This window comes from Syngnathoides biaculeatus, chromosome 9 (assembly GCF_019802595.1).
Source record: "Syngnathoides biaculeatus isolate LvHL_M chromosome 9, ASM1980259v1, whole genome shotgun sequence".
Taxonomy (NCBI): domain Eukaryota; kingdom Metazoa; phylum Chordata; class Actinopteri; order Syngnathiformes; family Syngnathidae; genus Syngnathoides; species Syngnathoides biaculeatus.
Genome location: NC_084648.1, coordinates 8,999,015 through 10,054,918, shown reverse-complemented (window position 1 = coordinate 10,054,918; position 1,055,904 = coordinate 8,999,015). Strand labels below are relative to the sequence as shown.

The 1,055,904-nt window shown below is 43.0% G+C and overlaps 69 protein-coding genes, 3 long non-coding RNA genes and 2 pseudogenes across 151 annotated transcripts; 42 read left to right on the top strand and 32 right to left on the bottom strand.

Moving 5' to 3' along the window:
• Positions 1-5,137: 5,137 nt before the first annotated feature.
• Positions 5,138-12,527, top strand: LOC133505720 (aspartate aminotransferase, cytoplasmic-like). 4 transcript variants are annotated; one of them, XM_061829109.1, is made up of 7 exons: positions 6,647-7,316; positions 8,224-8,338; positions 8,421-8,533; positions 8,733-8,837; positions 8,932-9,070; positions 9,711-9,822; positions 10,375-12,527. In XM_061829109.1, exons 2-6 carry the CDS (start codon positions 8,308-8,310, stop codon positions 9,776-9,778), a joined length of 456 nt encoding a protein of 151 aa, XP_061685093.1. In that variant the 5' UTR covers positions 6,647-7,316; positions 8,224-8,307; the 3' UTR covers positions 9,779-9,822; positions 10,375-12,527. The 4 variants fall into 4 exon arrangements, with proteins under 4 accessions (XP_061685089.1, XP_061685093.1, XP_061685092.1 ...); XM_061829105.1 differs by adding an exon at positions 5,138-6,176 and having other exon boundaries at positions 7,207-7,316; positions 8,932-12,527; XM_061829108.1 differs by having other exon boundaries at positions 9,711-12,527.
• A 131-nt stretch (positions 12,528-12,658) lies between these two features.
• Positions 12,659-33,657, top strand: naa15b (N-alpha-acetyltransferase 15, NatA auxiliary subunit b). Of its 3 annotated transcripts, none has more exons than XM_061829100.1 (20): positions 12,659-12,784; positions 16,519-16,603; positions 16,696-16,800; positions 18,661-18,818; positions 20,699-20,833; positions 21,438-21,591; positions 21,830-21,949; positions 22,059-22,154; positions 22,305-22,411; positions 22,654-22,726; positions 23,910-24,079; positions 24,177-24,329; positions 25,922-26,050; positions 26,155-26,368; positions 26,505-26,698; positions 26,790-26,898; positions 27,004-27,102; positions 28,111-28,254; positions 31,685-31,782; positions 31,861-33,657. In XM_061829100.1, the coding sequence occupies exons 1-20, from the start codon at positions 12,782-12,784 to the stop codon at positions 32,056-32,058; spliced, it is 2,544 nt and encodes an 847-aa protein (XP_061685084.1). In that variant the 5' UTR covers positions 12,659-12,781; the 3' UTR covers positions 32,059-33,657. The 3 variants fall into 3 exon arrangements, with proteins under 3 accessions (XP_061685084.1, XP_061685083.1, XP_061685085.1); XM_061829099.1 differs by lacking the exon at positions 12,659-12,784 and adding an exon at positions 12,897-13,314 and having other exon boundaries at positions 31,861-33,656; XM_061829101.1 differs by lacking the exon at positions 12,659-12,784 and adding an exon at positions 13,372-13,442 and having other exon boundaries at positions 31,861-33,656.
• Positions 33,658-35,122: 1,465 nt separating this feature from the next.
• On the top strand, positions 35,123-40,255 carry LOC133505719 (ras-related protein Rab-33B-like). The gene is made up of 4 exons (XM_061829103.1): positions 35,123-35,252; positions 35,903-36,342; positions 38,419-38,597; positions 39,821-40,255. Exons 2-4 carry the CDS (start codon positions 36,124-36,126, stop codon positions 40,110-40,112), a joined length of 690 nt encoding a protein of 229 aa, XP_061685087.1. The 5' UTR covers positions 35,123-35,252; positions 35,903-36,123; the 3' UTR covers positions 40,113-40,255.
• A 2,784-nt stretch (positions 40,256-43,039) lies between these two features.
• On the top strand, positions 43,040-53,985 carry LOC133505718 (equilibrative nucleoside transporter 2-like). The gene is made up of 13 exons (XM_061829102.1): positions 43,040-43,200; positions 44,502-44,540; positions 45,734-45,815; positions 47,526-47,686; positions 47,778-47,917; positions 48,298-48,432; positions 48,512-48,612; positions 49,194-49,275; positions 49,350-49,453; positions 49,825-49,933; positions 50,952-51,037; positions 51,441-51,640; positions 53,596-53,985. Coding segments are annotated over exons 1-13 (1,353 nt in total). The 5' UTR covers positions 43,040-43,198; the 3' UTR covers positions 53,708-53,985.
• Positions 53,986-54,553: 568 nt separating this feature from the next.
• LOC133506105 (galectin-related protein-like) lies at positions 54,554-59,416 on the top strand. Its single transcript, XM_061829881.1, has 5 exons — positions 54,554-54,625; positions 55,670-55,744; positions 55,898-55,986; positions 57,410-57,602; positions 57,799-59,416. Exons 1-5 carry the CDS (start codon positions 54,587-54,589, stop codon positions 57,940-57,942), a joined length of 540 nt encoding a protein of 179 aa, XP_061685865.1. The 5' UTR covers positions 54,554-54,586; the 3' UTR covers positions 57,943-59,416.
• A 328-nt stretch (positions 59,417-59,744) lies between these two features.
• aftpha (aftiphilin a) lies at positions 59,745-67,427 on the top strand. Of its 2 annotated transcripts, XM_061830734.1 has the most exons (10): positions 59,745-59,979; positions 62,364-63,899; positions 64,805-64,935; positions 65,022-65,136; positions 65,380-65,436; positions 65,832-65,957; positions 66,039-66,099; positions 66,443-66,526; positions 66,667-66,790; positions 66,879-67,427. In XM_061830734.1, exons 2-10 carry the CDS (start codon positions 62,388-62,390, stop codon positions 67,021-67,023), a joined length of 2,355 nt encoding a protein of 784 aa, XP_061686718.1. In that variant the 5' UTR covers positions 59,745-59,979; positions 62,364-62,387; the 3' UTR covers positions 67,024-67,427. The 2 variants fall into 2 exon arrangements, with proteins under 2 accessions (XP_061686718.1, XP_061686719.1); XM_061830735.1 differs by lacking the exon at positions 66,443-66,526.
• A 1,301-nt stretch (positions 67,428-68,728) lies between these two features.
• On the bottom strand, positions 68,729-71,947 carry LOC133506100 (elongation of very long chain fatty acids protein 6-like). The gene is made up of 4 exons (XM_061829869.1): positions 71,658-71,947; positions 70,345-70,476; positions 70,099-70,250; positions 68,729-69,650 (listed from the first exon to the last, which is right to left on the bottom strand). Exons 1-4 carry the CDS (start codon positions 71,750-71,752, stop codon positions 69,235-69,237), a joined length of 795 nt encoding a protein of 264 aa, XP_061685853.1. The 5' UTR covers positions 71,753-71,947; the 3' UTR covers positions 68,729-69,234.
• A 1,161-nt stretch (positions 71,948-73,108) lies between these two features.
• On the bottom strand, positions 73,109-77,802 carry LOC133505890 (ras-related protein Rab-1A-like). Its single transcript, XM_061829424.1, has 6 exons — positions 77,624-77,802; positions 75,448-75,520; positions 75,264-75,359; positions 75,069-75,164; positions 74,805-74,936; positions 73,109-73,857 (listed from the first exon to the last, which is right to left on the bottom strand). Exons 1-6 carry the CDS (start codon positions 77,635-77,637, stop codon positions 73,654-73,656), a joined length of 615 nt encoding a protein of 204 aa, XP_061685408.1. The 5' UTR covers positions 77,638-77,802; the 3' UTR covers positions 73,109-73,653.
• A 250-nt stretch (positions 77,803-78,052) lies between these two features.
• Positions 78,053-88,949, bottom strand: spred2a (sprouty related EVH1 domain containing 2a). Of its 4 annotated transcripts, none has more exons than XM_061829413.1 (8): positions 88,723-88,949; positions 87,055-87,196; positions 83,577-84,002; positions 82,340-82,514; positions 82,057-82,225; positions 81,383-81,447; positions 80,356-80,529; positions 78,053-80,162 (listed from the first exon to the last, which is right to left on the bottom strand). In XM_061829413.1, the coding sequence occupies exons 3-8, from the start codon at positions 83,609-83,611 to the stop codon at positions 79,527-79,529; spliced, it is 1,254 nt and encodes a 417-aa protein (XP_061685397.1). In that variant the 5' UTR covers positions 83,612-84,002; positions 87,055-87,196; positions 88,723-88,949; the 3' UTR covers positions 78,053-79,526. The 4 variants fall into 4 exon arrangements, with proteins under 4 accessions (XP_061685397.1, XP_061685395.1, XP_061685396.1 ...); XM_061829411.1 differs by lacking the exon at positions 88,723-88,949 and adding an exon at positions 87,924-88,042; XM_061829412.1 differs by lacking the exon at positions 88,723-88,949 and adding an exon at positions 87,934-88,040.
• Positions 88,097-91,911, top strand: meis1a (Meis homeobox 1 a). 8 transcript variants are annotated; one of them, XM_061829417.1, is made up of 10 exons: positions 88,097-88,222; positions 88,317-88,367; positions 88,977-89,027; positions 89,187-89,285; positions 89,441-89,537; positions 90,701-90,861; positions 90,969-91,167; positions 91,314-91,372; positions 91,513-91,600; positions 91,687-91,911. In XM_061829417.1, exons 3-10 carry the CDS (start codon positions 88,977-88,979, stop codon positions 91,833-91,835), a joined length of 903 nt encoding a protein of 300 aa, XP_061685401.1. In that variant the 5' UTR covers positions 88,097-88,222; positions 88,317-88,367; the 3' UTR covers positions 91,836-91,911. The 8 variants fall into 8 exon arrangements, with proteins under 8 accessions (XP_061685401.1, XP_061685402.1, XP_061685404.1 ...); XM_061829421.1 differs by having other exon boundaries at positions 88,211-88,222; positions 88,977-89,091; XM_061829418.1 differs by lacking the exon at positions 88,317-88,367 and having other exon boundaries at positions 88,176-88,316.
• A 1,567-nt stretch (positions 91,912-93,478) lies between these two features.
• Positions 93,479-97,541, top strand: etaa1a (ETAA1 activator of ATR kinase a). Its single transcript, XM_061829782.1, has 5 exons — positions 93,479-93,798; positions 94,608-94,807; positions 94,897-95,009; positions 95,762-96,885; positions 97,304-97,541. Exons 1-5 carry the CDS (start codon positions 93,672-93,674, stop codon positions 97,414-97,416), a joined length of 1,677 nt encoding a protein of 558 aa, XP_061685766.1. The 5' UTR covers positions 93,479-93,671; the 3' UTR covers positions 97,417-97,541.
• A 1,679-nt stretch (positions 97,542-99,220) lies between these two features.
• Positions 99,221-107,726, bottom strand: ppp3r1b (protein phosphatase 3 (formerly 2B), regulatory s1ubunit B, alpha isoform, b). The gene is made up of 6 exons (XM_061830839.1): positions 107,364-107,726; positions 106,232-106,271; positions 103,310-103,486; positions 103,177-103,236; positions 101,279-101,463; positions 99,221-100,510 (listed from the first exon to the last, which is right to left on the bottom strand). The coding sequence occupies exons 1-6, from the start codon at positions 107,364-107,366 to the stop codon at positions 100,463-100,465; spliced, it is 513 nt and encodes a 170-aa protein (XP_061686823.1). The 5' UTR covers positions 107,367-107,726; the 3' UTR covers positions 99,221-100,462.
• Positions 107,727-109,543: 1,817 nt separating this feature from the next.
• cnrip1a (cannabinoid receptor interacting protein 1a) lies at positions 109,544-113,526 on the bottom strand. The gene is made up of 3 exons (XM_061830461.1): positions 113,330-113,526; positions 111,439-111,583; positions 109,544-109,814 (listed from the first exon to the last, which is right to left on the bottom strand). Exons 1-3 carry the CDS (start codon positions 113,506-113,508, stop codon positions 109,650-109,652), a joined length of 489 nt encoding a protein of 162 aa, XP_061686445.1. The 5' UTR covers positions 113,509-113,526; the 3' UTR covers positions 109,544-109,649.
• A 253-nt stretch (positions 113,527-113,779) lies between these two features.
• LOC133506377 (F-box only protein 48) lies at positions 113,780-116,705 on the bottom strand. Of its 3 annotated transcripts, none has more exons than XM_061830459.1 (3): positions 116,641-116,705; positions 114,822-115,118; positions 113,780-114,647 (listed from the first exon to the last, which is right to left on the bottom strand). In XM_061830459.1, the coding sequence occupies exons 2-3, from the start codon at positions 115,056-115,058 to the stop codon at positions 114,486-114,488; spliced, it is 399 nt and encodes a 132-aa protein (XP_061686443.1). In that variant the 5' UTR covers positions 115,059-115,118; positions 116,641-116,705; the 3' UTR covers positions 113,780-114,485. The 3 variants fall into 3 exon arrangements, with proteins under 3 accessions (XP_061686443.1, XP_061686444.1, XP_061686442.1); XM_061830460.1 differs by lacking the exon at positions 116,641-116,705 and adding an exon at positions 116,500-116,637; XM_061830458.1 differs by lacking the exon at positions 116,641-116,705 and adding an exon at positions 116,120-116,191.
• Positions 116,554-122,900, top strand: aplf (aprataxin and PNKP like factor). Of its 6 annotated transcripts, none has more exons than XM_061830455.1 (11): positions 116,554-116,589; positions 117,213-117,312; positions 117,488-117,559; positions 118,123-118,292; positions 118,421-118,556; positions 119,332-119,446; positions 120,342-120,418; positions 120,575-120,795; positions 120,888-120,995; positions 121,077-121,123; positions 122,317-122,899. In XM_061830455.1, exons 2-11 carry the CDS (start codon positions 117,220-117,222, stop codon positions 122,457-122,459), a joined length of 1,182 nt encoding a protein of 393 aa, XP_061686439.1. In that variant the 5' UTR covers positions 116,554-116,589; positions 117,213-117,219; the 3' UTR covers positions 122,460-122,899. The 6 variants fall into 6 exon arrangements, with proteins under 6 accessions (XP_061686439.1, XP_061686437.1, XP_061686440.1 ...); XM_061830453.1 differs by lacking the exon at positions 116,554-116,589 and adding an exon at positions 116,870-116,915; XM_061830456.1 differs by lacking the exon at positions 116,554-116,589 and adding an exon at positions 116,885-117,031 and having other exon boundaries at positions 118,150-118,292; positions 122,317-122,898.
• Positions 122,901-123,981: 1,081 nt separating this feature from the next.
• On the bottom strand, positions 123,982-125,340 carry LOC133505871 (prokineticin receptor 2-like). Its single transcript, XM_061829386.1, has 2 exons — positions 124,922-125,340; positions 123,982-124,681 (listed from the first exon to the last, which is right to left on the bottom strand). Exons 1-2 carry the CDS (start codon positions 125,338-125,340, stop codon positions 123,982-123,984), a joined length of 1,119 nt encoding a protein of 372 aa, XP_061685370.1.
• A 2,979-nt stretch (positions 125,341-128,319) lies between these two features.
• tomm20b (translocase of outer mitochondrial membrane 20b) lies at positions 128,320-131,674 on the bottom strand. The gene is made up of 5 exons (XM_061830462.1): positions 131,435-131,674; positions 129,804-129,850; positions 129,407-129,488; positions 129,150-129,292; positions 128,320-128,567 (listed from the first exon to the last, which is right to left on the bottom strand). Exons 1-5 carry the CDS (start codon positions 131,556-131,558, stop codon positions 128,523-128,525), a joined length of 441 nt encoding a protein of 146 aa, XP_061686446.1. The 5' UTR covers positions 131,559-131,674; the 3' UTR covers positions 128,320-128,522.
• Positions 131,675-135,267: 3,593 nt separating this feature from the next.
• LOC133506637 (interferon regulatory factor 2-binding protein 2-B-like) lies at positions 135,268-139,537 on the bottom strand. The gene is made up of 2 exons (XM_061830974.1): positions 138,110-139,537; positions 135,268-136,020 (listed from the first exon to the last, which is right to left on the bottom strand). Exons 1-2 carry the CDS (start codon positions 138,738-138,740, stop codon positions 135,440-135,442), a joined length of 1,212 nt encoding a protein of 403 aa, XP_061686958.1. The 5' UTR covers positions 138,741-139,537; the 3' UTR covers positions 135,268-135,439.
• A 2,328-nt stretch (positions 139,538-141,865) lies between these two features.
• On the bottom strand, positions 141,866-146,037 carry map1lc3c (microtubule-associated protein 1 light chain 3 gamma). Its single transcript, XM_061829857.1, has 4 exons — positions 145,886-146,037; positions 145,713-145,768; positions 144,852-144,958; positions 141,866-142,109 (listed from the first exon to the last, which is right to left on the bottom strand). The coding sequence occupies exons 1-4, from the start codon at positions 145,947-145,949 to the stop codon at positions 141,944-141,946; spliced, it is 393 nt and encodes a 130-aa protein (XP_061685841.1). The 5' UTR covers positions 145,950-146,037; the 3' UTR covers positions 141,866-141,943.
• A 111-nt stretch (positions 146,038-146,148) lies between these two features.
• On the top strand, positions 146,149-164,710 carry LOC133506519 (striatin-like). Of its 2 annotated transcripts, none has more exons than XM_061830742.1 (18): positions 146,149-146,932; positions 150,560-150,663; positions 151,498-151,571; positions 152,723-152,807; positions 155,542-155,712; positions 155,859-155,991; positions 156,056-156,197; positions 156,868-156,966; positions 157,056-157,190; positions 157,699-157,835; positions 158,842-159,017; positions 159,730-159,777; positions 159,862-159,983; positions 160,411-160,578; positions 161,522-161,662; positions 161,750-161,851; positions 161,937-162,023; positions 163,127-164,710. In XM_061830742.1, exons 1-18 carry the CDS (start codon positions 146,759-146,761, stop codon positions 163,294-163,296), a joined length of 2,268 nt encoding a protein of 755 aa, XP_061686726.1. In that variant the 5' UTR covers positions 146,149-146,758; the 3' UTR covers positions 163,297-164,710. The 2 variants fall into 2 exon arrangements, with proteins under 2 accessions (XP_061686726.1, XP_061686727.1); XM_061830743.1 differs by having other exon boundaries at positions 146,151-146,932; positions 155,862-155,991; positions 163,127-164,709.
• A 1,324-nt stretch (positions 164,711-166,034) lies between these two features.
• Positions 166,035-174,738, top strand: LOC133506496 (BTB/POZ domain-containing protein 3-like). Its single transcript, XM_061830706.1, has 6 exons — positions 166,035-166,220; positions 167,441-167,685; positions 168,971-169,061; positions 169,548-169,666; positions 171,687-172,095; positions 172,253-174,738. The coding sequence occupies exons 2-6, from the start codon at positions 167,501-167,503 to the stop codon at positions 172,874-172,876; spliced, it is 1,428 nt and encodes a 475-aa protein (XP_061686690.1). The 5' UTR covers positions 166,035-166,220; positions 167,441-167,500; the 3' UTR covers positions 172,877-174,738.
• A 506-nt stretch (positions 174,739-175,244) lies between these two features.
• acaa1 (acetyl-CoA acyltransferase 1) lies at positions 175,245-180,366 on the top strand. The gene is made up of 12 exons (XM_061830030.1): positions 175,245-175,471; positions 176,120-176,213; positions 176,281-176,338; positions 176,414-176,493; positions 176,838-176,880; positions 176,976-177,074; positions 177,157-177,237; positions 177,709-177,899; positions 177,981-178,160; positions 178,366-178,421; positions 178,482-178,627; positions 178,711-180,366. Exons 1-12 carry the CDS (start codon positions 175,304-175,306, stop codon positions 178,784-178,786), a joined length of 1,272 nt encoding a protein of 423 aa, XP_061686014.1. The 5' UTR covers positions 175,245-175,303; the 3' UTR covers positions 178,787-180,366.
• Positions 180,367-180,805: 439 nt separating this feature from the next.
• esf1 (ESF1, nucleolar pre-rRNA processing protein, homolog (S. cerevisiae)) lies at positions 180,806-191,901 on the bottom strand. 2 transcript variants are annotated; one of them, XM_061830028.1, is made up of 13 exons: positions 191,789-191,901; positions 190,722-191,046; positions 189,182-189,423; positions 189,009-189,122; positions 187,824-187,933; positions 186,191-186,343; positions 185,531-185,645; positions 184,366-184,666; positions 183,978-184,120; positions 183,830-183,911; positions 182,514-182,605; positions 182,085-182,231; positions 180,806-181,995 (listed from the first exon to the last, which is right to left on the bottom strand). In XM_061830028.1, exons 2-13 carry the CDS (start codon positions 191,044-191,046, stop codon positions 181,672-181,674), a joined length of 2,148 nt encoding a protein of 715 aa, XP_061686012.1. In that variant the 5' UTR covers positions 191,789-191,901; the 3' UTR covers positions 180,806-181,671. The 2 variants fall into 2 exon arrangements, with proteins under 2 accessions (XP_061686012.1, XP_061686013.1); XM_061830029.1 differs by lacking the exon at positions 191,789-191,901 and adding an exon at positions 191,562-191,688.
• Positions 191,902-194,463: 2,562 nt separating this feature from the next.
• Positions 194,464-214,212, top strand: akt3b (v-akt murine thymoma viral oncogene homolog 3b). 3 transcript variants are annotated; one of them, XM_061830132.1, is made up of 14 exons: positions 194,471-195,105; positions 200,404-200,603; positions 201,705-201,830; positions 202,164-202,275; positions 203,674-203,818; positions 204,960-205,091; positions 206,467-206,532; positions 206,617-206,685; positions 206,975-207,097; positions 208,067-208,195; positions 208,860-209,074; positions 209,571-209,658; positions 211,352-211,454; positions 212,125-214,212. In XM_061830132.1, exons 2-14 carry the CDS (start codon positions 200,558-200,560, stop codon positions 212,208-212,210), a joined length of 1,440 nt encoding a protein of 479 aa, XP_061686116.1. In that variant the 5' UTR covers positions 194,471-195,105; positions 200,404-200,557; the 3' UTR covers positions 212,211-214,212. The 3 variants fall into 3 exon arrangements, with proteins under 3 accessions (XP_061686118.1, XP_061686116.1, XP_061686117.1); XM_061830133.1 differs by having other exon boundaries at positions 200,152-200,603; XM_061830134.1 differs by lacking the exons at positions 209,571-209,658; positions 211,352-211,454; positions 212,125-214,212 and having other exon boundaries at positions 194,464-195,105; positions 208,860-209,078.
• A 998-nt stretch (positions 214,213-215,210) lies between these two features.
• Positions 215,211-223,207, bottom strand: pus10 (pseudouridine synthase 10). 3 transcript variants are annotated; one of them, XM_061830482.1, is made up of 18 exons: positions 222,945-223,207; positions 222,470-222,610; positions 221,355-221,579; positions 221,154-221,240; positions 220,949-220,983; positions 220,759-220,873; positions 219,935-219,996; positions 219,802-219,847; positions 219,330-219,394; positions 219,177-219,262; positions 218,964-219,089; positions 218,427-218,483; positions 217,813-217,889; positions 217,692-217,747; positions 217,449-217,566; positions 216,780-216,922; positions 216,551-216,650; positions 215,211-215,588 (listed from the first exon to the last, which is right to left on the bottom strand). In XM_061830482.1, the coding sequence occupies exons 2-18, from the start codon at positions 222,593-222,595 to the stop codon at positions 215,550-215,552; spliced, it is 1,563 nt and encodes a 520-aa protein (XP_061686466.1). In that variant the 5' UTR covers positions 222,596-222,610; positions 222,945-223,207; the 3' UTR covers positions 215,211-215,549. The 3 variants fall into 3 exon arrangements, with proteins under 3 accessions (XP_061686466.1, XP_061686467.1, XP_061686465.1); XM_061830483.1 differs by having other exon boundaries at positions 222,840-222,952; XM_061830481.1 differs by having other exon boundaries at positions 215,212-215,588; positions 223,024-223,203.
• Positions 223,208-223,523: 316 nt separating this feature from the next.
• On the top strand, positions 223,524-230,353 carry cct4 (chaperonin containing TCP1, subunit 4 (delta)). Its single transcript, XM_061830480.1, has 13 exons — positions 223,524-223,812; positions 224,126-224,178; positions 224,254-224,343; positions 224,437-224,545; positions 224,663-224,927; positions 225,672-225,804; positions 225,881-226,020; positions 226,083-226,179; positions 227,140-227,250; positions 227,317-227,447; positions 228,126-228,360; positions 230,038-230,151; positions 230,233-230,353. Exons 1-13 carry the CDS (start codon positions 223,707-223,709, stop codon positions 230,245-230,247), a joined length of 1,599 nt encoding a protein of 532 aa, XP_061686464.1. The 5' UTR covers positions 223,524-223,706; the 3' UTR covers positions 230,248-230,353.
• A 762-nt stretch (positions 230,354-231,115) lies between these two features.
• fam161a (FAM161 centrosomal protein A) lies at positions 231,116-242,232 on the top strand. Its single transcript, XM_061830975.1, has 8 exons — positions 231,116-231,464; positions 234,373-234,614; positions 234,810-235,323; positions 237,645-238,258; positions 239,824-239,991; positions 240,219-240,318; positions 240,728-240,852; positions 241,024-242,232. The coding sequence occupies exons 1-8, from the start codon at positions 231,297-231,299 to the stop codon at positions 241,262-241,264; spliced, it is 2,172 nt and encodes a 723-aa protein (XP_061686959.1). The 5' UTR covers positions 231,116-231,296; the 3' UTR covers positions 241,265-242,232.
• Positions 242,233-243,433: 1,201 nt separating this feature from the next.
• Positions 243,434-310,674, top strand: usp34 (ubiquitin specific peptidase 34). Of its 5 annotated transcripts, none has more exons than XM_061829138.1 (79): positions 243,434-244,025; positions 248,176-248,266; positions 249,051-249,540; positions 250,367-250,417; positions 250,662-250,811; positions 250,886-250,953; positions 251,847-252,039; positions 252,121-252,182; positions 252,627-252,708; positions 252,943-253,035; positions 254,137-254,262; positions 255,352-255,481; positions 256,426-256,541; positions 257,869-258,174; positions 259,497-259,873; positions 263,803-264,017; positions 265,077-265,195; positions 267,200-267,327; positions 267,424-267,513; positions 268,804-268,899; positions 269,712-269,794; positions 269,956-270,110; positions 270,275-270,388; positions 270,485-270,584; positions 271,866-272,028; positions 272,104-272,230; positions 273,146-273,296; positions 273,898-273,998; positions 274,987-275,202; positions 275,350-275,478; positions 275,567-275,686; positions 277,052-277,135; positions 277,851-277,937; positions 278,029-278,229; positions 278,840-278,922; positions 279,487-279,527; positions 281,124-281,248; positions 282,034-282,186; positions 282,829-282,933; positions 284,062-284,117; positions 284,634-284,938; positions 285,361-285,524; positions 285,608-285,673; positions 286,329-286,475; positions 286,846-286,902; positions 287,020-287,097; positions 287,185-287,279; positions 287,592-287,764; positions 288,122-288,257; positions 290,048-290,126; positions 291,253-291,306; positions 291,386-291,481; positions 291,846-291,910; positions 292,013-292,088; positions 292,213-292,260; positions 293,233-293,298; positions 293,373-293,453; positions 293,523-293,608; positions 294,170-294,338; positions 294,699-294,773; positions 294,875-295,026; positions 296,379-296,532; positions 296,621-296,665; positions 298,143-298,247; positions 298,623-298,770; positions 298,875-299,179; positions 301,573-301,902; positions 301,986-302,143; positions 302,443-302,521; positions 302,596-302,722; positions 302,844-302,951; positions 303,036-303,140; positions 303,222-303,346; positions 303,498-303,621; positions 303,704-303,783; positions 305,098-305,238; positions 305,424-305,564; positions 306,038-306,191; positions 307,972-310,672. In XM_061829138.1, the coding sequence occupies exons 1-79, from the start codon at positions 243,983-243,985 to the stop codon at positions 308,472-308,474; spliced, it is 10,620 nt and encodes a 3,539-aa protein (XP_061685122.1). In that variant the 5' UTR covers positions 243,434-243,982; the 3' UTR covers positions 308,475-310,672. The 5 variants fall into 5 exon arrangements, with proteins under 5 accessions (XP_061685122.1, XP_061685121.1, XP_061685123.1 ...); XM_061829137.1 differs by lacking the exon at positions 243,434-244,025 and adding an exon at positions 244,087-244,338 and having other exon boundaries at positions 259,500-259,873; positions 307,972-310,674; XM_061829139.1 differs by lacking the exon at positions 243,434-244,025 and adding an exon at positions 244,087-244,338 and having other exon boundaries at positions 263,803-263,897; positions 307,972-310,673.
• A 621-nt stretch (positions 310,675-311,295) lies between these two features.
• On the top strand, positions 311,296-314,188 carry LOC133506319 (uncharacterized). Of its 2 annotated transcripts, none has more exons than XM_061830345.1 (4): positions 311,296-311,368; positions 311,658-311,784; positions 311,866-311,880; positions 312,907-314,188. In XM_061830345.1, exons 2-4 carry the CDS (start codon positions 311,669-311,671, stop codon positions 314,066-314,068), a joined length of 1,293 nt encoding a protein of 430 aa, XP_061686329.1. In that variant the 5' UTR covers positions 311,296-311,368; positions 311,658-311,668; the 3' UTR covers positions 314,069-314,188. The 2 variants fall into 2 exon arrangements, with proteins under 2 accessions (XP_061686329.1, XP_061686330.1); XM_061830346.1 differs by having other exon boundaries at positions 311,866-311,942.
• Positions 314,189-317,414: 3,226 nt separating this feature from the next.
• On the top strand, positions 317,415-319,737 carry commd1 (copper metabolism (Murr1) domain containing 1). Its single transcript, XM_061830988.1, has 3 exons — positions 317,415-317,642; positions 318,157-318,447; positions 318,534-319,737. Exons 1-3 carry the CDS (start codon positions 317,463-317,465, stop codon positions 318,639-318,641), a joined length of 579 nt encoding a protein of 192 aa, XP_061686972.1. The 5' UTR covers positions 317,415-317,462; the 3' UTR covers positions 318,642-319,737.
• Positions 319,738-320,371: 634 nt separating this feature from the next.
• On the top strand, positions 320,372-322,282 carry b3gnt2a (UDP-GlcNAc:betaGal beta-1,3-N-acetylglucosaminyltransferase 2a). Its single transcript, XM_061830986.1, has 2 exons — positions 320,372-320,803; positions 320,895-322,282. Exons 1-2 carry the CDS (start codon positions 320,408-320,410, stop codon positions 321,813-321,815), a joined length of 1,317 nt encoding a protein of 438 aa, XP_061686970.1. The 5' UTR covers positions 320,372-320,407; the 3' UTR covers positions 321,816-322,282.
• A 268-nt stretch (positions 322,283-322,550) lies between these two features.
• On the top strand, positions 322,551-330,717 carry zgc:66455 (uncharacterized protein LOC393502 homolog). Of its 4 annotated transcripts, XM_061831225.1 has the most exons (12): positions 322,551-322,748; positions 323,039-323,069; positions 323,833-324,371; positions 324,919-325,255; positions 325,530-325,571; positions 325,660-325,754; positions 325,832-325,893; positions 326,531-326,685; positions 327,461-327,616; positions 328,190-328,449; positions 329,829-329,910; positions 330,686-330,717. In XM_061831225.1, the coding sequence occupies exons 1-12, from the start codon at positions 322,671-322,673 to the stop codon at positions 330,700-330,702; spliced, it is 1,854 nt and encodes a 617-aa protein (XP_061687209.1). In that variant the 5' UTR covers positions 322,551-322,670; the 3' UTR covers positions 330,703-330,717. The 4 variants fall into 4 exon arrangements, with proteins under 4 accessions (XP_061687209.1, XP_061687210.1, XP_061687211.1 ...); XM_061831226.1 differs by lacking the exon at positions 330,686-330,717 and having other exon boundaries at positions 329,829-330,208; XM_061831227.1 differs by lacking the exon at positions 330,686-330,717 and having other exon boundaries at positions 329,696-329,832.
• A 10-nt stretch (positions 330,718-330,727) lies between these two features.
• LOC133506773 (homeobox protein OTX1-like) lies at positions 330,728-350,400 on the top strand. 3 transcript variants are annotated; one of them, XM_061831239.1, is made up of 6 exons: positions 330,728-330,833; positions 332,830-332,949; positions 335,660-336,553; positions 344,136-344,273; positions 347,007-347,158; positions 347,713-350,400. In XM_061831239.1, exons 4-6 carry the CDS (start codon positions 344,168-344,170, stop codon positions 348,436-348,438), a joined length of 984 nt encoding a protein of 327 aa, XP_061687223.1. In that variant the 5' UTR covers positions 330,728-330,833; positions 332,830-332,949; positions 335,660-336,553; positions 344,136-344,167; the 3' UTR covers positions 348,439-350,400. The 3 variants fall into 3 exon arrangements, with proteins under 3 accessions (XP_061687223.1, XP_061687222.1, XP_061687221.1); XM_061831238.1 differs by lacking the exons at positions 330,728-330,833; positions 332,830-332,949; positions 335,660-336,553 and adding an exon at positions 343,163-343,392; XM_061831237.1 differs by lacking the exons at positions 330,728-330,833; positions 332,830-332,949; positions 335,660-336,553 and adding an exon at positions 343,711-343,802.
• Positions 350,401-358,010: 7,610 nt separating this feature from the next.
• Positions 358,011-365,993, top strand: LOC133506774 (malate dehydrogenase, cytoplasmic-like). Its single transcript, XM_061831240.1, has 9 exons — positions 358,011-358,152; positions 359,329-359,427; positions 360,415-360,511; positions 362,299-362,474; positions 363,740-363,862; positions 363,936-364,112; positions 365,076-365,189; positions 365,267-365,356; positions 365,648-365,993. The coding sequence occupies exons 1-9, from the start codon at positions 358,150-358,152 to the stop codon at positions 365,768-365,770; spliced, it is 1,002 nt and encodes a 333-aa protein (XP_061687224.1). The 5' UTR covers positions 358,011-358,149; the 3' UTR covers positions 365,771-365,993.
• A 490-nt stretch (positions 365,994-366,483) lies between these two features.
• On the top strand, positions 366,484-378,968 carry LOC133506771 (UTP--glucose-1-phosphate uridylyltransferase-like). 2 transcript variants are annotated; one of them, XM_061831230.1, is made up of 10 exons: positions 366,484-366,692; positions 373,074-373,189; positions 373,344-373,451; positions 374,660-374,845; positions 375,263-375,396; positions 375,542-375,842; positions 375,949-376,146; positions 376,227-376,469; positions 378,030-378,134; positions 378,790-378,968. In XM_061831230.1, exons 2-10 carry the CDS (start codon positions 373,091-373,093, stop codon positions 378,895-378,897), a joined length of 1,482 nt encoding a protein of 493 aa, XP_061687214.1. In that variant the 5' UTR covers positions 366,484-366,692; positions 373,074-373,090; the 3' UTR covers positions 378,898-378,968. The 2 variants fall into 2 exon arrangements, with proteins under 2 accessions (XP_061687214.1, XP_061687213.1); XM_061831229.1 differs by lacking the exon at positions 366,484-366,692 and adding an exon at positions 370,570-370,693.
• A 1,678-nt stretch (positions 378,969-380,646) lies between these two features.
• vps54 (VPS54 subunit of GARP complex) lies at positions 380,647-399,737 on the bottom strand. 3 transcript variants are annotated; one of them, XM_061831222.1, is made up of 24 exons: positions 399,373-399,737; positions 397,474-397,566; positions 396,348-396,519; positions 394,200-394,441; positions 392,817-392,904; positions 392,698-392,732; positions 391,699-391,830; positions 390,156-390,541; positions 389,016-389,142; positions 386,599-386,706; positions 386,477-386,532; positions 386,300-386,396; positions 385,719-385,990; positions 385,420-385,546; positions 384,864-385,045; positions 384,688-384,800; positions 384,031-384,094; positions 383,823-383,928; positions 383,405-383,492; positions 383,209-383,330; positions 383,065-383,145; positions 381,984-382,091; positions 381,816-381,910; positions 380,647-381,728 (listed from the first exon to the last, which is right to left on the bottom strand). In XM_061831222.1, the coding sequence occupies exons 2-24, from the start codon at positions 397,477-397,479 to the stop codon at positions 381,623-381,625; spliced, it is 2,913 nt and encodes a 970-aa protein (XP_061687206.1). In that variant the 5' UTR covers positions 397,480-397,566; positions 399,373-399,737; the 3' UTR covers positions 380,647-381,622. The 3 variants fall into 3 exon arrangements, with proteins under 3 accessions (XP_061687206.1, XP_061687207.1, XP_061687208.1); XM_061831223.1 differs by lacking the exons at positions 396,348-396,519; positions 397,474-397,566; XM_061831224.1 differs by lacking the exons at positions 396,348-396,519; positions 397,474-397,566; positions 399,373-399,737 and adding an exon at positions 395,303-395,506.
• On the top strand, positions 395,599-411,801 carry LOC133506772 (uncharacterized protein DDB_G0290587-like). Of its 4 annotated transcripts, XM_061831233.1 has the most exons (6): positions 398,795-399,258; positions 400,545-400,672; positions 401,517-401,690; positions 403,853-404,638; positions 405,932-405,992; positions 411,385-411,801. In XM_061831233.1, exons 1-6 carry the CDS (start codon positions 399,170-399,172, stop codon positions 411,449-411,451), a joined length of 1,305 nt encoding a protein of 434 aa, XP_061687217.1. In that variant the 5' UTR covers positions 398,795-399,169; the 3' UTR covers positions 411,452-411,801. The 4 variants fall into 4 exon arrangements, with proteins under 4 accessions (XP_061687218.1, XP_061687217.1, XP_061687219.1 ...); XM_061831234.1 differs by lacking the exons at positions 398,795-399,258; positions 400,545-400,672 and adding an exon at positions 395,599-395,741; XM_061831235.1 differs by lacking the exon at positions 398,795-399,258 and having other exon boundaries at positions 400,020-400,672.
• A 1,103-nt stretch (positions 411,802-412,904) lies between these two features.
• On the top strand, positions 412,905-421,373 carry LOC133506201 (mucin-2-like). Of its 2 annotated transcripts, XM_061830104.1 has the most exons (6): positions 412,905-413,028; positions 415,376-415,451; positions 415,541-415,749; positions 415,874-417,406; positions 418,652-418,712; positions 420,580-421,373. In XM_061830104.1, the coding sequence occupies exons 3-6, from the start codon at positions 415,587-415,589 to the stop codon at positions 420,644-420,646; spliced, it is 1,824 nt and encodes a 607-aa protein (XP_061686088.1). In that variant the 5' UTR covers positions 412,905-413,028; positions 415,376-415,451; positions 415,541-415,586; the 3' UTR covers positions 420,647-421,373. The 2 variants fall into 2 exon arrangements, with proteins under 2 accessions (XP_061686088.1, XP_061686089.1); XM_061830105.1 differs by lacking the exon at positions 415,376-415,451 and having other exon boundaries at positions 412,953-413,028.
• Positions 421,374-430,950: 9,577 nt separating this feature from the next.
• ifngr1 (interferon gamma receptor 1) lies at positions 430,951-440,914 on the top strand. The gene is made up of 5 exons (XM_061829939.1): positions 430,951-431,252; positions 435,329-435,631; positions 435,718-435,866; positions 437,521-437,766; positions 439,449-440,914. The coding sequence occupies exons 1-5, from the start codon at positions 431,183-431,185 to the stop codon at positions 439,836-439,838; spliced, it is 1,158 nt and encodes a 385-aa protein (XP_061685923.1). The 5' UTR covers positions 430,951-431,182; the 3' UTR covers positions 439,839-440,914.
• A 1,696-nt stretch (positions 440,915-442,610) lies between these two features.
• Positions 442,611-451,999, bottom strand: ltv1 (LTV1 ribosome biogenesis factor). Its single transcript, XM_061829597.1, has 11 exons — positions 451,810-451,999; positions 450,255-450,386; positions 449,925-450,131; positions 449,332-449,419; positions 448,129-448,258; positions 447,383-447,593; positions 445,614-445,741; positions 445,410-445,549; positions 445,194-445,246; positions 443,424-443,624; positions 442,611-443,083 (listed from the first exon to the last, which is right to left on the bottom strand). The coding sequence occupies exons 1-11, from the start codon at positions 451,810-451,812 to the stop codon at positions 442,970-442,972; spliced, it is 1,407 nt and encodes a 468-aa protein (XP_061685581.1). The 5' UTR covers positions 451,813-451,999; the 3' UTR covers positions 442,611-442,969.
• Positions 452,000-452,913: 914 nt separating this feature from the next.
• Positions 452,914-468,410, bottom strand: capn9 (calpain 9). The gene is made up of 20 exons (XM_061829594.1): positions 468,106-468,410; positions 466,785-466,854; positions 465,834-465,952; positions 463,614-463,747; positions 462,304-462,472; positions 461,036-461,119; positions 460,879-460,964; positions 460,651-460,728; positions 459,337-459,497; positions 458,102-458,259; positions 457,240-457,448; positions 456,193-456,229; positions 456,025-456,105; positions 455,089-455,146; positions 454,653-454,717; positions 454,478-454,546; positions 454,327-454,405; positions 454,048-454,164; positions 453,904-453,962; positions 452,914-453,191 (listed from the first exon to the last, which is right to left on the bottom strand). Exons 1-20 carry the CDS (start codon positions 468,307-468,309, stop codon positions 453,165-453,167), a joined length of 2,064 nt encoding a protein of 687 aa, XP_061685578.1. The 5' UTR covers positions 468,310-468,410; the 3' UTR covers positions 452,914-453,164.
• Positions 468,411-469,867: 1,457 nt separating this feature from the next.
• On the bottom strand, positions 469,868-479,986 carry taf5l (TAF5-like RNA polymerase II, p300/CBP-associated factor (PCAF)-associated factor). 2 transcript variants are annotated; one of them, XM_061829595.1, is made up of 6 exons: positions 479,798-479,986; positions 478,419-478,563; positions 475,819-475,923; positions 474,390-474,736; positions 472,351-472,755; positions 469,868-471,916 (listed from the first exon to the last, which is right to left on the bottom strand). In XM_061829595.1, the coding sequence occupies exons 2-6, from the start codon at positions 478,558-478,560 to the stop codon at positions 471,119-471,121; spliced, it is 1,797 nt and encodes a 598-aa protein (XP_061685579.1). In that variant the 5' UTR covers positions 478,561-478,563; positions 479,798-479,986; the 3' UTR covers positions 469,868-471,118. The 2 variants fall into 2 exon arrangements, with proteins under 2 accessions (XP_061685579.1, XP_061685580.1); XM_061829596.1 differs by having other exon boundaries at positions 471,891-471,960.
• Positions 479,987-481,118: 1,132 nt separating this feature from the next.
• Positions 481,119-501,026, top strand: nup133 (nucleoporin 133). Of its 2 annotated transcripts, XR_009796591.1 has the most exons (27): positions 481,119-481,381; positions 481,916-482,031; positions 482,368-482,471; positions 482,725-482,958; positions 484,148-484,318; positions 484,587-484,742; positions 485,121-485,191; positions 485,275-485,422; positions 487,436-487,586; positions 487,660-487,814; positions 488,981-489,072; positions 490,081-490,244; positions 490,533-490,627; positions 491,474-491,698; positions 492,169-492,291; positions 492,624-492,723; positions 492,955-493,206; positions 494,382-494,515; positions 494,819-494,977; positions 495,055-495,190; positions 496,214-496,332; positions 497,410-497,490; positions 497,585-497,649; positions 498,608-498,696; positions 499,499-499,631; positions 499,732-500,762; positions 500,887-501,026. XR_009796591.1 is itself a non-coding variant. In XM_061831154.1 (25 exons), exons 1-25 carry the CDS (start codon positions 481,263-481,265, stop codon positions 499,633-499,635), a joined length of 3,396 nt encoding a protein of 1,131 aa, XP_061687138.1. In that variant the 5' UTR covers positions 481,119-481,262; the 3' UTR covers positions 499,636-499,703. The 2 variants fall into 2 exon arrangements, 1 of the variants encoding a protein (XP_061687138.1); XM_061831154.1 differs by lacking the exons at positions 499,732-500,762; positions 500,887-501,026 and having other exon boundaries at positions 499,499-499,703.
• A 24-nt stretch (positions 501,027-501,050) lies between these two features.
• Positions 501,051-504,580, top strand: ccsapa (centriole, cilia and spindle-associated protein a). 2 transcript variants are annotated; one of them, XM_061831158.1, is made up of 5 exons: positions 501,051-501,359; positions 501,439-501,600; positions 501,676-502,050; positions 502,936-503,231; positions 503,314-504,580. In XM_061831158.1, the coding sequence occupies exons 1-5, from the start codon at positions 501,275-501,277 to the stop codon at positions 503,503-503,505; spliced, it is 1,110 nt and encodes a 369-aa protein (XP_061687142.1). In that variant the 5' UTR covers positions 501,051-501,274; the 3' UTR covers positions 503,506-504,580. The 2 variants fall into 2 exon arrangements, with proteins under 2 accessions (XP_061687142.1, XP_061687143.1); XM_061831159.1 differs by having other exon boundaries at positions 501,051-501,600.
• A 60-nt stretch (positions 504,581-504,640) lies between these two features.
• On the bottom strand, positions 504,641-515,062 carry cdc6 (cell division cycle 6 homolog (S. cerevisiae)). The gene is made up of 12 exons (XM_061831155.1): positions 514,924-515,062; positions 513,549-513,768; positions 511,996-512,253; positions 511,581-511,780; positions 511,334-511,482; positions 511,018-511,124; positions 510,690-510,829; positions 509,550-509,650; positions 509,412-509,473; positions 509,000-509,181; positions 508,730-508,870; positions 504,641-504,918 (listed from the first exon to the last, which is right to left on the bottom strand). The coding sequence occupies exons 2-12, from the start codon at positions 513,757-513,759 to the stop codon at positions 504,829-504,831; spliced, it is 1,641 nt and encodes a 546-aa protein (XP_061687139.1). The 5' UTR covers positions 513,760-513,768; positions 514,924-515,062; the 3' UTR covers positions 504,641-504,828.
• Positions 515,063-516,413: 1,351 nt separating this feature from the next.
• On the bottom strand, positions 516,414-531,698 carry wipf2a (WAS/WASL interacting protein family, member 2a). 2 transcript variants are annotated; one of them, XM_061831157.1, is made up of 8 exons: positions 531,559-531,698; positions 525,411-525,559; positions 525,202-525,334; positions 523,260-523,361; positions 522,442-523,074; positions 520,040-520,300; positions 519,842-519,943; positions 516,414-517,798 (listed from the first exon to the last, which is right to left on the bottom strand). In XM_061831157.1, exons 2-8 carry the CDS (start codon positions 525,471-525,473, stop codon positions 517,755-517,757), a joined length of 1,338 nt encoding a protein of 445 aa, XP_061687141.1. In that variant the 5' UTR covers positions 525,474-525,559; positions 531,559-531,698; the 3' UTR covers positions 516,414-517,754. The 2 variants fall into 2 exon arrangements, with proteins under 2 accessions (XP_061687141.1, XP_061687140.1); XM_061831156.1 differs by lacking the exon at positions 531,559-531,698 and adding an exon at positions 530,319-530,882.
• Positions 531,699-532,211: 513 nt separating this feature from the next.
• mrpl21 (mitochondrial ribosomal protein L21) lies at positions 532,212-537,679 on the top strand. Its single transcript, XM_061831160.1, has 2 exons — positions 532,212-532,683; positions 533,757-537,679. The coding sequence occupies exons 1-2, from the start codon at positions 532,408-532,410 to the stop codon at positions 534,051-534,053; spliced, it is 573 nt and encodes a 190-aa protein (XP_061687144.1). The 5' UTR covers positions 532,212-532,407; the 3' UTR covers positions 534,054-537,679.
• A 142-nt stretch (positions 537,680-537,821) lies between these two features.
• c9h6orf120 (chromosome 9 C6orf120 homolog) lies at positions 537,822-541,604 on the bottom strand. Its single transcript, XM_061831161.1, has 2 exons — positions 541,504-541,604; positions 537,822-538,878 (listed from the first exon to the last, which is right to left on the bottom strand). Exon 2 carries the CDS (start codon positions 538,782-538,784, stop codon positions 538,212-538,214), a length of 573 nt encoding a protein of 190 aa, XP_061687145.1. The 5' UTR covers positions 538,785-538,878; positions 541,504-541,604; the 3' UTR covers positions 537,822-538,211.
• A 1,496-nt stretch (positions 541,605-543,100) lies between these two features.
• Positions 543,101-573,448, bottom strand: npepps (aminopeptidase puromycin sensitive). The gene is made up of 23 exons (XM_061829364.1): positions 573,040-573,448; positions 568,909-568,993; positions 568,737-568,814; positions 565,397-565,518; positions 563,742-563,849; positions 560,967-561,167; positions 558,690-558,786; positions 558,560-558,593; positions 556,724-556,838; positions 556,482-556,646; positions 555,149-555,253; positions 554,993-555,053; positions 554,329-554,438; positions 554,193-554,256; positions 552,944-553,083; positions 552,744-552,878; positions 550,421-550,640; positions 548,198-548,340; positions 546,513-546,569; positions 546,319-546,426; positions 545,934-546,089; positions 544,456-544,503; positions 543,101-544,370 (listed from the first exon to the last, which is right to left on the bottom strand). The coding sequence occupies exons 1-23, from the start codon at positions 573,325-573,327 to the stop codon at positions 544,224-544,226; spliced, it is 2,787 nt and encodes a 928-aa protein (XP_061685348.1). The 5' UTR covers positions 573,328-573,448; the 3' UTR covers positions 543,101-544,223.
• On the top strand, positions 572,405-585,601 carry mrpl45 (mitochondrial ribosomal protein L45). 2 transcript variants are annotated; one of them, XM_061829366.1, is made up of 9 exons: positions 572,405-572,523; positions 576,255-576,339; positions 580,804-581,002; positions 582,185-582,302; positions 582,819-582,917; positions 583,225-583,273; positions 583,337-583,486; positions 585,024-585,197; positions 585,294-585,601. In XM_061829366.1, exons 1-9 carry the CDS (start codon positions 572,513-572,515, stop codon positions 585,390-585,392), a joined length of 984 nt encoding a protein of 327 aa, XP_061685350.1. In that variant the 5' UTR covers positions 572,405-572,512; the 3' UTR covers positions 585,393-585,601. The 2 variants fall into 2 exon arrangements, with proteins under 2 accessions (XP_061685350.1, XP_061685349.1); XM_061829365.1 differs by lacking the exon at positions 572,405-572,523 and adding an exon at positions 575,518-575,713.
• Positions 585,602-585,725: 124 nt separating this feature from the next.
• Positions 585,726-602,101, bottom strand: gpr179 (G protein-coupled receptor 179). The gene is made up of 11 exons (XM_061829385.1): positions 601,203-602,101; positions 598,448-598,556; positions 594,972-595,068; positions 594,277-594,476; positions 593,931-593,999; positions 591,631-591,740; positions 591,076-591,314; positions 590,579-590,717; positions 590,408-590,510; positions 589,873-590,013; positions 585,726-589,635 (listed from the first exon to the last, which is right to left on the bottom strand). Exons 1-11 carry the CDS (start codon positions 602,099-602,101, stop codon positions 586,282-586,284), a joined length of 5,460 nt encoding a protein of 1,819 aa, XP_061685369.1. The 3' UTR covers positions 585,726-586,281.
• Positions 602,102-604,503: 2,402 nt separating this feature from the next.
• On the top strand, positions 604,504-614,336 carry socs7 (suppressor of cytokine signaling 7). The gene is made up of 10 exons (XM_061830106.1): positions 604,504-605,980; positions 607,039-607,094; positions 607,236-607,343; positions 607,964-608,098; positions 609,027-609,172; positions 610,178-610,346; positions 611,152-611,280; positions 612,547-612,682; positions 613,477-613,606; positions 613,771-614,336. Exons 1-9 carry the CDS (start codon positions 604,710-604,712, stop codon positions 613,577-613,579), a joined length of 2,253 nt encoding a protein of 750 aa, XP_061686090.1. The 5' UTR covers positions 604,504-604,709; the 3' UTR covers positions 613,580-613,606; positions 613,771-614,336.
• Positions 614,337-617,158: 2,822 nt separating this feature from the next.
• sp2 (sp2 transcription factor) lies at positions 617,159-636,390 on the top strand. 2 transcript variants are annotated; one of them, XM_061830634.1, is made up of 8 exons: positions 617,159-617,232; positions 619,387-619,463; positions 620,574-621,344; positions 624,462-624,683; positions 626,255-626,549; positions 627,418-627,601; positions 629,081-629,274; positions 631,829-636,390. In XM_061830634.1, the coding sequence occupies exons 1-8, from the start codon at positions 617,226-617,228 to the stop codon at positions 631,927-631,929; spliced, it is 1,851 nt and encodes a 616-aa protein (XP_061686618.1). In that variant the 5' UTR covers positions 617,159-617,225; the 3' UTR covers positions 631,930-636,390. The 2 variants fall into 2 exon arrangements, with proteins under 2 accessions (XP_061686618.1, XP_061686619.1); XM_061830635.1 differs by lacking the exon at positions 617,159-617,232 and adding an exon at positions 617,244-618,512.
• Positions 636,391-636,762: 372 nt separating this feature from the next.
• Positions 636,763-658,708, top strand: abcc10 (ATP-binding cassette, sub-family C (CFTR/MRP), member 10). The gene is given in 26 exon segments (XM_061831199.1): positions 636,763-636,947; positions 638,066-638,271; positions 638,581-638,867; positions 639,660-640,342; positions 642,400-642,612; positions 642,830-642,955; positions 643,920-644,147; positions 645,128-645,284; positions 646,722-646,867; positions 646,953-647,032; positions 647,488-647,659; positions 648,398-648,496; positions 648,581-648,770; positions 649,565-649,642; positions 649,719-649,901; positions 651,004-651,142; positions 651,882-652,059; positions 652,300-652,566; positions 652,569-652,645; positions 653,583-653,752; positions 654,765-654,925; positions 654,998-655,251; positions 656,440-656,585; positions 656,769-656,866; positions 656,923-657,035; positions 658,488-658,708. Coding segments are annotated over 25 exon segments (4,575 nt in total). The 5' UTR covers positions 636,763-636,947; positions 638,066-638,095; the 3' UTR covers positions 658,642-658,708.
• Positions 658,709-659,703: 995 nt separating this feature from the next.
• LOC133506757 (neuroblast differentiation-associated protein AHNAK-like) lies at positions 659,704-673,787 on the top strand. Of its 4 annotated transcripts, XM_061831195.1 has the most exons (7): positions 659,704-659,916; positions 660,018-660,108; positions 663,159-663,232; positions 667,378-667,424; positions 667,503-667,623; positions 667,872-668,041; positions 668,903-673,787. In XM_061831195.1, the coding sequence occupies exons 4-7, from the start codon at positions 667,404-667,406 to the stop codon at positions 673,208-673,210; spliced, it is 4,620 nt and encodes a 1,539-aa protein (XP_061687179.1). In that variant the 5' UTR covers positions 659,704-659,916; positions 660,018-660,108; positions 663,159-663,232; positions 667,378-667,403; the 3' UTR covers positions 673,211-673,787. The 4 variants fall into 4 exon arrangements, with proteins under 4 accessions (XP_061687179.1, XP_061687180.1, XP_061687182.1 ...); XM_061831196.1 differs by having other exon boundaries at positions 659,704-660,108; XM_061831198.1 differs by lacking the exons at positions 659,704-659,916; positions 660,018-660,108 and adding an exon at positions 663,035-663,077.
• A 792-nt stretch (positions 673,788-674,579) lies between these two features.
• mrpl4 (mitochondrial ribosomal protein L4) lies at positions 674,580-679,743 on the top strand. Its single transcript, XM_061831207.1, has 9 exons — positions 674,580-674,839; positions 675,595-675,676; positions 675,759-675,930; positions 676,010-676,061; positions 676,509-676,626; positions 676,712-676,818; positions 677,994-678,103; positions 678,254-678,327; positions 679,449-679,743. The coding sequence occupies exons 1-9, from the start codon at positions 674,789-674,791 to the stop codon at positions 679,592-679,594; spliced, it is 912 nt and encodes a 303-aa protein (XP_061687191.1). The 5' UTR covers positions 674,580-674,788; the 3' UTR covers positions 679,595-679,743.
• An 847-nt stretch (positions 679,744-680,590) lies between these two features.
• Positions 680,591-705,454, bottom strand: hyls1 (HYLS1 centriolar and ciliogenesis associated). 5 transcript variants are annotated; one of them, XM_061831205.1, is made up of 12 exons: positions 705,370-705,454; positions 691,987-692,121; positions 690,884-690,985; positions 689,732-689,799; positions 687,937-688,076; positions 687,109-687,164; positions 683,553-683,686; positions 683,413-683,458; positions 682,328-682,382; positions 682,168-682,249; positions 682,054-682,080; positions 680,591-680,860 (listed from the first exon to the last, which is right to left on the bottom strand). In XM_061831205.1, the coding sequence occupies exons 2-12, from the start codon at positions 692,084-692,086 to the stop codon at positions 680,726-680,728; spliced, it is 945 nt and encodes a 314-aa protein (XP_061687189.1). In that variant the 5' UTR covers positions 692,087-692,121; positions 705,370-705,454; the 3' UTR covers positions 680,591-680,725. The 5 variants fall into 5 exon arrangements, with proteins under 5 accessions (XP_061687189.1, XP_061687187.1, XP_061687188.1 ...); XM_061831203.1 differs by lacking the exon at positions 705,370-705,454 and adding an exon at positions 693,314-693,392; XM_061831204.1 differs by lacking the exon at positions 705,370-705,454 and adding an exon at positions 693,347-693,379.
• col9a1a (collagen, type IX, alpha 1a) lies at positions 695,570-714,328 on the top strand. The gene is made up of 32 exons (XM_061831200.1): positions 695,570-695,822; positions 698,082-698,156; positions 698,850-698,888; positions 698,983-699,045; positions 701,901-701,954; positions 702,069-702,104; positions 702,201-702,224; positions 702,802-702,855; positions 702,935-702,988; positions 703,067-703,099; positions 704,085-704,141; positions 704,236-704,289; positions 704,410-704,463; positions 705,272-705,325; positions 705,395-705,448; positions 706,369-706,422; positions 706,503-706,556; positions 707,774-707,827; positions 707,911-707,964; positions 708,224-708,268; positions 708,355-708,408; positions 708,477-708,530; positions 708,612-708,665; positions 710,240-710,311; positions 711,140-711,175; positions 711,252-711,296; positions 711,383-711,415; positions 712,046-712,192; positions 712,391-712,445; positions 712,515-712,703; positions 712,780-712,857; positions 713,936-714,328. The coding sequence occupies exons 1-32, from the start codon at positions 695,757-695,759 to the stop codon at positions 714,142-714,144; spliced, it is 2,058 nt and encodes a 685-aa protein (XP_061687184.1). The 5' UTR covers positions 695,570-695,756; the 3' UTR covers positions 714,145-714,328.
• Positions 709,655-715,386, bottom strand: LOC133506762 (uncharacterized). The gene is made up of 4 exons (XR_009796596.1): positions 714,922-715,386; positions 714,672-714,841; positions 713,609-713,726; positions 709,655-710,286 (listed from the first exon to the last, which is right to left on the bottom strand). It is a non-coding gene; the product is annotated as an uncharacterized LOC133506762 (long non-coding RNA).
• Positions 715,387-716,236: 850 nt separating this feature from the next.
• Positions 716,237-721,989, bottom strand: ptp4a1 (protein tyrosine phosphatase 4A1). The gene is made up of 5 exons (XM_061830587.1): positions 721,787-721,989; positions 718,473-718,565; positions 718,268-718,398; positions 718,112-718,186; positions 716,237-717,418 (listed from the first exon to the last, which is right to left on the bottom strand). The coding sequence occupies exons 1-5, from the start codon at positions 721,889-721,891 to the stop codon at positions 717,301-717,303; spliced, it is 522 nt and encodes a 173-aa protein (XP_061686571.1). The 5' UTR covers positions 721,892-721,989; the 3' UTR covers positions 716,237-717,300.
• Positions 721,990-726,816: 4,827 nt separating this feature from the next.
• On the top strand, positions 726,817-730,631 carry lgsn (lengsin, lens protein with glutamine synthetase domain). Its single transcript, XM_061829972.1, has 4 exons — positions 726,817-727,438; positions 727,577-727,743; positions 728,164-728,703; positions 729,975-730,631. Exons 1-4 carry the CDS (start codon positions 726,817-726,819, stop codon positions 730,629-730,631), a joined length of 1,986 nt encoding a protein of 661 aa, XP_061685956.1.
• A 74-nt stretch (positions 730,632-730,705) lies between these two features.
• Positions 730,706-737,669, bottom strand: LOC133505869 (protein FAM83B-like). The gene is made up of 5 exons (XM_061829384.1): positions 737,199-737,669; positions 735,905-736,069; positions 733,853-733,977; positions 731,541-732,960; positions 730,706-731,381 (listed from the first exon to the last, which is right to left on the bottom strand). The coding sequence occupies exons 1-5, from the start codon at positions 737,667-737,669 to the stop codon at positions 731,118-731,120; spliced, it is 2,445 nt and encodes an 814-aa protein (XP_061685368.1). The 3' UTR covers positions 730,706-731,117.
• A 4,481-nt stretch (positions 737,670-742,150) lies between these two features.
• On the bottom strand, positions 742,151-780,994 carry myom2a (myomesin 2a). Of its 11 annotated transcripts, XM_061830802.1 has the most exons (40): positions 780,723-780,994; positions 780,360-780,455; positions 778,204-778,285; positions 773,718-773,857; positions 771,736-771,831; positions 770,847-770,991; positions 770,618-770,772; positions 769,678-769,770; positions 767,948-768,036; positions 767,838-767,876; positions 766,174-766,338; positions 764,808-764,969; positions 764,606-764,747; positions 763,104-763,303; positions 762,978-763,031; positions 762,192-762,319; positions 760,466-760,649; positions 760,342-760,359; positions 759,216-759,393; positions 757,911-758,032; positions 757,036-757,223; positions 756,246-756,372; positions 755,829-756,007; positions 754,528-754,642; positions 754,289-754,448; positions 753,291-753,397; positions 753,173-753,217; positions 752,397-752,533; positions 751,157-751,301; positions 751,002-751,061; positions 749,266-749,333; positions 749,072-749,185; positions 748,908-748,995; positions 748,790-748,828; positions 748,059-748,164; positions 746,652-746,815; positions 746,020-746,056; positions 745,918-745,940; positions 745,779-745,834; positions 742,151-743,995 (listed from the first exon to the last, which is right to left on the bottom strand). In XM_061830802.1, the coding sequence occupies exons 4-40, from the start codon at positions 773,828-773,830 to the stop codon at positions 743,273-743,275; spliced, it is 4,764 nt and encodes a 1,587-aa protein (XP_061686786.1). In that variant the 5' UTR covers positions 773,831-773,857; positions 778,204-778,285; positions 780,360-780,455; positions 780,723-780,994; the 3' UTR covers positions 742,151-743,272. The 11 variants fall into 11 exon arrangements, with proteins under 11 accessions (XP_061686786.1, XP_061686775.1, XP_061686784.1 ...); XM_061830791.1 differs by lacking the exons at positions 760,342-760,359; positions 760,466-760,649; positions 762,192-762,319; positions 762,978-763,031 and having other exon boundaries at positions 763,092-763,303; XM_061830800.1 differs by lacking the exons at positions 760,342-760,359; positions 760,466-760,649; positions 762,192-762,319; positions 762,978-763,031 and having other exon boundaries at positions 763,092-763,303; positions 780,360-780,451; positions 780,814-780,828.
• Positions 780,995-781,160: 166 nt separating this feature from the next.
• LOC133506548 (hexokinase-1-like) lies at positions 781,161-813,681 on the top strand. Of its 4 annotated transcripts, none has more exons than XM_061830804.1 (18): positions 781,161-781,330; positions 789,730-789,892; positions 795,976-796,124; positions 798,768-798,887; positions 799,127-799,222; positions 799,301-799,400; positions 800,769-800,952; positions 801,504-801,659; positions 802,225-802,458; positions 803,562-803,866; positions 804,710-804,858; positions 804,943-805,062; positions 805,176-805,271; positions 806,435-806,534; positions 807,427-807,610; positions 807,678-807,833; positions 810,555-810,788; positions 811,483-813,681. In XM_061830804.1, the coding sequence occupies exons 2-18, from the start codon at positions 789,751-789,753 to the stop codon at positions 811,631-811,633; spliced, it is 2,676 nt and encodes an 891-aa protein (XP_061686788.1). In that variant the 5' UTR covers positions 781,161-781,330; positions 789,730-789,750; the 3' UTR covers positions 811,634-813,681. The 4 variants fall into 4 exon arrangements, with proteins under 4 accessions (XP_061686788.1, XP_061686787.1, XP_061686789.1 ...); XM_061830803.1 differs by lacking the exon at positions 781,161-781,330 and adding an exon at positions 786,562-786,933; XM_061830805.1 differs by lacking the exons at positions 781,161-781,330; positions 811,483-813,681 and adding an exon at positions 786,562-786,933 and having other exon boundaries at positions 810,577-810,780.
• Positions 809,116-816,188, bottom strand: LOC133506550 (uncharacterized). 2 transcript variants are annotated; one of them, XR_009796525.1, is made up of 4 exons: positions 816,056-816,188; positions 815,882-815,945; positions 815,388-815,529; positions 809,116-810,614 (listed from the first exon to the last, which is right to left on the bottom strand). It is a non-coding gene; the product is annotated as an uncharacterized LOC133506550 (long non-coding RNA). The 2 variants fall into 2 exon arrangements; XR_009796524.1 differs by lacking the exon at positions 816,056-816,188 and having other exon boundaries at positions 815,882-816,019.
• Positions 816,093-833,390, top strand: zbtb45 (zinc finger and BTB domain containing 45). 2 transcript variants are annotated; one of them, XM_061830807.1, is made up of 8 exons: positions 816,093-816,173; positions 816,300-816,429; positions 818,115-818,978; positions 820,411-820,824; positions 822,033-822,173; positions 826,679-826,819; positions 828,001-828,271; positions 829,188-833,390. In XM_061830807.1, the coding sequence occupies exons 3-8, from the start codon at positions 818,352-818,354 to the stop codon at positions 829,586-829,588; spliced, it is 1,995 nt and encodes a 664-aa protein (XP_061686791.1). In that variant the 5' UTR covers positions 816,093-816,173; positions 816,300-816,429; positions 818,115-818,351; the 3' UTR covers positions 829,589-833,390. The 2 variants fall into 2 exon arrangements, 1 of the variants encoding a protein (XP_061686791.1); XR_009796523.1 differs by lacking the exon at positions 816,093-816,173 and having other exon boundaries at positions 816,180-816,429; positions 829,188-829,652; positions 833,139-833,390.
• Positions 833,391-836,831: 3,441 nt separating this feature from the next.
• On the bottom strand, positions 836,832-846,127 carry dla (deltaA). The gene is made up of 11 exons (XM_061829745.1): positions 846,027-846,127; positions 845,605-845,919; positions 844,791-844,851; positions 844,212-844,469; positions 841,922-841,982; positions 841,710-841,840; positions 840,328-840,497; positions 839,985-840,201; positions 838,929-839,706; positions 838,006-838,114; positions 836,832-837,675 (listed from the first exon to the last, which is right to left on the bottom strand). The coding sequence occupies exons 1-11, from the start codon at positions 846,084-846,086 to the stop codon at positions 837,670-837,672; spliced, it is 2,166 nt and encodes a 721-aa protein (XP_061685729.1). The 5' UTR covers positions 846,087-846,127; the 3' UTR covers positions 836,832-837,669.
• Positions 846,128-858,023: 11,896 nt separating this feature from the next.
• Positions 858,024-860,441, top strand: LOC133505867 (rho-related GTP-binding protein RhoU-like). The gene is made up of 4 exons (XM_061829383.1): positions 858,024-858,282; positions 859,495-859,553; positions 859,646-859,675; positions 859,908-860,441. Exons 1-4 carry the CDS (start codon positions 858,024-858,026, stop codon positions 860,439-860,441), a joined length of 882 nt encoding a protein of 293 aa, XP_061685367.1.
• A 2,772-nt stretch (positions 860,442-863,213) lies between these two features.
• LOC133505866 (B-cell receptor CD22-like) lies at positions 863,214-868,862 on the bottom strand. The gene is made up of 8 exons (XM_061829382.1): positions 868,655-868,862; positions 867,463-867,696; positions 866,686-866,952; positions 865,928-866,188; positions 865,196-865,432; positions 863,984-864,065; positions 863,831-863,888; positions 863,214-863,662 (listed from the first exon to the last, which is right to left on the bottom strand). The coding sequence occupies exons 1-8, from the start codon at positions 868,860-868,862 to the stop codon at positions 863,588-863,590; spliced, it is 1,422 nt and encodes a 473-aa protein (XP_061685366.1). The 3' UTR covers positions 863,214-863,587.
• Positions 868,863-879,260: 10,398 nt separating this feature from the next.
• On the top strand, positions 879,261-999,636 carry LOC133506220 (protein ELFN1-like). 5 transcript variants are annotated; one of them, XM_061830146.1, is made up of 10 exons: positions 879,261-879,524; positions 880,389-880,492; positions 886,023-886,143; positions 895,839-895,887; positions 916,202-916,661; positions 952,935-953,002; positions 992,598-993,046; positions 993,128-993,281; positions 993,862-994,028; positions 994,168-999,636. In XM_061830146.1, exons 7-10 carry the CDS (start codon positions 992,814-992,816, stop codon positions 996,197-996,199), a joined length of 2,586 nt encoding a protein of 861 aa, XP_061686130.1. In that variant the 5' UTR covers positions 879,261-879,524; positions 880,389-880,492; positions 886,023-886,143; positions 895,839-895,887; positions 916,202-916,661; positions 952,935-953,002; positions 992,598-992,813; the 3' UTR covers positions 996,200-999,636. The 5 variants fall into 5 exon arrangements, with proteins under 5 accessions (XP_061686130.1, XP_061686133.1, XP_061686131.1 ...); XM_061830149.1 differs by having other exon boundaries at positions 880,326-880,492; XM_061830147.1 differs by lacking the exon at positions 880,389-880,492.
• On the bottom strand, positions 910,467-925,067 carry LOC133506222 (uncharacterized). 2 transcript variants are annotated; one of them, XR_009796427.1, is made up of 5 exons: positions 924,665-925,067; positions 924,451-924,577; positions 911,396-911,424; positions 911,205-911,272; positions 910,467-911,120 (listed from the first exon to the last, which is right to left on the bottom strand). It is a non-coding gene; the product is annotated as an uncharacterized LOC133506222 (long non-coding RNA). The 2 variants fall into 2 exon arrangements; XR_009796426.1 differs by having other exon boundaries at positions 910,467-911,424.
• LOC133506826 (5S ribosomal RNA) lies at positions 970,254-970,373 on the bottom strand (annotated as a pseudogene).
• Positions 981,098-981,216, top strand: LOC133506820 (5S ribosomal RNA; annotated as a pseudogene).
• A 4,364-nt stretch (positions 999,637-1,004,000) lies between the features above and the next one.
• mad1l1 (mitotic arrest deficient 1 like 1) lies at positions 1,004,001-1,049,406 on the bottom strand. The gene is made up of 18 exons (XM_061830310.1): positions 1,049,249-1,049,406; positions 1,048,760-1,048,917; positions 1,048,217-1,048,357; positions 1,047,332-1,047,511; positions 1,045,969-1,046,093; positions 1,045,817-1,045,898; positions 1,045,571-1,045,701; positions 1,043,784-1,043,898; positions 1,043,612-1,043,673; positions 1,037,165-1,037,251; positions 1,035,431-1,035,575; positions 1,028,907-1,029,047; positions 1,028,169-1,028,225; positions 1,026,634-1,026,725; positions 1,026,429-1,026,519; positions 1,021,917-1,022,136; positions 1,020,818-1,021,011; positions 1,004,001-1,005,169 (listed from the first exon to the last, which is right to left on the bottom strand). Exons 2-18 carry the CDS (start codon positions 1,048,904-1,048,906, stop codon positions 1,005,017-1,005,019), a joined length of 2,163 nt encoding a protein of 720 aa, XP_061686294.1. The 5' UTR covers positions 1,048,907-1,048,917; positions 1,049,249-1,049,406; the 3' UTR covers positions 1,004,001-1,005,016.
• Between the last annotated feature and the right edge of the window lie 6,498 nt (positions 1,049,407-1,055,904).

The following is a 1,055,904-nucleotide window of genomic DNA, read 5'->3' as shown; positions in this document are numbered from 1 at the left end:
AAAGCTTTAATTGGAACCTCAAAATTGTCCCTAGGTGTGATTGTGAGTGCGGCTGTTTGTCTCTATGTGCCCTGCGATTGGCTGGCGACCAGTTTAGGGTGTACCCCGCCTCCTGCCCGACGACAGCTAGGATAGGCTCCAGCACTTCCCGCGACCCTCGTGACGATAACCGGCGAAGAAACTGGGTGGATGGATATTGTCTTTTAACATTTTTAATTGAATGCGGAACAAATTGAATACAATTGTCATTTGTATGTAAAATCTTCTCATGCATTAAATATTACTTCTTTTGAGATTAAAGTGTGTGTGTGTTTGTATGTGTGCTTTGTTCATGTTACAACTCGCCTGCTGCTGTGTGCGTGCGTGTGCGTGTGGATGGGCCGGCATGTTGTCCAAAAGTTCTCCCGTGACGAGGACCAGAAGGTCATGTGTCTGTCCCTAAGAAGTTTGTAAGTGATCTTGTAATTAGCTGTCTTGATTTCGTAGTGAGAAGGTTTGTGCTAACCAGGTGAGACTGCGATGCTAGCATAACACGATACGAAGGTACTTGAAAACGTTAGCGTTGAAACATGAGCGTGATTCCTTGGCCGCCATGTTGCAGGTATAATCTTCGCATTTTCAGGGATGATGACACAGATACAACACTGTTGATTTTAATTATTTAACTATCGTGTTTCCATGTGATGTTTGCCTTTGTTTATCTTAGTTTTGTTGAATTTAGCTTACTGAATTAAATGTCTACGACTAAATTAACAATGCTTGGTCGGTATACCGTCATTTATTGTAGCGTAGCTCAGCCTGGCTTGTTTTATTTGACTTTAGCATATCTCACTTTGCCTACTTTTTTTTTTTTTGCCTGATCTTAGTTGCTAAGTTTCTTAAGGAGCTTTAGCTCAGTTCATCTTTGTTAATCTTGGCGTCCTATCTTTGAAAAACATTTTAACGAGCGTAGTTTATCTTAGCTAGTTGGGCATAGTCTAATTCTGATATGTTTAGTGTAGCCTGGATTTGTTACATGTGCGCGCACACACACACATACACGTCAAAAGTGCATGTGTGTGTGTGTAAGAGCACATATGTTGTGTTTCCTGACATTTGCCTGGGACCTTGTTGACCTGTGCTGGATTAGCAGGTAATGATAACACACACACACACACACACACTTGAGCATGTGAACACACAAAGAAACACACTTCAGTAATGTAGAGGCCCCCATGTCATGCGTGGGCCTGTCCTAAGTGTGTGTGTGTTGCGTTGTGTTGCGTGTGTAGAGGTGTCCGGGTGGTCGTTTGTGTCATGAAGCCATGCAATGGCCGCACCAATACTTGTACCTTTACATACACAATTAGCATGGCAGACATTGTCCAGTATACACTATTAATATCATACATCAGCACGGTCTTAAACATAGTTTTACGTTTGCATCCATAGCTGCGTCATACTTTAGCATCGTACATTACAATCACATATTCTACATAAACACAATTAGCTTCTTATGTTAGCATCCATGTTAGAATTCCACATTAGTATGACAGACATTCTACAGTATAAAGTATGAAAATCATATATCAGCACGATTTTAAGCATAGTTTTACATTAGCATGCATACCTGCGTCGTACTTTAGCATTGTACATTAGAATCACATATTCTACATAAAAACAATTAGCTTATTGTTTTAGCCTTCCACATTAGCATAAAATGTTCTTGTCCTTATTTATAATTATTTCCCCACTAGTTTTACGGAGAGTTCTAAAATCTGCTTTATTTTTATTATTAGATTCACCCTTTTGTATTATTTTCTCAGTTCTATAATGTCTTCAGTTCAGTTGGGAAAGAATTGTATACAAAATATTTAACCTGCTGTTTAGAATCTCAGTCATCATTACGGTAATGCTAATAATAGCGTGTGTGTTTTAAATGGCATTTAAAAAAAAAACTCCTCGACTTTGTACATTGAGCGAGTGATTTGCGCAGCTGCCTCCGGCCTTGTGCCGCCACTCCGTGACCTTGAGTCATGGCGGTCTTCTTCCGCGTGTTTACCGGCAGACATTTTGGCTGGGTATCCCTCCAAACATTCCAGACAGAAGAAGATGGGGAAAAACAAAAAAGGGGTTTTCTGCATCCAAAAAATCTAGCCCTGGGACAATTTTATTTACTTGAACGCATAAAGTTAACACCACGCATTGACATCATTTCAAATTGTATGTAACCATCTAACGTTAGCGTTAAACACTGACGTTTTGCATTAGCATCGTATGTTAGCGTTACATGTTAGCCTCCTACATTAGCGGCGCACATGTCAGCATCATACATTGGCGTCGGTGTTTACTGCCTGACATTTTGAATTGATGAAAAAAGGTTCTTCTGTGTACACAAAAGCAGGCGTGGGACTTTTGTATTTTATTTCTGTGAGTGTATAATGATAACAAATGTTTTCCACAGGCAGCCTCCATCACGCTGTTTACTTCCTTGACGACAAGTTGCTGATTTAGGAATAGGAAAAGTCCGCCATCCATTCTGGAGTGGGCGTCGTCCATCATAAACAACACGGAGAGTATACAAACTGTAGTGTGCTATACTGCATAAGTATTTTTCCTGTCAGAAGAATGGCTGCTGGCAATAGTTTTCACAAATCAGATGTGGCCTCTGCGGATGGAAAAATATTTTAAATGTACGTAGTTCATTTTCGGTTGTTCCTTTTTCTGACACCAAACATTTGGTCGCACTGAAGTGTATTCATTTTTTTTATTTGATCTGTTATAAACAGTATTATTTTTGAAATTATTTTATTGTATTTTTATTTTTCTTCTCAGGCATAAGAGTCTGGGATTGTATTTGTATTTATTACTTTTTTCCTTTTCTTTAGGTGGTGCATTTTATTCATATTTTGATTTTTACATCAGTTTCAGAATCATTTTTTTTCTTGATTTGAGTTCTAAAAATCCACCAGATTATTTATTTTATTTTACAGTGTTATTTTATTTTCCTCATTCTTTTTTTTTATAAGTCCAGCCATGCAGTTCTTTTATTTTTCATTATTTTCTCTCTGCAGGTTAATTCTGGAACGATTTTAGGAATTTGTTTTTTATTTCTCGAATTCAATTTATTACTTTATTTATGATTTATTATTTATCATTTTTAAACTATGTATTATATAATTTGACCGACGTATGTTCTTTTAAATGATTTAATTCATCTACGATTTTCCTCACGAGTTTCTGTTGTGTGGTATATTTATTTAATTTCATATTATTTCAATCATTTCTCCTCTCTCTCTTTTTAGCTGTATGTGTTGTATTTCTTTTTTCAATATAATAATTTGTCAAGCGTATTTATTTCATTTGTGATGTATTTATTTTTCTCAATTTTTTAAATCATTTCACAATCTCATTCTTTTATTTCGCACGATTTTATTCGCGCTTTCTCTCTTTCTTACGAACTTTTGTCGTTATTTGATTTACAATTCATTTTAAATAATCTTTATCTTAGTTCTGAATTCTTCTTCCGGCTGCCAAAAAGATCCCGTTTGATCACTTGGATGCAGACAAACGCTGGAGGGTTGCAGCAACTTTGCACCCACCGACGAACTAAAATCTCCTGGCGCCGTTTTCACAGCCTCGGGTCCGTGTTGTGCTGACGCGTCCGCACGGCAACACGGACCGCTTTCTGCCGCAGATCGCACGCACGCACGCACGCACACGCTAGCGTAAATCAGCGTGTTGACATGTTGTTGCGCGCTGACTGCTGATGGGAGGAAGCTCAGCAGGATGACAAAGTGCAGACCTCCTCCCCAGCCGGCGCTGCCTCGCCTCCAGCAACACACTTCATTTCAGAAAACGTCCTCTTGGGTAGCTTCCTTTTACCGCGGGATGGCAAAAGTTGCACCCCCCCCCCCTCTCCGCATCTTTACAAAATTTATTCTGAGCGATACCATCAGAAATTGCCGTGATACTTTGACTTATGGATGCAAAAATTATTTATTTCTCACAAATGTAACAAATGTATTGTCCCCAAAAAGCACTTCCGCCCTGCAAGTGTTTGTGACCACATTTTTTGTGTATCTAAATGTGCCAGTTATTTAATTTAAGTTACAGGTGTCAAAGTAGTGGACCGTGGGCCACCTCCGGCCCACCACATCCTTTTATGTGGCCCACGGAGGCAAATCAAAATTGATAATTAGGTTCTGGTGTGGCGGCACGTTGGAGCAACTGGAAAAGCGTTGGCCTCACAGTTCTGAGGACCTGGGTTCAATCCCACCCCTCCCTATAGTTTGCATGTTCTCACCGTGCCTGCGTGGGTTTTCTCCAGATCTCAGAAACATGCACAATGGCTTAATTGAAGGATCTAAATTGCCCCTAGGTGTGATTGTGAGTGCGGCTGTTTGTCTCAATGTGCCCTCCGATTGGCTGGCAACCAGTTCAGGGTGTACCCAGCCTCCTACCCGTTGACAGATGGGATGGGCTCCAGCACTCCTGTGACCCTTGTGAGGATAAGGGGCTAAGAAAATGGATGGATGCATGGATGGATGGATGAATGTTCTGGTGTGACAACATTGAGATATTTGCAAGCACTTCTTTGTTACCGATCCCCCTTTGCCGTCGTGATGTGGCATCTATATGAACAATTGCAAACTTTTTTGGGTGTCAATTTGATTTTTTTTTATTAGACTGATACTTTTCATTGATTATTTAATTTCTTTTTTCCAAAGGGCAAAGGGACTGACCGAACCAGGTGATAGAACCATTTCTTTTTGGCTTTTGTTTTTGTTTTTTGGAGGAGCTCAGAATTAGGCTCTGCAGCCAAAATGTTAATGGAGCTTAAATGTTTTTTTTTAAGGATGTAAACACTCTTGAGCTGTCACTCGTCTTCTTTTTCTTTGTCGTTTCACTCTCCCAAAAAAAAAAAAAAAAGACGTTGTGCAGATCCAATTTCAAAGACCAAGATTATGGAGTCCTTTTGGGCCTTGAGAATCAGAAAAGCAAAAACAAAAAAAAGAAGATTCCAATCCTTTACTTAATTTCTGTTTATTACTTTATTACTGCTTTGTCATTAGTAGTGGTGAACCTTTCCATTATCTAAAGTTGTGGGAATGATGGCTTTTTGGTACCCTTTTTGTTAGACTATTGATTAGAGCAGGACATTTTCTTAAGGGGGTGGTACAGTGGTCTGCTGGGAAGCGTTGGCCTCACAGTTCTGAGGACTGGGGTTCAAATCCCGGCCCCCCCTGTTTGGAGTTAGCATGTTCTCCCCGTCCCTGCGTGGGTTTTCTCTGGGAACTCCAGTTTCCTTGCACATCCCAAAAACATGCAACATTAATTGGACACACTAAATTGCCCCTAGGTGTCAAACTCAAGGCCTGGGGGCCACATCCGGCCCACCACATCATTTTATGTGGCCCGCAAAGGCAAAATACGTGTCAACGTCAATGATTCTTGCGAAAATCTGTACTAAATTTCAGAGATCATAAATAACCTTGAGATATATGCATGCTTGATTTCTGATTTCAAAACTAGTTCATAAATTTCATGTGTGGGTTTCTTCCGGGCACTCCAGTGTCCTCGCACATCCCCAAAACATGCAACATTAATTGGACACTCTAAATTGCCCCGAGGTGTGATTGTGAGTGCGGTAGTTTTGTCTCTATGTGCCCTGCCATTCGCTGGTGACCAGTTCAGGGTGCACCCCACCTCTTGGCCATTGACAGCTGGTATAGGGTCCAGCACTCCAGTGTGACCCTTGTGAGGATAAGCGGCTAAGGAAATGGATGGATGAAATATAAAAGATGTGACTTGGGTCCCCTTCGATTGCATAAAACCAGTTCAGGGTGCACCCCACCTCTCTCGAGTTATGGCTAGTTTCTATCACTAATATTTGAATCGTACGACAGAAAGCACGTGACTTCTTCGAAGGATCTATGTTAGCTTTGGATCTACATACTGTATCATCTGACCTGTTAGTCTTGTTTGTTTTGATTTTGAATGTTTAGGTTGACTACCCTCAAACAGGCTTGAGGGGGACAAGGAGTCTTAATGGATGTCCTCATGCGGACAAGGTGTGTGTGTACTCCGAGGTACTTAAGATGGCCGCAGCAGGCTGGAAGTGGAGGCCATTCGTCAAACACTTCAGCGCCTCTGACAAGCCAGGAAACGCACCTGAATGTTTATTTTGACACGCGGTAATTTACGCCTTCCTTCATTTGTTTCACCGTTGCATCAGAATTATAAACAGCCCGATGACAATTTCAATAGAAAGACAATCTATAATGACATTCTTATTATCCTGTTGACATGTTTGCTGTAGTCAGTGTGATGTGGCGTTTTGAGGAGCCACTTTTCCGAGAGGAGGTTTAGTACTTATGTGTAGAGGTAAATACAGTACTATGTATTTCCATAATTTCTGTGGGAGTTGAAAAACTTCTCAAACATTTTTTCTTTTTTTTTTTGGGTATAGGGAGAAATAAAGTAAATCAATGAAGGCTTTGGCGGGGGAGACAACTGGAAAATCAATTTTGACGTCGTCTTTTCTATTTAAAAAGTAGGGAAAAGGTCGGTTAAAATTGTAAATCAAATTTTTATGAAAAAAAACCAACCTTTTTGTGAGTTCTTTTTTTTTTTAGCTACTTGAAATGAGCTAAATACTAGAAAAAGCTCTCGGTGTGATCCAGACATGTTTTACAAAAACATTGATAAACATTCAGGATTGTTCCATGAATACCTCTCTGACAGTGTCAATAAAACTACACTTAAACCCACAAACACACACACACACGAAAAACAGAATATATTTGATTGTATTTAATAAAGCGTAAACGCAACGTGAATGTGATAGCTTGCGGGCTGACACTGACATGTTGTGGGCAGACATTGTTACTGCGCTTCTTATGCAAAAGTAGAAATACTCTCACACACACACACACAAATTCTCAATCACTCGTATTAAAATGTGACAATGTAACATTTAACTATCGATCGATAGCTCACATTTTAATGCAAAACGCTCAATTTGAATTGAACTACTGTACACAACTTCCTGGTTGGGGTTCCATTGGTTGCAGGATAATACGTCACATTGTTAGGCGTCGTCTCATTGGCTGCCGCACAGACACCTTTTCCTCAAGGCTGCCCGAGTGAAGCAGCCGTGAAAGTGAATCTGGTGCCCGGCTAACTTTCTGCCTACATCCCAGTCTTCTTTCTCCCTCTCCGCAGCTATGTCCGTCTTCGGTGACGCCCCGCAGGCGCCCCCGGTGCCTGTCATCACGCTGTCCGCCGACTTCCGTTACGACAGCCACCCGCACAGGTGAACCTCGGCGTCGGAGGTGAGTGGAGCTAACGATGCTAAAAGCTAACTGGTCCAGTTCAAAGATCCTGGCCGTGCTGAGTTCAAGTGTCATCTGGCAAAGTCCATAAAGTCTGTCGAACAGTCTGATAAGATTGTGTTCAGTGACAATACAGGCACCAAACCTACCAAAAGTAGGAGAGTTGCTGCGGAAGCTTTTGTAACAATTCCTGTTGAATTAAGCTTTATCCAGCCATGTTTATTTTCGGACGGGAAAATGACGATCGTACTTGCGCTCTGTTTTGCTTCACACATTTATTAAACAGATTGGTCAAGGGTAACACTGCCCTCTGCAGGACATAAGGAGCAAGGGCATGACGTAGGCGAGCAAGCTAATGCGAGCGCTCGTGTTTGTGCGTAAACATGTTGCCGTTGTGTTGAACACATATTGACCAGAGTAGTGATTTGCAACCTAACCTTTTTTGAGAAATGAAGTACACGAGTATAAAAAGGCAATGTTGTGATCGAACCAGTTATCTTTGTTTATTTTTTTTTACGCGGTGATCAGCCCCAAAAATTCTCATCATGTAAAGCAAACTTTTAGCATGCTAGTATTTTAACCATTCTAAATGGAAATTATCCCTAACAACAGGACATGATGTTTAATTTTCGTCATTTTTCCTTATCACAGTTTGTATTGAGGTTGCTAACTTGTACTATGTCTGCAATTTAACTCTTAGCGTGATAGCGTTCAACACATCTTAGCAATTGGGAATTGGTTCCTAAAATAACATGTCCGCTTCATTACAATTTCATTTTTGGAGGGTGGCGGTCGGGGAGGGCTGTTGAAGTTAAAATAGTCGTAGTTATGTTATTACAATGTTATAGTGTTATCTATTACGTCATATATCTTATAGTTAGCGTGTGTGGTTCTGTTTCCATCTCAGGTGGGTGGAGTCGAAACTCTGGCTGGTACAGGCGGACCGAGGATTGGTGCCGAGTTCTGGTACAACGACGTCAACAACACGGCCATGCCCATTTATGTGCCTGCACCTACTTGGGGTATGTAGACGCTGACACACACACACATTGTAAACGTATCGCATGTTACTTTTATTGCATCTTTGTTTTTTTTTTATCTCAGGGAATCACAATGCTGTGTTTTCCGATGCTGGGTTCAACGACGTCCGTCCGTACCGCTACTGGGGCGCTATCGAGAGAGGCCTGGACCTTAGCGGCCTGCTGAATGATCTTGAGGTGACCTTGTTTTTAAAATTTTATGTCCTAACCTAGCAAATTCTTGGGTACGTTCCGCCGTTTCCTGGTGTTCCTTAATTCTCTCTGATACTCTTGAGTCAAAATACACAAAAACTGACAGCAAGTTAAAGATCTACTTGTTACCTTCCACCATCTTTTATCGTGTGTATAAATTGACTGTTATGTTGTGTTTGAACAGGAAACTCCGGAAGGTTCCATCTTCGCGCTTCTACACGTGCACCCACAACCCCACAGTTATTGGTCCAATCAGGACGAATGGAAGCAGATAACAGAGATCATGAAGGTGTCGTCACGTTTTATTCTGAATCATAGTTGAGTCACCTCTTTCCTGACCTCCTCCTCCTCTTCCTTCTTCTTCTTCTTCTCTTGGTCTCCAGACGAGGAATCTGTTTGTGTCCTTTGACCCGACCTACCAAGGCTTCGCCTCAGGCTCTTTGGAGAAAGACGCGTGGGCCAAGTCTCAGGGCTTTGAACTCTTTGTGGCTCAGTCCTACTCCAAGAACCTTGGACTCTACAGTGAGTACACTTCGTCGCTACTGAGGAAACAAGTCCAATCTTCTTCTTTCGGCTTGTCCCTTTCGGGGTCGCCACAGCGTGTCATCTCAGATGATATTTGGCACAATTTTTACGCCGGATGCATTTCCTGACGCAACCCTTCTCAGGGAATGGAGGCCCCAGTGGGATACGAACCCACAACCACTGGTTTACCAAACCAGTGCTCGAACCACTGAGCTACGGCGCCTCTCGCCCGCGGGCCCTGGCTCGCCCACACTACGTCAGTCGATTTTCGGGGAGGGCCCGGCAGGGGGTACGACGCTAGACCGCAGGTGTCAAACTATTTGGCCCATGAGGCAATTAAAAATAAATATTAGAGCTGGCCTGCCGGTCTTATAAGTATTAGACACGTGTTTGGTTCCATATTAAAAGGTTGATTTGTTCAGAATTGGCCCGCAGCTTTGTCCAATTTAAAATTTTGGCCCTCTGCGAATTTGAGTTTGACACCCCAGCGCTAGACCGTGAGTGGCACTTGATGGGGATTACGCGCTCACGTCGACCGGACGAAGTGATGCACACGTTTGGCACCGAGACCCGTAGTACGGCTGTCGGACCTGAGATATCAAAGTGTCGCATGCTGACGAGAGTCCGGAACCGACAGATATGCCCGTCACGTTCACCACAGCGATGGCCAGCGATACGGCATCCAGCTCCACCCGGCCCAAATGACCGCAGAACAAAGTGCTGACGACGCTCGCCGAAAGCACCGTCAGGTGAGTCAGGATCTGCGGAGTCGCACGTTCGGGTCAGGGCGCCGAACCTCAAGGCGGGATTTTTGGACTCTCGACGTCAGAGTTCCGTTTCAAGCTGTGGTTGCCGTTTTAATTTCACGTTTCAAATAAAAGTGGGGATTGCAAATGAAGGTTTGAAGCCTTTTTGAAGCTTCTGAGGAAAAACGGAGGCTGAACACGAGATCGTTACGACTTTGAAACCGTACCGAGCCGAGATTCGGTTCGAAAGCAAATGCGGCATCGGTTTCAATTCACGGGTCAGAGTTCAAAGTCTGGTTCGATATTAGCTGAAATCATAACCTTCCAATTTTGAGTAAGTCCAAAGTGACTGTTTCAAAAAAATCAAATGAGTGAAGTCACGTGTTGAGTTAAGCAAATTACTCGGCAGTTACCACAAGAGGTTCACAAATACAGGTCTCAGCCAAGCAAGTCCTAAAATTGGTGTCTTCAGTCCTATCTCAGGCAAGTCACATGACTCGAGTCCTCTCGCTCGCATCCTCGTCAAGAACAAAACAAATACATGTGTTCACTCAGACCCCTATGTGAGGGTGGGCAACCTGACGGTGGTGGCGCAAGACGGCGAAAACCTGGGCCCCATCCTCTCTAAGATGGAGAAGATCGTGAGGACCACCTGGTCCAGCCCGTCCTCGCAGGGGGCTCGCATCGTCAGTAAAACGCCCAACTGCCGCCAGCTCTTTGCAGAGTGATACGTTCACATTAGTTGTCCAAAAAAATAAAATGGGTACATGATCCTTAAAACAATCTGCAGGGCATTAATTTTTTTAGACAAACATGCCTGATTTGATAAATACAGTGATGCCTCGGTTCTCAACCACAATCCGTTCCAGAAAACGGTTCCAGGAGTGATTTCTTCGAAAACTGAATCGATGTTTCCCATTACAATGAATGGAAAAAGAAATAATGCGTTCCAAGCCTAAAAAAAATTGGCTTTTGAAAGTATTTTTTTTTAGCTTTTCCTGATAATAAATTGCCTAGTAGAAATACATGTATAGTTTAAATACTGTATATAATAAAATAATTGAAGAAATATATTTATTTTTTGCTTAAAATGTATGCTTTAGTAGTAGAGTACGCAAGGCTGGGAGTGCATTGCCGTGTCTGTAGTGACTCAGCCCCCAGCCTTGTCAACTTTTTTATTAACAAAAGTGCAGAATAACTTTAAACAAGAAACTTGCCTTCTTTGGAACCATGATTGGGGGTTAATACGGTTGTCCTCGATAAGAAGAAAAGCAACAGTCACTACAAGGACACGTCTGTGTACAGAGGCTGCGTTATACAGAATAACAAAAGTGCGCGGGTTGCGCCACGCACGTTATGTCATTTCCGTTTTTTTTTCCCGGGGGGCGTTCGAATTGACAACAAAACGCGTCGTGGGTGGGTCAGCTCCTTGCACCGCGCATTATGTTATTTCCCGGTTTTTTTTTTTTCGGCGGTGTGGGAATTCACGACAAAGCGCGTCGTGGGTCAGCTGGTCTGGCCGCGCGCAACATGTTATTTCTGGGTTTTGTCTGGCGTTCAAGTACCGATTTCCGTTCGAAAACAGAAGCAAAAAAAATCTTGAAATTTTCGTTCGAAAATGGGGACGTTCGAGAACCGAGGCTTTACTGTCCTAAACACCAACACCATACTGGCGTGCGTATTTAAGTCTAAAAATTAACAAAGAGAAAAATTGCCTCTTGTGTGATGTCACTTTAGTTTGTGCAAGCCTATTAACACTAGTGCACTCTTTATTACTGTTGATTAGCCTCACATCAATGTGGTTTGTTTGTGTTGAATAATTTCAACTATTGATTTCCGTCGTCTATGTCACACGGGTGCACGATTGTGTGCATGTTCGATGTAGGACTGTCGGTGCTTTATAATCTCCATTTTAAGTGCGTTGCTGCAATCTTTCGGCATTCATACCTAAAAAAAAAAAAAAAAAAAAAAACATCGTATAGTTTGGGATTAACAAGTGAGAAGTCTGTTGAAACTCCGGTGTTTGCATCCAAACGCTTGCAGAGAACGTGAATGAAAAATGGACAGACACTGTATCAGTAATTGTAAGGTTGACGCTTGTGAGGTGGTGAAACTCTCCTGCGTCATTCTTTTTTTTTTTTTTTTTTTTTTTTACTGGGACTCATACACAGAAGAAAATATATATAAAAGATAATGGCTATTTTTTTTTAAGTTTAAATACATTGGATAATACAGTATCTAAAGAATTTCCGTTTGTTGGGAAAAATAGAAAAGTACTTTTATTTAGAATGTTTTGGTTTCATGTTTAACTCATCTGAGCTATGCCATTGCACTTCAGACTATGTCTGACAACTAATTTCTATCGTAAACCTGCTTCCCTTTTTTTTTCTAGTTTGAGAGTTGACGGTTCTTAAGCAGTGATTATTTAACTTTATTCTGTACAGAACTCTGAAACTGTAACAAATTACAACAAACTTTTTGTTTTTTCAAACATAATAAAAAGAATATTCTCGCTGATCATAATCACTGGTTTGTTATTGTTTTTTTTTTTTTTTTATGTGATCCTTTCCAGCCTTGAGAAATTTTTACCAAAACACCTAACTCATTAGTCACCAGTTCTTAAGATTCAAATGAACTTACTTCTAGAAACATATCATAGTTATCACAAAAATATATCAGAGTTTTGAGGACCAGGCGATCAGTCCCGGTCGTTTTATATATTTATTTTAACTTCTGACAACATAATTCCTTTGGATAAAAGAAACGGAAAACGGTCAGAATAGCATAAAATAAAAAAGTGTCGGGTGTCCATTATTTATTACATCATCCACAAGATGATATTTGAACAGAAACGTGCTGTTTTGTTTGTTCCATCAAAGAGGTCAGACTTCTGTAGGAGTCCTCCAAAAGATATCCATCTTTTCAAAACGGTGGTATTATTAGACGTGAGAACTAAGATCACATGGTTAGTGGTTTCAGTGTCATTGTTACAAAATGAGCGGACATTATCGTCAGTATTAAAGCGTGGCGTTATTAGTTCTTTATAAATGGTTAATATATTATTCATAGTGTGTTTTTGGCTATTGTGAGTTTCACGTACTTAATTCTTCATTTGCTTAGGTTAGTCTCATCCGGTTTACTGTGAATGGCGTTTTTTCTTTGGTCTTTCAGGGAATATTTGTGCGTGTCCATTTCTCGTCGTCAGTCGTCCGTCCGGCCGCCGCCATTTTGAAAGTGTCAGTCTGGTTTTGGTGCGCCAGGGCAAAGAGACGAAGGAAGAAAGCCGAGCAATCGAACCGGGGCGCCTCGGCCAAGCAAGCCAGTGAGCCGGCCGGGCCCGTAACTCGGCTCGACTTGTCTCGCCTGTTAGCCTTTAGCATTAGCTAACAACGTTACATGTGCTGTGAGGTCGAGGGGGAACTGATCTCATCTGCTGCTACAATGCCGACAGTTACTTTGCCACCAAAAGAGAACGCTCTCTTTAAGAGGATTTTGGTGAGTTGCTCGCTTCAAAGTGGCATTCTGATAAGCGGGCTCCATTTGGAGTCTTGGCGAGCTTGCAGAACCACCGGCGGCGCTCGGGCTGTTAGCACATGAGCTAGCAAAATGGGATCATTGAATGGGTGAGCTCGCCCGGCCCTGAACGTCGCCCGAGTGTCACAAGAAGGCGAGCGGACCGCTTGGCCGTTGTTTTGTTGTGATGGCTGCCGCCGCTTTCTTGCTATTTCATAACACCCGACGAGTGAAGTTCAAGCAACGTGCAAATGTTATGTCCATCACCACCAGTTAGTAAAGAACGCCTGGTCCTCTTATGGCTAACTAGCTCGTGGAAGCTTAGTTTGTCTCGTGGTACAACTGCGCGGAGTGGGACTTTTTTTTCCCCACACGAGTTGTTTGGTTGTTTACTTTTGTTTGTTTGTCTAGTGACGGCCCGGCTAACGTAAACATTTACAGCTAACAATCGTGACGTTCGCTTACAGGCTAAATGTTAGCAGGGCGCTAGCTCGGTGCCTTAATTCACCAATTTGGGTATTTGTCGCTCTTAATCTCTTTGCGAGGCTTTGCCTTTGTGCTTCAAGGTCGCTACTAGGGTTTAACGTGGTTCAGCTTTCGGTTCAAGTGTGCCACGAGGGGAAAGTTAAGTGCGAGAGGAGTTATCTCCGGCGTGATTGTGTCAGCAATTCCGTAGCACCTTCGGGCCTGCCTGCCTGCCCGCCTGCCTGCCCGCTGTACTTTGGCAGGCTAGCGAGGCGATCTCCCACCCGTGCACTCGCCCCCAGTCCATGTTTACAGCTCTCTGTTGTTCTTTAGTCGTTTGCGGATTGTTCACAACTATTTTGTGTCTAGTTACAGCATACGCCTCCGTGTGTGTCTGTTGATAGTAATTTGTGTCACTCAGAGCAGTTGTTGTAACCAGACAGTGTGTCAAGCGTTGGGTAGCAACATGGTTTGAGAGCTGGACTACATGGTGCCTCCCCTGTGGGTTGAACAGTCGGCACGTTCCACTTTCATATCACCGCACACTTGAGTTCACACATCCAGCCTTTAGATTTTGCCCAAACTAACTTTTTACAGTTTGTCCAACATAGGGGGAAATACATTTAATATAAACATGTACTTTCTTGGCTCGTCATATCATTGAGGATTTTCTCCACAGTGTTAATATGTGCCCTGCTACTGACTGGCGACCAGTTCAGGGTGTAGTCTGCCCTTCGCCCGATGTTATCTGATGTAGGCTCCAGCACTCCAGCAACTCTTGTGAGATTAAGCTATTATTGGGGGGCGCAGATAGTCAAATGACATTCATATATTATTTTTATTGTACCCTTACTATGTATATATATATTCGGGTTATTTATTATTTTTTAATCACTTTGGAATTTTGATCTATCATGATAAGTCACAGGTGACAAATATACCACACTTAATGCCATATTTTACTCTAAGATGGTATTTTAAACTTGTTGTGCTTCAATGAGAAGAGTTCAGTGCTGGACTAGATGCAAATGAGCTTTGTTTTCACATCGGTGGTGATCTCCTCACTTATTTTTGCACTGGGTAAGCATTCACCCGATGAATGACCTTACGGCAACCCGCAATGCATTTCAGATAGCCATCCATGTTTATGATACGGAAGCATCTGTGGTCAAAATAAATTATGATTGAGTCACTAATGCGATGTGTGTGTGTGTGTGTGATTAAAACGGAGTTAACGTTTCAACGTCCACAGCACGAGTAGGCTTTACACAATCAGGATTTTTGAGGCCGATCACTGATTAGGCAAGTTGCGATCACAAGATGGAGCAATGTCTATTTAAATGACTTGTTAATTAACAATATTTATTTGTGTAGTGTGTACTGACTAAGTATTACTTTTTTTGTGATTCCCAACCAGTGTGCCGCAGCACATTAGTTTGCCATGGGCGATCTCCATCGGTGCCGTGGGAAATGATCAAATTTGATGTAATCGCTCCCACAAAAATTCATTTCCAATAAATAATGTCTTTGTTCCTTTATTTTTGCCAGTAAGGCACAGTGACAGACAGAACAAATGAATACGCTTCTATTCGATGGAAAGAAGTACATACAATATTTACTGCGTATCCACTTTTTGTAACATTTTGTTTGTGTGGCGAGAGATTTTCCAATTGTAAAATATGTGCCTTCACTTCATAAAAGTTACAAGTCACTCTTCTAGGCAGGTTAAACAAAAATAACACGACAAAAATAACAGGTGCTGATGTACTGTAATTTAATTTATTTTGCTGTAATTCAATTACTTCACCCACACCAAAAACCTGAGCGCATGCTTTGAGATAATGACAGCATGTTTACGTACAACCATCAGTGCTAGCACTAGCTTGCTAGGCTACATAACGTTTTGTTGACTGCTTGTGAGCCGTATCCCATTAATAGTACATGAAGATATCTCAGGTAGTCCTTGAACGAACATAATCTCCAGAGCACCAGTGATCGCCAACTCATGTTCTCCATCAATCCATTTTCTTCACCGCTTATCGTCACGAGGGTCGCGGGGAGTGCTGGAGCCTATCACAGCTGTCAACGGGCAGGCGGCGGGGTACACCCTGAACTGGTTCCCAGCCAATCGCAGGGCACATTGAGACAAACAGCCGCACTCACAATCACACCTAGGGGCAATTTAGAGTGGGAATGTTTAATCTCTTGTTGAAAAGAAGGTCACATGCGATTAATTTGGTCGCAGTCTCAAGCGCTGAACTACCTTTCTAGGTGAAAATGAATGGGAATAATAAATATTGTACATGAAGAACATGAACGGCCATTTTAATCTTTAACTGACTGTTGAATAATATGTACAAGATTGCTGGTTAAAGATGGAATATTTCGCTAATCTATGTAGATGAGTTAAGAAAACCCCCAAAGCAGTACAGTCTGGTATGATATGTTTTTTTTTTGTTCTTTAAGTGAACAGGTCATTTTCAATAGACACATTCCTCTGTCTTGTGATCAGTTATAATTTTTTTTTAAAGTCACTGATCTGTGGTCAGCCCCAAAAAAATCCTGATCGTGTAAAGCCCGATTAATCAATTTTACCAATACGGTTCTCGGAAGTTTTTTTAATTTTTTTAATAAGTCAGTCTGTGCCTATTGAGCTTTTACTGAGTTTTATGCGGTCATGTGACCTCAATGTTTGTATTTTACTTCTCGCCTTTTTAACAGCGATGTTATGAGCACAAGCAGTACAGAAATGGACTCAAGTTCTGCAAACAAATCCTGTCCAACCCCAAGTTTGCAGAGCACGGAGGTCGGTAGCCAAAGTGTGGATGTGTTTGTGCAAGGACGCATGGACCACAAATGATTGTCGGCTTTTGTTCTTCATCTCGGTGTACTTTCCAGAAACCCTGGCCATGAAAGGCTTGACCCTGAACTGCCTGGGGAAGAAGGAAGATGCTTACGACCTGGTGAGAAGAGGCCTGCTCAATGACCTCAAGAGTCACGTCTGTATCCTTAAATACTTTTCAAGCCGAGTTAATTTGTTGAAAGGTTGGTGGTTTCATGTTCACGGACTCAATTTGTGTGTCAAAGTGATGGTTCAGGCTCCTTTGGCAATGATTTCTGCTTCATAGTGGCACTTAATTAATACATTTGTTACCATCGGACACCAACTATTGTTCTGCAGTGTTTGCTCTTCGCAGCTTTTGGGTCCTGATGATCCTTATTGTAACCAGGGTGTGTCCAAACGACTGACGCAGAATTCCTTTTGTGTACAAGCTGCTCGCGTTGTACTGTCGGATCAGTGTTTTTTTTTTTTTTTTTTCCTCAATGATGCTTCTGTGTGGCAGAATGGATTTGGACGATCTCACGTGGCTCCTTCTCTCGGTTTTCTGGCAGCCGCTTGCATGCTTTGTGACAGCCGGCTTCCTGCCCTGAGGGGAGGGGTCAAAATAACCTACATTGAAGTTTCAAGTTCTGGAACTGTTAGAATCTTTAAAAGTCAGTTGATTAATTTTCAGTGAATCACCCAGCACTATTTTGTGTTTGATTTTTGTGATGAGCTGTTTTTGTACAGTCGGATAATGTGTGAGGCCACAGAACGCCGTGATACTGGACACTACAGGAAAGCACTTGTCTCAGTGGAGTTTAGTCAGCACATTTGCTTTCTGCTCTCTTGCCTGCTGTAACCTCCGGAAAATATCATCACAATTGGTATTATTTCCTTATCTCAAATGCCTAAATTGAACTTATTGACTTAACGTTACAGTTTCTTACCATATATAGAGAACCATTGGATTAGTCAAGGCTTAGGCTACGTACCCACCAGATGTGAAAGATTGCTTCGCCTCGCGTCCCTCGCTTGATGTGACGTGACACGTTTGGATGCATTGAACTTGCATGTGCCAAGGGGCGGGGGTTCCCCTCCAGGAGATGCCGACATTTCTTCCCGATCGAGTTCACCTCGTCCCAGCTTCGGAACTCAGCTTTAGGCGGCGTGCTGTGGCATTTTGGAGAATTATAGAAAGGTTTTGAGTTTTTCAGCATGTAGGGGATGACAACTTCTCCGAAAGAGTGGAAATATGTCGTTATAAAGGAGGGGGCTGGTTGTCATCCAGCACTGAAAAAGGATCAGGTGGCATCTGGTGGTCATATGTCATATTTTTGTTGCTGTCTCGCGAGACTATATCCATACAGCTGGACAAATTTGGACCTGATAAACCTTTTAAAACAATAGCACATGAATTTACAGAAAATAAATACAAATTCAATTGTTGCTTAATTTGTTTAGATTGATTTTAAAATACATATAATAAGTGGGGGGTAAGTTTCACTATTATCAAGTTTCATATTTTAATGTATTATTTCCTATTCTCTAAAACAGGGGTGTCAAACTCATTTTCCTCGTTGGCCACATTGTAGTTCCGGTTTCCCTCAGAGGGCCGTTGTGACTGTGAAACAATAAAAATATTTAATCGTCTCATCAAATTTACATCATCAATTTATGAACTAGTTTTGGAATCAGAACTCAAGGCAGTGTGTTTTTCAACTGGTAACACAAAAATGCCTGAAATATCTGAACTTCATAATTTATGATCATGGCATTTTGACATTTTGGTACAGATTTGGCAAGAATCATGAAAATTGGCACTCTAGATTTGGGGCCGCGGGCCACATAAAATCATGTGGTGGGCCAAATCTGGCCCATGGGTCTTGAGTTTGACATCTGTGCTCTAAAGCACCCTGGCTGTCACTTGAAAGTGGCGCATCTTCATCCAGCCTATCTTCCAAGTCATGGGCAGAGAAACTTGTTTGTGTGTTCTGGTGTTCGGTGCATTTCTATGCTCCTTTACTCCACGCGTCTCCCAGGCTGGCATGTGTACGGTTTATTACAGCGCTCTGATAAAAAATACGACGAGGCCATCAAGTGTTACCGAAATGCGCTGAAGTGGGACAAGGACAACCTCCAGATCCTCAGAGATCTGTCCTTGCTGCAGATCCAAATGAGAGATCTGGAAGGCTACCGGGTAAATATCAATTCAGGAACCATGGCTCGATGGCTATAACCAGAGGGGCGGGTAGTTTAGCCGAAATATTGTCCTCAAGCAAAAGTACTGTTGCTTTAGAAAAATACGATTCACATAGAAGTAAAAAGTAGTCATTCAAACATTTACTTAAAAGTAAGGAAGTATGAAAAAAATAATTAATCTGTGAGTAACTTCAGATTTTATTTTATTTTTTTAATCAGAAATAATCAGAAAAAGAATACTAGCGGGCGAAAAGATGCCTGAAGAATGGAGGAAAAGTGTTCTAGTTCCCATTTTTAAGAACAAAGGGGATGTTCAGAGCTGTGGGAACTATAGAGGAATAAAGTTGATGAGCCACACAATGAAGTTATGGGAAAGAGTAGTGGAGGCTAGACTCAGGACAGAAGTAAGTATCTGCGAGCAACAGTATGGTTTCATGCCTAGAAAGAGTACCACGGATGCATTATTTGCCTTGAGGATGCTCGTGGAAAAGTACAGAGAAGGTCAGAAGGAGCTACATTGTGTCTTTGTAGAGCTAGAGAAAGCCTATGACAGAGTACCAAGAGAGGAACTGTGGTACTGCATGCGTAAGTCTGGTGTGGCAGAGAAGTATGTTAAAATAGTACAGGACATGTATGATGGCAGCAGAACAATGGTGAGGTGTGCCTTAGGTGTGACAGAGGAATTTAAGGTGGAGGTGGGACTGCATCAGGGGTCAGCTCTGAGCCCCTTCCTGTTTGCAGTGGTAATGGATAGGCTGACAGATGAGGTTAGACTGGAATCCCCTTGGACCATGATGTTCGGAAGAGATAGCGAGGGTGGACGACTTCAAATACTTGGGGTCAACAATACAGAGCAATGGAGAGTGTGGTCAGGAAGTGAAGAAACTGGTCCAAGCAGGTTGGAACAGCTGGCGAAAGGTGTCTGGTGTGTTATGTGACAGAAGAGTGTCTGCTAGGATGAAGGGCAAAGTTTACAAAACAGTGGTGAGGCCGGCCATGATGTACGGATTAGAGACGGTGGCACTGAAGAAACAACAGGAAGCTGAACTGGAGGTGGCAGAAATGAAGATGTTGAGGTTCTCGCTCGGAGTGAGCAGGTTGGATAGGATTAGAAATGAGCTCATTCGAGGGACAGCCAAAGCTGGATGTTTTGGAGACAAGATTCGAGAGAGCAGACTTCGATGGTTTGGACATGTTCAGAGGCGTGAGAGTGAGTATATTGGTAGAAGGATGCTGAGGATGGAGCTCCCAGGCAAAAGAGCGAGAGGAAGACCAAAGAGAAGGTTTATGGATGTGGTGAGGGAAGACATGAGGGCAGTTGGCGTTAGAGAGGAAGATGCAGGAGATAGGCTAAGATGGCAAAAGATGACACGCTGTGGCGACCCCTAACGGGACAAGCCGAAAGGAAAAGAAGAATCAGAAATAAAAAAAATATACAGAGGAGTTGACAACTGGCTAAAAAAACAATAATGGATGCTCTGGGCCCTAGAAAAGCATTGCTTTGTTCATTTCAATCACAAGATGGAGTTTAAAAATAGACGTGCATGCATGAATGAATAAGTAAAAGTATCAAACAGCATGGTGATCATTGTGAAAGTGCCTATCTTTTTTCACACACACTCAAGTAAAAGTAAAAAGTACAGTGCATTTAAAGTACTGTGACTACAGTTTATCGAAAACCTTATTAGAGTAAATGTAATCGATAAATGTTGCGTCTTACCACTCCCCTCTGGCTATAACAATTTAAATAGAAATTCCTAACGTATGAAGGCCCCAGTTTATGGGTTAAATTACGTGAGTCTCTTCAAAGTAAAAGAATGTCATTCAGCTAGTTCTTCTCTGAGACCGCTAAACCTGTTTACCATATTGATCGTGTAGGAGACAAGGTACCAGCTGCTGCAGCTGCGTCCTGCTCAACGCGCTTCCTGGATCGGCTACGCCATTGCCTATCACCTCCTGGAAGACTATGAGATGGCAGCAAAGATCATTGAGGAGTTCAGGAAAACGCAACAGGTTTGGAATACTTTTTTAAATATATTCACCATATAGCGCTTAGTATCTGTACGCATGTTGTTTGCATCCATAACTTAATAGTGACATGAATTAAAGTACGTGAAGGTGTGTGACTTATAGGGCATGAAATCGCCATCAAAATCCCGATTCATACTTGTGTTGACAAAAATGAATGACCTAACGAATCAGAATAGGATCATTCCTCCTATGGTGAAATAAAATTTTCAAAAATGGAAAAATCCAATTTGATTATTTGCAAACTATCCATTGAACTGAAAAGAGGGTACACTGGCACATTTTGGCTGCTGCTACTCACTCTGAAAAAGTTCATGACATGGTTAATAATGGCTTACTTAACCCAGGATTCCTCATTGTATGGTGGCCAAAAGTAGATTCCAGACTATATATCCTGGTTGGGGAGTGGGTGCGGGGGGCAGGTGTCTTTTTTTTTTTTTTTTCTTTTTATCCTAACTAGCAGGCTTACTCTCATCGTCTGCCATTCTACTGCGGGCTCCACAGCGTTGGTTGCCTTTTCCATGAATATTTGTGCCACTCCTCTGATTTGTCTTTTCTTTGTGTATCAAATAATGTGCGTTGCATGTAGACATCTCCGGACAAGGTGGACTACGAGTACAGCGAGCTGCTGCTTTACCAGAACCAGGTGCTGAGAGAAGCAGGTCTTTACAAGGAGGCTTTAGAGCATCTGTCAAACTACGAAAAGCAGATTTGTGACAAATTGGCAGTGGAAGAGACGAGAGGTGAGTCAAGTCTCTCATTGTCAGGCTGACTGCACATTAAACAGCCCCTCCATCTATCTGAAGTTTTAATATTGAAATGAAGATATTTTTGCTATATATTACATGCGGCAAAATGTTTATACTTTTGGTTGCTGGCTGCGTTAGTTGCTCCGGTGTGTGCGTTTGTGGTTTTAATTCAAAATTGCTTCATTTGGAATTGCTTACATTCTGGGCTCGATTGCATGTGTTTTGCCTTTAGGGGAGTTGCTGTTAAAGTTGGAGCGTCTGGATGAGGCTACGGATGTCTACCATCGGATGCAGGAGAGGAACCCAGAAAACTGGTCATATTATCACGGCCTGGAGAACGCACTAAAACCAAGTAAGATGTAGTTTTTTTCCCCCTCGGTAGAATCACCAGCAATAAAAGCTGTTTGAAAGCGGGAATGTCAACGTGTTCAATTTCCATTTATGCTTTGTTACTTTTCTAGGCAGTCTGGAGGAGAGGCTCAAAGTCTACGAAGATGCATGGGAGAAGTTTCCAAAAGGCCTCGTTCCTCGAAGACTCCCCCTCAACTTTCTAACTGGTGTGAACAATAATCACGCTTCTACTACCAAATGAATAGTAGTAACTCCGCTACTAACACATTGTGCATAAGAACAAGCTAATAATAGATTTAAATACTTATGTATGTTATCCACCCTTAAATCTATCACACCTCATTTTTATCTTGTAGGTGAGAAGTTCAGAGAGTGTCTTGACCGCTACCTAAGGATGAACTTCAGTAAAGGATGTCCACCTGTCTTCACCACCCTGAAATCTCTTTACAACGACAAAGAAAAGGTGACATCAGTTATTCAGCGATGACCGTTAACTATTTTCGAAGAACACATTTCTTACCTTTCTCACAATATACACTACCAGTGAAAGGTTTTGACATATTTTCTCAACGCTATAAAATGAGAAATCTTGTCCTTACTTTCAACTGATAATGGAAATGTTGCACTATAAGGAGTTAAGCTAATTATTAGATAATTCAGTTGAAGAACAATTACCTTTTTTACGTCTTTACTTTTTAATCGCAGGTGTCAATTATAGAAGAATTGGTGGTCGGCTTTGAGACCTCATTAAAAAGCTCCAGACTGTTCAGCCAAAATGGTAAGAACAAACACCTGAGCATATTGCAGTCGAAGTGACAGCAATCGGCCAGCTTTCAGTTTGATTATCCCCAGTAACTCAACATTAAAGGGAGAGTTTGACATTTAAAAATTTCTTGCAAGATTTGAACGTAGTCTCACATCACTTGGCAACTTGGGTTCAAACCCAGAGGAAGGCTGGATCGAGTAAGATGACGCCGTTTCATACGTTTAACCTCGTTTTTTCTCGGTACCTATCCAATTTCTTCTTTTTAACTTAATTTGCAAACCAGTTCCTGAAGCACCAGGAAACAAGTCAGTACAAGGCTCTGGGGGTGTGCCTTTGACTGCACAGCAAATGATTGACACCTGGTCAGTCACACTCCCCTGTCTCTGATGGTTCTCCTCTAGCACATACATTCATCCATTTTCTTAGCCGCTTATCCTCACATGGGTTGCGGGGAGTGCTGGAGCCTATCCCAGCTGTCAACGGGCAGGATGCGGGGTGCACCCTGAACTGGATGCCAGCCAATCACATGGCTCATGGAGACAGACAACAGGACTCACAATCACACCTAGGGGCAATTTAGAATGTCCAATTAATGTTGCATGTCTTTGGGATGTGGGAGGAAACCGGAGTGCACAGAGAACCCACACAGGCACGGGGAGAACATACAAACTCCACACAGGCAGGTCCGGGATTGAACCGGGACCTCAGAACTGTGAAGCCAACGCTTTCCAGTTGCGCCACCGTGCCACCCCTTTAGGACATTGACTTCTTAAAAATCCAATTAGAGTACAAAATACGATCAGAAAGCGTTGTTTTTTCATTTGTTTTAACAGATCATTTTACCAACAGTCTGCCGTCAAGTTTATATTGAAAGTAGAACATTGACAAAAAGTGTTGGGAATTTTATTTCTTTTTAAATTGAAAACTCCTCCCGATAATAGGCACCAACAACTTTGGGGTGATTGTGGTTGAAAGGGCACCGGTATGATACATTTTGACACTTAAAAAAATAAATAAATCTTTTGAGACTTGAATTATTAAGGCCCAACTACCCAACAGCATTTGTATTAAAGGTGCTACTATTTATTGTAGACGGCGCAGCTCTGCTAATAATAAAATTGACAATTGCCGACAGGCAATTCTCAAAATAAGGCAGGTCTAAAGATAAACCTGCATCTTCTTGGCCTTGTCATAGATGATGGTAAAGAAGAGCCACCGACAACACTCCTTTGGGTGCAGTACTTCCTGGCTCAGCACTACGACATGGTTGGCCAACAGACACTGGCCCTTGAATACATCAACACAGCCATCGAGAGTACGCCAACCCTCATTGAACTCTTCCTTATCAAAGCCAAGATTTACAAGGTAACATTTGCTATATCCCATCACCTATTTGTTGTCCGCATTTGGAAGCATGTCACTGTTTATAGTTGCGCTGTTTATTGTGTTTATCCTCCGCCAGCATGCGGGGAACATCCGAGAGGCAGCCCAGTGGATGGATGAGGCACAGGCTCTGGACACCGCTGACAGATTCATCAACTCCAAGTGTGCCAAGTATATGCTGAAGGCTGGCATGATCAAAGAGGCGGAGGAGATGTGTTCCAAGTTCACACGGGTGAGAAAGCATACGCAATTACGTGTGCCGGAGGCAGCATGGAAGATATAAACTCAATTGGCGGGGAGGGAATCCTGGTTCCATTGAATGTTGAGTGGGCAAGATTTATCACATAGTCTGGTAGAAAAACTCTGTACAATATTCATTTTAAGAGAAAAGGCACCACAGGCTAGAATCCTTTACTGGTTCTTTCTCGGGACCTGGAGCAGAAGCCTCCATGGCAACGACTCCGGGGGGAAATGGTCCGCTTCAAATCCCAGTTGGATGGCGCAAACCCCAAGAGCAACAACCTCATATTCGGCCAACGGGACTCAACCCACTCTCTGTGGGGGAAATAAGCGTACATGCAAATTAGTCGCCTTTTGCCAATATTTGCAATTTTGAACTCAAAATAGGTCATTTATATGAATCATACACATCCAATGAGTTCTTCCTTTTTTGGGTGCTGACCAATTAATATTTTTGGAGTAAATAAGGCTTTAACATTGCATCTCAAGTCAACTTGCACCCAATGTAAGATGGGCAGAATGGGGTATTATTACTGAACTTTTTCTTTCTCATGAAGTCGTGCTCAAAGTTGTTGTACTAACTGCAAGCTTTTAATAGAAGTCATTGGAACACCCGAATCACGTTGATCTCCCACTCAATTCTTCCCTTACTCATGAAAAAGACTGCGAGATACGTGAACACCACTTGGGTGACGATCTCATCCCCAACCCAGCAAGGGCACTCCACTTTTTCGACTGAGGACCCTGGCCTCCAATTTGGAGATGCTGTTTTTCATCCCACCCGCTTGACAAGCAGCGCTGAATTGTTCAAGCCAGAATTGGATATCACGGCCCGATGGAAGTCACCAGAACCACATCTTCAAAAATCAATGATGTGATAATGATGACACCAAACCGGACCCCCTAAAAACCCTGATTGCGCCTAGAAATTCTGTCCATAGAAGTAATTTACAGAATCGGTGACAAAGAGCAGTCTTGGCGGAGTCCAAGTCTCACTGAAAACGAATCCGATCTACTCCCGCCAGTATGGAGCAGACTCTGACCCGGGTCGTTTTTGTTTTATTACCAAAAAAAAAAAAAAAAAAAGTTCCTCAAACTTCAAAAGTCGCTCTCAAATGATTACCAAAACTGCTCCGCAGAGAAAAACAAAATATTTCAAGTTGTGCATGTGTGTATATAGTAAACCGCCCTCAAATTGAATAAGTGGAGATTTTTGTGCTTGTCCCCCCCCCCCCCCCCAAAAAAAAAAAAAACTCGATGAAAAAATAAACTTTTTTTTTTTTACTTCATGAAAAGCAAATCTGTGCATAGGTGAATGAGCAAGTATATGATAGCTATAAGGTTGTGTAAAAATCAATTGTAATATATATAAAATAATAATATTCAAATGCCCTGAAAGTGCTTTTAAATATTTGCTTTTATGCTACGAGTAGACTAAGATCTATTTCAAGCAGGCATCAAAATATAGATTGTCGTTGTGAACAGGCCACAAGGCACTATCTTCAATGTTCGCGTATCTTGTTTGTTGTGGCTGACGAAAATGTTATTTGAAGGGGGCATTCACGGGTGTGTATCTTTGTCCAGGAGGGGGCATCAGCAGTGGAGAACCTGAATGAAATGCAGTGTATGTGGTTCCAGACAGAGTGTGCACTTGCCTACAAGGGTATGAACAAGTACGGGGAGGCTCTCAAGAAGTGCCACGAAATTGAAAGGGTAGGGTTCCCCAAGCAGGGATGATTCCTTAGAGTTGTGTATAATCTGCACGTTTTAATTCATTCCCACGTCACATTTGTTCCTCTCACGTGTGCTTGATTCAGCATTTTGTGGAGATTACGGATGACCAGTTTGATTTCCACACCTACTGCATGAGGAAGATGACGCTGCGTTCATACGTGGACCTGCTAAAACTGGAGGATGTGCTTCGGATGCACCCCTTTTATTACAAGGCCGCCGTCACCGCCATTCAGATATACCTGAGCCTCCACGACAATCCCCTGACTGACGACAGCAAGGAATTGCAGGCGGACACTGGTAAAGGAAAAACGTTTTGGTTTTGTGGGCATTATGGTCGCTATCATGAGCCAAATTTGTATAAACCTGCTGGTGGTAGTGGCAACGTCGAACTTTGCGGTGATACTTTATCGCCCATCCCGTTACTCTCCTGCAGCTAACCTGTCGGACAAAGAGCTGAAGAAGCTTCGAAACAAGCAGCGGAGAGCTCAGAAGAAGGCCCAGCTAGAGGAAGAAAAGAAGAATGCAGAGAAGGAAAAGCAGTTAAAGAACCAGAAGAAGAAGAAAGAGGATGACGACGAAGAGATTGGGGGCCCAAAAGAGGAGCTCATTCCTGACAAATTGGTCAAGGTTTGTTTCTGATGATTATATCGTAAATTATTTCAGATTGCGATATAGGTCACAGTATGGTTAACTCTTTATCCTGACATGGTGCTTGCAGGTAGAAAATCCACTGGAAGAAGCAGTCAAGTTCCTGATACCTCTCAAACACCTTGTCAAAGATAAAATTGACACACACCTACTAGCGTTTGAAATCTACTTCAGAAAAGGTCTGTTACTTCACCTCAGTTGAATGGGAAGGGCTGTGTAATTGTTGTGTATTCTAGGCTTATTTAGTAATACTTTATAATTGGGTTTGGATATTATCTTTTCAGAAAAGTACCTGTTGATGCTCCAATCAGTAAAAAGGGCGTTAGCCATCGACCCGGACCACCCGTGGCTACACCAGTGTCTAGTACGCTTCTTTAAAGGAGGTAAAATAAATGTATTTTAAAAATCTGCACGTGTGTCCAAATGTACCTTCTCTATGTATACACTATACTGTATATACCGTAATTTCTCGAGTATAATGTGCACCCCCAAAGTTGACCCCAAAAGTCAGGAAAACCCTTCTACCAATGTACAATGCGCACCACCAATTTGCTGCTAGCCATATGCTCAAAATATTGGGAATTATCTGTATTTATATTTTGTCAGGTTTGTACTTGTTTTTCCCAAAAACTCTCTTTACAACAATTATTAATAATAATCATTGTGCACGTGCTGTAATCTCTGGACACGCTTGTCCCTGTAATTATCAGAACAGAATCCCTCAACCAACTCAAATAAGTTCTCAATGATGGCATAACATTTTATTAATACTGTTGATAACACATATTAAAATCTTAGATAAATTTTCAACACTGTTTAACGTAAACATTTTGTGCATTAAATATCTGTGCATAAAACGTTTGTGCATAGTGCACTTTAAGCAGATCCTTGGCCAAGACTTCAAAAGCAACATCTGGCTCATCTCCAATTTGAAAATGATCCATCGGAGCTATTTTTGGTGACTTGGTCCATCCAGTTTTGGTGCCTCCTGAATTCATGAACGGTGATCCAATTTTGCTCCCACGGCACATCATCTGCTGTGCCATCGCTAACGATCATAATAAGCAAGCCCCCAGAGGAGGTCATAGAGCTCAGGTTGGGGGCGCACATGAGCGGAATAAATAGTAATGTGTAACATAAGACACTGAATATCATATCGAAATGTATATGTATACCTTTTTTTTTTAACCACTCTATGTACATGTATACAACTTTACAATGTGATTGTATTTTTTATTTTTCATCCATACCTAAATATGATGCGTTCCATTGACCTTTTGAAAATATTTTTGGAAGAATCTGCGCATTATTTTTAAGAAATTACTGTACTTTGTTTTTCTTACCTCCATCCAGTAACACACAATTTACTCAGCTGTCTTCTTTGTGCACAGTCTCGGAGAGCAAAGAGCTGCCTGAGGTGGTCCGGACAGTCTTGAAGCAGGAAGTCACCCGACTCTTCGGCGACAGCAACGCTAAGAGCTTCAACCAGGCCTTCCTCTCCAAACACTCCAACTCAATACCGCATCGACTGGCTGGTATGTCTTTTTTTTGGGGGGGGGTCTGGAGGAGCAAGCGTGCACGCGTGTAGTGCCGTGAGCGATGGACAAAATTTCATATCTCAAAGCAATTATTTATCACAACGTGGTATTTATTTTTCTTGACCTTTCTATTCATTAATGGCATATTTTGCGAAGTTTTCCAATTGCTTACCAGCATTTTATTTCTAATGCACAATATAATGAATGAAAGATACTGGAAATGCAATACAACACAGATATCTAGTGTTATTGTTGTGCTCATAAGTGTACATACCCTAGCAAATCTTATAAGGTGTGTACCGTTCTTCAGGGAAAACGAAAATTATCAGACAAAACATTTGATTTAAATTCAACTATGTGGTGTTTCATAATTGGACGATCTTGAAAGAAAAAAGTAATAAAGGAAATGAGATTGTCCTTGTTTAAAAGTTTGCATACCATTCGGTCTTAATACTTTGTACCTCCCCATTAGGATCAGTGTTGGGTTCCAGTCTTTTGTGATAGTCGTGTATTATGGCCTTTATTTTTTTCATGTGGTGAAGCTGCCCCCTGTTTTTTGGCGAAAAGCTGTGGGCTGTCTTACGGCCCCTTTATACTCGCGTATGGGGCGACCGCGCTGATGTCGCTGCAGCTATCCCGCGCGTAGTTTCCTTAATACTCGCAGCTCGGCAGACTGTTGGCATCGAAACTGGAAACTAAAATTTATAAATTTGAACAATTCCGGGAGAGCCTGAATTATAGACCCAATTTTGACCTATTCTCGATTCTCAATGCCCAACCCTAATCATAACAGTCGGCTTTTTAGCATGTCGTCAGTGCACCCAACCAGCTCCCCGGGCATCACCAATCAACCCCCGTTGAATCCATAGTTGGATTAGTCATTCCTGGAGAGTGGGGCACTAGGGCGACTGAATAGAACGGCAACTTCTGTTGTCGCAGGCACTCGGTTAATGTAGCAACACAATACCCCGCGTGTGAAAATAGTGTAAATGATAAAGGCTTATCATTCTCCAGATGTTATTATAATCACACTTCGGCTGACCAAAATCCCATCTCAGTCACTGCGATTTGACGGGCACATATGCGCCCGCCCGCCCGCCATCGCACTTCCACATCGGCGCAGTCGAGCACGAAAAATCACGCGTGTAAAATTTGTTGTGAGTAGAATTACATATACAGGGAATCCTCGGTCTACGACTGAGAGCCGTTCCTACTGTAGCGACTTAACTCGAATTTCGACTCAAGTTGGATTCCACCATTAAAGTCAAAATTTACATCAAAATAGTTTGCTTAAAAAAACAAATGCATTGAAATAAACAAGATGACGTACTGAGAGGTGGATGGAGAAGAAGGGGAGGCTGTGCTTCGCTATTGCGAAGGAACCTGGTCCTCAAGCCTCTCCATCTCCACAAGTATCAAAGAACCTTGTTTTGTGATCATTGGATCCGACATAGGAACGGAACCCTTCACATGCGCTAAAATACGAGCTGTGTCTTTAATTGACCACTCCGTACAGGGCACTTAACCACGCCTCCTGAAGTGACGTCACGCCACGTGTGCCTATGTCAGACAGACAATTAGCAAAAATCGCGGCGCAGCAAGAAAAGAATAGAGCGAAACTGTCCGATTTACCGGCTGATTTCTCACTCGCATTCTTAGCTAACAGTGAAATATTGTTGAAAAGGAGACAGCAGGGCTTCAAGTATTTCAGCGAGGGGTATTTCAATGGTATTTACATGCATATCGACGGAGAAACCATTGATATTAGCGGGAGATCTTTCCAGAGTCATAGGAAGATCGAGAAGCCACATAATATATTCTAACCCAAAGACAAATTCGTCATTGACAGTTTCCTATTTTCGTGTTACCTATTACACTTGTGTGCAGAATCTGTATGTGTATCTGTATAGCCGTTTGTGAACCGCCGTACGAAGGAAAAGAAGGCGAGGCTTGATTTACGAGTTGTTTCTCTCGTTTTCTTTGTGTAACGTCACGCGCTCCCCTCAATAATTATTCTTGAATTAGTGCCGAACCTACTTAAGTCCCGACCGAGTACGACAATCACTACTTTAGTGTCCTCAAACATCCTTCCTTCAATCTTGGTGTCTCGGTGCACGTCGAAGGCTTTTAGGACTGCTAGTCCGGTTTAGCCTAGTTCACCGCCGAACAGAGACACGTTTGTGCAGTCAGATCATCGCAAAATATCGCTCAACACAGATCAAGTGTGTCAGTCATTCACACTTTGCTATGTTATGCAAGCGAAGAACTGCTAATTCATTTATATGAGACCTGTATTGAAAATCAAATATAGGGCTTACCTTTGTGCAAACATATCTGTTCCGGTTGATGGATTCAGTTGATCATGCGGTCTTCCACAAAGTTTGATCCATCGAAGACATTTTTCGTACTGGGTCTTCTGTTCCGGTTGATTTTAGATGGATTCAGTTGATGATGCGGTCTTCCACAAAGTTTGATCCATCTAAGACATTTTTCGTACTGGGTCTTCGGTTTTGGAAAGGGTACGAATTGAACTCCACCAACTAGCCTTTCAGGATACCCGTCAACACTATTATAAAGTCCGTGACTACACCACTTAACCATATCTATTGTTAAAGAACCCAAATACGCGATAAAACGCTAACAAAAGCTATACGTTGTCTGAAGGAAGGGGCGTGGTTTATGCAGATCTCTGGCCTCTGATTGGTCAGCGACGCTGATGACGCAATTTCTGCGGAGGGGTCACTTGTCACCACGGTCGACCGACTGAATCCTTGGTGGTGTTGGTGTTTCTCCTTTCTCCAATCTTTTTATGATCTTGAGCTTTGTTTCCATGCTCATGGATTTTTTTTTTGGCTGCAAAAGCATTGCTAAAAGACACAGCTTACTTCTTTGTGGCAATAATGTCTAAAAAGGAGGGCGAAAAATGCAAAGATACTCCCGGTGCACGAACACAGACAAGCATTAGCCAGACAAAATGGCGGACAGGGGACAGATGTTGTAAAGTCGAGACCGTCTTAACCCGAGGACTCCCTGTACATTGAAAGACGCCGCTTATTTTGTGTAGTCTTGACCAATGTTCCCTCTAAGCTGCACCACTTCGCAATTGCACACTTCTCACACGCCCTCAGCGCACACCGATCTAGCGCAGTGAACCACAGCCTGATGTCTTTTTTTTTTTTTTTTTTAAACAGAAGCGCACGGTCTCTAACAACGAACTGCTACTCAGGTTACTTCTACTTCCTAGTTTACGTGACACCCCCCCCTCCCCCCCGCTCTTAAAGGGGTGCACTCATAATTACAAACGGAACACAGACCCGCAACTTTATATTTGCGGGCATGACTGGTGGGCCACACCTGTAACTTTATATCGACGGGCGTGACTGACCACACCCGTACATTTTTCAAACGTGACTATATTTTTTTGCAGCCGCTAAGATGATGGTGTACATGGACTCGTCGACACTGTCAAAGGCAGTTGAATTGGCTACTGCGCTCGATGAGTCACTCAACAACAGATCTATCCAGGTATGTTTTGTGCAAAATTCTAATAATATATGTAAAGCTCTCAATTAACTGACTTTTTTTTTTTTTTTTTTTTTTAAGATCTGCACAGAGGTCCTGGAGAATCTTCGGAACGGCTACCTGGGTGACTCCAAGGAGTGTGCCGAGTCGTATCGCACAGAGTGTCACAAGCTTTACCCCTACACGTTAGCTTTCATGCCCCCCGGATACGAGGAGAACACCAAGATCGCTAATGGAGACGTTTCCACAGAAACAGAAGAGCTAGCCAACGAGATGTGAGCACGACCAGACAAAGGCGGATGAGAAAAGGAATAGGGCCTTGCACAGAGCCTTGTGGTACGCCTGGCAGTCATTTTATAGAGCCAGACACACATGGGAAGCGAAATAGATGTTTCGTTCTTTGGCTCAGCTTAAATTGGGTCTGACCCGGCATGGCTTGGCTCTTTCCCATATGCTGAAAATCAGGACTGTATGCGTGTGTGTTTGCGTGTGTCTGTGTGCGCGTGTGTGTGTGTATGTCATGGGTGCGACCGAGTCTTGAGCATGTGTGCGGTTTTGTTTATTTGTGATAAATGGGAGGAAGATAACAAAATGGCCATTTTACTTTTTTAATAGCGCAACCGACCACACTGAATATTAAAAGAATACCACAGTTATTGGCAAAACGTTAGGGTAAAAACTGACCTGACTGGTTTCTCTGAGATGACAACCACTGGAGTTTGACTCTGCTGCTTCTACAAGCCCATCGGTTGTTTATTTTACAAGCAAAGCTAATTTAAAAAAAAAAAAAAAAAGAAGAAGAAGAAAGGAATAAAAACTGGGACACAGCTGTCACCTGGGAGCAAATAGTCTGCTCAATGAATTTGATCCCCCACACGTCAGCAGGAAGCTGAGCAGAGAGAGTTCATGAGGACTTCAAGTAGATGCTAAAGACGTTCATCAAGCACTGGCCAATTTGGATCTGCCGTGACGACCCTTTTCCGAACCGCTGGACAGTCATTCTACTCACCACTGCGCAGCAGCGACAACACGGCCTGACTTCTTCGGGGACGCAGCCTGGAAGGAGGCTCCCCCCTCCCCCCCCCCTCCCCCGTTGTAATATTATGGTCTGTCACCACAGCAGAGCGGCTCGTAGCGTAGAATGAAAACTACAAGGTTGTTATACACTGCTACTACTACTACTACTACTACTACTACTCCGACTCGACATGTTCAAACTTAGGGGAAAGTGGTGGATCTAAGCAATATCATACACGCCTTCTGTCCATCATGCGAAGGTCATCAGTCATGTGGTACCATCTTGGGTTTTTTGGGGGGGCGGTTTTTGCATCTACATTATTATTACATTACAACTCATGCAGAAGGGTCTTCCTTTGAAATCCAAGACTCTTCGGAAGGTAAGAATTTTGTCATCCAAACCTGCTCTCTGGGGTCAAATATTAAAATGCAAAGATTTCAGCACCCAAAATTTGCTCCCGTTTTCTTTTGTTGACCCGTTTGCCCTGATTTCTTGCCCCCCTTTCCCCTCGAATTTGGGTTCTAATGTGAAAGATGACATCTGAGATGGCAATGTAAGATATCTGGATTTTTGTATTAAAACGAAACAAAAGAAAAGTTGTTTTTAATTTTTGTTTAAAATTGCATCTGTTGATACTGGTGGTATCTTATTTTGAAAGTCACACTGATTAGGAGCTAATCAATGTGAAGCTTCGGCGCAATTGAAAATTTTCTGGACAAACTTCTGAGTCGGACATAATAGTCGATTTCTGTCTTGTTTGTGTGTGCATTTTATCATCTGTTGTTACACAACAGTGTGCAAAACTTCTACCTCTGTGCAAATAGATCTTTGAACAGTGACAGTTAATGCACCATCACATTTAAACCTACATTTTGGGGGGGGGGGGGGTTAACAATGGTCATGTCAATAAAAGAACAAGTCAGAAAGGTTACTTCATTCTTTTAGTTGTTTAAGGAGACTTAACTTCATTTGGAATTATAGCTATATGAAATCTAATAGAGTGGGGGTGTCAAACTCAGTTTTCTCATTGTTACATTGTTGTTCCGGTTTCCCTCGGAGGGACGTTTAAACTGTGGAACAAAAATATTTAATCATCATATTTGCATCATCAATTTATGAACTAGTTTTGGAATCAGAAATCAAGGGTAATGTGTTTTTCAACTATTCACGTTTGGTAGCACAAAAATACTTGGAATATCTCAACTTTTATCATTTATGATATTTGACCATTTTAAATTTTCGAACAGATCTTTACAAGAATCGTGGTAATTCAGTCTAGATTTGGCTTCGCGGGCCGCATAAAATCACGTGGTGGGCCAGATCTGGCCCCTGGGCCTTGAGTTTGGCACCCGTGAAAATGCCCATATCTCAAACTTGAGTTATGGATAGTTGTAATGTGATTCCAGATATCCAGAATTGCATTATGTTATGCCGAGTCACATAAATAAATGAATGGAAAAAGTGACGATATCTGAAAAATGCTAATTTGTGAATAGGCGGCGTCGGTTTTACGGATACCGCCAATGCGAGCAAAGCTGTGGACTCGTGTCACATGACTTTGGCGGTCAGCTGTGGCCACCTGCCCCTGTGGGGGACCCAGGTTCAAGACCTCGGCCGGACCTTCCGCCACCATCCCCCGGAATCACGGCTGTGGCGTCCTCGAGCAAGACAATTTATGCCCCCGAAGTGCTCTCCGGGCACGTGTGTGTGAGTGTGTTCACGCTGAGGTTCCGGGTTCGATCCCGGACCAGCCTATTTGGAGTTTGCATGTTCTCCCCGTGCATGCGTGGGTTTTCTCCGGGCACTCCGGTTTAACTCCCGCATCCCAAAAACATGCAACATTAATCGGACACTCTAAATTGCCCCAAGGTGTGATTGTGAGTGTGGCGATTTTGTCTAGATGTGCCTTGCAATTGGCTGCGTTGACAGCTGGGATAGGCTCCAGCACTCCCCGTGACCCTCGTGAGGATAAGCAGCAAAGAAAATGGATGGATGCATGTTTTTAATGCAGGTTGACCTCATAATCTGTGGGCCCCTATTGTGTCATGAGATGATACATTTTGGTAACTCGGTCTTTATTAAACATGTGAGACATGACAGGCAAGCTTTGCCAACGCTTCCTTTAAAAATCCTTACACGGGTTAGCGCATCCGCATCACAGCTCCGAGGATCACTGTTTGAATCCCGACCCCGTCTGTGTGGAGTTTGCTTGTTCTCCTCGTGCCTGCTTGGGTTTCCTCCCATATCCCAAAAACATGCATTAATTAGAGACTCTTAATTGCCCGTAGGTGTGATTTTGAGTGCAAATGGTTGTTTGTCTCTATGTGCCCTGCGATTGGCTGGCCACCAGTTCGGAGTCAGCTGGGATAGGCTCCAGCACTTCCGGGATCCTTATGGGGATAAGCGGCTTAGGTCATGGATGGATAGTTAATTACTCAACAGAATTGTCAATAGGGTACGTGATTACTATTTGCGGCATTACTGGATGCAAGTTCTCTTTTGTGACAGTTCTGTTTGATGTCACTTGTATTGAAAAATTGTATTTTCATAGAACCTTCTATGGATGGATTTGGATTGATTTTTCTCTATTGTTTTCTTATAAAGGTCCAATGCACTTGTTTATCAAATTTGTTTTGCTAAATGAACATGGATTTTAAACTGCAACTATAGAAAGACAATATTATTATTATACAGCAATATTCACCCATTCATGGACAGAGTGGCAATTTTTTTTTTTTTTTTTTTTGCCTTATTGAGATAAAAGTCTCCTCACAGGCCACGTTCGAGGAAATAACACTACTTTTTCGTTTATGGATAAGTTATATGATAACTTTAGTAATTTAGAATCTCGTCCCCAAAACGCGACGCTGCCCGCGAGATGGCACTTGGGTTTTCTTAGTAAATGGTCCCAAAAACCAGAATCAGAATCAGATTAAAACGCTTAAATATTTTGATATACTGAAGGATATAATGCGTGAAAATCATGATGTCCCAAAAACGGGTCGCTGTCCACGAATGGGTTAAGAATGATATATCAATAAAACGATATTTAGATAAAATGACTGGAAACTCAAAGTAAGTGAATTGCGACTCGCTTGTCTCCAGGTGCGCCTTGCAGGCAAAAGATTTGAACTAATGCAATGAGTCTGACCCACCCTGGTCAACCAGTCCCCGCCTCCACTTGCTGCGGCGAGTTGCAGGAGGTGCGCCAAGTGCACAAATTTGCTGGCCTTTCCCCCACCCCCCACCCCTCAGTTCCTCCGATTTGCGCCCCTGCAATGCAAGGAAGGCGTCGGACGAATCCACTCCGGTGAGACCAAAGCGCCATGGAGTCCTCTCTGGAGTTGTCCAACTCTTTGGGCAGCGTGTCGTCGCTGCTGAGCGGCTGCCGGACCTTCAAGGTGCTGGTGATCGGGGACTCCGCGGTGGGCAAGACCTGCCTCACGCACCGACTCAGCGCCGGCCACTTCCCCAGCGCCGCGGAGGCCACCATCGGCGTGGACTTCCGAGAGCGAGTCCTTGACGTCGACGGGGAGATGATCAAGGTAAGACCTGCTCCCGATAGAAAACATTCGTTCCGCATCGGATGAGCCATTTTTTTTTTTTTTTTTTGATTTGCAAACACTTAAGACTTAAACACTAAGTTCTTATATTGTCTGTGAAACAACACGAAGGAGGGAAGGAAGTCGATTTCGTGACGAGGAAGTTTCCATCTGTGTGTTTTGCTAATTGTATCTCAAATCCAACCGCAGGGAGGAAGTGCGATCTGTATTTTGTTGTTCCTCCACACTCGCGCACATAAAATATCAATTCATTGCTTCGGTTATTATTTAGGGCGTTCACAACGACTTTCGTTGCTCTTCTCTTTGCCCAATTTTGTCTGGAAAGTCGACCCGAAAGATGGTTTGAACGCGAACTTCGACTGAATTTAGTCAATCTAAAATGCCCGACAGCTGTTACAGGTTGAAACTTTTTTTTTGCCTTCTCGTGTTATGTTTCAAGCTTTTTATGAAAGAATGTGTTGATTATGTTTCAAGGTGTGATTAATGTAGACCACAGGTGTCAAACTCAAGGCCCGGGGGCCAGATCTGGCCCGCAGCATGATTGCATGTGGCCCGTGGAGGAAAATCACATGTCAACTTCTATGATTTTTTTTTTTCCAAATCTGTACCAAAATTTCAAATTGTCATATCTTAAACGATAACATCGAGCAATTACAAGCAGTTTTGTGTTATCAAACAGTTGGGAAAAAAACTTGATTTCTGATTCCAAAACTAGTTCACAAATTTCACGTGTAATTATGATGTGACTGTTAAAGATTTTTAACGGCCCTTTGAGGGAAACCGCACATACAATGTGGCCTACGACAAAAATGAGTTTGACACCCGTGATGTAGACAGTGAAGCTATCAATGGATGAATTTCAGTTGTGGATCCACGTGCAAACAATGCAAAGTCAACACGAAACTGATGCGATGCCACCTGAGCATAAAAACTACACTGATCACATTCTCCAAGATTAAAAAATTTGGTCATCAAAGCATGCGTCTTTGGAATTTAATACAAGAGCGAGAAAGAGCAGTTTTTCCTGCAGATTGAACTGCCATGCAGAATGTTTGTAAAGAACAGGAGCGACCTCTGACCCTTTGAAGTAAAACAGAACATACCTGGATGTGCATGAAAGCAGCAGAACAGCGGTGAGATGTGTTGTGGGTGTGTCAGAAGAATTTAAGGTGGAGGTGGGAGTGCATCAGGGTTCCGCGCTAAGCCCCTTCCTGTTTGCGGTAGTAATGATAGGCTGACAGACGAGGTTAGACTGGATTCCCCTTGGATGATGATGTTTGCAGGGAACAGGCGGAGGAACAACTGGAAAGATGGAGGTACGCACTGGAAAGGAGAGGAATGAAGATTAGCCGAAGTAAAACTGAATATATGTGCGTGAAAGAGAGGGGTGGAGGAGGGGGAGTGAAGCTCCAGGGAGAAGAGATAGCGAGGGTGGACGACTTCAAATACTTGGGGTCAACAGTCCAGAGAAATGGAGGGTGTGGTAGGCAAGTGAAGAAACGGGTCCAAGTGGAATGGAACAGTTGGCAGAAGGTGTCTGGTGTTCTATGTGACAGAAGAGTCTCCGCCAGGATGAAGGGCAAAGTTTATAAAACAGTGGTGAGGTCGGCCATGATGTACGGATTTGAGACGGTGGCCCTGAAGAAACAACAGGAAGCAGAACTGGAGGTGGCAGAAATGAAGATGTTGAGGTTCTCGCTCGGTGTGAAATGAGCTCATCAGAGGGACTGCCAAAGTTGGATGTTTTGGAGAGAGCAGACTTCGATGGTTTGGACACGTCCAGAGGCGAGAGAGTGAGTATGTCGGTAAAAGGGTGCTGAGGGTGGAACCCAAGAATCGCATCTGCTACATTTCTTTGTTCCGTCTTCGTGGTGACTCATTGAATGTCCTCGTTTGTCGCCAGCGGTCATTTCAACACGTGTTTTCCTGCACTTATTTTTTTTCCACCATCTCATGAATCCCCCCCCCCCCATGGTTTGTTCTTCATATCGCAGCGGTTGAGAACGAGCGAAGTGAATGTCTGGCCTGTCTTTCATTTTCTGTGTCCCCCCCCCCCAGCTGCAACTGTGGGACACGGCGGGACAAGAGCGCTTCCGCAAGTCTATGGTGCAGCACTTCTACCGCAACGTGCACGCGGTTCTCTTCGTGTACGACGTCACGTGCCGGGCCAGCTTCGACAGCCTCTCGGGGTGGGTGGAAGAGTGCAGGCGGAACTCTCTCGGCCAGCAAGTCCTCAGGTAATCGTGATTTCCAGGTTTCCGCTAGTTTGGATAAGCCCCAGTTTGCTTTTCACCCTGATAAGCAGTAGGGAGTCTCACAATGTGTGCGGGACGGGGATCGTGCCCTGCTGCTCCCCCTCGGCTAAAAGGAGTTTGTGCTGTCCCGCGGCTGTGACGGCAAAGCGCTCGAAAAGGAAGCAAACGCCAGATGCATTTAGCATCAACACAAACACGAGCTGAAGTTACATAAACAACTGTTAAATTATTGAACGCACCCCAATTTCACATGAACTACATCAAGAGTAATAATACTCTTGCAAACTTGCGTACTCTTGCTAGCATACCAGACAGTGCAGGTCATTAATTGTGGATTCACTACATACCAGAGTTTTATTTTTTCATATTTTTCATAATTCTTCATATAGCGGAATTTATATTAAATAATTATTTAATTAATTAATTTGGGGGGGGGGTTAAAAGAAACGATTACTAGCCCAAAACTTTCAAAATGTAAAAAATAAAGAGAAATTTACTGAAAGACATTACAAGGAAGGGCGGCACGGTGGATCAGCTGTAAAGTGTTGGCCTCACAGCTTTGAGGTCCAGGGTTCGATCCCGGCCCCGCCTGTGTGGAGTTTGCATGTTCTCCTCGTCCCTGCATTGGTTTTCTCCGGGAACTCCAGTTACCTCCCACAACCCAAAAACATGCGACATTAATTGTATACTCTAAATTGTCCATAGGTGTGATTGTGAGTGCGGCTGTTTGTCTCGACGTGCCCTGCGATTGGCTAGCGACCAGTTCAGGGTGTACCCCGCCTCCTGCCCGTTGGCAGCTAGGATAGGCGCCAGCACTCCTGTAACCCTTGTGAGGATAATCGGCTAAGAAAAGGGTTGGATAGATTACAAGGAATAAAGTGTAATACATCATGTACAGTACTACCGTGCGTTACTGTAGTTTTAAGTGTTTAAACGGTGTTGAGAAAGTTCATAGGACTGTGGGGAAAAATGAAGAAGGGTCTGGGGGAGGTTAAAAAAAAATATATGCAATCGCTACTTTGTGGATTTCACCTCTTGCAGGGTTGGTCTGGGACCTCACCCCCACGATAAACGAAGGATTACTGTACACGGTATTAGTAGCTTCACAGGGGAGAGGAAAAAAACCCCCAAAATTTTGAACTGTTACTTGTAGGCGGCACATTTCTAGTTGACGTTCGAGACGACTTCCTTGGTCCGTCTTTCAGTTTCCTGGTGGGGAACAAGAGCGACCTCCGCGACGTCGTAAGAGCCGACGTCCTGGTGAGCCAGGAACTGGCGATCAGGTTCGCCAAGGCCCACAACATGACGTTCTTCGAGACGTCGGCCAAATCCACGAGCGGGCGGCAGCGGGACGCGGTGGAGGACGTCGTCAATGCCGTCGGCGCCCGGCTGAGGAGGCACAAGGGTCCCGGTGCCGCGTACAACCCGTCGTACAGCGGCTCTTTTAAAGTTTTCAACAAAAAAAAACAGGAGAAGGAAATGTGGAGTTGCTGCTGAACGACGAGAGGAACAATCGGGAAGGATTGAGAGACACTTCAATATTTATACTTTTTAACGTGGGCCGGGTTACACTTTCATATGTTGTATATTTTCTAATCTTATTCTTTATTAATTACCAAATAAACTAATGTGAATAGAGAGATCGATGGGTTTTATTTTGTAAAAATGATCGCCCCGCCGATTATCGAATGAAGATTGTCAGATTTGTTTTGCGTACCCGAAACACGAAGCTCGCCTCAACAGTGGATGTAAAGTCTACACACCCCACTTCAAGGGCTGTTTTTTTATCGGGGCGAAATCTAGAACGAGCCCAAGGTAAATCCAGAACTTTTCGGGGGAGGAGGGGGGTTAAAAATCAAACATACTTGAATTGGAGGCAGGTGTGTGCTGACAATCACATTCCCGGTTACAGTATCAGAAGGTGTGCACACTTTTGTAAACACATCGCAGTAGTATATACATTTAATTTTCCACCCAAAGATGTCATTTGGTACTAAATGAGTGGTAAGGGGGGGGACGTAAAAATCAACCATACTTGAATTGGAGGCAGGTGTGTGTGCTGACAATCACATTCCCGATTACAGTATAAGGGGATGTGCACACTTTTGCAAAAACATAGCATGATTGTACACACTTAATTTTCCGCTCAAAGATGTGAATTGATACTAAATAAGTGGTAAGGGGGATGTAAAAATCAACCACACTTAATTGGGAGGCAAATATGTACTGACAATCACATTCCTGATTACAGTATAAGAGGGTGTGCACACTTTTGCAAACATATCGCAGTATTGTATAGATTTATTTTTTCTTTCAAATATGTAATTTGGAACTAAATGACTGGTAAGGGGGGGGTGTAAAAATCAACCATACTTGAATTGGAGACAGTTGTGTGCTGGCAATCACATTCCCGATTACAGTATTAAGAGGGTGTGCACACTTTTGCAAACACATGGTAGTATTGTATACATTTAATTTTCCACTCAAAGATGTCATTTGGTACTAAATGAGTGGTAAAGGTTATTGGTCACATTGTTTGTGGAATAATTTATTGTCGTGTTTATTTTTTTTTGGGGGGGGGGTGAAGGGTGAGTATTGCAAAACCAGGCATATCTGTCAACGACTATTACAAACAGGACGGGTCGGGTAAACATTTTGGGTTTTTTTTGTTCTCAGATGCACACTTTAGAGGACGAAATGGGGGCGATGGGCAACCTATCACGTGTTGTGCGTCCGGGAGATGACTCAGGTTATCACGTGACGTGATGGCAAACAGCTTTTCGGCTCCACATCTGCAAAACATCTGGAGACGTTTAGGAAGGAGCTCCGCCTGCATGTGTAGTTGCACGTGAAAGTTGCAGATTCTGTCACGGCGGTGTGACGACAATTAGCAACCAAATGGGAGGTGGCTCTTGTTCAGTGGACGTGGGTTGGAGGGTGGGGGGCAGGTAAACGTTCGTGAAGGACAAAGTGTAAATATTTTGAGGGAACGTATTTCATAAATTCCATTTTGACTGCACACGTTTTAGCCTTGACAAAAAAAATAAAATAAAATAAACCCTTAAGTATGCTGACAGGTAGGTGGCACAGTGACTCAGCTGGAAAGCGTTGGCCTCACAGCTCCGAGGTGGCGGGTTCAATCCCCGCCCCGCCTGTATGGAGTTTGCGTGTTTCCCCGGGGCACTCCGGTGTCCTCCCACATCCCCAAAAACACGCAATATTAATTGGACACTAAATTGCCCCGAGGTGTGATTGTGAGTGCAACTGTTTGTCTCAATGTGCCCTGCGATTGGCTGGCGACTAGTTCAGGGTGTACCCCGCCTCCTGCCCCTTGAAACCTAGGATAGGCCCCAGCACTCTCCCTTGTGAGGATAAGTGGCTACGAAAATGGATGGATGTTGAGAAGTGAGAAAATTTCGACTCAATTTAATGTCCACAAAATGCCTTTAATGCGAACGTCGCCCCTTCCAACATGGCCGGCATGCTGCACGTTTAACTCCCCAAGCAGGTTCTTGCTCACCAGCTGGCGAGTTTTCTTTTGCTAAGACGATCAGGGGAAAACCGCGCCCCCAAGCCATTTGATTGGTCTCTGCAACGCCCTCCCCTCTTCTTCTCTTGGCTGCTTCTGCCTATTCGGCAGCGAGTGCACCACACGCGACACCATCGGTCACCGAGGGAAATGCATCCCGACGGATGCTTAACACCTGCTGACACTGTGAAACAAGGGGAAGGGGTACAAGTTGGAGGTGGTATTTCGCGTCAATAGTCACAGCAACATCATGCAGCGGTGTTTACACTGCAAGCGGCCAGAAAGTGGGAACACCAATGGGCTGATACATTCATGATGGGAAAGACAACAAAGAGTGCATGATTGGGTTTTGGGCTGAGTGAGTGATTCTAGCCCATTGTCCAGCGATTTTTGTTCTTAAAAGTAATGCAGTAGCAGCTGTGTACCTTTCATGACAGAAACACATCAAAGTGCATTTTGGGATTTACACTGATTATAATTATTCGAAACGCAATGATGCACTTTGTCATGAAAGGTGCTATTCTACTGCTGCTACTACTATTACTACTAATGATAATCATAATAAATTTTGCCAGAAAAAATACACATTTCTCTACTGTTACTATTACTATAAAATAAGCCACATATATGTATATATTCTGGCAAATTTTATTATTATTATTAGAATTAGTAGTAGCACATCTCAAAGTGCAGCAGCATTAATGCTTTTAGGGCTGTGATAATCATATGATCCATTGTTTTGGAATCGCGCGGATAATCAACATGATTTTCTTTCAGCCACCGAAGGAGGCGCACTCGAGGTAAAAGCAAGGGACTTTGCAGGGACCAATCAAATGGCTTGGGGGCGCGGTTTTTCCCCTGATCATCAAAGGGAAAGAACCGCGAACCTTCCATTCGGTTTTTTTTTTTTCCACGCCTTCATGTTTTGGCGGGCGGAAGAAACCAAAAGCGCGATTCAATTCAACTGTCGCACATATGCGTCGATTCATTGAGACTCGAACCTGTGTCATACTATCACTCATCCGAGTGGGGACGAATAGCTGACCGGCGACGCATGTGAGTTTTGCCCGTGTTAACTTCTTTTTTCGTTTCTAACCTAAATTGCTGTCACTTTTCTTCACTTCATTCATGAACGAGCCATTTTCTGGAACTTCGCTTCCAAAAAAGTCCAGAACGCTAACTTATCGCCAAGCTACTTGAGATGTGGAGGAAAAAAAAAAAAGAGCTATTTTCTCATTTTATTCGATTTCTACCCGAGCACGTGTGCGGTGAGGTGAGGTGAGGTGAGGTGAGGTCCCCCGCCTCTTTGGTACCGGGCAACACTCGTTCCATTCTGGTTGTAACATGATATATAAGCACAATATGTGGGTCAAGTTGCCAAATAGAGTCGTTGACATTTTTTAAAATGTATTTTTATTATTATTATAAAGATGTACATCTTGTATGACAAGACGGAAGTGAATTTTGGCGCATGTGGAATACGTCATTTACGAAAAACTAGTGATTCATACCCAATGACGTAAACAACCTTTTGTACTTCAAAAAAATCATCTTACCGTTTTTATTTTTTTCGAGAATATCGCTTCCGTTAATAGTGACTGATAGCTAAATGATCTCATTGTCCAAAGTCTTACGTTCAGAAATATGGATTGACGAAGTGAAAACTTTTGGTCTGTCTTTCTGAAAAAAGTGGAACTGAATTCGGTCCATCAAGCCATCAGATTCAGCTCCCATTTGTATTTCATCTTCTTTGATATCGATAAACAGTACATAATTGAAATTCTTATTTGCCACCCCTGGGATAATTATCATTTCTTTCGGTTTGTCATTTTCATTTAATGTTCATCCATTTTGCACACACTACTGAATTGATTGAATAAAGGAAGTGGGGGGGGGCTAGGGTTGTAATCATAGCTTTGTTGCACCTCAAGGCCATATATATATATATCCATCCATTTTATTAGCTGCTTATCCTCACGAGGGCCGTGGGGAGCGCTGCAGCCTATCCCAGTTGTCAACGGGCAGGAGGCGGGGTACACCCTGAACTGGTTGCCAGCCAATCACAGGGGACAAAATCTCCGGACACACCGGTTTCCTCCCGCATTCCAAAAACATGCAACATTAATTGGAGACTCTAAATTGCCCCAAGGTGTGATTGTGTGTGGGCGCGACTGTTTGTCTCCACGTGCCCTGCGATTGGCTGGCAACCAGTTCAGGGTGTACTCTGCCTGATGACAGCTGGGATAGGCTCCAGCACTCCTGTGACCCTTGTGAGGATAAGCAGGCTAAGAAAATGGATGGATAATCAGCTGTGATTATGAATGTCGTTATTCTTACTCTGACATGTTGTGTGACAGGATGCCAGAAGAAAAGAAAGCGAGCGCTCCCACTGACCGGTAGAGTGAGTGAGTGAGTGTGTGTGTGTGTGTGTGTGTGTGTGTGTGTGTGTGTGTGTGTGGTGTGTGTGTGTGTGTGTGTGTGTGTGTGTGTACTGTAAAACTAACAATCAGACATGTGACATGCTAACCCTATTTCCGTTCATAGGCGGAATTACGTCTTTTTAAATTGCATTGATTAAAAAAAAATAATGGGGGAAAAAAAAAATCTGTTTTTCTGCAATATTCCGACCGTAACGCATGCCAGAATCCGCACTCGTTCATATTCCGGTCCGACTTTGGCAAGCGAGGTGGAAGATTAGTTACACGTCTGTTGATTGGTCGAATGTGTTCCTCCTGACCAATGAAAACGCTTGTTGTATGAGGCGGGCCATGGGCCCATTTTGAAGTCAACACGATGGCGGCGCTCGAGAAGAAAGACGCCTCTCGAGTGAAAGAAATTGGTAGATATGTCAAAAAAATAAATTCCGATTGGATTGGATGGAATGAGAAACCGTCGATACGGTTGGAAAGAAGGAAATTAACACTGTTAAACGACTTCGTTCGCAAAATCGATCGATCTGGTAAAGCATTGCGCACACGGGGTCAGGATAATCCGATTGACGATGGATCAAGCGGTTTCAAGGCGTTGGAAGTTCACGCGAAACGACAAAAATAAGTCAAACAACTGGAAGCGACGAAAACGAACTTTTCCGTAGCTGCTACATTAAGATGTCAACCCAAAACCAAGAACCAACCGAAGCAATTACTTGTAAAAATGTCAGTATAACGACACATGACGTTAATAATTATTGTCAAATTCATGCGTTTCAATCATTTACTAAAGCAAGAAATTTAAAACGTTTTTGAATGGATATGAAAGCACGCCTGCATGCCATGATGCAAATCTGAATTCTATTTAGTTTCACTTCTGGTTGTTGAATTTAGGATTTTGTGGGGTAAAGGTATGCACCTAAATCATGAATGGTCATATTGTGTACATTTTGAAAACAGAATAGCATTTATTTAAAGATTTACTAGATATATTTCATTCATAGAATTTATAAAACTTACAGGTTAAAATTGGTGAACACCCTTGCTGACCCCCAGGCTTTTTTTCAGTCTTTTTTCATTCAGTTATATCACATGTCTGATAATATCCATTTTGTACAAATAAGCACTGTGTTTTGGGGACCATCCCGTTTCTTTTGCAGGGGTAACATGGTCGCCGCCATCATCTTCATGCTGGGCCTGGGGACGCTGCTCCCCTGGAACTTCTTCATCACGGCCTCGCAGGTGACCGGCATCAAACAAACTTTTGTGTCAAGGCCCACGTATGTGGGCACGCTGTTAAAACTCTTTGCGATACCGGTATAGAGCTCGTGCACCTACGTCATAAAATCACGTGACGTCGCCATATTGCCCGTCTAACAAAGAATTGTTGACAGTTGATCCCGTTGAGACGAGACGAAACGAAAATATGTCGCATAGCGCGACGCCCAGAGTTTTGTCCGTTAAACATCTAGAAGGCGATAGATAATAAACGAAGGTACGTGGAAAAATGAGAGACACTTTGCATTAGAGGACTCATATTTAATGCAGAAGTCGATGTGTTCGCCGATAAGAAATTGGACCGTTAACCCGCTTCCGCTTGTCTTGGACAACTGGATCTACACATGGATCTGGTGAGTAAGTCGGCGAGATTTACACGGAAGAGTTTGAAAGCGAAGAAAACGCTGGACGCGTACAAATACTTCGTTGCTGGATCTCTTCTCAATCGAGAATAAATCCCACATAGCAATGGAGAGACTCTGATTTTTTTTCAATGCAAATACCAACATTTAAATAAATGACTCCTGATTTTACACAAACTCCCATTCATTACATTGTTGTTCCGGTTTCCCTCAGAGGGCCTTCACGACTGTGGCGCAAAAACATTTAATCATCTATTTACATCATCAATTTATGAACTCGGTTTGGAATCAGAAGTCAAGGGTAATGCATTTTTCAACAATTAACGTCTGGTAACATAAAAAGCTTGTAATATCTCAACTTTATCATTTATAATATAAGAGAATTTGAAATTTTGGTACAGATTTTTACAAGAATCATGGAAATTGACACTCTAGATTTGGTTTTGCGGGCCACTTAAAATCATGTGGCGGGCCAGATCTGGCCCCCAGACCTTGAGTTTGATACCCGTGATTTATTTTTTTTTTAAATACGCGTTGTTCTCAAATCAGCCAACTTTGCATTATAAATACTTGTTGATAATTTGAGAGTCAGAAGATTAATTGCTACCTGAAGTGAAGTGATCGCTACACAGTCGTGTGTATTTGGTCGGGAACCATCCATCACACTTAATTGCCGAAATTCCATCGATCTCTTCTGGTCTTTTCAGCTGGTATTCCATAGAATGATTTCTTTGAATATCCGGCTCGTCTGTTGTGACAACCAACATCACAACAAGTCTCGGGCATTGTGACTATTCTGCTCCGGTTCAGTGTCTCCCACAGTGTCGAGCGGCTCCGTTTGACCGGCAATATGGCGCCGTGAAAATGGTGACGTGATGTGGACGAGCTCTATTGCAGCCTGGAGTGTGGGCCAGTACTGAAATTGATTGACATAAAATGACGTGTGCCTTGTATGAAAAATCTAAGATGTGTGTAGTTTTGTCTTTCTGTGTGTGTATAGTTGTACGATAAACTCCAACTGGGGTGTCATTGAACATTTTCAAGCACGCTCAGGGAGTCCAGAACAAGACATGTCACACCCCACGCAAGCCACATAAGATGCGTTTTTTTCATTGAGGAAATTACGCGCACACAACCCACACCTCAGCACCTTGTTTCTCTTCATGTGTAACCTGTTTGTGATGGCGAGAATCACAATTATGTTTTGCTGCCATGACCTCATATTTTTTTGACTCAGATTGTTTCCTAAACAATGTAAGCCTTTGCAGCTCACTGTGCTGTCATGTCAACACGTGTTAATTGCCGTTGCCAGTATTTCAACCAGCGCCTCAGCACGTCGGGTGAGGCGGGCAACCATCAGCTTAACACGTCGGGCGAGCCGGTCAAAGAGTACAACTACGACAGCTGGATGGCGTTGCTTTCCCAGCTGCCCTTGCTGCTCTTCACGCTGCTCAACTCCTTCTTCTACCAATGGTGAGCGAGTGTCAGCACAGCCCCAAAATGGACGCCCCTTCAAATTCTCCCGACTACTCCGAGTCCACTCACCCTTTGTGTTTGCGGTCAGGGTTCGGGAAGGGGTGCGCGTGGCCACGAGCCTGGTTGCCATCTTGCTGCTCTTCTCTCTGACGGCCGCCTTGGTGGAAGTTGACATGACGCCTGACACCTTCTTCTCTGTCACCATGGCGACCATTTGGTTCATTAACAGTCAGTCAAGCATGCATACAGCAAAGATGGAGCAACATCGCTTTTAGCACTGTTGCTAACACGTGTGTGTGTGTTTCCATGTTTTTTTTTCTGACTGTCTATATTTTGTGTGTGTGTTTCTGTTTTCTGTCTATGGGTGTATGCGTTCTCTTTTTTTTTCCCTGTTTGTCCATTTGTGTGTTTTCTGTCTGTATTTTGCATGCGTGTGTGTGTATGTGTTATTTTTTGCATACTTTTTCTCTTTTTTTTCTGTGCATTTATGTTTTCTGTTTTTTTTGCGTGTGTGTTTTTCTGTCTGCCTGGATGTGTTCTGTATGTGTGGTTTGTTTTTCTTTTATTGTGTGCATGTGTGTGTCTTCCCCCCACCCCCCGTACGTCAGTGTTCGGCGCGGTGTTGCAGGGCAGCCTGTTCGGGGCAGTGGGCCTGCTGCCGGCTCGCTACAGCACGTTGTTCATGACCGGCCAGGGCCTGGCAGGGATCTTCGCCGCTGTCGCCATGCTCTGCTCAGTCTTGGGTGAGGAGCGCAAATGTCGTCAACTTTGCAAAGCGAGGCCCGAAAAAGTGTCTCACGCTTGTGTGTGCGTGTGCATCAGGTAACACTGACTCCTACAAATCAGCAGCGTTGGGCTACTTCATCACGCCGTGCGTAGCCACACTGGGAACGCTGGCCTGCTACATGATATTGCCTCGCCTGGTATGCAGCTTTTTTTTTTTTTTAACTCTTTCATCCATCTAGCCATTTACTTAGTCGCTCATCCTCACGATGGTCAGAGGAATGCTGGAGCCTATCCCAGTTGTCAACGGGCAGGAGGCAGGGTACACCCTGAACTGGTTGCCAGCCAATCGCAGGGCACTTCGAGACAATCACACCTCGGGGCAATTTAGAGTGTCCAATTAATGTTGCATATTTTTGGAATGTGGGCGGAAACAGGAGTGGCCCCGGAAAACCCACACAGGCACGGAGAGAACATGCAAACCGGGATTTGCATCCTGGTCCTCAGAACTGTGAGGCCGACGCTTTCCTACTGATCCACCGTGCCCCCCTCTAAATTGTCCATAGGTGTGATTGTGAGTGCGGCTGTTTGTCTCGACGTGCCCTGCGATTGGCTAGCGACCAGTTCAGGGTGTACCCCGCCTCCTGCCTGTGGACAGCTGGGATAGGCTTCAGCACTCCCGCGACCCTTGTGAGGATAAGTGGCTTAGAAAATGGTTGGATGGAGGAAAATAGTGTGATTAAAAATGACTGATCTGTTTCGCCGGTGACTGTGAGCGCAGGAATTTGCTCGCTTCTACCTGAGGCGGCGTTCGCGCGACAATGACGAGGAGGCGAAGATGAAAGAACTCCTTCCCTGTGCCGGTTGGTGCCTGAAAACCGTAAAATATGCTGTCATTTATCCATCCTGTGGCTCATCCCTCGACGTTGTTTACCAGACGCACACGTCGAGAGCATTAAAGGCGTAAAACATTTGGACGCCGACGGGAAGTTGATGGGCGAGCCTGGGGAGAGGTCGTCCGTTTTGTTCGTCTTCAAGAAGGTCGGCGCTCTTCTGCATCAAAAAAATCATGCAAGAAAAAACAATTATTGTCCATAACATAACACAAGCACAGGGAGAACATACAAAGTCCACATAGGCGAGGTCGGGTTTAAACCCGGGCTGTGAGGCACATGCGCTAACCAGTCGTCCACCGTGCTGCCAAATATTCATATCAGTAAAATCAACTGATTTTCAAAATGAAATTGACCTTACCGTTATTGATCAAATGATAGGAAACTCATATGTACTGTAGAAAAAAAGTCACTTGTCCACAATTTCCAAAAACCAGCATCACTGTCCGTATGGCAAAAAAAATGAAATGATGACCTGCAAAATTGTGTGTGTTTGTGTGTGTGCGCACTCGCGTGCAGATCTGGCTCATGGCTTTGTGCATCACGTGCGTGTTTGCCGTCACGCTGTCGGTGTTTCCTGTGGTGACGGTGCGCGTGGAGACGGTCTACAAGGAGCACGCCAAATGGGGTGAGCCACTACCATCTTTATTAGCGCGCCGCTCCTCCGCTGCCTAATAATTTGGATCAGTGATTATTCGCTATCATCTCATGTGCGCTTAGCTACATATAGCAAAGCAAATTCGTTTGTGGAGCGCATTTCATACACAAAACAATCAATGCACTTTTTTGGGCTTGTTCCCATGACATTTGAAAACCAGTCCTCTCGGTGGTGGTGGTATGTTGGAATGAAAGTGTAAAGCTTTTCCACAACCACTTGATGGAAGCATATATATATATAAAATGGGCCGGTCTGTTTCATTTTCTCCTGTTACCCATGTATAATGCGCATTATTGACTTTTTTTTTTTTTTTTCCAGTGTGTGGGACATGCCAAAATCACTTCAAATTAAAACTCATAAATGAAAGAACATTTTAAGAGAATTCTTATTGTCCTGGTATTTGGTCATGTCCCGTAAAACCTCGTAGTTTTCTGAGTTGAGTATTCTCCAAATATTTTCATGATGACTGAATGATTCTGATGAGCAGTCCAGAGTCATACTGACGCAGCACAAAAATGTCGCTTCCCCAAAGAGTCAGTTTATCCAGTCGTCCATCCATTTCCTGAGTCCCGTGTCTAGTCGCGGCAAGGGTCGCAGGAGTTGGAGCCGATTCCAGCTATCTTCGGGGAGGAGGCGGGGCACAACTCAACTGGTTGCCAGCCAATCGCAGGGCACAGAGAAACAAACAACCGTGCGCACTCACAATCACACCTACAGGCAATTTTGAGTCTTCATTGAACCTGCTACGGATGTGGGAGGAAACCAGAGTACCCACACAGGGACGGGGAGAACATCCAAAGTCCACGCAGGCGGGGCCGGGATTTGAATCCCGGTCCTCAACTTTTAGGCGGATGCTCTAATCAGTCGTCCGTCATTCCACCTAGTCAGGCAAACGGATGAAAGGGAGCCAAAGATGGACAAAAACTGGTTTAAACAGAAGCAGTGCCGAAAGTTTGGGATGTTTTAAAATTTTTTATTTTTTTTACAGACCAAGTGTTCACATGCGTTTGCTGCTTTGTGGTTTTTAACGTCATGGACCTGTTGGGTCGTGGCGCCCCCTCCCTAGCACAGTCGGTAAGTCTGAAAGGCACACACTGGCCACTTCATTAGGTACAGGAATTGTATCAATGTTTGATGTTTGTTAGGTGTTTCTAATATTTTGATTAGCTATTGTACCCATGATGGAGTCCTTCAAATATATTTTTAATATAGCAACTTGTGACGTCACACTAGTGGTGCAGTCCAGTTTCCTCAAATTTCCTCAAATAATTAATTTTTCTGTGTAACTCAAACTAGCGCCCAACCGATTGATCGGGTGGCCAATTGATTAGCTGATATCAGACTTTTTCAAAACTATAAATCTATATTAGCCCTTTTCAAATAGGCTAACACTAAAATTCAGTTGTGCTTACTTCACTGCGTTTGAAAATATTAAGTACAGCCGTGAGTAGTTTGATATCTGATCGTGTGTCCGCAGCCATCCCAGGGCAGCTATTTGTTCCCGTGCGCCGTGGCGTCACGTGTGCTCTTTATTCCGCTGCTGATGATGTGCAACATTCCTGCATCCAAGCTGAGCGTCTCCTTGTTTCGCCACGACGTCATCTTCGTCGCCATCATGGCGCTCTTCGCCTTCTCCAACGGGTACCTGGCCAGCCTTTGCATGGCCTACGCACCGCGGTGAGTCCCACCCCACACTTGCAATTTTCTCTTGTCTTCATCTTGCGGCCAAAAAACAATGCGCCACTATATGAATAATATAGAACCAATAAAAAAATCTAAAAGCAAATATAATAGGCAGCATTGCAGACAAATACTCAAGGTGGGCACTGGCTCCCTCACGCGAACATTTCGACCAATCAAAATGGCTCGTTTGACTTATCGAACCTCAACCTCATTGGTTCATTAGGATGCCAGTCGATGTCAAAGTGCAGGCATGTGTGGCACACAGAGGGTTAACCACTGATCTAAAAAAAAAGAGTGGATAGCGGCACTTATCTATCGTGTGTCGATTGGTTGAAGCCAGTTGGCCGCCATCTTGGTACTCCCAAAACGTGTGGCGGACACGGTTTACAGGTTGGATTATGGCAGGGGTTTTTCTCAAAGTTTGGCATGTAGAATTATAACTGGTCGCGTGAGCTTGACATTTTTTTAGTTCTGGTAACATGAAGGATTTTTAATTCGACTTGGTAAGCCAAGAAAGGCGAAGTGAAAAGGAGACATATAACACCGGGACTTCCAAGAAACCTTGCATATTACCTAGGGCCCGATTTCCGTGACATGTTAACTTTTCCCAAAAAACGCTGTGAAGCACGATCATCATAATATAGTAAAAAAACTAAGCATTTTTTTTCTCATAAAAACATGAAATTTCAAGTCAATCAGTTCAATATATTTTTAGAAATAAGGCCTCACAATGGGAAAATACATGCTAAACGCATTGTTCATTTGTCGTCTCTGCGGCGTCGTATTTCAGACAAATTTCAACTTGTTTCCTCTCGTTTGAAACTCAAATTCAATTTGCAGTGTTCTGTATAATGAAAATCCTCCAAAATTTCACTGAAAATGTGTTTTCTTGCTTTTCCACTGATGAAGTTTGGGAGAATATTGACATCGCTTTTTCGCAAAAAAACGTCGGCCTTTAAAGGTGAAGCAGAGAGTGAACAGTGAACAACAACAACCGTAAACAAAAATTTGTTCAAGTGAATTAAGCTCATCAGAAAATATAAAACCCTTTACAAACTTTAACAGTGTCAAAATAAATCTTTCTAACTTACCTCTGGAATATTTTCTCACAGCCACAAAACCGGCGATTAACACTGTTAATCACTGTCACTGCACAGGTCAGTATGGTTGTTTTGGGAGTACAAAGATGGCGGATGTCTGCTTTCGGCGACTTCAGTTTTGGTGGCCGATGAGCTGTTCAGTCTTTTTAAATATCAGTGGTGTTAACAAACCATAAGGTGCGGATCCTGGTGAGCGCTGTCCAAAGGAACCAATGATACTATGGTCATGTCAAATGGGCTCTTCTGATTGGTCCCAATGGTCATGTGCTGCACCCAGCGCCCACCCACAAGAAGAAGTCATTTCTCCTCCTGACTCAGCAAAACATATGGGACTAATGTTGCTTGTTTTTTGCTCAAAATGTATTTTCTACAAATGGAATTTACTTTTACACAAAATAGAATTGTCAAATTGCAATCTAACTGAGGCAAGAAAATATAACATCCTACTTTATTTGCTTTTTACAGTAAGTGTTCAGTCTGAAGCCGTTTAAGATAATAGTCTCGGTTTGGTACCCTGTTGTGGCAACTTGCCTCCAAGGAACTCTTTGAACTGATTTGAGGAGCTTCCTGTGGTGTGCTCCCTACTGTGAAAGTCAGCATATGCATATACGCATGCAAAATATGCGCATCTGGATAATAATTTGACGTCATATAGACTCAATTTAACAACGAGTCCAAATAGAGAAGTCAAAATATGACTAATATCGACAATGTTTTGTAGGTTTGTCAATCTGCGCAAATCTTGATTTTTACAGTATGTATTATTTACAAGATGAGCACTCTCAGCCGCAGTGGAGAGATATTCCAGTGCAATATGTAAATGTTGACGTAACTTTTGTCATCCGTCAGGCTCGTGGGCCACCGAGACTGCGAGACGGCCGGCTCGCTCATGACCTTCTTCCTGGTTCTAGGTTTGGCTCTGGGTGCCGCGTTCTCTTTCATTCTGGGAAAGCTGATGTAGTCTTGAACGAAACGCACGCAGGCCAACCAAGCACAACTGCGCAAATAGTTAAACTTTTAAATGCACACCTGTGCTGAGCTCTTATTGGCTCAAAATGCATCTGCTGATTTTTTTATTTTTATTTTTTTTGCCATTATGTGCCCATTAAAAGGGTACACTTACTGTAACTTGTATATTGAAACTATCTAATTCGGAATGTTTTCATTATTGTATATGTGATCTATTTTTTTAACGACAATTTTATATTTATGACTTTTGTATTTGAGCAACTTTTGTGATTTTTTTTTTTTTTCTATCAAAGGTTCAATGCACTTGTTTATCAAATTTTGTTTTCATAAATAAAAAAAAATATTTCTAAATGTCGTATATAATGTGTGCATATAAATTAAATGTAAATGTCCATTTTCCAATCCAATTAGCTTCACAAGGGTCGGGATATGAAGATATAGTTTTGTTTTATTTGTAAAAGGACTTGAAATTCACAGTGGATGACTTGACTCGGGACTTGAGGGCAAAGATTTGAGTTGTCTTGTAAAGTAATGAGTTGGTTCCCCCTCTGCCCTAAACTGGTAGCCAACCAATGGCAAAACGCATATAAATATATATTTTTTTAAGCTATCTGTGAAGCTTGATACCACAAGACCCACAGGCTGGGGGGGTTAGGGATCATTGGTCTCAATTGTGCGCATGAGAAACGAACTTTATTAGTTAAACTACTATTTCATTTTAAACAGCGTAAAATGGAATTTTGACCGACTCCATTTCCAGTCATTTTGCCGACACCGCCACGCGAGAATGATGACGTCAACCTACCGCTGAGAAAGGTGCGCGCGCACATACCGGATGTACACCCCGTGCGTGTGCTTCTGGAGTTCCAACATGGCCGCCGAGCAACCCGCGACGACGCGCGAGAGGAAGGTAAAAGTTGGAAACTTAGCGCAACTCTGAACAACTACATTATAATTCTGTACGTCGCTCGCGTTTGTTGTTTTGGACAGCATCAACAACTTTGGACAAGTTTCAATTAACGCCGTCGAGCAACGAAGCCAGTGGCACTTCCGCTATGGACTCAAAATAAAAGCACATCTACGTTGCACATTGAACATATATGCATATGGATTAGTCCTGATAATACCAGCGAGTTTTCATTTATTATATAAGCAAAACATATATAATTGTAATAGTGAATTCTCTATTTCAATTCCTTTCACAAAGTAATATAGCAATTATATTTGATGACTTCTTAGTTATGAATTAATACAGCAAGAGGACCGCAAGATCTTTCATCAAAAATGTGGATTCTAAACCTTGATTATTTTGAATTATCCACTTAGATTATTTTTTCTTTAAACAAAATAAGAAACCAATGACAAAAAAATATGTACCTGTGTGTATGTTCACGTCTCTTTGGTGCTTCAAGGTCATTTGGAAAAATATGTCATGTTTTACACAACTGCTGGATACCACATGACTGAAGAGAGCCAATCACAATCACGAGCTTTTGAAACAGAAATAATATTTTTAAAAACATGATTTTTTTTCAAATGTAACTAAAATGATGATTGCAGAAATGTCAAAAAGTAATTGAATGACATTTCCTCACATTAATGTATGATGGATTACAATTACACAAATTCTGTTATTATATTGTGTAATCTTGTTACACAATTAGTTAGTCCCCAACACAGGTTTTATGAAGAGCTTTACTGTATTTGCAAAGATGCAAATCAGTTTATTAATAAAATTCTAAAGAAATTGGCATTTGTAACGCCCCGATGAATAAAGATAATTTTGTCTCAGAAGCAAAAAAAATGGTTTTTCTTTCTGCTCTGTTCCAAGCTCAAATTTATGAGCATAACACACTGATAAACTTGCAGTAACTGCTTTCAAAATTTTCCGGCTACTAAAGTTTACTCTTGTCTGTGTAATTGAAAAATAATAAAGCATTTTGTATCTTTGCAGAAATGGAAAATTGATGATGACGAGGCCAAAGCGAGCATCAGCCAGAAAAGTGAGCAGGATACATGGACCAACCTGGTACTGACAGGACAACAGACACAAAAAACACAACAAAACACTAAAAATCATGAATACAAGAACCAAACCAAACAATTTGGCCTATGTACATGTGTGTGTGTGTGTGTGTGTGTGTGTTTGTGTGTGAACGCGCCCACGCTCGCCCGAGTCCAGGCAGTTCCTTTCCGGGGTCACATCACGGATGGGTTGCACCCAGGACGGAAGGTGATCATCGTGGGCGTCGTGGACTCCAATCCTGACAAGTAAAAACCATGAAATTAATACACAACCTAGAAACAACTAAACGTGGATTCACACCATCCATCCATCCATTTTCTTTGCCGCTTATCCTCACAAGAACCACGGGGAGCGCTGGAGCCTATCTCAGCTGTCAACGGGCAGGAGGCAGGCTACACCCTGAACTGTTTGCCAGCCAATCGCAGGGCACATAAGAGACTGACAACAGCCGCACTCACAATCACACCTAGGGGCAATTTAGAGTATACAATTCATGTTGCAGGTTTTTTGGGATGTGGAAGGAAACCGGAGTGCCCGGAGAAAACCCACGCAGGCACGGGAAGTACATGCAAACTCCACACAGGAGATTCCGGGATCGAACCCGGGTCCTCGGAACTGTGAGACCAATGCTTTACCAGCTGATCACAGGAAGTGATCTTTCTGAAAATCAGTCAAATTTGAATTACTGGCAGTTACTATACATCAAAAGGTCATAATTAGTCATTCATTAAATTTCTGTAGCGCTTATCCTCACTAGGGTTGTGGGCGTGGTTGATTCTGTCCCAGTTATCTTCAGGCGAGAGGTGGGCCACAACCTCAACTCGTCGCCAGCCAATCCCAGGGCACATATAAACAAACATGTCACAATGAATATTAGTAGTATGCGACATGTTTTTGTGCTGTAGGGTACGCACTGCAACTCAGTATTTTGGCCCGTAAAATTTGGAAAAATTAAAAATTTGGAAAACAAAAGTAAAACTCGAGGCAGGACGGTGCAGCAGCTGGAAAACGTTGGCCTCACAGTTCTGAGGTCCGGGGTTCAATCCCGGACCCGCCTGTGTGGAGTTTGCGTGTTCTCCCCGTGCCAGCGTGGGTTTCTTCCGGGCACTCCGGTTCCCTCCCACATCCCAAAAACATGCAACGTCAATTGGACACTCTAAATTGACCCTTGTTGTCAAACCCAAGGCCCGGGGGCCAGATCCCACCCACCACATCATTTTATGTGGCCCGCAAAGGCAAAATAAGTGTCAACGTCAATGATTCTTGAAAAAATCTCTCCTAAATTTCAGAGATCATAAATAACCTTGAGATATTGCAAGTATGCATGCTTGATTTCTGATTTCAAAACTAGTTCATAAATTTCATGTGTAAATATGATGAGGTGATGAAACAGTTTTATGGTTTTACAGTCATAACGGCCCTCCGAGGGAAACCATAACTACAATCTGGCCCACGGCAAAAAATGAGTTTGACGCCTCTGCTCGAAATTGCCCCCCAGGTGTGATTGTGAGTGCGGCTGTTTGTCTCTATGTGCCCTGCAAATGCCTGGCCATTGACAGCTGTGATAGGCTCCAGCACTCCTGCGACCCTTGTGAGGATAAGCGGCAAAGAAAACGGACGGATGGATGATAAAACAGTTCCATTTTTTCCTCATTGAATTTGCACCAGGTTCTACGTGGCCTTGACGTGCGGGCGGTGTACGCGGGACGGGGAGCCCCCGCAAGACGTCGCCCTGGAGATCTGTGCGCGCTTCGGAGGGGGGCAGCGCCAAGTGCTGCGTCGGGCCTGCGTGGCCGGCGCGTGGACCCGCCCCGACAGCGCCATCCCCTTCTTTCCTTTCATCCGGGGGCAACCTTTCAAGGTGGGCTCGCTGACACCCGAGGGCTGGTCAAAGCCGCTAGATGGGGCCACGGCCTTTGCTAATCGTAAAGTAGTCATGGGTGTCAAGGAAGTACAGTATGTCCATTCAAGTCTGGGATAGGTTTTCAAGACTATGCTTCACCCGCCAAATATATCATATATTGCTTCTGCATGCGTGTGTGCGTGTCTGTCTCCAGATGGAAGTGCAGTGTGAGTCGGGACGCTTTCGGGTTTTCGTGGACGGGCAGAAGCTTTTTGACTTCCAGCACCGGGTGGCAACGCTCCACCTGGTGGACACGTTGTGGATCAAAGGCAGCGTCGCCATCACCAAGCTGGGTTGAAGGCGGCGGCGCCACTGAGGGAGGACATTGAAACTGCGACTTTGGCCATCTGATTGGGTACACCGCCGTTCACGCTGTCGTTCTGTGACCGTGTTCATTTCTTGAATCGTCTTTCCCCATTAAAATGGATGTAAATTCCATTAATCTGTTTTGGCCTCCCCAAGAAAAGACTAATGCCATGTTAAAAATAGCTCTCTTCAATATACTTTTTCAAACCATGCAGTAATGATGATATCATTAGATAAAATGTCAATATTTATACTGTCACACCTTTTGCTTTAAGTCAGAGGACATTGTGCTGCTACTTCCGGTGGGAGCACCTTGGCTACCGGGTAATGCAGACGTTCGACAGACGTAGACTCCCCTCATTCCTCTGTAGACCCGAGTAATATTTTGCATTCTTTGCAGAGGACAAATATACGCTTTTGAGTAGTCTATATCTCACTACATTTGCTGCTTGAAGAATTATTATGTATTTTATTTTTATTATGCATTATATCAGCTTCTGTGCGTCCACTATTTGTTAGCCTGTCTGTGGCATTTCCATTTATTTGCCAGGCCATCTGATAGTTTTTTTTCGTTGTCTTTGTTTACACAGTGCTCTTATCTCAAGGTTTTGCTAACAAGTCAAAGTGAAAACTTGTGAGTCAGGTCAGTCGTACTTCTAAGCACTACCGTACAACACTTGGGTTTAAATAGTATGAAAGCGAGGATCACACCCCCCCGTATGGTGTCGACATGTGCCCTGGTACTGACCGCCGACCAGTTCGGAGTGTGGTTCTCTCACACAACGTTAGCTGGGTTAGGCCCCGGCGCTCCCGTGATAAATGTGAGGATAGGCGGCTTGGGAGATGCCATCCATCCATCCATTTTCTTTGCCGCTCATCCTCACAAGTGTCGCGGGGAGTTCTGGAGCCTATCCCAGGTGTCAACGGGCAGGAGGCGGGGTACATCCTGCACTGGTTGCCAGCCAATCATAGGGCGCATCGAGACAAACAGACGCCCTCACAATCACACCTCGGGGCAATTTAGAGTGTCCAATTATTGTTGCATATTTTTGGGATGTGGGAGGAAACCGGAGTGCCTGGAGGAAACCCACACAGGCATGGGGAGCACATACAAATTCCACACAGGTGGTTCTGGGATTGAACCCGGGACCTCAGAACTGTGAGGCCAACGCTTCCCAGCTGCTCCACCGTGCCGCCGGCATGGGAATGGACATGGACTATTTTAAATATTTTCTTGACTTGAAAACAATCACATGCTTTTTTGTGAATATTTTCAATCATGCAATTTACAACATTACCACCTTTTGTTTTTTTTTTTCATTGATGAAAGATATGACTATAGTTGTCATGTACAGTATTGTTTTTTTTTTCTTCATGCTATTGTTTCTGACCAATCAATATTCATGCTGCTACATTGTAATTTTATATAAGATTTATGTAAAACATGTTCATGGAATAAATGCTTAATTACATGACATCAAAACCTATTTGAATTTATCTGCTACTTTCCTTCTTAGCACTTGTACTGCTACTGAATTTTTTTCATCCCTCCCTTTTGTCTACTTTTTCTCATCCCCGCGAATGTTTCTAACTCTTATCCACGCTTTTATTCATCTCTTATCGCTACCACAGTACTTTTTATGATGACAACTTTTCTTCAATTTTTGTCTTCTGTCTACTTCCCTTTTTCCTTTAACTCTGCTTTTCCTCTTCCCGTTCCTTATGCTTTCTTCGATCTTTTTCGCAATTTAACCTTTCTTCTACTTTTAGTGATCGTAGTTCGTTTGTGTGGGTGCGCGGTGCATGCCGGGAGAACGAGAGACAGATCCGGTCCATCCGTCGTCGTCATAGGCGACCTCCTCCCCCCCGCAGCCAAGCTTCCATAGTCGGCTCGCACAAGCCTCACTTCGGGCTGCACTTTTCCGCTTCTGTGGTGTTCTTGCTTGCTCGCCGACCCCCTTTTTTGGAACACCGGGCGCTCTGTCTGTCTGTCCCCCGCGTCATGGAAGCTCTCGTCGGACGCGCCAAGGTGCGTAAAAAAAAAAAAAAGAGTTTATGATTTGTTGTTTTCCGCAAAAAGAAGGAGCTGACACCTGCTGTCAAAAGCTCCCCCGCTTGTGGCTTCGCCCCGGTTAGCTTCTTAGTTAGCCGCGGCTGATGCTAACTAACCCACTAGCTGCTATTTGACGCCCTCGACGACATTTGTGTTCCATGTCATTCCCTCCGTAGGACACTTAAAGTCACATATAAGAAGATTTGTTGTCGCTGAGGAATAAACGCGGAAATGAAAAAGCTCATTTCCAACAGCTACGGGCTACGTGCTAACCGTTTGTTCGGTCCAATTGGAGCGTACTTTTGCGCTTATCTCGTTCAATGAGCGCACTTTGAAACATTTACATTTTTTGCCACTGGTTGTTTATCTACCTGTAATGTTGCCCGTGTGGAGCTTAACTCGTGACAAAAGTTGTCAGTTTTGGAGCTACCCGACAGCCACTGCTAGCATGTTGGTTCGTTAGCCTCCCAGCACAAACAAACGTGACAAACGAGCAAATAAACACGGAAAAAGTCCGCAAACCTCACTCGAATCTGAGCTTAAATTACTTTTAAAGGGGGTCGACAAGGTGTCACTTGTATTGACGCGAGACAAATGACTTATTCAAAGCGATTAAACAGTTTTTTTTTTTAGTTAGCATGAAGACAGCAAAACCAGATAAACTGAACTAACGTCACTCCCATCCATGGAGGGAGGGGTAGGGGGGTCAGAAAAGTATTACATTTGCTTAGAGTGACTTCAAAAAAAGATTTTGTCACGTAAAAAAGAATTAATCCAGTCCTTAAGTATATATAGAATAGTAAAATAATATATGGAAACATCCTCAGTGGAATTTAATTTGTCATGTTCAGATGAATTAAGTCCAAGATATTTTGCGAAACATATTTCACAATGCTTACAAAGCAACATTAAGCAGCATTTTCGTTTTGTTTTTTTTTTTGGGGGGGAAGCTTATTATTAATTAGACATTGGATTAGGTAATTGGCAAAGCAAAGGTTCAATCCTCCAAGCGTGAACAATATACATCACAGTGAAACAGACACTTTGCGCAAATGACTAACATCATCACGCAAAATCATTTCAGATTTACTTTAACAGTTCTGCAGTCCGTACCTTGCGGATGGTTTTTGTTTAGTAGAGTCATGATTCACTTATATTGGCATCAGTGCATCACAGTTTTTTTTTAATAGGTCAGTGATCTCTGAAACGCTTTGCTTTATTAGCTATAGGATTTTAATATGGTGGCAGTTACTTACTTAAACTCAGTTGGGCTCAGAAAAAAAGGAACCCTACTGAATAATCTCAACTCATACAGTGAAGAAAATAAGTACTTGAACACCCTGCTATAGTGCAAGTTCTCCCATTAAGAAATTATGGAGAGGTCTGAAATTTTCTTTGTAGGTGGATGTCCACTGTGAGAGAGATAATCTAAAAGGAAAAATGGGACAACTTGCAATATAGCAGGGTGTTCAAATACTTATTTTCTTCACTGTATATTGCCAGTCAATAAGGAAATATATCAACAACAAAAAATGACAGTCAAAGTAGATAACAGCATAGAGACAAAGCAGCATTCACATTGATGGACAATTTCAGATATGTGTATTAAATCTGCTGCTTTATGATTTGTCGTTGAAAATATTATTTTTTTTTTTAATGGATTGTTGTTCAGTCACTTTTATCGGAGTTCATTGTGTCCAGATGTACTTGTCTTGTAAATAGAGTCCAAAGTCCAGTGATTAGATGTTGGATAATTACAGCCATAATCATCTTTAAAAATGACACTTAATCCTTGAAAGGTCTTTAAATTTGACAGACACTAAAAAAAAAATCTTAACAATAAATGCTTGCATTTTACTAGAATTGGTGGAACCATCAATAATCATTGGATTGTGATTTTTTTTTTTTTTTTTTTGACAAACTTGGCAAAATAAAGATGATTCGGATTTGAGACGCAACACTATTTCCGGTAGACTACATAACCTCACCCCCTATATCGCAGTTCACTTTTTTTTTTTTTTTTTTGGGGGGGGGGTTTCAAACAGTTTAAGTGCTGCTGAGCCGTTCATGGTATAACAACATGCTTAGCGTGTCTTTAGATTTTTACATTGTGGATATCGCTTAAGGTCTGGAACTTAAAGGGTTAAAAAATTACTGATATACCTAATTGATTATTTTATGACACAAATTTAGGTTGTTTGTTAACAACCTTATTCAGTTAAAAGTAGCTAGGTGTACAAAAATGGCCATGGGCAAGTTGAAAGAAGAATAAAAGAATGCCTGAGGGTCAGTGGATGAAAGGGAAAATGCTTGACTGTTTCCTCGGCAACGCCGACGTGTTTCTTGTATGTTCGTGGCAGGTGTAGCGGGACGGAGGAGTCGCCATGGAGCCCGATGTCATCCGCCTGTACTCGTCATCCCCGCCGCCTATGGAGGACGCCGAGGAGGACGACGAGGACGAGTTTGGTGACTTCGGTGCCTTCTCAACCGTGTCGTCCAGCTTCAGCGAGCTAGACGCGTCCGGAAACGGCTCCTTTAACCAGACGCACGCCCCGGATGCCACCTCGCCGCCCGAGCTCCCCAACGGCCTCGGCACCGCGGCGGTAACGTGCCACGAGGCCAAGGCAAACGGCGTGTTGCCCGGAAGCAACTCGGCGTTCGTCCGAAGCCGCGACCGGTCTGACGTAAAGAGACCGTCGGATTCTGATGTCACAGGCGGTGAGATCATCACCAACGGCTTCGCGGCCTCAGACGTCAAGCCGGGCGCACAAATATTTGTCCGCTGTAATGTCAGTGACAGTCGAGAGTCGGAGTTTGCGGATTTCGCTGCTTTCTCGGACACCGGATCCCAGCTCGGTGCTATACGCGGTCCGGGCCACGGAGACGCCGTCCACCAGGGATGCGGCTCGGAGTGCGTGGACGGGACCGTACCCGACTCTAAAGCCGCAACTCTCCCTGAGTCATGTGACATGCAGCCGGACGCCAAACGAAGGGATGCTGACTTAGCACAAGACACAATCACACCTTGCACAAACCAGTCTTCTGACGCTTCTGGCGAGCAGGCAGAAGATGGCGCCTGTGTCGACGGCATCCACAATGATTGCGCCCGGGTCGATGGTTTCGATGGCACCTGCGTTGAAGGCAACTGTCTAGATGGTGTCGATAATCTCAGCGGCGATGCCCTCAGCGTAGAAGTTGTCTCTGTCAACAGCGAGAGTGTCGACAGTGTCTGCGATGACGGCAGCGGTTTTGATGGTGTCTGTGAAGATGGCCCCCGTTTTGAGGCCGCCTGTGCGGACGATGCCCGCGTATCGGTCGATGGCGTCGCTTTTCCCATGACCGGCAACGGCGATAGCCTGTTGTCAGACGGGAGAACCTCGGAGACGGAAACAGAGACGTCGTTAGGCCGCCCGTTGTCCACGGACGCCCTGGAGGAGTTTGGTGACGTGAGTACGACAGGCTCCGCGCCATCGCCGCCGCCGCTCCAGGAAGAGACCGCCACCCCCGCCGACCACAGCCAGCTGGATGAGGACGAGGAGTTTGGGGACTTCGGAGACGTGGGCTCATTCGGCGAGCAGCCCTTTGCAGACTTTAACCACCAAGAAACCTCCCAGGCGCAAAGCCACGATGACTTTGGTGACTTCAGCACGCCCAAAATGGATGCTAACGAGGAGGGAGAGTCCACTTTCACCTGTTTCTCAGCTGCCGGCGAAGCAGAATGGAATGCCTTTGGAGAGGCAGAGCAGGCGGCGCAAGTGACGGAAGGGGAGTCGGCGACGGGCGAATCGTGGGCGGCCTTCAGCTCAATGGACGACACCCGTCCTGCTGTGGCTGCCGAGGAGGCCTGGTATCAGGCGGAAACTTGCACTGTGGACCAGGACAACAGCAGACAGACGGTGAGATTTTATTTTTTTTTTTCCCCCCACATCAAGTGAAACACTTTAAAATGTTTCCATTACAAATTGTGTGGATACGTACACAGACACAGTAATCCATCGTTTTGTTTCTGGTTAATGGGGACCAGAACCCCCCGCCAAATGTGAAAAACCGAGACGTAAGAACACCTAGCCGGCCCCACCCGTTCCCCAAAAACTAAAAAAAAAAAAAAAAAAAACACGGCCCACACCCTGGGAATTTTCATGTATGTATGTGGGTGTCAGAATAATGTATATACACAAATATAGCACCAATATTAATCTGAGTTTTATTATATTGTAAAAAAAAAAACATTTGGAAACGAATTGTATATGACTGAATTATTCAGGTAAACATGCAAAAGAAAACTACTCATGGATAAAGTTCTGTAACATTAACTACTTATCCATCCATTTTCTTAGGCGTTTATCCTCACAAGGGTCGCGGGGAGTGCTTGAGGCTATCCCGGCTTTTAACAGACAGGAGGCAGGGTACGCCCTGAACTGGTTCCCAGCCAATCGCAGAGCACATGGAGACAGTCACACTCACAATCACACCTGGGGGGCAGTTTAGAGCGTCCAATTATTGTTGCATGTTTTTGGGATGTGGGAGGAAAACGGAGTGCCCGGAAGAAACGCACGCATGCACAGGGAGAACATGCAAACTCGAACTTTTACACCTGGTGGGTGAGCAGGAGCAGGAAAAGTCATCTTCAATCATATTCCCCTTTAAAAATTAGTCTCAATGCAGTAAGTGGGTCACATGATTCCATCCAGTGGAATGCGAGCGGTCGACTGACATTCCAAAGTCAGCGACCGTCCTGTCCTGTCTGCTTCCTGCGCGTCGTCCTCACGCGAGTGCTTGCGCTTCTGTGGCACGTCTCCAGGAGGCGCTGTGCAGCCGGGTGGAGAAGTTGTTGGAGATGAGCTTTCCGCAGGCCACGGGCCCCTCCCCCGCCGTGGAGGAGCAGGTGGTCTCGCTCAAGACGCTCGTGGAGGCGCGGGCGGACGTCAGCAGGTGGGGTCCAAATGAGCAAGTGCGAGCTGATGGCTGACTTTTTCGACTGGTGTGTCACGTTGTTGTTTGTGTTTTTTGTGTGGCAGCGTGTGGTCCCAACTTCAAGACATCCACGAGGCAGTGGGCCTCAGACACCAGTGGGGGGGCTCCTACTGCAACAAAACTCTCCTCGGCTGCCTCGGCATCGACACGCGGAACATTGTGAGACTCCGCTCAACGGCCCTCGTCCACTATTGTCATTTTAATCTTCTCTTCTCTAGTTTATACTACGCTAGTCCAGTCTTCATTCGATTCCACTCAAGGCTTCGGAATCCTCCTCTATTCTGCTATAGTCTATTAATTGTTTAATTAATTTATTATTTTGGTGTAAACGGTCCTTTTAAGGCTTTTATGTTTGAACTCTTCATTTGATCCCGATTCTATTTGAATCTTTGCTACTTTCAGCTGTTCACGGGACAGAAGAAGCAGCCGCTCATCGTGCCCGTCTACGCCGCCAGCCTGGTGAGTGACCGTCAGGCATCCTGAGCAATTTTCTTTCTCCTATTGTTCTTTTTCCCACAGCAAGGTTATTATAGTAAGTGAAAATCAACTACCATAATTCCCGGCCTAAAGAGCACACCTGGTTATAAGTCTCGGTACACAGAGAGTTTAACGCTAGCGCGGGGCTAACGGTAGCGGCGCATCACTGCATAAACCGCAGGGTTGAAAGCGTGTGAAAAAAGTTGCGGCTTATAGGCCGGAAATTACGGTAACGATAATCAAAATATGTATTGATGAAATGGCTAAAAAAAAGATCGTTTAAAAAGATAGATTAATTTGGAGGAAAAAAAGTTAAGAGAAACTTAAAATCTTAACTATACCGGAAAATCTCAAACTATTATAACCCTGGTCCACAGGGCATGTTGGAGCCCACCAAAGAGCCCGTGAAGCCCGTCTCGGCCGCCGAGATCATCGCCTCCATCGCACAAGCACCAGCGGCGGCGGCTCTGGACAGCAAATCCTGCCCTTCAGATGCTGTCCAGGTGGGTAGGAAGGGTTCAGGTCAGCGTTTGGGTTTGAGGTTTCAGGATCACTCTGATGTTTGTTGTCAATAATCTACACAGGAAGTTCTCCCCCCCGTCCAGTTTGACTGGAGCAGCAGTGGCCTTACCAACCCTTTGGACGGTAGGTAGACAAAGACCCGAATCCCACCACACGTCCCAAAAACACATCCTCAGTCCACCACCGCACATAACAAAATGTGTCAAACACCACCAAAACAACCTCACAGACGCTAAAACTATCACCAACCAAAACATTCCACAACCCTCAGCAAAAACTCCTCCCCGATCAAAACACAACCATCTCCAAACACAAGCCAAAAAAAAAACAACCCTGCGCTTTTCTTTTTCTTTTCCTTTCCTGTCTGTTGTTACGACAAATCTGCTCTCATGATGAGGCGAATATCTTCTTCTCCTCTTTGTCACCTTCCTGTCCTCCTCCTCCTCCTCGTCATTGTCGTACGCAGCCAGCGGCGGCTCCTTCCTGCTAAACCTGGACTTCTTCGGTCCCGTGGACGACTCGGGCTCGTCCTGCTCACCCGCCATTCCAGGTCAGCCGCTGTCACGGGCGCACTTCTTTTCTCTTTCTCTTTCCACTCTTTCGTTTTTCCCCCCTCACTGGACGGCGATCGCCTCAGAGACCCGAACGCGTCACCGTCTTGGCTCGCAACTCTTTTTGTGCGTCCCGCAGGCGTGGACCCAGAGTTGGTGGAGCTGACCACGGCCAAGATGGAATCCGGCGGCGCCGGCAGCCGCGTGGTCGACGCGTTTGCCCGCCTCATGTCCACCGTGGACAAGACCAGCACCTCCACCAAGTAGGGCTCAAGACAGACATTCAGCCATTTTAGCCATCCATCATCGTTTATCGAAAAAGAGCGAAACGTACCGCCGCTTTTCCCCCAGGAAGCCGCGCAAGGACGAGAAGCTGAGCTCGGAGGCGGCCCAGGTGATCTGCGGCCTTCCCGACTTGTCCTTCATGCAGGCCAAGGTTCTGATGTTCCCCGCCACGCTCAGGCCGCTCGCCTGCCAGGCCACGCCCCCCGACTGAAGACTGAACGCCACGCCCGCCTGCCTGCAGGTTCCAGTTGACAGCAGCCCCTTTTTTTTTTCTTCTTTTCTTTCATTCAATCATACTTTTTTTGTTGTTTTTTTTTTTTTGGGGGGGGTGTGGGGGAGTCGAAAGCATTTATCAACGGGGCTGGTGGCTTTTACATGGCTTCTTGGCTTGCGTGCTGGTGTGGAAATAATCAGGGAAGGAAAGCAAATGTTAGATCAATATTCACTCACTCAATCAATGCGTGGGTCTATTTACGGACTTAGGCCGCTCTTCCTGCTGCTGACACCACTGAATGTCTCCACGTGGGCGTGCGTGCGTGCGTTTGTCGTCAATGAAGGGACCAATTGGTGTGTGTGTGTGTGTGTGTGTGTGTGTGTGTGTGTGTGTGGTGTGTGTGTGTGTGTGTGTGTGTGTGTGTGTGTGTGTGTGGTGTGTGTGTGTGTGTGTGTGTTGTGTGTGTGTGTGTGCGTGCGTGCGTGTGTATTTAGTGTGTGTGAAAGTGGGTCAGGAGAGGACTTTGCACACACTGAAGATGAAATGGATGTAAAAAGTGGTCGCCGCGTAATCAAAACAATTCCTATGGAAGAAAAACGAAATGGAAACACTGGAAATGGCACCCAACCAGGATCCTTTTGCGTGCGTGCGTGTGTGCGTCTGTCAACTTGACTTTTAGTCTACACAAATTAAACTAATTTAAGAGAAAAAGGCAATGTTGTCACCTTGCATGCTTTTCTAATTACGAGGGATGGGCGGTTACTGATATACCAGGTATTAGGTATCCATATCGGCATTATTTAGGGATTGGATATGCATCAGGGCCGCATATAGAGCTCGTGAACGTGACGTCACCATTTTCACGGCGCCATATTGCCGGTCAAAAAGAGCTGCTCGACGCTGTGGGGGACGTTGAAACGGAGCAGAATATTCACACTGCCCGAGACAGCTATTCAAAGAGGTCATTCTACAGAATACCAGCTGAAAAGATCGATGGATTTCGGCAATTAAACGTGATGCATGGTGCCCAACCAAAATACACACACGCCTGTGTAGCGATCGCTTCACTTCAGGTAGGAATTATTCTTCTCAATCTCAAATTTCCAAGAAGTGTTTTTAATGCCAAGTTGGCTCATTTGAGAACAATGTGTTAAAAAAAAAACAACAAAAACAATAGGGAGTCATCTTCAACGTACACTTAAACACGTTAAACTTCTGTAAACCTCTCCCTGACAGACTTTTTTTTTTTTTTTTTTTTTGGGATATGCATTGTTCTCAAATGAGTCCAGTGCGTATTTTAAAAAAAGAAAATGGGCCGTCGGTCACACAGGTTTACGTAGGTTAACGTGTGGCTGCAACATGCTTCCGTGTACAGGGGATGAAGCCTATCCTAGCGGTTTTTTGTTTTTTTTTTAAATATGCATTGTTCTCAAATGAGTCCAATGAGGTTTAACGTGTGGCCGCAACATGCTTACACACTATATATATATATATATATATATATATATATATATATATAAGAGAGAGAGAGAGAGAGACTGCGGATCAGCTGGTAAAGCGTTGGCCTCACAGTTTTGAGAACCCGGATTCGATCCCGTCCATGCCTGTGTGGAGTGTTTGCATGTTCTCCCCGTGCCTGCGTGGGTTTCCTCCGGGCACTCTGGTTTCCTCCCCCATCCCAACAACATGCAACATTAATTGGGGACTCTAAATTGTCCCTAGGTGTGATTGTGAGTGCGGCTGTTGTCTGTCTCCATGTGCCCTACGACTGGCTGGCAACCAGTTCAGGGTGTACCCCACATCCTGCCCATTGACAGCTGAGACTTGTAAATGAGCAATCGCTTTTCCAAAATTGTCTCTCCCAACACGATTAAAAAGAGATTCGGTGCTTGTGGCGTGTTTTGGTGTTTCAGAGCACAAAACTGCAAATACCGTTCGTTGTTAATGACCAAGGATAGGTTAGAAAACAACTTTTGCAAATAGGCGAGTGAACACATCCGGTTGACAACGATGTAAACCTGCAGGGAAAAAATATTTTTTATTTAAAGTTCAAGGGTGACTGCTGTAGGCGGATGGAATATTTGGCTGCATCCGATTGGCTGCTGGTGGCGGCGATGGCGTCAAACCGGAAGAAACAGGTCAGTGGATTGAAAGTCCTCAGCATTTTCTGTCCGCTTTCAGTCTCTCATCGTCGGAAAAGGCCGGCGACTACTCGGCCTTGGGGCGGGGCCGCAGGTACGCGCGGTAGAAGAAGTCGGCGAAGAGCAGCAAGTAGCTGAGGTACATGAGCGACCCCCAGGCGACGTGCGGGGGGCGCGCGGGGCAGTCGGCCGACGGCATCCATCGGTACACCAGGCCGTTCACCGCCAGGCCCGCCGCCATCTGCGCCAGCTGAGCGGCCGTGATGACCGCGGCCAGCGCCCGGGGAACGCGCGCTCCGGCGGCCCGCCCCGCGTAGTACGTGTACATGAGCGCGTGCACGCCGTAGTTCATGGTCATGAACCAGCCGCCGCCCGCCACCATCTCCTTGTACGAGTACCACGAGTACAGCAGCACTGTGATGTGGTGGTACCAGTGCAGGAACAGCAGGCGTTTCTTCCGGAGCACGATGAACATCGTGTCGCCTGACCGAGTACAAACACCAGCAGACGTTGTGTCGCAATCTTACCGAGAATACTTCTTCTTTCAAAACTAACTGTCTGGAGACTGGCTCAGTCAGGCACTGGACCCTAACCCAATCGAGCATGCTTTTTTTTTTTTTTTTTTAAGCTCCCGAATGAAAATAACAAAAAACAAATTAAGAACTGAAAATGGCTCCTGTAAAGGCCTGGAAAAGCATTTCAGTCGAGGAACGACCAGTCTGGAGTCCGCAGGCGTGATGCAGTTATGCCACCATATTTGAAACGTTATTCACTTTAAGTTGATGTAATAACGTTTCGCATCTTCCGGTAGTTTTGCTCACTTGAAAAGCGAATGGCTACAAACAAAACCTGCTCTGTCCTACGTTTTTTTTTTTTCAGACCTCTAGATGTGAACTTAACTTAAAATTTGACCTTTGAACGTAGCACTTACCCAGCTCAGGTACCTTGCTCATGGCGAAGGCGAAAGCCCAGAACTTACTGACGGGTCCGTTGTAGATGCTCTGGTCGCACACGGAACGTCTCAGGCCGCCGTTGGCCAGGATCTGAAACATGTACTGGCCCGTTCGCGCCACTCCCATCGCACTGTGCAGGGGGGAAAAAAATAAAAATAAAAAATAAATAGCACTGAGGCCACTCGCCGCGCAGACGACGGGCGTGTACGCGCAGAAATTCTGACCTAAAGAGGGCGAGCGTCAGTGACCACACAAACAAAACTTTGCGCAGGTTCATTTTCGGGTGAGGCCTCATGTAGCGCTGCCCTCCGAACACCAGGGCGGCGTACACGGCACTGACTGCAAACGATGCGCCCCTGCAGGAAAACGTGAACCTTGATTGGCGGCACGGTGGAGCAGCTGGTAAAGCGTTGGCCTCACACTTCTGAGGACCGGGGTCCAAATCCCGGACCCGCCTGTGTGGAGTTTGCATGTTCTCCCTGTGCCTGTGTGGGTTTTCTCCAGGCTCTCCGGGTTCCTCCCACATCCCAAAAACATGCAACGTTAATTGGACACTCTAAATTGCCCCTAGGTGTGATTGTGAGTGTGACTGTGCCCAGTTCAGGGTGTACCCCGCCTCCTGCCCGTTGACAGTTGCGACAGGCAACATCACTCCCTGCAACCCTTGTGAGGATAAGCAGCAAAGAAAACGGATGGCTGAACCTTGACTTGTGCGCTGATGTCAGGAGAGGAAGGGGGGCACCTCCAAACTGGTCCCTCAATGTCGGATCTGTCCAAAATATTCGCCTCGTAGCTCCAGCGAAAGGTTTTTGGGTGACTGATTTCTTTGACTTCCACCCAAGGATCAGTTGGACACCCGAGCTGGTCCTCGTGGAGGCCTTGTCCTGACTATGTACTTTTGAGGATGAGTTGTTCGAGGACCAGTTCTCTTACAATCTCACAACACATCAGACAAATGCTTCGAGTCAGGTGGACACATTCCGAGACTGATCGTATCATCGCGCCTTGAACTTTTGTCCCTTTGGCCTTGCTGTCCTCGACACACACGACTGACTGATCGGCTGATAACTCACATGTACTTGCAGTCACACACAAAACGTGAATGTGACCAGCCATCCATTTTCTGAGCTGCTTATCCTCACGAGGGTCACGGTAGTGCTGGAGCCTACCCCAGCTATCAACGGGCAGGAGGCGGGCTACACCCTGAACTGGTCGCCAGACAATCGCAGGGCACATAGAAACAAACCATCATTCACACCTATGGGCAATTTAGAGCCTTCAGTTCAGCCCCTGTGCATGTTTTTGAGATCTGGAGAAAACCCACGCAGCCACAGGGAGAACATGCAAACCCCACGCAGGCCGGGTTGGGATTCGGACCCCGGTCCTCAGAACTGTGAGGCAGACGTGTTAACCACTCATCACTGCATTAAAATGAAATAAAACAGCAACTCTTCAGCTTGTCAGTCATGTCAAAGCTCCCGGTTGTGTGTGTGTGAAAGAGATCCCACGCAAAAAATGTAAGCGTGATTGTTCTCACCAGTAGTCTTCCATCCATCTTCGGGCTTCAGTCTGGTCAAAATGTTTTTCAAAGTCAAATTCCGAGATGGTCGACGTGTGGTTTGCTTGCGCCATTTTGGCCTTCCGCCCTTGCGCTTTGTGTGTGCTCGCTCAGATGCTTCCAGCCTACTTAAGACGAGCTGGGGTGCGGTCATCACGGCCCACCAGGAACCTGCTTCACTGGTTGCGTGTGTGTGTGCCAGCTCGCTGACTCCGTTGCAATAGCAATGACATCAGGGTTGGCAAAACAACTTTCAAAGTTTTTGGGTTTTTTTTTTTCCCCCCACTCTAAGGGCACTTTTTGCCCCTTTGAAACAAAAACAAAAAAAAGGGGGGGGGGGGGCGAGAGAGTCTGGCAGGGGGGGGCGTACGCTGATCAAAAATCTTCCGTCCGAAAACCGATGGGGAGGGTATCCGTAAATTTTTCTTTCCAAACACTGGTCGGTGGCAGTGGGGAGTTCGAGTGTGGTGGTGAGCAAATATTTCAGGGGCACTTTAAGTTGTTTTGTTTTTTCCATCCATCCAGTTTCTTTGCCGCTTAGCCTCACGAGGGTCGCGGGAGTGCTGGAGCCTATCCCAGTTGTCATCAGGCAGGGGGCGGGGTACACCCAGAACTGGTTGCCAGTCAATCGCAAGGCACATCGAGACAGACAACAGTCGCACTCACAATCACACCGTGGGGCAATTTAGAGTGTCCAATTAATCTTGCGTGTTTTTGGAATGGCAGAACGGTGAATCAGCTGGTTGGCCTCACATTTCTGAGGACCCGAGTTTGATCCCGGACCCCCCTGTGTGGAGTTTGCATGGTCTCCCCATGCCTGTGTGGGTTTCCTCCCACATCCCCAAAACATGCAACATTAATTGGACACTCTAAATTGCCCCTAGGTGTGATTGTGACTGTTTGTGTCTCTGTGCCCTGCGACGGGCTGGCAACCAGTTCAGGGTGTACCCTGCCTCCAGCCCCTTGACAGCTGGGATAGGTTCCAGCACTCCTGCGACTCTTGTGAGGATACGCAGCAAAGAAAATGGATGGATGGACGTACTTTTTACTTCAACCCAAGTATTTATGTTATGACGGTATTTTTAGACCGTTACAAGAATGGTTGTGTGTGGTCGCCGGCCAATCCCAGGGGACACGTCGTTGACCATTCACACCTACGGGCAATTAGAAGTCTTCAATCAACCTATCATCATCTGGGGAAACCAGAGTACCTGAAAAAGAACTCATACAGGTACAAGTAAGGCCTAATTTGAACCCGGGTCACCAGAACTGAGAGCATAGCTCCAAATAGGGTTATTGCACGTGAGGAATGACATCTGAAAAGTCTTTCGCCGTAACGGTAACACGGTTGTAAATTTTTGTATTTTTCATCGTTAATTGGTCAGGTCAAGGTGAGGAAGAAAGGAAGAAAAAAAAGGGGCCATGGGAAGCATGGTATCAAACGTCTCCTTCATGGTTTAATGGACTTGGTGTCATGTATAAATATATACACTTTACAGATGGCTGGACCACAATGGAGCACACGCTAGCTGTTTAGCATCATGCTAGCACTTATTTACACTTGGGGGGGGTGCGAGTCAGCCTCCGCTAAGAGCAGCCAGAAGGCACGAGATCAGTGATCACGCGTGTGCGTGCTAAGCGTGTGCTGCATTGTGAAACCAGGACAATGTTAATGGGCAAAGGAGGGATGGGGGTGGGGGTTGGGGGGATGGGCAGTGTTGATGATTAAAAAGTAGACACGACAAGGTGAGAAGAAAAAGAAAACGAAGGCCTGCTGGCTTCCGCACTATTGCTGACTCGGGGGGGGGGGGGGAGTTGTGAATCTTGTGGTGGTTGTAGCTGCACACAACATCTCAGCGCTCATCCTCCTCCTCCTCCTCCTCCCACCGTCGTTGCGCCATCACCGCTGCACGCTTGCGTGCGTGTCCCCGACCCGCCGGCTACCGGGCCGCTCGCTCGCTCGCCGTCCGTGGCATCAGCAGCAGCCTCCGGACGAGGTGTTGACGGGCTTGCTCTGGATCTTCACGTTGGACTTCTCGGCGTTCCCGGCGTTGGCGGCGGCGCCGGGCCCCATCCGCTTCTTGATCTCGGCCGCCATCGTCATGAAGGCCTGCTCCACGTTGGTGGCGCTCTTGGCGCTCGTCTCCAGGAACGGGATGGCCAAGCTGTCTGCGAACTCCTGAACAAACATTAATTTTTTTTTTTTTTTTTTAAATCACAAGACTAGAAATTAAGCGTGAATGAATGAGCCAATTTCTCTTGGGCATAAGTTACAAGTTCACATATTTAAGTTTGTATTTATTTCAATTCACTTATTTGAATTCATGCAAACATTAATTGGACACTCTAAATTGCCCCTAGGTCTCTACAAGCCCTGTGATTGGCTGGCAGCCAGTTCACGGTGTACTCCACCTCTTGCCCGTTGATAACTGGGATAGGCTCAAGCACTACCGCGACCCCTGTGAGGATAAGCGGGTAAGAAAATGGATGGATCGATTTGAATTCACTTAGCAAAGCAGACTTTAGAATTCAACTATTTTATGTTTTGTTTTGTTTTTAATAATGCAAACATGGTCCCTTGAAAATCTGCCCGCTCACCGGCGCTCTACAGTGATGCTAAGTTATGTTAAAATGCGACAAATTGAGAGCAGTTGGACTTTTCCAAGTACCGTAATTCCCGGCCTACAGAGCAAACCTGGTTACAAGCCTCACCAAATACATTTGCAAAGGAAATACCATTTGGTACGTACACAGGCCACAGCCGTGTAAAAGTCGCAAGTGCCCACATTGAAACACGAGATATTTACAAAGACGGTACACAGAGCGTTTAATGCTAGCACCGTTGCGCTAACAGGGCCGGTTAAATAAAAACATACTGGTAAAAACCACTGAGACACAGCAGTAACAAGCTAGCGCAGCACGAACAGGCCTGGACCAGTAAAAGTCACTTCTCTCGGCACATGTATTCCACCTTGCGGACGTTAGAAAAAAATGCACAGATTAGCCGCATCACCACATAAGTTACAGAGCTGAAAGCGTGTGAAAAAAAGTCACGGATATTACGGTACTTGCGTAAAACCTCTGAGCTGGAAAAGTGTGATGAGCACAGTGAAGTGTGAAAGTGACCTTGGCTGTAGTGTAGTCCACCACTTTCTTGGTGGTCAGGTCGCATTTGTTGCCGACCAGCAGCTTGTTGACATTTTCGCTGGCGTAGCGGTCGATCTCCTGAAGCCACTGCTTCACGTTGTTGAACGACTCCTAACAGATGCGCACGAGAGCGAGTTGAACGCTGGTTGAATGTTGGTCAGCGCGCGCTCACACTCACGAGGTTGTGAGCAAAAATAAAGTGCAGTTCAAATGATGAGAAAGAAGGAGAAGAACCACGCTGACCTGATCGGTGACGTCATAAACGACGATTATTCCGTGCGCTCCTCTGTAGTAGCTGGACGTGATGGTGCGGAAGCGCTCCTGGCCAGCCGTGTCCCACTACGACGACAAAAACACGCAACGTACACGCAACTTCATGTCAACAGACCAACGACGGCCCCGTCGGTCTCAAGTGTGCACGCCCGCTCATCTTCTCACAATCTGCAGTTTGATGGTCTTCCCGTCCAGCTCGATGGTCCTGATCTTGAAGTCCACGCCGATGGTGCTGATGTAGCTCTCCGTGTATGTGTCGTCCTAACACGCAAACAATTAGTGAACGGTTGTCAGCTTCCCAGAGTGCCAAATGACAGGGGGGGGAAAAAAAAAAAAAAAAAAAACTCACTGCAAAGCGAAGCAGCAGGCAAGACTTTCCAACGCCAGAATCTCCAATCAGTAGCAGTTTGAATAAATAATCACTGGGGACACACACATGCACAGATGTTCAGTAAGTATACGAACAGCGTGGAGTCATTATAGGAACTATTTCGGTTCACTGCAGTCACTCACATTTGACGAGCGCGAAAAATCACAGGCGTAAAATTTGTTACGAGTAGAAAAAAATAGATATTGAAAGACGTCATTTATCTTGTGTATTCTTGACTATAATTTACGTGTTTATTTCATAATTGTTAACTAAACAAGCCTGCTCCAAAACAACCAGTATTCACCCGGAAACAGGAAATGCAAGTTAACCGTACTGAGCATGTCCGGAAGTGACGCCAAATGCGCATGTTCAGAGCTTCTTCACGAGCACATTTACGTCGAAAGTCATCAACATCATGAGCCATGTCAAAGGAAGTTCAGTTACACCAGGGGTGCCCAATGCGTCGATCGCGAGGTAGTGTGACGGCGTGCCCCTCCCCCCCAAAAAAAGACATTTGACTATCATCCACCTTGTCGCTTGATTCAGGTGTGACCAATACATCGAGCGCACGCACATAAAGGCGCATTGTAGCAAGCCTAAAGGAAGTCCTAATATCAGTTGAAATTCAAAATGATCATTTCTGAGTTTGAAATGTTTTGTTTTCTATTTTATTCATGTATTTATTTTATTTTTAATTTACAGTAATGTTAATCCAGTAAATTATTTTGAGGTCCTGAGATTCCATCCCTAATCACACCCGCAACTTTATATCTGCGGGCATGATTGACCACACCCGTACATTCACTGTGTGAAAAAATAGTTTCATGCAACTGAACTCTAAAAAAGCCACACAAATGTCCACACACGGGTGCCTTGAAATATGATCTGAATTTGTTATCATGCCTGTAACTCAAAACGCACATTTCAAATCATCTTTCCTTTGAAATGATTGAACATGTTATTAATCTGTTCAAGCCCCGCCCTGCCCTTTTCCCCTTGTTTTAAATGTTTTATTTCTTTGTATATAAATGTTTTTACTCATGTAAGGCACATTGAGTTACCTTTTTTTTTTTTGGCATGCGCCCCTTTTGAAGATTACCCCCCCCCCCCCAAAAAGTTTTATTTTGCTAATCATTAGTCTATCAATAGATATTTCCATTGCATTGTTCGGTTGTTTTAATCACATCATGAAATGATTTTTTTGTTTCATGTTCAGTTTTAGAGTAAAACTCTGTGAGTGGCAATTGACATAATGAATCCTCTTTTCTTTCTCTCTCTTTTTTTTTTTAAAGGAAGAGTTCACTTTTTGCCAAACTGCTGATTGCGGAGTTGAGATCACGGCCACCACAAAGTGCTCCTATCTCAAGTTCACGATCACAAATCAAGGCCAAAGGGGGAAAAAAAAACCCCACTCCGAAATCAAGTCACTTAGATTTCAAGGCAACGTTGTGTTGGGATTAGAGATGAAAAATGCTGACGCGTAGTCTGAATTGTTGCGTCTGTCACTGTACGTCACTGGCAGAGAAAGAAGAACAAAAAGATTTGGACTAAGCAGAAACGTTTGGCTACTCATCTGCTTTCGTTATGGAAGGACACCCATCATATTTTTTTCCCCCAAACAAATGGGTTTAGGTGGCTGACGCAAATATTAAGAATAATATGATCATCACCGCCACCTGAGTAAACAGTCACTCTTGGAGTTACATAATCACTCCCGACACGACTGTTAGCACGGATGCTAACGACGTTGTCGGATGTGGCAACTTCCTGTGGGCAACTCGTGACTCATTACGTCACACTTAAACTCGATTGTCCCCCCCCCCAATCGGCATTTTGGAGCCCACGAAGCAACATTAAGCGTCATTTGGGATGGTTTTATCCGTGTCACTCTTCGCGATTGGGGCGCAGTCGCTTCGTTAGCCCGCTAAGACGGCTAAGCAAACAAGACGGCTAAATGACAGTGACAACGAAACCCAACCGAGGGAACCAGTTGAGTCAGTACGATAAAAGCGAGAGCGTGTTGACAGGAGACGTATTTAAAACAACAACAACCAAATGTGGCCGGACTAACAAAGCGGCTGACGTTAGCTTTAGCTCAACTGCTGACAGCGATCAATGCCTCCTGCCGACACACACAGCGACGACCAACACTTACTATTCAGGATTCATCTTTGATTTACGACTCGGAGACGCGCGTCACGCTGGACTGTAGTAGGAAATTAACCGTGAAAGTGACCACGAAGCTTTTCGGGGGTGTCACAAAGAGGGGGGAAAATGAGAAGTGGCAAAAGCGCTGTCGTCGCAGCCAGGACGGCGTAATCGAATCAAATATGGCTGTGGGCCCCGCCTACCCGGAAATAGAGGCTGCACAGCATTGTGGGTAGTGTAGTTATGCGACGCCGTCTGCTGCCAAGGTGAACTGAAACGGTGGCCCGAAACGACATTGACATGTACAAATTTTCAAACAATGTTTCATACTGTAATTGTTTTTTGTAATTATTGGAAAAAGACCACAAAGGCGTCTTTTCCCATTAGGTTCAATTAAGTGACACAATTTCTCAGAACCTTTTCCACTTTCTTTATTCTCTATTGATTTGTCACTGAAACATGTTATATGTGTGTGTTTCATCACACATACGCACAAATACATACGGAAACACGCACGTGTACACGCGTGCACACGTAAACATTCTTACACACTCATCTAGGACGATGTACACACACGCGCACACATATTCCAGTCACAATTACACACACATACACAGGATGCGTCGTTATTTATAAGTGTTTTTTTTTGTCTACATCACGATAAAAAAATAGAACTGAAATTCATACATATGTACAGTTAATATTGTCGCATGAATACTACATCAAATGGCATGTATAAAAAGTCCCTATGATGATCCAGCAGGTGTGTGTGTGTGTGTGGTCCATTATCTTCAGGCACTTTCTTCCACAGCCAAGTGGTCCTCCGCATCCTCTTTTCCATCCAGTGTTTGATTGACAGACCACCCGGCAGCTTTCTTAATATTTCCGCTGTTGATTTTTTTTTAATTCATTTTTTTTCTTGTGGTTCAATGCTGGAACGATGACGATGCATTAATGAGAAAAATCTTCTTGTTGTACTTGATGCTAAGCGAGATGGTCGTTTTGCCCCCCCCCTGTCAACTTGTTTCCATGGCAACCGTCGTTTGCTCTTTGATGTTAAACAGCCTTTGTTGTAGTAATTGAAAATAAGACCAGCTAATGTCCTGCTTGTTTCCCGCGATCTTGGCTTGATTTGAGGCAAGTTAAAATATGTGAATTTGGATACAAATATAAAGTTATGTTTCCTTACACAGATTGCCTGGCAACCAGTTCAGGGTGTACCCCGCCTCCCGCCCGATGTCAGCCGGGATAGGCTCCAGCACCCTCGCGACTGTTGTGAGGATAAGCGGCTCAGAAAACGGGTGGATGTTTCCTTACAGAGGCAAGCAGCAATCATTGAAAAAATATGCATTTCACTAATGACCAGCAGAGGGCAGCAAAAACAAGACACGCAAAGGGCACGTAGTTACCATGGCAACCGGAGTTTCCTCATGCAAGCAAAGCCAAAGGCCTTCTAGTTCCAGCCCTTCAGCTACACTTGAGGCATGTTACACTATGAACGCTGAATTATGATGAATTTGTATCAAAATAATATTTCATATTCCCTTTGAGAGCAAAGCAGCAAGAAAAACAGCAAAAATAAGGAATTAGATTTTTTTTTTTTTTAGTTTAAATCAGCAGTCCCCAACCTTTTTGCGCCACTGACCACTTTCACGGACCACAGTAATTTCTAAGATGGGGCACTCCTATGAAATATGTACCGCTCAACAAAATGGTTTTTGATCACCTTTTCTGTGTGACCCGGTATCAACTAGGCCATGGCCCGGTTGGTTGGGGACCGCAAGCTTAAATGTCAAGCGACAAAAACTAGATTGTTGTGTGGGTGTAACAACGCGACACAGACAACAGGACAAAACACCGAGCAGAACCAAAGCCAGGGCTCGGCGGTCGGGGGGCGTCGAGGGGGCACCTCACTCGGCTGCCCGGTGTCTACCGCCACAACATCGGCACGCGACGCCACATCGGTGCATGGCGGTGAGCGGCAAGTAGCAGCACATGCACGGCACCAGCAGCGACAGCGCGAGCAGGGCGCTCCAGCGCAAACAAAAGCGCTCGTCGCCCGCCTCGCACGAGCACGCGTCCGAGTAGTCGCCCTCCGGGTCGGACATGCAGTGGTACAGCAGGCTGTCGGCGCACCACAGGAAGCTGACTCGGCGGATGCAGGTTTGGATCGGGTCGGGGGCCTCCTGACAGCGTCCGCGCCTGTTGTCCTTGCGCTGGAACAAATCCTGACAGTAAACGCAGCGTAGACGCTCGCCGTCCTTGTGACCTCGCTTCAGCTGAGGCTGAGCCGTCACCGCCACCCTCACGGGCGCGGGGTCGCCGCGGGAGGCGGACTTGCCGAGAGGATACGGGTAGCCGTAGTCCAGCTTCGGGGCGTCGTGCACGTAGGCGTCGGGCGTGCTGAACGGCGACAGCGTCTCCCGCGTGGCGGTGGCATGGCGGTAGTCCCCGTTGCGGGTGAGCCAGGCGCGCTCCCGGGGGGTGATTTGAACAACTTCCTCTTCCAAATGGAAGCTCACGTGACGAGGGAACACTTGCACCGCCTGTACACGTGACAAATATTCATTCCTGGATCAGAATGGCACAAGAAGGCAGAAAATACTACCAAAAAACACTAACAACACAGTCAATGAAAACGAGGTGGGGAGCACTAGTAACTATGTAATAATGTGACTAGTGAGTTGCATTGGGTGGCGCGGTTTTCAGTACACGTGGCCGATGTGCGCCTTCCCTCACTTGCTCCAGGAAGCAACGGTCAGCGAAGTAGCGGTCGTAGAAGTATTGGTCGGAGGGCTGGTGCCGCTCATTCAGGTGTCCCAGGATGCAACGGGGGTGGCGGCGGTGCTCGCAAAAGGACAGCGAGACGGGCTCCTTCCGCTGGGACGAATTGGACGAGCTGTCCGTGGCCGTCTGCGGCGGGAAACGGAAACGCGTCATGATGTCACTGATCACCACCGTTCGGAAGGTTAAGGCGGAAATGTCGTCAATTAAAATTACGTTTACATTCTTTAGAGATGTAATAGCAGTATAACTATTCATATAACACTTTCTCAATATTTTGATTAATTTCCTGAATATTAAATGAATGCATCAACAGGAACCTTGGATGTTGCTTCCAAAAAAGTGGATTCAAACTATTAATCATCCATCCAATTTCTTCGCCACTTATCCTCACAAGGGTCGCGGGGAGTGCTGGAGCCTATCCAAGCTTTCAACGGGCAGGAGGCGGGGTACAACCTGAACTGGTCGCCAGCCAATTGCAGGGCACATTGAGACAAACAGTTGCACTACCAATCACACCTAGGGGCAATTTTTAGAGTGTCCAATTAATGTTGCACGTTTTTGAGTTGTGGGAGGAAACCGGAGTGCCCGGAGAAAACCCACACAGACACGGGGAGAACATGCAAGCTCCACCCAGGAGGGGCCAGGATCGAACGCGGGTCCTCTCAACTGTGAGGTCTCCGCTTTACCAGCTGATCCACCGTGCCGCACTATTAATCATTATTTTGGATTTAACCACACATTTGTTCTTTAAAAATGTTTGTTACATCATACATATGTGTGTGAATGTGGACAATTTAGACAATATTGCTCCATTTTTTGACGCGCACATTTTCTCACAGTTATGTAAAAGATGAAAGTGATGTACATTACGCAATGTACATCACGTTGTCACATGTAATCGGTTACTCCCCGACACTGTTGACCGCGCCGCGATGTCATCGCAGAGAAGACGATGTCATCTGGCGCTGTCCAAGCTCACCGTGAACACGTCGTCATCGCCGAGCTCCGCCTCGTTGTGCAGCGTGGACGACGACGTGGTCGAGCCTGAAAAAACACATCGCGGGGTTAAAACTTCTCGGGACGTACGAAGTCTTCCCGCCTCTCTGCGGTTGACGCTCTGCGATACTCGAAGCGCAGTGGCCGCTTGCTGTTTAGCTTTTCGGTCTGCTAGCTTAATGCTAAAAAGCATGAATGTTGCAGTGCCTTAACCCTTTGATCGGCAGGTTGAACACTAATGGTGCAGCAACACATGTAGGAAGACAATATAACAGTACTCAGCGGCATATATTATACAACAACTAATATTACTACTATTGTAGTAATATGACAGAGGATCTCAGATCTCAATAAATAATAATTCATCAGGCTCGACTCTCCTGACATTGCTCCCGTCGTTTCCAGTTGTACTTAAAGATTGTAAAAGTACACCTGTAATTTTGTGTTTCCATTTTGTACAGTCTACTCGGGTTTTCAGAAGTAATTGCATTGGTTTTGGGTTTAAGTACTTTGGTGAGTGGTGTTTTTTGTGTTTGTTTGAATCCACTTTCCTGCAAATATTTTTTTCAAAATCAATTGCCGGATTTCGTTGAGTGTGATCAGTGAGTGCCCGCGCGTGACCTCCTGCCTCTGCGCATCACCGCGTAGTCCCGGTACCTTCCGTCAGGTCTTCCAGGGCCTTTCGTACGCCGCGGTCGAAGGCGCGCGCGTCGGTCGGACTCTGGAAGGTCAGGCCGCACTTCCGGTTGTCCACCCTCCAGTGGTGGAAGGTGGGCGTGGCCTTGGTGTAGACCAGGTCCTTCTTCAGGGAACATTCAAGAATCACCTGACACCACGAAAACAAGTCACGGTCAGTTAAGTACGCGTCGCGTGGATTTGTGGCTAGCGAGCCACAAACAGGTCGACCCGAGCTGGAAACAAGATGGAGTCGTGGAGTCACCTGTCTGTCCCGCAGCCGTTCTGCGTGGATGAGGAAGCTGCTGCGACCCGCCGGCCCGCCGGGCGTCAACCTGCACACGCCCACTCGGCTCAGGCCGCCGTCTTGCGGCAGCCAGCCGCCGCTCGAGTCGTCGCGGGTCATCACCAGCGCTTTGACGCGCACCATGTAGCTGTCACTGCACACGCAAGCGCTCGAGTCAGCCCATGGAGTAAGCGTACCCTGCGTGGCTAACGTTAGCGCGTTGGTTGACAACATAGAGATAATAGTTTTGACGCTTTCACAAATGTGTACATATTCATTCATATTTTAGAAAAAACACTATTTTGTTGTCTGCTATCGTGTGAATCCAAGATGGCTGCCTCACTTTGCTTCACAGATGCCTCTGGTGTATCGCAACAACATAATGAGGCTCCCTCCAGTGGTATTAACAGTAAAGACCGATTTAGCGACAAATCGGGAATGTTTCGAAAGGAAGCATCCATCCATTTTCTTAGCCGCTTATCCAGATGAGGGACGCGGGGAGCGCTGGAGCCTATCCCAGCTGTCAACGAGCAGGAGGCGGGGTACACCCTGAACTGGTCGCCAGCCAATCGCAGGGCACATAGAAACAAACAGTCAGACTCACAGTCACACCTATGGGCAATTTAGAGCGTCCAATTCATGTTGCATGTTTTTGGGATGCGGGAGAAAACCCACACAGGCACGGACGGGGAGAACGTGCAAACTCCACACAGGTGGGACCGGGATCGAACGCGGGTCCTCAGAACTGTGAGGCCAACGCTTTACCAGCTGAGCCGCCGTGCCGCCCGAATAGAAGCAAATAAACAAAATAAAATACAGTAAAAATAACTAAAGACACTAAGACGCATTTGTAGTATTCGTGTAACCCGAGAAAAATCCCATGTATCCAAAAATGGAATTATCATCTTCAGTAAACATGTGGCAAATTGTGGAACTTCATTTCGGATGCATATTAAAATATATATATTTTTTAGAAACAATTATTATTTTCAAATTTTCGGTGCAAGTGGTCCAGTGGGCCACGTGTTACAGTACGTAACAAATAGGCGCTTTATGGAACATTTTTTTTTTTTAACTCTTTCCATCAATATTTCAATGAATCAGTTTTCGTCATGAGGGGAAGTCATGTGGTGCCCGCTGCTCGCGCACGGTGGGGCGGCGCCCGAGCGCCCCCTGGTGTCGCGTGTCTGCGCGCGTGCACGTGCGTGATACTGACTCGTGAGGCGTGGGGTGGTGCTCCTCGTCGCTCATGTTCTTTTGTTGCGTTCACGTTCCACCGCGCGGAGGCTTTCGCTCCGCGGCAACGCGCCGCGGTCTCTCCATTTGGGCGCGCGCGCGGCTCCTGCCATCTTCTGGTGGCTCGTGCGTTTGTCCTCCTCCTCCCTCCCTCCTCCTTCCTCCTCCTCCTCGTCCTCCTATTCTTTCACGGCTAAATCCGCCGACCTCTTCCCCCTCCTCTCCTTCGTCTTCTCCGACCTTTTTGTTGCTGCTAATCCTCCGCGGCGGTCTCGGCCAGGAACGCGTCGACCGAAAGAGGCTCGCTGTCGTCGGCTCGGCTCGCTCCGGACGAGCCCCATCTCCTCCTTACTCCATGTTTGATTGAGAGAGGACGAGGAGGGAGGTGGGGGGAGTGACGTCACACCTGAGGGACCGCAGAGTCACGTGCCAATAATAATAATAATAACATGACGATGATGGTGGTGTGGCTTTACTTTTGCAACAAAATGAAACATTTATTCATCCATCCATTTTGGGTGCCGCTTATCCTCACTAAGGTCACGGGTGTGCTGGCGTCTAGCTCAGCTACGTTATGAAAAGTGTTTGAGATAATAATTGCTGTATGCAGATCATATTTAGTTACACAGTAATAACAGCAACTTGTGACATTTATTAAGCTTTTGAGCCCTCAAAAATTCTACATTTTTTTTTCTGGCAATGATTAATTTATGGGAAAGGCGACACACTGGTTAGCAGATCTGCCTCAGTTTTCCTCTCGCATCCCCAAAAACTGCATTCATTGAAGACGCTAAATTGCCCACTGACTGGTTGTCTGTTTCTATGTGCCCTGCGATTGGCTGGCGACCAGTTGAGGGTGTACCCTGCCTCTGGCCCGATGACTGCTGGGATAGGCTGCAGCACTCCATCTGAGGATAAGCGGCACAGATCATGGATGAATGATCTCGAAAATAAACAACTTCAACATACAACTTTTTATCCTGAAAATATTCTTCTTCATTGTGTATTTCTTACATGTGGAATTTGGAAAATATGACTTTCTGTCCATAATATTGTATCTTGTCATTTCTATGCAGTTATTGATCCATTTTCTGAACTGCTTCGAGCTCATCACGAGTTTTTTTTTTTGTTTTGTTTCCCATAATCATATTCTCGTCATACGTGAGTCCAAGTCTTCCTCGAGTAGTAATCCGTAGACGTCTCCATGGCAACCAGCAGCTGCCCAACTCCGGGAAACCTAATTGTAATGACACCAATATTCCAGCAGGCGGCGCAAATGTGTTCCGGAAAGGGATTCTTTTCTCTTTTTGTGATGACTTTTTCACGATGCGCACGTCCTGTCGTCATGGTTACAAATATGATGAGTCATCATTCGGGATTTTTGAGGTCGAAAGGGAAGCGAACGACAAGTTTTAGTGTTAGCTTACTTTTGCATTTATGGTTCTTAACATCCACGTGACAGTACTAACGAAGTCCTTCTGAAAAAAGACAAATAATAATATGTATGATATGTGTTATGTCATTTGCTTTTCCGATATAATTCCTTCACGTCCCTTGTAAAAATAGGACTTCTTTCTCCTATTAATAACTCCCAACCCTTTTTTATCTAAGATTTCCACTTTATTGGTACAGAATTCGACTATAATCCTAAAGAATTACATTTTTTTACAATTTGTACTACATTGAGGCCCAAATTTTATGCTTGTAAGTGAATATTTATTTGAATGTGTAAATCTTAAAAATAAGATTTATTTTCTCAAAGGTATGTATTTTGATATTCAAGGTTTTAATCTTGAAAATATGCAACTTTTTTCATATTAAGACTTTAAGATTGAAATATTTTTTCCTCAAGATTGTAATGCCTGGCATTTTATTTGAAAAATATACAGCATTAATCCCATAATTTTAATCCTGTAATAGTGAAGAAATGCAACTATTCTCAGAATTGTACAATTTTCATCTATCTATCTATATCTATCTATCTATCTATCTATCTATCTATCTATCTATCTATCTATCTATCTATCTATCTATCTATCTATCTATCTATCTATCCTCCTTTTCCCTTGAAGATAAGCAACCTCATTTCTGTAATAGTGACTATTGAAATCAAAATATTTTAAACGTCAATCTCAAAAACAGTTGCAAATTCCCACATTTGCAGACGTTGGGCTTCTCCGTGGAGACGCCCCCCCCCCTTCCCTCCGCATTTTTAATTTGTGGGGCGTTGCAGAAGCAGAATTTTTTTCCCTCGTTCCCAGCAAAACTTTTCCTCACCTTCCCCCAATTTTGTTTTCACTCGATCATCCCGAGCATCTCCAATATGCGCAGAGAGCTTCCATCTTCATCCTCTTCCAACTCAACTTTCGATGGAGCAGAAGGTGCGTAATTTTTGATTTTTTTTTTTACTTTTGACAATTTGAACAGTCCGACAACATCATGTTTGACAAGCTTTCGAGTGCAAAATCTGACCCAAACGCTTCATCTTAAAGTGTTGTTTATCTGTGACAAATATAACATTTTGATTGTTAACAACCATCCATTATTAAAGCACATTTTTGAGTGTCCACCAGTTATATTTAATCTTACCATTATACCATTGTTCTTGTAACACTGCAATTTGAATCTTGAAAATGTACAGTATTTTTTAGCATGAAAAAAAAATGGTATGCAGGTTGTGCGCATTAGTAGGTGAAAGGAACTGGACAGCACGAGTTACCTTTTGGAGCGGTTTGTGTTTTTTGGCTCTATTACACATCCCCCAAAACAAACTTGGGGTGTGCCATCCATCCAGCCATTTTCTTAGCTGCGTATCCTCATAAGGGTCGCGGAGAGTGCTGGAGTCTATCCCCGCTGTCAACGGGGAAGAGACGGGGTACACCCTGAACTGGTTGCCAGCCAATCGCAGGGACCATAGAGACAACCAGTCGCACTCACAATCACACCTTGGGGCAATTTAGAGTGTCCAATTAATGTGGCATGTTTTTCGGATGTGGGAGAAAACCGGAGTGCACGGAAAAAAAACCCACGCAGGGACGGGTAGAACAGGCAAACTCCACACAGGCGGGTCCGGGATTGAACCGGGGACCTCGGAAATGTGAGGCCAACACTTTCCAGCTGAACCACCGTGCCACCCATGGGGTGTACCATATTTACAAATTGATATTATGTGGCAGCATGAAGACGTGGTCCTGTACTACCAACCCCTGCCACCTCCCCAAGACTACCACCATCATCATCATCATCATCATCATCACCACGCAGTCTCGTACCCGCCTCATCACCCCAGCCAAGGAAACATGGCTGCCGTGAAGAAGGAGCAAGACGCCATCTACGGGTAAGACCAAGTCCTTGCCACTTGTATGCTATTTTTATGCATGTCATACTTAATACTTATCACACCACTAATCAGCAGTTAGACAAATTTAGGGTTACTGATGGTGTAGTGGTTCACTCACCTGACTTTAGTGCAGGCGGCGTGAGTTCAGAGTTTGGAGTGCAAACGATTGACCGTGTCTATACGTGCCCTGCGACTGGCTGGCGACCAGTTCGGGGTGTAGTCGGGTGTTGGTTCAGAGTCAGCTGGTATAGACTCCAGTGCTGTAAATGGATAATTTTTTTTAAAACAGGGGTGTCAAACTAATTTTTCGCGCGAGCCACGTTGTTGTTCTGGTTTCTCTCAGAGGACCGTTATTACTGTGGTACAAAAATAATTAATCATCTCATCATATTTAAATCAATTTATGAACTAGTTTTGGAATCAGAAATCAAGGGTAATGTGTTTTTCAACTATTCACATTTGGCAAAACAAAAATGCTTGTAATATCTCACAACTTGAAATTTTCACAAGAATCATGCAAATTGACACTAGATTGGGCTTCGCGGGCCACACAAAATTATGTGGCGGGCCAGATCTGGCCCCGGGCCTTGAGTTTGACACCCGTGTTTAAGAACATAGAACATCCGTGCTGCAAAAGGAGAACTTTTCAAATCAGTCATTCATTGTCAACTCAATGACTGGCCCATTTAAACAGTACTCAACTACAAATATTGTTTGCGCTCTCAAATGAAAAGTTTTTGCTTTCTCATTGAAGATTTTATCAAAAAATTTGGTGCCCTTCGTCCAAAAATGTCACACGTAATTTTTACTTGATTACTTCGGTAATATAAACGCCTGGGAGAATAAATTAGCTCTGCTGGCAATTGTAATACAGAGGGTCCGAATAACTTTATACTTCAAACATAAATCTTAATACTAGTCGACAAAATTTTGTTCTCAAGGGGCTACTAAAAATATAGAAAATAAAGTGTCTCCAAAACTACGCACTCTCACTCACACCACGTAGTTTGTAGCCCTGTATGTAGCCTTTGTAAAAGTACACAAGTAAAAAATAAACAATAAATGTCAGGTGGCGCAATTATTGAGGCTGTTTCCGTGTTGTCGTTGTTGGCACTTGCTGATGACATCACTGCCTTAGCCACGCCCTGTTCCCGCTGTTGGCTTTGTTGTTGGGGAAGTGCAACCTGGCTACGTGGACGTCGCGGCTGGGGGGCGGCGGGGGGCCCGCGGAGGACGTCTGCTCGTCGCTCTCCTTCGTCGACGACATCAGCGCCTTCGCCGAGGAGGTGTGTTGCCACGGAAACGTCCTCCTCGTCCCTGTCGCATGGTGATGATGTCATCACCAATTGACTTCCTGACTACCTATGTTTGTTGTATCAGGTGAGAAGGTCCCACAAATTGTTTTTGTGTCATCCTGAGCTTGATCGTTTGGTGAGTTCCATACTTTCAAATGATTTTTGCGTTATCACGGTGATGCAAAATTTAAATTTTTTGTTGAGCACATTCCGTCCCTTTCCCTTTCAAAATATCAAAATAAAAGTACCGTCATGGTGAATTTTTCCTATCATTTAGAATTTTTTTGGGACTGATTCAAACCTTTACAACTTTAAAGTGTTTAGCTCATTCATCATTTTCTTGCGACGCGCCCGCCTTATGCGCCTTTGCTAATGTTTTTTCAAATTCGGAGCTTGGGCCATTTCTTTCCGCTTTGAGTCGCGAGCCGATGAGTGAGCCTCAGCTACGGCGCCGCTTAAGTGAAGTGAAAATACAAAAAAGGAGCAATTACCGTGCAGCACTTGCTTGCGAGCACACTCAATGACAACACTCCCGACGAGCTGCTGTGATCCACAACTCACGCGCCGACACTTACACGCATACAAACCGGCCAACCTAAATCCAGCTCCTGATGTCACTCAACAGGCCCCGCCCTTTAAAGCCACGAATACTAATTAGTCAGCATTGACAATTACTTTTTTCCCACTGGATTATTCTATAAATATAGTTTGTGTGTGTGGTTTTTCTGTGTGTGTGTGCATACAGATGATCCAAGCCATCCGAGTGCTCCACTTCCACCTCTTGGAGCTGGAGAAGGTCACGGAAACTTATTATTCCTTCCGCCTGTCTGCTCCCTAATCCTCCAATCCCGATCATGAGTGTAATCCCACCCGATTCCCACTTTTAACCCCCCGTGTGAAAGCCTCCATCGCGACACTTGAGCGTGTATTTTGAACGTGTATTTTTGTGCGTCAGGTCCACGAGTTGTGCGACAACTTCTGCGCTCGCTACGTCAGCTGCCTGAAAGGGAAAATGCCAATCGATTTGGTGATTGACGACGAGGACAACCACAATGTCAGTGGATTTCTTTTGATGTCAATCATATTAATTTGACGTAGAACAACGTGTCATGTGTGTGTTACCTGTTGACTGTTGAAACGACAAACATTTGTCATTTTTGAAGCTTGTAAAAGTTTGGCAGGCCTTCTTTGTCCCATTCAATCCCGCAGCCGCTATTGAGTCGACATGACAACAACGCGATGACGTCTGCTCGCAAGCCGCTGCTCACGCCGCAGGGTCACCACGGTGACCATCGCACACACAAAGGTCACGCAGCTGTGTGTGTGTTTGTGTATGTGTGTCTCACTGATCTAAAAAAAAAAACAAAGACTGGATGGCTCATTGGCCACCAAAACTGAAGTCGGCATCCGCCATCTCGAAACTCCCAAAACAACCATGCCGACCTGTGCAGCGACAGCGATTAACCGCAAAAATATTACACAGAAAGATTTACTTTGTCACTGTTAAAGTTTCTTTGTAAAGGTTTTTTTTAATTTTCTGATGAGTTTAATTCACTTGAACAAAGCTTTGTTTACATTTCTTGTTCACTGTTCACTCTCTGCTTCACCTTTATAGGCCGACGTTTTTTTCGCGAAAAAGCGATGTCAATATTTTCCCAAACTTCATCAGTGGATAAGCAAGAAAACACATTTTCTGTGAAATTTTTGATGAATTTCATAATACAGAATTCTCCAAATTTAATTTGATTTTTCAAATGTGAGGAAACAAGTTTAAATTTTCTGTCTGAAATAGAATGTCACAGAGACAAAAAATGAACAGTGCGCTTAGCATGTATTTTCCCATTGCGAGTCCTCATTTTCACAAATATATCGAACTGATTGACTTAAAATTTCATGTTTTTATGACAAATCCTTCTTTTTTTTTGCTATGTTATGACGATACTGCTTCACAACATATTTTGTGAAAGGTTAACCTCACATAAATCAGGCCTTCGGTAATATGCAAGGTTTCTTGGTCGTCCCGGTGTTATGTCTTTCCTTTGCACTTCGCCTTTTTTGGCTTACCAAGTCAAATTAAAAATCCTTCATGTTACCAGAACTGAAAACATGTCAAGCTCACATGACCAGTTTTAATTTTACATGCCAAACTTTGAGGAAAAACTTCTCCATAATCCAACCTGTCAACGAGGTCCTCCACACGTTTTGGGAGTACCAAGATGGCGGCCAACCGGCTCCAACCAATCGACATATCGCTGGATGTGTCTGCACTGTCCAGTCTTTTTTTTTGTTTTTTTTTTAAAGATCAGTGGTGTGTCCTCAACTTGTCAGTCTAGACTCAGGTCGCAAAGATAGGATGTGTAATGATGAGGGCTCACTCTGATAGTACGGTGGCACAAACCTCCCTCCGTGTTGGTCCAAAAGTCCAGATGGTGGTAACTCCTGGCCACTTCCTTACTTTGTGTTGCCCAGGCAACGAGGTAGGTGGGGGCCTGACGTGTCCCATCCCCGGTGACGACGAGGAAGACAGCGGCTGCGACGTCAACCATGAGCGTCCCCGCCACAAGAAACGAGGCGTCTTCCCCAAAGCGGCCACCAACATCTTGAGGGCGTGGCTCTTCCAGCACCTGGTGGTCAGTACATGAGATACATTTGTTTAAAAAACACCAACCACTATGCTTTTATGAAGCAGCACGGTGGTATATATTCTATATTTATGTATTTTTTTTTTTTTTTACAGTTTATACGGCTAAAGGTTCACACTTGGACAATAAAGATGATTCGGACGAGGATTCAGCGTCGTACAATTCTTGAAAGCGCTAATTTCCTGTGTTGCTTGTCGTTATTGTCGTCACGTGTTAGCATCCGTATCCATGCGAGGACGAGAAGAAGCAACTGTCACATGACACGGGCCTCACCATCCTGCAGGTCAACAACTGGTCGGTTCACAGCAACAACAACACAAGTAGATGTTGGCGTTAGCGGTTGTTGTTTGTGTCATCGCTTGATGGAAAATTTTACTTCACACACGGGAAAAACCAATATCTTACTAATAATATTTGTGTGTGTGTGTGTGAGTTTTTAGGTTCATCAATGCCAGGCGGCGAATTGTTCAGCCAATCCTTGACCAGAACAACCAAACTGGTGAGTCACCTTCCACACACACACGTCCACACACACATTTGGTCACATGTAATGCCATCTTATGTGATTTAATGTGTTATTCTGAATTCACAAATGGTGTGTGTGCGTGTGTGTGTGCATGCATACTCTTGTGTGTGCAGAAGGCCAGACCGCACTACATGACACCAACGGTCAACCAGTACGACAACTTGCTATGGACACACACACACGTAACGGTCACAGCACCTGGTACGCCCACACATGCACACGTATTGCATGTTAGATTTTTTTTTCCAACTTTTAATACTACGTGTGTGTCTGCACGTGTGTCTCAGGGTTAGTGGGTGGCGTTGCCACAGCGACGAGGACCAGTGGCACTGCATGTAACACAACCTATCAGTATGAGCTACTGCTTGAAATGAATAGAGATTCTATTAATTTATTCCAGTCTCCCCCCCCCCCGCTACAAAAAAATGTTTTTTAACAGGAAAAGTAGGACTCTCTAATATTGTACTTTATGAAAGCATATGTATTGACATTATTAAATAGAATGTAAAGAATTAAGCTGTTTGTGCATCATGATTTCATGCTTCTATGCCCATTGACATGGGGGGGGGGTTAAACTAATACTATTTAGAATATAACGCTCCATCTTTCAGACCTTGGCCATCCTGGGGGGCAGTATACTACTACATATTATTATTATTATTGTTATTATTATTATTATCGTATTCTTGTTGTGATTTTAATTCCTCTGGTGTTACAGGAAATAATGACTGCCATAATACAGTTCAGTTGTGTTGAGCTTTTTAGTACAATATGTTCGCATTCAATCATTTTTTTACGCAAGGAATGCAACACATTTTAAGTGACTCATGCTAAACAAGGGGTGGGGTATTTTGGTCCGAGGGTTACTTTTAATAGTTGATTTGGAAAAAATATGAACACACAAACAACGGCGCGTCCCTGAGCTGTGACTGACAGGCGACTCCCGAGGGCGCTGATGAGCTTTTCAAACATAAAAAAAAAAAAAAAAAAAAAAACATCAGTCGATGATGCAAAAACAGCATTTGACACTTGACGAGAAGCAAACATAACAACAAAGTGTGTAAAAGAGACTCTTTAATGACTTGTTTTGCCGCTGCTGCTCACGTCGAGTGACACTTTCGTTCTGTGATGAATGAAAGCGGCTTGTAAAGCTTTTTTATTTTATTTGGACTTCTGTTTTTGTGAGCTTGTATGTTTTATTTTCTCGCTTTGGTTTATATCTTTATAAGCATTTTTTTCTTTGTTTTGAAATGGTTTTAACCATATAAAGCACAATGAGTTACCCTGTGTATGAAATGCGCTACATAAATACATTTACTTTGCTTTGTCAAAAACTAAGTATGAAAAAGAATACTTCATGTTTTATAAATGTAATAATAAATGATAAATGTTTTTGGTAAAGCGTTGGCCTCACAGTCCTGAGGACCCGGGTTCGATCGCGGCCCCACCCGTGTGGAGTTTGCATGTACTTCACGTGCCTGCGTGGGTTTTCTCCGGGCACTCCGGTTTCCTCCCACATCCCAAAAACATGCAACATTAATTGCACACTCTAAATTGCCCCAAGGTGTGATTGGGAGTGTGGCTGTTTGTCTCTATGTGCCCTGCAATCGGTTTGGCAACCAGTTCAGGGGGTACCTGACAGCTGGGATAGGCTCCAGCACTCCCAGCGACCCTTGTGAGGATAATCAACAAAGAAAATGGAAGGATGGATAGATGGATGGATGTTTTATAAATGGGATTATCATGTCAATCTCCTCTGTTCTTTTCGACTATCGAAAATCTCTGTTTGTCTCCCACAGCAGGTGGCACAGTGTCTTGTCAATGGTGATAAAATACAAAACAATAAAACAAAAGTACAAAGACTGTTTAGTAGCGTGTAACACGAGCTAACTAGATGTATTGAACTTTGCGCATGAATGACAAACTCTCTCCTCATTTTTTTTTCATATAGACATTGAAATGAATAATATTATATGTAGTTTTCATGACAATATCTGTTTTAAAATATATATAGGAATGTCGGTAGGCCTTTAATCGACGAGGAGCAATGAAATTTGATCCCTTGCATAAAACGAGAAGACTGCGGCGCATGCGCAGTGACGTCCGGGCTCCAGTTGAACAAGATGGCGGGACATTCAAAGTGCGCTTCAGCAACGGCGTTCCGACGTGTTCGACGTGACTGTAAAACGTCAAACGTCCGCATGGACTGTCACGTTCGAGTGTAGTCGCCCATGTTGTCGAGCACGTTAGCGTTAGCAGCCCGTCTGGGGCCATGAAGGGACACGAACCGGCTCCGTCTCCGAATGCGAACCGACGCCGCCTGAGCCGAAGCTTCAAACTCACCCAGCAGACGCAAACCTCCTCGGAAAACTCGGAGACCTGCACCAGGCCAATTTCTGGTCAGCTGCACATTTTTTATTCTTCTTTTGATGCGGAGATGATGTTTACACTCGCCGGTCACAATCACGCGTCGAGCATCGGCCAGCGCTGAACTGCATTCAAATTGGTCCAGTTTTGAAGCTAAGCTATAAAAGTGTCCGGATACTTTTGACGTCAGATTGCGTGTTTAGTTTTTTTTTTTTTTTTTTCTTCTTACATCTTGACTGAAAGATGAGCTTTGGATGTTGGGGAGGAGCTCAGGGTAGCCTGGGTTATTAGGGAAAGTTAAGGAACGTTTTTGTTCAATGTGCATGTTTATGTGGCATTACAGTTTTTTTTAAAAAAAACTAAATCATGTGTATCCAGTTTTATTTTAAGCATAATGCAAGAGTGAAATTATATTAAACTTTTTTAGGATTGTAGTTTGCAGCATACTTACTTTGATTTATTAAGATAGGGCAGGGGTCACCAACGCGGTGCCCGCGGGGCGAATGCTCGCCCGCGAGGACCATATAAGGCGCCCGCGAGGTATGTTCTCAAAATACCATAGGCCACAAATTGTTACTGTTAGTTGTGCTTTAAATTCTGAATCTGACTGTCTTACGTGAATTAAAATTTTAAAATGCCTGCAATGTCATTCACAAAAAACTAAAACAAAAATATTTTATGTGCGTGTAATGAACTGAGTCTGAAATTTGCTTCAAACAGGTCACGTAGCCCTTCATACGATCGGTGCTCACTTACCCACGTTTTTTTTTTTTTTCCCGCATTACTTCGATCATCGTGTAAAACGGGAAGCTGTCGGTCTGAATTATTTGTCACGTCGCAGTCTTTAAGACCCCGACCAGGCCCACCTCGTCCAGAGTTTCCGGAGCTTTCAGCGGCGAGTCCCCCCACGAGTCGGACGCGCATCATGACATCATCTGGGACGCCACGTCGCCCTCGCCCCAGCGGCTCGGCAAACGGGCGAAGAAACGCGCGCCGGGCGTCGTGAACATCTCCGACATCGTCAGCAGGATTGCGCCCGAGGTGAGTAACGCGGACCTTGTCCAGGCGTTCGCTCGCGTGACATCACAACTGCCGTGTGTGTGTGTGTGTGTGTGTGTGTTTGCGTCCAGCACGGGAGGCCCAAAGTGTCCGAGCCTGCTTTGCAGCAGTGGATCGGCGACAGCGCCGCCATCCCGTGCACACCCGACGTTCAGGTGCCCAAAAGCAGGAGGAAGTCGCCCAGGTGCGTAGACGCTCGCCGCCGTTGGTGCTTTGGCTTCTGTGGTGGTTGACGTCACACTCGATGACAAAGTTAAGCCGATTATAGTCCAGGCTGATTATTGGCATCGACATTATCCATCCATCCATTTTCTTCGCCAGTTATCCTCAAGAGGGTCGCGTGGCATGCTGGAGCCCATACGAGCTTTCAAGGGGCAGGAGGCAGGGTACACCCACAATATATTGATAGGTGGCACGGTGGATCAGCTGGTAAAGCATTGACCTCACAGTTCTCAGGTCCCGGGTTCAATCCCGAACCCGCCTGTGTGGAGTTTGCATGATCTCCCCATGCCTGCGTGGGGTTTCTCCGGGCACTCCGGTTTCTTCCCACATCCCAAAAACATTCAACATTAATTGGACACTCTAAATTGCCGCGAGGTGTGATTCCGAGTGCTGCTGTTTGTCTCGATGTGCCCTGCGATTGGCTGACAACCAGTTCAGGGTGTACACCGCCTCCTGCCCGTTGAAAGCTAGGTTAAGCTCCAGCACTCCCCACGACCCTCATAAGGATAAGCGGCAAAGAAAATGGATGGATGGAAAGTATTGTGGCTTCTTGCTGCCAAGAATTTTTAAGTGAGCTGACGGATTTAATTTTGACAAAAATTGAGCTTTTCTGCCATCTTGTGACAAGCAAATTTGAAATTTGGACACTTGTGTTTTAGTTGTTGAACGTGGACGCCGCCATGAAAACTGACTCTCGTTGTTCTCATGTGGCAGATCCAACGGCGTCGACGACCTGCTGAAGTTGGCCAAGGAGTTTGACCTCAACTTGTTTCGTCATGACGACGAGGAAGCGGAACAGAACCCTGTACCCGTGCGTGTGCTGTCCAAGGAAGGTGTTCAGAGCCTGGTGTCGTCCCCTCAACCCACAGACGATGATCTGAACTTCCTGTTTGATGAATCCACTCAGCATGCGAGCACAGCCCTGAGTTCGTTCACGCCGGCTGAGAAATCTCCCGTGACGACTTGCCGTGACCCCCCGCCGGCGGCGACAAGCACGGACCTCTTGGACGACTGGGAGGGGGACGACCTGCTCTACGACTCGTTACTCTCTGAGATGACACAAAACCCCGAGAACTTCTGCGGGCCCAAACACAGTTCCACGCAGAAAACTTCCTGCCAGGCGGTGTTGCCGCCACCTCCTACGCCTTTGGGTGTCGGCCATTCGGGAGGGAGCAAAACCCGGGAGGAAGCCGGAACAACTTGTTCTGATGTTCGTCTTCCGGGAAGCTCCCCCGACGTCCGAGGCTCTTTGATCTCCAAAGCAGCGGGAAAAGATTTGCCGAACTCTCGTGGATTATTTTCTGCTATTTCCATAGCAACAAAGAAAGGCTCCACGGGAGGCGCCACCCACAAGCAGGTTCCCGCCGCGGCGGACTTCCCGGACGATGACCTGGACGCCATATTCGCGTCGGAACCGCTATGGGACGACTCAGATGACGACGAGATGCTACGTGATTTTTGCGAGGACATGGAAAGTCAGATTGGCCAGAACGCTAGCAGCCACACGGCCGGACGCTACGGCGCAACTGGGAAAGGTTCTTCCGGAAGCTCTGCGGGGCAGCGGACGGTCGCTGCGCCGACCGCGGCAGCATCCTCACTTCCGCAGCGAGAAAACGTGCAGCGGTTTACCTTTAAGAGGACCGGCAACCTTGTTTCCATGGTGACCAACAAGCCTGGTTCCATGGCAAGCAATCATCCTGTTTCCATGGTGACCCAAAAGACTGATTTCATGACAACCAATCAACCTGTTTCCATGGCAACGAATCTCGATTCTATGGTGACAGACTCTGCTGTTTCCATGGGGACCAGCAGGCCTGTTTCTGAGGTGAAAAGCAAAGGTAAGAGGCCCGTTTTTGCTTTGGGGGGGTTACTCTGAAGGGAAATAAAAATATAACGTTGCTTGTTATTACCAATGAAACTAAAGTTTAATCAACTTTCTGAGCTTTGATGACAAAATGTGACTTTTTATCTTTCATCCAGCAAACGAACCAAAAAGTGAATTTATGAATACTCTGGATCCCTACGTACATTTTCACAATTTTTTTTCCAACTATTACAAATATTTTTTTAAACACTTTTTGTCAATCTGTCCTTATTTATTCATTAACTTTTAAGGCTATTCAATAATTTATGGGCTTTTAAAGTAGGTATTACATAGTAACGCCATCTACCTCCTACTCACCTTATTTACATGGCTTTCTTATGAGAACATGGAATTAAAATGACATCTTTGGCTGATTTTCTGTGTTTGTCAAGCGGTCGTCAAATGTTCTGCGCTGGAGATCGAGCGGAAGAAGCAGCAGGCCATGGAGCGCCGCCGCCGTCGCTTGCGGGAAGTCCAGAACATCGAATGCGCCCCCCAGAAATGACTCCTTACTTTTATTTTTGGTTTCTTTTAACATTAAACAAGATTTTTGTCCTGGTCATTTTGTCACAGAACAAAATGGTGTGGAAAATCCTCACAAAATATTTGGAAAATAAACTTGTGACTTCAGCAGAAGTGAAGCTTTCATTTCCTATCATGCAACACGCACGCTGGAGCTCATCATGATGTACGCGTTTGCATCTAGTGCACTAGAGCAGGGTCATTGTGGATCATTTGAAGTATATTAAAAGGTGATGTAAATGAGTTGAAGGGAGAAAAAGGTTATTCAATTCATTATATATTTTGAAATTTGTATCTCACCGGGGCCTCCACTCCCCGAGAGGGGTTGCGTCAGGAAGGGCATCCGGCATAAAAACTGCCAAACAAATATGAGGGTTCATCTGAGATGTCACACTGTGGTGACCCATAACACGACAAGCCGAAAGAAATGTTAGAATTTTACTCTGTCAAAAAATGGATGGGCATCAGCTTAAAAAAAAAAAAGTCATCAGGCCCTCCAACAAACGTCATATTTTAATTTGACAAAGGTAATCGGTCTACTTTCATGGAGAATTACATAAATGGAAGAATATTTACGTTTAAGATGCTTGAATAAGATTTGAACATTTAAGATAAACATTGGCTCCAAACATCCATCCATCGATTTTTTGCCGCTTATCCTCATGAGGGTCACGGGGACTGCTGGAGCCTATCCTAGTTGTTAACGGGCAGGAGGTGGGCTACACCCTGAACTGGTTGCCAGCCAATTGCAGGGCAGCCACACTCACAATCCCACCTAGGGGCAATTTAGAGTGTCCAATTAATGTTGCATGATTTTGGAATGTGGGAGGAAACCAGAGTGCCTGGAGAAAACCCACACAGGCACAGGGAGAACATGCAAACTCCATACAGCCGAGTCCGGGATTGAACCCAGGACCTCAAAACTGTAAGGCTAACGCTTTGCCAGGCGAGCTGCCGTGCCGCCTGGCTCTAAGCAATATATTATAAAAAAATGTTTGCACTTTTACTTAAAATATGTTTCAATTGTTGTACATACCTACCACTGTGCGTCACTGGCATATTGGTGGGGGTTAAGGACTTGAGCCCTGTTGTGACTGAGCCCCGCCTCAAAAAGGTTGAATACATCTAGATGCCGTAACATCGTAGCAAAGAAAACAAAACTCAGCTCACTTCAACATAGTTCCTCTGTACTGAGCTACCGTTCAGTTAAAATTCCTCCTCAACTCACTTGAGCATAATTCCTTAGGAACAAGGTACTACAAAAGTAGTAATATTCCTTGGAATTTTTTTTTTTTTTTACATATATACTGTATAGATACAACTGTAGTACTCACTACATGTTTGCAGTCAACTTTGGAACAATTAAATGAAATTGCGCTCAACTCCAGCCCTACCAGTTAATTGGCCGTCCATGGGATTTGATTGGCCAGTGTTAGGGAGTCTTGAGTTTTCTCTAGAAAATAAGACAAAAATAGGTCAGTGGCATTCATGTCCTTTTAACAGGGTTTTTCGATTTTTGTTCATAAAATGTTGTCACGAGAAATTCAACAATCTGTCAACAAGGTAAGAGAATTTCTCGTGAAAAAAAATCTAAAGAAATTAAAAAAAAAAAGTTCTAGCGTTCATGTCCCTTTTAACAGGGTTTTTCATTTTTTGTTCAAAAAATGTTTTCATGAGAAATTCAATCTGTCAGCAAGGTAAGAGAATTTCTCATGAAAGAAAATCTAAAGAAATCTAAAGAAAAAAAGTTATTGTAATTCATACATTTATTGTTGTTAGCAGTAAGAGACCAAAAGTAATTTTAAATTCATTGGCTGATTAAACAGTTCTCAGAAACTTAATCTCCCAAATATGAAAAACAGCCTGTGAAAAATCTTGTCAGACTCTGGACTGAATCCATAAATATGAATATTAATAAGTCATTGCAGTAGTTTATTGTTGCATGCAGCAAATGTACAAAAAGACGTTGTTTCTACATCAACCTTTAATTGGCAACACGGTGTGTTTGAAATGTTCATATTCATCACTATTATTTATCTCAGTATTCACATGTAAACACCACAGTCACACAACATTGCGTGAAATGAGCCAACAGCCTCACCGTTAAGAGTGTATTTGTTTGTTTTACTTTTTAAAACGTGTCACTTTTTTTTTTGTTCTGGTGTTCGCCGTTCGCGTGGCTCATGTCATCCAATCACGTGGGAGCGAGGAGGGCCTGACACCGCATGAACCGCACTCGCGTGCAAAAAAAAAAAAAAAAAAACATGCAAAGATCACTCATGCAATAAGAGGTCACATGACCGCCAAAGTGCACACAATAAGACTTTTGTCGAAACCGCCTTTAAAAAAAAAAATAATAATAATTCATCTTGTGTGCTTCAATGCTTATAGCGAGGACAATTGGCGGGCGAATAAAAACAAAGATGACCAAAACTAAAAAATAAATCAGAAGTGATGTTTATGAAGCGGCCCGTGTTTGTAAACCTGAAAGACTTTTTGATTGACATGCGAGCAGCAGGCAGTACTGTTGAGCTGCACAGCATGCACACGCACACATGCACCTGCACCACAGAAGAAGAAAAAGAAAGAAACCGCACACAGCTAATTCCACTTAGTAGAAAATGTTTGGTGGCCACTCAGCAGCAGAAGAAGAAAAGAAAAACCCCATCAAAGCCAAAGTGGCCACTCACTTCCAGGTGCAAGCACGTGCTGGCCCGAGTATCATAAACATGCTAATTATCAACACTAATGTCCAATCACACGGTCAAACACGAGCACGCACACGCTTCCTGTTGGCACGCTCACTCTTCCTGTACACGTCAGAATAAATAAAAACACGCACACGCAAACAAACGCGCTTGCCCAGCCGGCGCTAAAAAACAAAACAAAAAAAAAAACAAAAACGCCTTCCGAGCGCTTGGGAAAGTGCCACTTCCTGTTCGAGCAATCGCTGCAAGAGTTTGGCTTTTGTGAGGGAGAGGAAGGGGAGGAGGGGGAAATCTGGTTCTGGACAACGAGGAGGAAGTCTGTCACACGTCCACCACCATCTTTTTGTGAATGTCTAAGCCGCCCACCACCTGCGGGATGAGACACGAAATGAGGTCACAGCGACGACTACAATGACTCAATATGTACCGTTAACCACAGTTGAATCGTAGTTCATCGTTAGTGAGCGGGCTGTTACAGCCAATCAGTGCACTCTCATGCTGTGAACACTTTTCTGTAGGTCTGTCTAAAAAAAAAAATCCTCCAAAAATAGATTCAGTCGTGAGTTTGAGTTTGTTTTCTGATGACATGATTTTAAGCTATATTTGTGCTCCCCCACATTTTAGTCAAACTTTGTGTGAACGTCATAGGACGAGCACATTTCTTTACACTGGTACGTGTTCAAAGTTTCCTCACAAGCAAGCCTGCAGCGGAAATTTTGCTTCAATTGAAAGTCAGTTTATCCATACATCCATTTTCTTCACCGCTTATCCTCACAAGGGTCGCGGGGAGAGCTAGAGCCTATCCCAGCTGTCAACGGGCACGAGGCGAGGTACACCCGGAACTGGTTGCCACCCAATCGCAGGGCACATTGAGACAAACAGCCGCAGTCACAATCACACCTAGGGGCAATTTAGTGTCCAAGAACTGTGAGGCCAACGTGCCACCAAATCAGTTTATTAATTTTTTTAGATGAGTGATGGTACCGAGTAAGGTTAGATCTATTTGAGGAGGCTTGTTTTGTTAAACTTGATCACCGTAATGGTTCCTTGTAGAAGGAAGGCACTTTAAAAATATCTTTATCGAGCCTCTCTTTGCAAATTTTGCCGTCGCGGCCGGTTACGGAACGACGGACTGACCGCGCAGAACTCCTCGAAAGATATCCTTCCATCTCCGTCCTTGTCGGCGTTGATGATGGTTTTGTCAACGATCTGCTGCAGCTGCGTGTCCTTCAGATTGTTGCCCACCATCATCTTGAGAACCTGGAACAGCTCGCCATTGGAAATGTAGCCATCTTTGTCCATGTCGTAGATGCGGAAAGCGACTGCGAGGGTGGACAAAAAAAAAAAAAAAAAAAAATCAATCAATTTGATGACCGAAAAGAAATCATGCAAGAATCCAAGGAACTATTAATATACTTCAATTTTATTTTGCATTAAATTAACATTTCTGAAAACTATTTACAGTAGAAAACCTATGGGAGCCTTTTCTCGCACTAGTTTAGAAGACACTGCTGAGCGCTCTCTGCACTTGTTAGATTTTTTAAAACAAAGATGTATATTGTCAAATACAATGCAAAAAAAAAAGGTTCAAATCTGAAAAGCCTTTTAAAGCAAATGACTATCAGCTTCAAATATGGTTTATCAGCCTTCTTGACTGCTGGCAAGCACTGCTGTAGGCCATCACACCTACATGCTCACACAGACCACACACACACGCGCATACAGTACATGTACATATTTCTACATAAACACGCATATCCAGAGATATCATCATCCATTTTCTATCCACTGCAGGATGGATAGAAGCTTCATCTTCACATTTCCAACTCCGACGGCAGCTTGTAATTCATTGCCAGTGTATTCCGCTGTGTTTAATAATTTCATTTATCCATCTATTTTTAGGTCTTCGCCGGGGCCGCTTTGTATCCAGTGGTATCCGGTTGATCGTTTCTGTGGTCCACTTTTTGTCAGCTCTTCTTGCTTTCATGAGAGGCTTTTTATTTTTTGAACAATGTCAGTAAATCGCATCTGCTGCCATATCCAACTGCATCTTTACTTTTTGCAAATGCTTATTTATAACATTTCTAACTTTGGCATTTGTAGTTCATGTTTCACGAAAATACATTGATCGAAAACTTCCTTTTTTCAAGCAAATGGGAAGATTGTTTTTGAATGTACCTCTAAGCCTTCCATAAGCTTGCCAGACAAGTTTTAAGCAGCGTTCAACATCACAGCATGTATTTGCAAATTGAGCTAAACAGAAGTAGCTATCAATGCCGTCTAGGATGCCAGTCGTCCATTTTGACATAGTTTTGTGGATAGTTATGACTGAACATGACCTTTGTTTTGTTTTCATCCCCTTTGAGAAGACCCGAGTGACGGCTTTCTAAGACTAATTCCCGAATACGATACTATAGTTCTTCAGCACTGTGGAGAAAGAAAATGTCCTCGTCTTCAAAACGAAGATGGCTCAAACAAGCGCCACTCAATTTTGGTCTCTTTTTAAATATGTCTTCAAGGCAAGCTGTAAATAGCATCAGAGACTGTGTGTCGCCTTGGCTGGGGCCATTTCCAAAACTTATTTGCGCTCTTTTCATCATCTATTGGTATTGAACCAGAAGAATCAATGTACATTGATTGAAAAATGGTTATATACAGTTGAAGTGCATTTTATCACCGAATTTATGTATGGAAATGATTTCTGCAACTTTCCTCGTCACTGGTACTTCCTCGCACATCCAACCAGCGTTGAAATTGTTTTACAAAGATCTCAAGTTTGTTGCCTCCAGCTTTAACCATTTCATCACAAATTTTAACAGACCATAATCATTTTCTGCCTGAACTCACTGGTGTAAAATAAAACTAACTCTAAACATTCTGATCATGCAAAAAAAAAATAAATAAATAAATAAATAAATAAAAAAAAAAAAAAAGAATAACATATCATTTGGACCCTTGCATTTTTGTTGTCTAATATTGGGGGGAAAAAAAAGTCAAGAAAAAGCATTCACTTATTATTTTAGGACTCAACTTACATCGTAACTTTTGCTCTTTGTCTCCTTTGACGCTGAACTGAGAGACGCCCTCAATAAATTCTGAAAAATAAAAGAAATAAAATGAATCATCAGGCAACAAAACATTGGTGCTTATTCTTCATAAACACCTTACCTTTGAAGTCCACCTCTCCATTGCCATCGGTGTCAAAGATGTCTATGACGCGCTGCACCAGAGGGTTCTGCTGCAGCTCTGGCAGCGACATGAACTCCTCCACGCTCAGCGAGCCCGAGTTGTCCAGGTCCAGCTTCTTGAAGCGCTTGCCCAGACGCTTAATCTCGTCTGCGTCGACTGATGAGTGATGACGAGACGACCCGGAAAAGACGAAAGAAGAGAGAGACCGAGAAACGGTGGACAAGATCAGTCAACAGAAGTTACTCAGGATCTGGCCGGTCCATCGGTGTGTCTTATATCCCGACCGCAGATGTGACCCCAAACTCACCCAACCTACGGGGGGCTGCGGCCATGGCGCCTCGCTAAGGCGAGCTCGGCGCCAGCGCTAATCTCTCTGAGAGAGGGCGAGGGCTAATCCAAGAAAGAACTTCCTGTTACACTCCGTTCCTTAATCCGGCCCACTCAGCATTTTGCAAATCGCTGTCACCAGGCCGAGGTCTGTGACAACGGAACCCCAATTTCAAACACCTCAATGTTCAAACTATTCCATTTGCGACCCACGGCGCAAACAAAAATATTGCCCAATGGCTGAACCTCATTGTTTCATTCATCCATTTTATGGTGAGTGAGTGGTACAGACATTTTGTGTCCATCATTCTCAGCAGCTCCGACGTTAGCAGTCAGTGGCTACTTCCTCTAGCCCCTCATTGTGTCTCTTTTTTTTTTTTAAGTCTTCATTTCATCATTTTTCTCATTCAATTAGTGTCCAAGAAAAGCAATGGAATAGTGTGGCAAAAACCTGCGAGGAGTATATAAATGGTGCAGCCATTGCCGAAATTACTCGCAAGTATTTAAGAAAAAAAGTCAAAAATTGTAACTATTTTACGGGAGAAAAAAAAATGTATTTTTGTTGCTGCTAAAATGGCCGAGAGTGAAGAACAGTATCTTCGAAAGGCCTGAAAGAAACTTCTGGACCAACTGGGAAAAGCTGTCCCTCATTTGAATAAACACGCAGGTTGCGAGTGGAAGCATTTCTGGGGCTAATGTGGTTGCTTTTGTTTTCTTGGGGAATAAAGCGATTTTTGATCACACAGCCCTTGTCATGGTAAATGGAGAGAACTCGTGTAGCGCATTATCGACACCTTCACAGCGCCTGAAGCACTTTACAGATGCTGCTCACACGTTTCACCCAATCCCACACATTCATTGGTGGGCAGCTGCTGCCATGCAAGGCGCTGCCCACGTGGAGCATATTAGGGTTCACTGTCTTGCCCAAGGGGACTTCAACGGCAGACGGGCGGAGCCAGGATTGGAATCGCCAACCCTTCGGTCACTGGATGACGAGCTCTGTCCGCTGAGGGACTGCAGGTTTGATACACTATATAGAGCCCGTGTACGTGACGCCACCATTTACATGGCGCCATATTGCCGGTCAAAAAGAGCTGCTCCACAGTGTGGGGGACATTGAACCGCAGCAGAATATTCAAACTGCCCGAGACCCGTTGTGCTGTTGGTGGTCGCAAAAGACGAGACAGATATTCAAAGAGATCATTCTATGGAATACCACCTGAAAAGACCAGAAAATATCGATGGATTTCGACAATGAAAGATGATGGATGGTGCCCAACCAGAATACACACACGCCTGTGTCGCAATGGCTTCATTTCAGGTAGCAATTAATCTTCTCAATCTCAAATTACCAAAAAGTATTTCTAATGCCAACTTGGCTCATTTGAGAACAATGCATACTTAAAAAAATAAACTGTCGCAGAGGTTTCCGGAGGTTAAATGTGACCACAATCGCTTCCGTGTACATTCCATGAAGACGACTCCGCCCTCTATTTTTTCCCCAATCATAGTTAATGAATGTGAGTGTGTAAAACCAGGAGTCATTTATTTACATATTGGTATTTGTATTAAATACTATCTGAAAAGATCGATGGATGCAGGCAAACGTTAACGTGTGGCCAAACGCTTCCGCATTCACGAGCCGTCCCAATGAGAACAGATCCAGCAACAAAGTATTTGTATGCGTCCAGAGTTTTATACGCTTTCAGACTTTTCTGTGTAAATCTTGACGACTTACTCACCAGATCCGTGTGTAGCTCCAGTTGTCCAAGACAAGCGGAAGCAAATTAACAGTCCAATTTCTTATCGGCGAAAACATCGACTTCGGCATTAAATATGGCTCCCCTATGCAGAGTTTATCTAATTTTTCCACGTACCATCGTCTATTTTCACCTTCCTATTGTCTAACAGTATTGGACAAGATTCTGGGCGTCGTGCTACAAGACATATTTCCATGTCGTCTCCAACTCACTGAGCATTGAGCAATATGGCGAGGTAAACAAAAGTCACGTGATTTATGACGTACATGCACGAGCTCTATAGCTTTATATTGTACTGGAAATGAACAAACTTAATAAAACAGAGACCTTTGTTGAAACTGGAACCAATTTTTCACGTTTCCGTTATTTCTTATGGGGAAAATGATGTTCAATTTACAAACTTTTCAATGCACAAACCCTGTTAAAATAATCTCATAAATCGAGATTCTCGTATATCCGTGTGTGTATATACATATAGTGTCATCAGGTAGTAGCCAAGGCTCACCCTGAACTGGTTGCCAGCCAATCGCAGGTCCCACAGAGACAGACAACAGTCGCTCTCACAATCACACCTACGTGTAATTTAGAGTGTCCAATTTAATGCATGTAATCCATTTGGGATGTGGGAGGAAACCGCAGTGCCGAAAGAAAACCCACGCAGGCACACGGAGACCATGCAAACTCCAGACAGGCAGGGCCTGCATTTGAACGCCGGTCCTCAGAACTGTGAGGCAGACGCTCTAACCAGTCGCCCGTCCCGCCGGAATATTTGTCAATGCGCGGCATTCAAGTTCGATAATGACTTCATACTTACAGTGCGAGCACATGTCCAGAGCGTAACTGGCTTCGTTCCCCTGGAAAATAAAACAACAAATTCACAGTGGTCAAGAAATTTATGTTACCCATCAATTACAGTTTACAGCAGAGGACTTTTTCTTTTTTTTGCAGCTTCCATAGTTAAACATGCATCCCCGAGTGGCGTGGACCACCTCCGCTAACAACATGAATGCACCTGAGAGGAACCACAAAAGTAGTTAGTGGAGAAAATTAACTCTTACTATATTTCCTAAGTGACTTTAGCATCAAATTAGAAACTGAATTTCGATCTACGGTATGTGCTTGCAAGCCACAATTATTTTGTAGTAGTGGTCCCTGTAGAAATAAGCCCAAGAGACTAGGAAAGGCTGCAACTTTATTCTTCAATCAATGCAGTTTGGTGTCTTATTTTGGGATGTCGCTATCACACCCAAAGTGGAAGCACTTATTTTCACGTCACGAGTAAGTAAATACAGAGGTGCCTTATGATACTAATGGTTAAAAATGAATGAAAATGCCATTCATACATTACAGTTTCTCCAAAACAAAACAGTAACATGTTTTTTAATAACGCAAATAGCACTATATCTACCTATAGAAACCGATATGTAACATAAATACGATGTAAATGTCCCTAATTCCAGGACCCGCCTGCCCTAAAATCCCTGTTGTTAAGTGACTTGGTGTAAAAAGCTTGAGAACCACCGGTTTATGTGACTGATCAGTCGCGTCCATTTCATATTCATCCCGTCTACACATTTCCATCGAGGTTTTATTCTGGTGGCACTTGTTAATCAATCAAGCCCATTTCCGCTTGCAGTAGCTAGCCGTGCTAACCCTCGTAGCATCAACAACAAAAAGCGAGCTGACGTGACTCTTATGCGCATCGAGCTCTTGCAGTTATCTCCAGATGCTTGTGGTGAAAAAAAATGTGTCAGAGCAATATCAAATAATGAAACGTGAAATCCGGGCCTTGGCGACGTCAGGAGCGCGGACGTCGCGAAGGCCTATCGGTCTTATTAGGACGGCGAGCTAGCGGCGGCTAACGTTTGTCTCAAAATGTTTTCCGCCGCGGCGCCATAAGCTCCCTCCGAACGTCCGCCCGCGGCGAGCCGAACTTCGACTCTTACCATGTTGCCTGGCGGTGGCTGTCGAGCGGATGTCTGAGAGGCGACGACTGAGTCGACTTAGCTATCGGGCTAACACCGCGTATAGGTGACTGAGTAGAATGGAGAGAGCAGTGTCAGAGCCACACACACAAAAAAAAAAACAGTGAGGAGCATCATCCTCGCTGTAGCAGCACTGCGGCAGGGGGAGGGCTTACAATCACAAAAGATTGTCTATTTGGTGGAAGGAGGCCTCACTCTTTCAACGTAACTCAACATTATGGTTTGATATTTTCTTTCGGCCAGGTCATTACATCATTAACTCGTACATCCATCCATTTTGTTAGTTGCTTATCCTCACAAGGGTCGTAGGAATGCTGGAGCCTATCTCAGCTGTCAATAGGCAGGGTTCACCCTGAACTGGTTGCCGGCCAATCGCAGGCCACATGGAGACAAATAGCTGCACTGACAATCACACCGAGGGGCAATTTAGAGTGTCCAATTAATGTTGCATGTTTTTGAGATGTGGGAGTGCTTGGAGAAAATCCACACAGGCACGAGGAGAACGTGAAAACCCCCACGCAGGCGGGCCTGGGATTTGAAACCCGGTCCTGAGAACTGTGAGGCCAACACTTCACTAGGTGCGCCACCGTGCCGCCTTCACTCAGTGGACAATAAAATCCAATTGACACGTGAGGATGTCAAAGTCATTAATTGTACATAGTGAAGAAGACGGAAGCATCCATGTTGCGGTTTAGAGAAAACCCACCCATACTGATCAAAACAGGACTTACTTTTTGATTCAATTATGTAACCCATCCAACACAGAACTGATAACGTTCCAACCAGTCCACAAGCCAAAGAGAAAGAGGACGAATTCCTCGGCAGTACAGTGCTGGTTAGCACATGTGCCTCACAGTTCTGAGGACCTGTGCTCAAATCCGACTTCCTATGTTGCGTTTGCATGTCTTTCCCCTGCCTGCGTGGGTTTTCTCCAGGTACTCCAGTTTAAAGTAAATCACAGGTGTCAAACTCAAGGCCCGAGGGCCAGATCCGGCCTGCCACATGATTTTATGCGGCCCGCAAAGCTAAATCATGTGTATGAACTCTCGTGATTTTTGGTCAAATCTGTACCAAAATTCAAATTATGATGAGGCAGTCAAAGATTTTTACGGTTTCACAGTCATAACGGGCTGATGAGGGAAACCGGAACTCCAATGAGGCCCGGGACAAAAACGAGGTTGACACCCCTGCTCTAAATTGTCCATTGGTTTGCATGTTGTTGTATAAATGTGCTCTGCAAAGGTCTGGCGACCAGTCTCGGGTTCACCCCGCCTCTCGCCCACAGTTAACTGGAATGTGGTCCTGCATACCGTGACCCTGGTGAGGATAAGCGGTGGAACAAATGTGTATATCTTATAAATCAAAGGCAATCTTAATAACTACTGGCATCAGGAGGTTAAAGGAAGCCTGTCTCAAGACGGTCAATTTCATTCGTCATACAGTAATATTCTGATGTCTTTCTAATGTTGTAATTTCCTTCCCTGTAAAATGAAAAAAAAATTATGAAAAAAAATCTTCCATGTTTTTTGCTACATTCTTGAAATTCTTTTTTTTTAATAATATTGCAGCTTTCATTTAAAAAATATGTACCTATTGCACCCTCACACTATTCATAAGTATTTCAGGTATCATTATTTCTTTTAAACTATAAAAAAAATCTGAATATTCCAATTTATCTGTATGACTTTTTTCCAAAATATTCTTGTAATATTCTTTTTTTCAGCTATTATTATTTCTTTTGAAATATAAAAAATCTGAATATTGCAATTTATCCATATGACTTTTTTCCACAATACATTTAGATTTTATTCTTATAATATTCTTATTGTTGTGATGTTATTTTCCCCCTCGAATTTGTTTTTTAGATGTTTTTTAAATTTCATGGAATATTATATTGCAAAATTACAGCTTTTTTTCCTCACAGGAATATCCGAAATTAATTTTCCTTTTCTGCTAAAATCCTTCCAATAACTGCTGAATAATTATGTGCTGTGCAAGATCAGGAAAGTACAAAATGCAAAAGAGAAGACGATTCTGCATTTGTTTTTGTTTTTATCAAGGAAAACATGAAAGAAAACTCGTTGGCAAGTGACTCGTGAGGTCTCTGCACCATCTGTCAATCAAATTTCAGATTTCCCAGCATCCCGCTCGCCGGCCAGCCCAGACACGACACGTACACAATCGTAGAACATATTGAAATAAATAATAGAAAAAGCGGAGGAAGAAATCGTGTTGCGTGTGCGGCGTTCAGTTGAAGGCCTCCTTGTTGATCCACATGAGGGTGCGCGTCTCGTTGGGCTTGCACTCGTACTCGATGCTGCTGAATTTGTTACCAAACTGGCAGTGCTCGCGCTTGTAGTAGTTGTAGTACTTGGCCTGCCAGACGGTCTCGAACGTGCCGGCGCGCTCAAACTGAAACCAGCGCAACAACAAACAGGATGTCAGCGCTTCAAAATAAAACAGTTGCCTCTTTTGATGGCCCCCTGCTTGGTTACCATGGAAATGACACACTTTCTACACGCGTGTCAGCGATGTGCTCTTTTGTTTCTGCTTTTTTAATTGGATATTATTTGAGTGACAGAACGACGTGCTGAGCGTGACTTAAACAAAGACGAAGATGTAGTAGAATGCTGAAAAGAAGGTAAATATTTTTACTTCACTGTTGTGAAATGGGCGGCACGGTGGATCAGCTGGAAAGCGTTGGCCTCGTAGTTCTGAGGACCCGCGTTCGATCCGGGACCTGCCTGTGTGGTGTTTGCATGTTCTCCCCGTGCTTGTGTGGGCTTTCTCCAGGCACTCTGCTTTCCTCCCACATCCCCAAAACATGTAATATTAATTGGACACTCTAAATTGCCCCTAGGTGTGATTGTGAGTGCGGCTGTTTGTCTCCATGTGCCCTGCGATTGGCTGGCAACCAGGTCAGGGTTTACCCCGCCTCCTGCCCGTGGACAGCTGGGATAGGCTCCAGCGCTCCCCGCCACCCTTGTGAGTATAAGCAGCTAAGGAAATGTATGGATGGATAGATGTTGTGAAATGTAGCCGGTTACAATTACTAGTTACCCTGTTGAAAATGTAATTGTAGTGTAACTATTCCTTTGACAAAGTAATATAAGTGTCACATTTGATTACATTTTGATGACTTATTTTTTTATTTTGAATGACCGTATCAAGACCTTTGGATGTTTCCTAAAACCATAGCAAATCCTATTTGGTCATATTTGGAAAAATATGTCACGTTTGAGATAACAGCAGAACATGACTACAGCTTTTGTGGGTATTTTCCAAATCCATCCATCCAGCCAGCCATCCATTTTCTTATTCGCTTATCCTCACAAGGGTCCCGGGAGCGCTGAATCCTATCCCAGCTGTCATCGGGCAGGAAGCAGGGTACACCCTGGACTGGTTGCCAGCCAATCACAGGGCACATTGAGACAAACAGCCACACTCACAATCACACCTAGGGGCAATTTAGAGTGTCCTTTTAATGTTGCATGTTTTTTGGGATGTGGGATGTTGGAGGAAAATGGAGAAAACCCACGCAGGCATGGGGAGAACATGCAAACTCCACACAGGCAGGGCCAGGGCCAGGATTCACACCCCCGTCCTCAAAACTGTGAGGTCAATGCTTTACAGCTACTCCACCGTGCCGCCTGTATTTCCCAAAGGTGTCATGAAATTCGTTATTTTTGCAAATTTTCACAAGTACGATTTTAAATCATTGAAATTTCTAAAAGCAACTATAATCTAACGACGCGTTTTTTTTCCCCAGTATTGCAACGGATGACAATTACATTTTCATTACATGTAATTACAGTCCCCACTACTACTACTACTACTACTACTACTACTACTACTACTACTACTACTTAGTCCCCAACACTGTCTATACACGTCCTGACAATTGCTGGAGTCCTGCAGATCGTTTTTTCTGTATGTGGTTTCACATAGCCTGGCGACCTGTCGGTTGTTTTTTCTATCTACGCGACCAGTCATGGGAGTGGCAGTGTCGGATAAAGATTGGTCGCATGGGACTGACCTGAATGCTGACTTCCACGGGCTGCCGGTCGCCGCTCTTGGTGTGCGGCACGCCCTCGGTGTCATAGCGCCCGTGATAGACAACGTGATCGGCGTCTCGAGACTGCTCCTCCAGAGGGAACACCACACCGCCGATGTTCATATTTCTAACACGCACATAAAACACATAGTATACTACGATCAATAAAGAATAACTCAGTCTGCATGTATTATTCCTCTCTGTCTTTGACTTCACTCCTGCTCAAGTCCCGCTTTGTTTTGTAAAAAAAACAAACGAAAATGTAAAGCAAAATGGGGCACTTTCAAATAATTTCATCAATAATGGTAAAGACATTTTATTAAATTTTAATTGATCATTTTAATGCGGTTTTTTTCATGTCGATTGAGTACCATTTGTGAAAGAATACAAAAAAAATTAAAAAATTAAGGTACTCTACTTCACATGCAAATGGGGAAGGAGAAAAATAAATATCCATCCAGCCATTAATTCTCTTTCCCGCTTATCCTCATGAGTGTCGCGGGAGTGCTGGAGCCTATCCAGGTATCAACGGGCAAGAGGAAGCGGGGTACACCCTGAACTGTTTGCCAGCCAATCGCAAGGCACACATAGAGACAGACAACACTCACAATCACACCTAGGGGCAATTTAGAGTATCCAATTAATGGTGCGTGTTTTTTTTGGGGGGGATGTGGGAGGAAACCGGAGTGCCCCGGAGAAAACCCACGCAGGCACGGGGAGAACATGCAAACTCCACACGTCCTCAGAACTGTGAGGCCAACGCTTTACGAGCTGAGTCGTAGAGCCGCCATCTTATATGTCCAAAATTGTAATTAGGGGCTTCATAAAACATGTTGCAAGTTATGCAACTTAATTTGGGACACCTAATTGTTTGGAAATTTTTGGCATTAAAAGTTTGGAAATTATGAGTTTAGAGAAAAACAATAATGACGTATTGATATTACAACCGCCACCAATTCAGATACTCAATTGAAGGTATTTATTTTTGGAAGGAAATTAAGTTATTGATCATAATATATGAAAAATGACACGTATACTTGTGTTTAAAGTGAAATAACTACATACTGTAGTATCCGTGTCTCACTTGTTAGCCTTGAAGGGCTGTGGCTGTATGAGTGATATTAGAAGTTGGAGGAAGTTAGACTAGATGTGAGAGTCTAGGCGTGAGTTGTGGTCCACATCAGGCACCTGCCCCTTGCGAGTTGGTCGCTTTGGATTTGTGTATTTCATTTTTTTGTCCCATTCAATAAACGGTGAGCGAGACTTTCCTTGCCCACGTGCCAGGGCATTGCCGGACTTTAATTGATATATTTTTTCCCCCCTCAATTCAAAATGTGCCTTATAAAACGAAGCAAAGACATCAACCAAGGTCAAAGGTTAAGGTCACCTGTAAGTTAAAGTACACATATAGTCATTTTATATGCTTATCCTCAGTAGGGTCACGGCTAAGCTGGAGTCTAACCCCAGCTATCTTTGGATAATAACATAATAGTTGTTAAAAAATAACATAATGAATTATTATTACTAATAATATTATTGTAACATTGTAAAAGACAAATTAATATTGTAATATAACTACTGTACTATGGTACGTTCATTCTGATGTAGCGCGTTCAGCCAATCGCACGCACACATCACATGCACGCGCACATTCATTTCTATATCTACATTATAGCGCAAAGCTCGTCGGTCCGTGCGCGCGTCCACGAGCACGCAGCAATAACGGGCGCGCGCCCGTATCATTTATTCGCGAGGTCACGTGACGCCGAGCATCGATGTCTGTTTTGAATACCTCGCGATTCTTCTGCATGCAAATGCAATAATACATATTCCAAAACACCTGAGTGCAAAAATGCGTCTTTCTTTTCCTTACGTGGCCTCGACATTTCCGGGCTTGACGAGAACTTGAATCTTATACTTGGAACCCGTCAGCAATTTGACGGTTCTGGTTTGTCCGAATCGGCTTCCGTCCACCTTGAAGAAAACGTCGCCGTCGTTGGGTTGGATCCACAACGAGATGGAGATGTGAACCAGCGCCGGGACGTCGTCCATTTTCACGCCTCTCGGGAGGAGGGGGTTGGGGGGGGGGGGGCCGGACCAGGAGGAGGAGGAGATGGCGGAGGACCAGAGTTAAGAGCGCAGAAGGAAACAACGCTACTGTCGCTCGGGGATTTCACAATAAGAGCACAATATGCGGGTCAAAGAAAATATTGTACAGTACAGCCGCGCCTTCTTCCATGACCACACCTGTAACTATAAAATACTCACACTTCAAATAAAATATCCATTGAAATAAATTGAAATGCACACCATTTTTTCGGTATTTAGTTTTCATTTTATCAAGGGCGATAGCACTCAATGTAATTGTGCAAAACATAAGAGTATAAGCACAAATGAATAGACACAAAATAATTTAAAGAGCCCATATTTTGGCTATTTTGACCATTATTGAGGGAATCTCTAACATGGACTTAGTAGAAAAGCATCAATTTCATAAAAAAGCAAAACAACAACTTAGTGTTTGTATTTGTCATACGAATGTTCAGTAAAGGCCGTTCTGACTTTTGTTTGACATCATTTTGCATCCGCTTTGTCCATATTTGGCTAAAGCCTTGCAGGGTACAAAGAAGTTAAAATGTACATGTAAAATACATCAAATAGTTTATTTTGATTTTAAAAAAAAGCTATTTTACAAACATAACTCAACAAATCAAATGAATGCAACAAATATTGTTGGACTTGATTATTTAAATACTGAGAGGCCCATATTACAGATTAACGATGGGATATTATGTTTTTTTTTAAGAATACAATAGCGCTTCATTGTTACTGTTGTAGTCACAATGAAAATTAAAAAAAAACATTGTCTTTCCTTGATGTATGCGAGCCGATCAAAGTCTCTCATACTTGTGATCTTATTTCCTTCAAAAGTCTTAAAAAAAAACAAATACATAAATGTATAAAAAAAAAAACATAATAAAAGATACACACATGCAATTTGCAAAATAGCAACAGCGACGGCAAAGAACTCATCGGTCCAGCTCGGCCTGCAGGATTTCCCCCCACGTTTCCACGTCCATCGGCACCATCTTCCTGCCGCGGAGCTCGACGGCCGATGCCACGTTGCTATAGCGACCGCGCAGCCAATCCAGCTTCACGCGGCTGCGGATGTAGTTCCTCGCCAGCGACTCCTGCACACACACGTGACCTTGCGTGACCTACATGTCATTTTAGCTATTTTTGTGTTGCATTGCTTTTGGAGAGGGTATGTCTTATTTTTTTTTGTATTAATGTGCTAATTGCAACAATGGCGACCAACGCGAACTTTTGCCGGCGTTTTCATCGCTACTCGGTCTGCGCTTCACCTTCCACGAGAATCCATTCCTTCGGTCGGCGTCCACCTCCCTTTGGCACAGCGTGACGATGCTGAGACATTGCGTCCGCCACAGGTGCGGGCTGTCCTGGATGATGGCGTGCCACCGGCGGCACGTGGCCGAGGCGCGGCACAGGCTCCTGGCGTCCAGCTCGCCGAAGATCTTCACGCTCATCTCGGTGGGCAGAGTCTCCGCAAAGTCCCTCGTGCAGCGGCAAGACAAGTTCATCGTGCATAGTACAAGGAGCACCGCTGGTAATAGTAGTAGAAAAGTAGTTGTTTCTGGTGCCTGTCAACACACAAAACGGGGGGTTCAACCTGAACTGGTTACCAGCCAATCGCAAGACTCGCAGAGAAAACAACCAATCACACTCACAATTACACCTAGTGGCAATTTAGAGTGTCCAATGAATGTTGCATGTTTTTGGGGATGTTGAAACTCCACACTGGCGGGGACAGTTTTGAACCCCGATCACTGACCTAAAAAAAAAAAAGGATAACGTATACACATCGAGCGGTGTCGATTGGTTGAAGCCAATGGCCGCCATCTTGGTACTCCCAAAAAGTGTGCGGTTTACAAGTAGGATTATGGTGGAGTTTTTCTCAAAGTTTGGCATGTAGAATTAAAACTGGTCGTGTGAGCTTGACATTTTTTCAGTTCTGGTAACATGAAGGATTTTTAATTCGACTTGGTAAGCCAAAAAAGGGTAAGTGGAAAGGAAAGACATGGTATGATACCGGGACTACCAAGAAACCTTGCATATTAACCTAGGGCCATATTTCCGTGACAGAGTAACTTTTCCCAAAACACGCTGTGAAGCACTATCATCATAACATTGCAAAAAAACTAAGCATTTTTTGTCATAAAAACATGAAATTTGAAGTCAATCAGTTCGATATATTTTTGGAAATAATGACTCGCAATGGGAAAATACATGCTAAACGCATTGTTCAGTTGTTGTCTCTGCGACATCCTACTTCAGACAGAAAAATTCAACTTGTTTACTCGCAGTTGAAAATCAAATTCAATTTTCAGAGTTCTGTATTATAAAATTCATCATAACTTTCACTGAAAATGTGCTTTCTTGCTTCTCCTGAAGTTTAGGAAAATATTTACATCGCTTTTTGGTGAAAAAACTGTCAGCCTATAAAAGTGAAGCAGAGAGTGAACAACAACAACAACTGTAAACAAAACTTTGTTGAAGGTAATTAAGCTCATCAGAAAATAAAAAAACCCTTTACAAACAAACTTTACCAGTGTCAAAATAAATGTGTGAAATGTTTTCTCACAGCCGCAAAACTGTTAATCGCTGTCGCTGCACGGGTCGTCATGGTTGTTTTGGGAGTGTCAAAATGGCGACTTCAGTTTTGGTGGGCAATGAGTCCTCCACTCTTTTTTTTTTTTTTTTTTTTTTTTTGGATCAGTGGCCCGATTTTAGTAAGAAGAATAACGAATTACTAGCCAGTTAGTCAAGGGCGTTGCCACAACATACACTTATGGTTAAAAATAGAAGATATATTTTATTGAAGCACAATGCTTCGCCGTCGCTACAAGACGTTTAAACAGTGATGCATGTTTGCCGACTAAAATAACCACCAAAAAAAAGCGAATCTTACAAAATGGCAGTGCAGCTTTAAAAGGCAGCTGCTAGCTGGAAGTTCAAACTCACGTTTAGCGACACGGCACTGTGGGCGAAGGAGAAATAATAAAGCAAAAACAGCGCTTGTAACAGAGAAACTAGTCAGGCGAATTGCAAGATGTGAGTTCTTATGCACTGCGAGAAAGGGTGGTGATGGCTTTGTTTTCTTACCAAAAACAGCTGACTTGTCCCTCGCCGTGTTTACATTTAAAAACACAAGCGTCCGCCTGTCAATCTACTGCGCATGCGTACACAAATGCCCTCGTAGAAGTTTCTATAAAATTCCACTTTTTTTCATTTTCTGGACCACTCGTTAACGTATAGTTTATTTATGATACCTAAAAATATTTATTGCGATTTATATATTTTTTAATAAAATAAAATGGAAAAAAATACATTGACAATTTGTGCGCATGCGTTCTCCTACCAGGAAGTACCGTGGTAGCGTGAGTTTGTTTGTTGTTTTATTTTTCTTCTTCTTCTTCTTGGAAATATTCGTCAGAGGAGAGGATATTTTATTTATTTATTTTACAATACTCGAGTTCTTCAACAGCTAATCTTTGTAAGCTTGGCTAACTCTTTGTTTTACTTGAAGCGAACATGTTTAGTCCACAAAAGTCATGGTTAATTCGTGACTACTCACTACAGGATTCAGCAGTAAAAATTTGACGTGTGTGAGTAAATGTGTTTCATGTTATATGGTGGATTGATTGTCTTTATGTTTTTCTATATCTTCTTCCCAGTGAACCAATGTCCGGCTTCGAGCTGATCCCGTTGCACGGCGGGGACGCCATCCGCCTTCCCACTGGAGAGAGCGTTGTGGGCCGTGGTCCTTTCCTCCGAGTGAGTCCCAATTTTTTCGTCATTTTCACGAATGTGCAATGACCCACGTATTGGTGGTTTGATGCATAATATTAATGAATATTAATTGGATGAGAAAAAGAGTCCTGTGGATAAAATAAAATTCCGATTCACGTGTGTTCATGCGGAGATTGTTATTATTATGATTATATGTGAGGTGAGTGACAAGAGAGTGTCCAGACATCACGGCCTGCTGGACAACCAAGATGGACGACTGCGCCTCAAACCGGTGAGTCTAGATGAAAGATTCTTACGAATAAAATCATGAATCTATTCACGCATCCATCCATCCATCCATATCTATCCATCCAATATCTACACTGCTTATCCTACGCAGTTCCCCACGCAGCACGTGTGCGTAACTTGCCGCAGACACGTCAAAAAAATTTGCTGCACACGGAAAGCCGTGGAGCTCATCTCTCGTGATTGGCCTGTTTTAGTCACCTGCTGTGATGACGTGCTCAACGTTCCTCCTTGCTCCAGATTCCACCTATGCTGCCTATACGCTAAAGAATAGCTTCAAATGTTGTGGTGTTATAACCCTTTAACCAACAAATACTTTCACACAAACGGTGCCGCAACACAGTTAGACAGTACTCACAGACATATTGTAAACCCAGTCCGTGGGTTCTGAATAAGTCAGTCATTCCCCACTCCCAAATCACTTCAAAGGGATTTTCAGTGAACGTTTTTGGAAACTATCGAGGTCCAGCATATAAAAAAATCGTTATATAGTGATTGGAGAGTTGGGAATCTGTCAATGTTCCATCTATTGTGTTATATTGTATTCAGACACACTTGAACCCATGCTTCCTGCAGTCGTCCCTCGCTGACGACCCTCGACCCCTGCAGAAAGACGCGTGGTGCCCCCTTGACCACGGAGACATCTTCTCACTGCTACCAGGACAGCTCATGTTTCGAGTGGCGGAGGTGGGCGGACGAGCGTTAATCAGCCCCCTCAGGTAGATGCGCTGATGGATGTTGCGTCACGGGGTTCCATGTTTGATGTTGAAGTGTGGTCTCATGTTTATTCTTGTGTCAAGACATCAAACTGAAAAACGCTTAAGTGCTCTTTGCATGTTTAACACAGAGCAAGTGCCATGCGTGAGGGCAATGCAAATCCTGTTTCACCCCGGAGAATCTCCCCCTCTTCTCCTGGTTGTCATGGCGACGAGTCAGCGGCGCCCAACCAGGAGGCGACGTTAGCAGGAGAGGCTCTAAAAGAGGTTTGTCTCAACAGAAACTTGGAAATGAGATTTATGTACAAATTGTGAAGGCTGAAAAGTTTTTGGCACACCTTCAATTCAATGTACATTGTGCTGCTCATTCTGGTGTGCGCATCTTTGCCACTTGAGGACAGTATAAACACCAAGTCATACTTGCTTCACACTTATTTCCTGCCTGGATTCAGCAGCCAATGATATTGCAGGGGGGTGTGGCCTGCCTTGAACTCAAATCGGCTTCATGTAGTCGTTCTTTGCAGAGGATAAAGAATACAGTATATGACTGGAAGTTAGGGCTTGGCGATCTGGCAAAAAGAAAATACTAATAATTCTTTATGTCCAGTCTTGAATCTCATCACAATTTTATTATATTGAGCATTTTGCTTGTGCACAATGAAAAGTGACTCAGCTGGTAATGCGTTGGTCTCACAGTTCCGAGGACCCGGGTTCGATCCCGGAATCTCCTGTGTGGAGTTTGCATGTTCTCCCCGTGCCTGCGTGGGTTTTCTCTCTCGGATTTCCTCCCACATCCCAAAAACATGCAACATTAATTGGGCACTCTAAATTGCCCCTAGGTGTGATTGTGAGTGCAGCTGTTTGTCTCTATGTGCCCTGCGTTTGGCTGGCTACCAGTTCAGGGTGTACCCAGCCTCCTCCCCATTGACAGCTGGGATAGGGTCCAGCACTCCCACGATCCTTGTGAGGATATGTGGCAAATAAAATGGATGGATGGATGATGTCAAATAGTAGAGAATGAAGTCTGTGTTATTTTCCACAGAAAGTGCTTGTGGGCAGACATGCAGCAGCGTCGCCTTCACCTCGCAAGAAACGAATTTTACCTCCGTGGATGATGGCGGCCGTTAACTCGTCCAGCGCTACCCCGAGCCGCCAAGGTATCACGCGCCGCCTTCGACCAGCTAAATCCGACTTTTAGCTGCTAGCATTGGACACTCAGAATACGAAGTGGACGGGCTTTGTATAACTAAGCACATTGAAGCAGGCACACACGCACACATTTTTGTGGGCAGGTGCTCACGCCAAAACATTAAACCAGTCAAAATACGCAATCCTATTGTTGGATGTCAACGCGCACTTTCGGAAAGTTGCGATTGATATGTCACACTACATGGAGGATATATAAAAAAAACAAATCAAACATGCTAGAATTTTCATTTCGGTGTCATAGGACAAAATCATTAGTCGGCTATTTTTGTCACAATATAAGACAATTTTGTCAAACTTAACGGTTCCACCTCCACTTTCTCGAACATCCAATCACCAATCCGATAGCGTTTGCGATTGATTAGGTGAAAGACGTCTGCAATTCATTTTATTTATGTCGAAAAACACTAATTACACTATGTATGTTGTTTATTGACAAGAAGCGTCTCGTTAATCAGAACACAAAAAAAGAGTGAATGTCAGTGTAATCATGTGAAAGTAGCTGTCCACATAGAACACTCCTAGCATAGCCTCGCTAATCGATGTGCCTACGTGGCAGCCATATTGGCGCAGGCGACCTTTCCATTGAAGACAATGCATGGGCATTGAAATGAACTCGTAATTGAATCACACATTTTCTCCCAGTAATCCAATTGATTACTTTTACATAAATATTTTCATTATAACGCATAATTTGGTTACATGTACTTGGTCAGTCGCTCACACTCGTACTGCTAATGAATTGAGCGAATGATTGCAAACGCATGAACAGTTAAATAGTCCACAAAGTCGATGTTCATTTCCTGCTGTGTGGGCCAATCACGTCTTTCCTATGTGACATCACAGGCGCCAAGAAAAGCCGACAGACCGGCGACGACAAGAAGACAAAAGACAAGAGGATGAGGAAAGGAGACGGACGTGCAGTTGAGTGGGCGGAAATACACAAATAGTGATACAATTATAATTCCGTGCCCCCTGGTCGATTATAATGTATAAACTTCATAGTTTGCATCTGACTCCAAGAAAGTGCATTATTGTACAATTATTTGTTTATAAAGTGAACGTTTGGTCACTTTCAGGACGTCGCGTCATCGCACGAGCATCTCGCCAACGTGGAAGAGGACAACGGGCAACTGCGGGAAGTTGACGGGGTCGCCATGGAGATGGAGGAGGAGGGCCAACCCGGGAAGTGTGATGTCATTCCGAGGACGCAACAAAACACAAGTGCAAAAGCCAAAGAAAAAGACAAGCCCCCTTCCAGATTGCGAACTCCCTGCCCCTACGGAAAAGACTGCTACAGGTGAGTTGAGCCGCTTGATAACTGAAACTTCCTGTTCAGCATACTTCCTGTTTAGCGCCCTTCGTGAGCGGCGTACTTCCTGTTTCCTCCAGGAAAAACCCTCTCCACTTCCAGGAGTGCAGCCATCCGGGAGACTCCGACTATGAGGAGGAAGAGGACGAAGAGCGACCCGAGTGTCCCTACGGGGTCGACTGCTACAGGTCAAAGTTCACATATTATGAATCAGTCGTTTTGCAAAGACAAAAAAATTCACTTCCTGGTTTTGTGCCACCCGCACGCAGGAAGAATCCTCTTCATCGCAAACAATATAAACACACGAAGAGCGCAGGTACGCAAACATAATGAATACTTACACGTATACACTACACACATCAGTGACGCCCCGGCACGAAAACTTGAGGAAGTTGCGCAGTTGTGTTTTAAGCCACACCCCATAAAGCGCAAAAATACGTGTGAAATTAATACAATGTTACCCATGTGTAATATGCAGCCTTAAACTTGTCCTCAAAATTGTATGCAATGCATTTTTATGTGGAATTTTTACCATATGATCAAAAAAATATTTTCTCTATTTTTTTTCAAGTAATTGTACTGACGCTAAGCACTTTATTTTAACACATATAACTTGCGTTTATGTGCTCGCTCTTATTTTGAAATTCACACTCCTCATATGATGTGCTAATTCTTCTTCTATTACTGAGGCAGACTTTGTTAATTGGGTACAGTTTTATTTGAATGGGATTCAAATGAAATTGGCAAGCATTTCAGAAAAGAAAAAAAAGTATTAAACATAACATAACAACAAAGAAATGAATGATGGTTATTCAGTCATCAATTGTATTTAAAAAAAAATCTATATTCTCTCAAGTTTAAAATACCAACTAAAAGCAAAATGTGGTATCATGTGTGGTATAGTTGGTGCTTGTGACTTATCACGACTACTCAAAATTTTAAAAAATTTATCGAATGACAGCAGTAATTTGAATGCCTTTTCAGAAAATGTATCGCGCTCAAAACACAGCCGTGCAACTATTGATCGGTTTCGTTGCTGGAGGGTTACATTTACACACACACATATATATCAAATGTATATGGGCGGCATGGTGGATCAGCTGGTAAAGCGTTGGCCTCACAGTTCTGAGGACCCGGGTTCGATCCCGGCCCCCCCTGTGTGGAGTTTGCATGTTCTCCTTGTGCCTGTGTGGGCATGTCCAGTTTCCTCCCACACCCCCAACACATGCAACATTAATTGGACACTCTAAATTGCCCCTAGGTGTGATTGTGACTGTGGCTGTTTGTCTCAATGTTCAGGGTGTACCCCACCTCCTGCCCGTTGACAGCTGGGATAGGCTCCAGCACGCCCTGCGACCCTCGTGAGGATAAGTGGCAAAGAAAATGGATTTATGGATATCAAGTTCAAAAACACACACACAACATTTTGATGTCATGTTGCGTGTACAGGAAAAAAAAAATGAAGGTTTTCATCCTGACACTCGTCAATCAAGTTGTACTTCCTGTCAGCTCGCAGCAGGCGGGCCGCCACCAAGGCGAGGGCAGCGTCCGGCGCGGACTCGGATTCGGACTCCGGCGACAGCTTCATCAACGACAACAGCGACGACGTCGATGCCGACTCCGACTACGCCCCTCCGGCTGACTCGGACTGATTCCCGTCGCCTGACTCTGACTAGGATGAGGGTGTGAAACAACCGCGGAGAGCAAACCTGGACCTTCATGAAAGTCAGCAAGTAAACCTGGTGCAAAATGGGACACCAGAGCTACCGTCAACACTTTTTTGCAGTGTTTAATGCGCCACCCACATGTGGGTCACTGGTCTTCAGACTGCTTCTCAACATAGTTTTGACACCTGAATGAGTCAATGGATGTGTTTACTCCAAAAGAGTCAACAGATACTTTTTTTTTTTTTTTTTTTTACTCCAAAAGAATCAACTGATACTCTGAAAAATTGTACACAAAAGAGTCAAAATGTATCTTTAATCAGCAAGGGTCCATAAATGCTTTTAGTCTGAAAAACAACTGATTCGTTTTTGCCCAAAAAGAATGAATTGATACTTTTAGTTTAAAAGACACAACAGATTTTACTCTGAAAGACTTCAATCATCTTATAATTAAAGATGAATGACAAATGTGAATATAAGTTTCTTTTTATTTATTGTTATTAGGATGGGAAATTCTTTAATGTCAACTGTTTGGGTTTGTGGGCAGGCGCCGCATTGCATTGGCTGTGAAATAACCGAAAAGTAAATACCCAGGTAAAGTACACATACCTGAAAAATGTAGAGTAATAGAGCACAAGTACTTTGGTTGTCACCACAACATTCAAAACTTTTTATAGCTGCTGACCTCGACTTGAGACGTTGTGAGTTGTTAGGAAGTATACTTCAAAGACCTCCTCAAGTCCGACCTTTCTTCGAGGAAGCACAGTCTGGAGACTCTGAGGTGGGGTCCCCAGTTCTACACGCTCAGCAGGATCCTCAAAGGTCCAGTCTACATGCGCTTTGTGGACTTGGTGTTTGACAGGGGCCCTTGAGGAGGCTCTGGGGTGTGGGGTGATCGGCCCCCTAAAATGGTTTGCCCGGTCCCCGTCTTAGTCGAATAGTCAAATTTGTTACCGGTGAGCGACTCTGCCAAGACTGCCCTTTGTCACCGATTCTGTTCAAGATTTCTTGGCACAGCTGAGGCAGTGAGCGTGTCCGGTTTGGAGCCTTCAGTTTTTCGTCTCTGCTTTTTGCAGGTGATGTGGTTTTGTTGGCTCCATCAAGCAGGGATCCTCAACTGTCGCTGGACCAGTTCATAGATGACTTTCAGACAGTTGGGATGAAAATCTGAGGCTATGGTCCTCAGTAAAAATAGTCTAAACCTTTCCAGGTGGGCAATGAGATCCTGCCCCAAGTGGATGTGTTCAAGTCTCTTTGGGTCGGATTGTCTTGGGGAAGGACCAGAACCCATAAACCCAAGATCTCAATTTATCACTAACAAGGTTCCCTACCCTCTGGTCGTGAGCTGTGGGTTGTGACCAAAAGAACCTGATCGCGGACACAAGAGTAGAACCAGATGAGGAGGTTTGGCCTTCAGGTTAGGATGATCTTGGTCCCTTGGTCCTTGGATGTTTCCCAAGACTCACAGGAGTTCAAGCCATATATAGAGGTCTCATCAGGACCTTCAGGGCTACCTATTGCTTGCTCCTCCCGGTTCCTCTGTGACCCTGAGTGAGGAAGTTCGGGCGTCATCACTTGTGGACTTGCGGGCCACAAAGTAGACCAGCGGGGCTGGGATGGAACGTTTGGACTTTGTTGTCCTTCTGGCTTTGTGTCTGACACTGATGAAGCAAAGTGTGTTGATAACGCCATTACTCATGGCCACACACTCCATGACGTAGAACACCACCAGGGAGTTCCTGTCCCTGGAGATGACGGTGGGGTAGAAATCCCTGAGCAAGGAGAATCCATAGTAAGGGGTCCAGCAGAGAACGTAGGCCAGCAGGACCAGGATGAGGACCAGTACCGTCCGCCTACGCTTACGCAGACGCTTGCGGATCTGCAAAGTCTGGAAACCCGGAACCTTCTTGAACCAAAGTTCCTTGGAGATGTGAGCATAGCAGGCCACCATCACGAACACCGGGACCAAGAATTCCAGAACCAAGACCAGCAGGAAATAGGACTGGTACAAGACTCGCTGGTCCACGGGCCAGATCTGAGCACAGAAGGTTTTAGGGGGGCCGCCCGCCCCCTGGAGGTACTCGGTCTCTGAAGACATCGAGGCTGATGGGATGGAGATCACAGCCGGAACCCCCCAGACCGCCACCAGCATAAAGTACCAAGTACGGGGGGGCAGGCCAGGACCCAGGGGGTGCACGATTGCCGCGTACCTCAACACACACAATGCAACACGTTAACAAAGGATTCCAGTGTACCTGCGCAAACATAACCACATGTTAACATAGTGGTTCCCAAACTGTTTTTGCAACGCCCCCCTTTTGGGAATTTTCAGCACCCTTCCCTTGTTGTTCTGACTTGTCTGTGGTGGATCTGGCTGTGGTTTTACTAGCTTGGCTACAGTTTTATTGACTTGTATACAGTTGTGCCGACATATTTACATTTGTACCAACCTGTCTACGGCGATAGCAAGTAACGCGTTGGTGGAGACGTGCAGCGACAGCGTTCTCAGGTAGTTGACGGCCGCACAAGCGACCAATCCGTGACGCCACGACAGCTGACTGATCACGTAGTAGTCCAGCAGGAGGGGGCAGCAGATGACCGCCACCAGGGTGTCGGACACAGCCAGGTTGGCCATCAGGAGGTCTGTCAGACCACGACGCCTCCTGCAGCGAACAAGACTGACGATGAAGGCGCAATTTCCCACGCCGCACACCGCCATGATGCTGACGAGCGACGCCGCGATCACCACGCTAGCCGCCAGGAAGGCCGGGCCGCGCGTGGCGTCTGGGATGTCCTCCGGGGACACCTCGTAGTCCACCGTGTCGTAATCCGCCAAGTCGGAAACCCGAGACCAACTGCTGTTGTTCATTTTTGACGAACTGTGGGAAAAACAGCGTCCAGAAGAGAAACTGAGATAAGACGCATTTTAGTCCAGAAAATCTGCAAATGGCAACTGACTGAAGTTGTTCGTCTCGGAACGTGAAAAATAAATGGCAATTAAAATGTCAGTCATTCACAGATTTTCACAATTCAAGATCGGGCAAATGAAATAAAAGTCGTAGCCGAATATGAACAAAGTGGATAGAAAACTGGGTCAAACAGAAGTAGCGGCAGTAGTAGACGGGGGGCCTTTCTGGAGATCCAGAGGACAAGACGTGGTTGATAATTGACACTTTTGTGCTAAATCCATGTTAGAGAGTCACTCATTGAGGTTGAAATGCCCAAAATATGGGACCTTTAACAACAGGCATGAAGAAATTTTGGTATGACGCAGCCATTCGTCCATTTTCTGACCTGCTTATCCTCATAAGGGTCCCAGGTAACTTCGGGAATTCCTCGTCTTCAACTAAACTACCGAGCATCATTTAATCACCGCTTTCAACTTGAAGTCTTCTGCTTTTCTTCCAATTTGAGAAGCGATTGTTTCGTGTCCACCAATCAGCGCACAGCGCCGTGTGCAGCTCCGCCCCTTCACCTGCCTTTGGGCTCCGCATCCCAAACAAAAGTCGCGCGTCGAACCGACGGGGAAGTTGAGAAGCTTTGAAAATGAAAACCAGAAAAGCGAATGAAGCCCAGACAGGAAGCGGCGAGGACTGTTTGGACGACGAGACTTCATTTTCACGTTTGTGCGGATGAAGTCAGTCGGCGGCGGCTTCGCTTGTCGTCACGTAGTCGACACTTTTTCCCCACGCGTGCGGAATGTCGCACGTGCAGGGTGACGTCACTGCTTTTCCCACTACTGTACACGCACAGGAGTGGGAAGTGACCAATTGCAAAGACTTTGTTACATTGTTTTCCAAAATAAAAGCAATGTTTGCAAATGTCTTTTGAGAAAACACAAACATTCAACGCGGAGTACAAGAATCGGAGAATATTTGCTGTTCAGAAACTGAAATTTTGAGGATTTGGATGATTGAATTTACAGGTGTCAAACTCAAGGCCCGGGGGCTAGATCCGGCCCGCCACATGATTTTATGTGGCCCGCTAAAGGCAAATCATGGATGTCAACTTGCGTGATTCTTGTTCGAGTCTGTACCAAAATTTCAAATCGTCATATCATAAATCTTAATGTTGAGGTATTGCAAGCGTTTTTACATTACCAAACATCAACAATAGTTGAAAAACCCATGACCCTTGGTTTCTGATTCCAAAAGTAATTCATAAATTTCACATGTCAATATGATGAGGCAATAAACTATTTTTATCGTTTCACAGTCATAACAGCCCTCTGAGGGAAACCGCAACTATAATGTGGCCCGCGATAAAAATGAGTTTGACACCCCAGCTCTAATTGATTAATAAATTGCAATAATAGTTGATTTGATCATGGATTTATTGTCAATATAATTAATTGGTGCACCTATGGTTTCAAAATACTTGATGATTTTTTTTTTTTCAACTTTGGCTGATGGCAACATAATTAAAAAACACAAATAGATAGCGGGAGAGGCAACGACGGTTGGGGAGGGAGTAAAAATTACGTTTTGGATCAAAAATGCATCTGAGGCAAAAACAACAATACAGATTTGCAGAAGAAAGATAAGACCCAACTGTTGTCTAATTGAAGAGAATTGATTGATAGGTTCATAGGTTCAAAAAATGATCGTTTCGTTTGTCTAATTTAATCTGGGAAAAAATGCAAATTTTTCTTTATTCAGATGACCTAATTTTGCAATTTTTTTGTCAGTCGAACATTGGCAAAGCTACGTGTGTTGCATATAATTGGCAGAAAACGAAATGTACATTTCTTACTCATGAGTACATTTTTAAATCTACAAACTGAGTCACATCTAAAATTCTACTTTTACCATTGTTTTATTGTATTTTTTGGACTTTGAGTACCGAGTATGTTTTTCCTCCTGGGTGCACACAATTCAGCATGTGTTGTACTTTTGTGTACAGTACTGTGTAAACCGTAGACCTACTTACACAGTGACAAAATATTTGTAACGAGTCTCAGTATGATGCAGTAATGTAGCTCAGTTTTTTTTTTTACACTTTTAAAGACACATTATCATTATTTAGTTTAGTATACCAAATTAAGTTCCCTGAGGTTCAATATGACCTGCAGATGTTAGACAAATACTTTTTTTTTTTTTTTCCCCCCACACAACCTTCAAATGACATCTCTTGAATGTTGTGTTACATGAATAATATATTCCATTCTTACCTGGAATTAGCATTGCAGCCAAACAGGTTGTTCTCATCATAGTTTTTGTCAGTAAAATGAAGTTTTAAAAAAAGACATACAATACATAATTAATAGAAATATTACTGAGTCTCAGTCCAGGGGAAAATCCGTCACTTCTTGTCTGAGTGTCTTAGAGCGAGCGACTTTTGTTTTTCCTCCAAGCTTCTGTTGGTCTTCAGAGGAGGAGGGGGCGTGCGCACGGGCAACATTCAAGTGCGCACAAGCACTTGAACATGTACTACATGTACATGTAGTACTTCCTAGTCAGCCCATCAGCTAAAAACAACTGTATAGCTTGGTAGAGCAACTCTCCAATCAAACGTCAACATTTTTTCTTTATTTTATGCATTTTGATGAGCTTGTCAAATGTAATACTTCACCTTTCCTATATTTATTTGAAGGTTCTAAGGACCAGAATTCAGATCAGGCCCAGCATGTCCTCCCCGTGTCTGTGTGGGTTTTCGCACATTCCCAAAAAAAATGTCAAGTTGATTTAAAACTCGAAACTGGCCATACCTGTGAATGCTCATTTGTTTACATGTACTCTGCAATTGGCCGGAGTTCAGCGTGTATTAACAGTCCACATGTACATACCCGTCATAAGACGTAATTATTAGTAAATCCTCAAGTCACAAAAGACAAAAGTCGCAGTTTGTTTGTTCCCACTTTTTATGTTTCCTCTGCGGGATGACAAAAACATTAAGCAAAAAGTCTACGAGAAGAACAGGAGAAAAACAATAAATAGTCACACGAGGTTCCTCACTGGCTGCTTGTCAATCAATCAATCAATCAATCAATCGACCAATCGGGTGCTGCGATGATGGAAGAAGAGAAAGACGTAGATGGCCGTGGTGTGCTCTTCACTCGATGTCGTCTTCGCTCAGGCTCTGTGCACTCACGATACGCTAACACACACACACACACACAAATCATCAGTGGAGAGTCTCAAAAGAATCAATTGTACTTCATAAAACAGATTAACAACATAATCAAATAGGATGCTAAAGAATTAGTGTTTGTGCTCAATGCGTTGCTTCTTCCGGTCGGTTTCCCTTCCTCGGCTACCTCTGGGCAGTCATATATGATAGCACCTGGCAGTAATTTTGCCTGTCTAAATGTGTTGCTCCATCGTTTGTGTTCAAATATCAGTCGCAAAAAGAATTGTAACAAGGTGACTCTCGATGCTAATTATTAGCTCCTCACTGTTGTTTTCCGTTATATTTTTGCCGTCAACTAGCAAGGCGGGCATTTTAAATGCACAATGTATTCTTTTTGTTTTATATTTATTTTGATTGGAACGCCAATCAACAGCTTGAAGCCTCTTTTTTTTTTTTTTACAGTTTTGTTCACTATTTGTCAAACTGCCGCATGTTTTGAAGTGATTTGAATTTAATCCCACCAAACAGTGGTCGTTTCTCTCTCTCTCTCTCTCTCTCTTTTTTTTTTTTTTGCTCTCTTAGCCACATGTGCCTGCACGGTAATGGCACCTGGCTGATGGTGGGCAGCTTGGTTAGCAGCATCTGGAAGACGGGCGGCGGCAGCGTTTGCTGGAGAACCTGCAGGAGCTGCTGAGGTTGGCCGCAGACAGCGATGGCGTTGGTCAGGTGGTCCACGCCCTTCTCGTAGTCGCCTAGGAAAAAAAAAAAAAAAAAAAAAAAAAAGAGGCAAGTGTCGCCACCGTGAGCTCAATCCTGGTAAGCACACTAGCAAACACCATTTCCACTGTTGTTGTTGTTGTTGTTACCTTGGGCAAGAAGCTCCTCCCCCAACTGGATTTCCTCTAAGAAAAACTTCTGGACCGCTTCGGAGTCTTTCAGGTCAGGAAGCTGCTCAGGGTTCAAACAAAGCGCACACGTTATCCATGTTTCACATTTCTATCCTGGGGAGTCAAAACGAAATGAGCCCAATATTCCGCTAGCCTTATTTATTGCAAAAAAAAAAAAAAGGCAAACATACAAAAAAAAAAAAAAAAGCCTAAACGGTAGCAACTGATGGCTACTTTTCAATACAACCTCTCTTTTTCTGTTCATCGATGAAAGGTACAGTGAAGAAAAGAAGTATTTGAACCTATTTCCAGTTGGTTAAATTCAACTGGGTTGATTCCATTTTGAAGACGTATAAAATAGAAAAAGGCACGTCACCTTGGGCATCCCAGCTCGCTCTTTTGCCACCTTCTGCTTCCTCCTGCCTGAAACAACAGCAGCAACCAGTCAGCATCTTTCAGCGTCACTTCAGAGCTTCGAGGTGACAAGTCACAATCCTGGCTGCCATCTCAGAAGATTAACTAACATCTCGTCAATGTGCAGTGCCAATCTGCTCAACACGCGACCAAAGTACAGTAAACATATTCTATTAGAAAAACATGACGCTTCAGGCTTATTTGTTTTGGAGCATTTTGGGGGAAAAAGTTGCAAGTAGCGTGTTCCAGGTAAGGTTTTTGAAACAGCAGGACTTGTGGAACAAGATTCAGACCACATGACTAGGAATAGGTACCAAGACTTGGGGGAGAACGTTATTTTGCACGTTCTACCGCTCCAATTTCATTTCTCACTCGCAATAAAATCAAGATATTTGTTTCAAAAGGATTTTAACAATCTGAGTCCAAGAGGCACAGCTGCCTCCTCCCCGTCTGTGCAATCATATTACAATATGATTTGTACTATTCTATACAACTGTCTATTGTGCCATTTATCCCTCTCGTGTTTATATTACTTTGTGTAGGATTTTTTTCAGATTAGCTCAAAACAGTAAACAATAACAAAACTAATTTAAAAAAATTGAGGGAGGCAGCACGGTAGCCAACTGGTTAGCACATCTGCCTCATCGTTCTGAGGAACCAGGTTCAAATCCAACCTTGCCTTTGTGAGTTTGCTTGTTCTCCCTGTGCTTGTGTGGGTTTTCTTCAGGTACTACGCTTTCCTCCCACATCCCCAAAACCTGCGTTACAGGTGAATTGAAAACTCTAAACTCCCAACAGGTGTAAATGTGACTGCAAATGGTTATGTGCCTTGCAATTGGATGGCGATCAGTTCCAGGTGTAGCTGGGATGGGCCTAGTGAGGATAAGCAGTATGGAAAATGGATGAACAAGAAGTATTCAGGACAGTTTTATATATTAAATTTCGCCTGTGTGGAGTTTGCATGCTCTCCCCGTGCCTGTGTGGGTTTTCTCCGGTTTCCTCCCACATCCCCAAAACATGCAAGATTAATTGGACACTCTAAATTGCCCCTAGGTGGGATTGTGAGTGCGGCTGTTTGTCTCCGTGTGCCCTGCTATTGCCTGGCAACCAGTTCAGGGTGTACCCCGGCTCTTGACCGTTGACAGCTGGGATAGGCTCCAGCACTCCCCGCGAACCTTGTGAGGATAAGCGGTGAAGAAAATGGATGGATAAATAGTATGTCAAAATCTTAGCGATACCAATTCCTAAACATGACTCGGGTAACATGTTACAGATAGTTCGGATGTTGCACGTAACTTAGCAACAACGTCACTCATGCGTCCATCTTTGGAAAAAAAAAAAGCAGAACGAGCCCGAACAGCCCCGTGTGGCCCAGAATGCCTTCTGAGACGACACAGAACCCCTCAAATGTCGGTCAAGTACAGGGAGTTTGCTTCGAGGGGTGCGTAAATTCAATCCCTCCAGGTCACATCGCAGAGCGTAAACATATTTTAGCATAAATCTTAGTCAATCGAATCAAACCGTGTCGAAATGGATCGGATGGAAGCCAAAGTTGATGAAGAGGAAGAACGAGGTCAGGCAGGCAGCACTCACGTTCTCGCAGCCTGTTCTTGAAGTTGGGGTCGCTGCGTCTCTTGCGGTCGAAATAAATGCAATATCCGACCAAGAGAGCCCCGCAAACGCCCGCCGCAATGGCACTCGTCTTCCCAACCATCATAGCGAGCTTTTTGTACGGTTTTTCACCTTTTCTCGCCCGTTTTGAGAGTGGTTGGACGACTCGGAAGTCAGAACGGCGTCACGGGGAGAGAAAGGACCCTAGAAGGACCCTTCACATAGATACTACCGCTTTAGAAACGCCAGTGCTGACTCGTTTCTCCTCTGACCGACGTGCTTACGCGGCGGCCATGTTGGAAAGGTTGATGGTCTCACCGAAGGCATTCCTCAACCGACTTTTTTGTCAGGTATGTACTACTGATATGTAACATTCGGAGAAAAAAAAAAAGTTGGACAAATGATATTTATTTTCGCTCATGTGTTAGCGTCACCGTAAGCACGCAATACAAAAGGGCGTGTTGTAGTTACCTAATCGTATCTATGTCCCTAACCTTCACAGCCTTTCAGTCTTCCGGCAATCGCCTGACAGAAAATATTTACAAAATACGTTATGATAAAAATCCATCGTCGATATGAATAACAAATGTAACCGATTGGTGATATTTTAGCTTATCTTCATACCTAGAACAGCAAAACTGCAAAAAGGTAATCTGGTTAATTTGAGGTACAATGGTCAAGTTAGGTGAAACATTTTATGCCTATGGGTATAATTCCAATACGGATTACAGTATACATAATGAAAAAAAATTAAATGAACCGAAGTTAGCTGGGATAGGCTCCAGCACTCTCGCGTTCTTTGTGGGGATAAGCGGCTTGGAAAATGGATGGATAGAGACGATCCACAGGGCGTAATGTCAATGTTTGCTCTGCAGAGGGCGTGCTCAGGCTAATGTGGCACGCTAACGCCTCAGTGGCCTGTGATTTCAAACCTTTAATTAATGGATTTTTTTAAACAAAGGTGTACTTTTTTTCTGGTCAGAACGTCAGCAAAATAGAATTACAGTATAGTATATAGGCACCAGCTCGCCCTTGACCCAAATGAGGAGACATGGTATGGAAAATAGACAAAAGGACATTTGTGTGTCTAAGTTATGAAGTGACAATCACGCTGTGTTGGTCTAATGTCGTTTGTGAGTTGTTGTTTTTTTTTACGTGGACAGGTGTTAGCACACTGAATGAGCGCTAATCACTTAAGAGACTTAACGTATTTACAGGCAGACAGGGAATCCCGTCTTAAAGTTGAACGTTCACAGAGAGCGATAGTAAACACTCTGTGGTCCCCTCAACTTGAGGCTTAAAACCAGCACGTTAGCACCAATGAGCGAGCTAACAAGTAAGTGGATCCAAAACGTTGACGTTGGGATTTTACTAACTAGCTGGGCAATAGTAGCCATAACGAGTAAAATGAACATTTAATTTTTAATTCTATAAATTAGTGACAAATGACTCCCGAATACCAAGTCCAAGCCATGTTGTCATTGAGGCAACTTATTTGCAAAATTTCTGCAAAATCTATCCATTTCAAAAAGAAGCTTCTTTCCCGCACGTGTATGCCGAAGAATGTGGACCAGGAAGTGAGATTCTTTCAATCACAGGGCCTCCCTGAGTGACCTTTGAGCCCACCAGCAGACATCTCAGAGCTGATTAAACTAAAGATGGCACTAAGACTAAGACTGTCTAACCTCTGACCTCCACACCTAATGACCTTTTTTTTTCCCCTCAAGGAATTCCTTTCACCTTTAAACCATGTTGATATATTTGAACTATTTTTGACATTTATAAATGTCCTACACAATAAATTGTGACATTTTCTCTTGGTGGTGGTTTGGGTTTAAGGCAGTAGGAAGGGATTATTGTTTACAGTAGTTACAATATACCGCGAGGGAATGGTTGCCTTTCATCCACATCAGGTGACCATGGGGGGTGGGGTGGGGGGGACTGACTAGGGAATTCCATGGTACACATGGCCACCTCCTCAGTGAGGCCCCTCTAATATCAAGACACTACCAGTCTTCATTGTTGCTACATTCAGCCATTTGTTGCCAGGTAGTATTTACCTGACGTTTTTTTTTTTCTAGCTAGGAAACGTTTCAGATGGTCAAATAGAGAACTGAGAGAAGCTAGCTGTTGTGTACAATATTAAAGCCCAAGTGTCATCCCTATAAACATTCTAAAATAGATATTGTACTGAAAAATACATATAACATTATACACTTCAATGTCTATACGAAAAAATAAATATGAGCGGAGAGCGCGTCATCCATGCTCAAAGTTGCGGACGTGTCATTCAACATCCAAGTGGTCGCCATATTGGCTGCATCTTCTGTCCGTGACATTCCCCATTGAGACACTGTGGCACCTACTTTGGGAGACGAACACGCCTTCTGACACGGAAGCTTTTTTCAAAGAAGAGAACATCTCACAACCGAGGGAAGTGACCGGGTCAATATTACCCTATCGTTTCGAGCCATATTTAGATGATATACGGATCACGGCCACGCCACCTCGATGAAAACGCTGCCCGCAGCGATGACGGCGCGGCCAAACTGCTTCCATGTCCGATCCACATCCGCGGCGGAGATGAGCCACTCCAGCGTCGCTGCGTCCACCGATCACAGCTTCGGCCAGGGTGGCACATTTAGCACCCCTACTTACGGATTATGACCCCCCCCCCCCAACTACTGTTTTTTTTTTTTTTTTTTTAGTAGCTGTATACACACCTACCTGTCATTTGGAACCCACAAATCTCTCGTCCTTTGCACCCATGTCATCCATTTTTCACGACAAACCGGATCTTTTTGAAAAGTGTGAAGAGCGAATCCATCCTCCCGAGTGTTCGAGCAACATAACGAGCTGGCATTTCGGCTAACACGAAGGAACAACGAGCTACCTTCCCGGAGGTAAAACTCGTATAAACAGATGAGACCGCTTGAATGCCAAATACGTCAAAATCATGTTTTGTGGTGAAAAAAAATCAGACGGGTCCATACTGGCTGCTGTTTTTTCATTAATAACATACTAAAAATCATGCATTTCCAAGGGGGCTGGGTTAGTCCAGAAAAAAATGAAGTCCGTAATTTTGATTCACTCCACCAGGTGTGGTTCAACGCTAAAACAAAGCGGTGACATTTCCCTGGCCGGAAGCTCAGAACCTGTAACCCACAGAACCTACTGTCGCCACACCTGTTGCTCAATTTATTTCAGCGCCCCAGCTACCTCATGAACTGCACAACCTGATCCTTCTGATTTGGTGCAGTTCTTTAGGACAGCGGTCTGCCTCCAGGGCTCTACACATTACGTAAAGACATATTTTGACTATACAAAAAATCTGAATGACATAAGTCTAGATATACTAGTTAGGTAACCAATATGGATTTTTTTTAAAGCAGATATTTATTACATTTGCAATCTTTAACTCATTCCTGACTCCCGAGCACCCAAAAACGATTTTCAGTGAACATTTCAGGGAACAATCTAGATCCAATATATCAACATCCCAAAGTTGTGAGTAGGAAGTGCGCCAACAATTGCGCCCACTGACGTTTGCCTCTTTCCGATGCAACGTTGGCACTGGAAACGGCGCAGACGTCACCGCCACCACCACCGCCGCAAACAGGAAGTGACTGCGCTATTTTTAAAGTCGCACTTATCTCGCGCAGCCTCAGCTCACCGAGAGAGATAACAGATGTGGTCATGTAACCCGAGCCCCCAAAACATTGGAGGGGATTGTATCTCTCTCACACACACACACACACACACACACACACCACACACACACACACACACACACACACACACACACACACACGATGTGAGTGGTTTGTTTTTATTGCCCAAGTGCTCACTGCAATTGGTTGTGTTGAAAAATGTACAAACACCAAGCGTTGTGAAAAAGCAAAAAAAAAAACACAAAAAAATACAAGACGTCACAGTTTTGAGTCCACTGGGCCCCGCGGTCGCCGCGGTTAACAAGAGGAACCCTTGTTAGGAGTCCCGCTCCTTCTTCACCTTGACGTCTCCAGCCAAGATGGTGGTGATCTCCCCCTGCATGAAGGCCCAGGGCAGGTCTGAGCCGGCCAAGGGGCAGCGCCCCCCGCTGGGGCAGTACACCTCCCCGCTGGCGCCCTGCGTCTTGATGCTGGCGCGAGAGCACGGGAAGCAGAACTTGTGCGACGCCACCGACGGGCACTGGACAAAGTGCGTGTCCTCGAGGCGCTCGTGGCACAACGTGCAGCAGAGCGGGATGCCGCCCGGCGCCCCCGGGTCCCCCCCGGGCCCAGGCGGGGAGCCGCTGTTCCGCCTCGCCCGGGCGGCGTCTTTGGGCGCGCCCGCATTGTCCGTGGTCAGGATTAACGCGGCGACGGGCAGCTGAGCGTTCTGTGGCGGGGGGGCTGCCGCCCCAGGGGGCGAGAAGCCGGGCGGTGGGGCAGGGGCCATCTTGACCGCCTCGGAGTGCGACGGGAACCAGGGCGAACCCTCGGCGTCGTTCAACTTGGGGGGGGCGCTTTTGCCGTCTGGCTCGGGTGACGCCTTCCTCTTCAAGCTGCGGGGGTTCTTCCCCCTCTCTTGAGGGCACAAAACAACACAATAGGACAAAGTAAGGACGCGTTCACTTCCGTGACAAAATTGTGAAAAATATCAACGATTGCGTTCCAAAGTAAAAGCAAAAGTTTGCAGATGTCTTATTTTGATTCCAAGACCATCAATTGTGACAAAGAGCAGAGTGTGATAATGCCCAACATGGCGGCCCTGTGCATTGATGAAAATTGATGAATGAATGTTTTAGCTCTCCCTTAATAAATGCAATAAATTGCAAATATAAATCACCTCAAACGTCAATGGTTTTAAGTCCAGGTTAAAAACTTTTTTTTCCTCCCTCATCTGTAAGAATTTTATAGGATTTCCATTTGATTTATTTTTTTTACGTTATTTTAGTCTTTTTTTTTAAATGCTTATTTCCTGTCTGGTATTTTTCTTTATTTTTAAAAATGTGTTTTTGCTTGTTTTATATGTTATTAATCATGTATAACATATTTGCTTTAACTTATACTTCCGGGCAAGGTGGCAAAGCACAATTTTGTCAAAATGAAGCTCCTTAATTCACTCAACACGATTACCACTTTTCAGACTGATACCAGGAAAAGTATTCACTCTTGAGTATTCACCGTTACTGATACCAAGTACAGAGAGTATTTTTGCTACAAAATTTATATCATCACAATACCATATGGTCTATATCACAGGTGTCAAACTCAAGGCCCGGGGACCAGATCCGACCCGCTACATGATTTTATGTGTCCCGTAAAGGCGAATGAGTAGATAGTGTGTCAACTCCCATGATTCTTTTGTTAAAAAATCTGTACAAAAATTTCAAATCATCATATCACAAATGATAGCTTTCTTTCGGCTTGTCCCGGTAGGGATCGCCACAGCGTGTCATCTCAGATGAACGCTCATATTTGTTAGGCACAGTTTTTAACGCCAGATGCCCTTCCTGACACAACCCCTCTTGGGGAGTGCAGGCCCCAGTGAGAAACGAACTCACGACCCTGAGTTTACCAAACCAATGCCCTAACCACTGAGCTATGGGGTCTCATCATATCATAAGTGATAACAGGGAGATATTGCAAGCATTTTTGGCTTACCAAAGTACTAGGTCTTAAATTTCATGTGTAGATATGATGAGGCGATTAAAGGTTTGTATAGTTTCGGTCATAACGGCCCTCTGAGGGAAACCGTAACTACAACGTGGCCCACGACAAAAATGAGTTTGATACCCATGGTCTATATAAGGGGGCGATGTGTCAAATTGTTCAGTGTAGGGCCACCGACTCGAAGGACTTCATCTCAGAGTCTTGTTTAAGTTTGGAGTATTTATGATCTGACAGAATGTCAAAATGATCCTCTGAAAAAAATCATCCATGTCTGTACTCCGCGAATGATTAATTTTATTTTAATGGAGACAACTAGGGCCATGTGGAGTGGAGTCACGGTGACCCACTGACAATTTCAAAGTTAAGGCAATTTGTTAAGCGGCTCTAGATTTGTAAAGGTATTTTATTTGTTTACAAGGTCACCACGACACACAACACAAGCAGATTAGGCATCATCCTGCTTGAAGAATGTCGACAACAGGCCATTTCCTGCTGCATTTGTAGAAAAATCAAGCTAAACATTGCACTTTTTCGTGATGATATTGTTATGATATGTGGGAATTTATTGACTAAAATATTTTGCATTTGTGTAGCCAAAAATAATCCTAAAATAACTACCGCGTACTTGAAAACGCTGAGCTAACCAAAAAGGTGCCTGACGTAAAATACACGTGGCATCCATCTTTGTTCACCTCCCCGGCGGTACTTCAAAACATAATAGTGTTTTAGAAAGATGTGACATCATCAAGACGCATTCTATTGTCGTATTACTGAATTTCGCATTAGGGGGTGACGTAAATTACATCTTGTAGCTTTAAATGTCGGTGACCTGCATCAGCAGCGTTCCAGATTCTTTGAAAGACAAAAAGTATGAGAGAAATTCCATAGAGCACGTTCGTCCTACGTTGATGCGCTTTCATAATCGTAGTGTCTAACTGACGTAATATGTTGCTTGACTTCATTTTCAAAAATGCGTAACAACGTACAGTTATGACCATACCTGTCTTGGAAGAGGCGTGGCCTTCGTACGTCATCATCCCGTGCGCGCCCACGTGCTCCTTTTTTAACCTGGTGTCGAGCGCGTGCACGGCCATGAGCTCGCGCACGCTCCTGCCCTCCGCCGCCATGTGGTTGTCAACCCGCAGCGCGGTCGCCTCGCTGGGCACCAGGACGGCGGTGGCGTGGGGGTGGCCGACGCTTAGCAGCGGCACCAGGCACCGCCGCGGGTCGGTGGGGCTCTGGCGGTTCAGTTCGGGCGGGTCGTCGGCTTTGGGGAAGCCGTTGACGAGCCTAGTCGTCGTCGCCGCCGCCGCGGTCTGGTACTCCGGGCCCAGGCGAGGCGGCGGCCTGTCGGGTAGCGGGTAGCGGGAGGATGCGATCTCTTCCGCGGCCTGCTGGTGGAGCTCCTTGGCTGCTGTCGGAGGCGGCGGCTTCCCTCCCGCCCGGCCCTCGCGGAGGCCCTGGGCCCGCTTCAGCTGGCGGGCGGTGTCTATGACCAGTTCGACCCGGTCGGCTCCCTCGTAGTTGACGCAACCTCGGCACACCGCCTCGCTGAAGTCCCAAATGAAGGCCCAGGGCATGCGGGGCAGGTCGCACAGAAAGCACGACTGGCGCCTGGCGGCCGCGGTCATCGTCGCTGGGCTCCGGGCGACGACAGGAACACAAAAACGTCGTCGTAGGGAGGAAGACGCGACAGACGAGCCGAGACGAGTGCGCGAATACCGACGCGAAATGTCGACGTCGGCGTTCTGTTGTTTGTGACGTCACAAAGCATCCGCCTTCATCGGGGCCGCGCGCGCGCGCGACCGACTCCACCGAGATAAAGAGGGTGACGTCACAGGCTCGTACGGGTTCCTGGGACGAGTTTCTTTTCTGTTTGCACACTTGCACAGCTTCTCACTCATATCATAGATAGTTTGTATAGCGAAAGATGGCGCATTATTCTCTTTTAATTCCCTACTGCTGATTTATTTAACCTTTACGTAAAAGGTACATGGAGTGCACTTTTATATACAGTATTGGAGTGTAACAAATATGTAATAAGGTTATGTAATTTAATTACACAATCTATGTAGTCCATGTAATTATTATTTTTTGTGTAATACAATCAGTTGAGAAATGCCCACGCAGGCACGGGGGACAATATGCAAACTCCACACAGGCGGGGCTGGGCTTGAACCCGGGTGCTCAGAACTGTGGCTCAAACTGCTCCATCACCATCAGACGTGAAACCCAAAACACTCACCTTTAACCGTGATGTAGCAGTTACTCAAAAGTATTTGCATCCTTTTTTTCCAAACGCATACTGTACAACAAACAGTACTATGTGATTTAGTTACATAATTGCACATTATATTACATCATTGCATGTGATGAAGAAACTGTCTGCAAGAGGGCAAAAATAAGTTCGGCGTTTATGTAAACAAAGCAACACATCGCTGATGTCAGGCAGAAACCATATACTGTATGTCCAAATATGATAAATTTCATTAAAAAAAATTAAAATTATATTAGTCTGTACCCAGTTCTTTTGTAGGTTTTAGGTAATATTAAGTTTAAAGTCTTGAAAATAGCTTGAGGAAAGATCTACCAACTGGATTGTTTTTCCCGACAAGGTTTAAAAAATTTGAGTAGGCTTGATTTGTTGCAGTTGATGGTTGAAATGCTTTTGTTTCACAAAGAAGCCACATGAGGCAAGTGCATACAATCGTTTGCTCGGTTAGTCAGATCATAGTTTGACTTATTGCATCACCGTTGCCTCTGAGACCTTTGAAAAGAGTTTGGGGAGAGGTGTTTTCTTTTATGATGACAATTAAAGGCTTTTTGGTACGGTCCGGGGCGGAGCTTGTACGCATACTTTGATGTGCACACCTGGTGTAGTGTTGGCGTGATTGCGACGTCCTGCCACTTTAATCTATGAAAGCATCCAAAATTTGTTTTTTTTTTTAAAAAGAATATCACCCATCCATCCATTTACTTAGCCACTTATCCTCACGAGGGTCGCGGGGAGTGCTGGAGCCTATCCCAGCTGTCAACGGGCAGGAGGCTGGGTACACCCTTAACTGGTTGCCGGCCAATTGCAGCGCACATATAAACAACCAACCTTTCGCGCTCACAATCACACATACATATTTTTAGTGTACTGTATACACGTTGAAAAGAATTTGCAAACCATTGTATTCTGTTTTTATTCACGTTTTACAAATTGCAATTTCATTGGGAATGGGGATTACGGCACGTTTAAGATGCTATGTTTTAAGTAGCACATTTCAAGTAGCATCTTTCAGAGAGCAATCAAGCGTGACGCATGAAGATTTTATTTTTTTTGTGGTGCTTGATTTGTCAAAAAGGAACCGACTCAACCCTCCTCACACAACGTTTGGTGGAGTCTTGTGTTGATGTCACCGCCGCCTACAAGACAAAAATCACAAGTTGTCTGCGTGTGCATGTGCGTGACAAAGTGACCTCAACACACTTCCTGTTTGGTAAACCGAGACGAGAAATGACCTCAACGTTGTCAACGAATGTTTACGTTTAGTTTACACAGGACTTCCTAACCCTAAAGCATCCTATTAAAGCATAACATTCAATTTTAAGTCAGTTAGATATATTTTTGGAAATAAGGACTCGCAATGGGAAAATATATGCAAAATGCATTGTTCATGTCTCTGTGACGTCCTATTTCAGACAGAAAATTCAAACTTGTTTCCTCGCATTTGAAAATCTAATTCAATTAGCAGCATTCTCTATTGTGAAATACATCAAAAATTTCCCAGAAAAAATTGTTTTCTTGCTTTTCCACTGATGAAGTTTGGGAAAATATTTAATCGTTTTTTTCGCGAAAAACCATGGGCCTATAACGGTGAAGCAGAGAGTGAACAACCGTAAACAAACTTTGTTCAAGTGAATTAAGGTCATCAGGAAAATTTAAAGAAAAACCTTTACAGTGTCAAAGTAAATCTAACTTACCTGTGGAATGTTTGCTCAGCCACGAAACCGGCGACTAACGCAGTTAATCAGTGTTGCTGCACAGGTCAGCATGGTTGTTTTGGGAGCATCAAGATAGCGGGTGGTGACTTCAGTTTTGGTGGCCAATGAGCCATCCAGTCTTTTTTTTTTTTTTTTTAAGATCAGTGGTACCCACCAGCAGTCGGACCTGTTCACTTTCCCAAACACTGAAGACACTTCAAGGGAGTAAATCATTTAACAGTGGCACCAAAATTCTGCATGTGGCTTACACCACACGCACACAATGAGAAAGCTGGGATGTATCAAACAACTATTTTCAGGCTTCATTTCACAGACTTCACATTTTAACAGAAATGTCACACAAACTACTTTTAAATACAAAATTCAAAACTGGCAGAGCAGCCCCCTCTCCACAAAAAAAATAAAAAGAAAACCTGACAGTGGGAGAAGCTGCAGCTTGACGCGCTCAACTCTAAAGCATCCAAAGTCATACTGTTAAAAAGGTACACATCTTCATAAAAGTGGTAACTTATGTCCAAGAGTCAATTTCCCAGTAAAAGATACTTAATACATTTAACAGCGGTTTCTTGGCAGAGTTAATTTGGATATTAGAGAGTTTAAGAGGTATTGTTCAAAGACACCAATAAGTTAAAAATTGATGTACCTTTAGTCAATTTTACACACATTGATCAAAATTAAAAATTGCTGTAACTGCCAAAACTACTGAAATTTGTTTAAAAAGACAACTTATTTCTCATGAGCCACTTTACAAAAGAGCACCCATGAGTGATGTATACATAAGATTTATTTATTTATTAAAATACACAAAAACATTTATTTACATACAAAATTTGATATGCCTGTGCTAAAGATGACCGTACATCTCCTGAGAGGCGTACGTCATGTAGAGGAAGCCGTCGTCATCCTGGTGGTCCCTGTAGACCTGAGCCATGCTGAGGGTCATGCTGGCAAGGCCGCTGTTGTTCACTAGCAAGTAGAAGGCCTGGGTGGGGAGCAGCGCCATGCGGTTCCTGGCGGGAGGGGGGGGAGAAAGACACGATGGTCAGTGGCAGCATGAGCAGACAAGAGGCACCACAGCAGAACACCGCATGTTTTTGGAATATTTCAGAAAAAGATCACCGCCCCTGGCAATGATGTCTTTTTAGGATGCAGCTACAAGGCACCAACCATTACAGTTGAACTTAATGTTTGTGTACCAAGTTTGACAAGCTACTAAACAGCAAAATTTGCAATGTTGTACACTTTATAAAAATCCCATGATTAGGCAGTAGTCAGGAAATTTGAACCCTAGCGTCAGCTATATTGTCTAATAAAAAATGGCTGTATTGTAACTAGGGAACGAGTGAATGCAACAACAGCCATCCAACTCTTGGGAGTTGTGTAGGACGCCATCTTCTAAGCTAGGCTTCCATTGTGCCAATGAAGCAGCGACATACTCTGCGGCATAACGGGCACATTCCATTCATTAGTCTGTCAATGGACCAATGTGTCATTTGCTGACTCACATTTAAAAAAAAAAAAAAAAAAAAAGACGGCGCACCTCGGACCGGTCGCCAGAAGCATCTTTTTGCTGCAAGGCACCATGAAGAAAAACATTGCTCATATTCGGGGCGCTTCTCAGATCTGAGGTTGCCCGGGTAGGGAAGAAATGTCAAAAATATATAAAATCAAACTGCTCTAAGAAATCAGGATACAATATTTTAATTTCAAGCCATTGTCATTTCTCAATGTAATAAGTTACTCATGAGTAAGTTACGCATCGTAACTCATTACAATGAGTGTGGAAAAACTGCTACCTATGGGTCGTAGCTTATTTATCTGCTAGCAGTAGCTTCCTGAATAAGGGTCTTTTATATATGCACACATGCAATTGACTAGTTAATCAATGAGAAACTAGTTTTTTTTTTCCCTGCACTGCCCCTTCAGGCGCTCCGTATTCTTGTTCTGTGGCCCAAGATATTTAATATAAAATTTTGGATTTGCCTTAATATGGGGATGAAACTGCTTTAAAACAAAAAAAATTTGTTGCCTGGCTTCGCAAACTTTGAAATGAGAAAAGTGGAGACTTGTTAAACCATTTTTTTTAGCCACTGTACATGGTCAGTTTAAAATTTCAACCAGTTTGAAACTTCTTACAAGAATATTTAGTAATAATTTGAGTCATTGCCATCATACAAAGTCTTTTTCTAGCAAGTCAAAAAGTTGTCTGAACGGCATCTCATATCTCCAAACTCAAGTCTGGTCATTTTTTAGCTCAAGCCACCACTATCAAAATTTAATTTCTAGCATTTATATCTTTTTCTTCCTGTATTTGATAAAATCTGTGACACTTTGGATGTCCCAACACAAAAAAAAAAACTGCTGAGGTCATGCTGACAAGAGGTTAAAATAAGCATGAGACTTCTCCACATGAACATTACTGGTGTGTAAATTAATATTTCAACAGAACAATCCTGATTTTTAAGTTGAATTTAATGCAAGCTCTCTTGTAACAAAGAGTGCAAAATGGTGTCAGGTAAACTGATGACATCACTAATTGGCAATGATGGAAGATTGTTTAAAATGGTACAACTATTTCAATTACTGTAAAATAACTTGTGAAATCATCAAAATGACCATTTGGCATTTCTGGAGTTAAAAAATGTATTCCAACAGTATTCTATTCACTCTAAAGTTTCTCTTTATGGCACTACTTCCAGTAAATTGATAGATTTTTTTTTTTGTCCAATCAGATTTCAGCCTCCATGTTGCCATGTCAAAGTAATCCGTCCTTTGCAATCAGTGCTGGCCCGTGGAACGCAAAGGGGATATACATCTATTATTTTATTTTTATTTTTTTAAATAGACCAAAAATCACATTTCAAACCCTCTGACAACATTGCCTAGTGTTCTAAACTGATTTGTTCCACAAGTTGAACTAGGAGACATTTAATAACATGTCATGTTACTAGATTGTAATCTCCTGCATATTTATATGCTGTTCTATTGCATCGTATCATCTTGTACCGTTGCATGGATGCGATAGTGGTGCTTTTAAAAGATTGATTACGCCACGCAAGTCCCTACATGTCAAAATAAGGTCATTGAAATACAAGTGACCCGATTTGGGAGATTTGAGATACAAGTAGTCAGGCTGAGTATTTTTGCCTTTACTTAAGTCACAGGTGTCAAACTCAAGGCCCGGGGGTCAGATCTGGCCCACCACATGATTTTATGCGGCCCGTGGAGGCAAATCATGTGTAACACCTTCCATGATTTTTTTTGTTCACATCTGTACCAAAATTTAAAAATTGCCATATAAATGATAACGAGCTATTAGCAGCATTTCCGTGTTAAACAACAATAGTTTGGAAAAACCAATTACCCTTGATTTCTGATTCCAAAACTAGTTCATAAATTCCATGTTTAAATATGATGAGGCGGTTAAACAGTTATCGTTTCACAGCCTTAACAGTCTTTTGAGGGAAACCGTGAGTACAGTGTGGCCCACGATAAAAATGAATTTGACACCCCTGACTTACAGTAAGTGCAAACGACATGCAAGCCCATTATGGTGCCTGAACAATAACAGTTTTGGGTCCAAGCCGTTTAATGCCACTCCCACATGGAGTTTACTCAAAAGAATACTTGGCGGGGGGGAAGAAAAAAAAAAATACAGCAATATTACTATGACTTTCCAAAAGTATTTTTACTCCTATTAGAAAAAGTTTTGGGGATGAGGCCAACACAGACGTCATTATTTTTAATATTACCTGATGATGGTGACGAACTGGCTCATGGTGAGTTCATGTGGAACAAGAAACTTGGTTTTGTCCAGAGGAGGAAGAAACTTCTCCCGCTCGTAACGCTCGATGATGACCTGACAGAAGGGAGTCACATCGACACAATCTGTATTAACCCTCTCTGGACCAAATAAAATTTTGCAGGGAGAAAAATCCAACACATTCAGAAAATGATACTCTGGACGTAAAAATATTCAATTATTTTAAACCTGTTGCAAATCCTGCCCGGAAAGGATTAAACCAGGAGCGTCTGAACATTTTCCTTCAGAGGTCCACATTTAAGGCTGCCTTGATGGAATTTAATTTAACAATTTTTTTTTTTAAAAAGGCATTTGAGATTTATTATGGATATGGTGACCAACTTGTTAGAGCTTGCATCTGCCTCACAGTTCCGAACCCAGATTAAAAACGGGTTTTGTTGGGTACTCTGGCTTCCTCCCACATCCCAAAACATGCATGGTAAGTTAATTGAAAATTGCACATATGCACTCCTCTACTGCCAGGCTACTAGTTCAGAGTGTACCCCGCATAACCACAACTCATAATAATATTAATCTGCATAAAAAAATGAAAAACATTCATAAATTGGACCTTGACAAAGTAGAAATTGGAGGACTTTTTGTGCGAGTTGTAGGCCATCTTAAATAGTTTTAATACATGCCACAAACCAAGCTAAAGCTTTGGCACTCATGGTATAGATAAAGCATCCAGGGCATTGTCATCCACTAAATTTGAATTTATTATTATTATTATTATTTTTAACAAGAGTAGAGTTGCCTTGATTGACCTTGACATAGATTCAGTCATTCATTCATTCATTCCCTCCCTCACCGGGATCTTGTTGGGGAACTTGGAGCGGACTCCGGCCACTTCTTGCTTCCTGGTGGCTGCACACAAAACAAAACAAGGAGTTTATTTAAAAAAAAAATATATATATATATAGCTTCTTCAACTCTTTCTTCACTTCTTTAAAGTTTTTCGTTAACTTTTCCCCTCCCTCTTACCGAAGCTTTTCCTCTGCTTGAACGGTTTGCTGTGCAGCTGCTGGCTCCTCTCGAGCGGAGGCATGATGAAGATGATGATGATGATGATGCGGGGGACGACGGTGACCCGGAGCGTAAATACTCGCGCGTGCACTCAGCTGCAGTGCATCAGCTGATTAGCACGTGGTATCTCTCTCTCTCTCTCTCTCTCTCTCTCCTCTCTCTCTCTCTCTCTCTCTCCTCTCTCTCTCTCTCTCTCTCTCTCTCTCTCTCTCTCTCTCTCTCTCTCCCTCTCCCCGGGGGCGGGGCCACGTAGTCACGCTCGTTCGCGTTGCATAAACAGGAAGTCGGTGTTCCCCCTTTTCCGTGGTTGGTAACTTAATTTGTTTATGTCACGGTTTAGTGAGACGTTAAAGCGTCGCTCTCCTCTTTGGCAGCGGCACATTTGTTCGAAACCAATCACGTTTCAAACTGGTCCATTCGGGGCCAGAGTGCGAACTCTCGGTGATGTCGGCATTTTCGGTCCTCTGATTGGTTGTTCTGAGGAACGCAAACACGCACACATAAATGCCTTCCATACTCGGCATCTCTGCTTTCAAGAGAGGTTTGACACTTACGAAGACCTGCTAATTAAATGACTTTTAATGTGTTTGTGGTTTAATGTCACAGTCTCCTCGTGTGTTACTTTGAAAGTCCTGACCGGTAGCGTAGCTGTCGCCTAGTTTCCGCTAGCTGTCGTCTTCAGTGGTTCGGAACCGGACCGAGCGTCACTGTCGGAAGACGGCGGCTTCCCCCATCCATCATGGACGCTGCTTTTCTCTGCCCGCTGGACCAAACCAGGAGCCCCGGTGGCCGCCGCCAGCTTTAGCCGAGCTGCGAGGCATCTCTCCGGCCATGGACGAGCAGGCGGGCCCCGCGGTGCTCCTCGGCTGCATGTCCGGCGGGGGCGACGGAGAGGCGGCCCGGGCTCAGTACAGCATCCCGGGCATCCTTCACTTCCTCCAGCATGAGTGGAGCCGCTACGAGGTGGACCGTGCCCAGTGGGACTTGGAGCGGTCCGAACTGCAGGTACTGTTTACGCTCCCACAGACGCTCACTTGCGCTGCACGGCACGGTTCACGACTCGGTGCTGATGCGTCGTCTTGGCGCCAAGCGTGACGCACATCATTTGCGAAACGTGACATTAAATGTGATCAAACAAGCTGTTACGTCGCCCACTGCCACCCCGAAGTAAAAAAAAAAAAAAAATAATAACACCCGCGACGGTCCACTCGTTTCGTTCGGGCTTACTCGCTGACACCGATGTGCTCATCTCATTCAAGTGCGTTCGTAAATGGCGAACATTCCGAGGCGAGTTTGGCGTTTGTCATCTGAGTTGATGCTCGCGCGCTAACCTGCTTGAAGCATCAATTTCGTGTCCCTGTGCACGTTACACGAAGCAACACGACCTCGGTGAACACAACTGTGGGTCAAGCAGATGCAATAAGACAAACGTGCTGTTGTGCCACGATTTACGAGTTTATTCCACTGCCCTGCCTGGTATGTGGGCAAGGAGAGCTGTTTTGCGTGGATGTCTGCTCATCACACAAGTAAACGTATTTACGCTTAAACGTGATGGCTTTCCAAAAAATGACCCTCAATTTCCAGTTTGCCCCAATAAATCCCATATTGGATTTCCAAGAAAAATAACATTCCCATGCAAATTTATGGAAAACTTTCTGGAAGTTTTTTTCATCCCTTTGACACCTTCTGCATGTTACATAAGAGACAGTCATCATCTGAACGGCTGACGCATGGCTGACTTTTGATTTCCCATGAGCCTCTGCAGCTTCTCCCTGTAGACTCAACCAATCAGATGATGTGTCACTATCTGTGCGGGGCTTTCGTCCTTCTGCACCTCTCCGATTCTCCTGGGCTGTGTTCAAAATCATGTTCAATGACATAGTTGGCCAGTTTGTACTGTTGCTGCATTTAGGGAATTGACCATTATTAATAACATTTTATGGTTCTAATGGAATACTGGACCTGCTTGGATTTTTTCCAGGTCGTCAGGTGTGACGGTGTGAGCGCTCCCCCTTGCTGAAAAGTCCCCTTGAGATGCATGCGCGTAGAATGATTTAGAATTTTTGGAATTTTGCTACTTTTTCTACATCTGTGCCAGTCTGAAACATGCTTCTTCTGTGTGTTCATTTGTTATTGTTTATTTATCAACTGGAAAGTACGTTCCAGCATTGAACAAGAATCAGAGGATTGTTCGGGTGATATCACACTTCCTTTCACTGTCCCAAATGTGGCTTAATGACTGACCCCGAGCAATCCGCTGTTGATTCTTGTTCAATGCTGGAACGTGCTTTCCACTTGATAAATAACAAACTATATGTTCGCTTTTATTTCTGTATTCTTTCATTTGCCGTGTTCGGTTTTGTGAGACGTCCATAACGAAATGCACGCGGAGCGAGAATTAACACGCGGAAGAAGCGTGGATGGGGAAGTTTCAGAATGGCACGGATGTAGAAAAATTCCAAAAATTCTACGCGCATGCACGGTAACCTGAAGAAGACCTTCCAGCGCTGGGAGCGCTCACCATGCTAGGCGTATTGAAGACTCCAAATTGCCCGTAGGTGTGAGTGTGAGTGCAAATGGTTGTTTGTTTATCGTATTATCCGGAGTATAAACCGTGACTTTTGTCACACGCTTTCAACCCTGCGGCTTATGCAATAAAGCAGCTAATTCATGCATATTTTTTTTTTCTAACGGCCGCCAGGGGCGCTGAAGCAAAAAAGATAAAAGTGAGACAGGTGGAATATATGTGTAGAGTAAGATGCAAGTTTGATTTAACTTTGCACTTTAATCATGAATAAAATTAGTATGTATAGACCCTCATGGAAAATGCAAGAAGAAATGCGTATGACGCAGCTTTCAAGTTAAAAGCAATTTAGCTGGCCGACGAAGAAGGAAATAGAGCTGCTGGACGTAAACCTGGCATAAATGAATCGATGGTGAGATGCTGGAAACGGCAGCGGGAAGAACTGGAGCAATGTAGACAGACGAAAAAAGCTTTCAGTGGTAATAAAAGCAGGTGGCCTGAACTGTATTCCTGCTGTGTTACTGCCGCGTCTCAGTTACTTTTACCGGTATTTTATTGATTTATGTATTTATTTTAACTGGCCCCGTTAGCGCTGTGCTAGCGTGTTGCTGCCGCGTCACAGGTACTGTTTGGAAAGAAAAGCTAAGGTATATTATTAAAACTTTGAAAACTCTGTTTACCGTCTTTCTTTGTAAATATCTCATGTTTCAATGTGTACACATACGGCTTATAGACTGGTGCGGCTTATGTATGTACAAAATGTTTTTTCCTTGAAAAATGTACTGGGCGAGGCTTATAATCAGGTGCGGCGTATAGTCCAGAAATTATGGTATACGTGCCCCGAGATTGGCTGGGGACCAGGTCAAGGTACACCCCGCCTCGCAATTAAAATATGTAAATGCCATCACAACAATCATCAGCAAAATCTCGTCAGTGCCTTCATCTCCCCTCTGATGATCATTTTGTCGTTTCCACTTGAATGTGAGCCGCACTCCTCGTAACGTGTCTTGTTGGTCCCAAGTTGTCCCACGAGGATATGCAGTTCGCCAGCCGCACAAGTGCGTCCATTCTTTTTACATAGCATTTTGTTTTATGTTATTGCTTCAGAAATGGTTCAAAGTGGAGCTGTCAATCAAACACGCAGCAGCTCCAAGAATAAACACGGTGCCAGAAATGAGGTCATCGTCTTTGTAGTTTCTGTCAACGCAAAGGTTTATAATTGACTGAAGATGCTATCAGATGGTGGGAAAGCAATTTTTTTTTTTTTTTTTTTTAGTTTTGCCTGATACTCTTTAACTCAATTCAATGTAGTTCATCGGCGCCAAGATTCCTCCGGATTAGTGGTCTCAAACTCAATTCACCTCAGGGGCCGCTGTGGGCACATTCTAGCTGAGGCTGGGCCGCAGCCTCGGCGCACACGCACGCAATTTAAATGAGAAATTAAAAAAAAACCCGTCCTTTTATTATTATTATTATTTTTGTGCACAAAATAAGACAAGGAAGGAAGCTGGCGTAAACAAGTTGTGTGCGAAACTACTCATAGCAACACCACTGTAACTTTAATGAAAAATTGCATCAAGCCTGGTCGCTGTCACACCCCCGAGAGCCACAACCCCACCGTGATTGGTAGTTTCGTCAGCTCAGCACACACCACTGTAAAACCGCCATTCATATAAAACTTCAGGGCCGCGCTATCATTTAATTTTCATAGTAAGGTGGTGGCCATAAAATATCATATTGGGGGCCGCAGTTGGCCCGCAGGCCGAGCATTTGAGACCCGTGCTCTAGATGGCGGTAATGCACTATTATTGTCAAAATTAAACTCCTCACCCCACTTTAACATAGATCCTGGGCACCAACATGTCATGAGACAGCACAAAGGACAATTTTTTGTCAGAATGAAACTCATCAACTCACTTTGACTTAGTTTATTGCGACCAAAATCCCACAAGACGGCAGCCGAGCACTATTTTTTTTGTTCCGTTTTTCTAAGTGAAAGGTCTCAACTGCTTTCAAGATATGTGGGTTATCCGTCCTGCTTTATAATTATGTAATTACTGTAAGTTTTCAAAAGTTACATGTTACCTGTGCTTCCTGTGTGTCGTCAGGCTCAAATCGCCTTCCTGCAGGGGGAACGCCGAGGTCACGACAACCTCAAGAAAGACCTGGTTCGACGCATCAAGATGCTGGAGTACGCACTCAAACAGGAGAGGTCGGCAACCCCCCCGCCCCACACACACACACACACACACACACACACTCACGCACATACACGGGGTCACTAGAAGCTGTGGCTTTGCGGGGTCCACAAATTATTGTGTGTTCTTATTGATTTATTTTTAGGGTGCACGGTGGTCAGGTGGAAACCATTGCCTCACAGTTCTGAGGACCCGGGTTAGATCCCGGCCCCGCCTGTGTGGAGTTTGCGTGTTCTCTCCGTGCTTGCGTGGATTTTCTCCGGGAATTCCGGTTTCCTAACACATTCCAAAAACATGCAGCATCGATTGGACACTCTAAATTGCCCCGAGGTGTGATTGTGATTCCGACTGTTTGTCTCAATGCGATTGGCTGGCAACCAGTTTGGGGGGTACCCCGCCTCCTGCCTGTTGACAGCTGGGATAGGCTCCAGCACTCCCCGCGACCCTCATGAGGATAAGCGGCGAAGAAAATGGATGGATGGCTAGAGGTCCGTGTCCAGAATTTTGAACAATGATGGTGTCACATTCAATGTGCAGGTACTTACTTTTATCAATGTCGACAATTCAATTTACAGAAAGCAAAGTTTGTAACATTTGATAAATATAACTTAGCATAAAAACATGACATGAACAGGAGAAACGGATGTCGTTTTAAGATTCAGCAATGCAAAATGATCCCAAATCAGTTGAAAAAACATAGACATTAAAAACAGTTGTAATCTAGTGTTATTATTTATTTGACTTTCTGAAAATCCTCATAATGGTCATCAACTTTGGCATTATGCTCCAAGCTGGATTTCATCTATACAAAATAGCTCAGAAATTTGTGTTTGTGTGTGTGTGTGTAGATCCAAGCACCACAAACTGAAGTACGGCACAGAGTTGATCCAAGGAGACGTCAGAGCGCCCAGTTACGATTCAGGTGATGCACACGTTGCACACGTTTTTAATTCCTGATGACAAGTTTAGGATTTGATATTGGTAATATAGTACAGTACAGAATTCAAATAAGTAAAGCAGTTTGTGATGGGGGACAGTATCGTGAAATATGGATTTCCTTCTAAAAGCATTAGAAGGGCTGTGCTAGCTTGGTCCTCCATTAGCCTCACCGGCACTCAGGATGACTTTGACAGGGCACAGTTTTTGTTTGAAATATTAGGCAAAATTACTAAATCATCCAGTGACGGCATGATCAAAAGTGTCCGTTCTCTTTGTTTCACTTTTACTCTGGCCGCATTTGTCAACCCACCACACTCATCGGGTGTCATTTTCCAGTTGCCCATCAAGGAACTACAGTATAGGCTAAATGCGTTCCATTCGTTAAGATGCGAAACTCCTGAAAAGGTTGCTCCGCCCACCGGTATGACAGCCAGAGTTTAATTTTCATCCTACTGAGTCACATGACTGAATCTTGTCTGCTGATTTTGCACGATATACATTTCCTCATTTCTCTCTTTCTCCTATGCCCTCCATGCACCTCTTTGGTTGTTTTCTTTTTGAGACAGTACGAATATTAGATGATGTGAAATTGCACAGGCGGCACAGTGGCTCAGCTGGAAAGTGATCGCCTCACAGTTCTGAGGTCCTGGGTTCAATCCCGGACCCACCTGTGTGGAGTTTGCATGTTCTCCCCGTGCTTGCGTGGGTTTTCTCCGGCCACTCCAGTTTCCTACAACATCCCAAGAACATGCAACATTAATTGGACACTCTAAATTGCCCCTAGGTGTGATTGGGAGTACGGCTATTGTCTGTCTCTATGTGCCCTGTGATTGGCTGGCAACCAGTTCAGGCTGTCCCCCTCCCCATGCCCGTTGACAATTAGGATAGGCTCCAGCACTCCCCGTGACCCCTGTGAGGATAAGCGGCAAAAGAAAATGGATGGATGGAAATTGCACATTGTTAAAGCAATGTTCATGATTATTTTGAAGGCGATATAGCTCGCCCACCCTTTCACTCGAGCATGGTCTGTTTGGACACATCTGGACCAACAAAGAGGAAGAGGAAAAAGGAGGTCATCTTCATCATCACCAAAATTAACATTTTGTGGTGTGTGTGTGTCTTTGTGCGTGTCAGATGAGGGCAACGACTTGGACGCACACACGCCGCTAAACAGCAGCCATCAGCTGAGCTGGAAGCAAGGTCGACAGCTTCTTACACAGTCAGTGTACACACACATATACACACACGGACACGCAGTAACATGTAATTATAACGAAACACAACAGAAATGCACAAATATGAACACAAGTACACTCACACACACACAAACAAACAAACAAATACAGTACAGCCTCGATTCTCGAACTTCCCAATTTTTGGACAAATCGGTTTTTGAACGAAAATTTCAAGATTTTTTTTTTTGCTTCTGTTTTCGAACAAAAATCGGTACTCGAACACCCCCAACAAAACCTAGCAGCACAGCCAGACCAGCTGACCCATGATGCGCTTTGTTGTGAATTCCCACCCCGCCAAAAAAACCCGGAAATAACAGAACGCGCGTGGCCCGACCAGCTGACTCACCCACGACGTGCTTTGTTATTGTCAATTTGAATGAACCCCTGGGAAAAAAAAAACGGAAATAACATAACTCGTCCGGCAGTTGATTCGGTTTTCGAACAAATCGGTTTTCGGACCACCTTCTAGAACGGATTGTGGTCGAGAACCGAGGCTAACACACACACAAATGCACACAACACGCAAACATGCTTGCAAATGTGGGCACAGACACAACTACACATTAACAGAGATAGATAGATAGATAGATAGATGGATAGATAGATGGATGGATGGATCCAATATACAAGTAAGCATGCAAATAAATGAACCGTACATTATGCAACACAAATATAAACAAAAACATGGAAATTCACAAAGAATAACATGCAATTGAACACCTTATAATCAAGTGCGCCTTATATATGGCTCACTATTGAGCCTTTAGCGCAGCCCATCTAATGGATGCATAACATAACCCCAGCCTCTTCTGTAGCGTCTATTTTATGTGCCTTATAATGCGTTGCGCCTTCTATATGAAAAAAGTTTTCGAATAGGCCAGTCATTGAAGGTGCGCCTTTACAACGCAGTGCGCCTTATAGTGCGGAAAATACGGTATTCTAAAGCAACGAGTGTGCAGGATTGTGGCATCCATCTTGTCTCCTTTGAGAGGCGGCACGCCTGCACGGATCCACTCCAAAAATTAATTGGGCAGCCTTAGAGATGAAGCGCTACCTCCGTCAGGGAAAATGCACACATACCAGGGAACGCTTTGAAATTTGGACGAGGCAGCTGTGGGGCGGTCGGTAGAGCGGAAAAGTGCTCTAATTTTATTCTAGTGGGACTTGCAGCGCCTGATGTGGCAGCAGCCGGCCATTTGTGTATGATTGTTTGCGTGCATACTATGTGTCCCTTTTAAGACACTGTCACAGACTTGTGTTGTGTGTACGTGTGTGTGAAAGGAGGATTGTGTGGTTGGCACAGAGAGATGGATGGCACAGCCTGGTACTGGGTGGCATGGGGAGTGGGGGGGGTTTCTTGATGCGTGAACAAATGACACTAGAAGTTGAAGTCGGTCACTTGCAAGCCGCTTCTCGCCACCCAGGTCAGTCTGAACTTTTTATTACACACAAAAAAAACAACAACACAAGAATGCTATTCGTCAACAACGTAATAAGAGAGAATTGACCACACACCTCATTCATCATACTATCATCTTTTCAAAAGTTAATGAAGGGGTACTGTAGGCCTGTATGATCGCTGTACCTGCTTTTAGCCTGTTATGAACTATTTATTCATCATATGCTGTAATGTATTGTGCAACGGTGTCACATTGTGCAGTTTGTTGTACAGTACATGTAATTGTATTTATTGTTTTTGTTGAAGTATTTTGCTTTGTTGACATTTAAAATGAAAATCTATTCTCAGTTTGTTGTTAAATAAGAGAATATATATATATATAATCTTTTATCTAGTTTGAATCCCTTTCTTGTTTAATCCACTCTTAACGTAAATTGAGATGTAGCTAAAGATGCTCACAGTGTAGCTTGAAGGGCTCTGCTACAGGAAAGTGAAATATGTTGAACGTTGGAAGTTAATTTCAGTATCTTGGAAGCTCACATTGGAGGGAACTCATATTGGAAGCTGGTGTTCCTTAGTGCTAATGTTAGAGGCAATATTGGAAGCTAACATAAAAAGATAACATTGACAGCTAATGCTAGAGGTAATGTGGGAAGCTAACATCAGAATCTAATGTTGAATCCTAACGTTAAAGTTAGCATTAATAGGTAATGTTAAAGCTAATGTTGTCACTAACATAAGATAAAAATTATTCTTCACTAGCTTTAAAATGAAAGGTAACATTGGAAGCTAGCTTCAGAAGCTAACGTTTGCACCTAACTTCAGGAGGTAATATTGGCAGCTATTGTTGGAAGTAATTTTCTAAACTAACGTCCAAATCTAGTGTCGCAAGATTTTGGCAAAGTTAACGTTGAAAGCTCATGTTAAAGCTAATGTTGGAGGTGATGTTCGAAGTTAGTTGTTCTTCATTAGCTTTAAAATTAAAGCTAACTTTGGAACCAACCTTCAGACGCTGATATTAAAAGTGAATGTTTGACGCTCATGTTCGCAGAAATGACCCTTTGGCATGTACTTTAATTTTAACAACTTTAATTTCATTTAATGATGAACTTTAAAATGAGAGACTGTATGATTCAGTTAAAAGCATCATAAAATGGCTACTAGAAAAGTAGCACTTGCGATAGTGACGGGTTGTGAAGCAAGACTAAATTAATTGCTACTAAATTATAGGCGTGGGTGGGTCTTCTACCATAGAACATACCTGATTATATGATGACGACGATGATGAAATCAAAGATGATGTCTGCTGTTTGTGTCAGGTACCTGGACGAAGTTGGCTATACAGACACCATCTTGGACGTGAAATCTCGATGTGTGCGTGTGTTGTTGGGGCTTAGCACAGACTCCGAGGAGACATCGCAGACGCGCTACCACGACATCGTGGTGGACCCAGACCACGTGGTCAACAGTACCCAAGGGGGCGTGGCCAGGTAGGCTCGACCACGGTGCTAGCGACAAGAGAACAACAACACTATTAAAAGTAGTGTGTCAACATGTGACCTCTTATTTCCTTAGATTTATTTTGGTGAAAAAGTATTTCAACGTTACAGCATAACAACGTCTGTTAACCTCCCAGCAGAGCTGACTCCTCCCACTCCGCTGCCATCTTGGAGGCCTTCAAGTTGATCGAGAACACCACCGCCGACTTCAGCAACGAGGACGAGGAAAACGACGGCAGCGGCAACGGGGAGAACGCGAGCGTCCTTGACGTAATACACGCACACGCAAATGCCTTTGTCACAATCAGCGCTCTTATTCTGGAAATCTCGGCAGATGGTGAGGAGGAAACAGTCGCCTACGCCGTCGTCAACGACCTCTGACCTCAGTGAAGACTCGGACACAGAGGAGGCCCTGAAGGGTTTCGACTTCCTCTCCAGCCACGACACGCATGGCCAAGAGGACTGCAGCCAATGGGGTGAGACCCACAGCTGTTACTCTTATTTCGTGTTTCATATTTTAACAGGTTCCTAAAATTTTATGGGTTGGGCCGATCGCAATTCCTCTCCGTAGACCTTCCCCTTCGTCTTAGCCCTCGGTTTTACGGGAACGGGTATCCCATTTTCTAGTGCAAGATGAAGAGGTGTATAGCCCTTGAAACCAAGGTGTGGTCGGGGAGCTCAGTTGAAAGCGAAGGGTATTGCCTATAGAGTATTTTGATCAGTTATTAGTATATGTGTTTGTTACTCATGTACTGACTGGTTCTAATATTTTGACTGGTTTCCAATATATTGATTGTTTCCTAATGTTCTGACCCGTTTCTAATTTTCGGAATGGTTCCCAATATTTTTGTTGGTTCCTAATATTCTTGTTACTAATCTTTTCACTGGTTCCAAATTTTCTGATTGTTTCTAATTATTCTGATCTAGTTTTAATATTTTGACATCCCTGATATTCTGACTTCTTCCTGTTATATCACCAGGTCCTAATATTTTGAAATGTTCCCGATATATTGACCAGGTTTGAATATTATGAGCAGATCATCATATTACCTGTTCCTACTACAATATTCTGTCCTACTTATTTTATTTATAATTGAGATTATGTTTTGGCAATGCTAATCGAACAGTGCTACCGTGTTTTTGCAGGCAAAGAGGCGGAGGTGGGGTGGGATGTGGACGCGGGAGTGATCGCACAGCTGAAGGAGGAGTACCGAAGGGAGCGTCGCGGCAAGAAGGGCGTCAAACGTAAGTTCTTCTTCTCCTCACCCTACACCTCCTCTTCCTGAGACTCGCGCTTCAAAATGGACCCCTTAAGCCGCCATCTTTATCACCAGGCCCAAACCGCTCCAAGCTCCAGGACATGCTCGCAAACTTGCGCGACGCCGAGGAGTTCCCCGCCATGCAGCCCTCAGCGACGCCTCCGACCCGGTCTGCCCCCGCCACCAGACTCAATGAGCAGGAAGTGGACGGTAGGCAGTTGGCCAATCTTTGACTTTTTCGGTCACTAGGAAGAAACTGTATGTATTTAATTTTTGGGGTTAAAATAAAATGAATTTGGGACTTTTTTTAGCACATCAATCACAAATTTAACATGGACGCTATTAGATGTGTTATTTGATGGTCGCGAATGGAGAGGTTGAACTTCTTCCTGCAGACGGTTCTAAAAATAAACTAGTTTTGGAGTCAGACATTCGCAACAGCAGTACAGACCATTCCCCAAGTCACTGAGATTGTGTCATCTGACCCTAACCCTAATCCGATGAATTGATCTGATTGATCAGATGGGCAAATTATGATATTCCAGATGATCACAAAACTTGCATAGTACGCAAAATATTGTTCGATCCGAAATAGGCAATCGGAATGGTGGGAAGCTGAAATTCAACGTGGAAAGATGATTTAAGGTACAAATGTTGTGACTAACAAGCTTTGAGTCTGGCTGGTGAAGGTTCTGTATTTTTTTTTTTCTACCCATAGAGGGTGCCGCCTTCCTGCCGTTGCCAGGAAAGTCGTTAATCGTGGGCCGCGTGGACGAGGCGGTCGCTAGCGAGCTGGGACTCGGAGAACTGGCCGGGCTGACGGTCGCCAACGATACTGACGGCCTCACCTACCAGGTAACGCCGCCTCCAGAGCCGTTGTGTGATGATGCCATCGCGAAATTACGTGTAACGTTATGTAAATTACACTGTGGCGTCACTCAAATTGACTGGTCAACTTGGCATAGTATTACTTGAAATGTAGCCGCGATTGGCTGGCGCAGCTGAAGTGTAGAGGTTGTCTGGTTTGTTGGCCTCAGTATTGCATCTCTGCTTTTTGCAAATGGTGTGGTTATGTTGGCATCATCAAGCTGTGAGCTTCAACTCTCACCAGAGAGGTTCACAGCCAAGCGTGAAGGGGCCTGGATGAAAATCAGCACCTCCAAAATCTGAGCCCATGGTCCTCAGTCGGAAAAGGGTAGCGTGCCCTCTCCAGGTCGGGGATGAGATCTTGATCCAAGTACATGAGTTCGATTATCTTGGGGTCTTGTTCACGAGTGAGGGAAGAATGGAATCTGTGCAGCGTCTGCAGTGATGCGGACGTTGGTCCCAAGTACCGGTAGTAAAGAAGGAACTAAGCTGAAAGCCAAAGCTCTCAATTTAGCGGTTGATCCAGGTTCCTTCCCTCAACTCTGGTCACGAGCTGTGGGTCGTGACCGAAAGAACAAGATCCCAGATACAAGCGGCCGAAATGAGTTTCCTTTTCAGGGTGTCTGGGCTCTCCCTTAGCGATAGAGTAAGAAGCTCGGTCATTCAGGAAGGTCTCAGTGTAGAACTGCTGCTCCTCCACATTAAGAGGAGCCAGATGAGGTGGCTGGGGCATCTGATCCGGATGTCGGGCAACTCTCACCGGAGGGAGACCCATAGATCGACCCAGGAGACACTAGAGATTTTACGTCTCTCCGCTGGCCTGGGGACACCTCGGGATCCCCCCAGAAGAGCTGGATGAAGTGGCTGGGGAAAGGGAAGTTTGGTTGTCCCCGCTATGGCTGCTCTCCCCGTGACCTGACCTCGGATAAGCGTTGGAAGATGGATGGATGGATGGATGGATGGATGGATGATGAAGATGTTGTCTGTTGTGCAGATGGGCAGCAGTCAGGATGCACTGAGGAAGACGTGGAACGCCAAGTTCACCCTGCGCAGCCATTTTGACGCCCTGCGTGGCTTGGTCTTCCACCCGGTAGAGCCGGTCCTGGTCACCGCCTCAGACGACGGCACCCTCAAACTGTGGAACCTCGACAAGACCATGCCCGCCAAGAAGTAAGATGCACTGAGACCATGCCACGCACACACCCAGCACTCAAATCAGTTATTTTGTTGTGTCTCAAAAAAATATACATTAGATATATTATATACTATAATATTATGCTTTGTAAAATCATACAGTAATGACATAATTAAAAAGAATTAAACTGTCATAATTTCCCCTTCAATTACGCTACTTATTCTGATGTGTGCATCTTGCCAACCTGTACTCAGTACAAGACAGACATACAGAAATACTCTACTGGTGGTTCAGCTCCTCTGTGGGCTTCAAAGTACGGCAGTAATATTCGTCATTATTCGAATATTGTTATATTTCAGTATTGGTTTGCTCCTCTAATGGCTTATCGGTACAGCAGTACTTTAAGTCGTTCTTCACAATATTGTACCCTGCCAACGTGTTGTTTCACTGTTTGTGTTCAGATATCTGTTGCTTAAAGCGTAACAACTCTGCCACGTAGATGCTAATTGTTAGCCCATGTGCCTATGGACTTTTCCATTGTATGTTAGCATCTAGGTAGCCGTAGGTAGTATGTGGTAGCTTTAAATGAATGAATGAATGTCTCCATTTCCAGTCCCAGCCCAACACTTCTACTACGGTAGTTTGTCTGAGATTTCTCGTTTAAACGTTGACACCCAATCAAAATGCCAGATAGTATCTTGTACAATAAAATGATTTGTGACTTGAGCTTGTGATGTGTGTTTATAGGTGTGCGTCGGTGGACGTGGAGCCCATCTACACGTTCCGAGCTCACAGGCGAGTCCATCAACCTGTAACTCAGTCAACGAATCATCCGCGGTGACAGTTCCGATAATGTTTTTGCCCGTTTGTCCAACGTAGTGGTGCGGTTCTGTGCGTCACCATGAGCGGCAGCGGCGAGCAGTGCTTCAGTGGCGGCGTGGATGGAACCATCCAGAGCTGGAATGTGCCCAGCCACAACAGCGACCCCTATGACACCTATGGTACGCTCCCTTCCCAGCAAAGCAACACAAATGTTAGTTGTGCTAAACACACAAGAGTTTTTTGACTGTCAAATAATCTCACAATAGCGCACAAAGTTTGTGTTTCAGCAGTGATCTCAAATGTAGTCCACCAAGACCGGATAACAAAGATCGCTTCGCCTCGCATCCTTCTATTTAGTTTGCGTGCGTGACACATTTGGACACACGGAAAGTGAATGCGCTTAATCGGTGCTTTATTTCCCGGACAAGTTCAGCCGTCTCAGCTTTGAGCATTCAGGCAAAGGAGGCAAATTTATGAATGGCCGCGCCATCTGCGTCACCCCACACGGATTCACGTTGACTTTCGATGTAATCACGCCACATGAAATGCCCAAAATGCGTCCGGTGGGTACGTAGCATAATGGGTCATTTTTGTGTCTGCGCACAGAGCTGTCGGTCCTGCGGGGGGCGCTCTGCGGTCACACAGACGCCGTGTGGAGCGTGGCCTACAGTGCCGCCCACCACCGCCTCCTCTCCTGTTCAGCCGACGGGACCGTACGTCTGTGGAATGCCGCTGCCGTCTCGCCGTCTCTCGCTGTTTTCAACCAGAGAGGAGGTAATGTCTCCGCTGGGTTCACTTTTGCACCAACCAGGTGGTCACTGTTTAGTTCACCACGCAAGTTGCAGATGTCATGGCAATGTTACTTATTTTTTGTCAAGATACTTTTACTCAGTTTGAGGTGTTTTATACAACACTGGGGGGGAAAAAAGTCCTTTGAATTTACTTAACATGACCGTCGGTCACACCTGATTAAAATAGGGTTAGCATCAGCCCGAGGTTCTACCCGTGTATGACTTTTTAGAGATCCCTTCTATTTATCTATCCATTAATTTTCTTTGCTGCTTATCCTCACGAGGTTCGCGGGGAGTGCTGGAGCCTATCCCAGCTGTCAACATGCAGGAGGCATGGTAGACCCTGAACTGGTTGCCAGCCAATCACAAGGCACATAGAGACAAACAGCCACACTCACTATCACACCTAGGGGCAATTTAGACTGTCCAATAATGTTGCATGTTTTTGGGATGTGGGAGGAAACCGAGTGCCCAGAGAAAACCCCCGCAGGCACGGGGAGAACATGCAAACTCCACACACGCGTGTCCGGGATTGAACCTGGGACCTCAGAACTGTGAGGCTAACGTTTAACCAGCTTCTCCACCGTGCCGCCTAGTTAGAGATCCCTTCCATTTATTTATTTATTTATTTATTCGTTTGTTTGTTTGTTTGTTTATTTATTTTTCTACTTGTGGTTCGAAGTGCACTTTTTCTAATAGTTTTCCTACAGTAATGGCCCCGTAGAAGTGGGCACTCCAACCAAACTCAGCATTTTGAGCGACTGTCATTTTGCGGAAATCTCACCTGGTTGCAATTAGAGTACTGTACTACGTTTCCATGTACTGTTACATATTTTTTGTTCACGACACATGTTGACAAGTCCTCTTACGTGTATCACGTTTGTACGCGTCCCTTTATATGTTGTTGACGTGTCGAGCTCTTTCAGAACTGGGCATTCCGACCTCTGTGGACGTGTCGAGCAGCGAGCCGGCTCACATGGTCGTGTCCTTCTCCGGCGGCCATGTTGGCGTGTTCAATATGGAGACGCAGCAGTTGGTCCTCAAAATGGAGTCGACAGGACTTCCAGGTAGGCCAGCATGCTACGTGTTACGTGTGTGTGTGTGTGTATGCATGCGTGCGTTGATTGATCATTTCGTGTGTTTTTGTTGTTGAGACGCTTCTTGCCAAATCAACAAAGTGCTGAGTCATCCCACGCTGCCCATCAGCATCACGGCGCATGAGGACCGACACATACGATTCTTTGACAACAACACCGGTAACCGCACGCCTTACCAACTACTTACTAAGTGGAACATCTACTTCCTGCCGCCGTCGTTACATTCTCATCTTGTGTCACGCAGGCAAATTGTCTCACTCAATGGTGGCGCACTTGGATGCTGTGACCAGTCTCGCTGTGGATCCAAACGGAATTTACCTCTTGTCGGGAAGTAAGTTGCTCTTCATTAGCTTATTACCTAATTATGACAAAAACAGCGCTTGTGCAAGAATACAATTTACAATTGTCCCCGAAGTATCCACAGCTTACAACATACATCCATGTCAGAAAGTTTACAAAAATGTCCACATTTAAAAAAAAAAAATGTATCAAGGTTTCTCTGCATACAACAAGCAATACTCAAAATGCATTCAAAAATAGTTAAAAAAAATGGAAATTTGCATACTGCTGGAATTTTTTACAGCAATTTATAAAAATGTAAAATACTATTTATTTTTTACACACCACTTTAATACACAACATATGTACAATTTGGAAAAGAAAATAAATGGCTAAAAAAAAACTAAATAAAAGTAGTTAATCCAAATGTTGGACATGTTATTTTTTAAACAATTGTATGCCCATTTCTTAAAAAAAGGCACATGAGACAAATTTTTACACACATTACAACAAAGACAAAAATGTACTAAATTAACCTTAATGTGTTTTTAAAAAATCAATAATATTCACGTTTGTGTAACTTTCTGAGGTGTTTTAACCAAATTTCCAAAAATGTAAAATTGCAAAAGCAAAATAAGAAGAATGTAGAACAAAACTATAACATTTTCTACACACATTTATAAAACTTACAAATTATGACTTTGTAACTATTTGTAAATCTCAACAACAGCATAAATCAAATTTTTACACATTTTTCAAATTTAAAAGGAAATGCTTTTTTGTACTAATATAGGCAAGAAAAATCTGCAACCATTAATATAATGAATTCATTTAATAAATAATTTGGCCATCCATCTATCCATCCATTTTCTTAGCCGCTTCTCCTCACAAGGAGTGCTGGAGCCTATCCCAGCCAAAGTGTCATAGACAATTGGAAATATCCCAAAAGTATGGCTATTTACAACAATTTACAGAAATGCTAAAACAGAAACAATGAGAAAAATTTACCAAAAATGTGTGCATCATTTTAAAAAAAATGTGTTGATTAGTTTATTCATTTGTAGCATAAACTGTGTAAAGGTTGCAAAAAATGAACATCATCTCTTTTTCCTGGAGCAAAAAATGTTGAGCACTGTTGTTGTTGCTACTTTTGAGGCCACGACTGCTCCATGCGTCTGTGGAACATGAACACCAAGACGTGCATCCAGGAGTTGACGGCCCACCGTAAGAAGTTCGACGAGTCCATCCAGGACGTAGCCTTCCACCCCACCAAGTGCTACATCGCCAGCGCGGGGGCCGACGCGTTGGCCAAGGTCTTCGTATGACCCCCTCCCCCGTGACCTTGTCCAGACTCGGGCTGGCCCCGGTCCGCAAACAAATGCGACGACGATGTGTGCCGTGTTTGACTTCTGGCGTTATGACTCCCGATATAGTGAGGCGGCCATATTGTAGTGCTGTTGGAACGTGTCGTGAGTGCAGCGTTGCTCCGCATATTCGCCATTCGCTGCTTGCACATTCACCGAGTAGAGAATTTTTTTTTTTTCTGGAACCTATCTTCCATGAGTATTCCGTCGGGACCAAATTGTGACAAGGAACTATGTAGACATGAGTTGAAAAGCTTAATTTAGACAAAGGTAGTACTTTTGTGCTGCCGTTTGGCATTTTGGTACCGAGGAAGTATGTTGAAATGAGTTGAGGAGCTTCACTTAGACAAAAGTAATGCTTTGGTACCATGTCGTGGCAGTATGGTGCCACGAAAAATGTTGAAGTGAATTGCGGAGCTTCGTTTAAATCATCTTTTGGCATCGTGGTGCCCTTCTCTTGCTAATAATAATTAGCTGTTGATGTGTGTTTTTGTATTTGTAAGATACAAGTAGATCTTTTTAAATCTGTTAATTTAATCTGTTTTTCCTGAGGTGAATATTAACAACTTGATTATATTTAATATTATTATTATTGGTTTAGTGTGTTGGGTTGTATAGAAACGGTGTACAGTCTAAAACATGAAGTTAAATTTATTTATTAACCTGCTGTGAAGCTTTTGGCAATAATTGACGTGCGGCAAAATAGTTTTGTGTTTGCCAATTGACATGAAAGTTACATATTTGCTGTCTTTAAGCACTGGCCTCAAATGTTTCATTCCTGTGAGCCATTTTCAGTATATAAATAAAAAATAATAATAATAATAATTATATATATATATATATATAATAATGTTGCTTCAACTTGGAAAAACACAGCATTCATTTGTAAATGATAAATATTGTCCATAATTGTGTACAGGGATATATGATAGCGAAGTGGCGATGTACAGTACATCCTCTTGTTTTTACAATAAAGGAACATTAGGCTAACCTGAACCACATAATTGTATACTTTTTATGTATCTTTAGAGTAAAGCCTGACTGATTAATCAGACAATATTAGTCCATTTCAATTTTTTTCATTTTTTTTTTTTTTTTTACACGAACTCAAACTAACAAAAAATACTGGCAGATTTTTCTTTAAAACTTAAACAAATGTTGAATGACAAAGTATTGTAGATCGGTCAGATGTTCTGCCTGCATTTCATTTGTGTAGTTTTGCAAGCGTTAAGGGACCAAAAATTAAGTTATTTTATTCATAACAGAGGACCCCTGCAGGTTTGGATTCATCTACAGGATTTGTGGACATTTTTTAAAAATCTTTTTTTTTTTTTGGGTGGGTGTGAGCTGTGTGTATCATTCTTGTGGCATTTAACAAAATTGAATAATTCTGGTGATCCTGACTGACTTTAAACAGGAGTGCTTTAGTCTCATTTGACTTATGACTTTGAGGCAAAAAATAAAACGTGTTTTTGCACATTGCATGTAAAATTGTGGCTTCAACATATATACACACGCAGTGCATATGGAAAATTTAAACTTTTTCACTTATATATTCACTTATTTAATTTATATTGCAGATATTTGCTATTTTTTTCCCTCGTTTCCCTCAATGTCCATATAGCACCCCATATTGACAAGTGGTAATGTTAAATTTTTTTTCCAGATTAAAGAAAAACTGAAATATCACACAGGTATAAGTATTCAGACCCTTCACTGTGACACATTTAACTTGGGCGGGGGTGTCCAAACTTTTTTGCCCGAATATCTACTTTTCAAGCAGTCAACTTGTATCGTACCTTTTTTTTTTTTCAAGTTCAGAGATATCCGTAACAAAAAACATTCTCCAGAGTGCTCACGACCTCAGACTTCCAACAAGACAAAGACCCTAAGCATATCCGCTAAAATAACGAAGAACTGGCTTCAGTACATGTCTGACTCTTCTTGAATGGTCCAGACGGAGCCCTGACTTAAACCCAATTAAGCATCTCTAGAAAGACTGAAAAATGCTGCCCACCAAAATTTACCATCCAACTTGACAGAACTGGAGAGGATAGCCAAGGAAGAATGGCACATGTTCCCAAAATCCAGATGTGGAAAAACGTGTTGCGTCATAACCCCAAAAGACTCATAGCTGTATTAGCTCAAAAGGGTGATTCTTCCAAACACTGAGTAAATGGTCTGAGTATTTATAGTGTGATGTTTGTTTTTCGTTTTTAGTACATGTACAGTATGTCATAGATAACGATTGACATCCATGCTAGCCAATGGGATGTCAGGAAAATGCTCCAGCGGTGGCCAATGGGAGAGCAGCGCTATCAGATACAGTAAAAGATGAATCCAGCGCCATCAATTTTCCTCTCGTATCCCGAATTTCTATCGGAACTAGAGACCAAAATTTTCTGGGGAGGCTTTTCGTAACCTGAATCGTTCATTAGTAAACTTTCGTGAGTAGACGTACCACTGTAATTCTCTTTTAGATTATAAAAGGCCTAAAACAAAAATGGATTTGTATTTTTGAAATTTTCAAATTGGCTTTATCCGTTTTTTTTTTGTTTTTCTTTCTTGAAAGCTGGAAGACTTGTGGAATATATGACATGTGAAAAGCCCCAGCCAATTTTATTTTTCTGTTATATATTTTGAACGTACCCCATCCTATTTGTACTCGACACTCGCGAAAGCTTGTAATACGTTTTGGTCTTCTCTCCACTATGAGGCGCTGGCGTGTCATTAAGCTTTGTTGAACAGCAGTAGAAGAAGACGGCAACTCAGCCCACTTCTTGCTTTTCTGCTGTAAACAATAAATGTGAATCTTTGACAACTTTTTAAAACATTCAATCGACTTGCCGCCATCACCGCGTTATGAACACGTGCAAAACTTGAAAGTAAGTCAAATCATTGTCACGACAAATCATTGACAATTTGATCCGTTGGAGCTCCGTCGCTAGTTAGCCTGAACTAAGCTAACAGTGCCGAAAAACAAAACACGGATGCCTTCAACATTGCTTCAGTTTTTCTTGTTAGATTCGAGCGTTCTTCCTTTGGGCTCGAACTCGCAACTGCGTTCTTTAAATGTCATGACGTCAAAATTGCTGGATGTGTATCTCTGTGTTTTGCTAACGTTAGCTTAGCATGCGCTGAGTTGGCTTTTGGCTTAGATATGTCTGGGTGACACGTTTCAAAGATGAATTAATTTTAATAAGAATAACATTGCCCGACTGTTACATTTTTAAAAGTGATACAATTGTCATTTCCCTTGACAAATGTAGAAAAAGTTGAGTCTTTGAAACCGGTGGAAATTCATCCATTTTCTGGCAAATATTTGTTAAAGCCGAGTTTCAATGTATTCAATTTAGACAATGTTTTTAAAAATGTATTTAATTAGCACTGATAGTTTCCCAGGCCAACAGCATCGCTTATAAAGTTATCTGGAATGTTTAAATAAATTAATATTTGAAGTTTAACAACTTTTAAATTCTCATCAGCCGTCGGATTAAAAAAATAATGCCAGTATGTGTTAAAATGTCGAATATCGGCCAAGTTAATCGACCAGCATTATTATATCTTTTGTTATACAAGTATCATTTAACGTTGGTAAATTGTAAGAATGATATGAATATTTAAAATGGGTGAAAATGTACAAATTTCTGCTCCCCTTATGGTCCCCATTTGGGCATCCCGATTTGTTCTCCTCTCCATTTGGCATGCGCCACTTGCCCACCCTCTGGCTGGGAAGGGACCAACCACTGCGATAGGGGCTATTGGGTCGGGGGTGCTCCTCGCTCTCCTGTAGGTCGGGGGCGTGTCGGGTGACTGGCTGGAGTGGTGGTTGGCCTGGGAGGCAGTCGTGGGTCCCTCCTAGCATCCTCTTGGTTGCCAGTTTTAGGGTGTTCCAGTAGGGCAAGTGACTCGCCCTGGAAACTTTGGTGTGGTTGGTGTCCTTTCGGGTTCCCGTGCTTGTGTGGGGAAACTCCCACATTCCCCAAATATGTGTTTCATCTTCAATTTCCTTTGACTATAATTTCCTAGGCTATAAACGTTCTGGGTATTTACTAGCTTTCCCCACTAGTTGGGTATTACCAGGATGTTTGTGACTCGTGTGTAGGTGCGTACAGGCTGGCGGCTGCCATGAGCAGTGAACGGTCGACGGTGTGACTGCCAGAGAATGGCCGCGGAGTTGTTTCCCACCAAGAAGCTTCTTCCGTCCGCCTTGGAGCAGGAGCAGCAACAGCAGGAGCAGAACCAACAGTACCAGCACGCGCACGACCAACAGAACCTGAGCAACAACAACAGCACCTCCAGGCAGGCCGGCTGCACTTGGCAAGGCCTGTACCCCACCATCCGGGAGAGGTGGGTCCCTCTTCCCTATCCATCCATCCATTATCTTTGCCGCTGATCCTCACGAGGGTCACGGGGAGTGCTGGAGCCTATCTCAGCTGTCAACGGGTAGTCGGCAGGGTACACCCTGAATTGGTTGCCAGCCAATCACAGGGCACATCGAGACAAACAGCCACACTCACAATCACACTTTGTGGCAATTTAGAGGGTCCAATTAATGTTGCATGTTTTCGGGATGTGAGAGGAAACCGGAGTGCCCGGAGGAAACCCGCGCAGGTACAGGGAGAACATGGAAACTCTACAGAGGCGGGGCCGGGATCGAACCTGGGACCTCACAACTGTGAGGCCAACGCTTTACCAGCCAGTAAAACATGAAAAAAAATACTAGAATAAAGCAGGGCTCTACACTAACTTTTCCACCAGTAGTGCTGGTGTGACCAACTTTCTCAGTGAGTCGTACCACACAAACACACACACTCATGACAATATTAGACATGTCACATTTTATTTTTATTGTTGATGTTCATGCTGTGGTAACAAAAAAAAACAACAACACATTACTCAGTTCACTCAGTACTTGAGTAATTATTTCACTGTTCTTTTTACTCAAGTTATTTTTGTGGAGGACTACTTTTAAGAAAGGGTACTCTTACTTGAGTAGAATTTACCGGGCTACTCTACCCACCTCTGGAGCGGACATTCTCTATTGCGATGCTTACGTAGAAGCGACATTTTTTTTTCTTAATCAGATTAGTCAATGTCTTATCTTTTTTTTTTTAATTTTTTTATTTTCGCGTTGATGTGCTGCGGGTCACGGACCTGGTGGCAATCCCAGCAGAATCGAGAAGCACACGTAACAATCTGCAACAACAGGTGATCCGCTACTACACCTTGTATTCATTAGGAAGAAAACCTGACAGTTATCTAATTAATAAACTGAAAAATACTGCAAAGAAATGAAGCCAATTTAATATTCATCTTAAATTTGTACATCAACATATACTTGAGCAGTCTAAATGTTTTTCTGCATGAAGAACATTTTATTTCTCTATCCTTCAGAGCCTTGCAGATGACCTAATTTATGTTCAAATAAGAATTTTAAAATACAATATATATAGCATATGTCTGTGCTATAAACATAGCAGTTAGCGGTGTAACATCTCCACTCCGGCTCATACATGGAGTCACTTTTTTTTGTTGTCGTATATTGATGATAATTGGGTTTTCTTTCTACCGTAACAATAACAGGAATAAAACTAATGGTCCAAATCATTGTATTTTTTTCCATTTTTTGCAGGAACTCAGTCATGTTTAACAACGAAATGATGGCAGATATCTACTTTGTGGTGGGACCACCAGGAGGGACACAGCGGATTCCGGGCCACAAGGTATCATCATCCATCCATTTTCTTTGCCACTGATCCTCACGAGGGTCGCGGGGAGTGCTGGAGCCTATCCCAGCTGTCAACGCATAATCACACCTAGGGGCAATTTAGAGTGTTCAATTAAAGTTGCATGTCTTTGGGATGTGGGAAGAAAACGGAGTGCCTGGGGAAAACCCATGCAGGCATGGGGAGAGCATGCAAACTCCACATACAGGCGGGGCCAGGATTGAACCCGGGTACTCAGAACTGTGCTTTACCAGCTGAGCCACCGTGCCCCCATATCACCATTCACACCCAAAAAAAAAAAAAAACCCAACAAAAAACAATTATCTTTGGTCTTCATTTTATGATTAATTGGCATTTGGACTGGGTTGGGGGTGGGCTTTGAATAATGGCCCCTCTGTAAGGAATTCCTGGCCCCAAAAAGTTTGACAAAGCTGAGTGTCGCGAACGTGATGCCAAACCAAGCCGGTCCGCTTGTCTCTCCAGTACGTCCTGGCCGTGGGAAGCTCTGTGTTCCACGCCATGTTCTACGGCGAGCTGGCCGAGGATCAGGACGAGATCCGCATCCCCGACGTGGAGCCGCCGTCCTTCCTCGCCATGCTCAAGTGAGTGCAGCTTGAGCTAACAAGTCCGCTCTGCTTTATGAAAAGCCATCTGAGTATTATGTACATATCCTGTTATCCATCTGAAGGTCCATACAAGTACCCTCTTTTATCCATAATTGGAGGAATAATTGGGAAGACTAGTAAACAAGAGCGAGAGGTCTCGACCTGCGCTCAGCAGGTGACATGCTTGCAACGTAACACAGCAGTGCCGAATACTAGCAAGGCTACTAGTTTAAGTACCGTAATTTCAGTCTACAAGCCGCAACTTTTTTTCACGTGCTTTCAATCCTGCGGTTTATGCGGTGATGCAGCTAATTTGTGGATTTTCTCTAACGGCCGCAAGGGGGCACTCAATCGGAAAAAGAAAGAGTGACCGGAATATATGCGCCGAGGAAGTGAGTTTTACCGGCCATGTTAGTGCTGCGCTAGTGTTAGCACTGTGCTTGCGTGTTGCTGCTGTTACTGGCATGTCTCAGTGATTTTTTTTTACCAGGAAGTTTTTTTTTTTTTTTAAACAAGCCCTGTCCAGCCGGCCATGTTAACGCTGCGTTAGTCTTAGCGTTAGTGCCGCGCTAGGGTTAGCCCTGCGGTTTATGCAGTGATGCGGGTAAATTGTGCATTTATTTTAACAGCCGCAAGGGGGCACTTGAGCGGAAAAGATAAGCGTGAGACCGGTGGAATATATGTGCCGAGGAAGTGACTTTTAACGGTCTGACCGCTTCCGTTGCGGAAAAGTCTCTTTGTGATTATTGCGCATGCGCGTGTATTTTCTAAACTTCCGGCCAGTCTGAAACATCCCCATCCATGCTGCAACATGTGCCATTCGACAACTTGTCGCCGAGTGTTCATGTTCGCTATTGACGTCTCAGAAAGACGAACACAGCGAACGTACATGTACATGTATATCGTTTCATCAACTTTTGTTTTAAGGTTAGGTTAGGGTTAGGATATAACTTAAGTTAGCTCCTTCTATGTAGAAGAAGGGGAACTATGAGATTGGGGGATTTCCCAGAAAGCATTCGCTATGTATCCAGAATTCCCCTGTTAGTAACGCATGCGCATTCATCACAAGGAGACTTTTCAGCACGGGAGAGGACTCAGACCATTACATTGGTCTGGCCCTTTTAGCGCTATGCTAGCGTGTTATTGCTATGTCTCAGTGAATTTGAGTGCTGTTTTTTTTTTAACCTGCCTTGTTTGTGCGGCGGCACTAGCGTTAAACCTTCTGTGTACCGTTTTTCTTTGAAAATATCTCGTGTTTCAATGTGGGCACTTCCGGTTTTTACACACCTGCGGCGTATGTATGTACCAAATGGTATTTCCTTTAAAATTGTACTGGGTGAGGCTTATAACCAGGTGTGCTCTCTTGGCCGGAAATTACGGTACATTTCTCCATAGCGTCACAATTTCAACATCAAATAGTTTCGCAATCGTAACGGTACTTTCGTGGTCATGGCGAAAGCAAAGTAGCTCCCCCCCACCATTAAATGTGAGGTCACTTTCCGCACCCTCTCAAGTTTGCAGTTGACACCGGGGCCAGTGGCAAAGTGGCATACCTCACTTGTGAGAGACAAAATGGGAAGGAAAAAAAATCCATTAAATTTCATTGTTGTACTTTTAAACTCACAGGCGCTAGCAAAAAAAAAAAAAACAATTTTAGTCACAATTGTTTAAATATGTCGCAGGGTTCACAGTGCCTGAAATTATGGTGAAAAATTATTATTTGGTCCAAAACAAAAGCCCATGTCAATACATAAATCCAGTGTATGTCCCGAAACTGACGCAAATTTGCCAGTTGGACTAGGTTGGTCATCACGACTTAAAAAGTGTTAAGTTTGTCAGCACTCAGCAAGCAGCAAAAAAAAAAAAAAGGTGTGCACAGTGGTGGTCCCAGCTTGATTGACACAGTGTGCGAGACCCCTCAATTTCCAACCCTACTACTATATGGACCTTAGTACTGAGTTGAACCCAAAGATACGGAATAAAGGCTTTCCACACTAAGTCGTGTTCTTCCCTCCAGGTACATCTACTGTGACGAGATTGAACTGTGTGCCGACACAGTTCTGGCCACACTATACGCCGCCAAGAAGTACATCGTGCCGCACCTGGCGCGCGCCTGCGTCAACTTCCTGGAGACGAGCCTGAGCGCCAAGAACGCCTGCGTGCTCCTGTCTCAGAGCTGCCTGTTCGAAGAGCCCGACCTGACGCAGCGCTGCTGGGAGGTGATCGACGCTCAGGCCGAGCTGGCCCTGCGCTCCGAGGGCTTCTGCGACATCGACGTGCACACGCTGGAGAGCATCCTGCGCCGCGAGACGCTCAACGCCAAGGAGATGGTGGTGTTCGAGGCGGCGCTCAGCTGGGCCGAGGCCGAGTGCCAGCGCCGGGACTTGAGGCCTACCATTGAGAACAAGAGGCTGGTGCTTGGCAAGGTCTGGTTCTGGTTAAAAAAAAACAACAATTACAAATGTCACTCCCAGTTGAAGTTAACTGTAAAATTGACACCAAAAAAAGAAATACATATATTACAGTAGGTAGTCTGAACTAGGACAATGTGTAACTAAGTGTTGCTGTGTGTGTGGAAACCAGGCCATCTACCTGATCCGCATCCCCGCCATGGCTCTGGAGGACTTCGCCAACGGGGCGGCGCAGTCCGGTGTGCTGACGCTGAATGAGACCAACGACATCTTCTTGTGGTACACGGCGGCCAACAAGCCCGAGCTGCTGTTCTGCAGCAAGCCCCGCCAAGGCCTCGCACCGCAGCGCTGCCATCGATTCCAGTCGTGCGCCTACCGCAGCAACCAGTGGCGCTACCGCGGCCGCTGCGACAGCATCCAGTTCGCCGTGGACAAGCGCGTCTTCGTGGCCGGCTTCGGCCTTTATGGGTCCAGCTGCGGCTCCGCTGAATACGGGGCCAAGATGGAGTTAAAGCGTCAGGGCGCGGCCGTGGCGCAGCGTGTCATCAAGTACTTCTCGGACGGCTCCAGCTCCACCTTCGCCGTGTGGTTCGAGCACCCGGTCCAGATAGAGCCCGACGCCTTCTACACGGCCAGCGTGGTTCTCGACGGAAACGAGCTCAGTTACTTCGGACAGGAAGGCATGACCGAGGTGCAGTGCGGTAAGGTCACCTTCCAGTTCCAGTGCTCCTCAGACAGCACCAACGGAACCGGCGTGCAAGGTGGTCAGATACCAGAACTCATTTTCTACGCCTGAGGTGCCAACGCAGTCATTGTGGATCATATGGAAAGCCCTTTGAGCATTTATTACATTTATTCGTACTAGTACAGTACAGCCTCAGTTCTCCAACATCCCTGTTCTCGAACAAATTTCGAGATTTTTCTGCTTCCGTTTTCGAACAAAAATCGGTACTCGAACACCCCACCCAAACCCGTAAATAACAGAACCCGCGCGAACACACCAGCTGACACACGACGCGCTTTGTTGTGGATTCCCAGCCCGCCGAAAAAAAACCCCAAAACGGAAATAACATAACGTGCGCGTCGTGGGTCGGCTGACCCACCCACGATGTGCTTTGTTATTGTCAATTTCAACGAATCCCTCAAAAAAAAAAAACGGAAATAACAACTCGCGCGGCGGTTGATTTGGTTTTCGAAGAAATCGGTTTTCAAGCCGCCTTCGAGAACGGATTGTGGTCGCGAACAGAGGCTCTACTGTTTGTGCTTTTATCCTCGCTAGCATGGACAACACTTGTAGAATATAATTTCACAATTTGTCCTTCATAGTGGCTAATGTCAAGTCAAGTCCCAAAAACATGGATGGTAGCTTAATTGAAGACGCATAGAAGGCGCAAATGCTTGGCCTGTGTATATTCCCAGTGACTAGCTAGCGACCAGTTCAGGGTGTAGCCCACCTCTCGTCCTAAGTCTTTTGAACTCAGCACCAGCACGCCCACGATACTAGTGAGGATAGGCGTTAGGAAAATAGATGGATGAAATTAACTGGGCTGGCCATGTCGCTACAGTTATTGATCTATTTACAGGAAAGTGAACCACATAAAGAAGTGGCAGCTAAACGAAAATCCAGATGTGAAGGACAAGACAGGACAAGAGACTAATTAGATACTTGTGTATGAATTTGCTTTAATGACTGCTCGCATCATTTTGCGTAATATTTTGTATGTTTTGAAGTGATTTTTTTTTTTTTTTTAAGAATGCAGTCATTTTGCTTGGAGATAGATGAAGCGGAAAATTTCGAACTGTACAACATAAGCCCCAGGCATATAAGTAATCAAGCATACTAATATATGATATTGAAAAAATGCTCTAAAGCTAAATCTGTTTGAGCATTTTTCCAATGTCCCCTTACGCTCTATGTACTAGTATGCGTTTTGTCCTCACTAGTAAGACAATTCACCATACTAGTTGGTTGTGTAATAAATGCTGTAATGGTTATAGCTGCAAACAAATTGTCTTACTAGTGGGCAAAAAGCGCATTCTTTTACCTAAATGGACCTGAAGGTATGCAATAAATGCTCAAGATGGCTTTCATAAGTTTGTGCTTTCTATCACCTTCAAAGCAAACAAGAAGCCTCTCCTGAATTCTTCATCATCTCCACCACAGAAGATGTGAATTTTTTTTTCACGTTTCTTCACAAACTTCTGAAGTGAGGGAATGACTCAAAAGAAGAAAAAAAAGTTTTGATCTTGTCATCTTTTGCTTTGTGTTGTTCTCTGTGAACAATCATCCAGAAACTGTTTTTTTTTTGCCTTAAAAATAATCAGACACAAAAACGCTGCCTCTGAAACCCCAACGAGGCGACATTTCTTGTTTTTGTCAAGTGCGTGGTCACGCGTTTGTGTCAGTAGTTTTCTGTGTCCGACCAAGTTTTTTCACATCTTTGCTGAATGTGTGCGATGGCGGAAGTGGCCTTAAATCTAAATAAAAGCATTCTATTGTATTGAGTATTTGTATATTTATATAGCTGTTTATTCTTACTTTTATTGACAAAGAAAAAGCTAACGAGATAGTTGGAAACTTTTTGTCCTCCACTTCCGATCCAAATTTCTGAATCCAGATGTGGTCTCAATCATAATAAATACATTATATCACGTTGACTGTCTGTATGGATGTTTATACAATTATCTTTTGGTGTATTTTTGTTTTTATACAGTGAATTCTGGCATATTTACAAATTCATCTATTTGCAGGGGGAATAATCCATTCACAGAAAAACTTTCACCAGCTTTGTTCTCAGGCCTTAAAAAAAAAAAAAAAGGTTTGCAAATGTCTTGTCACAGGTTGCCACCAAGGAACTATGTTGAAGTAAATGGAGAACCTTCATTTTGACAAAGGTTATTAGCGGTATAGTTGAGTTAAATTAGACAAAAGTATCCTTTTGCTGACATCTTGTGGTACTATGGAAAAATATAAACTTTTTCTTTTAGGGACGTTCCCTGTAACATAAATAAACCACGAGAGAGTGGCAAGCCATTATTTTGTCCAAATGAAATTTTCTCACTCACTAACTCCCTTCCAAAAACAATTTTAAAAAATTCCGTACCGCGAATATATGCGGGGGTTGCTCCTTTCGTCACTTCCGGGACAAACATATGAACCCGGAAGTAACGCCCCCCTAAACGAACAGCTGTTTTTTTTTCCCCCTCGCGCCTTTTCGCCGTCATGCACAGGCTTAAAATTATTTCGGGACATTTGCGTCCGCCGTTCCCGGAGGAAAAGGGGACCGTGTGGGCCAACGAGTGCGCGGCGTCGGCGGCTGGGCCGGACGACGTGGTGGTGGTACACGGCCTCAGGACCCCCATTGGGAAGGCCAAGCGAGGAGCTTTCAAGGTAAATAAATAAACAACAAAATAAGTATACCTTTAAATGTCCCAATGCGTCTTTTAACGTTGTTTATTTCCGACCTTTTAATTTACACAACGCAAATGACTGTGACGTTTGGCGGCAGACCACCTATGGTCCCTAAAAAAATAATGAATAAAACATTAAAAACAATAACTTTTTTAAAAAGTATTCACACTCCCGATTTAACTTAAATACGTCCATCTATTTAAATTCTAATCTGATTCTATTTGATACTGACAGCTATTTTCTCGTAAAAGTAGGAAGTGCTGTTCAACTCTTTTACTTTTACTCATCTTTTCCCCTTGGCTTCCTCCCGCCACAGTTTAGCTTCCGCATCCTCCCCTCAAACGCCAGCTGCCCTCATTTCTTCTTCGCACAAGTGTGCACATCACTCTTGTTCTTCAAAAATGGATACAAGCACATTTTATTAAACTCCTTTGCTCAAATAATGGTTCTAAAAGTCACACTACTGTAATTCCCAAGTGTGGCATTTTTCATTCTCATTTTTTTGATGACCACTTTGGCATCCTAAGCTACTGTATTTTGTTTTGGACATGTTAGTGGACCAAAGGGCCAACCTGACTCCACCCCCTGGCCACGCCCATAATTGTAAGTTGTTTTTGTGCGCTTCAGGACACGACGCCCGACGAGCTGCTGAGCGCCGTAATGAGCGCTGTACTGAAGGACGTGGGTTTGTCTCCTGACCTGCTGGGCGACGTGTGCGTGGGTGAGCCCCGCGTGACTCGTGCCCGTCAATCAATCACACCGCTCAATAAAGTCGATCGCTTCCGCAGGAAACGTGCTCCAGCCCGGGGCCGGAGCCTTGATGGCGCGGGTGGCTCAGTTCCTCAGGTCAGGAGGCCTCGGCTCGGCTCGCGTCGCCAACGCGGTTTGATGATGTCACTAACGGCTCCGGCTTCCTTCCAGCGGCTTCCCCGACTCGGTTCCCGTCTACACTGTCAACAGGCAGTGCTCGTCCGGACTGCAGGCCGTGCTCAACATCGCAGGTCCGCACTAACACACACACACACACACAGTTTTGCGGGTCGACCGATTACATGTAATAAGATCGCCTTTTATATCTATCTATCTATCTATCTATCTATCTATCTATCTATCTATCTATCTATCTATCTATCTATCTATCTATCTATCTATCTATCTATCTATCTATCTATCTATCTATCTATCTATCTATCTATCTATCTATCTATCTATAACCCTTTGGGGGGGTGGAACAGATTAATAGCACATTTATTTCAATAGGGAAAGATGATTTGAGATACAACTATGGGTCACGGAACCAATTCAATTTGTATCTCAAGGCAACACTTTATTTGTGCGTGTGCAGGGGAGATCCGGAGCGGCTCCGTGGACCTCGGCCTCGCCTGCGGGTACTGTGGTTTGGCCACCCTCGACGACGCCCCCCGGCTTCACCCAATCATGACGGCTAACACTGAGCGCGTGTGTGTGTGTGTGTGTGTGTCAGCGTGGAGAGCATGTCCCTGCGCTCCATCGGGAATCCCGGAGATTTGAGCTCCAGGCTGGTGGACAACGACAAGGCCAGAGATTGCATCATCCCCATGGGGTCAGAGGGCACACACCCTCCACGCGCACACATCCTCCCGTGACATCATACTGAGTGTGCGCGTGTGTGTGTGTGTTTGCAGCATGACGTCAGAAAACGTCGCAGAGAGATTCGGGATCTCCAGGGAGAAGCAGGATGCCTTCGCGTTGACGTCTCACCAAAAGTAATCGCTACTATTTTTTTATCAACTGGATTTGATGTGGGCGGCACGGTGGTAAAGTTCTGAGGTCCCAGGTTCAATCCCGGCCTCGCCTGTGTGGCGTTTGCATGTTTTTTCCGGGCACTCCGGTTTCCTCCCACATCCCAAAAACATGCAACATTAATTGGACACTCTAAATTGCCCATGGGTGTGATTTTGAGTGTGGCTGCCCTCCGATTGGCTGGCAACCAGTTTAGGGTGTGCCCCGCCTCCTGCCCCTTGACAGCTGGGATAGGCTCCATCACTCCCGTGACCCTCACAAGGATAAGCAGCAAAGAAAATGGCTGGATGGATGGATACACAAATGCTCCTGCAGTTGATTGCTACATTCATCATTATATGGGCAAAAAAGTGAATACAAACTCAAAAGGCATGAAAAATTGTGGAAGCAATGAAAAAATTAGTCATGAATGGTTTGTGTTTGTTGCATCTCAGGGCGTCGCGGGCACAGGCGTCGGGCGCGTTCGACGACGAGATGGTGCCCGTTGTGGCCAAGATTGTGGACAAGGACGGCGAGGAGCGGCAGGTGACGGTCGCCAAGGACGACGGCTTCCGGCCCGCAACCACGCTGGCAGGGCTGGCCAAACTCCCGCCAGCCTTCAAGCCCGACGGCGCCACCACGGCCGGTCGGTCGCCTCCAGAACGCCCGCCGCTCGTGGTCGCCGGTTGCTAATGCTAATGCTAAAAATAATTTACTTGGTGGGCAGGTAACTCGAGTCAAGTCAGCGACGGGGCGGCCGCCGTGCTGCTGGGCCGCCGCTCTGCCGTGGAGGCGCTGGGCTTGCCGGTCCTTGGAGTCCTGCGGGCCAGCGCCGTGGTGGGGGTGCCGCCGGACATCATGGGGATCGGGCCCGCCGTCGCCATCCCAGAGGCGCTACGCAAGGCCGGTACGACTAAAGACTTACCGTAATTCCCGGCTTACAAACCGTGACTTTTTTGTTAGCGTTAGCGTGACCGTGCTAGCGTTAAACTCTTTCTGTGTACCGAGTCTTATCGGCAGGTGCGCTCTGTAGGCCGGGAATCACGGTAACGGCGTACGGTGTGCAAAGTCCAAACATTTATTTTGTCACCTTGCGTGTTGTGCGCGTGCAGGACTGAGCGTGGACGACATCGACGTGTTCGAGATCAACGAGGCGTTCGCCAGTCAGGTGAGCGTCACGGCGCCTTCTTCTTCTCGCTTCCTCGCGTAACATTTCGGTTTCGAGCAGGCGGTGTACTGCGTGGAGAAGTTGGGGATCCCCCCGGAGAAGGTAAACCCCAACGGGGGAGCCATCGCTCTGGGTCACCCGCTGGGCTGCACGGGCGCCCGCCAGCTGGTCACCATGTTGCACCACCTCAGACGACAACACAGGAGGTGCGTCGTGTCTGCGCGTCGTGTGTGTTTCTGTTGTGTGACTGTGCGCGCGCGCGCGTGTGTGTGTGTGTGTGTGTACGCAGGGCCTACGGTGTGGTGTCCATGTGCATCGGCACCGGGATGGGAGCGGCCGCCGTCTTCGAATATCCCGGCCCGTGATGAAGCGTGGGACCGCGTGGTCGCACACACGAACCACGCAGTCCTGATCGCTCCATCGATCATGTTGAATGATTGATTGATTGATTGAAATCGATTCAAACAGCTTCTACCCTCCGGCATCAACAAGTTGAAAAGTTGACTTTGCTCCCGTGGATTTAAAAAAGAAAAATCTAAGATAATCACATTTAGAGCTTTTATTAAATTAATGAACAGCTATTTTGATAATCATTTAGCGCTATTGATCTTACAACCGCCCATATTCTCTTTCTGCCTCTCAACGGTGAATACCTTACTTCCTGGCCTACAGAGCGCACCTGCTTACAAACCTCACAGAGTACATTTGTAAAGGAAATACCATTTGGTACACGCATAGGCCGCAGCTGTGTAAAAGCTACAACTGCACACATTGAAACACGAAATATTTATAAAGAAAGACGGTACACAGAAAGAGTTTAATGCTAGTGCGGTGCTAACGCTAGTGCTAACACTGCACTAAAGCTAATGCTAACGCTGTCAGGGCCGGTTAAAATAAAACCTATCGATAAATATCACTGAGACACGCAGTAACACAGCAGCAACGTGCTAGCGCTAACGCTAGTGCCGCGGTAACAGGGCCGGTAAAAGTCACTTCCTTGGCACATATATTCCACCGGTCTCATTCTTACATTTTCCACTGGAGTGCCCTCCTTGCGGCCATGAAAAAAAAAAAAAACGCACAAATTAGCCGCATCACCGCATAAACCGCAGGGTTGAAAGCGTGTGCGGAAAAAAGTCGCGGCTTATAGGCCGGAAATTACGGTATTCTGTTTTCTGCAGTCCTCCAAGAAAGCTTTTCTTAATCAAAATAACACATTGACAAACATCTGCTTTTGTGTCAGTAAACAACATGAATCCGAATAGTAGTTTAGACGTGCCCTGCGATTGGTCAGCGACCAGTTCAGGGTGTACCCCGCTTCTTTCCCGGAGATTGTTGCAATGGACTCCAGCACACTCGTCACCCTAGTGAGGATAATTGGGCCGGAAGAGGAATAAATTACGTACACATGTACAAAAAAATGTGCAAGGATGGGAAGATGATTGAAAATGGAGTTGCATTGCAATTCCAAGTTACAGTAGTCATGAAGGGATGCATCGGCAGGACCCTTTGATCCATCCATCCATCCATTTTCTTTGCTGCTTATCCTCACAAGGGTCACAGGGAGTGCTGGAGCCTATCCCAGGTCTCAACGGGCAGGAGGCGAGGTACACCCTGAACTGGTGGCCAGCCAATCACAGGGCACACCGAGACGGACGACAGTCGCACCCACAATCACACCTAGGGGCAATTTAGAGTGTCCAATTAATGTTGCATGTTTTGGGGATGCGGGCCGAAACCGGAGTACCCGGAGAAAACCCACGTAGGCACGGGGAGAACATTCAACCTCCACACAAGTGGGGCCGGGATTGAACCCGTGTCTTCAGAACTGTGGGCCATTTGACGTTTCCGCTTAAAATGTCAAACCAGATGGAATTAAGAAAATGTTTACTGATAAAATGAAATGTAATTACTGTACATAATAAAAGATGTTTGTTGCATTATGCGTACAGCGTGTGGAAAACCATGTCATGTTGACATAACAAATGTGCACGTCCTTGGTTTTATTCTTTCATATGTAAAAAAAAAAATGAATGCCAACATGTCAGTCTAATTTTTCAACAAAGACAAGAATAAATTTTAATTCACTGCAGTTTTAACCATCTTTCCGAATATTCCAGAACAGAAAATTCTTAAGTTTAGTACTATCGTACTACTAGTAGTACACTAAAGAAAAAAGCTCACATTGCAGCTTAAAACTTTTTTTTTTTTAATTAAATCCACTATTTATTATACATTTAAGTATAGTTCAGGTGCGTTTTACTTAAAAGTTCAATTCATTTTCATTCAAGCTTTAAAAACATTTTTAGACACTGTGGTATTTTTTAAATTAAACTTATTTATAATACATTGAATCGCTTATTTTCCTGTATTCAACCGCAGTGTTGTGTACTTTGCATTAAAACTTTGATGACTATTTTAACAACCACTTGGATGGTGGTACTAGTGAAGCCAAGTTTTTTTTTTTTTTTTTTAGGTGTTTGTGTCAAGTTTCAGAACCATCCATTAATTTTCTTCGGCGCTTATCCTCACGAGGGTCACGTGGCGTGCTGGAGCCTATCCCAGCGGTTAATGGGCAGGAGGCAGGGGTGCACCCTAAACTGGTTGCCAGCCAATCGCAGGGCACATAAAGACAGTCAACAGCCGCACTCACAATCACACCTCGGGGCAATTTAGAGTGTCCAATTAATGTTGCATGTTTTGGGGATGTGGGAGGAAACCGGAGTGCCCGGAGAAAACCCACACAGGCACGGGGAGAACATGCAAAGTCCACACAGGTGGGGCCGGGATTGGACCCGGGTCCTCAGAACTGTAAGGCCAACACTTTAGCAGCTTCTCCACTGTTCTGCCTAGTTCCATAACAGCCATTCTCAAAGTGTGGTATGCGGGCTCTCCAGTGGCATGTGGAGTTTTACTTGATTGATATTTTTTAGTACACTTACATTTTTTAGTATGTTTTTTTTTTTTTAATGTTCAAATTGTTGTTGTTACAGTGGCAAGCTGTTATTTAATGTATTTTTTTTAGGAATAAAACTGCCTTGTTATTGTTGAAAACTTGAACCTACATTGTATGTTGGCGAAATTTGGGAGGGCTGATATTTTCAATTTTTTTTTTTTTTTTTAGGTGGTACTTGCCAAAAGTTAGAAATCCATTGTTCTTGAATTATGGAAAAGATGAAACGGAGACGTTTCATTCGAAAAGGTCAAAGTGTGCAACTTGTGTGTCCGTCCAGGAAGCGAAGTTCCATGTTCAAAGTAATTTTGCTTTCTTCCGTGCTTGAAAGTCGTGAGTCTTGCTCTTGATGGACTTGATCAGCAAAGACAAGCTAGCGTCCATCGACGTCTCGGGGGCGGCGTCCCGGTCGGCGGGTTTCTCGAGTGCCGGCTGAGCGCCGCCGCCGTCGTCGTCGTTACCCTCGGGATCCCGCTGTTCCTCTTCGTTTTGCCGCCGGCGCCGTTTCTCGTCCAGGATGCTCTGCGTGGCCCGCGTTCGTTTGAAGCTCGGGTGCGACGGGTCCAGGTTGAACAGGTGCGACGTGAACACGGCCTGGAAGCGGGGGTCGGACACGTCCACCTGAAAGCGGAAAGTACCACCACGTCGTCATCGCGGTTGTGCCGAGACACTGTGGAGAATCTTTTTAACACTGTGACGCGAACTCTGACCTGGAATTGATCCTCGTCGGGCCCCTCGCCATTCTTCATCATCTTCTTCTTCTTCTTCTTGCTCAGGTTCTGCTGCTCCACCAACTTGTCGTAGTTGAAGTGTTTGTGCTTGTCGTCGTCGTCGTCCATGAGCAGCGACATCTCAGCCTGAGCGTGCGCATAAACGTGAGCACATTCACAACTTCACACGTGCAAATATGTACAAGCATAAGCAGTACAACTGAGCACACACAAACATACATGGAAATGTACAAGAGCGTGCGTGCATGTACACACGTGTACAAACGTAGCAGTAAATACATTGGGCCAAGTACACAAAGTACACACACAAGAAGATGAATGCAAGCACATATAAAGACATAAAACATAAACAACTATGCATACCTTGCAGTGTGTGTGTGTGTGTGTGTGTGCGTGCGTGCGTGAGACCTTGTGTTTGTCCGTGTGTTGTTGTTCGTCTGCCGTGAGCTCTTCTTCATGCTTTTTATTCTTTTTCTTGTCCTTGCTTTTGGTCTTCATGTCTGAGGATTATTATTATTATTATTATTATGGTTAGTGAAAAACAAAAGGCAAAACAAAATCAAAACTATAATAGAAAAAAAAAAATCGATTGTAACCCTGGCAGGAACACACACACACATTTCTCGTGTATAACAATTAAAATGTTTCTAAATTCTAAGAATTTGGCAAGGAGGAATATCAGCCAATTGAATCATCTGTGATTAATTGGTCGGGCCCTATAAGTGATACATTACATATAAGTTATTACATTTCATTAGCTGGGGTAGGCTCTGGCACTCCTGTGATACTCTTGAGGATAAGCACCTTGCTAAATGGAAATACACCCTTTCCACTATACACCAATATGATGTGAAATCAAAAACCGTTTTCTTGTACATAATTATAATATGGGCGGCACGGCGGCTCAACTGGTAAAGCGTTGGCCTCACAGTTCTGAGGACCCGGGTTCAATCCCGGCCCCGCCTGTGTGGAGTTTGCATGTTCTCCCCGTGCCTGCGTGGGTTTTCTCTCCGGGCACTCCGGTTTCCTCCCACATCCCCAAAACATGCAACATTAATTGGACACTCTAAATTGCCCCTAGGTGTGATTGTGGGTGCGACTGTCGTCTGTCTCGGTGTGCCCTGCGATTGGCTGGCGACCAGTTCAGGGTGTAGCCCGCCTCCTGCCCGTTGGCAGCTGGGATAGGCTCCAGCACTCCCCGCGACCCTCGTGAGGATAAGCGGCGAAGAAAATGGATGGATTGATATTTAAAATACACACCCTCAATTTTTCGGGGTGTGTGCATATATACGTGAGACATTACGGCACCGGTGTCAAACTCAAGGCCCGGGGGCCAGATCCGGCCCGCCACATGATTTTATGTGGCCCGCGAAGGCAAATCATATATGTCGACTTCCGTGAATCTGTACCAAAATTTCAAATTGTCACATCATAATGTCGAGGTATAGCAAGCGTTTTTACGTTACCAACCATCAACACTTGAAAACCCCATTACCCTTGATTTCTGATTCCAAAAGTAATTCATAAATTTCACGTGTCCATACAATGAGGCGATAAACGATTTTTATGGTTTCACAGTCATAACGGCCCTCTGAGGCGAACCGCAACTACAACGTGGCGCGCGACAAAAGTGAGTTTGACACCCCCGCATGACGGTAACCCCAAGCCGCTAACATGCAAGTGAGGCGTTTACATGCTAAATTCGCACGCTAGCTAATCCTCACCCACGGTCGCAAGTTCCTCTTTGAAGAAGGGGTCATCGAGGTCGACGTCAGAAGGAAGTTGGTCGTCGCTCAGCTCGTCGCCCTGAAGCAGAAGAGCACACGTGAGCTTTTTCGTTTTTCTGTCGCTAACAACTCTACCGCCGCTAACCTTGTCGTCGCGTTTCTTTGAATTTTTCTTTTTGTTCTTCTTCCTGTCTTTCTTCTTCTGCAGGAAGTCCTCCCAAGGCGTCAGCTGCCGCTCCTTCTCCTCCAGCTTTTTCTTCACCAGCTGCTCCGTCACCTCCCTCAGGCCTACGTGGCACAAACGCGAAGATCATCACCGCCATCGCCGCTAGTCTCGCATCATTAGACCATCGCTACACCGACGACGCCCTGACATCGTCTGAAAATCGGCCACCGTTAAGCTGCCGGTCGGGCCAACGCATTCGCGACCACTTTGAAACTTTCCAGACGACAACAAGGTACCGAAGAGCGCAGTGGACCAGACTGAAGTGTAGCAAATGGAGACATTTTGCGTTGTGGACTCGTCCTCTTACCAGGAACCCATGTGACCTCCATCTCCATGTTTTTGTCCTCCTCCTGCTGCCGTTTCTTCTCTTTGTCTCGAAGTCCTTGCAGCAGCTCCTTGTACTTCCCGATCTGGTCCAGGCTCTTGCTCGTCATCTTCTCATCCTCCCGCTCACCTCCTTCCTCCTCGTCGTCTTCCACGACGTCGTCGTCTTCGCTGGAGGACGCCAGGTAGGCCTTGAAGTCCATGTCCAGAAGCTCGCTTTTGTTGAACTTCTTGCTGAGGGCACTCACGCGCTCCTGGTCCGTCTCATCCCAGGTCAGCTCCACCTGATCGGATCGCAGTGTGTGTTTCTTAGGAATGAAGTCTGTCTGAACACCGAGGCCTACTGTGCTACTGTACTGGTCATGATGCTGGTACTTTAAGAGCTGAGTATTTTCTTCTGGGTGGTACTTTGTGTAAAAAGTTTCAAAACCGCTACCGTATGGTGATCAGTCTTCAAAAAAACGACAGGCGACTAACAACAGCGAAAAAAAATCAATAGCAGTGATTTACCAAGATTGAAGAAACCTTTGACCTCAAAAGTATTCATTTATTAAGATTTGTTTTAAAATATGGTTAGAATCAAGGAGATTTTATCTGTCAAAAAGAAATATTTGTAACTAGTCATTCAGGTTTTCTGTAAGTATATTTTATTTGAAGGCAATATCACCCGGTGTGACGGTCTGAGCGCTCCCCCGTGCTGAAAAGTCTCCTTGAGATGAAAGAGACACGTTACTAACGGGGGAAATCTGGGTACGTAGCAGGCGCTCACTGGGAAATCCGCCCGGTCTCATAGTTCCCCTTCTTCTACATAGAGGGAGCTAACATACGTTATAACCTAACCTTAACACAAAAATTGATTAAAAAAAAAAAAAAGATATACACATATGTACGTCCGCTGTGTTCGTCTTTCTGAGACGTCCGTAGCGAACATGAACACTCGGCGACAAGTTGTCGAACGGCACATGTTAAAACATGGATGGGGGTGTTTCAGAATGGCCGGAGGTTTACAAAATACATGCGCAAGCGCGTTAATCACAAGGAGATTTCGCAGCACCGGCAGCGCTCAGACCGTCACACCAGCCTAAGGTACACTTCCCGCGATGCTGCGTCATAAACTTTGCTCGCTGGTCACATGACTAATTAACTACCTTTGAGGTGACGTTGGCTGCTGATGTAAAAACTTTTGGGGTGTACGTCGTCAGGTTGACATCAGTTGCGACGTCTTTGGGAGACTCCTCGAACGTCATGTCGTCCGGAATGAACCTGCGCAACACACAAATTTGAGGCCGTTTATCATTCTCATTTGTAGTTTAAACTGTAACGCTGACATGTAAAACAAATTCAAAATGAACTTACGCTATATTAATGTTCAAATACAGTAATGCAAAATGCCACAGACATGCTAACAGAAATTAGCGCCGCCGTTGTGGCAATGAATAACCTTGGGAAGCTGCGACTATTTCAAAAGGTACAATTTAAGCTGCGCACAACATGTGGCATTAACTATCCATCCATCCATTTTCTTAGCCGCTTATCCTCACAAGGGTCGCGGGAGTGTCGGAGCCTATCCCGGGGGTACACCCTGAACTGATTTGCCAGCCAATCGCAGCTATTAGAAACGATTAAAACAATCAGAGCAGGAAAAAATGTGTGCTCGTTTTCACGGGTTTCATTTTTTTATATAGCGATATGAATTGGCAGTTAAAAAAAATGTTCCCCATATTTGTGCAGCTCTGACACACATTCACGCAACAGGTGAGAGTGCAGTTTGTCGGTCGTCTGGCGCCGTCGTCGTCTTTCTCGAGTACCTGAGGTCGATAACGGAGCAGCTGCTCTCGTACTCATAGCCGTCGCACTCCTGGTAGATTTTGGCGGCGGTGGCGGCAGTGTCGCACTCGGCCACGGCGTAGTAGTACTTCAGACGCTTGAACTGGTAGTCGCGCCGCTTCTCTCGGTACAACCTGGCAACAAAACGCCACAGCTGTGTCACATTGCTACGGTGACATAACCACCGCCAAAGACAATTTCCCATTTTTTCCACTTTGGGGTATTCCAAGCGACTCTGTCACATGGATTTAGTAAAGAAGTGTAAATTTAAAATGTCATTTAAAAAAAAACAAAAAAAAAAAACATTGGTTGTCAAAAAAGTCCCCCTCCGAGAGCTACTTTTGTTTGACCCAGTCTTGGCTCCGCTTTGTCCATATTTGGGGAACATCCTCCCCTTTCATCCTTAGTGCTCGATAAAAGTGCTAAAGTGGCTTTTATGAGAGTGGTCAGATCAAAGATTTTAGATCCAGTCCCATCCAAACTGATATTTTTTTTTATATGATACTGGACCGATTTCCAATCTCAAAGATCAGATTTGTTTTGCTACATATTCTGAAAGCTATTATCTACAGTAGAAATGCTGTTTTGCTGTACAGTGATCCCTCGGTTCTCGACCGCAACCCGTTCCAGAAAACGGTTTGAGAAGTGATTTGTTCGAAAACCGAATCGATGTTTCCCATTACAATGAATGGAAAAAGAAATAATGCGTTCCAAGCCTAAAAAATTAGGCTTTTTCAAGCATTTTTTTTAGCTTTTCCTGATCATAAACTGCATAGTAGATATACATGTATAGTTTAAATACTTTATATAATAAAACAATTTAAGAAACACTTATGTTTTGCTTAAAATGTATGCTTTAGTAGTAGAGTACGGTAGCCTGGGAGTGCATTGCCGTATCTGCAGCGACTCGGCCCCCAGCCTTGTAAAGTTTTATTAATTGCAGAATAACTTTAAACAAGCAACTTGCCTTATTTGGCGCCATGATTGGGGGTTAATACGGTCGTCCTCGATAAGAAGAAAAACAACAGTCACTACCGGGAGACGTCTGTGTACAGAGGCTGCGTTAGAATAACAAAAATGCGCTGGATGCGCCGCGTGCGTTATGTCATTTCTAGGTTTTTTTTCGGGGGGTGTTCGAATTGGCAATGACAAAACGCACCGCGCGCAATATGTTTTTTTCCGGGTTTTATCGGGGGCGTTCGAGTAACAATTTTCGTCCGAAAACAAAAGCAAAAAAAAATAAATAAAATAAAAAAATCGCGAAATTTTCATTCCAAAATCGATTTGTTTGAAAACGTGGGCGTACGAGAATCGAGGCTTTACTCTATAATGTTTAGAAGATACTGCTTCAGAATTCTACTTTTTTTTTAAAGATCTTTCTGAAAGGTACTGCATAAAATTCTGTTTGTTACATATTTCTGGAAACACTGTAAAAATATGCTGTTATGTTACGCCAAGAAGCTACTGCGGGTTTGTTCCGAAAGTTGAATCTGAACTCTCACATTTGCCTTATTGAGTAATTAAAGGCCAAAATGCAATTTAATGCACTTTCTCGTTTCACCACCACCACCATCATCATCATCATCATCAACATCAACATCATCAGAGTGTTACCTGTCGTCTTCGGTGTCGTCCTCAGAGTCATCGGGCAGCGCCCTGAGCTCCAGCGGTCCCTGCGACTCCTCCATCCTGAGCCTCTCCTTGCCAAACTCCGACGGGTAAATCTGCGGGGAAAAAACAAACAAAAAAATTTGACCAATGTCATCTGTCAGTATAAAAGCCACGAATGCGGAAACGCTACGTCAGAGAAATGTGAAAAATAATGCCAGTTCTGGGGAATTTTTTTGAGAATATGGAATGAGCTTTTCAAAATTCCATCCAATTTACCAACTTCTGAATTTATGTTCCATGTTTAAGAAGCAATTGACCCCTCCGTGGATGTTGCGCAATCCGTGTCACTGACCAATCAGAGGCCAGAGATCTGCATAAACCACACCCCTTTTTGCTCCCGCCATTTTGCCATTTTCTCTGACAACATTGCATGGTCCAGTATACGTTTTGTTAGTGTTTTATCGCGTATTTGGGTTATTTAACAAAAAATATGGTTAAGAGGTGTAGTCACAGACTTTGTAATAGTGACGACAGGTATCTTGAAAGGCTAGTTGGTGGAGTTTGATTCGTACCCTTTCCAAAACCGAAGACCCAGTACGAAAAATGCCTTCGATGGATCAAACTTTGTGGAAGACCGCATCATCAACTAAATCCATCTAATATCAACCGGAACACATATGTTTGCACGAAGGTATGCCTTATATTTGATTTTCAATACGTGTCTCGTATAAATGAATTCGAAGTTCTTCGCTAGCATAACATTGATACGTGTGAACGATTGACACACTTATTCTTTGTTGAGAGATATTTAGCGATGATCCGACTGCACAAACGTGTCGCTTTCTTGTCGGCTCGCGGCCGAAGCTTAACCAGACTGTGTTTGCACGAAGATATGCCCTATATTTGATTTTTAATACACGTCTCGTATAAATGAATGAGACGTTCTGCGCTAGCATAACATTGCTACGTGTGAATGATTGAATGAAATCAGAAGCATCGAGTCTGTCTCAGTTCAGAATGTATTGTATTGTATTTGCCATTTTTATGAATTGTTTGTCTTACGTCAGCGATCGTGGCGTGACGTCACTTCAGGAGGCGTGGTTAAGTGCCCTGTGCGGAGGGGTCAATTCAGTCTGTAAATCAGACTTCCGCTGTCCGCTACATTTTCCCCAAGCTCCGCCCCCTTACCTTGACGGACAACACGGCGCCCCCTTCAGGCTTAAACGAGTTAAGGATGGCGAGCAGGTCTTTGGCCTTCAGACGGTCCCAGTCCACGTTGCACACGGCCAGTCTCCGCCAGACCTGGAAGAGGCGCCGGGTCAGACCTCCGGCAGAGCCGAGCTGGCTCGGGCTTCACCGACCTGCTCGCTGCGTGCGGCGTCCTTGCAGAGTTCACCCCAGTCATGCTGGATCTCGGCTTCTTCACGCCGCAGGGCGGTGTCCACGTCGTCCCCGTCCTCGTCCTCGTCCGAGCTGGTCTCCACGTTGCCTTTGCCGCGAGCCAAGTCGGGACCGCTGTCATCCTCGGAATCTGAACCGGACTCCTCGTCCTCCTCATTTTGTGACTCGTCATCCTCTTCTTCTACCTCCTCCGTGTCATCGCCTGATCAGACAAAATGTTTGTTTGACATCCACACAAAAAAAATGCAAAAAAGCCCCAAATGTATTCATCGTGATCAATAATATTAGTGGTACTCTGCATTTCTGTATATACTTAATATGCCGGCATTCTACTGTTCATTAATACACTTAGCGTTGTTATTATACCAATTTTTTTTACTTTGATACTATACGTGTTTAAAGACTTTGATAACAATATTAAAATTATAGCAAGGCTGAGTGAAAGCAGTTGAAACATCGCTGGCACAACATGAAACTTAAAATTGTTTTTGTCATTAATTCACAATGTTATAAGGCAACGAAAGCTATTACAAAAAAAAAACTAGATTGAAATAAAACCCTTTTCACAACAATTCCGCCAAACGTCCATTTTGCGAGCCGCTTATCCTCACAAGGGTCGCAGGAGTGCTGCGGCCTATCCCAGCTATTAAACATGAATCAAATCATCTTTGCAGCTGAGATCTGTAGCCTCATTAACAAAGAACATTTTGTCCCAAAACTGAGACATAAAAAATCAGCACACATTTTTTTTGTGATTTATTATTTGAACAGCCTATAATAGCCTCAGTGGACTAAATATGCTTAGTCGAGCACAGATGTATTTCAAGTCATTTGTGTCAAGTCTACCTGGATTTACATCCATGCTCATAAATTTACATAACCTGGCAGAATGTGTAACAAGTGTATCATTGTAAATAAGATTTTTTTTTTTAAATGTATACAGGCTAAATAAACTTGTTTTATATTTCACATGATTCAAATAGTGGGATATGATTTGGTTGAATATTTTGGTGTTTTAAATATTCACTTTTTGGTGTCTAGTGGGTGAGAAGAGGCCCAAAAGAATACTTGAAGAAATGTGTTTTAATAACTTCAAATATATTTAAAGTAGGCTTTGCATGAGTTGGATTTTTTTCGGCCAATCACCAAGCTTAAAAAAAAAAAACGATGACCAATCCGATCACAAGATGGAGCACTGTGTCTATTTAAATGACCCGTTCACTTTTTGTATATAGTATGTACATTTACCCATGGAAAATCAAGACATATATATTTAAAAAAAGGATTTTTTTTTTTAACGAATATCTTTGCTGTTATTGATGAAATTATTTGAAAATAAGCCAAAATCTGAAGGGGAACACTAAGTGTGTACTCACTAAATGGATTTAGTGCAGTGACTTCATTGCCATCATACTCTTGAGTCCGGACTCAAGAGTATGATGGCAATGAATGCATTCCCACTCTATATATGAAAAACAATAAACGTTGCGTCTTCCTCACCTGTCTTGTCTTGCTTCTCCTCCTCTTCCTCCTCCTCCTCCTCATCATCTTGATCATTTTCATCTTCATCTTCGGAGATCTGGTAGAAGCGTCTGAGGTCCTCGGCAGTGGAGTGCTCGACGGGACGCCCCCGCTTGTCCACCGTGTATTTGACTTTGAAGCGCTCGTCGTGGAACATGGACGTGAAGCGCTTGTCGATCTTGATCTTCCGCTGGCGCTCGGGCATCTCCCAGAAACGAGGGTCTCGCTTGACACGGGAGAAACGCTCGTCCGCAGGCGCATCTGCTTGGTCCTGTACCTTCTTTTTGGACGACATGGTAGCCATCTGACAATAAAGTCCTCATGTTACTTCAGTAATAGTAGAGAATATTCATTTTTATTTCATTTAGATTTTTTTCATAAATCATTTTTCCAAATCATTTATTTCTAAAAATATATATATATCTTTTCCTCATCTTAAAAGCTTCCTATCTGCAGCAGTTTTGATGCCACATACTATTCCCAAAGAGAATACCCTGTTTAAACATCACTTTAGTCTCAACTAATAAGAAATGTATTGTCCTTCAAAATTTCAGTCACACATTTTTTTTTTTTATAATTTACAATTTCTCGGCAGAAAATTTTTACAGAAAATTTGGCGTAAAATCTCCAGTCCTTTTCCGATTCTTGCAAACCAGGGAACGTTTTACTTGTGTTAAAATTTCTCTATCAAGGACCAATGATATTTTACTTTAATACAAAGGTATTTTGATTTTTTTAGGAACATTGCTGTGTAGTTCAGGGGTTTAATGGGGAATCGCACGAATAATGCTGCCAGTCACAAATACGAGTTTAACACACCTGTAATTGGGCAAATGATTGTCTTGTTTAGAACTTGATAGAAAATATTCAACATTGAAATAATGACAAACGTGAGTGTTGTTCTTCGCGCATGCACAGCAACCTAGAGGTAAACAAAACAAAAAGGCGGCGTGTATGCAGAAACGGCGACATTGGAAACAAACTCGTTCGATCGTCCGTAAAACGTTAATATGTAAAGAATATCAAATAAATAAATATAATCTTACTTCGTTGGGCCGACAACTCTACAACGACGCCACACGTGCTTTCCCAGCATGCAACGCGCCCGGCCTCTTCCGGAATCTGGATCGGTGACTACGGATAGTAAAAAGGACTAAAAGGAACCCCCGAGCTATAGAGAAAAACCCTGGGAAGTGTATAGTCTACATGTTAATGATAATAACTACATGGAATGCATTGTTAAAATTATCCGGCAAATGGAAATACAGTACATGGAGCATCTCGAGACAATGTTGGGAAGGTGACTCATGAAATGTAGTTGGTTACAAATACAAGTTACTCTGTTGAAAATGTAACTTCCCTCAAACGAATATCGCGAATTACATTTCATTGCATTTGTAAATCAACCAACGGGATGCTATGTTTCCTCGAAAAACATGAAAGAACCATAGATCCGTATTTTGTAATTTAACACATATTTGTTCCATACACAAATAAGAAACCGATTTATAAAATATGACAGAACATAAATCAATAACGAAATGTGTTCCTGTGAGGGCGGCACGGTGGCCTCAGTTCTGAGGTCCCGGGTTCAATCCCGGACCCGCCTGTGTGGAGTTTGCACGTTCTCGTCATGCCCGGGTGGGTTTTCTACGGGCACTCCGGTTTCCTCTCACATCCCACAAAACATGCAACAATAATTGGGCACTCTAAATTGCCCCGAGGTGTGATTGTGAGTGCGGCTGTTTGTCTCCATCTGCTCTGTGATTGGCTGGCAACCAGTTCAGGGTGTACCCCGCCTCCTGCCTGTTGATAGCTCGGATAGGCTCCGGCTCTCCCCGCAACCCTTGTGAGGATAAGCGGCAAAGAAAATGGATAGATGGATGTGTTCCTGTGTTTTAAAAATCTATTAGAATGTGTTTTTTTTTAATTTAATGTACATGTGCAAAACACATCATGGTAGCATGGTGCGGCCATGATAACCTAATGACAAATAAGCACAATTCAGACAATAGCGCTTCATAAGATAAGCTTAAATAGGTGATAGAATTATTGTTCCATAATGAATTCCAAAATTCCATCCATCCGTCAATCCATTTTCTTCCACTTATCCAAGGTTGGGTCACAGTGGCTTTAGCAGGGACGCCCAGACTTCCCTTTCCCCAACCACTTCATCCACCTCTTCCGAGGGGATCCCCAGTTTGTTTTTTTTGTTCAATTTTCAAATTTCTCTGCATTGTGATGACCTTTACTGTGTCATGGTGATCTTGGAAGTCTATTGTCTATAAAAAAAATAAATTGGAAGTCTTGTTGTTCCTTTACTTTTCCCACTACTCTTTCCACAGTTTAGTGCTCTCCTAAACCAAAGTGGACAAAGCATTTTAGCCATTGCTCGACTGTGCCTGCTTACCCTTTGGATTTGACAAGATAGTGTTTTACACAGTGTTGTCGGATAACAAAAGAGTTACCGGGTTGTTCCGTTGCACCATGTATCACTATCGGTACCGGATTGAGGAATTTTAATGTTAAAAAAAAAAAAATGCTATACTCCACTGCATTACGTCCAAATATATGAGTTTGTGGAATACTTGTACAAATGAAGTATGTGTGAGACTTGACCCTGGGGGATCCGCTGGGAAGCTTTAGCCTCTCAGTTCTGAGGTCCCGGGTTCAATCCCAGACCCGCCTGTGCGGAGTTTACATGTTCTTCTCGTTCCTGCGTGGGTTTTTGTCCAGGCACGCCGGTTTCCTCCCACATCCCAAAAACATGCAACATTAATTGGACACTCTAAATTGCCCCATAGGTGTGATTGTGGGTGTGGCTGTTTTCTATCTCAATGTGCCCTGCGATTGGCTGGCAACCAGTTCAGGGTGTACCCTGCCTCCTGCCCGCTGACAGCTGGGATAGGCTCCAGTACTCCCGCGACCCTCGTGAGGATAAGCAGTGAAGAAAATGGATGGATGGATTTATGAAGTAGTTTTGGAATCAGATATCAAGGATAATGGGATTTTCAACTCTTGCTGATGTTTGGTAACACAAAAATCCTTACAATAACGCAACGTCATCATTCATGATATGACTTATAAAATTTTGGTACACTTTTTACAAAGAATTACGGAAGTTAACATGTGATTTGCCTTTGCGGGCCACGTAAAATCATGCAACGATCTGGATCTGGCCCCCGGCCTTGTGTTTGTGTCTTTTATATATATATATATATATATATATATGTTCATTATGGGACTCAAAAAGTCGTAACAACTTCTTCCTATCCCTTTCGAACGGCTTGAGTTCATTGCTCTGCTGTGGTAAAGATTAAATGTACATTTTTTTGAATTGACGATGGAATCCTTCATATTGTGTTGCTTTTTCTTTCTTGCATCCATCAACGCAAATTTTGTGATGATTTGCTGTTCATCCAGTCAAGCCATTTAATTGTCACCTTTGCGTTAATCATTGTTTAATAACAACCAATCACACTGGGAGCAGGTTTGACAAACAAAGAGTCCCCAGTCACAAGCTGGGGGCTGGGTGTCGTGGTAGGGGGGCGAAGGGGGGGGGCATTGGGTGCTAGATTTGGGTAAACCCAAAAGTAGTATGAGTACGAGTAGGGTGGAATCATCACATTGTGGCAATTTCTATTTTTTTTTTTTTTTTACTGACTGTAGATTGCGATGATAAAAGTTCCCAGTTCTGCAGCTAAGTGAGGAACAATCAGTTGCACATGAAGTGAACACACACTTAAGGGAGACAACAAAAGCCAGGGACCAACAAAAGCCCTGAATGGCGTGAGGGGAGTGATGCTGCCTTCAAGCACACTCCGTAAAGCCCCCCTTTCACGAGGATCAATCCATTCGGCGCAACAGTAAATCAATATCTCTCCCTCGAGCACGTCACATCACGTGCTGCCATATTGACGCCATGTAACTCAGTCATCCGTGTGAACGTTGATATTTGAATTCCACAGCGGTGAATGGCAGTCATTTATTTTTTGAAAATGTTGAAACAGACGCGGAGCAAGTTGCGTGGTGCGCGGAGAGTGCGCACGCCTCCCACTGCCCTTGAAAGCAGCATCAGCAGCAGCCTTCCTGGTCGGTCAGATCTGGCTGGCTGCTCGTGACGTGCACAACCGAGCTGAGCCGAGCTCGAGCGACTTTTCCTGGCAGAGCCGCGGGAGGGACGCGAAGCGGTGTTTGTCTCTCCGTCCGTTCGTCCGTTTGGGGGACTCGTAACCGGCGGCCATGGATTCGTCCGCCTCCCGCTCTTCTCGCCGCTGAGGGACCGTCGGATGCTCCAGAAGCCGTCGAGGCGGCGGAGGAGGAGGACTGGGAGGGGGCATCCCGGTCGTTCTTCGACCACCAGGTGAGACGCTTGTGTCTGGCTTGACAAGGGCCCCCCCATCCTCCTTGGACGCGTTGGAAGGAAGGCGGCGACTCTTCGTCGTCCCGGGGCCGCGTGGGGCGCAGACGTCGGGGTAGATTGTTTTTTATTATTTTTTTAAGGGGGGGGGGGATAATAATGATGGTGGTGTATGTGTATGTGTGTGTGTGTGGGGGGGGTACTCGTTGTGGTGGCTGGGAACCGAGGTTAGCAAGCTAGGCTAGCTGTGGTTAGCGGGGTTCGGTCGTCGGCTCCTCGGGGAGGGATGCCGCCCACCCGGGGGAGATGGGGTCGAGTCACGGCCTAACCCCTTCTCCCCATTGTTAAAAACACCATTCCAAATAAGATTCAAAGCAGCATCCCCCGCCACTTTAGCTTAGCCTCTCGCACGCCCGCCTCCCCCCCCTTCCCCTCCCTCCCACTAGCATCCTCTGGTCGAGTCGCCGAACGGAAGGCGCCTCACGCCCGGCGAAACGCCAGACCGTCTCTCGCACCTCAAAGCAGACGCCAGGCCAGGGTGAAGCGGTAAAAGGCCACCGGGCGGTTTTCCCAGCGCTGTCCGTCCGGCAGACATTTGCTCGCCTTGAAATAAAATGGAAGCACGCCTAGCGGATGTTGTTATGTAACAAATAAATGACACCACACACGCCCTTGAAACAAAAGCTCCGGTTCCGTTTGTTTGTATGTTTGTCTGTTTTTGTGTTTGTTGGGCGCACACGACCGCGGCCGGGCGGGCGAGAACCGTCCTGCTTGGGTGGTGACCTTTTCAGGTACCACAACACCGGCTCTCCTCGGCCATTGTTGTTGGGTTTGTTGTCATCCGCCCCTGGAGAACTGTGAAAGTGCGGCCGGAGCATTTATGGGGCCCGAAGCACAATCACATTTGGGGGCGACCCGTCCCACTATTTTTTTTATTTTTATTTTTTTTTACCACTACATATTCACTGTTAATTAGGCAATTCCGAATTCACCTGTCCTCCATTATTCACTAAAATTATGGCACATTTGATCTTTTTTCACTCATGCAAAAGCAATGATACTACAGTGGGGCCTTGAAATCCAACACGTAGCAAATTATCTTCCCCCACTGAAATTAGACAAAATACAATTAATTCAAGAAAGCATACCCCCCACACCCAAAAGAAAAGAAAATTTTTATATTTTCGCAAAAACAGACCTAAAAAAATATTGTACTTCATAACAACACAGCAGAACACGTTTCATATAATTAAAAAAGATTGCAAAGTATTAAACATTGAGTGCATCATCATATTGTATCCAATTTAGTGTGTCCCTCCTTCTGGTATGCTCGCATTGGCCACTGGGAGGCAGTATTGCATACAGTGCCACCTTAAAAGATGAATAATGACCCAATTTACGATTTTTTTTTTTTCCCAGATCCAAAAGTCCATCCATCCATTTTCTTTGCTGCTTATCCGCACAAGGGTCATGCTAGAGTCTATCCCAACAGTCAACGAGCAGGAGTCGGCGTACACCCTGAACTGGTTGCCAGCCAATCACAATGCACATAGAGATAAACATTCGTACTCACAATCACACCCAGGCGCAATTTAACGTTTCCAATTAATGTTGCATGTTTTTGGGATGTGGGAGGAAACCGTAGTGCACGGGGAGAATATGCAAACGCCACACAGGCGAGGCCGGGATCGAAACCGGGTCCTCAGAACTGTGAGGCCAACGCTTTGCCAGCTGAGCCACCGTGCCCCCTGACATCATACAATAGAATTTTAAAAAGATGATTCAATATTATTCGATTCAACTTGCATTGTGATCAGAATCAGCTTTCTGATGCTGCCCGCCTTATCCTTCTCGGGACCATATAAGACGGACAGACAGCTATACAGTACTGTACGTGTCTGTAAAACATAGACATTGCATTCCCTCACCTTTCTCAGCTCCTCCAAAGTGTGAGGAGTCTGAGGACTATCATATTTAACGTCTAAATATGTTTCTGCACCATTTGGGCTCAAATGCCAGTTGCTTAACGGGTTATATGCATTTCTCATGAGCTGTACGCTTTAACATTAGCATTCAGATATAGTGCGACAGGCTCAGCTATGTGTTTATTTGATATACACAAACGTGTTCTAAGTTTTGTTCAATTTCAAAGTAAACTCCCAACTGGGAGTGAGGAACAGTTTTAGGCGTGTTTTTTGAAGAATTGTTCTCTTTTTTCAGAGCTGCTATTGTGATGTGAGTTCATTTGAGTTCACCGCCGCGATCAAGCGCTTGTATCTCAAGTTTGTGCTAAAAAAACAAAAAAGACATCAGAAAATGGCTAATAGAGGAAAGTCGTGAATGGTGTTTTGATGTGGCAACATGCACTGTTCCCGCATTCACAGAGATTTTTTTTTTTTTTTGCAGATGTATTTTTGAGAGGAATGTCGTAAGCAACAAAGTGACAACATGTCCCAAAAGAGCAGTCAGTAATTTTACAGTCAGGCATTTTAGCTGTACTGCCATCTTAAGGGCGTGTTGGCACAGTTTTGTCAGTATTTTAGTAGCAATGTGACAAATGGCTGCCATCTTGGTGGAATCGATGCAAGACCGCTTACCACATCTACTCCACAGTCCTGAGAACTCAGGTTGAAATCTGGCCTCGCCCGTGTGGAGATTGCATGTCCTCTGCGTGCCTGCGTGGGTTTTCTCCGGGTGCTTTGTTGCCCTCCTTCATCCCAAAAACACGCCTGGTAGCTTACTTAAGTGAAAAATCTAAATTCTGTGTGCAAATACTTGTTTCTGTGTGCCCTGTGATTGGCTGGTGACCAGTTCAGTTTGTACCCTGCATCTTGGCGGAAGATAGCTGGGATACCACAATCCTAGGTCCGGTTCAGAAAAATTGACGCAAGTACATGACCTATTCTGCTGCTCACGCCGCGCTTTTCACTTGTAATATTCTGTTTGCGCCAATTAAAACTATAGTATGCAACTTTTGGAGCCCCTTGGGCTTGCATGCTGCATTACAACGACAAAAAAGAGCTTCAATATAATATAGAGCTTGTGCACCTAAGTCACCAAAGTCACATGACTGGCCATATTGCTGGTCTAGCAAAGCATTGTTCAATGCTAAGTCGGTTGGAGACGACACGAAATTATGTCCTATAGCACGACGCCCGGAGTCTTGTCTGATACCGTTAGACATTTAGAAGGTGAAAATAAACAAAGGTACATGAAAAAATTAGGTAAACTCAGCACAGAGGACCCGTATTTAATCCCAAAGTTGATGTTTTCGCCGAAAAGAAGTTGGACTCATGATTGAGTTCCGCTTTTCTTGGACAACTGGATATACACATGGATCTGGTCAGTCATCGAGATTTACTCAACATAAGTTTGAAAGCATATAAAAGTCTGGACGAATACGAATACTTTCTTCCTGGATCTGTTCTCAATCAGGAATAAATCCCACATAGTGATGGGTTGACGGCTCGTGAACACGTTAACCTTTGCCGGAATGCATCGATCTTTTCAGGTCATATTCAATACAAATACCAATATGTAAATAAATGACTCATGGTGTTACACAAACTCGCATTCATTAACTTTGATTGGGGAAAAAAAAAGAAGAGGACGCAGTCGTCTCCACGGAACGTACACGGAAGCGATTGCGGCCACACTTAACCTCCGTAAACCTCTGCGACAGACTTTTTTTTTTTTTTTTAAATGCGCATTATTCTCAAATGAGCCAATGTGGCATTTTAAATACTACTTGGTAATTTGATATTGAGAAGAATAATTCCTACCTGAAATGAAGCGATCCCTACACAGGTGTGTGTGTGTGTATTTTGGTCGGGCACCATCCCTCAGGTTTAGTTGCCGAAATCCATCGATCTTTTCTGGTCTTTTCAGCTGGTATTCTATAGAATGACCTCTTTGAATATCTGTCTCGTCTGTTGTAACAACCAACAGCACAACAAGCCTCGGGCAGTGTGAATATTCTGTTCTGGTTCAATATCCCCCACACTGTCAAGCAGCTCTTTTTGACCGGCAATATGGCGCCGTGAAAGTGGTGATGTCACATGCACGAGCTCTATAGGCAATACGTTATGCCCCTTATTGTATGTGTGATTATACAACATTTTGCTATGTTTTGAAGGACGTGTCATTTCCGTATCATAATTTGCGGTGCGTCATCAACCAGGCCAGAGTAGCAAATCAATTGGATTGCGCATCAAGAATTGAGAACCGATTTGAACCGAGACTAACATCCCGATTGACCTGGAATCATTTAAATTGAAACATTTAGGTTCCGATGCGTGCAGTCTGCCGACCCCGAAGAAGAAATTTGTGAAAACTAACGTAGAAGAACGCTCATGAAGATGTGTTTGTGGCCCATGGTGGTGGTGAACAAAAATGTTTTTTTAACATCGTTAAAATAAAATGTTCCTCAACTTGAGCGAGGTCAATTGGTTTAGTGTGAAACAAAAAATACATTGATGCTAATGTTAGACGGTGGTTTGCTATCTTGCCCTGATGGTTTTCGGTGTTTATTTTAGTCTTCAAACCAACCTTTGAGCTGATAACAGACACAAATGTAAAATCTAAATTTGTATCGTTTTAGTCTATGCTGGGGGCTGCTAAGAAAATGGATGTCCATAATTAGTATACTCCTCAGTTCAACCATGCTAACTTTTTTTTTTTTTTATCTAATCCGTTTAGAACTGGAATCGAAATGAGCAACAGAAATCTGCACCATAATTGCTGAAAAACATTTTATAACCAAACCATTGTTGGAATAATTTTAGCTACATTTTAGCATGGGCTGAGCGGGAGCAGAATCTTTGACACATTTTGGAAGCATGTTGGCAAAATGTTAGCTGAATTTAAGATCCATGTTATCAGCGTACTGGCACGAATTAGACACACATTTTGTAACAATGTTATGCGCATCTTGTAGAAAATTAGTTACACATCGTTGCTTAATATTAGCATGTTTTTGATCACGTTGAATGAATACATACTAGTTTATTTTCTTTTGAATTAGCGGCAAAGATTTCTAATGTGTGAAAGGTGACAGGTGGGAGTGAAAGAGGAAGTGAGGCATGCAGGAGGAAGGTGATGGAGGGCCGGCCTAACAGCAAAAGCCCAAATCAGGAAGGATGCATCAGAGGCAGAGGAGGACTGGTTGGGAAAAAGAAAGAGAGGAGGAGAATGTGAAAGACACGAGGAAAGGAGAGACAAAGGCGGTCTTGGGAAGGAAAGGAGGGAAGAGACAGGAAGGAAACAAACCACTGACTCCTGCTTTGTTTTGTTTCCTACCAGACAGACACGACAGAGCTGCATCTGACCACAGAAGAAGAAGAAAAAGAAGAGGGCACCAGAAGAGAAAGGAAGGAAGCAAGGAGGAAGAAGAGCGAAGAAGAGGCCTTCATCCTGGGAGAATCGCTGACGATTAGAAGGAGGAGGAAACGCCACCATGAGCGACCAGAACGTGGTCAAGGAAGGATGGGTCCAAAAAAGAGGTGACGGCACTCCCCGTCAATCATTTTATACAAATGTCCAATTTTCAATGATGTGCTATCTTTCAAAAAAAGAACTATGTCGAAGTGAGGCGCGGCCTTTCCTGGATTCTTCCACTAGCCATAATAGAAAAGTAGTGCTTTGCCATTATCTTGTGGCATCAACTGGCAATTATAAACATTTTTTTTTTTTGGGGGGGGGCTCATTATATCTGAATTTTCTTTGTTTGGAGCAGGTTTCACTTTCTGTCCCCTGCAAATAGTGGAAACACAACACCAGTTTGTTTATTTTCAAAAGCCACATTGTTAAAGGAATTAATTTATCATTTTTTTCTAGGTCTTTTTTATGACAATATAGTTCTATTTTTTTTAGAAGATAAATGTGTGTGTGTTTTGAAAGAAAAGACATAACGTCTTTTTGAAATCCACTTGTTAAAATGCGTTTGTTCTTATAAAGACTGTTTTTTTCCCCTAAAAAACTAAATATTCTCATAACATTATTTTTTTTCCTATAAAAAAATAAAGAAGTTGTTAAAGTAACACTACCAATTTTTATCTTGAAATAGTTAACTTTCATATTCATATGTTTTTTTGGGCTGCACATGGTCATTATGTTTTATTTGGATTATGATGGGTCGTTGCAAAATTTCATCCTTAGCCCCAAATCGAATCAGTGGTCGGTCCTTGAGTCCCCCCTGAATCTTAATTGCAAAGATTTCGGGTAACTTCATGTATCAGTCTTTGTGGGAATGCTTTTGGGGAAGTCTCCTCAATGTTGTTAGTTCTAAAAGGGCATGCTTGGATGAGTTTGGCGTGGGAATAACAAGGCTGTTACACAAGTGGTGGAAGACAGATAAAATGTTGCCTGCGAGGGGTGCTTGATTGCAATCATTCCTAACAAATATGAAAAGGGCACCCTGACTGGAATGCAGGTTACATTTTAGGTTTCAGATGATAACAAATTTCATGTCAGAGCTTTTAGACCTGGACGAAGCCACTTTCTGAATTTATAATGAACAAAGACCCCGTGCTAAGGATAAAACTTGCCATATCATGAATGATTTTTGCCCCAAAATATCAATATGTGTGACTTCCTGTGGGCAGGCGAGTACATCAAGAACTGGCGTCCTCGCTACTTCCTGCTCAAGACGGACGGCTCCTTTATCGGCTACAAGGACAAACCGCAGGATTCGGATCTGGCTTACCCGCTCAACAACTTCTCTGTTGCAAGTAAGTTGTAACAATGCTGAGAACTGCGCTGCTCCGACAGAAGTACCGTGTACCACAGGTTTGATGTCATAGGACTAAAATTTAACCCCTTCCGCACACTTTAAATGCATCCAAACATATACAACACAGGTGTCAGACTCAAGGCCCGGGGGCCAGATCTGTCCCGCCGCAAGATTTTGTGGCCCGCAGATGCAAATCATGTGTATCAACTTCCATGATTTTTTTGGGGGGTTTAAATCTGGACCAAAATTTCAAATTGATGACCAATATTGCGAGGGTTCACTGTAATTCCTGTGTGACGTGTACGCATTTCTGTGTGCGTGTCATTTCCAGAATGTCAGCTAATGAAGACGGAGCGTCCCAAACCCAACACCTTCATCATCCGCTGCCTGCAGTGGACCACCGTCATCGAAAGGACTTTTCACGTTGACACGCCTGACGAGAGGTGAGCCTTCACCACTCCCGCCCCATATTCTTCTTCGCCATTGAAACGCCTCAAGGATGAAATGTGCGATTTTTCGCGCTGCCGACTGCTGTAATTGAGCATTACAACAAAGCGGTCCTGTGTTTTGATATGATGTAGCCCAGGGGTGGCCAGACTTTTTTACCCCAAGATCTACTTTTCAAGCAGCCAGCTGGGGGGCGCATCGCTGTAACTGCAGTAAATAGGAGGCCAGCTTGGTTGAACGGGCCTTTATGTGCGTGCGCTCCACATATTGGCCACACCTGAATCAAGCGACGAGGTGGATGATAGTCTAACGCAGGGGTGCTCAATGCGTCTGTCGCGAGGCAGTCTTGGTCAATTATTTATTTTTTTTGGGCATGCCGTCATACAATCAACCAAAACTGCCTCGCGATCGACGCATTGAGCACCCCTGATGTAGTCTATGCTGAGTCCAACTGTCTAGTTCTCAGTTCTCTGTAGTTTACACCAACATAGTGACCCTACTGAGGATAGGCACTGCAGAAAATGGATGATAGGGTAGTGCATAATAGCGATGTTGAAAGCTGCGAGGTGAATAAAACAGGCGAGAGAAACTCAATAGTTCTTTTTATGTTTTAATAAATGTGATAAAAGTACAACATACTGTTTGTGCAGCATCAAATGCGCATCCGGATATCTTATGGCTCAATGTGTGGTTGTGGGCGTGGAAGACATCTTTTGCTTGTCGTCCTGCTCTTCTTCCTCTTTTCTAATTTCAATCATCCTTTCTCTCCACGGCCTCTCCACACCATGAGAGGTGGTTAAGTCTCAGATGCATTACGAAGCTCAGAAGTTATATTGAATTAGATAAACAATGACATTATTCAAAACAAGATTTTATTTTTCTGGTTACTTTACTGGGCCCTGGGCCTTTGAAGAGGACAATATTGTGGTGTGTTATTGAACGTGTGTCATCATTTTGCTCACATTTAGTGAATGAGTGGTCTTAAATTTGATGGAAATGCCCTTAAAAAGTCTTGTCTTCCTAAACCCTGCAAACACCAGAAAAGCATGGCCGCATTTAATTGACTGACTAATAATAAACTCATCTAATGTGAAATACAGATCATCGTTGGGCTCCATTGTTCTGCCAAACAAGAATTTCGCATTTTTATCGCAGTTTTCTTTATTGGCCGTTTGATAGTTGGCACTCAACACTGGTGTTAGCTCAAATGCAACCGACTTGTTGTTTTCCTCTGCCGGGGCACGTAGAATGAGAAGTGAGAAGAAAAGCAGGAAACTAGGGTGTGGGGTGGGGGGTTCTGGACCCACACCAAGGCCAGTGTGCGACAACAACAGAGATGTGAACTTACTTCGCTAACCGCACTAACGCCACTGTGCTATTAAATGAACCGGCAGGGACGAGTGGGCGGAGGCCATCCAGATGGTGGCGGAGTCGCTGGCCAAGCAGGAGGAGGAGGGCATCCTGTGCAGCCCCACCTCGCAGATCGAGAACGTCAACGAGGAGGAGATGGACACCTCCATCAGCCACTACAAACGGAAGGTTTGTCTGCACATCTTCCATTAGGTGTGATTTGTATAGTTTCCGAATGACCTTGTTCACTCCCGTAGACATTAATATTCATCATCTGGAATCCTAGGGTTTAATGTCACCGACTCATATGTTCGTCAAGTAAGTTTTTCAACGGGTAGGCTTGGAAGCGGGTCTCTATAGCCCAGCTTGTCCATGAAAGTCTGGTTTGCAATCCACTGTAATGACTAACAGCTATCAGTTGTTGGCCGCGTTGGATCAGCAAAGTTTTTGAGTAGAAGATAAAAATTAGGTGGTGAATCACAGCCTGATCACGAGCCAGTACATGAAGTGAACGCCCAACACCATGAAAAAAACCCACTGACGTTCAATTCAAAGCATAGTGAGAGTCAGCAATGAGGATGGATTATTTCTTTGCTGTATATCTGTAACTGTGTCATTATTTTGCCATCAGAATTTGTGTCTGTCTTGTTTTATTGTGTTATAGTTTCAGGTATCACAAAAGGCCAAAATAGCGTTAAAGTCACTGTCCCGCTTCAGTCAAAATGCTCTAAAATGGTTAGTAATGCGGAGAGCTCGACTTATAACAAATGGCGGTGAACGAGTTCATCAAACCTTTATTTGACACCCTTTTAATCGTTCCCTCTTCATCCACAATTTTTGTCGGAGAAACAAAAGATCAGAAGCTGAGCCAGGATAGAGTAAGTGTGGAGATGTAATGAGAGGATAAAGAAAGGACAGGGGAAAGAAAGATGGAGAGAGAGAGAGAGAGAGAGAGAGAATATACTGGTTTGTGTGTGTGTGTGTGTGTGTGTGTGTGTGTGTGTGTCTGTATATATATATAGAGATAGATATAGATATATATAGATATATAGATAGATTACACAGAAGGGTAGCGAAAGAATGTTATGGTGATTTACAGTATTAGCTAAGAAGATACTTTATTAATTCTGAAGGTAATAGTGTAGCAGTTTTGGGCTGGAGACAGAGAAATTAAAAAAATGTGAACATGAAACAACTCAAAGTATGTCACAGTCCAAGTGGAAATGGTCAAGTGACAAACATCTGACACAGTGTGCGTATATGCACCCCGTTTTTAGATGGCTAACATTTTTGTCTTTTTTTGTTTTTTTTACATGAACCTCCTCTGCAGACAATGAATGACTTTGACTATCTGAAGCTTCTGGGCAAAGGTACCTTTGGTAAAGTCATCCTGGTGCGAGAGAAAGCGAGCGGAACTTACTACGCCATGAAGATCCTCAAGAAGGAGGTCATCATTGCCAAGGTACACGACCTAAGAAAATTGCTCTCTGTGCCTTAACAGACATAGTATAAATTTGTATATATATTTTTTTTAATATTGTGGGGGAAAAAAAAACAAAATTACAAGACAGCAACTTGTGTGATGGGAAATAATATTTTCATAGAACTGGGTCAGGGTAACATGAAAACATAAGAATGAAAGAAATGCTGTATGTAGAACATGAAATACAGCCTAAATAAGTTACTTTAGGCCCGTTGTACACTTAGTGATGCGTCCGAAACAGATTGAACTATTGTGCCGTTTGTCAGGTTTGGCTACTGGTTTTGCTACAATTTATAAAAAAAAAAATTAAAAAAAAAATAATCACCGGCAAATATTCATATGCTTTTAACCCCCCCCCTAAAAAAAATCTCAGTTTTAACCCATTCTTGGGCAGTGTGCCAATTTTTTGCCTTATTGAGATAAGTCTCCTAATGGGCCACAATCATGGAAATAACACTTCTTTTTTGTTTATGGTTAAGTTATATGATAACTTTAGTAATTTATAATCTCGTCCCAAAAACCTATTTGCTAACTTTGACTGCTGAGTTATCCGCTCCTGATACCAAATTACGGCTTCAGATTTAAACACTTAAATAAATATTTTGATATACTGAAGGATTTAATGTGTGAAAATCATGATTTCCCAAAAATGGGACGCTGCCCACGAATGGGTTATCCAGCAGCTGCCACCGAGCCATACTAATATTTATAGTGTATTCGGTTTTACAAACACGCTCCTCTATATTTAGAATTTTTACATGTCCCTGTGGTTAAAAAGAAAAGCAGCTTTGTTGCCGAAATGCATGAGTGCAGTCAGCAAATGGCCAATCAATCATTGCTAACAGCGTCTTAAAATACTCACACGGTCTCCGTTTCCTCTCTTTGTGGCCCTCTGCTGCTTCCTTGACAATCATGCCATGTTTTTGTGGTTCAATAATCAAATAATTGCATATACGCTGTTGTCCTTGAAGCCTCAAAACTTGATACAAAGGTGCACTTTTTTTCTTTGCAATCTATCAGTAGCTGTGCGGTGCATAATTTTTGTGATAGTCCAAAAGTCAAATAATGTGCGTGTCGGTTCCACGCTTTTAAATCAGTGGAGGGAAAAATGTCAGCCCAGGCTAACGAAACACTATGCAACATTTAATATTGTTTATTATTGTTTACTTCTGGGTTGTCTCTGCCTGGTGTTTATGCCTGTGTAGGTATTTACATACATGATAGGTTGAATATGAACATAGTCATATCATTTTGAGATTATACTCCCTTCTTTTCCTCTTTTTCTGTTTTTGCACCCATGTCTGAGATTTCATCCTTTCATCCTGTGACATGCTCGATTTCTCCATCCCGACAGGATGAAGTCGCTCACACGCTTACAGAAAGTCGGGTATTAAAAAACACTCGGCATCCATTCCTGACGGTGAGTGTCGTCATCGCCTGAATTCATAAAGGATACGTTCAAAGAATCTTATCACGTACGTTTTGTCACATGTGTCGCACGCAGTCTCTCAAGTACTCATTCCAGACCAAGGACCGCCTCTGCTTCGTCATGGAATACGTCAACGGAGGAGAGGTCAGAAGATTCAACAGGATATTATTTTTTACCATCTTTTCATTTACGAGGAAACTCTCATTTTCAGGGCGATACAGATTAAAAGTTGTATAGAAAGCCCGTAATCAATATTTGGAGCATGAATTCATTTGTAGTAAAAGGAAAAATATTGGGATCAAAATGTTAATAATCCCCAGATCAGACTTCAGGACTGTAGCCCTGATAATGCTCCCATTTGCAATAAATGGATGCCTTCTTTACCGGTGCATTGTTGTGATGTAGACATCACGTTGTTGACGTTTCTCCACAGCTCTTTTTCCACCTGTCACGGGAACGAGTGTTTTCCGAGGACCGCACGCGTTTCTACGGAGCCGAGATCGTCTCCGCTCTGGACTACCTGCATTCTGCCAAGATCGTGTACCGGGATCTGAAGGTGATGGGCGACCGCTCCGCTCGACAATGGTCAAATGAGTTCTTGTTGTAATGCATGTTTAATTACAACCTATTCCCCATCGTTCAAATAGCAGCGTACCTTTTTATAAACATTTCGCAATCGCAGATGCTTCGTGTTGGTGTTCACTGTTCATGAATTGTATTTTTCGATTAACTATTTATGACACGTTCAATTCTATTTTGTTTTTTAAGGACTAAAACTCGCCGTAAATTACATGTATTTGCAAATCGTAAACTCCTACCCTAAAATTTTTCATCATTCGTTGTATTAAGTGTTAAACCTAAAAAAAGACTACCATCCAAAAACACTTGTCATTTCAAACTTGTCTAACAACATTTCGCTTCAAGATAAAGTTGACTATATTTTCGATCTTTTCAAGAGGAAAAAAGTTGGATAAAGATAAGTGGTCTGGTAAATGGACAGATTTTGGTTGAAAAAGAAAAAAAGGTGTGTATTAGATTTGTTTATTTTCTTAAAAAATAATATATGTAAAGAAACGTCATGAATATTTCTGGGTGGAAAAAGTGGTATACTTTATTTCCATAAAGTAGATGTGCTTCTGGCAAAAGGTTATGTATTTCTGGGGGGAAAAAAAGGCAAAAATTCTCGTTTTTTTTTTCACAAATAGTTGTATATTTTTGGAAGAAACAACTTTTCTAAGCGCAAAAAAAAGTTATCATTTAAAAAAAAAAGAGATGCAAATGTATAATTAAGAAAATGTGCATAATTATGAATTAGTTATTTTGGTGGGAGTACATTTTAAAGAAATTTACAAGTTGTTTTTTTTCCCCTCTAGAAAAATATATGCAAGTATTAACATAGTTTGTGTTGTAAAGAAGGTTTCAAAAATGTGTCAGTTGGGATCTGTGCTGATGGTTGACTGTACTTGGTCGTAGGCGTAACAGTCACATTTAAAATGGCCGCTTGTCTCGGTGGTGTTGTGAGCAGCTGGAGAACTTGATGTTGGACAAAGACGGACACATCAAGATCACCGACTTCGGCCTGTGCAAAGAAGGTATCACGGACACGGCCACCATGAAGACCTTCTGCGGGACGCCCGAGTATCTGGCGCCGGAGGTCAGACCACAACAGCAACTCTGCAAAACACTCAACTTAAAACAGGATCATGTTTACTTAACTGACCACTGTCATTAGAATAAGGATTATTTTTCATATGGTGGGGTCTCAATTTTAAAAACACGGCTTTATCGCAGACCTGACAGAACAGAAGTCATTTTAATGATGACACTTCAATACCATTTTCAGTGCTAGGAAAATTATAGCTCCTCACCATTTGTACAGTACTTAGTAATGGTGGAACTCAATTTTGTCAATGACTTTTTTTTTTTTTTAATCACTATGGTCATGATTCAAAGTAATCGGATACAGCAGACGTACAGCGCACCTGGAATCTTCTTGGAATCATTATTCATTGATTTGGAAACTTAGTATTTATTTAATAACCCAATGGCCCGACCCGAGATTTATGTTTTGAAGGCTGATTCTGATATTTGGCGGTGTAAAATTCTGTTATTATTTGACTGATGATTCAGCTATATAGTGGACTATCTTTAAAAAGACCTTGATAATGATATGAGAATTGGGAATGATGAATGACTTCGAATGCAGTGTCCGTGTTGGCAATCTTTTATTCTTCCCACCTCCCAAATGACTACAAAAAGATAATGTAGTGAGTTCTCCCGCACGCATGCTTTCCCTGATGATCGGCGTTGGGCTTCAGGTGCTGGAGGACAACGACTACGGCCGCGCGGTGGACTGGTGGGGCTTGGGCGTGGTGACGTACGAGATGATGTGCGGCCGCCTGCCTTTCTACAATCAGGACCACGAGAAGCTCTTTGAGCTGATCCTCATGGAGGAGATCAAGTTCCCGCGCACGCTGTCCGCCGACGCCAAGTCTCTGCTCTCGGGCCTCCTCATCAAGGACCCCAACAAACGGTGAGATCGTGCGAGACCGCCAGTGGTGTCAGCCGCTTGAAATACGAAAAAACACAAAAGTCGTTTTGAGATCAGCCTGTATGATGGCTCTTATCCTTGTCCTCTTTCTCCTTTTTGCCTTCATTTTTTCTTCTCTTTTTCCCTTTCTAACCCACTTCTCTTCTCCTGATATCCCCTTGTTCTTTTTCAACATCTTTTCATCTTCATCTTGTCATTGTCTTGCATTCCTCCTCTTCTCCTTGTGCCCTCGTCCTGTTGCTTTCCTCTTCTTCCCATTCTCCTCCTTTCTTTCTCCTTCCTGTTACTCTCCTCTTCCTCTCATTCTTCTTGTATGCCTTCTGTCTTATCCTCTCCTCACATTACAACTCTTTTTATCCTCTTTTCCGTCCTCATTTTCTTCTTTCTCCCCTTCTTTTCCGCCTTCTCTTCTCGTGATCCTCCTTTCCCCTCCCTCCTTTTCTCCTCCTCCTCCATTCTTCATCCCGCCACTCCCCAGGCTGGGCGGCGGTCCGGACGACGCCAAGGAGATCATGCGACACAGTTTCTTTGTCACCGTGGACTGGCAGGATGTCTACGACAAGAAGGTGAGGACGATCCCTTCTCGCACAATACGCTGTACCGCAATCTAATAATACATCAGATCAGATCAGATGTGTCATATCTATTTCTCATCATGGCTGTTAGTCCCGCAAATGGGATGATTCTGCAGTTACAGCAGCAAAGTGAATAATAGAAGATGAAGTATGACATCAATTGGTTCACCTTTGTCGACCACCAAGTTCCATGTTCATGTTTGTCCACACTTTTTATCATCATTTTTTTGACAATAGTCAGTCTCGATGTCGTCAGCTATTCGGTACACTCTAAGTACAACTTACTTTAGCACTCAGCAAAACGGGTAAAAGCACTTCATCACTCAAGTAAAGGGCATCGTGACAAAGGACATGTAGGAACTTTATACGTCCATAAGATGTCAGTTTGGCTTAAACAAGAGCTGCCATATTGTGCTGTGTACAATCACAACAAGGCAACTTGGAATAACTTTTCATAGGCAAGAATATTTTTGGGCTCTTTTCTTTCCCAGATCTCCCGTATTAATAGCACATTTTTCGACATTGACCAAAAATGTAAACCTTGTGAAAATAATTTTCACTGTCCCTGCACTCCCCTTGATGCAAGGTTGCTTTGCGAGTATAGAATAGTATATAACTTTCCAGGTCTGGAAAAGTACAGGAAATGGGAATTATGTATGGAAAATGTATTCATGTTCTCAAGACTGTCGCAACGCCTCTATTTTCTAGAACAAAAAAAAATATATATGGATCTCTAAAAATATATCTAAGTTGATCTGTTTGAGGCAGTTGGAAGGTGACAATAGAAAAAATTGTGAATTTAAAAAAATAATGGGTAATTTAATAATTGACCTGGTGATTACAGCACATTTGATGACTTGGATGCTTCTAAGGAATTGAGGAGAAAAATGAAAAGAGTTGTGGCATAAAGAGTTACGTTCACATCAGAAGGATGAAATCAATACCACAAAAATGACAAAATTGGTTATTAAAACGACAAGACTCATTCTGACATAAAAACTGACAAATCACAAAAACACTTTACCATGTAAAAATGTACACGTAAAAATATACCCAACATATGTGTAATAATAAAAATACGATTTTGTGTTTCAAATTGTTTGTCTCCAGTAAGGGTAGATGATTTAGCATAAAGGCAATATAAAAAATCAGAATTTTCCACATTTACTCAACTGTCACAAATTATTGTATTTGCTTTCTATTTTTTTAACCAAGAAATCGGGGAAAAAGTAAGGGAAGTTACCATCCAATATGTAGGAACCCTGTTGATGGGGAACGTTGCCCTCACCAACATGGCCGCCATGTAGGACTGTCACTTAGCTAGGCTGCTACAAGGCATGGCGATAAGTCTTAACCCCTTACCTCTTTTTTTAACTGTTTATATTTTGCTTTGTTTGTACATACATTGGGGAGGCTCTCCGATTTCATTGTACAGTTAGTATGATGACAATAAATGGTATACATTTATTCTACACCCTTGCAATGGCAGCAAACACAGAAAACGGTCCGTTAACACCACACTGCTGTTTGCTAAATGCAGTATGACAAAGATTATATGGACACGACCCCCCCCCCCCCCCCCGTGATCAGTCAGGGAACTACGTCGGTGTCTCCTGTGTTTGTCACCAATCAACACCCTTGACGTGATGATCTTTTTGAAAGGCGTTTGACGTGCGTGTTTCAGATGGTCCCGCCCTTCCAGCCTCAGGTGAGCTCAGAGACGGACACGCGATACTTCGACGAAGAGTTCACGGCGCAGACCATCACCATCACGCCACCCGAGAAATGTGAGGGCCCTGCGGCCTTGTGTGTGTGTGTCTTCACGTTGTTGTGTGGTCATGTTTATTCACATTTGATCTCAGGCGCTCATGTTTTCTTGTGTGGTCGTGTGTGATTGTGTTTTGTCCCATTTGATCGCATGTGGTCATGTGTTTCCACGGGTGGCCAGTTTTTCCTAGCACGGTGGAGCAGCTGTAAAGCGTTGGCCTCACAGTTCTGAGGTCCAGTGTTCAATCCCGCCCCTCCCTGTGTGGAGTTTGCATGTTCTCCTCCGTGGCTGTGTGGGTTTTCTCCCACATCCCAAAAACATGCAACATTAATTGGACGCTCTAAATTGCCCCTAGGTGTGATTGTGAGTGCGGCTGTTGTCTGTCTCCATGTGCCCTGTGATTGGCTGGCAACCAGTTCAGGGTGTATCCACCCTCCTCCCCGATGACAGCTGGGACTCCTGCGACCATTGTGAGGATAAGCGGCTAAGAAAATGATGGGGTCACGTGTCTCCGTGTGTGTTGTGTGGCTGTGTGTCCATATGCAAGATCCCAAGATTTCCACGTGGTCATGTTTCCCTGCGTGTGGTCGAGTGTTTTCGTGTGTGTGTGTGGTCCTCGGACCCCAAAAAAGTTCAGAAGCCTCGGTTAAATGATAGGTCGCTAACGTATTTTCATCGCATCTGCGCAGATGACGAGGACGGAATGGACGCCGCGGACAACGAGCGGCGGCCTCACTTCCCGCAGTTCTCCTACTCTGCCAGCGGGCGAGAGTGAGAGCCCGCGCCCCGCTCGCCCCGGCCTGACCCGGACCCGTAAACCCTGCGCTAAACCCAACCCGCCTGCCTCGTCTCTACCGGTGGCCATTTTGAGGAAAACACGTAGCCATTTTTAGGAAAAAACCAGTACCAGTCTCTCCTCTTTGTTGTTCCGGCGGGCGCAGGAAGTGGGGCAAGTCTCTCGGTGGACTTTAAAAAGTTTTTTTGCACAGTGGCCGCGCAACCACGCTAAACACGAGTTGGCCACACTTCTGCGGAGGGCCGACTTTGTCCTTATTTATTTTCCTCTCCATCTCAGTATTACCTTCTTCACGTCCATCTCGTCCTCGTGCTGATCGCCCCTTTTTTTTTTTTTTTTTTTTTTTTTTTTTTTTTTGCACTGGCGACGGAAGAAGTAGACGACGAGGCACTTCTTTTTGTTTTCGGGAACAAAGCACCAAAAACGTTGCCTTACATGTGGCCACCTTGCCCACGTCCCGTCGCATCCGCACGCCCTCAGCTTTTGTTTTGCTCAAGACAAAATGTGCATGACTCCCGGTTCACCTCAACCGGACCGCACACAAAATCGTCTGTTTGTTGTGAAGCCGGTTGCCATGGAAATACACGTTCTCAAAGGGGGGGGGCCCATCTTTAGCATTCCTCTCGTCGTTGCGTGACCACTCTTTTGCACAAAGAGTGCGAATGGCTATTTGTACGTGCCCTCCGATTGGCTGGCAACCAGTTCAGGGTGTGCCCCGCCTCCTGCCCGTAGATAGCTGAGATAGGCACCAGCACTCCTGCAACCCTTATGAGGATAAGCGGCTGTGAAAATGGATGGATCGATAATATATATACACACACATACATACATGCATGCATGCATGCATACACACAGGCACTGTCATTTTCCCTGCGCCATATTTGAAGGAATTGTGCGTCCGTTGTGCCGCCGTGTTGAAAACTCTTTCAAGATGTTAAAAGCGGACATGTTGGCATAGCCCAGGGAGAGCTCGACTTGACTCATTACATTACATTCCTGACACGTCGAAATCTGCCGGAACGCTATAGATGCTAACGTGCGTAGAAGGCGCCGTCACGAGTCCCATTTTGTTTCAATGTTGTTCCATCCAGCAGCTTCTACCTGTAGCTCGCCAGAATGCGGTTGGCATCTTCACGGCTCGGCTCAAGTGCGTTTTGGGAAGCGCTTTCATCCAGCAGCTTATGACACAACCGCAACAAAGTCGACACATTTCCCAGCGGCAAAACTCAGGAGTCACGCGTCCGTTCAGTCAGCCGAAGTCTTGCTCCAATCCAGCTTCCAGTGTGCCCGATTGCTCTTCATTTGGAAAGGCTAACGTGCTAACGCTAGCGGCGAGGGCAACATCAGGTTGAGGCCGTCCGGTGGAAGTCACCCCCAAACGAAGAGAAATCCTGATGTTCGGGTGGGATAGGGATGGGGGGGTGGGGGGGGGGTCTTCTTTTGCACGCATTCCGAGGACGACCAATCACTTTGAGTGTAAACGACGCTTCCAGACGTAGAATTTTCCGTCTCGTTCCAGAAACATTCCCGTCAAATAATGACACTGCCCGGTGTCATGTACATAGTTATGCAATTCTCTCTGTCTCTCGATGGGTCTGTCGCCATGGAGACGGATCTCAGCCCCCCCTCCCCTTTCTCCGTTCAATCGGTTCCTGCCCAGCGACGTTTGTTCACCGTGATGACAAAGAAGGCAAAATATTGAAAAGAAAAAAAAAGTTTTGGCGGGTTTTCGTCATCCTGTTCCTTTGTTTTCTTGAACTTGGTGAGCTGGGGGGGGGGGTTAAAAAAAGCACCTCGGGAAAAGTCGCTGGATGATTAAGTCATTAACTGTTCTTTTGTTTTCACCTTTAGTTTTGTTTTTGGATGGTTTTGTTTTTTGTTTTCTTACCAAAACGTTAGAGCAAGAACCCAGTAGTGGACTTGCTTTGCTGTGCTAGTATTTATTTTCAATTAAATTAAAACAAATACATTTCACACTCAAGTCTTTTCTTTTATTTCATCGAGCGATTAGATTCCTTTGTCAATGGAGCTCACTGCTCCCCCCTGTTGGCAACACTGAAGTGTAATACGTTACCAATTGATTGACACGACCCGATTTTTCAAGGTTTGGATCCCGAACTCGCACATGTGGAGTTTGCATGTTCTCCCCGTGCCTACGTGGGTTTTCTGCGGGCACTCCGCTTTCCTCCCACATCCCAAAAACATGCAACATTAATTGGACATTTGCCTCTAGGTGTGATTGTGAGCATGATTGGTTGTTTGTCTCTGTGCCCTGCGATTGGCTGGCATCAGTTCAGGGTGTACCCCGCCTCCTGCCCAATTACAGCTGGTATTGGCTCCAGTACCCTTGTGAGGATAAGCAGATCAGAAAATGGTTACATGGACCCAATATTTTTTATCAGGAGAGGGAAAAAAACTTGTAAAATAATTTTATAGTATTGATTATTGATTGATGAAATTTTATATCTTGGTCAATTTTCTTCCATTTTCCAAGCCGCTTATCCTCACAAGGATCGCGAGAGTGCTGGAGCCTATCCCTGCTATCATCCGACAAGAGGCATAGGTCAACTTTTGATTTTTTACAATTTTCATTAAAAAAAAACAATATTTAAAATACAGTAGCAATTTTTTTTAGTTGAGAAATAGAAAAACATCTTGAATTTCAAAATTTACTTTTACATTTTTCACTGCAATATTTCAAATTATTTTACATTAAAAATGGACACTAAGTAGCTTTCATTTACAATACATGAAAATGTTCATGTATTTAACTATTAAATATGGGTAAATATATATTCATATGTCGGGTTTTATATTTTATCCACAAAATTTAATCCCCCAAAATATATATATTCTACATATTTCACTTAAATTTTATTTTGTCTGAGCAACACGATACTTGTACATTTTGGCAATTCACGTATTTTAACAGTTTTCCAATTAAGCACACAAAATTCCTACACAACAATTTTGATGACTCAAAAGATGGCGCAAAGCACAAACGTTTGCCTTATTTAATTTTATTTTGTAATCTTTAATGCCACAACAAAAAGTTTGATTTTGTCAGTGGACTCTTGCAAACTTTTTCCCACTGAGATCCTTTAGTCAAATTTAGTGGGAAACTGTTACCCCCACCCCCCGAAAAAATACAATAATTAAAATAAAAAAGTCAGAGCAACTGATTTGGACTGGAGCTGTTCTGACTAGATCTGTTTGTACTCTGTGGCAATGGACCTGTATCCATATGGACTAGATCCATTTGGATTCTGTTGGTACGGACGAGACCTGTCGGGTCCTGTCCCCCGGTGTGAGTGGAGTTCATTCTGACAGAGTGGGCGGCCAGTCCACGTCTACGGACTGAGGGAGAGGAAACAAGAAGGCAAAGTTGATTTCAACAAGTAGAATTAAAAAAAAAATGAAAAATTACATTTTAGAGCACAGGTGTCAAACTCAAGCCCCGGGGGCCGGATCTGGCCCAAATCTAGAGTGCCAATTTCCGTGATTCTTCTCAAAATCTGTACCAAAATTTAAAATTGTCATTTATTATAAATGATAAAGTTGCGATATTACAAGCATTTTTGTGTTACCAATAGTTGAAAAACACATTACCTGTTATTTTTGATTCAAAAAATAGTTTATAAATTGATGAGATGATTAAATATTTTTGTTCCATAGTCATAACAGCCCTCTGAGGGAAACCGGAACAAAAGAAAAATGAGTTTGACACCCCTGTTTTAGAGAAACACTTCATTCAAATAAGCAAATTGACAAAAAGACCCCCCCCCCCACACACACACACACACTGCTCCTGTTCTACTGCGGGAAAAAAAAGTATTTGAAAATATATTATTTTTATTTATGGGAGTGGCCTTGTAGTTTTAGCAGAGTTGATTTTAGCAGAAATAGCAGTACTTTTATATCTTTGACTATGAAACACTGCATTTTTGTTCACTTTTCTGGGAAAATCTCTTCATAACTCAAAATCTTAAAAAAAAAATAAAAGGATTTGTTTCCTGTGGTTTTGTAAAATAAAAATTCAGTGCCACCGTTGCCTTCACATGACACTTCCGCAAGCCCAAAGTTAGAAAAAAAATTAAGAGCTGGCACTTTGCTTCTTTTATCAAACCCCGCAATGAAACTGAACCAAAAAAAAAAAAGGGAAAAGTGTTAAAAAGTCTCAGAAGAGGAGTAAAATGTTTTTGTCACTTGACAAGTGCAAAAGACGTTTGTTAAAAATAGAAAGCTTAACAACAGATTTAAAAAAAAATGCAACATTGCACTAGCACAAGAAGCAGAGGAAGAATAAAAAGAGTATTTACCTGTACGTCTAGTTCTAGTATGTCTGTGTCCGTGTCGAGCAGCCGACACAAGTTTGGCGTAGTACGTCCGAAGTCTCCATGAACAAACTCTTTGACGTAGCTGAGGGGACCACTTCAGGAGAGCGACATGAAAAATTGGGATCGAGTGCACGGCCCAACTGATGGGAGGCAAAGTCAGGACGACAGAGTTGGAAAGCAAGAAGGGGGTGGGGGCTTTGTCAGAGGATACGTTCCCGCCTGCGTCTTGAGGATGAGCTGGAAGTGGTGTTGATCCAGCAGGTTTGAGCTCATGCTGTGGATGAGCCGCTGGCGCACCGCCAAAGTGCGGCGGTGTAGAACCCTCAGCGGAGTCTTCTGGTCCACAGTCAGGTCCTTGAGGACAACAAAAAAATAAAAGACCCCAATTTGTCAACAGCTCTCGTCCCACGTTCGATAACGGTGATGTCATCAGTTTCTCAACCATCGTCAAGCTAAATGCCGTCCGCGTTTGTTAGCAAAGTGCTAACTTTTATTTTGATGTTACGTTTGTCAACAATCAACGTCGTCTGTTTGTGAGAAATTTCAACATCATCCAAGTTTCATGTTAACAAGCGTCGACCTCAATGCTGCCACATTTAAGACTGTCAAACAGTTTTAAACCTTTTGTCCACAATCGTCAAACTTTGCGTCACCATCTTTGTTTGTAAACAACCGTCAACCATCTACGTCCACAACTGGCAATCTCGATGTGCATGCCTGTAAACAATCTTGAATTTATAGCCGATCCCGTTCATGTTTGGAAGCAATCGTCAGTCGTCGTGTTTCACGTTTGTCAATAAACCGCCAAGCGTGCCATTACGAACGTTTGTCACCGATCGTCGGCTTCGGTTTGGTGCACGTTTGTCAACAAAAGGTCCACCTTGATGTGGTTGAGGAAGGCGATGTCGTCTTTGTGGATGGACTTGCGTGTCCACACCAACGCTCGATATGATTTGGTCTTCTCCTCCTCGCCTTGCTTCATACGACTCATGGCGTCTCTACGCGCGCGTGCGCGCGCACACACACACACCACACACACACTTGTGTGAACACACACTTTGACAAAAGTATTGGGACAGCGGCAGGAAATCAAACCCGTTATAAAAGAGAAGTTTGCTTGTACCTGGTGACCATCTGCAGATCTCGGACTCGGATCTTGTCGGAAGATGCGTTGATGCTCTGCAACGTAATCGGGGTGAGTCATCGCCATGGCGATACACACACACGCACGCGTACTCACGCACCTGCTGGACATTCTTCATGTTCTCCTCGCTCAGTTTGCTCTTGTGAGGGTTCAGCAGCTCCAACGCAAACGGTCGACCTGCGACAGGAGGAAAAGGAAATTGAGGAAGGGGAGAATGGTGAGGATGGGGAGGAGGAAAAAGGAAGAAAAGCGAGAGGAAGTTGAATGGGAGTTAGAGGAGGAAGTACAACAGGTGTGCCCAATAAATAAATATATATATATATATTATATATATATATATATATATAGAGAGAGAGAGAGAGAGAGAGAGAGAGAGAATAATAAATCACATAACATTAATAACACAACATTGGGAACATCCCCCCCCCCCCCTCACCCCCCTCATTGGTAGCCCGCGAGAGGCTGGCTGCTTGAAAAGTAGATCTTGGGGTATAAAAAAAAATGTGTGGGCACCGCTGACGTAGAAGAAGGGGAAAAAGGAGTAGCAGGAGAAGAAGGTAGGAAGGTAAAAGAGGAACAAAGACAAATAAGAGGATGATGAAGAAAAAGAAGGGAGAAAAGGAAAAACAGGAGGAGGGGGGAGAAAGAGGAAGAAGAAGGAGGACATGAGGACCCCTTGTCGTCTGTTGCCATGTTGCGTTTTGTGTTGTTTACCATTTCCCAGCGTGCGAACGTCCACGTCTTCACGGCCGGACGATGAGAAATTAAATCCTGCGCAAAAAAAAAAAAAAAAAACTTTGATTATTCATCTTGTGCTTCTGTGATTGTGACATTGAGGACCAGGACGAAGAGTTGTTGTTTTGTAAACAATCGATAATGGTTCCTTTTTGGTAAACAATCACTCCAAAATCATCAGTCTTAGTGTCGTCCGTGTTTGTCAACAATCGTGAACCTCGATGGCACCCATGATTCATGTTTGTCAACAATCACACATTTTGACGCCATCTGTAAACAACCGTTCAATGTGCATCAATAATTGTAAACAATCACCAACCTCAACATTGTCCGTTTTTCACATTTGTCAACAAAACCAACCTCGATCTCGTCAGGGTTTCACGGTTGTAAACAATTGTTGCCTCCAATGTCGTCTTTGTTTGTTTACAGTCAAGTTTCACATCATCCACGCTTCATTTTTGTCACCAATTAGCAACTTGCGCATTTTGTCACCAATCTTCAATGAGCAACGCTCACCGTGCGCTCTGAAGGCGGCAAGAACGGGCGTGGCGATGAGCTCCTCCACCGACGACTCCATCCGCCGCTCGCCATCGATGAGCCAGGGCGTCTGTGGCAGGCTGCGGCAGAACTTGTTGTAGCGCCCTGACGCCCGCCGCCGGGTAAAAAGCACACACCGTGACACGTGCACATGGAAAAAGAAGCTCCATAGGGGCAAGTACAAACACGTACCCGCCACAAAGACCGACATGTGCACACACTGGACTTCCTGCGGCGTGCAGCCGGTGTCAGGGCGGGACGGCGGGCACGGCGACTTTCTGACACGCAAAACAACACATTTGCAACAATTTTTTTTTGCACGCGCTCGTTTTGAGGTGGACTTACTCGATGAATTTGCGATCGGGGATCTTCTCCAGAGCTTTCACCACCGCCATCCGGGTAAACACTGACTGCACACACAGTTGGGAATAAATGTCCATCCATCCAGCCATTGTCTTGGGCGCTTATCCTCACAAGGGTCGTGGGGAGTGCTGGAGCCTATCCCAGCTGTCAACAGGCAGGAGGCGGGGTACACCCTGAACTGGTTGCCAGCCAATCGCAGGACACATCGAGACAAACAGCCGCACTCACAATCACACCTAGGGGCAATTTAGAGTGTCCAATTCATGTTGCATGTTTTTGGGGTGTGGGAGGAAACCGGAGTGCCTGGAGAAATCCCACGCAGGCACAGGGGAGAACATGCAAATTCCACACAGGCGGGGCCGGGATCGAACCCGGGACCTCAGAACTGTGAGGCCAATGCTTTCCAGCTGAGCCACTGTGCCGCCCTGATCGCAAAATGTTGATCGTGGGTCACCTGTTTGTTCTTGGTGGGTTTGAAGCAGTCGGGACAAGTTGATGCTCTGAAAGAGAAAAATGGAGCCTTTCTTCATGAAAATCTCACAATATGGACGGAGAACACACAAACACGCGCTGTTGTTACGACTCACAGGAAGTGGCAGTCGGCGTCTGTTTCCGAGTGAGTGAAGCCTACGCTGACCTCTAGCGCGCTCTGAAAATACAGAAAAAGTCATTTGAACAAACAAATATTTGAAATGTGTTTTTAGTAGCTTCTGTACATCAAAGCACAAAGACATATGTTTATTTTCCAAAATAAGTTTTTTTTAAGGAATATTTATATTTTTCTTGTAAAGTCATTTTTATAAAGGAGTAGAATTTTTTGGAGAAGAAAAAATGCATTTTTCAAAAATAAGTCAGATGTTTTTTAAACGAAAAATTTGATAATTGTTTCTTAATTTAAATATTTTTTCACCTGTCCTATCCATTTTTCAAAAATAAGTCATTTTTTTTTTAAGGAAAAATTAGATAATTGTTTCTTAATTTAAATCCAACTTTTTTTTTTTTTCGCCTGTCCTGTTCAGCTGCTTGGTCTTGCAGAACGGTGGCTCGGGATGCCTTTTGTGGCCGTTTTGCCAGTTTTGCTATGCAACAGGAAAGCTTGAAATATTCCCTCTCTTTATTTTTGAAATTATTGTAATGTCTATTGAAAATGCAGCCACACAAAAAGGGTTTTAGGGGCAAGACGGGGACAGAGCGGACATGTGGTGAAAACCACAACGCGACAAATAGTGAGGCCGTTTAGAGACTTCATATTTGATTAAATTCCTACTTTTCAAAAAAAAACGTTTTTGTCCTTTTTTCCCCCTTTTTTAAGAACGGTAAAGACTTAAAAAGGTGATGAAGACATACATGCAACAATAAATCTGAGATTTTATTGCGAAGGTTCAACTTGAGCAGTCAGCCCGTTCCTCACCTTGGCTACCACGGCAACGCCGGCCAGCTGGTGGGCCAGCAGGCCCTGCATGATCCACCTGAAGGCCTCCTTCACCTGGATGACGTCGTCGCGGCCCAGCACGCCACACTTGGCCCTGGCGGGTCACGTGGACCGCCCGTCAAAAATCACGCCACGTCGAGTCCGACTTCGGAAAAACGTCCCGATTTACCTCACTTGCTCCTTGACGTGAAGCCAACACGAGTGCTGCGGGTTCCAACAGACGTCCAGTTAGCACGAACGCATGGGAACAGTTGCAAGAAAAAGGATGCGAGGGAGTATAAATTTCCAAACAATTTTTTTATGTTGCACTACAACACGCTAAACTTTCACAAGATTTCCTTCATTGTGCCCATTTTTTGACAGATGCCACCGACCTCCCGCACGCACATCTGAGCAGGGAGCGAGATGGACAGCACCAACGTGTCCACCTCGTACTGTTGCTTCTTCACGGCGTCGGCGATCTGCAAAAACACAAAAAGCCAACAACCTCATTCATTCCAAACATTTTCCCCTAATATACATATGTATTCTTTTTTTCCCACATAAATGAGAAGTGTGAACGGGCCACGTGTCACCTCGGCGGCTTGGTCGACATCGCTGAGGTGCTGCAGGACGCCCAAGCAAACCACACACACACTCGACTCTGGCGCCGGCTCCTCGGGTTCCAGTTTGCTTCTCTTGCTGGCTGGTTCTGACGCCGCGGCATTCTGGGAATTGTTGTTTCCCTCCTCCGCTGCGGATTCGGAAGATTTGCGGTCCTCTGGCGTGCCGGCGAAGGCTTGAAGCTGCCTGAGCGTTTCCTATTTCGGAGAAACACAAACCAGGAGGGATCCATTTGTATAAAAGCATCAGTGGTACTTTTATATGGTAGTGGTACATCGTGTAATCAATTTTTAAATGTTTGTGAATCATACGGTTGTCGTAATGATTGGGTGTCGGGATTTCCAAGGGGAAGAAAGTCAGGAGGCTTCACTGTAAGAGCTGGACATCCATCCACCAATCTATTTTTTTAGTCGCTGATCCTCACAAGGGTCGCGGGAGCCTATCCCAGGTGTCAACGGACAGGGGGCGGGGTACACCCTGAACGGGTTGCCCGCCAATCACACGGCAAAAGTCATATTACTGTGAATAGAAACTATGGTAGGCCATGGTCATGCTGTACCCCGTCAAAAAACGGTGCGAGCAAATCATGTGCCGGTGCAACGAATTGAAAAAGTTAGTCGCGCCAATTTTGCTCGTGCAAAAATTATTTAAAAAATTATAGTGTAGAGCCCTGAAAAGTTCTTTATCCTAGGAGAAGCTTCTTGTCCTAAAATTACTTTCTAGTCCAGAGGGTAGGTGCTAATCCGCAGAGCAGGTTTTATGTTCGGCAAATGATTGCGGTATCATCGTCAATCTACAATTTAGCGATGACGGTGGCACCTACGTATGACCAACGATTATAAAACAAGATAATACATGATTAACAATAAGATATAATTCATATGAGAAAATGTGTTATTTCAGATGTATCACACTGGTAACCCTTTGCATGAATTAGTGACCAAGACGTACATCTGACTTTCAACAAGGTTGGTGAAGCCCTACTCTACGTATGGATGTCTATGTATTTAAGCAATGTGCATGATCTAAGTATACAATTTAGAAACGGTATCCTGTCCCTGAATAAATCTTATGCGGCGGTGTCGACCTGGCGGCTCTGCCTGTAGGCGTCCGGGACTCCGATGCAGCAGAACCTGAGCACGCAGCGAGCGCAGCAGCCGGACGCCAACAGCTTCTGGATGATGATCTTGTCCTTCTCCTTCAACGGCAACATCTCTTCTTCAGACAGCTAAACAAAAACAAAAAACAAAAAAATCAATTGGTGTCATGTCAGGAAAAGATTTGCCTCAGCCGACTAACGTCCACATTAAAATTATTAGCTTATTATAGATGGAGTAGTAGCAAGCCATCACAAATAATAGATGCGGTAAAGTGTATTGTCATCCAACTACATTGTTCTGTCAGCGATTTGAAGTTTTTGATTTTGTATCACAATCGCAATTAAAAAGTGCACTAACATCACCGTTGTTGTGACTTTTAGGTGCCAACTAAGGAGCAGTAGCTCGAATGACTTAATTTTACAGATTTCCTTTCCAAAATTAAATGAGTATGATTTCACTTGCACTATTTCTGACGTGCTAACACGCAGCGCGTGCAGCATGAGAGCGTCACATTAGCCTTCCATCAGAAGCGCATACTGACCGACTCCGGAAGCCTGACCGAGTGCACGATCAACAGCGACCAGGAGGTAGAACAAATCGCACACTTCTCCGGGAAGATAATTCCAATAATCGTGTTTGAAAGTTGCCTGCTAACATGCTCGGATAATCGAAAGCTGCGTCCTTCTTTCTTTGCACGCTGAACAGGCTAAGCTAATCGAATCGGAGCAGCTTGTTTTAATTCCGTAACCAGTTCAGGGTGTACCCTGCCTCCTGCCCAATGATTGCTGGGACAGGGTCCAGCACTCCCGCTAACCTTGTGAGGATAAGCGGCTTAAAACAAAATATGAAAACATAATTCCACACAGAAAATGGATGGATATTTGATTTTTATTTATGTGTTAAACTAGAGCAATACATCCAAAAACACGATTTGTAATTTTTAAAAAAATGTTTATTTCACGATACAACAATGATGTGAAATATCTCCAAAGTACTTTACTGTGTAACGATCTGTTCTTTCGGCGCTCAACTAGTACTGTCTATCTACGTCATCTTTGTGCGCCCTCTTCACCGCTGGCTCTCGAAGCTTCCGAAGTGAGTTGGGTGGTGGACATCTCAAAATCCTAAACCATCACAAGTCAAAACTCGCCGTTTCATCTGCGGGACACGTCTGTCCTGCTCTGAAGGTTCCCTTCGACGTTTTCCATCGATTATAAAGTCGCGATGGCTGTACCGAAGGCTGGAAACGGAGGCAAAAACAAAGGAGGGGCGTACGTGGACCGCGACAAGCCGGCTCAAATCCGCTTCAGTAACATCTCTGCGGCGAAAGGTAATTCCAAATTACGAGCCTTTTAGGGTTGTTATTAGGAGGGATTGGCCAAAATAGAAATCCAGAACCGCATGCATGTCCCAATGGTCCATATACGTGAGTGCAAATGTGAAAATAGCTTATAATATCTTCCCGAATCCTCGGCCGTCAACGCTTCTCCTTCTCTGTCATGTTCCAAGGAATCAGTTCCGCCCCCAAAGAAAACATTGTTGTGTTTTAATATGAATAATTATTATCAGAGGCCTGCTAATATCTCTCATGAAGTGCAATAATTAACAATTTTGCTAATTCATTTGCCGGGCCTAATTCACAGCCGTGGCAGACGCCATCAGAACCAGCTTGGGGCCCAAAGGCATGGACAAAATGGTCAGTGAGGGTATCACACCAAAACACTTCAGTGGCTCCTCAGCTTTGCTAACTCAAATCTTTTTCTTATTTCAGATCCAGGATGAGAAAGGCGACGTGACCATCACCAACGACGGGGCCACCATCTTGAAGCAGATGCAGGTGTTGCACCCCGCCGCCAAAATGGTACGTTCCTTCCGCAGTCCAAAAGCATCAGTCAGTACTCGCCAGCGTGTGTCTGTCATGGGTGACGGTGTACGATGTGTGTGCGTGTTGCAGCTGGTGGAGCTGTCCAAAGCTCAGGACATCGAAGCAGGCGACGGCACCACCTCGGTAGTCGTGATCGCCGGCGCCCTCTTGGACGCCTGCTCCAAACTGCTCCAGAAAGGTAGCTTTCATGAATACCCAATACAGGGTTGTATCAAGTACTGATACCAGTTTCTCTCATAGATATTTTGGCACACACAGTATTAAATGTCGGTTGTCTCACCGTCCACCTCTTCAGGCATCCACCCCACCATCATATCGGAGTCATTCCAGAAGGCCGTGGACAAAGGCGTCGAGGTGCTAACGACCATGAGCCGGCCAGTGGAACTGAGCGACCGCGAGACCCTGCTCAACAGCGCCACCACGTCGCTGTGCTCCAAGGTGGTGTCGCAGTACTCCAGCCTGCTGGCGCCAATGAGCGTGGACGCCGTCATGCGTGTTATTGACCCCGCCACCGCCACTGGTGTGGACCTGCAGGACATCAAAGTAATCAAGAAGCTCGGGTGAGACGGACGGGCGTAACATTTTTGCTAATATTGATATTGTTAGTTTAATCATATACCGTAATTTCTGGCCTACAGAGCGCACCTAGTTAAAAGCCTCACCCAGTACATTCGTAAAGGAAATACCATTTGGTACATACATAGGGCGCAGCCGTGTAAAAGCCGCAAGTGCCCACTTTGAAACACGAGGTATTTACAAAGACAGCACACAGAGTTTAACGCTACCGCCGCCGCGCTAACAGAGCCTGTTTAAAAAAAGAACATACTGGTAAAAATCACTGAGACACGACAGTAACACGCTAGCGCAGCGCTAACAGGGTCAGACCGGTAAATGTCACTTCCTCGGCACATATATTCCCACGGTCTAACTCATACCTTTTCCGTTCGACTGCCCCCTTGCAACCATTAGAAAAAATGCACAAATTAGCCGCATCACCACATAAACCGCAGGGTTGAAAGTGTATGGAAAAAAGTTGCAGATTATTGGCCGGAAATTATGGTAATTGTCTCATAGTTTATAGAAGACAAGGACAGGCGCTGCAATTTCTCCAAACAGGAAGACTCTTGTTACCTCAATTCAACCTAAGGATTGATTTTTGACTTGCCTGACAAGCTAAACAGACTTGAAGAAAATGAAATAGTCCAATAATCAATTTTAGTGTTTTTGCAAAATATCATTGTTGATGCGCATGATTTGCCTTAACATACAAATGGAGGAAATTGATGTGTATTTGCGTGTTTCAGGGGCACCATTGACGACTGCGAGCTGGTGGACGGGCTGGTGCTGACCCAGAAGGTGGCAAGTGCCGGAGTCAGCAGAGTGGAGAAGGCCAAGATCGGCCTGATCCAGTTCTGCTTGTCTCCGCCCAAAACCGACGTGAGTGTCCTCAAACAGCGAGCCGCGCCATTTAGCGGAGCCATTAAAACAATGTCGTTTTTTTCGCATGTGACAGATGGACAACCAGATCGTGGTGTCAGATTATGCTCAGATGGACCGGGTGCTGCGTGAGGAGCGTGCATACATCCTCAACATGGTCAAGCAGATCAAGAAGGCAGGCTGCAATGTGCTGCTCATCCAGAAGTCCATCCTCAGGTCGGACGAAGCATGTAGCATTACATGTTGAAATGTGTGTTGTGACACTAATGCTGTCACAGGGACGCCCTGAGCGACCTGGCCCTTCACTTCCTCAACAAGATGAAGATTATGGTAGTGAAGGAGATCGAGAGGGAAGAAATTGAGTTTATCTGCAAGGTAAGCGCCTCACAAACACGCAGTGTACATCCAAACACCATTCTAAAACGATAGCTGTCGTAGGGCTTGGCCGTTAACGGAGTTTATTGAATTCAAATTGGTGAAAACGACAACACAACAAATATAAATAACAATCCATCCATTTTCCATACCGCTTATCCTCACTGGTGTCATGGGCATGGTGGAGCCCAATCCAAGCTATCTTTAGGCAATTTGATGTGCTTAGTCAAGAAAGTGGGAAATCGGCAGAAAAACGGGCTGATTGTCATTGTGTGTATCACGGCTAAGTCTTATAAGTTAATAAGACTAAAATTGGTGAATGAGACTTTTTTTTTTTTTTTTTTTTTTAAATCTGTGTATGTGGGTTCTGTCGCAGATTAGGGAAAAAAAACTTTTAAGATTTGAAAATTCTTTGAGTGTACCAAGCTGATGGACATGGAAAATAAATGTTTTTGCAAACATACAACGCAGCCTAAATGTAAACAAATTGTACCGTAATTTCCGGCCAACAGAGCGCACCTGGTTACAAGCCTCACCCAGTACATTTGTAAAGTAAATACCATTTGGTACATACATACGCCGCAGCGTTGTAAAAGCCGCAAGTACTCACATTGAAACATGAGATATTTACAAAGAAAGACTGTACGCAGAGAGTTTAACGCTAGCCCCGCCACGCTAACAGGGCCGGTTTGAAAAAAAAAACAAACATACCGGTAAAGATCACTGAGACATGGCAGTACCATGCTAGTGCAGCACTAACAGGGCCGGACTGCTAAAAGTCACTTCCTCGGCACATATATTCCCCTTGTTTCACTCTTACCTTTTCCGCTCGAGTGCCCCCCTTGTGGAAAAAATGCACAAATTCGCCGGATCACCGCATAGACTGCAGGGTTGAAAGCTAGTGAAAAAAGTCGCGGTTTATAGGCTGGAAGTTATGGTAATTAAAATGTGCTTTTCTAGACCATCGGCACCAAGCCCATCGCCCACATCGACCACTTCACTCCCGAGATGCTCGGCATGGCAGAGATGGCGGAGGAGGTCAACCTGGACGGCTCGGGCAAGCTCATCAAGGTGCGTTGGCGATCACATTGGTTAAGGAAATGAGCCGTCTTGCCTCATTGATCCCGCTGTCCTCAGATCACCGGCTGCGCCAATCCCGGAAAGACTGTGAGCATCGTCGTGAGGGGCTCCAACAAGCTGGTGATTGAGGAGGCCGAGCGATCCATCCACGACGCTCTTTGCGTCATCCGATGCCTGGTCAAAAAGAGGTCAGTTGCCGCGCTCTCATGCACACATTGACGCCCGTTTTAGTTAACTTCATCACAAAAGCGGGTAACTCCAGTAATACAATCAAAAATAGAACAAAGACTTACAAGAGACAAGTCCAAAACGTTCACATATCTATAAAATTACACTGCAATGGTGTTGGGATTTGTAACTGAAATGGTAGAACAGGTGTGCAGATGATTAATAATAACCGGACAAAGTAGGCAGGCAATTGGACATGGAGAAATACAGGATCTGGAGGGTCCATCCCAGTGGGTCCAGATCTAATCAGTACTCATACACAAGGTCATCAGAGAAGGAAAGATGGCAAGGGATGTCACTATCGACTCATTTTAGAGTACCATCATATTGATTAATTTTTGCCGGGAGAGCTACTTTTCAAATGACCAACTAAAAAAATGCTTGTTCTTTTAAAAAAAAAAAAAAAAAAAGCTAGTCTTGTTGTTCTTCCTGAACCTCCTTCAAAGGCGCCCCTTCACATTCCCATCGTGTTGGGGCGTAACAAGTGGAGGCAGATTAACGTTGACGTGTTCCTGTTTTCTTCTTACCCGGTTGATCGTCAGCCTGGTGAAGAAGGGGCATTCAAACATGGCGCGATGCCAACGGTCTTGTCGTTTTGGAACATGGCGAAGAGGTTGAACTTCCGTGTGTCCCTGCAGGGCATTGATCGCGGGCGGCGGCGCCCCCGAGATCGAGCTGGCGGTGCGGCTGGCCGAGTACTCGCGCACGCTGGCCGGCATGGAGGCGTACTGCGTGCGGGCGTACGCCGACGCCCTGGAAGTGATCCCGTCCACGCTGGCCGAGAACGCTGGCCTCAACCCCATCTGCACCGTCACTGAGCTGCGCAACAGGCACGCCCAGGGAGATAAGATGGCTGGTATCAATGTGCGCAAGGTACGATATTTAAAATTTATGTTCTGTGATATAGAGAGACCAGATTTAAGAAGCAGTTTTAGTTTTCCTAACCCCACACACATTGGCCATATTTAACCTTGAACCACAATATAATCAAAGACCGTAGCTTAATGCTAACATAATGCAAAACGTCATAGACGGACGGGTTAGTAGAAATGACAGACTTGGCAACAATTATAAACCTCCAACCGTCTGAACTATGTCCGCTAGTAAAATGCTAACGTACATCCATTTTCCATATCGCTAGTCCTCACTCGGGTCACAGGCGTGCTGGATCTTATCCATGCTCTGACTCTTGAAGGGAGGCGAGGTTATGTTCATACTTTTAATAAAATACCGCTCACGAGCTGGCAAAAAAAAAAAAAAAACGTTATATAACTTAGCAAGACAGTGCTAGCAGAAACCCTTCTAAGTGAACTTGCAGGCGTTCTGTTGAATTATGGTGTAAGATTTTGGTGTCTGCGAAGTAATTTAAAAACAGTAAGTTAGCACCCGTTATTTCTGTCATGTCATGTTGGTTTCTCCTGACTTTATAGAATACATGACCTGACTGTAGAAGTAATTTGCCACCATTGTTTAGCCAAAGCACATATTTTACAATTGAAAAATCTCAGAGCACACAACAAACAAAAATGTGGCTACATTAATTACTTTGTGTTTCATTTTCCTTTGTCAGTCACAATGCCTTACTGACCTAAATAGATGGACAAAGTTAATTTATTGTGAACTTTGTTGAGCAATCACAGTAAAGCCTCGGCTCTCGAACGTCCCAATTTTCGAACAAATCTGTTTTCAAACAAAAATTTTGAGATATTTTTACTTCTGTTTTTGAACGAAAATCGGTACTCGAACGACCCCGAGCAATCCCGGAAATAACATTTTGCACGCGGGCAGACAAGCTGACCCACGACGCGCTTTGTTGTGAATTCCCACGCCGCCAAAAACCCCGAAAATAACATAATGCGGGCGGCGCAAGCAGCTGACCCACCCACGACACGTTTTGTTATGTTTTTTTTTTTTTTCTTCTTCTTATCGAGGACTACCGTATTAACTCCCAATCGTGGCTCCAAAGAAAGGAAGTTGCTTGTTTAAAATTATTTTGCACTTTTGTTAGTTTAAAAAAAAAAAAGTTTGCAAGGCTGAGGGCCAAGTCGCTAAAGATGCGACAATCTACTCCCAGCCTAGTTTACTCTACTACTAAAGCATACATATTAAGCAAAAAATAAATATATTTCTTAAATTATTTTACTGTATAAAGTATTTAAACTAAACATGTATTTCTACTATGCAGTTTATTATCAGGAAAAGCTAAAAAAAAAATGCTTTAAAACATAGGTTTTTTTTTTTTTTTTTTTTTTTTTTAAGGCTTGGAACGCATTATTTCTTTTTTCATTCCTTTTAATGGGAAACATCAATTCGGTTTTCGAACAAATCACTTCTCAAACCGTTTATTGGAACGGATTGCGGTCGATGACCGAGGCATCACTAAGTCCACAAGTAGATGGAGTAAATGAACAAGTCATTTAAATAAACACATTGCTCCATCTTGTGACTGGATCTGTTTTTTTTTTTTTTTTTTTTTTTTTTCCCCTCCCCCTCCTCAATTACACTCTTTGATTGGTCCCCAAAATCTGGATTGTCTGTTTTTACTCTCAGGGCGGTATCTCCAACATTCTGGAGGAGCTGGTGGTGCAGCCGTTACTGGTGTCCATCAGCGCACTCACCTTGGCAACCGAGACGGTCCGCAGTATTCTCAAAATCGACGACGTGGTACGCCCGTGACCCGCATTTACGTCACATTTGCATGTGTTCACACTTCATTTTATTTATCGCTCTGCTTTTTGTTTGCAGGTGAACACTCGATAAGGCGCTTGCTCGGTTGGCGAGGGTCCGATGACTCCCCAGCCTGTGTTACTGATGCTCTTGAAAGGTTGCATAAATTAATAAAAGACTCTTTCTTTGCGATATTACAGTCAACTCTTATTTCTTTGTTGAACATCACGTTTAATCTGACATATGCAAATGAGGTCAGATGTTATTTTTTTCAAACTTTATTCTCTGTTTATGAGCATAATCACAAATTTCAGGATGTGGAAAATCATCTTTACAGAAACAAAGTTGGCAACTGGCACAGATGGAGAATGCATTTTTTAAAAGTATTAAAATAAAAGCAAGGTGCATTTATTGTGCGTTTCATACACAAGCTAACTCAATGTGCTTTAGATTATTTAAAAACGGCAAAAGACTTTTAAAAAATAAAAGCTTTAAGTGTAATACCACCATTGCCCAAGTCATCTTTAACTTAGCGTTACAAAAGTAATATTGCAAAAATAGCAATGTGCATGCCAATTATTATTTTTTTGTAATGGTTTCACTATTATTCAAAAGTTTGTAATAAAGTCGGTCAGTACTTGACATTCCCTAATTGTGTATCGTATAAATATCCAAAGAATATTGGATTGCTTGAATTAAAATATTTGATTTCGTATTGAATGAAATCAATTGAATGCCTCTCCTAGGCAAATTATGGACACATGCTAACTGCGATTTCCACTTCATTGCCCTGCCACGTTTTTATTTCATGTTTCAGTAAATATTTGAAAATTATATTTTTTTTTAAACGACACCACAGTTGCATTTTTAACGTTGAAAATATTAGAAGACGAATCAACTTTCTTATTCCTCTTAGTTTGTATTGACACGCCTTTCTCTTACGTCACTTCCTTGACAACGAGCCGCTTTCGTTGGTTGGCAACCGGTGCTTCATGTTTAAGCACCAGGTGGTTGCGAGCACGCGTAACAGGATCAAAGCTCTCCAACAATTTTTTGTGTGTGTGTGTTTTAAGGCAATTGAACACTTGTGCAAAAAAAGTACACTGACATAGGACAGTAAGAGACTTTCTTAGCGTGTCATCATGGCCAGCGCGCACCGCGACAACGCGCTGGTGACGTCGTGTCTGAAGCGGCCGGTGGACCCCCACACCAGGGCGCCGCTGGCTTCCTACGAGCGGGACAAAGAAGCGCCCTACACGGCCACGACGTACGCCGACAACCGGGACGGCTACCAGGATAAGAAGGACCAGGTAAACACCCCAACCTGGCCGGCCGCAAGTCAACAGGACTACACTTTTTTTTTTTTTTTTTTTTAGTTCATTGACAATTAAATACTGTAAATACAAATTTTAGTCGTTCCAGTTGACATAGTTTACACGTCGTCAGCGGTGTGAGGCCCTTTAACCTGCTAGCATAAACACTAACTATCAAAAGCTACTACAACTCAATTAAATGATGAATTAATTATGCTATTTATTTTAACAAATTCATTTCCAACATAATTTCACAACGTGCAGCCTTGGCTGCCCAGCTTCTACTTATTTAAATAGATTTTTTTTTTTTTTTTTTTTTTTGGAGCAGGAGGCTGGAAGGGTCCAATCAGATTTCATCTTTTACGTGTTGCCATCTCACTGTAATCTGCCCAAGGCCCTCAGAATCACGAGTGCGGGCGTCAACCAAGCAACAATGAAGTCGTAGTGGAGGAAATTATACTGATGAAAACAAAAATATGAATGATGGGAGAGGAACACGAATGAATTTGACGACATGATCAGACCCTACAATCGACCTAACAATCGTATCAGATGAGTTGGCTAAGAGAACAATGCTTGAGAAATGACCATTAAATATTGAAGTTTTTGTGAATGTTGAAAAAAAAAATCTTTGGGGGTTTTCGCGCAATGTTGCTGTCAGTTGATAAAGGCCTGTTGCTCGGTACGCCAGTAGTTTCTTTGCTTGTCAGGGCTTTGTAAATTGTTGTATAGGCTCAATCTAATGTTTGTGCAATTACGCCGATGGATTTTCCATCTCCTCTCAGCTTCAAAATTGTTTGCGCTTTGTTACAGATTATCACAAAAATCATGGAAGTTGATGTACATGATTTGCCTTTGCGGGCCACATAAAATCATGCGGTGGGCCGGATCAGGCCCCCTGGCCTTGAGTTTGACACCTGTGCCAAAGACAAACACTATCTAATGCATAAGTGTCAAACGTAAGGCCCGGGGCCCAGATGCGGCCCGCCGCATCACTTTATGAGGCCTGTAAGCAAGTCATGTTTGTCAACTTATGTGATTTTTGCTCAAATACGCACCCAAATTACAAATTGTTATCATAATAATCAATATTGTTGAGGCATTGTAATTTACTGTTACCAGACCCTTTTCTGCAGTCATTTAAACAAAACTTGAAGAAACTGTTATCCTTGATTTCTGATTTCAGAAGTAATTATCCCATAATTTGTGTCTAATAATATGATTTAATGATTAAAAATTTTTGCGGCACGGTGGTTCTGCTGGTAAAGCGTTGGCCTCATAGTTCTGAGGACCCGGATTGTACCCCGGTCCCGCCTGTGTGGAGTTTGCGTGTTCTCCCCGTGCCTGCGTGGGTTTCCTCCGGGCACTCCGGTTTCCTCCCACATCCCAAAAAAATGCAACATTAATTGGACTTTCTAAATTACCCCTAGGTGTGATTGTGAGTGCGGCTGTTTTGTCTCGATGTGCCCTGCGATTGGCTGGCAACCAGTTCAGGGTGTACCTCGCCTCCTCCCCGTTGACAGCTGGGATAGCCTCCAGCACTCCCCGCAACCCTCGTGAGGATAAGCAGTGAAGAAAATGGATGGATGAATGTATTTAACATTTCTATGGTTCGCCCCTCTGAGGGAAATCATAACGACAATGCGGCCCAAGACAAAAAAAAAAGAGAGAGACACCCCTGATCTAAGGCCGTGAGGAATTTAGAAACAGTTTATTGGATATTTTATATTAGTTGATTTCATACCTGCCGGATTTTTTAAATTGAGTGTTTAACATTAGTTTATTGAATAGATGACATTTTTAATGGTATATTTGACATTAGTTTTTCTTAAATATTTGCCCGTATAACATCAGTTTAGTGTTTATTCGACTGATTTTAAAATATGTGACAGATTTTTTTTTTAAACTAGTCTTCAGAATAAATAGCATTTCCATTATTTGTGTCAGGCAGAATTTGGTCTTTTTATGTTCAATGGGCGCTTGTGTGCCGAGCGGATGCGAACGTTGTCCCGCTGTCTATTTGTGGACTAGATTAGACAGCGTTCTGGTCATATGATGGTAATCCCTCATCCGCCCCGACTGGCACGCTCAGTGTTCGGAGGGAGGCCGCTTTTGGCCACGGTCGCCGCCCCCGCCGCCGCCTTGTTAAGCTGCCTTTGGTGGGCCTCCCTCCATATGGAGCCCTAATAGGCTTAAACTACAACGTTCCATTGTATGCTGACGCACAACGGTGATAAAAACGTGAACAGTTAACCAGCGTATTGTGATCTTTGAAGATGGCGGAACGCAAAATGACATTGTAACCTCTTAAGTCCAATTTTAACAATCTTAACAAGCGTAAAAAGAAATCAATGATCAAAGCAAATGTGCCTCAACTTAACTTTTTTTATTTTTCATTATGAGCCATCACTTGGACAGAAAATGTTTTAATTCATCCCTTTTCTTAGCTGCTTATCCACAAAAAGGTCGCGGGGAGTGCTGGACTCTATCCCAGCTGTCAACAGGCAGGAGGCAGGGTACACTCTGAACTGGTTGCCAGCCAATCGCAGGGCACATAGAGACAAACAGCCGGATTCACAATCACACCTTGGTTTTGGGATGTGGGAGGAAACCTGAGTGCCCAGACAAAACCCACGCAGGCACGGCGAGACCATGCAAACTCCACACTGGCAGGTCTGGGATTGAACCCGGGACATCAGAACTGTGAGGACAACACTTTTACCAGCTGAGCCACCGTGCCGTCCAGGACGAAATAGTATCAAATCAAATTTATGAAATTTACGATTTACACGATTTATGAATTCCTCCTCATTTTTGTGCGTCTTTGACGGGGGAAGCACATCAAACGAGATCTCCGGACTTTCCCAATGTGGAAATTGAGGACGCTTCCATTTTGCGCCTCCAGGCGGCGTACGAGGAAGGGTGCAACAACAGGGTCGCGGTCGGCGCCGCACCGGCAGCGAAGGACTGGAGAGCGGCAGGCGGCGAGCGCGTGAACCTGCGCGACATCTTCTTCTCCAACGAGGAGTACTACAGCAAGCTGGAGGAGCTGAAGAAGGCGCACCTGCGCACCATGGCGGAGCTGGAGAGCATGTACCACCACAAACTGCAGCTTCACACCAACAACACGCCACGCCACCAACACGGGTCAGCCGTGGCTTGTCATCCTCACAACTTTTTCTCTGCGCTTGGCAAACAGGAATAATATATATATTAACGAGAACCGTGTCAGCAGCACATAATGAGCGTATTCTTTTATCGGACACTGCATCAGGTCTTGTAACAAGATCCAGTAGTGTTGTATCTTTCCATGTATCTCTAATAGTGTCTATGTCTCAACAGCAGCGGCGGCGGCGGGTCACTACATCTAAGGAAGTCTCACTCGGCTGCGGAGCTCCGGAGAAGTTTCGGCTCGCCCGCGTCGTCGGACGAAGACGACGCTTCGGGTTCTGATGTGGAGAAAGGCCAGCTGTTCTCCCCCAAAGAATTCATCAAGAACATGTGGACCGACTTCAAGCTTTCGCCCCGAACACGCCACCTGTCCGCGTCGTTGCCGGGAGACCGCGGTGGCTTCCGGCCCCAGCGAAGGAGCGTTCCCAGGGCGACGGTCCCCAAGCCTTTCCGGATGACACTGCGCGAGGCCGAGCGGCGGCGGCGAGGCATCAAGACGCGCTCGGAGGTGGAGCTGGAGAACGCCGAGCTGAGACGACAGCTGGAGGAGATGTCCGAGTGCCAGAACAAGTTCCGCGCCAGCCCCGTGCCGGCGCACGTCCACCTGCCGCTTTACGACGACCTGCGGGAGCGACGCCAGGCACAACGTCGGAGCATGCGGGAAGAACGCCACCTCAAGACCAAGGTTTCAATAGTTCAGGTTTTTTTTTTTTTTCTTTCGTTTTAAAGTCAGAGCTCAGTTCAGGAAATTAACTCATTCTCAGACTAATCTGATCTTGAAACAATTGCTCTCACTACTCAACCAAAGTACCGTAATTCCCGGCCTACAGAGCGCACCTGATTATTAGCCTCACCCAGTACATTTGTACAATGACGTCACCACAGTCCTAAGACCAATCGGATGAATTAACAATAAAAAAAAACGTCACGTTTCACCTATCACCTGTGTTTTCTGACCTCTATGACACACAAGACGGCCTAATTGGAAACCTATCCATACCATTTGGTACATACATAAATCGCACCCGTGTAAAATCCGCACCTGCCCACATTGAAACCCACATTTAACACGAGATATTTACAAAGAAAGATGGTGCACAGAAAAAGTTTTCAAAGTTTTAATATCTTATCTTAGCTTAACATAGCAACAACACGTTAGCGCGAAAAGGGCTGTTTTTAAAAAAAATAAAACAATGCACCGGTGAAAAAAAAAATACAGCCACGGCAGCAACACGAACAGGGCTGGGGTTAAAAAAAAAAACATACCTAAATCACTGAGATGCGGCAGTAACACAGCAGCAACACGCTAGAGCTAGCGCGGCGCTAACAGGGACAGTTAAAAAAAACATACTGGTAAAAATCATTGCGACACAGCAGTAACGCAGCAGCAACATGCGAGCATAGTGCTAATCCTACCGCAGGGCTAACAGGGCCTATAAAAAAACCATACCGGTAAAAGTCACTTCCTTGGCACATACATTCCACCGGTCTCACTCTTACCTTTTCCCCCTTGCGGCCGTTAGAAAAAATACACAAATTAGCCGCGTCACCGCATAAGCCGCAGGGTTAAAAGGCTGTGGAAAAAAGTCACGGCTTATAGGTTGGAAAGTACGGTAATTGCTGCCATTTGCTTGCATAGAAATAAAATGAATCCATTCCAGGTCCTGACTTCTTTAAAACAGTGATTTCCAACCTTTATAAAACCAAGTCACATATTTTACAATTGAAAAATCCCACGGCACACCAACAAAAGTAAATGTCACCAAAAATGGATCAATTAATTACTGTATGTACTTCCTGCCATCTAATAGAAGATGATTTTTTTTTGTTCTGTCTGTCATTGTGCCTCACTGGCATAAATAGATGAATAAAGATACATTATTTATTGGAATAAATGTTTTTTTTTTTTTTTCACTTATTTGTGAATTTTTGGGGCAACCTATGCACTGTTATTTGGGGGGAAAAAATCTGTGTCCCCCGTCATGTTGCCGCGCGCCCCCGAGTTTGAAAACCACAGCTTTAAACGCTGGTTTGACAACATGGTCACTGGCCACATCCCTTTATATTATACAGTACGTACACCATATATGCTGTGACGTTAATATTTGCATTCCATAATTGCAAACGGACGGGAAATGGGAAATGTTCCACTGTGTGTGTTTTTTTTTTTGTTCCCAGCTGAAGAAATTGGGTCGGATGGTTGCGTTTCAAATGGATTTAGTCACTCTGAGGTTCTAAGTTGTTTGTCTTCATTGTGACTTCATAGAAATTTGACACAGCAATTTCCTGGTCGTAGCAGGATGGCTGCGTTCATCTGGCTTGAATCCAAAATGTTCTCGCTTCGTCGTGGTGGATTTAGGCTTTGGGACTCCGTCATTTCACATTCTGGAAGTGCAGCGAACGGGTCACCATCAGAAAACTTAGCTTTGAGTAAACGTGTGCCTGCGTTTGTAACACACGTGTCCATGTGCGCACACACACCGACACACACACACAAGCACATGGCCTATTAGACATCCTGCCCTTCTTTGATTGGTTTAGAGACCAGGATAAGTTTCGCGTGTGCTTTAAAGTTGTAGAAATGGTTTTTTTTTCTTTTTCAAATGACTGGTCAGATTTCCCCCCGCCCATTAATAAGAAATTACACCGCATATGTGACCAAACTAGTCGCACTCGATAAGAGTCCTGTCCCTTCCAAAAAATATCATACAAACATGCTGGATTTACAGCACCTCAATGGACTACTAATCCATAGTGCTGTGTCCTAAAACCCAAATTGATCCAACTTTATGCGTCCCTGCTAATGTTTGTGCATCTCAGATGCGGGACGCACATCAAATGAGATCCCCGATGCAATATCAGTAAGTTATTATGCTTTTCTTTCTCTCTCTCTTCTTCTACTTTTTTTTTTTTTTTTTTTTTAACTTTTTTACTTCTATTTCATTTGATATTCTTTGGGGGATTTTCTTCAATTCTATACTAACCTTGCTGGGCACTCTCTCCAAGCCCTTCAGCTTCCTGGAGAGGGAGCGTCTGAAGAAGGAGCAGCGCCAGCAGCAGCAGCCTCAGGAGCCGAGCCAGCAAGAGCGGGTGAAGCCATTCAAGGCCAAGCCGGTGCCCAGGTCGGTGTACGCGGCATCGGCGGGGGAGCTGAGGAAGGAAGAGCAGCTCTACCGATCCATCAAGAAGCAGATGAGAGCCCAGGAGATGCTCTTCAGCGCCGCCGCACCTCCGAGCACGCTCACCAAAAGACTGGCGGAGAGCAAGAAGACCAAAGACCAACCCCAGACCTTCACTCACCGGCCACACATCAACAAGGACGTGCCCGACTTTGACGCCAGCTTCAAACGCTTCCAGAAGCATGTGGAGCGGACCAAAGAGGTGAAGCCCACGACGGCGTGCGAGCCCTTTCAACTGAGGACGGCTCAGATCCCTTCGCACCGCGAGCGCATCCTGGCTGAGGTGGAGAAGGAGCGGGGCAGCCCGCAGGCGCTTCGCTGGCCGTACGTCAAGAGCTCGCACACAGCAAACTCCAGCCTCTGCTCGTCCCTCTCGGGGAGCATGGAGCTCCTGCCCGCCAAGGACACGGACGCCTCCAAGAAACGACACGAGGCCGTGAGGTACCCCGTCTCCTCCTCCCACTCCTCCTCCTTGTAGACCGCAGCCTCCTTACCGACCTCCAGAGTGACTGAGTCTCCTCCCGAGAACCCCCCGCCACCCCCGCCCCTCCAGAAGTCTCTGTAGATCCTTCAAAGATCCTCATTCTGTAAGTACATTTGACTGACAGCACATTGTAAAGCGGGAAAAAAGATTTTCCAATGAACTATACGGCGGCACGGTGGAGCAGCTGGAAAGCGTTCGCCTCGCAGTTCCGAGGACCCGGGTTCAATTCCAGCCCTCACTGTGTGGAGTTTGCATGTCCTCCTCGTGCCTGCGTGGGTTTTCTCCGGGCACTCCAGTTTCCTTCCACATCCCAAAAACATGCAACATTAGTTGGACACTCTAAATTGCCCCCAGGTGTGATTGTGAATGCGACTGTTATCTGTCTGCATGTGCTCTGCGATTGGCTGGCAACTTGTTCAGGGTGTACCCCGCCTCCTGCCCATTGAGGGCTGCCATTGGCTCCACTCTCGTGACGCTTGTGAGGATAAGCGGCTAAGAAAATGCATGTATGGATGGATGGATAATTGAAATCTTATTTATCAAAATTACTAGTGGTATCGGAGCTAATATCCCCTCCTCCATTCTAGGAGTTTGGTTCCAGCCGGCACTGCGATAAGTAAAAATCTGGAATATAGAAATAACCTTTTTACATAAAATCGTATGCATGTGTTTATAGCATTGGGGGCACCTAATTTTTTAAGGTTTAAAGACCTTAAACACCTTTGAAACAATACAAACATATAAACATATATTTAGAGATGGATAGACAAAATAGAGTCAGACATGTAATAACATGAAAAAAAAAAACCTTAAGTGTAATTGAAAATAAAAAAAAAAAAAAGAAATCACCAAGTATTCAACTTTGTTCACATTGTCATGATGGAGAATTGTGTGTACAATTTGGATGAAAATAAAATTGAGTCCATTTTGGAAGAAGGGTGTAACATAAAAAAATGTGGAAAAAGTGAAGCAGTGTCAATACTTTGCAGAAATACCGTAACTCCCAGTTTACAGAGCACACCTTGTTATAAGCCTCACCCAGTACATTTGTAAAGGAAATACCATTTGATACATACATAGGCCGCAGCTGTGTAAAAGCCGCAATTGGCCACATTGAAAACCACATTGGGACATGAGATATTTACAAAGAAAGATGGTACACAGAGAGTTTAACACTAGCGCCGCGGTAACGCTAGCACCGCGCTAATGCCATTTAAAAAAAACATACCGCTGGTACACGGCAGGAACACGCTAGCACAGCACTAACAGGGCCGAACTAGTAAAAGTCACTTCCTCGGTACATATATTCCACCGGTCTCACTCTTGCCTTTTCCGCTCCAGTGCCCCCTTGCGGCCGTTATAAAAAAATGCACAAATTAGCCGCATCACCGCATAAACCGCAGGGTTGAAAGCGTGTGAAAAAAGTCGCGGCTTTTTAGCTGGAAATTACAGTACTAAGTTAGAAATATTTTGGAGGTGAAAAAACGCAGCTTCCGATTTGACTTTGTGACTGCACGGGCAGGCAGGCTCTGGAGCGCAGGAGGAGGGCTGAGCAGGAGGAGGCGCGCTGGACCGAGAGGCAGAAGGAGCGCGAGAAGAAGCTCCAGAAACTGGTGCAAAAGCGGGCCAGCGCCAACGATCCGCACCTGGCGCTCATCCACACGTACGGCCACAAACTCCAAGAATTCAGGTGAGAGGCGCCAGACACAAAGACGATCTGCACGGTGACTTTAACTCCCACTTGTAGGAAATTGCAGTCGATCCGGCTTCCTTTTATCACATATTTCATTGACACCGGCACCACGTATGGTTGGCAACAATTTTCTCAACACCTCAGACGCAAGGAAATGTGCAGGTTGATTTTCTGAGAGTAAGCGTGAAAAGGGGATAGCGTGTGCTTCGTGTTCCCTTGTTCAGGAAACAAGACCGCCAGCGGAGGAAGGAATATCAGCAGGAAATCAAAGAGATTGAGGAGCGTGTAAAAGGAAGACCACTGCTGCTCGAACAGGTTGCGCAGGTACACGACACCACCCAACAGTTGTTGTTGTTGTTGTTGTTGTTATAGTTATAGACCACAAACTGCTTGTAAACATGAGACAGGTTGATACTGACTTCCATTGGCCTGAACCGAAAAAAAATGGATGGATGAATGTTTAATTATTTCCCATCTATTTGGCAGTTGTCTTGTCTTTATCATATATGATATTATAGAGTGCTAGTTGTCTCAATAAAAAAAATCACAAACATTTTTTTTGGTGGTGTGGGGGAGGCTAGAGCGGATTAACGGCACTTCCATATATGTATAAAAAAGATTATGTTAGATATAAGTGTTCATGAGTTACAAGCATGGTAGCAAATTAAACCAGTCTTCTTTTTTTGCAGTATATTTATTCCGATTCTGAATATGTGCTCTAATGACATAACAGAAGAACGCCAAACAGGCGGCACAGAAGCGTTTTGCTGACAAGCTGCACGGAGTTCACCTGAACGAGGACTTCCTCTGCAGGAAGGCGGCGGTGGCGGCGGCAAGCACACGCACTGATGGCACGCGGTAAATGCTCTGTTTTCATGCGGGAATTAAACTCGATTGCTTTGTTGACAAATAGACTGAAGAGAAAAGTCACTAAGTTGTCAAGAATGTGTTTTGCTAGCAGTGAACATCCGCGAGGACACACATTGACGATGAAGCCTTTTCTGGTTATTTTTCTCTCGTCCTGGCCAGCGAGCCTTCAGAGTCCGGGGACGGTGCCGCCTCGGAGCCCGTCTGCTACCGCAAGGTCTTCCTGGATGACCGAGACCAGGAGGATGAGGAGCAGAGCGGCAAAGGTTCTCGTGACGGCAGCGAGGACGGCAAGCGAAGTCATTCCGACGGTAGTTGCCACTACTCGGACGATCACGAGGACTGCGACGATGACGAGGAGGCTGACGACGAGAAGCGAGATGAGGAGGAGGAAGATCCTTAGCAGCAGTCGGGAAGAGGATGTTGCAAAGTGTACAGCGGACCCTCACTATTCTTGAGGGTTAGGGAACAGGACCAGTGACAAATTTTGCGGATAGTCGACATCCTCTACAAGTATTTATAAGTGTCTGTAGCTTAAACCCTAAATTTAGAGTGTGTCAGATTTTTTTGTATCTCTAATTTGTTGATCATGTCCATTGACTTCAGTGATTTCTAAATTCGCGACAATGATGAAAACAATGCTCTTGAATTTTTTGGGCTAATGAATGTCAATTACTAAATGAGGGGGCTTCATATAAGATCTAATCTAGGGCACCACTGTTGGTAAGGTCTGCCCGTGCCCTTTTCTGGGACCCTGTTGAGGGTGTAGAAATGGTCCTCTGTTCCATCCATAGCCACAAAAACAAACTACCATTGAGTCACTTTTTATGACTTAGTTGTGACTAGACAAAAAAAGGGAACACTTTAGACTTCGGGAGCACGGTGGCGCAGCTGGTAAAGCGTTGGCCTTACAGTTCTGTGCTCCCGGGTTCAATCCCGGACCCGCCTGTGTGGAGTTTGCATGTTCTCCCCGTTCCTGAGTGGGTTTTCTCTGGGCACTCCGGTTTCCTCCCGAAAACATGCAACATTAATTGGACACTCTAAATTGCCCCGAGGTGTGATTATGAGTGCAGCTGTTTGTCTCCATGTGCCCTGCGATTGGCTGGCAACCAGTTCGGGGTGTACCCCGCCTCCTGCCCGTTGACAGTTGGGATAGGCTCCAGCACTCCCTGCGACCCTCGTGAGGGTAAGCGGCAAAGAAGATTGATGGATGGACTTTAGACTTCACTTGAATTGGGAGTTAAAGACTCAGGACTTGAGTCAAGATGAGCCGTAACTTACAAACTATTAAACTAAAATATTATTTGACCTTAAGGACATATTTTATAAGGACCCGAAACTTACTTTTTACTGCAGGTAAGACTGGAGATTTGACTTGCAAGTGACTTGATCCCGTCGCTGCTTTGTACAGTAAAATCACGTGTATATTGTAAATCACTGTTAAACTACACGTTATATTATTACACGTTATATATTCATCAATAAACTGTTCTGAAGTCATCAATTGTCTTCATTGGTGGGAAGTAACAAAGTGCTTTGTCGTGGTACTATACTTTAGTAAATGATACAGGTATTTTTAATGGAGTATTTTTTTCCACCTCCACATTCCGGTTTAAAGGTTTGATATTGCCAGTCTCTAATCTGAAAAACGCTTTTTTCTCTCATTTATTTGCTAATTTACATTATTTTTAATTACTCTCTCCACAACATTAGCAAAGCGTCAAAGTGTTTTATTCAAAATAGTTATTGTTGAAAATTGACAGCGAAAATATTTTTTTTATTGAAATACATTTCAGAGCCATTTTGTAGTGTAATTACAGGAGTCAAATCAGATTTTACAAGCCACATTATTTTCTGTCATTTAGAAGGAAAATGAGTGTTTTAGAATTTGAGTCACTTTTCAAAAGGTTTTAAAAGTTCCCAAACAAATGTTAAAGTAGTGCTTAGTTGTGTCACAATCAATCGACAACTATTTAGTAATTGACTAATTTAGCGGCATTGTTTGATTTAATTTTTTTTTACAATGCACTAACTGCAGCCTGAACCCTAAATACTCCCAGATATCTTTTGTCCTCCATGATGCACTCCCCATCGTTTGGATTTAGTCAGGATAACACATTGCTTTTATTTTGGAAAACATTTCTTGTTTTCTGAAATATTAAGGACAAACAAAAAATCCAACTGATCAACTAAAAATATATTAAATTCAGCGTTACAAAATAATTATTTGCAGCTGGAGATTGAATAACATGAACCTGAAGCACCCTCAAAAGTGTACAGTATTTCAAACTGGTTGCCCGTTGCATGAATCATCACCCCAAAATTTTGGTTTCTGTTTCTAAAGGTTTGCCAAGTACTGAGAACAATATCACGATCAACGGTTGTTTGTTTGGTTCTGTTTAATCTTAAATCCATCAAATAACTAATTGCTTCCCAAAAAAATATAGAACGAACTTCAATGTAAAATACACGTTTAATCGGATTAAGCAATGGAATAATCGACAGAATAATTGATTCTAAAAATATGATCTAGTGCTTCTTTCGTCAGATGGACCAATGATGTGCCAATGATAAGTAACACTATGAATAAAACCGCAAAATACATGTGAATTTTAAAATAGATTTGGGGAAATAATGTGACGTCATAACACGATCTCGCGATATCTCAGAAGAAAGCTGAAAGGCTGCACACGATGTGGCCGGAAAAAGCCGGAACAGGCCGAAGAGCGTCGCACGCTGCGTCAACCATCAACCCCCGTCCTCCCTCCTTTTTTAAACATGGCGGCCGTCTCTACTCTCCAAACTAACGTCCAGCCGCCTGCAAAGTGACTCGGCCTCATTCAGCGTCGCTCGGCCGCCTGTCAGTTGCCCTCCTGCGCCTCTCGGATGCGAACGTCGACCGCCACCTCGCCGACGAGAAGCTCCAAGCCCTGGCCGGCCAACCGACGGCTGGAGCCTCCGCGGAGGGGCCCGTCTTCGTCTCCTTTTTGGAGCCCTGAGCAGCAACGGGCAGCCTGGAAGTCAATCCCTCCCCCCCCTTCCACCCCAGCCAGGCGGCCACCTTCCCCCGTCCGGAGCGATGGTTTGAGGCGGAGCACTCGGGCCGTCCTCTGCGCCAACAATGTGTGAAAACTGCGCCGAGCTGGTGGAGGTTCTGAACGAAAGTGAGGAGGGCAACCTGCTCGCCCAATAACACACACACACACACACACACACACACACACACACGATCAACGTCATCTACCGGCTAACGTTAGAGCCGTACAACTTTCTGTCTGTCTTCAGTTGTGATCGTGTTTGTTTCCATTTTAACGACCGTCGTCCAGGCCTTTCGTGTATACTTGTCGGTCCGTATGATTGGACAGATTGATGGGGAAGGGGGGGGGGCCTTGTCTGTCTGTCTGTCTGTCGGTCCCCCCTGTCAAAAAGACAAGTGCAAGACAGACGTCCTCGGGTCTCTTGCCTGTTGGGGAAGGGGTAACTACTCATTTGCTTCCCCGCAAGGACGTCAAAAACAAATGTTAAAATTGTATCAAAATGTTGAATTGCAGGCCAGCAAAGTTAGCTCGTCGGGCTAGTGTCGCTAGCCACTTTGTTGGATGTTTGTCAGCTCAAGCATCTGCCTTTTGTTTTGGGCTCAATTCCTTTTGCCTGACAGCCACACGTCGTTTATCCATCTTTAAACTTAACTCAAATGATCTCCTGTTTCTGCCCGATTGTTCATATCCGAGTAAACTAGTAAATATTGTAGCCGTTAGCTCGTCTGTACGTGGTATCTGCAAACAGGTTTGTTACCCGAGCACCCCCCCCCCTCTTGTTTTGTGTATTTCAATGCCTGACGCCAATCTATGTCCAGTCATCACTGCAAAAAAAAGTCAAATTTATTTATCATTTTAGTGTCAGACAGATTAGGGGCTGCTGTCTTTCTGTCTGTCAAAACAAAAGTTGTCGCTTGAAGTGGGAGACAGTTGTCGTCAGTCAGTTTATTGTTGAATGCTTGACAAAATGTGGGGATATTGAAATTAGGCAGGAAAGTTAGCCCCATAGGCTAATGAAGCTCGCCAAGTTTGTTTGATGTTAGTTTGTCAGCTCCTTTGTTTTGTGGGACGAATGGCATCCTAGCGATCGCTTAAGTGACAACCCTTCTACGTTTATGCGAACTTAACTTTTATCTCGTGTATGTCCTTCTTTCTATCTAATGTGGCAAACCTAGTAAAATCTCTATAGATGCTAGCGCCGGCTAAGGTAGCGTCAAATTGCGTTTATTTTTCTTGCCAAATGACTTTTATTCGTCTTTGACGTGGTTCACAAATGCTTCCTTTGTTGTTCACTTTTACTTGTGAGCAGTTAGTTTGGGGTTTCTTAGCTCGCGTTGTCAACGCCAAGTGAGGACAAGTCAACAGAAGCTAAATTTAGCATCGATATGCTAACCAGGCCGTGCTGTCTGCGTTTAAATATTCCCCAAAACGCTTTCCCCCCACTGTCGTTAGTCTCGCAGAGGTGCACTAAATTACATCCTTTGTGCTCAACATGCGCATTTATTCCATTAATAATCCTATGAATGTGATTTGTTGCAGTTACTAATGAAAAGAGGTGGTGGTCGTCGGACACAGAATTAGGGACACTGAAAGAGCAATAAGTGCATTGCATCATTCTCGCATTTGTTTGACAGTTGGATCTCCGAGTGTAACACCTAATGTATATCTATGTCATTAATTTAATGTCTCTGCACCTGTACACTTGAATATTACCTGTAATGTTTCATACTTACCGCTTATTTAATGTTAATATACCTTTATTGCGCCTATATGCCTTTAACTGAGCACATTTACATGGTAATATGCCTCTCATGTTGAACACTTGCACCATAGTCAATGTTTGTATCTCTATGGCATAATGCTCACTTTTTTAATATATTCTCAATCATGTCTATATGACCTTTATAGTTTATTCCATGTACGCACCTGCAAGGTACTGATTCGCACAATTGTAAACGCCACTAATTTACCAAATTCACATCTTATGTATTATTCACACACTATATGCTGCATATTTACATTAATATTTACATTATCCACGAGGGGTTGGTTGGTACAGGCAAGCCACGGTACCGGTATCTGTACCTCGGTTTTTGGGCCTCAGTTCGATACATTTTCGGTTTGTGTTTTGCACATGGAGACAAGTTTTTTTCTTATCTCTCTCTCGTTATCGTTTTATTTGTTACAAAAAGCTGTATTTTGTGCAGTATGGAACAATGTAACATATTTCTTGTTAGTTATTCAAACATTTTCAAATGGTAAACTGTCTTATTCTTTGATTAATTTTATACACATCAATGTAGTAGTAAAATATATATATATTTTTTTACAGAAACAACAACAAACAATATTTGTGTAACAGGTGGATTAAGCGTGGTTCTCGTGTTCATGCCTGATCAACCTGCGCTTTATCAAAGTGTTGCATTTACGTACGGAGGTCGGGAAGTCAATTCATATTGATGAAATATGTATGGCATTATAACGTGGGTCGAATGTTTTCGTAACGTGGTCAGCATCAATGCCGAGTAAATGGCAAAGCCAAAAAAATTGCAGCCTTTAAGTGGGTATTGTCCCATGCGGAGCGTATTGAACAAAGTAGCGTCCCAACCTTAGTATCTGCTAATGTAAAATATTGGATTATGTGACATATTAATGTTTGTTCATATAGCACTAAGAAAGGCATCGTGAAAGACACTGACTCACTGCATGGCGTTCATCATTCATTCCATGAGCTGAATATTTCTTCACAATCACAACTTCTGCAACATACTATTTGTACCATATGTATACATACGCTGTTCGACAGTGAGGTGCCTACCATATTCAACTTCCCACATGGTGGCACTTCTCTCCCTCAATTGATGTAACAAACAGAAATTCGCACCCTACTCTTAATCTTGTACTCCAAAATTGTGGTGCTTAGAAAGTGCTGTTGGTGTTGTCAGGTGTGTTTCTCTGTTCAACTGGCGGTTCCATATGTTGTGTGCCGCTGACCTTTGAACTTGCCTTGCTGCTGCAGCAGCACACGCTTGCATTTTGGCACCAGAAACGAAACTCGTGTTTACAACCTTTCACACCCTTTCCTTCAACTGCCCGCCCACCCATCCCTGGGTCTTTACCCCCACCTTTTCAAATGTTTTGTGTGCTTTACTTGGTGATCCCAGATGGTGCAAATACTAGAAGCAACTCTAATATGTTGGAAGTGACACTTGTTCATGGATGAATGAAGACGACAATATGGTTAAAGTTCTAATGCAATGTGGGGGGAAAAATAAGCCTGCCCGCATGAAACGTAGCGCACAATTTAGAGTAATAACAATGTTAGTAACTATCAAACTTTGCAAACAGCAACAAACCGAACCAATCAAAATCACGGAAGCTAATGGCAAATTGAATACCGTTGTCAGTCTTGGATACCAAACGTGTAGCTATAAAGTTAGACGCTAACATATCACAACAGATTGACAACAAATGCCCAATGACGTGGAAACGTAGCAAACTGTACTGACAAATTTGAAAGTAAATTTTAATAAAGAAACTTGACTACTTACTAATAACAAACTATGTAACTAATTTCCTAGGTAAACTCGGAAAATGCAAACCATGATATTGAATAGTAAACAGACAAATTAATATCATCTGATAGCGAAATATAAGCAGAAACTACAGGGAAATGTACTAGTAAACCTCTATAACCAAAAAGACTAACAGGAATTTGAGCATTAATGTCCAACAACAGGGTGGCATGGTGGAGCAGCTGATAAAGCGTTGGCCTCACAGTTCTGAGGACCTGGGTTCGATCCAACCCCCGCCTGCGTGGAGTTTGCATGCTCTCTCCATGCCTGTGTGTATTTTCTCCGGGCACTCCGGTTTCCTCCCACATCCCCAAAACATGCAACAATAATTGGACACTAAATTGCCCTTAGGTGTGATTGTGAGTGTGGATGTTTGTCTCTATGTGCCCTGCGTTTGGCTGGCAACCAGTTCAGGGTGTCCCCCATCTCCTGCCCGTTGACTGCTGGGATAGGCTCCAGCACTCCCTGCGACCCTTGTGAGGTTAAACGGCAAAGAAGATGGATGGATGGACTTTCAGCAAGAGTAGTTTCTGACATTCGGCCACTCATAAAAACTAATTGCACATTCCGCACACTGCGCTGCAGTTCAGTGGTGTTTGGCTGCATCAATCAGTGTGACTTGTGTGAAACGACAAACTTGACAGTGACGTGTAACTACTTTGGTGGTGTTCTGTAATAGCGGCGTTGTGCTTGCTCCTCAGTTTCCGACGCAGACGGCAGCGAGGGCGGCTTCCAGCTGAAGAAGGAACATGCGCTGCGAGTGTTGGCTCACATCAGCTCTTGGACGCAGAGGTAAGACTAAATGGTTCCCGTTCGGGCTGAGCTACGGATCGCCCAACTGTTGACAATTTAGAAACAATGGGTGGCCTATAAAAAGCTTGCACTTGGCTCAGCTTCACAGCCTTGCTCGGAGCATAATACATTTGGCAAAAGCATTTGAGCAAAAAGCAAACATTTGAGGTTGAAAAACTGCCAATTTGCTACAATAACCCTACTGAAAAGAATTCACTCATTTTTTTTTTTATGAAATACAATTAAATACTAAAAATGTAACAATATCTCACTGTTCAGTTTTATCTTGGTATTAATCTCACAGAATGCTAATTATTTCAACATTGTGGCAAAGCTCACAGTATTTCTGGAAAGTTCATGTTACAGGTGGGACATAAAGCTGCATGCAGGGGAGGAGTGAAAGACCCCATCCCACCCCACCGCTTCCTTCCCTTTCTGGCTGAGTCCTTGATAGGTTTTTGTTGTGTCTGCATTTTCCTGAGTGTCTGAGGTCATGAAGGTATCTTAATGTGGTTGGATAAACAAGTTGGGGGTGTGGCCTGTTCAAGCGAGGACTGCTTGGAGCCACACAGGAAATTGATGACTGAAAGTTATCATCAATGACGTCATTAATTAGTCGCCAATCATCCAAATCAGATTTTTTTTATGCCAAAAGAAGCAGTATCATAGGTTCTATTTAGCTTGTTGCGTAGTAAATAGTAAATCTTTTCGTGTGTGTGTGTGGTTGATTCATATTGTTAACGTTGCCGTGGCACCGACTGATGTTCTGCTATTTTCCTTGTAGACAATGTCTGTGCTGCTTCAAGGAGTACAAGCATCTGGAGGTCTTCAACCAGCTGGTTTACGCACTCATCAACCTGGTGGTTGGACAGATCAGCGGTCTCAGGGATCGCCTGTGCCACCTGTGCCGCCACGGCCCTCCCGAGGGGGAGGCGACGGGGGCGGCCGACGGCAAACATCACGACGATGATCGGGCCCCTTTTGAGCCTCCTCACCGGCCGGCCTCACCCGGGGAGGACGAACCAGTCAACGTGGAGAGGGACTCTGCAGAAGAGGAAGCTGAATCTCCTGACTTCGACCTAAACCGGAAGCGGGTTGAGAGCAAGATGCAAGCGGGGCCCAAGGAGGGCGGCGGGTCTGAAGGCGCCCATGACGGGTTCAGCTCGTGGAGCATGGAGGAGCGAGAGAAGCTGCTGTTATGCGCTGCAAAAATCTTTCAGATCCAGTTCCCTCTCTACACAGCCTACAAACACAACACGCATCCCACCATTGAGGTGATCTCACACACACACACACACCACACACACACACACACAAATCACATGAAACACACATGCAGACATAGAGGCAGATAGATGCACTCAAATCACAGATGCAGACAAAACAGACAATCTCACCGATGCTAACACATAATCTTTCACAGATCATTGACACAAATCACACAGACAAACATCATGCACACAAAACACACACCAGAGCACACAAAATATGCAACATTTGTCACGCATCACTCAAAATCAGAAGTAAAAATCACACACATCCAGATCACGTGCACATACATCACACTTGCACAAGTTCTCATGTAAACACAAAATCATAGACACACAAGTCACACTAACAAGATCACACAAAAAATGCATAGGAATTACAAAGATTACACGTATCAAAAAATCTTAAATACATAAGTGTGTGTGCATGAATGTTGACAACTGTCATGATCATGTAGGCGCATCTCAGTACATAAGAATATGGTGGAAATGTTTTTTTCTTTTCATTAGATGAATTAAAAAAGGGGATTGTTTCATTTTGTCATAATTTTGGTGACTAGCTTGCAGGTAAAGAAAAATCCTAGATTTGCTTCTTGAGCACTTAGAAAATGATGTAAAAAAAAAAAAATGTTTTTTGATATAAATAGAAACATTTTCCAGAAAGCCAATTATTGTGGTTTCTGAAAGTATTTTCACTACAAACTATATTACTCAAATTGAAATACTGTTCTGTGATGATATAATTTATTGAGGTGCACTTTTATACAGTATGTCAAATATATTCTGCATATTGTACAACAAATGTGATTAATAATGAGGCTTTGTTTTTCAGGATATATCTGCTCATGAGAGCAGCATCCTGGGCTCCTTCTGTGACATGAATGTAAGCCAAACAGATTTTCAAAACCTCACTGCAACACATTAAAGCATTATGTACAAATGCGCAAAAGTTTTAGTTAAAAATGGATAAAAATCCACTCCAAAAATCTGAATATTTAAGCTTCGATATTTTGTTGTTCTGTACTACTCTTACAAAAAATAAACTACTACTCCAGCCTTTCTTTACTGCCAAAAACAGATGCTTAGTCAGCTTATGCCTTGGATCACCTCTGGGTTGTTGTTTTCAGGACGTGGAGGTTCCTTTGCACCTTCTGCGCTACGTCTGTCTGTTCTGCGGCAAGCACGGTCTGTCTCTGATGAAGGAATGTTTCCAGGCTGCCACGCCTGACAGCCTCCCTTTCCCCATCGCACATGCCTTTATCACCATCGTATCCAACGTAAGGAGACGAAACGTGGGCCCACGCTGTTTGTGTCTCCAAGTTCTGATTTTGTTGTTTTTGTGTGGCCTCAGATCCGAATATGGCTTCACATTCCTGCCGTCATGCAGCACATCATCCCTTTCCGCTCGTACGTCATACGGTGAGTGCACAGTATGCTTTTCTTCACGTCTTCACACCTCATATAGGTTCTTGTATATAGTCTTGCATACTTATCCTAACGTGTCCACATTTTTTTTTTTTTTTTAAATGCACCACTCCTCCACATTCTGACACACTATGTGTTGGTTGCTATGTAGATCTCTTGTCGCCATAGCAACCAATTCCAGGCCACTGGCAACACTCTCCTCGTATGACCTGATAAGGGGCAACAAATGATGAACATTAATCCTAAAAACGTTCTGAGTCAAAATGTAGAGTGCTATGTGAGGTTTTCTGGCTCGTACCTCTTGACCATCGTCATGTGACCGTGTGTGTATGGTTCTTAACTTCGAGGGAGTGTGGTGTTTATGTGCTTGTGCCTGTCTTTTTGACTGACTGTGCGTACGTCTTGATTGGATATGTGTGGGTCTTGATAGTCTGTTTGTGCGTTTATTTAAGCGTTTCTCTTGTGTGTGCGTGTCTCAGTCACTGTGATTTGACGCCCCATCGCACTAGCAAATCTGCACAGTCGAACACGAAAAATCACGTAAAATTTGTTACGAGTAGAAATACGTAGATATTGAAAGACGTTGCTTATTTTGTGTAGTCTTGACCAATGTTCCCTCTAAGCTGCGCCACTGCGGAACTGCGCACATGAAAACCGATCCAGCGCAGTGAACCACAGCCTGCCGTCTTTATTTTTTTTTCCTAACACGGAATCACATGATCTCTCTCTCCGTGCTACTAGGAACAACAAAATGCTGAACATGAATGACAATGAAGCGCCGAGTGATGCTGTAGACAGCTATGTTCGCTTCCGTCACTCACTAAGAAGAAGTGTTGATGGGTGTCTAGGACGCGCGGGTTTTAACGCCAATGTGACGTGTCCTTCAGGTACCTCTGCAAGCTTTCCGACCAGGAGCTACGTCAGAGTGCAGCGCGCAACATGGCCGACCTGATGTGGAGCACGGTGAAGGAGCCTCTGGACAGTGCACTTTGTTTTGACAGGGAGAGCTTGGACCTGGCCTTCAAGTACTTCATGTCACCCACGCTCACCATGCGGTTGGCCGGACTCAGCCAGATCACTGTCAGTCACCTCATAAACGCGCGTTTTGCTCATTCTGCACAAAAATATTTCATGGTTAATAAAAATTTTCTCCCTTTTCAGAACCAGCTGCACACTTTTAACGATGTGTGCAACAACGAGTCTCTGGTGTCCGACACAGAAACGTAAGTTTGTGTGTATTTGTTTTAGTTCTGGTACACGCATCAACAGTTGGGCTATTTTTGTCCCAGCTTTGCCTCTTTCCAACCAAGGAACTCAAATGGCAGATTATTTTATCTCATAAGATCCTATAAAATGATCCTACTTTGGAGTTTGTTTTTTTGTTTAAAGAGTGAACATGTCTCAAGGATTGGTCCTGAAACGGATTGGTGGCAACAATCTTAAATTTGAAACGTGTTCAATATTTCAAAATTCGATTCCTGAGTCCTGACCCTGAATTGTGATGTAAAACTGAATGTAGCCAATCAAAAAGCAACCTGACTGACTACCCAGCAGCTGTCCATAAATAAATGGAAAAAAAAAAAGGAAACATGTCCGACCTGGTGTCATATTTTGTATAAGTAGGTTTAATTCCTGCTGATTTGTCCTTGTGTGTGTTGTGGTGGCAGGTCCATAGCCAAGGATTTGGCTGACTGGTTGATTCACAACAACGTGGTAGAGCACCTTTTTGGACCTAATTTGCACATTGAGGTGAGAACCTTTTGTTGCAAACTCTAGTTGGGCATCCGTCTTTGTCGCTCCTGTGCATACATGCAGAAAGCTTCTGTTGAGCAAGTGCATGGCGATAGCACCCACACACAGCAGAGCACATTACGCTAAACACGGAAGTAATGATAATTACAATTTCAAACGTTAATACAAAGTGACTGAAATTATTTCTTTGTTTATCCCTGCGCTCTTTGTGGTTTATGCTGCTTTCTTCAGATCATTAAACAGTGCCAAGTGATCCTCAACTTCTTGGCTGCGGAGGGCCGACTCAGCACACAGCACGTGGACTGCATCTGGGCTGCGGCTCAGGTAAATACTTCAGCAGTCTTAGGACCTGTAACTTGACTTCTACTCTAGTGATACTCAAACTGTGGGTAAGCGGGCTTCCTCTAGTGGTACCCCCCGAAAAACTGCCTTGTTCAGTTCAGTTGTTTTTTATTTAATTTTTAATGTAATATATTTTCATTAAATTAGTTTTTAATAACAATCATTGTGGCTCAGCTGGAAAGCATTGGCCTAACAGTTCTGAGGTTCCAGGTTCCATCCCGGACCCACCTGTGTGGAGTTTGCACGTTCTCCCCGTGCCCTCGTGGGTTTTTTCCGGGTACCCCGGTTTCCTCCCACATCCCCAAAACATGCAACATTAATTGGGCACTCTAAATTGCCCCTATATGTGATTGACAGCTGGGACAGGATAGGATAGTCCCGTGACCCTCGTGAGGATAAGTGGCTCGTAAAATGGATGGTTTTTAATAGTCCTATATTTAAGCCTGGTGTTCATGTTGAAACTGCTGACAATCATAATAAATGTACTTTTACTGTATTTCAATGTTGGTCATTGTGGTGGTACGGTGATGCCAGCCCCCCACCAAATTACATCCCCCCCCCCCCTTAGAAGTATTTCACTTAACAGTTATATATTGTGTAAAAACACACGGTAATGACATTTGTTCACATAAGTTGCAAACAGGGAAAATGCAAGCACAAAACACAACGTACTTAATGTGTTTTCCTTCCTTCCTTTTTGTTTTTGTTCTTTTGGACGTTTCAGTTGTGACCAAACCACCTTAATGGTGAATTACTGCCACCAACTGATTCTCCTTCCACTACAAGGAAACAAATGTGAATGTTTTCGAGCTATTGTAAATTGTGCTGCTGTCATCTAGCGGTAGTGGTATAAAGCACACTCCTATCTCTGGTATTACCCGAGACGTAACTAATTGGTCAAGTGACAACTCGTATTGTTCAAAACTCTTAAGTCAAGGTGCTCTTTTCTGAATGCACCACTGTATTTGGAGAGTGACATATATTTTCATACAAGTGATACTTATTGTAAATAGCTTGAAAAGCACACTTCTAGAGATATGTGCTGTTCTGTGTATCATCAACAACCTGTTTTTCCTGTCTCAGCTGAAACACTGCAGCCGCTACATCCACGACCTTTTCCCTTCTCTCATCAAAAACTTGGATCCGGTGCCCCTGCGCCATGTCCTCAACTTGGTCTCAAGTCTGCACCCCAGCGCGCACACCGAGCAGGTCCTCCACCAACTCTTTGAATACAGTCTGCACGTTTCTTTCAGAATGATATATTTATTTTATTTTTTGGGTGCCGCTTTTTCTGTAGTGCCTCTTCTTTCACTCGGTCTCTTCAGGTAGTACAGTCGCAGTCTATGCTTCTAAATACGAAAATCTATATTTTAATAAACAAAATAATAACTTAAAGGGAGGCCCTCTTTTACATGGGCGATATGTTCTGGAAACACCCATAAAGGTTAAAATCTGCAAAAAAAATCCCCCCTTCCCACGTTTTAAACACATCAAAACTAACAAAACACTTTTTGATAAATTGATCCATTGTAAGAGTCTCCTCCCAAATTCAATATTGATTCATCATACTTACAACAGGTAATATCATACAGTGTCAATTTGAGGAGAGACTTCTGCTCGTATAGTTATCTAAATAAGAGGCATTGTGTGTGTTTTTTGTTTTTCCCATGTTGTTGTCACTCTCACTTGGACGTTTACTGTTAAACTGACACAAAAACAAGTGAATAAAACATGATATATTTACACACCAAAATTTTTATCCAAACTTCTCCATTTCACCCAAGCCAAGTTCATTAGATTGTTGCTAACATAAAGGGAAATGCTAGAGGTAAGTTGCGGTAAAAAACTTTCAAAGAACTGCTGCTTCAGACACACACAACACACACCAGCAACATGTACAACAGTAATTAAAGGCACGTTCTCTTTGCTATGTGTGCGTGTGTTTGCGGTAGTAACTGGAAATTAGTTGGGAACATTGCATATCTCGTTATTGCTCTTAATTTTCCTACACATGTACTATTCTAGTAAAAACTCGGGGATGACCTCATAAGTTGTGGCACAACACGGTGCTCCATTGAAGGTGTGCTACTCTAAATTTGGAATTACCCCCGACCCCCCTCTCTCAACCCAAAAAACCTTAAACATTTGCGATACGAAGGTTTCCAACTTTGGAATGATAATATGCTTAAGGGGTGCAACTCAGAATTCTGATGAAGTTAACTCTGTAAGTAGATGAATGTCTGTAGTTGCTAATCTTGCTTGAGCGTGTGAGCTAACGGAGATTGAATGAATTTGCAGACTCTCTACTTGGCCTCCATGCTCATCAAGGCCCTGTGGAACAACGCCCTGGCGGCCAAGGCCCAGCTGTCCAAGCAGAGCTCCTTCGCTTCACTGCTCAACACAAACATGGCCATGGGCAACAAGAAGGGTCAGTACCACGCTCGTGGGAGTGCGTGTGATGGTAGCAGAAGCTAATGTCAGGCTACGGTTAACCCTCATGTGCAATGTACACTGTCAGGTTGTGACCAACTGTTGCTTTGGTAACAGGTTATGTGATGGGTCCTGTAATGTTTTTACTCAGCTGTTTTTCCCCTTAAATTTGTTCAAATCTACACTACAAAAATCTAGAAGAACTATGACGCTAATGCTCTAACCAGATATTAAATCTTAATTCAAAAATATAATCAAAGGAACTCATATGAGTTCCATGTTTTACCCTCAAACCAGTTTCTGTCCCTAAAAAAAAAATCTGCCAATACAACCATTTTGAATTGACTTAAGAAAATGTCAAAACTGTCTCATGCTAAGTAGTGTAACATTTTCACTAGAGATTATATTTTTGCGGTGTATACTTTTATTCATTAAATAATTTGTACATTGATTTACTGTAAATGATCAAATAATGTAAATTTGAAAGATTAGATGGACAGTGGAATCTTGGGTCACTCACCCCAGTGCAATTTTTTAGATGCCAATCTACAAACAGCTTTGCGGAGTTTTTGGCTTTGACATTGACATATTTCACGCAGGGTAATGTAGCAATGGCTTGAAAATGGCAGATAGTCACTTAGCTTTGCCCAAAAATCATGGGTGGAGAAACATGGTATGTGGCTGTGACTATGTCAGGAGTCTGACCTCAGTTGTCATAAAATCCCAAGTATCTTTGACATAAATTGTCTCAAAGTTGGACACATTTTCATACTTGAAAGTTTGAAATGGTTAATTTCACACTTGAGAGTCAGGCAGGCATTCCAGACACTCAACAATTTGGTTACAAGAAAATAAAAAGCCACTTCATCGCAGTCATTCGTCCTCTATGGTGGGTTACTTGACGTAATTGTGACATTTGTGTTGCTGTTGTGTCACGGTCAGGCTCTTCGGCCGCCAGTCCTGACAGCAGCGACACGCAGCACAGCCCTGGCAGCGACATTGACAAGCAGATGATGACGGGAAGCAAGCGCGGACAGCAAAGGCTTTCTGACACTGAGGTTGGTTTTATGATTCGTGCGTGTGTGTGTGTGTGTGTGTGTGCCTATATATAGAAGTACAGTGTTACCCCCGTTATTCAAGGGGCTGACGTTCTTTACACCCCTGAGAATAACGAAAATTCTAAAATAATGGATGCAGTATTACGATACGCATGTATGACATGGACCATATTTTTGGAACCACAAGAAAGGCTTAAAATTTCTCCAAAATGGACAGCCTATGTAATGTGCACAACTGTTGTGACTTATCCAATGAGGTACACTTGAACATACTGGTTACACTGTTAGCTTTCATGCCAGCACGTGTTTTAGTGTGTATGTAAGATACCATATGATGGCGCTCATGAGGCAGTGAGGAGCAATTGCATTTAACATCTGTAACCAGCAAGCGAACAGTTGGTGGAAGGTGTCTTGTGTTCTATGTGACAGAAGAGTCTCCTCTAGGATGAAGGGCAAAGTTTATAAAACAGTGGCAAGGGCGGCCACGATGAACGGATTTGAGACGGTGGCACTGAAAAAACAACAGGAAGCAGAGCTGGAAGTAGCAGAAATTAAGATGCCGAGGTTCTCGCTTAGAGTGAACAGGTTGGATAGGATTAGAAATGAGCTCATTAGAGGGACAGCCAAAGTCGGGTGTTTTGGAAGCAAGGTTCAAGAGAGCAGACTTGGATGGTTTGGACATGTTCATAGGCGAGAGAGTGAGTCTATTGGTAGAAGGGTGCTGAGGATGGCACTGCCAGGCAAATGAGCGAGAGGAAGACCAAAGAAAAGGTTGACGGATGTGGTGCGGGACGACATGAGGGCAGTGGGTATTAGAGAGGAAGATGCACGAGATAGGCTTAGATGGAAAAAGATGACACCCTGTGGCGACACCTAACAGGACAAGCCGAAAGGAGGAGAAGAAGAAGAAGACAACGAAGAAGAAGAAGCAAATGCTTCAAGCATGCTTTGCGGCACTAAGGACCTCCATAGTGCTGCAAAACATGCTGGGAGCATGTAAATAACGTTTAAAGGGCATGCCTTGTGTCAATTATTTCGTGACTCATTCTTTTCATTTGGTAGTTTTGCTATTCTGTTTGCGGTGCTGTGATAATTTTGGTTTCGATGTGACACTGTAAACAACATCGTCAGTAATAACCTGCCTACACAGGCAGTGTGTGGGGCAATGCTTCTTCTGCTTCCAGATGTGAAATGCAATTGTTCCTCACTCCCTTGTGAGCTCTATCATATGGTATCTTACATACATGGTAGAACACTTCCTGGGATGCATGCTAACAGTGTAACCATATTCTCATGTCAGCTTGGTGATGGTTGTCATTATTGTCAGGAGTCAATGCAGGGCAGCTCTGACGAGACAGCTAACAGCGCCGAGGAATGTAGTACCGGACCAGGCAGCACTAGCGGTCACAGTGACGCCTCCAGCAACGAGGCTGCCTCCAGCAGAGCCAGCCAATCGGCTGGCAGCCCTGCCAGCGAGGTCCACTCGGACGACATGGCTGACAGCGAAGCCCTGAAGGAGGAGGATGATGACGAGGAAGAGGAGGAGGAAGACGAGGAGGACGAAGATGATGAGGACGAAGAAGAGGACGAAGAAGAAGAGGTGCCTGCTGATGCTGGGTCGCAGAAAGATGAGGTGGGAGTCAGATGAAAAATATCTTCAAGTAAGGGTTAGGTTAGAAAAAAAATAATAAATAAAATTCAATTTCTAACTGTTGAATCTTTCAGTACTTTTCTGCACAATTTGCTGCTCTCTTACAACCAGCTGAAAGCCAAAATTCAGAACTGGTGTTTGATTCATGAATGACATCCGCTTGTCTGCCTTTCTGAGATTCTTCCAGTATCTGTTGTGACCCACATGTGACACTAATATAATTGTCCCGTTTGAAGCCTTATACTGTTGATTAATTAGTTAGGCGTCGTCTTGCTCTCGTGATGGATGTCAAAATGTCATCAGCAAGATGAAGAGAAACAATCTCAATTCACCCAGGAAAAATTTATCTGTGCATTCATGGATCAAATACCTGTTGTTAATTTTCTTGTTCAGCTTCTTATTAGTGAACAGCAAGTTGTGCTAAAAGTACAGAAAATTTGATCAGTTGGACATAGATGAGGAAAAATAAATCAACCTGTAAAGTGCATTTTTAGGTTCATCCTGAAATGATTCCCCAAAGCCCAATATCACAAAAGTCTGTGCTATCAAAGTCACAATCATACTTTTTAATGGTCCCAAACCAGTCTGAGTATTGTCTTATCACTTTGTCTTGTCAATTAAATGTTTGGAATGCACACACAAGGCTAACAATTTGTTACAGCATGATAACAAACATAATGAATCCCATTAAACAAAAAAAATAAATGAATCACTAAATCAATTCAATACAAATAATAGACAACTGCAAATGGAAACATTTATTTATTTATGCAGCTCACACAGCCAATATGTGTCTGTTCGTGTAAATAAGAATGGCAGCTGCACTTAATGGCAGGCTAGCATTTAATTAAATGACAAATAGGGGGCGGATGTAGAAACGGACAAAATACAACAAAAGAGATCCACAGAGATGTATAGCACGGTTGCTACGGCCCATCACACAGACAACTGCAAATTAGATCAATGTGGCAAAAGTGTGTTGCCTTCTGAAAAATGCCACAATCTGGGCTCATAATTCATGAAAGCTCTTATTTTGTGTAGAAAACGGATGAATGTTGTGATCACATTATATGGTATTATACAAAACACAGTGAATACAAACACGTACACCAAAAATAACTTTTCTTTGGATGACAAAACAAACAGCACACCATGATGAAATAGCAGATTTAAAAGGTATAAACAGGGAATAGTTAAGTCACCTTCATCAAGTCAAAGTCAAGTAGACTTTTTCGTAAGTTTTAGCCAAGCCAGTCCTAAAATTATTAGTCTTATTTGTGACTTGAATCCCCCATCTATGGCAGAAGGACCCCCGGGAACAATCGGAGTCACGGAAGAGGAAGGCGGGTGAGGTTCTGAATGAGGGCACCAAACCCAAGGTTCTCCTCTTCAGCCCAGAGACGTCAGCCATCATGGCCGCCGCTGCCACTGCCGCGTCCACCTCCCTGGAGAGCCGCATGAGGATGATGGACACGTGTGTAGCGTCCTCGTCTGCGCAGACGCCCCAGATTTCCGACATTGGCTCCTGCCAGGTTGAGCAGGGGCCCCAGGAGCCACCCCGTGTGGCCCGGCCCGCCGACTTCCTGGGCGAGGCAATGAGCGGCGAGATCTTCAACTGCCGCCGCTTCATTGGACCCCAGCACCACCACCATCGTCATCATCACCACCACCATCACGAAGGGTACGTCTTCATTACATCTCTTAACATCACTTGCTTGAGCTATTGTTTTACTTTTTGTCACAGGTGATTTTGAGATAAAATGCTGCTTGAGTGAAGTGTTAAAAAGAAGAGCAATTAAGAAACTTCAATGCCCTGGAGTTTGGACAAGGAAAACCGCAGTCACAGATACACTTCAGATAAACCTTGTTAAAGAACTTGGGCGTAGTGCCATAGATCCATTTTTATTAATTCATGTTGACATGGCAAGCAATCGTGGCAGATAGTTCTAGGGAGTAAGTAAGCTTCTTTGGGCTTGTCCCGTAAGGGGTCGCCACAGTGTGACATCTCAGATGAACGTACATATTTATTTGGTACAGTTTTTACGCCGGATGCCCTTCCCCTCTCGGGGAGATAGTTCTACGTGTGCTATAAAAATGGTTTGTACCGTAATTCCCGACCTACAGAGCGCACCTGGTTATAAGCCTCACCCGGTACATTCGTCAGGGAAATGCCATTTGGTACATACATGTGCTGCAGCTGTGTAAAAGCCGCAAGTGCCCTCATTGAAACACGAGATATTTACAAAGAAAGGCAGTAGACGGCGTTTAATGCTAGCGGCGCACTAATGCTAGCGCGACGCTAACACTAGAGCGGCACTAACAGGGTGGTTAAAAATAAATAAATAAATAAATTAGCAGTAAAAATCAATGAGACACAGCAGCGACATGCTAGCACAGTGCTAACGCTAGTGCAGCACTAACATGGCCGGTAAAAGTCACTTCCTCGGCACATGTATTCCGGTCTCACTCTTTCCGCTTGAGTGTCCCCTTGCGGCCGTTAGGAAAAATGCATAAATTAGCCGCATAATCGCATAAACCGCAGTGTTGAAAGTGTGTGAAAAGTTGCAGCTTGTAGCCCGGACATGATGGTAATTGTATTTGTATGCGATTCATATCCCGAGATCCCGAGCTCGTCATGGTCAGGAAAAAAAAAGAAAATGAGCAAGGTAATGAGAGAATTTTTCTGATTGTGAAGTTGCTCAATGAAGTGGAGGTGCACAAGAAAATTCTTTGGCACGCTGTCCTCCGGAATTCTTTGGCAGGCTGTCCTCTGGTGTTGACAATCGAAAGAGGAGTGAATATGTGTGTGTGTGTGTGTGTCAGTGCAGTGAGGTCACAATAGCGCACACACACTGAATTAAAAAAGTGGTCAGACCTAAAGGTGGAGGTGAAATGTAGGGCAGCTGCCTGCTGCCAAAGTGTGCCCATAACAGGTGGAAGAACCAGCACACAGGACCTGACGTCATATGGGGAGCGAGTTGCTGCAATCATGGGTGACACTGTTTTCTCAAGATATCAAAAACTTGTTTGATTACTCATTTTAATACACAGGAGAGGACACGCTGTTGCAGCCACATGCCTCATGTTCGGGGGATTTGTCCACTGTCCCCGGTGTCTCTCGTGTCACAGATGCGGGGAATTCCTGCAGGGTCCATCACTGGAAAAAAAAAAAAAATCGTTGAATGTACTAAATTGGAATATGTATATCAGTCGCGCATGATTAAAATGATACAATTAACCCCTATTCTCTTTTAAAGCCCAAGTGTCATGCCTATAAAGATTCTAAAATAGATATTGTAATGAAAAGCACTTATAACATTATTTACTTCAATGTCTATATGAAAAAATAAATATGAGCGGAGAGCGTAACATTCATACGCAAAGTTGCGGAAGTCCCATTCGACATCTGAAGTGGTAGCCATATTGGCTGCATCTTCTGTCCGTGAAATCACACTGGGACATTCGCCATTGAAAACATGCTGTGCCACCTACTATGGGAGACGAACACGCCCCTTCTGACACGGAAGCTCTTTTCGAAGAAGAGAACATCTCACAACCGAGTAAAGTGACCGGGGCAATATTACCCTATTCTTTCGAACCGTATCTAGATGATATGCGGATCATGGCCAAACTGCATGGAGCCAAATCACCTCCCCGCCCGATCCACCTCCGCGGCGGCCAAACCGACTCCCCATCCGATCCAACCCTAACCCACGGCCACAAGCGATAACGACGCCGCCCGCAACTGATGACGACGGCGCGGCCAAACCGCCTCCCCATCCGATCCACCTCTGCGGCGCTGATAACACCCCCCGCGAGTGATGATGACGCCGCACCCAAACCGCCTCCCCGTCCGATCCACCTCTGCGACGGTGATAAAAACAATGATGCCGCAGCCAGACCACCTCCCCGTCCAATCCACCTCCGCAGCGAAGATGAGCCTCCGCGGCCCGGGGCCGCGACCACCGATCATGGCTTCGGCCGGGGTGGCCAATCGACACATTTAACACCCCTGATTTACGAATTACGCCCCCCCCCTCCCAACTATTATTTTTTTAGTAGTTATATACACACCTACCTGTCATTTGGAACCCACAAAACTCTCGTCCTTTGCACCTGTGCAATCCATTTTTCACGACAAACTGGGTGTTTTGGAAAAGTATGAAGAGCGAATCCATCCTCCCAAGTGTTCGAGCAATATGCAGCAATACAATGAGCCGGCATTTTGACTAACACAAAAGGACAACGTGCTACCTTCCAGCAGGTAAAACTAGCATAATCAGCTTGAGTGCGCTATTGCTCTGTGCATCACTTCCTGCTTCTTTTCGAAAACAAATCCATCGAGAGGATTTTCATGGCATGAGTTACAAAAAGCTGTATACGTCAAAATCATGTTTTGTGGTGGAAAAAAAACGGATTGCTCCATACCGGCTGCCGTTTTTTCATTAACAACGTACTAAAAATCATGCATTTCATGACAGTGGACCTTTTAAAAATACAATTCGAACAGCTTTTTTGTCATGTGCAACTGATGGACATGTTGAACTCAATTTCAAAGGATTCTTTTTTCCAGTGCTGGCATCACTGGTGTCACAGACATGGAGGATTCATCCCTCGTTACTGGCAACTCCCCAGGCATCCCCAGGATCTCTGACACAATTATACTCCAACAACCGGGTGCTGCTACCCGCCCAACTTTCCATGTCCTCACCCGTGCTGTGCTCGATTCGCAAGAGATTGAAAGTGCAGAAATGATCGTGTTGATCAATTTATAGGTGTCCTCACAAATATCATTGATTCATTAAATATACTGGTCAACAAGTGATTTCAAAGTCCTTGCTTCTTTTACATTGTTTAGATCAAATGCTGTTGGGCCCGAATTGTTTTATCAGTTAATTGTTGGTGTCTCTGATGTCCAGATCTATTATAACCGTTTCCATACATCACCTCAAGTGTCACTAAAGCACCAAAAGCTACAGAAACATGTGTATGCCAGCCATGTTGCACGGCACAATTCACAAGTCATTTCACTCTTGATACATCAGAACTTTGCAGTGGAAAAATGTATGTCAAGTTTTTGTGTGTAAGCACCTTTTGTACACAGGGCCCCAGGTAATTTTTGATTTTTTTTTTTTTTTTTTTTTAAATCCATCTGGGTAGGTGGAGTTAAATTCCAGGCCACGTCTGCAAGAAGTGATACATTTGTATCCTATTAAATATACCCTGGAGATGTTTTATTTACTGCACTTAAATATTTTGAAAGGCCTATAAATAGACCAAAAATGATATACCTACATATTATTTTGAGAAAGGGCAAGAACAATAGATGACAAAAAATGTAGAAACTAAAAATAGAATAACTATATAAACAAGATAAGACAACTTTAGGTCTTGTCTTGTCTTCCATTCCTTTTTACACCTCCCTTCGTGTTCTATAGTTTTCCAATCATTTCACATTTTCACAAGCTACTCAATTTCTGACTTTATTTGTATGTATGGATTACTTGGGTTGCTCCCAAAATCTGGTGACATTTTCAGGCCAATAGCACATTTGAAAGTGACAAATTTATTATTTTTATATTGTGTGTGTGTGTGTGTGTGTGTGTGTAGGCCGATGGTGGAGGACATGCTGAGTGCCGACGACGTGAGCTGCAGCAGCTCGCAGGTCAGCGCCAAGTCGGAGAAGAACATGGCTGACTTTGACGGTGAGGAATCGGGCTGTGAGGAGGAGCTGGTCCACATCAACTCGCACGCTGAGCTCAGCTCGCACCTGCAGCAGCACCTCCCCAACCTGGCATCAATCTACCACGAGCACCTGGTGCAAGGTGGGCGGAGGCAGGCGGGCATCCATTTTTGTGTGCGCGCGTGTGTCCTTACTGTTCTTGAGCCAAGGCACATCGCCAAACACTGTAACTAAATCTATAAACTACTGCAGAGGTGCTCGATCGTAAGGCAGTCTTGGCCGATCGCAGGACTGTGTGCCAAAAAAAAAGACAAAAAAAGACGTCAGCCAATGTTCCCTCTAAACTGCGCGCGTGCACAATTATGCACCGCTGATGCAGTCTCATGCGCGCAAAAAAATAATCCAATGCAAATTGAAAGTATAACACAGCTATTCAATCTGTGGCATTTTGAAATGTGATTCAATGAGGGAGGGATGATTGATTGTTACATCCAATGGCACAATTCACGTACGAATTATAAAAAATGAAAAGCCACTGGTTTCTTTTAGGCAGCACACAGAACTTTCTATAACAACGACCGCTGCTCCGCCACACTCTTTTCCTAGTTCACCTTACACCCCCCCCCCCCCCGATCTTAAAGACGTACACTTATAATTGCAAATGTTACAGTACTTACGCAGCCCATCAATGTGTTTGTTAATAACAGCGTCCACCACCGCTGCTATAGTTTGCAACACAGTCTGGGCAAGGTAGAGCAAAGACGAGCTAGACATGCTGCTTATGTTTACTTTCAATATTAATGGAGAAAGTAAAAAAAAATGCTCTTGTTTTACGATGCAATGACTGTCGGAGAATGTAAATAATCGAATAAAAAGTGGTTAAACTGGACGAGATTCTCTTTTCCGAGTGGGAAAGGTCTGATCTGAAGCCAAGGTAGAAAGTGCTTAGTATTTTCCGTCTATTTTCAAGATGTCCTGTCAGTGAATGAAATTCAATGATAGCAACTGTGTGCACATGCTGTGAATTATTGGCCTGTTTAGTCAAACACAAAGCTAATGGAGAATTTAACGCACAGATGTTATAATAATATTTGCACAAAATAAGTGAATTGGATATCTTTCTGCTACACATCTGATATCTCATCAGTCCAGTGGTTTTGGCTGTTTTCAGAACTGTAAGAATTTTTGTGTTGATGTTCAGGTCCGGCCGTGCACAAGCATCAGTACTCGGGCAGCCATGCAGTGACGGATGTCAACCTGGATAATGTCTGCAAAAAGGGAAACACTCTGCTGTGGGACCTGGTGCAGGACGACGACGCGGTACACTCCTTTTGATCAAATACTACATCAAAATCATCTTTATTGTGCCAAGTATGTTAAAAAAAACCCAAGGATTTTGTCATGGGTTAACCTCAGTCAGACTTAAAGCCCAAGCGTCATCCCTATAAAAATTCTAAAATGGATATTGAAATGAAAAATACATATAACATTGTTCACTTCAATGTCTATACGAAAAAATAAATATGAGTGGAGAACGCGTCATCAATGCGCAAAGTTTGCGGAAGTGTCATTCGACACCCAAGTGGTTGCCATATTGGCTGCATCTTCTGTCCGTGACATCAAACTGGGACATTCGCCATTGAAAACACGCTTTGGCCCCTACTATTGGACACGCCCCTTCAGACACTGAAGCTCTTTTCGAAGAAGAGAACATCTCACAACCGAGTAAAGTGACCGGGGCAATATTACCCTATCATTTCGAGCTGTATTTAGATGATATGCGGATCACTTCTAACTCACAACAGACTCCCAAACAGTATGTATGAGCCAGCCCTGCCGAAGATGGCTTCGGTGGCGGCTCGTCCGGCCACCTACGATGGGACACGGAAGCATCTTCTGTCCGTGAAATCACACTGGGACATTCGCCATTGAAAACATGCTGTGCCACCTACTATGGGAGACGAACACACCCCTTCTGACACGGAAGCTCTTTTCGAAGAAGAGAACATCTGACAATCGAGTGAAGTGACCAGGGCAATATTACCCTCTTGTTTCGAGCCATATTTAGATGATATGCGGATCACAGACAAACCGCATTCGGCCAAACCACCTCCCTGTCCGATCCACTTCCGCGCGGCGTAGATGAGCCACCGCGGTCAAAACCGTGATCGGCGGAGACTGCGCCGACGGGCACATCGACACATTTGGAACCTCTGACATAGGGACACGGATCTTTTGTTACGTTCTGAAAGGATTACGTCCTCCCCTCAACTATTGTTTTTTTTTTTTTAAAGTACCTGTATACACACACCTACCTGTCAATTGGAACCCACAAAGCTCTCATCCTTAGCACCCGTGCAATCCAATTTTCACAACGAACCGGGTCTCTTGGAAACTTATGAAGGGTAAATCCATCCTCCCGAGTGTTCGAGCAATATCCAGCAATGCAACAAGCCGACATTTTGGCTAACACAAAGGATCAAAGAGCTACCTTTCCGCACGTAAAACTAACAGAAACAAACCACTCTGCTTGAGTGCGCTACTGCCCTGTACATCACTTCCTGCTTCTTCTCAAAAACAAATCCCTCATGCCAGGAGTTACAAATACCCATACACGTCAAAATCATGTTTTGTGGTTAAAAAAAGGGATGGGTCCATACAAGCTGACGTTTTTTTTTTTCCATTAATAACATACTAAAAATCATGCATTTCATGACAGTGGCCCCTTAATCATTCACACAGACTTCTCGGTTTATGACAGTCTGTGTGTCATCTGAATGTTCGTGAGTTTTGTGAATAAGTGCTGGTTAGTGCTGATTAATTAGTGTGTGCAAGTGAGTGTTGGTATGAGTAAGTGCGGAAGTGTTATTTAGTGTTGATTTGTGAGAGCATGCAAGTGGACATTTGTTAGTTTTTGTGACAGAGTTTCAGTGAGTGAGGGCTGAGTTGTGTGCGAGTGAGTGTTGGTTCAGGGAGTTCCTGGAGTCTCGCCCAAAGCCAGCTGGGATAGCCTGCAGCACACCCGTGACACTCATGAGGATAAGGGGAATGGAAGATGAATGAAAATAAAAGTGAAAGGCTGTGTGTGTGTGTGTGTGTGGTGTGTGTGTGTGTGTGTGTTTTCATTTGGAAGTGGATTTGGTGTTTGGCGGAAGTTGTAATATGTGAGTGACTGCGAATGTTAGAGCGTGACTACATGTGAGTTCCCATTTATACGTCATTGTTAGTGAGTGAGTGAGTTTGTACGATATTTTTCTCAATTTTTGTTAACGCAGTTAAATTTGGTGATGCTGCAGGGCTGACTTTACTTTGCATGCGTTTCAGATCCACCTGTCCGAGGGTCTGATCAACGAGGCCGAGAAGCTGCTGTGCTCTCTGGTTTGCTGGTTCACCGACCGGCAGATCCGCATGCGTTTCATCGAGGGCTGCCTGGACAACCTGGCGCATCACCGGTGAGAACCCAAATGCAGCTCAACCAAACCAAGTGTGGTGGCTTTCTTTTTTGTCCCCCCCCCCAAACAAACGGTAACGATGTGTTGTGTCTTCAGGTCTGTCGTGGTTTCCTTGAGACTCCTCCCCAAGCTCTTTGGTACTTTCCAGCAGTTTGGATCTAGTTACGATACTCACTGGATCACCATGTGAGTCACACCACATCAGCCACATCAGTACAGTACAATTTGTACTTTTAAGTGCATTACATTATTTAGTACACTTTAGTTTCATCTAACTTATGTATAATAAATTTGCATTTAGTTCAGAAGAATTTTAAAAATCTATTTAATTCTCAATCCTTTACAGTGTTTTTCTTAAGCACTGATCAGTTATATTTATCTTTAAAATAAAATTAATTGTACAAACTGTATTATGTATTTTTTTTCTTCTTTTACAAAAATATCATTTTCACTCAAGCCACTACTAGCAGAGATGACACAATGGTGATTAAGCCAACAACTCATCCAACAGCTGTAGATTTCAGTTTATTATTATTATTGTTGTTTTTATATTTAGTGAATGCCTGATTCATTTCATGCGCTGGCCCACTTAGTGGCACCTTGAAAATCAATGTAGCAGTGGGTGATGCTCGTCCTCACTAAACATGATTTTATTTCTGTAGCAATAAAAAAATAATCATCCATAACTAGGCAACAAAATAATCATAATGCTAGCAGCGAACAAACAAAACTTCATTCCGAGGACCACTTAACTGACCAACGAGGTGCCTGGCGGAAAATAAACAAAGTTCAGCAAAGTCCTAGCAAAGCATGTATGAAACACAAATAATAGGGAATTTGCATCCATGCATCCATTTTTTTTAAGCTGCTTATCCTCTCATGTGTCGTGGAAGTGCTTTTGTTTTTGGGATGTGGGAGGAATCCAGAGTGCCTGCAGATAACTCATGGATTTGACAGAACTGTGATTGAGACGCTAACCAAGAATTTCCTTTTCTGAAAGATCAATTTTTTTCCCCTCCCCAATGACTCGCTATATCATCTTGAAGTCACAGTTTCTGTTGTTGTAATACTAAATTCAGGCCAACGAGGCAACAAAACTTATTCCACGTTATTGCTTGCATTATTATTATTTTTTTTTTTTTTTACACATTTAGTATAATTTGTATTTAACTTACATGCAACACATTTTAATTTAATCAAATAAGTTTATTTATTTACTTATTTTACATACTGCATCACATAATAGTGGTTCAGTTTATTTTTTTTAGTCACTACAGTACGTTTTTTTACTATTAATGTTCATTAAATTTTATTTTGATGTACAGTAAGTTTTTTTTAAAAGTATATTTCAGTTGTTTTTTACTCAAGTAAAATGATTGTTCTTGGAAATCTACTTTTTTTTTTTTCTTTTTACACCATATTTGGTATAAAGTGTTTGAGAACCAATCTTTTCTAAGGTTTTTTTTTGTCTGTCAGGTGGGCTGAGAAGGAGTTGCACATGATGAAGCTCTTCTTCGACAACCTCCAGCACTACATCCAAGAGGTCCGACAGCACCGCCACACGTTTGCGCTGTGAGTCTTCTTTCAAGAGTTCTGACCCGCTCTTCCCCAACCTTGATACTGCCGTGGCATATTTTTGACGTTTTGAAAATCCCACGGAACACCACCAGATTCAAATGTCTGTGTATGCATCATTTTCAAACAATTTGACCAATAACGTTTAAAAACCCTGGTTAAATAAGAATATATATTTGAATTTACCATTTTATGCCACTTTGGTATTATAAGTATATGTCTCCCATACTGAATAGCCACACATGAAGTCCATCCATCCATCTATCCATCCATCCATTTTCTAAGCCGCTTATCTTCACGAGGGTCACAGGGGTGCTGGAGCTTATCCCAGCTGTCATCAGGCAGGAGGGAGGGTACACCCTGAACTGGTCGCCAGCCAATCGCAGGGCACATGGAGACAGACTACAGTCACAATCGCACCTCAGGGCAGTTTAGAGTCTCCAATGAATGCATATTTTGGGGATGTGGAAGGAAACCGGAGAACCCGAGAAAACCACACAAAGTCCTATTTTCAAAAGGTTGTTGATGGTTTAATACTTAAGACATTCATAGTAATAACAATTCTTTTTGGCATGCAAATGGATTTTTCACCCAGCCTACCAGGTGCTGGAGAAACTTGGTATCGGGGGTGGAATGATATAAATTATTCAAATTGTGAAGTCACAGATCAACAATAACACAAAATACATTTTCATAAATACTTAAGAGAAGGATTGGTGGTTACATTTCTGTAAATCTGGGTGTTCAACCCCGTTTTATTTGTTTTTGGATACAACCTAAGACTGAAGTGACTTTGTGTCCTGTTTTAGGTACAGTCATAGTGCAGAGGTCCAGGTGCGCCTGCAGTTCCTCACGTGTGTTTTCTCCACTCTTGGATCACCAGACCACTTCAGTAAGTTCTCTAAAACACACAACACAAGCACCCCTACTACTTTTACTACTACCTTTCTTTTTTTATTTTCATGTCACTTGGTACTACACTGAAAGTTGTGAGTCAAAATTCCGACTTGGAGAAGTTTTGATGACAAAATTGCTATTTATCGCGGCATTCAGGACTGAGTCTGGAGCAGGTGGACATACTTTGGCACTGCCTGGTCGAGGACGCCGAATGCTACGACGATGCCCTGCATTGGTTCCTCAATCAGGTGCGCAGCAAAGACCAGCACGCCATGGGCATGGAAACGTACAAGCACCTCTTCCTTGAGAAGGTACGTGCACCTGTGCTACTCCTGCACATTCGCCTTTGCTTTTCCTTTTGGCTTGTCCTGTTAAAGGTAGCCACAGTGTGTCATCCATTCTCACGTCTGCCTAGTGAGAGAGGAATTTGTAAGTTTCAAATTTTTTTAATTTCGTGTTGTTCTTGTGTCCCCAGATGCCTCAGCTGAAGCCCGAGACCATTAGCATGACCGGCCTGAACCTTTTCCAGCACCTTTGCAACCTGGCGCGCCTGGCCACCAGCACTCTGGACAATGCTGCCAGCTGCGAGGTCTGATCCCCACCTGCGCACAGACGGACACACACTCCCTCGCTACAAACCGCCGCTTACGAATGTTTCTTTGTTTACACATTGGCGAACGTCCAGCTGTGCGGGATGGACCAGCTGTGGGGCATCGCCCTCCGAGCTCAGTCGGCCGACATCAGCCGCGCCGCCATTCAGTACATCAACTCTTATTACATCAATGGTCAGTGGTCCGCGGGTCCTGTTTGTTGTGTATGTGTGTGTGTTTTTGTGACATTGAGCATGTTGAGGTTAAACAGCTGAACAGTAATAAAAACTCTAATCGTTTATGGGGATCTCGTAGGGTTAGGAATTTTGGCATGATGCCGATTCACTATATAGCTTGCTACATAGGACTGATTCGATTCAAAAACTGTCTTTAACAGGTGGAACGATTTGACTCAGTATGAGTATGATTCTTGATTCGATTTGGTGCAGAAAAACTGATAAACATTTGCACAGCTGGCATGGTGAACAACATTTTAGCACATCAGCCTCATAGTTCTGAGGACCTGGGTTCATATCTGGCCTTGTATGTGTGGTGTTTGCATGTTCTCCCTGTGCTTTCAGTTTCCTCCCACTTCAAAAACATGCATGGTAGGTTCATTGAAGACTCTTAAATTGCCTGTAGGTGTGAATGTGAAGGTGAATAGTTCTTTGTTTGTCTGTGACTTGTGATTGGCTGTTAACCGGTTCTGGGTGTAGCTTGTTGGTTGCACAAAGATAGCTGGGATAGTGACCCTCGTGAGAATAAGTGCTATGGAAAATGAATGAATGATAACATTTACACACATCCTCATCATAAAGAACCTTGATTTGATTTAAGTAAATTCTATAAAGTTAAATTTGTCTTAACAGGCAGTTTTAGCCATTAACCATTCTTTTGATAAAATACACAATACATAGCAAGTTTCTTTGGGCTTGTCCTTCTAGGGGTTCCCACAGCGTGACATCTCAGATGAATGCTTATATTTGTTTGACACAGTTTTTACGCTGCATGCCTTTCCTGACGCAACCCCTCTCGGGGAGTGGAGGCCCCGGTGGGAAACGAGCTCACGACCCCTGGTTTACCAAACAATGCTCTAACCACTGAGCTATGGGTCTTCCAAAAAAATAAAATAATTTCACTATTTTTTTTTCCTTTTGTTTGCAATAAATGAATTAACCATTTATTAATTGAGAAGTGAACGAAAAAACATACATTTTCATGAGCCAGTTTTTCAAAGAAAAACAGCCTGAATTAATGCAACAAATATTTAATTCTTTATAACTTAAATACTCTTGGGCGTTGGAGTGAAGAATGCATTTATCTATTAATGTATTTTATTCTATCTTTTATAGCTTTGTAACAATATAATTTGGCAAGAATATGTAATATAGTGATAATGGATAATAACGCATGATAATTTTGGTATTTTGACAGTGATTGGAAATGTCCATAGCTTTTAATCTAAAATGTGTCCAGCGGGTAAAACGGGCCTGGAGAAGGAGCAAGAGTTCATTCGCAAGTGTATGGAGAGTTTGCTGATGGCGTCGGCCAACCTGGAGAAGGACGCCCAGTCGGGCCTGACTAGTATCGAAAGAGGTCTACTCATGCTCAAGACACACCTGGAGGCCTTTAGACGCAGGTACACTTGACGTGAACTGACCGCTAAAGAAGACCACCTCAAAGCACCTTCTTTCCTTGATTTGCTGCTCCTCAGGTTTGCCTACCACCTGCGCCAGTGGCAGATTGAGGGCACGGGAATCAGCAGCCACCTGAAGGCACTCAGTGACAAACAGTCTCTACCGCTCAGGATCGTCTGTCAGCCCGCTGGACTGCCGGATAAGGTGTGCTCATGTCACAGTTGATTTCATTCCCCTCCGCCCACTGTTAGTGCTTTTCAAATTTCAAGGACTTGCTTTTATGGGACAGTTCTCTAAAAATGTTTTTTCTCACCCCAAAAATTACTTAGAATAAAATGCTTGAGGGCGGCACGGTGTGTCAGCTGGTAAAGCGTTGGCCTCGCAGTTCTGAGGACCCGGGTTCGATCCCGGCCCCGCCTGTGTGGAGTTTGCATGTTCTCCTCATGCCTACATGGGTTTTCTCCGGGCACTCCGCTTTCCTCCCACACCCCAAAGCATGCAACATCAATTAGACACTCTAAATTGCCCCTAGGTGTGATTGTGAGTCTGGCTGTTTGTCTCTGTGTGTCCTGCGATTGGCTCGCAACCAGTTCAGGGTGTACGCTGCCTCCTGCTCGTTGACCTCTGGGATAGGCACCAGCACTCACCGCGACCCTCGTGAGGATAAGCGGCAAAGAAGGTGGATGGATGGATGGATGGATGGATGGATCAAATGCTTTAAGATATTTTATCTAATTAAAAAGACGTTTCCCTCAGAATGTGTTTTTTCTTTCTTTATTTTTTTCTTTAAAAATTATTTTTTAATAGTTTTTCCTCAATCTCAACAAAAGTTACCATTTTCCCTAAAGAATACAGTTTTTATGATTTAAGCAAAATATTTCAATACAAAATGTTCATTCGACAGGGGCAGGAGCTTCTTTTTTTTAAGATTTCAAGCTTTTTCAGCAAGTTTTAGCTGGTTTCATTGATTCAAGAAATATCCATTTACTAATGTCTGCTGTTTTTGAGGCAACAAGTGTTGACAACAATAGGCAGCTGAAATGTTATCAATGCTTGGGGAAAGAACTGCAAAGGTTCAAAGTTGAACCTGGGTTGAAATCATGCGCTTTTGAAAAGCAGATGACCATCGAGATGTACCCTAGCGACCAGGTGGCGGATCTGCGCGCCGAGGTGACCCACTGGTACGAAAACCTGCAGAAGGAGCAAATGAACCAGCAGGCACAGCTGCAGGAGTTCGGGCAGAGTGGCCGACAGCCAGGGGACTTCTCAGGTGCGCTTGTTGTCCTTCTCGGGTTTTTTCCTCACTCAAATTGAGGGAGTATTACTCCAATGGCGATCATTTGCATTTTCGTATCTCTCGCTAGACGCTGGCTCAAAAAACACTTGTGTGAAGTATTTACATTTTATTGCTATATTTGAGGATGGCTGTCTCGTGAAAATTTAGAAACAGAAAAAAGGGATTTTAAAATCCCTGTAATTTACGATAATTTCGACTGTAGTTCACAGTGATTTTATCTTTTTTTTTTTTCTCAAGACAGTCGTTTCGCCTCCATGAAATGAATCAATATTTACCTGTTTCAAAATCAATGTAATGGACTGACATGTTTTACTTTAGGAAAGAAAATTTGTAGCTCTTCTTTTTCTTCATCATTTTTGTCATCTTTCAAAATACAGCGCCACTCCTATACTGTGATTTAATATTGTCAACGCTGTAAAAAATGGCACCCAGAAATTTTTATGACAATCAGCAATTTTGCAAGTGCAATGTGCCTAAAAGTAGGCAGAGGTAACTAACCCCAAGTCTGATACAGGACACACCCTCACTGTACTCTAGTGAAAGGTGTGGTAATGTCTGCATTGTGGTCTTCAAGGGGGTCTGATGGGACCTGTCCGGATGATCTCTTCGGGCCACGAACTCACAACAGACTACGACGAGAAGACTCTTCATGAACTGGGCTTCAAGGACATGCAGGTAAATAATGTCAGCAATAGGGAGGAAATCAGAAAAGTGGAATATTTCATATTGTAATTATCATTATTACTGTATTAAGTGTCATGTGTTGTGCTGTATTTTTTTATGCATAAAATTGGCATTCTGTTTCATCTACGAGTTAGCATCCATGTAATTCACTCATCATTGTGTCAGCAATAGTCAGAATATGGTAGACTGATTAATGTTGTGAATGGAATCGGAATTAACTGGAATAATTCATAATTATGGTGCCGCCATGACATCACCAGCCTTGAACCAGAAGTGACATTGAAACTACCGTAGTGCTTTACCAGGAATATTTTAGTCAGCTTGTATATGTTGAAGTGCACTTGTGTCAGACTGTCAGCATCAAAGGTACATGTGCACATTGATTTTTGCCGAGTCAAGTACCTTTTGAAAAGGATTCCCCCAGGTGTCGCAAGCCTATCAGGCATTTGTGCGATGGCGTTGTGGTGATGTTGGTGGCTACAATATCTGATGGCAATATAAGGTGAATACCAACTTGAACAATCTGAGAACAGCTTTTCCAAGTCAACCGAATCACACTTTATCTGGCTAGATAAATGGATCTATCTGATGTATAGCTTGTTGTTTCTGAATATTTACTAATTCTTTGATTGTGTTAAATAAAGTGAATGGTAAGGGATGATTTACGTAACGTTCTCGTGAATTCTGACACTCAAGGGAAACCATTTTTCCTGGCTTGTGCTTATTTGTACGGGAGTCTGCAGTAACATTCGTCAGCGTGGAAAAATGTTCACCCTAAAATCCAACCATATAGCGAAAATGTGTGAAATAAATCTGCTTTAAAATCCATGATAGAGTGAACACAGAAAGTTAACTGCAAATTTGGACAACTGTTTATGATTCTGTGTTTTATTTTTTTTCTTAACCACCTAAGTCACCGTTACTCCTCTGTGAGCAGTCAATTATAAATCAAATGCTCTTACATGTTTTATACTTGTAGATGGTGTTTGTGTCTCTGGGAGCTCCTCGTCGCGAGCGTAAAGGCGAGGGCGTGCAGCTGCCGGCGTCATGCCTTCCTCCCCCACAGAAGGAGCACATCCCCATGCTGCTGCTGTTACAGGAGCCTCACCTCACGACGCTCTTTGACCTGCTGGAGATGCTGGCCTGCTTCAAGGCACCCAGTCCTTCCACAGAGAAGCTCCACGATAGTCCGGAGGTTGGTCACAGAGGAGCACATTCAATAAAAATGTGCACCAGGATGCAAATGGCTCCCTAGGCAGGACTTTGAACATATTGCTTTTGAGAAAGTCTGATCGAGGTTGATTGTCTTCATTTGTATGTTTGTGTATGTTTTTCTGTGTAGATGGCACGATGCGAGGAACTGCACCTCCACGCTGAGAACCTTTCCCGCCGCGTTTGGGAACTCCTCATGCTGCTCCCCACCTGTCCCAAGATGCTCCAGGCCTTCCAGAACATCTCAGACGACAACACTGTCAGCAGCTTAGATTCATGATCAGTTTGACACGTGACAAGTTTGCTTACCACCTTACTGTGCGCAACACGTGTGTTTGTGTTTTCAGAACGAGGGGCAGTGCTGGAAGGAGCTGCTGAGGATCAAAAGTGCGCACAAGCTGCTCTACGCTCTCGAGATCATCGAAGCACTGGGAAAACCAAATCGACGCATCCACAGAGAGTCCACTGTGAGACACACGCACACACACACACACACACACACACACACACACAAGAATGACGAGTTCAAACACAAAAGCAGACAACTTAATTTTTTTTCAGAATTGAGTAAAATAGATATTTTTTTACATTTCTGGTTCTCGTTCCAAATTAATAATTTTTATTTTACGGTATTGCAAGATAATACATCAAGCAATTATGAGCCGATAGTCATTAGTTCAGGACATCCCAAATTATTGTATTCCCCATTGTTTGTCCAGTCGATCTGATTGATTTTTCGTCTTCTCTCAGCTTCAAAATTGTTTTTGGTCTTCATGTTTGGTTAAAAACAAATGCAGTTTTTACACGTGAAAGGCAAAAAACAAGCACTATCTAATATTTAACCAATCAATCTAAAAGGCAGCACCTTGGGCACATTTCTATATTTTAGCTCACTTTCACAGTAGGTTGAGCTTCAAACAAAAAGTTTTTTCTCATTCATCTTTTGATCTCAAACTCAAATCTCTTCAGTATAAAACAAATACATAAGAACTAACCTTACCATTCCAATACTTTTGGAGGGGACTGTAGCTTCCAAAAGTTTTCTACGGTCCATACAATCCCTACTTTAATGTAATTTAATCCTAAAAGCAGACAGCTCCAAGAAAATTATTTAGTCAGTCGAGTTTGTGATGAACCCTTGTGGAGAGAACCAGCTCAGAAAATGGATGGAAGGATGGAGTTTGATGATGTAAACATTTATGGCCTTGTGATTGGTAGCTGCAACAAAATTCATATGGCATTTGTTGGTTTCTGCGATTCAACATTTTTGTTGCGTTTCATATTGTTGTAGCAGGCTTAGGAAATGCAGTTTAACAATGCCCTGATAAGCAGTCTGCTAAACAGCATGATTCAATTTTTGTCGGAATGACGCTTGTCATCTTTTAAGTTTGAACTCTTCAAATCAAGTCAGTTATTTTTGTCGTCAGCAAAGTACAAAAGCAAAAACAAATGGCCTTTCTCCAACTAGCACTGCAACGCTGCTTATCTTTTGACCTTGACATGAGAGAGAGTGCATCACACATTAAATGTGGCTCTGGATGTTTGCCCAGCCTGGCTGCCAGGTGAAACTGGGCATGGGGACAAGATGATGTCAAATATGTAAATTAAGGATTTCTCACAATGTTTTCAGAAATACTACAATAATAGTTACATAAAGATGGGTTGTTGTGATTTCACAATGGGGACCAATTCCGAGTGTACCCCACCTCTTGCCCAGAGTCATATGAGATGGAAGTCAGCACCTGAAAGTGATGGTTTAAGGTTAAGCACTTCTACACAGTCAACACCCCTTTTCTTAACATGTGTATCCCTGTGTGCGTGTGTGTGTTTAGGGCAGCTACAGTGACATGTACCCGGACTCTGACGACTCTAGTGAGGACCAGATCGAGAACAGCAAAAACTCGTGGAGCTGCAAGGTAAAAAATCCACAATTGACGACAGGAAGTCCAGCAATGCGCACCTTGCATGGGCTTCACCATCTTCTCCTCCTCCCTGTTCTTCTTGTTCGCTTCTCTTTTCTGCGCCATCTTCTCTTCTTCCTCCTTTTCATTCTCTTCCTGTTTTCTTCATCATTGTCCTGTTTTCCTTCATCCTCCCTTCTTCCTCTTCCTTACCTAACATCTTCCTCATCCCCTTCTATTTCTTCTTCTTTCTACTTCTTCCTCTTCCTTTTGCATTTTGTTTATTCTCCTTCACGGCTTGTTTTTCTCCCCACCCTCTTCCCCTTATTCTTCTTCCTCCACCCTTCTTTCTTTCTTTAACTTTTTTTATTCCTCCATGATCTGCATCCATGATTTGTCTTCATCCTCCTCATTGTTCTCCTCCTCCTCTTCTTGTCCTCTACTACTACTTCTGTTCTTCTTCCTCCATTCACTTCTCCTGTACTTCCTCTCCCTCTTTTCCATCCTTCTCTTTTCTTACACCTCCTCGTCCCTATTTTACTTCTTCCTCCTCTTCCCTGTTTTTTCTTATTGCTTCTACTCTATCTTCTGTTTTTTCTCCTCCCTTCTTCAACCACATTGTCATTTCTTTCCCCTTCCATGTCTTTTCCCTCCTACTCATCTTATTTTTACCTATTGCTTATTTTACATCTTCTTCCTTTTGCCCTCCTTCTTCCTCATGTTCCTCTAGTTTGTTTCATCTGGAGGCCTGCAGCAGCTCTTGGAGATCTTCAACTCTGGCATCCTGGAGCCCAAAGACCAGGAATCTTGGACTGTGGTGAGCCACGACCAGGAAGTCTTTTCTCTTCTCTTGTGACACCCCCCCCATTTCCCTTTGCGTAATTGAACTTCTTGTGTGTTGTGTCCAGTGGCTGCTGGACTGCCTGGCCTGCTTACTGAAGCTCATCTGCCAGTTTGCCGTGGATCCTGCTGACCTTGACCTGGCTTACCACGACGTCTTCTCGTGGTCTGGCTTAGCTGATGGCCAACGCAAACGAGCTTGGCCTGGGAAGTCGCACAAGTCTGCCGTAGAGCATGGAAAAAGTCTTCACATCCCCAGACTCACGGAGGTGGCTAGATTGAACACCCATGCAGACATACACAGGAAGACATGCACAAAAAAAACATGTACATAATGTGCTAACCGCACAAGTACACGCAGAATTATGCTCACATACAAAACTACAAAGCTACAAAAATACAAATTGCACACATATACTGTACATTAAATCACACCCAAACACTAAAAACTACACATGAACCATATAGTACCCATGCACACAAACATTTTGAGAAAAACTCGACTACATAATAAAACCCAACCCAAAAACACACACAACACATGCATACACAGTCTCACACAAAGCACTCAAAAAGCACACCCAGTCTCAAATACATCCACGCAAGAAGCAGAGATAAACAAAAACACAGACGCAGTCAATACACTTGTACACATTCTACAAAAACATTCATACACAAAAACACACTCAAAAACCACAACAGGCACAGAAACGCACAAGACATTTGCATAGTTAAGAGGTCAAACAAACCCATTCGCTAACAAACTATCACAAAAACTCAAATACAGTGTGGTGAGTGGTGTTGTGTCATCAAGTGTCTGCTTGTCCCGCTTGCTTATGTTCTGTGTGTGCGCATCTGTTGTTGTTATTCTACCATCAGGTTTTCCTCAGTCTGGTCCAAGGAACCAACCTGATCGAACATCTCATCAACGTGGCCTACACATATGACAATTTAGCGCACAGGTGGGTAAATGCTGATCACTCCTTTAGGTACATATACTTCTACCATGTGATCCAGTCTAGTTGAACTACATATGTATTACATTGCAGTCCTGTAAGTGTCAGCAATGCATCTACAAAGTGGGGACCAAAGAAAGACAAAAGGGAATAAATCATGTCATCATCATCTAAGAACGAAAACACAGATTAGATTTACTTTTACCATTCTATATTCTAACAACTATTATCATGTTTAGTGAGGTTAAAATAATAAACTAAAGATGCACTGACAGTTCATCAGTAATGGTTCTCGCACTTTTAAAAACACTACGATACGACACCCGGTGCTACCCTGTCATAAACTGTACATAGTGTACAATTATGGCCCCCTCCTCCTGTAAAAAGGAGTGTTATATCTTACTGTAGCCTATGCTGTGTTCAATACATTTTTTTTCTCAAATGTCAGTACTTGTACTTGGTCTGGGAAAAGTGGTATCAGTGGATCCCTATAAAAACACAATGCTGAATAGATAAAATTGCCTTATATTTTGTTACCTCTTACCACAGACTAAACTTGTTGTTCCACAGAGTTCTGAAGGCCCAGTCGGATCACAGGTCTCGACATGAAGGTGAGCAGTTGCATACTTTGGCAGATGTTTGTAAATGTGGTGATACACGTTGGTAATTGTCTTGACACAATATGGTGGTAGTTATAGTGGTAGATATTGGTACACATATATTGGTAAAGTTTTGTATCAATGGTGGCAGACATTTGTAGATATCTTGGCAGATGTTTGGTGGATAAGATTGTAAATGTTGATAGGCGTTGGTGGATCTAGTGGTAGATATGGTGGTAGATGTTTGTTAGCAGAGGCACGAGCTGTTTTGTAGATGTACAGTTGAAGCCAGAAGTTTACATACACTGTACAAACACACACATCTTTTTTTTTTTTTTTTTTGCCTCACTGTCCGAAGTCAAATCAGATTAAACCTCTCCCGTTTCAAGTCAGTCAGGATCACCAAAATTATTTAATTTTGTTAAATAGCACAATAATGAGACAGAACATTTCTTAATGAATTTCTTTCCTTGAGTTTAAAAGTTTTACACACACAAATAGTACGATGACTTTAAAGAACATAGGGAAGTCCAGATGATGTCATGGCTTATGAAGCTTCTGATAGGTTACCTGACAACTTGTGAGTTCATTGACGCCACTCCTTGGGATGTATTTAAGGCCGCACTCTGCTTCCTTGTTTGAAATCATGGGAAAATCTAAAGAATTCAGCCAGGAAACCAGAGAGAGAATTGTTGAACTATGTACGTCCGGCTCATTATTTGGTGCGGTTTCCAGATGCTTGAAGGTGCCACATTCATCTGTTAAAATAATTATATGCTCGTATAAACATCATGGGAATGTCTAGCCATCACACTACTCAGAAAGGAGAATTTCTGTATCTCAGAGATTAATGTGTTTTGGTCTGAAATGTGCCAATCAACCCGAAAACATGAGTTAAAGGTGCTGGATGAAGCTAGTTAAAAAGTCTCATAATCCACAGTGAAATGAGTCTTGCACTGACAAGGGCCAGTTGATGAGAATCAACCTATTATTCCAGAAGACCATTTGAGCATTCTTCCAGAAGCATATTTGTGGTGTCACATAGTGATGTTGGATGAGAAGACCTGGCTCTCTGTCTCTACTCTTAATTCATCCCAAAGGTGTTCTATTTGGGTTGGTGTTACGACTGTTGAGGGCACTGAAGTTCATCCACACCAAACTCACTCTCATCCATATCTTTTTGAATCTTGTTTTGTGCATTGGTTCATAGTCATGTTGGAACAGGAAGGAGCCATCCTAAAACTGTTCCCCACAAAGTTGGGAGCAATGAATTGTCCAAAAGCTCTTGGTATGCTGAAGCGTTTAGAGTTCTTTTCACTGGAACTAAGGAACCAATATAGATGAACATGACTAGCCTGCACAGAGTCAGACCTCAGGCTGACGTCTGTGTGTGACCTAACAATGCTTATGGAAGAATGGTCAAAAGCTTCCATAAAAACACGCAATTCGGATTGTCTCTTAAGTTCATATGTGAGTTAATGCGGGTGAGAGAATACTTTGGGCAGTCTACTGTGTTTACGTAGGAATAGTGGTTAATGTTTTGTAGATGTTTGGAGATGTCAGTAAATGTGCTTGTAGCTGGCTCAGAGCATTTCCATGTCCACCCAGTGACACACTACTCCATGTGGCTGCTGGTGAGCTGGGCTCACTGCTCATCGTCCGTTAAGTCCAGCTTGGCTGACAGCGAGCGTCTGTACGACTGGCTCAGGAAACTTACCCTGCTGGTGCCCGAGGTGAGAGTGCGACTGTCACTGTTTGGGATGTTGTCTTCCTGGTCAAGGAGTTGCATGCCTACAAAATACACTATAATGCATCACAGCATTCACTTATGCTCTCCATTATGTAGAAAAAAATAAAATAAAAGCAACCGTACAAAAACAACCAAAATCTATCCTAGCGCGTCTGGATTCTTCTGCAAAAGTGTGCCTATCATTATGGCTGGATAAACAAATGCATGTGGTCTCGTGACGTTACATGCAAATCCTCCATAGCTTGAAACAGACAGACACCGGAAACTTGTATGCTGCCTAATCTTTCCCCCGGAAATGCAAATTGCATACTGTGTTGTCGTGCATGTGGTCCATTAAACACAAGAATGACACAACAGACAGTAAAAATTGATATGTTTATGTATATTTTCCTTTTTTATCTTTACTAATATATTTGCTATTGGAGAATTTCAAAAGAAATTGAAAATATGATCAGCATAAAATGCTCATGATCGGCCGATACCGACAGCACCGATCAAATCGGTCTTAAGTCTAATTCTAATGTCAGACTGTTGAGCTCTTTCAGGATATCTTGAGAAGTATTTTTCCACACTCCCCCAAATTCCCATAGTTTTAGCAGTCAACATTTTCCATAACAAAAATTCCCAAATTGATGTATTTGTGAAAATTATTATTTTTTTCCACATTGCTCAGCATTTCTGTCTGGCTCAAAGTCTTCGGCACTACTCAATTTCTACAGAAATGTTTTCTCTTTGCTATTATTGAGGTAATATTTGATTTTCTTTCAGCCGGCGGTGCGTCATGAGGCATGCAACGGCCTCTACAAGCTCTCCCTGTCAGGCCTGGAGGGTGGAGAGTCCATCAATAGATCTTTCCTGCTGCTTGCTGCATCCACACTGCTCAAGTTCCTGCCTGACGCGCAAGCTGTGAAACCTCTTCGGGTATGCACACTCGGGCTTTTCTCCCCCCTCCCAAAAAACAAAACCGAGACGATGAAAAGCAAAGATCTAATAAATAATCAATTTATAAAATTAACAACTGCCAAGACTGAAAAGTTCAAATGCATTATATAAAAAAGTTTTCAGCATTTAGATTTAATGGGGTCAGTTAAAATTCACATTTGGATAGTTTATATGTTAAGTACTGAAGTACAGTCATGGCTGCAATCTGTGCAATAGCCAAACACCAGATATTATATGGTTATTCCAACAAATATAAACAACTGTACATATTATGTAAATGTTTTTTTTAAATCGTCTTTTCCTATGTCTACTTCTTTGTTTACCTCTGTACTACAGATTGGAATGTGCCTAATTGATTTTCATAGTTACTGTGACAGTGAAACGAAAGCTCTATTTTATTGTCTTCTATTTATTCATTATTGTTTGATTCCTTGTTACTTGTGTAGTTATTTATGATTAAATTATTATTATAGATTATGTGAAAATGACCAATATAGGCATTAAATTGGAATTGACTATTTGGCTCTTCCCGGTGAAACCAGACAAAGTAGTCTGCTCTACTGTTAAAATCTAAATTTGATTGTGATTATGATGATGACAATAATAGTGTTTTGTGTTCAGATGGAGGACTATGAGGAGGAGCCCCTCCTAAGAAGTGGCTGCAAAGAATACTTTTGGCTGCTGTGTAAACTCATCGACAACATTCACGTCAAAGACGCCAGTCAGGTGTGACCTGATTTCAAACCATACACAATGTTCAAGGGCTGGCCACGAGAAATCACTGACATTTTTGGTCAAAAAAATCTGATTTACAATTTCAATTTTCAATGACTGTGAAGGTCTTTGCAGTATTCCTTTTTTGGTGTGTGTGTGTGTGTTTTGGGGAGGTGGGAGGAGGTATTATGCTTTTTGATAAGTGTGAGGTTTTTTATGGCGTATGACAGTGATTTACAGATTTTAATAATAATGGCTAGTTAGTAGATCGGCCTCACAGTTCCAAGGACCTGAGTTCAAATCCAGCCTCACCTGTGTGACGTTTGCATGTTCTCCAAGTACTCCGGTTTCCTCCCACATCTCAAAAACATACATGTTAGGTTCATCGACGACGCTGAAGTTGCCCATAGGTATGCAATGAGAGTGCAAATAGTTGTTTGTGTGCCCTGTGATTGGCTTGCGACCAATTCAGAATCTACCCGCCTCTTCCACAAAAACAGCTAGGATAGGATAGGCGCCAGCATGGCCTCAAACCAAGTGAGGATAACCGGTACAGAAAATGGATGGTTAATAACAATGCATATGGCTTATATAGCACTTTACAGTGTGAGTGCTTTTTTGGGGGATGAGTGCACACGTTCATTTGGTGTATGTGAAGGTCTTGATGTTTTTTGGGGGTGAGTATATAAGATTTTTTTGGTGTCTTTGTCACTTCATACCCTCTGCCTCTCAGGGTCTTTTCTGATTTGTAGAGGTGAGGCAACTTAATCTTAGCAAAATATTTGTGGCATAGACGCACATACCTTGGGTCAAAAGTTTCCAACGTGGCTGAATTACTGCTTTTGCTGCATATAAATGGCCATTAAGTCTTGGGCAATGTTCAGCTGTGATTGCCTCGTGGTGGGCTCGTTTTGGAAAAAAAAATCTTCATAGCTGCTTTGTTAATGGAAACAGTTCGCGTCAACAAGAAGGCGCTTTCAACAAGGGAAGGTGCCCCCAAAAATTCCGATTTATTTTTCTGCACAGCACTGAGCTGACACAGACACACACACACGCATACACATAGTGTTTCTGCTGCTAGGTTTGTTGTTGTGTTTGAACTCATGTGATGTCTCTCCCTCTTTGGCGGGCTCTGCGCAGACCACCCTGCTGGACTTAGACGCCTTGGCGAGACACCTGGCAGACTGCATACGAAGGTAGGCACACTTTCACACAAGCTCATTACGTACATACTGCTCAGAATCAGAATCTTTATTTATTGCCAAAAACACACAAGGAATTTGTCTCCGTTAGTTGAACCCGCTGTGGTACGACAACTGTCAATTGACAGAAAACACTTTTGAGACAAAATGCACATGTATATGTATTGTGTTTTGCAGTAGACACTGCACATTTTTTTCAGGTTGAAATAATCTCAACCTTCGGACATTGTCTTTATTTTATATGCTCTTTCTTCCTGGCTCGTGCTTATTGGTACTTGAGTCAGCAGTAACATCCGTCCTTGGGGCAAAATGATCACAGCAAAAATCTTATGAAATCGCCCAAACAAAAATAAAAACACCTGCGATACAGTGAGACCCCAAAAAGTGAACGGCAAGGTCGTTAAGGGCTACTGCACTGTTAAAAAGTACGATGACGTCTTTATGTATGTATGATGAAGAGAAAAAAGCGAGTGCCTAGTCACCCACCGGCAGGGTGCCTTTGTCTTACAGCCGCGAAATGTTGGACCAGCAGGACGGCAGCATTGAGGACGACGGCCTTACGGGTTTGCTGCGCCTGGCCACCAGTGTCCTCAAGCACAAGCCCCCGTTCAAATTCTCACGCGAGGGCCAGGACTTCCTGCGCGACGTGCACAACCTCCTCTTCTTGCTGCCAAGCCTGGCAGACCGTGCACAGCCTAAGTGCAAGTCGCACGCCGCCCGTGCCGCCGCCTATGACCTCCTGGTGGAGACGGTCAAGGGTTCAGCAGACAACTACCGCCTGCTTCACAACTGGGTCATGTCGCAGCACATGCAGGGTGAGACCGCGCATGATGCCCCCCCTCAGTAGAATGCAATTTAAAGCATTTTTTTTCTCCATATCCGATTTCTGGTTTTAAATATAATCCATCCATCTATTTTATGAGCCACTTGTCCTCACAAAGGGGTGCTGGAGCTTATCCCAGCTGTCTCTGGGCAAGATGCGGGGTACACCCTTTAAAAAAAAAAAAAATTATGCTGCAATGATATGATTTACACTTTTAATTGATTAATAAATTAAAATGACTTTTTAGTTTTCTACAGAAATCTGAATTTGGATGTTAGTCCATTTTTCTTCACAAAAATCCAATTTTAATCAGCTTTTCAAAAATCTGTGATAATTGATGATCTGATTAGTGATTTTAATTATTTTTTCCCAATTACTTTGGGCCGTAACGAGCATATTCGCTCTCACACTTAGCCTCGCACGCTCCATATAAGTGGGACTACTGGCCTCACGACGACGTGCGTGCGGAGTGTCGCTTTGTGGGCCTCACCAATCTGGGGGCCACCTGCTACCTGGCATCTACCATCCAGCAGCTCTACATGATCCCTGAGGCCCGCCAGGCCATCTTCACTGCCAAGGTCTGTCCGGGTCCCCTCATAATCATTAAAAAATTAATTATACATCAAGTTACCTATATTTCCTTTTGTGTTAATACGTGCAGTATGCTGAGGATATCAAACACAAGACGACGCTGCTGGAGCTGCAGAAAATGTTTACGTACCTGATGGTGAGGTTTACACGTTGATGGTTTTAAAATAGTAAAGTAAACAAAAACAGAATAATGTGAAAGAATCCTAAAAATGTACCCATTTACAGTATCAGCACCGTCACCATCCTTAATTCTGTACAATGATCCCACTAATGGCTGGCTGATTTAATTCGCCCTTTTCAAATCTGTTGGTCTATTTTTATTTTTTGTTTTTTAAATACAGAAACATTACAACATATGACAAACATATTGTTCAAACAAACATAAGGCCCTTCCATTATTATTTTTTTGTACTGTTTTATGCCATAACACAGGTCGAAAAGGTTGACATCTATGCGGTTTGTTGTTTGAATATAAAAGCCTTTGAACACTGAAACCACTTGCAAATGACATGATTTGAAATCACTGACAGTGTGACGTAGTTTTGGTAATTGTATTCATATATAACACCCACCCGCTCAATTCAGGGGATCGGAAACATGGCCAAAGTGAGCCTCATTAATCCATAAAAATTCACTTTAAACTATAAAGCATCTATGTTGTTTTACAAAAATACCTAACTACGTGTATATTATCATTTTTAATGTAACTGGTGGATGAAATAGCAAAGCGGGAACTGCCATTCCCACACAAAGGGTCATCTCGCTTTGTATGTGCATGTGTGTGAATGAAGGAGAGCGAGAGGAAGGCATACAACCCAAGACCGTTCTGTAAGACGTACACAATGGACAAACAGCCTCTCAATACGGGAGAGCAGAAGGACATGACTGAGTTCTTCACCGACCTCATTACCAAGATCGAGGAGATGTCGCATGAACTGGTAACACGCTCCTTCTTCATCCTTTCTCCTCTTCCTCCACCATTATATCCTCTTATTCTTTGTCCTCCTTTTTCTTCCTCTTCCACCCAATTTCCCTTTATTTCTTCCTCTTCTAACATGTTTCTCCACTTTCTCACTCCTACTATTCATTCCTTCTCCTCTTTCTAGTTTTCCTTTTCATCTTTGTTCCTTTTCTGCACTACCTCAGTCTTTCTCCTCTTCTTTCACCTCCTCATCCTCTCCTTTTTCTCACCCCTCACACACCCTTTCCTACGACTCCTCTTCCGTTCTCGTCATTCTTCTGTTCCTCCTCATCTTCCTCCTTTAAATGTCACTTGACTGTTGAACGTCTCTGAAAATGTTTCCACAGAAGAACACGGTGAAGACTTTGTTTGGAGGCGTCATCACCAACAATGTTGTTTCCCTGGTCAGTTCAACAAAATCATCAGTGCACAAATATTTCATTGTAAACAATAAATGTGTCATAGACGTTAACGATGTTGCAAGCGACTCATCATTTTTGCTGTTGTTTGCACTCTGGCAGGACTGCGACCACGTGAGTCAGACGGCCGAGGAGTTCTATACGGTCAGGTGTCAAGTGGCCGACATGAAGAACATCTATGTGAGCCAGCCGCTATCGACACGGACACAATGAGCGCACGCTCACTACTTGTTGACCTTGTTGTTGTTTGACTGTGTGCATCCTCAGGAGTCTCTGGACGAGGTGACCATCAAGGACACCCTGGAGGGTGACAACATGTACACATGCTCACACTGTGGGAAGAAGGTCCGCGCAGAGAAAAGGTCAAAAGCAAACCTAAAATGACACTTCAGAGAATATTTTCACTTTTTATTGACATGTCTGTGAAATGAATTTTGATCACTACACCCCAAGAATGAATGCGGCCCACCCCATTTATCAAGATTCCTGGAATATTTATTGCATTGCATTCATTTTTCAGATTTCCCCCCTTATATTGGTTCATTAAAATGTACATTTACAATTAATTTATACAGTTTATTGAGGGGGGGGTGGTGGTATGAATGAGCCAGCCAGTGACATGTCAGGTGTTCCAAATTACTAAAGTGTGTGTGTGTGTGTGGGGGCGTTCACAGGGCTTGTTTCAAGAAGCTCCCCGGCATCTTGAGTTTCAACACCATGCGCTATACCTTCAACATGGTCACCATGATGAAGGAGAAGGTCAACACACATTTCTCCTTCCCACTCCGCCTCGACATGACTCCCTACACCGAACACTTCCTCATGGCTAAAGGAGAGCGCAAAGAGGGTGCGTGTGCTCGCGCGTATGATAATGAAGCATACTTTTCGTGTTTTAGATTTTTAACATGACATTTTGTCTTTTTGTGTTTGTTTGTGTCTCTTTTTTTGTGATATTCATGTTTTATGTGTACATATGTTATTTTGTGTGATTTTTTTTTTTTTCATGTTTTTGTACATGTGTGTATGTGTTTGGGTTTTTTAATGCTTATTTTTGAATGTTTGTGTGTTTTTGTTTTGTTTTTTTCTTTATCTGTCTAAATCTTGTGTTTTTCTATGTTCATTTGTGTGAATGTTTTTGATTGCATGTGTGTGTTTGTATGCATGATTTTGCTTGTGTGTTTTGTGTGACTTGTTGCTGTTTAAGACGAGTCCAAGACATCTGAGAGTTCCGAGTATGACTTAATCGGCGTGACAGTGCACACTGGCACAGCAGACGGTGGGCATTACTACAGCTTCATACGAGACATCGTCAATCCACACGCGTACAAGAACAACAAGTGGTGAGGACCGCATCACACGCACACGCACAGGCTGTGTTTGGAATCATTAATAGACAATATGGGAGCCCCTTAGCTCAGTGGTTAGAGCATTGGTTTGGTAAACCAGGGGTCATGAGTTTGTTACTCACTGGCGCCCCCACTCCCCAAGAGGGGTTGCGTCAGGAAGTAAGGTGTAAAAACTGTGCCAAACAAATATGAGCGTTCATCTGAGATGAAACACTGTGGTGACCCCTAACGGGACAAGCCGAAAGAAAAAGGAATACAGTAGACAATGTAGTGATAAGAGCCTAGGGAATGGCCAAATGATTCCAAACACAAATGTTTATTTCCTACTTCCTAATCACTGTAGAGATTTTTGAACAGTTGACTAAATAGTTGAGTCTTGATGAAATAATTAAACAAATACTCCCCAATCACCACATAGGGATTAATGGGACAGGCCGAAAGGAAAAGATCACTCACATTTGACAAGCGCTGTCGCGTCCGCGCGCCATCGCACTGACAAATCTGCACAGTTGAGCACGAAAAATCACACAAATTTAAGAGTAGAAAAACAGATATTAAAAGATGTCGCTTATTTTGTGCAGTCGTGACATTAATTTATGTGTTTATTTCATAAATGTTAATAAAACAAGCCTGCTCCTAAACAATCAGTATTCACCCGGAAACAGGAAATGCAAGTTAACCGTACTGAACATGTACGGAAGTGACGCGGAAAGCGCATGTTCCGAGCTGCTTCACGTACTGCGAGCGCATTTACGTCGAAAGTCATCAACATCATGAGGCATGTCAAAGGAAATTCCGTTACACCAGGGGTTCTCATTGCGTCGATCGCGAGGGAGTGTGACTGCGTGCCCCCCTCCACAAAAAGACGTTAGACTCATCCACCTCGTCGCCTGATTCAGCTGTGGCCAATACGTCGAGCACATGCACAAAAATCATTAATTGAATATACTCCCTTCAGTTAACTATATGCAGGCAAACAACCATTCACACTTACATTGACATCTAAGGCAATTTAGAGTTTTCAATTAACCTACTATGCATGCTTTTGGGATGTGGGAAGAAACCAGAAAACCCATCCGGCCAAAGAAAGACTTTGTGTTTAAAGATGCAAATTTCATACAGGCAATGCTGGAATTTGAGCCCCGGTTCTCTGTGTGTTGATGTTTGTGTATGTGCGTGCAACACTCCCTCAACTTATTTTTACATTTTTTTATTATTCTGATGTTTATTGAAAATGCAGCTGGGGAGAAAAGGGTTTTAGGCTACAGACAGTAGGGCAAGATCTGTTTTGAATTATAGGCACTAGAGTGGACAAGGAAAATAAGGGTGCAAGCCACACCACAACGACAGTCCATAGATTTGAGCAAAAATAATGTTGCCACATTCAAATCATGTTCTTATTTGTGGTGGTGGGTAGTTGGGACCTGACTTTTTGCCTTTGCCTTTTCACGTTTTTATTTTTTTGTGACATAGTCTCCTTATTCTCCTAAAATCAGCTGGTTTTTTTTTTTCCTTCAGCCAAAGCATTAAAAGTATTAGTTTAGCACCACAGTGTGGTGTCTTGGAGTTAGTTCTAATTTAGATTAACAAAGTGCTTTACTACCGTTTTTGGCAACTATAGGCAGTTCCAAACTTTTTTTTACGGTGAAGTCCTCAGTAATTGTCAGATTTCCACTATTTGCAGTAGGTCCCTTTCCCCCACCAAATATGGGGGTTCACATAGTGTGTCAGGAGTGATTCCCCTCACGCTCATGCAGCATAGTTTCAAAATGGCATTTCTGCAGGTACTTGTTCAACGACGCGGAGGTGAAGCCCTTTGACTCGGCACAGCTGGCGTCCGAGTGCTTCGGCGGAGAGATGACGGTAAGGGCCGTAGACATGATGTGCGTAGACGCTGACTTGTATGTGGAATTGTATGTTGACATACACACCTTATTGGATGTGGCGAAAATGTCGCAGATAGATGCCTTATTGAAATGGCAACCATTTTTTAGCGAAAGCCACATCTCATTGAAATGATCATACTTTTGACTGTATTTGCCCTTTGACATGATTTTACTGACAGAATTTGCTGAATTTGTTGTTTACATAGATTTAAAGCTCCACTGTCATGCCTATAAACATTCTAAAATGGATATTGTAATAAAAAAAATACATATAGCAGTGAGCAATCCATTTTTCACGGCGAACCAGGTCTCTTGCAAACTTATAAAGGGTAAATCCATCCTCCCGAGTGTTCAAGCAATGTCCAGCAATGCACTGAGCCGGCATTTTAGCTAACACGAAGGAACAACGACATAATTTCCCGCTGGTAAAACTAGTATAAACAGACGAGCCAGCCTGAGTGTGCTGCTGCTGTTAACGTCACTTCCTGCTTCTTCTCGAAAACAAATTCCTCGAGAGGATTTTCATGGCGGGAGTTACAAAAAGCCACATACGTCAAAATCATGTTTTGTAGTGAAAAAAATGCATGGGTCCATGTCAGGTGCCGTTTTTTTCATTAACAACTTAGTAGAAATCATGCATTTCATGACAGTGGACCTTTAAAGAAACATTTTCTCTTCGAAATTTCCATTACTAGTAGTTCAAGTAATATAAATAATATCGCTTTTTTTCAGAACACATCTATAGTTCCGGACGTGGTTATTATAGTTTAAGATTAAATATTTACTATTTCAATCTGTATTATCACAGTAACAGTCTTTCATACTTTAATCACTTAAAATGCTCATTGAAATGGCAGAAAAAGTAGGTTTGTTTGGTCTTTGAATCTAGAGGCAAAATATTTAGTCATCACATTTAAAGTTGCTAAATCAGTGCATGAATCCGAGTCATTAACTTGTTTCTGACTTTCTGAAGTTCAATCCATCAACCTGCATTTGTTTACAGGCCACAGACATGCTGATGCGTTGATATCTCAATGCACCAGACCGCCTTATTCAGCACCCCTGGCCTTCGGCTAACACTTTGTGTTTTTTGTCTTTTTCAGACAAAAACATACGACTCCGTAACTGACAAGTTCATGGACTTCTCCTTCGAAAAGGTCAGGACAAATCCTTTGTATTCCAGGTTTGTAATTTGTGCGAGTGTGCAGGCGACATGATCATCGTTTTGTATTTCAGACGCACAGCGCCTACATGTTGTTCTATAAGCGTGTGGAGCTTCCGGAGGACAATGCCAAGAACTTCACATTTGATGTTTCGCCAGATCTGCTGGAGGTACGTCTCTCTTTGTGCTCCCTCTTGAATTGTGTCTGGACACGCTTGTGTAGGCGTTGTCACATTAATTAATATATCAACTTATCGTTTGATTGTTAAGAAGTACAGGATCCAAAAGTCTTAGTTTTGTTTTTTTTTTTTTGATTGTTTTGAGGTGTGCCAAATAATATGTTATCAGTGTCAAAAACTGTTAATCTCCATGTGTTTCTTTTTACAAAAAGCCCCTTTTCACTGCTTTTTGTTTTTGGTTAAACCAGCCCCAAGTTCTTCTGTTGTTTAATAAAGAAAAAAAATTCCAGCGACGGATTTTTCTTTGAGTAGCTGAAAGAGTGTGTCTTTTAACATGTTTGTGTATCTGTTGAAGTGGATCTGGCACGACAACATGCAGTTCCTCCAAGACAAGAACATATTTGAGCACACCTACTTCGGGTCAGTCTCCCCAGCCAGATAGTGCTGACGATGTTTATGGCATGTCATCAGTATTGTTTAGTTTTCCAATGACATGCGTGTTTTGATGTTGTTGCGCTGCAGCTTCATGTGGCACCTGTGTAGTAGCATCCCCAGCACGCTGCCTGACCCCAAAGCCATCTCCCTCATGACAGCCAAGGTAACACACAGCGCACAGCAACTATTTGTTCTTTCACGTCAGTGGACCACATGCTAAGAGTTTCCTTAGTTACAGGTCAAGTCTTTTTCACTGATTTCATTCTCTGTTTTATTTGATTTTGCAGCTCAGTACGTCATTCGTCCTGGAGACCTTCATTCATTCTAAGGAAAAGGTTATTCAACCCGAGATTTCAGAGCTCTTACTATTATCCAGACAGTCTCACACACATACACGCACACACATCGGATAATAAGCCACGCCCACTCTACATATTGGTGCGTTGTGAAATTAGATATTCACACTTTCCAAACAGTGACTGTAACACGGCAGTAAAAAGTCTCAAACATAACAGAAAAGTCAGGTTTTATTCCTCCTCCTCCTGTTCACTGAAACCACTAAAGTCGTCGTCATCAGTATCAGTTGAAGAAAGTCAGAAAGTCTCCGTCATACACCATTTCAGTCCCTCCGTCACTCTGAATGTCATTTTCATTTTGAGACACAGTTACTGCAGAAGTTGTGCTTTTCTCCACACGTAGCAGTTATGCCTTTTGAAATTCGTTGGTAATTGGTTGATTCTTTCACACTTTTAAGATCCACTGACAGACCTCCGAAAAGTAGGACCTTCGCATGCAGGCAGTTTTTGTGAAAGATTTAAATCAATTCAATTTTAAAAAATTATTTTGCATTTGTGCGTGGTATCCTGTGTTTAAGAATGAAAAGGACAATTTACTATTTCGTGGTTGGGAATGGATTAAACTCATTTCCATTATTTCCTGTGGGGAAAAAAAAATTTGGAGATTGAACAAATCGGACTTTGAACGCTTCACAAAAACAAATTATGTTCAAACACTGAGGCTTGGCTTTCAACGTAGCATGAGGCTCTGCACCAGTGATATTCTCAAAGCAAAAATAGACCCGGCAACAACTCATAACTTTTGCATTTTTGAGTTAAGATGCCACTTTACCTGGACAGCCTCACATCAGACAATTAATAAATAAGTCAGAGGTTAGGATAAAGTGCTGAGTGTTTTTTCATTGTCAGTCATTCGTCTGAATAAGAGATTTTGGAAAATTGGATGCTTGTAATATCAAAGCCACCCCTTATTTTGATGTTGCATGTGTTGTATGTTCCATGTGTCATCAGCCCACCATGCTGCAGTGGATTGAACTCCTCACCAAACAGTTCAACAACAGCCAGGCGGCCTGCGAGGTGAGTCTGGATACACACACAGACACTGTTATTGTTGTTGTCTATACCGCCAATCTGTGCTCTTCTCCCACCAGTGGTTTTTGGACAGGATGGCAGACGACAACTGGTGGCCAATGCAGATTCTCATCAAGTGTCCCAATCAGATTGTCAGACAGGTAGACGCTCATTTTTGTTTTTATTGGTGTTTTTGAGACTTGTTCTGAGCTCCGACATGTTGTTTTCAGATGTTCCAGAGGTTGTGCATACACGTCATCCAGAGGCTGCGTCCAGTCCATGCTCACCTCTACCTGCAGCCGGGCATGGAGGACGGGTGCGTCTGGTTCTCACCATTGTTACAGGGCTCATCCGCAAACCTCGCAGGTTGTTGGGTGACGGGGGAATTCCTGTCCTTTAAGGCAATGGGTTCTAAAAAGAGGGACCCATGAACTGTAGTTTGCCAGGGCCGCACAATTGGAATAAAAATAACATACTTGTACTGTATTAATTTCAATTAGATCCATTTGTACACATGCATCAGTGGCCTAGATGTACTTTGACTCTCAGACCTTTTGGCTCCATCATTTTTACTTAAGTTGTAAACTTGCAATAGACTAGATTTTGAATTGTAGACCTTAGGAATGGAGAAGTTTTGACCTGTAGACTTAGTTCTGTTTTGACTTGTAGACTAGATCAGTGTTCATTCATAGACTTTTATGGGACATCTCTTATGCCTGCTGACCAGATGTTGACTTGTAGATGACATTGTTTTTTAATTGGCCTTCCCAACAAGAACCCCTGTTGACCGTCGGACCTGTGTGGAATGGATTATGTGTAGAGCGCGGATCCGGTCTGACCGACTGTTGTGTTTCCTCCCTCGACATACCCACCGCAGGTCAGATGATATGGACGGGTCAGTGGAAGACATCGGGAGCCGCTCTTGCGTTACTCGCTTTGTGAAGACGCTGCTGTCCATCATGGAGCACGGTGTCAAGCCTCACAGCAAGCACCTTACTGAGTACTTTGCCTTCCTCTACGAGTTCGCCAAGATGGGAGAGGAGGAGGTGGGTCGGAAGGAAGGAAATCTGGGGGACCGTAGCTTGGGGGTTTGCTAACTAATTTACCATAAATGATGGGGTTTAATTTTAAAAAAAAACATAATGAACCTGTACATTTATGACTCCTGGAAATCCCGAGTGGCAGCATGAAGTGAAGTGGGATGCTGTATCGTAGTCTTAATATTTACATGTATAGATGCGTATACATCTTTTTTTTTTATTTGGAAACAATTTTCCTCTAATCCCCAGAAAGTTTGGGTTTCGATTTCATCCAATAAATAAAAAAAAAAAAGTTTTGAATGCAGCTGTTAAAAGCTGCTGTCTTGATGATGCAGTGTCTTTTTTTTTTTTTTTTCCCTTTTCCAGAGTCAGTTCCTGCTGTCGCTGCAAGCCATTTCCATTATGGTGCACTTCTACATGGGAACCAAAGGACCAGAGAACGTCAGTTTAATATTGTCATTTTAATGTTAACTGAGCACAAAAACCAAGGCTATAACCTCATTTTTTTTTTTTTTTTTTGGTCATGGGGGTTTCCTCCTCAGCCACAGGTAGAGGTTCTGTCTGAGGAGGAGGCTGAGGAGGAGGACGAGGAGGAGGACATCTTGTCCCTGGCCGAGGAGAAATATCGTCCGGCCGCTCTCGAGAAGATGGTTGCCCTCATCGCCCTCCTGGTGGAGCAGTCACGTACGGAGAGGTACTGTGTCAACATGAAACTAAATAAACCCTAACATTGTTACGTGTCCAAAAATATTCACAGATCGTAGATTTTGAATACAAACTATAAAGACGGGGCAACGCTATGTACATTTTGACATTGGAAATTCCAATAAAGTGAATTTTCGCGCATGCAAGACCACACCAATGTGGTTAAATTGAATTGACTTTGGGCGAGAGGGAGGTTAAACCCTGGACTGTTTGCCAGCCAGATACAAGGCAAAAATAGACAAACATTCACGTTTACACCTACCAGCAATCCATTTTCTTAGCCGCTTATCCTCACAAGGGTTGCGGGGAGTGCTGGAGCCTATCTCAGCTGTCAACGGGTATGAGGCGGGGTACACCCTGAAATGGTTGCCGGCCAATCAGAGGGCACATCGAGACAAACAGCCGCAATCACAATCACACCTAGGGGCAATTTAGAAGATCCAATTAATGTTGCATGTTTTTGGGATGTGGGATGTGGGAGGAAACCGGAGTGCCCGGTGGAAACCCACGCAGGCATGGGGAGAACATGCAAACTCCACACAGGCAGGTCCAGGATTGAACCAGGGACCTCAGAACTGTGAGGACAGCGTCACACTTAGCAGTCCCGCTACATTGCAGAAATTTTGTGTTAATACAGTTACTCCATTTCTTAATACTGTTTGTACAATTTTTTGGTTTTATCCATTGCTCTTGCTTTCTTGTGTGTTTAAATGTTGGTATTCTTTTGAAATGGTTTAAAGTCCTTCCAAATATTTCAGGTGTCATAAATACTGTACAAAGATGTCTAGTTTGCATTTAAGTATTTTATTTCTATGTTGTGGTTTTTAGTTATGTGGTTGTCTGGAATGTAACCCCACCAATGGAAGCAGTGTTGCTGTATGAGCTGTCTAGCTGCGTTTCTTCACAGTTTGTGTTCAAAAATCTTTGCTTGAAGGATTTATAACACCATGACACAGATGCTGTTGGTTACCCCATATATGGTATTTTGCGTTATTTGTTAGCATTATGCTAAACAGATTTTCGTCAAACAAAAATATGTGGTTGGTACATCCAATTCTCTTTTCTTTATATTCAATTTTTAAACTTCAAGACTTAGTTCACTGATAGTGTACACAGCACCGAGTATCTTGAATAGGTTGTTAAGTCGAGTCACTTGTACCTCAAGTTGTTTATGTATCATTGTGTGACAACATGTACTGGTGTAACTGGACAAAAAGTTACATGTTTCTTTTGTCCAAGAAAAGGAAATTAACTCAAATAAGAACATTAAATAAATGTTTTAGACATTGAGAAAAACAAATTGGGGGTAATTCTGCTTTTGACTGACCCTGGCACACGCAGACACCTGACGCTGTCACAGAGTGACATGGCGGCGCTCACGGGCGGCAAAGGATTCCCGTTCCTCTTCCAGCACATCCGAGATGGCATCAACATCCGGCAGACATGCAACCTCATCTTCAGCCTCTGTCGCTACAACAACCGCCTGGCTGAGCACGTATGTTTCTCCAATTTTGCATTTTTTTTTTTTTTTTTTACTTAACCTGTTAAACCACCTGCTTACTCTTTCTTGTTTCTCTTTGCAGATTGTGTCCATGCTTTTCACCTCCATCGCCAAGCTGACGCCTGAGGTGAGTCTTTTTCCTTTTCTGATCACTCTACATCATATTATCTCACGGTACACCTGAAGTATACGCCTTTGTATACAAGTTAACTTCCTTGGGTTGTAGCCTCAGCATGAGGCTAACGTAGTTTGATTCCAGTACTGTGATTTTCACATTCAACTGGAAGAACCTTGAAAGAACATAAGTCGGTCTTTGATTGGAGGCAAAATTTCTAATTAATTTCTTGAAGGTTTACAGCTGATTTCAATGAGAAGTTTAACCCAGAGAATTTTGAAAGTATTCCAAATTCAAAACTTTCTGTGGGAATCAACTGGAAATTTAAGGGAATTTAATAGAAATCTGTCGCATTCAAGCATAAATGATGTAGGTCATTAAAAATATTCATGGGTGCATTGATTCAATATTGATTCAGCAAATCTTCTGAATAAATTTGGCGTCAAAGCACATAACTCAATTTTTCTACTTAAAGAATTTAAATTTAGTCACTGATGGTGTAGTGGTACACACACACCTGCCTTTGGTGCGGGCAGCGTGGCATCGATTCCCGCTCAGTGATGGTGTCGATATCTCCCCTGCGACTGACTGGCGGACCAGTTCAGGGTGTAGTCCGCCTTTCGCCCGAAGCTAGCTGGGATAGGCTCCAGCTTTCCCGCAAGTGAGGATAGGAGGCTTGGATAATGACATGACATGACGTGAATTTAAATTTGATCGAACGGTGAGGTTCCCAAACCCAACCCTAATAAATATTATGGACATTTTTTCTCATAAGCAGACGCCCAAGCAAAGGATGCATTTTTTTAAATTTAATTTCAAGACAGATTTTTAAGTAGAACTTTGTTTTAAATATTTCTTTTAACAATAAATTATTTCATTTCACAGAAACAGCATTTTGAGTTTAATACTACCGTATTTTCCGCATTATAAGACGCACCGCATTATAAGACGCACCTTCAATGAATGGCCGATTTTAAAAAAAATTTTCATATATAAGGTGCACCGGATTATAAGGCGCATAGAATAGATCCTACAGTAGAGGCTGGGGTTACGTTATGCATCCATTAGATGGAGTTGCACTAAAGGCTCAATATTGATCCATATATCAGGCCTACCGGATTATAAGGCCCACCGTCGTCTTTTGAAAAATTAAAGGCTTTTAGGTGCGCCTTGTAGTGCGAAAAATGCAGTACTCATCCTCCCAACCCATTGAAAAATGAACAAAAATATCCCCCTCATTTAAAAATAGCAATAAAGTCTCATTCAAAATGTTAGAGAATGAAAAGAGCCTTCCCCCCAGGAGAATAAGTCCCATTCCACTGGCAAATAAAAAAGCATTTCTATCTTCCATCAACCTCAGCCTTGGTGACCAATTGTAATAAAGTAGCACCATTGTAGTGTAAATGAAGTCAATTAAAGACTTTCTGTTGATGAGTAAGATTGTTATTGTTGTGTTTTGTTTTTCAATGGCTTGGACTTGTCTCGTCAGGCTGCTAATCCTTTCTTCAAGCTGCTCACAATGCTGATGGAATTTGCGGGCGGCCCCCCGGGGATGCCCTCCTTCGCCTCATACATCCTGCAGAGGATCTGGGAGGTATTCTTACATTCTTGTATTTTTGCAGTTTCCACACTCCAAATCAAAGTAAATAGATAGCTGAACTTGTTAAAATTCACTTTTCTTCTGTGTTTTCTGACAAACGTTAAATGCAAACCCAGTTACAATGAATTTGGGATGTTGTGGTAAACATAAAATCAGAATCCAATGATTTGCAAATCATGTTCAGTATATATTTAAATGAATACATAATATAATACCAGGCAATAATAAGGCAGTGGAACAATGTTATGTACAAGAAATGCCATGTATTGTGTATATTAATGTGGATGATATGATGAGGATGAGTGAGCAGGCCATGAAAGTTGAGTTTCTTGAAGTGTTGCTTTTTTTTTTTCTTTCTCTCCTCCTCAGGTAATTGAGTACAACCCATCACAGTGTCTGGACTGGCTCGCTGTACAGACTCCTCGGAACAAGCTGGCTCACAGCTGGGTTCTGCAGAACATGGAGAACTGGGTGGAGCGCTTCCTGCTGGCCCACAACTACCCTCGCGTGCGCACCTGTACGTAGGCTAGCCCGCAACGGACAGCGTCCAAATAAAAGATCGCAGATTCAGTTTCACGGGGAAAGAATTCAAACTAATCCATTATTTCTCCTGTGGCTTAGCGGCGGCCTACCTCCTGGTGTCGCTGATCCCCAGCAACTCGTTCCGTCAAATGTTCCGCTCCACACGCTCGCTGCACCTGCCGACCCGCGAGCTGCCGCTGTCACCCGACACCACAGCTGTGCTACACCAGGTGTACAACCTCCTGCTGGGCCTGCTAGGTCGCGCCAAGCTGTACGTGGACGCCAGCGTGCATGGTACCACCAAGCTGGTGCAGTACTTCAGCTTCATGACCTACTGCCTCATCTCCAAGACTGAGAAGCTCATGTTTTCCCTGTACTTCATGGACCTTTGGAACCTCTTCCAGGTATGCGCTCCTGGAACACTTTGCCCTCCTTGGCACCCCCATTACAGTGAAGAAAATACGTTTTTGAACACCCAGCTATATATGTCTCCCACTTACAATTCATGGAGGGGTCTGAAATATTCATCGTAGGTGCATGTCCACTGTGAGAGAGAAAATGTAAAAAGAAAAATCCACAAATCACAATGTATGATTTTTTTTTTAACCATTTATTTGTGTGATACAGCTGCAAATAAGTATTTGAACACCTGTGGAAACCATTGTTAATATTTGGTACAGTTGCCTTTGTTTGCAATTACAGAGGTCAAATGTTTCCTGTAGTTTTTCACCAGGGATTTTGGCCCACTCCTCCTCACAGATCTTCTCTAAATCGGTTTAGATTCTGTCGCTGTCGCTGAGAAACACGGAGTTTCAGCTCCCTCCAAAGACTTTCTATTGGGTTTAGGTCTGGAGACAGGCTAGGCCACACCAGAACCTTGGTATGCTTCTTACGGAGCCACTCCTTGATTTTCCTGGCTGTGTGCTTCGGGTCATGGCAGGGTTCGCACGAGTCCCTAAAAGTCCCTAAAAATCCCTAAATTTTCGAAGGTGCATTTAGGGGCTCCTAAAAGTCTTTAAAATCCGCGGAAGCCAGTCAAGCCCCTAAAAAGGCCTTAAATTATAAAAAAATCAAAGGGAGGACCTCTACCGCCAAAATTCTCCCGAAAAAAAAAAATCTTTTATTTAAAAAAAAAATAGCAATCCGTCTGGCGTCTAAAACAGCCGGAAATTGTCAACGGAAGTCAACCGTGTTGACGAGTCGTCATCTTGTCGTTGATATTCCATTGTTCGTTTCCGTGATTCGGCATTTCGCTTCGTCTTCGTTACGTCTTTCATCGATCCAACTTGTATCATGGGGAAGTGCATTTTTCAAGATGCTTGGGTTGAAAGTAAGGAGTTTGGAAGCTGGGTTCGTCGAGATGCAAAAGATCGGCACATGTTTTACTGCCATCTGTGCAAGCAGAGCTACCGGCTAGGAAAGATGGGCGTCAAAGCGCTGGAGTCGCACCGGGAAAAAAAGGAGACACGCTGATTTGGCGAAGACTCTCTCATCTTCCGTTGGTATGAATCTGTTTCTAAAATATAAAGATAGTGACGCATCAACTTCAGGGAGTGGTACTAGCAGTGCATGCGCACATACAGTTGTCCAGCCATCGACTTCAACCAGCCAGAAGTCAGGCTCTATGAACGTAGTTCAATACACGAACGCGGACTCGTTAAAGGCAGAGATCGTATGGACTTTAAAAGTGATCTGCAACCATTACAGTTACAAATCTTGTGAAAATAATTCAAAAGTGTTTGCAGTCATGTTCCCAGACAGTGACATTGCTAAAAACTACCACTGTGGGGAAAGGAAGACTTCGTACCTGGCTACATTTGGCATCGCTGCCCACTTTTCATCTCTACTGCCTCAAAGCCAAAAAAGACAGAATAGAGACTGACATATCTACGTTTATTGAGAAGGCTGATAGGCTGTGTGAGCAGGCAGAAGAAAAGAGGAAGCTGAGGTTTATCACCAAGGCCAATCCACTCAGAGGCAGAGCAAAGGACAAGAGAGCCTCTTTGGCACCTCTGCAGCAGCAAATAGAGGAGGCACTGGGTAGGCTCAAGGAGCTAGACTCGTAGGGGTGCTGAGACAGACATCAGTAGAAGACATTTGTGTATATAGTTGCAATTGTAGTTAGAATCAGTTTTTCTGTATACTGTTATGTGAAGACGTTGACAATGGTCATATCAATGAGAACTACCACAAGGGGCGACAGGTGATCACTGTAACAGGTACTGAGGTACTGGAACCTTTGATGAACCGAGAACAGCCGATGGCACCATTGGGTGAGTCTTTTTTCCTTACTCTTGATTTCCCACGATGGCCCTAAATTTTTTCCACGTCAGCCCCTAAGAATGGCCCTAAAAAGCCCTTAAATTTTTTGGGTCTGACTGAGTATGAACCCCGCATGGTCATGTTGAAAGACACAGCCGCGACCCATCTTCAATGCTCTGACTGAGGGAAGAGGTTGTTCTCCAAAATCTCACAATACATGGCCGCGGTCATCCTCTCCCTAATACAGGGCAGTCGTCCTTTCCCATGTGCAGAAAAAACACCCCCGTGCTTCACAGTAGGGATGGTGTTCTTGAGATGGAACTCATCATTTGTCTTCCTCCAAACACGATTCTCTCTCTCACAGTGGACGATGAAAATTTCAGACCCCTCCATGCTTTCTAAGTGAGAGAACTTGCAATATAGCAGGGTGTTCAAATACTTATTTTTTTCACAGTATATTGGGGTCGGTTTTATTCAGCCCACTGTACTAAGGTTGTTTTTGTGGTTAACGTGAGTTGGAATCTGTGTACCACAGCCCAAACTGTCTGAGCCGGCCATCGCCACCAACCACAACAAGCAGGCGCTCTTGTCCTTCTGGTACAATGTGTGCGTGGACTGCAGCGAGAACGTGCGCCTTGTGGTGCAGAACCCGGCTGTCACCAAGAACATCGCCTTCAACTACATCCTGGCCGACCACGACGACCAGGAGGTGGTGCTGTTCAACCGCAGCATGTTGCCTGCCTACTACGGCATCCTGCGCATGTGCTGCGACCAGTCGCCTGCCTTCACACGCCAGCTGGCATCACACCAGAACATCCAGTGGGCCTTCAAGAACCTGACTCCGCACGCGAGCCAGTATCCCAGGGTACGCTCGCACAGAAATATTTTATATCAAGGTTGTCCGTCACGGCGAAGAAGGGTTGACCATGCCGTTGTTGCCTCCTGCAGGCAGTGGAGGAACTTTTCAACCTGATGCAGTTGTTCGTGGCCCAGCGAGCCGACATGCGTGAAGAAGAGTTGGAGGACGTCAAACAATTCAAGAAGACGACCATTAGCTGCTACCTGAGATGTCTGGATGGACGCTCATGCTGGACCACCCTCATCAGGTCACCTCCGTCAGCACTCACGTTATGTTTATGCACGTCTTTGTATTTAATGAATGCATTGCATCATATTTGTCTGCCTTCTATTTAGCATGTGTGTTTTATTTATCTGCATTTTATGTAGCCTTTGTGTCTGATGTGCAGTTTTTAGCATCTGCAATGTTTAGCGTCGGGGCCATATTTGGTATCTTTGTTCTGTTTGCCGAATTTAGCATCTGTGTGGTGTTGTGCTGTGTGTAAGTGTATCTGATTATTACGTGTGTGCTGTATTTTGTAATGTTTTGTATCGTCGTTGTTTGCAGTGCCTTCAGGGTCCTGCTGGAGAACGACGAGGACCGACTGCTGGTGGTCTTCAACCGAGGACTCATCCTCATGACAGAGGTAGACACCCTGTCACATATGCGTGTTTTGGTGTCTTTACCAAGGTGAACTTACTTGACGAGTTGTCCCTGCAGTCATTCAACACACTTCACATGATGTACCACGAGGCCACTGCCTGCCACGTCACTGGAGACCTGGTAGAGCTGCTTTCCATCTTCTTGTCTGTGCTCAAGTCCACCAGGCCTTACCTTCAGCGCAAAGGTAAACCGGCATCATCATGTCTTCATGTTGTTCATCAGTGCTTTTTTTGTCGGTTCAAATTAAGGCCAAAGCGTTTTCATTCTGACCATTTTCATTTGTTTTGCGTGTATTGTATCCGCAGACGTGAAGCAAGCTCTGATCCAGTGGCAAGAGAGGATCGACTTCGCCCACAAGCTCCTCACGCTGCTCAACTCGTACAGCCCGCCCGAGCTGCGCAGCGCATGCCTGGGTAAGCCTCTGACATCGTTGATCATTGGATGCCCATGCCGGCCAAGACCAACCAACGGGCTTTTGTCTCCTCGCTTCCCCGCAGACGTGCTGAAGGAACTCCTTCTGCTAAGCCCCCACGACTTCTTGCACACGCTGGTGCCCTTTCTGCAACACAATCACTTCACGTACCACCACAGCAACATACCCAGTGAGTCACAACAACACAGCATAACCGCCGCCCCCTCAAGACCTCCAGTGAGCGCCACGCTCGCTGTCCGTGTGCCCGCAGTGTCGCTGGGGCCGTACTTGCCCTGCCGAGAGAACATGAAGCTGATGGGAGCCAAGAGCAACATCCGCCCCCCGAGGCCCGAACTCAACATGTGCCTGCTGCCGTCCATGGTGGAGAGCGCCAAGGTCAGCGAGGAGGATGACCTTTAACCCTTGTGTCATGCCACCTCAAGGCTGGGTGTGCATGCGTTTACATGTCTAAACGTTTCGTTTTTTTGTTTGTTTTTTTTTTTTTTGGGGTGGGGGGGGTTCTGCTTGTGTGCTTTGGGTGCACCAGGGTAAAGACGAGGTGTACGACCGCATGCTGCTGGACTACTTCCTGTCATACCAGCAGTTCATCCATTTGCTGTGTCGCGTGGCCATCAACTGCGAGAAGTTTACAGACACCCTCGTCAAGCTAAGTGCGTGTCACCCAACGGCCATTTCTTATCGGTCTGCAGCTGGAGAAAGGGGCATGTTGCTCACCTTGCCTCGTCCTCTCAGGTGTGCTGATGGCTTACGAAGGACTTCCTCTGCACCTCGCCCTCTTCCCCAAACTGTGGACCGAGCTGTGCCAGTCACAGGTTGGAGCCGCCGCCCTTCCCCGTACCCACCACCTCCCATCGCCGCCATCATCCAAGCCGTCACAAAATCGGCCCCTCAACCCCTCACACAATCCATCGTGACCAGTCATAACGGACCTTTCCGATGGCGATCTTAAGCTACGCCCCCATAGCCATGTCCCACAAGCTTCCAAAATAGCGATTGAACAGAACATGTTTGAAGTCGATTGTCTATCGCGTATTCCAGATAATGTTGGGATATGTTTTTTGCCAAATGAGTCAGACCTGTCCAAGAGAGTTCTACAGAGAGGTCTGAACTATTCCACGTAAGGATATGTACACGGAATCAAGATTTTGGACAGAGCAGGACGCAATGTCAGAGTTAAAACAAAATACTGGCGATCGATGCAAAAAAGTTTTACGCCTCACAAACTTCATATTGAAATCCAACAAGATAAAATAGTGGAATCGTACTGCGCATCTAAAGCAGGGTGAGTACTTTTTACTTGGAAAGATTACGAGTAATATTGTAGTCTTTAGAAGTGAGTGGGTGCATTCATTTGACTTGGCTCGTAATGGAACCCGGTGCTCTGTCTTAAAAGTCTGATGTGATACGAAAAGGTAAATGGACATTTCTCTTGCACGACGTGGCGCATTTACATATCACTAACCCGACTCTTCGGCATAAAACATGACACACTTCGTTCGGCAGGTCAGTGACACACTAACAAAGTGAAAGTTGTTGTCCTGCAATGTATAAAGCACTGATAATAATGAAATCAAACTCAGAGAAGATACTTCTCCTCACTTACCTTTGAATGTACAGCCGTGTGTTTGTTGATATTGTCCACATTTAGTTGTACGTGCGCTCTTCTGCCAGCCGAAATCCATCGTAGAAACTTCGTCATCTGTGTTTTAGGCTTTATAAAATGAATCGACTGGGGCTCTTGCAACCTAGCAGGATATCTTTCATCAGAATAGCACCTTCCCCAAGCGCATCTGAGGACCATTTTCTTCGTACCATTAACTTTTCCAAGTGCACGCTACTGACAACCAGCATTGCTTGTGGGACAATACGGCGAGAGGGGCGTGTCAAGCCAGGGGTTAAGACAATGCGGCTATCTGATTGGCTATACCTGCCCTCCCATCACTTGCCCCTTCACCCGTCTCATCGACGGTGGTATAACAAACCAATTCACACTCGTCACCTTCCTCCATCACCCACGCTGCCATTCTCCCTTTCACTCGGCCAGTCATGCTCTTTATCCTTCAAACTCCGACGCCACCCCCTGACATCCTTTTGTGTGCGCGCGCACGTACAAATGCGTGTTTTAGTCGCTGCTGTCCAAGACGTGTGTGAAACTGCTGTGCGAAGATGCGGCCTTCAGCGAGTACATCAAGCGTGTCCTGATGGATGAGAGGAGCTTCCTCAACAATAACGCCGCCTATGCCTTCCTCACATGCTTCCTGCACAAGGTATCCACACCCACAGCGCTACTTGGTACGCTGCACCACAAAGAACCCGCATTGTTTCCTTTCTTGCGAAAAATTTTAACGTTTCCTTCTCATGCGGCAGGCTGGCTCTCATCCCGCCCCTCCTTCAGCCGAGCCAGTGTTGAGCCTGACTGTCGTTTACTTGACACCTAACCTTGTTTTTTCAGGTGCAGGTGTTGTCGGGCGTGAGCTGCTGTGGCCTTCTTGGTGTGTTGGTGGCGAGCGTGCTGAGCCAGCACGGCAGCCTGCAGCCCGAACTCGCGTCCGATTGGCCGGAACTCAACAAGACTGCCACCCAGCTCAACGCTGTACGTACACACGTACTCACGGTCCATTGGCGGTTTTTGATACGGTGCCCCCAGAGGGATCGAAGCTCACGGGCATTCACTGTTGGTTTTTGACCTTGCCTCTTCCAAGCAGTGATTTCTCCAGAGTCTATCAACCTTTTGATGATATCATGGACCGTAGATGCTGAAATCTCTAAATTTCTTGCAATTGTATGTTGAGGAACATGAGCAGTTCAGGGAAGTTCCTTTTATACCCAATCATGGCACCCACCTGTTGCCTCGTCTGTTCCCCTGCACCTTCCCCCCCTCGGTAGATCGCAAGCGGCTGGCTGCTTGAATTGTAGATCTTGGGGTAAAAAACAAAGTCTGGCCACCCTGGTCTTAAACCAATAGACTGAAAATATTTTGGAATTGTACGAAGTGAATGACTGCACATGCACGATCCGCCTCATGTTCGGGGCCTTACGTGTGTGTGTGTGTGGTTGTTTTTCCAGGACCTTCGGGCTTTGACGTTGTTGCTGTCGGTCCAACCACCTCAAGCCCTGGACCCCGCCCTGGGCCCTGCCCTCCAGGAGCTGACGGCTCAATGTCGCCTTTGCGTGCAGCAACGCAACACGCTGATGGACGCTTGCCATCAAAATGACAACGGTACACGATAACATGAACCTGGACACAAAAGTACACGATATTGCACATAAGCATGGGTGCTGGTACCAAATTGTGACGAGATATCCATGAGATGAGAAACCGTGAGTCCCAACAACTTATCGTCTCGGAATAAAGGAAAAGTAATCCTCTGCTGCTTCACAGATGTTGCGTCGCTGTACCGCTAAATATCAGATTTTTATTACAGTTGCGACTCAAATTTGTTTTTCATACTGTTTGTTACATATTTTTGTAATGCATTGGTCTTCTCAATATATAGTGAAGAAAATAAGTATTTGAGCACCCTGCTATATTGCATTTTTTCCCACTTAGAAATCATGGAGCGGTCTGAATTTTTTATTGTAGGTGCATGTCCACTGTGAGAGAGATAATCTAAAAAGAAAAATCCAGAAATCACAATGTATGATTTTTTTTTTAACAATTTATTTGTGTGATACAGCTGCAAATAAGTATTTGAACACCTGAGAAAACCAATGTTAATATTTGGTACAGTAGCCTTTGTTTGCAATTACAGAGGTCAAACGTTTCCTGTAGTTGTTCACCAGGTTTGCACACACTGCAGGAGTGATTTTGCCCCACTCCTCCACACAGATCTTCTCTGGATAAGACAGGTTTCTGGGCTGTCTCTGAGAAACATGGGAGTTTCAGCTACCTCCAAAGATTTTCTATTTGGTTTAGGTCTGGAGACTAGCTAGTCCACGTCAGAACCTTGATACGCTTCTTACGGAGCCACTCCTTGGTTTTCCTGGCTGTGTGCTTCGGGTCATTGTCATGTTGAAAGACCCAGCCATGACCCATCTTCAGTGCTCAGACCGACGGAAAGAGGTTGTTCCCCAAAATCTCACAATACATGGCCGCGGTCATCCTCTCCTTAATACAGTGCAGTCGTCCTGTCCCATGTGCAGAAAAACACCCCCAAAGCATGATGCTACCACCTCCACGGTTCACAGTAGGGATGGCGTTCTTGAGATGGAACTCATCATTTGTCTTCCCCCAAACACAATTAGTGGAATTATGACCAAAGACTTCCATTTTGGTCTCATCTGACCACAAGACTTTCTCCCATGACTCCTCTGTATCATCCAAATGGTAATTGGCAAACTTGAGACAGTCCTTGACATGTGCTGGTTTAAGCAAGGGAACCTTCTGTGCCATGGATGATTTCAAACCATGACGTCTTAGTGTGTTACCAACAGTCACCTTAGGACTTGGTCAATAACCTGAATAGAGCTGGGACCACCGCTTCCGTCGCGTAGTCCTGGTCTGATTCCTTACCTTTCTAAGGATCATTGAGACCCCACAAGGTGATATCTTGTCTTGGTCTTTGGTCTTGGCCATGTTCCAAGTTTGAGTCTTAGTGATTGTATGGGGTGGACAGGTGTCTTTATGCAGCTGACGACCTCAAACAGGTGCATCTGTATCAGGATAATACTTGGAGTGGACGTGGACTTTTAAAGGCGGACTAACAGGTCTATGAGGGTCAGAATTCTAGCTAATAGACAGGTGTTCAAATACTTATTTGCAGCTGTAGCACACAAATAAATAATTGAAAAAATTTTACATTGTGATTTCTGGATTTTTCTTTTTAGATTGTGTCTCTCACAGTGGAGATGCACCTATGTTGAAAATTTCAGACCCCTCCATGATTTCTAAGTGGGAGAAGTTGCAATATAGCAGGGTGTTCAAATACTTATATCCTTCACTGTATATATTAATATTTAAGCAGTAATAACTCATATAGTATGATTGTTTGTGGGAACAGAGGAGGAGGGCGGCACCTCCATGAAGCGTCGACGCGTGAGCAGCGACGACGAAGGCGACGAGGCATCCGCGGGCGTCTGCCTGCCATCTTGCTCCACGTCGGTCGCCGCCGCCCTGCCGCCATCCTGCGGCGCGTCCGCCGCCGCCCTGCTGCCGTGCCCCGACTCGTCAAAGCTGGAGCGGCAGGGGGCGCTCACGCCCACCAGCACCTCCGACACGGAAACGCGAGACTCTTCGTCGCTCATCGACCCGGGCACCGAGCAGGACCCGCCCTCTCCACCGGACCCTGCCCCCTCCCCCACGGACCCGGCGTCTTCCCCCCGGGGGAACAAGACGGCTGAGGAGGAGGACTCCAAGGCCCCGTCCCTCCCGGAGGATGCCGCCCTGTCGCCGGGCCTGGTGGGGGAGGGGCCGGAGGATATTCTCGATGCCTTGTGCAGGACGCTGGAAGCTGCTGTCGCCATGGTTACCAAACTGACTGGTAAAGTGGTGCCCTCCTCGTGACATCGTTGGTCGCTGTGAGATCCCCCCCCCCCCTCCCTGCTTCACTGACATGGAGTCGCACTTTTTTTTTTTTCAAAGGGCAAAAAAAAGATTTTTTGCTTTTATACAAAAAGTGAGGGTTTTGTTTGTTTTATTTGCCGTAATTTAATGTTTCATTTTTATCGCTCGTCCTCTCTGTGCCACTTTTTGTACTTTTGTCGAGGACAAGGCAAGGACGGCAAACTGAGAGTAAAAGTATAGAGAAAAAAAAAAAGTAATTAAAGAAAAAAAACCAAGGAAATTAAAAAAATGGACAAATTCTTTGCCTTTAGTTGGCGTTTGTGTTGGGGCGAGAACATAAATGTACGTTTACTTGTAAATGAGATGAACCACAAGAAAACTTGATTCTGTCAAGAATCTTTGAATACTTGTTGCCTGAAGGTGTATATGAAAATTTTAAATATACAATATGTGTGTGTGTGTATGTATATATGCATATATATATGTATACACATACAGTATATATATATATATCTAAATATCTGTGGTGCTTTATTGGACTATGGTGCAAATGAAGCCCCCCCCCGCCCCCCTGTTGGACCAGTCGGAGCTTTTTCTCTTCTTGGCTACCGACCATTCCTGGCCGTTCTGCTGTCGAGTTATAGCTGCTTGTGTTATTGTTTTATTTTTTCTTTGTTTTGTTCCCCCAAACACACACACACAATCCATCAATAAAAATCTTTGACAGTGCGCAGCGGCACAAATGTTTTCAAACAATCCGATGGCGCTCTTTCGTCTACCGTGGATTGAAAGTACCGTATTTTCCGCACTATAAGGCGCACCTTCAATGAATGACTTTTTTTTTTCATATATGAGGCGCACTCTCTGCTTTTGAGAAAATGAAAGGCTTTTAGGCGCGCTTTATAGATCGGAAAATACGGTAGTCGACACTGTAGATGGCGGTTGTCCTTTCGGCCTCACAACTCTGAGATTCTGCGTTTGAACCTGAGATGGGGGGGGGGGTATGGAGGCATGCCATGGGGTGCCTGCGGCCTCCTCCGGTTGGCCGGTTGTCTTTGCACCTCTTTGAGGCGGGAGGACCGCCCTGGGTCCCTTAGGGCAGTGATTTCCAACCTTCATAGAGCCAAGTCACATGTTTTACAATTGAAAAATCCCACGGCACACCAACAAAAGTAGATGTCACCAAAAATGGATCAATTAATTACTGTATGTACATCCTGCCATCTAACAGAAGAGGATTTTTTTGTTCTCTCTGGCATTGTGCCTCACTGGTATAAATAGATGAATAGAGATACATTATTTCTTGGAATATATGTTTTGTTGTTGTTGTTGTTGTTGTTTTAGCAATGACATAAAATTGGATAACTTCCCACGGCACACTGTTTGGGAATCACTGCCTTAGGGTGTTACGTGTCCAGTCCGCCGTGTTGCGCCGTCAGGTGGACTCGTGACCCCAATCTCGCCTCTCGATCGATCGATTGGGTGGGGGGGGGTCCTCGGCCGCCGCGGTGGGGGCACAGCAATGACAAGACACTTCTCTCGGTCATTGTGTCTGTTAAAAGAAAAAAAGCTTCTCTTGTTCCTCTTGTAGCTTCTTCTTTGTCAGTTATCTTCAGGCATCATCTGCATGTCACTGTGACAACCCAAATGCTAAACTGCACTGACACAAAGATAAAGTTTGACATTTGAGCCCAGAGGAAGGATCATGACTGTTCATGGTTTTTGTCAACATTATATAGTTATACTTTCTCTCTATACTTCACTTTATAATAGTTACAAAACAGCAGTGGTTCAAACTTGACGTGTTTCATCTGTTTTTTTTTTATAGTGTATACTTTCGCAAGTGTTTCGTTTTGCAAAAGGTCAGACGAGCATTGGCGGTGGATTCTGCCTCACAGTTCTGAGGACCAAGGTTCAAATCACGGCCCCGCCTGTATGGAGTTTGGATATTCTCCCCGTGCCCGTGTGGGTTTTCTCCGGGTACTCTGGTTTCCTCCCGGTGCCCCAAAACACATGCATTGTTAATTGGACACTCTAAATTGCCCGTAGGTGTGATTGTGAGTGCGGTTGTTTGTCTCGATGTGCCCTGCCGCTGGCTGGCCACTAGTCCAGGGCGTACCCTGCTTCCTGCCCGACGACAGCTGGGGTAGGCTCCCGCACTCCCGCGACCCTTGTGAGGATAAGCGGTACAAAAATATAATGGATGGAGGTTTCAGCAATCGTAAAAAAATAGAAACACACACTTGAGTCAAATTGACCCGTTTTGAAGACTTTGTTTTTCATACTCATATTTTACCATTTTATTTTTCAAAATATCTTTTATGGTTAAGCATTAAACAGGCTGTAAATCAAATTGGCCTGTTTTTTTTTAAAACTTATTAAATGTACTAATTTTAAGAGTTGCATTCAATATGTATAAGTATTTTTTTTAAATATATATGCACTGAAAGTACGGGTAGTATTGACTGATTGATTAAAATTGCCTAGATAAATATGCTTAATTTTTTTTCCTCCTGGTTAAAAAGTTAACTAGATTGCCTTAATATCTTCTCTTCAAAATCACATTTTTTCTAAATGTATTTAAACATTTTATTAAATGAAAAAGTTTAAAAGTACAAAATATTCAACTATATTTAATAATTTCAAATTAATTTTTTTTCAAATATAAACTACACATTAAAATATACATTTTTCAATATCGAATTCTCTATTTCTTTTTTTTTTATGATGAACTATAGATTGACCAATGGATATTTCTGGTGCACCTCCCAACCCTCACAACTAAAATTCATAAGCTGCATCACGTATGAATAACATGATAATAAGGCCAAGTTCCTCATTTTGATTTTTGTTGTACATCCTCTCGCACCCGCCGTTGTTGTCGTCTTCATCAGGTAAAAGCCCTTTGTTGCCTCTTCAAATAAGCAATTATGAGTATTCATATTTTTAATGAGAGTTGTTTCTTCATCTTTAAGACGCAAGTACTGTATTGTGCACGATTTGTAGCAGTTCAGAATTCCTATTCACCTCATGACAAAAACCATAGAATATCAATGTAGAAATGAATCATAATCACTGTGTTTGGTTTGTCTTCTGTTATCTGTTTTTTTGCATCTGTTTTGCTTTTGATTGTGTGTTTTGCCAGTGTTCTATTTCATGGATGTGTGTTGTGTTTTGTGTAAGTGTGTGTGTAGATGGCAACGGCGTGCTGGCATCCGGCGGTGGCGCTGTTGGTCATCGTGGTGACGGTCAGGACAGCAGCCATCGATCAGAATAGATTGGCCAATGTGGTGGACGCAATTCTTAAGATGTACGTCTGACGAGACTTTTGTCGGTTTTGCTGCGGGGGAGATTTTTTCCGTCATTTGACCACCATCTTGTGTCTGTGCAGGTTTGCGGGTGGAAGGTGGGTCGAAGAAGACACCTCGCCTGCCATTGGTTCATTTGTCTGCTTGCACGGTTACACTGGTGTGCCTCAGGCTTCTCTCCTGGAACCCTTCCTGTTTTTTGAAACTCGTAGTTATAAAATAACTAGTAAATATAAAAAATATATATCTTTATTTTATTTTTAATTGTAATTAATTCATTTGCACGGTTACACTGGTGTGCCTCAGGCTTCTATCCTGGAACCCTTCTTGTTTTTTGAAACTAGTAATTATAAAAAATACATATCTTTATTTTATTTTTAATTGTAATTAATTCATAATTACAAAAAACAGGATATTTGATTGATGTACTCCTTTTTAACTTAGATTTAATGGTTAAATTATTCCGAGACCATGCTCGTACCTGAAAAAAGAAAAAAGACATATCTCAAATCATGTTTCCCCATAGAAATGTGCAGAAACTCATTTTATCTGTTCCAGGGGGGGGCGTAACTTGTACTTTTTTTCATGAACATTCCAATTGACAATAGAATCTATTACTGTATAAAACTCCCAGTAATAGCATTTTTCTCATCACATAACTTGAAAACATAGACAACGCGAGCCCGAAAGACTCTGAGTACTTGATGTCACTTCCCTTTATTGTTGTTGTTCTGTGGGGTCCGTTGCCGATGAGCAAACCGGCTTAGGTTCGCGCCACAAAGTGTGTTTTTCCTTCCGGTGCAAGGAAGCCCATGTGAATTGATGGTGGCCAAATGTGATGAAGTTTGGTGTTAGCGGTGGGGATCTGAAGAGCGCTTGTATCAGAAATTCTTAGCTCATATCTTGATCAAAAATGGCCGAGAGAGTGGCTTTATCTCTTAAAACCTTGTAAATCTTGATCTGATTCAAGTTACTTCTTTTTAACAAAATGTACCGGGTAGTACTGGATTACCAAATCCAGAGCCGAATTATACTAGTATCCTTTTTGTTTTGTTTTTGTTGTATTTTGTTGCCTGTTTTTTGTTTTGTTTTTACACTTTCCGTGTGTGCCATTCCTCTCTCAGCGAGATGCCCATGTTCAGTCTGGCCGTGAGCATCCCCAAAACCGCCGGACCGGACGCGTACGACCTCACTCAAGTGCCCGACACGGGCGAGAACGTGAAGAACGCCATCCTGCAGTGCGAGGTCTATGCGGGCGACAACGTGGTGGCCGCCACCCTTCTGAGGTGGCCCGATGTGCTGCAAAGATGTCCTGAGGCGCGCGTACCCTGGCGGGCTGTTCTACGAGCATGTAAGCGGAAGTCTATGACGTGGAAGGAAGTGGCCAGTCGTTGCCCCGACGCCGTGAAAAAAGGCACAGCCGATCACGCAGAGTACCGGGTTCTTAAGAGGTTTGACAGCTGGGCCGAGAGCAAGGACAAGACCGGTCTGTTGGTGCTCTACGTGTACGCGTCGCCATGTACCAACAAATGCACCAATGAAGAAAATCCACGGAACATCCTCACGTTGGTGGAGCGCATCCGAGAGTGGTCGGAGCACGCTGTGGTCTTCTCCAAAGTTTTCAAGCCCAGTAATCCAAGCATCAGCTACTCTGTACCCGTCGGCGACATGAAGGTTGCTCTCGTCAATCTGGGAAAGCATCTGGGCGACGGCGGCCTCCAAAGCATCTTCCGGTGCGACCGGGTGAGCGAGCCCATGGAGTGTGTCAGCTGCTCCAGTGGGGGGGCAGTCACACCTCGGTGTTATTCGGACAAGCAGAACCTGCCGGCCAACCGGCGAGGTGGAGGTGACGTGTGCTCGCCGGGCGGAGGTGGACGACGAGATCAAAACCGAAGGCTGGCGTCCGGTGGGGGCCGCACAAAAAGAGGCCTCGAGAAGCGTCGAGGTCGGCGTGTTTTCTGTGACGTCGCCCCACCGCCACCACCCAGAACAGAAAACGTGCCCGGTGAAAATGGAGGCCGCCATGATGAAGTGTCCAGAAGTCAGAAGTCGAAAGCTTCCGAGGCCAAAGGCCAGCGCGGTTGGCGGACACGTGCGAAGGGCGAGAGCGGGCAGGGAGGTGGGCGAGGTCAGCGGGATGGGACACATCATGGGTGGGGTGCGGCGCCTCGCGGGCGGAGTGGTCCACCTCGTAGTCAGGGTGGGGAAACCCGTGGGCCGTCATCGGAGGATTTGATGCCCCCCCGTGGGCGGGGCCGCTCAAGTGGTTGGCGTGGTCAAAATTAATGTCGATGAATGTGAGGAAGCTGATTTGTGCTGAACCTCGTGAGCTTCCGCTTGCTAAGTGCTAAGCTAACGTGATTGTGCTAAAAAGTGCTATCGTACCAAACAACATTAAAGCTTTCATTAATCCTGGTGTGTTATTTTTATTGCTTCCCGCAGTATTTTTATTACAGTAGATTATCATATTTTTATATATATATTTTTATATATCCATCCATTTTCTTTGCCGCTTATCCTCACGAGGGTCGCGGGGAGTGCTGGAGCCTATCCCAGCTGTCAAAGGGCAGGAGGCAGGGTACACCCTGAACCGGTCTCCAGCCAATCGCAGGGCACATCGAGACAGTCTCACTCAATAATCACACCTTGGGGGAATTTAGAGTATCCAATTAATGTTGCATGTTTTTGGGATGTGGGAGAAAACCCAAGTAGGCACGGCGAAAACATGCAAACTCCACACAGGCGGGTCCGGGATTGAACCAGGGACCTCAGAACTGTGAGGCCAACCCTTTACCAGCTGATGCACTGTGCCGCCTTATAATATATCATAATATGCATATTATATATATTTTAGTATGACAAGATATGGACTATTTGTACACCACATACTGTTTATCTTTTTGGGTGGCGTGGAGAGAATGGTTCTTACATTTGCCTCACAGCTTTGAGGACCAGGGGTTCAAATCCCGACCCCGCCTGTGTGGCGTTTGCATGTTCTCTCCGTCCCTGCGGGGGTTTTCTGCGGGCACTCCGAGTCCTTCCCACGTCCCAAAAACATCCATGGCAAATTAATTGAAGACTCTAAATTGTCCGTAGGTGCGAATGTGAGTGGCTGGCGACCGAGTCCAGGGTGTACCCCGCCTCTCGCCTGAAGATAATCTGGGGTAGGGAAAAAAAGGAATGGGTGATGGGCTATGCAATTTTCATTAAATTATATGAGACTATCCTGCAACCCTTATGAGGATAAGCAGCAAAGAAAATGGACAGGTGGATATATTACACCATTGCCAAGTAACAGAAAATAAACATGCGTGACTGTTAATCCATCCATCCCATTTAATACAATTCATGCTATTGTTGTACATATTTGATATTTTTTTACATCACAATGTATTCTTTTATAATGAACTGTATTATATTATCATATGTCATAAATAATATCAAATATTAAAATACATGATGGGCCTCTTTGTTACAGTATGGTGACACTTCTTTCGTGTGGCGTACCTAATGATGCGCCCGTGAAAATAGCGTGACAAGGTTTTGTAAGAGAAGTTGAGAATTATCAGATATGAAACATGACGAGGTTGAGTACTTCCTTCTTTAATCTGGTTTTCCGCAACATCGTTTTCATCTTCATCCTCCAACAAGGCAGGTAAAGGCCTTCTTGTCCTCTTCAGAAACCACATATTCAAAGTACTAATTACTTTCATTATTCTCTTTTATTTCTATGGCCTTTTAAAAAAAATCTGATTATGTATTTATTTATTTCATCCACAATCACCACTCAGCGTGCCGCCCTCGGTACCCCAAAAATTGTCTTATACGATATTGTTTCTGTTTGTTCAACAGCATAAAAGTGTAGGCGCATCAGGCAGATTACAAAAACAGGAACAAGGCTGCGGTGGATATAAAAAGTGTACACACCCCTGTTGGAATAGCAGGCTTGTGTGTTGTAAAAGAATTCTGGCCAAGAAAAAGCATTTTAAAATGTTTTTTGTTTTTTTTTTACAATTAATGTGACCTATAATTTGTACAACTCACGTGATTTATTTCTGTATATCTTTTTGAGAGGCAAAAATAAACACCTGTGATTGACTTGGACTTGAGGTTTAACTTCCTGCGCAATTATTAACAAAAGAAAGTCATGTGGGGCACATTTTATTTATTGTAAAGGAGTAAATGTACCGTTTCTTCTTACCATAAATACTCAAATAAAAGTTAAAAGTATGCTTCATTAAAACTACTCTGACAGGTACAATTGTGCGCGGAGATGACGATGGCGAGTCGGCATCTGGTGGTGGCACTGTTGGTCGTCATGGCGACAGCAAGGACGGCAGCCATTGATCAGAACCGATTGGCCACGCTGGTAGATGGAATTCTCAACAAGTATGTCCGACAAAACCTCTGCTGTTTTTTTTTGTTGTTGTTGTCTATAAACTATACTTTCAGGCTCATATACAAACATGAACTTGCTTCTCCACACCCACAGGTTCAAAGGTCGAAGGTGAGTGGCAGAGCATGTCCCTGGTTAATGAGATCATCATCACGCGCAAGACCAAGTGAAGAAAAATCACTCATCTAAAAAAAAAAAAAAGAAAAAAAAAAGGATTGGATACAGCATACACATCGAGCGGTATGTCAATAAACCCCTCCGTACAGGGCACTTAACCACGCCTTCCGAAGTGACGTCACGCCAGGTGCGCTGACGTAAGACAAACAATTCGTAAAAAATGGCAAATACATTACAATACAATACATTGTTAACTGAGACAGACGCCATGCTTCTGATTTCATTCAACCATTCACACGTTGCAATGTTATGCGAGTGGAGAACGTCTCATTCATTTATACGAGACGTGGATTAAAAATCAAATTTAGGGCATATCTTCGTGCAAACACAGTCTGGTTAAGCTTATGGGCGCGAGCCAGCAAGAAAGCGACACGTTTGTGCAGTCCGATCATCGCTAAATATCGCTCAACAAAGAATAAGTGTGTCAATCGTTCACACGTAGCAATGTTATGCTAGCGCAGAACGTCTCATTCATTTATACGAGACTTGTATTGAAAATCAAATTTAGGGAGGACAAGGGCCAGTACAACGAGGTGGGGCAGGAATGCAAGGACCTGGAGTAGGTCGAGGAGCACCGGGGGCCCCAGTTGGGAGTGGGTCAGCTCGAGGGGGGCAAGAGTGGAGGCAAACGGGACAGAAGACAAGACGTCGGGGGCAAAGAGGAGGTGGGAGAGAACGAGCATGAGGAGGACGGGAGGGTTGAGGTGGATGAAGGATTTGTGTTTGGCCACCGTCATGCCGTTTTGCTCAGTGCCTAGCTAATAGACGCAGGCTAACGCACAGATAAAAAGCTTGAAAATGGTACAAAAAATAGTCTGCATTAAAGCTTTCAGCCATTAAGGATCATCTTTCTTCTTTATTTTTGTGTTTTGTTCCAAAATAATGTACTATATGAACATTTACGTCATATATATATTTTGAATTTGATTTTTAAAATCTAATTTTATACTTCTGTAATGTTATTAAGTGAATCACGTGTAAAATTTCAGCCGAAAACCTTCAAGAAAGAGGCACTCCTTTGGAAACTACAGCTCCCACAATGCAGTGCGAGCGTGAGGTCGGCGTCCCTATCACGTGACCCCAGTTGCGGAAAACGAAGTGGCCAAGATGGCAGAAGAGGAGGCAGGCGAAGGTTCTTCGTTGGGCGCGCTGCTCAACGGCGTCGCGCAGCAAATCTTTTACCGCAACGGCGACGTGACGGAGGACGTGTTGAAGGGTCAACTTTACCCCGAGACCACACAACAACAGTTTAGGGCTCTGTACGACAAAATGAAGGCGCTGCTTATGGTTAGAATCATATCGCAACAAAACGTTCTCACGTCTTAATCGACACGTTTGTTAAGTGATGTTTTCATGTTAGTTTAACAGGCTATAAATGTCACATTAGCAAATACGGCATCGTGAGTGTTGAGAATGTCGTTAAAATAAGGACATTGCGTACTGTGATGCAAATGGTCAGACATAAAATAGAAACAATGTCATAGGACCGGCTATGATGTGTACATTTATCGTGCGTATTGAGGTAACTGAAGACATGCCGTTTTCATTGGAATGCTGGCGTTATGTGTGTATTCAGTAGTCATGCAGAGTAAGTAGTAACATTGAAGATTGGTGTGACATCAAGGATGGATGATTAGTAAAGATTTCATTAAGACAAAGACGTTGAGTACTGTATTAGTGACGTCATTAAAGAGCCACTGGGACATTATTAGTAGTCGGTTATGTCATCTGATATCAAGTGAAAACATTCAGAAAAATTAAGATGACCTCCAGTGACATGATGGCCGTTTTGTGCCCGCAGTCCATGGCCACGGCTGACATGGACCACGCCCAACTGGAGGCCTTCCTCACAGCCCAGACCCGCAAGCACGGAGCCGGCGGCATCACCCCGGAGCAGGCCGCCGCCCTGGCCCGCTTCTGGAAGGCCCAACGCGGGCGCGTCCGCGAAAGCCTCCTGGCGCACAGCCGTTGGGAGCCGACCCTCAGGGGGCTGTCGTGGAGGGTGGACCTACAGACGGCGGTCAGTCGCGGGGGGCCGCCTCCCACCGTGCCCGTCGCTCTGCTCGAGCTGGAGCTGGGTGCCGGCGACCGGGTGAGTGTTTGGCGATGGCAGTGGTGCCATGACTTAGCGGTTTTGTTCAGTTGAGATTTCAGCTTGTTGCTGATCTTGTCTTCCAGGAGGCGGACTTGCTGTGTGTGGAGCTGGACGACCACAGCATACAGCACATGCTGAAAAAGATGGCTGACATCCAGGCCGCCATTGAAGCTGTCGTTCCGCACGCTTGACGCCGGGGAGACAGAAGGTCAGAGAAATGACCCCCAGCTCAACTATTCCCTTTGTCAATATTTTTTTCTTCACTTTGGGATGTTTGGCACCAACAAGTTTTCGACAAACATGACCGATTGTGGACAAAGACTTTTCTTTTCTGATGATTTGCCCCTGTGTCAAACTGCCGCATTGTAGCGCCAACTACTGGCAACGAGGATGTACTCAACGTCAGATTGTTTTGCCTTAAAGGTCAAGTGTCATGAAATGGATGATTTTTAGGATGTTATTGAAAATGAAAAAACAGAAGCCGGTATGGACCCATCCGTTTTTTCACCACAAAACATCATTTTGACGTGTATGGCTGTTTGTAACTCCCGTCATGAAAATCCTCGAGGGATTTGTTTTCGACAAGAAGCAAGAAGTGACGTACGGGGCAGGAGCACCCTCCAGCGGACTCGTTTGTTTCTATGAGTTTTACCTCCGGGAAGGTAGCTCGTTGTTCCTTCGTGTTTGCCAAATGCCGACTCGTTGCATTGCTGGACATTGCTCGAACACTTGCGAGGATGGATTTACCCTTCATAAGTTTGATGTCGAATGGGACTTCCGCAACTTTGCGTATGGATGATTCACTCTCCGCTCATATTTATTTTTTCATATAGACATGGAAGTGAATAATGTAATGTATTTTCCATTTCAATATTTTAGAATGCTTACAGGGATGACACTTGACCTTTAAGTATCAGTTGCTGGTATCTGCTGTCTGTATGAGTACCCGGTACGATACTTGGTATCGGTACTTTCCCATCCCTCGTTGACATCTATGTTTTCTGTCCATATCCAACATGGCTTCTGCATAGGAAAACATAGCTGCCACATCCCGTGGGACACTCTGGATCTTTGTTGGCGTTTATATGCTTTTTTTTTTTTTTTTTTTTTTTTTAAACTTATGGAGGACCTTGACGACAAAGTCCCGGACCAAGCGTGCGACTAGTTGTGCGCTCTTCCGTAAGGCCGATCAGATTCACAATTGTTGTCCCGTGTCTTTAATAAAAATGTCCGAGCTACCAGTCATTGTGTTGTCTTTGATGGGCACACCATATGTAGTGTCCTTCTGGAGTGGTCGCCCATGCTTCTAGAAGTGAGGCGGGGTCTAAAAAAAAGGGGCGTTAAACTAATTTTTGTTGTGGGCCAGATTGTAGTTAAGGTCTCCCTCAAAGGGCTGTTGTTACTGTGAAACCATAAAATTGTTTAATCACCCCATTGTATTTACGATGTGGTTTTGGAATCAGAAATCAAAGGTAATCTGTTTTTCAATTATTGTTCATGATTGGTAACAACCTTCCAATAACTCAATATTTTCATTTATGATCTCCATAACTTTAAATGTTAATACAGATTTTAGCAACATTCGTGAAAGTTGACACATGTCATTTGCCTTCGCGGGCCACATAAAGTCATGTAGCGAGCCGGATCTGGCCCCCCAGGCCTTGAGTTTGACACCTGTGATCTAAACTGATTTTTGGTGATGTTTTTCAAAGAACCCGCAGAAGCATAGAGAGACAAAATGCAAACCCCAGGACGCCGACCGAGAATTGAGCACCGAACCTCTTGCCTGTTCGAGACCGATGTGCTAATCGCTCGACCGCCGCTTTTGTCGTTTTGAGCTAACCGTTAGCATGTGTTTGGCGTCACATGTGCACGCATCTTAATTGGGAGCGTGTGACTCCTGTCGGCCCCAGCGCAGGAAATAGCGGGAGAAAGCCACCCATTGTCTGCGTTGACGATGCGGATGCGAGTCGACTTTGCCATGTTCCCAAACGTTGCCCTGTTTCCCGGAGTCGGTGAAGCAGCAGGAGGTCCTCCCGGAGTTCCTCTCCAGACTCGAGCGCGGACCTCGAGGCATCATGCGTTTCAGTTGCAGCTGGGTGTCAACGCGGCGGCTTTGGTGCGAAGGACGTGGTGTTTGCTCGGCGCCCTGCTGCTGCTCAACGTCTTGGTCTGTTGCGTCCTTGTGGCTCTTAGCTGGAAACTTCGCCAGGATCAAAGCGGGCTCCTCAACCTGGTTGCGGTCCGGTCCGGGAGCTGGTCGGGACCGTCCTTCTGGAACACGGAGCAGCGGCGGCTGAACTTGAGCGGGCCTCAGGAGTCGTGTGAAACGGACCGCAGAGTTGTCACGCAGGTGATTTTTGTGTCTGTGAGAGATGATAGCAAAGTGGAAGTGTTGCATATTGATTATGTTAAGATTTCTGTTTTTAAAACTATAACTGCAGGTTTGGGACTACAATGTATTGCCCCGCCGCCTCCAGGACTTCCTGCTTCACATCCACTGCAGGAAGTCCAGCGTGCTTCTGGCTCCGGGTCCAGAAAGACGACCGCGGGATCTTTTCCTGCTGCTTGCCGTCAAGTCTCTGGTGCCGCATTTCGGGCGGCGGCAGGCCATCCGCCAGACGTGGGGCCGCGCCGGCGCCCTGGCCGATCGCGCGGTGGCCACCGTCTTTCTGCTGGGACAGATGCCGCCCGAGGACCACTACCCGGACCTACGTGGTATGTTGGGCAAGGAGGCGGAGCTTCACGGGGACCTGCTCCAATGGGAGTTCCGGGACACGCCCCTCAACACAAGCCTGAAGGAGGCGCTCTTCCTGGAGTGGTTCCATCGGAATTGTCCGTGGACCCGCTTTGTCCTGGAGGCCCGTGACGACAGTTTCGTCAACACCTTCCAAGTGTTGGAGTTCCTGGAGACACTACCCCGTACCAGCAGGAACTTCCTGTTCATCGGTGATGTCATCAACAATGGACGGCCACGCACAGACCGGGCCCTTCTGGACTTCGTTCCACCGAGCATTTTCGTAGGCGCGTATCCCCCCTTCGCTGCGTCCGGGGATTTTCTGCTCTCTGGCGAGGTCGCGTTACGTCTCCACAACGTCTCGCGACGCGTCCTTCTGTTCCCGGTCCACGAGGTCTACGTGGGCCTGTGCCTCCGCGAGTTGGGTCTGGTGCCACAGAAGCACCCGGGTTTCTCCACGCTCCACGTCCGACACGACGACAACGAGCCCGACGAGGTTGCGTGCGTGCACAGGAGGCCGATGGTGGTGAGCGGTCGCACGCCGCAAGAGATGCTCGGCATGTGGAGCGCCGCCGCATGGCGGCACTGCCAAGAAAATGCGCAACAGCGAACACTTACTGATAATTAGCTACAATCGCTGAGCACTTCCAAAGCAAAATTATCGAAATTCATGTTGTCATGCTAACAAAGACATTCTATATTGATTGTCATATAAGGAAAAAAAAAAGCGCAATTGTTTTTGTGATGTCAGACTTCAATATTGATTTCATGTAATTGTCATAGTAATGACAAGTATTGATGTAGAGAGAGATATTGTATGTGTGTGTACAGCATGTGGAAAATATGGTACCATATTAATGGAAAATATGCACAGTTTAGACTAAATTACTGTGACCATCCATATAAATGATCTATAAAAAATGCAACTGTTCAATGTTCAAGATGAACTTAGCATTAGGAGTCTGAACTAATGTACAAGAACCTAGTGGAGTAGCACTCGTTATTGCAAAGGCTTTTTATTAATATTATTTTTATCTGATCTGAATAAACTAGAAGTACCGCACCACAAGGTGGGGCTTTGTAGTCATTTGGGGATAAAAAATAATTCAAAATTATCTTTGGTTTTAATCCTCTTTTTTGAGAAAATATCCAAGGGTCCTGATAATGAATTCATTCATGATTAAAGAGAAATATCAAAAGTGGTCATTTTGGGAAAATAAGTAAAGTAATAAAACTGCTGGTATTTGTAACCACATCCAGTAATAACGTAACGTAACGTCTTGTATCTTGATGGCTATTTTGTTCAGTCTGGCTCCACCTGGCGACACTCGCTAATATGACACCCAATTAGCTCGCCGATGAGCCTCAGGTGCGCGCCGGTGCGCGCGGCAAACAAGCGACCGCTGAACGCCTGACGTCACGTCCGTCTCGACCCTTCAGACAAGTTGAGAAAGACGCACAAAAGTATACTCGGAAAAAAAAAATGTTCGCTTTCAAAGCAGCGACGCTGAAAAGTCGCACGTTCGTGCTCGGACTTCTGTGGACTTGCTGCAGGGCGCAAGTAAGCCAGCACGTGCCTGCCACTCAAAGCGGGTGTGGGGGGGTGAGGATGTCGGGGTTTTATTTATTTTTTTTTTTTTGCTAGCTTGTGTTTGCTGCGACATAATAGCGGTGTGAGTGGGTCATTGTGTGTGTGGTCGGTTTTGTCATTTTTTTTTTCATGTTTTTGTCTTGGTTCATGTAACTTTTTTTCATCACTTGTGTGCACGTGCACCAGTTTTGTTTGTTTGTTGACGGGTGTGCTTTCCCCGTCTTTGTGTAAATGTGCGTCTTTTAATTTTTCGTTTGCAGCCGGAGGAAGACAAAGCCACACAATTCTCAGGTTAGTTAAACATAATAATAATTAATTACGGTCGTTGGTGTTATTATTCGGAAACCAGGCATTATTTTAATAGTCACTTATTTTGAGTCTGTGACTGCGATTTAAATTTCTCTTAACTTTTACATTTCCATCCCTATTTTGTTCTTCCTAAAACGGGATATAGTTTTAAATTGGCAATGGAGAATAAGTATACAAATTAGCGTTGACATCCATTAGAGCAGTGGTGTCAAATTCCTTTTTCTCATTTTTGTTGTTCCGGTTTCCCTCAGAGGACCGTTTTGACTGGAACAAAACAATATTTAATCATCTCATCATATTTACTTCAATTTATGAACAAATTTTGGAATCAGAAATCAAGGCAAATGTGTTTTTCAACTATTCATGTTTTGTAACCCCCAAAAATGCTCGTAATAGCTCAACTTTATCATTTATCATCTATGACAATTTGAAATTTTGGTACAGAGTTTTACAAGAATCATAGAAATTGACACACTAGATTTGGCTTCGCGGTCCACATAAAACCACGTGGTTGTCATTTCTGATCGTGACGGGACCAGGTCTGGTCCCCGGGACTTGAGTTTGACACCGGTGCATTAGTCGAATACATTTTTTTTTTTTTTTTTATAAAATATATATTTAAATGTGGTAGTTCCGTATCCTACACTGGACCAGCTGCATGAAACCATCCAAATGTATACAATATCTGGATATAAAGTTTGTCATTCTGTCAGACGAGTGTGTCGCGCTTCCTGCGGGATTGCAGGTGAAGGGGGCGGAGCTTTCTTCGCCCTGAGGAGCTGCCATCAGAGTCTGGGCGGCGACGCCGGCGAATTCTTCTCTCCTGACTACATTTGCGCCAACCCGCCGCTGTGGTGCAACTGGACCATCCGGGCCCGTGCCGGCACCCGGATCCACCTGCACCTGCAGGACCTGACCCCTGACGAGGACTGCCACCTGAAGCGGGACCAGATACACGTGGATGAACCCCCCGGACCCTCCGCCGGTCACCGGGTCTTGCGGGGTTGCTGGCACGAATCCACGTACACGTCCCGGTCCGACACAGTGCACGTGGTTCTGCTGATTGGTGGGTGGCCCGTTCAGCAGTATCGAGGGTTCTACGCACGCTACCGCATTTTCGGACCTCCCGCGGCCCATCTCCCGCCGGATGTCGTGTCGGAGCAGAAAGGGAACCGGAACAGTCAAATCTGGGACAATCTAGGAGTGATGATGGCGGCCGATTCCGATCGCCATCCCACGGCGTCCACTGCTGAGTGGTCCGCGGGGCCAGATATGCTGGCTCCGGTGAGATCCGAACAAACTCTCCTAAATCAACATTTGCTAGGTTCTTAACTCCGTTCTGTGTGGTTTTTGATTTTGCTCTTGAACATTTTTTTTTTTTTTTTTAAACTGAGGTCTATGATTCTGGACATAGTCTTCAAGTGATTTGATACATTTTTCTAGAAGTTGGTTCTGACTAGTCCTAGACAAGATTTTGGATGTAGTTTTTTACCGTTCTGTGTCTTGGTTCTTGACTTTGCTCTTGTGGTAGTTTTGATTGGTCACCTTTTTTTGTTTTTTTTCTCATTTTACTTGGATCTCCAGGTGATTTTTTTTTTTTTTTTTTTTTTTTTTTTTTTTTTTTTTAAACCTGGTCCAAGACATAGTTCTGGAGCTGAGTTTTACCTTGTCCTACCCATGGTTATGGATGTGGTTTCTTACTGATTTATGAAACTTTTTGATTCAGTTTAAGTCATGTCTTGATTCCTTCTTGACCCGTTTGACGTTTTCTTGACCTTTTTCTCGTCTCGATTTCAATGACCTGCTGTCCCACTTCAAATGACCTCTGAAGTCGTGGTTGGAGACCACGGCGCCGGCAGAGTCCCCGCACTGGACCTTCCGGGCAGAAAGAGGCGCCCCCCGAATGCTCACAGACCCGTCCGACCCGGCGCGACCGTCGCAGGATCTTCTGAGCAGACTCCCGGGCAGCTCCCTTCACACCTTGAACGCCAAGCGGAGGGACGCCGACCCAGATCCAAAATGGCCAGAAGATGAACGGCAAACATTTGAAACAGGAGAACAAAACGCGGAGGCCGTGGGGAGACCCTCGTTATCATCTGAAGAACCACCGGCGGGGCCTCTTCCACACCCAAACATTGTGAAACCGCTTTCGGACCACCGAGTGAAGCGTGAGTACAAACCTAAACATGAACATTGAGACGGCCACAAGTACAAATGTGTCTCAATCAATTTAAAAAAAAAAAAAACCAAAACAAATTGAGTGGTTCAAAGGCTATAGTATCTACACAGCTTTTTAATTCTGTAGAACCTTGACTTAACTTTGATTAATTCTGTGACCCAGCTTTGAACTCAATTTTACGGGGTACTTTGAAGTTTCCCAATTGAAACAGCCCATATTCTAATTTACTTTCATGCATAATGAAGCCTAAATGTCACCTGCAGTGAATGTCTGGAATGCTTCTCAAGTTCTACACGAGCCCGGCGGTGAGTGCGTGTCGGGTCGGGACCGCTGCCGAGTCCTCAGCTTCAGGCGTGTCCTCAGTCTTATCGTCCTGTCCTGATCTGTGAACAGATCAGCTGTTCGAAGTGTCCGTGGAAGTCCAGCTCAGCCAGGACCAGAACCGGGACCATTTGGATGAATTGCTAATGAAGTCTGTCAAGGCTCTGGTTTGTCCATATTTGTTATTATTTCTTTATTTGTTTGAAGTGTTAGAAAATGTCAAATATGGCACCCTCTTTTTCAGGTCCTCCAACATCTGAACGGGCTTCACATCCCACTCAGCTTGACCTTCAAAAGAGTTAAAAGGTATGCAACACTTTCGGGTCGTGCGGCCATATTCTGGTGACACAGTTGTACACGCGCTGCTACTTCGACTGGCATTTACATTTACAAGACGTTGCTTTACTGATTTTTTTTGGGGAAAAAAAGGTCAGGTGAACCCATATTTGCTGTGTGGCATTCAGGAAATCTCCCTTTTTTGCATAGAAACTTTCCTCTGCCGGACAGCAGTTTTTAGAAGTATCTGGTAGCATCTTGTCATCCCTCCATTTTCTATCCCGCTTATCCTCACTAGGGTGGGTGTATTGGTTGGAGGGGAAACAATTTTAATTCGGATGAACTACATTGAGACAAATATTCCAATGCTCCCATCTTGTGGCGTCTTATAGCAATTGCAAACCTTTGGCTGGCCATCAATCACTCAAATACTTGATTAATGTAGTAAAATGCCCTGTGTGTGGTCAAGGTGAACCAACACCCCCCCCACCCCCAAAAAAAAAAAAAAAAATTGCATTTCATGTGCTATTGATATACGCATCACAAATGAAACTGCGGTAATGTCCGATCTGGAAATTTCCTAAATAGAATAGTTTGTCGGGGTTCCAGCGTACATAGAAAATGTGTGGTTGCCATGGTGATGATGATGATGTGGCATGATTTCCAGGCTTCGTGGGGGCTTGCTGTACATAATGTGGCTCAACACGGGGCATGCTCACCTGTCCTCGGCCGTGCACCGGGACCTGCTAAAGCTGGTCGGTGGCGCCGTTGCCCGAGCCGGGGACCCGCACCACGGCGTCGTCGCTTCGGTCTCCGTTGGAGGTAACGCCAACCGACAAAGATGGCCGACTCGGGTCACGTGACTTGACTCGAGTAGCCAGTTTTAGGACTCTGGTTTTGTTTTGTTTACCCAAGAATCCCTTTGACTTGACAAGTGTTATTGTTTTCTCATTTTTAACATTGTACAATGATTTCTTGTGGAAAGATTTTAATTTTTCTGTTTGTGTAGTGTGCAAATTGGATGAAATGCCATTACAGGTCATCTTATGAAGTCTTATGAGGGGAGGACAGAAAATGATTATATTTGAATGTTTTTTTTTTTTTTTTTTTTTTTTTTTTTTTAAACCACAACTTTGCCCCGACTGACTCAATTCACTATCTGCATGAGCCCTTAATGTTGATATATTACCAATTAATTACATGACGTCCTCGGTAAAGGTTACGTCAGCTCGGTGGCTCCGCCCCCGACACCATTGTCATGTAGTTAGTGCCAGTGATGTGTTTAAGGGCAGGTCGGAGATGTGTAAAACATGTTAGAGGGATTTTAAAAAAGAAAAAAATCAGAAGTTGTTTTAGTGTTGAGAAGTGACAGATAGGTGTAATTTATTTGTCAAAAGGGTATAGTTTATGGAAAAATCCTCGTGTGTGTGTGTGTATGTATGTACGTACCGGTCCCACCTCTGCCTAGAAACAAGTATTGATGCCAAAATCTCAGTGTGAAATGGGAAAACTCTGTTCTTGTAGCTTTTGGACTTGGTTGTTAACTTTTTTTTTTTTCCTTCCCCTTCTTCTTCCTCTCCCCCTCCCTAAACCCCAGATGTCAATGAATGCGGAACCCAGTTGGCTCTGTGCGACGTCAATGCTGACTGTTTGGACCAGTTTGGGACGTACTGGTGCCGCTGCAAAGACGGCTTTCGGGACGAGTCGCCCTCGGGACCCAGAGGAACCGTCTGTGTGGACCACAAGCCCGCAGGTCACCATGACAACCGTGATCTCGTACATCCCATCTCCTTGCCCCCCCCCCGTCCTCCATTTTCAGCTTTCTGATAGTTATGCCACATCAGATTCTTTGGCCTCACATGGGTGGGGGAAAAAAAATTTGTGGCCAGAAAATATGAAGTTGTGTTCACAAAATTTTGTGGATCTAATCGCACGCACATGGAAACAGACGACATTCACAATAACACCTATGAGCAATTTAGAGTGTCCAATTAATGTATGTTTTTGGGGTGTGCTGGAAACCAGAGTGCCCGGATAAAACCCACACGGACATGGAGAGAACATGCAAACTCCACACAGGTGGGGCCAGGATTTGAACCCTGGTCATCAGAACTGTGAGGCCAACGCATTCCCGCTGCATCACGGTGACACTAATACTAGTCATGTCTTTTGACTATTCTTGTTCTGCACAAGAATTGTTCAACTAACCCCGACTGGCCTTGCCCCCTACAATTCTGTCCGATGTACTGCCCTCTCATCGCCGTCCTTCTCCTTTCACGTCAGCTGGTTACTCCAACCTCTCCATCGTCGTTTGGTTTTCTGGCAGGTTGCACCGCGGGCCCGTCTGCCGAGACCAAAGCCGTGTACGTGCTGTTCTTCCTGCTCAGCTCGCTCCTCCTGACGTCGCTGGCGGCGGCGTGTGCCCTCTATCGCCGCCACCGCCGGGGGGGCTTCTTTCTCCCCGGCCGGGACTCATCCCGAGCCGATCGGGGCTACGCCGACGCCTACGCCAGCCCCGCCGACTCGGACCTGCCGCCGCCTCCGCTGCCCGCCAGGGGGCCGCGGGATGCTTGGACCCTCCAGAAGGTATATACATAAACAAATGGAACCGTAAACTTCCATCCTATTTTTTTTTTTTTTTTTTTTTTTTGGTAAGAAATGTAATTAAGTACTCTAAAGCAGTATGGTAATAGTGTGAAACTGTAAAGGAAGCTGTCACACATTTTTGGAGTGGCACTTTTATTTTGAAACGATCAGAATAGTATTATTGACATGACAGAAATGAGATTGACTATTCAGTTATAAAAAAAAAAATCTGTGCCTATGAATTGAGATGAAGAGAAAATGTTATGTGGTGTTATTACACAGTATAAATGTATTCATGGAGTCATTAAAATCTGTTATAAATGACTTTTGAGGTAAAACTGGAATGATTAACAGGAAATTCAAAATGGATGTGTCACATGAGCTGTGTACATGAAACACGGGATTTATGTATAGTTTGTTTTTTCATGTCTGGATAGAGATTATTTATCAGTCTCCAAAAAAAAAAATTCATCTGTGGCCATTTTAACATACTCTTTATAGCCAATAAAACTAAATGTCATGAAGGACTCCGCTGATACTTTCTTTTTACACAACAATGACTGAAATAAGCAGAATAACCCCTAAAATTATTCCCAAGTTAAAAACTGAAATTGACAGACATAACTAGCAAAATGTTATCTTTCAAATTCAGTTCCCACTCTGGGAATGAGTGCGAACGGTCATCCGTGTTTTTGTGCCCCGCGACTGACTGGCGACCAGTTCAGGGTGTAGTGTGCCTTCCGCCCGAAGTCAGCTGGGTTAGGCTGTAGCGCCCTACGACCCTCACCAGGATAAGCGGTTTTGAAAATAGACGGATGGACCAAAACGTCACCAAAAAAAAAAAAAGAATTGTAAGGACACCTGGTAGTCAAGGTATTTGTGTACTCGTCATTAGACCGGTTGTGACGTTCTGAGGGTTCCCGTTGCTGAAACGTCTCCTTGTGATTAACGCGCTTGCGCATATATTTTGTAAACCTCCGGCCATTCTGAAACACCCCCATCCATGTTTTAACATGTGCCATTCGACAACTTTTCGCCGAGTGTTCATGTTCGCTATGGACATCTCTGAAAGGCGACCACAGTGAGCGTACATACAGTATGTGTGTATATCTTTTTAAAAAACTTTTGCTTTAAGGTTAGGATATAACGTATGTTAGCTCCCTCTATGAGACCGGGAGAGTTCCCAGTGAGCGCCTGCTACATACCCAGAGTTCCCCTGTTAGTAACGTGTCTCTTTCATCTCAAGGAGATTTTTCAGCACGGGGGAGCGCTCAGACCGTCACACCGGCGACTTTGCCTTGTTTTTCCATTGTGGATCCAACTGGAATGCTGAATTTCCCTCGTGGATGAAAGCTTTTTCCTCTCGCTACGCATGTAAGGAGCGACTCGCAGCTGTGGATCTTCCGCTGCTTCGCTTCAGCCCGCTGACGCCGTCCGACGTCTACACGGACGCAGAGGAAGGTGGAAAGAAGTGATTTTTTTTTTTACTTTTTTTTTTTTTGAGTGGTGGGGAGGAGGTATTTTTTTTCTTTTGAGAATTTTTCTGTGACATAATCACAATAAAAAAACTGCAACATTCGTGTTGTGGGTCAGCAGATAACTCAAATGCAACAATTATTTTCCTTTTAGTTATTTGGATTTAAAAACAAAATTGTATTTTGCAAGGAAATGGAAGTATGTACAGTATACTAGACTGGGACAGCGTAAAATTGCATTGGGGGAGGGGGACAAGGCTGTAGAATAAAGAGAGTCGAAACACGCTTTCCCTGCTTGTGTGACTAACGACGGGGGAAGCGTCTCATCGTCGAGTGAAGCGCAAAATCAACCCGGGAAGTCAAGTGGCCTCTTTTTGTCTCAAGTCTCCCGTTCTCGACGCCGTCTTTGTCGCCGTCTTGAGCTTAACGAGGCGTCCGGGCCATTTGCGTAACCTTCGTGACCTTTCATTGTTTGCGTGCTCATCAATCGCACGATCAAACACGAGCAGAATACTGCCACACTAAAGAAGTGTAACAAGCTGAGAAAATGAGTTGGAAGTGAATGTATTTAAAGTTAACAAGCTTGTTTGGAGTGGGAGGCTTGATTGATGGGTATTTTAGGCCTCTTTAAAAAAAATATATAATAATGCAGCTAATTAAGACACTCATTTGACCTCCTGCTAATCATGTGATATACCCAATGTAATATCTTATGGAATGCATTTCATATGAGCTTTCGTGCGTTTATTGTGGCTTTTCAGAATTGTCTTTTGAGTGACCGATCAGTATTTCAACACGAGCGACGTACATCATTGTCGTTGGCTGCGCTAGAAGATGCTTCGTCTCTCATTCGAGCCGGCGTCGTCATTTTATGCAACAATCTTCGTGAGGACAGACTATCCTGAGTTGGTATGGAAAAACTCAACTAATATCCCTCTAACCTCAAGTGGGATGATTCTTTAAAAAAGAAAAATGAAATGACGGGATTCATTCAGTTTGCAGTTTGAAAAGTTGTTGGAGGCAGAATTTTGTAGTTTATTTTAGTTTTTAAAAATTCTGATTTGACATGCTGTCAACATTGATGAGCTCCAGTTAGTCGTATCTGCAGTATATGCTACTGTACATGCACATCTATCTACAGTACATGTACAGTACTTTGTTTACACATTAGGAAATACCCTGATAGCGAGCCGCCATGTTTTGTCACCACGCAGCATTGACGTAGTTCCCAGCATGCCCTTCTTCTTTGTATATAGTTGTTGTAATGCTATTTTATCCGACATTGACATTCTACCAGTCTTGTTCTGGATCATCCAAATAATATCCAGAAAACTGAAGAGAATTTGCACAATTGGTGGCTGACAAAATACTTTTTATGTCCCCTACTGGCTGCGTGTTTATTTTTTTTTCCACATTCTAGTAAAGGTAACATCGTGACAGTTGACACGTCTAGTTTTCATTTCATCTTCCAACCCGGCTAATGGGAGGGGGAAGCCCCCCCCCACCTTAAAGCTGCAATTTCAAAAGTAAACTTGAGAGGGCATCAAAGGCACAATATCAAATATATTAATCATCAGCTAGGAGATCTCGACATAAATCTAGCAGAATAGAATTCATTATATACATATTAAATATGAAATGCCGCCATCATGTGAATAAATGAAGCGCGAGGAAGTTTTGGATGCGCATTATACTATGGAAAAGACTTCTCGATATCTGGAGTTAACATTGGTGTGCGCGTTCGACTGGAGCAAACGAATTAAAAATTACGGTACTTTTGTTCTCATCTGTTCTTACATTTCTTTGGATCGTGGCCAACTTCATTTTGTCAGGCCGGTTCAATTTCAGGGATGTCTTCGTTAAGCACGTCTGGAGGTAGTCGCGTGTGGGTGTGGTCATTGGAAATGAACCCCAAAAATGTGATGGACCACAGATAATTCAGGATTTACAAAAAGAGCAATTTTATCATACAGGGTCATCCAGCCATCCATCCATTTTCTTTGCCACTTATCCTCATAAGGGTCGCAGGGTGTGCTGGAGCCTAACCCAGCTGTCAACGGGCAGGAGGCTGGGTACACCTTAAACTGGTTGCCAGCCAATTGCAGGCCACACAGACACAGACAGCAATCACACACCTCAGGGCAATTTACAGTGTCCGATTAATGTTGCATGTTTTTGGGATGTGGGAGGAAACCGGAGTATACGGAGAAAACACACGCGGGCACGGGGAGAACCGGGATTGAATCCGGGTCCTCAGAACTTTACAGCTCCGCCACGTTTTCCTTAATAAATAAAATCACTGTTTAAAAATGGCCTTTTATGTTTTCTTGGGTTATCTGTTTAAAAAATGACAATTTCAGAAGGGGGTGGGTAATCATATTTATTTCCATCCATCCATTTTCTTTGCCGCTTATCCACACGAGGGTCATTGGGAGTGCTGGAGCCTATCCCAGCTGTCAACGGGCAGGAGGCGGGGTACACCCTGAGCTGGTTGCCAGTCAATCGCAGGGCACATCGAGACAAACAGCCGCACTCACAATCACACCTAGGGGCAATTTTGAGTGTCCAATTAATGTTGCATGTGATTTGGGGCAGCGGGAAGAAACCGGAGTGCCCACGCAGGCATGGGGAGAACATGCAAACTCCACACAGGCAGGTCCAGGATTGAACCAGGGTCCTCAGAACTGTGAGGCCAGCGCTTTCCAGCTGATCCACTGTGCCGCCCATATTAATTTCAATCAATCAAAATACAGTATTCACGTGTTTTTGTTTTTTTTTTTAAGCAAAATGTGCTCATTACATAATCTTATCGAGTCACAGTACTGGCAGAAGTCTTTTGTTCTTCATTTGGTTGCAAAGCTATTCTATCCAGCCATCCATTTACTAATCCGCTTACCCTCACAAGGGTCGCAGGAGGTTCTGGAGCCTGTCCCAGCTAACTTCAGGCGAAAGGCGGACTGCACCCTGAACTATTGACACCATCACTGAGCGGGAATCGATTCTACACTGCCCGGGCCAAAGTCAGGTGTGTGTACCACTTACGCCATCAGTGACGCTTAGTCTCATAGTATGTGAACCGAATTGCAGCGTTAAATCGTGATGCACAAAGGTTTTGTTTTGGGTTTTTTTTTTGTAGGGGGAGGGTGGAAGTGGTTCATGGTCCCGTATTTCTATTAATTTCATTCGGAAATGAGGATTTGAGGTACAAGCCTTTAAATTTACATCTCAAAGGGACTCATCAAATTGTGGAAACAAAACGAAATATGTTGTTTTCAAATGTCAGTGTGTGGTAAGTGAAAGTGTTCAATGCTAAAACAAAGTCAACAATTTCAAGTGAGTCTCAAAACAAATCAAGGTTTTGAAATAAGTTTCCACTGTGTGTAAATACGGAACGACGGCAAAAACAAAACTAAAATCTAAACTTGGTAAATGCCGTCGTGTGTGTCGGATGAAGGTGCTGATCAAGCGATCCCAGAAGTACGAATGAAGTCTGAATCGTATGAATGTCATTAAGTGGTACATCTGGCGTCACGCAGGTGCTATCCACCCCCTCCCCCCACCCGAAGGCCACATTCTTGTCAATAGGGGCAACGACCTTGCCAGCGGACCCCTCCCGGCGCCAACCGGCCACTGCCGGGCAACGGGCTTTGTTGCCGCATGGAAATGAAAGTTGGCCTTAAATCCCGGGAAGAATGGAGGCCGAGGCCGGGGCCGGGATAAACAGAGGGATTACCCCTCGCCTTTGGATCCGTCGCCTCCTCTGGGTGGCCCGCCGCCGTCAACTCGGGCAGGAATGCCGTTTGCGGACGGTCACACGGAAGATCACACTAATGCCATCAAAGATGGAGAAATTAGCAATGAATTTATTCTTTGTGCCTTTTAGCCCGAGCGTCGCTGCTTCTCGCACGCTCGCCGGATGACTTTGTGATGAGCGAGCACATCAAATCCTCCAAATAAAATGCTGCTCTTTTTCCCGGAAATGTAATCTGGCCCAGAAGTTAAACGGCTGAGCAAATGCGGAACAAGACGAGGCTTTGGAGGCACAAGGCCGCCCGACCGACCGGCTGGCCTCATAAAAGCCATAACCAACCCTTGTTACTTTGTTTCGGAGGACACACTAAGTGATCCGGAGTGAAACGGATTCGATTCAAAGTGGTGTCTTTGTCTCCATTTCCTCCGTTCAGGATTTACAGTGGGATCCAGAATAAACTCGAACATCAGATTGAAAAGTAGGAGTCACTCATTTCATCCTGCTGATATTCAGAGGTGGGCGGAGTAGCCTGATATTGGTATCCGTCCGTTTTCTGTGTTGCTTATCCTCACGAGGGTCGCGGGAGTGCTCCAGCCAATCCCAGCTGTCATCGGGCAGGAGGCGGAGCACACCCTCAACTAGTCGCCAGCCAATTGCAGAGTTGGTCATTTTGAATCAATGTAAATGTTGGCTGGCAACACGTTCAGGGTGTACCCCGCCTCTTGCCCGGTGATAGCGGGGACTCTCGCAACCCTTGTGAGGATAAGCAGGTCAGAAAATGGATGGATGGGAAATATCTATGTACATATGCATCGTGTGATTTAACCGAGATGAATCTGCATGTGTTTTGTGACGCCCAAGGGTTTCTTTGCCCCCCTCCCTGTTCATTTTGCTGCCCTGCAAAGCAGAAGATAAGCGACCCAACTACAGGGGGTGCAAACGAGTAAACACGGGGGGGACGCATTTGGCTGACCTCAAGTGAACAGCTGAAGCTTTGAGGTGGAAGCTTTGTTCGCGGGGAAATTGAAAAACGGCAGGGATTCGAGACATATGGACGACACTAATTACTCTCTAACTAATTGATTAACAATTCTTTGACAACTATTTTGATAATAGTTTAGAGGCCTTGACTGTCGAAAGCATCCAATTTTTTGCAGATTTTCTGCCAGATGTTACGCACTAAACCAGGAAGTGAATCATAATAAGTTCATGTTTGTGCATTTTCTGCACTTTCAAAAAATAATAATCCACAATAATACACGCTTATCACCATAATCAGCCCTAATTATAACATTACGCATGAAAAAGTCCCAAAGAACGCGAAATTGAACAGGAAGGCCGCCACTTTGGTTTGGAGCAGCCAATTCAGGTGAGCGCCCGAAAAAGCAGAAGATAAGAAAGCCACCGGCAGGGGGTGTGGACCAGTAAACGAGGGAGGCCGAAAAGGCACATTAGCCCACCTCAAGTGATCATCAATGTAAAGCCGAGCCTTTGATGCGGAAGCTTCGTTAGTGGGGAAATTGAGAAAAAGAAAAAAAAAAACGGCCAAGAGAAAAGGGAGCCGAGACGGGGGGGAGGCCGGAGGAGAGCCTCTTTTTCTTCGTTTTCTCACAAGCGACGTAAATGAGATCACTAACATCTTGAGGCGGCGCCACGACAGCCCAACAAGGACATGAAAGGCCGGCGGGCACGGGGGGGGTGTTCGCAAGCGCTTTAATAGCGTGGAACCTTACTTCCCCCGGGGCCGGCCCGGCGCTCACACTAGCCGGCGGCTTAATGGGATGATGCCTTTTTGCCTTTTGTCGCTGTGTGATGAAGGCTCGGCCTCACAAAGCCGCGTCAGGCCTTTTCAGCTAAAACTCCTCGAGAAGCCTTCAGATGACAGGGAAACACTCCAGTGCTTCAAACACATTTTAATAAGTACCGGGATATATATATATTTTTTTTTTTTCCATTCATTAATTACACTTTTCCTCCCCCATAGTCGATCAACAAACGTTCTAAATGGGGGTGAGAAAAGAAGACAGAAGACAAATCACTAACTGTAACCAAGATGAGAAAAGTTGACACTTTACCCCTGCGAGGGAAGGACAGGACAAGACAGAACCGGACAAGGACAGGCGAAGAAGAATGCCGAACGTGGTCGTGAACCTCCCTGTAGCGCTGAAGTGTGGAGGGAGTGACTATGCAAATTACAAAAGTCTTTAGGGCGAGCGTGTGGGGAAGGGGATACCCGAGCAATTTGCATATTCATGAGATATTTGTCGCCGAAAGTCAATGAGCCCACACCCAGCGGAAAAGTCCCAGGGCTGTGTGCCTGGGGACGCATGCAAATGAATTGACACCGTTTCCTGCTGAGGACTCCGCCCAATCAATCGAAAGGCGGGATCGGGTCCAGGAGTCTACCTGAGAGGAGAGGAAACGTCCCACACCAAGGAAGCGAGGGTGGTTTTGCCAGACCCACCCAGCCACCACAACGACTGGCCACCAGGAGGAGTTCCCGTTGGCCCAACTATGATGTTCCCCAATATAATAAAAGTTAATATTCAACTAGAGGACCTTCCTGTGAAGAAATTATACGGTTTGGTTAAATTTCTACAAGAGGTATTTATCTTCACGGGGTGAACATGGCACATCATTTTATATTCGTGTGCTCCTGGAACCTGCCATTGTTTAGCCTTCACCAGTGCATCAGTGTCATTTAAATGTTCTCAGTGCACTTTCAAGATTTCACAGATCGCAGGCGCTTGCATGAGAAATGGCATCAAAGTGGAACTGAAGTACGCTACATGCTCAAGGAGGACGATGGTTCTTTGGTGGCCCGAGGAAGAAGAAAAGATTCTCCTGATGTGACGCTAATGTGCTCATCTGGTCGGAGGTAAGCGAGCAGATTGGCCTTCAACACAGAATGTGCATTTTTTTTTTTTTTTTTTTTTGCAATCAATGCAGCTCCTTTCGGTGGGTGGGGTGGGCTGGGGTGGGTTGGAGTTTCTGCTGGGGGATTAGTTTTGGTGACTTGAGAAAGCCGACTACCTTGGTGTCGCTACCATCTGGGAGCGCGCCCGCCCCGCCCCATTGACGGCCTAGCCTTTCACTGGCTCCTAACAAGGCCTCCATATAGCACAGTCCCACTTCAAGTAATTAAATCAATCCTTTGTGCTGTTGCCCAATATTCCCCTCCAGCGGGGTGGGGGGGTGAAGGGGGGGGGCGTTCAGGTCGGCCGTGATGAGATTATGGCTCTTCATGCATATTCATGCCAAACTTTCTGCAGGATCTCACACTTTTTACACAACACCACTTTACGGTGCTGAAGATGTGATGTTTAGCGAGGATGGATGGATGGATGGATGGATGGATGGATGGATGGATGGATGGATTTGCACGGGTATGGTAAAGTGACGCTGGGGTCGCTGCTCCAAAGACAAATTGGATTAGCAAGTATTGGATAAAAGGTAAAACGGAGAGCTAACAAACAAGAAAAGCTGTCTGTGATCACAGGCTTTCATATATATCTCCTCCGCCGCCTTTTCTTTTGGGGGGGGGTTTAAGACAGATTTATTAAAAGTGGGATTAATTTGTAATGCTCCCCCCCGCCCTCGGGGTCAACTGCAGATTTGTTATCTTAAGCAAACAGGGGAAAAAATGTACTGAAGCAAGACAAGCGAGCTTTGAGGCGTTTTCCGGCTTATGGACAGGAGACATCGGAGGAAAGAAATCCAAACATAATCCATCTGTCCATTTTATGTACCGCTTATCCTCACTATGGTTGCAGTAAAATTGCATTTAACTCCAAGGGGAATGACAGACATGCCAATGATACAGTAGATAGTCATTACTGACACATCTGTGAATAATTGACAGTCATTATAAATGCAAGAAATTTTTCTTCCCCCTCCTGAAAAAAAAAATATGTGTAGATCCCCCACTCCTACCATCGATGCAAGACCAATTACGCGTGTGGCACGGAGCGCCATTCTAGCCATCACCGTTACTACCTACGATTGCTAAAATGCAAACATCCGTGTTTTCCTGGCAACCGGATTACAGAGATTGACAGGCCCTGTAATCAATGTCAATTAACGACTGATTAATGATGATGTCATTAAAATATTGAAAAGGCTTTTGCGGTTTCCTTGGGGGAGGCTTTGTCATCCTGCTCCAAAGACAGTAGACGGCACTCAATCAAGAAGTGTTGCAAAGTATATGAAAAGCCAATCATGCTGACTGATGGAGCGAGGCATGTTTTCTGCATTTTTTCATTTTTATTTTTTGCATTGATTTTAGGACTGAGTGAAAGTCTTTTGCCATCTTTGGCTCCCGACGACTGCACCCTCGCTCATCTGATAAGATGCCCCCCAATCAATAGCTGATCAATACTGTAATTAGTGGTGGGTTCGAGGGGATTGTCATGTGATATTAACTCAATCGTCTGCCGATGACGGACTACTGAGGATCTATCTATCTATCTATCTATCTATCTATCTATCTATCTATCTATCTATCTATCTATCTATCTATCTATCTATCTATCTATCTATCTATCTATCTATCTATCTATCTATCTATCTATCTATCTATCTATCTATCTATCTATCTATCTATCTATCTATCTATCTATCTATCTATCTAATACACACACACACACACAAAGTGGCTATGGAAAATGTTGAGACACCCTTAAATTTTTCACTTTGTTATATTGCAACCACGGCACCGAAGCTCAGCTGCTAAAGTGTTGGCCTCACAGTTCTGAGGACCTGGGTTCAATCCCGGCCCCGCCTGTGTGGAGTTTTGCATGTTCTCCCCGTGCGCGCGTGGGTTTTCTGTGGGTACTCCGGTTTCCTCCCACACCCCCAAAACATGCAACATTAATTAGACACTCTAAATTGCCACTAGGTGTGATTGTAAGTGCAGCTGTTTGTCTCAATGTGCCCTCCGATTGGCTGGCAACTAGTTCAGGGTGTACCCCGCCTCCTGCCTGTTGACAGCTGGGATAGGTTCCAGCACTCTCCGCAACCCTTGTGAGTAAAGAAAATGGATAGATGGATAGATATTGCAACCATTTGCTAAAATCAGTTGTTCTTTTTTCCTCATTAACGTACACAAAGCACTCAATTTTGACAGAAAAAAAAATCGTTGACATGTATGTAGATTCATTGATAAAAAAAAAAAAAAAGAAATATCCCACAGCCAATGTATTCAGACCCTTTGCTCAGTACTGTATTTAGTAGATGCTCTCGTTTGAGTTAATGCAGCCATAAATGTTTTTTTGGGAATGATGCAAAACGTTTTTTCACACCCGGATTTGGGGATCGGCTGCCCCTCCTCCTTGGAGATCCTCTGCGATTCTGTCAAGTTGAATGTCGATGGACAGCCATTTCCAGGGATGCTTGATTGGGTTTAAGTCAGGGCTTAGTCATGGAGTTGTTCTGAAACCACTCCTTAGCTATTTTAGCTGTGTGCGCTTGTCTCGTTGGACCTTTTGCCGAGTCTCAAAATGGTGGCAACCCACTCCAGGATGCTCCTCAACTCAAAACAACATAGTTCCTTGGCACTACAGTGCCACAAGATCCCGCCAATGCAAAACTGTGATACAGCACACAGCTTTTGGCTCAGTACAAACATCAAAGACATTTTTGCCTTCTCAAATCCGGCCTCCGAGATGGCAAAAACAGGATGCCAAACGAGGGGGCGGACGGGCGTTGCCAATATTTTCGAACGCGGCGCAGCGCGTGCGTGTGCATTCCTGGGCGTCGCGCCGGTGCTCATAAAGTTTCCACGGCGACGCTTTGTTGTGGGATATTTGTGAATGAAGCCGGTTTAAACACGATCGCCCGAGGGCTGACACCCTGAAAGAGACTAGAACAGAGCGGTGGAGCAGGGTTGAGGTGCGGGGGGTATAATCCTAAAAGGATTGCAAGTTACCACTACCCCCCGCCCCGCCCAACACACACACATACACCTCAGTAAATCCCTTCACAAACACACACACACACACACACAGTGCTGGGGGGTGATGGGCACTGGATGAGGTCAGTTTGTCCCATGGTTCTGGTGTTCGATTCCACTCTCCCTCCTCTCCCCCCTTAGGGTCCTCTTCATTGTTTGTGTTCTTAATGAGAGGGGCGGGTACACTGCGGCTTTGATTGACAGCGACATGCCCCCCCCATCCCCCCCCCCCCCAGGTGCTCTTCGCACACTGCTGTTGTTACTGCTACCGTCAGGGGTTTTCCCGCGTATTCAATTCGGAGGTGGTCAAAACTCTTGGTCGCCCCCACGCCGAGAAACTGTCACATCCTGAAAACTGACAAATGATCAGCGTAATTTTTAATTACAGGACAGTGGTACCTTGACTTAGAAGCGGCCCAGTTTCCAAGTTCTGAGTGTGTGTGTGTGTAGGGGGGGGGGGGAGACTGTGTGCAATTTACAGATAGAAAAAGTAAACGAGGTGGACTGAGGGTCCAAATCATTTGGAGTACAAGTACCAGAATGCCGGGTCGGGTAACTCTAAAGTTCAAACTGTCACGGTTTACATTTTAGAATTGATGGGGAGATTCTCTTCATGTTCATGCTTTATTTTGCTTATTAATTTCTTGTCATTCCAGTTAAAAAGTGTGACCACGTATGAAAGGGTGGTGCAAAATTTGGTCCTCAAGGGGTACATTTGAGGTCACTTTTTGATGAGGTAAAATAAAAAGTGAAATATTGAACTTGGTTCAACAAAAAAGTTTATTCTCAAGTTTTGTATTCATTTTCATTCATTTCCTAATTGGGAAATGAATGAAAATGAATTTCAATAAAATTAATTATTCTGTCATTAACAAAATGAATGAAAATGTTTTAAAATTTTTATTTTTCAGATTATTTGCAGAAAACAACAAATACACTAAATAAATACATAATTATAATATAAATAAATACACTATTAAAGGCACAAACAGTAAATGGTTAAATCTGTGGATAATTATATTTCACTTTAGAGTTGCATTTAAAAAGATTCTTACAAAAAAAAGTGGAAACCATCCCAAAATATTTTCTGGATTGCTTCCCTCCCCAAAAATAAAAAAAAGAAGGATAAAAAAAAGTGCAGGAAAAAAAACGGTCAATCTACAGGTGACAAACCACAAGTATGTGGGGATCCACTGTAATTAATTAAATGAATTGATTTTAACAACAAACATATATTTCAATCAACTAATTACAGCAAGAAAAAAATACCAATTTCATGAAATATTGTACAGAACTTGATATAACTCTTGTTGGGGTGGAATAAAGAATTCAGCCTTCCATATTTTTGCCCGCCCCTGATGGAGAGTTTTCTGTTTTTAACTACCCCACTGGATTTAAATCAAACATGGATGCAATTATTCTTGTCCTGACAGCGCCGCACTCTCTTTCACTTGCACGTCTTCTACTTTTTGCAGCCAGAGCATTAAAAAAGCTCACCGGCAGCCTCTCTCTCCCTCTCTCTCTCTCTCTCACTCTCTCTCTCAAATGCTGCCATTTTGGCTGTACGGAGAGAGACAAGGAGAGCAATGAGAAGTGAAGGAAGGTCCACCGCGCAACACTCCACCCGGGCCACCTGATCCCGGGATTTACTGGTTTAGCATTAAGAAAATACTCAAGCAATTTGGGATTAGAGCCGACAACAAGGACGCCTCAGTCCACTTGATATCTTGATACTTGTGCTCAGTGTGTGGATTAGTAGCACATGTACACACACACAAACTTTTTTTTTTTTTTTACTCCCCCTACTTTCATCACCTTCACCCTCACTATAAAAGTATTTTTTTCTGTCACACTTAGCCCTGCCCAAAATATTTCCATTTGCTAAAAGCCAGAAGAATGAATGGATTTTTCTGGACGTTTTTCATATTATATTTCATTTATTTTGTTAGTATTTTGTATGTTGGTAATGTTGTCAATAAAATAAATCAGAAGCTTCCAAAGACATGACATCAACAATCTAGGTTTTCCAAAATAGTTGAAAGGCATAGTAGTTTTCCTACATGAACAATGCATACAAATAATAATAATATTCTCACTATTCTTGCATTTAGCAAACAGAAATAACTTTTTTGGCCAGTACAGTCGACGATTGGCTAGCACATTGGGTTCAAATCCAAGCTCGCCTGTTTGGAATTTGCACATTCGACCCGTGCCTGCGTGGGTTTTCTCTGGGTACTCCAATTTCCTCGCCAATCCCAAAAACCTGCTTTAACTGGAGACTGTAAATTGGCCATAGGTGTGCATGTGAGTGTGACTGGTCGTTTGTTTCTATGCGCCCTGCAATTGGCTGGCAAACAGTTCAAGTGTACACCGTCTCTGGCCCAGAGCTGGCTGGGATAGGCTCCAGCACACCTGCCACCCTCGTGAGGCCAAGCCCGAAGGAAAATGTCAGTGTCCGTTTTCCAAGATCCTTATCCTCACAGGGGTCGTGGGAGTACCTAAGTCAATTAGGAAGTCCTAACTGACCTAAAAAGGGAAACACGTAGTCTACCACCTCACACTAAATGCCGACCCCGCCCTCAACTAGTCTGTAAAATACTTTTAGTTAGATGCTAGCTAGTGAAATGACGAAACAAAAGCACGTTCATGATGGTTAGGTTTCCCATTACGGCATCTTGTGTGTCATAGAGGTCAGACAACACAGGTAATAGGTGAAGCGGGAAGTTTTTTTCTATCGTTAATTTAGCCGATTGGTCTAAAGTGGAAGGTGACGTCATTAGAAACCTATCGTAGGGATTTGCGAGTAGAGTCACTACGCCACAGATTAATATGGTTGTACACATCTAAAAGCTGTTGTAGTTGTCAATAAAAACTATATTTTGGGTTTATTTGATTTTATTTTTATTATTTTCTTTTACAAAAATTAAAAAGAGTGTTGTGCTAAAATGGTGGTTGGCTCATTCGAGACCAATTTAAAAGTAACAACACTGAACCGTATTCTTTTCGACAAAAACAACACGTCAGTGCGTGAGAGGAAATAAATTTGCACACAAATCCGCCTAAATTGAAGAACTGTGACCAAAAAAAAAAAAAAAGATCCCAAGAAGGGAACTTGGTTTGGTGTTCTTGTCCAACTTTTAGCGTAGCTAATTTACCATTTGTCACGTGACGGTTCCTCGGTAAATCTGGCAATCTAATTGGACGGGAAAGCCACCTGAGGTACGCGAGGGCACGCTGTGATTGGCTGACTCATGTCAAGCTTGAGCGCTTTACTTCACTGCTAGGGCGACAAGGCACAACCCTTTTTCATTCTTTTTGTATATTTTATTTCTCTATGAAAAAACGACAAGGCAAATTTGCTTCGTCTTCGCGAGGTAAATTTTTCCCCTCGTCACGCAAACTGTCTTCTTTTCACCAGTGGGCGGAATTTCTCTTCCTATCTGGCAATGCGATTGGACAAAGGGGTCTCAAAGGGACGCTGTGATTGGCTAAAAGCTGGAAAGCCCGTCGTTTCCTTGACTCTTTAGTTGGCGAGCCGCGGAGACCCGCGTCAATCATCTGCTGACACAACAAAAACAACTCACTTTTTCATTAGTTTCATATTGCGACCTTAAATATTTTTTACGTGTTATGCTGAAGCAACTGGTGAACCTTTCCTCCATGTGGATATATGGTACTCTTCCAATGTGGATATTAACGCTTTTTTGACTTTTAAAAAAATAGTTAAAGTAGGCCAATCCAAAAAAAAAAAAAAAAAAGAAAGAAAGGTGAGATTTTGTCTTTTATTTTATTGTCTTTTTTGTTTTGCTCATCACTGACACCGCACCACTTGTCTTCATTTTAAGTCGAACTAAATGGGAATAGAAATACAAAGGGCGGCCGCTTATCACCATAAAAGTTTTTAATGCGTCAACAATGGTGCTAATTGTCGTAGCGCGGATCTCATTTCCATTGTAATGACTGAGCGTCATTTGCACATACAAAACATTAACATTTCGCATGCGGCTGTGGAAACAGAAGAATTAACAGCACATTTGACATTCATTAAGATTGTTTAGATGATAACTGTACCTTTAGTGACTTATTTATTGAATAGAGGAGAATGAAACTCCTGTTGTAAGTTACAAAAGCAATTTGCTTATGTAATCAAGTAAAAAAAATGCATAGATGCTAAAAGGTACTTAATTTGTGGCAGGTGGTTCAAGATATGGAATCAATTAAAATGTCATGAAGACGAGAGCCTTCATTTAACTTCTCTTCTGCTGTGTTAGCAAACTTTATAAAATTGGAACGAAATAATCCGTTCACAAATTAAAACTTTTAGATACTCGCTTTTATTTTACGCAACGTGCACAGCTAAATGATGATTAAAAGCTCCGGGATGACTGAGATAATTACATAGGCATCATATTATAAAAATGCTATTTTGTTTTATTTGATGTCGTGTTCTATATTGAAGTGATTTGCCAACTACTGTCATTCATAATAATAAATATGCGTGCGCTCGCAGGTGGTGCGCGTTTGTGCGCGTCTGCCTGTGGCATGATGTCTTCTTACCTCAAGCAGGGCCCGTACGCCTGCATGAACCGCCTGCAGGGCCTGAGCGAAGCCGCCATGGACCTGCTGCACCCCTCGGTCGGCTTCCCCGGTACGTACCGTAGACGCCTCACGCCTGCCGACCTCTCCCGATATATTATGTAAGAGTACAATATTTAGTTGAACACGTGTCGTGGTCCGATCATGCTGCGGTGTGTCAACTTTTGGGCCAATATATTGAGGAGTTAAGACAAACCAAGTTTTGTTAAGTACTAGTTTTGTGCAATACATCTGCAGCATTAAGTGTCATAGTCGTGCAAAGCAAATTGATATTGTAAGAGTGCAAACTCCAAATTAACTTTTGACATACTCAAGTTCACTCAACTTTTCATTATTACAATACATCATTTAAAACGTATGAAAAAAAAACCCAGTCGATTTGAATTCAATGTATTCAATTTATATGGACTTGAAGTAGGGTAGTGCAATAAAAAAAACATTTTTAATCTTTCTAAACTGTAGTCAATCTTACTGTAATTGGTTAACCAATTGGTTGATAAATTTTAAATGCATCATAAATAGTTTATTTTACTATTTTGATCATTTACAATAAATTAACAAGTTAATTATGAGATCAAGAAATAAAAACGTTAAAAACGATCTGTTTCAATGAAGTTCAGTTTGAATTTAAGTTGAAGTTTTTAATTAAAATGCCCAAAGTAATGCAACAAGTATAACAATTTATATTAACAACCAATGATAAATGCTTACTCTTAATTTTATTATTATAATTTAATTAACATAGTCATTATTAAAAATTTCTCACAGAGTAGAAAAACGTATTTAACTTTAAGAAAACCTATTTGACCCATTTGTCTTTATTTTAAATTTGATTTGTCCGTTTTGACACTTTCTTTTATAGAAAGCCCCCCCCCAAAAAAAAAAATATCTTAGGGTAACTCTGACATAAGAGCCAAAACTTTATGTTAAAAAAAGTATGCTGGTCCAATAACGACAACAAAGATAAGCACTTTGCACCTCCAAATATTAAGAATTATATTTTAGTATCAGTAGTAGACAACACTAAATGATATTTATTGTACTTTTTTGTGTACTTCTTAAAGTTATAAAAATTAAGATATCACATGAAGTGTGTTTAGTTTCAACCTGTTTAGTTACTGACTAGAAAATAACATGAAACTCATTGATACAGAATAGTAAATAGAACTAAAACTGCAGCCATACATTTTTTTTCCCTCCATTTAAATCATTTTAAATTTGGTCACGTGTGTTTTTCTGTGACACAAAAAAAATGCCTATGAATGAACATGCACTCGTAAAAAGGTAGTGAATATTACAATATTTAAAGAATTAGTAATTGGAAATTAGCAATTGGTGTCCTTTGTCATTCGACACCTTTGTCTTCATGTTACAATTATGACTGCAATTTCATTTGTAAATTCATCAGAAACATATCAGTTTGATGCTTGCTATAGCAACACACACACACACACACACACACACACACACGACAATCACTTTTAAAAAGTAACTCACAACATTTATACAATTTACACAGTTACATCTATTTTTTTTCTTTTATTTTTACTCCGACACTAATTTGACTTTATTGCACTTTTTCAAGATATTATTATTATTGGTGATGAAAACATACATGACCATGCCAAATAATGTCTATGTTTGGACATACGATATCGTGTAAATGGTGAATTTGGAAGAAGGGGTGGCACGGTTCAGTTGGGGGTCTTCTCCCCACCTGAAAGTTGCGGGTTTGACCCTCGAGGCACGTGAGCATGTCGGCGTGCCATTGAGCAATATGCTGAGGCCAAAGGGGCTCCCGATGCCGCAGTCACCAGTGGTTGAAGGAGGAGACATTCACTGTTAAAGCTCTTGAAATATCTTGGCGGGATAATAAAGTGAAAGTTCTTTTAGTATTTACAAAAGCACATTACATAAAGTAATATTTGCGTTATAAATACAAAACTCCCTGCACGGGGAGCTTTTGTTTGTTTGCTTTGGGGATTTCCTAAATCCTCCCAAAGCACCTCACATGCCAAGCCTCCCCGTTTCATGAGAACATTTTTCAAAAGTTTACATACAGTATTCCATTTGACAATACTGTCGCAGCGTTTTTGTTGCATTACAAGTCGGACATTATATGATTTGTAAATTTATCAGGAACAGTAGTAGTAGAATGATGAGTTGTACTCATTTTTCTTGCACTTTGACATTGTACATGTAGACCTTGAACTTGTTTTTTTTTTTCTCAAAAAAAAAAAAAAAAGCTCAGGGCTAAATAAGAACAATAATAAGAATAAATTGGAATAAATGAAAAATAATGAAAAATAATAATAAAATAATAAGAAGCTGAGTGAAGAAGTTTTCTTATGTAGTTTTACGACAAAATCTGACTTGTACTCGAGTATAATGTCATCAGTCACCCTCATGTTGTCAGCACTTTCACTTGCGTTGACAAATTAATTGTGTTCTGCTTGAATGTGGTAGTATTCTGCTTACTAACATATTATCTTCTCTTTTTTTTTAGTTATGGTATATGTTTTTTCATGTTGTATTAGATGCTGCTGTTTCGCATTGTTTTTACGTTGTGTTTTATGTTGCTGTTTTTGGTCACTGCTGTTGTTTTTTTATACTGTTGTGAAAGCTGTCGTCTTTCTAAAACTTTTTTTTGTTTTTATACATTTTCATGCAGTTGTTTTTATTTTGTTTTATTGTTGCTGGTCATCATGTTGGTGTTTTTTTTTTTTTTTAGGTTGTTGTCTTTTATTGTTGTTTTAGTTGTTGTTGTTGATGTTGCGATCGGCAGGCAACCCGCGCAAGCAGCGCCGTGAGCGAACGACCTTTACGCGCACGCAGCTGGACATCTTGGAGTGTTTGTTTGCCAAGACGCGCTACCCAGACATCTTCATGCGGGAGGAGGTGGCGCTCAAGATCAACCTGCCTGAGTCGCGTGTGCAGGTACAGTGTATGCAAAAGTGGGAGGAGTGAAGGGGGGGGGGGGCAACACGGCAATGACTTCACGACTCACTCACTCATCCTTGAGAAATAAAGTATCACAACATGGATTCTTCATCATGATCATTACTGATGAATTGTTGACAAACACATAAAAATATGCACAAAGCTGTTTGTGTGTTTATTGGTGGCTAATCCATCATCTGTGTTGTGCTCATCGACAGGCGACCAGTCCAGTGTTTGTTTTTGGCAGGCGACCAGTCCAGTCTGTTGTTAATCTGTATGCGCGATGACACTTACTGGCTTCCTTACAGTGTACAGTAACTAGTAAAATACCAGTAACAGTCAAAAAGTACACACTTACAATTAGCACAAATGGCATGTTACATACATAGTTGAAGTTTTTGTTATGACTTACAGCTTGTCCCAACCTGCAGTAATTCCACTTATAACAATGTCTTTTCATTCTCTTCTATCTTATTTACATTTTGTTGACAGATTTGTTTTGTGTGTAATGTTGACCTGTGTCCGTATCTGTCCTGTTCCGTCCTGTACAGGTATGGTTCAAGAACCGGAGGGCCAAATGCCGTCAGCAGCAGCAGAGCAGCAACAGTTCCAAAGCCAAACCACAGAAGAAGAAGTCATCTCCCACCCGAGAGAGCAGCAGTTCAGAAAGCAGTGGGCAGTTCACACCGCCCACCGCCTCCACCGCGTCAAGCTCCTTGTCTTCCTCCTCTCTCGCAGTGTCCGTGTCCTCCATTTGGAGCCCGACGCCCATCTCGCCCGCCCCGCTACCGGACCCTCTCACTCCCACGGTCGGCGCCACCGCCACATCCTGCTTGCAGCGGGCCGTCTCATCCGCCGCACCAGGGGGGACGCCATCCTACTCCGTTTCTTATGGCCAGACGGCCGCGGCGGCCTACGGTCAAGGATTCTCAACCTCGGCGTCGGGTTCCTACTTCAACAGCATGGACTGTAGCTCATACTTGGGGGCGCCCGTACACGCCCACCACCACTCCCACCAGCTCAGCCCAATGGCAGGACACAGCCACCACCACATGGGTACGACATCGGGCCACCACCACCACCATCATCACCATCACCACCCGCTGCCGCCGACGCACCCCCATCAGGCGTACGGAACCCCCGGGCTCCCCTTCAACTCAGCCGAGTGTTTGGACTACAAGGAGCAGGCGGCCACTTCGGCCTGGAAGCTCAACTTTAACGCCTCTGAATGTTTGGACTACAAGGAGCAGGCCGCATGGCGATTCCAGGTGCTTTGACTTCCTGGTTCTTGGACACCCGGTGGATGTACCCACGTCTCGGATAAGAAAGAAGTACAGACAGGTTCAGTCATCGATTTCTTATCCATAACTCCGGAATACTTGGGGAACTTCTTTCTTCAGGAACGAAAAAGTCCAGAGAAAATGCAGAGACACGCTTGTCAAACGAGGAACGGGAAGACAGTTCCAGGAGTCTTCTTCTAATCCACAACTCCAAAAGGACCTGAGAAGTCAGAGATGAGGTGGACACAAGTGAAGGAGAAGAAGAAGAAGAATCTCATTTCAAAGTAGTTGAGAGACAATGTGAATATGCCAAGAAGAGGACCTTTTGTAGTTTGCAACCCTGTGAGACTTGAGGAAAACACCTGAAGGAATTTCTGCTTTCAAAACAAAAAAAAAAACCACCAGGACAAGGTGGACACACCGATGTCTCGGGTGAGGGAGAAGAACTGAAACAGGTACAGGATACTACTTCTAGACCACAATGCAAACAAGAACCGGGAAGGTTTTCCTGAATTAACGAAGGTCCAGAGACAAGGTAGATATGTTTCAAGCAAAGTAAAAAGAGAGACAGATCCAAGAATCATGTTCTGATCTACTTATCCAAGAAGACTTCAGTAGGTTTCCATGAGGATTTTTTTTTTCCGAAAAGTCCAGAGACGAGGTGGACACACTAACATCTCGGGTGCTTGAGAGAAAGAGCGACACGTCCAGCAGTTTTCTAGTCTTCTTTTAATTTTAGTCCATAACTCCAACAGGACCTGAGGTCTTCCTAAAGGACAAGGTGGACAACATTCAAGACTCGGGTAAAGAAAATATTCTTGATTCTACTAGTTGACAAAGCCAACAAGGCCTAGGAAAGTCCTCCAGAAGCTCCAGAAACCAAGTTGACATGCCCACATCTCAGGTAAAGGAGGAGGAGGAGGACGAAGTCCACAACCTCAAAAAGATTTGAGGTATTCCTTCTTGTTGAGGATGATCGTTTTTCCTTCTCTGATGCTGCTAAGATATTCAGCCTACTGACGTGTGTATGGCAATACTTGATTGTTCACACCAATGATGTTCATACTTCTTTTATCAGACATCTCATGTCAGTATTCTGTGAATAAGTACCATTGTAATAAAAGTTGGATTCAAAGTACTGCATCTTTCCTTGAAATAATGTGTGAAGTGAACATGGATTTGAACATTGTAAGCAAGACTTTTCCAGATTTTATCAGCAGCGTTAAACTGAAATGAAGTCTCAGAGTTTTTTTTACCCACTGACTCTGGGGCACATCACTACCAGGAGAAAACGACCAGAGGTTCTCTGAGCCCGAGAAGGTTCATATGGCTCCAACATGTTAGAGATTAACTTTGCTGCTTGACCACGTTTTAAAATCTATTCTCTCGGTGCAGAGACTTAAGCACTGGGCTAACAAGGGTCGTATTCCCTGGTTCTTGTCAGGACTGGAGCGGCAGCATTCTGGTTGTACTGCAGCTGTCTCTTTCTTCCGGCTTGTTTCGAGAGCCCAGTGAGGAGACTGTGACCCTCGTCTAACTTGCTGGAGACAAATGCATAGATTAGTCTCTCGAAGGCACATTTGGACGCAATTCCTTAAATTATGGAAAGATTTTTTACCTGGTAAAAAGCAAGCCGGTGTTACTGATTCAACACACTTGTGGCTGTTAAAATTCACATCCAAAGCCGGTATTATACTTGGGTTTCTAAACAGCCTCTCAACTTGCTCTGACCCTCTCCTTTATTCTCGTCTACTTCTTTGCTTTGCGCCAACCCGTTTTTATCTCGACCACGACGTTACGGTTTTATGGTTAGATAAAAGTAAAACAATAATATGAGGAGCCGCAAATCCCGACACAGGGTTGCAATTTCCTGTCGCTGCGCACCCGTAGATCGAATCGCTCAATGTGTGGGTGTGAGTCGCCAAGTGTCACGTTTTTTGTGACGGTCCATGAAAAAGATAAATAACTGGGCGAAACTAAAAAGTCATAAATGACCCCCCTCCTTCCTAAAAAAAAAAATAAAAATAAAAAATCATCCTAAATCTCAATTTTTTTGTCACTGCATGCAAGCGACTCATGCCAGCAGGATAAGATTGCTTTCATGTAAACAAGTATTGATATGGAACCTGTTTGGGGAGTTTTTTTGGTGGTGTGGTGTTGGGGGGCAGAGTGGGGGGGGGGGCCCTCTTGATTGACTAAACTGACTTGGGGTCATACTTAGTGAGATGGAAGCTTCTAGAGGATTAACACAGCAAAGAGGAGAAAGAATTCCCGTCAAGTCTCATCTTGGAAAGTATGTGTGTGTCCACGCTGATGGGAAAAGTGACCTTCGACCTCAGGCTGCCTTTGATCTCCCGCAGCTGGGTGGCCACTTGATTAGGCACAAGTGACTGTGCCAAAGCCATAAATTGTGGTCAGCTGCAGTATTATCAAAAAGGTAATTGTTTTTCTGCTTTTATTTCATGTAGTTGTTTGCTGCATTGTTTAATTTTATATTAACTACGTCTTGACTGTCCTGTACGGTGACCTTCAGTCACTTGAAAGGCACCTTAAAATAAAATGTATTACTATTATTATTATGACAAATACATGATAGAATAAAGTCTGAATATTACAAGGAGAAAAGGACAAGCTCATTTTTTTAAAGCTTAAAATGTGAAATATTACGAGCAAAATGGGAAAAAGAAATGTAGTACCATGTCATAGCGCCATGTATGACGCATTTTCTATCCATTTTCTTTCTTTGTGTCGCCGTCACAGCGCTATGTGAGCAGGTTGGTCCAAAATGGCCGCAGGACTGCTGGCCCCTCCCCCTCGGAAAGGTTGTGTCACCCGGGAATGTGACGTGAAGACAGGATGCACCATGTGACACCAGGGGGCGCCTGGGAGCACCGACAAACAAAGAATGAACACAAGAAGAAGAAAAGTGAGCCCAATTTATAACTTTTTCCCTCAGAGTGCCATTATGACTGTGAAACCATAAAAATCTTTAACTCCCTCATCATATTTACACATGAAATTTATGAACTACTTTTGGAATCAGAAATCAAGGGTAATGGGTTTTCCAATTATTGTTCTTTGGTAACACAAAAATGCTTGTAATAGTTCAACGTTATCATTTATCACGTGACAATTTGAAATTTTGGTACAGATTTGAACAAAAATCATGGAAGGTGATACTCATGATTTGCCTCGGCGGGCCACATAAAATGATGCGGCGGGCCGGATCTGGCCCCCGGGCCTTGAGTTTGAACACCCGTGGCCTAAACGCTTCGGTAATGATAAAGTAGTTTATTTTCGGAGCAGTGAACTGAACTTCGAAGTAGCTTGCACACTTTCCCAACAGCGATAATACTGCTGAAAATAGTGATCTCAATATTGTAGTCTGTCACTGGGTCATATTAGGAAATTATGGAGGCTAATGTGTGCGCATGCAAATTAAGCGAGGGCAGGTGTGGACGCGCTGGGAGAACACCGCAAGCTGCCCAACCATGCGTGTACTGAGCGCAAGAATTTCGACACTTACCTCCATGTCTTTGTCTTTCCGGGCGGGGGGGGGGGGGGGGGGGGGGGGGGAGAAGTGTCCTGTTGGGTCCGGAGGGCACATGTCACATGACTTTAGGGTGTCACCCGCTGCCAAAAAAGCGTGCTTTGATGTCACTAAGCAATTAAAAACAGACAGAATTGAGTCAGATTATTGATATTCACTTCTACCTGGTATGCAGCATCTTTGTTATGATGACATCACTGCTGTTTTAATCTTGACGAACTTGCATTTCACTCTCTTACATGTACAAATAAGTATTAAATAATTTCAGATGCTCCGGACATGTGCTCAATAGCTAGCCGGTGAGTCACGCTGTTTTTTTTTTTTTTTTTTTGGGAGGGGGTGATTGACTTAGTTCAAAGTATCAGCTGGAAAGAGTTGGCCTGACAGTTCTGAGAAAAAAAAAACTGGATTCGATCCCGGCCCCACCTGTGTGGAGTTTGCATGTTCTCCCCGTGCCTGTTTGGGTTTTCGCTGGCCATTCCGGTTTCCTCCCCATCCCCAAAACACGAAACATTAATTGGACACTCTAAATTCCTGCTCGGTGTGTTTGTGAGTGCAACTGTTTTGTCTCGATGTGCCCTGCGATTGGCTGGCAAGCAGTTCAGTTCTTGTCTCCTGCCCGTTGACAGCTGGGATAGGCTCCAGCACTCCCGCGACTGTTGTGAGGATAAGCGGCCAAGAAAACGGATGGACAAACTGACATGACGGCATCATAAAACAGGTAAGTTTTTCTTGAGCCTTCTCTTGTTCACCAGCGACCTCTGCTGCAATGTTTGTAAAATAATAACTACTGTAGGATACATCCATTTTCCAGACTGCTTATCCCCACTAGTGTCGCGAGCTTGCTGTCATTTCATGAAAAGTGACGGATCATGTTCACTTTAATAATCACAAGAAGTCAAAACACAGACAGACAGTTTCTCACACACACGCGCGCGCGCGCGCACACACACACACACACACACACACACACACACACGCTACCTTCCATGTGGCACTCAGTAGAAAAAGTTGGACCATCCCTGCTGCGGTTATCACATAGATGCAAAATTATAGACGACTCACGCACAGTAATTGATTGACACAAGAACGGTTTAGTAGAATCTATTTTTGTTCTTGAAAGCTCATTAAGAGACTAGACACTAATTGTGCGTGCCCGCGTGTGCGCGCGCGTGCATGCGTGGAGCATCACTTTTCGGGATCCATCAGCGCATGCGCACCGCTCCCTGTCTCACTTTTTCCAGTCTCTCTTCGTGGCGGGAAGGACACGCGGCCATCATCGTCAACATCATTGGCGTTATCGCTTGAGCTAAGCGGACGTGATTGAAGAATCATGTTGACATTGCTGACCTCAATGTATCTGGTGGCGCGCCAATTTTCCTCGCAGGTGAGTCCAACGGTCCATGAACGTCACACCGTGTTCGTGCTGCGTTCGCGGACCTTGCACACCGGGGCTCCCTGTTTGGGTTTAAGGTTCGGGAGCAGACGCCCCCGCCGCTTGAAGGACGTCCGAGATCTCTCAGTGACGTCACAAGGTGAACTTGCCCAAACTCGATTTCCTGCTCCCGTGTCACGTGGTACCCGCGCGTACCTGCTAACACGTTGATCGATTTTTTTTTTTCAAGTAGACGTGATTACACATCCGGCTGATGCCTTCGAAATAAAATTCTCATGAGGAGAAAACTAAACTTCATCCATGTTTAACCATACAGTGCTGTACTGTAATAATAATGGCAATAATAATAATTAATAATAATGATCATCTTTTCTATAGTTATGGTAATAATAACAGGAATCGTAATAATAACATTACAATAATAATCATATAAATCAGATTCATAACAAATGAAAATATCCATCCATTTACAGCAGCGATGTCAAACTCATTTTTGCCGCGGGCCACATTGTACTTGCGGTTTCCGTCAAAGGGCCGTTATGGCTGTGAAACGATAAAAATCTTTAAACGCCTCATCATATTTACACATGAAATGTATAAACTAGTTTTGGAATCACAAATCAAGGGTAATAGGTTTTTCCAACTTTTGTTGTTTGGTAGCACAAAAATGCTTGTAATAGTTGAGTGTTATCATTCATGATATGACAATTTGAAATTTTGGAACAGATTTGAACAAAAAAAAATCGTGGAAGTTGATACACATGATTTGCCTCCGCGGGCCACATAAAATCATCATTCATTCACATCTGGCCCCCGGGCCTTGAGTTTGACACCTGTGATTTACAGAATATAGAGATAGATTTCTTCCATGATCAGAATCCTTTTTATTGCAAAGTATGGGTCAAAAACACAAGTACAGCAATTTGTCTCCAGTAGGTGGAGCTGGTGTAGTGTGATAACAGAGCACGATTTTGTCAGTACTTTGAGACGTAAAAACACTTCGGAGAGTCACTTATAGGCTCAAGCATTTTAATGGCAAGAGGGAAGAAGATTTTGGTATTTCTGCTGGTTTTAGTTTGCCTTGTTCAATAGTGCCTATTTTGGGGAAGGAGCTGGAAGAGTTGGTGACCGGGATGTGGAGCGTCCAAGACGGTTTTGCATGCTCTTGTTTTAGTTCCGGCAGGGTCCAAATCCTCAAGGGTCGGTAGGGGGCGTACTGACGATTTTTACGACACTCCCAATTGCCCGTTACAGTCGGAGTTTGTCCTTTTTTTTGTGGCGGCACCAACAGCAGACTGTGATTGATGAACACAGAACTGATTTGATGATTCCAGTGTAGAACTCCCTCGACGGCGATTGTGGCAGGCCGTGCTTCCTCAGAAGCCTCGGGAAGTACATCCTCTCGTGGGCCTTCTTGAGGATGCAGTTGACCTTGGTCTCCCACTTCAGGTCCTGTGAGACTAATTCCCAGGAAATTAAAGGTCTCGACGGTTGACACAGGGCAGTTGGACAGCCTGAGGGTCAGCTGTGGTGCTTCCTGTAGTCCACGATCATCACTCCAGTCTTGAGTGTGTTCATCTCCAAGTTTTGACGGCTGTGCCGGACACCCTGCGGCGTTCAAACTGAAGGGGGTCCGGCAGGGGTACTCTGACGCTGTTGACCTGTCTGTATGAATACTGTATCCGTACAGCTCCTCGGGCTCCTTGAGCCTAAGTCAAAATGGAGTCACCCATAAACAGGTTAAAAATAGGGAAATATTTTGGATATTTCCAAATAAATACAGTGGCATTTAGACTGCTTTAGTCAATTTTTACTCGATATTCATACTTTGCCACGCTCTGGCTTTTATTTGTGAGTGTAAATGAAGAAGTTGAGTGGTGAGAGTTAGAGGTGACGAGGTTCACGAAGGACTTCCTTTGACGGTGTTTGTAAGGTCTTTAAAGGATAGGAAGTACGCTAATGCCGCTTAGCACAGCCATGCGCACAAATCATATGACCCCCGCTGACTCGTAGCAAGCTCTTGACACACTTGCAACAAAATTTGTATAAACTTATTGGCAATTTTCAACACGTTTTGTTGAGATTTTCATTCATTCATCGCTTATCCTTGCTAGGGTCACGGGCATACTCAAGCCTATCCCAGCTCTTTTGCGTGTATGGCGGCGTACACCCTGAACCGGTCGCCTGCCAATCACAGGGCTCATTGAAACAAACAATGTTTTCGGAATGTTGGAGGAAACCGGATACCCAGAGAAAACCCATGCAGGCTCGGGGAGAAAACGCTAACTCCACACAGGCGAGGCGAGATTTGAACCTAAGTCCTTAGAACTGTGAAGTCGATGTTCTCACCAGTCGGGATCATGCTGCCTTGTTGAATTTTTTGTTATACCTGAAATCCATCCATCCATTATCTACTGCTTGTCCGGGTCGGGTCGCGGGGGAAGTAGCTTCAGCAGGGATACCCAGACTTCCCTTTCCCCAGCCACTTTTTCCAGCTCTTCCGGAGGGATCCTGAGGCATTCCCAAGCCATACCAGACATAGTCTCTCCAGCGTGTCCTGGGTCGTCCTCAGGGTCTCTTTCTGATGGGACCTGCCCGGAACACCTCACCAGGGAGGTGTCCAGGAGGCATCCGAATCAGATGCCCCAGCCACCTCATCTGGCTCCTCTCAATGCCGAGGAGTAGTGGCTCGACACTGAGCCCCTCCTGGATGACTAAGCTTCTCACCCTATCTCTAATGGAGATCCCGGACACCCTGCGGTGGAAACTCATTTTGGCCTCTTGTATCCGGGATCTTCTTCTTTCAGTCATGACCCACAGCTCATGCCCATGGGTGGGGGTAGGAACGTAGATTGGTAAATTGAAAGCTTTGCCTTTCCGACTTAGCTCCCCCTTTACCACAATGGACCGATACAAAGTCCGCATCACTGCGGACGCTGCACCGATCCGTCAGTCGATCTCCCACTCCATTCCTCCCTGACTCGTGAACAAGACCCCAAGATACTTGAACTCCCCTACTTGGGGAAGGATCTCATCCCTGTCCTGGAGAGGGCACGCCACCCTTTTCCGACTGAGGACCATAGTCTCAGATTTGGAGGTGCTGATTCTCATCCCAGCCGCTTCACACGAGGCTGAGAATTGAGAGCTGGAGATCATGGTTTGATGATGATAACACCCTTTTCCAACTGAGGACCATAGTCTTGGATACCTGAAAGGTCCGTTAAAATTGAATATAAATTTTAATATTGTATGTGTATCAGGACACTTTGTCGATCTCCAACCTATTGACCTAGCTACATAACTACTTATTGGTTTTCCTACCGATACCGACCTCACTACTTACCAAATACCTACTCATCCAACCTACCTACCATCTTTCATCCATCTTGCAGTCCTAATATTTGCCACAAGATGTTGCTCATGTATTGCGTATTGAAGTTTTAAAAAAAATTGAATTAGAAATAAGGTGTCTGGTGACCGTCCTGGCAGCATGGTTGACGCGCCTCTGCAACATCGAATTGACATCAGGGACAGTGCCTCTGGATCGGCAGACTGGGTTGGTGGTCCACAGGTTGGCCTTTGTCATGATTCTGTTCCAATCTTTTATGAACAGAATTTCCAGCTGCAAGAGTAACTGATTGTGTAGTGGTACACATGCCTGACTTTGGTATGGTGAGCGTGGGATCGATTCCCGCTCAGTGATAGTATTGATACTTGCCCTGTGACTGATTGGCAACCAGTTCAGGGTGTACCCTGCCTCCTGCCTGTTGACAGTTGGGTTCCCTCCAGCACTCCTGCGACCCTTGTGAGGATAAGTGGCTAACAAAATAGATGGATGGATTTCCAGGTGCAGCTGATGCACAGTGAGGGTCCGGTTTAGTGGCCTCAGTATTGGATCAATGCTTTTTGCAAATGACGTAGTTCTGTTGGCTTCATCAAGCCGACTCTCACTGGAGCAGGTCGTCATGACCAACAGAACAAGATCCTGGATACAAGCGGCTGAAATGAGTTTCCTCCGCAGGGTGTCCGGGCTCTCCCTTAGACATAGGGTGAAAAGCTCAGTCATTCGGGAAGGGGTCAACATGGAGCCACTGCTCCTCCGCATTGAGAGGAGCCGGATGAGGTGGCTGGGGCATCGGATTCCGATGCCTCCTGGACGCCTCCCTGGTGAGGTGTTCCGGGCATGTCCCACCGGAAAGAGACCCCGGGGACGACCCAGGACACGCCGGAGAGACGCCTCGCTATCCACCTGGAAGAGCTGGATGAAGTGGCTGGGGAAAGGGAAGTCTGGGTGTCCCTGCTAAAGCTTAAAGCCTTTGCGACTTGACCTCGGATAAGATGAATGGAATCATGCTACCAATAAATGACACAATCAATTATGAGGAATGAACACATGTGCACCAACTGTATTCAGTCTAAAATTTTGATATCATTCGTTGTATTGTTAACATTTTATAAATGTTCTTATGAATACAGTATATATGTACGTAATCTAGATTTAAGAGACCCAAAAAATCGAAATGTGTCACGAGCTACGTTTGGCGCAGTGGGTGTCGCGATGCATCATGGGACATTGAGTCGCATACGGACAGGGCCGGCAGGCGTCGACCCCCTTAAAGGACTACTAGTCCCAGATTTCGTGCGCGAGGAAGCAGACGTCGTCAGCCGGCAGAGGTGACCCTCAAACCAAACCTCCGAGCGGCCGAGTCCTCCTCCATCATCCCGTCGCTTCTCCTCGCGCGTCCTCTCGTCCTCTTCTACGATGGTAAGAAGAAAAACGACAACTTTCTTCTAACACACGAAAATTCCGACTGATGTCGTCTTTTAGCCTTTTTTTTTCCCCGGCGAGATTTAGAACTCTCCAAACAATGGCCGCCAGCTCCATATGAGTGGAATGTGATTGAATGACATTAATTTCATCCGCCGATCGTCCATCTTGATCCGTCTGTCTGACGCAATAGCGTGACGGGAGGATGCTGCACGGCAAAACAAGCGTTTATTGAACTTTAATTAAAAATGTTGAAATCCCCGTGACGTCACTAGCCTTCTGTCACGCGACCAGCGAGAAAGAAAAACTTCGTTCAAATGAGGCGATTACGAACAAATGTCACTTCATGCGAACATAAAATAAGGAAAGCACTGCATTTGAGAATATTATTCATCTTTAAATAAACATCTGACGAATTTTTGTCCTTAACCACCTGATTTGTCGTTCATTGAATGATGGACGCGGCAGTCTAATGTCTAAATTATAACCGTGCAACATTTAAGTTAAGCCAAATGAAAGATTGACTCGAGTTCAGTTTGTTTCGAGTTTAATTTTAACCGGATATGGTTAAAACTGCAGTGCACGATGCGTTCCGCCTTCAAATTTGTATTTTCCTAATTTGAATTTAAAGTTGCAAAACTGTTAACGGACGCCAAATTAACGATTGGTATGAATTATGTTTCTTTCAAGTCGAATTTTGATCAGAGATTCGTGCCTTTGCATGTAAACATGCAGCGTCATCTTAGTTTGGATTTTTCAAAATGGACTTCAGTGCACACACACGGAGTAGACATGGCATCCCATCACTAAATGGAGTCTTTGTTCATTTTCATATCAAGTTACACCAACTTTTAATCAAAGCCGATTGAAAGATGGCCAAGAAATAAGTTTGTCTCAAGGGAAATGGCAATCATAAATGCGTGCCTCGTGGTGCAAACCTGGAAAATTATCTAAATTTATGTGGTTCTTAATGGACTTCAGTGCACAGTGACGAGACATGGCATCTTATTTCTAAAAATTTTGGCAATGTCATTTGTGTATGAAGTTACAGCATCTGACATAATCTGTCAGACAAAGATGATGCCCTCATTGCCTCCCTGCTGCTTTTTTAATTGTGAGGCTGGCTGAGTTATGAATGATTGATGAGGAGTTTTCGTGTTTGCTTGCCTGCAGGCTGATCCCATTCGAGTTGTGGTGACCGGCGCGGCCGGCCAGATCGCCTACTCGCTGCTCTACAGCATCGCTAAGGGTGACGTCTTCGGGAAGGAGCAGGTGAGGTTGCGGCCCGGGGTTGCTATGGTAACGGGATGATCGACAGATGGAAGTTTCCTTGATGCTGCGAGGGAAATGAAATTAGCACAACAGCAATATTTGCACATAAACACTCAAATGTGCAATGTATTGATAATATAGAAACGAGTATGATACAAAGACCAGCTTTGCCAAAGAATGAAAATAAATTTCAATCTATTCTAAGTAGGTGCGATGATGAATCTACAACTAATCGATTATCAAATTAATTGATAACTATTTTATAATCAATTCATCATTTATTGATCATCTTTAGTATGAAGTCCTTGGAATTTCAGCCTCTTATCAGTAAATCTTCTCAGATTTCTGTCGTCCATCTTGAAAGGTTGTTTTTGTGTTGAATCAAAATAAGACATTTGCAAACATCTGCTTTTACCTTGAGAATCAATTATAAAAAAAAAATGCTAATTTTTTGATGCATTTGACGTACCAATATATGTCTGTGGATTTTTTGCAGTCAATATAAAAGAATAATTACTGTTTTTGAATTAAGGGATGGAAATACAAAAAAATGAATACAAATCAACTGTCAAGTCTAGTCAACAATTTAACTGATTATTAAAACAAATGTCAGATGTCAAATTCTAAAGAAAAATAACAGAAGATTAAAATGTTCCATGTTCGTATGTGGTGTAGGGCAGTGAGTTGAGGAGTTTCTTTTTGAAAAAGTTGCGCTTTACCTTTACTGCAGTTGTACCGTATTTTAACAGACTGCAAATTGAGAGGTACAAATTTGAATTAAATAACATTTTTGCTATGACTGATATGCATAATATTGATTATACCATACATGCATAAAGCATGTCATTTTTATAACATTATTTCAGAGTCGATAAATATTTATCACACAAGACTAAATGCTTTGAAAGTTGAAATATTCCTTTTAGAGAGAAGTTAATTTGGAAAGACCGAAAAATGTCCTGTTTGTGTTTGTTTTGTGTATGTCAGCCCATCATCCTGGTGCTGCTGGACATCCCGCCCATGCTGCCGGTGCTGGACGGCGTCGTCATGGAGCTTCAGGACTGCGCCCTCCCACTCCTGAGGGGTGAGCCCCCCGTCATCTTGTTGTCCCGTCCCAGTTTAACTTAAGTAACTTAAGTAACCTTTGGTGGACGTCAGGAAAACCGGGGCAAAGCTCACGGTCAGTGAAGAACATTTGAGTGTGTTGACCAGGTGTGGAGGGAGGCGCCGTCAGAAGCTGCCTGATTGGCTGTCGGAAGGCCGGCCAATCGGAGGGAGGATCTGGGTGGGGGGGGGGGCGAGACTGAAGTCCATCTTGATAATGATAACGCATTTTTGTTATCATTTGCTGTCAACCTTCTAGAAGCTTCTCGACGGTTGTTTGTCCTCCAATATTATATAGACTAAAGCCTCTGTTTTCGAACGTCCCCCTTTTCGAACATATCGGTTTTCAAACGAAAATTTCAAGATTTTTTTGCTTCTGTTTTCGAATGAAAATCGGTTCTCCAACGCCCCCAACAAAACCCGGAAATAACATATTGCGCGCGGCCAGACCAGCTGTCTATTCGAACGCCTCCCAAAAAAAAAACCTCGGAAATGATCAGCACACTTTTGTTATTCTGTATAACGCAGCCTCTGTACACAGACGTGTCCCGATAATGACTGTTGTTTTTCATCTCGTGTCATTCTCATCATCTCATATTAACCCCAATCATGGCTCCAAAGAAATGCTCCCACCCCCCCATTCTAGTTTCTTTAAAGTTATTCTGCACTTTTGCTAATAAAAAAGTTTACAAGGCTGGGGGCCGAGTCGCTGCAGATACGGCAATGCAATCCCAGCCTAGCGTACTCTACTACTAAAGCATACATATTAAGCAAAAAAAAATAAAAAATCTTAAATTATTTTATTATATAAAGTATTTAAAGTATGCATGTATTTCTACTATGTAGTTTAATATCAGTAAAAGCTAAAAAAATGTTTTTAAAAAGCCAAATTTTTTAGGCTTGGAACGCATTATTTCTTTTTCCGTTCATTGTAATGGTAAACATTGATTCGGTTTTTGAACAATTCGCTTTTCGAACCGTTTTCTGGAACGGATTGTGGTCGAGAACTGAGGCATCACTGTATATTATAATATACTGTACTGGGAATGACTTCCTATTCACTTTATAGTCAGTTGGCCATTACTGCAGCACTCTTGGAATGTGGAGTGAGTATTGATTAACTCCTACATTGAGCCATCAATCTATCCCACAATGCATCCTGAAAAGTAGTGAACAATGATGGTCGTCTGAAAATCAAATATATCCCATGATGCCTCGTGCTGAGACAGATAAGTGGTTTTAAGGTTCCAGGAGATTTTGTGACTAGCTCATGCATTGTGATGACTACTTTGCTAGGCTACGTAACGATTTCTTGCTGGAATGCGAACCGCATCGTGTTAAATGTATGTGAACATACCTCGAGCAAGCCTTAAATTTTCTTCTTTTAATACATCTTTAATAGTCTTTTGATCCACTTGTGTTGTCGTCCCCACGGTAACAAGTGTATGCAATCACATTTGCGTTGAGAAGATAAGCCCAATGATTGTAAAAAACGAGATGCAGTATTTCAGTAGCTTTATTGGCCCTCAGATATTTCGAGTATTATGTCAATAGAAATAAATACTACAAGATCAAAATAAACTAGCTTTTGGATTCAGAATGTAGCGAATGTAAGTGTCTTTTGTGCAGTCATTGATCGAGTCGACGAAGTATGACATTAAAACTGATCGGGTGATCAGCGGAAAATGCCGTTTATCGGCAATTTCCGATCACGCCGATAAATTTGCTTTGTACTAATCTACAATGTCTCCCCTTATTCTAACTCAGAGGTGATCCCCACCGACAAAGTGGAGGTGGGCTTCAAGGACATTGACGCCGCCATCCTGGTGGGCTCCATGCCCAGGAAGGAGGGCATGGAGAGGAAGGACCTTCTCAAGGCCAATGTGGCCATCTTCAAGACTCAGGGAACTGCCCTGGACAAGTTCGCCAAGAAGACGGTCAAGGTGAGAGGATACAGGAAAAGTGCCAAGTGGATGTCGGGTGACAGTTCGCCAGCATGTTAGTTAGCACAGCGGCTCGTGAGATAAAGTCCTCCGGTGAGCAAAGAGGGTTCAGAAGTCAAGGCTGCCCCTGCAGATAACAGCGTAACGTTGACCCAGAGTTAAAGTTCCTGTGTATTTAGAAGTAAAAATACAAAGGGAAGGCAAAAAAAAAAAAAAAAAAACATTTTGTGGGGTCCATCAGTCTAAAATACCTGCTTCTGATTTGGATTTCCTCAGAGACCTGGAATTGTCCCAACATGGTCGAGTTTGTGTTCGATTTGGGACATGGGTCCTTAAGACTTTCTTATGCATGCCAGTTTCGTCAATCGGTGACATTGTTGGTGGGCTGTGATTTTATGAAGTTGAAAATGAATGAAGTTGAATTCCATTTTGAATCAGCATCAATTCATAAAAAAAACACACACAGTGCCTAGACTGGAAGCAGTCCATGGTGTGTACCTCCTCTTACCTAAAGTCCGATCCAATAGGCTCTCGCGAGATTCATTTCTAAGACTGCGTAGTAGGCCATGTGTCGTCTTGGGTAACCGGGTTTACGTTGAGATCAGATCAGACCAGACAGCACCAACTTAAAGGGGTGGCAGACATTACCGAGGAACGTTTGATCCTCATTTTTAAAGTTTCTTGTATCTTTGGACTTGGACCATCTCCAATTGACTAACATGGGATTACACTTACGATCACAATAATCAATTACATAAAGGACTCTTCATTATGTTTACTGATTTACAATTTTGGTTTGAAATAGGGCAAAACTCAATGATGAACTGTTTGGAGCATCTTGATTCTGACATGACTTTTAAGAAAGGCTGCTATAGTACAATTTCCCAATTGTCACAAGAGGCCCTGTTCACAAATGTAGACATTAGCAGGGGCCCTGCACACCTGCTCTGTGGTACTCCATATCCGTCATACTTTGTCCTTCATTATTACTACTTGTGTGCTTGTTTGTAAATGAAACAATTGAGTGGTGAGGGGGATATGTGAGGCAGTTCAGTAAACACTTTGTTTTACGATGGCTGTAAAGTCCTTAAAGGATGCTAAGTACGCTAATGCCACTTAGCACAGGTATGCACACAAATCACATGCTCACTTGCACCAAGCTGTGGACACACTTATAACACAATTAATATAATTGTTCATTAATTTGTCGGAGGAATATTGACTGCCCAGTACTCGGACTCTAAACATGTTGTTTCTGTGTTAAGGTTCTGGTGGTGGGCAACCCGGCCAACACCAACTGCCTCATCGCCTCCAAGTCAGCTCCATCCATCCCCAAGGAGAACTTCTCCTGCCTGACGCGGCTTGACCACAACCGCGCCTCCTCTCAGGTGCGCCGGCGTTGACATCCAAAATGTCAGGGAAAAGGTGCGTTGACGGTGGCCGTGGCTCCTCCCCCTGCAGGTGGCGTTGCGCTGCGGTGTGTCCTCGGACAAGGTAAAGAACGTCATTATCTGGGGGAACCACTCCTCCACGCAGTACCCGGACGTTCACCACGCCAAGGTCAACGTGCACGGCACCGAGACGGCTGCGTACGACTGCGTCAAGGATGATGCCTGGCTCAGGGGAGACTTCATTTCGGTGAGCTACACCTTTGCAAAATAAAAGAAAGAAAGAAAGAAAACAGAACTTTTGCGGATCAGCTGCATCGTGACAGATTTTGCGTTTCCTTTAAAGATTAAAAAACTATTACACAAAATCCTGAAATATGACATTGAAATGTATTTAAAATTGTGTTTTACCCGAAAATGTGCAATTTCTCCGTTATTGAATAACACTATCTTTAAATGTTATTTAAATAAGAGTGGCAGGGCTGAAAATATAATTTTACGCTGAAATATGACATTTTCAACAACTGAAATATGATAAACATTTCCTCAAACACAATGTTTAAAAATCTTTAAAATGACAATTAGTAACTTACTATCTTGTAACATTAATAACGGCAACGAGACCCATATACATCTAGAGCTGAAATGTCATAAGCATAATGTGCAATCCCGATCAGATCAAAATTTAATTTATTACATTATTACAAACTAGTGACACTGCATACAAGTTATGTATTTCATAACATAAAAAAAACAAAGGTGGCACGGTGAAGCAGCAGTAGAGTATTGGCCTCACAGTTCCGAGGACCGGCGTTCAAATCCCATCCCCACCTGTGTGGAGTTTGCATGTTCTTCCCGTGCCTGTGTGAGTTTTCTCCGGGCGCTCCGGTTTCCTCCCACATCCCCAAAACATGCAACATTAATTGGACACTCTAAATTGCCCCTTGGTGTGATTGTGAGTGCGGCTGTTTGTCTCCATGTGCCCTGCGATTGGATTGCAACCAGTTCAGGGTGAACCTTGATTTTGAGTTTGTATCTATGCCAGTCGACGGTCGGACGCTTTAAACAACACACAAAATCTCTTTTTCTGGGGCACGCTTAAAGCAGACATCGTTTTTAAGTCCAGAACTAAGGAATAACTGCCAGTGTTCACTGCATTAGAGAGGTCAAAAGGTCAAAAAGAAATGTTCTCACCTTGTTGTTGTCATGTTAGACGGTGCAGCAGCGCGGCGCCGCTGTCATCAAGGCCAGGAAGCTGTCCAGCGCCATGTCTGCCGCCAAGGCCATCTGCGACCACATGAGGGACATCTGGTTCGGCACCAAGGAGGTCCGAGCCTACTGGCCTATTGCGAACCATATCACTTCTTGTGTTTATTAACAATGTTACTACATTTGTGCTTTCAGGGTGAGTTTGTGTCCATGGGGGTGCACGCCGGAGGGAACTCTTACGGCATCCCTGAAGACCTCATATACTCCTTCCCTGTCCAGATCAAAGTCAGTACAAAAAGTGTTGTTCCATATACAGTAGTACAACAAAGTTATTGCATATGTTCAAAACTCCTCTGCAAAGACCAGATGAAAACATTTTTACTACATAAATGGTTTGTAATACGCGAGTATGCAGCGGTCCATGAGCATCGATGTTGGAGTAATTCTAAACCTTCAGCCAACATTTATTTGAATCATCCACTGCCAGTCCTCCATGTTAAAATGGATATTTGAATGTTTTACTTGAAAGAGTTTCAATTTGACAAAAAGCCGATGAACTTGTTTTACGTGTTCCAGAACAAGACCTGGAAGGTGGTGGACGGCCTCAGCATCAACGACTTCTCCCGGGCCAAGATGGAGGCCACGGCGGCCGAGCTGGTGGAGGAGCGAGACACCGCCCTGGACTTCCTGTCCCAGTGACTGGGCTCCCCACCGCCACCCCCCCACGCCACTGCCGCTGGCTCTCGGCTGTGAAGACCAAGCCCGCGTGGTCCCCCCCCCCTCCCCCACGCTATCTGTGCGCTCGTGTCGGTTGTGTGTGTGTGTTTTGTCCTCAGGCCTTTCAAAACTGTCAATCATCACAACGTGGTGTTGGTAGAAGCACTCACAAGCAACAAAACGATATTAAAACCATCAAACTTAACCACAGAACACTTTTAATTGTGATGTGTTGTTTGACAGCTTAAAATAATCGTTTTCAAGATATTTAAAAAGGAAAATAATGGGCAGGATCTCAGAACTGCAAGTGAACTATGTGTACTCATTGGACACTTTTTTTGTGTCTTTATTTTAAAACAAAGGACTGGCAAGAGAGTTATGATTGACAGGTAATTCTAACCAATTGGCCCGGATGCTCACTTACAGATAGTATTTTTGAAAGGATATTTAAAACGTAAAAATTGACAGATTGTACAACACTAAAAGGTAACTGTTTACATTCCTCATGGGATACAAATGTTTTTATCAAACCAGTTTACGATTACAGTACTTTGAATGTCTTATTTTACCCCTTAAAGTAAACTAAATACAGTAATATACACGAAATATATTTTAAAAATGATTTCAAGACGTTTAAAAATAGATAGCCCTAGTAAAAGGAAATGAAACATCCGGGAAGGGATGATTGACGGGTAGGCGTGACCAATCACCCTCCGCTCCCATTGACTTCCTGAAGTCTCCGAGCGGCTATCTGAGCTAGCTCTCACCTGGAAAATGTCACCGAGGCCACATTTGAGGCGTTGAAGTCAACTTTTTGCTTCTCTCGAGCGAGCTTCGGGGAGCCCAAAGAACGGCGGCTTACTTTCCTGAGACTGACTCGCTCCTATTCGGACCGAGTCTTGAGGTGAGCAACTCCCTGAAGAGTTTGAAGCGGGTCACCACTCAACACTCAACATCTCTGACAAGCCCAGTTCAAAGAGTAAAAGAATAGTCAAGAACAACAACAACAACAAAACCAACGTGTACAAAAAAATGACAAAAAATATTAATAATAGGACACGTGTAAATTTCTAAACGTGTCAAAACTTTCGTATGGGGCAAATTGAGCGAAACAGTCCAAAAAGGCGTGGCTGTATGACGATTAGTCGATTAGTTATTAACAATGTAGAAAATGTTGCGACTGTACCGCAACTGTTCAGTGCTTGAACTAGTGACATTTAGAGGGCCTGTCTATGGGTCAACTATTTATAGTGCACATTACAACATGTTTAAAATGTTTTTTTTACCCCCAAAGTCAATAGAAATAAATTGCGTTACATAGTTACTTTCCATTCCGTGGGGGCAGCAAAATTCACATATTTAAACTTGCAACAATGATATAATACAACCAAGAAAGTACACAACTGTACCAAAAAAAAAAAAAAAAGAACCAGCAGTAAAGAGGAAAGACATTGAAATGTAATTTCAAACGAATATTAGTATTTTGCGTGTTGGTGTCTTTTAAGAAAAGATGAATTACAAATCATTGAAAGATTGAAATTTTTTTGACGATAACATTACTGTACATTGTGGGTAGAGCAGGAATTCCCAAACAGTGTACTGGGGTACATTAGTGTGCCGTGGGAAAATATCCACTTTTATGTCATTGCTAAAAAAAAAAAAAAAAACATTTATTCCAAGAAATAATGTATCTTTATTCATCTATTTGTACCAGTGAGGCACAATGACAGAGAGAACAAAAAAATCCTCTTCTATTAGATGGCAGGATGTACATACAGTAATTAATTGATCCATTTTTGGTGACATCTACTTTTGTCGGTATGCCGTGGGATTTTTCAATTGTAAAACATGTGCCTTGGCTCTATAAAGGTTGGAAATCACTGGGGTAGAGAACCCAAACATTAAGGGTTTTGTTACTTTCAATCAGGGGTGGCCAACCAGTCACACGCCAACATGGTAACAACAACAAAAACAAAAACGTTGGGGAAAACGTCCTATGTTTATCCACATATTTTTGTTTGGACGTGCATCCGTTCCCTGCAATTTTGAGAGTGAATTTGACAACTTATTTTTGCGAAAGATCGCAATCCGACTGGGAAACATTGGGCTATTTTCATTTAATGCACATGCCAGTTTTGGAAAAAAAAATGTGCACTGTAATAGCATAACAAACTCAAGAAAAATAATAAAATAAAAAAATAACTTCGATCTGGTTTCAGGCCTTGAATCGGCTGCAGGAAAACGGGGAAAGAGCCATGGGTTCGCCACCCTTGTTTAGGGCAACAGGACCTCATTAAGAATTGTAGTCCTCCAAAAACTAAATATTCTGTGAAAAATACAAGTACTGAGTAACTGTGGTAACTTATGATTTATTATTTTAAATAGCGCATGAATGGGAAATAGACACAGATATGAAGTTGGAATACAGTACGTAATTTCAAATTTTGCGTAAAATATGACAATGAAATGGACTTAAATTAACTTTTTCTTTGAAAACACGCTTAAAACAGCACAATAGGCTCAGCAGGCAGATATTCGTGACTATATAATTAGATATTATTTGATAATATCTTACTTTGATAAGTGTACTAACTCGACTTTACACCTATCTGATCAGCTTGATCGGTATCGGCCAATAATTAGCAATTTATACTGATCGGCTTTCATGACATAATGGGCTGATTCGATCAATGATGTCCGCCAAAGACATGTACTCTGGATCACCATCGTGTGCAGTATATTTGAATTTAAAAAAATTCAAAATTTTTAAAATTAAATAAAAATTACGGTCATTTTGGGCTTATTTGACGTATGTTCATGTACTTTTAGTACAATACCACTCACAAGCAGGTAAACAAAATGTCATGTAGCCTAGTTAGCAAGTGCTAGCACTAACGCATAGGTGTCAAACTCAAGGCCCCGGGGCCAGATCCGGCCCGCCGGATGATTTTATGTGGCCCGCGAAGGCAAATCATATGTATCAACTTTCATGATTTCTGTTCAAATCTGTACCAAAATTTCAAATTCTCACATCACATCATAAACGATAACGTTGAGATATTACCAGCATTTTTGTGTTACCAAGCAACAATAGTTGTAAAACCCATTACTGTCGATTTCTGATTCTAAAACGAGTTCATAAATTTCATATGTAAATTTGATGAGGCGGTTAAAGATTTTTATGGTTTCACAGTCATAAAGGCCCTCCGACAGGAACCATAAGTAAAATGTGGCCCGCGACAAAGATGAGTTTACACCTCTGCACTAATGGTTGCGCGTAAAGATGATGTTTATGTTAAGCATGCTCTAAAATTTTGGTGTGTAGGAATTTAATTACAATAAAGTAATGAGACCAAAGTAAGTTAGCTCCCATTATTTCTGTCATGTTTTAATGTTTCCTTGACCTGATTAATTCGAAAAGAAAAAAAAAAACCTTTATGGAGCAATGATTTCCAACCTTTATGGAGCGAAGGCACATATTTTGCGATTGGAAAATATTTCGGCACACCAACAAACTAAAATGTCATAAAAAGTAGATACACAGTAATTACTATATGTACTGTGCCATCTAATAATTTGTTGAGTCTGTCATTATGCCTCACTGGCATAGAGAGAAAAAAAAGATACATTATTTCTCGTAAATGAATAATCTTTTGACCAGTTAATCATTTCAGAAGTTAATGCTCACGGCAGACTAGTTGGGAATCGCTGGACTAGAGAATAAATAGTTTAAGATACTCAGTATACAGGACACTAGTATATACAGTAAATGAACAAGTCAATTAAATCGCCACATTGCTCCATTTTTGTGATCGGTTGTCAGTTTTCTAACATCCCTGATCTGCCCCACAAATCCCGATCGTCATCTTCAGTGCTGTACCTTTTCTGCCTGCTGCTTTTGAACTTCCAAGCGGATTTTTTTGGAGGCGAAATTGTTGACCTTTTAAAGGAGACCCACGATAGCCCCGTGACATTGCCGTTCTTTCTACTTATCCATCCACCCATTTCTATGCCACCCATCCTCAGTAGGTGAGCTGGCCCCTGTGAGGTCAATATAGATTTGTGCCATGTTTGCTTCTGTGTGGGGTTGTGTAGAGACTCTACGAAGTTGACTTGACTGCTTGGCTACGTTTGATTGGCCAAATGGAGTCAGATGTTACTCGGTGGTTTTGTTGGATTGGTGAAACTGAGTCATGTGACACGAGCCGCTCTGATGAACCAAAATAGGTTGAGCAAGCAATAACAAAAAAAATATATATATATATATCATTGTTAAATAAAACCGGCAATCAGAATGGAGCTCAGTATGACAGAATAAACCAGATGTGTGTGTCTTCTTCACACAAAAAAATGGAGTCAAAGTCAATTGTATGTTGCAATAAAACAAGTTAATCAAGGGCTAAAGTATCATACTTCTCATTTTGCACTAATTGTACAAATATGGCTGTCGGATAATTAGACTAATTAATTGCAGCGTACCAACACACAACTTCTGTTCTTTTTCTTTTTAGATTCATTTACATTTATTTAATCCCTTATCAACGCTCTGTTGTTGTTTTTATTTTTGTACTATATAGAATTAAAACAGGTATACACAGTATGTGTGAATAATGCCGGTTTAGCAGTTTAATTTCTCTCACTGGATGAATCAAATCCTTTATTATTGTATCTATTAATTATTTGGCATTCTCAGTAGGAATATGAAATCAAGTGTGTCCTCTTGCTGTACTCGATGGGCAGACAAGCAAGTGGGCGGGGCTGTCAATCAGTCTTCAAAAGAGCTTTGCGGCGACCGTTCACTGTCGCTCACTTTTTGCCGGTAGTGTGTGTGAGAGCCCTCGTCCGTTTACGCAGCGTCAGCCTTCAAAGAGCGGCGTCGCGCCATGTCGACTCTCACGCTGGCCGGTGAGTTTTTCATCACTCTGGCGTCGTTAGCGCGGGAGAGGAAAGACTCTGAACAACAAACAACAGAGTCGACCGTGGCTTGTTTGCCAAACCCCAGTGGAGGACATGCCCGCTGGTAAACGACGAAAACGACTGGCCGAAAGGGCACCTAATTATAACAAAGCAAAATAAAGCAAATGCAGATATAATAACAAAATTGTACAATCGATGTAATCAAGTTAATTTTTAATTAAATATTAAACTAAGGCCAGGACTTGAATTAAAAATCATCAAATTAATTTTGATGTCTTTTTTTCTGTACTAAATTTGTCCTAAAAAGGAACATTTTTTTTAATGTAAATGGATGGCAGGAGGAATGGATTTAATTGCATTTTAGTACAAAATACAAGGGAAACAAATCATATCATATAGCAATTAAATTAAACATATGCCTTGCCAAAATTACGCAGACATGATTAAAGACAGTATGGCTTTTAAATTTTCCATTGCACTTTGAAGAGACAGATCAAATGTTGCTGCCTATGAAGTAGAGTTAAAAAACATCATGTATTTCTGTAGTTCAGTTAAAAAACTCATAAATATTCAGTACAGAGTAAACTCTTTTTTTATGATGTTCTTTGTTATTATTTTTGATGGTTTGGGCTTACAGCTAACGAAAATCCACATTCTACCGTTGCAAAGAAAATACTGTTATATGAGAAACAATCATTTCAAAGATTTTAATATGGGAATGAGGTTGGAATTGGCCTTCTTAACCCATTTGTGGGCAGCGTCCCATTTTTGGGACATTGTGATTTTCACGCATGATATCCTTCAGTATATCAAAGTCTTGAAGAATTTTAATCTGATTCTGATTCTGGTTTTTGGGACGATCTACTAAGACAACCCAAGTACCCTCTCGCGTGCAGTGTCCCATTTTTGGGACAAGATTATAAATGATTAAGCTATCATATAACTTAACTATAACCGAAAAAGAAGTGTTATTTCCTTGATTGTGCCACCCTGCCCAGGAATGGGTTAAAAGTATTTTCTTTTGTTGAATGAATCAGTATAAGTGAGTTTCACTTTTTGAATTGCTGAAATACTTTGAACTCCCCTATAGTATTCTAATTTGTTGACGTACACTTGTATGTAAACAAAATTTTTTGGGTGTGTGCTTGCTGTAACAAACTTTGTAGACAGACTTGATAGATCACCATGCTGGAATAAGGACACCAAGCAACTTTCCAAAGTAGAGCCGGGTAGTCTGTGGGGCTTCAGAAACCTAAAATTTCATGCACTTACAGTACTTTGAAAATAAATAAATAGCAGAAAAAGAAAAGACGTACACATGAAGCTCCCTTATTGTGATTGTACAGGATTGTGAGACCAATGTGCAGGAATCCTTGTTTGCTTTTCCAGCTGTCCACAAACATGGACGAACTTTGTCCGCCTCCCCACACTCAGCTTTGCGGGCACAGCCGTAGGCGAGCAGCTCAATTTGTACAAAACATTTGTTAAGGTTTCCATTGGGAAGTTTTTTTAGATTATGAGTCCTATCGACGCCGTTTCATTCAATACCTCCATTTTAGCATCCGACTAAGCCGAGCTCTGACGTGTGCGTCATTAGAATGGGGAGTTGTTTGGAACGCAAAGTGCAATTAAAATATAATTCATCCATCCATTTTCCACCACTCATCTGAGGTCGGGTCGAGCGGGCAGTAACTTAAGAAGGGATCCCCAGACTTCCCTCTCCCCAACTACTTCAGTCCGATTTACTGCCGGCAATGCGGAACAAAATCTGACACCGGTCGTGAAGGGGGACCGACACCATGTATCAAGGGGTTCGATACCCAATACTCCCAAAGCGTCCCCTCCCCCCACAGGACTCCCTGAGGAACACAGTTGAAAGCCTTCTCCAACTCCACAAAACAGATGTAGACTGGCTGGCTGAACTCGCATGGACCCTCAAGGACCCTACCAATGGTGTAGAGTTCGTCCACTGTTCCACGGCAAGGACGAAACCCACACTGCTCTTCTTGAATTTGAGATTCAAGTTCCCGACAGACCATCCAATCCGGCAGCCCTTAATTGACTTGACCGGGGTGGCTGACGAGGAGGAGTGTGATCCCCCTGGAGATGGGGTCAGCAGCGCCCCATCCCCACTATCCACAGTGTTGATGGTGCACTGCTTCCCTCCACCCACCAGAATTTCTCCAAACCCGTCCGGAAGTCTTTTTCAGTGGCCTCACCAAACTCCTCCCATGCCCGAGTATTTGCTTCAGGTCCCACCAAAACTGCATTCCGCTTGGCCAGTCGGTACCCATCCAGAGCGCAAAAAGGCCCAATAGGAGTCCTTCTTGAGCTCCATGGCATGAGTCTCTCCACATCTTGTGTCCAGACCTCATCGCTGGAGCCATGACTGAGTTCCAGGAGAAGCTGCGGCAGCAGCACGAGGAGTCCATGCGCTGCGAGCTGGACGAGCTCCTCGCCACCGCAGGTGACGCCCATGCACAGGTCAGAATAAAGGACGCTTCAAAGTTCACAACAAAATCTGGAGCAGGAAGTCCAGAAGTTGCGTTCCTTATAAGAAGTGCGTTAGAAAAATAACAGTAAAAAGCCAGTGTATTGACTGTTAATGGCGTTGCCTTGATTTGTTTTTACTTTTTAGAGTTGCAAGAATGACTTTGAGGGCTTCAAGAGGCTCTTCCACAGGTTCCTACAGGTCAAACGTCCTGCAGTGGACTGGGCCAAAATCAGCCGCCCACCTGAGGAGAAAGTGAGTACCCGCAACACAACTGCTCCCAAAAATTACCAGCACCACCGCAAACACCACCGCTGCCCCAGCACCACTAATAGAAGTTGAACTTTGAACTCTTCCCGCCCCACAAAAATCCAATGCGGACAAAGTTTGTGTGTGTGTGTGTGTGCGCCCCCATCCATCCATCCATCCATCCATCCATCCATCCATCCATGTTATTAGCCACTTATCCTCACAAGGATCGTGGGAGTGCTGGACCCTATCCCAGCTGTCAATGGGGAGGAGGCTGGGTACACCCTGAACTGGTTGCCAGCCAATCGCCGGGCACATAGAGACAAAGAGCCGCACTCACAATCACACCTAGGGGCAATTTAGAGAGTCCAATTAATGTTGCATGTTTTTTGGGACGTGGGAGGAAACCCGAGTGCCCGGAGAAAACCCACGCAGGCACGGGGAGAACATGCAAAACTCCACACAGGCGGCGCCGGGATTGAACCCAGGTCCTCAGAACTGTGAGGCCAACACTTTAGCAGCTGATCCTAACCCATCAAAACCAAATCTTTATTTTGTCAAAAACACACGAGGAATTTGTCTTCGTTGTAGTACGACCGACATGTCGAGTGGAGGTTTTCCCTTGCAGCTAGTTGATTGTGCGCGAGTTTAAGTTACCGACGAGCGATGGGCCTTAGTGTCCTGTTGGTGGTCAAGAAAGAGCGCACAATTTGTTTCATCGAACACGTGCAGACACGGTCCTGGAATAGCAGCGTCGCTAATAAAGGTCAGCACCAGGAATAGTCGACACCGGAGCCTTCTGTTCAGGTGGCAAGTATGGGAACCTTTGGACATCTGCTGGATTTTGCTTGGCAGCCGCGTTGAAATGCGCTTCGGTGTCGGGACACAACACGGTGGCGGTCTACGTTGCGTTATCATTCATATTTTGTGACCCGCGACGAGTTCAGGGTGTAGTCCGCCTTTCGGACAAAGTCAGCTGGGTTAGGCGCCAGGGTCCTGTGATCATGAGCTGGATGAAAATGTTGTTATTGTGATGGGGGGGGGGGATATTCAAACCTATATATGGAAGTGGCAGGCCACAAAAACAGGACACAAATTGGCGTCCCGGGAGATGAATACACGAAAGAAAACAAAGACCTTACCGGCAAACCGCGGCAGTCTCCTTGACCTTGACCTGTGTGACCCCAAACCGTGTGCGACGTCGCGTTGCGCAGATCGTGGCGTACGAGGAGATCCGCGGCGAGCATCTGCCCCAGGATGTGGCGTTGTGCCTCAACAAGCTGGCGGTGGTCAAGCTGAACGGCGGCCTGGGCACCAGCATGGGGTGCAAAGGCCCCAAGAGTCTCATCAGCGTCCGCAACGAAAACACCTTCCTGGACCTCACCGTCAAACAGATTGAGGTAACCACGTCAACCCCGCCAACGCGCCGCCCTCCTCGACTTCCACGTCCTCCTCCTGTCTTCTCTACTTTGTCATTTCCTCATCCTCTTCACCTCTGATTCTTCCTCCTGTTTCATCCTTTTTCTCATTTTATTCCACTGCCTCCTTTTTGTTTATCCGTGACTTCTCTCTTCTTTTGCCTTCCTCTTGTTCCCTCCGGTCTTCCTTGTCTATGTCCTCTTCATTTCCCCTTCTTCTTTCCTCCTCCACTTTCCTTTTTTCTTTTCAACCTTTCTTTTGCTTCCTGTCTCTTCCCTTTCCTCTTTCACTTCCAAGTGTTTCCTTCTTGCCATCTTTTTCCATTTTCTCCTCCCTCGCTTTTCCTTTTCCCTGCCATCGCCTTCCCTTTTCAACTCGTCCCCGTGTTCTCGCCTCAGCACTTGAACAAGACGTACGACGCCGACGTCCCTCTGGTCCTGATGAATTCCTTCAACACGGACCAAGAAACCAAGAAGATTCTTCAGAAGTACAAACATCACCGACTGAAGATACACACCTTTAACCAGAGCAGGTACGCGTACTCACACTACACAAGATACACACTTTCAAGCAATCCAAGTACACGCATACACACATACCATTCAATAAGAACACACGCACACACACTTAAGCACATGACTTGACGCTGAGCGGGTGTCGTGCGCGCGGGCACGAAGGTACCCGCGTATCCACAAGGAGTCCCTGCTGCCCATCGCCAAGAGTTTGCGCGGGAGCGCAGACAGCACGGCGGAGGCGTGGTACCCGCCGGGCCACGGCGACATCTACGCCAGCTTGGCAAACTCGGGCCTGCTGGACCGTCTCCTGGACGAGGGCAAGGAGTACATGTTCGTGTCCAACATCGACAACCTGGGCGCCACCGTCGACCTCCACATCCTCCGCAGGCTCATCGGCCAGTCGTCGGACAGGCGCTGCGAGTTCATCATGGAGGTCACCGACAAGACATGCGCCGACTTCAAGGTGTGCGGTGTGTGTGTGTGTACCACATCTGGTTGAGGGTGCCTGCTTTAGTGCGTGTAAGCGGGTCAGTGCCAGCGTCGTCTGAGTGACCCGTGCGGGACTTCAGGGCGGCACGCTGATCCAATACGAGGACCACTTGAGGCTGCTGGAGATCGCTCAGGTTCCCAAAGCTCACGTGGACGAGTTCAAGTCGGTCACCAAGTTCAAGATTTTCAACACCAACAACTTGTGGATCTCGCTGAGCGCCATCAAGAGGCTGCTCGACAGCAACGCCGTTGATTTGGACGTCATCGTCAACCACAAGGTAAGTCGTGCATACGCCCCACGCTGACATGTCACTTCCTGGTGCTGTGCACGTTTACATGTGCGTGCCTACTTGCGCAGACCCTGGAGGGCGGTCTGAACGTGATCCAGCTTGAGACGGCGGTGGGCGCGGCCATCAAGAGTTTCCGCAACGCCATGGGCGTCAACGTGCCGCGTTCTCGCTTCCTGCCCGTCAAGACGTCCGCGGACCTGCTGCTGGTCATGTCCAACCTGTACAGCCTGGACGCAGGTTCGCTTACCATGAGCCAAAAGAGGGAGTTCCCCACCACGCCTCACGTCAAGCTGGGCAGCTGCTTCGCAAAGGTGGGTCCTTTTTAGAGTTATGACACGCTCGAGTGATTGGATTAAAAAAAAAAAAAAAAAAATCCATTTAAAGGTCAGGTGTCATCCCTATAAACATTCTAAAATGGATATTGAACTGAAAAATACTTATAACATTATTCACTTCAATGTCTATATGAAAAAAATAAATCTGAGCGGAGATCACGTCATCCATGCGCAAAGTTGCGGAAGTCTAATTCGACATCCGAAGTGGTCGCCATATTGGCTGCATCTCCTGTCCGTGACGTCAAACTGGGACATTCGCCATTGAAAACAGGCTTTGGCCCGTACTATTGGACACGCCCCTTTCAGACACGGAAGCTCTTTTCGAAGAAGAGAACATCTCACAACCGAGTGAAGTGACCGGGGGCAATATTACCCTATTGTTTCGAGCAATATTTAGATGATGTGCGGATCACGGCCAAACCAACAAACCGGCCGTACCACCTCCCTGTCCGATCCACCTCCGTGGCGGAGATGAGCCACCCCGGCGGTGCCCCGTCCGCCGATCACTGCTTTGGTGGCACGTTGACACAATTATCACCCCTGACTTACAGATTACGTACGTCCCCCCCAACACTTTTTTTTTTTTTTTTAGTAGCTGTATACACACATACCTGTCATTTGGAACCCACAAAGCTCTCGTCCTTTGCGGCTGTGCAATCAATTTTTCACGACGAATAAGGTCTTTTTTTAAAAGTACGAAGGGTAAATCCATCCTCCCGAGTGTTTGAGCAATTTACCAGCAATACAACGAGCCGGCATTCACACGGAAGAACAACGAGGTACCTTCCCGGAGGTAAAAGTATTAGAAACAGACGAGTCCACTGGAGGGCGATCCTGCCATGTACGTCACTTCCTGTTTCTTCTCGAAAACAAATCCCTCGAAAGGATTTTCATGGCGGGAGTGACAAAAAGCCACATACGTCAAAATCATGTTTTGTGGTGAAAAAACGGATGGGTCCATCCCCGGCTGCCGTTTTTTTCATTAATAACGTACTAAAAATCATCCATTTCATGACAGTGGACTTTTGAGTCCATTTCAAAATCATCTCTTTATTTTATTGTTGCTTATTAGCTATTTTTAATGAGCTACGAAAACCAGCTATCGCGCAAGAGGGCGTCACACTCGCAAACCTTTTAGAAAGCGACAATGACGTTAGCTATTGATTCATTTCCTGGTTTGAGCTGTAACATGTCAGCAACAGGCAAAAATGTTGAGCATTTTTCACAATGAAAGCAGTTTGCCAATGTTTTTTGATTAAAAACAAAGGTAATCGGAAAGAACTACAGAAATTGGAGACTATTTACTCTTAAGAGGCTGGAATTGGAAAATATGGACAAAGTTAAATCCCTAAACAATTAATCATCAAAATAGTAGACATTGACGATTCATCAAATCGTTCTGGTGTCGTCATTAGTACGCTTTTTATCGTGTAATACACACAATATTGCTTGGATACGCACCAAGTACCGCGATGACGACGCTTACTTGCGTCCATTCACATTAACGAGCTGTTAACGCTACGCCACCGCCGTCAGGTCCAGGAGTTCCTGTCCCGCTTCGACAGCATCCCAGACATGCTGGAGTTAGACCACCTCACTGTGGCGGGAGACGTCACCTTCGGGAAGAACGTCTCGCTCAAGGTGCGTGAACCCTTCCTGGTCGACACGCAAAATGTGGAATTGCCATGTATGAGATGACTCTATGTATATAGTTTATAGTTTATAGCAGGTATTCTCAGTGTGCTTCGAAGCCTCTCTTTGCTGCTAGATGAACAAACTGACTGAAATATTCAACCTCTGCATGTCACTTTTTCAAATCCAGCAGTATTTTTTTTATGTACAATATATATGCACAACAGTTTACAAGCATGTAGGTCCAATTTCCCTATTGTGTGCGACACTTAAAATAAATCATAAAGTTTGCAGTTTGTTAGGTGTTAAAACTTAACGTATAATGTTAGTTTCTTCCAATAATGTTAAAAATATTTTTTAGGAATAAAACTATGGTACTATGATTTTAATGTTGGTGATTAAAGTGGCACTTGGGGGAAAAAAAACAAGCATTTTTGGTAAAAAAAAAAAAATGCACTAAAACGTTTATGCAAACCGTATTATTTCATCTAATGACCGCAAGTTTGATGCCAGCACGTAATAAAATGCCATAGATAAGCTAACAAAGAACAGAGAAGTGGTAATTGTAAACTTTTGGACATGGTGCTTAACATGCACGGAGCGGCAACACATCCAAACGTAGATGGCAACATACGACAATCGGGGTATGTATTTGTGTCGGCAGGGAACGGTGATCATCATCGCCAACCACGGCGACCGGATCGACATCCCTGCCGGATCCGTGCTGGTGGACAAGATCGTCTCAGGAAACCTGCGCATCCTGGACCATTAAAAGCGGACGGCAACAAAAAAACTACACAAGGAAACCACAAGTAAACTCTTGACAATTGGAAAAAAAAAAAAGCACTTTACAATCTTTCAAGCCACTAAAGGTCAAAGGTCACCAAATGGGAAGTTACTGTCTTCAACTGCTTGTCTTTCAGGTCAACAAATAAAAGTCTTTAATAGTCTACATGAGGCTCTTATTGTAAAATACTGGGATGAAGTGAGTGGACTTTTTAAAAAAAATTCATTTATATTATTTTAACGATGACATTAGAAAATTTGAAATAACCTCAATTGACCATTTAAAAGTTCCCAGGCGTCTTAGAAAAGCTTTTGTAACTATACAATGGCCCGGGATGGGTCCCTGCCCCCCATGAATAGTAGAAATTTGCACGTAATCGACACCTATTATCATTGCATTAAAAACAAAAATTTAGCACCCAAATTATTGAATAAGCAGAAACAAAAGAAAACAAGAAAATGCCTTCGAACATGAAACACGGAAGCGCAGAACTGCCAAACAGGCTGTCGGGTCATTTTCTGTTGCGGTTAGGGCACCGGTGTCAAACTTAAGGCCCGGGGGCCAGATCCGGCTCGCCACATAAGTTTATGTGGCCCGCGAAGCCAAATCTAGTGTCAATTTCCACGATTCTTTTAAAAAACTGTACCAAAATTTCAAATTGTCATGTATCGTAAATGATAAAGTTGAGATGTTACAAGCACTTTTGTGTTACCAAATGTGAATAGTTGAAAAAAACATTACCCTTGATTTCTGATTCCAAAACTAGTTCATAAATTGCTGTTGTAAGTATGATGAGATTAAATATTTTTGTTCCACAGTCATAACGGCCCTCTGAGGGAAACCCGAACGGCATCGCGGCCCGCGAGAAAAATGAGTTTGACACCCCTGGTTTCGGGAGTAGGTTGTTCTGGGGAATTAGGGGACCTCCAGGTCACTGCTCGGTCGAAAACTAAGACAATTTAGCAAAACGAGATGCATAACGATAAAATGAGACGAGCCACAGCAAAGGTACTGCAATATACCGAGCTACTTCCATGCCCCCCCCCCCCCTCTCTTCACGTCATCAAATTCATGCAGTAACTTTTTCTTTGAATAGCTAGTAACTGTCCAGCGGCATCAAGGATATTTCTCTAATGACATCACACAAGAAGCACTTGGAAACCGTTTTTAATTATGCACATCAGCTTGGAAACCAACACACATGCATACACACACACACACACACATTCCCTCTTAGTCACACCCACATCGCCACGCGCAGACCAACACCGAGTCACCCACTCATTCACCGTCACACTTAATCTCTCTCACTCGCGCTCTCAATCTTACTGCGCCTACGTGCTGTACATACGAGTCATTTTCATATAATTGGATCAATAACAGTCGCCCCACTGAATGTGCTTTTCAATTCCATTCATTTTCACCCTTTTTCTGACTGAGGACCATCGTCTCAGATTTGGAGGTGCTGATTCTCAGCCCGGCAGCGGTGCGATGCTGAGACCGCCACACCGGACCCCCTCTATCCCTCGGCTGCACCGAGAAATTCTGTCCATAAAAGCTATGAACAGAATCGATGACATAGGGCAGTCGTCCCCCCGCATCCATTTTCTTAGCCGCTTATCCTCACGAGGGTCGCGGGAGTGCTGGAGCCTATCCCAGCTGTCAACGGGCAAGAGGCGGGGTACACCCTGAACCGGTTGCCAGCCAATCGCAGGGTACATCAAGACAAACGGCTATAAACCCCATATTTTTTTTAATTATTACTAGTTTCGTTCATGTTATTGCTCAAATTATATGAAACTGACTTATGCACGCATACACAGTCTTGTAGAGGCACAGTGATGACGGATGATTTTTTTGGGGGGGAGATTTGAAGAAAATGTATCCCAAAACAGTGGAAAATAATGTCACAGTTTTCCTGAGACACATTGATTTAGTGTTGCACACAAAAGTTGAAAGTCACAGTTTGGTCCAGTTTCTTGCTTACATTGGAAAAGAAGGGGAAAAAAAAAAAAAAAAGTCAGCTTCCCATGTTGTCATGACAACAGAGTAACCAGTAGGAAAAGGTTTGGAAAAATCCAAAAGTCTTCAAGGGGAACCTCAACCATTTTTGTTTGGGTCCGGTGGTCCCACACGGCAGCAGCAGGTCAAAAAGTCCCGACTAGCTGACAGCTTTGTGCTCGTGGCACTACAAGAGCCGTTATATAAAATTCTACTAGTTAACATTGAGCACCTCATGAGTAGTACTAGAGCAGTTTAGCCTCACTAGTGACACGGCGTTGTCCTGCTAGTATGCCAAACTTGTCCAAGTCGTGAGAACAAAGTGTACACAGCAAAAACTAAATCTTATCAAGGATCTTTCTTCTTTGCGTCACAATTAATCTGAAGACATTTCAAATAGGACTCATGACCCACGTGAAACTTGACCGGTTTTGAGACTTTTGTTGTCGTTTTAAATGAAAAGTACAACGTACTACACGAGGAATTAGGTCTGTACTTATTTCAAGTAAAAATGAGGTTGAAAACTGTCTCAAAACAAGTCGGCTTTACAGTAAGTGATGAGTTATTTGAGATTTAAGAGTAGAGGGGGGGGGGGGGGACATTCTCAGTAAGATTTGGAGTTCTTGCAATGCACTAGTCGATGGAACTTGAGATGGACATCGGATAAAGGCTCAAAACCACGTCGGGGGCGATCGTCGTCGGCGCTTGGTCACCTCTTGTGGTCCCAGATCTCGGCCATGTTGAGGTCCAGGGCCTCCAGGTTCTTCAGGGCCTGCACGTTCTCTGTGTAGAAGGCCACGTCCACCACCACCAGCCTGAAGAGAGACACAACAGGCCCGCTCAACGCTTGTTTTGAAAGAAGGCACAATTGTTTGGTTTTGTAGCAGCGAGCATCCAGTTACCCGTGTTGCGGCCCGCCATCGTTGACCACGCCGAGTCGAGCCAGCTGGCGCTTCAGGTTTGCCTTCAAGCAGCTGTTGATCCTGACAAAGAGCATCTACGCACACACATCCAGTGTTAGCCGATTGGTCGCGGGAGACCCAAACAGGAAGGGGCAGCGAGGGGGGCACCTGCGTCTGCTCGGCGGGCAGGAGGTCGTTGATGGCCTCGTGCATCTTGACCATTTGCTTGCACACGTTACGGAAACAGGACGACGGCATCGGGGCCTTCACCTCGTACTGGAAGCCAAACCCATCAACAAACGATGAAGAAAAAGAAAAAGAAGCAACCATTGATAGCAGGATGAGAAGAAAATTGAAGTACACGTTGTTCCCCCAACTGCTCAAAACAAAAATAACTCTAGCCTTAGACTTCAGAGAAAAATATTAGTAACATTGATAAAATAAGTCCAACGTAAACCAACTGTGGACACTCTAAATTCCCCCTCGGTGTGATTGTGAGTGCAACTTTTTGCCAGGGTGTAGCCCGCCTCCTGCCCGTTGACAGCTGGGATAGGCTCCGGCACTTCCCGTGACCCTCGTGAGGATAAGCAGCTGAGAAAATTAATGAATGGATAAACCAAGCGTTTGCCACATTCTCCGCTTCAACTCAAAACTCTTTCTGGTGTGTTTACCTTGGCCACGAGGGGGCGGTGTAAAATGGAGACAGCGTAAGGAAGATGACTGGAAGTCAGAGCCTTATAAAATCACAAGGTAATGTGTAATATGTAATGGTGTAACTATTTAAATTACTTTCTCAACATAATATGACTTATTCCTTATGGTTACATTTTGACTACTTTTTCCTCAACTAACCTTTTCTTAACTTTACCAGTCGTGCGATAATAATATTTTGGGGTTGTCCACCAAATGGTCCGAAAATGTTCGATGAAATTTCAGAAGGGGGCTTTCCAAAATTGCATCACAGGCTCAGCTCACCCACCCAAAACACTGGAAGTGGGCCCGGCCCATTGGCGAGCACGTCATCACTTCATCTGGTGTCGTATTACTTCGTTGTTTGTTTGGTTTGATTCGTCATTAGCATTTGCAATTAAACAACAACAACAACAACTATCAGCTTCAGAAAAAAAAACATTTTGCATTAATCGGAAATTTTTATCCAATGACTTGATTAATCGATGGAATTACTGATTCTAAAAATATTTGACGGTGACTGTGCAACAAGTGTTTTTTTTTTTATGTGTGCACGTACCTTCGTCAGAACCTTCTCAAACACGCTGTCCATGATGGCCACCAGCTTGGCCCAGATCTCAGACACGTGGTCATTGTAGTCCTGAAACGCGCACGCGTGTGAAGGAAAAGAAAGGCTCGCACGGGAAACGTACGGTGCGGTTACCTTGGTGATGTGGTCAAAATGTCGGAGGACGCTAAATTGTTTGGGCTGCAGTTTGCTCTCAAAATGTCGGCGGATGACGGGAACGTAGAACATCACCAGCTGCAGGCAACGCGACGCCAACGCTAACAGAAACACACATGTGGCAAATACAGATATTGAAAGTTGCGTGTGTGTCTGTGTAAGTGTGCGCGCTTACCGAGGTTTTTGGTGGTGATGGTCTTGAGGCCCACCACCTGCAGGGCTCCCGCACCGAGCACCAGCTGACAGCTGCGAGAGTTGAAGTGCTGCACCGAACCGACAACACAACACCCGCGTGTTACACATTACATGGACACACCCGAACAAACGCAATAAACACGGAAAATTAATAGAATGAATAAAAAATGCAAATGTTAAACGTGCTAACAACCACGTTACAAGCCTGTGATCAACATTTAATTAACAAAAAATCACTCTCGGTTAGGCAAAGAGGTTTGTTTTAAAATACCCCCCAAAATATAACCACAATTGAGTACTAATTATTTTCCCATTTTCAGCAATTATCTTTAGGCACGTCCAATGTCTGAATAGACTTTAGAACGATACGTCAGAACCGTTTGCGCTCGTGTCCTGACCTTGAGGAGGTCGGCCAGCCGCGTCAGCACGTCCGTGGCTATGGCCGGGATGTCGTTGACGCACTGGCAGTATTCCAGAAAGATCCGGATGAGTAGCAGCACCGTCCTGATGGTGGCGACCGCGGCGGCAAACAAGACAAAAACAAACTTGTGACGAGGCTCGTCGTCCTTTGCGCGTGACTCGCGGCCGTGACGTGAGCCCACCTACCCCACCACGGCGTATTTGTGCCCCTGCACCAGCAAGAACTCGCCCGGCTTCCTGTCGTCTGGACCTGCAACACAACAAGATCCTGCTTTGTAGCTACACGATTGTGTATATTACAAAGTTGTTACTATTGAATATTTTTAGAAATCTGTTAATCTTATCTATCATTCCATTGATTGAATAATTGGATTCAAAGAATTTTGCATGACAGTTTATTGCAAATTATTTTTGCAACAGTTTGGGGGGGGAGGGGGAGGTATAAGACCCGGAAGAACATTTTTAACAATAAATTTCTTTATTGTACTCTCTCTCTTGCACTTTGTTTAATCTTCAAAAGGATTAGATTGGACTAGATAGAGAGAGAGAGAGAGAGAGGAGAGAGAGAGAGAGAGGGATAATCTATGCCACGAAAGAAAACCAATAAGGATCAGATTAATTCCATAAACTGATGATTCAATTTGTGGTGACCATAGAAAATCTGCAAAAAGTCATTTTGAAGAAACAGAAGACAAGAATGGAGATCGACACATCAGAGAATATTTACCAATGAGCGGCAAAAATTTGACAATTTGGGCAGTTAAACAATGGGTCGAAACAGCATTGCTACTTAATTTAATGACCGGTCGATTAATTGAGTAACAAACTAGTGCTCGTTGCTACCTGCTGCCTTGCGTAGCGCGAGCGGGATGGTGCCGTCCGCCATGGAGTCCACCAGCTCCTGAAACTCGGCGGGAACTTCTGCCTGCTTCCAGCGCTCGTTATCCAGCAGGAGACTGCGGGCACAACGACCCGTTGTCACCGCGGTATTCATCGCGGTAGTCACAGGCGAGGCTCACCTGAGTTTGGTCTTGCGCTCCTCGTGGAAGCGGTGGACAAAGCGGTCAGCCTGACTCTGCAGCGCCCCGCGCAGAGAGACGCTGCGCCTGCCGCACAGCTCCTCCGTGTCCCTGGCGAAGGCCTCGACCGCCACCGACAGGCCCACGAACTCAGCCGAGCTGATGCGGTCCAGAGAGCCGTCCTGCCGGGGGCGAGAAGGACTCTCAAACTGGACGCCTTCATTGGAGTACATGTCAACTATGACAGTGCCAAGTATGCTCGGTAGTAAAAATCAGATTCATCTAAATGGGGGTAACTTAATGAAAAGTGCTCACGGTAGCCCCCCGCCCCCATCTCAGATGATCTAAGCCCAGGAGAGGCCAGCGGGGATTCTGGGTGTTGTTGATGTATGACTTTTGCTTGCAAGGTGGAGTTTTAACTTTTAACATTTGGAGATGAAGGGAGAAACCTTTTATTGGTAATGGTTCTATGAAGTGTTCCTAACCCCGCATGGCAATATTATTTGCATAATGATGCTGTTTTTAAAAGCCATATTGCCTTGTGTTTGCGGTCTACCTTGGCTCTGGCAGTGAGCACCTTGACGCAGCGGTCATGGCTAATGTCAGAAGCAGCATGCAGAAGCTCCTGGATGTTGTTCAGCACACGGTTCAGCTCCAAGTCAGACGGCATCATGTCGCCAGACCTGAAAACCACAAGAAACGGGTTGGTATGGCGATGCTTGCTCTGTTTTTTTTCCCCCAATTAGCACAGTAGCATGATCAAAGTGACAGAAACAGCACCCTCTGTTGGACAATAAGAGAACCATCCACGGGAGGTTCAAAGGAGGGAAAGGAAGTGATGTATGTCCGACCTACATGAAGTTCTGCTCCCTGCACGCCAACTCAGTGTCCGGCGTCCCGGCTGTGGCTTGGTGTCCGTCGCCATCTGGGTGGGCGTGGGCGCCGCAGAGGGCGTCGCTGATGAACGGGCCGTCGTGCGTGAGGTAGGCCAACACGGCGACGTCGCCGCACGAGCCGGGCGTCTCGTCAGGCTGACGGTCCTCCGGGTGGGACCTATTCACCAAGGAAGCATTTTGGCTGGTCTCCAGAACCTCCAGAACCACCAGCTGGATGACACTTAAAGTGGCCTGGGAGAATAAAAAAATGAATTGATCTTGCTCCTCCTTCAAGTCCGATTGCTTTGACCACCGCAGTTCAAGATGAGACCATCATAGAAACAAAGAACAGAGTAGCTCTTTGTCACGAGTGTCAGTGACGCGAGAGTTGAACAAATAGCAAAATATTGCAAAATACGATGTAAGTGTTAAAGGACACATGCTTTATATATCTTATGTCATGCTTCATCACTTTTCAGAATTATTTCGACCAAATATCGGAATCGGACATCAACTCAAATTGGCCTCCAAAAATTTGGTCGGGATCTACTGATGACTGACCTTCATCCTCTGGAGGAAAAGCAGGAAGCAGTCAAAGATGTCCTTGAGGAGCTCAAACCACTGAGGGAAGGTCATCAGACGCATCTGCTCGGCCAACCTAGCGGGAGGACACGCCCACAGCGTGATGTCGCCGCGGCGTCATCGCCGACGTCATCAGGGAGCTGCAGGGTCACTTACTTGGTGACGACTTCCGTGTCGATGTCCTCGATGGACAGGAGCCGCTCTGCGACACACTGTTGAAACAAACAGCGTTACTTCCTGTTGCCTTGACAACAATATTTGGGGTGCAAGGGTCGCACCTGCGACACGATGGCCTTGGCCGCCGCCATCATCTCGTCACCGTAAATGTCCAAAAATTCCAACTTCCTCTGGCGCAGCAGGCCGAACACCAGCGACTGTAGACGCTCCTACACGCACACGCACAGGATGTCTTTGACAAGATATGGAATCAAGAAAAGCATCTCTTCAGGGGACACAGACAGAAAGCAATCGATGACAAAAACGATCATCAAGATCAGCAGCGGGCAAACTATTCCATTTGTCCGGCTCACCCCAGCATTCACATAATCAAAAAAATCGTGCAATATTTCTTCTACATATTTCATGGGTTTTCCCCTCAAACTGGTGAATCAAATGTTTTTCTTCATTTCAATATTTCAGTTAAATAACTGGTTAATTAATTTACTGTGAACAATAAAATGGTTGCAAACCTCTTTAGTTAGAACTAAATTGAATACAACTCAAAATATACATTTCATTATGATTTTTAAATTGTAATGATTCATTCTTAGCTCATCAACGAATAAACTCTCATCCATGTCTGTTTTAAAAATTAAATGTGGCATTTGAGCACATGTTTGCCCACCTGCATCTACAGTCACCATCTTGTTGATTTAATTTTGTGATCAAGTGCCATCAGGAATCAAAATATTATGACCATATTTTCACGACAATAAGGCGCACATAGAACTGTTTTCCAAAATGTCCAAAATCTGTAACCGACTAAGCATTTCCTGCCAACACGCTGGATATATAGAGGAAAAACAGACGTGAGAAAGGACAGCATGCTGATGTGAGAGGGGGGGAGGAGGAGAGGGCGCTGAAGGCCCGGCCCCCCAGAAAAAATGTCGGTATGTGTTTTGTGCTAAACAACAATGTTTTGGCTCAGGGCCCCCAAAAATGGTACCAATGAAGAGACACGCTCACGAAGCACACAAGGAGAAACATGAGAATCAAGCAGCTGCGAGGGAATTCAAAATCAATGAATTTATGGTACTTAAGTGGAGGAAGCAGGAAAATGAGAGGAAACAAGGCGAGGTGGCCGAGGCCGGAAGAGCAACTCCAACAACCATTGGAAAAAAACAAGTGCAGCAAATTAATTTGAGGCTTGACAAAGCAACTTCAATCGCTGGAGATATGAGTCAACTTTTTATTTATTGTCACTATAAATAAATTATTTCTTTGCTCATCATTTTGGTTGTTTTGTTGTCTGCTGTTCCGTTTGCTGTGCTGTAATGATTTTTCTTTGGTGTGACACCGTCGGTGAGGATGGCGTGTTGACTGGTGACGTCTTGCACTTGTCACAGTGGCAAAAAAAAAAAAAAAAAGTAAGATTGTTCTTCTGCTTACAAAAATAAAGGTGCAATTGTGCCTGACTCCTTTGTGAGCACCACCATGCCTGTGCCCAACAATACGGTCTCCCTTTAATATTGAAATTGCACCCGCAACTGAGACTGCGCCTTTTAATAGCCGTCTTATGGTCGTGAAAATACAGTAATTAATTATTTGATTGAGTCATTGATTCTCATGCAGCAAGGATGATGAGAGTACACATGTCCCACCTTGGGAGAGGCGGAGTTTGTCATGTGTACCTGTGATGAGCACACAACACACACACTGTCACCATGCACACATACTAAGACGACAAAACGACAGGTCGAGCTAGGAGGGGCAACATGGAATATTACACAAAAACAAGATGATATTAAAGTTTTGCTTTAGAAAAACAAATTACATTAGCGTTATTTGCAACAATAATTTGCTTTTAATTTGCAGGATTTGTTTTAGAAACTATAATCCAGCAATTTCTTTCCCCAACATTTCATTCCTCTTCCTCAACAGAAAACAGTAGAAATTCTGGGGTGCCTTTTCCGATATCAGTGACCCAAATCAGGACTTTACAAATAGGACACCAGGATGTCATCTTCATATGTTCCACAATTTAAAATCACAAAATGGAACCGTCAAACTTCATTTCATCGAGATGAGTCAATGCGATCTCATCAAAATAGTTGCAGCTTGGAACCCTATACCTCAAGTCAAAATTTCCAACAAGTGGATAGATGACTGCTTTTGCCGAACGTATAAATTGTGCATCATGTCTATGGCAATGCTGCCTTGGCTTCCAGTGTGATCCTTTCTTGTCAAAGACGCATCAATGTGAAAAAGATTCCACTCATCTTGTCTGTTTCTTGGATGCAAGTAAACTCGTCAATTGCTTTTTGGAAAAGTCGTCACAAGCAGCTAAGCTAGCAAAACAGATTGTGCTTTTTAGACAAACTCCTCTAAATTTGCAGCATGTTAGCGAGGATGCCATTTGAACTATGTAAGCCACTTAAAAAATATAACCCTATAGAAAACAGTCCTGCCAAACAAACTGAAATGAATAAAGTGGATAAACGGGCTAAGCCCTATGAGACGTGATCTCCAAACAGACCTTCTCCAGGAGGTGAGTGTCATCCCTCAGGCTGTGGTTGAGCTCGCTGCGTGCATACATGCTGAAATCCTCCACCATCATCTTGTCAATCAGCTTCTCAAGCTCGCACAGCTGAGAGCCAAGATGTCTGCAATCGCAGGCACATGCACACAAATAAGCAGACAGACCATCACGGAAAACCCAGCAATCAATCACTGCTTTATGCTTAAAAAGCAACAACATTTGGAACCTAGGACAGGAAAAAAAAACCTACTGCAATTATTGTTGGCGGTGAGCAAGAAAATCAAATATGAGAAGATGGCTAAGTCCGATTCATTCTACCCTTGATGATTGGTTCAATTGGAATTATTCTAAAGATAGACACTACCCAGGATAAGGGGGAAAATGGCCAAAAAAAAAAAAAAAAAAAAAGACAACTGACTTTAAACGGGTATGTTTTTAAAAAGCAGGGCCTGGTCTGGGGGAGTGACCTGGGAGTCGGCGAATGAGAGTGTTGTTGTTGGCCGATGTCAGCTCAGGATGGCGGCTCGGTGTAAGAAGCTAACTGTTAGCTGGTCCACGTGTTGAATGGCTCTGAGCATCAGCTGTGGCTGTCCAGTTAGCATATGAACGTGTTCGCTAACCTAATTATTTTAAGGTCTTTTCAATAAAGTGATTGAAAGTGTACCAATGTCTATCTTTGACTACCTGTGAAGTGATTAAAATTCATTTTAAACAGTAATAGTGGGAAATATTAAATTAGCTTTTACCGTAGATGAGCAATTTCTGCTCAAGTTCTGCTTTGCAGTCAACATTGCACTGTTAAATTTAATTAAGTCAGAAATATTCCAAACTTCAGACATCTACTGTATTTTAGTCTTTTCTCCGAGCTTTCGCTTATTGTGCAATTACATTTGTCCATGAGGGGAAATAATCCCAGTGAAGTTAAGTGGCAGAGATTTAACTTTGAATTTTTTTTTTTTGTAATCAAATAATTCAAGTTATTTGAATAATTGTCATAGCATTATCAAAATGAGAGCAAACGCCAGTGCGCTTTTCAGGTGTTCATTTTGGGATCTTGGCGCATGCAACCTTGAAATGGACAGCAGGCCACAAATGGCCCGTGGGCCGTAGTTTACACAACTGATAAATATTTGGTACCTGAAGCTATGGATGCCTTGCAGCTCCTGCTGCAGGACCTCCTTGGTGGTGGAGATAAGCTCTAGGGCTCCCACAAACTCAGAGGTTGAGAGCAGCAGCTGCACGGTAGGCTGCGTCTGGTGCACGGCTGCCATCAGCTTCAGCTTGTTGTGCAGCTTGACGCAGTTGTTGCGCGTGAGGGCGGCGCGCAGGGCCGCCAGGGGGCCCTGGCACATGACTCGGTCGATGGCGGCAGTGCGCCGCCGCAGCACGGCCACGGCTTCTTGCGTCTCCTTCAGGCGGTCCTGCAGCTCATGCTGCGACGACATTGCGTTGAAGAAGGCCTCCGAGCGCAGAGAAATCTGCCGGGCGATGCTGACCTCCACCACGTCTAGGTAGTGACTTAGCTGAAACAAAGACAAACGTTTTCCTTACAAGATGCTTCTCAGGCTGGATACCTATACGTAACTTTTGATCTATCTCAATGTTAATTTCCAGTGACATCCTGGTCACCTGTTTACATTCATGCAACGTGAAATATACAATAAACTAAAAATATAATTACACATATATATTTATATAATTACACAATATACATAGGGCTGTACAATTATGGTCTAAACACTATTCACATCCTCCCAGCATGGGAGCGCCAGAAAGCACGCTGGGGAGAATGTAAATAGAATTTAATGTGCATGTTTTGTCAATTATTTCTTGAGTCATTCTTTTATTGGTTGGATTATTTGCAAGTTATGCCATTTTGTTTGCTATGGAGTGATTATGTTAGTTTCAATGTGACATCGTGAGTGTCTACAACATTGTCAGTAATGACCTGCCAAAACAGGCAGCGTGTGGGGCAATGTAAGTTTCTAGTTACGGATGTAAAAAGAAATTATTCCTTACTGCCTTGTGAGTGCCATGCTAGCATACATGCTAACAGTGTAACCAGTGTGTTCAAGTGTACTTCATTGGACAAGTCACGCAACAATCGTGCACATAAAGCTTGCTGTCAATTTTGGAGAAAATATAAGACTTCGAAGTAAGTATGAAGTACTGTAATTTCTGGCCTATAAGCCGTGACTTTTTTACACGCTTCCAACCCTACGGTCCATGTGGTGATGCGGCTAATTTGTCCATTTTTTTTTAATGGCCACAACTCGAGCAGAAAAGGTAAGAGTGAGCCCGACGGAATATATGTGCCGAGCAAGTGACTTTTACCGGTCCTGTTAGCGCTGCTCTAACTTGCTAGTGCCGTGTCTCAGTGATGTGGTTTTTTTTTTTTTTAACCGGCCCTGTTACTTTGTCGCTAGCGTTTGCGTGACACTAGCGTTAGCGTTAAACTCTGTGTACCGTCTTTCTTTGTAAATAGCTTGTGTTTCAATGTGGGCACCTGCGGGTTTTACACAGCTGCGGCCCATGTCTGCACCAAATGGTATTTCCTTTACAAATGTACTGGGTGAGGGTTATAAAGGGTTCGCTCTGTAAGACGGGAATTACGGTATTTAAATGGTTTCACTTCACAGTATGCAGCGTAATTGCACCGTAAGAGCGTGTAGAGACGGACCTTCTCTTGCAGCAGTTTGGAAGACGCCGCGTCACAGCTGCTGCGCCCACCACCGCTGATGAAGTGCGACCACGGCAGGACGGCATTGAAGGTCGATGGATCTTCTAGGGCGAAGTCGGGCTTCAGGAACATCTACAAATCCGTCACGGTCAGAAACACCACCAACCGTAGGGAACCACGCACATATTCTCAGAGTACATTTACGACACAGACCTGACCAAAACTTTTGCAGAACTAAATTTAGCATTTAGGTCATGTATGGAAGCCAAATAGATGTGAGGTTGTGCTTTCCAGAATGTCCAGGAGCATCTGCAGCACTGAATTGATCAGAGGCTCCGAATACAAGGTACAACTACTAATAACTACAAAAAAAATCTTGAAAATTCCTTAGAGAAGACTGCTTCATGTTTGCACCACACTTGATGTGAACAATTTATAGAGGAGCTAACATGCAATAGTCAAAAGACTGAGGGAGTGGTGCTTTTGGTAGCTGTAGGAACCTCTACAGCCGTGAACTAATTGTAGCCCTTGAGTTTTAGGAACTGAAAATACCAAGAATAAAAGTTAAAGGTGGAAACGAGGCTTAACGTCACACCACACTTAACTTGATCTTTTCCGTTACCGTGACTTGATTGTACTAAAAACTTGTTTTTGTTTTTTTTTTTAAACCTAAAGACAAAATGATTAAAGATCATGCAACGCTGAATACAAACACATCACAGACAAGCTAATGTACTAACAAGACAGACAGAGGGTAAGTCAAAATAAGATTCTGTTAAGGGGTAGTACTTTCCAAAGGTCGAAGAACAGTTTGGAGTGGTCTCTGCAGCTCTGAACCAACACGAGCCTTTAAATTCCAACAACAAAACAATTCCTGGAACTTTTGGCGCAAAGCAGCTCACACCTGAGTTGTTGCTAACATTTAAAGATGAGCTAATGTGTTATCGGGACAGGAAACAGGAAGCTGGAAAGAAAAAAAACAGAACTGAAAATTGTTACCTTGGGGACTTGGTCCAATTCTGCTCTGGACTTTTCTACAAGAACAAAAGGATAATCTCTTCAGTCACATCATCAAAGCCTGTGCAACTGATGTGAGGTTTCAGCTAGTGCGCTAGTACCTTGCAGGGTGCTGATGCTGGAGATGGCGTCCACAATGTCATCTTTGACGGGACAAAGAGTTTTACATCGCTCGTGAATTCTTTCCCTCTGAAAGCAACAAAGTTATTTGCTTTATTTACTTCCTTCTTGTTGTTCACCCATTTTTTTTTGATCCCACATAACTTTTAGCTTAGCTTTCTTATCATAACCTTTCCTAAGCCCCTTTGAATGAACGAATCCAGCTCTCGGTTGTAAACAAGGCTGTGACAACGTGAACAGGTGATGACGGGACAAAAACTATGATGTGACAACAAAAGGATGGCAACAAGGAAGTTGGGACTGCATAAGGATGGAAAGAGGTAGACGAGACAAAAGAAGGATGGAAATCATGCAGTGGTGATGACAAAGGCCAAAAATGAGGAAGCGGTGATGACGGAAACACAAAAGTTGAAAATGCGACTGACAGCTTGGAGGTGAACGCAGAAGAAGGTGGAAGGAGTTTATAGATTATAAACGTCAGTGTCAGTAGACAACGAAGCTCGCCGTGTCTTAAAATAACATCACACAACGACAAGAGAATTGTGCTTGAAAATAAGTTTGTTTTAAGATTAAAAAAAATAAATCACACCCAAAAAAAAAAAAAAAAAAGGTTTGGTGGGTGTGCTGCTGGGTGACTCACAGGAACCAGAAGATCCACTTTAGGCATTCAGCTGTTATTTTGAAAGAGAATATCTGAAATACTAACGTGCTGACAGTTGTTTTGAAAACGTATAGAAAGATAGCAACGGCAATTAGAAAAAGGACTAAGAATGTTATTATCTCGATTTTCCCTCTTCTTGATCAAGTAATAACACCAAATTATCACATTGTATAAAGACGATCCTCCAAGGTGGTCTTTTGGTCTGGGCTGTGTACAGAGTGAATTTGTAATATTATTGCCGATAAAAGGCTGTGTAACAGGTTGAGTCATGACAGTATGAATTGTCACGTGAACGGAATGTAGCCAATCAAGAAGTGAACTGAATGACAACCAGGAAATGCCCATCAATAAAGCTAAAGTATTTTCGATAAGCGAGTCACCAGACACCAAAAGGTGATTTTCCAAAGCAAGTCTTTACTTATGACATCACTACAACGCTCTCGCCTCCAGTCTGCTTTTACAAATAGCGTACAGTTTCATTTATGGTGCACTTTGAACTTTTTTTATCTGATCCATTTGATTATTTATTTATTTTGTTGTAGAATACCCATTGTGCATTAATTTATTACTATATTAATTAATTAAGCGAAGGACCTGCCGATGAAAACTAGCATTTGCGCTACCTCGCATGCATTTAAAAATGATAAAAAGTTAATGCAAACTGTCCTTTTTCAAAAATACAGAATTTGAGCCCAATGCTCACCTGCGCACTCTCCTGCAGGTATGCGCTGAAGTGCTCCTGCGTAACGTTGGCGAGGCAGAAGGACGGCATCACCTCCGACTCGCTGAAGTCCAGACCCCAGGTCTTGGTGAAAAAGTCCGACTCACGTTTGGCTAGCCTCGGGTCGTTGAGTGCCGCCGGCAGGTTGACCTTGGAACTGTACACCGTCCAGCGGTCGTGCTCCGAAACGACAGAGGGGCCCTCGCGCAGGCCCCGTCCCTCACCTGAATGGGGATATGACATGATCATCATCTAATACATCACCTAAATGCATTCAAGTGCTTTTTCCCCCCATTTACGTGCCACCATTTTGACTATTTCTTTACAACGCTGATGCTCTCAAGTCCTGGTTACTCAGTGATGATAAGTGTTAAGTGTGACAAAGTTGCTACCAGTGGAGAAAATAACTTAATGTAACACTGGTGTGAAGAAAGTATCATTTTCATCACAACTCGAGTGTTATTTGATGACACTGAGCGTCACCATCATTGGTTTTCACTGGTGAGACGTTCAAGTGTCATTTATTTATACTGGTGATACATTAGAGTCATTTGGTTACACCGGTGGTGCGTTTAACTGGAGCACAGGTGTCAAACTCAAGGCCCGAGGGCCAGATCCGGCCCGCCGCATGATTTTGTGTGGCCCAGCAAAGGCAAATTATGAGTATTAACTTCAATGATTTGTGTTCAAATCTGTCACAAAATTTAAAATTCTCACTTTATAAATGATAACAGGGAGCTATTACAACCATTATCGTGTGCCCAAACATCAGCAATAGTTGAAAAACCCATTGCCCTTTATTTCTGATTCTAAAACTAGCTCATACATTTCATGTGTAAATATGATGAGGCAAAAGATTTTCATGGTTTCACAGTCATAACGGCCCTGTTAGGGAAATCGGAACTACAATTTGGCCCGCGACAAAAATCAGTTCGACACCCCTGAACTGGAGGAATCATTGTTGACATTAAGGCTATGTAGGAAGTGATGATGGCTCCATCTGACACTCGAGCCTACCGGAAAAAAGACGACTGCTGATTCATATTTTTTTAAGTTGAATCACAACAAAGAATAATGTTACTCACCTTTTCTGACAAGAGCTGCAACGCACCCATGTCAGTTTTTTTGGGAAAAAAAAAAAATAAAAAAATATTTCAAATTATGATTATCCTTTGTTTACAGCCAAACTCATTTTGACTTACATTTCTGTTGCTCAACAGAGTTAGCTAAAATTTGTTAAAAAGGAAAAAAACAAAAACAAAAAAACCAAAATCTCCATGGAAAGAGTTCATGAGTCGAGCTCCGAAGAGTTACATAGACATTAATGGCAACACTAAAGCTAGAAAGGAGTCACTGCTTGAGGGGGAAGGCGATTGCAGCAGAATGAAAAGGGAAAGTTACTCTAGCACAGCGTGAAAAATGACAAGATGCGGCTCAGTAGCAGCAGTTTGGGCGAAGGCATCAAGGATTTTTGGCAAGAACAGGCTCGAAACAGAAGATCCAGACTTCTACCTGTGAGCCAAGGTATGTTGAGTCCTGGTTAAATTAAGGAATGTGAACTGAAAAGCAGAACCTTTCTGTAGAGAGCCGCAGCAGCTAAAACGGGTCATCACAAACATGTCAGTGTAGGGTCTTTCCGGACCATTGGATAAATTTCAAAGAATCAATCAGAATTTTTAATTCATTGGACCATTACTACGGAATAGCACCAGTCACAAAGATTCGATTCTGATTCAAAGTCATTCGTGAGTGTCAATGCGAATACCGAATCAAGATTTTGCTGTCATCTCTGAGCCCTAATTTACACTCAAAACATTTGAATGTTGTCATTTAGTAATCTGTTCATGTGTCATCATTTGTTTATACTAGTGATGTGTACAAGTGTTGTTGGCATTTGCCCACAGTTGTGATGTGTTCAAATGTCATTGGCATTGCAATATCGTCACGGTTTCACACTAATAATGCATTCAAATCTCATAATTTGTCTACACTAGTGATGCGTTTATGTATTGCATTTATGATCTAGCGTGGTCATCATTTGCTTACACTTGCTTTACACTCTAATGCCGTTGTTAGTTCAACACTGGTGACGCGTGGTTGTGTGGCCATTTGTGCGTGGGCGGTCCTCACCAGTGGGCTCTTTGGGGCACACATCAGGTAGCGAGCGGGCAGGCCGGTGGCGGGAGGACGAGGGGGAAGGGGAAGTGGGGTCCCGCTCCTTGCGGAAGATCCCGTCTCGGCCGCCGGGGCGAGACGCCGGGGACGAGATGGGGCGAGCTGCCATGACATCGGGACAAGCTAGCTGGATGGAGACAACACGGAATGCGCGTTAAAACAATGTCCTGTGTGATGTGCGTCCCTTGTCGGGAGAGGCATAAAAATTAGGAGGGAAGCATTAAGTGTGATCAATTTGGGTGTTCTTGCGCAAAGTTCTGGCTTAGTACTCTGATGTGGTGGTCAAAACCCTGTCTATTTTTTTTGGGGGGGGGGGGGGCTGGGTCAGTGCAGCAAACCCCAGAGGGCATGCAGAGATGCCCAGTCATTTGAGGAAGAAAATAAACATTCCCACGACTTGCAAGCAGATGGCTTTCACTGTTGTGGTCTCTAATCGTCGATAGTATGTGGGGTGGGGTGGGGATCTCTCTGTCTGATGGGCTCAGTGCGTGTTCCTGCGCTAGCGTACATGAAGCTACGGTGGCTGAAATAAGTAGCATGTTTCGTCAAAATTTCTCATATATATACTGCCAAATGTGCTATTGAACTGAAAATGTCCCCAGATATTTGGAACAACCCAAGTAGTCCATACATAAAAATAAAGTGCAACAATTAAGATAAAAACTGAAGTTGTGTAAAAATGTGAAATGACACAGAGAAAAGGGTACTAAACACGAAGGAAACGAAGTTCAAAAAAGGATGGAAAATCTATCAATCATCAAAAAGCAATCAGCTTCCTAAAGGATGCCCGACGAAAAAGTCTCATTGCCAAAGTGTGAGTCAACACTCACTCATCTCCTGATGAGCAGTCAAAGGAGCTCAAAGAGCTGTTTCAAGAAAGACCACCACAATAATTGTTGCAAAACATCACAGCAGCAGTTACATGCGCATATCTAAGCTTCTGAATGTTCTAATGAGCACGGTTGGGCCCAGAATACATAAGTAGAAGTGCCAAACAAATATGCGTTCATGTGAGATGACACGCTGTGGCGACCCCCTAACGGGACAAGCCGAAAGGAAAAGAAGAAGAAAGCAATCATACCACCATAAATTTGCCTCAGGTGCTCCCAGCAAAAGTTCTGACATAGGAGTGCAAAAGAATCATCGGAACAGCTGTCTGAGAGCCAAGGACCACCTGTGGAGAGGGTCAAAAAGACCTGGAATTAGCAGGTAATGTTGCCACAAGGAAAACAAGGAGTAATGCATTCCGCCCCCATGGCATATCCATGCATTACTTAAAAAAGAAAAAAAATTAAAAACAAAAAAAAAATATATACATATATTTATTTTTTACAGTGTCATAAATAAATGTCTTCAAGTTTGAAAATAGGGTTTCACAAATGTCATTTTTTTAGGTTACGTCAACTCAGGTCAAGGTTCTTTATGATTATTAGCACGTGCAAATATTAAATGTTGGCGGCATGGTGGAGTCACACACTCCACACGGGCCCCGCCTGGTTGGCTGGTGGTAGCGGTGCTTTAGGCACCTGCGGCCAACTGAAACTGGCCAGTTTTGGTGTGCCTCGGTGGGGCCTGCGGACTGCCCATAAGTCCCGTCTCCCGGGTCGCTGTTGGGTGAATTCATGAGCCCGACACCGCCTCTTGGGTGGTGCAGGTGCAGGAAGTATAAGTCACTTCTGAAAGTTATTGTCCATGCGAGCCGATGTCAATTAACTTGCATGTCTGTTGATTGTCACTTCTGGGACTTTGCAATAAATAACTCATAACTATGAGAACTTTCTCAGTATTCCTTCACTTGCACTCTGTTCCTATACATGGTTCGAATTTACATAGCCACTCGCCCACTTCAGCCGGGTCCACAGCCTCCGTCCTGCATGTTTTCCCTCTGGTCCTTGTCCTGTCCTTCCTTAATAAAATGTAGCACCATGCCCTCATACAACACTCATATTTAATGTCATTGCACTAGGCATAGAATGTTTTACATTCCTCATCTTTCTTACAGCTAATGTCCTCTCTTCCTATATTATTTACTTATCTTTTCACTGTCTCCCCCTTTTGTTTTTTTTTCCCCCCATCACTCACCTTTAAAATTGTTTTGTTTGGCTGAATTTTAAATGTAAATTCATCAGACCACAAAGACCTATAGCACCATTTTAAAAATCTAAAAAAGAATCAATTTATAGTGTTTTACTGTAATTTGAAGGCCTTTAATGACCGGATTTTCTACAGGAGATATCACAATGAAATGTTCCCTGAAAAGGTATTTATTTTTTTGACACAAAAACCTCAATACCCAACATCCATCTAATCTTCTAAATTATTGGTGCCTGGTACTCAGGTTTATATGGCTATTCTCACCAGACTTGACATTTTTTTAGGAATACAGTTTTGCTACGTTGCGTTACTTAGCTTAATTAATTTTGGTCTGTGGCTGAGAAACAACCCAAGAAGTTGTCCACCATTAGAAACTTGCATAAATATTGTAAATCACTCTTCTGTGGCACACAAGCTAATTATTTGGCTTCAATAACATTTATTATTATTAGACGAACGCTAGCATTAAAAATGCCCACTTTGGAGAGTTTGTGTGTTTAAGGCTGACTTGTCAATCAGGACGAACAGCTGTGACACTGGCTCCTAGCTTTAGCCTTAGCATTAGCAACGGAGCTCGAAACCCGCACCAGCCGACGCTTGTTCCCGAGGAGCGTACTTCCACGGGAACGTCACTCGGACTTTGTACTAAAAGAAACTCGAGCAGCACAGACGTTTTACTTGAAATGATACTGGGTTGTTTTCGGGCGGCGAAGCTAATGCTACAGCTAAATGTCCGCCGACCGGTCGGTTCCACGTCAACCGAAGCTCGCAGGTTAGCCGCTGTGCTAAACTGGCAACCAATGAGCCAGTCAGCAAGACGCACAATCCAACAAACATAAAGAAAAAAAAAAAGCAAACACACTGCCGTGAATGCTCGTTTGCGTACCTGCCGTCTGAGGCGGGACAGCGGCCGTCTTCGTTGTCTTTACCTCTACCGTTGCTCACCATTACATACACATGCGAGGAACCACCTGGGACACTATCGGCTACTAGCACAGACGCTACGCCGACCATCGCGCACTGCTGTACGGTCAGCTGCGCTTTCTCCTGCCCGGGGATCTGACAGGCGCTTTACTGCCGGCTGCTGGACAACCGTTGTAACTACATTGGTCACATTTTTTTGAAAGTGCAGTGAACCCCCGCTCATTGGCGAATTTACCGTATCGCGTTTTCTTTCTGTGGATCCTAACGTCATCTTTCCCAGCCTTTATTGAGTCAAGACATATTTTTCAGTACAAAATATCCCGAAGCCCACCACCAAATATAAATACAACAAAAAATATCCACATTAAAACAGATGGAGCCCATGCATTTGTACCGGGTCTTCACTTTGGATCCCCGAATTTAATCCACATTATAATACCACATACACCAAAAAAAAAAAAAAAAGATAACACATTAAAATGTAAATACATGACAAAATGTGTTTGTTGCATTATGTGTGTTCAGTATGTGCAATAAAACCATTTCATACGATGTTTATCTAATTACAAATGTGCACAATTTTGAAAATATTGCATGACATGATAAACCACATAAATTAATGCTCCATTTTTGAGATTAGAATTGAAAAAAACCTTGTCATGTTTGAGACTACAGCATAATGGCGCGTAATGAGAGAGGGGGGGATGAAGTGAAATTGAAAGCAGCGAAGTGAAATTGAAATGTAATTCAAATTGTAATAGCGGAAACTTGTAAAAGCAATTGCAATTTAACTCCACATTTTCTCCCAGTATTGTAATGGATTACATTGGCAAACTTGTAATCAAAATGGCATAATCTTGTTACATGTAGTATTCCCCAACACTCTACTGCACTGTGTATGCGTGAAGGTGAGATTCGAGGTAAATCAACAATACCAACACGGACTGTTGAAACCATTGTTTTGTTCGTCACGCTACGGCTACTTAGAATGATGACACCCCGAAGACAATCTTGAAAAACGGGTCTATGTTATTTTTGGCAGCTCCCACTAGCAGACTCACGTTCCCTCACAGTAATGGACACTGCCGGTAAGACGTTAACCGCCTTTTTTAGCCTAGCTTTTGTTTCCTGAAGCTGTACAGGAAACGCCAGGAATGTTGACGATAGGAGTCTAGAACTGGTTGATCCACAGTGCACGGACCCAATACATCATTATAAAGTTTTGTTTCCAAGCGCACGCATACACAACTCCCGATTGCCAGGTAAGCTTCTTTTTACTTTCCACCGCTACATTAACTATATACTATCGTATATTGTTCAGATAGCATGATGTAAATCAGGGGTGCGGAAAGTTTGTCCTTTGACCGCCACAAATAAAAAAAATAAAAAGATGCAAGGGCCGCTTTGAGATTCTTCAGCTTTAATTTAGGTAGGGTAAAACGAAGACAGAGAAAATATATCCGGTGAGGAAACAAAGCACAATATTTCCAGTTATATGATTACAATGTGGTAAACCGATGTAATTTCCTCTTATTTTCCTTGAAAATATTCCAATATTATATGTTCGTTTAATACAGGGCGGCTCATGTGCCATAGAGTTCTGAGAAGAAGGGTTGAAATTCAGCTTCGCTTGTGTGGAATTTCCATGTCCTCTCTGTGCCTGCGTGAGTTTTAGCCGGGCACTCCGGTTGCCTCCCAAATCCCCAAAACACGCATCGTAGGTTGATTGACGACTCTAAATTCCCATAGGTGTCATATAAGTGCAAATAGCTGTTCGTCTATATGTGCCCTGTCATTGGCCGGTGACCAGTTCACGGTGTACTTCGCCCCTTGTCTGAATATTACTAGGTTAGGTCGTGAGGATAAGTGGGATGGAAAAAGAATTTATGCACTTTTCATGCTGTGGGCAGTGTGAAATGTAATTTTTAGTACTTGTTCCGCTGAAAAATATGCGCCAGGGTTTGGACCCACCTGATGTAAACGATTCATACATATCTCATTTGTTTGATATCAGCTGTCCTCATCAATTCTGAAGACTGTCATTGGTGTTGTGACGTCATAATGTGCAAAAAAGTTGACATGTACTAATTATGTGTCTGCTGACAGAGGGCGACGACATGAAGCTGACATCTTTGCTGCTGTTCCCGTTGTTGCTGCTGCTGCCGGCGTTCCAGTGCAATGGCCGTACCGTGTCCAGATGTGAGCTGCGAGACAAGCTTAGGGAGAGAATCATGCTGTCGGAACGCACAGAAAACCTCACGGACGTCGCGTTGACTTTGAGTGAGTAACTGCAAGATCACCTACAACGACATAAGTCTTGTAGTCTGTCTTTTGAAGGCAGTCTGGGTATAGGTTGGGTGAAGGCAAGTAATCAACACAAACACTGCGTTACCTCGGTCGAACTTGATGGAAATGTCGCGCTGTGTGGCCCGTAGATGTGAATGTGAGTGTGAAGGCTGTCTTGCACTTCCCGCTTTCATCGGAACGTAGCAGCGAGTAAACCTCGCTTCACCAGCTGTCCTAAATTTTATTTTAGATTTGGCCTGCTGCCCACCGCGCAATGCACTCAAACCTGATTGGACCAAAAAGTTGTGCGAGCTCGTGCGCGTGACGTCACCATTTTTACGGCGCCATATTGCCGGTCAAATGGAGCCGCTCGACATTGTGGGAGACATTGAACCGGAGGAGAATATTCACAATGCCCGAGACTTGTTGTGCTGTTGGTTGTCACAACAGACGAGACAGATATTCAAAGAGGTCATTCTATGGAATACCAGCTGAAAGAATAGAAAATGTCGATGGATTTTGGCAATTAAACGTGATAAATGGTGCCTAACCAAAATACACACATTCCTGTCTATCGATTGCTTCATTTCAGGTAGGAATTGTTCTTCTCAATCTCAAATTACCAAGAAGCATTTACAATGCCAAATTGGCTCATCTGAGAACAATGCGTGTTCAAAAAAAGAGGTTTCCGGAGGTTAAGTGTGGCCACAATCTCTTCCGTGTACGTTCCAAGGAGATGACTCCGTGCTCTTTTTTTTTTTTCAATCATAGTTAATGACTGAGAGTTTGTGTAAAACCAAGGCTCATTTATTTAAATATTGGCATTTGTATCGAATACTAGCGGAAAAGATCGATGGATTCCGGCAAAGGTTAATGTGTTGCCAAACACACCTCCGCATTCACGAGCCGTCAAAAGCGTCACTATCTGGGATTTATTCCTGATTGAGAATAGATCCAGCAACTAATTATCCGTATGCGTTCAGACTTTTATATGCTTTCAGACTTTTCCGTGTAAATCTCAATGACTTACTCACCAGACCCATGTGTAGATCCAGTTGTCCAAAACAAGCGGAAGCGAATTAACAGTCCAATTTCCTATCGGCGAAAACATCAACTTCGGCATTAAATGCAGGTCCTCTATGCCGAGTTTATCTATTTTTTCCACGTACCGTCGTTTATTTTCACCTTCCCTCTGGCCGTCGTGCTATAAGACATATTTCCGTGTCATCTCCAACCGACTTAGCATTGAGCAATGCTTAGCTTAACCGGCAATATGGCAAGGTAAACAAAAGTCACGTGATTTTATGACGTAGGTGCACGAGCTCTATACACATCCTCACTCAGGGTATCCTGCTACGTGTTTGATGGTGTATAAACATCCATCCATCCATTTTCTGAGTTGCTTATCCTCACAAGGGTCCCGGGAGTGCTGGGGCCAATCCCAGCTTTCCATGGGTAGGAGGCGGGATGCACCCTGAACTGGTTGCCAGCCATTCGCAGGACACATGGACACAGAAACACAGTCGCACTCACAATCACACCTAGGGGCAATTTAGAGTCTCCAATTACTGCATGTTTTTGGGATATGAATAGTTATTCACTTTCAACTGCATACATTGGGAGAAGTCTTTCCCCCCCTGCACTATCACTTCAATGGGCATTCTCACTGCTCTAAATTCTAGAAGACTCTTCTTCCTTTGCACAACTGTGAGTTTAAAAAAAATTGTTCTCTGTCAACTGACTGTCTGTCTGCTGTCATACACAACATGGATGTCAAACTAGGGCATCTCCAACCACCAGGGACAAATTCCTTATGTGTTGTTTCAATGCAGTACTTGGCCGTTAAAGATAATTTTGATTCTGATTCTTAGGCAATGCGGGTTAAGTGTCTTGTCCCATCTTTAAACCACATCTCGAATCTTGGGCCAATTGATATTACTCCAATTTGGATCACAATGTCTATATGTGCCCTCCAATTGTCTGGCAACCAGCCCAAAGTCAGCTGGGATCAACTCCAGCGCACCCTTCAGCTAAGTGAAAATAAGCAGTCCACAAAACTGATGGGTCTGGAAGGACTACAGAATTCATACAATAAAGATCATAAACATTTTCCATTTTTTTAAAGTAACGATTTACTTCATTTGTTCTTGCCACAGTCGTGTGCCACCTGGAAAAGCTCTCCCAACTGAACACTGGCACGGTGCACATCATAGGCCATCGCATCACCACCACCACCACTCCCCCTACCACCACCACCACGACAACCACCACAATCCCCACTACCACAGTAGCCGCCAACCAAACCAACGTAAGCAACCAAACAGTCAACTCTAATACCACTGTGCCACCTGCCTTCGCCAACAGCACCACTGTCAACACCACCTCCGGCTCCACGACATCAGCCAATCAAACCAACATAAGCAACCAAACAGTCAACTCTGGCTTAACCAATTCCACCTCGGTCCTCAATCAAACACTCAGTGGCGTCAATAACACAAGCAGTGATGGTGGCCAAGACCAGGACCAGGAAGAAGAACCTTTAGATGAGGATGAAGACCAGGAAGAAGAACCTTTAGATGAGGATGAAGACCAGGAAGAAGAACCGTTACTTGAAGATGAAGAACCATTCGATGAGGTGATTGGAAATATTTACAACGAAGAGGACTCATACCTTTATGGGGACGAGGAAAGCACTGTCGACTTCCACATGGAGGACTGGAGGAGGCTGATGGAGCTTCTGAATGAGGAAGAGAATGCCTTCGATGAAGAACAGCTGAGGATTGCCGACGACAAGCTCAGCGCCGACGGTTTCGGCGGCGGCAGCGAGATGTTTCAAGTGAATTGGTCACTTGGATACCATGGCATCTTCCAGCTCTCGGACAGCTACTTCTGCCAGTCATCTGCCCGATTTAGCCAGAATGTCTGTAACAGCACCTGCAGCGGTGAGTACCTCCATGGTGGAAAATGAACATTACAATCATAAAGGCCCAGTACCGATTAACGAATGGATACACTGTTGGGTATGTTTTTGGTTGTGGAGGGATAGTCCCAGTTTGATTAAATTAGAGGAATCAGAAACACGTATCGAACAACTCAACAAATGGCAACCAAACTTGAAACAGCACCACATGTAGAACAAAGTCAACGACCCAGAACTCCACACTAAACAACAGTACGTAAATGCTACTCAAAGGCCCAGGACTACATATACAGGGAGTCCTCGGTCTATGACTGAGATCTGTTCCTACAGTAGCGACTTACTATGCGACATGGGGACAGAAACCCTTCACATGCGCTAAAATATGGGCTTCGTCTTTAATAATTGTCACCACGGTCGACCGACTGAAGCCTTGGTGGCGTTGGTGTTTCTCCTTTCTCCAATCGTTTTATGAGCTTCGTTTCCATGGTAATGGATTGTCTTTTGGCTGCAGAAGCATTGCTAAAAAAACACAGCTTCCTTATAAGTGGCGATAATGTCTAAAAAGGAGGGCGAAAAATGCAAAGATACTCCCGGCGCACAAACACGGACAAGTATTTGCCAGACAAAATGGCGGACAGGAAACGGGCGTTGTAAAGTCGAAACATCTTCGGTCAAGACCGTCTTAACCCCAGGACTCCCTGTAACATAAACTCAAAGACTAAGAACCACAAGCAGGGCACACTCGGGGACACAGAAGCAAATATAGAACCTGATCACAGAATTGCCTGTTGAGGCAATTCACCTCAGGAAGCAAAACAAAGAACATGTAAAACCAAATCAGGGAGCTAGAACCACAGGTAAAACCTACTCCACAACCAGGAACCAAACACACAAAACTACAGTAACTCCCAGAAATGTATATAAAACCAACTCAATAGCCAAGAACCACACACACAAAAAAAAAAAAAAAACAACACAGTGAACTAGAACCATAGGAAGACCCAATTCATTGACCCAGAACGTGTTAAACCCTTTAAGAATATTTTCCAGGGATAAAACAAAAACAATTGTAGTCAGATGAAGCATAGTCAACATTTAGTGAAAATAATGGTGCCTGACTATCAAATGTATAAAAGAAGCTCGGAGAAGTATTCTACTGTGTTAGCTGCTTTTATTGTATGGTTTCTATACATTCATGTAGAAATCTGAATCATCTGCGACCTTAGATTTTATTTAAGTAATTTTAACTCAAACAATTTCTAAGACTGGCTACCTTTTCCATCAGTTTAACCCCTCCCCTTTCTTTCCGCCACAGCTTTCACCGATGATGACTTCACCAACGACTTGGATTGCTTCGTCGACAGTCTTTACTGGCTGTAAGTCGCATCGCGCATCTTCACCAAAGTAACTTTAGCGATGACATGAGACCAGTCATTTCTCAACTGGTGGGTCGGGTCATTGGTCATGTCCAACTACTTACGGCAGTTTGCCATTTTGTTGCCAGTGTATTCCGTTGCCGCCGATATCTGAACAATCCAGCCCTATGTTGTTATGTCTTTGCATACGTTTCCCACACTTCAAACAAATTTAAAATAGGGGGAAAAAAACACTGAAATGCTCTTTGAGCCTCTGTAAGCAAATAAAATGAAGTAAAGGAGAAAAATTCAGACACATTTTCAATATACAAGTTCACTAGTGCCCCAAAAGTTTTTTTTTTGTTTTTTTCTTACTTATATGGTAATTTGTATATTATTGTTACTTGATTAGGCGGCATGGTGGCTCAGCTGGTAAAGCCTTGGCCTCACCGTTCTGAGGTGTTCAATCCCAGGCAATCCTGTGTGGATTTTGCATGTTCTCCCCATGCCTGCGTGCGTTTTCTCCGATTTCCTCCCACATCCCACATCCCAAAAACATCCAACATTAATTGGACACTCTACATTGCCCGTAGGTGTGATTGTGAGTGCGAATGCTTGTTCGTCTGTATGTGCCCTGCGATTGGCTGGCGACCAATTCACGGTGTACCCTGCCTCCTGCTCGTTGTCAGCTGCGATAGGCTCCAGCACTCCACGCGACCCTGATGAGGATAAGCGGCAAAGCAAATGGATGGATGGTTATATCACGTCATGTTCGGTGGGCTGTGTGCTTTAATGATAAATGATTAGCGACACGCAAGTCGACAAAGTGTTTGGCACAATGTTAAGTAGTGAAAGTTGCCATGAAAAAATCATTAAGTTAGCAGCCGAATAAAGAAATAAATAATATATTAAAAATATATATGCCGTCACACTATGCTCCCTTAACATTTCATGAATGGATTCCTAGAACTGGTCCAAACAACAATATTCACAGGCATATTTTCTCTTTGCGCTGTGGAAACAACAAATATTAATGCGTCTCAGTTGGGGACCTTTTCTGCCTCTTCTTTCTGTCTTGTAGACAGATGAGGTTAGACTGGAATCCCCCTTGGACCATGATGTTCGCAGATGATATTGTGATATGCAGTGAAAGCAGGGAGCATGCAGAGGAACAATTAGATAGATGGAGACATGCACTGGAAGGGAGAGGAATGAAGATTAGCCGGAGTAAAACAGAATATATGTGCGTGAATGAGAAAGGTGGACGGGGAAGAGTGAGGCTACAGGGAGAAGAGATAGCGAGGGTGGAAGACTTCAAATATTTAGGGTCAACAATCCAGAGCAATGGTGAGTGTGGTAAGGAAGTCAAGAAACGGGTCCAGGCGGGGTGGAACAATTGGTGGAAGGTGTCTGGTGTTCTATGTGACAGAAGAGTCTCTACTAGGATGAAGGGAAAAGTTTATAAAGCAGTTGTGAGGCCAGCCATGATGTACGGATTAGAGACGGTGGCACCAAAGAAACAACAGGAAGCAGAACTGGAGGTGGCAGAAATGAAGATGTTGAGGTTCTCGCTCGGAGTGAGCAGGTTGGATAGGATTAGAAATGAGCTCATTAGAGGGACAGCCAAAGTTGGAGGTTTTGGAGACAAGATTCAAGAGAGTAGACTTTGATGGTTTTGAAATGTTCAGAGGCGAGAGAGTGAGTATATTGGTAGAAGGATGCTGAGGATGGAGCTGCCAGGCAAAAGAGCGAGAGGAAGACCAAAGAGAAGGTTTATGGATGTGGTGAGGGAAGATATGAGGGCAGTTGGGGTTAGAGAGGAAGATGCAGAAGATAGGCTAAGATGGCAAAAGATGACACGCTGTGGCGACCCCTAACGGGACAAGCCGAAAGGAAAAGAAGTAGAGCTCAGTGCTGCCAAAAAAATTCAGGCCGAATTTGGTACTGCATTAAAGGATAGTCATTAAAGAAATTTAAAAGGGTTTGTCAAAATTTCCCCTTGCAATCCGACACTCAAGATCCCGCCCAGGAAAAGAAAACAAGCCAGTCTACAAAGGATGCGAGCGCCTGTAATGTCTGTTTTACACTCACGGTGGCAGCATTGCATCTGTCGCCTCGAATATGTTTCGCAACATGAGAGCACGCAGAACTTGTCTTGCCACACTTTGAGACACTTGCTCATTTGCATAAGTGGTAACATAAAGGTCATAAAGGGTAGCATTGTTTCACAAGATTAATAGATAGTATGTCACACAACTGGCCCATCCAAGGGCGGGGCTAAGGACACTTTTCTTGGAAAGACTGGGGGGAGGAGTTACGACACGTTTGGGGAGAAAAAAAAAAAAAACCTAATAAAACACATAAGATGAAGCATATTGGAAATTCCCAACTCCTTTCAGGCAAATTGCGACATCGTCCTCATTGGCATCACAATCAGGACGCAGATCTGCAAATTCGGAAAATGTCAAGCCAACAGTTTCCAGTTGGTTTCACGGGAATTTACAAAAAAAAAAAAAAAAAGTCACTAAATGCGCATTACAGTCTATAGAAGAACATCTGACATGTGTTATACACAGTGACATAATTTTACCCTTGACACAGAAACGGTAGAAATTTTCGCATTCAAGAGGATGTGTGTTTACATACGAGATGTATGGACGTAAATAAGTGCCACCAGGATCTGAATTTGAAATGCAAAGTGATCACATTTTCAATTGTTGTATTTCAGTGTAGCTTTTCAATGTTAACAATCTAACTGGCTACAATTCGCTGTCTAAAAATTCACCTCCTGTGCCACCAGGCAGGGTTACTTCCGGTCAGAACCAGCCAATCGCAGTTACGCTCTTAGTCACGTGACATCACATACTAAGAACGACGGTGAATTTGACTTGTTAAAAAAGTTACATTGAAATGCAACTCTTGAAAATGTGATCACTTTACATTTCAAATCCAAATCCCGTTTTCTGTGGCATTTCAGATTCAAATCCCGGTGGCACCTATTTACTACCATAAAGACGGTTTAACATTTTGTTAGCACGAAACTTGGAGTCATCGATCAGCAACCAAATCGATTATCAAATTTGCAGGTGTTGCACCTTTGCAAACTTGCTCAGTACCATCTCAACACCTGGGACATAATATATATTTTTTAACTTACTACATGACGGCGGTTCTTCAGCCGTAGATTTTCTGATGTCAATACAAAACAACTTATTAAAGGTTATCAAAGACCTATTTGCGCTGCGGTGCGCTTACGCCTACAAAACTTCCGACACAATAGTTTTATGACAACCCAAACTCCAAGCCCAACAGGAAGTAACGTATTACTTTTTCCATTGGCATCTGTGAAGCGTTTCACTCCAGTTGCATGGCTCATACTTTTGCACTTATCCTCCAGCTGTGGTATCCAATCTACAGCTTTCGAGGCATCTGCGGGCTATCCTCCAGTTTTGTGTGGCTCGTATTTACTCAATGTCATTTCTTTTCAAAATCATGCAGCCGTGGTGCGTGTGGGTGTGTGTGTGTGATGAGTGGTGTCCAATCCACAGCCCGAGGGCATTTTGCAGGCTGTGCTCCATTTTTGTGCGGCCTGCATTTGCATTTACACAACATAACCATTGACACGGCTCATTTGTACTTGTTGTCCTCTACTAGTGGTATCTAACCTGCGGCCTGGCAGGCATTTGCTGGCCATTCTCCGTTTATGCAGGGCTTGCATGTACTTAACGTCATTTATTTTCAATATTGTGTAGCCGTAGTGCGTGTATGTGTATGTGTATGTGTGAGTGGTGTCCAATCTACAGCCTTGGGGGCATTTGCGGGCCGTCCTCCATTTTTTTTTTTGTACGCGTGCCTTTCACTTACTCAAAATAACCATTAATATAGCTATAGTAATGAGTGTTGTATGCTGGGATATAACAAATAATCAGAAACAAATTATGATTCGTAGCATGAAGTTGTCAATATTCATATATTCCAGTGTACACCATTGTATAGTATTTGTATGTATTTCTTTCGGCTTGTCTCATTGGGGGTCACCACAGGGTGTCACCTCAGATGAATGCTCATATTTGTTTGGCACAGTTTTTACGTGTGTGTGTTGAAATAAAAAATATTTTTTCATTTGATTCATCAATAGAAAAATAACTTTGATTAAGTGAAGAAATAATCAACAAATTGATGGTTTTTAAAATAATCATTAGTTGCAGCCCACAACAGAATACATCCAAGATGATTTTTTACAAACAAGATTATTTCACATTTGCATATGAATGAATGGATTATTAAATTATTAAACGGGAAATTATTTCTCACATTTTATTCGATGCGAATTTTACATTTTGAGTATGTAACTGATATTTCTTGATGCTTGATTACAAGTTGAGTCCCAATTTTTCAATTTCCTACAAGATGATTTTCTCCGTGTTTGATTAGGTATGAGACAATTTCACATTTGATTTAGTATAAAATTATTTGCTGTTGGGCGGCATGGTGGGTCAGGTGGAAAGCGTTGGCCTCGCAGTTCTGAGGTCCCGGGTTCAATACCGGACCCGTCTATGTGGAGTTTGCATGTTCTCCCCGTGCCTGCACGGATTTTCTCCGGGCACTCTGGTTTCCTCCCACATCCCAAAAACATGCAACATTAATTGGACACTCTAAATTTCCCCTAGGTGTGATTGTGAGTGCGGCTGTTTGTCTCTATATGCCCTGTGATTGGCTGGAAACCAGTCCAGGGTCTACCCCGCCTCCTGCCCGTTGACAGCTGGGATAGGCTCCAGCACTCCCCGTGACCCTCAGATAAAGGATAAGCTGGTTCACACATCTGCCTCACAGTTCTGAGGACTGCGTTTCAAATCCTGGCCCCACCTGTGTGGGGTTTGCATGTCCTCCCCAAACTTGCATGGGTTCTCTTCGGCTACTCCAGTTTCCTCCCATATCACACAAACATGCATGATAGCTAATGAAATTTCTTCTATACCCTGCCTCTCGCCCTGAGGTAGCTGGGATAGGCTCCAGCCCACCCATTACCCTTGTGAGGATAACCGATGCACAAAATGATTTTGTTTTTGAAGATGATTTCATGTCTTTTATCTCACGTGCAAGAACATTTTGCACTTCGTGCTTTATTGCAAGGGTTTCAAGATGATGTCATGTGTTCAAATGTGATTCCACATCTGTCACGTACAAAACAATTTCCCATTTGATTGTGTTCCAGATAAATACAGCTGTTTTGATATGTTCAAATTGATTCCGTCTGTTTGAAGATGTTTTCACACCCGCGAGACCGCAATGATTTAATGAATAGGTTTGCTTTCGCACACAAGATGAATTCGGACGTCATACAAGGCGAAACGACACGAGACCAGGCGATCATTTGCTGGCGCTAAGCCATTTGCTCTCGTCAACTTTCCAGGTACGTGCTGAGGACGGTGGGATATCAGTGCTACGAAACCACCAACTTCTTCGGACAGTGCGACTGAGCTGCTCACGCTGTTGCCTTTCATGATAATTACAATGTGCACCCGATACAACTGTTTCCTTTCCAAAGATAAAAATGTTTTTTACTTTTGAGTGACACTCTTGGAGAGGCCTCCAACTCACGTCAGGTAACATTCAAATTATTGCTGGGAATTTCTCTGTGACGGCATAATTCAAGAGTGAGCAATATCTTCGTAAAAGTACAACTTGTGGTGGTAGTGGTGTGTGTGTGTGTACTTTTATCCAATTTTGATTGGATGACGCGTGTGACATCATTAATGACAGCGCCATGACAAAGCAACTTTTGTAAACCTGTTGAATTAATCAGAATAAATCAATAAAGGCAAACAGAATGTCAACATCACTATTGTCATCATTCTTTGGGAAGTTCAGGTTTCGCACGACAACCGGAAATTGAGGTGTGTTTGGGGGGGGGGGGGGGGGGCTTGGTCGCCGTTGTCAACTTAGTAAGAACACACCTTGCTGGAGAATGCTTTTGTTGGGCACATCAAATTAAAACATTTTTCCTTTACCAACCCTCAGCACGGGTTCATTTTTGGAATCAGCTGAGCAGGAAATAAATTAGAGCGTGTGATTGGATGACGAACATCACTACGAGGAACTCGTTAGATCAGTGGTGTCAAACTGATTGTATTTCAGGGGCTACAAACAGCCTAATTTGATGTCAAGTGGGCCGAACTAGTAAAATCATTCCACGCTTCATGTAAGTGGGTGTTTTCCCTTTTGTTTGACTGCAACGTGATACAATGTACAAGCGGACGAGCTTGTCTGAACTATTCTCGTACAAGTAGAAATAGACAAATATGGGCTGATACCGAGGATAAGTAGTCAGAGAAGTCGATAACCAATATTTGGAGCTGATGTCCATTTGCTGTGAAAGGGAAAAATATTGTCAGCAAAACTTTTGTGTAAAATATAGCTTTACATATCATTTAAGATTTGCAACCTCTTAGTTTATTTTTTAGTCTCGGACGACAGACATCTCTGTGATAAAATTCTCAGAGCAGGGAATTCCGAAGGCAAAGGTGCGTATGAATGCTGAATATGGGCATAAATAAGAAATAATCGGCCCGGTTGAGAATGGGCTTATCCCAAGTAAAATAATAACATGAATAACAACCTCGAATCATTTCAGAACGAGATACAATTTGCTTAAAATCCTCACAACGCATACCCAAAGGGCCTTGACATTTTATTTTAACTTTCTAATTCTCCTGGGGGTCGGGGAAAAGCCTGTGGTGGGCCAGCATCAGCCCACGTGCTTTATGTCTGACACCTGCTCCTCCCACGGCGTTTTGACCGGGGAGCAGACCCAGCAATGCCAACTCTGTTCGCGTTCGTCAAATGTCACCTGCCTGGTTCATGACTTTGTTCTCAGCGCTCAGAGACGCTGCAGGCACGCACTCTTGACTGGGATCCAAGTTAATGGGGAGGAAATGACGGATAAGGATGTGAAAAGTGAAAAATACAAACAGGTTTGTCCACAGCAACACATATACATGATAGGCAAGTGACACCACCAGCAAGCCTACTCAGACACAAGCAACACTCAGACGTGGTGAGAACATACCTGCTTTATTTGCATTTCTATGATGGCCCTTATCCTTAGCGATATGTTTGTGTCTTTTGTAAATGCAACCCTATTATATTTATCCTAGTGTCATAGTCACACACATACAGTACAGTGTAATACTATGGTGTTGTTTAGTCATGCTATGTTGCATTTTTGTCACGACATATGAAGAGTTTGTTTTCTAAACGAGACATAGGCATTTTTTTCAGATTTACGAAAATCGCACCAAAATTATCCATTCGGAGCTGGATAATTTTGGCGCGAGTTTCGTAAATCTGAAAAAAATGCCTATGTCTCGTTTTGAAAACAAACTCTTCATATATATATTATATATGTTATCTTGTAGTTGTGGCTTTATCAATGCACACATATTGCTTTTTTACTCTTAAGTTTGTTTAATCTTGTCATGTGTAGTCAGCCTAATATTGGGATATTTATCAACACGCATGGTGGTGGTATAGATTCGTACAAACAGAATACATCATTTTGAGTTCATATATGTCATATAGTCACACACGGGATATTTTGCCATAACGTTGCCTGATTACCTTGCTATTTTTCTAAATTCAAGCGTACGTTATATGGCCAGGTTGGTTAAATCGCAAAATGTTGCTTAGTCATCCAGTTACATGTAGACATACCTATCACACTTACAGCATACACATTCCCATCTGCATGTTATATGCTCATAATGCAATACACTATGTTCAGTTTGTCGTTTAAACATGTCTTGTTGTTCAAATGTATAATATTTGTCTGTATGCATATGTGGCATTTATTAAGACACATACAATAACTAATGCTTATGTTATCTAATCATGTCATGCTATTTATTATCCTTATAGTTACAGCAACTAATTCATTCCTGTGTTGGGCATATACTTGTACACGTGCAATACTCTATCCTAATTTCGTTAAATCAGTCTGCTATCATATTTAACTGTATGGGTATGATGTATATTCACCCACACAATAACCCATACCCATCGCCTTTAAATCAGGTCATGTTTATCGACTGTACTGTACACACGTGTATGGCATATGAGTGTACTGTTAAACATAACAAAATGCTCCATGCTGTTGTTGTTTAATTGCGTCTTGTTGTTTAATCGTCCTGTTTGCCAGACACTGTACCCCTCCCACAACATGCACGATGAACCGCTTGGCAAGTTAGCGTTTGGCAGACGCAATGCAGCGTGAGCAATTAGGCTGGTGCCAGTGTTTGCAAGGGCAAAACTAACTCACATGTTTCTGTTCACTTTAAAGGGGAATTTCGGTGCCTGGCATGAACAATGTATCCAACCGGTCATGTAATATGTACTCTATTTTGACAATGTGATGTTAAATCCTCTCTCCTTTAATAGTGTTTTGAGAAGATTTTTTTCGACAATTACGAATTTTCGCGAGTCACATGACTTAGAGGTGACGTGTAATGTGCTGCACCAAAGGCTCGATTACATTGTGCCCAGGACTGATTTCTCGGATTTATCCTCATCTGATGAAGAAATAGCAGTATCGGTTGAGGGGAAGACGGAGGAATTCTTCCATACAGATTTGAACCTGTGGCTGTAAATAATGTTGAATATTCGGATGGTTCTTCGGGCGGAATGACGCAAGAGTCTGACCACTCGGAGCCGTACGCGGGGTACGTAAGTGCGTAAACAAAGGCCCCCAAATGCAGCCGTGGATGGTTCTTTGGATGGGAATGACGCGGACTCTAACGAGCGAGCCGAGCTTCAGCGGCCTCCACCACTGAAGCTCGGCTCGCAGCCTGCCGCCGGAGCTCGCTTGTCAGGCTGCGCGTCATTCCCGTCCGAAGAACCATCCGCGGCTGCCGGCCCGGAGCGCTGGGGGCGTTTGATTACGCACTTACGTCCCCCGCGTATGGCTCCGAGTGATCAGACTCTGGCGTCATTCCGCCCGAAGAACCATCCGAATATTCAACATTACAGCCACAGATATTGTACAGATATTTCTTCATCAGATGAGGATAAATCCGAGAAATCAGCGCTGGGCACAATGTAATCGAGCCTTTGGTGCGGCACCTTACACGTCACATGCACGCAAGTAAGTCATGTGGCTCGCAAAAATGGCAACGCCCCTGAAAATTCGGAATAGTCGATAAAAATCTTCTCAAAACACTATTAAATGAGAGAGGATTTAACATCACATTGTAAAAATAGAGTACATATTACATGACCTATTGGATACATTGTTCATGCCAAGCACTGGAAATCCCCTTTAATGACAGTCGGTGAAACTAGCATACGGTACATTGTTTGGGCAATTTAGAATTTCAGTTTATCTAATATGTCTCTTCGCATGTCCTGAGTCTGCGTGGTTTGTCTGGACAACAAAATATAAGACAAAAATACACCAGCCATTTCTTTGCCCAGGCTGGGCTGGAGGTTAGCCCGCTTTCCCGTATCCTCAAGTTCTTCAATTTACTGGTTGATCTAAAACTGGTTTGTTTGTTTTATTCCATCATTTTTTACAGGTCTCAAGTTCTGAGAGATTTATTTCATCCTCACAAAGCCAGTGAGATGAGGTTGGAGTGGACAATGCTGCTGCTGGTCTTGTGGGTTCTGGTCCCAAGTTTTTCCCAGGGCCGCATGATCACCAGATGTGAACTCAAAGAAAGACTTGATGATGCCATCTGGCTGCCTGAAGGCATTGAAAAGTTCAGAGAGACCATCATCTCAGTAGGTGAGAGGATTATTGAATACTGTCCATGGATTTTGCAAGATTATCTTTGTATATTCAACACAGAAAACTGAACGTTAGGTTCTAGACACAAACCTACGAATAATGTTGACTTCATGATTTGCAGTAATATGTGAAATAGAGAAGATGTCAAGTCTGAACTCCAACATGATCAAGACTACTTCTGTCATGCCAGTCGTCCTTGAACCAACAACAAATGCCACAAAACCCCCTGCACCTTTACCAACAACCAAGACAACAAGACCCCCTGAGGCTCCAACAACAACCAATACCACAATCCCACCAGACGCTCGAGAAACAACCAATACTACAATACCCCCCAAGCCTCTTGAAACAACTAATACCACAATACCCCCTGAGCCTCCAATCACAACCAACACCACATTCCCCCCTGAAGCTCTTCCAACAGCTAACACCACAAGATCCCCTGAGGCTCCAACAACAACCAATACCACAATCCCCCCCGACGCTCTAGAAACAACCAATACCCTGATACCCAGTGAGGCTCCTACAACAACCAACACAACAAGATCCCCTGAGGCTCCAACAACAACTAGTACCACAGTACCCCCTGAGGCTCCAACAACAACTAACACCACAATACCCCCCGAACCTCTTGAAACAAGACCCACTGAACCAACAACCAATACCACAATACCCCCCGAACCTCTTGAAACAAGACCCACTGAACCGACAACCAATACCACAATACCCCCCGAACCTCTTGAAACAACCAATGCCCTGATACCCAGTGATGCTCCAACAACAACCAACACAACAAGATCCCCTGAGGCTCCAATAGCAACAAGTACCACAATACCCCCGGAGGCTCCAACAACAACTAATGCCACAATACCCCCCGAACCTCTTGAAACAAGACCCACTGAACCAACAACCAATACCACAATACCCCCCGAACCTCTTGAAACAAGACCCACTGAACCAACAACCAATTCAACAATACCCCCCGAACCGCTTGAAACAAGACCCATTGAACCAACAACCAACACCACAATAGCCCCCGAACCTCTTGCAACAAGACCCACTGAACCAACAACCAATACCACAATACCCCCGGAACCTCTTGAAACAACCAATGCCCTTTTACCCAGTGATGCTCCAACAACAACAAACACAACAAGATCCCCTGAAGCTCCAACAACAACTAGTACCACAATACCCCCTGAGGCTCCAACAACAACTAATACCACAATACCCCCCGAACCTCTTGAAACAAGACTCACTGACACAAGTCCTGTAGAAGTCACAACCACCACTACCACAGGACCCCTTGAGTCTCTCATAACCACGACCACAAGACCAATTGAACCAACAAGCATCACAACAGCAGTCAGGCCTGTGTCTTTAAACGTCTCTTTCCAATTTCCTGACGCCGACGTGGTCCAGATAGCGCAGCAGGCTGAGATGGAGGCGCTGAAGAAGCACGTGGATGGCTTGTGGAAGACAGAAGAGGAGATGAGAGAAGCCAAGCGCCGGCGGCGGCGGCAGGCCTCAGAGTTCAGCGCGGCAAGCCCACCATCTACCCGCACTTATTATGGACTCTTCCAGCTTTCAGACTCGGATTTCTGTTTCTCAACTAATCCTTGGACGGACAACATCTGCATTACATCCTGCGCTGGTGAGTTATCAAGTCTACTTTACATTGACAGCATTTGCAAAGTCTCACATTTTCAGATTTTTTTCATGGAATCTATCCCCCTTATTCACCAAAAATTCAGTTCAGTGTTTTTGTGCTTGAACCAAACCTATAAATGTATTACTTAGCGGCTCAAATTTTTAAATACAATTAAGAGGCAGACTACACAAGTATTGGTAATTTAATGGACTAGAGCAGCCTGGCAGATCTGATAGTGGTTGGGCGGTGCCACTGTGGGAATGTTGACAGACGACTTAATTTGACTCCTCTCATTCCCTTTAAATGGTGACATTTCTGTACAGAAAAGGACAATGCATAATTGCACCGTGGGCGAGTAGAACATTGTCACTGTTCTCTAACCACTATGTGGCAACAACGTGAGCGGATATACAGCTGGGAATAACCGCTGGTGACTTACAGTAAATATTTCTGTGGCGCGCAATATTGAAAATTCACCAAAATCGCATTAGAGCTGAGGTCTCACCGGCACCAGCAGTTTGACACCGTCTGAGCAGGCTTAAGTTTAGATCGGCTTCCTTTCCGCCAGGCACATGTCCAAGGACACATCCTCCTTCCAGCTTGGTGCAGTCTGAGCTGCAAAATTATTAAAAGTTCTCATCGCGAAAATCAGAATTTATTAGCATTTGCGCACCACCACGTATGTGTTGTCGACAAAAACAGAGCCCTTTATTTTCAGTTGGGCACTTACTGTAGCTTACCTTGAGCAGCTAGCTGCTAGCACTTGATCAGCTGTTAGCATCCACCACAACCAATAGTCATCTGGACTGTTGTCCATGTCTGAAACCTTTCTTCTCCGGTGATAAGCACACAAGGAGGCGCACTTGACTGCCAGACCACAACTAGAATCTTCCATCATCACATCGCTGTTCGCTGTCAAGTCGGCCAATATTTGGCCAGTGGGGAACGCTAGCTAGACTTACGCTAACATTGCCACTTAGACAGAATCAGGCGTTTAGAGACCATCTTCAAGCGTCACAGAAGAGCACAAATATATACAGATTGGTGCTAAAAGGTGAGTTTTCCAGCGAGTAGATGTACCATAAATTACTGCAGGTTCTACATTAAATCTTACGATTAGGTGAGTTTGACGGGGAGGAATTAACTGCATATTATGCAGCCATTTTCCAAGCCGCTTATCCTCACAGGGCTCCCGACTGTGGGATTATGTTTATGTGTATTAAACGAGCTCTTCTTTTCCCATTCAAGCCTTCATGGATGACGACATCACGGATGATATTCAATGCTTTGTGAACAGCCAGTACTGGATGTAAGTGAACGTCACGTCAGCTTTTGTATTTATCTTTCTTTTATCTGTCTTACATAACCTCTATCTTGTGACATACAGTAGAAGAACACATCAATATGATGTACAGTATATAAGGACTAAAAATATTCCGCTTGTGACCAATTAAATATCCTGAGAATAAAGTTAACTGGATAAATGAAAACATTCACAGGACACCAGTGTCAGTAACAAGTGAAGAAAGTGTTCAGTCAAAGATCTGTTTTCGACTTCGCACACAAACATAGAAACAATCAAAAGCTAAAAATCTCTCTCAAAACGTCCGCATCAATTTACATGCAGGTGCCAAAAGCCTGGGAACAAAGAAGCATTTGCACATTAAAATTGCATCGAAAACTTGCTCAAAATAGGCACCAATTGTTCTTAATCCACACAAAAAGCACCGACGTCTGCACAAAAGAATGAAAACTCGTACAACACCCGAAAAGGTGAGGTGTGAACAGCAATTCTTGAGTCGCTCGACAGACGTGGCTAATCGAAAACAGCAAAGATAAGAAATTATACAGTATATGGAAATAGCGCTTCAAATATTCACAAAATACATTTAATTTCTTCGCAACACACACAAAACATTTTTAATTTACACCATAGTAAAAAAAAACAGATGGAAATAATTGATGATGGCACTTTTTCTCCCGCCATACTTCCATCTTCAAAATAGTTGCATAGGGAGCTAAGTTAGCTGTTAAAACCGAATATAAATAAGGCAATGGAATAGCGCTTGAAATAGACTCAAAATACTTTAAGTTTTCTTAATACACACAGAAATCACTCGTGTTTGTACAACAGCATGTCAACCTGAAACAAAAAATAAGGAAATATGAATGACGATTCTTGATTGGCCTTGGCAGGGATGACTAATCAATCCGAGAGAACTGATTCACATGAAGCAGGCATTGAAACTCAAGTACTCAAATTGAAGTACTTGTACTTTAAAATAATAGGAGTCACCCAGAAGTAAAAACTAGTCATTTAAATGATTACTTGACCAAGAGTTAGTACTGTAGTATTCAGTGGTTAAATGTGACTGGCGAGTAATTTCAGAATAACTTTTGAAAAACAGCATGAATGTTAAAAAAAAGATATAAGATAGAAAATCAAATCCATACATTGCTTAAAACAATATCATTTACAATTAAAAAATGGCTAATTATAAAATAAGAATGAAGGCAAATTCACACGAAATGGTCTTCAATTAACTTTCTTTTTTTTTTTACACTACTTGAAAAGGCTCATCAGGCAGAGTTTATGATATACGGTAATTACGTCAAGATAAAAACATAAATAGTTAATGTAACAGACTGAAAGTTGTGTTAATCCAGAACAAAAATACTCAAGTTATAGTGAAAAGCATGTAATTATTAAAAGTACTCTGACAAGCGCAATTTATGAAAAAATAAATCACGTATGTCAACTTTCCATCCATAACAAAATTTCAAAGCGTCATGTGTAATAACTATTGGGATATGGAAAGCATTCATTGTTTTTTTTTTTTACTGTAACTTGAACAATACTTGGACAAATGATCATCCTTGATTTCTGATTTCAAAACGACTTATCTATCAGTTTTGTTGGTATGCCTGTGTAATATGATTTTTTTTAGGAACAGTTATGAACTGTTTATCTAATACGGAACCCCTCCGGTGATCTGAAAGAAATAAAAACCACTTTGCGTTCACTCGTAACAAAATAGGGAATGCAAATAATTTTTCAAAGGATGTCACCTCAGGATTTAGGAGGTAATCCAGCCTGTGATTGGTGGATTGATTGAAGTGCTTTGTGCATATGGCATATTTGCCGTTGATCTGTTTTCTTCTTGTCCAACCGCCAGGAATCTCTTCCGGACGGCCAGCAAGGAATGTTACCAAACTACCAACTTCTTCGAAGAATGCCTGTGAAGCACCGATTGGCGATTTTAAAATCTTTATGATTTAAACATACATACTGAGGTTTACTGGATTTTTTTTAAAAATTCATTTAACCCCCCACACCCCCCCCCCACTTTCCTTCATAAAACATGCATAACAGATTCCTACAAATTAAATATTTTTGTTTCTCTTGATTTTTCTGGTGACGTCGTCAAGATGAGAAACATGCGGCTTGTGTTCCACTGTTTTTTTTTTTGTTTTTTTTTTTAATCAGGTCCTGTAAAACAAAATCCACTTTCAATGAGGTTGGAACATTCTGTTAAACGTAAATAAAAATAGAATATAATGATTTGGAAATCATTTTTCAACTGCATGAACTGCAAAGATGAGATATTTCCTGTTCAAACTGATGAACATTGTTGGGGTTTCGATCCCTCAGGCCTTCAAAAAAGGGCATAATTGTATCACGGACATTGCCACGAGGGCGCAGGAACACTCCAGAAAACCAGCATTAGTATGTAAACACAGTTCAGCTCAGTGGTACATCCATAAGTGAAATTTAAAACTCTACTATGCTTTTCAAAAGTCCTTTATCAACGCCACCCAGAAACGGCCCCCGGGTTCTCTGGGCCCGGGCTCATCTGAGAAAGTGTGCTGCGGTCTGACGTGTCCACAATTCAAAAACTGTTTTTGGAAATTGTGGACGCCGTGTCCACCGGGCCAAAGCGGAAAAGGACCATATGTATATAAAATATGTATTTTCTTTTTTTTAATGGGATTGATTGGTTGATTAATCATAATTGCATCCATTATTAAAAAAACGATAACAAATATATTATTTTTTTTCACCAGAAGTATTTGACTCATATTTGATCTCCAACTGCCACAAATTGATGACCACTTTGGTACTTTTTCAACTGGATTTCTTTATTGACTGTTGGGCAGCAGGGAGCAGTAGAACATCACAAACAAGCAGGCATCACACGCAGGAAGAAGAACTAGAAGCTCATGATCAAGTCATTACCGGTCACGTTTCCATCAGGAGATCCGGTCTAGTTGAAGATTTGGAGCCACAAATCCTGATGAGTGTGTAGGCGGTAGGCGGGGGTCTGCTATGTTAATATTGTGACGTCACGGCATGACATCATAGCATGTAGCTCAATTCATTTCAATGGGGAAAATGTGTTGGAGTAAACTGAGTTACGAACTTGGTCACGGAACAAGTTAAACTTGTAAGTCAAGGTATCGCTGTATTTGCAAGTGTTCTGTGGATTATTGCGAGGAACTGACTTAAAAGCAAAAGACGAGATGTGACCATGGAAATCACAAACAGGAGAGTCTTGTCACACGTAGCGACCGCTGGATCTGACCTCCGGGCACAGCTTGGCTTCCAGATCCTCGATCTTGATGGACTCGGCGTCCTTGGAGCTGCCGAGGCTGGCGGCCCTGCTGATCTTGGTGAGGGTCTCCTCGTAGGGGGGCGGCAGGTAGACCATGACAAAGACTCCATCTGAGCCCGTCGAGCTGGTGCTAGCGTGGCGCTCGGCGTTGCGGGTCAGCGATGACAGCAAGTCGGCGCTGCTCTCGGCGCCTTGCAGGTCCAGCGCAATCACGTTGGTTAGGCCCAGTTTGGAGCCGGAGGCAGAGCAGGAGCGGTAGACCAAGACCGCCATCAGGACCAGCAGGAGAACCGACACAGCTGGGAGGACCACGTACACTAGGAGCTCGAATTTCCTGTCCTCCCCCAGGTCGTTCCAGTTGAACCCCTGCAAGAATGAGAGTGCAAGTTAAGCAGTGAAATTTTTTTCCTACGGTTGGGCGAGTATTGATACCAGATATCGGCATCGGACCGATACCGGCCTTATTTCAGGGTATTGGGTACTTGTGAAGCCTGCTGATGCCGGCCACCAATTTTTAAGGCAAAAAAATTATGATAGAGGAAGTCCTCCTCACCTGTAGTTGGCGCTACCCTGTGGTTACTTGATTCACTACGTGCATCAGAAATAACGATCTTTGTACACAATTAGATGTCATTGTGTTCATTGAAATTTTATGATGTTAGTGGTATCGGTATCAGTGAGAACTCAAGAAAAAAGTGATATCAAACATCACGTTTTGACAATAATGCGTACAGGACAGTCAAAATTTTGCGGGTGGCGCCGTCAGTGCCGTACTACATTGTGCCACAACCCTTAAGTATTTGTTGTTCGATGTCACATAGAGCATATATGATATTGAGCATTGTTGTATGCTGCATTTGTATGCACTGCTGCTCCATCTTCGCTGAACGTTTGGAATTAGCGAAAAATCTACGCGTGTTAATTTATGTTAGCCCGTCTTTGTGGTTTTGCATTATATGCTAACATTGAGCCATCTTACATGGTTTGGTTGAAAAATTGTTGTATGTGTTGTGTTCAAGTACCAGTTGTTTGAAGGTTTATGATTATTGTAACAATGATGCTTGTTTCTATTAGTCTGTCTGTGGTCCTGCAGAATATGCTAGCATTAAGCTAGCAGGCATAGGTTATTTTATGATTTGGTGAAAAATTTCAGAGTTTAAATACACAATGTTTAATTCTCTTTGTTGTATGTGGTACTACTTTGCACGTGTTAGAGTAGCTGTTATTTGAAGCTTTATAATAGCCGTAGCGTCAATGCTAATTTCCATCAACCCCTCTAAGATATGGCGTTACGGAATTATGTGTTAGGGTTAAGCTAACTCACTTTTGTTCTCATATAGTTTGGTGGAGATATTGGGTGTTAAAAAATGACAATGTCTTAATTGGCAGCGTTAGTTTTACAGTTAAGCCCGACTAGGAGGGGCTGCTTAAACGCTCAATTTTGACTGACGCGGTCAGAGTGAGCGCAACTCATTTAAAGAGTGCGTCAGTGCTCTCACGGAGGGGAGCTGCGGCTTCAAATCCTCTCATTTCGAGCGATCAACTCGCAAAAGTCTGATCCGACAACAACATGTCTCAAATGCACGACGTGCCAAAGTCTTTTCGTCTATGTACAGTGTCTACGTTATCTTGGGATTTTCTGTGATGTGGTTAGTCTTTTATATCTATATATGTATATAGGTCAAAACATTTCCAATGTCTAAAAACTTTATGTTTAGTTTTGTAAGTTAAGTGGAATTCTTTTCAATTAAACTAGTTTGTTTGAATTAACAGCAAAAGTGCTTTGGTGGAGGTAATACAGTATATTATCACTGGTGCATGGAAATAGGATAGCAAGTGTATTTAGTTTAGTGCGGTGATGGCTAAAGTTTTCATTTTTGGGGTGCATGCAAGAAAAATTGAAGCATTTTTACATTTTTGTGTGGTATCTTCCAATAGTCAACTTTTTTCTATTTGTAAATTAAAAATATATGTTATATATAATAACTTGTAACAGTCAACATTTTATTCAATTATATATTTTTAATGTCTAATTCGGCGTTAAAAAAAAACTATCAAACTAACTCAACTATCTATTCAACAATAGATAATGTCTGAAAATTTTAACATTCACTGAGAAAAAATATTTAGGTGCTTTTTTGTAATATTCAACCATTCAAAAATATATTTGATATTGGTTTCTACATTTAAAAATGACTGTTTTAAAAATAATTTCACATGAAGAAAAATGTATATTGAATTCGAAAACAGCACATCTTGTAAGTCGTCATATTAAACTGATGTTTTTTTCCCATTCATTTCCTGAGCCGCTTATCCTCACTAGGGTGGAGGGTACGTTGGAGCCTTTTCCAGCACTTTGGGCACATAGAAACAAACAACCGTTCACACCAACAGGATAGTTATAATATTCAGGTAATCTTTTATGCATGTTTTTGGGATGTGGGAGGAAACCGCAGATCCTGGAGAAAACATTGTAATAGTCAATTATATTCTTTAAACTTTTTCCCAATGTGAAATTAAATTAAATTCCCAATTAATCCCCCCCAAAAAAAGGTGAATCTCATTGAATATGTAAGTGGCAATCACAAATACTGTATCTTAGGGAACACTGTAATTAAGGTCAGGTACAAACTACGAGTTATTTCCCAGCACGGGAAAGAAATAAAGGAAGGTTCCGGTGGGCCTCACCTGCTGCTCGTGCCCCGAGGGCGCCGGCGTGGCCCAATCGTAGGAGCCTCGCCCCGCCGGGCCGAAACGACGCCAGCTGCTCTCCAGGAGGCCGCGCATGCTGCCCAGATATGAAGATGTGTTTTGGGTCCCGCTCACGGTTGCAACTTTGAGGGGCAAAAAAAAAAAAAAAAGGGTTGGCGGTGGCGGTGGGAGGGTTAGTGTCATGGCTGTGGGAGGGGGCGGAGACTCACGTGTGCACACATGCATGCGACCCAACATCAGGATTCAGGCCAGTCGGGAGATTTACTGCTGCCCCACATCACTCTCTTTGCATGCGTCTGTGTGCATGTGTGCGTGTCTACATATAGTATATTTATGAATATGTAAAAAAGAAATGCAGCGTCATTTTTCCTCACGTGGAACACTTGAGGAATCGAATCGCAAAGCCATGGAAGATATTTGCGTTTGTGTCGTATTCACATCCAGACCAAACGCTCGCTCGCTATTCCAATACACGTTCAACTCTCACCTTCACTTCTTCACTCTCATGCTCACTTCAACACACTCTCACCCACTCGCTCGCCCTCACATCACATCTGTCCCACTCTGTCTTGCTCTCTTTGACACACTCTTTCATATACAGTGAAGAACAGAAGTATTTGAACACCCTGCTATGTTGCAGGTTCCTCCACTTAGAAATCATGGAGTGGTCTGAAATTTTCAACATACGTGCATGTCCACTGTGAGAGAGATAGTCTAAAAAGAAAAATTCTGAAATTTGTGTGATACAGCTGCAAATAAGTATTTGAACACCTGTCTATTAGCTAGAATTCTGACCCAATAGACCTGCTAGTCCGCCTTCAAAAGTACACCTCCACTCCTGAATCAGATGCACCTACATGAGGTTGTTAGCTGCATCAAGACACCTGTGCAACCCATACAATCAGTAAGACTCAAACTTGCAACATGGCCAAGACCAAAGAGCTGTCCAAAGACACCAGAGACAAAATTGTACAACTCCACACGGGTGGAAAGGGCTACGGAGAAATTGCCAAAAAGGTCCACTGTTGGAGCAATCGTTAGAAAATGGAAGAAGCTAAACATGGCGGTCAATCTCAATTGGAGTGGAGCCCCATGCAAGATATCACCTCGTGGGGTCTCAATGATCCTTAGAAAGTTGAGGAATCAGCCCAGGACTACACGACAGGTCTTGGTCAACGACCTGAAAAGAGCTGGGACCACCATTTCCAAGTAATACACTTAGACGCCATGGTTTGAAATCATGCATGGCACGGAGGGTTCCCCTGCTTAAACCAGCTAATGACCATTTGGATGATACAGAGGAGTCATGGGAGAAAGTCTTGTGGTCAGATGAGACCAAAATGGAACTCTTTGGTCATGATCCCACTAACCGTGTTTGGAGGAAGACGAATGATGAGTTCCATCTCAAGAACACCATCCCTACTGTGAAGCGTGGATGTGGTAGCTTCATGCTTTGGGGGTGATTTTCTGCACATGGGACAGGACGACTGCACTGTATTAAGGAGAGGATGTCCGCGGCAATGTATTGTGAGATTTTGGGGAACGTCTTTCCTTCCCTCAGTCAGAGCATTGAAGATGGGTCGTGGCTGGGTCTTTCATCATGACAATGACCCGAAGCACACAGCCAGGAAAACCAAGGAGTGGCCCCGGAAGAAGCGTATCAAGGTTCTGGCGTGGCCTAGCCATTCTCCAAACCAAATAGAAACTCCGTGTTTCTCAACGACATCTCCCCTCTTCACTGTGTTATACCCACGCTCCCTTTTGCACACTCTCCAATGCCCTCTCGCCTGGTATCGCAGCACCCTCCCATGATAATGCTCACTCATGAGGTTTGAATACCCCTCTAATAAGCTCTGTCTCACAATCACACTACCCGTCTCACTCTCAGTTACGCTCACACTGACACCCTCTATAATAAACTCTCGAAGTTGCTAGTTTTCCTCTCTAAACATGACTCACCTCGCGTTCTAATACACGCTCAATCACACCAATTGTCCCATCGACACCCTAACGCTCACGTTCAAACGATCTCGGGCCATTTGTCCCACCGTCACCTTCACCCTCTCACTCACATGCAGACTTCAACACGCTCTCTAATTCACACGGCCACGAGCACACTCTCACTTACACGCAGTCGGCTCCGCGGTGTCACACCAAAACAGCCCGTTGGCGTGCCACCGTCCTCCATTAATCCTGATTGAAATATTATGACACACACACACGACCTTGCTTATATAGCACATGAGCATGTGTACTGTAGGAATGATTACACGCAGATTTTTGTGTGGCAACAAAAAAAAAAATCATAAACAATCGTGACTTACATTTATATAGAACAGATTTGTTTAATAATAAATATGATAAAGCCAACTCAGCAGTGAACATGCAGGCTAAACTTTACCGAGTGGTGTTAAAAATCCTCTAGCATTATACACTGCAGGGTACTTGATGGAATCCAAACAGTATAAATAAACAGCTTAATTGCAATTTCTGTGATTGACTTTCAAATTGAAATTCTGTGAGGTATATCTTTACTTGTCATTGATCCAAATGATGTGAAAATGACCTACATACAGTAAAATACAGTACTGGAAGGAGGTCAGTCTTCCCTTTGATGAAAAACTTGATGAACTTTTCAAGATCAAAATGCCAGACTATCAGATCCTTTAATTCTTTCTGGCCTAAATCCTCCATGCAGACGCCTTCACTCACACCCCACAAACAAACACACACAATTACAGACGCACGAGCACACACACACACATACACTCCACACACAAATATGAACACGCACACACAAACATTAACACATTCGCACATAAACATCGTCAGATGTACATACGCGCCCACAAACACACGCACACACACAAACATAAACACCCAAACATGAACACACAAACATGAACACACACACACACACACGCACACACAAACATGAACACACACACACAATCACACATACAAAAAACATCCACACACGCAAGCGCTCATAATCTACACACAAATATGCACACACACACACATTCAAACAAGATGAACACATTCGCACATAAACATGGACACGCACACGCACGTGTAACAAACACCCACAAACACACTCTCACGCTCACACTCCACACACAAATATGCACACATGCACGCACACACAAATATGGACACATTCACGCACACACAAACATGAACACACACACACAATCACACATACAAAAAACATCCACACACATACACACACACACACGCAAACACTCATAATCTACACACAAATATATACACACACACATCCAACAAGATAAACACATTCGCACATAAACATGGACACGCACACGCACAAACATTCACACATACGAAAAACATCCACAAACACATGCACTCACAATTTACACACAAACATGCACAGGCACACACACAGCCAACAAGATAAACACATTTGCACATAAACATGGACACCTACACGGACCTACAAAAAACATCCACGCACCACACACACACACACACACCATACACTCCACACACAAATATGAACACGCACACACAAACATTAACACATTCGCACATAAACATCGTCAGATGTACATACGCGCCCACAAACACACGCACACACACAAACATAAACACCCAAACAGGAACACACAAACATGAACACGCACACGCACTCACGCATACAAAAAACATCCACACACACGCAAGCGCTCATAATCTACACACAAATATGCACACACACACACATTCAAACAAGATGAACACATTCGCACATAAACATGGACACGCACACGCACGTGTAACAAACACCCACAAACACACTCTCACGCTCACACTCCACACACAAATATGCACACATGCACGCACACACAAATATGGACACATTCACGCACACACAAACATGAACACACACACACAATCACACATACAAAAAACATCCACACACATACACACACACACACGCAAACACTCATAATCTACACACAAATATATACACACACACATCCAACAAGATAAACACATTCGCACATAAACATGGACACGCACACGCACAAACATTCACACATACGAAAAACATCCACAAACACATGCACTCACAATTTACACACAAACATGCACAGGCACACACACAGCCAACAAGATAAACACATTTGCACATAAACATGGACACCTACACGGACCTACAAAAAACATCCACGCACCACACACACACACACACACGCACACACACTTACACGCACGCACCTCACAGTCCACACACAAATATGGACACGCACACGAGCACGCACGCACGCACGCTCGAGCACGCACACGCATACACGCACACTCCACACACAAATATGAACACGCACATGCACAAACAAACAGAAACACGTTCGCACATAAACATGGACAGACACACACGCACGCACGAGCGCGCACACGTACACGCACACACACGCCACACATAAATATAAACACGCACGTGCACAATTAAACACGTTAGCCCATAAACATGGACACGCACACGCATTCACGCGTACGAAAAAATATCTACACACCCACACACGCATCTACAATCTACATATATATGCACGCGCACACGCACGTACAAAAAACATCCACACACCCCACACACCAAAATGCGCAAAAACACCGACCGACACGCACACATGCGCGCACACACGCACAATGAGTTTATTTTTATCTATTGAAATGTTCTTTTATTCTGTGAAATAATCGACTCTTGTCTTTTATTTCAGTTCATTTCAACGGGCAAGGTTGGCTTGACATACGAGCGTGCACTCGGTCAGGATCCGGCTCTGAAGTCGCGGCAGCGGCGTCGCACTTGTTGCAGTCGGCCAGCGAGCGAGCGTTGAAGAATTCAGCGAACTCGTCAACATCTGCGCGGCGAATGTGGTCGTCCTCGCGGGATTATGCGGTTTGCGTGCCCGCCCGAGTAATTACTGCTCACGTGGCTGTGGCAGTGCGGGATCACGACTAGCGTGCGGGGGGCCCGCCATGACACCATGATCATGCAGCTTAATCCTCAAACTGCCGCAGCCGCCAGGCCGCCAGTACGGGCGCCGTCCGTCCGTCCGTCCGTCCGTCCGTCCGTCCGTCCCAGATGTTGGCCGCACAGCCGCGGCAGCCCGCCTGCCAGCAACAGGGGGCGCTGTGTCACACACAAACATCCAACCATGCATTTTCCAAGCCGTTTATCCTCGCATACACCCCGAATCGGTTGCAACCGATCAGGGTACATGATAAACTAAATGTATGACCATATTTATTTATTTTTAGAAAAAGGGGGCAACGTCATTTTACTGTATTAACCCAAAGGTTCGGGATTTTTCCCCGTAGAATTGTTTGATTCGGCTTACTTATCTGATTGGTGATTTAATGAACTGGTTGAATGCTTGCTGGGGTTGGGTTGGTAAGGTGATTGGTTAGTTACTCGCTTGATTGAGAGATTTGTTGGTTCTTTCGTCAGTTGATTGGTTTGTTGGTCGGTTGTGTAGTTTATTGACGGTTGTGGTGTTATGTAGACACTTGAAAAATTCATTTAATGGTTTGTGCAGTTGGTTTGGTAGGTTGGTCAATTGATTGGTTGCTTTATTTGTTAGTTTGCCTAGTTGATTAGTAATTGATTGATTGATTGATTGATTGATTGATTGATTGATTGATTGTGCTGTCTGTAATCCTTGAGGTTTTTTCAACAGCCAACGTGAATAATGCAGTGACATAAAGTGGCCTGCAGGTGGCGACCAATACGGTAATATCCCTTTAACCTGGGATCATACCTTAACAATAAAAGTCATTTTTAAATGAATTCTATTGCAAATACCAAGTCACATGACTAAGAATTGATTTGCATGCCTGTTCTAAAAATAATTATTCTGTTTTTGCATGATCTCACTTCTGGGAATAAATGTGGTTGAACTCACTTATTTGAAAAATAAATCATTCTCAATCCTTCAAGAAATAGATTAAAATTAAAAACGTATCACTCACAATAAGTTTTGATTGTCTAGTTGGCTGGCCGAATAATTAAGTTTTCCAACGTTATGCCTTAATTAATTTATATTTTTAAGTCATTTGTTCGCCCACACATTGTTGTGTAAGATTGTGACTCTGCTGTTTGTTTGTTTGTTTGTTTGTTTTTGACCGCACCGTGCAGCGTTTGTCCCTGTACTTTTCTGGTCTTATTTCCTGGTTTTAATTTGAAAGCGGATATGACATCACCCAGGTGATTTACGGTCCAGCTGCAGGTAAACTAAAGAGCACTCAGTGAGGGCGCCACCGGCTCGCATGTTGTTTGGGAGGGAGCTCACCACAAATTACCGGAACTTTTTTTTTTTTTCTCGTGTCGATTTATGAATTTTAATGTCTATCTGTAAAGTGTAGCTCGTTTTGCGATGAGGGAACGCGTGACTTCGGCTTTGTTTTTTGTTTTTTTTTGCTTTTTATCTTGATTTTGATTAGTGTGACAGCAATGCTGGACGGTGCTGCGTTCATGGCCTTCCTGATCCTGCTGGATTTCGCAAGGTCAGCCGAGCCCCCTGGTATGTTTATGGACTCGGCATTTGTCTCTTTTCTCTTCCAAGTTTTACGACTTGTCTCTTTGTTCTCGTTCTTCTCGCTTTGGCTGATCTTTTCGTGGACGTCCCGACGCGCTATAAATTGAACATTTTACTCAATTTCAATCTTGTTTTTGGTGAAGTTTGGAGTTCGAATCTCGGATAAGTTGAACTCTTGACGTCCACGTGCCACTTAAGTATCTGCGTAGGTCGAAACATCCAGAACTTCATCGCAGACGTGGGCAACATCTACATTTAGAATTAAATAACTGGTTAGGTTACTTATTGACAATAACTAAATAACAAAAATCTGTAAATTGAACAATTAAAAGAATAAAAAAAATACTTGTTTAACATTTTTTCAAGTACGATAACTACTACATTAGTTGTCAATAGTATGAAATCATTAAAATAAAGCATTTTACATTTAATACCCATCAATTGTGTTCTGTATATGGTCCACTTGTCATAATAAATTGTATTATGAATATAATAATTTATGCTATTAAAATAAATGACTTCCTTTTTTTTTTTTTTTTTAAACCTGACCAACAAATGTTACCCACGCTTATTTAAAATCTGAAATGTGACCTTTGAGCACAAAACTTTGCCCAACCCGTCTACCTCACTATACTGACGCAGTACTCAAGTTGTGATAAATGTAAGCGTGTAAACCATAAAACAATTGGAGAAATTTTAAGAGAATTCCTCATTTATACTCGTGTGGTTATGCAGCGTCAATTAGCATTTAATTAGTTTAGAAAAAAAAGATGAGTTTAGGGGCTGAAATATTTTGATTTTTTTTTTCGTTCTCTTTTTGAAGTAAACAAATCAAACTTTCAAAGAGACTCGAATGGGAACTTTTACTGCAGTCAAAGTTCAACACGTACATGACGTTCACACCTTTATTGCGCCGATAAACTGTGAACACGCTACCGATTGACCACAGCAACAAGCCAAAGAGGTAAACTAATTTAGAGGAAGTACCAAGCGGTGAAAAAAAAAAACCCCAAGATTCAAGCGCATAATTCCTCGATCCGATCGATGACGTCATTGATCAGCAGCGAGAAAGACATTTACTCCGCGTCGCTGTCGTGCGCAGTATGTCTTCATCGAAAAACTACTTTATTTTTATACAGTGGTATTTATATAGTTTATCTGTTCTGTTGACATAGTAGGCCTACTGAAAATATCTGACGACCAATAAAGTTATTTAAAAAAATGGCAAAATGGGAGCAAAGAGACTGCTGAGAAACAGCACATAACGTGCGGATCAGACTACAACGCAAATTTGCAAATCTTTCGTGGTCGAATCTTATGTTCCAATAACTCGCACTCCATTTTTTTTTTTTTTTTTTTTTTTTTTAAACAATCGTTGGGCTTCTCTTGTTAGCTCAAATCCGACCACATACACTCGTTACTGTGGGGATGATAAAAAGAGTGGAAGGCGCCGACCGTATCATAAGAACAAAATGTGGCGGCGTCGTTTTATCAACGCCGGTCGGAGATGGATCGGGCAGGGAGGTGGTTTGGCCGCATGCCATTTGGCCGTGATCCGCATATCATCTAAATATGGCTAGAAACGATAGGGTAATTTTTCCCCGGTCACTTCACTCGGTTGTGAGATGTTCTCTTCTTCGAAAAGAGCTTCCGTGTCAGAAGGGGCGTGTTCGTCTCCCATAATAGGGGCCACGGCGTGTTTTCAATGGCGAATGTCCGGGGTGGATGTCGAATGAGACTTTCGCAACTTTGCACATGGATGACGTGCTCTCCGCTCGCATTTATTTTTTCATAGAGACATTGAAGTGAATAATCTTCTATGTATTTTTCATTACAATATCTATTTTAGAATGTTTATAGGCATGACACTTGGCCTTTAATTTGTTTTGTCTATTGCGATGCCTCATTAGCGTAGATAGATGAACAAAGGTACATTATTTGTTGTAAGTACTGTATATATATTTTTAATAGTTAAGTCAACAAGTAAATACAGTCTTTTAAAGAGTCATTGATCCATCTTGTGATCAAATCGGCGATCATTTTCAGGTTTTTTTCCCAAATCACTGACCGGTGATCGGCCTCTTTTGTAATGACATTTAATCTAACAATCGACCACATTTTTTTTTTTCTGATAACACTCCAACTTTAATCATAAAAATAAGATTGTTGTCCTTTAAGGATTTATTCCTTCTAATGTTACCAGTTGAATCCCAAATAGTTGACTTTAATTATATATTTAATTATACATATAATTCGTGGATCTGGAAATTTTAATCTGGAAAATATCACTCTCACCCCCTGAGAAAGGGTTATCCCAAATATAATTTTGTTCTTATAATATTACGAATTTAATCACCAAATTTTCCTTTTTTTTTTACTGAAAAGTACAACTGAATTCTTAATTAGGTAACTTTTTTTTTGTCATATACAATTTCATTTTCTGAATTGTACAAGTCTCCAATTTTCAACGCGTTAATTCAGATACAACTTTTTTCCCCCTCAAATTTTTGATTTTTTTTTTTTTTTTTTTTTTTTTTTTTTCTCTCATATGACTTGAGTTTTGAAAACCCACAACTTTGTTCTGCTGATAATAACAATATAATCTGTTTAATCACAAGCAAATTATGTTCTGTTTTATTTTCTTATTAAATGACTTGAAATCTCATAAGTGACTCAAAAAAATATTTTCAAAAATATTAAGAAAATATATACAGTATTACTTCATCCTCATAGTATTCAAATTTTATAATTATTATATATATATATTATATTAATAATAATTTTCCTTCACAATGATATGGCTTGATTCTCCAACATAGGATGGAAGTTAAATTGGAGGTTTTCCAGAATGTCAGGAAAGTATATCTGACATTCATCCATCCATTATCTTTGCTGCTTATCCTCACGAGGGTCGCGGGGAGTCCTGGAACCTGTCCCAGCTGTCAAAGGGCAGAAGGCGGGGTGCGGGTTGCGTTGGGTGTGACGGTGAAGAACGTGGTGACGTCGCATGTTTGCAAATTCTGAAACGAAACATGTGGCAAAAGAATACAAAACGGAGGCATGTTGTCAGGCAGGCAGGCAGGTAGGCGGGTGGGCAGGAATGTTGCAGAGCAGGCGCGTCAGCAGCCACAAAGTACTCAACTGCGCCTTGGCGAAACCTCGAGCAAAATTCGATTTTCAACACCTGCTCATAATGATTATTGACCATTTTTGATCGTTCGCCCTCATCAAAATCCATCCATCCCGTTACAACACAACTTGGATGTTTTGCAGCCAACAAATCTTTTAAGATGAACAAAAGCAAGGCGGCGCGGTGCAAGAGTGGTTGGAGCCTTGGCCTCACAGTTCTGAGGAATCCCAGCCCCGCCTATGTGGGGTTTGCATGTCCTCCCCGTGCCTGCCTGGGTTTTCTCCGGGCACTCCAGTTTCCTCCCACAAAACATGCATCAATTGGAGACTCTCAATCAAACTCGCGGCCCGTGGGTCATTTTTGGCCCGGGAGACGATATTTTGTGGCCCCCACCTTAACATGAAAGTAGAATGCTGGTGCGGCCCTCGAGTTTTATATGGATGGCACTTTTACAGTGTCGTGTGCGGAGCTGACTAGGCGACCAATCACAGTGGGGCTGATGGCTATCGGGGGTGTGGCATCGACCGGGGCTTGGCGCAAGCAGAAAAAACAATTTTCAATAAGAGGAAGTTGCAGCAGCGTTGCCAAGGAGAGTTTTATTTTTAAAAAAATGTAAAAATGTTTTGCACACAAGTTGTAAACACCAGCATCCTCCTTCATCTTATTTTTTGTTTAAAAAAAAAAAAATGATGTTTGAGAAGATTGTTTTTTTTATTTCTAATTTAAATTCCACATACATCCATGGGTTGCGGGACAGACTCGGTCTCCAGCGGCGGCCCCAAGGTAAATTGGATTTGAGACCCCTGCTCGAAATTGCCCGTAGGTGAGATTGTGAGTGTGCCCTTGTGAGGACAAGCGGCTCAGAAAATGAACCGGTTATAATAGTTTCATGGCCGGCCTTCAGTTGAACTGCTTTCCTCGTGTTGGGCAGTGCCTCCGCCCACAGACGTGACGGTATCGTGCCACAATACCACGGGCTCCGCGCACTGGCGCTATGACGAGGACGTCGAGGTCCGGTTCCTGGTCTACGTGGGCAGCTCGGGCTCCCTCCGCCTGCAGGATGTGACGTCGCGGCGCAGCTACCACAACCTGAGCGCTTTGGCGTGGGACTCGCTGGAGAGCGTCATGGACGTGCACGAGGTCAAGGTGGCCGCCGAGGCGCCCGACGGACGTGTTTCCGACAACGTCTCCGTCAGCTTTACGTACAACATCATCAAGATGGCCGACGTCATGTGTGAGTCTTGGCGTGAAGTCTCTAATTACCCCTCGAGACTTACCTCTGACTTCTCCAGATCTTCACTTCTTTCTTTTTCTGTCCAGGCAAGTTGGACTTTCCTCCAGCAGACATGACTGCGAACGGGGAGCACGCCACGATCCGTTTCCGCAATCCGCTGCGCTACTACCCGGAGCTGCGCCACGCCACCTGCTGGGACACCGTCTCTGTGGATGTTAGCGCTGTGTCTGATGCCGTAAGAACACTTTTTGTCACCAGCAGGGCATGTGGGTGTTTCCCACCAGAGGTGTGCTCGCGACTCCCATAACTTGGACTGTAGTTGGATTTGAGTCATGAATTTGATGGTTCTTGACTCGACTTGACAAAAATGTCAATAACAAAGAAAAACTGAAATATCACAAAGCCACAAGTATTTCAACCCTTAGCTGTGACAAACGAGAATCATGAGAGAAGAGAATTGCGGCAAGGCGCCGATCTGCTGCTGCACTTACGGTTCCTAAGAGCAGAGTGGCCTCCATCATCCTTAAATGGAAGATGTTTTGGATTAAGATGGTGAGAAATAGGATTCTCTGGTCTGATGAGACAAAAACAGAAGTTTATGACCTTAATTTTAATTGGCATGTGTGGAGAAAAGCAGACACTGCTCATCACCTGCCCAATACAGTCGCAAAAGTGAAGCGCGGTAGTGGTAGTAAAGGACACAAACCTCCTCCGGAGTGCGCAGAACCTCATACTTGGCCGAAGGTTCACCTTTCAACTGAGAACATCACTAAAATGAGGAAGGCGGGGCTTCAGAACAACTTTCGAGACTGTTCTTGAATGGGCCAGCCTTAGCCCTGACCTAAACCCAATTGAGCATCTCTGGAGCGACCTAAAAATGGCCATGAGAGAGAGAGAGAGAGCGAGAGAGAGAGCGAGAGAGAGAGAGAGAGAGAGAGAGAGAGAATTTTCTACTTCAATTTTTTTTTTTTTTTTCCTCAAAAGTACAACTGAATTCTTAATTAGGTAACTTAAAATGCTTTTTCTTTGTCAAATATACAATTTCTTTTTCTGAATTGTACAAGTCTCTAATTTTCAACGCGTTAATTCTGATACAACTTTTTCCCCCTCAAATTTCTGACTTTTTTTTTTTCTCATACGACTTGAGTTTCAAAAACCCACAACTTTATTCTTCTGATAAGAATATTATAATCTCTTAATAATCACAAACAAATTATGTTCTATGTTTTATTTTATTTAATGACTTGAATTCTCATAAATAAGTGCAAAAAATCTTTTCAAAATATTAAGAAAATATATACAGTATTCATTCTCATAGTATTCACATTTTTACAATTAATATATATTAGATTTATACTCAATGAAAAAAAAGCTTCTTTTTTTTCTTCAAAATAATATGGCTTGATTCTCCACAATAGGGTGGAAGTCAAATTGGAGGATTTCCAGAATACCACAAATGTATAGCTGACATCCATCCATCAATTGTCTTTGCTGCTTATCCTCACGAGGGTCGCAGGGAGTGCTGGAGCCTGTCGCAGCTATCAATGAGCAGTACACCCTGAACTTGTTGCCAGCCAATCGCAGGGCACATCGAGACAAACAGTCACAATCACATCTAGGATAGAGGATATAGAGGATCGCCAAATTCAGGTGTGAAAAATGCGTTGCATTCATTTCCAAAAAGAAACCAAAAAGTGTGGCGCTTCTACCGAGTACTGAGCAAAGGCGCTGAATACTTATGGCTGTGTGATATTTCAGGGTTGAAAAATGTAAGGGGGGGGTCTAAATACTTTCTGTACCCGCTGTGTGTGTGTACACAATGACATACGCTATGATGTCACACCATCGTCAGTCACGCGCCCAACGGCGTTGTCGTGTCGCTTCTGCAGGGAGTCGACCGGTATTCCTGCCCCCCGGAGAATATTCATTGCAATATGGAAGTGTCGTTCCCGGCCGGCTCCGTCGAGTGCGTCACGCTGACGGGAAGCGTGAGCGACTTGGTGGGACGCACCGTCGCCTTCGGGACATCGCCGCGCATCTGCGCGCAAACGTCGCCCGTAACCGACCTGGCGCTGGGCCTCCTGCTGGGCGTCACGTTCGTCTTTCTCGTTTCTGTGGCCGTCGCCATCTGGAAGGTAAGGAGGAAACTGTAGCGGTACTTCGGTTTTCAAACGCCTTGGTTTTCGTATAAATCGGTTTTCGAACGAAAATTTAGAGATCGTTTTTTTTTTTTTTTTGGCTTTGGTTTTCGAACGAAAATCGGTATTCGAACACCCCGACCGGCTGACCCACGACGATTTGTTATCGTGCTTTTGAATGCACCCCCGAAAAAAACGGAAAAGACGTAACGTGCGGACGTTTCCCAGTACTGTAGTGAGTTTTTTTTCTTCAAATTGAGCAACATTAACCCCCGATCACGGCTCCAAAGAAGGCAAGTGGAACTGCTGGTGCTGAAAAAAGGAAAGTGGTGCGTAAAAACCGTCGACTTCAAGAAGGATTTGATAGCCGTGCACAAATCTGGTGTGCATGTTTCTGAGCTATCTAAGAAATGTGGCATGGCGAAATCGACGATCGGCACCATCCTTCAACACAAGGATGCCCTCAAAGGAAGTGACGTTGCTAAAGGAGCAACCGTGTTGACCAAGCAGAGGACACAGATCTTGGAGGAAGTCGAAAAGTTCCCTCTTATTTTCGTGAACGAGCAGCAGCTGGATGGGGATAGTGTTGGCGAAGAAGGGGGGAGATGTCGTCCGATAAGGCTGAGGGCAGGAAGCATGTCTCAAGTGCCGATATTAAAGCTATCTGCACTAAATGGAACGACATCCATAATTTTGTAGCGCTTCCATCACCCGAGTAAAGCTGAATGTTGCAGAGCACTGCAAAATTTGAATGATGTTGTTATGAGCCACTTCAGAAAAGTGCGTAAAAGACGGCAGAAACAAACATTCGATTCGTTCTTTGTGAAAAAGGGGCGAGTCACCCCCACCGAAGACATTTGAAACTGTTGTTTTGCATTGCTTTTTTCTTTTGCTCCATTAACCCTACCTCTAGCTGCAAGTTAATTGTTTTCTACGTTACGTACTTTCTGTGAAAATAAAAATCACTTTGGTCCCCCCCCCTCATTATTGCTTGTTTAAAGTTATTCTGAAACTTTTGCTAATAAAAAAAGTTCACAAGTCTTGGGGCCGAGGCGCTGCAGATACAGCAATGAACTCCCAGCCTAGCATACTCTACTAGGCTAAAGCATACATTTTAAGCAAAAAATGAATATATTTCTTAAATGATTTAATTATATGAAGTATTGAAACTATACATATGTTTCTACTATGCAGTTTATTATAAGGAAAAGCTAAAAAAATTGCTTAACTTTTTTTTTTTTTTTTTTTAGGCTTGGAACGCATTATTTCATTTTCCATTCATTGTAATGGGAAAACGTGCTTTGGTTTTTGAACGTTTTAGTTTGCAACCAGCCTTCTGGAACGGATTGTTTTCGAGAACCGAGGCACCACTGTATCTCGTAGTCTGTGATTCAAGAGTAATGGATTACAATGATTTTTGTCGAGCGCCACGGTTTCCCTCAGAGGGCCGTTATCACTGTGAAACCATAAAAATATGGCATCACCTCATCATATTTCCATCAATTTATGGTTTTGGAATCAGAACTCTAGGGTAATGGGTTTTCCAACAGTTGTTCATGTTTGGTAACACAAGAGTGCTTGTAATATTGCAGCGTTATCATTTATAGTATACGATTCTTTGTAATTTTGTCGCTTGTCTGTTTCTAACCAGCTACTTTTGTGCCAATTGATCTCCGTAGGTGATGGCCTGGTGCGCGAAGGCCACCAAGGAACATCTCCCCAAGTGTCTCGTTCCAAAGACCGACTTCGCCGCACGCTCGCGTCTTCTCCCGAACGCCGACTCCGCCGCACTCTCGGCCACCGTCGAGACGGACAACGGCAGCTGCGCGGTGGCTGTGGTCGCCGTCCGGGACACGCAAAGCGTCCCGCCCATCTCCCAGAGAGACAGTGACTCTTCGTGCGTTTCCACAGAGATGGAAAGCCTTCCCGTCTCTGAAGAAGAGCGAGAGGAAGGACAGGAAGAGGAAGAGGAAGATGAGGACTTTGTGTCCAATTATGACTGTCATCATGTGAACTTTTCAGTGGATCTGGGTGGCGGCGAAAATGCTTGTGGTTACACAGCAAGGTAACCCAAAAAAAAAAAAAAAAAACATTTATGAAATAGCCACATTTAAATTTTAAAGTTGACACGTGGGCCGGCACGTTCATAAAGTAAAAAAAAAAAAGTGGATGCAAAAAATGGTTTTCAGTGGGACCATGTCTTACAAGTGTTTTGAGGATTCCAGGCCACCTCGTGGACATTTTTTTAAAATTATTTTTCAATTTCTTAGGGGAGGGGCACTTCAGGAAAAAATGTTAAATTGCAGACCAAACTGGGAACCACGGCGGATCAGCTGCCAAACAGTCGGCCTCACAGTTCTGAGGATCTGGATTCGATCACGGCCCGGCCTGTGTGGGTTTTCTCCGGGCATTCTGGTTTCCTCCCACATTCCATAAACATGCAACATTAATTCAGCTATCCCCGTGACCCTCGTGAGGATAAGCGGCAGAGAAAATGCATGGATTGATGGCTTTCATCTCTTAATCCAAAGCTTCTTAATTTTTTTTCGTTTACATCCCTCCCTGGAAGCATTTGTACCTCTGCACCCTCCACAACTGTACCTCTATATAAAATATTGATCATGTAAAATAATTTTTTTAGACTGTATTACAATAGATCAATTTAATTGTTGGAAAAAAAAAATGAATGAAAACAATTTAGGGGAGGAAATGGCTAAATAAATCCAGGCCAATCCTGTCTAAATATGTTCTGTCATTTTATGTAGACGATAAAGCACTGGTGTCAAACTCAAGGCCAGGGGCCCATGACATGATTTTACGTGGCCCACAAAGCCAAATCATGTCAACTTCCATGATTCTTGGGAAAATTTCAATTTTACACATCATAAATGATAACGTTTAGATATCTATAAGCATATTTGTGTTACCAAACATGAACAATATCTGAAAAACCCAATCACCCTTGACTTCGGTTTCCAAAAACTAGTTCATAAATTTCGTGTGTGAATATGATGCGGCATTTAAAGATTTTTATGGTTTCACAGTCATAAGGGCCCTCTGAGGCGAAAAAAGGCCCGCAACAAAATTGAGTTTGACACCCCTGCTATAAAGCAACGTCAGAATAATCTGTAACCTACCAAAATGTGGGAAAAGTAAAGGTGTAAATACTTTCTGGTGTGTGTGTGTGTGAGGACAACGAAGAGGCATGAGGACCTGTTTGAAGTATGCCTGCCTTGCCCATTTTGGAATGAACACACACCCATTCCGTTGGCAAGCAGCCAACTTGGAAAAACCAGTTGAGATGAGAACTGGCTTTACATAATTTCGTATGGAAAGGACCCTCTCAGATAGTCAGATTCGCAGATAAGATTCTTCATGGTCGGAGGAGTTAGTTTCAGGCGACGTGGTGACGGGAGGCAGATCTTGCCGTATTACGGGGCTGGACTCTGAATACTGACAATAGCTTCCACCCTATCCTATCCGTCAGACTTAACTTTGTATTTTGTAGTGGAGAGTGAGTTTTGCTTTTTTTGTTTTTTTGGCTTGGCTCCAACTGGGCGGAAAGGGGTGTGGATGATTGAAAGTGCTGGCGCATGTCATTTGTCATTCCCTCCAATTATCTCTTGCCCCTCCACTTTTGCGGAAACAACTGCATCCTTTCGTCCTTCAACTGTATTAACGTGGCCATCGCTCTCTCTTTGGGCCAATGAATGACATACAAAGTAATAAAAAAAAAAATGTTGTCAGCCATAACTTAAAGGGCCACTATCATGAAATGCATGATTTTTAGTATGTTATTGGTGAAAAAGCGGCAGCTGACATGCATTTTTTCACCACAAAACATGATTTTGATGTATACAGCTTTGTATAACTCCCGCCATGAGAGGTCGAGGGATTTGTTTTCGAGAAGAAGCAGGAAGTGACGTACAGGGCAGGTGCGTCCTCAAGCGGACTCGTTTCTTTCTATTAGTTTTCCCTGCGGGAAAGTAGCTCGTTGTTCCTTCGTGTTAGCCGAAATGCCGGCTCGTTGCATTGCTAGATAATGCTAGAGGATGGATTTACCCTTCATAAGTTTCCAAGAGACCCGGTTCGTCGTGAAAAATGGATTGCACGGGTGCAAAGGACGAGAGCTTCGTGGGTTCCACGCTGGTGTATATACATCCACTAAAAAAAAAAAAAAAAACGTACCGAAAGATCCGCGTACGTATGACAGGCGTGGTAAATGTGTCGATGTGCGCTCCCGACAATGGCACACTCAGCCGCGTGCGACGACAACGCCATAAAGCAGTCAGGCTCGGGTCCGTAATAAGCCACCTCGGCCAAGGTGCTGGGTCCGCCGGTCACGACTTCGGCGAAGCCTGCACGTCGGGCTCGCGGATGGCGGCGGCTCTGAACAACGCTGCAGACAATGCCGCACGCGACGACAACGCCATAAAGCGACCCGGCTCGGCGGTGTCGTTCATAGCGGACGGCGGCGGCTATGAACAACGCCGTAAAGCGGCCCGGCTTTGCGCCATAAGCCACCTCAGCGCTGAAAATGAGCCACCGCGGCTGGCTCGTCCACACCGCGGAAGTGAATCAGACGGGGAGGCGGTTTGGCCGTGATTGCATATCATCTGAATATGGCTCGAAAGAATAGTGTAATATTGCCCCGGCAACTTCACTGGGTTGTGTGATGTTTTCTTCTTTGAAAAGAGCTTCCGTGTCAGAAGGGGCGTGTTCGTTTCCCCTCAGTAGGGGCCACCGCGTGTTTTCAATGGCGAATGTCCCAGTGTGACGTCACAGGCGGGGGATGCAGCCAATATGGCGACCACTTGGACCTCGAATGACACTTCTACAACTTTGCGCATGGATGACACGCTCTCCGCTCATATTTATTTTCTCGTATAGACATTGAAGTGAATAATGTTATACGTATTTTAGAATGTTCATAGGGATGACACTTGACCTTTAACCTGTCTATGTAGTACACACTTCTCCTCTTAATTGACGGAGTAGAGAAACGTTTATCTCCAAATTTGATGAGTGGGGGAGGTCTGCTTCAAAAAACCTCAGCATCCAAACACCGCACCTTTGTGAGATCGATGAACAAGAAAGGAGCCAGAAAGCAAGCGATAAATACAAAGACTGCATTTGGGCACAGAAAGACTTGAGGAAATTAAAAAAAAATCTGCAAAGTAGTCCTGCGTTTGTCGTCTGTCTATGAGAGTTTGAGGCCCTGAATGTTGTTCCTGAGGTTGAGCATCTGCTTCTCCTGACGCACTTTCTCCTCCTTGAACGCCCTCTTGTTGGCCTTCTTCTCCACGCGCCTCTCCTGCAAACGCAAACAGAACTTTTCATTAGCACACTCCGTGAACAAATATTTTGATGCTGACACGCAGGCTGGGATGTTTTATGTTATTTTTCTGAAAGTTTCCAAGCTTAGAATTTTCCCACAATTTTAGTTTCAAACCAAAAATGGTTGAGCAATTACATTTAGAGCGTGGGTCCAAGAGACTTTTTGACCGTCCAAGTTCTTGTCATTCAGTGAGACTGGTGTCAGGGGTAAATTTTTTAAATTTGGTGTCGGGGGCTGATTATTATTCTTTTTTTCCCCCCAACTTCCAGTGGCTGTTACTGAATGCCTTTTGTGCGGTGTTGAGGTTGGTGTTGACCTTGCGCTCCTCTTTGATGGCGCTCTTACGGGCCTTCCTCTCGTCCTTGCTCTCGTCTCTGCCGCGCGGCAGAGTGGCGGCCCGCGGGAGATCCGAGTCGTCGATCCTGCTCATTCGCTCAGCTTGCTTGCCGGTGGGCCCTCTGGCGGGGAGAACGTGCAAGGGGACGCCCGACTTAGCGGAGACGCGGATCGGCTTCACCTGCAATCCACGGGACAGCGAAATGCACTTTGATCATTCGCGTCTGTGCTTTTTGAACTGCAATAAATGATTGTATCATTTGATATATATATAATTTGAAAATGTCAATACCAACATGACATATGGGGACCGGCATAATTTAATATAATCAAATTTCTTAATAGCTCAAACTTAATATCCATCCATCCATCCATTTTCTTCGCCGCTTATCCTCACGAGAGTCGTGGGGAGTGCCGGAGCCTATGCCAGCTGTCAATGGGCAGGAGGCGGGGTACACCCTGAACTGGTTGCCAGCCAATCGCACGGCAGCCACACTCACAATCACACCTAGGGGCGATTTAGAGTGTCCAATTAATGTTGCATGTTTTTGGGATGAGGGAGGAAACCGGAGTGCCCGCAGAAAACCCACGCAGGCACGGAGAGAACATGTAAACTCCACACAGGCGAGGCAGGGATTGAACACAGATCCTCAGAACTGTGAGGCCAACGTTTGACCAGCTGATCCACTGTGCCGCCTTAAACTTAAAATATATAAATGTTTTTTGGAATAATATAAACTTTCTATATGTTTTCAATTTAATGTATTTAAAATCTTTCAGGCTGAACGGTGGAGCAGCTGGTAAACTGTTGGCCTCACAGTTCTGAGGTCCCGGGCTCAATCCCGGACCCACCTGTGTGGAGTTTGCATGTTCTCCCCGTGCCTGTGTGGGTTTTTTCCGGGCACTCCGGTTTCCTCCCACATCTCAAAAACAAATATGCAACATTAATTACACATTCTAAATTGCCCGCAGGTGTGATTGTGAGTGCGGCTGTTTGTCTCCATGTGCCCTCCGATTGGCTGGCAACCAGTTCAGGGTCTACCCCGCCTCCTGCCCGTTGACAGATGCAACCCTTGTGAGGATAAGCAGATAAGAACATGGATAAAATCTTTCACAAAAATTGGCCGCATGCAAAGGTCTTCCTTTTTTGAGGTCTGCCAGTGGATTTTAAACACGTGTGGGATAATTGACTATCAGGAACAGATTAAAAGGCTGGACTGCTACACGAGGAGAACGGCAGAACTTCAACGGTAACTCGGGATGAAAATGACACTTGAAGCGACTGAAATGGTGCGTGACAGATTTTATGAGGCTCTTCAACTCTGATACCGGCGTATGGTCAGGTGTCGCTAGTGAAAAAAATGTGCGGTCTATGTGGTGAGCGATGTCGTCCGGAAAATATGTCCTTGCAATTGAACTGCGTGTCTTGAACTTGCTTTAATAAACATTTTTAAAGCTTTGAAAAAAATACTTGTTCTTGTAAAGATGTGATATCTGTACATATTTCCTGACAACAATACATTTTTGTTCTTGAAAAGGTTACCTTCTGCTTTTTTCATGGAAAAATAACACTTCAATCGCTTGAATGATTAATTTTTTCCCAAAATTGAAAATGAAGGCCTTTTTGGGGACAGAGTAATTATGTTTAATTGTCGTTAAGATCGGGACGCTGTCCTTGGAGACCTTTTCTCCCTGAAGCTGAAAAGTTTGCGAATGCCTAATTGACTTGATGGCAAACCCAAGGTGGTACCTTTGGAGGGTGTTCGATGACTTTGGGTCTGTTGTAGAGGTTGGAGTAGGTACCTGCGGGCAAACAAAGTCACAAGTGACACCACATTGGCAGGCTATCAAGTATACATCGCAACAACGTGGCTCTATTAATAGCCGTGACGCAACTATTTTTGATTTTTTATTCACGAAAGACTGACTTTAAATTTCATAATTCTCCCCCCCACTGATGACTCACTGATGATGGTCTCACAGTCCCACTTCTCCTCTGGAGCTTCGATCAACTTCTCCATCTCCTCCTCTCCTTCGTCGTCCTCCTCTTCCTCCTCTTGTAGCACATGAGGTTCTTTTGGGCCCAGGTCACCGAGCCTCAATGACCTGCGCAAACGGTGACGGCAATTGACGACGACGACGAGGATGATATGAGAAGGGGCCCACTCACTCTTTCTCCTTCTGGGCGAAGTAGTCTTTGATGACCTCCTCCAGCCGAGCGCTGTCGTGCGTGATGTACCCTTCCAGCTCGGCGTTGTCCAGGGCGCCAATCTCGTCTTCGTCAAACTGCTCATAAAACTGCAACACAGTACAACAAGTACTTTTTAAAATAATCGATGAACCTGACGGAAGAAAAGCTCATTTCTAAAATGATTTCAAACCGACATCGTAGAAAATGAGAACACATACTATATATTTATGATTCAGTTACTTGTTTGGTCCGTAACGTCAGAAAATCTGCAAAAATTTGGCGTGTTGTTTTCTATTGTCAAACCAGACGAATACAAATGTCTTATTTGAATCAACACAAACGATAATCGGTCTGCTTCCAAGGATGATGACAGAAATTCGAGAAAGTTTACAGTTGAGAGGCTGTTCTCGGACCCGTCTTGTTCAGCCTGTATATGCTACCCCTTGGGTCAAATTCTTCAGAACTTTAATTTTGACCATCATAGCTATGCAGATGACACCTTTAGCAGTGTCTCCAGATGACTACAGTTCAATTGAGGTGTTGTGTCATTGCGTAAAGCAACCAAAATTTTCTTCAACTACACCACAACAAAACTGCGATGTTTTGGAGATAAATAAAAGAGGATTGTTGTTAGCAAAGACCTGGTCTCACTATCTTTAAAAACCGAAGACCAAGTCCAAAACCTTGGTGGTTCTGATTGATTCCGACTTAACTTTTAACAGTCATATCAAATCAATCACAAAAACTGCCTTTTACCATCTGAAGAACATATCTAGAGTGAAGGCTAGCACGTGTCAAGCAGACCATGAAAAGCTCATCCGTGTCTTTATCTCAAGTAGACTTGACTATTCTAACGGTCTTCTGACTTGACTCCCCCCAAAAACCGCATTAAACAGCTGCAGCTCGGGTTCTGACCAGAACAAAGAGATCAGAGCATATTACTCCAATTCTAAAGCCCTTACACTGACTTGCAGTCAGCTTTAGAATAGATTTTAAAGCTCTGCTACTGGTCTATAAATCACTAAATTGTTTAGGTTTTGAATACATTAAAGAAATGCCTTTGGATTATAAACCCAAAAGGGCTCTGAAATTGAAGGACTCAGGTCTAATAATGGAGTGCCGAGTCCAAAGCAAAGATGGTGAAGCAGCATTATTGCGTATGTGCCTGTGAAAGGCGGGGCCTGGTGGAGTGGCGTATGACGACGGGGAGTCTGTGTGATTGTCTGCCATGAGCTGTGGTCCACAACAGCCGCAGCATGAATGTGCTCAGTGTTTTAATGTCGTCCTTGCGTTCAACAACTGTGGCCATCCTTTTCAACATGTGAGGGCATTACCGAAAGTATACTCTAGATATTAAAAAAAACTATAAATCATAAGATTTGCACAATACTGTGTGACAACACCTTTGACTGGGGAGGGAAAAACAAAAGGATACGGGGTGGGTCAAGACCAAGTTCTGCCATATATATTAAAAATCCAAGTAAATGTAACCCCCTTTAAAAGGGGATTTTATAATTAACTATAGATGCTGCAAGATGGCGCCAAAGCAATACTTTTATTTATTGCTCTTTTATATCTTCATGTACAAAATGCTACAAAACATTGACTTCCTCCCCATCAGGATGATAAATGACTCCATAGAAAATAAAAATAACTAAATGAATGAATGAATGACTAAATAAATTAAATAACATCACGTGCACGTGAAGAAATGCTCGAAGCGATAAAATACGACGTAGTTTACGGACCTTCTCAAAGCGGTCGTCCAGCAGTGTGAGCTGCTCGTTCCTCCGCATCACAGATGAGGTCATGGAGTACTCCGTGAAGCGAGTCCTGGTCTCCTCGTCGGCAAACAGAAACTCCCGGGCGCCGCCCTCCTCGGCTGAAAAGGCGCCATCGGAGTCAAACTCGCTGTCCTCGTCATCGTCTGTGTCCTCCCAGGAGTCGTCGTCGTCATTTCTGTCAAATAAGAAGCTCGTCAGATCATGGGAAGGCTGGGCCATACGACCCGAAAATGTAATAAAAAAGAAATTCCACAAAAACATGATTCCTGATTTTCATTGTTTCCCCTCCCCTCTTTGTTTAAATACATTTTCCCATTTCAGTCCATTTTGACTTCATTTACAGAACTTGGCTGTGTGGGGAATCGCTTTCTATCTTTATAATTTTGCAAGGTCGATTAATGTGTTCCACATGCTAGTTTTCGGTGTGCTGGACTTCACCATTTTTCTCCCAAACATGTACTTTTGATGTACTCTAAGTAAGTGTTCATTGACAGTCTGCCAACATCTCAACGATTTTTCGCATATCAAACACACTGCAGGAGGTACGGGGAAAATCCAGATGCAAAAGTGCAATTTGGGGAGTGAAATTACAGTAATAAACAGCCCCCGGGAAGTGTTCCAAAAACTATTTTTTATTTCACTGACGCGTCAATTTCTCAAATAGTGATTAAGAAGCAAACACGGACATTGTGGCAGCCTTCAAGTCTCACCCGGGCTGGGCACGCTTGGCACTGTTGGCTATGGCGATGAAGTCGTCCTCCAGCGCGTTGTCGGGGTCGTCGTAGTCGAAGTCCTCGTCCAGGGCGGCCACGATGTCGGGGTCCATGTCCAGACGCGGGCCTAAAACCAAGTACAAAGAACCCCTGTCACTAATAAAGTGCAACTCTATATTCCTTAGGGCGGTGGACCAGCTGGTAAAGCGTTGGCCTCACAATCCTGAGGTCCCGGGTTCAATCCCGGACCCGTCCGTGTGGAGTTAGCATGTTCTCCCATTGCTTGCGTGGGTTTTCTCCCACATCCCAAAAACATGCAACAATAATTGCCCCTAGGTGTGTTTGTGAGTGTGACTGTTTGCCTCGATGTGGACTGCGATTGGCTGGCAACCAGTTTAGGGTGTACCCCGCCTCCTGCCCGTTGACAGCTGGGATAGGCTCCAGTACTCCCCGTGACCCTTGTGAGTATAAGCGACAAAGAAAATGGATGGACTATATTCCTTACATAAGTTTACATAAGAGTGTTCGGTGGTGATTAATGTTGATCATGATATTGATTTACTTAATTAATAAACAGAACACTATGTGGTTCTCATTGGACCTGTGTGTATGGATTATTTTTAGGGCCCAACTAATTAATCGGACTGCATATTTAATCTTCCATTTGTCCTTTTCAAATAGGCCTTGTTTGTTTGTTTGCACACATTAACATATTACAACATAAAATCTTTTATTTTCATAAAATCCTGTTAGGGCGGGGGGTGGAATTTGGAAGGAAAAGGATAACGGGTGATTTGATGCTCTTGTATAAATGTATGTAGAAATCTAATGTTTGTGATGGGATTTTTAAGTAACATTTGTAACACGGTACCTGTACGGAACTAAAGCCTAAACTAGTCGTAGTAGTAGTAAACTAGTCGATACACGTTTATAAAATGCATGACATAAATGAGCACTACAACAAGGTAAACGACTAACGTCAACTACATTAGTATGTAGCAAATTTGTAGAAATGTGACCACAAAATACCTTTTAATCTACAATTTAACTGCTCCGTTTTAACCAGTTGTGATTGCTTCTTTCGGTTGACGTGATAGACCGTGTTAGGACCCATGTTTGCCAGACACAAGCATGAACAATGGCGCCCCCCTGTGGCTGCAGGTCAGTGTGTCACGTGTGAAGAGTGCGGGTCCAGCTTACCTGATATCGGAGCGGCTTTGTTGAGGAGGCCCACGTCCTCCTCAAACTCGGAGGCAAACACCGACGAAGGCAGCTTGATGCTGGCCTCCTGCAAAGATACAAACGCACCTTTACGATAAATTCGGGATAGCCAGGAAAAAAAACATTTCACACTCGAGGGCTCAGAGCGCAGGAGACTTGCTGATATGAATAATACATACCACACAGGGTGTCCATAAATCTGGATTTGAAGTTATAGGAACAAGTTCACATCGATCTTGTTCAGTGCATCAACGTTTGCATCGCAAAATGATGGAAATTAGAGTAAACATCCATTCATATTTTGTTATTTATAAATGAATACATTAAAAATGCAACCAGGTTTTCAGGGAATAACAAGCTAAATTACTTTTTTAATGTTTTTGAACTTTGATACGATTGTTGTTTTCAAAGGGATCGCTACATAAAAATGGAGTTGAGAAATCTTCCAGGGCTGTTGATGAACACTCTGAGGACCAGATTAAACAATCGAGCAGGAAATCTAAAAAGCTAAATTATTTATATCATCACAGCCAATACCAACGATGTGGCGGAGACGACGACTGCGCACTTACATGTCCGACCTGCTCCTTCTCCGCATCTTCCTCCTCAGCGTTCTCCTCATCGTTCCCATCACGGCGCAGGTGAAAGCGGGCCGAGGGTCCGGCGGCCAGCAGCTCCGTCTGTCCGGAAGCTTCCTTCAGGTGCTGCAGGTAATCGTAGTCGTCGTCAAAGAAGATTCCAAAATTGCGCTGCTCCTCCCGCCGCTTCTCGATGTCCGCCTGCCGTGAGACACAACAGGGAGGCCGCACCCACCGTTTCGCGGGTCAGCATTCACAACGTCATCTACAGCGAACATCCGTGATGATGAATTGGGGTTCGCTGTAAAGCACAGCAAAACCGACCTTGACAGCAGGCAGCAGGACGTGCTGAGGCGCTTTCTCGTCTGCCGCGAGGGGGTCCCGCTGACTCCTGTGCACCAGGTGGAAGGACACCGCCTTCTTCTTATCGATGAATGACTTTTTCTTCCGGTGGGGCTGGGAGAAAACACACACAGCTCAAGAGCCAAATCAGTCTTTTTTTTTTTAGCCGACTTTATTCAAATGTATCTGTGGGCAAGCCATTCTCCATTTACACCGTCCAGCCTCTCTCCACCAATGACTCGATAGCTAGGCGGGACGAAGAGTCATCATTTTCAAGACTCCAGCCACTAGATAGCACTGTGCAAAATATTAGGGATACACCGGCCGGGACGATTATCAATGTTGATATTCAGCATTTCGACAGATATCGGCATCGGCTTTTGTTTCCAATCCAAAGGCTGATAAAAGATCAATTTAAAACTGGGTAGTCTTCAAGGAGCTATCATTAACTTTCTAAGCGTTGCTTCTGACCCTGGAAACTCACAGAACTTTTTTTTTTTAACCTAAAACATAGATAAGTGGAAAAACTTATGACACTTATGTAGATACCTATTGAGAATATTGGTATTTTTATTTAACTTTATATGAAATGTTGCTGATCCTGGGAGCTCTTTGCTTTTTTTTTGGTTAAAATTTGATGTATACTTTCTAAGACTTTGAAGAAAAAAAAAAGTTCCAAATCTTAAAAGGTGTTTGTCAAACATACCCAGATACTTAAACAAAGTGGTGAGTGTTGGAAAACATTATGCAGTATTAAAATTTTGGACAGTGATACACTATTTCACGTTTTCTGCACTCCCAATATAGCGCGGTCAGTCTCTATAAAACCTTATCCCGTCAAAGCCAAATGGTAAGCAGAGCTGCACTGTTAGCAAATAGTTTTACCGGCCTTCGATCCTAATAAAGCAAATATACTCCAATGTTCAAAGTTGTCAAAATCTTTTACACCAACTGACAACTAGGAATGCAGCAGGCTTCCTGGTACACAAAAATATGTCCGATAATGATACCTGGTCTTCCTCAAATTGTGAAAAAAAAAAAAAAAAGCGGTATGAAAATTTGGTGGATGGGTGAATGTTTGAGTCGTGCCTCTTTAGAGGCTAGAAAGCCGAAGATAATACACAATAATGAACAAACAATGAAAAAAAAAATAGTCACAGACTGAAGTGACGTCAAACGTATTATCTTCAGATAAAGGCAGAATTGTCGGTTATTGGACCTCGTTATATAAGCAGCGGCTGACAGTTTTCTGATTTCTGGGGAGAATATCATGATTTATAACATTTTTGGTGCGATGGGCCAAAGCAGAAAACTCATCAAATGGACGAAATGTTCAAGTCACATATCTGACAATAAGAAGTGAATACTCCACGACAAATAAAGCATCAGAAATAACAGATTGTTACAAACAAGATGTGACAATACTTGACTAATAAAAAATATAACATCCAAAATCGAGCACGATTAGCAGCACCGTGACCCTGTTTACACGCGACCAAGAGTACCAAAAAACTCGCCCCAAAAGGTGTCTACTTACCATTTTTTCCCTTTTCTTGTATCGGGTTTAGGTGGAAATGATCTAACTGGACCTTCGTATAGTTTTTTCGCTTTAGTTAGTGTAATTCGTAACTAAAAGGAAAGAATTGGGCTGAGATGCTTGTCGGTCACGCTGTTTACTAGGGCCGCCATCTTGTCAGTGTCGTCATTATTGGACGGAACCAATACACGAGCAATGGACGAGGTTGTTCACAAACTAAACCATGCATTATTACTATTAAAACTCCAATATTTAATTTTATTTGTATCCTACAACAATTCATGTAATACAAAAATACACAGCCTGGAGAGTTAAAAAAAAACATCCAAAAAGTTTACTCAATTGTTGACTGAGAGGATTGGTATGATCCTATTTTCCCGTCAACTTTATTGACAGCAATGATATTTTGCCAAACTGACTTTTACTTCGTGATTGAACGATCCCAATATTTACTCGTACAGAAACTTGTATTTATTTTACATTTTTTAAATTCCTGCCAAAACCGGGAATTATAAACAGAAAATCCAGATCATTTAAAATTGTGGGCATTTTTCTCCTCCTTCTGGATAAAAAAAAATAATGAATTTGTATGATATACTCGTATCATATTTTAAACAAGGTTGCTCTTCAAACAAATATCTGCGTCTCCCATGCTTTTGTCGCGGCCACCGTGCAGCGTCACCGGAAACCCATCAGGTGAGTGAATTTCTGCCCCCAAGGGGATTATCGGTGCACTGCATGGATTTCATGGAATCGCCTTCCCCCGCGTACTCGCGAAATCGCCGATTTTGCACCTATCCTCAATTATTGGCAGAAAAACTCACCATCTGTTACTGTGCTCAAGCCAAAGCACAAATAGCTTTGGAGCAATCTTGGTGCCAAAGAACTACGTTGAAGTGGGTTGTGGAGTTTCTTGTAGTGCTTTGCCATCTTCTTGTAGAAGCTGTAGGCAACTATTAACCTCTTTGAGGGGGTGTCAATTAGTCATGTTATAATAAAAGTGATGAATAATGTGATTTGTCAGTACTCGTGCTTAGAAAAATGTGTGTGACTCTGAAGCTTTTTCATGATTAAAACAAAAAATAGTCTTGACAAACCATTCACAGCTTTATTCACAATTTATTGTTTCATTGTAGTGATGAAAAGTAAATCAAAAAGTACCAATCCGTACCAAGTTTAACCTCTGATACCGACGCGTCACATTATTTGCTTAATTTCTGCCTTACAGCGAAGAGATGGATAGTTCTAAAACACAAGAAAAGATATAGTAGCAGGTCTGCATTTGATAAGAATGTGATGACAGTCTCAGACTCCTTTGTTCTTCTGTTGGCTTCCGTTTTGCGCACGGCGTCTTCTCACACATTCATGGACAAGATCAGAAACTGAGAGGGAAGCAAAGAAGAAATTGATTTGAAAACAGTTCACTTCAATGGAAGAACGGACGGACCATGCGGGGCGAAAATCGTTTAGCATTGACCGGTCCGCACTGATAAAAAGGTTGGGCACCACTGAGTTACACTACACAGTGAGCTCTTGTGGGGGGTGAAAATATGGGAGATCATATACAAATAGATTTTTAAAAACATGTATTTTACACCACTTTAAATAAATCAAAACTAATCAAAACAAATGAACGTATTAAGACGCTTAAAAAAATCACTTAGTGCATGTTGTCACTCTCTTGCAGTGGGACACTATCATAAAGATTAATTTGAGGATGGAAAAACAGGAAACTCAAACTTGGGCCATTCACCAAATGAGAGGCAAAGTGTGCTTGCTTCAAGTTTTTTGGCTTTTTTTTTTTTTTTTGTGGATGCTGACTGTAAAACTGAAACACAGAAAAAAAATAGACTTCTCTTGGGCGTTGCATTAAAACACTTACAAGTTTTTTTTTTTTTTAAAAAAACGTTTGCTCAATATTTGTGAATTTAATCTAGTTCACTGCCACCAAACAGCGGTCGTATCTCAAACCGACGCTCACAATTCAAAGCAAGAAATTGGCTGAATGACGACGTGTCACTTTCATGTCGAGGCGCCAAAGTATTATCTCCATCTGAAAATGAGTCTTTATTTATCATGTTTTTTTTAGCTCACCTGCAACATGTTGATTCTAATCCTGCCCTTGCCGTGGTCATCCATGGCCTGGAAAACTCCTGAAGAATGAAACGAAATGATGAAACGTCGCCCGCCGCCCATCCCCCCCGCCGTTTGAGCGCGCTCGCCGCTCCCGGGACGTACTGAACATGTTCTCCAGGCGGACGATGCAGGTGAGATAGTCGTCAAAGTCGATGTCGTACTTCTCGTCGGCGAACCTCAGCCCAAGCAGCTGCAGCAGCTGGTTGTTCAGCTGCATACCTGCAAGACACACCGAGGCATCGCAAGACCGGTACGCGCGAGGATTTTTCCGACTCCTGAAGCACAGGTGTCAAACTCAAGGCCCGGGGGCCAAATCTGGCCCGATGCATGATTTTATGCGGAAGAGTTTAGGTCTTCATTGTGTGTGCCGTGCGGTCTGACCTGCAGCTTTGAGGGCGCTGCGGAGCTCGTAGGAGGACATCTTGCCGGAGCGGTCCGTGTCAAAGGAGAGGAAGAGCATCTGTGGGCGACATGAAGACGGGGTTAACATCCCCCACGATGCACCTAAAAGCGCGGGCGGTGGATCACGTACGATCCACTTCTTCAGCTTCTCCCAGAAGACCTTGAACTCCTGGAACTCCATCTTGCCGGTGTTGTCCACCTGGTTAGCTGAGTCAAAAGAGTCACCGGCGACGCCGACCGTAGATTCCGATTCGCTCACTCACACAATCAAGCAAGCAAGTGATCAATAAGAGAAGGAAGGATACGTCCATCAGGTTCATGATGCTGTGGCACGTGTGGAGGCTCAGGCCCTCGAACTGGATCTCCTTTCCTGAGGAAACAAACGTTCTCATCTATGGGCGATTCCTTGGTCTTCAATTAATCTAACGTCTTTTGGGAATGTGGAGGGGGGAAACCCACGTTGAGAAAATGAAGAAAAACGCACAAACGCCACAAAAAGTGTGGGGGTGGGGGGCGGAACACAGGTTCAAACTGTGAACCTCAGAGCAGCGATGCAGATGTACAAACCACCAGGCAACGATGCCAACGTAGAAATGGCAAATCGTCCACGCAGTGAGCCGTCATTCGCACCACATCCGTTCAAGTGCTTGGTTTGCAAACTTCCATTCGACCCCTTGAGCAATCGTAGGGGAGGTCACAGACGAAGCCAAAGAAAAAGAGCGGGGTGACACGGTTACGTACGGCTGCTGAGGACGCCGTTGAGCAGCTGCTGGAGTTCCCTGACGGAGATGGCGCGGTCCTGCGGGCACAAGTAGAGCACAACAACAAAAATAGGTTGCCCGGGAAGTACAGTGACACCCCCGCTATGTCACCAACTTCTCTTGAGCAATCTTTTCATTTAATATCGAGATTTATAGTTATCATTCTGATGTCACATAGCAAATATCTGCCTGCAAGTGTCAATGCTTTTTCTGTTTGCATGTGTTGCTGCTGTATTTGTGTTAAAGTAGCGCATATATATATATATAGTAGTACATATATATATATTAATTTGTCGTTTTGAAGCCTCTTGTGCCCGTTCTACTATCAGGAAGTGAATAACATGCAGCTGTATGTGCAGTAAATGGCATCCTCCTCCAGCCTCTTGTATTATTCCCATTTAGATGACACATCTGTCAATATTAATACATTTATAAGGTTTATATTCATGCTTAGAATTCATGATTAGTGTGTTGCTAGTATACATTTATTTGATAACTTAACATGAGTGGTATGACATTCTGGATTACAGTATTTCATGAATGTTGTCATTATTTGGTGCATTAGTAATGTATATTTTTAGGGTTTGTATTTATTTTATATGTATATATTTATATTTTTCCTGTTGAATGGAGTACAGGCATCATAGCTATTTTACTTCCCTATTGTATTATAGCGTTATAATCACCTGTTGCCTATTTTTATTTGTTTTTAGTTGTTTATTATCTATATTTAGTGTGACAGTTCCACACTGTGGTTCCGTAAAACGTCTCAAAACAAGTTCTGGCTTCCGGTGGGTTTGGTGAACTTGAAATGACAATTTTACAATAAACGTCAAGCGGATGTGCCAAATACTTTTACTCTTTTTTGTATTCTCAAAGTCTCCCGTTGTTTGACAGTGGAGTGGTTGCTCCTCACCGATCCGGCGAGCTGGTCGAAGAGCCGCCTGAGGCCTTTCTCCTCGTCGGTCTCGTCCTCCGGGGCGCTGGGCGGTGGAGGCTGCGAGGGGGAGAACCAATCAAACGCGGCGTTAGTGGGGGTGGGCGGGACCTAGCGGATGATTGACATCCCGGATGATGCGCTCACCTCTGGCAGGTCCGCGTCCACGTCGCTGCCCATCTCCCTGACCAACAAAAACGCTTGTCAACTTTCAAAACATAATTAGTGTAATTCTAGATAATTTAGATTTAAAACATTGCATTCATTTGGGAGAACATTTTTCCATGCTGCTTATCCACACTACGGTGGCTGGTGCGCTGGAGCCCATCCCAGCTAACTCTGGGCGAGAGGCGGGGTACACCCTGAACTTGTTGCCAGGAAGAAAAAAAATACAATACCCGGAGAAAACCCACACAAGTATGGGGAGAACACGTAAACTCCACACAGGCAAGGCTGGATTCGAAATCAAGTCCTCAGACCTGTGAGGCAGATGTGCTAACCAGATGTTCACCATACGACTTATAAGTTCATTTGTTTAATTAATGGTGTAATTTTACATATACATACAGCATTTTTTTCCCCATCCATCCATTTTCTTTGCCGCTTATCCTCACAAGGGACACTTGGATTAAATTTATGAAATATTTGTAAATTATTACAATTTAATTATTAATAGAATTAAAAGAGAATAATTATTTTTATGTTGCTATCGCTCTCTCTCTCTCTCCTCTCTCTCTCTCTCTCTTTATATATATATATATATATATATATATATAAATATATATATATATATATATATCCATCCATCCATTTTCTTTGCCGCTTATCCTCACGAGGCTCGCGGGGAGTGCTGGAGCCTATCCCAGCTGTCAACGGGCAGGAGGCGGGGTACACCCTGAAATGGTCGCCACTCAATCGCAGGGCACATTGAAGCAAACAGTCGCACTCACAATCACACCTAGGGGCAATTTGGATTGTCCAATTAATGTTGCATGTTTTTGGGATGTGGGAGGAAACCGGAGTGCCAGAGGAAAACCCACACAGGCACGGGGAGAACACGCAAACTCCACAGTGGCCGGGTGAGGATCGAACCCAGGTCCTCAGAACCATGAGGCCAACGTTTTACCATATATATATAATTTATTTCCTTATTGGTATTTTTTATTTTTTGACGGGGGGGGGGGGGGTACTCACAGAGCGGCCACCTTCTTCTCGGAGAAGATGCGCACCAGGAAGTCAGCTTCGCGGTGCGGCTGGAAGGTGGTGGGCACCAGCAGGTAGCGCCCGGGCGGCAGCGAGAAGCGCTCGGACACCTCGCGCAGGTTGATGTAGGTCTTGCTGCGCGCTTTGGACGCGTGCGTGCGGAAGAAATCTTTGCCCTGCTGCTCGGCGTTGTTGGGAGCCTGAACAGCAAAAAAAAAAAAAAAAAAAAAAACTGCAATAACTCCATTCCATATACATTTTGGAAAAACAAGTATTTGGACGCGACTCTTAAAGGGGAGGGGCCAAAGTAGTTTTCCAATGTTTTATTTTGATTAATCACAAAAGATAATCAATTTGCTTTTAGGGGAGGACTGATGAGACAGTTGAGAACCTGAAATTTCAAGAATTTGGACAATTCAAAGTTAAACAAGCTCCACGGATAATTAATTGATCATTAAAATAGCTGTCAATTAATTTCATAAGTGATTAGTTGTGAAGTAATAAATTATTATCTATTCTTAACACAACCACATTATTTCACTTGTTTATTTTTCCTTCCAAAAACATTTCTTTTTCAATTGAGCTGAACAATTCTATTTTTTGAAATGAGCTTCTGTAACTTTGGTCTCAGTTTTTTTTTTAATCACAACAACCGAGCACGTCAACAGGGGTGTGTAGACTTATTCTACTCATCGTACTTGTTTATTGCAGAATGTCTCATAGCCCATAAGCAAGTTTCCTTTGACCTTGTTATGTTTGTCGAGGCTGAATGAATCAATAAAGTTGTCGTAATTGAAAGATTTGAATGTCGGGGAGACAGGTTTGGCGCAGTCCGCGTGGGACCAGCTCAGACCTCGTAGACGGAGAATCCGATGGTCTGGAGGTCCATGCCTTCCTTCCTGAGCTGCCGTCGGTTTTTCTGCATGAGAGCGATGACCACGCTACACACGTTATCCTCGTCGTCGGCGTCCGCCAGCTCCAGCTTGAACTGCGGGTTGGTCCAGAAGGTGTCTGTCAAAAAAAACGAAAAAAAAAACATTTTGTCCCTGGAATAAGTGACGCCTCTGCCAGATCTGCTTGACATTTAGAAAAGGTTCAAACTGTCTTATGTTAAATAACATTTTTAGTACAAAGGACAGCAATTCACTTGGTAAGATTGTGTTTTTGCAGTGAGTTGCTGTAACATTATGCGTAGCTTGTTTCAAGAAAACAAAAAACTTCTATTTATCCTGGGGTGTACATTGCAGAGCAGCCCTACAGTAGACGAAAACCATGAAGTAGCGATCCAGTATATGCGTACATATGGCCTCATGCATACACTTTATCACCAACAACCAATACAGTGCATGGATATGAAGTGCAGGGACCATTTTTATGCACTTGGGGTCAAAATCCACACATTCCACGCTAGAGGGACTATGATTTTGAAAGTTCGGAAGTCTTTAAAAGGCTCTTTTGAACGGCGAGGAAGAGAAAGTATGAGTACACGGTGTCGTCTATTTCCTCGCATTGGCCACAGTGGTTTACAGTAACAGCATCAGTTGAGAATACCAGGAGGTTTGCTCAGAATGCGCGATTAAAAGAGCACCATCTTCTGTTTCTGTCCTCTCTATCCTAACCACCTGTAGTGCATTACAACTACCAACCACTAAGTAATTAGCAGTGCTATGGTATACTCAATTGGCAAACAATTTATGCTCGACAAGAGAGATGCAGTTGAGTAATTAGTCAACCGCAAAACAATATATTGAAGAATGACTGTAGTTAAATTAGGCGGCACGGTGGAGCAACTGGTTGGTGCGTTGGCCTCACAGTTCTGAGGACCAGGGTTCAAATCCCGGCCTCGCCTGTGTCGAGGCTGCATGTTCTCCCCGTGCCTGCGTGGGTTTCCTCCGGGCACTGCAGTTTCCTCCCACATCCCGAAAACATGCAACATTAATTGGACAGTCTAAATTGCCCCTAGGTGTGATTGCGAGTGCAGCTGTTTGTCTCGATGTGCCCTGCGATTGGCTGGCGACCAGTTCAGGGTGTAACCCCGCCTCCTCCATTGTGTACCAAAATAAATGTTTCAAAACAAATCGCCATCACCTATAAAATTCCTGCACCCGCCGGCGGTGGAGCCGCGGATCCACTGGCCCTCGAACAGTTGCGTCTCCCAGTGGCGTTTGGTGTGGTCCGTGAGCGAGTCGGGCGTCATGTTGCAGATCTCCACCTTGTCAAAGTTGGCCTTGAAGTCCTCAAACGTCATCCTGACGTCACACACGGGCACACAAAGTATTTGCAGTCTCAATAACGTTTCTTAATAACGACCCAACACCGGTTTAAACGTGTCTTTCTTACAAAGATTTTGACACTTGCTAAACTACGCAAAGGAAAATAATGACACTAAACACGCCATAACCGCACAAATAATGTGTCATTATTATCCAAGCTGCTTATCCTCACAAGGGTGGATTACACCCTGAACTGGTCGCCGGTCAGTCGCAGGGCAGCTATCGACACTATGACTGAACGGGAATCGATCCCACGCTCCCCAAACCAAAGGTAGGCGTGTGTACCACTACACCATCAGTGACTCCAAATAATGCGTTGAAAAATTAAATCAAATTCAATTAAATTAAATTTAAAATTAATTGCATTATTCAATGGAAAATATCAAAAATGCATGCAAAAATAAATAATATAAATTGTGGAAAAAACTAATTGGAAAAGATAATTGGGCAAATAGTGTTTAAATACAAATAATATGACAACAATGCATAGTGAGTATATTGGTAGAAGGATGCTGAGGATGGAGCTCCCAGGCAAAAGAGCGAGAGGAAGACCAAAGAGAAGGTTTATGGATGTGGTGAGGGAAGACATGAGGGCAGTTGGGGTTAGAGAGGAAGATGCAGGAGATAGGCTAAGATGGCAAAAGATGACACGCTGTGGCGACCCCTAGCGGGACAAGCCGAAAGGAAAAGAAGAAGAAGATGACAACAATGCATATTATTGACTAAGAAAAATAGAACAATATGAGTTACTATCAAAATAAAATGTGAATAAAATAACAACGTAATAACTGGTTGAAAAAAAATTGAAAATAATCGTGAAATAAAAAGAATACAAATCCAAACAAATAAAAATAAAACAACTATAGAATATCAATACAAATGTGAACCGCACAAAAGTATGTTAAACTTAAGCCGCTATTAGAAAAAAGACAGTAATACACATTAATTTAAAATGACAGCAAAATGAAACACAAATAAATGTCTTACAGTTTTAAAAATAAGCACACAAATAATGCCTGGTGAAATGCATGTCGACATTAAATCGCCTTCATCTTCCAATCACGCATTTCATTTGTTAGTGTAGTTCCCTTCGAATACTTTCATACGGGAAAAAGTCCGAAAGACTCACCAAAATTCTCCGTCTTCTGCAGAGTGCTGCAGAATGCGACTTTTCTCCTCTCGGTCCACATAGTCCCACTCTTTGGAACTTGGGAAAAATACAAACCAAAGATTCTTATTGATTGTGCTTACTGGGAACAATACCCGATGAAGGAAGGAAGGAAGAAAACCCACGAAAACGCGGGGAGAACAAGAACAACACCGAGATTCACACCCCGAGCTCAAACGCGTGACCTACCGGTCACTCCACGGTCCGTTCCACTCCACCTGACCCCAAGGGTTCCTCACCCGGACGAGTTTGACCTTTTGACCTCTGTAATTGACCTGAAACAAGAGTGGAGCGGAATACATCTCTACCCACACAGCAAATGGTAAACAGCTGGCGGCGCTCTCACCTCCTGCAGGCCCGTGATGGAGTAAGCGTGACCTTTGACCAGGCCGGTGCTGGTCTTGGCTTCCGACTCTGCCGAGCTGCTGATCTGCATTCGAAAAACAAACAACGCAAAAATGTATTATATGATACCAAGAAAAATCTATTTTACACTATTCCCACATTATTCACGCCTTGCTCGGTATCGCAAAAAAGGACTACAGTTGCCTACTGATACCACAAGAGGACGCCAAAGCAAAACTTCAGCCTTAAATCCATCCATCCATTAGCTACTGCTTATCCGGCGGGTAGGGTCGCGGGGGAAGTAGCTTCAGCAGGGATACCCAGACTTCCCTTTCCCCAGCCACTTTTTCCAGCTCTTCCGGAGGGATCCCGAGGCATTCCCAAGCCATACCAGACATAGTCTCTCCAGCGTGTCCTGGGTCATCCTCGGGGTCTCTATTCGTTGGGACATGCCCGGAACACCTCACCAGGGAGGCGTCCAGGAGGCATCCGAATCAGATCCCCCAGCCACCTCATCTGGCTCCTCTGAACGTGGAGGAGCAGCGGTTCGACACTGACCCCCTCCCGGATGACCGAGCTTCTCACCCTATATCTAAGGGAGAACTCGGACACCCTGCGGAGGAAACTCATTTCGGCAGCTTTGTATCCGGGATCTTGTTCTTTCGGTCACGACCCACGGCTCGTGCCCACAGGTGAGGGTAGGAACGCAGATCGACTGATAAATTGAGAGCTTCGCCTTCCGACTTAGCTCCCTCTTCACCACAACAGAGCGATCCAAAGTCCGCATCACTGCAGACGCTGCACCGATCCGTCTGTCGATCTCCCAGTCCATTCTTTCCTCACCCGCCAACAAGACCCCAAGATATTTGAACTCCTTTAGCCTTAAATTCTTAGCAAGTTATGCTAGCTAACATTAGGTAATGGATAGATTTACAGATGCACTTTTGCTTAATAACACAATAATTTGACTTAATAATAATAACAATTTCTGTCTGCCCCATGCTCCTTATGAGTGTATTAATTTCATTTTTAGCATAGTTGTTTGTCAACGACTGAAAGTGCACCGAAGACCGTGGCCCCCCCTGGTTACCCTTGCCCAGATGCCCCCACATTGCACTAACTTTAATTGCTCGTTTATTTCACTACACTTAAGCGTCGACGTATCTGAAGCTCACTTGTAACTCAAATTTCGTCTTGCGACACATAGCAAAAAAATAAAATAAACTCCCGAAACAACGGCGCGCGACTCGAAAACCAGTGTTTGCTTACGTCGATGGAGCATCCCATCATGGATCCCCGTTCCAGGGCCTTCTTCATGATGAGAAAGAGGCGCTCGTTGGATTTCTTGGTGTCGTACATCTCGCCCACGCCTCCCGTGAAGTCCTCCATGGCTTCCATGGTGCTTCCGCCCTTCAGAGACTCGTAGCTGCCGTGGAGCCTGGAGATCACCGTAGTATACGTATACAGTATTTGTTGGGAATCACTCACTCCTTCCATACTCCATAGTCACAGATTTTCTTGTGGATTTTTTTCCTTTATTTTAATGTGTGTGTATGCAAAAAATTGGTTGAATTTAAAAAAAAAAATCACAAAATAAAAACAATACAAATGCAAACAAAGAAAAATAGAACAACTATACAATATTAATAGAAATGTGAACCACACAAAAGTATGTTAAAATTAAGCTAATATAAAAAAAAAGACAATAATAAACATTAAATTAAAATGATAGCAAAATGAAATACAAATGTGTTTTGTCAGACGGGTGTAATGTCTTATATTCGATGTACTATGATGCCATTGTTTACTTTTTTTGTATTATTTTGCATTTGTACACTTTGTTTTCGTTGTAATGTAATCACAGGTGTCAAACCTGTGGCCCGGGTGCCAGATGTGGTCCGCCACATCATTTTACGTGGTCCGCTAAAGCAAATCATGTATATTTTATACGCCATATTTCTTTCTGAAATCTGTTCCAAAATTTCAACATGTTTTCACTTTTAATCATGTTGAAAAATTGCAAGAATTTTTTTGTTATCAAACCATTTTTTAAGAATGAAATGAGCAATCGTTAATATTTAAGCATTTCCTTGACATGTTCACCATCGTTTTTGTCCTGGTGTGTTTTGGTTTATTTAGTTTTTTCACCTTTTGCCATTTTCCATGTCTTGTGTGTTTTTTGTTTTTTGTGTCCACCTGTTCTTGTCAACCTCCTGCTTTTTGTTGACCAATCAGCTCCCTTCAGCCACTGGTGTCTTTTGTTTCCGAATTTTTGGCCTTCCTCGTGTTCTTCAATACCCCCACCTTGACAGTTTTTGGTGAATACTGTATGTAATATGGGATTAAAATACATTTATATGGTTGCAGAGTCATAACGGCTCTCTAAGGGGAACCATAACTATCGAGTGGCCCACGTCAAGGATGAGTTTCACACCCCTACTTTACATCCCTTGTAGAATTGAGAAAATCATCAAAACTGAGCTTTCGCAAAAGATGATACCGCCTTAGTCGAATGATTTTAATCATGTAGCATATGTTCAAAAAAGTCCTATTTGCAGGGTAGCGAGCGTGGCGGTTACTTGGCGTAGGCTTTCTCCAGCAGGGCGCTCCAGAACTCATTGTTGGAGGCCGAGTGAAGCAGGATGAGCTGACCCCGCACCGACGGCAAACGGTCGTCCACCACCACGTCCAGCCACTCGTTGTGCTTCCAAAACTGTCACGGACACACGTGGGCGCAAGTTAGAAAGAAGGCTCAAATCTTAACCTGGAGAATTTGAAGCAAGTCCCAAGTCACTGCGGCAAAAAACAAGCTAGCCAGGTGGAGTTCCCACTAAGTCAAGTCCGACATTCTTGTTTTGTCACTGCACACAGACTCCCAAAAAGTTACGTTTCAGGGTGGAACAAAAATACTCTATAACCTTTACTGGTGAACATCCTGTGACCTGTAAAAATTTGCATGCACGTGTCCAGTGGCTCTATGTTTCAATAGTATTTTTGCCCAACAAAGCCCTGGCTGGCAAAATTCAAAAGCAAAAATGCCTTGGTTAAATTATAACTGTCATTTAAACACCCATCTTTATTATGCTATCCACATTTGAATTATATGTGACGAAAGGCTGCCGTACAGTAAGCAACATGGCAGAACCCGAGAGAACTGTAGTCCGGTGTACAGTATTTGGTTTGGCAACCGTTTTGGCGGCAGATCAGGCTGATGTTGCTTTTCCCCCAATTTACGAGTTGAATTGCCGCAGGACGGCATACAGCAGAACACAGGTGAGGTGTGCTGTAGGTTTGACAGAAGAATTTAAGGTGGAGGAGGGACTGCATCAGGGATCAGCTCTGAGCCCCTTCCTGTTTGCAGTGGTAATGGATAGGCTGACAGATGAGGTTAGACTGGAATCCCCCTTGGACCATGATGTTCGCAGATGATATTGTGATATGCAGTGAACGCAGGGAGCATGCAGAGGAACAATTAGAAAGATGGAGACATGCACTGGAAGGGAGAGGAATGAAGATTAGCCGAAGTAAAACAAAATATATGTGCGTGAATGTGAGGGCCGGAGGAGGAAGAGTGAAGCTCCAGGGAGAAGAGATGGCGAGGGTGGACAACTTTAAATACTTGGGGTCAACAATACAGAGCAATGGAGAGTGTGGTAAGGAAGTGAAGAAACGGGTCCAGGCGGGGTGGAACAATTGGTGGAAGGTGTCTGGTGTTCTATGTGACAGAAGAGTCTCTACTAGGATGAAGGATAAAGTTTATAAAACAGTGGCGAGGGCGGCCATGATGTACGGATTAGAGACGGTGGCCCTGAAGAAACAACAGGAAGCAAAACTGGAGTTGGCAGAAATGGAGATGTTGAGGTTCTCGCTTGAAGTGAGCAGGTTGGCTAGGATTAGAAATGAGCTGATTAGAGGGACAGCCAAAGTTGGAGGTTTTGGAGACAAATTTAGAGAGACCAGAACTCGATGGTTTAAACACATCCAGAGGGGAGAGAGTGAGGATATTGGTAGAAGGATGCTGAGGATGGAGCTGCCAAGCAAAAGAGCGAGAGGAAGACCGAAGAAAACCTTGATGGATGTTGCGAGGGAGGACATGAGGACAGTTGGGTGTCAGAGAGGAGGATGGATGAGATAGGCTTAGATGGATGCTGTGGCGACCCCTAACGGGACGAGCCGAAAGCGCTGGGCGGCGCTGCAACCATTTGTTGGACGTCGCATTAGCAATGAAAATGGAATTATTTAACAATGCGGATTTGTGGAAAATGTGTGTGTGTGTGTCCGGGGTGGAATGTGAACAACAGTAGCATGTCTCGTGAATATTTCCAACACGTTGAAGTTGTAACAACTCAAATCAGTAAAATGAGCTCACCGTGATGACTGCAAACTCAAGAGTTAACTGTCAAAGAGTGAATGATCTCATCCCGGCCGAGAGAGCTCACATACCGACAAACGAAGAAGCCACAGCCCGGTCCCATCGATCAAGATCGCACCTGTAATGGAATGCCTAGTATCCTGCTCATCGAGTACAACTGCTCACAAGTATTTCTACCAAAAGGGGTTCTGTCCGACAAAGCAAATCAACCCTTCGCACAGGGCGCAGACCGAGGATGGCGTATAGGAGGATGTGGAAGTCCCTGTGTGGATCTGGGATGTACGGAAGTGAAACAAGTGAGACCACATGTGAAGTCTTCTACTGGATTCCGCACAGAACTTAACGCTGACTCGAGGCAAGCCATTTGATCTCGGACCTACGGTGCACTTCCTGTGCAGTCAACAGCCAATCCGATGCCGGGGCGTACCTGGAAGTGGAAGATACCGGCGTAGCGGTGGTCAAAGTCCTGGTCGTGGGGGACTACCCGGGCCAAGGCGTCCTTCTTCAGGGTCAAGGACGCGATGGCCGCCAGGAGCCAGCAGTCGCCTGTGGAGAAAATGCACAGGTGCATTGTGGGTCATGCTGGCACAAAGGAGATGCTGCTGCTGCCATAGGTGGGAAAGAACTTGATCCAAGCACAGTGCTGTCTTGGAGTTATAGTAATTCACAAACAAAAATGAGGTGAAGTTCACGTTTTCACCTTTTTTGTGAACAAGTGCATGAGAAAATAGCTGAACAGTTTAAGGACAATGTTCCTCAACGTTCAATTGCAAGGAATTTAGGGATTTCATCACCTATGGTCCATAATACCATCAAAAGGTTTAGAGAATCTGAAGAAATCACTGCATGTAACTGGTACGGTCCGACGAGTTCACGTTTCAAATTGTTTTTGGAAATTGTGGACGTTGTGTCCTCTGGGCCAAAGAGGAAAAGAATTTACGTACCTGTGAAGTAACCACGAATGCTGAAAGGTACACACAGGTTTCGGAGAAACATACGCTGCCATCCAAGCAAAGTCATTTTTTTTTGCAATGAAGTAGATTTTCCAGTAATGACTATAATGCTTTTACTATTTACATTTGAAAACAGATATCGGTATGTTTTTCTTTGTCAAAATGGGCTGGTTACTTTTTTAATCAAGCGACGACACGGTGTACAGGAGTCTTAGAGAGGTCAGGTCAACTGTGGTGGAGCTCTTGGTTGATTGATTGAGGTTTTGGGGTCTTGCAGATATACAAAAACAGGACTGTGCACCAGGAAGCATGACGTATAAACTCGAAGGTAGTAGAAAGTATGGAATCGAGTGCTTGTAGTTTTACACATGGACCGGTACCTTTGTACAGCAAGAGTACTTTTATCACCTCTGGTCATTACGTACCGAGTTGTCCCTGGCAGATGTCGGTCCGGTTGGCGTCGCCCACAATAAACTTTGGGTTGGCGCACAGTTCCTGAGCAGACAAAGTAGGTGTGGGTGAGGTTTTGCGTGGTGATGGGAGGGGTGGGGGGGGGGTCAAGGGTGGGTTATTGAGAGTAAAGAGAAGGCGACAAAGAATGAGGAGAATGAGGAGAATGAAAAGAAGAGACGAGAACAGGTTCAGTGATGTGTCAGCTGGCAGGTGTGTTCACATTCCAAGCTTCTCAATCAAAAAACGCACACACACACTAGAAATTTCTTAGTGGGGCGTGTGTGTGTCTGTGTGTAGTAACTTCCCGGTGGCAGTACACGCCCCTTAGCCAATCACAACACTGAAAAGAAGCAACACACTTTTCCTGCGAGGCGGCGTTGTCGAACGCACATTGTGCTTCATTCAAGCACATCGCGCAAACAAATACAGGATGGAAATATCCGACCATCCATCTATTTTCTTTGCCGCATATCCTCACGAGGGTCGCGGTGAGTGCTGGACCCTATCCCAGCTGTCAATGGGCAGGGGGCGGGGGGCCAATCGCAGGGCACATAGAGACAAACAGACGCCCTCACAATCACACCTAAGGGCAATTTAGAGTGTCCAATTAATGTTGCGTGTTTTTGGGATGTGGGGGGAAACCGGAGTGCCCGGAGAAAACCCATGCAGGCACGGGGAGAACATGCAAACTCCAGACAGGGGATTGAACCCGGGACCTCAGAACTGTGAGACCAACGCTCACCTCCGCCTGAATGGAAATATTCCATACAACAAAAATACAACATTTATCTTTGGTATGCTTTGTGACAAAAATCAAATCGTTTTGTCTTTGGTTTTCACGTGACTTAAATTGCACGCGCTTGTGCAAAACTCGTATCTTTGATGTGTCATGTGACACATGACACACACACATGCACAAAGTTGTCCTTGAAGTGTGCTCAGACATGCAATGCAAACACGACCAACAGTTGTCTTTGCTGCATCATGTGACCTACCGAAACTCACACAAACGCGCATGTGACGGACAAACCGAAAGGTTGCGTCTCTGATCCCATGCAACACAGACACACATGCGATAGCTGTGTCTTTCATGTGTTGCATTATCACATAATGTACACACATCTCATATCTCACTGCAAAACCGATCAATCAAGACAACTTTGTGCAACAACGACAGCATGCAAGTACACACAAACGTCCATGTTGTGTCTTTGATGTCAGGTGACATCCCTGCATCACCTTTGACACCATGTCCCACCCCCCTCTCCCCCGTGACGGAAAAGCACGACATACCGGGGGCCTCTTCCACTCCATCTTGACGGGAATTGCTTGGCTGAAGAAGAGCGACGAGTCTTCCGCGCGGAAGTCGGGGTCCTCGAACAGGACGCGCCTCTGCAAGCACTCCTGACGCAGCTGCTCGAAGGAGCGGCCGTCCATCTGCGTGTCGACGGCGCCGCGGCCGCCGCGGCCCCCCGCCAGGGTGGACTGGAGGGGCATGGTGCTTGCGGGAAGACGACTCGGAGGAGAAGTGAGGAGCGGCGCCGCGGCGTCGTCTACGGGTCACCTCCTCCACGCCCTCTTCGCAAACAGGTTTGTCCTCCCGGGCCTCGCCCCGCCACATTCTGCACTCTGGAATGATGGCCAAAGTGCAGCAAAATGCACACCGAACAGCACTTGCTTACCAGTAATTAATAATTATGGCTAGTTCCTGTCATCATCATGATGTCATCAATCCACTTTTAAAAACATGGAGTACAGTTTAGCTATAAAACATTCATTGGCAAGACGCCGCAGCCCCTTCTCCACTCGCTGCTCACCGTGCATACCACCACCTGCAACTTCCATTCCTGTAGGTTAATTTGAACCTTTTTGTCCCCGCAGGTATACCCTGAAGCGGTCGCCAGCCACTCACAGAACACATATAAACAATAAAAGCATGCACTCACATTCACACCTACGGGCAATTTAGGCTTCAATCAACCCACCACACAGGTCTTGGGATGTACGTGGAAAACGCATGACATTACCCAGAGAAAACCCGCATAGGCACGGGGGAGAACTTGCAAACTCCACACAGGCGGGGCCGGGATTTGAACCGCAGTCCTCAGAATTGTGAAACAGATGTGCTATCCATTGTCTACCATTCCACAGTAATAACCGCAATAGCACACACACACAGAAGGCAAATAGCGGGTAATTACTGTAAATGTATTTGCTTTTATTTTACTGTCTGCTCTCAACTGCCTCACCCGCTTCACCTCGTTTGCTTTGGACTCTGCGCTCCACTATTTGACCTGAGTCAGTCCATCTCTGAGCTCTACAGGGTTTGTATTCCCTAAGCATTTCTTTCATGTATTCAGGACCGAAATCATTCAGTGATTTATAGACCAATAGCAGAACTTTAAAATCTATTCTAAAGCTGGTTGGAAGCCAGTGCAAGGACTTTAGGATTGGAGGTATATGCTCTGACCGCTTTTGTTTTGGTCAGAACGCAAGCTGCAGCTGTTTAATACTCTTTTTGGGGGGAGTCCAGTCAGAAGACCATTACAGTCTACTTGAGATAAAAGCATGCATGAGCTTTTCCTGGTCTGCTTGACACAAACAAGACTTCACTCTAGATATATTTTTCAGATGGTAGAAGACAGTTTTTGTGATTGTAAAGATAGAGTCTAGGTGTTTACTAACAGGAATTTTCATTTCTTTATTGCCATTGAGTTTTGTTGTGATTTAGTTGAAGAGCATCTTGGCTCATCTAGTTATTTATCTGAAGTGTAGTCATCTTGAGACACTGCTAAATGTAACTGTGTGTCATCCGCATAGCTAAGGTAGTCAAAATTAAAGTTTTGAAGAATTTGACCCAAGGGTAGCATATACAGGCTGAACGGGAGAGGACCAAGAAAAGATCCTTGAGGTTCCCCATAGGTCATTGCCATTCGCTGAGATCGAGCACCTCCAAATGTTACAAAGTAGCTCCTTTCCTTTCTAGGCAGGTAGGACCTAAACCATTTAATGAGCAAGTCAGGACCCAGAATACCTCGATTATTTCACATGATTTATTTTATTTTGAGGCCACGGGAGGCGACCGACGAAAATTCAGAGGTTACAAACATTCAAACAAACAACTTTGTAGCAAAAAAAAAAAAAAAATAATGTTCTTTCGAGCCCTGGCAGAGCAGCATGTTACAAAAATACACTATAGTATCTACACTTCTTGTGCGGGACTCAGTGCTGAAATATCCAAACGCCGCTGAGACGTTTGGCTTCTTAAGAAACTTAAAAATAAACAAAATATTTACATCAGTGATTCCCAACCACTGTGCCATGACACGTCGTCGCATGTGCCACAGGAAATTACCCAATTTCACTGAATTGGTCTGATAAACATAATGACTACTAATAATGTATTTGTTCATCTATCTACGCCGACGGCGTACAGTGACAGGCGGAACAATTAAATGCTCTTCCACAAGATGGCAGAAAGTGCAATCTAGTTGTGTATCCATTTTTTTTTTTGCAATTCAATAATGAATTCATATCCCCATTTGTTATCCCTATTGCCGAACAATCCGATAACGTAAAGGGAGGAGTGAGCTGCTATGGCAAGGAAGTTAAACGCCAAAATAAATTTTGTACTCCTTTCGTGAGTTTCTCCTCCAGCCAATCTGAATATCCTGACCATCAAAGAACGAGAGGATGTTAAACACCCTGCAGCAAATCTGGTATTCACTTCACAAATGTTTGTTTTCCCTCCCTTGTTCATACAAATACACAACTTAAGGACATGTCAGGTGAGGGCTCAGCTGCTTCATCAAGGATGTTGAAAAATGTTCAAAATAGCAGTCCAATGTGACCAACCAGATGAATCCATGTTTTCAGAACATTTTTTTTTATTGCGGCATGCAACAGATCACAGATGTGAACCAGTTGGTCAAACAACTAAATATTGAGTGATTCAAACTATTGGTCAATTACAGACACACAAAAAAAAAAGTTTGTACAAAATAGTTTTGAGTTTGTAAAGTCAACAGCAGAGTGCTATTTATTTTTTTGAACACACCCCTTTCAACAAATTGCTCAACTGCACAGCTTTAAAAGAGTGTAAATATGAATGCTGGGTCTTGTTGGTGTTCTGAGAATCTACTGCACCTACTGGTAACTTGTTTGACATGTGTCAATAAAAAATTCTGAAACCGTGGATTCATCCGGTTAGTCACACTGGATCGCTATTAATTTTGAACACAACACACGGTTTGTTTTCCCCTTCGCCTGGCTAACATGTCGCGAATGAGAAAGTCCGCCGCATACTCTACGTCTCCGTTTTATCCTGCGCGGTGCCAGTCACCAGCAGCAGGTTGCAGGCCATGAACTGCACATTGAGCACGTTGCTGGTGTTTCCCGTGTACGACCCCACCAGCTCAGCGGACGAGCCGTCGGGGGGCGCGGCGCCGTGGGCGCTGCGCACGTCCCACACCCGGACTGAGTTGTCGGTGGACGAGGACGCCACCAGGCTGCTGTCGGGGCTGAAGGACAGACCGGTGACGCTGTCCGTGTGGCCCCGCAGGTCCTTGAAGAGCGTCCCCGAGGCCAGGTCCCACAATTTGACGCGCTGGTCCTCGCCGCCCGACGCAAGGTATTTGCCGTTGGGCGAGAAGGCCAGCGCCAGCACGGGTCCGCGGTGGCCGGTGAAGAGGCGCACAGACGCCCCCTGTTGGGTGCTCCACAGGCGCACCGTCTTGTCGCTGGAGCCTGTGGCCAGGTAGTTGGAGTTGGGGTGGAACTTGACGCAGTCCACGTCGGCCAGGTGCCCAGCGTAGACCCGGAGCGGGTAGGTGCGCGAGAAGGTCCAGAGGCGGGCAGTGCGGTCGTGGGAGCCGCTGGCGAAATAGAGGCTGCACGGACTCACGTCCACGTCCCACACTGGGTAGCCGTGGCCCTGATAGAGCACCGTGTTGGTGAAGCTGCCGAGGTCCCAGTAGCGCACGCTGGTGTCCTCGGAGCAGGACAGCAGGCCCGAGCTGTCCGTCAGGAAGGCGGTCCGGAACACGGGCCCGCTGTGGCCACGCAGCATCTTGATCTCGCTGCCCGAGCCATCCTCCTCATCCATCTGATGACACGTTAATTTCGTCACTGTAGGTAATAATGTAAAGACTAACAAAAAAAAAAATTTGCACTTAAATATTTAATTAATTACATATACAATTATTTATTATAATTAAATAGTATTTAACATTGGTTAATTCCAAACTAGCGAAATAGATAGATAAAATACATTTCACCTTTTTAATGTGGTTTATTTACTTGTTGGTTCATTTTATTATCATTTACCAACCAATATAGTTTGCATTATTTATTTAAAAAAAATATATAAAAAAAATTCACAGCTATTTGCTTTTTTTTAATTTACATTTTTTTAACATTTTTAATTTGAACTAAAATGAACTTATTAGTAAAATAAATGTATCCATAATTTTTTCTTTTTTATTAGACAACTGGTTCAGTTAATGATAGTCAATGCTGAACTTTGCGTGCAGTACTCACTTCCTCCTCCAGCACATCACACGCCAAGCGTACGCGAGACACGTCGCTCACGTGCGGCTTGGCCTTGAGTTTGCGGGCGCGGAGGCTCCACAGCTTGACGGCGGAACTATCGAAACCGGCGGCGAGCAGGCGGCTGTCGGGCGACACCTCGGCCGCGTTGAGCAGCTGCTCCGTGTCCCGGAAGGCGTAGAAGCACACGGTGGTGAGCGACGGTGGACCCTCGCGGACCTTCTTGATGCAGTCGCGCAGCGCCTCCAGGGCCGCCTCGCTCTGCGGGACACCCGTGGGAAGCTGCTCCGCCGCCGCCGACTCGGCAACTTCGCTGGAGTTGGGGGCGCCAGTGGAAGGTGCGGTCACGCCCGTCATCCCGTAAAGTTGGTAGTCGGTTCGTCTGGAGGCACTGACCTATGGAAAGCCGTTTCAGCGTTTAGTCCATATACGTCATTCTCACGAGTAAGACAAGTCAGGTCGCTAAAAGAATGAATGCGACTGTCTTACAAATGTTGCTATATTTTGCCCCATGACTAGTACCACTTGGGCACTACTTGGGGGAAAATCTTATTAGTAAAGCACAGTTGTTATATTAATGCGCACTGAATGGTGGGAAAGATTTACTTATGCACCGACTTGTCTTCCAATTGAGCAGTGTACAGAACTGAAATGGAAATACAGTGGTGCCTTGGTTCTCGAACACAATCCGTTCCAGAAGGCTGGTTGAAAACCAAAACGTTCCAAAACCCAAGCATGTTTTCCCATTACAATGAATGGAAAATGAAATAATGCGTCCCAAGCCTAAAAAAGTTTTTTTTAAGAGATTTTTTTTTTTAGCTTTTCCTGTTAATAAACTGCATAGTAGAGATACATTTATAGTTTAAATACTTTATATAATTAAATCATTTAAAAAATATATTTATTTTTTGCTTAAAATGTATGCTTTAGCCTATTAGAGTATGCTAGGCTGGAAGTGCATTGCCGTATCTGTAGCGACTCGGACCCCAGCCTTGTAAACCTTTTTTATTAACAAAAGTGCAGACTAACTTAAAACGAGCAATAATGAGGAGGAAAAAAAACAAATTGTTTTTTTATTTGCATAAATATTACGTAACGTTAAAAAAATGAACTTGCAGGTAGAGGTTAATGGAACAAAAAAAAAAAGCAATGGAAAACAACACTTTCGGATGTCTTCGGTGGGGGTGACTCGCACCTTTTTCACAAAGAACGAATCTAATGTTTGTTTCTGCCGTCTTTTAAGCACTTTTCTGAAGTAGCTTATAACAACATCATTCAAATTTTGCAGTGCTCTGCAACATTCAGCTTTACTCGGGTGATGGAAGCGCTACAAAATTATGGATGTCGTTCCATTTAGTGCAGATAGCTTTAATATCGGCACTTGAGACATGCTTCCTGCCCTCAGCCTTATCGGACGACATCTCCCCCCTTCTTCGCCAACACTATCCCCATCCAGCTGCTGCTCGTTCACGAAAATAAGAGGGAACTTTTCGACTTCCTCCAAGATCTGTGTCCTCTGCTTGGTCAACACGGTTGCTCCTTTAGCAACGTCACTTCCTTTGAGGGCATCCTTGTGTTGAAGGATGGTGCCGATCGTCGATTTCGCCATGCCACATTTCTTAGATAGCTTAGAAACACTCACACCAGATTCATTCATCAAATCCTTCTTGAAGTCGACAGTTTTACGCACCACTTTCCTTTTTTCAGGACCAGCAGTTCCACTTGCCTTCTTTGGAGCCGTGATTGGGTGTTAATGTTGCTCAATTTGAAGAAAATAAGTCACAATATGTACCGGGAAACGTCCGCGAGCAGAGAAGTGTGTGAGACAACTGTTTTTTTCATTTTTTTCGAGGGTGCGTTCGAAAGCACAATAACAAATACTTGTGGGTCAGCTGGTCGGGGTGTTTGAATAGCGATTATCGGTCGAAAACAAAAGCAAAAAAATCTCAAAATTTTCGTCCGAAAACCTACTTGTACGAAACCTAAGACATTCGAAAACCAAGGTACCACTGTACTGCTTTCGCACTAACCTCAAGTTGCAAGTGCGCACTGAGAACCCTGCAGATGGCGCCGTTGTCGTCGCTCTGCAGGTAGCGCAGCAGGTAACCGTGGGCGCCCTCGCTGAGGCGCACCACATACTTGTGCTCCAGAAAGGCGCTCAGCCGCGGGATGGCCGCCACGTCCTGAGCGCCGAGGACGTGGCGCAGCTGCTCCACCGTGGCGCGCTGGTCGCCGTCGTGCAGGAAGGCGCTGTGGAAACGCGTGTAGAAGCTGTCCACCGCCGACTTCAGGCCGCAGCGCACCATGTCCAGGTGGAGGTAGACGAAGAGCGGGTAGAGGACCGCGCTCACTTCCTTTGCCCACGAGATGTCGGCTTCTAAACCGCCAGGAGGAAGACAACCGTCATTTTATTTTAATGAGCACCAAATGGGAAGCTAATTAACTCATTGAATACTAGCCATTTAGCCATTATTTTTTTGATTGATCTTTCAAGACCCACACAATAGCTTTCTGTCAGATAAAAAGTCTGCTTGTAGCTTTTTTCCTTCTTTAGCAATCAGCAATACAATATGGGTTATTTTTCCACCCTAAACTTGACCAAAAATTGGAAAAACTTCTGTCAAGCACAACAATGAATTTTATGGTAATATCATTTACTTTTGCGACACTCCTACCCATTGAACAACAAAAAAGAAATTTTACTTTTAACCCGCTTCCAATTGTCTTGGACAACTGAATCTACACATGGATCTGGTGAGTAAGTCATTGAGATTTACACAGAAGAGTTTTAAAGCAAAGAAAAGTTTAGACGCATACAAATACTTTGTTGCTGGATCTGTTCTCAATCAAGAATAAATGATGGAGCCACTCAGATTTTTTCAATACAAATACCAATATTTAAATAAATGACTCCTTGTTTTACACAAACACGCATTCATTAACTATGATTGGGGAAAAAAAAAAAAAACTTTCACCGTTCCCTCAATGAACTGAGTCATCTTTTCTCACAAAACACTTTCTACTACTGATCGTTCTACTTTCTACACCATTCATATAAAAGGTGCAGCTCACTTTACCAGTTTGTTTGTATTCTCTTTTGAGTTTTATACAAAATAGGTGTTTTTTGTGATAGAAAACACAAAGAAAAATGGCAGAGGTTTTAGGGTCACGGAACAAGTTTAACTTGACAGATACCATTTTACAATTGTTGGTGAAACAATGATATCATTCATCCTTCTTCTCAATTGTGAGCAGATTTTTGTTGGATTGAAAATGGATGGATGGGTGGATTTCTGATTGTTTTGTGTGTCTTGATTGTCACAATCGATTTAAAAAAAAAAAAAAAAATGGAAGCAGTAACCCACGTCCACTTTTGCAGCCAATAAAATTTTCATGAAGTGTGCCAAGCGTACGGTTAGTGTGTGGAATGGGGCGTGGCAAGAATGTGCGACATCCTACCTGAAAGAAAGCTGCGCAGCCTCGCGTACTGCAACTCATATTGCTGCGGGTCTGACTGGCACGGTGCGGCCGACACCACATTGGTACACCCCGACTCACTCTGAACTGTGTGCGCAGATACAAACAAACATTCACGCACGCACGCACGCACGAACACACACAGACACGCATTAAAGTTAAATGTAACAGCAATGACTCAGAGAAGGTCAGGTGGGCTCAGAACAAGAAACCTCATTACGTACACAGAAGAAAATAAGTATTTGAACACCCTGCTATATTGCAAGTTCTCCCACTCCGAAGTCATGGAGGGGTCTGAAATTTTCATCGTAGGTGCATGTCCACTGTGAGAGAGAAAATCGAAAAAGAAAAATCCAGAAATCACAATGTATGATTTTTTTTTTTAACAATTTATTTGTGTGATAGAGCTGCAAATAACTATTTGAACACCTGAGAAAATCAATGTTAATATTTGGTGGAGTAGCCTTTGTCTGCAATTGCATATGTCAAACGTTTCCTGTAATTGTTCACCAGGTTTGCACACCCTGCAGGAGGGATTTTGGCCCACTCCTCCACACAGATCTTCTCTAGATCAGACAGGTTTCTGGGCTGTCTCTGAGAAACATGGGACTTTCAGCTACCTCCAAAGATTTTCTATTTGGTTTAGGTCTGGAGACTAGCTAGTCCACGTCAGAACCTTGATATGCTTCTTACGGAGCCACTCGTTGGTTTTCCTGGCTGTGCGCTTTGGGTCATTGTTATGTTGAAAGACCCAGCCACGACCCATCTTCAATGCTCTGCAAACAAAGGCTACTGTACCAAATATGAACATTGGTTTTCTCAGGTGTTCAAATACTTATTTGAAGCTGTATCACATAAATAAATCATTAAAAAAATACACACATACATCGTGATTTCTGGATTTTTCTTTTTAGATTATCTCTCTCATAGTGGACATGCACCTATGATGAAAATTTCAGACCCCTCCGTGATTTCTAAGTGGAAGAACTTGTAATATAGAAGGGTGTTCAAATACTTATTTTCTTCACTGTAGCTAATGCAGTTGGTAGAATCACCAAATTGCTCGAGAATATACAGGACATGTCTGGGAGTTTTTGCAAATAAAAATCACAAATATTAAAGTTTATCCTGACAAATGGCTAATGCACCCACTAAGAACAATATCAGCAGGAGTAAGTAAAGACCAACATTTTGGAACTATTTTCTACAATTACAGTCGTACTGCAGTTTAAAATATCTCCACAATAAATTCTGGGTGGGCATAATAATTATTGATGACTACGTTGTAGGACCGTGAGTGTGAGGAACAGTGCCAACCCAGGAAATCCGAATTTCACAAATTGTCTGCATCGTTTGTTCTTCACAACCACAAGCAAGGCATGCTAAATAAGCATTCGTTGATGTTGTTTAGAGATGGCGCCCTCCAGTGGACAAAAATAAAAATATCTGCCCCTGTTCAAAGAGCTGTTAACCAAGCTGGCATTAAAGTGCCTTTGATATTTTATTAAAAAAAAAAAAAAAGTAAGTAATCTTCTTTCGGCTTGACCCGATAGGGGTCTCCACAGCGTAACATCTCAGATGTATAATCATATTTGTTTGGCACAGTTTTTACGCCGGAGGCCCTTCCTGACGCACCCCCTCATGGGGAGTAGAGGCCCAAGTGAGATACGATATATATATATATATATATATATATATATATATATATATATTATATTATTTAGGGCTGATGGTGTGGTGTTACACACGCCTGCCTTTGTTGCGGGCAGTGTGGGATCGATTCCCGCTCAGTGATGGTGTCGACATCTGCTCTGCGACTGACTGGCGACCAGTTCAGGGTGCAGTCCGCCTTTCAACCGAAGGTAGCTGGGATAGGTTCCAGCCTTCCCGCAACCCTTGTGAGGATAACCGGCTTGGATAATGACATGACATTATATTATTTGCCACTTCTGCAATTATTTCACTTATTGCAGTGGGATTTTGGAATGTAATTTAGCGATAAACATGGGTTTACTCTACTGGCTGACATTTTTGGTGTCGATTTGTTTCATCTTAAGTGCTAAGAAAAGATGCAAAATAAATAAATAAATAAATAAAGGGGTTGAACCAGCTATGGTCTGCAGTACTCAATGTACTCAAAATACCTTTAACATTTCTTTGTTATTAATAATAATATTTATTTACATGATCATTGTGATCATGTTCATGAACTCTCACAATAATAACTAAACATAACTATCAATACGGTACACCTGAAATGATGTGAATTTAATTCTTTTTTTTTATTTAAGTGAAAACAAAATAATAATACAAAAATAAAGCCAGAATGATTGGAGTAATATGAAAAAGTGAAACATTGGACGACATAATCGATTTAATCCAGAGGTATTGTAAAAAATATGACATGGCAATATCTATGTAACTAGTGAAGGGAAAAGGTATAAAGAATTTAACCATCACATTTGAGGCAGATGCTAAGAAAATTACTTTTTTCTACCCACAACATTACAACAGTATTAAAATTCTGATATTAATTTGAACATGGCTTTTAGTGTACTGTAGTAGCTTGTTGTTTAGCTCACCGGTGAGGTTGGCAGCCATTTCTTCGGCTGTCTGGAAGAGTTTGGCAGCTTTCAGGGAGCCGTCAACAGAGTCCACATACTGCCTGCGCTTGAGATACTGAGCCACGGTGTACTGGATCTGCTCCGTGCGGACCCGCTTCATGACCTGCCGGCAAAGGACCTGACGCTGAGTATCACAGATGCATCGGCACCCCAAATGTCAACCATTCTGCACTGATGCAGTGGCAGACCAACGTCAATTGAGCATCTACACTTGGTGCAAACGATGCTTTCATCCAGAACATTTGAGCTCTGTTCTGATCTAACGGACACCATTTGTTGCATAAGTGACAGAACCCAATGGCAAACCGAGGCCGTGTCCTAGAAAATAAGATAGGCCTAAACTAGTTATCAGGGTCGGACCTATTTTACGGTCCAATACCAGCTCTATTTAAAATGCGAATAATCGAGTGGAATTTTGCTGAACAAATGCCTGATATACAGTCCTCACTAAATGCATTGGAAGAGCAAGGTCAATTCCTTTGTATGAAATAATCAAAATAGCTATAGACTGCTTTGATGATTGACCACATGTTGATTAATTAGACCATTAATGAATTAGATTGATTAATTGTCCCAGTTGTATTTGCTACGTTTCTTCTTGCTTCCTAGTGGGGCTCGTTTGATCAGGTGAGATTTTGGTCTTGGCGGACATGATTTGAGATTAGTGGAGGAGGAGACTTTTTTGCATTTGTGATTTTATTTGTTGTTTATCGGAGCACACCATACACAGTACGTCTCATCAAAACTATTAAATGCCTTATTATTTTTTGATTGTTTTTACGTGAGGTTTGTGTAACTGCCTAAAATCTGACAAATCCTGATGCATGTGTGGTGCACCAGGATTACCACAACTAATATTTTAGTTACCACCATGAATTTGAATTTGTAAGCATCGTTGGGGGTCTAGAAAGGATTCATATAAAATCTAAAATAGCATTAATATTATAACTGATGGGTAAAAATCGCAAAGTCTTACTGCTGGGAAACGAAAGTCACAAGTGGACTTTATCCTTTTGACAGCAGAGACACAAAGTTTTGAACGCAACACTCCTCTGTGCATTTGCATTAGCTAATCCGATAGTAAGACAACCACCTAAAAGTTCACGCAAACGGCACCAACGCGTGAATTTAACTGGACGTCCATCAGAGGTAAATAGCGTGAAATAACACACAGAGACTAGAGGCACAGTCATCTAAAGGCTCCCTGGCGTGTTTCCATTTTGCTATGTGGAGCGAACGGCTAACTTAGCTCCGCTGCCCTAACCCCCAGCCGGCGGCGTCCGCACCGAATTTTTAGCGGCGTTGTTTTGTACCACCGACCAGCTCCTGCAACTTACTGCATATCTGTCCGGTCCTCTCAGTGATCGGCTAGTGGTTCCACCCCCGGCGGCTTCAGTACAATAAAGAAAGAAAGTTTCTCTGTCGCTCCATCTGATCTTTCCTCCTCCAGCTCAGCTTCCATCACATTGAAGTGAGCTGCTCCTTCTTCTTCGACGGTCCGCTGCCACGGCCGCGCAACGTTGATACTCAATACCGCCACTGTATGACCGGAGTGTGCAGCGCAACGCTTTCAATTAACCTAGATATGAAACCCAACCGACCTGACCTAAATTTAATTTTCCAATATGGAAGTTGTCTACTTCCATGTTCCAACCTTTACTGAGCGAGGCATATTGTTGAAATAATGACAATACAATGGGGGGGGGGGAGTCATAAAATGCATATTGTACACTGGAATAGTCATGAATAGTCACTCAGTTCGACATTTTGAGTTGAATACTGCAAATTATTCCCAGGTATGAATAATATGCAGGTTGCACCTTCTGGTGGAAGAAGATGTAATTGTTCTGCCTATCGCTGTCGATAAATCATTTCAGGACCAACTTTGGACAATTCCTCGCAGCTCATCTCATGGTATCTTACAGTACAATAATTGGGTATTGCTGAGATAGATAGATAGATAGATAGATAGATAGATAGATAGATAGATAGATAGATAGATAGATAGATAGATAGATAGATAGATAGATAGATAGATAGATAGATAGATACTAATGAAATTGTACAGCTGATCAAATTCATTTCTGAGTTTTGAAAAAGCATATGAAAGAATCATGTTTGTGTGAAAGATATTCAGATACAACTTTCAAAATCACAAACGCAACAATGACTTTTGCGTTTGCATTTATTTTTTGCTTCAGTCTTTGGTGATTCTTGCTTGAAAAAAAAGAAACGAAAAACACAAAAATCGTCAGCGAAAGCACACACACACACACACACACCACACACACACACACACACACCACACACACACACATCAACATATATCTGATTCCAAAAACTTTGTGTAAATCTTTTTTTTTTTCAATTTTGAGATAAGAAAATTTGTAGCAGGAAGTGGTATTAACCCTGAATGGTAGTAGAAGTTATGAAATTGTTTGTTTGTTTTAAGACCAAAAAGTCTGGGTAGTAGTAATATGAGGACCATTATTACTAGGACATACAGTATGGGAAGATATTTTATTTGTGTTAAATTAAGATTATTATTTCTGTAATTTTGATTTTTTTCTTGCTCTAAGTCGCAAAACCTGAGCTACACTCCATACCAGTAGATGGCAGTAATATCTCCGAATATTGTTTGCTTGTCAACATTAAAACACGACGCAAAGAAGAATGACGTAATTTCTAAGCGACTACACCGCGCGCTATTTGGTAGAAAAACTTTACGGAAAGGAACCTCTGACATAGTTCACAATCTTCTGTTGATTATTGAGCTTCACGGGACAGAGTAGAGGCTAACTCATGTTTTCTCCGCGTGCCGGCCCGAGTTCGGCCCGCCGGCAGCAGCACAGAACCCCCGGCGGGAGAACATCCAACAGCAGCCTGCTGCTCACGCCGCGGAGGACACCTTTGTCGGCGAGGTAATGACAAATTTGTTGCTTCGCTCTTAATGGGGGATTTTCTTTTTGAAATTTTTAAAAATGATTCATTCATGTATATATGTTGTTTTATTTTATTGGAATGAAAAAAATAAAAAAAAAAAAACAGGCGACCCCGGAGAATGCTAACAGAATGTTTTAGTATTAAAAAATGCATTCAAAATGACCATGACGAACAAAGAAAATACACCAAAACCTCTTATTTAAAAATAAATAGATGTTGTTATATACACAGTTTGTTATTCTTAGGTCACGCTTCACGGATTTACCTATTTGGTTGCTTTTCTGTGGAATCGGTCCCCAGTCATTGGCTGAACAATTTACCAATTGGCATTTTTTCGGGTGTGTGTGTGTTTGGGGGGGGGGGGGGCTCTTTCTCTTTAGATAGCATCAAATCCTTGTCTATACTGGAAAGTACAACAATTACTCTGCATGTTCTCGGTTTGGCACTTGCAGGTTTTTTGTAAAATATTCTCCATCATCACTGAAAAAAGTGTTTGTTTGTTTTGAAAACAGACCGACGCCCACCCGTGAGCAGAGCCACCCGCCCTTCGGCGGCCTCAATTATGACGTCCAAACGTTCGGCTCTTCGCTGCCTGTCAAAGTGATGGAGGCGCTGGCCGGACTCAAGGGTAAAGTGCCTGTGTGTGTTTATGTCAGCGGTGGCGGATCCGAATGAATCACTTGGCGTGAATAAGATTTAAATCGCCAATTTTAGGACTTGCTTGGCTAAATCTTGCAGAAGACTCCACTTGAACTTCCTTACTTTACAAGTCTTCCATGTTTAGTTTTGAAAATCTGCATTTTCAAGGTAGTGTGCTTGAAAAGTTATTTATGTAATGACTTGCTTGAAATGAAATTCAGACTTCAATTGACTTGCTTAAAAAGGGTTACAGTTCAAACTTGAGAATTTATTATGCGAATGATTTCCATCTCTGGCTTGAATGATGTCGCGTGTCCTTCTCCAGCTGAGGAGCAGATCTCGGTGAAGGTGAGCGAGAGCGGGTGGGCCTGGATGGTTAGCGGAGACAGGCTCATCGTCTGGAAGATCTGCCAGACAGCCGTGGCCAAGGTGCACCTGCATTTTTTTCCATTTCCAATTATTGTGATGGCTTCCTTTTTTATATATACCGTAATTCCCAGCGTACAGAGCGCACCTGGTTATAAGCCTCACCATGTGTCTATTTTAAAAACTCAATTTGGCCTTCGAGCACAAAAGTTCACTCATTCCTACTTTGCATGCTCACAGCATATAAGTCTTAAGATTTCATTTGCGTTTGAACTCAACTGTTTGGGTTCAGATTGACACAAGTTTGTCATTGCAGCTCTGCGCGTGCAAGGAGCTTCAGCTCCCCAACAGCCAGTACGACTATACGGCCGAGCACGTGGCCGTGACGTCAGCCGGCCCGCTGGACGCGGCGCCTGTGCAGGCCGTGACCGTGTTGGCCGTGGCGGCTGAGGGTACCGCTCGGTTGTGGCCCAGCTTGTCTCAGGAGGGCAACTACGTCGAGGCCGACCTAGACCTGGGAGACCTCTGTTCCTTTGTAGTGGCCGTCACTGTAAGCCACAACTTGTTACCACAGTTATTCTGGTTCATTGGTAGTAGAAAGCAATTTTGCAGCCAAAAAATGGAGGGTGGCATAAACAAATAGTTGAATATGCACAATGGAGTTAATCAGAGGCACTTTAAATGGGTTCAGATGTATCCTAACTCTGATTTGAACCGAATTTGAATGTGATTGGTTGATTCTGAACGGAGCCACATCCCCAGTTCCAAGTGGGTGTGCACACTTTTGCAATCAGGCTATCCCACTTATTTTAGTTCCTCTCTGGAAAAGATTAGGAAATAAATCTCAATTGAGTTGTAGATGTTATAAGTCATATTAATGGTAGAAAAGTTTCATAGCTCATAGAATTCTAAAAACCTGGTATTGTAGCAGGCGTCTGGAGATGTTTTATTCCCTCTGTAGGTTAAAAAAATGATAATAAAAACGGGAATAGGTGAATTCTTCTGGGATATGGATCGATTGCTCCTGTGAACAGCAAAAAATGCAGAAGTAGCTGATGCCCGCCCCACAGCGAGTATGTGAGCTGGTTCACTTTCTTGTCCAAATCCACAAATAAAAATAGGAAAATATTTATAATTTGTAAGAAAAAGTAACATATTCAAACTTTTTTTTTTACGAGTCATAACTATTCAAATGATCATAAATATTAATCTGTAATTAATAATGACTCCATCCATTTTCTTAGCCGCTTATCCTCACAAGGGTCGCGGGGAGTGCTGGAGCCTATCCCAGCTGTCAACGGGCAGGAGGCGGGGTACACCCTGAACTGGTTGCCAGCCAATCGCAGGGCACAGAGACAAACAGACGCACTCACAATCCCACCTAGGGGCAATTTAGAGTGTCCAATTAATGTTTTAATTTTTGCGGGGATGTGGGAAGAAACGGGAGTGCCCGGAGAAAACCCACGCAGGCACGGGGAGAGCATGCAAACTCCACACAGGCAGGGCCGGGTTCGAACCCAGGTACTCAGAACTGTGAGGCCAACGCATTACCAGCTGAACCACCATGCTGCTAATTAACAATAATGCGTTAAGAAAATATATATTATAATTATTAGTGTTTTGTTACTAATTCATGAGTAATTTTAATAGTAGTAGTAGGTTTTTTGTTTGTTTTTTCTCTGTAGTTAACCACTTAATGGAATGAAATTGATCCACTTCCTGTTCTCTCCTCTCGTCAGGGTGGTAGCTTCGTGGTTTCCTCAGTTAAGAGTCGCATGTTGCGCGTCGGAGCCGACGGTTCCGGGAGGCTTCAGTACCGAGCGCTGCAACAGGGCCAGGGCGTGTTGTCCGGCATCGGGCGCAGGGTGTCCAGCCTGTTCGGCATCCTGTCGCCGCCTGCCAACGACATGGTGAGTGCTTTCATCTTTCAACGTTTCTACTATCACATGAACTGTCAAGAAATACAACAAAAAAAAAGGTTTCAAAGGAAATCCCAGAAGGGGGGAAAAAATCAATAATTCATTATTTGCTGGGAGAAAAATCAATTACAATCGGAACATACATTTTAATAGGGGGAAAAATGGATTTGATTTTAAATCCACATTGCCTAGCCGTGGTACAAAATACAAAGATGTGACGTTTGCCGGCTGCCTTTTTTTGGTTTTACTTCTGGCGCAGCTCAACAGTGTGCTGTGGGTCGGCGAAACCAGCTGCCTCTACGCACTGACCAACTCTCGCCTTAGCAAATGGGAAGTGGACGTGAGCTCGGAGGAGCAGACGGTCAGCTGGGACGCCCAGCGAGCTCTGACGGAGAGCATCGCGGATGCCATTTGGGTCAGTAAGCAGGAGACGGTCAGAAGCTGTGGCCGCGTTGGATTGTGAATTTTTCCAGGAGTGGAGTGGCGAGGAGCTGTAGAACGTCCTTTAAATTTATGCAAAAGCTGACCAGAATAGTTGAATTCTTTACATTATATTTATCATTACTGTATGTATTGTATTATGAGGACTTTCGCTGATTAAAAAGACCTGACCTTGCCATTTATTTCAATGGGGAATGGTGACTTCAGATATGCGTTTTCTGTTGTGAGCGTGATCACTGTACAAATTAAACTTGTCTCTCAAGGCAACACTGAGTATAGGTAGAGTATCTGATGGAAAATGTGCTCAGAAGAAGATGCATCTTATTTTGTGATGATTTGGTACCTCTACCAGGGCTCGGACACCAACTACGAGGAGATGCGTGAAGGCGTCAATGTGACTTTTCTTGACTTGAAGCTCAGCCAGTGAGTTTTTGTTTTTTTTTTGTCTTTTTTGTTTTTTTTTTTTTTTTCTTTTTCTGTATTCAAACCGAGCCTTGTGCTTCCAGGGCCGGGGTGGTAGTCCTGGCTGCTGCGTGGCATCCTTCAGACACGCCCTGCCTGGTGTACTTCTGCCTGGTCACTCTGGAGGACCTCGGCACTGCCATCTCTAACCAGTTTACCGTGGAAGTCACCAACTACAACCCCTCCTTCCTGGTGAGTCCTCCCAAGCACCTGGATGTCACGGTTGCAACCATCTGCCACTCTTTGAGGGAAGCGAGCGGGTGTATGTGAGAGTATAAATTGTAATTTTTTTTTTTTTTTAAACACAGCTCTCAAAAACAGTTTAACTTTGCAACATGAATTTTATAGGCATGTATTGAGCTCGTGCACGTGACGTCACCATTTTCACGGCGCCATATTGCCGGTCAAAAAGAGCTGCTGGACAGTGTGGGGGGCATTGAACCGGAGCAGAATATACACAATGCCCAAGACTTGTTGTGCTGTTGGTTGTTACAACAGACGAGACAGATATTCAAAGAGGTTATTCTATAGAATACCAGCTGAAAAGATCAGAAAAGATCGATGGATATCAGCAATTGAACGTGATGGATGGTGCCCAACCAAAATATGCACACACCTGTGTAGTGATCACTTAATTTCAGATAGGAATTATTTTTCTCAATCTTAAATTCCCAAGAAGTATTTATAATGCCAAGTTGGCTCTTTTGAGAACAATGCATAAAAAAAAAAATACGACAGGCAGTCATCTCCAACGTACACTAAAGTGTGTTGTGGCCGCACGTTAAAGTCTCCCCAACATACTTGTTTTTTCAAATATGCATTGTTCTCAAATGAGTCCAATACATATTTAAAAAAAGAAAATAAACCGTCGGTCACAGAGAGGTTTACGTAGGTTAACTTGTGGCTGCGACACGCTCCCGTGTATGGGGGCTGAACCCTATCCCAGCGGTTAATTTTCTTTTTTTAAATATCCATTGGAATCAATTGAGAACAATACATATTTAAAAAAAAAAAAGTGTGTCACGGAGGGGTTTAACGTGTGGCCACAACACGCTTTCCGTCAACCCGTGTCCCCCCCCCCATCATAGTTAATGAATGAGAGTTTGTGTAAAACCAGGAGTCATTTATTTAAATATTGGTATTTGTATTTAAAAAATCTGAGTCGGTCCATCACTATGTGGGATTTATTCTTGATTGAGAAGAGATTTGTATGCGTTCAGACTTTTCCACGCTTTCAAACTCTTCCGTGTAAATCTCGACGACTTCCTCACCAGATACATGCATAGATCCAGTTGTCCAAGACGAGCAGAAGCGGGTTAACAGTTCACTTTCTTATCTGCAAAAACATAGATTTCGTTATTAAATATGGGTCCTTTATGCCAAGTGTCTCTCATTTTTCCTCGTACCTTCGTTTATCACCTTCTAAATGTTTAACAATCGGACAAAACTCTGCGAGACGTATTTTCGCGTCATTTCCAACCGACTTAGAATTGAACAATGCTTTGCTTGACGGGCAATATGGGCAGTCACGTGATTTCGGTGACATAGGTGCACGAGCTCTATACCACGTGTAGCGCCACAAAAAGTCTCAAATAGCCATGCATAAAAAGACATAGAATGTATGCCCTTTTTGGGATGAAGTGGCCAGTTTGGGATGAAGTGGCCATTTTGGCTCAGTGGCATCCCTCCAGAATTTTTAAAACAATTCAACCCTCAAGCACATTTTACTTCACGTGAAATGTAATAGATGGCTATTACGTGTAGACCAGCAAAAAAGTCCTAGTCCTAATCTCACCCAACAGACACAGGAAGTCAAACATTCTGGTTTAAAACGGCAATTATGTCTAGTTCCCACCCTCCAGGATTTTTGAAAGAATTTTTTTTTTTCCCCCAGAAACATGAAATTTGGTAGGTCTGTCTATCATTAGTAGACCCATAAAAGAGTCTCAAGAAGCCATTTCTGAAAAGACATGACGTCTGTCCTTTTGGTATGAAATACCCATTTTGCTCATTAGCTTCCCACCCAAAAAAATGTAAAGAATCCCCCCCCCCCCCAATTCATTTTAATTCCATTTTAGTTCCATTTCAGTCAGAAAATCAACAGTAAATATTGTTTGGGGGTGGGGGGGATTTTCTATTATTGGTGATGCCTGTGATAGATTACATACAGACACTCATGAGACAGTGGGATGGTGTTTTTCTCAGAGCGAGTCTGAGCTGCACGCCACACGTCTTCTGCTGCCGCCTTCCCCCGGTACCACCGCCTTCCTCTACAACGAGGAACTCGTCTTCGCCTGCTCCACGGGAAGCGGCAGGGCCGGCCTTCCCGACGAGAAGATCCCCTTCAAATCGCCCGGTCAGCTCCTCGACGAGACTGCAAACTCTTGCTGATTGTTTTTGGAAGTGATTAGAGTGTGTGTCCTCGTCAGGTGATGGCGTGCGCGGTGGCGGCTGCTGCGCCAACCTGCCCGTATTCTTCTCACAGAACAGCGGGCTGGTAGCCGTGGTGGCCCGGGAGAGCGCCTCAATCCTGCCCGAGACTGTGGAGGACTCCTTGTGCTCGTCTCTGGCAGCAGCATCGGAAGTAAGTAGCTTGCACACTACATCTCTATCAGTGATTTGCCCACCCCACTCCCCCGCCCCGCTGTCCTGTGCCACGTTGGTGTGGCTTGAGAGACATTCAGGTGTGCCATGGGAAATTTTCCAATGTCACTTAGTGTCAGTATGTGCCCTGCGATTGGCTGGCAACCAGTTCAGGGTGTATCCTGCCTCCTGCCCGTTGATAGCTGAGATAGGCTCCAGCACTCCCGCAACCATTGTGAGGATAAGCGGCTCGGAAAAAGGATGGATCACTTGGAACACGGGTGTCAAACTCAAGGCCTGGGGGTCGGTTCTGGCCCGCCACATGATTTTATGTGGCCCGCGAAGCCAAATCTAGTGTCAATTTCCATGATTCTTATAAAAATTTGTACCAAAATTTCAAATTGTCATATATCATAAATGATAAAGTTGATTGTAAGCATTTTTGTGTTACTAACTGTGAATAGTTGGAAAAACACATGACCCTTGATTTCTGATTCCAAAACTAGTTCATAAATTGATGTAAATATGATGAGATGATTAAATATTTTTGTTCCAAAGTCATAATGGCCCTCTGAGAGACATCGAAATTTGGTATTCGCAGCCCATTCGATAATTGAGGGTCATTATAATACTCAATTTAAATAAATGAACCCCAAAAAAAATCTAAATAAGTGGGGATAAACAGCAAATAAGCATTTTGGGGGGTTGTTAATCACACAATATTAAGGGTGAGACTGGGCAAAAATGTCAACCATGGCAGAGTTCCAAGGCAAAAAACCCCATCAGAATCATTCCCAAGAATTTTGGGAGAATATTATATGGACTGACGAGATGAAAGTTGATCTTTTTGGAAAAGTGTGTGTATCTCGTTACATTTACAAGAACATCCTACCTAGAATAAAATATGGTGATAGTAGTGCGATGGTCTTGGGCTGCGTTGCACCTTGAGGATGGCACAACCAGTTATTAGGTTTGGGGGCGCATTACTTTTTCACACAGGGTTATAACGTTGAATAAGTTTTTCTTTTCCTTCATGAACAAAATAATCAGAAACCGAATTTTACGTTCACTTGGGTTACATTTGTGTTATTGGGGCCAATACCGGTTTTCCCCATACTTTTCCACTTTTTAAAAAAATGTATTTACCTAACGGTCTTCCCGTTGAAGGTGTCCATGATGGAGCAGCCCAGCCGAACTGAGCCGGTATTGCAAGAGGACAAACCGAAGCTCCTGAAGGCAGCATTCTTGCAGTTCTGTCGGTACAAGTTCCAGAATGCATTTTTTTTTTACCTTTTTTTATTTTAATGGAGTCTTCTGTTGCCTGTGAATATGATATATGTTCTTTTCCAAAGACTCATCTCATGACTGTTCCACACACCAACCACTCAATTACACTTGATAGATTAACTGTACAAGAGAACCTTGATAGAACAGACTAATATGGGTGGCGCCCTGGGGGTCATCCTATAAAACACTTGGAGCACTTTTTTTTATGCCATATGCACCCATATTACTGTACAGTACAAATTTTTTGCTTGTACCGTAATTCCCGGCCTACAGAGCGCACCTGGTTACGAGCCTCACCTAGTACATTTGTTAAGGAAATACCATTTGGTACATACATACGCCGCAGCCGTGTAAAAGCCGCAAGTGCCCACATTGAAACACGAGATATTTACAAAGAAAGACGGTTAGTGCTGGCGCCGCGCTAACAGGGCCAGTTAAAAAAAAAACATGCTGGTAAAAATCACTAAGACACGGCAGTAACACAGTAGCACAGCGCTAACAGGGTCGGACCGGTAAAAGTCACTTCCTTGGCACGTATATTCCACCGGTCTCCATCTTACGTTTTTTTTTTTGCTCGAGTGCCCCCTTGCGGCCATTAGAAAAAATGCACAAATTAGCCGCATCACCGCATAAACCGCAGGGTTGAAAGCGTGCGGAAAAAAGTCGCGGCATATAGGCCGGAAATTACAGTTGGTTTGTTCACTGCTTAAAATGCCCACTATAGTACAAAGTCATGATAATTTTTTTTTCCAAAATGTTTGCAAGTTTCACTTTTTTTTCCCCCCATCCTTACCACGCTGGTGTGCTTGGTCGTGGTGTCATTGTTGACGGACAGTCCTCATCGTAGGCAAGAGGCTTTCACGAGCCGCGGGGAAATGGTGTGCTTCCTTGTCCCAAATGTGTTGCCAAATGCAAATGTGTGAAGATAACACGAGTGTAGTATATGTAAGTTTCATCGTCATCTTCTTGCTCCACCTCAGCAACGACCTCCTGGGCGCTCAGGCGCTCACCGACGAGCTCTTCCCGACCGGTGATGTTGCAGTCGAGTGCGGCGAGCTGGATGCCATAGTGACCCAGATTAACCTGGAACTGCTGGATGACTACCCGGCCTCCGACCCCCGCTGGGCCGAGTCTGTGCCTGACGGTGAGGACGGACTTTTGGGGGAGGCGTCATATGTGCTCACAGATTTTCATTATTCATAGCAATCCCACCGTGAATTGCAGGATATTGATTTTACACTTGTGAGTCAAGGTAGCAAATGGATCAAATGGGTTTATAAAAGGAAGTGATGCTGGCACAGATTGATATCATTTATCATAAATGGTCTTGTGTGTGTCAAAGGTTTTCTAACTTACAGTAAGTAAATGTATCTCAGCAGTCAAGGTAGCACTGTATAGGGTATAAAATCATTTTTATTTTCTCTTCTTCCAGAAAGTGCTGGATTCCCACTGACGTCCCTCATCATCCTCTACCAGCTGGAGGACAAAATGAAGGCCCACACCTGCTTCATGGACTTCCTCCTGCAGGTAAACCAAGACCGCCTCAGGTTCTCTCGCTTTTCTGGACTCCTTTCACACTAAGCCGGTGACAGTGTCGATTCGGTGCGGCTGTGACTCAAGTTAGTAAAGCTGGAGGTCCGGTGAAGTGCCAAAATGTCCTTGGGCAAGACAGTGAACGCTATTTTTCCTCCCAGTGGGCCTGGCAGCAGCCGCCAGTCGGCGTATACTGTAAATGAGCGTGTGTACAGGTGAATGTGTGAGCATCTGTAAAGCTCTGATCGTGCTGTCATTTAACCGCCACGTAAGTGCATTCCATTTACAATTCATTTGTTTTAAGTTTCTCAACCTGGTTCTTGATCCCCCCCCCCCTTTTTTTTCCTGGTTCTTAACTAATTTATCTGATTCTCTGACTTAGTTCTTCACCTGGTTCTTCACTTGTTTTTTTTTTTTTTTTTTAACTTAATGTTGACTGGTTCTTGATTTTGTTTTTAATATTTTTTTCCTTAATTTTGTTCTTGACTGATTCCTGTCCAGATTTCTGACAGCTCTTGATGGGGGTTCGATTATTTTTATTTTTTTTAATCTTCACTGGCTGAGGATAAGTGGCTTGTAAAATGGATGTGTGTGTATTAATATCGTTTTGGATTTTTTTTTTTTTTTTAATCTATTTCTTTACTTGCTAGTAGTTGACTTGGATCTTGACTGGTTCCTTCCAACTGGAACCACAGTTAATTTTGGCTCTATAGCACTGAACCAGCACTGCCACCAGCTTAGTGTAGAAGGGGTTCACTGGGTTCTTAAATTTAATTCTTGACCAGGTTGTTATTTTAGACTTTGTTCTCAAAGTGGTTTTTGTGTGTATTTCCCGGGCAGGTGGGTCTCCTGGAGCGTCTGGGCCACATTTGTGTGCGCTTGTCCCCCATGGCCACGCCACTGCTGCTCTGCGAGCATGCCGAGAAGCTGCAGGCGGCCATGGTGTTGAAGAACCATCACAGCAAGCACGGCGAGTTGGTCAACCGGGCCATCGGCACCGCGCTGAGCCGGAATAACACTCCGGTGCCACCCAGCCTCACCGGAGCCGATGTCTTCTTCCGGGAGGTGAGAGAGGAATTATTCAGATGTTCAGAAGTGGTTTGGACTTGCTGTTTACAGTCTTATTGCACCATGTGGAGATTTATGATTACTATAAAATCCATGCTCATTTCTGTTAGCCAGTCTATAGTGTTTGCTATTGTATGTTAGCATTAAGATACCACACCTTTTTTATCATATCAATTGATTGACCAATTTGTATTTTGAAAATATGTTGTTTAATTCGAATTTGGAATAAACATATTCAGCAAACACTCTTCACCTCATTTAGAGAACTGTGGAAGTGGGTCTTCGTTCCTTCCAAACTTACACGGTAGATATAGAGTACGATGAGACTTTGGAACAGTAGTGAGTTTAAAATGTGTTTGAAGTGTGTGGGGAGGAATATTTTAGTATATGGTCGCGAGGATTTTCTCCTGTAGCAGGTGGGCCTAAACTGTATATCCCGGGGTAATTGAATATTCTCTGTGTCACAGGTTTCACAGATCTCCACCATCTTTGATTGTCTTCTGGAGGAGGAGGAGAGGAGCTTGAGAGAGAACCCGGTGGACTCAGTGCAATGGGCTGAGGTGGTTCTGACCGTCAACACCATCATCAAGGTGAGCGTCGATATCACAACTGCTCAAAATTGAGAATGGGTCGTTCCCAGACAGAATTTTGGAAATGGACGGGTAACAAAATATTTACTTGGCTGTATAAGTCACACTTGACGGGTGCTAAGGTTGCGAACATTTGTAAATTTTCACATTTTAAAATTTTTGCTGTTCAGTCTGGCCTGGTCCCTATTCGCCACAACTAGCTGGGCCACTTTAGTGAATGATCAAAAAATGTAGTTAATCAATTAGTTGTTGGTCAATTGTGCACCTTTATTCTGTTTCGACTGCTTCCAAATTTCCTCATCTGAGTGTATGTGTGGTTTTTATTTTTGCAGGACATGCTTTATGGTTCCACTCAATACAGAGAGAGCCAAGCATCCATGTACAGAGCGTCTGATCATGCCGCCCCGAACCCAGAGTACATCCCGTGGACAGGTGAGTCCGCCCAGTTGGGTCTAGCGCTTTCAAAATAATATTGAAAATGAGAACAATATGAAGATGCTGTCTTATGGGATTGATAGAACAATATTTTTTGTGAAATTGGAAAACAAATGTTTTTCACAGTTTGCTTTCTAATTGCCAATTGAACATGGAAAGAAGTTATTGATGCATTAATTAATATGCCTAGTGTTCCTAATCGTGCCACTGTTGTTCCTCCTTCCGTAGCGGTGGGGGGTCCGGGCGGAATTCGCACGGTCATCTCCCGCCAGCACGAGCTCATCTTGCGCTCCATGTACCCCCACGCTGATTCCGAACTCCGCAGCAAGTTGTGTGAGCAGCTGGTGGCGTTGTTGGACTTCTACCTGGCAGGCTATGTGGCCCAGCTCAACTCCTTGAAGAAGCAGCAGGACCAAGAGCGCTACAGCAGCCTGGAAATGGAGTACAGTCAAAGGAGATCTGAACTACTGGCACCATTATGTGAGTAGAATAAAACAGATGCTCTATGCAGTATTATGAACAGATTAATCGACTTGACGACTCTCTATCTTTCACTTATCTCTGAGGGGCCCTTCGACTAAGTTGCAAAGGGCCCCTCCTTCACCATGAGGAATCTTATCTCCAAATCTGACTGATATGTGTGGGGTTGCAGCTTTTTGCCACTAATTGTAACCTTTGTCTATTAAGAAAAGGCACATAAATAGGAATGCCACCAGTAATTTATGGAGACCTGATAGGTGTGTTACAAAGTGGGAATTCTGAGAAAGTTGATGATGTTTTGAATAAATTAAGATGGAAACTCTCCAATGTCGTGAATGCTGTCGCGCCCATTAAAGACCTCATCATCAAAAGTGGAGAACGTAAGTTGAAAAAAACTAAACTCCAAAATGAGTATTAGCTCTACAAAGGCATTGTAATTTTAACCAAGAGGTAGTCAGGGCTAGACACTTACACTTTTCTGAAATAATTAGTCGGAACTTAAAAAATACTCACACTTTGTTTGCTGTTGTTGACAAGCTCCCTCCTTGCCCCCCCCACCCGAATCAGGTGGCTTCAGAACTCCTAAAAAGATGAATGCAATGAACGTGCTTATTTTTATGAGGAAATTCAATCCATCGGGTTAAATGTAATCGGAAATCAACAAAATGATTAAATGACTGCTACATCTGAAGCCACTTGGGAAAATCTTTTAGCATGTCAGAATGTGAGACAGTTGACCAAAAGAACTGTAGAGAAAATAGTTCAGAGGCTGAAACCATTAAAAGAGCTGTCTTGACTCAAAGTCATCTGACTTTTTCATAAATATTGCAAAGTCTATGCTCGCAGATTTTCAGCAAATAATCACTTGGTAACATCAGTCAGGCAAATTTCCTTAAACTCTTAAAATCGCTGCCATTAAGACTGTGCTAAAAATAGAATGCTGGGTGCTCCCATGTTAGCAAGTGATAGACATAAAGTGCAGAAAATTCCCATTTCGCAAAGACTTCCCAGAGACCGGATTCGAACGTTCAACCTCAGAACTGCGAATAGAATGTGCTTCTTTCTGTAAAATCGGGATTCTGATTTTCTGTCATTTCTGTTTTTTTTTTTTTTTTGTTTTTTTTTCTGGCCATCTCCTGAAGCCTTAGCAAAATATGCGATGATTGTTGTTTCAGTGGAGCTGGGTCAGTACCAGTGGGTGGCGGCGCTGGCTGAGAAGTACTGCGACTTTGATATTCTGGTCCAAATGTGCGAGCTGACTGACAACCAAAGCCGCTTGCAGCACTACATGAGCAAGTTTGCAGACCAGGTAGCCCTCGGTCGCCACCTTTGTTAGCACATTTTAGCTAAACTGCTGTGTTCAGGAAAAGAAAAAAAACCACGCAAATTTACCTCGAACTGTGTGAAAAGGTTAAATAATGATTTAATTGTAGCTAATCACAATATTGGTTAATTTTTACTGATCACATCCAAGCCTGATTAACTCCAGAACTGTTCAATCAAGAAATCACTTAAACAGAACCTGTCTCGACAAAATCAAGTCAGACAAAAGAACTATCTCGGTTTAGGGATTTAGTTTTGAAAGCAGCACGCGTCTCCCCCTGGCTTGCAGAACTTTGCGGACTTCTTGTTTCGCTGGTACATGGAGAAAGGCAAGAGAGGAAAGCTTCTGTCCCAGCCGGCCGCTCAGCACCAGCAGCTGGCCGGATTCCTGCAGGCGCATCAACACCTCAGCTGGCTCCACGACATACTCGTGGACGACTACCAGACTGTACGTCCTGCCGTCCCCCTCGATGTCGAGCACGCTGTCCGTGCTTCCTTTCACGTCCCTCCCGGGTTTGCGTCCAGGCCCACAGGACCCTGTCCAAACAGGCCAACATGGAAACGCGTTACTTCACTAAGAAGAAGACTCTCCTCGCTCTCAGCAAGCTATCAGCGCTGGCGTCCGATCTTCCGCAAGGCGAGCTGGGCAAGCAAGTCGACGGTAAAACCGCAAAAAGCCACCTGAGATGTTGCCTCATATCTATCGCCTAAAATGTTTTTGTTTTTTTATCAGATTCAAAAATGAATTGCCTTTCAAATCTGTCCTCACAGGGCCAGCAAGCTGGCACACATTGACGTCGGTATTTTTCCGTTCTCTGACTGGGCGGTCAGTGCAACCGATGTCCGTCTGGCAAAACACATCCGTAGCGATCTGCAGATATTAATATACATTACGTGCCAGGGTGGCACCGACTGCCCGAGACGACAAATTCCTTGTGTGTTGTTACATACATGACCATTAAAGCTGATCTTCATCTCTCATGAGATTGATGTCGTATGACGCAACGCTGGTTAGTTGACGGACAGGGCGTCATTCAAGATTAGCTTTGAATGAAGGATGCAGCATAAAATATGCTTTCCCACAAAAAAAACATTTCTTTATTCCACCACAAAAACATTTTACCACAATAGTTTTTTTTTTCTTATAAAAGTTTTTCCACAAAAAAGATGTTTTTCATCGCTATAATTTTTTTTATAAAAAATACATTTTTCAATTGAATTGTATTTTTCTACAAAATTGACCTCATCCCAAAAATGTATCATGGCGTCGACATCCACTTACTCAAAAAAATTGCAAACGTTCCCCCCACAAATTTTTTTTTTTTTTTTAAGTCTTTCACCTCTAAAGATATTTTTTTAAAATAAATAAATAATTAGAAATCCATACAATGCCTCTCCACGCCCACAGAATAAGTTTAAGCACACCAAAAAAAAAAATCATCACACAATATTTTCAACAAGAAAAAAATCCACACAGAAATATTTTCCCCCACACACAAAAGATTTTTTTTCCTCGCTTAAAAGATTTTCCACACAAAAAATCATTCTGAGAAGTGCATTCAATTAATTCAGTGAATAAATTCTTCAGTTTTTTACCGTTTTTTTTTTTTTTTTGTTATTTTGTCCACAAAGGTTTTTTTTTTTTTTTAAGTTAGACGCACGTGTGCCATTTCCCCCCCTCCAGAAATTGCGGAGCAGGAGCGCTTCCTGCTGCACCAGCAGACGTTGCCCAGGCAACTTCTGGAGGACAAACAGCTGAACCCCGACACGATGCCGCTGCTCAGCGCTCACCAGCTGATCCAGGTAGGAGGGCACCACGTTGCTAGTTGACGTCATAGACTGGTGACAGAAAACGGGCAACACACGTCCATCCATTTTATTTACCGCTTATCCTCACGAGGGTTGCAGGGAGTTCTGGAGCCTATCCCAGCTGTCAACGGGCAGGAGGCGGGGTACACCATGAACTGGTTGCCAGCCAATTGCAGGGCTTATAGAGACAAACAGCCGCACTCACAATCCCACCTGGGCGGATATTTGTAATGTCCAATTAATGTTGCTTGTTTTTGGGATGTGGGAGGAAACCGGAGAGCCTAGAGAAAACCCACACAGGCACGGGGAGAACATGCAAACTCCACACAGGCGGGTCCGGGATTGAACCCGGGACCTCAGAACTGTGAGGCCACTTCATCTTATATCTCCACCTTATCCATGTACTAGTATCCACTTTGTCAACTTAGTTGCAGAACGATTGTTTGAGTAGTTCAATGGACAATATGGTGTCAAAGCACTATTTTGGTCTAAATCAAACTCATAAACTCACTTCAGTATACTTCCTTGACACCAATTCCTTTTTCCTGAAAAAAGATCCACAATTCACAACTTTGTTCCATGGTGCCAAAGTACTACACTTATTGCTTTGTCCCGAGCAAAAAAAAAAAAAGGGGGGGGGTAATAAGGATAATTTTCCCCCAAATTCTTCTATAGATGAACCTCGATTGGGTGGGAGTTCACTGTATATGCCAAATATGCTCACAAAAATCGTAAAAAGTCTTTTTTTTTTTTTTTGAATTGGGAAAGTTGTATCAGTCGTTTCAGTGAGAGTCACTGATGTGGTGTAGTGGTACACACGCCTGCCTTTGGTGCGGGCAGTGTGGGATCAATTCCCGCTCAATGATGGTGTCGAGATCTGCCCTGCGACTGGCTGGCGACCAGTTCAGGGTGTAGTCCGCCTTTCGCCCGAAGCTAACTGGGATAGGCGCCGGCTTTCCCGTAACCCTTGTGAGGATAAGCGGCTTGGATAATGACATGACAAGTTGTATCATTCGCGATAGTCTTCGTTCCAGCGGGGAGCTGTATGTCGACCTGTGTGCTTGTGCGCAGCTTTACATTTGCGACGACAACCGCGGGGCCAACGAGTACGACTTCAAGAAGGCGCTGGATCTCCTCCACTACATCCGCGAGGTCACTTCCTGCCCCCGTTGCGCACGGGCCCCCTTCGGATGGACACATTTGACACGTTTCCATTTTGTGCCTGTGCGTTTTCCCGTTTGAGCAGGAAGAGAACGTCGACGTCCACTTGCTCAAGTGCCAAATCCTTGGAAAGGTTCTCAGGAGAGATGGGTAAGTGGCAGCGAATTTATTTTATTTGTCATCGAAATACACGTGTAAGTGTATGTGGATATTATATGAATTAGTATTTATTGAAATTAGCACATTAAAAATATATTTCATACATTATAGCTACATAAAATATCCATACAAATGTAACTAATGTACAGTGATCATTTAGCTTTTTATGCATATTGCATAAAGAATAAATAGTGCATATATTGCTTACTTTTTTTGCACAAACATTTTTTTATATATATTTCCCGGGAAAAATCCAAGTGAACTTTTTATTTAAAAAAATTGTAAAATAAAAAATGTACATAGTATTTTTTTAAATTAACATTTTAAATTGTCGCAAAAAGTAAAAAATGAAATCTTAAACAATCAAACAAAATGTATATTAAATATTTTGTCCAATGTAAAATGTTTATACACTAAATATATTCATGAAAAATCCAAATGAAAGTATAAAGTATACAATGAATTACTTTTTTGCATATATTTTGAATGAAAATTTAGGGTTGTTATAAAAGCTTTCAGAATCCCTTTTATAGCAAAATATGGGATATCTTTAGATAGAGGATGGATACATGAATAAAATAAAATGAGACTTAGTTTGTACAAATCAGATAAGGATTTAGAATTTTTTGACACTTTTTGTAGGAAGAAAAAAAAAATTCCCACAAATTTTCCAACTGGAAATCAATGTAAATGATGACATGTGGGATAAAATGAAACCTTGTGTCTTTGATAGGAAAATACCAGGATGTTTATTATTATTAGTTTCGGACAGAATTGTGACGTTTAAATGAGGGCGGGGTTCGCTTGAGCCTTCTGAGCATCTCATTTTGATGATCACGTCGAAAGACCACCAGAACGTGGGAGTTTTGAAACATTTTCAGCTTTGTCTGAACCTCAGAAAAGCCTCACCGGGCTGCTGACGTTGAGCTCTTTTCCGTTCCTCTTCCAGTTTGTGTTCTGCCGACGGGAACGATGACCCGATTGAGGCCGCCAAGGACAGCATCTTTGTCAAGATCCTCGTCAAGCTCGCCGACGAAGGTTACACACACCATGATAATATTAGTAGTACTGTATATTTTTTATATAGTCTTTATTTCCTCGTCTCGGTTGTGAGACGTGCAAGACGTCCTTTTATTCGAAAAAAAAAAAAAAATCAACATTGTGATGCATAATAGTCATTCATTATTTTGTAATTACTGTATTGTAGTGCTATTAGTGTTTTTAAAAAAATATTGCCTTATGATATTGTCGCAACAAATATCATGACTCAATTTGATAAATTAACAAAATGATAAAAATGAAAGTTGACTAAATGTACTTTTTTTTCCTCTTAGAAAATACAAATACTGTATCCATTAAAAAAATTCAAATTTTACATTATTTTAAAATATTGATCAAAAAGACATTTATTCATATATGTATATATTTTTTAAATTGCTGGCATACAAATAAAAAACATTATGCTGTAGATAAAAATCTAAGTTGTCAAAGTTTTTTTTTTTTTAATTATTGAAAGAATTGTTTAAAAACAGACAAAAATGCATAAATATTTTTGGGTACCATTGAGACAAAAAAAAATCTTGACTCAAAAATGTTCCTAAAAAATAGATGAAACATTTTCTTAAATGACTAAATTACATTTTTACTCATGAAAAATAAATATATTTACAATTGACAATTTTTTTTTTTTTTTTAACTTCTAAATGAAATAAAATACTTGCAAATAAAGATGTGAAGAAATGACATGTGCGGGCTTTCACAAGAAATTTATGGCTACATTGTTGTTGTTCACAAATGTAAAGTACTGCAGTGTAGGGTGATCTCCTTTGTGACGTCGCAGGTGTCAGGCTGCAGACGTACCTGCCGGAGGTCAAGGAGCTGCTGGAGCTGGATGAACTGAGCGCTCTCAAGTCCAACCCATACTTTGAGTTTGTGTTGCGAGCCAATGACGAACATTACGTGCAGGCGCAGATGTGAGCGTTCGGCCCAAGATTCTTTTGGGGTTTTTTTTCCTTCCACAAAATAAATATACACACTTTCATTTGTATCTTGTGTCCTTTCTTGCTTCAACAGCGACATTTGTCAAACAGGCCAAAGTTAAGCAGTCCGACCTCCACCTTAAATTTTTCAGTCACACCTCATCACTCACTTTTCCGCTGCCTTCGTACACTTTCTGTATTATTCTAACGTAATTTCACAATAACGCTGTTCTTCTCTGGGTACTCTTTCAACTGGTATTCTATAAAATCACCTCTTTGAATATCTGTCTCGTCTGTTGTGGCAAACCAACAGTACAACAGGTCTCGGGTGTTCTGAATATGCTGCGCCGGTTCAATGTCTCCCACAGTGTCGAGCGGCTCCGTTTGACCTGCAATATGGCGCCGTGAAAACGGTGACGTCACGTGCACGAGCTCTATCGTTCCCGCAGCTCAGGCGTCTTCTCACCCGCTAGATTTCTGCTGAACAAGCTGGTCAAAAACTCCACGGCCACTTCTCGATGCTTCCACACCGTCATGTCTTTCCATTTTTCATCTTCTGTGCCAAATTTCCCCCTCACTAATCATTGCCACTTCCTAGTCCGACACACTTCCCTCTTCTACGCTTCTTTCTGTCTTTTGTCAACACCTCAAAGTATTCTTTCCATCCATCCAGCTTCCTACTGGGACACACAAGTCAACACCTTTTCATCTCTGTCCTTAATCACCCTAACCGGCTGCACATCTCTATCGCTCTGCCTGGCCAACCTGTCGAGATTCCTTTCGCGTCTAACCTGGTGTGCATGTCGTCTTATCCCTCTTGTTTGGCCTTTGCCCTACATCGCATCTCAATGTACTCGTTTCGCCTCTCCACAGTCCTCTCAGTGTCCCACTTCTTCTTCACTAACCTCTTTCCTTGTTTGGCTTCCTGTAAATTGGGGTTCCGCCACCAAGTCTCCTTCTTCCCTTTCCTCTTGCCTTCTTAATCTTCCTACCCACCACCATCCTGTGCTGTTGAGCTACACTTTGCCCTCCCCTACCTTACAGTCAGTAGCCTCCTACAGATTTCATCGCCTGAACAAAATGGAATCCACCTGCGTGCTTCTACCTCTGCTCTTGTAGGCCACCGTACGTTCCACCCTCTTCTAGAAAAAAAAGTCTTCACAACAGCCATTTCCATCATTTTTGCAAAGTCCACCACCATCTGTCCCGCCAACATCCTTTTCTTTTTTTTTTCCATATTACTTTGAAGGTCCAAACCGGAAGTGGTTGGCTCCGCTCGTGCTAGCTGCAGCTGCTCCTGCATCTCAGGGGGGTCTGGACGGAGCCGATGTCGTTTGTATAGCGGGATTGACGTCACTCAAGCGGTTCGGAAGAGACCCCGAACTCCTTCCCGAGAGGAAGTTCTGCGTGAGTGCAACTGTTTTTAAATCGCTCCCGTGGTCGTTAGCGTCGCCATTGAAGCGCATCGCCGTGTTGCCGAACGAGGTGAACGGCGAGAATGTTCCCGCCGAACGAATGAGCGTTACAAAACCCCTCACAAGACGTCAACACCGCTTCATCGCGACGTTTTATTGATTTACGAGCCAACCTACGTACGTCTAATAACGCGGCCGGCTCAGGTGTAGAATCAATAATGGATGTTGTTTCCATCGGAGCTGACAGGTTGCGGGTCACGTGACGCCGTCTGTGTAGTGGATCCACTAAGCTCAGCTCAGCCAATCGGTGGGGGGCGTGGCCTTTGCATGTACCTGGCAGGTGACGTCACCAAGGAACACATTATTATAACACTCATTATTTTCAGAGAACCGCAGTGCAAAGAAAATAACTACAACTAAAACGAAAGTGAGTGTGAATTGGTTGTCTCCATGTGTCCTGCGATTGGCCGGCGACCAGTTCAGGGTGCGCCCCGCATCCTCACGGGCCGAATTGGACACCCTGATGGTCTGGTTCTGGGCCACGGGCTGTACGTCTGGCATAAATCATTCTAACAGTGTAATCTGGGAGATTTATTGTTAAATTTACATCCGTGTCGTTGTAGTGACGCTGCACCCCGTCGCCATGGTGACCAAAAAAGTCCGAACGGAGTACATGAAGAAGTTCCGGGAGCCCAAGTGGGAGACCTTCTCCAAATGCTATGAGGACTCGCTCAAGTACCGCCTGACCCGGCGGGTTATGGAGCACTCGCATAAGCCCTGGTTCTGGGAGGGCTGGGAGGCCGGGTCCGTGCTGTCCAGCGGCTGGTCCACGCCGAGGTCCGCGCCCCGGCCCGGAAGCAACAGGGTGGCGCCGTCGCCCGCCGCGGACGAGCCGAGGGCCAGTCCCGATGCCAGGCCGCCGTCGGACCGGGGGGAGGAGGAGGCGGCAACCGAAGTGGCTGAGGTCGATCCTGCAGAACCAGAAGGTGATAAAACTGGTAAGGGGGGTTATGGCAAATAATTGGGAATTGTGGGTAATATACTGGGATGCCATCATATTCAAGCATAAGTGTTATTTTTATGGAATGCAATCAACAAACGTAGAAAATGATTATTTGTTATTCTTTATGGGTACATCTCTTACGATGAAAGTTTTCAAATGCTAGGCCATAATATGAATATTTCATAGCAGTCCAATGCAAATGTAATTTTCACCTGTCGGTAAATGGTGGTGGCCCGCTGAAAACCATTTTTTTCCCCCCATACAAAGTGTGGAAAAATTCCTTGTGACTTGCCTCTGCTCACTGAACCTGACTTGGACCTTTTGATCGTGTGATGCTCCCGTTTTTCTCTAAAAATGTTGAGGTTCCTGCGGCTCATTGTTGCCATGCCAACCACGACGGCGGCGCTTCTGCGTTTCCACATTCTGCACAGCACAATGTGAATTATTTGGCGTGTGACTGAAGGAGCATCAGTTAATTCATTAATTAATTGATTGGTTGGTTGGTTTTGGGGCGGCACGGTAAATCAGCTGGTAAAGCGTTCGCCTCACAGTTCTGAGGTCCCGGGTTCAATCCCAGACCCGCCTGTGTGGAGTTTGCATGTTTTCCCCGTGCCTGTGTGGGTTTTCTCCAGGCTCTCCAGTTTCCTCCCACATCCCCAAAACATGCAACATTAATTGGACACTCTAAATTGCCCATAGGTGCGATTGTGAGTGCGGCTGTTTGTCTCGATGTGCCCCGCGATTGGACGGTAACCAGTTTAGGGTGTACCCCGCCTCCTGCCCATGGACAGCTGGGATAGGCTCCGGCACGCCCCGCGACCCTCGTGAGGATAAGCGGCAAAGAAAATGGATGGATGAATGAATTTTTGATGTGCCATAGAATGTGCCCGGACGGCAAACGTCACCTCTTCTCCTGTAAACATCAACGGCGCCACTGACGAGTTGGACACTGACGGCGGTCCGCAGGACTCGCCGGACTCCAACGGGGATCCCGGCCAGCCCGCGCCCACACAGAAGCGGCGGCGCCGCCGCCTTCCCCGCTCGAAGCAGAGTGTTCAAGACGCCGATGGCAAACCTCAGCGGGCCAAGAGCCAACCGCCGTCAGGAGGTAGCACGGACGACCCGTGGACCCGCTGCAACGACGCACATTCCAGGAAAGCCACGACGCCCGCCAACGTGAGTGCTCGGCTGCGCTAATGCTAAGCAGTTAGCGTTCAATCAGCGTGATTGAATGATCCAATTGAACAAACCCTTACAGAGCGAGCGCTGCAACGCGTGCGTCCAGACCACAACGCGTCCCCCCGACAAGCGCTCGGCCGCCTCGGATCGTCGACGCGCTCGGTCGGCGGACCTGGACAAGCTGAGGGAGTCGCCGCGGAGTCAGGTGACGGCGGCGGACGAGCGCTGGGTGACGGAGTACATGCGCTGCTTCTCCGCGCGGCTCAGGTAGAGCAGGCCACGCCTCTGAAAAAAAAAATTAAAAATACTGTCAATTGGAGGTCATGTGTTTGGATGGAACTGTCTGAGCAGGAACTTGTCTTTTTCAAAAAGTCTGAAGCACATTCGTACTCCAGTTTCCTCCCACATCCCCAAAACAGACACGTGGTGGGTTAATTGAAGACTCGAAATTGCCCAAAGGTGTGATTGCGACTGTTGTTTGTCTCTATGTGCCCTGTGATTGGCTGGCAACTAGTTTCAGGGTGTACCTCGCCTCCTGCCCCTTGACAACTGGGATAGGCTCAAGTACTCCCGCGACCCTTGTGAGGATAAGCGGCTCAGAAAATTGATTTAATTTTTATTACTGTGCTAATTTTTAGAGGGAAATTCAATAAAAATCAGTTTAAAAATAGCCACATACTGTAGGTATTAAAGATAACCAATTTGGTATTAGTTATTAATAAAAGGATTATCACTATATAGATTTACTGCATTTATTTATTATTAAGAGGAAATTTTATTCACACAAAGTCCCTGAATAACATTTAAAAAGAACATGGGAAGAATTTAAAAATATATATTTTTGTATTGTACAATTTAAAATCAAGAGCAATAAATAATTGACATATATATTACAATGGTTTTAAAAAAAGATATTGTACTCCTGATTCTATGATGGAAATTTAAATTAGTATATCTTTTTTTTTTGTGTGTGCAAATTTTAATCCCTGAAGTGAAAATTGTGTGCGCACTGATGCTGCCGTCCAAACTATGCAAACACACCTCGAATATGCTGGACTCATTTATGAATCATGATTGTGTGACGAGACTACTGTATTGTACTATTTATGCACTGCATATTTAATGTTTTAGATGTGAACTTACAAGGTCACGTTGGTAAAAAGCTTTTAACTGAAAGTACTGCGAATGATCACTTCATGTAAATGTAAAGAATGTTTCTAACAACACATGAAATATTTAAAAAAAAAAAAAAAATTGCATGTCCATTTGGACAGTTTGTACTCGTGGTGAGCGCGAATGTGGCACCAATAACCGAACAGGGAATACACCCCCCACACTCATGTTTACAGTATTTTGACACTGCGTCACTTGACTTTTGATGTTATTACAAAGTTGTGAATAAAACATTTCAACAAATCCACCATTTGCTTTATTAAAACACATTCAATAGCATCCATTTCAAAAGTTCATACATCCAACAGGTGGAAAAATAAAAATGCGCTTACCAACAGTGTTAACAATAAGCTTACTTTTATAGTCCAAACATTCTCTGCAAAAAAGAGAATGAATTAAAAAAAAAAAAAAGAAGAAAAATTCACGGCAGTCCCGCCGCCAGGATGCTGCCGACCAGGGTGCGATCCTTTAGAGCGTTTTCCACCGCCTGCTCTTCGATTTTCAGGAACACCTGCAACCACACGCAGGAAGTCAACCACCGTAATACCCGACCTCCAGAGCGCACCTGGTTATAAACCTCACCTGGTACATTTGAAAAAGGAAATACCATTTGGTACATACTGTACGTACGCCGCAGCCGACAAGTGCCCACATTGAAACACGAGATATTAAAGAAAGACACACAGAGAGTTTAACGCTAGCACCGCCGCACTAACGCTAGTGTTAAACGCTAGAGACTGGTGGAATATATGTGCCGAGGAAGTGATTTTTTTTTTACCTGTCCGACCCTGCCGTGTCTCAGTGATTTTTATAACCTGTTTTTTTTTTTTTTTTTTTTAAATCAACTTTGTTAGCTCAGCGTTAGCGGCCCTGTTAGCACTGTGCTAGCGTGTTACTGCTGTGTCTCAGTGATTTTCTATAACTGTGTGTATGTGTATATATATATATATATATATATATATATATATATAGACTGGACGACGACAGCCAAGGTAATCAGAGAGACAGGCAGGAGAGAACTTGGTGTGTCTTTTGGTAGGAAAGGGGAGAAGGAGACTTGGTGGTGGAACCCCAAAATACAGGAAGTCATTCAATGAAAGAGATTAGCGAAGAAGAAGTGGGACACAGAGAGGACTGAGGAGAGGCGAAAGGAGTACATCGAGATGCGACGGAGGGCAAACGTAGGGTTGGCAAAGGCTAAACAAGAGGCATATGAAGACATGTACACCAGGTTGGACACGAAAGAAGGAGAAAAGGATCTCTACAGGTTGGCCAGACAGAGGGATAGAGATGGGAAGGATGTGCAGCAGGTTAGGGTGATTAAGGATAGAGATGGAAATGTGTTGACTGGTGCCGGTAGTGTGCTAAATAGATGGAAAGAATACTTTGAGAAGTTGATGAATGAAGAAAATGAGAGAGAAGGAAGAGTTGAAGAGGCAAGAGTGAAGGACCAGGAAGTGGAAATGATTACTAAGGGGGAAGTCAGAAAGGCACTACAAAGGATGAAAACTGGAAAGGCAGTTGGTCCTGATGACATACCGGTAGAGGTATGGAAGCAATTTGGAGAGATGGCTGTGGAGTTTTTGACCAACTTATTCAACAGAATACTAGCGGGCGAAAAGATGCCTGAAGAATGGCGGAAAAGTTTTCTAGTTCCCATTTTTAAGAACAAAGGGGATGTTCAGAGCTGTGGGAACTATAGAGGAATAAAGTTGATGAGCCACACAATGAAGTTATGGGAAAGAGTAGTGGAGGCTAGACTCAGGACAGAAGTAAGTATCTGCGAGCAACAGTATGGTTTCATGCCTAGAAAGAGTACCACAGATGCATTATTTGCCTTGAGGATGCTCGTGGAAAAGTACAGAGAAGGTCAGAAGGAGCTACATTGTGTCTTTGCGGATCTAGAGAAAGCCTATGACAGAGTACCAAGAGAGGAACTGTGGTACTGCGTGCGTAAGTCTGGTGTGGCAGAGAAGTATGTTAAAATAGTACAGGACATGTATGATGGCAGGAGAACAATGGTGAGGTGTGCCTTAGGTGTGACAGAGGAATTTAAGGTGGAGGTGGGACTGCATCAGGGATCAGCTCTGAGCCCCTTCCTGTTTGCAGTGGTAATGGATAGGCTGACAGATGAGGTTAGACTGGAATCCCCCTTGGACCATGATGTTCGCAGATGATATTGTGATATGCAGTGAAAGCAGTGAGCAGGCGGAGGAACAATTCGAAAGATGGAGGCACGCACTGGAAAGGAGAGGAATGAAGATTAGCCGAAGTAAAACAGAATATATGTGCGTTACCGAGAAAAGTGGAGGGGGAAGAGTGAGGCTACAGGGAGAAGAGATAGCGAGGGTGGACGACTTCAAATACTTGGGGTCAACAATACAGAGCAATGGAGAGTGTGGTCAGGAAGTGAATAAACTGGTCCAAGCAGGTTGGAACAGCTGGCGGAAGGTGTCTGGTGTGTTATGTGACAGAAGAGTATCCGCCATGATGAAGGGCAAAGTTTACAAAACAGTGGTGAGGCCGGCCATGATGTACGGATTTGAGACGGTGGCCCTGAAGAAACAACAGGAAGCAGAACTGGAGTTGGCAGAAATGAAGATGTTGAGGTTCTCGCTCGGAGTGAGCAGGTTGGATAGGATTAGAAATGAGCTCATTAGAGGGACAGCCAAAGTTGGAGGTTTTGGAGACAAGATTCAAGAGAGTAGACTTCGATGGTTTTGAAATGTTCAGAGGTGAGAGTGAGTATATTGGTAGAAGTGTGCTGAGGATGGAGCTGCCAGGCAAAAGAGCGAGAGGAAGACCAAAGAAAAGGTTGATGGATGTTGTGAGGGAAGACATGAGGGCAGTTGGGGTTAGAGAGGAAGATGCAGAAGATAGGCTAAGATGGCAAAAGATGACACGCTGTGGCGACCCCTAACGGGACAAGCCGAAAGGAAAAGTATATTTTATATATATATATATATATATATAATATATATATATATATATATATATTTTTTTTTTAATCGACCGTTAGCACTGGGTTAGCGTTTAACGCTAACGCTAACGTTAGCGGCCCTGTTAGCGCTGCGCTAGCGTGTTACTACTGTGTCTCAGTGATTTTTATAACTAATGACTGACTGACTCCGCCCACCCAGCGCTGCGAGCACAGGCGGCTGTGAACCTCGTGGAGCTAAAAACAGCAACAAGCGGAAACAAAGAAAATACATATATATATATATAATATATATATATATCTTTAAAATCAACCCTGTTAGCGCTGCGCTACCGTGTTACTGCTGTGTCTCTGATTTTTATAACCAGTATATACACACACACACATATATATACATATATATATATATATATATATATATATATATATATATATATATATATATATATATATATATATATATATATATATATATATATATATATATTAATCAACCCTGTTAGCGCTAACGTTAGCGTTTACTGCCCATTTAGCGCTGCGCTTGCGTGTTACTGCTGTGTCTGATTTTTATAACCAGTATTTTTTTTTTATTTAATTAAATCGACCTTGTTAGCGTGGCGTTTGGGTTTAACGACAACATTAGCAGCCCTGTTAGCACTGCGCTAGTGTGTTACTGCCGTGTCTCAGTGATTTTTATAACAAGTATTTTTTCCAATCGACCCTGTTAGCGTTTAACACTAACGTTGGCGTTAAACGATAAAGCGTTAAAAAAAAATACTGGTTATAAAAATCACTGAGATACTGCAATAACATGCTACCGCGGCGCTAACAGGGCCACCAACATTAGCATTAAACGCTAACACCGTGGTAACGGCCAATGTAAAATAAATCACAGACACGACAAAACACGCTAGCGCAGCGCCTACAGGGCAGGACCGGGGAAAATCACTTCCTCGGCACATATATTCCACCGGTCTCACGCTTACTCATTCTGCTCGAGTGCCCCCCCTCACGGCCGTTAGGAAAAAAAAATTTGCACAAATTAGCTGCATCACCGCATAAACCGCAGGGTTGAAAGCGTGTGAAAAAAGAAAATTACGGTAAATGCACAGGAAGTGAGGGCGACGACCGACAGGAAGTCAACCTGACCGACACAAAGTGAGTTAGACACGCGTTGCTCGTAGTTTTACCAACAGGTTAACATGGAACTCGTGGCTATGCCGAAAAACGATAACCGTATTTTCCTGACGACAAACAGCTACTTTTTTTTTTTTTTTTTAAGGCACTGTGAACCCTCAAAGCAGAATGTAGCCCGAGACGCATGAACACAAAATATATATTTTTTACTCCATTTCCATTCCCAATTTCGTTGTTGGCACGTTACCTTGGTGAGTCGAGCTTCTTTGGCCTTCTTGAGCCCGAAGACCCCCCGACTCTCCAGGAGCGAGCACAGCGACAAACATTCCGACTGACTGACTCCGCCCACCCGGCGCTGCGAGCACAGGCGGCTGTGAACCTCGTGGAGCTAAAAACAGCAACAACCGGAAACAAACAAAAATCAAATCATCCTTCCCCATTCAAATGAATAGATATTCAATTTATCTGTTCTGGACAGCGCAAAACCGACAATTTGGCCCGGCGGCGGTTCTCTTACCTTCCCGAGGAGCACCTCCTTGCTCTTGCCGTCGCGCACCAGCATGAGCAGACAGCACACCAGAAGTTTCTGCTGGAGCGGGAAACTTTCCCCGCCGTCGCCCGCCCCCGACGCCATGCGGTCGCCGTAGACCTCGGACAGGACGCGCGCCACCTGGGGGACGCCGGCCACCATGCTCGACTCTGAAATCGCGGGAACAAAAACACCACACGCTACTTAAAAGACAACGCACGACGTCAACAATATCGAAGATGAAATTGCAAATAAGGAACACACCACAAACTGAACATGAAGACAAAACCAGAATCTCAAGCACAAGATACAAAGCAAGGACCGATATCAGCCAATTATTTGGTCGGGCCCAAGTGTAAAGTGACGCGGTGACGACTTCAATCGCCATGGCGACTCTGACCTGTAGCCGTGTGATGGTCCGCCTTCTTCCTGTGTTCAGATTCGACCATCTCCACCGCTCGCCTGCCAAAAACACAAAAAATGAAATCAAGCGACCGCTGAACTGACCAATCGGTTCCGAGTGTCCGCGAGGACGAACCTGCAGATGTCCAAAGCCTTCCTGGCGTCTCCCGACACGGCGGAAACTTTACGAGCGCAAAACTGCACGGCCGCTGCGTCCAAAATACCCCCTGCACAAGCCTGACAACAAGGAAAAGAAAAAAAACAACGAGATTTTCTATAGGTTACACATGGCGGATCAACGAGTAGGACCATTGGCCTCACACTTCTGAAGACCGGGGTTCAAACAGGTTCCCGCCTGTGTGGAGTTTACATGTTCTCTCCGTGCCTGGTTGGGTTTTTGTCCAGGCACGCCGGTTTCCTCCCACATCCCAAAAACATGCAACATTAATTTGACACTCTAAATTGCCCATAGGTGTGATTGTGAGTGTGGCTGCCCTGCAATTGGCTGGCCACCAGTTCACGGTGTACCCCGCCTCCTGCCCGTAAACAGCTGGGATAGGCTTCGGCACTCCTCGCGACCCTAGTGAGGATAAGCGACAAAGAAAATGGATCCCCAAAACATGCATTGTAGATTAAATCGGAAGAGTCTATATTGCCTGTACGTGTGTTTGCTAGTGTGAACGCTCGTTTGTTTATATGTGCTTGGCGATAGGCTAGCGTCCATTTCAGAGTATACCCTGCCTCCTGCCCGAATAGCTAGGATAAGCGCCAGTACCACAGAGACCCTCGTGAGGATAAGCGCCAAAGAAAATGCATGGATGGATCCCCAAAACATGCATTGTAGAGTCTAAATTGCCTGTAGGTGTGTTTGCTAGTGTGAACGGTTGTTTATGTGTGGTTGGCGACCAGTTCCGGGTGTGCCCCGCCTGATTATAGCTAGGATAGGCTCCAGCGCCACCGCAACCCTCGTGAGGCTAAGCGGCAAAGAAAAAGGATGGATAGATCCCCAAAACATGCGTTGTAGATTAATCGGAAGAGTCTAAATTGCTCGTAGGTGTGTTTGCTAGTGTGAGCGATTGTTTGTTTTTATGTGCTCGGCGATTGGCTGGTGACCAGTTCCGGGTGTACCCTGCCTCCCGCCCGAATATAGCCGCGATAGGCTCTAGCACCACCGCGACCCTTGTGAGGATAAGCGCCGTGGAAAATGGATGAAAGATTACGCTCGCGCGCAAACACGCAGTATACGTGCGGCGTCAGCATGCGTCGCACGCGGTACCTGCGCGAGTCGGTCTTGCACGATGGCGCCGAGCTGCTCTCTGCTGTACGGCGGGAAGTTGAGCAGCAGGGGGCGACACTGAGCCCTGGCCTGCAGGCGGGGCAGGATGCGGTCCGTCAAGTCCAAAGCGTTGGCGATTCCTACGCAGGCAAAAGCGCACCCAAACACAAACAGAGGGGACAGTTTTCAAGCGGACTTTGTTCCTAAAAAGACACTTTGCTGTAGAATTTAGCATTTAGAAGCTCTAAATTGTCATTTTGACACAGTTGGCAAATCATCATGAAGATGACGAAGATAATGATGATGAAGACGGTGGTGGCATTCGTACCGACGAGACAGAGTCTGGACTTGGGCAGGTGCGGCCACTCAAAGATGGTGTACAGGACGTCCTGGGCTTTGCTGTCCAGCTGGTCCAACTCGTCCAGAACCAACAATCTAAAAACCGACATTTTGGACATCAGACGAAGGCTGTGCAAGATCCACAAATTCGACTTTTTGCCTTTTTTTTTTTTTTTTTGAAACAATCCCAGGTAATTACTGCTTTACTACTGCTAACAGTAACAATTACCGCTAACAGTTTCAATGACTTGCAGGTTTTCGTATTTCGCGGTCTTTCCACGGTCGGTACCGTAGCGTGTACTCACAAAGCGGGTCCGGGCCCGGTCAGGTGCCTCTGCAGACCTTTGCGACCGTCGGGCACTCTCAGCCTGTTGGCCAAAAGTGGGAAAATGCCGCGAGAGCTGCGCAGGCTCATGCAGTTCACCACCAGCGTCTGCACCTGCGACAACTCCTCCTAAACCAGAGGAAGACGTCAAGTTAACACTGACAGTAGGTGGCGCTAGAGTATTATTGTGTGTGTGTTTTTCTTTTAAATGTATGCACTAATTTTACCTTCATGTCGCGCAGGACACAGTTGAGACAGGCCGTCTTTCCGGTCCCGGGAGCCCCGGAGATGTAGAGGCTGCCGGGCCGCCGCCGCACGGCGTTCTCCTCCAGGAAGGTCCGAATGGCGGCGCGCTCCGCTTCTCGGGACAGGAGGCGCTCGGGCACGGCCGTGTGCAGCGCCTGCTTGACGCTCGCCGAGCTGCCCTCTACATAAACAAACAAATAACTCTTATTATGACAGCGAAAGGGGTTCTTTTTTAGGTGTGATCCCCCCCCCCCCCCATATCATATTTCATTTATTGGAAGACAAATTTAGGCGACTTTCTGCAACGGAGTTCAAATTTGGTCAAATGAACAAAGAATTCCGACAACTTCCGGTTAGTCTTGAATTCAAACTAAACGTTCACAAACCAAAACTTACTCTGGGCAACGTGTCGGCACAGCGCCGCCGCCGAGTCGCCGTCGGGGCTCGGCCGGGCCGGGCTTCCGGATTCCCGTCGCCTCGGCGACGAGGCGGCGGCGGGAGAAGACTGCGCCGGGTTGCGACGATCCGGGACGGGAGAGTTTTCGTCAAAGGCCAAACGCCGTGGCGATGACTTCGCCATCCGCGCCGACGCTTTGCTCTGCTTCGGAGGAGACGCCGAGAGAGCGGCGTCCATGTTGAGGGCGTTCTCGGGACCTTTGTAAAAGGGGGGGGGGGGGGAGAGACATATTTTCATACCAAACTTATTATTACACATTAACTCTGAAAGGAAATAGAGAACGAATTATTAATTTTATTGAACCTATGGTGATGTATTGTAAAAATACACATCTTCCCCCAACTCTGCGGGAGCCGTGCAACAATATTTCGCCTTAAAGACTGAAAGTTACATTTTTTTTTTAATAGAAAATTAGTAAAAATGAACAATTTTACCCAAAGAGGAATCACTTATTTCAATATCCATCCATCCATCCATCCATTTTCTTTGCCACTTATCCTCACGAGGGTCGCGGAGAGTGCTGGAGCCTATCCCAGCTTTAAACGGGCAGGAGGCAGGGTACACCCTGAACTGGTCGCCAGCCAATCGGAGGGCACATGGAGACAAACACCCACACTGACAGTCACACCTAGGGGCAATTTAGAGTGTCCACTTAATGTTGCATGTTTTTGGAATGTGGGAGGAAACGGGAGTGCCCGGAGGAAACCCACGCGAGCACCGGGAGAACATGCAAAGTCCACACAGATGTGTCCGGGATCGAACCCCGGACCTCAGAACTGTGAGGCCAACGCTTTACCAGCAACTTCACCGTGTTGCTTATTCCAATAATAATCAGTAAGAATATATATGTCTGTAGGGGTGGATGCAACGCAATGTTAGATTTTTTTTTCTTAAAGTCATGTTTTCTCAAAAATAAAAATAAAATTGAAATTTTATTTGAATCTAGGGATGGGTACCACTAAGATTTTACCAACAATGTTAAGGATATTTCTCTTTAACTGTATTCTTATTGGTATTTTTTAAAAATAACTATCACCACCATTTTTTAAAAATTAATTATTCTTGGCTTGTAACTACAACACCATAATTTTGACCATTTGAGGGCAGCGCGGTGGTCTCAGCTGGTAAAGCGTTGGGTTCAGATTCCTGAGGTCGTGGGTTCAATCCCGGCCCTCCCTGTGTGGAGTTTGCATGTTCTCCCCGTGCCTACCTGGGTTTTCTCCGGGCATTCCGGTTTCCTCCCACATCCCAAGAACATGCAACATTAATCGGACACTCTAAATTGCCCATAGGTGCGATTGTGAGTGCGTCTGTTTGTCTCGATGTGCCCCGCGATTGGACGGTAACCAGTTTAGGGTGTACCCCGCCTCCTGCCCATGGACAGCTAGGATAGGCTCCGGCACGCCCCGCGACCCTCGTGAGGATAAGCGCCAAAGAAAATAGATGGATGACCATTTTAGGGGGCCGGGTGTGGGTTTTGAAGCGGACTCACCCGTGCGTTTCCGCGGGCTGAGGGGAAGCCTCGGAAGTGGCGCCGCATCTGCTCCCCCTGGCGACTGCGGTAATAAGCGGTCCGGGTTCGTCTTGACGGGCTCAGAATTCTCAGACAAGATTCTTTTGGGCTTGGGCGCCACCCTGGCGGATTTGCGCCTGGGGAAGGGCAGGGTGGTCTGCGTGAGACCTTGTGAGCGAGTGCTCGGCATCTCCGAAGCCTGAACAGGAAGTTGAAATACACTTTAAAACATGTATTAAAAAAAAAAAAAATTATGTGCGTGGGGGGTGGGAACCAACTCACAACAAGAGTTATGATCAATCTTAAACAGTTTTAAGTAGATTAAAATTACGCTAGGACTGCTTTTCAAAATGAGATCTGGTCAGGCTAAGAATTAGTTTTAAAAGCGTCTGATTGGTTTTACACCAACCTTTGGTTTCAATCAGATTTAGGTTGAGTTTTAATTGAGTTTGGATTGGGATTAGACAAGAGTTCAAATGTATTTCAATCAGGTTCAGACCATTGATTGAATCAGATTCGGGCTGCGTTTAAAATTTGATTGAATCTACGTTTCAAATGAGTTTTGGTCAGGTTCAGAAAAGGCTTCAAATGAGATTAAATCCGGATTAGGCAGAGTTCCCGAAGAGTGATTAACTGCATTTAAAACGACTTTCAATCAGATTTTGATTGAGTTAACGTGAATCTCAGTGGCCTTTGGATATTTTATTTTTCACCATGAACCTTTTGTTTGGTTTTCTTGGGATAACAAAGTTAGACACATTTTACAATTCATTTTTTTTTTTAAAAATGGACCAGTTTTTACCTTTTATAATTAAATATAGTTTTAGAGCTTTATGTGGTGAAATCGTGCTCACTGGTGAATAATTAAAACGGTATTTCAAACAATGTCATTTTATACTCTCCAGATATTAAATGTTGACATGCATGCTTGGGCAAAACCATTTCGGTTCTAGTTGAAGTTTCATTCATGCGGATTTCCGGTACACAAAAATCATCACTTCTTTACTACAACATGTTGCACGACGGATTCGAACTCGTTTTACAATCTAAAAGGGAATCAATTTACATTCGCTTAGTACACAAAAGGAAAGAATCAAGGAGGAGCAAGTTAAATATTACATTGGACATGGATTTCATTAAATACTTAATATGCAGTGTAGTATTTTACGGCATAACTTTGACGGAGTTGACATTAGATTTGTGGTTACTTAAAAAAATATAACAAACGAATGAACAAAAGAGGAAGGCCCGAAATAAATTTTGTCTTGGCGACAAACAAATGGATGGATTTCCTTGACGTGATCGACAAACACACAAATGTGCTGCTGGTAATTTAAAGTGTTTGTAAGATTACCTTTGAGTGTGCGACGTTAGAGGAAAAAAGTTTCTTGGTCGTTCGGCGATCTGCTGCTCTTCCCTTCTCACGCAATCTGCAAATGCGAATTTTAGCGCCAAATATTATCTGCTCCAGCAGCTGTTTCCGGCCAGCCGTTCACTGATTGGTCCTACGCGGTTGGGGAGTGGGCCGTGCTGCGTGCTGATTGGACAAGCCCTCTAAACCGGATCATGCGTTACGCAATGACGCTCCCAGGCATGGCGGGAGATTCGACGCCAGTTCGTTTTGGCGGAATATAATTTTTCTGACGCGTGTCTCTCGTTTTGGGTTCAAATGATCGTTTCTCCCCCATCTTTCTCTCGTTTTAGCTATTAAGGATTACCGAATGAAGCTTTTTTTTCCCCCCAAGACTAAGCTTTCCATTATTACTCTACAAAATAGTTCAAGTCAGGGTGTATGTGCACTCAAAACCCTTTTTCAGCCTATGTCGCCTTTTATTTTTTTTCAGTCTGACACGTCTTCACTGGTAGTAATCAGTGAAAAGAAAACGCCATAATTCCATTTTGGGGGAACCACCCATGTAATCTCTTCGAGTCATTTGTGGTCCGTGCTTGTGTTCCTAACTCCAATAGGAAATGTGTTTTTAATAAATTTCCTGCAGTGTTTATAAAAGATGGTATATTTTGATTGATTTCATGTCTTAATTCTTACTGAAAAATATTTTTTCTTTATATTGACTTGGATATGTGCACGTCTGTCTCTCCCAGTACTGATGGATTATCTTTTTTTTTTTCTTCAAAATTTTAATACTGGAAAAAAATTTGAATTTGCCATAACCATCCATCCAATTTGACTCCATCCATCCATTTTCTTTTGCCGCTTATCCTAACAAGGTTTGCGGTTTCAATATAACTAGTTTAAAAATACAATGTACTGCAACATTTTAAAAGTTACTGATTTCAAATGTGGGATTTTGTTTCATATTTTCAATGTAAATTTTCTATTATCAAGGATTCTTTCGTATGGATGGGGAGCCATGTCCAACTGCCAAAGTATCACCCATGGAATTGCCCCAAAATGGCTGACTTCCTGTTTCATTTTGGACATCGGTCCTTCCACGTTTTTCACGCATCTGGTTACGTTTGCCATGTTTACCCAATTTCAGGCCAGTTGTTGACACCGGTGGGGGTGCTTGATTATTTCTGACTTTCTAAAAGGAGCAATCATGAATAAACTTGCTCAAAACCGCCACCTCAAATCAAAATGGCAGCGTCCCAGTTCAATTCCAGACGTGAGTCCGTGTGACTTTTGGGTGTGTCCCGTTATGAGAGATTTGTCTATCTAATTTCATGTTGATCAGTGAAGCTTGTGTTGGGAAGGGGCAGATTTCCTTTGAATACATTTTCAAGGCGCCACTCAAGCGTAGCTGCAGTGAAAATGGACTCTTCAAACCAAAACGGCCAACGACCCCCTAAAAATAAGAATGAAAAAAAAATGCACTCCTGAGGTCCGCTTTACCCCAACAGGAATATATTTATTCAAAACACTTTCAAGTGATAAAAAGATGGCTGATTAACAGGAAACGTGAGGGTGCTAACGTGACACCAGTGTGACCTGATGATGACGACATCAGTGCGCGCCGCTCCTCATTAGAACTTTCCTATATTACACTCTGTACAGCACAAAAATAGATCAATGGTAACTGGGATTATCATATTCTACGGTGTAAATATACATTTGCAAATAGAATCAGATTTTTTTTGGGGGGGGAGTAGCACAGGTACCGTTATGGGACGAGACGCGTGTAAGGCAACCAACTAGCAGCATGTGGCGCTGCATCTGTCTTTATCTTGTGGATTCACAGATGAATCTTCAGGTTTTTTTTTTTTTTTTTTAGTGTTTCTCTCTCTCAAGCTTTTTTATTATTAAAAGTGACATAAAAAGACACTCCCCACTACGTACTTAATTTCTCTCTCTGGCACTTTAGTGTTTTTTTTTTTGTTTGTTTTTTCACTTTTTTGGTTAGCTGCTAGCAACTACGACCTGTACAAATTCTTGCATAGTAAAAGCAGCTGATGGTCACTTCCTGGCTGATGGACGCCAGCTCCCCTCCGAAACGATCCCTTTACAGTCAGCCCAATAAACGCTGTCATTCAAAAGCGAGGCGCTGGCTCTGATGTTATTACACATTAATTATACGGTTGTTACAGTTATTACATGACCTGATCCCGCAAGTGCAAAAATGGGCGTCATGCATGTCTGCTGGCCGTTGTGCAACGCGAAAATAGGAATACAATCACCCTCCCCATTAAGAATAGCAGAAGACTGGGGGCTTAAAACGGGAATTACCCTCCTCCCCCAAAACAAAATAATATCATAAACACCATTCGGAATGTGAAGCTCAACAAGCAGATGAGGCGTCTATCAAACAACTTTTGGACTGGGTTCATCATTAAGCTCCACCAACCTTTGGCACACAGATGTAGCCGTTCCAAGCGCACCCTGGAGCGATTTAAAAAAAAAAAAATAGAAAGAAGGAAAAACAGCCCACATTCGTGCATGATCATGTGTGTGTGCATGTCCCACCAATGATCAATGCTGGCACCTGACGAAAAAAAAAAAGTGTATAAAAAGAAGGAATGTGCAGTTACGGACGCTTGGGAGGGGGTCCTCAAAACATTTGAGAAAAACGTCAAAAAGTTTCATGAGGCATCGTTTCTTCTTGACAAGTCCACATGGTTAGTGTTTGTGTGTATGTTTGTTTGTGTGTGTGTGTGTGTGTGTCCTATTCCCCCGCCAGACCAGATGCTATTGACTGATGATTTCAAGTCCTGAGTTTTGTGGGATGTTCACCTTCCCACCGGAGGCGCAGGGGGAGCTCCGCGCAGAATGCCTGAATAAATAAACAATAAAAAGACAAATCACACCGATGGACAGACTATAAACACACATTCCGTTTGAAAAAGGTTGGAGGGTTCATCACTAATACACTATTGTAGTATTCCTTGAATGTTATTTAGCTTCGATCAAATAATAGTTTTAGTTTTGTTCTGCTTCTTTTCATCTGACAACAGATATGGATGCCTCTCGCCCGGCTGTGACTCGTCTCTCCAGCTGTATCGCACTCAGCACACCAATTGGCTACAAACAGCATGTTATCAAACTATACAGTACTACAGCAACTCAATTAATACAATACCATTAATCTTTGATGACTAACAACTGGAATTGTCCCAAGATATACATCCATCCATCCATCTATTTTCTGATCCACTGATCCTCATAAGGGTTGCGGGAGTGCCGGAGCTGATCCCAGCTATCATCTGGCAGGAGGCGGGATATACACTGAACTGGTTGCCAGCCAATCGCAAGGTCACGGGCATTCAATGTTGGTTTTTGACCTTGCCACTGACATGAGCAATTTCTCCAGATTTTCTGAACTTTTTGACACTATGGACTGTCGAGGACGAAATCCCTGAATTCCTTAGAATTGTATATTGAGGAACATTGGCCTTAAATCGTTTGACTATTTTCTCATGCACTTGCTCACAAAGAAGTAAACCTTGCCCCATTTTTGCTTTTATACCCCATCAGGGGACCCACCTTTTCCCACTTAGGCTGTTCACCGATGGGATTTTCCCAAAAGTCACCATTCTTGTTTCTGATGTTACGGAAAGGAAACGAAAGGAAAAACGGCTACCAGAAATGACCAAAATCTTCTTCCATCTTTTTCTTTCGGCTTGTCCCGTACGGGGTCGCCACAGCGTGTCATCTTTTTCCATCTAAGCCTACCTCGTGCATCTTCCTCTCCAACACCCACTGTCCTCATGTCCTCCCTCACAACATCCATCAACCTTTTCTTTGGTCTTCCTCTCGCTCTTTTGCCTGGCAGCTCCATCCTTACCACCCTTCTACCAATATACTCACTCCCCCGCCTCTGAACATGTCCAAACATCGTAGTCTGCTTTTTCTAACCTTGTCTCCAAAACATCCAACTTTGGCTTCCCTCTGATGAACTCATTTCTAATCCTATCTAACCTGTTCACTCCAAGCGAGAACCTCAGCATCTTCATTTCTGCTACCTCCAGTTCTGCTTGCTGTTGTTTCTTCAGTGCCACCCTCTCTAATCCGTACATCATGGTCGGCCTCACCACTGTTTTATAAACTTTGCCCTGCATCCTAGCGGAGACTCTTCTGTCACAAAGGAAATTATCAAAATATGCTGAGGAAACTGCACTTTGGTGTCCTGGCAACACACCTGAGTTGGAGGAGAACTGCAGTACATTTTTAAAACTGCGCATGTGAGTTGCGCGAGAGAAAAAAGGCTAACAACATGCGGGAGAGCCACAGTGATGCCAGGGTAGTCGCCGCACTCGCGAGTATAAAGAGGCCTTAACAGTTAATGCCGTCAGGCGTTCTATGCAGTGGAATTCACACTCGAGCCACATGCACACACACAACCTGCGTGAGTGTCTATGAAAAAAACAACCACAAAACGTGCAACATCAATCAGGTTCACATTCAATAAATTACCAAAAAAGGAAACAACAAGAATTAAAGTAATAAAAATGTTAACTCTTGGAAAAATGCAACATTTCATTGCGGTGTGAGAAGTTGTCCCCAAGAGAGGTTGCGTCAAGAAGGGCATCCGGCGCAAAAACTGTGCCAAACAAGTATGAGCGTCGTTACGCTGTGGCGACCCCTAACGCGACAAGCCGAAAGAAACTTACAGTGAGAAGCGCATGGCTTGACATCACACATCTTTACCCAGACAGGAGGGGCCCGCACTGCCCCCCAGACAGAAATGGACAAGCAATATTTGGATACTTTATGAAGGTTTTCAAATGATAAAGACTTGTTGTTGTTGAATGACAGCGTGCAAAAAAGAAGTGTCTGCACTGTAAGTGTGCATAGATACACAAAGTGTTCTGCTTACCCTTGCCACTCTTGCTGGGGTAAACCTTGTTGAAATGCCGATACTCCTCTGGAGGTGGAAGGTCCTCCATGGGGTGGAAGTTGAACTTTGATTCAAAATCATCTGAGCCAGGAAGGGAGAGGGGGGGGGGGAGAGACGACAATGTCTTTCATGGGACGATGTATTTCTTAGCATGGCGCAAAGGGATGTGCAACTCACCCAAGATGGACTTGGAAGAGTTGGAGACACCGGCGTGTCCGTTTCGGACGGGTGGGGGTGGCGGCGGGGGTCCGGCAGGGGTGCGGGAGGATGAGGACAAGGACGATGACGAGGATGAGGAGGAGAAGGAGGGCGGGGGCGCGGGTCGCACCCCCCGGCCAAGGGGCTCCGATGGAGCTGAGCTGTGGCCGCGGTACGGCGGGGGCGGCGGAGGGGCGTCGCGGTTGCCGTTGCGGGCGCCGGAAAGAGGTGCCTGTGGGGCTGGACACACGAGTCACAGAATGAAGTGGGGTATGATGCTGTGTTTAACAGGTGCGGCACAAAGAAAATACATTACAATATTTCAGCAAAAATAAAAAAATACAAATGGGAAAATGCGTCAAGTGTTCTTTAGACAGTCGAGTGAGTAACAAGGTGTCCTATAAGTCTCCATATATAGGAGACAAAGTACAATACGTACATGGTTTTTATCATATTTCTTTATACAGTAGTGTTAAAAATATTAGCCTTCCAACGTGACTAACCACATTAATCCACATTTCCAGTGTAGTTTTTATTGCTCCATGTAGGTGCAGTATATATAAAAATAAGACCCAGCATTAATGATTTACAGTACACACTCCTAAGGCTGTGAAATTGGGCAATTTGTTGAAAGGGGTGTGTTCAAAAAATAAAAGGGTGAGGCCATGAACGGGTGGACAGTGATAGGATGGAAATTGGAGTAATGGAAGCAAAAAAAAAAAAAAAAAAAACTCATCTCAATGTGTTTGTGCATGTGGTGTGTGCAACATCAGCAAACGCAAATGTTGATGGTAGTGAGGAATGCTGGAATATTCCAGGCAGCGCGAAGAATGTGGAGGAACCAGGAGGCATCGTGGTGACCCATCGTAACAGGAATGTTCGCCCCTGATCAAGCCAACAAATCCAAGTCTTGGTCGTGTGAGAGTCAAAAGTTTGTTAAACAAAAAAAAAAAAAAAAAAAAAAAAAGGAGAAAAGCAAACAACCTACGCTCGCTATTCCAGCTACATACAACAAAAACAACACGGGAACCAGTTCAAACATGTACATAACATTCCCACACAAATGTCTTCACATTCATCTTCTCCACTACTGCTCCCAAATGTCTGGCATACTTGAAAATGTTCAATTGAAGCTGAACAGAGAGTGTAACTTCCACTACATTTTCCTCTACCATTACAACTTCGACCACTACTACTCTACAACTACTAAATACTACTATTGCTATCTATACGTCTGCTTTGACTATCATTACTGCTACTAATTCTACTACCACTTCTACTTCACTTATTTCCATGTCCTGCAAACGACTGAAACAGAAGCTTAAATGAGCATGGCTTTGACATTTTCTTCATCTAGCTCCTTCTCATCTTTCCTTGGTGACACTTTGATAAGAAGCAGTGTAAGAGTAGTACTTGCGAATAAGGGGGCGATGATAAGTGATTTACATTGCGTTGACAATACACTTGGCATCCGGGGGCGCTTAGTAAAATAGGGGGCACTTGGTAGCTGTTTAATCTGGATACTAGATTTTTTTTTCTTCCAATATCCAGATCAGTGTTACAGCCATAACAAATCAAGTTTCGGTGATTTCTGTAACAAAATACGGACAGTCTAACATTTGACAGCTCTGCTATTACCAAAACTACTTTTACTACAACTACTACTCCTGCTCCACGTAAAAGTACGACCTCTACCATTAACACTAGAGACGTAACAACAATTAATCCGATATTGTGGGAAAGCTTACAGTATTGTCGTAAATCTTCTACTGTACAGGTGGGGCGGACAGGTACAAAAAAAGGAAATGTCTTGCTGGCCAAATCCTTCCAATAGCCGGTGGTTCCTCTTCGTTTCTATTCTGTCCATCAAGTGTTTACATTCGTATACCCCTGGGAAGTGCCCAAACTGTGATGTCGGTGCAAACTGCTGCTATGCTATGCTAACAGCAACAAAACTGACCGTTGAGAAATTGGTCACGAAATTGACGGTATTTACAGTTATTTATTTTTTAGATTTAAATGGATGGATACAGCCTACTACCAGTGTTTCCTTGTTTAAAAGTAAAGCCAGCGTGAAGAGCAATGAAAATGAATAAAAATATATTAGTCGAGATTGATGATTTAATGGGCGATAAATCACTTTTTCTCACAGGGCCAGGTAACTGAATAACATTTCTGAATGTACAAAAAAAATAATTTAAAACATTTTAAGTTTGAGTTATATTTGTTTTGCATCTAGATTTGGTTAATTATGTAAAGCAATGTCAGGAAACTGTTACTTTTTCACAGCTCTTGTTTAGAAAATTGTGTTTAATGTGTGTACGTTGTGACAAACACTTCTGCTGGATGTCAAATGTGTTATTTTATTTTCATTTATTTACCTGTTCTGCGTCCTGGCGGCTCCCTAGCAGGGGGCGGCGGTCGGCTAACCTGCAGGGACGGCGACGAGGATGGCGGTGGGGGAGGGGCATGGTTGCGCCCCTGTACAGTGTGCTTCTTGGTCAGAGAGTTGTGCCTCTGCGGTAGCTCCGGGGCACCCCCACCATCGGTCTGGGCCGGGCCGTTGGAGAGCGACGTGTGGACCCTGTAGGGCGGTGGAGGGGGCGGCGCCGAAGACCCACTGGTGGGGGGCCGGCTTGAAGCCAGGGCGTTCTTGAGAGCGTTGGAAGGAGCAGGGCCTCGGCTGGGCGTGGGTGGCAAGGGCTTCTGGGCAGAGGATGAGGGGGCTGTCACCTTCTGGTTGGGGGTGGGTGGGGCGTTGCCCCGGCCTCCACGGTTGAAGGGCGGCGGAGGGGGCGGAGCCGATGTGCTGTGCTTCATGCCACCCCCCGAGGAGGAGCTGCTGCTGCTGATGTTGGGGGGCCGAGTGATGTCCGGCAGGGAGGGTCGATGGGAGCGCTGGTGTTCTGGGGGAGACGGTGATGAAGAGCGGCCAGACGGAGGGCGGGGGGCTGATGGCCGGGACCCTGGCGGTCTGAGGGCTGATCTGCCCACCGAGCCGCCCGATGAACCATCTTAAGAGACAGTAGTGGAAAATATGCTGTTTACATGTAAAAAGTGCTTCTACTTAAGAAAAACTCATGTTACGAAACGACTTCCGCAACTAATTTCGTAAGTAGAGGTACCACTGTTAATACATTTCTATGTAGGGCATAAAAAAAAGGAAAAATCGCCACTAAATGACATGACATTTGTTTACCTCCATGTGGTCGCAGCTTTGGCATTCCTCCTTGGAAGAGGCCTCCCATTCCCATTGGACCACCACCTCCTCCTCCTCCTCCTCCTCCTCCTCCTCCTGATTCTGGAAAAATATGACAAGATCACTAGGATGGAAGCAGTCGTAAGAACTACTAAGGGGACTTGACAGGATCAGGCAGAAGGTGCTAAACTGCTGACAGAACTTGTCTTCAACTAGCATGACCGTGTGTGCGCAATATGAAATGTGGAAAAATTGGACAGTTTTGAATGGAAAAAATAATTCCTAATACGTCCCTAATAAGACAGACAGTTTCACAGTGGAATCGTTTGAATAAATTTGACTCATATGAAAGGATTAGCAAATTCGCAAAATGTCTTGGTGAATTTTGGAAAGAAATTTAATTTGGGTTTTTTTGTTAAATCAGAATTTTCGCAAGTACAAAAATACAGCTTGCCATTGGAATTCTTTGACATGGTTGAATCAGTAGACAAACATGGAAAGATTTCTAAACATTGTCCCACCATTTCTATAGGACATTTTTTTCCACGTAAAATGTGGAATTTTATGGAAAGCGGAAACGTGGGTGTCCTACATCTGATTTTTGTTGACAGTGGAGGAAAGCAGTGTGCGCCTTCAAAGCCTTTTCTGATAGCCTAACCTTTATCAAAAGCACTGACCTGCATTTAAAACATACATTAAATTGTATTAAATTACAGTATTTCCAACAGTTGCTGAGCACCCTCCAGTCAAAGGATTTTTTTTCTTCATCCAATCAGATTTAGATTATGTATGTGTTGCTATATGAATGTAAGCTTCCACACATTCAGACTGGACAAAAATGTCTAGTTCATTCCTTACCCATCTCATGTCAGATTCAATAAAACAGCCCTAAAAAGCAGGACCCAGTTGATGTTCAAAATTTTCTGCCATCTGTTTGGTTTAGTGCTTCTCAATTAGATTTTCCCTACATAACGTTAGGTGAAGCCGCCAGCTGATAAAGATGATGAATATGGTAGAAATAACTTTTTTTCCCCCAAGACGAACCTTTAAAGACAAACTACACATTTTGACAGTAAGTCGGACAATGCTTGGAGCTGGCTGCCATGTTTTAATTTTGTGACTTATTTAATCACCACTTTAAAAATATGTAGCTGGTTCGGACCCACACACTAGTAAAAGATGAGTATCAAATAATATTCATCCATACTGAGTATGATATGTTCTATGGAAAGTTTTTACCTTTTTGTCATGTTAAAAGGTAAATCGTGATTGTGAAAGGCTGTACTGTTGAGATGTGGCCTCAGAACCCCAGTAGAACTTCAGCTGCTAAAAGCAAACATTTGACTTGAGTGAGCCTGGGTAATTAAAAATGGACGGGTATTCACTGTGATTGTGTCATTCATGCTGAATATGTCCAGATTAGTTTTCGCCTAATTAACTCCCTTTGAACAGGATTCCAACAGTGCTCCCCAAAATCTACTAGGCACTGCCGCTAATGCTGATGTCTAGTGACTTTTTGATACATTTTAAACAATGACATCACAATTCATTGGCCCGGTAGTCTCGTTGCAGAGTTAAATGTACTGTCATAATGGAAGGTAAAAAAGGCTTGTCATAAAGTGATTTGGTCAACAGCCACAACTCTAGATTTAAGTTTTCTCCATCCTGATACACTCGTCAAATGAGGTCTTTGGTGCCGAGTGAACTTCCCAATTTGTCCACTGGGTTGGGGTTCTGATATGCTGTATATCTGTCAACGGATGGCGGGGGTGGTGTTTGGCTGCTGATGGAAGACTCATGTCCGAAATACACCACCCGCCACTGGAAAACAATGATCTGAATTGCTTGACAAATTAGTTTTACAAGGACACAAATGGCTATCATAGAAAAAATATACTAAAAAAGCATTTTGTTGGTTTGCTGCTGACGTTCTGTAACTCACTCTCGATAACGGGTGCACTGCGGTCATTGACCACGCCCACTTTCCTCAGTCTGGCGCCCTTGTGGATGTCGGACAGCAGAGCCCCCCTGCCTTTCGCTTCTGATGAACTCAGCTTTGGAGGAGTGGTGTTGGCCTGTAGGACGGGGAACCATCATGAGTTAAAGGACTTGGACAGGGCTAAAGCCAAGCTGGACTGAGAGCTCACTCACCAACTGGAAGGTTGGTGGCGGCGGGGGTCCCGGGGGAGGTGGGGGAGGGGGAGGAATGGGCATCTTGTTACTCTGTTGGCACCACCTCCTCCTTTTTATTTAAGGACACAGTACTTCAATGCCTCTGCTGCTGCAATATGGTCAAACCTCTAAAAAAAAAAAAAAAAAAATTATTATATTACAATAGGGTTGGGCATTGTTAAAATTTGACCGATTCTGTTGCTGATACCGGATCTAAATGATTCTCAATTCCCCATTATTTTAGAGGGCTGGGTCAAAAAAAAGTTTGCATAGTTTGAATCAGGGGTGTCCAACTCATTTATGTCACGGGCTACAATGTAGTAACGGTTTCCCCTCAGAGGGCCGTTATTACCGAAACCATAAAAATCTTTCATCGCGTCATCATATTTACACATGAAACTTATGAACTAGTTTTGTAATCATAAGTTAAGGGTAATGAGTTTTGCACTCGCTGTTCAAGTTTGGTAACACAAAAATGCTGATAATGTCTCAACGTTAACATTTGTGATATGACAATTTAAAATTTTGGACAGATTTTCACAAGATTCATGGAAGTTTGCACACATGATTAATTGAGAACTATAAAGGTTCATGTTAGAACCTCAAACAGTCACATTTGAAAAATGTACGGGTGTGGTCAGTCATGCTCGCAGATAAAGTTGCAGGAAATTCAGCAATACAATGCTAAGTAAATTCAATTCTAAAATTATTCAACAGGAGAAGCCCTCCTCTATTCATCTAATTATGTTATCTTGAGTTTTGATTGACGGGACACACCCTAAAAGCCTTGATGAATCAAATGCAAACCGCTATCGTTGGCACCACTTGAGACATCACTGTGCCTCACACAGCTCAATTCATCAAGGCAAATTATCATAGTGGAATCTCAGTCACAAATCCACTCAGATTGGACAGTTCACATTTCAAGGAACTGTAAAATGTCAAACCAAGGAGATTAAAATCAACAAGCATGGAGGAAGTGGGAGCCGCTAATGTGCTCAGACAGGTCAAAATGACAAGTCAGCACACACAGGAGCTGTGTGCTCCAGCTTACTCTTTTTTGTTTTTTTTTAACTGCTGTGTTCAAATGACTCATAGTAAGTTTCTTTCGGCTTGTCCCTTTCGGGGTCGCCACAGCGCGTCATCTCAGATGAACGCACATATATGTTTGGCACAATTTTTACGCCGGATGCCCTTCCTGACGCAACCCTTTTCAGGGAGTGGAGGCCCCAGTGGGATACGAACCCACAACCCCTGGTTATATTTTAAAAAATACCATATTTTCCTCTAATAGCAGCCAAGGATTATCAAGAAGACTCTTTTGCAATTATTCAACATTATGAAAGATTCTCAGCTGCTAAAAAAAAAAAAAAATTCTAACACCAACAACCATTTTCTCAGTACCTTCAAAACATCCAAGAGTTTAAGCTAAATTCACAACATCTATTTTTTAGTCCTTTGCTGAGACTGCTTTGTGCCAAGTGGTATTCGGTTGATAGTTTGTGTGGTCCACTTTTGTCAGCTCTTCAGGCAATGTGGCCAGCCCAATTCCATTTGAGGCTTGTTATTTTTTTTGAATGACGTCAGTAACTCGCATCCGCTGCCATATCCAACTGCGTCTCTTCTTTTTGCAAAAGCTTAATAATAACATTTCATGTTCCATTTTTCTTTGAGTTATACGGAGCCTTTGTATACCTTTTGCATTTGGAGTCCATGTTTCACAAGCGTAAGTGTGAACTGGTAAAATTAATTGATCGAATACTTCTTTTCAAGCAAATGGGAAGATTGTTCTTGAATATAGCAGCCTTACATAAGCCTGCTGGGCAAGTTTTAAGTGGTGTTCAACAACAGTGTTTGTATTTCCAGCCATTGTTACAAGTTGGCCTAAAAAGATGTAGTTGCCGATGACGTCTAGGACACAGTCGTCCATTTTGACATCTTTTTGTGGACAGAAACTACTGAATATGACCTTCGTTTTTGTTCTGTATGAGAAGCAAGTGACTGCTTTCTAGAAACTGAAGGGTGAACCCCTAGCTGTCAAAGTTTGCCTCCTCCTCCATCCACCACGATGCTGTTTGCTTGTCATTCACCGCTCTTGGCAAGTCACCAAAAAGGCCAAAGATAAACGAATTCCCGGTCTACAGAGCACACCTGTACATTTGTAAAGGAAAACCCATGTGGTACACACATACGCCGCAACTGAGTAAAAGCCGCAAGTAACCACATTGAAACACGAAATATTAAAGAAAGACGGTACACGGAGAGTTTACCGCTAGCGCCACCACGCGAACACTAGCAGCGCCGGGGTAACGCTGCGTTGACAGGGCCGATTTATTAAAAAAAAAAAAAACATACCGGTAAAAGTCACTTCCTCAAACACATATTCTGCTGGTCTCACTCTTACCTCAAGTTCCCCCTTGCGGTAGTGAGAAAAAAATGCACAAATTAGCTAACAACTTACGGAAAAAATTTATAAGTAGAGGTACCACAGCATATGTATAAAAGCTGTCTAATTTCGGACAAATACTTGAGCCTACCGTGCGACCCCTATTTTAATTTTTGTCATAATGGTGTACAAAGTTTGAGAACACGCGACATGACAATTTATTGCAAATTATTTTGCCAAGCAACTCCTTGGCTATGGCTCAAAGGAAACCGATTTGAGACACCTAAGTTTTTCCTGCTGGCAGATCCAGTGCCGCAACATGTGACATTTGCACACAGGCGCCCGCGCGCACACACAAAACTAAAGCGTCTGCATCTCCCCAAACAGGTTTACTGCTCATACATTAACCATTCTTTTTCTTCTTCTTCATCTTGTTGCTCACGGTGGAATCCGGTTGAACGAGCTGCCGAATCCGCAGTGACGCGCTCGCTCAAGCACAAACACGAGTCAGGAGAAGATGAGGGGCTGGCTCGATCTCTGCCCTATGTTTCTTCACTATAAGATTTATACATGTCAAATGTACACTGCATAAGTTGCTTTGTGGTCATTTATGAACTTCACTTGACTGGATGGATCTGTGAAGGAATGACAGCAACTGCTTTACGGACATTTTAAAGAATTTGCTCATTTAAAAATCAAACTTCTGAAGATGTGTTCATTTAAAAAAAAAAAATAAATTTGGAAAAATATTTAAAAACGTATTTAATGGAAAAAAATTGGATATAGTCAATTAAAAACTAAGTTTTAAACCTGTGCATTAAAAAATAATTTAAGGTTTCATCTGTTTTTAAAATAAAGTGACTAAAAAGTCATCCGTTTAAAAAAAAAAAACATTTTTAAGAATTTCTACTTCCAAAAAAGGTTGTTTATGCATACAGGACGAAAGATGTACATAAGCCATTTAAAATTGACTTTTGAAACATTTTCCCATTAAAATCAGGGACAGTTTAATAATTTGTGCAAAAACGACTTTTTATATCTCACTAGATGCTTTCTGAAAACTGCTACTTTGAATTAAGAGCTGGCAGAACAGACAAGGATGAACCGATTCAAAACAACCAAATGTAAAAAAACAAGACCGAAGAATAAGTTTGTCTTGAAAATAAGACAAGAGGGGATTACCTGCGATGTGACTACAATTATTTTAGCAGTAAACAAAATGTGCATTAAACAACCGCAGGACGTTTTAACATCTAAAATGTATTTTTTTTTAAAACACATCATCACCACAGAGCCACCAAAAATAATAGCTTTGTTCATGTTTACATGTATCACATCATACTTCTACAAATAAACAATATACATGTTTTTAACTTCTGCCCGATGACACCACAAACCATTGAAGAAAACATTTGAGTAAGTTTTGCTTCATACAAACGTCATTGATCGGAGTTAGCAGAGCACGCACAGGAAGTCAGCTACATCCCATGATCTGTGTTGGTCACGTGACATTCCACACATCGAAGAGCATTAGCAGAAACCTTTATTTTCTTTTGGCAAACATGATTTGCCCATGTGTCAAAGTACTGCGGTGCAGCACCAACTAGTGGTGATGAAGATTTAGAGTGTCTGTTTTTGGGGGCCTGATGTATCGGTAGCCGGTATTGCAGGCCAAGAGTACCCTAAGACCAATGGATAGGTTTCCAATTACTCCATCTTGTGTGTCATAGAGGTAAGAGAACACGTGATAGGTGAAGCATTTTTTTTTATCGTTAATTTATCGGATTGGTCTAACGAATGCGGTGACGTCATTGGAAACATATCCATACCTGGTATCGGTACTCACCCATCCCTTTTAAAAACACATTACCCACCCCCCAAAAATGTATTTTAGGGTGGCTGTAAAGGAATAATAGCATCATTTAATTATGGTCAACTGATTTGACATTTGAGTAAATTTAGTTGCGAGCTTGGTCACAGAACGGATTAAACTTCTCATATCAAGGTACTGCTGTATTTCTTCATCTGATTATTTAAACAATGTTGACAAGCCAACAACCTTGATGGACGCCCTCTGCAGGCCATCAGAGAAAGAGCAAAGGTTCAAAGACACACGGAAGTTGAAATATCAACCGACCAAGGCTCCTTTGAAGCAAACTGTGGGACTAATGGCTTTCATCTAAGACCAACAATCAGACCAAAGGAAGTGTTGGAGTTGTCGTATCAGGGTTACAAGTGGCCGAGTTTCTGTGCTCTTTTTCGGGCAACTTCGAAGGCCTGACTCGAGCCAAGGTGTCACCACACAAGCATCAACTGTTGAATAATTAACGCTAAATCACAGGTGAAGGCTTCTAGTGAAGATAAAAGGGTTATACCTTCATTTTGTAGCTAAAGCACGTTTAAGAAGGTAAAAATCTATCTCGGTAAAACGCCTCAATCGTGCCGGTTCGCTTCAAGTTAGGTGTAATTTTAAAAAGTAAAATCAGCTCCAGTTTACTTACCCAAACTCCACGAAGAGGTGCGTCGCAAAAAACAACATTAAAGGGGTGGGGGTACAGTTCTGGCAAACCCTTCCTTTCTTCCTTGGCGGTGGAAAAATTTATAACAGCGAGTCGCTGGCGAAGAATAAATAAACACGAGCAGGAAAAGAATCCAGGTTAGCCTGCTACTGACACCTTGCTAAGCTGAGGGCTCTACGACCGCCGTCGGTTTAGCCTGCAGGTTAGCCCCGCAGCCGAAGTGAAGCTAAGAGCTTAGCATGTAGCTGTTTACTTCCAGCTGTCAGCGGCAAGTTTGGGCTGCGATAGATTCCGAGGCGACCTTTGAACAGCTCGTCTTTGAAGAGGAAAACATTTAAGCGCGCTGTCGTTAGCGCGTTCGCGGAGCCATCCCGTTTAGTTGAGCGGGGCTAATGTGCTTTCTAGCGTCGCTGCCGCAGACTGCTCGACAAGCCCGGAAACGAAGCGAGCGACCGAGCGAGCGACACAAAATGGAGGGAGGCAGTTTGGCCGACGCTGCGTTCATGGACCGCGGAAATTGGAGCGCCCGTCACTCCTGCGAGAGTTGGGAGCCGCCACAAATAAGCAAGGAAATAAACGCATAAATAAATAAATAGTTGAATGGACGGACGGAAGCGCCTACATATTCATCGTCATAAGAGCCGTATTGAAGATGAATGAAAAGAAATTTGAATCGTATCTATTGAAAAAAAAAAACAGGACTAACATGTAACATGTTGGTATAGCGTAAATACAGTAATAAAGTTTGCTTGTTTGAAAAATGGTCTTAATGTGCACAATATGTCCCAATCTGTGCAAATTAAGATGTACAGTATATACTGTAGATAAAAGAAAAAGTGCATATGCATAATACTGAGTGCACATTAATAAAATGCATAACATGATCTCACACAGTGTCCAGAAGTATTTATCTTACACACATTGTAGTGTTGTGTGAATAGTTGGATGAGTTAAAACATTAATTTTACACCGTTTTACATTGTGATTCTATCTTTTAAAAAAAGTTTTCTTTGTACATCTGATAACAAAACTACATACACTTCACAAAGCAGTTTCATGTTCTTTTTGTTAATGCTAAATGTATCACTAATTGTATTGCTTCTATACACAGTCGACCACATATGGACAAAGGAACAATAGAGGATAAATATAATATAAAACGCTGAAGAGGAAAGTACTCTTTTTAGACAAGCCTTTTTAAAAGTTTTACATCTGTACACACCTCCGGTCATGAGACTCCAGACGACGCATGCGCAGCTCAAACCAAAGTGGGACCAGATTCTTTTTTTCCAATCCAGTAGTCGAGAGAACCGCTTTCCACGTCCCAAAATGACACGTTTTGTTGTTTTAATTAAGTTAAATAGTTATTCAGTGTGACAAGTACTACACATTGTTAAGTGGTCTTTTTGGACACTGTATTTAACCAAGTAACTCGCGTAGAATCTGTCAAAACAGTTCTTGCGACAAGTGCAAACAATTCACGGCACATTACGACAATTGGCGAAATGACAGTAAATACTGTTGGTACGCATTAAATCCAGATTCAGAAAATACGGATAATGTATGATATTAACATATTATAAAATAAATTCATAACAATGCCTATAGACCACGGCGAGAATCACCACTCGTCGTGTACTATTCACGGGTAATCTACTTCTTGAGAACATCTTTGGTCGACGACACACGCAAAAAGGCGTTCCAATTTCACGACAGTCACACTTTTGTTGCTTCATGAGAATAATTAAATGTTATGAAAATTATACATCATTTGCAGTATATATTTCTGGCACTTTATCTGGCCAGGTGCAATATATGTGAAATAATTTGAGGCGAAGTCGTTGCGACACGTGCAACTGATTTACGGCACATTTCCGCAACACAAGCACCTGGCAAAACAACTAAACGGTGTTGGAATGTATTGAATACGCAGGGAAGTAAAAAATAAAAATAATATAGTATTCATGTAAATACAAAGAACTAACTTATTTTACTGAGAGCACGGTTAAACTCGATCTCGTCGTTAATCTCTACTTGAGAACATATTTGGTCCACACACTTTCCGGTAAAGATGGCGCTGATGGCGACACTGAGGAGGACGTGCTGCCTGTTGACATCTCGACTCTGCGCCCTTCCTCTCGCCGCTGCCCGAACGCGCAGCTCTGTTAGCTATGACTTGCCTCTGACCTCCCTGTCCAGACCTCCGTGGAGGGAGACGAGGCCGGTGCCAGAGGAGGAGCTGCGGCGGCAGCACGCCGCCCTGACGAGCGCCGTCAACCGGCGGATCGAGCAAGCCGACTTCGGTCGCCTCTTCGCCGTGGTGCACTTCGCCGGACGCCAGTGGAAGGTGTGTGCGTGTGTGTGGGGGGGAGAGAATCTACAAAATAGTGAAAAATAATCGTTTAAAAACATAGTATTTAAAATGCACGTTTGAAGATAATAATTTCCTGAATTTTATCTTTAGCAAGAAGTCAAATAGGTAACATGTTCACTGCTGCTGTTGTACTAACCCTAAGGCCAAAACAATGAAAGTGCTTGCTGTGGCAAAAAGTTTGTTGAGGAGTTTCATTTTGACAAATATAGGTTTCCTCCCACATCCCAAAAAGCGTGCATTAATTGGAGACACTAAATTGCCCCTAGGTGTGATTGTGAGTACGATTGTTGTGTGTCTCCATGTGCCCTGCGATTGGCTGGCAACCAGTTCAGTGTGTACCCCGCCTCATGTCCGTTGACAGCTGGGATAGGCTCAGGCACTCCCGCGACCCTCGTGAGGATAAGTGACTAAGAAAATGGATGGATGGATCCCAAAAACGTGCATTAATTGGAGACTCCAAATTGCCGTTAGGTGTGACTGTGAGTGTATCACCCCCCCCCCCCCCCGAAGATTGTTCGGATAGGCTCCAGCACTCCTGCAACCCTTGTGAGGATAAGTGGCTCAGATAATGGATGGATGGATGCTTTTGCTGCCATCTTGGTGCGTGCCCAGGAGCGAGAGGAGTTTCAGACAAACATAGTGCTCTGTCGTTGTTGTGTTTCATTTGGAGAATTGGTGTTTTTCCACTATGACAGTTCCAAGGAAGCATGTTTATGTGAGTTGAAAAGTTTCACCCAGAAAAACCTGTTTTGCTGCCATCATGTGGCATTTATATGTAATTATAAAACCTTTGTTGGAGGGGTGTTGATTAACAACGATAAATGGCGGAGAATGGTAAATGGACTGAACTTTAACATTTAAACCAAGGAATGTGCTAAACTGCAATTTTTTGTGTATTGCTTTGAGAAACTAATTGAAACGCTCACACTACTGTTACATTTTGAACATTGTAACTTGGAATTGTAAGCAAGTACTGTAGTTTTCCCAAAATCATCTTCCCAAGCCCGCTCGCCTGTCTGATCGACATCAAACGTTCCGTTCCGTAGGTGACAGACGAGGACCTGATCCTGGTGGAGAACCACGTGGAGGCGGCGTGCGGCGATCGCCTCCGGCTGGAGAAGGTCCTGCTGGTGGGGGCGCGCGACTTCACGCTGGTCGGCCGCCCGCTGCTGGCCAAGGAGCTGGTGCGCGTGGACGCCACCGTACTGGAGAAGACCGAGTCGTGGCCCAAAGTGCACATGGTGTTCTGGAAGAGGCACCGCTTCCAGCGCAAGAGAATAATAGTGCAGCCGCAGACTGTGCTGAGAATTAACCGGATACAGGTGGCGCCTGCGCTCACGTGACTACGGACAGTTTAAAAAAAAAAAAAGTTTGTACAATTGAGCATTGCAAAACCCTGTGAGCATATATTTCATATTGTACTAGTTCATAGTAGTAGAAAGACTGGGATGTCAAACTCATCTTTGTCGCGGGCCACATCGTAGTTACGGTTTCCTGCAAAGCGCCGTTATGACAAAAACAAAAATCATTAATTGCATCATATTTACATGTGAAATTCATAAACTAGTTTTGGAATCAGAAATCAAGGGTTATGGGTTTTTGAACGATTGTTGAAGTTTGGAAACACAAAAATGGTTGCAATCTCTCATTTATGGTATTACAATTGGAGCTTTTGATCCAGATTTTAACAAATGAAAAAAATCATACACATGATTTGCCTTCGTGGGCCACATAAAATCACGTGGCGGGCCGGATCTGGCCCCCGGGCCTTGAGTTTTACACCTGTCCTATCAGAACGGTTGTCTTACTAATGTTTTCCTCCCACTCCTGCATGACGAGGCGCACTAGTAGAACGACTTGTCACTAGTGATGCAAAACTGTGGACTCGTCAACAACTGGGTGAAAATCCACTAGTACTACTAGTGACATTTAATTCCGCTAGTTAAGATGTAGTCCGACGTGGTTAAAGTTAGCAGAAGAATTTCTAATGTGACTAGTACTTTTAGTAGCACGCATTCTTCAACTAGTGCAGTTTTGCCTCACTTGTCACTGTTCTTCTGCTAGTGCATTGAATTGCCTTACTTGTGAGGGCAAAGAGCATACTAGTACATGGACAAATCAGTGCTATTCATGATTTGAAATTGTAGGCATTTATAGTTTGGAAATCCTTAACAAAATAAAAAGTGGAAATACACCTTTCATAACTGAATAATGGTAAAGACAGCTTCATAAAAGTTGTGTTGCACAACTTACATATTTCCCTTTAAACTCTGCTGCTACAAGTGCAAAAATGATCTGAACTACTTATTAAACCCATTAAACCCACTTGTCTTGATACAATCATAATAGTAAGGACATGCAAAACGTACAACACTTTCACAAATATATACATATTTCTATCCCACAAATAACACTATTTGCTGTCTGATATTGTGTGAATGCAAAATGGCTGCCCCATCCTCGCACTTAAGCTCACAGATCCCTCTGGTGTATTGCAACCAAGAGGTTCTCAGACGCCTAACGGGAAAGCCAATTTTGGAGTGCTAGCGTTGTTGTTCGAGACAATTATGACCTTTTAAATAACTACCAATAATTCAAATACTCGTCAGTCAAATCAATTGATTGGTAAAAGGACATTTTATTGGGTCATTTCCTGTAAAATATGTCAGACTGTGAGATGTGTTTAAACATAAGTTTTAAAAACCTACACTGGCCAGCTCAAATGTGTCAACCTTTTTTAGTTTTTATTTGAAAAAAAAAAATTAAAGTGCAATTCACCAAATGTGTATTGAAAATATATAATTTTGTAATTAGTACATATTTGTGTACAGTATATTGAATTGTTTAATCTGTCAAACATGATTTTAATTAAAACAAAAACCTCAAATTTAGTTTTATTAGCATGTGCAATTAAAAAATGTAACAAATAGTAAGGAAAAACAAATATGCAAGACTTAAATGCTCTGTGGATGCATGTAAAAAAAAAAAAACCTCAAATTTATCTTCCAAGTGTAATTGATCAATTTTATGTATATATTTTTTAATGACTGATCCGTTTTTAGATTATTTTCTTTATTGTATATCATTTTAATAAATACAATAACTTAATCTTGAATCATACTTATAATTAACCACTCTGTTCCAACTGCCTGTTCAAAACAATATTTTAAAAAAACAAAAAAAAAAAACACGGCACACTTTTCTTCATTTATTGAACACAATTTCCTTCAGAAAACAACAGAAATGAGCAGAAGGCACTACTGGAACGCTCGTCCTCGCACACAGGCCGCTAACCTCTTCACTAAATTAAGCGCACATAATGACGACGTCACTGCTCGGACGGGTCCAAATACGACACGTCCCTTATCCCCAATAAACCGCTTCATGGGCTGCAAGAATCTGGCCCCAAGTCACGCGTCGGTCACCTCAGCGGTCAACTTTGCATTACTGCGTTCTTTGACGACATCGATACGCGTCAGTCACGGCAGTGAAGCGTTGCTCAAACGCAGTTTACTTCTGTACATTTGTATGGAAGCAGATAAGTGCCACCAGGATTTGAATTTGAAATGTAAATTGATCACATTTTCAATAGTTGCTACAATTCGCTGTCTGAAATTCACAGTCTGTGACATCAGGCAGAACCCCCAGCCAATTGCAGTTACGCTTTCTTAGTCACGTGACGTCACATTCTAAGAACGCGAAACTGGATTGGCTGGGTGTTCGGTTCTGACCTGAAGTAACCCCGCCTGGTGGCGCAGACGGTGAATATTAGACAGCGAATTGTAGCGCGTTGGATGGTTAACATTGAAAAGTTACACTGAAATACAACTATTGAAAATGTGATCATTCTACATTTCAAATTCAAATCATATTTCACGTTACATTTAAAATTCAAATCCTGGTGGCACTAATCTACTCCCATAGTTTGAATCTAGCAAAGTTGCGCATCAGTTTCTGCAGTGAACTGGCTAATAATCAATTTTCTTCTTTATGAATGAGTCTTGATAAAGATGTGCATCCGTTACATTTGCCCAGAAACATCTTTCTTCTACACAGGTGAGTCTTTGAAGGGGAAATCCAGTGGTTTGCATTAACAATGTATCCAATTGGTCACGTAATATGTACTTTATGTTGACAATGCGATGTTAAATCCTCTCTCATTTAATAGTGTTTTGAGAAGATTTTTATCGACAATTACGAGTTTTCAGAGGTGTTCACGAGTCACATGGCCTACATGGGCGTATGTGACCTGTTAAGTGCCGTTCCTAACGCTCGATTACATGGGACACCATTTGTGTCCAGCGTTGATTTCTCAAATGTATCCTCATCTGATAAAGAAATAGCATATCGGTTGATCGGGAAGACGGAGGAATACTTCTATACACAGCCGGGCCGCGTAACTAGTTAGCATGACAGAGTCTTGTACGTTATCGGAATTAAACAGGAACCGGCGCTGTGCGATTGAGCTCTCCACCGTCAGCCCAATCCTCCGTCCCGAGGACGTCCGTGTGGGTTTCAAGCGGGAGGTCTCAGAAAAGTTACCACAGGGATAACTGGCTTGTGGCAGCCAATTGTTCATAGAGACGTCGCTTTTTGATCCTTCGATGTCATCTCTTCCTCCACAATGTGGAGGAAAAAGGCGTGAGTGACCCCCCCCCCCCCCCAAGCCGGCTTGCTGGCTCCATTACCGCTCACGGCGAAGTATGGAAGTATTCCTCTGTCTTCCCGATCAACCGATACTGCCATTTCTTCATCAGACGAGGATAAATCCGAGAAATTAGTGCTGGGCATAAATGTAATCAAGATTTTGTTGCGGCACGGTACACGTCACATCCGCGCACCTAGGTCATGTGATGCGCAAAAATGGCAGCGCCCCTGTACATTTGTAATTGTCGATAAAAATGTTCTCAAAACACTATTAAATGAGAGAGGATTTAACATCACATTGTCAAAATGTTACATGACCTATTGGATACATTGTTCACGCGAACCACTGGATTTCCCCTTTAACAATGTTGCGCATCAGTTATGAATTATTAAAATAGACTTTGAGTAGTTGTCCACTGTCCTGACTGATGCAGAACTTCAATATCAAATGAAGCATGCAGAACAGGGATGGGCAAATGCTTTGGCTCAGGGGCCACATTTACTTTTAAAATTTGACAGACGGGCCGAGCCAGAACCAGATGCTGACATATCAAAATTAGACAAAAAAATGCCATTGGAGATGTTTTTTTTTGTTGTTGTTGTTAATCACCGTTTTCTGCCAGTGGATCAAACTCCAGTGTCTCTTTTGTTGCGTCAACTCTCAGAACGCATCTGAGGTGTTCGTCACTCGGCTGGGATCCGTCGAGGAGGTTTTGTTGATGTTCATCACGCTAGAAGTCCGTATAGTGCACGTGTTTTGGTGTCTCCAATTGAAGAGCTGTTTCAGCCGTAGTGACTGAGTTCCAAAAGGGCAAAAATTTGGCCGCGAGTGCCCAGAAAACTTGTGATTCGATTCAAAAGAGGATTTCCAGAATGATTTCCAAAAGTCTGATGAGATTAGTCCAGAACACGGAGTCGTCTTCATCGAATTGCTTGTCCTCGGTCGCCGCCGCCTCCGTTTTGTGGCCATCCTCGGCACCGAACGGGTCATACGCGCCGGCCCCGCGGTCATAGTAGACCCTCATCTCAAAGTCGCTGCGGCGATGAGACGGGTGCCCGTAGACGGCGATGCCCACCGGTCGGGCAAACTCGGCGGGCACAGCCACAGCGTCGCGTCCGCAAGTGGCCGACTGCAGCTTGTAGGCGTCGAAGCTAGGCCTCAGCGTGGCGTCCGACACATAAAGGTCGGCGTCGCCCGTCACGCTGAGCACGTGCAACACGATGGCGCCATCGTGGTTGAGCCGCAGGTAGCTGTAGTTGCCCGCGCCCACCTGGCCCTGAACCACGTGCAGCAGGACCCACTCGGCTGGGACGCCCGTCGCGCCGTCGTCCGACCAGCACGCCACGCAGCGGAGCTGGCACAGCAGCAGGAAGACGACTGCGGCGTCGGACACGGTGTGGCGGCGAGGCGGCGGCTGCGGCATCATTGCGGAGGACGCATCTGGTGAGCGTGCGGTGTTATGCGACGGCCGATAAAGTGGCGGAGACGTCGTCACGTGCTGGACACGACATTAGACAGACCTGGACAATCACAGCACTTTATTTTCAATAGGACTTGCACTTCGTCCGACGGTCACTGGTTCACGGATTTGGAAGCCGTCGAATCACAAAACTTTACAACGTATCATAAACCTTCACATTGTCATTGTTTGGCAATAGAACATTCATATTTTTATTGATTTTTTTTTCTACTTTGCTGCCATCTTGTTGTGAAGGATGTTGAAGTGATCTGAGGAGGTTCCATAATTTCCGGCCTATAATCCGCGACTTTTTACATACGCTTTCAACCCTGCGGTGATGCGGCTAATTTACATATTTTTCCTAATAGCCGCAAGGGGGCACTCGAGCGGAAAAGGTAAAAGTGAGACAGGTGGTATATATGTGCCGAGGAAGTGACTTTTACCAGTGTGAGCCTGTTTACAGTGCTCTAGCATGTTACTTCCGTATTGCAGTGATTTTTACCGGTATGTTTTTTTTTTTAACCGGCCCAGTTAGCACCAATAGTAGCTAGTGGCGTTAGTGGCGGCGCTAGCGTTAAACTCTTTGTGGATCGTCTTTCTTTGTAAATATCTCGTTTCAATGTGGGCACTTGCGACTTTTACCCAGCTGCGGCGTATGTATGTACCAAATGGTATTTCCTTTACAAATGTACTGGGTGAGGCTTATAAGCAGGTGCGCTCTGTAGGCAAGGAATTACGGTACACTTCGACCAAAGTTGTGCTTTCCGCTTTCTTGTGGCATTTTGGTGTCAGGGAACTGTTTAAGTGAGTTGAGTAGTTTAATTTAGGCAACAAAAAAAAAGTGATTTGTAGCCATCTCATGGAATTTTGGTGTCAAGGACGTAAGTATTGGACCAGCAAGGTCATTTTTGGTGGATTATGCCACTGGGGCCTCCACTCCCTGAGAAGGGTTGCGTCAGGAAGGGCATCCGGCGTAAAAATTGTGCCAAACATATGTGCGTTCATCTGAGATGACACGCTGTGGCGACCCCGAAAGGGACAAGCCGAAAGAAACTTACTTTTTATGCTGTAACATTACAGCGTGCGTATGAAGTAATTTAATTACAATAAAGCAATAAAAGTAAGTTAGTACCCATTATTTGTGTTATGTTAGTTTGACCTGACTGATTACAATACACAATCAGACAATATTTGTTTTTTTCAGAAAAACTTAGTACACAAGTATACACAAATGAAAAAGTTATTTAAATTGATACATTGCTACATATTGTGATTGGAGATTGGTTATTGGTTCAGGTCAGGTCAGCGGAGAAGCTTCCAAGCCAAAAGTGGAGCAGGTCAGACAAAAATAAGTCACCCATTCATTACTGACAACAACTGCTGCTCTTTTACGCAGCAGTCAGGCTGCCATTCACAACTAGATAGGGATCGTTATATGGCGGGCAATATAGCTGACTTACAAATTCCACTTAATAGAGTGCGTTGTCAATAGGAGGTGTGGAATTAGCAAATGATTCAGAACGCAATGAAATGAAAAAATGTTAATTGAGTAGCTGTAGCATAATTACAAAATACAAGATCATCACTTTACCTTCTATAGATACTAAATTCATTGAAACACCATGATAATGTTTTCAGCTGAGTGTATTTTACCAAAGGAATAATAATATTCGTATGCAGGCTCTTTCGAGTGACGTGCAACACAATTACAAATGTACATTTAAAATGGAATACAAACAAACTGACGGTTGTACCTACGCATACAGCCTGTTAATTTAAAAAAAAAAATTCAAGATGGTTGACTTTTTCAGTGCAGTTGCATTGTATTTCAATTTGAATTATAATAGATTTCCATTCACCCATAGAGAAGTGTTTTAAAATTAGTAAAGAAACACCTTTTGAATTAGGAATGGTTTTAAACATTTAAGAAAAAAAAGAACTTTTTTGCATAGTACATTTAAATCTCGTTTTGTTTTAATTATTTGTACTACAGTGAACTAGTTTGTACTAGTATACATCAAGACATTTCCGTGTAATCTTTGAAATCTGCTTCTGTATAGTACTATAGTATTTTAACTAACAAATGCAGGTCAGTTGCATTTAATGTCTAAATACATTTACAAAATGTTTTTAAACATAATATATAGCAACTTACCATAATATTAAATACACTTCTGTAACAAAACCTGTTTACTTTTTCATGTTTTTCACTACTTACTCCATTTTCATGTTTGTTTTGATGGTGGTACTTTTGCACACAGAAATAGTGAAGAATCTACACTCGCTACATATCAGAAAAGTGAAAGATTGATTTCAAACACAGGAATAAAAATTTAAGATGAGCGTCAACAAGTGCTAAATTGTCGCTGTCGATTTTTTCACCCCCAAAACACGGTTTTTACATCCTTTTGCATATTCACGAAAGCATTATTCAGTATTTCTTTCATGTTATTGGAGACATAAAATAAGTGAAGTTGATGATCGACGAGTTAGCTACTTAGCAGCTAGTCGCTAATAAGTAGTACGAGTTCATATCCCGCTCGAATCGAGGGGAAATTATCACATAATGCGACAAAACAAGATTATGATCAAGGTTGTAAGGGAAAGACATGGTACTTATTAATGACATGAATATAAAATATCACTTTGAACACGCTTCTGTGGGCACTTAAGCTGTCGACATTACCTTCCCTTCTTCTGCAGCTGCCGAGCATTCGTACAAAACAGCGCCCCCAACAGGGAAAAAAGGGAAACGCGGTTAAATCAAGAATTTCATAGGGGTGGGAGTTAATATTTGCTACTTGTAATTCAAAACGATTATAGTTCCCTATAACTATGAATATAGCCATCCATTTTCTTCGCCGCTTATCCTAACGAGGGTCGTGGGGAGTGCTGGAGCCCATCCCAGCAGTCAACGAGCAGGATGCAAGGTACACCCTGAACTGGTCGCCAGCCAATCGCAGGGAACATTTGGACAAATAGACGCACTCACAATCACACCAAGGGGCAATTTAGAGGGTCCAATTAATGTTGCCTGTTTTTGGAATGTTGGAAGAAACCGGAGTGCTCAGAGGAAACCCACACAGCCACGGGGAGAACATGCAAACTCCACACAGGCGGGGCTGGGATTGAATCCCGGGACCTCAGAACTGTGAGGCCAACGCTTTACCAGCTGAACCACCTTGTTGCCACCTTGAATATATATAAATATATTGATTACAGCATCGTGAGGAAAACACATTTTATTGGAAAACTTCCAGTTAAATCGTTCCATCCATCCAATTTCTCCGCCCCTTATCCTCATGAGGGTTGCAGGAGTGCGGGAGCCTATCCCGCCTGTCATCGAGGAGACATGGTACAGCCTGAGCTCTTTGCCGGCCAATCGTAAGACAGAAAAAAACAAACACTTGCACTCACAATCACACCTTGGAGCAATTTAACATCTCCAATTACTGCATAGTTTTGGGATATGGGACGAAACAGGAGTGGCAGGAGAAAACTGCCGAAGGTATGGGAGAACATGCAGACTCCATAGGCGGGGCTGGGATTTGAACCCCAGCCCTCAGAAACGTGGGGCAGACGTGCTAATAAGTCATATGGGTGGCTTGTAAAATGTAATTTTGTCTCACATAAACACAAATGTCGTCATGTTATATAATCTTTTCACTTTAATGAACACCGAGCGCACTTTCAACAAAAATAAAAGAAACAATCGTTCCTGGGTTATGGTGTCTAGATGATTCTGAATGATTCCATAAACACATCAAACTGGCAAGTCGATGTTCGTATACTGTACTTGGGTTCTTCCACAAGTGTGAATCGTGCCACTCGTCTCTGGTTGAGTTTCTTTTTCATTTCATTTACTGCAAACCAGTCAACCAATTAAGGCTTCCGGAGATTTCCACAAAAAAAAAAAAAAAAAAGTCACCTCGGGATTTGGAAGTCAAGAGTAGAATCAAGAGATCTGTGACGTCTTCTCCAAACCTCTGCACGAGGACCCCGTGGAAATCTTGAGGGGCTCGGGGACGGTTTTTATTTACTTTTCTCAAGGTTTCATGATCAATTTGTTTCCGAATAGCAATCAAATGAAAGTCGTCAAAAGGGAGGTTGCGGATTTTTCCCGCCCAACACCAGCAGCATGCCTGACCCTTCAATCAAATACATGTCAAAGAAAGGAAGATGCAAAGAAATGAAAAGAATGAGAACAAAACAATTGGGGAAAAAAAACAAAAGAAACAAGATGGCAAATGGAAAAAGAATAACTAATAGACACCAAATCAATATTTTCACACAAGATTTGTTTATATGAATTCATGTTATAATTATTACATTGAAAAATGTATTATCAAATATTTTGTTGGGATTTTTTGGTTTATATTTCTGCATTTTTTCCAATTGTATTTTCATTACATTTTTAGCAACATAGCATTAGCGTAGATTTATGTCTCTCGAATATTTGAATCAAATTTGTGTTTTTTCCACAATTGTGAAATATTTCATTTGCATTTTCAAATTTGCATATTTGTGTTCTGTATTATTTTTCCAATATTTATGATTTTTGTTGGTAATAATTTTGCCTTTTTTTATGCACTGGGAAATAAAAAAAAAAAACTAACACCAAATCAAAAATCTCGATTATTTTATGAATTCCTATTATTGATTGACTGCATCGTTTTAATGTAAAAACTTTGGCGTCTATTGCAAGGGATTTAGATTTTTTTTGTACAGTATTTGCATATTTTCATCTGTTTGTATATTTTTCCCCATTTTATCCATGTTTCTTTCTCAACAGTATTGTCATTTGTTTATCAAATTTTTGTCTGTGTTGAGTATTTCATTACGTTCTGACACTTGATCATTTTTCCTTAATGTTGTTGCATCATGTGCTGGGAAATTGGGGGATAAAAAGTACTAATCAACATCAAATTGAAAATTTCATGATTGGTTTGTTATGAATTCATATTATTATTATTATTATTATTATAATTGACTGCACTTATTTGACGACGTTAAAATCTCGGGCTGTGTCTTGCCGGAGAGCGTGACCTCCAGATGCCTCTTCAACACACTTGGTCAATGATGCTGAGTTGGTCATGCACGATAAAAAAGGGCTTCACAGTTGTTTGGGCGTGGGCGAGGGTGTAGTTGACAAGTCTTGGTGGTGCTGGAAGGAGGGAAAGATGGGGGGCTGGGGGGTTTGGGGGGTCTAAAAACAAGCATCCTGGTCCAGGTGCAAATGATGTAGTAGTTTATGTAGTCTGAGATTCTTGGCTTTGCTTTGCTTTGCTTTGCGGTGTTCAGCGTCTGGAAAGAAAATGAAGCCTGCTAGTACGTCCTGGAACGAGGGGCAGGGAGGGTGGGTATGTGGTGGGGTGGGGGCAAGGTGGGGGTTGGGGGGGTAGAATCTCAGACAGGGGGCGCCTTGCGCTGTCTTAGATATTGGTGGATGTCGTCTGCGTCGCGTTTCAGCCAGGCGGCGTTCAGCAGGATGTTTTCGCAGCACTGTAGCACCGTGCGCTCCACTGCGGGCGTCGGGTGACTCTCGAAGAAACTCTTGAGATGGAAAATATTAAACGTTACAACATTAACCCGGTACAAGGACGCAGATACAAGAAAAATCTATCTGACGAGCTCCCACCTTGATTTCTGAGGCCATTTTGTCTATGGCGAACCCGTCCACTGTCAGCTGAAGGACGATAAGAAACCAAAAAAGTCAATGTCTAACATGCGTTAACATATCTATGGAAAGCCATTTGAGGATTTACAGTATTTCACATCCTAAAATTCCCCTTTCAGGTCCATGGTAGGGTTGGAGCTATTGAATATTTTGAGAATACAGTAGTGCATCGGTTCTCGACCACAATCCATTCCAGCGGGGTGGTTGAAAAGTGAAATGTTCGAAAACTGAAGCGCGTTTTCCCATTACAGTGAATGGAAAATGAAAGAATGCATTCCAAACCTAAAAAATAGTTTTTTTTAAAGCGTTTTTTTTTTTTTGTTTAGCTTTGCCTGATAATAAACTGCATAGTAGAAATACACGTATAGTTTAAAGTGTTTCAGAAACACGCACACCAGATTCGTATTCGGCTATCAAATCCTTCTTGAAGTCGACAGTTTTACGCACCACTTTCCTTTTTTCACCACCAGCAGTGCCACTTGCCCTCTTTGGAGCCATGATCGGGGGTTAATGGTGCGCAAAAGGAAGAAAAAAAAAAAAAAAAAGTCACTACCGGGACATGTCCGCCTGCAGAGGAGTGTGTGGGTCAACTGGCTGCGTCCCGCGTTATGTCGTTTTTGGGTTTTTTCGGGGGTATGTTCGAAAGCACAATCACAAATCGTCAGCTGGTCGGGGCGTTCGAATACCGATTTGCGTTTGAAAATCAAAGCAAAAAAAAATCTCAAATTTTCATTCGAGAACTGAGATGTTTGAAAACCGAGGTACCACTCTACTATTAATAGAATAATATTTTACCGGTCATAAAAACCTATTCAGCATTATTAAATACTAGACAAATGCAACCATAGCCTCTAAGTCAGGGGTGCCCAATGCGTCAATGGTGATCGACTAGTTGATCCCCGAAGCAGTTTTAGTCGATTGTGTGACACCTTACTTGAGAAGATATGTTCATGCCAACACTTATACTTCAAGAGTTAAAAGTCCCAGATTTTGAGTGACTGCCAGAGAATGACTCCAACATGGACTTAGTGTAAAAGTGTCAATTTAAATCAAGAAAAAAAAACACCATGATTTTGTCATCCAAGTGACAACAAAAGGCCTCTCTTGACAGCTACTTCCTTGACAGTGAGGAATTTTCTCTTCGTGGTGTCAGGCATGTTTGTGGAGAGTGTGTTGATTGGGGACCTCAAGTGGACAAATACCGGGACTTCCCGAAACTCACGTATTGGCAGTTAATTGCAAAAATTTAACTTGTAAATTTGTACCTTAATATAAACAAATGGTGGGTACTTCAAGGATTTCATCTATTGCAAGGCTTTCATGGAGCGTAATCCCCGAAATAAATGTGGGATTATTGCGTTTCCTTTGAGCAATATGGGCTTTAATACTGCTAAGTGTCACCGTTTAGCAGTCTATAACGGCATTGTTGGGATCGTGACCTTGATGAGCCGCGACAGGAGGAATCCGCCCTGGTAGTGGTTGTGAAGCTCCTCCCAGTTGTCCTTCACAAATTTCCAGGCAGCTTTCCGGCCATGTTTGCTGCTCCCGGCCACGCCCCCAATCACAGATACAGTGTCCTGAGGACGAACCTCTTCCTGACAATCACCGTACAAATGCCGGTTAGCACACAAGGACCGAAACACTCACCGCAAATACAAAACCAAGAAAAACCCACAGGAAAAACAATGCACAGCTAAAAACATGGAAAAGAATACATACAACAAACAGTAACACACAAAACACCCCCTCCCCCTACCCCTCAAAACACACACACACACACACACACACAATCCACACACATATTTAGAAAGCGGAAATAGTTACCGAGAGGGCGAAGGCTAGCACTCTCTGGATGAGGTCCGGAGCAGAGATGGCGCCGAGTACTCGCTCGATGCGATTCTTCTCTTCTTGCATGTCGGCTTGCTTGTGAAGCTGAGACAGAAAGACAGGAAAAAGTCAAACATTGCTGCCAGATGGTGAGAGGAGCACAAACAACCCCGGACAGATGCTCGACTTACCCTGAGCATGGTGTCTAATGTGCTACTGTCGCCGTGCTTCAGCACCGTTAAATATACCTGAAAGCACACAGCAACACAATTAGCCTCTTTGTCTTTTTCTGCTTCTATGGCTTTTTACAAATATTTATTCTAAAAAGAGGATTAGTGTTGACAAGTACTACAGCGAACCCCCTGTGTATTGTGCTTCATCTTTCAATAATGAATATATTAACATACAGTGATGCCTTGGTTCTCAACCATAATCCGTTCCAGAAAACGGTTCGAGAAGTGATTTATTCGAAAACCGAATCGAGGTTTCCCCATTACAATGAATGGAAAAAGAAATAATGCGTTCCACGCATAAATAAATGGGCTTTTTAAAGCATTTTTTATTTTTTTCTGATAATAAACTGCATAATAGAAATGCATATATAGTTTAAATACTTTATATAATAAAATACTTTAAGAAATATATTTTCATTATTTGCTTAAAATGTATGCTTTAGTAGTGGAGTATGCTAGGCTGCGAGTGCATTGCCGTATCTGTAGCGACTCGCCCCCGGCCTTGTAAACGTTTTTATTAACAAAAGTGCAAAATAACTTTAAACAAGCAACTTGCCTTCTTTGGAGCCATGATTGGGGGTTAATACGGCAGTCCTCGATAAGAAGAAAAACAGTCACTACTGGGACACGTCTGTGTACAGAGGCTGTGTTATACAGAATAACAAAAGTGCGCTGGTTGCGCCGCGCGCTTTGTGTTTTTTTTTTTTTTTTTTTTTTCGGGGGCTGTTCGAATTGACAATAACAAAACGCGCCGTGGGTGGGTGAACTGGTTGCGCCGTACGCAATGTAATTTCCGGGTTTTTACGGCGGTGTGGCAATTCACAACAAAGCCGTCGTGGGTCAGCTGGTCTGGCCGCGCGCAATATGGGGGCTTTCGAGTACCGATTTTCATTCGAAAACAGAAGGAAAAAAATGTTGGAATTTTTGTTTGAAAACCAATTTGTTCAAAAACAGGGACGTTTACTGGATCTATGTCTGATATATATGATTTTCGCAACCATAACATTCACTTAAACATCTTGAATTCTCTCCAAAATGGACCGCATTCCTTACGTGCACAACTGTTGTGTGACTTGTCCAACAACGGACATTTGAATACACTGATTACACTGCTAGCATGTATGCTAGCATGTTTTAGGATGTAAGCAAGCTACCATATGATTGCGCTCACAACGCAGACACAAATAATTGCATTTTACATCAGCTAAAACACTGAACTAAAACACGTGCTAGCAAAGATGCTAACAGTGTAACCAGTGTGTTTAAGTGTACTTTATTGGATAAGTCACACAACATTTGCAAATGTGTGCACATAAGGTGCACCACTTTACAAGGTGCCATGTCTAATGTGGCGCCTTATCTATTCAGAAGAGAATTTAAGACCTCTATGATCGTGAAAATATGGTACAATCGTGAAAATATGGTACATTTAAAAAAAACAGAGCAAAATCCGTGAATATGAGGGGGCACAAACAGTGAACTGGCAAGGGCACACTGTATTGCATTTTCTCCTCACCTATAGGGGGGATATCTGAAACATATCTCACAATAGACGGTCCTTCACTGTACACTTGTATGAATATTAAGCATACCAATGGTGACGTTAAAGAAGCTGGAAGAGGTACGTCAGTGTGGAGGCTTACCGGGCTCCTGAGGTCTGCAGGCAGAACATGTTTGGCGTCCACATGGTCCTTGAATCTTCGTCGGGCCTCCTCCAGGGTGGGCCTGTGTCCCGCCTTCCCCAATTTGCCCAGAACCAGACCCCTTAGCAGGGCATCCAGGTGGCCTGCAGGGATATATGTCTAAGTAGGGCGAGGCCTAATATAGTAACCTGACAAGTGGCCGCCATCTTTGAGGAATTAAAAAAAAAAACATGAAATGAGCACTTTAAAGGCTTCTAAAATAAAACATGCATACATTTATGATGATGGTTTAATTATATGATGTATTCTATTGCCTACATTGCTCTTCTCACCAATAACTTTCCAATAAGTTCTTATGGCAAGTAATACCGTTTGAAATGTCAGTTATTTTGACCTTTTGTAATTTCAGATGTTATTGGTGGATATTTTTAACTCAACTCGTCAGCCAATTGGATTATTACACAGGCACAAGATGAAACAAAAGGGTGGAAGAGATATGTTGAGAAATGAAGTTATGTTTTACTCTAATTTGAAGGGACTTTTTTGACAGATATTCTACTGGCAATAACACACAAAAGCATTCCTCTTCCTCAGTTGGAGTGACCATCACAAAGCCTTGATCTGAATCCCATCCAAAATTGATGGGCAGATCTGAAAAGGAGTATGCGAGCAAGTCAACCGGCAAACCTGATTCAGTTACACCAGTTCTGTCAGGAGGAATGGGCCAGGATTCCAGCAGAGTACTGGCAGAAGCTTGTGGAAGGTTACCCAAAATATCTGACCCAAGTCATCCAGTTAAAAAGGAAATACTGCTCCGTACTATGGAAATATAGATCCCCCCGGGAAAAAAAAAGAAGCTTTATCACTTACTGTAATTTCTGGACTATAAAACACACCTGATTATAAGCCTCACTCAGTACATTTTTAAAGGAAAACCCATTTTGTACATACATAAGCCGCACCTGTCTATAAGCTGCATGTGCCCACATTGAAACATTAGATATTTACAAAGAAAGCCGGTACACAAAGAGTTTTAATAATCTACCTTAGCTTTTCTTTCCAAACGGTACCTGTGACACAGTAGTAACACTCCTCTAAAAGGGCTGGCTTAAAAAAAAAAAAAAAAAAAAAAAACATACCAATAAAAGTTGCTGAGACGCGGCAGTAACACGGTTCAGGCCACCTGCTTTTATTACCTCTTTTTCGTCTTTTTACATTGCTCCAGTTCTTCCCGCTGCCATTTCCAGCGTCTCACCATCGATTCATTTATGCCAGGTTTACGTGAAGCAGCTGTTTCCTTCTTTATCGGGCAGCTCCATTGCTTTCAACTTGAAAGCTGCGTAATATGCATTTTCCACGACGGTCTGTTCATGCTAATTTTATTCATGCACAAAGTGCAAAGTTACATCAAACTTGCTTCTTCCTCGACACATATATTCCACCTGTCTCACTCTTACCTTTTCTGCACGAGCGCCCCTGGCTGGTGTTAGAAAAAAATGCATAAATTAGCCACATCGCTGTATAAGCCGTAGGGTTGAAAGCGTATGACAAAGTCGAATTTAAAATCCGGAAATTACAGTAAACTGATCGCCCTGCCCTATGTACTGCATAAATTAATTCCAAATAATCTACCTCATAGTAATCGGCAAAAGTTAAATGTAGGAATTTTTTTTTAAGACGTTACAGCTTTAATCAAAAACTCATCTTAAATTTTAAATTTTAAGTGTTGCGCTCTGTATTGATGTCTCTGGTGAGTTTCTCCCAAGGGGTTGGGTCACTTGAGGGTTGCTGTTGCTGCCAGGCATAGCTATTGAGTGAGTATTTATCATACCAAACTGCTCCTTTGTGGCTACTTTTCGCACGAGTGTGGACTAGACGGTGTAAAGAGATGCTCCTCCTCTGCCTTTAACTGTACAGAGATGGCTGGCTTCTTTCACACCTCTTTAAAACCAACATCCTAAAAGCTGTCCAATTTGAGACCAACGTCCAAATACTGGTGTCAAATTTGAGACCAATGTTAAAATTCTGGACAGAGGACTAAACACAGGATTACTCATGCAACCACATGCACGAGACACATAAATAGGGGGAATCTTCATCTAAAAATAGAGTTGAAGAAGGCTTTTGAAATGTCAACAACCAAGAAGAGTCCTTCCATTCAACCTTTACGACTGACTGGATAGCTGACACCAAGCCAGCCGCGCCACCTTCCCGTCTTCTCACCTTCTCCTGACTTGCAGTCCCAGCCCAGGCGGAGGCCGATGGGCGTGAAGAGGTCTCGGATGAACTCCTGGAAGTCCTCGTGGAAGTCTGTGTGGGACAGCAGCGATGACAGGACGCCCAGGTTGCAACTGAGGTCGCTCCACACCGTGTAGTTGGGCTCGTTGATGAAGGCCTCCATCAGGTGCAGCACCTCAACCGTGCTGATCATGCCTGCGCGGGACTTCACCACAACACACTTGTTACCCATGTGACATAATAGAAAATAACCTGCCTTTTTGTTGTATTGTTTATAAAAGAGTAGAGTGAACCTCCTATATTGCAGTTCATATTTTGGGCCACCGCTATATCGCAAATTTTTGAAGTGATCGTTTATAGGTTTTCTACTACATATATCGATTCGGTTGAACATTTTGTATGGGCTGAAATATATACCAGCAGGAACCGAACTCAATTCATTTATATTTGAATTAGAATGGGTAAGTTCAAATAATTGCATTAAAAAAAAAATGAATTTGAGTGTTTTAATTTGAAAAAAAAAATGCACTTAAAAATTGAATGTATTATAATATGAAATTGAATTGATGAGTTTGGAAATTAAGTCCAATAATCTTAAATATAAATATGAAATATATACAAACAGGAACCAAATTCAAATCATCTATATTTGAATTACAATGGCTAAACTTGAATAATTGCATTCAAAAAACTGAATTTGAAAAACAATTTCAGTGTTTTAATTAGAAAAAAATGCACTTAAAAACTTAATGTATTATAATTTGAAACTAAATTGCCGAGTTTGGAAATCAAGTCCAATAAACTTAAAAGTAAATAAGATTATTTAATACAAAGTGTAACTTCAACTTGTAAATTTTCCACTTTCCATTTGATCATTTTCATTTTGTACATTCCAAAACGTTAATAAACCTCAAACAATAATGTGTAAGACAGAAAAAGTGAGGTTTCGGGTTTCTATAGAGAATATCCATATGTGGTCAATTATTAGACTACTGGTGTGCAGTATTATTACACAACTAAATGAAAAACATTTTCCCACCTCACTTCTTTGTTTCATTTAAGTGAGAATTATGAAGCAACAACTCAAAACCTTTGAACAGAAACTAATCCAAACCAATTTTTAAAAAGGCCAATACAGCCTCACTTTTCCATAACAGTGATGAGCTTTCCACCCATGGACCGTCAGTTTCTAGACCCATCATATTCATTGGTCTTTTGCTGAACATTCACTCACAGAAAGGTTCAACAGTTCCGTTCCTGCTAACAAGCGACTTGCTCACCTCACACCACGGCCAAGCAAAAAGAACCAATCATTTAATAAACTGATTCGGTTCAGGTCACAAAAAAAGATTTGTTCTTTATGAGGAATCAGTCACGTGTGCTCGAGCCACTTCATTTTTCAGGTCACACTGACTACAAAGCGGGTCATCAGATCTCCATCAAACGTCACAGAAAACACTAAAAGTGAATCACGTCTATATAATTTTGTACTGTGTCCGAATCCTATAAACCTGCCATTTGATTCCAAAAAAACTTTTTGCAGTCAGATTTGTAGTGTAACAACCATGAAGAACATTCTCTTTGTCAAGACTTTGAATACTAACGGGAAGTAGATAACGTTAATTAAAACTAAATCAGAATATGAAAAGTATTCCTGTTGACATCATTGAGGTCCGTCACCATTTTTCTTTTCATCGTTGTAGTTTGCCAGTTACTTTCACTTTTTGCATTCAAATTTGCGCTGACACGACCACGAATTTGTCGGCAATGCGTCTTCATTCCATCAACAACTAAGTTTCCAAAATTAGCAGTAACAGTTGGCATAAGCAGCTATGTGGCTCCTTAAAAAGTGGAACCTGATTGATCAACTGTCGTATCCCCACACCCCCAACACTAAGTACTGTATAGTTCATACAAAGGGCTCTCAGAGACGTGATAGTTCTTTACTTTAAAGCTCTTTTTGCCCCATTTTGCCAAAACAAAAGAAGCAGCTTAATAATTAGCTACGCATTTTAATACAATGTTGCTCTCCTTAGGCCACACCATAGTCATTTCACAAATATACACCATTTGCTATGCTTAAATCCATTGCCCATTCAGGTTTATCCATCTGGGAGCTAGGAACTATGCCTAAAATGATAAAAATATTTGCTTTTTAATTCTGCACATAGTGTAGTAAAAAAGGTAACTAAAGAATACTTCAAAAAGTGTTTTCATGGTGTAGTTGGGTTCTAATTAGTTTAAACTTTAGGTGAAAATTATGTATAAAAATCTATTTTTTTTTCTGTGATGCGTGGTGCTGTGTCACCAGGGAGAAGAGGTCATTCTGAAGGCTGAGGCGGTCCACCGGCTGTAAGGTGAGGTTCCGAATACCAGGCAGCAGATTCTTCAGCATGTGTGAGCTGTACTGGACGCGGTAGAAGCCCACTGTGCCGGGATTGATCTGAGGACCGGGCAAAGGGTCAGATATGACTATTAAATGGTGGGAACTCCTGCATGTATGCTCACCTTGATCCAATGGTTGGGGTTGACGTCTTTCAGGGTGACGGTGGTCTGGGGTTTGTCCAGTAGAACCTGGAGTTTGCTGGAGGTGGGGTCCTCACTGGTAGAGATGCTGATGGGTACCATCCAGTAGGGACAATCCTCGCCTGTGAAAGCCAAAGTGACGTGTCAGTCACACATATACTGTTCATAGTAATAGTTGTGTTTTGTAAATAAAAAGCAAGTAAATCTGAACATGCTTAGAAAAGCTTTACTATTCATACAGACAAATACATTAGGATAGAGCAGAACAGAACTGGAAAAATTGTCATGATTCCAATAAACATAGCCCTAAACTATGTGGAGAGTCATTCCAGAAGATTTTATGATGTTATAATTGCAGAGGGCGAACCAATGTCATATTTAACCCAATGGATTAAAAATGTGTCTCTATGTGCCCTGTGATTGGCTGGCAAGCAGTTCAGGGAAGACCTCGCCTCCTGCCCGTAGAAAGCTGGTATAGGCTCTAACACTCCCACGACCCTTGTGAGGATAAGTGGCTCAGATAATGGATTGATGGATGGATGAAGAATGGGATGGCATTTAAATTCATACCTGAGTCAAGGTACTTAAGTAAACAAATACGTTTGGCAAAACAAAACTAAAAAAAAAAAAAAAACGGTTACTAAATTTTTCAGTTTTCAAGCTTCTTACCACTACAAACTGTATAGACATCGAGTTAAAAGTCAAAAAAAGAAAAATGGAATGCGAAAACTATATGAAACTGAAAAACAATGCGTTTGAAAGGTGCATATAGAGAAAATCTGAAGACTGACTGACAGTTTAAAAACAATTTAAGAATGTCAGTCTATAGATTTTCCTCAGCTTGTAACGTTAAACAGTTTTAAGTTGAAAATCATTAACATTTAAAAATGTAACATTTGAAAATGAAAAACACTGAAAAAATATGCAAAAAAAAGATTTATATGAACGGTAAACAATACCACCCCAGAAATTTAAAAATTGTCAATAAAACTCTTCTTTCAGTGTATCTCTACAATTCAAAACTGCATTTTCATGTGTTCAAGCACGATGTTTTTTTCTACTTTTTGTAAAGAAGAAAAACAAATTCTTCACATTTTGGTCTAGAACATGACACACAGTACTCCTAACGCATTTGTGTGATGGCAATTACAAGCCAGAGCTTTTCTGGCTTTTCTAACTCCCCCGGTGACTTGATCTTAAAAAAAAAAAAAAAAAAAGAAAAAGCACTTGCCATTATGTGGTCCGCTAGCGCAGAACTTCTTCTGAGTGATGTTCAGGACGCAGTTGTCGCCGTCCTTTGAACGACACAAGAGTCACAAGCTAGACCCTCAGAGATTTTTTTTTTCCCCTGGGGGTGACTGAATTACCAGCTCCTGTTCTACTGTGATAATTGGGAATCCCATCTGTTTGGTCCACGAGCCCATCACGGTGGCGATGGGTTTCCCGCTGGCCTGCTCCAGACAGTCCCACAGGTCCTCTAAACAACAAAAACACATCGAGGTTTGTTTCAACTTACCATAGTTTATATGGTAATATTTCTTTAACCGCCATCTCGCTATCTAAGCTTCGGTGTCTTGTCCAAGAACACTTTGACAGTGGACAGTCAAAGCCGGAATTTGAAAAGACAAACTCTCGGGTCAGTGGATGATGTGCTCTAACAACTGAGCCACAGCCAACCTACTCTACAGTGCTTCGCCTCTTAAAGGAACAAGCATGTACACAACATGAACTAGTATTTTCCATACAAGTTACTTTTTTTTTCCTGTTCAAATAATATATATTTACAATTAGCTTTAAAAAGTGGTTTTTGTAATAAGTATAAATGTGTTTAAAGTGTATGGGAGTAGTAAAAATGTAATAAGTAAAAACTGTCATGGGATACAAATCACATTTTGACATATTGCGAGTGGGTCTGGAATCCCGCGAAAAAAGAGGTTCACCATATTTGAGAACAGAACATATATGAGTAAAACCTTCAATAGTCTCCCTGTTCACTAAGACATAAAGACAATGTGGGAGTCACCATCCTACCTGTTGAGGCATTTTTGTGTTGGAACTTCAACAAATACGCATTCATTCCTTTCCTAAAGTCCTGCAGAAAAGTAGCAGAAAAGTTTTTTTTGTTTTGTACATAATCGTGCATAATAACAGCGACATAAACTGGACAGCTTCAAACTGCAGCACCACCTCGTCTCCGATGTAGTTGTGTAACATTCGGATCACCGACGCCCCTTTGCTGTAGGAGATGGCATCAAAGATTTCATCCACTTCGGACGGATGGCCAACATTCACCTACGCAGAGCACAAGAAAGAACAGGCGACCGGTCAGCATGGCAATAGACAAATTCAAGGGGTTATAAAAAAGATATTCTTTATAAGTTGTCCATGTGTTTTCAACTGATTTAGTAGATTGTTGCATCGCTGAATCTGATGGCAAGTTTCTGTTGTCCTGGTCAGTTTTTTTTATATTAAGTTTATTTGTAAGAAATCAGATTCTTATTAAATCAAATCGATTTTTTTCACATTTTTCATTGATTTCTACGATTTCTCATCTGAGATTGGTTTTTAAAATATAAAAAAAAAATTCTAACAATCAAATGTCACAAACATTGCTTACTGGAAAACTGAATAGTAGATTGATAAGTAAACTTTTGACTACTATTCTTTCATTTCTTACAACGAACACACATCCCCTGAGAGGGCAAGCCCACATGTTAAGAACCCCTGATATAAAATGAAACGATGTCAACAAAACTTTAACTGTAGTTCAAAAATGTTAACATGATTGAGCAAAACCATATTGATAGTTGGATTCAGCGCATCTAAACTGTCATATATCGTTTAAAATAGCTTAGAAAATGCATTTGTTGTCGACCAGTGATTGAGTCAATTATTGGCACTGATATTGACCATTTTGACACATATCGGCATTGGCGTTCAATTTAAAACATGGTAAACAGAGAACTATTTGACATTTTCAATTGACTTCAAAGGAGATGCACCTGACTGGGTATTCTCTGGACTTTTTGTTTGTTTTAACTTTTAACAAAGATAAGTGAAAGATTAACTATTCACGTTATATTTAAATTTTGGAAAACTACTGTAGAAAAGTTTATAATGCTATTTTTTTGTTTAGGCTTTCATTTTACGTTGAGACATGCTGCGGGGTCTCTGAGCTTCCTGCACTTTTTGTTAGAATTTTAAAATAAAGATGTCTATAGTCCAAGATTAAATAATTAACATTTTGAAAATTTGAAAAGCTCTTTTAATAAGTATATTTTCTCATGCATTAAAAAAAAAATGTTAATTCAAATTTTCTCACCAATATTTTTCCTCATGCCACAAACGAATATCGGCTACATGTATCGATAATTGGGACCTGACTAATCGGTATCAGCCCCACCAAAAAAAATATCTACACATAACTGTTAACAAGACTTCACTAATGATCGGTGTCACCCCCCCCCCAAAAAAAACATCTATCTTTAACACAACGTCCAAAAGTTAGATGTCCACCCACCTCGATGGGATGACTACTGTCCAGCGCGTCCAGATCCAGAGCACGTGTATAGTCGGCAGACACAAACTGTGTCCAGATGTCATACTCTGGGAAGCAATGGTCAACACACAGATACTCGATCCACGAGGCAAAGCCTTCATTGAGCCACAAATGGGTCCACCATTCCTACACACACGCACATATTAGGTCAGCAGCCATACAGGATGTTTTGTCTATTTGTGGAGGGAATATTGGTCAGTTACCATGGTGACCAAGTTTCCAAACCACTGGTGAGCGAGTTCGTGACCCACCACCAGCGCCACCCACTGCCTGGAAGACGCGCATGAATTCTTTGGATCGATCAGCAGCGCCGTTTCCCTGCAAAAACACACAAACTCCAGTCTGTCCTCTGAGGTATTTGCTGCCCATGAAAAAAAATAAATACTTTAGTAGTTCATGGAAATGCTACGAAATGTGATGGGGATTTGTCTGATTTTATTATGAACAACTTGAGCTCTTTAAGATATCGTATTGAGAAAGCGTCTTGGAAAATAGATGTGGATGGATAATGTACTGGTTCAGCCTTATTTACTGGTTTGACTCATTCAATTTGGCTGAAATGTTTTGTGTTTGTTTCCATCCAGACTCAACACTTGTTAATTTTTATTGAATTTAATCTAAACGATTAGATGGAATGTTTTCCATTTCAGGAAAAACGAGTTTAATGCCTTACTTCAGTTCAATGAAACAAATGAATAACAATTTTGAAGAACTGTAGATAAATCCTGTTGACAATTGAGACCAAATCATTTTAGGTTAAGTTTAAAAGTAAAAACAACATACTATTGGCCATAAGGAAAGAAAAGTCAGATTGAGTATACAAACTTCATTTAAAGGTTGTTTTCAAACCTGTGTATAGTGCAAGCAAAATGGAATGCTTTGGGTGAAAAAAAAAGTTAATATTAAAGTCAAGAACACATGGTAGTTAAAAGCTCTGTGCAATAAAAGCAACAAGTAAAACGTTACCAGATCATTGCCAGCAACAACTCAATCTTGTGTCACCACATTTGATAGAGATTTTATGACTGACAGATTGTGGCTCATTGATAATGTCATCAAAAACATCTTAAGACATCTCTACAGTTTGATGATTTCATTAAAAAAAATCATAGCACATCTCTGTGGTTTATAAATGGCCGTAAAATTCAATCAGATCACACTTGAGCGGGTCTATGCAGGGTCCAAAGTTTAATCCACTTGCCAGCCATGTAGATGCATGTTTTGTTTGTTAAGTTTATTTGTCTAGACCTTAATGTCAAAAGAGTCAAAGGGCTTCACAGGCCCACAGTAGGTGATTGACAAGATCCCAAAAAACGAACCCCCCCCCCCCTCCGGTGATTAGAAAATATGAATAACGACTACTGTAATTTCCCCTGTATAATAAACGAGTATCATGCGCAACAACAAAGTTGCTGCCAGAAATCAAGAAGTGTCCTATCGACATATAATCCACACCCAAAACTTTCCATGTATTCGTAAATTCACCAAAAATCCCAATTAGTATTCGTTTCCAAAACAATTCGTCCAAATTTGTATGAATTTCAATTTGAAAATTTTGTCAAGAATATTACCACAAAACAATCATGAATAATGATGTCTTATCCTGTTACACATATTTATATTATTAGCAATAACATTTAGCTGGGATAGGCTCAGCCACTCCCGTGAACTTTGTGAGGATAAGCATCTTGGAAAATGGATGCAGGGATATACTTTCAGCCTGACCCCATTCTCAGAAGACATCTCCAGTGATGTCATTCATTTCCGGCGCAGGGAAGTCTTGTAAGGCCATTAATTATTTTACATTTATTTATATCTTCAGATGTGTTTACTCACACTTGGTCACACTGTAATAACATGAAATTGTTTTGTTAATAGAGTAGATAAGATATATATATTTGTGTGTGTATATATATTTGTATATCACGTGTTGCATTTATGTAGGATCAGATTACATTTTGGTCCCATGGATACAAACTATATCCTTTTGTTTTGCTTTTTGAACATATTGGAGCCCAAAAGGAGGAACATTTAGATACCTGTAAGTAACAAGGCCCCAGTTTTCCATTGCTCCTGAAGGCAGGGAAAAAAAAAAAAAAAAGTATATTGAAATGTCATTATTGATAAAGGAGTAGTTGCGTGCAGGACGTCCAGGAGAGGATCACTCACCAGCAGCAAAGTCGGCGATAGCAATGAGATCAATCTTGGGCAAAGGATAAGGAACACTGAAGTAGTCTTTGTAGAAAGGTAACGTCTTTGTTGCTACCTGAACACAAATTGAACGCAATATTCAAATTGGGTGTCCAGGTTCCATAACTTCCATGTGATAGGCAGGGCAGGATGAGTAATTAGTTTAACTGATTGGATCAAGGCAACAAAGTGGCATATCTGGTTAGACTGGTTAGAACATTAGCCTCACAGCTCAGGGTTCAAATCCCAGCCCTGCCTGTGAGGAGTCTGCATGTTCTCCCTGTGCCGGTGTGGGTTTTCTCCAAGAACGCCGGTTTCCCCCCCACACCCGAAAAATATGCATTCATTCTCTAAATTGTCCTTATGTGTGATTGTGAGTGCGAATGGTCGTTCGTGGCAACCAGTTCAGAGTGTACCCAACCTCCTGCCTTAAGATAGCTGTGATAGGCTCCAGCACTCCCGCTACCCTTGTGAGGATAAGCTGGTCAGAAAATGGATGAATGGATGGCTGATTGAATGAAGTTCATTCGTGAGGACCAAAGCATCTCCCCGTATGACATGCCATGCTTACACTAAAAATACTGGTACAAATAGCGGCGCTAGTTTACAAAAGCACGGTCTAGGGTTGCAAATTAGCAACGTTGCTATATTTAGTGACTTTTCCTCCAAAATATTTTGGAAAAGCAACTGCTGAATGTTCAGCACAGTGGTGCAGCTGGAAAGCGTTGGCCTCACAGTTCTGAGGTACCAGGTTCGATTTTGGCCCTGCCTGTATGGAGTTTGCATGTTCTCCCCGTACCTTCGTGGGTTTTCCCCGGGCGCTCCGGTTTCCTCCCACATCCCAAAAACATTAATTGGACACTCTAAATTGCCCCTAGGTGTAATTGTGAGTGCGGCTGTTTGTCTCTATGTCCCCTGCGATTGGCTGGCAACCAGTCCAGGGTGTACTCCTGCCCGTTGACAGCCGGGATAGGCTCCAGCACTCCCATGTCCCTCGTGAGGATAAGCGGCTAAGAAAATGGATGGATGGAACTGCTGAATGTAAGCAACAACATGAGCAGAATAATTTTTAAATTGTTTTGCATACAACGTATGAGGTTGACTTTACCTAAGAAATGTTTTTGTAATATTGGATAACATTGAGTATCCACAGAAAACACGCACAAGGACAGGCGGAACATGCAAACTCCACAAAGGAAGGCCTGAGTCCAGATTCAAACTCCAAACTTTAGAACTGTGAGGGCTATTCACGAATTGGGGGTAACTCAAACTGACATTCAAGTACGCCACATGTGAATTTTCTGATTGAAATCACAACAGATAAAAGAATAACAACTGCAATACCTTCGCACTGGATTTTCTTAAAATAAATAAATAAATAAATAAAAACAGAAATCTTAACCTTGATCTATGGCCGAGGCCATCTGCACTTAGTGTGCATACTTTCTATGCATGTATGCAGTTGTAGTTTGGGTGCAGCTAGTCTAGGCCTTCGCCGAGATGTCTGTAGGAAATGTCAATTACCGCCCCCCCACCCAACCTAGCTGCATGCATATTCTTGGCAGCAACACAACCAAAGCCCAAACGACCCGTCGCCGAGGTGGACACCAACCGCAGCAGAATCAATGGGAAAAGTTTATCAAACAGTTTAAGAGATGACAGGAGCCAGCAGGCTAGGTAGACAGCAGTCAGTCCAAAGCAGCGAGGATTTACACCACAGACGGGCACAAAACCAACCTAAGGTACAGCGAGGATTCAGTTAAATTAAGCAATGTTAAAAAAATAGATATATATTTCCAGAAAAGCCAGCATATTCTTGTTCCGGTTCAATACAATTTTCGTATAGTTAAATTGGATTTTTCATTTGTTGGATTATTATTTCAGAACAGTACAAAAAGCAACACAATGCTTCGATTATCAATTGGAAGTCAATCATTTTCGTCAGTATCACCATTCAAGTCATCGACCCTGTTTTTTGCGTTGGTCAAATAGCATAGAAGAGTTTGTTCAAACAGATTGAGCTATTATTTTACTGTTGAAGGTGAGGAGAGTAAAGAAAAATATTGCTGTAAAAACACTTTTGTTTGCTTGGTGTTAGGAGAAATAAAGCAAATTAAAGACGTGGTGTGAAAACCAAAAACTTGTTTTGAAATGCATCAATGTCATTTGCTTTTTCTATAAGCAAAGGCCAGGTGGGTAACAAGGGAGATTCTATTTTAAGACCATATCACCTCAGCTATCAAAGGACGGGCTCACCTCCAGTGCAAAGCGGCCCTGCTCTGCCTTCCCCACTGGCGTATAGACGCGCACCAGCACACCGTCTGACGACTGACTCTCCACAAAGTCAAACTCGCCGATGACAAACGCCACTAGGTATGTGGACATGATGGGCGTTGTGGCAAACTTGATCTCCACTAGGTCCTCGTTGCTCTGGTATGGCTGGCGCTCTACAACGTTCTAGAGGCAAAGAGAAAACGTGGACAACAAGATGCATGATTTCGAAACAACGGCCTCAAAGACATGGTCAGGGAGTGGAACATTTTCACATATCCACCAAGCCCTGCAGTCCAACTGGGTCAGCTATGAAAGTGGCAAAAGGACAGAGTGAACCTACGCTGTATCGTGGTTTCTCTTTGCGCATTTACTATATTACACGTTTTTTAAAACTTGATTTTAGAGTATTATTTGAAGACAAGTCAATATTTAGAGTTGCACACCTTCAGTGCATTTACTTACATAATACAGTACATAATGCTTATCATTAACACTAATTTCCATTCGGCCATCTATCACTTTAGCATTACATATTCAATTTGCATGCTTCTGTTAATACTGTGATTGATTATATCATAATTTCTCATGTATAATGCACACCTATGTACAATACGCATACCCAAAGTTGACCACAAAATTCTGGAAAACCCTTCAACCCGTATGTAATGTATTTTTAGAATGCATGATTTTGCTTCTACCTATATGATCAAAGTGAAGTATTATCTGTATTTTGTCATTTTTTTATGAAAATAATTATTCTCAAGTTAAAGAGTCTATTGGAACACAATATTTTTTATACTTTGTCTTATTTTGAAATTCCAGCCCTACTTTTAGTAAATGGGAAAACACAGTTGTGCTTATGTTTGATTACCCAAGCATTTTTAAGATGTGTACAATTCTTTCAAGACAAAAGTAAAGCACTTACTCTAATTTCATTTTAATGGGATTTAAATTAACTGTCAACCCTACATCCAGCTATTAATGCATCGACTTTTTGTGACCTTTTTGTTAGTTGGTGTGCTGTGAGATTTTCATTTGTTAAGTACCGGTATGGGCCTTTGCTCTAAAAATGTTGGAATTTGGTACTCAGGTCAGCTCGTGTTCAACAGAACGGCAGCCACTAGTAGCAGCATAAATTTGCTAAAGTACGTAATTTTTTGTTGATGGCTTGTGAGCTGTACCAGATTAAAACTATGTGAACATATCTCAAGCAAGCTTTACAGAAAGTCCTCTCCTGACCTGAGCAACGGTGACCACCAACACGCTCACCCCCTCCCATTTACCTCTACAATCCACTTGTGTTGTCATTCCCACGATAAGGAGTGCATACAGTCGGATTTGAGTTGAGCAGATAAAGCCCACTGATCATAGAAAATGGGATTTAGTGGTATTGGAATACAAGATTTTATTGCAGTAATCTGACATCACGCAATCATGAAAGAGCAAATTGGTTTTGTAGTCTGATCCGTGCATTATGTGTTGTCTCAGCAGACGTCTCTCTCCAACGCAGCCAACTTTTTTTTTTTTTTTAATAATTTCATTGGCCGTCAGATACTCACAGTTCTACATCAGAAGGCATGTAAAAAACATGTAAATACTACTATTTAAAAATAAACTAGCTTTTGGCTTGAAATATACTGTGCAAACTGGCGAAGCAGCGTAAATGTCTTTCTTAGAGCAGATCAATAACATCATTGATTGGATCAGCAAAATGAGATGAAAACTGATCAGCAAAAGAAATGCGATTAACGGCCGATCCGATGAGGCCCATCAAATTGGTGTAAAGTCTATAAAGTTTTTCATAACCTCTAGATGGAGGCATACATAAATAAAATGTGTTTTTTTTTTTAATCCATTCATTTTCTGAGCCACTTATCCTCACAAACGTCACGCGTTTCCCCTAACCCACGTATAATGCGCATTATTGACTTGACAATTCTTGTGGGGGGATGTGTATTAAACATGAGACATAACAATAATTCTGTTTTGTTTTGTGTGTCAGTTTCACAGTAAAGTTCGACTGGCGACAAAACACTTGAAGCCGTCATTCTTAAACTGTGTTTTAATGTGTTCACGTGCTTTAAAGCACATCGAGGAGAACAAAATTTGAAAAATTATGGTCACTCTGTTGGGGTTTTTCCTACCCATCAAGGTTGGGTAAGGAACATGGATCCAATGTACCAGCAAATATCATTTTACCCATCTTTAAGGATGTCTCCTTCATTCAACATCATTTTAACAACCTTTGTGCACTAATAAAAATGGTGAAGCAGTATTCAGCTATTATGCTGCACACAAATTGAACAAGTTGCCAACAGAGGTGACGTGATTCCCAAGTATGAATGTTTTGAAATCCAGGTTAAAAATGAATTTTTTCCTCATGCTTTTTAGAGTAATGTACACTTTTTAATTGTACTTTTTTTTTCTTTTTTAACATACATATTTTGTTGTCATTTTTATTGTTTTTCGTGTTTTAAATGGTTTATCTCTTTGTATTTAAATTCTTTTACTCATGTAAAGTACATTGAGTTACTTGCTGTATGAACTGCGCTATACAATGTGTTTTGCTTAATACCTATGTATTGGATATCTTATGTATAAAGATATCTAATTCTATCCAATACAAGAAAGAAATCCGCTTCTATAATGTCACAAGCCTAACAGTACAGTTTCAAACATTTCAACTGTGAAATAGTCATCTTCGTGTGAGGAGGAAAGAGGAGGGGGCGTCTTCGCCACGACCCAAGTGACATATACCATGTTTGACAAGGCGACGCAGTCTTTTGGGACAATCAGCGTGATGTCAAAGGTGGCTTTGATGGCTGGCTCGTCCCAACAGGGGAATGCTCGGCGGGCGTCCGTGGCCTGGGGAGTGTGAAACAAACAGAAAGACATTTAATGATACTGTGTAATTTAGAAAAAGCACAACTTCTTTACAAAGCAAGAAATATTTCTTTACCAAAAAATTTACTAAAACAAAAAAAAAAAAAACCAGTGATGAGCACTCCAGAAAAAGGAGTGAGACAATGAAACAGAGTGTGGAACTAAATGTCCAAGCATCAACCAATTTGAAAACAAATGACCTTCATAAAATATAAGCAGTATTTATCCATTTTAAAAAAATGTTGTGGTTTCAATTTCCTACAATTCAGAACTAGGGTCAGTAGATAGGTTTTTTTAACAAAATATTTGTACTCCATCTCCAGCACATGGTGCTGCCATTTTCTTGTCAGTTCTCGTTAATTCATGGTCTCTCGTGCATAACGAGATTAAAATTCAGGATAGCATCTTGCATTGCGAAACACCGGAATATTAGCAGAGATGATAAACTTGATTTTGCCACGAATGCAGGAAGCCGAGACGTAAACGTGGATTTTAGGAAGGTTTATTTCCAGGCGGGGGTCATACACGGGAAGGCAGTCCAACAGGGCGACGGTACAAAAATCACAAGGCAAAAGCAGTCATTGTGATTTGACGGGTGCGTACGTCCCCGCGCGTCACTCACAAATCTGCACAGCCGAGCATGAAAAAAAAAAAATAATAAATCACGCCCGTAAAATTTGTTACGAGTAGAAATACATAGATATTGAAAGATGTCACTTATATTGTGTAGTCTTGACCAATGTTCCCTCTAAGATGCGCCACTGTGCAATTGCACACTTGTCGCACACTCAACGCAAATGAAAACCGATCCAGTGCAGTGAACCACACAGCCTGATGTCTTTTTTTTTTTAACACGGAAGCACACGGTCTCCACTGCTAAGCCAACTTCTACTTCCTAGTTTACCTGACACCACCCCCTTCCGCTCTTAAAGCGGTACACTCATAATTACAAACAGGTAACACACCCGCAACTTTATATCTGCAGGCATGACTGACCACACCCGTACATTTTTCAAATGTGAGTGACTGCAAAAGGCTTGAACCAAAAAACATGAAACATCAAAAATTGGACATGGCAAAAAAAATGAAAACGTAAGTCAGTAATGCTATGGCATGTGACGAGGTAGTTACACAAGCTGACGCTCGTGAACACACATGCATATACACACACAATGATCTGGCAACCATGAAAAACAAGCCTTAAATACACAATGTAATCAGGGCGCAACAATGTGCAGCACCGTGCACAAGGAAGTGGCACACGGCCACGACCCCACCCAACGTGGCTGCTGTCAAACATCCAACTTAACTGTGCTTCCAAAGCAGGCCGCCGCGCGCGTGAGCAAATTTGCGGCGGGCGTGGCTGTGGAGAACCACGCCCCCAACGTTAATTACATGGTGTAAAAATGTTGGGGAGGCAGGAATTTTTTTTAGTCAGTCACGAAATCGGAACCACAAGCTTTTTTTTTTTTTTGTCTAATGTCTTTTTAGAGTGGAGATCAATCCGATGCCCTGGATCATGATTTTACCTCAAATTGTGTGACAGCTGCATAGCAGGTCTCCCCTGTGGTGCTGGTGTATTTACTTCTGTAGAAGCCTTTCATTTTGTCGTTCAACTCCCCCGCAAACTTGATCTTCAACACACCAGAACCTGATAAACAGAAAGAGCAAGCAATGGTGAAAAGTGATAAATACAAATAAGAGATTATTCAAGTAATTTTCAAACTGGTACCTTCCCATTTAAACATTTAAGAGCGACAAGAATCCTGAAGATCAAATTTTAGACCATTTTTGCCATAAAATGTAATTTCTGGCCTACAAGCCGCGACTTTTCCCCCCCCCCACACACACTTTCAACCCTGCGGTTTATGTTTTTGTGCGTTTTTTCTAACGGCCGCAAGGGGGCACTCGAGCGGAAAAGGTAAGAATACGACCAGTGGAATATATGTGCCAAGGAAGTCACTTTTACTGGCCCTGTTAGCGCTGTGCTAGCGTGTTGCTACTGTGTTACTAGCATGTCTCAATGATATTTACCGGTAACTTTTATTTTAACCGGTCTTGTTAGCGTCAGCGCGGCGCTAGCGCTAGCTTCAGCTTTAGTGTTGCGCCAGCGCCTTGCTAGCGTTAAACTCTTTACTGGTATGTTTATTTTTTTTAACCGGCCCTGTTAGCGCAGCGCTAGCATTAGCGTGGCGGCACTAGCATTAGCACGGTGGCGCTAGCGTTAAACTCTCAGTGTACTGTCTTTCTTTGTAAATATCTCGTGTTTCAATGTGGGCACTTGCGGCTTTTACACAGCTGCGGTGTATGCAGGTACCAAATGGTATTTCCTTTACAAATGTAACCAGGTGCGCTCTGTAAATCGGGAATTACGGTATTCACTAGCTGGGCAATATGGCCTTAAAATAAAATCTTGTTTTACAATTTAAATACATTTTCCACCCCTTCACTTATACAAAAAGGAAACTTACATTTGTGAAAACAGGAGCGGCTTCACAAGTATTTCAAGGTCCTGGAGTGGCTTAGCCAGTCTCCAAATCTCAATTCCACAGAAAATATTTGAAGGGAGTTGAAAGTCTGTGTTGCCTATTGACACCCCAAAAATGACTGCTCTAGATGAGATCCGCATGGAAGATTTGACCAAAGTACCAGCAATATTGTGAAAACCTTGTGAAGACTTAAGAAAACATTTGTCTGTCATTGCCAACGGTATACAAGTATATACCAAATACTTTCCTTCCGCAATAATTTGATAAGAAGTTATTTAAAAATCATGTTCTGTGATTTTCTGGATTTTTTTCACATCAATTTGCCTCTCGTAGGTGAAGTATCCCAATGAAGAAAATTATAGACCTCGCTCATCTTTTTAAGTGGGAGAACTTGCACAATTGATACCCGACTACTTTTTTTGGCCCATTGTATTTGATAACTTTTGATAACAAACAACCTTTGAAACACTTTTATCAAGCACAGAGGCGATGATTAGCAGCTTTTAGAAAAGTTGAGCATTAGCCACACTAGTAGCTTGCCAGCCGCAGCCACGCCACAGTAGACTTGAAGCTACCACCCACTTCCCCCACCCCCACACCGAGGAAGCGCAATGACATCATCAATAAACATCACAATCGGTTGGTAAAGGCCAAAGCTTATTGTCTGCCACTCACTTGCCATAGTACGTAGAAACCAAGCGTGTGAAAGCCACTTGCTCTCTGGCAACCCCTTTCATCCCAGTCATCTTGTCCTCTCCAGATTGCTGACTATTTTTGACTTGCCCATAACAACGGCACACATGGCAACTGCCCATTACAAAATACCCAACCAGAATATTTGGCATCTCTGGTAGACGGATTACACTTTTTCTTTTTAAAGGGAGAAATGATCACAAACTTTGGACATTCTTTGTCTTTTATGCACACTTTTGTACTTGAATCATTTGAGTTACTTAATTCATCATTTTGGCCCCAAATGGCAAATCCTGCTGTGTGGCGAACACCAAATAGGTCAGTAAGATCGCTGTTGGCACGTAAATAAAGGAGAAACAGATAAATCTGATTCTGTTTTTTATTCCACATTTGTTTTATTTTTTTGTCTTGAATGGCAACCAAGTTGGGGAAGGGAGAACTATTAAAAAAAAAAAATCCACTGACCTTACAGAGTTTTCCCCTTCTTAAAACTATATATTTATTTATTGATACTGTTGTGTATTTTACAATGTTTCTAGAAACAAAGGGTACCGTTAACCCCATAGAATGTTGCCTCACAAAATGATGTGAGAATCATCTCTGGGGTTATAAAGAGGTGGAAAATTTCTAATAAATTTACATAGGACGTTAAGATGCACGACATTAATTTGAGAAATATTCCAAAATGTAAACTTTCCTTCGGAATGTATGAGGATTGACCGGAAATTTAGGGAAATGTAATGGAAAGATATCCTCAAAAATGTATATATTTTGTTATAAGTTGACATCCATGCAAAAGAGTACAGATAAAAAGCTTGACATTCAAACAGAATAATATAGTTAAGCAAAACTTTATTTTCAAATATTTACTTAAAAAATAAACTGTCTTGAACAAAAGCATGAATGTCAAATCAGAATCAGCTTTATTGTTTTTTAGTTTTCATTTATTTTATTAGTATGTTGGTTTAATATTTGGCTTTAAACGATCAGGATTTTTGGGGCCAATCACCGATCACTAATCAGAAAGTTTAAAAAAATAGGATAACCGATCTGATACAAGCTGACCATTTAATGTACAGCACAGGTGTCAAACTCAATCCCCGGGGGCCAGATCTGGCCCGGCACATGATTATGTGGTTCGCAAAGGCAAATCATGTGTATGAACTTCCATGATTTATTTATTTATTTATTTTAATCTGTCCCAACGTTTCAGAGACATATCATGAATGATAATGCTGAGATATGCAAGCATTTTTTCTTACCAAACAATAGTTACAAAACCCATTACCCTTGATTTCTGATTCCAAAACTGGTTCATAAATTTAATATGTAAATATGATGAGGCTGTTTACGATTCTAATGGTTTCACAGTCATAACGGCCCTCTGAGGGAACCGGTAACTACAATGTGGCCTGCGACAAAAATGAGTTTGACACCCCTGCTGTACAGTAATCCATAATTTTTCGTGGTTATGGGGACAAGAACCCCCAGTGAAACGTGGAAAAAAAAAAACAATCTGTTCTTGCTTTAGTCTGAATAATGCTAAATGTATTTCTACAAACTAGATTTAAATTTTATTCAGGGTCACCCTTCATGTTTGAAAACATTCAGGTTATACTACTTTTAATTCTCATCTAAAGTTACCAACTTTGAAAATTCCCTAATTTTACAACCCTAATTTTCTCACCTTTCTTTAGAGCGCAGGGAAAGGACAAGGTCACCTTCTCGTCCTCATTTTGATAGTTGAATCCTGTGGCATCGATTTCTGAAAAAAAATTGTTTTCCTTCAAACGTTGAACATTTCATGTTCTATCTGATCATCGAGGGTGAAAAAAGGAGCAAGTACCAATGAAACTCACCGTCTCCTCCCTGAGGCGCAAAGGAGGCTGTGATGATGTCAATGTCGGCGCAGTTCATCACAATCTGATTGGTGGCTTGTGTCACCTGCACATGGATCACATGGATACAAAGTTCACATTTTTTAAAGAGGACATGCTCAAAAAGTGACTCTTTAACACAAACCGTTGTGTTTTGCGAGCTTGATGGGTCATCAAGTGTGAAAGTTAACTTTGTCAGCTACAACCAACATCAGAAAATGTGTTTAGTGATACATTCATAAATATATTCTGATGCTTTCATTACCCTCTAAGAGTGCATTGTTGAGAAGAGATAGAGCCCGCTCCATTTTCTTTGAGTTTACCAACGACCGTGTTGCCCAATGGCAGTGATACTTCAGTACATCCGCCATACTGAATCAGTCAGTTCTGCCTGATCTCATCCTGTCTCACGCTCCGGCTCCTCAGCCTTGCCCTAAAGGATATATATAAGGCCCCTTTCTTGCACAATTTCAAAGACCTCCCAAATGTCTTCACAACGTCTGGGAATGCTTTACCCATTCTTGCCAGGTCTCTAGATCCCTGCAATAGCTGGTGACAAATCTATGTTTGTCTGAATATACACTTTATTGGAAAAACTTCACTCACCTCACTTTGACTCAGACAGGTGCAGGATGTCCTACTATAGACTGTTCTCGACAATGTGACTACATCCATGATGGCTAAAAAGACTTTGGGAAGTTATCAGTGCTCATTAGATATTGTTTCAAGAAACCGTTACGACAGGAAGTGTGCTTTGATCGACAATATCGACTCATATGCCTTGGAGAAACACTAATGGAGCACATAACTGTGGGCGTCGGTAACCTATCCAGACATCGTCCACTATCTCCTCTTCTCGACAAGCATTTGTACCGTGGATCAACTAAAGAATTACAAAGTCCTAAAGGGCTACAACCACTTCATCAATGGCTGGGTTCGTCATGTGACGGTATCCATTGTAAGCACACTGCTAAGGTTAGTGCACCACAAAATGCAATTTAAATATATACCGCATAATTACAATCAGCGTTGTGTTAAATTATGTTGATTATACCAACAAAAGAGGTGTAGATTTATTATTTTTGTTTTTGTTACCGAGAGGGAGAGAGAGAGGTTTGACTGGGACGAGTCCCAAGTGGAGCCTGCACCTTTTTCTCTACTTCCACAGCTACATTTTTAACTCAACTCACAAAACAGCTAGCGGCGCGGTAACTCGTTTTTGCAAACCTATTATAATGAAACAGAAAATACAGATTTTGGAGAGATGCATTGCATTCACACGAGTGTCGTGCTTGGCTGCTAGATCAGCTCTGCTAATACGAGACAGACACAGTTGTCGTCGTTTGGTTGCTAACTGCTCCGTTTACTCGCACTGGTTCTTGATCACAGCTGGCGGTCGATAGAAAGATGCTTTACAACGCCGTTTGAGCAACCGATAATATAGCAGTGGGCCCCCATTCATACGTCTTTCTGAAATGATTCCTGGTTAGTTACGTGTGTTTACGTGAATTAACCAAACCAAGATGGCGCCCGCGTTCTAAATCGGAAGGTGTGTGACGTCAGTCGAAAACAGTCTATTGACCAGTCCATTGTTTACCCCTGTGTGCTCCAGAGCCCCAAGCTAAATGAGTGTTAACTGTAAATCTGTGAACTGAGTACAAGACTGACAAAATCAATGGGTGTCATTCCAAGCAGCACAATTCCTGCTGCATTCTCAGTGAGATCCTATGTTGACAGTTGGTGATATGGCAGCGGCGCCACAGTCCCAGCCAATGAGCAGCCAGGTGTGTCGCTAGCTCCTCCCATGCTATGTGAACTACACATTTAGCTACAAAAAGGGACTTTTTATTTTAAAATACCCCTCAAGATAGTGCTTTACGGAGTCAATGTTTCACTTGACTGCAGGTAGGTCAGTTGTGGTCGCAGACTGCAAAGAACTCGACAGCTGTAATTTCCCTCTATTTACTTCCAGTTTTCAAACTGTGTAGATAATGCCATTTTTGAAAAATTATCCGATGGCATCTTATCCAGGACGTTGCGGATGAGCATAATTTTTTGTGAATTATCTGTTTCGCAAAGCATTGGTGATTTTTTTAATTAAATGTTTTTATTAGGTGGATAACAAAAATAGTTAATCTTTTTTGTCTTGCAAGATAACTTGCCGTGTGCACAATATGCAAGTTGTGACCAACCAAAACACGTTCTCCGGTCACATGAGTTAACGAAAGCAGCTCTCTGCAAAGTTGTCAGCTGCCACGTATTGAAGGATGAACTGGTCCCCCACTATCCCAAGCTTTGGGACAATAGAAAAATTATATACTGTACTAGGATATCGCTGCAGGAGGCTTTCAAACTGCTCTCTACACAGCCTGAAAGACACTTTAAAGTGCTCTTTGTGGAATTGAAGCTTACGAACTATGACATCCTGTCATGAAAATACTATGCCATGCATCCATTCCCTTTTTTGTTCTACTGCTTGTCTGCAGCTTCCTTTTACAACAACAACAAATACATTTTTCGGAGGTGCGGTCTACTCATCGATGACTATTAGTGGGAAAAGCCCCCTTACTTCCTTGAGTTCGCTACGTCAGCACTTGGGAGTACGTGCAAGTTCGCACATGGATGCAGTCGTCCACACATGCTGCCTCACAGACCTTTCACACTAGTCAGGTTTACGTCATTTCATTTAGTTGGAATCATTCAGATGACGTGATCTATTCCGATCAGGTGTATATATGTGCACTGCATTTAATCTGTACAGCCATGTGACATGCACAGATTGGTGTCAATGTAAACATCACGTCATTTATCAAGACTCAGACTCAAGTCTCAGTAGTTGGGCTTGTTTTAATACTTTTTTAAAACAAGAGCTTGATAGAAACGAGTAGTTACAAACAATATCTTCGTGGTATATAAGCTCTGGTTGGAACCTGCCATATAAGTGCATAAACGAGTAATGTCAATCAAAGCATCCAGACAGAACACAGGCTGGCTATTTTGGGCTGAACCATATACAAGAGTTTGGGATCCATTTAGGAAATGGAATTCCAATCCCTGTCAATCCAAATGCCATTCAATTTTAATTCAGCCTGTTAATTCCAATTAAGGTGTTCATATGGTGGATTTAATTTGGTTTGGGCTTCAACCTTGATTCCAATCGAAACAAGGCGTCATGGAAAATCAGCTGAGCAAGTGCAGTGTGAAAATGTCTTAAGCTAAACCTTTGACCAAATAATGCATAATAAATATAATAGTTTATTGCCATGCAGTATAATTTATTGTTCTTTTTCCATTTAGATCCAGACCTTGAAAAAAAAAAAATCACATTCAATCACTTTACATTGCACAATCGTTCCGCCCTATTTTACAACGGGTGTAAATATTCGAATCAGTCAAAACAGGCTCGTTATTTTCTTTTGTCTGTCATAGTCTGTTATGTGACAGCTCTTATAAGAGGCACAGTAGCAACCAGCGGGGTTGATGTTTCTACAGGGCGGCTCACGGACCGAATCGTAACTTAACAACACGGGCGGCCATCCATCATTCGGCGTGTCCGGGAAACAAGTTGGCCCCAGTTGGGAGTGAGATGTGCTCGAGGTGGGAGGAGGCGACGTGACCCTGCCATCGTGATTTAGCAAACACTAGCCAGCTAGCCTACCCGCAAGTATCCATTCAATTACTGTGTATAATAATAGTAAACGATTCCCATTATTACCACTACTGCAAGCAGGGGTTTACTGTCAATCACCTGTGATCAACAGCGCTTAACCGCTGATAAATAATCATAATAATTACGCGCACTGACAAGCGGTTAGCAAGCGTGCTAACAGCTAACTGCTACGCTAACGCTTGAGTACAAGTCTTGACACTGTCTAGTCACACAAACTGTGCGCAAATTGGAATATAACGATTAAAAATTGGTGACAGCTTGTAAGAAAAATGACCACATCGCCACATGACTTCCATTTGACGAGTGTTTTGTGAGGCTAAGACAGGTAGGGTAACTCACAAGCTCGCTACTTGACAAGTGGCTAATATAAGTCTTACATAATGGGAAAAAGCCCAGCGTGCATTGAATGACAGGCGTGGCGTGTACGTCTGCGCTCCACGTACCTCGACCATCGCCTGCAGCTTGCCGCCGAAAGTGAAGTTCACCAGGTCGGGCTGCAGACAGAGCCCGTAGTTGACAGGGTACACGTCCGTGGGTAGCCGCTCGAAGGGCCTCCTTTTGGCCATGGCTGCTGAACACTGAGCGGCCGCTCTCACCGTCTTCGTATCTACAATGAGTTGCAGGACTCGTATTAGTGCACAGGGGAAGACACTCGGCGTTCGTCGGCCACTGATTCTTTGCACCAGCAGCAGGGAGGACTGCGTGAGCGTGCGGCTCAGGAGGAGCGACATCAACCGGAAGTCTTTCTCTCTCTCTCTCTCTCTCTCTCTCTTTCTCTTTCTCAGCGAGCGAACCTCCTCCTGTCAAAGGCAAAACTTCCGAGGTTCCAATCCGAAGCGACGGCAGGAATACTCCCCCGCCACATCACCCCCCCACCCCCCCCACCCACCGACCGCCTCACTCCCACGATCCCTCCGTCCACCAAACTTCCAAAATACACATAGAGCCAGTGGAAAAAAAAACGCCATTCACCCAAACAAATCTCATGTCAACAATTATTTCAAGACGCAAAGAAACTAAAGTGTGCGCGTCATTATTTGGAATCTGAAAACTCGCTCCGTGACTCTCAAGTGTGAAACACTGGCTCTCTCTGGTGGCTGTATTTTTTTTTTTAAACCAGTGCAGTTCTTTGGTGTCTTAACATTTAATGTCACTGTCGCGTGAAATTATCTTAAAGGTCCCATATTCTGGCTACTTTCTCCTCCTTAGAATAATTCTATAATATGGATTCAGTATAAAAGTGTCAATTTCATTTGAAAAAAATACCTTGGTTTTGTCATTCAAGTGTCCATAAAAGGCCCCTCTGACAGCTACTTGTGTTTGACCCACTTTTGGGTCCGTCCGTCCATCCCTCCATGCATTTTCTTTGTCGCTTATCCTCGCGAGGGTCACAGGGAGTGCTGGAGCCTATCCCAGCTGTCAATGGGCAGAAGGCGGGGTACACCTTGAACTGGTTGCCAGGAAATCGGAGGGCACATCGAGACAAACAGCCGCACTTACAGTCTCACTTAGGGGGAATTTAGAGTTTCCAATTAATGTTGTTTTTGGGATGTGGGAGGAAATCGGAATGCCCGGAGAAAACCCATGCAGGCACGGGAAGAACATGCAAACTCCACACAGGTGGGTTCGGGATTGAATTTGGGACCTCAGAACTGTGAGGTCAATGGCTTTACCAGATGATCCACCGTACTGCCATATTGTGTATATCCATCCATCCATTCTCTTCGCCGCTTATCCTCGCAAGGGTCACAGGGAGTGCTGGAGCCTATCCCAGCTGTCAATGGGCAGGAGGCGGGGTACACCCTGAACTGGTTGCCAGGCAATTGCAGGGCACATTGAGACAAACAGCCGCACTTACAATCTCACTCTGGGGAAATTTAGAGTTTGCAATCAATGTTGTTTTGGGGATGTGGGAGGAAATCGGAATGCCCGGAGAAAACCCACACAGGCACGGGGAGAACGTGTAAACTCCACACAGGCGGGCCCGGAATTGAACTCAGGTCCTCAGAACTGTGAGGCTAACGCTTTACCAGCTGATCCACCGTGCTGCCACTTTTGGCACGGTGCACCAGCACGGTGATGCAACTGGAGGGCAGTGGTTCCAGGTTCAATCTTGGCCCCTGCCTGTGTGGAGTTTGCATGGGTTTGCTCTGGGCACTGAGGTGTGCCCTCACATGCGGGACTTGGAGAACCCAAACAGCTCGGCTGCCCCGTGCCAGCCTGCCAGCAATGAGTTAGTCCTCGGCAACGGCGACACACTCACTAAATCTGCAATTATCAGCCCCTATCTTCAAATATATTTTATGTATTCAGAAACAAATCACTGAAATAACTTCACAAGGTGAGTACAATACATTTAGACTTAATTAGTTTGGAATAAAAAAAATTACCCAGTGTCATATTTGTCAAAATAATAATTCTGACTTGACGGTAATTTTGGATAGCTATTATCTGAATCATGTCAAAAACAAGAAGACACTGTATTTTTGATTGTTTAGAATTATTTCATCTTTTTTTTTTCCAATGCATGAAGTAAATATGTCAAACGGGAACTGGACTAATGATAATGTTTTAACAGTGTTGCAGTCATTAAATCATTCATATACTCACTTAATCCACGGACGTGTTGCTTATTGTGCATGCACGTGTTACGCAGCCTGATATATTACAATATATTCAACACTGCAAGACTGATTAAAAATATATATATTTATAAAATATATATTTATTTCGGTCCTTTCTCAAATGGAATGACATTTGTGACCGTAAAAAATAGTTAATTGAAAAAGCGGCAAAAGGCGGAGTGCATGGGGTGCATGTCTGATGTCACGCCAGTTTTGTCCTCGCACCCTTTGTCTGCACTCGTGCACGCGGCCATGATCACTGTGACGTCACGGTCGCGTGTTCTTTATTGTGCTGGGAGCGCGCACTGGCGTGGACGCGCACGAGACGTCACAGCACCTCGACTTTTTTTGTCCACGCCGGCACTTGCATGCCGTACAACAAACTGAAATAATGAAACACAAGTACAAATACGTTTCGGAAAGATTTGGAGGAATAAATATGGATGAAAAAAAATGGACTCACCAATACAGCTGGTCGGAAGGATAAGAGCATGTAAGAATAATCATCATCATAAGTCTTTATCCTTTGAGATCAGGCAAAATGTTACCCGCATAAAATGAGGATCTACAGTACTTTTCAAATTTTCAAATATTTGAGGTATTTCATTTGAAACCGTGGTTTTAATTTTTTGCGGGGAGGGGATTCTTTTTGTTTTTTTTTTTCCCTTCACTCATAAAGATGTCTCCTGTGTCAAAGTGACGTTAATGTATTTGTTTACAACCAATTGTGTGCATGAGTTTATGTTACTATATCAAACTTCAATAAGGATTTTGCTCCCCGAAATACTTATCGGGTTAAATTTTCAATTTGCCATTTATCAAAAAGAGTGTCGTGGAAAAAAAAACATTTTTGACTATTTTTTTTTTACACAATTATCTGCACATCTACGTGCCACCTCTGGTTTTCATATACTGCATATAAATATAAATATTTTATAACCAATTTTAAAAATATACCGTAAGCTTTATTTTCGATAATATGTGTGTGTCCAAAGGATGCGTTCGAAACTCGTACCGAAATGTTTTTCCAACAGCTTCAGCTCAAATTACAGCAACATGGCGGCCCCCGCAACGAGGATGCTAGTGGCGTTCCAGGGAGCGACATGGAGTACTTTTAAGGTAAAAACGACAGTTTTACTCACCTTTAGAATGTTTTTACCGGACCTTGGGCTGATCGCTCTCACTCCGTTGGACTCGCTGTTGCCAAATTGTGAAATAAAACGAAGTCATTGCTGGAGCTCACATAGCGTTAGCTTTAGCTAGTTGTCCTTACAGCAAGTGGAGGACAACTTTGTGCACATACAGTATATTTAACGGGAAAAATAATGATTACAATATTTACACATATATTGAATAAAACACTGATTGGAGTACCGACATGGTCTTTTTTTGTTTTGCCCACAGTGCATACCAACGTTAGAATGTTTCGTTGCCGCTTATTTATGAGTTATTTAATCTCTCAAACAACAAAGATACACAGATTAACTTTTGTTGTTTGTTGTAAAATGGTAGTACTTGGTTTCTGCATTTTTCTTCCGTGTTCATATATTAATTCTATTCGGAGTTAGTAATTCCTGATCAATTAAACTTACTCGAAGTTCTAGTAAGTTGATCTCCCCTTTTACTTCGTTGGTCCAAGTAACGTTATTCATTTTTTATTCTTAATATTTTTACATTTTTTCCCCCTTTGATTCATTAAGTATCGTGACCCCAGCATGCATAGACACACTAACAGGACACAGAATTGTCTTATACAGACCCTTTCCCCCCTCAAAATTGAATGTACAAGGTGTGTGTAAACACTGCTTTCTTAGATTCAAAGTTACCGCAACAGTCTACCAGAATGTTTTAGAATTTCATGATTCCCTTTGCTGAGGATCTGTATGGATATACAAATTTAATCTCTCAGCAGGACCTGGCCCCTGCACTAACCCCGAGAAGCACCAAAACCGGCTTTGATGCCAATGCCATCACAGTGCTTAAACTATCTAGCTCACTCGCCTGATCTAAACACCATTGAGAATCTTTGGGATGTTTTCAAGAGGAAACTGACAGGCACCAGACCTGAAAACTGACAGCAAGAATCAAGGAAATTTGGGCATTCATAGCTCCCAATGTAACTTTTTGAATGAAATTATGGAAAATTTTCCCATGATTGTGGAATTTTCTCTCCAATTTTCTTGTTAATTGATAACATGATAGGGTTGTTTTATCCATCCACCCTTTTTCTTAGCCACTTATCTTCACAAGGGTTGTGGGGGGTGCTGGACCCAATCCCAGCTGTTAACAGGCAGGAGGCGGACCCAGAACTATACCCAGAACTGGTTGCCAGCCAATCGCAGGGCACATGGAGACAAACAGCCGCACACACCTAGGGGCAATTTAGAGTGTCCAATTAGTATTGCATGTTTTTGGGATGTGGGAGGAAACCGGAGTCGAAGACAAAGAAGAGGAGGAAACCGGATCCAGCGTCAGAAGAAAAAGAGGAATGCACAGAGCCTACAACTGAGTGTAGGGACTTTGAATGTTGGGACTATGACAGGAAAAGCACAGGAGTTGGTTGACATGATGATTAGGAGAAAGGTTGATATTCTGTGCATCCAAGAGAGCAGGTGGAAAGGTAGTAAGGCTAGAAGTTTGGGAGCAGGGTTTAAATTATTCTACCACGGAGTAGATGGGAAGAGAAATGGAGTAGGGGTTATTTTAAAGGAACAGCTGGCTAAGAATGTCTTGGAGGTGAAAAGAGTATCAGATCGCGTGATGAGACTAAAATTTGAAATTGAGGGTGTTATGTATAATGTGGTTAGCGGCTATGCACCACAGGTAGGATGTGACCTAGAGTTGAAAGAGAAATTCTGGAAGGAACTAGATGAAGTAGTTCTGAGCATCCCAGACAGCGAGAGAGTTGTGATTGGTGCAGATTGTAATGGACATATTGGTAAAGGAAACAGGGGCGATGAAGAAGTGATGGGTAAGTACGGCATCCAGGAAAGGAACTTTGAAGGGCAGATGGTGGTGGACTTTGCAAAAAGGATGGAGATGGCTGTAGTGAACACTTATTTCCAGAAGAGGGAGGAACATATAGTGACCTACAAGAGCGGAGGTAGAACCACGCAGGTAGATTATATTTTGTGCAGACGATGTAATCTGAAGGAGGTTACTGACTGTAAAGTAGTGGTAGGGGAGAGTGTAGCTCGACAGCATAGGATGGTAGTATGTAGGATGATTCTGGTGGTGGGTAGGAAGATTAAGAAGACAAAGGTAGAGCAGAGAACCATGTGGTGGAAGCTGAGAAAGGAAGAATGTCGTGCGGCCTTCCGGAAAGAGGTGAGACAGGCTCTCGATGGACAACCGAAGCTCCCGGAAGACTGGACGACGACAGCCAAGGTGATCAGAGAGACAGGCAGGAGAGTACTTGGTGTGTCATCTGGTAGGAAAGGGGAGAAGGAGACTTGGTGGTGGAACCCCAAAATACAGGGAGTCATACAAGGAAAGAGATTAGCGAAGAAGAAGTGGGATACTGAGAGGACTGAGGAGAGGCGAAAGGAGTACATCGAGATGCGACGTAGGGCAAAGGTAGAGGTGGCAAAAGCTAAACAAGAGGCATATGAAGACATGTACACCAGGTTGGACACGAAAGAAGGAGAAAAGGATCTCTACAGGTTGGCCAGACAGAGGGATAGAGATGGGAAGGATGTGCAGCAGGTCAGGGTGATTAAGGATAGAGATGGAAATGTGTTGACTGGTGCCGGTAGTGTACTAAATAGATGGAAAGAATACTTTGAGAAGTTGATGAATGAAGAAAATGAGAGAGAAGGAAGAGTTGAAGAGGCAAGAGTGAAGGACCAGGAAGTGGAAATGATTACTAAGGGGGAAGTCAGAAAGGCACTACAAAGGATGAAAACTGGAAAGGCAGTTGGTCCTGATGACATACCGGTAGAGGTATGGAAGCAATTTGGAGAGATGGCTGTGGAGTTTTTGACCAACTTATTCAACAGAATACTAGCGGGCGAAAAGATGCCTGAAGAATGGCGGAAAAGTTTTCTAGTTCCCATTTTTAAGAACAAAGGGGATGTTCAGAGCTGTGGGAACTATAGAGGAATAAAGTTGATGAGCCACACAATGAAGTTATGGGAAAGAGTAGTGGAGGCTAGACTCAGGACAGAAGTAAGTATCTGCGAGCAACAGTATGGTTTCATGCCTAGAAAGAGTACCACAGATGCATTATTTGCCTTGAGGATGCTCGTGGAAAAGTACAGAGAAGGTCAGAAGGAGCTACATTGCGTCTTTGTGGATCTAGAGAAAGCCTATGACAGAGTACCAAGAGAGGAACTGTGGTACTGCATGCGTAAGTCTGGTGTGGCAGAGAAGTATGTTAAAATAGTACAGGACATGTATGATGGCAGCAGAACAATGGTGAGGTGTGCCTTAGGTGTGACAGAGGAATTTAAGGTGGAGGTGGGACTGCATCAGGGATCAGCTCTGAGCCCCTTCCTGTTTGCAGTGGTAATGGATAGGCTGACAGATGAGGTTAGACTGGAATCCCCTTGGACCATGATGTTCGCAGATGATATTGTCATATGCAGTGAAAGCAGGGAGCATGCAGAGGAACAATTGGAAAGATGGAGACATGCACTGGAAAGGAGAGGAATGAAGATTAGCCGAAGTAAAACAGAATATATGTGCGTGAATGAGAAAAGTGGAGGGGGAAGAGTGAGGCTACAGGGAGAAGAGATAGCGAGGGTCGACGACTTCAAATACTTGGGGTCAACAATACAGAGCAATGGAGAGTGTGGTCAGGAAGTGAAGAAACGGGTCCAAGCAGGTTGGAACAGCTGGCGAAAGGTGTCTGGTGTGTTATGTGACAGAAGAGTGTCTGCTAGGATGAAGGGCAAAGTTTACAAAACAGTGGTGAGGCCGGCCATGATGTACGGATTAGAGACAGTGGCACTGAAGAAACAACAGGAAGCTGAACTGGAGGTGGCAGAAATGAAGATGTTGAGGTTCTCGCTCGGAGTGACCAGGTTGGATAGGATTAGAAATGAGCTCATTAGAGGGACAGCCAAAGCTGGATGTTTTGGAGACAAGATTCGAGAGAGCAGACTTCGATGGTTTGGACATGTTCAGAGGCGTGAGAGTGAGTATATTGGTAGAAGGATGCTGAGGATGGAGCTCCCAGGCAAAAGAGCGAGAGGAAGACCAAAGAGAAGGTTTATGGATGTGGTGAGGGAAGACATGAGGGCAGTTGGGGTTACAGAGGAAGATGCAGGAGATAGGCTAAGATGGCAAAAGATGACACGCTGTGGCGACCCCTAACGGGACAAGCCGAAAGGAAAAGAAGAAGAAGGAGGAAACCGGAGTACCCGGAAAAAACCCACGCAGGCAGGGGGAGAACATGCAACTTCCACACAGGCGGGGCCAGGATTGAGCCAGGGACCTCAGAACTGTGAGGCTCACGCTTTCCAGCTGAGTGCATGTAATGTTAAAAAAAAAAAAGGATAAAATACTTTTTTCTCTCCCAATATTAACAAATCAAAATATATAGCTGTATATAACTTTCATCATCTGTTGTCCTCTGACCAGGCTGCCAAAACAGCAGCAGATGTATGGCGGCACCCTGTCCCGCTTTTAGTGCCTGTGCGGACCAAGAAGCGATACTTCATCCCCCCGGCCGTGGGCCTGAAGGGCAAGCGGGATGTCAACCCCGAGGCCAAGGCCCGAGCAGCTGGCATCGTGTTTCGGCAGGAGTACATGGAGAGACCTATCAACATTGCCTGTACTGGTAATGTGCTTTTCTCTGAACTCTTAAGATGTGTTTGTGTGTGTGTGGTGGTGGCGGCGTTTCCTCACATTCTTTCTGGTCTGTGCGAGCAATGACTACAGCCCAACCCCCCCACACACACCACACACACACACACAAATTTGCGCTTAGCTACTTGGGGAATCACCTATCTATGCGGATAATCTTGGATTTTTATTTATTTGGGGGCGGAGGTCTTCAGGGTCTCACATTAATGCCACTACGTCACAGTGTCAAGTCATCACCTACATGTAGACGGTGGCCCACTCGAGTTAGTGCAGATTTCGAAGTCACTGAAAATGGACCAAAACTGCTTTTTCAATGTCTTTCTTAAATTTTTATCATAACACAAACATCTTGTTCAATCAAGTGTTATGATGACCTCAGGAGAAACCAAACCTGGGACCACCTGACTGGCTTAAATTCAGAATAGGTTCAAGACGATAGCCAAAACTAACTCCGCCAGTGTCAATACGTTCAATAGCCTTACGAATGGCAGATCGGAACAAGGACAGCTGCACAAAGCGAAGCTTCATTTATTTCCAATATTGCGCAGGCAGCATCTGTGTGCTATTGAGGACTTTAGTATGGCATCACTCACCGACCACTACCATGACACTTTACGACACTGTCCTAACACGTGTTGGACTTGTGGGACAATATCCCATAGAGCTGGCATATGGGCGTGTGAACATGCATATTGTGAAAACGTGGTTATCTATGGTGCAATAACCAAAAATGCCTTCACATGAAAATTGTCAAAGCGGGCAAAAGCTTTGTGCAACACAGCCTTGATATTGTGAATTGTTTATGTACAGGTACTTATTTATTTCAAAGATAGTTCAACATTACTCAGAGGTCTAATGATACTGCATACATTCTCATAGCTGAATGGGGAATAATGGCTATTATTGCATCTTATTTGGGGACCATCTCTGCTTCTTATTTCTCTGAATTATCAATAGAGCTCAGTGCTGTCTGCCACAACATGGAACTGCACTGTAGCTTGTCAATTCTAAAATGAGACCTGTTCTGAGTTCTGTAAAAACCTAGTGGAGAAAAAAAAAAACAATACAAATCTTAAATGCAATATACTGAAAGATGAATTGCTATATCGCAGCTTTTCACCGTATGTCTTCTTTAAAGCGTGTAATCCTCTTCTAGCGGGAATCTTTGACCCCTACATCCCCCCCGAGGGCGACGCTCGTCTTTCCTCGATGTCCAAAGAAGGCTTAAAGCAGCGTACCGAGCAGCTGCGACAGAGTGCCTCTTCGCAGCTGGCGTAAGATTGTCTCGCCATTTGTCCTCTCTTGTCACAACTAGGAGAGTCAAATTCTGGGGATTTTCAAAGTTGTAAACTTTCTATGGGTATTAAATGAAATATATATATGAATAAATGGGAGTAAAGTGGAAATTTACCAACCTGGTTGGCTCGTAAAGGGAGACATGAACGCAACTTTCCTGTTTTAAATGAGTACATTGGATCAATAGAATATTTAAAACTTGAAGTTTGACCTGCAAGTGAATATTTTGAAATGTTGGGCTTTTTAACTTATTTTGGTTAAGTGGCTGGTAACAGTAAAATAAAATGATTTATGCTCGCCTATGATAACTTTGTATTAAACTACCAGTTAATTCTGATGAATTCCAATAGAGAGTTTCCAATTTTGGTTACTTCCTAAATTCCCCACATTAACTTCCCTTGAAAATTTCTCGGGAACATTTTTTAGAAATTTTCCAGACGTTTTTCACAGATGGACAAATCGGGACTCACCTCAATTATTTGTCATCCTCGCAGGATACGGAAGATCAAAGAGTATGACTCTGCGTTCTCCTCCAAAGATTTTGCTGAACAAGCCCAGGAAATCTTCATCGAGGCTCACAACGCACTGTGCATGTACGTAATCACACTAGAACCTCTTAATGCTGGTCACAGCCTTCTCGGGATGCTCTATATTTGCTGTCTTAAAACTTTGACCAACTGTACAAGTAGTGTTTCAACCTGCCTAATGGTCTTGTAAGTGTAAAAAGAAGTTAACCCAAGATTGGGCAAGTTATGATCCAAGGGCCGCATCTGGCCTGCTCCTTTCCTTCAATGAGAATGCTCCTTCTTTGTCCCCTTCCATCCCCCAAAAAGGCAAAGAAAAAGCTTAACTTATCGGTGAAAATAAAACTAAAACGTTTTTGGGACTTGTCTTCTCCAGATTTAACAAAGAGAAGCTTCACTCATTGGTGACGGAGCGATGTTACCCGGTAAGTTCTCCTTAACTCCTCCTACAAAACCAAATACCATTATGCAGCTGGTGTCCGTGGCAGGAGATGACGCGGGGCAACCGGTACAAGACTCTGCGCTGGCGCTATGTGGAGTCGCTGGAGCCGCCCCGCGTGGTACACGCCCGCAGCCCCGACATGGTTTCTAAGGGCAACCTGTACGGCCAGGTGACGGTCCGCATGCATTCTAAACAGGTGAGATCCTCATGCCGGCTCAACTATCGAGATCGCACACCTGACGTCACCGTTTTCACGGCGCCATATTGCCGGTCAAAAAGAGCTGCTCGACAGTGTGGGGGACATTGAACCGGAGCAGAATATTGACAATGCCAAAGACTTGTTGTGCGTTTGGTTGTTACAACAGACAAGACAGATATTCAAAGAGCTCATTCTATAGAATATCATCTGAAAAGACGAAAAAAGATCGATGGATTTTGGCAGTTAAATGTGATGAATGGTACCCAATGAAATACAAATGACTGTCTAGCGATCACTTCATTTCAGGGAGGAATTATTATTCTCAGTCTCAAATTCCCAAGAAGTATTTAGAATGCCAATTTGGCTCATTTGAGAACAATGCGTTAAAAAAAAAGACGTTTTTTTTAATTTTATTTTTTAATATGCATTGTTCTCAAATCAGTCCAATGCGTATTCAAAAAAGAAAATAAACCTTTGGTCACACAGGTTTACGTAGGTTAAGATGTGGCCGCAACATGCGTCCGTGTACGGGGGCTGAAGCCTATCCCAGCGTTTTTTCTTTTTTTTTCTTTTTTTTTTCTTTGTTTTGTTTTTTAAATACGCATTGGACTTATTTGAGAACAATGCATATTTTAAAAAAAAAAAAAAACATCTGTCACGGAGAGGTTTACCAAAGTGTAACGTGTGGCCGCAACACGCTTCCTCGTTCACAAGCCGTCAACCCGTCGTCTTTTTTTTCCCCAATCATAGTTAATGAATGCGAGTTTGTGTAAAACCAGGGACATTTATTTAATTATTGGTATTTGTATTGAAAAAAAATCTGAGTGGCTCCATCACTATGTGGGATTTATTTTTGATTGAGAACAGATGCAGCAACGAAGTATTTGAATGGGTCCAGACTTTTATACGTTTTCAAACTTTTCTGTGTAAATCTCGACGACTTATTCACCAGATACATGTGTAGATCCAGTTGTCCAAGACAAGCGGAAGCAGGTTCAGAGTCCAAATTTTATCGGCGAAAACATCAACTTCGGCATTAAATATGGGTCCTCTATGCCAAGTGTCTCATTTTTCCACATAGCTTCGTTTATTATCACCTTCTAAATGTTTAACGATATCGGACAAAACTTTGGGCGTCATGCTAGAAGACATATTTTCGCGTCGTCTCCAACCGACTTAGCATTGAGAAATGCTTTGCTTGACTGGCAGTATGGCCAGCCACGTGACTTAGGTGACGTAGGTGCACGAACTCTATATTAGGGCTGTGACTACATTTTTGCATGGAGCATTTTAGGAAGGGGACAGGAAGTGAAACTGCCTTCAACAACATAAGTCTTTAAAAATACTTCCAATTATGTAATCAAATGTTTTAAAATAAGGTAATATAATGTGAACCCACACCTTCTGAATACATTTATTGAATTACAAGTCTTAACATTTGATGGAAGAGGCCTTAAAATGTTTTGTATTAGATCCAGATATTGGTAGGGCAAACTACCATCTGTACAGTTCCATTGATGCTGTCGTCCCGTAGACTCTGGCCATCTATGACCGGTTCGGACGGTTGATGCTGGGCAGCGAAGAGCAGCCCAAAGATGTTTTGGAGTATTTGGTCATGGAGCGGCATCTTGTGAACCCCTACGGACGCTGGCGACTCCACGGGAAGATTGTGCCGTCCTGGGCCCCCGCCAAGGATCCCATAATTAAAGTAAGCAATAATAGGAATCGGGTAAATATCAGTTAATCTTTCAGGGCACTTTCGAGGTTAACTTTTTTTCTTTATTTTGTTTTTTTTCCCCCTCAGACTGTTATGATTCCTGGTCCCGACCTAAAGCCTAGTGAAGAATTTGACGCCCTCAACTACCAAGTTCCCAAAGCGGAGGCAGTGCAGTGGTCAAAATGAGCCTCCAGGCGGTGCTGCTGCATCTTCCAGTAACTGTAGTATGTGTTAAAATTACCAGACTTGTAATTCTTGAGTCCACTTCTGGAGCACTTTTTGGTTGTCAAAATATGTTTTTCCCAAATTAGACTCAGCTGTCTTTTTTTTTTGTCTGTTTTAATAATTCAAATTGAGGTGTCAAAAAAAAAAGCAAATAAAATTGATGTTCAGAAGTTGTAAGGACAATTTCTTTGACTACTCACTGCGTGATGCAAGATAAGGAAAATGTCCCTGTTTGGCTATGGTTTTAGTGGGGGTTGTGGTGTGGACCTCATTAATACGTACATTTCCCTTGTGATACACACACACTTGCAAACAATGCTGAACTTTCAGGCATGTACTGCAAGTGTTGTGCAAGTTTTTCCCCTGTAGTGCATGGTCATTTATCCAATTAACGGCATTTTTTTGGGGGGTTTTTTTCTTTGTTGATGTTCTCACGCTCTTGCGTTTTCTAAATTTGAACATGAATTGCTTTAAAAAAATATGACTGGACTTTTTTTTTTATCATATCAGAAGTTGGATTCCTTTGCAGTTGCATTGTGTAACATTTTAGATATGATCACAATAGGGACATGTGGACTGACACACCCTGCTACAGAACATCAAGCTTCTCGTGAAAGGACGGATGGGGGCAGGAAGAAGAGGGGTTCAGAGTAACACTTGGTGATGTGGCAGCCATTTTTTGTAATTTCACTGCAGACAGGGATAGTCCCTTCACCAACATTCAGTTTGTATGAGTCGGGGTGCGGACTTTGCGTGTTAGAGTACAAACGCCACATAGTGTCAGCAAAACTGTTTGTGCCAAGTAGTTTGAAGTGGACTTATTTCCTATTGAATCGAAAGGGCCTGTAAGTCACAAGTCTGGAGGGAATATGAGTGCTTCTGCTGCGCATTCTGCGTCCTCCTCGTCTTCCTCTGGGATGTTCTCTTGCTCCCATGTGAAAACATCAGAGTTGTTGTCAGTGAAGGATCCCGAGCCACTTCTTGCAATCTCCCAGGGGCACAAGGCATCACGGCGACCCAGCGGTAAGCTGGCTTTCAGTCCATCCGAGTGATCCGCCTTTGTGTCGTGGTCTTCCTGTACGTCATCTTTGTCACTGCTGGGGTTGGTCGATGTTTCTGGATCCTGGATTTCATCAGGACAATCCAGAGTGCTCAAGCCATCTTGGTCTTTGACACCTTCTGTTATTTCTGTTTCCCATGGACAAACATCTGAACGCAGGCTTTCTTGCTTTCCTAACACTGCGCTGCCCTCAGTCTCCCATGGGCAGACACTGGCTCGAGAGCTGCTCTGTTTCTTGAGAACTTTAGCTTCTCCTGCCACAGTTCCATAACTTTCCTGCTTTTGTAAAACCTTAGGTTCTTCCATTTCCCACGGACAAAGCTCCCCTCTTGTGCTATCTTGCCTCTTAGTGGACTTTATGTCTTCGGTTTCCCATGGACAAACACTTTGTCTAGAGCCGTCTTGTTTCTTCAAGACCTTGAGAATATCTGCATCCTGCAAGCACATATTTTCAGTGGAACTGTCATGCTTAGTTGAAGTGTTTGGTTCTCTTGTTTCCCATGGACAAATGTTTTCTCTAAAACTGTCCTGCTTTTTCAGTAGATTTGGTTCATCTGTCTCCCATGGACAAATGTTTTCGATAGAATGGTCCGACTTTCTCAGACAATTAGGTTGCTCTCTCTCACGTGGACAAACGTTTTCCCCCGAACTGTCCTGGTTTTCTCGGACATTTGTTTTTTCTTTCTCCAACGGGCAAACGTTTTCTCTGGAAATGCCCTGCTTATTCATAACATTTGGTTTCTTTGCTTCCCAGAGACAAACATCACTTTGGCTATCTTGCCTTTGTGCAGACTTTGGGTCTTCTGTCTCCCAGGGACAAACACTTTCTCTAGCAGTTTCCTGATTTTTCAGAGTGTTTGTTTCTTTAATCTCCCATGGACAAATATCTCCTTGAGCACTGTCCTGCCTGTCTTGACTTTTCCAAGTTTCTAATTTTCCTCTTGGTGATGCCTCTGTTTTGGCCAATGTGGAATCCTCGCTCTCCCATGGACAGACGTTAACACGGGCAGTATCTTGTCTAATATTGTTTTTGGACATTTCTGAGGGCTCTGTTTTTGGTGATCCTGATGTTTCAGTCTCGCAAGGACAAATATTTCCTCTGTTGGGAGCCTCTACTTGAGCATCCAAGGGTAAGATTCCTTTTTGTAGGGCATTCAATTTGTCCTGTTGTCCAGCATCCCAGGGACAGATATCTGCCTTGATCGTGATCTGTGAAGATGAGACTGTTGGTTCTATGTTCCCATCTTCCAAAAGACCAACATCTATCATTTTTGGGGGGTCTGGGAAGTCCCACGGACAACTTTCTTCTGTCTTGGTTGTTCTTCTGTCCAGATATAGGACAGGAGATTTATCTAATTTTTCTTCTAATACCCTGGGAAACACAGTGGTTTTCGTTGCTTCCTGTCGTGAGGGCACTTTGAGGGCTCCCTTCGCCTGCACGGGATTTAGGTTCTCATACTCAACCTCTGCTTCCCAAGGACAAATATTGGCATATTCGCTGTCTTGTTTGATGATTGGTGTCTGATTTTCTGCTGCATCCCAAGGACATACATCTGCAGATCGCTTCAAAGACAGTTGTGTTTTTGCTGGGATGGCATATGAACTTTCTGGAACATCTTTGGACTCCCAGGGGCAAACATCAGTACGACCACTGTCCATTCTCGTCACTGTCGCTTGCTGTTGAGATTCCCAAGGACAGACGCCAGTTCGTTCAGATGTTTTAATTTCCCACGGGCAGACGTCTGCTTTAATGCTTTGCTGCTGCTTTGCCACCTGTCCTCTCAATGGACAATTGTCAGCATGAGAAAAGGTTTTTAACACTGCCGTCGCCACTCGTTTACTTCCTCTTCTATGAGTTGACGGTGTCCTCGAACTACAGGATCTTATGCTGCTTCGTTTACTACTCTGCCTGGACAGGTATACACTTTCGTAAATGCCATCTTTTGTCATATCATCTGCATCTCCGGGATAGACTGCAGACTTGACAATAACCAATCTTCTGGGACTTCTGTCGGAAGAATCACCAGAGGACAGTCTGATTGCGTTCTGCTTTACGAGGCATGGTTTTCCATCTGCGGTTGTCATGCTTCTCTTCTGTAGTGTTCTTTTCTCCACGCTTGGATGTCGACTGGATGTTCCCGACCTGGATGCTGTCGAGCTTTCTTGACTTTTTTGTGACCCTTCTCTAGTTAAGGTTTCATCCTTGCACGGTTTGCTTGCAGCTTCTACAGATGTCAGGAAGGATTTGACAGAGAGCCACTTGGTAGTGGTATTCCGGAAGGAAAAAACTCTCTGATCTTTGTTGACTTTGGGTCTCGGTGACCCCGGTGCACTTGCAGAGACTGGGAATTGGGTGGACTCTGCATCCGCCTTCTCTTGTGACACATTATTCTCCATAGGTTGCAGATGGTCCCAGGGACATACTAGAGCAACTGGCGACGATGGGCTTTGCAGATCATCCGCTTGAGAGTTTGCGTAGGTGACACGCTTCTGGCTCTTATCACCAGATTGTTCCGGCTCCACCTCCCAAGGACAAACCTCACCTTTGTCAAAAGACTCTGACATTAGAGCACTCCTGGTCTGCTCACTGATAGAGAGGCTTGATCCATCACCCTTGGACATTTTCTCCATGGAATGAGTGGATGTCAGACTCCATGACTTGTGAAGCCTGGTGTGATCGGGGAGATGTAAGAGATTGGTATCAATTGTCAGATTTTGCGCGCTAACTGATTTGCAAACTGCTGGGTGCATGTCCAAAGATTCAGTCTCTGATCTTTGGGAAGACCTTTTCACAATGTCAGCCCTCAGCTTTGAAGAATCCCACAAGGAAGAGTCCCTTTCTCGAGTGTAATAATTATCACATTGGGACTTGCGTAAAGACGGTGATCGGGATTTCATGGAACTTCTGATGCTGAGGTTTTCTGGGGTCCTCCTGAAAGACGCGGAGTGATTCCCGCTCCGGAATGAACCATCTCGGTCCTCACGGCTGCACTGCCGGCTCAGGGGGATCTCGGCAATGCGCTTGATGATTGATCTTCCCAGGGCACATCTAGAGCTTCGCTTCTTTGACAGGTGAGGGTTGTTTGCTGTCATCTTCTTGGCTTTGTTGACTTCCAACTGGGTGTATAATCTCTTCAGTTCGTCCTGGTGAGTGTGAGGGAGGACAAATATGGATAGAACATCAGAGGAAGGGTAAGGCATTTGTGAAGAAAAACATTTGGAGTGAGAAAATGTAAGTCCTGCTCATTTTACATGAAATTATGATCCATTAGGATGTTGCCCTGCGTGAAGTCCTAAGTAAAGGTTTATTTTCCAGGGTTAAAATTGACAATTTTGAGTTTCTTTCTTTCCCAGCACCAAACAACTTTGTTCTGAGTTTACCCGAAAGTCATCAGGGTCCACACTACGCTCACTCCAGGCCGAGCGAAAGCTGCTGTTGAGGTAGGAACGGCGCAGGTCCACCTCGTCCTCATACACCTCGGCAGCTATTTCCTCTCTTCCAGGTTTGCCTATGTACAGGAACTGTGATACAGAAGCACAATAAACGATCCAGTTTGTCCAAAATTTGTTCCAAGACAAATCTGAGAATTAATTTTATGTTGTTTACATTGTTTAGATCTCCCCTGGTGACATAGGTCAAAAAATTTGAATTACTCTACCTGATTTCAGTCCTCTCGGCAGAAAAACGTCTTGAATTTAGGTCTGAGTAGATAATTTTAACATATTTTATGTTTACTGGAGGCACCATAGAGAAAATATTACATCCCAAATCCTAGGAAAAAATGGTTTGGCAAAATAGATTTTTCCATTTATGTTCCCCTTGGTTTTAAATGGCTCACCACTCCAAGCACAATGAAAACGCTGGTGGATCCAAAATCTGAATAGAAATCTGAGAAAATTCAAGGATGTTCTTTACCTTTGGGATGAAGATTAGAGCGAGTGTCACAGTGATGGTCACGTGGGTGTGTGCAAAGGAGAGCAGCAGCATCCAATCGGGATGCAGAGAAGGAAACGTAAACCTGTGGAGAGACCAATTCCATGTGAGTTCTCTGGCAGGTTCCTAACATGGACTGAGTTAGTCTTTTACCGGCACAGGTGGAACATGGTGGAGAGAAGTAGCTCATTGTGGATGGCGATCCCCATGTAGCGAGGCTCATGGAAGGCCGAGGGCACTGGCCGAACAGCGGTCCACAGTGAACTTCCCCAGCACAGGAACAGAAGCTCGGCTATAGAAGCGTGCTTCCAATTAGTGATAATCGTACAAGAAGAGGGTTACGGTTTTGAATTCAGGGTTTCAAACCAAGGTTAAGATTATAAAAAGTGAAGAGAACTTATCTGTGCAAAGTGAAGTTGATGTTGGTCTTTTTAAAATAATAGAAAACGCAAACCAGAGAAAGTGAAAGGTTGTTTGGGAACGCAAACCACATATAGTTAAGGTGGTGTGCAGAACATAAATCATAAACATCAACCTCATAGAGTGAAAGTAGCGTGGGGAACATAAACCACATAATATGATGTTTGCATGAAGAACATAAAGTGAAGTCGGTGTTGATCTGTTGGTTGGGAACGTTAGTGAGCACTCACCGATGGCCATCATGTAGTCCCACCGATCCAGGTAGCAAAGGTTGAAGCCCTGGCCCTCCGCCGTGGTTGTGGTTATAATGACGGGAATGTTCCTATCTCGATTCTGGAGGACACCCACTGTCCAGGCACACAAGAACCAGCTTGCTGTCATCAGCATGATGCCCAGGATCCTCAGTAGGTGCAAGCTGGACATGTATGGAACCCTCTGAGCCGTGCGTGACAGGAACACCTTCAGAACCCTTGGGGAGGTAACAGGAACATCTTTACAAACCTTCAGGGAGGTAACACTCGCTGCATGAGGTCAGAGCTTTTTGGTGCGCAAGTGTTACCAAACTCGCACTACAAACCCTAATTTGAAACCTATACTAGAAAATGTAATTTCAAAACGTAAACCAGGCTACGAACCCCAACTCATGCTTAAACTCCTAACCTTTTTTTAAAAGCCAAACCATGTCTTCAGCAATCTATGGCTAGTCAAGAGTCCCTTGAGGACATCTGATAGCTATTTGATAACATTGATGCTGCTCTCCACTTTATCACAGAAAATGATCTGACCTGTACATTTTGAGAGTGAGAGTGCCATAGACGATAGAGAAACCCAACATGCGGACCCAGCGGAGCAGGATGCATCGAAACGTGCTGGGCTTGAAGTACAGAATGAATACCTGCGGGGAGAGGGTGGACACAGGCGGCCTTGGAGTCACTTCATCTCTTCAAACCAGGCTTTAGATGCTTTGTCTTTGCTACGTAAACCACATGGTGAATGTGGTTTCACTTGGATAGCACTTAAAGGAAGACTCTCCCAAAAATTAATACGTACGATAAACCCTCAAATGTGAAGTAATATTATTATTTCATATATTTTAGACATTAATTGAAACAAAATGAAAATAAAAAAAACATTTTTGAAATCCAAGCAAATTCTGGATATGTGCCAGCTTTCAGAGCCAGACCGGGAAGAAACGTTCTTGGCCCCGCCCCTGACGTCGTGGGTGCTTAGCATTACAGACCATTCGTTCTAGCTAGGCCAAGATGCCGCCGTGTTGTGCACAAAACTGAAAAAACTCACCCAAATTTCAACTTGACAGGATAAAACTGGGCCTGTCACAGTTCAGGCTTGTTCATCACCCGGGGAAATTTGCACGCATCAAACCATTACTGGTTATTAGCCGATTAGCTACAACCTCTCGTGCCGGTACTGTATAAGCAACAGCATAGTTTATAAGGTGGCATGGTGGAGCAGCATGTGAAGCATTTTGGACTCACGGTTATGAGGACCCGGGTTCAATCCCAGACCTCCCCGTATGGAGTTTGCATGTTCTGCCCGTGTCTGCGCGGGTGTAACCTGCCTCCTGCCCGTTGACAGCTGGGATAGGAACGCGACCCCCGTGCGGCTCAGCGGCTAAGAAATACAAACGTCTTTAAAACTTGTCTCCAGTTGCAATGAACAGATAGACAAACAACTATTCTTGCACACATGCACACATGCACCCCAATGGGCAATTTAGAGGGTTCAATTAACCTATCTTTTTTTGAACAAGGGAGGAAACCAAAGTACCCGGAGAAAACCCACACGGGCAAGGGGAGAACATGCAAACTCCATACAAGCGAGGCCAGATTTGAACTTGGGTCATCAGAACTGTGATGATGTTCTAACCAGTTGTGTATATACATTTTTTAAGTGTTCCTCTACAGCACGTACAAAACCACTATACTATGTTGAACTGAAATGTGCACAATTTAGAAATCGCTTCGTACGACAACCCTAATAAGTGAATGTTCCAGAAAAAAAAATCAGTTCTAAAGATGAAATAAGTCAATAGTCTTTAATGTGTGTGAAATTGTAACAATGTGACTAACCTTTTTAACATCGCAAATGAACTAACACTTTGGACCACAAGGTGGCACTTCAAGGTCCTATTTGGAAAAATATGTTATGTTTGAGACAACCGCAGAATGGCACATAACTAGAGAGAGCCAATCATAAGCGTTGGTTTACGGAAGGGAAAAAAATCTGAGCTTTTGCAGCTATTTTTTTTCAAGCGTAACAAAAATTTTAATCACGGGCATTTCCAAAAGCAGCTATAATTTAATTACACATTTTGTCCCAGTGATGTGATGTAATTTAATTTCATAATCTAGTTACATATTACCCCATCATGACATGAACCACCTAAAAAAAACCAACAACTTTAACTTAGTGGGGAGAATGTAAACCACTTAAAGAGAGGTTAGTGTAAATCTGTTTAGTGAGGAGACAAACCACAAAGTGGAGTTTTATTGTTAAAAACCCAGAAAACTAAGCAAGTGTTCATCTGTTTACAAGGTGGTGAAGGTAAACCACCTCAGTAAAGGGAACGCTGACCGTTTCCTGTGCGGTGACTCGAGGACGGCGGTAATCCAGGAATTAGTGTGGCGCTCACAGGCAGCCACTGTGGATAAGAGCATGGGCTCAACGAGTGTGAGCGCAAAAGCCCGTCATTGTGTTCCTAACACATGCACACGGGCGGACAATGTGCGCTGCGCCCGTCCTTTTAATCAGAATGATTGAGATTGAGGTCTCCGAGTTACAGGGGCAGAAGAAGCTCTCTGATTGGTTGACGGTCGTGCAAACTCAACACAAAAGTCGTGAACATCATCTGAATTAGCAGCTGGTCGCCATCTTGACTACTTCGCACAATCTCTCTAATTTCAAATCCTATTTGAAACCCTTAAACAAGGCTACAAACCCTGTTTTTTTAAACCTTAACTCGTAATGAGAACCCACTAATTTGAAACCCCAAACCTTATTTAAAGCACTAACTGTGGTTTCATAGCCTGAGTGGAAACTCAAATAACCTTGGAGTTGTTCTTACCGGGAAGTAAAGTAGCAGTGAGCCAAACAAAATGGCTTCCAGCAGCAAGAGACCCGACGACCGAATCCTCTGTGCAAACCCCCACCACACAAACATGAAAACATAAAACATTGATTGTGATTATGCAGCTATTTTCCAAATCTAACTAAAATTGTAACCACGGAAATTTCCAAAAGCAGCTAGTTTAATGACATTTTTTCTCATTAATGGAATGGATTCAATTTATATAGAATTTGTAATTAATGGCGTGATATGTTTTTATATGTAAATTAGTTACTCCCTTGTCACTCTAGCTCACTTGTAGCTCTGTAAATACCGCTTTTATTAATTTATTTCTCAGTATTACCCTGCTCCGGCGATGTCGGTATGCTGCCAGCATGCTGATAAAAACGAGGGCCATGAAGGTGGCCTGGGCAGCCATGACGGTGGCCCTCAGGGGTCTGTCCTCCTGCACCCAACAGGGGGCGCCGTCCTGGCACCTCCCACAACCTGGCCAGCATGGCAGACACTTGGGCATGGACGGATAACACGCGTCGCCGTCGCCACCTGAAGGCATCAAACAATGCCCTTTAGGGAATTCTCAAATTCCTTTGAAAACCTCTTTGTCATCTGAAACCCAATCAAAAACTGAAAACCACCATTTCCCACCCTAAAACAAGACACAAATCCTAAATTGGAAACCTGACCCTTCATTTTATGATTTATGGTCCCCAGTCAATACCTTAATTTGAAAGCGTAACTCAAATTTCAAAGTAAAACCCATGTTTGAAACTCTAATCCAGACTACAAAATTTATTTTTTAAACTTTAATCCTGGGGTTTTAAAGCCCTAATTGGAAATCATGCCCTTTGTTTGAAACCTCTATCAAGGCTGCAAATTCTAATTTGAAACCATTACCCTCACTTGAGACCATTACCTTGTCTTAAAATTTTAACTCGGGCTTCAAACGTTAATTTGGAACGCTAACCCAGACTGAAAAAACCCAAACCCTTTTTTTGAAACTAATCAACGCTGACTTGATTTATAGTCCTCTCACCATACCTGCATCCTTATTGGCAGTGTCAATGTCGTAGTATCCTTCTTTGCAACGGCAGCAGTACTGACCCAGCCGGAAGCCTCGCCTGGGAATCGGAACACACTGCAGGGAACAAGTAATGACTTTTCCATGTTTTTTTTTTTTGGTTTTGTTTTTTTTTTTACAATTTTCATCATTTCAATCTCCATTTTTGACATATCAAGAGTATATGCTGTCAATATATATAATATACATAATATATGCTGTCAGGAGGCGGGGTAGACCCTGAACTGGTTGCCAGCCAATCGCAGGGCACATAGAGACAAACAGCCACACTCACAATCACACCTCGGGGCAACTTGGAGTGTCCAATTAATGCTGCATGTTTTTGGGATGTGGGAGGAAACCGGAGTGCTCGGAGAAAACCGGAGTGCTCGGAGAAAACCCACGCAGGCCCGAGGAGAACATGCAAACTCCACAGAGGCGGGGCCGGGATCAAACCCAGTTCTACAGAACTGTGAGGCCAATGCTTTACCAGGTGAGCTCACCGTGCTGCCTTGTTTTCTCACTTTTCTGTTATATTTTATCTTAAAACATTACTTTTTTTTCATCCAATTTTCTAATCCATTTTGTAGAATTTTTTTAGTTTTTTTTTCATGGTAATTCAAATGCATTTGACATATAAATGTTTTTTTTGCATAACAATATGATTTTATTGCTAGTAAAATACCTAAGTACATATCTTGCCTTTCAGTATTAATTTTTCATTTTTACATCACTTTTGTAATACTTTATGAACTTCTTTTGAGATGTGCAAAAAAAATCCCTTTTTTTTCTTACAAATTTTTCATAAATTTTTATCTTGTCTAGGTCTGATTTACTGATCTACTTGCAAGTTCACAAAACATGTTGATATACAGCTTTCGGTTTTCATGGTAGAGTTTTAACTTGCACATGTAGCAATGAAGTGTGTTAAACACTTTATGTAAGCCTGTCTGTGTGGATTTAAAGGGTCAGAACATGTCCTGCGAATATATATTTTTTGACACTTTCTCCAGGAAATTTGAATTTTTCAAGATCTGGCATGGTTGGGATTACATTAAATTACCCCCAAAGAACAAACACAAACACAACATCCCAACTGAACTTCATTGAAATTGGAGTTCAAAATATTTGTTTTTCCTCTTACACACACACACACACACTTCCTTTTACGGTTTGTGTGTTAATCTAAGTTAAAAGCTAAATGGACACATAAAGCCACTGCTGAGTGTTTTATCCTTGTCTGGAGGAAGCCCATTCGACATGCACACACCCACGTGCACACGCTCACACGCCTAGTGGCACAGGGTGAACATTAATGTGATATGGATTATACTTAGATTATATAACTTAACTGTAGTCCTTTACATCAACAACCATTTTAGACACTTGTCATGTTGTTGTCCTGAGCTAGTTGGTTTGACTTAGCCTTGGTTTAAGACAGAAGACAATTAATCATGTCATGTCATTATCCAAGCCGCTTGTCCTCACAAGGTTTGCAGGAACGCTGGAGCCTATCCCAGCTATCTTCGGGCGAAAGGGGGACTACACACTGAACTGGTCGCCCGCCAGTCAGTCACAGGGCAGATATCGACACCATCACTGAGCAGGAATCGATCCCACGCTGCCCGCACCAAAGGAAGGCGTGTGTACCACTACATCATCAGTGACTCTCCAATCAATTATTAGTTGTTTAAAAAGTTGGTTGAAAGGAGAAGCTAACATTTGTTAAAAGTGTTTAAATTCAATCCCTCTGCAGCTCAGCATTATCTTTGTTTTTTTAGTATAGGCAAATACAACAACAAATACATTTTTTTTCATCTGACACTAGAAGGTTTACTGTTTAAAACAAGAAGCAAACATACATTAGCAAAAAAACAAAAGAAAAAAAAGAAAAATAACCTTTGTCAAATTAGGATAGGAGTTAAGATAGCTGGCTCATCCTGGCCTTCCTGTAGCCAAACCACATTTTTTTTGCATCTGAAGCTAGAAGCTAACATTGCTCACAAGCATTTAGTAGAAATGGAAAGCTAAAGTCTCAACGAACAAAAAAAAAGGGAAAAAAGTTTCAAGTTCAGTTGCTCAGAAGCTAAGCAAGTTAGTTTAGAATTGGCTGACTACAAACAGACATTTTTTATTCTCTTATATGATACTCGAAGCTAACATGCTTATAGACCTTATTGTTCAAAACAAGAAGCTAACATCACTTAAAAAAAAAGACTTGCGTTAAACTGCTCAGAAGCTAACTACAAGAGTTTCCTTAGCCTGGGTTTCCCACAGACAAAGGGACAAAAAACATGTTGTACATCTGAAGATAAAACATGGCTAACAAGCTTTTCTTGGTAGATGATACGAGGAGTGTGATTGTCAAGTTCAGTCGCTCTTTAGCTAAGCTAGTTATCTTGGCCTTAAATTACTACAGCCGAAAATGCAACAAAAAACATTTTTTCCTCATCTGAAGCTAAAAGCTAACATAGCTAGCAAGCCTTTGTTGGTGTCTAAACCACTAAAAGGTTCTGTTGGCTTTGTGTCCGCTAAGCCTCACAGGTAGGAAAGGACAAAAGGTGCTCAATGGATTTGGGATTTTATTTTATTTTTTTTCTTGTTCTGGTTTCAGACCTCCGTCAGGGAGGGGAAGTGTGGTAGCGGGCTGGATTAACTCTGTAATCCATCAGAGCATTTGCAGCCACTGTCTTTAAATAGACCACCAATTGATGGGGAACGGGGGAAGACTGAAATTAGAATAGATTGGGGTGGCAGCACGGTGACCAAATTGTTAGCACATCTCCCTCACAGTTCTGAGAACCTTGGTTCAAATCCGCCCTCACCTGCGTGGAAATGGTACGTTCTCCCGTGCCTGTGTAGGTTTTCTCTGGGTACTTTGGTTTCCTCCCACATTCCCAAAAACATGCATGGTAGGTTAAATGAACTGGTACTGAATGTGAATGTGAGTGTGACTGATTGCTTATCAATATGTGCCCTGCGATCGGCTGGCGACCGGTTCAGGGTGTAACCTGCCTCTTGGCCAGGGTCAGATGGAATAGGTGCCACCACCGCAGTGAGGAATAAGACAATTAAGCAGACAAGCAGAACAACTTGGTACTGGGGCACATTACGGGGGAGGGGGTGGGGGACATCTACAGCACAGTTTTGCCTCACTAGTTACATGCCATTTTACTAGTCTGCAATGATGTCATACGATAGTGAAAGGCACTAGTGTTATTTTCAAATGTTTTTATTTTTGTATTTGAATGCTTTTAATCATGTTAAGCGCATTGAGTTACCTATGAAATGTGCTATACGAATAAATTTAGTGGAATTTTTGTTGTCTATTACAAGGCACAGTTCTAGTGTGATGAATTGTCTCGCTAGTGAGGGAAAAGAGTCAATTAGTACACGAACAGTTCAGCTAAATGTTGCAATGTCTTTGTTGACTCGCATTGTGATTGTTGTTTTGTACCTCCATGCTAGTGCGGTTGCACTGGTGCGTGTCTGCAAACCATCCATCCTGGGTGGTGCACTGGTCCAGGTCCATGTCCTGGATGTCCACGTCCATGCGGATCACACCCCTTGACACACACACACAAAGGTAGTGAGACAGATCTTAATCTATATCAATTGATCACAGTTTGGATTACACAACTGAATCTGAATACACTGAACCCCCACTTTATTGCAGTTTTTACACGTTTTTTTCCCCCCCAGTATAGAGCTTGTGCACGTGACGTCACCATTTTCACGGCGTCATATTGCCGGTCAAAAAGAGCTGTTCGACAGTGTGGGGGGCATTGAAGCGGAGCGGATTATACACAATGCCCAAAACTTGTTGTGCTGTTGGTGGTTACAACAGACGAGACAGATATTCAAAGAGGTCATTCTATAGAATACCAGCTGAAAAGACCAGAAGAGATCGATGGAATTTCGGCAATTAAGCGTGATGGATGGTGCCCAACCAAATACACACGTGTAGCGATCACTTCATTTCAGGTAGGAATTATTCTTCTCAATCTCAAATTCCCAAAAAGTATTTATAATCCCAAATTGGCTCATTTGAGAACAATGCATTAAAAAATATAAAGACAGGGAGTCGTCTCCAACATACACGGAAGCGTGTTGCGGCCACACGTTAAACTTCGGTAAACCTCTCTGTGACAGATGTTTTTTTTTTTAAATATGCATCGTTCTCAAATGAGTCCAATATGAATTTAAAAAAAGAAAATAAACCGTTTTTCACAGTGATTTTTTTTTTTTTTTTAGGTTATCGTGTGGCTGCAATGTGCTTCCCTGTATGGGGGCTGAAGCCTATCCCAGCGGTTTTTCTTTTTTGAGTACACATTCGACTCATTTGAAAACAATGCAAAAAAAAAAAAAGAAGTCTGTCACGGAGAGTTTTACCGAAATTTAACGTGAGGCCGCAACACGCTTCTGTGTACGGAGGAGCCGAGTTGCTCTCTTTTTTTTTTTCAGTCATAGTTAATGAATGCAAGTTTCTGTAAAATCAGGGGTCATTTATTAAAATATTGGTATTTTTATTGAAAAAATCTGAGTGGCTCCATCAGTATGTGGGATTTATTCTTGATTGAGAGCAGATCCAGCAACTAAGTATTTGTATGCGTCCAGACTTTTCTACACTTTCAAGCTCTTCCATGTAAAGCTCGACGACTTACGTTGAAAAATGCTTTGCTCGACCGGCAATTTGGCCAGTCTCGTGACTTCGGTGACGTAGGTGCACGAGCTCTAAACACCCAAGTCTGAGTTGCACACCTTCAATGATCATGTTCTGCCAGACATCTGCAGAACTGAGTTTTCCTGGAAGCTACAGCAGAAAAAGTAGAGAGTGTCCTCAACCAAACTCCAGCAACAATCACTCCCACTTACTTGTACTGTATTTTTGTTGTGTCCCGTTTGTATGTTTTGCACAGTGTGTGTTAAGTAGCAGTTGTTTAAAGGTTTACAATTACCCTAACATTCATGCTAACTTACATTGGCCCGTTTATGCGTGTGTGTGTCCATGTTTGTGTGTGTCTGTGTATGCGCCACTGAGCAAAAAAAAAAAAAAAAAAAAACACGACGATAGCGCATACACATCGAGCGGTATGTCGATTGGTTGAAGCCACTTGGCCGCCATCTTGGTACTCCCAAAACGTGTGGAGGACACGGTTTACAGGTTGGATCATGGTGGGGTTTTTCCTCAAAGTTTGGCATGTAGAATTAAAACTGGTCGTGTGAGCTTGACATTTTTTCAGTTCTGGTAACATCAAGGATTTTCAATTCGACTTGGTAAGCCAAACAATGCTAAGTGCAAAGGAAAGCCATATAACACCATGAGCACCAAGAAAACTTGCATATTACCTAGGGCCCGATTTCCGTGACATGTTAACTTTTCCCGACATACACTGTGAAGCACTGTCATCATAACATAGGAAAAAACTAAGCTTTTTTTTTGTCATAAAAACATTCAATCAGTTCGATATATTTTTGGAAATAACGACTCGCAATGGGAAAATACATGCTAAACGCATTGTTCATTTATTGTCTCTGTGACGTCCTACTTCAGACAGAAAAATTCAACTTGTTTACTCGCAGTTGAAAATCAAATTCAATTTGCAGAGTTCTGTATCATGAAATTTATCAAAATTTTCACTGAAAAATGTGTTTTCTTGCTTCTCCACCGATGAAGTTTGGGAAAATATTCACATCGCTTTTTCGCGAAAAACTGTCGGCCTATAAAAGTGAAGCAGAGAGTGAACAGTGAACAACCGTCAACAAAACTTTGTTCAAGTGAATTAAGCTCATCAGAAAATAAAATTAAAAACCCTTACAAAGAAACTTTAACAGTGTCAAAGTAAATCTTTCTAACTTACCTATGGAATGTTTTCTTACCGCCACGAAACTGGCGATTAACCGGGAGTATCAAAATGGCAGATAGCGACTACAGTTTTGGTGGCCAATGAACCATCCAGTCTTCTTTTTTAGATCAGTGGTATGCGCATGCATATGTGCCTGCATGTGCTCGCATATGTGTGTGCGCATTTTGTGTGCTTGTGCATGGATGCAAGTGTGTTTTTGTTCTCGTGTCGATGTCTGGGCGTGTGTGTTTGTGTGTTGTTTGTGTTTGTGTGTGTCCACATATGAGTGCACATGAGTGTGTGTGTGTGTGTGTGTGCATGCAAACGCTTGTCTTTGCGCGTGTGTACGTGCGCGCACATGCTGACCTGAACTCAGGGGTGAGGTCTGGCTTGAGCCCGTAGAAGGCGGTGGACAAGGTTAGCATCCACCTGGGGACGAAGCGACCGTCTTTGCAGTCCAGGTAGGGGGCGTCTGCCCAGCTGACACCGCTCCTATTGCTCACGTAACTGTCCCCCCGGCCCCACTTGGGGGTCTCCAAGGTGCTGAGGTCATTGAGCAGGACCCTCTTGGCAAGGGCGGGCGGCTGGGCAGCAGCCGGGAACTTAAAACGCCGGAACCAGCCGTCATCCGGGGCCGGGGCGGGCGGGTGCAGGCGGTCCCAGCTTTTTGACAAGTCCTGAAGGAGGATAGTCGGCATCCCGCTCGGGGGGCCGCGGCTTGCCTGGAGCACTAGCTGAGGGGTGGTACCGGTCGGGTCACAGTCGAAGGTAAGCAGCACTTGGCGGACAGGCCCGGTGGCCTCTAGCAGGGCACGGACGAGGGCATGGTACCACTCCATGTCCTCTGGAACCGAACTCTCGCGCAGGTCACTGGCCTGGAAGATCATATTTAGGAAGTTGGCCGTGTTGGCTAAGGCATCCAGGGCCGGCCTGAGGGCTGCACGCATGCCACCCGGAAGCGGCCCCGGTTGCCCGGGCGGGCTGTAAGCGCGAGAACATCTTGCCTTCCCCACGGCTGACGAGTCGCCCGAGTAGAAGAAGCTCTCCGCTGGCAACCAGTTGTCCTCTTGTGGAGCTTCCGAGGTGCCAGCAGCACCGCCCGCAGTCCCCGTCAGGTCCGGGGTGGCGCCCGGAGGTTTCGACGAGCTGGCGTTGAACGATTCGCTGATGTTCCTCAAGGCTCCTGAAGACGAGTCCGGGGTCACCTGACCTCTGGCGAGCGACGGCACCAGCAGAAAAACAAAAACAAAAGCAAAAGGAAACATTCTGGAAGCTTCTCAGGAGAGGAAATGACCACCACTAAGGATCACATGACGACAAAAGCTTGGAAGACGATGTTCACGACCAGGAACGAGAGGACATGAAGGAACTCTGACTGCACGACTACATCAGTGCGGAAACTCCAAGCTTCTGCTGCTTCTTCTCATGTATTGCAAGCAACTGGCCGAGAGGTCCCGACTTCTTCTACTACTGCTTTTTCTTCTGCTTTTTCTAATTACCATAGCAGGATAGTGACCCCACAATTTCTTCTTCTTGTATATTTCTGCTGCTTCCTCTTCTGTATCTTCTTTTTTTCATTCCACTTGGACCACCAGGAAACGAGGAGGAGCCCACCCAACTTGTTTTTCTGTGGTCTCGCTACGCTCTCCTGTGTGTTTCTCCAAAGAGTTTCCAGAAGCTCTGATGTTGATGCTCAACCATCCTACTGCTTCCCATTTCTCTCTCTCCCTCCCTCTCTCTCTCTCTCCCCCCCCCCCCTCACTTGGGGTAGTTGCTCAAAGGTGATGAGAGTGACGGGACATCTGCGGTGTGTGTGTGTGTGTGTGTGTGTGTGTGTGTGTGTAAAGCCAAGGTTAAGCTGTGCATCATTTCGTATTAAATCATCTGACATAAAGACTTGCTGGATGCTCTTTTAATGCTCAGGACACACACGCGCGTGCGTGCGCACACACGCACGTACACGTGCACGCGTGCGTGTGGCGTCTGTTAGGTGTGATGTAGCCAAAGAACCCTTGTATTGGTAGTCATGGCAATGGTTCTCCTCGTTCTCTCTCACACGAATACACGCACACACGCGCGCGTGTAGTTACGCAACACGCACAGACACACGCGCACAATCTTGCACATGTTGCACAGACACACACACACGCACACACACTCGCACATGTATATACACTTAATGCCAACACTCTCTCTCTCTCTCACACACACACACACAACACACACACACACACACACACACACCACACACACACACACACAACACACACACACACACATATGCATGCATTTCTCACATATGGAAAAACATCCACGCATACACATTTAAACACACGCAAAAACAAATTCGACCCCGCGTAAGCACACTTATGCAAACACACGCACACGCTCACACAGATGCACACAATTATGCAAACACGCGATGCCTCATATGAAGCTCATACACAAATGTACAAACACACTAGCACGTTCACGCACTCGTACACGTACGTGCACTCACGCACTTAAGCGCCCACATTAATCCAAACACATACGCAGGAGCAAACATGCACACGCGCGCGCACACAAATGCACGCAAGTGCATAGATACACTTGCACATCCAAACGCACACTGTGTAGTTTAGCCGAACCTTTAGTGTAGTTTGTTTGTTGTACATCACCCTAACTGTGTTATCATACGGGATCCTTTCAAATGCCTCTCGCTTGAGTCAAGATTGGGAAGCATTTTTGCTTTATTCTGTTTTGGAGGGTTTTCCAGCCTAGGTTGACACAACACCGCCCTCTCCTGACCTTTACGGTTACTACAGTAGCAATTAACTGATTGGATGTCCCACCGGAAGTAGTTAGTGACGTTGTCGCCGACATTGAATTTCTTTCCATAGCTTTGCTTCCACCTGTGGTACAAAATCTGAATTGCACTCACAAGCTCTTGTTTTGGTAGGAAGACTTTTATTGTCCTATTTTTTTTGTTATTTGAATATGACGAGGGGCACGGTGCTTCTGTAGAGCGTTGGCCTCTTGGTTCTCAGGACGGGGGCTCAAATCCCGGCCCGCCTGTGTGGATTTTGCATGTTCTACCCTTGCTTGCGTGGGTTTTCTCTGGGCACTCCGGGTTCCTCCCACATCCCCAAAACGTGCAACATTAATTGGAGACTCTAAATTGCCCCCCAGGTGTGATTGTAAGTGCGACTTTTGCCTGTCTCCATGTGCCCTGCGATTGGCTGGCAACCAGTTCAGGGTGTACCCCGCCTCCTGCCCGTTGACAGCTGGGAAAGGCTCCAGCACGGCCCGTGACCCTCGTGAGGATAAGCGGCTAAGAAAATGGATAGATGGATAAATATAATGATGACAGATGAGCAAATGCTTGTTTTGTAATATAATTTTATCACTATTTATATTATTACATGTTGTCCAAGGAGGCCTTATTCAACATTTTTAACGACGTTTTAAATAGTTTACCCTGAGATAGGCAGAAAAAAAGCTGGCTTATGCTTGAATATTATTGAAGCAAACAACAGTCAAGGTCATGTGATCATCGTCATCCGCCTCGCCTATAAATGATGCTGAGCGGGCGGGACCTGGATGCAGAACAAGGTGGTGGTGGTCGCTTCGATGTGGTGGTAGGGGGTTGGGGAGCCAGCCTGCTAGCTGACTGACCGGGGGGGAATCTAGACGTATGAGGCCGTCCTCCGCCTTCACGCCGCCGCGGGCCAAGCGCGGCGGCCGACGTCTCGTCATCTCTTTTGGTCTTTTTGTCTGCTGCGCCTAGACGGGAGCGAGTCCTGGCCCCGCTTCAGCTGCTTCATATTCGGCTTCGCTATGTGACGCGCGCATCGCCTGCTGATCGTGTGCGCGCCTGCATCCAGAGCCACAATGGCGAACGACGCGCACGAACGATCGCCAGACTTCGTGCTCATGCGCCTGGTCTCCGCCGCCGAGGAGGACCGTCCGGATGCGGAGAGCGGCACCGCGCCGACCGGAGGGGTCGCGGTGGCTGGGCTGGGCCGGGAGGCGCTGGCTCACAAAGCGGCCTTGGAGCTCAGCCGAGACGTCGGCCTCGAGCGGAACAAAGCCCCGGCTGCACCTGACGGCGGGCACGGCGACGGCCGAGGCCCCCCGTTTGCTCCTCCCAGGCCGCAGAGCCCCGTGCAGGCCCCGAGATGCGAGTTCGGCCCCGGTCTGCGGCCTCAGCTGCTGGTTTTCTCTGGCCTCGTGCGGAACGGTGACGGGATCTTAGAACTGAACGAAGAGAGGACTTCTCTGGGCTTGGACCTGCAGAACCCGGTTGCAAGTTGCGCCGAGCCGACGCTCAGTCACAACACTGGGACCCCGGAAGAGGTCCAGCAGCATCTGGACCAACTGGACGGCACCTGGGGGGCGCATCCTCCGGTGACTGAGTACAAAGAGCAGCAAGGAACAGCGGAAGTGTTCCGCGGACACCGACTCCTGGCCGGTCCGCCCAAGTGGCCATCACTGTCGGTAGGGTCCAGCCCGCTGGCAGTCATCGACCCCGGGTGGACGTGCACCGGCCGGGACCGAGAGGGAGCTGTGTTGGAGCTCGCCCGGAGGTTCGGGGAGCTGGGGGTAGGCGCAGTACCAAAGATGCTCCTCAAAGCGGGCGAGCTCCCGCATTGCGCATGTCAGGGAGCACACGCGCCGGGCGAGGAACACGCAGACGACCCGGCCGTCACCAGCGACGCTCTACTGGTTCTGGAAGGGCTCGGCAGTGACGATGTGGCCGGCCTGGGCTTGCAGGAGCAGAGTCCGGACGACCGAGTGCGGCACCGACACTTTTTAGTCGATACGAAACCAGAACCAGAAACGAATTCCCCCGAGGCGGAAGTGACGGAGGACGAGGTCAGCAGTGCCGGGCGATCCCGAGTGGCCGACCAGCCTTTTCGGGCCTGCTGCCAGTCGTCCAGCCCCCGCAGGAGGCCGGAGAGATGCGCCAGTGGTCCGCGGACCCCCAAGCCGGCGACCGCCAAGCCCAAGAAGGGTTCGCTGAGGCTGCGCTTGAGCAGGTTGTTTCGCACCAAGAGCTGCACTGGCTCATCGCACCTGCTGGACCAGGACCGCAGGACCCCCATCGGGGGACAGGCGGCCCCTCATATGAACGCATCTGGACCTGCGCTGGACTCCGACAGGTGAGGGAAACCATTGTGTAAACATTCGTATCTCTTTTCCGTTGCAAAACCCTGAAAATGTGAGGAAGAGGCACCAAGCCTGTTAAAAAAAAAAAAAAAAAACTTGGAAGGAGATCCAGGGGGAAAAAAAGCTTGTAAGAGAACTGTAAAATTTATTGAATGAAAATAACCTGTGCAAAAATACCTGAAAAGGTAGAACGGTATATATATATATATATATATATATATATAGAGAGAGAGAGAGAGAGAGAGAGAGAGAGAGAGAGAGAGAGAGAGAGAGAGAGAGAGAGAGAGAGAGAGAGAGAAGAGAGAGAGAGAGAGAGATAGAGAGAGAGAGAGAGAGAGAGAGAGAGGAAAATTCAGAAAAAGAAACCAAGACTTTCTTAATATTTTATTATAGTTAATGATGATTGGTCTTTAGCGTTCACCTTGTTTTCTTGTTTTTTTAGTTTAGCTTTTTTTTTCGGTAAAGAGAAATTCTCTCGCCTTGCAGACAGTTTGCAGACAGACTTCAGCCTCTGTCAAAGCTGTCCCTGCTTCCTGGTGTGGGATGTCTAAAAACAGCTGATAGAGTGAGGGACACTTCAAAAATGAAGTTCCCCGACTTAAGTGAGTCACACCAGGAAGCAGTGATGGCGCTACGAGCACGGTGGTCAACCGGTTCTGAGGACTGGGGCTCAAATTCTGGCCTCCCCTGTATGAAGTTTCTATGTTCTCCCCCTCCCTGTGTGAGTTTTCTTCGGTTCCATTCCACATCCCCAAAACATGCTTGCTGAATTAATTGCAGACTGTAAATTGCCCTGTTGATGTGAATGTGAGTGCGAACGGTTGTTTGTTTATATGTGCCGTGCGATTGGCTGGCGACCAGTTCAGGGTGTACCCCGCCTCCTACCCGAAGTTAGCTGGCTTAGGGTCCAGCACATCCGCTAGCCTCGTTAGGATAAACTGTACGGAGTATGGATGGATGAACAAAAGAAAACAAAAGTGATGCTGATTTTGTGTATTTTGCTGTCACTGCGATTGTTGTCGCTTAGCAGCAGCCTGGAGCACGAGACCAGCAGGCTGAGCCGGGCCAACAGTGCCTTCTCCTCCGCCTCCCTCGCTGCCTTCACTGGTAAGACCACTTCAATGGGTCCTTGCAGTCTCCACTACTGCACATACTCATACATACAACAAACATGCCAGACGTTTGATAAACACTACCGCCATGCTCATGTCTCCCTCCATTTCATGACCTCGTCAACTGCGTCCACAGGCGAGACGGTGTCTCTGGTGGATGTGGACATCTCTCGGCGAGGGACCGCCAACACGCCTCACCCGCCCACGCCGCCGCCTCCACCGCGACGAAGTCTCAGCCTTCTCGGTACAGTGTTCCGTTAGTCCCTACTTTCCGTTCTTTGCTCTTTCCTTTTTGTCGTTTTTTTCTTTCCGGCTTTCTACCACCTGTATTTCTCTATTCCGGTTGGTCTGTGCTTCTGTTCTATCTCTTTTTGTCTATGCTCCATGTCTGTCTTCACGTCTAAATCGCTTTCCTATCTAGCTCTACTTCCTGGCTGTATCTTCTGTCTGTCTGTCTGTCTCTGCTTTCGTCACCTGCTTCCAATTTTTGAAAACCAGAAATCTTAAATTAACAAGTAACAGGAGGACTCACCATCCAGTCAGACAATTTAGTGTACATAAATCTATTTATACTGTATGTTGTAAAACATTGATGCTTTCAGACATGTTCCACATTGGCATGCAATATTTTACAACTTTCAACGTATGATCATTAAAATGTACTTATTGTGAAGTTTACTATGTGGAATCAACTCCCCCCTTCTTTTCCCTTTTCGCTCACTTCCTTCTTTCCTCACTTTCCATCTTCCTTTATCCTGCTTACCTTCCTTCCACATTTCCTACCCACACATCCTTCCTTCTCCCCCTTCAACATGTCCTTGCTCCTTCGCTCTTTCCTCGCCGTCCCTGTCCCCCCGGGTTCAGACGACATCTCGGGTCCCCAGTCGGGCGGCTTCCTGTTGAGCGTGATGGGCGCGTCCTTGCAGTCCCTCCCCTTACCACTCCCCCCACCCGCTCCTCCCTCGCACGCCACCATGCATCACAGCCTCAGCCTCAACGGTAAGATGGAATAAAGGCAGGTTAATGACAGGGAAGAGACATACTGTAAAAATCTCCAATATAACATCAGTATACATTACGACAATAATAATAATAATAATTTATGATAACATTACAGATGAGTTATATTTCTTGTTGACTGTGAAAGCTACAAATGTTATGCCCCTTGAAGAAGAGATAAAACAAATAGCAAATGGGAGAGGATTGAATGGGACAGGACAAGGATTGTGAGCCAAGCCTTCCTACAGCATGTTAAGGGGAATAGTACAGGACGAGATGTGACAGGACGTGACAGGATGAGACCAGACAAGAAATGGGTAGCGATCCATGCAGTGCTACACCATGTGAAGGAGTGCTACAACAAGTAATAAATAGGACAGGACAGGATGAAAGAGGTAGGACAGGACAGAATAGTGAGCCATGTCGTGCTATGTCACGTGAAAGAGGAATGCAACAAGTAACAAAGAGGACAGGATGAAAGAGAGGCATAAAAAATTGGACCAGACAGAGTTAATAAGCCTGACAGTGTTAGACGATGCGAATAAGGCATGCAAGAAGTTGTAAATAAGACAGAGCAGGACAGGATAAGACTGTGCTACCCCATGTGAAAAATAGGAAAAAACGATAAGCAAGTCGGGCAGGACAGAGTGGAACGGGACATGGCAGGATGAGAAAGGACGGGACATGTTTTGTGAGTGAGACAGTGATACGCTGCGAAGAAGGGATGCAATAAATACCAAATGGGACAGGACAGGGCAGAATGAGACATTACGGGACAGGACAGGATATGAAGACACAGGACAGGATGACGGCAGAATTGGGTTCCTCCATCCGTGAGGGGTGGGCCGAACACGCCCACTTGGGGCTACTCTGAAAGCCACAAAGGGACGCTAAAGTCTTTGGTGTTGTATTGTGTGTTCTACTTTAGACGCTTTCCTGCGGGCGCTTCCTCATTCCAACCCATCACAGGCCGAGGCGCCGCCTTCCTCCAGGCAGGCCCCACCGCCCGTGCTCTGCGCCCTCCAACGGTCGGAGGCCAGCAACTTCACTGCCAGCCTCAGAGAGCTGGAGAAGGTGTCAATCCTCACGTTATCTTTCCGTCACGCTACGACAATGACTGGTGCTGCACTAGGAAAATTACATTGAAATTAAAATCGTATGGTTTATAAAATCATTTCTTTTACTAATAAAGTAATTCTCATTTTTGCATTTTATTATTTACAATAAAATACTAATACTTAACCAATTATGTCTTATGATAAATTAAACATTGTTATTTTTTTAATTTTATTAGTACTCAACAGGCGGCACGGTGAGCCTGCCGGTAAAGCGTTGGCCTCGCAGTTCTGAGGACCCGGGTTCGATCCCGGCCCCGCCTGTGTGGAGTTTGCATGTTCTCCCCGTGCCTGTGTGGGTTTTCCCCGGGCACTCCGGTTTCCTCCCACACCCCAACAACATGCAACATTCATTGGACACTCTTAAATGCCCTCTGGGTGTGATTGTGAGTGAGGCTGTTTGTCTCCCTGTGCCCTGCGATTGCCTGGCAACCAGTTCAGGGTGTATGTACCCTGCCTCCTGCCCGTTGATAGCTGGAATAGGGTCCAGCACTCCCCCCGACCCACATGAGGATAAGCGACAAAGAAAATGGATGGATAGCATTCAACAGATTATCAATTATTTAGTCAGATACATATACAACAATACATAATACATAAAACTACATGAGCACACTTTAATCATCCAGTTTAAAAAAAAAATTGGAAAAGTGAACACAATTATTACAAGACTTGATAATACATCTGATTCTGGTATTCATTCCTTTTCTTTGTCATAATTAGCAATGTTATTACCTTACTACTGTGTGTAATAATTTTATAATTTTCTGTATTTCTATGAAAACTGTAATGTTAAGATTTTATATTGTTGTCTCATTTCTGTCTTCGTCTAGGTTTGGGGTTAGGGTTATTGCAAACCAATATAATGAAAATTAAAAAATGTAAAATTTCAATGTAGTACATCATTATGTCTCACGTATAATGCCTACAGTAATGTTTTGTAACGTGCTTTCGTGGTCCACAGTGTGGCTGGTACTGGGGTCCGATGAACTGGGAGGACGCAGAGATGAAGCTGAAGGGCAAACCCGACGGATCTTTCCTGGTCCGAGACAGCTCCGACCCGAGATACATCCTCAGCCTCAGCTTCCGCTCGCAGGGCGTCACCCACCATACTCGCATGGAGCACTACCGCGGTGAGACGACGGGCGGGCAGACGGGTCACAACGAGGAGTTTTAGGATGACGTTCTCATATGAATCTGCAACGTAATGTGCAAACATGTAGTGTTCATGTCAAGTTGTAAAATACAATTGGTATATGAAGCGCTAGCGTTACGTGGTAAGATGTAGTGTTTATGCCGATCTTATCAACCTGATCGGAATCGGACGATAATTGGCATTTTCTGCTGATGGGCTGATTGGTTTTAATGCCATAATTCGCCGATCCATTCAATGACGTCACATATGCGAAAGACACTATATCTGAATCCAAAAGCAAGTTTGTTATTATATAGTGCTATTTATTTAGCTATAATTTTCTTCCTTGTCTTTTGACGTAGTACTGCAAATATCCGACGGCCAAAAACGTTAGTAAAAGAACAAAAAACATCGGACAGACACGTAATGCTCGGATCAGACTGCAAGACAAATTTGCTCTTTCATGATTGGGCGATGTCAGATTATTGCAACAAAATCTTGTCCTCGGATTAAGACGGTCCCAACCGTCTTAATGTGTGATGTGAAGTACCCATATCAAGTTCTTGTTAAAATTCTGCAGAGTTTGAATACTGTATACCAAAGTGCTTTAGAAAAAAAGGGGATTCTCTTATGTAGGTCTTAAAAAATTCTGACAATAAATTCTCAAAAAAATGCGAGCATGAAGTGATAATATGAAGTATTTTTAATAATATAACATTGAAATCATAGAGTTCTTTTCATTGCAAAGATTTTCCCAAGTGCTCAGTTTGAACAAAGTGGTGACGGGAAGTTTGTATTTTTAGGCACGTTCAGCTTGTGGTGTCACCCCAAGTTCGAGGACCGCTGCCACTCTGTGGTGGAGTTCATTGAGCGCGCCATCATGCACTCCAAGAACGGAAAGTTTCTCTACTTCCTGCGCTCCAGAGTACCAGGTAACCCGTATATATGGCCAAAGTCACCCGATGCACAATTTTATTTTACATACGAGCCCTCATATGGGCAATCTGTTGTGTGTTCAAACTTGAGATATGAGCACCGTATGGTGGCAGGAAATTTGACAACAAACAGCACTTTGGCAAATAGTAAACAATTCTTTAAAAAAAAGGTTTAAAATTCAAGTGTCATCCCTATAAACATTCTAAAATAGACATTGAAATGAAAAATGCCCGACATATACAACATTATTCACTTCATGTCCACACGAAAAAACAAATATGACCGTCCGCCCATCTACTATGAGACACGGAAGCTCTTTTCAAAGAAGAGAACATCTCACAATCGAGTGAAGTGTCCGGTGCAATATTACCCTATTGTTTCGAGCCATACTTAGATGATATGCGGATCACTTCTAACTAACAACAGACTCCCAGACAATATGTATGAGCCAGCCCGGCCCGAAGCCGTGCTCATCCGCGAGGCCCGACGCGGAAGCCTTCGGCGGCGAGCCCGACGCAGAAGCCGTCCAACGCGGACATCGACACATTTAGCACCCCTGCCATACGTATGCGGATCTTTTGTTACGTTTTGAGACACGGATTACGTGGTCCCCTCCAAACTATTATTATTTTTAGAAGCTGTATACACACCTACCTGTCGTTTGGAACCCACGAAGCTCTCCTCCTTTGCACCCGTGCAATCCATTTTTCACGACGAACCGGGTCTCTTGGAAACTTATGAAGGGTAAATCCATCCTCGCGAGTGTTCGAGCCATATCCAGCAATGCAACGAGCCGGCATTTTGGCTAACACGAAGGAACACAGAGCTACCTTCCCGCAGGTAAAACTAATAGAAAGAAACGAGTCCGCTTGAGCACGCGACTGCCTCCAACGTCACTTCCTGCTTCTTCTCGAAAAAAATCCCTGGAGAGGATTTTCATGGCGGGAGTTACTAAAAGGCATATATGTCAAAATCATGTTTTGTGGTGAAAAAACGGTTGGGTCCATATCGGCTGCTGTTTTTTCATTAAGAACATACGAAAAATCATCCATTTCATGACACTTGAACTTTAATGTGTCGAAAGCCACTGAAGCTTTCAGTCAAACGAAACATACAACAAAGGCAATTACGTTATTATACGTTGCAATTATGATGCTAATGCTACTTAGCATCTACGTTCTAAGCAATACAAGGTGATCGCCACATGAGTGCTCTTTGTAATTTTTTTTGTGTGTGTGTGTGTGTGTGTGTGTGTTGCTCAGGACTTCCTCCGACGCCGGTGCAGCTTCTGTATCCCGTGTCCCGCTTCAGCAACGTAAAGTCTCTGCAGCACATGTGCAGATTCTGCATACGCCAAATCGTGCGCATCGATCACATCCAACAACTTCCACTGCCCAGGTCCGCTCACTGCAACTTCCAAACCTGGAGTAGCCTTTGAAGTCACGGTTTTGGTTTCAAATTTGGGTTTCATGTTGTGGTTTCTAACTGTGTTTCAAAACCTGGATTAGGGGGGTTGAAATGAAGGTTTAGGGTTTCACATTGAGGTTTCAAGATGAGGTTTGGGGTTTGAAATTAGGGTTTTAAGATAGGGTCAGGGATGCAAATTATGGTTTCAATCTAGTGTCAGGATTTGGAATTATGGTTCCAAGGGTTAGAATTTAAAATTAGGGGTTCGTGATATGGTTTGGGTTTTAAGATTCATGGTTAGGTTTATCGTTTCAAGGTTGAGTTTGAAACTTGGGTTAATGTTTTAAATTAGGGTTTCAAACTCGTGTTATGGTTTTAAATTATGGTTTCAAGGTAGGACTGGGGATGCAAATTAGGGTTTGAAATGAAGGTTAGGGTTTTACAGTAAATTGTGGTTTCAAGACAAGATTAGAGTTTGATATTTGAAAAAAGGTCACAGTTTCAATTTAGGATTTATGTTTAAAACTACAGTTAAGGTTTTAAATGTAGAGTTTTAATAAAATTAGGGTTGGAGACAACGTCTGGGTTTCAAAGACGTTAATGTTTCAAGGTTGAGGATGTGAAACTCGGAGTTGCATTTTGAAAAAGATTGGGTTTTATGTTCGGCTCTCAATACGCGGTCTTCGTTTCATGTTGAGATTTAGGGTTAAGGTTTCAAATTAGGGTTTAAAGCCAGTCTTAGTATTTCAAATTATTGTTGTTGTGTGTGTGTTGTGTGAGCGCAGATCGCTGGTGTCGTACCTAAGTAAGTTTTATTACTACGACCCCGAGGAGGAGATGTACCTGTCAATCAAAAGCATCCGGGCGACGCTGGAGGTGCACACGTAGCACAAACAACAACAAAAACAACAACACGTATGTACTTAAAACAATCACTTGTTTATTATATTATAACTATTTTTTTTCAAAAAGACATCACAACGGTGAAAGCAAGGATTTCATTACCCGATCCTTTAATTAGAAGAGCCACCATCCGTATATGATGATGACGGTAAAGATAATTATTGTTCTTTCTGCAGGCTGCTTGACGGAGCCCCCGAGTGGAATGAACGGTCGCTGGAAGGAGGACCAGTTTCTGCTCCGGCTCCTCTTGTTCTTGTTCTTCTTGTAAGGACTGTTAATCGGCACGTATGAGGATTTTGCCGGTGCTGTTGTCGTTTCTCAAAGTTTTGCTCGGAGATCAAAGAACAGATGGACTCAAAAGTGCTTTTTTTTGTTTTGTTTGTTTGGACAACTTCTCTTTTTTTCTTTCCAGGCTTCTCCTTCTCTTTCTCTCCTTCTGTCCAATGAGATGATGGTTGCTTTAAGATGCTCTCAGGGCAGATACATGCACCCTCCAAACACACGCACACACACACACAACATAATTTATAGTATACAAACATTTTCATTTTATGCTCTTAGTCATCTCCTCAATGTAAGAAGACCTGCCGTACAAAACTCATACAATAGCACCCCAGGAAAGTTATATAAAAGAAAACAGCCCCTGCCACTAGTTTTATGAAATCGGGTGTACATGTCTGTAAGATGGCTTGCGACTGAATAGCGACCAGTTCAGGGTGTAATCCACCTTTCGCCCACAGTTTGCTTGGATAGGCTCCTGTATTCGTGCGACCATTGTGAGGATAAGCGGCTTAGAAGATGGATGGATGGATGGATGGATGGATGTCTCTAACGGGATGCACCAAAAAGTACAAGAACCCATGCCCTAAAGCTTAAAAGGAAGTCGGCCATCTTGGTTTGGAGCAGCAATGTTACGGCCAATTTCTTCTTCTTTTCCTTTCGGCTTGTCCCATTAGGGCTCGCTATAGCGTGTCATCTATTTCCATCTAAGCCTATCACGTGCATCTTCTTCTCTAACACCCACTGTCCTCATGTCCTCCCTCACAACATCCATCAATCTTTTCTTTGGCCTTCCTTCTTTACTTCGGCTAATCTTCATTCCTCTCCTTTCCAGTGCATGTCTCCATCTTTCTAATTGTTCCTCCTCATGCTCCCTGCTTTCACTACAGATCACAATATCATCTCCGAAGATCATAGTCCAAGGGGAATCCAGTCTAACCTCATCTATCATATCCATTACTGCTGCAAACAGGAAGGGGGTCAGCGCGGATCCCTGATGCAGTCCCACCTCCACCTTAAATTCTTCTGACACACCAGACTTGCGCATGCAATACCACAGTTCCTCTCTTGGTACTCTGTCATAGGCTTTCTCTCGGTCTACAAAGACACAATGTAGCTCCTTCTGACCTTTCCTCTACTTTTCCACGAGCATCCTCAAGGCAAATAATGCACCTGTGGTACTCTTTCTAGGCATGAAACCATCCTGTTGCAGCCAATTTGGGCATTCAAAAAAAAAAAGTCAGCCCCCAGTACCAGTTTTACTACTACATAAAATTGGGTGGACATTGTCTATCATAACGGGACAAACCGAAAAATCTCAAGGACATAGTAAGAAGTTATCAGGAGGTCAGTGACTATTTTGCGTTGAAGCGGCCATTTCTGGGTTAATTAGGCCATTCGTGGGAATGTGAGAAATCAAGCCTTGACACCTGGTTCACCAATTTACAAGAAATTTGGTGCACACACCAAAAAGTCTCAAGCACCATCCATCCATCCAATCTTTGAGGCGCTTATCCTCACAAGGGCCGCGGGAGTTCTGGAGCCTATCCCAGCTATCTTCGGGCAGGAGGCGGGGTACACCCAGAACTGGTTACAAGACAATCGCATCCATGCCCAGAATTGATCAGGAAGTCAGTTATTTTGGTTTGAAGTGTATATTTTGTGATCAATTTGGCCAGTCACGCAAATTGAAAAAAAAAAAAAAAAATCAGCTCTGAACATGACTTTACAAGACATTTCCTGTACATTACTATCTGGTTTGATAAACCAGGGGTTGTGGGTTCGTATCCCACTGGGGCCTCCACTCCCTGAGAAGGGTTGCGTCAGGAAGGGCATCCGGCGTAAAAATTGTGCCAAAACATATGTGCGTTCATCTGAGATGACACGCTGTGGTGACCCCGAAAGGGACAAGCCGAAAAGAAACTTACTTTTACTATCAATAAATGACACCAAAAAATCTCAAAGGTCCAATTTTGATCTGGAAGTCTGCGATTTTGGTTGGAAGCAGCATTGCATCAAAGTTTGATGATCGGCTGCTTGATCTAATTATCTACACTAGATTGTGTATTTAATGAAGTGTATACATGTCAGTGATTGATTGACAGACCTTAGAAGAGTGTGTGTGTGTGTGTGTGTGTATTTGTGTGTCCTCAGTCAGTAATGTGTTGAATTGTGTTTCCTCATTGTGTTTCTCATGAGATGGACACTTTTTCTAAATCAACTTTAAACAAAAAAATGCAAACTTGTGACGTCTGTTTTGTTTTGTTTTAATCTCCTCTCAACTCAAAATGTCCTTAGCAGAGGTTTTTGTCCATTTTCTATCTTGTTTAGGAGTGCAGTACCAGAGCAGGAATTAAGTGGCTATCAAAACTCTACACACCCCGATTCAAATGCCAGGTTTCTGTTGTATGAAAAAAAATAAATAAATGGGACCGAGATAAGGTGTTTCAAAAATTTTCCACCATTAATGTGACCCATAACTTCTAAATATCTATTCAAATTAATCCTGATAGCGAGAGGAAATAAAATAAACAACAAAAAAATTGTGGTTGTATAATTATCCACACCGCCTTATGAAGGGATGTGGCTGTGTTGAGAATTAATTAATCATATTTAAAGTGGGAGTCAATACAAACCATTTGAAGTGCCTCTGGACACCAAACACAGTTCGGCTGTTCTTGACATATATTTTTTTTTTAAGAAAAACAGCCCCTGTTTATGATGCCGCCACCTGTAGGTTTGGTGTTGTTTTGGTGCGTTAAGCATGCATTTACACGATTTATAACGTGCAGATATAACCAAAGCGCCTTTTACCTTGCAAAATTATAACGTTTTAAAATGTAATTTTAATCACACAAGATTTCGACCCGATCGTATCGCTAGTAATAATAAACATTGTTCAACTAATTTATCTGACAATGTCAATAAAAGCAACATTTTTTTTTTAAGAGTTTTATTGCGCTTATGTAGCTACTAAGTATGATTGGTCAACGCGTTGCCCATCTTGAGCGAATCGCCCGCCCTTCAAGTCTTCTATTGGACTTTCGTTATGTCACTCAAACTTTACTCCTGCTTCAATAGGCTACAAACTCGTGTGGACAACCTTCAGAGAAACGCTCCGGAGCAATTTCTCCGCACACCATTGGTGGAGCAGTTATCCATCGGTCGACGTTTTCTGAAACCCCTCTCTGATAGGGTAAATTGAATCTCAATCAAAACCACGGCTCAATTTTATTGGCCACTTTTGCCGCCAATCAAGTCTCCTTTGTGCGTTGATTGGTGCCGGGGTGTGCGGGCGGATTCCTGCCGGGCCTCTGTGTGTTTCGAGGCTCCACGGACAGCGAATGTCGTCATGAGCGGTGGGTAGGAATTAAAACATTGGTGTTTATATTCTCTTCTACTTCGTCAAACATGACATTTGCGTGGCGGCACAAATGGGCGGCTAGAGGACGGGAATAATAGGCGGGCTGTTGACGGCTCGCGTCAAGCCAAACCGCCCCGCACTTCCGGAATTGTCTTCCCCATTTCTGTGCCGCTATCGAAGAGTTTAACTCGCTAACTACGCGAATGCTAGCAGCTCCGAGCTAGCCCTGCTATAATACAGCGCTGACCCACTATGCTAAGCTAAGCCTCTTATGGAAGATGCCTTTTTCTACAAATGTCCCCCACATTAATCTTCCCCCAATAAAGCAAAAAAAAAAAAAAAATGCATGTGCGGAAGCGAAACGGTCTGAATTCTGGATTTTGTGCCCACTGGAGCGTAGCTTTACACAAAATAAATCGTTTTATATGAGCGGTTAGCTGCTAACCAATGGGGCTGCAACCTTCTTTTTTTTTTTTGAAGCCGGTGTGCACAAACAAATCAACGAAGATGCGTCGAAGGTGGCTCGCTGATGCTCGGTTGACCGCGTCTACGTTGGAAGCGTTACATGTGAAAATGTTTATCTCCAAAATGAATATCTTTGTAACTATGGTTATTCTAGTGTCCAGTTTGTGTGTTAAATGTACAAATGTAGGCTTGTTCTGCGGCCACCAGTAGATAGAGACTTGGAATTGTTTTTATTTAATTGGTTTATTATTATTATATATTTTTTTGCCTTCAATACCTTACTTCCCTCACTGTTGCTTTTTAGGTTTTATGATTACTGCTATCTAGGACTGTCCCTTTATTTTAGAATCAACGAGTATTAGTTTTTTAATCAAATAATATGATAAAAAATATATAATGCAACAGTTTATTGCAATTCCCCCCCAATTAGTTTTTGTTAAATTATTGTTGTTTGAGTGGTGTACTCGGCAACCTTTTGGAAATAGCTAAGTCTAGGGATCATGTGAACGAAGGGCTACTAGATTGTAATACACTTCTGAGGCTGTTTCTGTTTCAACTACAATATTACGGCTGCAAATAACCTTTATTTTCATAAAAGACAAAGATTTCCATTTTTCCCGTAAATTTACATGTCAGAAAATTGGCAAAATTATTGATCATTGCAGTAACGTAAAAGCAGATGTTTGCAAATGTCTTACGGTATTTTGATTATACACAAAAGATAATCAGTCGACTTTCATGGAGGACTCCAGAAATTGGAAAATATTTACAGTTAAGAGCCCGAAATCACAGGATTTGGACAATTTTAAGGTAAACAGTGGCTGTAAATAAGTAATCGAGAATGAAAATAGTTACTGTTTGAGTTCATAAATTATTAGTTTACGATTACTATTAGAATCTCTGCTTCCATTCTTCCGTTGTGAAAGCTTTATTTTATTATTATTTTTTTTTAATGCCTTTCTTACTTTGTTCCTACCAGGATTCTAGGAGCTTTTATTCACTCTTCCTTACATTCTTCCATACTTTGGTCCAACCTTTTTAGTCTTCTATTCTCATCTATCCTTATGTTTGTCACAACTATTTTTAATCATGGTTAATTCCTGTTGCATAACTTTTCTGCCTTCACTCTCAGACCTGCTATATTTCCTTGCATCTTTTCCTTCCTTCCTGCCTGCCACCCACCCTGCATCTCTTTGCTCATACCTGATTTTTAGTAACACATCCATGCATTTTGACCATGTGTGTGTTGTTGAAATTGAACACTCAGCCCACAATATTGGGTGCACTTTCCACATCTAATGAGATACAATACAGCATTTTATTCTGACAGGTGTTGTTGAAGGACAAAGTATACATCCAGCTCTCAGTGTATTGCCAACAAACCTATTAGCCAATCAAAATTGATTATGACAAAATTGTATTGGTCTCATCAGGTTGTGTACCTTACCTTTTGTTGTTGCTAGGCAACAACATCCTCCTGCTCTGTCAGGTGATGTGTGTCTGTATGTGTGTTTTATGTTTGTATGCTCTTCAATGCATTCCAGTTAACCCCCATTTTTTGTGGGGCATATGTTCTAGTCCCCCTGATAGGTGAAAAAAACATGATAAACAACAGCAAAAATGTTTTTTAATCCGTTTAACATTCACACATTTTCATATTTGGGTATGTGTGTGTGTTTTGCAGGGTCAAAAGACAACATGACCACCATAGTCGCTGTCAGTCCCAGTGAATATCTCCAGCCCTCTACCACCACCACACAGGTGAGTGAACATTTAAAGGATACATGCTATACATTTTTTTCCAAGGTTTCTTGTGTGTTACATCAAAGTTCTGTAGCATTTTGGTGTGTGAGGGGAAAAAAAAAGAAAGTACCTGTAAACAGAATGATCTCACACACTATTTGAAATCAATTGGTTTTGGGGTGTGTGTGTTATGTGACAGAAGAGTTTGTCAATGTTGAGGCCAGCCATGATGCACAGATTAGAGTTCAAACAGACAGTGAATGAAATATTTTATATGTAAACTGCCATCTTCAACAGGCTATGGATGAACGATGACGTCACTGCGCATTTAGCGTAGACAGAGCGCAGCATGGCACCTTTCCAATTCAGTGTTTTTCCGGATTATTCCGATTGAGGTCTTTGAGTATTTTCATTCTTTTTGGGCTTCTCCACTGATTATAATTGGAATAGAATGCTCCATAAAAAACCCACTATAGAAAGACTCAAGTGTGTGTGTGTGTATATATATATATATATATATATATTAAACTTCAAAGGCCTGAAGACGATCTTCAATGCTTACTTTTTACGACAGTACTTCATGAAGTTTTTCCTTTTTGTAAAATTAAGAATGTTGGGCTGTCAATATTAAATGTTTTTCAAGTTGACTATTTGATATTTCGTCAAGTACTCAAGTAATCCCACACATACGCACACATATCCAAACATTTATTTATTTGTTTGTTTATTTATTCATTCTCAATTATGAAGGCCGGGCTTCTAACTTTTATTGCCTTGAGGCAGAATTTTTTGCGGCGACCAATTTTTCGATGCAACATGCAATGTAACAGTTTCAACAGTGTGGTGTGAATAATGTTACTATTATACACTAATATAGAATATAGTATAGAGTATGAACCTTAGTAATATTTGTAGCGGCATAAAGCTTTTCTTTTTTGGGAAGTGCAATAATAGTTTCAAGAATTATCACGAAAAATGACCTTAATAGTAGTATTAACATCTTAAAAAAATGTTTTCAAAAGTGCAGCATATTTGTTTTGTAACTGTAATTTGGATTTGCCTGTATAAATATATTCATATAGAATGTATAAAAAAATGTGAATCCTCTGTGTGTGTGTGCGTATACAGGACAGTCAGCCATCCCCTTTGGCCCTACTGGCTGCCACCTGCAGTAAGATCGGACCCCCCGCCGCCCAAGCCCCTGCTACGTCGCCGCCAGCTCAGACGCAGCCTCGCCGCCTTCTCCCTATCAAGCCAGCGCCTATCGCACCCGCGCCCCCCAAGAACCTGGGCTTCCTTCAAGCCAAGGGTAATGTGATCCAGCTCCCTGCTGGCCTGGGCGCCAGTACGCCTGGCAGTCCCATCGTGGTCACCATCCAGCAGAGTGCGGCTCGCCCCAGCCCCCAGACCCCTGCCAACATCCAGTATCAGGTGATGCCACAGATACAGGGAGCCCAGACCATCCAGGTGATGCCGCAGGGGGGCCAGATTCAGCTCATACCAGGCACCAACCAGGCTTTCATCACCACTCCCATGTCCTTGCCGGCTCAGGCAGCCGCCGCCCCTGTAGCCGCCCCTATCCCGCCACAAAAGACGGTCGCCATCAAACCCTCGCCCAAAATGAGGAAGTCGAGTGCTGCTGCCAACGTTGTGCAGCTGCCCGGTGGACTCACGCTGCCACTCAACGTGGCGACGGGGGAAGTGGGCAGCGCGCAGATCGTAACCGAGACAGCGGCAGTAGCGCCTGCTATAGCGGGGAAGCCACGACGAGGTAGGAAGAAAAAAGTGATGCTGGCCCCTCAAGCGGTGTCCCCAGCCCCACCGCCGGCGCAGCCTCCCTCACCTCCCCCAGAACAGTTGGAGACCATCTTGATCGAAGCTGCTGATAATATCATTCAGGTATGTAAACCATTTTATTACATTTCCTTGTTTACACAAAGATTCTGCAACATAGCTGTTTCAGAGAGTAACATTTATTCGCCTTTCTCTTTCACATAGAGGTAAGACCACAATCATAAATTTTTGTCAGAAAAATCTGCTTTTCTGAGTTTGCAGTCTCGTTGTATTTAACTTGTCCCCCTTATACGCGCTTCATCTAGCTCAAACATTCCCCCCAAACATGTTTTCTAAACTTAAATGAAGACTAATAACCTCTTTGTGTCAATGTGAGTGTGAGTGCTTATTTCCCCGAGATTGGTTGTTAATCAGTCTAGGGTGGACCATGCTTCTTGCCCTAAATCAGATGGGATAGGCTCCAGCAGACTCGCAACCCTAATGAAGATAAATTGTATGTACATAGGACTGTATTTAATCCTGGGTTTGTGATATAAACAAAAAAATCCTCCCTCGCACTTATGCAGAGATTCAACCCATTCCCTCCCAATCCTGAGCTAATATTTTACTTAATCCCACTCACTCCCCTCAATTTTTTTTTTTTTTTTTTTTAACTCACGGTCGATCCTACTCCGTTTGAGGATAGCAAAGTCTTGGAGTGACCTAATCAGGCCATCCATAAAAATATTTTGGTTTTGGGTAACAAGAGTGGAAAAAAATTAGTAGGTAGGTAGGTCTGAATTTTTTATTTATTTTGGGGGGCAAAAGGTTCAATCCATGATATTCTGCAAATATTTTGGCCCATATGCTACCAATAAATATATTCAGTGTGTTGATGTAGTTTACGTTTTAGCTATAAATTAAATAAATATTTACTTTTTCACATTTTAAACTTCCCGATCATGATTTGAAATCACAGATGTGCATACCTGGATAACACGCGTAGCTTCTTTGGATACTGAACTTGGGAATGAGGTGCTGACTCACTTGAACTCTTCCACGACTTTGTTATAAAGGCGAAGGTTTCCAGATCATCATTTTTATTTTACGGGAATGAAAGATCATGAATTTTCCTTGGCAGCTGCCATCATAGTGACAAATGCATCCTTTTGGGGCCGTTCAGCAGTGGCATTTTTCCTCAAATAAAAAACATCATGTCATCTCCAAATTCTTCCGGGGCAATTTGTTGGAATGCATCCTGGAGTGTTAAAGAAGGGCTCAACTTTCTCAACTTATTACTTACGATGTATTCGCCGTTTGAAATAAACGAGAAAGCAAACGGCACGCTGTCCGCCATGATAGTGTGAGGCAGATTGAGAGAAAATCACTTCCTGATTGGTTAATATTTGAGACAGGACCCGGGTTACTGTTAGGAATGGTAGTGTCCACCCCCTGCTGAATCTGAATGGGTTGTTCCACCAGCGTATGCGGAAGCGTGTCGTTATGTGCGGCATGGTGTCTGAATACAAGCGCTACTGAATATTCAAAGCTGTCTCGCGTCGTTATTGTTGACATAAACAGTTACTTCCCTTGTTCAGATTTACGTCCCCTTCGTGTTAAAAAAAAAAGAAGCAGAATTCAGCAATTTTATTTGCTTTTCATTATTTACGGCCGGTCAGGTTACTGGAAACCTGAATATTTTTATGGATGGCCTAAGAACTAGGGGGTGTTTTGTGCAATTCTCCAAATAGATTGCAAACAAATTGCTGATGAACACCAATAGATAATATACTAAAGGCATGCATAAACATTTGTCATCCAAGATAATTAGTACTCTCTGAAGTCCAATGGTGCCTGGTAAGCAATATAAATCAGCCAGCAGTTGTCCCTGGATGGTCTAATTAGAGCACTAAAGTCGTTTATCCTTGTTTTAATTGTCCCCCTCGAAGGTAGTTTGTATGATGTGTAACCTACACATAATATTTTGCAGCCCCTGGTCTCCAACGAATTTAATTGGCTTGTATGATGTCACTATCCATTTTGCAAAAGTGTTGCTTAATTTATCCTGGCTATTTATGGTGACAAAATTCTCACAGTTGCAATACTCCAGCATTGTTTGTCATCTCTACATGGTAGCGTTCTTGCTAGTGGCTTCCTCGAAAACCTTTGCTTCGAGATGGTATTTCAAACCTGATGTGCTTCGATGAAAAGAAAATTTGGTGCTGCACATGCAAATGACTTTTGTTTTATCCTAAGTGGCACATTTCACATATCCACCCACAGCTAAGGTAAAGCAGCATTTGCAGCCAAAATAAATTGTGATTAATCAGCGTCAATATGGGATTAATGCGATGTGTTAATGCCAATCATATGCATTAACACATTCATTGTTACTGCCCTCATTTTAATGTTGTTTGGTTTGTAGTATTGTCATTTGAAAACTGCATTTTGTATTTCCTTGGGTTGTGTCTGAGTGATATTAAAATTGGTTTGATGATTTCACACCTTTTTGTGATAGATCAAATAAAAAAAACAACAACTCAGGGGCGAGTGCAAATACTTTCTCGTGGCACAGTATGTTGAAATTTGTTGAGGAGCTTCCTTTAGACATAAGCAGTGATTTGCCTCTATCTTGTGCCATACATAGGAAATTATAAACCTTTTTAAGCAGATTTCATCAAATGTCGGCAGAGTACATTCCTGGTCCCCCCTGAAAAGGTGGTGTATTTTATACAAAGCGTGCGGGACAGTGGAAAGCCCATGGTGATCATATCTACCTCTCAGTTCTGAGTTGTTGTTGTTTTCCTTTCGGCTTGTCCCTTTCAGGGTCGCCACAGCGTATCATCTCAGATGAATGCTTATATATGTTTGGCACAATTTTTACAGGGGTTAAAATCTGGCTTCTCTTTTGTGGTGTTTGCATGTTCTCCCCATGCGAGTTTACTTTTTTGATTTTCTCCAATATCCCCAAAACATGTATGGTAGGTTAATTGAAGACTGTAAATTGCCAGTAGGTATGATTGTGGGTGTGAATGGTTATGTGCCCTGTGATTGGTTGACGACGAGTTCAGGGTGTACCCCACCTCTTGCACAAAGATGGGTGGGATGGGTTCTAGCATGCTCGTGAGCTTTGTGAGGATAAGCAGAAAATGGATGGACGAGGAGTATCGATGTTTCCTAGTTGTAAGAAAATGGCCAATCATTCACAAATGTTTGATATTGTGTGGATTTGTGTGGCTGCAGGCCGGAAACAACCTGTTGATTGTCCAGAGTCCGGGCCAGCCAGCAGTGGTACAGCAGGTGCAGCTAGTGCCGCCCAAGCAGGACCCTCCGATGGTCCAGATACCCCAGCAGGCTCTGAAGGTGGTGCAAGCCGCCTCTGCCTCACTGCCGCCTGTCCCACAGAGGCAGTCGCCCGCGCCCACGGGCCTGCAGGTGGCGTCACCAGACACGGCGCAAACACAGGTGAGGAAAGCCAACCATCTTGCCATTTCTTGTTTCCTGATTGGCGCATAACACCAATGAAGGAATAACAATTCTGTAGAGTTGTTCATGTTAATCAATGTTAACCCTCCTGTTACATTTCTTTCATTGGTAAATAAAAAATGTTGATCGTTGTGTTTAACGATCAAACTGTTTTTGTTGTTGTCAATATTCCAGGTTTTGATGATTTAAATGCAGTGTCCCCCATTATTTGTGGGGGTTACGTTTCTTACACCCCAGTGAATAACGAAAATCTGCGAATAATTGATGCATTATTAATACACACTGGCGACACTGTCGGCATACTTGCCAGTTCATGTTGGAAGCTCCAAAACCTGGTTTGATCCCCATGCCATCACAATGCTTGACTGGATAGCCAATTCGCCAGATCTAAAGCCTTTGAGAATCTATGGGGTATTGTCAAGAGTAAAATGAGAGGCACCAGATCTAAAAACAAAGAATAATTGACAGCAAGCATCAAGGAAATCTGACCTTCCATAACTCTCAGGCAATGCCACAGGGTGATTGCCTCCATGCCACAGTGTATGGAGGCAGTGATTAAAGCATTTCGTTTTGAAAGCATCATATTTTGGTTGGATTTAATAGGACCTTAATTTCTTTTTCGTTTTTTCTGCAAAACCTGAATAAATGTAAAAGTAAAGGGTGATTTCTTCACAGTATTCTAATTTATTGAATTCCTAATTTTGTGGGTTTTATGAGCTGGAAGCCCAAATTAAGTAAAAAAACAAATACTGGAAATTGTGTAAATTGTGGGCCCTGAATCTATAATCTATGAAAGTTTCTTTTGAAACAAAGTTATGGAAAGAAATAAACTTTTCCATGATATTCAAATATTTTTGAAATTGTCTGGAGCATAGAGCATGTGATGAAAGCTGCCAAATACAAAGAACTTCTTTGAGAACTTGCTCCTCCAGAATGCTCTGGAACTCAGACCAGGGCGTCGATTCACCTTCTGACACAGCACACAGCCATGATGGCAAAGGAGTGGCTTCAAGAGTAGCCTGTGAATGTCCTTGAGTGGTGCAGCCACAACCTGGACTTGGGTCCATATACACTGTGTGTGTGTATGTGAAAAGCTGATTTAATTTTTTTCATTTTTCTCATTAGATTTGTTTCAAGTTACTTTTGTGTTTTTTTTCTAATTTCAATATTTTTTTTTAATATGACAGGTTTCTTTCTGTACTACTGCATGCACTGGTGCTGTAATACTAAAGATACTATTGAGATAGATCGGCGGCATGTGTGTGTTTCTCTGTGTTATAAAAATTCCAAAAGGTACTTAAGCTTTTCATTTTTAACTATTTTTCTCTTATTTTTGAACTTATTGACTTTTGTGAACAGAGTGAGCGAACTCACTCTGGTGGACGCAATACACTCGAAGGTGTAATTTCCCATCTTTTTATGTCAATGGAAGGAAAAGTTGACAACCTCCGTGAAAGTTCAATGATTGAGACAAACGAGTATCATCTTTTTTGAGGGCTTCCATTACCTTCTAGTGGGCAGCAATATATAAAATATATCCTTTTTGTTAGATCTTTTTCAAGACAGGAGCTGGTGAGTGGCGGTCCGTGCAACTTCAGGACACTGTTTCTTCAGCAACAACGCCTACCACTCCCGTTGCCACGCCCGCCTCCCCACCCCCTCCCACCACCAAGAAGCCACCAGCGAGCGGCAGGAAGGAACGCACCCTGGCCAAGATTGCGCCGGCAGGCGGGATGATCTCGCTGAACACATCGCAGCTGTCGTCTGCGGCGCAGGCGGTGCAGACCATCAGCATTAACGGTGTCCAAGTGCAGGGAGTTCCTGTCACCATCACCAATGCAGGAGGTGGGTGACTAGCCTATAAAAGTAACCCAATGAGACTTTGTCTGTGCTGTGCAAACATTTTGGTTGAAGGGCCACACTTGATTTTTTTTAAATGGAAAGATGGGCCATTTGTAGATGAGGTACAAATACCGTAATTTTCAGCCTGTAAGCCTCGACGTTTTTCCCACGCTTTCAACCTTGCGGCTAATGCAGTGATGCGGCTGATTTGTTCATTTTTTTTCTAACGGCCGCAAGGGGCACTTGAGCCGAAAAGATAAGAGTGAGACCGGTGAATGTGTGTCGGGGAAGTGACTTTTGCCGGTATGGTGTTTTTTTTTTTTTTTTTTTTTTGTTTTTTTTACGGCCTTGTTAGCGCCGCACTAGTGCCCCATCCCCCTTTTGTTCCCCCATATTGTCTGCGTGTCACTCAAACGCAATGGTGTGTGCTTTAACACGAATATCTTGCCTTTTGTGTATGCATACGGCTGTTTTTTATGTTGAGCTTAGCTAAGGTATCAAAACTTTGAAAACGGTTTCTGTTTACCGTCTTTCTTTGTTAATATCTCGTGTTACAATGTGAGTACTTGCAGCTTTTACGTAGGGGCGGCTTATGTGTGTACCAAATGTTAGTTTCTTTACAAATGTACTGGGTGGGGCTTATAACCAGATGCGCTCTATAGGCCGGAGATTACAGTAATAGTTCATGCTTCACATTTAGAACAGAAGAAGGCTTTTGTAGAGTTACACACATTTGAGTGCTCCCAGCTGACAACATTCGATAAAAGATTTTTTTTTCCCCAAGGACCTTACAATGACATACTTTTCACACCTGTGAACAAACATGTATTCACATATGTCTGTGTTTTTTTTTGGGTTTTTTTTTTGTCAGGCCAGCAGCACTTGACGGTGCAGACCATGCAGGGTGGAGGACTCCAGCTGGCGGGGGTGGCGGCTCCTGGGCAGCCGGCCATCCAGGTGGACCAGACACTTACGCTTGAACTCCCCGGACATCCCAGCGAGAAAAAGAGACGTATGGCCTGCACGTGCCCCAACTGTAAAGACGCAGAGAAAAGGTAGGATAGAGCTCCTAATGTTCGGCAGATCCATCTTTACCAACTCACTCCAACATACAGTGCAGTCTTGGTTTTCGGATGCCTTGTTTTTGTAAGATTTATTATTATTATTTTTTTTTTTAAATCCCGGTTTTCCCAGTTGTGTATTCTACAATGAAAGCTTTTAGAAACAAACCAAGGCAATAACCCTCCTAGTCTCTTCTGGAACACTCAGGCAGCATCTGTGTAACACATTCAAAATAAAAGTCTGCAGTATAAAACTACTTTGACCACACTGTCTTGGGCCACACGGTGGCTTATTAAACAGTCACACTCAATTAACTAGCACAAAATAGTTGGAGTGCGACTGCTAACGAAGACACCAGTGGGGTGATGTGGTGAAACTATTCTTTTGGCATGTTTTTATTTTTAACGCTTGACGTTTGACAGGACATGTTACATCAGTGTTGCCCCAATTTGTCTGTTTCCGAGCAGACCAGTAAGGTTGTTACTGCCTTGAGTTGATAATCATCGCCACAGCTTGTATTCTGTTGAAACCAGTTTCCACAATACGACAGGAAGTTCTGAGTGGTGGCCATTCGATAATGAAGGTGAAGAATGATACAATTCAGCAAAGAAAAGGGAACATTCGTGCTCTCTCACCTCCACGCTGTCTTAACTCATTCTTTGCCAGCTTTCCCAGTTAACATGGGTATTTGACTTCTAAAGCTGTTGATCGCACTGAATGAGTAGTCAAGTCAACTTTATTTCAAAAACAGTTTAACAACAACCACGGATATAGCAATGACAATAATTAAAACAATAATATAATCTTAACTAAGTATTTTCAAATTCAAATGTACAAGCCCAACTCTGATGAAGTTGGGACGTTGTGTGAAACCAAAAGACACCCTTTTTAGGAACATGTTGCAGCCAATTTCTAAGTTAATAATTATTTGCTTAAAGCAGTTTATCAATTTGAACATTAAATACCTGTTGTTTTTAGTGCATCCAATTAAATTTGGTTGAGCATGATTTTCCAAATCATTGTATTCTGTTTGTATTTAACACTACGTCCTAAGTTAATTGGAATTGGGTTTGTACAAGAGTTCCCGTTACATTGCCATTTAGTATCCAGTGATAAAAGTGATGTTAAATTTTCATTATCCACCACTTCACACCACTTTTGTCTGTAAAGCTGTCACTATTGTCTATAAATGAATGCCGAAACACAAATTTGCAGGGTTTGAATGTATCCATATTGTTTTTAGTTATGAAGATGACAATGTTTGAATCAGGTGTCTATTGTTCATTTTCTTTTGTATTGGAATCCATTGCTTTCACTGATGCAGGACTCTTATTTTACTAAGCTTTTTACTACGGAGACAAAATTTAGCCTTTTTTTTTTTTTTTTAAACCGAGAAAAAATGTAGCCTTTTTTTAAGTTATAATGTTGATATGGGTGGTTACAGTGGAGGAATTTAACGCTGTCCCCTGCAGGCCAGGTGATGCGGGCAAGCGTAAGCACATTTGTCACTTTCCCGGCTGTGACAAGACCTTCCGCAAGACATCACTGTTGCGAGCTCACGTCCGCCTGCACACGGGGGAACGGCCGTTTGTCTGCAACTGGGTGTTCTGCGGCAAGCGCTTCACGCGGAGCGACGAGCTGCAGCGGCATGCCAGGACGCACACGGGTACATTGCACACACACTCCACACAGTCATGTACTTTGGGCCTTCTTCCACTAGATTGCAGCAGGTTCAATTGACCTATGTATCAACCTGTTGTCAGTGGGGCTATAGGTGGTAGTTCACGAATAGTACTAGTAGCCAGTGCACAGTTTGGCCTCACAAATAACGTGGTGTTCTACTAGGACCATAATCTCCTATGAATCAAAGGGGGGAAAAGCCTTGTTAATATGTGCACTTTTCCTCTTGTCCACTCCAGAGGCAGGACAAAAGGCTTCTTTATACTCGCGTGGGCGGTGACCATGCAGGCGACACCATGGCTATTCCACGCGCAGTTTCCCTTTATAGTTGACCACAACCAATGTATGGTGTTTTGAAAATGTGCTACAGTTCTCCTCTAAGTTGGGGGCGTCACTGTCTGTTGTTGGCTAGGACACCACAAGGCGTACAAAGAGGCCACATGTCCTGTGCCCTGTGAAGGTGTAACGTCATATTGTCTGCCTGTCTGCTGACAGCTCGGTATTGCAACTAAGAATTAGTTCTTGATTGCCTAACCTAGATAGATAAAGGTTAAACAGATAAAATACTTCCAGAAACCTGTCAAATTTTAGACAATAGACTAAACAAAAGATATTTTACTAAGCTGTTGAAAGATACGCCTTTTTAAGGAGGAGGACAGGAGGGTGTGTTGAGACTACAGGGGGGTCACACTCCTCAGCCTCGCTGGTAAGGTCTATTCAGAGGTTCTGGAGAGGAGGGTCTGTTTGGATGTCGATTCTCAGATTCAGAAGGTTATTCATTGTGGCTTTCATCCTGGCCGTGGAACAGTGGGACCAGGTCTATACTGTCAGAACGTTCCTTTAGGGTGCATGGGAGTTGCCCAACCAATTTACATATGTTTTATGGACTTGGAGAAGGTGTTGACCGTGTCCCTCCGGGAGCATTGTGAAGGGTGCTCCAGGAATAGGGTGTACCAAACCCCTTAATAAGGGTTGTATGGTCCCTGTAAAACCAGTATCAGAACTTTTGTCCGCATTGCAGACTCCGCCAAGACTGACCTTTGTCACCCTAACCTTAACAGAATTTGTAGGCGCAGCTGAGCTGTTGAGGGCTTCCAGTTTGGTGGCCACAGCATTGCATCTCTGCTTTTTGCAGATGATATGATTCTGATGGTTTCATTAAGCCGTGATCTTAAAATTCCACTGGAGCAGTTCTTGGACGTGTGTGAAACTACTGGGGTGAAAATTAGCACCTCCAAATTTGAGACCATGGACCTCAGTCGGAAAAGGGTAAAATCCTGCCTCAAGTGGAGGAGTTTAAATATCTCTGGGTCTTGTTTACGAGCAAGGGAAATTGAATGGAAGCTTGACAGAGGGATTGCTGGAGTGTCAGTAGTGATGCAAACTCTGTATCAGTCTGTAGCGAAGACACAGCTGAGCCAAAAGGCAAAACTCGCTATCTACTGCTCAATCTCTGTTCCTACCCTCACCTATGGTCACGAACTGTAGGTTGCGCATACAAGCGGCTGAAATTAGTTGCCTCTGCAGGGTATATCCTTTAGAGAGCGGATGGAAAGCTCGGTCATCTGGGATGGGGTCAGGGCTTTAGTTGCAGCTACTCCACATTGGGAGGAGCCAGATGAGGTGGCTCTAGTTAGGACACCTCCCTGGTGACGAGTTCCAGGCACGTCCCACCGGGAGGAGGCCTTGGAGTTGACCCAGGACACACTGGACAAGGTGTCTTCTGACTGACAAGGGAATGCCTCAGGATCCCCCCAGAAGAGCTTGATCAAGTGGCTGGGGAGAGAAAGTCTAGGAAGTCTCCTGTAGCTGCTACCCCTGCGACCTGACCTCAGATATGTGGAAGAAAATGGATAGATGGATAATATAAATAGCAATAACATGCAAGAGAAGACATCTGTACAACCAGTACATCACATGAAATAGTACATAGATTTGCCATGTTAAAATTCAAACCACTTCACCTTTGAAGCAACAAAGTGTAGTATTCCAGAAGAGTACATAATATGCAGGGTTGATACAAAAGGATTTCTGCTTTCCCACAAGGCAAAAATAGTCTCTATATATAACATTACTTGTTAAGCAGGTCAAAATGTGCCACTAAATATGGAGCAGGTTTTTAAAAATGTAGGTTATAATAGCATAAAACTAGAGAGTGATGTAATACTTAATTTTATTCAAATTACCGCACCAAACAATATTTTCAAAAATTGCTACACAAATTTCAACAATTGCTTTAGAAAAATAATTTTGTATGTCAAAGGGAGTTTTGGATGGGAATTCCAAGTACTTTTATTGTTTGTCTACTGTTGTGGTTGTTGTCTAAATGGATAACCCGTGCTGCAAAACAAATATCTAATGACTGGTACGAATACATTAAATTGAACGGAATGATATTCAAAAATGCTTTTGAGTATTTGTGACCCTGAACTTAATTACTGCTTTCCCTTTCTGTTTGGAAGCAGTTTCCATTTCGTTGCTTGGAACTTGTGATGTTTAATGACAAAGTTGAATCTGATCTTTTGTGTGTGTACGTGTAGGAGACAAACGCTTTGAGTGCAGCCAGTGTCAGAAGCGCTTCATGAGGAGCGACCACCTTACCAAGCATTTCAAGACGCACATAAACACCAAGAACCTGTGAGAGGAAAACAACACTCCACACTGAAAAATTGGAGTTTGTCACTCGTCCCATAATGGGACACCCACCCAGTTCCTAAAAATATCCCCCCCACTTTCCCTCTGTGACTCTTGTGTCACACTATGTACAAAGAAGAAGCAGACTGGCGATGATCCATCCCACTTATTTATGACCCCTTTTGGACGAAGATGGTACACGCCAGCATGTGTGCAACTGCAGGACACGAGTCAGACTGTGTCTTTATCCCACAAAAGCCACCACTTTGTTTGGTGCTCCCTCCCCCGTGTGGTTAAAGGTCCCAATGTCATGTTTTTTAACAATAGTTTTTAACATTTAGGTTTGTGGCTTAAAGCTACAAAGTTGACACAGGGATTTTCTCCAGCATCCAAGGTTGTATTGGAAGCCCCTTTCGCACTATGTTTGCGTAAAATCATGTTGATGTTGAGCCGGAAATGGATTCGCAGAATTCAGCAAAGTGCAGGGATATAAAACGAACTGACACAATCTACTGAGGTTAAAGTAATACAAATATTGTTAAAAAAAAAAAAAAAACAGACTAGTGACAGGAGTAGTACTCTTTTGAGGGGAAAAGTTCAGACAGAAATGTACTTCAGTACAAAATTAACATGTTTTTAGTATCAATTATATACAAACCCCAATGGACCTTTCTGATGGCGGTGTTAACCTCCGCCCCCTTAGCCATGTCCCACAAGCTTCCAAAATGGCGATTGAACGGAACATGTTTGAAGTCGATTCTCTATTGCGTATTCCAGATAATGTTGGGGTATGTTTTTTGCCAAATGCGTCAGACTTGTGCAAGAGAGTTCTACAGAGAAGTCTCAACTATTTCACGCAAGGATATGTACATGGAATTAATATTTTGGACGAAGCAGGACGCAATGTCAGAGTTAAAACAAAATACTGGCGATCGATGCAAAAAAGTTTTACGCCTCACAAACTTCATATTGAAATCCAACAAGATAAAATAGTGGAATCGTACTGCGCATCTAACCTCAAAACCCTAACCTCAAAAGCAGGGTGAGTACTTTTTACTTGGAAAGATTACGAGTAATATCATTGTAGTCTTTAGAAGTGAGCGGGTGTATTCATTTCACTTGGCTCGTAATGGAACCCGGTGCTCTGTCTTAAAAGTCTGATGTGATACGAAAAGGTAAATGGACATTTCTCTTGCACGACGTGGCGCATTTACATATCACTAACCCGACTCTTCGGCATAAAACATGACACACTTCGTTCGGCAGGTCAGTGACACACTAACAAAGTGAAAGTTGTTGTCCTGCAATGTATAAAGCACTGATAATAATGAAATCAAACTCAGAGAAGATACTTCTCCCTCACTGACCTTCGAACATACAGCCTTGTGTTTGTTGATATTGTCCACATTTAGTTGTACGTGCGGTCTTCCGCAAGTCTTAATCCATCGTAGACACTTCGTCAACTGTTTTTAGGCTTTGTGAAATGAATCAACCGCGCCCCTTGTATAACCTAGCAGGATATCTTTCATCAGAATTGCACGTTCCCCAAGCGCATCTGAGGACCATTTTCTCCGTAACATTAACTTTTCCAAGCGCACGCAACCGACAACCAGCAATGCTTGTGGGACAATACGGCGAGAGGGGCGTGTCAAGCCAGGGATTAAGATTGTACGAGTGATTGACAGGTCGGAAAGGTCCATTCCAATGAAGTTGGGACTTTGTGTAAAACGCATGTAAAATGATTTGCAAATATTTTTTAACCTAGATTCTCTTGAATATTCTGAAAAGATATTTGTTGTTCAAATGGATTTTTTTGTGGGTGTGTGTGTCAATATTCAATAATCTAGAATTTAATGCCTGTAACACGTACCAAAAAAGCTGCGACTGGGGCATGTTTACCATTGTTACATCAACTCTCTTTTTAACAACACTCAATCAGTTCTTGGTAACTGATGAAGCTTTCCTGGAACTAAGCTTTCCAAATGCTTCACTTTGTCTATTTGGATTCCCTTTGTCTGCACCATCATAAAACTAGCATTCAAATGTGCTGTATATAGATCCATAAAATCTACACACTCGGGGTCAAGCTAAAGAATATTTTTCCTACAGGTTAACATTTAGCATTAATTGTATGTGGAATTCTTTCCCATTCTTGCTTGGGTTGCTCAACAGTGCGGGCTCTCCGTTGTCGTGTTTTACGCTCATAATGCGACACATTTTCAGTGGAGACCAGGATGGACTGCCGCAGCCCAGTCTAGTTCTTAAGCATTTTAACTACGAAGCAATGCTCTTGTATAACATTCAGAATGTGGCTTAGCATTGTCTTGCTGAAATAATCAAGGACATCTCTAAAAAAAGACACTGCTTGGATGGCAGCATTTTTTTTCCTCCAAAACCTGTATGTTCCTGAACTAACCAAGCATTAATAATGCCTTTACCCGTGTAGAGGGTTCCTAATGGTATCGACAATAACACCCCTCTATACTGTCACAGATGCTGGCTTTTTAACTTTGCGCTGATAACAATGCAGATGGCACTAAACACACCAAACAATCCAGATGGATAACTCCCTCTTTGGTCCGGACGGCATATGTAGTCCTTGATTTCCCCCAAAATTTAAAATTTAGACTCGTCAGACAACAGCACACTCTTTTACTTTATCCAAGTCCATCTCAGATGAACTTGGGCCAAAAGGAACTGGCTGCAATTCTGCGTGTTGTTGCCATATGGCTTTCACTGTGCATGGTAGAGTTTTAACTTACATTAGTAGAGTTTTGTGGTTTTTAATGCAGTGCTCCCTGAGGCTTTGAAGGTGAACATTCAGTGTTAGTTTTTGGCCTTGCTTATTATGTGGAGAGATTTCTCCAGATTCTCTAAATCTTTTGATGATATTACGGATCATAGATTATGAAATCCTGAGATTCCTTGCGATTGTCTACCGAGAAACACTACGAGTAGTTAGCTCGCGCAGTTGTTCACATAGACATGAACCTCACACCATCCTTGCTTGTGAATAACTGAGTATAGAATAACTTTGGTGATGCTGCTTTCATACCCAATCATGACAACTGTTTTTTGTGAACCTGTTCACCTGTGGAATGTTCCAGACAGGTTTTTTTTTTATGCCCCTCTCATAGCTTTTTGGGAGTATGTTGCAAGCATCAAATTCAAATTGGGTGATCTGCAAACATTCAATAATGTATATTTTATTTGTGGTATATTCGATTGCAAAAGAAGGAATTGCAAAATGTATTCTGATTTTATTTACGTTTTACACGAGATTCCAACTTGAATAGTGTTTTAATTTTTACAATACCCCTTTTGATAACTTAGTACAATAAGAACAAACAAAATGTATTCAAAGACTCAAACACAGTTAACGTTCCTCTTTCTCTTTTTATTTAGGTCGTTTTTACATCATGTTATCTGCAGAGGTTGGGGACAAAAGAGGCGAAGTGATCTGAAAAATACTGATACTTGAAAAATCGACAAGTATAATATCTGCCACTGCATATATATATTTTAAATGTCTCTGATAATACCAAACCAAATTTTTCTAGTGTTCATGATGTTATATTGGCTCTACAATGCCTCAGGAAATGTGAAATATGAATTTAAATTATCTGCGCATTCCTGAGATCGAGAAGACATTTTGGCCCAAGATCAAGCCATTCAAATTTCTCTCGATCTTATCATTGTCAATAGCGAAGCTCTTCATTTACATTTTTGCTCCTGAGCCACCACTGTCAGCAAACGTTTTCTGTCACAAGCGGGTCTTCTTCATGGAGGCAACCAATCAGAGGGATGGGGGTGGTCTTAGCCAAATATGGACAAAGTCGATACGAACCTAGGTCAAACATGACAAGCTGTCAGAGGGGCCTTATCTGGACACGCATGACAAAACCAAGATGTTTTTTTTTTTCCAATTAATTTAACACTTTAATACATTTAACGTCTCCCAACTTTGCGTCATCTCAGTGTGAAAGGGGCTTACGTTTCACGTTATAATCTAACCGCAGTATTATCATGTACATTGTTCAATAAATTTTTCACCATGTAAACCATTTTTACCTTAGTGATGTGACAATCACACAACAGGAGGATGCAAATGTCGCTGCGTTGACAGAATTAAATCCACAAAGTGTCAGAGCGCCCATCCTCTTTCACGCAGATCTGGTTCAAAGCCCTAAAAGGTGGAACTCTTGGTATCTTGGCGTGAAAAAGGGGTGTGCTCGGTGCATGGAAGGAGGGAGGAAGAGCCTGCTGGTGTTATTGTTTGTCCACTCCCTCGGTGCCATAGTGAAGGAGGAAGACAATGTACAGTGTGTTGAAACATGTAACATTGTATATTTGCTTAATTACTGCTTTGTCAAAGACCTCTAGAGACCCTTTTCTATAATAATAATAATGATGATGATTACAGATGCCTTAGACAGCTATTTAAAATAAACTCCTTTTGTCTTTTTAACTTATGTTCCACGCTAATCTAACGTGATGATTTAATCACGGTCTCAAAACATGTACATTTCATATGAATATTGTCATTTTAAACTTTTCTGTTGCTTGATTGTGTTTCAGGTGAAGCCAGGAAACCAGCAGTTCATTTTATACCGTGTATAAATATGACTATATGAATATCATATTGTCTAACTGTATGTGCTGAGATTAATATTGTAAAAGCCGCAAATGATCATTTAAAAATTGGATGAAAATACAAATTTACATGAAAAAAATAATAAAAATTATATATTAAAATTTGTTCTTTAAAAGCCCTCGTTTTAAAGTTAACCATTGGCTGTGTGACCATAGTTGCCAATGTCATCAGTAACCGACAGACTTCGGTCTAATGAAGCACAGATGGGTTTAAAAAAAAAAAAAGGAACAATGGTGGATTTTTGTTTACTTTTAAATTCATTTTTCTACCTATTTTTTTTAACCCCAATGTGGTTGTTAAACCTGTAGTGTAAGTCGTGCGTAAACACAGCGGTGAAAGAAATGCAAGCTAAAGAGCTTGTGTCGTCATCGGTAAGCGACAGCTATTTAAAAGACACCGGTGGATTATTTTTCACTTTTACTTTAATTTCCCATTATAGTTTGTGTATATTTGGATGATTATTAATGGGCTCCCCTAACGTGTAAATAGTTAACATTGAAATGACTTACGAACTCATGTTAGCATACAGATTGACTTGAGCTAAGCGTGTGTCTTCATTTTGAGTCCAACCGTCCGGTTGTTTACTATTCCGACATTAGTCCTGCTTCTACAGATGTTTGTTACGGTAAGTGTCATTATTATTATTTGCTTAAAACATCGCATTTTTTCAATGCTGCTGTAAAACGTCTATAACATTTAACTTGACGTCCTTTTCAACCAACTCCGAGTTCCTCTCCAGTGCCTAAAACAAGCGTAATTCGTCGCAAATATTTGTGAATATGTAATTATTAATAACAATTACAGCCAGCCGAGCTCTTTTGAAGCAAAAGACACAAACGGGTGAAAACTGAAATACTTCACGAGCTGTCATTATTCACTTTTGATCACAAAATTTCAGGGTCTGATCTCTACTCTCAAAGCGACCACGAAGTAATCAATGCATCCACCCATGTTCTGAGTCGCTTATCCTCATGAGGGTTGCGTGAGTGCTGAAGCCTATCCCAGCTAACTTTGGGCGAACCCCTGAACTGGTCGCCAGGCTTGTTGCAGGGAATTTAAATGCGAGTTTTTTCACGCATAAGCAAGAAGTGTTCACGGGTAAGTTGTGATCCACTGTGTGTGTAGTGATAAAAATCAAATATACGTACAAAAAACGAATGAAAAAATGTTTTTACAATTATTATATGTTTTGCAATTTTATTTTAGATTTTAATACCGGTGGAATTGAGCCACAACATAAAACCAAAGCCTCATAAATTAGCATTCATTCAGATTTAGAATTTGATGTTCCGTCCACTTTGATGATACACAGAAATAAAATTATCGCTGATAGTGTCTCTGTATTTATGTGGTTTCAGAGCAATAGCAAATCTTTCTGCATCACACTAACGGCAGTGACTACCGTGACGACCAGATTCTCAGATCCTACAAGAACTTTTGAGTTTGGAGTTCTAGGGTCGAATGCACTTGTTTGTGTTTCTTCTTAAAGATGTTGGTCAAATAGAGGGCGCAGGGCGGCATGGAGGGCTTTCGGCCCATGGTGCTACTGGCCGAGTTTTGCCACACGGATGAGCGGCGACCTTTCCCGGTGTGGCAAGATGGACACGTGGGCATGTGTTTCAACCACCTGGTCCTCGGCATCTTGCCCCACACAATCATGGCCACCCTCTCTGCCTTTTACTTGGGCCTGGCCAGGTAAAGAAAAACATATTTGAAGTCACCAAAAGAAAGCTAACAAAAATATAATAACTGTAATTCCTTGCATATTTCTTGTTCACTATTCACAAATTCACCTATTTTTTTTGTCAAATCTTTCCTAATTTATTTGATGAAAAACACACATTTGTAGTTTTTGTATTCTTTCTGAAACCTTTTAACATCCCACAAGATACTTTAATTCTTTACATGTATTCAATTATAACATCAGTGTTTTGTACAGTTAATTATATCATAGAGTGCTTTTTTTTCAGGACTGATTAATGGCATTTCCATTGCACATATTAGGTGTTGCCGTGTGTGCGTGCTGCCTCCCTGCGGCTGGACTCTGCGCCTGCTGTCGTCCCTGCTGGCGTCGCTGCTGTTCACCCTCGACGTGGCAGTGGCAGCTGTGGCCAGGCAGGCGGACGTGTACCCGGACACCCTCGCCGGCAGCTTTGGCGCCCTGGCTTGGCTGATCCATGTGGCCGCAGTGGCCACCCTCCCCCAAGGGACGCGAGGGCCTCCTCTGTTGCTGATGACGGTGCTTCTCTGCATCCCCCACGTGGTTGTCACCTTCATGTTCCATCTCCAAAGTATGAAATTAGGCATATTTTTTTCTGCGAATTAAAAAAAAAAAGGATTAGTTTGAAGTAAGTAAACGTGTATGATACACATCTAGTTACCTAAATTATCAAATTGTTTAAGACCTTGGATAATTCAGTAAAAAAATAATTTGTGACATTTAAGTACTGCATATCTGCGAGTACAGGACATATTGAAAAGTATGGAATTTTGACCTATTATTTTTTTTTTTTATTTGACCAAGAATTCGAATTAAGAAAGATAATTTTGACATTCTCAAATGTCACAATTGTTAAAAATAATAATTTGTGATGTTGATTTGATCTCTAAGTATGGAAATGTATGGAATTTTACAAATGATTTAATTTTTTTAGTCATTAATTTATTATTGAATAATTTGTGACATACAGATTTTTTTTTTTAAAAAGGAAATGTATTTTGACATCTGAGTCAAAGTATGGGAAAATATGGATTTAAAGTTTGTACTGTGTAATTTAAAATAAGTATTTAAATAAATAGCTCTGTATGAAATGTAGGCAAATATTTAAAAAAGTAGTTTTTGACATTTGTGGAAACATGCATGTGTCAAAAATAGAGGAAGCTTTGGAATGTGTTAAAAATAAAATTCCTTTATTTTCACCAAGAATCAAAATTGTAACAAATTCAAATAATTTGTCATTTGAGTAAATGGAAAATTGAGAAAAATGTAGTATTTGACAAACTGTTAATTTTATTTTTCTTAAATCAAGAATTAACTTAAAAATGGATTGTATGTATATAATTTGTTTTTTTGTAATGTCTAGGAGCCTTGTATGTGATGCCGCCCGGACCCCTCCAGTTGACCCGTTTGGTCCTGGCTGCCACACAGACGCTCCCCGTGTCGCTCTACCTTTTGGGGGTGGCATGTCCACCATCAGACCCGCGAGGACCCATGTTACACATCCAAGATGAGGATGGCTCGCTGTTGCTTCCCGAGGAGGACACTGGCGAGATGGTGGCGGAGGATGGCACCGGCTGTTTCTCCTGCCTTTTCTATCTCTGGTTGTCGCCCCTCCTGCGGCGGGGCCGGCGGGGCGAGTTAGATCAGGCGGCACATGTTTACCACCTCCCCCGTGGCCTGCGCACCGCCGTCATCTGCCGACATTTTCACCAGAGCTGGGTGGCGTGTCGTGGGGGAGCGGTCCCTGATCCATGGCCCCGGCCGGTCCAAAGCACCCGGGAGGATCTACCCGAGCTGGAGGGTGACGTGAGCTTGCTCCGTGTCTTGCATACTGCCTTTGGGGGGCGCTATTATTCCCTGGGTGTGCTGAAGATGGTGGTGAACATGCTCCGGTTCTGTGGGCCTCTACTGCTTAGCCTCCTTGTGGGCTTCATGGAGGATGAACGGGCCCCAGTTAGCAGGGGCGCCTGGTGCTGCGCTGGCCTCTTCGCCAGTTCCCTCCTCTGCGCCGTACTCCAGAACATCTTCGCCTTCCAAGTGTCCAAGGTAAGGTTTTTGTGGTTGTTTTTGTTTTGCCAGCCAACACAAATTGGATGCATTTAGACAAAATACACTGTGTTTGAAATTACAATGCAAGTAGTATTTGTTTCAGATGTTGCTAAATAGTTGATACAATTGCCAGGCGGCATAATTTTCAAGTCGACTGTCTGAATATAGATCAAATGTTTTTGAACTAACCTCTTAATAAAAGTAAGTTTCTTTCGGCTTGTCCCTTTCGGGGTCGCCACAGCGTGTCATCTCAGATGAACGCACATATATGTTTGGCACAATTTTTACGCGGAAAATTTTAAAAACTGTTTGTAAAAACCTAAAACACCCAACAACCTAAAATGTTTTTTAACTAACCACTTAATGATAACAGTTTTTTGTTTTTCAAAACTTTTTTTTAAAACCTATAACACTGTTACAAGGTTTGCACAACAGGGATTTACAGTGGGTACGGGAAGCATTCAGACCCCCTTAAATTTTTTACTTTAATATGTTCCATCCATTTGCTAAAATCATTTAAGTTCTTTTTAAAAATTTTTTTTTTAACTCAGCACCCTATAATCACATTTTTTTGAAGGTTTTATACATTTATTAAAAAAGAAAAACTGAAATATCACACTGCTTAGTATTTAGTAGTTGCATGTTTTTTAGCTGCTACAGCCACGAGTCTTACTGGGAATTATGCAATAATTTTTTTGGGGGGGACCTTCTACCAGTTCTCCCTACAGACCCACTGCAATTCTGTCAAGGTGGATGGTAAACAGTGGAAGCCATTTTCAGGTCCCTCCAGAGATTCACAATTGGGTTTAAGTCAGGGGTCTGGATGGCTCATTCAAGAAGTGACGTGAAGTTGTTCTGAAGCCACCCCTGTATTTTAGTTGTGTGCTTTGAGCCTTTGTCTTGGTGGAAGGTGAACCTTCACCCCAGTCTCAGGTCCTGAGCACTCTAGAGAAGGTTTTCATCCAGGATATCCCTTTATTTGCTGCATTCCTCTTTCCCTTGATTTCAACCAGTCATCTTGCCCCATCCATCCATCCATCCATCCATCCATCCATCCATCCATCCATCCATCCCAGGCTTCCTTTTCCCCAGCCACCTCATCTAGCTCTTCCAGTGGAATCCCAAGGCATTCCCAGGCCAGCCAAGAGACTTAGTATCTCCAGTGTGTCCTGGGTCGTCCTCAGGGTCTTGTCCTGGTCGGGTGTGCCCAGAACAAGTCACCAGGGAGTTATCAGGGAGGAATCCGAATGAGATTCCCCCGCCACTTCATCTTGCTCCTTTGAATGCGGAGGAGCAGCGTCGGACACCATGGGGAGGAAACTAATTTCGCCCACTTGTATCTGGCCGGAATCTTCTTCTTTCGGTCTTGCCCCTGCAGCTGAAAATTACACCCACAGGATGATGCTGTCACCACCATGGGTCACTGTTGGGACTGCATTAAACGGGTGATAAGCAGTCCCTGGTTTTCGCAACAAATACTACTTACAATTAAGGCCAAGAAGTTCTATTTTGATCTCATCAGACCAGAGACTCTTCTTTCTCACCATCTTGGAGTCTTTCAGGTGTAGTTAGCCAATAAAGCTGATTCTGATTCTGATTCCGATGCTCCTTGCGAGTGTGTTCATTTCATAGTTTTGTATTTTGCCAGTTTGTCCCATTCAATAAACAGACCGAGAGTGTATCCAGAACGATGGCTCTCCTTGCCCACAAGCTACGGCGTTACAGTATCTTAATTGCTCCATTTGTTTGTTTTCCCTTCATTCGAGTAGCAACGTATCTGAAGCTCGCAACACAAGGCAAAAAAACCCAAAACAAGGTTCATAATGTGAATAACATGCATATTGTGTTACCCGTAATCAAGATACCACTGTACTATAATACCCTCACATGTGGAAAAGGAGAGCCAGTCACCGAGTACCCTTCGGCTAATTATTGAACAAGGGGGAAAAAAAAAAAAAAATTATCACACTTTTGGGAGCTGCTGTCAACCACAGACGATCACACGCTGATGAAATCCAAGTCTGGATTCTAAGGCATATTTGTTATTCCTCAAGGTCGCGCTGTCCGCCCGCGCTGCCCTGGTGTCGGCTATTTACGGCAAGGCATTGCGGGTGGGTGGCACCAGTCTGGCTCACCTGGCCTTGGGGGAGGTTGTCAACCTGATGAGTGCCGACACGGACCGCGTGGTCAACTTCTTCAACAGCTTCCATGAGCTGTGGAGCCTCCCCTTCCAGCTTGCCCTTGCCCTGTACCTGCTCTATCTGCAGGTCTGTGAAAGTACTGTATGTGTGAGTGAGAGAATGTGTGTGTCTCTATTTCTTTCTCTTTCAATGTGAGTGTCTATGTGTGAGAGTGTATGTGTGTGTGATAGTTTCTTTGTGCCTGTGAGTGTTTGTCTTTGTGAGTCTGTGAAAGTGTGTGTATTTGTGTGAAAGTGTATGTATGAGCGCATGTAACATGCATGTTGACCTCCTGTTTCTGCAGGTGGGCGTGGCTTTCCTGGGCGGGCTGGGAGTGGCCTTTCTGCTGGTCCCCTTCAACAAGTTCCTGGCATCTCGCATTCTCAGCAACAACCAGGACATGTTGCGCTACAAGGACGGCCGTGTTAAGGTGAGATCAGAAACAGTTTTTCTGATGGGACCGGAATCTCTTTGTGGTGGTGCGTGTCAGGCGACTGGGCGGGGCGGCTTTTCCGACCCAAGAAAAGGAATGTTTTGGATGCTAATAGAATACTTTTTCTGTGATGGGCTGGCAACCAGTTCAGGGTGTACCCCGTCTCCTGCCCGTTGACAGCTGGGATAGGCTCCGGCACTTGTGCGACCCTTGTGAGGATAAGTGACTTGGAAAATGGATAGAATACTTTTTTTAATGGAAGCTCATTTGCTTAGCTGAAAACATATACATTTAACAATAAATTATTACATTTCAATGTTACACATTGAAAACTGATAATTTATCGAAATATTTCAATAAAAATAATACATATCTACAAATAATTTCACTGTCAATATGATGTTTGTCTCCAACAATCATTAACTGATCATGTAATCTATGTAATTTTAAAAGACATCAAATATTTTCAAATAAAAATCAAGCATAACAGGCATGCATGTGTTTCCATGTACTGTGTTCTTTATTTTTTTCCTTTTTATGTTTTGTAATGTAAAAGAATAACTTTTACTTAATATCGACATGCACAGATAAAGTTCATTCATTAACAAAGGAGCTGAACAACATTTTTAGTACAATGTACTGTAGCAGCATGCAATACATAAAATCCGTTTCAAAATATTTTTTTATGAAAGAACTTTAACCACCATGCCCCCTGCAGGAGTGAGATCAGGAAAGATTGACATTGTCAAAAATGTCAAAATCTACTAGTGGTGCCAAAGATATGTACGTTAGCCCACCACAAATAAATGTATACAGCATTTGAGAAACATTGAAAGTCAGCAGGTGGTGGACTGAATGCAACACAGATGTGAAGCAGTTACTGAATAAGAGTTCAGTGACTGTCAGGAATCTTCAATAGTTTCCTCCATGTGACGCTGACGACTTGTTGTTGCCTTCCCAGCTGATGACGGAGATCCTGTTCGGGATCCGTGTCATCAAGTTCTACAACTGGGAGGCCCACTTCACCCGTAAGGTTTCGGAATGTCGTCGCGGGGAGCTGTCCCACCTCAAGGCCGTCAAGTACTTGGACGCCATGTGCGTGTACACCTGGGCCGCGCTACCTGTGCTCATCTCAATTCTCACCTTCCTCACGTACGTGCTCCTGGGACACCAGCTCACCGCTGCCAAGGTGAGAACAAGAACAATCATACATTTCACGGATGTGTTGGTGTGCATGCGTGGGTGTGTGTCTGTGTATGTTTATGTAAGAGAGAATGAGTTGTTTTAGTGTTGGTTTGTTTATGAGTGTGCGCCTATATGTATTTGTCTATGTCTGTATTTGCAAGAGAGCATTTTAATGCGAGTGCTTGTGCTTGGGCGTGTGTTTCTGTGTTAGTGAGAAAACATTTGAGTGTGTACAAGTGAGTTATTCTCTGTGTGTGTGTGTGTGTGTGTGTGTGTGTGTGTGTGTGTGTGGTGTGTGTGTGTGTGTGTGATTGAGGATGTGAGCGTTTGTGAGTATATGAGCACCGTAATTCCCGGCCTACAGAGCGCACCTGGTTATAAGCCTCACCCAGTACATTTGTAAAGGAAATACCATTTGGTACATACATACGCCGCAGCTGTGTAAAAGCCGCAAGTGCCTACATTGAAACCAGATATATTTCCAAAGAAAGACGGTACACAGAGAGTTTAACGCTAGCGCCACTGTGCTAATGCTAGGGCCGCCATGCTAATGCTAGCGCCACGCTAACTGGGCCGGTTAAAAAAAAACAACAACATAGCGGTTAAAAATCACTAAGACACTGGAGTAACACGCTAGCGCTAACAGGGCCGGACCGGTAAAAGTCACTTCCTCGGCACATATATTCCACCGGTCTCACTCTTAGATTTTCTGCTCAAGTGCCCCCTTGCGGCCGTTAGAAAAAATGCACAAATTAGCCGCATAACCCCATAAACCGCAGGGTTGAAACTGTGTGAAAAAAGTCGTGGTTTATAGGCTGGAATTTACGGTATGTGCGTGTCTACTGTGTCCTTATTTGAATGTGGATGAGTGTGGGTATGAGAGTGACTTCCTGTGATCACGTGTATGTGTGTGTGTGTGCACATGTGCACGTGTTCACCCCAACACACAATGCTAAGTTTGAAATGAGGTGGCCCCCGCTGCAGGTGTTCACCACGTTGGCCCTGGTGGGAATGCTGATTGCTCCTCTCAATGCTTTCCCGTGGGTACTGAACGGCATCCTGGAGGCCAAGGTGTCGCTAGAGCGCATCCAGCGCTTCTTCAAACTCACAAACCGGGATCTTCAGTCCTACTACGCCCTAGGTAGGCCTCGGCTCTTGCCGCTGATTCCGCCAGGACATCGTAGCGGTCATCACATCGTAGCACACAAGTGTCAAACTCAAGGCCCGGGGCCAAGATGCGGCCCACTGCATGATTTTATGTGGCCCGCGAAGGCAAATACTATGTATCAACTTTTATGATTTTTGTTCAAATCTGTACCAAAATTTCAAATTCTCACATCACATCATTAATGATAACGTTGCGATGTTACAAGCATTTTTGTGTTTCCAAAGAAGAATATTTGACAAACCCATTACTCTCGATTTCTGATTCCAAAACGAGTCCATAAATTTCATGTGTAAATTTGATGAGGCAGTTAAAGATTTTTATGGTTTCACAGTCATAACGGCCCTCCGTGGGGAACCGTAAATAAATTGTGGCTCGCGACAAAAAATGAGTTTGACACACCTGTAATAGCATAACATCATACTGTGAAATCTTAGCATACCGTCGTAATATTGAGAAGCCTATTGTTAGGCTATTATTTTTGACAGGTTTTTGTGTGTATAACATAAATAATGTGTCCTGACTCTCATAGAAAGACCGTCAAATCATCTCTGGTCAATACCAAGCATAACAAAAAAAATAGGAGAACGAGCCGCTTTAAAAGAACGCGGTTAGAAGTTCGTACGACATCTGCTAGTTACTCTCTCGAGGCAAAGGCTAACTTGTGACGGTCTGAGCGCTCCCCCGTGCTGAAAAGTCTCCTTGTGATGAATGCGCACAGTACGTAGCAGACGCTTACTGGGAAATCCCCCGGTCTCATAGTTCCCCTTCTTCTACATAGAGGGAGCTAACATTAGTTATAACCTAACCGTAACCTAACCTTAAAACAAAAGTTGATAAAAAGATATACCCATACTGTATATGTACCTTCACTGTGTTCGTCTTTCTGAGACGTCCATAGCGAACATGAATACTCGGCGACAAGTTGTCGAATGGCACATGTTGAAGCATGGATGGGGATGTTTCAGACTTGCCGGAAGTTTACAAAATATACCCGCATGTGCATTAATATACGTGCATGCGCATCAATCTCAAGGAGACTTTTCAGACCGTGACACCGGGCTGGTGTTTCACAGGTGGCTGTTAGAACCTAGGCAAATGTTTCTTGACACAGTCTTAAGTAAGCTCCCGTCGTCGTTTGCAGTCCATTGTGTAATACGCAAAGACAACGTGGAGGTTTAACCCTTTAAATGGAGAGCCAGTCAGGACTCCCTCAGTACCTTTGGCGCAGGGGAGCCTGAGCGAAGTGAGATTTGATGCACATCACACTGTAAAACGTGAACAGATTGCACACAGATAAGGAATTTAATATGGTAAACAACAATAGAGGATGTCATTGTTTTAATTGAAAACCGTCTCCAATACTTTGTGTGGTTAACAGGCAGTGTGAAAAAGTGTTTGTCTCATTTTCAGTGTGGCCTGAAGATAATGACACGGCGGTCCTGTTGAGTCAGGGGACATTTAGCTGGCAGGGACCCCGGGAAGATGCTGAAGTGGAAGATGGCGCTTCCTCTGGACATATGCAGCTACTGCACAGCCTCAATCTTAACATAAGAAAGGTGCACTAATACAAATAAGATAAATGTAATCGTGACATTACCTTAACGAGGTGTGTGTGTGTGTGTGTTGTTTTTTTTTTTTTAGGGCTCCCTGACCGTGGTGGTTGGGAAGGTCGGATGCGGGAAGAGTTCCTTACTGGCTGCCATCACTGGAGAACTCAGCAGGTAAGGCAAAAATAGAACACAAAGAAAAAGCAATTCACACTGAAGGAGTTGACCCTTCAAATGCTCACGGAGCCCAAGTCTCATGCTATGAAATTGAATTTGATTTATGTAGCGCCAGTTCGCAACGGAAGTTATTTCAAGGCATTTGACATTTGCATTTTTATATCCAATTATTGGTTAATAGATTTATTATTAATACGTAGTCAAATGGATTGGTCAAAAACAGTTATTTTTATTTTATTATTTAATAATTGTAATTATATTCATTATTAAAAGTAGAATGAAAACATTTTCAAAAATTTTTAATGATCTAAAATGAACTACCATGTCAAGTATTGGTAAAATAAAATAGTTAACATTTAGTTAACTATTTAGTTATTATATAATTGGTAAAGTGTGCCGAAGTCTCCGGAGATTTTGAAAATGCATCTTGTGGCCCCGTCTGTCCTCGGCAGGCACAGCGGCGTGGTGTACGTGGCAGATCTGGAGCGTGGCCTGGGCCTAGCGACGCAGGAGCCATGGATCCAGCACGCTTCAGTTCGGGACAACATCCTTTTCGGCAAAACCTACGACCCGTCCTTCTACCGGGCCGTAGTGGAGGCGTGCGCTCTGGCCGACGACCTCGCCGTACGTTGGCCACATCATTTACACACTTGTTAATGGGTGAATCATTCAGTCAGGACATCTTGGGTTCTATTTTATTTCGTACCCAAAATTGAAATGAATATAGACATTTTTCAAATTTAACACATCCTTTCTGGTTTGAAAAATAATTTGAGAAGTATAGAAATGGCCTTTATTTTTTCAGTTGCTATTGAAACCATTCTCACTGCAAGATCTTTAGCTCCTTTGTGACATTGGAAAGTATTTTTTCCATTACCGATATTGCCACTTTTTTTTTTTTGCATTAAAATCTTCAAATGAGTGGAAACATTTTTATTAATGTACCTAATTAAAAAAAATTAAGCTATTCCACCTCCAAAGTGTTCAAGTAATTCTTCTTATTCTATTTCTTAAAATATTGGAAGGTAATTTTCCCATTCTTAAAAATATACACTTTTACTCCTTTGCATTTTCCATGCCTCAGTTCCCAAATTAATGGAGACATACAGTATGGCATACTTACTCCTCGTCTAAATTTGACATTCTAACTTCCAATTCTTCATCTCACTCAGGTAAATCATGCTTTCCATACTCGAATAGCAGTTTACATTTAATCAAATCTCATAATGGTAGCCCCATAATTGACAATTTTTAACATTTCATAGATTTAATTTAGTTCTGCACCATTTAACCCTTCTCTTTTTCTTTAATAATTGTATTCTCTAGTTATTGCAAATAATGTATTATGGTGTTTTATGTCAGATTTTGCCAAATGGCGACCGCACAGAAGTGGGCGAGAACGGTGTGACGCTGAGCGGAGGCCAGAAGGCCCGGTTGGCCCTTGCCAGGGCCGTTTACATGGTGAGATGAATTTGACAACAGAACATTTCCATCAAATACCTATGAGATATATGTTAAACATTATTTTAATGTGTTTGTGTCCAGGACAAAGACATGTACCTCCTGGATGACCCTCTGGCAGCGGTTGATGCTCAGGTGGCTCGGCACCTCATGTCCAAGTGCATCCTGGAACTGCTGGCGGGAAAGACCAGAATCCTTTGCACACACCGCATCGAGCTGGTGGACGCCGCCGACGTGGTCGTTCTCATGGAAAACGGCACCATCCTCAAGACGGGTAAAGTCAGATTTATTTATTTATTAGGTTAATAGACAAAGTTTACTTAAATTAATTAATACCAAATTTAGCTTTTTAAGTGTCCTTTAGTATCTGTTCTGACTTTCTCACTATGAAGAAAAAGGAGACTATCATACTGTGAGAAAATGAAGACTCATTTGCACAGTTCGACAATAAAGAAAAGAGTGCTTGCTTTAAGATTTTTTTTTTTTGTTACTTCCAGTAGAGGTTTTTTGTGATAGTGACCTGAAACAAAACAGAATTAAACCTCGTATGTATATATTTAAACACCATGTGATGTCATCCCACCAGAGTCTGCTAGCGTAATGCAAAACACCATAGACTTGCGATTCGAAACTAGCGTGGATGTTATGGTCATTCAAAACCCAATTGCTACTTTAACAACAAATATGGAGTAGCAAATCATGCAAACCGTACAGACAACCAATACTTATACATTCCTTTAGCTTTATGGGATGAGTGACTACTGCAGCTTATAGTTGGAGACTCTCTGCCTCTTCGCCTTGCTTTTAATTATCCTGCATGTTTTCAGTTGAGCTCAGTGCTGCCTGTCATGTTGTGGCTCAACATACTCCTACACTGTGGTACTCCTTCTAAATCTCACTTTTAAGAATAATCAAGCGCAGGCGCAAATAATAATTTCCACACATAATTGCTGGAATATTCTTGCTGTTTTTGCTGAACATTGAAAGAAAAGGCAGATGAAGGCTGTCTTTGCCAAACAATGTGAAAGGGCGCTGACTGTGTTGCTGTGGTCTTATTTTTGTCAAAAGGTTCGCCAGCAGAGATCCTTCCTTATCTAGAAGATACACCAGATAAACAGAATAACAAGCGCAACTCCAAAGAAAAAGGTGCATAAAAGTGCTTATTTTACTTATGTTATTTGTCCAATGTCTTTATTGTGTCCCCTTTTGTGTTACCAAAAAGGTGAGGAAGAGGAGGAGGGAATTCCCTCCAGTGACCTTCGTCTGGACATTGACAGTAGTGACGATTCAGGGTTGGAGAAGAAGGAGGTGGGAGGCCTTTCATGGAACGTGTACCACATGTACTGGGCAGCGGTCGGCGGTCTCCTGGCCACCTCCATTTTGATGTCGCTATTCGCCATGCAAGGTTTGCATCCACTTATCCTCTCATGTTTAAAGCCGTATTTTCCACAAGTCACCACTTTATGTGAAACGTACCATTATGTGCTAAAGGTGGCGATGTCTGAGGTAACAGAGGCAGAACAACGGTTGTTTGTAAGAGGACAGTTGGTGTGAAGTTTAACACCAGCCAATCGCTTCTCTCGTCATTTAGTTTTAAAAGCATTTGTCGCTGTCAGCGAATTGTTTCCTTAGTGGAGGTTTGAGTATTTTTGAGGTTGTAACACTGATTTGAGACTGTATAGGGGGTTTTCTGGCTCAAACTGAGGCATATGTTACAATTACAATTGTAATCATTGGCATAGATGAGTATTTTAAGGCCTATCTCACTGGCAGAGTGAGAGTAACTGCCATTCAGGAAACCAAAATATTGCTTGCGCGCTCACCATGACAATGAGATGTCCCGGAGAAGGTGTGGCATGTGGTCTTCCGAGATGTCAAATAGACAATTTGCCTTAATTTCGCCAAGGCTGCATCTCTATGGAAGTAAACATATGCCACCAGGATTTGAATTCAACCTTTAAAATTCAATTGTGATATTTTCAGTCTAATGAGATTCTGCTGGCTACAGTTCACTGTCTGAAATTCACCGTCTAAATTCAGTGTTAGGCCGGTTCAGTGAAGGCAGGGTTACTTCAGGTCAGAACCCAACACCCAGCCAATCCAGTTGCGCTTTCTTTGAATGTGACGTCACGTGAAATAGCTGAATTTTTTTACATGGCGAATTTGTTAACATTGAAAAGTTAAACTGAAATACCGCTATTAAAAATGTGACCACTTTGAAATAACAATGTGAATTTTACAGCATAAAATTTTCACTGGCATTTTTAATTCAAATCCTAGTGGCACATATTTACTTACCTAGATCTCCGCGATATTTCTGAGATCCGTCTCCCAGGTCGCGGAGAGAATTCGTCCCCTACATGTCTCCAAGACCTGCAGGAGACTTGGAAAAAGTGTCCTATTGTCTCCAGGAGATGTTGCCGAGATCTCTCTGCAACATATATATATGTTGCCGAAAAAACCCTACCTTATGTGTCAGTGTCGTATTTGTGATGTCACGTGCGCAGCCTCAAAGAACGTGTCGGACTGGTGGTTGTCTCACTGGATCTCAGCACTGAAGAGCAACTCTTCAGCGGGTAGCAACCGTTCTTGCTCCGACTTCCTCGGCTCGCCTCGCCTGCTCCTGTTCTCCACTGGAAGCTTCATGTGAGCACAACCTGCTGTTTGTTTGTTTGAGTGTGAGTGCAATGCAATTTTATAACATTTTCTTCCCATGAGCAGTTTGGTATCTCAATGAAGCACACCTTTGTTAGAAAAAACAATCTATATTCAAATCAGGTATTGGGAAAAATAAAAGAAGTAACTGACGAACCAGTTGGGAATGTTATCTTGGATGTTGTGATTATGGTACTTTAATTGGATCTGTTGTTTTTAGGTACCTTGCGGATATTGTATATGATTAGCTTCCCATTTTTATTACGACTATTACATTAGTCAAATTGGTAGTCAGAATTAGTCTTAGGATCCAACTGTTCAGGAATTATTTTAATGTTATGGATTTGTACTTTGTGTACACATTCCAACTTCTTTCTGGCCACAAATTAGCATTTTTTGTGAATGTTATATGTATATTGTGGCAATAACTAAATAACATTTCCCCGCCCCTAGTCTTTTATTTTTTGACCTGAAAACAAAATGAAAAAGAGCGGAAACATGCAAAGTTTTGCAACTCATGGAGAAGAGACACAACTACAAAATCTTGCTTCATTCAACATATAAGCAAAGGGACTAATGTGCAACAAATGATGTGACTCAGCAAGTTTGGATGATTTCACTCGTAAATTTCTTCTCTCTTCTTTTTGCTACAGCAGCTTGACATTTGAATATTAAGACGAGACTATCAGAAAAAGATAAAAAAAAATGATATGGAATGTTCACCCCTTAGGTCGGCTTTGTCGCCACCGCCAGAGCCGAGCAGCGAGGTACGTTTCTACCTGGCGGTGTACGGCACCATAGCTGGGGCCAACACCCTCTTCACCGCTCTGCGAGCCTTCCTCTTCGCCTACGGCGCTATCTGTGCGGCCACCGCCATCCACGACAAACTCTTGGATCGTGTCATCAAGGTGATTGCGAGCTGTTAAGTACATTTCCGAGTATTTTACTTTTATTTAATCAAATAGTAAGTGTTGCGCGTGAAATATTATAAAGGCCCTGTTGTTTTTCTTACTTTTCCTGCAGCAAAGCCAAATATAAATTCTACCCGAATTACATCCTCTATTGGTGTCATTACCTTTCACCCAAAATAGTATAACCTATAGCCCGTGTGAAAGAGGTGACTGTAATGGCGTGACATCTGCCCGTAGGCCACGGTGAGCTTCTTCGACACGACACCGCTGGGCCGCATCCTCAACCGCTTCTCCTCAGATGTGTACAGCGTGGACGACAGCCTGCCCTTCATTCTAAACATCCTGCTGGCCAATGTCTTCGCTCTTCTGGGTACGCTGGTGGTAATGAGTTTTGCGCTGCCGTGGTTGCTGCTGGCGCTGCCCCCTTTGGCTCTGATCTACCTGAGCACGCAGCGTTACTACCGACACACCTCCCGCGAGCTCAAGCGGCTATGCAGCGTCACGCTCTCTCGCCTCTCTACTCGCACTTCTCGGAGACGCTCGGTGGCCTCGCGACTATTCGGGCCAGTTGTAGTTGCACCAGGTAAGTACTGTACACAAAGGGTGCTCAATGGGTCGATCGTGATTGGAGGTAGTCTTGGTCGATCGCGGTACGACGTGTCAAAAACAAAAAAAGACATCAGCCAATGTTCCTTCTAAATTGCGCGCGGGCGCAATTGTGCACCGCTGATGCAGTCTCTTCACAGACATCCTGCGTAGTGCTCAAAAAAAAAAAAAAAAAATCCAATGCAAATTGAAAGTATAACATACAGCTATTCATTTTGTGGCATTTTGCAAAGTGATTCAATGAATGACGAATGACTTGATTGTTACATCTAATGGCACAATTCACATACATACAGTTAAAAATGAAAAGAAGAAGCTACTGGTTTCATTTAGGCAGCACACGGAACTTTCTCTAACAATGACCGCTGCTCCGCCACACTTTCTTTTTCCTAGTTTACCTTACTCTCGGCCCCCATCCCCACTCTTAAAGACGTACTCATAATTACAAATGTTACCGTACTTATGCAGCCCATCAATGTGCTTTATAATGACAGCGTCCACCACAGCTGCTTTAGTTAGCAACACAGTCTGCAAAGACGAGCTAGACATGCTGCTTATGTTTATTTTCGATATTAATGGAGAAAGTTAAAAAAGAAATGCTGTTGTTTTAAGATGCAATGGCTGTCGGAGTATGTGAATAATCGAAGAAAAAGTGGTTAAAAAGTACAAATACTTGTTTCAAGGAAAATTCCACTTGAAATAAGTTCAAATTTGTAGTTGTGATCAGGAAAAAACTTTCTCCACTAACAGCTTTTTGTCTACTAATTAAAAATAAGAAATAGCTTGAAACAAGTGACATTTGTTTAAAAAGATGTTACTTTTTAGGTTATGATTCTTCCAATCCTCGCCACCCAAGAATGTCGCAACCAAAACAGTGCCAGCGAGTAGCGTTATGTGTTTTGTGCCTTCTTCAGGTTTGAGGAGGAAAGCATGCGTCGCTTGGAGGTCAACCAACGCTGCTTATTCTTGAGCAGCGCCGCCTCCCAATGGTTGGACATTCGCCTGCAGCTCATCGGCGTTGTCGTGGTGACCGCCCTCGCCGCCATTGCCGTCATACAGCACTCCATCAACGTGGTTGACCCAGGTGATGGGCTTAGCTTTTCAAACATCTTTTGGTGTTACGCTGACATCCCAGTTGATGTCATTTTCATATTCAAGGCTTTACGTTATCACCCGGCAACCTTCCAAATGCAGGTGAATTCCTGGCTACTAGTCACTTTGGTGGGCTTGATGTCGGCACACGCATAGCGACCATTATAGAATATATGCCGATTGCTTAGAATGGGGGTGGCGGGGAGCTTGATCACACTATCGCTTCGTATTAATTAATTTATTTCATTTGGGAAAAATCTGTTGGTACCATCTCCACTTGTTGAGCGATGATCAGGAAAAAAATCCACCAGCATGTTTATTGAATGAACAAATATTCAAACATGCAAACACTAAATGAAAAGCCTTGCAAGGAGCTGCTGTAGGCTCCAGTTCACGCTCTGACACTCACACGCAGTCGAACTGGCTAACCTGATTCCAACGTCTGATGTTACTGACTTAGCCACACATCCAACAATACAGTATGTGCAATATTTCTACTTAATAAAAAGTATTTCTGTCCACCTTTATGTGATTTTTTTTAAATAAACACAAAACAATGTAATTTACCTACATTGAAAATTAGGGTGTGTACAATAAAATTCCAATCACTCTTTAATCGGCCGATTAATTTAAAAATTTTCTAATGAATAAAATGTTTTTTTTCATCACTTGATAATTACAACAAACATGAGTTACAGTTGTTTTTTAATACGTCATCATTTAGTATTTATTTAACTTCACAACAGAGGACAGTTGGTAAAAATCTCAATTTTTAAACAACTTTTTAATGGTAATGTGTCTAACCCTAATCTGTTTATTTGTAAAATAATAATAATAATAATAATAATAATGAGCAAAAGTGTCATTATTTTTGCCTATTTGAAGGGCTAATAGGACATGCAACAAATTAAACTTTTGATGAAAAGTCAAGGTACAGTACCACAGTCTAGGGATTTCAAAAAGCTTGTGTTGTGACATCATCTTCCATGCATGTGTATTTTTAGGCCTGGTGGGGTTGTCGCTGTCATATGCGCTGTCCATCACCTCCCTCCTCTCTGGCCTCATCTTCACATTCACGCAGACCGAGATGCAACTGGTGAGCGTGGAGCGAGCCCACGAATATTCCAGCCAGCTCCCGGCGGAGCCTCTGCAGCAGAACCAGCAGGTACGCAGACGCCGACCAACAAACCAAACTGGAGAAACCAGAACCAACTCATCTGTCGATCTTTTGTTTCAGCTGCCGCCGTCGTGGCCCCAGTACGGATGCGTGGAGTTCCGCCATGTGGTCTTGGCATACAGGGAAGGTCTTCCCAATGCCTTGGATGGCGTGAGCTTGGTGGTGCGAGCCGGTGAGAAAGTGGGGATTGTGGGCCGGACGGGTTCAGGCAAGTCGTCCTTGTTTGCGGCGCTTTTCCGCATGGTGGAGGTGAGTCAGGGTGAGATCCTTCTGGACGGCTTGGATGTCGGCAGCGTGGGACTCGCTCAGCTCAGGTGACCATTCACGTGGGACGTCATACCCATCATGATCCTGTTGTGTGCCATCTGCTTTTCAATTTCTCACAGCACCAAAACATTTATTTACCACATAGATGCACCCATGGAACATCTTTTGATATGCCAAAGTATAGAGCCCCAAATCATATTTCAAGATTATATCGCAAGATCATATGTGTCTAATACAAAAAAACAGTATTTCCATCCTTTTTTTTTTTAAAAATTAGATTGTCTTCAATTTCTCTGGAAATATATGAAATAGATAACCACTGAAATGATTTGTCTCTGGCTGTGATTAGTTATGAACTTGAGGAAATGGCCTAATGTAATAATAACAATATCTAATAACCTCATATGATGATGGCTCACAAATTATTTATATCCAAAAATGACTACAAATTAATTTGCAAGAAACTATATTGAGTTTTTTACAGGCGGTATGGTGGATCAGCTGGTAAAGTGTTGGCCTCACAGTTCTGAGGACCCAGGTTCGATCCCGGTCCTGTGTGGTGTTTGGATGTTCTCCCCGTGCCTGTGTGGATTTTCTTCCGGCACTCCGGTTTCCCCCCACATCCCAAAAACACGCAACATTAATTGGACACTCTAAATTGCCCCTAGGTGTGATTGTGTGTGTGACTGCCCTGCGATTGACTGGCAACCAGTTCAGGGTGTACCCTGCCTACTGCCCGTTGACAGCTGGGATAGGCTCCAGCACTCTCCGCACCCCTCGTGAGGATAAGCGGTAAAGAAATTGGATGGCTGGATGGATGAGTTTAAAAAGAAAAAGTGTTTTCGATCATTTAAAATTGTCCATTGCTTTAAGAAAATACAAACTAGCACAAAATCAGGTTGTCATCGATTGAGTCCTACATCAGATTTAAGGCTACGATGAGGTCCTTTCCTGATTTGTTGTTAGGTAATAATTACTTTTATTATACACTCATATGAGTATGTAATAACCCAAAAAGCATGCTTCTCAAGTTTAGAATCTAAATTTACAAATTAGCACAGAATCAAATTACGTCAGATTAAGGAGCTTGATGAGGGCTGACCAGATCACTAAGTAATTTCTCAATATGCCCTCACTTGTTGTCGTACTAACCAAAAAATGTTTGAAAATCTCCTTTCACCTTTCAAATAAGTCTTTCCGGTTGTTTCTGTGCCTGTTGACGGCGTTCCGTGCAGGTCCAGGTTGGCCATCATTCCTCAGGACCCTTTCCTGTTCAGCGGGACCATCCGGGAGAATCTGGACCCGTGTGGTCGGCACCAGGACAAGCAGCTTCTGGAGGTCCTAGACCAGTGCCACCTCAGCTCAGTGGTCAATGCCATGGGTGAGAGACAATAATCATATGTATTGATTAAACATTTCGTTTTTGTCAAATCATTAACACAGAAGACGTTTTGTTTCAAATGCACCAGCACTCCATGCAGTGCATTAAAAAAAATGGAGCATAACTAATAATAATATTCTTATTTGTTGAGTTATCCGTACTGTTGTTGTGCGTTTGTGTCAGGCGGTCTGGACGCTGAGCTTCAGGACCGAGGCCGGACCTTCTCTCTGGGCCAGCGACAGCTGCTGTGTCTTTCTAGAGCGCTGCTCACTCAGGCCAAGGTCCGATCCGAATCTTCCGCTTCCGGTTGTGTCGGTGTTGACTGAAGGTCCCGCAGGTTCTGTGTGTGGACGAGGCCACAGCTAGCGTGGACCAGAAGACCGATAAACTCCTGCAGAAGACCATCGCTGACAGATTCCGTCACAAGACTGTACTCACCATCGCACATAGGTCAGTGTGTGTAGTGGGCAGGGTTTCGGACGTCCCGGTTTTTGGACAAATCGGTTTTCGAACGAAAATCGGTACTCAAACGCCTCTGAAAAAAAACGGAAATAATATATTCCACGCGGCCAGACCAGCTGACCCACGAGGCGCTTTGTTGTGAATTCACGGGCTGCCGAGAAAAAAACGGAAATGACATAACTCGTGCGGCACAATCAGCGCTCTTTTGTTATTCTGTATAATGCAGCCTCTGTACACAGACGTGTTCCAGTAGTAACTGTTGTTTGTCCCAAGTGCTGACTGACATCAAAGCCATTTGTGCAAAGTCGAAAAAAAAAATCCACAATTTTGTCGAACTTCATCACCCGAATAAATCCGAATGTGGCAGAGCACTCCAAAATTTTAATGATGCTGTGATGAGCCACTTCAGAAATGTTCTTAAGAGATGGCAGAAACAAATTACATTAGATCCGTTTTTTGTGAAAAGGGCGAGAGTCACCACCCCCGAAGACATTTGATACATACAGTTGTTGAAACATTTCTGCATTTTTGTTTTGTTAACTCGAGTTACAAATGTTTTTGTTACTTTTTGTAAAAATTAAAAAAATGCTTTTTTCCCCCTCATTATTGTTTGTTTAAATTTATATTGCACTTTTGTTCATAAAAAAAAGTTTACAAGGCTGGGGACCGAGTCGCGACAGATACGGCAATGCACTCCAAGCCTAGTGTACTGTTGTTTTTTAAGCAAAAAATAAATATATTTCTTAAATTATTATATTAAGTATTTAAACTATGAATGTATTTCTACTTTGCAGTTTATTATCAGGAAAAGCTAAAAAATGCTTTAAAAAGCCACATTTTTGGGCTTTGAACGCATTATTTCTTTTTCCATTTATTGTAATGGGAAACATCGATTAAGTTTTCGAACAATTCACTTTTTGAACTGTTTTCTTGAACGGATTGTGGTTGAGAACCGAGGCATCACTGTATTGGGACATGTACACAAAGTGAAAAAGTACATTTTGTACTAAAGTCTTGGGACATGAGGGGAAACGTGATTAAAATAGGGGAGATTAAACAAAAGCACAGAAGCAAAATTGAAAAAGTGAAATCAATGTGGACAAGAGTACTGCGACACCTGCAAGAAGTAAGTAGTGAAGAAAAACTGCAGAATTTTCTCAAAATATCTTAGACATCCACAGAATTATATGTTAAGTTTGGGCTAAAGCGTTGATGCATGTGCAAGAAATGAAAGTTGAAGAAAATAATGGGAAAAGTATTGGGAGCTTTTCTGGAGAGGAAAAAATAGAAAATGTAACATTTTGTCAAAAATATTTGGATGTCTATAAGAAGTGGACAAATGTGGGAAAGAGCATTGGGAGACCTCAGGGAAGAAAATCTAGAGTACTGCGTCACTGTGCAAATAGTTCTGTACCTAACTGTAGTGTGCGTCTACACCAGGATCAAAACCATCATGGACTGCGAGCGCGTGCTGGTGATGCACGCTGGGAAGGTGGTGGACTTCGACACGCCGGCAGCTCTACGCCAAAAAGATGACTCGGTCTTCCAGCGGCTCCTCGGCAGGGAGGGAGCGACGTCGGAACCAAAGCTATGACGACTGAAGCTTTTTTGGGATTTTACATCACTGGATGTTCATGTTTGACATTAAATTTTATACAATGTGGCGTTGAAGATGAAGTACAGAGGTACATGGAACTACCAGTAACCCCAACCTGAGTTTTTTTTTTTTTTTTTTTTTAAGTGAGGCGCCATCACTTGGTCAATTCCTTGTTTTGTTTTGCATATGTACAGTAATTACTGGGACCTTACTAATATGGATTTTTAAAGGCCATTACAGATTCCAATATTTGTCAGGGTAAAATTCTGACAACTTATTAATTGGTCAATTTATTTAAAAATATTTAATGAATAAAAAAAAAATCAGATTTGAACTACAGGAATTCCTTTTGACTGTTTTACAAAACATCATCATTTAGTATTTGTTTGTTACAATGGAGAGAAAAATCAGCAGAAATCAGCCATTTAAACATTTTTTTTTTGACAATTCTTTTTCATATCTTTGAATGTCATTATCTTTGTCTTATGTTGTAATATTTACAATATTTATATTTAAATTAAATTATAGTAATGTTTACATTTTTTTAAAAAATCATCAAAAATCTTTTTGGGAAGTGCTTATATCGACTGATTAATTGGTCGGGGCCTACTTACAGCAATAACGACATGAACTGCAGGTAGAACATCTCACTGTTTTACAAATATTGCCATTTATTGGTTGTTTAACTTTATGAGAGAGAAAATTGTCCATTTTTTTCCATCTAATATTGGCTGATTTTTTTTGGTCTGGCCCTAGTCATTACATTTTATAAACGCACTACTGTATTTTTTTTTTACATTCTGTTTTACAGTCCAGGTTATTTTTTGGGGTCGGGGGTGTGGGGGCTTGAAGAGATTATGCATCTTATGTAAGTACTATAAATTCAAATCTGACTTTGGTCACGGAAAGAATGAAACCAGTAAGTCAAGTTCACACCATACTTCCTGTTGGACGATGAAACACACGTGCAAAATGTTGTTGCTTGGCGTTGCCGTGGCGATACCCACGTCGTCTTGTCTTGAGTCACGCCGGCCGCTGAGCACAAAGTACAAACGAGGAGTGGTGATCGGGTGCCCTTATTTGTGAATGAGAAAATACTTAAATACTTAATCATGCTCTAACATTTAATTAGATTCTTGGACTATTATCTTGATATAAAAGAAAAACGTTTTCATGTTCTGTTATTAAACAATTGTGCGTCAGGAATGTCTGCCTACTCAGCAAGCGTGAAAACCAATTCAGTCTTTTGGACTACGGTATATTTGAAAAATTGTGAGTTAAAGCTTCTTAATTGTTGCCCCAGTGTGACAGCACAATGACATATTTGATATAATCCTTCCCCCATACTGGTTGCTCTCCTCATGATTTGACAGGTTGGGCGGCTGAATATCCAGAGCCTCTCTTAAGCCCCCGCCAGAAGCTAGCCACCGGACTACGCTGTGTGAAACGCTATCATGTCGAAAGGTAAGCAGCATTGCACGGATTGTGCATTTGTCTCTTTTTGTTCTACTTTAAAATGTGTAACTGGGCATATGGGGAAGAAGTGCTGCATCCGCTAGTGAAAATACAATCAAATAATTACGGGGAATTAGTTTGTCACGGGAGAGGGTGGCAAATGGTTCAATTCCAGTCCCCAGTAGTGCCACAAAAAAACATTCACTCACATCTATTTGTTCAAGACTACAAATTCACAGTGCAGAAAATTCACATCTGAATTTATTATGATTCAGTTAGGTTTGGTCAGGAAAATTGCAAAAAATTGTAATAATTGTTTCCCAAAGTAAAAGAATGTTTGTGAATGTTTTATTTTGGTTTAACACAAAGTATCTCAGAATATTTACTGTTGAGAGGTCGAACTTCATAATGGATTAGTTGTCGATTAATTGAGTAATTGTTGCCTGTAGATTTTTTTTTTTTAAATAGCCGCCAAAGGACTCAGAAAAGTCTCTAAATATGACTGTCACTGAAAGGCCCTCGCTTCGTCACCCTAATGTGTTCCATTACTTTTGTCTATGTAGTTTGTCTTCGCAGTGTTTATGTAAAATGCGGATTTTTTTTCTTTAAAAAAAAAAATGCACGTTCGAAGAATAACTTGTTCTTGTGCACACATGAAGTTTATTGACACGACGTCATGTTAGTTCAAAACGCGTTACGATCAAGTCATGAAAAAGTCAGCTCATTATTTTGGTTACAAAATTCAGCCCTTGAAGCCAATTTGATGAAATTTGGTCGCGAGTAGCGCGACAAAAAAAAAAAAAAAAAAAGTCTCAAGAATCCATGCCTGAAAAGACATCAGAAGTCTGCAGTTTTGTTTTGGAGTTGCTACTGTGGGAATATTTCAAAGCTTCCTTCAAAGACAAACTTATCCTTTTCTACCAAATTTCTACGACATATACAAAATGTCACTCGATGCCCAAATATTAAGTTTCATCATTATGTGTAGACATCACAAGTCGGGGAAATTTGTCTCCCAAAACTCCACAAAGTTGCGGAGTCTCTTCAACATTGTGAGCTGCCCGCTAACAATTGATGTATTTAATTCTTCCTGTTATGTCTGTGGAAACTGTCAATCATTCCGGTGAGCCGCAAAGGTCGAATCATGCCAACGGGACTCGTTTGTTGACGTTTCACCTTTAATCCAAAATAATTTCTGTTGGTGACCCCCCCCCCCCGGGAAAGCACCCAAAACACATAATAATAATAATAATAACACCCACAGATCAAGACTCCAGTTTCCTTGATTTAACCTTTGTGAATTCCTTCTGTTGTGATTGTTGCATATTTGTGCACATTTCAAAGCTTCTTATGCAACCCCTCGTGTCTTTGCTGTGAGCTTCCTGCGGCAGACAGTCGCATTGACTCACCGTCCACGCCCGCAATTAACACCCGTCTGGGTGTGGCAGTTTCGCACACAAACAGACACGCACCAAACAGATTGATGCACACATACACCATAGAAAGATGTACATTACACGCACATACAACCACACACAATAGATAGACACAGACACCACAGACTGACACACCTTCACTACAAGATACAAATACCAGACTTTATCTATCTATCTATCTATCTATCTATCTATCTATCTATCTATCTATCTATCTATCTATCTATCTATCTATCTATCTATCTATCTATCTATCTATCTATCTATCTATCTATCTATCTATCTATCTATCTATCTATCTATCTATCTATCTATCTATCTATCTATCTATCTATCTATCTATCTATCTATCCATCCATCCATCCATATCTAATTCATGCACACTACAGACAAACTTAAGTATGACAGACCGACACACACACGCGCCATAAACATACACATTCCATAGACTCATAGACGTGCACACACACTCATTTTATACACAGTATATATGGACACACACTACAGACAAATGTTAAGTATTACAGACTGACACACTCACACCATAGGCAGACACGCAAAACAAGACATATACACACACCGCAGACACACACACACACACACCTTAAACAAACACATACCATAGACTAGCATGGGTGCACACACACACATTTTATATACGGTATATATGCACACACACACTACAGACAAACATAAGTACTACAGACTGACACACTTACACCATAGGCAGACACACAAAACAAGACATATACACACACCACAGACACAGACACCACAGACTGAGACACTCACACCATTAACAGATACAGATACCAGAGACTTACATACGTGCACACACACCCATTTTATATACAGTATACACACACACACGCATATGCACACACACTACAGACAAACTTAAGTCCTCCAGACTGGCACACCATAGGCAGGCAGACACACAAAACAAGACACACATGCACGCCGCAGACAGACAGACAGACTCACACACACACACACACACACACGCCCGCACACCAGATAGAGACAGACACCACAGACGACACACTCACACCATAAACAGATACACATACTATAGACTCACATACATGCACATGATTGCAATATGAATATTTGTCATGCCTCAAGAAAGGAAAACGTGAAAAAAATGAAACCAGTTTTTTGCATCAGTTTCACAGCAGAACAGCCATCATTTGAAAAATTGACGCTTGTATATTTTATGTCTAAACATAATACAGTTAGTGGTTAAAAAAAAAAAGGACAGACACACACTCAATGACAGACTGGCGCTCACACCATAAACATACACGTACCAAGACTCACATACGTGCACACACACTCATTTTATATACAGTATATATGCACACACACACACACACACACACACACACAAACTTAAGTAATACAGACTGACACACTCACACTATAGGCAGACACACTAAACAAGACACACGTACGCACACACACACACACACACACACACACACAAAATAAACACATTCATAAACACATGCACACGCCTGCATATGTTCCTGTCAAGTACAGGTTAGAGGGTGTCTGACTCGTATGTGCGAGTGATGGGTGTGTCGCCTGTGTCACATGTGTAACCAGTTTTTCCGCTTTCAGGACTTGAAGTGGTCCACCTGTCCTCCGTCGCCGCTCCGCATTCCCAATCGTCAGCCACGCCGATGGTGCGCCAGGTGAGTTTTCATTTTGTTGAGTATTTGAACGTCTTGACAGTCATATGTGGAGTTTGTACTCAGGCTGTAAAAGGTTTAATGTGTAACTTTGTTGTCATGAAGTGGGGGGGGGGGGGGGACTTCGTGGAACTTTTCCATCCTAAATTAAATTCAATATTTCCGCTCAAATCTTCCCTCCCAGTTTGAATGGTGGACATGGTTTCTTTTTGTAATATTGCAAAAAATCATAAAGGTTGGACTTCCTCTGAGATGGCACACGCTAGTGTTTTAATTTTAGCATGCTAGCATGAGGATATCATGTGGCTTCATTTGGCAAGATTAATTTTGACATGATGATCCATAATATTTTCATCATCCTCAATATAAAACACTATGACATGATCAGAATATGAATGCCCCAAGAGAGGAAAACGTGAAAATGTCTGAAAAAAATCAAAACATTTTTTTGCATCAGTTTCACAGCAGAACGCTAAACAGTCATCATTTGAAAAAGTGGTGCTCGTGTATTTTATGTCTAAATATATACAGTTAGTGGTAAAAAAAAAAATTAAACTAATATCAGCGAAAATGAAAAAAAAAATAAAAGTGGAACATTTGAAGATGAGGTTTTTTTTTCAACATTCATCAACAGTTTCACAGCAAAAAAATGTATAAATAATAGTAATTTGACAAATTGTTCTATTGAAAAATATTTTATGTAATAAAACAATACTAACAATGACACATGGTACTTACGTATACTTTGAGTACAGTACAGTATATTGCCATATTTATAGTTTGTGCCAAGTGAGGATTTTGCTTTTACGTTACATGGAGAAAAATGCAGTATTACATTTCTTAAAATGAACAAAAGGCACTGATATACAGAAAATATGTAAAATAATAATTTTTCTGCCTTATTTAACTTAAAAACTTTCAGTTTAAAGCGTAATCAAAATGACTTCATTGAGCCTTTGAAATGTAAATCCAATATTTGATGGCATTCAAGCTCATGCGGTATGTAACAAATACATATTAAAACAATACTACTGTGGTTATACTTTGTGCACTCACACAGTATGGAAAAATTTTTTGGGATACCTACAGACTGTATAAACACAAGACAATGTGGAATATTTGAGATATTAAAATGGCAGTTGAGGACATCCAGTGAGACATTGAACAGGTTTCAAAGCAAAGCACAACACAAATCATTTTTTTATTCAAATTGTATGAGGCTTATTTTATAACACTCAAGAAGCTCAGGCGGCGTCTGATAAATCTGTTCTCAAAAAATAATAGTAAAGTAAAAACCTTTTCAGATTACTAATTCTGTTTGGTTGTTGCAGAAGTGTCAATAGTAAAGTGTAAATAATACGGGGTCCTAAAATCCTAAATGTAAACCTGTCCTCAGCATCATTTCAGAATTACTTTTGTGCTCAACCTTTTTTTTTCCTGAATTTACAGGTTTCAAAAAGGAAAGCTTCTCTAAAATTACATTTTCCATTCCTTATTTTAGAGAAAGACTGAATGTCCAAAGGATGCTTTTTAATCTGCATCCAATAAACTTTCTAACATGTTGAATTGAATTAGGTACGTCACGTTTAATTTTTTTTTTTTAATAGTTGGCTACCAAAATCTCATGTATGATTGTTATTGCTCTGTTTCACAATTAATTTCATAGCTCTCCCTTTTTACATTGTTTTACATGCATTTCCCCAAATTTCAGCCTTAGAAACATTTGATCACCTCATATTCTAACATATACACACAAAAATGTATTATTAAAAGGTTCTTACTTCAACTAATGTTCAAGTAATTTAGAAATACAGAAAAGAACCTGTAATAACTCAGTTATTATAAGTAATAAAAATGTACAATTTTGGTATTTCAGCAAGAAAGATGAAGACGTTGTGCATGTTTGACTTTCTCGGGCCACGTAATGATGATGTGGACACCAGAGCGGCACATGATCAGGGCAAAAGGGTTTCTCGATAAATCAATCAATTTATCAATCGATCAATTCCGAGGTTTGAATTACAGCCAAGAGTTCGTAAACGTTCATTCTTCATCTTTGCAAAAAATTTCTTTCACATTTTCACCACCTGGGGGTGTCTCAATAATTTTGTCCACGCGGTGCACTCGTCTGTGTCGTCGCTTGAGATGGAATAAAACATAGACAAACATTGATAGTGCTTTTGTTACTGTAATAATAAACAAGCCGTGCATCCGTATCATAACTGCTTGAATGTGCTAAATCCAAACAAGTGACGCAAAAATGACTTCTGACGCATTTATGATGGAATTATAATGCACTGCAAACGTACCTCATAAATATTACAATATATAGTAAACACATTTGCGCTTTCGTGGTACGTTTGTGGTGTTTTGTCGTGAAACTGCTTTTTTTATACCGTGTATTGCACATTTTTCACTTGAAACTTTTGGCTTACTCAATCATCGAAGTCAAGATAGTCAATATTGATATCAGTATTATTTTATTACCGATTTATTACATACTGATTTACGTAAGCTTAGATATCTTAAAGCACTGGATTTACATACTGTACATCCTCCTTATATCGGACACGTTAGTTTTTAAGAAATTTTAAGTTTGAGACACTTTCTTTTGAATATTTCACATTGTGTGTATACTTTTGTCCAATACATGATTCAATCTTTCTAGAGGAGACGAAGCGGTCACTTCATTAGGTACACCATCGAACAGGACGCAATGCATGAAAAATTTTTTAAAATTAGAAAATCTTTTTTTTTTTTTTAATCAACACTTTGTATTAAACGATGATTGCTCACTTGAGGAGTCTCTCTAATCCCTTTTAAAGCACAAGGAGTGTTCTCTCATGTTTGTCATTGTACACATAGTGCACATAGTCTACTTAATGAAGAACAATTAAGAGTTTAAAAAAAAAAACGAAAAACTTTCGCTTGGGCCACCGAGTTCGAGCAGGGATGGGAAACGCCCAGAAAACCCGTTTCCCTCACTGACATTCCGCCGCGCATTCCTGCCAGAGTCCGACGTTCCCATGTGTGAGTCACTCGGACGCAACACCGACGCGTACACTCCTCCTTTAGATGTTTTTTTTTTAATTTTTATTTAAACTTGTTCACACAGAGTAAGTCACACACTCACTTTTTGAAATATCTGTCAGGTTAAAGACGGGCCATTTTCGGGTTCACGTCATGCCTAAAAACACAACAATTTTTGTATTGTGCTTAAGATGTGGAAATATTCGAATAACAGAACAGAGTCTGCCCTAAATGCCCATAACTGAACCTGGAAGCAGCCATTTTGGTCTTCAGCAGCCATTTTGCATTTAGTCATGCCCCCTGGAAAGTAAGAAAGTTTATCCATCCGTCCATTTTCTTCGCTGCTTATCCTCACAAGGGTCGCAGGGAGTGCTGGAGCCTATCCCAGCTGGCCCAGAGTGATTAAAAATATCTGAAATAAATGGGACTTTTTTCACGACTTTAATTTTCATGAAAAATGTTTTCTTTTTAATTATTTTTTTCCAAAAATACAACTTTTTTCATAAATTCACCCATCCATCCATTTTCTTAGCCGCTTATCCTCACGAGGGTCACGGGGAGTGTTGGGGCCTATCCCAGCTGTCAACAGGCAGGAGGCGGGATACACCCTGAACTGGTTGCCAGCCAATCGCAGGGCACATTGAGATAGAAAACAGCCACACCCACAATCACACCTATGGGGCAATTTAGAGTGCCCAATTAATGTTGCATGTTTTTGGGATGTGGGAGGAAACCAGAGTGCCTGGAGGAATCCCACGCAGGCACGGGGAGAACATGCAAACTCCACACAGGCGGGTCCGGGATTGAACCCGGGACCTCAGAATGGTGATGCCAAAGCTTTACCAGCTGATCCACCGTGCCGCCAAGAAAGTTTAAGAGGAACAGGAAGTTGGCCATTTTTGTTGGAAGTAGCCACGTTAGGAAAATTCCCTCATTATTCCCAAAATTCCTAGGGGACACACACCCCGACAGCAGTTCGATTGATCAACGCGAGATTACCGTCGGTGGACATGTCTAAAAGAACAGGATGCATGAAATAATCTCAAGGAGCATTCCCATAAATTTGAAAATGAAATTTTGACATTTTTGTTTCAACTATTTTGTGTCCTCTCCTCTAGGTGTATTCTTCAAGGTGACACGATACATGACGTCGTCATCATCAATGGTACCAAACGTTCCCCGAATCGAAGGCTGCTTTTGAATTCTTCTTCTGTTTTCATATTTTCGTCTGTCACTCTCACAGGCGTCCCACTTCAGCAGGCGCAGTCTCTCGGACATCTTGACGCTGGAGCGATCCGAGCGAGGAGCGTTGGTCATTTCCAACATCGACGACCTTGATGGAGCCAATCAGAAACTGAGGGAAGGTGAGGATGCGGGGAAAATTCTGCCCCTGAAACCGGTCTCAAAGCCGGTTTGACTTGGCAACGTGAAATTTGGCAGGGATGGCCGTCAGTTGTTAACCCGCAAAAGGTCACCAGAAGCCACGCCCGAAAATACACAGGAAGTCGACCTTTGGTCGGAAGCGGCCATTTTTCTATTCTGTCCCGTGGCCATCAAATTTGTTTTTACAGTTCTCACTCATACCGTGCAAATGTCAATTTGCGTTTTTCAGGGGATGAAGTCGTCGGGGCGACCATCAAGTTCGACCATCTGTCCAAGGAGGAGGTGATGGGCGTCCTGAAGCTGATGGAGCCGTACGATGACAAAATCCAAGTGCTCACCAAAAACAATATGAGCAAGAGCGTAGGGAACCTTGATCAGTTCGCCGCCAGCCCTGAAACGGTAAAGTAGTCATTGTAGCGGTGAACGTGCGTGTCAATGATATTTGACAAATTGCAAAAACCTGACAGTCATCGACACCCCCTTGACATCAAATGATTACAATTGCCTATATTAATACTCCAAAACAATTTATCCTTTCAAATCTATTTGACAAGATTGCCGTTAATGAGACGAAGAGGCTCAGAAAATGGATTGATGGAGATATAAACGATCAATTTTCCAGATTAACTGATTTTGAAATAAGATTACCAGATGTGGGATGACGTTGGCGTGTGTTTCGCCGCCACACGACCGGTAAAAATATCCATCCATTTTCTTTGGAACTTATCCTCACAAGGGCCGCGGGGAGTGCAGGAGGTTATCCCAGCTGTCGACGAGCAGGAGGCGGGGTACACCCTGGACTGGTTAACAGCCAATCGCAGGGCACATAGAGACAAAACGCCGCACTCACAATCACACCTAGGGGCAATTTAGAGTGTCCAATTAATGTTGCATGTAAAAATATCAATTGCTATTTTCCAATTAGGAAACGTTTTGGTGGTATTTTGTGTCATCAGGATTTCAAGGATTGCTCAGTGGCACACCATGCATTTGGTATGTTGGTCTTCAGTGCCGATTTACTCAATCGGGTCAAACTCTTGGTAGCACCACTATCACATCCCAATTATGTAAACATCAATATGACACAAAACGCAATGTAACAGCCACTGCGTCACGTTTATCATCCGGTAAATTTGTGACTGGTGAAGGCGTAGGATCACCGTGATTGGTCTGGTCTGAACGCTGAATTGATTCCAAACGTCATTTTCCTGGTAGACAACGGATGTTTTCTCACGTTACTTTTGTCTTGTCTGTTCTCAGATGCTGCGCGATTCTTACAGCAAGCTGTACAATGCCAAAATCAAACGCTTCATGCGTAAGGACTTGTCCGATGGCGAGAGTCTGAGAGACTTTGTCCAAACGCTCCCTCGCGCCAACAAACTCAAGACCAAACAAGACTCTGACTTGCCTCGTCTGGGAGTGGACTTTGGACGCCTAAGTCGCAACACAATGGTCAGGCGTTTCAGCGCAGACTCTGAGTCCAGTCACGCTGCTTATGCGTCGGGAGCGTTTGCCCAGGGGGCCAACCTGAACCTCCCTCCTCTGGGCACGAGCCAGGTGAATGCAAGTCCACGGGTTCGCGTGCCACAGCTGCTGAATGTTCGCAGTCAGTCGGTGAACGCGAGTCTGGACGGCGAACTTGGCTCTGGGGTTTATCTCAACGGAGACGACGTGGATGCCGCAGCGGCCCTTAGAGCTGCTGACAGGAGATACCAAATGTACAACCACTCCAACGGCAATGCAGAATTTGATGTGAATGGTTACGACACTTCACCCACAATGCTTCTGGCTGGACCATCATCGCGATTAAATGCGCCACAGTTCAATCTTAATGGGCGTGGTGGACAATTGGATCTCCAGGGTTCTGCGTTAGACGTAGACGGCCCCTCAGGGGACTTTAACGTCAAAGCACCAAGGATCAGAGGTGACGTCAGCATGCCAAATGCTCAACTCCAAAGGGTCAGTATGCCCACCCCAGCAGTTAGGTCCAAGGTCCCCGGCGGAAAATACAAGGCCCCTAAATTTTCCATGCCAAAGTTTGATTTACCGGCTGTTGAGGTTCCAGACTTTGATGGGGATCTACCTGGCATGGACATTTCAGGAATGGATGTCGGACTCTCCAAACCAAATTTCAAAGGCCTGAAGATACCTGACGGGGGTTTGCAAGGTCCAAAGATAAAAGGAGGCTTTAATGGTCCTGACTTGGACATAGACGCTCCAAACATGTCAAAATTAAAGATGCCTAAATTTAGTCGCCCAAGCCTTAAAGGACCTGACATTGATGCAGACTTGGATGGTCTGGACATGGACATGAGTTCACCCAAACTCAAAGTCAATGGTCCGAGTGCTGATTTGGGGATGCCAGATGTTGATATTGATGGAAAATTCAAAAAGCCGAACTTAAAGATGCCTGACTTTGGGCTCAATGGTCCTAACTTGGACCTCGGATCTCCTGACTTGGATTTCAATGGTCCTAATTTCCGAGGGGGAGTCAATGGGCCTGACTGGGATGCAAACGTGAAAGCTCCCAAGTTAGATTTGAACTCACCAGACATTGACCTACCAAATCCCAAACTAAAGACGCCCAAATTAAAGATTCCAAAATTTGGTCGTCCAAGCCTTAAAGGTCCTGACATCGATGCAGACTTTGATGGTCCGGACATGGACATCAACACACCCAAATTTAAACTGCCCAAAGCTGACTTAGGGATGCCAGACATTGATATTGATGGAAAATTTAAAAAGCCAAATTTGAGGATACCTGATTATGATCTCAGTGGTCCTAACTTAGACATCGGGTCTCCCGACCTGGACCTCAGTGGCCCTAATTTCCAAGGTGGGTTAAATACACCAGATCTTAAGATGCCCAAACTCGGTCTTAAGACCCCAACACTGGACCTCAAAAGTCCAAATTTGGACCTGCCAGATGTTCATGCCCCAGACCTAAATCTGAAAGCTCCAAAGATAAAGGGTGGAATCCATGGGCCTGACTTGGATTTACCCAAAGTGGACCTCAAGGCTCCCAAGTTAGATATGAAGACTCCAGACATTAACATTGGATCACCCAAAACAAAATTTAAGTTTCCTAAGATGAAGATGCCAAAATTCAAGCGCCCAAGCCTTAAAAGTCCTGACCTCGATGCGGATCTTGATGGTCTGGACATGGACATCAATGCACCCAAATTAAAACTCAAAACTCCCAAAGCTGATTTAGACATGAAAGGGGTTGCGTTTGATGGAAAACTAAAAAAGCCAAACTTGAAGATGCCTGATTTTGATCTCAATGGCCCAGACATAGATGGTCCCAACCTGGATGTCAGTGGTCCTTCTCTCACTGGTGGAATAAACACACCAGATCTGAAAATGCCAAAACTTAATTTCAAAAACCCCAAACTGGACCTCAAAGGGCCAAAAATGGACTTGCCCGATCTTCATGGTCCAGACCTGAACCTGAAAGCTCCAAAGATAAAAGGTGGTATTGATGGCCCCGACTTGGATTTACCCAATGTGGATCTTAAGGCTCCCCAGTTAGATATGAAAACTCCTGACATCAACTTGGGATCACCAAAGACAAAACTGAAGATGCCCAAACTAAAGATGCCTAAACTCGGTCGGCCAAGCCTTAAAGGTCCTGACATCAATGCAGACTTCGATGGTCCAGACATGGACATTACTGCACCCAAATTGAAACTCAAAGGTCCTCACGCTGATTTAGGGATGCCAAATATTGATATAGATCGAAAGTTCAAAAAGCCAAACTTGAGTATGCCTGATTTTGATCTCAATGGTCCAAACATAGATGGTCCCAACCTGGACCTGAAATCTCCCAACCTGGATGTCAGTGCTCCTTCTCTCAATGGTGGATTAAACGCACCAGATCTGAAGATGCCAAAACTTAATTTAAAAACCCCCAAACTGGATCTCAAAGGGCCAAATGTGGACTTGCCGGACCTTAATGGTCCAGACCTAAACCTGAAAGCTCCAAAGATAAAAGGTGGCTTTGATGTTCCCAACTTGGATTTACCCAATGCGGACCTTAAAGCCCCTAAGTTAGATCTGAAAACTCCAGATCTAAACATTGGATCACCCAAAACGAAATTTAAGTTTCCCAAGCTGAAGATGCCCAAATTGAGGCGTCCGAGCCTCAAAGGTCCAGACCTGGATGTTGATCTAGATTCTCCAGATCTGGACATCAATGGTCCCAATGTCAACCTAAAAGGTACCAAACCGAACTTGGATCTTGACATTGGTGGTAAACTGAAGAAGCCAAATTTGAATATGCCAAAGTTAGACGTGAAGAGCCCCAAATTGGAACTCAATGCGCCAAAGTTGGACCTCAATGCGCCAGACTTAGATGTCAAGGCTCCAGACTTGAACCTGAAAGCACCAAAACTCAAAGGGGGACTGAATGTCAACAGTCCTGACATCAACATCGGCTCACCCAAAGCAAAAATGAAAATGCCCAAATTAAAAATTCCTAAAGTCAATCTGCCAACCCTGAATGGACCAGACTTTGACAGTCCAGACTTTGACATTGATGCCCCAGACGTGGATTTAGGAAGACCGTCGGGTAAATACAAGAAGCCGCACATGAAGGTGCCTGACGTGGAGCTGTCGGGTCCAAACATGAGGTCGCCAAAGTATCATGGTAAGGTCAAAGCACCCAACGTCGACATGAACGTCAAAGCACCAAAAGTCAAAGGGTCTTGGGACACCCCGAAAGTGGACCTGCCAAACATGGACCTTAAAACCCCAAAAATGGATTGGAATGCCCCAGAAGCAAAATACAGAAAGCCTCACATGAGGATTCCAAAAGGTTATGACATGGACCTGAATGGAGGGGTGCGGGGTCCGGACGTCAGTTTCCCCGATGTGAGGGGTCCAAATTTGAAACCAACAATGCCATATTTAGACATGGACGACATCGACCTCAACGGACCAGATGTGAGTGTGTCAGGAACCAATGCTAAACTCAGAACTCCAGATCTGGACGTGGACGACCCAACTGTCAAAATCAGGAAGTCCTTGCACGGTGGCTCGGGCGTGGCACTTCCCGGGCTTGACTTGGACCAGGACTTGATGCATTCACGCTTGGAGGGGGGGTCCCGATACTCGGTGGATGCCGACTTGGACCGCTACGTGGATTTCACGCGTTCGGACCTCAACATCGATGACTTCACCGGGAAGCACCATGTCCCCAGGGGCAGAGGGTCTGACCTGGACCTCCAGCTGCCCTCGACCTCCGAGGGGTTGAATGCTGACCTGAGGGCCCCCCGATTCAGTGGCACCACCCTGAACGCCGACTCCATCTTGCATCCCAGTCACGCCGTGAAGGCCGCCCACACTTTAAACGACGGTCGATGGTCGTACTCTCAGAAAAGGGTTCCCGACACCTCGGACGGGTACCTGGTGACCGTTTTTCCCACGCAGGAAGAAAGCGAGAACAGGCTAAAGCAAAAGCTTGGCACGCTCGGCGGCCTTAACTTTGGCCCCGGAGACGTCAACTTGGAAGTTCCCGATCAGGATGAGCTGAAAGGCTCCACCTTCCTGTTCTCCAACCTTGTTTAGTCATATTTGCTGCAAAATCCATACTTTTTCTTTTTCTTTTTTTCTTCTTTTTTTTTTTTTTTTTTTTTTACTTTGGTTGGCATTGTGCAATACTGTATACTGTGTATATATGAAATATTCATAATCATGTAGGTGTGCTTACCGGTCTGTCGCTTGTGTCTGTATAAAGTACTTGTAAATGTATGTACTGTACATAGGAATAAATGATATGTGGCTCAAAGTCACACGGAAATGCACAATTTCTGTATTCTTTCCCATCATTGATTCAAAGATAAAGTGATGAAATGAAAACAGAAAACAAAAAAAAAATGTAAATATGTATGATTGTTGCTGCCTAATTAAAATCATGTCTGAAAAATGTCTCATGTATGAAAGAAGCAAAAGTATTTTTCTTGTTTCAGCCTATCTCTGAAAGTTTGGATATACAGTACATCCTTTTTTTTGGATGGACACACACGCTATATTAAACGTGTATAATATATTCCATGCACCCATTGTCTGTACACCAGAATCTTGATGAGGTTATTTTTAGTTTTTTTTTCACAATATTAAAGCACTTTATTCATACAGTACAAAATTGTTCTAACCTTTTTTTCTTGCCCTAAAACACACACACACACACACGCACACAAATCACGGTAAAGTGTTCCTTAGTACGTATGGAAGCGTATTGAAAAATAAAAAATCCCGTTTTTCGGGCTATTTTTTTTTCAGTTTTTAAAAATTAGCCCGAAAAACAGAAAAAATAGCCAGAAAAACAGGAAGAAAAAATTAGTCCGAAAAACAGAAAAAAATAGCCAGAAAAACAGGAAGAAAAAATTAGTCCGAAAAACAAAAAAAATAGTATGAAAAACAGAGGGAAACATTTTTTTTTTTTTTTTGTGGTGACAGCAATACGCTTCCGTACCTTAGTTTCGAAAAGGTTTGGGAAACTTTGCTGTACAGTGTTGTCTTGTCAGGCCTTTAAATGCTTGAGGTGAGACTGCAGTTTGTCATGTGTCCAGTAGGGGGTGTTAAACTACAGCACGCGTGCCTCGCGTTCGCCCCCTCAGCTGTCACGTAAATGTAAATACATTAGAGCTGTCAAAATGAAAGTATTAACTCATTAAAATTATCACACAAATTAATGTATTAACTCAGATTATGGGCACACAATTTATATATAAATATATCGTTTCATAAGGAAGGCTAAACCCGATCTAACTGACCATTCTATTTTTCTTTGGATATCAGCTGAACAAATGAGCGCAGAGTTTGCTTTAGAACGGACACGAGTGACAATATAGTAAACATTTTTTTTCCCTCAAGAGGCTCTCGCGAGATAACCTTAAACATTCGTTTTCCGCAACAAGCTCTCGCGAGATAACATTCTCACGTCATATTCACGCGACACCGAAGAGCGACGAACCATCACTGTAGGGCATTTTTTGCCATCAGAAAAAATAAAATAAAATAAAATAAATAACGACATAGAAAATCCTTGAAGAGGGCACCACTGGTGCGACCGGGTTCGGCAGGAGCCGGCAAACAGCGACATTTGTTCCGCTCGCTTTGTTATGAACTCAAACGACTCCCATAATGTTTTTGCGTTTTTCTCTGCTGCTGTGCGAAAGAGGAGCTGCGAAACGGGTGAGTTAGCGTCGATAGACTGAGGTCAAACATTTGAAACTTATTGATCATATTTGTATGGAGCATGTCCGCAGATGCGCTGTTTATTTGTAATTTTTTGTATTTTATTTTATACATGTTGGGTATCCCTTAACATTTTTTTAACACAAGGGCCTCTTACAGTAGGTGCGTGTGTGTTACAGAACATTAATCAGATATTTTCATCACTGACAATTAAGAATTTAACATTTTAAAACCGGTTAAAATACACAATTTTCTAGCCCACATCTTGATGGACGGGTTTCCGATTACGCCATCTTGTGTGTCATAGAGGTCAGAGAACACAGGTGATAGGTGAAGCGAGACGGGTTTTTTTTCTATCGTTAATTTATCCGATTGGTCTCAGGGTGGTGGTGACATCATTGGAAACCTATCCGTAGAAAGTCACTGGCTGTCGGCATTCAAGCATGATCTATTTCTTTATTTTTTTTTTTACTACGAATTGATTCCGAATTCCAAAGTTTCACAATTTTCATCCTTAACCTTTATGTGGTTTTCCAATGGCTGGTATCATTAGAAAGTTTTCCGAAACACATCAATTGACAACATATAATCTTGTCAAATGTTTATAATAAATTGCGGTCATTGTGTGAAAGTAGGTAACTCTTTGGATAAGAAAAATAATTTCAAAACTACAATGAATATTAAGTGGAGATTTTCAACACAAAATAGAGATTGTGACTGATTTCGTGTGGAATTGTTGTCGCCGTTTCAAGTGCGCGTCGTCACTGGTCGGTGAAAACGTTCTTCCGCCCAACTTGCTGCTTCCCGCCAACCTGCGAGATCCGCCCAAAACCAGTGAGTCCAAACGCTCGCCCGATCTGAACATACATCTGGCGAATGGACGCTGCACGTTCCGGAATGTTTTTTCCTCCCTCAGGACGCCCGCCGCCCCCCCTGGACTCCCCGTTGCCCCTCCTGAGGTCTTGCGACGCTGACCTTCCTGCTCACCGGAGTGCCGTGCGGGTGTGGGTGGACGCGCTACAGGGACGGAGCGCCGACCCGTTGGGCGTGGCCGAGCTGCATCCCGACGTGTTCGCCGTCCCTCCCAGGTAACGGCCGGCCCGTTCGCCGCGAGGCCGAACGCAAAAGTGCAACAATTTGGACCTGAACGCGTTTCTTCCTGTAAAGACTGGACATCCTGCACAGCGTGGAGGTGTGGCAGAGGAACTACAAACGCATCGTAAGCTGACACCTTGACACTCTCCCTGTTCCTGCAAATTTGGACCTGCCAGATACACTTCCTTGCTCCTGCATGGGCCGAGCTCGCTCACTTCCTGTTCCTGCACAGTCTCGCCTAACTTCCCGTTCCTGTGCGAAAAATGTAGTCTTCTTTTCTGTTTCTGCATTTTTTTCACCCCAGTTCCTGTTGCTATAGGGTTCCAGCTGATTTCTTGAGTCCTGTTTTGTTTTTCTGTATTTTTTCACCTAACGTCTTGTTCCTGCATGGGCGCAACTCACTTCCTGTTCTTGTGCGTTTTCACGTCACACCCTGTCCCTGACTGACTCCTCCTGCTTTCACCTCACTTCCTGTTCCTGAAAGTTTCATTTCCTGTCTTCACCTCACTTGCTGTATGTCATTTCCATCCCTGTTCCTGCGCTGAGCATACATGCGTGTGTGTGTCATAAGAGTCACGCCCATACCAAGGTGAGGTCTGAGGTGCGAGGCGGCGGCCGCAAACCGTGGAACCAGAAGGGAGGGGGCCGCGCTCGCCATGGCAGCATACGCTCGCCGTTGTGGAGGGGAGGTGCGTTTGGGGTCAGTCATTTTCCGGGGTCCGGAGCCCGCATTTTCACTTGTGTTGTGATTCAGATGTGGTTTGTTGTGCCCAGGGGGCGTGTCCCACGGCCCCCGGGGGCCCACCAGCTACTACTATATGCTTCCCATGAAGGTGCGCGTCCTGGGGCTCAAGGTGGCCCTGAGCTCCAAGGTGGCCCAGGTAGGACTCTCTGATCAAAATTGATGGGTTGTACAGTATTTTGAAGTACTAAAACATTCCACCGGCTTCTTCCCTCTTGTCATTCAATTCTGAGCAGCTATGTGACACTCCGCGTTGTTTTTTTTTTTTTTTTTTTTGTCGTAAGTGGTTGTACTACAGTGGCTTCAACTACCAAAGACAAATTCCTTGTCTGTTTTTACATAATTGGCAAATATTGAGGATTCTTACTATAATTGTCTGTAGTTTTGATGATTAAATGCCAATTATATTCTTACAGTGGGTCAGCCGATAAAGCGCTGGCCTCACAGTTCTGAGGTCCCGGGTCACTCTCTCATACCCCCCATAAATCGGGAAAACGCTTATACATTATCTAATGCGCACTATTGACTTGCTGCTATAGATTTTATTGGGTTTTTCAAAGAAATATTCTGTTTATGTGCTAACGTGTGTATTTATTTTTAATCCCCACGACAGGGCACTCAATGGGTAAAATGTAAAAAAAAAAAAAAAAAAAAACTTTGCTTAATGTCACAAAATGATGACCAATCATTGCCTGAATTTGTTTAGACATCTCATTTTTTAATGACCCATTATACACAAGAAAGTACAATATATGTTGAAGAGGTTTATACTGTATAATAGTGTATTCTTAGTGTTAAAATTCTGTCCTGTTTTGGTTTGAACTCTGTACATTGTATTTAAAATACAACTCTCAACAATGTTTTGAGAAAGGTGGCCCGTTTTTTTTTTTTTTTTTACGTCATGACTTAATAGCAAAAAAAAAATGCTAGAAGCAATGTAATTTTCACATTAAGAAGCATCATGAATTTGTCAGTAACTTCACTCATTCTGTTGCTCATACAATTACAATTATGGCCTGAATTTAAGTTTTTTTAAATACTTTTTCAAAGATTGTCAAATACTAAAAGACAAATAGTAAAACAGTCAAATCTGGTGCCTGTAATTTTTTTGGTTGTTGTTGTGGGCTTTGAGTTACCAAAAAAAAAACTTATTCTATTCATTACATATTTTTTAAATTAATGGGTTATTGGTCAGCCTTAGTATGAATTAAAAACCCATCTGGCAGGCGGCGCAGTGTGCAGCTGGTTACTACATCTGCCTCACAGTTCTGAGGAATTGTGTTTAAATCTCACGTCTGTCTGTCTGTCTGTCAGGGTTTTCTTCATGTAGTAGACTCGCTCAACATCAGGAGTCCGGACTCTCGGGACCTGCTGGACGCCATTAAACTCAAAAACTGGGAGGAGACGCTGCTCATTGTCGACGTGTAAGTCTTGTTTTGACATTCTTGCAATGATGTCATCGTTTTTCTCGTCATTTTTGTTCCTGTCGTTCTTTTGGGATTCTTCTGATGTTCTTGTTATTCCTTGGACATCCTTGCAATATTCCTCAAATGTTCCCGTGTGGGTTTCTTCAGTGATGACAACTTTCCCGACAACATCTTGAAGGCCACGGCCAATCTCAGGACTGTCAACCTAATTCCAGCTCTCGGTGAGTTCTCTTGCATCTGCTCTTGTTCCTGCATGGAGGCGCTTCTGCGTCTTACAATCTTGCTTGTATTCTTGTTCCTGGTTGTCGTCATCTCTTTTCCTGTTATCGCCTCTCGTCATTGTTGTCTTATTCATTCACTCCTTTCCCCTCCAACGGGGATTAAACAATTGGCTGTGCAGGTTATTGGTGGCAATTTGGAGTATTTTGAACAAAATCAGTATTGGGTAAAATCCAATGGCCAATTTAAAACCGGATAAAATTCAGGAATGAACTTGTGAGATGCAGGTAAGCCAGAGAATTCCCGCTATCTTTTTTTGACTTAAAGATATTCTGTAATTACTGGCCTACAAGCTGCGACTTTTTTCACACGCTTTCAACCCTGTGGTTTATGCGGTGATGCGGCTTATTTGTGCATTTTTTCTAACGGCTGGAAGGGGACACTCAAGCGGAAAAGGGAAGAATGAGACCGGTGGAATACATGTGCCAAGGAAGTGACTTTTACCGGCCCTGTTAGCGCTCAGTTATATTTACCAGTAAGTTTTATTTTAACCGGCCCTCTTCGCATTAGCGCTAGGTTTAGTGCGACGTTAGCGCTAGCGCCGTGCTAGCTTTAAACTCTTTCTGAAATCTGAAAAGCTGCTTCATATTTGCATTTAAACAGTGTTGCAGTTTCATTGTTCAAAATGCTGTCACTGATATTTCCCCGTTACACCAAATGCATATCTCTAAATAACAGTCATCAGCCTCGTTGACAAGATAATCGCTATTGGGCCGGGGGGGGGGCATTTATCTCTATCCAACATTTCTTCATTGTAGACTTAACTGTTATCACATCACCTCCTTTTGATGTTTCTCTGTTGGCAACCCACTTCCTGTTTGTTAGTAATTCCAATCAGTTTCTGCTGTTCCTATTCTTCAACATTGTGACTTCCTTGTACCCTTTTCCTATGTGTCAATAATCCACTTGCGGTTCCCATCTTTTTGCCTTGGTTCTAGTTCGTCACCTTACTTCCGTATGTTCTTGACTCCTTTCCCAAACGTCATTCCATTTCATATACTTGTATTTATCACTTCAAACGAACATGAACACTAAGCGGTTTGTTGTTCCTGTGCTTGCACAGGTCTGAATGTGCACAGCCTTCTGAAGCACGAAGGGGTGGTCCTCACGCTGGAGACGCTGCGCTTCCTGGAGGACAAATTGCTTTGGCACGACCAACGCTATACAGCGCTCTACCCTTTTAAATTGCCATATTCTGATTTACCCTAAATGCATGTGTGTGTGTTTGAATACAATAATAGTAACAATGACAAGGCTTTTTGTGGAAAAAAAAAAAAAAACACATGGAGAAGGTTGAAAATTTACTTTTTTTTTTTTCCTGAATGTTGTTGTTCCTGTTTTATCAATTATGCTGTCACTTGAAGAAAAAAAAAAAGGCATAAAAATCCCCAAATCAGTCTGAACCTGGGACCTAGGACTCCAAATCTAGTGTTCAGCATTCTGGTTCCTGTGTGCAGTCATCCTGTTCCTGCTTGCACCAAAAAAAAAAAAAAAAGGGGGGGGGGGGGGGCTAAAATGGGTATGTGAACTTGAATGTGTTCTCAGCTTTAGTTCAATATAACGTTCCTGCTTGTAAAAAAAAAAAAAAAATGTGAAAAGGGCCTAAAATCCATGAATTCAGTCTTCGTCTTGTTCCTGCATGTTGTTGCCTTACTCTGTCACTTGACTTTGACTTGTTGCCCCCATTCTTATTCCTGCTTGTCACCTCCCTGTCTAATCCTGCTAGTCATATTCTCGAGTCTTGCGTTAGGCCTCGTTCCAGCTTCATGTCATCTCACAAAGTTCTGGACTTTATGCCTGCTCCAGCTTCTCACCAAAATCTAAAGAATGTTGCAAGCCCCTGAAATCATTATGTGAACTCTTGTTCCAAGTTTAATCACCTCACTTTCTTCTAAAATATCGCGTTTCTATCTTTGTGGTTGTTACTGCCAATTGTAACTTCAGAAAGCAAAACAAGCTGGAGGCCCATGAACAAGGCCAATAATAGATTAAGTTATTGAGATTTCTGTCCTTTCACAGCTATTCTTAGTTCATCAACCCAGAAAAACAAGCAACATTACAAAACGAACTTTTGAGGTGACTAAATGTCCTGCATCTGTCTATGTTACTGTTCCAGCGCATTGCCTTGATTTGTCACCTCACTTCCTGTTTTTTTCCACCACCACCACCCCCTCTCAAAAAAAAAAAAAAAAAAAAAAAAAAAAAAAAGAGCAAAAAGACTTCAAAAGGTCCCATTCTCAGTATGTGCGCTTCTGCAGTGGCACTCCATGTCTGGCTTTCCTCTTCTTTCCGTTGCTGCACGTTGTCGCTGAAATTAATCAAAACTACGGGAACGGGTCCTTAAAAGTGGTACGCAAACTTGTGAGGTAGATCGGGGTGTGCCATACGGTTGCGAACTTCCCAGCGCAGAGCCGATCGCTTCTTGTCCGTTGGGATCACGTAGCTGTTAGCCACGTAACTCCTGCGAGCTTTGGGCTGCAACAAAAGAAAACAGGGTCAGAGGTCAAGAGGTCACAAACTTTTTCGGTCCTGGCGGGAATTCTTACAAAGATTATTACATAATCATTAAGGCAACCAAACAACTACTGTGTGTTTAACAAGGAAACTGAACAGGGAAAATCCAGTTGTTGTCCCAAAAGGTTTGTTATTGGCTAAAAGGGCCACCAGACAGCGGCTCGATAAAGCTCGCCTGGCTTTACGCCATCAGGACTTTTGGGGCTGATCGCTAAGTTTTAAAAGAAGAACAAAATTATTACTGATCACTGGTAAACACCGAAATAGTTGTGCTCACCAGTGTGCCCTCTAAGCTGCGCAACTGCGCACTCAGCGCAGATGAAAATAGATGTGGTCTGAAGCCAAAGTAGAAAGTGCAGGATGAGGTGGTGCATAATGTTAAAATTCCACCTTGGCACAGCCTGATAGACGATGAAAACTGATTCTGTATTTTAAATTTAAGAGGCAACATAACATTAACCTTAAAACGGTTTGGGGACCATCATTCAGCTTTCAACATTGCTAAAAATATTCAGCAAGAAAAAAAATTCAGTTTTACACCAACAAAAACAGGTGGGGATATCATTTTGGGTTAAAAAAAAAAAAAAAAAGAAGAAATTAAACAAATTTGGAAGCGACCTTTCAAATTTATAATTCATATTTGGCTTGGTTTGGTAAGCAATGTATTTTTTTTTTGGTCAACATTTTCAGTGTAAGTTTGCGAATACACAACAAAAATTGTTCTTAAAAATATTCTGATGGGAATGTAATCTGACCCTTTTAATGAGCCATGTGAACAACGGATGACGCTGATTGAGCACAGCGGTCAAAAAGGGGCGCTCACGGCCTGAGTGTGTTTGCTCAGACACATCAAAAATTAAAGGGAACTTTGCTTTGGGGCCATTTGAGTAACTGCAGTTACCTTTTAGCGCTGTTGTCTGAGCACGAGTGTGACGTCACAATCATCGAGGTTTTAATTGCCCTGAGGCCGAGATAAGGGAAAGTTGTTGGTGTAGTGGAACGGGAGTCTCCCATGTGTCCACTTTACACTTTCTTAAAAAGATGGCAAAACATTTCTTGCACATTGTTTTAAGCGCCTGCTCGTGGACCACCAGTTTCAGAACCACTAGGTTTGTTGTGAGTGTCTGCAATGTCAAAGGCGGCTTTTTACTTACCACTGGTGCCTGATACGCGAGTCGCTCCTGCAATCACATTGAAACACTCGTGACGAACTCAAACAGGAAGTGCTGTCGGGGGGAAGAAAAAAAAAAAGACAAAAACTGTCCTACCCTGATTTCCCAGCGGAGTTCCCGGTGGTCTCGCTCTCCAGGGATCCTGAAGCCATCCCACAGCTGCTTGTACTGGAAATACCTGCAGAGCAACAAAGTATCTGGTCTTTACTTCTGGACCGTGAGGAGGTAGAAGTCTCCAATGAGTCCAAGGTCTCACCTGGCCACAGGGTCATCCTTCTTGAAGGTCTGCTGCGTCAAGACCGGTCGGATAACTAAAACGACAGGTGAGAACTTCATATTTGGATGTTTCCGATTATGAAAGAGACTCCCTCGCTTCTTTCACATTGCAAAAAAAAAAAAAAGTCCACATTCTCTCGTGTTCTTGTCACTGTTTGGTATGAAGAACACCACTTTTATATCTGCCTTAATATCTGGGAAACATAATCTATATTCATAGATAGATTCATATCGCAGTAATTGTGGTTCTATTTAGATGTTAGTGTTTTTTAATTTAATAATTAATATAATATATATAATCAATTTAATATTTTTTGATTTAATGACTTTTTTTAAAAATCAAAATTTTACAATATTTAGAAATGTCTTCTCTATGTTTTTGAACCTCACTTTCTCAGAATATTTTTCAGGAGATAAAGCCCAATCTCATTGGGGCTGCACCCTTACAACTAAGAGTTGGCCCAGTTTTAGCATGGAGGAAATGTGCTGAGAAGAGAAAAAAAAAAGCACTCCCTGCGACCCTTGTGAGGATAAGCGCCAAAGGAAATGGATGCATGTTTCTAGCAAAAAAACTTTGTGCAGTTATCCATCAAGATTTAACTCTTTTCTTTCCCCCCCATATTCCAAGCCACTTATCCTCACAAGGCACGCAGGAGTGCTGCAACCTATCCGAGCTAACGTCGGAGGAAATGCGGACTACGCCCTAAACTTGTCACCTGTGAAAAATGCTCCATTGTAAAAATAATTTGAAAGTACCATCATGTTGTGGGGACCTACGTGCAGCTCACGCGGCAAGCCGACGGCCACTTGGATGGCTCCACTCCTAAGTGGCCTGCTACTACTGTAAAAGTATTTTTTGGGAGTACATAAGCCCCACTAAACATGCATGCAACAGATAAATATTGCTTTAAACAACAGAAACATCCAAACTGAACCCTTTGAAGGGTTCCCTATCAGGTATCACTATACAAAAAAATATACATTTAATAAAAGTGTCTAACTCATTAAGTTCACAACACATGCAATTTTATTTCATTTTTTGAGATGAATTAGCAATGGACTTACAGGATTTGGGTTTGGTGCGGAAGTCACTTTCGCTTCTTGTTCGTGTCTGCAACCAAACAACAACATGCAGCATCTTTTAGATCACTGCGACGATTTCATATATAGTTTTTTTTTTTTTTTTTGGGGGGGGGGGCACATACTGAGTGCGTGATGAAGGAACCGAAGCTGCTGAGGGAGACCCCTTCCATGTCATCACTCAGGACACTGGCTTTGTCGCTCTGCGCCTCGTGTAAGCGTAGCCCAGACAGACGATCCTGGAGGAAGGCGGAGCAATCTGTGGAACATCAGCACACAATTTTACATCACCTCGGCAATCGAAAAGCTCGGATTGGTCGGCGATCCCGACAATCAGGGAGCACATGGCGACACGTCGCATGTCATATGTACCCTGGCGTCTGAGGTTTCCATCCAACGGCAAGGTGAAAGAGTCTTTGCCCAAGTCAACAAACCTAAGGTGCTTTTTGCAAGACTCTTCTTCTGCATCCTGGTGGCTCAAGTTTTTGTCCCATTTCCTGATGCAGTCTTCGCCCTGACCAAGCAGAAGACCAGCTACTGCTTCATCCTGGTCCAAAAGGAAGTCCTCATCCCGCACATGTTGATTTCCACACGTCTCAGCATCACATCGAGGATGGTCGTTCTTTTCCGGTTTCATTTTTTCTTCATAAGGAACATGATTATCTTTTCTGCTTTCTGGGTGGAGATCATGGATAACTTGGTGGGCCTCATCTTCACGAGGAACATCCTCTCCTCTGATGTCAGAGTGGAGATCGTAGCCAGACTTCTTCGGATTCTCCTTTTCATGGTGGATGTCCCGACAAGAGTGCTTGTTCTCCGGTTTCAGAGGTCTCATTTTCTTGTCTTCATAAGGAATGCCATCTTTTATGGTGTCAGGAAAGAGATCATACCGAAGCTGGTGGTTCCGCCTGTCTTCATCAAGAACGTCTTTACTCCTGATGTCTGGGTGGAGATCACAGTGAGTCTGCTGGTTCTCCGGATTCGTCTTACCATTTTCACTCCTGGTGTCAGGCCGAAGATCATAGTGAGACTTTTCCTTGTCTTCATGAGGAATATCTTTAGTCGTCGCCTCAGGGAGGAGAGCACAGACCGACTGGTGGTCTTCCTCTTTTTTTTTCTTAACATCACCAGGGACATCTATCCTGGCCTCAAGATCACAGTGAGTCTGCTGGTTCTCTGGTTTATTCTTGTCACTTTCACTCTTGGTTTCAGATTGGAGCTCATTGGGCGACTTCTCTGGTATTTCGTCTTCATGAGGAAAATCCTCACTCGTAGCGTCAGGGTGCAGATCGGAGAGAGACTGGTGATCTTCCTCTGGCTTCTTTTGGTCAACATCACTCCTGGTGTCAGGGAGGAGATCAAAGTAAGACTGGTGGATCTCCACTGGTTTCTTCCGGTCATTCTCATTGTTGGTGGAAGCGTTTAGATCCCAGTGACGCTCCTGGTTCTCTGGTTCCTTCTGGTCTTCATGAGGAACATTTACTCCAGAATCCGCAGCTTTGTCGTCTTCTGACTCTTGTTTGGCGTCATCATAAAAGCTGTCCCATGAGCCAGTATCCTCTTTATCATCTCTCATCTGGTAATCTTCTCCCACGCGCTGATCTTCCAGTCTGAAGGTGCCGTACCCAGATGTCATCGCAGAGGTGACGTCCCTGCAGTCGTCTTTGTTGCTGTCGGCATCTTCGTCACTTCCGGTGTCGTCAATGGTGGCATTGTCTTCGGTGCCATTTTCTCCAGTTTGGCCCTTCGGACTGTCACCTTCGTTGGTATGGGTGACTTTGTCATTAGGATCTTCTCTAGTTTGGACCTCTGGACTGTCATATCCTTCAGTACCTGTGCCTTCGTCACTGGCATCTTCTCCATTGTGGACATTCGGACTGTCATCGTCGGTCCCTTGCTCCTCCTCGCTGGACCAAAAGGAGGAGCTAATGGAGCTCTCATCTTGGTCCTGACACATTCGGTACATGGCGTCCTCAAACCCAGTGGCCGTGAGGAAGAGGTGGAGGGGGACTTTTATAGACCTCTTAAGACCCAACAAACTAAGCTGATTAGCTGAGCCGGCTCTCAGTACGGAAGGCTGTGGCGCCACCCGAAGACCACAAGTAGAATTACATGCATGTCCTTACAACTTAAATAAGTATTAAGTAAATAAAGACAAATAGAAAAAATAGTATTATACATTTGATTAAAAATGCACTTTTGTACTCTAAAGGAAGATGTTAATAAGGTCCCTGATATATAAATATTCACATGTAACGAATATCCAAACAAAAATTGGATGATTAACATTTAATATAATGTGTATTTTACATTTTATTATGAAAAGAGTTTGTAGTTCTCAAAAATATATTAGTCTGATTTGTTTCTAGTGAGGCTCGGACTCTAACATGGCTGCGCGTCATAATCAAATGAGGGGGTTAGGTTTGGTGACCACACAGTGTTCCAACTCTGCATTTTAATCAAGTCATGATCTAAAATGCTCACTGGAGTGGTTTGCAACTGAGTTTGACACGGTTGGGATGAGAATCCTAACCTCAAAGTGTAAGACCATAGTCCTCAGTCGGAAAAGGGTGTCATGGTCTCACCAGGCCAAGAATGAAATCTTGACAGGCAGCTCAGGGGAGTGTCCACAGTCAGGCAGATGCTGCATCGGTCTGGCTTGGATTTGTGGTAAGCCAGCCAAAGGCAAACCTCTCAATTCACCGGTTGGTCTACATTGCTACCTTCACCTATGATCACAAGATGTGGATCACGATCGAAAGGACAAGATTGCAGTTATAATCGGTCGAAATGAGTTTCCTCTGCATCAAGATGGGCATCCGTCCTCTATTGCGCAAAGTAGATGGGATTGTGTTTACACGTTTATTAAAACAACCGCTTCATAACAACAGGTTAGAAGTCGTGAAAAACAAGATCTCTGTCGCATATGAACTCTGGTTGGGAGCTGCAATATTTATGACTTATGTAAACAATCAGGTCACTGCGCATTCACAATCAAGACAGACAATGTGCTGACAGAGCGCTGCGCAGAATCACGGTTGACTTGATTAAATTTATAGATTGCAGAACCCCCGTGACCCCAGTGAGGATAAGTAGAACAGAAGATGAATGAATATTTCACCCACATCAAACTGAGCCTGTTGGTTCCGTTTGAGGCGTTCGTATGGAGCCTTTTTATTGGGAGCCAGCAAGGTGGCCAGATGGTTCGCACATCTGCTTCAGGTTCTGAAGACTTTCACGTTCTAATCTGGCCTCGCCTTTGGGGCGTTTGCATGCTCTCCCTTTGCCTGAATGGGTTCTCGGATAAACTGAAGTAGATGGACGGATGCAAATGGAATATTTTGATTGATTACATTTCAAACTTAAATATAATTACTTCACTCAGCAGCCACTTGGTTACACCAAGCATTAAAAGTAAAACGTCTACTATATATGGTAAAATATTTTTTACCATTACCAACAATAACCTTGCATATATACCAGTTAATTTGATGAATATTGAAATACATTTCTGTTCACTCAGTGGCCACTTCATTAGGTGCATAATTCAGTGAGCTCCAATACAAGAGTTGTATTAAAAACACTGGCAAAGGTAAAAATTAATTTTGTTCTCAAAATATTACAAATAATCAGTGTATACAGCTTATTATACATAGAAAATACAAAAGTAAAAAAAGTTACCAGAGTTTTGGCTATAAACTGATTCATCGCAGACCAGCGACTGTCCTTCACACTTCCTGGCCATAAACAAAAGAAAAAAAAAGCCTTCAACCATATGCGATCATTATTATCAATGTTACAGTGGTACCTCTACTTACGAACATCTCATAACCAAAAATTCAGGTTATGAAAAACCTTTTTGGAAAAATATTGTGTCTAGTTACAAAGTAAAGTTCAGGATACAAAAAGCGAAATAGGGCTTGAGGTTGACAAGCACAGACGCACACGCGCGCACACACGCAAACACACGCGCACGCACACACACGCACACACACACACACATACACACACACACACACACACACACACACACACGGCAGTGCCCGAATAAAAGGGTTGATGGAATTCCATGACATTTCCAAATTTGTTGAAAAGAATCATCCAGAAAAAGTGTTCACTAGTCAGGCTAACTTTGATGACATTTGCCCTGTACATTTTTGGAAGATTATCAAAAGCCGTCAAAGGCAAACATCCTTTGATTGGTACTTTATAAAACGTCTGACAATCACTAGTGACCCTCCGTCGCCAACCATGCCTTTCACTTCTCACTCAGCCTTTTCTTCGCATGGTCGCCCAACCCCAAAGGTAAAATGAACAGTCCCCCCCGATACATTATGTACTTTGAATGCATATTTTGGGGGTCTTGGAACGGATTAGGCTGTTTACATGTTAAAAGCGCTTCTACTTGCGAAAAAAAAAAATCACATTACAAAACAACTTCCAGAATGAATTAATTTCATAAGTAGAGGTACCACTGTATTTGTTATTATCATTATTATTACAACACACCTCAGGACTTTTCTTTTGATGAAATGTCTTCCTTGGGTGTCGGGCACCAATGTAGGAGCTGCGGCACTGTGCGAACTCCCTGGCACAGCCTCTTGGTCCTGCTGGAGTTGTCCATCTTTACTGGGATGCCGACTGAGAACCTGCCACAGAATGACAGTAAACAACACAGATTTGACACAACAAAGCATTCTCACTATAAGCAAGAATGGTAATTGATTAACATGTTTATTAATAGAGGTAAAAAGTGTGCAAATTCTTCAGGCAGTGAATCAACCGCAACTGGACTTATTTAGACGAGTCACCACGCATCCAAGTGGGCTTTCAGGCTGTTAGGACGTACTAGCCAGTGTTTGTGTGTAAAACAGCTATTTATGCTCCAATTTAGATTAGAAATAACACGTATGGAATCTTTTGGAATGCAAGAAAGTGCAGTTGCTCACATTCGACGAGCGCGTTCGTAACCACGCGCCTTCGCACTCGCAAATCTGCATAGTCAAGCACAAGGAAACATGCGTGTAAAAGTACAAAAAATTGATATTGAAAGACGTCGAATATTTTGTGTTAATAAATTATGATTATGGTATTAGGTAACAACTTCATACCCAGGTATAACAACTCAGTAAGTTATTTTAAGGTCTTGAGATTCCATCCCTAATCACACCTGCAACTTTATATCTGCGGGGATGACTGGTGGATCACACCTGTAACTTTATATCTGCGAGCATGACTGACCACACCCGTACATTTTTCAAATGTGAGTGACTGAAGTCGGAGAGATGGAAAGCCACCTGAGCGAGAGTCCATTGTCCGTCCACCAGAATCTTTGTGTGGAAATTAGTTTAGATTTTTCATTCAGTTGTAAAGTGGTTGTGGTGTTACCCAACGTTTAAGCAGACTCCTATCGGTTGAAGGTAGAATTATTGCGTTTCTTTGGAATAGACGCAAGGACGGCATTTTAAGTGGAAGATATGCGATATCGGAAGCCATCTCCGCCATTAAGTGATGATTTTTCCACCTTTGTGTACCTGTAATCTGCGATGATAATGTCCCAGAAGTCATTGTTCCTGGTCTTGGATTTATTATCCACCTTGCTCCTGTCCATTCTGAAATTTGATGCACTTTGTGGAAATGACCAGCTGGGGTAACCACAGGTTTAGTGGGCCTCCCTCACGCGTCTGTGCTCTCTCTCTTTAGCTTATTGGCTATTGTTACCCCATCCGTGTTGTGGGGTACAGAAAACGCCCATCTTGGGTGGTGTGAGTCAAAACGTATTGTTCAGTGTGTGTGGGCGGCACCTGTCGTCTCCAATGTGGATATTAAAGTCCAAATTAAACCACTTGTATTGTCTTTGACAGTCTGGTGTGAACTTTGTTATTGTCCACTGACTTAACTTGCTCTGTCAAGTCTTGTACTTCTTGGCTTTTGATTTTTAATTCATGTCATCCACACATCTGTGCCGATTACTTAAAGGAGAGCTCTCCTTTGCATGTACAGGTTTGCTACGTTCGTCGTCAAGACAAACAGAAGAGTCCAGTTGCGACAGGGAATTAAATGATGTGGATGAGGATATTCACAGGCAGGATCAAAATTAAAGCATTAGTACAGACATTCCTCAATTTAAGAACAAATTAAACTCTACAAGACGTCTCATAAGAACAAAGTGAAGTGCCCGCAACCGTCGTTTTCTTCCATTTTTTGCATGTGACCCTCATCAGAAAACATTTGGCGTAATCCCCAACATCAGTGCCATTTAAACACAAACGTGTCCCGGCTTTCACAGGTGGCAGCATCTCACCTGTGTGTTGCCCTGCTTGTTGTGTCGAAAAACTCTTCCAGCAAGTGTGCTCACGTCGTACAGGCTCACTGGAAGACACAACGTATTGCACAGCTACAGAGACACCCATCATACAGCAACAAAGATTACACAGGTACACAAATAAACATGTCACAAAACTACACACACACACAAACCAATCATAGTGACAGATGCACAGACATCACAGCTACGCACACACAGACGGCTATAAACAAAAAGATACACACAAATGTCTCAAAGACACTTCAACACACACATCTTGCTGCTACGTGCAAACACAAAATCACACAGCTACCGTAATTTCCAGACTATATGCCGCGACTTTTTTTCCACACGCTTTCAACACTGCAGTTTATGCGGTGATGCGGCTAATTTGTGCATTATTTGTAATGGCCGTAAGGGGGCACTCGAGCAGAAAAGGTAAGAGTGACACCGGTGGAATATATGTGCAGAGGAAGTGACTTTTACCGGTATGTATGTATGCTTTTTGGTTTTTTTTTTACTGGCCCTGTTAGCCCCGCGCTAGCGCGTTGCTGCTGAGTATCAGTGATTTTTATGAGTATGGTTTTTTTTTTTGTTTTTTAAACTGAGCCTGTTAGTGCTGTCCTGCCATGCTGCTAATGCGTAGCTGCTGCGGCTGTTTTTTTTTTTTTTTTAACCGGTTTGTTGTTTTGTTTTGGGATTTTTTTTTACCAGCCCATTTCGCACTGCTACCATGTTGTTGCTATGTTAACCTAAGCGAAGGTATTAAAACTTTGAAAACTCTGTGTATAGTCTTTTTTTGGAAATATGTCGTATTTCAACGTGGGTTTCAATGTGGGCATTTGTGGCTTTTACACAGATCCGTCTTATGTATGTACCAAATGGTATTTCCTTTCCAAATGTACTGGGTGAGGCTTATAATCAGGTGCGCACTGTCAAGACGGAAATTATGGTACATACATGGATTACACAACTATACAGACAAACAGAAAGGCAGGCAGGAAGACAGACAGACAAAAACGTCATAACTAAAAAAAAACAACAACACAGCAATACACAAACTGCTTCATATACACACCACACAGCTACACGTAGAAACATTACACAAGCGCGCACACAATTGTCACACAGCTATATTTACACGCACACCTTTCTCTTTGGTGAAGGCGGGAGGCCTGGGGTCCACCTTGGCATCAGCGGAGGGGGTTGGCAAGTTGGGCAGGCCACCATTTTGAATGAGCTGTTCCAGGTCTGACAACATAACTCATGAGTTGGACAGGTAATCACACAAATTTCATCGAGGTTTTCTACTATTTGTTACTCATTAGACGAAAAAAAAAAAGAGCCCTTTTTAGGGCACCTCAACATGATCAAAAATTAATTGTTGCAAGTGTGTGTATCCTGGTGTCCCCAACAAACTCCCCAAAACTCTATAGAGTGTTACTCTATACACGTGTGCTCTTTAAAGTTTGTGTTCAACACAAAGGCAACCAATCAGAGAGAAGTGGGCGGTCTTGGCCAAATACAACGTGGACGTAAAACTGGGTCAAACAGAAGTGCCCCCCCCCCCCCTTTTTAACACTTATACGACAAAATCAAGGCGTTTTCCAATAAGTCCATGTTAGAGAGTGACTCTACGAAGATCCAAATAACCAATACATAAGACGTTTAATGAAATCCAACATGGGAATTGAACCAAATAAGGTCCAAACAGAAGCAAGTATCTGTGAGAGATGGTCGATGCTCAATGGCCAAGCATTATTGTCAATGCCACCTAATGCCAAAGTTTGACAATTCTTTTGAAGATTTGCCTGAAGAAAAAAAAAAATTAAAAATCATAAAATAAGGGCCTGGAGGATGATAATAAAATGGGCCCAGGACAAGTTTCACCAATTGAGATGAAAATGGGTGGACATAACATGATGCAAGGGCCCATGCCGCAGATCCAATACAAAGTCGGCCATTTTCTTTTGAAGCAAGGCATTCCACTCGCTCACTCTTACTGGGGAATTTGGTTAAATGAGTCCCAATGTGAAGCAAATATTTTTTCAAAGAACAAATTTGTGAACTAAATTGTGAAGCTTTTTTTTTTTTGCTTTAACTGCAGTTGGCCCATGATGTCAAACTTTGCCAATCACCAATATGGGGGTTGCGAAGGCCCGATCATCTGCGCTTGCAACTTTACTTATGACGCAACTTATCTGTGTGCCTACAACTCATGTTCAATGTCAGTGGATGAAACGTGGAGTCACCTTGTTTGAACTCTTGGAGTTTGTGTCTTGGGACGTTCGTGTGTCCTAGCAGCTCCAGTTGCTGCTGGATCTCCTCTTCAGAGAAGTCCAGGTTGTCCATGGAACTGTCACCTATAAGTCCAGTTGGCGGGAATTCTGAAAAACAGCAGCAACAATCTTGTATAACTCTATTCATGTGTGTAAATATAGGAAATACAAAAGCTTCTAATTTTAGCAACACTACTCACAATAGTTTAGGGTATTGGAATTTGGGGTGAAATTTCACAATGAACCCAAAAATAACTAACTGACTAGTGAACTTAATTTAACCATCAAAAATCAGATAATCCATTTTATCGATCCATTAAATAGTTTTCATCATGATTTTGACATCATGAGAGCAAGAAGATGCCCAACAACTGCATGAGGCTTCAGGAAATGGCCACTGAACCTTGTTTCATCAGCAGGTTGTGACTAGAATAACAAAAAGTACATAAATGGACATCCTTGAAAATGTTCAGGGATCAAATACCTGTTATGAATTACACAATTCAGCTCCTTTCTAAGTGGATACCAAATTGCTAAAAGTATTTAAAGCATTAGCAGCTAGACTTGTGTATTCACAAGTATACACAGGTATTTTTAAAGGTGAAATAGTATATTTGGAATTCAGAGAACTTTCACCCCAAAGCCAGGTATCCCAAACATTATCCAAAATTGATTATGATACATAAACCAGCAGACAATTCAGATATTTTAGGACATTGTTACAAAACAAAACTGCATTCTTTGGATTGTGACTTATTTTTCATATGCGAAAACACGATACAATATCTCCCTTCTTTGTTCCCTGTATCGTGAGTTGAGACTATTTGCAAAGAAATTAGACGTCTTTGCATATCAAGAGTAATTCTGACGCTGCACTTGTTGCCCTTCACTTGTCTGGGAATATCAAAATGCTCAAGGGGTTATACTATAAAATCATAATCATCTTAAATGAACCAGCTATTTAACAACACACAAGAAAAGTGTCTGCGGCTGTCGGTGAAAATGATTACAATACGGCCGAAAAACGAATAAAACCTGCTCTGAAAATAAAAATAACTTGGGACAAAAGCGACACACGCAACTAACCAGTATTTAGGCTTTGTTATTTAGTTTTAATTCATTGTCAGCATGTCAATGTAATTTCTTTTAAACAGAACGTCGTCACGTTAGCGACAGGTTTGTTTTTGCTTTTTCGCTCACCCCAGCAGCACGTCCGCGTTCATTAAAGTCCACGAACGAGAAGAGTAATTTTAAACAAGTTTTCATTTGTTGTTATTATTATTATTATAAAGTGACGTACTGTGTCGTTTCTTTACACGAGGCGGACACAAACCTACGTCACAACACACGACCGTTGAACGGCGTTTAAAAAGGGACCCTTTTTCTTCTTCTACGCTTTCTTTTTCTTCTTTGGCGGTGGGTTGTGTCAGTGAGCGAACGCACAGTCACGTCACCGCCGACTAGTGACCCCTAATATGTGCAGCATGCTTGGTTCTTTCTGAGCTGCTTATCCACATAAGGGTTGCGGGAGCTTGACTGATATTTCATTATAATTTGACTTGTATTACTGAGTATTTTCGCATATTCTAAAAAGTAACCAAATTTTACAATGTTTTCTTCCCGGTGAACATTTAAGTTAGGTGAGGGATTGCAGGCATGGCACTCGAAAATAGCCCGTCACAGAATGATTTGAAATTTCAGCCCTCCTGGAAGGTTTTACTTTGTAATATGAAATTTAATTGACCAATAATAATAATATAAGTTTCAAAGAATTGATGCTTGAAAAGATGGCAAATCTGTCATTTTGGCTTATGGTGCCCATTGTAGGCTGATTGGGCTTTTTTTCAGGGGTCCTTCAAAGACAAATTCTGTCATCCTGGAGATTTTGTCTGCATTTATCCCAAATTTGAACCACATACAGTATACTCGCAGGACAATGTGAAATTTTGTACTATGCATGTCTATCATGAGTGGAGTCAGAGAAAATATCAAGCCATGGCTAAAAATACATTGTCCGCCATTTTGGTTTACATTTTCATCTTATTTTTGGCTATTTTCTCAGGATTAACTTCAAGACAAATCCTTCCTAAGGATTTTGTGTAATTGCTACCAAAATTTAACCACATTCTTGATAGATGGATAACATTAAATGACAAAATTTAGTTTTTGTCATTGCGTGTGGTGATAGTTGAGTCATCCTGTCATGAGAAAAAATGGACTGCGGCCAAGAAGGGCTCGGCCTGTCCACCGCTTTGGGCGGTCTCATCTCTAACACCTGTCAACAGTCACAGCTATTTTGCATGTGGCACTGTGATTCGACCAAGTATTTAAGTTGGAGTTTTGGCACTGGCATTTGGCGATTTCATAGTTTAGTGCCGTCTTAGTTCATGTTTTCAAGTTTACCTAGTCATCAGACCTCGCTTCATGTTTTTGGATTTTGCTTATAGCCTAGCGTTGTTGTGCCTCTGCCTTGTCGGACTGCTTACACCGTGTATGACCTCAGCCTGGGTCCCGGGTTCAATCCCGGACCCGCCTGTGTGGAATTAGCATCTTGTCCCCGTGCCTCAGTGGGTTTTCTCTGGGCACTTCGGTTTCCTCCCACATCCCAAGAATATGCGCCATTAATTGGACACTGTAAATTGCCCCTAGGTGTGATTGTGAGTGTGTCTGTTTGTCTCGATGTGCCCTGCAATTGGCTGGCAACCAGTCCAGGGTATACCCCGCCCCCTGCCCGTCGACAGCTGGGATAGGCTCCGGCGCTCCCTGCGACCCTTGTGAGAGTAAGCGGCTAAGAAAATGGATGGATGGATGACCTCAGCTTTGAATAGAACTACGCCTAACATCATGCCCTTGTCTCTGAGTCCTGCATTTGGGTCCAGACCCACACCGTTAGTTCTTGACACACACAAAGTGAGACAAAAACTATTTTAAAAAGTAATTTAAGAGTTTCACTAATGAAATGTCATTGGCCTATCTACAAGTTGTAAAGAAAATGGTTGGATGTATTATGAGTAGAGCCACAAAAATGTCTTAAGAAGCCGTGCTGAAAATAAAAAAAGATGTCTGCCATTTTCAGGGTCATTTGTAGGGTTGTCTCAAAAACAAATTTGCTGATTGGGTAGCACCACCTGGAATATTTTTCAACCCTCAAAGGCATTTTCACTTTGAAACATCGGTTTTGGGTGGCTTTTCTATCATGAATACTGTCAACACACAAAAAAATGTTTCAAGAAGGCATGGCCCAAAAAAACTCGAGTACAGTATACCCAAAAAAATACTGGCATACCATGCATGAAGTCAGCCATTTTTGCGGAAAGTGGTCTTTATTTAACCCTCAAGGTTCTTCAAAGACAAAGATAAAGATGTAGGTATATAGAATAAAATATTTCATTAGGAAATTCCAGTGGACAGTAGAAGGACAAACTAGAGTAGTCATATAGACCCCCCCCCACCCCCCCAAAAAATATGAAATGAAGCAGTTTTGTAGTCACATTCCACACAGCCACCTTCAAGGAATTACACAGAAGTCAGTGTAATTCCATTCCATCCCGTTTTGGGCAGGCTCCTCTTCCTCCTCCTCCGTTCCTGACAAGGTGAATAAACAAGACCTCCCCTCAGGCAGAAATAGGGGGGCCCCGGGTTGGGGGGGCGGAGGGAGCCCAACAGGTAGCCCGTTGGAGAGCGATCTGGGAAAATCTGAGAAAAAGGGGACTCGCGGTGAGGTGGTCAGTCCCGGGAAGACCATGGATCTGTCCAGGAGCTCCCGGCTGCTTCTTCTGCTGCAAGCGCTTCTCATTGCCTCCGCTCAGGTGACGCAAAGTTTATAAGCTTATAACTAACACCAGGAATAATCCCCTGATGTTATAAATTCTCATCACAGAAATGTACCGGAGCAGGATGCTCAGTACGATCCGTTTTGATCTTGAGACATGATGGAAATAGCGTGGAGTTGATTAACCGAGGTTAATTTTGTTTTACTATTAAATGTAGTCAACAAGCAGCTTAGCAGCGTCCCTGTTGATCTTGAGACATGGACATGCAACGTTAATTTTTTTTCCAAGTTAGTGTAAACAATTTTATGTTTATAATTAAGAAGTGCATCAGTGGTTTTTTTTTTTCCAGCATGACATCAGGTGTGATTTTTATCAAAAGATGTGGTGAAATCCACATGCGGCTTATTGTCCAAGGTTGTTTTGTGGTTTTTTTCATTGCTCCGACTAACAACAATTGCATGTTTGTGACATGACGGTTTTGTAAACATAAATTTCTGTCTCGAGAGGTAAATGCGAGCACCACGTAACTCGCTTTCGAAGCATTTTTCATGTGTAACAATTTTTTGGCAACAATTTTATCTTCGTGATCAATTGGTGGCTCGACATATGGTCCAAGTATAACAATAAATATCTTTCCCTTGAGGAACAATGATATGTCTCATCAACCAAACTTGATTTTTCCAAATAACGAAACAAATATACGTTTGTGATTGTGATCCAGTTCAGTGTTTAGTGTAAATCACGGGTGTCAAAGTCAAGCCCCAGGGGCCAGATCTGTCCCGCCACATGATTTTATTTGGTCCATGAAGGCAAACCTACTTTGCCAACTTCCAGTGATTCTTGTGAAAATTGGTACCAAGATTTCAAATTGTCATATATCATAAATGAAGAGAGCGTGAGTATATTGGTAGAAGGGTGCTGAGGATGGAGCTGCCTGGCAAATGAGCGAGAGGAAGACCAAAGAAAAGGTTGATGGATGTTGTAAGGGAGGACATGAGGACAGTTAGGGTTAGAGAGGAGAATGCGCGAGATAGGCTAAGATGGAAAAAAATGACACGCTGTGGCGACCCCTAAGGGGACAAGCCGAAAGGAAAAGAAGAAGATATATCATAAATGACAATGTTGAGATCTTCCAAGTATTTTTTTGGTACCAAACATGAACAGTTGAAAAACCCAATTACCCTTGATTACTAATTCCAAAACTAGTTCATAAATTTTGTGTGTAAATATGATGATGCGATTAAAATGTTTTTATGCTTTCACATTCTCAACGGCCTGCTGAGGGGAACGGTGACTGCAATGTGGCCCGTGACAGAAATGAGTTTGACACCCCTTGTTTAAGTGTTGTCTTGGTTTTGAGACATGGCGGAAGCATGCGGGTCATCAGCTGAGATTTTTTTGGCCCAAGTGACAGGAAACATTTGTTTGTGGTGGCGAGGTGGCTCAACATTTATAAATAATAATGTTAAAAGTCTTTTTAAATTTGAATAAAATATTACTGCTTCAAAAATTGAATTTCCCTAACGTGGTACTCGACTTATGGGACACGATTCTTCTCTTTGGTGCTAATTATAATCTTCAGAAGTGTTGGAAAATGGATGAATGAATCCCACGCTCATTATTTTATACTGCTGTTATTTACATTACAATCTTCGGTACACTATGACATACTCTTGCAGATAACGCTTAACTCTTTTTTTTTAATAATTTTGGATTGTTAAATCAATATAACTTGGCGGTGTGAACATCTAACATATATCACAAATGTGTTGTAATACAACATATTTGACTTGCATGTATAAATGTTGCAGCTTTACAAAATTAATGGATGAATAGTTCGATTCATGGATTCGTGTTCATATCTGACACCAATCACAAATTTATAATCAACTGTACTATTTTTTTTTTTTGTTACGGCTCTGTCAAGATAGAAAAATGTACAGCAATACAATATTTGGTTGAAATGTCATAATTTAACAAGAAAAATACATTCACATTCACAAATTGCACCAATAAATAATACGGTGTATGCTATACACGGTATTTGACTCACTACATGAATGCACCTTTTGTCAAAGTATGCATATGTATGAATGTTGTTGCGGCGTTCTTAAGTGGCCAAGTCATAACGCTCCATCGCGGCAGCAACGTTTACGCATGGCACCAATCGCTAATCCCGGAACACGACGGCCGACTGACCTCAGATCAGCCTAACAAAGGCCGTCTGTGCAGGGTGTTTGGGACCAACGATAAATGTAAAAATATCTTTTTTTTTTCCTTCTATTTGTTCTGCAGAGGGGCCCGGTGGGTCCCAGAGGCCCCCCGGGACCACCCGGAATAGCTGGCGTGCCCGGCGTGGACGGCATTGATGTGAGTATGCTTTGTTTTTTTTTTTTTTCTTTTTGATCTTCATTCTTCTGGACTGTTCTGCCGAGAAAACACGAGCACAGTGCATGCCTCTGAAAAGCTGCTTGGAACAATATCAAAGCCTCTTATCCTTTCAAAGCCCGAAAACCCATTTTACACAATTTCATAAGTTTGTACATCTTGTGTGTGTTTTGTGTGAATTTTCTTCCACAGCTTCAGAGTTCCAAGTTATCTTAAGTAAATGAATCAAGGATATGATTAAATTAAAATACCAGAAAAGTTACAGTACATATTTGAATGTATAGGTAATCTGTGCTTCCAACAAAAGTTATTGCAGCTCTCCTTACCTTATGATTGTGACAGGTAAGTCTTCCATATAGTGGGGTCTGGCTGTGGCTTGAAAACGGCAGCTCTTCACTCAACCTAGTTTACGAGTCATGGGTGGAGAAACTTGGGGTGGGGTCCAGATTATGCCAATTATCGTTTGTGTGTGTGTTAAAATGGCCAAAAATGAGCCAAAAATGGCAGCTACAAAAACAAAATGGCAGAATTCCTGTTGTTTTTTTTTTTTTTTTCAGGCATGGCTATTTGAGACCTCTTGTGGTTCTTCTCGTGATTAAAATGTTTCCCCAATTTGTTGGTTGTTGCTAAGTTTTCAAACAATTCCCAACAAGACCTTTGTGTGTGTGTGTTCAGGGTGAGAGAGGTGTGGACTCCAGAGTGAACGGTGGCCCGGTGAGTGACACCACACACACACACACCACACACACACACACACACACACACACACAGACGTACACACATTACTATGTTTTGTGGCTTTTTGCAGGGTGCCACCGGTGATAACGGCAAAGATGGAGCTCCTGGAGCTTCAGGTCTTCCAGGAGCAGACGTAAGTGTAACGACAACACAAGGAGACGGGGGACGGGGACTGAGACTGGGGACGGGGGTGGGTGACTTTGGTGCGGATAGCGTGGGATCGATTCCCGCTCAGTGACGGTATCGATATGTGCCCTGTGACTGACTGGCGACCGGTTCAGGCTGTAATCCGCCTTTTGCCCGAAGTTAGCTGGGATAAGGTCCAGCACCCCTGCAACCCTTGTGGGGATAAGCAGCTTCGAAAATGTATGTATAGATGATTGTGAATACGAGGCTACTACGATATTCCGAAAAAAATACCTATACAGTGCAAATAGCTAATCTATTATTATGTACTTATTACATAACAAACCCATCCAACCATTTTCTTCAACGCTTATCCTCACGAGGGTCGCAGGGGGTGCCTGAGCCTATCCCAGCTGTCTGAACTGGTTGCCAGCCAATCGCAGGGCACAGAAATAAACCAGGATTTGCACTCACAATCACACCTTGGGGCAATTTAGAGAGTCCAATTAATGTTGCATGTTTTTGGGATGTGGGAGGACACCGGAGTGCCCGGAGGAAACCCACACAGACACGGGGAGAACATGTAAACTCCACACAGGCGGGTCCGGGATTGAACCGGGGACCTCAGAACTGTGATGCCAACGCTTTACAAGCTCCTCCACCGTGCCGCCACATAACAAATCATTAGCTAAATTAATTACATATGAACAATGAGCATGGATTATTATGTATTATTTAAGTATATTTTATTTGTCACATTTATTTAGCTATTTCTTTCTCAAACTGGTGAATTTGAATGTATTTATTCATTTGTATTAATGTGTGAATAAATAATTTACTATAAATACATTTAAAAAATCTGAATAATTTAAGTAGAATTACAGATTTCTATTTGTGATAAACAATTGGATAATTATGTGTAAACCAATGAATTACACACATTTTTATTATTAAAAAAAATCTATTCGTGAGTTGGAATAATTTATTAATTTATTTAACCTCAAATTGGCAAAATGTATTAATTCGTTTGTATTTATTTTGTATTCATTTATCTCTTTAACTAATATATATATATAACTTTAAATGCATATGAAAATAAGCATAAATTAAGTTTTATATTTTAAATTAACGATGGTATTTTTCCAATAATTTAACTGTTTTCCCCCTTAAAATGAGATAATTTTAAGATGTCTGATGACAGCTCAGATTGGCTCCAGCACTCCTTCGACCCTTGTGGGGATAAGCGGCCCAGAAAATGGATGGATGGGTGGATAAACTACAACCTATCAATAAAATACATTATTCCATTTTTTTTTTTTTTTCAAACAAAGACGCGGCACGGTGGTTCGAGCATTGGCCTAACAATTCTGAGGACCCGGGTTCAAATCCTGACCCAGTGTGTGTTGAGTTTGGATGTTTTCAAAACCCGCTCTTGAGTTTTCTAGGCCTGTGCAAAGCAAACGGGATAAACTGGTCCATGTATCCTGCACCCTGGTCGCTTCCCTGCGGAAACAGGACCCTTTTTGTGCGGAATGGCAGGGGGGGCCGGAAGATCGGGAAGGATAGGAGGGACTGAGCAGAATGGAGCCAGTGTGTTCTGTGGCGATGCAGCTCCGGTGGCTGTGGTTCTGTTACCCATCTGGACTCAGTCACTCTTCTATTGCAACATAAGCCAAGAAGGAGTGGATGAAAGTGTACTTTATACCAGGCCTGCTCAAACTCTCTGAGTTCAGGGCGACATTTTTCCAGTGACCCTCTCATAATCCTAAAGCCAATTAAATTACCATGTGAACCCCATGTGAAGTCAAATACAGTTTTTTGTGCGGTCTTATAAGAATATATATATATATATATATATATATATATATATATTTTTTTTTTTTTTAAATGAAAACAAAAAGTTAAAAACTTAAACCTGTGCTTAACTTTTTCTCATTTTTGGCCTTCGACATAATAGTGTATTGTCTTCCGTCATTAGTTTTAGCAAAACTCTATGGTTATAAGAGACTAACTAGCGAATAATGTAGCATTAACTGAGCCTAACTTAGTTCTCACAGAAAATACGCTGATCAGGTGCTAACTGCCTGGAACCTATCATAATCTGAGGTTAATTTAGTTTTAGCAAAATTATAGAGCTAAACGATACATAGCTGGTACTTCAATTGACTAGAGAAAATTTTGTCTTCCTTAGCTACAAATGAGTCCAACTGCCTAAGAGTTAACTGGGGCTGACTTCGTCTGAGCATAGAGTGCTGACATTACATTATCGAGAGATCGCTGGAGGCTAGCAAGCGGCTAGCTCTCGCTAAAGTGACGCGGTTATTCGACGCTGACTGCTAATTTACAGTACTTATTTGACTGGGGCTAACTTACTCTTTAAAAAAAACTACTGTTTTAGTGTGTTAACTGCATGCTAATGTATAGATTAGTAAAGTTAAATTAATATAGTCTTGGCATCGAGGGGTCACAATAGTTATGAGGCTAATTACAAGCTAAATTACATGATCAGGTGCTAGCTGCCTGCTACCAAAATGATGATTATTAACTGTGCAAAACTACCTGGTATTTGTTAATTTATCGTTAACTAGGGCCAACTTGGGTTGCTTTCAGAAATACAATTTGACGCCCTAACTCTACTCTGAAAGTGCAGCAGTCAGAAAAACAGCGCTAACACTTTGCTTGAATGATTTGCTTTCCAACAATGCTTTGAGATTCTGAATGTTCCGTAGTGTACACAATGCGCTTGGACTACATTTTTGAATGTATCCAAGAGTTTTACACGGCTACAGTTTGTGCAGTTAGAAGATGCTACCTTTTTGCTAGCTAGTAGCTAACTTTCAGCAAAATTCTTCTGTTGTGCAGGGACCAGTGGGACCTCCCGGAGATCGAGGTGTGGCAGGTGTAAAAGGACAAAAAGTGAGTTTATTATGCCTAAAATATGATCAAACTCAAGCTGAGAAAGATTTTTGTACTTCACCATCTGAATGTTGGAACATTTCTCAGTTTGTGTGTGTGTGATTTCATCCTCAGGGGGATTCCGGACCACCAGGCCCAGCCGGGGAGCCTGTAAGTTCACATATTTATGTTCACAATTGTATGTTCAGGTTTTTGTGAAGAGTTTCTTTTTTTTTTGCTAACCGAAGGATGTGCCCTTTTTTACAGGGTGTGGGACCAGATGGCTTGGATGTGAGTATCAGATGAACTAAGAATTATTCTTTCAAAAATAGAGCAAAAAAAAAAAAAAAAACAAAACAAAAAGGACTCCACACAGCGGAGAAAAAATGACTGTCTGGATAGCACATCCGCTCAGTTCTGAGGACCCGTGCTCAAATCTCGCCTCACCTGTGTGGGGTTTGCATTCTTATCCCAAGCGTGCATGGATTTCCTCCAGGCACTCCGGTTTCCTCCTACATGTTAGGTCAATTGAAGACTCTAAATTGCCCGTAGTTGTGAATGTGAGTGCGAATGTTATTTTGTATATGCCCCACGATTGGCTGGCGACCAGTTCAGGCTTTACCCTGCCTCTCGCCCAAAAATAGCTTGGATAGGCTCCAGGACGCTTCTGACCCTAGTGAGGAAAAGCGGTGCAGAAAATAAATGAATGGATTTAAGTGTTTTTCAGTAAAATACTTCTTCTTTAAAGATTAAAACAAAACCCCCCCCAAAAAATCCTGAACTTTTTTCCTTGGAATGATTAATTTTTTTGTTTGTTTTTTTTTTTTTTTGTTCCATTCAATTTTTTTGTTTTGTTTTCATTGACCAGGGGATACCAGGGACTGATGGACTCCCAGGAGAAATGGGCAAAGTGGGCCCTCCAGTGAGTACTTGCCTGGCGATCGCCATCCCCAATTTACCTAGTTGAAATGATGAGAATTAAAGGTACATGTTGGTCGCAGGGAGCCAGAGGCAAGAGGGGCCAAGTGGGTGCGAGTGGAGCTGTGGGACCTCGGGTAAATTCCACTCTGAAGGTGCCACAGGTTTTGTCTGCCGGCGGGAATGCTTGATGTGCACCAAAATATTTGTTTCAGGGTCCTCCGGGAGTTTATCAGGGGCAAGAATTGGTGAGTTTCAAAACAGAACACTTGGAAACATTCGGTCTGAGGACTTCAGGTGCCAAGAAAATCAGAATCTAATGAGCTGCTCGGTTAGCATTAGATAGGGTCGGTTTAGTCTGACCAGAATTTTACTGATCTAAGATGCTAACTAACATCTCACAGGTAACCGAGACTAACCTAGTTTGAACAAAATTATACAATTGATGATATTTATTCGCTGTTTACTTGGTTTCGTCTGAGAAAAAGTAAATTGCAACAAAAAGCAAAATGATATGGCTATAAATTGCTAACTAGCTGCTAACATATTCTTCGCAAAAGCAGTTGTAAAACAGCTTACTAGTATGGTCACATGCGTCTCTGTAAGGACACGCCCTGCTCCAATATTACTGGCTCCAGGACACGTGCTGCTACACCATGATTGGCTGCTGTATCCCGGTACAACACCGCCTACTTCTTCCAGACAGGAAAAGAAGTGAAACATTAATATGAATCCCGCTAACCCTGCCCTAGCCCCAACCCTAACCTTAAACCTAACCTTGTTTTCATTCCATACAAATGTGATACACACAGCACTTGCAAAGATCATTTGGCTACATGCGTGTAACCCACCCGTCCCACAATAAAGGAACCAATCATGTTGCACTGGAGTATGTTTTGCGAGGAATGCACAAAGGAGTCTTAAATGTTGCTTCTAAGACCTTAAAGAGCTGATAACCTAGCATTAACTGAGGTTAACTGGGTCAAAGAACAATTAAATGGTTGTAAGACGCTAACTAGCTGTCTTTGCTAATGAAGAATCAGATTAGGCTAATTTTGTTTGAGCATAATTGCATGGTTAGAAAATGTGAAATAGACGCTAGTTTGGTTAATTTAGGGTAATGCTTTTAGCAAAGGGGTCACAATGGATAGAGAAAGCCTGTTAAAGTTTAGCCAGTGACCAACTCATTATAAGATGCGAACTAGCTACTAACTTGTTTTTGTTGTGTTTTAGTGCCCTAGCGCTTGTCCAGCTGGACTTTCAGGACACTCTGGACTGCCCGGCATGAAAGTAAATTCTCCTCTTCTAATTTAAAAAAAATACATGTGTATATGCATATACATGAATGTTCTTTTTGGTCCAAGTAGTCATTTTCTGGGTGCAGGGTCACAAGGGTGTGAAGGGTGAGTCTGGAGAGCCCGGTCGACAAGGACACAAGGTATCTTCCTTCCACAGCACCCCCACAGACATACATGAAATTTACCTTATATCTGTGATAATATTAATAACAATAATAAAGTTGTATAGCACTTTTATGAATGCTGAAAGATGCTTTCAGGGTGAGGAGGGTGAACAAGGACTACAGGGAGACGTCGGATCTCAAGGACTTCCGGTAAGAGACCTCCATACCAGATACCATCGTTGGACTGATCGGCGCTCAAAAAAAATTCACGTTTTAATCCACGTACATACACAGTGTACATAATACAAGCCTCCATTTCCAAAGACGTTGGGACGTTGTGTCGAATAAATAGAGATGGTGATTAAAATCCCTAAATTCCTTGCAAATGTATATTGAGAAAACATTGCTCTCAAACTGTTGGACTATTAGTTCGTGGAATTGTTCACAAAGTTGTGAACCAGTCCAAGACAAATTACATGGTTATAACATGATAACTACCTGCTAACTTAGCATTAAATGAGACTCACTTAGTCAGAAAATAATCACACAGTTACAAAATGCCACATAGCTCATAACTGAGTCCAACCCAGTCTTGGAATAGCGCAAAAAAAAAAAAAAAAAAGAATACATAAATATAAAACAAATTGGCGTTAACTGAGGCTATAAGATGCTAGATATCTGCCAATTTAGTGTCAACTGAGTCTCACTTATTCTGTGCACAATTATACATTTAAAAGATATCAAAGAGCTGCAAACTTACAGTTCACTGCCACTCACTTAGTCTGCGCAAAATTAAATGTTTAAAAAAAAACACCAACTAGCTGCTAACTTAGCGCTAACTGAGGTCAAAATACTTTTAGCGAAAAATCTTATTTGCTCGTAACGACAGCGAGACCGAGAGATAAAGTATGTGGTCAGACTGAGATGGCAATAGTTGTGGAAGCTCATGAGGACCACTATGGAATTGATTTAATTCACATTTTGTTTTCGCTAACACATGCTAACATGCTACTTCCAGGGCCCGGCTGGAACCAAGGGCCTGGCAGGAATCAAGGGCTCGAAAGGCGAAAGGGTAAGACACTCGATCTCCAGGAGATTTACAATTTTTTAACCTACCTGTAACAGAGACGTCTTCTTTTAGGGACCCCGTGGGAAGTCCGGAGACTTGGGACCTCAGGGCCGCCAGGGAGCTCCGGTGAGTTCCACTGCGCATTTCGTCACTCCTGAAAAGTCGGGTAAACAAGCCAAGACCCTCACCAAGATCAAACCCACCAGTGTGCGTTCAGGCTAGCGAGGCCGAGCCGCATTGCCACCTGGTGGTTTTTCCTTTCCACTGCTTGTCAATCGTAAAAACAACCTTATGATTACATTAAAGTTTAGGATGGACGGATTGTTCTATGGTCAGTGCTTTACAATGATGATCTAGTTCAATCCAAGAATTTCAATGATTTCATCATGGCCAGCATGTGGCAGTGTTGAGTTGAGCGTCATATTGAGCTCCAGACGTCACGTGACTGATCCCCGTACATTTCATCAAAAGAGATTGGTGAAAAAAAACCCATGAATTTGACTTCATATTAAATATTCTTTTGTTTTTCTTGAATACCATATCATTGATCAGTGTGCAATTGATTGAAGCATCGAAAAGATGGAAAAACAACAGATTGTTTCAATTAAGGACAAAATTGGAATAAAGACTTATCTTTGATTTTGGGTTCATGTTTTTATCCCTGATTCCTCTGTAGTCAGTACCTCATCAGTCACGAATCTCAACACACGTCACTGAACTATACTATGTACATATTATAGCTACATTGTAGGCAGAATTAACCCCCCACTGCCCATCTCATGTAATCTATTTTTGCACACATTTTATATCTATATTGTGACCATAATTAATTATGTTCTCCCAACGAAAATAAAACACACAAGGCTGTTTTGTGTGTGTGTGTGTGTGTGTGTGTGTATATTTTACCCACACTTTATCTATTATGGGTCAAATAGATTTTGTTTCTCACCATATCATGATAGTAAAATTTGTATGTTGTAAATATATTTCCATTTCACGTACAATATCTATTCTATATGGATCCTGACGAAAACATTTTTTAAAAGGGGGAAATCGGCCAAAGAGGTGCAATCGGGGAGACCGGACCCGGGGGAGTGCAGGTCAGATCTTTGTATTCCGTTGATGAATATACGTCACCACGGTTATGGTTGCCTTAAACGTGGTCTTTTTGTCTTGGCAGGGGGATCGAGGTCCTTCCGGAATCAGAGGACCACCCGGACCAAAGGGAGAACCTGTGAGCATGAGCTGCTAACCTATTGTTGACTGAGGCTAACTTAGACGGAGCAAAATTACTTTTTAAAATAATGCTAATTTCGGATTAACTGAAGCCAATTTATGGTTAGCTGAGGCTATCTTCGTTTGAGCAAAACTACTGTATAGTGAGAAGATGCTAGTTAGCTGCTAACATAGTGGCAACTTACTCGGTCTAATTAAGTTTTAGCAAAATTGTTTACAAAATGCGAGAAAAAAAAACCTGAAGCGAACTTACAGTTAACTTGGACTTGGTCTGGGAAAAATTATGGTGCTAATTGGGAATTGTTAAACAGTTAACTAAGGGTAACTCTATTTTAGTGAAATTGCTTGTTATATAATGCTAACTCGCGGCCATCTTACGGTAAATCGAGGCTAACCCTGTCTTAGGAAAATTACTAAGGACTCAAAAAAATGAATCATGTGAGTATATAAATAAATGCAGAGGTTTGCATCAGGAAGGGCACCTGTCTTAAAACTTTGCTGAAGAAATAAAAGAAAGTGTGGCTAGACAGCATAGAATTGGGGAATGTAGGTGATTTTTGTAGTGGTTAGCAAGATTAAGAAGACAATGGGAGAGCAGAGAATCATGTGGGGGATTCTGGGAAAGGAAGAGCGTTGTGTGGCTTTTAGAGAAGCGGTGACAGGCTCTAAGTGGACAGGTTGAGCTCCCTGTAGACTGAACCACTCCAGCCAAAGCGATCAGAGAGACAGGACTGTACTTGGTGTATCTTCTAGTGAGAAATAGGTGGAGACTTGGGGGTGGAACCTCAAGGAAGAAGAAATTATACAAGGAAAGAGGTTCGCTAAAAAGAAGTGGGGCATTGAGAGGATGGAGGAGCGGGGAAATAATACACGGAGATGCGACATGGGGTGAAGGTAGGGTTGGCAAAGGCCAAACGAGAGGCATGTATGGCGAACTGGACACTCAAGAAGGAGAAAACCATTTGCATTACAATGTACCGGCATCCTTGGAGTTTTGGTTTTCTTGCCGTTCCCACATGGAATACACTGCCGACTTTTACCCAGCTAGTTTTGCGTCTGCGTAGGCATGCGGCACAAAAGTAGTGTCATATCTACTTATTCGGAAATGTGGTTTTTGTGAGAATAGAGGCCTCACAATGGGTATGGAAAGACCATTTGATGCTAACCCTCGGGTAACTAGTAGGGCTATTGGATGCTAACTTGTTGTTCTCACAGGGTCTTCCTGGTCCAGACGGTCGGGAGGGGATCCCTGGACTACCTGGCTCAAAGGTGACTGTGGTCTTAGTAATTTGGGTCCCTTAACACCTGTACACTCTGTGTTGCTTTACTCTCTGGGTTCTGTGGTTTTCCAGGGTCTTCCCGGCAAGAACGGAGCTCCGGGCGATGCCGGACTACAAGGTCTTCCCGTAAGTGTGACTGGGCGGCAGTTGTGAGGAAGTAAAACGCAGAAATGATTTGGTACTGTACTTATTTGGCTGGCAACCAATTAAGGTTACAATCCTAACCCGTGCCCAAAGTCAGCTGGGATAGCCTCAACCACAAGTATCTGTCCTTGGACTTAAGTCCAGACTGTGAATACTTTTGCCAGCTCTACTGGTCGTCTGGCATGATTGCTCAGGATTGGATGGAGTCTGAAGAATTGTTTTTTTTTTCTTCCCGTTTTAGGGGGTTCCAGGTTCTTACGGCCAGAAAGGAGTTAGTGGTCCCAAGGTATCAAAGTGCGATTAATTGGCATCATAAGCTGGTCAAAGTATGAATGGTTAAGGTCAACTTTTTTTTTTTTTTCCACGTGTTAGGGCGTGTCTGGTGATCCGGGCGTTGCGGGAATGATGGGGTCTCCAGGAAAGCAAGTATGGAGGTCTGGAAAATATTCTTGGTGAAATGGATTGAACTCTTGACTCGCCGGTTTTGATTCCAGGGCGAACGCGGTGACCAGGGTGAGGTGGGACCAATCGGACCCAGAGGGGGACCGGTGAGTGGTCGGGTCAGCGGGAAATCCGGCGAGGGGACCCACTGTCGGATGATTATGTTTGATGATCCCGTTTGATGGCAGGGCGAACGAGGGGAACGAGGACCAACTGGACCGGTGGGGGCGCCGGGAGGACGGGTGAGACCACTTAATGTCTGCTCCCAATCGCTAACGCTTACCAAATGCCACCAATGCATCAAAAATGCTATCGCGAAAATGATTTTAGATCAAATTTTCATCACAAAAAAGTACTCATTTTAGGATGGGGGCCGCTGTGGTTCGGTTGGTAGACCAACTTGGGCATCCACTGAAAGGTCAGAGGCTCAAATCCCAGTTCCAGCTACATGGACACCAAACATCAGTTGTTATACAAATTGATTCTGAGAATTGCATTTTTAGACCACAGCTGTGCAATATTCCAAAAGCAAACAATCCCGTTTGGTTCAGGTAGCATTTGAGGGATGTGACCCGAAAATGCTCAAGTGAGTGGAAGCACACCGTCGTATTTCAGAAAATGTCCGAGCCCCAATTTTATCTCCCCAAAAGTTAAGCCATATTTTTAACTGGAATACCTCATTTATAAAACTTAATATTTGGTGTCTTATGAAAGTCAGTGTTGTTTTTTTCAAAATACACAAACATCATTTTAGAATAAATGAATTTCCGCGCGAAGATAAGTGGAATAGAACGTGAATGAATTCACGAAGTTGTCACAATGGATCAGCTGGTAAAAGCGTTGGCCTCACACTTCTGAGGTCCCAGGTTCGATCCCGGACCTGCCTGTGTGGAATTTGCATGTTCTCCCTGTGCCTGTGTGAGTTTTCTCCGGGCACTCCAGTTTCCTCCCACATCCCAAAAACATGCAACATTAATTGGGCACTCTAAATTGCCCCTAGGTGTGATTGCGAGTGCGGCTGTTTGTCTCGATGTGCCCTGTGATTGGTTGGCAACCAGTTCAGGGTGTATCCCGCCTCCTGCATGTTGACAGCTGGGATAGGCTCCAGCACTCCCCGCGACCCTGGTGAGGATAAGCGGCTAAGAAAATGGATGGATGGATGAATTTATGAAAAAAGTTGTATTTTTGGAAAAAATAATTAAAAAGAAAAAAAAATTCATGAAAATTGAAGTCATGAAAATAATCCCATTTATTTCAGATATTTTTAATCGCTCAACATCAAAGTTGTCTTGTTCCAGGAAAGTCATACTTTGTAAAATGTGAAAATAGCAAATCAGATTTTTTAAAAGAAAAAAATGAGTCAAATTGTGGTTTTTGAGAAGTTGCTCACTAAAAAGTAAAAAAAAAAAAAAACGAAAAATAAGTAATCAAAAAAGAAGTCATACTTTTTTTAGATCAAAAAATGTTTCTGAAGACAGAAAATAGTAACGAAATGAGAATTTCAAATTAAATGTTTTCATTATTATTTTGAAAAAGATGTAAGAAAATTTTGTGGTTAAATGTTTTTAGCAATGCGAAACACATCTTGGATTTTGGGCTGCAAAAGAAAAAAGAAAGAAAGAACTCTGTGTTCTGACAAATGCCCGCAAGCAGTAAACTAATGAAGGCTTTCCTTCTTCAAGTATTCCCCATGCACGGCAGGGAGGGTGGGGGGTTGGTGGTGGTGGGGGGGGGGGGGGTCCTTCATGTCCTGTTAGCCATGTTAACAGCGGCACTAGTGTTGAGGTGGTTGACTTTTTGCAATTTGTGGCGGCAGGGAAGCAAAGGTGACGTGGGCCTTCCTGGACTCCCCGGACCGGCTGGCTATCGAGGACAAAAGGGCGAACGGGTAAGAGAATATGGACTGTACACTCACTGCAATTTAATAAGTAAATGCTTTAAAAAAAAAAAAAGTCCCTCATTAGAAGACTGAAATATTGTTTTGACTTTTAAGTATTTTTTTTAGATACAAGAATAAGCTTGAATTTTTTTTTCCAAGATAGAAAATTTTGTTGTTTGTAGAGAAATGTCTTTTTTTCATCCCCCCCACCAAAAGATTGATTTCCACAAATTTTTGAAGATGAACATTTTTTTCCAAGCTAAAAAAATTTTAGTCACACATTTATTTTTTTCAAAGAAAAAAAAATCATTTTTTTCCCAAAAGGTTAAAAAGTGGTATTTTGTGACACCTCCCCCCCCCCCAAAAAAAATCCAGATAAAATCAAACTTTCTCAAAGTTTTATTTGTTTAGTGATTATTTATCAATGTAAAAAGTTAGTATTGGCGAGAAAATTTTCATCTATACAAAAAGTTTCATTCAAGTCACAAAAATATCATGCTCCTACATTATATTCTTATAGCACCTATAAGAATATTGTCAGATTTTTTAAATATTAAAAGTTGCATTTTGTGTCAAAAAAGATTGACCTTTTCACAAGTATTTTATTTATATAAAACGGAAAAATATACACTATATGTTGGGTTAAAAAAAAAAAGTCCCTCCAATAGCAAAAATCAATTGATTCGCATCCATAAGGAGTCATTTTGCATAGATGCCACAAGATGGCAGCAAATCACTTTAAACAGGCATGGGGAAGATTGTACTTAACCATCAACACTTCTAGCATGTACGCAGTCATGAACCCATGTTACATAACTTATTTCTTTGATTCATCAGGGTGCCGTGGGTCTTGATGGTCCAAAAGGAGAGCAGGTGCGTTTCCGCTCATCCAAATTCACGTTTGCATATTTTCTTAGCCCGACAACAAAAAGTGTGGCATCCATTTCAGGGACCTGCAGGCACTGAGGGAACGCCAGGACATCGAGGAGATCTGGTGAGCGGTTGCGGGACTGCAAGAGGTCGCTTGCTATCAGTCTTCAAACCTGATTTCTTTCTCTCTCTTTTTCTCTTTTCTTGTAGGGCGATCAAGGCGAACCGGGACAGAAAGGAGCGGTAGGTTGGCACGAAACCAGCATGATAATTTTTTTCCATCTATATGATAATTTAATTTTAAAAAGATTTAAACATTTTACTTAAAAGTAAAATTTGATTCATTTTACATAATATTTTTCCCCAAAAATGCATATATTTTAAATGTAATTTTTATGACATTTTTTTTTAAATATTGACTCATATGAGAACAAATTCATAAAAAAATAAAAATAAGTCTTAGAATGAACTGTTTTTGTTTCTAAGAATATGGAGTTATCTCGAGATTTTTTTGTTGATTTATAAGAAAAACAATCTACATATTTAAATTAAAATGTAGTGTTTTATCCTCATATTTTTCACAAAGTAATTTCTACCACAAAGTTGTAGGTTTTTAAAATATACATATTAATATTTGAATGGGTCAAACTTTTTTTTTTTTACAATAGTTACTGTATTTAAGGATATTCATAATTTTTGTTGAAAAAAAACAGAAAGTAAATTTTGAGGAATATAATACATAAATACAATTCCATAAATATATTTTGTTTGAAAAAAAATGCAAAGTCAGTCTTTTCAGAAAAAAACGTTTTTCGTTTTTTTTTTTTTTTAAATCGTTTGGCTAATTCTGCAGAAATTAATTTGCATGGGCAGGCGGGACCCCCGGGCGAGACGGGAAGCAAGGGACCGGAAGGCGGGCGAGGACAGCAAGGCAAGGAGGGCGAGCCGGGCCAAGCGGGACCGCGAGGCATGCAGGGCGACATGGGCGTGCCGGGCCTTCCCGGCGCACAAGGACCGGCGGTGAGAGCTTCCAGTCTACTCGACTTCTACATAACACCCTTCCAAACAAGCCCTTTGTGTTAAAATTATTTTTAGATTTTATTATGGTTTCTAACATTTTTTTTAGTCATCTCTCAAGATGAACAGCTACCCACTTTTTTAGATAAAAGTAAAAAAATGTAATAATGGGACTATTAAGTTGTGCTTGTGTTTGCACAGGGCAAATCACCGACGGACACGCACATCAAGCAAGTCTGCATGAGAGTCGTGCAAGGTGAGTCGTCACCGTCATCATCGTCATAATTGCGATTACCATCATCATCGTCGTCGTCGCTCTTCACAGAGCAGCTGGCCCAGCTCGCAGCCAGCCTGACCAGACCCGAGTCGGGCGTGTCGGGGCTACCCGGCCCGCCTGGCCCGCCCGGACCCCCAGGCCCCAGTGGTGACAACGGTTTCCCTGGTCACACCGGATCCAGGGGGCTACCTGGGCTCAAAGGACCGCCTGGAATGCTGGGCCGCAAAGGACCCAAAGGTCTTTTTTTTTTTTTTTTTTTTTTTAATTCCGTAATGTCATAAAATGAGTGTTTTTAATTTTTTTTTATCCACAGGGGACCAAGGCGACAGAGGGGACCGGGGCCCAACCGCCTATGGCCTCAAAGGAGCTCCAGGTGCTCCTGGTCTGCCAGGTAAACAACAGGAAGTAAGAAATTGGATGTCAATGGGAAGAGCCACTGCACGATCCCTACAAGGGTTGTTGCGGGAGGACTGGCGCTTATCCCAGCTAACATCAGGCAGGAGGCGGCGTACACCCTGAACTGGTTTCCAGCCAATCGCAGGGCACATCGACACAAAGAACCATTAGCACTCACAATCACACCTACGGGCAATTACGAGTCCCCAATGTTGCATGTTTTTGGGATGTGGGAGGAAACCGGAATCGCCTGGAGAAAACCCACACGGGCACCGGGAGAACATGGAAACTCCACATAGGCGGGTCCGGGATTGAACCCGAAACCTCAGAACTGTGAGGCCAACGCTTTCCAGCTGATCCACAATACTGACAATAATAATAATAATAATAATGCATAATGCATCAGAGACGCTTTACAACACATTCCACTGGGGAAGTTAGGCTAACAGCTGTTTTCAGTTCATTTTTGAGTACGGAATCCAAAACTGATCTCAGTTTTTCAATATCACGCCAAATTTCTGTTCAAAGTGAAAACAAAGTGGAACAAAGGAGAATAGAAAGCAAATACATACAAAGATGGAATAGTTACAATTTACAAGCTTTGAAAATAAAAATCACCCTAAAATTAAATATGATTTACAATGGTATACCCAAGGTTACAAAGTTCAAAGAAAAGCCAGCACAGATGCTGTTAATTGCGACTATGCTCGCTTTCTGTTTGCAAATATTGATTATACTGTACTGACCTTTTGGGAGCTGCACACACGTCTCACCACACGGTCGCAAACGAGTTTCCACGTGGCTGGTGATGAGTCCAATCGGAATCAGCTGCCAAGTCTTAGTCCAGCTGATCTGGAGGGTCAGCTGAGGAGAAAAAAAAAAACATGATGTACTCGAGTAAAATTGCCATTTTGGGAATAAGCATGCCAATTTTTTGGTTTGATCAACAGAAAAATTCAGGTTCAGTGCGTTTGCTTACCACGATTAACACTAAATCAATTTCAGATGTTCTTGTAGGCTTTTTCTCACATTTGTCAAATTTTAGAGCACATGTCTATTCCCCCCCCCACCAGGTCAGCCGGGCCGGCCGGCATTTGGAAACGACGGGCGAGATGGCTCCCGAGGACCTCGCGGGACTCCCGGAGTTCCTGGGGTCCCCGGTCCCCCGGGACCCTCGGGGACCGCCGGATACTGTGAGCCGTCTCAGTGTGTCCTGCCCGCCGTGGCGTCGGCGGTGGCGGGGGGGAAAGACTCTGCCATGAAAGGCCCTCCTGACATGTGAGCAGGAAGTGAGAAACAGGACCAGCGACGGCGGAAAAGGCCGGAAGAAAAAGTTGCCTCTTTGTGCGTGCTGTAAATGTAAATGTGTCAATACTCTCAATACATGTCTTTGGTCGGAAAATATTTCACTGCTTTTATTTATTCCAGCAACGTACCACGGGAAATAAAAGACATTTTCATAAATGCCTTTCGACTCAGCTCCCTGTTCACCACAACGGACCGATACAAAGTCCGCATCGCTGCAGACGCCGCACCGATCCGTATGTCGATCTGCCCTCACCCGTGAACAGGACCCCAAGATACTTGAACTCCTCCACTTGGGCCAGGATCTCATCCCCGACCCGGAGAGGGCATGCCACCTTTTTTTTCAACTTATATACCCTGTAGCACCTAATAACACGTTTGGATTCGAGGTGGTCTTCATCAACTGAGAAGAGTTCAATTGTCGACGATTAATCTTTTTGGAAGAGTAACTTCCTGTTTGATCTCATCTCACATATGACTTTTGTTGAATTTTGCATCCCTCACCTCATCTGCGTCCTTCTCCCAGAATCGGTCGTCTTTGAAGGGCTAGAAACTTGCCGTGTGGCGGAAGAGCAGTGACGACGGTGTCATCTGTAGGAGCGACGGAGCGAGCAAGCTCCATCATCGCCAGTAAAACCAGTACAAGTCAAACGAGCCAGAACTAGTCAATGGCGCTGGAAAGAGAGAATACATGACGTAACACTGACCTAACGTATTGATAACTTTATTTTAATCGTAGAAACATTCAACAAACCTCAAATGTGATTGAAGCGCTCTTTCGATGTTAATGTTGAAGCCCTGCTCATTACTGACAGTGATCACTGATGCAAGATATTAATATGTGTGATGATATGAATGCATTAGTGTTATGTTGTGTTGATTGTGCTGTTGTTACGAAGATTGTGTGTGGATTTCATGTAGACGGCCTATTCAGCTCGTCACGACGACATTCTTTTAGGTCACTTGTTCTTCTTATACGTCAGAGCTAATGACACAACAGTGCGCCCCCAGCTGGCCCCCTCGGGAAAAACTTGCACGCGTTTATGGGAAATCACGTGACGTTGACCGCGCTAGTCACGCAATTGATAAATAAAATAGATAACTCGTGATACATATGTATACTTCCTCTAGTCTTGACCCTGCAGCGAAATCGCTGAGGACTTCGACCTCCAGATTTTAGCGTCACAGGTGATCTGGAGAGGGTGCGTCGTCTCTATGATTGCACATCTATGACGTGTCGCGCTCGTGGCGATCCATTAAGATGCCTGACGAGAAACTGTTGGATTGACAGCAATGCTACACAAAAATAAATAATCATACACAATAATAATAACGATTCATCAAAAATGACTTAGAAAACATTTTTTTTTGTGGCAGCAACCATCTGCCGTTCGAGACCCTTTTAGACAATGACGTAGTGTTTACGTAACAAGCAATAACCCCATAAGCACTTGCGTCACTCCATGATGGTGCCTGACTAAAAACACGTCACACACACTCACAAAATTCAATGCTCGTTATTGTTCGTCCACCTTGCTACATGCATCACATTTCCCTTGAATTTAAACACTAGGAAAAAAAAAAACGTTTCTTTAAAATTACGTATTTTTTCCCCAAATAAAGTATTTCCCTCATGAGGAATTGTGTATAATAAAACTTTAAGTGATTGAAAAGCTCTTTAACCATGGCTAATTCAGAGTTGCTGAAATTTGTCCAAGTTCACATAATTGGCGCAAAAAAATAGTGACTGAGTAGAACAATTCCTTGTTCAATCTATGCCAGCTACATACTCTGGTAGAACAAAAATTACTCAATTTACTACAAATTCTTTTTTTGAGTAACATATTAAGAGATATGGTGGTGTGCCTTAACCTCAGCAGCCACTTTGTTTGAGGTCTCTTGATCTTTTGCTAGGTAACATGTAGGTCTCGCGCAAATATGACCTACGTCAAGAGAACAATTTAAAAATACTTCTCGTTGAACCAGGATTTCGATTGGAAGGGTTACAAAAATGGCACAAGTGATTTTGTATGTAGCATTTAGCAACAATCAGGGATGCAAGCAGGCTTTTTTCTTCTTTTGGATGTCATCACTTTAATAGAACCATCAAACAGGAACAGATACAAGTTTGCCGCTCAGGTACTAAATCACTCACGTTTACCGATAAGATATAAATAGCCAACTAATAATAATCATCAACAAATACATCAAATTATCAAGTATCCGAGTGTTAAGTTAGGGACATCAAATAAAAAGGTGTACAAAATATCGCAGACAAAAGTCCAGTTTGAGATTTAAAAAAAAAAAAAAAAAAAAAAAAAAAAAAAAAAAATCAAAAATCACATTGTAGCAGTTCATTAGTAAACAAAACCAAAAATGGTTCTAGATGGCCATGACAGGAAACTAAGAACGAAAAAAAATTATCGAGCTTAAGGTACTAGTGCACTCTGTCGTCACTAGTAAGAATTCAGGCATACTGCGTCCTAATAGGAACATTGTTGTCCACTCCTAGTGCCACTTTTGGCCTATCATCCATCAATTTTCTGAGCCACTTATCCTCACAAGGGTCGCAGGAGTATTGGACCCTATCCCAGCTGTCATCAGGCACGAGGCGAAGCACACCCGAATTGGTTACCCGCCTATCGTGAGAAAAAGTGACAGTCGCACTCAAGATCACACCTACGAGTAATCTCCAATTGATGTCTTTGGGATGTGGGAGGCCAGAAAAAAAGCAGCACGGGGAGAACATGTAAACGCCACACAGGAGAGGCCGGGATTCTAATGTTGGTCCTTAGAACTGTGAGCCAATTGCTCTAACCAGTTGTTCCACTGTTCAACCCACTTTTGGCCTACTCGTACGCAATTAAACCTTAGTAGTAAACTAGCGGTACTGTGCGGCTCTATAAACACTTGAGAAATGTCATACAATAGTGGACAAAAACATGTCACGAGGGAGAATTGTTTCTGCTAGTTGCACTGAATTGTCTTACCAGTGAGGAAAGAGCAAGTACATAGACCCAAGATAAGATAGATATGGAAGAAATGCTGAAGCGGCTTTCCCCAAAAACTAATAAGAATGATTAATTTTTTTTTTTTTTTTTTTAAAGTTGAGACAAAGGCAACACATGTTGTTCTACTGGATGCAGCAGTTGTTGCGATGGCTGTTGGAATCTTTGAAGCGCAGACGCATCTTTGGACGATATTTCTCCAGGTAGAAGAGCTGCTTGCTGTTGAAAGCTCCACGACGCTTTCTGGAACAAACACACACGGCACAACAAAATGAACATTGACCGTATAACTTCACACAACATGAAACAGTCTCTTACTTATGATTATTATGGTAACTGTGATGCATTGCAGTAAATGTGGAATATTTTTTTTTACGTTTGCATACACATTTTATTAACAGTTACAATAGTAATCTTTTTCAAATAGCAAACATTTAGAGTATTACAGCATGTATTTTTGTTGACAATTATTAAACAATATTAAATTACATTTTAGTCATTACAATAAATCTTATTAGGCATTCATTATGTCAAGCAGCTTTTAGATGTGAAATTATATTGTATTCATCATTTACAAAAGAAAAATTTAGTCATTTGAAATGCCAAACAATTTAATGGACTACCAAAAAACCAAGTAATGTTTTTGAGTCAGCTGGGATAGGATCAAGCATGCCCCCAAGCCTAGTGAGGATAAGCGGTATGGAAAATGGAAAGGTAGCTGGGTATTAAAACAGCCTTTTAATTGACAGTTTGTGTTGATGTTTTATTAGCGGTTTCTCTTGTACATTGACGACAATTACGGTTACATATTTTTGCTAAACTAGACATTTTTTATAAAAAAATACTTTCACATAAATATAGTTGTACTAATAATTTTGTGGAAGTTTCATTACTTGACTCTTTTTAAGGTTATCGAAAGAGAATAACGTGACTTACTGCCGGATGAACTGCACGGCGTCTTCATATTTCATGCCACACTCGATGAGGGCGAGGGCGACCAGGACGGGAGCTCTGCGGCGAGAAAGGATGTCGGACATTTAACGTTTGAGCGCGTGGTCGAAAACCACGCCAGGTCGGGGGTCCGCCGCTCACCTGCCGAGGCCCGCCACGCAGTGCACGGCCACGCAGCAGCCCGGCTCCTCGCGGAACTTGACCTTCAGCAGGTTGAGCCAGTCGTCTACAATCTGGTTGGAGGGAGGAGCGCCATCTTCAAAAGGCCAATCCTGCGCGGGAAGGAGGATTGACATTAAAGCATAACTGATTTGATGAAGTGAGGCGGTCATGAAGGTTTACTCACCAGGACCTGTATTCCCTCTTTCACCACCAAGGTGGCGTCATACGTGGCCTCGCACACCCTCACCACTGTGGTCACGCCATACTTCTTCAGCTCCTGAAGGTGGACAGTACATATGAAAGCTCACTGTTGCTATGGATACATACAGACTGTACCCTCACACAGGCGCCATGAATTCCAACTAAGTACTTTTTGATGATAGATTTGGACACTTCCCAGACTACCATACCAACCACCCACCTCAAGTCATCTGGCAACAAGCTATCTTCAGATTTTGTAATGAAACTTTGGCAGCTTTTGAATGGTGACACCAACAATAAAACATTTTCCTTCAAAAGGACAAAAGGTTTGTAATTATCACACTGAGGAAAAACTGAACCCCCCCACCCCCACCCCTTGAGTTTTATGTATGTCACCCAATGACATCACGCATTAGCAACATCATTCACCAAACATCCGCACCTATCTCTCACTATGCCATGATTCACTTACTGTATTGAAATTGTTTGTTGATCACTGTTGTGCAGTTGCTCATTTGCCCACGTTTGCTTCAGTTAGAATTGCTGGATTTTCTGCTATTATGTGACAGGAGTGACTCATAAATGGACAATGGACAAATGCCCCCCCCTCAGAAAAAAGGGAACCTGACTGAGAAATTATAACTTTCACATTTGGTGAGTCAACAAACCTATGATCATATTGCATGTCAAACTCGATTTGTCAAATGTGACATGCATCTTTCAAGTTTTTCCATGTCATTGTCAACAACACAATTCAGATTTTTTTCATATTTGACCAAGGCTTCTTCCATACATAAACGATCGACGTATTCAATGCAAGTGCACCATTGAGCCGCAAGTGGCACTCACTCAAGATACACAGCACATAAAGAGCCGAAATCAGTGGCGAACGAACGATACACTTTACAACTGAAATATATGAAACATTGGCTTCGGTTACACAAAAATCTCCAAAATCGCCACAACTGTGTCAGGATGAGACTTACACATGGGACTGTATTTAAACCTGGAAACGCAGAGCCACGTGTCCCATTTGTGCACATGCCTGTCACTTCAAGGACGCATTCCATGCACAGTGGAAGTTGCATTTGTTTTGGTCATTTGATTGCATAAAAAGATCATACTTGACAAGAAACCAATTTTGGGCACCATGTTGTCGTGTGAAGGTAGCCCAAGCTGTTTAGTAATGCGGTAAACATGACCAGTATGGCACCTTTGACACACCAGTCAGGGCTTCACGAAATTTAAATACCAACCGAGCCCGACTTACACTACTTAATGCACATATAAATAAAATAAATGCAAGAGCAAGATCTAGCTTTCCTTTTTTTTTTTTTTTTTTTTTTTTTAAACAATCAGGAGATAAAAGCGCACCCCAAAGAACTCTGGGAAGCGCCATCAAGCTCCATTGCGCTCTGGATTGCCAACAAAGCAGAGACAGTCACTGCCAAATGACTTAGCCAGAAAAATCGCCCATCTTTCGCATGTCCACATGGGTTGACCTCCATGTCAACTTAAGAAGCTCGCACTCACACTTTAAACAGTATGCACCTGTGTTAAGTGTGTAGATTGTGACTTCAAGTAGTCGGGTAGCTACCTGCACCTCTCTAAAGTGTATCATAGTTACACTTATTTGCATGTACAGTCCCCTCCAAAAGTATTGGAAGGGCAAGGTCAACTCCTTGGTTTTTGTTGTCGACTGAAGAAATTCTGGTTCCAGACCAAAAGATGAATGAGACAAAAGTTCAGAATTTCAAGCTATATAAACTGAGAACCGAACATCACTTTGAAATTTAGCAAAAGTATTGGAAGAGAAATTAAGAAAGACTAACATTTAATATTTAGTGGGCTAACCCTCACCTGCAATAACAGCATCAAGCTTGTGAGCCATTGACTTCAGACTGTTGAATTCTTTATTTGAAATACTTTTCCAGGTCTTTACTGGAACCTCTTGTTTCTCTTTTCAGGGGGTAAAAATGCATGTTCTATTGGGTTAAGGTCCAGTGATTCATTTGGCCAGTCAAAGACATACTTTTTCCCCCTGATGAAGTCGTTTGTTGTGTTGACAGTCTTTTTGGTCATTGTCTTGTTGCATGGAGTTTTTCCTTATTAACTTGGATGCATTTTTCTGAAACTTGACGGACAAAATGTTTTTTGCAGAATTCAGAAAACATTCTGGTGATACCATCATGAGTAAAATCATTAAACTTAGTGAGCCTGTTCCAGAAGCAGTCATGCAAACCCAAACCATGACATTACATCCACCATGCTTCAGAGATGAGCTTGTGTTTTGGCTCATAAGCATTCTTTCTCCATACTTTGACCCTTTTTTCCATCACTTTGGTAAAAGTTCATCAGCACATAAAACTTTGCTCCAAAATTTCTGTAGTTCTTTGAAAATTCAATCTGGTCTTCTGATTCTTCTTGCTGATAAGTGGTTTTTATTTTGTGGAATGGCCTGTATATTTCTTCTCTGGAAGTCTTCTGTGAACAGTGGACAAGGATACCTTTGTCCCTGCCCTACAGAGGTTTGTGGTAATGTCACTGACTGTTGTTGTCTTTGAGTAATTCTTCACAGCTCTCACAATGTTTCTGTTATCGACTACTGTTAATAGGCTTGAGTAATATGTTCGATATCTGTTGCTCAATACCACAGTAGTTTATTTCTCAAGACATTCCAAATTGTTGTATTGGCTATGGCCAAAGTTGGTGCGATAGCTCTTGAGAGTCTCTTCTCATATGTACAAAATTTTTGCTTTTCTCCCATGGACAGTTCTTTGATGTTCATGTATGTTTAACAGCAAATGCAGTTTTCACAAGTGAAACCCGCAGACAACAAAAAAAGCAGCAAAATGTTTAAACCATCTAAAAAGAAAACACCTGAACGAGAAACCCCCATTAGTCACGTGTTCCAATACTTTTGTTCACTTGAAAAGGTGGCTTCAGATAAATGCTGCTGTGTGCTGTGTTTAATACAACTTGGTGTAAATACTATTAAATAAAAGCTGGGATTCTGAAGTTTTGTCTCATTCATTTTTTATCTCAAACTTAAATGTCTTCTGTACACAAAACCAAAAGGAGTTGCCCTAGCTGTTCCACAATACTTTTGGAGGAGTCTGTATGAAACTTGAAAATGTATATAGATGACAGTAACTTAGTGATTCTATATATTACTAATGTATTCACAATGATAAATTACACTATTTTAAAAAAGTAAGGATATTTGGCTGAAGGATGAAATTTCAGGACAAACTTAAATGAAAGAGCGGTCAACAGTAGGAGGAGACCAGCACTCACCTCGATGAACTTGTTGAGGGTGGCGTTGGTTGGGTTGTGGGTGATGAGGAACCTCATGTTCTTGTAGGTGATCTCCACTGGAGCGGGCCTGTTCATGCGTGCCATGGCAACAACAACTAAAAAAAGCAAAATGGCTTTCGCACAGAAAGGCAGGGGAACTTGAGACCCTAAACGTAAACAGTTTGGCGTGGAAGGACAGGAATCCTCCGGGCGGCAACGGGAGTGGGGCGTCTCGTTGGCGGACAACTCAGGAGAGGAGAAAGGGAGGGTCGGGGCGATAAAATGAGGCGGGTTCCACCTTGCTCGTGGCCGGGCAGGAGCCAACGGGGAGGGGCAGTGTGCAGCGGGTCAAGTTACCCCATCCAGGCCGAGTTGTTGCTGGTTGCGGGAGGCGTCCCGGTTGTGCCGACGTCAGGGGCGTCCAGGCGGTTGTCCAGGTACTCCGTTCACTCGTCTGCATATGCAGCGTGCTGAGCCTGGCAGTAGTCTCCGCTGCCCTTCAGAAACTCCATAAATGTGCGACCCAGAACACCACAGAACTGCTGCGAGACAACAAAAAAACAAACAAACGAATTAACGCATGATCTAAAAATGACATTTTACTATATCGGATACAAAGACAGTGGAATTTAAGATTGGCCAAATCCACAACATCTCAACAGTAATTATCAGGTTTCTGTAGTCCTTTAGGAAAGCAGACCGATTATGTGTTGAACCAAAATTGGACATTTGCAAACATGTGGCCTTTACTGTGGAAAACAAGGACCGAAACATTAATTAGTTTACCTCTCAAGCTTGCTGATATTTTTTGTAATGATTTAAACTTGGCAAGGGTGTGGACAACACTTCTCTGTGGCGTAAAATTTATAACAAAAGTGCAACAACTTTGTCAACAACCAATCCATTATCAAATTAGCCATTTTGATTATTGGTTAAATCTCTAGAGACCTTCAACTTAAAATTGTCCAAATCTTCCGACTTCAGGCTCTCACCAGTAAGTAATCTCAGAAATCTGTTGGCCACCATGAAAAAAAGTGATTATCTTTAGTGCTGAATCATTTGCAAAAAGTTGCTTTCATTTGGATTCAACATTCAAGATTTTCTGATGTTAACAGTCCACACCAGGACTTGGACCAATTTATTTTTGAGAACGGCATACAAAGGGATAGAATTTTTTTTTTTTTTCTAAATCTGATTCACCAACATGGTAATGGACAGATTGACTCTTCACTTAAAATCATTGTTAGTTGCAGCCCTAAACATAACTTTTTATTTCAGTTTTAATATGGAGAGAGATTTGCCTCAAAACTAATCACATATAGCCACAAATAACTTTTTTTTTTTCACAGCCACAAATATATCCACGTTTAACATTTTCCAGAACCACAAATATATCCATGTTTAACACCTTTTTCAATGCATGTGTATTTTAACTTATTTGTACATGTTCTATTCTACTTGTGAATAGCTGAATGTGCATTTGTGGTTAAGCATAAGGCAGTTTAAGATTTTAATACATATAAAGCAATAATATTGCCATGTGTGGGAAGGCCCCTCAACCCATTATCTGGCAGTGTTGCTAGAGAAAAAAAAAACCATGTAATTTGCTGATATATTTCTGGATTTGAAAGAGACATGATTGTGTGTAAAAAAAAAAAAAAATTGTGAAACATTTCCCCTATATTTTAATTTCTAATTTGAGACATCGAGAGTTTGACTACATTATTTCAAACTCAACATGCAGAACAGCCACTAAAATGTCATATGAAGTGATGAAAGATGTTGATTGATGTGTATTGTTGGTGGCTTGATAAACTCAGTGTATTTATCAAAAAAAGCTGTGTGTGTGTGTGGTGGTGGGGGTAGGGCTGAAAATAATTTCATAGCTAAGGGGGGGGGGGGGTGCTCAACTGAAATTGATAGGAACCACTGTTACAGGCCATTATATACTTTCTTTGTGGGTTGGGGCATCAAATACTTAATGTGCACACTCATTTTGATAAGAAACACTGCGTGAAGTGAAAAAGCGACACCTTTGTTCCAATTTTCTACCAATTCAAAATACAACCAGTTTCCTTAATAGTGTTTGTAATTCAGCCAGTGAAGGGGTCAATGGGAAACTGAGCACCTTTATATTCAATTCGATGGGGTACCCAGTATAAAGAGTCTTACTGACCATTGGTGACGTGAAAACGCTTCGTTCGGAACACAACGCAAATGAGCTCTTGTTCGTACGGTAGTTGGCGGGTAAGTTTCAACATGGCGGCCGCTCGTGACGTCGAGACAAAAAGAGTTGGCCCGTGACGTCATCCCCAGCAGGTTTGTCACGAAGCTTTAACAGCTGCCACCTGTTCATGAATCCTAGACTTTAAAAAGCCTTTGCATCGTTTGGACGAAAGGGCAAACTCTTTGTCTCGTCTGATGTAAAAACGTCGCGGGAACAGCCGGCTACATCCGCCATTGTCCGGTTGAAACTGCATCTGGCCAACATGGCGGCTCGAGTGACAAAGAGGAAAGACGAAGACGCCAAAAAACACAGACATGCCGCTTAAACGACACCGTAATATTTTACAATCTCGCCTGCTTTTCATTTATTTTTTAATCAGAAAGAAAAGCAGGGGAATCTCGTTTTTTGGAACAGCTTGATCCAAGTTTCCGCCATCGACTTCCGAAGACCGAACAGCGGTCAGAAGCTTTTACTTACACGTTAGCAAATAAAGTCACAATAGCTGCGATGAAACCATGATATTTTAATATTATTTCAAACCAGGCCAACATTTGTTCGGTTATAAAGTAGACACACACACACACACACACGAAAAATACGACGAGGTTAATTAAAAGATGTTACTTACTGGGATATGCTTACTCATTGAAGATTGTAACTTAATCATACAGCCGGTCCTCAGGGGAAAACGTTAAGCGATTAAACGTTTGTTCACCATTCGAGGTCGTCGTTACGAGTCCGAGTGGAGCCGAAGTCTGCCTCCTAAAAAGACAAGACGACCCCGAGCGCTTCCTGTCATGACCTTCAAAGCAAGAACATTCCGTGTGCAAAACGGCGTTTGAGTCTAAATAAAAGACCAAGAGCACTCTTTTGTGGTTATTTTTGGATAATTCTCTGATAGTATACTGCTGAATTCCTTGGCTACTTTCTATACAATTGCTTTCAGGGGGCATTCATCGATGTTATTATGAAAGTTTGCTCACATGAGTACTATCGTCATTTCCTGTGATGCAAGGTTGATGCAGCTCTTTAAACCCCACCCTGTCAAAAAAAAAAAAAAATGGAGTGCACAATGCATATTTAGAATTCCCCCTTTTTCAGTTTCAGTCAGTTTGAAACCCCCGTTGCATTGCGAAAATATATGTAATGTAGACAATACTTTAAGCCATTTTGCCCTCTTTAGTCAATTGAAACCTCTCCTCTTCTATTGTGGGTGAAAGTGACCGGGGAGAAAAAAAAATAAATCTGCAACATTTTACCAGCTTTCTTCATATTGGGGGTCAAGATGAATTGTAAATAACCGAGATTTTTAAAAAATGGTCAAGTTTTTCTTCTAGTCACTTATGTCAATCCATCCAGTTATCCATTTTCTGAACCGCTTATCCTCACAAGTGTCACGGGCTTGCTGGAGCCCATCCTAGCTCACTTCGGGCAGAAGGCAGGGTACACTCTGAAATGGTTGGCAGCCAATCACAGGGCACATATAAACAACAATTGGCACTCACATTCACACTTAGGGGCAATTTAGAGTAATATTTTTGGGGTGTGGGAATAAACGGGAGTAAAAGCACACAGGCGAGCCCAGGATTTGAGCGCCTGACCTCAGAACTGTGAAGCAGTTGTCGGGCTGACCAGTTGAACACTGTCCCACCACCCTGCTGTGATCTTGTTCCCAAAAGAAAAAGTGTTTTTTTATTTCATTCAGTGGTTAGAGCACTGGTTTGATAAACCAGGGGTTGTGGGTTCGTATCCCACTGGGGCCTCCACTCCCTGAGAAGGGTTGCGTCAGGAAGGGCATCCGGCGTAAAAATTGTGCCAAACATGTGCGTTCATCTGAGAGGACACGCTGTGGCGACCCCGAAAGGGACAAGCCGAAAGAAACTTACTTTAATCAAAAAATGTCACCTTTATTAGTTTTAAAGTATTCTCTCATATTGGGGGTCGAACTGTCCCATTAAAACGTTTTTTTTTAAATTGTAGAAAGTTTTTAATCATCTTAAACCCTGCTAAATTGATTTATTTATTTATTATTTTAAGTTAGTTTAGAATACTTCATTTCTATCATGGCTAGAAATTCATTTTTTTAAAACATACAAAATGTGTTCACCTTTTAAAAATTAAACATAATAGTGGTACATTATTGACATGTTTTTTTTTTTAGTTTGAACGATCCTATTATAGTGTGATATATATATATATATATATATATATATATATATATATATATATAATATATATATATATATGTATGATAAAACATTTCTGTTTGTTTCTGTCTGTTTCTATTTGTGTTCTTATTTTTATATTTTTCAAACTCTACCAAGGGAGATGAGTGATGGACAGAAAATTTAGTAAAATGAAACAATTGTGATGTGGCCACCAAATAATTGTACCGTATCTCACAGCGGACGAGGGCGACGTTTTGTGCCAAGTGCATCAATCAGAGTTGCTTTCTGTGCTCCTGGCGCTTTCCTGTTGTCTCGGCATGCAAACCAAACTTTGGCTGCCGTCTCTCTGGAAAGGCAAAAATCAACTGAGCTCAGCATTTTCTTGCTCCTGGGACACAAAAGGCCAACGAATGGTCACCAGCGGGAACCAATCGGGTTGCATCTGCACCGCTTCAGGGGTGCCGGTCGGTCCCCTAGCTGGACACCAAAAGGATTGTTTGGGGAGGGGGAGGCAAAAAAAGGAAGCTTCCAATGGGCTACCATTCTACCAATTGTGTATAAAAATGAAAGTGCCAGCGAGGATGATCTCACTTCACAATCAAATTCCAAATACCAAAGTCGATGAAAGGGGGGAAATGAATGATTCTGAAGATTCCGAGGGAGCCGCTGCGCATTTTATCGACTCAATCCGTCACGTCGAAGGCCTGAGCAGGAGCAAAGACCAGATGGACGGCACAGGGATGAGCGTGGGGAGCAGAAAAGGGGTGAACGTGACGGGAAAAAACATGTCCCCTATCGACTGGGTTGATGGACGGGGTCCAAACAAATCTCCAGTCCCTCCTATGTCCGGGCGACCTCCACCTGAGCTGTTTGACCAGCCTGGGATGGAGGAACCAGATGACTTGATTCAGGCTCCACACAGGCAGACTGTGGAGGAGCTCAAGAGCTTCCTGAGGGATGTTCCGGCTCTCCACCCTGCGGGAAGTCCTTACTCCTACCTGCATGGCGGCAGCGGTGGGCCCGGTAGGCAACGGTGCGATGTCAGCCCACAAAGAGTGTTCAGTACCTTCAAACCTCAGTCTGACGCTTCCAGAAAGGGGCCCGGATCAAGAGAGAGCTCTTCCATTCAATTGCCTCCCATCGTGGATTCATCCAGCTTGTTCAGGTCTGATGCCAACACTAATAGGCAGCCGGAATTCCCGACGCACACATGCAACAGCAGCGGCTCCCGCGGAGACACCAAAACGCCTCATACAGGTTGGTGTTGACACACTTAGCACTGGGATTTTGTCGATGTTTTGGATAAATGATAATGAACAGTTTGATCGGTCATTTTCCTGAGCGGAGGTCCTCTCGGTAGGACACGACGCAAATGTTTTGAACTCTTCTCCGCAGATAACGGAAGCGAGAGCCTGGACACATCAGGGAGTCAAAAGTTCATCTCCAGCATGGAGACTATCAAGCAGCAGATGGCCAGGGAGAACGTCAGCTTTGTCCGATTCGAGGCAACCGACCTGCATGGGGTGTCCAGATCCAAGACCGTGCCTGTCCGCTTCTTCCATGTAATCACTTCCACACATCCATCCATCTGCCGTTCGTCAATCATTATCCAATAATCCATCCACCAAACCATCCAAAGAGTCAAGTCGCGCGTCCAACAATCCAGGACAAATCATCCATGTATGAAACATTCCATCAGTCCATAGAACCATCCAGTATCTGGCAATCGATCCATCAAATACCCGCCAGACTGTCTCCATTGGTCCATCCATCCATCCATGGAACAATCCATACACCCATTGGTCCATCTATCCATCCTTCCATCCAATTCATCAGTCCATTCATCCATCCTTCCAAAGTAGCGGTCGTTGATTTGTACCGAATCCCTCTGTGTCACATTATACTCGTGATGGACTTCTGAAGAGCATCGTGACAGAATTGAAAGCGGTCTTTTTTGTTTTGTTTTGTTTTTGTCTTTCCAGGAAAAAGCCGTGTATGGCATCCCGATGCCAAGAAGCTACTTGGAGCTGACGCTGAGTCCAAAGAGCAACGAAGTGGACCACGCCAACGCCGCCAACTTCAGCAGCGACATCCTCCTGATCCCGGACCTGTCCACCTTCCGGATCCTCCCGTGGGCCGAGCAAACGGCGAGGGTCATCTGCGACCCTTGCACGGTGACGGGCGGCCCCCTGCGGACGTCCCCCCGCCTCCTGGCCAAACAACTCCTGGGCCAACTCCAGAGCCTGGGCTTCTCCCTGCACTCCTCCTTCACCTACGAGTGTTGCGTCCTGGGTGCGCCGGACCGCATCGGGCCCAAGACGTTGCTGTTTCCCGCCACCACGCTACTGGGTAACCACGACCTGCCCTTCTTCCAGCAGCTGGTGGACGGCATGTACTGCATGGGCGCCGACGTTGACAGCATGGCTTCGGCCAGTGGGCCCGGCCAAATGGAAATCAACCTGAGGCCCGAGTTTGGTATCGCGGCGGCCGACAGCGCCTTCACCTTCCGCACCGGCATCAAGGTTAGAAGTTATTTCAATTCAACTGGTCAATTTTCTCTACAAACTCAGACAAAGGAAGAAGATACAGAACCAATATACAGATTATGGCCCGACCAATATCGTTTTTTGATATTTTCCAGAAAAAAAGAATAATTAACAAAATAAATACAATAAGTTGTTTTATAATCTCACCGCTAACAACAACAAAGAATGTTTTGTCTTTTGCAATACTCTTGTCCTTCAGTATTTAACTTTACAACAGAGAAATTTTCAAGTATAAAAACATGCAAAAAAAGTAATCCATGAATTTATATAATAATAATATATAATTATCCGATGAATTTATCTAAAATGTGTGCAGTACAAAAGCAACAAAGTGATGTAGTTACGATGAAAACATTTATGCACGGTGCCCTCTAGCGTGATATCATATATCTATTATTTTCTTTGCTGCAATGTCAAACTAAAAAAAAAAGGGGGGGGGGACTCATTTCTCAGATGACATATTTCATCTTTGACAAAGATCCTTTTTAAATACATTAAATATATGATGCACAGAGTGAGTTAAACTGAAATCAAGCAATATTAGTAATAATCCAAAAAGGCTGTAATATAAATCTCAAGAATACTACTCATACACACACACACACACACGTCTTATTGGACATATTCGATATGAGAAGATGAAGGATGTTTTTTCATCCAAGCACGTGAATGACTTCCTACCCAAAAGTGGAAAATTAGCATTGCTTGAAATATAAAAATATAGAACATTTTAGAAATGATTGCACACATAGGTTAAATGAACATAGTAAATAAGTAAATATTTGAAACAAAATCTAAATTGTTGCAAATGTTTTGAATTTAAACTTAATACAATCTAAGTTATCTTACAATTGTACTAAATATAATAATAAAAAACCCAAGTTATTCTTTCATCTTTCATCATATCACTGATAGTACTTGGTCTACACTTTGAAAAATGCTGAAGGGAAATTCATGACTTTTAGAAAGTGGAGCAATTTTACATATCTACGTTTTACTATGGTCAACTATCATCTTGTATTGTGTCAACTAAAACTAGAATCGCTAAAATATATTTGAGTCAAATGACTAAAACTCAATCAAAATTTACTGTCAAAAAAATTAAAGGTTCAGCTTTCAGAATGGATTACGTTTGACTTTGTTCCATTACTTTTCAGATGGATAGTAGAGAGCTGCTAAGTATGGGATATGTTGGAATTAATTTCATTTTATTTTTTTTTTACTGCATGTCGGCAATCAAATAAAAGGAGATGGCCCGCAAACACAGCTACATCGCAAGCTTCTTCACGGACGACGGCCTCTACAACGCCGGCGTCCTCTCCCACAGCCTTTGGGATGTCAACGGACGGCGCAGCCTGTTCCAAAGCGGCGAGAAGGCAGCGGGCGAGCTGTCTGAAATCGGTCGCAAGTGGCTGGCCGGGCTCCTGACTCACTCGGCCGCGCTCAGCTGCCTCATGTCGCCGGGCCTCGGGTGCAGGAGCCACATGGCGAAGTCCGTCAAGGACCCCAAGCGGATGCTGTACGCCACCTACGGTTTCAACGACAACAGCAGCTCCTTCAACGTCAAGTCCCACGGCGGGCGCGAGACCCACATCGACAACAAGTTGGGCTCGGCCATGGCCAACCCGTACGTGGTTCTGGCGGCCACCGTCGCCGCCGGACTGGACGGCGTCCGCCGCAACCTGACCTTCGAGGGCAGCGTCCACAAGGCGCCCAGTCAACAGAAGGACTTCGCCATTCCCGTTAAACTGGATGACGCCCTGGAGGCCCTGGGCGAGGACCACATCATCCGCAGTGCCCTGGGGGAGCCTTTTGTCCAGTACTTCATCGCCATGAAGAAGTTTGAGATCGAGACCCAGGAACTGGATGACGAGAGGAACAAATGCCTAGAGTACTTTATCTAGAACGTTGCCACACGTTTCCATGATCAAATTAAAGAACGAGACATTGTTTTTAAAAGGATATATGACTGCGACTGTGTTACAGGTAACAAATAAAGGTGAAGTGATACGCTAATGTGGAAAACCTGTTCTTATTTTACAGTTTAAGAGTTGAAGTGACTTTTCGAGAATATGTCGTGCGTACAGTACAGTATGTCTTTGGTAAGAACCGGTCGGTAGCCGACAGCAGGGCACAAACAACCATTCACACTCACATTTACATCTACGGGGATTTTGGGGTCTTCAGTCAAACCTACCTTGCATGTTTTTGGGACGTGGAAGGAAACCGAAGTACTCAGAAAGGGTCGAATAACAAAAAAATTACTTGGTAGTTTAATTTCACACTGAAAGGGTAGGCAGGGACTCAAGACAAATGTCTGTGCACGAGACGTTCAAAAGTCACATAGTCACAAGCACCTTGACAACGTTCTCCTTCCTTCTTGTGCGTGTCTATTTGTTCTTCCCAATGAGATTCCCAACGCGCTGCATGAATCGACCCAGTTTGTTGTCAGTGCCACCTTGCGTTTGATGCGCCACGTTGCCCAAAGTGTGCCCTCTGTCTCCCCGTTTGGCTTTGTCCAGAGGGACGCTAGAACGTAGCAAGGACTCGTAGCGACTGTAGGCTTTCCCCTGCTGGCTCTCGTAGACCGCCTTTTCCTGCTCTTGCAGATTTTCCCGGGAGCTTTGCGGATTCTGCTTCCGTTTGCTGGAGCGCTGAGAAGATAATCGGTGGAAGGTGAACGAAGATTTTGGCTTTTCCGTCTCTACTGTCGGCCTGCTGATGGAGTTTTGGCTGGTTCGGTGATCAATAGTGGAAGCTTTACTCACGGGAGATGCCCGTGAATTTGAGCAAGGTGAGTTTTGAGATCTTACCGAGGCCTTCCTTTGGAGAGATTTCTCCTCCTTCTTGGAAGTCTTCTTTTCATCCGAGCTTTTCATCCTGGTGGAGTTCTTCCGCTGAAGCGTCACTTCCACCCGCGGATGATTTTTCACCTCGGAGGCAGTTGAGGTCTTTGGAAGAGTTTCTTCCCCATAGGGAGGCGACTTATTTCCCTCTTGAGGTTCTGACTTCTTCTCACTTGACTCCATTTTGGAAGTCTTGTCTTCATTTCTGTTTATCTCTTTGAGAATTTCAGTATTATTGACAGGATTCATGTAACCTTCTTTCTCCTCGGGGATTTCAGTCAAGGACTCCATGGTTCTGGGGCGCTGGAGACTTCCGGGGTACTTGAGGGATGGGTCTTTGAGTTTTTCCTCCAGGTGGCTGGCTGAAGCGGTCCTGGAAAGATGCTCATACGAGTCATGCGCTGGTGTCATCTTTTGCTCGGGACTCGTGTGAATGTCGAAGTATGATGTGGAATGGTAGCTGTTATCCTGGTTTGAATCAAACCCTCTGTGGTTGGCGACTTCTGGGCTGCTGGTCTCCTGCGCCAAATTTTGCCTCCTGTCAAGACCTCTGAATGAAGACATAAACATGGGTCTATCCAGAGTTTGGTACATGGATCGCAGAGACTCTTGGCTCTGTCGGAGGTTGTTGTACTCCTGTAAACTGAGTCTCTTCTGGCGGGCCTCTTCCACACGGGACTTGATGTCCCTAGATCTGTTGTGGATCCCCTGCAGCTGGGGGTCGTTCAGGCCCGTACGGCTGCTGTACGGCGTGGTCAGCGGGGACAAGGCGTCGCATGATCCGTCACAGTTAATCTGGCTGTTCAGGTAAGTGTCCATCTTCCACTTGTGGAGGGATGTTTCAGAGTTGAACGGAATCAAATTCTGGTCAGGACCATAGCGACTTTGGTGTCGAATGTGCTGGTGAGACAACCTGTTGGGTACCAGCAGGCTAGAACATGTCCTGTCTGGAGCAACAGGCAGTCCGATGTCTTTGGTTCCAATTCTCAATCGAGTGAAAGGGTTTAACTTCTGCAGGTCGCCACCAAAACTGTGGCCCCTCGTCATGTGGTCGGGAATGTGTGACAGATGCAGGCGGTCCTGTACACTGAGTCCTCTCATCATGACGGTGGACGTGTCCAAGAGCTCGTCCTGAGCCATACCCCTGAAGCCCCGAGTACCTTGGACTCTCCCGTGAATTTGATGCAGGAAAAGTTGACTGGAGTTTGGACTGCCTAGAAGCGTCCCATCTCTTAGGTACTCCACGCGCGACCGCTCTTGCTGCAGTGGAACAGGAATGGTCGAGCGAGCGTAGAGGCGGCGGAACTCTTCATCATAGGAGCTCACCAGCTGACCAGTGACCACCAACACCATGCTCACGTTGATCTTCTCAAAGGACCATGTGTACCTGGGAGGAGGGAATACCGTGGTTACCTCCTTGAGCCGCAATGAATCCCCGCCAATTGACAATCTCGCCTATTTGTGTTTTTCTTCTGTGGAATCCATGCTTGGCTATTTTCTGAGGCTGCTATCTTTCTAAGAGTTGCCAGATCAACTGTTATCATAACAGCAATTAAGATATTCTTTTCCAAAAGAGTACCCGACGCCACAAGGCAAGATGTAAAATCGTCATCAATCTAGCTTGCACACAATCGCTACTCAGGTTCATAGACAGTCATATGTTAGCATAATAGCTGTTAGCAAGTTACCAGTTGACCAATTCTTATTAGAACTAGTGCATGACTAAATGGCATACTGTAAAATCCTCCCGGTGTATTCTGTACTCAAGTCACAATTTAGCTACATGTTAATGTACCAACTCTTACCAAATTACCATTTAAGACAAAATGCAGAGATTTAAAACCCTTCTCAATGTGCTTTAGCGCTTTTAGCAATGAGGCTTCCATTATGCTGTATGTTGACATTGCAACTCTTAGCGGGTTGGTGTTTGAGCTACAATATGTGCTTTTGGATTTACTCCACTCTGCGAGTTAGCATAGCAATTGTTTAAGTTTGAGGTATTCTCTCGAAAGACAAGCTTAAACAAGCCAAAATGAGAAGTTCACGTCAATCAGTCTCAGTGTGTTCTCTATTTTGGATCCTCTTTTGCCATGTTAGTGTACCAATGCTTAGTTAGCATAGCGTAGCATTTGATCAATTTACAGTATCTGATCAAAAGGGCACAAAGTAAAATCCTTACCCACCCTCATCTGTTGCTGCGTCGCTATATGTTTGCACCGCAACGTTTAGAATGTTAGCATTTAGTCAGTTCTCACGCCGTGGAGTAAAGTGCTGCTCACCTGTACGTTCCATACAAAACGCTGCGGCAGTCCACCAGGATGAATCGCTGCTCCAAACCACCGTGAAACTTGACGCCGGACTGACAACGGTACTGCTGACCACGCACCGTCCGCACGCGAATGTTCTGACGGCGACAACAAGACAAAGAACAGGTTTCGTTTGTTCCTTTTAGGCTGCCAGTGGAAATCATTTGCCAGTCATTATGAACCAATATTCAAATCAAAACACTACAAAGATGAGATATTTAATATTGAACTTTGATTTTTTTTTTTTTTGGCAAATATTCACTCATTTTGTATTTGTACTCTTTTTCTTAAGGTTTTACACGACATCCCAACTACATTGGAATTAGGGTTTATCGACAATTTATGATCACGTGTGTAGTCGATTTCCTACATACATACATAGCTGCTTATTATTCTCGCAGCTTTTGAAAAAAGTAAACATTGCGAAGCGGCGTCTCTACGAAGGTGCAGATTGTCGGGCCTTGGCAGAGTTCTGTGTTTCCTCCCAGACCAAACGTGCTGCCTGATTTTGTATCGTTTGCCGTGCTGCCTGACAGGAAAATCCGGACACGCCACAACCAATGCAGAGCATTTGTTCCACTCTTTTACGACATGACTATAAAATCTGATGAGTCGTGTTGTGGTTTGGAAAAGATGTGATCACATGACCGACAGCGCCACAAAACGGAGATCACAATAAAGCTTCAGGGGTGCTGTTGGCCGTATTAATTGGCCATTTTGGTTCAATGTGGACACTTTAAGGCTCACTTTTTCCCAAAACTTACACAATAAACGACACTATCTTTTTTTATGCCACTCATATAATACTATTAGATCATAAAATACACACACTACAACCTCTGCACTGGTAATTACAACTGCTTAGTGTTCTTTCATTTACTAAATACAAGTAAGGCCGCATTTCACAATAAGAGCAAGTAAATAAGACGTTATATGTTTGACTTTCCCCTTTTCTGTTTGACGTCTTGGTACAACGGTGAATTCTCAAACAATTTTACATAGATTATTCATTCATCCACCTATCCATTTTCTGAGCCGCTTATCCTCACAAGGGTCGCGAGAGTGCCGGAGCCTATCCCAGCTGTCAACGGGCAGGAGGCGGGGTACACCCTGCACTGGTCGCCAGCTGATCGTAGGGCACGTAGACATAAACGACCATCCGCACTCATATTCACACCTACGGGCAATTTAGAGTCATCAGTTAACCTACCATGCATGTTATGGGGATGTGGGAGGAAACCCGAGCACCCTGAGAAAAGAGAATATGCAAACTCCACACAGTCTTCAGAACTCTGAGGCAGATGCTCTCCAACCAGCATTACATAGCTCAATTTAACAAATGTTGATTTATGTTTGGGCGGCACGGTGGAGCAGCTAGAAAGCGTTGGCCTCACAGTTCTGAGGTCCCGGGTTCAAGCCAGGACCCGCCTGCGAGGAGTTTACATGTTCTCCCCGTGTCTGCGTGGGTTTCCTCCCACATCCCAAAAACATGCAACATTAATTGGACACTCTAAATTGACCCTAGATGTGATTGTGAGTGCAAAAAGTGGAAATTTATTAATTATTAATTTATTAATTTTTTTGTACATGTTTGTCTCTATGTGCCCTGCGATTGACTGGCAACCAGTTCAGGGTGTACCCCGCCTCCTATGTTTGTTTAAAAGCTTTGCTGTGGTTCTCAATGACGTTTCACGTATTACATTATATGCAGTTTTAATGAGAACTTGCCATTTCACAGCCTTTTTGCATCTTCACTTAGCATTTTGTGACATTAATTTGTTAAATTCATAGCTGTGGATTTGCGATTTTAGAATTAGGATTATTCAAATATTCTTTGCACTATCATACGTTTGGAAATATTCAATTTGTACAAATGAAATTGAAAAAACCTCAAGAGAGAAAAATGCTTCGTTTACCATGTTTTCATTACATGATGCACACGCAGTATGTAGTGTGTGTGTGAGTGCCAGGACAGCTGTCAATCAAATCGAAACGGATCAACACCAGCCCGGCTGCGATTGGCACCTTTAGGTCTTGGATGTTGACGCCGGCCCTGCGCGACATGGTGTGGAAGCTGCTGAAGTGGCCCTCGTCTAGGAGGATGTAGACCGCCACCCCCCGCAGCGTGGCACCGAGGACTTCCTTAAAAATGTCTACATCTGTGAAGACGTCCATTGCTATGGCGACCATCTGGACACAGAGTGAGCATGGAAAAACCTTTATTTCTATTCTGTGGATGATTAAAAAAAGAAAAAAAAAAAAAACAACGCATGTTACATATTCGTGACTGCTAAGAAATTGGAACTTCACGTTAATAATCTGTTTATTACACATAATAATAATACACATAATTATCACAGGTTGAACTTTGTTTAATTTGAGTACATATGAAATGGTTACTAATTCTAAAAAAAATGTAAGTTCATGTTTAATAACTGTTTATTACCGATTAATTACTTGCTTGTAAGACCTACAAACACTGAAGTCCATGTTTACAAAAATTTTAAAAAGTGGAAAATAATTTTATCAAATGGTTTGTTACACAAACGTACTTCTAATAAGTGGTATCAAAATCATACTTTTGTTTAAATAAACGAAAGGGCACCAACCTTTTTGAAACGGAACACTACATCTTGGCTACTTAATAATACAAAGGACTACATGATTAAAACATACTTCTGAAATGAGAACTTTGCTGAAATTTTCTTTCATTATGTTATGAGTGATTATATATTATATTCATCTGTGCGAGGAGAGATATTTAGAACAGGCTCGTGGGATCCTCATGTTGTTCTTGCCCAAAGATCCCAATTGGTGACCCCTAAAATAAATGATATTACTCAATGACCAGCTTATAAGCTATAAAATTTAAAATTCAGGTTTTATGAACTTCTTTACTACTCATATGCTGCAAAAAATGGATGTCCACATTTAATAAATATTTTATTGCACATCCTTCTAAGTTAAAAATATATTTAAGAACTGGGTCAATACACACGTTTCATATACTGTTTATTAGACATGCTTATCGTAAAATGTGGAAGTTCACATTTTACGAGTGGAAGTACATATTTTACATAAGTTTATCACACATTAATGACCTGCTCTACAATGTTGAATATTGGTGTTACTCCACAGTAATTGCATAAATATATCTTGTAAAAAGTGGAAATGTATGTTTCATAAACTATTTTTTGTACATGAATTACTGCCAATAAACGTTGAAGTCCCCGTTTTAGAAACTGTTACAGTTATGCATGACCATGTAAATGTTGTTGTCGCGGTGATGCTAAACCACAGAAAGACCCGGTGCGCTCACCTGCTTGGCGTCCTGGATCTGCTTGCGGACCACCTCCTTGATGGTGGGCGTGTTGGCCCTGGGCGGGTGGAAGAGTAAACTGATGCTCGTCTCCTGGGCCTCCAGAGCCACCTCAGGCCAGCCCAGATCCAGGTCAGGGACCTCCTCGTCTGACTCCACCGGGAAGTAGGTGGACGGGCCCAACTCGCCTCCGACCCCGAGGCCTCCGGGGCGCCGCCCCTCCACACCGCCCTCGTCCTCCTCTACCAGGGGGGCCTCGGCGTTCTCCAGGATGAAGTGGATTTCCCACTCCGACAGGAAGGGGCTGATCTGCTCGGCCTGGAGGAAGTCATTGTAGGCATCCTTGCCGCCGCATAGCAGGGCGTAGATGGCCAGACGATAGGACTCCTTGTAGTGAGGATGGACGTAAAGAGGAGGATCGGTATCCTTCAGAGCAGACAAGCCTGACAACACAGACTGCTTGGATGCCATCACGTCTGGAAGGCCACTCTACGAGGTCTAACTAGCTTTCAAGTATAGAAAACTAGTCCTCCGAGTCCACAAGTTCACTTGACCAAGTCTATGATCTTCTGAATCGTCTAAACCAAGTCCATAAGGACACTTTAGGAGAGTTTCATTTTTCAGTGTGTGCAAGTCCACAATCTTTAGTCTATAAGGTTTTAGAGTACACTGTACCAAGTATTTAAGTTCACTCTACCAAAACTACAATCCTCCAAGTCAACTGTGCCAAGTCCATTTTTTCCCAGAGTTAAAATTGTCTAAGTCCAGGGCTACAATAGTTCAAGTCTACGTGTCAACTACCAGGTATTCCAAGTTTATTACAGTAAGGCCACAAGTGAACCTTAACCAAGTCTTCAATCTTCAAGATCAGCTATGCCAAGTCCACTTAACCATAGCTCCGGTTGTCCTCGTCCACCTCTACCACGGCTGTGATCGTACAAGTCTTCCACACCAAGTCCATCAGTCAACTCTACACCAGATACAACTGTCCACGTGTACAAGTCCACTCTGTCAAGTCGACAAGTTCACTGTACGAGGTCAACAATCTTCAATGTCGAAAAGTCTTCTCTACCAAGTCTACAATCTTCAAAGTCTAATAGTCCAGTCTAAGAGTGCTCTCAAGTTCTTCCAGGTTCAGCAGAGCACTCTGTGTAGTCTACAAGTACACGCTTTGAAGTCTGCAAGAGCAATCTAACAGCTCCATAATCCTCCAAGTGTCTAACACCTGGCTATCAAGTGCATTCTAAGTCTATTAGAGCACTCTAGCAAATCTACACTGTTTGGAAGTTCACCAAACAAAGACTACAGTCATCCAGGTATACAAGATCAAGTCTAAAAGTCTTCTCCTCCAAGTCCACAAGGCCAGCGCGTTCTACCAAGTAGTCTCCATGTGTACTCGACAACCATCGTTCGGGTATAGTAGTTTGTGCTACTCTATCAAAACTGCATCTGTTCATTCCAGGCCTGAAGTCCTCACTCCCGGGGGGATGGGAATTCAGAACGAAATCTGGCAAGAATGAAAATGTATTCTTGAGATCTTTTTCTAAATAAGTACATATTTCAAGAGGAAAGTCATGAAAGAAGAAAAGAAAGTAGTTACCTTATGAGAATAGTCATGTTTGGTAGGTTGCAAGAAAAAGTCTGCAGTTCTACTAGTTAACTTTACAAAGTCCACTCTCCAAAGGTTTCTTAATCAAGGACAAGTCCACTCCTCCAAAGTCCAGATATCGATACTTCCAGTTCAACACCTGAAGTATTCAAGTCCACTTGATCATCCCCCGATTTGTTGTTGAAGATGGAGAAAAGTTCCTCATCCACACGAATGGGTCTCTCGATGACGGGATTCCTGCTGGTTTCGCCTTCATTTATCGTCTTCTTCTCTTTGTCCCATGAGTTCTTTTTTCCTTCAGCGTTAAGCTAAACCAGCAGCTAACGCGTTGAGCAAAGACACCAGAACCGGTCGGTCTAGTGCGGGTAAACAACGCGAGGCGAGTCTTTCCCCGGGCCACACGCGCAGCCAGTTGCATGAACCTACATCATGTTTAGGGCCGACTGCAGTCACCTTGGGTGGGAGGGCTAGCAGAGTGCTGATGTCAAGTCCTACATGACGTCTTTCGAGGTTGTGGATCACAACCTGTTGTACCTGCTACACACACACACACACACACACACACACACACCCACACACACCTTCACAAGCCTCGCCTAGGGCTCTACCTGGAGCAGGTTTGTTCAGCTGGCGGGCCTCCGAGTCGACAATACACAGATCCAGACATGACATGGTGACATTCTTTAAAATTGTAGCCACAGTAGTTCGCGCCAATGCTAATTTATGTCCATAAAATGCTATAATGCGATCATCAACTCCATATAATGTGCGACAAAATGCAAATTTGTGGCTTAAAAAAAAAATCTATAGAATTTGTACAGACCAACTTCTTCTATAGAACTTTGGCTGTGATTTTCTATAGAATTTCTACAGAACAATAGAATTTCTATAGAAATTCTATAGGAGTTGGGTCCTAAAGTTGTATAGTTCTTTAGAAATTCTTTATAAATGTTCTATAGAATTTTTTTTTTGCAGGGACACTAAATGCTACCGAATACTGCCTTGAGATAGCCATGTGTGCATAGAATACGAACATATGGCTATGAAATACAAGATGGAGACTAAAAAGTACAAGACTGTGGCCACAAAATATGTATAACATCCACATGAATATGATTATTTAGGACCCCTGAATACTAGATTGTGGCCACAAATTAGGTATTCTGCTAATTTGTCACCATGAAAAAGAAAAACAAAAATATGCAAAATTATGGCCGCAGAGTACACGTGCGCTTAAAATACTAAACTGAGGCCATCCATTCATTTTCTTCCACTTATCTGAGGTCGGATTGCTGGGGAACAAGCTTTAGCAGGGAAGTCCGGACCACTCTCTTCATCCAGTTCTTCCTGGGGGATCCAAGAGGGGTTCCCAGGCCAGCCGGGAGATGAACTCCCTTCAGTGTGTCCCGGGTCGACTTCGGGGCCTCCTCCTGCTTGGACGTTTCCGGAACACCTCATCAGGGAGGCGTCGAAGAGGCATCCCAACAGCTGCCCGAACCACTCTGAGCCCCTCCCGGATGACCGAGTTTCTCATCCTATCTCTAAGGGAGAACCCGGACACCCTGGAAACTCATTTTGGGCGCTCGTATGCGATCTTGCGATGATGGCCTCGCTGAATTCCTCCCATTTTTGCCTCAGCGAGAACCAGGCTTCATTTCACTTGGCCGGCTGGTACCCATCATCTACCTCAGACCAAAAAGGCCCGATAGAACTCCTTCACCTTGACGGCATCCCTCAGTGCTGCCTATGATATTAAAAATCGTCAAGTTAATTATACATTTCAGATTTTCAGGTAGAGAATTCCAGAATGTCACCCACTTTCAGAGAGGAGGCTGCCAAGAAAACTTGAGGTTTCGCAAAATGAAACCACAGTTTCCGTTTGATGCTGCTTAAGTGGATCGGTGTAGGTTTACACCAGATCGGTTTCGTGCAACTTTGGTTTCAGGATTCGGTGATTCAGTATCAGGTAATTTTTTGATGGACAACCAGATGTTTTCTTTGTATTTAGTGTCAAGCAAGAGGTGTCTAGCAAGTTTTTAGTGCTTTCATCAAAACAACTCTCGAGGTTTTACTGGATGCGTTGGTAACTATCATCAGCATACACCTCAAGACTGATATCCGGTCAGATGTTCGACAAGTCATTAATGTAAAAGTTGAAAAGAGTCGGGCCTCAGGCACTTGCTTTTGAAATTCTGGTTGCAGTTATAAAAAATAAAAACAAACAAAGAGACTTAGTGTTTATTAGTCATGACACAAATAGTGTATAAGTTGATCAGAGACTATCTTCCATAGCACTTTCGACATAACTAGAAGACTAATTGGTCTGTAGTTACTCATCACGTCAAGATTCACGGATTTTGAAATAGATTTAACAAAAAGCATTTTTTTTGATTTGTCAGGAAATACTTTTAATAGAAGCATTAATAAGGGAGGTGAGAAGCTGACCCAAAATACTACCATGTTGTTTATTTTTCTGATGGTGAAATAGATGCTTCGAGAAGGTGGTAATTAATTTATGAATTGCTTTTAAAACTGCTAATAGGAATATGCTTATGTGTCACCACAAAATAATATATTTTTGCCACAAAATACTAAATTTTGACCATAATTTAGTATTTCATGGCCAAAATAGGCATAACGTGAAGACAAAATGCAAATTTGTGGCCAGGACCTACTACATTGCATCGATGAAACAAAACATTGCAATCTAGTAGGTCTTCACCTATGGAGCCCCTAAAGGGACATTGAAAAAAAAAAAATAACTAACTGGTTTCTCATTGTAACAAGTAAATTTCTCATTGTAATGAGTAAGTTTCTCATTGTAATGAGTAACTAGTCCATTGCATGCGTGAATGTAAAAAAGACCCTTACTCCTTATTGAGGAAGCTACCGACAGCAGGTAAATAAGCTACGACTACCTGAATGGAGGAAGCTACCGCTAGCAGGTAAATAAGCTATGACCCATAGGTAGCCATTTTTTGACACTCTCATTCTAATGAGTAACTTACTCATGAGTTACAATGAGTAACTTACGCATGAATAAGTTACTCATTGTAATGACTCATTACATTAAGTTACTCATTACAATGAGAAACCATTTAGTTTTTTCTTTTCGCAATGTCACTTTAGGGGCTCCGTATTGACCAAATACAGTAAGTCTGCAAAGAAAAAAAGCTAAATTGTGGCCAAAAAATTGGTATAATGTGTCCATAAAAATACTAAAACCTAAATACTACTTTGTGGCCACAGAATACAAAACTGTGGCAGCAAAAGGTTTGTTCAGACAACGGGCCTCAGAGATGGCACTAGAAAAACCAAGACCGGGTCCACACGTCAGTGCCACGGTTTATTGAGTGGGAACATTTCTCTTCACAAGTCCCTCCAAAAATAGGAAAAATAGAAAAAGAGCAGGAAACTACAGAGCTCAAGACATGACGAGAACATTTTAATAAATTGTGACCACAACATACGGTAGCTATGAAGTGAACACAAAATGCAAATTTGTGGACACAAAATTTAACTTGGCTGTTTCATTTTAAATTTTAATGGGCAGGCAGAAACTCCAGAAGCGCAACAATTTGTGTACTCGATAGTGAATCTCCCCTTTAATCCTGATCACTTAAAATGATCTTCCAAATGAAAATGCTCGTGACATTACATTCCAAAACAAGAAGTGCTAACTGCCACACTAACGCTCCCTCCGGGTATTCTGCTAGCATGTAACGTAGCAGAAAGTGCAACTTTTCAACATCTCATCAAGCAAATGTTCTATCATCATAAAAGCTACATTTTTTTTTCTTTATGTTTCGTGACGACCACTTTCACGCTCATACTAAAATCCTTTGCCACCAGCTACTTCTATAATGAGGTTGGAGACTTTGTGACACTTATTGGAGCAGGAGACTTCATGCTAGGGGTCGGCGTCAGGGACTTTCCCAAACCGATAGAAGACTTGAAGTCTTGACATTTGGGGGTCGGGTGGGAGATTTCAAGGCTGGGGTGGGGCAAATTTGGGACTACAGTGGGCCACCACCTACTTCCTGGGCAGGATTTCTTAATCCAGATGGTTGACTTGAAGCTGAGGGTCAGAGACCTTTGGTGTCAGGGTATGTTTTGGGAACTTGGGGGCTGGAGTTGGGGACATTCTTCAAAAGGTCAGAGACTTGACGCCTGGAGATTTCAGGCCAGCGGTGAGGGACTTCAAGGCCAGGGTTAGAGTTGGGAACATCCCCAAGGGAGTCTGAGTGTTGTAGATTGCCGTGAGAGATTTTAGGCCAAGGGTGAGGGTTAGAATTCATGACTCTTAATGGGTGACTTGGCACTGGGAGTCAAGGAATTTTGGTGTCAGGATATGTGTCGGCAACTTGGGGGAATGGATTTGGGGATATTCTCAAAAACGTCAGAGACTTGATGCCTGGACATTTCAGGCCAGGGGTGAGGAACTTTAAGGCCAGGTTGCCACCATCTACTTCCTGGGTGGGGTTGGAGATTTCATGAATCTGGATGGAGTTGGTGACTTGACACTGGGGGTTGGGGACTTAGGAACTGGAGTTGGGGACTTTCCAAAGGGGGTTGGAGACTTGAAACCTGGTGATTTGGGAGTGGGGGTGGGAGATTTTGGGGCTGGAGTCGGAGATTTCGGGGCTGGGGTAGGAGATTTCAGACCCGGGGTCGGAGATTTCAGACCTGGGGTCGGAGATTTAGGAGCTGGAGTGGGGGATTTGGGGGCTGGGGTTGTGGATTTGGGAGCCGGGGTTGTGGATTTGGGGGCCGGGGTTGGGGATTTGGGGGCCGGGGTCTGGGATTTGGGGGTGGAGGCAGGCGTGGAGCTCTTCATGGACAGGGTCGGGGTCTGGGTCTTAGATGGGGCAGGGGTGGGTGTCTTGGAGGGTGGTATAACAGCAGGCGTGGCCATCTTGGTCTGACCCATCTTGGAGTCTGGAATCTGCTCTCCGTGCCGGTATACGCTGACGGTGATTTCCACAAATTCACCGCCGTACTTGTTGCGCACATTGATGCTGTACTTGCCAGAGTCTTCAGGTGTGACCTGGTTGATGACCAGGCTGGAGAACTTTCCGCCATCAAAGGTAATCCTGGTGTGCTCATTGGAGGCCACTTCCTGCTCGTTCTTGAACCAGGTGACCTCGGGAGTGGGATCGCCCCACACTGTGCAGGTCAGGCTCAGAGACTGGACAAGGCCAAAGGAAAAAGCATGGAATGTTTGTCAAAATGGGTAGCCCTCTAGACCACAGGTGTCAAACTCAAGATCCAGCCCACCACATGATCTTATGTGGCCCACGAAGCCAAACCTAGGGTGTGAATTTCCATCATTCTTGTAAAAATCTGGACCAAAATTTCAAATTGTCATATATCATAAATGATAAAGTTGAGATATTACAGGCATTTTTGTGTTACCAAACATGGATAGTTGAAAAACACATTACCCTTGATTTGTGATTCCAAAACAAATTCATAAATTGATGATGTAAATATGATGAGATGATTAAATATTTTCTTTCGACAGTCAGAAAAGCCCTCTGTGGGAAACCGGAACGACAATGTGGCCTGTGAGAAAAATGAGTTTGACACCCCAGCTGTAGACCATGTCTGAAATTGAAAACTGGGCACTCAGCTGGACAAATATCTGATCTATACTGTGTAGACAAGTTCCCTTATCACAGTAGGAGGTTAAGGTTAACTTCACCCTGAACTAATTCCAACATTTGCAAATATTATTGTGTCACTTGTCTGACAAATTATACTTAAAGGGGAAATCCAGTGGTATGCATGAACGGTGTATCCAATAGGTCACGTAATATATACCCTATTTTGACAATGTGATGCTAAATCATCTCTCATTTAATAGTGTTTTGAGAAGATTTTTATCGACAATTACGAATTTTTGAGGAGCGCTGCCATTTTCGCGAGTGACGTAGCGTTCCAAACGATTACGTGGGACACCATTTATGCCCAGTGCATCTGATGAAGAAATAGCAGTATCGGTTGATTGGAAGACGGAGGAATACTTCCATACAGATTTTAACCTGTCGCTGTAATTAATGTTGAATATTCGGAGCGTTCTTCGGATGGAATGACACTGGAATCTGACTACTCGGAGGCCTACACGCGACATAAGTGCGTAAACAAAGGCCCCTGGAGCTCCGAGCCACCAGCTACGGATGGTTCTTTGGATGGGAATGACGTGGAGTCTGACGAGCGAGCTCTGGCGTCTGGGGAGGCCGTTAGCCGAGCTTTGGGGACAGTGGAGGCCTTTAGCTCTGGATGCCGAAGCTCGGCTAACGGCCTGTGCCGCCGCCGGAGCTCGCTCATCAGACTCCGCGTGATTCCCGTCCAAAGAACCATCAGCGGCTGCCGGCCCGGAGCTCTGGGGGTCGTTGTTTACGTACTTATGTCCCATGGCACCTAACACGTCAAATCCACCCACGCAGGTCATGTGACTCGCGAAAATGGCAGCGTCCCTGAAAATTTGTAATTGTCGATAAAAACCTTCTAAAAACACAATTAAATGAGAGAGGATTTAACATCACGTTACATATTACATGACCTATTAGATACATTGTTTATGCAAACCACTGGATTTCCCCTTCTATTAGTATGCATGCCAGCACGTTTTAGCGTGTGTGGAAGCTACCATGTGATGGCGCTCATGAGGCAGTGAAGAACAATTGAACTTCACATCTGTCCGCAGAAGAAGCTTACATTGCCCCACGCGCTGCCTGTGCAGGCAGGGCATTACTTTACTGACGATGTTGTACACACAGTGTCACATCGAAAGTAAAATGATCACACCACAGCAAACAGAGTAGCATAACTAGTAAATAAAACAAATAAAAGAATGACTCAAAAATAATTGACACAAAACGTGCACTTCAAATGCTATTTACATCCTCCCAGCATGCTTTGCGGCACTAAGGAGGTAAATTTTTTCATGGCCAGTTTTATCTGTGTACCTTATCCTCCATGATGGTGACCACGTCAGGGAGGCCACCCAGCACTCGGCCGCGGTCTGTGGAGACGCACAAATGGATTGGTCGCGCTTGCTTTGAATTGAAAGGGCCCCAAAGTGGACATAAGGCCTTAAATACTCACTTTTCTCTGCAAACGCAGCAGCCCTGAAACAATGGAACAAAATTTGAATAAGAACACGCAGCGGCAACAAAGCATCAATATTGACATTAACAAACGACTCACTTTAGTCTCAGGTACTCCTCATAGGCGTCGGTGTAAGCTGTGGAACAACAAACAACATTTCAACGTCTTTTTCAAAGCTTCCATCAAGGAAGGAGGGGGTCGGTTAAATCACCCTGAGGCAATGCTACAATGTCCAAATGTCATTAAGTCATGAGACAGAATTTGCATGGAATTTCATGTTGATCGGTGCATTTGGTGGTTGAGGGCTGATTTCTTTTCCAACTTTCCAGAGAGTGACTAAGCAGAAATAGTTGCTTCAGACCAAAACGGCCAAATTCCTGTTCAATTTTGGGCAAGGGTTCTTGAGACTTTTTTTGTACATCTTATCTTGGTAGTGACATCCACCTAATTTCATGTCAATTGGTGAGACCATCCTCAGCGGCAGAATCTACCCAGGGGGCACGACTGAGTGCGAAATAACTGATTCAAAACAAAATGGCGGACTTCCTGTTTAATTTCAGGCAAGGATTTTTTCTTAGACTTTTTCATGCATCTTGTTCTGACAGACAGGTTCGTGCAATTTTGTGTCAACTGCCAAAACAGCTGGCAAGGACCTCTTATCTGTCTCACTTTGGATTCCTACACAATGACACCGTAAACTACATTCAATTGGGGGGTCACTGAAAACTTGCCTTGTCCAGAGAGATCGAAGGTCCTGGCGTGCGTCTTGACGCCATCGGAGATCTCAATGGTGTACAAACCCTTCTCCTTGTCTGACGGGTCACAAATCTGCATCCAAGCCATCTCGGACGTGCCGCCAATCCTCATCTTCTCAGAGGAGGCGATCTTGCTCTCCCTGGAGGTGGGTGACATGGTACGGGACAACATGCTAGCATCAATTGGTTCTTGGCTATCATGCTCATGGACACGTGGCTGATGCAAAAGCAAGCAGTGTCATGTTTGTTTCTAGGCACATATCCTCACGAATAAGTACTCAGACAAGTGACTATCACCAAGAACAACTGGCCAAACATGTGACTGACACCTTGAGCAACTGAAAACCAACTGAAATTCCAATGAAGTTGGGACGCTGTGTAAAACAGATAAAAACAGAATATTAGCAAATCACCTTCAAACTATCCATCCATTTTCTTAGCCGCTTATCCTCATGAGGGTCGCGGTGAGTGCTGGAGCCTATCTCAGCTGTCAACGGGCAAGAGCGGGGTACACCCTGAACTGGTTGCCAACCAATCGCAGGGCACATCGAGACCAACAGCCTCACTCACAAGCACACCTCGGGGCAATTTAGAGTGTCCGATTAATGTCGCATGATTTTGGGATGTGGGAGGAAACCGGAGGACTTGGAGAAAACCCACGCTGGCACGGGGAGAACATGCGAACTCCACACAGGCGGGTCCGGGATTGAACCCGGGACCTCAGAACTGTGAGGCCAACGCTTTCCAGCTGACCCACCGTGCCCCCACTTCAAACTATGTTTAATTAAATACACTAGAAAGACAGGAAAGATGATTAATGTTCAAATAGATAAACTATCGTTTTTTTTTCATCACGTTCATCACATCAACTTAGAATTTTGTGGCTGCAACTCTCCTTCTTCTTTTCCTTTTGGCTTGTCCCGTTAGGGGTCGCCACAGCGTGTCATCTTTTTCCATCTAAGCCTATATATCTCTAGCTGGAACAAGTAGCAAGAAAGAATGAGAAAGTTGAGGAATCCTCATTCAACACCTGTTTGGAACAAAGCACATGTGAAAAGTCCAATCGGGAACAGCTGGATGCCATGATCGGCTATAAAAGGAGCTTCCCTGAATCAATCATTGTATTCTGTTTTTATTCATGCTTGACACATCATCCCAACTTCACTGGCATTGCGATTGTACATAAATAAGTGATTAATTCCATGAAAAACTACAAAACCATGTGATAAGGATCTTACACCGACACTATCGCCCACCACTTACAAAAACAAGGCGTTGATCTTCAAATCATGTGAGGACGTGTTGTAGTGACAAGGGTAATGTGTTTTGCGTTCACATCAGACCACTTTTCAACATTCATATTTGGGAAAAACATATTTGTACTTATGTTTCCACACGGTCTTCATCTCCTCCGTGTAGTAGGTCATGTAGCACTGCAGACGGATGCCCTCTGGAGTACACTGGAGCACCAGCTCAGAAGCCGACTCACCTTGAAATGCACATCACGCAGAGAAATACTGTATAATGTATACACTGCATAATATATGCAGGTCAATAATGAAATCCAGGTCAAAAACTTTTTTCTCAGTCTTTATTGAGCATTTACATTTTCTTGCACGTCATGCTGTTTAATTTTATTTTTAGTTTTGAATCTGTTTAAAATTTTGACAACTTTCTTTTTTGAAAAACACTTATGTAAAGCACATTAAGTTACTATATGTACAGTTAATGTATAACGTATATGGTATAAACCAGGGGTGTCAAACTCATTTTTCTCGCAGGCCACATTTTAGTTACAGTTTCCCTCGAGGGGCCGTAATGACTGTGAAACCAGAAAAATCTTTAAGTGCCTCATCATAAATTAGTCTTGTAGTCAGAAATCAAGGGTTATGGGTTTTTCAATTATTCTTGATGTTTAGTTACATAAAAATGCTTGCAATAACGCAACATTATCATTTATATGACATGACAATTTGAAATTTTGATAAGAGTTTAACAAAAATAGGAGTTGGTACAGATGATTTGCCATCGAGGGCCACATGAAATCAGGCGGCGGGCTGAATCTGGCCCCCGGGCCTTGAGTTTGACACCAATGGTGTATACTGTACACCTACCGGCGAGCCTAGCAATGGCATTGATGATGTCATCAAAGACTGCAAAGGAGGAAGACAAAAAGGTGTCAGATGAAGGAACAGGGACAGAAACCGGGACAGGGAGAGGAACAGGAAGTACTTTTTCCTGAGATCTCATAGATGGACGTGTCTTTTCCACGGTCATCTCCGATCACGGCCTTGTACACGCCCTGATCCTTCCTGGAGAACTGCAGCAAAGAATGAATGAATGAATCAACCAATCAATCAATCAATCCAGGACATACGTGGTGACCAATCACTCACCAGTGGGATAGGGAGCGCGCAGGCTCCTGACATGACGTTGGGGGGAGTTTCCGGAATAATCTCCTCGTCTTCTTTGTACCAGTGGAAGGTGGTCTCCTTTTTCACATTGGCCACCTGCACGAGGACACACCCGCACATCGGTGAGCGCAAGGCATGACAAATGCCACAAAGACAACATGGCCCATGTGTAAGACCTTGCAGGTCAGCATCACGGTGCAGTCCTCATTTACGGTGAAAGTCAGGTACTCGGAGAAATGTGCACCTGAAAGTGGAAAACCCCTTGAACAACATGAACAACTACAAAAAGTACAAAACAAACACCAAACTCAGAAAAGTAAGAAATATCAACAATGGCAAACGCAGGAAATCACTTCAAATGAAAGTGGAAAAACAAAGGAAACCACTACCAAACTTAGCCAAATCCCACAAACAACTACAAAACCAAGTAACAAAACATGAACAGCTATGTATTATCCTGAATCAGATGTGTGAAGTCGTTGGCTGCATAAAGACACCTGTCCACCCCATACAATCAGTAAGACTCAAACTTGTAACATGGCCAAGACCAAAGGCCTGTCCAAAGACCCCAGAGACAAAATTGTACAACTCCACACGGCTGGAAAGGGCTACGGAGAAATTGCCAAGCAGTTTGATGAAAAAATTCCACTGTTGGAGCGATCATTAGAAAATGGAAGAAGCTAAACGTGCCAGTCAATCTCAATCGGAGTGGAGTGGAGGTGGACTTTTAAAGGCGGACTAACAGGTCTTTGAGGGTCAGAATTCTATCTGATAGACAGGTGTTCAAATACTTATTTGCAGTTGTTTCACACAAATAATAATCATACATTGTGATTTCTGTATTTTTCTTTCTAGATTATCTCTCTACAGTGGACATGCACCTACAATGAAAATTTCAGACCCCTCCATGATTTCTAAGTGTGAGAACTTGCGATATAGCAGGGTGTTCCAATACTTCTTTTCTTCACCCTATATAGCAATTATAGACATTTCTTTTTGCATGCACAAGTGTAATTTCACTTGCAAGTGTCCATAGGCACACACCACTGGGATTCTTTCACTGGGTGTGGGACTACTCAATTATTGCAACATATTACTTGTGTATCTGCAAAGTGCTTATGTATCCTCTCACTTATATTCTCATTCTGTAGGCTTCTATAATTCAGTTAGTCCTACCACATTCCAGTTGTATAGCCGGGTTTACGATCCTCGTCTTGCATGCTTCCTGTCCTGTCCTTGTCCTGTCCTATCTTGTCCTGTCCTTCCTTCACAGGGTGTAGCGGTATAGTCTCATGCAACAGCCATATTTAAAGTTTGTTTTACATATGGAATGATTTGCTTTTCTGAGTCTATTTACAGTTAGCGCTTTGTCTTTGGTTGTCTTACCCCTCTAGAAAATTCAGTTTTGTTCAACTGATTGACTCTGATCCTCAAAAACAAAACAAACAAAAAAAAAAAAACCTTCAATTAAAATACAAAGTAAAGAGAGGAAACTCAAAAATGTCACTATCACAGTAAAACTGTTCCGGAATAAAGAGGATGCAGATTGTCAATCCTGCTTGATCTAACAGTCGAACAGGAGACACACATACACACACAAAGAGTGAAATTGACAATCTGAATTACAAAAACAACAGAAAAATATTATGAATAGCTACAAAAATAGTTACAATGAACGACAAAAAATAGTGACACAAAAACAATGACACACAACAAACAACTCTTGAGTAAACTGTTGTAAAAAAAGTAGAGAAACAAGTCACGAAGTGTTCTACAAGAACAAGTGACAAACAAGAACTACAAAACAAAGCAAAAAAGAAAGACAAAAAAGAATAACTACAAGACATGACAAACCCTGTGATCAATTACACTAACAGCTACAAAGCGACGTGAGCATGAATATGGATCTTACCTTGCTTCCTGACGTACTCTCTCCTCTGGAACTCTGCTTCCTTCAGACCCACCAGGAAGACTGGACGGAGACACGAGGCCAAAGACAATGCATGGAGCTAACGTTACCATCTATGCTAATACCACCAGAGCAAGTGGTTTAAGAATCAGGTATACCATCTCCAACAAGGACCAGGGAACTCTGCGTCTTGGCCTTGCCGTCATGGATTTGCAGCGTGTATGTGCCCTCGCTGTCTCGAGTGAAATTTTCTACGATCATCTGGATGACGCCTGTCGACACATCGTGGCTTATCTTGTGGCCCTGCGATATATACACACAAATTGCTCTTTAGTATTATCCCCCGGATGATTCAATCACCGAACATGCCCACAAAGTCCCGAACTTTGGCAAGCACGTGTGCCCTGATGTGATGGCTTGTATTTGAAGGATCCCCAACGCAAGAACCCAAAAACTCACTCAGTAGCGCCTCCATCACTATTTGAAAAAAATTTCCCCCCGATATCAGTTTAACTAATTGATGGTAAACTGCGTGGACATCTCAATCATAACGATATGAACTAAAACGTTTCAAGAATTTATGTGCCAAATGGAGCAGGAAGTTTCCCATTTTGTTTTAAGCACTGTGGCGCACCATGAAAATTTAAGGAAAAAATAGCCTCTGACACCAGTTTCTCCAATCAACATGAAATTGGGTGGACATATCTTTCGTAAGAGAGAAAAAAAAGCATGAAAATGTGTCAACTCATGTCCCAAAATGAACGGGAAGTCGTCCATTTTGATTCGAAACAAATACAGTATTTCACACTTATTCACACCATCCTAGAAAGTTATAAAAAAAACATCCACGCACCCAGGAAACTACTTTCTGTGATGACAAAATGGAATTGTTATTACAAGATGCGTGAAAAGTACCTATGCCCAGAATTGAACAGAAAGTCGGCCATTTTAGTTTGAAACAGACATTTTGGGAGAATTTCAGGACCCTCAAAGACTGCCTCCTATGAAAGATTTTTTCCCATTGAATTTGAAAAATTCAGGGGGTGTCGAGACACAGTCTCTCCCACCCCCACCCAGAACTGCCACTGGCTGCAAGTTTGTGCACTACAGTACCGTATTTTCCGCACTATAAGGCGCACCTCCAATGAATGGCCTATTTTAAATCTTTTCCCATATATAAGGCGCACCGGATTATAAGGCGCATAGAATAGACGCTACTGTAGAGGCTGGGGTTACGTTATGCATCCATTAGTTGGAGCTGCGCTAAATGCTCAATATTGATCCATATATAAGGCGCACCGGATTATAAGGTGCACTGTCGGCTTTTGAGAAAATTAAAGGCTTTAAGGTGTGCCTTAGAGTGCGGAAAATACAGTACATCATTTCCTTGAGACTTACTTCACCGCTGGTCACCTCCTTGTCGTTAACGACGAACCTGTACGTCACAGCGGGTGAAAGCTTCACGGCTTGCGCCCAGAAGCGCACGTGGCCTTTCTCCAGGACCTCATAGTTGAGGCCGTGCTTGAGTGGGACGACTGCGCCAAGGAGACAAAGTTTAGCATTTCGGAGTAGTGGGTTAGTTTAGCAGTAGTTAGTTAGACGACACAGCTGGGCCTTTTCAGTGCAAGCCCCTAAACTGGGAGAAGAAAAGTCATCCTTTTTTAAAAAAAGCATCTGTAGACATGTTTACTGTGTGTTTATATTGTTATTGGTGTTGTGTACCTGTTTTATTGTTAAACATTTGGTAACCTATTTCTGAAAATTATAATATAATTTAAGTTATTATAATTCTGATTATTATTATATGTGCAATTCATATGTAAATCTCAAGTCTCGACCTTCAAGTTTCATGCTAATGTCCCAAATTGCTTTGTGGGGAAAAAAAAAAAAAAAAAAATCAAGAAAGTCAAGTCTACTAAATTTCAAGCAAGTCATCATGGGTTTAGCAAATTGTGAATATTATATATTTTATCCAATATTGGCATATTACACACTTTGCACTCAATATCTATACTTGAAAGTCAAAAGTTCAGTCTTTCTTAGGTTTTAGCCATGTCAATCCAAAGTCCTATATCTGGCTACTTGAGTATGACTCGAGTCAAGTCAGGTGACGGGAGTCTCCCACCTCTGCTTGTCAGAACCTAGTGACCTGCCATTGTAAGCCTGATACTCACTGGGGTTCCTGATGGCATGACTGAGCTCCAGCATAGAGTTGAGTTCTGCAGGGAATGACAAGCAGTGTGAAAAATAGATTTGGATTCATTAGCAGGTGATGGTTGTGGCCTGGCGTACCGTCTTCAGTGAGTGTGTGGCTGGCAGACACGCCGTCGGTGTCTGTGACCAGCACGGAGTAACGGCCCAGATCGTCTTTGTCAGGGTTCATGAAACTCAGCCTGGAACTAAAGCACGTCAAGAAGACATCAGTTCCACACTTGAAACACACACTGCTCTTATAAGCAATGTACATTCACAATAATTATAATAATTTCAGGATATGAATATGATCTACTATAGATTGTTCTTGGTTTCAGAGGGCCCAGAGCTCAGTGGTTAGAGCATTGGTTTGGTAAACTGGGGGTCGTGAGTTCGTATCCCACTGGGGGCCTCCGTTCCCCGAGAGGGGCTGGGTCAGGAAGGGTATCCGGCGTACAAACTGTGCCAAACAAATATCAGTGTTCATCTGAGATGTCACGCTGTGGCGACCCCTAACGGGACAAGACTAAAGAAACTTACTTACTATACATTGTTCTTGCTTTATATGGTTCACAGTACAGTATATACCATAATCATCAATCATGTATATACTGTAGTGATAATAATCATAATATTAATAATGCTTTATACACATATAGCACATTTGTAACACTTAAAGACGCTTTAACATTCCACACATTATTCATTCACTCCTCGCTCACCCCGTGGTGGTGGCAAACTACATGTGTAGCCACAGCTACACAGCGGCAGTTTGATGGAAGCGTGGCTGCCGTTCTGTGCCTCCAGGGCTTTTGAACACCACCAAACATCCAACCAATTGTCTTGCGGATTCACATATGTTTAAGCATTGTTTTGGTGCCATCTTGGTGTTAACAAACTATGTTGAAAGGAGTTGAGGAGTTTCATTTAGAGCAGAATTGGGCAATCTACAGCCCTCGTGAGGAGAAGCGGCTCAAAAAATAGCTGGATGGATGATATCTAATGTTGATAGTATTATACTATGTGAGAAACTCAACCCTTCTTGGTCTCAAATGCAGCAGAAAAGATTTAAAAGTTTGGAAAAATCGCAATCTTACGTGCGTCCTTTGGTGCTGACAGTGACACGAGGGCATTCGCCGATGGGCTTGTAGTTCTTGGACCACACAAAGGCGGAGCCCTGGCTTATGTCAGAGGCCTCCAAAGACAGGAAGATGTCACCTGTTTCCTCGTCTACACCAGTGATAATCTCCTTGGTGCCTGGAGACACCAGTGAGCAGCGTTGAGAAAGACTTGGTCAGCAGACCCTACAAAAACCATCTATAAGCACTGTTTTTACCTGGAGGAGGTCTGGCGCAGATGGCCTCAGTCACCAGGGAGGGTCTACCAATGCCGTGACCGTTCACAGTGCGAACCCTAAACACGTACCACTCACCCTCCTCTAGACCGGTTACCTGGAGGACAAAGACGAGCGCAACTCTTTCAGCTCAACTGAAGATTATTTATAAAGCACTTAAAAAAAATAGCTCAACACAAAGGGCTGTATAGAGATTAAATAAAGAAAAAAATCAAACATAACAAATAATGATCGAAGATGAACAACTTGAACAACAGATTATGAACAACAATAACTGAAACAATGAATAAATTAAACAAAAACACTAGAACAGGGGCCGAGTCTTAAGAAGGTTGGTCAGTCTCATTTGTACCTTTTCTCAAGACAGTTTGCATCAATTGACATTTTCCTTTCAGTCATGACTAAAATCTCACAAGGATGAGAGGTAGAATCCACGAGGCTCTAAATCCCCACAATTGTGTATGTTTGGTCACTACTTCAAACCCGAGATCATGAGGGTAGGAACATACAGTAGACTGACTGGAAAATCACTGTATCTCTCGGGCACCAGACATCCGACACAATCTCGTTCTTTTCAGTCACCACTTGGAGCTTGTGAGGGTCAACATATGCATAAGTAAATCACCATACCGGAGGCAACAGACATGTGATCTATGTGAACTTGTTCTGTTCAGTCACAACCAGCAGCTTGTCAGGGTAAGGGTAGGGATGTAGAATGTAAGCTCGATCATTGTATCCATGAGGCACCAGATACCTATGGAATCTTTTTCCCTTTGGTCAGTTCCCAAAACTTGTGATGGTGAGGATAGAAACTGAGGCTGAATGTTAACACCAGACACCCTACAGGAACTTTTCAATTTCAGTCACTACCAAACCTCATGAGGGTCAGAATGGAGACTGACTGATAAATCACTGTATATCTGAGGGAACAGACACGATGCGATGTTGTTCCTTTCGGTCAATATCAGGTGATTACTACTTCAGGTAAGGCTAGGAACATAGATTGACTGGTATTTAAAGATCTGAGCCACAACCGTGCAATACAGCAATTGCATCCCCTAACTGTCCATCTCATGCTCCATTAAGACCTTAAGATATCAGGTACGCGAGAAAGGACCATGGCCTTAGATTTAGAGGTTTCTACACAATGAGCAAAAATTTCCCTGGCAGACAGCAACACTTCTATTGAATCCCAGGGAACTGCATTATCCAAAGCAAACAAGGATGGGATCTTTAGGTGACGAGACTGGACCGAGACCACGACATTCTGGCTGTAGTCTCACCTGCATATAGCGCTGAGTGATGGCGCTCTCATTGAGGGCAACAAACTCGCATGAGCCCTTCTTGGCCATGTCCACAAAGTACCCGGAAACAGCGCTTGCCCCTGTGTAGACCGGAGCTTTCCAAACCAGGACCAAGGAGTGACTGCGGACCTCGCTGAAGGTCAGATCGTAAGCAGGACCTGCAGCAGAGGGAAAGGATAAGACGGTGGTGACGAACAAGCTAAATTCTAGAGAGAATTGCTAACCGGTGGAGAGGATCGTTAACCGGCTAACATTGACCAAATTTCTTGCTTAGCCAGATTGTTGTAGTCATACTGCTAACACTGTAGATGAGTGTTTCTCCATTTTGCATGATGAAAAATTTGCATTACCGTGAGGGGCTACATAAACAGTGAGTCTTTCGCAAAATGGGTGTACCTGGCTGCTCCATGGTCCAAGCTTCACACTTCATCGGGAGGCTTGGAGCAGAGGGCAAACCCACGCCTGCCATGTTGGCCGCTTGAACCTTGAATTCATAGAAGGTTCCCTCCGTCAGATTATCCACCTAAAGAAAGGCAGGGCAACTTTATCTGTACAGTCTTGTTTTCAAAGAGGAGATTTTATTCTAGAGATGTTCTTCACTTAAAAGCAACCGTCGCCATGAGTAGATATGCACTTAGTGTTGTCAAATTATACCGAATATTAATGTATTTTGAGAACCCCCGGGCTAGGGCTTAAAAACCATTGAAAGCCATTGCACTAAAGGTACAAATTCCCCATCAGTCGCAAAAAAGACATAGGATGTCCCAGATACAAGCGGCTGAAATGAGTTTCCTCCACAGGGTGTCCGGGCTCTCCCTTATAGATAGGGTGAGAAGCTCGGTCATCCGGGAGGGGCTCAGTGTCGAGCCGCTGCTCCTCCGCATAGGGAGGAGCCAGATGAGGTGGCTGGGGCATCTGATCCGGATACCTCCCGGGCGCCTCCCTGGTGAAGTGTTCTGGGCATGTCCCACCGAGAGACCCCGAGGACGACCCAGGACATGCTGGAGACACTATGTCTCTCGGCTGGCCTGGGAACACCTCGGGATCCCTCCGGAAGAGCTGGAAGAAGTGGCTGGTGAAAGGGAAGTCTGGGTATCCCTGCTGAAGCTACTTCCCCCGCAACCCGACCCGGAGAAGTGGTAGAAAATGGATGGATGGATGTCCCCAGAGGGTTTCAGACACTCACTGTGCACACTTGGTCCATGATGCCATTTACGTTGACCTCCTTCCAGGCAAGGGAGTCTACGTCGCGTCTGTCCACATAGTAGGCAATAATCTTGGAGCCACCGCAGCGCTTGGGACTGCTCCAGGACACCGTCATGGAGGAACCATCACAATTCAACAGGCTTATGCCATATGGGGCGCTGGGGGTGGCTAACAGACAGGTTAATAGTCAGTGATGGAAACCAGTGGCAGGACGTGCATTTGGTACTTGTGCATTTAATTGGGACTTAAATGACAATACACCTGTGAATAGTGTCACTTTTATGTTGCAATTATAGAAACTATCAATAATAATAACAACACACTCGAACAGTCTGCAACAGTTCAATGTTTGTGTTTACTTTTACTCTCTACATTTGTGAACAAAAACTTGGACTTTCTACTTCTTACTTGGTCCAAATAGGCTTGTTAATTTCTTCAACCCCAGCTGATGATGTAAAAAAAGAGAGTCCAGTGCAAATACTTTTGTTACTTCTTGCTACTCCATTTTAGTCAGTACCGGTTTACTCAAGTAATGTTTTTAAACAGTATTTATCCATAATTAAATAACGTGAGTTCTTTTGCCACCTTTGGTTTTGGTACTGTTAGTGAGCAGTGCATCAGTGGTGTGTCAGAAACACATGGATCTTAAACTGTAACGTGATAACTATAAAAGGAGGAGGTGTGAAGGAGCAGGTGGTGTGCAGATCAGGATAAGGGGAAGGCACAAGCATTTAATACATACCACATTCAAACCCCCCACCTAGTGGAACAATAGAATAGCAGAGAAAATGAAAGGACCGAAGGACCCGACGATAACTAAGCGGTTTGTGGTCAAAGTTTCCAAGCGGTGCTCACCCAGGGCCGGCTCTACTGCGATAGGGCCGGACTCTTGAGACTCTTCACTCAGGCCGAAGACATTAACAGCTTGCACCCGAAACACGTAGGTCTCCCCGGGGGTTAGGCCGTGCACCACAAACCTGGAAAGATTCAACACTGTCCTGTGTAAAAGGAGCTAAAAGTGACTGTAGACTAAAATGAAAAAGGGGGACGGTGTCGAGGACGGTGACTATGACGGTGACGGTGACCGTCTAACTCTACTTTTCCAGTAGAGTTAGACGGTGTCTAATCCTACTGGAAAAGCTATGTGGCTAACTTCCACCATTGTTTTTTTCTGGAGACCAATTTAGAAGGTTTATCTGAATAAAAGGACCATTACCTTTAGCATTATCAGATATAAGTGGACAGAATGAGAAGAACATGTGTTGTTTATTCAGGTAATTGAAAAGACATATTGCTAACACTGTGTATAAATGTTTTTCAGTTTCTCAACATGGTTAAAAAGTAGCATTAGCAGACAAGGCAGAGAGTTGGTAGCAGAGCTAGCTTTCTAATCAGCTAACTTTGATCATGTTTTGGTAACCCTGGAGAGAGGTGTTTTTTTGTATTAGCAATGGCGGATATAATGGAACGGAATCAGGAGAGTATCTAGTAGAGGGTCTTATTAAATGGTGAACTTTAATCATGCGGTTTTTTTTTTGTTTTTTTTTTACTCTGGTTGTTGTAGAGATATTTATCTTCTATCTAAGTCATTTATCTGGGCTAGTGTCTGAAGGTTTTAACATCTGTTGCTTGCCCTATAAGGAGTGGAACTTTCTGGTACATTCAACCTCACAGTGTACCCAGAATATAAGATAGGCAGTGCTTCTTTTTTTAAGCAGACTCTTAAGTCTCAACTCGTGAAATTATCTGTCTCCAAAGCCTTGCTACTCCTAGCCAACAAATGAAAGACAACTGTCCATTTGGTCTCCAGGAAGTTCAGCGGTATTTCCTCACATAAAAGAAGTCACAATTGGTCGTTAAAAATTCTTCTGGAGAATATTCGTACCCAGCTTTAACAGCAAGGAGGTTTGCTAACTGACTAAATTAGTATACACGCTAATCACACATGGTGTTGTTGTCACAGTGCACAGCTTTACACTGTGGAAGAGTTTGACTGTCAATTTTTGATGAAAAATTTGCATTAGCATTGCTGGAGATAGTGGGATAGTTGATAGTGGGGAGGCTTGCTAAACAGCGAGGCGGTGTGCCAGATGGCTAACTCTGCATACAAAAGTATTTACAACTTTTGTAACAGCCACAATACTTAAGTATATGCTGGACCTGTTGAGTTTGAAAGGTTTGTGGTTGCAGGCAAACCAGTCCTTGCTGCCCACCACGCGGGCGTCGATGTAGTATCCCATCAGGCCTTCCTGACCATGCCGGGGTGCCTCCCACTGCACGAAGACCGATGACTTGGTGTTGCGGGTGGCGACCGGTTGGCCGGGAGCGGACGCTACACCTGTTTTTTTTTTTTTTTTTTGGGAGGGACAGGAAGGGGACGTTAGCAAGGGGGCAGCTAACAAAGCATAAATGTTAAGTGCTCCATTCCTAAAGTCTGCGATCGGACTTTAAAACCAACAACAACAGTAAGAATAATTATTATTGTGTTCTTGCCTATTTGTGATTTCAAACAAACAAAAACAAAAAAAGCAATTCAAAGCAAATTGTTACTGTGAAATTAAATATTGGACTCATTTGGGCAAATTTGTCCAAAAAAAAGAAAAAAATGTCCATCTGTTTGTTCAATTTTCATGTGTCGTATTGTGATGGACTTCAAACTTTCTAGGTGGCACTACTGAGCAAAAATACTCTTAAATGGGCTACTTTAAACCAAAATATCTGACTTTGTGTTCTAGTTCAGGCATTGGTCCTTGAAACATTTTATGCATCGTATTATGATAGACATGTCCACCAAATTTTCACTGAAACAGTGGTAATTTTTTTATTTTGTTTCCAGCAAAATAAATAAATAAAATTAAAGATTTAATCAATAAATGAATGAATGAATAAATAAATAAATAATCATGGAAAATAAATGTTTTGCATAAAACCTCTTTACTTGTCTCAACAAGGGTCATATCAACATAGATAATGAAATGGTTCACACACTTAAAAAATGTCCTGGGTTAAAAAAGTGGGAAAACAAAATCAATGGAAAACATCTGTTAGAATTGTTTTTTTGGTATGAAACTTTTCTACTTGTCAGAGTCAGCATAAATGACATTTCTAAACTTTTGGCAGCAGAAAAGCATCTCAAATATGTAGAATGATTTTATTTTCAAGCTCTTTGTTAATTTTATAATTTGGCCCGCACACAAGAGGAGGTTTTAATAAGCAGGGTGCTCAGTGGAGGAGAAACTTTAAACATGTAGGAAGTAAAAGTGAATCAAAGCAACCTGGTACGTACCAACAGGCAGCTCACAACCTGAAACATAACGTTTCACATAGTCACGTACATTCCAGATTGGGAAACATAATGTACAGTCGTGGATAAATATGGCACGTTAAGGGACTCCGTTCCGCTTTCTTACCATCCCGGTGGGCCTTCATCACGGGCTCTGATGGCTCCGAGGCCGGGCCGACGTGGTACGCGTTGAACGCAAACACTCGGAACAGGTAAGCGCGCTCGTCCGGGAAATCAAAGACGGCCAAACGAGGTGACTGAAGCTCCACGCCCGTGTTGACGCGACGCCATGTGCCGCCAGCAGCCCAACACTGACGGGACACCACAGACGACGAGCGACAACGTGGGACCTCCCAGCTAACAAGTCTTGAAAATACGCCCCTTTATGACGCACTTTTTGTTAACAAAAGATCTTCATTTGGATAGGCTTGTGATTTAGCACTGCTTTTTTGTCAAAGGTCTTCGACTTGATCTTCACTTTCTGTATGACCGGCTTTTGGTTTAAAGGCTTTGAAATGGGTCTGTTTGAGATTAGCTGACTTTTTGTGAACGAAGGACTTCACATTAGATCTCTCAGTGGTCGACAGTTATTGTGAACAAAGGAATATGATTTAGATCTTCTGCTTGTGCCCAACTAAACTTTTTGTGAACACACGAGTTGGATCTGGATCTTTTTTTGTGTGTGCTCAACTGACATTTGGTGACCAAGGGCTTCAATGGACCTTTCCGACCTGTCAATCACTCGTACAATAATAGCCAATCAGATAGCCGCATTGTCTTAACCCCTGGCTTGACCCGTCGCTTTACATGCTGAGTACGATTCCACAATTTTATCCTGTTGAATAGTTTGTGAGGCGTCAAACTTTTTTGCGTCTATCGCCAACGTTTCGCTGTAACTCTGACATTGCGTCCTGCTCCGTCCAAAATCTTAATTCCGTGTACATAACCCTTGGGTGAAATACTTGAGACCTCTCTGAAGAACTCTCTTGGACAAGTCCGACGCATTTGGCCAAAAACATACCCCAATATTATCTGGAATACGCGATAGAGGATCCAGTTCAAACCTATTATGTTCAGTTGCCATTTTGGAAGATTGTGGGGCATGGCAACTGTAGCTAATGGGGGCGGAGCTAAAGATCGCCAGTCGGAAAGGTCCATTTAGGACTTCTGTTTGTGCTTGTCTGACTTTTTGCGAATAAAAAACTTTGATTTGGATTTACCGTTTGTGAGTGACCAACCTTTTGTCAACAAAAGAATTTGTGTGATTGGGTAATTCTTTACAAAGAAAGGACCTTAATTTGGATTTTACATTTGTGCTTGACTATTTGTGCATGAAGGACTTTGATTTTAATGTACGGCCAGTCCTGGCCTACAGAGTGCACCTGGTTATAAGCCTCGGTACACAGAAAGAGTTTAACGCTAGCGGCTAGCAGGAAACTCTTTCTGTGTACCGAGGTTTACAACCGGGTACGCTAACGCTAGCGCCACATCACCGCATAAACTGCAGGCTTGAAAGCGTGTGAAAAAAATCGCGGCTTGTAGGCCAGAAATTACGGTACTGTTTGTGACTGACCAACCTTCTGTCAACATAAGACATTGAGCTAGCTCTTCCTTTTGTATTGCACTGATGCTTTTTCATTAACATTTTCTGATTGTCATTTCTGACATTTTGGAAAAAATGACTGATTTGGATCTGTCTCTGTTTGGGTGACATTTGGCAAGCAGGGGACTTTGATTTCAACCTTCTGTTGATTGACCTTTTGTGGACAAAGGACTAATTTGGCACCTCTGTTGTGACGACCAAGCGTTTTGTGAACTAAAGATTTTAATTTTGATCACACACACACGCGCACCTTCTCTACTGCATAGCACAGTGGCGCAGGGCCGCGCTGGCTGGGCGGCGTCCAGCTGATCACGACGTGTGTTTTGTAAATCTCGGACGCGTGCACATCGCAGGGCGGGCCAGGAATGGTTGCCTGGCCTGAGAACAAATTGGATTCATGGGTTCATTCATGCCTGGATTCATTAGGATTTTTTATGATAGGTTCAAGGTGAAAGGTTTGTGTTAAGGTTAGGATAATGGGCAGTTTGTGGTTGGCTAAGGTGGCTTTTCAGTCAGGTTTAAGGTTGTTTACAGTGGGGTTCAAATGAGGTTTAACGTTGTTTTATTTTTTTAAAGTGTGCTCAAGTTTGTATTTGGCTGTGATTCGTCTTGGTTTTAATTCAGATTCAAGGTGGGTTTAAGGTACTTGGGGTGGCTTTGAAATCAGGTTAAAGGTAGATTCATGGGGGGGGCTTAGGTCAGGATTAAGGTTGTATCAAGGTGGGTTTAAAGTGAGTTCAAGGTTGGTTTTGGGGGAGGAGGGTGGCGTTCAAGGTGTATTTAAACTCAGATTTGCGTTTGATTCAAGGCAGGTTAATTTTGATTATGGGTGAGTTTAAGTTTTGTTTCAGGTGAGATTAATGTGGTGTTTAGTGGATTTAAGGTTGCTTAAAGATCGTTTTTTTTGGGCAAGAATCAGGTAAGGTTAGTTGAGGGTTCTTTTAAAGGTGTGTTCAAAAGTGTTTTTGAAATGGGTTCAAAGTGGATTCAAGGCGTTTTTCAGGGTGGCACAGTAGCTACCACAATCCCGTCGTACTTTCCAGCTCATGATTCCTGGTGACAACATGGTACTTTCCCTGCCTCTTAATCACTGTAACGGAAAAGATCACAAGTGTGAAGCGGCGCATCTGTTTCCTTTTCCTTCATTTACCTTCGTGGCTACCTTCCAGCTTGGTGCTCTCGGCGGCATCCAGGGCCGTGACTCCGTGGGATGGGCGGGAGGCTCTGCTGACGCCGGCGCTGTTCACGGCTCGGACACGGAACTGGTACGAGTGGCCGGGCTTCAGGTTCTGGACCGGGTACTTGCACACCTTCACCGGGGCGTCGTTGCACTGGACCCACGAGTCGCTACCAACCTCACACCTGCAAAAATAAATAGCGTAGATACACGGAGCCTGTCTCAGCTATCTTCGGCCGAGAGGCAGGCTACACCCTGAACTGGTCGCCAGCCAATCATAAGGCACATATAAACAAACAACCCTTCACACTCACATTCATACCTATGGACAATTTAGAATCTTCAGTTAAGTTACCATGCATGTTTTTGGGATGTGGGAGGAAACCGGAGGCCCTGGAAAAAAATCCACGCAGGCAAGGGGAGAACATGTAACCTCCATTTGAACCCATTTTTATATTGTATTATTCATAATTATCCCTCCATCCATTTTCCTAGCCACTTATCCTCACAAGGGTGGCGTGAGTGCTGGAGCCTATCCCAGCTGTCAACGGGCAGGAGGCAGGGTACACCCTGAAGCGGTGGCCAGCCAATCGCACGGCACATAGAGACTCACAATCACACCTGGGGGCAATTTAGAGTGTCTAATTAATGTTGCATGTTTTTGGGATGTGGGAGGAAACTGGAGTGCCTGGAGGAAACCCACGCAGGCACAGGGAGAACATGCAAACTCCACACAGGTGGGGCCGGGATTGAATCCGGGTCCTTAGAACTGTGAGGCCAGCGCTTTCCAACTGGGCCACCATGCCGCCTATTCATAATTAATTTAATGCAATTGATTTTGCCAGTTATTGTTATTCTTATGATTTTACAGACATGTATTTACGTAAAAAAATGTAGTAAAACAGTTTAGCTTGATCAATTATGTAACCAATTATTCATAATTTTGTTATAATGCATTCAACAAAATTAAATACAATAATATTTTAAAAAATATTGCATTACCTTGTGGATGAAATTCGCTATATAAATACAATTGCTTTGCTTCACAATCAAGAAAATAAATACTTCAACAAGTTAAATGAAATGAAATAAATGAAAATTCTAAAAATTAATACATATATTTTAGGAAATGTGGAACGGTGGGGAAGCTGAAGAGCGTTAGCCTCACAGTTCTGAGGACCGGGGTTAAAATCCTGGCCCCGCACATCCCAAAAACATCCAACATTAATTGGACACTCTAAATTTGCCCCTAGGTGTGATTGTGAGTGTGACTGATTGTTTTCTCAATGTGCACTGCGATTGGTTGGCAACCAGTTCAGGGTGTACCACGCCTCATGCCCAATGACAACTGAGAATAGCTCCAGCAGTCCCGCGACCCTCGTGAGGATAATCAGCTTAGATAATGGATGGATGTTTTAAGAAATATTGCTAAAAGAATGCAGTGGGCTTTTGGGCTACATGCTAACTAGCAGCGCAACCGCACCTACCTGTCCACAAAGTAACCAGTGATGGGCGCCTCATTGACAGTATTGGGTGGTTTCCAGGCAACCAGGATGTATTCGGAGCTGATGTCATATGCCTTAACGCTCATGGGTGCTCCGGGGGCCCCGGCCACAGGTGGGGTGGCATCTTGGGGACAAATAAGAAGAAGTGATAAAATGCTAACATGCTAACACTAGCATTTGTTACCTGAAACAAAGAGGTAGGCGCAGTGCTCAGAGGTGCCGTCTTTTGTGAACACGCGGATTGTGTAAAGACCCTCGTCGTCCTTGGCCAAGTGGGGCAATACCAGATTGGCCACACCGCCACCAACTGACATGCCCACTAGGGGGCCGGGCTGCAGAAGTTTCTCTGGAATAGGACCACAACAACAAACATAGATGTTGAATAATCTTGGGACACTGTGGAACGAATCCAGAATCTTACTGATGAATAGTAAAACACTGTAAACATTTTTGAACATTATGGTATGAAAGGACTTTGTGAAATAACCACAGAACATTATGGAATAATTGTGAACTCTGGTGCATTAATTGTAGAACATTGTGGAATCAATGTAACTGCAGGATAGTTTAAGAAAATTATGAAGTACTTGTTGAAGAATTTGGAACATTATGAAATAATCATAAAACACTCTGGCGTAATTGTGTTGTTTCAAAATGTGGTTGTGGAATAATTGGAAAAACGTTGGAATCTTCACCGGAACAATTGTCGAATATCATGGATGAATCATAAAAAAATATGGAATATTGTACTGTACTTCTACAATGTGCGGTACGGTAGAACAACTGGTTAGAGCGTTGGCCTCACAGTTCTGAGGACCGGGGTTCAAATCCTGACCCTGCTAGTTTGCATGCTCTCCCCATGCCTGTGTGGCTTTTCTCCAGGAACTCCGGTTTCCTCCCACATCCCAAAAACATGCAACATAAATTGGACACTCTAAATTGCCCCTCGGTGTGATTGTGAGTGTTGTCTGTCTCTATGTACCCTGCGATTGGCTGGCGACCAGTTCAGGCTGTAGCCTGCCTCCTGCCCGTTGACAGCTGGGATAGGCTCCAGCACTCCCCGCGACCCTCGTGAGGATAAGTGGCAAAGAAAATGGATGGATGGATAAATTGTCCCTCCGTGTGATTGTGAGTGCGACCGTTGTCTGTCTCTGTGTGCCCTGCGATTGCCTGGCAACCAGTACAGGCTGTATGCCGCCTCCTGCCCGATGACACCTGGAATAGCCTCCAGAACCCTTGTGAGGATAGATGGCTCAGAAAATGGATGGATGGATGAATTCTACAATGCTGTGCAATAATTTTGCACTGTGGCAGTTTAATCCCAGAATACTATGGAATAATTGGAGAACATTGTGAAATGACTGCAGAATGTCATGGCTCACTCATAAAACCTGGTGGAATAATCATAGAACATTGGTGAATAATTTTGAAATATAATTATATATGACAGGACTATTCATGTAATGTGTAATAACCAAAGTTCTCTGTAGAAGGATCTATTGTTATGGAATAAATTCCGATGATTGTGGAATAATCGGAGAAGGCCTCACCATCTCGGTACCACTCGATGATGGGGAGAAGGTTGGGGAGATCGGGGACCACCACCAGGGAGCACTGCAGGCTGGCCGACTCGCCCTCCACGCCGAATGTGACCGGGAAACAATGCACCAGGCTCACCTCCAACTTACTGAAGTAGCTCCCGCTCAGACGGGGAACTACAATCGTGGAGGAAATGTACAATACTGTACTGTGGAATCAACATAGAACATGATGGAATATTCAAGTTTGTAAAGTCATAAAACATTGATGATTGTTTTGGAGCAGTTGTAGAACATAGTTCAATATGGGTAGCGCGTTCATAGTAATATTGTGTAACAGCTCTAAAACGTAATCATAGAATAGTATGGAATAATTGTAGCATGTTGTGGAATGTTTTTAGATTGCTGTGTAACAACTGCAGAACCTTGTACAATATTCATATTTATGTGGTGAAATAATTTCAGTTACGAAATGACTATATTGCTATGGGATAATTGTAGAAAATTTGGGAACAATCATACAACATCATGTAGTAGCTGTAGAACGTCATTACGGTATCATATAAAGTGGAATAATCATAAAACGCGGAATAATCTTGCAATATGGTGGAATATTTGTAGAACATTTTGGAATAAGATGTACAAGGCCATGGAGTAATCATATAGTAGAGAATAATCTTACAACATTGTGGATTAGCTGTAGAACATTTTAGAATACTCATAATTGAGGAATATCAATCGGAGACATGGAATAATCATAAACATTCTGAAGTAATTGTCGCATGTCAGAATGTCTTCCAGATAAAGGCATGTGAAGCGATTCAAGTTGCATAATTGTATAAATTAATAACCATAAACTGGTAAGTGCAAATATAGTGGATTAATCATAGAACATTGAGCAATATTCATACATTGCTACTGAACAAAAGTAGAATATTGTGGAATACTGTATGACATTCTCAGATTATTTTAAATTGTTGTGAAGTAATTGTAGGTTGCAGTGCAATAATTAGACTATGTAATAACTGTAGAATTTTGTGTAACAGTCATTGTGCAGGCGGGACGGTGGTTCAGCTGGTAAAGCACTGGCCTCACAGTTCTGAGGTCCCGGGTTCAATCCTGGACCCGCCTGTGTGGAGTTCGCATGTTCTCCCCGTGCCTGCGCCGGTTTTTTCCGGGCACTCCGGTTTCCTCTCACATCTCAGAAACATGGACGAGACTCTCTGAATTGCCCCTAGGTGTGATTGTGAGTGCGGTCGTTTGTCTCGATGTGCCCTGCGATTGGCTGGCAACCAGTTCAAGGTGTACCCAGCCTCCCGCCCATTGACAGCTGGGATAGCCTCCAGTACTCCCACGACCCCTCGTGAGGATAAGCGATTAAGAAAATGGATGGATGGAGTAATTTGTGGAATAATGCTAGAACATTGCTCATCAGTGTGTAATAATTACAGAAAGTTGTGGAACAATCGTGTAACGTCGTGGAATAGTCATCAATTGGTTGGGGAATCAGCAGATTGTTTTATGAATAATTTTAAGACATTGTCAAAAAGTCGTACATTGTTGTTGAATAATTGTAGCTAATTGACGATTGCTGTGGAATAATTGTAGAATGTTGTGAAATCATACCTCTATGTTTAAAGTAAACTGTTTAAGATTTCAAGTCCACGTGACCTTACCTATCCCGATCTGGCTGGACCATCCACCTCCAGTTCCTCCTGCGCAGACACGAGAGCGGTTCCAACGTCATTGTTCTGCGGCCCAACATGTACATGTAACGTAGACTTACTCCTGACGGTGACTGTGGCCGCGCTGGTGGCTGTGCCGTGCGAGTTGGTGGCCACGGCGCTGTAATCTGCAGTGTCGCTTACTACGCACCTGGAAAAAACAAACACATGGCGGAATAATGGCGGAACAATGAAATCATTATATGACAATGTGGAATAATTGGAAAACATTGTCTAAAGATCACAGATAAGTGCTTGGAGAGTTAAATGTGTTTTTTAGGTTGCACTTGGTGTAAAAAGTTTGAGAATGCTTTAGAATATGGTGGCAACATTGTGGACTGTGAATACGATGATGGTGGAGTTCAAAATCTGCAGACAGATGATGACGGTAAAGGCAGCGCTACCGTAGTCGGGTGAGAATAGAAGAAGAAATATGACCTCTACCGTGCTCACAGACTATTTTAAAGGCGTCTCCTTGAGCACAGCATGGCAAAATAAGAAGGGGGGACACTGTGGAATATTCACAGAACACTGTGGGACGATGGTGGATCAGGATGGCAAATTGTACAACATTCCGGAATGTGGAATCGTTGCAGAACATTACAGAATGTTTGTGGAAAGATTGTGGATTGGTGTTGAACAATCACAGCTTGATGTGGAATATTTGTAAAATATTGTGGTTGAATCCTGTTTGCGAGGCTCCTCTTTTGACTCCTCGACGACCATGCGGCGAATTGAGGAGACGTGTGCTTGGCCTCACACAGCGAAGAAAGCTCCAATGACGCAAAGGTCAGCAGAGCTTGAAACAGCTGAAGAGTCTTGAAGGAGAGCAATGGGCCAGCAAGAAGCCCCTCCCCCCCTCCCCCATTACACCCTTCAAACATTTCACCCCACTGCCCAAAATGTCCCCTCGCACATTGTTTGCATGGAAGATCAGCGCCGGGCTTGACTTTATGACGCTTACAGTATGCTGTTCTGAGAACGCGTGTCTTGAGAGAAGGCTTTGGATCAGGGTGGGAAAAGTACGACCCACCCTGTTCTTCGATCAGGCCTAATCGGGACTTCTGCAACGGAAGATGCAGCTGGGTCGCATTGTGACAAGATTTCCCCAAAACTGTCCAAAAGCCAACTCTGGTTGGAACAGCAACTTCCAACAGAGTACCACGCAGAGTAATCAGATAATGAGTTGTGGAGAAATGTTTTTTGTTTGTTTGTTTTTTTCTGGGTGTGAGAAAAAAAATTATTCCTTGGGGAAGGTTTTTGCGTAATATTATATCGCCTATCTGGTGAAAAAAATGCATTCAAATGAGAACAACTTTGACCATTATGGCTTGTCTGCTGCTTGGAAACCCTTCTCCGATTGGCGGACAGCTTTCACTTAAAAATATCCACCAATAAGCTTTTACGGGCAGAAATTCCAAAGAGTTTGCTAAGTGGACACATTAAAATTACCATGACGTTTGAAAGTATAATTTGCCCGAAAAACTCAACGTAAAGAACCCATATTAGACATTAATCATGAGAAGAGCAGAACTTTTCCAGTCACACGAGTTACTAAAGTGACAAATCTAACTAATGTAAAACTATCTGTAATAGTGCCACCATAGAGGTGGTTTATATGTAATGCTCATGAAATGAATTGTATTATTCATTTTATGCTAAGTTGAACGAAGATTTAAAACCATATTGCCCTTCCAGTTTTTTAATTGATTGACGTTTAGCTGTTTTTATATTTGGATTAGTGTTCATCACTATTGTTTGTTAGCATTTGTTTGTGTTTGTGCTGTCATACCTGCTAATGATCAAACTGTGTACTCCATACTTGCTCTCAATCTTGTACTTTCCTGGAGCACTCAGAGGGTCCACTGGGACGCCTCCTTTGTACCTGCACACAAGCGCAATTCTTTAACCCAGGAACGTTGTGTGATAATGATACTGTAATACATTGTGGAATAATTGCAGAACATGACTTGATGGTGGTAGAATATAAATTGGAATACATTTAATAATTGTCGAGTGCTGTGGAATAATTGGAATAAATTTCAAAAGAATAAGATTGAAGAAAATAGTGGAGTAACTAAAGAATATTGTGTGAATTGCAGAACTTGCAGAATGTTGTGCAACGAATCAAGTTTAAATCGTCATAAGGTGAGTAAGCATTGTGCAATTTCAAAAACCATGTCGAAATAATCATAGAATGTTGCAAAATAATTATTGAAGAACATTTATGAATGATTAACTGTAATAATCATAAATATTGTTGAATGATTATACAATGTTGTGGAATCATGATAGTACACTGGAATAATCACCATGTTGTGTAATAATCAGAATAATTGTATAACGGTGAAGAATGCAGTGGAGTAAAAAAAATAATGTATAATCTTGTGAAATTAATATAAAATGCTGTGGAATAATTGCATACTGTTGTGAAATAGAACAATCATTAAATTGTGTGGAATTAATGGGATTGGATCAATGATAGAACGATCAATAATTTTACAACATTGTAGCAATACCTTCAAATAATAAAAATCATAAATCTTATGGAACCACTAGCAAACTGAAAACTGCTGTGACATTATCATATAACATTGCGAGGACATGGACAGAACATTGTGGAATAATGCAAACAACAAAAAAAAAAGTGGAATAACTCTCGAACATTGTTGAGTAAATGGTAGTGCAGTGTAAATGCAGAATAAAAAGAGATCAAAATATGTGTTTGTGACCATTTGACGATGGGCCTGGGGGTCCCCAGCACGGTGCAGAAGAGTTTGACAGGCATCTTCTCCCACACGGTGTGAGGCCGCAAGGCCACGATGAAGTCGGGCATGCGCGGGATTTCCTCCAGCAAATCCACTTTCCTGTACATCTTCTCCTTCACCTTACGCACAAGACGGGCACTTTGAAAAACAGGATCACGGCTTTGGTTTTCGGACTGGACCAGGCTCGCCTTGCCTCTCTCTCGATGGCCAGACTATCGACTTGGGCCTTGGTGGAGATCCTCATCCTTTGGAGCTCCTCTTGGATGGCAGCCAAGCCCTTTTCCAATTTTGTGCTCACTCGCTGGTACTCCTCAGTCCCTTCTGTCTCTTCTCTGGTCCTACGGTGTGCAAACTCATTCTTATTAGACAGTAATACATGACATATGATACACAAATTCAGGAATATGAATGACTCGCATCGCATCAAATCGAAATTGATTTGTATTGTATCTTAAATGGAGTGAATCATATCACAACTGATGTCTGATTGTATCTTCATTGTCATGAAAACAACAAGATCTAATTGCAATTGGAGTGAATCGTATCATAACTGGAGTGAATAATACATCAGAATGAAAGTGAATTGCATCGTATAATAAATAGATGGATGAACTCCAATCACATGACATGACTCCAATGGATGGATCCGTGAGAATGATTGACAGCTCCCTTTTGACCAATTAGTGAGCGTCATTTTCTGAACTCCGCCCATGCTGTCCACATCCGGGATCGTGTGCCCACAAACAGAGCGCGCGCTTACTTTAAGCCTAAATTCTATCAAGGATTCGACTCGGTTTGACTTTGACTTTCGTAAGACTCGACTTAACTTCAAAAGTCTTAGCAAGTTTGTATTACCCAAGTCACAAATTGACTTGCTTGAATTTTAGCGGGGACTCGACTTGCTTGATTTTTGCTACAGAATTTGCTTGAAACATGAATGTTGAGACTTAACTTACTTCTGACTTAGCTCGCATCTCTGCTACATAACAAAAGAGCAGCTCTAAAATTTGGGTCAGCGCGGCAAAGTGTTAGCTTATAGCTCAGAATAGCATAACATTACTGACATGTCGTGCCATCCTCACCTCTGCCGAAACACCGGTATGGTGTAGTACTCTGATTCCGCCATTGCCTCTGTGGCCGTGGCCTGCGCCTGGCTCCTCGACCTGGAGCTTGACTTCCTGTTGAAGGGGGAAACAAAAGTTCTTCTTCTTGTCTGATTACTTGTTTTCATGACGGCCAAACATTGTGGAAAAAGTGCATAAAGTTGTGGAATGACTGCAAAGCATGGTGGAATATGTAAAGACCAGAGTAAGATGATTGCAGAACATTATGGAATACATGTAAAACACAGTGGGATGATCCAGAAGATTGTGGAATGAGGTTGGAACATTCCAGAGCGGAAGATACAGCAGAGCATCAGAGGCTGGTCTATTTTACAATGTAGGGCCTGCAGCTTGTCGGGCAAAGCATCAGCTGCTTTTGGGAAACCAAAACAACAAGTAGAAAGTGCAGCCAGCTAGTCGATGGAAAACCATCCTGTCCAAGCGTCACATGATGCGATAGCCAACCGAGCAAAAGCAGCAGAAAGCTCTTCGATGAAGGCACAAAGCTCAGCGTGAAGTTTTACGTCAAACTACAAGCGGACAACAAGTGGCGGAACCTTCAAATTTGTACCATGTCAGGAAAAATATGCATTTAAACTTTAAACCCCCATTTTTTTCTGGCTTCTTCTTTACAGTGTCCTTGTGTACTCAAAAAGGCAAAGTCACTAACTTTCTTATTGATTATTAATAACATGCTTTTACACTTACAGCTTCGTTGACCTCTGTCATCATATGACAGAGGGAAATTTTTTTTTCCATTAATGAAAATTTGGTTTTATCGTTATATCTATTATTCCTGTTTGTTGTTTACATTTTTATAGATGAATTTGACCATATTTTTGAGGGGAAAATACGTTGAAACTCATGTTCAAAGATCCATAATGATATACATAATGTGCGATATACTGGAGTTTCTTTTGATTTGCATTGGGTTTTGTAGCTATCCTGTGCCACTTTTTTTTTCGGTTATCCAAGGCACAGTTATAGTATCATTGATTTTATGCTTTGTAGGGTGTTCTTGAGGGTCCATAAAGGTGCTGATTAAAAAAAAAAAAAAAAAAAAAAAAAAAAGGGGGTTATAATTCAGTAACCTTTGGAAGACGGTTAGCCAAAGCTCTGACCCAAAGTTCATTATTGATTTAAAGTTTTTACGACATATTTATTTTTGTTTTCCGTAATTTTAGTGAGTAAGTCAGGTAGAGAATTAAATTACAAGTTTACATAGACAACCTAGCCAGGAGTCTAAGAAACTTTCTGCAGACACAATATTAATAGCGAACAAGTACAATCACACTAAATTCTACGTTATCCTTAAAAAAAAAAAAACCCTTGTTTAACTTATTACAAGTCACTGACAGTTTCATTGTTTCTAGTGGTTAAATAAATAAGATTAAAAGCAAACCGTTAACAAAAACCTTTTTAATTATTCCCTAAAATCCATTGGATACATTTAATGGACTTTATTTTGGCATTCACAATCTTTTTAAAATTGCACTTATTTTTTCAGTTCTTTTACAGGTTCTATGAACACTTTAACCACCTACATAAAAACGTGTATTATCTATTCCCTTGGGCAGTTATAAAGCTTTAAAAATATGAGACTCTATCAAATAGATATGTCATTTTATGGAAAAAAAGAGCACAATAATGTACTTTTTTTTTTTTTTCAAAAGTTTGGGATGTCTGCATATTTTTATTGTTTTCTACTGATTTTAGCTTGTGTTTTTAATACATGGAAATAATTTTGAAATATGAAATTTTACCTAAAGTGATTATTTCATTAGAATAGTGTCCAATGACACAACAAAATGTGTTATTTGTAGATAATTTACCACCTGTCCTACAGACTGTCTTCTACCTGAGAGGCGTTTTTGTACAACCCCCACTCCCCCTACTTGCCCCACATGTACGCTTAAGTTGAACGCAGCCAAGCAGCGAGGCAGCGTCCCACCATAACGTACCTTTGTGCCGCCTTCAGAGAGATGACACGCTTGGTGCTGTACTGATAAGCGAGATCGCTTTTTACTTGGCTGCCGCGATCTCGCTTATACCAGGGAATGATTTTGGAAGCCATGATGGGAACACTGGAAAGGAAGGAGACCTTGTGCGTGACCAAAGAGGAAGGGAGGGAAGGGGACACCAAACGTTAGCCATCACATCACCACCATGTGGTGGTCATATTGTATGACCTCTTAGTGTTTTTGTTATTATTAGTGTATTGGAAAATAATATAAGAATAGAATCATCATAGTGTTCCTCCACGATTTTGCACTATTTTTAACCGTTTTTATTTGAATGGTTTTTAGAGTACATAAGCAAGTCCCAGTTTAGAGATTTGTTCCCTTCAGTGTAGTATCAAATTGTGCCATTTCATGGCGAGCAGCACTGAACTCGACTAGAAATGATAATGAACAGCAAGAAGAGGCTGAGAAGGTTGTTGACATCAGTGCACCTTGTGTATGAAAATAGCAGTTGTCTTACAGTTGAGAATTATCACAACATCAATGCTAACTTCCATTAGCATGTCTACACTGTTCGTTTCTGCTAAATCCATTGTTTGTGTGAATAATTCAACTATTTGTGCTCCAACTAAGAAACGTGCCTCACATTACGAATGGAATCGTTCTTTTGGCATGTAAAAGAGTGGCCCAACTGATGAAGCCTGCTGGATGAGAGCAAAACGATGTTCTTAAGACAAAAAGAACAGTCCACTTGCGATTGATTCAATTCCCTGAGAAACAATCAACAGTTTTTTATGGAGTGGGCAAAGAAGTGTTTCAAGCCAAGGGTAGGGTTTCAAACATAGATTAAGATTTCATGTCAGGGTTTTAAACTCAAATCAGGGTTTCATAGTAGAGCTCCAAGCCTTGGTTAGTCTGTCAAGACACTTTTAGGATTTAAAGTTATACTTTTAACCCATGCCAGGGTCAAGCATGGGTTAGGGTTTCAAGACGGGTTTTGGATCTAAGTTGGGGTTTCAAGACTTCGTTAGAAAACGTCCTGCCCCAAAAAAAAAAAAGGGGTCAAGCCTGGTTTAGTCTTTCAACTTCAGGTTCCAAGCCTGGGTTAGGGTTTCAAAGAATTTCAAGATTTTCAAGGTAAGATTTGAAGATGGGGTTAGGGTTTCAAGCCAGCGTTGGGGTTAAATAGTAGTTAGTAGTAGTAGTTTACTCTTTCTATTCATCTGATCCTAAATAAAAGTGGAGAAAAAACCCAAACATCTGCAATACTATTGTGCTGAACATGTATACAAAGAGTAACTACACAACTAATCAGTTTGTACTGCTCTCATGACTAACAGAAACACAGTCACAAAGAGGGGAGTAAAATATGGTAAATTGATGATTTAAATACCATCTAGTTTAAAATCCCAGCAGGAAACATCATCATTGTTCCCAATCAAATTGTCTTCACATTCACATCATAGATGACAAACCAATGCCAGTTCACGCAAGAACTGCAAAAACTGATGAAATGGCAGAACGTGCATGCCATCCTAGTAGGTGGCAACATCTTGTTTCTAAACACATTTAAATCCCGACTGGTTCCAACGTACTGGCCAGCAGGAAACAACTAACACAAAAGCAAAATAACTCAGGCCAAGACATTTCATTTTTTTTTTTAAGTCTCTGAAACCAGTTGTGTCAATTTTTTTCCCTTCTGTGATCATGCAACAAGATCCTGCTACATGTAACACAGCGACATCTCAGCATACTTCAACTCAAATGACAAAATATGAAGTTAACAGTGAGGAAATACCGCGACCGAGCTCATCTTCAATTGTAAACAAGAGACCCAATGCTACCCGTTTCCATACCATTAGTTGTCGCAGACAACTTCAGCGTGCCTTTTTACGGTAAATCCTTTTCTCTCATGAACTCTTTCCACCAAGGGAAGGCGAACCTGGTGTATATCCTCTTTTGAATGCTCTGCTGCCCAAGTTGCCTTTTTCACTTTCACATTGATGGTGTAACTGTCTCCATTCCACATCCATGGTCCTGAATTATGCTGCTGCAGTCATCCTGGAATATTGTAATAAACTAATCTTGTCCTCGGGTATCTCAATCTAACAGCATAGATAGTCCACATTTGGTACTATGTCTTCCCTTATGGCGGCTGTAGTTTCAAGATGGCAGAGTATCTTGGCGCTCCCCTTCTGAGTCACCACTCTTGTGTATAAATAAATATAAAATTCTTTCCTTACGAGAACAAATTACATTGTAAGAAGATGTCGTAATACACCAATAATAACTCACATATGTAAACGTAGACATCAATTATGGCCAGGAAACATCTGAAAATGCCACACAATGTCCCTAAACAGACAAACAAATAAATGAGTCCTCAAACCATGAAATTTAGTTGAAATGAAAACACCAACAAAAAAAAATTCAAGAAGCCAAGATGGAGAACAGACAGGAAGTCTTCCACTTTGGTGTAAAGTGGCCATTTTACACTGCAGCAAATCTTCTAAACGTGATAACTCCATTTAAACAGTGTTTTAAAATTAAACCCCTAAAACCAGTTTTACTTAGCAGCATGACATTTGGTATACGTCTACGAGGAGACCCCCCCCCCCCACACACACACACAGAAAGTCTCAAGAAGCCATTGTCCAAAGGTGACACAAGAGGTCTGCTATTTTCCTTTGAAACTGCCATTTTATTCTCAGTTTGGCCGTTTCCACTAAAAAATGACTAAACTCAACTTAAAAAAAATTCAGCCTTTAAAGCTGGTTCCACTCAGCAACATGAAACTTGGTAGGCATCTTTATCATTTGTAGACTAGAGCCACAAAAAATAATCCAAACACCATGACTGAAAAGACACGTGAAGTCTCCCAATTTGGTATGAAGTGGTTTCCAGAGGATTTCAAAAACAAACTCTCCTAAACCATTTACTTCAATTGGTACCAAATTTTAACCACATATTCCGGAGAGACTTGCCAAAAATAATTCAATAATTCAACTCCACAAGATCCAAACTTGACCATGCGTTTCACTGAGCAACCTGAAATTCGGCTAATGTGTCAAAGGACAGACTCGACGGCCCTTGAAACATTTGGCCTGAGGAGCTAGCGCCGCTCAGCTATGAATAGCTTACAGCCATTGGCCGTGATTAGATACAGTAAGTGGAAGTGGGAATAAAATTCTGTCATTACCGCTACAAAATCCTTCAATGTGATACCGCTGAATGCAGTACAGTAATCCTTCTTATACTGTGGTTTGAATTTATAATTGAGTGAAAAAGCAGATGTGCTTCTACTCTGGAAATACGGAATTTTGAATATGCCTGTTGTGGAAACTCGAGATGAAACGCATTACTTATTCATGTTTCAAGTTTATGTAGTCATAAGACATGATAAAAACTGCAAATATAAAAATAAAATTTACAGAATGTTCGTAAAAAGGAAAAAAATACAACCCATTTTTCTGACAGATTATTATTTTCTAGATTCTTAAATTTTAGAGTGGATTAATTTATATAGAGAAGTGTTTTCAAATTCAAAGAATGTTAAAAATGTATTTACATTTTTTTAAATTCTAAAACAATCTGAGAGGAATTGTATAAATTTTTTACATTAATTTTTGAAAAATATTTATTTATGTAACTGAGTCAATAAGAACCCCATCATCACAAGAGGCTTAACGTCTCTTAAAAAAAATATTGGAAGTGTTTGTCACTTAGTATTAATTACTTTTCCTTATTTAAAGTGAATAACATAAAATTAACAAATGTTCTCAAATGTTGTTTTGTTTTGGGTCAGTTAGACCCAAAGATGTTTTAGCTGTACAAAACAATCATTAGGTATATTTATGTATATATTTATTTGTCTATATTTATTTATCTATCATTTATCTATTTATCTTGGTGGTTTAAAATGTTGTGGTCAAATGGACCCAGAGATTTAGAACAGTTTGTAAATTCAAAGGCGAGAGGGGGTCAATTTGACCCAAGGGTGTTTTAGCTGTTTAAAAAAATGGAATACATATATTTGAGGCTATCTGGCCAGTCAAAAAAGTAAACTAGCTTACACATATGAATGAAATATTTTTTGAGAGGAGGGGTTAGGGTTGGGGTCAATTTGACCCAATGCACTTTAAACATAGAATAAATATAGTTAGGGCTAACAAGGTGATGAACAACTGGCAATTAGCACGTTGACGTCTATTGGTAATTATTTTAGGGGATTCTAACTAAAAAAAGGGATAAGAAAATGTTCATAAATTTCAAGGTGACTGAGTGTTTTGCTGAGGTCAATTTGAGCTAAGGTTTCTTAAGCTATTTTAAACACAAGAGATTTATTTATGGCTATTTAGGCAGCCACCAACTGACACACAGACTTGTATTTATAATAATTTCTTGGTCTGTTTAAATTGCAATGTCAGCAGGAGGGTTAGCGGTACATTTGTAACAATTCCAAGCGGGTACAAAAGTGAGCACTCACCCCCGAGAGATTAAAAGAGCGCAAATCAACGGCGGCGTCGGCGGTGCTGGAGCGGGCGCACGTAGGCTTGGGAAGGACTTTGCTGATAGGAAGAAAAACATTAGTCACATTAGCCCCCTGACGGCGGGGGGCATGCCGATCCCCTTCCACCCCTTGTATGGATGGGACTGTGACTATATATAGCATTTACCTACAAATTTTACCGTCTTCCCACTTGGACCAGCTTCATCTACATCATCTTCTAACGCTTTCTTTCATGCTTTGATTCATTTATTATTTGACCAAATTAACTATTTTGTTTACATATTTTTCTCCCAAGTAATTGCCACATTAGTATTACTTCTAGGCACATGTACTGCAGTGGTAAACAATACCTTTCAACGGGTAACTTGTACATTCACTTACAAAAAAATGGAGTGAGCATTTATTTCCAAGAAGGCGATAAAAGCCTGATGAACCCTTTTTAGGTTTCTAGGGGGCTGGGAGGGGGGCACCCTTCCTCCTTGGCTACACACTTGTGGACAGCAGTCAGTTATTTTTAAACTGCAGAGACACGCAGAGACCCTTCAAGTCTTACTGTACAAGTGCAAGAGAGAAATTCAACTCTCAAGCTAAAACAGCAGAGTGGGAAAAAATGGATTTTTATTTTTTATTTTTTTTAATTCGGCCCCCAAAGCGAAATTCGCTGAATAATATGAAATTTGGTTGTCATGTCTATCATTAGAAGACCCTCAAAAAAAGTCTAATGAAGCCATGCTCGACACAGCAAGTTTGCAGTTTGAGCCCAACTTGCCATTTCAAGGACGTTGTGGGCATTTTCCCTCAAACTCAGCTTGAAAATCTCAAAATAGCCATTTCAGGTTCATTTTGGGCATTTTCCCAAAACTGTAAAATCTCATTTTATGCAAAATCTAGTCAAAGTTTAGCCAAATCTAAAACCTAGTTCCACTTTGCAACATGAAATTTTGTATAAGCGTGTCTACCATGGGTACACCCACACAAAACAAAACAAAACAAAACAAAAGAAAAAGTCTGAAGAAGCCATGCTCAAATATATAGAGGAGCTCTGCTATTGGAGCTCTAGGGGACTATTTTAGGGTCATTTGGTAGGCAAATCCATCATGAGTAGACCCACAGACACCAAAAAAAAAAAAAGCCTAAAAAAAAAAACAAGGAAAGTCTCCCACTTTGGTTGAATTGAAGTCGCCATTTTAGGGTAGCATGGGCATTTTTTTTCAAGGGTTCTTCAAAAGATAAACTTGTAGTAAAAATGTTTGTTTGCTACCAGAGTTGAAGCACTTATCCTAGACCTAGACAGATGAAGAGCAATGTGAAGAATTCGAGTGTTTCCTTATTGGTGTGAACAGAACACGGCAGCAAAGTTTGTTGCGAGATCATTCAGGTGAACAATTGCTTGGTTCAAAAGCGCCCACTGGACGTGCAGCATTTGAAAATACAACCCCTCTGAAGCTATTATCACTTACTGTAGCAATGTGAAAACTAATAAAAAGAAGAAAGACCCCCCCGCCCAAAAAAAAAAAAAAAACACGAGTCTACCTTTATCTTTTGAAGCTATGCCTGAATATAGACAGGAAGTCAGCTATTTTGGTTTGAAGTGGCTACTTTGAATCATCTTGGCTATTTTTATAAAACTCTAAAAACTAAGCAAAGGAAATTTTGGAATACAGTAAAGGCATTTTCACTGATAATTTATAAAATAAAAGAAGCATTTTTGCACAAAGCATCTATTGAGGCTCACCTTATGATATTTTAAAATGTTCAGCCTCCAAAGTCAGTGTGGCATAGCAACATGGAATTTTGTAGATGTCTATTATGAGTGACCCTCCCACCCAAAAGAAAAAACTAAACAAATAAATCAAAAATCGTAAGAAGCCTTGTTGGAAAATACACAGGATGGCAGCCATTTTTGTTTAAACCAGCCAGATCAGTTATTGTGGCCTCCCCCTGACGCAAGTCTAACAACTCATTTTTATCCAGCCATCCATTATCTAAGATGCTTATCCGATATAACACAGGTGGGGCCGGGATTCGAACCCAAGTCGTCAGAGGCGTGAGGCCATCGCTCTACGGCTATTGCACCATGCCGCATTTCCTAAAATATATGTATATTAACACCATTCACTGACAAACATCACCTGCAGGAATGCACGGGGTTCACGGTGCAACACTCCCCCCTGGTGGCTTCACAATGAACATGACATCCCTGGGAGCAGAGAAGGAGCTCCTCCTACCTTTCAAGTATCGAAAAAAAAAATATTAAAATAGATTTTTTGGGGGGTAAGTGTACAAGTGATAGCAAGGAGGAAAAAAATCAAAACAACGACATCAACACAACACGTACGAACAAACAACAACCAAGAAAACCATCCCATTTCTCTTTCACGACTGCCTTCAACATGTGAGTAGTTTTACTTTATCTCAGCTGTATTATAAACTTCTGTTTGTACTGAAAGTGTGACTTAAAACCGAGCCTGTACAGTTGATAAAGCGGACAGAACCTTAACATTTGACAGTTGAGCGACGTCCTGTTTGCGTGCGAGGTCAGTCAGTGGTGAGAATAAAAGAGATTATTGGAGCGTGATAACTTGCCGAGCAGCGAGTTGCAAAAGCTCAAATATGCCCTTTTGGATGCCGTGAAGTAAGTTTTACACATTCGCCCTTTCAGACAGTACTGGTGCAGATTTATGCATCTGTCGCCCTTGAAACGGATGATTGTCCTTTCCTGGACTAGTTTAATGGGAATACTGTCTGTTTACACCCTCCCAAAAATAAATAAATAGATTTGCATATAACAGATGTAATCCCTTTTTCACATGCTTGGACTTGTGCAGTTTTTATCTATGCCGATCCTCCCATCAAGACTTCTGACACACCCACCACGTGTCAACTGGGAATTAAAACGGAAACGCCAAAGTAGGCATTTCCTGTCATTTTTATAGTCACAGGTATCAGTCAAGAGAAGCGGACAATAGCATTTGCAGGAATTAAATGACCCACGGAATGCAGTAAACAGTCATCAACACGTGAAGAAAATATCCCCAAGAACTGGACAACTGGAAAAGCTGTCAGGCTGAACGCAATACTCAAGGAGCTTCAGAAATTTCTGGCAAGTACTCGAGGACATGTGACAACAATCACCTGCACTCTCCATATGTTTGGCTTTGGGAAAAAGATGGAAGCCTTAACTTACAAAGAATAATAATAATTTAAAAAAAAACACCATTTGAATCTTCCAAATGCATGTGGGAAAATGTGTTATCGTCCAGTGAAACCAAGTGGTTAAAGGAAAAATCCAGTGATTTGCCTGAACAATGTATCCAATAGGTCATGTAATATGTACCCTATTTTGACAATGTGATGTTAAATCCCCTCTCATTTAATAGTGTTTTGAGAAGATTTTTATCGATAATTATCAATGTTCAGGGTCGCTGCCATTTTAGCGAGTCACATGATCTACGTAGGCGTATGTGTCGTGTACCGTGCCGTTCCAAACGCTGGATTACATGCCCAGCGCTGATTTCTCGGATTTATCCTCATCTGATGAAGAAATAACAGTATCGGTTGATCGGGAAGATCAGGATTACTTCCATACAGACTTGAACCTGTGGCTGTAAATAATGTTGAGTATTCGGATGGTTCTTCAGGCGGAATGACGCGGTGTCTGACTACTCGGAGGCCTGCACGTGACATAAGTGCATAAACAAAGGCCCCCAGGAGCTCCGGGCCGGCAGCCGCAGATGGTTCTTCAGACGGGAATGACGCATAGTCTGACGACCAGCTCCGGCGGTGGCCGCGAGCCGAGGTTCCAGGCGGCGGAGGCTGTTAACCCCGGACGCCTAAGCTAGGCTAAAGGCCTCCGCCGCCAGCGAAGGCGGGCCACGAGCCGAGCTTCAACGTCCGGGGAGGCCTTAAGCCGAAGCTAGGCTGAAGGCCTCCCCGGACGTTGAAGCTCGGCTAAAGGCCTCTGCTGCCTGAAAGCTCGGCTCGTGGCCTGCCGCCGAAGCTCGGAGCTCCCGGGGGCCTTTGTTTACGCACTTATGTCGCCCATTGGCTTCTGAGTTGTCAGACTCCGCGTCATTTCACTCGAAGAACCATCCGAATTTTCAACATTAATTACAGCCACACAAGTCTGTATGGAAGTATTCCTCCGTCTTCCCGATCAACCGATACTGCTATTTCTTCATCAGATGAGGAAAAATTTGAGAAATCAACGCTGGGCACAAATGGTGTCCCGTGTAATCGAGCGTTTGGAATGGCACAGTACACATCACATATCCCCACGTACATCATGTGACGCTCGAATATGGAAGTACCCCTGAAAAAAATCTTCTCAAAACACGATTAAGTGAGAGAGGATTTAGCATCACATTGTCAAAATAGGGTTCATATTACATGACCTATTGGATACACTGTTAATCCAAAGCACTGGATTTCTCCTTTAAGTATTTGGATATTTTTGCCACAAACACAACAACACTCATCACTAAAATTAAAGTGTGGCAGTGGCAGCATTGTATTGGGTCCGAGTCTGTTTTATCCCCCCCCCACCTACCAGGAACTAACCCAAACCCTAACGTGGATGGAATTAATGTGAATATAAGTCAGTGTTTGAAAGAAAAAAAAAAACCTTGAGGCTTCCACAAGAGGGAAAAAAGGGCAGGAAAAGCCTCCTAGAACATCTGAGCTTTTTTTTTTTTTAGATTAATCAGAGGCACTTTTATGCCACATGATTTTGAAGAAGATTGGTTTATTTTGAACAGACACATACCCAGTTAATAGTACAGTGTGATCACACTTGTGCACCGAAGTTAGCTTAGTTGATCTTTTCTTCTCCCATATATATATATATACACACACACACACACACACACACACACAATTCAATTGATTTGAACAGGTTGTGGATCAAATATATGGTGGAAAAGGGTTTTAAAATATTTACTTTATCTTGGACTTGTTTTTGAATTACGCAAAGACCTGATATTTGAAGATATTTGACATTATCAAATGTATTTGAACTGATACGTTTTATGTTGCCAACTGCTTTGACATATTGACGCACGTACAATATTTGCTAGATACAACGCCGCAGACTACTGTATTCTTGCTGCTGTTGGCATTCAGTTCCGCAAATATGGAATAGATTTATTCATGTCACAATGTTGTAAATGTGTGTGTAGATATTTCAAACACTACTGCAAAAAAAAAAAAAAAAGGAATTTCCCTCATTGTATGACTAACAAAGCTTTTCAATTCCATTCACAGATACACAAAGGTACAAAAAAAAAAGTCTTTGGGGGAAGGTCACTTTGGCCTCAAGCAGCCATGACAGGAGAGCATGGTGGATCAACTTCCCCCCACCACTCCTTCCGTCTTTCACTTTTAAGCACGTGGGGGAGGGGTGACGGTGTGTGCGGTTGGTTGTTGGTGGGGGGAGGGGGTTGTGAGAATTGAATGGGAAGCTGCAAACAGGCAGTGGTTGCAACTACCTTGAAGTGAATAAAGGACCTTTTATGATGCAGGGAGTCATTGAGAGTGCAATAAAATGATCCAGGGTGCGTTGGCCCTTTCCCTTCTTTGAAGGAGTGGAGTACTTGCTCACCATTTCAAGCAAACAAATTACTCATTTGCTTGCTGGTGGTTTTCCATTCATGAAACAAAGGCAGTAGCTTTTTCTAAACATCTGTTTCTCCGTTACCTGTACAGCTTATCCTCACTATGGTTGCCGGTGTGACGACCTATCTCAGGGCGGTGGCTGACACCCTGAACTGGTCACCAGCCAATTGGAGGCCGCGTATAGACAATCAATCACACGTGCGTTCACATCTAAGGGAAACTTAGAGTCTTAAATTAATTTATCATGCGTGTTTTTGGAATGTGGGACGAAACTGGAGTTCCTGGAGAAAACCCACGGAGGCAGAAGAAAAATTTGGCCAAATTTGAACCTGGGTCCTCCTGTGAGGCAGATCTGATAACCAATAGTCCATTGTGCCACCTTATTCTAAATAAAAAGTGAATAAGTGAAAAACGATACTTTGTAAAAATAATACATTTTGCAGAAATATATATATGTATATATATTTTCAATGAAATACTTAATTGGACACTCTAAATTGCCCCTAAGTGTGATTGTGAGTGCGGCTGTTTGTCTCTATGTGCCCGGCGATTCGCTGGCAACCAGTTCAGTGTACTCCACCTCCTGCCTGTTGACAGCTGTGATAGGCTCCAGCGCTCCCCCCGTGACACTCGTCAGGATAAGCGGCAAAGAAAATGGATGGATGGAAATTAAATACTACTTTGCAGCGGCACAGTGGATCATCTGGTAAAGCGTTGGCTTCACAGTTCTGAGGACCAGGGTTCTATCTTGGCCCCGCATGTGTGGAGTTTGTATGTTCTCCCTGTGCCTTTGTGGTTTTTTTCCGGGCACTCCGGTTTTCTCTTACATCCCAAAAACATGCAACATTATTTGGAGACTCTAAATTGCCCCCCCCAGGTGTGATTGTGAGTGCAACTGTTGTCTATCTCCATGTGCCCTGCGATTGGTTGGCGACCAGTTCAGGGTGTACCTGGCCTTCTGCCCATTTATAGCTGAGATAGGCTGAAGCACTCCTGCAACCCTCGTGAGGATAAGCGGCTAAGAAAATGGATGGATGGATGGATAGATGGACTATTTTTGTAACAATCTTATTCTGGTTGGTTTAGGCCATTTTTTTTATTAAAAAAATGACCAAAAATATACAGTATTATTTCTTTTACTTCAGAAATCAAAATAGTAAACAAATCTGACATTATTTTTGTGAGAATCTTTAAACCAAAATTATTTGTGAAAAAAAAAAATTATGAACAGCATTGCAACAGTGTTGCGTATCGTGTATTGCGATGATTGAAATTGAGGCGCTGATATAATGTGATGTATATGTGAAGTTATTCTCTTACGGATTTAATATTCCGACTCTTTGCATTCCATCATGCCGTCATCGTCGTGATGCAGCAAGAAGCGTGACGATGACGGCACATGACATGACGCGGTAGATTCCCTGCCCTACTGCACGTCCGCCCTTGGTTGCCGTGGCAACGTGAGAGACGTGCCGACCAGGAAGGCGAGAGCGTATGGGTGGGGGAAAGGGATGGCGGGTTATCAGTCAAACGCAGCTTCTTGGTTTAGTGAGAGAGACCCCCCCACCACCACCACTACCACTAAAACCCCTTTACCCCATTGGTTCCTCCCCTCTCTGCTTCCTGCTCAGCCAGTCAAGATGGGGGGCATGCCACCAATACACATTCGAGTTGCGACATGTCCAGGAGGGACACACTCGAAACCCGGAACGACCCAAAAAAAAAAAAAAAAAGCCAACCGCAATAAAAGTTTTTTTTTCCTTTGATGGAAACACCAAGATTAGGGAAGTTCCTCAATTAAATCAAGTTTCAAAATTCATTATTCTCATGAAATTATTACTATTATTAATTTCGTCAACCCCCCCAAAAAACTGCAGAGAAAATACTACTTTTGTACGAATATATGATTTTACTGAAATAAAAAATAAATCTACAGATTACATTCTAACAACATTTGGAAGTAATCCTGTAACATTAAGGCATTGAAAATACTTTTTTTAATCCCAAGAAAAAAAAAACTTGGGGAAAAAAACTTATTGAAGGATTTTTTTCCCCCAAGGGGGAATAAAAACTTTTCAATAAAATTGACTTTTTTTCCTCTAAATTGTTCCCATAAAAACAATAGACACTGTTAGATAGGGGTATTTAAAAAAAAAAAATCCATCAATCCATCCATTTTCTGAGCAAGGTAAAAATCTGCTTTAGCTTTACATATTTGACACACTTGTTTTGGAAGTACCTCAAATGTTATCAGACCCTTATGTTTGTGTTTTCTTGGAATTTTTCTTTCATGAATGTCTCTTTCTAGAATTTTAAAGGAAAAGACATATTTTTGTGCAATCATTGAAAAAAATCAAAATATTACAAAAATCCAGAAGAGAATACATTTTAGGTTAAAAAATACAGTAGGGAGGAATTTTAAAAAATTTAAATATTGAATACAAATCTAACCTTTTCTCTAACTATTGGATTATTCTAGAAGATTAAGATGAAATTTTATAACAAAAAAGACCATATATTTTAGAATATATATATATATATATTTCCAATTTAAAAAAATATTTAAAGCCATCTTAAAAAATTGTCTTTTTCTAGATTTAATAAAAATATATTCTGGGGCAAGGGGAAACGAACAAAATTGTTTTTTTTGGGGGGGAGGGAGTTTCTTTCCCTTTCCTACTTCCCAGCACGTCTTTTCTTCTCAGCCAATCGGGACGGCAGATGGGGGCAGGCCACAGAGGCAATGCCATTCCACAGCCGAGCTGCTACACGTCGGGGGGGTGGGCACACTCGAAACCCAGCCTCGCTCCCTCCCCGTCTGCGCGTGTGACTGAGGGAGTGCGAGTGTTAGTCGCAGACTAGCAGGCACGACTTTTCCCTGCAGCCAGCCTCGCCCACCACTGGGAAAGAAAAGACGGGAAATTCAGACGGGGTGGGGGTCAGCAAGCAGCCAGCTCTGCAGTTTCTTCTCGACAATCCCGGAAGGCAGCAACGAACGAAAGAAGGAAGGAAGCAAGGCAAGCAGGCAGGATGATCGCGGCTCAACTCTTGGCCTACTACTTCACTGAGTTAAAGGATGATCAACTCAAAAAGGTAAAAAAAACCAAAAAAAAAAAAAACCCCGCTGCTGAACACGGCGATGATAATTGGAGGTGGAGGTGGAGGTGGAGGGGTGGGGGGCGGGTGTATGCAGGCAGGAGCAAAAGACAAGGAGAAGCGGGGGAGGAGGAGGAGGATGGACGCGGTAGCGCTGTCGGGAGGTTAGCGGTGTGTCCTTGACACGGATGGCTCCATGATGGTTCCCACAGGTGGAACCGACCGAAGAGTCCCGATACTTTCACCCGAGCGCAAAACACGTTGCCGGCTTGTGACCTTGCACAAACGAGCTGCCGGCCGCTAGGTGCTGTGCTAATGTGCTAATAATAAGCGTTGATGTGTGTGTGATGACAGACCGGCGACACGGATGGAGGGACGGGGGAGGGGGAGGAGGAGGGCCTTGGACGAGTAAACCGGAGGAGGGGGGCGGGGGCACGGCGTGTGACGTCACAGTGCAGTAGGTGCACGTGCACCGAGAGCAAGATAGCAGGAAGGCCACCGAGACACACATCGGGTGTAATGTCACACAGGAAAATAACTTTTTTTTTTCCTCCTCAAGAAACATAAAACTGAAAAGACTACATCCGTCCAGAATATTTCTCGAGAAATAATACTTTCTCTAGAAGAACAAATAAATTATAGAATGTTTTTAGAATTCTCTTGATTAATAAAAGTTTGTCTACAAAAATACAAGAAAGGCTCTCAATATTCCGAATATCAGGCTGAATTTGTCCAAAAATAAACTACAATTTAAAACTTTCCTAACTGATACGAGTTTGAAACATTCTTCTGTAACATTTTTCTCTAAAAATACACTTAAACCCAATAATAATAGATATAAAAGCCCCGAGAATTTAAATAAACTCAACTAAATTTGCAAATATACTTTTCCCCTGAAAATATTACCTTATTAACATAATTTACACTACACTTTTTCCCCTCAAGAAAATATTTTTAATTAAAATATTTACCTAAACACACACACACATATATATATATATATATATATATATATATTAGTTGAAAAAAAATAAGATTGTTTCTGCAAAGTTATGTTTTTTTCTCATAATAGTGAACAAAAAACTGCCCTGAATTCCCCCCCCCCAAAAAAAAGGCATTATATTTCTATAATGAGTTTTACTTTTTTCGAGAAAAAAGAATTAAAAAATAATCAACTTTTTTACTTGGGGGAAAAAACTTGTAAAAATGTTATTGTTTTAAAATAAATGCATTCAAATGATTTCTCAAAAATAATTTCAACTTTCTTCACAATAGAATATATACATTTTTATCCAAAAATACTATTTATAAAGGGAAAAATATCTAATGAAATATCTCCATATTCTCTTAAGAATAAGCTATTTAAAAAAATCTTGAAAAAATATAGCTAATTCTGGTATGTAATGATGTAAATTTTCAAAGTGAGTAGCTGATATTGCTGAATGGCTTTGAGATGTCACATTGCAGTGGAGGCACGTGCATGCAAATTAGGGGATGATGACATGCTGAAAGTGGGCCACTGGGGCCCACGTCAGGCAGGCAGGATGTCACAGCACGGTTAAAGCGACCAAGGCTAAAAATTTTTTTTTTTTTAATGATTATCTATCGCTTTGAACACAGGAAAATGTTGTTCAACGCACTCCGTACTCAGTGTTTGCGTGTTATAAACACAACGTATGCAGTTAAGCACAGTTTTAAACGCATTGCAAACAAACAAAAGATTTTAAAAAGTTAATGTACATGTACAACAATCTTAAACAGTGTAAAAATTATTTTACTACTTATTGCTACTTTTGTTATTTGGTCGTGTGACTTTATCGACCGGTCAGTCTGTCATGTTAATGAGTGTTTAATAATAGCCACACCCCAAATGTCACAGACAAACATTTGGTGACGAACAAACGTGACGGTGAGGTTGCGTGTCGTGTTACACGACAATTTAAAAAAAAATACCTCAAGGGCGGATTAGATGAGAGTTCAACTTTTTTTATTTTAGTATTAAAAAAACAACCTCGTGTTGAATTCAGTTGATGGTAATGTTTGACAATGAAGTGTTCGTGGCCTGCTTGTCTACTCAATCGATCATGTGTGATCAATTTTTAACAATTGATGCTATTTAAGAGGGTCTCCTAATGCAGTCTTATTAACAGAGTAAAAGGACTTTGTTGTCTTATTGTTTGAGTTTTTATTCTTAGCACGACTGTATTGTGCGGTTTTGGACCTCAAATCTTGTATGACGGAAAAAAATACATTACAAAGGAATAATAGTATACATGAACTGCAAAAATAAAGTTGTATTGTACTTTTTCAGGGAAAAAAAAGAGGAAAACTATTTCTCAGAGGGGATAAAAGATTGTGTTTTTACAGGGGGCAGTCTTATTTTCTGAAAAACTTCTGGAATAAAAATATTTCATAGCTTCAAATATTTCAGATTTGGAAAAAAGAAGTGACTTTTTCCTGTTTTGATGAAAAAAGTTTTTTCAAGACAAATTAAATTTAAAGACATTCAATTTAAACGTGTAACTTTCTTCTTGAAAGATTACAAATATTATTTTTTTTCTCTGAAAAAAGATTTGATTCTTGAAAGGTTGCATTCTAGTATGAGTTGATGACACGTTTTTATGGATTCACAGTCACAATGGTCTTCTAATGAAGACCACAACTCCGATGTGGTCCGCAACAAAAAAAGAATTTATACACCTGGATACGTTCTATTTTCACATTCCCAGTGCTGCCCCCGAGTGGTCACTGACACTAAGTCGCCATTTACCAATGTTGGTTTTGCGTCCCCAGATCGACAAGTACCTCTACTCCATGCGGTTGTCGGATGAGACGCTCAAGGACATCATGAACCGCTTCCGCCGAGAGATGGAGGACGGCCTCGGCCACGGCACTAACCCCACTGCCACCGTAAAAATGCTGCCCACCTTTGTCCGGTCCATCCCTGACGGATCAGGTAGACTTGAGAAAAAAAAAAAAAAAAAAAAAAAAAAAATCCAAACATGTTAGTTTAATTTGTCTTGGCCAGGATATTATTTTTCATGAATAATAAGGAGATTTTGCACGACCAGGCTTCAAATTTAGCTGCCAAATTCTTCCTGGACGCTCGGAAGTCTCACAATTGAACATCGCCTCAAACTTTTAATGGTACCCGATTCAGAGTATGTCAAAATATGTAGGCTGGAATTCGCCCAAACTGACTGACTTCCTGTACAAATTCGATCATGCATCCTTCTGACTTTTTTGTCCAACAAATTTATTGTTGATCAGTTAAATTAGTGGGTAGGTCTATAGTAGTTTTTTTCTTCTAATTTTGTGATGCAGACTCCTAATACAGCGCCATAAAAAGGCACCTGTATTTAACACAACCATTTTTTCACTAAATATGGGTTTATCCCAGTTATTATCGGGCAGCAGGCGGGGTACACCCTGAACTGATTGCCAGCCAATCACAGGGCAGACGCGCTCACAATCATACCTGGGGGGCAATTTACGGTCTCCAATTAGTGGATGTTTTCGGGATGTGGGAGGAAACCGAAGTGCCCGGAGAAAACTTACGCAGGCACGAGGAGAACATGCAAACTCCAAACAGGCGGGGCTGGAATTGAACCCAGGACCTCAGAACTGTGAGGCCAATGCTTTACCAGCTGATCCAAGGTGCCGCTTGCTTGAAAACTACTGTAAACATATTTCTTTTTTAAAAAAGGTCATATAAGTATTCTCCCTGTGCATCATACAACAGTATGGAGAGATTTTATTTCTTGGTATTTAGTAAGTTTCTTTCGGCTTGTTCAGTTAGGGGTCGCTACAGCGTGACATCTTAGATGAACGCTCATATTTGTATGGGACAGTATTTACACTGGATGCCCATCAATTTCCAGAGCAACTACAAAAGAATGTATTTAAATTGAGCCTTATCTGCTCCAAGTAAATACAGTAAATAGGTAATTTATTTCTACCAGCAATAACACAACTTGAAATGTTATAAACATGGAAAAGGGTATTTTACAGATATTCATACAAACACCACATAACTTCACGGACAAATATAGTATTTATTATTTAACATACGGAACATTTCCAATGTCGTACATCTTATTTTTTGCCATTTTTATGGTCCACACCAACACATTTGAAATGATCTTTTGGATTTTTTCTGAGTTCCTTTATGATGTGTTTTGCTGTGTTCTTGTAAATAATGGGGAGACGTGGCTTTTTTTTTCCCCTCATCTTGCTGAGGAGCACTTGCGTATTCATGTTTAGTGGGAGGTCTGATCACTGGCAAAGGGAGAGGCATCACTTTTTTTTTGAGTATGGAGGACAGTGCATTCGTCGGGCTCTCTGAAGAGGGAGAGAGTTCGGTTGGGTCAGGGTTCAAGGGAGTCTCATCAGCCTACATAGACATCCGACAAATTTTCTCTTGGCAAGCCACCAAGTGTCCAACCCCGTCACGTCCTCCGATTCTTGTGCAGCAGCCCTCCACTCCAGACTCCATCTGCATTTTTTTTTTTTTAAATTCTGAAAATAAGTCAAATGAAAAGAAAAGATTGTGAATAAATTACATCTTTTGTAGCAATAACTGTACACACCATAGATTTAATACAATCACTTTCAAATGAAATATTTTTGTGGTGGACAACTAGCTCAGTCTTGAGCCCACTTCTTTTTGTTGGCTCATAATTATGACGGGGAGGCAGTCATACAGCTGACAGCATATTGTGCAACTGTTTGCTGAAATTTGCGTGTTACATACGGTATAATCTTTTCCTTTCGGCTTGTTCAGTTAGGGGTCGCCACAGCGTGTCATCTTAGATGAATGCATATTTGTTTGGCACAGTTTTATGCGGGATGCCCTTCCTGATGCAACCCTGATGCATTTAAACCGGGGAGAGAAGCTTACAGCGCTTGGTATTCCCATGTGCTCTCCCATCACAGTACTGACCAGGGCCAAACCCACTTAGCTTCCGAAATCCATGAGCTCGGCGTTCTCAAGGTAGTATGGCCGTAAGCGTGTTACATATAATAATGGGATAATTACCTAACTGCCAAGGCAAAAAAAAAAAAAAAAAAAAAAAAGTTATTTAAATAACAGAAGAACTTCAGACTAAGCAATTTAGCCACATTGCTCGGAATAGATTTTCTGTTAAAAATTTGCTTAGATAACTTCCCAGAACCAATGCAGACATATTCATTTGCACAAGAAAAAAATAAACATACTCGTTCTTTGTCAAATTGTTATATTCCGTTGAAGACAACTGTTTTAGCCGCTACTATATAGCTGAGAAGGCTTTCTTACCAGCTTTTGTTTCTATGGCTATCCTTTACAGCCAATTTTAATTAATGCAAGTGTACTCTAACAGATGCGTACAAAACTGTAAATAAGCTGCGCAAAAGGCCCATTCAGTCAATTAACAATAACACAAGAATGTGGCCTTTTAAGCATCTTTCTGAGTAGTCACCTACTGTTCTCTTCGTGTTGACATCAAGCGGTTAGTTCCAGTCCAAGCGTGGAATAATTTATGAGATTTCCGGGCCTGATGGTGGAGGTTGAGTCCTGTAGGACGGGACTTGAAATGTTAGGTGGAAGGACCTGAGATGTGAGGACCTGTCGAATTATCTGTCACGCACACAACCTTTTTCGCAAATATTTATACATCAACAAGGTTCTCCTTGGCTGATTTATGCAGTAAAGTGCTGATTTATTTACAGTTTACAAACGTGCCGTGCTTAGTGCGTAACACTTGCATTATTTCCTCTATGAATACTTATTAATTTACCTTGTCATTTTTTTGTTCATAGTTGATTCATCTCAGTTCCATGGCTTCTCAGCCTTCTCCTGCTACGTACTGCACATTCTCCTTTAGTGGTAATGTGATTTGTCAGAGACGTTGGAGGCGATGGTTAGTGACTAATCAGCAGCCGGAAAGCAGAGAGGACTTGTGACTGACGTGGATGCACTGCTTTTGCCATTGGTTGGCATAATCAAAATCTACACTAGAGGCCAAATTTATACCATCTACCACAGGGGTGTCAAACATATGGAGCACGGGCCTGAACCAGTTTGTTATGAGCTCCAATCTGGCCTGTGGGGATGGAGAACACATTCACTGGTATTTTTCTATAAAAGTATTGTAATTCCCGGCCTACAGAGTGCACCTGGATATAAGCCTCACTAGGTACATTAGTAAAGGAAATACCATTTGGTACTTATATACGCCGCAGCCATGTAAAAGCCGCAAGTGCCCACATTGATACAGACATTGAAACACAAGATATTTACAAAGAAAGAGAGTACACACAGAGTTTAACGCTAGCGCCGCCTCACTAACAGGGCCGGTTAAAAAAAAAAAAAATACGAGTGAAAGTCACTGGGACATGGCAGTAACACGCTAGCGCAGCGCTAACAGGGCCAGACTGGTAAAAGTCACTTCCTTGGCACATATATTGCACCGGTCTCACTCTTACATATTCTGCTCAAGTGCCCCCTTGCGGGCGTTAGAAAAAAATCCACAAATTAGCCGCATCACCACATAAACCGCAGGGTTGAAAGTGTGTGACAAAATGTCACTGTTTAAAGGCCGGAAATTATGGTCATCGTTGTTGGTAATTTTGTCCACTGGAGGGTGCACTAAAAAACCCTTACGACTGGCGACTGAATTCACTGCACTGCTGTCATTTATTAAATTGGCATTGCATGATTTATGGGCACCGTTTTGTTGCACAGCATCTCCATTTCCCCCATAGGCGTGCACTAAATTGGGCTTGCTTTGCCCAGATTTTGCCTTTTTAAGTAGCATTTTGTCCAAATGGTGTGTTGTGTGGCTGTCAGCTGTTCCACTCATCCCAGACTAGCCATCCGGATGCATCTTTTCCCCAGAAACCCAGAAAGACTATGATTATTTATTTATTTATTTTTTTAAATGAAAACTAAGGTACTTTCTTTTTCAAATGAGAGGCTAATGGTTTATTTCAGTAAGTAGTACATTGTTTGTCAAATATTGCTAACAGTTATTTATTTCACACTGTTTTATTGTGGGCGTACATTGGATCAGCTGGAAAGCGTTTCCTCCCACATCCTAAAAACATGCAACATTCATTGGACACTCTAAATTGCCCCATAGGTGTGATTGTCAGTGAAGCTGTTCGTCTTGATGTGCACTGCGATTGGCCTGCAACCACTTCAGGGTGTACCCTGCCTCCTGCCTGTTGACAGCTGGGATAGTCTCCAGCACTCCCTGTGACCCTTGTGAGGATAAGCGCATTTGAAAATGGATGGATGGATGTTTTAACATGTTGATAATTTACTCAAACTGTGTACTTCCATGTTGACAGCAATGGCATACCTACATTTTTTTTCAAAACCAATTATAATATATATATATATATATGTAATCACACATCATGTCATCAGGTTATTTAAAACTAAAGTTGTTTAGTGTTTTTAAATATTGGTAGGGAAAGCTGATAGTGAATGCAATCATAAGGCGAAGGCTGGATCCACTTCAGTCTGTAAATTGCAAATGAGAAAAATAAAAATTCAAATTACTGTTGAAATTACAATCTTTTTTATTCCGAAATTTTTACTGTGCTTATGATTAGCAACATTTTCTACAAAAATAAATGTGAATATTTTCCAAATTGTAACTCATGGTGTAGTGGTTCACCTGCCTGACTTTGGTGCGGGTAGTGTGGCTTCAGTTCCCACTCAGGGACTCTGCAAATGGTTGTCTGCGTCTATGTGTGCCCTGCGACTGAGTGGCGACCAGTTCAGGGGGTAGTCTGCCTTTTGCCTGAAGTTAGCTGGGATGGGCTCCAGCACCCCCTAACCCTAACCAGGATAACCAATGTTGAAAATGGATGGCTTCACCAAATGTATTTGTAATTATTTACACCAAAACAATGGGAAAAATTAAAAATATTTATTTATCACTTAAGACAAAAATATACTAGTTAGGCCCACTTAAGATAAAACTGGGCCAAAGGGGAAAATGAGTTTGACACCCCTGGTCTTACCATATATACTGCAGATGCCCCAGTTGAAAGCCTAGCAGAGCTGAGCACTGTGAGACTTGACTTGTCTTATAGTGTCAACAGAACACGACTGGAACACTTGAAGCAAGCAGCAGTGAGGTCAGAGGTTAAGGCCGCTAGCGTGCTTGCTGATGAATCGGGCTGGCCAATAAACAAAAGATGTTGATGTTTCAGCACATTCCCACTGGCAGATGGGACGCCGGCTGTCACAAACGTGACTCTGCACCTGCACCGCGACCAAACAAACAATGTTTGGAAGCCGCAAACAAAATTCAATTTCGGGCCGCTCTATTTAAAGGAAAAAAAAAAAAAAAAAATCAATTTTATATTATTTGGGCATTCTGCACATTTTTAATATGAAGACTGTGTTCAAATATACGGTGGGCGGACTGCTTACTTGGCAACATGAAATTTGGCAGATGTGTTTACTCCAAGTACACCCACTAAAAAGTCTCAAAGACAGAGGAAGTGGGCCATTTTGTTTTAAACCAAACATTACTGCATGTTCACTTTCAGGCACACTCAAACAGAAACGTTTTACAACATAAACCTCCAATAACAACTGATTGGTTTGAAAATTCACGTAAGGTTTTAGCAGAGAGGCGGCAAATAAACACCACCGTGACCAGTACTTGTTTCCTGGTCCTGGCCAGCCGAGACCACCTGACGATGATGGTGTTAAAAATAGTCTTAGGTCACAGTGGCACGAGGGGACACGCAAAGGGCAGGGTTGACAAACGCTTGACAAACATTTAACAGATACAACGACTGACTGAAGCCTGAACAAGAAAATCGTGAACGTGTTTTGATATGGTTTTTGTTCTCTTATAATAACTAAACTCTGATCATTTACATCTTAATATAAAGAGATGTACTGTGTTGCGTTATTGTTGAGTATTCAAACTTCAGAATCTTCAAACCACCTCCCACCCACTAAAAACTCCATTTTGGTTACTGGTGTTTGCATGTTAGATGTTAAACCTGGAATGTCTTTTGTCATTTTGACAGAAAAGGGGGATTTTATCGCTCTGGACCTCGGTGGATCAAACTTTCGGATCCTGCGAGTCAAGGTGACCCAGGATAAAAAGCAACCGGTCCAAATGGAGAGCCAGGTCTATGAGACCCCCGATGACATCATTCACGGGAGTGGGACTCAGGTAAACTCAAGGTTTTATTAATTAACCCATTCGTGGGCACCGTCCCATTTTTGGGACATCATGATTTTCACGCGTTATATCCTTCAGCATATCAAAATATTTAAGTGTTTTAATCTGATTCTGGTTTTTGGGACGATCTACTAAGAAAACCTAAGTACCCTCTTGTGGGCAGCGTCCCATTTTTGGGATGAGATTATAAATTAGTAAAGTTATTATATAACTTAACCATAAACGAAAAAGAAATGTTATTTCCTTCATTGTGGCCTGTTAGGAGACTTTTATCTCAATAAGGCAAAAAATTGCCACCCTGCCCATGAATGGGTTAACTAATACAGAATCATGGATCATTTACAGAAACATACAATAAATAAGGGTGCTTCAACAACATTTTAATCTAATTATCGGTACAATTTCAAATGCGTTTCTGCATGGTTTGGTTGAGAAACTGATTCTAACAGGTGAAAGTACAGGTGGCATGTAAACATTTGAGATCATCGACTCAATAATTGTTCGGTTTAGTGTGTATATGTCTAGGAAGGGTACTTTGACAGAGCTTCAAATGAGTTCAGTTTTGTTTGATCACCTGCAAAAAGTAAAATGAACTTGTGAGCAGCTAAAATCCATCAGTGTAAAACGGGCTTTTGGTACGATTCCAAATGATCTTTGGTGTGGTTTGGTCGATTTTAGAAAGCGATCCAACTGGCAATATGTTTGCTGACTTTCTTGACACTTGTTGGGTTAAGCATATATTTGCTTCTCCTGTCTCATGTTTATACTAGGGTTGTTTCACAAGTCTACAACAAACCTTCCTGTTTACATTTTTGCAATCTAGACGGAAAAAAACTTCACTCTCTTGAGGTTTAAGTTCCAGTACTTGGATTTTAAACTGCTTGAAAACAAATAGAACCCAGAAGGGTCCCAGTTTTTAATCAACAACAGCGGGTCTTTGGTTTACGACAGAGGCTCATTTCTATGCTGGCAATGGAAAAAACAAAGTAAATATTTGTAAGGAAAACAGGTTTTTAGGCCTTTTATGTAAAACAATGATTTGAAAAGTAGTTGCATGACAACGTATTCTTACATCGCGTGTCATTTGTAACCTCGAAATTTCACGTGATTCCAGAATAATTTGCTTTTGTCTGTTCCACCCTGCAAGATATTTGCAGTCTTAAAAGATGGAGGAACGATGCACTTAAATTATTAACTTTCCAGTCATCCAATGGATCGAGTGAATTTCACACGTCGGTCTGTGGCTGCTGTGTGTGTGTGTGGTTGTTGTCACAAGAATGGTAAGCAGAAACCTGCCATTGTGTTATTAAAATTAAATAAATGACGCTCGTATTTCACAGTTTGAGCTCACGTTGTTTTGATACCCACCTGAAGCCATTGAGGTGAGCTATCGTTGTTTCATACTGCGGCGCTACTTCCGGGTTGGCCGCATCATTGGCGCGAGTATTGACATTTCTTTTAAAAGAAGCTGCACAACTAGCCGTTGGAGTCGACATTTTTTGTCTTGGTTTAAGTTAAAACAAACTCACGGGCAGTCATTTGTCGTCAGCAAACATGCTTCGCTAACGATTATAAAATGCAACGCCCCCTGCCCCCCGAGGAGGTCAGAGTTCAGGTTTGGGGCGCACATTACGTAATAAATGTGTAAAACAAGACATTGAATATCATATTGAAATGTATATCTATACCTTTCTTTTCCCTAACCACTCTATGCACCCGTATACAATGATACAATGTGATTGTATTTTTTATTTTTCATCCATACCTAAATATAATGCGCTTTATTAACTTTTTGAAAATATTTAGGGAAAAATTTGCGCATTATTTTCGAGAAATTACGGTATGCCAGTTCACGGTGTCTTCCTATTGGTTGGTTTATTGGTACCAATCACAGACAACACTGAGATTTATGAGACGGCTTAGCATCCATTCCAGATCATCTTTGGTAGTACGACCGTTACATCCTTTATCTACCCTATTCTGTACCACCGCTGTTATTGAGCTACAACAGATGATTTTCACCACGATTGTGGTTTAAACAGATCTGTTTTCTGCCACATAGCCAGTTAATCTGACTTTGGGTGAAGGCAGAAGACATCTTGGATGAGTCATCATTCAAATGCAAGGCACAGCAATACAGTGACTGCCTTGTGTAACACTCAACCAGCAGTGAAGCAGCCACTGAGGTACTCAACAGAAACTCGATCTGAAATCTCACGAAAAGCAGAATCAAGTTCCACGTAGTGTTACGTCAGATCCCACAGTGACCTCTGGTAAACTGGTGGAAAACGGCTGGTGGCTGCGTCGTAACACGATCCCAAAACACAGACAGCAGCTGAGGGATCGTGCCATTGGCTGCCGGCGGCCCGCGGAGACAGATGCACGTTCATGAAACGGCAGCTGTGTCCAAAATGTAACATGACACACAACTGAGTTAATAAACACCATTGTTCATTTCACGTCGTTGCGCTTTAGTCATCGTAAGTCCAGGTAAAGATTTCAGCACCTGTTTGCTGTTGAACTAAATGGGGGGAAGGCGCACAAAAGTTTACAAAATAAGAAAAGTGAGGGAAAACAATGAACAACATATCATGTTTGTGTCCCCCTGCCCCCAAAACACACATTTTGTTCTAGCTCTTCGACCACGTGGCTGAATGCCTCGGCGACTTCATGGAGAAACAAAAGATTAAGGACAAAAAGCTTCCTGTTGGATTCACCTTCTCATTTCCCTGCGCCCAAAGCAAACTGGACGAGGTAAATATGTTCCTGAATGTTTGCATACAGTGCTACCTTCACTGGGCGAAGCGAGTGCACAGGTTTAGTTTTCCGGTTTACATTCCATAACTTGGTGGATTTTTTTGTGTGTGTGTGTTCCTGGCAAAAATCTTAGGTACGACCAAGCTACAGATAGTTCTTCTAAATGAGTACTTTAGAGATAAATCCCAAGTATGTTGTAGCATAACAACATGACTATTAAATTGATTCCTACGCAGGCTGTCCTAGTCACATGGACAAAGAAGTTTAAGGCCAGCGGCGTGGAAGGCATGGATGTCGTAAAACTTCTCAACAAGGCCATCAAGAAACGAGGGGTTGGTCTCACCGACCAAAGAAAACAATGTGACGCAAATGAGTTTCTATCAGCTGAACTTTTTTTGTCCGATTTTCAGGACTATGAGGCTGACATCATGGCAGTGGTGAATGACACCGTGGGAACCATGATGACATGCGGCTTTGACGATCAGCGCTGTGAAGTGGGCATCATTATTGGTAAGAGCTGGGTTGCTGCTAACTTGACTAAATCTCGTGAAGAGCTATTTACGGCTGTATTTTGTCCAACATTAATATTGCGTTGCAGCCACGATGTGACAATCAGATGAATATTTGACAACATTTATGGAGAGAGAAAACTAGTTTTTGTTTTCATTAAAACAAAGGAACAAACAGCTTCATGACTGATGCAGTAGCACATAGCGAAGCAGCCAAATCTCCACAACATGAAATATGTTTTCATTTGTGGTTTTGTTACATGACATGGAAAATAAAGGAGATGATAAGCCATGCTTAGAGGTTGACCTTATAAATGTAATATATTTGTGGGACGGGGATAAAAAAAGAAATTGATATTCACTAAAGAAACTACAATTGTTACAAATGTCTATCCATCCATCCACTTTCATCTGCTTATATAGTCACAAATGTGCCACCATTTTTAATAATAGAATTTATTATTATGTACAAAGGGCAACAAACTGCAATCAAAGTCCATTGTTGTTATTTTGCTGCTTCTCACCTAGCCAGATAGCAAATGCTTGCCAGTAAGCTAACTAATTATTATCAATGTAAATTAGCTATTTGCTGTTAGCTGTTTTAGCTAGTTAGCTGTTGTCAATTACCATTATATGCATTTTTTTTAAAGGAGAAGTCCGGTTGTTTGGATTAACAATGCCTGCATAGGTTTTCTCCGGGCACTCCAGTTTTCGGTCCTTAAATGATTCTTTTTCTTACTGGGCAGAACATGCCACCGAACATTCCGCGGATTGTTTCTATCCGAATTATGGCAAAATTGCACGATACAGTAAGGTATTTTACCGTGTCCGATCGTGGTGGTACCGCATGTAAAGACACTGGAAACCGGCGATGATTTCTTTGTTGCCGCACTTAATACGTCACATCTGCGTGCGTAGGTCATGTGACTCACCAAAATGGCGGCGCCCATGACAATTCGTAATTAAATGACAGATGATTAACCTCAAATTTTCAAGGTACAGTACATATAACATTACCTATTGGATACATTGTTAATCCAAACAACTGAACGTCTCCTTTAAGTTTACCATTTGCAATACTCGCGTACCTTCCTACTATAGCTACCCACCCACCCATCCATCCTGGGTCTGGATTAAATTTTTATTGGTTTGAGTAAAATTTTCAGACCCAGTCACTACATTAAAAAGTTAAACTCATTAAATGTGCATCTGGACAGCTGGATGTTATATTGCAACAGCATCAATATCAGAATTTAGCGTCTCAATACTGTACCATACAACTAAAAAGTATTATGACCGCAACCTGACACCATGAGGACGATGGTTCTATAGCTCAACTGATGGTTCTCACTACTTTGCCTGCTTCCAGGAACTGGAACCAACGCCTGCTACATGGAGGAAATGCGTCACATTGACCAGGTGGAGGGCGATGAGGGTCGGATGTGCATCAACACGGAGTGGGGGGCCTTTGGGGACGACGGCTCCTTGGAGGACCTCCGTACGGAGTTTGACCGTGAAATCGACAGGGGGTCCCTCAACCCAGGAAAGCAGCTGTGAGGGTCAACTTCAGTTTACTCTAGAAAGATTTTATGTCGATGTTTCATGCCTTACACTGACACGTTTCTGAAGGAAATGAAGGAATCTGCAGAAGTTGAATTGTGGCTACTTGACTCTTGGTTGTTTAAGAGGTTTTCTCACTGAATCCAGAATTCTTCTTCGGTTCTAAATCTTGGTTAAGACGTTAAGACTCCACACCAAAGAATTAGTAATGAAGAAGCCTTTTAGATTTACAGTTCAAAAGTAAAATGCCTTCAGAGTCCAGACGGCTCCCTTCAGTTTTTGCTTGTTACATTGAGTGTGAATGGTACTCTGTTTATACATGTGTCCTGCAATTGTCTGGCAGCAAGATCAGGGTGGACGCCATCTTTCCCCCAAACATAGCTGCGGTAGGCTCAGGTATGCCCATGAGCCTGGTCTGGCTAAGCGGTGCAGAAAATGGTTGGATGGACAATAACTTGGATGACTGAGAATCTACACAGACATGAAGGAATAATGATTGTGAACACCTCATCTGAAATCCAAGTTGTATTTTGTTTCCACTCAGTTTTGAGAAGATGGCCAGTGGCATGTATATGGGGGAACTGGTGCGACTCATTCTGGTCAAGATGGCCAAAGAGGGTTTGCTTTTTGAAGGACGCATAACACCTGAGCTCCTGACAAGGGGGAAGATTGAGACCAAACACGTTTCTGCCATTGAAAAGTGAGTGCCGTAGTTTCACGCAAGAAAATACCCCATGATGTTCAATATTTGCCACTGGGTCATTGCGTGTAAAAACTACCAAAAATGTTCTTTTCACCTCTCAGATTTTCCTCAAATTTTGCAATGCAGTTGAGAAAGAACAGAACACAAAACATTTTTTGTTCTAAACAGTTTAATCATAGGGCTAAACTGTAAGTGAACAAAGTTAGTTAGTCTTAGTTAACATACCTCTTAAGGGAAATTTTAGATAATTCTCAAGTTAACATGACAATATTTTATTTTTCTGGGACTATTAAAGAGTTTTAAAACAACCGGCATCCCAAGTGGTGTAGTTTTAACACAGCTAAAATTGATGTATCTGTCCTTATTTATATATGCGTATTAGTTTTTGACATCCTTTTGTAATTAGGGGGATTTTTAAAAAAAATGCTCTATGTGGTCGTACTTTCCTGCAATTTTCAACCACACCTCAAAATTTGATGAAAATCTGAGCAGTGAATGGAAATTCTTGGTTGATTTTTTAGAAGGAATGACCCCCGATAGTGATTGTTGCTTCTTTCACCAGGACTAAAGAAGGGCTGAAGAAATGCATGGAAATTCTAACAAGGCTGGGGGTGGAGCCCTCTGATGAAGATTGCCTGGCCGTGCAACACGTGTGCACCATCGTGTCGTTCCGCTCGGCCAATCTGATTGCTGCCACCCTGGGGGGCATCCTCTCTCGCCTGAAAGAGAACAAGGGGGTGGCTCGCCTTCGCACCACTGTGGGCATCGACGGCTCTCTCTACAAAATGCACCCTCAGTAAGCAAAGAACCCTTGCCTAATATCCCGTTCAGAAATAAAGCAAATTTTGTTAGCCACGTATGTTAAAACAAAAAGAATTCGTCCCCAGTAATTGGAGTCACTTCATAGCAAAAAATGCCCATTCCACGAATACTGAAAATACGAAAACATTGAACGCCTCCCCACTAAAATATTTATATAGACGCTACAAGATGGGTGAGAAGCACTATTAATGGAGCTCACCTCTCATTTCAACATAGAGATTCCAACATGCCACAAGATGGCACCAAAAGAATGTTTTTTTTTCGTTTTTTTTTTTTTAGCGCTTTGGCTTGTACTTGTACTTCTTGTCGCATTCCCAAAACAACTTTGTAGCCTCAAATTTGTCCAGAGATGTGAGTGTGACTGTTTTTAATGTCTGTATATGCCGTCCAATTGACTGGCGTCCACTCCATGGTGTACCCCAGGTTGTGCCCAAAATCAGCTGGGATACACTCCAGCTCACCCGTGACCCTAATGAAGCTACACAGTACAGGAAATGGCTGAATGAATAGATGGATTTAAAAAAAAAACAAAACCATATTTTCTGTACTATAAGGCGCACCGCATTATAAGGTGCACAGAATAGACGGTACAGTAGAGGCTGGGGTTACATTATGCATGCATTAGATGGAGCTCCACTAAAGGCTCAGTATTGATCCATATATAAAGGCACACTGGATTATAAGGCGCACAGTCAGTTTTTGAGAAAATTAAAGGCTTTTAGGTGCGCCTTATAGTGCGTAAAATGGCAATGTAAAACAAACTCAAAAGTGCTTGTTTTAGTTGTGCACTGTTTGACACTGCCAACCACAAAGAAGGAGACAGAAAATGTGGTGTCTGTGGTAGGATGAAAAGAACTTTGCCTGCCCTATATAGCATCCCTCAAGAGTGGGTAGAGGGGTACCGATAAACCTTTGGAAGTCCTTAGTAGTCTTTGTAGTCTGATTTTGTCCTTCTATGTAGCAGAACCAAACCAGACTGTGATGGATAAATCACAGAATTGATTCAAGGACCGCTTTGTAGAACTGACTTAACAGCTCCTGGGGTCTAGACAAAGCTATGAATCTATCTGTGACTAGGTACGCCCGCCGTTTGCACAAGATGGTACGTCGCTTGGTGCCAGATTCGGACGTCCGCTTCCTGCTGTCTGAGAGTGGGAGTGCCAAGGGCGCCGCCATGGTGACGGCGGTGGCGTACCGCCTCACAGAGCAGGCGCGGCAGATCCAGCAAACCTTGGCCGAGTTCCGACTGAGCAAAGCCCAGCTGCTGGAAGTGAAGAAGCGCATGCGAGTTGAAATCGAAAGGGGACTCAAGAAGGACACTCATCAGGAGGCCACGGTCAAAATGTTGCCCACATACGTCCGAAGTACGCCGGATGGAACAGGTGACTAATTGCCAAGGGAGAGACAGGGGAAATAATTATTTAAATGTTAGAGGAAATATTGAACGCACGGTTTCCACGTGTCTTAATAACATGTCTGATGTGCTTTAGTAAAAAATCTCCAAAGATCAAGAATGATTACCACATTTTGTATCTCATATTTGCCTGTTTTGGATGGTACAGTCCTGTCACACGAGTGAGCCACTGTGTGTTGGGCTAAAGGCAAGCCCAGCTTTCGTTGCTAGTTCTGTTACGATAGGGCGAAACAGCTTCTACTTGCAAAGCAGAGTGTGTGACGAAAAAAGCAAGCCTCTGTAAAGGTAATGAAAGCATTTTCTCTTGTGGATGCAATGCTATATACACTAGATGGTGTATTTACCACATAAAATAACATCAGGTAGACAAATTCATTTCACAATCAAGTATGTGCTACTTATCAGAGATGCTCATCACGGCATCCATCAAAAATCATGCCGTATTCCTTTTGGCTTTGACATGATACTCTTTCACTAAGAGTTGCTTGAAATGGCTCTGGATTTTCATTGAGGCTCAATGACATGTCAAGAGTGCAGAAACCCAATATTGGGGCAAGATTTTGTTAATTAGAATTGTGACAACACTTATCAAAAATTCAGAAGAGCTCACTCAGATATTTTCAGAAATAGGCAGCTCAGGAAAGATTCACTTAGTTGTTCCGTTTCAGATATGATGGGTCGGCATGCACTTCATGGACAAGATACAATATTAAAAAGTCACTTTTCCGTCATATATCTCCTTGAAAGTCCAAGTGACGTAATCAATGACTACTTTACTGAGTGAAGATGGAAATGTTTCCTTGTGATACAGAGAACGGAGACTTCCTCGCTCTGGATCTCGGAGGGACAAATTTCCGTGTCCTTCTGGTAAAGATTCGCAGTGGAAAGAGGCGGTCAGTGGAGATGCATAACAAAATCTATGCCATTCCGATAGAGGTTATGCAGGGCACAGGAGAGGAGGTAAAGTGTTAACCGCTGCACCAGGAAATTGAATTCCTCTGAGATAGTTCTCATTTTACTGGTCTTTTTCTGATCCTTTTAAAGCTCTTTGACCACATTGTGCACTGCATCTCGGACTTCTTGGACTACATGGGAATGAAGAGCGCTCGTTTGCCTTTGGGTTTCACCTTTTCCTTCCCTTGCCATCAGACCAGCCTGGATGCAGTAAGTCATCTAGAAATGTTTTACAATTACCGAACTGTATAAATGAATTTAACAAACATCAAAGGATTCCAACCCTTTAATTTACAGAGTTAACAATGCTCTGTGATCGACAGGGAATACTCGTGACTTGGACCAAAGGCTTCAAAGCCACTGACTGCGAGGGCGAAGATGTGGTGGAGCTTCTGAGGGAGGCGATCAAGAGGAAAGAGGTGATTTAACTGCGAAGAAACATTGAATGTTATTCATTCAGTGGGATAGAACAAGCAACAGTGGGCTAAACCACGAGATATTATACTCAAACCAAGCACTCGACCAGACATTAGCCTCTTTCACACTACCTGTAATACCCGTCTTTTCAGTCAGGTACTGACTACAGATAGTCAACTTGGTAGTTTTCCCAGCTCCCAAGGTAGTATCACAGGTGTGACAGTGGTTGTGGAAAGGGGTGATGTACAAATTTGTGCTACATGCCATTATATGCATGTCATAAATCGAAGACCCTCCCACTGCACTTATGACTTTAAATGCCTCACTTAAAGAACCAGACTTGATGAAAAAACTTCACATGATGTGTCCTTGTTATTGTGACTGGTTTCAAATGCTATTGTAGATGCACTGCATTTAATCCTACTCTACCATTCATTCCAGAGTGCACCTTCCATCACATCTAATGGTTTAATTAACTCTTCCAGACTTCCCATGGAGTAAAACCTTAATCAGATTTGTATGTTTTATTAATTTCTGTGTGGAATTTTCCTCATCATATTCAAATAAAACACAAACCCGAGTTAGCAACCATGTGCACATCACAGCTTCACCTCAGGATTCCTTGGACTGAACTATAAACCAGTTCCTTATCACTTTTTGTAAACACATCTCATAATTTGTCATGCTCTAATAGGAGTTTTACCCTTTTAGATGGAGGAGCCAGTAAGTATTCAGTGACTGTTAGTGTTTTAAGTGGCAGGTAATCCAGTGCCAGGGTAGCGATGGTTGTGGATGCCGTTTTGCTAGCATGCCCAAACCCCCGAAGTACGAGTGCAGTGTGGCGTCATTCTAACTGGGAATCACCCACAGCGATGGCCCCCCGGGGTTATCTGGTGAATTGTGCTCCGTGTGGTATGCAAGCATCGTGCGGTGTCAAGATGCTCTTCTCGGGTAGAATGTGTGTACCGTGTAATCAGTTGAAACTTTTGGAAGAAGTGATCAGCCAAATCACTGTGTCCGGTAACAATATCCACAAACACTAGAGCTAACGCATGCATCTTCGGCTCAAGATGAATGAAAATGTGATCATGGTTCTTCATGGTTCTCCATGGTTCAGGCGTCCAACCAGCGTCTTTTACTTTCTCTTTACTTTTTCCTCTCTCAGGAGTTTGAGCTGGATGTAGTCGCAATTGTCAATGACACGGTGGGCACCATGATGACATGCGCATATGAGGAACCTACGTGCGAAGTGGGTCTGATTGCAGGCAAGTCATTGCAGACGTTCAAACTCCTCACACTTGTACAGCAGGTATCAAAAAATACACACTGCAGATTAGCAGATACAAAGAGTCGTCGGTCTACGACTGAGATCCGTTCCTACAGTAGCGACTCGAAATTTGACTTAAGTCTGATTCCACCATTGAAGTCAGAATTTACATCAATACATTTTGCAGAAAAAACAAATACATTGAAATAAACAAGACGACGTACTTAGCATTACTGCTGAGAGATGGATGGAGAAGAAGAAGGGGAGGCTATGCTTAGCTATTGCGAAGGAACCTGGTCCTCCTCAGTCCTCTCCATCTCAACAAGTATCAAAGAACTTTATGTGATCATTGTATCAGACTTAGAAAAGGAACCCTTAACATGCGCTAAAATACGAGCTGTGTCTTTAATAGTCACCACGGTCGACCGACTGAATCCTTGGTGGTGTTGGTGTCTCTCCTTTCTCCAATCTTTTTATGATTTTGAGCTTCGTTTCCATGGTGATGGATTTTCTTTTGGCTGCAGAAGCATTGCTAAAAGACACAGCTTACTTCTTTGGGGCAATAATGTCTAAAAAGGAGGGCGAAAAATGCAAAGATACTCCCGGTGCACGAACACGGACAAGCATTAGCCAGACAAAATGGAGGACGGGGGACAGGCATTGTAAAGTCAAAATGTCTTAAGTCGAGACTGTCTTAACCTGAGGACTCCCTGTACTTAAATTATCCGGTAAAAGTAGAAGCACCGATTTAACTGGTGTAATTTGAAGTTAAACGGTGTTGACTATGAAACGTGATTAACAAGGTTAAATTAAGTTCACCTGTAAATATTGCAGTCTAAAGTACATGTACTTCCCACCACTGTGTAACAAGTGGTTTGGTCTCCCCTCAGGGACGGGAAGCAATGCCTGTTACATGGAGGAGATGAGGAACATTGAGATCGTGGAAGGGAATGAAGGTCGAATGTGTGTCAACATGGAGTGGGGTGCGTTTGGAGACAATGGCTGCCTGGATGACATTAGGACCCAGTACGACCAGGCAGTGGACGAGAACTCGCTCAACGAAGGCAAACAAAGGTCAGGACAATTTTCAGTCTTGGAAAGTACTTTCATGTCAACGTTCCCTCACAAAGTTCTTCTGCAGATATGAGAAGATGTGCAGCGGGATGTACCTGGGAGAGATTGTCAGGCAGATCTTGATTGATCTCACCAAACGTGGATTCCTATTCCGGGGACAAATCTCTGAAACGCTAAAGACTAGAGGCATCTTTGAGACTAAGTTTCTGTCTCAGATCGAAAGGTGAGTAATAGATCATAGTTTTGTAGTACTTCCGGTCTGTGGAATACATCGATTTTAAATCAGACATTGTAGACTTGGAATATATTGTCAAAACCAGACAAGACCAAATCTTCAGGGACAGCAGTGCATCACGTTATTATAAAAGCCTTAACTTGATCTTGGACCTGGCACCTTAAATTCTTGGTCTTGACTTGGTCCCGACTTCCTAAAATCTCGTTCTTGACTTGGTCTCAGCTCGTTTAGGTTTTATTCATGATATGGTCGTAAAATTCTTGGTGATGACTTGGTTGCAACTCCTCAAATGGTTGGTCTTGACATGGTTTTGATTTGGTGCCGGCTCCGTAATGTCTTGGTGTTGACTTGGTCTTAGTTCCTTAAAGCTTTTTTGTTGGGTTGGACTTTACTCCTCAAAGTCTTGGTCCCGATTCCTTAGAGGGGAACTCCACTCATTGAAAATAACAATGTATCAGATAGGTCATGTCATTGGTATTGTAACTTTAAAATAAAGATTTTCATCAATATCATTTCAGGTTGTTTATATCGGCAATTTGGAATGTTGCCGTCGCTGACATTTTGAGTAATCTACCGCAAACAAGTTTTAATGTTTATGTCGCAAAATGCAAATATTTACACTACCGAGCAAGTTAGAACGGCATATGATAGTCGTGCTTGTGCTAGCACTAAGCTGAACTTGCAGCTCGGAGGCCACTACAGAGAGGCAAGCGCACGATACCCTACCTCTACCCCCCACCCCTGAAATTTTCTCAACGGATTTGCGTTTATCTCGAGAATGGTCATTTTGGTCTGAAAAAGTCGGAAATTCGCCGATCGGCGGAAAATTCTCATCGCTGCTTGGTCTCAGCTATTCATACTCTTGGACTTGATTTGGTCTCAGTTCCCTAAAATTTCAGTCTGGGTTTCTTAGACTTGAAAATGATTTGATCTTGACTTGGTCTTGGCTCTTTGATGTCTTGGTCTTGACTTGGTGTTGGTTTGTCAAAGTTTAGTCTTGACTTGGTACCAACTCCTCAAAGTCTTGGTCTTGAATTGGGCTCAGCTCCTAAAGGTTTTGTTCCCAACTTGGTCTCAGCTCCTCAAAGTCCTGGTCTCAGTTCCTCAAGGTATTTGTCTTGTCTTGGGTCCTTAAAGTCATTGGTTTGGACTTGGTCTTAGCTCCTTAAACTCTTGGTCTCAAGTCTTCATATTCCTGGTCTTGGTTCCTGAAAGTCTTAGCCTTGACTTGGTTTCAACTCCTCAAACTTTTGGTCTTAACATTGTCTATGCTCCTTAACATCTTGATTTGGACTTTGTCTGATGTTTTCTTGACTTTTGCCCAGCACCTTAAAGTCTTGGTCTTGATTGTGTCTCGTGTTCTCAAAGTTTTGGTCTCTGTGGTCTCAATAACTCAAAATCTTGGTCTTGGTTCCTGGAAGTGTTGTCTCTGATTTTTTGTGGTTTTCCCCTGCAGGATGTACTGTACTGTAGATTAGTGGCTAACTGTATGTGACAGAAGCCAAGACAGAAATTGCTAAGCTTGCAGGGGACAGCAAAGCTGTAAATACTGTCATAAAATCTCAATCACTCGTGTTGCATTGGCAGTAAATCTGTGACTAGCTGTACACTGATTTGAAAATAAATCCTCTTAAATGGATTCTTACCATCAGTACATTTTTAGATGTGAATGCAAGAATTGAAATAAAAGTAGAGGAGGTGCCTCCACAATAATGCATAATTTTTGTGACATTTTTATATAGCTCCATCACAAAACCAAATATTTGCAGGTGGTTCTCCTCATTCAAATCCCGGTTATCCCCAAATCCCTCAATTATGTTGTTTACAGTGTTACTTTTTAATGACTGATTTCAGGATTCCACAACAGTTTGAAATATAATTAAGGCTTTATTTGGGGAAAATGCCACCTTGGTACGGATACAAAATTATTTGTATTTTTTTAAGATTTTAACAAATACAAAGTTGTGAGCTCAAGTGTCACATTATTAAACCGCCCACATTGGGCATGTCATTGAAATAGAAACATAAAACATAAGGTAAAAAATGTATAATAAAATGAGTAGTTTTAATTTTATTATTCATAATTCAATTATAATTAACCAATTACTTTATTTATTAATAAAACAAGCACTCATTTATACACTACCATCTATCATTTAATTAACTACTGATTTAAATGTTAAATGAATATGCAAAATAATTTATTGAAATTTCATTCCTTTTTAAATTGTATTGAAAATGTAATTACCAATCATCACTCAATCTAATAAAACAATGTTAATGCAAAATTTGTTATTTACAATTAATTATTCAATTATTTTAATGGGACGTATAAAAACATACATAACAGAAAAAGTACATTTTCATAAACAATTTGGAGGGAAAATGGCTACATTCATGCAAAAAATATGAAAATATGTCAAGGCTCTGGCTAAATGCTCAGCGTTCCAGATGAAAAAAAAAAAAAAAAATGGAGCGGTTCCATGTGGCCTGTGGCCCATGCTTTGATGTAACTCAGCAGAAAATGGGGAGCAACGACTCAAAAACAGACTAACGCATTCCGGAAAAGAGTTGAGGGCGATAAGACGTCAAGACTGTTCAAGCCCTAAACCTTGGCCTCTGGCAACAGCTGTGAGAGATCCAATAACTCCTGGCAAGCCTTTGACATGTCATGTCATTCCCCCCCGCCTCCACCACCCTTCTCTGTAGCGATCGTCTGGCTCTGCTGCAGGTCAGGGCCATCCTGCAGCAGCTGGGGCTGGACAGCACCTGTGACGACAGTATCATTGTGAAGGAGGTGTGCGGCACTGTTTCCCGCCGCGCTGCCCAGATTTGCGGGGCCGGCATGGCGGCAGTGGTGGACAAGATCCGCGAGAACCGGACACAGGACCATCTAGACGTGACTGTGGGCGTGGACGGAACCCTCTACAAGCTGCACCCACAGTAAGGCTACTTAATAGCTGCAAGTTGAGTTGACCCATTTTATCCCAAACGTTTTACATCCCTGGGCCACTATTGCCTTCCCTTCCACAGACACACAATTTACACAATCTTCTCCTCCCCCGTAAATTGTTGTGCGATTTAAGGATACCCGTTGATACTGCTCTCATCTAAAATGGGATATGTATTTTTCATAATCAGAAAAGTCAATATGCGTCCATGAAGTCAAATAATTTCCCCAGCGTTTGTTCAGTTTACAGATTCACAGTCCTTGATTTATTAACTATTCACCCATCCACTTATCCTCACACGCGTGGTGGAACCTATTATAAATGACTCTGGGCGAGAGGCAGGGTACACCCAGAACTGGTTGCCAACCAATCGCAGGGGACGATTGATTAACAAACTTCATTAAAAAGTATCTAGTGTTTAGCGAAACTTCAAAATTAACAGTCTTGAGCTCAGAACTGATACAGTTCTTCTTGCTTTTTTTTTTTTTTTTTTTTTTTTAAACCCGGCTTCCTTCGCATTCTCGTGCACACTGGGCAAATGCTATCTAAAAAAAAAAATGTGAATTTTCAAGCATCAGAGTGATGGAACCTAACCCAGCTAACTTCAGGCAAGAGGCGGGCTACACCCTGAACTGGGGCTTGAGCTGCCTCCGCACGCAGTTTCATCTCCCTCTCCCTCCTTGCAGCTTCTCACGGATCTTCCAGCAAACGGTGAAGGAGCTCTCCCCAAAATGCGACGTCAATTTCCTGTTGTCAGAGGATGGCAGCGGGAAGGGGGCTGCCCTCATCACGGCGGTGGGCTGCCGTCAGAGGGAGCAAGAAGCTCAGCAGCACTGAGGCCCTCCTTGAAAGTACGGAAGAAAAAAAAAAAAAAAAAAAAACAAATACCCGCTGCTCCATTGCTACCAGTCACCCCGCCCACCCCCCCAACAGCCGTGACCCCGACTCTGGAGCCCAACCGCTCACCACCCGACCACCGCCAGGGCAGAGCGCAACAAGCATCCCGAGCTCTGCATATTTATTTTTCTGCACCAGCAGCTTTCTTGTGTTTGAACACTCTCTTTGGTAGCTTGTCGTCGTCCAAACTCCGTAGGTGTGTAATATTTGTGTATTGCTAATTTTATTTTTATATGGAGGCAAATATATGACTTTATATAGCTGATGCCACTTTTGGATCTGGTAGGATTTTACACCATAGAGACAAGAAAATGCCTGCACTTTTTATATACAGCATATGTATACAAACACACAGACGGGCCTGACAGGCCAAGGCGTTCCCAATGTACATTTCGAAATGCTGGCCAACAAGGGCTTGCGGCCGAGTCACGGCTGCTCCATTCCTCCCCATAACATCATGTGCTAAGCTACTGACCAGAGATTGGGGACTCAAGTCATTCTGACTTGGACTCGAGTCACTGTTTTCATTACTTTGTGACTTGAGAAAAACAAAAAGACTTGAGACTCGACTTGGACTTGGGAGTTAAAGACTCGGGACTTGCCTTGGCATGAGACATGCTGTGTTGGGAATTCTCTACTCCCTAGTCATTATAAAATGATTTTTGTGTAGTGGAAATATATCTTGCACTAAAAATTCCACAAAAAAAAAAAATAGTGAGTAGGGTGTAGTGAATGCATGAATGATTACTCCCTAAACACGACATAGGGATTTTTTTTTTTTAATATAGTTCATTGTCAAATAAAAAAGTGTTGTAGAACATTATTCTTGCAGCATCAATTACCTCATTGCTGTTGCATAAATACGACAAATAATATCACTTACTGTAATAAATATAGAACCATGACACGGTTTTAAGATGAGACTATTCTACAAAGAAATACAAACGAAGCACTTTATGTCAAGCCGTACCTTTATGAAAGACATTTTGGTGCCACAACTTTGTCTCGTATTGGCACAATCGCGAGATATACTGCTTTATCTAGTGACCGTCAGTTGTTCTTGTGTTTGAGCCATGAACATTTCCAAAGACGTCCATTTGTATGCCTTTCTGTGGCTCTTCCAGTCTCCGTTTCGACCTGGTGATGATGACACTATGACTAAGCTCAGTGGCCAAAGACACTTCATACTCTTGATCTGCTGCTGATCATTTATTAGGTGTTTGTCTCAGGATGTCTCAATGTCAACAGCACGATGAAGAGGACTCTTTAAAGACCAATTCTACGGAAACCGTGAAATTAATTTGTTCATTCGTACATCAAGCATGTTAATTTTGCCATCCAGCTCCTTGTTTCAAAACAGCAAGTTATGCAAAAACGACAAACAGTGAAGAGCTGGACATGACCATACGAACGTTTTGAGGTCAGTTTACATTCACCTGTAAAGGTGATGTGGCATTTTAGGTTCATTTAGAAATTTCCCCCAAAACCAAATACTGTACTGGTATGCCGAACTTTTCAGTCACTTGTTCCCTGGTACTGGACTTGAGATAACCTGCGACTCGACTGTGACTTGAAGGTTAAGACTTGAGACCTGCACATGTGTGACTTAAGCCCAACTCTGCTCCTGACCACGGGTTTGATCCGTGTTGGTCACGTCCAAGTAGCAAGCGGCAAATGTTAGCCTTAGATTAGAACATGTTTGTGAACTAACTATGCTTTGTCGTCGTGATGAATCCCGCATTAACTCTGACCGGGAGAGGTGGAGTACTACTAAGCTGCAAGCGCTTTATTGTGTATTTTGTGTCAAGAGTGTGTACGTGACGTGTGTGTCGGACATGTACGCTTTCAATGTCTAAAGCTGTGTGGAGACTGCATGCCTTACACACAGACAAAATGGGGAAATACGAGATATTTTGTCTCATTCGGAAGACAAACACAGTGACAACTCTGTTCATGATTAAATTCTATTTTGTTGTGGAACAAAGTCTGTTGTCTTTTTCTTGAACAATTACGTCCGCATACCAAGGTTCATTCTCATCCATCCATGCTCAATACCGCTTACTCCGTTTACGGTAAACAAATGCACCACTACGCCATCAGTGACTGCCGAGATCCTCAAGAATCCATACTTACAAAACACTCTTCACATATTTCTTGTCTTGCTCAAATTCGCTTGATTTAATGTTTCAGTTTCACGCAAGTGAGCTACTGCAGAACACGCCTCATAAACTGCTGGAATTATAACGTGTCTGCCGTTCCTTAACGTGACAACTGGGGGCGGAGATGGGGCATTGCGGCTAGGTGAGCGCCTTCTGCTCGCTGAAGCGGAGCTTGTGTGTGAAAAAAGTGAGTGCTTACAAAGGCCAAAACAAATCCATTAAATATGATGTGAATATAACAGCCCAAGCAATTAATTAGCCAATAATAGCCCTTTTCAAATGGGCATGTCAGACACTTTTTTGGGTTGATTTTTGCTGGTTCTTAAAATGTAAATATGCTACATTAGACCTTCAAATATGGTGGAAATAAGGTGCCTACATTAACTATAAAAAGCCTGCATTACAGGTGTACATTAACAACAGTATGATAAAAATACGCTTGTGTAGGCATGCTATATATATATATATATATATATATATATATATATATGCCATACGATGCAAAGGATTAAAGGAATATGATGCAGATGCACTGGACATTAAATATGATGTGAATATGCTACGTTAGAAGTGAAGATGAAGAATTCGCAGGGGATAATCCCAAAATCCACAAATACTGTAACTGTCCCCCTCTACAATTGATACTCTGAAGCTTGGAGAAGTCGCTCACAATAAACCAAACGCGACATAAATGCCCAACCAGAGCTGGACTCTGAGATCCTGATGTCATTCTGGCTGGAGAGCAAGTGGTAACTTTTTTCTCTCTCTCTCTCTCTCTCTCTTTTTTAAACACCCAAAATTATTGAATTGGCACTGACTTCCGGAAACAGATTCCTTGTGTGTTGTTACACTAAAGCTGATTCTAATACTGCCAATGGCCTTTCCGATTGCGCTCTTAAGCTCCGCGCTCTTAGCCATGTCCCACAAGCTTACAAAATGGCTATTGAGCACAAAATGTTTGAAGTCGATCGCGTATTCCAGATAATATTTGGGTGTGTCTTTTGCTAAATGCGTCAGAGTTCTACAGAAAGATCTCAACTATTTCACGCAAGGATATATGCGCCGAATTAAGATTTTGGGCAGAGCAGGACGCAATGTCAGAGTTACAGCGAAATGTTGGCGATCGATGTGAAAAAAGTTCGACACCTCACAAACTTCATATTGAAATCCAACAGGATAAAATCGTGGAATCGTACTGCGCATGTAAAGCAGGGTGAGTACTTTTTACTTGGAAAGATTACGAGTAATATCATTGTCTTTAGAAGTGAGTCGGTGTATTCATTTCACTTGGCTCGTAATGGAACCCAGTGCTCTGTCTTAAAAGTCTGATGTGATACGAAAAGCTAAATAGACATTTCTCTGGCATGACATCGCACATTTACGTATCACTAACCCAACTCTTCGGCATAAAACATGACACACTTCGTTCAGCAGGTCAGTGATACACTAACAAGGTCAAAGTTGTTCTCCTGCAATGTATAAAGGACTGATAATCATTAATTAAAACTCATAGAAGTTACTTCTCCCTCACTTACCTTTGAATATACAGCCGTGTGTTTGTTGATATTGTCCACATTTAGTCACACGTGCTGTCTTCCGCAAGCCTTAATCCATCGTAGCCACTTCGTCATCTGTGTTTTAGGCTTTGGAAAATTAATCGACCGGGCCCCTTGTAACCTAGCAGGATATCTTTCATCAGAATTGCACTTTCCCCAGGTGCATCTGAGGACCATTTTCTTCATAACATTAACTTTTCCAAGTGCACGCTACTGACAACCAGCATTGCTTGTGCGACAATACGCGAGAGGGGCGTGTCAAGCCAGATTGGCTATTATTGTACGAGTGATTGACAGGTCGGAAAGATCCATAAAAGTTAACGCCCCAACCCCCCCTCCAAAAAAAAATCAATTAAAAAAAAGTTCTAATTTGTTCCAAGATTTTTTATTTTTACAAGTAATCCATAACTAAATCAGATGGTGGTAAACCGCGACTAAGCATTGGTCCATTGCAAATACATTACAGTACTCACTCAAGTTATTCAAGATGTTCTCTCTGTCATTCCCAAGTGTTGCATTCAGGTAGTTTTGAACCACCTGTTACAGGAAGCAAAAACATATACGGTATATGTATGTATTCTCTACTTTTCGTTGTTTTTAACAGTTCAAATTCAGCAGTAACACGATTTATTTCAACGTTAAAGTACCGAAACAATAGTCTTTGTCTTGATGTTACCCCGCAAGACTGCGTGGGCGTTTGCAGGTGATCCTAATCACTACACGAACTCGAAGGTTGTCAGCCGCAATCCGACTTCCAGACATCTTGTGAGCATGCGCGTGTTTCTTTGAGCACTCCGTGTGCTTTTCATTTTCTTTTTTTCGTGTCTCTGCTGCGGTTGAAACATCACGTCCCTGTTGTGTGTGTGTGGGCGTGCATGTGTTTGTTTCCAGCCCTCACCACCACCACCAGGCAGGCAGCAGCTAGGGTAGATCTGCTGCTGCATCCACCCCGCTGGAGCAAAAAAGAAAAAGGAAAAAAAAAAAACAAAAAAGTGTCCATAAGTGTCAGCGCACGTATCAGGTATGCAATCGATATTTAACATCGTGCGTGCATGCTTACCGCGTTTATGCTTTGCGGTGACGTTGCTAAAAGCTTGCAAAAAAAAAAAAAAAAAAAATCTGCTTGTTAGCTCGACAGGCTAACGTACCACGGAGCTAGGTTAGGCAACGCGGGAAGAGGGTCGAGCGTGCCCGGGTAGCTGTTTTAATTATGAACTTTGTCGGGCACTCGCGTACATTTAACACGACTTGGTTGTTTAGTAGACTGGAATTCGGCCTTGTCACGCGCCGATTTCCATGAGGCTAACGTCAACAGCTAACGGCGAGCTAGCCTCGCCGACGTCACTGGGGTTTAGAACTAACCTGCTCGATGACGTCACTCCGGTCAAATAGCAGCCACCTTCTCAAGTGGGACGTTGACCCAAACTCAGTTTAGTTTGGCCGTCCCGGTATATTCGTGGCTAATAAGCGATAAAGATCAAAGTGGAACAACGGTGTGAATAAAAAGTCTTCGCCTATTTCAAACTGCTTAAATTATTCATTCACTAGATATTTTTCTCTCTTTTTTTTTTGTTCTGCGTGTGAGTCTATATAATAAATGGAAATGAGACGAAAGTTTTGTTAACTTTCCACTTATCAATTTCTTGTCATGAGATTAAATTCAAAATTATATATGGGGAACAACACAATGTGTTATTGTCTTGTGGGGTTAATGGTTTAGTTTTCTTTTTTTTTTGTTTTCTACCAATGACAAGGGGAAAAATAGAAATCTTACCTTAGTGAATTTTATGGCCATATTGTCAATCCTTTGGATGGCGGCTGTGATGTTTATATTTCCCAGGAATTCACCAATCCCCGGCAAACTTTGACTTTACTATTCACAAAATTCACGGATTCATTTTTTTTTTCCCTGAGCCTGCACTTGGCTGGGAACCAAATTAGCTGGGATAGGCTCCAGCACGATCGTCACCCTTGTGAGGATAAGCAGCTCAGAAAATGGATGGATGTTTTCTCTTTGGAACCTATCTCCAGCTATCCATGAAAAATACTCTTTCAATTCACATGTTATGTACTTTTTCTGAACCACCCTTAATAGGCTACATTCACATCGCAGCGCATGGTGCCTAACTTGGATTTATGTCCTACATCTGGTTTTATTTAAAAAAAGAAAGAGAGAAAAAAAACGGGGACTTCTGTGAAGAGAATGCATCAGTAAAGGGACATTCTTGTACACAAAACAGCATGTCGCATACAAACAAGACGCATTTGTGGCATTTTGAACAATTTTTTGCTTGTACTAATTGCTCCTCCTATATATTTTTCAATTTTAAAGCATTAAATGGCTTGATGCTAACGTACTTCGGATCCTCCAAAGAATATTTATTATTATTTAATGTTGATTAAGAATAAATTCACTGCCACCATTTACTAGTCGAAACTCAATACACAGTACAAGGCAAAACATTATTAGCGACATGTCAGATCTTGAAAAATCACAAGACAGGTTAGGTTACTCCAATGTCGAGGACCCAGTATATTGACAATTGTAAACATTCAGTGCGTCAAGAACTCTGAGGTTTTTCACTTTTCATAGTGATTGGGATCGAGTCCTGGTGTGGGTAATTACTGTACTCGCCAATATCCCGTGATACAAAAAAAATAAAACTAAAAAATTTTTTTTCTTCTCCCCCACCCCAACGGAAACAGTGAAAAGCTTCACTCCTGACCACCCCGCTCCAGAGGGCAAGAGCAGCTCGCCTCAATCTGTGTCATCCGGCCCCATGACTCCTTGAGTTGGGACCCAGCCCCAGTGTGGCCCATGCGCTGTACCCGTTTCCCTCCCTGTCCTCCTCCTCCCTCAAGCTGACGCAGAATCCCAGACACCTCCCTCCCCTCCCCCTACCCCAGCCCCACCCGGTCCCCAGCGACTCGCCCCCGCCTGCCATGGCGCCCGGCACAGAGACAGTCCACTATATCCACCTGCACAACTCCAGCCAGTCGGTCCTGGAGGCCCTGCGTACCCAACGGCGGGAGGGCCTCTTTTGCGATGTAACGGTACGCATCCACGACGCGTCGTTGCGCGCCCATGCCTGCGTCCTGGCGGCCGGCAGCCCCTTCTTCCAGGACAAGCTGCTCCTGGGCCACTCTGAGATCTCAGTGCCACCCCTGGTTCCGGCCGAAACGGTCAAGCAGCTGGTGGACTTCATGTACAGCGGCTCGCTGGTGGTGCTCCAGTCACAGGCGCTCTGCATCCTTACCGCCGCCAGCATACTGCAGATCAAGACGGTCATTGACGAGTGCACGCAGATTATCTCGCAGAGGAAGGCGGCGAGTGCGGCGGCGGCCGCAGCTGCCGCGGCGGCGGTCGGCGGGGGGATGCTGGGCAGCGTCCTCCCCAAGCAGGAGGAGCGCGGCGGCGGCGGGGGGAAAGGGAGGGAGAGCGGTGGCAGCTGTTCAGGCAGCGTCAGCGGAGGATACCCCAACTTCCCTAACTTCATGGTGGAGTGCAGCGCCAGCAACATGGGTGGTGAGAGCGGGCCCAGCTCCAGGGTTTCTGCGCAAGTATGGAAAGTACGAAAAATGTATGGAATTTGATTTTTTTTAAAATGTCCAGCTCTAGGAAAAGTATGGAAATGTGAAACAATTGCGTAAAAGAGGAAAATATTGGTTAAAAAAATACAAGGCCATTTTTCTTAGTTTATACAGTTTAGTTTGGTGATTCCTCACATAGCACGAGAGAATCATTTGTTTAAATCATACGTTACTGGAAATATAACTTTTTTTCTTTATGGAGAAGTCTGGTGGTTAAGGTCTGGAGTAAGCATGGCATTTTAAAGATGCCCCAAAGAGGGCCACCCCCTTCCCCCCTACATGTAAATTTAACACACTATAAAGAAGTGTTTTCTAAAAGATTGCCAAATTTCAAGGAATTAAAGAAAAATAATGTACGATAAAGGCTCTGTAATCATAAAAAATAAGCCCCACGCTTGAGGTGGAGGACTGTGTGGCCGTGTCCTCTGGAGACAGATACCTTCACCCTTCAGTTGAATATGTTCAACCACACACTGTGGTCTAGTGTCTGTAGCCAGCGACTGTCAGAAGAACGTGTACCTCTTTTCTGTCTATGTTATCCGGGGAGACCAACACACAACCGCTCAGAGTGAGTTGCTGACGCCTGACTCCACAGCTCATTTTCTCTCAGACTAACAAATATATTAAATACTGTAGTTATTTTCCCTCAAGTGTCTCTGTTGTGTGGATCTTCACAGTGCATGTATTAAGACTGAAGTATTGGACGGTGCCAACGCCGATCTGCTGCCGGTCCACGGTCCCACTAGTGAATAATACGTACTTTCCTAGCTGCTACTAGTACGCCACTTCGCCGAGGAGCCGTCTAACTAGATGTCTGCACATTGCGTGGGCCGTGCATGGGTCACCTCAACAGAGACAGTAACCCAAATAACAAAACACTTCACAGAAGTTGCATTTTTATGGACATTGTGGGCATGGCCTGAAGGCGAGAAATAGGCAAAAGTAATATTACCAAGTAACTCACAAAGTTTCTTTCGGCTTGTCCCGTTAGGGGTTGCCATAGCGTGACATCTCAGATGAACGTTCATATTTGTTTGGCACAGTTTTTACACCGGATGCCCTTCCTGACGAAACACCTCTCGGGATGTGGAGGTCCCCCGTGGGATACGAACTCACGACCCCTTACCAAACCAATGCTCTAACCACCGTGCTCGTGCTCCGTATTAATAAAGTGGAGAAGGGCCTCGTGCCAGTGAGTACACCCCATTCCACTTTTGCCATGTGGCTAATTCTCACCCCACCCAAAGAGTCTGGCCAGCTGAGATGGTGAAAAACAGTTTTACACTGTATCTAAAAAAATTCAGTACAATTTTTCTCACCCTTAGAACGTTTTTAGCACTTGCCTTCAAACATAATTCAAAACAAAACACGAAAATCACTGGTTTAACTTTTAACGTTTCAAAATGTGTAGGAACCCTGCGGCCCTATGGAGCAAGCCAACAGCCTGATGGCGCTGGGGGATATGGGCCCGACGTCCTTATGCGGAGGCGGTGACGGTCTGGGCGGTGGCCTCATGAAGCAGAGCCCCAGCTGCACGCAAGACGTCCGCTACAAGCTGCGCGACCTACTGGCGCAGGCGGCAGACAACGGGGGCACTGCCCAAGCTGGCAGTCTGTCGGCGAGCTGCAGCTCCGGCGTGGGCAGCGTAGACAGCGTCGGCAGGGATAGTCTCCGCGGCAACGCCACCGACCTCTCAGACGACTTGGTGAGCATGGAGCACTTCAGCGAGGAGGAGGACTTGGACGGCAGGGAGCGCGGTAGAGATGGAGACCGAGACAGGGGGGCAAGCCATAGCCGCAAGCAGAGGCAGCCGCTGAGGCTCCAGGTGGGTGTGGCTCAGTGGTGGAAAGTAACCAACTCCAACTCGAGTGGTACTTGTGATACTTATGAGTTTAATTTGTTCTGCGACCAAACCCTAGACTCAAAAGACTTGTATCGGCGATCAAGTTTCCCCATTTTAAATTAAGGAAAATGTCCGTCGTGTGCCATCCCATCCCCCTCAAAAATTACAATGATGATGTTAAGAAGAAAAATAGCACTATACAAAAACTTACAGTAATACCATAGTTGAATGGGACGTGAAAAATTTTTTCTTTGGATTTCATGCTTTAATTCAGTGGATGTCATGCCATCATTCTGTGCACTTTGGCCAGCAGAGGCCAATATATGATTGATGAATGAATTTTGTAAAAACCACCACTATCTAGTGTTTAGAAGTTCCGTCGAATAAAAATATGTAGCACTGATGAGATGCTTATTTTCCTGACGTCATGATCAACATCCATTCACAACATTGGAAAAGCTGGGGGAACATGTTGTATCACTGGCATTGGGCCAAAACTTTCTTTAATCTTTACCGTATAGCATTGGTCACACCCCACCTCCTTCTGTTGATTTTACAAATTATTGACCAATCTAAAGTGTTAAACCGCTTGCTCTCTTTGAAGATGGGTTAATGGCACAACATCCTCCTCCCCCCTTTGGTTTCCTGAAAAGTGATGGTTTTGGAGATGTGAGGATTCCACCTGACGGCTTTATTTTTCTTCTTTTCATTATGAGAGCAGAGCAAGTTAAAAAGTGGGAAATTGTTTCCAATGACATTTTTATTATTATTATGCCAAGTTACCAAAACAAAATGACGACAATAATTCAGTTTTAGTTTTGACCTTCAGTGGGTATTAGATTCAAATCAAGATTTCTACTTTACCAGAGTCCTATTTATTTTTATTTTTCTCACATACAGCTATCTGTACTTAAGTACAAAGTGTGAGTACTGTTGCTGCCTCTGGTGTGGGTGTAGTGATGGTGGGGAGGTTTATGGGAAAGGGTTGCCATGGTTACAGCTTTCAGGCATGCAGAGCTGCATCGCTTTTCTTTGCTTTTGCCACTCGCACTGCATTGGCGCACATGACTGACATGTTGGTGCACAATGCGCCACTCTCACTGAAAGCTATGAACAGCTCCATGCTTACCGTAGGTCATTAAAAGATGCCGTTTCTTCTCTTTCGACGTCATTAATGTGTTCTGTTCCAGGTGTTGGGAGGAGGAGGCGAGGGCGTGGTGGTGAAAGATGAGGGCGCGCAGGATCCCGACGGGACGGCCTTCGACCTGGAGGATGGCAGGCGGGACGGAGAGCAGGGCGGACCCCAGGGAGCCATGCCGGCCTTCGGACAGGTGAGCTGAAAATGGGAGAGAAATAAGTACGTTTGAAATGGTGCGTCAAATGTCACTGGCGGTGAGTTAGCAGGCGTCATTTCGAATGCCAGACATGTTACAGTGGATTCTTGCAACAGACGCTTAAGAAGAGCGCAGCTAGCGCGAACAATGTGTTCAGTATAGAAGAGTTAGAATTGACAATGACTCAAACCATGCTACAGCTTGCACCCCCCCCCAAATCTGAATAAATAAACTTCCTTCGTATGACCAGTGGCTCCCATGCCCTGGTATGGAATGAAAATTCATTTCAATCTCAAGATTTTAGCTGTTTCCCTTTGTTTTTAATCCATTTAACATTTTTATTATTTGATCATTGAGCAGTATTTTTCATATACGTCATCTGTTGTAGGGCTGCACAATTATTCAAATTTTAATTGTGGTTGTGTTTTTTGACTGTCACAATTAAATGAGCTTGATTGTCAATGATTTTATTTATTTTCAATATATTTAAAATAGGGTGCACGGTCTACTTCACAGTTCTGACTGAGGTCTGGGGTTCAAACCCTGGTATATATCTTTGGACTATAGGTTTTATGTTTTGTATTTTATTTTATTTTTTTGCAATGGGAATACAAAAGAAAAAAAATAAAGCAGTAATTCTCCAGCATGAACATACAAATACATAGTTTACATCTAAATTTGCAATGATGTCCGATATTAACGTTATGATAACTGAGTAAAAATATGGTTTCACACTATTATGGTATTTACCAACCCATTTCCAATGAAGTTGGGACATTGTGTTAAACAAATAAAAACAGAATACAACTGTTTCCAAATCATGTTCAACCTATACGTTTGGGAACTGAGAACAGTAATTGTTGAACCTCTGTAGGCAGAATTCTTTCCCATATTTGATGTACAGCATCAACCGTTCAACAGTCTGGGGTCTCTGTTGTTGGACTTTATGCTTCTTAATGTGCCACATATTTTCAGTGGGAGACAGGTCTGGACTGGAGGCAGGCCAGTGTAGTACCTGCACTCTTTTACTCAGACATGATTTTTCCGTTTATAGGTGGAATTCCGTCTTTTTAAATTCTATTGAATGAAAAAAAAATAATCTGCAATATTCTGACCGTAACCCGTGCCAGAATCCACATTCGTTCATATTGTAGTCCGACTTTTGCAAGCGAGGTGGAAGATTAGATACACATCTGTTGATTGGTCGAATGTGTTCCTCCTGAGCAATGAAAACGCTTGTTGTATACGAGGGAGATCATGGGGCCATTTTCAAGTGAACATGATGGCAGTGCTCGAGAGGAAAGACACCTCTCGCGTGAAATAAATTGATAGATATGTCAAAAATAAGTTCCGATGGAACTGGATGGAATGAGAAATCATCGATACAGTTGGAAAGAAGGAAGTTGGCACTCTGTTAAGCGACTTCATTTGCAAAATCGATTGACCACCACAATAACGAGGTGAGAGTTCAAAAGCAATTGTCAAATTCATGCATTTCAATCATCTACTAAAAAAATAAATTAAAACGTTTTTGAATGGATAAGATATACACGCTATGACAGCATGCTTCCATGCATGATGCAAATCTGAATTCAATTTAGTATTTAGTTGAATTTGTATTTTAATTTGTCATTTGTCTAAGTAATGAACGATAATATTGTGTACATTTTGAAAACAGAATAGCATTTATTTCTAGATGTACTAGATATATTTCATTCGTAATACAATTTATAAATCTTGCATGTTAAAATTGTTGATCATCCTTTGTTCATGCTTGCAGCCCCCAGACCCCCGGCTATTTTTCAGTCTTTTTTTAATTCAGTCAAATCACATGTCTGTTTACTATGAAGCCACACTGTTGTAACAAGTGCAGAATGTGGTTTGGTAATTTCTTGCTGAAATAAGCATCGGCATGCATGAAAAAGACGTTGCTAGTACGGCAGGATATGTTTATCCAAAGCATGCATGTACCTTAAGCATTAATGTTTCTTCACAGATATGTAAGTTGCCCATGCCATTGGCACTAAGGCAGCCCCATCGCATCACAGATGCGAGCTTTTCACTTTGCATCCATAAAAGTCTGGCTGGCTCTTTTCCTCTTGGCGCCCATATTGCATGACGTCCACAATTTCCAAAAACAAATTGAAATGAGGGCTCGTCGGACCACACAACAGTTTTTCACTTTGCATCAGTCCATCTTTGATGAACTCGAGCGCCCAGAAAAGCTGGCGGCATTTCTGGGTGTTGTTGAGCCACATCGTTCCGTCAGATCATTAATCTGGCAGGATGGGTGGAATTTTCCCCTCCAAAACATCCAGTTAGATGGCTCCTTCTGATACGTGTGGGGCACAAAAATGACCGGCTGAGCAACCCCGCTAAGCCCTTTGGGCACAACACGTTAGAGAATCCATTACATGCTGTGTGCCTCTTACATGCATGTGTAGCGTTGTCCACACGAGAAGAAGTTTTGATCAAAGACTGCAGCAAACGCCGTCATTCGTGGCGGTGTTAAGCATACGAAACCCCCACCCTTGTCAGGCGTGAACCAAGAATACCTTAAAATCTCAAACATCCGCCGGGAGGCAAAGACCAAACACACAACACCTTGACACTTTGAAGGGAAAAACCTGTGTGACCAGGACGCTGTTGCCCTCCAGACAAACACTCCTTGATCTCCAGCTTCACACACTGTTTACGTGCGGCGCTGGGGTGGGCAAAGTTTGGCCCAAGAGCCACATATGGTACACATCTGGACTAATGTAATATTTGTAGGATTAGCAACTGCTTTTTGTATTTTGCTCATACATTTTATTTTAAATGACCCAAGTTGCCCATATGTCCATTTTAAAAAAAAAAAAAAAAAAAAAAAAGACAGTAGACGTCCATGATGCAATCTACTGACATCAAGCACAACGTCCATCGAATTAAAGCAAATGTTGCAAAAATTATTGGTTTACTTACATTAATACTGTGTTTTAAACTGTACAATACTATAGATTGCTATTTCTCTTTTTTAATAACGTTTTGTTTTATTTCTTTATCCAACCCTTATAGAGGCAGGGCACTTGAGAACAGATTCTTATTTGTTGTGCCAACGTGGACGCAGACACCAGAGTAAAATGCTTTTTCAGGGGAGCTGTATGGAAGTAAATATGTGCCACCAGATTTGAATTTGAAATGTCACTGAAAACGAGATTTGAATTTGAAATGTAAAGTGATCACATTTTCAATAGTTGTATTATAGTGTATTTTTTCAATGTTGACAATTCGCTGTGCCAGAATTTTAGACGGTGAATTGTAGCAACTATTGAAAATGCAATCACTTTACATTTCAAATTCAAATCCTGGTGGCACATATTTACTTCCATAGAACTGGAATAGATCGATGGCATTCTCACTCATTTCAACAGAAGTGGATTTGCAATATGACTGACAGAGATTTTTTTTTTTTTTTTTTTCTAAATACATCATCCGTTTGAAGATAATTTCTGGAAACACACAAAGACCACTATGCAGTCTTAAATCGTGGAGATACAGCATTTTTGTTTTTTTCTTTTAATGAATCCATTTTCCTGATTTTCACGGGTTAAACAACACCCAGTGACTCACACGGATGACAAGCATGACTTTACCCTCCCCACCCCTTTAAGAACTTGAGTGCCTCCGGGTGCAACAATATTTAATTATCTGGCTCAATTGAGAGTTACTTGGTTATTATCACTAGTAACATTCCTGTTAGCTGGCAAGGTAAGGCACTGCAGGCTTTAGGCAAATATATTTTTGCGGGTCTAACATGTAGCAATGTGTCAGCATAAGAAAGATGCTGGACAAGTGAGGCGTGGTTTCTCATTTAGCACACACTGAGAGAAAATGGCTTTATTACTGATTTGAAGTCTCCTATTATATGTGCTGATGTATTTATTGAGTTTTTAATCATTCACATTTGGCAGGCTTATTAATACTGTGTCAAGTTAGGAAGACATTTTTACTTTACAAGGATTTTAAGTCATGAGCTTATTCACGGAACGAATTAAACTTCTGAGTCAAGGTGCTACTGTATATAGGTGGTATGTCTCGTTGCTTGATATATTGTGTTCATTTTGAAGATGTTGTGTGTGACTGTTCAAAGTGGAAGGGAAAAAAACCTGCAGGGATCTGCCACAGCTGACAAGTTAATTGATGTCAGGACTGAAAGCGGCCTCAGATGCTAAAAAGCGCACAGAAAGGCAACCGGAGTTGTGGCCCGACCAGTTCGACGGCGGTGTTCTTTCTGACGTGTGCAAGTGGCTTTTTGTGGCATTTATAATAGGTGTTTTGAGAAAAAAAAAAAAAGTATTACTGAGGGATGTGCAGCCAAAAGCTGGGCGAAACAAACGTGTAAGACCGCGACTCAGGTGAAGGCTGCGCTAATGGAGGTGAGCACGCAAGGTTTTTAACTCTCCTTCGCTTCCCATCAAGAATAGATAATGCTTCAATTCTATTGCATGTCTGTTGTCTTCCAGGACTTCTACGATGAGCAGGGTGTCTTCACTGAGAGTTTCTGGCCGCAGAGCGAACCTCATCAGCCCATGGCGTTTAATCCCAGAGGACGGGTCAGCAAACCTCTGACTCCACCCCCAACCTCACAGTCCATTAATAACCAGGTAATGGGTTTTATTTAGTCCAGCGTTGGTCCTCTGGACTACTGATATTTTGCTTTTGGAAGACATTTTCCAATGGGAAATACAGTGGTGTTTTGAGATACTGTATTTTTTTTCAAGAGTCCCACACAGCTGGTGGTAGGGATGTAAATTTCACTATTAATCATATCATTAGGCAGTAATGGGAGCGGAAGTCACTGGGAGTGCGAACAATGGTAACAAAGTTTCCTTCCACTCTCGTTGACTTTCAAGTTACATCTCAAAATCAACAATCCAGCTGTTCCGTGTCCGCAATTGCATGTACGGGTCATTTTTACGCTTGCTCCTAAATACAACACTTAGTACAGATCTTCTCCATCAGCAAAGAAGAGTGGTGATGGCATGATGAAAATCAGCAGGAAAGGAGTAATTACTCAATGGAGAATAGCTGCAGCAAGAGAAAACCTGACAAAGAAAATCATGGCCCTCACGTAGACAAAAATAAATAAAAATAAAAATGTTGCCCCCCCCACCATAATTTCAATTTCCCATCCATGGTCTACTTCATATAACGCACCATATAATACGCACGTCTTAAAATGTTTTAAATGTTTCTAACTGTATAGACGATGTTGTAAATTACATTTTACTTTTTAATTGTTTACATGTTTATAAAAATAGGTGAACTAAATCAATGAACGGTGGAGATGACTGTATCTGGCTGGGATGTGAGGCTCTAAACAAAATTCAAATGACGTGGTGCGCATTCTGTTTTTCTGCTTCTTTATTTTATTTATTTTTATTATTGCCTCTTTGGCCGTATAGTACAGAGAGGGGTTGTTTTTTGTGTCTTAATGCTCCTTAATAATGCTGATGTGAATTTTTTTTTATTCACATTTAATAATAAAAATAAAACTAATCATAATTCAAATAAATGATAAAAATCTTTTAACATTAGAATAAAATGTATGTAAAAGAAAAAGAAATAAATCGCAATATTTTCATTAAAAAATAAAAAAAAAACCTCATTTGGCTTTCCAGTTTAGCATGTCTAATCAAATTATTTAATTGAACATTTAATATTGATTAAAATGTAACTTTAATACAGTAGTTTTAATAAAAAAAAATAATTCCTAAAATAAATCCCTCAGTTTAGCACACAAATGTGTATCTACAGTAAAACTCGTGGTATGCTCTGCGTACAGCTTCTTTTCCAGTACCCAGTGAGCCAGTCGCAGCCGCCACCATTCTACATAGGAGGGATGGACACCATGGCAGGGGCGGAACCCAGCCAACAGGCCCCGCCACCTGTCCCCATGACACCGGCGCCACCCCCTCCCACCAACACGGCCGCTCCTTGCTCTTCGGGCCCCTCACCTTCCTCCCAAGGATCCGAGACCTCCTTCGACTGCACTCACTGTGGCAAATCTTTACGTTCCAGGAAGAATTACAGCAAGCACATGTTTATCCACTCCGGTAAGCATTTGACCGTCTGCTCACAGAAACAGCATTTATCTAATCAGCACTCTGGAAGCATAACCACACCGCCAAAAGTGTGAACACAACCTTAAGCCCCGAATCCCCAGCCTTAACCCTTAAGGCCTCTTTATACTCACACGTGTGGCGACGACGATGACATCACTGGGGGGTTCCCGTTCATAGTTTGCCTTTATACTCCAGCGCAACCCACGCACGTAATTTTGAAAATGTGCCCCAGTTCTTCTCCAAATCAGAGGTGTTGCTACAGCTGGTATTGGCTAGGACGACACAGCGTAGTGTTTCCTCACCACATTTTGGTCATTTCCGGTAGCCGTTTTTACAAAGCAACAATAATCGTGACCATGGAAGAGGGTCTGCTTGAACAAATGGACCTAACTGACCAGATGATGCGTTTGGTTACCCTGCAAAATGATTAAGAAGGCGGCGGCATAGGTGCTATGTGGAACTGGGAGGAACGATGAGTACGCCATCACAGGATGTGATTAAAACGGGTTCCGCGGCTCTCCCCGTGCAATAAAATTTTTTTTTTACGTGTGCGAGGCAAGCTGCACAGAGATGCTTTTCGGGGTAATGCGTAGGTCATGTGGATCCAATACGGGCGTTGTCGAACGTGCCACCACTGGAGTATAAAGTGACCTTGAGTCCTCAACCCTTGCCTTAAGCCTTGAACCTTACTTCCGAAACTACAAATATTATCACAATCTTAATCACAAACTTTAGCCCAAATCCCAGCCTGTGCTGGTTAGCTAATTGTGGTCAGTGCTCTTATAGCATGTTCTAACATGTGTCCATCATGATTGTGTGCTTGACATAGCACAATGTTTCTGCTGAGGTCCAACCAGGACCGAGTTGAGTAAAATTAACAATGCTCCACCCACATACCTGCCCACAGGTCAAAAACCTCACCAGTGCTCCATCTGCTGGCGCTCTTTCTCCCTGCGTGACTACCTCCTCAAGCACATGGTGGTGCATACGGGCGTGCGGGCCTTCCAGTGCTCCATGTGCGGCAAGCGCTTTACGCAGAAGAGCTCGCTCAACGTGCACATGCGCACGCACCGCGCCGAGCGCACCTTCCAGTGCAACGTGTGCCACCGGGCTTTCACTCACCGCACCTTGCTGGAGCGCCACGCTCTGCAGCACGCACCCCAGGTCCCGCCGGGGCGCAGCGCCGACATGACCTCGCCCACCAAGCACAGCCCTCCCGCCATGGGGGGGCCCTCAGGTATGGCCGGGGCGGCTGGCATGGTGGGCGGAATGGCCAACCTGCCGGGCCACGGCGCCACGTCCAACTAGAGTCGGCGGTGAGGGCGTGGGTGCCAGGCCGTTCAGCCCGTACTCACGCCAGTCGCCAGCAGAGGTGGGGGGCGCAAGTCACATGACATGACATGACTGGTCAAACTTAAATTGCTAGTTTTAGGACTTTAGACTCTTTTGGCTAAAACCCTTTATTTGTGAGACCCAACATGACTGACTTGAACTGTTTCCCAATCTACCTGTTCTAGATTACAAGTAAAATCGCAAGGCAAACTGCTACATAAAAAGGTTACTGGATTTTTTTTCCCCTCAATTATTTTTTAAACTTATTTTGTTGCTTTGTGAAACCCCCTGCAGTGGTGCCAAAGCCCCATCTAATATAAAAGTAGTGTTTTGGGGGCATCTTGTGGTGTCTTGATGCCAGAGAATTATCTTGAAGTGAGGAGAGGAGCTTCAGTTAAACTTGCGAAAGCATTGGCAGATATAAAAGTTGAGGTTTGGTGCCATCTTCCAACATCTAAAGACAATTGTTTACCATTTGGGGTTGTCGGTTGCTTGTGAATTTTCACTATTCAGGGTGGGGCTTTGTCTCTTACGGTACACAGGTTATATACTTTCTATGATTTAGTGGAAGAGGATTTAATTGTTCTTCCGTTATAGGTTAATGGTATAGATAACGGAAAAAGATACATTGTAGTAAATATATACTGACTTGAAACTTTACCACAGTACACCACTGTGGTGCAACAGACTGGTTAGGAATTATTGTACTATATGACAAGACAAGTCTGTATACATTTTAAAATCTGCATTTTCAGTTATTTTTTTGTGTAGCGTGAGCAAACCTGGCAACCCACCCGTGCGATACGAGTCTGAGTGCAGGGGCCACATTATAAAGCAAGTACATTGATACCTCAACTTACGTTTTTAATTTGTTCCATATAGTGGGATTCAAGGATTTTTGGGGGTTATAAAATGGGACGAAGAGAATTTGAGGGAGACAGCAACTGAGAGATCTTATTTCATCCGTTAGCATAAAAACCTTTGACGTTCACGGTTTTAACGTGACGGTTAAGCTCACCAGTAGCCTGTCAAAAATGAAATGAGATTTATGTCAGTTCAGTGTTTAATGAAGAACATAAAGTCATAGACAATAAAGATACTGGTTTGGTTCAATTAAAAAAAAAAAAAATCATGTAAATGTGTTAGTATACCTAACTAGCACTATTATAGACACTGAGTCCAAGTTTGCTTGACTCTACTGACTTATACGTAATGACTCAAATTTAGTGGGGACTCTACTTGACCTCATGGTAACTTGTAACTTGAGACTCACAATATGACTTGCATATTTCTGACTTCCTTCCACCTCTGCCTAACAGGCCGGAACCTCCCCACAGGGCTCCCGCAGAGGCTCTTTTGGAACCCAACGCACAACTCATCAGAACCGTATTTCCTCACATTCACTCTACTGAGCCCTCGCGGTCAACAACCTCACAGTATTAACCTGCACTTGAACATTTCCGCAAAGAGCCTCTGTGGGAACACAACGTTTGGAGGTTTGGGTACATGTAGTTGGCTACGGGGAGGTGGGGGGCCATGGCAAAACTTGAGAGGAGCTTATTGGAGGACTTTAGAAAAGGTTTTATTCACAATCGATTCATTTGATGTCAAAGGTTGGCAGTCAGTCAAACACCTCCCAGGTCCCCCCCCCCTCCCCCCCCACCCACCCCACCCGCTGGAATGACCCGGAACCAAAAGTGACGAGCACACCCCCCAAAAAAAGTCTTAAGAAGCAATAACTAAAAAGATGCCATTTTGGTTTGAAGCAGCCATTAAGGCTCAATTTTGGCATTTTTCCATGACTCCTTGAGAAAACTATTGAAAATGTAAGTTATATACTTTATAACACATTTGAAACTTGTTCAATTCTGAATAATTTAAGTTTCCGGTATTGCTTGTGGGTTGATCATGGCAATATTTTTTTTTCTCATCGGGCCCGGAAACTAGTTTACGATAGCATCATGAAATTTTGGATACATGCCTACCATATGTAGACCCTCAAAAAAAAAGCCAAGACACTTTAATTGAAACGATTGTGCTTTTTAAATTTTCCTCATCTTTTTTTTTTCGGGATATTCTTAAGCAGGGCGGAGGCCGAGGGGCCATGAGGATCCTTATTAGCTGTAAAATCCTCCAGTTTTTCCAAATATTCAGGACTCAGAAATCGCTCAGAGACTTAAATGAGTTGACTGTGAAGGAAAACCGGGGTGGCGACGGAAAGTAGGTGGGTGGCATCGGCAGGCGTCGTGAAATGAAATTCAACCTCATCCATCAAGACACGTTGGTCACAGTTTCCACAGGCGTTCACCGGCTGCACCCGCGATCAAATACCTCGAAACAGGACGCACTGCAAATAGGAAATGTTTAGGAAACATTTCAAGCTTCTATTACACACACACACACGCACGCGCACACACAAACTCACACAGCTACAATTACCTCGGCGGTCCAAAGACAGGCTTTTTGTGTCATATTTGAAGCTACAACAGTGAAAGCTTAAAAGGCGGAACCGTTTACATTTGAAAAGTTTGACTTCAGTGTGAAAAAAAACAAAACAAAAAAAAAAAAAACAGTGGTAGCAGCGCTCACTTTGTTCTTTGTTGCTCCTGTGATGCAGAACGTTTAAAAAAAATGCTTTTAACACGAAAGAGCCATTGAGAGGAAGGGAAAGTCGGTGGGGGAAACTTTGACAAATCAATTATTTCTATCAGGATTTTATATATGTATTATAAAATTTAAAAAAATGAATGTTTGGTTGTGTTTCGGGGCTTTGAGGCGGTTGATGCACTTCTCGTGGCACAAAGGAAAATATTTTTTTTTGTTTTAGTCAAACTAAAAATGAATCATGAAATTGTACAATCACCCCTCAAAGAGTTTTTGACCAAGTCAAAAAAAAAATGGTGGTAATGTGAAGTTATCACATTAATATTTATTGCAATTTGATCTCTATGCACACCTAAGTTTGCACATCCTGTTTCTTAGAGCTAGATGTTGTTGTTCCCCCACAAATATTTGGCCTGTTTTTGTCCCCGCCCAACCCCACCCCCCCACGCCTTTTGGTTTACTCACCAGACTTGAATAAAAGTTATTTTCATACACAAAAAGCTTGTGGAGACCTCACGCTAAAGATTTGACATGAAATGTCCCCGTGGTTAAATGTGGCAAAGACAAGTGCACACATGCTGTCACATTATAAGCTAAATGTCCACTTTGAACGCCAAACCTCTGGTGCTTTTTTTTTTTTTCCTTTTCTTTTTTGGGGTTGTTGTTGTTATCGTTGTTGTTGTTTGTGTTCTCTTTCTGGACATATTTACCTCATTTTGCCAGCTGCCAACAACATGAAGGCAGTGCTCTCCTCAGTCAATTTAACAGTGTTTTGATTTTTGTTTTTTTGGGGTGGGTGGACTTGATTTCTTCTCAGTGGCAGAAGTGGTTGTGGTGCATTCAAGGACCCGTGTACAGTACTGTAACATGTCAGCCTTTTGTGACGTACTGTGTGATGCCTTTTCTGTTCTTCTACTTCTAGGATGTTTTCTACAGGAAATCCTCTCCGACAAGCAGTGGCGGTTTTATAAACTTGTCATCCTTTAAAAAAAAAAAGGAAAAAAAAATGAAAAGTAAGCCAATCTTTTCTGTATGACAAAGGCTAAGAGGCATGATTTTAACCTTTTTCTGAGAACTTGTAGGTGTTGTAGTCGATGACTTTAATTGAATTTGAAAACTGATTGAGTGATTTCAAAGATTTTTTTTCTCCAATTAAACGTCTTCTATGACTGAAGGCCATCTGTTCTCCCTTGTCGTTATTATGCATGTTTGTATGATTTGTTGCTGAGCTAATTTGAACTATGTTCATAACCAAAAGAGCAGCACTGCCTTTTTTTTTTTTTTTTTTTTACTTTAAAACCAAAAAAAAAGGAATCTATCTCATGGAAACAAACTGTTTTCTTTACATTTACTCTATCCATCCATTTTATTGTGCCACTTATCCTCACGAGGGTGACGGGCAGTGCTGGAGCCTATCCAAGCTGTAAACGGGCAGGAGCCGGGGTACACCCTGAATTGGTTGCCAGCCAATCTCAGGGCACACCGAGACAAACAGCCGCACTCACAATCACACCTACTGTAGGGGCAGTTTAGAGTGTCCAATTAATGTTGCGTGTTTTTGGGATGCGGGAGGAAACCGGAGTGCCCGGATAAAACCCACAAAGGCACGGGGAGAACATGCAAACTCCACACAGGTGGGTCCGGGATCGAATGCGAGACCTTAGAACTGTGAGGCCAACGCTTTCTGGCTGATCCACCGTGCTGCCATTTTCACTTCACATGCTCTGTTTTTGACAACAACACACATCTGTGTTGCGTTTACTTTAAGCTAAGGGTATTCCACTGTTCCTGGATTGGAAAAGAACTATCTATGTGTTGGTAGACTTCATACAACAAAGATGTGAAGCTCTTTTAAGAAAGGGTGCTTACACAACTAAGTAAAAATTAAATGACTGAGGGGAAAAGCAAAATGAAGCATTTTCAATTTCTGGAAACCATTTCACATCTGAGCCACATGGAGTCGAAGTCTGTCAGAGGAATTGTGAAATGTAGGAAAAATTGTGTTGTCCAAAAGTCCTGGACTGGCATAGGAGTTCGCTGGTGTTGGTGCACTCCGTGGAACACATATGTGAAGGACTTGGCAGAAATAGTGATTTTACAAAAATAAATAAAATAGACATTGCTCAATATGTAATCTCTGTTTCTGAGCAATACTTCAGATCTGTGCTATAAGGAGTCATCAATAAGCTATCACGGGAATTGTAGTACAGTCGTGTAAGTCCAGTGATTTCCAACCTTTACAGACCCAAGGCACATATTTTACAATTGAACACCAACAAAAGTAAATGTCACAAAAAATGGATACATTAATGTCTGTATGTACTCCCTGCCATCTAATTGAAGAGGTTCTGTTGTGAGGATAAGCAACTAAGAAAATGGACGGATGCAGTGAAAATGATTTTGCTTGCCTGTTAATTACTCAACTAGTATTAGTTATAGAAGCAATATTTCTGATAAGTGCTTCACATCTGTGCTGCATGGACTCCACAAACCTCAACTGCTCTGTCAGCCCAGAACCACCACACTACATTTCAGCATAGATGTAAAGCACGTATCAGAAATGATGCTTGTAAAATGAAAAATGTTGAATGTTTTTGCTTTTCTCTCAATCACTGAATATGTATTTACTGTAGTTGTATGAGCAGTAATTCTTAAACGTGTTTCACACTGAATCCACCCACTTCTGGCTTTTGTGCACACCATGCATCAAAATGCCACACTTGCTTGATAACTTGGCTTTAATTCCATGCAAAACAAATGTGAAGCGCTTTATCAGAAACAATGCTTGAAAAGTTATTTTTGCTTTCCTATGAATCTGAATATTTCTGTATGTACACACTGTTGGATAAGCGCTCATATCTGTGTTGCATGGAATCCACCATTTATACTCTCTTTGAAAATTTGTAAGAAAAAAAACAAGGAACCTCGTTGAAGTCCATGGAGCAGCACACTGTTTGATTTTTTTTTTTCTTCTTGGCAGTCCATCTGCTGGCGGACAACATCTGTCACCCCCCCCCCCACTTTTTTCCCCCCTCCCAGCATGCTGAGGGTCAACCTTTTGTGAGTGGCGCCATTGTGTGCTCATCCATTGTGTGTGATGATATACAGACATTTGAGGGTCTTCTGAGTACTTCTGAGCCTCAAACTAGCTAGAAAGGCACACATTTTTCTTTTTTTTTTTTTTTACGTCATGCAACACAGATATGAAGCAAATGTATTTTTTAAAGTGAGAAATAATTACTGATTTTGTACATATCAGTTCATTAACCCATATCAACTGCCATTCAAGCTGATGATAATTGGACTGTGCCACAATTTCTCTGATAGCTTGATTTCGCCTCCAATGCAACACACATGTAGCATTTGGAAACTCACTTGATAAGATGAAAAATGCTTCAAATTCACGGTTTTATTTATAGAGCACTTTAAAAACGACAGCTGCTGAAACCAAGTACTGTACACAGATACATATCAAACAAGACATTAACATCATTAAGAGAAACAACTACGATAACCTTAAAAGTAACTCAAAATTGCACCAACGGTTAGTGGAGCGAGGCCTATAATTACAGTCTGTGCTGCCTCTTACGTGCTCCAGTTAAGAAGCGAGCAATCACTGAATATCAGTTTTAAAAGCACCCTTTCTGGCGACTGCTTCACATCTGTGTTCCATGGAGTCCGCTGACCCTACAGAACTACTAAAGCCCAGGATGATTGGATTGCATTCACAATTAACGTAAACTGCTTTCAACACCGTGCAACACGGCACATGCAACTCAAAATCTCACAAGGAACGTTATTTAGAGTTAAAATCTTCCATCCATCAATTATCCAAGCTGCTCATCCTCACAAGGGTCACGGGAAAGCTGGAGCTAAACCCAGCAAGCTTTGGGCGAAAGGTGGACCACACCCTGAGCTGGTCGCCAGTCAGTCGCAGAGCAGATAGCGACACCATCACTGAGCGGGAATCGATCCCACACCAAAGTCAGGCGTGTGTACCACTACACCAACAGTGACTCTCGAGTCAAGATCTGATTACTCTTAAGAGACGACTCATCACACTTGAAATGAGCCCTAAAAAGTAATTTGATATGCAATTTTCACTTGTTTCAAGCAAGATTTTGCTGGAAGTAATTTTCCATTGTAATAAAAGAAAAAAATTGTCTCGTTGTTCCAAGTAAAAATGAACTTGAAACATTAATTTTAGTCAATGAATCCGATGTACAATATTAGTTTTAACTAGAAATAATTGTTTTTCTCGTCCTCTTCCGTTGTGCATCTGTGATGATTTCCAGACATTCCAGGCACTTTGCGAGTCCAAAAACAGGATAAAAAAAACAACAAAAATTAAACTTTCTTTTGTTTTGCTGTAGTTTCTCCAAACTTGAGAGGCTGGACCTTTGTCGGTGCTAAATGTAGCGGCAGGAGGAACATTCTCTTGCATGAATAGAGGCCCCCCCCCCCCCCCTTTTCTGTCTCCAGGGAGACACTTTCAAGTCAGAGTGTCCATTCAAATTGCCACCGTCGGGTTGGGCGGCCGCGAAGACAACAGATGGAGGCCACACCAGTGAGGACGTTTACCATCTTTTTTTTTTTTTTTTTATTATTTGGAAAAATAGTCTTGGCTAATTCCTTCATTGACAAAGAGTAGAAGAATACAATGTACAGCACAATCCCACTTAAATAACTTTTTTTTTTAACCCCCATTGACCTGAAGTGCCTTTGCAAAATATCCGTTAAAAGAAAGCAATTTAAATAATCCTGACAAACAATCACAAATATACAATATAAAATAATAATAACACAAAATGCTTAAATTAGCTTAAATTAAATCATAACTTTTTCTCGTTTTTTCTCTCTATATATGTGTTACAAAAAGGACAGGCTGCATGAGAAAGCGTTTGGAGGAAGAAAAGGACAATACAAGCTTGAAGGGCAAAAAACTTCAGAGTTCATAGAGCGACCGCTCGTTTTCTTTTTTGTTGATTTCTTTTTTATTATTTTTTTTACAAAGAGGCCAGTATGGCCAAACATCCCCCATTTGATGCGGTTGCTGGGTTTGAGAAAAAAGGCCTGGGTGCAAATGTTGCAAAAAAACAAACAAACAAACAAAAAAAACCTATATCGGCGCCTCCCCCCCCCATCATTTCTCATACCTTCCATTTAATATTTCTCATCATTTGTACCCCCCCAATGCCAGACAAAGAGGCAGAACAGAAAGCTAAGTGGCCGTTTACGTTTAACCGTAAACTTGACATCCCCCCCGCCCCCCTTACACGACCCCGCCAGTTCCGATCCCGCAGGCCACCGAAGTTTCCAGTCGAGAACCAGCTCAGTCTGAATATCAGTCAAAGGTCTCAGCAGCAGCAGCAGCGAGCTTAGAGCAGCATCTCATCCAGGAGCGTAAAAATTCTCCCATATAGCAAAAATGAGCGAGCCCGTCGCCGGCCCCTTTACACCTGCAAGACACGCTAGCGTTAGAGAAAAAAAATAATAATAATAATAATAATAAATGCAACTGTGGAAAAGTCAGTTCTCAGAAGTGCTTTACATCTAGGCTAAGCTATTGGGGGAATTGGGAAAACCAGTTCGAGGGGCTGGAATAATTCAACAAGTTGGTTTTGACTCCACAGTTGTGGCACACGTTGGAACAAATATGAAGCTAATGAAATGAAAAATAAATCGACCGTTTTGCATTGCGGTCATTCGGTAAAACAATAAGAAGCGACAACTGCTTCACGTCTGTGTTTCGTGGAGAATCGAGGAGAACAAACGCAAAACGAACTCACCTCAGTTGCAATTATACATTCGTCCTTCTCCTCCGACATGACAAACACAGATTTGTACTTGTTGTCCGCACATGCAGACGTTTCTGGGCTATTCTTTTCTGACGTTTCGCTGTTGAGAAAGAAAGGAAAAAAATGTTTTTAAACTTCAGTCGCGACTGTATCAATGCTGTGTTGGCAGGGTTCCGACACAAGTATGGACTTAGATTCGAGCAATTTTACAAGTCTGGAAATGTGGAAAGGTTTCCTAAAATCAGTGCTTTTCCCAGACAACTAATTCCAACATTTCTCCCTTTGGGAAAAATTGAGGTATTTTAGACTAGATTGTACATTGCCAGACATTCAGGTCATCTTAATCTGCAAAAATTGAAGGGAGGAAACTGGACTCTTGACAGTTGTTGATGTTTCACATTTAATCCAAAACCTCCTCAAATTTAGAACCGATGAAGCCTTTTGGGGTTAAAAGTGAAACGTCTTGGACAACCCAAAAAAAACCTCTTAGAAACAAATATTTTTCCATTCAATAGTTTCCCTTTCACAAATGTAATCTGACTGGTGAGTCTGGAGACCAAATATTGCTTGTGGTCTTACCAGGGCGACGTCTCGTGGAGACTTTTCACCCGGAGACGGCACTATGATTTCTACCCGTGTATATGCACCGAGATATCTCGAGACTTCGAAAAACAGTCTCTAAAAAGATTCGAAGTGACTGGAACTCCTTGGTGACTCAGTTAGTCTCCTGGATGTCTCTGAAACCAGTGGGGACTCAAGTCGCCGTCAGGTTACCAACTAGTCTCCAGGTCAGTGAAATAGGCCCTATACTGTTCCAGGCTTGAAAATCTATAAAATCAAATTCCATACTTTTCGGAACCCTGGGCCGGGCCCGTTCTTGCCCAAGCTACTGGTAGGGGTTGGCGATTTCCTACCATTTTAAGCGATGGCTGTGTTTTTCCTCAAACTCAAACGAGTCCAGGGATTGGCATTTGTCCTGGCAGGCCGCCTCCAACATGATGTCTTTGGCAGCCTGCTCGTAGTTGACTTCGCGCACCAGGTTGTATTCGGCGGGCGGGGGCCTGCTCGTGCGACTGCGCCGCCCCGGTGCCGCCCCCTCGTCAGGATCCCCCCCGCCGCACAAGTCCATCTTTTTGTTGATATTTTTCACTCCCGGAGTCGACACCACCGTGCTATCCCGCTCGCCACGTTGGCAGTTATTGGTCAGGTTGTTGATGGTTTCACCCTCGCCGCCCACTTCTCCGGGGCCATCACGTTGGACTTTGGAGCGGAAGAATCCGACGAGCACGGCGCACCCTGCCAGTAGCAGGAGCACTAGAGCCACCCCGGACCCCACCGCCATCCAGGGCACCTCGGTGCCTCGGATGGCGGCGTGCTCCGGGAGCAAGAACTGGCAGTTGCGTCCGCCGTAACCCGGGGCACAGGCGCAGACGTAGCGGTTGTTCCTCTCGTGGCAGGTGGCGCCATTGTGGCACGGGTTGTGCTCGCAGCGGCTGATGGGCGAGCTGCAGTTGCGCCCCGTGTAGCCCGGCGGGCAGGTGCAGGTGTAGCCGCGGAGGCCTTCCTGGCAGGTGCCGCCGTTCTGGCAGGGGTACGAGGAGCACTCGTCACCGCTGTGGTCGCAGTTCATGCCCGTGAAGCCGTCCGGGCACTGGCACAGGTACGAGTTGACCAGATCCACGCAACGAGCGCCTGAGAAGACACACAAAAGGGATTGGACCGGTCAGAAAACGGGAGCCGACTGGCTTGTAATTTTTTGTTTTTGTTGTTTTTTTCGAAGGTCCGTTAATGATGACACAACTTAAAACTGAATGGAGGCAAGCGGATTCTTCTCGGTTGTTTTAGACAAAATGTCCAGAGACCAGCTGCCTCCATTCACCATTTGGCGCCAAGTATGTGTACTACTTGTACTCAAGTAGCGGGTATCGGTATGTCTCGAGCATGCGAGAGTCGAGTACGGTTGCCCTCACCGTTGGAGCAGGGCCCGGAAGTGCAGTGGTCGATCTTCTTCTCGCAGGTGAAGCCGGCGTACCCGGTCGGGCACTGGCAGAAATAGCCGCCGTCTGGGTTGTCGCTGCAGCGCCCGCCGTTGGAGCATGGCGCGTCGGCGCATGTCATGGCGCTCAGCTCGCAGTTGTTACCATAGAAACCGTGAGGGCACTCGCACCTGTATGTGTTCTCCAAGTCCTAACGGGGGGGAGGAGATTGTGGCGTCATTGGCTGCTGTTTTGTGCATTTCTCTCCGTGTTTTTGTTTGTGTTATTATGTGGGTGTCTGTGTTTGCGGGCGGGCATGTGTCGACGATGGGCTTACGGTGCAGCTGCCGCCGTTGCGGCAGGGGTTCCCAGCGCATTTGTTGACTTGGAGCTCGCAGCTGGCGCCCGTGAAGCCGGGCCTGCAGGAGCAGGTGTAGCTGCCCTGGCCCGTGTTGCTACAAGTGGCTCCATTCATGCACGGCTTGTGGTGGGTGCAGTAGTTCAGGTCTGCAAGGGACACATTACGCGCACATGTGGATTAGGCCCCCGGGCTCAGAATGTTTGCGACTTGACTGCGGGTTTTCCGTTTTTTTTTTTTTTTGTGCTCCGACAACTGGCTCACTCAACTCGGCACCCCTTCCCCTCAAACACCACAGCTGTAACATTCATGACCAAGTGTCCAATTTCGGTTCATTGTTTATAGACGTGTTAATGGTTGCAGTACCAGTAGAAACTCATGGGGGCAGAATTTAAAGGTTTCTCTTATTTTTATGTTTTTTTTTTATATCGTGAAACAATAAGAGCCGTGATTCAAGTTTATCCAGGCCTGTCAGTATTGATTATTTTTTAACTGATTCTATCAAATATTTCCATTAATAATGTGATATTTGAATTCAAAAGTATTTGGCATATATTCATTTTTGCAGTTTATTATTATTGATCCGTGTTGATTTGGTATTGTTTCAAAATGAAACCAAACACAATAAGCCAAAAATTGAACGGATATTGCAATACCAAGAGAAACCTGTGGGGCAGTATTGGATTAAAGTTAACCACAGTATACAACACGCACCCATCTATTTTCCGTCCAGCTAATCCTCACTGGGGTTGCGGGCGTGCTGGAGCCTATCCGAGCCGTCTTCGGGCAAGAGGCAGGCTACACCCTTAACTGGTCATCATCACAGCTCAGACAAAATTCTGCAGTACCAACATAAACCAGTGATGGTGATACCGAGTCAAAACAAATCCATCCATTTTATTTGCCGCTTATCCTCACAAGGGTCGCGGGAATACTGGAGTCCATCCCAGCTGTCAACGGGCAGGAGGCGGGGTACACCCTGAACTGGTTGCCAGCCAATCAGAGACAGACACACACTCACAATCACACTTATGGGCAACTTAGAGTGCCAAATTAATGTTGCATGTTTTTCAAATGTGGAAGGAAACTGGAGTGCCTGGAGAAAACCCATGCAGGCATGGGGAGAACATGAAAACTCCACACAAGCAGGTCCGGGATTGAACCCGGGACCTCAGAATTGTGAGGCCAACGCTTTACCAGCTGCGCCACCGTCCCGCTTCAAAGCAAATCACCATATCTAATTGTTCACATTGCTTTTGGATGCATCTGACCCTCTGAGACAGTTGATTTCGTGAAGTCGTCACAATAAATGGTATGTCACATGACCACCACCCCCCCCCTTCCCCAGGTGTGGTACCCACCTTGGTTGCAGAAGAGGCCCCCCCAGCCCTCCTGACAGTTACACTGCCAGGGCTGCTGGCACGTCCCGTGGAGGCAGCCCGGGTATCTGATGCACTCGTCGCAGTAGCGCCCCTTGAAGCCCACCCGGCACCTGTGGACCAATCAGAGAACAGAGATAAGACCATGTGACCCACATTCGCCCTCGCTCCCACCCCACCGAGGCAGAACCTACTTGCACTCGCCGGGCTTCTCGCAGAAGCCGTGCTCGTCGTCGCAGCCTGGCAGGCAGATTGCTACAAAAACAAAAAAGCACATTTTTTAAAGATAGAGAGCAATTCTGGGACGGGTGGTGGTGGTGGTGGTGGTGGTGGTGGGGGGGGGGGGGGTTCTATTTCTGCCTTATGGGAATATTTACAATATTTTTTTTCTGTATGTGCATGTTTGTGTTTCTATTTTTGTTAGTGTTTTTGATTGTATTTTGGTATGAGTATGTATATTTATCTATGTTGTGTATATTGTTGTTATCATGTATAATATTATTGTGTGTGTATATTGCCTAGTTGTGTGTGTAATTGTGTGTGTTATTATATTTCTAAATGTTGTTGCCGTGTGTTGTTGTTCCCATGTATTTGTTAGTGTGTGTGTATCTAAATGTTTGTTCAAGTAGCTGTGTGTGTTTGTGAGTGAATGTCGTTTAAAAGTTACTGTTTTTGTTGTGGCTGTTTGTTAGTGTGTGTGTGTGTGTTTGTTGTATGCATTGTTTTGCGTGAATGTGTATTTATTTGTATAGTTTTTAAATTTTTATGTTTTTGTATTTGTGTGTTCATTTCTGTGTGCGTGCGTTTATAAGCAGGCGCTCTCATAGTGCCCCCACCCCTCAGCCTTCTTGACCCAGCCCCCCAGCCACTGTCTTTTTTTCTTCTTAGCTGTGGTTCAAAACTCTTTTATTTGCCCTGCGTGCCCCCCCCCACTCCCAGCCCCTCCACACACACACACACACACACACACCACACACACGCACATACTGGTGGTCCTAGATAAGAGTGGACAGCTGGCGAGTGTGTTGCCAGCGTGCGACAGCTGCCCCATTGTCTGAGAGCTGCCGGCAGCTGCCCACTTCAAACAATGACCCCCCCCAACCCCCCACCCGCCGCCCACTACCACCACAACCACCAAATCACCACCAGCGGCAACCAATCACGAGGCATGCATGTCAATTTATGGCACGCGTGACATTATTCACCCAAAAATTTCCCTTGGAATAAATCAAGTGTGTGCCCGCGCGGGTGTGTAACACTTGGCAGTGGTGGGGGTGGGGGTGACAGTGGGAGGTGGGGGGGTCCAAAAAAGAAGTTTCCCTCCAAGCCACATCCTTGTTACAATAATAACTTTTAAAGCACTTTTATGTTTAAAATTGCCAGTCACATGTAATAACAGCCCGTTGGCAGCCAGTCCGCACTTTCCTTTCATTTTTTAAAAAATGGTTTACATTTTCACCCCATTAGGATTTTGACAATGTCTAAGTAGACAACTCCACAGCTCAAATATGCTAGCCAAGAAGACTTTTGATGAAATCAAGACTGCTACATTCCCCAGATGGAGTGTATTACAATTTATAACTCTGTCATTATACATCACTGTCAATATAATAATTTGGAATGATAGTATTTATCATTGTACAAGTACTATACCATAATTGGATTGTGTTTAGTATCTAGCACATACTCTGGTATGAGACTTATGTAATATAAGATGTAGTACAATAAAAATAACCACTTCTCAGCTGCAATATTCAACAATTTCATGTTTTTTCCTTCTTTTTTGGATGTTTTTTTCCAAACATTTATTTCACGTTTTTTTTTTTTTACAATTTGTATTATTTTTCTTGTTTTTCAAATCATTAAGGTAAATTTATCTCTTTTTTTTTTCAACTTTGTTGGCATTTTAAAAATCTTTTTGTAATCATTTAAGTTAATTAAAATTATTCACCTGTGGTTTAAACAAACTGACTATTTCCCACGTTTGCTATTTTGTTTACAATTCAACTCAGCAAGAAATATCATTTTCATTTCAACATTTTTCTCTTTTTTTTACTTTTTGCGTATTACACTTTTGTTGTTTTTCCTGCACTTTTTTCAACTTTTTTTTCAGAACAAACCTACTGTTATTGGTCATTTTTTAAGTCAGTAAATCGTGTAATCTTTCATAGCATTTTTTTTCCAAGTTAGTCTATTAGTTTATAATTTTTCAAAGCAACAACATTTTCCCATTTTCAATTTTTTATTGCCACTTTTTTAAACATTTTAATGTTCTTTTCTTTTAACACCCCCCCCCACTGGTTTTCTTTTTTTTTGTCATCAAAGTACCCAATAACCCACAATGTTTTAAACAGTACATTTGCATGAAATATAAGTGCGCTGTAACTTCTCCTGTAATAACACTTATTCACACTCCCACCCTACACGTTTAGGGGGTATTTTGTTTTTGTTTTTATTTTAGGGTGTGGGCGTCTGTGTACTCACGCTCGGTGCAATATTGCCCTTTCCAGCCGGCGTCGCACACGATCTCGCCGCGCTCTCCGCACGTAAAGTGGCCGAAGGCGTCGTCACGGGGCCGGCAGAAGACGGAGCATCCGTCGCCGTAGTAGTGCTCGTCGCACACGAAGCGGTACGCGTACTTGAGCTCCGTGCGTCCGGCCGTGTGGAGGTCCTGCGACCAATCCTCGCCCACCGTCAAGTGGCGCTGCGTGCTTATGGTGCTGATCACGCGCTCCGGGTTCTCTGCGGGAGGAGGGTGGACGACAACGTTTGGAGATTTCATTTGTGGATGGGGGTTCGTGTGTCCTAGCGGTTCAGCGATTCTCAAATGCCACTAGCGGTACGTGGGCTCCCTCTAGTGTTAAGTGAAAGAATCTATGCCCGTGTACAGTTCGGTTGTGTTTAACTTTTTACGTCAAACATGCTTTAAATTTTGTAAACCGTTTTTTTTTTTTTTTTGGTATGATTTGTATTTAAGTCAAACGCTATAAAAAGTCAAACTACTGATGCATCCAAACTATGCTAACCTTGATGGTGTTTTGAAGTGGGGGGGGGGGGGGTTACCTGTGGACAAGTCCTCTTTGGAGTCAGTGTGCAGTGCCTCGATGATGAGCGAGAAGGTCCCCTGAGGAGACAAGCGGCTTGGTGAGGTGCACCCCAACCATGTCAAAACGTCAAGCCCTGGAGGGGCGGCACACAAACTGCCCTATCAGCCTCAATCTCATTCCACTCCCTTGGCGGCCACGTTGACCCAGAGAGAACATTTAAGGACGTTAGGAACAAATTAACCAGACTCCAGATGATCCGATAGATGGATGGGCGAGTGAGTGAGTGGGGTCATTTGAGAACCTTTGGAACAAGTGAATCGTTGTTTTGTGGGATCAATTTGATTTTCGGTTGCTTCTGAAGGCAACACCAGAGTAGATAGATGGATAGCGAGCTGGGGTGATAGATGGATGTATCGATTATTTAAGGGCAGTTCAAACAAATTAGTCAGGTTTTTTTCTTTTCTTTTTTTTTTTTTTTTTTTAGGACGACTGGGATTTCAGATTGGTCCTGACTGCAACACAACTCTTTGAATAAAACAGATCAATGTATGAAGTATGAGCTAGAGAATGAATCGGTTGATCAGTTGTTATGTGGGGCAGAAGCGATATCAGAACCAGCAGACCAGAGAAAGTCCCTTTAATGGACTTCATTGGAACATGCATTGGCTTTACTCGATTCAAATGTTTTAGACATATTATTACGTCAATTGGCCCCGTTTCAATCATGTGTAACCCGACAGGCGCCCCTTCAACAGGGCGGAGGGGCACGCCCCACCTTTGACCCTCCATCTCCTCCCCTCCCTCGTCCCTCCATCATCCCGCTTGCTTACCGGCCAAGTGAAGCCGAACTTGATCCTGATGGGGTTGCTAAATGAGCTTTCCGGGATGACGTCGGGCACCAGGAAGGAGTTGGCGCCCAGCACGGGCGTCACGGCGCCGCCGTAGGTGCAGGGCGGCTCGGGCGACGCGTTGGGCTGGTAGTGCTTCAGGCACACACGGAAGAAGGTCTGGCAGGCGCACTGCTGCGACGAGGAGGAGGGCGGAGACCCCCCGCCGCCGCCGCCGCAGCAGTTCTTGTTGCCCTGCGCGCCCTTCTTGTTGAGGAACTCCTGCAGGCGCAGCTCGAACACGCCCGAGCACGAGCCCTGTGCGCATGCGCGGCACGGGGGTCGAAAAGAAGTGGCTATTTAAACAACTTTTTCCTTTTTCTTGTATTTCATAAAATCATGAGAATAATTCAAGCGCGACTTACCTGACACAACAACGTGGCCAGCGCCGCCACGGCAAGCAGCATCTTCAATAAATACATCATAAATAAATTAGAAAAAAATAAATAAATAGTTTAAACGGGCCGGGGAGGAAGATGCATGGAGCAGGTTACGAAGCACCACTGCGCATGTGCAACTGGTACGAAGATTTTTTTTTTTTTTTTTAAAAAGCGCAGAGCGAGAGGGTAAAATCCCAAAACTTTTTCCCGTGTGACTTGGGAGATGCTAACAACAAAAGCAAAAATCTATAAATGATAGTCTAAAAGAAGTGGTCCAATAGCGTTATAATCCCAAACAAATGTGGTCTTCCTTTCTTGAGCGCACCATGTTTTCCTTTCTTTGCTGTCCTGGCGTCCTCCTCCTCCTCCTTCTCCTCCTTCTCCTTCTTCTCCTTCTTCTTCTTGTTTTAAGCGCAGGCCGCCTGCAGCCGGTTATATACATGCTATGCTAATAACATGCAAATGTGCCCCCCTCCTCCTCTTCCTCCTCCTCCTGCTCTTCTTCCTCCCCCCAATCTGGCCGTCATGCACGCTCCCGACTATGCCAGGCAGGAGCCTCCGAGCTCGTCGTCCTCCAGCAGCAACTTGCATGTCAGCACGTTGCTCGGATAATTTGAAATATGAAACTTTTTTTTTGTTTTTTAAGTTTTAGGGGAAGGTGGCGACTTCCAGATAGCTGACACCTGACTCTTTTGTCTCTTTTTGTTGCCTTCAAACTTCTCATGTTGCAGCAGCAACGGGATGGCTGCCTGGTGAATGTGCAAAATGTGCATTTTTTTAGGAGCTCGTTTAATTGATAACAAATTATAAGATAACATGAATTGATCATTTCCTTTTGATACCTTCAAACCTCTCATCCCACTCCAGCAGCAACAATGTGCTTTTCTACTTCTTAGGAGTTTATGAAAATAACTCCCAAACTTCCAAAATAGTTGACATGTGACTATTTAGTATCGTTTGTTGCCTTCAAATATCTCTTAGCCTCTCCCGAAGCAGCAACATGGCTACACGATGAAAGATGAAAAATATGGCCCCCCCCAAAATTGAATTTTTTAAATTTTTGAGGCACTATAGTGGTATTGATGGTAAATACCAAACAGCCGACATGTGACTTGTTGGTTTCCTTTTGTTTCCTTTGACTCCGAGGAATGAAGGTCAGCCAGAATACAAGTCCAGGTCTAATTGGAGGCTAAGTCTGAAGAAATGGTAACATAACGAGAAGAGGGAGGAAGGGAATAGGAAACAAACGATTCACATCCATTAATTGTGAAAATTCTGAAATCCTCATCAACACCACAAGCTCCTAAAAAAAAAAAAAAACACTGTTCATCAAGGTGGAGGATGAAGGGCCTACGATGGAAAGCATTGAAAGGAAACAAAAAATCAGTTTGATGAGTGTGGAAGTTATCAAATCCATCCATCTATTTTCTGTACTGCTTATCCTCACTAGGTTTGCAGGTATGCTGGAGCCAATCCCGGCTGTCTTTGGGCGAGAGGCAGGGACCGCTCTAAAACTGGTCGCTAGCCAATTACAGGACACAATATAAACAAATGACCCTTTTGTACTCACGTTCACACCTACGGGCAATTTAGAGTCTTCAATTAACCCATCAGGCATGTTTTGGGGGTGTGGGGGAAACTTAACTACACAGCCAAATGGAGAACATGCAAACGCCACACAGGCGGGACTGGGATTGAAACCCTCCTCCTCTGAACTGTGAGGCAGATGTACTAAGCAGTAGTCCACCGTGCTGCAAGTAATGAAATATGGATTGAAAACACCTGACACGTGACTATATCTGTTTTCCTTTTGTAGCGTTCAAACATCCAATCATCCACCAGGAACATAGCTGCATTATAAAAGATCTCATGAATTATAATTTGTATTTTTTTGTAATTTTTTAGGATTATGTGGTGTGGATGACAACTTTTGTTACTTTAATGGAGCTTTTGGTGTATATGAGCTCTGTCAAACTTCTTCCCGAACAGCTGACATGTGACTTTCTTGTTTCCGTCTGTTGCTTTCTTTCTCCTCCAGCAACAACACCGTTGCACGCCGGATGAAATATTTTTAAATGTACTTTTTTGAAATTTGTTTTGGTGGACTCCTTGAGAACTTCCAAAAACTTCCCAAACAGATTACAAGTAAATCTCCCCCCCCCCCTTTTTTTAGTGCTTCCAAACATCCCAAAATAAGTTTATCGCCTCAAAAGGGACACACACACGCATAATCTTGGCAGACAAACTGTGAGCTTGGCTAATTGCTTTTACCCCCTCATCTTCATCCTCCTTCTCTTCCTCCTCTTCCTCTTCTTCCTACTTTTTGGTGAAAAACATTCCTTGGCAGAGTTGGGAGCAAAACGAACTTACGTACTGCCTGCGCGTGTGTACGTTGTGTGTACTTTGTGTGCGTGTGGCTCGCGTGAGCAACATGAGGGGGAACTTGTGCCATTGTGTGCGCGCAAGCCAAGTAGGAGACCCCCATCTCTACCCGGACACCCCCTCCCCCTCAGCTGTATGCTAATTCAGATCGCACCTGCTCTTCTCTCAACAACAGCATGCGCGCGTCTGCCTGCCTGTGCCTCCCCCCCCCCAACCACCACCACCATCCAGCAGCCCTTAAAACACACGTGCCCCTAGCACCGCCCACCCTGTGCCACTCGCAAGCGAGCGCACATCTGGCGCGTGCACGTTTCGGGCAGGGAGGTGGCGTGCGTTTGCGTCTGTGCTCCGGTGCGTTTTAGCGTCGCTTGTGATGTCACAAGCACGCTGGTGGGCCCCTTTCTTCGATGTGACGTCACAGGTTTGGTCGTCTTCCTCCGGGGTGGTACATGTGGGGAGCCCAAACTCTGCTAGTGTGTATGGGAGTGAAAGTGTGCGTGTTTGTGAAAACGTGCGTATGTGTGTGAGTTATCACGCAGGTTGAGCGCGTGCGGGCGTGTGTTAAATGCGAAATAGTTAAGTGTGAGTTTGTGAGCCAGTGAGTGTGTTTATGAGGAACGTGAACTCGACAGCGTGTGTGTGTGATTGTGAAAGTGTAAGCGTGGGTGAGAGGGGTGAGAGGGTGTGTTCATGAGTGAGTGAGGGAGAGAGCGTGTGTTAGCGTGGATATGTGAAGAGTGTGTGTGTGTGCGTGCGTGTGGTTGGGAGTTTGTGAGTGAGTCAGTGTGCAAGTGCGTTTTGTGTGTGAGTGAGTGTGAGCGTGTGCACGTGACCATTCATGCATTCTGTGCGCTTTCATCGCCATTGAGAATGCAGCGTGCGTGTGTGTGTGTGTGGTGTGTGTGTGTGTGTGCGAGAGAGAGAGAGGAGAGAGAGAGAGAGAGAGAGAGAGAGAGAGAGAGAGAGAGAGAGAAGGGGGGCCACTAGGGGGTCTTCAGTGAAGGACCACGACACGCCTTCAGACGCGGACAGAGCCTTACACGCCATCTGCCATTACACCCCACCCGCTTTCCTCCAGCTCCGTTTATGCCCCCCCCCCCACACGTGCCCCGCCCCCCTCCTGGGAGCCTGAATCTGGTCTCTATGCTCCAATGTCCGGCGGGCTCCCGCGACTGCAAGCATGTTAAAGGAGCTGTAACGGTATGGGCCCTCAGGGGCCATATGGTGAAGGGGGGGGGGGTAGGCTCCCCCAAAGAAGAGACACCACATGGTCACTCGTGGGAACGTAAACACGGCGCCCATCACACGATATCGATCATAGGATTGTGTGTCTTGTGTGGGCGAGTGTATGTGCGAGAAATGACAAGCGATTGATTGTGCACTTGCGGGAATAGCAAGAGACGTTGGACAAGGTTATAATTTCATATAAACATATGTTCACTAATAGACACAACGCTTCACAGTACACATTTTTTTCTCATACGTTTCTTGTTTTTTAATTTGTACAATTTCTAAATTATTACTTTTCATGTATTTTTGAAATTATTTTGATTATTTGTCGTACATATTATGCTTTGTTTTGTATTATTTTGTAATTTAGTATGTTTTATTATTGAAAAAAATATTCTCTCCGTTTTTAATTTTTGTTTACCATGGTAATAATTATTATTGTTCCGAACCCCCCCAGGTTTGGCCTCAGATCACCACATCCGGGTCTCCTCAAGAGCCCCGCTTCCCATTTGCATATTGAAAACTTGGATTCCCGGAGACGTGCTGACCTGATGTTGGTGCGGCAGTAAAGCGCAGTGGTAATTACAGGAGTGGGGGGTGGGGTAGGCGGTGGGGGGGGGGTATGTCCACGTGTATGCGTTTTGGTGCGCGGGTGTAGGCGTTGTCAATGCGTGGCCAGTCGCGTGCCAAAAGGAAAGCACATCTCCTGCGCATGCCCCAACTACAACACCCCCGAAAAAAGTCTTGAAAACAAGTTTTAACCCCCCACCAAAAACATCACAACGACGTCACTGTGTCCACTTCTTTGCCTTTTGATTGGCAGGTTCCGACTTTGTTACTGATGTAACTAGCTATGCGACAGTTGCTAATTTTTCTGACCATCTCACTTAGCTTTACACGTATGATGCTATTGTCTTTTAGTCCATTCATCCAGCCATCCATTACCATAGCCGCTTATCCTCACGAGGGTCACGGGGAGTGCTGGAGCCGAGGGAGAGTATGCAAACTCCACACAGGCGGGTCCAGGATTGAACCCGGGACCTCAGGCCAACGCTTTACCAGCTGACCCACCGTGCCGCCTCTTTTAGTTCATATTGGTTTTAATATGGACAGTTTCAAAAAATGTATGCCTGCATGTTACATTCAGGCTTCATGTTTTAAGTCCCTATGGGATTTCTTAAATGTTCTTTTTCCAAACTTTGTCATTTGACTTTTAGAGTCTTTAGTCGGAGCCATTTGGCTAAATCAGAAGAAGGGAGTGATGGATGGATGTGAGGAAGGGAAGATAGTGGAAGGAGGGAAGGAACAAAGGTTGCTACGGAAGTTGGGGAAGGAAGCAAACAATGTGAGGGAGGAGGGGGGGAACGACGCATAGAAAAGGGGAAAACGCAGGGACTGGAGCGAAGGAATGAGAGGAAATGGAAGATCGGGAAATGAAGAACAATAAAGCATGTCCAGAACGAAAAGAAAAGGAGGAGATATAGAAAGGAAGCAAGGAAGGGATGAAGGAAGCAAAGGATACAACACAAGGAAGTAAGGAATTAAGATAAGATAAACAACGGGAGAGGAGAGAAGCAAGTGAGGGAGTAAGGAAGGAGAGAGGAAGAAAGAAAGGAGTCAAGGGAGGATGGAAGGAGATGACAGAAGAAAGTTGTAAGGAAGGACGCCGTATGCGTGGCATTCCCTCCTGAAAATTATTCAGTTCCAAAAAATAAACGTACAGTGAGATGATCTTCAAATGGATGCGGTGGAACACGTTTGTCTCGTGACTCAAACTATGACGGGGTGAAGTGAGGAAGTCCCCGTTGACTCAGTTCGTATCCTCACCATGAGCATCTGCCTCGGCTTGAACAGATGCACACACCTACCCCCTCCTTTGCCCCCTGCCCCCCTTCCCAAGCAGCCTTTCTCGCCTCCATGGGAGCCCCACGGGCCCACAATAGGGGTGGGGGGTGCGCAGTAACCAAATACAGCCTATCCCCCCAGGACAGGACAGGCGCTCTGTGGCAAGGAGGTTGGAGGGAGGGGTTTGGGGGGGGGGCACATTGTAGAGTGGCTGCCCCAAACAATCTGTTGTAGCACTGCTCATTTTGGACCCCGATGTGGCGGGAGAAGGAGGGCGGGGGGGGGGGGGGTCCAGAGGTGTCGTCGGCATTGACCTGCAGCCTTTTTGAAACAAGTGCTTTTCTCTACTCTACATTTTGTAGTTTCTCTCAGCCTGCACTCCCTCCAGTACATGTGGATGTTTTAAGTTGTATGTGTTTGTGTGTGTGTTTTGGCCCAATCAAATTTCAGCCTCTATGTGTTGCCATGTTATCTTTATCCTACCCGGAGTTTTGATGATCAGTTGTGCTGGCCTACTAAAACTTTCACAACAACTATAAATTTAAAAAAAAAAAAAAAAAAAAAAAAAAAAAAAAACAGCGACAACACAAAAAAACAAACAAAAAAAAATCGATTTTATTTAGGGGCTATTTTGACTTTCATTTTCTTACTTTGTGGAATCAAGCGGTAAATAAGAGCTTGACAAGTTTTGAGTCATGTGTGAAAGTTGAAGTTGTGTGAATCCTTACTTGAAGGCCCAGGTACAAAAAAAAAAAAAAAAAAAAAAAGCAGAGCCCACCACTGGGGATAAGTGGCTCTCGGGAAGAACCCCTTTGCCAGCCCCGGGGGCTGGCCAGGGGTGGCAGGTGCTCCACAGACAGGGCGGATGAAAGAGAGAGAGTGTGTGTGTGTGTGTGTGTGTGTTGGCGGTGGAGGTGGGGTGGGGTGGGGTTGGAAGACCAGGTTTCACTTGAAAAGGCGTCTTTTTGTTCCAGAAAAAGAGGTGCGACAGCCCATCGCTGGGGCAGCGGTGCTTAATGGCGCCTTAATACCCCCCCCGTCCCTATCTCTCAGCTGCCACTACGGGACAGAGGATCCACACGCACCTGTTGTCCCCCCACCCCTCCCCTCCTGCCACCGCCCACGCCTCATTGTGTCCAAGACCGCTTGAGCGTGCTACACCTCAGGAATGCTCCTCATCCCTGGAGAGAGCTTATCCACGGTGTGTGTGTGTGTGTGTGTGTGGGGGGGGGGGGGGGTTCCTCTCCAGGGGTAGGTCCATCCAGATCCAGAGAGCCCTGTCCTAAATCGCTGGCCCCCAGGGGAAGGCTCTCCATTGTGACGAGATGGCCCCTGCAAGATGGGCCGCCAGCTGCCACTGCTGCAGCGTCATGCGCCCCCGCAATCCGCCGACCCCACAACCCCCTCAGAGTGCCCCCCCCCCCGCCCATCCCAATCCCTTCCACCAACCTTCAGCCCTATCACAATGCTCCACAACATTCAAAAAAAGGAGCCGGAGAAGCAACACGTTTTTTGCAAACATTTTAATGATGACACACGCTGACGAAAGTTAATGCGACTTCCTACTCCCCCCACACCTTTTTAAAATGATCAAATCATATGCAAAAAGACACAAGAAGCTTCCAGATGAAAGGATGATTTAATTATCACTAGTCAGGTGTTATAAACAATATTTTTTATGTACTTGTCGAAACAGCCAGAACCGAACTGCACCATTGTTTTATGTGGCCCATGAAAACGTTTCATATGTGACAACATTTTGTTTCCAAAATGGAATATTAGTGAAAATATTACAATCAATACATAGCTGATGAAAATCAATTAAAATAAACATTAAATAGCTGGTGAACACGCAAAAATAAATAAAAATCTAAGCAGCACAGCACACTTTGTTGCGTGTATAATTTTCTCCCTGGCATGCTCCATTGTGCCGGCGTCTAATAATGATGGCAACGATGGCTTGTCAATCTTTGATAAGAAGCAGCACGCTTCTCATTAAGGGGGGGGGGGGGGGGGGGTTCAGGTTCTCATGGTGGTGGTGGCTCGGACAGCAGGCGAGGGTTGTCGGAGGGGGCGGCGTGGGCGTCCGTGGCACACGCCTGTTGACCGAGCCACAAAGCAGAAGTGTGTTACACCCCATAACACCCTAACACCCCCCCACGTCCCCCTCGCACACAACCACAAACACATACCCTGCTGCTGCTGCCATTGTCCTCCCAAGACACAAGACCAATCGTATTAGACCCCCTCGGAACTGCACATCTCCACCCCAAAACGCACACAATCAGTTTTTACCAATCAGCTGATGCCGTATGGCTTTCCCATTAAAAAAAAAAAAAAAAAAAAAAATCTAGTTGGGGGAAAGGGGTGGAGGTCGGGGGAAGGGGGTCAGGAAATCACGTACAATAATGGTTCTAATCATGACAATCAGATAAAAATCAAGTCAGGTAATTGAAAAAATCAGGTGAAACAAATAAAAAAATCAAACAAAAATAACTTCAAACTATAATAAATAATTAAACACTCAAGTAAAATAAGCGCCAATCAAGTCAGATAAAAGTAAAATGAGGCAATTAAAAAATTGAGTACAATCATTTAAAAATCAAGTAAAGATAATGAAAACAATCTGGTAAATAATATAAAATGCAAGTAAAATGATGGGGAAGCATGAACGTAATTTATGTATTAAATAAATTAGCTTATAAACAATCTAGTAAAAGTTGGGGAGAACGTCTCCAAAATATTATGAAATTAGAATAAAAATAAATGTAAAATAATCTCAATAATAATTACAAAAGCAATTTAAAAAGAAGTGAAGTAAAGAAGAAAATATAATCAGTGATTTAATCATGACCCCTTATTTTCCATAGTCGGAAAATAAGGGCAAAAATCAGTAAAACAAATGAGAAAAAGGTAAATGAGGTAAAAGGAGTCCAGTCAGAAGACTATTACAATAATCAAGTCTACTTGAGATAGTTTAGTTTTAGACATTACACAAAGCCTCAATTGAACGGTGTCATCTGGAGACACTGCAAAATATAATAACTGTGCGTCATCTGCATAGCTATGATAGTCAAAACTAAAGTTCTGAAGAATTTAACCCAAGGATATCATAGACTAGAATGTCCACTCCTGACTATAATTTATAGTTATAGTTGGGATGAAAATGTTCTCTCTGGTTTATGACCTTCTCTTAAGGACAAGCCATCTACTGTTTGACACACTGGAAGTCATTTGGGATGGATTTTTGTTTTTGGGGGTGTGTGCGATGGGACATGTAATAACCCCAAGGCAGCATCCGACCCGTGCAAGGTGGAAATCCATCACGGTGCAGGGTGGAACAGGTGGGCGGAGCTGGGGTGGCGCCCGCGTTCGTGGGACGGGGGAAGGAGGAGGGGGCGGCTGGCTGGCAGGGAAAAGGCGGGGGCAGGACGGGCGGCTGGCGGGGTCAGGCCTGCGTGTCCTGGGAAAGTTGCGCTCGCCATTTAAATGCGCACATGTTGCGGCCTTCTGGAGGCTGCGTCAATGCACACGCTGACAGATGGCCGCGCGCGCGGGGCCATAACTATGGAGGCCCAGCGCCACCGCCACCGCCACGTCCCCCCAGGGAGAAGGAGGGAAGCGTCTCTCAGCTGATCCCATCAAAAAGAGACATGAGGGCAAGACGAAGGGAGGAGTGTGCGTTTGGGAGACAGTGAGCGTGAGTGTGTGCATGTTTTTGCGGTAGATAGGACGCAAAAGTGTGTGTGAGTGTGTTTCTGTTAGGCTGCGTGAGAGTCAAGAGTGTTTACTGTATGTAGTCTACGATATCACGGACGCCAATGATGACAAATACTGGATCTCCATATTTTGTTTATGACATGCACGGACGTGCACGTGAGCAAACGCACGGACACAAACGCACGCACGCACACACAAATGAGTTACAACACACTTCTCCCAGATAGTAAATATTAGAAACGCATCATAATCTGTCAAAATCTGGCCGTCATACAATGTTTAAAATTACGACAAGCATATTTTGCCATGTGATTGGAAGAAAAAAACAGCAATAATAAGAAAATAAAACACAAGGTGACACATGGTGTTTATGCAAACCAGGTTTAATAGCACGTAAAATGTGTGCGTGTACGTATGTAAATACGGTACAACAACAAAATAAAAGCACACACAAGTGAGATATCCCCCCACACCCCACGAGGCACGAGGGATGTCTGCAGTTGCGTGGAGATGTTGTAGTGACACAAATTGGCCGCCAGAGGACGCCACATCATCGCTCTCAGAAGATGACGGATTATCCACCAATACCAGTAGATAAAGTTATCCACTGTCTCGATATCAATATAGCTGATCAATATACTGAATTGGTGATAGTAATTAGAGATATGAGTCATGTACTGTGGATCAAAATAGAAATGAACTCAATAGATATGCGCTACATATGGACTACATGATGTAGTGCAGCATTTAAACATATTTATTTATAATAAATAAATAAATAAATAATATATCATTCATATAATTAGATAATAATATATAATAAATATAAAATAATTTTAAAAATCTTTTATTTGCAATATACGTTAGCTTCATTGAATCCATTATGTGCTATAGTAGTATTATTCTCTATTTAATTTCAGTGTAACTGTTCAAATGGTGCTTACAGTAGCTTACACTAATATTAAATATAGCCTACCATTACTTTGGAGTAATAAAACAGATTTTTGGATGAACAAAGATATGAGCTGGATAGATACTACTACAGTTGTCGAGAACATGTCAGATACTGTATATGGATATCAAGAACATACACTAGCACTTCAGTATAATTTACCGATATCAACTCCACAGATATCAATTACATACAGTGTACACAAAGATATGAGTGATGAGGGATTTTGTATTTTTAATGGTCACTTGAGAAACAAAATGGGTAACGTTTTGAAGTGCATTACAATAGCAATGTTTGATTTTTTTTTATAGTTTTGTGGCTCGTCAGCATTACATACCAATCACTTGAGAGCTGATTTCATACTGCACGCATTTTTAGAAGCGTTAAAGTCGCCGTTGCATGTCATGGGGTGACATTTTTTCAATCAGAGGCATAGAATTTGGAAGAATATCATCTGATGTGATCACACGATTAGACAAAATATCCTATACAACTTTAATATGACAGCATGAACGAGATTTACAGTTTAAGTGCCACTAAACTGAGCATGTTGACAAGTTGGCAATCATTGAAATTGCTCACCTTCATTTTAACATCTCGCTTTTTGAGGTATGGCTGATGCGATTTGAATAGTCCCTAAACTGGTCATATTTTTAAAAACTTATGTTGAAAATAAATGTTTCCCATATGTCACGAGTGAGGCTCGAGGGCGGACCCAAATGCACGACTCAAGAGGCAAGCAGGCAGTACAGAGGAGGTCTTTATTTGTGCTGAGGTTGGTTACCAGCAGGTCAGTCCAAGAGAGGAGAGGTACTAGTAGTGGCAGGCTTACAAGGGAGATCAGGGGACAGGCGAGGGTCGGTACATAGGAGCTCGATCAAAGAAGGCAGAAGTGTCAAAGGAGTCAGGCTTACGGGGTCGGTCGGGGAACAGGCGGAGGTCGGTACACACGGGTTCACGATCAGAGATACGGGAGTGCTGGAACGGGGCATGAGATGTGACGATCTGGCAGAGGACCAGTCGTCCCCGGGGTCCGATATATACAGGGGTTCACCAGATCGTATGAGGCGCATGTGTGCGCCTCCCAGTCAGCTGGCCACGCCCAGCCAGGACTGGAAGGCAGGCACATGACACCCAAAACTCTTTTGGTTTACATTTTGACTGCGTTTTGGTGTGTAAAAGTCATGTCAGTGTCACAGACTGGTAAGTTAAGTAGCAACAGATTGCCCATAAAGAATATCTTGGATGCTATTCATCCATTTTCGTTGCCACTTATCCTCACAAGGGTCGCGGGAGCTATTCAAAGTGGCAGCATCATATCACGCTTGCTGATTTTGCTGATGAACTCAATTGATAATACTACCAAATGGGTTACCCAAGACCTTCATTTTCATGAAAACCTTGTGGTGGTGTGAAGAAAACATCATTTTTAAACTGTTTAACAGCTTGAAAAACTTCCTTTTTTGGCGGGGAGGACTCTGTGGTGTGAGAAGTATTAAGTGTATAACTATCATTTATAACAATTTATTGTTTTATCAGATGCCTTGGACACTTGTGGAATCTGGAAATATAAAAACCCTCTTGCATGGATATTTAGAGTTGTACTTTATGTAAATGAAGTGTGTAAATAAGGATTTGATGGCTACGGTGTAGAAGCGTGTTTGCGTTTCACTTTGGGATGGTGTTCTGAGCGCGTGCACGCCCGCATAAGCTCCTTAAAACGCGTGCACAGGCAGCAGAAGGCCAATCAGGAGAAAACTGAACACACTTTGGCAACTTCACAACTGTGGAAAGCACGAGAATGCTCGCACCCTGACAGTCCTCACTCTTCTTTTTCCTCTCCTTCTCCAGCGATGCTTCCCGTGGACGCCAGCGGCCCGAAGCCTCGCCGCGTGTCGCTGCCGGTGGCCCCGCCGACCCCACCGCCGAGCCGCCGCCACTTCTCGCTGCACTTGGGCACAAGGCGGCGGCGTTCGGGCCCTGCACCGGAGCGCCGCGTCAACTGCGTCCTGGTTGGAGACGGTGCGGTGGGCAAGAGCAGCCTGGTTATCAGCTACACCACCAATGGGTACCCCGCCCGATACGTGCCCACCGCCTTCGACAACTTCACAGGTGAGCTGTCAATTTTCAGACCTATTCGACACCACGACTAATTGTATATGTTCTGCATATGCTCTTAACATCCTTTTTGCAACATTTCACCTACAAGCTCAACAAGAAACAAGATGGGCACTTACTGTAAAACTGTATTGTGTACCGTGTAATCGACTGCAGTGTACATGCACAAACATACACACATGCACACAAGCTCAAAACACTAAAATGATTTGTGACTATCATTAAATTACAAAGAATGTATATCTGTAAGCCGTGAAGATGACGGGGAATGAGTGGGAAGGTTTTGGAAATTTAAAACTTCCACAAATGAAAAATAAAATACACAACGGATGTTTTTAAGAGGTAGAATGGCCCCCAAACCACAAAACATAACAGTACTGTAATAGAATATTACGCAACTGCACTTTTGTGTATCTATCTATTTATTTATTTTAGCAATAACTGTGCCTTGATGTTTTATCTGTTGTTTTTATCGAAGATGTCCTTCTATTTTTATTTTATTTTATTGCATCTTGCACCTTGTGGAGAAGCACTGATCATTTCGTTGGATGCACAGCATATAATGACATTAAAGGCTATTGATTTTTGATTTGAAATAAAAGCATAAGGAATGCACCCATGATATATCAAAGTTTCAGGTTTTACGAAGATATCCTTTTATTAAAGTATTATTACAGTGGTGCCTGGGGAAAGTGGTTTAATTGGTTTCTGGACCAATCTCCTAACTCAAATCATCTTACACTATTGGAATGAATGGCAATGCCTTGAATCCGTTCCAGCTTCCCCAAAAACTCAAAGCAAATTTGTGTAATGTCATTAGTAAAGTAACACGTCATATTATTATGCTTTATAAAAATAAAGTAATCACATTGTTAAACTGAATGTAACGTTTGCGTGATATATTCATTGAAATTCCTTCAGGTGTGTGCAACGGGCCATGGGGGTGGGGCAGTATAATACATAGAGACACAAACAAAGATGACTTTCACAACTACAGTTAGTTAATAACTCACACAAACCTACAAATTAAATATTTCGGTGGTGTCATAAATCTCTCAAAGGGTCATAAATCAATTTCCTTTAAACCAAGCAAAGTCATGCATTGCTCTCAAGTTGTTTTAAAGTTGTATTTGCTACATTAACATGAGCTAGCCTAGTCTGTCCTAGTCTTGTCTGAGCCTGACATGGTTTCCGCTGTTTCCCCAGCCGTGGTGGTGGTGGACGGGATGCCGGTCAGACTGCAGCTGTGTGACATGGCAGGACAGGTAGACCTGTACACGTGTGTGCCTTTCCTCACCTCACCACTGCCTTTGTAACGCGAATTCTCCCGTCCTCCATGTCTATGCCGTCACTGTAGAAATGGGGAATTGGTGATGGAGCCATCAACGTAAGTCACAGCGATCGCTCGTAGTCACTCCCTTGTGAGTCATTTTTGGAAGTTTTAGAAAATTCAGTTTCTATCCAGCTTCCTTTGTGTCTACTAAGATGAAATTTGATATAAAAGGTGGTATACAGTTTATTTCGTTTTGAAATCTAATCATTAACGCCACTAGCCTCTGCATACTTACACTGAGACATCTGCAAACGAACTGATCCTGAACCAGTTTGGTTCTTCTCAGGATGAGCTGGAGCGTCTCCGGCCACTGTGCTACCGGAACGCAGACGTCTTCCTACTGTGCTACAGCGTGGTCCGACCTGCTTCCTTCCACAACCTGACCCAACGCTGGGTGCCCGAGATCCGCCGGCACTGTGCTGGCGCACCGCTCATCCTGGTGGGCACCCAGCTCGACCTCCGCGAGGACGTCCAGGTGCTGATCCGCCTAGCCCAGAACAACGAGGCCCCGGTGAGCTCGGAGGAGGGCCGGCAATTAGCGCAGCAGCTCGGTGCCGGTGGCTTCGCCGAGTGCTCCGCGCTGACACAGAAGAACCTCAAGGAGGCCTTTGATTCGGCAATCTTGGCGAGCATCCAGCACATGCAAGATGGTGGCGAAGGCGAAATTAACGGTGGTGACATCGGCAGTGGTGGCGTTTGGCCACAGAGACTAACCCTAAAGAAAAAGACCCCTGACAAGATCAAGAAGCTCTCGCAGGCATGGTGGCAGAAAATCCGATGCCTGGTGGGGGAACAGAACTGTGATCAGCTAACTGCATGATCTAATCAGCTAACACTGACTGAAGAAAAAGTCCTAAATGTCGAGATTGTGTCTCGATTGTGGTTAGCGTCGCCCCTTTGAGATGCCCGGAAAGGTAAAACAAATACCTGACATGAAGATGGAGCTCGTAAATTCTTAGCGTGCCTGTTGGAATGTGTAAATAACGCTTTCAAAGTGATGTCCCCAGAGTATCTTTTTCTCTCTGAGACTTTGTAGAAAGGATCTTAAAAGCACAACGCAACGAAACATGAGCCCTGAATCTCGAAATAATGTCCACAGACCAGTGCCACAAAGACAGGGAACAAAGATAAGATCTGGGATCTTGGATTAGTGTGCTTAGCAACCAGAAAGAGTTTTCAGGGTCTTTGATGTCTGCACATGGTTTCTGATGATGCACCTGAAAACCTCCGGCCAGTTCATTGACCTGAGGGACTGCAACAGAATGTATAGATAAACTTGTAAACCAATGATACTTATTAGGCTAAATTTTTTCAATTTTTATTACAGATTTTGAGATCATGTCTAACTTTTGGGGCAGCCGGTCTTAAGTGATTTTAGTGAATTTCATCAGGACACATGCCAGCAGAGAAGACACCCAAGAGTATTGTGCGAGGGCACATGGGGGGGGGGAGAGACAGACTTATTCCAACAACGGACACCCAACCCTCTTAATCACTGTGGAAACCAATTAATCGAAGGCATGATTATTATTATTCAAATCATTAATACTGTATATTTTTTTAAAATCGTTCCATAAACTGGCCAGCACGCAGCTAATAGGCATCGAGGGCTCAGGGACGAACTTTGGAGCGGTTATAGCTACAGGAATTCTGTGGACACATGCAAGTTACCAGGTATTTTTACCAGCTCATTCTGTTTTTAATAAAGTTACGCATCAAGCCTCAACGCTCCAGTCACACCCAAATCTCTGAGTCCTGTTCCACATATGGAGACGTCTCAACGCAAGACTATTGTGGCGCTTTTAAAGGGAATGAAAGAAGCAGCTTTGACTGGCAGGATTGAATTCGGCTGTGGTGACGCCCACAACAGCGCAATGCTCCCACTTTTAAATGTGCTGTGTTAGTCAGTCCGAAAAATGACCAAAACGAGGTCCAGCCAACCTTCCCGTAGAGTTACGCCAAGTGCAGCGTGAGATTTGTGCCCGTCATGGTAACAGACCCGTCAGTGTCTTTTCCACTGGTGTGTTTCTTTGGGCTTCTGATTATCATATTCTGTTCGAGCCAATTATTCTTTGGGGGTAAAACGCATATTTTCCTGTAGTTGTCAGATGTGCTAAAAACCTGAAGGCGACGTGTCGAAGAGGTTCAGCTCACCAGCAGGCAAGCGGCTGAACGTCATCTGGGGATGATCTGAAGATTCTCCGCATGTAATTGGAGCAGACGGCCCCACCTGAGCGGGATTACGCCGCCATATGGCGCCTGGTCGCTTCTCCGCCGTCTTTATCCTGCGCTCACTTAAGTGGGAACACGAAAGCGACACTTTTGGTGTGTCAGCGTGTCACCGGCATAGCGTGTGGTCCACTTTGTAGCCACAGATCTTGTTAGGGAAAGATAAGAGGAACAGTTGGCACCTTTGAGACTTTCAGATGCCATAAGAACTTTAAATACCGGTCACATGGAGTGCAGAATGACTTACACTGAACCTTCATTTTGAATTTGGCACCTAAACAAGGATCCTGACATTGATTTTGGTCCTGAGACTTGACTTCCTTACTGGACTGTGGTACCTAGACTGTATCTACAATCTGACTTCAGCACTGTACCGCTGTTCTATTTTACGATTTACAGCGCATATTGAGTCTTTTGGGATTCTTATTTTTTTCTTCAGGACTTTTCTTTCCTTTGTCATCCGAGCGAGATGACCCAGAAGCCGGCGCATGCACACATAGTCACTAGAGGGTGGTCAAGCACCTGCCATTTTACGCTATACAAAAAAAAGTGCCCATGTTGTTGCATTATCTTCTTCATTCATCAATATTTTTAACAAACAAATAAATAGCTAAATAAGTAACCTCACTGTCATCAAATTTAACTTCCTACATGGTTACGAATCTGATTGGCTTTTATTTGAGTAATTAGGAGAATTGTACTGCAAATATGCCACCCCCCCGAATGTACTTTGCCCTTAATTGTAATTGTCAACCGTGGGTTGGGGGGTACTGAAACCCCCGTAAAATAGGCCGAGTGATGCCATTGGGAGGGAAAATTATATATAAAAATCTTACATAAGAGTGGCATTCTGTACATTACTATCCAAATATATATATATATAAAAGGCATTAATTGGACTTTCTAAATTGCCCCTAGCTGTGATTGTGAGTGTGACTGTTGTCTGTCTCTTTGTGCCCTGCGATTGGCTGGCAACCAGTTCAGGGTGTACCTCCTCCTGCCCGTTGACAGGTGGGATAGGCTCCAGCACTCCCTGTGACCCTCGTAAGGATAAGCGGCGAAGAAAATGGATGGAAGGATGTATATATATATATATAAAACAGCTGGAAACACAATGTATTATAAAATACAGAAACATCCAACATAAAACTTTCAGGGTGAGAAAACTGAAAAGTGCGCAAGTTACAGACAGTTCGGAAGTGTATTACTGCCATACCAAAACAAAAAAAAGGCACGTTTCATATTATAATGTGAATCATCTCTCTTTGACCTCATGAGATATTTCAACAAAAGGTGACATAAAATTTAGGAGATTTGACTTGATAACTAAACCAGATCTCCACATTTATTGACTTAAGGAGGTGAGGCAAGGGAACTTTATTTGTACAGCACCGCAGGGCAAATCCATTGTTCATATAGATAAGGATACAAAAAGAAAACGATTACACGAAAAGATGAAAATCGAGCTTTCATCCCGAAATAATGCAGGATAAAATAAAACAGTCAAATATCAACACACATCACGGACCGAATTAAAATGAAAAAAATAAAGAGAAAATGGAGTTGTTACTGAGAGTGGACCTGAAAAATTGCCTTTTTCTGTCTTACGCTCATAAAGTTTTGTCACTGGCCAATGGGGCGGTTACGATGGACTCTGTAAATCCTATCGAGCAACAGGTGACAGGGACTTTTTTTTTGGGGGGGGGGCAATTTTATTTGGCAAAATCAGGATGTCCTTCATAGCGTGTCCTCTTGCTGATGTTTGTGTGTCTGCACTGTCGCGTAGATGTTCTCATAGTCCCCATGGTGGCGCTGTTGAGGTGAAATGAAAGTATTTGGATCTCGAGCAGGTTGGTCAATGTGTGAGTGTCTGGGCATGAGTTGTGGCCTATAACAGCTCTGTGCGAGTGTTCTTGAGATTAATTAAAGCGAGGCAGTGCTGGATCTAAGTCTTGAAGAAGACAAAGAAAAAAATGTCACCTCTTTGGGTTGTCGCTGCTTGTTTGGCTGGGTCCAGGAGGAGGGAGACGTCATGTTCCTGCGGTCAATTGTTGAGGTCACATCAACAGGAGAACGAGTGAGCGAGTGAGAGGCACACTTCGAGGAGCAAACGTCAAGAATTCGCGCTCGTACCTCATACAGAGCGCCAGCAGCAGCACCACGATCAGGAGTACAACCACTACACTCAGCCTGATGATGTTGTTTCTTAGAGTTGCTCCAAATGCAAAGGTGGGAGGAAAGTTACATTGACTACTCTCAAAAAGTTAGCGATTTCGGGCTTGAGTGTGAAATATCAGGAAGAACCGACAATCCACAATAACATAAACGAGTGAACTTAAAGGAGAAATCCAGTACTTTGCATGAACAGTGTATCGAATAGGTCACGTGAAATGTACCCTATTTTGACAATGTGATGCTAAATCCTTTCTCATTTAATAGTGTTTTGAGAAGATTTTTGTTGACAGTTACGAATTTTCAGGAGTGCTGCCATTTTCGTGAGTAACATGATGTTACGTGTGCGTATGGGATGTGTACTGTGCCGTTCCAAATGCTCGATTACATGGGACACCATTATGCCCAGCACTGATTTCTCAGACTTATCCTCATCTGATGAAGAAATAGCAGTATCGGTTGACGGAGGAATACTTTCATACAGATTTGAGCCTGTGGCTGTAATTAATGTTGAATATTTGGATGGTTCTTCAGGTGGAATGACGTGGAGTCTGAGTACTCGGAGGCCTACACATGACATAAGAGCGTAAACAAAGGCCCCCGGGAGCTTCGGGTCGGCAGCCGCAGATGGTTCTTCGGACCGCTAAAGGCCTCCGCCGCCTGGAACCTCCGCTCGCGGCCGCCTCTGGAGCTCGCTCGTCAGACTCCATGTCGTTCCCGTGCGAAGAACCATCCGCAGCTCCTGGCCCGGAGCTCCCGGGGGCTTTTGTTTCCACCGATACTGCTATTTCTTCATCAGATGAGGATATATCCGAGAAATCAGCGCTGGGCATAATGGTGTCCCATGTAATCCAGCGTGTGGAACGGCACGGTACGCGACACATACGCCCGCGTAGATCCTGTGACTCGCGAAAATGGCAGCGAGCCTGAAAATTCGTAATTGTCGATAAAAATCTTCTCAAAACACTATTAAATGAGAGAGGATTTAACATCACATAGTCAAAATAGGGTACATATCACATGACCTATTTGATACATGTTAATGTAAACACTGGATTTCCCCTTTAATTTGAGCTTCTGTAAATTTTTGAATGTCCAATCGTTGAATGTTTCTATACTTTCTGCGCAACCTATTTTTCTCTGACATACTTGTGAGGGTATGTTGCTGCTTACCATCCATGTACACGGTAATCCGGCGTAGCCCTCGGCTGTTTCTGGCCTCACAGACGTAAGTGGCGACGTCCTCCGGTCGGATGCTGAAGTTCTGCCCCGTCGCCACCGGTGAGTTGTCCTTGTACCAAGTGTAGTTAGCGACCGGGTTAGCATCGCTGCGACAGGTCAGCGTCAACCAGCGGTCTCCCGTCACCTTAGAGGACAGAGCCACAAATGTCCGCAAAAGCCGCGGGGCGTCTGGACAACAAAAAGTGATACTGAGGTTACAATAACATAGTTGGTATACAATCAACTGTGAATAAAAATAACATGGTCACAAAAATGAGATGAACGTGCCATTTCTCATAATTACACTTGACCTCCATACTGATTTTGGCACTCACCTTGAACCTCCGCTTTGGCTTTGCCACTTAGAATAGACAGCCATTTTGAAATTGATACTTGCACTGGCCTATTGGGACTTTCATTGGATACAGTAGACCTCTATTTTGACTTCGGGATCTAGAGTTTAATATTGTCAGTCATTGTCACTTCATGCATGCTATCTTCGATATTATGCTATCTGAGTAGGATGCGGCTGCCTTTGTGGATGATCTCACACGAAACACTGGATTTAAATTTTGACTTTGGCATCTAAACTGGACCTCTGCATTAACTTCGGTAACTATTGACTTTGGTACCCAAACGAGACTTTCGCCTTGGTGCCTGAACCGGATCCCCAGATTGACTTACACTGGACGTCTATGAACACTGTTGAAGACGTGATGTGTCCGTATTTATTCTGTGCCTTGCAGTAGAAGCTTCCAGCATCTTCTGAGCGGATGAAGGTGAAACGGTAATGTATTTCTGTTCCCTGGAGCACAATTTGGTTGTCCTTATACCAGGTGTAGCTAGCGGCTGGGTTAGCGTCGCTACTGCAGTTCAGATTCACTGACTGGCCCTCCTTTACGACGTTTGATGGACTCACCCACAAAGAGGAGAACCTTGGAGGAACTGAAGAACACAAACATTGCCACCGTCACTGCGGTGCATACAGTATATTATTCCTAATCCCAAATTTAGACTATTGTACCTTGATTTACAAGATGAATTTGTTCTGTGACCATGCTCGTAACTCAAATCACTCAACTCTTCAGTTGGTACATACTGTATCAAAGATGTTCTATACTGGTACCGCTTCGCCAAGTCGACTTCACGGACCCTTCACTCATGACTTTGTAAGATTTCAAGCTTTAATGCAATGAACATCATTCGCTTCTTCTTAGCACTCGCTTTCTTCTGACACATGGTTAGGAAAAAAAATGGCAAAACACTTGCTTAAAAAATGTGAAAATGCAAGAAACAAAAAACCGCAGACTTACTGCAAGCTATCTAGTGGCAATTTAGAAGCAGTGTGTCTAATGTTCCCGTCATTCAAATTTTTGGATCACAGTTGAACTGCAAAAAAAAAAAAAAAAAATCGACCAAACTCAAAAAAACACAGTACTCACATTTAACATCAATCACAACAGGTTCAGATGTCTTCTTCCCCAGCTCGTTCTCCACAGTACAGAAATACTCTGCTGAGTCTGAATAACTGACATTGCTGAAGACCATCATTAATCCGTATGTCATGAATTTATGATTTGAAGGTCTGATCTTCTTGTACCAGCGGTGTTCAGCTGATGTGGTATCGGTGCTGCATTTCAGAGTCAGTGGATTACCTTCTAGGATCTCATGAGAATCACTCAGCAATACTGAGGGAGTGCTCAGAGCATCTGCAGGGGGTAAGAACATGGAGGTGAAGATAAGTACAAGGGAGGAGGTAAGTACCTGGAGGTAAAGGTAAATATGAGTACATGGAGGTAGACGGAAGGATGACATGTAGGAGGAAGTAACAACATGGAGAAGAATACCAGTCACCAGAGAATACCACTCCACCAAGGCCCAACAATCCCAAAATGTCTGACATATTGTCTATAGTAATAATGTTCAACTCCAGTCCTGTGGGTAGCAGTAATGATACTTATTAAAATCCTATCTCGCGGGTCACTGTTCCTCACTTAGCCCTGATGCAAGGGGACTTTAACCTCCAAAAATGATCTGTCTTCTCCTTGGTCGGCCCGACTCCATTATTTATTTTAATGGCATTTGGGACAAGAGATGATTTTATAAATTATGCCTAGCAATAATTGATCAGGAGAGTCATGCACTTTTTCTGCTGTCACCTACTTAAGTGATTTAAATGCGTTTTTTTCCTTTTCATTTTAAATAAGAAAAACACTCACACAGGCGAGGGGAGACACTGAGGGGATGTCCTTCCACACCACAGGTGACGTAGTCTCCAGGATTTAAAGTAATTTCTCTGGTCGTCTGGAAAGTTGCACAGGGAGCTACCTGGCGTCCATTCCGTGACCAGCAGAAAGATGGAAGAAGTTCTGGGGTGCAGTTCATTTCACATGACAATTGAGCAACCACGAGAGAATTTTCTTCTTTGACGACGTTTGCATGCACCCGCAGACCTGTAGGCAAGAGAAGCGAACAGTTGGGTCCAGGAAATGCATGTTCTCTAGGGTTTAAGTCTGGAGATTTATTTTGGCTATTTTTCATTCCCAGAGGTACAAATGAAGAATGTTCAGAAAGTTTGGTGATGTCATTGGCTAACAGGCTTGTTGCAGTGATTGCAACTAAATAATAAGACCTCCATTTTAACTTTGAAATCTCGACAGGACATCCATTTTGGCTGTGGTACTGATATTTTGAGTTTGGTAAGTAAAATTGTCCTTGCCCCTGTTAATATTCTCATTCATCTGGGTCATTTCCTCTTCAGAGCATTACTTCCATCGCAACTGGACTGTTCGGTGGTCTTTTGACCTCATCATTTTCCCTCTAGTTTGAGGTCATCCTGGTTTGAGGAGTGCCTTGAACTTGTAGCAGAAATATTGGAGTCTCCACACCAAAACCCAAGCTCGTGTTATCCTAACTAGCCTTGTACATGAATTGACAAAGCCTGCTCGGATTAGAGCCCAAATATCTTTGAAGACACACCAAACAGTCCAGTTGAGATGGATTCAATGCCCTGAGAAACCTCTATATTGACTTTGATATGTAAACTGGATTTCCATATTGACCTTGGGATGGACACTGGACATCCAACGTAAATACTGACAGTGACAGTATCAGTCAAAATGATTGTTCTGATTGGAATTAAGTCTGGAGGTGGACTTGGGTAATCTTTAGTCTCTTACTCGTTGCCTAAAAACATTGAAAAAAAATAGAATGCAAAAGTTTTCTTTTCATTGGGTCACATGCTTGAAAAAGTTGGAATGTTACAGTTTATGCAAACCTCTAAGTCCTGTATTTGATGACCATGGAAATAAATTCCAAACTGTGGATCTAATCTCATATTTTTCTTTTGATTCAAAATTTTTTTAAACAAACATAATGTTTTGGAAATACTGTGTTTTGCTGCGTTTATACCTGCGACTGTCAGATTGGTTCCAGGTAAACCACTCATCCATTCAAAATCTTGTGTGATGAATTTGAAGCGATACTCGCCGGAATCACTCTCTGTCAGATTTTTGATTCTCAGAGTCGAATGTCCATCCCCTTCTAGAGGGAACTCAACACGGACATCATAGTCGTGTTCTAACTTGAGGCTCTGAGGCACTGAGGTATTAGTCCACATGTGCTTATTATCCGTTCTGAACCAAAATTTTGACTTGACCTCATTGTAGCTGCTGTAAATGCAATCAATGTCCACTGACGAGCCTTTGAGGATACACATACTGCTGGTGTTGTAATGCACCTTGTTACAAGAGTGGGACACACCTGAAAGATTGAACAACCACTTTAGCATTATCGTTAGCATGAAGGCAAATTCTACAAATCTTCTAATTTGTACAGCGGGAGTCAACTCACACACTGGAGGAGACACAAGCTGCTGGTGTCCTTTTATTGCACAAGAGTAGCTGTTTTTAGAGTAATATCCTGGTGTGTACACTTGAGAGTTTTCATCTTGAATTTCCTCTCCATTCTCATACCAGATGTATGACGTAGAAGACCCCAGACTGCACTTGCTGACACAACTCAGAGATTTTGCACTAGCTGTGTACCATTGTACACTGAGACCTGGATTTGTGAGGAAGAAACAGATCTGTCAAAACACATTTACTTCAATCGAAATGTGAAATAGCCCGTTTTCCACCAAGCAGAGTATGCTTTCCTTAACGTAACGTTCAGCCTGTTCAGGGTCAGTTGGTCTGGGGTCTATCTCAACTGAGGGGTTCACACCGGACTGCCAAAGTCGTCTTCTTCCTGATGTGGAATGGACGGACAAAGGCAAACCGACTAAGAATCTCCTGACTTTGGTAGCAGTATCAGAGTCTGGACGGCACCTTTGTGAAAGGGAATAGGGAGAATTCACTTCTATCGCCCTGTTCTGATTGACGAAAGCAATCCATGTTCTCCAAATAAAGTATTTCATATGCCATGCATGATGACCGCTAGTTCAAGATGAATGCATTCCTGATAGTCGTTTCTGGCTCTGATTCTTTAATTTTGCAGGACAAACGACCGCTCACATGAGAGACAGAACAGACCCTTTCATGAAATCTGTAAACACTGAGTGCCAGGATACTTCGGGGGGAGGGATAAGTGTGACTGTAAGAGTGAGTACCATTGATCTCACAGCGGAGTGGAAATGGAGGAAACCGGAGGGCCCAGAAAAAAAACAAGCAAAGTGCTACACGAGCTAAAGGGGCAGCATTAGACACCTTCTTCTTCTTCTTTTCCTTTTGGCTTGTCCCATTAGGGGTCGCCACAGCGTGTCATCTTTTTCCATCCTAGCCTATCTTGTGCATCTTCCTCTCGAACACCCACTGTCCTCATCTCCTCCCTCACAACATCCATCAACCTTTTCTTTGGTCTTCCTCTCACTCTTTTGCCTGGCAGCTACATCCTTAGCACCCTTCTACCAATGTACTCACTCTCTCGCCTCTGGACATGTCCAAACCATTGAAGTCTACTCTCTCAAATCTTGTCTCCAAAACATCCAACTTTGGCTGTCCCTCTAATGAGCTCATTTCTAATCCGATCCAACTTGTTCACTCCGAGCGAGAACCTAAACATCTTCATTTCTGCTACCTCCAGTTCTGCTTCCTGTTGTTTCTTCAGAGCCACCGTCTCTAATCTGTACATCAAGGCCACCACTGTTTTATAAACTTTGGTCTTCATCCTTGCGGAGTCTCTTCTGTTACATAGAATACCAGACACCTTTTCATCAACTGTTCCATCCCCACTTGGACCCGTTTCTTTCCACTTCCTTACCGCACTCACCATTGCTCTGTATTGTTGACCCCAAGCATTTGAAGTCGTCCACCCTCGCTATCTCTTCTCCCTGGAGCTTGACTCTTCCTCCTCTGCCCCTCTCATTCACGCACATGTATTCTGTTTTACTTCGGCTCATGTTAATTTCTCTCCTTTCCAGTGCGTACCTCCATCTTTCAAATTGTTCCTCCGCCTCCCCCCTGCTTGCACTGCTGATCACAATATCATCTGTGAACATCATGGTCCAAGGGGATTTGGCAGCATTAGACACCACAATGTATTAAATGGTGGACAGAGAAATGTCGTTCCTCGGGAGAAGAACTCAACACTAGAAAGAAGAACTCCCTTCATTGACCCCTTCGGTCTGCTTCACACTGAGTAATGTAACTCAAGATTACTGAACTGTACAATTGTGAACGAGATAAAGTGAGTGACTCACATCTTCACACCTGGTGATTGACCCTTGAACGCATACCAACTCATTCCGACGTGAACAGCATGACACTTTACTGGGAAACAGTAGAATGAGGCTCCACATACTCTATACTGTAGTGGTACTGTGTTATATATATATATATATATATATATATATATATATATATATATATATATATATATATATATTATAGAACCAACAAACAATATGAGGCAAATTGTGCTGGCTGACATAGTTATATTGTATTAACACAAAAAGAGGACACTGTCAAACAATAAAGGAGAGAATGGATATTTGAGAAGCTATTAGAGAATGATCACCCCCCCCCCACCATTTGTTTAATGTATGAAGAGTTCAGACTGAGTCGGCAACGGAGACACATGCTTCGCTTTTTAGCTAGCGGTAAATATGAAATAATGTATCAATGAAAGTATTACTGCTTTAGTGTCATGTTATGATGCCAAGCTATGATGGCACCTGATTTACAATTCTGTCCATGCCCAAACACAGAGGACACAAGGAAAAGACTTCCTGCTTGGTGGAAATGTGGTTTTCGTCATAGACATCAAATATACAGTAAAGAGACCTAAGCTTGCACACGTTGACTTGTTAATAGGAAACATAACCGTTTCCCCAAATTCTATTTGCTAAATGATATCATAATAGCTGCATACAATCCGAAGACTTAATCTCATGAGATGTTGACTTTGAGTCTAAAAAGCAAAGAAGCAAATGGATGATGCATCTTTGTTGATGAGGCTACTTTGCCACATTCAATATGGTTCCGTCTATGTATATTTAATATATATGTTTTTAGCGAGAATTAGTACCAGTGACTGTCAGAGCGACTCCAGGGATGACCGTGTAGCTTCCTCCACTCAGATGGTTTGTTATGAATCTGAACTTGTACACACCCGAATCACTTTCTCTCAGCTCTGTAATTGACAAACTGCACTGGTTGCCATGACAGTCAGAGTGCAGCCGACCGGCATACTGAGGTTCCGACATCAGCCCTTCAGGCGCACGGTCCTGTTTTTTGGTGAACCAGAATGTCTTCTGCACATTCGTGTCTAGGCCGTCCACTGTTAGCGGGTACGTGAAGAAGCAGTGGAGGTCTACTGTGGCTCCTTTCAGGGCACAAACCTTAATCCATGGGTAAGTCCCTCCCCAGGGTCCCCCCTCCAGACCCTGGACCACTGGAACACAGAACATTATAAATGTAGTCATCAGACTCCTAAGGAATCACATAAGATGCTTGTGTAAATTCTCAACCATGATAATCCGTGAAGGTTGAATGAGGGCAACTGGACTGTTCTTGTTTATTCAAGACTTTTGACCTCGATTCCAAAAAGCTTCTTCAATTCAGAATTTTAGGTGTGGAGACTCACTATTTGTGACTCTGATGGGCATGTCACCGATTTGTTATTTTTATTGCCATGGATAGCTGAAATCAACATTTTTGCACAGCAACTGGTTGTTCACCTCCCTTTTCATTAGTGGCCGCTTCTCCTACGGAGTAAGACGATCTTTGGAGGAGAGACGTCAAGACATTATTGTCAGGAGACAAGAAGTGATGGTTAGGGTTAGGGTAAACTCAGTCTCATTCGATGGGTCGTTCATCAGCCACAGTTGGCAACAACAAAGACAACAACAACTGGATTGTGACCATTCCTTGGGGGATACAACCACCAGAGAAATAGTAAATAGGGCGACTCTGCACCTGCTATTTTGAACTGAAGATGCTTTCAGAGTTAAAAATGAAATGTTTTGCCAGAAGAGAGTCGTTGCCTTCATTCGGCCTTTGAGAATTACTGTGTAAGCAGGAACAGTTCTGACTCTGTGGGTGCTCAGCACTTGATTGCGATCACTGAGCGGATGCTTGGTTCAGCAGGAAGTGAGCTGCTGACAACAGCGAGGGTCAAGTCTGAGATCGTGTTGAAGAAATGTCACTATCTGTCAACCTGTAACATTTGATTTCCCCAACTGGGTTTCCTAAAAAGCAGAATGCTTGACAAAAAAAAAAAATGTCCTATTGGTACCCAGGGATTTTCCCAGGGACTTGGGAGAAAATGAATCCACATCTGAAGTCACTGGTCACTGTCTGACTGTTGCAGACGTAAAGACTGGGGTCAACAATCATTTAAAAAGCTTCGTTCTTCGATATACTGTAAAAATACACTATCTGAAACACTATAGTTCATATATTCCTCAGGAGGAAAGTCACCAGAGGAATTGCTGCCTGCAAGTTCTACGCTGGTGCTCACCACAAGTACAAGGCTGAGAGCAGGTGCAAAATTCAATGAACGACAGCATTTTGGTCTTTAGTTGGGACACACAATCCAAATCTGTCCTATTCCATTGATGGTTTGTCCATGTGATAAGAAAGAGAAAAATAACAGATAAATGCTTCAGACAAAGAACTAAAAAGATGCCCCAACACCTGATTGAAAAAACTACTGACCAGTGTGAGATCTGAATCAAACGGGAACAAAAAAATCCACCAACAACACGATGATCATTCCCTAAATTGAATGGTTTGTGGCAATTTAACCACTTGAGACAAAGACTGCAAGAGATGATTCAACACCTGATCAATTTATCTACTTAACATTGTGAGTGTCAGAACATAGACCCCCGAATTACATGAAAAACAGGAACAAGAAACAACAGATTGACTAAATTTTTTGGATTTCCCCAGAACAAAAACATTTTGTGGAAATCTACTCGGGCCACCAAAGAACCTGTGTCAGAAATCAGTTTTTCACTTGACCAAGACCTGAAGTGCAAAGATACAGTGGATCCTTGACTACTGGGGAATAAAGCAAGACTGGGACGCCGGTTAAGTGTTGCATCGTGAACAGAGTCACAGATCATAAACGTTATAGACGAAATGTAAAGTTCGCCATGTAAGATCTCATACTATTTTTTTTTGTATGAAGAGAACTTAGAAAGTCATCAACACTCAAGAAAACGTCATGGAATGTCTTCACTAACATGTTAAGCTACAACTTCTCCATTTAAGAACAGATATGTAAAACTAAAGCTGCAGTATATTGGCTGAAATCTCCATTGGAAAACATCCAGAATGTGAAAATGTAGACATTGTACCTTGTATGCTGAAGAACAAAATGCAAAATCCCCTCTCTGCAGTCCAACTCATATTTTCAGCTCACCTCTCACAAACTAAGTGGTGCATGTGAGTCAGTCGTAGCAATGAGACGTCAAAGAATTAGGGCTTAATCACTAATTCTTTGACGTCTTATTTAAGGTAGACCCTCCTCATTTCCTTCTTCACGTGCATAAACTGGAGAAAGCTCCAACTTCAGGGGTGGGCAAACATTTGTGCTCAAGAGGCCACATATTATTTTTAAAAACAAACATAGAGGCCAGGGTATTTGTAGATGAGTTTAAAAATAATTGATGCTTCTAAAAAATGTTATTTTAATTGTCAAATATATCTATTTTGTAATTCTGTAGTTAACAAAACAAAGATTTCATGAAGTAACATTTTTAAGCCCTATAAATGTATTCGCTTATATACAATCACTTCACTACTATAGATCAACTAACCAGTCAATGAATTAAATACTTAATGAACAAAAGAATCCGTGTACTGTATGTGGCCTACGGCTGTACTTTGCCCACAGCTGCCTACATGAAATGTGTTCCTGTTCAATTGTACATAATGTATTTGTTTACTTTGCTCCAAACTCCTGTCATAGGTGTCCCAGTCCCCCCCATCCCCAAATGCCACATTTTCCTGGTTTTTCACATTTTTGTGGTATATTTCGATACGTTAGCAGTAAAACAAGAGATGTCTGAGTGTGGGGTGGTGTAAATGACCAATGGACCTTTCTGACTGGCGATCTTAAGCTCCGCCACCTTACCTATAGTTGCCATGTCCCACAAGCTTCCAAAATGGTGACTGAACAGAACGTATTCCAGATAATATTGCGGTATGTTTTTTTTTTTGCCAAATGCGTCAGACTTGTCCAAGAGAGTTCTACAGAGAGGTCTCAATTATTTCACCCAAGGATACACAGAATTAAGATTTTGGACGAAGCAGGACACAATGTCAGAGTTACAGTGAAATGTTGGCGATCGATGCAAAAACAATTGACGCCTCACAAACTTCATATTGAAATCCAACAGGATAAAATAGTGGAATAGTATTGCACATGTAAAGCAGCGTGAGTACTTTTTACTTGGAAAGATCACGAGTAATATCATTGTCGTCTTTATCAGTGAGTTAGGTTCGATTTTCTACAAGTGCATTTAAACAATGGTTATTGACTGTAGTCGTAGTCACCAGATGAAAAAGTTTGACTTGGCTCGTAATGGAACCCAGTGCTCTGTCTTAAAAGTCCCGTTGTGATAAAAATATCAAACAGACATTTCTCTTGCATGACATATCGCATTTACGTATCACTAACCCAACTCTTCGGCATAAAACATTACACGTTTCATTCAGCAGGTCAGTGATACACTAACAAAGTGAAAGTTGTTCTCCTGCAATGTATAAAACGCTGATAATAATGAAATCAAACTTAGAGAAGATACTTCTCCCTCACTTACCTTTGAACGTACAGCCTTGTGTTTGTTGATATTGTTCACATTTAGTTGTACGTGCGGTCTTCCGCAAGTCTTAATCCATCGTAGACACTTCGTCAACTGTGTTTTAGGCTTTGGAAAATGAATCAACCCGGCCCCTTATAACCTAGCAGGATACCTTTCATCAGAATTGCACGTTCCCCAAGTGCATCTGAGGACCATTTTCTTCGTAACATTAATTTTTCCAAGCGCACGCTACTGACAACCAGCATTGCTTGGGAGACAATACGCGAGAGGGGCGTGTCAAGCCAGGGGTTAAGACAATGCGGCTATCTGATTGGCTATTATTGTACGAGTGATTGACAGGTGTGAAAGGTCCATTGTGAAGCTGGCAGAAGACGAAACAGCTTTCACGGCAGCCTCTTTGAGTATTTTTTTTTCTTGAGGGTGGAGGGGAGTTCTTTAGTCTCCTCTTTTACAGAGAAAATGGATGCTGTATGGGATTTAAGTCTGGAGAATGACTCAATCCATCTAAAAGCTTCTCTAATGAGTTTGGATTTAAGCATTACTATGGTTTGCCGACGTCACTGGCTTGATGAAACAACAGAAGCTAAATGTTAAGACACTATATTGATGCTGAGACTTCCATATTGACCTTGAGACTTACAATAAACCTTTGACTAAAACTACACCTCCATTTTGAACTTGCTTTTTAAGGTCGACCGCCAGATTGACTTTGATACTGTACTTACATTGGCCGTCTATGAACACTAATAAAGAGTTGACCTTCATATTTATTCTGTGCCTTGAAGTAGATTGAACCAACAATGTCCTTGTAGTCTTGGAGGGGGATCTAAACAAATGAATGATATTGCTACAACATTCAAGACTCTGGATGGGACTCTCTGGGGTAGATGTACATTCACAGAGTAGGCGAGAGCGGGAATGCTCATGCCCTTGGATAGTGCAGGACATGTCCTCTAAAGGCTGAAAATATGCCCTGATAGAGCAAGAATCGTTTCCATTTTCCTGGTTTGTACACTCTCACATTCATGGATATTTTTAATCACAGCCAGTGACAAGCGCACTCCTTCACGCACTCACACTAGAGCTCATAAGCCCAGACTGCAAAAAGTTTAGCTCTCGAACCAATGGAAAGTCCATTGAAACTGAGGTTACTCTTACTTCCCCTTGATGGACTCACATCAAACAACATTGGAGGCCTTAGAGATGCAAGCCATGAACAGCTACTGGAGATTTCACAATCTTAATTGTAGGTGGCAGAAAACTAGTGACTAGTGCTGACCTGAACACAAACCCTGGACATGGACTGTTTGTGTTGCATTACAGTCTTAGATTATGTGTATTTCTTACTTGCCCTGTCAGAATTTTCATGTGCTTATTTTCTGATCTTTCTTGCACGGGGCAGTCAAGTAGACGAAGACAGAACACTCGCAAGGAGCAGCAGTCGCTCGTGACCCAAATCCAGATGCTCACACAGACGAGAACCAGCCAATCCGGCCCCACCTCCAGCTGTTGATTCGGAACTACTATGTCGGATGACATATGTGGCACACTCGTGTGCTGTTTTATTACATTTTTCCGTAGTATTGTATTGGTTTCTATATATCATTTTGATGTGATCATGGTAATATTAATTGGTGGATTAAGTCAGGTATGTCGCTAATGAAGGCCAAAGCCCAAATCCAAGGCCCGCCACTGCTTTGTGAGAGGACTGGGGATTGTTAAGAATCATAGAATTCAATTTCATTTGATTGTTCAGATTATGAGTTAATTGTATTGGATGTCAATCGTTTCGATATAAACAAACAGAGTACCTGTCGCCAAAGTACTGAACCCAGGGGGAAGCATAGTAGTGCATTGTTTGATATTTTACTCAACTCTTTCTATTGTTAAGTCTGTTGTTGTTGTTTTCCTTTCGGCTTGTCCCTTTCGGGGTCGCCACAGCGTATCATCTCAGATGAACGCATACATATGTTTGGCACAATTTTTACGCCGGATGCCCTTCCTGACGCAACCCTTCTCAGGGAGTGGAGGCCCCAGTGGGATACGTTTCTATTGTTAAGTCTAAAAAAAAAAAAAAAATCCAGTTAGCGTTCAACAGAACTGTCTGGTTGAGTCCAATTCTGTATGAAATTGAAACATTTTCGTTTTCAAAAATCCTCAAATGTACAATAATATGTACTTGACCACTTTTGGCACTTCGGGTTGACTGACACAATGGCTGATTCCGGAATGGGAAGGAGAAGACACATTAGGATTTATTTACACTGCCAAACCGGACCGTGTCGAGCTGAACCACTTGGTAGAAACACAGCTTGGAGGTTACCTGGCACAAACAAGCTGTCTATCAGTCTCTCCAGCTCAGTGTTGTGGTCTTCTCCATAATCGCGCTGTAGCTCTGCCGTTGAGCCTTGAAATATGCAGGGCTCATCGGGAAACCAAGTCTCATGCCAATAATCTTGACAATACACTGCTGAAACCCGGAGAACGTCAATTAATGAGGAGAAAGTGGTACCCCGACTTAAAAGTACAGTATCTCAAATCAAAGTACCCCATTGAATTGAATGGACGTGCCATTGATAGGTTTCCGACCCCCCCCCCTCTAAACACCAATACATTTGTCACATAGCATCTTCTTTGATTATACAAGAAAGATTAATACCATGTTTATTTTTCATGCGTTTGAGGGCTTTTCAGAATGAAGCAAGCTCATAATGAAAAAAGCCAAATGTAGGTTTCACCTTTAAAACTTTGAATTTATGAAGAATAAGAATAATAAAAACCTTCCAACAACAAGAACTGTATTTACTAGAAGATTATTGCTATAATTGTCCATAATGCGACCAAAGGAAATGACCTTCAGAAGAAAATCTCATCGTTGGAAAACTTTCGGATAAAGCCAGTCATGTATGTATAGCCATCCATAAGGTTTTGGCAAATAAAAAATAAAAAATAAATAAAATAAGGGGGGCATGGTGGCGCACCTGGAAAGCGTTGGCCAAACATTTCTGAGGTCCCGCTTTCAATCCCGGACCCGCCTGTGCGGAGTTTGCATGTTCTCCCTGTGCCTGTGTGGGTTTTCTCCAGGCACTCGGTTTCTTCCCACATCCCAAAAACATTAATTGGACACTCTAAATTGCCCCTAGGTGTGATTGTGAGTGCGGCTGTTTGTCTCCATGTGCCCTGCGATTGGGTGGCAACCTGTTCAGAGTGTACCCTCCCTCCTACCTGTTGACAGCTGGGATAGGCTCCAGCACTCCCAACGACCCTCGTGAGGATAAGCAGCTAAGAAAATGGATGGAAAATAAAAAAAGTAAAATAAAATAAAATAAAATAAAACAGATGAACAACAGTTTCAACGTCACCCCTCCAATAAAAAAAAACAGGAATTAATTTGAATCCTAAAACATTCTTGTACAAAATAATTGAATGAATACACCCCATTCATAATAAAAAAAAAGTCAGGGGTCGATTTAGTTATGAATTTTAATCTTTTGTGACTGTCAGACACAGAGGTGGGTAAGCAAGAGCTACATTTACGCCTTTACATTTACTCAAGTAACATTTTCTTCAAACTGGACGTGTAAGGACTTTAAATGCTTTTTACTTTTACCAGATTTTTTTTTTTTTGTTAAGAGGGCTCTATAGTTTTACTCCGTTACTTTGATCGACATGCTGTTCTCTACTTTTATTTATTAATTTCTGCGAGTAGTAGTCTATTTTCGGACTCCCTCATAGAGTCTCGCGTCGGACACCCGTTGCGTCAATCAAACGGGATAACTAATATCATGTGACTCAAATTAACCAATCAGACGACACAGAAACGTCACATGACCGTAATCTTCACGAGCCTTCAAAATGACCCATTAAAAAAAAAAAGAAAAAAAAAACCCAGCAGCGGCATTCGTTTACTTACTACCCCAAAAGTGCTTTGTCATTAAAGTTCACTTAAATCGTGACTGATCAAACGTGGGTAATTCAGCCCACTTCAAAGTTGACAAACACTTTGCGGTAAGTTGCAAATATTTCTCTTGTTGTTTTGACAGTGGCTACGTTATCTCTTTTACGTACGCACGCAGTGATAAAGCAAACGTTTCTGTAGGGCCCAATGTTTCTGTCGTGGGGTTTTGAGAAGTTATATTTTGAAATGATGGCAGGTGTGTGCCCACTCCCACATATTATTTTTTGTAAATCTAATTTGCTCTTCATGTTCTGATTACAAAAAAATAAATAAATAATCAGAAGTTAAACACAGATTACCCTTTACTTGGGTAGTCTTTTCATTGCTTTCTTACTCAAGTAAATACTTGGATGACTGTGGTTTACTTTTTCTTGAGTTATAGATCGGTTTCCAATGACGTCACCACCTTGGATACCTATCACCTGTGTTCTCTGACCTGTATAACACACAAAATGGCGGAATTGGAAACTTTTCCATTGCATTCTAAAGTAACGCTACTCTTACTTGAGAAGAATATTTAACTATTTCACCCACTTCCGAACTGTAGTTCTTTTTCCACAGAAGACAAAGACTGTACTATATGTCTGCGAGTATTTGTCTATGCTTGTCTGTATGTTTTGCTACATAAATAATTTATGTTGAAATATCAGTTGTTTGAATGTCTTTAAAACTACCGCAATATTGATACTAGCTTTGTTAATAAGAATAATAAAACTAATATATATATATCTATTCATCATAATGTTGTATACATTATTATAAGTATATTAATCTAGTGCCAGCTATGAATGCCTTACAGATTAGACAAAAAAAAAAAAAATACAAGGCTAACTAAGTAATATCATTTGTAGGAGACCTCAAATTTTATGAAGAGCCATTCAAGGTGGATAAGTGGAGGGGTTATGTGCTTCAAGGGCTTGGTGTGACTGAGAACCGTGGCAGCTGAGTTCTGGACAATTAAAGTCTGTCCTGGGTACTTTTGGACACTCCCAACAATGACCCAGTTCTAGTAGTCCAGGTGGGCTCTGATATAGGCATGGATGAGTTTGTCTATGCTGGTGTTGGAGGGTGATGCCCGGAGTTGAGAGATGCATGAATATTAATGACAATTGTTCCTCATTTTAGGGAAAAACATCGGCATTTTTATTGGACTACTTTTGAACAAAAAATCTGTAAATCAGTTTTCAGTGCAAAATGGTTACCGGGCAAGGGCAGGGTTAGGGTGAGCTGCCATATTTTACCAAACCAACCTTTTCTAGGATTTGGGATGTAATGTTGGCCCTCTGGTGTCTCAGTAAACATCCATCCATGAATTTTCTTAGTCACCGAGGAGTGCTGGAGCCTATCCCAGCTGTCAACGGGCGGGAGGCAGGGTCCACCCTGAACTGGTTGCCAGCCAATCGCAGGGCACATGGAGACAAACAGCTGTATTCACAATCACACCAACAGGCAATTTAGAGTGTCCAATTAATGTTACGTGTTTTGGGATGTGGGAGGAAACCAGAGTGCCTGGAGAAAACCTACGCAGGCATGGGGAAAACATGCAAACTCCACACGGGGAGGGCTGGGATTGAACCCGGGTCCTCAGAACTGTGAGGCCAACGCTTTCCAGGTGCACCCCCGTGCTGCCTTTAGTTAACATGCTTCTTCTTCAATTTCTTGAGTTTATCTATGTCACTAACGAAGCTCTCCACCTACCTCTCCGCTCCCGAGCCTGCATTGTCAACATTACAAACATATCTGGGCTCGGAAGTGGGTCTTCAACATGGAGGGAACCAATAAGAGGTAAGGGGGGGGGGGGGTTGTTACCTAAATATGAAAAAAAATCGATATAAAACTGGGTCAAACAGAAGCAGCTGTCAGAGGGACCTTTTCTCGACACTCTCATGAGGAAACGATTGCGTTTTGTGTTGTGAAATTCTTATGCCAAGCCCATGTTGGAGAGCCACTCCACAGCTTTATGTCTAAATGTATAAATAAATATGCCTAAATAGCCAAAATGTGGCACCTTTAATTATGGGTTAGCCTTCTGGTGGGTGGCTGACAACTGTTTCACGGTGATATGCAGTCGAGCACGCGTTTTGAATGTAAAAATCATTCACATGGGTTCAAAAATGTGATTGTTTAACCCCAAAACAAGGTGTAATGATCTGTTTTCTGTTTACTTGTACACTAAACTTCAACTGGGAGCGGAAATTAACAGCTTAGCGCAAGCAAATATGGACAACGCATGCTAAGGGAGGGCAGAATGTACGTCGTAGTTGAAAGTCAACCTGTCACTGTACAATAAAAGCACCTTCAACTACACAGGTACCACAAAAATAAAAAATAAGATTCAGTACAGGAGCAAAGTAATGGTACCTGATTAAAAAAACACATACTACCTGGAAAAGAGAGAAGAAACGCCACAAACAGGCCAAGTGAAGATCTTGAGCACATAGCTGACTGCCTTCTAATGATGCCAGTATGAGCTACTGTTGCACCTGTGGACTGGCACGATGTTCACATAGCTGATAAGTAGAACCTACAATAGCGTGTTTCCGTCAGTACTGGTGTGTCACTGCTAACACCGTAATCTTGGTCATCAGTACTGCCCAGATGAAGAACATTTTATCTTGGGTTTCCTTTTCCGTCTGTTTTTGCTCAAAAAGAACACCACGTCTGCGTTAAGTACTGACGCCGTCAATTCTTGCTTTGTGAGGAAAACAATATTTGAAAAGAGGGCGAGAGGCGCGGTACAGCCAGACCTGGTTTCCACTAAATTACAGGGCACATACTGTATAAACAAGCAACCATACACACTTGTAGCCACACCGATGTGCCACCTGAATAGCACCGCTTTTCTCCAAATTAAATTTTACCGTAATTCCCGGCCTACAGAGCGCACCTGGTTATAAGCCTCGGTACACAGACATAATTTAACGCTAACGCTTTCTGTGTACCGAGGCATATAACCAGGTGCACTAACGCTAGCGCAGCGCTAATGCTAGCACCGCATCACCCCATTAACCGGAAAGTACGCTATAAATGACCCCCTAGGAAAAATCACGTGCTTATTTTAATATGGAGTAGAAAAGTCTTTCTAAAAGTGGAAGAGACCAACATACCAAGATTGCTTGCATCCAAGAAGAAAAAACAGAGGAAAAAAAGCTAGGAAATAATGAAAGTTATGAATATTGTGCACTTGTAGTCAAAATTGTCTCCAATACAAATACTACACACGAGAATACAGGGTTGTGTCAAAAGAAGCAACCTAACATCACTGTTCACATTGGCGGGTAAAACTGAAAGGAAAATGCTATCCCCCCCCCATTTTTTTTTTTTTTTTTTTTTTTTTTTTTTTACTGAATTGAATACAACACAGGGTTGTCTTTTGGATTCAATATTTGAATCACAAAGTGCAACTCGGTGAAGTTTTAATTTCAAACGGTCAAAAGAAGCAACCTATCAACATTGCTTTCTTTGGGAAAAAACAATCTAGTAAAAATCTATAAAAATACAAATTTAGAAAAATTTATACTTAACTTCAAAATTATTTTCAAAATTAAAACTTGCACATTACCCACCAAGGAAAATCCTTGTGTACTTAATTTATTAGAGCTCATAGTAGTCCTTAGCATTTAAATAACAGGAAGAAACGACCTAGCAACACTGTATGTTTTTTTTTTTGGGGGGGGGGGGGCAACGACTCTCTGGCGTCTTTAAGGGGTAGAAAAATGACATTCTGTTTCGCACTTCTGACGACAAATTGGTGTATGAGGTAGGGCTGAATGAAATACATCCGAAATTAACGGGAGCGTGAAGCAGTTTATAGGACTGATTTTCTTGGAACAAGACAGTCTCAAGTCCGTCACCACTAAGTAAATCACGTACTTGATTCCACTTCTGACACTAAAGTTGTGTGAAAGGTGAGCCTGATTCAAGTGTCCTGTTAAATGGCTCATGGTCTTGAAGTGATGTGTTGTAGTGAGGCACACTTTATCACATGTCTCAGAGAATACTAATCACTCGCAGAATCCCGCTTTTGACACCAAAGTGGTGTAACAGGTGCGGGTACTACTTACTAAACACAAAGTAATCAAACATTACACAGTACCAAGTCATCAAGAACTAATAAGAAAGCATGGAGCACTCATACCGATATAACAGTGTAATGTCTACTTAACAACAACGTCGTCATCGTCCAGAAATTCACACCTTAGATTTGAGACTATCCTTCATAAGCGGGTTGTAAATCGGTCATGCAATAAAGATGGACTGAGAAATATGAGTCACGATCATCAATCATGTTGTCCTTGTCATCCAAGCAGTCGGTTTGAGGGAAAAGGTCAGGAAAACGCAGGGGAGCAGCGGGTGGGTGGCGGTGTGGTCAACAGAGGTCACCTCCCAAGTCAATAGCGGACAAACGCAGTGCAGACAACAGGAGATGAAATATAGTACGAGAAATGCAACACAGATCAGAAGTGCAAAAAAAAAAAAAAAAAAAAAAAAAAAAAAAAGCGATACAGCCAAGCCTGTCAACCGCATTGAGGGAACAGATCATAGATTAACAGTAATAGATAAGTACCCCTCCCACAAAGTCACGGTGGCCTCCCAGGGTGTCATTCTTTGCAAAGTAATTTTGAACCTTCAACCGGCTTGAACCTTGATTTGATACCTTAATGCAAGCTTGAACCCCTACTTTGACATTTTTTCTTTTATTTAAATCCTTAACCCTTCAAACCCTAATTTGAAACCCTAACCCAGCCTGAAATTTTAATTTGAAAGCATAAACCCACCCTCAAATTAATTAATAATAATAATAATAATAATAAATTAATAAACTTAATTTTCAAACCTTAACCCTGGGTGGAGACCTGAACCCTGGGTTGAAATCCCAACTTTGGCGGATCAAACACCTGCTTTGAAAATGTGACCTCGTCATAAAACCCTAACCCAGGCCTGAAACCTTAACTTCAAACCTTCTCCCAGGTTTTAAACTAATATGAAACCCTAGCAATGCCTTCAAACCCTAATCTTGGTATTCAACCCTACTTTGAAAGCCAAGGTTTTGTTTCAAATTCATCATCCCCCCCGTAAACCCGACTTTGAAACGCTAATTTTTAAACCATAACTTTTGACAGGAAAACTCAATGTTGTCTTTAACCCAACTTCAAAGCCTAACCGTACATTAGTTCGAAACCCTCAAACAACCCTGAAATCCTAATTTCAGGCTTGAAACTGAATACTGGAACCCCAAGCCTTGCTTAAAACTGTAACCATGGCAGAGAACTTCAACTTCCCCCCCTGGCCCTTGTTTTGACCTCTACAAACCTTTACAGAGATGTAATACTAATAGAAACCATGCGAGGGCCTCAGAAACCGCAATATAGTTCTAGTTAAATTCCCATTGCCATCGTATGGCCTTCAGTTATTGCTGTCTGCCCCCTCCTCTTTCATCCCTTCCTTGTATTCCATTCAAGTCCATCATATTGTTTAGATTCAAAGGGACACACAAGGGGGAATCGGCGGGGGGACGGGAAGGAGAGTGAAATCAGAGGACGTCAGGACGAGCTTCAATTTGTGTTGTGAGCGTGTCTGCGGGGCGAAAGCATTAGCATGTGTCAGGCAGGCCAGCGAGTGTTTGTTTACTGATAAAGTAAGCGAAGCCTCCCGTTCGTTCGTTCGTTCCATTGGCAGCCGTGAATCAACTCTCCTGTCACGCCGCGGAAATAGCTCGGGCGAGGCCTTCGGGAGTCACGAAAGTATTGTGGCTAAAGGCCGCAATCACAGAGGTTGGGTCAAGGTGGAAAAAAGTGTCTGTGTGATGTCAAAAAAAAAAAAAAAAGACAAAACATTTTAGGACTGGGTTATTACACACAACTTCATTGTTGTACTTTCTTTGTACGTATAAATTACTGGAGTTGTTCCCAACAACAGGTGAAATTGTCAAAAAGTGTCAATTGCACCTTTTGGAAATATATAAAAAGTTTTTTTTTTTAAATAAAACTTTTATTTTCAAAGTCTTACCTAGCACTTGTTTGCTTTTGCAGGATTAGGACTAGAAAATCAACATTAAAGGTCAAGTGTCATCCCTATCAACATTCTAAAATAGATATTGTAATGAAAAATACATATAACATTATTCAGTTCAATGTCCATATTGAAAAATAAATATGAGTTGAGAGCGCGTCATTCATGCGCAAAGTTGCGGAAGTCTCAATCAACATCCAAGTGGTCGCCATATTGCCTGCATCGTCTGTTTATTACGTCACACTGCGACATTCGCCACTGAAAACAGGCTGTGCCACCTACTATGGGACACGGAAGCTGTTTTCAAAGAAGAGAACATCTCACAATCGAGTGAAGTGACTGGCCATATATGTGAAAATCATGTTGTGTGGTGAAAAAATGGATGGGTCCATTCGGCTGCCTTTGTTTCCATTATTAACATACTAAAAATCACGCATTTCGTGACAGTGGCACTTTAAGGGAGTTTGCTAGTACAGTGCTCCCGACCCCTGGCAATTTTAAAAAACTTTTTTACTTATATTTTTTTCTTTTTTCAGGGGAACCAGCCCCAAAACTGTCTATTGGTGGATTGGCATATGTATTTCAACTTCCTGGTTCTTCTTGAAAACAAATCCCTCAAGAGGATTTTCATGGCGGGAGTGACAAAAACCCAAACAGGTAAAAATCATGTTGTGTGGTGGAAAAGAATGGATGGGTCCATTCCAGCTGCCTTTTTCCCCATTAATAACATACTAAAATTCATGCATTTCATGACAGTGCCACTTTAAGGGAGTTTGCTAGTACAGTGCTCCCTCCCCCCGCCAATTTTTAACATTTTTTTACTCATATTTTTTCATTTTTTCAGGGGAACCAGCCCCAAAACTGTCTACTGGTGGATTGGTATATGTATTTCAATTCAATTTTAATGGCCATCACTTATCTGTAGATTTTTGCTATCCGTGGTCCATCTGCCGAAAAATCCATAGATTAAATACAATAGCAAAGTATTTTTAATTGGTTACATCTAGTCAGTGTTAAAAGCAAAGCCAACACATCAATCAAAACGGATGGCTACAAATGTTTTTTTGTGTGTTCAAAAGCCTGGAATTATACTGGAGTTTGAAGAGAGTCGTGTATGTTTGTGTGTGTTATTGGACAAAAAAAAAAAATTCATTTGGGCCACGTCAAAACCAGGTTTGTCGCTTCCGTGTTGCCACCTAATCTCACGGATGATTAGAAGCGCAATAACACTGATCGTGTTGTGTGTGTGTGTGCATGTGAGGATTTTGTGGTTGCAGCATTTGGGAGCAAATGTTCATTGACAAAGCAGAATGTCCTTTGTCTTTCCCCCAAATGTGCTCGTTTTGGATTTCAAACAATGGTTTCAAGCCCCCGCTAGGGTTTCACATCAAGGTTAAGTTTTAAGACAGGGCTGGAGTTCCAAATTAGGGTTTGGAGCCAAGCAAGCATTCAAGTTTTAAATTACTCTTTCCAGTCATGGTTAGGGAATTAAATTGCGATATTGCCAAGGTTTGAACACGGCTTGAAACTGTATTTGGAATTCCTTTTGTCATCTTGAATCCCGAGCCCGAGCATGACACTACTTTGAAACCCTAAACATAATTTGAAACTCTACTTTAATCTTAAATTTGGCTTGAAAGCCAAACTCTGTCTTGAAACCTTAATTTGAAACCATAACCATGTCAAGAAACTGTATCTTTGGCTTAAAACCCGACTTAAAAACTTACATCCTGTCAGGAAAGTTTAATGTAAAAGTTTTACCATGGCTTGAAACCTGAACATAGCTTCAAAACTGTCTTTGAAAATCTAGCCTTAGCTTGAAAACCCAAACTCTTATGCTTCAAACCATACCTTGAAACCCTAACCCACGTTTGAAACCTTTATTTGAAGACCTAACCTGGTATGAAAACTTTAATATGGCTCCAAACCTCCCTTTAAAACCCTGATCGAGGCTTGAAACTCTTACTCTGACACTACCTTGAAACGCTGAACCACATTTGAACTGCTAACCCTGCCTTAATACCTTAATATGGCTTCCAATGTGCCTTTAAAATTCTAAGCCGTACTTAAAACCCTAACTTTGCCTTCAAACCTTACCTTAAATCAGTGTGTGAAACCCTAACCCTATCTTAAAAGCACAACATGGTTTCAAACCCACCTTTAAAAACCCAACTCTATCTTGTAACTTTCATCCATCCATCCATCCATGCATCAATTTTGTACCGCTTCTCTGGGTTGGGTCGCGGAGAAAGTAGTTACAGCAGGGTTACCCATACTTCCCTTTCCCCAGCGACTTCTTCCAGCTCTTCCGGAGGGATCCCGAGGCCTTCCCAGGTCAGCCGAGAGACGTAGTCTCTCCAGCGTGTCCTGGGTCGTCCTCGGGGTCCCTTTCCGGTGGGACATCCCCGGAACGCCTCACCAGGGAGGCGTCCGGCAGGAATCCGAATCAGATGCCCCAGACACCTCATCTGGGTCCTCTCAATGTGGAGGAGCAGCCCCCCCCCAAAAAAAAACAAACAAACAAACAAACAAACATCTTAACCCCCCCCCCCCTCTGTTTTGGGCCTGTTATTCCAAATTCCAAACATAAACAAAACACCTATTGTGTTGCGCTACATTAAAAAAAAATTGCTGCTTAACAAAATGACATCACCACCTACTGGCCTGGCATGTGTATTACCACATATGCAGTGGGTATTTTAGTTATGTATTTTTTTTGGGCGGGGTGACGTCATTGTGAAAGTTTTCAGTAAGACAAAGCAGTAAAAACCTTGCGTTTGGTTGCAACGGGGGCCTGCCTGAGCTTGCTTGTAAGAACAAAGGCTGCGCTGAGCAGGGAGGATAAAAGTTGCGGGAGAGATAAGTTTAGAAGAAAGGATGAATTGATTGGAATTTGGACTCGGCTGGCTTCTTGTGTCTCTTCGTTTCTGACCCAGGAGCTTTTGAGAGGACGAGGGACGGGATGAAACTTAAAACGGGGACGTCTTGGCCCTCCCGAGGTCAAGCTTATCAAACCCGTTCCAGCTGAGAGACTCATTGAAACCTCTTGCAAGTCTTGCGTAATAACCCAAAACATATAATGAACTGATGTGAATGTAAGAGCAAAATGTACACGATTGTAATCCATTACATTCTTTGGAGAAAAATTGTGTCATGAAAACCCAGTTGCTTTTGGAATATTCCATGATTCTATAGTAAATTAAATTTTTAAAAATATGTCATCAAAATCTCAGATTTATCAAGTTTTTTTTTTTCATATAAACTCGCTATATGCTCTCTCTGGTCATGTGCCATTCTGTTGTCGCCACAAACATGAACGTATTTTTCCAAATATGACCTTGTAGCACCACTTTGTGGCAAAGCAAATGTTATTTATATTGCGCATTTCATACACAATGTAACTCGATGTGCGTTTGGTTTACTTTTACAGGTTGGACTCGTAGTTACACTTTTGAACAAGATTATTTCCTTTTGAACATTTGAGCCGTTGAGGAAGTGGCACAGAGAATCTATGCAGTCCAGATTGATTTGTATTGCGCTCATCTTGAACATTGTCAATTGTGCAAATGGTGCAGATACTTCTCAGGCACAGGACTGGCCAGTATTGGTCAACAACAGGTACCCCCGATGCCGAGTGGCGAGGCCACTAAAGCGAGAGCGGAAGCAATCCACCATTGTTCCGAGAGAGACCCGACCGCAATTGCACACCGCATCACAGGTGGCTTCTGGGAGCTTCATTAACGCGACTCTTGTAATGTAACTTGTGTCGACCACAGGGAATAAATAAGGAGCCTCGCTTTTAACTCTCTGCTTTTATTCCCCCGTCAACTCCTGAGGGAAATGCCGGCTCGTCATGCGGCTAAGCGCTCTGTTGTTGGCGCAATCCGGTGGGAAAAGTCTTCAAAGTGGTGCAGTTAATGAAGAGTTAATTGAAGAGCTTGATGGCTGTTGTCCTACATTTTCTTTGTGGGGGAGGGGGGACTACAAGCAGCGTAACGGTGCAGTGTTCTGATTCATTGCCATCACAGGTGGCGTTCTTGGACGTTAACGCTTGCAGCGCCATATTCGCTGATGTGTTCAAAGGGCCTGTAAAATGAAAATCAAAATGTTTTGTAAATTTGACACACCGCAAAAGTATTCTTGGCAACTATGTCAAATTTGAACCACTTTCAACACATCTCCCTTGTTGCTGTCCCAAGCGTGTCGGCGTTACATTTCATTTTGATGCTAACGCGTCACGTCTTGCGTGTCGACGTGCTATCATGATAACAAGCTTGCTGCAATGTGGGGGGGGGGGTGGCGGTGGGTGGGGGCGTGCCAGTAAACATCTGTGCTTAATGGGGACGTTAGATTTTAAGGACACGTGGGCCAGTTCATACATGAAAAGGTTTTTTTTTTTTTTTCAAAATATATGTAATTTTCTTTAATTGTAAGATAAAATACAGTCTCGTGTTTCAACTCTGTTATTTATAATCAACCAATTATTCTATAAATGAAATGTAGAGAGTACATTGTGTATGTAATATGTAAAACTAGTTTTCAAATCCTAAAATAATAGATCCAAATGATGATGACATTTTATTTATTTTAAATGTAATGACAATCATTCACCAACTGTTGTTAAAATGTACATGTAAAATATTCAACATAATATTAATAATTTTTTTCATTCTCTTGTTTTCATTGTTTGCAACATATTTTATTAGAAAATTTCACCACCTCTTTAATAAAATTCACTGAAAATAGTCAAAATATATATGAAACTAGTTTATTTGAATAATTTCAGAAAAAATTCACTCTCAAGTTTAAGTTATATGATGTAGAATTGATTTAATAATAATCAGGGCATCATTAAATATAATAGATATTAAACCCTGTGAAAAGATTCCTTGAATAATAATGCAGTACATGAATTGGTTCACGTTTTAATTTGATTATTCAGCTAATTATTTAAAGGGGAAATTCAGTGATTTACATGAACGATGTATCCAATAGATCATGTAATATGTACTCTATTTTGACAATGTGATGTTGGATTACGAATTACGAATTTTCAGGGGCGCTGCCATTTTCGCAAGTCACGTGACTTGCATGCGCTGATGTGACGTGTAAGATGCCGCACCAAAGGCTCGATTGCATTGTGCCCAACGCCGTCATCCGATGAAGAAATAGCAGTATCGGTTGACCAGGAAGACGGAGGAATACTTCCATACAGATTTGAACCTGTGGCTGTAAATAAAGTTGAATATTCGGATGGTTCTTTGGGCGGGAATGACGCGGAGTCTGACGAGGGATCTTGCGACGGGCCGCAAGCCGAGGTTCAGTGGTGGAGGCTGTTAGCCATGGCTCACCTAACGCCCTCTTAGCTTGAATATAGTTTCAATGTGCATGTTAAATCCTTTCTTTTATAAATATGGTAGTTCATTCTCAAGTTTTCATCGCATGACTTTGGAAAAACTTGAGTGACGGCAGGCCCGCCTCTGAAGCTCCTCAGGGAGCGTCCCTCAATCTCAACACGACCAACAATCGCAGTGTCACCCGCATACATCCGCACGTGCCACGGCTCGGTGTCCATTCCGGTCTTTAGCCGCTGCCCTGTGCAAATAGCCCGGCAGAGTGACAGCGCTCTGGATTATTTAAGAGAGGACCGGCTGTCGCACAGCGGGGTGCCGCGGATTGGCTGCGTCTGACCCGCCGCTTCTCTACGGTGTCATTGCACAAAGCTTTCAAGAAGATTTGACAGAAAACCTGCTGCTGCTTCTCGGGCATTTAAAGGGAGAGTGTTGGGGAATATCGCTGATGTCATTGTCTGTTTCGTACTCCTTGAACGCTGGCAGCTCGACCTGTTCTATACATCCACCTTCCACTCACAGATGTCATTTATGAATATTACGCCACAGTGGACCAGTATGGCGGCGCCCGAAGGCCACTTTATACCCCCGCGCTGCGTCACCTGACCTTTGCCCCCCACGCATCACCGCTGCGTAGCTTGCCGCGCACACGTCATTAAAAAGTTGCTGCGCGGAGAAAGCCACGGAGCTCAGCTCTTGTGATTAGCCCATTTTAGTCACATGCTGTGAAGATGTACTCACCGTTCCTCCCGGCTCCACATGCCACCGCCGCCGCTGCCTTTATTGATTTTGCAGCATTATTAAAGGGTGTCATGTGGTCGTCTAGGTTCATTTGTTCAAGCAGAAACTGTTCCACGGTCGCCGTTGTTGGTGCTTTGTTCCTTTTTACGGAAAGGGAAGGAAAAAGGGCTACGGGAACTTACCAAAAAGTGCTAAGGGAACTCCACTGGTAGCGTGATGGTCATGCTGTGACTAAAAACAAACAAACAAAAAAAAAGACTTGAGTCACATTATTGTCTAGTCGCAGTACTTTTACTTGACTTCAGTATTTGGCCACTTTACCTACCTCTGGAGCAGACATCCTCTATTGCTACTCTTACATTTTTCCTCATCCAGGGATGAGAATTTTCTGCGGATTTGTGGAATTCTGAGTTTTTTTCAGCTGAAAATGTCATTGTTGTGGAACGTGTAGATTCGTTGAATTAATTTTTTTTTTTTTGGGGGGGGTGGGGTTACGGCTTGACGTGGGCTGAAACTCCCCCCAAAGCAGACATTTTCAGTGTTTTTCCAAATTGGTCATTCTCATCCCTCCTCATCAGATCAGCCAGTGTTGTATGTATCTTCTGCTGTTGTATTTGTACTTTTGCATTGGAAGTGCCGTGTGTCCTGGCCCTGGTTAGGGTCATCATCCTCAATATTGACGACAAGACTTTAATATATATATATATATATATATTTGCTTTATTGTACTCCTCAGAGTCTTCCAAAATGCTTAGTTTATGTTGGAATAATTTAAAAAAAATCTCTGCGGAGACCCAGGGATCTCCCCACCAAACCTACCCTACAATGCCACTTTTTTAAGCATACTTTATGTTTGTTGAATAGCTTTTCTGTTTTACAGCATTTTTTTTTTCAATTGTAGACAATAGACGTGTGGAAGCTAGTAAAGCGTTGGCCTCACAGTTCTGAGGACCCGGGTTCAATCCTGTCCCCGCCAGTGTGGAGTTTGCAGGTTCTCCCGTGCCTGCATGGTGTTTCTACGGCCACTCCGGTTTCCTCCCACATCCCAAAAACATGCAACATTAATTGGACATTCTAAATTTCCCCTAGGTGTGATTGTGACTAACCCTAACACTAATGCTAACGGTAGGTTAAAAAAAAAAACAACATAATGGTAAAAATCACTGGCACACGGCAGTAACATGCTAGCGCAGCGCTAACAGGGCCGGACCGGTAAAAGTCACTGACACACGGCAGTAACATGCTAGCACAGCGCTAACAGGGCCGGACCGGTAAAAGTCACTTCCCCTGCACACATATTCCACCGATCTCACTCTTACCTCCTTGTGGCCGTTGGAAAAAATGCACAAATTAGCCGCATCACCGCATAAACCACAGGGTTGAAAGCGTGTGGAAAAAAGCCGCGGCTTATAGGCTGGAAATTATAGGAATTGGATACTCCAAATTGGCATTAGATATGATTGTGAGACTAACTGTTGTTTGTTTCGATGTGCCCTGCGATTGGCTGGCAACCAGTTCAGGGTGTACCCCGGCTCCTGCCCGTTGACAGCTGGGATAGGCTCCAGCACTCCCCGCGACCCTGGTGAGGATAAGCGGCAAAGAAAACGGATGGATTGATTGACAATAGACGTGTTTGTTTCACAACTCTGACAAAAAGTGCAGGGAGGTCCCGGGCTCAATCGCATCTCTTATAAAGTGAAACAAAAATGTCAACAGAAAAGTCGCTCCCGAACGTTTTCTGAAGTAAATCACCTGTTTCCAGAACGTCAATGCAAATGAAATGCTAATCTTTGACTTATCTTTGTTTTAAGTTCAAACAAACGGCGACGTGCATGGAGTTCTCAGGGTCAGCAGCATTTCTTAGATAGTGAACAGAAAATGTCATCAATATATGAAGTTTATTTTTTACCCAGTTTTAACAGGCGCTTGATGTAAAATAAAGACCGATGCCACTAGGCATCAAAATGATGATTATCTTGGCCAATAATTAGCCCAGTAGATAATCGGTCCACCCCTAATTAAAATCCACATTGTACCTGTGGGTTCCGGAACCAAAAGCTTTCGTTTCGACCAATTTCGCATCGGAGTTGTTTGGTTTTGCCGGGTCAGGATCTGCAACATTGAGCGATACCGCACTCCGCAGTCTGCTACCACAGTAGTTTTGTCGAAATGGTGCTTGTCTGCTTTTGATCGTCATTTTGGTCTATCACACACAGCAGGATGAACAAACATGGAGTGTAGTGTATAGTGTACTCTGCAGCACCATAAACATACATATCATAAGTCCGTGTCCTCAAAATTCACTCGCTTCGCTCCTCTCAGTGTCCGTAACTCATCCTCCGCGACCGCGGGACACTCTTTTACGATGTAGGACAAACCTTCAACCACAGCGGCAGCGGAGGCGAGGACACGGCCGGCCAAGTAGAAGAAAACACTACTCGGGGGCGGGGGGGGCGGGAAAGCGAGAGCGAAAAAACAAATCATTCAAGCCGTGATTTTTCCCTTTAAATCATTTCCAGCACGGTGGCAGGTAAAAGCCTCGTTTTGCTGTCTGTACAGAGTGCATTGAAAAGGGACTCATCTGTCTGGAGAATTGATGACACACAAACACACGCACACACGCACACACGCACTAATCATGTCGCACGGCCTTGTGCTTCTGCAGAATTGTAAAGAATCCGGCGCTCTGCCTTGGAGGCGGTAAGCAACGTTCGAGTCTGAGACTTGTAATAGTGAACTCCGAATGTAACGATCGCACACTCGGGGGGCCTTGTTTCACTCGGAGGTTTGTTTGTATTATGTAAATGAAGAGTGTGTTCCAGCTGGACCCCGAAAGTCCAACTCCATCTGCGGCTCCCAAGGTAAACATGGATGACCGCGCGCACACTTTTGGTTTATCGCCGCCAACTACAGGCTTTTATGGGGTGATCAGATGTCCTCCTCTTCCTGGGTTTGCCTAATCTTTTGTATTAACGAGAACCTCCTGCGCATATCAAACTTTATAACGAGAAGTGGCCCAAAATCGGAATTGCATCATGAAACGAGACAACAGAGATCATCAAGTCAATTTTAATCACCATTAACTATGTACTATTGATCCTGCCCATCTAAAAATCGATACACATACATTTTCTTAAAACTATCCATCCATTCATTTTCTTTGCCGCTTATCCTCACGAGCGTCGCGGGGAGTGCGGGAGCCTATCCCAGCTGTCAACGGGGCATGAGGCAGGGTACACCCTGAACTGGTTGCCAGCCAATCGCAGGGCACATTGAGACAAACAGCCGCCCTCACAATCACACCTATGGGCAATTTAGAATGTCCAGTTATTGTTGCATGTTTTTGGGATGTGGGAGGAAACCGGAGTGCACGGAGGAAACCCACGCAGGCGCGGGAAGAACATGCAAACTCCACACGGGCGGGTCCGGGATTGAACCCGGGACCTCAGAACTGTGAGGCTGCCGTATTTTCATGAATAAAAATCATCCATTTCATGACAGTGGCATTTTAATCTTTATTGATCAAATTGTCCATTTTTAAATGCACCACTAGTGATTGGTTGGTTATTTCCCTTATTGATCCATCCACAAGCCAATCTTTAAAAGCAGCACCATTGATTGGTTGCTTTTCTATTCGACACACCATCTATTTCCTAGCTAACTTCTGGCGAAAGGCGGATTTACACCTTGACCCTTGAGTCAGGCGTCCGTACAACTCCACCCTCAGTGACGGTTTATTTGACAATCATTTGTCCCGCTTACGAGCCGGTTGTGGCGGCATCAGCGTGAATTTCATCGTGTTAGCTCAGCGTCAAATTAGCAGGTAGTGCTGCTTCCATTTTACGACCAGCCAGCGGCGTGCGTGCAATGTTTATGAAAGCCGAGATGGATGGCGTGACGAGGCCTTGACGGGGCGCGTGCGGACGAGCAGGAAATGAGATCGTGTTTTACTAGCATGTCGTATGTGCGTTCACGCGCGCGTGCACACTCGCACAGACGCAAGAATAAGTCATGTTCTCATTTAAATCTCAAAACTGGAATTCAATATGTATATCTCATTAAAATCACTGTGTGATGTAATGCGTTGCAGCGCAAACGGCGTCTCCTAAACCGTGTAAAAGGGTGAAAATTGAATTGTGTGTGTGTGTGCTTGCACAATATTTATAGCAGCTTGTCTCATTTGCCTTTTTTTTTTTCTTCACCCTCACAACACCAGTAATCATTTTTTTGGAGTTTAATTTGAACTGGCTCTGTCCTCAGTGTCATGTGTCTCGGTCCCCTGCTGGCGCTCAAGTGAAGAGTGAAGAAGGTGCGTGACAATCACACACACACACACAAATCTTATATCTGAGAAATATCCTCATTAAAAACTCCTCCTGGTGTTCTCGCTGCTGATTAGTGCCGGTTATCTTCTTTTCATTAGTGCTCGCTTTGAAACGTAAATGTGAGGACCTGCGAGTACACACATCTACACGTGCAGAAGTGCATGCATATGCAAACATGATTGGATTGTGTTCCTAATGATTTCTAATGAATTATTGAAATTTCCGACACATTCCAAAGGTGTGTTGAACGGATTAATGACTTTTCCATTCAATTGAATGAGAATGTTGATTTGAGTTCCAAGTGTTGTTATGCTGCCACTTCATACAAGTTACAGTAGTTTTCTTTCATTGTTAAATTAAGTACTTATTACCTTTATTCGGAGTCACTGATGGTGTAGTGGTACACACGCCTGCCTTTGGTGCGGGCAGCGTGAGATCAATTCCTGCTCAGTGACTGTGTCGATATCTGCCCTGCGACTGACTAACGACCAATTCAGGGTGTAGTCTGACTTTCGCCCGGAGCTGGCTGTAATAGGCTCCAGATTTCCCGCAACCCTTGTGAGGATAAGTGGCTTTGATAAGGGTGGCACGGTGGCGCAGCTGGTAAGCGTTGGCCTCACAGTTTGCATGTTCTCCCCGTGCCTGTGTGGGTTTCCTCTGGGCACTCCGGTTTCCTCCCACATCCCAAAAACATGCAACATTAATTGGAGACTGTAAATTGCCCCTAGGTGGGATTGTGAGTGCGGCTGTTTGTCTCGATGTGCCTTGCGATTGGCTGGCAACCAGTTCAGGGTGTACCCCTCCCCTGCTTGACAGCTGGGATAGGCTCCAGCACTCCCCGCGACCTTTGTGAGCACAAGCGGCTAAGAAAATGGATGTATGGTTACCTTTATTCATTGATTGTCTGCGGCAAACCACACGATTTTGTTGCTTTAATGAACCTTGTGATATCCATTAAGAAGTTTCCAAATATAATTATGATTAGATCGTGTTTTTGGACAAGAACATCAAAAATGACTTGAATTCTATTGTGACACTAGTCATGCTTCTGGTGTACCTCAGAGATCCCCTGTTTGCCCTCTTCCATTCTGGCCATTTTATGGCCCCTCCAGGCCACTTTCCTAAGCTACCCCCCCTGAAGCGATCACCATATGCGTCAAACAAAAGGCCTCGTAATTGCTTTTGGAATACAACGAGACAGAACGTCAGCCGTTGATCTCGTTCGGCACGCACGCAGCGGTTTGATCACACCGCAACAACGTTTGACAAACGTGCGATGCCTCCGATCCCATTTGATCGCAACATCAAAGGAAAAGCCCAGATGGACTACCCCCCCAAACCACCCCCGCTTACTACTGCACCCATGACAAACACTTGGCTGGGAATTTCGTCACATGGGATCAAGTGTGGTGAAGCAGCATGTGGTTCATTGCCCAAGGTTATTCTCGTATGACCCATTTCGAGTAGTTGTACACAATTATATGTATGTGTATATCTTCATATCAGCAGGTGGCTCAATGTTTAGCATTAGTAAAAGAACTACAGGGAGTCCTCTGTCTATGAGATCCGTTCCTACACTTTCGACGAAACCCAATTTTCGTTGTAAGTCGGATTTCACCATTAAAGTCAAAATTTATGATGACAGCTGGGATTGGCTCCAGCACTCCCGTGACCCTCGTGAGGATAAGCAGCTCAGAAAATAGGTGGGTGTTGGTACTTTGTATAAAAAACTACAATACATTAAAATGCTTTGAGAAAACCCACACAGACACTCGGAGAACAAGCAACGTCCACACAAACGGGGCCGGGATTGAACCTTGGACCTCCAAACTCTGAGGCCAACGCTTTTAAGATGCGTATTTAAAAAAATCAGACATTAAAAAAATCACAACTATACATTTTATAAAAAATACAACTACATTATTGAAATGTTTTTAAAAAGGTATATGAAAAAGTACATTTTTTTTAATATTTCAAAATGAACAATTGAAATATTTGTTTAAAAAGTGACAGAAGTGGTTTCTTCTTGCAAATGTCATGACATTATGTTTTTTCTAAAAAAAAAAAAAAACCCAAAACTTAAAATAAACAGATTTTTGGGCATTCCCCCAATAAAATGGTATAATAATATTTTTTAATGTAAAAAAATATGTATGACAAACTAAAAAAAATTAGAAAAAAATGGCAATTTTCTTTCTTTTTTCATTTACCCCCCCCCCACACACACATACACACAAATTGTTTCATTCCCAAAAATATAGTAGTACTTTAAAAGTGAATATCAAGCTGGCACGAATTTCATCTTTAAAAAAATAAATTAGTACTATGTGTAAAAACCAAAAAAAAAAAGCAAAAAAATACAGTAATGGAAAATAAATCCATGACTTTTGGGGGATTTTTTTTTAAATTCTCATGATTATACCTGGCATTCGCAAATTATTGTCGCTAGCAAACAAAAAACTGAATGATTTAAGATGGATTCTTAATTCTAAAAGTATATATTGAAAAATGATTTTTAAAATCTTTCAGTTTTTAATAATTCCTGTAGTAAAACACGGCGTAAGGGATCAGAGGGCATTAAAACTGGCAATGACCCCTCACTGAGGAGTGTTTGTTTTTTCAATTACATTCTCCTAATTAGCACGCAAAGAGGCTTTACAGCCTCTTAAAGACTTTTAGGAGCAGCTGGAGGCCCCTTAGTGCAACCTGAAAAAACAAACAGAAGGTTGTGTTCGAGTTTATCATCCAAGGAGAAAAACTGCAAAGAAAAAAAAAACAGACCTCACATTTTGTACTCAATTGTTGATGTTAAACCGTTCGCCCAACCACCGTTTTCATCCTCAACTAGGTGTTCCGCATCCCAGATCGTCGTAGTCCCTCCTTCCTCCTCCATTTCTCTTCCCAACAGCTCCATTTATCACCCGCCATGTTTGACGCCAGCCGCACGTGAAGTTTATTAACCGAGTGACACAACGCCAAGGCGGAAACATCAATCTCACCCGCGTTTTCGTCTCGTCGGGAGGGTTAACGGAGTAACGATGTGTGTGGGTGTTGTGGGGATGTTGAAAGGACTGCGTGCAGAAGAAGCTTCTGGAGAGAGGAGAGACAGCTGACGTTTTTGAGTGCCAGTGTGTCGACACAAAAGTCATATCAAAGTTGTGTTGGATGTGTTTTGTCACTCACAAACAAAAGTGGCACAGAGGCTGATTTGCTTTGATCGAAAACCAGTTGGAGATTCAGACTTTATTTACTAATTTAGAAAAAAAAGTCAACTTAAATTTTTAAAGTTTTTAAAAGAAATTAAAACTTTACTAAAAAAAAAATCAGTCTATTCATATTTCTGTCAAACTTTTTTCCCCCATTAAATAAATAGTGGAATAATTCTAATAAAAATGAATTTAGAAAATATAGTCATATTTCTTTCGGCTTGTCCCTTTCGGGGTCGCCACAGCGTGTCATCTCAGATGAACGCATATACATGTTTGGTACAATTTTTACGCCGGCTGCCCTTCCATGTAATATAAGTATAATAATAAATACAATCAATAATAAAAACTATTCTCATTAAATCAATACTTTTTTCTAAACTAAAAAATGCAGAATAAAAAACATTTAATTGGAAAAAAATGTTCCCCTCAGATGACTACTTTTTTCTCAGGAAAACTTTTCTTTTCTCAAATTCATGATTTTTTTTCCTTTTAAAAAAAATATTTTTATCTGCCCCAAAAAAGAATTGCCTAAAAAAAACAATTTTTTTTCTCAGCCACATCAACACAAGTGTTTGATTGAAATATGAAATATTTTTTTCCTCACATAATATTTTCTTCTAAAATGGGTGCCAAACGTTCTCAGAGGGTCGTTATGACCCTGAACTAATATAAAGTCTCATATAGTGACATAAACAAGACAAACTGATGGAAAACTAATTTTGAAAGAAGCCAATAAAAATCGTTAATTATGATTATATTTATTTTAAAAGTGGGATTAGTACCATAAAATATTTTCAATATCTCAACATTTTGGTATTTTGACAAGAAACATGAAATCAACATGATTCGCCTTTGCGGGCCACATAAAATGCTGTTGCATGTCAGATCTGGCGCCCGAGCCACTAGTTTGACACCTGTGTTCTAATATTTTTTTCTGATCTTCATGAGAAAAAAATAATATCTGCTCCTGATTTCACTCTAGAAAAACAAATGCAGGATTATTTTTCTAGTACAATGAATCTTTTTTCCCATATTTTTTTATATGACTATTCTTTGCCAAAAAATAACGTGATTTATTCTGAAAAATAATATAATTATTTTCTCAAAAAATGTACAATTGGATCCCCTAATAAAATTTTAAAAAATGTTGCATGATTTTTTTCTCTCTTGAAGGATTAACTACCCCATAATTTTATTCTCACAAAATGTTCACCAAAATCTGTCCTATATTTAGAAAATATGAACTTCCATTTTTGAATACCTGCCACGTTTAAATATCTCTGTGTGGATTCTTTTGTAAATACAACATTTCTTTTCTCCGAAACGTGATGTGATTTTCGTCTCGGAAAACAATTTTTTTTTGTGTCCTGCCATTTTTTTCCCTTTTATTAAAGGACAACATGATTATAAGAGACAAGCGCAAGGGCAGGCAAATGAAAGGAAATGATGACACATAATGTCTTCTTAGAGGCAATTTGTTTTGCCCTTCATGTGATTATACCTACAACAAACAAAGATGATCATCGAATGATGTGCTGGCAAAAAAATCAAATTGGTGACTTCATCCAGAAGATTATGTCACTCCCGTCATTCTGGCCTCTGCCGGGAATCTCGTCCTTTTTTTTCCTCCTCCTTCCACAAGAGGCGGCAGACGAGCAGAGTCTGGCGACGGATGTGAAAGCCGTCACCATTGGCTCATTTGTTTTCCTTCTGCATGAAAGTTGATCAAACATTGTAGGCGGTGCGCGATGACTCCACCGTGTTGACGTGCATCGTCATCAAGTCCACTCGACTTCGTGATTATATCAAAGACGGAGAGTTGAAAATCCAATTTACATTTCACCACATTGGAACCTCCGGAGACGGGACGGTGGAGCAGCTGGAAAGCATCGGCCTCACAGTTCTGAGGTCCCGGGTTCAATCCTGGACCCGCCTGTGTGGAGTTTGCATGTTCTCCCCGTGCCTGTGTGGGTTTTCTCTGGGCACTCCGGTTTCCCCCCCATATCCCAAAAACATGCAATATTAATTGGACACTAAATTGCCCCTAGGTGTGACTGTTGTCTGTTTCCATGTCCCCTGCGATTGGCTGGCAACCAGTTCAGGGTGTACCTCGCCTCCTGCCCGTTGACAGCTGGGATAGGCTCCACCGACCCTTGTGAGGATAAGCGGCTAAGAAAATGGATGGATGGAACTTCTGGAGGCCTTCAATGGGAGAGCATTTCCCAAGTTTTTTCCGGGTAACTACCAAGTAGCCTTCTGTTGCAGCAGCACCCAAAAGGCCAAATAAAAAGTACAAGTAACGTGTAGCTGGGCAGTTAGTCGACATCAGATAAAAACATCCAACGTTTTATTGTGTGCGGTCTCCCCCAACCTCCCATCGCCCTCCCCCGTACCCGCCAAGTGGCACTTATTCCACGTTATTGCCTCGCCCGACGTGGTGACTCAGCACAAGTGGCAGCGAAGAATCAGCACACGTCCCCCCCGGTCGGCCTAGCCGAGCCGAGCCGAGCCGAGCGGCAATCTCCTTTATGATCCTCATCGACTGCATCGTTTAACTCTCACCGGCCAAATCAAATTACACACATACTGTACACAGTAGCTATACATCCACGTTGTTTTATATACTGAAAATACAAAGTACACTAGCTCCACTTCCTGGATTCTGTGCCTGTTGTTTCATGAACTACAATCAAAGTTCACTCATATTGACAAATAAATAATACACACTGTACTCTATGAATGACGGAAAAATGCAAATGTTGCCCATCAAAACTTGGTGTTTAAGAGTGCTTACGACTGTAAGAATATTGGCACATTTGGTGTCAGAAGTAGGATTCACTGACTGACCAGCCCCGCAACAATTGGTGTCAGAAGTGGGACCCAAACATTGACCCCTTCCATATAAAACTCTTGTGGGTTTCAATTATGTATTACAGTAACACAAAACGTTTGCCACAGCTACTGGTGTCAGAAGTAGGATCCAAGAATCCACCAGCCCCACAAAACGGCATGAAAACAACTCTTGGTTTAGATCAATGCTGGTTGCCATAACGTAGACCACAATCCCACTCTTATTGATTCAATAACTCTGTATCCCTTTTTATTTACCGCAACTGTGCACAAGTGGAAAATTATGAAAATCCAGTCTAACGCAGCTGTGTGCAAAGTTCCAGCACGTGCCATGCCGCAGTTGCGCCGTCCGTGAAAACGAATCCCTTAATGTTTCTGTGGTGTTTATTACAGCAATACAGTAAATATTGCCACAACAACTGGTGTCAGAAGTGGGATCCAGGAATGCAAAAGCCCCACAAACTGACAAAAGGCCAACTCTTGCTCATTTGCATGTACGATAAACCACATAAACCACGCCGTGCAGATCGTAAAACTCACTCGGTCACATTTGGATCTCGCACAACGAGTTGTGGATATTTGATATCTGAATGTACTTTAACAATCAGTGCTTATTATCTCGACCGAGTGGAGAGCAGACACACAAAAATGCTTCGAAAAGTCTGCTTCGAGTAGTCTCCAATTTGAGAATAGAAACCTCAGAGGAATACACTACACGGCACTCCTTAAAGTTGTGAAATAATAGCGTCCATCATTTTTACACGCGCAAAAACCCACAAAAGGCATGAGCTGAACTAAAAAACACTGACAAAACCGCGTTTAAATGGCAGCGCCGTGTCCGTTAAACGCGCACGCTCTTCACTTCGAGGTCTGCGGTGACGTCTTTATGGATGACACCATTTTGTTTACTGTGATGACTCTCCACATTGTGTTTATGTAGAGCTCATTAAAATGAGTCACTTTTTTATTTTTTTATTTTTTGCAGGGGAAAGGAAAAGTGCAGCTTCATCATATTCGGTCCCAGAATAATGTTTGCTAATTGTTTCGTAAGAAGCTTACACGCACTGACGCGGGCTCGGAGCTGTAAGCAAATATTGGACTGTGTGTGTGTTTAAGGATGCAAAGGATCAATGATGAGCATTGTTTGTGTGTCTTGAATGATGCATTATAAGCAGAAGAACAATTGAAGAGTTTGTTTTCAAAATGAGACGCATCCGTTTTTTTCATTTTGAGAAAAGGGCTTGGTATTGAAGTGAAAACAAACAACTCAATTTATGTTTCTAACTATTGGGGGATGGAAAGAGATGCTAAAAAGTAACTAAACACCAGACTACAAAAAAATATTGGCTTTAATATTCACCGAGTTTTTTTGATGACAAATTTCATTTTTTCTCCAAAATGAGTGAAATCCAAAGATTCTATTCTTGGCAAAGTGAGACATATCCAAATTTCGACTTAAACCTTCAGGAGCAGCTGTATTTTTTTTTTAAAAAAATCAGTTGCTTTCGATAGGCAATCATGAAAACTATTTGCCTTTCAACATTTCAAGCATTTTAAAATAATATTTAAGACCATGACCACCACATTTAGAGAGTTAGGTATCAGAAGTAAGGGTCAGTCACCAGTCACAATTTTCACAATTAGCTCACAAATGTCAGATGTTGAAAAAGGAGATGAAAAAATGGGAATTTCTTTTAAAAAGGTGTTTTTCAGTTATTTAGAAACTTTTTGTTTGTTCAGTATGAGGGCTTGGGTGTGAGATCATTAAGAAAGTAAACTGCTTCAAACCAGTCTACCAAGGTTAATATGGGTTGCGAGGGATACCAGCAGAAAAAAAATAGGTAGTCGATATCATACACACATCTCCAAAATGAAATCAGTTTCAAACTCACAAATTCACTGTTTGAAATCTGACTCATTGAGTCTGCTTTCTTTTGATTTTATTTATAGCTGTAAAATCAAACTCGGCATTAGCATCTCTCTCAAACGTGGGCGCAGCCATTTTGGATGATGATGTGGAAGATACCGGAACTTCCCTCAAGACGAATTCTGATTGGATGCTGCTTGCTTCAGCAGCGCACGCTGATTGAACGAAATGATCTCGGATTTTGCTCTAAATAGATCTCGATATGTCGCATTTTGAAATAAAACGCGATCTTCCTTGGCTGATATAGAACGATATGTCGCACTTTTAACAAAAATCAGAGTATCCCGATAACTACCATTCGGAGCTGGATAATTTTGGCGCGAGTTTCGTAAATCTGAAAAAAATGCCTATGTCGCGTTTTGAAAACAAACTCTTCAATTGACTCCTGCACGTTCAATAGCATTCATAACTGCACGTATTCGCACTATTTGCTATGTGGGATGTCTACGTATTTTCCCTGCTAATCGTACCAAAGCAAACACCATCTCACGTTGTGAATTATACATTTACATAATATTTACATTTATTATTATGTCTAACTCTACATTGTTGGTGATCAATGTCAATTGCCATTTATGCCAAAAGTAATTATCTTGGGAAAACACAACAAATAATGGATCACGAAGTACTTTAGATCAATTAAAACAAATCACGCCTACTCGTTGCTTGTCCACAGAGACACAGCCTCTCTCTCTGACACACACACAGGCACACATGCACACAAAAAAAAATAAAAAATGATACCGTAATGACTTAATAACCTGATTATAGAGCTCTTGCACCTACGTCACGTGACTGGCCATATTGATGGTCTAGCAAAGCATTCTTCAATTCTAAGTCGGTTGGAGACGGCACGAAAATATGTCTTCTAGCACGACGCCCGGAGTTTTGTCCGATACCGTTAAACATTTAGAAGATTGTAATAAATAAATGTACGTGGAAAAATGAGAGACACTTGGGATAGAGGACCCATATTTAATGCCGAAGTCGATGTTTTCGCTGATAAGATGTTGGACTATGAACCAGCTTCCGCTTGTCTTGGACAACTGGATCTACACATGGATCTGGTGAGTATGTCGTCGAGATTTACACGGAAGATATTGAAAGCGTAGAAAAGTCTGGACGCATACAAATACTTCGTTGATGGATCCGTTCTCACTCAAGAATAAATCCCACATAGTGATGGAGCCACTGAGATTTTTTTCAATACAAATACCAATATTTAAATAAATGACTCCTGGTTTTATACAAACTCGCATTCATTAACTGTTATTGAGGTGAAAAAAAAGACAGTGAGTCGGCTTCTCGTACACGGAAACGCATTGCTTAAACTTCGGTAAACGTCCATGTGACAGATGTTTTTTTTAAATATGCATTGTTCTCAAATGAGTCCAATGCGTATTTAAAAAAAAAAAGAAAATAGACCGCTGGGATAGGCTTCAGCCCCCGTACACGGAAGCCTGTTGCGGCCACACATTAACCTTAGTAAACATCACTTATTTTATTCATTTAAACACGCATTGGACTCATTTGAGAACAATCCATACAAAAAAAAAATGTATGTTGGGCAGAGGTTTACCGAAATTTAACGTATGGCCGCAACACACGTCATGTATGTTGGCTTCATCCATTACGTTTAACTGCCAAAATCCATCGATATTTTCTCGTCTTTTCAGCTGGTATTCTATAGAATGACCTCTTTATCTTAATATCTGTCTTGTCTGTTGCAACAACCAACAGCACAACAAGTCTCGGGCGTTGTGAATATCCTGCTGCGTTTCAATGTCCCCCACAATGTCGAGCAGCACTTTTTGACAGGCAATATGGCGCCGTGAAAATGATAACGTCACGTGCACAAGCTCTATAGCAGATCCAGGTGAGGAAACACCATCTCAGGGCTTTATATGAAAGAAGTACATTCATCCATCCTTCTCTACACCCCGTAGCCTTAGTAGAGTTCCGGGTGTGTTGGCATATTGATAAAAGTAAATATTAAAGAGCGTCAAAGAGAACTTTACTGTATCAGCAACTCACATACTGTATGAATAATACTGGTAGTGATTTGAATTATCATAGTAACTTACATGGAAAAGAAAGAGAAGCGGTCCAAAAATTGCACCCTGTTGGACCCCCTTTTTTTGATGAGTGAGGAACGGCCATTAGCATTCGGTGCATACTGTTGGGATACGATTTTTACAACATTTTGAACAACAATTACATGTATATTTAATGAAGGCATCCATTAAAAGAAAGAGAAGTGGTCCAAAAATTGAACCCTGTTGGACCCCTTTCTGAGAGTCTGAAACACCAGCTCTCAGGTTTCCGGTGGCACTTGAAAAGAAGCCCCGAATGCCTCAAAGGGCACACAAGTTGGCCCTAAAACCACTTAAGGGCCACATCTGCTGGACACCAAATTAAACAAGCATGAATTTTTCTAAGCGTGCGCAGCTGAGCTTTTACATTGGCCGTGGGGAAAGATGTGTTAAGGGCGATGGTGAGGGGTGGTGGGGGTCTAGTGGAGGGGAGTGACAGCCCCCGACCCCCCGAGGAACTATCGGGGCTGGATGGGGATGGGCCTCAGGGCTCTGCTCGCACACTCAAGGAGCAGCTGTCCTTGGCATATACACTCCAAACACAGACGCGCACACAAAATTCACCCCTGAAAAATATCGGTAATTTATTATCCTGTCATTGGTCGCAATAATCCCCCTACACAGTGTTTTTGCCAAATATTACATGAAATGAATAGCGGATCTGTTCTATTTATTCCTCTATTTATTTATACAACATACATTATAAATGTACAGTACCATAAAAGTAAACAATGTATTGTAGTTGGTTTAAAAATGTTTAAACAACTTTATGCTTCTCTATAATATCCGACAATGTATTTGGTTTGCATTTGGTCAATATTATATGTATTTAATTCACTGATTCTTTTATGTACCACTGGAGACAGCCCGTGTACCACGAGTGGTGCTCATGCCACTGCAATAAATATTAAATATATTGAAAATATCTACTGGTGCCATCATGAGTGAAGGAATACAATGAAGTGTGAAGAATTTAAATAAATACAATAACATTAAAGGAAAAATCCAGTGATTTGCCTGAACAATGTATCCAATAGGTCATGTAATATGAACCCTATTTTGACAATGTGATGCTAAATCCTCTCTCATTTAATAGTGTTTTGAGAAGATTTTTGTCGACAATTACGAATTTTCAGGGGCGCTGCCATTTTCGCGAGTCACATGATCTACGTGGGCGTATGTGACGTGTACTGTGCCGTTCCAAACACTGGATGACATGCGACACCATTATGCCCTGGGCTGATTTCTCGGATTTATCCTCATCTGATGAAGAAATAGCAGTATCGGTTGATCGGGAAGATCAAGAATACTTCCATACAGATTCAAACCTGTGGCTGTAAATAATGTTGAATATTCGGATGGTTCTTCGGTCGGAATGACGCAGAGTCTGACTACTTGGAGGACTGCACGTGACATAAGTGGATGAACAAAGGCCCCCAGGAGCTCCAGGCCGGCAGCCACGGATAGTTCTCCGGACGGGAATGACGTGGAGTCTGACAGGCAAGCTCCGGTGGCAGGTCGCGAGCCGAGCTTTCAGGTGACGGAGGCCTTTAGCCGAGCTTCGGTGGTGGCAGAGGCCTTTGGCCTAGCTTCAGCGTCCACCCTCCGCCGCCACCTGCTTTGTTAGCCCCGGACGCCGAAGCTAGGCTAAAGGCCTCCGCCACCACTGAAGCTCGGCTAAAGGCCTCCCTGGATGTTGAAGCTCGGCTCACGGCCTACCGCTGGAGCTTATGGCCCGCCTTTGGTGGCGGCGGAGGGCTTCAGCCTAGCTTCGGCGTCCGGGGCTAATGGGCTCCGCCACCCAGAACCTCACATACGTCACATACATCCACGTAGATCATGTGATCCGCGAAAATGGCAGCGCCCCTGAAAATTTGGAATTGGCGATAAAATCTTCTCAAAACACTATTAAATGAGAGAGGATTTAACATCACATTGTCAAAATAGGGTACAGATTACATGACATTTTGGATACACTGTTCATGCAATCACTGGATTTCCTCTTTAACAAAGCGCTTCCAACCTTTTTTTTTTTTTTTTTGCCATTAAACTCTGAAATTACAGTTTTAAATTCATATTTAGTTGCACAACTTTTGACACGACAAAGACATTATAAACAAAATAAATTGATTGAAGTTATACGCCTTAAATACCTAAAACGTAAACTTGATGTTCAGGCTGCCAATACCAGTATTAACAGCAAATTTTGTGTCAGTATTTGAATCGAGTATGCCGGCACTGTATATCTAATGTTCTGACCACTGTTGTGTTGTGCAGCACACGTCCCGATGTGTACGAGGTGATGTTGTGTGTTTGGGTTTATGCAAACGGAAATTCAGGCAGGACTTGTTAGCACAGCGATCCATTAAAAGGGCTTCAACCAGCTCTCACATGTGCTTAGTACGTAGATAAATCAGTGTCATGTGTGTACATGCTGGGGAGGTCTTTAGGGAAGTGTTCAGACGGGCATGAGTTATGGCGGCCATTAGCGTTCGGGACATATTGTTTCACGTTGAAACAACATTCTCATTCTACGCGTGATTAAGCAGGGATGCAATTCAGTTTTTGTTTTTACGACTAGCAACAGTTGCATTTTCATTTAATCGGTGAAGATTTTGCCTAAAATGCAGCTGAGCACCAGTCCTGTCTGGATGCAGCAGCCAATCGGATTGCAGCATGTCCCGCAACGATTCAGTCGAGATCAGAATCAGCTTTAGCGCGTAAAAAAACACCCAAGGAATTTTTCTCCAGCAGTCGGTGCCGCCCTGGTACGACATACAGAACAAAGAACAACAAAGCAGCAAGAACAAAGAACAAGAGACATTTCTATTTATAGGGACGATTCCTTATAAAAGTCATGCAAGATGTAAAATCTTCTTTGTTTTGAACAAGTACGAGATAAGTGTATCAACATCTCACGCTGTGTAAAGCTTTTCCAGTCCCGTTACATGTTCGCGGTTCCTGTAATAGACCAGTGCAATGACAATTGTGCAAAGGGAGCTGGTTAAAGTGACGAATCGTGCGATACTCTACAAAAATAGATGACTAATACTGTTATTGATTGGACCACCAGAATGTGAGTGTCCCAACAATGGCACAAAGCAGAAAATAGTAAATTTGCTGACTAAGAAAGTAACTTAATTTCCAGAGGGAAAAAAAACCTGTTTGAATCCCTGCTAGTTTTGACTTGCATTGATCTGTAGCGCTTACCCGACAGAAGGAGCTGGTGGAGCTGGTCGCCAGGATGTGGAGGATCCGAAAGGATCCTGCCTGCTCTCAACCTAGTCCGCGTTGCGCGTAAGTCTTCAGTAGTGGGTAGAGTGGTGCTGATAATCCACTCAGGTGTTTTGATTGTTCGTTGCAGTTGGAGTTTGTCCTTTTTTGTGGCAGCCCCAAACCAGACTGTGATGGAGCCACACAGTACTGATTGGATGACCGCTGTGTAGAACTGACTCAGCAGCTCGCGTGACAGACCATGGTTCCTCAGAAAGGACAAGAAGTAGAACCATTGCTGGGATTTTTGAGGATGGACTTGATGTCCGTCTCCCACCTCAGGTCCTTTGAGACTCTAATTTCCAAGAACTTGAAGGTCTCAACAGTTGCCACAAGACAGTTTGGCAGCGTCAGGGACAGCTGTGGTGAAGTCCACAATCATCTCTACAGTCTTTAGGGTGTTCAACGCCAGGTTGTGTTGACCACACCAAAGTTCCAGTCTCGCCACTTCCTGCACTATACTGACAGCTAAATATGTTCACAGCTAATTATGCTATATATATTCCATGTCAACATAGCTAACCATGCTAACAATGAACCATGATAGAAGCTAGCTAGGCTAACAGGTTGCCGAGCTAAAAATGAACCATGGATTACTATGGTAACATCTAGTCATGCTAACAGTTAACCACACTGACAAAGAAGTGTGTTAGCACAACTAGCTATGGTAACAGCTAGCTAACAATACATTTGAAGAAAAAAAAAAAAAAACGAGGAAAAGTAAGGATAATTTTTTATGCTAGAATTCTTTCTGGTTTAAACTTCACCAAATATTTGCTGCTAATCAATGTATTCATTTATTTTATAAAATATAATGTTCACACTTTTCTGCTTGGAGTAATGCCACAAGTATACAAATGTGGAAGTGATCTGAGCATTTATTTTTTACATTTTTTTATAAATTTAAATTTCCCAAAGCAACTGCAATTTAATTGCACATTTTCTCCCAGTAATGTAATGTATTACAATTATATGAATTTTGTAATTATTTTACACTTATTATTTATTTTACATTTTACTTATTTTACAAGTATGCAAATAGATACTCCTCAACCACATTGATGTAATTTTTTCATGTAGGATTTTTTTCAATTCTAAAATGAAGAGTTTGTTTTCAAAACGAGACATAAGCATTTTTTTCAGATTTACGAAACTCGCGCCAAAATTATCCAGCTCCGAATGAATAATTTTGGCGTGAGTTTCGTAAATCTGAAAAGAATGCCTATGTCTCGTTTTGAAAACAAACTCTTCAAATGTAAACAAGGCGAAATGATTCAGGGTATGAGGGAAATATGAAAACTGTGATCTAGAATTTTTTTTATGGTCACTTATTATATGTGTCGTCAATTTTACAATTCACCACAGCTACTTTTACTAGTGTGTTCAAGTGATGTAATTGTAGCATTTTATCCTATTTTTTTAGGGTTACAAAAGGGCAACATGAATGTCCCTTATGATATTTTGGAATTTCTTTAAATATACTATGAGCATATTCCTTTAGTGTAATTTATTTTATGTAAACATATTCTTGTTTGAATTTAATATATCAATTTCAAGTTTATTAATTGACATTTTACAATTTTATCATTTGCAATTAATAATACCATGATCTACACAACCCAAAAGTCAACTTGAAGACATACCTTTTATACTCTAACAGGAATACATTTTTTTGTCTCATCATGTTTGATTTATCAGAAGAGAATTTACAGGTTAAATTGTGTTTTTTACTTCAGACCACCTATTTCTGTTAATGACTATGCATGACATATAAAATATATATATACATAGATGTGAATGTGTGTGTGTGTGTGTTTACATATGATGATTCATTCCAGGAAAGCGCCTCTCTCTAGTCATGTGACCTTTAAACATTAATTGGGACCATGATCCTTTGTTCTTGTTATTGTTGTGGGGAGATATAAATAATCGATGAATTAATTACGCACCTTGTCTACTTTAATGCAGCGGAAGGTATTTAGCCCTGTAATGTAGTTGTTAGGAAGTTCTGCAAGACCTGCAAAGGACCCATTAGAATAATCTATGAGCGTAAAAGTATGCGGGATGTAATCATCTGGCTCTTTGATTAATAAGCATTTGTATTTATGGTTACGAGCATCTGTGTGTGTGCGGACCTTACCGCACCGTTTTCTGCTTCTCTTCAAGAATCTGCACAAAATCAGGATTTCAGAATTTGGTTGTCATGTCTATCATGGGCGGCACGGTGTCGCAGCTGGAAAGCGTTGGCCTAACACTTTTGAGGACCCGGGTTCAATCCCGGCCCTCCCTGTGTGGAGTTCGCATGTTCTCCCCGTGCCTGCGGGGTTTTTTTCCAGGTACTCTGGTTTCCTCCAACACCCCCAAAAACATGCAACAATAATTGGACACTCTAAATTGCCCCAAGGTGTGATTGTGAGTACAGCTGTTTGTCTCGATGTGCCCTGCGCTTGGCTGGCAACCAGTTCAGAGGGTGTACCCTGCCTCTTGCCTGATGACAGCTAGGATAAGCTCCGACATTTCCCGCGACCCTTGTGAGGATAAGCGGCTAAGAAAATGGATGTCTATCATGAGGAGTCCCACAAAAAAAAAAAAAAAAGTCTGAGAAGCTGGCCCCATAAAGATACTGGAGGTCAGCCATTATGGTTGTAAGCAACCACTTAAGGCCTATTTTGTAGTTTTGAAGTCAATTCTGCACGCTCACAAAAAAATTCAGCCCCCGAGGAAAGTTACAATTGGCGACATGGAGTTTGGTCGTCATCTCTATCGTGAGTCCTCAGACAAAAAAAATGTCTCAAGAAGTCTCATTTCGAACAAAAGTGGCCATCAGATGGTTATGATGTCACAAAATTAACATTGTCACAAAAGTACAAAAAAAAAATGTAGCCCCCAAAGACAGTTTTTTTTCCTTCACAATCTCACATTTGTCCAGCATGTCGATCATGGGCAGAAAACAGAAAGTCTGCCATCTTGTTTTGTTTTCAAGTGCTTTTGAAACGCACCTTGGAAAAATTGTCTGATCGTCACCAAATTCGCACAGATGGAAAATGCGAACTTGGGAACTCTTTTGCGTGGCAGCTCCAGGAAGTGTGACGCCTCAGCATCAGAACACAAAAGTGAAAAGTCCGATCCACCAGGTCGTTATGAAGCGTCTTTAAAATTGTTCCTTGGCGTCTTTGCCGTTGACCTCGTTCACATGACTTTTTCCCGAATTTGCGTGTGCTGAATGGTCTTCTTGTCAGTGACCTAAAAACAGCGTGAGAGACTGCCAGCGAGCCAGCCAACGGGCTTTAAATCCTCTTTTCTTCCCCCTTTTTTTACCCATCAGCCCCCTTTCTCTCGTCCTCTGTCTTCTGGCCGCCGTGCACGTGCTCGAGTGTTAAACATCACATGGACTCGCACAATTCCCATCAGCGGAGATGAGAGCGGGATATTCACAAAGACTTCCTGTCGTGGCTCCTTTTTTTTTTTTTTTTTTTTGGCGCGAGGTGCCCCGAGGGACGTCATTAGTGTGGTTGGCATGTGGAGAGCATGTGAGCGGCGAATATATGTGCGAACGGGAGGTTGGCGTGCGTGTGAAGAATGTTTCATCACCTAATCTCGCCTTGGGAGAGGTCGGCGAGGGTTAAGCAATGATTACGACGACTGCTTTTATTGGCCTTTTGCTCGAGTTTCGAAAGGACACACACAAACACACTTTCCATGTTTTCATCCATCTTGACATGCGGCTAGGTGGGTTTGAAGGCCTTCCATGTCCAAAGCCGATAATGCATTCATACGTCTATATGTATGCCCAGAAAACGTTCCTATGAACGTCTTCAAGGTTGGACCCTCACCACGTACAGTTTAGTCAAGATCTGACCCCGTGGGAGTTGACTTTTGCGGATTAGTTTAACGGCGAGGCGTCCAACTTTGCCGCCGTGCTCCTTTACAATGACAAGGAAAATGGGGGTTTTCATTTTAAAGAAAAGGTTATTTTAATCTCCCCGTGTGGATCCAGTTAGCTGAGATTGTTGACTTTCGACAAAATGATGTCAGAACAGGCTTTGTCACATTTAGTGAGTTCGACACACGCACAGTAGGCAGGTGCGAAGCGACAAGGTCATTGTCATAGCTGAGCAGGTGCTGCTCAAAGGGTTTTTTTTTTATTGTGTGGGGGCGGGGGCAGGGGATGAGGGGGAGGGAATGCGACAGTCTGGCGGCGGGAGCTGATGAGGCGAGGTGCAAAGGTACGGTGGCAAGGGCAACAAACAAACAAAGCGCTAACTGTGTAAACAACAGCAACGGCGAATCAACAAATGTTTTATTTGGTTGACATGCTTGTCAAGGGATGACTTTGGGCGGATTTTGGGAATGATTTTCTGTCCACCCCTGCAAGGCATCTTGGGTTTGAATTAGGGTTTCGAGTCAAGGCTTGAAAGTCGGGCTTTCATGCCTTGCCATAAGATTTGAGACAGGGTTTCAAGCCTAGGTCAGGTTTTAAAGTTGGATTTCAAATTAAGGTTTCAAGCTAGGCGGCACGGTGGATCAGCTGGTAAAACCGTTGGCCTCACAGCTCTGAGGTCCTGGGTTCAACCCGCCTGTGTGTGGAGTTTGCATGTTCTCCCCGTGCCTGCATGGGTTTTCTCCGGGCACTCCGGTTTCCTCCCACATCCCAAAAACATTAATTGGACACCCTAAATTGCCCCTAGGTGTGATTGCGAGTTCGGCTATTTGTCTCCATGTGCCCTGCGATCGGCTGGCAACCAGTTCAGGTTGTACCCTGCCTCCTGCCCGTTGACAGCTGGGATAGGCTCCAGCACTCCCTGCGACCCCAGTGAGGATAAGCAGCAAAAGAAAGTGGATGGATGAATGGGTTTCAAGCTAAGCAAATTTCCATTCACAGTTCAGCTTCCAAGGTACAGTTTTATTTTGTATTAACGTGGAAATAATTGAATTTGTCAGCATGTTAATGTACCGGTGACTGCTGCTTCCGACCCCCCCAGAGAAAAAACATCGCCCTATGGGCCTTTTTTCCCCCAGGCCGTCAGTAATAACGAAGTGTCGTTGTATATCCATGTGTTGTGACCACATGGTAAGATGTACGTTACCATGCATGCTCTATCTACCCGATCCGAATCTGTTCTATCCTGTGGTGATCAAGGCTCCTTTTAGTTTGTCTTCCAGGTGTGGATAATGGTAGCCGGTGTGCAGGGGGCTAAAGAGGCGTTTAATGCGAGCATGTGGGCTGGCAGCACATCGGGACGCCCCGTCGAGCGTTTAGGCCCGCCGCCAAGCTCCCCGTACGACACTGGACGCTCTGTTTGCACGCTGGCCGAGATCCTGGCGCCTGAACGGGGCTGCGGGACTGACCGGGGACAGACAGACAAACGGGCAAAAGGCGACATTACATGAAAACATTTGCAAGAACAACACCTCAATTTGGGAGAAGCGAGAAAACAAAAAAACATTGACAAAGAACAACAATCGCGACGCCACCGGATTTTTCATGGGAGACCGACAGAGGGTGAAGAAACTACAAAAAAGTGACAACTGAGAGCGATGGCAATTGCAACGGCCTCTTAGTTTTGTCAGAGGAGGCAGAGAGAAAAGAGACGACAAAGAATAATTGCAATAACAATGAAATTTGAGAGGGTCCTCATGGGGAGACCAAAGACAACAAAAAACAACAACAACCAGTGAGGAAAAATAGTAAGAGCAACCAACGCGCGGGTGTGTGCACTTTGGCTTAACCTCCCTCAGTTTGGCTGTGGACAGAAAGAAAAGAGCAAAAAGCGATAGCAATTAAACAATACCTTTTTTTTTTTAGAAGGCACAAGCCAAGAGAAAAGCGTAATAAGGTATATTTATTATCAACACACACACACACACACACACACACACATGTATATATATATATATATATATATATATATATATATTATATATATATATCAACACTTCAGTTTGAGTGGCGGATGAAAGACAAAACTTTTTCTTCTTCTTCATTTTCTTGCTTAACCCAGGCAAATGTGAACTCTAACCCTAACCAAAATAAACTTTTAAAGAAATCATTAAATAAAAAGAACAAAAAAAAAAACAAATTCCAAATTTGGTTAGTATTTGTATTAATTTTTACAAGAAAATAAATGTAACAAATTATGTTATGAAACGTGTTCTAAATTGCACACGCTATTACAAATATGAGCAAAGTACCTTCTACTTTTGATCTTTGATTTTTTTGTTTGTAATAAAAATCCAAACTCATTATTCAACTTCACTTTTGATGTTTTATATTACATTATTTTCTTGCAAAGTAAAAAAAAAAAATTTAAATGTATTCAGGAGAACAATTTAAATGAACCCCCAAAGAAAACAACAGATAAAACCAACACAGAATAAATCGTTAGTTTTAGTTACATTTGTATCTTTCCATCCATTTTCTTTGCTGCTTATCCTCACGAGGGTCACGGTTACTGATTACCAGCGAATCGCAGGGCACATCGAGACAAAAAGCCGCACTCACAATCACACCTAGGGGCAATTTAGAGTGTCCACTTAATGTTGCATGTTTGTGGGATGTGGGAGGAAACCGGAGTGTCCGGAGAAAACCCACGCGGGCACGAGGAGAACATGCAAACTTCACACAGGTGGGACCGGGATTGAACCTGGAACTTCAGAACTGTGAGGCCAATGCTTTCCAGCTGTTCCACCGTGCCAATCATTTGTATCTTTATAAAAGTGAAATATCCTCATTCGAGTGCCCCAATCAACAACGCCGTTGTCATAATTAACATCTGTGTCATCCAATGACGAGTCAGGCATCACTGAAACTATGCACTTGGACGGAACCCCCACCGCCAAGAGGGGACAAACACGTTGACTTGGGCTTTCTGTGTTTGTTTTGATTTTGCTTTTGCCCGTCATGAGAATGAATGCAACTCGTTTGTCCTCCGCATCCGCTCAACAGAACAGCCAGATGAGGAAGAAGATGAGGAGAATTCCGACATATTAATCACCGTCTGCTCCAGCCTACTGGCGAGCGAGAGAGGCAGCGTGAAACGGGAAGAGAGAGAGATGGAGAGAGAGAGAGAGAGAGAGAGAGAGAGAGAAGGGGGAGCCTGACGCAGTGTGACTGCCACATACGGAGGAGAGAATGAGGAGGAGAGAGGAGAGCGAGTGAGGAAGAGGAAGCAGTGCATCACATCACCCCTCACCCTCCTCCTCCCCCCTCAAAAAAAAAAGGCAGCTTTCTTGACATCCAGCCTTACATCTCCCACTCTCGCCGCGCCCGAGGAAAGGAGCGCTCCGACCGGCGGAAGAACCACCGGTCGTCCGCATCTCCATCACCGGAGGAGCAACTGGAAGGTTTTTTTTTTTTTTTTTTAAACCCAAGGAGGAGCTGCCGTCAGCGTGTCGTAGGCGAGCAGGTAGGACCCTGGAAGTGGAGCGTTTGCGCGAGGAAAACTTTGACATTCCGGCGCAAACGTGTCCTTGCGTGTATGCGATGCACGGCCGGCGATCTGCCCGTGGATGTGACTTTCTCAGGTGCACATGCATCCACTTAGCGGCGATCGAGCTGTTTGGAATATTTCAAACATCCGACGTGGCCAAATAGACAGAATATTAGGTACAGCTCTATTGACCTTTGATGCGATCTAATTGAGGAGTGAGGGTGTACCTAATGAAGTGTCCCGTGGTGTGACGGTTTTCAGGACCTTGGACAGCGACTTTGCTGAGTTTCATTTTATTTTTGCTTTGGTTTTTTTTTCCACAATCGTTTTCAGTTTATGTTTTCACGATTTTTCTCATTCTTGTTGAAATTCCGTAAGCATCCTTAAACTTATACTTTTTGCAAATTTTTAGCTCTGCTGTTTGTTTCCTCACTTTAAAAACTCACATCCACATGTTGTGGATCACATTACATGCGTGTAGTGCGTCGGAAATGCCAATTTTCTCATGTGCTTGCGACAAATCGGGGCTCAATTGTGCTTTCAGGATGCTCTTCTGCTGTTGCATTTAATGACCTCTTTTCAAGCCGTGCAATCGAGTGTCGGAAGGATTTCTGGCCCTCAAATGTTTCTTGAGTTCTTGTGTTGTCATTAAGAAGTCAAAAGCTAAGCCATTCATCCTTTTTCTGAGCTGCTCATCCTCGCAAGGGTCGCGGGAGTGCTGGAGCCAATCCCAGCTGTCAACGGGCAGGAGGCGGGGTACACCCTGAACTGGTTGCCAGCCAATCGCAGGGCACTTGGAGACAGACAAGTCGCACTCACAATCATACCTCGGGGCAATTTATTGAGTGTCCAATTAATGTTGCATGTTTATGGGATGTGGGAGGAAACCGGCATGCCTGGAGAAAACCCACAGAGGCACGGGGAGAACATGCAAACTCCACACAGGGGGAGGCCGAGATTTGAACCCCGATCCATGGAATTATGAGGCAGATGTGTGAACCAGTCGTTCACTGTGCCAATGGTAAATAAAAATGGCCAACGCTCTAACCAGTTACTCCACTGTGCCCCCTCAAAAGATATATATTTATATTTTTTTACTGACTAAATAGGGACTTTAATCAGAAGAAAGGAATTTAAAATATTTCATTTCATATTATTTTGTCATTGATGTTGTAGTGGTAAACTTGACTGACTTTGGTGCAGGCAGCGTGGGTTCAGTTCCCACTCATTGGAATTATGGATGTGATTGCGAATGGGTGTCCGTGTCTATAATGTAACTGACTGGCGACCAGTTCAGGGTGTAGTTAGCCTTTCGCCAGAAGTCAGTTGTAGAATATTGGCCTCACAGTTTTGAGGACGGGGGGTTCCAATCCCAGCCCTCCCTATCTGAAGTTTGCATGTTCTCCTCGTTCCTGCGTGGGTTTTCTCCAAGCACTCCGGTTCCCTCCTACATCCCAAAAACATGCAACATTAATTGGACACTCTAAATTGCCCATAGGTGTGATTGTGAGTGGGGCTGTTTTCTGTCTCCATGTGCCCTGCGACTGGCTGGCAACCAGTTCAGGGTCTCCCCCGCCTCCTGCCCATTGACAGCAGTCCCGTGACTCTTGTGAGGATAAGCGGGTAAGAAAATGGATGAATGGATGGGGAGATTTTATTCAAGGTTCACTGATGTTGCAGTGGTACACAAGTTTGACTTTGTTGCGGGCAGCATGGGATCAGTCCCCACTCAGAGATGGTGTCGATATGTGCCCTGCGACCAGCCAATTGTTAGGTGTTAGACTCCAGCACTCCTGCGAGCCTTGTATGGATAAGCGGGTTGGAAGATGTACATGGACAGATTTGATTCAATTTAATATCATATACTGCAGGATTACTAAATACATTTTTTTCTGTTGCAGATGACTCAATTTGACTAATGTTTGATTCATTCAATTTAATTCCTATAATTGAATGAATTAATGTTTTAGAGGATATTACTAAATGGGTCCTAATAGGATTAAATAAATAAAATTAGAATATTTACTTTTTTTTTAAATGACAGGATGATGGAATAGAACGGAAATAAATCAAATTTAATGTATAGTCTTGTTTTTTCTCAAGTCAAATAATTGATTACATACTATTTTCAATCCATCCATTTTCTGAGCCGCTTATCCTCATGAGGGTCACGGGGAGTGCTGGAGCTAATCCCAGCTGTCATCAGGCATGAGGCGGGGTACACCCTGAACAGGGCACATAGAGACAAACAGTTACACTGCAATCACACCTTGGGGCAATTTAGAGTGTCCAATTAATGTTGCATGTTTTTCGGATGTTTTTGGGAAACTCCACACAGGAGGGCGGGTGGGGATTTGAACCGCAGTTCTCAGAACTGCTCTATCGCTGTTGTTTTTGGTTTTTTCTTTTTTTGGCGATATAGTTATTGCTCCTTGTGATTTATTACCAAGTTAGTTTTTTTATGTTTTCAAAATGAGGCTATTTTTTTCTTCTAATTGGCACCGCCTCACGAGTCCTTTTTCAGTGCATGACATGAACTCGAGAAAATGACACAATTATAGATTGGTGGCTGACAATCAGAACCAGTGCAGAAGTCCAGGGAGAGTCATGCTGGTGCTATGCGTTAAAAGCATTTGACATTTCTAATATCCAAACATCATATAATAGCATGTCCTTTTGGGAGGGGGGTCGGAGGAGGAGGGGCAAAATGACATTAAGCTCTCACTTTGGACATTTCGTGGAAATAGTGAAATAACAAGCTTCTGTTTCATAATCTATGAATCAACACTGGGTGAAAGAATCATACTTTCTTCCTTGTGCAATTGTACAAACGCTGCAACTTCCCCAGTTGATAATTAAAAATATACAGCTGTTTACAAGAAGCCACATGCTGCTTCACAAAGACATTATCTGATTCTATGTGAGCCTGCATGGTATTAATTTAACATGAATTTGTTCAACAAAATTGTAAAGGCTGTCCTGGTGGCCATTTTTAAGAGAAATGATTGTGTGTGGAGCGCTGGCAGCAATAGAGGAGTAAAGATGTTGAGGTACACAATGAAGTTATGGAAAATCAGAGTGGAGGCAAGACTTTGGACAGAAGTAAGTGTCTGCAAGCAACATTATAGTTTCATGCCTAGAAAGACTACCACAGATGCATTATTTGCCTTGAGGATGTTGACGGAAAAGTACAGAGACGGTCAGAAGGCGGAACATTGTGTCTTTGTGGATCTGGAGAAAGACCATGACACAGTATCCACAGAGGAACTGTGGTACTGCAGGCAAAAGTCTCGAGTGAGAGAGTTTGAATAATACAGGACAGTTATGAGGACAGCACAACAGTGGTGAGGTGTAACAGAAGAATTTAAGGTGGAGGTGGGAGTGCATCAGGGATCAGCTACAAGCCCCTTCCTGTTTGCACTTGTAACGGATAGGCTGACAGATGAGGTTAGACTGGAATCCCCTTGGACTATGATGTTCGCAGATGATGGGTGGAGGAACAATTAGAAAGATTGAAGCATGCACATTCACTGAAAAGGAGAGAAATGAAGGTTAACCAAAGTAAAACAAAATATATGTGCATTAATGAGAAGGATGGAGGGGGGAGAGTAGGCTCCAGGGAGAAGAGCTTGTGAGGGCAGAGGACTTAAGGAAGTGAAGAAACGGGTCCAAGCAGGTTGGAACAGCTGGCGGAAGGTGTCTGGTGTGTTATGTGACCGAAGAGTCTCTGCTAGGATGAAGGACAAAGTTTACAAAACAGTGGTGAGGCCGGCCATGATTTACGGATTCGAGACGGTGGCACTGAAGAAACAACAGGAAGCAGAACTGGATGTAGCAGAAGTGAAACATTAAAAAGCAACGTGAGCATAAAACACTACAGACAAAAGTAATGGCACACCTGTGCAGTTATTTCTTGATTGCGGTGTCCCAAGACTCGGGCAAATTTCCCGTGGATCATCTCAATCTCTGCCCAACTTCTTTTGTTTTCCGAAAAAGTCTAGCAGCGAGGAAGCAAGCGTGTGAAAAGAACCCACTGAGCAGCCTGCTGACTCTGTGTAAATACCTCCTTGAAATATTGATATCTTTTCTGTCATCAGTTGTTTTGGGGTCAAAATGTTCGAGCGTTGCGTTCTTTCACATTTTGATTTGCTAGCCAAATGCAAACACCGTTTAGATGGCACAGGATTAACACATCGGTAACCCAAGTGAAGGCGGTTGATGATCGTGGCGAGAATACACATGCACACGCGCGCGCACACGCGCGCACGCACTGAATAAAGTAAGCGCAAGGATTAATAATGCAACGCGTTCCCTGCTGGAGGCTAGTTAGCATTTCAGGAAGATTGCACTGCTTCCACCGGGGACACTCTCATTAGGAAGTTATTGTTACAAGTTGCAACTCTCCTGCACACACGCACACAGGAAGTGTTTGCTGAGCAAGAGCTTGCAAGCGACTTCCCTGATGGTTGCCACGACGACAGGATCCTGGCTGGTTCACAGTCTTTTAGTTCCCCTAATTGTTTTTTTTTAAAATATATTTATAGTATTTATATAGTTTTTGTAATTCCATCCATTTATCAATTTTATTTCCTGCTTATCCTCACGAGGGTTGCAGGGAGTGCTGGAACCTATCCCAGCTGTCAACGGGCAGGCGGCGGGGTCCACCCTGAACTGGTCGCCAGCCAATCGCAGGGCACATAGAGACAAACAGCCGCACTCACAATCACACCTACGCTCAATTTAGAGTGTCCAATTAATGTTTCATGTTTTTGGTATGTGGGGGGAAACCGGAGTGCCTGGAGAAAACCCATGCAGGTACGGGGAGGACATGCAAACTCTACACAGGCAGGGCCGGAATTGAACCCGGGTCCTCAGAACTGTGAGGCCAACGCTTTTACCAGCTGCCCCACCGAGACGCCGTTTTTTTTTTTTTTCTTCTATTTTTTTTAACCCATTCATGGGCAGGGTGGCAATTTTTTGCTTTATTGAGATAAAAGTCTCCTAACAGGCCACAATCAAGGAAATAACACTTCTTTGTCATTTAACGCATAAAACAAAGGGCAAAAAAGATGCACCCTCTCGCGGGCAGCGTCCCAAAACTGGGACGTGTATGTTATCAGTTCTATGTTTATTAATTAATTGTTATTCTAGAACAACACTTACGCATTAATAATACTGATGGATTAGCATTTTGAAGACAAACGTGGTTGCATAATGACCTTTCACCCTTTCTTCTCTTGGAAAACACTCCATGTGCACTTGAGGCAGCCATGTTGGGTCAGGAAGGAAAAGGAAATAACTCGGTGCTAACTTCGTCCGCTGAGGTATCCTCTCCTGATACCAAATTATGGCTTCAGATTAAAACGCTTAAATATTTTGATATATTGAAGGATATAATGCGTGACAATCGTGGGACGCTGCCCACGAATGGGTTTTAATGTAGTTATTTTTGTTTGTTTTTTGTAGTAAGTAGTAGTAGTACCGTAAGTGTCATGAGTAGACCCGCCAAGAAGTCAGGGAGAAAAAGACACAGGAAGTTTCCCATTTTGATTATGAAGCGGCGGTTTTAAGATTTGTGACACAAAAATGTTTTTTTAGTTTTAAAATACCGGAAGGCAGGGTCACATAGCAAGATGAAATATTTGGTGGGCATATCCGTGATGAGCAGACCCACAAAAAATGTTTCAGGGAGCTATGCTTGAAAACAGACAGGAAGTCTCTCGTTTTACTTTGAAGTGGCCATTTGAGGGGAGTTTGGGCTATTTTGGCGTCCTGTCCAACAGTTTTTGTCCAGCTGCTCCCTAATTTGAACCACGAATAATAGACAAAGAGTGACTTTTCATCATTGCGTGTATTCGAAACATGTCCTTGAAGTTTTAGTCTTAAAGTTGCCACCTGCTAAGTGAGATCGCCACACACCTTATACTGTACATTACTCGTCACCGAAATAGCGGCAATGCTTACAGACGAACGCGAGCGTCTACTGTAGCTTGCAGCGCGTCCTTGAGCGCCGGCCGTGACGCACAGAGCCTCTCACGGCCCCTCCCGCCCGCATTAGGCCCGGCCCGAGCAATCTGGGCCTGATTGTGAGGGACATCTCTGCGCTTTAATGCAATTTGTAGGAGGAGGGAGCCAGAGAGGGACGACTGATGTATTGACTTCTATATAAGAGCAAGGCTGCAGGGCTAATCTCATTTGGGCTTGCTGTGATGAGATTCTGGGCTGTTTTCTCTCCAAGATGATGTGACTTTGCTCCTGACATCACATCATCTCTTTTTCTCAGCGTGTGTGTGTGTGACTGTGATTTTATCTGCAAGCATTGTGTTGTTCGGACTCTAAATGTGTTCCTTTCTTCTCCTAAATTTATGTCACCGTTTTTTTTTTTTAAAGCATCATTTTAATATTAAGGCCAGTGCATCCGGAAAATGTGCTTTCCCATACTCGAAAGATCACCAAGACTTGCGGGTGTGTTCATTCCGTTGCATCGGGTAGCGGTTGCCGGTGTGACGGTCTGAGCGCTCCCCCGTGCTGAAAAGTCTCCTTGTGATGAATGCGCATGCGTTACTAACATGGGAACTCTGGGTTCGAAACAGACGCTTACTGGGAAATATCCCGGTTTTGTAGTTCCCCTTCTTCTACATGGAGGGAGCTAATATATGTTATAACCTAACCCTAACCTAACCTTAAAACAAAATTTGATTAAAAAAAAAAAAAAACAAGATATACACATGAATGTACGTTCGCTGTGTTCTTCTTTCTGAGACACTGGGAGCGCTCAGACCATCACACCGGTGTGACCCCAAAATGTCGGGATTGAAAAACATAATAATTAGCCCCCAAAGTCGGTTTATTTGAGCAACTTCAAATTTGGTAGGCAAGTCTATCGTGAGGAGACTAGCAATAAAAGTCTCACGAAACCATCCCTGAAAAGACACTGGAATTCCGCCACGGTGGTTTAAAGCACCTCGTTCGGCCATTTTCATGCATTTCTCAAACTGGCTCCAGTCCTAGAGACACGAGAAGTCCTTCAAAATTTCACCCGTTATAAATATTTTAACATCAAAATCGGAAGGACGTTATGAGCTAAATTGTGAAACACTTGAGCTTTTATCATTGAGCGTACGCCGAACGTGGCATTGAATATTAATGTCTCGTCATGAAGCGCAAATCTCTTCCAACTCCACAGGGGGAACAAAAAAAAGTCCAACCACAGCAGAGTTTTCACTTATCAAAATGAAATGTGGCAGACGTGTCAGTCCTGTGTAAAACCATAGAAAGGTTTAGGGAAGCCATCCACAAGGTCGAAGGGGCCATTTGAGAGCAAATCTGACCCTTGTCAGGAGATTTCTCCAATGGCTACAAAAACTGAACTATGTATGCTAGTCAGATGAGCGACATTCTTCTTCTTTTCCTTTCGGCTTGTCCCGATTAGGGGTCGCCACAGCGTGTCATCTTTTTCCATCTAAGCCTATTCTCGTGCATCTTCCTATCTCACCCCAACTGCCCTCATGTCTTCCCTCACCACATCCATCAACCTTCTCTTTGGTCTTCCTCTCGCTCTTTTGCCAGGCACTGCATCCTGAGCACCCCTCTAACCAACATACTCACTCTCTCATGTCTGAACATGTCCAAACCACTGTAGTCTGCTCCCTCGAACCTTGTCTCCAAAACATCCAACTTTGGCTGTCCCTCGAATGAGCTCATTTCTAATCCTATCCAACCTGGTCACTCCGAGCGAGAACCTCAACATCTTCATTTCTGGTACCTCCAATTCTGCTTCCTGTTGTTTCTTCAGAGCCACCGTCTCTAATCCGTACATCGTGGCCGGGTCCAAGCGGGGTGGAACAATTGGCGGAAGGTGTCTGGTGTTCTATGTGACAGAAGAGTCTCCACTAGGACGAAGGGCAAAGTTTATAAAAAAGTCAGATGAGCGACATTAAATTGTGAAATGTTTGAGTTGTTGGGATTTGATGACTCACCACAAAACACCAAATCCAAATAACGTCCCAAAGCCGGTTCCGCTCAGAATCACGCATGTCTGTCATGACCCCCCCCCCCCTGAAAAAAGGTTGAGTTCATGCTCCAACGACACAGTTTGCCATTGTGGTTCGACGCAGGCTCACATGACTGTTTCCAGGGCTCCAAGAAATATTCCATGTAGTTCCAAATCAAGTAATTCAAGAAGACGTTCGCCTGCATGTTATGACACTCGCGCCCGCGCGATTGGCTCCCTGTTTCGTCGTTAGCCAGGATTCCCGGCGTTGTCATGGTAATGCGCTTCTGCGAGAGATCTAAAGGGGGATAGGAGAATCAGGATCAGCCAAGATAAAGACAACTGGGCTACATTGCCGGCGTCTAGAATCCATGCGATCCCTGTGAGCCTTTTTTATTTTGTGTGTGTGTGTCGAAGAAAATACTTTTCAGTGATACTTTATAATTCAGACAGAAGATCAAAGTGAATGACTTTGACTTTGAAGTAATAGCTTGAGGGGGTGGTTTATTTGCACAACTTCAGAGAGGACCCGGTGTCCGTTAAGGTGGTAATTCCAAGGGAGGCCTTTATTTGTGCATACTCAAAGCATGTGTACTTATGCAAATACCTCCCACCTCAAGCCTTTGTTGTCATTTGAATGGCAGTTGCTAGTGTATCGATATTGTGTGCTTTTCTAAATTGTGTGATAAAGATACTGATGTGTGCTTGCATATGTCAGAGACAAACTGAGCCAGAGATGAGCGTTGCTCTCCGTCAGCTGTTGGCACACAATGTGTTCAAAGTGTGACACGCGCAAAAAAAAAAAGCATTTGATGTGTGTGTGTGTGTGTGTGTGTGTGCGCGCGCTTTGTGTATGCATGTGTGTGTAGATATATCGTCAGAGCACACACGTCCTCGTCGGCTCACTTTTGACACTTTGTGTCGACTTCACGTTGTCGTTCTGTCACGTTGACGCGCTCAAATGCGTCGTTCACTATGTGCCGACTCGTATCCCGTCAATAGTCACTATATTAGTTACACCTGTATTGTCTAACTACTCTTTTATCCATATTTTGGGACTGACATACATCGAGGTGTGACTAATATTTACACCATCGTATAATATTAAGAATAAATTGATTAAGAATGAGGACAATTCATTCAAAGCAATATGAAAAACAAGGCAAAACCAAAGATAACATTAATAATAGCTTCATCGATGTAGATTGACAATCAAGACTGGCGTCAACAAAATGAGCAATAATAACATTATGAACAGCAAGAACCGTAGCAAACATCAACGACGGCAGTGACAACGCCATCAGCAGAGAGTAGAACATTATCAACGAAAGCAACATTATAAAGAACAACACATGCAACAAAAACAGCCTCGCCGTCATTGACAAGAGCAACACCACCATGAGCCGAACAAATGGAAACATCATCATCTTCATTTTCAGCAGGAACGACAACAACAGCAAGCATTAATAATAAATGATAAGAATCATCAAGGACGTGTCTGAATGGCACCAATAGCAACAACACTGTCATCAATATAGAAAACCACATTACGATAATAAACATCATCAACATATTCAAGATCACAATGTCATCAACATCACCAGCAAGAAGCAATTACATCCATCCATCCATTTTCTTTGCCACTTATCCTCACGAGGGTTGCAGGGAGTGCTGGAACCTATCCCAGCTGTCAACGGGCAGGCGGCGGGGTCCACCCTGAACTGGTTGCCAGCCAATTGCAGGGCACATCAAGACAAACAGCCGCACTTAGAATCACACCTAGGGACAATTTAGAGTGTCCAATTAATGTTGCACATTTTTGGGATGTGGGAGGAAACCGGAGAGCCCGGAAGAAACCCACGTAGGCACGGGGAGAACACACAAACTCCACGTAGGCGGTCCATGGGACCTCAGAACCGTGAGGCCAACGCTTTCCAGCTGAGCCACCGTGCTGCCTACAATAGAAAACCACTTAACAGAATTTTTTTTCATGCTCTCAAAGGACTATGTTGACGTTTTTCAACTTTCTTATATCAGGTAGGAGCTAAGTTTAGCCTGGGTCGTAAGCATAAGGTCCGGAGAGTCCTCGCCACATGCGCATATTCACCCGCAGTTCATATGTTGATGGTGTTGTTGCAGTATGGCATTACTGGCCGGGATTGAACTCGGGACCTCAGAACTGTGAGGCCGAGGCTTAACCGGCTGATCCAATATGCCGCAGCAATTACATCATCCACAAAATAAATGACATCATTAACATGAATCACCGACATAAGCAACATCGTCATCAACATGAAACTTTTTATCAACAACGTAAGCAGCATCAAGACTGACAACAACAATCAACAATCTTAATATCACCATCGATATCATCAAGAAAAAAAATATGAATCAACAACTTGCCATTCACAATAAATCATCGCTCCCAAAAGACATCCCCAACAACAACACGATCAATATCATCATCAGCATCCTCGTCCCCACCTCAGTATGACGCCCGGTCTACTTGCAGACCGCAAAACGTTGCGCACGCTTCTTGCATTGGACCTCGCGGGCTGGCGCCGCTGTGACAAATGAACATCACGTCCGCTTCCCTTTTTCTCCGTCAAGTGATGCTGTGGTCGCAGATCAGAGGATCCACCGGAAGTTTGACAGCAGTTCAGATAGAAAACCCATCTTTAAACAGCAAAAAAATAAAAAAAATAAAAAGACTAATCATCTGAGCTGCCGGTTTTCATCATAGTCAAGTGAGATAGGAAGGAATTTTCGCAGAACTTTTGGAGAAACGTGACAGCACACACGCAAAGATACAAAGAGAAATAAATGTTCAAAGTGATCTTGTTTTGCCTCTCGCAGTTTTCAGACAAAAGTTTTTTTTTTTGCCCTTCGAAGCGGCCATTTTAAGCTCATTTTCCCATTCCATAAATTGGAACCACAGTGAATCTCAACATATTTGCGGTTTGGCCTTATGGATTCGCACATTTACAGATTTTTTTGGGGTGATTTTTTTTTTTTTTTATGTGGTCAGGAATTTTTGGATTTGGGGGCGGCACGGTGTTCTTTAGCACTTCTGCCTCACAGTTCTGAGGCCCCCCGATTTAAATCCGGCCTTGCCTGTGTGGAGTCATCTCTGTGTTTGGATGGGTTTCTTCCCACATCCCAAAACGTGCTTTACGTTGACCATAGGTGTGAATGTAAGGGAAAATCCTTGTTTGTTTATATGTGCCCTCTGATTGGCTGAATGAGCATTTTGGGTTGTACATCACCTCTTGCCCAAAGATAGTCACGATTATGGGGCAATTATCAAATGTTTTTTTTTTCCCTATTCGCAGCAGGGCACTGTAGAATTTTGACACTAGGTCGAGTTTTCCGAGGCAAACCCGACAACCTGACTTTTACCTTAAATTCCCACATCGCTCTTGAACACACTTTGGCTTTTTGGAAACCGTCTAAACGGATTTTAAATGTCGTGAATTCCTCTCCCCATCCAAGTGCCTTCACCCTGCTTACAAAATGGCAGCACCTGAAGAAGAAGAATTTAGTACCCAACGTTTTAAACAGTTATTGACCCCTATACAACCTACCATTTTCAAATTAATCTCTTAACCAATAACTATTTTCTTAAATTATTTAACCGACCCGGTTGTACAATATGGGGATTCACCCCCCCCCCCCCCATCTCCACTCATGGTGCTCTGTGGTGCCAGCCTCTTTCATTCTAGCCTGTGACACCTACCAGTGTAGACAGCCCCCACAGGGTGGGTTTCTGTCTCTTTTTATCTTTGTAAAGCGCTATGAGTTGCATTTTTTTTTTTTTTTTTACATATGAAATTGGCTCAGTCATTATGCCCCCAATAACTTGGGTTAACTGTACATGTACTAGAAGGATCTGCAATGCTTAAAAATTCAGCCCCCTATGTTTTTTTTCGGAACATAAAATTTGGAAGGCGTGATTACCATGAGTAAAAATATCTCAAGGAGTCACACCGAAAAGACACAAAGTGTGCCATTTTGTTTTGAAGCCACCCAGTGGGCTTAAAAAATAAACAACCCTTTCAATTTTTTGTTAGATCGCGAACAAATGTGAAGCACGTGTACTAGAAAGATGGATGACGAGTTTTTCATCTCGTTTGGACAGAACACGGTGGTGACGTTGGATGAGTCTCCGAAAAACGTGAAACTTTGACAACATGAAATTTGGGAGGCATTTCTAACAATTAGGAGACCCACAGGAAAATCTCGAGCAGCAGGAAGTCTGCCATCGTGGTTTGAAGTGTCCATTTGATACTCAGTTTGGATTTTTTCGAAAGCAAACTTGTCCGCTGGCTAACAAATTTGAAGCTAATCTCCACAGATAAATGATGCTAAATTGTGAAACATCTGACTTTTCATCATTGCTTGTGGGTGGCGTGTGGCATGCCACGAAAAATGAACAACACTTCTTCTCCTTCTTCTTTTCCTTTCGGCTTGTCCCATTAGGGGCCACCACAGCGTATCATCCTTTTCCATCTAAGCTTACCTCGTGCATCTTCTTTTCTAACACCCACTGTCCTCATGTCTTCCCTTAGAACATCCATCAATCTTTTCTTTGGTCTTCCTCTTGCTCTTATGCCTGGCAGCTCCATCCTCAGCACCCTTCTACCAATATACTCACTCTCCCGCCTCTGAACATGTCCAAACCATTGAAGTCTGCTCTCCCCAACCTTGTCTCTAAAACATCCAACTTTGGCTGTCCCTCTAATGAGCTCATTTCTAATCCTATCCAACCCAACCTGTTCACACCGAGCGAGAACCTCAGCATCTTCATTTCTGCCACCTCCAGTTCTGCTTCCTGTTGTTTCTTCAGTGCCACCGTCTCAAATCCGTCCATCATGGCCGGCCTCACCACTGTTTTATAGACTTTGCCCTTCATCCTAGCGGAGACTCTTCTGTCACATAGAACACCAGACACCTTCCGCCAACTGTTCCATCCCGCTTGACCTGTTTCTTTACTTCCTTACCTCACTCTCCATTGCTCTGGATTGTTGACCCTAAATATTTGAAGTCGCCCACCCTTGCTATCTCTTCTCCCTGGAGCTTCACTCTTCCTCCTCCGCCCCTCACATTCACGCACATATATTCTGTTTCACTTCGGCTAATCTTCATTCCTCTCCTTTCCAGTGCGTGCCTCCATCTTTCGAATTGTTCCTCCGCCTGCTCACTGCTTTCACTGCAAATCACAATATCATCTGTGAACATCATGCTCCAAGGGAATTTCAGTCTAACCTCATCTGTCAGCCAACTCATTACTACCGCAAACAGGAAGGGGCTCAGCGCGGATCCCTGATGCAGTCCCACCTCTACCTTAAATTCTTCTGACACACCTACAGCACATCTCACCGCTGCTCTCATTCATGTCCTGTACTATCGTAACAGATTTCTCCGCCACACCAGACTTGCGCATGCAGTACTACAGTTCCTGTCTTGGTACTCTGTCATAGGCTTTCTCTAGGTCTACAGAGACACAGTGTAGCTCCTTCTGATTTTCTCTGTACTTTTCCACGAGCATCCTCAAGGCAAATAACACATCTGTGGTAAGAAAAATGGATAACACTAAAAAACATTAATTTTGAGTTTGCACCTTTCGGTGTAAACACAATTGAATTGAATGAGTCACTCAGAAAAATGCATACATGCAGAAACTCTGACCATGATTTCATTCCGTGCTTTCGATTAGCGGCGCTTGTCTCCCTACTTACCCTCTTAATTCCCACGAAAACATGACCAGTGTGCTTAGATTATCACACGCCGCCACTGCATGTTGGATTAGTTGTTAAATAAATAACGACAGCTTGTAATGCGTCGGTTTGTGTTTCATCCGAGGTGCTACTTGCTTCATTTTAAGGAGTACCAGATGTACAAATATCTATGTACAGTATGTATGTTAAAATGAGTGCGTACATTTATATGGAGTCACAGCTACAGTCGAGCCTCTGAAGACATAAAAGTTAGCAATTGAAAATGAGCTTCTCCCCCCATCCCCGCACACAAGACTTAGTCTCCTCTCTGCATATGCGCCGCAAACGGCGCTTGATTTCCAGAGAGAGTTGCTGCTTAGCATCAGCTGGCATCCAAACGAGCTGACTCAATACACACACAGATGTGCAGCTAAGCAAGAGGAAAGAGGCTTTTAGACCTTTGCCAGAGACTTTCCCAGATTAGTCTTAGCAGTGCGACGTTCGCATCGGTGGAAACGTGAGTCAACTTGATTTAAGGAGCCCGTTCGTCACGTCTCAACAGCGGGGTCGGAGTCACGATGTCTTGTCCGACGCATCAACGTACGATTTGTGCTACAGACAGCAAGATTTACCAACCACATCTATAACATCATCAAAAGCAACATGAACTATGGCATTCACAACAATGATCAACATCATTATTATCACGAGAAAAATATGGGAAAATAAATCACACTAATCAGTGAAGCGGCGGTACAGTGACTCAGCTGGTAGAGTGTTGGCCTCACAGTTCTGAGGACCCTGGTACAATCCCAGCCCTCTCTATGTGGATTTTGCATGTTCTCACCATGCCTGCGTGGGTTCACTCCGGACACAAAGAAAGACGGTACACAGAGAGTTTAACGCTAGCGAAGCCGCGATAATGCAAGCGACGCCGCCCTGACACTAATGCTAATGGTAATGCCGCGCTAGCAGAGCAGGTTAAAAAAAAAAACATACTGGTAAAAATCACTGACACACGGCAGTAACATGCTAGCGCAGCGCTAACAGGACCGGACCACCACCGATCTCACTCTTACCTTCTTGTGGCCGTTAGAAAAAATGCACAAATTAGCTGCATCACCACATAAACCACAGGGTTGAAAGCGTGTGGAAAAACGTCGCGACTTATAGGCCGGATATTATAGAAATTGGATAGTCCAAATTGGCTTTAGATATGATTGTTAGATTAACTGTTGTTTGTTTCCATGTGCCCTGCGATTGGCTGGCAGCAGTTCAGGGTGTACGCTGGCTCCTGTCCGTTGAGAGATGGGATAGGCTCTGGCACTCCCGCGACCCTTGTGAGGATAAGTATCTAAGAAAATGGATGGATGGATGGATGGATAACTAAAATAAATAATAATACCATAAATATAATAAAGGCGGAATTGTGGAGCAGCCGGTAGAGCGTTGGCCTCACAGTTCTGAGGACCCAGGTTCAATCCCCGGCGCCTCCTGTGTGGAGTTTCCATGTTCTTCCCGTCCCTGTGTGGGTTTTCTCCCAGCACTCTGGTTTCCTCCCACATCCCAAAAGAACGCAACATTAATTGGACACTCTAAATTGCCCGTAGGTGTGATTGTGGGTGCGGCTGTTTGTCTCTATGTGCCCTGCGATTGGCTGGCGACCAGTTCAGGGTGTACCCCCCCCTCCTGCCTGTTGACAGCTGGGATAGGCTCCAGCACTCCCCGCCACGCCCATGAGGATAAGCGGCAAAGAAAATTGATAGCTGGATAAATATAATAAAAATAAAATTACTAATGAATGGGCAACAAAGCCATGTATTTCCAGCCGTTGTGATCCGAACGAACTTAACTCTCGGCAGAGTGAACGCTCTATGAAGTAGTAGATTTTGTGTCGTTAAAACTATATTATAGCAAAGTCGGACACTACACACTGGCATAGAGGTTTATTTAACAACCTTTATATATAGTAATTAAGATGTAAATGCAACATAAAAGTGTGTCCTGATCAGCAAAAGGTCCTGAAGCCAATCACACTAATGAGATCCCCTAGGATCTGTGTGTGTGTGTGTGTGCTTCCTTAAGATGTACTGTACTCTCCTTTTTTTTTTTTTTGTCATAATGCATCTTCAGTGAATGTGTGTGTGTGCATACAGTTCTATACAGTGTCTCCTCCAGCTCGCCTGCAGTCCTTGCCATGTACGTAGTGAGTCATATGTCATCATTTCGACGTGAAAAAGAAATGACGCTTTGGTATGGAGCAGATAGAGTATCGAATTGTGAGGTGGCGCTGTGTTCTCGCAGAGATCCGGGCTCGACACGCATTAACTGAGCGCACAACTGATGACAAGCTATTAGACATTAGACAGGGCTGTAATCAGAATTAATTACGGCTTGTTATCATGTGGCGATCATGTAGCTCTGCGGCATATTAAAGCCGGAAAGATTAAACAAATAGTAGGACTTGTCAACAATGAAATATCAATGACATTGACGACAACTTCGACCCATAAAAATGTCAACAACAGCAGCATCAGCATCAACTTCATCACCAATATCAAGAACAACCTTAAAGCCCAAGTGTCATCCCTATAAACATTCTAAAATAGATATTGTAATGGAAAAATACATATAACATTATTCACTTCAATTTCTATATGAAAAAATAAATGTGAGTGGAGAGCGCGTCATCCATGCGCAAAGTTGCAGAAGTGTCATTCTATGATATCCAAGTGGTCGCTATATTGGCGGCATCCTCCGTCAGTGACGTCACCCGGACATTCGCCAATGAAAACGCGCGGTGCACCCTAACTATGGGAGACAAACGCGCCCCTTCTGACACGGAAGCTCTTTTCGAAAAGGAGAACACCACACAACCAAGTGAAGTTACCGGGGCAATATTACACTATTGTTTCGAGCCATATTCAGATGATATGCGATCACGGCCAAACCGCATCCCCGTCCAATCCACTTCCGCGGCGGAGATGAGCCCTCTGGCTTATGATGGAGACAAGCGGTGCTGCTTTAAGGGGTTGTTCATAGACGCCGCAGTACGCGATGAACAACACAGTCGAGCCGGGGCGACTTACTGCACGCACGCGGCTGAGTGAGGCATTCTCGGCTGGGTTCTTCAGAGCCGGCCCCGTCCGCAAAGCCCGACGCGCAGCCTTCGCAGAAGCCGTGAACGCCGAACGCGGTGCGTCAGCCGGTGTGGCTGATTTTCGGCGCCGTGGTGGCATATAATGGAGCCGAGCCGTGCAGCTTTTAGGGGGATGTTCATAGCCGCCACAGTACTCGATGAACACAGTCAAGCCGGGGCGCATTACTGCGCGCATGCGGCTGAGTGAGGCATTCCTGGCTGGGTTCTTCAGATTCGCCGCCATCCGCGGAGCAGCCCAACGCCATCCGATGCACACATCGACATATTTCGCACGCTGATCTTTTTTTACGTGATGAGAGACGGATTACATGGTCCGCCCTAAACTATTATTTTTTTAGTAGCTGTCTACACACCTACCTGTCATTCGGAACCCACGAAGCTCTCGTCCTCTGCACCCATGCAATCCATTTTTCACAACGAACCGGGTCTCTTGCAAACTTATGAAGGCTAAATCCATCCTCCAGACTGTTCAAGCAATGTCCAGCAATGCAATGAGCCCGCATTTTGGCTAACACGAAGGAACAATCAGCTACCTTCCCGGAGGTAAAACTAATGGAAGCAAACGAGTCCACTTGGGGGCGCCGCTGTCTTTTACGTCACTTCCTGCTTCTTCTCGAAAACAAATCCCTCGAGAGGATTTTCATGGCGGGAGTTACAAAAAGCTGTATACGTCAAAATCATGTTTTGTGGTGAAAAAACGCATGGGCCCATATTGCCTGACGCTTTTTCATTAATAACATACTAAAAATCATCCATTTCATGACAGTAGCCCTTTAACATCACCAGAAAAAACAACAAAATTAATTAATTCATTAAGAGCAGGGGCAATATCATCAGTCATTGAAATTTTCATCAACGACACCATTAGCAATACCGACACCACTCAAACAAAACCAATACCACCAACAACATAATTGAGAACAAAATCAACATCATCCACATAATTCAAAGCAACTTGAGTTTGTCATAATCCCGGCAATAAAATCAACGACATGTTCTTGATGGTGAAGATATCATCAACAACGCCATCAACAAGTTAGTAACACCATCAACAACAAAATACACAACATTATTAGATACCTCATGTCAATTATCAATATGTATTATATAATCGATGAGCTGCTTTAGTGCTGATGGGCACTGCCAATGGAACCGGGCTGCCCTCAAAGTCTGACCAGTAACGAGCAAGTTCTCGCAATCGTGTTTGGCATCAAATATGAATACGGCCTAGCAACAACTGATGGAGCAATTACAGTAGAGACCTATAAATTGTAACTAGCAACAACTGTCCTAGGAGCTATTATGAAGCCCTGCTAATTCTGCCTAGCAACAAGGCCTAGGTAGTTATTATTGAGCCCTGCGGGCCGTATATAATCAAGACCTGCAAATTTTGCTGGGCAACAAGCAGCAGGGCTGTTGCAGTCAGGCCTGATGGATTCTGCCCAGCATCAGCGACGGAGCCGTTGAAGTCAGGCATGATGAATCGTGGCTGGTGATCGGGAGCAGCGCGGTGACATTCAAACCCTACAAATTCCACGGGGTTATTAGTAAGCCCCATAAATTCTGCCTGCTAATAATTGAAGAGCCACTTACAGTCACGCTCCATCAATTCTGCTTAGCAACAGGTGACAGCCCTTTTAACCCATTCAGGGCAGAGTGGCAATTTTTGGCCTTCTTGAGATAAAAGTCTCCTTACGGGCCACGATCATGGAAATAACACTTGTTTTTCGTTTAACGCATAAAAAAAACGGCAAAAAAGATGTACCCTTTCGCGGGCAGTGTCCCAAAACTTGGACGGGTATGGTACATACTAGAGATATGTTTATGAATTAATTCTTATTCTAGAACGACACTTCCGCCTTCTTATAACTGATGTATTAGCATTTTGAAGACAAACTTGGTTGCATACTGACCTTTCTCCCTTTCTTCTATTGGAAAACGCTCCATGTGTACTTGAAGCAGGCATGTTGGGTCAGGAAGGAAAGGGAAATAACTCGGTGCTAACTTTGACCGATGAGTTATCCTCTCCTGATACCAAATTATGGCTTCAGATTAAAACACTTAAATATTTTGATGTACTGAAGGATATAATGCGTGAAAATCATGATGTCCCAAAAATGGGACGCTGCCAACGAATGGGTTAATTTTGCCCAACAACAAGCGGCAGGGTGGCTATAATCGAACCTTACAAATTCTGCCAAACAGAAAATGTCTGGGCAGGGGACGTCAAGCCCTACGAAATCTGCCTGGCAACAAATGGTGGAGCGGCTTCTGCCCTGCAAAGGAGGAGCCGGGGCAGTTCCAATGGAGCCCAAAAACCTTGTGTTGGGGCAGTTTTACTGAAGCTCTGTAAAATCTTCCAAGGGACAGTTGGAAAGGGTGGTCGTTAATTCTTGGATGCCCCAGAGCTCTCTCAGGTGACCCGCTGAGAATTTTCCTCCCAGGTTTGTCCTTGCGTGTGCGATACCGACAGAGACGACGACAGTTGCAGTGATGTCACCTGTGATTGATGGAAAAAATGCTAATGTGCGTATTCACACGCTATTGAGCCACTCGCCCGTGGCATCTTGGCAGCCGCCAGTCTGCGTGCCGTCTGAAAAAGTAGGCTGTCATTCCCTGTGGCCAAGGGTCCGTCTTCTTCTTCTTCTTGTTCTTGTTCTTCTTCTTCTTCTTCTTCTTCTTCTTCCCTCTTATTGTGGTAATGCTAATTTATGTCAGTGGTCCTTATTTTAATACAGTCTTGAAATGTGCTCTTCTAATGAGAGTCTGCATAAAAATGGAAATCCAGGAAATTATTTCAAGGCAATTTTGGCACCTGTGGCGAACCGTTTCATAGCCCTCCGAACTCTGCCTGGCAACAACAGGTGCATAACATTTCCCGGGATAGTGATAGTGATGGCCACGGCGGTTCTTTTGAGTGTACTGAATCACTAGAATCAATTTGTTTAAAAAAATGAGCAAAATGTTTGTGGGTTCAGTTCTTTTTCACAAAATCATTCAAGTACTTCCTCATTCAGTTAATGATTCATCCCTGAAGTTCACGGTCAGCGAAGGACTATGCGTTGTTGTTGTCAGGTATGATAAACTAGGAAAGGTGGGACATTTATCACACACACACACACACACACTTAAGCTAAGTTATTACCTATCTTTCTCTCAGCCGGCTTCAGTCGTGACATGTAAACATCCTTATAAGCTCAAATAGTGCACATACTATAACGCATCCACTGGCCAGCGAGACTCAACTGTATTTCTCCCTATCTCAACCCCCACCCCCAAACTCCCTGCTGCTTCCCTTGCACTGGTGAATTTAACTTCCAGTTTGGCCTCTGGTCCTCTCATGACTTTATGTGTAGTCTGTTAAGATTATGACGACAGCGTCCCCCTATGTGTGTGCTCGTTACCACGTGCTCGACTGACTCAACATTAGCCGTTAGCTTCAAGAAACGGCTGCCAGTGAAAACTATCCCCGCAAGGATGTCATGATGAGTGGTTAAAATCATTCATGATTATGTTCACTGCCTTGTAGTTTGTTCCTTGTCCGGACGGATCACTCATTGTACCAGTTTGCTGTGTAGTTTCGCGTGAATCACTCCATCCATAGTAGCGCATCGTTCTTTCACAGATCGTGAACGAAGACGTTCATTCAATGAATCTCTTGTGACTAACAGCACATTCAGTTCACTTTCAATTCTTCAGTACAATGCAGTCCCCACCCCGCCTGCGCTGTGCGGCCTGACCGTGGCTGCTCGTTGGTCATTTGCCAAAAATTCCGTAGTGGATGAACAGAATGCTACAGCGGTTCAGTCTCCCGGCCGACTCAGTCATAGTGGTCGCCAAGCTCAAAGAACGAATCATTTCATAAACAGATTGAGTTCTGTACGTTCACTAAAGAGATCAGTTCTTTTGAACGAAACAACAGTATTGGTAAATAGTTAAAGTGGCAACCACATGATTGAGAGTGCGAAAGAGATCAGCAATAATGATAAAGTCCGGTTTCTGCGGTCCCTCCACCTGTATTGACGGAAGCATCCATCAAGCCACACTGTCAGACCCTCGAGCCGCCGGATGGATGGATTTGGCAGACTGATTTATCGAGATGGTAATTTGGGGCTAGCTCGGGTGAAACACGGGACAAAGCGGCTTCCAGCGTGGTTGGATAATTGGGCGTTGGCTGTTGGCACAACACAGCCTAAACCTCAGGGCAGCGCTGGCTATCACCCCGCTTTTGCTTTGTTCTAACTCCTTTCTTATTTTCCTTCCTTTTCTCCGCTCCTGAACCTTCCACCCTCCTTCCTCCCGCCTGTCATGTCGGAATGACATAAAAAATAGATGGCGGAGCTTTCCCAGGACGACGCTCGAAGCGCGACATCTACCTGATTAAACTCTCGTCGCATCTCTCCTCCCCCCCCCCCTGTGGTTTTGCGAAAAAGAAACAAAGATTTAGATCGTTTGCTTGTTGGGGGAAAAAGGAATTCCTTTGAAAATAAAAAGTTCTTCTCTGGCTTCTAAACATTCTTATCTGAGTCTCCAAGCGACACTCTGGCAAGGATTTCCTCATTTTGGATTTTGATCCCAGCAGTTGCAGTACGAGAACGAATTTCATTATCTCTTTTTCTCCTTCTGCTGCTCGAGCACTGCCGAGAACCCTTCAAACAGACTGTGATGCCATCATTTTAATAAAGTTATTCCTTAGATATAGTGTGTAATGAGCATCCTTGAGACGACGCAAAAGACTGATGTGAAAACCGTGTTGTGACTACTCATGCGCTGACAAGAACCCTTGAAACAAACCGTGGTTCCATCTATTTATGGCTCATTGATGTTTGCACATCGAAATTTCCATCAACGCAGAAGGACCGAGTTTGGGACGTGAGAATTGTGACTGGTCGAGTGCTGTCAAGAACCCTTCAAACAGACTGCAGTGCCATCATTTTAATAGTTAGTGCTCGATATATGATAATGATCCGCAGGACTTCAAAAAGATTGGCACGAGACTTTGCGTGGAAAATAAAAGGTAGTGTAAGTCCTTGTAGGGCCCCGTAGCTCAGTGGTTAGAACATTGGTTCGGTCAACCAGGGGTTTTGGATTCGTATCCCACTGGGGCCTCCACTCCCTGAGAAGAGTTGGGGTCAGGAAGGGCATCCGGCGTAAAAATTGTGTCAAACAAATATGTGCGTTCATCTCCCCGAAAGGGACGAGCCGAAAGAAACTTACCTAAGTCCCTGTAAAAGATTTCAAAGATGTCCATTTGAGGATCGTGATTGCTCAAGCACTGACAAGAACAAACCACAATGAATTGAGGAGCCATTATCCTAATACAGTTTTGTTGTTGCTCAAATCTTCATGGTCATTTTAAAATAACTTCTTGGTCTGATGGACTGTATGACAATGTCAGGAAAAGCTTTCAAAGAAGTTTTGTGGAGAATTGTGGTTGCAAATGAGAATACAGGGTGTGGTACAATTGCTTAGATATATGACAATACTTTGGTTGGAAAAATGAGCATTGTGAAAAGTCAAAAGAAATCTGTTGAGAATCGCGACTGCTCAAGCGCATATGAGAACCCTCGACAAAGCCTGGAATGCCCGGGGGTGAGTTGTAGCTTACGCATGAGGCAAAAATCTTCGAAAGTATGAAAAACGATTACTAAATGTTCAAAGAAGTAGGCCTACTCAAGCACTCACAAAAAACCCACAAAGCAGACTGGGCTCCATTCAATTTATGGTAATAATGAAAACACTTTTTGACAAATTCCTGGAGCATATTTTTCCATCTGTGTTCGGTGCTCTGTTTGACAGGATCATGTTAATTAACTTAGAGATGTTTTTCCATCGATTGGAGGCGGGGCATGCATTATTCATGAAGCGGAGTCCATTTATTTCGTAGCGGCAGAGCGGGCCTGCCGTTTTACAACCCGAAGCAGATCAAGATTGACGGGAAACGTCCACCGTGGGGAGGGATATTGCCTTGGGTGCCACTCTTCTGTGGCCAGGTTGAAATCATCCCGCTTTACTGCAGCGGTTTTCATAGGACTCGCTCTCCGTCCTGCCGCTCTGGAGTGATGTCGGGCCAAATGACTCTACATATTTAATGCATCGCCACGGGCTGAAAGGCAACAGGCTCGCGCCTCCTTGGACGCCTACGAAGTGCCCCGCTAAATGATGCCGCCGCTGTAGGGATCCTCATCTCCGCCCCATGGGTCCTTTGGTCCGCATGCGTTTTAAAGACTGGTTTGCATTTGAAATGAGATTTAGTAGATGCGTTCCCCCCCCCCCCCCATGACTGAGCAAAAATCAAAGTGCCTTTATTTTGTTGTTTTTGCTTCTTCAGGAGAGAGCGATACTACTAAGCTTTCAGGAACTCATTTTAGTTCTGTGCTCATGGCGACAGGAACTGTGACTGCTCGAATGCTGACAAGAACTGTAGAACCAGACTGATCGAGCTTTAAGAATGCAATGTTTGAGTGTAGAGTTCAATGGAAATAAAATGACTTTAGAGGTACGAATGACTGAAAATCGTGAGTGTTGGCGTGCTGAGGAGAACCCTCAGAATAGACTGCTCTTACATAAGTTCAGGAAAGTTATTTCTTAGGTGCATTAATACATGGGAGGAAGAACTATATCGGTCGAAAATTATGCATAGTGGAAAAATACAATTTTGAAGTTGGGATTTGAGAGCTGTTACTGCTTGGCCGCTGGCAAAAACCTTAGGACCACATTAGATTTGGGAAACTGGTGGTTTATTTAAAAAGGGAAGTTTGTGATTCATGAGTCCTGCCTCACCACAGAAGAAGCTCAAGATGTATCAACCTACTGTTACTCGGGCTCTGATAAGAACCTGACTGGGGTCCGAATTTTTTAAACGTTGTTTTTGCATATGTTTACAATTTCTTTCACCTTGTCCTGTTCGGGGTTGCCACAGCGTGTCATCTCAGAGGAAGTCTCATATTTGTTTGGCACTGTTTTTACACCAGATGCCCTTCCTGACACACCCCCTTTTGGGGAGTGGAGGCCCCAGTGAGAAACGAACTCACGAACCCTGGTTTACCAAACCAATGCTCTAACCACTGAACAATGGCTCTGAAAGACTCTTGAAAGGTTTAGTTGAGTAGGAGGTTTGGTTGTAAACTGCGACTGTACTTTAACGTTTACAATAACCCGAGAAACAGACATGGATTGAAGGACTTTGGCAGACTTGCGATGCTGAGAACTGTGGCGGTTCCAGCACCAACAAAAACCCTTATAAAACAGACTATAGTCCCATCATAATGGGGGAGAGTGGGATCCTTTTACTTTACTTACTACTTTTGCTGTCTTATGTGTAAGCATAAAGAGCACTGAGAGTTCTTTCTCAAGAGGACAGTCTTGAAGCCATTCTTAGTGAGGATAGGAAAATAAATGGATCAACGAAAAAAATAATCGCGCAAGAAAATTCATACGATTGGTAAAAAGAGTGATCAAGTGCTTGAGGCTGACAAGAATCCTTGAAAAAGCCTGAACAGCCAATTTATGAGTTTGTTTTTAGATACTGTGTGTGACAAATATCAATGAAAGTTATAAAAACGACTGATACCAAAAAAGTTGAAAGAATCTGAGGGCTCACGGCATGACGAGAACCTTCGAAACAGAATATTACATAAAGATCACATTGTAATGCAGATTACTCATCAGAGCGGCGGGACTTGACCGTGTAACACCCGAGCCACCTTCGGGTCGTGTCAGATCGTCCGCTAATGAGCGGTCGGCCATGCGGGCGAAGTCCCGAGAGATTTTCCTTCTTGGCTGGCCTATGACCTCTCGTGAACTCGAATGGTCTCTCGGACCTTGAAGATAAGACGAACTAGCCAAGCGGGACGTATGTAATAAGTACCCAAAAATTCATTCATATTCCAAAAAAAGCCCACGTGGGCACAGGGAGAACAAGCCCAGTCCTCAGAATTATGAGGCAGATGATTGTCGATGCGACTGTTTTAACCCATTCATGGGCAGGTGGCAATTTTTTGCCTTATTGAATCAAGGAAATAACACTTCTTTTTCGTTTAACGCATAAAACAAAGGGCAAAAAAGATGTACCCTCTCGCGGGCAGGACGGGTATGTTATCAGTTCTGTGAAGTGGTACATACTAGAGATATGTTTATGAATTAATTCTTATTCTAGAACGACGCTTACGCATTAATAATACTGATGGAGTAGCAGTTTGAAGACAAACTTGGTTGCATACTGACCTTTCTCCCTTTCTTCTCTTGGAAAACGCTCCATGTGTACTTGAGGCAGCCATGTTGGGTCAGGAAGGAAAGGGAAACAACTCCGTGCTAACTTTGACCGATGAGTTATCCCTCCTGATACCAAATTATGCCTTCAGATTAAAACACTTAAATATTTTGATATACTGAAGGATATAATGCGTTAAAATCATGATGTCCCAAAAATGGGACGCTGCCCACGAATGAGCTAATAATTTGTAGCACCATTGTACGTGGAAGTCCTTCAACGTACTTAAAATTAATACAAATACAGGTAATGTAGATTGTAATGATAATTTTACACACACACACACACACACACACACAAAAAATGTTGTATATATTAAATAAACGACCGGGAAGAAAATGACAAAGAAGGTGACAACGAAGGCGAAGAAAAGAATGAAGGTGCGCGGCAAATGGGAAACTGACTTGGAACTGCGTGTTCAAAAAGTCGTAAAAATAGCTTTTTGTTCGCCATTTGTGCGTGTGTGTGTGTAGGTTGGCCTCCAACAAACACACACACACACACACACATTCAGACAGTAGTAGAAAGTGCAGTGCTGGCATGCGGTGCTCTAATTTATGCTTGAGTGCAGTTCAATTAATGCAGATGTACAGAAGTGTTCTCCAGCAATGCAGTATGGACACACACACAGACACACACACACACAACAGAGGAATCATGCGCTTATGTAACACTTGCTACTTTCTACCCCAAATTGTCACATTCTCCTCTGTGTAAGAGTGTGCGTGTGTGTGTGTTGTGTTCCAGTTCACTTGTTTCTCGTGTATGCGTTTGGAGTGAATATATGCTAGCGGCAGCCAATCAGCAATGACTGATTGAAGCAGATTAGCCACATGGGCGAGCATTAACTCCCATGATGCCGTGCTCCCCTGACATCATCGCCTCGAGCCTCGCCGTAGTGCGATTGATTGGAAAATGGGCAAATTGGTGGAACTCAGCGAGAGCGGGAGAAGATGCGCGTTTGTTTGCTGATGAGCCGACGTATTGATGCTAGATTTCATTTGTTAGCTGCCAGTCATGGTCAAGATAAAGTATGTAAAGACAAACAATCATAATAGTGAGAAACATATCAATTTGACACACAATGGACTGATCACATGACAGAATATGTCTTTTTTTTTTTTTAATTCAAAGTCACCCAGTAGTGCCAGTGGAAAATCAGTCATGAGAAGACCCTTGAAAAAGTCTCAAGGATCCATACCGTAAGAGACGTGAATTCCAGGGTTCATACTTGAAGAGCAAAAAAAAAACAGCCTCGAATACCAGTTTCACCAATTGTCCTGAAGTTTGGTGGACGTGTCTATCAGAAAAAGATGCATGGAAGAAGTCTCATAAACTCACATTATAAGTTGCACAGGAAGGCGGCCATTTTGGTTTGAAGCAGCCACTTTGTCTTTACTTTGTCGAAAACGTCAGTTTCACCGATCAGCATGATACTTGGTGGACATGTTAATGATAAGACGACTCACAAAAAGTTCTGAAAGATCTATGTCTGAACTTGGACAGGAAAAAGACCATTTTGGTTTCAAGTCGCCATTTCAGGGGCAAATTCCAGGCCTGCCACTGGAAGATTTCAATCACGGCCTCAACGTTTGATGAAGGTTTTATGACGGTGACACTTTGATTTTCATTATTTCGTGCCCAAAATGTTTTGACAGAAAACTTTTAAGTGCCAACAAACCATTCCTTGTTATGGTTGCCATGACAACGTGCCCCACAGGCTTTTTAAAAGCTAGTGTTTCGCTTCAGCCTCCTCTTCCTTGAGTCTCCTCTTCCACCTCTCTCTCGTCCTTCTGCGTCTTTGTGTAAACATAAATGATATCTCGTCTTTCATCCTTTTCATTGCCGCGTATTCATAAGGGCTTTTTTTTTTTATTTATGGCTCTGGTTTTGAGCTTTTCCCTCCCTCCTCCTTCTCTACCTCTATCTTTCTTTCACCATTGACTCCCACGTCTTTTTTTTTTTACTTTTTTTTGCTGGCAGCTAACAATTACTCGTTTTCTTTGAGGCACTTTCCGCTAAAAAATAAATGCGACGACAGATGAGGAGGGGAAGTGTCCGCGATACTCATATTTCCTCAAGAAGTTAGTGCCCCCCCTCAAATAATTTGAAAGATCTCATCTGCCTCTAAATAAAAATTAGAGACCTCCCATTAGGAAGAAATATGCGTAATAAGTGTTCATGAAGAAACTGCCCATATAGACGATCTATCGGATGAGGGAAAGTGTTATAAATGTCAACGACCAAGGATCCGATTGTAAATTACAAAGTTTCCTAAGTTATCAAGCGTATGTTGTAGAATTTATGTTCACAAAAAGATTTTTCTGCTCTTACAGCGCCATGTGAAAGTAATGAAAGGAGGGAAATTTGAAGAAATACCGGACATCACTCTGGAGAATATTTGCGTGCAATTCCGAAAGCAAACAAGTTTGTTCCAATAAAGGCGTATTCAAGAAAGATTCTACCCGACAAATGCCTCGTATTAGGAGCGCAGCTGTTAAGAAGCCATCGGATAAGCAGAGAACAAGTATTTGAAGCTGCTCGTGTCTCACGATTGCCGTCACGCATAAAGCTGTATCTCGGTTTTCGTTTAATGCTTATTAAGGAAAGTCTCTGTCAAAGTAAATGCATCTTATTAAGAAAACAGCTGTTAAAAAGCCAACAGATGAGGTGCAAGCAGGTATTTGAAGCTACTGGTGTCTCTGGGTTGCAGTCAAGCATAAGAATGTATTTGTTCCTCCCATAAAGTAACGTTTCTGTCGGGTATATGAACTGTGTTAAGAGAGAAAGTTTTAAATATACAACAGATGAGCAGCAAACAAGCACAGTGCACACCTGGATACTCGCAGTTCGGCACGAGCACAATCACCTATTTGGAGATATTTTTTTGTTCCAATTCCAAAAACTTTTTTTCCAAGATTTTTTTTAAGTGGGGGGGGGACAACCCTTTGTCTACTTTGTCTGTAGAGGGTATAGTCCAGGGCTCAGCAACCTTTTTGAGGCTGAGGGCTACTTTGTGAGCACCGATCGTATGAAGGGCTACGTGACTCGTTTGCGGCAAATTTCAGACTCAGTTCATTACATGTACATAAAATATTTTTGTTTTAATTTATTGTAGTAAATGACATTAAAGGTATTTTAAATTTTTAATTCACGAAAGCAAGTCAGATTCAGAATTTAAAGCACAAATGATAGTAACAATTTGTGGCCTATGGTATTTTTAGAACATATGTCGCGGCGCCATATGTGGTCCTCGCAGGCTATCATTCGCCCGCAGTATAGTCAATTTGGAGTTTAGTGTTTCCCCATTCAGGTTCTGCTTTCCTACACTTTGATTTACCATCATTGTGCTCCTCCACAGCATTTTTCATGACATTGGAGATTTTCAATCTTAATTTATCCAAAAGTTCATCAACTGTCTCACCATTCACAGTTTGTGCCACACCGATGGTCTCCGTAAACTTAGTGCCGGTGCTCTCATTTTATGTACCTTTTCTTAATAGAAGTAGAGGTCTGAAATTTAGGAAAATCTGTAATTCAAAGAATGTACAAAAATTGTCATTGAAAGATGTACCTTGAGTGTGGGTTGGAGAGTTGCGAGAGGTCAAATGTGTCCGGTATAGCAGAGAGCTTGTTAGAATTTTTTTCCATGTTATTGTCAACATGCCTGTTAAAATCCTTTGTTATGAGAAAAGAGTTGTAGTCAGTACAAATAACCGGATGCGGTTCTGAGAAATTATTCATAAGTTTTCTATTGTATCTTGGAGGGCTATAAATGATTTAAACAATAACCTTTGGGCCACCCTTAACACACGAAAAAAAAAAAGATAGAGCTATTCAAAACAGCTAAAACCACCCAGTATAATCTCTTTACATTGAAAAAGGGATACAAAAAAATGTCTGATCTCCATAGAAGTCTGGTTTATTCTGGAAAACACCCCGCAGATATCAGTCAGATTAGCAGATAAGATTCTTCATTGGTGGAGGAGGAGCCCTTCGCATCATAGTGGATGGAGGTGTCACGGAAGGGTAATGGGGGGACGATCCTGACGTAGTCTGGGGTGGACTCTAATATTGACAATTGCCTTCGCCCCATCTGTCATTATGACTGTAATTTAGTTTTACTGCACTGTTGAGATGTTATTTGCTGCCTTCTACTATCCCGAGTTAAGTAAATATCGGAAAATAATATTTCTTGATACTTTGCTCGGGGTGAAAAAAAAAAAACGTTGGCGATGGCAAGCTGATAATAGAATCTTAATTGGTTGATTAGGGAGGATTAAGCTCATTGATTGGCCAGCATCTGAGGGTTCACCTGCTGCTGCTGTCGCGTTATTGGGTGGCTTTGATAAATGTCACGCACGTGCACACACACGCACATGCACAGCCCCTCCAAGCAATTGTAGTCCAAATATCCCCGCAATATAAGTGGAATGTCTAAGGTGCCACACAAATATAGAAAGACAAAATTACATAGACACACGAGATAATGTGCGTGTTTGCTTGTCTGAATGTGTTCCCTCATTTGTCTTAATATTTAGCTCCACATTTATGCCTGTAGCATACACACGAAAAACACAAAAAAAAAAAGGCCCAAAGGCTACATCTCAGTGGTTATAGGTTTACACAATGAATTGGCATATTAAATCACTAAAACAGAAAGTAACTGCGCGCGTGTGCATCTGTGCTAGTGTGTGTGAACGGATGCATGCTTGGCTGTGTGCGTACATGCGAGTGTGTATGCTCTGCGGGCGCTATCGTGGCACACGGCAATTTGACAAACGCAGTCTTTGCACACACTGCATTACAGTATATGTATATATAGACGCTGTCACTCTCACACATAACAGCAAGGACAATGATGATGACGTCACACGGGATTTTCGCCAGTGACTGTGTGTATGTGCTTTAATGCAGACTCTTTCAATGACCCCGTTTTCTTTTGTTGGCAAGCTGCTCGCTTTAAAGAGGGTTGACCTAACATACTGTAAGACTATGGTGCAAGTTTCCTTGCGGCGCCTCAGGGGGGAATGTTCTGCTGCTCTGACTTGTGCTTAAATTCACAGCGAGAAAACAGAGCATTTCTCATAACGGCTCTGATCCCAAATCCCAGCACTAATTATGTGCCCTTGTTTTTATTCGGTCACAAAAACATTGAGGAGATCAACTGATGCCTCATAAAACACTGTCCGATTGACCTACCTACCTACTCTGAAAAAAGTACTTCATCTGATGATGTGCATCAGTTGCATGATTAAAACGTGGTCATGATTTTCCCCTCTTCCCCTTGAAAATAAAAGAATGTTAGTTTAACATACGTTAATCATGTGTAATCGATTTCGGTTTGAATTAATGTGTTTTTTCAGTGTACCTCTCTACCTACGGTACCTATCTACATTCCTACAGACAAATGTTATGAGACCTACATTACCTATTGTACTTTCTTCCCACCTTCAAGCTACAGGCCGACAGACCTACCTTTCGACCAACCAACTGTCCTCGGTGCCTACATTTCTTTCTAATTACAAACTAAACTACTTCTTCACCAACCTAAATACTTCTTATCTACTCACCGAGTACCCGTCCGTCATCCTCACTTTCAGTTACTGACCAACCAACCTACCTATATCTACTATCAAGCAACCCACCTTTAACTGTAAATGGCTCCTTCCCTACTCAGCTTTCCACCAACCATTTTCCCTATGGACTACCTTCCTAATTACTGACTTTCTACCAAGTGACATACCTACCAATTACCACTGCTTGCCTTCCCACCAACGTTTCTGCTTTCCTATCAAACTTCTTATTACCTTCCCACCTACACTGCTTCCAACCTACAGGGAAGAAAATAAGTATCTGAGCACCCTGCTATGTTGCAAGTTCTCCCACTTATAAATCATGGAGGGGTCTGTAATTTTCATCGTAGGTGCATGTCCACTGTGAGAGAGATCATCTAAAAATAAAAATCCAGAAATCACAATGTTTGATTTTTTTTTAAATGATTTATTTGTGTGATTAGCTGCAAATAAGTATTTGAACACCTGAGAAAACCCATGTTAATATTTGGTCCAGTAGCCTTTGCAATCACACTGGTCAAATGTTTCCTGTAGTTGTTCACCAGGTTTGCACACACTGCAGGAGAGATTTTGGCCCACTCCTCCACTCAGATCTTTTCTAGATCAGACAAGCCTCTGGGCTCTCGCTGAGAAACACGGAGTTTCAGCTCCCTCCAAAGATTTTCGATTGGGTTTACGTCTGGAGACTGGCTAGGCCATTCCAGAACCTTAATATGCTTCTTACGGAGCCACTCCTTGGTTTTCCTGGCTGTGTTCTTCGGGTCATTGTCATGTTGAAAGAACCAGCCACGACCTATCTTCAATGCTCTGACTGTGGGAAAGAGGTTGTTCCCCAAAATCTCACAATACATGGCTGCGGTCACCCTCTCCTTAATACAGTAGAGTCGTCCTGTCCCATGTGCAGAAAAACACCCCCAAAGCATAATGCAATCACCCCAATGCTTCACAATAGGGATGGTGTTCTTGGGATGGAACTCATCATTCATCTTCCTCCAAACACGGTTAGTGGAATTGTGACCAAAAAGTTCCTTTTTGATCTCATCTGACCACAAAACCTTCTCCCATGACTCCTCTGTATCATCCAAATGGTCATTGGCAAACTCAAGACAGGCCTTGACATCTGCTGGTTTAAGCAGAGGAACTTTCTGTGCAATGAATGATTTCAAACCATGACGTCTTAGTGTATTACCAAGGGTCACCTTGGAAACGGTGGTGCCAGCTCTTTTCAGGTCATTGACCAAGTCCTGCCTTGTAGTCCTGGGCTGATTTCTCCCCTTTCTAAGGCTCATTGAGACCCCATGAGGTGATATTTTGATTGGGTCTCCACTATGATTGACTGTCATGCTTCGCTTCTTCCATTTTCTAATGATTGCTCCACAGTGGACCTTTTTTCACCAAGCTGCTGGGCAATTTCTCCGTAGCCTTTTCCAGCTGTGTGGAGTTGTACTGTTTTCTCTCCGGTGTCTTTGGAGAGCTCTTTGGTCTTGGCCATATTACAAGTTTGAGTCTTACTGATTGTATGGGGTGGACAGGTGTCTTTCTGCCGCTAATGACCTCACACAGGTGCATCTGGTTCAGGATAATACATGGAGTGGAGGTGGACTTTTAAAGGTGAACTAACATGTCTCTGAGGGTCAGAATTCTAGCTGATAGACAGGTTTTCAAATACTTATTTGCAGCTGTATCACACAAATAAATCATTAAAAAAATCATACATTGTGATTTCTGGGGTTTTCCTATTTAGATTATATCTCTCACAGTGGACATGCACCTACGATGAAAATTTCAGACCCCTCCATGATTTCTAAGTGGGAGAACTTGCAATACAGCTGGGTGTTCAAATACTTATTTTCTTCACTGAACCTTCCGATCAGCCAACCATCGAGTGACTGTCATCAGAGGACATGCCATGTGGTAATGCCTGTCATATGTAACATCCGACCGACTATAGTGTCAAGGCGACTTCTGCCACTCGTCTTTCACACTTATTACTGAAGCCAAAATGAAATGAAATGTGAAAGGCTTGTTTTCCCCTCTCCTCTCCGGAGGATCACGAGGCAGACGGGCCACACTGTCAGATTTATAAGATTGATCTTCATAAAATCCCAATTGGAAGCCACAGTCATAAAAGATGAGCTTTTTTAATAACCCTGCAGTCAAAAGACGCTGTTGGCCTACGTGCAGCGTCACTGTCTAGAAGACAAAAACAACCCCAGAACATCCAGATAGTTTCTTGCCAATGACTTAAAACACCAACTTTGCTACTCTGTAGGAAACACCAATCCTTGTCTATTCGGTTTTATGTTTGCAAGCCGAGAGCGATTGTACTAAGTACAGTCTACAAGGTCTTCTGACTAACTAAAATTGTTTACAGTTTTAAAAAAAAATAGTAGTCGTTTCGATTACAATGTGTTATTGTATGGCGTTTGTTGTTGGCTTAAAACAAGGATAGCATTGTAAAAGTCAAATGGGCCAAGGTTTGTTTTGTTAAATAATGACTTTGGTGCAAGGTCTGGTTTTGGATTCACTTTTCTTGATTAACTCGCAAACATAAAAATGACCCAAAATATAACAAAAGTATGGCAAACGTTCAAAGGAACAGTCTTGAGCACAGACTCCGAAGCAGGTTCAGTTCCTGAAAATGAGTGAGGATCGTCTTTTGGATTTCCTCTTTTACTGTATATGACATGTAAATAACCTTAGCTCTGATTGGATCAGTCATCTTCCCTAATTTCAATATGGAAAACAGCTTACCTCATGACGTCCACTAGCATGGAGAAGCTTGGGGCGACCAAGCATTCATAGCGACATTGTGTCCTTGGATGTCTTACTGGCATTTGCGAAGCACAATTCACCAAGCGTGGGATTGTTGGCCCACTAGTATGCAACAGAATCTGAAAAGGAACACAGGTAAAAATTAAAACACGGGGGGTATTTTAAGGCTATGCTCGTGATCAGCTCCTATTCATGTCATTTGAAATAGCTGCAACATCAGTGGCTTTAATGGCCGCAAGCGTCGCTATTTCCTCCACCGCAGTTTCATTAAAAATGAGAAAAATAGTCCAGTCTTATTGTATTACACAACATATGTATCCTGATAGACAGTATTTGTAGGGCTGAGACTCGCTCGCTGAAGACCCAGAAACCCCGTCTTGCTGTTCAGCTAGAGGTTGACTTAAAAGGTACCAACCACAGAGTGGGCAGGTATTTGAATATTAGTTGAGGTTACGTTACGTCGTCAGCAATCTCAAATGCGGTTGTACTCTATTCAATCAACAAACCGCAAAAAAAAAAAAAAAAAAAAAAAGTTTAACTCCAACCAGGTCATGGACTCGTTTTGATATATATAGTATGGGTAGAAAATGTCACGTAAACGGGGTTGCACCCAAATGCACAACTCAGGAGGTGCAGAGGCAGTTTTGGAAGCATCTTTATTCAGACCGGTGTCGAAGACCCAACGGGCAGTCAGTGGTAGCAGCAGCAATGGAATTGGCAGGCTTAACAGGCAGGTCAGTAGGCAGGCAGGAGTCGGTACACGAGACAGCAGGAACAGAATCAGGAACTTGCGGGAATGAGGCACGAGGCAACGATCTGGCAGAAGCCAGATCGTACGTGTGATTCTACAGTATATCAATGGGACGTCATCACTTGAGACGAGGCGCTAATTGTGACAGGTGCGTGCCGCATCGGGGACCAGCAGGGCCAGGACCGGGACCGGCAGGGCCATGACAGAATAATGGGGGGAAATTTTTGATTTGGATGGTATGGGATCTTTAAAGGGCATGCATGATTTTTAGTATGTTATTAATGAAAAAATGGCAGCCGACATGGACCCATGTGTTTCTTCACCAAAAAACATGATTTTGACGTATACAACTTTTTGTAACTCTTGCCATGAAAATCCTCTCGAGGGATTTGTTTTTGAGAAGAAGCAGGAAGTGACGTACAAGGCAGGACCGCCCTCAAGTGGACTTGTTTGTTTCTATTAGTTTTACCTCTGGGAAGGTAGCTCGTTGTTCCTTCGTGTTAGCCAAAATGGCTCGTTGCATTGCTGGATATTGCTCGAAGACTCGGGAAGATGGATTTGCTCTTCATACTTTCACAAAAGATCCAATTCGTTATGAAAAATGGAGTGCACGGGTGCAGAGGACAAGAGCTTTGTGGGTTCCAAATGACAGGTAGGTGTGCATACAGCTACTAAAAAAAAAAAAAAAAATTGTTTGGGGCGGACCTCGTAATCAGTCTCTCGTAATGTAACAAAAAATCTGCATACATATGAGAAGGGTGCTAAATGTGTGCGCGTCGGACTCGCCTACAAAGGCTGCCGTGTTGGGCTCGCGGACGGTGGCGGCGATGAACAATGCTGACGGCAATGGCGCACTGAGCCGCGTGCTCCGACAATGCTGTAAATCGGCCCGGCTCGGCACCGTGATAAGACACCTTGACGGCGAAAATTAGCCACCCCGGCCGCCAAGGCCGGTTGCCGGCTCAGCCTTGCCGACAAGGCCGGCGGCTGGCTTGGCCTTCCCGGCCTTGTCGATAAGGCCGAGGCAGCCGTCAACCCTGACGGTTGGGATGGCTGGTCGCCGCCGTGGAAGCGGATCGGACGGGAAGGCGATTTGGTCGTGATCGCATATCATCTGAATATGGCTCGAAACGATAGGGTAGTATTGCCCCGGTAACTTCATTCAGTTGTGTGATGTTTTCTTCGAAAAGAGCTTCCGTGTCAGAAGGGTCGTGTTCGTCTCCCATAGTAGGGGCCACAGCGTGTTTTCAATGGCGAATGTCCGGGGTGACGTTACGGACAGGAGATGCAGCCAATGTGCCGACCACTTGGATGTCGAATGACACTTCCGTAATTTTGCGCATGGATTACGCGCTCTCCACTCATATTTATTTTTTTCATGTAGACGTTGAAGTGAATGATGTCACATAGATTTTTCATTTCACTTTCTATTTTAGAATGTTAATAGGGATGACACTCGACCTTTAAACAATAAACCTGTGACTTTTTATAGATGCCTAACAATATGCACAACACAGATTATATTTAGCATTACCAGTAATTGAAAACAAAAACATTACTACTAAATCTGTGCTTTCATAGCGTCTTGATACAGAATCGTTGTGTTTTGTCAGTGTACTTACAACACGTTGTAGTAGGTTGTCAGAGTATGTTTTTACAGGATTGCGTTACATGGAGTTCTGACAACAATCCGTTACAGTGTGATTTTCCATGTTGGTACACAAGTCGCAATGTTTTTTTGGTAAGCTGTTCAGGAGTATTTCTTTGAATTCTTCTGCACCTAAATTGAATACAATGCTTGCGTACTTCCTTCACCCACCATCTGCGCTTCATATCAGCTTGCAGAGTCATAAATGACATTGAGGACTGTTTCAGACGCGCTCGTCAACTCTTGCGTAGGGCTCCCTCGATGCATTTAAAAGCGTAAATATCGGGGCCCCTGCACTGATTGGCATTGTTGTTTTTATATATTTTTTTTTTTTGTCTGTGCTTTGTGTGCTTTCAGAGGCGTTGCCGATAGAACAGAGAGGAGATGTGAGGAAGCGTCGCCCGCCACTGTGAAGCATCAGCCAGGTAATGTGAATGGACAGGTGCGGGTGCAGGGATCAGCAAACGTGGGACTCTATAAAATAGCATCCCTCCGAGCGACAGAGTTGTGATCAAAGCGTAACAGGTGCAGGCTTTAATTGAATTTGGCCTTTTTTAATAAAGCGGCGGAATAACAATGAAGCCAAAGCGGCTTAACGCGTCGAAAGCGTGGCTGCCTCCCTCCCAGATGATTTCAACTCTTGCTTGATGTTGTGACAAATACGATTGACTTGTTGCCTTTGAAATAAGTCATCATGGCTCTATTCACGCTACGCGCTGACAGCGTTTCAATGTCGCCCGGTCAAAGTTAACAATGCAATGAGTGCTGAATTATAATGAGGAACGATATGTGAGATGAATAAAAACCTCAGCTCAGGTGTCTGTAGTTACAACACGGTGTAATTACCATTCGATACAGGGTGTTGTGTGTTGTAACTGTGTTGTTACAGTGTAATGCAGCAAGTTGTTTGTTTTTTTGTACAGTGTGTATTTGCAATTTGTTACAGTAGTGCTATAGTGCTTTTGGACATGCTACCCTGAGAACGCCCGATCTCCTAAGCTAAACAGGTTTGGTCCTGGTTAGTACTTGGTTGGGAGACCGCTTGGGAAGAGCAGGCGCTGTAAGCTTCTCTCCCCGGCTAAAATGCAGACGGGTTGCGTCAAGAAGGCCATCCGCCATAAAAACTGTGCCAAACAAATATGCGTTCATCTGAGATGACATGCTGTGGTGACCCCTAACGGGACAAGCCGAAAGGTCAAGAAGAAGAAGACAATAGCGCTACGGTAGGCTTAATGTCAGACGATATCATGAGAGTAGAGTGTGGTTTTATGCTGTTTAGAGGGTTGTTAAATACAAGTAAGATTATTCACTCTGAAGTTCTCGCTGATACCGAGTACTGACAGCGCTATAATTTTGATACATAAAATTTCAACTAGCACAAGGGTTGAAAATTGTGAACAAAAGACCTTTCTTTCTTTCTGACCCAGATGATGACTCACGGATGTGGCAAACTGCCATGGCGTAGCGACAACTACTGGCAAGATGGACTTTATCAATATCTGATGTTTTTGCCTTAAGTATCAGAGGCTGAAATCAGCAGCCTTCACGTGTAGCCGATACCTTGAAATTAGGCCAGTATCGACCTTGCCCATCCCAAGTTGGTACAATATGTTGTTGTACTAGTTTGACTGTGTTGACTTGGGCGTCTTGGCACACTTTGCAAAGCCACCTGTCTCTAACTTGATTGCTACATTTGAGCATGATTTGACATTGAATCGGCAGGTTGGTGCAGTAGTTAAGTCTAACTTTTTTTCACCTCAGGCAGCCGGGAGAAGTGACGTCTTTTCTTACACAGCGGCACTTTGTGACAGTATTCCATGCCTTCGTCACATCGCGGCGGCCATTACCGTAATGCACTTTGCTTTGACGTCAGACAGTCAGTCCTCCCTCAAACAGCTCCAGTTAGTCCAAAATGCTGCTGCTCACCTCTTAACTGGAAAGCGTAAGAGAGAGCACATAACTCGAATTCTCCCCCCTCCAGCCCCCACTTCCACTGTCATTTGAACATTCTTCTATTTGTCTTCAAAGCTCTGAAGGGCTTTGCCTCACCTGAGCAGGCTAAGTTGCTCCATCCCATCCATCCATTTGACCTGGAGCCTAATCCATCTGTCTTCTTTTTCTTTCAGCTTGTCCCGTTAGGGGCCGCCACAGCATGTCATCTTTTTCCATCTCAGCTTATCCCGTGCGTCCTCCTCTCTGACACCCACTGTCCTTATGTCCTCCCTGACAACATCTATCAACCTTTTCTTTGGTCTTCCTCTCGCTCTTTGGCCTGGCAGCTCCATCCTCAGCACCCTTCTACCAATATACTCACTTCATCGTCTCTGGACATGTCCAAACCATCGAAGTCCGCTCTCTCTAACCTTTTCTCCAAAACATCCAACATTGGCCGTCCCTCTAATGAGCTCATTTCTAATCCGATCCAACTTGTTCACTCCGAGCGAGAACCTAAACATCTTCATTTCTGCTACCTCAAGTTCTGCTTCCTGTTGTCTCTTTAGTGCCACCGTCTCTAATCCGTACATAATGGCCGGCCTCACCACTGTTTTAGAAACTTTGCCCTTCATCCTGGCGGAGACTCTTCTGTCACATAACACACCAGACACCTTCCACCAACTGTTCCACCCCGCTTGGACCCGTTTCTTCACTTCCTTACCACACTCTCCATTGCTCTGTATTGTTGACCCCAAGTATTTAAAGTTGTCCACCCTCGCCATCTCTTCTCCCTGGAGCTTCACTCTTCCTCCTCCGCCCCTCACATTCACGCACATATATTCTGTTTTACTTCGGCTAATCTTCATTCCTCTTCTTTCCAGTGCGTGCCTCCATCTTTCTAATTGTTCCTCCGCCTGTTCGCTGCTTTCACTGCAGATCACAATATCCTCTGCGAACATCGTAGTCCAAGGGGATTCCAGTCTATCCTCATCTGTCAGCCTACTCATTACTACTGCAGACAGGAAGGGGCTCAGCGCGGATCCCTGATGCAGTCTCACCTCTACCTTAAATTCTTCTGACACACCTCCGCCACATCTCACAACTGTTCCACTGCCCTCATACATCTCCTAAAGTACTTTAACATATTTCTCCGCCACACCAGACCTGCGCATGCAGTACCACACTTCCTCTTTTGGTACTCTGTCATAGGCTTTCTCTAGGACTACAAAGATACAATGAAGCTCCTTCTGACCTTCTCTGTACTTTTTCACGCGCCTAATCCATCTGTAATTGGGCAAAAAGTGAGGTGTACCCTGGACTGGAAGCCAGCCACTCTCAGCATGTTCTAGTATCCATTAAAAAGACTTTTCACTGTTGTTGGGCCTAAATCTCCTCAGTCTGAATTTTGGCAGTTTTAGGTTTTTCTGCCTGTCGCTGTTCCCTTTCGTGGTTTTGTTCCGGAAGGTACTGCGGATATTGTTGCCATAGCTGTTTGCTGTATGTTGCCGATTTCTCAAGACTTGAGCCACGAGGTGTGGCAATCCTTCGCACCGCAAATGCACTCCGAGACCCATTTGGCAATGAAACGACGTCGACAAAAAGACGGAGATTAACATGCAGGGAAACACAAGACGGCGTTGCGCAGTACAGCTGCTCACGATGCGTGTGTGTGTGTGTGTGTGTGTTGTGGCCTTATTTTTTCGAGGCTCATTTACAGTAAACAGATGAGTTAGGGATTCTGTTTATGTGGCACCAGAGGGGGTGCACGGGGATACACGCGGGCGTTCATGGGAAAGACCGAAAGATGCCGAGCTGTTTTATGCTCACAATGATCTATTTATCAATTCCCCATCTGAAAGCTCTCCTCCTCCTCTTCCTTGCTGACCTACTTGCTCAATCTCTTCATAGCATTTTCAATTCAACTTTAACAACTCTTTCTTGTCGTTGGTTTGTTGTATTTTTCCCCCTCCTTTCTGCTGCAGCTGCATCATCCCATTCCCCCTTTTTTCTCCCTCATTTCATTTACTTTAGATTGCTTATCAGCCCCTGGAACAAATAAGATACCGCGGGGACAATTGGACGCTGCGCTTGTATTGTTTGTGCGCGCTCACTTTATTTTCAAATGAGAAGAATAGGAGGGCATGTGGATGATAACAAAAGGGTGGGGGACATAATAACAGTGCCATAATCGTTTAATTAACATGTAAATATAAAGCCTGGCGTAGGCGGTGATTTGAAGAAATGCAGGGTATTGCACTGCAGGCGTGTCGAATAATTGCGAATGCATTTTTTTCCCCCTTTCAAGTTTACAATTATGCAAATGCTGTTACAAAATGGAAGTGAACATGATGTGAAGGACAAGTGAAGGAGAGTGTGTACTTACAGTGTGTTAGACTGGAGAGGTGTTACAGTACTTTGTAACGTTGTTATCCTTCGGTGTGATGTTGAAATTGAATGTTACAGTATTTTGTTACTAAATTTTGTTAATAATTGTTGCAGTGTGTTGTTCCATTGTGTTCACAGACTGTCCCAGATTTGTGTTATCAAATATTGTTGGAGTGTGTTTATGTCTGTACGTTGTTACCTTGTGGCAGTGGCCCCGCCCTATTCAATATATGTATTCCTTCTATTTATTTAATGTTCATATCTCCAGGGAAAGAGATGAAGAATACATTGCTGACCTGGCAACAGACAGCGGAGTAAAATACAAATACACAGGGCGGCATGGTGGATCACTTGGTAAAGCGTTGGCCTCACAGTTCTGAGGACCCGGGTTCAATTCTGTGGAGTTTGCATGTTTTACCCGTGCCTGCGTGGTTTTTCGCCGGGCACTCCGGTTTCCTCCCACATCTCAAACACATGCAACATTAATTGGACACTCTAAATTCCCCCTAGGTGGGATTGTGAGTGCGACTATTTGTCTCAATGTGCCCTACGATTGGCTGGCAAGCAGTTTAGGGTGTGCCCCGGCTTTTTCCTGTTGACAGCTGGGATAGGCTCTGGCACTCCCTGCGACCCTTGTGAGGATAAGCGGCTAAGGAAATGGATGGATGGACAAATAAACAGACTATGAAGTGTCCAGGCCACCATTTAAAAGCACATTGAGTATCTTCACTGTTAAACTTTCAGTAGACCTACACAACCCCAACATTTTCTTAGAATCCTAACCGAAGCTTACATTGATTTAATGACAAACAATTTGAACTAAAAATGTAGAGAATATTGTGACTGACAATCTTGGGTTTTCAAGCAATACCGAGGTCCTCTCTGTCACTGGTTAGCTTGCGTTTTTAACAAATCCCTTGGGAAAACGAGAATATACGTATGCACCCGTGACACGTTCGAAGTCACGTTCTACCTACAACTTAGCTCCTCCCCCAAACACAGGGCAAATATATATAAATATATTTCCTTGCAAAATGTTTGAAGACCCGTTTTGTCTTCACAAGGGGGTGGAAATTCTCCAACCAAACAGCAATGATTTACATGGTATGTGGTATGATGATAATAGAAAGCCATCCATCCATCCATCCATCCATCCATTTTCTTAGTCACATATCCTCACGAGGGTCACAGGAGTGCTGGAGCCTATCCCAGCTGTCAACGGGCAGGAGGCAGGGTGCACCCTGAACTGTTTGCCAGCCAATTGCAGGGCACATCGAGACAAACAGCCGCAGTCACAATCACACCTAGGGGCAATTTACAGTGTCCAATTAATGTTGCATTTTTTTGAGATGTGGGAGGAAACCGGAGTGCCTGGAGGAAACCTACACAGGCACGGGGAGAACATGCAAAATCCACACAGGCAGGGCCAGAATTGAACCCGGAACCTCAGAACTGTGAGGCCAGTGCTTTCCAGCTGATCCACCATGCTGCCTACAATAGAAACCCATTTAACAGAATTTTTTTTCATACTCTGAAAGGACTATGTTGTAGTTTTACAACTTTCTTATGTCAGGGAGGAGCTAAGTGTAGCCTGGGTCGTAAGCAGAAGGTCCGGAGAGTCCTCGCCACATGTGCATGTTCACCTGCAGTTCATATGTTGATGTTGTTGTTGCAGTACGGCATTACAGAAAAGACCCAGTTGCAGAAGTCTAAATGTTGTCTGATGTCATGACGATGTCTGCCTGTCAGGGAACATTTCAAAAGTGTTATTTTTGGTGTGACAGAAAGTGTGCTGACGCTGGGACAATGTGAGCTGACAGCCACCGACAGACAGCGCCACGCGACAAACGTTTTGACTGTTGTCATTCCACAATTTTGATCAGATACGTTGGACGCACCCTATTTGCTCATGTAAAGTTTGCCCTGGGGGCTGTTAAGTCACTCAAATGTAGTCTGTTAGAGGAAATAAATGTACCGCCGGGTGTCCAATCAAACTGGAGTTTATAATGTAATAAATTGACTACATTGAAAATGCAAAGACATGGCAATACCCAAAGAAACATGGAACAAATCCGAGTGGCAACCTTTGGATAGCAATTCATTTTTAGAGTTTGTTTTAGGTGGCTTGATTAAACAGTGTGTGATTTATTGAAACCATTTCACAGGGGTGGAGGACTCCAGTCACAGACATCTGTTTAGTCTGCTTGAGAAAGAAAATGTTATTTACCAAGACTGTATGACTCAATTTATGACTCAGTTTGAGCAAGGGATGACTTGACCAGGATTGAAGTTTTATGTGAACTTCAAGTGAGTTCATTGATTTTGGGCACAGTCACGCAACCTTCAATAGACTGTTTTCACACACCTTACGATTTAGAACGCGGGCGCCATCTTGGTTTGGTGAATTCACGTAAACACACGTCACTAAGTAGGAGTCGTTTCAGAAAAGCGCATGAATGGGGGTGCACTGCTATGTTATCGGTTGCTCAAACGGGCGTTGTAAGGCGTCTTTCTTTCGACTGCCAGCTTTGATCAAGAACCAGTGCGAGAAAGCGGAGCAGTTAGCAACCAAACGGCGACAACGGTGGCTGTCTCGTATTAGCAGAGCCGATCTAGCAGCCAAGCACAATAGTCTTCTGTGAATGGAATGCATGTCTCCAAAATCTGTATTTTCTGTTTTATTATTATAAGTTTGCAAAAACGAGTTACCGCACCGCTAGCTGTTTCGTGAGTTGAGTTAAAAAGCTGTGGAAGTGGAGAAAATGGTGCTAGCTCCACTTGGGACTCGTCCCGGTCAAACCTCTCTCTCTCCCTCTCGGTAACGAAAATGAAAATAAAAATATACACCCCTTCCGTTGGTATAATCAACGTAATTTAACACAACACTGACTATAATCACGCGGTACATATTTAAATTGCATTGTGCGGTAAACTAACCACAGCAGTGTGGGGAGACAGGTTGCTTACAACGGATACCGCCGCATGACGAAGCGAGACATTGATGAGTGGTTGTAGGCCTCCAGACCTTTGTCATTCTTTAGTTGGTCCACGGCCTAAGCGCTTGTCGAGAAGCGGAGATAGTAGACGATGTCTGGATAAGTTACCAACGCCCACAGTTGTGTGCTCCATTAGTGTTTCTCCAAGGCATATGGGTCGATATTGTTGCTCAAAGCGCAGTTCTTGTCATAACGGAACAAACAACATCTAATGAGGACCGATAACTTTCCAAAGTCTTTTTAGCCATCGCGCGTCGCTTTTAACAGTCGTACGAACATTTGTGCAACTCCGGTCTATAAGCAAAAGTGTTGGAGTGAATGACGCGTCAGTATGGCGAACCCATCCAACACGGCCTGGTGCCCCGGATGTAGTCACGTGGTCGAAAACAGTCACAGACTGGCTCGATAATCGAAGGTTAAGAGTTGAAACTCACAACTTCTTCTCTTCCTTCTTCTGCGATTTAATGTTTTATTTTTGTGTGTGTTTTACTCTGTCCAATACTGGACTTGAAAAATTAAGCATTTTTTTTTTAACCTAAATTTTCTGTGCTAGGTGCTGCCAAAACCAATGCCACAGTTGTTTGGGATAGGGCAGGGTAAGAAGTTGGCGAGCAGATTTTAAACTTTGAGATTATCAAATCGTTGGGAATCTTGAGTGAAAATACAACAAGGAATGCTTTTTGCTTCTTTTCTATCTGAGTTCTTTATAAATTAGCAATGCTGTCTTTTTTTTTTTTTTGGCACCGAAAATGTAACACTGTCGCCAGAAAGGATGGATTATTTGCTTAAATCCTTGAAAGACTGCAGAGCCCTACGAAACACAAAGTCCGTGCTTCTATTTACTATTCACCGAAAAGCCCACCAGTCATTTCATCTGCATGTTGAAATGTACGCGTGCTAATGATCGTCGTTATCATCAGCCATCATCCTATCTGCAGGTACCCCGTCTGGCACTCGGGCCTGTGTCAGAGTGATTGGATTAGCATACATCAAGATCTTATCTCAGTATGAGCGGCGACCTGTCGGGCAGTGGCAGTGCATTAATGCTAGCGACAGTCTGGGAATAGATATGATTATACAGATATGATGAGCAGATGACAGTGCTTGATTGTGAAATGGGGATTAATTTAACAGCAAAAGGTGGCTGTAATAGGAATGGGAGTTATGGTGGCAGCGAGGGCCCGTATGGTGAGGATTTTGCTGGCGAGGATACAGGGGGTGAGGATTCTGCTGGAGCTAGGCTGGCCTGGGTTCAGGAGGGTGTTGCAGGTCGGGCATAATAGGCCTGGCATTTGCGTACGAGTGGCAAGGGTTCGGGTTGTCAGCATATTAGCGTGGATTTGGTGGCCGGGATCATTTTGTTTGGGTGGAAATGGTGCAGCTGAGATTGGTTGAGGGTATTGCAGTTGTTTAGGATTCAGGTGGTGATGGCTGGTGTGTATATTTTATCAGTGGCAAACCCGTTTTTAATCATGAGGATTATGTTCTGAAGAAACAACAGGAAGCAGAACTGGAGGTAGCAGAAATGAAGATGTTGAGGTTCTCGCACGGAGTGAGCAGGTTGGATAGGATTAGAAATGAGCTAATTAGAGGGGAAGTTGGATGTTTTGTAGACAAGGTTCGAGAGAGCAGACTTTGATGGTTTGGACATGTCCAGAGGCGAGAGAGTGACTATATTGGTAGAAGGGTGCTGAGGATGGAGCTGCCAGGCAAAAGAAGGAGAGGAAGACCAAAGAGGAGGTTGATGGATGTGGTGAGGGAAGACATGAGGGCAGTTGGGGTTAGAGGGGAGGATGCACGAGATAGGCTAAAATGGTGATGACACACTGTGGCGACCCCTAACGGGACAAGCCGAAAAGAAAAGAAGAAGATGTTCTCTGGTTGGGGTTGTGAGGATGAGGAGAAGGTTTGGGGATCTGTTTTGGGGATTTGGGTGTTTGGTGGACAGGGTTGGTGGGTATATAGGAGGAGAGAGTTGAGGTGGAGGGCACTTTGTGATAAGGTTCTGGGTAGTGAGAGGTTAGTCGGTAGGGCAAGGGTGAACAAGGGTTACCGGAGGGTCGTTGCCAAGGGTCCAAGACAGAGGCGCGTGGCTTTTGGCTGGTGACATTTGGTGGTTGAAAGGTTGGCGATGGTTGGATGGTCTATGTTCTGTTGGGTCGGGCTTTTGTGGAGCTGTTTGGTGGCACAAGGTGGGTTGTCAATGATTTGCATGGTTGAGTGTTTCAAGAGGGTAGTTGATAGTTTGAGGACGATAATGGCAAGGATCCCAGGGCAGAGTGTTCACGGTGGAAGCCGGAGGTTAGGTCCTTGGTAGTGAGAAATGGATTGTAAATGAGTAAGGAAGGCGGGTGTTTCTGAAGGATGTTTGTAAAGAGGTCACTGGTGACACGGACAGAAAGGCTCAGTTTCTTGGTGGGGGCAGCTGCTGTGAATTCAGTAGTTTGGTGAAAACTGCATTGTCAAGGCCACTGGGTCAGTGTTACCTGAAGGTGGCTAGAATTGGCATCATCCAGCATTGGGGTTGAATGAAACAGGTGACAAGGACCTGGGGTCTGTTTTTGCGGTCGGGACAGCTCCAGCCAGTTTAGTGGTTAAGTTCTACGTGGCAATGTGTTTGGTTGGCAATCACGACAGGACAGGCAAGTTTTACGAGGTTGATGGCAGTTCAGGTGATGTGGACACAGGTGGTGAGGACAGAGGTGGCAAGGAATCACGTGCTCTGGTTTCGGTCGGCGACAGCTCGGGTGAGGCCGCTGGTCAAAGGGTTGGCGGCATTGGGGTGGCTATTGTTCCGAGTCAAGAATACAGGTGGCGAGGGTGAGGGCGGCACAACTCGGGCTGTTGAGTTGTACAGATGGTGGGGGTCAAAGGAGGGAGAAAAATGGAGAGGACAGAGGGACACAGGGAGAGATCAGTATTTTCAACTGATACACTTCCTCTCCGATGTTGCCTCTCATTTGTCTTGGCTGTGAAGAACTGAGATGGAATACTGATGATAGTACACACAAACACACACACACACACCCTTATCTTCACCCCCTCCATTTATTCTCTCAACACATACTCTACATTCTGTCTGCTCAACTGATTTCCTGCCTGGCGTCTCAGCTCCCCATGCAGCTGCACTTTGCCGACCCAGATTTCCATCCATCCAGCCCTCCATCCAATCCCTCCATCCGTTCCCTCACTCTCTCACTTCCGAGCGCTATACCTCCCCGCGTCGCCTTCGGTTGTAACTCGCCTGGCTGACGTCACCGCTGTCAGATCTCTGGTCGTTTAGGGGCGAGCCGGCTCGTCCTCCTCTGTCGGCTCAGGTGGCGAGAAGATGTGAGACGGGAGGTGTGGGACAGGCGGCTGGAGGGCGGCTCAAATGAGATGAGTCATATGTCCTCACGTGACGCCATGCAGAAGGCTGCGTGTCTGAGTGCCCCTTTCGTCACTGAACGCTAAACGGTACATTTATGAAAACATGGAATTGGCGTTTGGTTCTTTACAGACTTTAGAAATTGAATTTGATTTTTGTCAAGAAAAATCTGTTACATTTAGGGAAGCCTAAATTGTGTTTACAAAAAAGGGGATGCGGAAACCTTTATGCCTCGTTAATTTCACAACGGGTGGCGACACAGTGGATAAGCTGGTAAAGCGTTGGCCTCACAGTTCTGAGGTCCTGGATTCAATCCCAGACCCGCCTGTGTGGAGTTTGCATGCTCTCTCCGTGCCTGCGTGGGGTTTCCTCCGGGCACTCCAGTTTCCTCCCACATCCCAAAAACATGCAACATTAATCGGACACTCTAAATTGCCCCTCGGTGTGATTGTGAGTGCGGCTCTTTGTCTCTATGTGCCCGGCGATTGGCTGGCAACCAGTTCAGGGTGTACCCCGCCTACTGCCCCTTGACAGCGGGGATAGGCTCCAGCAGTCCCCGTGACCCTCGTGGATGGATTTTCACAACGGGCAAATGTTTGGTTGTTTACGAAAATGTACATTGGTTAGATGGAAGAAAAAATGCATATAATTGGTTTGTTACCCCCCAAAAAGTATTTTTTGTTGAAAACGTGAAAACATCTTTTTGAGGAAAACTGTTTGGTTGATCGGAGACTGAATCCTCTTGAGAATTTCCAAATTCACGTACGTTAGCGTCATTGTCTTTGATATTTACAAAAGTAGATTAGATTCGTAGAAGATAAAATCATCCTCATTGTTTACCAAAACATGCATTTTAGCTTCGTCGTAAACAAAATTGTCTTCAATATTTACAATAGCCAGAATGTCATCTTCCCCGAAGCCTATAAATTGTCTTCAATGTTTACAGAATATTTCAGTTTCAAGGAATATCAAACTGCATTTCTTTACAAAAAGAGACTCATGCCCAACTTTCTTACTTTTTGACCAGCATCCACCCACAATTTTAAAAATACCCAATTGCTCGTGGACACAGTTTCCAGCGTACTATCTAGCATCATTATACTACATTTCTACATGTTTTATGTTCTAATAGCGTGAAACTGCGTTATCGTAAAGTACTGCTTGCTCATAGTTAGATCGCAGTGCTGATAAATTGGCACAATCATTAAGTTATGCCGACCGCCTAATCGTCATCCGGATCGTTGCTGCGTTTCCCCGCTGAACGATACCGGAAACTGAGCAGAATGATTTGATTATCGCCAGATAACAGGTTAACGGGCCCGTTTGGCCTTTCCCCACCTGTGATCCTCTAAAGCGAGGAGACGCGGCGCAGGCCGGCGGCGGCGGCGGCAGTGGGCTCAAACGCAAGCTCGGCTAGAGCCGGTGAATCACTCACTGCTCCGTCAAAACGCGTCTTTTCTTCTCCGGCATGCAGACCAGACTTTAAATAAACATTGATGTTCACGAAAACGTACGTTAGGTGAGTTCACGTCTGCTTACAGAACACGTATGATCGCTTCGTTAAATGCAATAGATTCTCTTTGATGTTTGTTGACTCTCTTCAATGTTTACAAAAAATGTATTTGGAGACTAAATGGACCTTTCCAACTGGCGATCTTCAGATACCCCCCTCCCCCTCCTTCCTTAGCAACAGTTGCCTTCTCCTACAATCTTCCAAAATGGCGACTTAACAGAACAGGTTTGAAGTGGATTCGGGGCGGGTCAAGCCAGGGGTTAAGACAATGCGGCTACCTGATTGGCTACTACTGTACGAGTGATTGACAGGTCCATTGTCATTGCTGTTTATGAAAATGTTTATGACTGGAGAAAACTATGTTTAGAAAAATGTGTATCCAAGAGGACGGCACGGTGGACACAGCTGGTAAAGCGTTGGCTTCACAGTTCTGAGGTCTTGGGTTTGATCCCGGACCCAACTGTGTGGAGTTTGCATGCTCTCTCCGTGCCTGCGTGGGGTTTCCTCCCACAACCCAAAAACATGCAACATTAATCGGACAGTAAATTGCCCCTAGGTTTAATTGTGAGTCTGGCTTGTTTGTTTCGATGTGGCCTGCGATTGGCTGGCAACCAGTTCAGGGTCTACCCGGCCTCCTGCCCGTTGACAGCGGCGATAGACTCCAGCACTCCCGTGACCCTCGTGAGGATAAGCGGCAAAGAAAATGGAGGGATGCATCTGAGAGCAAATCTTTGATGTTTAGGCCCTTTGAAGACCAAAGTATCTTTTATGTTTACAAAACCGTGTTTTTCGTGTGTTTGTTGAGGCCTAAAAAAATTGTCTTTTGTTTCAAATAAACACGTACGTTCCATTTCTTGAAGACTAAATTGCGAATGTGCTACCGAGTTTCTTTTCAAACAGTTCAGTCAAATACGAAAAGATAAATAAGGATAAAAAGTCCAGGATGTTTGGGCCCCAAAGGTTCAAAGGAGACGCGAGTTCAGCGTCTGCCGCCAACCGGCTGCCGTTTATCTGGATGACTCAGAGCGGCATTAAAGGAGCAATTTGGGGCATATTCATTTGATCTTTGGTGTTGGCCGTTGTTTTCCTGAAGAATGGACGAACAGTGACGGACGGGTAAAACATTGCCTTCTTCATTTCAAGAAGCGCTACCAGTTTTTCCTCTCTCTTTTTTTTTTGTGTCCTCTCGCTTTTTAGCCGCCCAAAACCTAATGAATGTCTAATGCGGCCGAGAAGCCGTTTTGTTTTTGATCGCTTGTTATCAGTGCAGGGGAGTTCAAAGATGGAGGCCCCCATCATCATCACACGGCGAGATGAAGGAGTTCATTTACTCCCGCAAATGTCAAATGAAAAGTTTATTTGAAAGTGAAACTTAGTCGTATTAAAACCGAGACATGAGAGATGTTTTATTCACTTTAAGAAGGCAAACATAATGACTTTCTGTCTTTTTATGGCCAACATAACTTTCAATATTTGACTACTACGACCACTATTACTACTCCTACTTTTAATCCTATTAGTGCTGGTACAATTCACCCCCCCCCCCCCCCGCCTTCATATTACACCACACTTTAGTAACAACATAATGATAGTTAAAGTAAAATCTGGTCTTTGTGAAAATAATATTCAACACAAAAATGCATATATTTAACTTTTCAAATGTGTGGAGGGGAGGGGAAATAAACTATAAAAATATAATAATATGGAGGCTTAAATTAAAGAAAAAAATAAATCATTTTATATATTGCATTGCAAAATTCCATTTTGGATTTCTTTTTAATTGCTAAAGATTTGTTTTCATTAACATTCATAGCAAGGAAATTTAAATGTTGTGGGGGTGGGTGAGAATCATACTGTTAATGTATAAAATTTAAATGAAAACAATGAGAAATTTGTACTTTTTCTTTCTTTCTGTTGAGTGTAGCGCCACCTATTGACAAGGAGGACTTCATTTTTTCCCCCTTAAGTATCAGTTGCCGGTATCGGCTCAATACCAGATACCGGGTATAGCTACTCACTCATCCCTCATTTGTTACCCATCCATGCATCCATCCAGTTTCTTAGCCGCTTATCCTCACAAGTTTCGCAAAGAGTGCTGGAGCCTATCCCAGCTGTCAACGGGCAGGAGGCGGGGTACACTCTGAACTGGTTGCCAGCCAATCGCAGGCCACATAGTGACAAACAGCCACGCTGAAAATCAGACCTAGGGGCAATTTAGCGTGTCCAATTAATGTTGCATGTTTTTGGGATGTGGGGTGAAACCGGAGTGCCCAGAGGAAACCCGCGAGGGCACAGGCAGAACATGCAAACTCCACGTAGGCATGTCCGGGATTGAACCAGCGTCCTCAGAACTGTGAGGCCAACGCTTTACCAGCTGATACACCGTGCCACCCTCATTAGTCATGTCGTGGGGGAAAAAAACCAGTACAGTTTTAAGCATCCATCCTATAGAAGATCCTATGACTCATCTGATTATGGTCTGTCGGTCTCGACTAACTTTGAAGCCCAACTTGTGCTTGGAGTGTTTTTGCGTGATGCCAAAGCATCTGGTGGCATTTGGCGGCGGCGAAATTGGTTTTCAACAGGCCATCTGTGTGCTCTCCATCCAAATTAAACATCTCACTTTCAGCGCCATGCACAAAATGTGGATTTTATTTGAACTGCCGAAAGAACAGACATCCTTTCATTGCTTTGTTACCGCTGCCAAGGACGCCACGTTGTCCGTTTAGACTTGGAAAAAAAAACACCACCAAAAGAAAGTAGCATGGTTGAAATATATCGATACATTTTGATATAACAATAATCGCGCAATTCAATAAGATTTTCTTCATACACGCGCGCCAACAGTCTCTCTTACCCTTGAGCCTCTTTTATTGGACATTATTTTAATTCATATTTCATCCTCGGCTGTTCTGTTCCAACCCGATCCATTATTAATGGCTCAGTTTTAAAAATGTAGGAGTGCGAAGGTCACCGTTTCGCGCGCGCCCCTCTTGGCCGTCCGTCCACACACCACACATACACACACGCACGCACACACACAATTAGTCTTATATTAAATGTCGTGGATGAAATGCCATAGAAATAATGAGTTTAGCGTCGCTGTGTGTTTTCGTGGAAATCAGGCGGAGGAAGCACATGAGGCGTGCAAAATGCAAAGCAATTAAAGCACAAGTAAAAATTACATGCGTAGTAGTCTCTTTTTTTTATTGCTACAGTACAGCTACAGTGCACTTTTAAACCACTGAGCTGTTTTTTTTTTTTTATGAAATTATTAAATTATTTTCTAGATTAACTACTCCGAGCTAATGACAAAAGAGGTGTCCTGGCTGGTCCAAAGTAGTGGTTTGGTGTCACCGTGGCAACGAACCAGCGAGTGTCCTTGCTCTTTGATGTCATCCAATAAAATTCACTTTTGAAAAGTCAAGAACATAGAATATATATATATATATTTTTTTTTTTATTGTGTTTTTTTTTCTTAAAGAAATTACAATTTACTTCTGGTGAGATTCTGACTTTTTTCTTGTGATTATATTATTATAATCTATTATACACACACACATATATATATATATTATATATATATATATATATATATATACACACACACACACACACGCACTCATATATATATGAGTGTGTGTGTGTGTGTGTGTGTGTGTGTGTGTATAATAGATTATAATATAATCACAAGATCTATAAATCTATTGTACACATACATATATATATATATATATATATATATATATATATATATATATATATATATATATATGCACACACACACACACATATATATACATATAAATTAATTTTCATTATAAATACAACTTTTTTGTGAACATTCCAACTTTGTAGCTGCAAATTATTCCAAATCCTAAGAAAGTGACTTTCATCTTAAGAGAAAAAACAATAACTTTAATTTTATAGATGTAATTTTGTAATATTCTGACTTTTTAATTTAAAAAATGACTATTGTGATCATTGGACTTTTTATGGAGAAAAATATAACTTTATTCTGGTAAGAAGTTTATTTTTGCAAGATTTGGACTTCTTAAAATAAATTCAATTTATCGCTTTAGTCCGTTCTATTATGACTTTTAATCACGGAAAAAAATATGACCTTATTATTATAATGACAATTTTGCAAGATTACACATTTCTATCCCCAAAAAATGTGACCTTATTTTCAACAGCTCCCAAAAATACAACTTTATTTTTGCAAGTTTTGATTTGGACAAACATAATACTTGATTTTTGCAAGATTTGATTGAAGACATGGAAAAAAATTGTTCCTGCTTTATTTTTCGAATACGAACTTTAAACTTCAGAAATGCTTGAATTATTAATGATGTTTCCTTTATTGGCAGAAAAATTATTTTTTTTCCAAGGGAGTGTGCCGCACGGAGGGCGCGCCAAGTCATCCCGCTGAGAATTGAGTGTTGCTCCAAGTTCCCATTTTGTGACTTGCCAGGTCTTGATTGGAGTTTGCGTTGTACCTTTTCTGACTCGTAAATAAGACATGAAGGAAGTGCTCACAGCGCCTGTAACGAAAATGCTAAAAATACTTCGACGGGCACCCTCCGTGGACACCTGAAAGTGGTGCTGAGGAGACATTCACTTGCAAAAAATTCAACCTCTCTGGTGATTATCCAGTTATCCAAATCATCTGAATGAGATTTTTCTTTTGCAGGTGAGTCAGATCATTTGAGTCATTCACCCGATTCTACTGAATCATGTGAGTCTGGAGCGTTTCAAATGAGTCAGTGACCTGAATCACATGAGTCTCCTGTAATTCCAATAAGTCCACTACCTCGAGTCAGTCACCCAGCCCAGTCTGCAGTGTTTCAATGGAGTCAACCAACTCGAGTTGTTTCAGTCTTCAGTTTCAAACTGGATATTATGAATCCATGGTGGTTCTGCTAACTTGATTTCGTATCCTAATTCATCTGAGTCTGCAGTGTTTCTAACTTGAGACGTTCACCCGATTGAACTGAATCAGCTGAGTTTCCAATGAGGCTCCTGCCATTCTCCTATTTCTTTGCTGAAAACGCAATGCATTATGGGATATCAACACTTGATGAGTGACTGATTCCTTTTTCAATCCTCTGTGGGAAACTTCGATTGCACTATAATGGGAATTTCGGAACTGAATTTGATCATTAAGCATGAAGACACCACGACAAAATGGCATAACCACAATACTGTGCACTTTGTAGTGGTTCCGGAGTGTTTCTGAGAGTCCACTGACTCAAGTCCAGTTCGGTCAGTCTAGTTGTGTTTCTGGCGAGTCTGCTAGGATGAGTCACTAACACGAGTTAACTCAAATCATTTGACTTCCTCTTCCTTACTTTTCGGCTTGTCCCATTAGGGGTCGCCACAGCGTGTCATCTTAGATGAACGCATCTTTGTTTGGCACAGTTTTTACTCCGGATGCCCTTCATGACGCAACCCATCTGCATTTTAGCCGGGGAGAGAAAAGCTTACAGCACCTGGTATTCCCAGGGAGTCTCCCATCCAAGTACTAACCAGGGGCAAACCCGCTTAGCTTTCCGAGATCTGACGAGATCTGCCGTTCTCAGGGTAGCATGGCCGTAAGCACAACTCAAATCACTTGATCCCATGTTTTTTGGGGGGGTGAAACTGCTTGAATAGAAGATTCAACTGTATTATCTGAGTTCACTTTGGTTTCGTTGAGTCCGCTGACTCATGTTGGTCAATTGGCCAGGTGCGCAATGTTTCTGATGAGTCAGCTAGCTCGAGTCAGTCACCCAATTTAAATGAATGATCTTCCACTGAACCTGCTGACTCTTGTCAATGAAAAATCTATCAAGTCTGTACTCTTCAGAGTGAGTCCACTTAGTCGATTCAGTTCAAGACTTGATTTTACTGAGTCATCTGAGTCTCTTTTGTTTCTGGTGCGATGGCAATCTTCTGTCAGTCGCCTGATTCAAATGATTCACCCGAATCTGTGTTCTTTCCAGTGAGTCCAGTAAATTGAGTCAGTTTTGTTGAATCCGCTGATCTGAGTGCATGTTGTTCTGCTCAAAACTTAACGCAAACAACATACGGGGGTTGACCTTTTCCTTTGTTGCTGCATCTTTGCCTGCCGTGTTGTGACGCGCGCATGTTACCTAACTGATATTCAGTCAGTGTAAGACTGCCACGACCGGCTCGCTGTACTCGCATGTGGCGAGATTTGTCTCAAAATTATTTACACACATATAACCACGAGTCAAACGTTTTTCAGATGCATAAGTATATGTGTGATTCCCCCGTTTGTCATGATTTATCATTTGTAAATAGTCAATTGTGCTTGTAAATGGTTGAAGGTGCGTTTGTGGATCAACGGATAAGCGCATTTGTTTCTGAGAAAAACGCAATGTAGTGTTCAAGATATTCAGACACACACAAGTTGAGAATATTCACACGTATGGGATGGTCCGTCCTTCCATCCGCTAGGCGGCAATGTGGCGGTTACCATTGACGGCAAGTCATTTTTACGGGAATCCAACAGTCTGTGGTCCGAGGTTGCCGAAATCCACTGTAAAACCTGAAGAAGGTGGAAAACCCGCAGCCTTGTTATTAGTAAGTAAAATATAAAGAAATGACCTTCATTTGTCCACATATTACAGTGTTTAAATAATAACATTCCAAGTTATAGTCAGAGCCAGTGGTGCCCAAACCAATCTACTTTTCAAGCAGGCAACCGCCTGTGATTTACCTCCGGGCTGGGGTGTGTGTGTGTGGGGGGGGGGGGGGTGTATCACCGCTGCGACGACTGTGAAAAGAGCAAGAGACATAAATAGGAGGCCAACTTGCGAGAACACGCCTTTATGTGCACATGCCCATACACAACAGCCCGGAGAGCTCACTCAAAATGATCTTTTGTGCTCTACATTTGTAGACTACAAAAGTCTTCGGCATGTTTTCATTGTCTTAATTGTACTTTTGAAAAATAGATTTTTTTAACCCTAACCCACATCCCAAAAACATGCAACATTAATTGGACACTCTAAATTGCCCCTAGGTGTGATTGTGAGTGTGACTGTTTGTCTCTATGTGCCCTGCAATTGGCTGGCATCCAGTTTAAGGTGTACCCCGCCTCCTGGCCGTTGACAACTCGGATAGGCTCCAGCACCCCCCGCGACCCTCATGAGGATAAGCGGCTAAGAAATTGGATAGATGGATGAATATTAATTGATGTAAATTATTGTATTCTAATTGTACTTCTATGTACCATTTTACTTATGTATTAACTTCACATTTATTTTAGTTTTGCATTTTCTGTGTCATTTTAATTCATGCAAAAATATATTTGTCTATTTTTTATCCATCTATTTTTATTTTAAATATCTGTTTGAATGTTTATTTATTTAGCATTGTTCAATTTTGTTTTGACTTAATATATTTTTTCTTTGTTTTTTGTTTTCGAGTTTTAATTCATATATATATATATATATTTACACACACACACACACACACACACACGTGTGTGTTTTTACACGTTCACCTATCAAATGACCTTTGCTGAGACTACAGCCTGTACTTGCAATTGTGTACCACAAAACGCTGACTCGTACTTCATCTCCAGTTTGTCCTCAACGGTCGTGTCGCATTCAGGTTCCCACGGGAAAATAAGGAAACTGAGGCCTTAATCGCCGACAAGCATTTTACGTTATCGCTCCCTCCGACCCCCTCCCCCGTGTCTTTGATCTGCATCACCGTCGTCACATTCTTCACCCTCATCTCCATACACGCCACCACCATTTCAGTATTTTGCCACCAAACATGTCCCCCCCACCCCCACCTGTGAGCGTTTAAGCATCAAATGACTTCCCTGTTGACTCGTGCGTGTGTGAGTAATGAGGTGATTTTTATTCGTCCTCCTCGTCCTCTCGCCCTGTCAGGAGCGCTGATTCAATTTGTACGTGGCAATGGAAAGGGCCAATAGTGGCCAACCTTGTGTGTGTGCGTGTGTGTGTGTCTACTTTGAGGATTCACACCCTTGAGACTACGATCACAGATGCTGAGATGAAGGATATTTTTGTCAGCTCATTGTGGGTGCGTGAGTACGTGGGCGCAACACCACTAGCGATAATGAGATATTGTTTATTATTATTTTTTTTTATTCTTATTATTATTTTTATCAATGTTGTTGTTTATAACATCAGTAATGTACAAACCAGGTACTTTTGTTTTTTAAATCAACAACAGCAAAAAAAATATTTTTGTACTTTTTTTTGTTCCATTTTCACGTTTTGTTTCATTTAAATCTTTTAATTTGAATTAATTATATAATTAACACCATTAACAGCTTTTGTTGTATTTCTAATTATTTAATAATTATTATTTCATTTCAGCATAATGACCTTTAATTGATTGTTTTACATTAAAACAATTTTTTTTAATTAAATTCACAAATCAGTATTTTTACTTGTGTTATATGCACGAGCTGTAACTAGGCCAATTTAATTGAACGTGCTAATTATTGAATTTTTTGTAGTGTAAGTACTTGCAGTTTGAATAATTATTTGAAGGTTTATTTTAAAACTACATATTTTTTTGTTTGTTTAAGCCTGTCCTCTCTCAGTCAGCCATTTCGGAAATGATGTCATTGTTGGATGCCCATCAGGAGCCGAGAGCTGTGATTGAATTTCTTGCTTTGGAACGGGAAGCGCCAGGAAACATATTCAAAAGGTCACAAAATGTGTACCGAAGGAGCAAAACACGTATAACGTGAAACATAAAAATGCAAAGAACAGTAACGAACAAAAGAAATTAGCACGGTAACGAGGTGAAGCTGTGAGCAATCAAAAAAAACAAAAAAAAAAAATCATGAATTTCCAATCGTCAACTGTTTGCCTTAAAGCCGCAACCAATAGCAAACTAGCTCATTAGCCTACTTATTAGAGTACTCGTTGAATTAAAATTGATGATCATCAGCGGAGATGAAATACCGAGAAGCAGGTGGACGAAAAGCCACTGTTTGAGTGTCTCAATTTTCTTCATGTAATCGTGAAAGGACGGCTAGTGATAGCACGGACCGCGCTGACAGTGCACGACCTATTTTCTGCTCCACCACCACGACGATGATGATGATGAAGATTGTTTAAGTGAGCGCTCTGAGCGCTTTTTAATCCACACGTCAGCCCGCATTGGCCATGTCCAATCCAAGCAAGTGGAGCGCGTCGTGCCGACCCCTTTGCGGCAAACTATTCCAAAACAGCACTCGTTAATAGCTTGAACATTTTGCTAAATGAATTGAAAAACAGCAGCCACGCATTTGGAGCCTTTTGCGTGACAAAAATCAGCCGGAATGGCACCGGTGTGTGGAAACGGGCCTGGAGGACCTCTTCCAGGGTACAAAAGTATTTGTGTAATCAGCCCAGGATACAATTAAATTGGTAAAACAAAAAGTATGCAGTAGGGTTTCTTTTCCGTGAGCCAATTACCGTATTTTCTGCACTATAAGGCGCACCTAAAAGCCTTTCATTTTCTCAAAAGCTGGCGGTGCGCCTTATATATGGATCAATATTGAGCTTTTAGTGCAGCTCCATATAGGATGCACAATGTAACCCCAGCCTCTACTTTTGCAGTTATTCTATGCGCCTCATAATGCGGTGTGCCTTACACATGAAAAAAAAGATTTAAAATACACCATTCATTGAAGGTGCACCTTATAATGCGGTGCGCCGTATAGTGCGGAAAATACGGTAACTAACCAATTAACTCGCCGACAGATCAATCAGCTAACGGACCAACAAACAACTGACTGGTCAGTCAACTTACTAGCAAAGTGGCTAATTTACTGACCAAATATCTAATGAACCTCTAGACTGGCTGACCAACTGAGGAGCTGACCAACTAACTAATCAACCGACAAATTAAAAACTAATGGTTGTATTTGAAAAAAAAAAAAAAACTCACTGACTAACTAACTGATTAAGCAAATGCTAGGCCAAACCCACTGACTGAACAAACAATAAAATACCAGACAACTATCCATAGAACTGACAGACCAAGACAAGCCACTGAACTTTCTAACTTACCAACTGGTTCGCCAAAACAACAACTAGATAACAACAAAGATCAGGTAACCTTCACGTGGTGTCCCGCGAGGGGCTCTCCTCCTGGGGAGCCTTACGAAGCCTGGTCACTTCACTCGCGCCGTGGGAGGTGCCCTTTTCCCTGTGACTTCGCTTCGATCACCTGTACTGCCTGATAGCAGGGGATCCACAGGACCTGGTCCAGCCAGACCAAATATTCAAAGGGACTTCAAGGCTTCGTTTGCAGTTTCTGCTCTGGTTTTCCCCCCGCTAGCCCCGGTGGCACGGGCTAGCCAAGCACCCCACTCTACCTCCGTCTATCAACCCATCATTCTTTGCTCCCAACATTCTACCATCATCTTCTTCTCTTCGGAGAACTACAAAGCCTCCCACATGCGAGTCCACCGTTTCTCAGGACCATCCTCAGGCGCCTCGAGTGACTCAACAACAAGAGCAACTAACTGACTGAATGACCCACAAACTTGCTTGACCACCCAAATCACCAATTGACTGACCGACTGAAGAACAGCCAAATAACAACCAGACTGAATGACTGACTAACCAAATAGCCGCCTAACAGACCAACTACCTTAACTAACCAATCTATCTACTTTACTAACTTACTAACTAATCAAATAAATTAATGACCTAATAAATGACTGATTGACCAACCAACCAATCAAAACAATTTACCAAACCAACAACTCACTAGTTTAATAATTGACAAACTCACTGGCAAATCAACCAAATAACTAACAGACAAACTGACAAGCTAGGAAACTGGCCATTTAACCAAGAGGCTAACGGACCAACTCAATACTGTTGCAACCTGTCTAACTGACTGAATGACCAAAGACCAATCAACTCAACTGACCCGCCTGCCATCTGACTCACTAACATATAGATCAACTAATAGCAAAATAACTGACCAGCCACCATGCTACTGAGCAACCAGCTAACTAAACGAGCAACCACACAGCCCAGCAAAGCGTGTAGCTTGAAATGTAAGCTTGCCACGATTCGTGCTTGGCAGAGGGTCCAAGCGAGCCAGCTTGCTTCTCACAGAGGTTGCGCACAACGATGTGGTGGAGGACAAACAAAATGAATCACAACGTTTCATAAGCAGCATAACTGCCGGGAAGCAGACAGACCCAGCTCAACAGATGGAGCTTGTTGCCAGTGTGTGTGCGGGGGTTGGGGGGGAAGGGGGGGGGGACTGTTTGCACTACGAGTCCTTCAAACAAAAGGGTGAATATACAGCAAAGCAACACAAATGAATGGTTTAGTTTAGGATTTCAAGTGGATTGAATGTTGTGGACTGCAGAGATTAGCCTCCCCGACAACAGATCAGCAATCAAAAATTAGCATCACGTGCTAACGTGTTGTCGATGGGAGGAAGCTTCACGGTGACTTGTTGATACGTAAAAGTATGTTAATCATAAGCCACGGACACACACAACAGTGATGTCTGGGGATTATGCTAAACGATGCAAACAAACGTGTGATGTAAATCTGTTTGATATGATGCACCTAAAATCATGTTTAATCTCCCCTGATACATGAAGTGTGCCTTGATTAATGAGGAATACAATAAATCCTGTTGGAAACTGACTTGGAATTTGTTGGGCCCTTCGAGAGAGGAGGCCATTGTCCTTCCACCGCTATCGTCGGGTGGATTCTCCTGCATTTATATTCCATTCAGTTGTGAAGTGGTCAAGGAGGCTGTGTTGTTTTGTTGGAGGCAGAATTATTGGATTTCTTTGGAATGGTTGAAAATACAGCATTGACCAAGCAATCATTGAGAAGACGTCTGGCACAACACAGACAGGCATACTGCTCAGGTCAAGACTCAGATGTCTACCTGCACCTCTAAGAGAAACAGCAAGCACTCTTTTGAAGACAGAAATATGTATTTTCTGGACAAGGAAGACAGGTGGCTTGAAAGAGGGGTGGTATACACAAAGGTGGAAAAACCACCGCTTAACGAAGGCGAGGGCTCACGACGTCACCCATCTCCTACTTACAATGCCGTCCTTTTGTCCGTTCCAGAGAAACTCCATAATTCTGCCTCCAGCAAACGGCACAACTTTCTTGACCTCTGAGTAGCTTCACAGCATCTTCACACCTGAATGGAAAATTAGTGAGAGAGTTTCCACCCTCGGGGTCTCTTTCCGGTGGGACGTGGCCGGAACACCTCACCAGGGAAGCGGCCAGGACGCATCCGAATCAGATGCCCCAGCCACCTCGTCTGGCTCCTCTCAATGCGGAGGAGTAGCGGCTCGACACTGAGCCCCTCCCGGATGACCGAGATTCTCAGCCTATCTCTAAGGGAGAGCCCGGACACCCTGCGGAGGAAACTCATTTCGAGGACGACCCAGGACACGCTGGAGAGACTATGTCTCTCGGCTGGCTTGGGAACGCCTCAGTATCCCTCTGGAAGAGCTGGAAGAAGTGGCTGGGGAAAGGGAAGTCTGGGTATCCCTGCTGAAGCTACTTCCCCTGCGACTCGACCCGGAAAAACGGTAGAAAATGGATGCCGTTTCCACCCAACTATGTGGGCATGACTTGAAGTTAGTACATAAATAGTTGAGTCTTCCACACAAACACTTGCTAGTGGGTCCTAAAGAAGCCTCGTTGCATGAACTGATGAAGCCTGTTCAGATGAGACACGAAACCGACTTCCGTAGACAAATCCCTTGTCTGTTTTTACACCCTTCCCCAATAAAGCTGATTCTGATTCTAAAACTTCTTCTAAGACAAACAGAACAGTCCAGTTGGAATCGATTCAAAGCCCTGAGAATGAAGTGAGCTGGATAAATGAGAATATTCACAGACAAGCAGTGGGTGTGTTTGATTTCCCAACCCAGACAGAAACGTGTTTTAGATGGGGTGTGCCACTTGACAGTTGGGGTACCGCTGTCAAGGGTTGACACAAGGGTTTTTAATGCCATTGTACACTTGCCATAAGTAATTCTATCGAAAATCAAGTAATTGACTGACTGGATCCCCAGCCCCCAAATTCCACCAGATGTAAACATCCTGTATATCGGTTTGTTTGGTGCGATAGAGTTGCTCTGCCATTGGCTCTTGCGTAGCATCTTCCAGGCATCCCATTGGCTGGGAGGGATGTCAATCTTTACCCATGATGTTTTTCGTTACTTGGGCACTCGAGCGTCAACGAATCACACGCTATTGCTATTTACGCTTAGGCTATTTACATGTAAAAAGCGCCTCGACTTGCGAACAATTAACGTTACAAAACAACTTCCAGGACGCATTCATTTCTTAAGTACAGCTACCACTGTAACGAACAAAAAAGATGACTGACCAACAAACTAACCAACTAATTCACTGACAAGAACGAAGTGGAGGTCAGCCCTGCTAAAAATTTTCGATAGAAATTGTATAGAAATCTATAAAATTTGTACGGAACAACTTGTTCTATAGAACTTTGGCTGTGACTTTCTATAGAACTTGTACAGAACAATGGAATTTCTATAGAAATTCTATAGGACTATAGTTTTTTTTTTAAATTTTTTAGAAATGTTCTATAGAAAATATTTAGCAGGGAGTAATTGGAAAGTTGTAACGTGAAAAAGTACTACTGTAAAACAGAAGGCAAACTGAGTATTTGGCAAGAATTCGGTCTCCGCGTGCTATTTCAACAATCTAATCACTATTTCCAGTCCAATTACCGCTCAGTCTCAGTTCGCAAATGCAAAAAGTCACAAATTGCTATGATTTGGATATTTCTGCCTGAATGATTCACACACTCAGACACGCACACACGTCCATAAACTCACACACTCTGATCGAGTTGACAACATTAACAAGACCACTAGTTACCATGAAGCTTGACCACCCCCTTGGCCTCCTTGTAAAGAGCCAATCAAGAGGCAGACGGGCACTCGGCTCTCACACACACACACACGTACACACCTTCACACAGGCGCTTGAGTAGCGATTTAGCGTAGCACGTACGATCTGTCAGTAATGATGAACCTTTCCATCCATCACGACATCTCAGAGCCTGGTACACAAACACACACACATATACGCACACAACTCACAGTCAGTCCCTTTGGGTTGTGTGGGTTTGATGTATTTATTGAAAATCAATGTGTTCCTTTTCCTTGTTTATGAAGTCGAGTTCGTTGTCAGCCACGCTTGACGCAAGCTGATGGCCGAAAGAGCTGCAGCGCCGGTGATTGGTCGGCTGGGTCACTCTTCATTGCTCGGTGTATGTTTCGATCATGACGCCCGACGTCACCGGCGACCATTCCACTGTTTGTCTATATTTGGCCTGCTATTGAGTGCTGATCATTCCAAATGAGCTGGCTGAGACCTCAAGGCAAAGGACTCAATCCATTTTACTCTAACGTAAACTCGTGAGTTCAACTCATGTCTATGTTGAAATTTTATTGCACTACTCAAATCTTTATGATGAAGCAAGCCATATGACATAATGCTAGAAACCTTTATGGACAAGAAAACATTCACAGTATCTATCCACCCATCCATTTTCTTATCTGCTTATCCTCACAAGGGTCACGGGGAGTGCCCGACCCTATCCCAGCTGTCAACTGGCTAGAGGCAGGGTACACCCTGAACTGGTTGCCAGCCAATTGCAGGGCACAAGACATAAAACAGCGGCACTCACAATCACACCGAGGGGGAAATTTAGAGTGTCCAATTACTGTTGTATGTTTTTGGGATGTGGGAGGAAACCGGAGTGCCCGGAGAAAACCCAGGCAGGCACGGGGAGAACATGCAAACTCCACACAGGCGGGGCTAGGATTGAACCCCGCACCTCAGAACTGTGAGGCCAACGCTTTCCAGCTGCGTCACCGTGCCGCCCTTTCTCGAACGAATTGGATGAAATAGTTTAGCAAGTGTTATCTCGCCATCACCACACAAACGTAGTACTAGAGCAGCTCCAACTACCAGGGACAAGTTCCTATTGTGTTTATGACATACTTGACAAAAGAGAAAATTCTAATTTTTGTCATGAACCTCTGGTACCGGGGCGGACCCAAATGCAGGACTTCGAGGCACAGCCATAATGTTCAATGTGGTTTATTCCAGAAACTGGGTCATACACGGTGTAGCAAGGCAGAGGGACAGAAACACTAGGCTAGGCACGATCTAAAAGACATGCAGGAAGGTCCGATGACTATGGGGCAAACTAATAACTCGACAGGACAGGATCAAACAAAAGGGCACAGAATCGCTGTGACTAGGGTTACTCCAACTTACGCGTAGAAGTGGAGAATCCCACAGGCAGTGAATGCAACTCAGTAACGCAAGGCAACGAACTGGCAAATGCCAGTGACAAAAACTCCAACTTAAATGCCCGTCTAATTACAGTCCCAATGTGAAACAGCTGTGAGCAGTGACAGGTGTCAGATGTCACCGCTCACAGCAGTGAGCTGGCCACGCCCCTCTTGGGAGTGGCCAAGCCTTGCTGATGACAAGTTTCACACGCCGAAAAGTGACTTCGTAAACTTAGCGGGTTGTTCTTGAAATTTGATGACATGTTTTAGCCGCCAAAGGCCAAACCTTGTTGACTTGGGCCAAGAGTCGGACTGAACTGATTGCCAGTCATGGTCACATACACACAAATGGAGAATTCAACCTCAAGCTACCACGCTTTCTTTTTTTTAATTTTTATTTTCTAGCTGTCCTGTTTCAGCTGCACGGTTATGGAAAATGGTAGGTCTGTATAACTTTTATGCTGTAACCGTTTTACTGTGGAACAACAATGTTCTTTCCACCTTTTTGAGCCCTATTGATTTTTTTTCCCCCATACATTTTGAACAAAATATAAAAGGGCACTTTTTTCTTTTAAAAAGTGATTGCTGCTCTTTTTGCGCAAGAATTGTATTGATTCTGAGTCAGCATTGACTCCCCCCCTCCCAAATCTCTTTCACACCACACCAACAAAACCCAGAGATGAAAACACAAACCTGTGAAAAACTGACAAGTTCAGAAAAATATATTTGAAAAACTCTTTGGATGCTTCCATGTTCTGTCTGTGTGTGTGTTTTGAATTTGAATACTTGGCAGAGCATTCAACTCACGCTCCACCTGGTTCAGCTCACAAGTTGGGACTGTTTGGACCACGCCTCGGTCTTTCTGACATGTTTCGCTCAAAGGCCGTCCAGCTGACATCTAGCAGCCGCTTCAGTTTTGCGACGTCAGTCATTACGCACAAAACCAGCCGTCAATAGCTGTTGAAAAACGATTATTCTTTTGTCGTCGACTATATTGATCAGGCTTTCGGCCATGCTACCCCGAAAACACCCGTTCTCGTCAGATCTCGGAAGCTAAGGGGTTTTGGCCTTGGTTAGTACTTGGATGGAAGACCGCCTGGGAATACCAGGTGCTGTGAGCCAGCTAAAATGCAGAGGGGTTATGTCAGGAAGGGCATCCGGCGTAAAACTGTGCCAAACAAATGTGCGTTCATCTGAGATGACACGCTGTGGCGACCCCCGACGGGACAAGCCGAAAGGAAAAGAAGAAGTTGACTATATTAATCAATGACAACGTTGCTATTTATGCAGTTGACATGTTGACGACGCCTGTGAATTGTGTTATTGAACCAGATCATTTCATTGTCAAGGCGCTGAATCGATCGCAACTGGTTGTCTTCGAACTCACACGTAAATATTCCGTTGGGGGGGCAAACGGAGGTGGAGCTGCCCCACAGTCCCAGTCCCTGAAGCTGTTTTTCCGTTATTTGGAGGCATATTGAGTTTCTCTGGAATGGATGAAGGGACAACACAGTAAGTAGGAGATGTCATAAATTGAAGGGTTTTGCCTGTGGAACTGAGGACAGCGGGAGAGTGAGTGATTAAAGGTCAAGTGTCATGTAATGGATGGAAGCTGATATGGACTCATCCGTTTTTTTTTTTTCCCAACACAAAACATGATTTTGACGTATATGGCTTCTTGTAACTCCCGCCATGAAAATCCTCTCGAGGGATTTGTTTTCGACAAGAAGTAGGAGGTGACGTTGGCGGCAGTAGCGCGCTCAAGCGGACTCGTTTCTTTCTATTAGTTTTACCTGCGGGAAGACAGCTCGTTGTTCCTTCGTGTTAGCCAAAATGCCGGTTCGTCGCATTGTTGGATATTGCTTGAAAACTCGGGAGAATGGATTTACCCTTCATAAGTTACCAAGAGACCTGGCTCTTCGTGAAAAATGAATTGTAGGGGTGCAAAGGACGAGAGCTTTGTGGGTTTCAAATGACAGGGAGGTGTGTAAACAGCTACTAAAAAAAACAATAGTTGGGGACAGGGGGCGTAATCCGTAAATCAGAGGTGCTAAATTTGTCGATGTACGCATCGGAAGGCTTCCTTCCGTACAGCAGCCGCTGAAGGATGGTCCCCGCAGGCCTTGTGAATCCCGGCCTTGTTGACAAGGCCAAGACGGCCGCCGCCTTTGTCGGCCGGGGTGGCTCGTTGCGGTGCCGGGCCGTGGTGGATATAAGCCACCGCGGAAGTGGATCGGACAGGGAGGCGGTGTTTTTATCACCACTGCATGGAGGTGGATCGGGCGGGGAGGTGGTGTGGCTGTGATCCGCATATCATCTAAATATGGCTCAAAACAATTGTGTCAATTGTGAGATGTTCTCTTCTTCAAAAAGAGCTTCCGTGTCTGAAGGGCGTCTGCCATAAAAGGGGCCACAGCATGTTTTTAATCCCAAATGTCCCAATGTGACGTCACGGACAGAAGATACAGCCACTATGGCGACCACTTGGACATCGTAGAATGACACTTCCGCAACTTTACGCATGGATGACGCGCTCTCCGCTCATATTTATTTTTTTCGTATAGACATTGAAGTGAATAATGTTATATGTATTTTTCATTGCAATATCTATTTTAGAATATTTATAGGCATGACACTTGACCTTTAAGGTCGTGTTAGTTGGGTTGCTAGGCGACCATTGAAAAATAAAATCTGTGACATCGATTATTGAACTCGAGTTGACTATCATCACCTTGGTGTTGACTAGAAAAAAAACTCAATCCGTTTAAGGCCTAGTCCATGTGTCAATCATTACACCCAGCATAGAAGATTTAATTGGTTTTGTCACTAATCTGCATTGATTGGTCAATAGGCCAATTATCAAAAATATAATAAATATCCCGCAGATCGGAGGTTTAATAATCCCTGTTCCACTAAGGAGACAGATAAGAAAAAGATGGCAGCCACCGTGACCTAGCTTTGCAACGTGACCATCTGAAGTGAATGCGCCAAATCCATTTGAAGCCCTCGTTCCACGCTGACGCGACCGCTCCCTAAAGATCGATTTCCTCTTAAAAGCCCGATCTATTTCACGTGCTTTTATGCGCCGGCTCCTCCGAGGTCCGGCGTGTCGTCTTCTGCCGCTGCACACCTTTAAGTAGCCGTACAATAGCCGTTTAGCGCTAGCGCGTGCACGTCCGTGCGAGAGGACACTGGGGTCCATTAGCTTTGCATGTGTACAAAATAAGAGGCTGACAAATCGTTTTATGTCACCGCCAGCGAGCACGTTTGTTTGTCTGCGTGCATTGCCGCCGCATCGCTTTCACTCAGTTTATCTGCGACATTTGCGTGTGTCCGAGCCCCCAAGTGTGTGTGTGTGTGTCTGTGTGTTTGCGTGCGCGTGTGTATATGTGTGTAGCGTAATGTGTGTACTTGAGAGTGTGAAATCCCATGAAGCGTGGTATAAAAAAAAAAAAAAAAAAAAACTCTTTGGCACACAGCCTTGCTCAGAGAGACAAACTTGTGTTTGCGTACCTTGGCTGTCATCCAGCCATCCATTTTCTGAGCTGCTTATCCTCACGGGGGTCGCAAGAGTCCCGGAGATAATCCCAGCTGTCATCAAAGTAGACCCTGAATTGGTTGTCAGCCAACCGCAGGGCACACTGAGACAGACAATCAGTCACGCTCACAATCGCGGGAGGAAACCGGACTGCCCGGAGAAAACTCACGCAGGCGCGGAGAGAACATGCAAACTCCAAACAGGCGAGACCGGGATTTGAACACCGGTTCTCAAAACTGTGAGGCCAGTGCTCTAATCAGTAGCTCCACCGTGCCGCCCCTGGGCTCTTATGTTGCCGACTACAATTGTTAACTCATTTTATCATTCAAATGTTTATTTAGATAGCCGTGAAGCCAAACTGAATGCCTCACTTCAGGGTAACAGAATCATGTGACCCCCTTCCAGCCAATCAGTGATCATAAGCAACAAAATAATATATGGTTAAAAAAAAAAAGCCAAATACTAAAATATCAAATGTGAGTGCTAGAATGCTTCATGCTGTTTGTCATTATTTGATAGTCGTTGTATGCTATGTCTAATAATTTATTAACAAAATTTATTACAATTGAATTTAAATTTTGAAAATGATTTGAAATGTAAATTCATATACGTTTTATAAATTAAATGCATCGAAGACATAAAATATTTGGTTATACTTTTAAAGTTGTGATTTCCAACAATAATATAAAAAAAATTTTTCATTATTATATTTTGGACATTTTTATAAAATAAATTCTTTAACATTAATGTTGTTTAATATTTAATTATATATTTATTATAATATTAAATAGAAATTTAAATACTTAATGTTTAATCATTTTTATTGTTTAATGTTTAATATTGTTACAATTTTAAGAAATGAGAAAATGAAAGATTTCGTTATTATATAAATAAAATGTTACATTATAATATATGAAATCATACATGATACAAAAATAATAAAATTTAATTCAATCAGAGACTTGAAAAGGGTTAAAAATCGTAAAATTTTGAAAGTCTTGTATTTTACTACAATAATATTTCAAATATACAGATCTATTATAATGGATATGTTCAAAATTAAATATCCAATATTTGAACAAGAAATAAGACAGCAAAATATTGAAACAGCGTGGTATTTTCAAAATGAAACTTTAAATACAATAACTAGTCCATGTTGTGTATAAAAGGCTTTTTTTAAAACCAAATATCTATATCTTTAATTTGACATGCATATTAATTTCCGTGGAAGGCCAAAAGGCTGAAAAACAATGTAAAGTGTGAGCCTCAAATGGGCCTTGAGGTCAGGAGGCGTCAACTGTTTTCCTCCTTGCAGCCACGGCACACTGCAGACATTTATTAGCACATGAAAGTAAGTCATAAAGTATATTTGAAATTTACATAAATGTCTTTCTTGGAGCAATTTGACGGCGCCTCGGGAGCGGCTGATGAAAAGGAGCGCGTGTCATTCACGCTTACGACGGACCCGAGCTGCCTTGACGTCGCCGGGAGCGGCTTATTTTTATTGCAAATTTTTAAACGTGCTACTTATGATGCAAAATGTTAAAAAAAATAAGGCCAAGACGTTTCGACGGGGGAGGAACGAGGACTGACTCATCTTCGGTGTTCATCCGCTTCATCGAAAACTCCAAAAGATGCACACAAAGGCAATTGGACTGTTTTTCTGCGGATTTTTCCCCTTTCCGACTAAATGTGTCAAAAGCCGTTAAAAACTAACATCAATGATTATCTTTCGGTCCGATGTGTGTCAAGGTTGGATTTGTCGCAATTTTAGGGTCCGAAAAAGATCACAGCCCGCAATCTTGAATTTACGAAATTTAGCGTTTGGGTCATGCTGACTAAGATTTTACAAACCAACACAGAACCAGACAGACTGGTGTTTCTCGAGTTCCAGATGGACTTGTTGTAGAATGAAATGTTGGCATTTTTAGGCGCCTGGTTCTCAGTAGGTGTAGTGTTGGTCATCTGGTGACCGCCGGTTCGAATTCTGGCTCAAACTGCCCGCGTGCCGAAGTGCCTTTGAGCAAGAAACTGAGCCCTAATTTGCTCCCAGTGGCGTATGAATGTGGATGGGGCAATGTGAGGCTTTGGCTCCGCCCTTGGAAAATTTTGCTTGGGTGTCTCTGTGTGGTCATGTGACCGATTGCGTCTTCTTACTGGACAAATGGAGTTGAAAGTCATTGGTCGTTACGTTGGATCGGTGAAATAAAGGCAAGTAAGAGTGACAAATCAAGATAATGGACCTTTCCGACCTGTCAATCACTCGTACAATCTTAATCCCTGGTTTGACACGCCCCTCTCGCCGTATTGTCCCACAAGCAATGCCGGTTGTCAGTAGCGTGCGCTTGGAAAAGTTCATGTTACGAAGAAAATGGTCCTCAGATGCGCTCGGGGAAGGTGCAATTCTGATGAAAGATATCCTGCTAGGTTATACAAGGGGCCCCGTTGATTCATTTTCCAAAGCCTAAAACACAGTTGACGAAGTGTCTACCCATGGATTAAGGCTTGCGGAAGAGCGCACGTACAACTAAATTTGGACGATATCAACAAACACAAGGCTGTACGTTCGAAGGTAAGTGAGGGAGAAGTAACTTCTATGAGTTTTAATTAATTATTATCAGCGCTTTGTGTATTGCAGGAGAACAACTTTCACTTTGTTAGTGTATCACTGACCTGCTGAATGAAGTGTGTCATGTTTTATGCCGAAATGCGCCATGTCATGCAAGAGATGTCTATTTGCCCATTTGTATAACCTCAGACTTTGAAGACACAGCACTGGGTTTGATTACGAACAAAGTCAAATGAATACACCCACTCACTTAAACACAAAGAATAGAATGATATTACTTATGATCTTTCCAAGTAAAAAGTACTCACCCTGCTTTACAGGTGCAGTACGATTCCACTATTTTATCCAGCTGGATTTCAATATAAAGTTTGCGAGGGGTCAAACGTTTCGCTGTAACTCTGACATTGCGTCCTGCTCCCTCCAAAATCTTAATTCCGTGTAAATATCTTTGCGTGAAATAGTTGCGACCTCTCTGTAGAACTCTCTTTGACAAGTCTGACGCATTTGGCAAAAAACATACCATAATATTATCTGGAATACGCGTTAGAGAATCCACTTGAAACCTGTTCTTTTCAGTCGCCATTTTGGAAACTTGTGGGACATGGCAAATGTAGCTAAGGGGGCGGAGCTTAAGATCCCCAGTCGGAAAGGTCCATTGGAACGCGCAAGCGATCGTAGATGATGATAGATGCAGCATACTGTACCTCAAAGTAATAAAGTAAAGTTTCTTCTTCACAAAAATATTGAAAAGTAAAACAAATGTGTTAGAGTGACTTTGACAACTTGTTCATAATTTTAAAGTAGTGGGTTTCTGCTCACCTCTGATCAATACATCATCAGACAAAACATATGTTCAGTACCACAAAGACTCAAACAAAGACATGGGATGCTACTTTCTTGAATATTATAAATCCAGTGTGGCATAACTGTGTGCAGGTAATTTTGTGCAGCAGCACACCCCTGCAAATCTAAAAGTGGCAAGTTTCAATCCTGTTCAGTTAAAGTGGCTCCTCCCATTTCCTTTAAATACGGCACTGATGGGCAGAGTACATTGTAAGGAAACTGCACTCCAATGGCCAGATGATGGAAAGTCGGGTTGGGAAGGGAGCACAGATCTTTGATGTTTAAAAAAATAATATTAATAATAATAATAATGTAGAGTGCATTCATTTAAGACTGAATTATCTTCAATCTTGGAGAAAAAAAAAACCCTACTTGAGTTCAGTTGGAGACTTAATTGCCTTTTGATGTTATCAAAAACATGCATTTCAGCTTCATCAAATAATCCTTGATGGTGAACAAAAACACGGGTGTGGTTGGCCGAAGATGTAAAAACACAAATATGGCTATCAAAATTCAATCTTTATAGAATTCTCCTTTTGACTCTTGGTCTAATAAGCGAAAAATGAACCCCCCCCCCCCACTTTTCATTATTATTATCCATAATAATAATGTTTTTTCAACTTCTAATAGGCATGCGTCCATCCATTTTCTCATCCGGCTATCCTCACAATGGTCGCAGGACTAATATGAATTCTGAGCTATGGACTTCAATACTTAAATGGCATATGTTGGGCTTGAGTGTACGATATGAACTTTGTGTACAGACTTTGAAACAGCAACATGTTAAGCGGTTAGCAATCGCAATTAAAGTTTTAGTGAAATAGAAAAATGCTAATTACCATCCAGGTCACTCATAATTTATGTTATATGTGCATTACACATCTAAACAGTCACTGATAGGCGGTCCTCTGTTGTTTATGGTTATCAGTGGTCCAACACAGAGTGGAAACATTGGTTCCGGCGGATTCTGGGTGAAACATTTTTTGGGTTCCGGTGGAGCTTCCGAGGCATCCAAGTTATTCGATTTATTTTTTTCCCCCCTGGCCCTAAACTTGTAGGTCGAATTGATCAAAGATTTTGACAGGCGTAAACGGTGTCGGCTGTGTGATTGACAGGTGATGCGCGGACCAAGTTCACATGACCAGAAGATGCAGGAAGTGCACTTCTTCTTCATCTTCTGCAGCTTGACCGTCAATGTCAGCGAGTTTAAAAAAAAAAAAAAAAAAAACCATTCACATTCACGGCGCGCGCCATCCTTCTTTCGCTCTCGCCTCCCCTCACCTCTGCTTCTCATCCCCTCTTTGTTCCCTTTCTCCTCGGAATACTAAAGCGCCTTACGTAACCGCCGGCCGAGGCTCATCATCCGTCCCCGGCAGGCACTCGTAGATTTACACGTGCCGGCCGGTAGGTGGACGGGTTGCACGAAAGGATGAATGGCGGCAGATGACGCTCAAGAGCACAGGTGGCAAAAGTACTCACGTGAACTACTTAAGTACAAGTAGAGATACTTATTTTTTCAAAACTATACTCAAATCAGCTTTAGAATAAATCTGTAACATGACAAAATCGAATCGGATGTGATGAGGCAACGTTGCCCCAACTTGTTTGAATATTGCCGAGTAGACCGTGAGGGTTGTTATTGCCTTGAGTTGTTATCAAGCGTGCATTTATACATCCATCCATCCATTTTCTAAGCCGCTCATCCTCACGAGGGCTGCGGGAGTGCTGGAGCCAATCCCAGCTGGCATTGGGCAAGAGGCGGGGTACACCCTGAACTGGTTGCCAGCCAATCACAGGGCACAGTCTTTATACAAAACTAGAGAAATCCATCCAACAATTTTCTTCGCCGCTTATCCTCACGAGGGTCGCAGGGAGTGCTGGACCCTATCCCAGCTGTCAATGGGCAAGAGGCAGGGGAACCTCTGAACTGGTTGTCTGCCAATCGCGGGGGACATGGAGACAAACAGCCACAATCACACTTATGGAAAATTTAGAGTGTCCAATTAATGTTGCATGTTTTTGGGATCCAGGAGGAAACCGGAGTGCCTGGAGAAAACCCACGCAGGCACGGGGACAACATGCAAACTCCACACAGGGGGGTCCGGGATAGATCTCAGAGATCTCAGATCTCAGGGATAGACCTCAGAACTGTGAGGCCAACGCTTTACCAGTTGAGTCACCGTGCCACCATAGAGATACTTATTTTTTTAAAACTATACTCAAATTAGCTTTTAGAATAAATCTGGAACATGACAAAATCTAATCCGAAGTGATGAGGCAACGTTACTCCAACTTGTTTGAATATTGCCGAGTAGACCGTGAGGGTTGTTATTGCCTTGAGTTGTTATCAAGCTTGCATTTTGTGATGTGAACTCTTTATACATCCATCCATCCATTTTCTAAGCCACTCATCCTCACGAGGGTCGCGGGAGTGCCGGAGCCTATCATAGCTGTCACTGGGCAGGAGGCGGGGTACACCCTGAACTGGTTGCCAGCCAATCGGAGGGCACGCTCTTTATATAAAACCAAAGAAATGTTTCAGATGAATGCCCATCGATTCCGGGAATTAAATGGTCACGTCACGAAATGAGAGCTGAAAATCAAGACAAAATTCAGATGAAAAACAAATTTAAAAAAATGAAACAATTCATATGAAAACCGATCTGTGTTCAAATGTAGGGAGTAAATGTAAAACGTCGTCAGAAAAAAAATAATTAAAGTAAAAATACCTGAAAACTCCCCTAAAGTCGAGGAATGAAGTAATTGTACTTGGTTATTTCCCACCACAGCTCACGGAGCTTGCTTTTCCCTTCTCCCGGCCACTTGACGGCTTCTATAATAGAAATGTCTGTCACGCTCCAATCTCTTATGGAAGTGTCCATCATTCCCGAGTCCCCTTCTCCATCACCCCCCCCCCCCCCTTGTCCCTAATCCCACAGGCAGTGCTAACGATGTGAAGTGGCTTTCTTTTTCTCCCCACCGTCCCAAGTCAATCAATGTGATGAGAGGGAAGGACGAGAGGAGAGTAAAAAGAAGTCACGTTCTTAAAAAGGGCTTTCAAACCCGAACCACTAGATCATCTCAGTATATTACCAGACTACTGCACGAGAAAACACCATTTTGTGGAATTGGATAACATTTCTGACAGGCTGGTCTGTCTTCGGATCCCACTTCTGGTATCTGTTGTTGCGGCAAAATAATTTTATATTCCAAAACAGCAAGCAGCTGATTTACTAAACGTTTGCCATGAATAAAACGGGGTAAAATTGATCATGTACCAACCGCACGGCATCAGCATCGTGTCTGCCAAATTACCACGCAGTTAATTTTGCTCCACTTGGAAGGAGTATATCGTTAAGATATTATCATAATTGCAAAGTCACCATTTATTGGGGGACCAAAAAAAAGCACAAATTCATCAATTCAGAGGTTTAGATTTATCCTTTGCCATGACCTGGATCTCAGTGGTAGTTTTTAGGGATATTTTGGGATTAAATTGAACTGATTTAAAATGGATTCAGCATGCAAAATGTGATTTATGGATCCCACTTCTGACACCAGATGTTCTGACACCATTTGTGAACATTGAGTGTAGTTACACCAAAGGTTTTCCCTCATTGTTTTGTGGGGCAGGTCAAGACCTGGATTCCCACTTTTTGGGGAATTGGCAAAAATGATTTTTACCTTGCACTCTGAGGCTGCACAATCCTTGGCTCCCACTTCTGACGACAATTTCTGCGCCAGTATTCTTCAGCGTTAGACGTGACCCGACACGCAGGAGAAAAACACAAGCCAAATTTAACGTTCAAAAGCGCAACATGACGAACCCATGTGGACCGTAACCAAGCCGTTTCCGTAGCAACAGCCCTTCAAGATCCTCGGCGAAGGTAATCAGATTACAGCAGTAGCGAGGGGGCGAGCTCAGAAAGGAGAAGGGGACGAACTCTGAGGTGGAACGGAGGATGTCGAGAAGGCCGCAAAAGAGAAGGATGAGGCGCAGAAAAATTCTTCTGCCGGTTCACCTCGCGTTCTTCCGTCAGAGCCTTTCGACTCCTCTTTCGAGCTTGAAGCGAGCAAAACTACACGGCGCCGTCGTGGCTGCTGGCAACCAAAAGAAAAACTGAGACATAGATTGTAACGCGGAATACTTGAATCACTTCGCAGGACGAGCCAAAATACAGTTTCAAAACCAGCAGCACAATTAAAAATCTTAAATGGTACTATTTTAGGTTTGGAGCATATTTGTTTGCCTTTTCAAAGTGAGTAATAGTAGTTTTCTTTTCAACAGGAGAATGTTTCACATTCCAAGATTTGACTGCAAAATATTTTGTTTGATATGCTTTGGACACCAGCATGAACATTTTTTTTTTTGTTTTATTTGATTTGACATTTTTATTTTGAGTTCAAGTTGCTTCATTATTTGTATTATTTTAATTTGTTGCTATTTTTATTATTTAAATATTCTTGTCAGTATGTAACATTTTAATAATCACATAGTTTCATAATCCGTTTAATTCATATTTAATTTATTTTAAAATATTAACTTTGTTTTTTATTATTGTAATATTAATTGGCATTTGTCTATTTACTTTATTTGAATTTTAGCATTTTAAATAAAAAATAAAATAGACACTTTAGAATTATTTCGATGTACTTTCAGTTTTTATTAAAATTTTTTTGGGTACTATTACCTGTGTATTTTTTTTTTAATTTTAATACTACATTTTAAAACATCCACCAACGGTTCATCTATTTTCACTGTACCACACTAGCCGGAGGTTAACAGCAATGCTAGCAATCATCCGCAGGTACTTGTGTGCGCACTAATGCATTAAAATTAATCACGCGTTGTTATGATGCGATTGCCCTTATTCTCATTTATGTGGCGTCAACACACGGTTTAATTAAATGGCCAATAAGTACACCATTTATCACGTCGTGTTTTGAACCCAAGCTCGCCATTGCCTGACAAAAGCGTCCATCAAAAACTCGACTGTCAAAACTGATTTGACATTTGTTTATTTAACTTTGTTTAAGTGGACCAAAGTGTCTGCGACATGTTACGTCGTTTTCCAGACACGCGCTGCCTCTCCCGCTCTGACCTTGACACAACAAGAGTTGATTGTCGTTACTTTGTTTTAATGAGTCATACGCCAAACTCGAGATTATGCCACAACTTTGACTTTGTTGATTTTAACATTTTTTTTTTCCAGAAAAACAAAAGACTCAAAATACTGTTCAGACAAAGCAGTTGACTTAACTTAGTTTTAATGAGCCAATTGTCTGAGGTGCTTCTGTTCTTCGTACCGACCTAGGAGCCCTAAAGCCAGAAGGCAGTGAATTTTGATTCCAGGAAGGTACATACTCAGAACACCTTTGTGTTCTTAACTTTGTTTTAATGAGTCAAGTGTCAGCGACACATCCTGTAGTCCACCAAACATGTAATTCCTCTATGTAAAGCACTCCAATCCTGTTGATTTTGTCGGACGAAAATAATGTTTTGAGCAATCGTTACGTAGCTTCACTTACTTCTGTGTTCTCTTCACCTCCAGGGATCCAGTCCACACCGGGGTTTTGATGATGAGGAAGCACGAGAAGAAGTGCTCCTTCAATCAAAAAGGATCAGGGCCGTTAAGGACATGAGGACTGACCAACCGGGACCACGTTTCACCTGAAATTAACAACCTGGAAGTGGTTGAAGCCTCCATTCTTCTTCGGTTCCCTTCACTTACTTCCTGTTTTCGTGCATCCGCGGGTCACTTCCTCCAATGGATAGAGCGGCGACAATTTATCAGGCCCACCGGCCAAGACGGAACACCAGCAGGGAGTTTTCGCCCGCCGTCGGCTCGTTCCTGGGCTGGCTCGCTTTGCTTTCCATCGTGCAGTTGCCAGCGGCAACGGCCGACTGTTGGCTCATTGAGGGTGAGAAGGGCTTCGTGTGGTTGGCCATCTGCAGCATGAACCAGCCACCCTACGAGGCCATCCCGGCTCACATCAATAGGTAATTGCGGTTCAGGCTCGACTTTGATTGACGGGCCGACCCGAGCCGAGTCTTTGAACGATACATGTGTACTGACCGCAGCACTATCGTGGACCTGAGGCTGAACGAGAACAAGATCCGCTCGGTGCACTACTCTTCGCTCAGCCGCTTCGGCAACCTCACCTACCTGAACCTCACCAAGAACGACATAAGCTACGTGGAAGACGGCGCCTTCTCGGCGCAGTTCAACCTCCAGGTGAGGCAGCGTTGACACACGGGAATAGTGACAGGTTGAGCGATCATATTGACACGCGGTTAAAGTGACAAGGTATGACATTAACACACAGTTAAAGTGACAAGGAAAGTGGCAGCGTTGACACATGGTAAAAAATAATGCTGCAAAACACAAGGTCAGATTGATAAATTGACTGATGGCATTTATACCTCGTTGTTGTGACTGCACTGGAAAAAACGTTATGAGGGAAATTGTGGCACTAACATAAGGCTGAAGAATAAAATGACGTATTGACGCACGGTTAGTGGCAACATTGTCTTGTCACAAGTGAAGAGGTCAATAACTGCATTAACGTGGTTAAAATGACAAATTAAGATAAACGTGACCAAGAACTTCCTCTTCCTCTTACCAGCGAGTGACATGCAAACTGGAGAGGACGCAAAGACTTGAGCTTGGATAATCATGTAAAACATCAAGAGTGTGCTGAGCCGGCACCTCTCTGCGCGGTATCTTGCCGGAGATTACCAATAATCCCACTTGTCTTCCCCCATCCATCCACCCCCCTCCCTTTTTCCCACCATCTCTCCTACCTCCCCCCAAGGTTCTCCAGATGGGCTTCAACAAGCTGAGGAACCTGACGGAGGGAATGCTGCGAGGCCTGGGCAAGCTGCAGTACCTTTACTTGCAGGCCAACCTCATTGAGACCGTCACGCCCAACACTTTCTGGGAGTGTCCCAACATCGAGAATATTGACCTATCCATGAACAGGTACCTTTCAAATGGGAGAATGATAATCAGTCCAACAGAGTATCTTGCCTGTGACCCTGAACAGGATGGGTTTCAACAAGTAATAATAAAAAATAATAAAAAAAAAAATACATGCTATATATTCTTGTGTGTTCCTCAGGATCCAGGTGTTGGATGGTAGTTTGTTCTCTGGGCTCTCCAAGCTGACCACCTGCGAGCTGTACACCAACCCCTTCAACTGTTCTTGTGAGCTTCTGCCATTCCTGCGCTGGCTCGCCTCCTTCCCCAACCGGACCAGCGAACGTATGGCGTGCGACGCCCCTCACGGCTTCTCCGGCTACAACCTGTTGAGCCAAAACCCCCGCGCCCCAGCCCAACGCAACGCCCTGCACGTTCTTGGCCTCGTGTGCACCGAGGACGGCAGCAACTCCACCGCCTTCTACATCAATGGCCTGCTAGATGCCACCACGCTATCGCCAGACTTCTCCCCCTGCGGATTGGATGATTGCGCCTCTGGAACGCCGCCCGATGAAGTCATATACCACACAATCTTCACTGAGATTAATCCCATCATGACGCTGAAGCAGGTGCTGCACTCCAGCGCTGTTATCACGGTAGAGATCCCACACCCGTACCGGAAGATGTATATTTTGATGCTGTACAACAACAGCTTCTTCACCGACATCCAGAATCTGAAGTACCAGAGGCAGGACATTGAGCTGACTAACCTAAAAGCCAACACGGACTATACGTACTGTGTGGCCTCAATTCGCAACTCCCTGCGTTTCAACCACACCTGTTTGACCATATCGACAGGTCGTGGGACCAGACCAGAAAGGATCGCCAATCAGTCGTCGGCAACCCACTACATCATGACCATCCTTGGCTGCCTGTTTGGAATGCTCCTCTTCCTGGGTCTGGTGGTCCACTGCCTGAGACGGAAGAGGATCACGGAGGAGAAAGAGCGCAAGATGAGCCGGATCCAGAGGACCTTGATAGAGCTCAAGTATGGCAACGAAGGGGATATGGAGGGTGGCAGTGCTCCTACTTCTCAGAAGCTTCCCCCCGGTGGGGACAGTCTGTCCCGGATGCCCTATCTGCCTCAGGGGACTGACATAGATCCTTACCAGCTACAGGAGGTGGTCGAGACACCAGTACACAAGCCCGCCAAGCTCAATTACATGGAGGTGCGAGGGTCTGGGGTGGAGAGGGAGCGGGAGACGTCACCCCAGGTCAACCCCCAGGGTTCTGTGGCCGAGATCTCCACCATCGCCAAGGAAGTGGACAAGGTCAACCAGATCATCAACAACTGCATTGATGCCCTCAAATCCGAGTCTACCTCCTTCCAGCAGGGCATCAAGTCCCCTTCATCAGCTGGTGGCGGGGCTGTGTCTACCGCTGAGCCACAGCTAGTGCTCCTCTCTGAGCAAGGAGGAGACCAAAGTGGCGAGTTCCTCTCCCCGGTCTACAAAGGCGGACGAGGGGGCCGAGGATACCACCATTCCCTGCAGAGGCATCATAGCATGGAAGCCCCCGTAACCTCCAAGAGGCCCAGCACCTCCTCATCCCCCGGCTCAACCCGTAGTCCCCGTTCATTCCATTCAGAAGGGGCATACCACTCCTCAGAGACTCGATACATTGAGAGGAGCTCACCCAGTGACAGGGCTGGCGAGGACTCGGTCCGCACGGTAAACCCGGCTGCCGCCATCCTGCGAGCTGAGGCCCAGAGGATCCGGCAGTACCACGAGCACCGGCATTCATACCCTGGCTCTCAGGAACTGCAGCACAACCCGCAGATCATGCAAGAGCTCCACTACCACCCCGGTGGACGCAAGCCCTCCGTCCTGGACCCGCTTACCCTCGGCCGGCAGGCCAAACAGAGAGAGCTGGCCTACTCGCAGCTGGCCCCCCATTATGCCCTTTCACCCCAGTACCACAACCTCAGCTACTGCTCCAGCCCCGAGGAGGAAGAAGAAGAGGAAGAAGAGGAAGGGCTCCTGTGCACCCCCACCTTGGGCCTGTGGGAGCGCTTTAAGCTTCACCGGAAGAGGCACCGGCAGGCATCCATGGAGGACGAAGGCTATGTGGCAGCTGGGCATGCGCTTCGCCGGAAGGTCCAGTTTGCCAAGGATGAAGATCTGCACGACATTTTGGACTACTGGAAGGGGGTGTCAGCCCAGCAGAAGGCCTGAGGAGCAGCGACAACAACACTGTGGAAGACCTGTAAATACCAAACACAAAAAACCCATAACCAGGATCTGAAAAATCAAAAACAGATGGGAGCAATTTGGTGTTATACTCAACACATAAATCGTAACTTCGAGATTCTTTGTTTTCTACTCTAATGGAACTCATAGCTCAAACTTATGTAGCTGTTTCTACATTTTCATCGGGGAGGGAGAAAAGGTTGGCACCCAGTCTGGAAATCTTTGCTTTTTAGGAGAGTTTGTCTTCTTTTTTTTTTTGGAAACCAAAATGAGGGGCGAAGTGACTGACTTTTTGAGGGACCAATTTGAATTTTCTTTCGGGACGGTTCGCCACACAATGCTCGTGCCAAGTTTCCCTTGCTCTGTACCCACATGTGACTCGCTATTGATGCTTTTCCACTGGGGAAAAACGCTTCCAGTACTGGGGTAGTCCGTGTAAACCACCTCTGATCTCTTTGGTTACGCAAACATCATCACCACACACAGTTGCCACACCTGTATTAAACTCCATAGTGTCCAGTTTGCTGCAGCGGCCTTTGGTCTTGTCTGGTACCCTGTTTCCACGTAAGCCAAGCTGGTTGCTTTTTGGTTTGGCAGATTCACCATAAACGTGCACATAACACGAGCATAGCCTGTTGCCATTGGCCTGCACCATTTTACTCCACGGTTTCCAATTTCCTGCAGCACCCCATGAGCTACTCTTGGATAGTAAGTAAATTTCTTTCGGCTTGTCCCATTCGGGGTGGCCACAGCGTGACATCTCAGATGAACGCTCATATTTGTTTGGCACAGTTTTTACGCCGAATGCCCTTCCTGACGCCCCGGTGAGATACGAACTCACGACCCCTGGTTTACCAAACCAATGGTCGAACCAGTGAGTTATGGGGCCTCTTGAGGTACTCTTGGATCAAGTTTGTATTTATTTTTATGACCGCAGGTTACACACTAAGAGCCGTTTTTCTTGCAACCCTGAATAAAATAAATCTCTTTAGCGTGGCCATGTGTTGAGGACCCTTGTTCTCATTAACGTAATCTGTTGCCATGCCTACAGTATAAAGCTCTTCAGTGGCCCATTTACCTTTTGCCCTTAGTCTCCTTTTGGATAAAGACTTTGCAGCACTAGTTAGAGTAGAAAAAGAACCACGTCAAGCACATGCCAACATTAGCATACTGTAGCGAGCAATAGGTGGCCCTCGTTCTGGAGACTACGGAATCCTCTTTTCAGTGGAAACGCAACCACCTCAAACCTGCGCTGCTGGTTATATGCAGCAGGAAAGGGGCAAAATTTACACGTGTGACAGCGAGCACTGTTTAACATGACAAACTCTTCTTCTGGTTTCTCCTTGCCAAACAGTTTTATAAACACAATTTCAAGATTTTGGAAAAAAAAAAAAGACTATTATCCTCATCGTTATTAATAATATGTATTATCCTTCTTATCTTCTTAATGTTCCTATGATCTTCCACGTTTATTTAAATGTGGAACGGGACTTGACGGCATGGGACACAAGACCGCAACCCTTTCTATGAGGAGGACTACGACAAGGGTCAGTGAGACTGTGCGACAAGGTTCTAGAACGTGCTACATACTTGCAACTGAGGTTCAGACTTTACCCCCCAACCCAGAGTTAGTTACTTATCTCAAGTACTTTAAAAAAAAAAAAAAATCTAATGAATGTCTTGAATTCCCCCCAACCACCCCACCTCGAACTCCCCCCAAAAAACATGGGAAAAACTGCACTGTTTGAAAAAAAAAAAAAAAATCAAAAACTTTCAAGGGGCAAAAAAGAGCTTAGAACTCTTTTGGGGGGGATGCCGTAGCTCTACTGTGTCTCATCGCAACAGCATCATCCAGTTTGGAACTGTGTTTATTCCCCCCCCCCCCCCCCCCGTTTTTCTTTCTGACTTTCTGGTTCTTCCACTGTGGTGCCATTGTGCCAAACTTGACAAATCATAACTTACTTACTTACTTACTTACACACACACACACACACACACACACACACACACACACACACACACACACACACACACACACACTTCCTCCTCCCCCTTCTCTTCTTTATACCAACATCGACGATTTGCCAACCGATAGATTTGCACAAGGAGGCGTCACCTTTTCAAGTCGCCAATCATTCTCAAGACCAAAGTACTGTGCCAAACCAATTGACAAATCCTCGCAGACCACCCCCCCACCCACACACACACACACCAACACACAGTGAACAAACTTTACATACTCAGCCGCAAACGCAGGTGAATGTATTCTTTGCAAACAGCTGAATTGAACAAGTTTTTCGATAATAAAAGGGCCGGAATCGTCCCTGTTTGACTCAATTGAGCATTTATGATCATCAGTTGAAACATTTTTTTCAGAAAATTAATGTTCTTTTCTGAAGGAACAGTGGTGTTGTAGGAATGTAAAAAGTGTGTTCTTACCGATAGGGTTAGGGAAAAAATACTATCCAAAAACTTCCAAGATATCAAATTTGCATGTTCTCATGAGAATTTGGTTGCATGCGGTATGTACAAAAATACAAGAGAAATGAGTCATGGATTTCAATTGTCATAAAAAAAAAATGCATTTCACTTTCTACTGTCAGGGTTCTTGTTATTTTGAAGGGTTCTTGCTACAGTTATGAATGGGTTTAAGGTTCTTGTTGGGTTTGGGCTTAGGGTAGTCTTGGCATTGAGGTCCTTAGAGTGAAACTTTAGAACTATATTTTCTTACAATTGTCTTCTTCCTGCACAATTCAGGTTGGAGGTTTCACGGTGTATTTCAAAGTAATGTATTTTTCATAATAAAAGAAAAAGCTGATTTAAATGAGATCCCTCCCCCCAGCCCCCCAGCCTAAATGCTGTGAAATGACTCCTTGCATCGTTTTTCAAGCTCCCATTTGCTAACCTCTCCATACCGTGTGAAACTCAATTCTCATGAGAATGCAAAAGGGAAGTAATTGTGTATTTTCTGCAGGGCAAAGTGCAGAGGAAGGCAGTGACAGCCGGATTGTGGCTTCTACTCAACAGCAGCCTTAAAAAGATAATCACTTTTCTTGCGTTTCTTGTCAACTTTTTGCTTTCCAAACTGACAACTTGCTTTTTTTGCCCTTGTTTACTGACTGCCGTTTTATAACCAGAGAGACAATTGTTCAGTATTGTCAACGTAGCTATGATGTACTACTACATGCTTTTTGGTTGGACTCGTTTTCTCCGAGGTCACAAGTGAGTCTCCGTACTTTTGGAGAATGGGAATGCCTTGAAAGTGGAATTCAGCGGTTCTCGGTTTTTTTTTTTTCCCACGTACGCCGGGAATTCCTCGGCGAAGAGATGGAAATGAGTCCGATGCTTTTGTTCTCGCTTCCTTCCTGTCTTTCTTTTTCTTTCTGTCTTTCTTTCTTGTCAAACGATTAAAAGAGCACAATAAAAATATACCTTTCTTTCCCTCGTCTGTGTTCCTGGACAAACAAAATCTTTTGTTGCTAAGCAGGATTGTGTTTGGGCACTATCTGGACTATGGTTTCTGGTACATTAGTATTGGGGCAAGGGTGGACGACTTCAAATACTTGGGGTCAACAATAGAGATCAATGGAGAGTGTGTTAAGGAAGTGAAGAAACTGGTCCAAGTGGGGTGGAACAGTTGGTGGAAGGTGTCTGGTGTACTATGTGACAGAAAAGTCTCCGGTAGGATGAAGGGCAAAGTCTATAAAGCAGTGGTGAGGTACGGATGAGAGACGGTGGATCTGAAGAAGCTGGAGGTAGCAGAAATGAAGATGCTGAGGTTCTCGCTCGGAGTGAGCAGGTTGGTTAGGATTAGAAATTAGCTTATGAGAGGGACAGCCAAAGTTGGAGGTTTTGGAGACAAGGTTAGACAGTGCAAACTTCGATGGTTTGGACATGTCCAGAGGCGAGAGACTGAGTATATTGGTAGAAGGCTGCTGAGGATGGAGCTGCCATGCAAAAGAGCGAGAGGAAGACCAAAGAAAAGGTTGATGGATGTTATGAGGGAAGACATGAGGACAGTGGGTGTCAGAGAGGAAGATGCATGAAATGGGCTTAGAGAGAAAAAGATGACACGCTGTGGCGACCCCTAATTGGGACATGTCGAAAGGAAAAGTAGAAGAAGAAGGTGTAGGGGAGGTGTGAAGGTTTTTGATCTTGAGGTTTTCGCTGGGGTTGTGTTCAGGTTCTTCAGGGTTAGGGTTAGGTGCGTGGGTTTTCGTAGGGTTTGGCTTAGAGCAGGTTTACAGGTTCTCGTCGGTTAGGATCATGTTTTGCTTTTCGTTCCTAGGCAGAATTCATGTAAGGTGCAATCTTGGTCTAGATTTTGACTTTTAACTCACTGTGTGTTGTTACCACGGCGACAGGATAGAATGAGGCCTTCATCGCGGGAAAGTGAAACTGTCATTTAATTTTTCACTGGCTCAAACCGAGCATCCTTAATGCGAACAAAATAATACGTCTGACTTTTTTACGCTCTGTCAAACACGGCCGTTGTAAAATAGAAATCTTTCCGGAGCACTTAACATGTGCAAGAAATGATCTGAACTCGGTCAAAGATCTGCTTGTGGGTGGATGGGTGAGAATATGTCTCATCACCATGGGTTAAGTTAGGTTCTTGTTAAGGTTACAAGTTTGTGAGAGAATGGCTTATAGTCACGAGGGCTTCATCGTTTGAGTCATTCTGAAAGTGTTACATGAGGAGTTGCCCATTAGCACTTGACAAGGAATGTCTGTTGTTGGACCTTGTGATCTGTTTTAAAGGTCCATTGTCATGAAATGCATGATTTTTAGGATATTATGAATGAAAAACGGCAGTCGGTATGGACCCAGCCATTTTTTCACCACGAAACATGATTTTGACATACAGTATAGTCCTCTGCTTTTTGTAATTCCCCCCATGAAAATCCTCTCGAGGGACTTGTTTTCCCGAAGAAGCAGGAAGTGACATACATGGCAGGACCGTCCTCAAGTGGGCTTGTTTGTTTCTATTAGTTTTACCTCCGGGAAGTGAGCTTGTTGTTCCTTCGTGTCAGCTAAAATGCCGGCTTGTTGTATTGCTGGATATTGCTCGAACCCTCGGGAGGATGGATTTGCTCTTCATACTTTTCAAAAAGACCCGGTTCGTCGTGAAAAATGGATTGCACAGGTGCAAAGGACAAGAACTTCCTGGGTTACAAATGACAGGTAGGTGTGTGTATACGGCTACAAAAAAAAAAAAAAAACAATAGTTGAGGGAGGCGTAACCCGTAAGTCAGGGGTGCTAAATGTGTCGATGTGCACATCAGAGGTACTTCCGTGCAGCAGCCGCTGAACGACGGACTCTGCAGGCCTTGTGAATCGCCACAAACCTTGTCGAGAAGGGCGAGCTGGCCACCGGCCTCGTCGGCCGGGGTGGCTCGTCGCGGTTGGGCTGCGGTGCCTCATTTCCGCTGCGAAAGTGGACCGGACAGGGAGGCGGTTTGGCCGCGACGTCGTCATTGCTCGCAGGCGTCGTTTTTATCACTGCCGTGTGGTGGTGGATCGGGTGGGGAGGTGTTTTGGACATCATCCGGATATCATTTAAATCGAAACAAAAGGGTAATATTGCCCCAGTAACTTCACTCGGTTGTGAGATGTTCTCCTCATCAAAAAGAGGTTCCGTGTCAGAAGAGACGTGTTCGTCTTCCACAGTAGGGGCCACAGTGTGTTTTCAATGGCGAATGTCCGGGGTGACATCACGGGCAGGTGATGCAGCCAACATGGCGACCACTTGGATGTCAAATGACACTTCCCAACTTTGCGCATGGATGACGCGCTCTCCGCTCATATTAATTTTTTCATATAGACATCGAAGTAAATAATGTAACATGTATTTTTCATTGCAATATCTATTTTAGAATGTTTATAGGGATGACACTTGGGCTTTAAATTCTCTCATCAATAGAGATTGTCAATTCCACTCGGATTTTACCGGATTCCACCGCACGTGGTTAAGAAATCCTTTTCAAAGATTTTAATTTTACGTCTTACAAATTTCAGGAAACGTTCAAAGTCACACTGGGGTATGAGTTCATATTGTACTAGGGTTAGAGGTTAAGATATGGTTAGGTTTAATGACAAGTAGTTAGAGCTGGTCTAAGGCTTTTCTTTATCATTCTAGAAATTGCAGTTCTTATGGCTGGAATTAGGTTAGGGCCGGGTTTCCTTTAGGGCCAGCCCTTTGGGTTAGTATTCTTCTTGGAATTGGGTTAGGGTTCGGGTTCCAAATTGTCCTGGGCTTGGTATTAAGGTTTTGTTTTTTTATGGTTGGGGTTTGGGTGAATATTGTTGGTATTCAGCTAGAGATTATTTTAGTCGGTGATGGAATTTGGTTGGGGTTGTTGTTAGGGTTAGGTTAGGTTAGGTTAGGTTAAAAATGAAGTATCCAAGGAGGGTACTAACTGTGGCGTGGGCAGGAGATGGTAGTAAAATATTCAAGAGTTCACACATATATATCTCTTTCCTACTAAATGGGGGGACTGTATAGAAAAAAAACTTTTAAAATAAGATTCCACAATTTTTTTTAACTATATACTAAATCTATTATCCATCTGTTATTTCTCATTGAGCTCAGTTGCCTCTGCTCTTTCGCTGTTTGCCTCTATGTCACGAGGCAATGTCTCTCATATGCAGGTTCATGATCTGTAAATGATAAAAACCAAAGAGTTGAAAATGTGCATTTCCACTATTCATTTAAAAAAATAAGCTTGTTTACTACTGTGGATATGTCCTCAACCATTTCTCATTCGTTCTAAATTTCAAAGTGATCAAAATCTTCGAGTAACTAACTAAAATAGTCATGCACTACTATGAACAGGGTTACTTGTACTTGCAAACAATGGACCTTTCCGATGGCGATCTTAAGCTCCACCACCTTAGCCATGTCCCACAAGCTTACAAAATGGCGATGGAACAGAACATGTTTGAAGTCGTTTCTTTATCGCATATTCCAGATAATATTGGGATATGTTTTTTGCCAAATGAGTCAGACCTGTCCAAGAGAGTTCTACAGAGAGGTCTGAACTATTCCACGTAAGGATATGTACACGGAATCAAGATTTTGGACAGAGCAGTACGCAATGTCAGAGTTACAGCGAAATGTTGGCGATCAATGCAAAAAAAGTTCGACACCTCACAAACTTCAAATTGAAATCTAATAGGATAAAATAGTGGAATCGTCCTGTCCATGTAAAGCAGGGTGAGTACTTTTTACTTGCAAAGACTACGAGTAATATCATTGTAGTCTTTGAGTTAGTGGGTGTATTCATTTGACACGACATACTACATTTACACTAAGAAAGTGAAAGGTGTTCTGCAATATATAAAGCACTGATAATAATGAAATCAAACTCAGAGATTCTCCCTCACTTACCTTCGAACATACAGCCTCGTGTTTGTTGATATTGTTCACATTTAGTTGTACGTGCGGTCTTCCCCAAGCCTTAATCCATCCTAGATACTACGTCAACTGTGTTTTAGGCTTTGGAAAATGAATCGACCGGGCACTTTGTAACCCAACCGCATATCTGTCATCAGAATTGCACGTTCCCCAAGCGCATCTGAGGACCACTTTCTTCGTAACATTAACTTTTCCAAGCGCATGCTACTGACAACCAGCATTGCTTGTGGGAGAATACGGTGAGAGGGGCGTGTCAAGCCAGAGGTTAAGACAACACGGCTTTCTGATTGGCTATTAGTGTACGAGGGATTGACAGGTCGGAAAGGTCCATTGCATTTCCGAAGTAATCATCCAAACACTGTACACTAATTATTGCTTAGTTTTTATTGGTTATTTTACATGTCGGCCATTACATACAACACCTGGGATTGGTCGGTTGGTTGGTTCGATCAAATCTTATTTATTGGCCAATCACATCTTTCACTAAAAAAAATAAAACGAAGAAACCAAAAGCTGCACTTCAACACGACAGCTGCTGTGTGCATCTCTGCTGGGACTTTATCTGACGAGGAAAAAGAGGGAGAGATGCTCACATCAACAGAAGGTGAAGAAAGGAGGAAGAAGAAGAAGAAGTAGTGATGGGTCGTCCTGCGGGCGTTCAACTCTTCTCTATGGGGAAGAAGGGGGAAAAAAAACAGCATCCCCAAGTGTTGTGGTGCATTAAACATGCAGCTGAATTACCTTTCCAGATTTATTGGCTACAGATGATGATGTAGTCTTAAAAGGGGACCTTTCAAAATTGCTTTCGGCTCTGCGAGGACGTCTGGGAGTGTGCGGTCACAGTATGTGCAGTCACTAAGCTCAACAACATTCTGGCAGTTCACGAATATTGGCGAGCTATCGGTGAGGATGCTCATCGTTGATGAGATGATGAAATCAAGAGGATGACGAACACCTCAGTCAAAACTTTTTATCTGTTTAAAACGACATTAAGCACCTTGCAAAATGCTTTTTTTGGGGGTTATGCTGCGTGAATGCGGGTAAATGATAATGTTAAATTCTAAAGCAACTTTCTATCAATAGAGAGCGGACAGAGGAGTTCCCAAAAGATGTTCAATGAAATCAAACATTTGATTTCACCACTACTCTCTAGCAAAGCGGCTAGTCTCCAGGTGACACCACAGAGCTCTCACGGTCTCTGCAACCAGTGGAGACTCGATTCACCACCAGGTGACCAACTAGTCTCAGCCCAGAGATAGTGCTGTTAAATGTTCAAGTTATTCTGAATTTAAATACTCGGAAGCACGAAAAAAAACATTACAAAAGGAAAACGCAAACTGAAAAGCGTACAAAAAAAAAAGAAATAAAAAAGCTGAAGCACGGCGTTAGGCGACAATGGTCTGCCGTCCAAAGAGATCGATGGTGAGAGCAGAGGTGAAGACGGGGATGCTGTTCTGGTGGTGGAGGTGCAGATTCACCAGCTCTCCCAGCGTCTTGGAGAATGCAGTTTCCATCAGCTCCATGCTTCCGGAGGGACCCTGCAACACAAATGGACACAATGTCTTTTTTTATTTTATTTTTTTTTTAATAAACATCCCTTTCGGATGGAATTCAGAAAGTCATTAGGAGAAGGTGGCGGCACAGTGGACGACTGCCTCACAGATCCGAAGATCCGGGTTCAAAGTCTGCCTTGCCTCTGAGGAGTTTGCATGTTCTCCCCATACCTGCGTGGGTTTTCTCCGGGTACTACGGTTTCTCCCAAGATTCCAAAAACATGCAAGGTAGGTTCGCTGGCGAGTAAATCGCTCATAGGTGTGAATGTGAGTGCAAATGGTTGTCTCTATGTGCCTGCGATTGGCTGCTGACCAGTTCAGGGTGTACCTGTGTCTCGACCGAAGATAGCGAGGGGGTCCAGCAGCCTTGTGACCCTTGTGAGTATAAGCAGTACAGAAAATGAATAATTGGAAGTTTTTCAGTCCCCAACTGCAATTCAACACCAGTTGAAGAAGCTTAATTTTTGTCACACTGCTGCGACGCGGAGTGCAATTCGTGCTATTCATGGCAAGGTTCTTGAAACAGGATCCATTCAAGAAATGTGCAGCAGAAGTCCTGCTCCTACCACAAATGAGGACAACGCTTAAGGCCTTGGAGCAGGTGTTTTAAAGTCTATCTGGAGGTTGCCCATTATTGTTTTTCTACTAATCCACTGTTGTCCCTTCATTCAAAAACAGGTGAACGTGTCAGTGAACAGGCTCAGCTGTTGATCATTGTTTTACAAAGTAAAAAAAGATGTTTGCAAATGTCTTATTTTGATTAAGCAAAAAGATAACACTGCTCAACTAAATAGGTTAGTTTTCTTCAACCACTCAACTTTTTGAACTATGGGCCACATTTTCTAGTCCCTGCCCCGCCCCGCATTTTTAATAAATCCATTAACACGTAAAGGTTATAGTGAATTTTCAGGTTCATTCAGAAATCACGGCCCATCTTTTTCCATGTGCGTATGATATTTTCAAAGTGAAGCGACATCGGTTTGTCACGTTGCTAGCCGTCTCCTGAGGGAATCGTCAAGATGGTGTTTGTAAATCTGCATGGATTAATTAGATGCTGCAGCTCGGGGCGATGGAGTGGAGGAAAATATGATGATGGAAAGGAAGGATGGTGTAATTAAAACATCTTGTCAAGGAAGGAAGGAAATCGGGGAGGGGAGAGAGGGAGGTTGCTAGGGGAGACCCACAGCAGGTTGGCAACTTGAAACATCTTATTACCTAGACGTCAAGACGATAAATAAAGCATGAAAATAGTGAATAACACTAAAAGATAAATAGGGAGTAAATGTGTATATATATATATATATATATATATATATATATATATATTTTTTTTTTTTTTTTTTTTTTTTTTTAGACCCTTATAAAGGCACGGTAAGGTTGCAGAAACTGGGATAGGCTGATAGAGTGCTAAGGACCTCAGACTGGGGCAAAGGTTCACCTTCCAACAAGACAATGACACTCACCACACAACTAAAGTAATGAAGGAGTGGATTCACAGCAACTCTAACTTTAACCCTGTAACTCTGTAAACCAGCCAGAGCCCTGACTTAAACCCAACTGAGCATCTCCAGAGAGACTTTAAAATGGTTGTCTGAGTTTACCCTCCAACGTGAGAGAATTGGAACGTATCTGCAAGGAGGAATGACAGGTGGTCCCCAAATCCATCTGCGAAGAACTTGTTGCATCATTTCCAAAAACTCAAGGCTATAATAGCTCAAAAGGATCACCTTGGAAATGGTGGTCCCAGCTCTTTTCAGGTCATTGACCAAGTCCTGTCGTGTAGTCCTGGCTGATTTTTCACCTTTCTAACGATCATTTAGACCCCACGAGGTGATATCTTGCATTTGAGATTGACCATCATGTTTAGCTTCTTCGATTTTCCAATGATCTCTCCAAGAGTGGACCTTTTTTCACCAAGCTGCTTGGCAATTTCTCCGTAGCCCTTTCCAGCCGTGTGGAGTTGTACAATTTTGTCTCTGGTGTCTTTGGACAACTCTTTGGTCTTGGCCATGTTACAAGTTTGGGTCTTACTGCTTGTAAGGTGCATCTGATTCAGGATAATACATGGAGTGACGGTGGACTTTAAAGGCGGACTAACAGGTCTTTGAGGGTCAGAATTCAGAGGGTCAAATACTTATTTGCAGCTGTTTCACGAAAATCATTGGGATTTCTGGATTTTTCTTTTTAGATTATCTCTCTCACAGTGGACATCCACCTACATGCACCTACGATGAGTTTCAGACCCCTCCATGATTTCTAAGTGGGAGAATTTGCAATATAGCAGGGTGTTCAAATACTTTTCTTCACTGTATTTTGTTTTTTGATCTGCAAAAATTCCAAGAATTTCATGAGCAGCAAATGGCTGCTATATAACAGCAAAATTTAAGGGGGGGGCCCTCAAAGATTTCCATACCCCAAAATAACTGAGCTAGCCTTAACATTTAGCAGTAGGCAAGAGGCCTCATGAGCTGATGTCCCTAAGACATGAAGGAAAGGTCGCTGAGGGTTTTCTTGAAATAAATAAAGTCTATTTAATTAGTGACCTTATCAACGGCCGTTTGCATTTCCAGTCATCAGCCGTGCCAGGGTCGAGTGCACTATACTATTTATGACCTTTATGAAAACAACATGCTTGTTTAAATGCACAACCGTTATCACTTCCATGTCGAAGCGGTTTAGTAGCATGACAAGAAGCCCCTTTCACACTGCTAATAACGCCAGAAATTTTCCACTTTCTCCCCAGGTAGTTCTGCGTGAAAAATACAAACTCGACCCACCAACTTGCCTGCATTGGCGATAGTCTAATATAGTCTATGGCGATAAAATGTAGCCCCACAAATTTTTACTTGAGTAAGACTAAGAAAGTACAATCAGAAACCTATTCGAGTAACTCATGAGTAACTTCTAATAGAAAAAAAAATAAAAATCAGAGGACAAACATCAAATGAAAATTATAATACATGGGAATTCATACACACTTTCCACTATTTCGATTTGAAACTGCCCAAAAACATATTCTTTGTGCCCTACAGAAATATTGTTTGCTTTATTCACTTAATTGACTTCATGAAGGTCTTTGCTAACCGGGTGTGCGAGAGAGAGAGAGAGAGAGAGAGAGAGAGAGAACGAGAGCGAGAATCTGCAACTTACCGCAAGGTTTTAATCACATTAGAAGTGAGATGAAATATTTTGTTTTGTCCAGTCACAAAAACTTGCACAGTTTTTTTTCTCCAAAATGAGTCACTTTGATTGTGTGGTCCGTGTGCGGTCATGTGACCGCCTTGTGCCATGTGATTGGTGAATTACAGTCAAATAATACTAGTGATAACGTTGGATTGGCACAATGGGGCCCTTCGCATTATTTGATGATGAAGTCTAAAAACAGATCGCGCATGCACAAATGGATAAATCAAAGTACTGAGCGGCGTATCGATCCTTGCAAACTGTGAGAGAAGAAGAAAGAGAATGTTTTAAACATGATAACTATAATAGTATAAATTCTTTCACAGTAACAGAGTGGGAATAGTTTCGTCACATACTCTAGTAAAAAGTATGCTTCATTCAAACTGCTTTCAGGTACAATTTTTCAAAAATGTTACTCGAGTAAGTGTAACGGACTAAATGTAGCATGTTATTACCCACCTCTTTAATGGTGTAAGGGTATATTATCTGCTGTTCCGAGAGAGGTGTTAAGTTTAATATTTGACACTTCTGCCATGCTGCTGGGATGAAATACATTGGCGCTGTCCAACAACATGTGTATCCATGACACTAACCTCATCTACTTATCTGATTTTCGGGATGCTGTGATGCTACGTGAAAGCGCACACAGTCATTATTGTGTGTGAAAGACACAGGTGACTAAACGGCAGCCCTGGAAAGTGGTTTCATTTAAAGACAAAAGAGTCAGCCTTTGGAGGAATGCTACGCTATTCATCCGCTCTTTTCATTTGTCTATCCAATTAAAGGAAATCAATACTCCCTGGCTTGAGATGCAGGGCGGGGCTTATTAGTGACCTCATCCAAGCGAGGAGGCGCATGCTGCCTGAATGCTAATGGGGCTACCCCCTAGCCATTCTCCAGACCCCCGACAAAACGGTGAATGAAGACATCCTTTCGAAGGTAAAATTGATGAAGAAGTTAACTTTTACGGAGAATGACAACATGTTTGAGGGGCTGCAGGATGAATGCCATTTGGGTTTGAGTCAGCTATTTCAGACTCAGTTTGACCATTTCCATAGGTCTTTCAAAGTCCTCCTAGATAACGTCAGATTTCGACCAAACTTGAACCACAATACCAAACAGCAGAAAGATAAGTCACTCTAAATTGATAAAAGTTTCAGGTTTTGTCATTTCACGGTGCCAAGATTCAGTTAAACACAAAAATGTAAGATATTAATAAAGTCTTGCCACGGTTTAGACTTGTGACCGCGAGGAATCCAAGGCAAAGACGAGGAGGACCCAAGTGCAGGGAAACAGGGAAGCCAGGTAGGCGTCCAGGAGTGTCAAAAAATTATATTTAAAGTCCAAAAAGGACAAACTAAACAGAGTCCAACAACCAATAAAATAACAAAACTAAAAAAGGGACAGGGGCATGGACAGAGAGACTGACAGGAACAAACAATGACCGACAAGAACCGGAAGAAACCAGGGAGTTAAATGAACAGAGATTGACAAGACAATAAACACCTGGACAAGACAAGTGACAGGAGGAAGCTGATTGGTTGACACAATGTAGACGGTAAACACAAACAGGTGGACATCAACTGAGGACCAAAGATGTGAAAAAACAACAACCACAAGAAAACATGAAACAAAACCAAACAAACCAAAACAGACGGTGACAAGTCCAGTAATTTAGCTCCACAAGGTCACAAAAAAATTCAGTCCTCATCGGCAGTTTTGGTTACGTCAAGAAATTGTGGGTCGAAATGAGTAGATTCCCCCAAAAAAATATCAAATATCAAAATATCGCAGTTGAAGATTCTAAATTGTGAAAAATTGGAATTTTCTACATGTGGGTGGAGGATGGCAGCAAAGCAACCGCCTGCGACATTCCACAACAATCGGTCAACACCAAATATATCAAAGGGCAGAGCTGTCGAATCGGGCGTTGAGGTGGGGAAGAAAAGAGACATCGGGCATTAATTAAATAAATGCATGCAAAATGCAGATGAGCTCGTTTCAATTTAAATGCAGATTTTGGCATTCAGAAGGAGACATTTCGCACGGAGCCGACGAACAATGACGGAATCAGCTCTTCGCCTTTCCATATTCATATTCCAATCAGTGTTTTGTTTACTACTTCAACATCAAATTTCTAATGACTACGTACGACCGGGAAGCCGTTTGGCTCGGCTGATTTCATCAGGACTCTTCATGGTGCACACTTTACATGGGTGCATACTTTTAAAAGTGACAAGTGAACGTTTGAAGTGAGACGCGGGGAACGCATCACCAAGCTCAGCCTTTGATCTTTAGACAAGTGTTGAGCGCATCGAAAAACAAGCACAAGATTCTTCTGTTCTCTCGACTGTACTTTTATTTGTACTAATTAAAAACATTTCTGAAGCGCTTTAGTGTTAACTTGCATGGTGTCAATGTGTCACGGTGAAGCCTTGAACCGCTTTGCCACTTTTATCCACTTTTGGCACTAAATAGGTGTATCGCCCACGGCTTTTTGTCCATAAAAGTCAAATTGCAAAGCCAAGAGCTCTATTGTTTTGCACCTGCATGAGGAAATTACTCATCTTTTAATTGCCCATCTTGTGATCAATGCAACAAGATTCAATACGAGAGATCTCTTGGAAGATGGCATTTTAATTAAAAATCAAACCTTTTATCAACGGTTGAGAAGTCCTCTAACTAAAAACCCAATTCCAAGTTGGGACAGGAAATAAAAACAGAATGCAGCACAATGATGTGTAAATTATGTAAAACCTATATTTAATTGACTGCCATGTCCAAACTTGTTGTCCATAACAGTCCAGATGGTTATTTTCCCTCTTTGGCCCGGAAGACACAATGTCCACAATTTCCAAAATCAATTTGAAATGTGGAAACCTCACACCACAGAACACTTTTCCCACTTTGATCTTAGATGAACTTGGACCCAGAGTTGCCGGTGGAGTTTCTGGGTGTTGTTGTTAAATGGCTTTTGCTTTGCATACTAGAGTTTTAATTTGAATTTACGGATGTAGCGTCGAACAGTATTTACTGACATCGGTTTTCTGAAGTGTTCCTAAGTTTAAGTGATATCCTTTACAAATGTCGTTTTTTTATGTAAGTGCCGCCTCAGGGATCAAATATCACAGGCGTTCAATGTTGGTTTTGCCGCTAACATGCAGTGATTTCGCCAGATTCCCCGAATCTTCTGATATTATTATTATTAAGATTATATTATGGCTGAAGCCCCCATAAAATACAATACAAGCAGCCATTTTGGGTGGATTGCAGGGATCATACTTTGATTAACAGCAACCAGACAGCTCGTCCAAATCATCAGGTATCTTGGACAAATGAGTGATGTCAAAGTGTGAAGCCTTTATACAATGAAGAAAATAAGTATTTGAACACCCTGCTATATTGCAAGCTAGAAATCATGGAGGGGTATGAAATTTTCATCGTAGGTGCATGTCCACAGTGAGAGAGAATCTAAAAAGAAAAATCCAGAAATCACAATGTATGATTTTTTTTAACGATTTATTTGTGATACACCTGCAAATAAGTATTTGAACACCTGTCTATCAGCTAGAATTCCGACCCTCAAAGGCCTGTTAGTCCACCTTTAAAAGTCCACCTGCACTCCATGTATTATCCTGAATCAGATGTGTGAAGTCGTTGGCTGCATAAAGACACCTGTCCACCCCATACAATCAGTAAAACTCAAACTTGTAACATGGCCAAGACCAAAGAGCTGTCCAAAGACACCAGAGACAAAATTGCACAACTTCACACGGATGGAAAGGGCTACGGAGAAATTGCTAAGCAGCTTGGTGAAAAAAGGTCCACTGTTGGAGCAATCATTAGAAAATGGAAGAAGCTGAACATGAAGGTCTTCAAATACGTATTTGCAGCTGTATCACACAAATAAATCATTAAAAAAAAATCATACATTATGATTTCTGGATTTTTCTTTTTTTAGATTATCTCTCCCTCCATGATTTCTAAGTGGGAGAACTTGCAATATTGCAGGGTGTTCAAATACTTATTTTCTTCACTGTATCTACACTGTCTCATCTTAGCGAAGCATGGCATCAAAATTTGATGATGCCCCAACGCAACTTCATGAGTCACTTAGTAGCGCCCCATGGGATGCTGGGCAAAATTACTCCTAGATGTTAGTTTTTCAAATAAACATGAAATTAGGCGGCCGTTTCTATCACAACAGGACACAGAAAAACACAAGGACTTGCAACCAAAATTGAACAGGAAGTTGACAATTTTCCTTGGCAACTATTTTTTGGCAGATTCCAGTACATGTACAGTCACAAACTCCTACTAGCGAATTTGCCAAAAAGAGGCCCAATCAGAGGCAAGAATGTGCACAGAGCATTTTGTCAAATGGAAATGTGATGGTGACAGCCTGTTTATCACCCCTTGCATCTTTAATTCTATTATTGTGCTTGTTGTTGTGTTCTGGTCTTAAGCAGCAGCACTAGAGACCAGTTTCTAATATTTTGACTTGACATTTATTTGACAAGGGCTACATTCAATTCCCGACTGAAGCAAAAATGAACATTTATGGTACTTTGACATATGGCTCCACAAACAAGGGCCGCTAATTAGCCCGAGTCGAAGAATGGTTTTCATTAGCAAGCCGTCAAAACTGAAGAAGTCAATGTTTACAGCTTGTTAAAGGGGAAATAAAGCAGAACGTGAAGAAAAAGGCCGCAAGCAATTAAAACCTTCAGGAATGATAGCAACCTGACAACTAATCCACGCCATGATGATGAACTCAGTGGATGCCTGTGGACAGGTGTGTAGTTGTATTGTGATACCGTAGCGTCCATGGACATATACTGCGGACAAACATACTTATACATAGGCGTACGGAGGACGAAGAGCAGAAAGATGTCAGGCGGTGTTAAGAGTCAACAAGCTCTGGATTTAAACAGTCGACAATTCCCTGGGAATGTTTGAAAGTCTGTCAGAAAATATTGAGCAAAAAAGCCACTTAGTTCAATTTCTGTATTCTCATAAGCCACTTAGTTCATTTTCTGTATTCTCATAAGCCTGTTGCTGGCATTTCTTATTACGGTGTTGTTATGATTTAACAAACCAAATGTCATTACGCCGCTGCTCTGTGTTGATATTGACCTTTTTGCACTGATCCTTTGATATTTGGCTAGAACATACATACACACACCATCAATTTGATGCCTACACAAATGTTCTATCTTCAATTGACTTGACAGATTTTGAATCGGCTTACTTTTTATAGACCTCAATCTTATTATTCATAGAAATCTAATGTATCTGTAGTATGATTAACGCTGTGGCTCCTAAATCATGTACCCTCGCAACGCACACATAATGACTGGAATAATGAATGTGAGCAATGTATCATCACGAGTAAGATTGCTCCTCTTGCCAGTTATTCGTGATAACCACGATCGTGCACAGTAGAAATAAACCCAATGACTCGAAATAATACATTGAGTTGAACAGTTTCGCCACATTTGCGTGGAATGTGTCTTCATTTCTAAGATTGCACCTCTACCCATCATATTTGCTTCTTTGCAAACTGGAAATCAACAAAAGAGAAAATCTGGACAATGGACAACAATCCAGAGCAATGGTGAGTGTGGTAAGGAAGTCAAGAAACGCATCCAAGCAGGTTGGAACAGCTGGCGGAAGGTGTCTGGTGTTCTATGTGACAGAAGAGTCGCTGAGGATGGAGCTGCCAGGCAAAAGAGGGAGAGGAAGACCAAAGAGAAGGTTTATGGATGTGGTGAGGGAAGACATGAGGGCAGTTGGGGTTAGAGAGGAAGATGCAGGAGATAGGCGAGGATGGAAAAAGATGACACGCTGTGGCGACCCCTAACAGGACAAGCCGAAAGGAAATGAAGAAGAGGACTATACCAGGTGTTATTCTCTACCTTAAGTCAGTAGAAGTGGCACACACACACACCCACCCATACAAGCTAAAAAAAAAAAAAAAGTTTAAAAAACAATAACAGCAAAGATTCAGCACTCAGCTTGCGTCTATCGATTTGCTCGTTAAAAAAATGAAAAACACACTGCATAAGAACATCTAAAGTTGAAAAAAAAAGGTTGTATTGAGGCTTTTTTTTCCAACTCCCTCCATTTCCTACAGCAACTTCTCCGCTTTTTTTGTGTGACTCACAATGACCCAGTCTAATAAAAGGGAGGAGACAGAATCATTAGGACATTCTGCAATTTAGAGCTGTGAGGGGAAAGTAAAAGCAAGAAAGGCCATACAAAAAAAATAAAGGTAGCTTCTATGTCCAGGAAAGATGGCCAAGAAAAACGGACACTTAATAAAGTCCACTTGATGATCACTGGCGTGCCTTAATGTGCCACCTGTGTTTGATCGACCACTTGGGAGTGATTAACCGGCACTTCCAATAGCAGCGTCGCGCAGGTGCAACCCAGCTTTTCCTCCGCAAAGACATTAAAATACCTGGCGGGAGGCGCTGCATTCATTAGAAGACTCATACAGTGGTGCTTTGAGATATGAGTTGAAATGTGCTCCATGACCACCCGTGTAATCTTCACTTGTATCTCAAATCATATTACCCCATCGAAATAAAATGGAAATGGCATTAAAGCATTACACCCAAACCCACCCTCCCAAAAAAAAAATTGTACATAGTGTATTTCTTAACGAAAATTGCACTCTAATACAGGACTGGATTTCACGCACTATAAGGCGCACCTGAAAGCCTTTAATTTTCTCAAAAGCCGACGGTGCACCTTATAATCCAGTGCGCCTTATATATGGATCAATATTGAGCTTTTAGTGCAACTCCATCTAATGGCTGCATAACGGAACCCCATCCTCTACTGTAGCGTCTATTCTATGCGCCTTATAATGCGGTGCGCTTTATAATCCGGTGCACCTTGTATATGAAAAATTCTTAGAAAAGGCCATTCACTGAAAGTGCCCCTTATAATGCAGTGCGCCTCATAGTGCGGAAACTATAGAACTTTATTAGAAATGACAAGTAGAATGTAAATGAATTGTTTTATTATATTCATTCATTGTGAATACTTATTTCAGAGATGGTGGCACTGAAGAAAACAACAGGAAGCAGAACTGAAGGTAGCAGAAATGAAGATGTTGAGGTTCCCACTCGGAGAGAGCAGGTTGGACAGGATTAGAAACAAGCTCATTAAAGGGACAGCCAAAGTTGGATGTTTTGGAGACGATGTTCGAGAGAGCAGACTACGATGTTTTGGACATGTTCAAAGCCGAGAGATGGAGTATATTGGTAGAAGGGTACTGAGGATGGAGCTGCCAGGCAAAAGAGCGAGAGGAAGACCAAAGAGAAGGTTGATGGATGTTGTGAGGGAAGACATGAGGGCAGTTAGGGTTAGAGAGGAGGATGCACGAGATAGGCATAGATGGAAAAAGATGACACGCTGTGGCGACCCCTAATGGGACAAGCCGAAAGGAAAAGAAGAAGAATTGTCAATCCTTAGTTCCCCTTTTTCTGATGGCTGACAAGAAAGAGCTCCAGAGTGGTCGTGCCAGCAGACTAACCAAAGGGAAGATGCATGTTCAGGGTTTTCAGCGAGAGCTAGCTAGCTAAGTAACGGCACATCGCAATTGCGCTAGTCTTATGCCAGACTCTAAAATGCAACATAAGAACACAATTCTGGAAAAATGAAAAGGTGAAAGTTTAATGCTAGAATAGAACATCGTATTGTCTTTACAAATGTTTTCAGCAATTATCTTCAAATGTAAAATGTACTTTGCTCCCTCTCTGAATTCATGGTTTTTTTCCTTGTGAATTTTCAGACGTACAACAGCCTTAACCAGGTAAATTGGACTATTGCAGTTGTTAAAATGGGAATCATGTATTTTAGTTGAAAGTAATTCCCTCACTTTGAAACTTGTCAGAAGAAAATGAGTAGCTGGCACAGTTATACACCATTTATCTCCCTGATTAGCAGGAGCTCATAAATACCTCATCAAGGATGCTAATCAGACGTCACACCTGGGGGGTGCGCTAAAAATACAAAATGGCTCACGCAGGCTCCTGTTATTTCCACCACAAATTAAGACTCAATAGAGCTCTAACTCAATCAACACATTTATTCAGTGACATGTCATGATTGCTACGCTAAATTCTCCTGGAGAGAACTTGACAGAAAAGAACAATTTCAGGATATCTGGCCCCTAACCGAGGATGAGTGTGATGGAAAACTGGGGCTACGTCCAAGCGAGTCGGTGATCCGTGGCAACTTCTCCTATTAAACTGTTACCAACCGAGTCCCGCGATGGGATGATGGTGTCGTCTCCAGTGATTTAAATGGACTGAGATGTCGGACCAGCTGGCCGACAAGGGGGGGGAACCTCGCTTAATGGAGGAAATAAGTGTGCACTTGGGGTTCTACCACATAAAAAGGGCGAGACAGGAGAATTGAGTTTAGCCAACATTAAAAGATTAACTGCACCATTTGCTGCTTCTTTGGTCTTTTTGTAATCCTTATTAAAAATAATATCACGCAAGACATTGGAAAATGACAATACCTTAGTTCAGGGCTGTCAAATTCATTTTTATCATGGGTCATATTATAGCTGTGGTTTCTGTCACAACTGTGACTTATTGTATTGTACATACAAACAACACATTGATGAAGAACTAATTTTGAAAACCGGGGTCAAGGATAATGGTTTGTCCAGTTATTGTTCAAGAATTGCAAAAAGCTAAACAAAAAACTAAACAAAACATTTTTGAATGTGTCATTATTTATTACATATGACAATTTTGATTTTTTTCAAAAATGTGCCCGAGTTTATTGTGGGCACGTTTGTCTTTTTCTTTCATTCACTTTAATACAAAATAGACGTCAGACATGACAAAATCTTAAATAATCCTGAGCACAACTCGGGCTGAAATGATTATTTAAATAATAATAGACTTTAAACTGATCTGATTGGGTTGCTGGGTATCGGCCAATAGGTATCATTTTATAACGATCGATTGATCAGCTTTAATGCCAAAACTCGCCCATCTGATCAATAACATCATTAATATGGGCCGCAAAAGAAATTTAATCTGCGTCTCCACGGTATACAGAATATTTGAATCCAAAAGCTAGTTCCTTTATAGGCTTGTCACATGTCTTTTAAGGTTGTAACGTAAATATCAGACCACCAATAAAGTTATTAAAAAAAAAAAAACATCACGTTGGCGGTCTGGGATAGAAAACCCCTCTCAAGACAGATTCGTGGATGGATCAGACTACGAGACAAATTTGGTCTTTTACGATTGCACTGTCAGACTACTGCAAAAAAAACAATTTACCACGAAATCCCGTCTTTTCCAATCACTGGGCTTTATCTTGTGAACTCAAATGTGACCAGATAAACTCGTTACCATGGCAACAACAACAGATTGCGCCGTGTGCATTATAACAAAATGGGGAAAAATGCGTAGTGGTGGGCACCGGTGCTCGAGCAAGGACTTTAATTCAGATATACCTTGAGATATGTTCACATACTGTTAATATGATGCACCATTGAAACATAGTGGTAGCACTATCGATTGTATTATATTTTTATTGTGAATGACAACTTATATGCATTTTTACTGGCTGTAAACTGTGCAATTAAAACAGCGTCCGGTAGATTGATCGGACACTCCTGAAAAACAGTGGCCAAAACCACACACAATGCGCCAGAGTTCAGTCGGGTTGAGATGTGTCGCTCAGTGTGTGGCAGTCTTTAGCTGCATAGTTAAGATGCTAACAGGGCTGACATTTTGAGACGTCAACGTAGCTCACACTAATAATCAAAAACTGTCAAGGATGACATAACGCAAGTTGTTTCCACTTAAATATGAAAAAAAAAAGGTTCATTTTCTTTTTAGAAACTTGTGTAAAATGTTAATCATGACGCTACATTTAAGAGCTTTCATGATGACGGGAATTTAACTTTGGATTTTAATCTCTCTATCAATTATATTGGATATTTTCTCGATTGTCATAATTGGGAAATAAACAGTGCGAGTGAGGCGGAAGCAGGTTAAACATTTTACACTATTATTGGGGGATTGGGTGGCATTGTCTTGACAGCCATATTAGCGGGATTATCCGGCAGCCCCATGGCTCAGTTGGATGACGTTAGAATCCTATTTGTAAGACTCACATCCTTCATCTGTTATTCATCAATGCAATTAGTCCAATTTATGTTCTCGTGCACCCCACCAATTACAGTAGACCCTTGGGGATTGAAGTTACTTGCATATTTTTCCTGAAACAAACTATGCACACATCCATTATTTTTTCAGCTCACTGTAAACTTCTCAATTGGGCCCAAATGCAGTGCTCAGAAGGGTCCATGTCTGCAAAGGAGGAGCTAGTGCTGATAGCTGTCCAGATTTATAGCTGGCTGGCTTGACAGCAACAGGAGATTGACGGAAGATTCCAGCCGAGGCACGACAGGGAGGCCAAATGCTCTATGTTGACAGTGAACTCAACTCACTAATAAGGAGCGTGCCATTCCCCGTTGAAGTTAACTGTCAAACTGGAAATAAAACGCAATTTGACAGTGTATTTAACCAAACCACATCCTGGAGTGACGCCTTAATGAAGTCTGTTTAGCTTATTAATATAAAACACTAACACCCCAGTCCTGCCAAAAACAAATAGCATTAGTGTTCCAGATGTTAAGTTCCTTATAGTTTACAAAAAAATAACTAATATTACTGCAGGTTAACGAAGTTATAATAGACCGTTTTCTTTGTATATATATTTTGTTACTTCATACTGCCCACAGGTGGCCATGGCACGCACAACAGAAGGAGCAGGACAATGCCCATCAAATTGAACCCAAAAATGTGGCAAAAGCATTTTTTTTCTCCAATTGATTTAATAACGTAAAAGTTTTTAATAAAGTACAAAAATGCAGAGTGCCATTTTCTCATTTAAGAACACTACTAAAATTGATGTTGCTTTATGGGGGGCTTGGAATTCAAACATTCATTTCAGAGAGAACATTTACATTTATGGATTTTCTTTGTCAATCTGAAATAACGTCCTGGTTTAAAGGCAAGTAATTTATTTGTTTTATCAAAATAAACAATTGAATGGAGTAAAGTAAAAAACCTATTAAAATGACTCATGGGAAAGTAGTTGGATATTTTTAGCAGTTGTGACATCCGTTCAAGTGTTGTTTCTCTGTTGCATATTTTTCTGAAAATCTGTGTGTAGGCCATTAATTTTGAAGTACATTATTAAAGCACATAAACTAAAAATTTTGGCCATTATAAACATATGAGGAAGAGTTTTTAACCACTCGAGAATTTTTGCTATTTGCGAATTCACGTCTTGCTCAGTGTGTATTTCAGTGTTGTACTGCATTAGCGGAACCCACCTCACTGCAGCCACAGGCCACCAGGCGTGTGTCATACTTAAATAGATTGCAGAGGAAAGTCTGAATACTAAAACTGTTAGCACTGTGTGTGTTTGTCTTAATGCATGCGTTCCAACAGAGAGGGCAGGCATGGAAGTACAGAAGAGCACACGGTGTGAGGAGTGCACATGCATTTGAGTGTGACAGTGCTCACAATGAGGGCTTTGTTTCCGTGTGTGTGTGTGGTGTGTGTGTGTGTGTGTGTGTGCGCGCACTTTGAGGTTAATAAAAATCGACAGAGAATTATCTCTTCTGGCAGGGTCGCAGGTGTACTGGATGTACCAGCATGAAGGCGCACTCCCCTTCCTCCATCTTCTTATCTGACTTAGCATTAGTGATTATCTCATAGACGCTATCGTTCCAGGGCTGAGATTAAACCGCCGAGCCCTGTTCCAACTTTGTTGCCGTCTAAACTTTTTACTTGACTACTTCCGGTTGTGTGACTTCACAATAACTGTCTCTGAAGTTCCCCAAACATTACAGTAGCATGAAATTAATTTCCCATGCCTGAATAACAGATTCGAAATAGCTCTCTCTCTAAGTGAGAGATCTCAGACAGAGATGTCTTTCAGTAAAGTGGTACCTCTATTTACAAATGTCTCTACGTGACGAAAAATTCAGGTTATGAAAAGCCTCCTAAAAATAAAAAGATTTTTACTAGGCTATATCGCCCACCCGTAGCATAGTAAAAAAAAACACCTCACCCTCAATCACATCTTTTTTAATCCAGTAGGATTCGTACCAGTTATATAGTTCACGTTAAATTTTGAAAAATGTTCTGTTGACTGTGTAGGAAAAGAACTCAAAAGAACTACGTATGGGTATATAAATGCGTGTGTGTGTGTGGTTGTTATCAATTTATGCAGGCCGGCCATATGGGGCACAAAGCAATAAGGTGGAGTAATGGTGCATAAATGCGTTTGGACCTCGCAAGGTCAAATTCCTCCCTCTGTCCCTCTGTGTAGCATTTGCAGATGGCACAGCACAGCGTCAAGATGGTACGATACAAAATAAAATGTGCCAACCTTTTTGAAAACAAGGCAGTCCTCCATGTGCTCGGCGTAGACGGAGGTGAGCCGGTACTGGTTCTCGATCGGGATGTCCAGCTGGTAGCCAGTGAGAATGTAGCAGACGGTGCGGAACTCCTGGATCTTCTGTTGGAAAACCTCCTTCAGACGCTGGTTCTTGAGCTCTGACCGCTCAATCTGCTTCAGCAAATCTGGGGAGGCGCGTGAACAGGTGAGAGGTGTTTCTTTATAACTCATCTTCTAGAACAATAGAGTACCTGCTTTCGATCTGTACTCATTTGTAGGAATTCACTTATAGAAAATCTTTCATGATCTATGTTGTCCTAACTTACCAGATGGCTCTACGAAGCTTGGGAATTTAGCATCGGCAATCTATCTGGACGATTTGCTTCTGATTCCAGTGAATTCCCTGGTCAATTTAGCCAAAGTAAAAGGCCTGAATTCTACCACAAAACTGCCGACTTTCAGTTTAATCATTGAGGCGTTATTAGGAATCCCATTCGTGTTTTTGGCAGCACACAACGTGCAATATGACTTGGTGCAAGACACACACCACTTGCAATGTGATTGGCTGCTTCAATGTGGTAATACATGCCCTATTACACTTAGATGGAAAAGTAAGTATGACTTTGGTGTAGTGTCGTGGATATAAACTCTACTAATCTTCACCTACCCTAACCCAATCTAAAACACACTAATCCCAACCCCAGCCTTAAACCCATCCACAGCAAACGTGAATGTTTTTCATTTGTACTAATGATAGTAGTAGTACTAGTGATACATATTTAGAAGGTCATCTTGTTACATCTTCCCCTTCAGGCGATGCAGGAGGCAATCATATTGTAGTGAAGCATAACTGCTCTAAACTTAATGGAATTCCTAATAAAGGGTCCTTGTAACTTTAATGATATACATGTACAGAAAACCTAATTTTGTGTTGATTGGTGAAACTGGTGTCAGTCCTTGAACTGAGCTCTTCGTAGGCTTAAGTCTTGTGTGATTGCGATTATTTTGTTGTAAATCTGCAAAGTGTACACTGGATACAATATAAACCTATATTGTACTGACGTGTGAACAGAAAAGTTGAGTTTCTCACCCAGGACCTCCTTGGGTGGTGGCAAACTCAGGTTGGCCGAGTGCAGAACAGCATCCACGTGGGCCCCGCGCCCCCCCTCCTGCACTTTGCGCACCACTTCCCGGAGGCGGTCCACTTCTTGCCGCAGGGCCTCAGTCTCCTGCTGCTGCTGCTGCTTGGCCACTGCCGTGGGGTTCATCTTGAAGTTGAGCACGCAAGTCTTGAGTGGGTCGTAGTTCCCCTGGGACACGCAATAGTGACATCTTTACTGTACAAACGGTGTAGGTCCAGGGTCCGAAAGACAATTATTGCTGCGTCAATATAGAAAACACTGACACAACAAATGAAGTGGGATCCAAACATTGACCTATACCATCAAACCACAGAAATACAACCCTGTTTCTCTCAATGTTTTTCAGAGTAATATAGAATTACTGCCACAATTAAAAGTCAAAGTTGACCACCCCCACAAAACAACAACTAGAACTCTTTAACTGAAGAATCAAAGGCAACAAGAAAGTAATGTATTTCATCCTGCAACCCAAAACAACAAGCAAGCAAATGCATTTTAACTATGCTCAAACTCCCACAGAGGCGGCGATCCAAAACATGTGGAAAAAAAAAAATTGCTCTCATCGTGCACAGCCGCTGGCATTTGCAAGGAAAACTAAGATAAAGTGACGCAACATAAGCGATCGTTTAGTTGGCAACAGAAAACATTTCAAAGACAATCCGAGCAAACGGCAGAATATTGCAGAATCTAGTGGCGTGCCCGAGGGTACGGGCCTGAAATCAGAGCTGTGGAAGGACCTCATCCAAGGAGGCCAATGGATGTGCTGGAAAACAACTCGCCAGGTCACTGAAAAAAAATTAAAAAAAATAAACATGCATGTTTGCTTCACTGAAAACTGGTGTCTTTGATAAGTTTAAGTTTCACTAATTTGCGCTTTGAAACTTACAAAAATATGAACGATGAACGACTGGTTAGCAAATCTGTCTCGGTCCTGAGGATCTGGGTTCAAATCCCAGACATGCCTGTTTGGAGTTAGTATGTTCTCCCCGTGTGGGTTTCCTCTGGGGACTCAGTTTTCCTCCCACATGCCTAAAAACTAGGCTTCACTATCAGGTTTTTTGGGGCCGATCACAGAGTTTAAAAAAAAAAGATAACTGATGCGATCACAAGATGGAACAATGAGTCTATTTAAATGACCTCCTCATTCACGGTATATCCTTGTGTACTTAATTGCTGATTTGAATTATATGTTCATTGACAAACTCAGACCAAATCTTTTCAATGTCACATCTTGTCCAGATCCAAGACACTAGGCCTTTTCTTCAATTAGGAAGAAAGCACAAGCAATACTGTAGCTGCTTTAATCTGTGTTTTGAAATAAATGTAAATAAATAGACGCGCATTACGGCTTCATCAGTGTATCTCTTTTCGATCTCAAAGCATAGTCACAGCAGCTTGCTTGATGCAATCGCTTGCAAGGGAAACATCTTTCTCCCATCTTGGACTTTTGACAGCAACAACATGAAGAGAAAAGCAGGGAAATATTCCACAAGCATCATTCAGATGAAAGTGAACGCGGAATAGAAGAAAATAAAATTGCACAATAACAATGTTGATGCTGTAGCCTGCCGTGGTCTGCTATATACCTTCACTTGGTTCAAATTTGAATATTTTTTGGCTGCTACGTGGAGAAAAATTAAGTTTACTTTTCTCAATGTTGGAATAGAGGTGGAAGCCAAGAGGAAAGTTTCATTCTTTCTCCAATACCTTGTGAAGACCTCGCCAGAAGGCAAAGACCAATGGCATGGATCGATTAACCACAAATCAAAGGACTTACACAATGAGAAAGAACCATTCAAACCAATAAAACCAAACCAATAATTTCTTCAGTCGAGCTAAATTTATGTTTTTGTAAATCCCCATTGGCGCAAGCATATTACTTAGCAGAGGAAAAGAAACTACAGGATCTCCTCATTGGCACCAAGGGAAATCTGACGACATACTGACTCGAGATCAAGCGCTGCCAACATATAAAACCTCACTTCCAGAACATTTTTTCAAAATTTGTCTTAATTTCTATATTTTTGAAATGTTGTCAAGAACATTTCCGCGCAACAGTCATAATCATAAACGTGAATAAATTATGGTTTCATTACATTAACCTTAATCGTGACCACAGTTGGAGCCTGAATCAATGTACCAGTATATGAGGTTTTGACATCCATCCATCCATCCATCCATCCATCCATCCATCCATCCAGTATCCAAGCCTCTTATCCTCACAAGGGTCACAGGAAAGATGGAGCCTATCCTAGCTAGGTTCGGGCGAAAGGCGGCCTACACCCTGAACTGGTCGCCAGTCAGTCGCAGGGCAGATATCGACACCAACACCAAAGGCAGGCGTGTGTACCACTACACCATCAGTGACTGGTTTTGACATTCCATCACCAAAAATATTTGTCTATGGTTTAATTCATCAATGCCAACTCCATTTTCAATGCTCATAAAAAAAATGAAAAAAAGAAACGTTTAGTAATGCAGAATAAGCAGATCTCAAACATCCCAATTAAAACTTGGCAAACAAACAACATTGCTGATAGACTAAATTGGGTAATTTTTGTATGGATGATAATTTTGGTTTCTATTTTGTCGAACATACTTCTTGTATGCATACAAGAAGTACATGTAAGACAAAATAATTACATCTTTACTGCGTAATGATGCCAATTGCCCCATTGCGGGACTAATAAAGGTTATCAATACAAATAATCATATGAATCTAATTTTAACCTAGCCACATTCTGAAGTGATGGGGTTAGGTTAATGCAGCAGCTATTAATCCGGTCACTTCATTCATTCTTCAGTGATGCCAACCTTCCCCCCCAGTGTTAAGGGGTTGAGGTCGGGGAAAAAAGCAGCTCCTAAGAGAGCCCTTGGCTGCACTCACACAGTCATGCCTCCCCACATTTTGACTGTAATTGCCTTAAACGGGTTGGTCATGCTTCAGAACACAGATTCTTTTCACACCGGCGCCAAATTTAAGCAGATACACCGGCTCCCACGTTTCATCATGGGCGCGTTAGGCTGACTCAGTTGGAGATTTGGGAGACCAGACGACTGTGAGGATGAAACGCTCACGAACAGACAAGTTGAAAAGAGGAGAGGCTGGAATTGAGGAGCTTAGTTAAGTAAGACCTGCCGCACACCAAGCGACTAGGCCAAACCCAACTGAGTGGGTTTCAGCAACTGGTTTTCACACACAGGTATGTGTGTTCCCTCGGTACAATATAGTTCACTTTGTGACTTTGCTATTACACATTACCAACAATGCAAATACAAATGTGACAGCGTACAGTAGATGATGCACATGCGTTGATATTACATAAAGTGTAGCGTTAGTATTGTAAAAGATGTAGCATTGAACATGTTGACAAAGGCTGCAGACTTTAGAAAAGCAGTAAAATTCTTGAATCAAAACAGGTTGCTTTCATCTACTTATTGCAGCTCCTGAGGCTGCCTCTCCTTTGTAATTCTGTAGTCAATGTTCCCTCTAATTTTTTATGTGTCTGAGCAAACACACTAAGGCCGTGAGTGCTGCTTTTGACCACTGTGAGCAACATTAGAGGTATGCAATGTGGTCACATCAGTGTCATCCATTGAAGTTACATGGTTCATTCAAAGGTTCAGATTACATTCCCATCAGAACATTTTTAAGAACAATTTTGTGTTTTTGCAAACTTTCATTGAAAATGTCAAAAAACAAAAAAATACATTACAATAGAAATACATACCAAGCCAACTATTAACTATAAATTTGAAATTTCACTTCCAACTTTTGTTTCATTTTATTTTTTTAACCCACAATGATATCCCTATCTGTTTTTCTTGGTGTAAAACTGAATTATTCCTTGCAGAATATCTTTGGCAATGCATGTTGAAAGCTGAATGAGGCTCCCAAACAATTTTAGGGTTAATGTTATGTTGCCTCCTATATTTAAAATACAGAATTAGCTTTTTGGGCAACGTATCGTCTGTGCTTTCATCATCGATCAGGCTGTGCCAAGGTGAAATTTTAACATTATACACCATCTCATCCTGTGTTTTCTACTTTGGCCTCAGACCAGACCTTTTTTTACTAAAAAAAAAAAGAGAAAATCTCATCCAGTTTCACCACCATTTCTTCAATTATTCACATACCCCGGTGTTTGCAATTATGAGTATACCCCTTTAAAATGGAGGGGGGCAGTGTCAGGTAAACTAGGAAGTAGAGTGCGTGGCCCGGTGTGGCCGAGCAGCAGCTCTTTGTGAGAGGAAGTTTGCTGCAGTGTTTAAAAAAAAAAAAAAAAAAACAAGCCAGCCTGTAGTTCACTGCGCTGGATCTGTTTTCCTCTGCGCTGAGAGTGCGCGACAAGTGCGCCAATGCGCAGTTGCACAGCTTAGAGGGAACATTGTCTGTAGTGCAGTTTGACCCTCCTGGTCCTGTGTGAGTTATTGGCGAGTGGGAAGAAATTGGTACTTGCCTGTAGGTTGTGTCGCTCCAGTCTCATCTCCAGTGTTTCTTTCAGTTCCTCCAAACGCTGCCGCTCCATCTCGAGCTCTTCAACTTTCCGTCTGCAATAAAAAGTAAACTGAATTTTATTGAATGAATCTCAACCGAAATGATCATCAATTACTGCTAGCAATGACATCAAAATGGCAATTGCCCTTGTGAGTGTAGCCACCAACCTGAGCATTGTAACCTCTTCTTTGCTCACTGAGGAGGTGATGTCACCCATTGAGGCCTGCTGCTTACGCAGAGACTCCATCTCAAAATGCATCTGTAACAGAGGAGTGGCCCAACATTCTTTGTAGTCCTTACTGAAAGCAACGTCCATGTTTTTGTAAATATTAACAAAACTGGAGTCTTCTATAAACACCAGATATTTGAAATGTCAAAGACATTGTAGAGTTGAAGCCAAAAATTTACAAACACTGCAAAACATTTTAACACCTTGAATTTTGAGGTGCAGTGGAAATCCAGACCTTTTAGTTTCTGGACCTCTTGTCACCATGAACTACTCGTAAATGTTCCTGAGGTTGTGGTGGAAAGGAGGATAACAAAGTTCCATCTGAGGTGCGTGTTCCGAGACTGTCCACTTCTTTCTTGCACATTTTCGTTCTGACATTGCAGCATTTTTGGCAATTATACCTCATATCCATTTACACACCCATTTGCCATCTTCCGCTGACATCTGCCACTAATCCTCACCGCTGCCTCCCGAGACAGAGAAGTAATTACTGCTCTGGGAGACAGGTGGATTTCACGCATCAATAGCGACTCGCCACTGCCGTGTTGATGTCTCCCCGGCAACAAGGAGCCATTAAAAAGTAAGATGGAGTGAGTGCAGACATGGAGACGGCCAAAGTTTAAGAGGACGAGAAGTGGAGCACGTCTGACATTTCCTCAATAACACAGAGAGCATACTATACAAACCCCAATTCCAATGAAGGTCCCCCAACAATTGGAAGTGCTGACTGTGTGGCATGTAGTTCCGCTTTTGGAGTCTGGAGGGTACAGCTGCGTTATTTCTTTTCCGACCCCGCCTGTGTGGAGTTTGCATATTCTCCCCATGCCTGTGTGGGTTTTCTCTAGGCACTCCGGTTTCCTCCCACAGCCCAAAAACATGGAATCATTACAGACTCCTAAATTCCCCCTAGGTGTGATTGTGAGTGTCACTGTTGTCTGTCTTCATGTGCCCTGCGATTGGCTGGCAACCAGTTCAGGGTGTACCCCGCCTCCTGTCCGTTGACAGCTGGGATAGGCTCCAGCACTCCTGCGACCCTTGTGAGGATAAGCGGCTAAGAAAATGGATGGAAGTATTATTTGTGTGTCTGAACGGACTTCCGAACACATGTTGAAGCCACGAAGAGGATTCAGCCATCCAAACTGTACCGTGACTAGCTGAACTGGACCAAATAAGATTGAGCTATTTTATGAAGTCAATATTCAAATCTTGTTGAGAGAATAAGTGCGTTCTGGTAGTGGTGCATTAACAAATGGATCTTTTTTAGCTGTGCCGTTGATATTTTTAGCCATCGCTTGAATATAGGACACATTTTTCACAGTGTAAACATCAAGCAGCTCACAAGGTCAAAGAAGTGAGGAGAACGTCAGCCTGACAGCACAACTATGCTCATTTACAGCTTGATACTTGTTTACCAAAATATACAGCTTGAAATGGAGCAGTCTGAACTTGAAGTTTGTGTGATTTCTCACTTACGGTCTGCAGCTGCAGTTTGAGCGTGCCCGTCTCGTCCTGTGCTTTGGTGAGCTGCCCCTGAGTATAAGAACACAACTAAAAAGTTAGACACAAAACACCTCTTTGTGGTTCTCAATTCAGATGTCTTAGGTAATTTAATAGGGGAAAAACTTGTCAGTTATCTGGCCCTGCGTGAAAAAGTAATAGCCCCTTAAACCTAAAACTGGTTTGGCTATCCTCAGCAGCAGCAACTGAAATACGTTGTTTTCTATTCGAGCTGCCTCAACCCCGACTGAGCGGCCATGGACGGTCGCCACAGCAAAAGGGCAAGAAAAATAAGTGTGAGTCAATGCAAAAAACATTGACATCTTACTTACAAATAGGTTTGAGCCACTTTTACAAGAACCTGGCCAAAAATGATCATGCCATACCACCACTATAAGGTATGAAATCAAATCATACAAGAAAAAAAAAATGGGACAAACATTAATAGTCGGTGATGTAGCTTTTAAGGATGTGAAAGGTTTTAGAATGAATGGGATTTTTTTTTTGTCATCATACCACTGAACAATGGGAGAGGAGAACTTATTAGTACACAAATAAAAGCAAACCCATTGAATCTTCAATCACACTGCTGTCCCCAGTCAAGCCGGCCAGGTGGCAGACACTAGCTACTCCTAACACAACATGGCACCTAAGGAGGAGCAGGGCTTTTGGACACAAACTTGGGGCATAATAATAATGATGGACATCAGACACCTCCATCTCCGAGTTGAGGTTCTGCATCTTGAGAAGCACCTCCTCTGCCTCCTTCAGACGTTTGCCAAGCTGCGGGGAGTGTTCAGTGGGCGCCAGCTCACTGTCGTACGACTCCAAGATGGCGCGCATGCCGTCTCGCTCCTGCAAGACAGACACAGGTACATTAACCTCTTGGGAAATCTTGCAGACGAGGTTGAGACATTGCAGTATTTTTGACGTGCAATATTTGTCAAGGAAAGTGAAGTGTGTCTCATTTGCTATTTTCCTGATTGGCCTGCCACTTCTCAGCAGTTTGCGTGTGACAGGCAAAGGCTTTCTATTTTTTTTTTTTTTTTTTGTAAATCAGAAACAAAGCTCGGGCAAGCGGCTGAAGACTTCGGGGTCACTCTTGTCGTCGTTACTGCTCGTGGGACTCCAAACAGGAGAGGAAGAAGACAGGTAAAATCAAAGTGGAGCATGATCACAGAGGCACGTCTCGAGACAAATGACGCAACACAGCCTCATCTCGCTCGCATTTTAGATATAAGGGCTTGCTTTGTGTTAGGTGTGTACTGGATGTGAATGGAGATCCAGATGTTATGGTGATGACTGCATGTGTGTCCACTGATGTTTACCTTGCGTGCATGAAAATGCAGAGAGGTTTGCATTATTATATGTACAGTATGTGAATGGACAGACATTTTGACATTGTCTATCCATCCATTTTCTTTGCCGCTTGACCTCACGAGGGTCGCGGGGAGTGCTGGAGCCTATCCCAGGTGTCAATGGGCAGGAGGGGGTGTACACCCTGAACTGGTTGCCAGCCAATTGCAAGGCACACAGAGTCAGAAACAGTCGCACTCACAATCACACCTAGGGGCAATTTAGAGTGTCCAATTAATGTTGCGTGTTTTTAGAATGTGGGAGTAAATTGGAGCGCCCGGAGAAAACCCACGCAGGAACGGGGAGAACATACAAACTCCACACAGGTGGGTCCAGGATCAAACCTGGGACCTCAGAACTGTGAGGCCAACGCTTTCCAGCTGAGACACCGTGCCGCATATTGACATTGTGTTTATGTGAACATACAGAATTTCACACTGTGCGTGCGAGCGAGATGACATTTACAAGGGGCGTATATGAAAGGACACCATTGCATGTGTGTAGATCTAAAAATATTCACATTATGTGTTTATGAATGGAAATACATGTTTACGCAAAATTATATGTGCATTAATGGGCAGAATTATACCGCGTTAATGTGAATACACACAGAAGTTTATATTGTGTGCATGGAAATTGTCAAACGTCTACATGGTGTTTGTGCATCTACAAATATATAATGATAACTTTTCTGTGTGAATGGACAGACATCCTTACAATACTCGTATGTGGGTAACGGATGCACGTTTTCAACATATAAGCATGTGATTAGATATACAGATGTTTAAAAGTGTGACCATTCTATCATTTGGGTGTAAAAAAAAAAAAAAAAAAAAAAGGACCTCAAGGTCAGGCTCGTACGCGGGAGTCAAATGAGAAGGGCTGAAAGACGGGCGAATCCAAAGCGCAATGATGACACACGAATGCAGGGAAAACAAGATGAAGAAGAAAAGCCTCAAGTCAGCAGTTTCACAAGTGTCACTCACAGTGATGCCACATCCGCAAACAGCTCACCCACTGTCAGGAGGTGTGTGTGTGTGTGTGTGTGTGTGGTGTGTGTGTGTGTGTGTGTGTGTGTGTGTGTGTGTGTGTCCGCGTGTGCATATAGTAAAGCTTTTTAAAATACTATACACATTTTAGGGCGCAATTGATAGAATTCGTAACAGTATTTTATCTTTCATGTCAAGGATGGCAGTGATTTCCCAGAGCTCAACCAGGACAAAATGGGTTTTAGTTATTGGTCCTGAAGGCGAGAGAAAAGGAGAGATTTTTCCCAAAACAATAAGATTTTAAACGCTGACAATGTGTGAAGAGCCTGGGCGTAATATTTTAATCTGATTTAATTTTATTCCAGCAAACAGCAAAAAATTAAGACTAAGACATTAATCAAATCAACCGTCATAAGTCCTGAGGTCCTTCAGCACTGGCCTTTTAATTATTCCAAAAATTCAAAGAAAACCTTATGCAGGAGCTGCATTCAGTCATTATGACTCACTTTTGAAAGAAGGCTCAAGACTCACCTGTTTAGTTTAACTTCTGACTTTTAACTACCTTTTACCATATTTTAAAACCCTGGAGAAATCCTATTATACAGTAGTTGTTCATTGTATTCCTGAACGGTTATTTCCACGAGGGGTTGAATATTCAGCTGGAGTGCATGTAATGCTGAGCCCGTCCTAAAAAAAGCACTTTTGCAAATGAATATCAAATATAATGCGTATGCTGTTGCAATTGCTTCAGAGCGATCAGCCAGGGGACTTATCGTCTCTAAAATGCAAAAAAATGATCACTATAATCAGATGCTGATTAGGCCTGGCAACGTATCAGACGCGTGTGTAATTTGAAGGTGCTACGGTCGTACGACAACCTGCTAAGAAAAATGGGGAGAGGGAAACCGGCAATGTACCAAAGAGACATTCAGAGGTCGAGTTTGAACCGTGGAGCCCCGCTGGGTATTTACCGTCTATTAAGGCAAGCTTCATCTAAATCAAAAATCTGTCAGAGAAAGACTAAAAAGCTCTTAAAATGAAAAATAAACAAAAGGGAACAGGAGGACGAGGCGATAAGACTGTCATTACCATTTTCATCGCCTTTTTGAACACTGCCTCCAGGTCAATGGTGGCTGAACAATGTGGCGAGGTGGAGGCTGCATGCTATCTTTTTTTCCCCCATGCAAAATTCTGCTTGGTGAGGATATGCATTGAACATACTTAAAGAAAAAAAAAATCTAGTGGATGGCAGTATATTAAAACTTTGTCGATTCACTTTATGAAAACTTAAAACATGAGACAGGCCTACTCAATGTACAGTTAAAAGTGTGTAGCTCTATATCCTTTCAAGTTGTTACAATAAAGGAACCTTGCAATACTACCTTATGACCATGTACAGTAAATGTTTGATTTAAAAAAAAAAAAAACATTTCCTTTTACTATTTTACTAAGTATCTCCATTGGTTGCCAGAACATAAAAACCTTTTACTCTACCATAATTTCTCATGTATAATGTACACCGTTGCAACATACGCAACCCCCTAGTTGACTTGAAAAGTCCGGAAAACCCTTGTATGCATGTTTAATGCATGTCTACAATGCATGATTTTGCTTCTACCCAATGGATCTGTATTTTATAAGCTTTTTTAAAGATATCACTTTATTTGAACGCACATTTGTTTTTATTTACTTGGTCTTATTTTTTAATTTACAGCTCTACTTTTATTTAGTAAATGAGAACACAGTTGTGTTCATATGTTTGATGACGAGAATTCGGTCACAATTCCTAAAATGTGTACAATATTTTAAAGGTCAAGTGTCATCCCTAAAAACATTCTAAATTTAATATTTTATTGAAAAATACATTATTATTATTATTATACATTATTCACTTCAATGTCTACATGAAAAAATAAATACGAGCAAAGAGCACGTCATCCATGCGCAAAGTTGCGGAAGTCTCATTCGACATCCAAGTGGTCGCCATATTGGCTGCATCTTCTGTCTGTGACGCCACACTGGGATATTTGCCCATGATCACGGCTAAACTACCTCCCCGCCCGATCCACCCCCGCCTGCAACCGGTGATAAAAAAAAACTGCCCACGAGTGACGACAGCCCAGCGGCCAAACCGGCTCCCCGTCCGATCCACCTTCGAGCAGCGGTGATCAAAAGCACGCCGCCCACCCGCCCACGAGCGACGACGCCACGGCCAAACTGCCTCCCCGTCTAATCCACCTCCGCACGGCGGTGATCAAAACAAGTCCGCCCACGAGTGACAAGGACGTCACGGCTAAACCGGCTCCCCGTCCAATCCACCACCGCATGGCAGTGATAAAAACAACCCCGCCCACGAGCGACAACGCCGCCGCGGCCAAACCGTCTACCCGTCCTACCCACCTCCCCGTGGTGTTGATAAAAAGAACCCACCTCTGCAGCATGATGAGCCACCCCAGCCGTACCCCGGAACGCGCCAACCCGGCCGAAGCTGTGATCGCGGCGGACGATGCGGAGCTTCGGCGGCGGCTGGTCCGAAGCTGTGCTCGGCACTGATGGGTACATCGACACATTTAGCACCCCTGGCTTAGGTGCGCAGATCTTTTGTTACATTCTGACAGGATTACGTTCCCCCTATGCCCCAAACTTTTATTTTTTTCTAGTAGCTGTATACACACCTACCTGTCATTTGGAACCCGCAAAGCTCTCGTCCTTTGCACCCATGCAATCCATTTTTCACAACGAAGCGGGTCCCTTGGAAAGTTATGAAGGGTAAATCCATCCTCCCAAGTGTTCGAGCAATATCCAGCAATGCAACAAGCCGGCATTTTGGGTAACATGAAGGAACAACGAGCTAGGTTCCCGCAGGTAAAACTAATAGAAACAAACAAGTCCGCTGGAGGGTGCTCCTGGCCCATACGTCACTTCCTGCTTCTCCTCAGAAAAAAAAAAATCCTTCGGGAGGATTTTCATGGCGGGAGATACAAAAAGACATATACGTCTATATAAAAAAAAAAATGGGTCCGTACCGGCTGCCATTTTTTCCATTAATAACATCCTAAAAATCATCCATTTCATGACACTTGACCTTAAAAGAAAACATAAAGGACCAGGCGAAACATTTTATTTTAAATGGGATTCAAATTAAACTATCCAGCATCTCTGAAAAGCATTAGCATTTAAAAACAAATTAATTATGGTTGCTGTTCAATCATACTTTAAATAAAAAACAAATAATACTTTACTGTACATGGTCATAAGGTAGTATTTCACAAATTCTGCTAGGGCATGTATACTTATGAGCACAAATGTGCCCGGTCACGTTGGAATAAAGGGATAAGCACACTTTTTCATGACCTCTGCATAGCAGTGGCATGCTTTAATGAAGGTATACACTTTTTTTCACAACCTCTAAGTGGTGGTGGCATATTGAAATGAAAGTGTACATCTTTTTCTTAATCTCTAGTTGGGAGCATAAATTTACAATATGTGAAGGTCCCCCCACCTCACTCCCCCCCATACCCACGTATAACATGCACTATCGATTTGACAGTTTTGGGGGGGAATGCACATTATACATGAGAAACTATGGTGAGTTCATTTCAGAATTTTGAGCATTCTACAGCATGTATTGTTAAAAGGGTGCACCAACACAAACAATGAAAATGTCTTTTATGTCATGTATTTAATATGTATTCTCATATTGTCATTCCTCTTCCCACTTGATGACATTTTTTAAATAATTTGAGTAATTATTTCGTTTATAATGGAAACTCGACAGAAAAAACTAATGGTTGAGAGGCTTCGACTGACATTCAACATTTTTTTTTTACCATATGAGTGAGCCCAGTCCCTTGACTAAGAATCAACCTCACACATGAATGGTCTCAGGATTCTTTACTGATGGCGTGACACAGGACGGAGCGAAGCGCTCCCATTTTCTTCTCTGGACTAGCTTTTTTCCAGATGCCCCGAACAATCGCAAAGGGGATTCATTGGAGAAAATGACTTTACACCAGTCCTCAGCAGTCGAATCCCTGTTCCTTTTGCAGAATGTCCGACTATCCATGATGTTTTTTTTGGGAGAGAGGTGGCTTCTTTGCTGCCCTTCTTGACACTAGGCCTTCCTCCAAAAGTCTTTGCCTGGCTGTGCATGCAGATGCACTCACACCTGGCTCGCTTCCATTACTGAGAAAGCTCCGCACTGTTGGTGACCCGATCCCACACCTGAATAAACTTTAGGAAACAGTCCTGGCGTTTACTGGACTTTCTTGGGTGCCCTGAATCATTCTTCACAGCAATTGAAGTTCTTGATGATCTGATAAATGGTTGATTTATGCGCAATCTTTCTAAGAGACTGAAAAGCCCTTTTTGTGCATCGCAATGACGATTCCACTTTTTCTTGCTGGTAATCACGGTTAACAGAGAAAGAACAATGATTTCAGGCACCACCCTCCTTTAAAAGCTGTAGCTCAATCAGCATGACAAAGTGATCCTAAGGCATGTCCTCATCAACAGACTCACCTGCGTTAACAAGAGAATCACTGACTTGATGTCAGCTGGTCCTTCTGTGTCTCCAATTTCAATTCAATTTTTCTTATGAATAGGATGGTTTTATAATGATTAATGGGTGGATGAGATTTTTTTTTAAAAATATTAATGTAGGTGCTGCTTTTTTTGTAGGAAAAATGCTTAGAAATTCAGTTTGATTAAATTCTTCCTGTGTTTTGGTTTTTGGCATTGGGCTCCCCAGTTGTGGGTTTAGGTAAACAATTTTCATTTCATCTCATCTACATATTGACATCTGACATTGGCGAATTCAGACAAAGGACATAACTGCCTCTGTTTGCATTTTATGTGACTTATGGTTTGTGTGTGTGTGCGCGAGTGTCGCACCTTTGTGAGTAGCAGGAGCCTCTTTTGCAGCCGACGGAGGAGTATTTCTTGTGCTTCCCGCTTCTTCTGCTCCTCAAGCGTTTTTGTGTGTTGCTGTGAAATCTCCGCCTGCAACTCGGACAGCGTGCGCTCCACGGTCCGAACACTGGTAGGGAAAGAGTGAAGTGTTGACTTATTGGACCTTACTGTCTGCGTGGAGCGTTGATGAATCTCTTCAGGGTGGGACCTTCATCACATACAAGACGTCGGGTCTTGTCTGTGACTGTGTGGAGTTTCTACAGTTTATGGTAAGTCAAACTGAAATCAGTCAAATTTCCCTGACATGTTGCGCCAAAAGCTGTGCCAAAAACTGAAATCCTTCACAATCTGCAAAGGTATCGAACAAGAAATGGAATAAAATCTCTAGTATGGGTTTGTCTTTGAATCTTCTTCTTTTCCTTTCGGCTTGTCCCGTTAGAGGTCGCCACAGCGTATCATCTTAGATGAACACATATTTGTTGGCCTAAGCCGGATGCCCTTCCTCATGCAACCCCTCTGGATTCAAGCCGGGGAGAGAAGCTGACAGAATTTACCAAAATGAGAAGAAAATTGCATTTTTTTTGCCTTTGCGTTGGCAAGATGACAGACTAAACACTAAATGCCTTTGTCACTTTGTCAACAAAACATAATTTTGGCAAAATGATAGTAGAAGTAACTTATCTTGCCTTTACTTTGGCAAGATAGAGTTAGGAACATATCTTCCATTCACTTTATCAAGCTAACAAAAAGACATCCAACTGTAAATTTGGATAGGCGCCAGCACATATAACTATATATATATATATATATATATATATATATATAAAACAAATGAAGCAAAATATCACTTTCCCCTTGGCAAGCTAAAAGATCAAGCAACCTAGTAGCTTGCGTTCCTTTGTCAATATAAATAAAGAAATAACTGTCTCGTTGGTAATTTCACTATTGAGGTAAAATTTTTTGCCTTAGCTTTCGCCTTGTCAATAAAAATCAAGGCAACACACAGTATCGTGCCTTCACTTTGACACGATAAACCGCAACTAATCATGCCTTTGTTTATTTTTGGCAATATAACAAACCAAGTAATGTATCTTGCCTTCACATGCTTCACTTTGAGTAGAAATTAAGTAACATGCTTTTGCGTTCAACACGACTTTCCTTTTGTAAGACAGACGAAGCAACCTGTCTTAGCTCCATAAGCACGCTAGCACCATAAAAAAAAAACAACAACAAAAAAAGCATTGTGGATCAATGACACTGCCTTAAAACAAGCTGAACCTCAAATCCTCAGAGAGCTGATGTGCCACTCCTGTTGGGCCTGATCAATAGGATGGTAATTATACAGGAGTGGGGGAATAATTACATGGTGAGACCCCTCCACTCTCCCCTCCGCCATCACCCATTTTTCTATTTCTAATATTCCATAATGAGGCCCATACGCCGGGCAGCAGAGACGCTTGTAAGCTAATAAAAGCTTTCAGAGGAAGCATGCGCACAAGGCCATCCCCGCAGACTTTAACCTCGGCCTAGGAGAACACCGTTAATTAGGCCAACTTTCTCTTCTCGTCTGTTCCCGTACACACACGTTACTGTTAGCAGTGGTATCAGAAGGGGGAGCAGTTTAATTAACTTGGTGACAATTAAGGAGTTGTCTGAGATACTGTATGTGCTAATGGATGTGGGGGAGGTGAGTTTGAGGGAAGAAGATGTGGTTACCGGCTGTTGAGTGTGTAGTTCTGCTCTTTCAAGGAAATTTCTCTCTGTTGGATCTGAATCACCTCCCTGGACAGATCCTCTGGTTTCCTACGACAAACAACAAAGGATCAATTCAGAAGCGCATAAAATGTTTTACATATTCATTTGCCAGGAGGCCAACGGGGTCCAAACCTCCTTGCTGTGCCACTAAAACATACAAATACAAACACAAGGCATGATGCAAAAGGTAACAGTGGCAAAGAGAGTGGCTGAGAGCATAAAGCCGTTAGCATTAGACGGGTAAGGGCCACTGGAGCCGCCGTTTAACACCTGAAAAGTGACGTGGTGTCATGATGCGCCATTGTACCGCATGCAGAACCTCAACAACACTTGAAAGATGGGAGTGTATGTAAAGATATTGTCAAGTGGTCCATGTTAATGCCACGTGCGAGGCTTGATGACCTCCGTGTAAGGTATCAATGTCAAGTCTTTCTGATGCATCAGATGCATTACTTTACATTACTACATTAATAGAGCCAAAATTTATTTTACTGTGCCTTTCTCACATGACTTGCCAACATACACATTTGGACAGATGGAGTCACTCACATTAGAAAAATGTACGGGTGTGGTCAGTCATGCTCGCAGATAAAGTTGCGGGTGTGATTAGGGATGGATCTCAAGACCTTAAAATACCTTACTGGATTAATATATCAACTGTAAATTAAAAATATAATACATAGAAAACAAACATTTCAAACTCAGAAATGATCATTCCCAATTTCAACTGATATGAGTAGAACATAATGTAAAATGGTATTTAAAATTTTTCATCAATAAAAATTCTTGATCTAACAAATTTTACCTGAATAAAAGTTAAATGCACTGACCTGTCAAGGAATAAACACAAACGGCCTATACCTGTTTTGAAAATGCTGAAAGTTTAGTTCAACATAATCAGTGTTCGTGGCAACAAGCTAGCGATACATTGTAACAAACATTCCTGCCGGCAATCGTGCATCGCCGCAACTGCCGTAAATAGGAGGCCGCCTTGCTAGAACGCGCCTTTATGTGCGTGCCCTTGAAGTATTGGCAACACCTGACTCAAGCAACGAGGTGGATGATAGTTTGTCTTTTTTTGGGGGGGGGCACGTCATCACACTGCCTCGCGATTGACGCATTGAGCACCCCTGGTGTAACTGAATTTCCTTTGACATGGCTCATTATGTTGATGACTTTCGACGTAAATGCGCTCGCAGTACGTGAAGCAGCTCAGAACACGCGCTAATGGCATCACTTCCGTACATGCTCAGTATGGTTAACTTGCATTTCCTGTTTCCGGGTGAATACTGATTGTTTAGGAGCAGGCTTGTTTTGTTAACGTTTATGAAATAAACACGTAAATTAATGTCAAGACTACACAAAATAAGAGACACCTCTCAATATCTATTTTTTTCTACTCGTAACAAATTTTACGCGTGTGATTTTTCGTGCTCAACTGTGCAGAATTGCGAGCGAGAAGGAGCGTGGTGCGGTCACGCTCGTCAAATGTGAATGACTGCAAATGGTATAATTTGGAGCATGAAGATAACGAGATGCATGGGTAAAACAGTTCCAGAAGCTTTTTGAAACCACTTGTACACTGGTCAATGGGCTAAGCAAGTTTCTTCATGGTTTTCCTGTTTGAGGTTAGGATACGGGACAGCGGGTCAAAATTGATCGGGGAATTTGCTGGCTTCAAGGCAAATTAGCACATCTCCAGTCTCCACCAAAAGTATTGGAACAGCAAAGGTCATTCCTCTTGTTGTTGTATACTGAAGACATTTGGGTTTGAGATCGAAGCAAGAATATGGGACAAAATTTCACAATTCTATCTTATTTTCATGGAATTTACAGCTAAATGTGTTAAACAACTTGGGAGAAAGGATTTTTTGTTTGACGCCACCCACTCTTAAAGTGAACAAAAGTAATGAAATATTAAATTAACTTCAAGTGTCCAACATTTAATATTTGGTGGCATAACCCTGACTTGCAATAACAGCATTGAGCCTGCAACCCATTGACTTCACCAGACCGTTCCACACTTCATTTGAAATGCTTTTACAGGTTTTCAGTGCAGCCTCTTTCGGTTCTTGTTTCTGGGGGTTTGTTCCTTCCATCTCCTCTTCAGAAGGTAAAATGCATGCTCTATTGGGGGTTCAGATCCAATAATTGACTTAATTCACTTTTTCCCCCAAATGGAGTCCGTTGTTGTGTTGGCAGTATTCTTTGAGTAATTTCTCGTGATTAGTTTGGATGGATTTTTCTGTAAATTGCCAGACAACATGGTTTTGTACCCAATTCATTCTTCTGTTACAATCATGAGTTACATAATCAATAAAGCCAAGAGAGCTCATTCCGGAAAGTCACGCAAGCCAAAGCCATGACAATACCTTCACCGTGCTTCACAGATGAGCTTGTGCTTTGGATCCTAAGCAGATCCTTTCCTTCTCCATACTCTGCCCTTTCCATCACTTTGGCAGATGTTAATCTTGGTCCCACCAGTCCGTAAAACTTTGTTCCAAAACTTTGGAGGCTTATCCCTGCACTGCTTTGCAGAATGAAATCTAGCATTCCGATTCTTTATGCTGAATGGTTCGCATCTCGCGGTATGCTCTGTATATTTAATTCTCAAGTTTTCTTCGAAAAGTGGATTGTGATAACTTCTTGTGGTGGGTGTGGCTGTTTGTTTGTTTGGCAGTTTGCTGCCAGCACTGCTTTGGACAAAGCAAAGCACAAATATGATTAAATGTGAACTTCGAACTTGGAGAAAGCAAGGTCGTTCAAAAATCAATAGGGCCACAAACGTCAAAGCATATATCCTCAGTGCCTCAGCCTTCGATCAAAATCAATAGCGAGACAAGGAGGGACAATCCTTAGGGGTGTTAGGAAAAATTAAAGTGAAAATGATTTACTCCGGTAGCTGGAACATCTCAAGACATTCAAATAATTACGAGGGCTCTCACTTTGGTTGACTATTGACCTCTACAGTAGCCTCACATCAGATGTCAAGTCCACTTGGGCTGATGACAAACAACAAAGCTGTTGAATTGGGGGTGGGGCTGGATTTATGCCAGTTGGCTAGGGGGGGCATAGCATTGGAGACCAACGTAATCTCATGAGTAAAATATGAGGTGCGGTGACTCAAGACACTTGAATAACGACGGTAATTTTGCAGAGCCTGGACCACCAAGAATCTGCCTCAAAACAACAAAATGCACATTTCATTGCCTTACCTTTTATTACCTTATTTTACGATTGTAGGATTTCACAAAACTAGTTGAAGCAAAGATAGAAATGGAAAAAGATGGCTGGTATAATTTTAGGAGTATTTTTCATAACTCTGCCCACTTTTTCAGTGAATAATGCATAAATTGGAGTGACAAAATTCTGCAAATAGTCTGGTCTGCACTTTACACAATACAAAACATGACCTAAAAATAAGAACATTATTTTTATTTAATACATTAAATTAATTTAATTTGATAAAGCCAACCTAAAAATGTTCCGATCCTTTTTTTAAGTTACTAGAAAAGTGTGGCTTTAAGACAATTGCAAATGATTAATTACAGTATTAAATTTGACCATTATAAAAAAAATGCTTTTTTTTTAATGAAACAAGGTCATTTTTAATAAAAACAAAGGTGTGATTTTGTTGCAATAGCAAAAATCTGCACCCCCTAGAAAGGTTGGAAAAAAAAAAAGTTTCACCAGTTTCACACATCGAAACAAAATTGGGTGTGCATTTTTATTGAAATAAGACAAAGCCTCAAGGACCCCTGTGCTCAAAGTTGAACAGAAGGTGTTCCATTTTGTATTGAAGCAGCCATTTGGGGCAAATTTCAGGGCTCATACTAAAGACGAACTCCTGCTTAGAAATCTGCTCAAATTAACCCCAATCGGAAGCAAAGATCCTAGACAGATGGGTGCCACTGAAATTACGGAGCTTTTTTTTGCCTGGTGTGGGAAAAATATTGCATAAAAGTTTGCTGATCTTTGAAGATTTGCTGGGGGAAAAAAAATAATTTAAAAAGTGTGCAACGACTGAGCCATCGCAATTTCAATTAGTGTTCCCTCGCTAAATCGTGATTTACCTGGTGCAGATTCAGTGCCTTGCAATTTTATTATATTCATATTAAGAATAATTCACCCCATCATGGGATTGAGTGTAAAGACTGATTTATTTTTGGGTGTGGTCAAATAAATATTACAAATACATTAAAGGCCTTTTCCCACGGCACTTGCTCAGTATGAAAGGTCTGCAGAGCAAAGTGCAAGGACAACGACGGTCCAATGCAGCCAATGCAGACGATGCCTATATTTGGAAGTGCTGATATAGTAGACTACAAGGAAGTTGGCAGGCTTTCCATTTTCTGCAGAGTAGACTGAAACTCTGCACTGTATTTATCATTATTCCAAAAGGCAGGATTGCCTTTGCTTAATTTGAAGAGGTGAAGCACCATCACAAGATGGATGGATGGATAGATAGATAGATTAGATAGATAGATAGATAGATAGATAGATAGATAGATAGATAGATAGATAGATAGATAGATAGATAGATAGATAGATAGATAGATAGATAGATAGATAGATAGATAGATAGATAGATAGATAGATAGATAGATAGATAGATAGATAGATAGATAGATAGATAGATAGATAAATGAATAAATAGATAAATAGGTAAATAAATAGATAAATAAATAAAGGTTGGTGTATCCCATATCCCAAAATCATGAGCTACCGTGAAGAAAATAAATATTTGAGTACACTGCAATTTTGCAAGTTCTCCCATTTTGAAATCATGGAGGGGTCTGAAATGTTATCGTAGGTGCATGTCTACTGTGAGAGACAATTAAAAAAATCCCAAAATTTTTTGAAGAGTTTATTTCCATATTACTGCAAGTATTTGAACAAATGCCAATCAGCAAAAATTCTGGCCCTCAAAGACCTGTTAGTCCACATCTCAAAACTCAACCTGCACTTCATTTATTATTCTAAATTAGAAGCACCTGCTTGAGATTGGTAGCTGCATAAAGACTCCGACTATTAACATGGCTAAGACCAAATAGCTATCCAAAGACAACAGAGACAAAATTGTAGACCTCCACAAGGCTGCAAAGGGGAATGGGGCAATTGCCAAGCTGCTTGGTGAAAAAAGGTCCACTGTTGGACCACTTATAAGACAGCGGAAGAAGCTAAACATGACTGTCAACCTCCCTTGGACTGGGGCTACAAGCAAGAGTTCACTATGTGGTGTATCAATTCTCCTAAGAAAGGTGAGGAATCACCCCAGAACTACACGGCACAAACCACTGGCACCATTGTTTCCAAGGTTACTGTGGGTAATACACTAAGACATCATGCTTTAAAATCATGCATGGCACGGAAGGTCCCCCTGCTTAAATCAGCACATGTCAAGGTCCGTCTTAAGTTTGCCAACTATTTGGATGATACAGAGGAGTCAGGGAATAAATTTATGTGGTCAGATGAGACCAAAATGGAACTTTTTAGTCATGATCCCACTAACCGTGTTTGGAGGAAGACGAATGATGAGTTCCATCCCAACAGCATCATCTCGACTGTGAAGCATGGGGGTGGTAGCATCATGCTTTGGGGGTGTTTTTCTGCACATGGGACAGGATGACTGCACCGTATTAAGGAGAGGATGACCGGGGCCACGTATTGCGAGATTTTGGGGAACAACCTCCTTCCTTAAATTGGAGGATTAAAGACACATCGTGCCTGGGTCTTCTAACATGAAAATGACCCGAAGCACGCAGCCAGAATAACCAAAGAGTGGCTCTGTAAGAAGCGTATCAGGGTGCTGGAGTGTCCTACCCTGTCTCCAGACCTAAAGCCAACAGAAAATCTTTGGATGGACCTCAAATTCTCTATTTCTCAGCGATAGAGGGTGGAACATGATAAGTTAACAGATCCAAATCCATCAATTAAAAGTTAATACTGTGTACGGTTTTGCTTCCTCAACACAAGTGCAAAGTCAAGTTAAATACCCAGAGGTTGTTCCATTTAACATTGTATTTGCGTCACTGTCACACTTAATCACAGAGACGCACTCAGTGTGCGTGCCTGCGTGCGTGTGTGCATGCATGTGTGAATGTGTGTATACTTGTACATGTCAAGGGCAGATTGGACTGTTTTATCATCTGTCAGATCTACTCAACTGCTCAAAATGATACATGAAATCATTCTCTCATTACCTGTTTGGACTGGAAAGTATTAAGACAAACATCAGGCAGGTATTGAATACATACAGACAACACGTACATTCCACAATTAGAAACCATTGCATCAAAGTTGTTTTGGGGAAATGCCACAACTCCATCTACAGGACTCTTGGCGTATTACACTGTTCGTGGTCATTAAAGAAACACACACAAATATGCAAATACTGTATGCACAAACCTGATATTAAGTCCAGTAGATTGGCCAAGGTTCTCCCAAGCTCTGATCCTCTCAGTCAACCTCTGTGGGATGAAGAGACATCATGTAATTGCATCGAGATTAAGAATAAATATATGAACAGTGCAATGACACCTGTTTCTAAAAAAAAAAAAAAAACACTTTTTTTTTGTACCTCCTTCTCCAGTTCCATGTTGACCAAATCTTCTTTGGTCTTGGCCATACGGTCCAACTTCCTCTTCAGGCTCTCGGCCTCTTCTTTCAGCAGGCTACAGTTCTCTCTGCTCTCCCTGTGGGAACAATGCCAACAACATTGTCATGTCTCACAATAACTCACTATGCGGTGTTCCACTCACAAGCAATGTTCAAAACTCATATATATATATATATATATATATATATATATATATATATATATATTTTTTTTTTTTTTTAGCATTGTCCTTCTGTCTAGTACAGGGATGCCCAAACTTTTTTCCCCCCCAAGATGTACTTTTCAAGCAGCCAACCTTCAGCAATCTACCTTTTTGAGGGGTTGGGGGTCACGACCATGTATCGAGTTTGAGAAGGCACAGAACTAAACCAGTGAGCCAAAATTTTGGGCCGCCAACACTGCTCAGCACCGATGTATGTTGATGTACAGCGCCGTGAAAAAGTATTCGCTGCCTTCCTGATTTATTTTTGTTTTTTGCACATCTATCAGACAAATGTTTCAAATTATCAAACCAATTTCAATATCACTTTGAGAGAACCCAAGGAAATACAAAATGTATTTTTCAAATGACAATTCAATTTATTAAGGCACAAAAAAATCCAAAGTTTTCACCTTCTGAGAAAAGTTAATTAACCCCTCAACTTAATGGTTGGGGGACCGTTGGCAGGGCGCAAATACGTTTTGACAGCACCCTCGTATGAACCAATCTTGGACAACACAACATAATTAACAATGTCAAATTTTTCATGATTGCCTGAGTTTAGGCGGCCAGCTGGTAAAGCACTGGCTTCACAGCTCTGAGGACCCAGGTTCGATCTCGGCCCCACCTGTGTGGAGTTTGCATGTTTTCCCCATTCCTGCATGGGTTTTCTCCGGACACTCCGGTTTCCTCCCACATCCCAAAAACATGCAACATTAATTGGCCACTCTAAATTGCCCCAAGGTGTGATTGTGAGTGTAGCTCTTGTCTGTCTCTATGTGCCCTGCGATTAGCTGGCAACCAGTTCAGGGTCTACCCCGCCTACTGCCCGTTGACAGCTGGAATAGGCTCCAGCGTTTCCCCCAACCCTTGTGAGGATAAGTGGCAAAGAAAATGGATGGATGGATGAGTTTACTCTGCTGACTTCCACTTTAGTGAATCAGCAAGGGATGCAAGATCGGTTGTACTTGCTGACAGCCAGCCTCAAGCACACCTCCAAACTCCCAAAATGGGTTGTTTGTCTTTGTGTGTGTAACAGGCCTTAATCTTTCCTTCCTGTCCCGTTCATATTTACGTTACTATCCAACCATTTTCTATAACCCTCATCCAATAAAAATATTAAAGAATGTAATAAATTCAAAAAAGGGTTTACATCTTTTTTTCCTCCCGTTGTCTATGTGTTGTTCAAGTTTGTTAGCAATTGGACAAAACCACTACGATTTTTTTTTCTTTGAAGGACCCCAGCAAATGGTGAAAATTAGTCCAACATGACGATTTTGAACAACAACAAAAAAAGCATACTTGAGTGTCTTAAGGCACAGCCTCTAGAGACTTTTTATGGATCTATTCAAGATAAGATTAGGAATACCAATTTCATGTTGTTCAGTGAAAACTGTTGGGAGGCTAAATTTTCAACGTTGTTAAAAATTGCAACCAATCAGACCAAACTTTGCTTTCATTGTCCACTAGAAATGGCAGGAATAAAATGGCCACTTTGAGCCAAAATGTCAAAACGCAAATGGAGAAACTATGAAACGGTATGCTTGACCTGAGAAAAACGTTTTCCTCTCGTAGGCGCTTGAGTTCCTTCTCTAGATCCGGCACCCTGGTGGCCTCGGACTTGACGCTCTTTACAATGGCAAAGTCTTGTTCCTGGAGAGACAGACGCCTTTCCAACTCCTGAAAATTCAATTAAACATATATATATATATATATTTTTTTTTTTTAAATGCTCCAGGGTTGCTTTTTGGATTTGCATGCATTTGTGTGTTAGTGGGCGTACGTGTGTGTATACCTTGATCTTGATGACATGTTCTGAGCAGGATGACTGTGCTGCTTGGAGACTCTGGCAGAGCTGAAACACTTCCTGGTACTTCCTGATGGAGAAGGACCGATCAGGAACAGGTACTTCCTTGTCACTTTAGCGAACATTTTGTTTCGGAATACCTGCGCTGTAAGTCTAGCTGTTCCTGGAGTGCCTGTTTCTCCAACTTCGTGGTCAAAACGACTGAGTCCAGGTTTTGAATCTTCTGTTTCAACTCCCTGATCTCATCCTTAAGGCAAATGGAGGTCTAGCAACACATAGGAAATACCATCTTTATGTCATTTTGTGTGGCTTGTCAATCCTTTGATCCCACTTCTGATGCCAATTGGTTTGGCAGGTTTGCCTGTATAACAGTAATCAACATCGAGCAACAACAAACGTTGGCGTTATGAAACTGGTTAATCTTTGGATCTTATTTCTGACACCAATTGTTGTTGCAATATCTTCTTTAATAAACACCAGAAAACACCCAAGACCCAGTGGTTTTCATTCTGTAGTTTTGTCTACACGGCCATCCTTTCAATCGCACTTCTGTGACAATTGTTGAGTTGTCTTGGATTTTTTTGTGAGGTAGACCATTCATTGGATCCCACTTCGGATGCCAACTCTTGGGACAATATAGAACTGAAACACTGGCAAAAATCTAGGTTTTGTTGTTGTGGCAATATTTTATTTAGATTGGTGTTGGGCTTTACACAGTCAGGAGTTTTGGGGCCAATCGCCGATCAGCGAGTTTTAAAAACAACCACCACCAATCCGATCACAAGATGGAGCACTGAGTTTATTTAAATGACCTGTTCATTTCCTGTATATGGATAAGTTTTCCAATGACGTCACCACAGTGCTTAGACCACTCAGATAAATTAACGATAGAAAAAAACTTCACGCTTCACCTATCATCTGTGTTCTCTGACCTCTATGACACACAACATGGCATAATTGGAAACCCATCCATACCGTAATTCCCGGCCTACAGAGCGCACCAGTTTATAAGCCTTAACAATGAACATTTATAAAGGAAATACCATTTGGTACATACATAGGCCGGAGCCGTGTAAAAGTCGCAATTGCCCACAATGAAACACAAGATATGTACAAAGACGGTACACAGAGGGTTAAACGCTAACGCTAGCGCCACTGCGCTAAAACAGGGCCGGTTAAAAAAAAATTACTGGTAAACATCACTGACACACAGCAGTAAAACGCTATCCCAGCGCTAGCAGAGCCAGACAGGTAAAAGTCACCTCCTTGGCACATATATTCCACCGGTCTCACTCTTACCTTTTCTGCTTGAGTAACCACTTGCGGCCATTAGATAAAAAATGCACAAACTAGTGGCATCACCGCATAAAAACCGCAGGCTTGAAATAAGTTGTGGCTTAGAAGCCGGTAATTATAGTACTTGTGTACTGTACTTAACTGTTCAAAAATATATATATATATTTACAAGAAAGAATCTATCTTGGTTGTATCTTGGTTACGTACCTGGTTAGAGGTGTTGAGTTGGGCGTCTCGCTCCTCCAGCTTCTTCCCGAGGCTGTCCAGGTTCTTGGTGAGATCTCGGTTGACCTCGACTTGTTGCCCCAGCTTCTTGGCGGCTTCTGCCTCGCGCTCCTCTGACTTTTTGACCCGTGCCGCCATTTCACTGTACTCCCCCTCCAATTGCTAAAAGACAGAGGAGGCCGGAAGTCACTCTTTAAGCTATTGATTGGCAAAAAATTTAGAATTTTATTGACCGAAAACTCGTAGCAACAAGGTCCTCTCGCGGTTAAGAACTATAAATTTGATGATACGGCCATCAGTGGTTTTGTTTTTGCTTACTGTAAAAAAAATTGATGGTTAGATACCTAAACCAATTGTTAAACTGTTTTTATTCTAAAATGTGTTACTTTAACTAGTTACAGTTTGAAAAAATAATGTAAATAAAACACATTTGTTACTATTGTTTACAATCCAAACAATCTGAAAAACTATCAAATTAAAATGTTTTTATTGAATGTATATTTAATCAAAATGAGGTTAAATATTTGTATCTAAAGTTGCTATAAAAAATACTCTTATTAATATTTAATAATGTAATGTTTTTAAAAGGAACTAACTAACAATAATACATCCATCCATTTTCTTAGCCGCTTATGCTCACAAGGGTCGCAGGGAGTGCTGGAGCCTATCCTAGCTGTCAACGGGCAGGAGGCGGGGTACACCCTGAACCGGTTGCCAGCCATTCACAGAACAATAATATATTTTTTCTTTATTTCCACAATTATCCATGATGAATGTAGTTATTGAGGTCTGCCGCAGTTAAGTAAGCTTTCCGGCAAGATGAGAAAAACTTGGATGACCAGGTATGAGGGTACGCAACATGAATACCTTTAAGTTGCATGCCGTCTCACTGGCACTTTTCTCCAGCTCCACACGAACACGCTTGTGGCTCAGCTCCATCTGCTTCTTCTCCTGGTCCAGCTTCAGGTAGCGACTGCACGACTGGACCCTGTCGGCCGCTTCTAACAACTACACAGAAAATTCCATTTTCCATCCGTTCATTTTCTACACCTCATAGGGACGAGGGTATGCTGGAGTCAACCGAGCTAACTGCGGAGGAAAGGAGGCGGTACACCTGGGAGTGGTTGCCTTTCAATCCCAGGGCACATATAGCCAGTTATTAACACCTATGGGCAATTTAGAGACTTCAATTAACTCATTATGCTGTCTTTTGGGATGTGGGAGTAAAAGAGAGTACCCAGAGAAAACCCATGCAGGCACGGAGAGAATATGCAAACTCCACACAGTCAAGGCTGGGTTCAAATCCAGGTCCTCAGAGTTGGATGTGATAAATAGTTATCCACGTGCCACCCAAATATATTTTGTAAATGTAAATAGATACATGTCGAGTGTTAGTAAGTCCATGAATACCTCCATACTGCGCTTGTACTGGTTCTGCAGGTTGGTGCCGACTCCCGTTGAGGAGCCCAGAAGATTGGGTGAACGTCCAGAACAGCCGATGAAGGAATTGAAGGACTTCAGGGTGGAAAAAACTGTGGTGTTTTCTTCAATATCCATTGTAAGATTCGCTGGATGCCAAACACAAAAAGTAAGACTGTGATACCAATTCTAACTCCAATTCAACAAGGACGGTGAATTTTAATTTAAAAGCGTTTTTTCATCCATTCTTAACATCGTTTATCATATTCAGGGTCGCAGGACACTGGAGCCAATCCTAGTTTACTTCGGGTGAAAGTCTGACTACACCCTGAATTGGTCGCCAGTTACATTACAGACATAAACAACCATTCGTACTTAAGTTTCACACTATCACCGAGTGGGAACTTAACCCACGCTGCCTGCACCAAAGTCAGGCGAATGTACCACTACACCATTAATGACTGATACGGTTGAACGTACCTCTTATACTCGGCGTCGGTTTGTTTGTGACGAGATTGTAAGGTGTTTGGAGGTTTTGGTGACTGATATTTTAGCGTGTTGTGTAGCCTAGCTTCTCAATAGCGCGTTAGCAAACATCCGGGGAAACGTTTCCTGATTGGCTCAAAAACTACCGTCACCATTTACGACAGCAACAGAGACGTTCTCAAGGAGTCTCCCAACACGGCGGCCTTTGATAAACCAACGCTCAAAGGAAATGAGATTTTTCTAAGTCATGTTTTGATCCTTTAGATGTGTTTCGCGATATATATTCTATTTTTTTTTTCATTTTGTATTATTTAAAAACTACTTTAAGATAATTACGTTACACTCTTGGTGGAACGTTATTGCCGGAAACGATCCGTGTGTGTCGCAAAGCTAAAGGAAAAATAAAACCATCGTGAGATAAATTGTGATTAGTTTCAAACGATAAAATAAAGTTTATAGTGATAACATGAACAAGGGAGTTCATATTTTTTTAAATACCGTAAATTTCTTAAAATATCTCGTTCAGATGGATTAGGAATACATAAAAAATTAGTGTGGAGTCTACCTTCGCACATTTAAAAAAAAACAACAATGTATAGTGTATTTCGTTGTATATATTATAATGGAATTATAGGATTTAATCTAATCTAAAAATTCCGCTCTCAGTGTTTGTCCAGTAGGTGGGAGCAACGTTACGTATGCCAAATATTTGTCGTTGCGTGCCTCGCTGCTGTAGATTTACTTAAATCAACAACAAAGTCCTGTTTTTCTGAGTAATGTTTTTGAGGCTTCTGGGTTTGTTTCCCTGAGTATTTTCCATGTTTTTCTGGGTAATTATTTTTCTGTCCCGTTTTAATGACGATATTTCCCTTGGGGTTTTTTTTTTTTTTTTTTTTTAGGGATCCCCCCCCAACTTGTTTTTCGTTGTTTTTTTTACAATCTCTTTCCGAGTTATCGTGACACATAAAACTCACGCGAGAACCTGCAAATTGCAAGCGCGTCTTTGCGGAATGAAGTTATAAACGACATGAGCGGTTTATTTTGTTTCGTCCAGTTTTATTTTCGTATGGGTATAAGACACTGGGAAATACATTGTATTGTTATTAGTTTGTCGACTTTATTCGACTTTGTATTTGTTCAGGAGGAAAACACTTTTAAATCTCCTCAATACAGAAATGTTTGTCCAGAATCAGTTGGACAGATATGGCATCCTCCACGAATACAAGATGGTGCGTTTGAAATGCAGGCTGGTGAATGAAGACACGATCAGGAGACTGATGAAAATACTGCATGGGCAGGTTGAAGGTGAGTTAGTTAGTGAGTTAAGAAAAAAAAAAAAAGCAGGTGGGAAAAAAATTGTCAGGTAAAATGGGAAAAAAATAGTCAGAAAAACGTGGGGTCGGGTGGGATAATCAGAAAAATAGTCAAAGAAACAGAAAAAAAAATGAAAAACAGCAGGGGAGGGGACAAAGCCCTAAAAAAATTACTTAGAAAAACTGGTGTAGTGGTACATATACCTGCCTTTGGTGCGGGCGGTGTGGGATCGATTCCCACTCAATGATTGTGTTGATATCTGCCCTGCGACTGACTGGCGACCAGTTCGGGGTGTAGTCTGCCTTGCGCCCAAGGCTAGCTGGGATAGGCTCCAGCTTTCCCGCAACCCATGTGAGGATAAACAGCTTGGATAACGACAACTGGATTTTTTGCATGCCACTGAGCCTGCGCTGTGCTTGATGCGGATCTGAAAGAGAGGTGTAAACTCTTCCTGAAAAGGTCATCCGGCGATCTGCGGCGTCCCGAGTGACATCAGCGCGGCTATTCCCAGCGTGGCTGTCGCTTTGACTTCCTGTCTCGCTTATTTTGGCGCAGTGTCTTCACCTCACCTTCACCCCTGTTACATCCCCCCATGACTCACCTTCCCTTAAAAGTATCATCAGACCGCTCGCCGTCTGCGCTTGCCCTCGCTCCTATGACTGCTCTCACCTTTGATCCAACTTCTCACACCAATTATTGCTTTGGTGTTCTCTACATTGCTGAAACAAACAGCAAGACTTCTCTTTTTGTCCCTGCGTGGGCTTGCTCAATCTTTTGGATCCTACTTCTGATACCAATTGTCGTGGCAACATTTTCTACACTATTACAATAAAAACTTTGAAACACCGAGACTTAAAATTATATTCCTTTCTTGGGCAGCGCAATCGCTTTAACCCACTTCTAACACCAAGAAATATAGCCATATTCTTGATTGACAGTAACAGACCATGAGAAACCATCCACCCACCCATTTTCTTATCCGCTTATCCTCACGAGAATCACTGGGAGTCGTGCACCCTATCCCTGCTCTCAACGGGCAGGAGGCAAGGTACACTCTGAGCTGGTTGCCAGCCAATCACAAGGCACATGGAGACAAACAGCCGCACTCACAATCACACCTAGGGCCAATTTAGTGTGTCCAATTGATGTTGCATATTTTTGGGGATGCGGGAGGAAACTGGAGCGCTCGGAAAAATCACACGCAGGGACTGGGAGAACATGCAAACTCCACACAGGCAGGTGCGGGATCGAACCCGGGACCTCAGAATTGTGAGGCCAACCATTTCCAGCTGCTCCATCGTGTCGTAACAGACCCTGCGAAACACCTACTATAATTTTTTTCTTGAAGTCATTTTGTGTGGTTGGTCAATCCTTGGCATCCACTTCTGGCAGTAGTTGTTGAGGCAATAATTTGCACTCACTATGCATGTCACGATTCAAGTCTTATGAGGATTCGTGGTTGCCGATTTGATTCTAGAGCGTTATACTGAATGTTCATCTAAAATAATGCGGTGCGAAAAGATTCAGTGGTTGGAAATCGATTCAGTAAGTTTTTTTTTTGCCAAAAATGTAACCACCGTGACTTTGAACCAGCGCTCCAAAGTATGACTGCTTGACATTCTTTCGCTACTTTTGTCTTTGTCTCTTAATAAAGTGGTGGTTAGTATTTAACACGATTGCATGAATGTAAATATATCTCGGATATACAAAGTGCAGTCATTTTGAGGGAGCTTGTCAATCCACAGATCCCACTTCTGACACCAGTTGTAGCAGCAAAATATGTTCTATACCACCAGCAGTATTGAGGGTTGGGGAATCCTTGGATCCCACTTCTGACACCACCTTTTGTTTCAGGGTTATCTATATTGCCGTGGTACCAGAAAGCGCCGTGAGATGTCTTTTTTGTCATTTTATGTGATTGGTCAGTCCTGGGGGCGGCACGGTGGATCAGCTGGTAAAAGCGTTGACCTCACAGTTCTGAGGATCCGGGTTTGATCCCGGCCCCCCTGTGTGGAGTTTGCATGTTCTCCCCGTGCCTGCGTGGGTTTTCTCCGGGCACTCCGGTTTCCCTCCCACATCCCAAAAAACATACATCAATTAGACACTCTAAATTGCCCGTAGGTGTGATTGTGAGTGCGGCTGTTTGTCGCTGTGTGCCCTGCGATTGGCTGGCAACCAGTTCAGGGTGTACCCTGCCTCCTGCTCATTTACAGCTGGGATAGGCTCCAGCACGCCCCTCAACCCTTGTGAGGATGAGCGGCAAAGAAAATGCATGGCTGGATGGATGGTCAGTCCTTCCAACTGGCTCCTCTCCCCCTGCCTTCACTCGCTCCCCTCAGGGTTCCCCACCGCGTCGGGCCTGACCGCCATTCGTTTCAGTCAAGTAGCGTCGCCCCACGTTCGGATATGAACAAGCACGTGCGCTTCACAAGGAGCAAACGAGTCAAAGAGCCCGCAGATGTGCCCTCTATCACCATCTGTTGCAAGTCGCGGGACTGCTGCTGCAGTCTCAACATCAGCATGCGCATGGTCACGCCAAAATATTTTTCGTAGGTCATATAGACTGCTGAAAAAGTCTAAATATGGTATTCTTTCTCTGTGCAAATCTTTAGAAATGTGAACCGCTGGTGAGTATTAGTATAATATAATATTTTCTCTATTACTGTAAATTTGGTCAATACTAGCATCCCACTTCTGCTACCAATTGTCGTGCCGACATAATTTAAACATTATAGTCAAACAGCTGTTCAGAGGACCCGCCCTTTTTGCAGTCCTTAGAGGACTGTGGAGAAAGACTTCTGGACGGCTTTGAGGAAATTCTAGTCCACCATCCGACCTCTCAGGAGGAGGAAGCAGACTGCCAATCCTACTGCCATCCATCCTCCATTTTCTTTGCCGCTTATCCTCATTAGGGTCATGGGGAGTGCTGGAGCCTATCCCAGCTGTCAACGGGCAGGAGGCGGGGTACACCCTGAACTGGTTGCCAGCCTTTTGCAGGGCACATGGAGACAAATATCCGCACTCACAATCACACCTACAGGCAATTTAAAGTGTCCAATTAATGTTGCGTGTTTTTTGGGATGTGGGAGGAAACCTGAGTACCTCGAGGAAACCCACGCAGGCGGGCCTAGGATTGAACCCGGGACCTCAGAACTGTGAGTCCAATGCTTTCCCAGCTGATCCCACCGTGCCAGAATGGGTGAATAATTCAATTAAAATGCATTGCATATAAAAGTGAACTCAAATGTGTTTTTAAATGTGTAAAAACAAACCTTTTACCTCTTTACAAATTGAAATGCAAATGTACTTTGCTATATGCTCAAAAAGTTAAATACAATTGGCATGTAAATTAAAAAAAGCCTTAAGTTGGAAAAAAATTATTTTGTATAAAAAGGAGAAAAATGTATTGCACTAGATTTAAATAAAAAAAAAAACACATGGCTTCGAGCTTCATTTAATATTTTTGATTGTGGTTGGTATGGTTTAAACATGGTAAAGTGTGTTTGTATTTAATTCAGTGATTTTAATTAAAATGTTAATAACTGCTACATTGTATTTTTTGTTGTGTTTTGGATTCACCAGCAGGGTTTTTGCAAGCTTCAATCGTACTCAGCGGCAGGCGAGTCAAAGCAACCTATCAATTTTTTTTTTTTTTTTTTTGCTGAAAACCAGCAGGCCCCACGGCTGCGGGGTGACAAAAATGGCGTCGCTCTGGCAACAAACAGGAAAAATGTACAGACCCCGGTGAAACGGCGCAGAAGGAGGAGATTTAAAATCACATTAGAAACGATGCTAAATAGTTTAAGGCTAAAGAAAGGGGAATCGATAAAGCGCTAACGAAAGAGGCCCCGAGTCAAAAGGTTGGTTGTCTCTCGTTGTCTCTTCGTGGCCTGCGGGAATATTGTGTAACATTACCGAGGATGGGCACATGGCCCCATCACATGGTTGATTACATCATTAATACTTGAAAGAAAGCAGACCAGCATCACGGACGACGTGGACCAGAACATGTCGGCGGTACCCCCGAGATGACCACAGATGAGTCATCAGGTCTTGAGCGATCCAGTACCTACAACTGCTTTAAATATAGTGCAGCGCATACATACAGTGCGGGAAGAAATGGCACGTTGGAACTTGACTCCAAATGGTCATGCAGTATCTTTTCAAGCATTCACTCACTGGATGTGAGCTAAAAACATCGATGGGAAAATGTTTCGTTCCTGTCATAGCGCCACCTACTGGCAAGAGGAAAGGACAATCTACTACAGTATTTGTTGACAATCTCCTGGTTAATCAGCTCTACCTTGTATTTGCTCAGAAGAGTCTTACAGTCTTCATGATGTTAAAACACAATGGTTGTGAGTTTTCATTTTAAAATTCTGCAATCAAAGTCACAATACAACATACTGGTACTGCATCTACGTTTTCTTAACTTTTTTTTTTTGTAGTGGGTAGATAACAAAACCATTTTTAAAAAATGTTGTTCAATTTTCAATCAAATAATTAGCATTTCTTTTTATTTATTTATTTATCTGTCTATCTATCTATTTATTTTGTTATCTATTTTGGTTATTCAGTTACTAAATATTTTTTTTATTTTGTTTAGCATTTTTCAAATATTTGTTTGGCTTTGTATCAAATTTGAGGTGTTTTTAAAAATGCCTTTCATCTAAAAATTTTACAATATTTTTGTGCATTTAAAAAAATGGTTTCTTTTTTCTAACATTTTTCTATTTGCGTATGTCTTCTAAAATTACAATATTTTTCACACCTTTTTCCAAATATTTGTGTATTTTCTCATCAAATACAGTACACATGGGCTTCTTTTTAAACATGTTTGAAATTTGAATTTAATTTTGTATTATTTTCAAATAACTTGTATATTTTGTTGGCGCAAGGTGGTGGTTTCTGTAAAACCTTTTAAAATCCTATTCTCATTGTTGGATAAAATCGGCGCTATATTTTAACGTGCAATCATTTTGCTCCTTATTATCGCAATATGACATCTTTGGAGCGTTTCATCTTTTAATTTTAGCGACGGTTCCCATTGTGGTTGCTTACATCCGGTTGATAAATAGTTTGTTGATTATTTTTGTCTCTTGGCAGATGACGCGTGATCTCATTTGCATGGCGAGTGCGCGGCGAGGCGCCGATGCATCAGATGCGTGCGCGGTGAGTAGGCGTGTTTGACTGACACGTGAAAATGAAAAACTGAATGGCGGCAGGTGAGTCGGGCAGATTGCAGGGGGATTGTGTTGCCAGATGAGAGGAGGGGGAGAAGAACACAAGGGCGACCCAACGGATCCAAAACATCTTGACAAGCGGCGGAGGAGGAA

Excerpts from the sequence above, each read along its gene's own strand:
- commd1 (XM_061830988.1), top strand. The coding sequence starts at position 317,463 with ATGGCAGAAGAGGAGGCAGGCGAAGGTTCTTCGTTGGGCGCGCTGCTC. Across the intron at positions 317,643-318,156 it reads AAATGAAGGCGCTGCTTATG|TCCATGGCCACGGCTGACAT; the intron begins GTTAGAATCATA and ends TTGTGCCCGCAG. Across the intron at positions 318,448-318,533 it reads AGCTGGGTGCCGGCGACCGG|GAGGCGGACTTGCTGTGTGT; the intron begins GTGAGTGTTTGG and ends CTTGTCTTCCAG.
- acaa1 (XM_061830030.1), top strand. The coding sequence starts at position 175,304 with ATGCACAGGCTTAAAATTATTTCGGGACATTTGCGTCCGCCGTTCCCG. Across the intron at positions 176,881-176,975 it reads GACCTCGGCCTCGCCTGCGG|CGTGGAGAGCATGTCCCTGC; the intron begins GTACTGTGGTTT and ends TGTGTGTGTCAG. Across the intron at positions 178,628-178,710 it reads CTCAGACGACAACACAGGAG|GGCCTACGGTGTGGTGTCCA; the intron begins GTGCGTCGTGTC and ends GTGTGTACGCAG.
- LOC133506377 (XM_061830458.1), bottom strand. The coding sequence starts at position 116,161 with ATGACGACCCGTGCAGCGACAGCGATTAACAGTTTTGCGGCT. Across the intron at positions 115,119-116,119 it reads CGATTAACAGTTTTGCGGCT|GCACCAGAAACAACTACTTT; the intron begins GTGAGAAAACAT and ends GTGTGTTGACAG. Across the intron at positions 114,648-114,821 it reads GGAATGGATTCTCGTGGAAG|GAGTCGCTGGCGAGGAACTA; the intron begins GTGAAGCGCAGA and ends GTGTGTGTGCAG.
- ifngr1 (XM_061829939.1), top strand. The coding sequence starts at position 431,183 with ATGCTGGACGGTGCTGCGTTCATGGCCTTCCTGATCCTGCTGGATTTC. Across the intron at positions 431,253-435,328 it reads AAGGTCAGCCGAGCCCCCTG|TGCCTCCGCCCACAGACGTG; the intron begins GTATGTTTATGG and ends CGTGTTGGGCAG. Across the intron at positions 435,632-435,717 it reads CAAGATGGCCGACGTCATGT|GCAAGTTGGACTTTCCTCCA; the intron begins GTGAGTCTTGGC and ends TTTTCTGTCCAG.
- LOC133506496 (XM_061830706.1), top strand. The coding sequence starts at position 167,501 with ATGGCCGCGGAGTTGTTTCCCACCAAGAAGCTTCTTCCGTCCGCCTTG. Across the intron at positions 169,062-169,547 it reads AGCGGATTCCGGGCCACAAG|TACGTCCTGGCCGTGGGAAG; the intron begins GTATCATCATCC and ends TTGTCTCTCCAG. Across the intron at positions 172,096-172,252 it reads AGAGGCTGGTGCTTGGCAAG|GCCATCTACCTGATCCGCAT; the intron begins GTCTGGTTCTGG and ends TGTGGAAACCAG.
- pus10 (XM_061830482.1), bottom strand. The coding sequence starts at position 222,595 with ATGTTGCCGTTGAAGGAGAAGGACAAGATCATCATCCAGAAGCTGTTG. Across the intron at positions 220,874-220,948 it reads CACGTCAAGGAGCAAGTGAG|GGCCAAGTGTGGCGTGCTGG; the intron begins GTAAATCGGGAC and ends GTGACCCGCCAG. Across the intron at positions 219,997-220,758 it reads GCGTTGCCGTGGTAGCCAAG|AGCGCGCTAGAGGTCAGCGT; the intron begins GTGAGGAACGGG and ends CTGTATTTTCAG.
- spred2a (XM_061829413.1), bottom strand. The coding sequence starts at position 83,611 with ATGAGCGACGAGGAGCACCACCCCACGCCTCACGA. Across the intron at positions 81,448-82,056 it reads CCTGGAAGACCTGACGGAAG|GCTCGACCACGTCGTCGTCC; the intron begins GTACCGGGACTA and ends GTGTTTTTTCAG. Across the intron at positions 80,163-80,355 it reads ACCGTTGCTTCCTGGAGCAA|GCGGTGCAAGTGTTCCCTCG; the intron begins GTGAGGGAAGGC and ends TCACGTGTACAG.
- ltv1 (XM_061829597.1), bottom strand. Across the intron at positions 448,259-449,331 it reads CAAAGCCGCTCCGATATCAG|GCCCGCGTCTGGACATGGAC; the intron begins GTAAGCTGGACC and ends ACTTGGTTTTAG. Across the intron at positions 443,625-445,193 it reads TCATCGAACACCCTCCAAAG|GTGAAGCCGATCCGCGTCTC; the intron begins GTACCACCTTGG and ends CGTGGATTGCAG.
- LOC133505719 (XM_061829103.1), top strand. The coding sequence starts at position 36,124 with ATGGAGTCCTCTCTGGAGTTGTCCAACTCTTTGGGCAGCGTGTCGTCG. Across the intron at positions 36,343-38,418 it reads TCGACGGGGAGATGATCAAG|CTGCAACTGTGGGACACGGC; the intron begins GTAAGACCTGCT and ends CCCCCCCCCCAG. Across the intron at positions 38,598-39,820 it reads CTCGGCCAGCAAGTCCTCAG|TTTCCTGGTGGGGAACAAGA; the intron begins GTAATCGTGATT and ends TCCGTCTTTCAG.
- LOC133505890 (XM_061829424.1), bottom strand. Across the intron at positions 75,360-75,447 it reads GCCTGCTGCTTCGCTTTGCA|GACGACACATACACGGAGAG; the intron begins GTGAGTTTTTTT and ends TTTGCGTGTTAG. Across the intron at positions 74,937-75,068 it reads TTTATGACGTCACCGATCAG|GAGTCGTTCAACAACGTGAA; the intron begins GTCAGCGTGGTT and ends CGCATCTGTTAG.
- LOC133506548 (XM_061830803.1), top strand. The coding sequence starts at position 786,871 with ATGATCGCGGCTCAACTCTTGGCCTACTACTTCACTGAGTTAAAGGAT. Across the intron at positions 801,660-802,224 it reads CACGTTTCTGCCATTGAAAA|GACTAAAGAAGGGCTGAAGA; the intron begins GTGAGTGCCGTA and ends TTCTTTCACCAG. Across the intron at positions 805,063-805,175 it reads ATCAGACCAGCCTGGATGCA|GGAATACTCGTGACTTGGAC; the intron begins GTAAGTCATCTA and ends TGTGATCGACAG.
- LOC133506771 (XM_061831229.1), top strand. The coding sequence starts at position 370,672 with ATGTCGACTCTCACGCTGGCCG. Across the intron at positions 370,694-373,073 it reads GTCGACTCTCACGCTGGCCG|ACCTCATCGCTGGAGCCATG; the intron begins GTGAGTTTTTCA and ends TCTTGTGTCCAG. Across the intron at positions 374,846-375,262 it reads TCACCGTCAAACAGATTGAG|CACTTGAACAAGACGTACGA; the intron begins GTAACCACGTCA and ends TTCTCGCCTCAG.
- LOC133505871 (XM_061829386.1), bottom strand. The coding sequence starts at position 125,340 with ATGAACAACAGCAGTTGGTCTCGGGTTTCCGACTTGGCGGATTACGAC. Across the intron at positions 124,682-124,921 it reads CTTGCTATCGCCGTAGACAG|GTACGCGGCAATCGTGCACC; the intron begins GTTGGTACAAAT and ends GTGTGTGTTGAG.
- meis1a (XM_061829417.1), top strand. The coding sequence starts at position 88,977 with ATGATCCAAGCCATCCGAGTGCTCCACTTCCACCTCTTGGAGCTGGAG. Across the intron at positions 90,862-90,968 it reads GGCTCTTCCAGCACCTGGTG|TTTATACGGCTAAAGGTTCA; the intron begins GTCAGTACATGA and ends TTTTTTTTACAG. Across the intron at positions 91,601-91,686 it reads CGTAACGGTCACAGCACCTG|GGTTAGTGGGTGGCGTTGCC; the intron begins GTACGCCCACAC and ends CGTGTGTCTCAG.
- vps54 (XM_061831222.1), bottom strand. Across the intron at positions 391,831-392,697 it reads AATTGGACCAAGTCCCCAAG|ATGTTCCTGAAGCCCGACTT; the intron begins GTAACAATTTTC and ends ACGGATTTGTAG. Across the intron at positions 383,929-384,030 it reads CACAAATACGCCGTGGTGGG|GACGGTGCTGCTACTCATCC; the intron begins GTAGGTGGGCTC and ends CGCCACCATCAG.
- map1lc3c (XM_061829857.1), bottom strand. The coding sequence starts at position 145,949 with ATGCCTCCGCTCGAGAGGAGCCAGCAGCTGCACAGCAAACCGTTCAAG. Across the intron at positions 145,769-145,885 it reads CAAGCAGAGGAAAAGCTTCG|CCACCAGGAAGCAAGAAGTG; the intron begins GTAAGAGGGAGG and ends TTTTGTGTGCAG. Across the intron at positions 142,110-144,851 it reads CAGTTCGTCACCATCATCAG|GAACCGCATGGCGCTGCTCC; the intron begins GTAATATTAAAA and ends CCCTCCCGCCAG.
- tomm20b (XM_061830462.1), bottom strand. The coding sequence starts at position 131,558 with ATGATGGTTGGGAAGACGAGTGCCATTGCGGCGGGCGTTTGCGGGGCT. Across the intron at positions 129,293-129,406 it reads GGAGGAGCTTCTTGCCCAAG|GCGACTACGAGAAGGGCGTG; the intron begins GTAACAACAACA and ends TTTTTTTCCTAG. Across the intron at positions 128,568-129,149 it reads AGCTGCCCACCATCAGCCAG|CGTATCGTGAGTGCACAGAG; the intron begins GTGCCATTACCG and ends TGTGTGTGTTAG.
- LOC133506773 (XM_061831237.1), top strand. Across the intron at positions 344,274-347,006 it reads CCCCTCGGTCGGCTTCCCCG|GCAACCCGCGCAAGCAGCGC; the intron begins GTACGTACCGTA and ends TGCGATCGGCAG. Across the intron at positions 347,159-347,712 it reads TGCCTGAGTCGCGTGTGCAG|GTATGGTTCAAGAACCGGAG; the intron begins GTACAGTGTATG and ends CGTCCTGTACAG.
- mad1l1 (XM_061830310.1), bottom strand. The coding sequence starts at position 1,048,906 with ATGGATATTGAAGAAAACACCACAGTTTTTTCCACCCTGAAGTCCTTC. Across the intron at positions 1,045,702-1,045,816 it reads AACATGTCATCAAGATCAAG|GAGTTGGAAAGGCGTCTGTC; the intron begins GTATACACACAC and ends TTGAATTTTCAG. Across the intron at positions 1,029,048-1,035,430 it reads GGCTCCTGCTACTCACAAAG|GAGCGAGACGGCATGCGCGC; the intron begins GTGCGACACTCG and ends TCTGTCTTGCAG.
- col9a1a (XM_061831200.1), top strand. The coding sequence starts at position 695,757 with ATGGATCTGTCCAGGAGCTCCCGGCTGCTTCTTCTGCTGCAAGCGCTT. Across the intron at positions 702,856-702,934 it reads TGGGCAAAGTGGGCCCTCCA|GGAGCCAGAGGCAAGAGGGG; the intron begins GTGAGTACTTGC and ends TGTTGGTCGCAG. Across the intron at positions 711,297-711,382 it reads CAGGACATCGAGGAGATCTG|GGCGATCAAGGCGAACCGGG; the intron begins GTGAGCGGTTGC and ends CTTTTCTTGTAG.
- mrpl21 (XM_061831160.1), top strand. The coding sequence starts at position 532,408 with ATGGCGCTGATGGCGACACTGAGGAGGACGTGCTGCCTGTTGACATCT. Across the intron at positions 532,684-533,756 it reads TCGCCGGACGCCAGTGGAAG|GTGACAGACGAGGACCTGAT; the intron begins GTGTGTGCGTGT and ends TCCGTTCCGTAG.
- fam161a (XM_061830975.1), top strand. The coding sequence starts at position 231,297 with ATGGCCAGCGCGCACCGCGACAACGCGCTGGTGACGTCGTGTCTGAAG. Across the intron at positions 234,615-234,809 it reads ACGCCACGCCACCAACACGG|CAGCGGCGGCGGCGGGTCAC; the intron begins GTCAGCCGTGGC and ends ATGTCTCAACAG. Across the intron at positions 240,853-241,023 it reads ACACGCACTGATGGCACGCG|CGAGCCTTCAGAGTCCGGGG; the intron begins GTAAATGCTCTG and ends CGTCCTGGCCAG.
- LOC133506105 (XM_061829881.1), top strand. The coding sequence starts at position 54,587 with ATGGCCGCCGAGCAACCCGCGACGACGCGCGAGAGGAAG. Across the intron at positions 54,626-55,669 it reads CGACGACGCGCGAGAGGAAG|AAATGGAAAATTGATGATGA; the intron begins GTAAAAGTTGGA and ends GTATCTTTGCAG. Across the intron at positions 55,987-57,409 it reads GTGGACTCCAATCCTGACAA|GTTCTACGTGGCCTTGACGT; the intron begins GTAAAAACCATG and ends AATTTGCACCAG.
- socs7 (XM_061830106.1), top strand. The coding sequence starts at position 604,710 with ATGGCGAACGACGCGCACGAACGATCGCCAGACTTCGTGCTCATGCGC. Across the intron at positions 607,095-607,235 it reads CTCCCTCGCTGCCTTCACTG|GCGAGACGGTGTCTCTGGTG; the intron begins GTAAGACCACTT and ends CTGCGTCCACAG. Across the intron at positions 610,347-611,151 it reads TCGCATGGAGCACTACCGCG|GCACGTTCAGCTTGTGGTGT; the intron begins GTGAGACGACGG and ends TTGTATTTTTAG.
- ppp3r1b (XM_061830839.1), bottom strand. Across the intron at positions 103,487-106,231 it reads TCTGGACATGTGCTCGCACT|TCGACGCAGACGAGATTAAG; the intron begins GTAAGTATGAAG and ends ATCACTCATCAG. Across the intron at positions 103,237-103,309 it reads TGGAGAGGTGGACTTCAAAG|AATTTATTGAGGGCGTCTCT; the intron begins GTAAGGTGTTTA and ends TTTATTTTTCAG.
- naa15b (XM_061829099.1), top strand. The coding sequence starts at position 13,216 with ATGTGCTGTGAGGTCGAGGGGGAACTGATCTCATCTGCTGCTACAATG. Across the intron at positions 16,604-16,695 it reads CAAGTTTGCAGAGCACGGAG|AAACCCTGGCCATGAAAGGC; the intron begins GTCGGTAGCCAA and ends TGTACTTTCCAG. Across the intron at positions 21,950-22,058 it reads GGAGAACGCACTAAAACCAA|GCAGTCTGGAGGAGAGGCTC; the intron begins GTAAGATGTAGT and ends TTACTTTTCTAG.
- LOC133506772 (XM_061831233.1), top strand. The coding sequence starts at position 399,170 with ATGATACTGGGTTGTTTTCGGGCGGCGAAGCTAATGCTACAGCTAAAT. Across the intron at positions 399,259-400,544 it reads ACGTCAACCGAAGCTCGCAG|CTGTACAGGAAACGCCAGGA; the intron begins GTTAGCCGCTGT and ends TGTTTCCTGAAG. Across the intron at positions 405,993-411,384 it reads GTCGACAGTCTTTACTGGCT|GTACGTGCTGAGGACGGTGG; the intron begins GTAAGTCGCATC and ends TCAACTTTCCAG.
- cnrip1a (XM_061830461.1), bottom strand. The coding sequence starts at position 113,508 with ATGGACGACGTCCCGGCGCTGGTTCACATCTCCATCTCGTTGTGGATC. Across the intron at positions 111,584-113,329 it reads CCCGGAAATGTCGAGGCCAC|AAATATGAACATCGGCGGTG; the intron begins GTAAGGAAAAGA and ends TGTGCGTGTTAG. Across the intron at positions 109,815-111,438 it reads CCGTGGAAGTCAGCATTCAG|TTTGAGCGCGCCGGCACGTT; the intron begins GTCAGTCCCATG and ends CGCTGGTTTCAG.
- zgc:66455 (XM_061831225.1), top strand. The coding sequence starts at position 322,671 with ATGTTCGCTTTCAAAGCAGCGACGCTGAAAAGTCGCACGTTCGTGCTC. Across the intron at positions 325,256-325,529 it reads TTCGGACCACCGAGTGAAGC|TGAATGTCTGGAATGCTTCT; the intron begins GTGAGTACAAAC and ends TGTCACCTGCAG. Across the intron at positions 326,686-327,460 it reads CGCTTCGGTCTCCGTTGGAG|ATGTCAATGAATGCGGAACC; the intron begins GTAACGCCAACC and ends CCTAAACCCCAG.
- nup133 (XM_061831154.1), top strand. The coding sequence starts at position 481,263 with ATGTTTTCTCCGCGTGCCGGCCCGAGTTCGGCCCGCCGGCAGCAGCAC. Across the intron at positions 487,587-487,659 it reads GATCCCCTTCAAATCGCCCG|GTGATGGCGTGCGCGGTGGC; the intron begins GTCAGCTCCTCG and ends TGTCCTCGTCAG. Across the intron at positions 490,628-491,473 it reads TCATGGACTTCCTCCTGCAG|GTGGGTCTCCTGGAGCGTCT; the intron begins GTAAACCAAGAC and ends TTTCCCGGGCAG.
- aftpha (XM_061830734.1), top strand. The coding sequence starts at position 62,388 with ATGGAGCCCGATGTCATCCGCCTGTACTCGTCATCCCCGCCGCCTATG. Across the intron at positions 65,958-66,038 it reads GCCCTTCAGATGCTGTCCAG|GAAGTTCTCCCCCCCGTCCA; the intron begins GTGGGTAGGAAG and ends TAATCTACACAG. Across the intron at positions 66,100-66,442 it reads CCTTACCAACCCTTTGGACG|CCAGCGGCGGCTCCTTCCTG; the intron begins GTAGGTAGACAA and ends TGTCGTACGCAG.
- mrpl4 (XM_061831207.1), top strand. The coding sequence starts at position 674,789 with ATGTTTTTGCGTTTTTCTCTGCTGCTGTGCGAAAGAGGAGCTGCGAAA. Across the intron at positions 678,104-678,253 it reads ACGCTGCTCATTGTCGACGT|TGATGACAACTTTCCCGACA; the intron begins GTAAGTCTTGTT and ends GGGTTTCTTCAG. Across the intron at positions 678,328-679,448 it reads CAACCTAATTCCAGCTCTCG|GTCTGAATGTGCACAGCCTT; the intron begins GTGAGTTCTCTT and ends GTGCTTGCACAG.
- LOC133506637 (XM_061830974.1), bottom strand. The coding sequence starts at position 138,740 with ATGACCGCGGCCGCCAGGCGCCAGTCGTGCTTTCTGTGCGACCTGCCC. Across the intron at positions 136,021-138,109 it reads CCACGCCTCTTCCAAGACAG|AGAGGGGGAAGAACCCCCGC; the intron begins GTATGGTCATAA and ends TGTGCCCTCAAG.
- LOC133506220 (XM_061830147.1), top strand. The coding sequence starts at position 992,814 with ATGGATAGAGCGGCGACAATTTATCAGGCCCACCGGCCAAGACGGAAC. Across the intron at positions 993,282-993,861 it reads CGGCGCAGTTCAACCTCCAG|GTTCTCCAGATGGGCTTCAA; the intron begins GTGAGGCAGCGT and ends CCTCCCCCCAAG. Across the intron at positions 994,029-994,167 it reads ATTGACCTATCCATGAACAG|GATCCAGGTGTTGGATGGTA; the intron begins GTACCTTTCAAA and ends TGTGTTCCTCAG.
- lgsn (XM_061829972.1), top strand. The coding sequence starts at position 726,817 with ATGAATGATTCTGAAGATTCCGAGGGAGCCGCTGCGCATTTTATCGAC. Across the intron at positions 727,439-727,576 it reads CACCAAAACGCCTCATACAG|ATAACGGAAGCGAGAGCCTG; the intron begins GTTGGTGTTGAC and ends TCTTCTCCGCAG. Across the intron at positions 728,704-729,974 it reads CCTTCCGCACCGGCATCAAG|GAGATGGCCCGCAAACACAG; the intron begins GTTAGAAGTTAT and ends ATCAAATAAAAG.
- gpr179 (XM_061829385.1), bottom strand. The coding sequence starts at position 602,101 with ATGTTTCCTTTTGCTTTTGTTTTTGTTTTTCTGCTGGTGCCGTCGCTC. Across the intron at positions 595,069-598,447 it reads GCAACCGCACTAGCATGGAG|TGTGTTCCGATTCCCAGGCG; the intron begins GTACAAAACAAC and ends TGTTCCCTGCAG. Across the intron at positions 590,718-591,075 it reads GGACTACATGATGGCCATCG|CCGAGCTTCTGTTCCTGTGC; the intron begins GTGAGTGCTCAC and ends ACGCTTCTATAG.
- c9h6orf120 (XM_061831161.1), bottom strand. The coding sequence starts at position 538,784 with ATGATGCCGCAGCCGCCGCCTCGCCGCCACACCGTGTCCGACGCCGCA.
- npepps (XM_061829364.1), bottom strand. The coding sequence starts at position 573,327 with ATGTCGCTCCTCCTGAGCCGCACGCTCACGCAGTCCTCCCTGCTGCTG. Across the intron at positions 554,439-554,992 it reads ACACAAAAATGCCTCAACAG|AGGACCTGTGGGACTGTCTG; the intron begins GTAGGATGGTGA and ends TTTGTTGTTTAG. Across the intron at positions 548,341-550,420 it reads GGACTGCAAGTCAGGAGAAG|GCCACCTGGATGCCCTGCTA; the intron begins GTGAGAAGACGG and ends ATATCCCTGCAG.
- ptp4a1 (XM_061830587.1), bottom strand. The coding sequence starts at position 721,891 with ATGGCACGCATGAACAGGCCCGCTCCAGTGGAGATCACCTACAAGAAC. Across the intron at positions 718,566-721,786 it reads CCCTCAACAAGTTCATCGAG|GAGCTGAAGAAGTATGGCGT; the intron begins GTGAGTGCTGGT and ends GTCCACCTTCAG. Across the intron at positions 717,419-718,111 it reads GCCGTGCAGTTCATCCGGCA|AAAGCGTCGTGGAGCTTTCA; the intron begins GTAAGTCACGTT and ends TGTTTGTTCCAG.
- sp2 (XM_061830634.1), top strand. Across the intron at positions 619,464-620,573 it reads CCTCTACCACCACCACACAG|GACAGTCAGCCATCCCCTTT; the intron begins GTGAGTGAACAT and ends GTGCGTATACAG. Across the intron at positions 626,550-627,417 it reads CACCATCACCAATGCAGGAG|GCCAGCAGCACTTGACGGTG; the intron begins GTGGGTGACTAG and ends TTTTTTTGTCAG.
- LOC133506319 (XM_061830345.1), top strand. The coding sequence starts at position 311,669 with ATGGCAACGGCGTGCTGGCATCCGGCGGTGGCGCTGTTGGTCATCGTG.
- LOC133505869 (XM_061829384.1), bottom strand. The coding sequence starts at position 737,669 with ATGGCATCCAAGCAGTCTGTGTTGTCAGGCTTGTCTGCTCTGAAGGAT. Across the intron at positions 736,070-737,198 it reads AGATCCAGGACGCCAAGCAG|ATGGTCGCCATAGCAATGGA; the intron begins GTGAGCGCACCG and ends CTCTGTGTCCAG. Across the intron at positions 733,978-735,904 it reads TCAACATCCAAGACCTAAAG|AACATTCGCGTGCGGACGGT; the intron begins GTGCCAATCGCA and ends TGTCGCCGTCAG.
- akt3b (XM_061830132.1), top strand. The coding sequence starts at position 200,558 with ATGAGCGACCAGAACGTGGTCAAGGAAGGATGGGTCCAAAAAAGAG. Across the intron at positions 207,098-208,066 it reads TCGTGTACCGGGATCTGAAG|CTGGAGAACTTGATGTTGGA; the intron begins GTGATGGGCGAC and ends TGTTGTGAGCAG. Across the intron at positions 209,659-211,351 it reads AGGATGTCTACGACAAGAAG|ATGGTCCCGCCCTTCCAGCC; the intron begins GTGAGGACGATC and ends TGCGTGTTTCAG.
- LOC133505720 (XM_061829105.1), top strand. The coding sequence starts at position 8,308 with ATGCCCATTTATGTGCCTGCACCTACTTGGG. Across the intron at positions 8,534-8,732 it reads GCCTGCTGAATGATCTTGAG|GAAACTCCGGAAGGTTCCAT; the intron begins GTGACCTTGTTT and ends GTGTTTGAACAG. Across the intron at positions 8,838-8,931 it reads AGATAACAGAGATCATGAAG|ACGAGGAATCTGTTTGTGTC; the intron begins GTGTCGTCACGT and ends CTTGGTCTCCAG.
- cdc6 (XM_061831155.1), bottom strand. The coding sequence starts at position 513,759 with ATGCCGAGCACTCGCTCACAAGGTCTCACGCAGACCACCCTGCCCTTC. Across the intron at positions 512,254-513,548 it reads CAGCCCGCGGAAACGCACGG|GTCCCGAGAACGCCCTCAAC; the intron begins GTGAGTCCGCTT and ends CCTTTTACAAAG. Across the intron at positions 511,125-511,333 it reads ACCGGGCCCGGACCCGCTTT|ATTGTTGGTTCTGGACGAGT; the intron begins GTGAGTACACGC and ends GTCGGTTTTTAG.
- ccsapa (XM_061831158.1), top strand. The coding sequence starts at position 501,275 with ATGTTGTTTCCATCGGAGCTGACAGGTTGCGGGTCACGTGACGCCGTC. Across the intron at positions 501,360-501,438 it reads AAGCTCAGCTCAGCCAATCG|AGAACCGCAGTGCAAAGAAA; the intron begins GTGGGGGGCGTG and ends CATTATTTTCAG. Across the intron at positions 501,601-501,675 it reads CTGGTTCTGGGCCACGGGCT|TGACGCTGCACCCCGTCGCC; the intron begins GTACGTCTGGCA and ends GTGTCGTTGTAG.
- myom2a (XM_061830802.1), bottom strand. The coding sequence starts at position 773,830 with ATGGCTTCCAAAATCATTCCCTGGTATAAGCGAGATCGCGGCAGCCAA. Across the intron at positions 762,320-762,977 it reads CAGGAATCATGAGCTGGAAA|GCCAGGCAACCATTCCTGGC; the intron begins GTACGACGGGAT and ends ATTTGTTCTCAG. Across the intron at positions 753,398-754,288 it reads GTCAGCACCAAAGGACGCAC|TTCCAGGCTGAGTTTCATGA; the intron begins GTAAGATTGCGA and ends GACGTGCTTTAG.
- LOC133506100 (XM_061829869.1), bottom strand. The coding sequence starts at position 71,752 with ATGGCGCAAGCAAACCACACGTCGACCATCTCGGAATTTGACTTTGAA. Across the intron at positions 70,477-71,657 it reads AGATGGATGGAAGACTACTG|GGGCGCATCGTTTGCAGTCA; the intron begins GTGAGAACAATC and ends GTTTTCCTGCAG. Across the intron at positions 69,651-70,098 it reads GAGCAAGGTACCTGAGCTGG|GCGACACGATGTTCATCGTG; the intron begins GTAAGTGCTACG and ends GTACTCGGTCAG.
- taf5l (XM_061829595.1), bottom strand. The coding sequence starts at position 478,560 with ATGAAGCGGGTCCGCACGGAGCAGATCCAGTACACCGTGGCTCAGTAT. Across the intron at positions 472,756-474,389 it reads GTGCGCACTTGCAACTTGAG|GTCAGTGCCTCCAGACGAAC; the intron begins GTTAGTGCGAAA and ends GGCTTTCCATAG. Across the intron at positions 471,917-472,350 it reads GTGATGTGCTGGAGGAGGAA|ATGGATGAGGAGGATGGCTC; the intron begins GTGAGTACTGCA and ends ACGTGTCATCAG.
- esf1 (XM_061830028.1), bottom strand. The coding sequence starts at position 191,046 with ATGGCTACCATGTCGTCCAAAAAGAAGGTACAGGACCAAGCAGATGCG. Across the intron at positions 189,123-189,181 it reads ACGCCGCACGCAGCGAGCAG|GTCTGGCGGAGACTGGCCGT; the intron begins GTCGGTGAAGCC and ends CGCCTCTTCCAG. Across the intron at positions 181,996-182,084 it reads CCGACGAGGATCAATTCCAG|GTGGACGTGTCCGACCCCCG; the intron begins GTCAGAGTTCGC and ends TTCCGCTTTCAG.
- LOC133506774 (XM_061831240.1), top strand. Across the intron at positions 363,863-363,935 it reads ACAACCGCGCCTCCTCTCAG|GTGGCGTTGCGCTGCGGTGT; the intron begins GTGCGCCGGCGT and ends CTCCCCCTGCAG. Across the intron at positions 365,357-365,647 it reads CCTTCCCTGTCCAGATCAAA|AACAAGACCTGGAAGGTGGT; the intron begins GTCAGTACAAAA and ends TACGTGTTCCAG.
- LOC133505718 (XM_061829102.1), top strand. Across the intron at positions 47,687-47,777 it reads AACTCCTTCTTCTACCAATG|GGTTCGGGAAGGGGTGCGCG; the intron begins GTGAGCGAGTGT and ends GTTTGCGGTCAG. Across the intron at positions 49,934-50,951 it reads CAAGGAGCACGCCAAATGGG|ACCAAGTGTTCACATGCGTT; the intron begins GTGAGCCACTAC and ends TTTTTTTTACAG.
- cct4 (XM_061830480.1), top strand. The coding sequence starts at position 223,707 with ATGGCTGTACCGAAGGCTGGAAACGGAGGCAAAAACAAAGGAGGGGCG. Across the intron at positions 223,813-224,125 it reads TAACATCTCTGCGGCGAAAG|CCGTGGCAGACGCCATCAGA; the intron begins GTAATTCCAAAT and ends CCTAATTCACAG. Across the intron at positions 225,805-225,880 it reads TGTCTCCGCCCAAAACCGAC|ATGGACAACCAGATCGTGGT; the intron begins GTGAGTGTCCTC and ends CGCATGTGACAG.
- hyls1 (XM_061831205.1), bottom strand. The coding sequence starts at position 692,086 with ATGGACAACCTGGACTTCTCTGAAGAGGAGATCCAGCAGCAACTGGAG. Across the intron at positions 683,459-683,552 it reads GTTCCTTCATCACGCACTCA|ACACGAACAAGAAGCGAAAG; the intron begins GTATGTGCCCCC and ends GTTTGGTTGCAG. Across the intron at positions 682,250-682,327 it reads AAGGATGACCCTGTGGCCAG|GTATTTCCAGTACAAGCAGC; the intron begins GTGAGACCTTGG and ends GTTGCTCTGCAG.
- capn9 (XM_061829594.1), bottom strand. The coding sequence starts at position 468,309 with ATGCCCCTCCAGTCCACCCTGGCGGGGGGCCGCGGCGGCCGCGGCGCC. Across the intron at positions 461,120-462,303 it reads TGATGGGATGCTCCATCGAC|ATCAGCAGCTCGGCAGAGTC; the intron begins GTAAGCAAACAC and ends TTTCGAATGCAG. Across the intron at positions 454,718-455,088 it reads CAACGGCGTCCTCAGCAGCC|GAAAGGAGATCCAGTTCGAG; the intron begins GTACGTAACCGT and ends TTGTTTCCTCAG.
- wipf2a (XM_061831157.1), bottom strand. The coding sequence starts at position 525,473 with ATGCCCATTCCTCCCCCTCCCCCACCTCCCCCGGGACCCCCGCCGCCA. Across the intron at positions 520,301-522,441 it reads GCCGCCAGGACGCAGAACAG|CCCCACAGGCACCTCTTTCC; the intron begins GTAAATAAATGA and ends TCGTGTGTCCAG. Across the intron at positions 519,944-520,039 it reads CTCTTCCAAGTCCATCTTGG|ATGATTTTGAATCAAAGTTC; the intron begins GTGAGTTGCACA and ends TTCCTGGCTCAG.
- aplf (XM_061830455.1), top strand. The coding sequence starts at position 117,220 with ATGTCCGGCTTCGAGCTGATCCCGTTGCACGGCGGGGACGCCATCCGC. Across the intron at positions 117,313-117,487 it reads GCCGTGGTCCTTTCCTCCGA|GTGAGTGACAAGAGAGTGTC; the intron begins GTGAGTCCCAAT and ends ATTATATGTGAG. Across the intron at positions 121,124-122,316 it reads TAAACACACGAAGAGCGCAG|CTCGCAGCAGGCGGGCCGCC; the intron begins GTACGCAAACAT and ends ACTTCCTGTCAG.
- b3gnt2a (XM_061830986.1), top strand. The coding sequence starts at position 320,408 with ATGCGGATGCGAGTCGACTTTGCCATGTTCCCAAACGTTGCCCTGTTT. Across the intron at positions 320,804-320,894 it reads ACCGCAGAGTTGTCACGCAG|GTTTGGGACTACAATGTATT; the intron begins GTGATTTTTGTG and ends CTATAACTGCAG.
- mrpl45 (XM_061829365.1), top strand. The coding sequence starts at position 575,664 with ATGAAAAAAAATGGACTCACCAATACAGCTGGTCGGAAGGATAAGAGC. Across the intron at positions 583,274-583,336 it reads TGACGGAGCGATGTTACCCG|GAGATGACGCGGGGCAACCG; the intron begins GTAAGTTCTCCT and ends TGTCCGTGGCAG. Across the intron at positions 585,198-585,293 it reads CCAAGGATCCCATAATTAAA|ACTGTTATGATTCCTGGTCC; the intron begins GTAAGCAATAAT and ends TTTCCCCCTCAG.
- LOC133506757 (XM_061831195.1), top strand. The coding sequence starts at position 667,404 with ATGACGTCGTCATCATCAATG. Across the intron at positions 667,425-667,502 it reads TGACGTCGTCATCATCAATG|GCGTCCCACTTCAGCAGGCG; the intron begins GTACCAAACGTT and ends TCACTCTCACAG. Across the intron at positions 667,624-667,871 it reads CAATCAGAAACTGAGGGAAG|GGGATGAAGTCGTCGGGGCG; the intron begins GTGAGGATGCGG and ends TGCGTTTTTCAG.
- LOC133506519 (XM_061830742.1), top strand. The coding sequence starts at position 146,759 with ATGGACGAGCAGGCGGGCCCCGCGGTGCTCCTCGGCTGCATGTCCGGC. Across the intron at positions 150,664-151,497 it reads TACGCACTCAAACAGGAGAG|ATCCAAGCACCACAAACTGA; the intron begins GTCGGCAACCCC and ends GTGTGTGTGTAG. Across the intron at positions 159,778-159,861 it reads TACACGTTCCGAGCTCACAG|TGGTGCGGTTCTGTGCGTCA; the intron begins GCGAGTCCATCA and ends TGTCCAACGTAG.
- LOC133506201 (XM_061830104.1), top strand. The coding sequence starts at position 415,587 with ATGAGGTTGGAGTGGACAATGCTGCTGCTGGTCTTGTGGGTTCTGGTC. Across the intron at positions 415,750-415,873 it reads AGAGACCATCATCTCAGTAG|TAATATGTGAAATAGAGAAG; the intron begins GTGAGAGGATTA and ends CATGATTTGCAG. Across the intron at positions 418,713-420,579 it reads GTGAACAGCCAGTACTGGAT|GAATCTCTTCCGGACGGCCA; the intron begins GTAAGTGAACGT and ends TCCAACCGCCAG.
- etaa1a (XM_061829782.1), top strand. The coding sequence starts at position 93,672 with ATGAAGGGACACGAACCGGCTCCGTCTCCGAATGCGAACCGACGCCGC. Across the intron at positions 93,799-94,607 it reads CTGCACCAGGCCAATTTCTG|TCTTTAAGACCCCGACCAGG; the intron begins GTCAGCTGCACA and ends GTCACGTCGCAG. Across the intron at positions 95,010-95,761 it reads AGCAGGAGGAAGTCGCCCAG|ATCCAACGGCGTCGACGACC; the intron begins GTGCGTAGACGC and ends CTCATGTGGCAG.
- dla (XM_061829745.1), bottom strand. The coding sequence starts at position 846,086 with ATGATGTATTTATTGAAGATGCTGCTTGCCGTGGCGGCGCTGGCCACG. Across the intron at positions 840,498-841,709 it reads GGGCCTCTTCTGCAACCAAG|ACCTGAACTACTGCACCCAC; the intron begins GTGGGTACCACA and ends TGTCCCTTGCAG. Across the intron at positions 840,202-840,327 it reads GCAACGGCGGCAGCTGCACC|GACTTGGAGAACACATACAG; the intron begins GTAAGCCCATCG and ends CCCCCCCGTTAG.
- LOC133505866 (XM_061829382.1), bottom strand. The coding sequence starts at position 868,862 with ATGTGGACTAATACCTCAGTGCCTCAGAGCCTCAAGTTAGAACACGAC. Across the intron at positions 866,189-866,685 it reads TGTTGTGATTGATGTTAAAT|TTCCTCCAAGGTTCTCCTCT; the intron begins GTGAGTACTGTG and ends TGTGTTCTTCAG. Across the intron at positions 863,889-863,983 it reads CTGCTGGCGCTCTGTATGAG|GAACATGACGTCTCCCTCCT; the intron begins GTACGAGCGCGA and ends AATTGACCGCAG.
- zbtb45 (XM_061830807.1), top strand. The coding sequence starts at position 818,352 with ATGGCGCCCGGCACAGAGACAGTCCACTATATCCACCTGCACAACTCC. Across the intron at positions 818,979-820,410 it reads TTTCTGCGCAAGTATGGAAA|GAACCCTGCGGCCCTATGGA; the intron begins GTACGAAAAATG and ends CAAAATGTGTAG. Across the intron at positions 828,272-829,187 it reads GCACATGTTTATCCACTCCG|GTCAAAAACCTCACCAGTGC; the intron begins GTAAGCATTTGA and ends ACCTGCCCACAG.
- LOC133505867 (XM_061829383.1), top strand. The coding sequence starts at position 858,024 with ATGCTTCCCGTGGACGCCAGCGGCCCGAAGCCTCGCCGCGTGTCGCTG. Across the intron at positions 859,554-859,645 it reads TGTGTGACATGGCAGGACAG|AAATGGGGAATTGGTGATGG; the intron begins GTAGACCTGTAC and ends CCGTCACTGTAG. Across the intron at positions 859,676-859,907 it reads TTGGTGATGGAGCCATCAAC|GATGAGCTGGAGCGTCTCCG; the intron begins GTAAGTCACAGC and ends GGTTCTTCTCAG.
- usp34 (XM_061829136.1), top strand. The coding sequence starts at position 244,215 with ATGATTGGACAGATTGATGGGGAAGGGGGGGGGGCCTTGTCTGTCTGT. Across the intron at positions 252,709-252,942 it reads GACCTAATTTGCACATTGAG|ATCATTAAACAGTGCCAAGT; the intron begins GTGAGAACCTTT and ends TGCTTTCTTCAG. Across the intron at positions 285,525-285,607 it reads AGGCCATCTTCACTGCCAAG|TATGCTGAGGATATCAAACA; the intron begins GTCTGTCCGGGT and ends TAATACGTGCAG.